General features: G+C 53.8%; 378 protein-coding genes and 1 non-coding gene across 379 annotated transcripts; 175 read left to right on the forward strand and 204 right to left on the reverse strand.

Annotated features, from left to right (window-relative positions):
- Nucleotides 1-9468: 9468 nt before the first annotated feature.
- Nucleotides 9469-11005, reverse strand: C7974DRAFT_387128 (NmrA family protein). The gene is made up of 4 exons (XM_046141134.1): nucleotides 10833-11005; nucleotides 10642-10737; nucleotides 10102-10590; nucleotides 9469-10032 (listed from the first exon to the last, which is right to left on the reverse strand). The coding sequence occupies exons 2-4, from the start codon at nucleotides 10697-10699 to the stop codon at nucleotides 9536-9538; spliced, it is 1044 nt and encodes a 347-aa protein (XP_045999740.1). The 5' UTR covers nucleotides 10700-10737; nucleotides 10833-11005; the 3' UTR covers nucleotides 9469-9535.
- Nucleotides 11006-16232: 5227 nt separating this feature from the next.
- Nucleotides 16233-17443, reverse strand: C7974DRAFT_387129 (uncharacterized protein). The gene has a single exon (XM_046141135.1). The coding sequence runs from the start codon at nucleotides 17038-17040 to the stop codon at nucleotides 16513-16515; it is 528 nt and encodes a 175-aa protein (XP_045999741.1). The 5' UTR covers nucleotides 17041-17443; the 3' UTR covers nucleotides 16233-16512.
- On the reverse strand, nucleotides 17444-17989 carry C7974DRAFT_387131 (uncharacterized protein). Its single transcript, XM_046141136.1, has 3 exons — nucleotides 17905-17989; nucleotides 17802-17853; nucleotides 17444-17747 (listed from the first exon to the last, which is right to left on the reverse strand). Exons 1-3 carry the CDS (start codon nucleotides 17916-17918, stop codon nucleotides 17541-17543), a joined length of 273 nt encoding a protein of 90 aa, XP_045999742.1. The 5' UTR covers nucleotides 17919-17989; the 3' UTR covers nucleotides 17444-17540.
- C7974DRAFT_387132 (uncharacterized protein) lies at nucleotides 17990-19846 on the forward strand. The gene is made up of 3 exons (XM_046141137.1): nucleotides 17990-18708; nucleotides 18771-18976; nucleotides 19027-19846. The coding sequence occupies exons 1-3, from the start codon at nucleotides 18454-18456 to the stop codon at nucleotides 19826-19828; spliced, it is 1263 nt and encodes a 420-aa protein (XP_045999743.1). The 5' UTR covers nucleotides 17990-18453; the 3' UTR covers nucleotides 19829-19846.
- Nucleotides 19847-20039: 193 nt separating this feature from the next.
- On the forward strand, nucleotides 20040-21427 carry C7974DRAFT_387136 (beta-lactamase). The gene has a single exon (XM_046141138.1). It carries the CDS (start codon nucleotides 20107-20109, stop codon nucleotides 21271-21273), a length of 1167 nt encoding a protein of 388 aa, XP_045999744.1. The 5' UTR covers nucleotides 20040-20106; the 3' UTR covers nucleotides 21274-21427.
- A 1028-nt stretch (nucleotides 21428-22455) lies between these two features.
- On the reverse strand, nucleotides 22456-24169 carry C7974DRAFT_448367 (pectate lyase a; the record flags this gene model as incomplete). The annotated part of the gene is made up of 4 exons (XM_046145665.1): nucleotides 22456-22733; nucleotides 22790-23395; nucleotides 23711-23728; nucleotides 24046-24169. 4 exons carry the CDS (start codon nucleotides 24167-24169, stop codon nucleotides 22456-22458), a joined length of 1026 nt encoding a protein of 341 aa, XP_045999745.1.
- A 596-nt stretch (nucleotides 24170-24765) lies between these two features.
- Nucleotides 24766-25979, reverse strand: C7974DRAFT_448369 (NAD(P)-binding protein; the record flags this gene model as incomplete). Its single annotated transcript, XM_046145666.1, has 5 exons — nucleotides 25711-25979; nucleotides 25499-25661; nucleotides 25102-25440; nucleotides 24920-25048; nucleotides 24766-24869 (listed from the first exon to the last, which is right to left on the reverse strand). Exons 1-5 carry the CDS (start codon nucleotides 25960-25962, stop codon nucleotides 24766-24768), a joined length of 987 nt encoding a protein of 328 aa, XP_045999746.1. The 5' UTR covers nucleotides 25963-25979.
- Nucleotides 25980-27907: 1928 nt separating this feature from the next.
- On the reverse strand, nucleotides 27908-28375 carry C7974DRAFT_373063 (putative oxalocrotonate tautomerase; the record flags this gene model as incomplete). Its single annotated transcript, XM_046140085.1, has 1 exon — nucleotides 27908-28375. One exon carries the CDS (start codon nucleotides 28373-28375, stop codon nucleotides 27908-27910), a length of 468 nt encoding a protein of 155 aa, XP_045999747.1.
- Nucleotides 28376-28901: 526 nt separating this feature from the next.
- Nucleotides 28902-30320, reverse strand: C7974DRAFT_120398 (deuterolysin metalloprotease). Its single transcript, XM_046135140.1, has 3 exons — nucleotides 30018-30320; nucleotides 29673-29958; nucleotides 28902-29617 (listed from the first exon to the last, which is right to left on the reverse strand). Exons 1-3 carry the CDS (start codon nucleotides 30217-30219, stop codon nucleotides 29038-29040), a joined length of 1068 nt encoding a protein of 355 aa, XP_045999748.1. The 5' UTR covers nucleotides 30220-30320; the 3' UTR covers nucleotides 28902-29037.
- Nucleotides 30321-33154: 2834 nt separating this feature from the next.
- C7974DRAFT_120422 (uncharacterized protein) lies at nucleotides 33155-34745 on the forward strand. The gene is made up of 3 exons (XM_046135141.1): nucleotides 33155-33430; nucleotides 33487-33541; nucleotides 33588-34745. Exons 1-3 carry the CDS (start codon nucleotides 33352-33354, stop codon nucleotides 34510-34512), a joined length of 1059 nt encoding a protein of 352 aa, XP_045999749.1. The 5' UTR covers nucleotides 33155-33351; the 3' UTR covers nucleotides 34513-34745.
- C7974DRAFT_120441 (uncharacterized protein) lies at nucleotides 34415-35542 on the forward strand. Its single transcript, XM_046135142.1, has 3 exons — nucleotides 34415-34732; nucleotides 34793-35067; nucleotides 35122-35542. Exons 1-3 carry the CDS (start codon nucleotides 34524-34526, stop codon nucleotides 35430-35432), a joined length of 795 nt encoding a protein of 264 aa, XP_045999750.1. The 5' UTR covers nucleotides 34415-34523; the 3' UTR covers nucleotides 35433-35542.
- A 1120-nt stretch (nucleotides 35543-36662) lies between these two features.
- Nucleotides 36663-38453, forward strand: C7974DRAFT_329331 (uncharacterized protein). The gene is made up of 2 exons (XM_046139056.1): nucleotides 36663-37063; nucleotides 37118-38453. The coding sequence occupies exons 1-2, from the start codon at nucleotides 36912-36914 to the stop codon at nucleotides 38091-38093; spliced, it is 1128 nt and encodes a 375-aa protein (XP_045999751.1). The 5' UTR covers nucleotides 36663-36911; the 3' UTR covers nucleotides 38094-38453.
- A 1055-nt stretch (nucleotides 38454-39508) lies between these two features.
- C7974DRAFT_387149 (ABC-type Fe3+ transport system) lies at nucleotides 39509-40857 on the forward strand. The gene is made up of 2 exons (XM_046141139.1): nucleotides 39509-40212; nucleotides 40262-40857. The coding sequence occupies exons 1-2, from the start codon at nucleotides 39620-39622 to the stop codon at nucleotides 40752-40754; spliced, it is 1086 nt and encodes a 361-aa protein (XP_045999752.1). The 5' UTR covers nucleotides 39509-39619; the 3' UTR covers nucleotides 40755-40857.
- Nucleotides 40858-40949: 92 nt separating this feature from the next.
- On the forward strand, nucleotides 40950-43129 carry C7974DRAFT_120470 (kinase-like domain-containing protein). Its single transcript, XM_046135143.1, has 3 exons — nucleotides 40950-41703; nucleotides 41759-42139; nucleotides 42193-43129. The coding sequence occupies exons 1-3, from the start codon at nucleotides 41382-41384 to the stop codon at nucleotides 43074-43076; spliced, it is 1587 nt and encodes a 528-aa protein (XP_045999753.1). The 5' UTR covers nucleotides 40950-41381; the 3' UTR covers nucleotides 43077-43129.
- Nucleotides 43130-43535: 406 nt separating this feature from the next.
- On the reverse strand, nucleotides 43536-45840 carry C7974DRAFT_387152 (major facilitator superfamily domain-containing protein). The gene is made up of 3 exons (XM_046141140.1): nucleotides 45006-45840; nucleotides 44858-44950; nucleotides 43536-44807 (listed from the first exon to the last, which is right to left on the reverse strand). Exons 1-3 carry the CDS (start codon nucleotides 45346-45348, stop codon nucleotides 43900-43902), a joined length of 1344 nt encoding a protein of 447 aa, XP_045999754.1. The 5' UTR covers nucleotides 45349-45840; the 3' UTR covers nucleotides 43536-43899.
- A 1967-nt stretch (nucleotides 45841-47807) lies between these two features.
- C7974DRAFT_387161 (uncharacterized protein) lies at nucleotides 47808-49236 on the reverse strand. The gene has a single exon (XM_046141141.1). It carries the CDS (start codon nucleotides 49002-49004, stop codon nucleotides 48120-48122), a length of 885 nt encoding a protein of 294 aa, XP_045999755.1. The 5' UTR covers nucleotides 49005-49236; the 3' UTR covers nucleotides 47808-48119.
- Nucleotides 49237-50132: 896 nt separating this feature from the next.
- Nucleotides 50133-51244, reverse strand: C7974DRAFT_448390 (PQ loop repeat protein). The gene is made up of 2 exons (XM_046145667.1): nucleotides 50964-51244; nucleotides 50133-50906 (listed from the first exon to the last, which is right to left on the reverse strand). Exons 1-2 carry the CDS (start codon nucleotides 51125-51127, stop codon nucleotides 50216-50218), a joined length of 855 nt encoding a protein of 284 aa, XP_045999756.1. The 5' UTR covers nucleotides 51128-51244; the 3' UTR covers nucleotides 50133-50215.
- Nucleotides 51245-51505: 261 nt separating this feature from the next.
- C7974DRAFT_306053 (uncharacterized protein) lies at nucleotides 51506-52072 on the forward strand (the record flags this gene model as incomplete). Its single annotated transcript, XM_046138060.1, has 1 exon — nucleotides 51506-52072. The coding sequence occupies one exon, from the start codon at nucleotides 51506-51508 to the stop codon at nucleotides 52070-52072; it is 567 nt and encodes a 188-aa protein (XP_045999757.1).
- Nucleotides 52073-52422: 350 nt separating this feature from the next.
- Nucleotides 52423-56897, reverse strand: C7974DRAFT_409748 (uncharacterized protein; the record flags this gene model as incomplete). Its single annotated transcript, XM_046143411.1, has 7 exons — nucleotides 52423-54379; nucleotides 54425-54607; nucleotides 54654-54779; nucleotides 54825-55157; nucleotides 55204-56474; nucleotides 56534-56606; nucleotides 56686-56897. The coding sequence occupies 7 exons, from the start codon at nucleotides 56895-56897 to the stop codon at nucleotides 52423-52425; spliced, it is 4155 nt and encodes a 1384-aa protein (XP_045999758.1).
- Nucleotides 56898-57936: 1039 nt separating this feature from the next.
- On the reverse strand, nucleotides 57937-59640 carry C7974DRAFT_120512 (translation initiation factor eIF 4e-like domain-containing protein). Its single transcript, XM_046135144.1, has 3 exons — nucleotides 59217-59640; nucleotides 58313-59152; nucleotides 57937-58256 (listed from the first exon to the last, which is right to left on the reverse strand). Exons 1-3 carry the CDS (start codon nucleotides 59252-59254, stop codon nucleotides 58067-58069), a joined length of 1068 nt encoding a protein of 355 aa, XP_045999759.1. The 5' UTR covers nucleotides 59255-59640; the 3' UTR covers nucleotides 57937-58066.
- A 1281-nt stretch (nucleotides 59641-60921) lies between these two features.
- C7974DRAFT_409750 (uncharacterized protein) lies at nucleotides 60922-61803 on the forward strand (the record flags this gene model as incomplete). The annotated part of the gene is made up of 3 exons (XM_046143412.1): nucleotides 60922-60986; nucleotides 61043-61687; nucleotides 61734-61803. The coding sequence occupies 3 exons, from the start codon at nucleotides 60922-60924 to the stop codon at nucleotides 61801-61803; spliced, it is 780 nt and encodes a 259-aa protein (XP_045999760.1).
- Nucleotides 61804-62469: 666 nt separating this feature from the next.
- Nucleotides 62470-64399, forward strand: C7974DRAFT_305086 (aminopeptidase I zinc metalloprotease-domain-containing protein; the record flags this gene model as incomplete). Its single annotated transcript, XM_046138006.1, has 3 exons — nucleotides 62470-62784; nucleotides 62851-63607; nucleotides 63654-64399. The coding sequence occupies 3 exons, from the start codon at nucleotides 62470-62472 to the stop codon at nucleotides 64397-64399; spliced, it is 1818 nt and encodes a 605-aa protein (XP_045999761.1).
- Nucleotides 64400-64549: 150 nt separating this feature from the next.
- On the reverse strand, nucleotides 64550-65989 carry C7974DRAFT_304002 (tRNA-splicing endonuclease-like protein subunit Sen2; the record flags this gene model as incomplete). Its single annotated transcript, XM_046137963.1, has 1 exon — nucleotides 64550-65989. One exon carries the CDS (start codon nucleotides 65987-65989, stop codon nucleotides 64550-64552), a length of 1440 nt encoding a protein of 479 aa, XP_045999762.1.
- A 420-nt stretch (nucleotides 65990-66409) lies between these two features.
- On the forward strand, nucleotides 66410-68466 carry C7974DRAFT_387179 (Scramblase-domain-containing protein). The gene has a single exon (XM_046141142.1). The coding sequence runs from the start codon at nucleotides 66680-66682 to the stop codon at nucleotides 68372-68374; it is 1695 nt and encodes a 564-aa protein (XP_045999763.1). The 5' UTR covers nucleotides 66410-66679; the 3' UTR covers nucleotides 68375-68466.
- Nucleotides 68467-68468: 2 nt separating this feature from the next.
- C7974DRAFT_120594 (lysophospholipase-like protein A) lies at nucleotides 68469-70178 on the forward strand. Its single transcript, XM_046135145.1, has one exon. The coding sequence runs from the start codon at nucleotides 68715-68717 to the stop codon at nucleotides 69735-69737; it is 1023 nt and encodes a 340-aa protein (XP_045999764.1). The 5' UTR covers nucleotides 68469-68714; the 3' UTR covers nucleotides 69738-70178.
- A 6-nt stretch (nucleotides 70179-70184) lies between these two features.
- On the reverse strand, nucleotides 70185-75209 carry C7974DRAFT_352648 (ABC transporter). Its single transcript, XM_046139516.1, has 3 exons — nucleotides 74298-75209; nucleotides 70946-74239; nucleotides 70185-70893 (listed from the first exon to the last, which is right to left on the reverse strand). Exons 1-3 carry the CDS (start codon nucleotides 74789-74791, stop codon nucleotides 70365-70367), a joined length of 4317 nt encoding a protein of 1438 aa, XP_045999765.1. The 5' UTR covers nucleotides 74792-75209; the 3' UTR covers nucleotides 70185-70364.
- On the forward strand, nucleotides 74887-75858 carry C7974DRAFT_448412 (uncharacterized protein; the record flags this gene model as incomplete). The annotated part of the gene is made up of 2 exons (XM_046145668.1): nucleotides 74887-75245; nucleotides 75310-75858. Exons 1-2 carry the CDS (start codon nucleotides 74982-74984, stop codon nucleotides 75856-75858), a joined length of 813 nt encoding a protein of 270 aa, XP_045999766.1. The 5' UTR covers nucleotides 74887-74981.
- Nucleotides 75859-75863: 5 nt separating this feature from the next.
- Nucleotides 75864-77515, reverse strand: C7974DRAFT_120604 (uncharacterized protein). Its single transcript, XM_046135146.1, has one exon. The coding sequence runs from the start codon at nucleotides 77407-77409 to the stop codon at nucleotides 76336-76338; it is 1074 nt and encodes a 357-aa protein (XP_045999767.1). The 5' UTR covers nucleotides 77410-77515; the 3' UTR covers nucleotides 75864-76335.
- Nucleotides 77516-79013: 1498 nt separating this feature from the next.
- C7974DRAFT_461164 (alpha-L-fucosidase) lies at nucleotides 79014-80828 on the forward strand (the record flags this gene model as incomplete). The annotated part of the gene is made up of 1 exon (XM_046146155.1): nucleotides 79014-80828. The coding sequence occupies one exon, from the start codon at nucleotides 79014-79016 to the stop codon at nucleotides 80826-80828; it is 1815 nt and encodes a 604-aa protein (XP_045999768.1).
- Nucleotides 80829-81587: 759 nt separating this feature from the next.
- On the forward strand, nucleotides 81588-82639 carry C7974DRAFT_387184 (acyl-CoA N-acyltransferase). Its single transcript, XM_046141143.1, has one exon. The coding sequence runs from the start codon at nucleotides 81777-81779 to the stop codon at nucleotides 82494-82496; it is 720 nt and encodes a 239-aa protein (XP_045999769.1). The 5' UTR covers nucleotides 81588-81776; the 3' UTR covers nucleotides 82497-82639.
- Nucleotides 82640-82735: 96 nt separating this feature from the next.
- Nucleotides 82736-84304, reverse strand: C7974DRAFT_421421 (uncharacterized protein). The gene is made up of 3 exons (XM_046144291.1): nucleotides 83941-84304; nucleotides 83785-83889; nucleotides 82736-83736 (listed from the first exon to the last, which is right to left on the reverse strand). The coding sequence occupies exons 1-3, from the start codon at nucleotides 84106-84108 to the stop codon at nucleotides 82786-82788; spliced, it is 1224 nt and encodes a 407-aa protein (XP_045999770.1). The 5' UTR covers nucleotides 84109-84304; the 3' UTR covers nucleotides 82736-82785.
- Nucleotides 84305-84957: 653 nt separating this feature from the next.
- C7974DRAFT_409760 (amino acid/polyamine transporter I) lies at nucleotides 84958-86741 on the forward strand (the record flags this gene model as incomplete). The annotated part of the gene is made up of 5 exons (XM_046143413.1): nucleotides 84958-85172; nucleotides 85221-85334; nucleotides 85396-85405; nucleotides 85461-85922; nucleotides 85968-86741. The coding sequence occupies 5 exons, from the start codon at nucleotides 84958-84960 to the stop codon at nucleotides 86739-86741; spliced, it is 1575 nt and encodes a 524-aa protein (XP_045999771.1).
- An 855-nt stretch (nucleotides 86742-87596) lies between these two features.
- Nucleotides 87597-89904, forward strand: C7974DRAFT_387194 (bacterial low temperature requirement A protein-domain-containing protein). The gene is made up of 3 exons (XM_046141144.1): nucleotides 87597-87877; nucleotides 87931-89098; nucleotides 89149-89904. The coding sequence occupies exons 1-3, from the start codon at nucleotides 87635-87637 to the stop codon at nucleotides 89733-89735; spliced, it is 1998 nt and encodes a 665-aa protein (XP_045999772.1). The 5' UTR covers nucleotides 87597-87634; the 3' UTR covers nucleotides 89736-89904.
- Nucleotides 89905-94213: 4309 nt separating this feature from the next.
- C7974DRAFT_120715 (uncharacterized protein) lies at nucleotides 94214-95217 on the forward strand. Its single transcript, XM_046135148.1, has one exon. It carries the CDS (start codon nucleotides 94267-94269, stop codon nucleotides 94852-94854), a length of 588 nt encoding a protein of 195 aa, XP_045999773.1. The 5' UTR covers nucleotides 94214-94266; the 3' UTR covers nucleotides 94855-95217.
- C7974DRAFT_120712 (Vps54-like protein-domain-containing protein) lies at nucleotides 94961-98742 on the reverse strand. Its single transcript, XM_046135147.1, has 3 exons — nucleotides 98258-98742; nucleotides 95315-98201; nucleotides 94961-95265 (listed from the first exon to the last, which is right to left on the reverse strand). Exons 1-3 carry the CDS (start codon nucleotides 98496-98498, stop codon nucleotides 95067-95069), a joined length of 3327 nt encoding a protein of 1108 aa, XP_045999774.1. The 5' UTR covers nucleotides 98499-98742; the 3' UTR covers nucleotides 94961-95066.
- A 204-nt stretch (nucleotides 98743-98946) lies between these two features.
- On the reverse strand, nucleotides 98947-100132 carry C7974DRAFT_305929 (uncharacterized protein; the record flags this gene model as incomplete). Its single annotated transcript, XM_046138048.1, has 3 exons — nucleotides 98947-99633; nucleotides 99801-99914; nucleotides 99962-100132. 3 exons carry the CDS (start codon nucleotides 100130-100132, stop codon nucleotides 98947-98949), a joined length of 972 nt encoding a protein of 323 aa, XP_045999775.1.
- A 409-nt stretch (nucleotides 100133-100541) lies between these two features.
- Nucleotides 100542-102600, forward strand: C7974DRAFT_120922 (cytochrome P450). The gene is made up of 2 exons (XM_046135149.1): nucleotides 100542-101018; nucleotides 101074-102600. The coding sequence occupies exons 1-2, from the start codon at nucleotides 100950-100952 to the stop codon at nucleotides 102427-102429; spliced, it is 1425 nt and encodes a 474-aa protein (XP_045999776.1). The 5' UTR covers nucleotides 100542-100949; the 3' UTR covers nucleotides 102430-102600.
- Nucleotides 102601-102860: 260 nt separating this feature from the next.
- C7974DRAFT_409766 (uncharacterized protein) lies at nucleotides 102861-103300 on the forward strand (the record flags this gene model as incomplete). The annotated part of the gene is made up of 3 exons (XM_046143414.1): nucleotides 102861-102900; nucleotides 102952-103027; nucleotides 103087-103300. 3 exons carry the CDS (start codon nucleotides 102861-102863, stop codon nucleotides 103298-103300), a joined length of 330 nt encoding a protein of 109 aa, XP_045999777.1.
- A 1319-nt stretch (nucleotides 103301-104619) lies between these two features.
- On the reverse strand, nucleotides 104620-104920 carry C7974DRAFT_409767 (uncharacterized protein; the record flags this gene model as incomplete). The annotated part of the gene is made up of 2 exons (XM_046143415.1): nucleotides 104620-104743; nucleotides 104796-104920. 2 exons carry the CDS (start codon nucleotides 104918-104920, stop codon nucleotides 104620-104622), a joined length of 249 nt encoding a protein of 82 aa, XP_045999778.1.
- A 3441-nt stretch (nucleotides 104921-108361) lies between these two features.
- C7974DRAFT_431501 (uncharacterized protein) lies at nucleotides 108362-109207 on the reverse strand (the record flags this gene model as incomplete). The annotated part of the gene is made up of 1 exon (XM_046144783.1): nucleotides 108362-109207. The coding sequence occupies one exon, from the start codon at nucleotides 109205-109207 to the stop codon at nucleotides 108362-108364; it is 846 nt and encodes a 281-aa protein (XP_045999779.1).
- Nucleotides 109208-109892: 685 nt separating this feature from the next.
- Nucleotides 109893-111359, reverse strand: C7974DRAFT_304571 (uncharacterized protein; the record flags this gene model as incomplete). The annotated part of the gene is made up of 1 exon (XM_046137986.1): nucleotides 109893-111359. The coding sequence occupies one exon, from the start codon at nucleotides 111357-111359 to the stop codon at nucleotides 109893-109895; it is 1467 nt and encodes a 488-aa protein (XP_045999780.1).
- Nucleotides 111360-111575: 216 nt separating this feature from the next.
- C7974DRAFT_431503 (Spo11/DNA topoisomerase VI subunit A) lies at nucleotides 111576-113438 on the reverse strand (the record flags this gene model as incomplete). Its single annotated transcript, XM_046144784.1, has 9 exons — nucleotides 111576-111653; nucleotides 111718-112173; nucleotides 112221-112289; nucleotides 112335-112415; nucleotides 112485-112547; nucleotides 112593-112701; nucleotides 112755-112821; nucleotides 112870-113081; nucleotides 113275-113438. 9 exons carry the CDS (start codon nucleotides 113436-113438, stop codon nucleotides 111576-111578), a joined length of 1299 nt encoding a protein of 432 aa, XP_045999781.1.
- A 263-nt stretch (nucleotides 113439-113701) lies between these two features.
- On the forward strand, nucleotides 113702-116063 carry C7974DRAFT_329401 (chromatin assembly factor 1 subunit A-domain-containing protein). The gene is made up of 3 exons (XM_046139057.1): nucleotides 113702-114320; nucleotides 114368-115295; nucleotides 115344-116063. Exons 1-3 carry the CDS (start codon nucleotides 113838-113840, stop codon nucleotides 115763-115765), a joined length of 1833 nt encoding a protein of 610 aa, XP_045999782.1. The 5' UTR covers nucleotides 113702-113837; the 3' UTR covers nucleotides 115766-116063.
- A 1973-nt stretch (nucleotides 116064-118036) lies between these two features.
- On the forward strand, nucleotides 118037-120344 carry C7974DRAFT_461174 (uncharacterized protein). Its single transcript, XM_046146156.1, has 4 exons — nucleotides 118037-118589; nucleotides 118636-119125; nucleotides 119174-119763; nucleotides 119813-120344. The coding sequence occupies exons 1-4, from the start codon at nucleotides 118272-118274 to the stop codon at nucleotides 119894-119896; spliced, it is 1482 nt and encodes a 493-aa protein (XP_045999783.1). The 5' UTR covers nucleotides 118037-118271; the 3' UTR covers nucleotides 119897-120344.
- A 102-nt stretch (nucleotides 120345-120446) lies between these two features.
- C7974DRAFT_121060 (Gtr1/RagA G protein conserved region-domain-containing protein) lies at nucleotides 120447-121957 on the forward strand. The gene is made up of 3 exons (XM_046135150.1): nucleotides 120447-120567; nucleotides 120633-120960; nucleotides 121012-121957. The coding sequence occupies exons 2-3, from the start codon at nucleotides 120758-120760 to the stop codon at nucleotides 121847-121849; spliced, it is 1041 nt and encodes a 346-aa protein (XP_045999784.1). The 5' UTR covers nucleotides 120447-120567; nucleotides 120633-120757; the 3' UTR covers nucleotides 121850-121957.
- Nucleotides 121958-125207: 3250 nt separating this feature from the next.
- C7974DRAFT_305128 (uncharacterized protein) lies at nucleotides 125208-128059 on the reverse strand (the record flags this gene model as incomplete). Its single annotated transcript, XM_046138010.1, has 2 exons — nucleotides 125208-127080; nucleotides 127182-128059. The coding sequence occupies 2 exons, from the start codon at nucleotides 128057-128059 to the stop codon at nucleotides 125208-125210; spliced, it is 2751 nt and encodes a 916-aa protein (XP_045999785.1).
- Nucleotides 128060-130007: 1948 nt separating this feature from the next.
- C7974DRAFT_121114 (uncharacterized protein) lies at nucleotides 130008-131312 on the forward strand. The gene is made up of 3 exons (XM_046135151.1): nucleotides 130008-130595; nucleotides 130655-131152; nucleotides 131204-131312. The coding sequence occupies exons 1-2, from the start codon at nucleotides 130231-130233 to the stop codon at nucleotides 131139-131141; spliced, it is 852 nt and encodes a 283-aa protein (XP_045999786.1). The 5' UTR covers nucleotides 130008-130230; the 3' UTR covers nucleotides 131142-131152; nucleotides 131204-131312.
- A 227-nt stretch (nucleotides 131313-131539) lies between these two features.
- Nucleotides 131540-132191, reverse strand: C7974DRAFT_431509 (ankyrin repeat-containing domain protein; the record flags this gene model as incomplete). Its single annotated transcript, XM_046144785.1, has 2 exons — nucleotides 131540-131943; nucleotides 131996-132191. The coding sequence occupies 2 exons, from the start codon at nucleotides 132189-132191 to the stop codon at nucleotides 131540-131542; spliced, it is 600 nt and encodes a 199-aa protein (XP_045999787.1).
- Nucleotides 132192-139438: 7247 nt separating this feature from the next.
- C7974DRAFT_121179 (uncharacterized protein) lies at nucleotides 139439-140496 on the reverse strand. Its single transcript, XM_046135152.1, has 4 exons — nucleotides 140228-140496; nucleotides 140148-140171; nucleotides 140028-140087; nucleotides 139439-139978 (listed from the first exon to the last, which is right to left on the reverse strand). The coding sequence occupies exons 1-4, from the start codon at nucleotides 140261-140263 to the stop codon at nucleotides 139529-139531; spliced, it is 570 nt and encodes a 189-aa protein (XP_045999788.1). The 5' UTR covers nucleotides 140264-140496; the 3' UTR covers nucleotides 139439-139528.
- Nucleotides 140497-141769: 1273 nt separating this feature from the next.
- On the reverse strand, nucleotides 141770-142881 carry C7974DRAFT_121207 (ribosomal protein S5 domain 2-type protein). Its single transcript, XM_046135153.1, has one exon. The coding sequence runs from the start codon at nucleotides 142825-142827 to the stop codon at nucleotides 141970-141972; it is 858 nt and encodes a 285-aa protein (XP_045999789.1). The 5' UTR covers nucleotides 142828-142881; the 3' UTR covers nucleotides 141770-141969.
- Nucleotides 142882-142903: 22 nt separating this feature from the next.
- On the forward strand, nucleotides 142904-145109 carry C7974DRAFT_387263 (uncharacterized protein). Its single transcript, XM_046141145.1, has 2 exons — nucleotides 142904-143171; nucleotides 143228-145109. The coding sequence occupies exons 1-2, from the start codon at nucleotides 142986-142988 to the stop codon at nucleotides 144929-144931; spliced, it is 1890 nt and encodes a 629-aa protein (XP_045999790.1). The 5' UTR covers nucleotides 142904-142985; the 3' UTR covers nucleotides 144932-145109.
- A 324-nt stretch (nucleotides 145110-145433) lies between these two features.
- On the forward strand, nucleotides 145434-150433 carry C7974DRAFT_448460 (uncharacterized protein; the record flags this gene model as incomplete). The annotated part of the gene is made up of 7 exons (XM_046145669.1): nucleotides 145434-145521; nucleotides 145585-145815; nucleotides 145894-146366; nucleotides 146420-146971; nucleotides 147344-148018; nucleotides 148088-149107; nucleotides 149155-150433. 7 exons carry the CDS (start codon nucleotides 145434-145436, stop codon nucleotides 150070-150072), a joined length of 3957 nt encoding a protein of 1318 aa, XP_045999791.1. The 3' UTR covers nucleotides 150073-150433.
- Nucleotides 150434-152900, reverse strand: C7974DRAFT_121254 (uncharacterized protein). Its single transcript, XM_046135154.1, has 2 exons — nucleotides 152070-152900; nucleotides 150434-152017 (listed from the first exon to the last, which is right to left on the reverse strand). The coding sequence occupies exons 1-2, from the start codon at nucleotides 152812-152814 to the stop codon at nucleotides 150516-150518; spliced, it is 2247 nt and encodes a 748-aa protein (XP_045999792.1). The 5' UTR covers nucleotides 152815-152900; the 3' UTR covers nucleotides 150434-150515.
- Nucleotides 152901-153395: 495 nt separating this feature from the next.
- On the reverse strand, nucleotides 153396-155514 carry C7974DRAFT_329428 (uncharacterized protein). The gene is made up of 3 exons (XM_046139058.1): nucleotides 155462-155514; nucleotides 153977-155405; nucleotides 153396-153925 (listed from the first exon to the last, which is right to left on the reverse strand). Exons 2-3 carry the CDS (start codon nucleotides 155037-155039, stop codon nucleotides 153525-153527), a joined length of 1464 nt encoding a protein of 487 aa, XP_045999793.1. The 5' UTR covers nucleotides 155040-155405; nucleotides 155462-155514; the 3' UTR covers nucleotides 153396-153524.
- C7974DRAFT_387274 (uncharacterized protein) lies at nucleotides 155515-157892 on the forward strand. Its single transcript, XM_046141146.1, has 2 exons — nucleotides 155515-155632; nucleotides 155789-157892. Exons 1-2 carry the CDS (start codon nucleotides 155578-155580, stop codon nucleotides 157426-157428), a joined length of 1695 nt encoding a protein of 564 aa, XP_045999794.1. The 5' UTR covers nucleotides 155515-155577; the 3' UTR covers nucleotides 157429-157892.
- A 1355-nt stretch (nucleotides 157893-159247) lies between these two features.
- C7974DRAFT_121287 (uncharacterized protein) lies at nucleotides 159248-160657 on the forward strand. The gene is made up of 2 exons (XM_046135155.1): nucleotides 159248-159712; nucleotides 159761-160657. The coding sequence occupies exons 1-2, from the start codon at nucleotides 159427-159429 to the stop codon at nucleotides 160288-160290; spliced, it is 816 nt and encodes a 271-aa protein (XP_045999795.1). The 5' UTR covers nucleotides 159248-159426; the 3' UTR covers nucleotides 160291-160657.
- C7974DRAFT_373103 (ATP-dependent RNA helicase fal1) lies at nucleotides 160599-161893 on the reverse strand (the record flags this gene model as incomplete). The annotated part of the gene is made up of 3 exons (XM_046140086.1): nucleotides 160599-160657; nucleotides 160706-161560; nucleotides 161608-161893. The coding sequence occupies 3 exons, from the start codon at nucleotides 161891-161893 to the stop codon at nucleotides 160599-160601; spliced, it is 1200 nt and encodes a 399-aa protein (XP_045999796.1).
- Nucleotides 161894-162166: 273 nt separating this feature from the next.
- C7974DRAFT_304573 (splicesome-associated protein) lies at nucleotides 162167-163710 on the forward strand (the record flags this gene model as incomplete). Its single annotated transcript, XM_046137987.1, has 2 exons — nucleotides 162167-162256; nucleotides 162307-163710. The coding sequence occupies 2 exons, from the start codon at nucleotides 162167-162169 to the stop codon at nucleotides 163708-163710; spliced, it is 1494 nt and encodes a 497-aa protein (XP_045999797.1).
- A 1494-nt stretch (nucleotides 163711-165204) lies between these two features.
- C7974DRAFT_461186 (general substrate transporter) lies at nucleotides 165205-166639 on the forward strand (the record flags this gene model as incomplete). The annotated part of the gene is made up of 3 exons (XM_046146157.1): nucleotides 165205-165813; nucleotides 165861-166403; nucleotides 166451-166639. Exons 1-3 carry the CDS (start codon nucleotides 165385-165387, stop codon nucleotides 166637-166639), a joined length of 1161 nt encoding a protein of 386 aa, XP_045999798.1. The 5' UTR covers nucleotides 165205-165384.
- Nucleotides 166640-166938: 299 nt separating this feature from the next.
- C7974DRAFT_306245 (major facilitator superfamily domain-containing protein) lies at nucleotides 166939-168773 on the reverse strand (the record flags this gene model as incomplete). Its single annotated transcript, XM_046138070.1, has 3 exons — nucleotides 166939-168236; nucleotides 168293-168655; nucleotides 168719-168773. 3 exons carry the CDS (start codon nucleotides 168771-168773, stop codon nucleotides 166939-166941), a joined length of 1716 nt encoding a protein of 571 aa, XP_045999799.1.
- Nucleotides 168774-170412: 1639 nt separating this feature from the next.
- Nucleotides 170413-172186, reverse strand: C7974DRAFT_121367 (uncharacterized protein). The gene is made up of 2 exons (XM_046135157.1): nucleotides 171786-172186; nucleotides 170413-171730 (listed from the first exon to the last, which is right to left on the reverse strand). Exons 1-2 carry the CDS (start codon nucleotides 172087-172089, stop codon nucleotides 170697-170699), a joined length of 1338 nt encoding a protein of 445 aa, XP_045999800.1. The 5' UTR covers nucleotides 172090-172186; the 3' UTR covers nucleotides 170413-170696.
- Nucleotides 172187-172650: 464 nt separating this feature from the next.
- Nucleotides 172651-174758, reverse strand: C7974DRAFT_461188 (uncharacterized protein). Its single transcript, XM_046146158.1, has 2 exons — nucleotides 174178-174758; nucleotides 172651-174129 (listed from the first exon to the last, which is right to left on the reverse strand). The coding sequence occupies exons 1-2, from the start codon at nucleotides 174398-174400 to the stop codon at nucleotides 172769-172771; spliced, it is 1584 nt and encodes a 527-aa protein (XP_045999801.1). The 5' UTR covers nucleotides 174401-174758; the 3' UTR covers nucleotides 172651-172768.
- Nucleotides 174759-174865: 107 nt separating this feature from the next.
- C7974DRAFT_387288 (uncharacterized protein) lies at nucleotides 174866-175435 on the reverse strand. The gene has a single exon (XM_046141147.1). The coding sequence runs from the start codon at nucleotides 175253-175255 to the stop codon at nucleotides 175028-175030; it is 228 nt and encodes a 75-aa protein (XP_045999802.1). The 5' UTR covers nucleotides 175256-175435; the 3' UTR covers nucleotides 174866-175027.
- Nucleotides 175436-175448: 13 nt separating this feature from the next.
- On the forward strand, nucleotides 175449-176759 carry C7974DRAFT_448476 (uncharacterized protein; the record flags this gene model as incomplete). The annotated part of the gene is made up of 1 exon (XM_046145670.1): nucleotides 175449-176759. One exon carries the CDS (start codon nucleotides 175449-175451, stop codon nucleotides 176757-176759), a length of 1311 nt encoding a protein of 436 aa, XP_045999803.1.
- A 101-nt stretch (nucleotides 176760-176860) lies between these two features.
- Nucleotides 176861-178944, reverse strand: C7974DRAFT_469462 (heterokaryon incompatibility protein-domain-containing protein; the record flags this gene model as incomplete). Its single annotated transcript, XM_046146429.1, has 1 exon — nucleotides 176861-178944. The coding sequence occupies exon 1, from the start codon at nucleotides 178661-178663 to the stop codon at nucleotides 176861-176863; it is 1803 nt and encodes a 600-aa protein (XP_045999804.1). The 5' UTR covers nucleotides 178664-178944.
- On the forward strand, nucleotides 178945-181163 carry C7974DRAFT_387292 (PhoD-like phosphatase-domain-containing protein). The gene is made up of 3 exons (XM_046141148.1): nucleotides 178945-179161; nucleotides 179225-179236; nucleotides 179298-181163. The coding sequence occupies exons 1-3, from the start codon at nucleotides 179084-179086 to the stop codon at nucleotides 181044-181046; spliced, it is 1839 nt and encodes a 612-aa protein (XP_045999805.1). The 5' UTR covers nucleotides 178945-179083; the 3' UTR covers nucleotides 181047-181163.
- Nucleotides 181164-182726, reverse strand: C7974DRAFT_387294 (S-adenosyl-L-methionine-dependent methyltransferase). Its single transcript, XM_046141149.1, has one exon. The coding sequence runs from the start codon at nucleotides 182686-182688 to the stop codon at nucleotides 181210-181212; it is 1479 nt and encodes a 492-aa protein (XP_045999806.1). The 5' UTR covers nucleotides 182689-182726; the 3' UTR covers nucleotides 181164-181209.
- A 119-nt stretch (nucleotides 182727-182845) lies between these two features.
- On the forward strand, nucleotides 182846-185595 carry C7974DRAFT_329461 (tRNA synthetases class I (C) catalytic domain-containing protein). The gene is made up of 2 exons (XM_046139059.1): nucleotides 182846-184251; nucleotides 184303-185595. Exons 1-2 carry the CDS (start codon nucleotides 182942-182944, stop codon nucleotides 185519-185521), a joined length of 2529 nt encoding a protein of 842 aa, XP_045999807.1. The 5' UTR covers nucleotides 182846-182941; the 3' UTR covers nucleotides 185522-185595.
- An 86-nt stretch (nucleotides 185596-185681) lies between these two features.
- Nucleotides 185682-188014, forward strand: C7974DRAFT_387297 (heterokaryon incompatibility protein-domain-containing protein). The gene is made up of 2 exons (XM_046141150.1): nucleotides 185682-186261; nucleotides 186363-188014. The coding sequence occupies exons 1-2, from the start codon at nucleotides 185894-185896 to the stop codon at nucleotides 187756-187758; spliced, it is 1764 nt and encodes a 587-aa protein (XP_045999808.1). The 5' UTR covers nucleotides 185682-185893; the 3' UTR covers nucleotides 187759-188014.
- Nucleotides 188015-188036: 22 nt separating this feature from the next.
- On the reverse strand, nucleotides 188037-190063 carry C7974DRAFT_448489 (major facilitator superfamily domain-containing protein). The gene is made up of 3 exons (XM_046145671.1): nucleotides 189681-190063; nucleotides 188698-189631; nucleotides 188037-188644 (listed from the first exon to the last, which is right to left on the reverse strand). The coding sequence occupies exons 1-3, from the start codon at nucleotides 189841-189843 to the stop codon at nucleotides 188347-188349; spliced, it is 1395 nt and encodes a 464-aa protein (XP_045999809.1). The 5' UTR covers nucleotides 189844-190063; the 3' UTR covers nucleotides 188037-188346.
- A 425-nt stretch (nucleotides 190064-190488) lies between these two features.
- C7974DRAFT_352746 (luciferase-like domain-containing protein) lies at nucleotides 190489-192137 on the reverse strand. The gene is made up of 4 exons (XM_046139517.1): nucleotides 191988-192137; nucleotides 191729-191935; nucleotides 191619-191678; nucleotides 190489-191576 (listed from the first exon to the last, which is right to left on the reverse strand). Exons 2-4 carry the CDS (start codon nucleotides 191852-191854, stop codon nucleotides 190614-190616), a joined length of 1149 nt encoding a protein of 382 aa, XP_045999810.1. The 5' UTR covers nucleotides 191855-191935; nucleotides 191988-192137; the 3' UTR covers nucleotides 190489-190613.
- A 656-nt stretch (nucleotides 192138-192793) lies between these two features.
- Nucleotides 192794-194446, forward strand: C7974DRAFT_121484 (chaperonin 10-like protein). Its single transcript, XM_046135158.1, has 2 exons — nucleotides 192794-193178; nucleotides 193233-194446. The coding sequence occupies exons 1-2, from the start codon at nucleotides 192895-192897 to the stop codon at nucleotides 194311-194313; spliced, it is 1365 nt and encodes a 454-aa protein (XP_045999811.1). The 5' UTR covers nucleotides 192794-192894; the 3' UTR covers nucleotides 194314-194446.
- Nucleotides 194447-194476: 30 nt separating this feature from the next.
- On the reverse strand, nucleotides 194477-196526 carry C7974DRAFT_329473 (major facilitator superfamily domain-containing protein). Its single transcript, XM_046139060.1, has 6 exons — nucleotides 196151-196526; nucleotides 195873-196101; nucleotides 195796-195824; nucleotides 195629-195746; nucleotides 195217-195581; nucleotides 194477-195166 (listed from the first exon to the last, which is right to left on the reverse strand). Exons 1-6 carry the CDS (start codon nucleotides 196215-196217, stop codon nucleotides 194568-194570), a joined length of 1407 nt encoding a protein of 468 aa, XP_045999812.1. The 5' UTR covers nucleotides 196218-196526; the 3' UTR covers nucleotides 194477-194567.
- Nucleotides 196527-196794: 268 nt separating this feature from the next.
- On the reverse strand, nucleotides 196795-198889 carry C7974DRAFT_121501 (uncharacterized protein). Its single transcript, XM_046135159.1, has 3 exons — nucleotides 198608-198889; nucleotides 198464-198553; nucleotides 196795-198412 (listed from the first exon to the last, which is right to left on the reverse strand). Exons 1-3 carry the CDS (start codon nucleotides 198827-198829, stop codon nucleotides 196853-196855), a joined length of 1872 nt encoding a protein of 623 aa, XP_045999813.1. The 5' UTR covers nucleotides 198830-198889; the 3' UTR covers nucleotides 196795-196852.
- Nucleotides 198890-199294: 405 nt separating this feature from the next.
- C7974DRAFT_304293 (major facilitator superfamily domain-containing protein) lies at nucleotides 199295-200978 on the forward strand (the record flags this gene model as incomplete). Its single annotated transcript, XM_046137973.1, has 3 exons — nucleotides 199295-199454; nucleotides 199500-199784; nucleotides 199834-200978. 3 exons carry the CDS (start codon nucleotides 199295-199297, stop codon nucleotides 200976-200978), a joined length of 1590 nt encoding a protein of 529 aa, XP_045999814.1.
- Nucleotides 200979-201234: 256 nt separating this feature from the next.
- Nucleotides 201235-202975, forward strand: C7974DRAFT_352761 (luciferase-like domain-containing protein; the record flags this gene model as incomplete). The annotated part of the gene is made up of 2 exons (XM_046139518.1): nucleotides 201235-202034; nucleotides 202081-202975. The coding sequence occupies exons 1-2, from the start codon at nucleotides 201490-201492 to the stop codon at nucleotides 202973-202975; spliced, it is 1440 nt and encodes a 479-aa protein (XP_045999815.1). The 5' UTR covers nucleotides 201235-201489.
- Nucleotides 202976-203024: 49 nt separating this feature from the next.
- C7974DRAFT_409799 (alpha-acetolactate decarboxylase) lies at nucleotides 203025-203651 on the reverse strand (the record flags this gene model as incomplete). The annotated part of the gene is made up of 1 exon (XM_046143416.1): nucleotides 203025-203651. The coding sequence occupies one exon, from the start codon at nucleotides 203649-203651 to the stop codon at nucleotides 203025-203027; it is 627 nt and encodes a 208-aa protein (XP_045999816.1).
- Nucleotides 203652-204246: 595 nt separating this feature from the next.
- On the forward strand, nucleotides 204247-205129 carry C7974DRAFT_409800 (uncharacterized protein; the record flags this gene model as incomplete). The annotated part of the gene is made up of 3 exons (XM_046143417.1): nucleotides 204247-204297; nucleotides 204348-204713; nucleotides 204764-205129. 3 exons carry the CDS (start codon nucleotides 204247-204249, stop codon nucleotides 205127-205129), a joined length of 783 nt encoding a protein of 260 aa, XP_045999817.1.
- A 1181-nt stretch (nucleotides 205130-206310) lies between these two features.
- C7974DRAFT_431534 (Metalloenzyme, LuxS/M16 peptidase-like protein) lies at nucleotides 206311-209599 on the forward strand (the record flags this gene model as incomplete). The annotated part of the gene is made up of 2 exons (XM_046144786.1): nucleotides 206311-209017; nucleotides 209067-209599. 2 exons carry the CDS (start codon nucleotides 206311-206313, stop codon nucleotides 209597-209599), a joined length of 3240 nt encoding a protein of 1079 aa, XP_045999818.1.
- A 97-nt stretch (nucleotides 209600-209696) lies between these two features.
- On the reverse strand, nucleotides 209697-210740 carry C7974DRAFT_448502 (uncharacterized protein; the record flags this gene model as incomplete). Its single annotated transcript, XM_046145672.1, has 1 exon — nucleotides 209697-210740. The coding sequence occupies one exon, from the start codon at nucleotides 210738-210740 to the stop codon at nucleotides 209697-209699; it is 1044 nt and encodes a 347-aa protein (XP_045999819.1).
- Nucleotides 210741-211063: 323 nt separating this feature from the next.
- C7974DRAFT_431535 (uncharacterized protein) lies at nucleotides 211064-213296 on the forward strand (the record flags this gene model as incomplete). The annotated part of the gene is made up of 3 exons (XM_046144787.1): nucleotides 211064-211723; nucleotides 211968-212231; nucleotides 212583-213296. 3 exons carry the CDS (start codon nucleotides 211064-211066, stop codon nucleotides 213294-213296), a joined length of 1638 nt encoding a protein of 545 aa, XP_045999820.1.
- Nucleotides 213297-213931: 635 nt separating this feature from the next.
- On the forward strand, nucleotides 213932-215068 carry C7974DRAFT_352776 (uncharacterized protein). Its single transcript, XM_046139519.1, has 2 exons — nucleotides 213932-214273; nucleotides 214380-215068. Exons 1-2 carry the CDS (start codon nucleotides 214065-214067, stop codon nucleotides 214807-214809), a joined length of 639 nt encoding a protein of 212 aa, XP_045999821.1. The 5' UTR covers nucleotides 213932-214064; the 3' UTR covers nucleotides 214810-215068.
- A 1-nt stretch (nucleotide 215069) lies between these two features.
- Nucleotides 215070-216948, reverse strand: C7974DRAFT_387320 (uncharacterized protein). The gene is made up of 4 exons (XM_046141151.1): nucleotides 216451-216948; nucleotides 216308-216366; nucleotides 215897-216258; nucleotides 215070-215845 (listed from the first exon to the last, which is right to left on the reverse strand). The coding sequence occupies exons 1-4, from the start codon at nucleotides 216890-216892 to the stop codon at nucleotides 215125-215127; spliced, it is 1584 nt and encodes a 527-aa protein (XP_045999822.1). The 5' UTR covers nucleotides 216893-216948; the 3' UTR covers nucleotides 215070-215124.
- Nucleotides 216949-217065: 117 nt separating this feature from the next.
- On the forward strand, nucleotides 217066-219633 carry C7974DRAFT_329503 (heterokaryon incompatibility protein-domain-containing protein). Its single transcript, XM_046139061.1, has 3 exons — nucleotides 217066-217218; nucleotides 217265-217596; nucleotides 217658-219633. Exons 1-3 carry the CDS (start codon nucleotides 217148-217150, stop codon nucleotides 219271-219273), a joined length of 2019 nt encoding a protein of 672 aa, XP_045999823.1. The 5' UTR covers nucleotides 217066-217147; the 3' UTR covers nucleotides 219274-219633.
- A 300-nt stretch (nucleotides 219634-219933) lies between these two features.
- On the forward strand, nucleotides 219934-222346 carry C7974DRAFT_448533 (heterokaryon incompatibility protein-domain-containing protein; the record flags this gene model as incomplete). The annotated part of the gene is made up of 4 exons (XM_046145673.1): nucleotides 219934-220109; nucleotides 220157-220545; nucleotides 220649-220809; nucleotides 220906-222346. The coding sequence occupies 4 exons, from the start codon at nucleotides 219934-219936 to the stop codon at nucleotides 222178-222180; spliced, it is 2001 nt and encodes a 666-aa protein (XP_045999824.1). The 3' UTR covers nucleotides 222181-222346.
- A 1168-nt stretch (nucleotides 222347-223514) lies between these two features.
- C7974DRAFT_387325 (NADH-ubiquinone oxidoreductase) lies at nucleotides 223515-224482 on the reverse strand. Its single transcript, XM_046141152.1, has 3 exons — nucleotides 224119-224482; nucleotides 223825-223992; nucleotides 223515-223744 (listed from the first exon to the last, which is right to left on the reverse strand). Exons 1-3 carry the CDS (start codon nucleotides 224443-224445, stop codon nucleotides 223610-223612), a joined length of 630 nt encoding a protein of 209 aa, XP_045999825.1. The 5' UTR covers nucleotides 224446-224482; the 3' UTR covers nucleotides 223515-223609.
- Nucleotides 224483-224553: 71 nt separating this feature from the next.
- C7974DRAFT_387328 (fungal-specific transcription factor domain-containing protein) lies at nucleotides 224554-226444 on the reverse strand. Its single transcript, XM_046141153.1, has one exon. The coding sequence runs from the start codon at nucleotides 226268-226270 to the stop codon at nucleotides 224765-224767; it is 1506 nt and encodes a 501-aa protein (XP_045999826.1). The 5' UTR covers nucleotides 226271-226444; the 3' UTR covers nucleotides 224554-224764.
- A 74-nt stretch (nucleotides 226445-226518) lies between these two features.
- Nucleotides 226519-232215, reverse strand: C7974DRAFT_461208 (ATP synthase alpha/beta family, nucleotide-binding domain-containing protein). The gene is made up of 14 exons (XM_046146159.1): nucleotides 231924-232215; nucleotides 231797-231863; nucleotides 231717-231738; nucleotides 231622-231670; nucleotides 231489-231573; nucleotides 230660-231438; nucleotides 229746-230534; nucleotides 229641-229693; nucleotides 229109-229408; nucleotides 228985-229054; nucleotides 228791-228885; nucleotides 227980-228721; nucleotides 227023-227929; nucleotides 226519-226971 (listed from the first exon to the last, which is right to left on the reverse strand). The coding sequence occupies exons 1-14, from the start codon at nucleotides 232188-232190 to the stop codon at nucleotides 226718-226720; spliced, it is 4479 nt and encodes a 1492-aa protein (XP_045999827.1). The 5' UTR covers nucleotides 232191-232215; the 3' UTR covers nucleotides 226519-226717.
- Nucleotides 232216-232334: 119 nt separating this feature from the next.
- Nucleotides 232335-233005, forward strand: C7974DRAFT_387338 (uncharacterized protein). The gene is made up of 2 exons (XM_046141154.1): nucleotides 232335-232860; nucleotides 232921-233005. Exon 1 carries the CDS (start codon nucleotides 232459-232461, stop codon nucleotides 232669-232671), a length of 213 nt encoding a protein of 70 aa, XP_045999828.1. The 5' UTR covers nucleotides 232335-232458; the 3' UTR covers nucleotides 232672-232860; nucleotides 232921-233005.
- A 794-nt stretch (nucleotides 233006-233799) lies between these two features.
- C7974DRAFT_304363 (uncharacterized protein) lies at nucleotides 233800-235152 on the reverse strand (the record flags this gene model as incomplete). Its single annotated transcript, XM_046137977.1, has 5 exons — nucleotides 233800-234206; nucleotides 234256-234700; nucleotides 234751-234821; nucleotides 234876-234912; nucleotides 234961-235152. The coding sequence occupies 5 exons, from the start codon at nucleotides 235150-235152 to the stop codon at nucleotides 233800-233802; spliced, it is 1152 nt and encodes a 383-aa protein (XP_045999829.1).
- Nucleotides 235153-238764: 3612 nt separating this feature from the next.
- On the forward strand, nucleotides 238765-239706 carry C7974DRAFT_352792 (ribosomal L27 protein-domain-containing protein). Its single transcript, XM_046139520.1, has 2 exons — nucleotides 238765-239019; nucleotides 239076-239706. The coding sequence occupies exons 1-2, from the start codon at nucleotides 238794-238796 to the stop codon at nucleotides 239651-239653; spliced, it is 804 nt and encodes a 267-aa protein (XP_045999830.1). The 5' UTR covers nucleotides 238765-238793; the 3' UTR covers nucleotides 239654-239706.
- On the reverse strand, nucleotides 239707-241302 carry C7974DRAFT_352795 (CoA-transferase family III domain-containing protein). Its single transcript, XM_046139521.1, has 3 exons — nucleotides 241015-241302; nucleotides 240304-240964; nucleotides 239707-240254 (listed from the first exon to the last, which is right to left on the reverse strand). The coding sequence occupies exons 1-3, from the start codon at nucleotides 241085-241087 to the stop codon at nucleotides 239783-239785; spliced, it is 1206 nt and encodes a 401-aa protein (XP_045999831.1). The 5' UTR covers nucleotides 241088-241302; the 3' UTR covers nucleotides 239707-239782.
- Nucleotides 241303-241319: 17 nt separating this feature from the next.
- On the reverse strand, nucleotides 241320-242357 carry C7974DRAFT_387346 (uncharacterized protein). The gene has a single exon (XM_046141155.1). It carries the CDS (start codon nucleotides 242308-242310, stop codon nucleotides 241516-241518), a length of 795 nt encoding a protein of 264 aa, XP_045999832.1. The 5' UTR covers nucleotides 242311-242357; the 3' UTR covers nucleotides 241320-241515.
- A 1005-nt stretch (nucleotides 242358-243362) lies between these two features.
- On the forward strand, nucleotides 243363-245685 carry C7974DRAFT_387349 (uncharacterized protein). The gene is made up of 4 exons (XM_046141156.1): nucleotides 243363-244079; nucleotides 244127-244395; nucleotides 244443-244567; nucleotides 244623-245685. The coding sequence occupies exons 1-4, from the start codon at nucleotides 243794-243796 to the stop codon at nucleotides 245380-245382; spliced, it is 1440 nt and encodes a 479-aa protein (XP_045999833.1). The 5' UTR covers nucleotides 243363-243793; the 3' UTR covers nucleotides 245383-245685.
- A 26-nt stretch (nucleotides 245686-245711) lies between these two features.
- C7974DRAFT_329525 (uncharacterized protein) lies at nucleotides 245712-246910 on the forward strand. Its single transcript, XM_046139062.1, has 2 exons — nucleotides 245712-246335; nucleotides 246387-246910. Exons 1-2 carry the CDS (start codon nucleotides 245892-245894, stop codon nucleotides 246852-246854), a joined length of 912 nt encoding a protein of 303 aa, XP_045999834.1. The 5' UTR covers nucleotides 245712-245891; the 3' UTR covers nucleotides 246855-246910.
- Nucleotides 246911-249141, reverse strand: C7974DRAFT_387355 (general substrate transporter). Its single transcript, XM_046141157.1, has 9 exons — nucleotides 248970-249141; nucleotides 248888-248919; nucleotides 248602-248839; nucleotides 248511-248551; nucleotides 248342-248459; nucleotides 247606-248293; nucleotides 247486-247556; nucleotides 247331-247437; nucleotides 246911-247283 (listed from the first exon to the last, which is right to left on the reverse strand). Exons 1-9 carry the CDS (start codon nucleotides 249056-249058, stop codon nucleotides 247030-247032), a joined length of 1638 nt encoding a protein of 545 aa, XP_045999835.1. The 5' UTR covers nucleotides 249059-249141; the 3' UTR covers nucleotides 246911-247029.
- An 825-nt stretch (nucleotides 249142-249966) lies between these two features.
- Nucleotides 249967-252065, forward strand: C7974DRAFT_121841 (Mu homology domain-containing protein). Its single transcript, XM_046135162.1, has 5 exons — nucleotides 249967-250191; nucleotides 250252-250471; nucleotides 250526-251374; nucleotides 251421-251792; nucleotides 251842-252065. Exons 2-5 carry the CDS (start codon nucleotides 250433-250435, stop codon nucleotides 251920-251922), a joined length of 1341 nt encoding a protein of 446 aa, XP_045999836.1. The 5' UTR covers nucleotides 249967-250191; nucleotides 250252-250432; the 3' UTR covers nucleotides 251923-252065.
- Nucleotides 252066-252233: 168 nt separating this feature from the next.
- Nucleotides 252234-252980, reverse strand: C7974DRAFT_409819 (uncharacterized protein; the record flags this gene model as incomplete). The annotated part of the gene is made up of 2 exons (XM_046143418.1): nucleotides 252234-252634; nucleotides 252680-252980. 2 exons carry the CDS (start codon nucleotides 252978-252980, stop codon nucleotides 252234-252236), a joined length of 702 nt encoding a protein of 233 aa, XP_045999837.1.
- A 932-nt stretch (nucleotides 252981-253912) lies between these two features.
- Nucleotides 253913-255760, reverse strand: C7974DRAFT_409820 (uracil permease; the record flags this gene model as incomplete). The annotated part of the gene is made up of 5 exons (XM_046143419.1): nucleotides 253913-254776; nucleotides 254832-255400; nucleotides 255447-255487; nucleotides 255535-255624; nucleotides 255681-255760. 5 exons carry the CDS (start codon nucleotides 255758-255760, stop codon nucleotides 253913-253915), a joined length of 1644 nt encoding a protein of 547 aa, XP_045999838.1.
- A 557-nt stretch (nucleotides 255761-256317) lies between these two features.
- On the reverse strand, nucleotides 256318-257008 carry C7974DRAFT_387368 (uncharacterized protein). Its single transcript, XM_046141158.1, has one exon. The coding sequence runs from the start codon at nucleotides 256959-256961 to the stop codon at nucleotides 256626-256628; it is 336 nt and encodes a 111-aa protein (XP_045999839.1). The 5' UTR covers nucleotides 256962-257008; the 3' UTR covers nucleotides 256318-256625.
- Nucleotides 257009-257990: 982 nt separating this feature from the next.
- Nucleotides 257991-259520, reverse strand: C7974DRAFT_304759 (glycoside hydrolase superfamily; the record flags this gene model as incomplete). The annotated part of the gene is made up of 3 exons (XM_046137994.1): nucleotides 257991-258353; nucleotides 258420-258732; nucleotides 258793-259520. Coding segments are annotated over 3 exons (1404 nt in total), but the record flags the coding sequence as incomplete, so codon positions are not given.
- A 2105-nt stretch (nucleotides 259521-261625) lies between these two features.
- C7974DRAFT_448560 (uncharacterized protein) lies at nucleotides 261626-262730 on the forward strand (the record flags this gene model as incomplete). Its single annotated transcript, XM_046145674.1, has 6 exons — nucleotides 261626-261927; nucleotides 261983-262091; nucleotides 262141-262293; nucleotides 262343-262549; nucleotides 262600-262638; nucleotides 262703-262730. The coding sequence occupies exons 1-6, from the start codon at nucleotides 261693-261695 to the stop codon at nucleotides 262728-262730; spliced, it is 771 nt and encodes a 256-aa protein (XP_045999841.1). The 5' UTR covers nucleotides 261626-261692.
- Nucleotides 262731-264016: 1286 nt separating this feature from the next.
- On the forward strand, nucleotides 264017-265234 carry C7974DRAFT_305106 (LysM domain-containing protein; the record flags this gene model as incomplete). Its single annotated transcript, XM_046138007.1, is given in 3 exon segments — nucleotides 264017-264232; nucleotides 264334-264412; nucleotides 264429-265234. 3 exon segments carry the CDS (start codon nucleotides 264017-264019, stop codon nucleotides 265232-265234), a joined length of 1101 nt encoding a protein of 366 aa, XP_045999842.1.
- Nucleotides 265235-265272: 38 nt separating this feature from the next.
- Nucleotides 265273-266822, reverse strand: C7974DRAFT_121942 (uncharacterized protein). The gene has a single exon (XM_046135163.1). It carries the CDS (start codon nucleotides 266770-266772, stop codon nucleotides 265312-265314), a length of 1461 nt encoding a protein of 486 aa, XP_045999843.1. The 5' UTR covers nucleotides 266773-266822; the 3' UTR covers nucleotides 265273-265311.
- Nucleotides 266823-268015: 1193 nt separating this feature from the next.
- C7974DRAFT_288777 (uncharacterized protein) lies at nucleotides 268016-269293 on the reverse strand (the record flags this gene model as incomplete). Its single annotated transcript, XM_046137635.1, has 5 exons — nucleotides 268016-268323; nucleotides 268382-268516; nucleotides 268570-268870; nucleotides 268916-269136; nucleotides 269182-269293. Coding segments are annotated over 5 exons (1077 nt in total), but the record flags the coding sequence as incomplete, so codon positions are not given.
- A 1621-nt stretch (nucleotides 269294-270914) lies between these two features.
- On the forward strand, nucleotides 270915-271610 carry C7974DRAFT_409825 (uncharacterized protein; the record flags this gene model as incomplete). The annotated part of the gene is made up of 3 exons (XM_046143420.1): nucleotides 270915-270923; nucleotides 270972-270985; nucleotides 271193-271610. The coding sequence occupies 3 exons, from the start codon at nucleotides 270915-270917 to the stop codon at nucleotides 271608-271610; spliced, it is 441 nt and encodes a 146-aa protein (XP_045999845.1).
- A 95-nt stretch (nucleotides 271611-271705) lies between these two features.
- On the reverse strand, nucleotides 271706-272753 carry C7974DRAFT_387379 (nuclear pore complex component-domain-containing protein). The gene is made up of 2 exons (XM_046141159.1): nucleotides 272404-272753; nucleotides 271706-272358 (listed from the first exon to the last, which is right to left on the reverse strand). Exons 1-2 carry the CDS (start codon nucleotides 272634-272636, stop codon nucleotides 271800-271802), a joined length of 792 nt encoding a protein of 263 aa, XP_045999846.1. The 5' UTR covers nucleotides 272637-272753; the 3' UTR covers nucleotides 271706-271799.
- A 65-nt stretch (nucleotides 272754-272818) lies between these two features.
- Nucleotides 272819-274879, forward strand: C7974DRAFT_387380 (uncharacterized protein). Its single transcript, XM_046141160.1, has 3 exons — nucleotides 272819-273122; nucleotides 273172-273857; nucleotides 273902-274879. Exons 1-3 carry the CDS (start codon nucleotides 272891-272893, stop codon nucleotides 274670-274672), a joined length of 1689 nt encoding a protein of 562 aa, XP_045999847.1. The 5' UTR covers nucleotides 272819-272890; the 3' UTR covers nucleotides 274673-274879.
- C7974DRAFT_122069 (uncharacterized protein) lies at nucleotides 274735-277055 on the reverse strand. The gene has a single exon (XM_046135164.1). It carries the CDS (start codon nucleotides 276932-276934, stop codon nucleotides 274814-274816), a length of 2121 nt encoding a protein of 706 aa, XP_045999848.1. The 5' UTR covers nucleotides 276935-277055; the 3' UTR covers nucleotides 274735-274813.
- A 518-nt stretch (nucleotides 277056-277573) lies between these two features.
- On the reverse strand, nucleotides 277574-277889 carry C7974DRAFT_305443 (uncharacterized protein; the record flags this gene model as incomplete). The annotated part of the gene is made up of 2 exons (XM_046138029.1): nucleotides 277574-277619; nucleotides 277705-277889. The coding sequence occupies 2 exons, from the start codon at nucleotides 277887-277889 to the stop codon at nucleotides 277574-277576; spliced, it is 231 nt and encodes a 76-aa protein (XP_045999849.1).
- Nucleotides 277890-278645: 756 nt separating this feature from the next.
- C7974DRAFT_387387 (uncharacterized protein) lies at nucleotides 278646-280533 on the reverse strand. The gene has a single exon (XM_046141161.1). The coding sequence runs from the start codon at nucleotides 280328-280330 to the stop codon at nucleotides 279038-279040; it is 1293 nt and encodes a 430-aa protein (XP_045999850.1). The 5' UTR covers nucleotides 280331-280533; the 3' UTR covers nucleotides 278646-279037.
- Nucleotides 280534-280637: 104 nt separating this feature from the next.
- On the reverse strand, nucleotides 280638-281692 carry C7974DRAFT_421492 (uncharacterized protein; the record flags this gene model as incomplete). The annotated part of the gene is made up of 3 exons (XM_046144292.1): nucleotides 281472-281692; nucleotides 280955-281418; nucleotides 280638-280898 (listed from the first exon to the last, which is right to left on the reverse strand). Exons 1-3 carry the CDS (start codon nucleotides 281617-281619, stop codon nucleotides 280638-280640), a joined length of 873 nt encoding a protein of 290 aa, XP_045999851.1. The 5' UTR covers nucleotides 281620-281692.
- A 348-nt stretch (nucleotides 281693-282040) lies between these two features.
- Nucleotides 282041-282599, reverse strand: C7974DRAFT_409832 (uncharacterized protein; the record flags this gene model as incomplete). The annotated part of the gene is made up of 2 exons (XM_046143421.1): nucleotides 282041-282313; nucleotides 282366-282599. 2 exons carry the CDS (start codon nucleotides 282597-282599, stop codon nucleotides 282041-282043), a joined length of 507 nt encoding a protein of 168 aa, XP_045999852.1.
- A 102-nt stretch (nucleotides 282600-282701) lies between these two features.
- Nucleotides 282702-283015, reverse strand: C7974DRAFT_409833 (uncharacterized protein; the record flags this gene model as incomplete). The annotated part of the gene is made up of 2 exons (XM_046143422.1): nucleotides 282702-282820; nucleotides 282874-283015. The coding sequence occupies 2 exons, from the start codon at nucleotides 283013-283015 to the stop codon at nucleotides 282702-282704; spliced, it is 261 nt and encodes an 86-aa protein (XP_045999853.1).
- A 1318-nt stretch (nucleotides 283016-284333) lies between these two features.
- On the reverse strand, nucleotides 284334-286075 carry C7974DRAFT_122175 (uncharacterized protein). The gene has a single exon (XM_046135166.1). The coding sequence runs from the start codon at nucleotides 286000-286002 to the stop codon at nucleotides 284554-284556; it is 1449 nt and encodes a 482-aa protein (XP_045999854.1). The 5' UTR covers nucleotides 286003-286075; the 3' UTR covers nucleotides 284334-284553.
- A 433-nt stretch (nucleotides 286076-286508) lies between these two features.
- On the forward strand, nucleotides 286509-287447 carry C7974DRAFT_352838 (uncharacterized protein). The gene is made up of 2 exons (XM_046139522.1): nucleotides 286509-286942; nucleotides 286996-287447. The coding sequence occupies exons 1-2, from the start codon at nucleotides 286724-286726 to the stop codon at nucleotides 287422-287424; spliced, it is 648 nt and encodes a 215-aa protein (XP_045999855.1). The 5' UTR covers nucleotides 286509-286723; the 3' UTR covers nucleotides 287425-287447.
- Nucleotides 287448-289819: 2372 nt separating this feature from the next.
- On the forward strand, nucleotides 289820-291763 carry C7974DRAFT_387393 (cobalamin synthesis protein). Its single transcript, XM_046141162.1, has 3 exons — nucleotides 289820-289971; nucleotides 290020-290420; nucleotides 290470-291763. The coding sequence occupies exons 1-3, from the start codon at nucleotides 289867-289869 to the stop codon at nucleotides 291635-291637; spliced, it is 1674 nt and encodes a 557-aa protein (XP_045999856.1). The 5' UTR covers nucleotides 289820-289866; the 3' UTR covers nucleotides 291638-291763.
- Nucleotides 291695-292769, reverse strand: C7974DRAFT_461225 (acetylxylan esterase-like protein 1 precursor; the record flags this gene model as incomplete). Its single annotated transcript, XM_046146160.1, has 2 exons — nucleotides 291777-292769; nucleotides 291695-291738 (listed from the first exon to the last, which is right to left on the reverse strand). Exons 1-2 carry the CDS (start codon nucleotides 292618-292620, stop codon nucleotides 291695-291697), a joined length of 888 nt encoding a protein of 295 aa, XP_045999857.1. The 5' UTR covers nucleotides 292621-292769.
- Nucleotides 292770-293462: 693 nt separating this feature from the next.
- Nucleotides 293463-294371, reverse strand: C7974DRAFT_122249 (putative heavy-metal-binding-domain-containing protein). The gene has a single exon (XM_046135170.1). It carries the CDS (start codon nucleotides 294101-294103, stop codon nucleotides 293585-293587), a length of 519 nt encoding a protein of 172 aa, XP_045999858.1. The 5' UTR covers nucleotides 294104-294371; the 3' UTR covers nucleotides 293463-293584.
- C7974DRAFT_122248 (uncharacterized protein) lies at nucleotides 294372-296700 on the reverse strand. Its single transcript, XM_046135169.1, has 2 exons — nucleotides 296095-296700; nucleotides 294372-296019 (listed from the first exon to the last, which is right to left on the reverse strand). Exons 1-2 carry the CDS (start codon nucleotides 296590-296592, stop codon nucleotides 294640-294642), a joined length of 1878 nt encoding a protein of 625 aa, XP_045999859.1. The 5' UTR covers nucleotides 296593-296700; the 3' UTR covers nucleotides 294372-294639.
- Nucleotide 296701: 1 nt separating this feature from the next.
- Nucleotides 296702-298465, reverse strand: C7974DRAFT_122247 (uncharacterized protein). Its single transcript, XM_046135168.1, has 2 exons — nucleotides 297705-298465; nucleotides 296702-297651 (listed from the first exon to the last, which is right to left on the reverse strand). The coding sequence occupies exons 1-2, from the start codon at nucleotides 298272-298274 to the stop codon at nucleotides 297052-297054; spliced, it is 1170 nt and encodes a 389-aa protein (XP_045999860.1). The 5' UTR covers nucleotides 298275-298465; the 3' UTR covers nucleotides 296702-297051.
- On the forward strand, nucleotides 298407-300459 carry C7974DRAFT_122255 (amidohydrolase family protein). Its single transcript, XM_046135171.1, has one exon. It carries the CDS (start codon nucleotides 298658-298660, stop codon nucleotides 300305-300307), a length of 1650 nt encoding a protein of 549 aa, XP_045999861.1. The 5' UTR covers nucleotides 298407-298657; the 3' UTR covers nucleotides 300308-300459.
- A 1-nt stretch (nucleotide 300460) lies between these two features.
- C7974DRAFT_122222 (uncharacterized protein) lies at nucleotides 300461-303286 on the forward strand. Its single transcript, XM_046135167.1, has 4 exons — nucleotides 300461-301589; nucleotides 301639-301854; nucleotides 301901-302166; nucleotides 302337-303286. Exons 1-4 carry the CDS (start codon nucleotides 300955-300957, stop codon nucleotides 303221-303223), a joined length of 2004 nt encoding a protein of 667 aa, XP_045999862.1. The 5' UTR covers nucleotides 300461-300954; the 3' UTR covers nucleotides 303224-303286.
- Nucleotides 303287-303917: 631 nt separating this feature from the next.
- C7974DRAFT_352854 (uncharacterized protein) lies at nucleotides 303918-304974 on the forward strand (the record flags this gene model as incomplete). Its single annotated transcript, XM_046139523.1, has 3 exons — nucleotides 303918-304271; nucleotides 304333-304420; nucleotides 304595-304974. Exons 1-3 carry the CDS (start codon nucleotides 304257-304259, stop codon nucleotides 304972-304974), a joined length of 483 nt encoding a protein of 160 aa, XP_045999863.1. The 5' UTR covers nucleotides 303918-304256.
- A 1404-nt stretch (nucleotides 304975-306378) lies between these two features.
- C7974DRAFT_352858 (cytokinesis protein Cyk3) lies at nucleotides 306379-311457 on the forward strand. The gene is made up of 5 exons (XM_046139524.1): nucleotides 306379-306754; nucleotides 306801-307313; nucleotides 307563-307826; nucleotides 308010-310523; nucleotides 310573-311457. Exons 1-5 carry the CDS (start codon nucleotides 306686-306688, stop codon nucleotides 311140-311142), a joined length of 3930 nt encoding a protein of 1309 aa, XP_045999864.1. The 5' UTR covers nucleotides 306379-306685; the 3' UTR covers nucleotides 311143-311457.
- A 112-nt stretch (nucleotides 311458-311569) lies between these two features.
- C7974DRAFT_421502 (tRNA synthetases class I, catalytic domain-containing protein) lies at nucleotides 311570-313651 on the forward strand. Its single transcript, XM_046144293.1, has 2 exons — nucleotides 311570-311991; nucleotides 312041-313651. Exons 1-2 carry the CDS (start codon nucleotides 311582-311584, stop codon nucleotides 313545-313547), a joined length of 1917 nt encoding a protein of 638 aa, XP_045999865.1. The 5' UTR covers nucleotides 311570-311581; the 3' UTR covers nucleotides 313548-313651.
- Nucleotides 313652-314402: 751 nt separating this feature from the next.
- C7974DRAFT_122322 (uncharacterized protein) lies at nucleotides 314403-314965 on the reverse strand. Its single transcript, XM_046135174.1, has one exon. The coding sequence runs from the start codon at nucleotides 314832-314834 to the stop codon at nucleotides 314520-314522; it is 315 nt and encodes a 104-aa protein (XP_045999866.1). The 5' UTR covers nucleotides 314835-314965; the 3' UTR covers nucleotides 314403-314519.
- Nucleotides 314966-315385: 420 nt separating this feature from the next.
- C7974DRAFT_122320 (uncharacterized protein) lies at nucleotides 315386-316663 on the forward strand. Its single transcript, XM_046135173.1, has one exon. The coding sequence runs from the start codon at nucleotides 315835-315837 to the stop codon at nucleotides 316618-316620; it is 786 nt and encodes a 261-aa protein (XP_045999867.1). The 5' UTR covers nucleotides 315386-315834; the 3' UTR covers nucleotides 316621-316663.
- A 44-nt stretch (nucleotides 316664-316707) lies between these two features.
- Nucleotides 316708-318161, reverse strand: C7974DRAFT_448580 (uncharacterized protein; the record flags this gene model as incomplete). The annotated part of the gene is made up of 6 exons (XM_046145675.1): nucleotides 317994-318161; nucleotides 317918-317942; nucleotides 317450-317866; nucleotides 317352-317402; nucleotides 317172-317303; nucleotides 316708-317114 (listed from the first exon to the last, which is right to left on the reverse strand). The coding sequence occupies exons 1-6, from the start codon at nucleotides 318018-318020 to the stop codon at nucleotides 316708-316710; spliced, it is 1059 nt and encodes a 352-aa protein (XP_045999868.1). The 5' UTR covers nucleotides 318021-318161.
- A 932-nt stretch (nucleotides 318162-319093) lies between these two features.
- C7974DRAFT_461233 (Alpha/Beta hydrolase protein) lies at nucleotides 319094-321187 on the forward strand (the record flags this gene model as incomplete). Its single annotated transcript, XM_046146161.1, has 4 exons — nucleotides 319094-319299; nucleotides 319351-319748; nucleotides 319817-320757; nucleotides 320809-321187. The coding sequence occupies 4 exons, from the start codon at nucleotides 319094-319096 to the stop codon at nucleotides 320881-320883; spliced, it is 1620 nt and encodes a 539-aa protein (XP_045999869.1). The 3' UTR covers nucleotides 320884-321187.
- A 2469-nt stretch (nucleotides 321188-323656) lies between these two features.
- On the reverse strand, nucleotides 323657-325481 carry C7974DRAFT_122363 (uncharacterized protein). The gene is made up of 3 exons (XM_046135175.1): nucleotides 324628-325481; nucleotides 324064-324573; nucleotides 323657-324008 (listed from the first exon to the last, which is right to left on the reverse strand). Exons 1-3 carry the CDS (start codon nucleotides 325073-325075, stop codon nucleotides 323710-323712), a joined length of 1257 nt encoding a protein of 418 aa, XP_045999870.1. The 5' UTR covers nucleotides 325076-325481; the 3' UTR covers nucleotides 323657-323709.
- Nucleotides 325482-327436: 1955 nt separating this feature from the next.
- On the forward strand, nucleotides 327437-328905 carry C7974DRAFT_304331 (uncharacterized protein; the record flags this gene model as incomplete). Its single annotated transcript, XM_046137974.1, has 3 exons — nucleotides 327437-327622; nucleotides 327793-328277; nucleotides 328362-328905. 3 exons carry the CDS (start codon nucleotides 327437-327439, stop codon nucleotides 328903-328905), a joined length of 1215 nt encoding a protein of 404 aa, XP_045999871.1.
- Nucleotides 328906-328929: 24 nt separating this feature from the next.
- C7974DRAFT_387419 (anaphase promoting complex subunit 8) lies at nucleotides 328930-331189 on the reverse strand. The gene is made up of 3 exons (XM_046141163.1): nucleotides 330971-331189; nucleotides 330229-330922; nucleotides 328930-330175 (listed from the first exon to the last, which is right to left on the reverse strand). Exons 1-3 carry the CDS (start codon nucleotides 331069-331071, stop codon nucleotides 329045-329047), a joined length of 1926 nt encoding a protein of 641 aa, XP_045999872.1. The 5' UTR covers nucleotides 331072-331189; the 3' UTR covers nucleotides 328930-329044.
- Nucleotides 331190-331278: 89 nt separating this feature from the next.
- On the forward strand, nucleotides 331279-332371 carry C7974DRAFT_373161 (isoprenoid synthase domain-containing protein; the record flags this gene model as incomplete). Its single annotated transcript, XM_046140087.1, has 2 exons — nucleotides 331279-331392; nucleotides 331442-332371. 2 exons carry the CDS (start codon nucleotides 331279-331281, stop codon nucleotides 332369-332371), a joined length of 1044 nt encoding a protein of 347 aa, XP_045999873.1.
- Nucleotides 332372-332669: 298 nt separating this feature from the next.
- On the reverse strand, nucleotides 332670-334722 carry C7974DRAFT_304053 (invertase precursor; the record flags this gene model as incomplete). Its single annotated transcript, XM_046137965.1, has 7 exons — nucleotides 332670-333703; nucleotides 333751-333832; nucleotides 333890-334068; nucleotides 334120-334144; nucleotides 334197-334363; nucleotides 334419-334479; nucleotides 334531-334722. 7 exons carry the CDS (start codon nucleotides 334720-334722, stop codon nucleotides 332670-332672), a joined length of 1740 nt encoding a protein of 579 aa, XP_045999874.1.
- Nucleotides 334723-338581: 3859 nt separating this feature from the next.
- Nucleotides 338582-340579, forward strand: C7974DRAFT_122505 (uncharacterized protein). The gene has a single exon (XM_046135177.1). The coding sequence runs from the start codon at nucleotides 338929-338931 to the stop codon at nucleotides 340429-340431; it is 1503 nt and encodes a 500-aa protein (XP_045999875.1). The 5' UTR covers nucleotides 338582-338928; the 3' UTR covers nucleotides 340432-340579.
- Nucleotides 340580-341098: 519 nt separating this feature from the next.
- C7974DRAFT_421510 (uncharacterized protein) lies at nucleotides 341099-341903 on the forward strand. The gene is made up of 3 exons (XM_046144294.1): nucleotides 341099-341342; nucleotides 341402-341593; nucleotides 341648-341903. Exons 1-3 carry the CDS (start codon nucleotides 341112-341114, stop codon nucleotides 341681-341683), a joined length of 459 nt encoding a protein of 152 aa, XP_045999876.1. The 5' UTR covers nucleotides 341099-341111; the 3' UTR covers nucleotides 341684-341903.
- Nucleotides 341904-341931: 28 nt separating this feature from the next.
- On the forward strand, nucleotides 341932-343469 carry C7974DRAFT_387430 (cora family metal ion transporter). Its single transcript, XM_046141164.1, has 2 exons — nucleotides 341932-342714; nucleotides 342765-343469. The coding sequence occupies exons 1-2, from the start codon at nucleotides 342095-342097 to the stop codon at nucleotides 343339-343341; spliced, it is 1197 nt and encodes a 398-aa protein (XP_045999877.1). The 5' UTR covers nucleotides 341932-342094; the 3' UTR covers nucleotides 343342-343469.
- Nucleotides 343470-344794: 1325 nt separating this feature from the next.
- On the reverse strand, nucleotides 344795-347124 carry C7974DRAFT_122528 (choline dehydrogenase). Its single transcript, XM_046135178.1, has 3 exons — nucleotides 347046-347124; nucleotides 346860-346996; nucleotides 344795-346812 (listed from the first exon to the last, which is right to left on the reverse strand). The coding sequence occupies exons 2-3, from the start codon at nucleotides 346957-346959 to the stop codon at nucleotides 344987-344989; spliced, it is 1926 nt and encodes a 641-aa protein (XP_045999878.1). The 5' UTR covers nucleotides 346960-346996; nucleotides 347046-347124; the 3' UTR covers nucleotides 344795-344986.
- A 1740-nt stretch (nucleotides 347125-348864) lies between these two features.
- C7974DRAFT_387433 (uncharacterized protein) lies at nucleotides 348865-354340 on the reverse strand. Its single transcript, XM_046141165.1, has 3 exons — nucleotides 353055-354340; nucleotides 352900-353009; nucleotides 348865-352845 (listed from the first exon to the last, which is right to left on the reverse strand). Exons 1-3 carry the CDS (start codon nucleotides 354288-354290, stop codon nucleotides 349326-349328), a joined length of 4866 nt encoding a protein of 1621 aa, XP_045999879.1. The 5' UTR covers nucleotides 354291-354340; the 3' UTR covers nucleotides 348865-349325.
- A 1477-nt stretch (nucleotides 354341-355817) lies between these two features.
- On the reverse strand, nucleotides 355818-357626 carry C7974DRAFT_387436 (uncharacterized protein). The gene is made up of 2 exons (XM_046141166.1): nucleotides 357357-357626; nucleotides 355818-357309 (listed from the first exon to the last, which is right to left on the reverse strand). Exons 1-2 carry the CDS (start codon nucleotides 357469-357471, stop codon nucleotides 356180-356182), a joined length of 1245 nt encoding a protein of 414 aa, XP_045999880.1. The 5' UTR covers nucleotides 357472-357626; the 3' UTR covers nucleotides 355818-356179.
- C7974DRAFT_329623 (Alpha/Beta hydrolase protein) lies at nucleotides 357602-358589 on the reverse strand (the record flags this gene model as incomplete). Its single annotated transcript, XM_046139063.1, has 2 exons — nucleotides 357602-358471; nucleotides 358526-358589. The coding sequence occupies 2 exons, from the start codon at nucleotides 358587-358589 to the stop codon at nucleotides 357816-357818; spliced, it is 720 nt and encodes a 239-aa protein (XP_045999881.1). The 3' UTR covers nucleotides 357602-357815.
- A 590-nt stretch (nucleotides 358590-359179) lies between these two features.
- On the forward strand, nucleotides 359180-359914 carry C7974DRAFT_387442 (uncharacterized protein). The gene is made up of 3 exons (XM_046141167.1): nucleotides 359180-359340; nucleotides 359387-359527; nucleotides 359574-359914. The coding sequence occupies exons 1-3, from the start codon at nucleotides 359328-359330 to the stop codon at nucleotides 359810-359812; spliced, it is 393 nt and encodes a 130-aa protein (XP_045999882.1). The 5' UTR covers nucleotides 359180-359327; the 3' UTR covers nucleotides 359813-359914.
- A 612-nt stretch (nucleotides 359915-360526) lies between these two features.
- C7974DRAFT_387447 (uncharacterized protein) lies at nucleotides 360527-362658 on the reverse strand. The gene is made up of 4 exons (XM_046141168.1): nucleotides 362544-362658; nucleotides 362356-362499; nucleotides 360700-362310; nucleotides 360527-360649 (listed from the first exon to the last, which is right to left on the reverse strand). The coding sequence occupies exons 2-3, from the start codon at nucleotides 362470-362472 to the stop codon at nucleotides 360934-360936; spliced, it is 1494 nt and encodes a 497-aa protein (XP_045999883.1). The 5' UTR covers nucleotides 362473-362499; nucleotides 362544-362658; the 3' UTR covers nucleotides 360527-360649; nucleotides 360700-360933.
- Nucleotides 362659-364650: 1992 nt separating this feature from the next.
- C7974DRAFT_409862 (uncharacterized protein) lies at nucleotides 364651-366165 on the reverse strand (the record flags this gene model as incomplete). Its single annotated transcript, XM_046143423.1, has 1 exon — nucleotides 364651-366165. One exon carries the CDS (start codon nucleotides 366163-366165, stop codon nucleotides 364651-364653), a length of 1515 nt encoding a protein of 504 aa, XP_045999884.1.
- Nucleotides 366166-366570: 405 nt separating this feature from the next.
- Nucleotides 366571-367368, reverse strand: C7974DRAFT_409863 (uncharacterized protein; the record flags this gene model as incomplete). Its single annotated transcript, XM_046143424.1, has 2 exons — nucleotides 366571-366670; nucleotides 366800-367368. 2 exons carry the CDS (start codon nucleotides 367366-367368, stop codon nucleotides 366571-366573), a joined length of 669 nt encoding a protein of 222 aa, XP_045999885.1.
- Nucleotides 367369-368798: 1430 nt separating this feature from the next.
- Nucleotides 368799-371505, reverse strand: C7974DRAFT_461246 (uncharacterized protein; the record flags this gene model as incomplete). The annotated part of the gene is made up of 3 exons (XM_046146162.1): nucleotides 368799-369675; nucleotides 369706-370762; nucleotides 370803-371505. The coding sequence occupies 3 exons, from the start codon at nucleotides 371503-371505 to the stop codon at nucleotides 368799-368801; spliced, it is 2637 nt and encodes an 878-aa protein (XP_045999886.1).
- A 4306-nt stretch (nucleotides 371506-375811) lies between these two features.
- On the forward strand, nucleotides 375812-376897 carry C7974DRAFT_431581 (uncharacterized protein; the record flags this gene model as incomplete). The annotated part of the gene is made up of 1 exon (XM_046144788.1): nucleotides 375812-376897. The coding sequence occupies one exon, from the start codon at nucleotides 375812-375814 to the stop codon at nucleotides 376895-376897; it is 1086 nt and encodes a 361-aa protein (XP_045999887.1).
- Nucleotides 376898-378484: 1587 nt separating this feature from the next.
- Nucleotides 378485-380976, forward strand: C7974DRAFT_352910 (terpenoid cyclases/protein prenyltransferase alpha-alpha toroid). The gene is made up of 3 exons (XM_046139525.1): nucleotides 378485-378782; nucleotides 378827-380736; nucleotides 380787-380976. The coding sequence occupies exons 1-3, from the start codon at nucleotides 378570-378572 to the stop codon at nucleotides 380872-380874; spliced, it is 2211 nt and encodes a 736-aa protein (XP_045999888.1). The 5' UTR covers nucleotides 378485-378569; the 3' UTR covers nucleotides 380875-380976.
- Nucleotides 380977-381893: 917 nt separating this feature from the next.
- On the reverse strand, nucleotides 381894-383876 carry C7974DRAFT_122660 (Nin one binding Zn-ribbon like-domain-containing protein). The gene is made up of 2 exons (XM_046135179.1): nucleotides 383796-383876; nucleotides 381894-383692 (listed from the first exon to the last, which is right to left on the reverse strand). Exon 2 carries the CDS (start codon nucleotides 383437-383439, stop codon nucleotides 381991-381993), a length of 1449 nt encoding a protein of 482 aa, XP_045999889.1. The 5' UTR covers nucleotides 383440-383692; nucleotides 383796-383876; the 3' UTR covers nucleotides 381894-381990.
- Nucleotides 383877-386633: 2757 nt separating this feature from the next.
- C7974DRAFT_305167 (uncharacterized protein) lies at nucleotides 386634-387400 on the forward strand (the record flags this gene model as incomplete). Its single annotated transcript, XM_046138015.1, has 2 exons — nucleotides 386634-387225; nucleotides 387285-387400. The coding sequence occupies 2 exons, from the start codon at nucleotides 386634-386636 to the stop codon at nucleotides 387398-387400; spliced, it is 708 nt and encodes a 235-aa protein (XP_045999890.1).
- Nucleotides 387401-388309: 909 nt separating this feature from the next.
- Nucleotides 388310-389175, reverse strand: C7974DRAFT_305187 (mitochondrial inner membrane translocase subunit Tim17/Tim22/Tim23/peroxisomal protein PMP24; the record flags this gene model as incomplete). The annotated part of the gene is made up of 3 exons (XM_046138017.1): nucleotides 388310-388348; nucleotides 388405-389025; nucleotides 389086-389175. The coding sequence occupies 3 exons, from the start codon at nucleotides 389173-389175 to the stop codon at nucleotides 388310-388312; spliced, it is 750 nt and encodes a 249-aa protein (XP_045999891.1).
- A 253-nt stretch (nucleotides 389176-389428) lies between these two features.
- On the reverse strand, nucleotides 389429-391669 carry C7974DRAFT_387461 (uncharacterized protein). The gene has a single exon (XM_046141169.1). It carries the CDS (start codon nucleotides 391513-391515, stop codon nucleotides 389662-389664), a length of 1854 nt encoding a protein of 617 aa, XP_045999892.1. The 5' UTR covers nucleotides 391516-391669; the 3' UTR covers nucleotides 389429-389661.
- Nucleotides 391670-392604: 935 nt separating this feature from the next.
- C7974DRAFT_329649 (kinase-like domain-containing protein) lies at nucleotides 392605-395468 on the forward strand. Its single transcript, XM_046139064.1, has 4 exons — nucleotides 392605-392808; nucleotides 392858-392925; nucleotides 392974-393749; nucleotides 393798-395468. The coding sequence occupies exons 1-4, from the start codon at nucleotides 392772-392774 to the stop codon at nucleotides 395047-395049; spliced, it is 2133 nt and encodes a 710-aa protein (XP_045999893.1). The 5' UTR covers nucleotides 392605-392771; the 3' UTR covers nucleotides 395050-395468.
- Nucleotides 395469-395877: 409 nt separating this feature from the next.
- On the forward strand, nucleotides 395878-400785 carry C7974DRAFT_387465 (uncharacterized protein). The gene has a single exon (XM_046141170.1). The coding sequence runs from the start codon at nucleotides 396119-396121 to the stop codon at nucleotides 400505-400507; it is 4389 nt and encodes a 1462-aa protein (XP_045999894.1). The 5' UTR covers nucleotides 395878-396118; the 3' UTR covers nucleotides 400508-400785.
- Nucleotides 400786-400995: 210 nt separating this feature from the next.
- On the forward strand, nucleotides 400996-403417 carry C7974DRAFT_122739 (uncharacterized protein). The gene has a single exon (XM_046135180.1). The coding sequence runs from the start codon at nucleotides 401214-401216 to the stop codon at nucleotides 403302-403304; it is 2091 nt and encodes a 696-aa protein (XP_045999895.1). The 5' UTR covers nucleotides 400996-401213; the 3' UTR covers nucleotides 403305-403417.
- A 2450-nt stretch (nucleotides 403418-405867) lies between these two features.
- C7974DRAFT_122748 (uncharacterized protein) lies at nucleotides 405868-406499 on the forward strand. The gene is made up of 2 exons (XM_046135181.1): nucleotides 405868-406185; nucleotides 406234-406499. Exons 1-2 carry the CDS (start codon nucleotides 406095-406097, stop codon nucleotides 406425-406427), a joined length of 285 nt encoding a protein of 94 aa, XP_045999896.1. The 5' UTR covers nucleotides 405868-406094; the 3' UTR covers nucleotides 406428-406499.
- Nucleotides 406500-407792: 1293 nt separating this feature from the next.
- C7974DRAFT_373180 (sodium P-type ATPase-like protein) lies at nucleotides 407793-411107 on the forward strand (the record flags this gene model as incomplete). The annotated part of the gene is made up of 2 exons (XM_046140088.1): nucleotides 407793-407998; nucleotides 408053-411107. The coding sequence occupies 2 exons, from the start codon at nucleotides 407793-407795 to the stop codon at nucleotides 411105-411107; spliced, it is 3261 nt and encodes a 1086-aa protein (XP_045999897.1).
- Nucleotides 411108-411659: 552 nt separating this feature from the next.
- On the forward strand, nucleotides 411660-416411 carry C7974DRAFT_305619 (uncharacterized protein; the record flags this gene model as incomplete). The annotated part of the gene is made up of 5 exons (XM_046138033.1): nucleotides 411660-412742; nucleotides 412866-413489; nucleotides 413541-414308; nucleotides 414468-415659; nucleotides 415747-416411. 5 exons carry the CDS (start codon nucleotides 411660-411662, stop codon nucleotides 416409-416411), a joined length of 4332 nt encoding a protein of 1443 aa, XP_045999898.1.
- A 57-nt stretch (nucleotides 416412-416468) lies between these two features.
- Nucleotides 416469-417528, reverse strand: C7974DRAFT_387472 (nucleoside diphosphate kinase-like protein). Its single transcript, XM_046141171.1, has 4 exons — nucleotides 417385-417528; nucleotides 417261-417291; nucleotides 417028-417175; nucleotides 416469-416978 (listed from the first exon to the last, which is right to left on the reverse strand). Exons 1-4 carry the CDS (start codon nucleotides 417399-417401, stop codon nucleotides 416713-416715), a joined length of 462 nt encoding a protein of 153 aa, XP_045999899.1. The 5' UTR covers nucleotides 417402-417528; the 3' UTR covers nucleotides 416469-416712.
- Nucleotides 417529-417695: 167 nt separating this feature from the next.
- C7974DRAFT_431590 (glycosyl hydrolases family 31-domain-containing protein) lies at nucleotides 417696-420826 on the forward strand (the record flags this gene model as incomplete). Its single annotated transcript, XM_046144789.1, has 3 exons — nucleotides 417696-417783; nucleotides 417862-418642; nucleotides 418696-420826. The coding sequence occupies 3 exons, from the start codon at nucleotides 417696-417698 to the stop codon at nucleotides 420824-420826; spliced, it is 3000 nt and encodes a 999-aa protein (XP_045999900.1).
- Nucleotides 420827-420970: 144 nt separating this feature from the next.
- C7974DRAFT_448656 (deoxyuridine 5'-triphosphate nucleotidohydrolase) lies at nucleotides 420971-421976 on the reverse strand (the record flags this gene model as incomplete). The annotated part of the gene is made up of 1 exon (XM_046145676.1): nucleotides 420971-421976. The coding sequence occupies one exon, from the start codon at nucleotides 421974-421976 to the stop codon at nucleotides 421410-421412; it is 567 nt and encodes a 188-aa protein (XP_045999901.1). The 3' UTR covers nucleotides 420971-421409.
- A 681-nt stretch (nucleotides 421977-422657) lies between these two features.
- On the reverse strand, nucleotides 422658-424350 carry C7974DRAFT_352938 (major facilitator superfamily domain-containing protein; the record flags this gene model as incomplete). Its single annotated transcript, XM_046139526.1, has 8 exons — nucleotides 424068-424350; nucleotides 423963-424011; nucleotides 423799-423902; nucleotides 423627-423736; nucleotides 423400-423568; nucleotides 423215-423347; nucleotides 422892-423160; nucleotides 422658-422838 (listed from the first exon to the last, which is right to left on the reverse strand). Exons 1-8 carry the CDS (start codon nucleotides 424232-424234, stop codon nucleotides 422658-422660), a joined length of 1182 nt encoding a protein of 393 aa, XP_045999902.1. The 5' UTR covers nucleotides 424235-424350.
- Nucleotides 424351-425486: 1136 nt separating this feature from the next.
- Nucleotides 425487-426796, reverse strand: C7974DRAFT_122826 (uncharacterized protein). The gene is made up of 2 exons (XM_046135184.1): nucleotides 425568-426796; nucleotides 425487-425518 (listed from the first exon to the last, which is right to left on the reverse strand). Exon 1 carries the CDS (start codon nucleotides 426664-426666, stop codon nucleotides 425668-425670), a length of 999 nt encoding a protein of 332 aa, XP_045999903.1. The 5' UTR covers nucleotides 426667-426796; the 3' UTR covers nucleotides 425487-425518; nucleotides 425568-425667.
- Nucleotide 426797: 1 nt separating this feature from the next.
- C7974DRAFT_122821 (uncharacterized protein) lies at nucleotides 426798-428673 on the forward strand. Its single transcript, XM_046135183.1, has 2 exons — nucleotides 426798-427086; nucleotides 427133-428673. The coding sequence occupies exons 1-2, from the start codon at nucleotides 426989-426991 to the stop codon at nucleotides 428568-428570; spliced, it is 1536 nt and encodes a 511-aa protein (XP_045999904.1). The 5' UTR covers nucleotides 426798-426988; the 3' UTR covers nucleotides 428571-428673.
- Nucleotides 428674-428776: 103 nt separating this feature from the next.
- C7974DRAFT_461258 (Rrp15p-domain-containing protein) lies at nucleotides 428777-432670 on the reverse strand (the record flags this gene model as incomplete). Its single annotated transcript, XM_046146163.1, has 5 exons — nucleotides 431681-432670; nucleotides 430925-431298; nucleotides 430070-430319; nucleotides 429747-430031; nucleotides 428777-429712 (listed from the first exon to the last, which is right to left on the reverse strand). Exons 1-5 carry the CDS (start codon nucleotides 432638-432640, stop codon nucleotides 428777-428779), a joined length of 2805 nt encoding a protein of 934 aa, XP_045999905.1. The 5' UTR covers nucleotides 432641-432670.
- A 174-nt stretch (nucleotides 432671-432844) lies between these two features.
- C7974DRAFT_431596 (SRP54-type protein) lies at nucleotides 432845-434560 on the forward strand (the record flags this gene model as incomplete). The annotated part of the gene is made up of 3 exons (XM_046144790.1): nucleotides 432845-434150; nucleotides 434198-434380; nucleotides 434433-434560. The coding sequence occupies 3 exons, from the start codon at nucleotides 432845-432847 to the stop codon at nucleotides 434558-434560; spliced, it is 1617 nt and encodes a 538-aa protein (XP_045999906.1).
- A 617-nt stretch (nucleotides 434561-435177) lies between these two features.
- C7974DRAFT_122902 (uncharacterized protein) lies at nucleotides 435178-436621 on the reverse strand. The gene is made up of 4 exons (XM_046135188.1): nucleotides 435880-436621; nucleotides 435767-435822; nucleotides 435603-435711; nucleotides 435178-435552 (listed from the first exon to the last, which is right to left on the reverse strand). Exons 1-4 carry the CDS (start codon nucleotides 436492-436494, stop codon nucleotides 435520-435522), a joined length of 813 nt encoding a protein of 270 aa, XP_045999907.1. The 5' UTR covers nucleotides 436495-436621; the 3' UTR covers nucleotides 435178-435519.
- On the reverse strand, nucleotides 436622-437232 carry C7974DRAFT_122892 (uncharacterized protein). Its single transcript, XM_046135187.1, has 2 exons — nucleotides 436788-437232; nucleotides 436622-436726 (listed from the first exon to the last, which is right to left on the reverse strand). Exon 1 carries the CDS (start codon nucleotides 437128-437130, stop codon nucleotides 436810-436812), a length of 321 nt encoding a protein of 106 aa, XP_045999908.1. The 5' UTR covers nucleotides 437131-437232; the 3' UTR covers nucleotides 436622-436726; nucleotides 436788-436809.
- Nucleotides 437233-437749: 517 nt separating this feature from the next.
- On the reverse strand, nucleotides 437750-438120 carry C7974DRAFT_304240 (uncharacterized protein; the record flags this gene model as incomplete). The annotated part of the gene is made up of 2 exons (XM_046137971.1): nucleotides 437750-437962; nucleotides 438010-438120. 2 exons carry the CDS (start codon nucleotides 438118-438120, stop codon nucleotides 437750-437752), a joined length of 324 nt encoding a protein of 107 aa, XP_045999909.1.
- Nucleotides 438121-438339: 219 nt separating this feature from the next.
- On the forward strand, nucleotides 438340-439619 carry C7974DRAFT_431599 (uncharacterized protein; the record flags this gene model as incomplete). Its single annotated transcript, XM_046144791.1, has 2 exons — nucleotides 438340-438451; nucleotides 438502-439619. 2 exons carry the CDS (start codon nucleotides 438340-438342, stop codon nucleotides 439617-439619), a joined length of 1230 nt encoding a protein of 409 aa, XP_045999910.1.
- Nucleotides 439620-439649: 30 nt separating this feature from the next.
- C7974DRAFT_122859 (NADP-dependent oxidoreductase domain-containing protein) lies at nucleotides 439650-441304 on the reverse strand. The gene has a single exon (XM_046135186.1). It carries the CDS (start codon nucleotides 440883-440885, stop codon nucleotides 439929-439931), a length of 957 nt encoding a protein of 318 aa, XP_045999911.1. The 5' UTR covers nucleotides 440886-441304; the 3' UTR covers nucleotides 439650-439928.
- A 1-nt stretch (nucleotide 441305) lies between these two features.
- On the reverse strand, nucleotides 441306-443503 carry C7974DRAFT_122853 (uncharacterized protein). The gene has a single exon (XM_046135185.1). It carries the CDS (start codon nucleotides 443368-443370, stop codon nucleotides 441478-441480), a length of 1893 nt encoding a protein of 630 aa, XP_045999912.1. The 5' UTR covers nucleotides 443371-443503; the 3' UTR covers nucleotides 441306-441477.
- A 556-nt stretch (nucleotides 443504-444059) lies between these two features.
- Nucleotides 444060-445922, forward strand: C7974DRAFT_373194 (aromatic amino acid aminotransferase 1; the record flags this gene model as incomplete). Its single annotated transcript, XM_046140089.1, has 2 exons — nucleotides 444060-444195; nucleotides 444250-445922. 2 exons carry the CDS (start codon nucleotides 444060-444062, stop codon nucleotides 445920-445922), a joined length of 1809 nt encoding a protein of 602 aa, XP_045999913.1.
- A 70-nt stretch (nucleotides 445923-445992) lies between these two features.
- C7974DRAFT_123006 (uncharacterized protein) lies at nucleotides 445993-448291 on the reverse strand. Its single transcript, XM_046135189.1, has 3 exons — nucleotides 447846-448291; nucleotides 447512-447798; nucleotides 445993-447462 (listed from the first exon to the last, which is right to left on the reverse strand). The coding sequence occupies exons 1-3, from the start codon at nucleotides 448098-448100 to the stop codon at nucleotides 446157-446159; spliced, it is 1848 nt and encodes a 615-aa protein (XP_045999914.1). The 5' UTR covers nucleotides 448101-448291; the 3' UTR covers nucleotides 445993-446156.
- Nucleotides 448292-448775: 484 nt separating this feature from the next.
- On the reverse strand, nucleotides 448776-449706 carry C7974DRAFT_448675 (t-SNARE; the record flags this gene model as incomplete). Its single annotated transcript, XM_046145677.1, has 3 exons — nucleotides 448776-448966; nucleotides 449018-449610; nucleotides 449660-449706. 3 exons carry the CDS (start codon nucleotides 449704-449706, stop codon nucleotides 448890-448892), a joined length of 717 nt encoding a protein of 238 aa, XP_045999915.1. The 3' UTR covers nucleotides 448776-448889.
- A 195-nt stretch (nucleotides 449707-449901) lies between these two features.
- C7974DRAFT_387490 (methyltransferase domain-containing protein) lies at nucleotides 449902-452255 on the forward strand. Its single transcript, XM_046141172.1, has one exon. The coding sequence runs from the start codon at nucleotides 449988-449990 to the stop codon at nucleotides 452142-452144; it is 2157 nt and encodes a 718-aa protein (XP_045999916.1). The 5' UTR covers nucleotides 449902-449987; the 3' UTR covers nucleotides 452145-452255.
- Nucleotides 452256-452517: 262 nt separating this feature from the next.
- Nucleotides 452518-454390, reverse strand: C7974DRAFT_409894 (uncharacterized protein; the record flags this gene model as incomplete). The annotated part of the gene is made up of 4 exons (XM_046143425.1): nucleotides 452518-452916; nucleotides 453005-454094; nucleotides 454143-454289; nucleotides 454338-454390. 4 exons carry the CDS (start codon nucleotides 454388-454390, stop codon nucleotides 452518-452520), a joined length of 1689 nt encoding a protein of 562 aa, XP_045999917.1.
- A 617-nt stretch (nucleotides 454391-455007) lies between these two features.
- On the reverse strand, nucleotides 455008-455892 carry C7974DRAFT_305840 (uncharacterized protein; the record flags this gene model as incomplete). Its single annotated transcript, XM_046138044.1, has 1 exon — nucleotides 455008-455892. One exon carries the CDS (start codon nucleotides 455890-455892, stop codon nucleotides 455008-455010), a length of 885 nt encoding a protein of 294 aa, XP_045999918.1.
- A 293-nt stretch (nucleotides 455893-456185) lies between these two features.
- On the reverse strand, nucleotides 456186-457877 carry C7974DRAFT_448691 (uncharacterized protein; the record flags this gene model as incomplete). The annotated part of the gene is made up of 2 exons (XM_046145678.1): nucleotides 456186-457267; nucleotides 457793-457877. The coding sequence occupies 2 exons, from the start codon at nucleotides 457875-457877 to the stop codon at nucleotides 456378-456380; spliced, it is 975 nt and encodes a 324-aa protein (XP_045999919.1). The 3' UTR covers nucleotides 456186-456377.
- Nucleotides 457878-458849: 972 nt separating this feature from the next.
- C7974DRAFT_431608 (L-xylulose reductase-like protein) lies at nucleotides 458850-459696 on the forward strand (the record flags this gene model as incomplete). The annotated part of the gene is made up of 2 exons (XM_046144792.1): nucleotides 458850-459605; nucleotides 459655-459696. 2 exons carry the CDS (start codon nucleotides 458850-458852, stop codon nucleotides 459694-459696), a joined length of 798 nt encoding a protein of 265 aa, XP_045999920.1.
- A 389-nt stretch (nucleotides 459697-460085) lies between these two features.
- Nucleotides 460086-461526, forward strand: C7974DRAFT_304595 (acyl-CoA dehydrogenase/oxidase; the record flags this gene model as incomplete). Its single annotated transcript, XM_046137988.1, has 3 exons — nucleotides 460086-460625; nucleotides 460674-461384; nucleotides 461437-461526. The coding sequence occupies 3 exons, from the start codon at nucleotides 460086-460088 to the stop codon at nucleotides 461524-461526; spliced, it is 1341 nt and encodes a 446-aa protein (XP_045999921.1).
- A 385-nt stretch (nucleotides 461527-461911) lies between these two features.
- C7974DRAFT_305306 (glycoside hydrolase superfamily) lies at nucleotides 461912-464581 on the forward strand (the record flags this gene model as incomplete). The annotated part of the gene is made up of 1 exon (XM_046138024.1): nucleotides 461912-464581. The coding sequence occupies one exon, from the start codon at nucleotides 461912-461914 to the stop codon at nucleotides 464579-464581; it is 2670 nt and encodes an 889-aa protein (XP_045999922.1).
- Nucleotides 464582-464841: 260 nt separating this feature from the next.
- Nucleotides 464842-467156, reverse strand: C7974DRAFT_123101 (uncharacterized protein). The gene is made up of 3 exons (XM_046135190.1): nucleotides 466654-467156; nucleotides 466392-466476; nucleotides 464842-466339 (listed from the first exon to the last, which is right to left on the reverse strand). The coding sequence occupies exons 1-3, from the start codon at nucleotides 466817-466819 to the stop codon at nucleotides 465103-465105; spliced, it is 1488 nt and encodes a 495-aa protein (XP_045999923.1). The 5' UTR covers nucleotides 466820-467156; the 3' UTR covers nucleotides 464842-465102.
- A 1876-nt stretch (nucleotides 467157-469032) lies between these two features.
- On the reverse strand, nucleotides 469033-470411 carry C7974DRAFT_373204 (uncharacterized protein; the record flags this gene model as incomplete). Its single annotated transcript, XM_046140090.1, has 2 exons — nucleotides 469033-469544; nucleotides 469592-470411. 2 exons carry the CDS (start codon nucleotides 470409-470411, stop codon nucleotides 469033-469035), a joined length of 1332 nt encoding a protein of 443 aa, XP_045999924.1.
- Nucleotides 470412-470589: 178 nt separating this feature from the next.
- C7974DRAFT_469547 (uncharacterized protein) lies at nucleotides 470590-473210 on the forward strand. The gene is made up of 2 exons (XM_046146430.1): nucleotides 470590-470888; nucleotides 471346-473210. Exons 1-2 carry the CDS (start codon nucleotides 470816-470818, stop codon nucleotides 473088-473090), a joined length of 1818 nt encoding a protein of 605 aa, XP_045999925.1. The 5' UTR covers nucleotides 470590-470815; the 3' UTR covers nucleotides 473091-473210.
- A 2-nt stretch (nucleotides 473211-473212) lies between these two features.
- Nucleotides 473213-475052, reverse strand: C7974DRAFT_387501 (uncharacterized protein). The gene has a single exon (XM_046141173.1). The coding sequence runs from the start codon at nucleotides 474797-474799 to the stop codon at nucleotides 473657-473659; it is 1143 nt and encodes a 380-aa protein (XP_045999926.1). The 5' UTR covers nucleotides 474800-475052; the 3' UTR covers nucleotides 473213-473656.
- On the forward strand, nucleotides 475053-476433 carry C7974DRAFT_387502 (uncharacterized protein). Its single transcript, XM_046141174.1, has 2 exons — nucleotides 475053-475547; nucleotides 475598-476433. Exons 1-2 carry the CDS (start codon nucleotides 475362-475364, stop codon nucleotides 476279-476281), a joined length of 870 nt encoding a protein of 289 aa, XP_045999927.1. The 5' UTR covers nucleotides 475053-475361; the 3' UTR covers nucleotides 476282-476433.
- Nucleotides 476434-477045: 612 nt separating this feature from the next.
- C7974DRAFT_123171 (Glucanosyltransferase-domain-containing protein) lies at nucleotides 477046-478934 on the forward strand. Its single transcript, XM_046135191.1, has 2 exons — nucleotides 477046-477494; nucleotides 477547-478934. Exons 1-2 carry the CDS (start codon nucleotides 477323-477325, stop codon nucleotides 478737-478739), a joined length of 1365 nt encoding a protein of 454 aa, XP_045999928.1. The 5' UTR covers nucleotides 477046-477322; the 3' UTR covers nucleotides 478740-478934.
- Nucleotides 478935-480738: 1804 nt separating this feature from the next.
- C7974DRAFT_123188 (uncharacterized protein) lies at nucleotides 480739-482721 on the forward strand. The gene is made up of 2 exons (XM_046135192.1): nucleotides 480739-480920; nucleotides 481145-482721. The coding sequence occupies exons 1-2, from the start codon at nucleotides 480776-480778 to the stop codon at nucleotides 482635-482637; spliced, it is 1638 nt and encodes a 545-aa protein (XP_045999929.1). The 5' UTR covers nucleotides 480739-480775; the 3' UTR covers nucleotides 482638-482721.
- A 3146-nt stretch (nucleotides 482722-485867) lies between these two features.
- C7974DRAFT_409907 (uncharacterized protein) lies at nucleotides 485868-486611 on the forward strand (the record flags this gene model as incomplete). Its single annotated transcript, XM_046143426.1, has 1 exon — nucleotides 485868-486611. One exon carries the CDS (start codon nucleotides 485868-485870, stop codon nucleotides 486609-486611), a length of 744 nt encoding a protein of 247 aa, XP_045999930.1.
- A 552-nt stretch (nucleotides 486612-487163) lies between these two features.
- Nucleotides 487164-489319, reverse strand: C7974DRAFT_123216 (phosphate-repressible phosphate permease-like protein). The gene is made up of 3 exons (XM_046135193.1): nucleotides 489148-489319; nucleotides 487770-489045; nucleotides 487164-487717 (listed from the first exon to the last, which is right to left on the reverse strand). The coding sequence occupies exons 1-3, from the start codon at nucleotides 489221-489223 to the stop codon at nucleotides 487318-487320; spliced, it is 1752 nt and encodes a 583-aa protein (XP_045999931.1). The 5' UTR covers nucleotides 489224-489319; the 3' UTR covers nucleotides 487164-487317.
- A 675-nt stretch (nucleotides 489320-489994) lies between these two features.
- C7974DRAFT_123225 (uncharacterized protein) lies at nucleotides 489995-491246 on the reverse strand. The gene is made up of 2 exons (XM_046135195.1): nucleotides 490669-491246; nucleotides 489995-490465 (listed from the first exon to the last, which is right to left on the reverse strand). The coding sequence occupies exons 1-2, from the start codon at nucleotides 490995-490997 to the stop codon at nucleotides 490174-490176; spliced, it is 621 nt and encodes a 206-aa protein (XP_045999932.1). The 5' UTR covers nucleotides 490998-491246; the 3' UTR covers nucleotides 489995-490173.
- Nucleotides 491247-491753: 507 nt separating this feature from the next.
- C7974DRAFT_123235 (DNA replication licensing factor mcm5) lies at nucleotides 491754-494149 on the forward strand. Its single transcript, XM_046135196.1, has 2 exons — nucleotides 491754-492093; nucleotides 492141-494149. Exons 1-2 carry the CDS (start codon nucleotides 491818-491820, stop codon nucleotides 494031-494033), a joined length of 2169 nt encoding a protein of 722 aa, XP_045999933.1. The 5' UTR covers nucleotides 491754-491817; the 3' UTR covers nucleotides 494034-494149.
- A 115-nt stretch (nucleotides 494150-494264) lies between these two features.
- On the reverse strand, nucleotides 494265-496850 carry C7974DRAFT_421557 (uncharacterized protein; the record flags this gene model as incomplete). The annotated part of the gene is made up of 4 exons (XM_046144295.1): nucleotides 496143-496850; nucleotides 495454-496094; nucleotides 495112-495349; nucleotides 494265-495063 (listed from the first exon to the last, which is right to left on the reverse strand). The coding sequence occupies exons 1-4, from the start codon at nucleotides 496751-496753 to the stop codon at nucleotides 494265-494267; spliced, it is 2289 nt and encodes a 762-aa protein (XP_045999934.1). The 5' UTR covers nucleotides 496754-496850.
- A 1138-nt stretch (nucleotides 496851-497988) lies between these two features.
- Nucleotides 497989-499778, forward strand: C7974DRAFT_123267 (uncharacterized protein). Its single transcript, XM_046135197.1, has 3 exons — nucleotides 497989-498404; nucleotides 498450-499098; nucleotides 499148-499778. The coding sequence occupies exons 1-3, from the start codon at nucleotides 498094-498096 to the stop codon at nucleotides 499661-499663; spliced, it is 1476 nt and encodes a 491-aa protein (XP_045999935.1). The 5' UTR covers nucleotides 497989-498093; the 3' UTR covers nucleotides 499664-499778.
- A 281-nt stretch (nucleotides 499779-500059) lies between these two features.
- On the reverse strand, nucleotides 500060-501924 carry C7974DRAFT_387529 (uncharacterized protein). Its single transcript, XM_046141175.1, has 2 exons — nucleotides 500751-501924; nucleotides 500060-500699 (listed from the first exon to the last, which is right to left on the reverse strand). Exons 1-2 carry the CDS (start codon nucleotides 501436-501438, stop codon nucleotides 500173-500175), a joined length of 1215 nt encoding a protein of 404 aa, XP_045999936.1. The 5' UTR covers nucleotides 501439-501924; the 3' UTR covers nucleotides 500060-500172.
- A 102-nt stretch (nucleotides 501925-502026) lies between these two features.
- C7974DRAFT_329734 (ribosomal protein L1-like protein) lies at nucleotides 502027-503069 on the forward strand. The gene is made up of 2 exons (XM_046139065.1): nucleotides 502027-502855; nucleotides 502909-503069. Exons 1-2 carry the CDS (start codon nucleotides 502073-502075, stop codon nucleotides 503002-503004), a joined length of 879 nt encoding a protein of 292 aa, XP_045999937.1. The 5' UTR covers nucleotides 502027-502072; the 3' UTR covers nucleotides 503005-503069.
- Nucleotides 503070-504042, reverse strand: C7974DRAFT_353010 (oligomeric golgi complex component, COG2-domain-containing protein). The gene is made up of 2 exons (XM_046139527.1): nucleotides 503946-504042; nucleotides 503070-503899 (listed from the first exon to the last, which is right to left on the reverse strand). Exons 1-2 carry the CDS (start codon nucleotides 503958-503960, stop codon nucleotides 503078-503080), a joined length of 837 nt encoding a protein of 278 aa, XP_045999938.1. The 5' UTR covers nucleotides 503961-504042; the 3' UTR covers nucleotides 503070-503077.
- Nucleotides 504043-504250: 208 nt separating this feature from the next.
- Nucleotides 504251-505586, forward strand: C7974DRAFT_431623 (NUDIX hydrolase domain-like protein; the record flags this gene model as incomplete). The annotated part of the gene is made up of 3 exons (XM_046144793.1): nucleotides 504251-504353; nucleotides 504405-504842; nucleotides 504895-505586. 3 exons carry the CDS (start codon nucleotides 504251-504253, stop codon nucleotides 505584-505586), a joined length of 1233 nt encoding a protein of 410 aa, XP_045999939.1.
- Nucleotides 505587-505640: 54 nt separating this feature from the next.
- On the reverse strand, nucleotides 505641-506843 carry C7974DRAFT_421563 (tryptophan synthase beta subunit-like PLP-dependent enzyme). Its single transcript, XM_046144296.1, has 2 exons — nucleotides 506694-506843; nucleotides 505641-506646 (listed from the first exon to the last, which is right to left on the reverse strand). Exons 1-2 carry the CDS (start codon nucleotides 506827-506829, stop codon nucleotides 505649-505651), a joined length of 1134 nt encoding a protein of 377 aa, XP_045999940.1. The 5' UTR covers nucleotides 506830-506843; the 3' UTR covers nucleotides 505641-505648.
- Nucleotides 506844-507184: 341 nt separating this feature from the next.
- C7974DRAFT_387534 (nuclear condensing complex subunit) lies at nucleotides 507185-510686 on the forward strand. The gene is made up of 2 exons (XM_046141176.1): nucleotides 507185-509258; nucleotides 509305-510686. The coding sequence occupies exons 1-2, from the start codon at nucleotides 507198-507200 to the stop codon at nucleotides 510538-510540; spliced, it is 3297 nt and encodes a 1098-aa protein (XP_045999941.1). The 5' UTR covers nucleotides 507185-507197; the 3' UTR covers nucleotides 510541-510686.
- Nucleotides 510687-510693: 7 nt separating this feature from the next.
- Nucleotides 510694-512195, reverse strand: C7974DRAFT_329746 (uncharacterized protein). Its single transcript, XM_046139066.1, has 3 exons — nucleotides 511972-512195; nucleotides 511840-511922; nucleotides 510694-511790 (listed from the first exon to the last, which is right to left on the reverse strand). The coding sequence occupies exons 1-3, from the start codon at nucleotides 512012-512014 to the stop codon at nucleotides 510843-510845; spliced, it is 1074 nt and encodes a 357-aa protein (XP_045999942.1). The 5' UTR covers nucleotides 512015-512195; the 3' UTR covers nucleotides 510694-510842.
- Nucleotides 512196-512922: 727 nt separating this feature from the next.
- Nucleotides 512923-515267, reverse strand: C7974DRAFT_123340 (heterokaryon incompatibility protein-domain-containing protein). The gene is made up of 2 exons (XM_046135199.1): nucleotides 514541-515267; nucleotides 512923-514468 (listed from the first exon to the last, which is right to left on the reverse strand). The coding sequence occupies exons 1-2, from the start codon at nucleotides 515077-515079 to the stop codon at nucleotides 512983-512985; spliced, it is 2025 nt and encodes a 674-aa protein (XP_045999943.1). The 5' UTR covers nucleotides 515080-515267; the 3' UTR covers nucleotides 512923-512982.
- C7974DRAFT_387539 (uncharacterized protein) lies at nucleotides 515096-517286 on the reverse strand. Its single transcript, XM_046141177.1, has 2 exons — nucleotides 515302-517286; nucleotides 515096-515247 (listed from the first exon to the last, which is right to left on the reverse strand). Exon 1 carries the CDS (start codon nucleotides 517269-517271, stop codon nucleotides 515457-515459), a length of 1815 nt encoding a protein of 604 aa, XP_045999944.1. The 5' UTR covers nucleotides 517272-517286; the 3' UTR covers nucleotides 515096-515247; nucleotides 515302-515456.
- Nucleotides 517287-518045: 759 nt separating this feature from the next.
- C7974DRAFT_409921 (cytochrome c oxidase subunit VA-domain-containing protein) lies at nucleotides 518046-519042 on the reverse strand (the record flags this gene model as incomplete). Its single annotated transcript, XM_046143427.1, has 5 exons — nucleotides 518046-518164; nucleotides 518311-518428; nucleotides 518535-518580; nucleotides 518711-518874; nucleotides 518944-519042. The coding sequence occupies 5 exons, from the start codon at nucleotides 519040-519042 to the stop codon at nucleotides 518046-518048; spliced, it is 546 nt and encodes a 181-aa protein (XP_045999945.1).
- A 50-nt stretch (nucleotides 519043-519092) lies between these two features.
- On the reverse strand, nucleotides 519093-521582 carry C7974DRAFT_387546 (transcription factor tfiiic complex a box associated subunit sfc1). The gene is made up of 5 exons (XM_046141178.1): nucleotides 521175-521582; nucleotides 520785-521124; nucleotides 520658-520735; nucleotides 520500-520608; nucleotides 519093-520452 (listed from the first exon to the last, which is right to left on the reverse strand). Exons 1-5 carry the CDS (start codon nucleotides 521337-521339, stop codon nucleotides 519228-519230), a joined length of 1917 nt encoding a protein of 638 aa, XP_045999946.1. The 5' UTR covers nucleotides 521340-521582; the 3' UTR covers nucleotides 519093-519227.
- A 324-nt stretch (nucleotides 521583-521906) lies between these two features.
- On the forward strand, nucleotides 521907-524408 carry C7974DRAFT_123442 (phosphatase 2A regulatory B subunit-domain-containing protein). The gene is made up of 6 exons (XM_046135200.1): nucleotides 521907-522102; nucleotides 522194-522547; nucleotides 522601-523209; nucleotides 523259-523783; nucleotides 523834-523961; nucleotides 524015-524408. The coding sequence occupies exons 1-6, from the start codon at nucleotides 522079-522081 to the stop codon at nucleotides 524325-524327; spliced, it is 1953 nt and encodes a 650-aa protein (XP_045999947.1). The 5' UTR covers nucleotides 521907-522078; the 3' UTR covers nucleotides 524328-524408.
- Nucleotides 524409-525207: 799 nt separating this feature from the next.
- Nucleotides 525208-527250, forward strand: C7974DRAFT_387551 (elongation of fatty acids protein 3). The gene is made up of 4 exons (XM_046141179.1): nucleotides 525208-525994; nucleotides 526043-526112; nucleotides 526160-526372; nucleotides 526426-527250. Exons 1-4 carry the CDS (start codon nucleotides 525587-525589, stop codon nucleotides 526785-526787), a joined length of 1053 nt encoding a protein of 350 aa, XP_045999948.1. The 5' UTR covers nucleotides 525208-525586; the 3' UTR covers nucleotides 526788-527250.
- A 549-nt stretch (nucleotides 527251-527799) lies between these two features.
- On the forward strand, nucleotides 527800-539660 carry C7974DRAFT_123494 (uncharacterized protein). The gene is made up of 4 exons (XM_046135201.1): nucleotides 527800-527964; nucleotides 528049-528206; nucleotides 528255-538790; nucleotides 538842-539660. Exons 1-4 carry the CDS (start codon nucleotides 527910-527912, stop codon nucleotides 539529-539531), a joined length of 11439 nt encoding a protein of 3812 aa, XP_045999949.1. The 5' UTR covers nucleotides 527800-527909; the 3' UTR covers nucleotides 539532-539660.
- A 1777-nt stretch (nucleotides 539661-541437) lies between these two features.
- C7974DRAFT_123546 (uncharacterized protein) lies at nucleotides 541438-542520 on the reverse strand. The gene is made up of 2 exons (XM_046135202.1): nucleotides 542010-542520; nucleotides 541438-541939 (listed from the first exon to the last, which is right to left on the reverse strand). Exons 1-2 carry the CDS (start codon nucleotides 542412-542414, stop codon nucleotides 541718-541720), a joined length of 627 nt encoding a protein of 208 aa, XP_045999950.1. The 5' UTR covers nucleotides 542415-542520; the 3' UTR covers nucleotides 541438-541717.
- Nucleotides 542521-542884: 364 nt separating this feature from the next.
- Nucleotides 542885-547706, forward strand: C7974DRAFT_123614 (ABC-2 type transporter-domain-containing protein). Its single transcript, XM_046135204.1, has 2 exons — nucleotides 542885-543468; nucleotides 543526-547706. Exons 1-2 carry the CDS (start codon nucleotides 542992-542994, stop codon nucleotides 547513-547515), a joined length of 4467 nt encoding a protein of 1488 aa, XP_045999951.1. The 5' UTR covers nucleotides 542885-542991; the 3' UTR covers nucleotides 547516-547706.
- A 1-nt stretch (nucleotide 547707) lies between these two features.
- C7974DRAFT_123608 (uncharacterized protein) lies at nucleotides 547708-549300 on the forward strand. The gene has a single exon (XM_046135203.1). It carries the CDS (start codon nucleotides 547955-547957, stop codon nucleotides 548981-548983), a length of 1029 nt encoding a protein of 342 aa, XP_045999952.1. The 5' UTR covers nucleotides 547708-547954; the 3' UTR covers nucleotides 548984-549300.
- C7974DRAFT_387562 (small COPII coat GTPase sar1) lies at nucleotides 549027-550196 on the reverse strand. The gene is made up of 5 exons (XM_046141180.1): nucleotides 550041-550196; nucleotides 549783-549914; nucleotides 549722-549733; nucleotides 549309-549674; nucleotides 549027-549259 (listed from the first exon to the last, which is right to left on the reverse strand). Exons 1-5 carry the CDS (start codon nucleotides 550057-550059, stop codon nucleotides 549219-549221), a joined length of 570 nt encoding a protein of 189 aa, XP_045999953.1. The 5' UTR covers nucleotides 550060-550196; the 3' UTR covers nucleotides 549027-549218.
- A 32-nt stretch (nucleotides 550197-550228) lies between these two features.
- C7974DRAFT_387563 (uncharacterized protein) lies at nucleotides 550229-552128 on the reverse strand. The gene is made up of 2 exons (XM_046141181.1): nucleotides 551440-552128; nucleotides 550229-551376 (listed from the first exon to the last, which is right to left on the reverse strand). The coding sequence occupies exons 1-2, from the start codon at nucleotides 551810-551812 to the stop codon at nucleotides 550343-550345; spliced, it is 1407 nt and encodes a 468-aa protein (XP_045999954.1). The 5' UTR covers nucleotides 551813-552128; the 3' UTR covers nucleotides 550229-550342.
- Nucleotides 552129-554335: 2207 nt separating this feature from the next.
- C7974DRAFT_329772 (uncharacterized protein) lies at nucleotides 554336-560206 on the forward strand. Its single transcript, XM_046139067.1, has 2 exons — nucleotides 554336-555367; nucleotides 555467-560206. Exons 1-2 carry the CDS (start codon nucleotides 554645-554647, stop codon nucleotides 560117-560119), a joined length of 5376 nt encoding a protein of 1791 aa, XP_045999955.1. The 5' UTR covers nucleotides 554336-554644; the 3' UTR covers nucleotides 560120-560206.
- Nucleotides 560207-560756: 550 nt separating this feature from the next.
- C7974DRAFT_123698 (rhamnogalacturonase) lies at nucleotides 560757-562538 on the forward strand. The gene is made up of 3 exons (XM_046135205.1): nucleotides 560757-561430; nucleotides 561483-561715; nucleotides 561765-562538. Exons 1-3 carry the CDS (start codon nucleotides 561037-561039, stop codon nucleotides 562461-562463), a joined length of 1326 nt encoding a protein of 441 aa, XP_045999956.1. The 5' UTR covers nucleotides 560757-561036; the 3' UTR covers nucleotides 562464-562538.
- Nucleotides 562539-564051: 1513 nt separating this feature from the next.
- On the reverse strand, nucleotides 564052-566047 carry C7974DRAFT_448731 (clock-controlled protein 8; the record flags this gene model as incomplete). The annotated part of the gene is made up of 2 exons (XM_046145679.1): nucleotides 564052-565598; nucleotides 565648-566047. The coding sequence occupies 2 exons, from the start codon at nucleotides 566045-566047 to the stop codon at nucleotides 564397-564399; spliced, it is 1602 nt and encodes a 533-aa protein (XP_045999957.1). The 3' UTR covers nucleotides 564052-564396.
- A 961-nt stretch (nucleotides 566048-567008) lies between these two features.
- On the reverse strand, nucleotides 567009-569851 carry C7974DRAFT_387572 (uncharacterized protein). Its single transcript, XM_046141182.1, has one exon. The coding sequence runs from the start codon at nucleotides 569696-569698 to the stop codon at nucleotides 567272-567274; it is 2427 nt and encodes an 808-aa protein (XP_045999958.1). The 5' UTR covers nucleotides 569699-569851; the 3' UTR covers nucleotides 567009-567271.
- Nucleotides 569852-570740: 889 nt separating this feature from the next.
- Nucleotides 570741-571749, forward strand: C7974DRAFT_123736 (phosphatidylethanolamine-binding protein). The gene is made up of 2 exons (XM_046135207.1): nucleotides 570741-571050; nucleotides 571097-571749. The coding sequence occupies exons 1-2, from the start codon at nucleotides 570891-570893 to the stop codon at nucleotides 571669-571671; spliced, it is 735 nt and encodes a 244-aa protein (XP_045999959.1). The 5' UTR covers nucleotides 570741-570890; the 3' UTR covers nucleotides 571672-571749.
- Nucleotides 571750-572844: 1095 nt separating this feature from the next.
- C7974DRAFT_387575 (uncharacterized protein) lies at nucleotides 572845-574186 on the forward strand. The gene is made up of 3 exons (XM_046141183.1): nucleotides 572845-573327; nucleotides 573379-573465; nucleotides 573521-574186. Exons 1-3 carry the CDS (start codon nucleotides 573040-573042, stop codon nucleotides 573998-574000), a joined length of 855 nt encoding a protein of 284 aa, XP_045999960.1. The 5' UTR covers nucleotides 572845-573039; the 3' UTR covers nucleotides 574001-574186.
- A 477-nt stretch (nucleotides 574187-574663) lies between these two features.
- On the forward strand, nucleotides 574664-576548 carry C7974DRAFT_123761 (major facilitator superfamily domain-containing protein). Its single transcript, XM_046135208.1, has 3 exons — nucleotides 574664-574999; nucleotides 575046-576296; nucleotides 576345-576548. The coding sequence occupies exons 1-3, from the start codon at nucleotides 574812-574814 to the stop codon at nucleotides 576514-576516; spliced, it is 1611 nt and encodes a 536-aa protein (XP_045999961.1). The 5' UTR covers nucleotides 574664-574811; the 3' UTR covers nucleotides 576517-576548.
- Nucleotides 576548-579234, reverse strand: C7974DRAFT_123765 (alpha-1,2-mannosidase-like protein). Its single transcript, XM_046135209.1, has 4 exons — nucleotides 579016-579234; nucleotides 578934-578966; nucleotides 577789-578883; nucleotides 576548-577730 (listed from the first exon to the last, which is right to left on the reverse strand). Exons 1-4 carry the CDS (start codon nucleotides 579146-579148, stop codon nucleotides 576580-576582), a joined length of 2412 nt encoding a protein of 803 aa, XP_045999962.1. The 5' UTR covers nucleotides 579149-579234; the 3' UTR covers nucleotides 576548-576579.
- A 621-nt stretch (nucleotides 579235-579855) lies between these two features.
- On the reverse strand, nucleotides 579856-580857 carry C7974DRAFT_387578 (uncharacterized protein). Its single transcript, XM_046141184.1, has one exon. It carries the CDS (start codon nucleotides 580802-580804, stop codon nucleotides 579962-579964), a length of 843 nt encoding a protein of 280 aa, XP_045999963.1. The 5' UTR covers nucleotides 580805-580857; the 3' UTR covers nucleotides 579856-579961.
- Nucleotides 580858-581293: 436 nt separating this feature from the next.
- On the reverse strand, nucleotides 581294-582786 carry C7974DRAFT_123779 (WD40-repeat-containing domain protein). The gene is made up of 5 exons (XM_046135210.1): nucleotides 582349-582786; nucleotides 582190-582295; nucleotides 581730-582140; nucleotides 581546-581681; nucleotides 581294-581496 (listed from the first exon to the last, which is right to left on the reverse strand). Exons 1-5 carry the CDS (start codon nucleotides 582671-582673, stop codon nucleotides 581314-581316), a joined length of 1161 nt encoding a protein of 386 aa, XP_045999964.1. The 5' UTR covers nucleotides 582674-582786; the 3' UTR covers nucleotides 581294-581313.
- A 712-nt stretch (nucleotides 582787-583498) lies between these two features.
- On the forward strand, nucleotides 583499-584231 carry C7974DRAFT_305938 (mitochondrial succinate dehydrogenase cytochrome b560 subunit C; the record flags this gene model as incomplete). Its single annotated transcript, XM_046138050.1, has 2 exons — nucleotides 583499-583590; nucleotides 583790-584231. The coding sequence occupies 2 exons, from the start codon at nucleotides 583499-583501 to the stop codon at nucleotides 584229-584231; spliced, it is 534 nt and encodes a 177-aa protein (XP_045999965.1).
- A 323-nt stretch (nucleotides 584232-584554) lies between these two features.
- Nucleotides 584555-585358, reverse strand: C7974DRAFT_305188 (regulator of volume decrease after cellular swelling-domain-containing protein; the record flags this gene model as incomplete). Its single annotated transcript, XM_046138018.1, has 2 exons — nucleotides 584555-585062; nucleotides 585114-585358. 2 exons carry the CDS (start codon nucleotides 585356-585358, stop codon nucleotides 584555-584557), a joined length of 753 nt encoding a protein of 250 aa, XP_045999966.1.
- A 134-nt stretch (nucleotides 585359-585492) lies between these two features.
- On the forward strand, nucleotides 585493-586737 carry C7974DRAFT_123824 (WD40-repeat-containing domain protein). The gene has a single exon (XM_046135211.1). It carries the CDS (start codon nucleotides 585641-585643, stop codon nucleotides 586640-586642), a length of 1002 nt encoding a protein of 333 aa, XP_045999967.1. The 5' UTR covers nucleotides 585493-585640; the 3' UTR covers nucleotides 586643-586737.
- Nucleotides 586738-589186: 2449 nt separating this feature from the next.
- On the reverse strand, nucleotides 589187-591587 carry C7974DRAFT_304061 (peptidase S41 family protein; the record flags this gene model as incomplete). The annotated part of the gene is made up of 2 exons (XM_046137966.1): nucleotides 589187-591298; nucleotides 591354-591587. The coding sequence occupies 2 exons, from the start codon at nucleotides 591585-591587 to the stop codon at nucleotides 589187-589189; spliced, it is 2346 nt and encodes a 781-aa protein (XP_045999968.1).
- A 1441-nt stretch (nucleotides 591588-593028) lies between these two features.
- Nucleotides 593029-593364, reverse strand: C7974DRAFT_409945 (uncharacterized protein; the record flags this gene model as incomplete). The annotated part of the gene is made up of 1 exon (XM_046143428.1): nucleotides 593029-593364. The coding sequence occupies one exon, from the start codon at nucleotides 593362-593364 to the stop codon at nucleotides 593029-593031; it is 336 nt and encodes a 111-aa protein (XP_045999969.1).
- Nucleotides 593365-593597: 233 nt separating this feature from the next.
- C7974DRAFT_409946 (uncharacterized protein) lies at nucleotides 593598-594522 on the reverse strand (the record flags this gene model as incomplete). The annotated part of the gene is made up of 4 exons (XM_046143429.1): nucleotides 593598-593669; nucleotides 593720-593834; nucleotides 593889-594426; nucleotides 594480-594522. 4 exons carry the CDS (start codon nucleotides 594520-594522, stop codon nucleotides 593598-593600), a joined length of 768 nt encoding a protein of 255 aa, XP_045999970.1.
- Nucleotides 594523-596369: 1847 nt separating this feature from the next.
- C7974DRAFT_123929 (ceramide glucosyltransferase-like protein) lies at nucleotides 596370-598458 on the reverse strand. The gene is made up of 2 exons (XM_046135212.1): nucleotides 598175-598458; nucleotides 596370-598131 (listed from the first exon to the last, which is right to left on the reverse strand). Exons 1-2 carry the CDS (start codon nucleotides 598312-598314, stop codon nucleotides 596424-596426), a joined length of 1848 nt encoding a protein of 615 aa, XP_045999971.1. The 5' UTR covers nucleotides 598315-598458; the 3' UTR covers nucleotides 596370-596423.
- Nucleotides 598459-598468: 10 nt separating this feature from the next.
- C7974DRAFT_421594 (ribonuclease-III-like-domain-containing protein) lies at nucleotides 598469-599632 on the reverse strand. The gene is made up of 2 exons (XM_046144297.1): nucleotides 599194-599632; nucleotides 598469-599146 (listed from the first exon to the last, which is right to left on the reverse strand). The coding sequence occupies exons 1-2, from the start codon at nucleotides 599588-599590 to the stop codon at nucleotides 598734-598736; spliced, it is 810 nt and encodes a 269-aa protein (XP_045999972.1). The 5' UTR covers nucleotides 599591-599632; the 3' UTR covers nucleotides 598469-598733.
- A 119-nt stretch (nucleotides 599633-599751) lies between these two features.
- C7974DRAFT_461307 (histone acetylation protein-domain-containing protein) lies at nucleotides 599752-601709 on the forward strand. The gene has a single exon (XM_046146165.1). The coding sequence runs from the start codon at nucleotides 599771-599773 to the stop codon at nucleotides 601421-601423; it is 1653 nt and encodes a 550-aa protein (XP_045999973.1). The 5' UTR covers nucleotides 599752-599770; the 3' UTR covers nucleotides 601424-601709.
- C7974DRAFT_353091 (uncharacterized protein) lies at nucleotides 601710-606060 on the reverse strand. The gene is made up of 5 exons (XM_046139528.1): nucleotides 604618-606060; nucleotides 602938-604575; nucleotides 602629-602817; nucleotides 602427-602565; nucleotides 601710-602279 (listed from the first exon to the last, which is right to left on the reverse strand). The coding sequence occupies exons 1-5, from the start codon at nucleotides 605651-605653 to the stop codon at nucleotides 601964-601966; spliced, it is 3318 nt and encodes a 1105-aa protein (XP_045999974.1). The 5' UTR covers nucleotides 605654-606060; the 3' UTR covers nucleotides 601710-601963.
- A 702-nt stretch (nucleotides 606061-606762) lies between these two features.
- C7974DRAFT_353093 (aspartic peptidase domain-containing protein) lies at nucleotides 606763-608530 on the reverse strand. The gene is made up of 2 exons (XM_046139529.1): nucleotides 608015-608530; nucleotides 606763-607965 (listed from the first exon to the last, which is right to left on the reverse strand). Exons 1-2 carry the CDS (start codon nucleotides 608314-608316, stop codon nucleotides 606801-606803), a joined length of 1467 nt encoding a protein of 488 aa, XP_045999975.1. The 5' UTR covers nucleotides 608317-608530; the 3' UTR covers nucleotides 606763-606800.
- Nucleotides 608531-609754: 1224 nt separating this feature from the next.
- C7974DRAFT_373248 (uncharacterized protein) lies at nucleotides 609755-611147 on the reverse strand (the record flags this gene model as incomplete). Its single annotated transcript, XM_046140091.1, has 5 exons — nucleotides 609755-609808; nucleotides 609861-610399; nucleotides 610449-610727; nucleotides 610800-611069; nucleotides 611123-611147. 5 exons carry the CDS (start codon nucleotides 611145-611147, stop codon nucleotides 609755-609757), a joined length of 1167 nt encoding a protein of 388 aa, XP_045999976.1.
- Nucleotides 611148-611460: 313 nt separating this feature from the next.
- On the reverse strand, nucleotides 611461-613116 carry C7974DRAFT_387605 (PQ loop repeat-domain-containing protein). The gene is made up of 2 exons (XM_046141185.1): nucleotides 612705-613116; nucleotides 611461-612610 (listed from the first exon to the last, which is right to left on the reverse strand). Exons 1-2 carry the CDS (start codon nucleotides 612787-612789, stop codon nucleotides 611580-611582), a joined length of 1116 nt encoding a protein of 371 aa, XP_045999977.1. The 5' UTR covers nucleotides 612790-613116; the 3' UTR covers nucleotides 611461-611579.
- On the reverse strand, nucleotides 612974-616349 carry C7974DRAFT_387606 (uncharacterized protein). The gene is made up of 2 exons (XM_046141186.1): nucleotides 613523-616349; nucleotides 612974-613471 (listed from the first exon to the last, which is right to left on the reverse strand). The coding sequence occupies exons 1-2, from the start codon at nucleotides 616268-616270 to the stop codon at nucleotides 613370-613372; spliced, it is 2850 nt and encodes a 949-aa protein (XP_045999978.1). The 5' UTR covers nucleotides 616271-616349; the 3' UTR covers nucleotides 612974-613369.
- Nucleotides 616350-617041: 692 nt separating this feature from the next.
- Nucleotides 617042-618274, reverse strand: C7974DRAFT_387609 (uncharacterized protein). Its single transcript, XM_046141187.1, has 2 exons — nucleotides 617935-618274; nucleotides 617042-617880 (listed from the first exon to the last, which is right to left on the reverse strand). The coding sequence occupies exons 1-2, from the start codon at nucleotides 618167-618169 to the stop codon at nucleotides 617300-617302; spliced, it is 816 nt and encodes a 271-aa protein (XP_045999979.1). The 5' UTR covers nucleotides 618170-618274; the 3' UTR covers nucleotides 617042-617299.
- Nucleotides 618275-618423: 149 nt separating this feature from the next.
- Nucleotides 618424-619554, forward strand: C7974DRAFT_387611 (uncharacterized protein). The gene is made up of 2 exons (XM_046141188.1): nucleotides 618424-618933; nucleotides 619000-619554. Exons 1-2 carry the CDS (start codon nucleotides 618595-618597, stop codon nucleotides 619270-619272), a joined length of 612 nt encoding a protein of 203 aa, XP_045999980.1. The 5' UTR covers nucleotides 618424-618594; the 3' UTR covers nucleotides 619273-619554.
- Nucleotides 619555-620061: 507 nt separating this feature from the next.
- Nucleotides 620062-621624, reverse strand: C7974DRAFT_306139 (alpha-1,2-mannosyltransferase; the record flags this gene model as incomplete). The annotated part of the gene is made up of 2 exons (XM_046138065.1): nucleotides 620062-621461; nucleotides 621510-621624. The coding sequence occupies 2 exons, from the start codon at nucleotides 621622-621624 to the stop codon at nucleotides 620062-620064; spliced, it is 1515 nt and encodes a 504-aa protein (XP_045999981.1).
- A 1318-nt stretch (nucleotides 621625-622942) lies between these two features.
- Nucleotides 622943-625368, reverse strand: C7974DRAFT_123990 (uncharacterized protein). Its single transcript, XM_046135213.1, has 3 exons — nucleotides 625070-625368; nucleotides 624956-625013; nucleotides 622943-624899 (listed from the first exon to the last, which is right to left on the reverse strand). Exons 1-3 carry the CDS (start codon nucleotides 625232-625234, stop codon nucleotides 623287-623289), a joined length of 1836 nt encoding a protein of 611 aa, XP_045999982.1. The 5' UTR covers nucleotides 625235-625368; the 3' UTR covers nucleotides 622943-623286.
- A 1591-nt stretch (nucleotides 625369-626959) lies between these two features.
- On the forward strand, nucleotides 626960-628781 carry C7974DRAFT_431659 (F-box domain-containing protein; the record flags this gene model as incomplete). Its single annotated transcript, XM_046144794.1, has 2 exons — nucleotides 626960-627264; nucleotides 627317-628781. 2 exons carry the CDS (start codon nucleotides 626960-626962, stop codon nucleotides 628779-628781), a joined length of 1770 nt encoding a protein of 589 aa, XP_045999983.1.
- Nucleotides 628782-629131: 350 nt separating this feature from the next.
- Nucleotides 629132-630286, reverse strand: C7974DRAFT_305869 (uncharacterized protein; the record flags this gene model as incomplete). Its single annotated transcript, XM_046138046.1, has 1 exon — nucleotides 629132-630286. One exon carries the CDS (start codon nucleotides 630284-630286, stop codon nucleotides 629132-629134), a length of 1155 nt encoding a protein of 384 aa, XP_045999984.1.
- A 1190-nt stretch (nucleotides 630287-631476) lies between these two features.
- On the forward strand, nucleotides 631477-634343 carry C7974DRAFT_304722 (uncharacterized protein; the record flags this gene model as incomplete). The annotated part of the gene is made up of 2 exons (XM_046137992.1): nucleotides 631477-632526; nucleotides 632580-634343. The coding sequence occupies 2 exons, from the start codon at nucleotides 631477-631479 to the stop codon at nucleotides 634341-634343; spliced, it is 2814 nt and encodes a 937-aa protein (XP_045999985.1).
- Nucleotides 634344-635187: 844 nt separating this feature from the next.
- Nucleotides 635188-637973, forward strand: C7974DRAFT_387619 (glycogen synthase). Its single transcript, XM_046141189.1, has 4 exons — nucleotides 635188-635565; nucleotides 635622-635719; nucleotides 635771-637602; nucleotides 637653-637973. The coding sequence occupies exons 1-4, from the start codon at nucleotides 635496-635498 to the stop codon at nucleotides 637765-637767; spliced, it is 2115 nt and encodes a 704-aa protein (XP_045999986.1). The 5' UTR covers nucleotides 635188-635495; the 3' UTR covers nucleotides 637768-637973.
- A 197-nt stretch (nucleotides 637974-638170) lies between these two features.
- On the forward strand, nucleotides 638171-641487 carry C7974DRAFT_353120 (cation transport protein-domain-containing protein). The gene is made up of 4 exons (XM_046139530.1): nucleotides 638171-638689; nucleotides 638737-638857; nucleotides 638905-640405; nucleotides 640456-641487. The coding sequence occupies exons 1-4, from the start codon at nucleotides 638587-638589 to the stop codon at nucleotides 641275-641277; spliced, it is 2547 nt and encodes an 848-aa protein (XP_045999987.1). The 5' UTR covers nucleotides 638171-638586; the 3' UTR covers nucleotides 641278-641487.
- A 51-nt stretch (nucleotides 641488-641538) lies between these two features.
- Nucleotides 641539-642139, reverse strand: C7974DRAFT_387623 (uncharacterized protein). Its single transcript, XM_046141190.1, has one exon. The coding sequence runs from the start codon at nucleotides 642029-642031 to the stop codon at nucleotides 641741-641743; it is 291 nt and encodes a 96-aa protein (XP_045999988.1). The 5' UTR covers nucleotides 642032-642139; the 3' UTR covers nucleotides 641539-641740.
- On the forward strand, nucleotides 642136-643206 carry C7974DRAFT_353126 (thymidylate kinase-domain-containing protein). Its single transcript, XM_046139531.1, has 3 exons — nucleotides 642136-642389; nucleotides 642460-642568; nucleotides 642699-643206. Exons 1-3 carry the CDS (start codon nucleotides 642266-642268, stop codon nucleotides 643108-643110), a joined length of 645 nt encoding a protein of 214 aa, XP_045999989.1. The 5' UTR covers nucleotides 642136-642265; the 3' UTR covers nucleotides 643111-643206.
- Nucleotides 643185-644273, reverse strand: C7974DRAFT_305381 (structure-specific endonuclease subunit SLX1; the record flags this gene model as incomplete). Its single annotated transcript, XM_046138027.1, has 1 exon — nucleotides 643185-644273. The coding sequence occupies one exon, from the start codon at nucleotides 644271-644273 to the stop codon at nucleotides 643185-643187; it is 1089 nt and encodes a 362-aa protein (XP_045999990.1).
- A 764-nt stretch (nucleotides 644274-645037) lies between these two features.
- On the forward strand, nucleotides 645038-650925 carry C7974DRAFT_329860 (PLU-1-like protein-domain-containing protein). Its single transcript, XM_046139068.1, has 4 exons — nucleotides 645038-646670; nucleotides 646792-646892; nucleotides 646941-649624; nucleotides 649678-650925. Exons 1-4 carry the CDS (start codon nucleotides 645359-645361, stop codon nucleotides 650564-650566), a joined length of 4986 nt encoding a protein of 1661 aa, XP_045999991.1. The 5' UTR covers nucleotides 645038-645358; the 3' UTR covers nucleotides 650567-650925.
- Nucleotides 650926-650965: 40 nt separating this feature from the next.
- C7974DRAFT_329863 (mitochondrial export translocase Oxa1) lies at nucleotides 650966-653078 on the forward strand. Its single transcript, XM_046139069.1, has 3 exons — nucleotides 650966-651152; nucleotides 651306-652271; nucleotides 652325-653078. The coding sequence occupies exons 1-3, from the start codon at nucleotides 651063-651065 to the stop codon at nucleotides 653003-653005; spliced, it is 1737 nt and encodes a 578-aa protein (XP_045999992.1). The 5' UTR covers nucleotides 650966-651062; the 3' UTR covers nucleotides 653006-653078.
- Nucleotides 653079-653290: 212 nt separating this feature from the next.
- C7974DRAFT_431668 (outer membrane protein TOM13-domain-containing protein) lies at nucleotides 653291-653704 on the reverse strand (the record flags this gene model as incomplete). Its single annotated transcript, XM_046144795.1, has 2 exons — nucleotides 653291-653413; nucleotides 653465-653704. The coding sequence occupies 2 exons, from the start codon at nucleotides 653702-653704 to the stop codon at nucleotides 653291-653293; spliced, it is 363 nt and encodes a 120-aa protein (XP_045999993.1).
- A 243-nt stretch (nucleotides 653705-653947) lies between these two features.
- Nucleotides 653948-655855, forward strand: C7974DRAFT_124097 (uncharacterized protein). The gene is made up of 3 exons (XM_046135215.1): nucleotides 653948-654312; nucleotides 654366-654847; nucleotides 654900-655855. Exons 1-3 carry the CDS (start codon nucleotides 654238-654240, stop codon nucleotides 655642-655644), a joined length of 1302 nt encoding a protein of 433 aa, XP_045999994.1. The 5' UTR covers nucleotides 653948-654237; the 3' UTR covers nucleotides 655645-655855.
- Nucleotides 655856-657166: 1311 nt separating this feature from the next.
- C7974DRAFT_124252 (uncharacterized protein) lies at nucleotides 657167-660125 on the forward strand. The gene has a single exon (XM_046135217.1). It carries the CDS (start codon nucleotides 657459-657461, stop codon nucleotides 659865-659867), a length of 2409 nt encoding a protein of 802 aa, XP_045999995.1. The 5' UTR covers nucleotides 657167-657458; the 3' UTR covers nucleotides 659868-660125.
- Nucleotides 660112-663112, reverse strand: C7974DRAFT_124267 (uncharacterized protein). The gene has a single exon (XM_046135219.1). The coding sequence runs from the start codon at nucleotides 662693-662695 to the stop codon at nucleotides 660356-660358; it is 2340 nt and encodes a 779-aa protein (XP_045999996.1). The 5' UTR covers nucleotides 662696-663112; the 3' UTR covers nucleotides 660112-660355.
- C7974DRAFT_124266 (P-loop containing nucleoside triphosphate hydrolase protein) lies at nucleotides 663113-664697 on the reverse strand. The gene has a single exon (XM_046135218.1). It carries the CDS (start codon nucleotides 664490-664492, stop codon nucleotides 663530-663532), a length of 963 nt encoding a protein of 320 aa, XP_045999997.1. The 5' UTR covers nucleotides 664493-664697; the 3' UTR covers nucleotides 663113-663529.
- Nucleotides 664638-667598, reverse strand: C7974DRAFT_124249 (uncharacterized protein). Its single transcript, XM_046135216.1, has 3 exons — nucleotides 667301-667598; nucleotides 667009-667216; nucleotides 664638-666381 (listed from the first exon to the last, which is right to left on the reverse strand). Exons 1-3 carry the CDS (start codon nucleotides 667313-667315, stop codon nucleotides 664904-664906), a joined length of 1701 nt encoding a protein of 566 aa, XP_045999998.1. The 5' UTR covers nucleotides 667316-667598; the 3' UTR covers nucleotides 664638-664903.
- A 618-nt stretch (nucleotides 667599-668216) lies between these two features.
- On the reverse strand, nucleotides 668217-670004 carry C7974DRAFT_448771 (uncharacterized protein; the record flags this gene model as incomplete). Its single annotated transcript, XM_046145680.1, has 2 exons — nucleotides 668217-669418; nucleotides 669494-670004. The coding sequence occupies 2 exons, from the start codon at nucleotides 670002-670004 to the stop codon at nucleotides 668697-668699; spliced, it is 1233 nt and encodes a 410-aa protein (XP_045999999.1). The 3' UTR covers nucleotides 668217-668696.
- Nucleotides 670005-670475: 471 nt separating this feature from the next.
- C7974DRAFT_387640 (uncharacterized protein) lies at nucleotides 670476-672269 on the reverse strand. Its single transcript, XM_046141191.1, has one exon. The coding sequence runs from the start codon at nucleotides 672190-672192 to the stop codon at nucleotides 670798-670800; it is 1395 nt and encodes a 464-aa protein (XP_046000000.1). The 5' UTR covers nucleotides 672193-672269; the 3' UTR covers nucleotides 670476-670797.
- Nucleotides 672270-675148: 2879 nt separating this feature from the next.
- On the forward strand, nucleotides 675149-681929 carry C7974DRAFT_373272 (phosphate transporter family-domain-containing protein; the record flags this gene model as incomplete). Its single annotated transcript, XM_046140092.1, has 5 exons — nucleotides 675149-675260; nucleotides 675311-676688; nucleotides 676738-676982; nucleotides 677405-681600; nucleotides 681771-681929. 5 exons carry the CDS (start codon nucleotides 675149-675151, stop codon nucleotides 681927-681929), a joined length of 6090 nt encoding a protein of 2029 aa, XP_046000001.1.
- On the reverse strand, nucleotides 681856-684180 carry C7974DRAFT_124355 (cytochrome P450). The gene is made up of 2 exons (XM_046135220.1): nucleotides 682655-684180; nucleotides 681856-682599 (listed from the first exon to the last, which is right to left on the reverse strand). Exons 1-2 carry the CDS (start codon nucleotides 683756-683758, stop codon nucleotides 682102-682104), a joined length of 1602 nt encoding a protein of 533 aa, XP_046000002.1. The 5' UTR covers nucleotides 683759-684180; the 3' UTR covers nucleotides 681856-682101.
- A 2840-nt stretch (nucleotides 684181-687020) lies between these two features.
- Nucleotides 687021-688230, reverse strand: C7974DRAFT_431676 (phosphatase 2C-like domain-containing protein; the record flags this gene model as incomplete). The annotated part of the gene is made up of 4 exons (XM_046144796.1): nucleotides 687021-687406; nucleotides 687462-687916; nucleotides 687969-688072; nucleotides 688132-688230. The coding sequence occupies 4 exons, from the start codon at nucleotides 688228-688230 to the stop codon at nucleotides 687021-687023; spliced, it is 1044 nt and encodes a 347-aa protein (XP_046000003.1).
- A 1290-nt stretch (nucleotides 688231-689520) lies between these two features.
- Nucleotides 689521-690912, forward strand: C7974DRAFT_124398 (uncharacterized protein). The gene is made up of 5 exons (XM_046135221.1): nucleotides 689521-689892; nucleotides 689941-690055; nucleotides 690103-690294; nucleotides 690343-690456; nucleotides 690510-690912. The coding sequence occupies exons 1-5, from the start codon at nucleotides 689691-689693 to the stop codon at nucleotides 690898-690900; spliced, it is 1014 nt and encodes a 337-aa protein (XP_046000004.1). The 5' UTR covers nucleotides 689521-689690; the 3' UTR covers nucleotides 690901-690912.
- A 690-nt stretch (nucleotides 690913-691602) lies between these two features.
- C7974DRAFT_278073 (uncharacterized protein) lies at nucleotides 691603-691971 on the forward strand (the record flags this gene model as incomplete). The annotated part of the gene is made up of 1 exon (XM_046137576.1): nucleotides 691603-691971. A coding segment is annotated over one exon (369 nt), but the record flags the coding sequence as incomplete, so codon positions are not given.
- A 203-nt stretch (nucleotides 691972-692174) lies between these two features.
- C7974DRAFT_409981 (uncharacterized protein) lies at nucleotides 692175-692909 on the reverse strand (the record flags this gene model as incomplete). Its single annotated transcript, XM_046143430.1, has 3 exons — nucleotides 692175-692605; nucleotides 692659-692835; nucleotides 692888-692909. The coding sequence occupies 3 exons, from the start codon at nucleotides 692907-692909 to the stop codon at nucleotides 692175-692177; spliced, it is 630 nt and encodes a 209-aa protein (XP_046000006.1).
- A 574-nt stretch (nucleotides 692910-693483) lies between these two features.
- C7974DRAFT_t35 lies at nucleotides 693484-693556 on the forward strand. Its single transcript has one exon. It is a non-coding gene; the product is annotated as a tRNA-Lys (tRNA).
- A 218-nt stretch (nucleotides 693557-693774) lies between these two features.
- C7974DRAFT_387654 (uncharacterized protein) lies at nucleotides 693775-695511 on the reverse strand. The gene has a single exon (XM_046141192.1). It carries the CDS (start codon nucleotides 695319-695321, stop codon nucleotides 694191-694193), a length of 1131 nt encoding a protein of 376 aa, XP_046000007.1. The 5' UTR covers nucleotides 695322-695511; the 3' UTR covers nucleotides 693775-694190.
- Nucleotides 695512-696565: 1054 nt separating this feature from the next.
- C7974DRAFT_124437 (uncharacterized protein) lies at nucleotides 696566-699227 on the forward strand. Its single transcript, XM_046135222.1, has one exon. The coding sequence runs from the start codon at nucleotides 696664-696666 to the stop codon at nucleotides 699127-699129; it is 2466 nt and encodes an 821-aa protein (XP_046000008.1). The 5' UTR covers nucleotides 696566-696663; the 3' UTR covers nucleotides 699130-699227.
- Nucleotides 699228-700874: 1647 nt separating this feature from the next.
- C7974DRAFT_353168 (uncharacterized protein) lies at nucleotides 700875-703782 on the reverse strand. Its single transcript, XM_046139532.1, has 4 exons — nucleotides 703174-703782; nucleotides 702996-703123; nucleotides 701014-702945; nucleotides 700875-700964 (listed from the first exon to the last, which is right to left on the reverse strand). The coding sequence occupies exons 1-4, from the start codon at nucleotides 703387-703389 to the stop codon at nucleotides 700886-700888; spliced, it is 2355 nt and encodes a 784-aa protein (XP_046000009.1). The 5' UTR covers nucleotides 703390-703782; the 3' UTR covers nucleotides 700875-700885.
- A 697-nt stretch (nucleotides 703783-704479) lies between these two features.
- On the forward strand, nucleotides 704480-705763 carry C7974DRAFT_124483 (glycoside hydrolase family 61 protein). The gene is made up of 4 exons (XM_046135224.1): nucleotides 704480-704830; nucleotides 704888-704943; nucleotides 704996-705316; nucleotides 705362-705763. Exons 1-4 carry the CDS (start codon nucleotides 704714-704716, stop codon nucleotides 705591-705593), a joined length of 726 nt encoding a protein of 241 aa, XP_046000010.1. The 5' UTR covers nucleotides 704480-704713; the 3' UTR covers nucleotides 705594-705763.
- Nucleotides 705764-705768: 5 nt separating this feature from the next.
- Nucleotides 705769-706349, reverse strand: C7974DRAFT_431681 (uncharacterized protein; the record flags this gene model as incomplete). Its single annotated transcript, XM_046144797.1, has 2 exons — nucleotides 705769-706286; nucleotides 706337-706349. The coding sequence occupies 2 exons, from the start codon at nucleotides 706347-706349 to the stop codon at nucleotides 705769-705771; spliced, it is 531 nt and encodes a 176-aa protein (XP_046000011.1).
- A 335-nt stretch (nucleotides 706350-706684) lies between these two features.
- On the reverse strand, nucleotides 706685-708468 carry C7974DRAFT_124454 (Septin-domain-containing protein). Its single transcript, XM_046135223.1, has 6 exons — nucleotides 708253-708468; nucleotides 708183-708196; nucleotides 708090-708132; nucleotides 707880-708042; nucleotides 707520-707830; nucleotides 706685-707470 (listed from the first exon to the last, which is right to left on the reverse strand). The coding sequence occupies exons 1-6, from the start codon at nucleotides 708286-708288 to the stop codon at nucleotides 706892-706894; spliced, it is 1146 nt and encodes a 381-aa protein (XP_046000012.1). The 5' UTR covers nucleotides 708289-708468; the 3' UTR covers nucleotides 706685-706891.
- A 133-nt stretch (nucleotides 708469-708601) lies between these two features.
- On the forward strand, nucleotides 708602-711477 carry C7974DRAFT_461333 (WD40-repeat-containing domain protein). The gene is made up of 3 exons (XM_046146166.1): nucleotides 708602-708703; nucleotides 708758-708870; nucleotides 708918-711477. Exons 1-3 carry the CDS (start codon nucleotides 708686-708688, stop codon nucleotides 711451-711453), a joined length of 2667 nt encoding a protein of 888 aa, XP_046000013.1. The 5' UTR covers nucleotides 708602-708685; the 3' UTR covers nucleotides 711454-711477.
- On the forward strand, nucleotides 711477-712734 carry C7974DRAFT_387665 (uncharacterized protein). Its single transcript, XM_046141193.1, has 2 exons — nucleotides 711477-711882; nucleotides 712001-712734. Exons 1-2 carry the CDS (start codon nucleotides 711700-711702, stop codon nucleotides 712469-712471), a joined length of 654 nt encoding a protein of 217 aa, XP_046000014.1. The 5' UTR covers nucleotides 711477-711699; the 3' UTR covers nucleotides 712472-712734.
- Nucleotides 712735-712751: 17 nt separating this feature from the next.
- C7974DRAFT_421633 (uncharacterized protein) lies at nucleotides 712752-715722 on the forward strand (the record flags this gene model as incomplete). Its single annotated transcript, XM_046144298.1, has 4 exons — nucleotides 712752-712887; nucleotides 712940-713117; nucleotides 713166-713483; nucleotides 713534-715722. 4 exons carry the CDS (start codon nucleotides 712752-712754, stop codon nucleotides 715638-715640), a joined length of 2739 nt encoding a protein of 912 aa, XP_046000015.1. The 3' UTR covers nucleotides 715641-715722.
- On the reverse strand, nucleotides 715711-716533 carry C7974DRAFT_469617 (long chronological lifespan protein 2). Its single transcript, XM_046146431.1, has 2 exons — nucleotides 716302-716533; nucleotides 715711-716234 (listed from the first exon to the last, which is right to left on the reverse strand). The coding sequence occupies exons 1-2, from the start codon at nucleotides 716459-716461 to the stop codon at nucleotides 716041-716043; spliced, it is 354 nt and encodes a 117-aa protein (XP_046000016.1). The 5' UTR covers nucleotides 716462-716533; the 3' UTR covers nucleotides 715711-716040.
- Nucleotides 716534-716717: 184 nt separating this feature from the next.
- On the forward strand, nucleotides 716718-717048 carry C7974DRAFT_409994 (H/ACA ribonucleoprotein-like protein complex subunit 3; the record flags this gene model as incomplete). Its single annotated transcript, XM_046143431.1, has 2 exons — nucleotides 716718-716898; nucleotides 717023-717048. 2 exons carry the CDS (start codon nucleotides 716718-716720, stop codon nucleotides 717046-717048), a joined length of 207 nt encoding a protein of 68 aa, XP_046000017.1.
- A 74-nt stretch (nucleotides 717049-717122) lies between these two features.
- C7974DRAFT_124546 (uncharacterized protein) lies at nucleotides 717123-718255 on the reverse strand. Its single transcript, XM_046135225.1, has one exon. The coding sequence runs from the start codon at nucleotides 718039-718041 to the stop codon at nucleotides 717343-717345; it is 699 nt and encodes a 232-aa protein (XP_046000018.1). The 5' UTR covers nucleotides 718042-718255; the 3' UTR covers nucleotides 717123-717342.
- Nucleotides 718256-718802: 547 nt separating this feature from the next.
- C7974DRAFT_304993 (kinase-like domain-containing protein) lies at nucleotides 718803-720411 on the forward strand (the record flags this gene model as incomplete). Its single annotated transcript, XM_046138001.1, has 5 exons — nucleotides 718803-718898; nucleotides 718956-719167; nucleotides 719222-719400; nucleotides 719457-720051; nucleotides 720114-720411. The coding sequence occupies 5 exons, from the start codon at nucleotides 718803-718805 to the stop codon at nucleotides 720409-720411; spliced, it is 1380 nt and encodes a 459-aa protein (XP_046000019.1).
- Nucleotides 720412-720653: 242 nt separating this feature from the next.
- On the forward strand, nucleotides 720654-722535 carry C7974DRAFT_387675 (major facilitator superfamily domain-containing protein). The gene has a single exon (XM_046141194.1). The coding sequence runs from the start codon at nucleotides 721030-721032 to the stop codon at nucleotides 722485-722487; it is 1458 nt and encodes a 485-aa protein (XP_046000020.1). The 5' UTR covers nucleotides 720654-721029; the 3' UTR covers nucleotides 722488-722535.
- On the reverse strand, nucleotides 722536-723997 carry C7974DRAFT_387676 (ACT domain-containing protein). The gene is made up of 2 exons (XM_046141195.1): nucleotides 723472-723997; nucleotides 722536-723423 (listed from the first exon to the last, which is right to left on the reverse strand). The coding sequence occupies exons 1-2, from the start codon at nucleotides 723864-723866 to the stop codon at nucleotides 722685-722687; spliced, it is 1134 nt and encodes a 377-aa protein (XP_046000021.1). The 5' UTR covers nucleotides 723867-723997; the 3' UTR covers nucleotides 722536-722684.
- A 2652-nt stretch (nucleotides 723998-726649) lies between these two features.
- C7974DRAFT_448827 (uncharacterized protein) lies at nucleotides 726650-729195 on the reverse strand (the record flags this gene model as incomplete). Its single annotated transcript, XM_046145682.1, has 2 exons — nucleotides 726650-728651; nucleotides 728775-729195. 2 exons carry the CDS (start codon nucleotides 729193-729195, stop codon nucleotides 726832-726834), a joined length of 2241 nt encoding a protein of 746 aa, XP_046000022.1. The 3' UTR covers nucleotides 726650-726831.
- Nucleotides 729196-729382: 187 nt separating this feature from the next.
- C7974DRAFT_373291 (uncharacterized protein) lies at nucleotides 729383-730446 on the forward strand (the record flags this gene model as incomplete). Its single annotated transcript, XM_046140093.1, has 2 exons — nucleotides 729383-729708; nucleotides 729759-730446. 2 exons carry the CDS (start codon nucleotides 729383-729385, stop codon nucleotides 730444-730446), a joined length of 1014 nt encoding a protein of 337 aa, XP_046000023.1.
- A 102-nt stretch (nucleotides 730447-730548) lies between these two features.
- Nucleotides 730549-731430, forward strand: C7974DRAFT_124652 (uncharacterized protein). Its single transcript, XM_046135228.1, has one exon. It carries the CDS (start codon nucleotides 730652-730654, stop codon nucleotides 731126-731128), a length of 477 nt encoding a protein of 158 aa, XP_046000024.1. The 5' UTR covers nucleotides 730549-730651; the 3' UTR covers nucleotides 731129-731430.
- On the reverse strand, nucleotides 731431-733009 carry C7974DRAFT_124651 (GTP cyclohydrolase I). The gene is made up of 2 exons (XM_046135227.1): nucleotides 732085-733009; nucleotides 731431-732035 (listed from the first exon to the last, which is right to left on the reverse strand). The coding sequence occupies exons 1-2, from the start codon at nucleotides 732766-732768 to the stop codon at nucleotides 731733-731735; spliced, it is 987 nt and encodes a 328-aa protein (XP_046000025.1). The 5' UTR covers nucleotides 732769-733009; the 3' UTR covers nucleotides 731431-731732.
- Nucleotides 733010-734362: 1353 nt separating this feature from the next.
- C7974DRAFT_124668 (uncharacterized protein) lies at nucleotides 734363-737961 on the forward strand. The gene is made up of 3 exons (XM_046135229.1): nucleotides 734363-735718; nucleotides 735770-737069; nucleotides 737118-737961. The coding sequence occupies exons 1-3, from the start codon at nucleotides 734499-734501 to the stop codon at nucleotides 737862-737864; spliced, it is 3267 nt and encodes a 1088-aa protein (XP_046000026.1). The 5' UTR covers nucleotides 734363-734498; the 3' UTR covers nucleotides 737865-737961.
- Nucleotides 737962-740522: 2561 nt separating this feature from the next.
- Nucleotides 740523-741259, reverse strand: C7974DRAFT_124705 (uncharacterized protein). The gene is made up of 2 exons (XM_046135230.1): nucleotides 740912-741259; nucleotides 740523-740853 (listed from the first exon to the last, which is right to left on the reverse strand). Exons 1-2 carry the CDS (start codon nucleotides 741150-741152, stop codon nucleotides 740681-740683), a joined length of 414 nt encoding a protein of 137 aa, XP_046000027.1. The 5' UTR covers nucleotides 741153-741259; the 3' UTR covers nucleotides 740523-740680.
- A 1476-nt stretch (nucleotides 741260-742735) lies between these two features.
- C7974DRAFT_387689 (uncharacterized protein) lies at nucleotides 742736-744997 on the forward strand. Its single transcript, XM_046141196.1, has one exon. It carries the CDS (start codon nucleotides 743084-743086, stop codon nucleotides 744503-744505), a length of 1422 nt encoding a protein of 473 aa, XP_046000028.1. The 5' UTR covers nucleotides 742736-743083; the 3' UTR covers nucleotides 744506-744997.
- A 1002-nt stretch (nucleotides 744998-745999) lies between these two features.
- C7974DRAFT_431693 (acetyl-coenzyme A synthetase) lies at nucleotides 746000-748999 on the reverse strand (the record flags this gene model as incomplete). Its single annotated transcript, XM_046144798.1, has 7 exons — nucleotides 746000-746051; nucleotides 746499-746629; nucleotides 746678-747589; nucleotides 747635-748088; nucleotides 748242-748432; nucleotides 748595-748699; nucleotides 748949-748999. 7 exons carry the CDS (start codon nucleotides 748997-748999, stop codon nucleotides 746000-746002), a joined length of 1896 nt encoding a protein of 631 aa, XP_046000029.1.
- Nucleotides 749000-749407: 408 nt separating this feature from the next.
- On the reverse strand, nucleotides 749408-751357 carry C7974DRAFT_387699 (transmembrane amino acid transporter protein-domain-containing protein). Its single transcript, XM_046141197.1, has 3 exons — nucleotides 750793-751357; nucleotides 750312-750741; nucleotides 749408-750258 (listed from the first exon to the last, which is right to left on the reverse strand). The coding sequence occupies exons 1-3, from the start codon at nucleotides 750959-750961 to the stop codon at nucleotides 749463-749465; spliced, it is 1395 nt and encodes a 464-aa protein (XP_046000030.1). The 5' UTR covers nucleotides 750962-751357; the 3' UTR covers nucleotides 749408-749462.
- A 12-nt stretch (nucleotides 751358-751369) lies between these two features.
- On the reverse strand, nucleotides 751370-752931 carry C7974DRAFT_387701 (polysaccharide deacetylase family protein). Its single transcript, XM_046141198.1, has 5 exons — nucleotides 752512-752931; nucleotides 752236-752459; nucleotides 751842-752187; nucleotides 751730-751788; nucleotides 751370-751679 (listed from the first exon to the last, which is right to left on the reverse strand). The coding sequence occupies exons 1-5, from the start codon at nucleotides 752668-752670 to the stop codon at nucleotides 751532-751534; spliced, it is 936 nt and encodes a 311-aa protein (XP_046000031.1). The 5' UTR covers nucleotides 752671-752931; the 3' UTR covers nucleotides 751370-751531.
- A 1-nt stretch (nucleotide 752932) lies between these two features.
- On the forward strand, nucleotides 752933-754241 carry C7974DRAFT_387702 (chaperonin 10-like protein). The gene is made up of 3 exons (XM_046141199.1): nucleotides 752933-753081; nucleotides 753134-753583; nucleotides 753632-754241. The coding sequence occupies exons 1-3, from the start codon at nucleotides 753046-753048 to the stop codon at nucleotides 754220-754222; spliced, it is 1077 nt and encodes a 358-aa protein (XP_046000032.1). The 5' UTR covers nucleotides 752933-753045; the 3' UTR covers nucleotides 754223-754241.
- Nucleotides 754242-754322: 81 nt separating this feature from the next.
- Nucleotides 754323-756096, reverse strand: C7974DRAFT_353216 (amidase; the record flags this gene model as incomplete). The annotated part of the gene is made up of 4 exons (XM_046139533.1): nucleotides 756028-756096; nucleotides 755349-755977; nucleotides 755243-755293; nucleotides 754323-755074 (listed from the first exon to the last, which is right to left on the reverse strand). The coding sequence occupies exons 1-4, from the start codon at nucleotides 756054-756056 to the stop codon at nucleotides 754323-754325; spliced, it is 1461 nt and encodes a 486-aa protein (XP_046000033.1). The 5' UTR covers nucleotides 756057-756096.
- Nucleotides 756097-756464: 368 nt separating this feature from the next.
- Nucleotides 756465-757501, reverse strand: C7974DRAFT_329947 (short-chain dehydrogenase/reductase-like protein SDR; the record flags this gene model as incomplete). The annotated part of the gene is made up of 3 exons (XM_046139070.1): nucleotides 757306-757501; nucleotides 756810-757256; nucleotides 756465-756760 (listed from the first exon to the last, which is right to left on the reverse strand). Exons 1-3 carry the CDS (start codon nucleotides 757364-757366, stop codon nucleotides 756465-756467), a joined length of 804 nt encoding a protein of 267 aa, XP_046000034.1. The 5' UTR covers nucleotides 757367-757501.
- Nucleotides 757502-757622: 121 nt separating this feature from the next.
- Nucleotides 757623-760647, forward strand: C7974DRAFT_387708 (C2H2 transcription factor-like protein). Its single transcript, XM_046141200.1, has 5 exons — nucleotides 757623-757745; nucleotides 757961-758269; nucleotides 758321-758644; nucleotides 758831-760255; nucleotides 760381-760647. The coding sequence occupies exons 1-5, from the start codon at nucleotides 757664-757666 to the stop codon at nucleotides 760626-760628; spliced, it is 2388 nt and encodes a 795-aa protein (XP_046000035.1). The 5' UTR covers nucleotides 757623-757663; the 3' UTR covers nucleotides 760629-760647.
- Nucleotides 760648-761932: 1285 nt separating this feature from the next.
- Nucleotides 761933-762666, reverse strand: C7974DRAFT_329952 (uncharacterized protein). The gene has a single exon (XM_046139071.1). The coding sequence runs from the start codon at nucleotides 762410-762412 to the stop codon at nucleotides 762248-762250; it is 165 nt and encodes a 54-aa protein (XP_046000036.1). The 5' UTR covers nucleotides 762413-762666; the 3' UTR covers nucleotides 761933-762247.
- Nucleotides 762667-763195: 529 nt separating this feature from the next.
- On the reverse strand, nucleotides 763196-764510 carry C7974DRAFT_373303 (alpha-1,2 mannosyltransferase KTR1; the record flags this gene model as incomplete). The annotated part of the gene is made up of 3 exons (XM_046140094.1): nucleotides 763196-763971; nucleotides 764027-764290; nucleotides 764345-764510. The coding sequence occupies 3 exons, from the start codon at nucleotides 764508-764510 to the stop codon at nucleotides 763196-763198; spliced, it is 1206 nt and encodes a 401-aa protein (XP_046000037.1).
- Nucleotides 764511-764680: 170 nt separating this feature from the next.
- C7974DRAFT_353229 (Spc98 family-domain-containing protein) lies at nucleotides 764681-767441 on the forward strand. Its single transcript, XM_046139534.1, has 2 exons — nucleotides 764681-766613; nucleotides 766660-767441. The coding sequence occupies exons 1-2, from the start codon at nucleotides 764733-764735 to the stop codon at nucleotides 767392-767394; spliced, it is 2616 nt and encodes an 871-aa protein (XP_046000038.1). The 5' UTR covers nucleotides 764681-764732; the 3' UTR covers nucleotides 767395-767441.
- A 1168-nt stretch (nucleotides 767442-768609) lies between these two features.
- On the reverse strand, nucleotides 768610-769557 carry C7974DRAFT_410012 (uncharacterized protein; the record flags this gene model as incomplete). Its single annotated transcript, XM_046143432.1, has 1 exon — nucleotides 768610-769557. The coding sequence occupies one exon, from the start codon at nucleotides 769555-769557 to the stop codon at nucleotides 768610-768612; it is 948 nt and encodes a 315-aa protein (XP_046000039.1).
- A 1095-nt stretch (nucleotides 769558-770652) lies between these two features.
- C7974DRAFT_469638 (endosomal cargo receptor) lies at nucleotides 770653-771894 on the reverse strand. Its single transcript, XM_046146432.1, has 2 exons — nucleotides 771487-771894; nucleotides 770653-771422 (listed from the first exon to the last, which is right to left on the reverse strand). Exons 1-2 carry the CDS (start codon nucleotides 771841-771843, stop codon nucleotides 771129-771131), a joined length of 651 nt encoding a protein of 216 aa, XP_046000040.1. The 5' UTR covers nucleotides 771844-771894; the 3' UTR covers nucleotides 770653-771128.
- Nucleotides 771895-772480: 586 nt separating this feature from the next.
- C7974DRAFT_410014 (uncharacterized protein) lies at nucleotides 772481-776027 on the reverse strand (the record flags this gene model as incomplete). The annotated part of the gene is made up of 3 exons (XM_046143433.1): nucleotides 772481-772587; nucleotides 772639-775921; nucleotides 776019-776027. The coding sequence occupies 3 exons, from the start codon at nucleotides 776025-776027 to the stop codon at nucleotides 772481-772483; spliced, it is 3399 nt and encodes a 1132-aa protein (XP_046000041.1).
- A 660-nt stretch (nucleotides 776028-776687) lies between these two features.
- Nucleotides 776688-778249, forward strand: C7974DRAFT_305186 (kinase isozyme 4 mitochondrial precursor; the record flags this gene model as incomplete). Its single annotated transcript, XM_046138016.1, has 4 exons — nucleotides 776688-776842; nucleotides 777057-777339; nucleotides 777386-778073; nucleotides 778122-778249. 4 exons carry the CDS (start codon nucleotides 776688-776690, stop codon nucleotides 778247-778249), a joined length of 1254 nt encoding a protein of 417 aa, XP_046000042.1.
- Nucleotides 778250-778435: 186 nt separating this feature from the next.
- Nucleotides 778436-780452, forward strand: C7974DRAFT_125001 (uncharacterized protein). Its single transcript, XM_046135232.1, has 3 exons — nucleotides 778436-778881; nucleotides 778978-779513; nucleotides 779566-780452. The coding sequence occupies exons 1-3, from the start codon at nucleotides 778671-778673 to the stop codon at nucleotides 780334-780336; spliced, it is 1518 nt and encodes a 505-aa protein (XP_046000043.1). The 5' UTR covers nucleotides 778436-778670; the 3' UTR covers nucleotides 780337-780452.
- Nucleotides 780453-780581: 129 nt separating this feature from the next.
- On the reverse strand, nucleotides 780582-781827 carry C7974DRAFT_125044 (arabinosidase). Its single transcript, XM_046135234.1, has one exon. It carries the CDS (start codon nucleotides 781597-781599, stop codon nucleotides 780595-780597), a length of 1005 nt encoding a protein of 334 aa, XP_046000044.1. The 5' UTR covers nucleotides 781600-781827; the 3' UTR covers nucleotides 780582-780594.
- On the reverse strand, nucleotides 781828-783030 carry C7974DRAFT_125043 (mRNA splicing protein-like protein Yju2). Its single transcript, XM_046135233.1, has one exon. It carries the CDS (start codon nucleotides 782914-782916, stop codon nucleotides 782056-782058), a length of 861 nt encoding a protein of 286 aa, XP_046000045.1. The 5' UTR covers nucleotides 782917-783030; the 3' UTR covers nucleotides 781828-782055.
- Nucleotides 783031-783196: 166 nt separating this feature from the next.
- C7974DRAFT_448845 (anaphase-promoting complex, cyclosome, subunit 3-domain-containing protein) lies at nucleotides 783197-785449 on the forward strand (the record flags this gene model as incomplete). Its single annotated transcript, XM_046145683.1, has 2 exons — nucleotides 783197-783305; nucleotides 783362-785449. 2 exons carry the CDS (start codon nucleotides 783197-783199, stop codon nucleotides 785185-785187), a joined length of 1935 nt encoding a protein of 644 aa, XP_046000046.1. The 3' UTR covers nucleotides 785188-785449.
- Nucleotides 785450-786862: 1413 nt separating this feature from the next.
- Nucleotides 786863-788360, forward strand: C7974DRAFT_410019 (uncharacterized protein; the record flags this gene model as incomplete). The annotated part of the gene is made up of 4 exons (XM_046143434.1): nucleotides 786863-787486; nucleotides 787545-787707; nucleotides 787766-787993; nucleotides 788041-788360. The coding sequence occupies 4 exons, from the start codon at nucleotides 786863-786865 to the stop codon at nucleotides 788358-788360; spliced, it is 1335 nt and encodes a 444-aa protein (XP_046000047.1).
- Nucleotides 788361-788548: 188 nt separating this feature from the next.
- C7974DRAFT_448848 (uncharacterized protein) lies at nucleotides 788549-789933 on the forward strand (the record flags this gene model as incomplete). The annotated part of the gene is made up of 4 exons (XM_046145684.1): nucleotides 788549-788873; nucleotides 789175-789534; nucleotides 789592-789626; nucleotides 789676-789933. 4 exons carry the CDS (start codon nucleotides 788549-788551, stop codon nucleotides 789931-789933), a joined length of 978 nt encoding a protein of 325 aa, XP_046000048.1.
- A 2240-nt stretch (nucleotides 789934-792173) lies between these two features.
- On the forward strand, nucleotides 792174-793937 carry C7974DRAFT_387722 (uncharacterized protein). Its single transcript, XM_046141201.1, has 5 exons — nucleotides 792174-793008; nucleotides 793058-793215; nucleotides 793266-793516; nucleotides 793572-793855; nucleotides 793912-793937. Exons 1-4 carry the CDS (start codon nucleotides 792517-792519, stop codon nucleotides 793820-793822), a joined length of 1152 nt encoding a protein of 383 aa, XP_046000049.1. The 5' UTR covers nucleotides 792174-792516; the 3' UTR covers nucleotides 793823-793855; nucleotides 793912-793937.
- A 1064-nt stretch (nucleotides 793938-795001) lies between these two features.
- Nucleotides 795002-797468, reverse strand: C7974DRAFT_431708 (uncharacterized protein; the record flags this gene model as incomplete). The annotated part of the gene is made up of 7 exons (XM_046144799.1): nucleotides 795002-795611; nucleotides 795694-795868; nucleotides 795919-796001; nucleotides 796056-796248; nucleotides 796312-796456; nucleotides 796508-796802; nucleotides 796849-797468. The coding sequence occupies 7 exons, from the start codon at nucleotides 797466-797468 to the stop codon at nucleotides 795002-795004; spliced, it is 2121 nt and encodes a 706-aa protein (XP_046000050.1).
- An 880-nt stretch (nucleotides 797469-798348) lies between these two features.
- C7974DRAFT_387731 (NAD-P-binding protein) lies at nucleotides 798349-799655 on the reverse strand. The gene is made up of 2 exons (XM_046141202.1): nucleotides 798859-799655; nucleotides 798349-798748 (listed from the first exon to the last, which is right to left on the reverse strand). Exons 1-2 carry the CDS (start codon nucleotides 799552-799554, stop codon nucleotides 798581-798583), a joined length of 864 nt encoding a protein of 287 aa, XP_046000051.1. The 5' UTR covers nucleotides 799555-799655; the 3' UTR covers nucleotides 798349-798580.
- A 1575-nt stretch (nucleotides 799656-801230) lies between these two features.
- Nucleotides 801231-804096, reverse strand: C7974DRAFT_125191 (P-loop containing nucleoside triphosphate hydrolase protein). Its single transcript, XM_046135237.1, has one exon. It carries the CDS (start codon nucleotides 803984-803986, stop codon nucleotides 801587-801589), a length of 2400 nt encoding a protein of 799 aa, XP_046000052.1. The 5' UTR covers nucleotides 803987-804096; the 3' UTR covers nucleotides 801231-801586.
- Nucleotides 804097-804322: 226 nt separating this feature from the next.
- Nucleotides 804323-807471, forward strand: C7974DRAFT_125185 (high-temperature-induced dauer-formation protein-domain-containing protein). The gene is made up of 7 exons (XM_046135236.1): nucleotides 804323-805204; nucleotides 805257-805354; nucleotides 805401-805643; nucleotides 805693-806046; nucleotides 806091-806334; nucleotides 806385-806911; nucleotides 806961-807471. The coding sequence occupies exons 1-7, from the start codon at nucleotides 804493-804495 to the stop codon at nucleotides 807444-807446; spliced, it is 2664 nt and encodes an 887-aa protein (XP_046000053.1). The 5' UTR covers nucleotides 804323-804492; the 3' UTR covers nucleotides 807447-807471.
- Nucleotides 807472-808010: 539 nt separating this feature from the next.
- C7974DRAFT_305628 (Alpha/Beta hydrolase protein) lies at nucleotides 808011-809745 on the forward strand (the record flags this gene model as incomplete). Its single annotated transcript, XM_046138035.1, has 4 exons — nucleotides 808011-808195; nucleotides 808314-808383; nucleotides 808456-809323; nucleotides 809420-809745. The coding sequence occupies 4 exons, from the start codon at nucleotides 808011-808013 to the stop codon at nucleotides 809743-809745; spliced, it is 1449 nt and encodes a 482-aa protein (XP_046000054.1).
- Nucleotides 809746-810726: 981 nt separating this feature from the next.
- C7974DRAFT_125279 (S-adenosylmethionine decarboxylase) lies at nucleotides 810727-812934 on the forward strand. Its single transcript, XM_046135238.1, has one exon. It carries the CDS (start codon nucleotides 810961-810963, stop codon nucleotides 812560-812562), a length of 1602 nt encoding a protein of 533 aa, XP_046000055.1. The 5' UTR covers nucleotides 810727-810960; the 3' UTR covers nucleotides 812563-812934.
- A 1132-nt stretch (nucleotides 812935-814066) lies between these two features.
- Nucleotides 814067-814682, forward strand: C7974DRAFT_410026 (uncharacterized protein; the record flags this gene model as incomplete). Its single annotated transcript, XM_046143435.1, has 2 exons — nucleotides 814067-814480; nucleotides 814533-814682. 2 exons carry the CDS (start codon nucleotides 814067-814069, stop codon nucleotides 814680-814682), a joined length of 564 nt encoding a protein of 187 aa, XP_046000056.1.
- Nucleotides 814683-816042: 1360 nt separating this feature from the next.
- On the reverse strand, nucleotides 816043-818282 carry C7974DRAFT_387745 (uncharacterized protein). The gene has a single exon (XM_046141203.1). It carries the CDS (start codon nucleotides 818099-818101, stop codon nucleotides 816473-816475), a length of 1629 nt encoding a protein of 542 aa, XP_046000057.1. The 5' UTR covers nucleotides 818102-818282; the 3' UTR covers nucleotides 816043-816472.
- Nucleotides 818283-818424: 142 nt separating this feature from the next.
- Nucleotides 818425-820106, forward strand: C7974DRAFT_461362 (tRNA-guanine(15) transglycosylase-like protein). Its single transcript, XM_046146167.1, has 2 exons — nucleotides 818425-818703; nucleotides 818749-820106. The coding sequence occupies exons 1-2, from the start codon at nucleotides 818439-818441 to the stop codon at nucleotides 820011-820013; spliced, it is 1530 nt and encodes a 509-aa protein (XP_046000058.1). The 5' UTR covers nucleotides 818425-818438; the 3' UTR covers nucleotides 820014-820106.
- Nucleotides 820107-821444: 1338 nt separating this feature from the next.
- Nucleotides 821445-822923, reverse strand: C7974DRAFT_387749 (uncharacterized protein). Its single transcript, XM_046141204.1, has 3 exons — nucleotides 822771-822923; nucleotides 821826-822720; nucleotides 821445-821779 (listed from the first exon to the last, which is right to left on the reverse strand). Exons 1-3 carry the CDS (start codon nucleotides 822901-822903, stop codon nucleotides 821749-821751), a joined length of 1059 nt encoding a protein of 352 aa, XP_046000059.1. The 5' UTR covers nucleotides 822904-822923; the 3' UTR covers nucleotides 821445-821748.
- Nucleotides 822924-822990: 67 nt separating this feature from the next.
- On the forward strand, nucleotides 822991-824337 carry C7974DRAFT_387751 (nucleotide hydrolase-domain-containing protein). Its single transcript, XM_046141205.1, has 4 exons — nucleotides 822991-823125; nucleotides 823169-823420; nucleotides 823469-823716; nucleotides 823822-824337. Exons 1-4 carry the CDS (start codon nucleotides 823043-823045, stop codon nucleotides 824094-824096), a joined length of 858 nt encoding a protein of 285 aa, XP_046000060.1. The 5' UTR covers nucleotides 822991-823042; the 3' UTR covers nucleotides 824097-824337.
- C7974DRAFT_387752 (uncharacterized protein) lies at nucleotides 824338-825454 on the reverse strand. Its single transcript, XM_046141206.1, has one exon. It carries the CDS (start codon nucleotides 825068-825070, stop codon nucleotides 824399-824401), a length of 672 nt encoding a protein of 223 aa, XP_046000061.1. The 5' UTR covers nucleotides 825071-825454; the 3' UTR covers nucleotides 824338-824398.
- Nucleotides 825455-825972: 518 nt separating this feature from the next.
- C7974DRAFT_387754 (heterokaryon incompatibility protein-domain-containing protein) lies at nucleotides 825973-828337 on the reverse strand. Its single transcript, XM_046141207.1, has one exon. The coding sequence runs from the start codon at nucleotides 827900-827902 to the stop codon at nucleotides 826148-826150; it is 1755 nt and encodes a 584-aa protein (XP_046000062.1). The 5' UTR covers nucleotides 827903-828337; the 3' UTR covers nucleotides 825973-826147.
- A 1229-nt stretch (nucleotides 828338-829566) lies between these two features.
- On the forward strand, nucleotides 829567-830475 carry C7974DRAFT_410033 (uncharacterized protein; the record flags this gene model as incomplete). The annotated part of the gene is made up of 1 exon (XM_046143436.1): nucleotides 829567-830475. The coding sequence occupies one exon, from the start codon at nucleotides 829567-829569 to the stop codon at nucleotides 830473-830475; it is 909 nt and encodes a 302-aa protein (XP_046000063.1).
- Nucleotides 830476-831966: 1491 nt separating this feature from the next.
- On the forward strand, nucleotides 831967-833648 carry C7974DRAFT_304204 (amino acid permease; the record flags this gene model as incomplete). Its single annotated transcript, XM_046137970.1, has 4 exons — nucleotides 831967-832190; nucleotides 832239-832315; nucleotides 832365-832640; nucleotides 832687-833648. The coding sequence occupies 4 exons, from the start codon at nucleotides 831967-831969 to the stop codon at nucleotides 833646-833648; spliced, it is 1539 nt and encodes a 512-aa protein (XP_046000064.1).
- Nucleotides 833649-833844: 196 nt separating this feature from the next.
- Nucleotides 833845-835904, reverse strand: C7974DRAFT_387757 (dimethylaniline monooxygenase). Its single transcript, XM_046141208.1, has 7 exons — nucleotides 835882-835904; nucleotides 835734-835830; nucleotides 835493-835674; nucleotides 835319-835447; nucleotides 834999-835269; nucleotides 834803-834949; nucleotides 833845-834750 (listed from the first exon to the last, which is right to left on the reverse strand). The coding sequence occupies exons 3-7, from the start codon at nucleotides 835621-835623 to the stop codon at nucleotides 833905-833907; spliced, it is 1524 nt and encodes a 507-aa protein (XP_046000065.1). The 5' UTR covers nucleotides 835624-835674; nucleotides 835734-835830; nucleotides 835882-835904; the 3' UTR covers nucleotides 833845-833904.
- A 311-nt stretch (nucleotides 835905-836215) lies between these two features.
- C7974DRAFT_305024 (uncharacterized protein) lies at nucleotides 836216-837518 on the forward strand (the record flags this gene model as incomplete). The annotated part of the gene is made up of 4 exons (XM_046138003.1): nucleotides 836216-836675; nucleotides 836724-836874; nucleotides 836926-836987; nucleotides 837034-837518. 4 exons carry the CDS (start codon nucleotides 836216-836218, stop codon nucleotides 837516-837518), a joined length of 1158 nt encoding a protein of 385 aa, XP_046000066.1.
- A 508-nt stretch (nucleotides 837519-838026) lies between these two features.
- Nucleotides 838027-842213, forward strand: C7974DRAFT_125364 (uncharacterized protein). Its single transcript, XM_046135239.1, has 3 exons — nucleotides 838027-838229; nucleotides 838278-838644; nucleotides 838706-842213. Exons 1-3 carry the CDS (start codon nucleotides 838127-838129, stop codon nucleotides 842085-842087), a joined length of 3852 nt encoding a protein of 1283 aa, XP_046000067.1. The 5' UTR covers nucleotides 838027-838126; the 3' UTR covers nucleotides 842088-842213.
- A 356-nt stretch (nucleotides 842214-842569) lies between these two features.
- On the forward strand, nucleotides 842570-843841 carry C7974DRAFT_125406 (uncharacterized protein). Its single transcript, XM_046135240.1, has 2 exons — nucleotides 842570-842898; nucleotides 843012-843841. The coding sequence occupies exons 1-2, from the start codon at nucleotides 842691-842693 to the stop codon at nucleotides 843446-843448; spliced, it is 645 nt and encodes a 214-aa protein (XP_046000068.1). The 5' UTR covers nucleotides 842570-842690; the 3' UTR covers nucleotides 843449-843841.
- A 294-nt stretch (nucleotides 843842-844135) lies between these two features.
- Nucleotides 844136-845744, forward strand: C7974DRAFT_125423 (uncharacterized protein). The gene has a single exon (XM_046135241.1). The coding sequence runs from the start codon at nucleotides 844392-844394 to the stop codon at nucleotides 845676-845678; it is 1287 nt and encodes a 428-aa protein (XP_046000069.1). The 5' UTR covers nucleotides 844136-844391; the 3' UTR covers nucleotides 845679-845744.
- An 832-nt stretch (nucleotides 845745-846576) lies between these two features.
- Nucleotides 846577-849222, forward strand: C7974DRAFT_387758 (Metallo-dependent phosphatase-like protein). The gene is made up of 5 exons (XM_046141209.1): nucleotides 846577-847059; nucleotides 847160-847491; nucleotides 847538-847795; nucleotides 847843-848281; nucleotides 848328-849222. Exons 1-5 carry the CDS (start codon nucleotides 846906-846908, stop codon nucleotides 848801-848803), a joined length of 1659 nt encoding a protein of 552 aa, XP_046000070.1. The 5' UTR covers nucleotides 846577-846905; the 3' UTR covers nucleotides 848804-849222.
- Nucleotides 849176-851334, forward strand: C7974DRAFT_125515 (uncharacterized protein). Its single transcript, XM_046135242.1, has 3 exons — nucleotides 849176-849537; nucleotides 849586-849721; nucleotides 849774-851334. The coding sequence occupies exons 1-3, from the start codon at nucleotides 849231-849233 to the stop codon at nucleotides 851224-851226; spliced, it is 1896 nt and encodes a 631-aa protein (XP_046000071.1). The 5' UTR covers nucleotides 849176-849230; the 3' UTR covers nucleotides 851227-851334.
- Nucleotides 851335-851606: 272 nt separating this feature from the next.
- On the forward strand, nucleotides 851607-853914 carry C7974DRAFT_305848 (heterokaryon incompatibility protein-domain-containing protein; the record flags this gene model as incomplete). Its single annotated transcript, XM_046138045.1, has 2 exons — nucleotides 851607-851926; nucleotides 852306-853914. 2 exons carry the CDS (start codon nucleotides 851607-851609, stop codon nucleotides 853912-853914), a joined length of 1929 nt encoding a protein of 642 aa, XP_046000072.1.
- Nucleotides 853915-854303: 389 nt separating this feature from the next.
- On the forward strand, nucleotides 854304-855610 carry C7974DRAFT_125562 (beta-1,4-xylanase precursor; the record flags this gene model as incomplete). Its single annotated transcript, XM_046135243.1, has 3 exons — nucleotides 854304-854374; nucleotides 854453-855098; nucleotides 855202-855610. Exons 2-3 carry the CDS (start codon nucleotides 854803-854805, stop codon nucleotides 855605-855607), a joined length of 702 nt encoding a protein of 233 aa, XP_046000073.1. The 5' UTR covers nucleotides 854304-854374; nucleotides 854453-854802.
- A 103-nt stretch (nucleotides 855611-855713) lies between these two features.
- Nucleotides 855714-856993, reverse strand: C7974DRAFT_387765 (uncharacterized protein). Its single transcript, XM_046141210.1, has 2 exons — nucleotides 856725-856993; nucleotides 855714-856627 (listed from the first exon to the last, which is right to left on the reverse strand). Exons 1-2 carry the CDS (start codon nucleotides 856753-856755, stop codon nucleotides 855900-855902), a joined length of 759 nt encoding a protein of 252 aa, XP_046000074.1. The 5' UTR covers nucleotides 856756-856993; the 3' UTR covers nucleotides 855714-855899.
- A 580-nt stretch (nucleotides 856994-857573) lies between these two features.
- C7974DRAFT_387767 (uncharacterized protein) lies at nucleotides 857574-859508 on the forward strand. Its single transcript, XM_046141211.1, has 2 exons — nucleotides 857574-858767; nucleotides 858814-859508. The coding sequence occupies exons 1-2, from the start codon at nucleotides 857601-857603 to the stop codon at nucleotides 859135-859137; spliced, it is 1491 nt and encodes a 496-aa protein (XP_046000075.1). The 5' UTR covers nucleotides 857574-857600; the 3' UTR covers nucleotides 859138-859508.
- Nucleotides 859509-859677: 169 nt separating this feature from the next.
- Nucleotides 859678-861489, reverse strand: C7974DRAFT_448895 (male sterility protein-domain-containing protein; the record flags this gene model as incomplete). The annotated part of the gene is made up of 1 exon (XM_046145685.1): nucleotides 859678-861489. A coding segment is annotated over one exon (1812 nt), but the record flags the coding sequence as incomplete, so codon positions are not given.
- Nucleotides 861490-864225: 2736 nt separating this feature from the next.
- C7974DRAFT_373337 (uncharacterized protein) lies at nucleotides 864226-864681 on the reverse strand (the record flags this gene model as incomplete). The annotated part of the gene is made up of 1 exon (XM_046140095.1): nucleotides 864226-864681. The coding sequence occupies one exon, from the start codon at nucleotides 864679-864681 to the stop codon at nucleotides 864226-864228; it is 456 nt and encodes a 151-aa protein (XP_046000077.1).
- Nucleotides 864682-864916: 235 nt separating this feature from the next.
- On the reverse strand, nucleotides 864917-866547 carry C7974DRAFT_125601 (uncharacterized protein). The gene has a single exon (XM_046135244.1). It carries the CDS (start codon nucleotides 866069-866071, stop codon nucleotides 865100-865102), a length of 972 nt encoding a protein of 323 aa, XP_046000078.1. The 5' UTR covers nucleotides 866072-866547; the 3' UTR covers nucleotides 864917-865099.
- Nucleotides 866273-867552, reverse strand: C7974DRAFT_125604 (uncharacterized protein). The gene is made up of 2 exons (XM_046135245.1): nucleotides 866590-867552; nucleotides 866273-866539 (listed from the first exon to the last, which is right to left on the reverse strand). The coding sequence occupies exons 1-2, from the start codon at nucleotides 867134-867136 to the stop codon at nucleotides 866475-866477; spliced, it is 612 nt and encodes a 203-aa protein (XP_046000079.1). The 5' UTR covers nucleotides 867137-867552; the 3' UTR covers nucleotides 866273-866474.
- Nucleotides 867553-867790: 238 nt separating this feature from the next.
- C7974DRAFT_410047 (calcium-activated chloride channel-domain-containing protein) lies at nucleotides 867791-870113 on the forward strand (the record flags this gene model as incomplete). The annotated part of the gene is made up of 4 exons (XM_046143437.1): nucleotides 867791-867893; nucleotides 867944-868097; nucleotides 868150-868873; nucleotides 868932-870113. The coding sequence occupies 4 exons, from the start codon at nucleotides 867791-867793 to the stop codon at nucleotides 870111-870113; spliced, it is 2163 nt and encodes a 720-aa protein (XP_046000080.1).
- A 78-nt stretch (nucleotides 870114-870191) lies between these two features.
- On the reverse strand, nucleotides 870192-871629 carry C7974DRAFT_125619 (endo-beta-1,4 xylanase). Its single transcript, XM_046135248.1, has 4 exons — nucleotides 871206-871629; nucleotides 870833-871127; nucleotides 870700-870784; nucleotides 870192-870652 (listed from the first exon to the last, which is right to left on the reverse strand). The coding sequence occupies exons 1-4, from the start codon at nucleotides 871433-871435 to the stop codon at nucleotides 870270-870272; spliced, it is 993 nt and encodes a 330-aa protein (XP_046000081.1). The 5' UTR covers nucleotides 871436-871629; the 3' UTR covers nucleotides 870192-870269.
- Nucleotides 871630-872801: 1172 nt separating this feature from the next.
- On the forward strand, nucleotides 872802-873756 carry C7974DRAFT_125617 (glutathione S-transferase). The gene has a single exon (XM_046135247.1). The coding sequence runs from the start codon at nucleotides 872972-872974 to the stop codon at nucleotides 873695-873697; it is 726 nt and encodes a 241-aa protein (XP_046000082.1). The 5' UTR covers nucleotides 872802-872971; the 3' UTR covers nucleotides 873698-873756.
- Nucleotides 873757-876304, reverse strand: C7974DRAFT_125616 (uncharacterized protein). The gene is made up of 3 exons (XM_046135246.1): nucleotides 875607-876304; nucleotides 874604-875556; nucleotides 873757-874552 (listed from the first exon to the last, which is right to left on the reverse strand). Exons 1-3 carry the CDS (start codon nucleotides 876123-876125, stop codon nucleotides 873817-873819), a joined length of 2208 nt encoding a protein of 735 aa, XP_046000083.1. The 5' UTR covers nucleotides 876126-876304; the 3' UTR covers nucleotides 873757-873816.
- Nucleotides 876305-876691: 387 nt separating this feature from the next.
- Nucleotides 876692-878500, reverse strand: C7974DRAFT_125646 (exoglucanase-like protein 1 precursor). Its single transcript, XM_046135249.1, has 6 exons — nucleotides 878171-878500; nucleotides 877745-878124; nucleotides 877574-877694; nucleotides 877396-877526; nucleotides 877029-877342; nucleotides 876692-876981 (listed from the first exon to the last, which is right to left on the reverse strand). The coding sequence occupies exons 1-6, from the start codon at nucleotides 878353-878355 to the stop codon at nucleotides 876733-876735; spliced, it is 1380 nt and encodes a 459-aa protein (XP_046000084.1). The 5' UTR covers nucleotides 878356-878500; the 3' UTR covers nucleotides 876692-876732.
- Nucleotides 878501-880372: 1872 nt separating this feature from the next.
- C7974DRAFT_421686 (acetylcholinesterase precursor) lies at nucleotides 880373-882912 on the forward strand. The gene is made up of 2 exons (XM_046144299.1): nucleotides 880373-881310; nucleotides 881360-882912. The coding sequence occupies exons 1-2, from the start codon at nucleotides 880759-880761 to the stop codon at nucleotides 882557-882559; spliced, it is 1752 nt and encodes a 583-aa protein (XP_046000085.1). The 5' UTR covers nucleotides 880373-880758; the 3' UTR covers nucleotides 882560-882912.
- Nucleotides 882913-883085: 173 nt separating this feature from the next.
- Nucleotides 883086-884292, forward strand: C7974DRAFT_330050 (uncharacterized protein). Its single transcript, XM_046139072.1, has 2 exons — nucleotides 883086-883329; nucleotides 883398-884292. Exons 1-2 carry the CDS (start codon nucleotides 883290-883292, stop codon nucleotides 884183-884185), a joined length of 828 nt encoding a protein of 275 aa, XP_046000086.1. The 5' UTR covers nucleotides 883086-883289; the 3' UTR covers nucleotides 884186-884292.
- A 111-nt stretch (nucleotides 884293-884403) lies between these two features.
- Nucleotides 884404-885354, reverse strand: C7974DRAFT_306372 (GPR1/FUN34/yaaH family-domain-containing protein; the record flags this gene model as incomplete). Its single annotated transcript, XM_046138077.1, has 3 exons — nucleotides 884404-884738; nucleotides 884772-885059; nucleotides 885108-885354. The coding sequence occupies 3 exons, from the start codon at nucleotides 885352-885354 to the stop codon at nucleotides 884404-884406; spliced, it is 870 nt and encodes a 289-aa protein (XP_046000087.1).
- A 1530-nt stretch (nucleotides 885355-886884) lies between these two features.
- On the reverse strand, nucleotides 886885-889263 carry C7974DRAFT_304256 (uncharacterized protein; the record flags this gene model as incomplete). The annotated part of the gene is given in 2 exon segments (XM_046137972.1): nucleotides 886885-889143; nucleotides 889159-889263. The coding sequence occupies 2 exon segments, from the start codon at nucleotides 889261-889263 to the stop codon at nucleotides 886885-886887; spliced, it is 2364 nt and encodes a 787-aa protein (XP_046000088.1).
- Nucleotides 889264-890663: 1400 nt separating this feature from the next.
- C7974DRAFT_125723 (WD40-repeat-containing domain protein) lies at nucleotides 890664-893293 on the forward strand. The gene is made up of 4 exons (XM_046135252.1): nucleotides 890664-891486; nucleotides 891534-891631; nucleotides 891677-892576; nucleotides 892640-893293. Exons 1-4 carry the CDS (start codon nucleotides 890834-890836, stop codon nucleotides 892846-892848), a joined length of 1860 nt encoding a protein of 619 aa, XP_046000089.1. The 5' UTR covers nucleotides 890664-890833; the 3' UTR covers nucleotides 892849-893293.
- Nucleotides 893294-895746, forward strand: C7974DRAFT_125718 (glycoside hydrolase superfamily). Its single transcript, XM_046135251.1, has 5 exons — nucleotides 893294-894273; nucleotides 894329-894459; nucleotides 894506-894634; nucleotides 894687-895502; nucleotides 895568-895746. The coding sequence occupies exons 1-5, from the start codon at nucleotides 893739-893741 to the stop codon at nucleotides 895733-895735; spliced, it is 1779 nt and encodes a 592-aa protein (XP_046000090.1). The 5' UTR covers nucleotides 893294-893738; the 3' UTR covers nucleotides 895736-895746.
- A 523-nt stretch (nucleotides 895747-896269) lies between these two features.
- C7974DRAFT_431739 (signal peptidase subunit-domain-containing protein) lies at nucleotides 896270-897088 on the forward strand (the record flags this gene model as incomplete). Its single annotated transcript, XM_046144801.1, has 2 exons — nucleotides 896270-896486; nucleotides 896541-897088. The coding sequence occupies 2 exons, from the start codon at nucleotides 896270-896272 to the stop codon at nucleotides 897086-897088; spliced, it is 765 nt and encodes a 254-aa protein (XP_046000091.1).
- C7974DRAFT_125880 (translation protein SH3-like domain-containing protein) lies at nucleotides 896895-898515 on the reverse strand. Its single transcript, XM_046135254.1, has 2 exons — nucleotides 897928-898515; nucleotides 896895-897823 (listed from the first exon to the last, which is right to left on the reverse strand). Exons 1-2 carry the CDS (start codon nucleotides 898238-898240, stop codon nucleotides 897282-897284), a joined length of 855 nt encoding a protein of 284 aa, XP_046000092.1. The 5' UTR covers nucleotides 898241-898515; the 3' UTR covers nucleotides 896895-897281.
- Nucleotides 898516-898954: 439 nt separating this feature from the next.
- On the reverse strand, nucleotides 898955-900137 carry C7974DRAFT_306147 (NmrA-like family-domain-containing protein; the record flags this gene model as incomplete). The annotated part of the gene is made up of 2 exons (XM_046138066.1): nucleotides 898955-899327; nucleotides 899509-900137. The coding sequence occupies 2 exons, from the start codon at nucleotides 900135-900137 to the stop codon at nucleotides 898955-898957; spliced, it is 1002 nt and encodes a 333-aa protein (XP_046000093.1).
- Nucleotides 900138-901707: 1570 nt separating this feature from the next.
- Nucleotides 901708-904227, reverse strand: C7974DRAFT_125851 (asparaginase-domain-containing protein). The gene is made up of 3 exons (XM_046135253.1): nucleotides 903887-904227; nucleotides 902519-903780; nucleotides 901708-902159 (listed from the first exon to the last, which is right to left on the reverse strand). The coding sequence occupies exons 1-3, from the start codon at nucleotides 903948-903950 to the stop codon at nucleotides 901911-901913; spliced, it is 1575 nt and encodes a 524-aa protein (XP_046000094.1). The 5' UTR covers nucleotides 903951-904227; the 3' UTR covers nucleotides 901708-901910.
- A 530-nt stretch (nucleotides 904228-904757) lies between these two features.
- Nucleotides 904758-906264, reverse strand: C7974DRAFT_387807 (NAP family protein). Its single transcript, XM_046141212.1, has 5 exons — nucleotides 906246-906264; nucleotides 906069-906170; nucleotides 905877-906014; nucleotides 905085-905825; nucleotides 904758-905037 (listed from the first exon to the last, which is right to left on the reverse strand). Exons 3-5 carry the CDS (start codon nucleotides 905983-905985, stop codon nucleotides 904871-904873), a joined length of 1017 nt encoding a protein of 338 aa, XP_046000095.1. The 5' UTR covers nucleotides 905986-906014; nucleotides 906069-906170; nucleotides 906246-906264; the 3' UTR covers nucleotides 904758-904870.
- Nucleotides 906265-906835: 571 nt separating this feature from the next.
- C7974DRAFT_306127 (uncharacterized protein) lies at nucleotides 906836-907969 on the forward strand (the record flags this gene model as incomplete). Its single annotated transcript, XM_046138064.1, has 1 exon — nucleotides 906836-907969. One exon carries the CDS (start codon nucleotides 906836-906838, stop codon nucleotides 907967-907969), a length of 1134 nt encoding a protein of 377 aa, XP_046000096.1.
- Nucleotides 907970-908852: 883 nt separating this feature from the next.
- C7974DRAFT_125991 (heterokaryon incompatibility protein-domain-containing protein) lies at nucleotides 908853-910807 on the reverse strand. Its single transcript, XM_046135255.1, has one exon. It carries the CDS (start codon nucleotides 910734-910736, stop codon nucleotides 908895-908897), a length of 1842 nt encoding a protein of 613 aa, XP_046000097.1. The 5' UTR covers nucleotides 910737-910807; the 3' UTR covers nucleotides 908853-908894.
- Nucleotides 910808-912629: 1822 nt separating this feature from the next.
- C7974DRAFT_448945 (cytochrome P450 monooxygenase-like protein) lies at nucleotides 912630-914449 on the reverse strand (the record flags this gene model as incomplete). Its single annotated transcript, XM_046145686.1, has 6 exons — nucleotides 912630-912650; nucleotides 912743-913391; nucleotides 913484-913937; nucleotides 913987-914070; nucleotides 914118-914340; nucleotides 914384-914449. The coding sequence occupies 6 exons, from the start codon at nucleotides 914447-914449 to the stop codon at nucleotides 912630-912632; spliced, it is 1497 nt and encodes a 498-aa protein (XP_046000098.1).
- A 720-nt stretch (nucleotides 914450-915169) lies between these two features.
- On the reverse strand, nucleotides 915170-916792 carry C7974DRAFT_125998 (uncharacterized protein). Its single transcript, XM_046135256.1, has 2 exons — nucleotides 916557-916792; nucleotides 915170-916509 (listed from the first exon to the last, which is right to left on the reverse strand). Exons 1-2 carry the CDS (start codon nucleotides 916645-916647, stop codon nucleotides 915356-915358), a joined length of 1245 nt encoding a protein of 414 aa, XP_046000099.1. The 5' UTR covers nucleotides 916648-916792; the 3' UTR covers nucleotides 915170-915355.
- A 1600-nt stretch (nucleotides 916793-918392) lies between these two features.
- Nucleotides 918393-919667, reverse strand: C7974DRAFT_448956 (uncharacterized protein; the record flags this gene model as incomplete). The annotated part of the gene is made up of 1 exon (XM_046145687.1): nucleotides 918393-919667. The coding sequence occupies one exon, from the start codon at nucleotides 919665-919667 to the stop codon at nucleotides 918495-918497; it is 1173 nt and encodes a 390-aa protein (XP_046000100.1). The 3' UTR covers nucleotides 918393-918494.
- Nucleotides 919668-919774: 107 nt separating this feature from the next.
- Nucleotides 919775-920677, reverse strand: C7974DRAFT_330083 (dephospho-CoA kinase). The gene has a single exon (XM_046139073.1). The coding sequence runs from the start codon at nucleotides 920621-920623 to the stop codon at nucleotides 919832-919834; it is 792 nt and encodes a 263-aa protein (XP_046000101.1). The 5' UTR covers nucleotides 920624-920677; the 3' UTR covers nucleotides 919775-919831.
- On the reverse strand, nucleotides 920678-922615 carry C7974DRAFT_330087 (WD40-repeat-containing domain protein). The gene is made up of 3 exons (XM_046139074.1): nucleotides 922323-922615; nucleotides 921334-922272; nucleotides 920678-921287 (listed from the first exon to the last, which is right to left on the reverse strand). The coding sequence occupies exons 1-3, from the start codon at nucleotides 922511-922513 to the stop codon at nucleotides 921113-921115; spliced, it is 1305 nt and encodes a 434-aa protein (XP_046000102.1). The 5' UTR covers nucleotides 922514-922615; the 3' UTR covers nucleotides 920678-921112.
- Nucleotides 922616-922836: 221 nt separating this feature from the next.
- On the forward strand, nucleotides 922837-927583 carry C7974DRAFT_126031 (XRN 5'-3' exonuclease N-terminus-domain-containing protein). Its single transcript, XM_046135257.1, has 2 exons — nucleotides 922837-923158; nucleotides 923203-927583. The coding sequence occupies exons 1-2, from the start codon at nucleotides 923060-923062 to the stop codon at nucleotides 927412-927414; spliced, it is 4311 nt and encodes a 1436-aa protein (XP_046000103.1). The 5' UTR covers nucleotides 922837-923059; the 3' UTR covers nucleotides 927415-927583.
- Nucleotides 927584-928861, reverse strand: C7974DRAFT_126032 (Alpha/Beta hydrolase protein). The gene has a single exon (XM_046135258.1). The coding sequence runs from the start codon at nucleotides 928770-928772 to the stop codon at nucleotides 927753-927755; it is 1020 nt and encodes a 339-aa protein (XP_046000104.1). The 5' UTR covers nucleotides 928773-928861; the 3' UTR covers nucleotides 927584-927752.
- A 595-nt stretch (nucleotides 928862-929456) lies between these two features.
- C7974DRAFT_126034 (FAD-binding domain-containing protein) lies at nucleotides 929457-931867 on the forward strand. Its single transcript, XM_046135259.1, has one exon. It carries the CDS (start codon nucleotides 929666-929668, stop codon nucleotides 931709-931711), a length of 2046 nt encoding a protein of 681 aa, XP_046000105.1. The 5' UTR covers nucleotides 929457-929665; the 3' UTR covers nucleotides 931712-931867.
- Nucleotides 931833-933124, forward strand: C7974DRAFT_126041 (uncharacterized protein). Its single transcript, XM_046135260.1, has one exon. The coding sequence runs from the start codon at nucleotides 932024-932026 to the stop codon at nucleotides 932882-932884; it is 861 nt and encodes a 286-aa protein (XP_046000106.1). The 5' UTR covers nucleotides 931833-932023; the 3' UTR covers nucleotides 932885-933124.
- Nucleotides 933125-933147: 23 nt separating this feature from the next.
- On the forward strand, nucleotides 933148-935187 carry C7974DRAFT_126131 (sulfite oxidase-like protein). Its single transcript, XM_046135264.1, has 3 exons — nucleotides 933148-933532; nucleotides 933619-933680; nucleotides 933731-935187. The coding sequence occupies exons 1-3, from the start codon at nucleotides 933524-933526 to the stop codon at nucleotides 934776-934778; spliced, it is 1119 nt and encodes a 372-aa protein (XP_046000107.1). The 5' UTR covers nucleotides 933148-933523; the 3' UTR covers nucleotides 934779-935187.
- C7974DRAFT_126101 (ubiquitin-conjugating enzyme/RWD-like protein) lies at nucleotides 934858-935715 on the reverse strand. The gene is made up of 2 exons (XM_046135262.1): nucleotides 935296-935715; nucleotides 934858-935191 (listed from the first exon to the last, which is right to left on the reverse strand). The coding sequence occupies exons 1-2, from the start codon at nucleotides 935537-935539 to the stop codon at nucleotides 934938-934940; spliced, it is 498 nt and encodes a 165-aa protein (XP_046000108.1). The 5' UTR covers nucleotides 935540-935715; the 3' UTR covers nucleotides 934858-934937.
- On the reverse strand, nucleotides 935715-937894 carry C7974DRAFT_387829 (uncharacterized protein). The gene is made up of 2 exons (XM_046141213.1): nucleotides 937316-937894; nucleotides 935715-937264 (listed from the first exon to the last, which is right to left on the reverse strand). Exons 1-2 carry the CDS (start codon nucleotides 937811-937813, stop codon nucleotides 935876-935878), a joined length of 1887 nt encoding a protein of 628 aa, XP_046000109.1. The 5' UTR covers nucleotides 937814-937894; the 3' UTR covers nucleotides 935715-935875.
- A 783-nt stretch (nucleotides 937895-938677) lies between these two features.
- On the forward strand, nucleotides 938678-941824 carry C7974DRAFT_304466 (uncharacterized protein; the record flags this gene model as incomplete). The annotated part of the gene is made up of 3 exons (XM_046137985.1): nucleotides 938678-940619; nucleotides 940685-940852; nucleotides 940902-941824. The coding sequence occupies 3 exons, from the start codon at nucleotides 938678-938680 to the stop codon at nucleotides 941822-941824; spliced, it is 3033 nt and encodes a 1010-aa protein (XP_046000110.1).
- Nucleotides 941825-942008: 184 nt separating this feature from the next.
- C7974DRAFT_305202 (Ribokinase-like protein) lies at nucleotides 942009-943089 on the reverse strand (the record flags this gene model as incomplete). The annotated part of the gene is made up of 3 exons (XM_046138019.1): nucleotides 942009-942284; nucleotides 942334-942564; nucleotides 942619-943089. The coding sequence occupies 3 exons, from the start codon at nucleotides 943087-943089 to the stop codon at nucleotides 942009-942011; spliced, it is 978 nt and encodes a 325-aa protein (XP_046000111.1).
- A 1616-nt stretch (nucleotides 943090-944705) lies between these two features.
- Nucleotides 944706-945998, reverse strand: C7974DRAFT_387834 (phytanoyl-CoA dioxygenase-like protein). The gene has a single exon (XM_046141214.1). It carries the CDS (start codon nucleotides 945985-945987, stop codon nucleotides 944761-944763), a length of 1227 nt encoding a protein of 408 aa, XP_046000112.1. The 5' UTR covers nucleotides 945988-945998; the 3' UTR covers nucleotides 944706-944760.
- A 513-nt stretch (nucleotides 945999-946511) lies between these two features.
- Nucleotides 946512-949205, forward strand: C7974DRAFT_469692 (uncharacterized protein; the record flags this gene model as incomplete). The annotated part of the gene is made up of 3 exons (XM_046146433.1): nucleotides 946512-947678; nucleotides 947739-948515; nucleotides 948567-949205. The coding sequence occupies exons 1-3, from the start codon at nucleotides 946779-946781 to the stop codon at nucleotides 949203-949205; spliced, it is 2316 nt and encodes a 771-aa protein (XP_046000113.1). The 5' UTR covers nucleotides 946512-946778.
- C7974DRAFT_469693 (uncharacterized protein) lies at nucleotides 949115-950335 on the reverse strand. The gene is made up of 2 exons (XM_046146434.1): nucleotides 950236-950335; nucleotides 949115-950190 (listed from the first exon to the last, which is right to left on the reverse strand). Exons 1-2 carry the CDS (start codon nucleotides 950309-950311, stop codon nucleotides 949469-949471), a joined length of 798 nt encoding a protein of 265 aa, XP_046000114.1. The 5' UTR covers nucleotides 950312-950335; the 3' UTR covers nucleotides 949115-949468.
- A 1266-nt stretch (nucleotides 950336-951601) lies between these two features.
- On the reverse strand, nucleotides 951602-953373 carry C7974DRAFT_126189 (major facilitator superfamily domain-containing protein). Its single transcript, XM_046135265.1, has 6 exons — nucleotides 953119-953373; nucleotides 952970-953067; nucleotides 952777-952908; nucleotides 952599-952723; nucleotides 952152-952547; nucleotides 951602-952091 (listed from the first exon to the last, which is right to left on the reverse strand). The coding sequence occupies exons 1-6, from the start codon at nucleotides 953306-953308 to the stop codon at nucleotides 951671-951673; spliced, it is 1362 nt and encodes a 453-aa protein (XP_046000115.1). The 5' UTR covers nucleotides 953309-953373; the 3' UTR covers nucleotides 951602-951670.
- Nucleotides 953374-957346: 3973 nt separating this feature from the next.
- On the forward strand, nucleotides 957347-959033 carry C7974DRAFT_387844 (pyridine nucleotide-disulfide oxidoreductase-domain-containing protein). The gene has a single exon (XM_046141215.1). It carries the CDS (start codon nucleotides 957495-957497, stop codon nucleotides 958905-958907), a length of 1413 nt encoding a protein of 470 aa, XP_046000116.1. The 5' UTR covers nucleotides 957347-957494; the 3' UTR covers nucleotides 958908-959033.
- On the reverse strand, nucleotides 959034-962263 carry C7974DRAFT_387845 (fungal-specific transcription factor domain-containing protein). The gene is made up of 10 exons (XM_046141216.1): nucleotides 961956-962263; nucleotides 961829-961904; nucleotides 961656-961719; nucleotides 961140-961609; nucleotides 960892-961090; nucleotides 960808-960821; nucleotides 960108-960752; nucleotides 959832-960061; nucleotides 959752-959765; nucleotides 959034-959695 (listed from the first exon to the last, which is right to left on the reverse strand). Exons 1-10 carry the CDS (start codon nucleotides 962016-962018, stop codon nucleotides 959134-959136), a joined length of 2337 nt encoding a protein of 778 aa, XP_046000117.1. The 5' UTR covers nucleotides 962019-962263; the 3' UTR covers nucleotides 959034-959133.
- Between the last annotated feature and the right edge of the window lie 993 nt (nucleotides 962264-963256).

Genomic DNA, 963256 nt, shown 5'->3' on the forward strand with positions numbered 1-963256 from the left:
CTATTTCTTATCTATCTATAGCTAACTAAGACTTATAGGTATAAAAGGCAAGCCTATAGTAGTTCTAGAATAGATAGTTTTTAAGTATTCTTTATATAAGACCTATAGAAATAAGATTCTCTCTAGTTATTAACTTTCCTAGTGCTCTTATATACCTTATAGTAGAATTAGAACTATAATAGATAATAAACTAGTAGTAGCTTATATTTAGTTATAGAAGTTACTATAGAAATATAATAATAGCAAAATACTAGCTATAGTAACCTTAGACTGATAAGTCTATAAGAACTATAAAAATATATTAATATCTATCTATAAACTCTTAAAGAAACTAGAAGAATAATATAATAAATAGTATATAAATTACTAGAAAAATAACTATATAACTATTAAAATACTATAATAAGCTAGTAGAAATATCTTAGTATAAAATAAATTTAAATTTAAGTAAACGCCTATACAATATAAAGTAATACTTTAGTACTTAATAAATATAAAAAACTTTCTCTACTATACTATCTTATAGGTAGCCTATAGCACTAACTTATATATAGTATACTATAATAATAAAATAAATAGTAGATAGTTTCTTAGTACTAGATACTACTATTATATTAAATAGTATAAATGTAAGAATAATATATAGAAAGTTTATTTATAGAATAAATAATAATAATACTACTTTCTAGAAGAGAAAAATACCTAGTATATATATATTAAATAGTTACTAATTAATAATTACTACGTAAACTAATATTAGTAATAATACCTATATAATAACTATAAAAGCTATAAATAGGCTAAGAAGTAGCAAGAATTTCTTAGATATAATAAAGTATTAGATAGTAAAAAAGAGTTTTTTTAAGACTAGTATAAATAATATATACTAGAGATTAATCTATTAATAATATTAAGACTAATTACTTTATTATACTCTTTATTAAATTAAAAGAAGTATAGATATAGGCACTATTAAACTATAGATTATAGTCTAACTATATCTCTTTATAAGTAATATAGCTAGCTAGACTATACTTTACTTAGAAAATAGAACCTTACCTACTATAAGTAGCTAATAGAGAACCTATACCTAAGAAATTAGAAATAATATATAAAGTATTATCTATTCTAATAACTATATAAGAATACTATAAAGAGATTACTCTAGATACTTTTATAATAGCTACTTATAATATTATATTAGAAATTCTCTAGTTATAAAAGTATAACCTATAGATAGATTAAGTACTTAAAAAGCTTTTACTAAAGTACTATAAATATAGTATAATATAGTTAGAACCTATATAGACTATAATATAACTAGTAGATAAAAAGATAATTAGTAATATTACTTTAACTAAAACATACTAAGATAGAGTAGTTAACTATATAGAAAGTAACTAGCTTTAGCTTTATAAAGTAGTAGTTAAAAAGAAATATATAACTCTTAATATCCTAGATATATATTAATGATATATATAGATATTTAAAAAAAAGCTTATAGTAAAAGCTCTATCTAAGTATAAATACTAGTACTATAAGATTAAGCTCTAGAAAGAAAAGTAGCTAACTTTTAGGCTACTATACTAGTTATTAGAAAAAAAACCTAAAGTACTTTATAAGTATATTTAAAAGAACCTAAAAAAAAAATTTATTAGAAGATTAGAATTATCTATAGGGTACTTTATTATATTTATTCTAAAGAAGAATAGTAAACTATAACCTTATATTAACTTTAAAAAGCTTAATAAAATTATAATTAAAAACTACTATCTATTACCTAATATTATAGAGTTATAGAATTAGTTATAAGAAGCTTAGTACTTTACTATATTAGATTTAAGAGAAGTATATAACCTTATCTATATAAAAAAAAGTAAAGAATAGAAAATTATATTTAGAATAATATATAAACTTTATAAGTACCTAGTTATACTATTTAGTCTAATAAATATACTAGCTATATACTAGAAATTAATTAATAATATTCTTAGAGCGCACTTTAATAAGATATAAGTAGTATATCTAGATAATATTCTAGTAAACTTTAAGATACTAGAAAAGTATATATAATATAGTATAGAAGTGCTAGAATGCTTAAAGTAAGTAGAACTCTAACTAAAACCTAAGAAGTATAAATAGTATAAAGAGAAAGTAGAGTTTCTAGAGTTTATTATAGTATAATATAGAGTTAAGATAAGTAATACTAAGATTAATATAGTAAAGAATTAGCTAATCTTAATAATAGTTAAAGAAATTTAAGAATTTCTTAGGTTTATTAACTTTAATAGATAATTTATTAAAAATTACTTAAAAAAGGCCTTGCTACTTATAAAGCTTATATAGAAAAATATACTCTTTTTATAAAGAAAAAAATAAGATAATATATTTAATATATTATAATAAGTATATATTAACTCTTTAATATTTATTATATTTAAGAGTAATAGACTACTTTAAATAGAGATAGATACTTAAGATTTAGTATTAAGAATATATATTATATAAGAAAAGAATAAATAATAGTACTTAATTACTTACTACTTATATAAGTTCTTAGAACTAGAAGAATACTATAATATATATAATAAGAAACTTTTAGTAATTATATTATTTCTAGAATATTAGTAAGTATATATAGAAAGCTATTTAGATTTTATAATCTATATAGATTATAAGAATTTAGTATACTTTACTACTACTAAGGTTTTAAACTAAAAATAAGTTAGATAGTTAAAAATACTAGGCTAGTATAAGTTTAAGATTCTATATACTCTAGATAAAGATAATAGTAAAGTAGATACTTTTAGCTAATAATATAACCTAGTAGGTAAAAAAATTATTAATAAAGCTACTATACTTAGAATTAACTAAAATAAATCTCTTAAACTATTATAGTAGCTTAATAATATTATATATATATTATAAGAATACTATATACTAAGTTAAGTACTAGATAACTTTTATAAAAAAATTATAATATACTTACTAGGTTTATAGGCTACCTAGTCTAGTAGGCTACTTTTACTAATACTCTTCCCTATTATACTTTACTTTAGCCTATATTAGCCTAATCTAGCTCTATATAAGATAAAATAAGCTATAATATTACTTAGAGACTACTTCTATATTATTCTTATATATTTATATATTATACCTTATTTCTCTATATATTCTATAGTATAATTAAGATAGTTTACCTTCTTTACTCTATACCTACTTCTTACTCTTCTTTCTATTACTATATAACCTAAACTCTTTTAGAGTAGTTAATTACTATACCTTTTTAACTATAATACTTCTCTCTATCTATATTTACTTTCTTTTATATAATTTATACTCTATAGTAGCTACTAGAGCCTCTTAAAGCTAGGTATGCTCTTTTCTTAGTAAAGCTAGTTTATATACTACCTATATCTCCCCCTTTATATAGCTCTTAAGCGCGCTATAGATAGAGATTAGTAAGCTGCCCTAGTAATTCTTAAACTTCTCTTAAATTAGAGTTAATTATAACTTAAATTCTATAAGGTTCTTTAGAGTTTAAGACTGCTAGAGCTTATTATTAGTAGGTAACTAGAGTAAAGAGGTCTATAGCTTTATATTAAGAGTTAATATAACCCTTTCTAGGTTAAAGGGGACTAGTCTAGCCTCTTAGAACCCTCTCTAGATATTACTAGGAGTAATAGTTATATTATAGGCTGCTTTAAAGCATACTAGAAATATCTACTTACCTATATAGTTAATCTAGTTATATAAGAGCTTATTAACCTAATACCTATACTCTAGCTTTAAAGGGGTAAAATAACCTATATTAAGTAGCTAGAGAAGGTATAATAAGTAAGTAGGTATAGTAAGAGTAATAATCTTACTACTTTTACTATACTAGAGGAATACTACTAACTAGTAGCTCTTATAGCTATCTATAAGTAGTAGATAGTAGGTTCTAATAGTACGCGCCTTAGTATACCTATTAAAGTGCTTTAACTAGTTAATACTAAGCTTATTATTAGTCTAGCTATTTCTAGAGACCCTAATTACCTAGTCTAGGGGTAGATCTTTATCCTTATACTAGTTAGAGAGATATTTCTTGCCTTTAAAGATAATAAAGAGTAGAATAGCCTATTCTATAGTATTTATACCTAAGATTAATATAGCCTACTCTTTACTACCTAGCTAGACTTGCTTTGCTTATTCTAGGTTCTTTATATTTATAATAACTACTCTAGAGGTAATCTAGCCTATAGTAAAGCTAGTCTTATTAAAATTATATATATCTTTATCTATAATACTATACTTAGCTTTAATATTAGCTACTAGGCTAAACTAGCCTTATATTATCTTAGAATTCTTATAGAGGGCTCTTTTATAGTTATACTTATAGCTAAACTTTACTTTAAGCTTTAGTTAATACTTAATAAATATACTAGGCTAGTCTTAGCTAATAGGGGCTATTCTATACTCTACTTATAGTAAATTAGCTATATTAGCTATATCTAATAAGTAAAGGGGTTCTCCTTACTATATAAAGTAAAAAATATAATTAATAATTATTTTCTCTATATACTTATCTAAATACTATTAGCTAGGTATAGAATTAGCTCTTAAGGGCTATTCTATATATTATCTACTTAGAGTAGTTTAGGGTATATTATAGATAGCTATAGCGCATTGCTTTAAGAGATTTGTATCTTATTTAAGAGCCTAGAGTATAAGCTATACCTAAGCTTCTTTTAATATATCTAACTAGTATTATAAGGGAGGTATTAAGATAGTAGTAGTATTTTAGTATAGTCTTAGTAAAAGTAGCCTACTAGACTAGGTAGCTTATAAACCTAGTAAGCATATTATATAATTATTATAATAATCTACTATATAGTTATTCTAGAATTATAAGAACTATAAAACTTATTAAATAATATTATAAGTTTCTAAATATAAAGAATAAAGTTACTAAATATATTAAAAGATATATTAACTATTAATAGAATAAATATAGTATATATACTAAGTATAAAGAAATATAAGTAATAGAAATACTAACTATACTATAGATAAATATTATAATAGATTTTATTATATAATTACTAATCTTTAAAAACTTTATTATAAACTATAATTATAACTTAAAATTTATAGTAGTAGATAGATTTATAAAAGCTACTAAGTTTATGCCTTTTTAATATAGCTATACTATAGAGTAGCTTGCTTAAGTATTTCTAGATAGAATTATTTAATACTATAGCATTTCTAAATTAATTATTAGTAATAGAGATAAGCTCTTTACTTTAAATTTTTAGATAATATTTCTAGTAGCAGTAGAAATATAGAAGAAGCTTTTAATAGCCTATTATCTATAGATAGATAGATAAATAGAATAAGTAAACTAGATAATAGAAATATACCTCTATATCTACTATAACTAGTAGTAGAATAATTAGGTTTTACTCTTACTTATAGTATAAATTATATATAATAATAAACTATTAGAAGTAATAGGTATAATATTATTTCTTATAAATTATAGAAGATATCTAAATCTCTTTATATAAAGTCTTAGTAGTAATATCTAAACAAAATTAGTAATATTCTTAGTATAGAGACTAAAGAAAGTATATTAGAAATTATTTAAGAATATTACTAGAGCTTAGATATAAGTAATTTCTTATATTAATAAGAAAAGAAAAATAGTACCTCTACTAAAGAAAAGAGATAATATATACCTTCTTATAAAGAATCTATATATAAGAAAACTAATAAAAAAACTAGATAAAGTTAAAGTTAGACTATTTTTTATTTTAGAAAAAATTAGCCTAGTTAACTATTAACTTAAGCTACTAAAAAATATAAAAATATATTCTATATTCTATATCTTCTTATTAGAACTAGCTAATATTAGTATACTAATCTAGAAAGACTTTTATTACTAAAATAATAGTAATAATAAATAGAAAGTTAAGAAAATAATAAAATATTAAAAAACTAGACTAGATAAAGAATATCTAGTTAAGTAGTTAAGATACCTAGACTTAGAAAATATATAGAAACTAGTAATAAACCTTATAAACTACTAGATGTTACTTTAGAAGTACTTAGTTTTTTAAAACTCTAGATAATTAACTAATTAATAGTTTTAGCTTATATAAGCGCTTTAGAGTTAATAGAAGTAATTACTTAGTTTAGTATTTTTTACTACTCTAGATACTCTAGCTTCTTAGTATCTACTATACCTATATTAAATACTTACTATTTCTTTTATTTTAGTAATACTTATTACTTATATAACTACTAACTTTTTATATATAGCATGCATATTTTATTTAGTACTACTTTTATAATTACTTCTTATACTTCTAGTACTAAATTAGTTTTTTTTTAATACTTATAATCTTTCTATTTTAGTATTAATATATATAAAGTTAGAAGTAGAGACTTCTACTATAATATATAATATAGAGCCTATACTAATATAGTTACTATACTTTTTACTTAATAATAAAAGCTTATATAAAAGCTTAAACTTAATATAATACTTATAAGTAACTATAGTAAACTAGCTTCTATTATTTATATACTTACTATATTTCTAATTATAAAAAGTACTATAAGAGAATATATTAGCTTATAAGAATATAAGCTAGAAAGAAAAAGAATAGTATTATAAATATAAATTCTAAGAAAGAAAATACTAGGTTTTATAAATAAATATTATAAAGTAGTATAATAACTACTAAAAAGGCTATTACCTTGCAGGTAATAATAGCACGCTATATATAAGATACTAGTACTAAAAAAGTAAAGTATTTTATAAGATAAAAGCTAAGCAAGCTATAGAATTTATAAGATAAATAACTAGTATTTTTAAGAATTCTATAAGACTTTAAGATAGAGTCTTATAAGACTATAAAATTCTCTAAAATAGCTTAAGTATATAGTAAGTAGAAATATAACTTTTATAGTTTATATTTAACCTAAGTATTAATCTATTATATTAGATCTTAACTTAACTTTTAAGCTAGATAGTTTACTTTATACTACTTATTATTACCTCTTACTTTTAAGATAGATAGATTATATCTATACTCTTTAGTATAAAACTTCTTTAGTTTTCCTAATAGTATTTATCTCTAAAAACTAATTAAATAGTACTTATAAGCTTTGCTTAAAGTATAACTTTAATATAGAGTATATAAGCGCACTATAAGCTTTAATATTATAGCTTCTAAAGTAAAGAGAACTAAGCTAGTACCTTTAAATGCTCTTTATATATTACTTCTAGTAATAGAAGTATTAAAAGCTTCTTTAAAGTATAGTAAGAATTTAAGTTTTATAATATAAGTAATCTTGCTATATATTAGTAGCTTAGCTTAGCAACTATATACTCTTTTTATTAGGGTAGAATAACCTATATTAAGTAGCTATAGTAGGTATAATAAGTATAGAAGTATATATAGAGTAATAATCTTATATTTTTTATAATATTAGTAGAAATTAACTAAGTTATAGCTCTTATAGCTATCTAGAATAAGCAGCTAATAGCTACTAATAGTATACTCTTTTATATACTTATTAAAGTGCTTTAGCTACTTAATACTAAGCTTATTATTAGTCTAGCTATTCTTAGAGATAGTAATAACCTAGTTATAAGGTATAGATAGCTTCTTATACTAAGTAGAAAGGTAGTACTTGCCTTTAAAGATAATAAAAGATAAAATACTCTATTTTAATGCGTTAATACTCTAGATAATACTAGTCTACTCTTAGTTACTCTACTATACTATCTTTAGTTATCTATAACGCTTAGAGCTTATAATAATAGCTCTTATTAATATAATACCTATTATAAACCTAGACTTATTAAAATTATAAGTATCTTTATCTAGAATACTATACTTAGCTTTAGTATTCTTTACTAGGTAGAACTAGCTTTAGATTACTTTAGAATTCTTATAGAGAGCTCTTTTATAGTTATACTTTTAATTAAACTTAACTATAAGCTCTAGGTAATACTTAATAAATATACTAGCCTAGTTCTTACTAATAGAAGGCTATTTATATTTAGTAAGTAGAGAGTTAGCTATATCTTCTATATTAGTAAGCTAGAGTAGGTATTCTTACTTATCTAGCTTTAAAATATACTGCATAATTACCTTCTTTTTAGTACTTATTAGCTTTATTAAGTTAACCTTATAATTATAGTATAAGAGCATTCTAGTATATTATTATCTTAGTATTCTTTTTAATACCTTATAGATTATTATAGCATATAGAATAGTAAGAGTTATATCTTATTTAAGAGCCTAAATAGCAAGCTATATATCTAATTTCTTTAAGACGCTTTAAGCCTTTTTATATTAAGATATTATAGGTTATATAAAGTTTAGTATAGTCTTAGTAACATCTAGTTACTTACCTAGGCTAGCTACTTACCTATAAGGTATATTATATATTATATTAAAGTTATACTTTAAGTAGAGCTTATAAGTACTAATTAATTAGTTTTTAAAAATAAATACTATTAAAGAAGCTATAAGAAAGTTTTATAGTAAAAAGTATAGATATAATCTATCTATTTTAAAAGTAAAAGTAATAATAAGTAGTATAAAGTAGACTATCTAGCTAAAAAGTTAAGTTAAAAAGTAATATTAAAGATTAATACTTAAGTTAAATACAAACTATAAGAGTTATACTCCTACTTACTATATACTAAAGAGTATCCTATATATTCTATATAGTTTTAAAGTTTCTTATAAGAGGCTTTATAAGAACTATAAAATGTTTATAGAAAGTATAGGAGATGTCCTGCACTTGTCTTATAGTCTTGGCATAAGACCCTTTGTAAGAACTGTAGGACATTACGTGATTGCTTGATCCCTGTAGCGTTATTCTGTCTCGTTATTTATAAGCTGCTAACCCGCGTGCTCCTTTCAGGATCGTAACATAGTGTTTGTAATTTTTGTGTAATAGGCGACAATCCCGTCAAGTCTGCTTACGCGTCACTGTGTAGCGTTAAATGTCGGTTTAGTGTTATCTGCAAGGCATAATTAGATGTGATGGTTCTCTAGGTTCTCTAGGTTCTGTTAAATCCATGTTGATAGACATAGACACAGACTTGAACAGATAGTCCGCTTAAGGCGCTGGACATGTATGATGAAATGCACACTGCAGACTACGCCGCCACAAGTCTTTTTATTGTGATCTCTCACAGATGCTAATAAACTAGGTGATCCGATCGTCCACTTGCAGCGCTGAAGTCGATATCCCCGTAATGAAGCTAAGTCAACCATGACAGCACATCCTATTCATCTACGGAAAGCGCTTCAGTCAGCATTCACGCTGTTGCAAATTCGTAGCTCGCTCCAGATTATGCAATGCAGTGGACCCAGTTTCGCGCTTCGACGCTTAAATTGTAGTGATACAGATCTTGCCACAATCAAGGATGCCCGGGCTCGATTTAGACGGTACGTAAGTGAGCACGGTACGTAAGTGAGCGAACTTGGTATAAAGATATACACAGGGAGTGGTACAACCTCCAATTTTATTGTGTGTAGTGTTGCGCTAGCTCAGCTTGCTCAGTCAAATCTGAAATCCCTTTCAGAACGCTCCTCCGCTGCCCATCATACTGAACGCTTCGCATCCATTCCTCCAGGGATTTAATACGATTCGGGTGGATACGGTTGAGCAGCTGAATGTCCCTTTTGACTGCCTTTCCTTGGCCCCAGAATTTCCACCAAGCTGAAAAATTCTGACGCCATGTCATACTGGCCTCATCTACAGGAGCATCAGGCCCAGCAGCCCAGTTACCTAGCGCCCCTGGGAATGGCTCAGCAAGAGGGAAGTATTCCTCCTCAGTTATATACTTGTGCAGTCCCTTCTTTCCAGTTACCCTTGTGAAGGTTGCTGCGATGTCTGTGAGTGCCACCTCGTCTGTACAGACTCTAAGCTCTATTCCTGCAGACTCTGATAAGTTCTGAAACAGCCACATGCTGTAATGTCCCATGTCTTCTAGAGCAATAAGAGGGATCTTGCCGGACTCTGTGCCAGATATCGATTAGCGATTGCTCAAATTTTGACTCAGTGACCAAATCGACGCAGGGGACATACTTGCTGGATTAGCCCAAACGAATGAGCCATCTTCCTGCTCTTCAGGCAGAAACATAGCTTCAAAGAGCATGTTCATGTACGGGCCCGTGGTGATGACTGAGCTTTTGATACCTTCCTGCCCTTGGGCTAGAATGTAGCTTGCCACCCTGCCTTTAGCATCGTTGTGACCCCAATGATACTCTGCATTCCACCCGGCATCTTTCAAGGCAAAATCTGCACTCGAATACACGTAGTGCTGCACTCTTTCATGTCGTGCAATCTCATAGGCTCTGCAACCGTAGAAGAGCTCGGCTTTCTCCCCAAGCGTGAAACCATCAGTATTGACCCACGCACCATAGGCACCGCGGAATGCTCTATGCAGGTCGTCCTGGCTATCCTGTCTGCCTTCGATCAGGGTGACATTGGGCAGTTCCGCAAGCTTAAGCGCACGTGGTGACTTGGCATTTCGAGTCAAGACCCGAGCAGAGAATTCCTTACTGGCCGAGATTGCTGGCTCAGATTAGTCCAATGGCTGTTAAGAAGCTTGTCTGCGTTACGCACCTTCAACAACAGGTGTGCCCTGGGCTCCTGTGCCGCCGATAACAACGATTTCCTTCATGTCCTTGTTACTTTGAGCAGATCGCGCTTGCTAATAGGCTGTCGTTTCTTTAGTTCAGTCTGGTCAACTCTCGAGTATGGCGATATTCAGTTTGAAGAGTCGGTCTTGCACTTATATATGTGGGGACAATTACCCAGATCTTCGATCGCGCGAGTCCTGCCACGCGGAAACAGAAGATTAGTCATTTCCGTAGACGTACTCCTGCTAATGCTGGGGTGAGAATTACTAATAGTGAAACTATCGGATCCAATGATTTACCATTGCCGTGAACCAGAAATAGTAATCACTGTCTTCGGCGCATTGGTTACTCCGTCAAGCGATCATGCCACCTGGTGACTCTGGGCGTTCAGTGTCCGTGCACGGTACCGTGTCCGTGCACGGTACCGTGTCCGTGCGCGTACCGTGTCCGTGCACCCAATGCACGGATTCAACCAATGCACGTTTTGTCTAATTAGTACCCTAACTTTAATGCGTAATAATACTATAACTATGCTAGGAATTTAGAATGCGCTTATAGAGATTTATAATTTAAAGCTAGGTAATAAACTTATATATACTAATATTATAAAAAACTATAATATAAACTATAAGTAAGCTAATTATATAAGTAAGCTAATTACTAAATATAGTACTCTATATTTATATATAAATAACTTAATACTATAATAAGCTATTATAACTTATAGTAGCTTAAATTAATTATCTACTTTTATTATATCTTTTTAGTATATATACTTATTATACCTAGTTTTACTATATATCTTATAGTATTAGATACTACCTCTACTACTACCTATGCGCAGCCTCTTATTATATACCTCTCTCTTAAATTAACTATTAATATCTCTTTACTTAACTATTATCTTAGCCTCTACCTATAATAGGGTCCCTTCTTTCTAAATTTACTTCTTTTTATACTTTCTATGCTTAGAAGCAGCTCTATTTACTACCTTAAGGTTAGCTACTCTAGCTACTAAAAGCACCTAAGAGTATACTATAATATCTACCTCTTTTTTAAACTACCTTATTATCTTAATAATTAATACTAGTAATAAGCTATAGTACCTCTAAATCTAGTTAAATATAAGCACTAATTAAGCCTCTATTTTAATAGCATTGCTTAGTATTTTAGGCTGCTAGGTAGTATACCCTAGTAGTAGTAGTAATAGCATATAAGGCTTAACTTTAAGCTTTAATAATACTGCCTCTAGGTTATATAGTACTAAGCTAGTTACTTAAAAGCTTAATATAATATTTTCCTTTAAGAATGCGCTACTAAATACCTAAGTAAAGGTAGTTAAGAAGGCTTTCTTATTAATATAGTTAATATAGCTATTTACTAAGATATTAATCTTCTTCTTATATGCCTACTTTAAGAGAGTAAAACACTCTATATTAAGAGGCTATAAGATATAGAACGTATATAGAGGTATATAGAGGGTAATAATCTTATTCTCCTTATATAGATCTTAGAAGGTAAGTAACTTATAGCTCTTATAGCTATTAAGAATAAGTAGCTAGTAACTACCTACTATTTAAGCTTCTATATACTAGATAAAGTGCTATAGCTAGGCAATACTAAGCTTATTTATTATTTAACTATTATTACTAATACTTATTCTCTAATCCTTAGAGTTATAGTACTAGGCTTAGTTATAGTGCTTTACTTTAAAGATTAGAAAGAGTAGAGTAACCTAGCCTCTAGTACTAATTATAGTAATTAATATTACCTACTTATAATTACTAGGCTAAATTCCTGATAGCTTAAGGCGCCTTTTAGATACTATAACTACTTTTACTAACTCTCTAATACCTATCTAGAAGCTAGTTTTATTAAAGTTATAGGTATCTTTATCTAAGATACTATATATAGCTTTAATACTATATATAAGATTAAACTAGAGGCTAATAATAGCTAGATTACTATATAGAACTCTCTAGAGATTATGCTACCTAGTTACTTAAGATTTAATACTAGGCTTATAGTATATAAAGTTAGTAGCCTAGTTCTAGCTAACCTAGGTACTACTATATATAGTAAGTAGCTAATTAGCTATTTCTTATATATAGCTAAGTATAGGTATAAAACCTTATATATTAAGCTTCTTTATATACTAGACTACTATCTCTTTCTTATATTTTACTAGCTTTAATAAATTAGAATAGATATTATATTAGGTAGATATTTTAGCATATTAGGTACTAAGTATACATTAAGGAATATTATAGGTAGTAGCAGCGCGTTACTAGCTTAGTAATATATTAGATTTTATAGCTTAGATAGTAAGGATTAGCCTATCTATATAGAAAAGTAATTTAAGATTAGGTAGTTATAGTATTATAAAGGATAGTAGAAGATAGTATTATTTTAGTAAAGTAATTAGCTTACTTATATAATTAGCTTACTTATATAATTAGCTTACTTATAGTTTATATTAGTATTATAAAGTTAATATTATTATATATATATTAACTTAATTAGGTACTCTAATATATTACTAACTATAATTAATATAAACTTAGTAACTAGTAAGAAGATAACCTAGTTATATATATAGAAGAGCTTACTATATATTACTTACTACCTATAAGATATATAGTATAAAATTTTATATCTATAGTTACTTTAGAGTACTGCTCTAATAGCTAGATTATATACTTTCTTAAGTATTACTATACTAAGCTTACCTTATAATAGGTAATAGGTATAGACTCTAATTACTGTAATACTAAGTCTAGATATAAATATAAGTTATATTTTAAGCTTCTATAGTAGAAGATTACTTAGTATAACTTTATACTTAAGTATATATATAATATAAATAAGAAAGGCTTTATAATTAGTATGCTAGGCAAGTCTAAATATTTATTTAGTAGGCATTAATATAAGAAGAAAAAAGTTTAATAGGCTTATTAAAATAGCTTATATAAGTATATAAGCCTATTAGCTACTATTTATATAGATAGTACTACTCTTTTTCTAGATATTATCTTTAGCTTAAAAAACTCTATAATCTAGAGCTATTAGGTAGCTAATATTAAGGCTAGAAAGTACTAAATTTATATAGCTTCTTTACCTACTAGCTAGATAAATAATAATATTAGATTAGTATAGCTTAAATAGGTGTTTAACTACTAAACTAAGCTAAAGGTATAGTTAAAGTACTACTTTTTAATTATAGATAGCTATAGAAGCTACCTAATGCTTAATTTTATTAACTACTATTATTAAAATTAGACTATACTTGCTATATTACCCCCTTATAGTATATAGACTTTATAGCTATTAGATATTATCTACTTTAAGCCTCTCTCTTCTTACTATAGTATTAAACTTAATAACTACCTCTAGTAGTCTTAAGGCCTATCTCTACTATTAAAAGGTAACTTTTTTAGCCTATTTTAGCCTACTTAGGTATCTATATTTATATTATAAATATAAATTCTAAGAAAGAAAATACTAGATTTTATAGATAGATATTATAAGGCAGTATAATAACTACTAAGAAGGCTATTACCTTGCAGGTAATAATAGCATACTATATATAAGATACTAGTACTAAAAAGGTAATATATTTTATTAAGTAAAAGCTAAGTAAGCTATAGGATTTATAAGATAAATAACTAGTATTCTCTAAGAATTTTATAAAACTTTAAGATAAAGTTTTATAAGACTATAAGATTCTTTAAGATAGCTTAAGTATATAGTATATAGAAATATAACTCTTAAGATTTATATTTAACCTAAGTATTAATTTATAATATTAGATCCTAAATTAACTTTTAAGCTAGATAGTCTACTTTATACTACTTATTATTACCTCTACTTTTAAAATAGATAGATAGTATCTATACTTCTTATTATAAACTTCTTCTTTAGTTTTCTTAATAGTATTTATCTCTAAGAACTAATTAAATAGTGCTTATAAGCTTTACTTAAAGTATAACCTTAATAGCGCCTAGTAATTACTTTTCTATACTAAAGCTACTTAATAAGAAAACTAGTAGGTATAAAGCTTTCTTATTAAAGATATTTAGGTTAGATATACTCTTATAATTACTATACTTAGTTAATATAGATTATATACTTAGGCTAAGAAGTTTTAAGATAGTTATATAGTATAAGTAGTAAAGTATACTTAAGTAGAATAAGATATTCTACCTATAGAAGTACTAATATAATTAGTATATAATTATAGAGTTTATAGAAATATAACTCTATAGGGTAGATTTCTAAAATACTAGAAAAATTTATAATAGCACTATAGCTTATATTTCTATTATATAATAGGTCTATTTAGAATATAATAAGAAGCTAGAAGAGAGTTTTATAAACACTATCTAGAGATAATTAGAGTAAGACCCTATAGTCTGCCTGCTAGCTAATAATAGAGAGATAATTCTAGATATAGTTTATTATAGCTAGCTAAGCTATAGTTAGCTATAGCTCTAAGATATTACTTATAGGCTTCTTTATATTATATAATAGTACTAAGACTTAGAAGATATAGTATAGAAATTGCTTATAAATACTATAGTATCTTTGCTAGCTTTATTTATATTAAGGTAGCTTAAAAAGATAAGAAAGGAAAGAAGGCATCTAGCTCTATAGCTAGCAGCGTAAAACTTATAGTATTTATTTTAGTATTGCTTTATATTGCTAGAAAATAATTTTACTAGCTTTAATTATCTTCTAGATAGTTTTCTCTATCTATACTAGACTTATATATTTAAATCTATTCTAAAGGCCTAGTATAAGATTATCTAATATTCTTGCTAAGGGTAATACTATAGCTATAATAATAATATAGATAGGCTTATAAGTAAACTATACTAGCTACTTGCAGCCTTAAATGCTACTTAGTATTTTTATTATATTCTAGCTCTGCATCTAGTACTATAATATTAGGCTTATTATCTAAGCATTCTTCTTCTTCTTTTTCTTTATCCTATATATATATTAAGCATTTGCTATTACTTATATAAAGCAATTTTTTATAGCTCTAATGCTAGTAAGAGCTATTATCTTAGCTTACTACCTAGTACTTAAGTAAGTACTTTATCTAGCTCTATAAAAAATACTTATATTAAGATTAGTTTTAGAAGTAATTAGGAGCACCAATATTATAGTTTGTCTTTATATGCTATTATATTTAATCCTAGTTAATAGTCTTTCCTTCTGTGCAGTATAGATAGCAAAATCTAGAGATAGGTAGAAGGAGATAAGAGAGCAGCATAGATCTATTCTAATAAGGCACTAGATTATTAAAGGATTTTATAGCAGGCACGCTATTAAATTATGCTATTATTATTTAATACAGCTTAGAAGGTATATAGTAGCAAGTTTGCAAGTAAGTGTCTAAACTAGTAATAGGTACTATAGTGCAATAGGGGGCGCAGATAATTACTCTCTTGCTAGCAACAAACATAACATAGTCTAGAGCAACTAGCTTATGTTTCTATAGAGTTTAGATAGGAAACTTAGCAGATTAGCAACTAATATTATATATAGGTTAGTTAGCAATAGACGCTAGGGTTAACAAGATCTAATTTGCCGCTATCTCTACGCTTTAAACACAACAATTAACAGAACGCAGAAACAGTTGCTTTTAAGGAGTGTGGCATCAGCGTGCGTCCTGCTGTTAGTAGGATAATAGTTTTAATAAGGCACGCTAAACCTAAATTATGCAAATTAAGGGGTTGCACTGTACTAGTCTACAATAGGGGAGAATTAGCACCTGGTTCGCGTTGCATGCACGCGATTTTGGGGCGGGGTGCGCGACTGCCTAACCAGGAAATATCGGGGGTTAACACTACGAAGCATCATATACTAGGTTACTCACTTGAATGGGTCGGCTATCTATCTTATGCAACATCGCTTCGACCATGCCGTCAAAACCCGCCCACTCCCTCCCATGTCTGAGCGTCACAATGTCTTCTTTCCACAATATATAATCTTGCTCCTCGTCGACGAGGGGCGCAATGTTGTGGAACCAGTCCCTCACGCTCTTGTAATCACGTTTGGTCGGCCTTTGGAAAGAGATGAGCTCTCTCGCTTTGATCAGTAGCTCGTCGTATCGGTTCACTTTGATTCTCAATTCCTCTAGAATATCTTCTCGTGTCCGGACCTCATCTTCGTCTCCATCTTCCTTTGCTTCCTCTCTCTCTTGTCTGCAGGCTGCGACGTCAAGATCCCAGGATCGCAAGCGCTTCTTGTAGGCCTCGGGAAGGGTATTATGGAAGCGGTCAATGTTGTCTAGCTCGGCTTCGAGCTTCTGGATACTGGCTTGAAGACTTAGAAGGAGGCGTGCGTGAACGTTGCTAAAGCCGCGGTAGAGCATGAAGTTTTATTCACTTGCATTGAAGGCTGCGAGTCGTGCGTGGCCATTTGGACATTTTTCGAGTGTTCGCACTTTGGTTGGATACGGCCCCGACCCACCGGGTGGGAAGATAGGCCCATCACCTTCTTCTTCATCATCTTCGCCTTCGCCAACGGTAGAGTCAGCCTGCTGTTCTACATCGGCTGGCCTCTTTCTCGGTAGCAACACTCCGAAGCTGTTTGCTACGTGTCGCAGCGACTTGGGAGTTGTGCTGGAACGAAGAGTGGATGATGATGACGCATTGGAGTACCTTGTACAGGGGCTGGAGAACTCTTTCTCATTCGGCGATGCTGGGGGAGAACTCATGATGCGAGAGGCTGGAACACGAAGATATCACCAGACGATGAAGACATAAGAAAAGTCTTTAACAGACGAACACAGTTGACATTCTCAGCCGGAGACTAAATATCGATGAGCTTCTTCACCGGTCAAGCCTCGTTGTACTGATTGGCTCAGGTGTCTCAGACCACATAGACTTGATCCTGAGGAAACCATCTCCCGTTCATGTAGAGTTTTGTGGTATCGCCAGCCGTCTCAGTCAGTTGGTACTCTATCTTCTTGTTTTTGGTCTTTCGGCTGAACGCGACATAAAGCTTCTTCTTCTTTTGCTTCATGGCGATGACTTCCGTGATTTGAATCTTGTTTCCGGGAACGTATTTTGCGACGGTCTGCGACCAATCAGCGTTTAGGGTTTACTTGACAGGGGCGTACATAGCGCTTACTTCAGCCCCCAACCCTTTCTCTACCCCCACGCTCTCTGGCGACCTTTTCCATCTACCCCTAGTCAGTGCGCAACACACAACATACTGGTAGATAGGGCCATACCTGCTGTTGGGCATCGATCTGCGCCTCTGGCGTCGTTTCTCGTCCTTCGTCGGTCATGACTGCAAGTAAGAAGAGTCGGCGATGGGCCTGGTTGTCAGCCTTTCATGTCAGGCTGAGTCAAGGCTTTTATCGCCCTCCCCATATTCAGCTGGAGGCCCCTCACTGTCGCGGGTGGGTGAGGTGCAGCGTGCCGGTGAGCTACTATTGCTTTTCTCACAGGCAGCAGTTTGCCTATCGTTACTGATCGTTCGCCTACCCTGACCGACCAATAATCGCAAGGGACTAGGCGTTCTACGAGGCGGAGTCCGAGAAGTATTAGCCCTTTGGAGCTTGGAGGACCTCCCGTGTGATCGTGTGGCTAGTATTACCTGCACGCTGGCTAATCAATATCTTGAGTGGCTGACAGGCATGATGGGGCCGTGACCAAGCACAGCCTCAGGTTCGCGGCCCCCAAAAGTGCGTGATAAGGCTACATGTGCGAACTTGTAGCACGTTCGTCAACAAGAGTCAACCCTGATCACCACTCGCGCTTCCAATTGTTCTCGCATCATGACACCGCTTAATCGCTGCAACCCGCTGTCACCTACATCATCGGTGAACAACACTAGCTCCCTTCCATCGCCGTTGAGTCTCAACCCTGGAGAAATTCGCTATCCTCAAGATGATCAGCATGAAGCGAAACTGCAACAATGCTGGGACAAGTCAATCGCGAAGCATCTGGATCTGCCAGATGGATACCGCAATGTACAGGTTTTGGTAATTAAATGGCAAGACGCGATAGACCAGCTGGACGTGCGGCAAGAGGTATGAAAACATCCTTCCGTGTGATCATCCTGGCATCATAGCAGTAACTCAACATCCACTAGGTCGATGACCTGACGAACGTCTTCCAAAAGGTCTTCAATTACGAAGTGACCGAGCTACAACTAGAAGAGAAGAACCCACAGCTCCAGCTTGAGCTTGAGATATATCGCTGGGTGTATGAGCACGATGATCCCAACAACCTACTCGTAGTATACTACGCCGGTCATGGTGTCTACGATAAGGCTCTCAAGGTCCTTGAGTTCTCACCGTACATATCCCAGCGCAAAATTCAAGAACCTTAGCTAACAGCAAAACCAGGACTGATGATGTGGAAAATGACCTTCGAGCAATCTGGAACGATGCCGAGAGGACCCTGATCGAGAAAGTAAAGGCCAACGTTCTCACCATCATGGACTGCTGCTACGCCAGCGACCTTCTCCGCAATGTACCCGAGCACGGTCGAACATTCGAGATGATAGCCGCTTCGGGTATCGGTGCGCCCACCCCTGAGCCCGGCGAGAACTCTTTTACTCGCTGCCTCATCAAACACCTGAAGGAGTTAGCCGTGGAGAGCTCTGGTTGCTATGGCAGTTACTTTGACACCCACGATCTTGTCCAGCGCATGGCAAAGGAACGCTTTGACTCACCCCCGAGACTATGGCGGCGCATCCCAGGGAGTAGTCGACACATTGAGTTGAGAAAGCTCAAGCCAAAGAGTCAGCGTCCGGCGCAGAAATCTAGCATATCGTCCCACGCACGCTTTCTGCATCTGGGGTTTGCGCTGAAGAATGAGACCATTGACGAGGTGCAGATCCAATCCTTAACGAAGGACCTTCCAGCCTTATTCTCGAAACAAGGGCTACCGTTAGTCAACATCAAATGGCTGGGGTGTAGGAAAGAGGGCAAACCGACGCTGAAGGATATCGCGCACTTCGTATCGAAGAATCGGAGAGAGCTTTCCGCAATTACGCCACCTTCCTCAGAGAAGAAGAGGAGTGCTGATGAGATGGATTTGAATGAGTCTACGTCTAATCGACGGTGGTTTAAGCAACCAATGTTAAACACATATACCTCTTATATATTATATTACATAAATAATATTACTCCAGTACTAGTATAGTACTATTATACTATATTATATATACTTTCTCTGTTAGGAAAGTAGGCGTCTCTGGTTGTTTAAAGTAGGCGTTTCTAGTAAGGACGCACAGATGCGGCACGTGGGCTGTGTGTTTTGGACCGAGGCGTCTTACCAAAGCAATGCCTGCCCCGCATCAGCCCCCACCAACTTTCCCCAGCCGGGGTCAGCATCAAAGACCTATAAAGTGCCGGTACCGTGTAAAGTTGCAACGCGACATTCAGCACACCAACCAATTCGACTACCGCACAAACATCACGATGACAATTGTCCAGGGCCACTGCGATCAGCAGTTCTCGGCACTCGAAGAGTTGTTCGCCTCCAAACTCGCAAATGGCGACGAATTAGGCGCCAGCATTGTCATCAACGTCAACGGCACCAACGTTGTCGACATATGGGGTGGTCACGCCGACGCCGCTCACTCGCAGCCGTGGACCCGTGACACCATCACCAACGTATGGTCGTCAACCAAAACTATTGCCGCGCTTGCCGTGCTCATAGCTCACGACCGCGGCCTCCTTGATGTCGATCAGCCCGTCTCAAAGTATTGGCCTGAATTCGCAGCAAACGGAAAAGAGAGTGTCCTCGTCCGCCACGTTCTCTCGCACTCTTCAGGGGTCTCAGGGTGGGAGACTCCCCTCTTGGGGGAGCAGGTCGCAGATCTCACTCTCACGACTTCTCTGCTCGCACAACAGGCGCCCTGGTGGGAGCCCGGAACCGCCAGCGGGTATCATATGGTAAACTTTGGGCATATGTTGGGCGAGCTGATTAAACGTGTGACTGGACTCTCCATGAAAGACTTTGTCGCGAAGGAGATAGCCGGTCCCCTGAACGCAGACTTCCAGATCGGCGCCCTGGAAAAGGACTGGGCGCGCGTGGCAACCCTAATCGAGCCGCCCCCAGCAAACATTGACTTCTCCAAAATGGATCCAAAAGGACCAGCACTCAAAACCTTTTCCAATCCCCTACTGAGCGTTCCCACCGTAGCAGAAAGCTGGTGGCGCAAAGCAGATCTGCCCGGCGTTAATGGACACACGAACGCGCGTGGTCTTAACACGATTCTCTCCGCCATCTCCAACGGCGGTGTCGTGAACGGGAAGCAAGTCCTGTCTCAAAAGACCATCGACCTCATCTGGCGCGAGCAAACCAGCGGTCCCGATCTCGTCATCGGACTCCCGCTTCGCTATGGCATCGGGTATGGTTTGGGGGGCGGCGCGACGGCGCAGTCGCTGCCGTGGTTGGCAAGCGAGGACTTTTGTTTCTGGGGTGGGTATGGGGGGAGTTGGGAGGTAATGGATCGCAAGCGACATGTGACATTTACCTATGTTATGAATAAGATGGGGAGCGGGATTTTGGGAAACGAACGAACGGTTGAATATGTAGAGCTTGTATGGAAAATCTTGGGTGAGGCTATCAGTACCAAGTAGCTTAATGTCGAGTTCGCTAGCTGATGTCGAAGATGGAAGCTTCTGCTCCTATATTTCCTCGCGACTGCATGTCTTGACTTATTTACAGTTTCTTACCTAGACCTTACATCACTGTCTTGATAATGCGAAGTAGATATTGCAATGGTCCCAAGCGATGGTGGAAAGCACTCGAACTTGTCACCTGAACAAACAAATCAAATGGGTACCTCCTCCTATGTACGTAATGCTAGAGTAGTTCGTGCGAAGGGTCAGCCCTTCTGTTATGTATCTTATCCATGTTCAGGAGGTGAGTTACCGTTGATAATGGAACTTCTTCTCTTGACCACAACAGGAGCTTAGAGGCTAAATCAATAGCACAACTAAGAAGCAAAACATGTTTTGGAAGCTTGTTAACGGCGACCTATATGTAGAAGAAAAGATGTTCCGTCTACGCGTTGATAGAATATAAACCGTGGTTGCAGCAGGCCAAGAGATCTCTTCTTTCTTCCTACAACAAGCTTCATGTTACATCTTGCCTGAATCTGGGTTCCACCAAAAGATAAACGCCGAGCTGAAGCAAGTCATCCCTGACGCTAGTTTAATTCCGTCGCTATCTCAGCTAGAGACGCTTCCATGTCTGCATGCTGTTGTTTAAGAAGTGCACTGCTTCTCACACGACGAGATAGACCGCTTTGAACGAGTTCCTCTAAAGAGGCCAATCTAATATAAAGACTGATTGATTCCGCCTCGCATACTAGTTGTCATCACAACCTCATATCGGCACGGCGACCAGATTATAATTATATCTTCCAATCCCACGTGCACGAAGTTTGATACTGGGAGATAGATAAGGCAGGCTGAGAGTCAATGATTAGAGAGATACCTTGTCCAATTCAGCAGGTCGACCCTTATTCACAGCTGAAATCTACTCAATACCGGCAACATAGTTCAATAAATCTAACATCAAGCTGTCGAATGCTTTAAGTATGGATATATATCAATGTTGTTCACGACTTTTTTCACTCGTTGCGGGCGCAAGGACTCTATAGGTGTAAGGGTGAATCTCAATTCCTCTAACACTGTCACTTATCATGACTGTTGAGTATACGAGTCTACTCTAGCAGCCGATGGTGTCAGAATAGCACGCTTGATCCTCACACCACCCCACCCACTTATCCCTTGCTCTTCCCGCGAGGGACTAGCTCAAAACTTGAGCTTGTTTCCGGCATTGGCTTGCACAGAAGCCTTGACATTCGCGCTCCCGAGCTTAGTGTACGAGTACGGCACCACGGTCAAAGTGCCCTTGGGCGCAGTGTTCGTCCCAGAGCCAAGACTAACATCGTTGACAACGGCATAGCCGGTCACTTTACCGTTGAAGTAACCAATGTCCTCGGCAGTATTCTCGAACACGGTGCTCTCGACAAGAATCTGTGCGCCTTGGCGCGTGTCGATGCCGCTGGTGAAGATGCCGTTGTAGTAGCCTATAAAGAGAATTAACAAAGAGGGGATGATGGTGAAAGAGTGGGGAATAACTTGCTGTTAAAGATGTGACCGGTTCCGAAGCGAATGGAGGGCGTGCGCGAGCTGACGTTGTTCCAGTAGTTGTTGGCGTAGGTTACGTGAAGGTGGCCGGTGTCTTCGGCGCCATTATTGTCCGAGTGACCGACAAGGGACGCTTTATAATGGTCGTGAATGTAGCTATTAGAGATGGTGACCCAATCTGAAGCATGCGAAACGTCAATAAGTCCGTCGTAGTAGTCTTTGTCGTGGTCGATGTCGGACGAGACGTCAACGTGGTCAACCCAAACATTAGTCGATGCCTGGATACCAATCGCGTCGCCATTCTCAGCCAGGACTTTGGAGATTTTCAAGTTCTGGATGATGACGTTTGTCGACTTGTCAACATACAAACCGATACCAGTGAGGGAGGCGCTGGAATCGGTGCCGAGAATGGACTTGTTCGAGCCGATGTTGACCTTGGCGGAGCCAGTGATCGCGCCCTTGATGTAGATGACCTTAGGAGTCGTGTCCGTCTTTTTGCCGACAGCAGCGGTGAACTCAGCCAAGGACGCTACCGTGGTGGTGGTACCACCTTTACCACCCGTGGTGCCGCCATTCTGAGAAGCGTAGCCAACGGGAGATCCTAGCTGAGCAGCAGCGAATGGGAAGAGAAGTGTAAGACTGGTAAAGATTGCGTTCTTCATTTTGCCGATGGAATGAGAGGGTTTGTAGTAGATACAACTACAACAAGCGTAGATACTCGGCTCTTTTAATGTTTCACACAAGCTCATGGAGTCTCTTGGCCACTCCAGATAAAGCGTGATCTAAGCAACAATGGCGAAGCTTGTTAATGCATCGGATCCCAACTTATCGGCGGAGCAACTTACTCCACCAACAGGGCCTGCCTTCCCCGCACACAAGAAATGCATAGCTAATTCTGGCAATTAAAGAACAACACTTTGTATACAACGCTGCGCTAGAGCAGATTATAGTGACGCAAAGCTAACGAGATACGAGCATTCAAGGTGGAGCGCAATGACAGCACGCATACCCAGTTCAATGGTTCGGCTTGCCAGGTGACCATCAGCGGGTAGGCTAATTAGCCGAATCCGAAACATCTAGTGTATTTGTATCGTGTTTTAGGTAGGTTGTAGATTGAACATCAATCAATCTGGTAAGATGAGCAACATCAAGTTTTTCCGATTGGCGCTGAAATTGTGGCCGGTCGGTTGTTCGATGTGTCTCAGCTACGTAGGAGCGGACATGAACTTACCTATGTAGATGCCCGCACACCAGCCTCAAATCCGCATTCTGCTTGCACAACCACCACTATCAATTCTCCCAACCTGTTGGGTGCAGCAAGATACCCAGAGTAGACGGGAGCCGGACTAGACGAGCGCTTCGAGACCAGCGGCATCCCATCGGCTCGATCGCGATCATCACAAGGCAGAGTGACAGTAGCCTATCCGAGCGCGACTTCGAAACTAAGCCCTCAAATTCCTTTGAGAGTCATTCAGCCAAAGGCGCTCCGCCAGTTCGAATACCGCTCGATCGGAAGTGATGTACTGCACGTGACATACATTTTCTCGCATGGTGGGGAAACGTCAGCATGATCGAATTTTCCGGTGTCCAACGACATAAGAACCTAGCGATTTAATTGTTTTGGTAAGGAGATCGATTGGGTGACGGGGTTTCAAGGAGATTGCTTTGCGCTGTTCACGTTCATCATAAAACGTCGAACCCTGCAGGATGCCTATCGATCTTGCCATTGAGTCTATTTAGAGATATCGCTATTTGCATAAAACCACCAGTTTATTCCCGCATTCCGCCATTCGTGAATAGACCGAACAGTCTGTTGGCTAATACCTTGCAATTGGCTACGGCATTGTAACTGCACTGCGCGTAAGCACTTCTTACTTTGATCTGTAGGTACCGTAATGTTTCTGCGGTCAAATACGTACCGGAAATACTACCCAACCTAATTGTCAGGCCCGGCGAATATGCTTACGAAGTCTAGTTAAAAGGCGACAAGTCCGCCTGTTCAGCCCACGACTCAACTGTTAGAGGCTTGCGAGCGAGGTATTTGTGTGACCAGTACAAGTCTTCGTCACCCCAGTCTATTTTTTTGTCAGGCATAGATACTGTACGGTTCACATCATCTACTCACAGCCGACGGCGAAGGTGTACTCCCACGACTCAATCAAATCATCAGTCAGGAAAGAAGGTGTTCCAGGTGGAAAGTTGGCTAAGAATACTTCCGGGGTAAGCGACTGGAAGTGAACATCCTTGTCCGTCTCTGAATTTTGCGTTAGAAGGCGTTGCATAGTCTTGAAAGCCAGAAGAACCTACTCTTTGACAAAAGCTCGCATAAGGCCTGCAGTTTCATGTCCGAGCCGCAAGCAATTATTGGACGGGCGTCCCTCCTCAATTCCTCGTTCTCGATGGTACCGCGCACCCACAGGCCGTAGTCTGCATTTATATCAATGATGGGAATCGTCTTTCGATTTACGAGCTCGTCAGTGACTGGAAAAGCCACGACGTATGAACCGTCCTCCGTCTTTTGAAAAAAGCTCAAGGCATTACCAGGGATGAAACCAGACGTGAAAAATGCAGGTTGGATAGTCTTGTACTCGAAGGAAGATGATGCCTTAGAGCGCCCGTAGTCATCAACGGTGGCCTTCGATTCGACTGTGGGAAAAATTAGTCAATACTAGACCGCTCATGAGGAAAGAGATGTATGACATACAGTGGAATATCTTCGTGTACTTGCCGTCGCTGATCTTCGACGGGCTAGGGAGTCCAGAGTAGATGAAGAGTTGGACCTTTGCTTCGAGGGCTGCATCGACCATAGCTTTGCCTTCTACCGTCTCCCGTTGGGCATCGAGGTGCTCCCAGAAGTTCGTTACAGACTGTGTTCCGTCAGCGCGAACATACTGCGGATGCACCGGAAAGTTTCACAAAGACGACACTGGCACCAGTGAAAGCCTTGACAATGGTCTCGTAATTGTCCGGCTTGATGTCGACTTCGAATATGTCAACACCCTTAGCCGCGATCTCTACAGCCTTTGGCTTGGAGGCATCCCTAGTAAGAGCACGAATGCGGTAGCTCTTGTCTGACTCTGCTAGATGCTTGAGAACGCTCCCACCCTGGTTGCCCGTGGTGCCGACGATGACGACGAGAGGAGCCGAGGATGAAGTGCTAATAGTCATTTTGATGATTCGAAAAGAGGTAGCAGGAAAATTTGTTGATGACAATGCAAATTAAGCTTGTGGGCAGTTGATACTTATAGTCATATTCTTCGGCAAGACCACGGGCCAGGTGCACTCGGCTCAGCACTTCAGCCCCGCTGCCGCAACCAATCCGGACGAAATTCAGGTTGTGACCTGAACATGCAAGAGCAAATGCTCTTGGTCTTGACCAAACCCAGGAGACACTCAACGGACAAGGTGATCGACTAGTCCTGTTCGGGCATGCCCATTCGCCAAGACTAACTTGTGGGTAACTTAAACTTTAGCGGCCCTGTCCAGTATTCCCGCCGTAGCTATGTAGGTAAGTGAATTTAGGCTCTTGGCGAATCGACCCCCCTCTGAATAGTTAGTCCTTAATAACGTGCTCTTATAGAACTTGAGGTTGGTACGCAATGATTTGCTTTCTGCGCTTGAAACAGTTAAGCCTTATCTTTCTATAGTCGGTACATTTTGCTCTCGTAAGCTTAGAATAACTAATCATCACCTAAGTAATACGTGCGATACAAATCTAACAGCTACGGAATCTTTCCACGACTCAGAAGAACAACGCTTCTTCTTCTTTGCAATTAGGACTTTTGATACACAACCAGGACTTTCGCTACATCTCTGCGGCAACTTAGCTGAGGAGACAGAGCATACAGAGCCCACAGATTGCATGTATTTGAGGTGTTTGACTCGTTCCTCCTTATGTGACTACACTAGAATGTCAATACCAGACAAGGACGTAGATGCCCCCCAAGGGAACATTCAGACTGTACAAGTATCAACAGTGAAGAGCTACATTTTGGGATTATACCAGTAACAGTCAGGTCCCTTGTTATGGGATGTAGAAGCACAGGCATCTTTATCGCGGAAGTGAGCTTCTTTCGAGTTTCTCGAAGTCAGCAGTGCAAGCTGGGGTCGCGGCCGACGCTGCATCGCACAAACCGTACAATACCCGTTCGGGCAAAAAGGTCTTGAATAATTGAGTTTGTTGGGCAGGACAGCTTTTCCTAGAGGTATCTCTACATAGATCGATACCACGGCGCGGTATCAAGACCCAGGACTCTGGGGGCAACCAGATCAATTTGACGGATTACGCTTTGCTAGGCTGGCTGAACAGTATACAAAGAAGGGTCGCCATCATTTTGTAGCCTCAAAAGCAGACTATGTCTTCTGGGGCCAGGACAAGCATGCTTATCCAGGTAAGTGGCCAGCAAAGGCTGACCAGTGTTGATCAATTGCTTCTATGCCGTTTTTTCGCTGCAAACGAGATCAAAACACTCCTCGCAATGATTGTATTGCGCTACAATACCTCTCTTGAGCACAGCTTAGGACGTCCAGCCGAGATCCACGTGGGATCATTTGTGAGCTATTTTTCCCTATTGTGGATCCATCCCTTAGTAACACCCATAGATCAATCCGAAGTTTACAGCTAGAATTGATCTAACAGAGGTGTAGATACTTAGGAAGGTTTTACATCAAGAACAAAAGACTCCGGTGCAATCTAATCTAGGGGAAAGTTGTTTTGCTGCCTGTGTTGGCAATTGTTGGCTACCGTGTCTGTGCACCCCTGTGCACGACTGCAACCCCTATAGGTATTCACTACCTTTACTAGTATCGGGAATAGGTCCGTAGTCACAAGTATCAATTAAGATTATTATGTATTCATGTTCAACCGTCTATAAAGCTTACGACTTTAGCACTGTAGCTAAGGATTTCGCGTGGTGTTGCAGCCGCTGAGAGCAGCGATCGATGGAGTTACATGGAAGATGACGGGTTAGAATACTAAATTTCAGCAGATTGTATGTGGTGTGCGAGAGTATTTTCATATGTAGATGTGGATTTGACACTCCCAACGACATGATCGCAGATATTTGTGGTCCACGCTCAAGTGCACCAACAACCCTGTAGTCAAACATCAAGTTTAAACTATGACTTGGTCTGGAAGCTCATCAGTCTCTCTTGGAAGGACCTTGTTTGCCTCCTTCCACTTCATGAACTCCGGGCTGTATAAGGTAGGAGCGTATACTCCATTGATCTTCCAGAGTAGAAGCTCAGTTTCGTCAACATGGTATTCCCAGTCATATCCTTTCTCTGCAATGTGCGGAGCCAGCGCGGCGTCGATTTGGCTTGTCCAATATGCGTAGTTCTGGCGGTCCAATGGCATCTTGCCCGCGATTTGATCAACGGTGATTCGTACAAATGGCTTGTTTGTCTCTTCCCCTCCGACATAGAGTCCATCGGCCGGCGTCGGGACAAATGTGACTACAACGTAGAACTTCGGGATCTTGATGACATCCTCGTGAAGTTTGGTGATAGAGGCAGCTAGAGCCTTTTTGGATGCTGCATCCTTGAAGATGGAGTCCGTGTGATATACGACCCAGAAAGGCATGGTGATAATTGCTGCTTTCAATGCGAAGTCGGAGTAGAGAGTCTGCTTGTAAGGTGTGTGAAAAACAATGCTGTGCGGTTGTGTAATTAGAATCAGTGAGAAGGACTATAATCATCTTTTATACTGAACAGCACATGGCTCAAAACTTGCGTATTCGTATATGTGATGAGGCCAGTGCTGGGTTAGCCAGTCCTACATCGGTACCGGAGACTACGGCTTCCGATCTTGATTGATTACTTATCAATCTACCAGCGCTCTTGTGAGACCAGAGACTACGGATTCCGATCTTCATCGATTACTCATTAATCTATCAGCGCTCTTGTGTGACCAGAACCTATTGTCATCGCTGCCTGCGCGAGACTGAACATGGTTCTGCGGAGGGGGTGACACCCTTAGAGGGAGTGGAACTACGAAATGGCTGAATGTCAACACGAGAGTCTCTTAAGCATGATGTAATTCAATTGCAGGGGTAGGGTTGTCAAGTCAGCTTGCTTTGAAACGCAATCCGACGATTGAAAATCATGTTCACAGTTGGACTCCGATCAGAGTACATGAAGCCTCGTCATAAAAGAAGATTGCTGTCTCGTATCATGAGCTCATACCACTCAGTACCAAATGTTAAGAACTACTTCTAATTCACACTGTCAAATTCTCCTTTGTGTCTAACCAACGGTGCAGCCACCCAACCTCACGCTCTCAGCGTACATCTCGTACGTATCGGCATTCGCAGCAGCTTGAGTCGCGCTCAGCTTTTGCGCCGCAACATATCCATATCCATAATCTCCAGTACCGTACAAGTGAGTCATCTCATGCAAGATACTACCCGCCTTGTCATAGTCGTCATTGGCGCACCCAGATGCAAGCTCTGGGAAATCCCAAAAACCGTTGTTTGGGCACGGAACGATAACGTTCGCGCTGGGGACGGTATAGAGGAGGGCGTCACCGCCAGAACAGTCCCCGTAAGTATCAGAGCAAGAGATCTTAGGCGAGGTGGTCTGTACGTTCTTGACGTCGGTGTAGATGGTCTGAACTTTGGACTTGACCGAGGTTGACTTGAACCAGGTGGTGAAGTAGTCGGCGCCAGAACCAGCAGCGGTGTAAGCAGCGCCGGCCATGGAAATGGCGTCCGAGACGCTGGTTTTCAGGGTAGATGTTTGGGACGTCGAGCATGAAGAGTAGGTGATGGCGCGCTTTTGAATGCGAGAGTTAGAGGGCTCTGAGCGCTTGTGCGAAATGTGTTGCCTAGGAGTCTCTCGTAAGTACTTTGTTTTGCCACATTATTGGCGCGATTACATACTCAGCTGCAACACTCTGGTCTGGAGTAACATCGACTGAGCTGGTTGTAATATCCGCACAGACGGAGAGACCTTCGAGGGAAACAGGAACCTCTTCTCCCGTAGCGTAACGGAAACCCTGCACGGCGGACACTTTGGCGTGTTTAACATCCTTGAGTTTATAGCTTTTAGCTGCATTGACGGCTACTATGACCGTCTCTCCAGCCGAGATTTTCTGGAAATTGTCGGCACCAAGACCAGTCTTCTTGTAGTTGACAAAGACTCCTTCAAAGGGAAGGGCGTTGCCAGCTGGGGGTTTTGTGAGTAAGCGTGCCAGATCAAGTATGAGTGATCGTAAATTTGCTTACCTGCATCAGCTACCAATAGATCCTTGGTCGCGTGAGCACTGAAGACAGTGTTACCCTTGAAGACTTGGAGCGCTTCACTCCCAGTGTTGGTGATCTGGACGTTGACAACGTGACTAGTGGACCCCGCAATTGAGACCGACAGAGGGCAAGCAGCTGAAGCCGCACCGGCAAGAAGAACGACGGGAAGAGTGTTTTTAAGCATGTTGATCGGTGCTGGTAAAGAATCCTGCAATCAGGATGAATGCTGAAGCGACTGGCGTTGTTGGTAACGAGAGAGCGACTCGGCCATTGTTAAATACTGCCAATGCTCGATGTACGCAATCTTCGACACCATTTCAATCTGATAGGTACTGAGTGGATCAAATCTAGGGTATTACGGAGGATATCCTGCGATAAGCAGGTGTTCAAGCTATTCCAAGGCTTCTTGGTGAAGCTTGGTGGATCTTGGGTGAATGCTTCGGCTTGCCAAGCTGTCTTACGAACATCCTACAGATAATGGGCAATATAAATCCTGTGCAAGCGCGTTCTGGCCGGTTTTGACGATCCTCTAGTGCCGGATTTGTTGTCATGACCGCAACGCTATCTGAGGGTCCTTCCGGAACTAGGCGGGTGCCTCATGATCCTATGTTTTGCGCTACATCTCTCAAGGAAGGTTCTCGGCAATCAGCCCAGATTAGGACTGACGAAACTCTGGGGTTGCAACATCAAATCTCTCCATCAATTTCAAGTGATGAGATCGACACCAAACCACGAAGATGAATGCAACCTGCTCAGCATTGACTACCATTCGCGCAGCCTCGCTCGTGACTCTCTCGTGCCCGGGATAATACCTAGCGCATCGGCAGTCGCCAGCGCATCTCTATCATCCATCAAGCGACACGGTATTTAACCTCAATGCGGCATCGCAAACCAACAGACCTGCCCATATCTGCTACATGGTTGCATGTGAGCATAGCATAATCAACACGCGTGTCTCTGAATGAGCCGATTGGCTGTGGGGTGTTAAGTTTCCGCACTCGACGCTTGTGTGGATCACCGATCTTTGAATGACAGCTGGCGCACATCAGTTCCCAAAGATGGTGGGTAGCATAAGACGTTGCAACGTCTCCAAGCTTTGTTTGCGATTTTCTAGCTCTCGTACGATCTCGTCTTCCATATTGCAAATGACACTAGGTAAGCACCACCATTAGCGGATGCACAGAGAGGGAACCCTAACAGCTGTAGAGACGACTCTTTTTTGCCGCTTGCATTGATCTCTCTAACAGTACTGCAACCCTCTTAGCGATCTTGAGCAAAAAAATAATCCTTCACTTTCGCTTACGCCGAGTCCGAAGAGGGGAACGACTGGCATGGAAATTAGATAGACTGACTGGATGATAGTTTGGGTTGCTGAAGAGCATCCTACGTGATTCTGAACAGCACAGGCATCGACTTAGTCCTCACAATGTGGCGGGTCTCGTTTGATGATTTGCAGGACAAATTAAAAGACAGTCCGCAGCGGGCTTGCTGTCGCCACCAAGCTTCTTCGACTGACAGGGCATCTAAACCGCCTGAGCAACACAACATTCAGACACAGGTTAGCTGTTCAGATGGACCATAGGTTTGAGGACAATATTCTGGCACGACAAGACTAGTCGTCCATTTCAGTGACTAGATGTGCGAGCACATGCGAGATGCACAGCCTGGTGCAGCTGAAGACGCATATGTGGTTGATAAAAGATAGCTTATATATGCCCTACTAGCGTTTATGTTGAAGCTACGTCTAGACTTTACTAGGTGTAGGGATCGTTGCCGCTGAGTTGTCCCCTCTTTGATCCTTCTGGTCTTGCCCTTCGCTCTGGAAGCTCACAACGGCTGATATCAAGAGAGCACACTAATAACACTCGTCAAATTCCTAACATAGTACATGTGCTCGTGAAGGTACGAAGTTGCACTCGTGCAAGAAGGCTCAGGAGGCAGTACGAGTCATCTTGATATGTTCAAGACAAAGGCGAACTCGCACAGAACTCTCGTCACTATACTGCTTAGGCTACACTCGCGGTGGATTGGCGATGGTGCTGTGCCAAATCAAATCAAGTTGTTTCTTGAATCAGTTGGTATCATATCGGTCGCGGATCAGCCGACGATCTTAGGCTGCTTGCAAAAATGGAAACTAATCTTCACTATTGCGGGCGTTTTGGTGTCTTGAGTCTAATCTACGTTCACTGAATATGAGCGATTAACTCCAAATATCTGGCCGGTCAACAAAATGCAGCACAAACCCCAGTATCTGTAAGATGCTGCATTAGCATAATTGTGCATTATTGCTTGTTTCACTCAGAGCTTGCGGCTGGGCCCCTTTGTAGACGCAAAGACTCCGTAAATCTGCTTTATAAGCAGCTACAAAGTAGCGATGCCATCTGGTCGAGCGTAAATCCAACTGTGTGACCCGGACGACAAGTGAACGCACGGATGAAATTGGCCCTAGTCATACAACATAAATATAGCGGCTCATAGGCTCAATACCTGCTATAGTACTCACCACCCAGTGAATATGGTCGATCTCATTTGAATGAACGCCAACAAAATCGTCGTAGCGAGACCGAGAACCCGAAAACTGGCGACTCGCTCTTGGAGAAATGGATTCATGCAGTGAACGGCATTAATGTAAGTCGATCGACCTGTATCAGACAGGGTTCTCCATTCTTTTCGGATTATTAGATCCAAGCATGAATTTGCGGCGACTAGTGTCGAACTGACCACAGCTACAAACGTGATGTAGTACAGCGGAGTGGATATCGAATGAAAAAGAAGGAGAGAATGGCACTCGACAAGGATTTTAGATGGAGGACGGTGGTACTGGAAAATCTGGCGTAAATGCAGTCTAATTTATACGTCTAGTAGCCTGCGTTTTGCAACTTTGGTCCGAGAGCTTCACATCACCTTTTGTACGACGCGATGCCGGGCCAACATCTTTGTCGGAGCACAGAGCCACTATAAGCTCTGGCTGGGAACAATTAGAGTATGGTACAAGGGCGACTATCTGGCACTTGTTGCTGAAGCCAAGCCGAGCGGACCGACTAAGATCTCAAAATAGCAAGACAATTTACAGTTCCACCGACTAGAATTTCTCAACCGGATTAAACCCACATCGTCGGCAAACGCCCACATGTGAGACCTGACCTACCAATTCTCACTCTGTCAACACACTTCCCGACGGAAAAGATATATACCACAGCAGGAGTTCATCATTGCTCGATTGTCACTAGAACTGGGGCTGCTTCGTTCTTATCTGCGTCTGATACTTATATCTGTCATCACTATTTTACAGCAGTTATATTGTGCTGAGTGACTAATGCGAAGAGAACATGTTTGTTCGAAGTGTACAGTTTCGTACGTCAATAGAAGCCATCTACGGCGACATGAGGCAACACGTCAGTACATCTCACTCCATGCGGTGAAAGCAATCGCTTATAGATCCCCGGTACAGATCAAGATACCCCTGAGTACGATTGTCCAGTTTGTACTAAAAGTTTTAGAAGACGGCAAGTCAACCCCCTCAAGCCTCTAATATTGGTTCTGATCTTTTAGCGACGTGGCTAGACGTCATACAACGCAGTGCGCTTTAAAGACCGGACAATCAGCGCCTGCACCATTGCAGGCCGGCAGAAAGAAGCGATCTTGCGATAATTGTGCTAGAACAAAGCTCGCCTGCGACCGAGACATGCCATGTCTTGTTTGTGAAGCGAATCGCGTCCCGTGCACTTACAATCGTCTGCGTCCCAAGCGGGAGCTTCCTCTGGCCGTGGAGGCGCAGCCAACTTTGGCGGGAGATATGAGAGCATCCAGCCCTGGATCAGTTTCCCTTAACTTTCATCTGAAGTTTTCTAATGTGGAAAATGCACGGAGATTCGACATACAACGAATTCTGGATGATGTCATGGGCTATTCTGATGATATCGTAGAGTACCGAGAACTGCACAGGTGCAGTGATTTTGATCTGTCTTCTGGACTAAAGACATGCTTGTCCGTCGAAAACTCGCTGCTCTTATCAGACCATCCTTCCGCCTGCTCAGCAGAGTCGCAATTACGAACCTCAGAACCTCACACCGCCCACCTACGGACCGAAGGCTGCCATCAGGGTCTCTCTAAAAAGATTGACGAGGCCGTCGCTCGATTCGTCTTCTCTCGAGAGTCCTATATTGGAACAGCAATGTGTACACGTGAAACACATCGGATACGAACTCTTTTCAACATCGACAATTTCACGGCATTTGTGGACACCTACTTTAAGTATTGGCATCCTCATCTACCGATTATATTAGTTCCAAGTTTCCATATTACGGAAGCTCAGGACACGCTACTCTTGGCGATCTTCATGGCGTGTTCGATTTGTGCAGCTCCAAACGACTCTCACTTCGAGGCAGATGAATACTTTGATATCATCGAAGAATATATCTTTGACTCCGACGTATTTCAAGATTCAGCTGCTGGATCTGTAGCTGGTATAGGATAAGGGAGATCGAGATGCTGCAGGCAGCGGTCATTCTAACGATGCTTCAACTAGACGCTCCGAGCCATCAAGCCCGGCACCGAGCGCGATCTGAGCGATTGCCAAACATGATACGTGCTCTACGCGCCTTGGGCTTGACTAATAGCGATGGTGATGGTCGTAATCCGAGCTTTGTTGCGGGCAACACAGGCTATGCGCTCGATATTACTGAGAATGTGGCAAGGTAAGCAACTCTGAGTAATGGCTCTCAATTCGCTTAATGGAGCTGATATCGTTATTGAAGACTAGTCTACTGTACGTACATCGTCGACTGTAAGCTGGCAGTCTTCTATAGAGCGTCTCCGCATCTGAACGTTGGGGAGATGACAGTCAAAATGCCTCTCAATCGCCACACATCAATAGTAGCGGAACCAGCTTCATTCGGTACGAATGCTTCCAAGACAGATACCATGTCTCTTGCTACTTGCATTAGGATTATTCTGCACGCTAGTGAAGATGAGTGGAACTTACAGGACTTTGTTGGCTTGTCGATGTTCGATTTATTTGTAATCATCTGCGGTGTGTATTCAGACCAGGTTTCATGAAAATGTTGGCGCTAATGCTAGAAAAAAGCTATACATTCGATAATATCCACAACAAGAGCCAGCCTAACGTTGATTAACAGTACACACGGTATTGAAACAGGATTGAGGAGATGGCGGAGCATATGGGACGCAAACTTAAACGTATTTACGGAAGAGAACAGTACACGAAGTTTCATGGCATGCGCTCCAGAAATTTGGTATTTGACAAAGATTGCATTGTATCATGGCACCTACGAAAAGCTGTGGAGCATATCCGGTGGTACTACAGATACTGAGGATATGACCATATTCCATAAGGTTTTGGTAGCACTAGGGTATACTCAGGGTGCTAAACAGTAGAATGCTAGGCCTTGCGAGCACGTGGTATCTTCTCCACTAAACAAGATAGTAAAACGAGCTGATTTATATTAGTTTCTATCTGTACTAACCTGCTTAGTTTTTCAGCTTTACCTTTCTTTCCTGCTGTACACCCTCAAGCATGCATATGCAAGATATACTTTGCGGCCATTGCAGTTCGAAGTTTATTCGTACAATCACATCCCTACCCCTTGTACAAGGAGGTAGCATCAACGGACGAGAATACGAAGTGCCCCACAGAGGTTTCCGGGGATTTCTGATAGGGCAGTAGCCACTTTTGACAGGTTTGATTGGTTGATATTGGATCAACATCTAGTCCGTATGCTCGTCCGTTCAGGCACCCCCTTGTAGGTTCGGCCCGGCCCGACCCTCTTTTTATGATTTGTTCGGTTCAGCGGCAAAAGCCGAACGTCCATAGTATGTAGTCTGGCTCCCGAACTATTGCTGCAAGGTAGCGATTAGCCTTAACTGGAGACGGAATACATCCTGATACCTTCTTCAGATACCGCCCTGCCCAGTGCCCCCGACCATGAGGTCTGGGACTACTATGGTATATAGAGTTTAGGACCTCTCTATACTTTACTTACGTACACAACATCTATCCAGCTGATGAGAGAACTCAATTGCCTAAATCTATAGATATAACAGTGTACAATATTAACGTGGGGGAAGGATTGCGTATACTAACAAGCACTGATAGACTGAACCCGTTGAGTTCGAGCAACATTCTCTGCCATTTTGACACGGAGTGTAAACTTACGGCCCCTATACTTACCGCAGCACACAAACAAGCCCGACGAGCAAGCCCTGCGGTAATTTGTATTGCCAATATCCCAAAATCAATAAACAGTCTCACAGGTCTCACTGAGACAAACACGACCCAAAATGAACCTATTCCAGTTGAGGCCAGCAAGGACCACGAAAGGGATCTAGTACAGAACAGAAGAACCTAGCGACTATAAACCTAACGGTTATCTTTGATCACTACACATCAATGGCGCCTAATACCATGTTTTGCTATACATGGCGGCCTTTCTTAATGTTTAAACCTGTATAGTCACTCATGACGACGCTTTGCAATTCCTCTAATTATTGATCCACTTAAATAAATAGCTGTCTAGCAGTAGTTTAATGCATTCTCTGCCCAATTGAGCTCCAAAACGTGCTACAATAGTCCTGGGATAAGTCACAGCGTCACTTCAATAATATTAGCATCCATGCCAAGCACAACGCAGCTAAGACTAATTATAATCAACTTATGAACTCTCGTATTGGCATCCGAGCCATCCCGCAATAATCGGACCATCAGCCTTCTCTTCGTCAATTGCTAGAACAGTTACTATATATATAATGAAGGGGATGCCACAGTGTTAAACTTCATCACAATCGTTTTGCCTCGACTCAACCAACTCCAAACTCGCCGTTGTACCCAATCCAAGAGACCTTGACGATTCAAGCACCATGGTCCATATTCCAAGTATGATTGTGAAGAGCTGGATACTCATAGCCGGTGTCACCCAGGCTGCACCAGCAGGGCTATCAGGTTTGAGTTTGCGGCAAGATGCGGAGCCCGCGTCCTGCACCGACGAGGTTCGCCTGATACGACGAGAGTGGTTTGTTCCCCCTCTGGATCTTGTGCTTGCAACGTTTCACTGATAATGTCTTAGGGGGGACATCTCTTCTGAAGAACGCCTGGCTTTCATTAGCAGCGTTCAGTGTCTTATGGAGCTCCCATCGCGTATTCCTGAAGGCCTTGCACCGGGGTCTCGAAGTAACTACGACGACTTCATTGCAACGCACATTAATCGCACTCTCAACGTGCACACAAATGGGGTTTTTCCCACTTTTCACCGCGAGTTTATTTACATCTTCGAAAATGCTCTACGTACTGAGTGCGGCTATCAGTATGCTCTTCCGTATGTTGACTGGACAAAGTGGGCCAGTGATCTTGCTAGTTCACCGATCTTTGACGGCAGTGAGACATCGCTCGGCGGCAATGGGATCTTCGACGCGAATCGTACTGCTGCAATTATTCCAGGAACCACAACAACGCTAGAAAACGGCGATGGAGGAGGCTGTGTGGTAACCGGTCCTTTTGCTAATCTCACTCTATCTTTCCAAGTCTTTCCTCAGATTACGGACTTTGGCAACCTTCCAGTTCTCGAGGATCCTTTGGGTCACTACCCACACTGCTTGACCAGAGACCTGAACAATGCCATCGCAAGGGCTTCGTACTCAACTTCTAAGATCGACAACATCATCTCAGCTCCAGACTTCATCAACATGGTAACTGAACTCGATGCCTCTGGTGTCGACGGCAACAACGACATAGGTGTCCACGGCGGTGGTCACTACTCGGCTGGTCCGGATATGTGGGATTTCTGGGCTAGTCCATCTGACCCTACGTTTTGGTTGCACCATGGTTTTGTAGACAAGATCTATGCTGACTGGCAGTCTGGTGATCCTGACACACGTGTTAATGCAGAATCAGCCATTGCCGGGACAGATGCTCTCTTCAACGATGGATCAGGCACCGCCGCCACGCTCGACTATGTCATTGATATGGGCTTCCTAGCGAGGGGCAAGCCAATCAGAGACATTGTCGACATCTCAGGAGGGGACTACTGCTATAGGTATGAGTGAAGCTCGATGTGGATATCATACTAGTCTTGGAGATGACTCTACTTGGCTATCTTGGATTTGGGCTGCTGTAATGTGTATAGATACAATCTGATTTAAGTACCTCACGAGCTACCAATGGGACTCGGCCAATACTCACAAACACTGTCTTGCAACACTACAGTGCACTACAATAGCACAGACTCGCACGTATAAAACCTAGGTGGACTAAGTAGGATCTTGCTAAGAGCTTAGTCTCGAGGGCGTTGTGGGATAGCGGGAGTGTACTGAATCGGATTATAAGATAAGAACGAGAATATATAATAGCACGTAAGGGGAAAGAAATAGGAGAAGTTTAACTATATAATTGTCTAGAGAGTAGGTCTATAACTATCAATTACTCTTACTATTCTCCTATATCTTTCTCTCTCTCTCTCTCTCTCTCTCTCTCTCTCTCTCTCTCTCTCTCTCCCTCTCTCTTCTGCTATCTTAGAGGAACTTAACTATGTCTTCTTACCGATAGATTCACTCTTCTGGCATGCTCCCTTTGAGTAACTTACTCGCAGGTACGTAATCTACTACGTAATAAGTCAAAGAAGGGTGTGATGAGCACGGGCTAGATAAGTTGTGAAAATTAGAGACTTAGTTAGGGGGATGTACTAAACAAGGGGATGTACTATCCACTTGCAATGCAAGGGGATGTACTATCCAAGGGAAAGTACTATCTAAGGGAATTTACTATCTAAGGGGTTGCACTACGTGTGTGATTACGGTATGGAACTATTCCAAAGTATCTTACGCGTCGTTCTTCTAGCTTTGTGCGATGTGCCGTGCCTCTCTGTCGTGCTGCAACGTGTCGTCGCAAGCTACTCGCTATTCAGCTGGCCATAGCAGTTCCTCCCGGTGAACCAATTCTTTTGGTACAGCGGCTCTGATGTTGTTCTTCCGCACGTTCAGCAGGCGGCGTGATTCCGCTGGTGGTTGGTAATTGCCAAGAAGTCACATGATCGCTGATCTGGAGTATTGCTCCACCAGCATTCGTAAGACACGGACGAGACACTTGTTGGCGGCCCCGGTGATCATTTTAGTCAATTCGAAACACGCTTTGGATTTCTAAGGAAGTGCGGCAGTAATAGTAGGTCGGCACTCTTTGTCAGTCCGTCCTCAACAATCGTAGAAGGAGGAGGGCTAATTTAGTTACCATTTTTAATCGCTTCCACCTGCACAAGATCAAAGCAGTATACCTTTGAATCAAGTAGCACAACGACATCAATCATTGCTCAGTAGCTCTTCTACTGAGTTCCTTTACAAAGTGATCGCAAGAACAGCCCAGTATAGCGTAGTTCGGCAGCTTGGCCACGGACCGAGCCGGGTAAACCACTAATGAGATGATGAATCGTTGATGTACAACAATAAATCATTGATGTACAAGGATCAATCATTGATGTACAGCCTCTCTATATAAGAAGTCTTCAAATCAACAATCGTAAATATCATCAACCACTTCATTATCATCATTGCACAAACACTCAATACAGCAGATCGAAATCATGCGCTCCACCCTTCTTACCCTGGCACTTCTTACGGGACCAACCCTGACTCGCGCCCAAGGACAGACATCTAATGGGACATACGAACAAGAGACTCGCAGTCTTGATGAGATCTATCAGGCTGCGCTGGCTGAGGGTGGTGTCGTCACCCTCTGGCATGGTGGTGACGAGAAGAATCAGCAGGACTTCTTGAAGCAGGCATTTGAAGCGCGCTTTCCTAACATTACCCTAAACGTTACTGTTGATCTGTCAAAATACCACGACACCAACCTTGACGTACAGCTTGCTGCTAAGAATGTCTATGTTGACAGTGTTATCTTGCAGACAGTCCACGACTTTCCACGCTGGAAAGCAGAAGGTGCCTTACTTAACTACGCACCTAAAGACTTTGATAAGGTCTACCCTGTCTTTAAGGACCAAGATGCTGCGTATACAGGTCTCTTTGTCCTTGGTTGGTCTATTCAAAGTAATACCAACAAGACTGAGACAGTACCAACGTCTTACAACGACTTGACCAGGCCTGAGTTCAAGGATAAGCTGGTCCTTACCTATCCTAACGACGATGACGCGGTCCTCTGGCAGTTTGATCTTCTGTAAGCTGGATCTCGCATTTAATGTACTACACTCCTAACATTTGCACAGCCTGAAAGATCCTGCTTTTGGTCTTGAATGGTTCGACGCGCTGCTTGCGAACAATCCTCGCTGGGTCCGTGGTACCGCCACACCACAGACTCTCCTCAACGCAGCAAACAGCAGCAGCGTAGCCACCTTTACTGCGGGCCACTTCTTCCAGCCCCTGTCAGGCTACAGCAAAGTGCTGCCCACCGAAGGCACCTTTGTGACCTGGGCGCAGACAGGCGCTATCTTAAAAGACGCACCACATCCCGAGGGTGCTAAGCTGCTGCACAACTTCCTGCTCAGCGACGAGCAACAGGCGGGTCGTGGGTGGAGCATTAGGAGCGATCTGTCGGTGGTGGAGGAGGGTATCGAGCCAATCCTTGAGCAGCCTAACACGCGTGCAGCAGAGTGGGCAACGTGGATGGCTGATCGCGAGAATGTAGAGAGGCTGAAGTTCTTTTTTGAGCAAAGGATTGGTACCGCGCAAGGTCTGAGTCCCCTTGAGGATGATTTGTAAGCAGGGGTGACGTACAGCTACAGTTTAGTCGCAGGAGGCTGTGTGTATTATGACTGATACTGTAGCTAGCCGAAAAGTGCGCCTGAACCGCCGATGAGTTGCCGAATTACCTCGGTGACTAGCCGGCGGTTCTCAGGCGTAGTACATATCTCTTCCTTCGCCGCGATCTTCTTACAGCGTGCACTCCCAGCTGATTGACAACTCAAAAGTGCCACGCCATTGATCCACACTGTTTACATCAGTACCTACCTTGTGCTGATCTCACTAAGACCTCGCGTTCGGTCACCTTCACGTGCGCCAATGATGTGTCGCAGGTCATGACAATATCGATACTACAACCCGCGTCACCGACTCTGACAACTTGAGCGTGTTAAATACGCACCAAAGGAAATCAGATGTCCTCTGTACTGGAAGTTGTTCTGCTGACACATCCTTTCTTCTCTGGCTTGGCGTGCCATCCAATCGGAGTGACACGCGTGTACAAGAAAGTCCGTACGCAGACCATGCCAACCTTGTTTTCTATTCCATCTCTCAGTATGAAATTCTGGAGCGGCAAGCATGCGATATCGTACAGCTCATCTAGAACGCTTTCGATACTCTGCCGGGGTAAGATCGTCACCTGTTTGAATGAGTAATCAAGCTGTTATAGGCGAGAGGCTAAGTCGCGAAGAGCTTTTCAAATACACAAATGGTCGCTTCTTGGTCAGAGAGAAGGAATCATGCGACCAAAGATATCTGGAATTTGATTTGGACCAACTCTGCGCTGTAGCCGCCTCTGTCAGCAGTAACAAATCGCCTGTCCGCACAATCGAGAAGCTCGAAGGTGGCTTCAGCAAGGCATTAATAATGAGCAAAGAAGATGGTACGGAGGTCGTTGCTAAACTTCCCTTCTCTATTGCTGGCCCGTCCAGGTACCTAACAGCATCTGAAGCAGCCGTTCTGCAATACTGTAGGGCCTTCGCGTTTCACATCAAAAAGTTTGTGGCTGATTGATGCGTCAACAGTGCATAATCACACCCCAGTTCCGGTCCCTAAAGTCCTAGCATGGAACGCCGACTCCTCAAACCCAGTTGGCGCCGAATATATCATAATGGAAAAGGCTGCTGGCTGCCAACTAGTCAAAAAGTGGGGAGAGATGGAAGATCTAAGTCATTTCGAATTCATCAAAAACCTTTGCAAGATTGAAGCTGATCTAGCGGCAATTGCTTTCCCAGCAAACGGAAGTCTTTACCTCCGTGAGTCAATGAGGGCCGGCGACAAGTACAAACCTCTAGCGCCTGAGATAGACCCCTCTGGCTCTTTCTGCATCAGGACGTCTTGCGAGCGGTCATGGTTCGGCAAAGACGAAGCGGAATCTATACAGGCTCGCTTTGACCGAGGGCCATGTGAGTGAGACCTCACCAATTCCCTTGCCTAACTAATGTGTATACGTTATCAGGGCCCACTCTTCCTGCTTTTGGTATTGCGCTTGTCAACCGTGAGATTGCACGCATCGAACAAAACCCCAAAGTTGTACTCTATGGGCCACCACAAGGCTCTGTTGAGGAACAGATCTCCACCTTGAACACGGCCAAAGAGGTCTTTCTCAAGATGGACACAGACACTCTTCCTGGACGCTTGCCGTGGCCGACCTTGTGGTATACCGACCTACACATGGGAAACATTTACGTTTCTGAGAAGGAGCCTACCCAAATCGTCTCAATTATCGATTGGCAATCGATCGTGATCTCGCCTTTGTTCTATCAAGTTCGCTTCCCTGAACTCATAACCATTGGTGAGGACTACGAGCTTGGACCTGAGATACCAACGCTTCCGGAGAACATCGACGAAATGGACGACGATGATCAAGCAGTTCTAAGGTTCAAACACAAACAAGCAATGAAAGGCAAAGCTTATGAGGCTGCCAGCGGTTTCAAGAACAAAAATGTCTTCAAATCTATCCGCCTTCCTCCCCTTTCTCGACAACTCTTCCTTCGTTGCGGAGAAGCGTGGGAAGAGGGCATTGTACCTCTTCGAGTTTGCCTGATTGCCATAGCAGACGTATGGAAAGAAGCTGGGTTTACCGGCGACTGCCCGTACGAGTTCAGCAAGGGTGAGATTGAGCGGTATCAGCATGAATTCCAAAAATACCGGGATCACCACAAGATCTGTGAGCTCGCTCGGGAGTATCTTGGTACTGATACCGACGGCTGGATTGCCCCTGATGATGACTTCAACGAGAAGCAGCAACGAAACAAGGAACTCCTTGACATTTGCATGGCTCATTGTGCAGAGTATGGTAAATCGACCGAAGAAATGCGGAAAATATGGCCATACTTATAAGGGTCTGGGTGTCGACCATTCAACTTGCAATAACGTACCACCGCGTGCGCCAAAGATCCCACGCCGACAGGAGTGACTATAAGATCTGCGTTGAGGTTCTAATCATTCAGCTGCTCTTCAATCTCCGACAGCAGGGTCGCGTAGCCCTCAACCATCCAGCAGGGCATGTCTTCATATCCTTCGAATGCGGTATCTTGAACGAAGACTCCTCCTGCGTGGCTAGATACTCGGTCCAAGCCTCTCCGACTGCACCAGCGTAGCTGTGCTCCAAGACTGTTTCTTTCGCGCCTTTGGAAGAGATAAGGACAATATAGGGGACGTGACTGCGGGCCTCAATCCCAATGACTCTACCCATAGCAGCGAGAGCACGTCGCTAGTTGCCTGTACTTGCTGTGACTAATTCAATGCCTGCGTTTTATGCAGCTTCCGCGGACAACCTCAGAGGTAAATTAATTATTGTATTGTACGATGCTAGTCTTGGCCACGATGACGCGGCAGAATCCCTAAAATGCTCCGAGGATCCTAAATGCGGGGAGGCTAGGCCATTTGCTCTCATCTTTGACGAACACGGATCTAACGCCAAGTTCTGACGCGATGCCCTCTAAAGAGACGAAGGGTGTTCGTGCGTAGTTTGCTAGCTGCTTGTGAAATCCTCAGCAAGGGTGCTGTCGACTCGGGTCGGGGTTTCTCTGCTATTGGAGAAAATTGGCAGCGGGGAGTGGGTTATCACGAAAGTATTGCTGCTTTGCGCTTTATCTAGCCTAAGCTGACAATACCCGGGCATGACTATTCCCTCTTCAGACGTTTGCGCCAACGAATGCCTCTAGCATATTGTTCTCCAGTTGCTGCCCCAACCCACAATCCTTGTGACCAGGAAGACTGCAAAAGCTGCAAGATACAAGCCGCCAGCGAACACAATCAAGCCTGTGTAATTTCCTCCGCCGGCTTCGAGTACAGCACCGGCCGCGGGAATGCCGATAAGAGCCGCGAAACTCGCGATCGAAAAGGTCGTTCCGTTCCTCTTGCCGTAGTCCTCAATCTTGCAGACTGCGCCCACACAGACAGGGGTCAAAGATATACCGGTGCCAGACCAAAAACCGAAGACGATGGCGAAAGCAGTGATAGCTGCCTCGTTCCGTGCGGCTGTGAGCCACAAGGCAAAGATGAGCGTGGCGCATGTCAGTGATGTGGCGAGCATGGTGTTGAATGTGCCGAAGCGGTCTGCGACATAACCAGGCAGTGCACGTCCTGGAATGGCGCCGACATTGAGAAGGGCGCTGATGAGATAGGCCTTTTGTTGGTCCACGCCAGAGTGAATGGCGTACAGGGAGATGAAAGAATACGGGACGAAAACGGAAAACTCAATAAGGAACACCGCAAGTGTGGTCAGAGCGTACTTGGGGTCCTTGAGCGCTGCGAGGTCGATGGAAGCACCCGCGTGCTCGTTATGTGGCAGTCTTTTCTTAAGCAGGAGGCAAGCGATGATGCACATGAAGAGACAGACAAATCCGACGATGCGCATTGTCCACGGGAAGCCGATGATGGGTGCGAGATAGAGGATCAGCAGCGGGAAAACGACGCCTCCCACGCCCCCGGCTGTACAGGCAATACCAATCGCAAGAGCTCGACGCTTGTAGAACCAGTGGCCGACGGCAGACACTGCAGGTGTAAACAGCAGGCAGGCGGAAGACCCGCCGAGAACGCCAAAAGACAACAGCAATTGATAGTACTCTAAGAAGCGGATTAGCTTGATCGTTCGTCCTGCGTCCTGAGATACCTACCAGTCGACACGCTCATACACATTATGGCTGCAACAATGCCGATACTACCCGGTACAATCAGGTATCGAATGTCGTGGGCATCAAAGATTGGTCCTACAGGTACATGTCAGCGCTGATACTTGAAGTTGATATTAGTCGATCTACTCACCAACCTGCGCACCGCCAATGTACAAGAAGAAACAATATGCACTGAAAATCCAGCCAATGGTCGACTCAGAGTACCCATGAAGCTGGTTCTCGGATACCCAGGCTTGCAGAACACCAACGGTATTGAGCAGGCCCATGGAGGGCACCATGGCACAGAATGCACCGAGCACCACTGACCACGCCGTGGCTCCCCCTTCGGGATACTCAGAGTCGTCGTCGCTGCTGTACCGCAGAGACTCTGCCTGGCTGAGATTCGCCGCGCCATGGGGCTTGAGTTCGACAGTCGCTGGAGCAGCCATGCCGGACGCAATTGTGTCTGCCGGAGGCGGCGTCGTAGACAGCATGGTGCAAGACCTGGGCGGTGAAGTATATACGGGCGCTGAGAGGTGTAGTCGACCAAACTCTATCAAAACATAGATTCAAATTGAGGTAAGAGACAAAGTCATTCAATCATTTTCTACGAGACTCAATCGCAGCAGTCTCCAAGCAGTATGATCTTTTCCGAGGTTTTCATAGGGGTCCCTGCGTCGAGTCATGTCGCTGTGGACCGCGGACCTCCCCGACGGAAGATGGCTTTGTCCAATGAAGGCGGGGTTAGGCCACAGGCGCTTTTGCGTGGAGCTCTAAATTTCCTTCCATTACGTTTTTACAGAAAATTTCGTAATGTTGTTTGGATCCTTGGCGGCCGTTGCGCGAGCTTGTCTCTGATTAGGCAGGAGCGAAGATTTCGACTTGAGCAGCTGGTGTAAGCAGGAGCCGTGCCTGCTCGCGGGGAATCTTGGCGTACACATGTTATTATGGGGTCATTTTGGTAGATGACAGCGAATTTGTGTATGTATCGTGGTTGCACAGAATGAAATTGGAGTCCCGGCGTGGCGAGAAGCCGCGGGTTTGCACCTTTCTCTCATTGGCCGACGAGCTTAGTCAGCCCTGTTACTCTCTTTCCCTTCGCCGTGAAAGCTGTAGACCAGAGATCAAGCTATACTCGAAGTCCCATGGTTTGGACACAGAGCATGCAAAACAGACGTACCGGGTCAAGGAACTGTTTGACCCTCTTCGCCGACATCCTCGTCCAAATGCAACACCTTCATCGACACTGCCTCTGACATGCTACAGTCACGCCCTCCCGTGATATGCGCCATTGGCTATGGCATCTCATCAGATCTAGCAGGCATTGAGATGATATCTTGCCGACTGAAATCTCGTCTATCCTTGGCACAAAGACACTTCCAACACCTCATCTCCAAACTTCATCAGTACATCGTCACCTATGCTGATGAGCCATCAGTACGGCAACACAGAAGCACCTGAGGTCAGCCCTTTCATCCATCTGGTTCAATCCGCCAACAATCCGGCCCTACACAATGCACACTCCAGTCGTGTTGATCTAGCTGCAGGTCGAGGGCACACTGAAGCAGTCTGGAACCATACCGCAAAGAAACATCAACCTTGGGTCAAGCGAGCGGCGGTCCCCTCGTATAACAAGGGCTTAATATTTACTACTCTATGTCTGCAAAGAATCCAGAAGCTGCGCGACAGATCAGCTTCGGCCTAGACCGTACCTGCACGCCTGCCAATATGGTCTACCTAAACTGCCATTTCTGCCTCGTGAGTCGTGAGAATCGGTCCGGTTCCTGATGATACACCCCAAACGTACTCTCGCTGCTCGCCTCGGAATGCGGTCCAATTCCTGGCCGCCAGTGTGCATTCCACAACAAAACATGCTACAAACCAACCCCTACTCAAGTCTTGGAGCTCCACCTCCTCTTCCAGACCCTCTCTTGCGCGTGCACAATCTCATCGCGACGTCACGAAATGAGGCTGTCGCTGCGTCGATCTAATCGTTGTCCTCTGCTGCTGAGGTTACTCAGCACAGCCGCTGTGTGTCTGCTCGGGCTGACCCCACCTGCGTCCAGCCGTCCGACAAGCCTTCTCGAGCGCGATGATGACTGGAATCCCATCAGACGGGTATCGGGTAGCGAGCCTGTACGCAGGGCATCCTTGGGAATAATCACAGTACGTTCAGGTGTGTCTAGGTAGCAGGCTGCGTCCGCGAACCGACGGCCAACGAGACGCCGCTCTTGTTCTGCGTACGTATTCTTGCTGTCTGTGATTGCTGCGTGCTGCATCCCGGGACAGGCTGACGTGCTTTGTAGCCGCCGAATAACTCGTCGGTGCCGGGGTATACATACGCAGGCTGCTATCCAGATCCGCTGCCCGCGGTGCCAGGCAGTGTGCCTCCGTACTTGTTGACCGATGGATTTTACACGTCGATGGCGGGGATGACGTGGGCCGCGTGTACTGCGTACTGCTCCAACTACCGCTACGCGGGTATCACGCTCGGCTACGCGTGCAGATGCGGCAACGCTTTGAATTTTGTTACAGCTACCGTGCCTGACAGCGGCTGTCAGACGGCATGCTCTGGGAACGCGCTGCAGGCGTGTGGCGCGAGTAGCCGGTCGGTGGTGTTTCTGAACTCCAACTATGGGAGCCCGCCGCCCGTTGCTGCTCTGGCTGTAGTACCGCCGTCAGTTGCTTCGACCTCGTCAGCGAAGGTGCAGATTGCTGCGCTGTCTGTACCGCAGCCAGTTGCCTCGACCTCGTCGGCGAACTTGCAGATCTTATCAGTCATCGAGATGATTGCTGCATCGCGCACATCGTCGTTGTCTTCTATTATCTCGACGGCGTCTTCGACTGCTGCGGCTGTGTTGGCTGCGCAGATACTATCTACCCAGATACTACCTACTGTTCCTGCCGTCTCCAGCGCCTCGATATCATCTCGTCCACCGTCGACTTCTCTGGTGGGTTCAACACGGTCGACTACTTCGTCAACGAATGCACTAGCGGAGTCATCGGACTCGTTCGGGACGTTCAACGCCCTAGGTTTTGGTCTACCAGCACTGCCGGTAGTTCCAGTAGTGTCAGTGCCAGTGGTGCCAGTGCCGGTAGTATCGGTGGTGTCAGCGGTGCCAGCAGCCCCAGCTTCTGTATCATCAGCGGCTAAGACAACATTGGCAAATGCTCTCCCCGCGCCGGCAACGACTGTACCAGCTCCTTCAGCAGTCGCCTTGGGGTCATCAGACCCGCTTGGTTCCTTCAACGCCCTCATGTTGGGTCAACCAGTACTACCGGTACTTCCCGTGGTGTCAGTGGTGCCAGCACCAGTAACAAGCACTCTCCCCGTGCCGGTAATCAGTCTACCAGCACTGCCGGCACTGCCAGTGGTATCATCACCCGCTCTTGCATCATCAGCAACCAGGGTATCAGTACCACTGACAAGTACTATCTCCGCACCATCGATCAATACACCGGCTCCTTCAGCGGTGGAAGTATCAGCATTAGACTCAATTGGTTCCTTCAATGCGCAAGGATTTGGTCTCCCAGCACTACAAGCATTGCCAACGGTGTCAGTGGTGCCAGTGGTGTCACCGCTGCCAGTAGTGTCAGCACCACCAGCTCTTCCACCATCAGTGGCCAAGGTATCGATACCATTGGCAAGCACTCTTGCCACGCTTGTCGTGAACACACTAGCCCCTTCAGCTGTGGATGTATCAGCATCAAACTCAATTGGTTTCTTCAACGCCCTAGCTTTTGGTCTTCCAGCACTGCCAGTCGGGTCCGCACCATCAGCTCTTGTACCGATACCGTTGACAAGCACTCTCCTCGCGCCAACAATCAACAATCCAGCCCCTTCAACAGCAAGGGTATCAGCATCAGACTTGTTCAATTCCTTGAGCGCCCTACCGGTTGGCCTCCCGGCAATATCAGCAGTACCAGCACTACCAGTACTACCAGTAGTGCCAGTACCATCAGCTCTTACATCACCAGCGTTCGCGATACCACCAGCAAGTGCCCTCCCAACCGCTGTCGCACTGCCGCTCATTAACGCGCCATCTCTGAGCCTTTCACCAGTCCCGGCCGGCCCCAGCCAAAGTAGCAGCCAGCAGCTGACGCCAGTCCTCACCGGCGCGGCTGTGAATCTCCCACCGCCCCAGAGCATCTTAAGCCCGAGCACCACCGCGCCGCCAGCCCTGCTCTCCAGCACGCCGAGTCCTGGATCCCAACCCACTGAGAGCCTGCTTCCACTTGCGGCAACCGCGCTGTCGTTTCCCGGCGGGCTCGCTGCAGCGCCCGTAGTGTCTGTGGTGTCTGTGGTGCCTGTGGTGCCTGTGGTGCCCGTGGTGCCTATAGTGCCTGTGGTGCCTGTGGTGCCTGTGGTGCCTGTAGTGCCTGTAGTCTCTCTACCCGCGCCCGCAGTGCCTGGAGTGCTCACAGCACCCGCAGTACCCACAGCACCCATCCCCGCACCCGCCCCAACCCCCTCATCCTCCGCGCTGCCCTGGCTCACGCCCCCGAACCTCTACACACCACCCCCGGTCTCGGTGCTCGCACTCGCGTCACCACTGGTATCCGCAGCACCCGTAGCCGGCGCAGCGCCAGTGTCGTCCGCGCTGCCCTGGCTGACGCCGCCGCGCCTGTACACGGCCGAGCCTGCGCCCGCGGTCTCGGTGCTCGCGCTCCCGGTTGCGTCGTCATCAGTACTAGCACCAGCACCAGTCACGGGCGCGGGCGCGGGCGGGCTCCCGTGGCTCGCGCAGGGTGTTACGGCGGCGCAGGTCACGGCGTTGAATCTCGGACCCGCGGCTTCGTCGGCCTCGCTGCTCGCGCCCTCGCTGCCCGCGCCCAGCGCGCCGCTGATCCCGCTCGTACCAGACTCCCCAGCGCTGCTCACTTCCAGCCTCCCACTTCCCCCACTGGCGCCAGACAGCACCCCAGCGCCAGCGCTCATCGCCTCAGGCACCACGCCCGGCCGCGTATACACATACACCCTCCTCTCCACAGGCGACGCGGTCATAGACAACGTACTCCTGTCCCCAGCCGCGGGGGTGCTGCAGGGAGTGTTGCTAGATGGAACGCGTGTTGGGATGGATGCGGCGGGGCTGTGGATCGGGGAGGGGGGGCTGCGGGTTGGGTATCCGGCGGAGTTTGTGGCGGTGGTGGGGGAATTGGGGTTGGGGGGTGTGCTGCCGCGGGCTGGGGGGTGATGGGTTGAGAGGGTATCTAGGGGGTGGGGAGTTAGGGTATATTGATTGTTGCAATCGACTGGCGCGTTGCGTGACGGCGATGGAACCTCCTCGTTGTGCGAATCCTGCATTGATTTCTCCGCCCCCGCATCCCCACGGCACACGACTCCCGCCCTCCACGCCCGCCCTACCTCCTCTCATACGCCGGTACCGCGCCCAACTCCACCACCCCGCCCACGCCCGCACCCCCAACGTCGCCCCCGAAATCCGCCCTATCCGGCGGCGGACTCCTAACCTCCTTCTCCCCATCCCACGCCACCCCCTCGGGCCCATCGCCCCACACCAAATACTGCACCGCGAGCCCGGCATCACACGCAGCCTGAAACACGCCACAGGCCTTGAACGCCCAGGGCACGGCCCCGGCCTCGCTGGCGAAGAAAAACCACATCTTGAAGCTGTCGCCCAGCACCCAGTTCGCAATCACCGAGGGCCGGAAGCCCTTGCAGCCGCGCCGCTGCCAGTTGGCGAGGAGCTGGGGTAGTGGCAGCGTGGCCTCGGTGGCGAGCGCGATCGCGCCGAGCAAGTCGGTGTACGGCAGGAACCAGCGCGTCGGGGACAGCACGAGGTGCAGTGCCAGCAGCGCCGCGGCGAGGTAGGTCACGAAGGCCCAGTAGGGGCGCGGGGCGCGCCACTGCCAGAAGTCGTAGGGGCGGCGGCGGGGCGCGGGCGCGCGGGCGAGCGCGAAGGGCGTGTGTGCGAGGGCCGGGTTGGGGCGGTGCGTCAGCGCGACGTGCAGCAGCAGGACTTGCACGGCGATGGTGAGCAGGGCCTGCACCAGCAGCGAGGTGCTGAAGTGCGCGCCGAACCAGTAGAAGATCCTGGTGAGTGTTAGAGAAGGGGGGGGGGGGGGGGGTGCGAGGGACAAAGCGGCGCACTTCAGGATGCTGGCGACCAGCATGATCAACGGAATGTCCAGCGAGAAGCCGGCCGAGCTGCGCGTCTTGTGGATCGAGTAGATCTGGTCCGCATAGCTGGTCACGGGGCTGGTCGCGATGAACAGCGGCGCGATGTGCGTGACGACGGCGTTGAGCCCGAACATGATAACCGTGCGAGGGCTGGCAGCGGAGGCGAGGCGAGGCGGCGGCGTAAGTGTCCGAGGGCTGGCAACGACACCTCAGTAGCGAACACGGGCTGCAGAAGACGGCGGACGCGACGCCGCCAGACGCGAGAAAAGGAGAATCTGCGTTCCGCGCCCGTCCGCCGCGTCCAGTCGCTCCCTAGCCCAGCCCAGCCCGACCCAGCAGCGATCGGCCGGCCTGCATTAGCTCCCGCAACCCTAACCTTATCGGCCTTATCTGCATCGCACCTCGTACCGCCATGCCATGCCGACAGTGCCCCACCACTCGCTGCCACCGCGCACCGCGCCGCACACCCCGTACACCCAACGCGCCCCTCCACCGCACTGCTCCCTCACGCAATGGCCCACACCGCCTTCTTCTACGGCACCCTCATCGCCCCGCCCGTCCTGCACCGCGTAATCTGGGGCTCCCCCACCCCGCCAACACCGACCCACGCGGCGCTCCTAACCACCCGCCCCGCGGTACTCCACGGCTACCAGCGGCGCCGCGTGCGGGGCGCGGATTACCCTGCTATTGTGCCTGCGGAGGGGGGCGAGGTGAGGGGGGTGTTGGTGGAAGGGTTGAGCGAGGGGGATGTGTGGCGGTTGGATGTGTTCGAGGGGGGGGAGTATGTGAGGCGGGTTGTGCGCGTCAGGGTTGAGGGGGGCGGGGTGGAGGGGGACGGTGTTGCAGCGAACGGGGGTGATCAGGATCAGGGGGGAGACAAGGGCGGCGCGGCGCAAGGACTCGCAGAAGACTCAGAAATCGGGGCAGAAGTAGAAGTCGACGCCGAGGTGTACGTCTGGATCGCCGGGCCGGAGCGGTTAGAGCCCCAGGAGTGGGATTTCAAGCACTTTGTGAGAGAGAAGATGGGCGCGTGGGTTGGGGGCGGGGAGGGCGCGGATGAGGGGTTCAAGGGTGCGTGATACTTGGTAATGTGGGGTAGGTTGTGCACGCTGACACGGTGTAGATGTTGATGAGGCTGTGGAGGCGCTGCGGCGGGCGTAGAGTGGAGTGCGGTTGTGCGAGCGGCGTCGATGGGTTTGTTGATGACAGCGTTACTGGATTCGTCACGGCTCGTTTAGAACGAACGGCGTTCATGTGTCTGTTAATTTTAGCGTTTCTAGGGCCGACAGAGCCCGCTTGAACGAGCAGCATCACATATCCATCAACAACCATCTCACTCGGCATATCACAATGTGCATCACAATGTATACGCCCCAAACCGCCCAGTACCTAGTCCCCCTACCCCTCCCCCCTCCCCCACCTCCGACAACTACCTCGCCCCATCCAGCGTCCGTCTCCCCGTGTACGCCGCCGTCGCCTGCCAATCCATCTCCTCCACGCCATCCGCAGGACTGCTGCGCCGCAGCTCCGGCGACTCGGGGATCACGGTCCCGTCGTCGTCGACGTCCATGGCCTGCGTGTCCGGGATCTCGTACACGGCGGGCGGGGAGTGCGGAGCGCCGGCGTGGGCGTTGTGCGCATTGGGCTGCGCGTCGGGAACATCGTTTCTCAGACCATGTACTCTGTTCGGCGACGACAGGAGCGACGCTTTCACGGCTTGCCGCATGTTTCGGCCTTCCTGCCACTCGTGCCCGACACCGTCCTGTATCGAGTCGTCGCGGTCGAGGCTGTGGTTGGGGGGCTTCGCGTGTCGAGCGGTGGTGTCTTCTTGCGAGCGTTCGAGATCGACCACCTCGCGTGGCACAACTGGTTTACGAGCGCTGTGCTGGCGCAGCACGTCGAGATCCTGCGAGTCGTCAAGCGTGATGGGGTCGTCGTGGCTGCCCGATCGCGTGCGACCCTGCACGGTGCTCGACGACGCCAGGAGCTCGGGTGGTTGCTGTGGGGACTCTGCTTGAGACTCCATGGCAGGTGTGCGGAGATACCCATCGCTTATTTCGTAGAATCCACGCTTCTGTACCGGGCTCGACAAATCTGTCACTTGTTGGAGTTGGCGCGGTGATCGATCGACACGCGTACCTGGGGGCTTGGTGCGCGGTGACTTGGAAGGGACACGAACCTCAGGACTCCTCGCTCGTCTCGTAGGTGACTGCTTCACTTTGATGGTGGCATTCGGAGATGATCCTACAGTCAACGGTTGAGAACTCTTGCTCTCCGCGCTGTCGGCAAGGCGTGGCTTGGCCTTTCCGGTCTGCACATTCGGAACGAATGGGGCTCCTAAAGAGGGTTTTATCGATTCGGGCCCAGGAGATTTAGGCGGGCTAGTCACTGGCTGTGCTTCTGCATGAGCAGCCTGTGGTGCGGGTGCCGGGGCTTCAGTGTGGACCTTACCAGGCTGCTGCACAGCGGTACTCTTTTGATCGACAGCTACGGGCGAATGCGACACATCATTCGCCGCCGCATGTCCTAACGTAGTTCCGGCCTTTGCAGCTTTCTTGGCCTTATGTACTTCCTTCTGTGCTTCCCTCTGTTCATCGTGGAGGCGGAATATGAGATTGCGTATGTCCGCACGCATCTTCGAAGCGTCCATGTCGGGCCAGTCCGTCTCGGAAGACATCTCGCCCTTCAGAAGCCTGCTCTTGAATACATCGGGATCCTCAAAGAACTTCTTAGCGTAGCCAAGCACGTAGAGACCGCAGTCGAAGATGTTGCCTTGTGTGGGAATCTGTGCACTCTTGGGGTAGTAGCCCTTGTTGTCGATCTCGACGTCCATGCCGCGCTTTTCCAGGCCCTCGACATGGAGCCACTCCCGCAAGGCGCGTGTTGCGTTGCTGTGGGTCGCACCCATGGAATCGAGAACCATGATGACAGGCTTCTCTGGGTCTCTCACAAACTTCGGTTTGGTGGTCTTCTTCTTTTGCACCTGTTTTGGCGGACGTGGGGCTAGACTTGATGTGATGTCCTCAACATGGACTTCGGGCGGCGCCGGTGCAGTCACATCCTCGCCCGTTTGTTCATTTACCTGCTCCTTCGTTTGCTGTTCACTCTCGTCGGTATTGTCTCTATCAATGAGGCTCAACCGTCTTTCTTCTTCGAAAAGATTCTCCTCGTCGTTAGAGACATCTTTGTCGGTAGGGGATTCGTGCGCGCCGAGGTCGTCTTGCTGTTCGCTACTCAGGTTGCTGTGCACATCCGGCGTGGCTCCAAGTGCAGGAGAACCGACATCTGCCTGTTTGGAGCCTTGCAACTCTGCTGTAGGCTGTTGTACGGCGAGTTTCCGCGCGATGTTAGAGACATTGCAGATGATTGCGAGATACCAGTGAAATCTAAACCAGTCAGCGTCTAGTCGTAGACTCAAACACTCAGCGTACTTCTCGTTGATGGGAATGACGATGTGGTCGTAGCTAAACACATCATCACGCCTTGTCCAGGATCTCACAGCATCGTAGTTGATCGCATCCCGCCCCTTGGTGTTCTTGGTGAGGGTATCGAAGAAGTATGTATTGAAGAAATACACCCGGTCAATTGACACCTTAAGTTGGTCATACAGATATCTGCGAGGAGTTAGAGGTGCAGCGTAGTAACGTTGATACCACATACAAAAGGTAGAAGTTGACCAGGCTATCGTTGAGATACTCCTCTTCGTCCAACTTGGGAAGGTCGTCGAAATTAACAGTACATCGTCGTCGCTTCAAAAAGCTTTCCTGGATATTGAAATCGAGATGACTAGACCAATTAGGACCTGTCAAGCCTTGAAGACGTATGACTTACCCCGGCCAACGTTTTCCTAAGCCTGTCGTTTCCGAGAACTTTTCGACTTCCCTGTGATCGTTGAAGGTATCCTCGAAGTTTGGAGCTGTTGCTCTTGTAGTTCTAATCGGACGCGCCTGGTTCTGTACGGTCGGCTTTCTGAGATCGTTGCCGTCTGACAGCACCGAACGAAGGGTATTGCATGATGAGTCCATCAGCGCACTCAAAAGGGGTGTTTTCGACTGCGGTTGCTGCCCTGGTGTTCGATCGCGTCGTACCTCCCGGCTCACCGTTAAAGTACCAATCCTGCCGTCGTTTCTCATCGGTCTCGCAAACATCCTTTTCATATATTCCCTATGACAGTTAGTTCCGATGGAAACACACTCGAGTGCTGACTTACTCGGTCCTTGTGATCCAGGCCGAGTCAGCCAATTCCGGGAGGATAATTTCGTCGCGAAACCGTTCGAGCTCATGAGCATGTTCGAATCCCAAGTCATAATAATAAGCATGACTCGGGTTGGCTGGACCTGTGAGGCGCACCCGCTGTACGTTATCTGTGATTGCCTTGTTGACGCTGTTGACGTCGAGCTCATCCAGGATCGTTTGGTCGCCGTCAACATCAGCGCGGCGGATCTCGAAGATTTTCGGCCTGTCAGAAAATTGGAGCGAGAGTTCTATTCCTTCAGTCACTGAGTCGTATGTCCGGATGTAGTTCAGCCTGTAGTGTTTGCCGGTAGCGCCCTTCCGCTGAGATATAGCCTTGGCGTGTTGTGGGTTCTTAGAAGACGACTGTCTACGCCCTGACTTTGTCGTATTAGGCTCTGCGAGCTCATCCTCACTGCCCTCAATAGGGTCGCCCTTCATCTCTAGCACGTGTCTCTCCGCAGGTCGGTGTTCACGCAGGTTCTTGTGCGAGCGTATTCCGGCAGATAGTAGTCCGACAGCTTCCCGATCGCGCGTTTCTGCGGTCGACTCGTTGATGCGCATCTTGTTCGCAGGGAAATGCCGTGATGTAGTCCCCTCAGTTGGGCGTTGCGACTGAACGTGGTTTGCTGATTGGTAGCTCTCGCGTCGCTCACGTGGTCTAGTGGTGGTCTGTCCCTCTTCATCGTTGATCGACACAACAGACTGGCCTCGAGACAGTTTCCCAACGCTGGTCGTCGGAACATTCGCTCCGTTACCATTTTGGCTCTCATCACTCACGTGGCTCTTTATGCGTCTACGGAATGGGGTAAAGAGTTTTTGGGTGCTCGTGAACTCACTCACGGACTCGGATGGAGGCCTCAGACCTGGCCTAGCTTGCCTGCTGTCTGTACTGTGAGGACTGCGCGATCTCGATATAGCCGAGCCGGGCCTCGGTGTGGATGCTGCCTGAGCCGGCTGTTGTCGCTCGTCGTCGCTGTCTTCAATCTCAACTGTGACCACGGGAGCTGCAGGCGCGTGCTCGGTCTTCCTACGTTTGGCTGGTGAGGTGTGCGATGCGCCGTGGACGAGATGACTGGGATTGCGTTCTAGGTACGCCTGCTGTCCACCGTGTCGCTGCTCGCCAATGCTCCGGCCGAGCTTGCCATACGTTTTCGGGTGCTTGCTGGTGTGCACGGGGTTGTTGCGGGGCGCAAAAGTACTGTCGTTGAGCGTGTTGATGGGGTGGAAGGCCCTCTCCGAAGTTGGCTGGGTCACGAGTCAGCGCAGTCTCTCACGTGGCCAGGTGCAGGCAGTTGGAGTAGCACCTTCTTTGTCATGGCGGGCGGGCCCTGGTAGCCGTTGGAGGGATCCGGTGCTCTTGTAGCGTCTGAGAGCTTCCTAGTCACATATCAGCCCTAGCTCTTGCCCAGCCCGCGTGTGATATGCAACTAGACCGAGGGGCAGGTTCGTGACTAACCGTTGCTGACTGCGGTATGGCTGGCGTTGGAGGCGTGGAGGCGTCGGTGCGGGGAGCTGGTCATGCTCGAAGATGGCGCTTGGGCGTGGACGTGGGTTCGCAGACGCGAGGTCGGTCGAGCTGTTCATGTCTGCGGGCTGGGGCGCTTCGGCGACGAAAGGGTAGGGCGGCAGCGCGCACGGCGACGGTTCATGGGCGGGCTGGTGGGACATGTTGTCAGTGAAGTTGGCGCCAGGCCGCAAGACGCTGCGGCGGGTGTTGGTCGCAAGGTCGCGTGCTGCGGGGCTGCGCGTACTTGATCTGCGTGCACTTCTGCAGTGCCGTCTCCAACTACGGCGCTCCAGAGTGTCTTGAGAAATTCTGTCATTGATACGCGACCGCGGCTGGCGTCTACGGGGTCATGGCTTGCAGTGAGTGCAGCAGTCTATCATGCGACAAGCAGAGCAGCGGGGCATGAAGCGCGAGCCTGCGCGGAGTGCACGTCGTGAGCTGCCGGCGACGTGAGGTGCGTTTGGCGCGCGCAAGCGAACGTCAGAGGTCGGGTCCATCTCAGTGTTGAGCGGAGATAGTGGGCTTAAGCAAGACGCTACCTAACTACACTACGGCAATTGGATGGACAACTTCACGTCTACAAGTCCGAATTTCACACAGCAGCATAATTGCAGTGATGCTCATGGCAATTCTTCGTCGTTTCGACTACAGTCCTCCGTGAGAACGCCAAGCTGCACGAGGCATCCACGCCTGCCGCCTGCGCACCCGGCTGTTGATGCTCAACAACAGCCATGTAGATAGAATACAGTATGCAGAAGTGAGAAAATAAACATGATGCCAACCGCTACATAGAGCACAATGCCCTTCCGGTCTCGGTACGCCGTGCTATTCGCCAGAATGAGTACAAAGTCGCCTCGAATGGTCATCCAGAAAAGTGAGACTTTGTCCAGAAAGTAGGCGACGCCGCGTCCCCTCGCTGCAACATTGGCCGTCGCTTGCCGCGCTGCCAGGAAATTCGTGACGTCGTAAATACAAAGCACCAGCACCTCGCCGCAGCCCTGTGAGGTGAGCGTCAAACGGCGCAAACGTTCAAAGTATGCCTCGAGCGTAGCATCAGGGTGCTCGGGCATACGGAGTCTTCAGAAGAGGGTAAAGATTCCAGATTGTTCGTGCACGACCAGACCTAGCAGTGGTCCAGGCAGCTGCTGTAGACAGCGCGGCAGATTTTCACCGTATGCTCCTGCACCGTCTCCGGCCACGAGCCGGTTTTGTGTGTAGGATCATGACTGAATCACTGCTGTGGTCGCCTCGTCATAAGACGCACCAGAACGTCCCACCACCAGCTAGCACACGCTCAGCATGGGCAAGGCGACAGCACTCGAAGCATGGATTAGGATCCAGCTGTGGATTTCTCCCGCTGGGTCTCATCCGACGATGTCACTCGACGCTTCTCGTGGTTCAGTTGGTTCTTCTCCTGGCGCGCCTGGTCGATAGCCGTGCGTTGCGCGATGCTGTCGTCGTGGCTGCGCCAGATGATTTGTGTGCCCTCAGGCAGGCCTAGAACGCGTTTGACGGTTTCCCTGTGCGACCGTTAGAGACCATCGCCCTGCGTTGTGCATGTCTGGCTTAAGCTTACCTGATTTTGATGTTGCGGCCGCCGTCGTTCTTCGTCCATATGCTGAAGACGTCCTCGCCGCTCCTCACACTCAGGACGAAGCCGCAAACCTCCTCGCCGGCCTCGTTGAACTGGTCGCCGATGCAAGCCATGAGCAGCTCTTCCCAGTAGCGATCTGCGACTCCCTTTTTCAGGCGCATGATCCACTTGCCGCCGCGCTTGTTCTCCTCGTCCTCCCACACCGGCCGAATGCCCTCTTTGAAGACGTGGTAGTCGGAGACTGTGGGCAGCGACGACGGCCGCTTGAGGTGCACGAAGACCTTCCAGAAGTCCTGGGCGGTGCTCATCCGACACAGCGGCTTCATCGACTTTTCATAGTCATTGTTCTTGGGCGTCGGCGGGCGGAACCAGACGACCCACGAGTATTTCAGCGGCCACGGCGTGCTGGGGTCGAGCGGCTCGGACGGCGATGTGGCTTCGTAGGGCACGGGTGTGGCGGCAGCGTCTTTGCGTGCGCTGTGCGCGGCTTTGCCCGGCGGCTTCTTGTCGGCGGGTGTGGTGGGTGCGGCTGCAGGCGCGGCGGCGGTCCTGAAGTCGAAGGCGGTGCCCGGCGTCTTCGGTGTCTTGTTGGCCGACCCGAAGGACGCAAAGGCGCCCGAGCCGAGGCCAAAGGCAGAGGAGCCGCCCGTGGTGGGCGATGCGAGCGCGCCGGGGGTCAATGGCGGGATGGCGCTGAAGGGATTGCGGCCGCCGTGTGACGATGCGGAGCCGTAGCCCTTGGCCGTGGCGGAGAATGTGCGCGAGGGGGCGTGGTCGGCCGGGTGGTCGGCCTGCGAGGTCGACAGAGAGAGCTTGCTGGTGCTGCGCGGCCGTTAGTCGGGGGACAGTCGGGGACGCAGGGCGGGCGGGGACAGGGCGGGCATACTTGGAACGGCGAGTCCAGAGGTTCTCTCTGTTATCCATTGGTAGCGGCGGCGCGGGGGGGCTCGACGGCGGATCGGCGCGCTGTCTGGAGCTGGGCGGGACGGATGGGCGGGCAAGCGGCGGCACAGGCTAGTCGAGCTGCAGCGGCCAGGTGCGTCGGTGGTGCGTCGGTGGTGTGCGGGGAGTGTGGGCGGCAGCGGGCAAAGCAGGCGGTGGGCAGAGACGGCGGCGGGGCGGTGGGCACGAGGATGGGCGGGCGGTACGGGGAGCGGGCGGTGGTGGGCGGTCTGGCAGCGGCAATGCGATGATGGTGGTGTATCGAGAAAACGTGTGAGCGGGTTGGCCTCAGACCAGCCAGTGGTTCCGCGAAGGCGGGCCCGTGCGCGACTGCCGACTACAAATTTCTCGCGTGCACTGCCAGCGGCCTCTCTTCAACACGGCCTTCTCCTCAAAAATCAGCGACAGCTCGAACATCCCACTCAGCTGCCGCCTCCGAAGCTGGCCCAGATTGAGCCATTCCTCTTTTAAAACCATCATCACGAGGGCCCTGCGGCTCCCATGATGCGGTGATGACCTACAAGTAGGAACACTTTTTTGTCACGCGTCGACGCGTAGCGGCTGCGAGCCAGCACTCCAGTTGATGTATGTTCTGCTCTGCTTTCTGCAGCACCGTGCGTCTTGAGATGAAGGTCTGAGGACCACTTCTGGTAGTCTGAGTCTCAGCCAGAGCCCCACATTGCGCAACGCAAGCTCTCGGTCGAGCGTGAAGCTTAATGGCAATGTCTGAAGAGAAAACCCGACGTCCGCCTCATGTGCATCGCTGGAGACGTGTGCTAATGCGAGAAGAAGATTGCCGATGCTGCGAGCCACAAGTGCCTTTTGCGTGAGTGGAGTCGTCTGCTTTCACCGCCCTGCTCGCTGTCGTCTAGTGCTTCGTACAGGCTACAGCCTTGCTCGCCGCCATGCGCTGTCATATGCTAGAGCTTTGTTCGCTGTCATGTGAATCTGTACGGTAGTTTTGGCCTTGGAAAAGGCCCGCCTGCTCGCTGATAACGTGATGCGTCTCTTCCACGCCTACGGCGCGTCGCCAGGCTTACAACAGGCTTCGCGGTGCCCAACCACCGGCCTTGATTGGAGGCCTGCTGCACGTGTGCCGCACTCTATTACAACGACACACGCCGTCTCAGACAGTCAGAGCCCGAAGCGTGCACTTGCATCTGCCTCCGCCAGAGCCATTCCCCCATTGGCTGGGTGACGTGCCGTCACTCTGCGCCCTGGTCGTCGCCTACGAGGCAGCTACATATGATCAGACAGACGGCGGCGCAGTCACGGGTGGCTGCGTGCGGGGAGTGCTGGAGTGGCATTTAAAGGTACCGCGGTGTCAATGTCGTGCATTATGCCGTAGCTTAGAGCGGCTAATACGTCATCCTATCGCGGCTTCTTCTCCCAGACAACGCTACGACCCCACCAGACCAGCGGGCCTGTCAATTGCGCCTGACAACGTCGACGGCGTCGTCGCTCTTAAACCACCCAAACGCCGCCCGCACCCTCCCCTTGCACTGCACCGCACTGCACCGCACTGCACTGTACTGCACTGTACTGCACGCCCCGCGCTGACCGAATATTCCGCGCATCCCGCATCGCCGCATCACCCCACATTGCTGGCACACGTGCACGCAAACACTAGCCACCGCACCACCGCAGCTATGACAGCTCACTCGCCGCTGCACTCGCCGTCGTCGCACCCCGAGCGACCAAAGGGCGAGTCCAAGTGCCGCCCCGCATTGCCTGCTGCTGACCGCCGACAGGCATTCTGAAGAACCCCAGCTCGTACCGGTCCAACTCGCTCAGCTCCCCAACTGCCGAGGCGGAGCCCGTAGCCAGCCCGACTGCCCAGCGTCCTCCGCTTGGGCGCGAGAAGTCGGAGAAGGAGATCGTCCTGGAGAACACGCTGCACAATGCCGGCGAAGGCCACCGCCGCTCGTCGTCCAACGCCCGCGGCTCGACGTCCAGACGCCAGTCGGCCACCAGCCCGCATCTCGATGAGAACAGCCCCCAGCTCAAGTGGGACGAGGCCAATCTCTACCTGAACGAGCAGAACCGCGACAGCACAATGAAGATTGACGAGCCCAAGACACCCTACGCCAAGCAATACGACCCTGCCGAGGACGAGGACGAGATTGAGATGCTCGATGCCAGTGAGCTGAACGTCGACGAGCTGGACGCGAAGCCAAGGCGCAAGAAGGCCGACGACATTCCCGAATTCGATCTAGGCGAGCCCGAGCTGCGAGCGCGCCGCGAGTCCCAAACACCGGAGAGCGAGAAGCGCGTACTGGTCGACCCCGATGAGGACAAGGGCTACCACGGCGAGCTGCCTCCCAACGCCACGCAGGAAGAGAAGGACAAGCACCGCAAGTTTGAGGAGCTGCGAAAGAAGCACTACGAGATGAAGAACGTCAAGGATCTGCTGGGGTAGGTCCACAAGTGTTGCGCCCTGGAGCTCGCTGACATTTGCTAGCCACGTCGACGAGGACGAGGACGATGACCAGGCGCCGCCACCAATGCCGAACGGCCAACGTCCGTCGTAGCCCTGGGGGTTAAGTCTCGGTGTGCTTTACGATTATGCTTCTTGTCAAGATCGAAATGACGGACTGGCGGCATTATGGGGGAGTTGGCGGGATCTTCGTGCACATGGCGTTTGTAAATTCCTGCGGAGGTCAGTGTTTTCCTGAACTTGCAGCGAAGGACTCTACAGTGTTTTCCTGAACTTGCAGCGAAGGACTCTACAGTGTTTTCTCGAACTTGCAGCGAAGGACTCTACACAGTGTTTTCTCTGAACTTGCAGCGAGGGACTCTATACACAGCGTTTTCTTAGGCATCCAGTATGGTGGCATTGATGCAAGCGAGATGCACTCGTGTCTCAATGAATCCTACGCATTAACGAGCTGATTGCCACGATTGCCATGTCGATGTGACTGCCAGCGCGAAGCCCGTGGAGGATGGACTGTCGTGTAATTCATAAACCATGGTTTATGTGAACTCGTCGTGCAACCCATAAATCAGATGTGAACTCGTCGGCACGTGTGATCGGCCTCGGCGGTGTCCACGGTGGGTCTTCCCCAGATCGAGACAGCTCCGCGTGGACCTGCAGGCTGCAGCTGCGCGCCACTCAGCCTCACTGCACTGCAGCGCACCCGCACGCCTCGGAGCCCCGTCTCTCTCGCACCCACATCCACCACCAACCCGTCGCCAACATGACGAAAAACCACCCCTCCCTCCGCAAAGCCGCGTCCAACGCGGACCTCTACGCCGCCCCGTCGCCGCCGCAGCAGCTGCGCCACGCCTCCTCGACGCTCGCGCGCTCGCACACCACGGCCGGGTCGCTGCCGCGCCGCTCGCTGGCCGACTGGGAGCAGAAGCGGCTCCCGAGCGACGGCGGCCGCGCGCGCCATAGCTATGCGTCGCCGTACCCGAACCTCGTCGAGCATGACGACGAGTTCCGGCCCAACAGGCAGAGGCAGAGCCCGCCCCCGGTGCCGCCCAAGATCCCCGAGGACCCGCCTGCGCCTGTGCCTGTCCTGGAGTCTAGAGATACGCCGGTGCCTGCACCCATCCTCGAGTTCCGCGACGGCCAGTACCGCCTGCCCGCCCCCAAGCCGGCCTCGTCGCACCCCTGGCTGCCCGCCCAGCTGCCGCCCGCCCCCGTCCGCGAGAAGGCGCGCGCCGAGCAGTACACCAAGCCCTTCACCGACTTCATGACGGCCAACCCGACCGTCTTCCACGCCGTCGACGCCGTGGCCCAGGACCTCGAGAAGGACGGGTACAAGAAGCTGTCCGAGCGCGACGCCTGGGACCTGAAGGCCGGCGGCAAGTACTACGTCGACCGCAACGGCACCTCGCTCATTGCCTTTGCCATCGGCGACAAGTACGAGGCCGGCAACGGCGCCGCCATCGTCGCCGGCCACATCGACGCCCTGACGGCCAAGCTCAAGCCCATCCCCAAGCTGCGCAACAAGGCGGGCTACCTGCAGCTGGGCGTCGCCCCCTACGCCGGAGCCCTCAGCGACACCTGGTGGGACCGCGACCTGGGCATTGGCGGACGCGTGCTCGTCAAGGAGCACGGCAAGATCGTCACCAAGCTCGTCAAGCTCGACTGGCCCATCGCCCGGATTCCCACCCTGGCCCCTCACTTCGGCGCTGCTGCGAACGGCCCCTTCAACAAGGAGACGCAAATGGTGCCCATCATCGGCCTGGACAACAGCGACCTCGGAGCTGCTTCCACAGACGAGCCCGAGTGGAAGGCCAGTACTCTTGGCGGCGAGGGTGCCTTTGCCGCCACGCAGCCCGAGAAGCTCGTCAAGGCCATTTCCTCAGAGCTGGGCATCACAGATTGTAAGAAACTCTTCTTTCCATTATCAAAACTGAGCTAACCTTCCAGACTCGACCATTGTCAACTGGGAGCTGGAGCTCTTCGACGTCCAGCCCGCCACGACCGGCGGCCTCGAGCGCGAATTCATCTTCGCCGGCCGCATCGACGACAAGCTATGCTCGTGGGCCGCCATCCAGGCGCTCCTCAACGCCTCCGCCTCCCTCTCCACTTCCTCACAACTCCGCATCGTCGCCCTCTTCGACGACGAAGAAGTCGGCTCGCTCCTGCGCCAGGGCGCCCGCGGCAACTTCCTCCCCATCGTCATGGAGCGCATCGTCGAAGACTTCGCCGCCTCCCGCGTGAAAAACACTCTCGCCCGCACCTACGCTAACTCCTTCCTCGTCTCCAGCGACGTCATCCACGCCGTCAACCCTAATTTCCTCGGCGCGTACCTCGAGAACCACGCGCCCCGCCTCAATGTCGGGCCCGCGGTGTCGGCGGACTCGAACGCGCACATGACCACCGACGCCGTCAGCACCGCGATCCTGCAGCGCTGCGTCGACGCCGATGTCGGCTCGCGCGCGCAAGATCCTAAGTTGCAGGTCTTCCAGATCCGGAATGATAGCCGTAGTGGCGGGACGGTCGGGCCCATGTTGTCCGCTGCGACGGGCATTCGTGCCATCGACTGTGGGATTCCGCAGCTCAGTATGCATTCTATTCGCGCGACGACGGGGAGTCGGGATCCGGGGCTCGGGGTGTTTGTGTTTCAGAGCTTTTTGGAGAGGTTTGAGGAGGTGGATCGGGAGTTTAGGTAGGGCGGGGTGTTGAGATGGGTTTACGGGTGGTGGATGTACGGGTGTTGGAACTAGCAGCGGATGGAGGGGAGTCGTAGCTGCAATTGAACGCGATTGAACATGGTCCTATCTTCCTTGTGCGTAAACCGCCCTCAGCTGCTTCCCACCTGGCTAGTCGCGGTTGCGGCTCGGACTCCACCGCTTGAACACCACCTCTCTCACCGTGTACCTCTTCAACACCGCCCCGATATCCACCCCCAGCGCATCCTGCTTCGCCTCACTATCCCACGGCGGCGGCACCTCAACATACACCAGCACCAGCGTCTTCATAACCGCCGTCTGCACGCGATTCACGCGGTGGAACCACCACCAATCCCTCCCCTCCTTGCTCTTGCGGTACTCCACGCGCTCCGGCGTCTCGGACCAATAGGGATGGGAGTACGACGGGACGATGTGCACGCCGAACTCGGCGTGGTGGAACGCCGGGCCCCGCAGGTACAGCAGGTAGTCGACGGCGAACTTGATGCCCGGGCGCACGACCCAGCCTAGGCTGCGGAAGTGGTGGTAGACGGCGTATTTGAGGAGGAAGGGGTTGTCCGGGGCGATTTGGAGGGCGGGGGGCAGCGCGGCGGTTTTCGAGGCCAGGCGCGAGCGGTATTGATACATCTTCTTGAGGCTGATGAGGGCGGTGTCGGAGATGGGGGAGAGTGCGTATGCGCTGTAGAGGCGCAGGAGGTACCAGGCGGGCAGCGCGGAGGTGCCGGTGACGAAGTTGCCGTCGAGGATGTCGAGCGCGCCGAGAACGTAAGTGAGATAGAACGCTTCCTCGGGCGTGAGCTGCAGGTGCTCGATGTCTGTGATTTCGTCGGCGGCGGCGGCGGCGGCGTCGTGGCCCCAGGTCGGCGCTTGGTCTGCGATGCTCTTGTCGATTGCCGAGACAATCGAGTCGCCAGCGGGTCCCACGACGTCGCCTGCTTCAGACGTGTATAGCGTGCCTTTGGGAGACTCGGAGACGGTGCCGTCGTCGACCAGGTCGCTCACAGTACCATCAGCATCCAACTTGCCTTCCTGGCGGAGCTGCTGCTCGATGGCTTCGCGCTGTGCTTTGGCACGCTCGAGCTTGAACTGCTTGCGCTCCTCTCGCCGCGCCTGTGTGATCTGTGTACTTGCGGTTGCAGCTTCAATGCCGCGCCTCCGCCGCTCAGCCAGCAACCACTGCGGCTCGCTGCGGCTGAGCGATCCCTTACCCCAGAACCCCTGCTCCCAGAGGGCGCGAATGGAGTCTGCGTCTGTGACATGTATGGACTGGGTGTCTTCAGAGAAGTAGGCATTGTGGACGACCTTGTGCGAGGTGGGCGTGCGGAATGAATGTGACAGAAGGGTGATGGCAATCCTCACGATAGATAAAGGGTTATGTGGGATGAACGCTGGCAACGGGTGGACATCGAGCGGAAGTGGCTTGACGTGAATTTCATTGTAGTTTGGCCGCTTCTGGCGAGGCTTCCTAGGACCACTATTTGCACTCTTTTCGCCGTTCGGCACAGCAGCATCAACCTTTGGCGGCTCAGCTTGAACAGAAGCCGGCCCTGGTGCCGCGGTCTCTGTCGCCATTCGGATTGACTTGAGCGTAGCTATGATCTGTTGCATGTCAGTTATTGGCCAGCGAATAATCCGAATAACGATGTGCAAATTGTGGTTGATCAGATACCGTTGTAGTCTATTTTGTAACGGAAGACAGCATAGAGCACGTGCGCTAGCAACTGAATGTTCACGCTGTGCCGCTGATATGATTTGAAGTTGTCATCATAGAAGGGGGAGATGTAAATAAAAATTGACTTACGGTTCGAGGAGCCTCGCGCCGGCGTTGTGCTGGCGTTGTAGAGGCGGGTTCAGGCTGTGAAGATTTCGCGAGGAAATGTTCGAGAGTCATAGCTTCCGGAGGTGTTCGGCCCGCGGCGTTGCTTGCTGGTGATTGGCTGGCCTCCACAGGTGACGCCCATATGATATTCAAGGCTCTTCTTGAGCAAGGACGCGCAGTGAATGCGAACGCCTCGAAATCCTTTGAATGATGCGCGGTAGACTGGGAGCGATCCGCGGGGTCGATTGAAAGGCGTTCTGACGTAGTCCCGGACAGCTCTTTTTGCCAGAACGACATGGAACCAAGCTCGGTGCCACAACTCTACAGGCAACACTGCAATCGACATTAACTGGCAAATCCTGCGCCCACGGACTTGGAAACATAGAAAAAGGACCATACGTGCTACGAGCACACGCACTCGAACAAATACTCGACCGCCCAGCATGCTCCCAGCCGCACGACGGCTGCTATGGCTTCCACGCCAGTCCTCACGAGCATTTGCAACGCGCGCGCCTCCACCGGGACCCCGCGGCCGCGTACCAAAACACACGCCGCCCCAGCGAAGAGACAGCGCGCGCACACCCGCACAGCGACATGGACGGCCCATCCCTCAAGGCCAGGAGCCGCCGCAAGATGCATCCAGCACCGGCGCAAACGAGCCATCCCGAGTCGACGCCGTATCCAACGCCCTGGCAGCCACGCCCGACTCGCAAAATCCCCTCGTCACACCCGTGCACATGCCCGAAGACCCGCACGCGGTGCTCAAGCAGACGCACCCGGCGATGCGTATCCTCGACAACTCGGCCATTGTCATCCAGCGCCAGCTCGAGATGATGAATGTGCTGATGGGCTTTGAGCAGGCGAACCGCTATGTCATTATGGATCCACACGGAAACCACATTGGCTATCTTGCCGAGCGCGACCACGGCCTGGGCAGCGCGGTCGCACGGCAGATGTTTAAGACTCACCGCAGCTTCACAACTCACGTCTTCGATCGCGAAGAGAAGGAAGTCCTGCGCTTTCACAGGCCCTTCAGCTGGATCAACTCGCGCATCCGCGTCTATGATGCTGTAGGCGCAGGCGGCGGCGCATACACAAGCTCTGCAGAGCTACAAGGCACCAGCACAGCCAGCATCGTGAATCAGACGAGTGCACAAATCAGCAATTCGCCTCTAGGCGACATGCGCATCATCGGCGCTACAGAGCAGGAGTGGGCGCCTCTACGCAGAAAATACAACATGTACCTCGCCCGCAATCTCACAGACGCCGCTCCTGGCACTCCTCAAATCGCGCCGGGCAACCTCCCGCTTTCTGACAGCAAGGCCATGACTGTAGCAGAAGGCGACAATAGGGAGGTGGGCATGCTGCAGTTTGCTCGTGTCGACGAGCGCTTCCTGTCCTGGGACTTCAGTCTCATGTCCGAAGACGGCCGGCTACTTGGCTCCGTGAACCGTAACTTCGGTGGCTTCGCGCGAGAAGTCTTCACAGACACGGGTGTCTACGCACTGCGCATGGACGCCGCAGCCCTTGCACAGGAGCCAACCCATATGGTGAGCCAGACAGGGCAGGCAGATGTCGGGTCAGGCATGTCACTAGATCAGCGCGCTGTCATGCTCGCCACCGCTGTCAGCGTCGACTTCGACTACTTCAGTCGCCACAGCGGCTCTGGTGGCATGATGTGGCCGATGTGGATGCCATGGTTTGGTGGCGCTGGGGAAGCCGGTGGTGCTGCCGCGGGCGGTGCCGCAGCCGGTGAGGCAGGAGCAGCAGGCGCAGGCACTGCTGTTGGGGCAGCAGGCGAGTCAGGGGTTTTGGGTGAAGCTGCTGCCGGTGCTCGAGGTCTTGGTGCGGCTGAGGGTGCGGCGACCGGCGCAGCGACAATGGCTGGCTACGAGGCTATGCAAAGGGGGAGGGGGTCACAGGCTGATGATCAGTCACCACAAGCCAACGATCCGTATCAGTCGCCAGCCGATCAGCAGCAGGGTACGCAGGGCGATGGGGATATCTGGGGTCAGAGTGGAGACCCTTGGGCAGATCAGCGAGGGCAAAACCAGGAGCAGGATTTCTGGGGCGGAGGCAATGGAGGCGGCGACAGCGGGGGCGACTCAGGCGACTCAGGATGGGACGACTGGTTCTGAGGCCTGCGCCTGTATTGTACCTGTACCGATATTTGCATTGCATAGCACACATATCTATTCGTAATCAAGCTTTGTTTAGCGAAGCCTCCAGGGCCACGACTCGAATTTCCCCGGATTACGCCAAATCGATCGAAGCTTCCGGGGTACCCCGCGCGCGACGGACTACCTAACCCAATCTTTAGATGAAATAACCCGAAGCCAGGTCCTCGGGCGCAATTCTTCCGCTGCACGAGATCACGACATGGATCGACAGCAGCCATGGCCCTTAGAGGCAGAAATAATATAGACAGCCCGGCCTCCACCATGGCCGCTGTACCGGTCTCTCCCAGCACCGCCAACCATGAAGCTCGACACCCTCGCCCTCGCAGCCCTCGCGGCCTACGCCTCCGCATCCGCGCTCCCGGCCTCCAATTCTAAGAAATCATCTTTCAGCTGGGCGAAAACAAAATCCGTCATCGCTTTCGGCGACTCCTACACCTTCGTCCAGGGCCTCCGCGGCCACCCAAACTACACCTACATCAACGACAACCACGACCTCTCCTTCACTCCAGCCGAGCTGTTCAGCAACCGCATCGTGCAGAACCAGACCGCCACCGCGTCCGGCGGCCCCGTGTGGACTGAGTTCATAACGAATTGCGGCGTGAAACCCGGCCTGACCGACCCGCGCACCTGTCCCCGGCAACTCTGGGACTTCGCGTACGCCGGGAGCAACACAGACGAGGTGCTGACCCCGCTACACTGGAATCACACCGTCAGCCTCGAGAAACAGATTCTCCAGTTCGAGCAATACGGCGATCCAGCCCTCCAAAAGGTCCTGAGCCGCAAACACGCCCTCGTCGCCATCTGGATCGGCATCAACGACATCAACGACCTGGCGAAGCTGCGCGGCCGCAACGCGACCTTCGCCCCGCTCTACGAGACCGTCATCGCCGCGCAATCCGCGCTCTGGGCCCGCGTGCTCGCCCTCGGATACAACAACCTGCTGCTCCTCAATTTGCCGCCGCTGGACCGCGGGCCCAGCCCCTCCGTCAACGCCTCCCTGGTGTCGTCCTACAACAGCATCCTCACGTCCCACGCCACCGCGTTCGCAGCCGCGCACCCCCACGCAAATATCCTGCAGTTCGACGCCAACCGTGTTTTGAACGGCGTCTTCGATGACGCGGCAAGCTATGGGTTCACGAACACCACCAGCTTTTGCCCCGGGTACAATCAGCCCGATGTGCAGACCAATCCGGGGAAATACGGGTGTGGAGAGGGGCTGGCGACGTATTTGTGGTATAATTCGGGGCACTTGACGAGTCGCGTGCACGAGGTGATGAGCGGGGTGTTGGGGACGTGGCTGGGGAGGCAGGGGCGGGCATAGGGGGGTTAAGATGTAGATGTACGCATTCGCACCACGTGTTAGCTCTCCCACCAGGATCTCTGGTGGTGTTGGCGAAGGGAATATTGAGACGTTCTCTGCTTCATCTGCTTTTCCGGCCGTTCTGATGTCTTTTGTGCCTATGACGCCTGTTCATTGCGTGATGAACATTCTCATCACTGTACAGGTGCTGAGGACAACCGCAACAAGGAAATCTCTGATGACGCAAAAGGTGTATGCACCTTCACCCAGATCGACATTGTTGGCGGGACAATGTTTTGGATCGCGTTCTAGGGGCAGGTGCTCCTTAGACGTACCGCAAAGCCTGGATTCAGAGCTGTTGGCTTGGTGTGGGCGAGCAGGGAGGGTTTTGACCAAAGGAAGAGTGATGCGTCGCGGGCTTCAAGACAGGTGGCAGCACTTAGCACGTTTGATCGCAGTAAAAGGTTTGTAGAAGTGTCTAATGCATAATTCTAAGTCTAATATATGGATGGCAACGCGGAAATCTAAGGTATAAAGCGCTATGCATTAATGCGGATTAAGGAGAGACGCGAATTGAAGACGTGGCACCAAGTGCCATGTACAACGGTCGGTCTGACCATCGTGAAATCAGTGAAACATGTCGAAAGCCTACTGGGCCTTCTTGCTGGCCTTTGTCCTGAGCTTCATGAGCAGATAGACCAGCGCGTAGCTGCTGCAGACGAAGATTACGCAGATCGCCGCGTCCCTCCAGCCGTACATGTACTCGTTGAGGTTGACGGTGCTCAAGTAGTCGCTGCCGCGACGGTACTGGCACACCTTGCAGCTCTCCATCGCATCGCCGTTGACGAGATTGTTGCGGGCGCCGGGCCCCGCGAGCCAGGCCTCGAGGTACTGCGAGCACGTCTGGCCCGCGGGCGGGTCGAAGACGGCGAATTCCGACTCGCGGCAGTTGATCTCCCAGTCCCAGTCGGCGAAGACGAGAAGCGCGCCCATCAGGTAGTTGAACGGGTTCATGTAGTACACCCAGAAGCGCCAGAAGGGCTGGATCTGGGCGTAGGGGACGAGCACACCGCAGAAGGAGATGAGGACTCCGAGCAAGAGGGGGTTGACGAGCGACGCGAATACAGCGTTGGGTGCGTAGGCGGCGATGAACTGGCCAAATCCAGTGTAGAAGAATCTGGGGTGAGGTTAGCATTGGTCTGGGCCATGATGAAGACGGGACAACTTACTGGTAGACCAACATGACGAAGAAGATCGCACCTGCCTTGTCTGAGGAAACAGGAAGGCCGGCAGTGTAGTAGAAGCAGAGGAAGTACAGGATGGCACAGATGACCAGATAGGGCATCTCAGACACGATCAAACCGGTGGTGAAGGGAGCCCAGTGATACATCTTGGACTTCTTCTCTCTCGTCTCGTAGATGTCACGACGGTCGATGAAGAGAGGTTGTAGTTGCGCAATGACACCAGGAGCAACGAAGATGTAGTTGAACAGGGAGAAGAGGACCAGTTGCTGGTCAGAGGCTGAGTCACCAATGTTCCAGAAGGAGAAGCCGACGAAGAGGGCAACACCGATGTGAAGTGCGATCTTGTTGTTGACGTAGTCGATGTTGCGGTACAAGCTGACATTCATGCGCTGAGTGACCAACTTAGTTTGAGTCCACATGCTGGTAGCAAACTCGTGGCCATCATCAGTAGTGCCTGGCGCCTTTCCAGCAGCATCGGTGATGATGTGCTCGAGATCTTGTTGCATTTGTGCTTGCTCTGGAGATTCCAGCCAGACTTGGTGCCAATCCTTGTCGGTCGCGTGCGTGCCAGTGACGACATCAATCATGAATTCGGCAGGGTTAGCATTTGGAGGGCATGAGACACCACTTCTGTCGAAGTAGTCTTTGATGGTCTGGCCGTTGTCACCAATATCGCCGAAGTAGACTGTCTTGCCGCCCTTGGCCAGGAGGAGGAGCGTGTCGAACTGGGCGAACAGCTGAGCAGAAGGCTGGTGGATAGTGACCAAGACTGCCTGGCCGATATCTGCAAGCTTCCTCAGGAAACGAACTGTATTGAATGCAGCCTGGCCATCAAGACCGGAAGTAGGTTCGTCCAAGAAGATCAAGATAGATGGCTTAGACACAAGTTCAACACCAATCGTGACGCGCTTACGTTGTTCGACAGATAGACCAGCACCCACTCGTCCAATAAGCGTATGCTCAAGGTCGTGTAGTTCCAGAAGATCAACGATTGTGTCGACATAAGCGAGCTTCTCTTGGTCAGGTACTTCGCGGCTTTGTCGAAGAAGGGCTGAGAACTCGAGAGCCTCGCGGACCGTACAGAAAGGCTCGTGGACATCAAGCTGTTCGCAATAACCTGCAGAGCGTTGGAAAGAAACAGGCAAGGGGCGGCCGTCGACAAAGACTTCTCCGTGGATCTCTCCGTCAGTCTTCCGCTGCGCCAGAACGTCGAGTAGAGTAGTCTTTCCCGCACCCGATGAGCCCATCAGAGCACCCAACATGCCTGGTTTGACGTAACCATTTACCTTGTCTAGAAGCGTGCGCGGCCCTGATGGAGTCTGTACAACATATGACAAGTTACGCCAGGTGAAGACCGAAGTGTTGCGCATCAAGCCGCCTCCAGCGTCTCCGCCAGAATTGTCGTTGCCATCGTTGGCCTGTGTGCGAGGAACCTTCTCACCAGCCTGTGCCTCCACATCGGTGGGCGCAATAGACTTGGGGACCTTCTTTACATTCTCGCGAGGGATAAGAAGCGCGCCCGTGGAGCCAGCAGCGTCGTCCCAGCGGAGAGTAAAGAAGATGGTCAAAGCAACGAAGAACACCCACCATACGATGAGGATACCGACATTGCGCCAGATGCGCGATGGTGAATAAGACAAACTTGCAAGGTATTGCTCGCCGGTCAGAGACACAGCACCAGAAGCGGCACCTGCAACACCAGCACAAGACTGGTGAGCAGGGTCCAAGTACTGTGGTAGGTAGTTGGGAATGAGGTTGGAGAAAGCACACGGAATGACGGTATCCTTGAACTCGTTCGCCAACAGTGCCTCGAAGCCGTAGGCGAGGGGGTTGATCCAGTATATCCATACAAACCAAGGGTGCATCTGAGGCTTGGGAATCTGGTATCCAATATACAAGACGACAGCAGTGACGGAAAAGCCAGATACCTTGGAGGCGGCGTCAAAGTTTGGGAACGCAGCACCAATCATGCGGAAGAAAGCGGTCATGGCAAAGGTGGCCACGTAGACGATGAACCAACAGGTGAAGAAAGCTGCAGCTGTGGCTTTCAAGGCAGTCATCCAATACAGAATGACGATGAACGAGGTGACCTGGAACAAGAGAATTGGAACGTCGGCGGCAATCTGAGCAATGCAGAAAGCAGCCGGGTTGAAGAATGCGAAGTTCTTGTGCTTAGCAAGAATAGGACGGCCAGCAAAGGCATCTGTAACCTCAGACATGGCGATCAGGGCGTTGAACAAGAGGGCTAAGAAGAGCGAACCACCCTTCACAAACAAGCCTGCAGAGTTGTCGGGAGCGTTGTAGAATAGAGATCCGGCTATGAGCGCTTGTACAATAGTAGAACCTTGCTTGATGATGAAAGTTGCCTTGTCTCCCCAGAGAATCTGGTATTGCCGAATGACACATGCCTTGACCTGAGCCTGGAAAGAGACAGTCATGGGTGAGTTCTTGCGCAGGTGCTTCGACTTGTCAAGGGAGATTGCGTTAAAGAAGGCCTCGGTGTTGACTTTGGCCTCTTGTGTGTTGGGGTAATCAAGCTCACGGTCCATGACGGCCTTCGTAGTTGATTCGCGGTAGGCCTTCTCCAGTTCGATGTTGTTGCGCGGGAATCGCGACTCGAACTCCGGCTTGATTTGTCGCTCACTGGGAACAGTGACACCAGTGAGGAAGTCTGCAACGTTGGCGCCGTCGCCGCAGATGAAGCCGTGGGACTCCATGAACGGGCGGGCTTGTGCAAGTGGCCCGTAGTAGACCTGCTTACCCTCATCAAGTACAAGTACTTTGTCGAACAGATCGTAGATACCATTTCCAGCCTGGTATAGCGTAACAATGGTTGCAATTCCCATGGCGTCTGTCATGGAACGCAAGGCACGGGTGTACTCAAGCGCTGTAGACGCATCAAGTCCGCGAGTGGAGTTATCCCACGCCATGACGCTGCCCCTTGTGCACAAAGTCTCGATGATGGAGACTCGCTTGCGCTCACCGCCGGACACACCTCGAACGAATGCGTCGCCGACCTTGGTATCCTCAGTGTGTGAGATGCCCATGCTATCCAACAGGAAGTTCTTGAACTTGAGGCGCCACTCTTCTTGGTTCCCGGCGTCACTAGGCAAGGTGTTGGGGATGTTTAGTCGGGTGGCGAAGTCCATGGTTTTCCCTACCGTCAGGGAAGGGTAGAACAGCTCTTCTTCGGTGTTGATCACGATAGACCCGCGATAGGGTTCAGCCTCCTTGGCAGTCATGGTGCCAAAATGGACATCGCCTTCAACTTCAGCGTAACTATGAACAGAATCAGTACATGACAGGATCGATGAAAACAGGGAGAGTTTTGACTTACCCCTTTCTCTTGTTGGCAAGCAGCTTTAGGAGGGTCGTGCAGCCAGATCCAGGCCTTCCGAGAACCAAGAGCATCTCTCCTGGCTTGACGCAACCAGAAGATCCGTCCAGAATAGTCTTCAACGGGGCCTTGTTGCGTGCTTCCCTCGATTGTTGAAGCACATTGAATTGACTCAGTGCGTTTTCCTGAAGTGCAGCATCAGAGGGGATCACTTTGACCGTCAAGTCCTTCCATGTGACACCAAGCTTTCGACCTCCCGCTGGATCATTGGCTTGGATGTCTTTTACATGTTGGTCCAGACGCCAGTCGTTGACTCTAGTCTTATCGGATGATGCATCGTCGATTCCGCCCTTCTCGTTCCTCGAGGTCCACCGCTCGATTGCATGCTCTTCTGGCTCTTCTTCTTGCTTGTGTGATTTTCCAGAAAAGGTCCTCGAAAGTCGACGGAGGATGTCATCACCAGCTCCGGTCATGCTTCTTCTTCTGCCGTCCATGGCTGATTGTTGATATTAGGATAGCCGAGTTGGCATCTGTGAAAGGTGAGGTCTCGATGAAGTAAAAAGGGAAAGAATTAAGACAGGTAAAATGGCGAAGTATGATACCTAATAGCACGCACAATCGAATCTCTTAACTATTGCTGGGTATGAGTAGCGCAAGGACAAATGTAAGCACTCTTCGCCCGTGATGTGTAAGACGATCCAGATAAAACATCAAACGAACAGACTAGTGCCAGGACATCGTGGTACGAACCCCATTATTCCTACCTCGAAGGCAAAATCCAGCGTTGCTATTGGACAGAAATGCAGCTATGACATGAGCCTAGTCGCCAGAAGATTTGGTTTGGACTGGCCGGTAGCTGCCATGGAGTCCTTGGATTCCGGCGCCCGAGCGCATGGGCATAGTCCCGCCCTGTTCTTGTGGACTCTTCTCCTTATCAAACACATGGAAGTGGGTTCAGGGCGATGACAGCCCTTAGTCCCGGTCAAAAATAGTCTTCACTCAGACTTCGCAGGCCGTTAGCACCGAACGCCGAGTCTGTTGGCTGCCGCCCTCAAAGGCTGCGGGTGTACACGTGTTTACTCAACACGACGCAGCTCTTGGAGATCAAAGCAATCATCGGATTAGCAAACAAATATGCCAGATATTTCACATCGACTTGTTCTTTGACAGGCAAGCCTCAAAATCTGACATCTACTCAGAATCAACTGCCTACAAGATTGCAATACCTACGTTGGGCGTAAATGACGCGATCTTGAGCAGCGCCAGTGTGCGTCATGATTGCTGCCGCAATGGATTAATGGTGCGAATGCTACGCGGAACGTTTCGGCCACACCAGGGAAACGCGGGCGGCACATCAAAGGTAAAGCATCTTAAAGACGTGCGGCGCCGAAAGGAGAAATGTGCAAGTCCGAATTGTTGTACGCGGACCAACGACCCCGGCCGGCGGTGGCCCAATAATCGTGGACCATTGCAATTTTGCGACGTCGGTATCAAAATTGCGCCGACCGCCGACCGTCTTGGCATGTTTAGATCTAGGGACCACCTTGACGGTGGGACTTGAAGCTTCCAGACTCGCACCTCGAGATGATTGCGCTGGCCCGGATACCTACACAAAGTCACCAGTGATTACATATTATAAAGCATGAAGCAATGACAATCAGCGACTGGAATCCCTGGCATGCAGATCCGCGCCTTCCGACCTCCGCACCTACCTGGGGAGGTGTGCCACCACAATCTCGAGAGTCATGAGTCTGGATTCTACCTGTCTGCGTGTAGTATCAGTTACTCTATCCCTTAATCGTCACCCTGGAGTAGCGTATCGATAAGTGGAGTGCCCCCTTGCCACGAACGCCCCTACTGTTTGGTCCACCACTGCGAGGCTTGTACTAGATGTACCCGGGTAAATGGGTAGGTGGAGAGAACACACTCAGTAACATACACAACGTTTTGTTCACTGTCTACCTACACACCCGGGACATTGCGATCTCCAAAGAAGCCGTTTCCTAGGGGAGTCCTCACTTCCAACATTTGGCAAAGCTCAGGAAAGCTTCAAGCGAGCAACTCGGCCACCCGATCCGGAAGCCCAACATGTGTTCTTATTGACGCATTCTACAGCATCGAACGTGCCATTGCCGATTGCTTGCCAGTTCTTGCCTCCATCGTAGGTGATGTCTGAGCCTGACGTACCCACAGCTACCGCGGTGCGGGCTCGTCCAGGTACCCACGAGACGCCAGACCGGTACCCTCCGGGAAAACTATCGGCTTTGTGCCATGTCTTCCCACCGTCCTTCGACCAGACAGCGTTGTCAATATTTCCCGCGGGCTTCTCATAGTCTCCACCGACAGCTACACCATTCTTTTCGTCCCTAAATCTTACTGAGAACACGCCAGCTGCAGCACCGCCCGCAATTGAGCCGTTGCTGACCTTCCACCGATGTCCGTCATCGCTTCGAAAAATACGGCCTGGGTCAACTCCGCCAGAAGCAATATACCAACGTCCAGCAGCAGCTTCAATACAGGTCCCGCTCGCTGCGAATCCAAACTCGCCAGTTAATGCGGCAGGCATATCGTCTGAGGGAACGATCTTCCAAGTCGCACCGCCGTCCCAGGTCTCGATCAACCTGAACTTGCCATCAACAGGATCACTCATCGCAAGCCCGTGTTTCTTGTTCTCAAAGGCCATGCAGTCGTAGAAGGCAGTTGGTTCAGTGTTGATAAAGGTCGGTTTCCAGGTTCGGCCGCCATCCCGTGTCTGGTAGATGCGGCTTGCATTGCCTTCGCCAATCGACAAGACAACTGCCGACTTCTCAGAGAAGGCATGAACATCGCGGAATTGGAATGTGGTCGAGTTCTCCGGATACAGAGACGGCGAAACATTGGACCAGGTTCTACCACTGTCGGTAGTAAGGAGAACAGTACTTTGTGTGCCCGCAACCCACACGACGTCTTTTGATACAGGATAGAGGCCGCGAAATTGTTTAGTAGAATTCGTTGGCTTCAGATCCCATGACAATGGAGAAGGCTTGGAGACCAGATAGGTGCTGGGGAGCGCGGTTGTAAGTGCCGTATGGAACAGCGCACTCAGAGCCACTAGCGTGTGAAGATGCTTCATCTTTCGAGCTGGTCGTTATGTCGAAGGTGTGTTCAAAAGCGTGCGAGCGAAGAGATTGTGTTACCTATGGCCATGCAGTGACGTACCCCACTTTGCGTGACGATCTCTAGCCTCTTAAGGCAGGCAGACTTGACGTTGCCATATCGGGAAGGTGCTGGTGTGTTGCAACGGCTAGGTATCTGCGTCTCGCACCTCACGAAGACATGTAAAACTATGTCCATGCTTCAAACACAGACACGGAAGCGGTTGATCATGTGCGACAATTTGCCCTCAGAGGTTAAATGGCTTGAGAGGGAGCATGGAATCAACGACATTAGTTCACAGGTTAATTGGGCACGAGTTGTCGTTCGTATACACAAACTCTACGCATGGTGATACTTAGCCAGGAAAGGCAATGCTTCCGACACACTTTGACATATGATCATGTACTCTTGGTATTACCAAGTTTCGAGTCTGTCATGATGCTGGTAACAGGCGCAAGTCTTTGATCTTCTGTCGCGACAACAGTAGGAGAACGACATTGTAGCCAGATTCGAAAAGGCTTGAAGCGATGCTGGACAATACGGTTTTACCATTACAATTACTTTGGGGTGCTTGTTTAATCGGAGGAGACATGTACAGCTGCAGCTCTACTTTGAGTATACCAAGGTACCTCATACCCAGGTAGACTACCGGGGGGGTCGACGTTAGGCTAATATATTACCAGTGCAGCATGCCTGTAGCAAGGTAAAAACTGTAGAAGAGCAGTGTAGCTATTCTAGGTTGGAGAAGCTTGTAAGAATTACCCGTAAGCTCAAGGTATTCCGTCGATTTATCCTGTTGCATGACTCAATTCCTCCAGTCAACAAGCCTAATTCACTTGGTAAGAGAGCAATCCTAATAGAAAAGAGCTAGATGGTCTTTCGCGAGTCCAAACCATCTGGTAGTTAGGGTCAGGGTTAAATGTGTTCGCTTGCGAGTGGGCTTCTAGACAGGAAGCACGTAAGTATACCTTGCACTCAAATGGAGTTGTTCAGTGATAGTTCTGCAGCTCATTGGCTACAATAACTTTTGGAGTGTCAAGTGACTAGTCGGACGTGCTTGAGTGCAGTAGTTACGGTACATCGCCTTCCGAGATCGCCCTCATCACAGCTGTACCAAGAAGTTGACCTTATGGCGATCATCTTGGATAACCATCTCAACGTGTCAGGTAGTATCGTATAGAATGCATTTTAGAGGTAGTCAGTTGGGATAAGAACGACACTGATAGGTTGTAGGACTATCAAAGTGGAAATCTCAGCCTTGTAAACGTTAGCTGCGCTCGGAAGCCTTCCCTCCAAAGCACTAGCTGTTTCTGCGGCGTGCGAGTTTATATGGGGTACAAAATACTACCGGTGCGGGGAACCTGGGGTTCCACACGCTAAAATCTGGAAAATTCGGGTAATTACTCGATATCACCGCTGCCAATGTTGCAACCCAAGCGACATCCAGCACCAAATCGATCTTGCGCAGGCTGTGATGAAAGACCTGCTCAGAATACTTCCAAAAAAGCATAAAATGCGGTTACTACCTGAGACTGTCGCACTGACGATTCAAAGCAAGCCTCCGCCTTGAATCACGCAACAATGCGATCCTCACTTTCCTCTACAGCACTACTTGCTGCAAGCCTATTCTCTAGATTTATCTTTGCACAAGCAACAGGACCCTATGATCCAACATGGGCATCAACCGACGCTCACAACGCCTCCCCTGAATGGTTCCGCGATGCCAAATTTGGTGTATACTGGCACTGGGGCGCATTCACTACCCCCCAGTTCGCAAGCGAGTGGTATGGTCGCTACGTCTACGAGTCTGATAGTGCTTCGCGAAGAGAACATACCCGACGGTATGGAGCCCCCGAGGTGTGGGGATATGACAATTTCGTCACTGGCGCGAACGATCTGAACGGCAGCTTTGTACAATTTCACCCTGTGCTCTCTTCCAAAGGCGGCGTGTGGGACCCCGAGGATTGGATCGCTGCTATCAATGCCTCAGGTGCCAGATTCGCTGGTCCCGTAGCCGAACACCATGACGGTTACTCGATGTGGGACAGCAAGGTGAACGAATGGAATTCTGTCTCTTATGGTCCTGGAATAGATCTGGTAAAGCTATGGGAGAGATTTATCAAACCGACTGGGATGAAGTTCATGATTGCCATGCACCAAGCCTTTAACACCAACGGCTTCTACGAGTATGCGCCACAACAAACGAACAGCAGTCTTCAGAAGTTCTATGGTCAGCTTGGCAAGGAGAAGTCCGATGAGCTCTGGCTTGCGAAGCAGCTCGAGATCCTTGACCATGTTCAGCCAGACATGATCTGGAATGATTATGCTCTGGATGCTCCTGGGTGGTGTGGGGGCTTCCCTTGCAATATTGGCGAGCAGCAGCGCCTTGCATTCCTTGCACACTACTTCAACCGCGGCGTCGAGTGGGGCAAAGAAGTCCTCACGACCTACAAGCACTTCGATTCGGGTCTCCGCGACACATCTGCGGTTTCAGACTTTGAGCGTGGTGGTCCGGCCGACATTGTCCGCCCTTACTGGCTTACGGACGATGCCATCAGCGCATCCAGCTGGAGCTACACTGTTGGGATCAGATACTACAATTCTAAGCAAATGATTCACTCCTTGCTCGACCGTATCAGCAAGAACGGCAACATGTTGCTCAATATCTCGCCAACCGCAGCTGGCATTCTGCCAGACGAGCAGAGGAAAGTCCTCTCAGATATTGGTCTCTATCTAACACGTTTTGGCGAGTCCGTATACGAGACTCGTGCTTGGGACATTTACGGCGAGGGTCCCAACACGAGCGGTGGCGGCTCTTTCACTGCCCCCCTAACGGGGAACAGCTCGGATATCCGCTTTACACGCAACAAAGCCAAGGACGTTCTGTATGCTTCTATACTCGGTTGGCCTAACAACACTTCTGTATCAATTAAATCTCTCGCCTCGGGCGCTGGGGTTGATTTGAGCAACTTGGCATCCATCGAACTCCTTGGAGACGCCAGTGGACAATATGTCGAAGTGGCTGATTGGAACCAGGATGATTCTGCGCTTACCATCCGACTTCCATCCAAACCATCCAAATCGCACGCGTACGTTCTCAAGCTCAGTTTCACCAACACCATTCCTGTACCTCTAATCGCCGGCGGCGCTTCGTTTTTCACGAGCGGTAACGCCTCAGGGCCCGGCATTTCTTTGCCACAAGGTCAATTCTTGCCTGCGTTCTTCGAGGATGCTGGCACCGATACAAAGGATGTCCAACTTCTCCGTGTTAGTAGTGGCGCTGCTGTGACGGTGTATGTGAATGGAGACCTTAGCGGAAGCTCTGTAGTGTATACTGCCGGGGAGCATAAACTTGAGGTAGGGGCTCTTGGATCGGTCAAAGTCGCTGCAGCATAGACATACCTATACATATGAGAAGGTGCCGAAGTCGTGAATGCAAGCGTAAAGCTCCTTTCTTATCACGATTACCCACTTAGCATCATGAATAAAAGCAGACCGGACAGAGGAACTGGTCTGCAACATCAACTGGTGGTATGTGGAATTTGGTTTCGAGGTCACTATTCCAACCGGCTATTTGGCACTTTAGTAGGATCTATTCTATCTTTACTGTAGCCAATGATTCGAAGAACTACTTCTGCATAACTCCTTTAAAACGAATCTCGATTGTAAAGTTTTGTGCAGCAAACGTTCGAAGTGTTACCATGCGAGAGCGTGTATGACAAAGTCTTCTCGAATTAGCGTATCTTTGGCTTTAGGACAGCTATCAAGGCAGCGTGGCCTCTAGGGCAGAATCAAAGACGCTTGTTCACAGCGACTTGCACATTTCGGGATACAAGCTGTAAGTTCAAGATGTGTTGAAACAGCTGGACAGGTAACAAGTCACGACGAAACCGAGCGTTATGCTGACAATACGAGCTTCAAGTCAGAGGACACGAGAGTTGAGAGACGGTAAGATTGTACCATAATTTCACCCAATTTTCAAGAAAATGTTGAGCGGCAGCGTGTCCCCAAGGGGCAAGCGTCCATGGATGCATACTTAGGTACTACTTCGTACACTGTTAGACTCCTGACCATCCAGCTTCCTGAACGGGCATCCAACTCCTAGTGCTTCCCTTACATTAACAAATCCAGTGGTGCTAATGTTGGAAGATGCGGGCTCGGCATCGCAGGACGCACCGAGGCAACAACCCTGAGCAGACTGAAGTGTGCGTTCCTTACGAATATAAGCTAACTCCTCATTAGGGAAAGTGTGGAAACTGATCGCGGGCCATAATTTGCAGCTCATCGTACCACATTTTGGAAACATTTTTGGCTCTGTACACCAATTGCAGTCTACTGGCAAATATGGATTCCCAGATGAATATTCGGTTCGCACAGCCTTCGGACGAGCCCTCAATAGCGGAGATATGCACCCGCGCCTTCTTCGACGAAGACCTTTTTGGGCGAGTGATGCATCCTCGACGGAACGAGTTTCCTGAGGATGTCCAGATTTTCTGGCACAAATCGCTTCAAAATGACTGGTCAAACCCACGGAACGTAGTAATTGTCGCTGTTACTATCGATCCAGCCAATCAAGAGAAGATCGTCGGTGCAGCCGTCTGGCAGCGCCAAGGTGGGGATACGGGTGCGCAAAATGTCATCGCCAAGTGGAACGATCCGGGACCATGGCCGCTTCCGCAGGCAACGGAGAATCGCGCTCTGGACCCTTCGAAGGTGAACATTCTCAAAGAGTCCGCGCCATACACAAAACATTACTGGGCCGGCGCCAACGCAACAAATTGGTATCTGGCGCTATGCTGTGTGGATCCAGCCGACAAGGGTCATGGCGTGGGGCGGCTACTAGTGCGGTGGGGTTTGGATCGTGCTGAAGAGGAGGGAATCGGGGCCAGTGTTATGGCAAGTGAAGGATCAGATGGGTTTTACCTGAAGTGTGGATTCGACGAGGTCATTGGTAATGCGAATGAAGGAATCGGCAACCCGTTGCAGGAGGTGGATGTAAAGGGTGGCAACATTTTGTTCAAGTGGCCCGCAGAGCGTAAAGGGGCCCAAAGCGAGACTCAATAGACGATAGACTGATGCTCTCGAGACCCGTTTGGATTGGGTACCGATGACACCAGCCTGAGAGCTGTCTTAACCTTTCAAATTTTACAAGCGTTTTTGGCAAACTCATAATAGTACCTTATCAGATAGGCATTCACATGGTTCCCTCTAACAATCATGGTATATTGAACCGCGTTCAGCGCTAAAATTACTCTATTACCCTTAGTGTGGAGTTCGAGCGGGCGAGCAGTCATCTAGAAGGTGTTGACGAAGGCATACTGTCTGTCTATTGTGTTGATCGTAAAGAGCTAATCTACTTGGGCAGACGTAGCAGACCTGGCTGGTGTATACTACTCCCTTTCTTTGCAGGCTCACGCTTGACATCAAATTGCACATCCTTTCTGATGACCAACTCTTGGGTGCTGTGATGACTCTTCCGGTCTGATTCCTGGGTGCTCCTTCGTTCCATGTCCCCGCCACCGTCATCTGTAGCAGAGCTTTCATCAGGAGTTGGTGACTTTCTGTTGACTCTGATCGCGCTCTTGGTATCTTCACGGTGTCCGAAGTCTGAAGCGCTGTTCTGACTGTGATCGAGGCGAGACATCTGATAGCTTTCGCCGTTTCCCTCAAGGCCTGTACTGTGGTGTACACTCGACATATGTCCATATGCGCCTGAGTTCGAAGAGTAGCCAAAGCCCGCTTTCTGACCGCTGCCTGTGTCGAAGCTTTGTATAAACGATTTCAGACATGGTATCGTGGCGGCAATCAGTGAACAACAAAGCTCGGTCTGGAGGTATACAAGCGCCAGTGTACGACTTACTCCAGGATCGTCACTCTGCAATGAACTTGTCCAGGTTCTGTAGAATAGCCCAGCGAGCGCCAGTAAAGGCAGTCGCAAAGCAAATATCCCGAGCACCTGCAACTTGAAGTACATATTCATTTGCAGATGCCGGCACAGGTATGTGGGCACGAACGCCAGCACGAAGTCCGTAATACCGTCGGTGACCACGACGAACAAATAGCGAGTTTCAATCCCAGTACATATATCCTGGGGCGTCTTAGGCGAAAGGCTTTCGTTGGTGCAACCTGCTGACACGAGCGGTGCAGCTACCAGTGTCCAGATCGTGACAACACCAGTGATGATATTGCATATGATCCAAGCATTCTTCATGTCGCGTATGAAGAGGCGTCGTACTAACAATATCGAGGCCATTTTTGAGAAGCCGAGGGAAACATATGTTGCAACCTGAGCGCCTGCGAATGTCTGAGACTGAGTTAATACAAGCCTCAAAAGCGGGACAGGGCGACTTACCACGGCCATTCGTGAGTACTGCTGCTCAGTGAGGGTTTCAAACGATCTTGCCAGTCCAGCAGAGAGGGATGCAAGCACAATCGCGAACTGAATGATACAGGCGATCTAGTTTGTTAGTGCTGGTGCCGAAGGATAACCGCGCGTATGGGGATTTACCTGCGCAAGTAGCATTGCCAGATCGTCCAAACCCAGCATATGCCATTTTATCCATACTCTTGCTAGAAATGTAAGACTAGAATAGGTGAAGCCGAGGAAAGTAACGATATACAAAGTACCGCTACGATCGTTAGGGGCGATGTGTGCCCAGCGAGTATCGTTTTCCATGGTAGATACTCGAGAAGTGTCATGAGGCGAACATGCACGGCTTCTAGTCCTGGAGAACCGTGTTCACATTTCGTAAATGGTCTCAGCCTCAGGCTGCCGTCACATGGAGATTGCATTCTCCCAGCCCTAGATGGCGAACAGGATTGGCCGCAGACCTTAGGCGCACTGCATGAGCCAACATTGTCGCAAGCTGATCATGACCAAGACATGTTGCAAGCGAGCCGCGTTGGGTGGCGTGCATCGCCGGACAAAAGAAACGAAGTTGCATCGGCGCTCCCTCCGCTGGGTCAGGTCCGGTACAAGCCTCCCGCAGCTTTTACCGGGCCGTTCCTCACCTATCGTTCGCTCTCGATGGTTCCCGTGCCCTAGATGGGCTGCGGCTCGAGCATGCAACGTTTCGTACTGTCCACGCTCTGGCCTGAAATTCCGCTGCGGCGGCTCGGACGTGCTACCCGAAAGCAGTACCACCGCAGCCACTGAACCATATAATGGGAACCGTAGACTAGGTTCGAGCGTATCGGAGCGCAACCCGGATCTGAGAGCCTGGCGTCCGATGCATTTGTGCCGTGTGGGATTCATGTTGTGATTGCTTGTTCTGTGATGAGCCATTGCCCCACGGAACCGTCGGTCTCTAATTGGGCGCGCTTGCGAACTTGCTGCACATGGTGCAATGCGAGTGATCCTATGCGCACAGGTGCAGCTCACTTCTCGTCTTCTTTGACAAGAAGCAATACTTTTCAAGCCCCAAACTTTCTTGGGGACCTGCTTGGCCGTTCAATCGTTTTGACGCGTTTTCTGATATTCAGAGTCTGTCCTTCAATTTCAAGATTTCCGCTTCTCGATCATACCATGGCTGACTTGAAGTCTGAGGCTGAGGCAGTGGCACAGCCTCGCGACAACGAGTCACAGCAAGACGATGTCGTCTTGGAGAAGAAGGGCACTGCTGGTGACCAGAAAGACATGTATCGAATGGGAAAACAGCAGGAGCTACGACGTAACTTCCGCTTCGTTTCGATCTTCGGGTACTCAATGGTCCTCATGGCGACGTGGGAAACGATATTGACGTGAGTGTCTGCACGGTGCCTTGAAGCATGGCCGTTGACCTGCAACAGAACTCTGATTATCCCCCTGACGAACGGAGGCACCGGAGGCGCAATTGTCATGTTCCTCGTCACTGCGGTCTGCATGGGCTTCGTGATAGTTTCCATGGCGGAGATGGCTTCAATGTACGTGCAAACAAGTGGGGAAATCCCAAATTAACTGTATTCAAGCTGACCAGCACTTCAGGGCGCCCACTGTACGTATAGTGCTCATAGCTTTCTCAAGATCTGCGTACTAATGTCTTTTTGCAGTCCGGCGGCCAATATCACTGGGTTTCCGAATTCGCGCCCAAAAAGCACCAGAAATTTCTATCTTACATCGTGGGATGGCTGTGTGTTCTTGGATGGCAGACGGGTATTGCCTCTATCGCTTTCCTTGCGGGTGGCCAGATCCAGGGGCTTGTGATCCTCAACAACGGCAGCTACGTGCCTGAGCGATGGCACGGTACGTTATTGGTCATTGCTGTAGCGACCTTCGCCATCCTCTTCAACACTCTGCTCGCTAGGAAGCTGCCTCTTGTTGAAGGCATCGTCTTGGTTCTACACATCTTCGGGTTCTTTGCCGTTTTTATCACCATGTGGGTGCTGGGGCCGCGCAGTCCTTCCAAGGAGGTGTTTGGCGGCTTTGCCGACAATGCTGGGTGGGGCAGCGTAGGTCTGTCTGTGCTGGTAGGACAATTGGCGCCAATCTTCTCTCTTCTGGGGGCTGACGCAGTAAGTCCAGAGTCACGGCTTGACAGACAGATACTGACTTTGTAGGCTACACACATGTCTGAAGAGCTGAAAGACGCCTCTTACACTCTCCCACGAGCGATGATCTGGACTGCAGTGATCAACAGCTGTTTGGGATTCCTCATGTTGGTAACGTTCTGCTTTTGCCTCGGCGATGTAGAAAGTGCCATCATGTCACCCACAGGACAACCGCATATCCAGATCATGTACAACGCTACTCAGTCGATCCCAGGTGCGACTGCGCTCGCATCTATTACCACCATCATGGCTGTTTTTGGATGTGTCAACAACGTTGCCACCTGCTCTCGCCAGCTCTTCGCCTTTGCCAGAGATCAGGGCGTACCCTACAGCGCGTTCCTGTCGCATGTTCGTCCAGGTTGGGATATCCCTCTCAACAGCGTCATCGTGTCCTTCATCATCGCTATCGGGCTTTCGCTCATCAATATCGGAAGCACTGTCGCGTTTAACTCTGTTGCCTCGCTAGGTACGTGTGCACTGCTCTCGTCCTACATCATCAGCATCTCGTGCATGTTCGTCAAGAGGTGGAATGGTGAGCCTCTTCTTCCATGCAAGTTCTCTCTTGGACGTGCAGGCATCTGGGTTAACGGCATATCTGTTGTCTACTTGTGTGTAGCATTGACGTTTGCCTTCTTCCCTACCTTCCCGAACCCTACACCTGACTTGATGAACTGGAACATCTTGATCTACGGCGTTGTTGTTATCTTTTCCCTGGTCTACTTTGGTCTGAAAGGGCGAAAGGTGTATGTTGGACCTGTGGAATACCTCAACAAAGACCTTTGAGGGGAATTGACAGATTAGGTACTTATGTAGGCTGAGATCATCAACAGCAAGCCCTTGTCTGAATTCGAGAATAACAGAGTATGCAAATATTGCGATGTCGCCTGGGCAGTCTCTGAACTTGACGCGACGCGGTTTCGCGCACGTGTGGCGTCGTGCGTTTTATTTACGTACCTAGGTAGGTGGGAGCTTGCCAGTTGTAGTAGAAGATAACTGCCCAGCGCCTGCTCAGCCATCCAAGGCTCACTACCCACACCAACATCTACTGCGATACAGATCCAAAGTTTCACACGCTGCTCAAAAGCTTTTGCTAAGATTTTAGCGCGTCGATTATTATTGTCCAGATTCAGCTAGCGACTCTTGGTTTCACAGCCGTCTTCGAAACTACCCACGAGCACGATTGCACGACATACTGCACCTTGTCACGTCCGACCAGGCACTTGGTGAAATACAGTGTTAGGCAAGAAGCGCGTGCTAGTTTTGAGGTACTCGCCTAAACAGAGGTATTCAGTCGTAGTTCTGCATCTTGTTGGCCGTATCTAATAACGATGGTTTAAGTCCTACGAAAGTGCCAAGTGGGTGGGTGGTTGGACATGCTTGGGTCCAGCACTACAAAGACCTCAGGAGTCCAATGCGACAGACTAATCAACCTGTATGTAAGCACGGTGGCACGGAGCGGAAGCTGACCCCGCAACTAGTGTGCTTATTCACCAGCTATTCGACGGTACAGCCAATCACACAAGCATACAGCTCGATAACAGCAAGCCACAATTCCGTTCTCGGTAATGTGACGGCGTTATGCACTTGGCAGAGCATGCGCAGTCAGCTCTGAAGTAAAGCACGATTGCTCTTGGGAACCAGACCGCGACACACAGCGGAGTTCCTTCGTCACAATCATGACATCGACACCAGCGACTCTCATTGCTGGCGCCGAGACACCAGCCAGCGTAACACCTGGACAGCACCATCCCCATCATCACCTGCACGGGACAGGAAGAAGGATACGCCACTTCCTCCGCCCAGATGGCAGGAAAGTTCACATAGCAGGAAATCCAGATGAGGCGAGTCGCATGGGTGAAGCACTCCGCATGCAGGAAAAGGGTGACTTTGATCTCGTGGTTCACGGAAGTCCTGAGCATGTGAGTCCCAGCAGAGTATTACAGATGCAAAATCCTAATCACCAACCCTGCAGATCGAAGCCCTTCGTCATACACATTCCCATCACGAGGAGCGACATCGCCAGCTCACGAATGAACATCCAGATCTTGCAGCCGAGTTTGAACATGTACTCCGCGAACTCGATGCTCTGTCAGGGGAGCTTCACATGATTAGTGAACATGCCGTGCAGCTCGATGCGAATTTCTCAAAGTACGGCTATTCTGCGCACTTGCGCACCAGGGACTCTGGCGACGAAGAAAGCTCCTCTTCTGGTAGTTCGACCTTTGACAAAGAAACCTGGAACGCAGGCCGCAAGCTTGGCGAGACAATGCGCTTCTACCAAAAACCCATTGTTCGCCAGTACTTCCACAAAGGACTACTTTGGCGCGCAAGAGAGGCCCAAGAGGTCGCCAGTTATGAGCTTTTCATAGACCTTTTCTACGTTGGTATCATCGCTATCACTGGGGACACCGCTGCCGAGCATCCGGATGGGAAATCGCTACTCCGTTTTGTTATCACGTTCATCATGGGCTGGAAATTCTGGAGCGACATCAGCCTCCTCATATCCTGGTTTGACAGTGATGATGTGCTGAGGCGTTGCAGCGTGCTATTCGTCCTGACTTGTCTGCTTGGTTTCACGACTAATGTGGTGGAGGCCTTCGAGCACACGTACACGCCGCTAGTTGCCTTCTATGTCACTTCAAGGCTCTATCTCATCCTCAGTTTCTTCTGGTATGCATATCAGATCCCCATGGTACGTGCCTCCATGATCGGCAATGGCATAATCGCATTGATCCCGGTTGCGTTCTGGCTTGGCAGCATCCACGTCGAGGAGCCGAGCCAACAGGGTCTTATATGGGTTGCCATTCTGTTTGACTTATTTGGTGGTTTCCTGATGATCACCGTTCAAAGGCCAGGGATGATTCAGAGGAGGTTGCCAGCGAGCTGGAAGGAGCGTCTGGAGTTCTTCCCAGGCACCAATATCGAGCACAGAATCGAGCGGACAAACGCTTTTGTCACACTGGTTTTCGGATCCTGCGTACTGGGTATTCTTTACCAGAATAGTGCGGTTATGGGTGTGAATGCGTTCTTCGGCAAGGCGGTGCTTGGCCTGATCCAAGCCTTCACATTCAATTGGATCTACTTTGAGATTGACTCGTTCAATCTACACACGCATGCTATTCGAAGGCATGTGGCTTCCGGTCAGTTCACCATGGAAGATACGGGTATAATGAGCTGACACTATTGAAAGCGATGATCTGGTTCTCTATTCACCTGCCCTTTATCATGTCCTTCGTCTTGAGCGCCGGCGCACTTGCAGTACTCGTCCGCGCACACGACTGTCCGGACGCTGATGTCGAAACCCTGTATGAGACCTTCATTCCCCGATCGGAGGGTCACATTTCTGCCGGCTTACAGTGGTACTATTGCGGTGGTCTAGGCATCTCGCTCATGTGTCTTGCCATCATAGCATGGACCCACACGCATCGGAAAATTCCAAACCAGCGTATCAAGAAGCACTTCCGCCTTCTTTTCAGGGCCCTGGTCGCTATCGTCATTCTTTGTTTGCCTTTGGCACATCTCAACAGCCTGCAGTTGGTGGCCACGACTACAGGGCTAGTCGTAATTGTACTTGTGCTTGAATTGGTTGGAAGTACCTGTTGGGGCGAAAGTTTCTGGTGGAAGACAGAATGTGGTAGGAACAAGTGCAGCTACAGCGCGAGTTGTGGTGTGAGGAAAGAAGAGTTGGAGCAGTCACTCAAAGACGGGACGATTCTGAACGTGGAAGAAATTGCCAAAAGGGACCCGGGCGAGAAGGGAAGTGTCGGTGCGGTGTAGAGGGGAAGCGATTGAGACGAAGAAGACTTCGTACTGCCCCCAGGAACATTTGAATAGCCACTTGGCACTTTTGTAGGATCCAAATCATCATTGCAGCTAACATATCACCGAGCTATAACGTAATAACTTTGATTGAGTGTATACACTCAGAGTGCCATTGAAGGCAGAGAGCAAATTGCATCCATTTGCTCCGAATACCAACTTCCAGCCCCATATTACCTAGGTACTACAGCGCTTGGCACTTTCCTTCTAACAAAGAACAACATGTGTTAAGTTTGGCACAATGCCTCTGGGACGAGACAACAGACTTATTGTACAGCATTGTTCTTGGGTTGCGAAGAAAAACAAAGCTGAACCGTAGAGCCTTTGTCGCCGATCTCATTCAACAAATGTGACGCTGACTTGCGTGCCTCTTTGTTCACCTTCCTATGGATGCGCATACATTCTGTAATATAAGAAGCCAGGAAAAGACAAGACTCGACATTTGATACACCTGGTTATACTACGCTTGAGATTTTAACCACGAAATTTTGAGGCTTTCATCCTGCAACATGCCCCCCCAACGCCAGTTTCATCGTCGCGCGAACAAACACGCTAAGACTCTGCATTGTGAGTGCGAAAAGAGTTTCACTCGAGCCGATCATTTTGAGCGACATAAACGAATTTGCCAACACAGCAGTGAGTACGTGGCTGTGTGTGAGCAATTGCCCGACCCAGCCTCTGATGACTGCCCGTTCTACTGCTCATGCGGTGTTGGCTTTACAGCAGCACATGCCTTCAATCTTCATTGTATGAGAACACGTCATTCCGGCGACTGGCTCAGATGCAAGTATCAGCCAAGAGGACACCATGAGATCCACACCGCTGCTGGGGACAGTCTAACTGCAGTCAACAGTGCAGATCATCAGCAAAGTGCTCAAAGCGTTGCTGCGCAAATCACTACCCTTTGTTCATCGGATCATGAGATATGCGATAGTCTATCAACGTCTACCATATCTAACGGCAGTGACGAAATGCGACACAGTACCACTGAATACCAAAAAGAACAGCGCATGGATCTTATGTTAGATAGCACCGATATCAAGAACAACTATGACGATGCAGGCAAAAGTTCAGCTGGAACGGACTTGCGCACCTACTACAGTCCTACGAGTTCATCGTCCTATCAGGCAGATTCGACTCCGAAGTCCGACTCAAGCCGCGAAGCCAGCGTGTCTTCTCACAGTAGCAAGTACTCGACAGCTCCAAAACCCAAAAAGCAAGTCTCTTTCAGTCCTCGTCTAGGTCGCCATGGTTCTCAGTCGCGCGGAGAGAGCAAGAGCACGCAGAAGCGCACCAATGCTGGGATCAGCAAGATCCGCAAATTCAAACGTTCCTTCGCCAAGAATATCAGCAAGCACAAGGACAAGATCTGCGCTGTACTAGCCGTTGCAGCAGGCGCATACTGGGTGCAGAACTACCCCTTGCCCCCGCTGGCGGCAAGTATCAGCAGCCACGATTGGCTTGTGGATTCTAACGCGCCCCGACACATCGCTAAAGACAGCGCTGTGTTCAGCAACGTAGATGCCCTCTACAAAATCTGTCCGGGAACTCACTTAAGGCCGTCGTGCGAGTGGACTGGAACCGTTCCGCTGAAGCTCAACAGCGGCAAGACACTGCTGCTGGAAGACGTCCTCTACAACCTTTGGGCAGACACGAACGTGGTTTCGCTGGCCAAGCTCGGTGAAGCAGGACTGAAAGGTACTTGGACCTCGAGTGAGCTGACGATCAACAACGCGACCGATAACGATCTCGTTGCCCGTGCAGTGAACACTAACAACGTATACCGCCTGGACGATCTGGCCCCGCCTAGTTCATCCACCAAGTATCCATCGAGGGAGAAGACGGAAGGCTCGCGGCTGCCGCCATCTAAGCCAGAGGGTAACCGCAAACAGAGTGATCCGCTCCAAGGTACTAGAACTATATCGACGGCTATGTTGAAAACCTCGTCATATACGCCCACAAAGACGTACCCGCCACTGATTATTCGAAAAACGCCAACACCCATTTTGACCTGCCCAGAAGCGACAGTGACATCTCAGAACGGTTCTGAACCCGTTACGCGCCCCACATTCGAGAGTCCTGGAACCCTGCAGCTCGAACAGCAGCTGGACAGTCACAATAGATACTTGGACACTGCTTCGGACCGCACAGGAGACTGGGGCATTCCCGGTTGGCCCTTCGATTGGCCCAGAGATCGTGTGCCCGCCCCATCGTCCTCCACATCGTCCGCGCAGAACGAGACAGCGAGCAACCACACATCACCCGCAGTGCATACTCCTACGACTGATTCCTCTCGTTTGGGGTTCGGAAGGTTCGATTTCGTGTCTTCGGGGCTTGATCTCGCGTCTTCGGGGCTGGATTTCGCATCTTCAGGATTGAATCTCACGCTCCCCAGCAATCCTCCTATCTCGGTCCCCAGCAATCTTTCTATCTCGGTCCCCAGCAATCTTTCTATCTCGGTCCCCAGCAATCTTTCTATCTCGGTCCCCAGCAATCTTTCTATCTCCTCCCCCAGCAAGTTTCCCACCTCGTTTCCCACCTTCGGACCGCACGTCGATGCGCGCCAGTACGCGCTCGACAAGCAAGCCGAGGGGAAGGCACCCGCATCTAAGCATCAGCAGATGCTGGATCAAAAGGTGGGCAGCTTCAGGCGCAGCGTGTGTCCGCCGTGTGAACCCTGTACCGCGAAGTGCTGGCTCGTGTAGGGTCGATGGGGGTTGAGTAGAGACCGCAGAGTACGATACTGAGGCTTGTTATCCCCATTGTGTTATTGCTCTTCTTTCAGTTTGTAGTTAATACTGTATACATCATAGAATTCATTGTAGTCTTCTAGAATCTACGCGTCGTGCTACGCAGTGCCGCCACCGTGAGAAAGTGCACCAACCCGGACTAGCGTGCCTGTCTAGCTGCATCTACACCCCCAACCTCCACGTAGCACCTCCACGACAGGCTTCTCGCCATGGCACCAGCGCCTGAAGAATCCCGTAACCGTGCAAAGATGTAACAGGGCGTCTCCGCTGTGCTGAGCCACACCTGCCTTCTCGCAGCACAATGTCCCGCATCGCCCATCCCTCGCACCGCCAACCAACCTCCGGAACCCAGCCAACCAGAGTCCCCCCGAGAGCACCGCACCACAACCCGCCCTACACGGCCAGAAACCCCCCAATGACGTTTTAGCTCCCGCCTTCACACTGCAAGCCCGCTGCCTGCTTGCCGCCGCCGCCCCACCCACGCCGCAACCTCGGCGAAAAAACTCTTCACCACTGCCTCACCGTGAACTTTAATCGCCCATCAAACTGTTCTGCAGTAAAATGCACTGCAATATAGCACACCCAAGCCCTGATGTCTTCATCAACAGAGTAACATCTGGCCTAATGGCCCAATGGCAAGGCGCTTGACTACGATTCGTTCGGTAATCAAGAGATTCCAGGTTGTAAGTATTCACTGCTCTCATCAGTCCGCAAGTTCGATTCCTAACTCTCTCTAGCGACCCCTGGTTAGGTCATAACACCAACTTCTTTTTTGCTGTTTTTTGATGTTGGGGCTGTGGGCGTGGGCACCTTTTAGCAGTTATGAGTGATGGGATGGGAGGTGTGGGCTGGCTGCCCGTTGTTGTTTTTGCTGCTGCTGCGTGACTGTTGTGATGTTGTTAAGGTAAGGATGTTGTTTTTCGCAGGTGAGGATGGAGTACAGTGACGAAGTTGACGTTTTGCGAAGTGGCTGGGATCACGGGAGCTGTGTTGAGCGAGCAGGTCTTGCGTGAGCAACAGGTCCTACGTGAGCAACAGGCCCTATTCTTTGCAACGGCAGAGCGGGATACGTTATCCGATGGCCACTACACTATGCAAACACCAGAGCAACACTGCAGAGACACACTCCCAGCATAGACATGAGTACACCACACTTAACCAATCCCAATCCTTTCAGATCCCACACCTTCCCAGCTCCCCCCAAACCCAAATCCAACACCTTCCTCAACCCAAACCTAGCACCACCCCACCCTCAAGCATCCCATACCCACCCACCCTCCCCAACACCCCTCATAGCACTCTCCACCGTAACCCCCCTCCTCACCGCCTTACACCGCCTCACCACATCCTCCCTTGCCTCATCCTCTTTCTCCTCGCGCCACGCCGGGAACGCGTCCGCGTACGCGCTGTCCTGCGGCGGGAACCCCGGTGGCGTGTGGGCCTGCGCACGCGCTGCCTCGCCGTAGCGCTGCGCGGCGTCGACGTCTAGGCGTGCTGGCACCGGACGCTTACACGGGTCCTCGCTCACGCTCCCAAAGCGGTCGGGGGCCGCGAGCAGCGGCGCGCCGAAGGGCGGGTGCATGCGCAGCGGGCTATCGCCAGCGGGCCGGGCGCCGCGCGGACTGCGCTTGAGTTTGCTGAGGGGCGGGGTGTGCGTGTGGTGCGCTGGGCTGCGGAGCGGGAGCGGGGGAGCTGTGACGGGGCGGGTTGGGCGCGCTGTGGGGAGGGCTGGGGGCGTGATGAGATTGACGGATGGCGCTGGGGTGCGGACTGGTTCTTTCACTGTCGCTGTCCGTGTCACGTGGTCCTCCACAGACGGACGGGGTGGTGTGCGCCCCCCGGCCGATACACCGGCACTCAGCGGCGGTAGCGACAGGAGCGAGCGCATCCGGGCGCGGGGCGGCGCTGGGGCGCGGCCGGTGTCGCTGTGGGCGGTGCTCTGGGGCGAGCGGGCGGGCGCCATGCCGGTCCTGCGCGGTATGACATGGTGGGAGAGGCGGGGGAGGTTGTCTACGCCCCAGGTGCCGGGGGGTGTTGACAGGACGGATATCACGGTCTTTGCGCGGCGCAGTGTTGTGCTGCGGGTCTTTGGCGTTGCGGGCGGTGGGTCGGGGGTGGTGGACGTCGCTTTGGCTGTCATGATGACTGGTCGGAGAAGCTGTGGGTGGGTTGTGGGAATAAGTCGGGTTGTTGGGTTGGGAGGAGTAGGACTAAGTGTAGGTGAGCTGGTGGAAAGTTGGACAAACGGGTGCCAATTTCGCCTTTCACCTTCACTTCCACTCACAATCTCACGGGCCGTACTAGCCGGGATGAGGGATCAGACCTGAACAGTGTCACAGCCTTGCCAGTAACTGAGCTGCAACAACGTTTTTTGAGACCCGTGGGCCGCTGGGAAATACTAACGTCTCATTGTCGCGATCTAGTCCCTGATGCATGTCGCCCAACGCCGTGCTGATGCATACAAGATATAGCGTACACATATGCTTATTTTGCGCCACTATCAACCCAGTGGTCCCGATAAGAGCGCCTTACAGCTCACTTACGATGCAGCAGCAGCATCTTCCTTGCTCTTATCCTCGTTCTGCTCGGCCTTCTCTTCGTCCTTTTTCGGCGCAAGGTCCGTGGCGGGCTGCGCGACAGGCTTGCCCTCTGCGAGCTGCATGAGGAACTTGCCCACGTTGCCGGCGCCATCGATGGGGCCGAGCTTTGCCTCGAAGAGCTTTGCTTCGCGGACGATTCTGTTGGCGATTTAGTGGGTTGTGATAGTGATTTCTTGATGAGACATACCTTGCCTTCCCGCCGGGCGTCTTCACCGCCGCCTCCTTGATGACCTTACCGACCTGTTCGCGGTACGATTCAAACACTGGGCCCATGATCATCCGGACCTGCAGTTCGTTGAGGTACTTGTTGATGACTTTGTGCATGGTGACAGTGTCCTTTGTCAGGCTTTCCATGGCAGCAGAGACGTCGCGCTTGACTTCTGGCTCAGTGTCCCACTCGACCTTTTTCAAAGCGCGCATGTGCACTGTTGCACGACCAGAAAGTATGTCGGTCAGCTTGTCGTGGATACTGGCCTGCTGGTCTTGCAACAAACGTTTCGTATTATCAAAGTCAGTGCCCACGCTCTTTCCACCACTGGTAGGCGCACTAACACGGCGGCGTGCACATTCTCGGATATAAGGCAGGATGGCAATGATGAATGATAGTGTTTGCGAAGCAATGGCAAGATGCTTGGTATTGATGTTTTTCAGGCCTGCAGTGGCCATTGCGCCCGCACCGAGGATCAGCTGGCACAGCCGGCTGTTGAAGAGCTTCACATACTCGCACAGGCTTGATGAGATCTCGGACGTCATGCTGGGTATATGGGAAAGCAGGATGAGGTGGCGTTCTATGCCGCGTAGGACGAATGTGGAAGAGTGTGATACGGTATACCTTTCTTCGTCGATGATAGCAGGGATGGTGTTCTTGTTTTTCTCTTTTGGTGCAGTGTCCGTCGAGCCGTTCGTACCATTTGCCCCTTTGGTTGGTTCAGATATAGATGTAAGGATATCACCGGTTTCTGCCCAATTCGGTGGGTCACTGTCCATACTTTTGAGTATCCTGGCGAGCACTTCAGTATCAGCGGCATCGAAGTCTTTGGGCTCCCAGCGGTCTGAGTCCATAGCTTTTGCAAGTTCTTGTTTTTCAAAGTCGGAGAACTTTTGGACAAAAGCATTGATGTGGTCGTTCACTGCACCTTTGAGCGCAGAACCCGAGCGGCCAGAAATAGCCTCGCACTCATCGGCAAACAGCCTGCAAAGTTTGAAGTACCGCAGGAACCTGTCGAGCGGTAGTTCTGCAGTTGATGCCGAACGCACCCTCAGGAGCTTCGTGATCTGTGTCTGGGCAGCGTCGACAGCTTGGCCAAGCAGACTAGATAGGTCCAGAGCTTGCATAAGCTCCATTTGTAAATCGCTAGAGCCAGGTCCATTCTGACCATTGGCCCCAGCCCCCATGTAACTGTCAATGTTATCCATGTAAGGGCTTCGGGGCGGAGATCGAAAGCCCCCTGCAGATACAGGTGGCGTAGAGACGCCACTTGTAACGTCAAGGAGGACCTTGACTTGAGTACTAAGTCGACGCAACGCCTCGCCAATGTCTGTGAAGATGTTCGTGAAGAACTCTTCAGCATCCGCCGGGTCCATGGCTCGCAGATTACGAGCCAGGATCGAATTCTTGTCCTGTTGAGTATGCCCTCGCCCTCCTCTTGTAGACACGGAGGTCATCGACTCAGCGTCATCGTCTGTCGAGCTTGGCAGATACTTGCGAATGATGATTTTCATTTCCTTGACGATGGCTTCTCTGAACATGGCTGCAGCTTGGTTTGTGAATTGAGCGTCGTTTAGTCCGTGGAGATTGGCCCGTAACCTGGACCGAAACTCTGTGCTGGTACTTAGGTATGCGGGCATCGACTTCGGCTTGGCTGACCCTGGAAGCCCTCGCGCCTTTTGTAATGCCGCAACCCATCGTTCTAATGTATCATGACTCGGCACGCTCTTGATGTGATCGCGAAGGTCAGCGAGCAGTGTATCAAGGAAGCGCGCTTCAAATCCTTTTCCTATGCGGAACCTCATCTCATCCATCCCCTCGAAGACGCCGTCCAGCGCTCGCAGGCCACGTAGATCTATAATCATTGGAGGTAATCTTGTGTTCATCCACGAGGTAACGTTCGAGTCCGAGGTGTCGAGTACTCCTGTGATGAGTCGCTCGATGATTGCCAGACGAGCTGCGGCTGTTTCAAGCTCTCCCTTCTCCACAGACTCATCACAGTGCGACACGCCGTAGATGACTGCCTGCAGCTGGTCCACGGCGTCAGTCAATCTTCTCAGGTTCTCCCGCCGCCGCTTCATGTTCACGACCTCCAATCCTCCGATGGCCATCTGTTCGTCTAGTCTCTTCAGATCTTCCCTCAGCTCCTTGATCTTCGCGACTGACTCTTCAGCCTCTGTCTGCAGCTCCCGTAGTGAGCCGAGGGCAGCGAAAAACGACGTCGAAGCCGAAGAGATTGCTGATATGAGGTGCACCTCGACTGTGTCCATGTACCACGACAGCTTCTCCTGCAGAATCGCGTTCGTTGCCAGGGCCTTTCTCCCGGACGGCTGCGGCGTGTCTGGTATCCCGTTGACACTGTTCACATTGTCATTGCTTGTCGTCCGCACAGGCCTGACAACCTCAGATCGCTCGCTGACGATGTCGAAGGTTCGGGGGTTCTCGAGGTGGAAGTTCTCCTCAAAATACACGGCGGGTATCGTCGAGAGCGGCGTGACAGCGGGTATGCCGCGCTTGGTGCCACTTGTGCGCCGCTTGGGCTTCGGGGTCCCGCTGGGGGTGTTTGCGGGCGAGCTTGTTGTCGACGCGCGCTCGACGCTCTCGGAGCGCTCGTCCTTCTTGGGCGCGTCGGGTCGCGGCTGCTGGGCTTCGGCTTCGGCTTTGGCGCGCTGGAAGGCATCGTAGAGGTTGCCGATCTGCGACAGGTACGCGTTGAAGGCGGAGGGCTCAACGTGGGGGACGTTCGTCAGCGTCACGGGCGGAATGTCGCGCGTCGAGGGCGGGCGGTGGCCGGACGGCGCCTGCGCGGCAGTGTAGGGCAGCATGCCGGTCCGCATGATGGGCGGCGTGAGCAGCGTCGAGATGGCTGGAGCCGGGTTAGCATGTGCTCGCAATGCGTCGGCCGCGCAAAAGCTGCCCCACCATTGTTGCTCTGCTCGCGCACGGCGCCCATGCTCGACTTGAAGCCCGAGTCCAGCGTGCCGCCGACCGAGTGGATGGAGCTGGCCGTGGAACCGCGACGTGGCTGATAGCGCCCGCCGGTCGAGTTTGGGCGGTTTGTCCAGTCATGCTGCGGAAACGGGTACTGGCTCTGCTGGAGCACCGGCGACAGCAGCTCGAAGCTCTCGGTCGACTTCCGCGGGGATCGGGGGGAGGATGCCATTGATGCGCACGTCTCGGGGGTGTCCAGTCGCCGACATGGGTGGGTGCGATGCGCGGGATTATGTCATGGCTTCAGCGGCGATTGCTGGTGAACGACGTGGAGCTTGGAGCTTGGAGCCTGGCGAACGCGAGACACCGTCCGATCGATGTTGCGTCCCGTTGTCTCTGATGTTCGCAAATCCACTGCTCGGTGGTGATGCTGGTCGCCCGGCGCCGAACCCTTGACAGGGGTGCAGCTGGACCCCACATCCCTGCACCTTCCACTGGACGTCTTCACGCAGTCGCAATCGCAATCACAATCACGCTCGACCTAGGCATGTGATGTCTTCCAGATACTACTCACCACTCCAGTATAATGATCACACATCTTCCAGAAACCACACACCACTCCAGATAACGATTACACATCTTCCAGATAACTCCTAACTCACCCCTCTTCACTACAATCACTACACACCCTCCCAGAACTCCGCAGCAGCCTTCAAATCGTCCACGTTCAGCAGATCGATCCCCTCCTCCCACAGCGTCCTCCAAATCGCGTTCCGCGTTCTGACCGGCCAATTCGGCTGGTTCCAGTACCTCGCCTTGATGCCCTTCTGATGCGCCACATCAATCTGCTCTCTCAGCTTAGCCAGCTGAGTCTCATTGAGCTCCGGCTTTCTCAACTCCCCAAACTGCGCAGCAAAGTTCGTGCTTGCAATGATGGCTTCGTTGGATGTGAGATCCTTGTACTTTGCGTCGCCGAGGTGGGCGAGCGGCGCGTCGAGGAAGACGTCGCGGGGGAGGTAGTTGCGCACGTCTGACAACTCCGTGTTGCCTGTGCCAATCACCGTCACTGGCCGTTCGATGAACGACTTTCCGTCGTAGGTGGAGAGCCAGGAGCCGTTGCGGAGAGGCTCCAGAGCCTGGAGGACGGCGGGCCAGAGCTCGTCCGCTGCTGTTTTGAAGTCGACGAAGAGGTACAGCGTCTGGAAGGATGCCGTATCAAAAACACCGTTGGATGAGCCGTCCGGTAGGAAGGGCGATTCTGGGTTCATGCGGTGGAGGGTGTCGAGTATAGGCTTGACGTAGAGAGACTCAAAAGTGCGTGCTTTGGTCAAGGCGCTAGGCTCATGACCGACCTGGAGGGTATTAGTCTGAGACCACTTGTCGTAAGAATGTTCGAGCCTGGTTGAATGCACGACGTGTACGCAGCATCTCCTGAGACTGGGCTCAACGCAGCGCCTCTGGTAGACCATGTGACATGATGTGAACCATGTTGCACGTGTGGCGAATGAGCGGTAGAGACATCACTAAAACATACATAAAGTATCCCCTCGATCAACCAGACATCTGCCTCGGTAGAGATGGCGCCAGCTGCAAGGCCACTGTAGAAGGGCACATCACGCCAATAGTCGTTGTGGCTGTGGAAGGGTTTCTGGTGTGGCGTCAGTAGCCGCACGAAAAGCTGGATCCTGAACTTACAGGTTCTATGCCGCGTGTAAAGTCAGTTGGATATCTGTATTTATCGGTCTTATCCGTATTTTTTAGGATGTTCTGCAGTGCACCATTCTTCAACGCGCCCGAGCCTTCCGCAGGAGCGTAAGCAACGTAGGCAGTCACCAAAGCTGGTAATGCCAGCGCGAAGGAACGCATTCTGGAAGAATTTCAAACAAGCAAAAGGTTAGATCGAGGAGCGTAAAGGATGAAAGTGAGATGTCGGTAACTTTGGTTGACAGCTTCAATGAGCACGTCAACCGTAAAAGATGTCAGTGTGGAGCCTGGTGATGGTCAGGAACCGCGGCCTTCCGGCCAATCCGGTGGCGCCTGCCGTCGCGTGCGCCGTTGGTGTGGGGAGACGCGCCTGCCATTCCCAGCCTCGCCTCATCGCTTAACGGAAGGATTGATCGCTGTCCAAATGCAGATTCTCGTGTAACCAAACTCACGTGCATCTATCGACGACAATGCGTCCTGTTAGTACCACACATTTCGCGCCAGCAACCTGGATGTCACCGTGATGACGACCGTTGTGTAGACGCACCTCCAAATCAGCCTGTCGGGGAGATGATGGCTTTGAAAGCACCTCACACTTGCGTAGCGCTGACAGTCTTGTTTCTGTTCCTTGCAAATGGCTGTGTACTGATTGATTATTTCAGCCGCGAGCCACCGGTGCCGGCGGCTGGAACCTGACAGGCCCACGAGTCGTTAGCTATGGTGACTGGCGGGGGCGCTTTTGGTTTGCAGATCCCGCCCGCAAGACGGTACCTCAAATCTGGCAGCATGCCCCGTGTTCTCCTTTCTGTCTCAACTGGAGTGTGTGTTCTGCACAAATCCAGAAAGCACTATCCAACGCGATGGATTCCATTTCCCCGACGATTGTGGGAGCGTACGGGCTTGCTGCTGCACTCCTTGTGCTGGTACTCAACGCTCTTCGAATCAAGGTCGACCCACGCGAGCCTCCTGTCATACACTCATGGATACCTCTGATCGGTCACATCATTGGGACGATGAGAGATGGCTCTACCTATACCAAAAAGCTTCAGTGAGTTTACAGATCGACTCGCTTTCCACTGACACTCACTGATTTCTACAGTCAGAAGAATAAACTTCCCATCTTCACACTGCCCATGCTGACCGGTCGCACGTATATCGTGACCGACCCAGCTCTTTGTGCAGCTGTGCAGAAAGCATCGACTGCCATGAGTTTCGATCCGATTGTTGCGGAGATTACTCCACGTTTGGTCGGGTCCAATGACCAAACCACAAAGCTTATCAGGGGTCCTCCAGGCCAGGCAATGGACAAGAACAACATCGTCAAGAAATCTCACCATGTTATCAATCCCCCGTTGTTACCCCAGAACATCCATGGTGCATCTAAAATTCAATTGGACTACTTCGGCGGCGTCCTTGCCAAGATTAAAGATGGTGCAGAAATGGACTTGTTCCGCTTCGCTCGACAATCTGTGACCGCAGCGTCCATGACGACTTTCTTTGGACCTAATAATCCCTTCGAGAAGCATCCCGAACTCATCGAGTCCTTCTGGGATTGGGAGGCCGGCAATGTGGCCTACATGACGGGCATCTTTCCCAGCATATTTGCGCGTGACGCTGCCCGTGGTTTGGAGGCTTGCATCAAGGGCTTCGAGGAATATGTTGACAACGAGGGTTACGAAAATGCTTACAAAGTCATCAGGGAGCGTAGTCAACTCCATGTTAGGGAGGGTATTGCTGACACTCGAGAACTGGCCAAACTTGAAGTAGCCATTTCGCTTGGCTTCAATGTCAACGCGGCTACCACCACCTTCTGGATTGTAGACCAGGTCTTCAGTCGACCCGGTTTGTTATCTAAGATCCGAGAGGAGATACACGCAAATGCTCTTTTGGGCCCCGGTATCCTGTCTGCAGACAGCTTGCGTCAGGCATGTCCTAGATTGAACTCGGCTTATCGCGAGACCATGCGTCTCTATGTTCCATCCGCCAGCGCCCGACTTGTGGTTGAAGATACAATGGTAGCAGACACTTGGCTCCTGCGGAAGGGTGCGATCGTCCAACTAGCCGGGACAGTCATACACCACAATCCGGATATCTGGGGCTTAGATGTCGAGCAATTCAACCCCGACCGTTTCCTGTACAGCGCGAGCGGCTCAAAGACCAACCCTGACGGCACCGTACCCGACGACAAGGCTCACTTCATCCACCCAGCAGCCTTCCGCAGTTTTGGTGGAGGCGCAAGTCTCTGTCCCGGGCGTCATTTCGCGCAAATGGAGGTACTGGCTCTTGCTGCAACCTTGATCATGGGATTCGAGATGGCGCCCATCAACGGTACGACCTGGAACCCGCCAGCAGACATAAAGAGGCTTCCAATTGCAGCGATGAAGCCCCTTGCGCCTCTGGACGTGAAAGTGAGAGTGCGTAAGGAATTTGAGGGTGTTCAATGGCAGATAAGGCCATGAGTAACTGTATTTGCACAAGCTTTGTTCTATAATAAGCTATGAGCTTCAATGCCTACACACCTGCTTTTGCGATCCGCCTTAACCAAATCCCTGGAGTGATCCCGACATTACTTGCCTCAATACGTGGCGCATGGCCACTGATTGGGCAGGCGGTGCCGGCAGCCGTGGCGCATGGCCTCTCTCGGCCAATCAAACCTGATGAACCGGGGAGTGACGTCTCACTGTACGCAAGCAATCACCGGCGTGACTGTCAAAGAAGCTGCTATAAGCCCAGGGTCAGCAATCGCAAACTTTCGCAGCGTTATTTTTCAATCTCTGACTCCCCGCGATATCCATACTGCATTCCTCGCTCCTCGCGACCAAGTCCGCCTCACAACATCAACATCTACGTGGATCAGGAACAACCCGCAGCTAAACCGCAACACATCAAAATGATCAAGACAATCCTCCTCATCCTCCTCACCATCTTCAGTACTTAAAAACCACCCCCAACCCCATTCCCCACCGCCTAACAACCCCCAGTCCCACCGATCGGCGTCTTCCTCGTCGCCGGCTGCGGCGCCGATCTGCTCATCAACATCCTGCTCACGATCCTGGGGTACGTTTCCGCATCCCGCAGCCCCCACGTCCCAGATCCCATGACTTACAACCCCGCAGCTACTTCCCCGGCCACATCCACGCCTTCTACGTGGAATACGTGTACTACAAGCGGCGCGACGAGATCCGCGACGGCCGGTACGACGGCTCGCTTGCGCCCGGCGTGTACAGCTCCAAGGTGCAGCAGGGCGGGCACAAGAACGTCGCGGTGCAGCCGGTGCCGGCGGCGGGCGTGCCGCCTGCGCAGCAGGGCTATGGTACTGCTACGGTCTAGGAGGGAGTGAGGACGGGAGAGAGAGGGCGTAATGGTGTCGAGCTGTTGGGAGGTGCTGTGCTGGCTGGGCCGCGGAATGAAGCGCAGTTCAGGTTGAGAGTTAGTGGAGGTATATACCCGCGATAGAGCAATTGTTTAACGGATTCGGTGTTAGCATTGTCTGGTGGCTTTACTTGTAGCTGATTAAGCAAGTCTAATGTATCGGTAGCAGACGAGATCATCGCAGGATATGTGAGGTTCGAGTCATGAGCCTATGAGCGAATCACGGATGCTCGGCGCCTAGTATACATACATAGTACTCACTCATTTCCTTGCTTGACCATTCTACATCATGCGGCCTGACGGCGCCACTGGGAAGTTGCACTCTCAGTCGGAGAATTGGGCCGCATTTGACTGCTGTAGGCAAACGGTGACACCGCATCGTCCCCACGGGACTACACGCCTGACACCAGAAAGCATACCCAGCACAGGTAAAATGACTCTTCAACACACACATGTTCAAAACAAGCCTCATCCTTGCCCTACGCAACGACACTGCACGCGCTCACGGGAACGCCGTCCGCACGCCTCACTCCCCGCCCCACAAAGGCCCGAATCCAGGGCCTCAGATCTTGAATTCGAGGCTGCAAACCAAGGCCCGAGATCCTTCGACCCCGGCCCAACGCCTGGTCTGACTCGGCACCCAAGCCCTGGCAGGGAGTTGCTCGATTGCGTGCGGGGCGGCCGAGGCATCCGGTATTTGAAGCGGGAACTGCGGTGCCGCAGCGTTTCTTGAGGCCTGGGGCGGCATTGGTTGGATGAGTCGGTGTCGAGGCCGTGTAGATATGCACTAGGCTAGTGCGAGATGTAGACCCTGCGTCGGGAGTTGGGCGCGCAGACAAGGCTGCATGTCGGCGTGGAGGATTGGCCGTATCTGGACGAAAAGAGTATTGTAAGTGGAGAACAACGTTGATCTTGATGGGCGCGTGACTAAAGGGCCGAAGCTCACTGTCCAAATAGGTACAGTGAAAACTTGGAGGGTAAAGGAAAGAGCAAGGTGTCAACACTTCACGATTCACGTGTAAAGCAAGGAAGTATGAGTGAGATAGCGCATGAAAGCGCGTGGTGCTAAATTCAAGATTATCCGCTCGTGATAAAACTCAGTTCCTGACACCATGTGAATGTTATCGTAACCAGAACGCCTCCAGATGCCTAACCATGAACCCGAGTGAAGATGTGAAAGAGGTCGATGGAGATGAAGTTGATGAATGTCGAGGTTGACCGCGTGTCAACCTCTCGCTAAGGTCGTGTAAAGAAGCATGTTTGATACAAGATTATGACTACGAGTCGGTGGAAGACACCGAGTCGGCGCGGTCATTGTCTGACGACTGGGTCATGCCTGTTCGTCGTCGGGCAGAGTTGGTTGCAGTGCTGAGCTGGCGCTTAGTGTGCTCGTGCATGATCCTTGTAGATGTTAGTTGATCGTCTTGGACATGGGTGGTAAATCAGGACATACCTCTGGTACGCCGACATGGCTTCCTGGGGGTTCTCGAGGTCGAAGTTGTTGACGAAGTTGTGCTGAGCACTCATCGGCTCCGAGTAGTTCTCGGTAACGTAGACAGAGGCAGATGTTCCAGACATTTTGGAGGTTGTATGTGGTTGGAACAAGGATGTAGATAGACCGAAGTTATGTGTATAAGGGAAGCAGGGTTTATGATTTAGGGCTCGATCGTGGTGCTGAGATGGCTTGATTGTGATCTCGATCGAGGGCAAGAGACTGCAGTTATATAGTCACCCCTCTCACTGAGGCCACTATTCTCTGTAGCAGCGGCACAACAGCCAAGCCTGCCTCCACCGCTGCCGGTCATCACCGCACATGGTAAGAGATCAGCATCAGTATCGGCACACACTGACCCACCCTAGTTCGAGGCCTGCCGTAGCAGATCTACAGGGTCCTACTTCTTCCGTGAGCGCCATCTGGCGTAAACGCATTCGGGGGCAGCAGAGTATCCAATCAAGTCCCCCCGATGCGTGGTACCTCTTTTGAGGCGATCAAGCACGTTGGGATCGAGCTGGCTGGTGTGAATCTTGACGCCATTCTCCGCGTCACCAGCGGCCGCCCCTGACCGTGCATACTCTCAGGGTCTCGTTTGCAGAACGCACTAGACCGTAGGCTACCAGATCCCAGCCATTGACGGTGGCCCTGCACAGACCGTATGCGCTCATTCGCGTCACAGACTGATGGATGGTTTCCCGGCGAACGACACACCCTTGGGCAACTCGCACCTTGTAGTAAACTCGAGTATGGCCGAAATTGGTACAGTTACCATGGTAATTACTAGCCGGTGTATCGAGTAATTATCTCACTGTGTGCTGGGATTGCTGTTCGCAGAGTACCGTCTTCGTGAGAGATACCTATGACGCACATGCTGCCACCTACAAACTCTGACCAGCCGTGCCACGGATTCCACGACACCGCGCCAATCGCGACGTCAGACCTGCCCTCAGCAATTCAACATGGAGGACCACACAGATGGGAAAGACCCAGAAATGCGGAATCTCACAAAAGACGGGAATTTCCTAAACGCCCCTTGTCGTGTGCCTTAAGGATAGCGCCACTGAACGTCATACCTACTATATGCAGAAGCGATCTACCTGCACTTTGCCCTAATATAGCTAGACCCGCCGCTCGCCTCATGCAGGGCAGCAGCCGTTGCGCTCATGAGGGTCCACCCTCTTCCGTCCTTAGAGACATGTTTTGCCCGCATAACGTCAATAGTGACGATGTGTGGCAGCATGCTCTTGCCTTCAGCCTCACCGAGGTATCAACAAACGCAGGTACCACGAACTGGTCGTGACACGAGGAACGATGTCATTCAATATCTTGTGCGACGCGAGACAGCCTAGCCACCAGTGCGCGAGAGCAGAGCACTTGCTACTCAGTTCATGGGCAACCGTGGCATTCTGCACTCGCCCTACTATCCAGGCTCTTCAGGTCCAGCTGAATACCAAGATCTGCGACTAGGTATGCTTAACATTGGTTCTGGTGTAGCCGGACACAAACCCAAGACGGGTAGAAGCAACCAACAAGCATGATTTCTCCTAGCTGCCGTTGTTCCTATTTTCCACCTCGCCAGTTGTGACGGCATGCCCGTGTTTTGCGGCCCTCCACCCGCCTCGTTACTCACACTGCGCTGACGCACTTCAAAAATGCTCATCGAGGCGTTCCGAACTTCCAAATCAACAGACCTAGATTTCATCCTTCACACTGAAATCCACCTCTCGTAAACTTCGTCCCGCGCCTCAGGACATGTCAATCTGTAGATCCCCACGTCGCCAGCAGCCACTCGCACCCACCCCAGCACCTTTCTTACCCACCGAGCGTCACCGCCCCGCTTTTTCATGGAGAACCGACGTCAAAGCACTGAACATCCGGCGTCTGGACCGAGTGCATCGTGATGCATAGCAACGCATCTGATAACACAGAGGCTGGTGTTGTGCGCATCGCAAAACACCAGAGTTCATCGAGGGGCATGACGAGTTGTGTCCCGCGCCAGCAGACGTCGAGGCAAAATTAATCTCGGTGACGATGGTCGTCCATATACAGAATTCGTGACACCGTGGCTCCCACGCTTTCAGAACATGCCACTTATTGATCCCAACCAGACGAAATCGCTCAAGCTGTACAGCTCACAGCCTCTCGCGACGGGTTTCCCTAACGGCTATTCGTATCGCGAGACCCCCTTGCTTCTACACCGCTTCAGTACTCCCGCTGCTGACGTGCATGCAAGTGGAGCACTCCGTCACCTTGCGCGCCTGCCGTCTACCCAACCTCGGATGCAAACATCCACCTTCACTGTTTATTGTATTCCTCACGCCCAGCCAATCACCCACAGCTCAACCTGATTAGAACGCGTCGCGTGCTCCCACAGGCGGCCCCAATCCCAACGGCTCTCGGGGCATGTCACAGGTGCCCACATTTGGCTCCGGCTCTGACATCAAAGCTCCTGCTCGCGGTGATCCGACGTCAGACGTGGTGGTCTATGGGCTGCGCGAACGCTTCCGGCGGCGCTGGCTCCACTGTTCCTGCGTCGCAACGACCTGGGGCGCGGCAGAGGCTTGGCTGTCAGTGACGTTTGTGGTGCGGCGATGCGGGAGTAGGCGAGTGCGAGCCGCGACGGAGGATATTCTGGGACGGCATGGATACGAATCGAGTGATCGTGGTGAGATCGGGGGGAGGGGGGACAGAACATCGAGATTTGGAAGTGAGCTAGTGATGGCACAATATTCAAAAGGGCACTTGTGAATGGGGAGGCGCGTTGTTTGTATCACTTCAGCATCTTGGTTACTTGTCTTTCTAGCGTGTCGTTGTGATGAAAAGCAACTGTATTTCATCAGGATTATGACGTACGTGTTATTTCTGGAGTACAGGACCCCGTTCGCACCCTAAACTTATTCTACCCATCTTTGTTGTTTTGCGAGGCAGAATACAGAATTAGTCTTGTCCTGTCCTTGCGTACACGCAGCGCGTATCATTCGATCCCATCTCTCCACTTATACGGTCCCAGTGATTTACACGAAAATTCACATAGCGACTGGAGTCCTTACCAACCCATGTGGAATCGTCATGGGCAATTCATGAACTCATCTCGATCACGTCTTATACATGTAATTTTTCATTCTGCACATCTCATAGGCTCTGGCTTCTCAACAATTATGGTTTGAATGATGGTTGAGCGAACGTCAGCCAACCCAGCCCTACACAGGTGGTAATTGTTGGCAAGTGCAAAAGAGCTTACCGTATGTTCAGCCTTGGGAAATAGCCAAGAATGCATAGTTTAGTCATGCATATTCAAAAAAAGCTTGGTAGGGTGTCCGACTATTAACCTGCATTTACTTTCACAATGATACGTTGATAGATTAGCAGCTGCCCTTGGGGCCGACTGAACTCTACAATGACCATTCTGCTAATGAACCTCGCCAATGAAAGCCTCAGACAGACCGGTGTCGAAGCATGTATTGTGTTAAATCTTCACTTGTGGTTCGGTGTCCGCATGCACCTTCGCCAGCAACCTCCAGGCATCACGTGCAAACCTCGCTGCATACCACGACTGCTTCTTTCTCCGCTCTGTAGTGGGCCCACTCTGACTGCTGTATACAGACATCGATATCCTCCCGTTTCCGCTCCCAAACCCAACTCAAAGCCGATTTACCGTCGCAACCTGCCGGACGCCGTGCCACACGTTCGTCGCCAAGCCAACATTCTCTCAGTCGATCAATACTTGTGAATGCCGATCGCACAACATTGTTCTCAGCTTCGACTCTATGCGACTCGTTCTGCAGCCACAAGCTTCTTCGCTGTGCCTCGGTGGCACAGGCTGTTATGCTGCGCTTCCAGACGGCGCGGAATCCCATGTCGAGATTGCCCACCTTGTTGAGTCTGAGGGTCCTCAGATCCTTCAGGCTGCAGCCTAGAAGCTGCATAATGACGGGGATGGAGGCTCGGTAGCAGAAAGCGTCGCTGCGCATATGCAAATGTTGCAGGCGAGGGAACAGCGGTACAAGTGTCGAGATTTCCTCGGCAGACCAATTCGCCGACGTATCGAAAGACGTGAGTTGCAGAAATGTGTACTGGCCTCCGACCAGTTGTGGATGGAGTGGCATCAGCCGGGTAGCTGCGTCAACATAGGTTTCGACCATGCATGAAGGTGCGTCTTCGACGATGAGATGCTTCAGGTCTGGACAATGGGACGCCAGAAACGCGCTGGCGGAAGTAACGACCAGTGTCTCGATACCAGGCAATAGGAAGGTTTGGACGTCATCGAAGTCTTCAAACGCACTCATAAAAACGTCCAGATTCCTCTTCATCATGCTCACTTCCAATCTCTTCAAATTCGGCATCTTGGCCATGCACGCAAAAAGATCCATGGCGTCGGCGCTCGAGACATATCTCCCAGAGCACCACCACCATAGAGAGCCGAACATGTCAATTTTGAGACTCTGCGCGTATTGATAAACGAGCGATACCGTGCCAAGCTGGCGCAATGGTCGGTTGATGTACAGCGATTTGAGAAGAACCGGGCTGAATATGTCTTGAAGTCGACGATCAACACTTGAAAGGTTCTTGATAGGAGTTTCTCCTTCTGAGCACGAAAAGCGGAGAAAGTCGCTTATCAGAAGCAGCACATCCTCGCACAGATTGGTGAAGGTAGGCCTGAGCCGGTCATCCATTTTGGACGCGTTCAAAAGCAACAGTTAGTAAGATGAGATGAGAGTCTACGAAGCTCCCTGAGATATCCAAAGAGCGCACACGTAAGGTTGGGGGATGATAACGTCAATCAAGCTTCCGAGGTCGGAATAGGAAGCTACCCCACACTGCTCGTTGCCTCATTCGGCTAGAATATGAGCAGTCGAAAAGAACCAAAACGTACTACCTTGATATGTTGTCGTAAATCATGTATCATTATTCGTTACTTCATGCTAGAATACAGCTCATTAATCGTGTTGGAAACGCGCTCTACGCGTGGTTCGAGCGGAGGCGTATTCGTGCCTGTTTACCCTTGTGTATCGTCGCGCGACATGTAAGTTCAGCGACACGCGGAGAAGCTAAGTCCTATCCGGCTGCTGCGGTCGGCCTGCCTTTACCAATACTCTGCGAAGACATGAGCATCTCACGTAAGCGACTTTCCGCTTTTGTCAGGTCTGGCTGCGCGTCGTGGTGCATGCCAGCTGTACGGGGCCATGGCAGCCATGATGTCAGTGAGGATATTGTATTCGATCGTGCCTTTGGTTGAGAATGGGCGGCCGGATATGTTGTAGTCGACCAGTTGCGGTGATGTGCTCCTCTTTGTGGGTAAACACCAGCCCGTGGTCGAAGGTTCCAAGTACTGTCTGTCTCAGGCAAGTCCTGAAGCACCGAGGCGTCAAATGCAAGCTGCTTAGAGGCCTGTGGCGTGGTGTCAAGGGTGATGGCTGGATGATCCTGAGTCTGTGATGAGGCTCTGATAGTCCATGCTGGCCCTTGTGGCCGCTGCGGTTCCTCTTGTCCCGATCTGCTAGACTCGGGCTGTTCGGTGTTTTTGTCGATGGACTTTCTCTTTCCGCTACTGCCGCCACTAATGACGCTTTTCAGACTGCCGTACGCCGACTGACTTCTCCTTTTCTTACCCTCTGCTGTTGTACCTCTACCCTCTTGAGCCAGTCTTTCGCTCGAGCTACTAGCTTCAGGCACAGCCATCAGCGGGTTATCCGCAGCCGTCCATCCGCGACTAATGCGGGATAAGCGACCTCGTCCTGCCAAAGCTCCCGTGCTGGCAGCCCAGCCCGGCCCTGCGTCGGTGATCTCACCTTGAGGAGGCAGGTGAGCATCGTACTCGTCAGCCAGACTCAATCGGCTCCGAGCACAGATCTCGGCAATCGCATCGATGGCGTCTCTAATCTCTGGGTCAACTGCACGAAGGATGGCCGAGAACGAGAAGTCTTCGATGGCAGGTAGCTGTTCGTTTTGGCGTGCAAGGCCAGCTGTCAAAGCAGACGTGTTGGGCTGACCACTCATGGCGAGCAAGTGTGGGGTATTGAAGCCGGATCCAGGTCTGGACGTGTGCCGCGATCCCGAATACGTTCGCACCACAACTGGTTGGCTCGTGACGGTCGTCTTGCTGGAAGTGGACTTTGCAGGCTTGCCTTGAGCGTGGAACGCGGGGGCATTGAGCGCACGGATGGCAGCGGACTGTAACGGGGGCAGCGTGTTCGTCAATGTTGTAGTCGTACTGGGTACCGACCCTGTACTCGCGGCTAGGTCGCAAGGTCGCTCATGGGCGTCGGCATACGTTGCGTTGGACGGTATCGAGATATTCACGGCCTCGTGGGTAGGTGCAGAACTGTAACCCCAAAACGTCGAGAGGACGCCCAAGGCGACTGATTGCCTCGTCGTAGTGGCCGGTGTCAATGCCGGTGGGAGTGCGTTCGAGTCCGCTACGCCAGCGGCATGGTGGTTCGGAAGAGGGGCAGCAGGGTGTGGGTGCAACTGCGCCTCAGAGGGGCTGCCAGCTAGTCTTATGTTCGCCGAAGGTTCGGACATTGTGGTTCTTTTCTACTGGATCTGCTGCAGGTCAATGCATGGCCGCTATGCAGCGCTGTCTGAGTGTGAACGTGGACTGTCGTGATCGCGAGGATGCGCTGGCGATGCGGGCGTCTAGGCCTTGGCGAGATGCTTCTGTACGCCCCGCTTGCGGTCATTGGACGAGAGCGACACAGTCGGACTTCTGAGGTGCATGTTTCTTGGGCTTGTTGTACATCAATTGGCAGTTGTTCTGCTTCGAATTCTACGCTCGACGGTACTAGAAGAGTAGTCCATCATTTGAGCATACTGGTTCTGCTACTACATCAACCCCGATCAACTGCGCTTGGCCGAGTTCGGAACTCAGAAGTGAGACTACACCTCCTGGCAGCTCGTCAAGGATCTGCATCTCCGCTTTGACGTTCAACACTAGCATCGTCTGCAATTCGCGCCTCCACTCTTGCTCAGGTCCTGTCTCACAACAAAGGTCCCATTCCAGCATCCGGACTGCCTTGTTTCGGTCGCGTGCCGTCAATCTCATCAAACCTTGGAGCTCAGGCATAGCAACAGTTTCTGCACAACTCTCGCCTGTCGGCATTTGGCTGATGTGGTGCTGTTTTACACCAAGCCAGCGCACGTTGGGCAGGTTCAAAACTGGTGTACCGGTAGGTGTAACATTCTCGTGAGCGAGGCGATACGAGCCATATTTGTACGTTGACATGATCGCAATACCGTCAGGGTCCAGATCTACGAAGGCGAAGATTGGTAGATGCGGTGCATGATCGGTCAGCTGACGCAGAAAGCCTCGCGTGGCCAAGTCAGGATAGCCTTTTGCCTGAAAGAGTGTCAGTACGATCTTGGTGAGGACACAGGGCACGTTACAGTGAGAACTACACCCTCTAGACTCAGTTTGTTCCACTGGGGTGTGCTGACGAGGGAACGAAACGTTGCCTATTCACGCTTAGTATTGGCCTGCAGCGTCATACGCGTACAGACTTCTTTCTCAATGACGAGAATCCAGCGAGCTTGCATGAGATCCAACGTGTCCGTTTCTCCCAACTTAGGGATAAGTATGCCCTACTGGTTGTGAGTTGAGGCAATTCAATCGTCGCAGAACCAAACCTCTTTTTCGTTCGTACCGTTCACCAGCACACCGTCGTTGCGTTGAATCGTGAAGCACCCAGCAACGATACCCTTGGCAGCCGCAGTCTTAAGATGTCAGAATTGAGGGGGCTTATGAGAGGCGTCGCGTACAACGTTAAGCTGAGACCTCGAAATGCCTAGCGTACATGCAAGATCATCAACGTATCGATCGACGAATGCTTGCTTCAGGAACAAGTCTGGATGTCTGTAATATATATCCCTATCACACGCAGGTTAGTTGGTAGGTAGCGAAAGAAGACCCAATGATGTTACCGCTTGGTCATGATAACATTGTCGACAAGCCCACCGTGTACGAGCTCGATAATACGGAGAAGAACCGCTAGGATCGGTCAGCTGTGTGAGTACGTTGGGGTTTTGGTCGCTTGACTGAAGTTCCATGCTTCCTGAGGAGTATTGCCAGGAAATGATATTTGACGAATCTTTGGAGCAGGTGTTGTCCCAGGCACACCTTTTGTGGTTGATCGTCTTCGTGGTATGCTGGCGCGACTCTTAAGGGTAAATGTCAATCTCTCACTTTCTTCAAGGAGCCCTTCCATGATCTTTCTCAGCATAGATTCAAGGCAAGCGATGACCCAATGCCTGTTTCGGAGTCAGTGCACGCTCCATCATACAGGCCTCATCCCACCACCTATCGCGAGGCGGCGGTCTCTCGTTCACGTTTACAGCTGATACTGCGTCATTGATTGACCAAGTGCCAACGTCGGGCATCAGAGGATCATCAGGAGGTGTGTGGGATGCTCCTGCAGATGTGGGTAGAGGGCTGGAGAGTAACTGCCATGAGTCCGATGTCGAATCAAGTTGAGAGTCGAATAGGTCATCGTCAGATTCGTACTCGTTGTCAGCAATGTCAAGCATCCGATCGTCATCAAAGCTGTTGTGCCACAGGTCATCGATTGAGTCCTGGCAGTCTGGAGTGATGAACAGTAGGTCTTCCATCTTGGCAGAGCGAAAAAGGCCCTCAGGGCAGCAAGCCGTCAATGGATGAATGTCAGTGCGAATCAAAAGCAGCAATCAAGTCGGATCGATGACAAGATCAATGTTTGACGATAAGGTTGACATAGTTTGGAGTGTAAGTTTGATGTTCCTCCATGAGGAAGGCGCCAATCCCAAACAGGCAACCAGCCTACATTTCGCGCAATGTTGCGGCAATCGCATCAGACCGCTGGCAGGCAACCACCCGCCAAGAATCGCGTCTCTCACGCGCAACGCGTTGCGGCTTCTGTCTCGTCGCGTCCATCCACCTCCACCTATTGACGCGCTCACTCCACCACAACGACCCTTTGTCTACTGTCTCGGCCAAAGTCCAATTTCAAGTTCCTAAATATACACACGGCCATGGAGAATTCAGCACCGGCCGCTCCAAATCCACAGAAACGTTCACACGATGACCATGTTGATGTCCAACCCTCTACACCGGTCAAAGCGATCTCGTCACAAGCATCGACCCCGTTGTCGGTCCTCTCGAATGTTGAAACACCTTCACCGATGCAATCAACTGCCCCGGTTAGCAGTTCTGCTACAAACCAACCTCTCTCACAGCCTGCACTCGGATCAAGCAGCACTCAACAGCCAGCCAAGAAAAAGCGAAGGGTCTTGACACAGCAAGAGAAGGACGACGCAGCACGCGAGAAAGAGGTCAAATCGAAGGCTAAGGCAGACAAAGCAGCTCAGAAGGAGGCCGAAGCGAAGCTCAAGGCCGACGAGAAGGCCCAAAAGGCTGCGCAGAAAGAGGCGGAGAACAAAACGAAGGCAGGAGAGAAAGCTAAGAAGGAGGCAGAGAAGCGTGAGAAAGAAGAAGAGAAAGCGAAAAAGGAGCGAGTAAGTGAAACGTAAGTCTGCGCAAATGTCTACTAACTTGCGTCCAGTCACAGATGAGGCTCAATGCCTTCTTCATGAAGCCGAAAGCAACTGGTAGCAGTGCTGGTCCATCCGTGGTAGATTCCATCCCAGACTCTACTGCCCCATCCATAACCTTGCCATTACACAACTCCTCTGGAGCTGTTGCTAACGTGATTCCGCCCTCTCCGCAGAAGTCAATTCAAAAGAATGCACATTCAGACTACGAGCGCTGTTTCCTTCCTTTCGCGCTGTCATCACATGCTATCCTGGCACCTACGAATGCGTTCATGGAGAACCCTGAGAAGCTTCGGAATGCCAGAGAACGGTTAGACCAACTTTCTAGAGACAGCAAGGCTCGGCTGGAACCATTCACCATAAAAACCTTCAAAACGTCGCTTTCAAACCATGGTGGACGAGGCCTCAAAGTTGCTTCCATAGCGGAGGTCGTCAAACAGGTCCACGGCGCACCAGACCGACCTATTGACCTGAGCAAAGATGCTGAGGCCGATCAGCAACAGCCACTCAGGATGCTGAAGACAATACCCATGAAGTATATACATTTCGGCGAGGACGTTCGTCCGCCTTATTACGGTACGTACACGAAGCCGGTTTCAGATGTCACCGCACGGCGACTCGCTCGCAACGCAGTCTCTCGGGCCCGGCACGATACGAATTACGACTACGACTCTGAAGCCGAGTGGGAAGAGCCTGAAGAAGGTGAAGACCTTGATTCTGAAGGCGAGGATGATCTTGAAGAGGATGGAGATGACGATATGGATGGCTTCCTGGATGATGAGGAGGATCCACAGCTTAAACGACGAATGCTCTCAGGTGACCTCGTGCCTGTCAGTACTGGTCTATGCTGGGAGAATGCCAAAGGCGTCTCTGTACTGAATGATGGATCCGGTGCTATATGTACAGACTTCAAGGACTTCAAGATGGGATTCCTGCTTGGTAAGTCATCGCGTGCAGATCACCGACTTCATATTAACAATCTCTTAGATCCATACCCTCGTTCGATCGACCCGTTCTCAACATCTTATTGGACACCCCCTGAGCACATTGTTGCCGTAGCAAACGCTACAACGCACAAGAAAGCTTCTACCAACAGTCTTGTGAACCCACCACGCGTGCCTCTGACACAGCGAACAATGAATGGACTGTTGAATACACTGAACTCTAGCTCAAGTCCTTTGACTGCATCGAAACCTGCTGTACCCAAGAAGATGGTCCCTGACGATCAATTGCCCGCGTTCAAGGCAGAAATTCATGGCAAAGATCTTACCAAGATCGGCATGATCGAAGCACTCAAGAAAGCCTTTCCGAAATTGCCTAAGGCAGCGATCACCAACACGCTCAGCACCGTTGCCGCCAGGGTTGGCCCAACGGAGAAGGAAAAGCGATGGGTGCTGATCAACAACTAATCGCGCTGTACTCACCAACGTCTTTTTACAATGTACCATGTGGTTTCACTACTTCATACAGATACTATTATCGGATCTCCAGCCTCACTTATATTAGGGGTTTCAGGCATCAAATTAGCGATTGGCATAGCGATGGAGCGTATCGGCGTTATGTGTGTTCAGTCAGTCAGCCTGAAACATATCAGCACAAGCATTTCAACATTAGACTTCATCAAGGCAACATTTCGAATAGTGCGGCGATACAGTTGTAACACATATCAAAGTATATTTACTGGAATGTATCAGAAAATGAGCGAGTTTATCGGAGTCTACTTTTCATGTTCGCAACGTTGCTGACGGTGTAAATCGACGATGCCTCTCAGCCACACGGCCTCAGCCACGCAGCCTTATGTACTACCTTGTACAACCCCAGCCACATGAACCTCGGCCTGGCGAACAAACGTCAGTCGCATGTGCACTGTGGAGCCATTGAGTGGGCCAACGCCGTCATTTCGCATTAATTTGTAGAGTTTGCTAGATATTGTACATCGTACTCAGAGTCAGAGAGAAAGGTGCAAGCCACGGCCGTTCAGCAGGCGCGGAGTTCCTCAAAACGTCGTCTGCCGATGGGACAAGATCGGAGCAGCGCTTCAGCGCTTCGGAACAACTGCCTGCGCAACATGCACGCCTGGCCTGGCGCAGCAGATACATTGGTGCGGCTTTGGCGACCGAGGATGAGGCCGCAGGCCGGCCTGCGAGGGGCAGAGTCGCAGCCCAATGCTCACACGGGGTCGGACGTGGATTGCTCTGCGAGCCCTGGCTGACTTGTGCAGCGGGCGTGGCAGCAGACAGCGGCGGTGGCCCTGCAAAATTGACGACACACGGGAGCGGCAGGCAGGGCAGCGAATTGCCATGTGGACAGCCTGACCCAGTCGCGGCATGGGCGTGGCCGTGCTAGCGCTAGAAAATCTAGGCCAGGGGCTCTGGGCTGCCGACGACGAGAGAGCGCGGGCGGCTGGACAGAGCGCGAGTTAAGATATGGTCAGTGAGCCGCGAGCTGCATCGCTGGTCAGTCCACAAACCGCGGAGATGGCACGGTCTGGCGCAAGCGGACTGTCCCGACTCTGAGAGTGGCCGGCAAGCATGCAACAGGCATGTTGGCCAGGAGGTGCTGGTCCCCCTGGGCGTGCTGGCCAGTGATGGGGGCACGGCTACGATGAGGCATGACTCGGGCCGGCGAAACATGAGTCGCAATGGACCGCGCGGGCTGGTGGTGAGGAGTGGCAGCGAGTTTGCGAGCCGTGGACGTGGGAGCGCAGGCGATGCTAAAGCAGGATCTGTGGGTGGCAGGGCCCCGCCGAGACGACGATAAGGAACTGAAGTTGTGCCTGCTGCAGGCGGGCGCGTTTGTTCAAACGACCAGCCTGGCGCTCTGGTCTTCGGAAGGGCAATCCCGCGACCCGTCAAACCCGCAGCCATGGAGCCGTCTGCGAGGGCCGGACCCCTGTTGGCGCGCGGACACATACATAGGTAGTTGCTGCTTGGGCATCAAAGAGGGTGAGCGGCGTGCAGCGGGGGTAGTTGGCTTGAGCAGCGTCTGGGAGTGCGGGCGAGCGCAGCGATTGCAGCTCTGCAGCGCCGAGTAAGTGCAGCGTGCGTCGAGTAATCGAGTGCATGTAGCGCTGAAGGCCTTGGGGTAGCGTTTGCGCGGCACAGTGCTATGCTGCAAGCGGGCGGGGCTGGGACCTAGCAAGTGCGGTCCTGAGGCATTTCGGGGCTTACCGCAAGGAGGGCTTGGTGCGTTCCGCGAGGTTCGCGAGCGTCGGCAGAGGGGGGCATGGTTCTGTTGCGTCCCACTGTTGCGTCCCACAGTATTATGTCAGTCAGGCACGGCAGGCTAGGCACAGGCATGGCATGTCAGCACTGAAGCAGCACAGATGCAACAAACGCTGCACGGCGGCCGGCACTGAACTGCACTGCGAGACTGCGAGGGCTGTGCTGCACTACTGCACGTGATGGCAGGGAGATTCCCGAGGTCGCATTCGCGAAAGAAGGAGAGTGGCAGCGCTGGTTGCACTGCGTGTGCACGTGACTCGCAGGTTGACTCGCAGGACGGCTCAGGCTCGCAGGCGGCTCAGCGTGCACACGACGAGAACGTGTCTGGCAGCGCGGGCGGGCGCCTGTGGCAGCACATGTCCTGCAGCAGCTCGGCGTGTCCTGCAGCGGCGGTGGTCGGTCGGCGGCATTGTTGCTGCACTGTACTGCTCGCTCTCACTGCTCACTGCTCCACGGCGTCTGCAGCCTTTGTCCGCGATCCCAGCAGGCTCCGCTGCCGCCCGGCTCCCAGACAGCTTAGCGGCCCGCCGCCCTCTGCGCCAGCTGCTTCGGGGCTCGTTCGTCGGAGGATCGCTTGTGCGCCCGCGACGGCCGTGCCTGGCTCTGGCTCCAAATCTCCCGTTGCTGCAGCGCTGCCAGCTGCTTCTTCTTCTGCACCTGCCCGCCTGCCCCTCGACTGCACCTGCCCGCCATGCGTCTGTTCAACCGCAAGAGCTCCAAGCCCACCATCTCGCCGGGCGGCAGCCAGCCCAGCTCGTCCAACGGCTCGCTGCGCTCCCCCGGCCCCTCGACTGCCAACGGTTCGCGGCCCACCAGCTTCCCCGACGTGCCTCTGCCTCGCGCCCCCGACCCAGCCCTCGACCCGGCCGGCTACCTGAGGAGCATCTATGCCGTGCGCGACCGCTCGCGCCTGGTGCTGGAGAAGGCCAAGAAGAACCAGCTCAAGCACTTCACCGTCGACATGACCAAGTTCAGCGACGTCGCCAGCTTCGTCGTGTCCATTGTCAAGGTGCGCTGCACCCCCGCCGCGCCTGTCGCCGTACTGACCTAAGCAGAGAGACTACGCCCCCGACTACGCCGCCATCCCGCCCCACGGCCGCTGGCAGCACTTCGAGGTCGGTGGCCGCCCGCGCATCGACCAGCTGATGGCCTCGTGGCCGTCGACCGTCGACAACTCGGAGCGCACGCGCCGCCTGCTCGACCTCTTCCTCGTGTCCGTCCTGCTCGACGCCGGCGCCGGCACCAAGTGGCAGTACAAGAGCAAGGAGTCGGGCAAGATCTACCGCCGCAGCGAGGGCCTTGCCGTGGCCAGCCTCGAGATGTTCAAGGCCGGTGCCTTCAGCAGCAACCCCAAGGAGCCGTGCCAGGTCGACAGCGCCGGCTTGCGCAAGCTCGACCTCTCCGTCATGGCGCGCGGCCTGCAGGTCACCGAGTCGAACCCCCTGGACGGCCTCGAGGGCCGCACGAATCTGCTGGTGCGTCTCTCCGAGGCGCTGCAGAACCAGGAGGTCTTCGGCCTCGACGCCCGCCCTGGAAACATGCTTGGTACATGATCACCGCCGCACTCCTTTCGGCCCACGCTAACCGCTCCAGACTACCTGCTCTCGCACCCGACCACCCAGGCCTCCTCGGTCCCCATTGTCCCGCTCCCCACCCTCTGGAACACGCTGATGGAGAGCCTGACGCCCATCTGGCCAGCAACGCGGACCCAGATCGACGGCATTCCCATGGGCGACGCTTGGCCCTGCTCAGTCATGCCGTCCCACCCTACGCACCCGTGGGAGAACATTGTGCCGTTCCACAAGCTCACGCAATGGCTCACATACTCCCTGATGGTCCCAATGACCAAGCTCATGGGCGTGCATTTTGCCGGTGCCGAGCTCCTCACCGGACTGCCAGAGTACCGCAACGGTGGCCTTTTCATCGACACCGGACTTCTGACACTCAAAACCGAAGACGCCAAGCGTGGTATTGCGCAGTACCAGCGAAATGCTCAGCTCAAGGGACAGCCCAGCATGGAAGTCGTGCCCATGTTCACTGCAGACGACGACGTCATTGTCGAATGGCGCGCAGTCACAGTCGGCTTACTGGACGAGCTGCTCATTGAAGTCAACGGCTCGCTCGGACTGAGCGGGCGAGACAAGCTGACTCTGGCGCAGATGCTGGAAGCCGGCAGTTGGAAGGCAAGTTTCACTCTAGATTGATCTACGATTTTCGGCTAACTCGTTGCAGGGGGGTCGAGAAATTGCAGAAGTGTCGCGACCGAACACAAAAGAGCCGCCTATTATGATTCTGTCCGATGGAACTGTTTTCTGAGATACCCTGAGATTCCTCTCCTGCTTTTGTTTTCGCTTCTCTGTGTTCGACGGCGTGCACCAAACACTTCCTAATCTGGACTTTTTTCACATCACTGGCGTAGCACGGCTATAGCCAGTTGGATATTCACGATGCACGATCTCGAAGGTCGGCACCTGGCGGTTTTTTGCTTTTCATGGCTCCAGCGATGCATCAGTCTTCATCAGCTAGTTGCTAGCCTTTACTGCGATCTCATATGGTTTTCACTTCTCACGGGACATGTCTTGAATGCCAGACATTTAGGGTACGGAAAATGGATCTGTAAAATAGTAGGACATCGGCCCAGCCTAGGAATTTCAAGCGCTTCTAGAAAGCAGCATTCTGCGACACCGCCGAGTAATCATCACAATACGAATACACTTGACGCTATCGTGCGCACGTTCGGTTGTCCCACGTTTTCATACCCAAGTCCGCAACTGTCAGGGGTTGCGGCCTTGCAGCCGTTGCCCCGCAATCGTCGAGCTTGACGTTGCCAAGCTCGGATTTACACGCGTGCCCAAGCTTCGGAGCTCCTTCCCACGCCTCGTTTCTGCGCACTTGCCTCACTCGTAAAGCTTTGTTGTGCTACGCGCTTGTTTTACCGGCGCCCCGCAGATTCACTCGAGTAATTTCACCTCCTGCCAGTCGTACGCGTACGTTGCTCAATCCACGCGACTGCCATTGCGATACGTCATCTAATCACAGCTTCATCTCACAGCTACCGCGCCGCCCACGCCGCCCACGCCTATCGTCCTTCGTTCCGCTTTGTCTCCAGCCCTTCGCTAGGGCGTCTCACCGCAACGCGCAATAACCGGTCCCGCGCTGCCAATCAAACAACCCTCCATGATGAACTCCCAGAAGCGCCAAAAGCAGCGCAAGGTGCTGCTGATGGGCAAGAGCGGGGCGGGCAAGTCGTCGATGCGCAGCATTGTCTTCAGCAATTATGTGGCTAAAGATGTCCGCCGATTGGGCGCCACCATCGATGTCGAGCACAGCAACATCAAGTTCATGGGGAATCTGATGCTGAATCTGTGGGATTGCGGAGGGTACGTGCACTCGGCCTCGTGATTGAACAACTGGGTATTGACTGTGTACAGTCAGGATGGCTTCGTTGAGAACTACCTCACCCAGTCGCGCAGCCATGTCTTTGGTTCTGTGGCTGTCCTCATCTTCGTCTTTGATATCGAGTCTCGCGAATTTCAGGCAGATGTCGTTTCTTACTCAAACATCATCCGCGCTCTCCACGAGTGCAGTCCGACTGCAAAGGTCTTCTGTCTCATTCACAAGATGGATTTAGTGCAGGCGCGCCTCCGAGAAGCGATGTATCACGAGCGCTCGAACTACATCCGAGATGCCAGCGAAGGCTTCAGCGACACGGTTGAGTTCTTCCCTACCAGTATTTGGGACCAGAGCTTGTACAAGGCCTGGACCAAGATCATTTACTTCCTTATTCCAAACGCGGGCACTATCGAAGCACTGTTGTCACAGCTAGCGGACATTATTGACGCCCGAGAGCTGGTGTTGTACGAGCGCACGACTTGCCTCACAGTCGCGCACATCACACGAGGAGATGGCGAAGACAACCCTTTCCACGATCGCTTCGAACGCATATCCAGCATTCTCAAGACGCACAAGCAGAGCATGGCCAAGCACACGAACATCCCAGCTGGAAGCGCCAACTTCGCCGAGATGCAAATCAAGACTGGCAGATTCATGTTCTTTATCACTCGACTCACTGAGAACACCAACCTCGCTGTCACCATTCCACCCTCTGAGCAGGTCTTCAACGCTGCGCGTGTAAACATTTTCCAGGTCCGCCCCCGGTTTGCGGAGCTTGATATTGCATCAAAACCACGCCCTCCCATACAGCAGGCTTTCGCCGGCTCAGCGGACACAGTTGAGAGCAGTAAAGGCAAAGAGAAGGTCACAGGCTAGCGTTCTGAGCCCACGGCCGCATATGAAGATGCCGCGCGTTCTGCCCACCCAGCGTCCTCTCCACAAGGATCAGAATTGGTGGTAGATTCCGTCCCAGCACTTGAGGACGATTGCGGAGGCCATAACAATGATGAGGTACCGGGGCAGTATTTGGATCCACTCGCATGGTGGAGTCGCTCAGAAAGAAAGGCCGAATACGGTGTGGTCAAGCATGCCATGAGTAATGGAATGAGAAGCTTCCTGGATGGGCTATTTGAAGTCGCTACTAACGCGAAACCGCTTCCCCCTCTTTTGGAGCACTGTTGCGGAGACGTTACGGTCGATGCCCTAAGCCAACACGTAGACTTGACCTCAAAAGAGGACCTTGGGTGCAGAACTGCCATAGAACGTTGGCTAGGAACTGTTACGACCAACGGCGCTAATCTGGTGATCGAGGCAGGGTCGTCCGTGTTTCCCAGTGCATCACAGCTCTCCGCCCTGCCGAGTACCGTCAGCCATACTACGTTTGTGGATATGCAGCTTACCGCTGCTGCAAACATGGCTTTGGATCTCGTACTTGCAGCTTCGTCCGGGTCTCCTTTAATTCTAGAGGTGGACGAGGGATACCATTCGATGTTACTTTCCGAAAACGTCGGCTTCATAGCGCAAGCTTCAGGCCTAAATCACGGCGGCAATAACGGGCCGTCTGCGCAAAGTCTCTCGTCGGGCAGCAGCAGGCAAGGCGTAAGTCTTCCCAATCTCTGATTACAACTCACGATTAACACGAGGTTGTAGACGGAGCAAAGCGAAGATGCGTTCCAGATTCCGAGCCAACAATCCAGTCTCTTGTGCTTGTCAGCAGCGCCTGCGACACTCGGCATGCGATCGATTGCCAAGTCACCGCGCAGTATAATCACCAACGGGCCTCCGGAATGGCCAGACGCGTTCGACACTAATGAAGAATACAATCGTTGGTCGGCTTTGTGGTTCAAGACACGCAGAGAAGCGAGGGAGCTGGGACTTGACAGCGACGCAGAAAACGACCTCTTACTGGACCGCTGTTATAGTTACAACCGAGAGTGGGGATGGTACATGAAGTTCCGCGGTTCCGCTGATGATAGACTATGGGACATGGGTTCCCTGACTTGACGTCAAACGGCTGCTACGCGCCATGGCGTGAGCAAGGGGTCGGGCTATAAACGTTATTGGTATCCACATTACTGCCTACTGTTCATCACTATCCACTATCGCTATGAAAGTTCGCGTGATGTTTCCTCGTCCTCCAGTCGCTCTCGCGTTCGTACAACAACATGGTTGAGACGGCTATTCTTCCCTGTATTCAATGCAGCGCTGAACTCTAACCACATTAATAACTGCATTTGCTTTTGAGTAGTAACCTGATAGACACAACACCGTATTTTGACTCCCTAGAAGTTTGATTTCTTGTCAAAGGGCGATCAATCTGCAGTATCATATCCCGCTGATTTCTCAAAACGGTCGCACGATATCCTCAACGTGTCCTGCAGGCGGCAAGCACCTGCCTGACCTGGTTGGACCCGGCGAACCTTCAGACTCACGTGCACAGGGTCGTCCTTTTCAAGCTACTGCAGCATCCCCTGAACCATCTTCAGCAACACTCCACAGAACCTTTGCTCTACACTGTCAACTTGTCATGCACATCCTGGCAGCAACCTAAACGTGATCTTGCATGTGCATAGTGAAAGCCCGAGCGCACGCCCAGCCTCAAGACCCGTTGCCGTTGCCCCCAAAGCGCTTGATCACGGCCAAGCCAGACCAAGATCGAGGGGAGTCCGCGGTCCAGCGACTTGTGCCTGGAAACCCTGATCCAGGCCCACCCTGAACCCCGGAGTGCGCAGTCAACGCAACAGCACAGCCCTGGAACCGTACTTGCACACGAAACATCTTGTCCGAGGCCTGCCCTCGAGCCGCGCAACGTCAAGTCGATCTGTCACCGCTGCCGTGCCGCACCCCGAGCCACGGTATAGGCCGCAATTTGCATATGTGAACAGCCCAGCTGCCGCTGTGAAATGCCGCGTTCTGAACTCCTGCGTGCTCCTCCATCCTGACGTCAACATGTGCGTGTGCTGACACTACGTTCTCGAATCCCCTCTTTCGCGGTCTTGCCCTGCAATACTGATGGGAGTGAGCGTGCCGCGGGGCAGTGAGCGCGTACGTACACTATACAGCAGTCCCCGCGAATCGCCCGTGAAACGATGAATGCCGGTGCTGTATCCACTGCCTCCACTGCGCTGCGACGCTTCCAAGGCGGGGGGCTACAGCCCACGAAAGCATATCTCACGCAGTCCCGCGCAGACGCCCTGGCACTCCGTTTCTAGCTACGGATACTCTGCCGCGAGACAAGACAACCCGCGAGTTTGTAGCGACAGTGAGCATGTCCGTACTCGATAGACCATCCATGATGCAACCATACCCATGCCGTGACACACACACACACAATAGCCCCTTTCCATCCCCATCTCGGAACACAACTCTATACACACACCCGGCTTTTTCGAATTCCAGACCCAGTCTCCCCGATCCTCGATATCAGATCCAGACTTCATACTCCAGACTCCAGACTCCAGACCACAGAAAACCTTCCAGACCACGTCCTGCACTGTACTTACAACATCTTCCAGCCCCTCCCCGCTGACACACCACACAACACTCCCTCCCATCTACTCCACTCCACTCCACTCCTCAGCCCCACGGCCCCTCACGCCACACGCCACACGCCGCCATCGAAAAAACTCCGAACCGTAGTGCGGGCAAAACCCCTATAGCTCCACCGCAAGCCCGAAAGCATCCACAACCACTACCACAACCTCAACCACTAGGTACCACAAACCCTACCGCCGAATTATCGATACCCCCGCTCCCCCCGGCCGGGACACTAAAAATCTCCGTGTATAGCGTGCCGTTAACGCAGTGCCGCTAGACATTGGCACACAATGCCGTTAGATACTGGGACAGTACACCGAGCCGCTAGGCAGCTGGCACACATTGTTGAGGGCGGCGGCAGTTGGATCAGAGTTGGGTAGTGCGTAGTGCGACCCGCCGGAGCCATCTCCTTACAGTAGTCACATCACGGCGCGGATTTGTCCCAGCTGTGGGAGCCAGACGATGGACGTTGAGGAACTGCGGTGGTAACTATTCGCTGGTAGTGCGTTCATTGTACATAATGTCATTAAAGTCTCCTGGGGAGACATTGTGTGATCGTGCCTTTCCTTCGGCGATGTCCCGCGCCCATAATCCAATCAAACGCTCCGCTCCGTGTCTATTATAGTACATGTGCAAATGCAACGAGAATCCACTCTGCTGTTGCTGCCTCTCATCCTCAAGGGAGCAAAGAGGCGCATCAGTGGTGTATGACCTGACCTACGACCTTGAAGAGCTCTTCGTCGCTTGCTCGGTATATGGCATCGTCCTTGCCAAATGCCACGTCGAGACTGTCGGCGATTCTCCAGAATCGCCCTGTGTGTCCTTGGACTTGGTTGCTTCCTTGTCGGTGCTCCATGGCGATGTCGGTGAGCTGTCTTAGTCGGTTGGAAACAGCCTTTTGCTGTGCTCGTGCCGACGCCCAGAACATGGCAAGATCTTCGATGCAAGACATCGTAGTGCTGATCGTGTCGATCAGATGAGGTAGTGTAGTGAATGTTCCGGCAGATGATAGAACGTCAATTGACAGCATCAACGCGTAGCCAGGAAATGGTGTTGAAAAGAAGTATTCTGGGGCATGGTCGCGGCGTTGCCCAGTGATGTGGGCCAGATCTTGCATCATCGACAGGAACGTCGAGGCGTTTTGGAGTGCGTATTCGATGTTGCGACTTAATTTTCCGACAGGCAGTGCATTCACGCGGATCCGGCGATTGAGCCGGATGGCAGTTGCATGATAAAGGGCATGCAGTGACATGAAGGTGCCAACGTTGCCTTCGGCAATGCTGATCTCCAGGTTTTGTCTGGAGTATCGTAGGTTGGCAGGCAGCATAGCATGCCAGCCCTCTAAGCGCTCGTACGCCTTGGTATAGAATGGCTCGTAATGTTGTTCGTAGCCAGTATCCGGACGGCGAGCTGCACGTCCGGTGAATGTCAGCACATCACCCCAAAGGGCTGATATGAGGCAAAGGTACGCCATAAGACCAAGAGTAGGGGTCTTCGGTGCGAAGCGGTTCAGAAGCTCGTAATCGAAACTTGGAGTGTCGCACGGTGCACCAGCCTCAAAGGTAGCCTCGATACATGGGAGTCGGACGAAAGCATCTTCAATGCTGACAACAAAGAGTGTTCCACCAAAGAATCCGTTGTAGCGCTGTTGTTGTATTAGGTCATCGATGGTAGTTAGCCGCGTGACATGCAGACTTACATCCATCAGGAACCCTGACCAAAAGGTCCGTCGACAGCACTCCTCGAAGGTCTGACGATCGAACCCGTATTCATATCCAGGGGATCCATCTGCCAGCTCCTTCACACCCTCTTCGGTGTTCAGGTTCAAGGCACTGATCGCACGGAGTCCGCCACCACAGAAATCCCACGCCTCTGGCGCCTTGCCTTGACCGAATTGGTAGAGCGCAAGCAAAAGGCGAGTCTGGCAAAGTTGCAGGCTGAATTTCCCAAATCGCTTCTCCGCAGCGTATGTGGCGACGGCAGCGAATCGCTTTCCGAGTGCGCGTTTGTCAGCATCGGGTGAGAAAAGCGAGCCCATGGCGAGTAGCGAGTACAAGAGCATGCGATCATCTTGAGACTTGCTTAGTCGACTGGATTGCACCCACGACATGAAGGCTTTACGTGGGAACATGCCATATGTTGCCCGCCCTGCATGATGGAAGTACAGGTCCAGTATGTGTGATGTTGTTTTGGGATCCATTTCGCTGGGATCTTGTTCCCACTGCAGTGCAAAATGATCCTGGTATAAACCACCACTTCGTTCATGGTGATCTCGGTAATTCATCGAGCCACTCCTGTCGGATTCGAATGAATGAACTGACATGTCCCGAGTGCCAATGTTTGGAGGTAGTGGCAAATGGTCCCGAGCTTTCAACGGACATCCGTTGTGCCGAGCATCAGCTGTTCGCAAGCTCTCTCTCAAATCCGCAATGCGATTAACGGTCTCTGGGCCCATTGAAGGACTCATAGACTCTGCAGTATAGCTTTGGAGAGGTGCGATACCCATGTCTGGTGGTGATGCAGCGGCTGATCCACTGCCTGGGCTCGATTGATTCGGCTGGCTCATGCCCCTACCAACGGTTAGCATCATGTGTATGCTCGAGTCTGCACAGCGCCACGGCAGTTGCTGAGTGAACACCCTTGCACAGATCATAGGCTTTGAGCAACTTACCCTTTGCAGACCCTCTGAGACTTGGCGCACTGGTGGCACTTGGGGAAACCTGGCTCACATTTGATCTTCTTCTCTCGACAGGTCAAACATGCTTGAGCTAGCCGTTTACGCGGTTTGCCTGCTTTGGTTATACCCCATGAAGGATTGACTGGTTCGCCATCTATGACGGCTCTGCAAAACGTCCCGTCTTCGTAGATGTAGCAAAGGCCTTCACCTGGCATTTCACGCTGAGCAATACACCTCGACGCACGAACAGGGGCGCGTGAGAGTGCATCGACGCGTCTTCTGACCGGTCTGGAATTCTCTTCCATGTCGTCATACATTGGGCGGCTAGATAGTGCAACCATCGATTCGGACACTATTGATGGCTGACGGAAGGCGCTCACAGGAATGTTTTCGTGCATCGCCTTGAAGCTTCCATGGCGTTGGTACTCCATCGACGCATTACTGAGCGCAGACCCTGGCGTCGAAGGAGTCGCAGAGTGCTGCTCAGCTTGAGCCTGAGACGGTGGCGGTCGGTGTACGTAAGACATCTGCAGTGACGGTGCGTTGCGCTCGAACTGCTCCTGTCCGTGGCTATCAAAGTCGTGTCGTCGCTTCAAAGTAGTGGGGCTCCGCGATGCATATTGTGGAGAAACATTGGGTCTGTGTTGAGGTACGATTTGGCGCAGCGGATAGTCTGAAGGTTTGTCGAGAAGCTCAGGCTCCAAGAGAGTGCGAAGGCTAGGAAGTCGTCGTGTATTGCTCTGGCTTTCAATTGGTTCTTTTACATGTCTATGCTCGTTCTCTGCATGTGAGAAGGGCCCTGGCGGGGACGGGTAGGTATGGTAGGATGCTGGAGGCCCTCCATGGGAAGGGATGCTGGGTGGGCGGCTCATGCTGAGAAGCATAACAGACGAAAACGTTCAATTGTGGTGTGGAGATGTTCAGGACGAGACAGATTCCTCGATGATTTGTCCGGGAGTCCACATGAGACTGTTGAGTTTGAGGAAAAGCAAAGAGATCGGCTGTTAGGCTGCAGATACTGGGGATGTCTCAAGATGTAGCGACTACATCAACGGGCGTCCACACAGTTGAACACGTATATGTACCTGAAGACGATTAGGCAGAGGACGGGAAAATTGTGTGTGGAGCGCTGCAGGAATCTGCGGCTGTTGCAGACGACTAGGATCTGGAGAAGTTGTCAAAGAAGCCGTGAGTCCGTGCAGGGCTGACGTTTCGATTGACCACCGTCCGGCTCCTGCTGAAATGCAACCGAGGCGGCAGGGGAGAGTGGACCGCCGGTAGGGATGTACAGGAGCAATACGGGACCGACTTACAGTACAGGATTAGAATTGCGGCGCAGACGGGACTTCTAGGCGTCAAGGCGGGCTGGGCATGCACGAGCGCGGTCTCGAAGGAGCTCCAAGTGCGGCGAGGTACGGCAGTAATAAATAAAATCAGTGCAAGTATCAACAGAGGAGAATGAGGAGGATGAAGGAGCAATGGCAATGCGGCAGCAGCAGGGCGAGCAGCTGGTAGGGGCAGACGAGGTCCAACCTAAAGAATTGGGTCAGAAAGGTAGCGGCCGTGGCGGCGATGCGAGCAGGCCTGCTATGCTCTCAGAATCGCCGTAGCGCAGGCGGAGATGGGCAGGTCATGGAGCTTCTGCTGTTTGAGAGCCGAGAATGCAGCATATCCCGGGAGGCTTGTGGGGAGTCCGCCCGTGGCTTGCGATGTCAATACTGCAGTAGCACAGCGGAGAGGAATCCTCCTGCGCGCTCGCCGCGTAGCGTGTTTGGTGTGATGCAAGACACGGCAGCAGCTGTGCAGATTAGTGCAGTCGGGGAAATGACTAGGTATGGTGTGGACGATTGTGAGTGCTTTTCTCAGCCCCCAGATCTGGCGGCTGGCCGTCCCCGCCTAGCGCTCCGAACCATGATTGATGATTGTCGATCCATGCACCACCGATGTGATGCAGGCGAACATGTCCTTGCCGGCCGGCAGCCAATGGGCGTTTCTGGCATTGAGTTTCATCGAGGAGCCGGGGTGCGCTACTGGAGCGCGCCGTGGCCTGTCGAGGCTGGACAAGCGTCGACGATGCTGGCGTCGGTCCGCTGCGAGCGCATATTTAGCAGCTCAGACAGGCATGCTTTGGCGACAAGACACACTCAGCGGTCACCACCGTTTGTCTTTCGGTCTGGCGGGCCTACCGCGCCAGTCTGGCCCAGCACGCCGTCTGCTCGTGCAGCAGCAGCGCACTGGGACCTCAGGTTGACGTTGCCTGACGTTGGGAGGCGGCGACACATGTGCTTCCCCACTTGACCTAAGCGGCACGCTGGCCGATTTGGAGCGCGTTAGGGAAGGCGGGAGTCGATTTCAGCCAAAAGCGATCGAGACGAAACACCCTCTATTCAACGGCTCTAGCCTTGGCCTTGCGTGCATGTCATCGGCTGCTTGGCTTGCACCACCCTGATCCCAGCCTCCAGACCCTGTTCGGCTCATCACAAGAGGCGCCTGTTGAGCGAACCGGGTGAGGAGGCTGAGTATCCGCACTCGTCCAACAAGCGTCGACTACCGCTAATCGGCTCCGATGTTGGACGTGCCTCCGTGATTCGATCATGCCGGAGAAGCGTCTTACTTTCACAGGGACGGTACACTCAACGCTCACGAGATCCACAGATCCACAGAGGCAGCATGGTCAGGTGATGTTATGAGCCGCCACCGACAGCTGGAGAGCCGGCAACCACACGGCTTTGACTCCACGGCATCGACACGAGAACTCATAGGATCGTCGTCAAGCGATGTGGTCACTCCACAGCCAACGTTAGCGATGTTGTCGGCAGTAGCTCCCAATCAGGCAGGACGGTGAAGACCGTGGAGCATCACGTGCCGCGGCGAGATCGCCGCCAAGGCCCTAGAAGCCAGCTTCTTCCGAGCTTCAACTTCCCCGTTGTCTTATGCCCACATCCCGTCCAGCAGCCGCGGCATCGTGCATACAACAGCCTCTTTCTTGCTAGCGCATTAGTCCTAACCTCCACATTCTACAGATACAACCTAGGTTACCATCATGACCGCCGACGAGGTCAAGCCGTCGCCAGCCGAGCCGGCGCATCCCAGCGAGAGCACCAGTCACGATGACGGACACGAACACGGGCGAAGCGCATCGCCCGCGGCCCCACCAGCAACAGATGAACGCGCCTCTCGCGAGCGGAGCGAAGGTGCCATCTCAGAAGATAATCCACCGCTACCAGACGAGGAGGCGCCTCCCTTGCCTGATGAGCCTGTGCCGGACGAGAACGACGATGGCTGGAAGCCTTGTTGGGACAGCAATGCGAACGCCTGGTACTTTTACAACAGCAAGACCGGCGCCTCGCAATGGGAGAACCCACGTGTGCCTGAGGCCACCACAACCAGCTATGCTCCGTACGACAGGTTTGCTAACAAATGCCGTCTTATATCTCCTTCTCCATCCTAATATGTGATTGTGACAGAACCTACAGCGCTGCTGCCCTGCCTTCAAACATTGGCGCGCCCGGCACCAGCTCACCACCCAGGCGCAAATGGGGAGGCTACAACCCTGCAATTCATGGAAGCTATGACCCCAATGCCGACTACGCAAAGGAGGCGACGGAGGAAGAAGAGGAGGCCGAGGAAGCTGCCAAAGCTGCAGCAGCACTAGCCGCAGGCTTGCCAAACCCAAGTGCTGCAAACGACTATACAGCGCAAGCCCACTTCAATCGCTTCAACGGCAAATTTCAGACAGCAGGGCAAGGTCCTGAAATGCACAACGACGAGAACAAGAGCAAGCGCCAAATGACAGCCTTTTTCGACGTGGATGCTGCAGCAAATAGTCACGATGGGCGTAGTCTCAAGGCCGAGCGCCGCGGCAAGTCTCTGAACAAGAAGGAAGTAAAGGCCTTCAAGGAAAAGCGCCGTGAGAAGAAAGAAGAGAAACGCCGTGCTTGGCTGCTTGATTGAGTCGCTGGGTGGTAAGGAAGAATAGAGCAAGTAAAGTCGCTACGTCCACTAATGCAGCATAGCATCTCAATGATTTGCGCGTTGGCACTCAAGGTAGGATAGTATGTATTTGGAGGTGATTGCAGACATCCTAATGTTGTTTCATTAGCATATTCGACATCTACGAAGACTCTTGGCTGATCATCTATATCCGCGTTGGATGGCATATTCTTTTGGTCCAATCTATCAGACCTTACCATTTACGTGCGGAACGCACACCGTATGAACAATATCAATATACCACGTTTCTCATGATGATTGCGTTTGACCTTGTACCTCCGAATGCATCTGAAGCAACTGCGTCAAATGGCGTGGAGGGAGGTTTGTTGCAAGTAGCTGTCTCCTCAGGGCGGCGATGCTCATTTCTCCTGGGTATCCTTTGTCTGCATCTCTCCCATCTTCTCTGTGACATCCTCCATTGGCCCACTTGTATCTCCAGCCTTGAAAACCATATCCTCATCGGCCCCTGCGCTGCCCTCCCCGTTGCTGGGACCACCGCCAACGCTCTTTTCCAGCGCCTCAACATGCCCCAGCAACCAATCAACCACCTCTTTCTTGTCGTTGACCTCTGCCTCAAATACAGCGTCATGCCCTGCCTTGTTGAAGATTGTGATGTCACCTCCAGCTTCAATCAGCAGCTTCACCGCCTCGAGGTGCCCATTCAAACTCGCCCAGTGAAGTGCTGTATTGCCAGAAGCATTCGTCAAGTTGAGGAAGGGTGCTGGTTTTGTGGAACTTGTCGAAAGCAGAAGCTTGATGATATCTGGTGGACGAGTCAGCTTTGCGGTTGTGCCCTAAGCTGTGCGCGTATATACCATTGTGTCCGTTTGCTGCAGCATAGTGCAGCGCTGTATTTTGCGAGTAGGAATCCGCAGCCTCTGCAATTATCTGATCTTTCGGTTTCGATATCTGTGTCGAGAGTGTTGCAAGAAATTGCTCGAGTTCGGAGGCTTCGTTGGCGCGTGCGAGATAAAGGATCTCGTCCACAGAGTCCTCGTCGAGATTGGACATTGCAGATGTGTAATCTGGGCTTGGCTTATGGGTGGATGTGGTACTACGAGGCGTGGAAGGCGCGTGCTAGGATTGTGATGTGACGTGAGGCTCTGCACAACTTTTTTTCCTTGCCGACACCGAGCGTGGCGGGGCAAGTTTTGACGCGGGGTAGCGGCGCTAGAACGCCTTGGGTCCTGACGGATCGCTACTTCCTTGGAACTGTACTTCCGGACGCTCTAGAAGCCCCGTGCAAGAACAAGGCTCCAAGCCACATCAACGGCATAAGATGCTCGAGGACCCACATATTCATTACCGCTCGCGAAACGAGAGTTGTCATCTCCACCCTTTGAGATCATATTGCTGGGTCCTGTATCTTGCAGAGTGGTAGAAGCAGGCCTCGTGCAAAGCGTACAGTGTTAGCCTCTTCAGGCTTGATCCCAGAAGCTGCGCGTGGCCATCTAAACACTATCGAGAAACAGTCCTGGAACCGAGCAAGGACGTCATGAGATGAATGTTCATGCGTCGCCGGGCATTCGGTCGCCATCAAATTTCGCGGCGATCGTGCCGGCATCAATCTCGAAAAGGCCACATCACTTTTGGCATCAAAAAGGGTAATTGCGGCAGCGGTCCCAAGCAACAGGTCATTCCAACCCGCCCAATACTTGAGTGCATATTCTTCAATCCTTTGGCAAACTTTCGAAGACCCCGGATCCTGGTAGCGACAAACGTCGGGCAGAGAATGTCGCTGGCAGCCTTGCGTCCCGTATTCGCCCACCCCTGTCTCGGACGGCTTGAAATCATGGCCCGATAGTGACATAGATCACCAAAACACCCATATAACTTCGGCACATGAGCTCGTCTCGGTTGAGAGCCGCTCACTACCGTTTCAGGGGTCGCTGATGCAGGCCAAGGCGGCTATTTCAACAATCAACGGTAGATATCCTGCAGGTACGCGTGAAACTGCCCTCTGTGAAGCTCGCTTCAGGCCGCGACAGGTGCTAATATTCCAGGTCGCCAAATCCCGCAGGATTCTGAAATTACCGCTACCGCTGCCGTTATCAGCACCCTTACAATGCTATACCATTTCGCCAAAAGTATACTTACTTTCACGAGGCATGTCGTTCTTTTCCGCCTGTTTCAGGCCACGTGAAAAGCCACCATGGATCTGTTGTGAAACCACCTCTCACTGCGCCATCCTCCCGGAACTTGCGTTCCGCTTCACATGCACGGCAGGCGTTTGCAGTAAGACCAGTCGGAGTCGGACCGAGCGCCCAGGGCTAGAGCCTCTGTACAGCCGACTTCACATGCTCGTACTCAACGGCACGATCATCTGGATGCACACCGTAATCTACATGTAAATGATACATACATAGGTACCCAACATAGACTACCCAGCCCCGCGTCATACACAAGGAACAATGCTGTACCAAACATGTCACTCCCAGCCACGCTATCGCAACGATGGCCTCCTTCGCTCGCACTCCGTATCGTAGCCGCCACCAACACCGAGCGGCCCACCGCCGTCGGCCTGACGCCTCGACTGCCGAAACACCTCTTGCCGCTCTTTGCCAACGAAGGAATGCTTCGCCCGTTGGTACATGCTACTAGAAGCTCCCTGGGACGAGAGTCCGAGCATGAGCCGCAGTGCCGTAATGATGCATGATCATTTGTCATAAATCGTATAGGTCGATTCAGCCGGAGTCGGATAACAGCGCTGTCTCGTTCTAAAAAAAAATGCACAAATCTAGGATCATCGTAGACTTCGCAGTGATGCCGAGGATGTCCACCCATTTGCTTTGTCTCCTGGGCAAGAATCTCTGGGCTCTCTGGGCAAGTGTCATCGTACTCCACTTGTACATTCTGCAAGACAGTCTAAGACTGATGAACGAGTGGAAACGAGAACTGGATGTGCTAGCCGAAAGTGTATGTGCTCTCACAAACAACAGCCGTGTAGCTGGTCGAGCACACCTTCAATCTCTCCTTTCCTGCATGAGCACATCATGAATGTAACCGCCCTTCGGTCCGTTGGACCACAGAAGTACACCTTCTGCCCTGCACGCTTGGGCACCATCAACAGCTCAACAACGGATCGCCAATCAAAAGTACACAGAAGCGTTATGGTCATTTGACCCGCAGTCATTTGTATCATCACTATGATCGGCAGCCTGAGCCTAGCTTAACGTACCCAACTCCAGAACCCGACTTCAAAGCCCTCCTGTCGTGAAATGGCTCAGCAGTGTCGTAACTGGTCTCAAGAGTGGTACTCTCCACCTCGCGCCCCGTCTAGCCTCTGTCTCGCTGGTTGGCTCCACCCGACGATGCACTACGACGTCACTGACATACTCATCATCAGTACCATGGCCTCGAGTTCTGTGCAGGGACTAGCCTTTTCCTGATCATCTGGTACTGTTGGCGTTGGTTTTAGTATTCTAGAGTCTCTGGTTCACAGCTTGCGTCGTTGACTGGCGTGTGGTAGGGTGGTGCATTGGTCGCCTTCACATCTAGCAGAGCGTTCTCTGTTTTGCATGAATCTATGAGAGGAGTAGACTACGCCTATGACTGCTTGAGCTTTGCATTCTCCATTAGAGCGGATGACCAGGAAGTGGCTGTGACTGGAAATCGTTATAGGTATTCGAATCGAGCAAAGGTGAGACTTGGCGAGCGAAATTTGGAGCGGAAGGAGCAACAAACCATGGCACTTCAGAATAGAAATAGCGCAGAACACTCACCGGTGTTCGAAACAGAAAAGCTCTCACTGCAATAGCTTAGAGGAGCTCATGTGATGTACGTTACTTGATAGTATCCACATGACTGTCTTGTTAACCAAGTCAGCTCAGTGTGGCACGTAGCAACACTTCACCTCCACAACTTGTTTATTCAATTGAGCCCCACGTCCCTTCCGGTAGCCACGCTGTTGACACACCGTCGTCTTCGGAGACTCGTTGCAGAACTCCTGCTCGCGACCGAACGCATCGAGAATCAACGAGGACCACTTACAACGGAGCGGCATCGTGTTCATTGTATGCTTTGAGAAGCCGGTCAGACGTGATGTCACTTCTGTCAAACCCACTAGACATCCTTGTAGGAATCTTCGCCTTTCCACAAGATGAATATGTCGAGAGCCATCGCTGCGAACAACTGCTTGCTGCAGAAGCGTCTGCAGTGTTGACGCAGATAAGAGTCATCGGGTCCCAACATCTTATGTCAGTCTTCAGAATCTCGTTCGCTCACTCCTCCTCCTTACGACAACTCCTTCATTGATGTTTTGTACAGTGCAACGTTGGCTTTCGCGAAACCGTTGGTAAATCCATGGCCACGATCTATCGCTCACGCCATCGTCCTTCGATCAGGGTCCTTATAAAACACACCGAAAGTCGCAGTTGTGATTTGGAGGCAAGTCTAGAGACATCCCAGGTAACATAAACATTCACGGCGGCTGTGACTGATATTAAGCACCCAATTGATGTTAAAGTACATCAGACAGTACATTGGGCAAGTTTCATTTGTAACAAAGTTCAAATTCTCTTTTCGTTTTCCACGCAAAAGGTGGCGTGACGCCCCAGTGGACATATGCAGTGATCATCGTGAACGGTCTCCAGGTGCCACATCCCGTTACCCTACAACAACAAACAAAATCCGTGGAGGCTCCGAATTAGCAATAGTACCAGGAGATAGTCGCCCGCATCGCTCGCGCTTAATGTACGCATGGGTCAAAAGTGTTATCGGTTGTTAACTACACCAGACGTGTCTTATGAGAGACACTTCCAGAGAACACGACGACATTGGCACGAATTACATGCTTGCGACAGACCTAAGACCCTCTCATGTTTGTATCTGCCGCTTTTCGGCAATGTGGGTCCACAAAAGCCTATCCAAGCTTGACACGCCATAATCAAGGACAAATGCAGCTGTCTGAACGCTTCCGCCTTCTAGCTCAGAACGGTCTCACGCCACAACAAAATTATGGACCTTGTCTCAAAAACCGCGGTGTCATACATCAAGATGTACCGATCAGGCAGGTAAGAACGTCTTCAATTAAAGGCAGACCTCAAATTTCGTATAGCGAGAGAGACTTGCTGTCACAAGCAGAGGTGGAGACATAAAGTTTGTCAGGTGTATTGGGGTACCCACCTTTCACGACCTAGTGCTAGGAAAAGGGTATTTGTTGAGACTTTGGCCAGTCCATGACAGAAAGAATATAGCCTCAAAAGTTCCGACTTGCCGTATGCATGCCGCACCGGCACTATGTATCGACCCGACGTGCAACCCTCCTGTAGGACTAAGTATGCCAGATTCGGGGTTAAGTTCGTCGTTGTCTGCTACTGTAAGGTCAAGCTAGATGCAGATCGCAGATTAGGACGTGTGGTGTGCTGCACGCAGAGTGCAACATAGGTATTGATGATTGTTTGTGCAGCCATGGTACGGCAGCATACACAATGCCAATCTAGCATTGCATGGTGTTGAGCCTTTTGTTTTTTCCACGCCATCGGTGTGACAGACTACATACGGCACTGGCGTCAAGCTAATGCATGCTGCATGCACTGCAGACTCGATGTCTACCCAAACAATTTTGTGTTTGCAGACTCACAGGCATCTTTCGGCTCGCCCGGAAACCAAGTCTTTGTTATAGAGTGCAAAGCGAGATATTTAGCACTGCCTGATGAGCTGTTCGATGCATTCGTGTACTCTGCACATGATCTCTCTAGGGTGGACCACACACTCTACCACCCTTCAACGTCATAGCGGATGATCGATGCAGGGTGTTTCCACAATGCCCCACCTTCTCCCGCTCCATCAGCCTTGCTTACCTATCTTCGACCGCCACCTGGGCAGTGACGACTTTCGTGTGTGCTGGCAGGTGACTACAGCTTCCTGTGTTGAAAGCAAAAGCTAGGCCGGAAGCTCCGATTGTGACATCAAAGAGCTGCTCGGGATGCCGAGACGGAAAGCAAGGTGGTGTGATACGCTGGCAAGATACTCGCATTCGAACCATGCGCGCTAACCGCTCGTGGATTAGCACGACCAAGCGAGAGGCAACGTCTTGGAACGCGGGGACAAGCTGGGCTTGAACCTGCGAAGCCTTCAGTCGGTGCTATCTTGCAAATCTTGACCCGAGTCTGGCGCTGCTTGTTCGGCCTGGTGAAGTGGAACGGTATAGTGTAAGTGTCTAGTACACATGTTGACCGGCTTCGTAGGAGGTATCTGTGAAGGTACACGGAGACTCTGCCCAACCCAGGAATGCTCACGCAACACGATTATCAAAACCGATACCATTGAACAAAGGAATGCGATCTGAATTTTCATGGCGAAGATGTTGCACCATCAGCTTGACCCTGGACCATCGGTGACTCCACGTCAGCCCCAAGGAATCTCTGATCTGGGAAGGCACAAGGCGGACTTGGCACAGTTCAAGTGCTCATCTTCCGCTCGCGTGAATCTGGTATTGTTTAGCGTGTCACAGAGACCTCAGCTCGTTACATTTCTTCTGGTCAAAGTTTAGAGAGTCTCTTGACCACCTGGGCAGAGTAGGTAGTGCCTTACAATCTGTCTTGTGTAGGGCTGCGCCGAGCAACTTTTGCCTTCATCACTGGCCAAGAGAACCAAAAAACAAGGACTATTTGTGCTCCCAAATCTCCGCTGAGGCAGCTTTTATGCGCAGCAGAGAGGTTGCGCCACCAACAACATCGACCTGGATGAAAAATGAGGTGCTGATCCTGGTACGGTCGCTCTATCTGACTAGTGGTTCTCATTTAGCGTGTGATCGAAGCCACACGAAGAGAGTCAGGTCACAGCCCAAGACGAGAAAAGTCTTGACAAAGGCAGACTTTTAGGGTGTGCGACGAGCGTTTGTCTGTGTCCACGCAGCTGCCTGACCCAAGCCCACGCTCCCTGTAAAGCTCGTGAACATTGCTTTCACTCAATCTGTGATTCAAGTCGCTCTGGAAATGCCGGAACGTGTATTTCAACCCAAGGGTTGACCATGTCAGATCCCGAGGACACTAAGATCAGGTAAACTCTTGCGATATCTCGACTTGTCTTGTTTTCGCTACTGATTGGGCTTCAGCAAGTCCGATGCTGGACATCATGAGCGTCGTAGCTCTTTGTTCGGGGCGTAAAGAAAGCATCAGCAAGTTGACCACCGACACTAAGGGGGAGTACGTCACCAAATTATCTGCTTAACATTAGACAACTGATACATACATGAGTTGTAATCTTCTTGTTAGTATACTAAAGCCAAGCTTGATTTAGATTTGCTCAAGAGCACTATTTGAAGAATATCGAGCCGCTTTTTGTGGAGGTGCTGCCCAAGACCGACTGGAGCACGAGTCGGATCTTCTTTGAACCGAAGGGGATTACCTCAAACCATACAGGAGGTCTTGGAGCGTAAAGGACAAAGTAGATTCCAAATCCTGACGCCACCGTGAAGTGACTGTCTCCAACCAGCACCCACTTCATCATCACCAGCACCAACCTCTTATGGGCGAGCAACATCAGTCGCTCTGTTCTTGGCATCACCCTATAAAAGAAGAACCGCAACACGTAGCAGCACACAAGTAACAACTCATTCACTTCAATTGAATGGAAAGACACTTTAGCGAAGTAGTCATGGTGAAGCAGGCCTACATGCAGAGCCGCAGGGCTGCCTGCAAACATGACAGCGCACCAATGCAGGGGACCTAGTCCGCGGATGACGTGACTGGGCCCGAAATTCCTTATAACTAAACAAGTTACGTTCATTTTTGATATGCACTACGTGTTGTGGGTTGTGATTTGATAGCTTTACGCATCTGCAGCTGGTCGTGAGGGCTAGGAGCAAAGAATATTGAGGCCGACATATTCAGGTTACTTTTCGGAGAAGCTGGTGAACTGTCAGCCTTGATCTCCCAGATTGGAACAATAAGAACACTACCTGATAGTATAGGGGACCTCAAGAGCTCGATCAATCTGTCTCAGATCTCCCAGACGGAACTGAGCTGAATACTAGACAAGCTCTGGCCTCTTGCGTGCTGTCCTGAGGGTGACAAGCAGAATCACTGACCACTATACTATCGAAGACATCCAACTGACGGTTGGGAAGAGACTTGATTGGTCGATGAAGGACTCCCCGGATGTAAAACTGGTGAGTCAATGAGCAAACGACGACCCAGATACAAGTGTGAATACAGCAAGACGTAAAATGTGGTGCGTTGTACTAAGGTGTGGGGCTGTCATGATGATAGTCTGAAGTATTCAATTCTGCCTCCTAAACCAACCCACAGACATCGCTCTCTAAATCAAACTCCGTAACAACCATGCATATCGTGACTCCACCCGCCACTCTCATCAACTCTATCAGCCTTCAGTAGTGTGCGCATCTACTCGCTCGCCTTCCCTTTACCAATCTTCGCAACCTCTACCTCAATCGCAGCCTCTACATCCTTCTTCAACCCCTGGTAGAATCCCAACTTGAACAGTATCTCATACCACACAAACAGCGGCGCCAGGAACAGCGCTTGCACTAAATTATCCAACAGCGCCGGCTTCCTGCCCTCGAACTTGCCATGCCCAACGAACTGCATGATCCAGCTAACGACATGCACCGCGATGGCAATAGTGTTGACCTTTGAACGGTCATACTTGGTCGTGAGCTTGTTCGCGAGCGCGGCGGCACCGACGATAAAGGGCGTGATAGATGCGCCGGCGATGTTGGGCGAGAGGACCAGGTAAAGGGTTGAGTACGTGAGTGAGGCGAGGGTGCCAAGATTAAGAGGGAGGTTCAGGCGGGTCAGCAGTGCTGGGGTGCGAAGAGATGGCGTGTTCGTGCCCTGCGTAGTCGTGAGCTGCGATCAAACTTGACAAACGCGTGCGACGTACGAAAAGAAATCCAGTGGCTAGCAGGATGGGAACACATCCTATATGAATCGCGACATTGGTCTACCAGACCTGGTGTTAGCAATAGAGGTATACGTGCTGGGATCAGCTTCATGATCGTACAGGTTCGCGATGGTATGCGCCGTACTTGAAGCAGTCAGCCGATGTCAAGCGGTTTCTCGTTCCTGCAGATAAGAGCTTACGAAGACGAGATTCTTCTTCAGATCAAAGATCGCCATGATGTTGCTGTGTGGGTCGTCTGCCGCAAAGGAGAGTTGAGAACGATGGTGCGATGCGGGGAAGGCCAAGCACAACAGCCACGCAAACAAAGCTGTTCAGATTCCGAATCGCAGAGCCCGGGTCATGGTCTCTCTATATTGTCTGACACAAGGCTCCACCAGCTCTGACCTGTGTATCACCACATCGCCCCGAACATCCGCAGCTGCTACCCCATGGGGCTGCCATGGCCCGTTGGCGTCGCAGGGGTCCACAGGAACCGAGGCCAATCTGAGGCGTCTCATTGGCAAGCTTCGCTCGCGCAAGTGTCGCGCGACGCGTGCATGTGAAGTATTCCGAAGTAGCTGCTTGAGTGGAGTAGCGTAGGAAGAGGCTCGTACGAGGTCATTCGTGTACTCGGACAGTCACTGCGTAAGCGCCAACGGTTGCATGCAAGCTGAAGGCCACTGTGGTTTTGCAATGCGGTCCTTACAACGAATGCGATTTGATATATAAGCCTCTTGGATAGATGTGCTGTCGGTGGGCGTAATATCGAGATTGAAGCCTGAATAAAATGGCAAATTGGTGGGTGGATTCAACGTGCTCTCGCTCCTCGAGGTTCCGCAGGTTCCGCTCGATTTTATCTATCTACCGGCGCTCACATCAGCAACCTGCAAGCACATTTGTGCAGCGACTGCATCTCCTCTACACTTCGTTTGCCATTAGTGCGCTCAGGTGGCATCTCTCACATGATGTGTGGTATTCAAGACAGACTCCATCAACTGATACGCAAAGCTTCAGTCAACCGTGTGTCTGAGCAAAATTTCGTAATGCAGCATGATCATTCCATCATGTATTATGTACGTCTTGGAGAAGAACAGTCGCCTATACGATAGGCTCCAGGATTCAGGCCGCAGCGCAATATATTGCACGCAGATCGAAATGATTTCCTACTTGCTTGTGTGCAAACACCTCGCTCGGAGGAGCGACAGGCTCTTCGTGTACCCCTGGCTTCGCCGCACCTTTTCTGCGCAGGACTCCAGTGTTCCAAGTGTACTTCGTCTGCGCTGTAACACTCGGGGCCTAAGACACACCTCCGAGCTTGTACAGTTGGGGTTCTGCAAGTCCCTTGCGGCGGAGAACGTAAGTCTTTACCTACCAAGGGACGTTCTTAGTAGCCTGGTACCTCATATGAGTACGCATGAGCACGGCCAATATGTGATCGAGTTTCTCAAGGGTATGTCTGAATGGTTCTCTTTGACGACAAGAGTCACTCTTAAAGAAGCTTGGCTTTTGGTCACCAATAAGAGGATTGCAAATCCTGTATGAATCAATTGCCTGATGTGAAATAAATGATTTGGTGGCTTTAATTCTTAGCTTTGGCGGTCAACTTGATGACTGTCGGAGAGATACGACTCTATTTGCCGTCTTGAGCCTTCTTGACATGTTGTGTGGGTGTTGTGTGGACAGGCGGTCATGCCGACATGTTTCGTTGCGTTGCACGCTAGTACTGCAAGCACCATCTGTTTTGCTGTGTTGATCAGGTATATGTGACTGTTCCCTCTGACGATATGTTGTGGCGTATCGTCTACTGTGGTGCGATAGCGTTCAGATCGGAGGCTATATCGGTCTGCCAGTATGTCTAAAGAGCTCAAAAAGTACACAAGAAGTTTCAGATCACATCCTCCCACAATCCTAAAAGCCAGTCGTGGCTATATTGGGGTCCAAATCATTTCTTCCCCTTCTTCTTACTTCCTTCGTCTTTGTTATCCTTCACGAAGCCTCCCAACACTAAAGCTTCTCGCGCAGCAGTATTGATCAGCCTGAAGCGATCGGGACCAAGATGAACGCCACCATACCATCGTGTGACTACAACCATAACGTCCCATACATCCATCAGCTGCATCAAATGCAGCATACGGCTACCGGCGGCGGTCTCGCCATCATCGTCGCAGTCCTGAAAGACGGTGTCGTTCGGGCCTTTGATTCTCCAAGATGTCATGTTGTGTGTTGCCTTGGCTGCCTTCTTATCTGTGGCTAGCAAGTGCGCAACGTATTGTTTTGCTTGCGCTGGCGACGATACTGGAGCCACGCGGGCAAGGAAGACCGATTTCTTCTCACTGATTGGCTCTCCGACGATCCATGGAGGCTCCGGTCCAAAGTCAGCAGTCGAACTCTGAGGCGCATGGGATGATGTTTCCTCCTGTAATGAATCTTCTGACTGTTCGTTCAGGTGGAATTCTCCCTTCTCTTCTGCTTTCCCTAATGCTTCTCGTGTGTCTTCTAAGAGGTCGTATATGCAGGCCTCGCCAGGCCGATAAACTTGAGCAAGTACATCTCTCACTATATCCACTGCTCGACTTCCCATACCTTTTGGCACATCGTCCCCAACGCTTTGGGTCCCAAGAACCGAGGGCGGGGCATCAGGATAATCTGCGGGAAATTCGATGCGAAGGACTATAGATGTGAAAGACGGGAGTCGAAGACTGAAAAGGCCGGCACTTGCATCGATTGGTGACAATGTCTCTTCGTCGAATATGGCGTTGATTGAAGTCAGCTCGTCCTCGATGGCATCGGTCGACGACATGGCATAGACGCTTTGAAGGGCTTGGCAGAGCGATGTTGGAGAGGAAGGCACGCTAGCGCGAGAAACCGAAAACAACATACGCGCAGCGCGTCTCATTTCTTCACTACACCAGCACGCCATCAATTAGCGATTTATCAGGCACGCTGCCATTGGAAACGATGGCGCAAAGTAATGACGCAAAGCGCGCAACAACCGTCATTACCATCGCACAGCTCAAGTTCAAGCAAGGCGTGAAGAAGGCAGAAACCGAGGCCCGTCTTCCTCCTGTCTCTGTGGAGAGCTGTTCCCAGCTGTTCGGCGCTATTGATGCTGTTCTTGCACAGAACACACCCGTGAATATCCAGGTATCTGATTGCAATATATTGATCGTCGTGGTGAGCAGACTAATCGAAGACCGTAGACATGCACAGAGTGGATTGTCAAGCACATGGCTCCCTCTAGGATCCGCATTGCAGTGCTCGGAGATTACTTGGTATCATTATCCAAGTCGCTGGTCTTTGACACATCGGTGACAGGCAAGAAGGCTGTGCGCAATCGACTGGACCTTCTCTTGGTCCTCAACGATGCGCTTCATACTGACAAGCACCATGACAGTAGTTCCACAAGACGTGGCTTGCTTGGTACCGAGCTGACGTCTCATCTTGCCGAGCTCGTTGAGTTGGCAGCAATGTGCGCTACAGGGAAGGACTCCCAGGTGGAGAAGAAGCTGAGGGCTATTGTTAATTATTGGGCTACTAACAGGCTTATCAGTGAACAAGCATACAAGATTATCAGGGAGCGGGCAGACGAGGGCTTTCTGCAGGCGCGAGGTGGCACTCCTGTGCGTAAGCGCCACTATCTTCTACCAGAGTATCACGGCGACCGGACGGCACCCTGGTACGAGCTGCCAGCATCGTACATGCTTGGCCAAATGGTCAAATCTCGACACCTGCCCCTCGATCCGCACCGTATCAAGGTGGCTCGGTTTGACAAGAAGCCTGCCTCGGCCCACGTTCGCAAGCTACTTGACGACTACTTCGAAAACATCGATCTCAAGCACGCACCGACCGGCGACAACCCGACCGGCGAAACGAAAAAGTACAATACGTGGTTGGATTCTATGGGGCAACTTGTCAAGCGAGACAAGGAGACAGGTGATGTGACAACCGCAACCAACGGCTACGGATGGTCTATGAAGTTCTGTCAGGACATGCAGAAAGAAGGTATACCTGAGAGCATTAAGACCCTACGGGAGGATGCTGAGCGTATGGAGACTGTATCACAGAAGGAGCGCGAACCGAGGCGCTACTCCCGCTCACCCCGACGGCACCGGCGGTCGTCTTCATCCTCGCGTGAGCGCGACATGGATCGCCGCAGTCGAAGTGGTAGCTACGCTTCAAGGTCATCTTACGAAAGTCACTCGCGATCACGCAGTCGGCACCACCGTCGCCGCAGTCGATCACCACGGACCGATGAGAGAGGCCGCATCGACCGTGACAGGAACTTTGATGATCGCCAGAATGAGAGTAGACGGCCACCACCGAGGCCATTGGAGAGAGGTCAATCACAGTCGAGTGGGCACTGGAATGTGCAGCAAGCACCAACTCACACTAGTCAGGGCACCCCTAGCAACAGCCAATACCCACACCAGAGTTTCACACCCAACTTCTCACAAGCCTCACAGCCGCCATTCAATGCGCCACCGTTCCCACAACCACCGATGCCAACCCAGTTCCCGGGGCCGTTTCCTATGCAGCCATTTCCCCCGCCACCCCCACCGATGTCATTCCAGGCACCGGGAGGGTTCCCGAACGGTATCCCACCCCCTCCGCCAAACTTCAGCGGCCCATTCCCACCCCCACCTCCAAACGTTGCTGCGATGCCAAACGTCCCGTACCCCTTCAATAGCCAATGGAACAACTTTCAGCAGGGAACCCCTCCCGGTTTTAACCAACAAGGTCAAGGTGCTTATCAGAATCAAGGATTCAATCAGAACCAGAGCCAAGGGCAAGGCGGCTTCCAAGGCGGTCGTGGTGGATTTGGAGGAAATCAGCAGAGCGGTGGTAACTTCAATAAGAGAGGCAACTATGGTGGTCGAGGACAACGAGGGGGACGATGGAACTGAGATAGTCAGCAGTCGCGGATCACGTCGTCATTTGAGCCCCTCGAATAGTCTGCGTAGCGATCTGAACATTTCATAGAGCAACCAGAGCAGTCCCTTTCTTCGATTGACTAATGTGTTTGTTTCCATGACTTACTCTCACCTTCACTAAGTATTGATCAATTCCAGTTTTAGTTGCATGTGACAACTTCACTTGCGTTTCAATAACGACTTGATCTGACGACCTTGACCTCTGCATCTACCTAACCCGAGCATCATATTCTCTAGATATCGCTTTTCTTTTGTTTGCCATTTGATCGATTACTTACAAGTGGGCATCGACGCGACGCGCACTACACGCGCCTGATTGGTTGATATGGTACGTCAGTAGTTCGGCCGGCGGAGGTCCCGCAGCAGCTCCCTCGAGCTCCCTCGAACCACACCAAACATTGCACACAACGCACCTTTTATTGACCATGGCCTCGGCCAACAGTTCCGTAAATACCCCCCGCGCGATCGCCGCGTAATGGCGACTCCGAAACGAAAGCGTACACCCACTAAGGACACTTCCAGCAAGCGACCCAGATATACACAGCCAGTTACCAGCAGTCTTGGTAGCAGCAGCAGCAGCGGCAGTGGCAGCAGCGGCAGCAGCCACGACGAGGAGGCTGAAACAGACAGTCAAGAAGAGTGGGAAGCACTGCGCATACTTGCGCAAAGTGGTCAAGGATTTGGTTTGCGATACCTCGTCGACTGGTCGGGCATTGATCCTGCGACTGGGAAGCAGTGGGAACCAACCTGGGTTAAGGCTACAGCCGCCAGTGAGAGTCTGCGTGCAGCTTGGAGAGAGGAACAGAGTACGCTGGCCCAAGAAGAGAGCCGGGCTCGAAGTACTTCGCAGCCACGCCGTTCACGGGGGAGGCCACGGAAGCATACTGTCGCAAGCACAGAAACGTCTGCATCGGCTCTTGGGGTCGAGTACCCAGCAGAGTCGCAGCCACGACGCTCACGAGGAAGGCCACGAAAGCACATCGTTGCGAGCCCAGAATCATCTTCATCGGCATTTCAAGTGGAATCATCAGCCAAGACTGGACAGAGTGAGGCTGCAGCAATATCTTCAAGTTCGACGGCTTCTTACATTAGTGTTCTCAGACCGGACGGGACATCTCCACAAATTGCCGTCGACTCGCGCGGGGACAGCTTCAATCGCGGCGAGTACGAGCTGCACTTAGAAATACCAGAGTCGCAACCTTCATCAGAATCGAGAACCGCCGATACTGATCTAGAGAGCTCGCAGCTGTTCGCATCACAACCTCCCTTTCGTGCTTCAGGTATCGTTCCAGACACGCAAAACTCTGCTGAGGACGCTAGCTACATCCCAGTCACTCAAGAAGAGCTTGAATCGAGCGTCTATTCCAGCTCTGCTGAGGAGTCTGATGAACACCTCATTGGTTATTCGGTCAGTCCTTGGTGTACGCAATTATTGGTTCACAGTCACTAATTTGTGTGAAGGGTCTACTGAACAGAGACGGACCTGCAACGCTAGACGCACGCGCTCAGTCCCCTGCAACATCCATTGCCGAAACTGTAGCAGAAATTCCCCAAGATTCATACAGCGAACGCCAACTCGAGAGCCAGCAAGAGGAACCAGAAATCTCAGAAACTTTAGTGACACCGTTGCCAACTATAGGAACCGATTTCACGTCTGCACAAAAGACATTTTCCGGCGAGAAGCAGTCTGATACTATTCCTACAGATTTGCACAGTCGAGAGAATCAACAAGAAAGCGAGTCTCACGCCGCCTTGGTTGAGAGCGCCCCGCAATCTCCTACTCAAGGGCTGCAGCAGCCGATCGGGGATATAGCAGAGATTACTGTGCAGTTTGAAGAAGAGGTCGAACCTGCAGACAACGCCACAAGACCAGCCCTGAGCTCGACGAAGCTAGAGCTGCAGTCAGAGCTTCTTGTCGTTGCAGACACGCCCCAGATCTCTCAGGTTGCAACCTCGGTTCAAGAAAGCAGTACCCAAAGGGAGCCTCAACATTCTGCGCTCTATTCTGAACCTGTACATTCAAGCGTGTATAACGAGACTGAAAGTTTCTTGATTGAGCGCACTATTCTGGAAGAGAACGCGCTATTACCTTTCCAATCGCAGTACCCGATTTTCTCATCTTGTACAAATTCGGCACAGCGAGCCACATCAGAACCACCGAAGCCTGGTAACACACGCGAACTTGAAGGTGCACGCGGTACGACCCTTGACGATAGCGAGGAAAGCACTACCATAGACGAGATCAGCCAACCGTTTGAACACGGAGAGCCATTGTCACACCCATTACCCATACAGGTAGACGAGACACACCTCAACAGTGTAGCTGAAGTCACAATTGGTCAAGAGAGCCCTGGTGGAGTTTCGCAATCACCTCTTTTGACTGAGCTTTCGACTGGATCTCGCGAACACAACGCGCAGTTCATTTTCTCCAGCGCGTTTGCGGATACTGAAAGAATCACTACTGAAAGTGTTTCTGCCACTTTAGTGTCGGATCTGATAGCAGCGCGCAGATCGAAACACAGCGGCTCCATTTCACGACACGACTCATCACAAGAGTTTCCAGAGCGTCTGTCGCAGTCAGCTGTGAACAGCTCTTCGCCGGTACCACACCCACCGAGCTACTCGCTAAGAACGCTAGACTCCAACGTTCCAGCTAGACCAGCTACTCCGATACTCAACTCATCGTCATCCAGGATGGCAGGAGACACGACAGAGAGTGCGGGAGACTTGGCCGAGCGACGTCTCAGAGAAAGCCAGGCGTTGAGAAATGCCAACAATCCATACGTTCCCCGAAAGCTTACCAGACTTTCGCAAGCACCGCTGGGACCTGGCAGGCCACCTGTTCCGCCAGCCATCAATGTCTCAGCGGAAGGCACAAGGTCGCCATCAACAGTGCCGGATCGGTCGCCTGCACCTCCTGTCCAGACATCCTTGCGGACTGTAGCGTTCGCAAACGCTAAAGACAATGCCACGGAGTCCTTGCTCAATAATCCGCTTGCTGCGACATGCTCGAACACGAATGCAGGACCAACGCAAGAAAAGGCTGACCTTGTAGCTGCAGTCGCAGTGGCGGCGGCATCTGTTGTACCAGACGCATCTCCCATATCATCGTCCGATGATATCATCAAGCGACCGGATGATAACGATCATGACGTCGTGTCTGATGATGATGATGAAAACGAATACCATGAAGAATTGCATCTTGAAAGAGAAGAGTATATTGTACCTCTTTATATCGATGGGCGGCAGAAAAACTCATACATCGAATATATAGAGCGAAAGACTGACCTACTCAATGCGGTCTTAGAGTCAGAGGGGGATCTTGCTTCGGACATGATTGATGGGGCGGAACAGGTCTTGACCCATCTGAGGAATCTGGAGACCCATCCGGATTTGACTTACGCTGAGGCAGAGTCTGCGACGACTAACCCTGACTCGCGCTCTCGAGCAGATGTCCAACACGGAGCCCGGTTTGGTATCGACAACTCAGTCAAGTTCAGGTTTCTGGGCGAGCTGTTCGACCAATTACGCGAACACAGCATGCATGTCGTGCTCCTTCTGGACCAAGCTGACACTGCGCTGATCAACATCTTGCGGACCTTCCTGGAAGCTGCAGCCCATAACTACCACATGCCTCTTGAAGGATATACGTCGAATGTGTCAGATGACACACTTAGAATCACTGTTATTCCAAGGACCCCCTCACTTCTTTTGCAACGCGCTGATCTTGCAATCTGCTTGAACGGTGTTCAGAGTGCTTCGAATATTCGGCAGAATGACTGGGCTAGGGAATCAGGAAATATCATGCCTGTGCTCCACTTAGTTATTCCACGGACGATCGGGCATATTGAGCGCTATTTTCCGCCGAATGTCTCAGAAAGCCATCGTATCGTGGAAATATTGACAGCGCTCGGTCAGCTCGAGGAGAGCGGTGAAATTGGCAACCAGATCGATATAGATACGCCAGATGCTGTAGAGGCGGCAACGTTGGTTGCCTCTTGGCTAACGTCTGGCGATGGTCAAGCCAGCACTGAGTGGCCTCTGCCTTCCATTGGTAGTAGCAGCGAATTTCTCGATTTTGGTGCAACACAACAATCTACGAGATCGACAGCCTCGTCTCCAGTCCCTGAGCGGACGAAGCGTCCTTTAGTCAGTACCTTAGCTCTAACAATTAGACATGACTGATTTCAACACAGGAGACAGACGACTCTGATACGGCAAAGCGCATACGCTACACCCCACTAGCACATGTAGACTCGCAATCTGGCGGAGGCCGGGAAACTGAAATAACACATGTAAGCGACTCAATGCCTGGTTCTCGTGCTATGGAGAAATCGCACTTGGCGACGTCCCTAGAGCGAATAAAGTCCGAGCTCCTTCAGGAACGAAGGGAACGCCGTGAAGAGCAGGTCATGTGGAACAGGCAGCAGACCGAGCACGAGAACCGACAGCAGCAGTACCGGAAGCTTTTCAATGAGAAAACCGAAGTCGAGCGATCTCGCGAAAGCGTGACCAAAGATTGCGATAGAGTGCGCTCTCAACTTGTTGCCCAAGCCAACGAGATGCGGACCCTCCGCGAAGAACTCGACGCGCAACGAAACCTCAGCCTTGCCTCAGATAACGACAAGGATGTTGAGGTCACACGTCTGCGCAAAGAACTTGAAGCCATCACTGCTGAGCGGAACAAACTGGCCAACAAGGTCAAGTCCAACGACGACACTCTCGAATACACCAAAGAGGGGTACCGTGAAGCTTCGAATAAAGCAGGCCAACTACAAACCAAAAACACGGCTCTCGAGAAAGAGAACGAAAAACTCAAGCGGCAAGTCTCCGGCGACTCCGTTAAGCTCAAGCGAATGCATCTCGACAAGAGCGCGGAGAACATCAGACTGCAGTACGCCAATCTCCAAGAAGAGCACAACGTCGTGAAGGCGCTGCTCCGACAGAAAGAGGAGGAGCTCATCAGAGCCAAGAACAACAGCGGTAGGTCTGCCTACGGAACACGAGGCCAGAGCACAACGCCACAACCGAAAACCAGATCACGCGCTGCAAGTCCGACGCGCCCGCCTCGCGGAGGTGGCCGTATCTCGAATCTCGTGGCGGAAGAGAGGTAGCATCTCCCCGCTGGTCTCGGCGCGCACGATGAGCAGATGCAGCGCAATGTTCAGCGGCTCGAGAAACGGTGGAGAGAGAAGCGACAAGGGAACAGACTGGAGTTTGGTATGTCTGAGGACGATGATGAAGATGGGGAGTATCGGGGGCGAAGGCCGGGGAGGACAGCCAGACGAGGATGATACGAATATGACGGCCATTGACTTTGACGGTTTGGCATTAGCTTGGTGTTATGTTGGATGTACCAGCTCTACTAGATACACAACCGGCGTTGGAATCTAAGAACACTGCGTACTTGCAGTTCACCTGTACATAGTGGTATCGACCTGTCCATTTCCCCCTACATCCTCACATACCACCACAACCACCTTCTCCCCCTCCTTCTCCGCAGCCAAAGCCACTCCAACCTTGCATCCCTCCTGCCCTCCCAAGCCCTTCCCCGCACTCACGCCCCAAGCGCGATCCTCATCCTCCTCGCATGCGCCAGCCTCCGCCTCTCTTCCGCAGTCCTCCGCACCTGCTGGTCCTCACCCGTCGTAACATGTGGCACAGGGACCACAGGTACAGGGGTCGTGGCAATGCTTTTCTGCGGGCGCGGCGGTAGCATGGGTGGAGTATCATCATCTTCCTGCGAGCGCGGTGGTGTGCTAGAGGGCGACTGCTGAGTTCCCTCTGCCACTGCGTGTGCCACACGAGCCAGAGCCAGAGTTTGAGACCGTGGCGATGCTTCCGGCAGCGAGGTGTGCTGGGCGGGTTGGGTTGGAGAACAATGTGGAGGAGGTACAGATGTGATTGTTTGGGGCTGCTCGATATTGTGCGGGGGGATCTGGGTGCACGGTGGGAGCTGGGGCTGTTGGGGGTGACTTGGTGGTTTGTCTAAGAGGGGGTTGTTTGGTTGTTTAGGTGTCGCGGGTTGGCGTATCACGGTGTGACTGGCACGCGGGTGCGAGTGGTATTGATTGAGCGGGGCTGTGGATGGAGTTGTGGAGGGCGACTCGTGCGACGTGCTGGCTGTCGTTGCTGGAGAGAAAGGCTTCTGCGAAGTTTCAGAGCTGGGACGTGGCGATGTTGTGGAATGGTTCTGATGAGAGGTTCTGATGCTGAGAGATGGACTGCTCGGTTCTGATGGCGGCACTGGAAAGTCCGCTGGTGATATAAGAGATGCTGTGTCACTCGACGCGGCTCTGGATGAATCAGAGATACTTGAGCCTGGTACGGATATCTCTTGAGATGCCTTGCTGTCGAAGAGCGAAGCATAGCCGTTCTCTTTCGACGTTGGAGGTGAAGGTGTTACAGCACCATCAGAAGTAGCTGAAAAGGATTCTTCAGTGGTTCGTGCAGTATCTGGATCGCTTGCCAGCATCTTCATCATCTCCTTCCGCGACGCTATTGAGCCGGTTGCCGAAGACACTGTGGGTGAACGCAGTAGATTGGCCCCTGTAAATTGATCACTTGCGGCAGTGTGTACAATCCATTCCCTCAGATCGTCTACAAGTGACGACTGACTCTGATGCGGAGGTAGCTCTGAAGGTAGCGAGTGTTGCCTTGAGTGTATTCTGGGTACATGGACTGGGCGTGGACGATAACGTCTAGCTAAATATGGCATTTTGATAGACGTTGTTGTCGAGGCAATTGACTGAGTGCGTTCCATTATCCTATCAACAACGGTGTTCAAGGTTGAAGAAGCGTTGAACGAGTCTTCAAGTCTCCTTTCTGCGTGATACGCGACGGTATCTTTCCTATTAGAAGCCTCATTTGAAAAATTGGTGGCCAAGTCTTGCAATTTGTTGACTACAGCAAGATCATTGGTCAAGCCGTTAGTAGACTCTGGGAGCGAGGACATAGACGCCAGGTATTGAGATCTGGTGGCAGGCCTTACGTTTGGAATGGCAAGATCATCTGGCGTACTGCCTGGCAACTCAGCCAACGGAGCCCGGGGATACCTTGCTGGCACAAGTTAGCGATATCGATGCACTTTGCAGAACCGGTGGTTACTTGCCGTCGAGACTAGAGGCTCCAAGGCTCAAATGTGACGTATTGATTGAACCTGGATATTGCGAATGTGAACTGAAGACAATGTCGCTTTGCGATCGAAGCCACGGCCTAACAGGTCCTCCGATTCCAATACATTGCTCCACGGTCTGCATGACTTGGATCGCCCCCAACAATATCTGATAGCAGTTTCCTAAGGTCTGTTGTTTAGGAGCGAGTCGCTTGTGATGGCTGAGTATGTACTCGAACTTGCGCTTCATGCGCAACGTCTCATCGCTGTCCCGGATGCTGCGTACAGACTCGATATCGTATCCAATATCGACCAAGGATGCGCGAACATCCGAAAGAGCTTTATCGATCCACGATTTTCTGTTAGGCCATGTATCGAGGAAATTCGTGACGATCGATGACAAGTACAGCCGGGATGCCTCAGCAAGGTCTTGTCTGGTGCGCCAGATTAGGCTTGCGAATTTTTCTGCTTCAGCTGAACGTTTGTTCAACGAGAAGACAAAATCAGCATACTCAAAGGCCGTCGTAGTCGGATTGCAAACACGGCTCGTGATATTCGAGGCGTCGCTTTTCTGGTCAACAGATCGTTCACTGAGCGATGTGCTGGTAGTGTCTTGGCTTGCCCTCTGTCCCGCGCGATGAGTGTATTCTGGCATCCTCTCTCCGGTCCTAGACTTATCCAAGGTAGCTACATCTTTGCGATGCAAGGTCTCGGGTAAGTACAAGCCTACGCCGGGCATCATATCGTTTGAAGTGTTGTTGAGATGTTGTTGGACTCCGCTTGCAAGAACGAAGATGCTCGCTCTCTGCTGTCAGGAGATGGAGTAAGCCAATGTGTGATTTCTTAGGACACAGCCATCGCAACTCGCATGAGGTCTGCATGGGCTTAACGCCGCGTTATTCGGTGTGGTCTCAATCAGCCCCCACGTCCAATGATGTCGCTTGCCAACTCACCACAAACTACGAACGCCGTGCAGGTGCGACCACCGGTACCGTTCATTACAGTTTGTGCAAGTACAAGGGGCCAAACATGATGCAGTACATCCGATAACGAGCGGCTAGAGGGTGTCTCTAGTAGTACCGTAATAGAGCAGGATGTGCACAAAGCGGAAAGGCGCAGCTTTCGTGATGTAAGCGCCGCCTGTAGCAGCCTCTCTTACGTTCGAAACGCATGGGATTTGACTGCAAAAACACTTGTTCACATGCAAGGCCTCCTTCGCTTATGCTGGTCAGCAATCAATGAAACCACTATCGAACGCCACTGTGGGGACCGGCACGCTTTACTCGCAAGGCTGAAGAAAGAGAGAACTCCAATGATGGCTGTGATCCGATGAATGCGTTCTTAGTTTCTACAATATCATGATAACCTATGTCAAAGAGCAAAAACTAATGGTAGAGATGTCTCAATGCATAACAAGCGCAGCCGTCATGTGACTTGATAGCACAGTTGACTTCAGCCTTCCAGCCTTCTGGTCATAGCCTCGCTGAAGGATCGAGGTGGTACGATAGGGTCTCCAATCTCATTTGTCAACTGAACAAGAGCGGGAAATATGCAAAATTCGCCGGATTCAACACTTTGCTCTTCTCTCCAATCGAAAGTCCAGGTGCTTGGTTGGGAGAACAACGTGAAAGCGAACATTGCAGAACGTTTGAGGAGCTCCACAAGGTTGCGTTTTCGTTCATCGTCATTTATACGAGAGTCGGCAAACGGCTTGAGAACATTCTCCAGAATGAATGACAACTTTCGAATGGTTGCGCCTCGAGGATCTGAAGATGCGAAAGCATCGCTAACATATGTAGTATGAAGAAGCTCTGCGGTGGTGACCCTCCAACGTGCTGAGCGAAGAACATGGGCTAAACTTGTCAGCTATATACAATTTCTCAATGGAGAACAGAGGTGCGCACCTTTTGACTTATCGTTGGCGTTCATAATCTCCCGCATAGGGGTACAGACTTCGGGAGGGAGTAGGCTGTCTGCAGACGTTCCGTGACTTTGTATTCTCGAGATAATTGCCCAGGCGATACAGAATCTCAGGGCCACCTCCCTAGTCGCTGGATCGTCAAGTAGAGCACTGAGTTTCCTGGCGGGAAAAGGGAGGACCTTTCCTAGTGCAGTTATGTCGTCCAAGTCGATGAGCCCGAGATTTACCACTTTATTGTGATAGTAGCTCTGTACATGGTTTTTTATGAGGCTGCTAATCTTGGTAATCTCCCCAGAGATGGCCTGATCTTCCAGAGGCTGAGGCAACGCACCATCAACATCTACGATAGCCAGACTTCCTGTGATGGATTTTGTGTGCGTGAGCGGACCTTTTTCCGGTGATATCAGTGCAATAGCACTGGTCTCATTGTGATCAATACGTTTTGACGTGCGTCTACTGCGACAGACCCATAAGACGAGGCCAGCGATCAGCGCACCCGCGATTAAACAGCCGATCGCTACGCCAGCAACAGAACCACCAGAGAGCCCTACACTCTTTTCATCGTTCATTGGCGTCGATGTTGTCGTAGTAGATGCGGTAGGAGTGGTGGAAAGGCCGCTGCTCGATGCTGGTGTTGCTGCGAGGCTGCTGCTCGGTGATGATATGGGAGAAGTTTGAGACGCGGTCGGTATCACTGCGACACCAGTAGGTAGCGGGATCATGCCTCCAGGCGTCACATGAGCGGTCGAAAGACTAGTACAACACTCAGTTCCTCCTGTTGTTGAATCCCATTTGATGATCTTTTGTTCTCTGTCCCACCAAAACTTGACATCCTGCCCTGTCCAGTTCACGTTGATAATGGTATACAGACTGTCGTTTGGTATACCACTGCTCATCTCAGGTTCTAAGACTCCAAATCGAAGCGATTCTGTACTGTCGCCTTCTCTGAAGAAAGTAAACATCTTTCTGCCATGTGGTTCCTTAATGAATGTTCCATTTTCGGTGTAAGTGACGAGGAGAGTAGCAACTGCTGTTGTGTTTGACATCCTTATACTGTTCGAAAGTAACAATAACGCAGATTGGCGGTCAGAGAAAGTAGAGAGAGAGGAATGAAGGCACTCACTACGCTCGCTCGACCGAAAGGCTGAGCCCGGCCTTGGAAATTTTGCAATATAGCGTTTCTGCACCTTATGTCACGAAAGCAGCAGATGACACCGGATGGCATGTCCCGCTTCGACGCAGCTTGTTGTACTAATAGTCGGAGATGCTCTAACCTGGAACAGACACACATGTGTTACTTCACTGACCAATGAAGGCAGAAGATTCCCAGAGTCACCGCCATGACTAGGCTGTGTCAAAGCGTATCGCTGCTCAACAACCATGTTGCATATGCGGTAAGATCACGCTCGATCCTGTGTGGGTATTAGTGGCGTTATTTGGCGTTGCCTGTGCAGCAAGGCTGTGGTACCTAGTCCACACAGGACATGCATATCATCCTATATATATCTCCAGGTGTTCAGCCTGATGGCATGCCACGCGTACTAGAGTTCGAAGCAAAGGCACACTGTTTACAAGTCGAGGAAGATGAGCGCTGCTCCAAAGCCGCATATGGTTGTTGGCATTGACTTGGGAATGACATGTAAGTGATGGGAAAACGAGGGATTCAAAGATACTTCGTACACGGAATGCACGGTCGACGCTAGCGTCCTCTTTCGGACTAGGTCAGGATGAAACCCATTGCTGCTCTGTCCATCTCACCTCGCGTTACGCTCACTGACAGTCAATGTTACTACAGGCACTGGAGTTTCGTACGCAAATCTTTCTATCGGCAGTGAGACGATTCGCTGGGTCCAGAAGTGGCCAGGCCGCTTCCAAGCCAACGAGAACAAGGTACCCACAGTCGTGGTATACCCAATTGGGAGCAAGAAGCCATCATCATGGGGCTTCTTATCGGAGACTGCTACAGAAACTACCTCCGAGGATAAAGAGTACAAGGAGTGGTTCAAGACGTGCCTCGATGCAGACAAGCTACGGCAGAAGCAGCTTGAAGACCCTGAAGGCGCACCAGCGAACCTGGAGGAAGTTGAACGCTGGTACTGCGATTACCTCCAAAAGATGTACGACTATTTAAAGTACAAGCTAGGTGGCGAGTTGTCTGGCGTTACCTGGAAGACAGCGCGAGTCGAATTCATCTTCAGCGTACCAACCACGTGGGCTCCTGTACCAACAGTAGAGAACTTCAAACGCATAGTGCGCGATGCAGGCTTCCAATCTCAACCCAACCATAGCGTCACTATTGGTCTTACCGAAGCAGAAGCCGCTGCTGTTTATGTTTCGATCGAGGCACCCGGTATTTTCCACGAAAACGATATACTGTTAATCTGCGATGCTGGCGGCGGAACAACAGATCTGAGTGTCCTGCGCGTCACTGGCACCGTGAATCAGTGTATCAACTTGCAGCAACTGGACGTGGTTCTTGGTGAGACTATAGGCAGTGCTGCTATCGACTATGAGTTTGAGAAACTGGCTGCGCAGCGCCTGATTGCGGCTCACAGGACTATCCCTCTACCGGTTGATCCCGCCGATGCGGCCTGGGAGATGACGAAAAGTAAGGATTTTCAAGCTGTCAAATGCGAGTATGGTGCACCGGACGATACACCTATCTTCAGCATTGGCATTCCGCGTGTACCTTATACATACTGTAACGATGATCCCGAAGCACGGGTCCGCAATGGCGAACTGGCCTTTGGTCGGCATGACCTGCAGCGTTTGTTTGACAAGCAGATAACCAAACTCTTCAACCTCATCGATAATCAACTTGAGATATTGCACCAGAAGCTTCCGAACGAGCAGATCACACATCTCGTTTTATCGGGTGGGCTGGGAAATAGCGCGTATGTACAGGCTCGGCTCAAGCAGCGCTACGAGGATGCAGATATTTCAAATGCACGGAAGATGTCTGTTCGCATAGCGCCAGATCCTCAGCTTGCTGTGTGCAAGGGGCTTGTCGCCGACCGTATTCGCAAGTTACTCACCTCACGCTCTGTACTCGGCTGGCGTTGCTGTAGAGCTTCATATGGCACCGCATGCAAGATAGCGTTTGACAAGCACAATCCGGAACACCAAGGAAAGCACCTAGTTAAGGATCCACTCAACGGAAGAATGTATATGCCGCAAGCGATAGCATGGTTCGTCAAAAAGGGTGAGCCAGTCAGCGTCGATAACCCCATCATTCACCGGTTCGTGAAGAATGTCAGCCCTGGAGACCCACGACGGGCATTCCCAACAAGCGTCATCGAAAGCAATCTCGAAGCTTCACAGCTACCAAAACAAATGAACCAGCGCAAGTATACGGTATCACTTTCATCTGTTCACTCACTAAGAGCGCTTTACAGACACCCGTCTTCTCTGCAACATATCCTCCGACCTTTCTGATTCCGATGAGAAGAAGTTCGTAGCCAAAAACGCACACTTCTGGTCCGTCAAGAAGCAGTATTTGCGCATAGAATACGAAATCCGCGTCATCATCGGCCCAGCAGATATCTGCTTTGAGCTCTGGTTCGACGATCAAAAAGTCAGTCGCGACGAGTCTATCTCCGTCGAATGGTCGCCCTCTAAGCCCCCCGCATCTGAGGTTTTCGACCCTGCGACATATGGTAGGGCAGAGCTGCCAGATACGCCGCTTGTAAGCATGAGCGGTGGGCTGGAGAAGGGAAGCATTGAAGATAGATTGAATGGAAAGATTGAGAGGACCGGAACGAACGTTGTGAGAAAAGAGAGGGACGAACAGGGCAAAGTGAAGAAGAAGAGAGTAATGACTGGATTGCTAGACAGGGCTAGCGCGGGAAAGTGGTCGCTTGCATCTTAATCAAATCTTGCATTGCTGAACAAGAACCAGCGCTTGAGTTTCATTTATAGAATCAGCACATAGAGTGCGAGCATTTGTTCCTTAGCAAGTGACACTCTCAGATATTGTGGGCAAGCTAAGACAACATTGGAGTCGAAGCCTCACCAACCGTACTGCGAGGTACTCAGTCCCTCTGTACCTTTGTGGGGCCTAACGTCAATGAGTGAGATTCTGCTGAGTCAAACGGCCGTGTCCTTACTTAGCTTTGCATGTACGGAATGTGGATTTGAGTTCGATCGGGTGTTAGATATGCACAGGATGTGCAGCTGTTTACCCACGGAATAACTTATCATCTCCCGAGGTCTCCAGATCGTGGCTGCCCAGTAGACACCTCGGAGATGAATCTTAGGACCAGCAGCAGCGGTGATCGAAACACAATCAGGCCTTACGCCTTTTACACGCAAACAATGCAGAAGCACGATCGTTTGTAGCATAGCTTTAGTTTTCGCAGGTTTACTCCATTAGAGATGGCACACGCGGCGTTATGATCAGACCGCAGAACTAAGTTTAAACCGTAAAGATGGACACAGTTAGTCTACTTACATCTACTTGGAAGTCATTCAGATTTGGCTGGGTACGCTACGCGACGCTGAACCGGAGTATAGGGCCTGCATACATCTACCTGCATCACTAATACGCCGCAAGGTATGCCTGCAGAAACAAAGTGCGCCACACAACGCCTCGGGACTTTCTACCTATCTGCGCGCCGCAGGAAGTCGAACACCTCGTATCCTACGCGAGCGCAATCCACCCAGCAAATCACTGCCGCAGTGGACGCGCACCTCTACGCCCATAGCAGCACACTACGGCGCTGACCCTCGAAGAGCGACATGTAAAACTCACACTAGCGAAGCAAAAGAAACATCGGACTCCAGCAAACATGGCTCGTAGCATTCGTGGCCTTGTCCGTTCAGCTGCGCAACGCCGGTGCGCGTCTCGAGTCATCGGTTTGGGGGCCGAATGACCTCACTACCTACATATGTATCGACAAGCGAGAGGGCATCGCGACCCTCTTCGCGGTCGCCGGAACAGAATACGATGTGTTCGGAGACCGGATTCATGCTTCTACATGAGTCGGATTGAGGACGCATGGACTTTTGGCCAGGCGGTGACTCTGGAGCTCCACCTTGGACGAAGACACCTAAGCGCAACGAGAATGTGCACCTGAGATCATCACTGCGATGTCTGCGATGAAACCTTGGAAGCGCGAATACACTTTTATTCCAGGCACCTGTCGATGCGCATTCGAACGCAGCCCGTCGCTAGACGCCACTTGTCGATTCACCCAGCACGAGCAGCTGAAGGTAGGGCGATCGAGCTGAGTAAGCCGCGGACTTCACTCAATGCGCGGCCATTGCAGACAGCCATTTTATCCCCACGATCCAGTAAACGACCTCCCTGAACGAGAAGTGCGCAATCCCTTATCAGCGCAGGACCCGCGGTCGCATTTTCATCGACCGCACTCCGCAGTCTTGTGATGTCGTCTCCAACACCAGTCCTTTGGTCGCCTTACAAGTACCCCAACAATGCCATTCACATGCAATGCACCGAGCCCTCTAGCTTACAGACCTCTGACTGCCGTTTCGGGGCCCATGATGCGAACATTCCATTCTTGGCGCCTTGACCTGGTCTTCTTCTTCCTCTCTGCCACGACCTCTGCGTCAGATATCACGTCTTTCACCGACACCAAGTGTACACGCTCGTGGCGCGCACTGGATGCAGTCAATGGCTACCCGGAGGGGATGTGTAAGCCGTTGAACGTTACGACAGGGCAGAGCTTTCAGATTCAAGAACTGGATCGAGGCTGCGCAGGTACGACTTTAACACACTCTCTGAAACCACCTGGCTGACCATTGGAAGTCACACTGTATGGGGAGAATTCCGGCCCACTCTCCTGTTCCAGTCCGACTAAGATAGTTGGCCGTCTCGCGACTTGCTACGACTCATCGTGGGTATATTACTCGATTGACGGGTGTCTCCCACCCCCTTTGTCAAGCACCAACCCAGCGTTCATGAAGCCAACAGCGATCGGTCCGTCCGCATCGGGAACTGCGAGTCCAGCGGCTGTGCCCGAGTCAAAGGTTCATCCTGGTGTAATTGCTGGATCTGCCGTCGCTGGAGTTTCGTGCGTCGCTCTGGGGTTGACGGGAGCGTTGATGATGGTCCGTCGCCGCCGCAGACGACGTACTCCTCAACCGACGCATGAACTTTCCGAGGACCGTGCGCTCGCGGAATCAGATGCAGCAGCCGAGAGGAAATATCCTGAGGAGCTATGGGCCGACCATGCAGCAGTGGAGATGGGGCGGAATAGTCGCTTTGAAGAGAGGATGAGAGACGCGCGGCCTGTCAGAAGTGTGAATCCATCAATCCGGATATGTTTCGTGCCTTGACTAGACATTTGAAATAGCATAGTTGCATCCTAGTATCAATTAACAGTCAAGAGGTGGCTAGCTGAACAACGTATCGTCTCCATAAATCGTAATGTCAATTTGGTACTGCTCAAGGCACTAGGGTTAACTGGGTTCAGGATCTGGTCCATGTGCGTTGACTTACTCGATGGCTATAGAGCCCCTTCCTCCACCCTCGAGTTGCGAAGCGGCACTGTCTTCTTCGGCAAAACTTTTCGAACACCTTCAACGCCGTGTCAAGTCGATTATAATCAGATCGTAGTGAACTCTAGAATCACTTCGACCCTAGCTTAAGCTAGAAGATCCGCAACATTCATGGGCATCTCATCGATCTGAGTGGAGTAGTACACTGTAAAAAATTAGCACGAGCATGTGTTAAGTGACTTTCTGAACTCACACTCAATGTCGCGGAGAATGCGGACGTCATCCTGGGTGACAAAGTTGATAGCGACGCCCTTGCGTCCAAAACGTCCGGAGCGACCAATCCTGTGGATGTAGTTCTCACGGTTGCTGGGTAGATCGTAGTTGATGACAAGCGAAACCTGCTGGACATCAATACCACGAGCCCAGACATCAGTCGATATCAAAACGCGCGAGTTGGCCTGGCGGAAGTCCTGCATAATGCTGTCGCGCTCCCTTTGTGGCATGTCGCCGTGCATAGAAGAGACTGTGAAGTTTGCCTCGCGCATCTTGTCTGTCAGCCAGTCGACCTTGCGACGTGTGTTGCAGAAGATGACGGCTTGCGTAATGGTGAGTGTGTCGTACAGATCGCACAGGGTATCAAACTTCCACTCCTCCTTTTCAATCGCAATGAAGTACTGCTTCAGGCCTTCCAGTGTCAACTCATCACGCTTGACGAGAATGCGAACAGGATCGGTCATGAACTTGGTGGTCATCTCCAGGACGTCGTATGGGAGAGTCGCAGAGACAACGACAACCTGAGTCGCGGGAGGAAGGTAGCGGTATACGTCGTAGATCTGTTCGCGGAAACCGCGGTTGAGGAGCTCGTCAGCCTCGTCGAGGACGAGCATCTTGATGTTACGAGTGCGCAAATTGCGACGGCGAATCATGTCAGCAACACGTCCAGGGGTTCCCGAAACAACGTGCTGGCCATAGTCGAGCTTGCGGATATCCTCGCCCACGTTTGTGCCTCCAATACAGGCGTGGCACTGAACGTTCATGTAGTCACCGAGACCCATGATGACCGACTGGATCTGAGTCGCAAGTTCGCGGGTGGGGGAGAGAACAAGCGCTATCACGTGTGAGCTGCAGTCTATTATCGTATGAATCATCACTTACCCTGTGTCTCGCGCACTGCTGTGTCGATAACCTGGAGGATGGAAATGGAGAAAGTCGCCGTCTTTCCCGTTCCAGACTGCGCCTGCGCAATGGTGTCACGACCTTTGCAGACCTGTACAATCGCACGTGACTGGACAGCAGAAGGCGACTCGTAGCCGTAGGCGTAGATTCCGCGCAACAGGTTCTCCTTCAGATGCATGGCCTCGAAGGTTGGCGCCACCGTCACCTCCTTAGAAGTGGAAAACTCCATCTTGTCATCCGCATTTCGGTCGATTCCTTCCGCCATGATATCGGTCGTATACGTGTGATCGTGTGGTGGTGATCTGATGTGAGGTTTCAAAGCGGTGGTGACGATGCGCAAGAAAGTTTGGTGGAGCTGCGCGCGGAGACGGAGCTTCGGCGAACCGGCGAAACCATGCTAGCGCCGTTTTTCATTTATCTAGGTAGAGCGCGCTCCACCTCCAATGCGCCAGCACCGGCGCCGCTGAAGGTACTGAATCTACAACTGCCTGACTGCTGCCATACACAAGACTCATTGTCGCTACAGGCGACTGCAAGCATGCTCCTGGACGAACAGCGCCAGATCCACGAGGACCTCGAGCGCCTCGAGGATGCCATTGCAGAGCTCCTTCTTGACGACCCTCCACACGTAAGGAATTCAGCGTCGCTCTCCCGTACTTATCTAACATACCCCAACAGATTCGCGATCGTCTCGCACGTGATCACGACATCGCGCGATACCTCGCACAGCTAGAAACACAGTCCGGCCGGTTACTGGCTATCTACAAAGATGCCGAGGGCAAGAGGGAGGAGGAGGTACGCAACCTCACTCATGGCGACCCTATGGAGTCGTTCATGAAGGATATTGCGAATATCAAAGATTTCCATCGCCGGTACCCCAACGAGCCTGTCGAGAACCTAGAGAAGGCGTACAAGAAGCGGTCGCCCGAAGACCACATACAGTCGATTGCCGCCATCGATGCCATGTTCACTGGAGAGGAGGGGTTCGGTCGATTCTTCGATTTGACTACACTTCATGAACAATACCTGAACCTGTCTATTCATCAGCACGCGCGCCGCCTGACCTATCTACAGTATCTCGACCTCTTCGACGTCTTCACCGGGCCACAAAGCAGCGTTCGCCGTGACCAGAAGAAGTCAGAGCCTTATTTCCAGTATTTGAAAGCATTGCAGGAGTATCTCGAGAGCTTCATGCGCCGAACAAAGCCCCTGGAGAACCTCGATAAGCTGTTCGCCAGCTTCACCAAGGAGTTCGAGGAGTTGTGGGAAAAGGACCAGATTCCCGGATGGGAGAAGACTGCGCCATCATCGGCGCCCACAAATGGCGACGCGCCAGGCGAGGGCATCTGGTGCGCTGCATGCCAAAAGGGTTTCACCAAAGAGACGGTCTTCGAGGCGCATTTGACAGGCAAGAAACACAAGAAGGCTGTTCAGGCGAGCGAGAACGCCAGCGCCCCAGCACAGACAAATGGTGCATCATCAGACATTCAACGTTTCAAGGAGCGGGCCGTCGCTGAGCGCGAGTTCAAGATCAAGAAGCTGGCCGCCGCCATGCAGACGGAGCGTGGTGACACCAAAGTCAACGTCGAGCGCAAGCAGGGTATGACGGAGCGCGAAAGACAGCAAGAGCTTGACCAGCTATACTCCGAGCAGCCCGCAGAAGGCGCGAATGATGACGACGATGAATCAGACGGCGAGGACAAAATCTACAATCCGCTCAAGCTGCCTCTTGCATGGGACGGCAAGCCGATTCCCTACTGGTTATACAAACTCCACGGTCTTGGTGTCGAGTTTCCATGCGAGATCTGCGGTAACTTCGTCTACATGGGACGCCGCGCTTTTGACAAGCACTTCAACGAGCCGCGCCACATTCACGGCCTGAAGTGCCTTGGCATCACCAATACGACGCTCTTCCGCGAGATCACCAGCATTCAAGAAGCAGAAACCTTGTGGAAGAAAATCCAGAAGGACAAGAAGAAGGAGAAGACAGCGGCGGACAACGTTGTCGAGATGGAGGACACAGAAGGCAACGTCATGCCTGAAAAGGTCTACCGCGATCTGGCTGCCGCCGGCATGCTCTGAGCAGACACCGTGACTCGAGTTTACCCTTATACCGGGCCAGGCAGTGGCCTTGGGATCCTTGGATAGCTATTGTTAAGTCGACGCAGAACAACCTTTATCATCGACATCCGGAGCTCTCAGACCGCGACAACATCGCTCTGTTTGCCGAAGACAGTCATGTTGCGAGATTACAGCCCCCGTCACCCATAGTGGTGTACGACGTGAGCGTTTGGAACTGAAATGTTGGTATTGCGCTGGAACATTGTGATCATCTATCTAAAATATATCCAGAACTATCAAGTAATCATCTAATCATCCTCGGCCACCGAGCTCGTTCTTTGCATGCAGCTACTCGGGCTATGTTGCTGAGCCTGTCTCGCAATCGTATACGCGCTCTCGTTCTGTTGGGAGGACGGAGTAGGGATGCTCCACATCGTTCGTGGATTCTGTAGCGCCCACTTGCATTTGGAATGTGTTGGAAAACTTGAATGAATCACGACTGATACAAAATACTATAACCTTCTGTGTACCACTGCTAACACGACTTGGCCCACAGTCAGAGATAAACGCACATATGCGAAGCCAGAATGTAAAATGCCCTAGTCAAGGTCAATAAACGCCATGCAAATCCCACACAGAACGATACCCGCGGCAATCGGTACTTAACCTTGGTTACAGTCTGCACAGCAGCCAATCAGCGCCTCGCAGCCACAGCTACATAGCCGTCGTGAAATAGCTCCCGTGTCTCTACGCCCATCATGTCTCAGCGCCTCGTTACCACTCCCTCTTCGACGATCATCTCGCCGTCTCCCATGCGAACGCATCGGAGTCGCTTCCGTGGCATATGAACCTCCTGTTGTCGCCGCGCAATGTCTCTGCGCTTTCACGAAGCGAGGACTCGCGCGAACCGCTTCTGGTAATGGTTCTTTCCCCGCATTGCGCTAGGCAGGATGCGTGCAAGCGTACTCCGGCTACCATCGTGTGAGCTTGAAGGTCGGTGTGGTCGAACAGCTGTGGATTACGATGGGAGAGGGGTTGTGGGAGAGACATACCCAAGGTTGAGATGAGAACGGGATGGCGGATCTGCTGGTCGGTTATACAGCGTGTGTTTAAGACTGACAGTTGTGCATGGTTGATCGGCGTGCAGTGCAGTGCAATAAAGAACCATTTTTCAAGACTGCATTGAACCTTCTTCTAAAGTCAGTTCTGAATTTGCTTACAATTGCAAATATGGGCCACGAAGGTGTGGAGATGAAGGGCATGCCCTTGAAGAACTTCTTCGTTTGTTTCTGCCTTTCCCTCGGCCAGATATGCTTTGGGTAAGCCACCAGTCCTTCCTGCAGACATCCTGGACAAGAGGTTGGGTTTCTGTACTTGCAGCTACGGGGAACCACGACTATAGTCGACGAGTACTGACTTCCAACAAGATACCCGGCCTCAGTCATCTCCGTAACCCTCGGTCAACCCTCTTTTCTCGCCTACATGGGTCTCCTTGACCCCGTCACCGGTACAGTAACAGGCAATCTCCTCAATATTGCAGGAGCTACAAGTGGCGTCTTCCAAGCCGGTGCAGCAATCGGAGTTATCGTAACTGCCGTCGTCCTCGATCGCCTTGGTCGCAAGAACAGTTTTTATGTCAACGCCATCATTGGACTCTTTGGCGGCACCTTGATCGTCAGCGCGCAGAACATTTCCATGTTCCTTGCTGGCCGCTTCTTTGCGGGCTGGAGCAGCTTCAGCTTCCTGGTGCTGACTCCGGTGTACACCACTGAGCTTTCCCCGCCTCAGTATCGGGGCTTCTTTGTGGGCCTCAACGGGGTGTTCATTGCCACTGGGTACTCACTCGCTGCTTGGATCGGCGTCGGTTTCTCGTTCCATTCGAATCCAGTCACCCAGTGGCGAGGTCCGCTGGGCTTGTATCTCATCTGGCCAACGCTCCTGATTGTCATAGCCTACCTGTCACCAGAGTCGCCCCGCTGGCTCATGCTACAGGACCGAGTCGAGGAGGCAAAGCAGGTCATCTTCAGACTGCATTCGACAAAGGGAGACGACACGTTCGCGGCGCAGGAGTTTGAGGAGATCAAGAGACAGACGGCGATTGACCAAAAGTTGGAGACATCCTGGGTAAGTTCTCGACCTGAATTCCTGAACAGCCATCTGATGTGATGTAGGTCTCCATGTTCACCAAGGCATCTTATCGTCGGCGTGTCGCTATTACTTGCCTCTACTGCTTCCTTGGCCAATCGACGGCTATTCTGGTCATTAACAACTACGGCCCTACGTTCTATGCAGCCCTCGGCTTCGACGTCAGGCAGACGCTCTTCTTGACAGCAGGATGGGTATCGGTCTCAATCCCGTTCTGTCTCATCGGCGCCTTCTTATCAGACATCGTCGGTCGTAGACCGATTATGTTAATCGGTATCGGTGGTTGTTGCATCTGCCTGATAGTCGAGGCTGCCGCAGTTCGATACTTTGAGATGGATCCAACCAGGAAGGATATCGGTGCGCTCGGCGTGGCGGCTCTGTTCTGCTTCAACGCCGTCTACCAGCTCGGTGTTGATGTGGGTGGCAATGTCTTCTACAGTGAGGTGTTTCCCAACCACATCCGATCGAAGGGTGTGGCGTTGGCGAACCTGGTCCTTGCCTTGGCCGATCTTGTCTATCTGCAGGTCACTCCGTACGCTTTCGCCAATGTTGGGTGGCGTTTTTTCCTGGTAAGTATGTTGATCTTGGCTCTTGGGCAACATCTGACACTGTGCAGGTCTTCATTGTCATTTCTGGTTTAGGATGGATTGTCTTGTATTTCATACTTCCCGAGACCCGAGGTATGCCGCTAGAAAGTATAGCAAAACTTTTTGGAGACGATCCGGCTACAATCGCAGCGCTCACCGAGAGCAACGCCGATGAAGTGCGAGTCCACAACATGAAGTCGGAGACGGGCGAGGTCTAACTGTGGGCTGAATGACTCAATTAGCAAGCAAGGTAAACGATCTGTACTTCGTAGGGAAATGCATGTCGATAGGTTTACAATCTATTGCAACATTATCGAATACGAAACAAATTTTCGATTCGCTATGCAAGAAATGCTCACATGCCCGATGGCGATCAAACTCTCATAAAAGCTGTAAACTGTGCCCCCAACGCCGAACAATGCTGCAGATTTTGGAGAATCGGGTGATGAATTCCCCGTCGTGGACAATGCGTTAGTCAACACTGGAAAGCCTCCATGAATTCCATTGCAAACAACCGTTACCGCACCGATCCGATGACCGAGATGTCGTCGATCGCATCCTCGTGTTCGTCATCGCGACGAACGACCTTTTTGAGCCCATTGTCAATTTCAACTGGACCAACATCCTCCTTCGGTACCCAGATGAGTTGGACGACTCCGAAGACAGCCATGAGCGTAAGGCCAAACCATGCAGTAGCGCTGCCACCGATGGAGTAGATGGCACCGACGAGAGGGCAAGCGATTGTCCTCGCGAGGCAGCAGGCAGACATGGCCAATCCGTTGACACGACCCAAGACCAGTGGTGAAGGAACCGCGTTCTTCATCAGAATCAGAGAGCATGGGAACACAATGATACCGAAAAATGCCTGTAGAAGAAGCGTGAGGTAGACTCCGGGCGAAATGAACTCGTCGGGAAGAGCGCTGATGAAGGGAATGATAACGTAGCAGATGGGGTAGAACAGGACCATGTAGAAGAACGACTTCCACACACCAACGTGCTCGACGAAAATGGGAAAGATGAATCCCTGTACAAACAGTGCAATGAAACCGTTGATGGCCAAGAACGCGCCGACATCGTGGAGAGACATGCCGAGACCACCACGGAAGTCAATACCGCGGGTCGTCGGCTCATCCAAAATGTAAACAGGAAGAATACTGATGAAAGCCATCTGGTGGAATGCGAAGATGGACATTGCAGCAATCATCATGACGACTGTCTTGTTGAAAGTTGCACGTGGCTTGGGAGGCGGTCCACGACTGGGCAGAACATGGTGGGGGGTGACCCTGATGGAGTGCATGGTACCAAAGGACGAGCGACGGATGTCGAAACGCTGGTCGAATGGTGCTGGCATGCCCTCTTCCAGGAAAGACGCGCGCTTGCGAATGTGACGTATGCTGCCTGCTACTGACATGGAGTGCAAGCGTTCCCTTGTCAAGCTCACAATGGAACCACGAGGTTCGCGCACTGAGCCGACCATGGATCCTCGGACACGTCCTGGAACCTCGTGTGGTTGTTGAGGTGGTAGGAGACGGCTCCTCTCATTAATGTTGTCGCCGTACGTGATGCCCCCATTCTGGTCGGGCTCCTCTTCACGAACCAGGGTCTCCTCCAGAAAGAACATGCCCTGAACGATGGCCAGAACGATACCGATAGCGGCGACGAGGTTGGGAAGGAGGTATGGATATTTTCCGAATAGACCATCCTTAGCGAATGCGCTGGGGTAGAAGACGGCTGGCTGGGCAAGGAAACCACCCATGGCTGAGCCGATGATGCCTCCCAAAGTCCAGACGAAGGGCTGTGTAGCATATGCGCGTGCTGTAGCTATAGTCAGTACTTGATGGCAGTTTCATGTTGTATAGGCGCTCTCTTACGTTCGTGAGCTGGGTTCTTGACCATCTCAGCAACCATGGTCTGCATAATGGCAACATTTCCGTTCAAAGCACCGCCGACGAACCGCGCGAGCAGCGCGACCCAAAAGGTACCAGCCATACCAAAGACGATACTGGACATGGCAACGCCGGCCAGACCAATCAACGCGACCGGTTTCCTGCCATAGACGTCGGAGATAGACCCCCACAGCGGCGCGGTGATGGCCTCAGCAATGGCATAGGCGGAGACGAGTAGTCCAGAGTAGAAGGATGCATCACGTTCATGAATGCCCAAATCCTGTACCATCACGTACGAGTACGCGAGGATGGAATTGAACGCGAGGGGCTCAGAGAATCGGCATATTCCTAGCCGCGGTCAGAAAAGTTCCCATTTGTGATGACATCACCGCGTCGAGCAGCAGCACCCACCGATGATGATGAGCTGTTTCGTGGGAAACGGCTCGTCCTTGGGGTCGAGAGGCATGGTGACGGGCCTACTGGTTGTTGATGAAGAAAGAAGAAGGGCCGCCGCACATGGGAAACGGAAAGGCAATGGCAATCAAGGTTTGGCGGTAATTGAGAATCAAAAGGCGGAGCTTGCGGCTTATCAACGCTAGGGTCTCGTGCCGAAGAACCTCCATGAACTGAAGTCACCACGTGAGAGCCTCTATTCTGGCCATATGCAAGTTGAATCAGTTTAGCGCAGAGCGCCCCCGTTGTGCAACGAAAAGGAGATAAACGTGCCGTGCACCCTGTCAGTCGAGGTTGCAGGTTCGCTTGTTTTGCGCGTAGTTTCAATGGCTGACAACCGCCGCCTTCTCCTACTGGTTGCTATCAATCACGAGTCAACTCAATCGCAGCGACAGTCCGGTGGTACGCTTGAAGACCCTTCATTCGGGGTTTGACAGAAAATGCCGCCTTGCAACGCCCCGGGCGAACTTTTGAGCTCTCTCCCGTGGCCAAACACGGCGTCCCGTCCCCCTTGTCGCCATCGCCAGACGTCATCCCATTGAAAACCGGGTTTGCCAAGTACAGCATCTGTTGAGCAAAGCCCTGCATCTTGAATCCTGGGTGGCTCTCACCGTAACTTCGCTCGAAGCGCTCATGCTTACACGGTATATGCATCACCTGCCGCGCTGCCATTTGCGATTGATTGCTATTTGTTGACTTCTTTACCTCTCGGTCGCTGTTGCCGTTTCGAGCCCAGCTTGATGGTCGCAATGAACACCGTTGGATTGCAAGCGTTCTTTGCTAGCAGCAAGCTCGAATCGCTCCCTACCCAGCGTATCGGCGGAAAGCGCGAGTTGAGGAAGGTAGGATCAGGATCAGGTCCATTCCGTGGATGCTACTTGTGGCGCGGTCTGCGTCACATACGTTCATCTCAAGAAAATCGACACGCGCCCCGGTCACGATGATCGTGTGTGTCTGAACTCAACATTCTTGTTCAACCGTCCAATGTGCGGTGAACATGGCCCATCGCCCACGGCAAGGTATGCAGCCGCAATACGTGCTTGCAGTGCGTCTGCGGGGTGTGGCTACGGGGTCCAATCAGCTAGCGCCATCGCCGCGCAAGCTGCAGCATCTTGAAGTAGACTTCGCTGAACGGTCCATCGGCTTAATGATGGTGAGCTGCAGGCTGCGCTAACCTGTGCAGCAACCAAGGCTTAAGCCACACACGTGATTGCGTGAGCAGTCCTGGAGGCTGGAGCTCTTGAGGTGGGGTGTCAATTATCATGAGCGCGCAGCTCCGGTCGTACATTCCTATCCTGTCGTCATCAACATCAACATGCACATCACCGAAGGGCACTACGCGAACGCGGCCGTGCTGAAACACGTCCATGGTGCGAGGCTGGGCTTCTAAAAAAGCATCGAACAGGCACTTTCCTCCGCGGAAATTGGATTTTCGACTTCTAATTTCGCCAGCCTGGCGATCATCTCATCAGTCCCGATACATCTCGACTTCAAGGAATCTCAAAATCTAGTGTTTCTAGTCCACATTCTGCAGAGGTATTAGTATAGCAGACGCACTTCATCAATTGACAATGATCAAATCCGTGGACCTGGACGCTGGGATCGGTAGATCAGTCTAACCGTGATTGTGAGCTAATTACAGAACACAGCATGTATGCACTGGCACATCTGCTGTTGACACGGATTCCGTTACCCATTTATTCTCTGGAGCTTCGGCCTTCAGCACTAGATGGGCCTGGTTTGGGTCGGTGAGCATACACCTACTGACTGCGGTATTGCCCAAAGCAGATGTCGGTGACCTGTGCTCATGAGTGAAGGCGGGATGGCCCTGGATGTTCCGGTCGTGCATTGTTGACCAAGGGATATCACTAGTCTCCTGCTGATGTCAACCCAAACTCCCGACCCATTTGGCGATTTTGATCTGACTGGGGCGTTTTCAATTCCCCTTCCCATGTTCAATGGACAATCTGATCTTCTCCCTCTTTATCGCCCTGTTTTGTTCATCTGACCAATCCGCTTTCCAGAGCCAGAGCCAACTGCCAGGCTCGATGCCATAAACGATACCGAACGGTGTGTTGAGCGCGTTTCTCAAACCGATCTGCAGCGACTTAGGAGAAGCGTCTCCAGGACGTGACATGCAGATCGACAGTCTGCCGGTTCGCCTTTCCACCAGCATGGTCAAAGTGTACATGTCGTCGCGGGTGTGAAAATAGTTGGATCGCAGAATGAAGTCACCATCCGCGAAAGTATCAATAACACGGAATCTCACGGTATTGTCGATAACTACTGGAACGTCGGTGCCGTACATATGATCGACAAAGCTTGCTGAAGGTAGATCCCTGAGGTTGTGGCATCCGATACCGTGGTATACACTCCGCCAGTCTCCCCTAGTGGTGAGGTAGCCAGTCCATGCAGTGTTAACAAAAAATTCAGGGCTTACGGCTGCCATCAAGCAACTCGGCGGAGAGTCCTTCAAGTTGTCGGGCGATGATGGGAGACCTCGTGCTATCTGCGATGCCAGTGGGATACTCGAGGCTGTTGGTGGATTAGAGGTGCCCTCGAAATCCTCACCGATGGTTCTTTCACCATGGAGGGCTGCCCGGAGCTCCAGACAGAACGAACCGACTGCAGCATTGGCCAATGCATGCTGCATTACCAGCGACTCTGAGCAATCTCGCTGGGTGATAGTAGAGTTGAACCACTGAACGTCCTCTAGACGTGCAAAAGGCTCCTCTGACTGATAATCATATCCTGCATCAGACAGCGCGCCAATGGCAAAGCACAAGCTGGCGGTTTGTGCAGAAAGCCACGCTTTTGTATCGAAGCGACTTGTTGGATCCGTCGTGAATTCGAACCACCTGCTATCATCGGTCTGTGATCGCAGTAAAGAAGATGGATACTCCTGTCTGCTGACCAAGGCTTTGCACTGATCATACATGGTTCGAAGGTCTAGAGGTGCTGCCATTGTGTCTTTGCGCTGGGTGTCAGCATCTAGGTAAACTTTTCGACGGTTTATGACGCTTACATCCAAACACTGCGACCTGTGGTGGATAGTCTTCGACGACAGTCACATTTCGAAGTCCATTTCCAGGTCGAACGACACGCATGCCTGACATCCCACCTTTATTGACTATACGGCTCTTCCTTATGCCACCTGGCTGTGGTGTTTTCCGGATTCGGGTGCTTTCTTTAACAATGGTGCGCCATAGGATCCACTCATCAAAAACCCAGTACGTATGTCGGCAACTATGAGCGAAGCAAAGAGCGGCTTCGGGCGAAAGGTTTGTGCTGATATGTCGAAGGACCTCTAAGGGTAGTTCGCTCAGCATCAAGGCAGGACGAAGAAGAATTGGGGTCGAGTATGTCTAAGAACGCCAGGTTGGAAATTGAAAAGAACGCAATCTAAGAATGAACTGGCAGAAAGGAAGGAAACGATCGGTGTATCTCAGCGCCGTTCAGGGCTACTCTCAATTCTTATTGTCTATTACCAAGTCCCGGTTGCAGCGGACAGCTCGACCCTAGGTCACGTTTTCCACCGCCCAGCAGGATGTATTGCGAGGAGAGTCCACTTATGCGGGCCTTTTAGCGAAGCCGCATTCTCGCCGCATCGTATAATGCGTCAAATCTTACACAGCGCATAACAAAGGTGCAGCAATGCGCTCCGCCTGACTCAGCCACTCGTGACCATTCGCCAAACTAACCACAAAAAGACGGTTTTCGCGAGAATAGTCAGGTTTACGCGATGCGGCGGCCGCTTTCGAGCTCTTGGTGTTCTAGAAGACCGCTTGTGGCGTTCTCGTTAAGGTGCACTTTCGCGCACAGCGTTGGTGGACAAAGGCTTCCATGGTAATCGGGCTAGAAGTTTGTGGCTCACGTTAATGCATACTAAACGAAGTTCTGCAGATTCACAGCCTCACACGATTACTGAACGATGTTTCTCATCGAATCGATTGTTGCTGATATTTTGCAATGTGCACAGCCCAACGACATGTTGTCTGCCTATCTAAGTCAAAGCTTCCTGAACACTGGGTACAAATCTCCGACCTCCATAGGGACAATGCCAAAGCTCACATACGAATCGATGTTCTCTGGTTCGAGCGCAACGAACGCCAGGCCGGCGTTCTTCTGTGCGCTCTTGACAAAGAAGCTACCAGACGGCAGCGTCACCTCCTGGGTCAATGTGTCGGTTGTCACAGTGTTCAGGATCGCGCCCTCATAGTAAGAACGTCCAAGGCTTGAAGAGGTGATGTTGTAAACCTCAACTTCGCCTTTGAAGCCCTCCAGCAAAGTCTCAACCTCAAGACCAGACACTCGGAGGCGCTCAGCAAGGTCAGACCACGCGCGAGGAATAACATAGCCCTCAGGTCTCGCAACAGTCTTATTCGGCGATGCGGGTGTGGTGGAGGCAAACTCGACGGGGATCTGCACAACATCGCCGTTTCGGACGTCCACCATAGTCCATGTGCGGTTCGAGTAGGAGGTATAATCTGTGACCACGACGGGCTCCTGGCTCGCGATCACCTCGCTGATAGCTCCCTCGATTGTGTTGTATACCTCCTCGGCCTGATCACGGGCCGTCTCGAGCACACCAAGGATCATCTGCAGCCCACCAAGAGTTCGGCGTTTGAAAGACTGGTTCGCAATACCGATACCCCGTGTCTCGAATAGGAAAGTAATCGACTGTGTCAGACCCATGGCATTACGACCGATCTTCGCATCAGTGCCAGCCTCTTGAAAGCGGACTGGGTTGGCTGACCGAGATGCAGTCACGTAGGGTTCGCCGCGCAAGCCTTTCGACTCCAACGATGCACCAATAGCAGGCGCAAATACGCTCTCAGCGAGTTCACGAATTGATGGATGAATGTTCAAATTCTTCGCGGCACTGTACATGCCGTCTGCAGCGTTGCTGTAGTTACCAGCATACCTGGTGCGTGCACCATACTCGTGCATATCGATAGCAATGTGCGGGGCGAAGGTACTAAACCACTGCTTGATGTCTCGAGTTTGTTGACGAGCAAGCTTGGTGTGATCGCGGTTGGGATCGAAGTTTGTCGCGAGTGTGCGCTGGAAGTAGGCGTTTCCATCCGGATTGTAGCGCGGCAGTACAATGATCTCAAGCTTGTCGAGGAACCCGGCAGCCCACGCCGGGTCTGCGTCCATCGCACCAAGCAGCGCAAGAGTAGCTTCATCGCCAGCTGGCTCGTTGCCGTGTACGGAACCCTGGATCCAGACTCGTACTTTGCTCGATGAATTCGAAGCCCTCGCGAGGCGCACATATGGGAAAAACTCGCCCTCCTCACTCAAGAAGTCGGCATTGCCGTATGTCGCCCATGCTGCGTTCTTCTGTGTAAAACTCAGGAGGAAAGCGTCTTGAGTTTGTTAGGAATTAACTTCTTTTGCATATCTTTGGAACTTACCCAAATCTGCTGGACTAGTTGCACCCTCCGTACCCTCGGTCCACCCAGGAGCGAAGGAAGCGTTTGGCGCAAACCCAGGGCTGTATAACGTGACATTGGGCGCCGGAAAAGCCCTCTGTTCCACGATCTGCGAGTCGAACTGAGTCACGACATGGTTCTCGCCATATTTCGTGCCCTGCGCCAATGCAGTGGCGGCGAAAAGCAGTGCTGAGAAGGTTGCCATCTTGGGGACACGAGCTTGGCACGTACTCTCTTCATCTGGCGCATCCACGCCCCTTTATCGACTGTTGCCATTCTTTTCCGCGATACTGTCGTCGATCAGCTTCCGATCTCGGTACGTCACTCCAAGACCGATCCACGACCGTTGAATGGCGTGCCAAGTGCCAAGTGAGGAGTCTTAACCTCTACCTTCCTCTTCAGGTGTCGCGACGCGTCTGTCGGTAATGGTTTGTCGGCAACCTTGAGGATAAGAACGGCATTGTCCTGATTGTGTTCCTTGCTGTAGTGCGAGAAGTGGGGGATGAAGATACAATGTCGGTGTTTTGGTTGCAAGAAAGATAGCGGCTGAGGTTGGAATGCGGCTGAGTGTGCTCGGTGGTCGCTGGCGCTATTCTCCGCGGCCTCATCATACAACAACTCCCTGACACGATGCACATTTTTTAACAATCGTTTTGTGTCTAACTACTCACATAATTCTACGTCGATTGGTAGGCTACACAAAATTCACAGCTCTTATGGAGTGCCCTTGCAGATGTGCGCCATGCGGTCGCAAAAGGAGACATTCTGCTGGAAAGTCAAGGCAACACCACCGTCATCCTTGCCGATTCAAGCCTTCAAGTAAGCTTTCAGCTCACCATGGATCCGACTCCAGGTTCCTGGAGACAGTCATGAACGTGTCAAGACCTTGAGTGGTCGGAACAGATCGACTTCTCCATGCCCAGGTGGTACCCCGGATTCCACCCCGCACCATTATTGCCCCGAGAACCCGGCGCAGGTCCACAACAAGCCACACTTGCCACAAAATAGTCGTATAGCCCGAGACCATTGAGAGACGTGCATGGGACCACTCGGAAAGCATTCGTAAAGTACTGATCTACACATCACGAGGCTCAATTACTGCTATAGTAAGGCTGGATTTCCCCGCAGATCAAATTCTCCCGAAATGCCGTATTGTTAGTTAGCATGTCATCCGGGTGAATTGCCAGCGACCTGGTCGAGTATATAAATGAAAGTTGAGTTTGATAAGGGAGCGACTTGCAACACCGTTCAACATGAGGTTCTTTCCGTCATTGCTCGCGTCCTTGACGCTGGTTTCTTCTCTTGTTTCAGCCATCTCGGTCACATCAACCAACTCTTACAACATCAGTAACGATGTAGAGGGCTCGGTCCGCCTGAACGGCCTCGCTTTTCAACAGAATGCGCTGACAACCTTTGGCAACTACCAATATGTTGCTTACTATGCAACAGCCACAGGCTATGGCAAGCACTACGTCAACCTTGGGCGTCGCCAGATCTCCCCTTCGATTGGAGCGTGGCAGTCCTTTGCTTTTACGGACTATGTCCAGCAGACACTTGACGAGCACAACACTATCTCAATGGGAATCAGCGGTGATGGAAAGATTCATCTATCTTTCGACCACCACGATGTCCCCATCAACTACCGCGTGAGCAACACCGGTATCGCCAAAGACATCCCCTCGACATGGTCCGCCTCGGCTTTCAGCGCCGTCCAGCATTCTCTACCAGGTAGCACTGGGCCCTGGACGCCGCTGACTTACCCGCGCTTCAAGCGCATCGACAATGGCGACCTGCTGATGGAATTCCGCATCGGGCAATCTGGCAGCGGTGACTCATGGATCCACCGCTATTCTTCAACCTCTGGTCTCTGGTCAAACGTCGGCAAGTACCTGCAAGGTGAAGACAACAATGCCTACATCAACGGCTTCACCAACGCCGTCGGCAAACTCTTCGTCTCCTGGACCGTCCGCGAGACGCCTACGCCTAGCACAAACCACGACTTCTACTTCGCCTACAGCGAAGACGCAGGCCGTAGCTGGAAGCAGACCAATGGCCAGTCCGTCGCGCTGCCCATCACCCCCAGCACCCCCGGCATCAAGGTCTACAACATCCCCCAGAACAGCGAGATCATCAACCAGGAAGCCCAGTGCGCTGACGACAAGGGCCGGTTCCACGCCCTGATGCGCGATAACTCCACCGGCACCAGCAGGTTCTACCACTACCTGCGCACCACCGACGGCACGTTCAGCAAGACTGCCATCAATGCGCCGGGCCTGTCCACGCCCCCATACTTGGCGTACCGCGGCAAGATCGTCGCGGCGAAGGACAGTGTTGTTGCTGTGCTGCCTGATGCGCCCAAGGCGACTGTGCAGCTGTGGGGCGCGACGGCGGGTGGCAACTGGGTGGATTGGAAGAAGTTGGGCGAGATCACGAACATGGCTGGCGAGCCATTGGTGGATGAGGAGAGACTCAAGAAGTTTGGTATTTTGAGTTTGTTCGTGAGGCAGGGTGGACCGTTTGGGACGAGGAAGGTGCAGGTATGGGATTTTGGGCTGAGTCTTTAGAGTATCACGGATTGTGGCTGTCTCTGGAGGTGGAAATACAGAGTGCTTATATACTGCAAGAGATCTGTACATTCAAAATGTTGGCTCCTTTGATACTTGGCTTATACGAGAATGATCGGTTCAAGCTTTGTTCCGTCGTAGGCTTCTCCATGCATGATGCCATGGATGTATGCATCGCCAACGAATTCGTACCGACGTACAGTGTCAAGAGGACTACTCTTCTGATGGACCTGACGTAATATATAGGGTACGTTTCCTCCAGGTATGAGCACCACTACATCACCTTTCCGTGCCTTTGCAGGTATCCAGCCGATGTAGCCTTTACAGGTAACAGCACAGCGCCGACCTATCGTAGTCATTCTTATCGCAAAATCGAAATCCAAAACCTCGACATCCTGCTGCTGTAAGACATGAGGATCGGACAGTGGGAACCAAGCACTCCACTTCTTAAAAGTCGCATCATCTTCGTGCAGCAACGGCCTGCACCAGCTCTCTGAATCAAAATTGCCACGAGTACCACCGCAAAGCGTGCGCCAGAGAACCTCTGACTTTGACTTGTATGGTCCACTTGAACTATCGTACCCATCGAGCAGGTTCTTGAGTGCGTCCACTGCCTGTCTTTGCACATTGGGTTCACTCCCTGATGTTTTCGTAGCAGTAAAATCTATGATACTGATTGAGTCCAACACGATAGCACTCGTCACTGCGTCCACTGATTCGTATTTTGCGAAGTGAGGTTGGGTGTCTTGGCTTGCACGGAAGAGGAATCGCACTGATGCAACACGGACGGAGAAAAGGCTGTCTTCTCCCTCATCATCAGAAGCAGGAAAGTTGGGGACCCAAGTAGGAGTTTCCATGTTCCTATGGAGTGGTTCATACGGAAAGCTTAGGAAGTCCAAATTCGTTTTTGACGCCACCAAGGTCGTGTTCATATAAACTTCATTGAGTGAGCAGTTGTAATCAACGAGTATGGAAGTCCGGAAGCTATCACTTGCCATGCCAAGCATCCCATAAATTTTATCGAGTGGATCGAGGCAATTACGCAATTTTAACATGTTGATAATGCTCAACAAGTCGTGCTCCTTGCCCTCGCGTTTAGCTATCTGCCAGGTTCCTAGCGCATTATCAAGGACTTTGGAGATCTTCATTGAGCCCGTGTATTCGGAAAGCAGTTTAAAGAGTTCCGGACAGCAGAGAACGTGGTGGTAATCGCAGTATATGGCGAAGCCCACCAGCACGTCAGACTTAACCTCATGGTGGCCACACATGAATACAACACGCTGGGCGAGCACGAATTCTTGAACGGTCCAAACTCGCGACCACCAAGGCGAGGCCAAAAGCCGTATAATCGAGTCGAATAATGGGAGGGAGTGGACATCGAACTCATGGGAGTTGATGCTTTGCTCTGACGCTGAGTCCCAGTGGGTATCCGGGTGACTCGCGATGAAGTCGACGAGATTGATAGCGGAATCACAACCCTTCCAAGTCTCTCCTAGAAACGCGATGACGCACCATGCTTGCGAATAGATCCGGTGCATTTCAAGCACTTGATGTGAGCGCTCGTTGAGATTGGCTTGATCGATGCAGAGAGCATCGACCCAGAGCACGCGCTCGCGGTCTTTGCGAACATGTCTGAGGATTGACTCGAGGCTACTGTTGACAAGGAATTCATGGCCTTCGAGCACGATCGATGCCGTGTTGTCGGCATTTCCCAACACATACGAGAGTGCTTCATATGAAGGATTGTCATCAAGAGACGCAACGCTGAATGTGCAGATGATAGGATCTCTCTCTGATCCACTCAGATTTTGGCCAGGATTTATTTTGTCTGATGGTTGTAGATGGAGAAGGCGAATATGCCGCTTCGTGTCGTTGAGGGGTGTGTATTCGTACGTCGAGTCCATCAGGCCGAGTAGAGACACCTTCCGTTCCTCGACAGCAAAAACGAAAACCCAATGTGTTCTTTGATTTGATTAGTCGAAAACTACGATAACGACGCGGTCATAGTTGAGGTGTTAAAGCAGAGGCACTGAAGCCTGAGCTGACTGCGCCTCGTGGCAGCTTGCGTTGCCGCCAAGACAGGGCCACCACAAGTACATTCCAGAGGTCGTCAGGGAATTCAGCACTCGACACTATATTGGGAAATTCAGATGGCCAAGAAGGGTCGCTGTGAAGGTAGACGGGTCTCGATGGCGGCTTCTTAGCGTGATGATGAACGACGTCACTTTTGGGAGAGCTCGGAGCAGGAGCCATCGCGATCAGGAGCTCTTTCCGCACCAAACACCAACGCCGACACGGCCAAGCTACGATTCTGGCTAGCAGCCATGGCGTCCGCCAGCGATGTCTTCACCGTCGTTAGTTCGCTTGCTTTACGAGTGAGCATTTGGATCTTCTTGCGATGGGTGAGCTCTTCCGCGCAACACAACCGCCAACCGTTGCTACCGATCGCTAACCATGTGCTGTAGATCCCCACCACAGTCAGTGCAACCTCTGCGTAGGCGTATCTCGCCCGCTGTATGACTGACGAAAGCTTCATAGGTCGTTCCGCCGCTTGCCGCAGCCCTCACTGCCGTCTACATACCCTCCTTCTTCGTCAGCTTTCAGGATACAGCCGAGTACAGGGTTATTTCAGATGAGCTGGACATCATCGTGAAGGACACGATCGAACGCGACTCGAGCGCTGAGGCTGAGCTCATTGAAGGCGCCGAGGATGGTCCCCTGGAGGAGCTCGACGTACAGGAGACAATACAATATGAAGAGAGGCAACCCAAGATCATCAGGACACTCCTCACGGGTCTCCCAAGCCCCTCGTCGGCGCTATGGAGCTGGATCACGTTCGGTATCAACATGGCCCTGATCGCTATGGCTCTGGACGTCGTCTACCGTGCACCTCTCCTTCACGACTGCCACAACGCGTCGTTTGGGCGCATTGGATATGTGTCAGACCACAGCGCAAGGGTGCTGGTCAGGGAACCGTATGCGCACGACGTCAAGGTCTTGTACCGATCGATCGACGAGTTGAATCGCTCTTGGATGCACAAGACGCTATACGCTTCTCAACCCGGGCAGTGGCTGACGAACGACACCGACTTCACCTCCGTTATCGACATCGACCACCTGCGTTCCGATACTCCATATGAGTACGTGATTAACACATCGAGTGGAAATAAGACCGGCATCTTTACCACTGCGCCGCGCCCTGGACGTATCTCAACCTTCAAGGACAACAAGTACACGTTTGTCCACTCGAGCTGTATCAAGCCTCGTGTACCATACACACCGGTCCAACATCCTCTCGAATTCCCAGGCATGAAACACCTCGCGGACTGGCTGCGCGAGCTGAGGCCGTACTTCATGCTTTTCCTCGGCGACTTCATCTATATTGACGTTCCGCACAGACAGGGCAAGGAGGCAGAGACTTACAGGCGCGAGTACCGCCAGGTTTACTCGTCCCCGTCGTGGCCTGCAGTGAGCGACAATCTGCCTTGGATTCACGTCATCGACGACCATGAGATCCAGAACGACTGGAACAGCAACATGACGGGAGTAGCAGTCCCTGCATACGACGCCTTTACGCACTACAACGCTGCCGCCAACCCGCCTGCTCACCGCGAGGGAACCACCTACTTCTCGTTTACCCAGGGCCCAGCAGAATTCTTCCTTCTCGACACACGTCGATACCGCAGCCCCGCCAACAAGGATCCCAACGACCCCAACAAGACAATGCTCGGCGCCACCCAGCTTTCCGACCTACTCGCCTGGATCGAGAAGGAGCCGCCACGCGGCGTGCACTGGAAATTCATCGTCACCGGTATCCCCTTCACCAAGAACTGGCAATTCGGCTCCGAGGATACCTGGGGTGGACACCTTTTCGAGCGCCAGCGCGTCCTCGAAGCCGCCTGGCAGCACTCGACCACCCATGGCGTTGGAATCGTCGTCCTCTCCGGCGATCGCCACGAGTTCGCCGCCACTGCTTTCCCCCCACCCGTTGGGTCTCGCTGGCCGGTAAGTGCCACCGTGCACGAGTTCAGCACCAGTCCGCTGAGCATGTTTTACCTCCCTGTCAGGACGTACAAGGAGATTGATGACGAGGATGTCACGATCAAGTATTTGCCCGACGGGAATAGCAAGTTCGGCGCTGTCGAAATCACGACGCCGGTGCATGGCGAGCAGAGCCATTTGAACTATAGGCTGTTTGTGGACGGGGAAGAGGCGTGGACACATCTCATCTCGACGCCGCCGAGTAAAGACGGAAGCCACCGGGCGCGGGACGCTGTGTGGGGTTGAATCGGGAGACTGTAATCATGGGCCATATCGCCTGGTGGCGCACTTGAGGGTTATGTACGGGTTGGTTTGTCTTAGCGATTTCCTTAGATCGTAGCAGAAGCAGCTTAGATGCGCGCATCTGTCACTCATCCATAAATATATGGGTATCTCTCAGCTTCATCAATTATCCATACCGCTTCCGCGCCTTCTCCTCGTCCGCAGCGGTCCACTGCCGCGGCAATATCGCAAACACGAGATAACTCGTGTGCGTCTTGAGCTCCGGCTCAGTCCGATGCACCAACCTTCCCTCCTTGAACAGCGGCCTCGTCTCCGCATCCCGCTTCGCCTTATCCAGCCTGTCATGCTTACTAGGCGGCAGGTTCTCCTTCCCCTTCGCCCCCTTCCCCCCCTGCGCGCCCTGCCCCTCCTCACCCCTCTTCCTAGCCTCCGCGCGCCGCAACACCTCCTCCTGCTTCTCGCGCTGCAGCCCGTGGAACACGGCCGCGCGCCCCTCGACATCGCGCAGGCGCTGCACCGCCTCGGTGACGCTCCCTGCGCTCGCGTTGCCGCCGCGCAGACCCTCCTCCGCGAGCCCCACGCGCTCCCGCCGCACTTCGAGGCGCTTGGCTTGGATCTCGACCATGTCGATTTCGAGCCAGCCCAGGGTGCGCAGGGCGGCGACGGTCTTGGTGACTTGCTCGATGCAGGGGGAGAAGCTGCATATGCGGACTGCTTTGCGGGGGTTGAGGGGCGAGACGAAGGGGGTTTCGGTTTCGGTGGTAGACGCGGAGTCTGGTTGCGCGGTGCGCGTGAGGTGCTTGAGTGCTTGCCAGGGGGCGGGAAGGTCGAGGAATATAGCGTCTGCGTCGGGGCTGGTGGCGTCGTCGAGGTTGAAGCCGTTGGCGTAGACGTCGCGGTGGGTGACTGTGACGACGGGGTCTAAGCCGTGCTCTACGATTTCGTGGTGTAGTTGTTTTGCGCGCGGCTCGTGGTATTCGAAGGAGTACACGCCGCCTTGTCGGGGCGTGCGCTTGCGTTTGGTGGGCGCGGTGCCGACGGCGTCGAGCTCTTCTTGCATGTCGGCTGCAATGTAGGAGGTGGTCTCCATACCGGGCGCGCCGTTGTAAACGCAGCGCACGGCTGCGTGTGTGAAGGAGCCGCTGCCTGCGCCGGCTTCGATGAGGTGGTCACCGGGTCGGACGCGCAGGCGCTGCAGGATGTAGCTGTAGTCGGGGGTGTAGACGACTTGGGTTCGGTGGGGGAGAGAGAGCGTCCATGTCTCTGGTGTAGGCGGTACTAAATGCGCAAATCCACTACTGGCAGTCGCAGCTTTGACGATGTCTTTCTTCGTTTCTGCAGCGTCTGTCGTGGATGTTTCTGCGCCCTCATCTTTGCCGTCTCTCTTGCGCTTCTTCGCCCTGCCGCGCGACCCGGTGTCGACAACTGATGCAAGTACCTGCGTCCCCCATGGCTGGTCGACGAGTGTGCTGTGAGGGAAAGAGCCAAAGCGCGTGTTTTCAACCTTTCCTACTGCATAATCCGAGTCGCCGTTTGGCGCAAGAACAGCTGGGATGAGATGATCGCGTCGCAATTGCACTATTCCAAGGCTATTTGCCGTGGAGTGTGTCCCAGGGTCCAGGAATGGAGAGATTACAGGCGCCATTATTCACTGTGAATGCTTGTACCAAAAGCACGCTCATGTGAAGCTCGAAGAATAATTTTAGCGGGGAGCTTTCGGCGCTGCAATTGGCGGGGATTGCCAAGGCTGACACGCCCGAAACCTCACCAAACGGACACGATAGCTGCAGCGACCTGAGTCACCCAATTCGCCATTCCTGCAGCTCCGACTCCACTTTGCTATTCCCTCTTCGTTTGCTTTGTCGTTCCTTTCTTTGCTGTACGTGACCGTCTTCTTGATGGTATTTGCATTTTGCTCTTTGTCCCGCAGAATCCTCACGCCCACTAGCTCCCCGCTCCTGCATTTGAGGGCCAACTTCAAACACAGACCCTTGCAGCTGGTATTCCGGGCCACCATGGCGACACCAGCACGCACCCAGCCGGAATGGAAGGAGCCCAAGTCGGAGCATCCAGCGAAATTGAAGGTCTGGAACTCTTTGACAAGATCGAAGAACGACTTTGTTCCTATCGACCCCGAGGGCAAGGTTGTCAAGTGGTACAGCTGCGGCCCCACCGTGTACGATGATGCCCATCTTGGACATGCACGGAACTACGTTACCATTGATGTTTTGCGGAGAGTGTTGGCTGGCTACTTCGGCTACAACCTTCAATTCGTCCAGAACATCACCGATGTTGACGACAAGATCATTCTCCGAGGACGCCAGCAGCATATCCTGGGACAGTTCAAGACCGAAAACCCAGTTATATCAGCCGACGTACTGGTGACGACTGTTGCAGCATTCAATGCCTATGTAAAGAAGAACCTGCCATTGCTGAGCCCAGAACTGTCGCCTGAAGACTTCAACAAGGAGTCGGCTGAGAAGTATGCCAACGTCATTGCTGGCAAGTCTGAGAATGGTACCACCGCTCCAGGTGACAAGGAAGCGAAGATCAAGATGCACTTGAGGACCGTGGGCACTGCAGCGACAGCATTGTTATCCCCCTCGAAGTCCACCCCAGAGGATGTTGAGCTGTTCTACGCAGGCGCTGAAGACGTTCTGCTGCCATACCTGGACTCAGTGCACGGCTCAAAGATCGATGCCAGCGACCACACGGTCTTCACAAAACTTACCCAGAAGTACGAGGCACGCTTCATGGAGGACATGAGGAACTTGAACGTCCTCGACCCAGATGTCGTGACCCGAGTCACCGAGTACGGTGAACAGATCGTCACTTTCGTAGACAAGATTGTCGACAACGGCTTCGCCTACAAGACCTCAGATGGTTCAGTATATTTTGACATTGACAACTTCGAGAAGATTCCGGGTAATCACTACGCGCGCCTCGAACCCTGGAACCGTGGAGACAAGGGTTTACAGGCGGACGGTGAGGGTGCTTTGTCACAGACAAAGACATCCGAGAAACGCAGCGAGGCCGACTTTGCCTTGTGGAAATCGAGCAAGCCCGGAGAGCCCGCTTGGAAATCACCATGGGGTCCTGGGCGACCGGGCTGGCACATCGAGTGCTCAGTCATGGCCAGCGACGTGCTTGGCAAGCAGATGGATATCCACTCGGGTGGTATCGATCTGTGCTTCCCTCATCACGACAAGTAAGTTCTCACGATTCGATAAATACATTAAAGCTCGCTAACACCCACTAGCGAACTTGCACAGTCAGAAGCTCACTGGTCGGGTGACAAGGGCGGTCACCAGTGGGTGAACTACTTCTTGCACATGGGTCACTTGTCGATATCTGGTAGCAAGATGTCGAAGAGTTTGAAGAACTTCACAACCATCAGGGAGGCACTAGCGCGAGGGGACTGGACTGCCCGCAGTTTGCGCATCATCTTTCTGATGGGAGGATGGCACGATGGGATTGAAATCACCGACACTATGCGCAAGGCTGGAACAGGTTGGGAGAGCAGTATCAGCAACTTCTTCTACAAGGTTCGCGACCGCGAAGCGAACCCTATGATCGGCGCAACTGGCAAGGAGGACGAACAAATCCTGAAGGCGTTCGAGACCGCGAAGGAGAAGGTTCACAGCGCACTTGCGGATTCGTTCGACACACCGGCTGCGACACGTGCGATCTCAACATTGGTCACAGCCTGCAACTCTGCTGAACCAACAGATTTGTCTGACAGTGTCGCTTTCGACGTCGCTCGCTACATCACTCGCATGGTCCGCATCTTCGGTCTTGATGGCTCAGCAGATCCCTATGATGGCGGCATCGGCTGGTCAGGCATCGATATCCCAACAGAAGCCAAGGAGTTTGTGTATGCCGCTGCTCGTGAGCGCGACGAGGTCAGGAAGCACGCCGTTACTGGCGACCTTTCGAGCGAGGTTCTCGAATCCATCATCGCACAGCACAAGTCCGCACAACAGCAAGACATCAGCGCAATCCCGTATGCCGAGGCCCTCTCCACATTCCAAGAGAGTCTTCGAGATCTGGCCGGCAGGCAAGCACCAGCCAAGGACTTCCTTGCGCTCTGCGACGCGCTGCGCGATACCCACCTGTGGGACCTCGGCATCTATCTCGAAGACCGCAAAGACCTCCCTTCGATGGTGCGACCTGTCGACGCCGAGCTGCGCTTCGCACGTGAGGAGAAGGAGACCATCGCACGCCAGAAGGCTGAGGCCAAGGCCCAGCGCCAGCGCGAGGAGGCCGAGAAGCAGGCCAAACTAGCTGCTCAAGCAAAGATCGACCCCAAAGAAATGTTCAGGACAGCCGAGTACAACGCCTGGGATGCCGATGGATTGCCGCTGATGGATAAGGAGGGGAAGGAGCTCTCTAAGGGTGCGAGCAAGAAGGTCAAGAAGGAGTGGGAGAAGCAGAAGAAGCTCAACGATGAATATCTGAAGAGCGCTGGTGCGGCTTAGGCGCGCTGTCTCTTCGCCAACTTTTCACGTAGAGTGGGACAAATTCTAAAAGCAAAGTTCAAGGTTGTGAGAGCGTATTCAGTCGATCCTTCTTCGTGCGAGGCTGAGGTAGGTGCCGTGACATGCATAAGCCCCGCGCCTTCCTTGGCAGTGCCTACATCTCATCGCTTCTCTTCACCATCTTTCTCCTTTCCTACCCACGCCTAACTCTTGAACCGCACTCGGGAGTTCACCTCTTTCGATTACAGGAGCCTGCATCTTTCTCTATCTGATCTGAACCAGAAAAGCGTCCCGTTAAAAGCTGCTCTTTCCACACTTCCGCCTAGCTTCAGCCTAATCGCCTCGATTCCCACCACATCACCCAAGCTCATTATGCGGCTTATCAACACTAAAACACGCGAGTTCGAGGAATTCATAGGGGATGATGTCCCCGGATACGCCATCCTTTCGCATACCTGGGGAAAAGATGAGGTCACATACCAACACTATGTGTCTGGTAATTGCCAAAGCATGAAGGGCTATGCCAAAATCGACATGACATGCCGCATAGCCGCTCGGAGCCAGATAGGTTACGCATGGGTAGACACTTGCTGCATCGACAAGAGTAGCAGTGCGGAGCTGTCAGAGGCGATCAACTCGATGTTCCGATGGTATCAGCATGCCGTGGTATGCTATGTGTACTTCTCGGACTTACCACCTGATGCGCAGTGGGATCGATCAACCCTCGCCAACTGCCGTTGGTAAGTCAAAGTAACCGGCTCAGTTCAATCCACTCTCCACTGAGATGCCTACGTACTGCAGGTACCTCTTTGTCAGACTACTAATACGATAACCGATTCAGGTTTACCAGAGGCTGGACTTTACAAGAGCTCATAGCGCCAAAAGAGATAATTTTCTTTGACTGCATGTGGTCAGGCGGGATCAAATCTTCTGACGGTATCCGCAAAGTCCGGTGGCTCATAAGGAGGATAAGCTCAATAACAAAAGTCGACGAAAAGCTCTTGCTTGGAAACCAGTCTCTCGACTTATACTGCGTGGCGCAGAAACTGTCTTGGGCATCTAAGCGTGAGACAACCCGTGTCGAGGACATGACTTATTGTCTTATTGGTTTGTTTGGAGTCAATATCCCCCTGCTGTACGGGGAAAGGGAGAAAGCATTTCGAAGACTGCAAGAAGAAATATTACGTTCAAGTGCCGACCTCAGCATCTTCGCATGGAAACTGCCACCACAGAATCCGACCCACCAAGGACTACACGACTACGGAGAACAGACAGACGACCAAGAGACGTTACTTGATCTAGATAACTCTACATCATCAACAGTAAGCGGTGTGTTCGCTCGATCGCCGGCTGAATTTTTCGATAGTGGTCAGTATACGAGAGTGGCCAACGGTCTGCGGGAGATTTCGATGACCAATATTGGGATCAAGATTCGTTCCAAACTTTTACTAGTTGAATCTCCCCGCTCTAAAACGGATACACGTGTCTATTTCTTGCCGTTAGCTGTTCACCCGTGTGACGGACCAGCACTGGGCATATGGCTGCGGCACATCGGAAACCAACATTTTCTCAGAAAAAACGCTTTCGAACTGGGATCTTGGAATCCTTTGAGTGATAGGCCCTTACCATTACAAGACAGCTTTTTGAGACCAGACCTGCCGTCTGAGTATTGTCAATCAAGCGATCGCTACGTCTCAGCAAGGGGCATCCTGAAGTTTATTCGCCAAAACACACTTCGTATGGCGATACAACCGCATATGAGAATTCTGGACGCTTGGCCTCCAGAGTATTTTGATATGGAGGATCTTTGCTTCTTCATCAGTGCACGTGAAGCTCCGTCTCTCTGTATCGTTCGAGTCGAATGTTCCGGTAAAGATTCTGACTGCACAATCATCGTATGCGATTGGCCATTTATGCCCAAATTCACTGTGCTGGAAGACCCCATGCCCGAAGAGGCGCTCCAGACAATCCGATCAATCCAAAGCGAAACCCGCGAGTACGGCGGCATTCGAGGCCGCGTGAAATCGCTGCTGCAGGATGCGGGAATACCTCACTCGCATCTTTGGGTGGAACGAAAGTCCAATTTTTTAGGGAAAAGTGTCCATAGAATTCTTCCGGATGATAAACCTGGAAACAGACATCGAATACTCTCGATTCAGAGCAGCATCTTGCGTGCGCATGGAGCCCCCAGACAGAAGCGCAGTGATTGGTCCACCTGTTTGCCAGGAGAAGAATAAATTTACACTCATCATCATTCAACAGCTTGAGGTACAAGCCCCAGCACAGATTGGACTCCTTGGCATCAAAACAGACTGTACATCAACATCTCCACAAGGATATATCTCACAAACACCCAGTGGTGCGTCCAGCCGCAGGGCTGTTTGAGGTCTCATGACAGAAACGTTTGAGTGTAACCCTTACCGTGATTGCGTGGCAGTGGTACGTAGAAGTCTGGGCGGACAGGAAGGAAACGAATTTTACCTTCTTGCCCTAGCGATGACTGTCTCGTCTCGTGACTGTGAGAGTAAACAAGGCTGTGTCGCACTGCATACCACTAGCATGAGGCTTGAGTGCGTGCAGCCTGTGTTGGAAATGTCTTTGTAGCCTGATAGTGAGCAGTACATGATTCGGCAGTGATAGCCTCCACCGGTCTTCTGCCAGTCCGTTCGCCATCACACATATGTTTGTAGCCAACTCTGCTCAGAATTAAAAATACAGCACTCGTGCCTAGCTCATTTTTCACAAGAAATTTCAGTCTGCTCTACCGTAGTGACTATTGTCTCTAAGATATGGTGCAATGCGAAGCTTCTTTCCCACTTGTAAATCTATTTCTCGATCTCAAGGCTCTCATCATCTGCTAAAGCCTTGCGCTCATTCACCGGACGCTCAGGCACCAAGAAGGTTGCTGCAAATGTCGATGGAATAGTAACAGAGAACATAACGAACGCAACGATGAGGTTGATCATCGGCTTGATCTTCGCCGCGCCAATCCCGAACGCGAGACACGAGCCCACTGATTCAAAGGACCGAAGCAAACCCACAGCCAGAGTCAGTGTCTCGATGTCGTCAAAGAAGGCGCCGAGTATCCAGTATACGAACATATAGTGCGACTCGTTCATGAATCTGCACATCGGTCAGTCAGCAGATACTAGGCAGGACGCACACTCCGAACATACCTGAACAATACGTTGACCGCGAACCCCCGTCCGAACCCAGGCAGATCCCAGTCCAGCGTAACTTTGGGCACAGCCTCAGAATACAATTTCTCGTTGGCCACCTGCCACCCGAATAGCGCCAGCATCATCACCGAGAAAAACACCCACGTCCCCTTCGCCAGCGCCGGCCGGCTGAACCACCTCGTGTCGTAGAACCAGCCCCACAGTATATTCGCAATCGATGCCGCAACCCCGGACGTCAGAGCACCGAGCGTACGGGCACGCACGGAGAAGTAGCGTGTTAGGTAGATGCCCTGGTACGTGTTGTTCCAGTTGAAACCGACCATCACGGGGATCAGGAGGTAGAAGCGCGGGTCTTTGAGTAGTGCCCACCAGCGGCCGACTTCTTTCATGAGGGCTTTGTTTTTGGTTGGGTCGGGTACTTTGCGGCCGTCGCGGTGGATGATCTTTTGTGGCGGCGAGACGAGGAGTGCGAGGGGAAGGCCGAGACATTGGAGTGCGATCAGGACGATGTATGTCGTGTAGCCGACTTTGCCGCGCTGGCCGCTCTTGTAGTTGAGGGAAAGTTGGACGGAGGAGCCGATCAGCTGTCCGAGTTCGCGCAGTCCTAGCCAGATACCTGTGAACTTTCCACGGTCTTCGATGCTCGCATAGCCTAGTGCGATAGCGCCTTCGGATGCCCACAGCGCGGAAGCTGCAAGACCGCAGGTAGCGCCGCCGACGAGGACGAACCATTCAGTGCCGTACCTGTTGTTTACGTACAGAGCGGCTGAGTAGGGTGCGTAACCAAGAGTTCCAAGAATCAGGACGTTCTTCAGGCCGAACTTGTTTGCGAGGATGGCGAAAATGGAGCAGCCAAACACCATGATTCCAAAGGTTAGAGAGTTGGCACCATTGACGAGATATGGTTCTTGCTGACCCCCAGCTCCCACATCTGCTTGTTGTTAGTTTCTGCTACAGTCATGTGCGGCTTGAGAACGTACTGTTGAGAGCATTCCAGATTCCGGGTTGTGTAAAGCTAATGAAGCCCACCACAATGACATTGAAGAGAGGACTTCGATACCATCGCGTAAACCGTGAGACGGGTTTTGTCACCTCCCCGTCTTGCGCTTGCTCAGCCAGCGGCTCGACGACTTTGTCAGCCATAGCGCAAAATCCGCAAGTATGAAGCTCGACTCTGGAGTCTTTTATCTTGCAGGGTTCTTATTATACATACTCTCTGCGTCTCGTGGCTTGCGGATGCTGATTCAGGTGCCATGTGTATGTTCGAGGCTTGATAAGGTGTGATCGACATGGAAGGTGGAATTGCCAGAATAGGCTAGCTCCATGATGCTATCCGTGCATGTATTGCACAATCGGGCTCCAAGAGGCATCTCAAGCGACTAGCGAGCCCGTCAAACCACTATCACAATGCGCCAAGTACACATGATTCTTGTGAAAGCCTCGTTTGTTCGAGGTTGCTGAAAATTCTTATCCGATGAGAAGTCGTGGCGTGCTTGGCCCAGTGGAATGAGACCATGGACCACTCTCACTAAAATCTGTTGACATTGCTCGACTCAAGACGTGCCAAGGGAGGACTGCCATGGTCTACCACATAGTGTTGACCCGAGGAAAACTGTTGTAGTGCTTGCCGGCTCGCATTGGCTTGTGTGGCGCATCGCTGGCAGTCTCTCTTAATTTATTGTCCGCATAATTAGAGCAAGTGAGGCATGATTGTACTTCTGGAAAATCGCTGGTGTCGCCTTTTGTCAAGGAATGTTGGTGACAGGAAGTGGTGAACATGTTGTGCTTAGTCAGAGATTATTCATTGCGCTAGCCTTTTGTGCTGACACCGTCATCGACGCGCATTGACGGGCATCGACGTTACTCTTGATTTACGTGTTTTTCCGTGTTATATTGTGATTTTATCGTATCACCTACTCAGGGATAACGTGGTCTTTCGCATCGACTCCAGCTTTCCAGCGATACTTTGACGCAACATGCTCGTCCAGCGGTCCCTTCTGCCCCGGAATGCCATAAAAGTTCTCTCTGTACGTTCCTCCAGGAACGGCGTAGTCCTCCCAGAATAGACCGCGCGCCTTCAGCTCTGGAAGCAACAGCTCGATGATGTCCTCAAATGATTGCGGGAATAGCGCGTATGCGAAGTTGAATCCGTCAACATCAGCCTCATCAACCCAAGTCTGAAGCCCGTCTGCAACCTGAGCAGGAGTGCCAACGATGATGGGGCCATTACCACCAATGCTCACATGCTCGGCGACGGTGTGCTTCGTCCATTTCGAAGTACCGGGGGAAAACTTTGCGTATGCCTCCACAGTGGACCGGACGGCGTTGCTTTCGACCTGACGAAGCTCCTCGTCATCACCGTACTTGCCCAGATCAATGCCTGTCCATCCGCAGAACAGAGCCAATGCACCTTCAAGAGAAGCATACTTCCGATAATCGGCCAGTTTGGCCTGGGCCTCCTCTTCAGTACGTCCAATGATCGGGGTCACAAGAGCAAGAACCTTGATGTTATTCGGATCTCGTCCATGTTGCGTTGCTGCAAGCTCCCGAATCTCTGCAATACTCTTCGCAGGCACTGTAGGGCTGAATGCGCTGACAAATATGGCTTCCGCGCTCTGTGCTGCGAACTGTTTGCCAGCTTTCGAAGTTCCGGCTTGGAGCAGAAGTGGAGTGCGCTGTGGGCTTGGCTGGCAGATGTGAGGCCCGGGTACTGTGAAGTACTTGCCGTTATGGTTAATTTCGCGGACCCTTTCCGGAACGGTGTACACCCCCTTCTCGCGATCAAGAACAACAGCATCGTCTCTCCACGACGATTCGAAGAGTTTGTACATCACCTTCACATACTCATCGGCTTGCGCATATCTCTCATCATGCTGCTGGAATCAGCACTGTGCAGCCATAGATTTGCCGGTACTTACCGCTACCTGCTCTTTGAAGCCCATATTTCGGGCGGCGGAATCCAGGTAACTAGTGACGATCTGCGGGCGCTTTAGTCTTACGTTCAACCGATGGAGCTATAGCGACCAACATTCCAGCCTAGTCGGCCCTTCGAGAGGTGATCGACTGTCGATAGCCTACGAGCCAGATGGTAGGGCTGCTCATACGTTGTCGATACTGTTACACCAAAGCCAATACTTTTTGTAGCTGCAGCCATTGCGCTCACGACACTAAGTGGCTCATTGACAGGCCACTGTGCACCAGAGATCTTTGCAGCATCAAGGTTGCCATTGTAGACCTTTGAGCTCGTCAGAGGTTACTTATTTGCCTCACCTCGCTTGCGTACTAACATCATAGCCACCGAGAACATCGGCAATAAAGATACCGTGGAACTTGGCCTTCTCAAGGAGTTTTGCAAGTTCGACCCAATGGTCAACGTCGCCGAACTTGTGAGAGTTGTCGTCTGGATGTCTCCAGAGACCAGGCGACTGATGGCCACTACCTGTTGGATCGTTCCCAGATTAGTTTTTCATAAACTAAAATAGGGTGAAAGGAAGCTCTTGCTGAGCGGGGAAGTGATGCGGTTGATGCAGATGACGTTGAAACGGGTTGGCGCGTGATCACGTGAACTTACACATCTCCACGAAGGCATTCACGATCCATTTCTTTGGGGGCGCCATTGTCTCGTAAAATTCCAGGCGTATGTCGTGCTTTCGACTTGGATATTCCGTGCCTACTGAGGATTGTAAAGATAGATATGGATCCGATGTCGCTGTTTGATGTTGCTCCAGTTCGATGGGGCAGATGATGTGCTTTCAACTGTATTCACGCAATCGCTTATCTCGCCACCCAGCGCAAATCACACAACACGGCTTCGTACCGCGGGATGTTCCTGACGCAGGGTTGTTTTGGTTCCTCAATCTATCCACGTTGTAGTCGGGCTCTAGCGGCTGATTACGGTTCTTCTCCACCCCTGGTGGCTACCACGCCATCGTACTCCACAATGCCGACAGTGTGGTCCCCGCGAAGAGGCCGTAGACGCCGAGGCGAATGATTGGGGTAAGCATGTTTCTGCACATTAGCTTCTTTGCTTACCATTTAGTAACATGACGAGGTCGGCTTTTCGGGTATACTCCTTCAACACGCGGCTACCTATACATCCTTCCCCAACCTGAGATCCATAACCCAAGTTTCTTCGTTAATATAGACTTTGGTACTGAACACGCCATCTCATTCACTTTTCTAAAACTGCACATCATGGTTCCCTGGCGATGGCGACCAAAAAGCATCTCGAAAGCACCCGCGCCTATCAAAACAGAGGATACAGCGAAAGACAGCGCGATCGTTCAAGTACAAGACCAGTTCCAGCGCCATGAGATAACGAAGACACATCCCGAACGACAATCAGCATTGTTACTCCACGCAATACGTCAACCATACGAGGTGGCTATCGACCACGCTGTTCCCGAGGTACAAGACGACACAGAACTGCTGGTTAAGGTCACTGCTGCTGGGCTGAATCCCATAGACTGGAAGTCACCGTAAGTGCATGGCAAAGAATCAGGAATTCGTCGCTTTTACTCACAAGAAACCAGCGACTTCAACTTCGGTGTCCCTGTCTTTCCCTTTATATCCGGTCGCGAATTGTCTGGTGTAGTCGTTAAGGCGCCAAAATCACCAAATTCTCGTATACGCGAAGGCGACATCGTGACGATACCTTCGACCGACTACAGAGATCTGCGTAAAGCTGCATTTCAAGAATACAGCATTGCCTCGTCATTTAATACCATACGACTCCCGCACAACGTTTCGGCAGAGTCCGGAAGTATCCTGGGCGTGGCCTTCGTATCTGCAGTGCTAGCATTGGGTATATGCATGGGAGTCAGCTTCGAGGGTATTGAGAATGGGCCAGATCTTCTGGAAATTGTGCGCAATATCGACCCCGAAAGACTGCCCATAGACATCAGGAAGGAATGTCTCGAAAACATCAGCAACGCTGATCGGGCGAAGGCCGGAGACTACATCATCATTTGGGGCGGCAGCTCTACGAGTGCGCACCTTACAAAACAAATTGCAAGATTGGCAGGCCTGAAGATCGTGTCAATAGTCGACAACGCGAAACATGGAATACGGCTGTCCTCGAATGCAGCCACACGCCCTGATCTGCTCGTAGATTCGCACGACCCCGAAAGAGCGATCGATATCATCAAGCGAGCAACCGGGGATAACGCCCGTTTCGGTTTTGATACCGTGGGAAAAGAATCTGCTGCTCACCTTCTACGTTCACTGGTTTCTTCAACTTCTCCAATTGCCTCATTACCGAAAGACGCACAGAATTACGAACGCAAAGACTCAAAGCTGCCAACGCCACCATCCACACCCCTGGAGCCTGCCGAAGATGCTCCACGGTCACATTTGGTTGGACTAACTGGGTTGCCAAAAACCGACATTCCAGAAGATGTGACTTTGCATAACGTGCCCATCAAGCTGTTCCACGAAGTCCCTGAAGTTGGCGAGGCGCTTAGTGCTTGGTGCGAGAGACTGCTTTTGAAGGGATTGTTGGTCCCGCCGGATGTTGTAGGGACAGTACATGGGCTAGATGCTATCAACGAAGGTCTTGACAGAATGAGGAGGAGGGAGATTAGCGGGGGTCGACTTGTAGCTGTACTTCCGTAGATAGTTCCTACAAAAGTCATACAAAATGATGGGCGATGGAGTAAAGGGTATTTGTATAGCACTCTGAGAGCAATTTCTCTAATTTTCTTGTTCACGTAAATCGACATGAGATCTCAAAAAGGAATCGCAGAATGTAGTAGTGTTCGTGATACACAAAACAATGTAGTAAATCTCATCTAAATTCTACCATGCCGTCTTCAACACTCGCCACCTAGATCTTCTTCCTTCTCTTATAATTCAGAGAGAATCTATGCTTACTTCGAATCTATGACCCCTTTCTGCGATTCCACCACTGTCGATTGTACCGGTTTAGCGTCGATTTCATCCTCAAAAGTCTTCTTATCACCAAATTCCCGCAGCACCAGCCATGCGGGCCAGATTGCAACTGCCCATAGTGCGAAGTTCCAGTAAATAGCTCCAACCTCAGCAAAGACCGTGACAGAGGTGATTCCGTAGCTAACCGCCTGCCATGCAGACTCGGTACCTCTGAGAAGGGCAGCATATCGGATAACTTCAGGCTCGTTCTCTGCAAGCTGCCCAATGAAGAAATACAAGAAGAGGTAGTTGAGCTGGAAGCCGACCGTCAGGAAAATGAAGACTGCAAAGCCGCGACCGAAACCAGGCGACGACCAGTCGTACGTTGGTTGCGTCGAGCGGAATTCGGTAGCCAGGATGGTAGCCCACAACCACCAGGCGCCTTGCAGAACTACAATGGTCCAGAAGGTACTACGAGCACGGAAACGTAGCGGTATCGAGGTCCGGTCAAGATAGTATCCAAGCAAATTACCACAGGTAACAGCTACAATACCAGATAGGAACGACCCCAATGCTCGAGAGCGGACAGAAAACCATACTGAGTGTACATTAGACAAGCTTTCTCTGAGTATAGAGATAGAAACTTACAAGCAAGATATGTGAAATAGACAGCTTCTGAGAAAACTGCTTGTCCAATCCAAAGGACAGTGAGAAGATATCTCTTCGTAAAGAACAACTTGGTCGTAGCCTTGATCTCGAACCAAGGGTTATCCAAGATAGCCAAGTCGACTTTCTTGCCGTCCTTCCTCTGGACTTGATTGGGTTTGTTGAGGAAAATACCAACGAAGGGGCCAATGCACTGCAGCGCAATGAAGATGAGGTAAACAGTGTACGAAACACTGCCAGCTTGGTCGCGGTCCGCGTTGAGTCCAAGATTGATAGCACCACCCAGGATCTGCCCACCCAAGCGAAAGGTGAGCCAGTAACCAAGCGCTTTGCCCTTGTTCCAGGGCCTATCTCGTCAGCCAATTGTTCTCACTACGCTCACAGACGGACCTACTCAGGATATGCTATGGCAATGGCGGCTTCAGCCATCCAGAAGACGCCGGCAGAAATACCGCAAAGTGCGCTTCCGAGGTAGATAAACCACTCTGTGCCGAAACGGTTGTTCGTGTACACTGCACAGTCTCAGTATGTGTTTTGTACCCATCCTAGAAATATACTCACGAGCTGCTGCGTAAGGGGCATAGCCAATTCTACTGACTGTTAACATTGATCGAAGATTTGGCGTGTCTCTAACTCACGTTCCAAAGATCAACGCCCCCTTGATGCCAATGTAGTGCACGATGGCACTGCTGAAGTAGCAACTAACCACCATCAAGCAGAAAGTAAGCGCATTACCAGCGTTCACAAGATGAGGCGATTGAGCTCCACCAGCTCCCAGCGAGTTCATCGCACCCCAAATGCCAGGGGCCGAGAAGTTGCAAAGACCAAGGATGGTCATGTTGAAGAGTGTGCTTCGATACCATTTTGCTGATGGAATGAGTTTGGTTCACAGGAACACATGTAGAAAGTTACTCACTTGGATAATCGCGCCTCTCAATCTCGACATCACTGCCAGATTCCAAAGATGAGTCTTGCGTGGCCATGTTTGACGTTGTCTAGCTTCTGGTTGTCGATCAATTTGCGGAAGGATTGACTTTCATATATTCCTGCAAGTCTCCACTTCTTCGTGTAGTGCCGGAGGCGTTCTGACAGGGTCAGCATGTACCGAAGCTATCATTTCGCGGAAGCTTGAAAGCACGCATTTGCGTGCCGACTCTATTGCACACGCCACACCGAGCCATCACAATGACTCCGGTACTCGGTGCGGCTGTTGCTAGATCTCATTTCAAACCGACCTCCATGCAATCTAACTGGCTTTCGACCTTGATACGGGTCACTTGCGGTAGATTGTGGAGGTTGGGAATTTTGGTGGGGTAGCACGCCATTCATCCTTGCGGTTTGCCAATCCGCACATCTAAGTACCTAGTTCCGAACCGCAACTGATTCGTGCGAAGGTTTCTTCGCTGACGACTCCGGCAGACTGGATGTCGTGCTCTTGGGTATCAAGAGATGGCACTAGTGGTCACGCCATGCCGTGACGGAATTACCAGACTGGGAATGTATGCGCCTCGAACATTCACTTCGATACCGCCTGCGAAGAGTGTCACTGAACTTGAAGCACGTAGATGAATAGATACAGTGTTCAAAATAATTCAATTCATTGTTTGGAATAAGGCCCTTACGTCGACTTCTTCGTCGAACCTGGCAAATCCCACCAGCTCTCGTGAACATCCTTCAAGTCAAGCTCTTTACCTGGCGCTCTCAGATATGAAGTCAAGTCGGCAGTCTCGTCGGTCTCTCTTCTAGTGTATCCGTTGCCAAAGTATGCAAACCGATTCTGCTTGTTGGAGCGCTCGTACACCCAGTCTTCCCAGCGAGGATCTCGCCTGACAAGTGTGAGTCCAGCAGCAGATCCAGGCCACAAGCCATGAATTCTCTGTCCAGGAAGGCCTCCATTGTTCCAAGACGAACAGTTATCGGTCAAGACTGTGCTTGGGAAGAAAGCATCGCAGTAATCGACGAAGTCATCTGCAGCCTCCTTAGATGGAGCGATCGACTTGATGCCTTGTGAGGACACCTTTCGTAATACCTTCGCAAAAAAGGTGAGCGCTGTCTCTACGGCTTGCGGCACCGTCCCTGAGGGGCCTGTGGCATGTGGCCCTGCTAGGAAGAACAGATTCGGGAAGCCGGGCGTGGCAGTGCCCAAGTACGTGTAAGGGAATCCAAACTCGCCATCGGGCTTCCAGGCCTTGCTCAAATCGAGACCACGCGCTTTGATCGGGAATGGTGGGACGAGATCGGTGTTTGCTCCCGTAGCACAGAAGATAGCATCAAACTCATACTTCTTGCCATCAACCGTCTCAATACCAGTGGCTGTGAATCGCTTGATGGGTGCTTTGACAAGTTCGGCATTCTCTTCAGTGAGGGATTCAAGGTAACCAGGGCCAGGGGTCAGCCTTCGGCAGTGTGGTGCGAAGTCTGGAATCAGACCATCGAGGAGCTCGGGCTTCTTCGCCGCTCGTGCTTTCATTACCTCGATAAACGTCTCTCGGATACCTTCATTCTCTTCAGACCCTCGCACCATAGCTCGGAAACGTCGCCAGTACCTCTCCTCAATATCTTTGCGGAACTTGAGATACGACTCAGGATCTTGGAACGATTCCAGTTGATCCGCTGGATACGGTTGAGGCTCAAAAGTCCTTTCATCACCAGCCCAACTTGTTGCTATCCATGTTGGATTTCTTACGAAATGTGTGACGTGTTCAACGACACGCTGTAGATGCGGTACAATTTGCAGTCCGCTAGCTCCATTGCCGATGACTGCGACCTTCTTCCCTGTTGGGTCAAAGGAAGGATCCCAATTCGAAGTGTGACGTAGATGCCCTTTGTAATCATCAAGACCTGGGTAATCCGGCAGCTTCCAGGCATTGAACCGTCCAATTGCAGTGATAATGAAATCGAAGTCTTCTTGGCTTGAAGAGTCGTCGATCAAATTATAGACCTTCAGACTCCACTTCGACCTCGCGTCATCCCATGATGCATCGTCGACACGATGTCTTAACTTGACATATTTGTAGACATCATGTTTTTTGGCTGTTTGTTGCCAGTAGTCGCGGATCTCCGCACCTTTGGCGAAAATCTCGGACCATTGAGTGTTGGGAGCAAATGTGCTCTGATAAACATGGGCTGGTATGTCGCATCGAACTCCGGGATACTGATTCTCCAGCCACGTTCCGCTCTAATATACGTCAGATCCTGCTATTGGGTCATTTCTAGTCATTTTACTTACCACGTCGTTGTTTTTCTCAAATATCGTCAACTGAATCCCAGGCACCTTTGCTGGTAATAGAATTCCAGCATTGATGCCGGCCAAGCCAGCCTATCCACTGTTAGAAGACAGATTAAACTTTCGTTATTGACTTGGAATACATACTCCAATGACCGCGACCTTCAGAGGCCGGATGTCGTCAATGTGGTGGTTCGCGTCCAGTTGCAGTCTCGAGATGGGGTAGTCGATTGGCAACGTCGGTCTTGAGTTGACCTGCTCTGTCTCGCTCACAGGTGCAAGATGCTCCGTCAACTGCGCAACGCGTCGCGTCGAAGTTGTTGCTGGTGACGTCTTGCCGATCGTATCGGTGGTGGGAATAACCGCCATCTTGATTGGGACTAGTCAAAAAGGTTGCAATGTGAGACGGGGTCAAGAGCTCTCTCTCCGCAACAACGAACGAAGACAGGATGTTATGAATTCATCAAAGTCATCTTAAAGGATGACTGACCGCTCCATCGGTACATTCGCGAATCACGTTTCATCCGTTATCGCCCCGTATTCGGTATCTGCTTGACTCTTCGCCATTGTAGCTCGGCATGATGATGGTGATCACGCCTTCACCCCACAGGTTGACGGTATGCGCCATGTGGCAGCCAGCGTCGCTGTCGTGCTCGCCCCTGTCGTGGTACAGCGTTGAGAGCACTGATCCCGCGTTTCGAGAGCTGCATGCATTTTGCGCCAAACTGACATCAGATATTCCCTGCACCACGCTCGTCTAGTATGGACATACATAAGACTGTGAGGCGCATGTCGTGCCTTCCAGCAGCGAAGATCTCAGGATAATAAGCTTCAATGTCCGCACCAATCAAGAGCCGCAAATGGTATCAGATCCGATGGTTCCAGGACTACGATACGCCAGAGGAACGTAAGCTAATCGCAAAGCTTGATTTTCTCATTGTGCCTTATGTTTTTCTGGCATATTGGGTGAAGTACATTGATCAAGCAAACATCAGTACGTTACTCGAAGTGATTTCACTATATGTACTAACTGAAACAGACAATGCCTACGTCGCCGGCCTCAAGGAAGATCTTGGATTTGAAGGGAATCAGCTGGTGCGACTGCAGACGATGTACGTGGTTGGCTCAGTAGTAGGCCAGCTGCCGTTCATGTATCTGTTTACACGTGTTCCTATGTTCTACCTTATACCATTCCTCGACGTAGCCTGGGGTATCTTTACGCTACTTCAGTACCGGGTTCACTCATTTGCAGAGCTGGCAGCATACAGATTCTTGGTGGGTCTGTTCGAAGCGGCATTTTTCCCAGCGATTCATTACATATTCGGTATGGGGTTTGACGCTCATAGATCTTTGCAAGGCTAATCGAGCTTCAGGATCGTGGTACCGAGGTGATGAGATTGGTCGCCGCGGTGGCTTCTTTTACGTTGGTCTTACTCTGGGCACCCTGACCGCTGCATTAATCCAGTCTGGTGCAACCTCGCGTCTAGATGGCGTCCACGGTCTTGCTGGATGGCGATGGATGTACATCATATGTGCCATCATCACCATTCCGATTGGCTTGCTCGGACTCTGCGTTCTTCCTGGGACTCCGGACAAGCCGAACAAACTTGTCCTAACTGATCACGATGTTGAGGTTGCCAAAAGCCGTCTTTTGAAGGCTGGCCACAGCGTGAAAGGCGATGTAACCGTTAATACGTTTGTCAAGATTGCCAAGTCCCCGCTGGTATGGGCCTTTCTGCTCCTTGACATCTTTTTCTGGAACGGGTGCATCAACACATCCTCTGGTGGCTACTTGCTATGGTTGAAGAGCTTGAATCGATACTCCAAATCTCGCATCAACGAATTGGGTGCCATTTCTCCAGCATTAGGAATCTTCTACACACTTTTTGTGTGTTTCGCCTCCGACCTCGTACTAGGACCTGCGTGGGCTATCACAGTCTCTCACAGTTGGAACATCATCGGTCTTATAATTCTCACTATCTGGAACGTTCCGGAACCCGCAATCTGGTTTGCATTCATGACCACGTATTCTGCTGTGGCAATGTCGAGCGTGCTGTATGGGTGGATCAACAGCCAACTCAAGTACTCCCCAGCAGAACGAGCGGTCGCACTCGTACTTGCCAATACTCTGGCGCAGTCGACTACTGCATGGACGCCGCTGTTGGTCTTCAAGACAGTTGAAGGTCCCAGGTTCCCCAAAGGATGGGCCTTCGTACTCGCCAACGCAGTGTGCTTGATCATTCTTGCACACATTATCAAAGCTTACATCAAAAGGAAAGCAAGGTACGTCAGGGCTCTAACAGGAACCTGTTGTATACTAATTCTGATACTAGAACTCACGAGTCGGTCTCGGAAAATGACAGTACAAGCTCAATCCATGAAACCCTCGACCCCTATAAACCGAAAAGTCTCCCAGTCACTCAAGGACCAGCTTAGTAAACCCGACTGGCAGCGTGTATTATGCCATAGACATTATGTAATGCGGTATTCGTCAGTGTCAAATAGTAGTACAGCCTGACTTGGTAGTCAAGTACCGAAGTGGTAGTCAAGTACCGAAGTTATAGCCATCCAATTTGAGAAGCATGGATATGATGAGACACCGAACACAGGGACGATGAAGAGTGAATTGACCATTCAACCATGCACACGATCTTCTCCGCTCTGGTGCATACAATGTGGCGTTCCCAACAATCCCTCGTTTGCTGCGAGTCATCCATGCATGCATGCGAATCCACTGCACCAAGAACGTGCATGGCACTGCAGTTGTAGCCACCCCACAACGTGTCGCGACATCGGATAACGGTGTTCAAGATGGCGCAATCGCCGCCATGCATTACGATACGCCACCGGATGATGATAGCCAGTGTGGACATGTCCACGGTGGGGTAGGATATGTATACATACGAGAACGGATATAGCCTTACTCCAACGTGACCACCAGATTTATATCCAACACATAGCATTCGACATCCAACATTCGACACCACTACAAACCAACTCCAACCCCAACCTTGAGACCAAACCACAACATGACAGACCCAACGCCCCCAGACAGCGCGTCAACCCCCAAAAAGAAGATCCTCATCAATGCCTTCGACATGAGCACCGTCGGCCACCTCTCCCCCGGCCAATGGAAAAACCCCAACGACCAATCCGCTACCAAGCGAAGACTCCCCTACTGGACCAACCTCGCCCAGCTCCTCGAGCGCGGCGGCATCAACGCGCTCTTCCTGGCCGACACGTACGGCGGCTACGACACCTACGAATCGAGCCTGGACAACTGCATCCGGCGGGGCGCGCAGTGGCCGATGACCGACCCGACGATCCCGATCTCGGCCATGGCAGCTGTGACGAAGAACTTGTCGTTTGCAATCACCGCCAGCACGAGTTTCGAGCCGCCGTTTCTGCTCGCGAAGAGGTTTAGCACGCTGGATCACCTCACCGGCGGCCGGTTTGGCTGGAACATCGTGACCAGCTGGAAGAAAGCGGCGTTTCGCGCGATTGGACTCGACGAGCCTGTGGAGCACGATGCGCGGTATGCGCAGGCGGACGAGTATCTGCGGGTGCTGTACAAGTAAGTCCCCCATGGCATGGAAAAGCGGCGGGCTGATGCGAGACAGGTTGTGGGAGGGGAGTTGGGCGGACGACGCGATTACGGAGGACCGGGAGCGCGACGAGTACATTGATCCGGCGCGCGTCAGGACGATCAAGCACGACGGCAAGTTCTTCCACCTCGAGTCGAAGCACATTGTCGACCCGTCGCCGCAGCGCACGCCGTTTCTGTTCCAGGCGGGAACGTCGGCGGCGGGGAGCGAGTTTGCGGCGACGCATGCAGAGGCGATCTTTGTCTCGTCGCACTCGCCGGTGGTGCTGAAGCCGAAGATTGCACGGATTCGCGAGCTGGCGAGGGAGAAGGGGCGGGATCCGCAGAGTATCAAGGTCTTTGCGACGTTTACGCCGATTCTGGGAAAGACGGATGAGGAGGCCAGGCTCAAGCACGAGGAGTTGAAGAAGTACGCGAGCGAGATTGGCGGGCTGGTGCTTGTATCGGGCTGGACGGGTATTGATTTGAGCCAGTACCCGCCTGATAAGATCCTCACTGCAGACGACGCAACGACGGACCATCGGGTGAGGAGTTTGTTGGATCAGTTTACTGTGACATCGCCTGACGTACCGGCGTGGACGCCAAAGGTCATTGCTGAAAAAGCCTCAATTGGAGGTCTTGGGCCGGTGAGCGTTGGATCGCCAACCACAGTTGCGGACGAACTTGAGCGGTGGGTAAAGGAGGCAGATGTTGACGGGTTCAACATTGGGTATGTAACTACGCCGGGCAGCTTTGAAGATGTTGTTGATCTGCTGGTACCTGAGTTGAGAAGGAGAGGCATTTACTCGCAGCCTGAGGAGGAAGGGCTGACAGCGAGAGAGAAGGTGTACGGGAAGGGACAGGCAGGCTTGCGCGCTGACCACACAGGCAGCCAGTACAAGTACGATGTGTATGATGAGTCGAAACCGTAGTTGCCATATCTTGCGCAGCGAAGTCGTACTCAGGATGAAGCATACAGGCTTACAGCCGGACATCTTCCCACTCCTGGCTCTGTGAGAATCCTAGATGAAACCTGCCCGTCTTCGCAAAACTCAAGGTTGCCACATCCGTCTCAAAGTCCATCACCTTCCCTCCGACCTCTCCCGAATCGGCCAGAAAGTGCGCATGTATTCTTGGCCCACAGATCCCCTTCATCCACTTAGGCACCACGTAGCCGAACACGATACCTTTCAAGTCATGCTGCTCGCCACCATCCGTAAACTCGACGGACTTGAACATGCCCACAACCTTGAAGGGCGCAAGGGTATTGATAGCCCTCGCATGCGCTATCTTCGGACTCGAGATCAGGTCATCAAGGCTCTCCATGTCCAGGCTCGGAACCTCCATGCGAAACGTGGGGCGAAAGATGGTGACCATTGCAAACGGGAGGCGGGCATCCAGGGGAGCTGGTGAAGCCGTGTTGTCGCTCGAAAGCGCGTATGCTTCGCCGTTGTTCAGGATCATCAGGCGCCCGTCTTCGTAGCTACCAATGCCATCGGTGCCGTGGGACGTCAGGTCTGCGGTGCGCGGTTGGCCTTCGGCAAATCCGGCGGCTGTCGCGGCTGTGGTTCCGAATTGGAAGATGTCGTTGGGTATCGAACCGACCATTTTGTTGTATTCTTTACTTTGTTCTACGGAAATCCGCTTTTGAGATGTTTGGGGTTGATATATGGATGTTCGGACGACGAGGAGACCCGTCATTAATGTCCGGTGATTCTCCGGTTTGGTATGTACTCCCCACCCTCCAACGATGATATTGTGTTGCATTGGAAATTCAATCACAAAAAGACAGCGTCACTGTGCTACTCTCGGAGTGAATTGTGAGGTCATGGAAAAGTGGTGTCTTTACAATGGCTGTAGCTGGAATGGGCGATGTGCAAGGAGCATCAAGACGAGAAAACAAGCAACACAATCACAGTCAAAGCCCTCGCCACATTACTTTGTACAGCAGACAGTCATTCGCAGACGCGATTGTTATTGAGCCTTGTACTGGGAAGGTGCAGCCTTGCGGATGGCCGCAAGGCAAGATGAGCCGATTGCTCGGTAGCGTCATATGTAGCGTCAAAAAGTCCAAAGCCCTTGCCAACTTTGTTATGAACAGTCGCAAGACGACAGCACAACTATTGCGCCCGCACTACTCTTGTCGCCGCCGAAATCTTCACGTACAACAACAATCTGAGGCAGAAGTGCAACTTTCAGCACAATGTCGGGCAATACACCAAAATCAATGTCGAATCGGCTCATGACGATGAAGGTAAGTTTGCTAGGCGCGTGCACGAGGATATGTTGCTAACAAGAGCCCAGTTCATGCAGCGTTCTGCAGCGAAGAATGTAGCATCCTCGCCGACGACACCAAATGGACCCGCTTCCAAGAAAGTGCGACTCTCGAACGGCGGCTCTGTTGCTGCAGACCACCAGATCCTCCAATCCGCGCTCGCTGAAGAGGCGAAGAAGCAGCAAGAAGCGCTCGACAAAGCGGCACTATATACCGGTGAAACGAAGTGGGTGCTCAGCTACAATGATCCTCTGGAAGGCAAGCGCGGGGATGCTCTCACGGTCAGACAGGCAGGGTTTGCGGAGCTTGATGCTGACGACAGCGAGGACGAGGGCGAGGAGGAGCAGGCACAACCAATACGGAGACAGTATGGCGGCGGTGTGAAGAAGGCAGACGTATGTTCCAAGCAAGCGCCGTAAGCTGAACTGCGCGCTAACGATGGCAGAAACCTGTATTCGAGACAGCAAAAGGCTCAGAGGATGAGGACGAATCTGCTTCGGAAGATGACTACGACTCGGACGATCCGACCGCCGAGCTCATACGCGAGACCAAGCGAGAAATGTCCTCCAAGAAGCGAGAGTCGCGAAAGAGCCTGGGAGACGCGTCGCCGAGAACCGCTCCCAGACCGATTAACCAAGATGCCAATCTCAACCGCCTGACATCGCTGAGCGGAGGTCGCAAATCTGGAGGACGTGACATGAGCAGTATGGAGTGCTTCAAATGTGGACAAAAGGGACATGCCAAGGCAGACTGTCCAAACCCAGCGCGCGGCTCTGCGGGCGGAGGCCGAGGCCGCGGCGGACGAAGGTAAGAATTCGCTGTGCGTATTGACGATGTCCAAGAAACCTTGCGGCCGGCTAGTATCTTGATGGCTACGGTACTTTGGAGCTTGCCGGACTAATGCGCTGGAGTTTGCCGACTGCGGCCCTTCTGTGCTAGCAGCGTTCTCATACTGTGCAGCTGGCTGCGAATCTCCTTGAGTTGAGAGGTCAAAGCCTTGTCTGTAGCGAGGCTCTGCAGACGTGCGTGGCCACGAGGGGCCGAGCATTGTCCACTTCCCCACACTCGGTGCATGACAGCCAGACAAGGGCCTTTTCAGCCGCAAGCATGTAGCTGCTGTCATACTGTACTCCAACGGCGCGCTGTCACACAAAAGTCTCGAGACTGCAAACAGCGAATGGCACAGACACCTTCGCGGCACGTACATGGTTACGATGCTTATGCAGCCGAGGCCATGAAGTGTGTACAACAGCTCGCTGACTGCTCATAGCGTAGATAGTGCTGTGCTGTAGGTAGCAAAGAAGGCCAATCATGACGTAGACTAAGTACTCCTCATTAGGTATGTGTGCACTGTTGTTGTTTCCTGCATTCAGCCTTCTTGATGAGGCGGGCAGACAAGTCCAATCGTGATGTAAACCACATGTCCTCGCTGTCCATTGTCGTTGTTTGAGCAGTAACGTGCGTTCAGCCTTGTTGGTGAGGCGGGCACCGTGATGGCCCCGGTCACATGGCTGGGTGTGAAACGGCGAGGTGCAGCTACGGTCTACCGAGGGCGCGGTCCTATCGATAGTGCGGCGCTGAGAGCATCGCCGCCGCACCTTGAATCTTCGACGTTCGCTCGCATTCCACGCTGAGCGCCCGCATTCACCGCCCTTTGTGCCTCGCGCGAGCAAGTGAGGCGCGGCACGGTGATTGGCGTGCCGAGTGACGGTGCGAGGTCTGACACGGTACAAAGTGGCAGGCGCGTTGAACACGCGGCCCCGCTGCGCTGTATAGATGAAAGCCGCGCAGTACGGATATCTGGGGAACCTTGGTGCCCGTCTGTTCCTGCCCGCGCGCGCCGCCGTTTGCGAGCCTGCGCGATTCACATTCACACCCGCCGTCTGTCCTGCTAGCCCCCGTCTGTCGCGAACATCGCCCGCCCTCCGCCTGCACTCCAGCCCCGCCCGCCACTACACCACGCCCACGCACACGCCCACGCACACGCACACAATGGGGGAACCGCTGGCACGGGAAGCGGCGCGCGAGCGCATCGAGAACCTCGAGCGGCCGCAGCTCGACGACCGCGCGTACCGCATCATCACGCTGCCCAACAAGCTCGAGGTGCTGCTGATCCACGAGGCCGGCAGCGACAAGGCGGCGGCTGCGCTGGACGTCAATGTCGGCAGCTTCAGCGACGCCAAGGACATGCCCGGCATCGCCCACGCCGTCGAGCACCTGCTGTTCATGGGCACCGAGAAGTACCCCAAGGAGAACGCCTACAACACCTACCTGACCTCGCACGGCGGCTACTCGAACGCCTTCACCGCCGCCACCTCGACCAACTACTACTTCGAGCTGTCGTACCAGCCCGCCACCCCCGACACCGACCTGACCGACAAGGACACCTCGCCGCTGTGGGGCGGGCTCGACCGCTTCGGCCAGTTCTTCATCGCCCCGCTGTTCCTCGAGGACACGGTCGACCGCGAGATCAAGGCCGTCGACTCGGAGAACAAGAAGAACCTGCAGAACGACACCTGGCGCCTGCACCAGCTGAACAAGGCCCTGGCCAACCCCTCCCATCCGTACTGCCACTTCTCCACCGGCAGCTGGAAGACGCTGCACGATGAGCCCATTGCGCGCGGCGTCAAGATCCGCGACGAGTTCATCAAGTTCCACTCGAACCACTACTCGGCCAACAAGATGAAGCTGGTCGTGCTGGGCCGCGAGAGTCTCGACACTCTGGAGCAGTGGGTCGAGGACATCTTCGCCCTCGTGCCGAACAAGGACTTGACCAACGCCCGCTGGGAGATGCCCGTCTACACCGAGAAGGAGCTGCTGACCCAGGTCTTCGCCAAGCCTGTACTCGAGTCGCGGTCGCTGGAGCTGCAGTTCCTGTACCGCGACGAGGAGCAGTTCTACGAGTCGCATCCGTCGCGATACCTCAGCCACCTGCTCGGTCACGAGGGGCCTGGAAGTATCCTTGCCTACATCAAGGAAAAGGGGTGGGCGAACGGGCTGGGCGCGGGAGGCTCCACGCTGTGCCCGGGCTCCGGGCTGTTCAGCGTGAACGTGAAACTGACAGAGGAGGGGCTGAAGAACTACAAAGAGATCGCCAAGATCATCTTCCAGTACATTGCCATGATTCGCGATCAGCCGCCGCAGGAGTGGGTCGTAGACGAGCAGAAGCGCATCAGCGAGGTCGAGTTCCGCTTCAAGCAGAAGAGCCCGCCCAGTCGGACAGCGAGCGGGCTCGCGGGTGTCATGCAGAAGCCGTACGACCGCACAAAGCTGCTGAGTGGCCCAGCAGTCATCAGCAAGTTTGACTCGAACCTCATCAGCGAGGCCATGTCATACTTGCGGCCCGACAACTTTAGGATGACTATTGTCAGCCAGGACTTTCCGGGCGGCTGGGACCGCAAGGAGAAGTGGTACGGCACCGAGCACAAGGTCGAGAAGATCCCCGAGGATTTCCTCAAGGAGATCAGGGAAGCCTTCGAGGGCAAGAGCTGGCCGAAGGAGCTGCACTTCCCCCACCGCAACGAGTTCATCCCGAGCCGGCTGGATGTTGAAAAGAAGGAGGTAGAAACGCCTACCAAGGAGCCGAAGCTGATCAGGCACGATGACAACGTGCGCATCTGGTGGAAGAAGGACGATCAGTTCTGGGTCCCCAAGGCAAACGTTCACATTTACTTCAAGACCCCAATCACATACGTTAGCGCACGGGTGGTACTCATCTGCACGCTCTTCCGCGAGCTCGTCAACGACGCGCTTGTTGAGTACTCGTATGATGCGGACATCTCAGGCTTGGTGTACGACTTCAGCAACCACATCAGCGGTCTGTCGATTACAGTTAGTGGCTACAACGACAAACTGCACGTGCTGCTTGAGAAGGTGCTCTTGCAAGTCCGCGACCTTGAGGTTCGTGAGGATAGATTCGCTGTCATTCACGACAGGATGTCGCGCTCGCTGCGCAACTGGGATATCGGGCAGCCGTACGGCCAGGTCGGCACCTACTCACGCACATTCAAGAGCGACAGGAGCTTCATGAACGAGGAGCTGACAGCAGAGCTGGACAACGTGACAGCCAAGGATGTGCAAGAGTTCTACCCTCAGATTCTGGCCCAGTGCGAGATCGAGGTTTTGGCTCACGGCAACCTGTACAAGGAGGAAGCGCTGAAGATCACAGATCAGGTTATTGAGATCATGAAGCCGAAACACCTGCCAGCAAGCCAGATCCCTATTCGACGGAACATCATCCTGCCTCCTGGCAGCAACTTTATCTACGAGAAGCAACTCCGAGACCCCGCAAACGTCAACCACTGCATCGAATACAGTTTGTACGCCGGCAACCGCTATGATAACGACATACGCGCTAAGCTCCTCCTCGTCGGCCAGATGACGGACGAGCCGTGCTTCAACCAGCTGCGAACCATTGAGCAGCTTGGCTACGTCGTCTTCTCGAGCGCAGCCTTCCACGACACATGGGCCGGCTACCGCATCCTGATCCAGAGTGAGAAGGATTGCAGGTACCTCGAAGGGCGCATTGAGAACTTCTTGAACTCGTTCGAGAAGACACTGCATGAGATGAGCGACGCAGATTTTGAAGGTCACAAGCGCGCAATCATCAACAAGCGTCTGGCGAAGCTGAAGAATCTGAGTCAGGAAGACAACAGGTTCTGGAATCATATCTACAGCGACTCGTATGATTTCTTGCAAGGTGCGTCCTCCAATCGCCGATTTAACGACATGTTTGCTAACTCGCACAGCCGATACTGACGCCGAGCACATCACCAAGCTCACCAAGGACGACCTGACAGCCTTTTACGCGCACTACATCTCCACCGCCTCCCCCGCGCGCGCAAAACTCTCCGTCCACCTGCAGGCGCAGTCCAAGCCCAAAGAGCCGTCTCTGCAAGACAGGAAAGACGCCGCCATCGCCGCCCTCAGCGCCCTCTTCGCCGAGCAAAACATCGCCGCCGACGCCGACACCCTCAAGTCCCGCGTCAACGACGTCGCAGACGCGGATGCCATTACTGCCGCCGTGCAGCAGTACCTTGAGACTCTGTCGCTGGACAAAGACGCCGCGGCCACGATTCTTGATTCTGCCAAGGCAGCACTCGGTGTCGCGGACGCAGGCCTCCCCGCTGAGCCGCAGGTCAAGAGCGATGGGGCGTCGGGCGCGGGCCAGCCCGTGCTGATCCAGGACGTGTACGCGTGGAAGGCGTCGATGCAGGTCAGCGCGGGCGTGAAGCCGGTGCGGCCACTGGAAGAGTTTGTGGAGATTGCGGAGCGACTGTAGGGTGAGGAGTGTAGGGTCGTAGACGTAGATAGATAAGTTCTGTTCCACTACTTCTCGCGTTTGATGTTGTACATGCCAGGTTACATTTCACGCCCCATCACTCGCTCTTCTCTATCCGCCGACTCTTCTCCACCCCCTCACTTTTCTCCCCCCACCCCTCACTTTTCTCTCCTCCCTCACTCCCCTCCTCCCCCATCCCCCCTTCCCCCAACCGCCCACCCCCCAGCACCCACGCCCTGGGCCCCACCATCCCAAACCCCCCCAACAACCCCTCCAACCCCTCCTCCCTCGCCGGCACAACCCCAACAAACACCCTCTCCCCCCCACCCCGCGGCTCAGAATGCACCGCCCCCCCCCTCCCCGTCGCAAACACCGCCATCCCGCCTCGCCGCGCACTCACGGCGCCGACGTGCGCGAACGCGCCCGCGAGCGCGCTGCGCACGTACGATGCCGTGTGGGCGCAGTGCGTGCATGTCAACGCGGGGCAGGCGGGGGGGTGTACCGGGAGGGAGGGGGGAGGGTGGCGGAGGAGGGTGTGCAGGGTGGTGAGGGCGTGGGGTTGGGAGAGGGGCGGGAGGAAGAGGGTTGAGGGGCCGTGGAGGGCGGTTGTGAGTTTCCAGGCGCGCGGGGCGGCGGGGGGGCGGGGGGACCAGGGGTATCGGCGGGGTGGGGGGTGGGTGGTGGTTTTGGATGTGGATTTGCTCGCGGATTCGGTCTTGGTCTTGGTCTTGGTCTCGGACGTCGACGTAGACGCAGACGCACCCGCGCCCCGACTCGCCCTTACACGATCCCAGACCCCGCCCTCCCCCGCTTCGAAAAAGTCCTCGTCCACATGCCACCGCGGCTCGTCCCACTCGCGTGTCGGCAGCGACGCCCGCAGCGTCAGCCAGCAGTGGTCGAACCCCGCGGCGCGCAGGTACGCATCCAGGAACGCCAGCAGCGGGAGCAGGGCCTCGAGGAGCGCGGGCGCCGGAGCCAGTGTCGCGGCGGCCCAGGGGTGCAGCGAGGACGGCAGCGTCGAGGGGGTGAGGAGCGGGCCGGCGTAGGTCCAGGTTGATGTGCGGAGGACTTTTAGGGCGGGGAGGGGCGTGGGGAGGGGCGGGAGGAAGGTGAATGTGCTGTTGGGGGGGAGGGGGTCCATGGTTGCAGGTTTGGAGGTGGATGGACGGGGGAAGTGGTGGGTTTATGCGGGTTTGGGGGTTGGGTGGTGGGTGGATTGCATGCGCGAGATGGGGTCATGGGAGTGCATATTGAGACGGTCATGGTTGCAGGAAATCCCAGGAGCCTACAATATCGTTGATTGCTGATTGTTGATCGTTGATATTCAAGGCGTGAACACGGACAAGGATGCGAACGAGCACGCGTCGACGCGTCGCAGCCGAGGCGCACCAGCCAACGTCATCCCATCCATCCCATCCATCCCAACGTCCTCCCACACCCATCACACCCCAATCCGCACCCGCGATGCTCCAACGCACTCTCCTCCGCGCACCGCACCGGCGCCCCCAGCACCACCTCCTGCGGCGCTTCGCAACGCACCCCACGCCGCCCACGCCCGCCTCGCGCCTCGACCGCCTCAACCGCCGCCTCCCGAAATTCCTCCACAAGCACACCGCCGCGCTCGCCACCGCGCCCCTCTCGCACATAACCGCCTTCCTGCTTCTCCACGAACTGACCGCCATCATTCCCCTCATCGGCCTCGCCACCACCTTCCACTACACGCACTGGCTCCCCTCGTGGTTCGCAGAAGGCGCCTGGGTGCTGGCGGGCGTGGAGCGTTTCGGCGCGTACTTCCAGCGCAAGGGGTGGGTGCGGAGCGCAGATGTGGCGGCTGCGGAGGAGGGGGTCGAGCTGCGGCGGCGCGACCGCGCGTGGCATTTGGGCGAGGGCGGGGCGCGGGTGCTGGTCGAGGTCGCGACGGCGTATGCGGTGACGAAGGTGCTGTTGCCCGTGCGGATTGTGGTTAGTGTGTGGGGGACGCCGGGGTTTGCGAGGTGGGCGGTTGTGCCGGTTGTGAGGCGGTTCAAGACGCTGTTTGGGAGGGGGGCGAAGCCGGAAGTTGCGAGGGGAGGGGGGACGGGGGCGGTGGGTGGTGGGGCGGTGCCGCGCAAGGCAGCGGAGGAGGTACTGAGGAAGTGAATGTGTAGTGGCAGTGGTGGAGGGTGATGGAAGCGCTCCAGATCGCTCGAACAGTGTTGTTGCCACTTGAAGAGGGGAAGATGTACACGACAGGCGCAGCAATATGACTTTCTTAGGTGAATGGTAGTGACCGACTTCCACGTGCTCGAGGGATAAAGGTAGACTGTTCGTGCGCCGTTTGCTCTTTCTCTCCCTTCTAGCTCGATCAGCGACTCTTCCCATTCGACAGAAACCCACCAATATCGAGATGTGTTTCGGGGACCAAACGAGATACACCACGAGGACCCGCATCCAGAATGGAGTGCGACTTCAAGAGGAATTGGTGGTGCCGCGCCATCGAGGCTCCTTGCGCCGCAGGTATGGAGCATCCTACTATCCCTCCAGGTACTATGCTCGCCCTCCCGGAGGCCACTACAGTGGTGGCGCCATGCGGTATCCTGCGCGCTACCCTGCAAACGTTGGCTATCCACGAGCCATGGGCGCTACAGCTATGGTACCTCGAGGTTATATGCACGGCGCGGGCAGTCACATGTCTGGAGGTCGCGCTTTAATGCCGAGTGCCTACGATATGGTGAGTGCATAATTTCTTGTTTGCGTTTGATTTTTCTCGCGCTTGCCTCCATCCCACCGCCTCTCCACGTGCACCCGATCTGGACCTCGAGCTCTGTTGGACGGTTTCATTGTGCTCGCGAAATCGCTGCCTCCAGGCTGGCGTTGCTCTGCACCTGCCTTCACCTCAACGCCCCAGCAAGACTTCTCTCTGCACAACGCCTCGCCGCCTTCTCCACCACAACGACCTGAACACGTCTACTCATCGAGTGCGCTCGCCAACATGGTGATGGAGGGCTACCCCAAGCCCCGCCACAATTACATCTACAACCCCCGATACGGCCAACGCGGCGTCCTCACCTACGCCGGCCAGCAAGCCAACGGCGCCTACCCCTCCGGCGTCGCAGGCGCCATGATGCCCAGCTACGGCTATGGCTACAACTACGGCGCAGGAGGCATTGGCTACGCCGCCGCACAACCGGTATACCACCCATACGCCAGCGCCTACAACTCGTACCAAAACTACTCGTACCCAAACTACTCATACCCGAGCCACGCCGCCTACGCCGCGCTGGGAGGCTACCACACCGCCAGCCTGCACGGCTCGATGTACTCCCTCGCTAACTTCTACTCCCCGTACCAGCGCTCCTACTACGCCACCGTGCCCTCGTGCGGCTACACCGCACACGTCTACCCGCCCGGCCCCACCACCTTTCACGTCGCCAACAGCCACGCCGCCGCCGCCGCGCCGCCGGGTCCCGTCCGCACGTGTGCCCATACGACGCGCGAGGACGTGCAGATGGAGAACCGCCGCATCGCGACAGAGCGCGGTGCGTATAGTGCGAGGCGCATCAAGCCCGCGGATGCGCGCGATGACGATCCGTTCTGGTGCCGTGAGCGCAACGGCGAGTGGCATCTGAGGACATACTATCAGATTGAGAATGAATGCTATCCCGGGCAGTGGCTGATGGATGCGGAAATGGGGTTTCTTGTGTTCCACCGCGGCTGAGGGTGGTCTTCATGGCGAGGGTGATGGGTGGAGGCGGATGAGGGTGGTGGATGCCTCGGCGGGAAGGGGGCGATCTGCTGCTATTTCAACAGTCTTTTTGGGCCGCTAAACTGCTTCTTGGCCTTGTTTGATGGGGAATTTCATTCCGGTGCTTTTCTTCGATAATACCCAACATTTTCAGGGCGGCGGAGTCGATTTGGGGCTTTCAATGGTCATGGCTGGCGTTTGGGAAATGAGTACACAGCGGACGGCGTAGTATACTCAATATGACTGCTACACTTTTACACGTCCATTCTTGACGCCAACGCAGCCAGTCTCCCATCCTACACAGCTCGGCTGTCTCAGGACTGGTCAGCTTCGAGGTCGGCTGAGTGTGGAAGAAGAGGTTGATTCAAAATGATTGGGACTAACGTTAATGAAGAGCCCGGTCGCAAATCGCCGCGCGAAGAAGGGAATGAAAAGGATCAAATGATGGCTTCACGCCGAAACTTCACATTGCAGGCAGGCTGCATATGTACCATATAATCTGCTTTGGAAGAGTGGAGATGCAGGCAGCTATATCGTTTTGGATAAGACTGCGGTTTGCATGCAGCCAGTTTCTAGGCAAGTCCTTTGAGATTAAAAAAGACCGAACGAGCACATTTTCTGTATCATTCCTGGTAGCATTCACTGAACATTCATAGGTTAGTCTGGATGGACCACTAGCGTCTGCCCCACCACCATGACATCAGCCTCTTTCCGCGCCACTTCACAGGCCGCCAATTTCCAATGCCGCAACAACACTCCTCAATCTCACCGTTTTCCACCTTCCTGATCGCGACTTTCTTCCTGTGCTCCCTCTTCCCAGGAACCTTCGTCTCCATCCTCTGGGCACCCTACAATTCCCTCGCCGCCTACTACTTCCCCGCCGCCGCACCGCGCAGCACCGTACTCTGCACCAGCCCCAACATCTGCACCGCTGCGCCCACAATGTCGTGGTACGTCTCCCCACCCAAGCCCTCCGATCTCCCAATCGCAAGCTGCACCTGCCGGCCTCCCCAACCCCGCACTCCCCAGCGTCCAACCCCACCCTAACACCCCCAGGACACAAAAGCAATTCACCCTGCCCTCGCGCAGCCGCGGGTCATACCTCATAACCGACACCGTGCTCGACGCGCTCCCCGAGATCAAATCCTACAAGACGGGGCTGCTGCACCTCTTCATCCAGCACACGTCGTGCGCACTCAGCCTGAACGAGAACTGGGACGAGGACGTGCGCGCCGACATGAGCACGGCGCTGGACCGCATTGTGCCCGAGGACAAGAAGCGGCAGGGGCTGTACCGCCACGATGCCGAGGGCAGCGACGATATGCCGGCGCATGTCAAGAGTGCGCTGGTGGGTGCGAGTGTTATGGTGCCGATTACGAATGGGCGTCTGAATACGGGGACGTGGCAGGGCGTGTGGTATTTGGAGTTTCGGGATGGGAGGCATTCGCGGAAGGTGGTGGCGACGATTCAGGGCGAGAAGAATTGAGTGGGGGTCGAATGGAGAGGTGTTGCGATTTACACTCCAGGCCGCGGTGCATCTAGGGAAGGGCGGAGGTAGATGGTAGGGAGATGATTTATGACGGTAAACCAGTTTTTTTACTTGTTGTAGAGCCCGTCATAACACCCCGTCCTGCTTGGAGGAGAGCGTCGGTTGGAGAGCAGCAAGCTGTAGAACCACGTAAAATGGAAAACTTCGCCGATGGAAGGCAGAGCATGTGCAGCAACAAGATCATGGGCCAGGACCGACTGCCAGTGACAGAATCTATTAACGTCAACAGTAAAACGAGCGACAGCTACGCACTCAATTTGCTCTCCTCCGCCTGAACCGCACAACCCTAACTTCGAACTCGCGAGCCGTGCGAATCCACGGCTCCTCTGGGAATGCATCCCAATCATCCGCGTATCCGACGGGGTTAAAGACCGGAGATGAAGCACTGTAGTCACTTTGGTCGTCTCCGTCAAGACTCCAAGACGGCTCCAAAGATTCATCGGCGCCCCAGTCCTGGCTTGTGACATCTGCGCTCTCTTGGTGGTCATGAGAGGCTTCTTGGCTGCTCAGCAAAGCCTCTTCTTGGGTGATTCGACCCTCGATGCGTTCATCCTCGACATCGATCGCCTTGTTCCCAGGCTCGCTGTCACGCGCACAAGTTTCCTCTCCGTCAACACGTTCCGCCCACCTCATCGCCTCCACACGCCCATCGTGTGCCAACTCGCACCGCGTGCCATGCAGCGGAAACTTCCAGGTCTGCGCACACTCCACCACGACGTCGAGCTGGTGCTTCTTGACCGCGAAGGTCTCGAGTACGAGTTCGAGCGTCTTGAGGCCGGGGAGCGTGCCGATCACGCTGCCCCATGTCGAAGTGTACGCGGGATGTTGCCCTGAGCGTCGAGAAGCTGCCAGCGCAAGCATGTCGGCCACTGACGGCCTGTCTGCGCCGCCGCAGGCTGGGTCGAGCGCGAGCTGTTTATCCTGATCAGTGGTGCTGGGATCTTCGGTCCAGGTCCACCAGTCGGTGCGCGACCTAGAACGTCAGTCGATGGCATTCCGGAATGGGGTCTTTGGGGAAACGTACAAGCGAATAGTGAGGTGTGTAATTGAGCGTGCTATCATAGCACGTGCGGTGAATGTACGGGGATAATCATCTGGATATGTACCACTTGGTTCGTTCCAGCCTTGAGATAGCGTGACTCTGTCTCCATCTTGCATGCATGGATTGGTGTCTTTAGAACACTCTACAAGCCCAAAAACGTGTGCCTGTGTGACATTTTCTGGGCGGTAATCTCGGCGGCGGTCATTGTAGAATCGTGGAGCGACGTAAGCTCCCGCGTGTCTTATTGCGGGCTTCCAGTCTGCTAGAGCGTACTCCAGATCGACCCCTTCAAGTGAGACTTGCTGCAGACTTGAATCGAGCCGTTGAATCAACGCATATTGCCACTACGCACGTAATCAGCGATGTTGGGGGCCAGAATCAAAGGAGCATTACCGGTGCGATGCGTCCGAGGTTTGGACGTGGGCGGCCGTAGATGCGGTATGATTGATACCCTTTGAAACAGAAGTCAACGAACCATACACCGACGAGCAATGCACTGAGCTCTTCAAGGGTTTTCGCCTGAAGTAATTGCTTACCGTTGAGCTGCATCGGCAGACGATAGGCCTCTAGATATACAGCTTTACATGTCTGAAGAAGCGCACACGCAACATCCGACCTGGCAACATCGGCGTCAGTGCCACTCTCCCTCCGAAACATATTATCATCAAGTTTGAGTGCATCGTCATCTGTGAGCGCGAACTGGAAGATTAGAAGTCGGATTTCTTCAGGAAGCACGCTATAGAGCGGGCACGAGGTTTGTTGTTTTATCTGCCAGTACGGCGGGAGACAAAAGGCCAAGGGCTCGATGGGTCGTCCATAGAAGCAGCAGCTCTCAGGCCCTAGATTTCCTCGATCCGCAATACAATCGCAGTGATTGAGGCCATCACTGTCGTGGCAGTTGTAACGGACCAGTTTAGTTGTGCGCTTGGGGTAGCGTTTTGGAACGTCCAGCTGCAAACTGAACTCATAGTGAGCCATGTCGATTATTGAGAGCAGAAATTTATCCGTCTGAAATGTCGTGGAAGATGGTAAGTAGATCTGGAGATTGCCTACATACAAGAGTAGGTACATCCTAATTAGGCAAGCGGCATGTCAGCGCTTGGCAATCCTGCAGCCTGGTGACCTGGTCTGCACAACATGCTCCCTTTCTTCTGCACTATTCTTTTTCGGCCTAAATCTCGGACTCGGACGTACTTCCTATATTTCCGCTCGGTTTGAGCCGCGTCTGCATCTATGTCGGCCTTACAGCAACGTAAGCCTACGGCGAGATGGTTGCAGAAGACGGAAGAATACTTTGCACTCATGTACGTATCATGGCGGTGACGTTTTGGCCATGCTGATGATTAGAAGGCGCATGTCACCGCACGTTTTGCTTAACAGTAGTTCGAAAAGAGATGCCTTCACAAGATTGTGGAAATTTAGCAGCCAGACTGCAAGCTACCGTGCCTTGTGCATAATCACCTGTCAATACTGCTCACCGCTCATGGAAAGGGCATACTTCGAAATAGAAGACTTGAAGAAAGGTTGTAGTTTCTGCGAGATAGTCCGCCAGACTTCCCGTCACTTTTCAGTGAAAGAAATTAGAAGTGGAATATCTGTCAACTATGGATATCCTGGCATTGCTGTTATATTAGAGTGGCTTGAATGTAATTTCTTTATCAGAGTACAGGTTCACTCCAAAGGTAAGTTTGCAGTCCTATCTTTGGTTCCTATGCAAGGAATTGCTGCTTGACGCATATTTAGAGCCTCATAACCCACACAACCCGTTTCCGCCCCCAAAGAACAACATCAGCTTAGATCCAGGCTCTGTATCAGCTGTGGATGTAGTGCAAGGTTGGTTTGCCGACTGTGAGAAGCGGCATGACCTTTGCGCCGCTTACACTAGAGAGAAGCGATCTCTGCCAAGTCGCATCCTCCAAATTGTTGGGGAAGACGAGATTCGTCTGATCTCTCCGTCTGAACTGATAAAGTATACTGCTCTTACTTACTGTTGGGGGGGCTCTAGACAACCTATAACAACAACTGAGAATTACGCCAGCCGTTGTCACAACTTCTCGTTTCACGATTTTCCACAAACACTGAAGGACGCAATATCCTTCACTCGCGCACTTGGTATTAATTACATATGGATCGATTGCCTGTGCATTGTGCAAGATGACAATGAGGACTGGGCTGCTGAAGCTGCCCGCCTGGCTGATATCTATTCGGGCGCATTCGTTGTTCTTGCTGCGACCCGATCGAGCGACGCTGCTGAAGGTTTCCTACAGCAACGCGAAAAGCCCCTTGAAATCTCCATATCAAATGGACAAAGGCGCAAGCTTGAGGTTCAAGTGAGACGCACGAGCAACCATAAATGGTGGGATGGGGGTTTAGACCTGAGAAACCTCCCGCTGTTTCAAAGAGGCTGGTGCTTGCAAGAACGGCTGTTGGCATGCCGTATTGTGCACTTTCTGCCTGACGAGATCTTATACGAGTGCAAAGAAGCGGTACGATGCGAATGTGATCTTAGGCACGAGATGTCGAAGTCCAAAGATTGGTGGGTCGACACTGAAGGAATGCTGTGGCCTCCGATCTCAATACAGAACAGCGACGACTACAATGATGTTTACACTTTCTGGTTACGGTGGAAACAACTCGCATATGAGTTCAGTCGTCTCAACTTGACGTACGCAGATGACGCCCTGCCTGCACTTTCCGGATTCGCAAGTCGTTCCCTTTCTTTGCACCCCGGGAGATATATCGCAGGTGTATGGGAAAAGGGGATAGCGTTTCATCTCAGCTGGTATCGTCAGACTGCGATACCTAGCACAGACGATGCAGGGCAGAGTCGCACAGCATCCGTACCCACGTTCTCATGGCTATATCATCTCAACCAAGTTATGTACCCAGTCATCCTTTCCAACTCCCGTCCCATATGCACATATCTCGATGGAGGCAGTACACTGACTACATCCGACCCTTTCGGTAGAGTCTCAGATGCATTCATTCAACTTAAAGGACACTCCATCAACGGCCTAGATCTGATCAAGTACCTCAATAACGATGAGGACCATGGCCTCGCTGAAGAAGCCGTGTTGCTACGGACACCCATCTCTATCAAGATAGATGCATCACCACACGAATACTGGTCGGACGATGTATTCTATCCACGGACAGCACTGATAAAGGAGCTCGATTGGTGCACTGTGAGGGGCTTTGGCTTACTTCACTACACGTTTAGTGGCGACGAGGTTGTCATTCTGTTGCTGCTTTCTCCTGCATCAGATGGCTCGTCGTTTGTGCGGGTCGGACTTGTAGGCCAGTGTCCCAAACTCATCTTCGATAAGTACGCCGCCGAATGCACTGTCACTATAGTGTAAGGCTACACAGTGGGGGTGATCGGCTGTCTGCAGGCCGGATCACATATGGACGACACGAACGACTTAGCACAAGGATTCTTTACTTTCGACTTTGCTCTTCTGATCAATTTTCAGCTCAGAGTCGTGCCAGATATGGAGCGTGACAAAGGCAGCGCGGGAAATTCAAAATCAGTTAGAATATCACGAATTTGCCTTGAGTCGACACAAGAAGTGCACTCGTTTGTCGCAGAATAAGGCTGCCATACAAAAGTATCTGTTTGTTTCAAGTCTGAAGTCAGCTTCAGTAGCATACTTGGTACATCGGGTCAGCAGACATAGCGATCGTGAGATCGTGTCCAGGTAGAAAGAGGTACTTGCTGGAACATGGTCAGGAAGGAGAATGGCAGGAAAGAGGCGCTTACATAAGGTAAGATGCTGCTCAGATCAGATGACACGTGCAAGACTGCCGTCAGCACTTGGCAGCTCCAGTCTCTCAACCCCTCATTTCTGTTGCTCTTCTCAGCTATCCACTCTACAAGAGTGGCCCCGATCAATCTGTCCACAAGCGCAAACCTGCTATGTTCAGCACATCTCTTCACATCGAACCGGAACTTTACTGTATGAATTCGCATAGGTACCTAGTTTAGAGTGACAAAGGCGCAACTATTTCATACTCTCAACATGTCGCGACGCCGCGCCTTGTCGGTCTCAGGCGATTGGCCTGTCAAACGCTCGTCTCACGACGGATATATCATCATCCAAACATCTCCGGGAGGTAGTGATGAAGATGTCGAAAGACAAATTGGCCGGCCTTCACTTCGTCGAAGACATACAGCGCCGTTTAGTCAAAAGGAACTGTAGGTGGTCGCCACAATGTACAAGCTCCATATCTGACTTTGAGCAGGTCCCAGCCAGTGCCAACTCACCTTGACGCAACAAGTACTTGGTTCAAGAATGACTTACGCCTTGTTTGCAAGATCAAACAGACGCCGAACTCACTGCTCTCGCTATTCGTTGCTACTTGTGCCCGTTGCGTTCCAAACTTTTTCTCTGTGAACAGGAACCTATGTTTTGGCGACCCAGTAGTTCAGATCGTGAAACTGAACTCAACATGTCTCTTGTGCGATATCATTCATCAGGTATACCGCTACCTATTTGAAGAAAGGGTGTCGAACTTCGACGAAGTTGCAATCCTGTACGATCACAGGGACGATTTCCTGCGGCTCATGTTTTGGTATAGTGATCAAGATGCACAAATTAAGAACATTGCTCAAGTACACCTGTACTCAAGAGGTACGTAGATCAGTCATCTTTTCATGAAAAAATAAGCTAACGTAGGTAGAGCCAACAAACACCCTAAACCCTTTTCCCGTAGCACGCTATGACATATGTTCAGACATTCTGTCACCAGCCATGCTAAGTAAAATCCAAGGTTGGATCGATGTTTGCGTCAGAAACCATGAAAAATGCGGAAATTCTATCATCGATCAAGCATTCGTTCCGAAACGTCTCATACATTTAGCTGATAGCTGTCGTCTCATCTCTCCCGAGTCACCAGTACGTTATATCGCACTCAGCTATTGTTGGGGACTTCTTGAGCAACCATCTCGCACTACCAAGAACAACGTCTTCATACGCTACAACGATATCCAGTGCGAACAACTTCCACAGATTCTCCAGGACGCGATAATCATGACAAAGCTCCTAGGATTTCACTATCTCTGGATTGACTCAATCTGCATAGTACAGGATGATAAAGAAGACTGGGCAGCAGAAGCAGCAAATATGGCAGACATCTATTCAAATGCACACGTTGTTATAGCAGCTACAGGATATAGTAGCGCCACAGAGGGTTTCATTCAACCTCGAAAGAAGGTCCAGGCTATTATTTCGCATGTTGACCCGGAGCACTCGGTTACGGTCAATGCTAGAGTTGTAAATCACCACGGCCGTAAGGCGTTTGAAGTGGACCTGGTCAATCAACCGTTGTCTACAAGAGGATGGGCACTACAGGAGAGAATCTTGGCTGTGCGGACTGTACACATTTTACCGAACGAGATTCTGTTCGAATGTAAATCGGGGTTGATGTGCGAGTGTGGCCGCGCCAACATTACAACACTCTACAATCCAACTTGGGTTTGGCCTCCCAGATTTGACAAACCAAAGTCAAAGCCAGATTCAGACATTGTCGTATGGACAAGGCTTGTGGAGACATTTAAGAAGCGGCATTTGACCTACGTAAGCGATACATTGCCAGCTCTCTCAGGTCTGGCGCAACGCATGCTTACGTTGAATCCCGGGCAATATTTCGCCGGAATATGGGGACGAAGGTTCGAACATCAACTGAGTTGGAGACCACAATACTCACAGGATGTTGCGACCGAGATGCAAGAGGCGGACCTGTATCTGCGTCAAAAGCCTACGTTCTCATGGGCTACATTTCCAGGTCCTATTAAGTTCGGTGTTGGGAACACGCAGCCGATTTGTACTTTGCTTGGGGGTCACGTCATTCCAGTAGCAGCAGATCTCTATGGACAAGTCAAAGAAGCCTCATTACGCATATGTGGTCGTAGTGTTCCAGGTGTGGAGATGGTAGACAAGATCATGGGTGCCAAAATTTCGGATCTCAACATGAATTATGACACCTTACACCATATTACTGTGTACCTCGACAGGTTCCGGAATTTTCCCATGTACGAATTTCCTGAGACTCCCCAAAACACTTGGTATGAGGGCTTGGAGGTTGCTTGGAGCTGGAACAAAGTAGTGTGTCTAGGTCTCGGTGTGGGTTTTAGGAACTGTACCACAATGCTGTTATTGCATCCATCACACAATGAAGACAGCTTCATGCGTGTCGGGCTTGTGACGGAGTTTCCTCGTAGATGGTTCGATGAGCTTGCAACTGAACGGATCGTCACCATAGTGTGAGGTAACTGTGTTTGCTCGATACTTCATAATTTGACGATCAATGGCAGTTTCATTATCTCTGTAAAATTCGACATCCCCATACATTGGGGGTCATCAACTGACCGCGTTTTGTCGGCTATTCGTGTCTCCATTGTGGTGCAATCATGAACCTAGTGGCAAATGCTAGAGCTTGTTATCCTGATACCAGCATAACAATAGGGCTTGCATGAATTGATTAACAAAAACGAGAACCTGAAGATGACCAATAAACGTTGCCATGTGCCTGATTTACTACCTACAACCTTCTCATCCAAAAGATATCGTGAGGGCAGTGAACGGGAGCACAACAATCCAAATGTTTGACAGCCTTGTCCCGAGATATACTGGCTTCGAGCACAAATCTCCCGAATCAAACGCAGAGAGTGTTGAGTCGTATCAGATTACTGTTTTCCTCTGTCCATGCCATGTCATCAACGCGTAAAACATGTCCGAATCACTGCTGGCGTAATTTATTCTCAAGTATGACAGATTGGCGATGATCCATGTTCAAAAGTGGCGAAATGACTTAGTCCGGTTTCCAGAATTTGATTTTGACCTCCAATTGCTGTCTTGTAGGTCCTATCGTCAGTTCACTCGAAGCGAATTCTCCATTCTTGTAACTTTGGCTCTTGAGAACATTGAAGAAACGAGTCGGGGGTGTTCAAAGTGCAAATCTTCTCACAATCAAATCGTTGTCTGAATCACCGCTAGAATGCCGATCTGATATAGGACAATAGGACCTGACGCCAGTCCATTGCGCAAGCCCGTTTCTGTGGAGCCCGTTGTGAGCACTTCGGATTCATGTGGGCGTCTTGATCACATGCATGTTCGCATGAGTGTAAAGCCAGCTTCTGCACCTATTATTGCACGAACTCTTCTTTCTCGGTCATCCAGATACAATGGCTCTCCTACATTTTGTCTCGATGATGCACCAGCATGTCCACAGCGCGCTTTGGTACATCCAAATGCGGCCTGGGCTTAGCAGCGCTATTACTAGAGCATAAACCAGAATAAGGTACCAACGTGGGTATTGGTGTCGCTTTTGAGATCGCTCGGCTTTGGTTTCATACGTACTTGGGTGAATGCCGTGTCACCATCAGGTAGTCCGCCAGTAAGCAAATCACATGATGATGGGAAGTCAGAATGATCAGTCCGTAATTTAGAAACATGACCTCGCTGGGTAGATGTGTCGGCTCACGACCATGAACCTTACGATATTAGCTAGATATCTCATGGTAGTGGGTAGAATCAGAGTTAGTCTGTAGAACTTAGTTGTCCAATGCAGGGGTTCGCAACTATTAGCCAGAAAAGTAAGGGTCCAGCGGCAATGGTCAAGAATGAGCCACAAACAATCTTCGTTCTTTCACTACGTATGTACAAGCACGTCTCCATAAGCATTGTTGCATTCAATCTACCGTTGTGCGAGAGGCTCATCTGTAACCTTCTGTGCTTCGTTGACCTCAGCGGCATTGCCCTTGGGTCCGAGTGGGTATGAGAGCTGGTCTGCGGGCAGAGACTCGAGATGTGCGCGGTGGTGCTCGTGAGCCTGTGCTGTATTAACCTAAATTCGCCTACGGGGCTGCCAATTTCCATCGTGACTGGAGTCTGGCACAAGTTTTGACGTACGAAAGGAAGACCGCAGTATGTGCACCAGCAGATCTGGGGCTTGTCGGTGTTGATGAAGATCCTGGGGTGACCGAGGGGGCCACCTCCACCGTCGCAAGAAACAATGCGGTCGTGCGTCCAGCGGACAGGCTGCTGGTGGATGAGATCGATGGCAGCGTATGGGCGGGGCTGCACATAGGTTGTTAGCATTGATCCTGTTGCTCCCTTGAACCGTTCAAGCCCTCCTCAGCTTCGTCTACCCCGCGTAACCCCTCAATCGCATTTCTATGAAAGCAGTCGGCAGTATTCCCGTACCTGATCCTCAATAATGCTCTGCTCGAACCTCGGTCCGCTCATAGCAACCTCTCTGGGCTGCTGGCTCCTGCTCCAAATACCCTCGCGGTTGGGGGCTTGCTGCTTCCTCAGCTTCTCGGCCTTCTCAACACTCTCCTGCAGAACCTTGTCGAAGGCGCCCTCCGAGGAGGTAGCGGTGGCATTGGTCTCGGAAACGGTCTGCACGTCTTTGCGCGCGACTGGGTCGTTGGCGGGTACTTCGGATTTAGCCTGCGACGAGTAGGCAGCCCGGAAGGTTGGGGTGGCAAAGCGCAGGGCGCTGCGTGCGCGAAGAGTTCGGGAGAGCATTGTGCGTTGTGGACGGGCGGAGGACCGGCTACAGGTGCTGTACAAGGCGTCGTGAGCTATGATGAGGTTGCTGGGCTGTCGCGAGTGCCAAGATCGCGTTATGTCAGCACCGCGTTCATTGGCTCCATGCTTTACTGTACATCATGGCGACGATAACCATCCCTTGAGACGAACATCGTGATATTCACTCTTATGCATATGACTGAACGTTCTCAGAAAGTTTAGGTGACATACTAACACAGTTTAATCCAAGAAAATTCTTGGTGTTCGGAAATCATGCAACAACAGTCTACTATGCCAAGTGGCCAGAGGTATGCATCTAGGCAAGGTCGACCTCTCTGCCTCCCCTCTTCAAGATAACCTGAATACAATCCACTTTCTCCATTCCATACTGCCCCTCCATCCTCTCCTCCTCGTCTTTTGCTGTCCAAACATCCTCCATATCGCGCATCACTCGGTTCCAGCTTGGAAACAGCTTCGACACGTACATACTGCGGAACCTGTCTCGTACAAACTGCCGCTGCTCCCTTCCGATAGACTCGCAGCCTGCCGACCACAGTGGCCATACGTGCGCCGAGGTGAGAGGCGAGGTCACATCAACGCGAGATATGTACACGAGGCAGCTCTGGATGTGCTCAACACTGATAGGGTTTGGAGCGCCGACTCCGAGCCATGTCCGATAGAGGTAAATGAACGCGGCGTGTCGGTAGGCTTCGGCTGTGAATCTGATGTCTGGATTGCTGTCTAAGTCGCTGTGCTGGGCGTCGAACCGCATGGCTAGCAGTTTTTGCTGCAGAGTCCGCCCAGTGCTATCTTCGTCTTCGGTGAGTGCGTAGTCTCCGCCTTTTTCCCTTCTTATCTTTATCGCGTACTGAAGTTGGCTTGTGCGTGCGACAATCAAGAGTACTGCAGCTATGCTTTGCATGTCGTCTGCTCCTTCAACAGCCTGGAACTCTGCATCGTGATTGAACAACGGTTTCTGGCCTCGTGAAATTGACGACAGGATATCATGGTACGCGAAGAGACTTAAAAGAAACCGTGCACTTGATGAATTCAGCCAGGAATCCGTTCCTCGTCGAGAGATCATTGCTTTCGCTCCCATCAGATGGTTGACTACATTGGCTTCGTCGTCTTCCCCAAACAGCCGTGCCGAGACTTGCATCATAAGCACAGTAGCAAGCGCAGGCTCGGAGTGTGCCTGTTGAGGATCCTGGATGAGAGCTTGGAGTAGATGGATAGCATCTCTTTGATGACGGTAAGCCTGAAAGCGTAGTGCTGGCTCGGAAGTCTGTAGTGCCAGATGATTTGCTGCCATCGACAGCACAGTTGATCTAAGGGCAGCCGAGTCGTATGCCATTGACGTAAGGTGGAGCTGAAATGGTGTTGGTTTGCCACCTCTTGGTGCAATTGAGATTAAAGAAGACAGTCGTTCGGCCCAGTAGTGAAGCAGTCTTCTATCGCCTGCAGAGGTGTCCGGGCTGAGACCTGTGCCATGAGCTGGCGTGCGTGGTACACTAATTACGGACATAGTCGTTTCCATCGTATCCGGTGAAGCAGTGTATGTAGAGGACGCTGATGTATCGCTGGCTATACTTGCTGGAGTCGAGATACTGTCATCCGACTTCTTCTTCTTCCTTTTAGCCCGCGGTTTCTTGACCACCATTTCGGGAGGTTGCTCTTGCCATTTGAGCCTAATACCATAGCCCTTACAATTGATCTTGAGTCTTGTGCATCGTTGACAGAAAGGTTTCTGCTCATCACATTTATAGCCAGCTTCCCTGCACGTCCAACATCCAGTCCGAGTCCGTTTATGTGTTGTCGCCATGACGAAGTTTTAGTGCTTGATCAGTATCCATTCTTATCAAGCTTTTGATCTGCGAGAAAGACGCATCGCCTGGAGAAGCTTGTTGAAATGCTATCAAACGCTTTGCGGTCTAGGTCGGACACAAGTGGAGGAGGAACGCAGTGTAGGGAAGACCGCAAAGTTTCCTGGTTGAATGGGCCGAGGCAACCGAGCCCCACTTTCAGCACCAAGAAGGCGTCATCTGGGGGAAAGTATGTAAGCAAGCTATTCCACACAGAACATAGATTCTTAGTGACTATCAAATTACAGACACCATGTTATACGGTCACTTGCTTCATTCAAACCTCGCTTGCTGTGGATATAAACTGCGCTCAATTGACTTCACAACCAAAATCTAGCACCCGAACACCCTGCAGAGAATGCCAGCCCAGAGAATGTTGTAGAAATCTAGTCACCCGATCTTTCCATCTACTGCACTTGATTAACAATCTCCTGCGCTTTCGTCAGACTTTCAACCATCTGCTGGCAGTCCTTCCGCCTCCTGACAGTGTACTCGGACTCCTTGAGCAGCTCTTCGAGCTCGTCGGTCTTGTACATGTTCGTGAGCAGTTCGCTCTGCATGTTCTCCCTAGACCACGCAACAAGGTTTAGCATAATAGCCTTGGGAACCATGTCGATCATTGTGCGGCGGACGATGTTGAAGTAGGATGTGATGAGCAGTTCTGTTCAATCGTCAGCATGATAAAGATATATTTGCTTAGGGGAGTACTGACTGATGACTTCGACTTCCTGTGCTTCTTTCTCGGAGAGGGTACCAGAAGCTTTCAGTGTTGCTGGAGGAGGCTCCATAGCAGCCATCTTCTTCTTGTTCTTGCTAGCAAAGAAGGATCCAAAGAAACCACCACCCTCCTCTGGAGCGCCTCCAAGAGACGGCGACATCGATCGTGGGGGCACTTGAGGTGCTATGGGCTTGCCTGTCTTAGGGTCGACCTGTTGCGGCTTGTTTCCGTTGTGACGCTCGTGCACAATGGCCATGGCGCGAGATCCGTTAATGAAATCGGGGTGGCCAGTGTTGATGTAAATGGCTTCCATACCAACAAGATCACGAACCAGCTTGTTCGTGGGGTCCATCGCCTTCTTAAGGAATTGAACGACAACAGCGTACAGCTTCTCCTTGAGAGCTGGGTAGCGTCTGAAGGTCGGCTTGTTCAGAAGCTGCCCAAGAATGCGGATTAGTTCGTCGTAAACTAAGCTTACGCACTTCAAGCTAGGGTCTTCGAGTCGTTTGATCTGTTGCTTGACAATGAGTTCAAATGCAGTTGTGCCAACGAAAAGTGCCGGCGAAGAACCGGACGAGTTGTAAAGTACGGTCCTGATGTCGACGTCTTTGACCTGGTCGAACGGATCCACAGACTTGACACCGTTCGCGTATAACTCGTGGTAGACGAACGAAATACGTGCTCCACCCGAAAGCTCAGTCGCAGAGAGCTCTTGGTTGTTACCATCGAGAACACCTCTGTACTCGTTTGTAAATTCGGTGATCATGTTAAGAACGATGTTCGAGCTGTTGCCGAGCAAGGAGTTTCCGAGTTGGCCAAGCTCGAGCTGGTACTTCTGCAGCGAGGACGAGATACGCGCTTTGATGTCTGGCAGAGTTTGCTTGATGTGCATCATGAGAATCTAGCAGCGTTAGCAGATGCACAATGGCCTTTGCCTGCTTATAAGCTTACCAAGTTGAGCTTGCGAGCGAGGTACGGAGTACCGCAGTACGTGGCCTTGTTACGGTATGCCTTGTGGTTTTCAAAGAAGGATCGTTCATGCTCGAGAGCGTGAGAAATTGCCTTCTTGTTCTCAATGTCCCTCTGCCCTCGGTTGACGACAGGAACATAGCCCAGTCGTAGAGGAATGATGCGCCCAGCAAGAATGTCAACGACATCAGTGCCCTCGTCCATCAAGTCCACCTTTGTCAACACACCAATCGTCCTCTGGCCCTCGGGATCGACCTCTCGCGCCAGCTTCAGACCGTCCGAGTTGGCCAGATCAGTGTTGGCGGCGGTGACAGCCAAGATGATAGCGTTCGGCTTGCTAATCTGCTTCAGGACCATTTCCTGGATCTGGCGCTCAATGTCCCTTGGCTGATCTCCTACAGGCACTCTTGTCAAACCGGGCAAATCGACGAGAGTAAGTGTCAAGACATTCGGCGAGTATATCCGCAGGTTGATAGGTGCTGGCGAAATGCCTGCATTGCGTCCAGTCTTTGCCTCTGTTTCGCGAATGATCTCTTCTCTGATCTTGTTGAAGTCGAAGAACTTCTGACCGGGAATGTGCAGGAACTCTCCCCACTCGTCGGCGTTGGATTCGGCGTCGCTGGTTTTCACCTCTTCGGCCTTGACACCATTCGCTTGCGAAGCGCGGTTGATGAGCTGCAAGACGAGTGGTCTTCGGGTAACAATGCCAGAGCCTCGAGGCAAGCTATCAGAAGAGGCAGTCAGTTTGGAAGCCCGACAGCTGCGACCAAGCGCCTAACCACAGAGCACTTACAAATCGCGACCGACAATGTTCTCCAGTACTGAACTCTTTCCACTGGACTGCGAACCAACGACGACGATCTGGGGCAGATCTATGGGGTTTTGCACCTGCGATAGGCATCAGTATTGTACACTTCGACACGGGTGCGGCGCAGGCAAGATAAGGCAGCGCTGGCGCATTTGCGATTGTACAGAGGCGTTACATACTCCGACTGTGGTGAAGACATCCTGCAATCTGTTCACAAGCGTGATCAGGCCAGGATCGTTGACGTTGATGCTGTCACTCTGTTAGCTTTGAACCCCAGACCGCATCCCCAGATGCCCCTCGAACACAGAACGCACGCATTTGGGTTTGTCGCCATAATGGGCGAATGTATGGGGTGGCGTAGGGTGCGCAGTCAGTATGCGCACGAAGCAGAATATGTAGGAAGAGTGGAGGTGTTCGCTCGGGCGCCGATGGCGGTGTTTGGGAATCTGGGCGTTGGTTGAATGCGGGTTGCGTAAAGGGTAACCGCAACACATGCGTCCCCGAGCTAGGTGCGCCACTGTGGCTGAGGCCCCTCCGTCACCGTGCTTCGGACCCTGGTAATTCACTGCAGGGTACACTTTGACGAATACAAGTTGATCAGTTCTGCCAGCACAATCATTGCAAGCGCAGCTAGCTGCCTGTTTTGGTGATCAATTGTATTTTGTTTTGCTCAGCCGAGCATATGACGAGTTCGGTGGTCACAGGACACGAGCACGCGTCGTCAGCGATTTCAGGCGACAACATTTGGCTCTTGATACAATTCACAGTCTATGTTCAGCAATTTACTCAGAACTACTTCGCTATGCAAACACCGCCTTCGCACATCGGCGTCTACTCGTCGATGACAGAGGCGAATTTCTCTGTCAGCTTCTGCAACAGCTGCTCGTACTGCAAAATATGTCAGTGTGTATCGTGACTGTGTAATGCACATACGACTTACCTTCTTTGTAATCGCCTCCTCGCCTTCGGAAGGTACTTCGAATTTCATGCTGCGCAACTCGCTCTGGATCTCAGACGTCGCATCACGGACCTTGGGCCAGCTGTGCCCCTGAGAGACGGCCTTCTGTGCCTCGTCGTGGAACGCCATCATGTTCTTCATCATCCATTCCGTCTTCCACAGAGGACAGAATTGGTCGTAGTCAGAGTAACCGTTCTGCTGCAAGAAATCCTCCTTGAGCAATGTGGCTACATCAAGGGTGATCTTGTCAGAGTCACCCAGGGCAGATTTGCCGACAAGCTGCACGACCTGGTCGAGGTCGTCGGAGGTTGTGAGCAGCTCCTTAATGCGATCACGCAGACGTGGGAAGTCGGGGTTGTTCTCGGCGTAGTACTTGTCGAGCGGTGTTGTGTACTTTGAGTAACTGATCGACGTGTTGACCGAGGGGAAATGCTTTCGCTGAGCAAGCTTCTTGTCGAGACCCCAGAAGACTTGCACAATGTTGAGTGTACTGGTTGTAACGGGATCGGAGAAATCACCGCCTGGAGGACTGACGGCACCGACAATAGAAACGGATCCGTGGCGTTCGGGGCTACCGAGGGCAGTGACACGGCCAGCGCGCTCGTAGAAAGACGCAAGCTTGGCGCTGAGGTAGGCCGGGAAACCTTGATCAGCAGGCATTTCTCCGAGACGTCCAGAAATTTCACGCAGAGCCTCGGCCCAACGCGAGGAAGAGTCGGCCATCATGGCAACGTCTTTACCCTGATCCCTCCAATATTCAGCTACGGTTATCTGTGTGCGTTAGTTTTGAACTTATGAACTTGTAGTCGGCAAAGTAAAGGTTTGTGTAGCGGAAAGGAGGCACAAAGTACATGTAGGAGACGAGAATTGTCGAAAAAGTGGAAAAAAGTACTTACACCAGTGTAGATAGAGGCTTCACGGGCAGCCACGGGCATGTTCGAGGTGTTGGCGATGAGGGTGGTGCGCTTCATGATAGGCTCCTTTTTGCCGTTGACTTCGATAGTAAGCTCGGGGAAGTCCATCAAGACCTCAGCCATCTCGTTTCCTCGCTCGCCGCAGCCGACATAAACAATAATGTCTGAGTTGGAGAACTTGGAGAGAGACTGAGAAATGACAGTCTTTCCACAACCGAAAGCACCGGGAATGCAGACGGTTCCACCCTGGACAGAAGGGAACAGCGAGTCCAAGACACGCTGGCCAACAATGAGGGGCTGATCGGAAGACAGCTTCTCGTTTGAAGGACGAGGCACTCGCACAGGCCAGCGGTGCATCATGCTGTGCTCGGTCTTGACGCCGTTGAACTCGATCTCCAGAATCTTCTCATCAACAGTGTAGCTGCCCTTCTCTGCGATGCGGGTGATCGTTCCGCGGGCGCGGGGAGGGAGGAGAATCTTGTGCTCACTGACTAGAGAGTTCTCGAAAACAGTTCCGAAAACGTCACCTCCAGTGATGTGATCGCCGACCTTGAGGCTGCCAGGTGTGAAATCCCACTTCTTCTTGCGGTCGAGAGCGGGCAAATCGATACCACGGGGAATGTAGATAGAGCTCGAGTCGTCGGCAATACCCTTGAGAGGACGCTGAATACCGTCGTAGATGGTCTCCATGAGACCAGGGCCGAGTTCGACAGAGAGAGGCTGTCCGGACCTCCGGACGGGATCACCGACAGTAACACCAGCTGTATCTTGTTAGCCTATAGTTTGGCAGCTCTCCATATGGTTGGCGTACCAGTCTCCTCGTAGACCTGGATGGTGGCCTTGTCGTGTTCAATTCGAATCACTTCTCCTACAAGGTTGTCGTGACCAACACGGACCTAGAGCCATTAGCCAGTACTCCTCTTGTGCGCATTCAGACCACATACAAGCTCGTACATAGCAACACCAATCATGTTCTCAGCCACGATGACGGGACTAGGATTATCAGTAGGCGGCGCAGACGTGCGAGGTGGTGACGTACCCGGAGACCGAGAAGACCTGGCCTGCAAAGGATTAGCAGTTGTTCGCGCATGCTGTCCAATGCAAAAATGTTAAACTTACCATCGGGCGCCTTCTTCCCCTCAGCCTGCTGCGACTGCTGGGGCTTCTCCTGCTGCTTCTTTGGTTTCTGCCACCCCGCCAATTAGCTGCCTGCGCTTGTCTAGAGCTGCACCTTCGGAGAGCTTACAGGACCCATCTTTGCTACTGGAGTCTGAACGCGTTCCTGGTTGCTGTCGCTGTCGCTGTTCAATGCGATGGGCGGCGGCGGTGGTTCGCTGACGTCTTCGCGGTGCGGTGTTATCAGCGGGCTCTTGGGGAGCGGGATGTTGCGCGGCTCGACGTCGTCTTCGAACAGACTGCGGCTGCTCGAGAAGGTCGAGATGTAGGAGATGTTCTTCTTCTGGATAAGATCGAGAAGAGAGGGGCGCTTGGTGAGGCGAGGGCGATTGAGCATCAACGTCGGCGGTGTTGCAGGCTGGAGTTGCTCCACACCCTGTCAGTTAGCGCGGCGTCCAAGCTCGTAGCTCCAACAAGGCAGGTTAAAACCGCGTCATATGCCGTTGACACTGCACCCAGGCACGTCCGACCAGCCACTGGGCAGAGCGCAGCACCAGGCATTACAAAAAATCGAACGTATACGCTTGAACGGTGTTATTTAGTTCCATTCATGTAGCTTCTTAGTGATAATTTGGATCTTATAAAAGTGCTAAGTAGTTGGTTGGATGTGCCTGGGTGCAGTATGCTGCTACCTCTGGTGTAATATCACGGGTCTCTACTTACAGCCGATCGAGGTTCTCGATACATCGTTTGAGCAGTTTGTGGACAGCCTCATGGCCCGCCTGTTGCGCTGTCAGAGTGCCACTGGTGCCATTTCCGGAATGACGTATGCTTCGTCCTTTAGAAGTAGGCCTGACACCGATATTGCGATCATCTGAACACATTCAAAACGACCAGAGCGCTTCACATATAGACATCTACTGCCCATAGCTACTTAGCAGAGCGCATCATCAGGCAATAAGGATCTCATTAAGGCGCTTTCATGTCAGAAGATATGCGCTTAGCAGGAGTCATTCAGTGGGAGTTACCTTGTCTCTCAAGTTTCAGAAAAAACGGCGGATAAGACCCTATGTACTTCGTAAGCTTACCAACTCTACAGAATACTGAACTTGTAGCAACCATAATACCTAAATCTAGAATTTAGTTAAAAGTTTCCTATATTGTAGGTAAAAAGGTATTCTGTAAAGTTTTTAAGTATTTCCCCTACTTAACTGTTGTGTGGTGTACTTGGCTTATATTCTCAGTTCGCCATTTATTCTGCAACATGAAAGCTTGTATGTGCCTTATCAGCTACGATTAACACGGTTAGCATCCTACGAAAATACCATGTAGCTGACCGAGAATATTCAGTGGCTGACCGGATGTGCTCAGGTGCAGTACGTATTCCCTGTCATACCTATAACCAACTAGTAGATTTGCAGGTCATCAGTGTCTCGCTCCGATAGGAGTCTTGCCGGAAGATCCAGCTGAACACGTAATGCTATGCTTTATGGATTTAACAGTACGATCCTTTGACCTCGCATTTCTCTATCTCTGCCTTTCCGTATTTCTAGACGCTCACGAAAATCTCTTGGTGCTTTATTGATTTTGATTATTACAGTATAGCAGGTGTAAGTAATCAATGTAGATCCTTCAATATCCTTCTTCTAGCAGCACCTCTCTGCAAGTAATAGTGAAGCACACTAGACTAAACAATAAAGTGCTAACATTAAAGCTGAAATATTCTGTATACATCTACAGGTCATGTTTTGTTGACAACTAGCTGCTGCGAAGTCTTGTGACACATTGACTACTTACCCCTGTCATACTGTAGTATATGTGCCTTACAGTGGAAATCTAGAAAGCTTAAGTGCCTGCTACCTAGTGTGAGAAGGTGTGATCAAATTTAAGCCATCGAATTACTCTACCTCATGTGTGCTTTGACCCCTTCTGTGTTTCTGGGCTAGGCCTCGGGTGAACCACCGTGTTCCAATTGGTCACTCCGATCCATCCCGATTCCTTCATGCTCACCAGGTGGGCTTGATCCATCTAAACAGTGAGCCATATCGATACTTCAACACCCACGAAGTACTGCTCGGGCTTGTACTTGTACTGGAAGTTGAGGCTCTGGAAACCGTAATGCTGACAGGTACTTCAACACCTTCTGAATCATGGCTTAGACCTTCCACAGCCGTATCGCGCCTAGCCTGTGCCCGCTCGGCCGCTTTCTCCTCGTCTATCAAACCTCCGCTGAGTAACGCCAGGCCTGTCAAGCGTCGCAAAATCCTCGTATCTTCACTAGCTGAGACAGGCTGTTCGGACACCATGGCTGGAATCCATTTGGCAAACAGAGGCTTCATGACGAGCAGTGAGGCGCAGACGATAGCCACGTTTAGTTCGATAGCAGACAACACCACAGCGTAAGTGCCAGATTCTACGGTCTTAGTATAGCCAGGCAACCAAACTCAGGAACGGCAACTTACCGGTCATCTTGCCTTGATGAGTGGCCTTGTGCACAAGTGTCAGCCTCAGGATACTGACCACGCACACAAGCCCGCCCAGACCGAACACAACCCAGAGGGCCCATTTCTGCCGTCTCGGTAGCTTCAGCTTCCCTACGATCGGCATAGGCAGCACCCATATCGCCCAGTCAATCACTATGCCGATGATGCTTGTACTCCAGAAGTGTTTCTCAGCGTTCATGCATTTCCCATCGGCTTGGACGTCCCAGTATGTCTTGATCGGATTGCAGAGGAATATAACGCCAAATACGCCCCATGCCGTCGCGCCGAGGATCAGAGTAAGGAGGGCGTAGCAGTGGAACTTTGGGTAGCGGAGGTGCGAGAAGATTCGAAGATACTGGAACGTGAAGGCAGTTTTGACTAAATTGATGGCGAGCTGGTAGAGGAGAGATTGTGCGAAGATGAGCTTATCAACTGTCAGAACGGCCCGAACGATCTTGAGTCAGGAATTCATACCTTAAGCATGCTCGAGAGGCGTCTAGGAATGGACTGTGCCTCAGATGCGGGCGACATGTCGATGCTGTACTCTATACAACCCTCTCAGCTCTGTCTTCTGCATGACAGTGTGTGTTTCAGCTTACCTGCGCCAACTACAGCAGTCATACCTATAGACACAAGCTAACTCGAGATTAGGAAACCAAACTCAAGCTTGTGTTATATGCATACCAAAGCAGCCGTGATAAGGAAGTCCTCCCTGCGCCATGTGCCCGGTGCAAGACGTATTCTGCTATACCATCGGAGCAGTACGATAGACAGAGCCAGGACTGTAAAAACAACAGAGGGAATGAGTGCCGACTGCTGAAGATTTGCCGTAGCTTTTTGTGACAGTACAAACCAGCTTGGGGAGTTGGTAGGCATTTTTGATCGATCGTAAGGTCACCAGTCGCACTATTTTGAGATAAAAACATGTTGTTGTGAGATATTTGATGTTAACGGTTGCGGTCTACTCCGAGACATTGCGATTTCGTGGGATTGTGTCTCAACGGATCGGTAGGGCGCATCATCAACAGTTCTAGCAATGGTTGGTATGATGTAAGGTTGCCAGACTCATCGCAACCGTTGTCTGTCATCTCAAATGCCAAAACGTATGCAGAGGAGAGGTAATGAGTGGCTGCAGTAGATTACTCCAGTCTTACTGTGCGCTTTCATATACGGTGGTGAGCCCGTCGAAGCTCTGAATAACGCGTAATACGAAAATGTTCTATTATCTTCAACGCAGAGCTTGATGATGGAGATGACCGTTGAGTGGTCAAGGGTCGAGAGTGGAACCGATCGGCGCCAACGACGTTGGGGGACTTGCACTTTATGGTTGCGGGGTCTTCGAGCGTTGTCAAAGGAATGGGTGGGAGTTTGAAACTGATTTTCGGTTCAGGTTACGTATACATAGTATCATCCTTGCAAGGCTCTTGTTCCTGTTGTCTAATTTGTACTCCTGAGACACCCGATGGGCTGATGATCATGTGTGCGTAGAGCAAAGTTTCCTCCGTTCTCGAGTAAGCGTTCGGATACTGGGCTACAGGCCGAAGTGTTTTACACCAAAGGCAAACTCATGATTCCATCTTGAGACAGTCTGCAAGCGAGATCTCAACTGACGCCAAAGCTTTAACATGATAGCGCCACGAATATGACGATACTACGAAGAGAACTAATCTTGATCGTGATCGAGACCGCTGTCAAACTTCAAAGGGCGATTAAAATTGCAGCCTCGCGACTTCACCGACCCTAATCCGGCGGTCGCCACCAAATATGTGAACGGCTGGATTAGCTGGATATTTAGAATATTGCTTGTAATGGAAAGATGTTGTTACCGAATGAATGGATGTATTCGAATTCCATTTGTGCGACCTACTAATGGTTCGCGTGCGTCTGATCATGTAGTCTGCCTGGGGTTCGCTCAATACGAGAACGTGTGACATTTATGGTACTGCTCGTACGTAAGTAAATTAATGGACTTCATGATTCCAAACCGACTTGTCCACTTTTCTTTATTCGGTAATATTCGCGGTGCACATGACTACTAAAAAGAAATCTAAACTGCGCGAGAATGGAAATTGTGGTTCAGCACGGTCAAAGTCTTGGTTATGACCTTTGGTAACACGATACAGTCAAAACCGCCGGAATGGTGGAAACAAGCGAATGGCACAAGTGCGGCTATCATTGTGCCTCTAGTCTCTACTGAAATCTTAATAGTATCAAGGGCACATAAGTCAAGCTGTGTAGGTCGCAGCTTGATTCAATGGTGTCGCTACGCCCGTAGTAATGTCTGAGTTAAACAGATGTGTTCCCGAGCATATCGTTTCAACAAATGTCGGTATTATGGAGGTGGTGTTTTAGCTTGCAATATCACGCTTCTTGGGTGTTTGCGTAAGCGAACATGTAAGTGGTGAAGGTGGGGACGAAGAATGCAATGTCACTTTCGCATTGGTTCGAGATGGAAATAAGCTTTTCTGGGGCCTGGAGGTGCAGACAAGATTTGAGTAAATGCGCGACTGTAATGGGGCGACGATTGGGAAACGTTGCAAGCAGGTGCACTAGCGTCAATCCGAAAAGGGAATATTTGAAATACCTACCACGGCGCGGCTGGGGTAGGCGGCTTGTAGAGCTCGCGTACGGCAACAATTTGTCAAGACCACCTGGTTCTTGCATCGACGGCAAATCCATCTCTAGATGAAATTTAGGTCCATCGGCTTTACTTTACGTTTATTGGACTGGATTTCCTATCTCGCATCCAACTAAATCCAACCCGGCCTTCCGCGCTTCCTTTGGGTCCTTCTAGTGAGACATGGCAGCGCTCGTCGGTAAATGCCCCGACAAGGTGGTTGATTGCAGCGTGGCCAAGTGGAAGGCTCGTCCCGCGCCCCCAGATTTGGCATCGTGCAAGAAATGTTACATGTTGAAGTGGACCATTGGCCTGTAGCGAGAATTGCAAATCAGTCATCTTGAGTATATCTCTCGCATCTGACCCCAACTGTTCTCCCACCATCATGGCTTCAAGATCATCACGAACCTCATCCATCTGTTCCTCAGACACTATGGCATCTGTGTCATCACACCAGTCTCAACACCCCTACTTGAGTCCTGGACGAGCCTCCACTATCAAATCATGGACAACCTCTATTGAACGCAGTCACCAACCACGATCTGCTTCAGAAGCAGATCTGATATCTGGAGAGGCTGCTATCGAAGCCTATCAACGACTCAGAGCCGCACTTTTTTCCAAGCCCACTTCGTCAACCCGTGGCAAAAACGGATGAATACCCACACTTCGCGGTGACGACCATCGCCAGCAGAATCTTCTCATAGACTCAACTTTCAAACAACCCTCGGAACGAGTCGACGGCTTTGTCTAAGCATATAGCCGCTGCAGGCTTAGAAGCGTCTCAAGAACTCACTCATTCATTTCCGGCACTTTTCACGATACCCAAAACTTATACCCCAGCTTTAGTCTGGCGTTGGTGGCGCGTAGACGCCAAGTTCTCACATTCTTAAGGCTTACGAGAGATGAATTTGGAATACTTGCGATAGTGGCTTTCGATATGACATATACACGTCATACTTGAGTGCTTGTTTTGAGATTAAACATGCGAGCTTTTAGAAAGCACCTAGAGAGTCCTCGCAATCAAAACACCAATATTACAGCTTCTTGATCGCTTCGCATTACAACTTCAGTTGATGATAATGACCGTTGATGCTAAGACCAAGTGGTGAGTCCAGTTGTGCGTTAGCGGCATTTTTAGGATAGCATCGGGTGAAACACATTGCTGCGTCGGAGTACTTAACCGGAAAGGCTATTGCTAGTAGGGCATGCAGCTCGTTTCAACACGCACTACAACTGCCCGGGAGACTGCAGCCAGAAACAACGGCTTCTGTACGGACATCCTCAAAGCTCGTTTAGTCATCTTTTCTGAATTCGGAACAGGTGTTCAGCACGTCGACCTCACCACAAAACCCCCTGCCATCAGTCGTTGTGATGCATGAAGGAGAATACCGGGCAGGGACGAAGGAGAATTCGCGGTCAACTCCCAATGATTTATGCGAAGGCAGGCATAAGTACTCATTAGAGACTAGTAGTGCTGCACACTGCTGTCGCGCCATAAGGTTCGGCATGTATTTTATCGTATGCTGTTTGCTGTTCTCGATACCGTTCGCAAACTTGCGGTCGAGGTTTTGAGACGGGAGCAGGTGACCAGGCATTTTGGCATGAAGCGTTGCATCCCATTGAAGGTGCCAATCTGATTTTGGGAAGCGAGAGTACACTTGGACGACACGGATCTTCAATTCTGAAATCCTGAGGCCCATGAGACTGAAGTAGCTCGCCATTAGAAAGCCGAGTTCCTCATGCGAAGGCGCTGCTGTTGTAAAGTGATGGATGGTTGTTGAAGCTGCCAGCTGCAGGTGCGGCTATGGAAGAAACACGCTAGTCCCATCTCAGAACGCGCGATCTCGAAAACTCTCGGACAGGAAGCACGACCAGCAGCGACGTCAACACCAGCGCAGCCATGCTGCTCCCACGGATTCTCGCGCCCGTGCGCGCATCGCTACAGACACCTTCGACGTTCATACTCCCCGCTTCGCGTGTCATCGACGCTCTCCGCACTGCCAATGGCGCCTCCGCACACGTACCCACACTGTCTTTCGTCAGACATTCAGCACATCAGGCTCAGGGACGAGCCAACGGCGCCAAAGATGGGCCGGGAAAGCGATTGGGAGCAAAGAAGAGCGGAGGTACAGACAATCAGCTTCGAGCTGCACTAGAAGAGAGCGCTGACGGCAACATGTAGGAGAGTACGTGATTCCGGGCAACATCATCTTCCGCCAGCGTGGCACGCACTGGTTCCCTGGAGAGAACTGCAAGTTCGGTCGCGATCACTGCGTCTTTGCCACCGAATCTGGATATGTTCGATACTATAAGGACCCTCTCAAGCACCCCAAGCGCCAGTACATTGGTGTGGCTCTCGAGAAGGACCATCAGCTACCGTACCCACGGAATGCTCCGCGCGCGAGACGACTGGGTTTCGTTGCGGTGCCAGTCACGCAAACAGAAGCAGAGGCACAGGTCGTGATCAACGACTTGCAGGTCGGAGAGGGTTCTGGCAGCGACAGCATCAAGAAGGACACAACACGACCAGGGAGAGTCGTGAAGAAAGCCAACAAGGGTTACGCTTTCCGTGAAGCTAACTGGGAAATTGGTCGCGTAGCAGAGAAGGCGAATGTACAGGTTAAGAAGTTCGTACCTGGTGATCGATGGGCAGCGTGGCGCAAGTCGAAGGCCAGAATAAAGGCCGATGAGGAGAGGAAGAAGCTGAGAAATGCTGGAAAGAAGCAAGCGAAGCCGAAGAAGAGGCAGCCAAGGGTCTGAGCACATTGTTTGGGTGTATAACTATACGTGTAGGAACAACAGAAGCATTGTACATTCAGCCTGTTGGCATACTCAAGTCTGGCCATCTCTCGATAACTGACCTAGAAATTCATACCAGCGCAGATCTCCTTACAGCTTCGCAGAATCTTTCCATCCTAGTAGTCCATCCTCGTTTACGAATTGCCGGCCTTTGGACCAGCCAGTCCATCTCGCAACCGTCTCTTCCCCACCATCACCAGCCCTCAATCCCCGCTGGCTCCAGCCGCTGCCTTCCACACCGATACCTTGCCCAACTGCGGCAGGTCTTGAATTATCACCTTCGTGGATAGCCAACCCTGGCGATGTTTTCAAAGTCACTGCAGGCCGCTGATCGAAACCTTGGGCTTCAAGCTCCTGTTGCGTAAGTACCGGCGTGCAACATGCATCTGTGCCGTCGAAGATAGCGGCCCACTCGTCCCGCGTCTTCCTCTTGAAGACCGCAGTGAAGAAGTCTTTCAGCTTCGGCCAGTCAGCTTTGTTGTCGCGGTTCCCCGGCAGATCAGAGGGCTTCAGCTCAAGACCTTTCAGAAGCGCAGCCCAGAATTGAGGTTCGATTGCACCACTAACGGTCTGTTAGCTCGGAATTTCAACGATACCCAAAGGACACTTACACAGCCGTATATTTCCCGTCCTTCGTCTCATACGTATCGTAAAACGGCGCGCCGCCATCCAACATGTTGGTGCCCCTCTCCGCGCTCCAAACTGGAGTCTTTATACCAAACCTCGGCATCGTCGCCAGGATTGCGCTTCCATCCACCATATTCGCCTCGACAACCTGTCCAATCCCGCTGGTTTGCCTGGCCAGCAGCGCAAGTAAGATGCCGATAAAGCAGATCGCACCACCACCAGCAAAGTCACCCATAAGATTGCCTGGTGGATACGGCTTCTCGCCTTTTCGTCCGAAGAGCGATAAGACACCAGAGACGGCGATGTAGTTGATATCATGTCCAGCCATGGCGCTGTACTTTCCGTCTCTTCTGAATCCCGTCATTCTTGCGACAATTAATCGCGGATTGAGCTTCAGCAGCACATCCTCAGGCCCAAGGCCAGCTTTCTCAAGTACGCCGGGGCGGAAGGGATCGATGACAACGTCGACGTTGGGAATCAATTTCTTAATGAGTGCGAGACCGGAAGCTGTCTTCATATTCACGCATATGCTGGTCTTGCGGCGCGTGAGCTGGTCGCTGGGCGCGCCAGAGTTGTGAGCAGGTGCACGGTCGAGGCGGAGGACGGTTGCGCCATAGTCGGCAAGCAGCATGCCTGCGAAAGGTCCTATGCAATTTTAGCGTTCTATATTCGCATTGTGTATGTGCAAAATGTACCTGGCGCAAGGCCCGCGAATTCGAGGACGCGCAGGCCTGTGAGCGGTGGTGGCTGGTAGGTTTGGTTTGACATTGTGTGTACTGTTGCGGAGCGATCAGGTGTTCGTCAGGTTATAACACAATTTGAAGCAGCTGAAGGGCGCCCGACTATTCGTATAGCTCATGTTCGACGTCGACATTGTTGGTTGCAAGGTCGGCTACCTGCACAATGCCGCGGGGAAGGAGCAGGGGGTTGCCGAGGTGTGGAGAGCTCCATGGCTGGCTAGTGCGACATCGACTAACAACCGGAGCATTCCACCAACGAACAACATCAGCGAGCCAGACAGGACAAGAGGGAAAACATGGTTTGTTAAAAAGAAAAAGTATATTCAATCAAAGGGATGTATTACCGTATGGGGCACACTACTATCACTATCGTTATCGATCACGAACCAGCGTAATCAAACAACACCAGCAGCATATGACACCTCCTCACGTTTTGACGTCCGAAGCTGCGCAATTCTAAGCACCAAGAGCACAATCTGTGCGCTGTGGGCGGTAGGGCGCCCAAACTCGGTACACTGACCACATCATGTTTTTCAGCACCTCAGAGTCCAGCCCGAACTGTTCACCAATGGCTTGCATCAAAATGAAGCCAGACAGCTCGTGGTGTGGCACCTCCCGCTTTGTGGCATTGAGCTTCAGTTCAAGACGAACGGTGGCATCATTAGCGACGATTTGCAAGCCTTCCGGGGCATTACAGCAAATTTGTTCACGCCAGCCTTCTTTTTGGGGCGTCAGGAGCCAGTCTTTCATGGGGATCTGCATGGTGATCATGGGGTTTGCAAAGTCTACCTGGATGCGGACTGTGGTTGCAAGCCACTTGTCGTGGACGGGCGCAGCGGTGATGAGGTCAGGCTGTTGGTCGAGCAGAGAACGAACGGAGACGTACTTACGCGGGGGCATGAGGATATGCTCCTGGTCCTTGACTGGCTGCTTCTCAAGGGCAGCTGGAACAGCGATCTGGTCAGTTGCCTTGTCGATGTCCATTTCTGAGAAGTACAAAGGACCATATGTGGTCTCCTTGTTGTCCATCGTTAGCTTGTGCTCACCGTCTGCCAGAAAGTACTTGAAACGCTCCTGGCCTTCGGACCCGAAGAGTGGGATGTAGGGAGCCATGTTGAAATATTCACCCAGAGGGACCTTGAATGCCGTGGGATGCAGAGCATGGTCGATGACAATGGCGAAATCATCGAAGCACATCGCAACGACGGCATGATACTTTGTGTCTGCATCCGCTTTTTGAGCAGAAGTCATCAGCTGTACCGCCTTAGAATACTGCCGGAGCTCCGTGTTAACGTGGTTATCAAGTGTAGTCTCGAGATCAGTGATGATGCGTGTTGATGCCCCTAAACAGGACCCAAATTGGCCAGTCAACGCCCAGAAGTGTCGGTCCATACCGCGCAAGCCTGCTTCATCATGTTTCTTACCTTCGTTGACGACGTCCCACGTATGCCATGTGGACCAGTTATAGTCTTGGGCGTACTTGAGAGCAATCTCGTTGGCCACCTCAAGAAGCTGTTCCTGGGTCTCGGACGTAGGAGTCTTGGTAATGTTCGTTACTGATGACATGTGGTGTGCTTGATTCATGCTGTATACGCGGTTGACACTTGCTGTTTGTTAGATTGATTGAATGATTCTGCAGGCATTTGATTGCAGATTCTAGGAACTTTATACTACAGAGCTACTGTGTGTGATTTTTGATAGTTGTGAACCGACAGTGCTTATATTTACACACCGATCTGGTAGAGCAGACAGTGTTCACCTACGACACCTTTCAGGGTGACGATGACGTTGAAGCTTCCTTGCTTGCATCCCAAGTGCACAGTGAATGTTGCAATGTGCATTGAGGAAGATGGCACGGATCGCTACTGTGCGAAATGTGCAATGTGGAACAAGCACGCTCCGCGTCGACATACACAATGCTCATGTTTTTGTCCACAACAGCGATGATACCGTGTTGGATTCTCTTGAAACATCACGTGTGAATAGATATGTACAGCCCCTATGACACCGCCTGCGCAACAGTGAAAAATGCGCAGCCAGCTCTAATGGTGCTCAATGGCTTCCCTCTCCGCAGCGCTGAATCGCAACCGCCCAATGTGTGGACTCTATAGCGCTCGAACAAAACGTAAGAGGCTGATGAGATGGGCGGATGAACTGTCTGATGGTGCGTTGGAGAAGCGAAGAGTTTCGCGCGACGAGAATTTTATTGACATGGAAGCGTTAGTCAGCGGAGCTAGCGTTATCGATAGCGTTCGGACCAAAACGTCCTGGCTACGTCCGTCGCGACAAAGATAGCTAACGGTGCATATAGTAGACCTTTTGCGCTTTCGAGCGTTTAGGGGTATTCATGCTGCGTCTTACAACCACCGACAATTACAAAGCCAACTATTGGTACCCGGCCTTGGCTGCATCCCGGGGCCGAGCAGGCCTTTGTCATCTACTTGCTGAGCGTCATCGTTTCGATTCAGTTCCTATGTAGACTTCGCCTCATGCTACGTAACAATGTATGTGCGTGAGACGCCAATCGCTTTTGTGAATGGTGCGATCCCCTGCCCAGTGGTGAGCTTTGAGATGCCCCGCCGCCCGTGCTGAGATCGATCCCCACGACGATAGCTGGGTTGTAAAGCTGCTGGACTAAGCAAAACCTTGGAAACATTCCAACAAAACTAGATATAATCCAGGATTCATGACACTCGTGAAGGTCAGTTGAGCTAGACAAATCAATACCTCCGCCATGGACCAGTCCATCAAACCTAGCTTTAACTTCGTGAATATCAAGCACCCAGACGACCTGAAAGATGAAGAAACCCAGCTCCGCATCCGGCGACTGGCAATGACAGAAGTTGGCAAGGCGCGACGCAAACCGAGAATCAAGCGAGGACGAGACAAGATTATTCTAGAGCTTCGCGACACGACACAAAGACCTCCTCACATCGAGCGCCTTAGCAGCGGATCCGTTGATCCCTTCAGTCGTTACCCTATCGAGCTCGATGACGAATCTCGTTATCTACTCTCCAATAGTAAGTATGGTCGTGACTTCGAAGACATACAGCTGATCGCACACAAGTCTTCAGTGAAGGGACTCATTCCAGCCAGTTGAGGGGATCCTGGTTTCCAGTCGGGCTCGACAGTCCAGCAGCCTTCCACCATGCGCTAGCCAACTCGCAGAACTTCATTTTCCAGCAAATGAACGGATTTTATCCTTCGCAGGACAACGCGCAGGCTTTGGCCCATCACCAGAAGGCACTCAGTCTTGCGCGAAAGTTGATGAGCGACCCCGCAAAACATACGAGTAACGAAGCACTTGGCACAATCGTGTCGTTCACCTGCCATCATGTAAGAATCTGGTCTGAAACAGTGAATACCGGTACTTAGAACCTCAGGCATTACTTGGCAGCTTTGCTGGTGGCGAATACAAGAAGCATCAAGACGCCCTTCTGAAGATGATCGAGTTGAAGGGGGGATTCGATAGTATCGACTGGGAACCCCTTCGAATAACAGTCTCATGGTACGTGTTCGTACTGTCCTACTTCTCGAGGTCTAGATGTACTGATCCGCAACAGGAGCGATTTGATAGGTTCCTTTGCACAAGACCTACCGCCGACAGTGCCACTGCCTTGCAAATGGGAGGTCGATTCGAGATCGCCGCCTGGGTCCCCCCGACCGCATAATTCCATGTCGCTGATGTGGAAGCAACAATCGCCCATGCGACTCGACTGGGTGACCATCTTCGACGACATCGTACAATTGATATCTTTGGATCGTGCGTTCAATGAACAGCAATTCGAACTGGCGGTCACAAGCGGAAGCTGGATTGAGCCGACCGTATACCGTCTCCTCGCCATTCGGCCTTTGCAGTTTGGCTACGACCGCGAACACATCCTTGAAGAAGTGTGTCGACTTGGAACATTGCTATTCCTGGCTCCATTCTGGAGGGTACTGGGGCTGTCCATTGTGAGGACCGCAGCCATATCCCGGAATCTCCTGCTGGTTTTGTTACAATACAAGACGGAATGGAACGAAATCAAGCCTCTCCTCGTATGGACGCTCTATTCCGCCGCGATCGAGACGATCGATTTAGCGGAACGCAGTCAATATGTGTTCATGCTTGCGATGGTCATGAGTGGTATGCAACTTGAAAATTGGAGCGAGTTGTTAGACGTCGTCAAGGGCGTGTTGTGGGTTGATGGAGTTTTTGCCGGCAGTGATGACCTGATTCGGGATGAGGTGATGAGCATTGTAAGCCAGAAGTCTAGTGCCCAAGTTCTGCGAGAGGAGCCTGATATTTTTGAAGGCGGTCTGGGACTATTGGAAGACGCCTAAGCCTGATCTGGAAAGTCTTCCTGACCGTCATGCATAAGCGCTTACAATGCAATCTTGCCGCCCTATTATCACTAGGTATCCTCTAACATAATGGATGAACGCTTGAGAGGCTGCTGAGGTCAGACAAGAAATTGGTGCATACCTAGGTATCATCTGGCCCTGTTGAGTACGCAGGCATCCTATCACCGCTGTCAAGATGTGTAGCCCAGCTTCCTCATACCCCACCCCGCTGCATGGTACAAAGCCGGTTCGCGCCTAGTGTTGAGTCTAGGTCTGTGTACATCAACGTCGACACGCATGGACTACTATCAGATAGGCTTTTTTTCCTACATAGGCAATTCAATTGCTTTAGTAAGCACCGTGGGGCATATTCCGGTTGGAACCATATTCCGGTTGGAGTGTACTGACAAGCTCTTGGCGTGTAAGGTATCTACAATATAAGTCTGTTGGTATTCCAACATCGCCCTCACTTTATCCTTGATAGACTCACTCACCAGTATTTGCCTACAATGGAGAACCTTCCAGTCGACCACTTCGTTAAGATTATGCAGTTCACTGCAAAGACTCATCGAGATGTTTACCCAGCAATCGACCCCAGCCAAGCGGCGCTCTCACAGAAGGGCAAAGTAGTTATTGTCACAGGTGCCAGCCAGGGCATAGGCGCCCGAGGGTTCGTACCGTCATTTGCGGCCGCTGGCCCAAAAGCGATCGTCCTCGTGGCTCGAAATGCCGAAAAACTGCGAGAAGTGGCCGACACTATTGCCAAATCACACCCCAATGTCGAGACTCTTGTTGTTCCGACCGATATCAGCGATCCGGCCTCAGTCACTGCCCTTTTTGAGAAGGTGAAGCAGAGGTACGGACACGCTGATGTGCTCGTCAACAACGCAGCAATCTTCAAAGCCGACCAGTCTGTCAAGGAGGTTGAGGAGCAGGCCTGGTGGGACGAAATGGTATGATAATGCCTTCACTTTTTCAGCCATCCGGTATTGACTGTCACGTAGACCCTTAACGTTCGCGGCCCGTTCCTCGTTACCCAACAATTCCTCAAGTTACTCCCTTCGCCCGACACTCCCGCCAAGATTATAACCTTGACAACTGGCGCAGCATACCAGGTCTTCCCCACACTCAGCGCGTACGGCATCTCGAAACTCGCAGTTCTTGAGCTCATGGCGTACGTTGCCGTGGAGAACCCCAATGTCGTTGCGACCGCCCTGCATCCTGGTATCGTAATGACTGACATGACTCTGGAGTATTTCAAGAGGTTCGCTCACGACACACCGGAGCTGGTTGGTGGCATCGGCGTCTGGCTTGCTGGCTGGGAGGGTCCGGACCGAAGCTTCCTGAGTGGTAGATTTGTGTCTGCCAACTGGGATGTTGAAGATTTGGTGAACAGGAAGGACGAGATTCTGGAGAAGGAGCTTTTAAAGGTTAACTTGGACGCGAAGTTGGGTGCTGAGCAATTTGAGTAACTTCTGATCAGAAGGCCGCCACAGATTAGCAAATATTACCATTGAATAAACGTGGTTGTTCTCAAGATACTAGTATTGGCATCTTACAGTCAGTGTGCTATAATATCCTTTCCTTCTTTCGACAACCCAACAACAATCTTACAAGACGCCTTGCTTCAATGACCTCCAGGCGTTATCACACTTCATCTTGGTATTCCGCGCCCTCATTTCTCGACTTCCTCTCATGCGCAATGTTTGCCGCCCGCACATCGCCAGCAACCACACTGCTGTGTCTCCTGACCTCCTCTTTCTCAGTCTCAATGTACTTCTGCGGTCGTTTGGAAGAGATGACTTCTTTGTCTTTGAACACGAGCAGTGGTGCATCGCCAGCGAAGTATCGATCCAAGTCTTCGAGTGTCCTGCCTGCAGTCTCGGGATAGAAAAAGAAGACTGCACTATTGTGAGGAGTGGAGACACATGCAGAGGATGTGGCTTACCTATTGGGATGAATGCAAAGTTGAACACACACCAGATGATGTAGAACTTCCAACCGAGAGTTCTAATACCCGGTGGCGTAATTTCGACAACCATGAAATTGAAGATCCTGTAATCTAGGTAAGTATGTCTCTCGCAGGTATAATGAGAGGCTTACCAGTTAGTTGCTGTTCCTAGGGCTGCGCCCTTTGTTCGCATGGCCATCGAGTTGATCTCTGTCGGATACAGCTAATCAGAGTGAGCAGAATGGATTGACTCGCCGGTTTAAAGTGCTTACCCATGGCACACCTTGCCATCCGATGCCAAAGAAGACATAGTACAAGAAGAAGAACGCGATTGAACCTTTCGCCCATTGCTGATTCCTAGTTGGAGAAAGTGACGTGTCTTCGTTATAACGAATACAAATGGTAATGATTGAGTAACAGAAGAACTGCCCCGCAGCGGCGTACATCATCATCTTACGGCGGCCCCAGCGCTCGACATTGGGTATACCGATGAGAGAGAAGAGTAGGTAGGATACTGAGTTGCATGCAGCTAGAAGACGGGCGAGGGTGTTGGTCAGACCCACCGATTCGATCAAAACAGTAGGTAAGTAGTATGAGGTTACGTTGATTCCAGAAAGCTGTTGCATAGCTTGGGTTCCCATTCCAAGAACTACTCGTCTGATGGTGTGCGTACCAGCTTGGTCTCCAGTGCGGCCGCGGAGTAAGTCACGCCAGCGTACGGCGTGGTCTTTCTCATACTGCACAGCCCATTGGATATCCTTCGACTGGGCGATGATGCGCGGATCGTCGACGTCGGTACCTTCGAGATCAGCAAGGATCCTTTCAGCTTCGTCAATCTGACCCCGGGCCATCAGCCATCTGGGAGATTCTGGTAGCCAGGGGACAGTTGCAAATAGAATGAATATAAAAAGGAACTGGAATGCCAGGGGGACGCGCCACGAAGCACTTCCGGCAACGAAGCTGAGAGGAATCAGTGAACTGCGAGCGTGTGTGGGGTCGTGAGCTTACGAGAAGCCAAAGGTTACCCAATTCGACAGGGAGAAACCGAAAATATTCATGATCATCTCGATTACGATCAGTTTGCCACGCCAGCTGGCTTTCGAGGTCTCGCCTTGCCAAACGGGTGCTGCCATTGTTAGTTCAATTACAACAACACCTCACACGATATCACAAGTACCTGTTGATGTGTTGATACCGTTTCCAATACCGGCAATGATCCTGTAGGATATTTAGCAATCGATACAGTAGGACAATTTAGAGAGCCTCACCTTCCCACGATCATCTCAGGCACACCAAATGAAGCGATTTGTATGATAGCACCAATGCTCATGATCGTAGTACCTAACAGAACACATTTCTTTCTTCCTAGTGGATCGCCGATTGCGCAGACTGAGATTGCACCGAAGAAACATCCGATATCATAGATCGCTGTGACTGTGCTGATGAGGGATGGGTTGTTGGTCAAGTTGAGCTGGTCTAGGAAATCCGGCGTTACAACAACACCACCTGGAAACTGTCAGCTTTGGAATCAGCCGCAAAGTAATTGGGTCGTACCAAATACACCTTGGTCATAGCCAAAGAGTGTCGGTATGTGTGTCAGTCAATTGGTTCAGTAACAGTTGCATAGAGGCTCACCATGTCGGTCGCGCAGGCCACTGTGACCCAGACAGTAAGCCATGTTCCCGTCAAGCCAAAGTACGGCTTTCCAGAGCCGATTCCAAACATCGCCTCGAATATTTATTGATCTTACGTCTTGTATGAATAGTCGACAGATCGTGATTTAAAAGATTTAGGGATTCGAATGATTCCTCGAGCTATTTCAACAAAGCACGCGAGCCTTAACAGCACCTTGATGCTCTCCCGTTATGACGAAAGGCTGCATGGTGTATTCGGCCCAATTGGTCGTATTCGCTGATCGTGAAAGCGACGGGACGTCAACCATGCCGGTTTCCCCGCGCTTTGAGCCCGGATCGACAACGAAGATCCCCAGATCTGAGGGAATCTAACAGCTCAGCACCATTTCAATCCCATGTTGTCTCCACTTTCGGAGAGAATCTCGCAGGTTAAAGCACGCTATTCCAAAGTGCCTCACATGGCCGTTACGCGTTCCTCAAAAGCGTGGACGACCGTGCAAGGGGGCCATGCTGCAGTGACGATGATGTAAGGGTCATGTGAGCTGAGTCAAGCGTGAACCCTCACGGCTGAGCCCAGTCAGCATGAAACAGAAGCTCTGAAGTACCAACAGAACACAGCCGTAGACACTCCTTGATCTGAATCATATTGAGATGACAGGTCGTTCACCAAACTCCAAACCAGAGTCTTTGCATGGACAGAGATGTAGGCACGCCCGTGTTGGAGTTGCGACAAGCTCCGCTAGAGCTGACAAGCCGAACGGCGGATGAGCAAGCTTTGTGGAGGACTGCAGATCGACCAATGGCACGCTTTACTTCTAGGTGCATAAAAATGTGAGGCTGCATTGAACTGATGCAGGCAGGATCTCAGATCTCAGCTTGCAAACTCACACGCTCACCGGGGTGCTCTTAGATCCATGATACAGTCGGAATTCACATATGACGTCATTTATCACAGACAATTTATAAGTGCTGTGACTTTACCTGATAAGATCACTTGAGCTTTCATGCTAGAGGAGAGTCTCAACTTGGTAGGTTGAAGGCAGGTATTGACCTGACCCTCTCACGTTGCAGAATAATCAATGGACTAAGGTGTGAGCTAAGTATTCCACCACGCGACTCTTAAATAGGGATAATGCACAAAATCTCCGTAGAATACTCTCTTGCCTACAGTACAGGTAATGCATGGCTAAATGTCAGCTTGAGATATTATAATACCTGCAAGCTGTGTGTTAAAGTTCCTTATCCGCCGTGTTTTCTGCAACGTGAGAGCTGACCGAAGACAAGAACGAAACGAACCGTGCGGGCTTGGCAGTGCGGGCTCCCGAAGGCCAGCAGTTCAATGAATTCAGGGTGCCTAGCAACAACACAACACCAACGACGCCAGCCCTTTCCTCTCGCACGCGCATAATGACCCTGTAGACGGTTCGAACCAGCGACTGTTAATATCACGAATTAAACTTCGATCATGGCGTCGGCGGTGTTCTTTCTTGACCTGAAGGGCAAGGTACGCTTGTGGGGTGCTTGGACGGAGGAGCTGCCTGCTAACAGGCACGTGTAGACCCTGCTGGCGCGCAACTACCGTGGCGATATCCCCATGTCAGCGGTCGAGAAGTTCCCTGTCCTGCTTAGCGAAGCCGAAGAAGAGAGCTCCGCCGTCCCGCCATGCTTCTCCAGCGAAGGCATCAACTATCTCTACATCCGTCACAACAACCTGTACCTCCTCGCCCTTACCAAGCGCAACACCAATGCCGCCGAGATACTTCTCTTCCTCCACAAAATTGTCGAAGTCTTTACAGAATACTTCAAAGAGCTGGAGGAGGAGAGTATACGAGACAACTTCGTTGTCATCTACGAGCTGTTGGATGAGATGATGGATTTTGGGTACCCGCAGACCACCGAGACAAAGATCTTGCAAGAGTACATCACACAGGAGTCACACAAGCTTGAGGTGCAAGCGCGGCCACCTATCGCAGTCACCAATGCTGTCAGTTGGCGAAGCGAGGGCATTCGATACCGCAAGAACGAGGTCTTCCTCGATGTTGTCGAGTCGCTCAACCTTCTTGTATCAGCGAATGGAAATGTACTGCGGTCTGAGATTCTCGGCGCCGTTAAAATGAAGTGCTACCTGTCCGGTATGCCAGAGCTGCGATTGGGCTTGAACGACAAGGTTATGTTCGAAACAACAGGAAGGGCCACGCGAGGAAAAGCAGTCGAGATGGAAGATGTCAAATTTCACCAGTGTGTGCGCTTATCAAGGTTCGAGAACGACAGGACAATCAGTTTCATTCCGCCAGATGGCGAGTTCGAGCTGATGAGTTATCGTCTGAACACGCAAGTCAAACCGTTGATCTGGGTGGAGTGCATAGTCGAGAGCCATTCTGGCAGCAGAATAGAGTATATGCTCAAGGTAAGCATGCTGTTTTCGGTTTCGACACCCAACTAATGCAAGTTAGGCCAAGGCGCAGTTCAAGAGGAGAAGCACAGCAAACAACGTCCAGATCTCGATACCTGTACCCGAAGACGCAGACACACCTCGATTCCGCACGAACATCGGCACTGTACACTATGCGCCCGAGACATCGTCGATAGTGTGGAAGATCAAGCAGTTCGGCGGCGGCAAAGAATTCCTGATGCGCGCCGAACTCGGTCTGCCATCGGTCCGCGGCGACGACGAGAAGGGCGGTGGCATGATGGGTGGGTTCGGAGGAAGCATGGGCGGCGTCGGTGTTGGCAAGGCCAAGCGACCGATCAACGTCAAGTTCGAGATTCCCTACTTCACAACGAGTGGTATCCAGGTCCGGTACCTCAAGATCATCGAACCAAAGGTTTGCACACCCTTACCAGCTATTTTGACCAAAGCTTACAGAAGCACAGCTGCAATACCCGTCGCTGCCCTGGGTACGATACATCACTCAGTCTGGGGATATCGCTGTGCGATTACCGGACGTGGCTTAGACGAAAGGGAGCAACTGACGATAGACATACTAAATCAAACCATGACACCACACACACATTTCTAGTCCCTTTGTCAAGCTGATGTCAGGCAGGTGCACAGTTCCTCGGACCGATAGAGATTTGCGTGCCTGTCAGGCCATCTGCCGTTTGGAAAAGAGCTCAAGAGGTATGCAATCTGTGATTTGATACTAAAACAGTGGTATATCATCAACGAGCGTTCTGGCTTCCCGAAATATTACCTCCTTCCCACTCCTTACACAGCACAACAACAAGCGTGACCGCAACTACACTCTATCAACCCGTCACTCAGCTCAAAGACCAACAGCCAAGCCAAGCACAGCAGCACCAATCGCCATTCCAAGACTCGCCGTCCTCGCATCAGCGCCGCCGGTACTCCCCGTAGTCAACGCATCTGTCGTATCCGCACTGGCCGCGGCAACCTGCAGCCCGTACGCCGTCGTGGGCGTGAACGTGCCATTCACAGTCGCGGTCCCAACGCTCGTTGACGTCGTGCTAGCCGTGCAGCCCGACCACGTCGTCCATGGCGCCGCAGTACTCCACGGTCCTGCAGTCCATCCGGGCCAGTCCGACGGCGGACACGCGCTACCGCCCCACCACGCTGTCCACGGCCCGCTGCGCCACTCGCTCTTTGTTGACCACTCGCTCCACGGGCCCCAGCTGCTTGAGCCCCACGGCCCTGGGCCGTCGGGTCCTGCGCTTGTTAGTCGATGTGGATACGGGGGTATACACTACATACCTCCCCAGCGACCGGGGCCACCGCCGCGACCGCCTGGGCCGTACTTGTCATCGTCGTCATCGTCGTGACCTGGACCCCATGGTCCGGAGCCGGGACCGTAGCTGCCTGTGGGCCAGGGTGCGTTGGTGAGTGTCGATGGGATCTTGCCCTCGGAGACGAGCGAGTTGTACACGGACGACCAGCGAGGCAGATCCGAGGACGCCCACGGAGGCGTCACAGCTGGCGTCAGCGGGCCTGCAGTCGTAGACTGCGCAAATGCGGGGGCAGCAAAGGCTGCAAGAGCTGCGAAGCTGATCTTCATGGCGGCGGATACGAATCGATTCAACTGGAACTCGCTTTGGCCTTCTTGGTACTGGTATCTAGTACTGATAACAGAGGACTGGATGGTATGCGAATCCTACAGCGCCCACCCTCTCTTCATATACGCCCATCACCACATACGCGGCCCATACAACCATTGGACGCCGCAGCTTACCCGCTCACCGTCCCTCACTCCGGAGGGGTCCCGCAAGGCTCCTTCTTGATCTTGAACTCACCACGCGTGACGTGCTAGCTGACGCGTTGCGCCAGCGCGCAGGTCGCCGCAGGGCACTCAGCCCTACAGGTAGCGTGCGAAGTGCCGAGCAACGGCGCGAGTTAGTCAGAGCAGCGACTGTGAGTGAGACAGCTGCGCGCGCGAGAGGGAGTTTGGTTGGCTGCAAGTGTTGGCTTGGGCGCCGTGTTTGGGTGTAAGATGCGCGTTGTGGGGTTCGGGGAATGGGGTGGGGGAGAAGGCCGGAACGGCGTTGTTGGGCGCTACAGACTGATTTGTGTCATCTTGGCTGTGCGTCATGCTGCTGTGCGGGTCTGTGGAGAAGCTTTTTTGCTGCATGTGTAGTCAGAGATGGGAAGCTTCGCAGTGTGGGGAAGCTGGGGTTGGTGAGGTTGTGGTTCAGGAGGGTCACGACACGTAACGTCCGGCTGGTGATGGTCGGCGCAACATTGCTCTCGTCGCCCCCAGCTTATTCTCACAGACTGGCTATTACGCTGGAGACGTCTGCGTGCTCATACTCGCGTCATCAGCTTAGACATTTGCGCGGCGCCGAACCGATGTTGACGTGCAGGTCACACCTGACCTGAGCGCAGAAACGCAGCGTACGACAGTTGTCTCGCATATTAAACCTATCTTGCTCACGAACCAATAGATTTCTCGACAGCCAAAATGTCGCATATTGTACTCTCCGAGCTACCGCTCTACAGGATCTTGGTCAGCCTTGCCTTCCACCCAGCCTTCTCGCCCGCAACGCCTTCCTCGCCACTGCCGCTCCCGCCCACCGAGAGACCCTCGTCCACATAGCCCTGCTGGTCGTAGATCTCGTCTGGCAGGACAGCCTTGTCGATGAATGTTTGCCGCGGCGGCGCGACGAACATGCTGAGCACCACGTACACAATGCTCGTGGACACGAAGCCAAGGAACCATCCGAAATGATACGGCCGCGCGCCCACTCCAACCTCGATGCTGGGGTTGATGCTGTTGATCAGCCCCGGCAGGTTGGGTGCAACGCCGACAAGGAACGCAACGATAGCGCGCCAGTTGCAGCCATATGTGTAGCCGTAGATACCGTGCGGCTGGTACAGAGCAAGGGTGTCGTACTTGCGCGCGTGAACGAGCCAGTAATCAAAGACCATGATCGACGCAATAGGTCCAAGGAAGATGGCGTACGCGACCATGAAGTTCAGGAAGCTTCCCGCGCTCGCGAGGATCTTCCAAGGCACCAGCGCCCAGGCGACGACCGCGCAGATCAGCTGGCCGCGGCGGATGTTGACGTAGCGCGGGAACAGCGCGGTCAGGTCGTTTGCCGCGGACAGCGAGTTCGCGGAGATGTTGACGCCGAGCGCGGCCAGTGCGAAGCTGAAGGCGCCGAAGAAGCGGCACGCGCGGTTATCCCAGTGCGAGATGAGCGCGATCGGGTCCCAATTCAGCTCGCCGTATTTGACTGCGCCGGCAGATGACGCCGCGATGCCGATGAAGGCGATGAAGGTAAAGACGATGGGCAAGAAGGGGACGTAGATGATCTGCCACTTGACGCTGACGCGCGAGTAGCGGGAAAAATCAGCCTGGTAGTGTCAGTCCGGTGTATCCAGTCACTGCAGATCTCAAAGACATATGTACCTGGTTGACCGAGAGTGTGGCATAGTTCCCAATGACACTTGTCAGACTCGACAAAAAGCCCCAGGAGTACGCCGACCCCGACAGCGTTGCCTTCTGGTTCCACATCTCGCCGCCATCCGTCGACACAAACGCCCAAATCAAAATCGCAATCCATGCAATCGGCACGATAATCGACTTGGCCATAAACAACCACCGCAAGTTATTCGGATGCATGCACAAGAACGGCAGCGACACGAGCCAGAACAAGAAAAAGCTGACCATGGTGTTCGTCTCGATGCCCTGGGACTCCGGGATGCCGTTGCGCAGCGTCAGAAACGAGGGCCAGATGGCCGCAATCATGCACTTGACCGCATTCGCGCCGTTCATGTTCTGGATCGCGAACCAGAAAACCGCCAGGATCGCGCGCGACACAATCGCAATGTACGAGCCCCAGAAGCCCCACGAGGCGCGCGCCAGCACGGGGAAGGGCGCGTGGTGGATCACGCCGATGGCGCCGTTAAGTGCGATGACGAAGGAGATGATGAAGAAGGCGAGCGCGACGATGCCGATGGACTCGCGCCAGGTGAGGCCTGGAGGTGTTAGTCTTGATGCGAGTGTGGTACGTAGGAATCATACCGATTGCGATGATGCTCGAGGCGAACTGCCATGTCGCCGCGCTGCACAGTGTCAGTAGCTGTCTGCACCACGATTCTCGAGTCCCTACTTGAACGCATCCGAGATCCAGTACGCCAGGAAACTCGTAACCCCCCATTTGCGGTTATGCTTTGGCACTGGATCCAAGTCCTTATTCGTCCTGTCCTGCGTCAGCACACACTCCAACCCATTGTTCTCTACAATGAAGCTACGCACCACCGCGCATTCCCCTCAGCGAACGTCGACAGCGGCTGCTCGACCCTCAGCGAGAAGTGCGGACGCTCAATGCCCAACATCACGAAAGCTACCGAACCGCGGATACTCTCGCCAGCCCGTCCCAGGGGCCCCGGTATTTAAGTGCCCACCCAGCGTACCCCGGCGCCCGATTGAGGGTTCCATGCAGCTATCAGTTGCCGCGGGCGCGATAAGCTAGCCGTGTGCCGCATGCATCTGGGTAACCAGCGCCAAACGCCACCGAGATTGGCAGCAGCGTGCAGCCACTCACAGCGCGAGCGCGTGGCCTGGCATCCGGGCGCGCTGCGTAATGCCATGCACGATCCGTCGCGACGGCCGCGTGCTGGCTGGGGCAGCGCGCCCGCGATAAGGACCTGGGTGCTGCTCGGGTGCACTTCCCCGCTTTGGGCAGTTCCCCACGTGCGGCGATAGCGTGGCTCTCAAGTTCCAGAAAGAACGGCGGATAAGCGGACACCAACAACCAACTTCATAAAGAATTTGTCGCTATTATAATACCAAAAGCCAGGATTTGTTTAAAAGCTACCTATATTGTAGGCACAAAAGCAGTATGTATAGTTTTTGTGCATTGTCCCTACGTTACTGTCGCGTAGTAGAGTATCCGCCTCACATGCCTAGTCCGCCGTTTATCCTGCAACGTAAGAGCGTGGCATTGTAGTGTCTTTACCAGCTCAACACGAAGCGCGGTATGAATACATAGACATGGGAAGCCTCCACATACGACCATAGGACGTTGAAAACAGGCTCTCTTGTGTCGTCCGCCATTTCTTAAGGTCTCGTTTCGGAATTCAGTCTCGCGTATTCTCGCTTACCATATCTGCGTACAAGAGAAGGGAATGCTCTATCTTTCCATCCCTATAGGCATTCTCCGGCCTTGTAGCTGACTTCTGAACGACTCATCCCCCCCCCCTACAGTACATTCGGATCAATCCTCCACTCGGCACAATTCCCCACCACCCTCCCCCCCTGCTTAAACTCCGTACTCTTCCCATCGCACTGATCCACCGCCCTCCTCAATATCTTTCCACATCCCCCGTCATCGAACCTACTGCTGCCCACCGTAAACCGACAGCTATTCAGCACCGTCACACTAATCAAGATGACGTCGAAGCACCACCCGTCTGCGATGCAGTGCGCGCCGAAGCCGTCGCCATTGTCCAGCGTGCGCACCGTATTGGGCAGCGACGCGTCGAGCACGCGACCCTGCGCCCAGTCGCAGAACGCGGTTATCGCATCGATCATCATGCCGCGCGTTACGGTCGCGCCCGAGTCGTAGCACTTTACTTCTTCAGTGTCGGGGTTGGGCGCGGGCGGCGAGGGCTGGGGGGTTGGCGAGGGGACCGGTGGTGTGGAGGAGGGGGGCACGATGGAAGTGCTGGGGTCGGGCTGCGAGGTGCTGAAGGTGGGTTCTGGGAGGTCGAATTCGATTGCGCATTCGCGGTCGTTGTCCTCCTCCTCTTCGTCGTTGGGCTCGTCGCCGTCGGGATTGGGGTTGCGGCTGGGCTCTGGCGTTATGGGCACGGTAGGCTTGGGAAGCGAGGGGGGGTCAGGGTTTGGTTTGGGGCGCGGTGGGGGCTTGGGGTTCTTGGGGTCTGGGAAGTCGTTCGGGGGGTCGATGCAATTTAGTAGGCAGGGCTTGTTGCAGAAGAGTAGGCAGGGCTTGCCGCAGATGCTGGGCGCTTTGCAGAGGGGACCGGGCTTTCCGGGCTTCCAGATGGGGATTGGGAACCAAGCGGCGATCTCGTCGTCGTCGTCGTCGTCATCGTCATCGTCGTTGGTAGGCTGGGGTGGGGGTGGAGTGTAGGTGTATGGCCACGGTGGCGGCGTTATCGTGCGTGTCACTGCAGGATGAGATGTCGACTGATCGAGCGGATCAGGGTCGTTGACGATTGTGAACGGAGGCGGTCTGATGCTTGGAGTAATGCGGAACGATGAGTAGATACCAGACACGGTCCGCGTATCTGTTACAGTGTATGCCCACACTTCAATCGCCGTTGTGGTCACAGGTGGGATCGTAAGAACGGTCGTTTGCACGATGCTAGTCCACCCAGTAGAAGCGCTCCATGCTACGTCTAGCGATGTCGTGTAGGGTGGAAATGTGATCGTAGTAGGGGTCGAAAGGATCCTTGGAGGTAACACCAAAGTGCATGGAGGCTCGCAGTTGACCTCGGGATTGGGTGTCTTCGGGTCGTAGATGCTCGGGTCGATGTAGACCTGACCAGACCCGTCGCCCGGGTTGCCTGTACTAGGGTTGCTTGGATCCGTCGTCCCCCCGCCGTCTGGGGTATTGCCAGAGCCAGAACCACTGTAAAAGTCCACGCTCCAGATCATCGTGCCCCCGAAACAGTGCTGACTGGCCCATGTCTTCTTCATCGCGATGGTGTCCAGGTTATCGTATCCTATCCATTGATTACCCCATTTGAGTTCCATCATCATGTCCTTCTCTAGAAGGGTTGGCTTGACGCCGACCTGCGGAATGATAGTATCCTCAATTTCCTGGAGTGACATCACGCCACCAAAATTTGTGCATGGTGCAGGACGACTGGTTCCACTCCAGTTGCAACCAACACCATTGCAGTTTGGATCCGACACAGTGTATCCTCGGGCGTAGTACGCAAGTCCCAAGTTGACCTTGGCCTAACATAGCAAGGCAGGTCAGCATAATATATCATGGGCTAGCATGTGAGATATATGATGACTTACCGGATCAACTTCATCATACCAGAGAGGCTGTGTCCAGTTGGAGATTTCAGGAACATTCGTGTGACCTAGAACGACCTTGCCAATCTGAACGACCTTTTCGTCCCAAGGACCGTGCAAGTCATAGGTCATGACTCCAAACCAGTCAACGTACTGTTGCATCTCCTTGGGTTTGAACCAGCGCAAGTACCAGTAACTCGCCGGTGTAGCTATGCTAATTCCAAACTGGGTGCCGAACGATGCTCGCATTTCCTTGAGGAGTAAAACGTAGTTGTCGGTATCTTCGGGGACGCCGCCTCTATCCGGCGCGCCAGGGCTGTTCGCAGATCAGTATACATTCTATCCGAACTACTACAAGTATACAGGATAAGCTTACTATTCCCAGTCAAGGTCAACACCTTGAAAGCCGTGGGCAGTCAGAAACGATTTCAGTGAGGTGATGAATCGTGACCGCCGTGCAGCTGTCTTGGAAAGATCACTGAACGTAGTGCGCGTTGGGCCTGGGTCGTTGAAATTCCAGCCTCCAATTGCGATCCACGTCTTCAACGTTGAAGACTTCAATGCAGTGAACTCCTTGTACAGGTTGATGTCGTCGGGGTCGGCGGCAGCAACCTCGAACGTGGAGGGATTGATCGTCGCAAAAGCAGCATATAGATGCGTTAAGCCTTTGATGTTAATGTCTTTCGGGCGGATGCGGTTGCATTGGCGCTCCCTCACATTGGCCAGTTGGTAGTAGCCAATGCTGCGGCCAGCTGCTGAATTGCCTCCGCAAGAAGGCGGTGCAATGGTCTGACACGACCCAAACCCCGTCTGACATGGTGAAGTAGGTCCACCTCCGTTGCAGTAGTCTTGTTCGACTCCACAGTAGCCATAGTAGGAGCAACAAACATTTAGCGGGCACTTCACCGTACCGCCCTTGCTATCCCGACCGCACAGCGCAGTAGCGCCGCAATTGGATATACACACACTGGAGTCGCAGTTCTCTTTCCCATATCCGCATCGTCCGTCCCTTCGGCAGCAGCTCCCATCAGGACATGGCGTCGAAGAATCGCACTGTCTCTTCTGTTGTCGCTTTTCAAGTGGCGAATGTCTGATCGGCGACATTCCCATGGAATCTACGACTTCGGCTTTGACGTATCCTCGCTTCAAGAGACTGGTACCGTTGGTTGAGGTTTCATCCGGGGTGTTGGTAGCATCGCTGCTTTCCAGTACGCTGTCAATGTACGTGACATTGTCGATGTTTTGTTGCTCTGCCATGAACTCGCGTGCAATGTCGATTATTGGTAGGGGTGGGGCTTGCGGGAGTACCTCGAACTGCTGGTGCGTGGAAGGTTCAGATTCGACCGTAGGTATATCCTCTTGTCGTCGCCTCAAGGTCTCTTCCGCTAATTCTCGACGGTACAGTTTCAGCTGTGGAAGGTGTCAGTCGAAGCATTGTTATACATCAAGGCGTGATTGAAAAGGCTGGATACCCTCGCAGGAACCAGGGATTAACGACAACATCCGCGGGTCCCTTGCAACATATACAGTACATGAGCAGTACTGTTTTGCTTGCGTATGGTATTGCGTAGTGAACAGGAGAACCACATACCTCTTGATGCGTCAACGGACTGTATTTCACAGACTCAGTCCCATTGAGATGCATACTATGCGTAATGCGATACGGCTCTCCCAAAACCGGCGGATGATACTCCATGATCTCGACCGTCACATTGTCGTAATTCACCTCGTCCCTCTTCTGAACCGGAGTGTAATTTACAGCTCCATTTGCGATCCAAGACACCTCGGTCGCCGGATCATTTTGACCAGGGTAAAGCCCCGTCAAGAACCGAAAGCGAAAGATGCTATCGGGCGAACTTCTTCGGAGAATACCATGCGCTCGGCCCTGGAAGTCTTGCTCGGAATCAACTCTGAGACCGGCTACGCGTGCGCACTTGGCGTTCTGTGGTGCGCAGTACGTTTGTGCGTTGACTCCGCCTTCGGAGAATCTAGGGCACTTGTGAACAGAAGATCTTGTAGTTGTTGTCAGACGAGAGCACTCACGACGCGGCAGGCCATTCATCGCAGGTCCCTGTCCAAGCAATTAGCACGCGTATTTGAAGCTTTTGTGTAGAGATCATGCGACAGCGTCAAACATGTTCTTGCGACACATGGGTAGAGATTCCTTACTATCAGGATGTTAGCAGAGTGTTGATAGTGCTCGTAGTCGGTACTTACCACATCATGCCAGAAAATTGGCCCGCTGCATCTGCGATTCTGTTCCATCCTGGCATTCCCTGCGTCATGCCCTGCGTCCTGCCATATGGTCGCGCCGGAAAAGAGCCTTGTCCCCTGGAGGCACCTTTACCCACAGTGTCGGGTTGGTTGGGCTCAGGACAAGCGTTCGTAAACTTCCATCGTGACGGACAGGCTGCATTTCTGCGAGCTTTTTTTCTGTTGTTGTTCTTGTCGAAGTGAAGATCGATAGGAACGCCAAGCTGGTGTACCTGAGCAACGTTGTTGCAGATAGCCGGCAGCTTGTTGCAATTGTATACCAGTGTGGGTTGCGAGGCGGGAGCAGTGGCAACTAGCGTTCCTGAGACGTAGGGTTGGCCATTCACGTTGGTGAACTGTTGTATAGACGTGGATGTAAGGATGAGGAGTAGAAAGCAGAGCCGTACTGTCGTCGCCATAATGATTGCCCTAGAGCTTGTTGTCAAGCCGGACGTTTGGGACGATAGTCGCACAGCTTGAGAGGAACTCACAGTAGATCCCTCCAGGCATACGCTTCGGCTACCGCTGGCTGTGGATGGACGCTACCTACAAAGGCGGAGGAGATGGTCACTGACGATGTCACGTCCGACCACTACAGTACAGTGAAGAAAGATCTTCATGTTAGGCATACCGCCAATACACCCTCAACTCTTGTTCATGGTCGGACAATATGCCTGCTTGCAGCCCTACTGATACCCGTGTATATGCCAATGCTGACCACAGAATTGGTTTTGCGCCTTAGCATACCCCATACGGGGACGGCTGGTACCAACATCAGCCTTGAGATGCGTGTCGGGCTCACCGGCGATCTCAATCAATATCGGTAGATTGCGGTGTAGTTGGGGGCCGTCAGGGGAAGTGTTTCTGCATATTAAGCTGCAGCTCGCTTAGCCCTCCGCTGACCACCCGTTGCGGTAGAACCGTGGATAGTATGCAAGTCATACTCATCGCAGGTAGTCGGATACTCCCACGAGTTCTAGGGAATTCAATTGAGCTCAATACTTTTCACCAAGTGCCTCCAAGATGAGAGCATTCAGTAAGTTCGCCATCTGCGCGCTTCCCCTGTTATCGCTCGTCGCCGCACAGCAACCCATTCTACCCCCATGTCGTCAGAAATTCACAACAAACATCTGGACCAGTTGCGCCGACGTAGTATCTCAATTCCAGCTCAGTGTCGCCAATTTCTTGTACGCAAATCCTCAACTCGGAGCGGGATGTAGCGGCTTCAAGCCTGGGGAGACATACTGTGTTAGTCGCCGTAAGTACGATTGCGGAATACAAAACAACATGGAGTACTGATGTTTTTCCATTAGCATCAAACCAGCGACCAATTTCGATGGACGGAAATTGTGGCATCCAAAACAGAACCGCTGCAACCTGCGTGGGCAGCTCCTTTGGTAGCTGCTGTAATGCCTCAGGACGGTATGAGCACTCTACGTATATATGAAGCACGAGCTGATCTTTGTATTAGATGCGGCAACGGAGAGTCATTTTGCGGCAAAGGCAACTGTCAAGACGGCCTCTGCGATGGCGGTCGATATTCCCTGGATGGCAAATGCGGGCGAGATTTCGACTACCTCCCATGTCCGCCAAAGTTTGGCCTTTGTTGCGGAGGAAACGGACAGTAAGCTTCTCCAGTATGTATGTCCAGTGCCCAGCTTATGTGATTGAAGATGCGGTAACGCCACTGCTTTCTGCACAACACCGGGCTGTCAAAGTGGTCCTTGTCTCGGCGCGTCGTCGACAGTATCCTCTTCTGCAACGCCAACTCCGACTATGAAACCAGGAGGTGTCAGTCCGGATGGTACATGCGGATACAATAAGGCTTTCACATGTAAAAGCTCAACGTTCGGTGGCTGTTGTTCTGCCGCAGGATACTGGTGAGCCAACAGAAATCCATCGCTAAATACCGAACGCTGACCACCGACAGTGGAAATACGGAATATGAGTGCTCTTCGTATCTTGGTTGGTAAGTATCCTGTTGCATCCCTTTTTGATTTCGATGACTTCTAGCTAACTCTTGAGATTTACAGCCAGTCAAAATTTGGTCAGTGCACCTGAAGAGAACCTGGCTTCTCCGGCGACGTGGAGTCTGTTGGGATAACCACTGGAAGGATGCAAAGTTTCGCATCATTTTCACACGCAACTATTAGTTAGGAGCGCTTCGTACGAGTAGTAAATAAGAGTGAAATGCAGCAGCGTAATACCACTTAGGTTGTTTGATTCGATCAAGACCTACTCGGTTTCAGTCGTGTTTTCTCCGCAGCTATGGGTGCTTTTCAAATGCGCAACAACGGCAAACGATTATCCGACAATATCCAATAGTCATCAACGGATCACATAGCTGCTGGACAAAAAGACTACAAGGTAGCTGCTGCTTCTGGCGTACGGGCGGTCATCAACCTTGTCGGATCCGCCCAACCGAAAATCACATTATGTCCAAGGTATCCCAAAAACCATTATATGCCCGGTTGGTAGGCTCTGCAGACAGTAGTCTACCGGAACCATCTATCCCCAGAGGCCTACCATTTCTGTCGGTACACCCGCCTGTGAAGTGGAAAGGTATTTGGGGCGCTGTCAATGCACTGCCCGTAGATGTCGCGGAGCGCTAGTCTACGGCAGCGCAATGCACAGAGCGGTGGAAGTCTGCAGGGTATTCAGTGTCTTACGAGTGTAGAGTCCCCTTTGATGCCAGTGTTTGACCAGATTGAGCATGCGTACGTCATTTGCGGGAGAGCGGTTCCCTCGTATATTACCACGTAGGTCTCACCACGGTACATCAGTCAAGCACCAAGTACCTGGCAGAAACCGGTGAGAAAGACCAATACACGGCGTGATTTTCCCACGTGGCCGAAGGCAAAACGATGTTAGGGCGCTCCACGTGCCGTCCAGGCACACAAGTAAGGAGTGGGGCGTCATGCCAGGCATATCGAAAAAGTCGATGAGGGTATACCGTTGCCGCCCAGGCACTAGTGAGGTGAACCGTTATAGAAGATCATCGCCAGCCCTAGATGCAGTTACTCACTAGTGGAGAAATTGCCTTGCGCTCATTCGCTGGCAAAATAGGTCTTAAGTGAGTCTGGCCCTAAATTCAGGGGTCTTGTAGTGGTGGGCTTGAAGGATTCCGCGGGTCGCCACGTGGAAAGCCATGCCAAGTGCTTTCAATAGGCAGGTGGTATGTATCCCAGCCGTGGCCCACTTTCGGTGTAGACTTTCGCATGCGGAGTGTCAAGATGATGACCCGAGAGTCGAGATAGACGTATATGAGGCGTATGATCGTGATGATGCAGTTAACATACTATTCGCTGTAGCATTGAGCTCCCACTTCTCCGCACTGCTCAATCACAATGGTTTCTTCGGCCAAGCTCGTGGGTCTGGCCACTTTAGTGTCGACCGCGATAGCAAAGCCGGCTCTGAGGGTTCGAGGTGACACCCCTCAGTACTTCGTTGATCCGGCTACGACGCAGTATTGCACATGGTACCATGACAATGCCGACGGAGCGATAACCTGTAACGATGTTCCTGGGGCGTATGGAGCCTCGTGGGAGGACTTCCTTCGATGGGTACGTACCGTCCTCACGTTGTAATGAAGGACCAGACATAGGACCGTGGAGTTCTTCACAAAGAGTGTAGCTCTGCCGTCCGCAGCTAACACTCATTCCAGAACCCTTCTGTTGGCAGCAATTGTGCCGGCTACAGTCCCTTCCAGTCCTACTGCGTAGAAGCGTTTGGCGAACCCACAGGTACCCCCACCGCCAGTGATTACGAGCACAACTCAGTCTTCGACTCGATCTTCAGTCGCCCCGTCCTCGACCGGAAACGGCATCACCACCCCTCTACCCACGCAGCCGGGCGGCATGGTTACAAACTGCAACAAGTTTTACCTTGTAAAGACAGACCAAGGGTGCAACGAAGTCGCTTCTCTGAACAACTTGTCCTTTCAGCAGCTTCTCTCTTGGAACCCCGGCGTCGGATCCAACTGCGAAGGTCTTTGGGCGAACGTAAACGTGTGTGTAGGCGTAGTCGGGTTCACGGCTACACCCACACCTACACCGTCCAAGACATCGTCCCGTCCTACAACACCGACGCCTACCAATGGCGTCCAGACTCCATTGCCGACTCAGCCGGGAATGGTGAGCAACTGCGACCGCTTCTACTTCGTCCAGTCAGGAGACGGGTGCCAGAATATCGCAAATGCCAACTCGATCACACTTGCGAACTTCGTCGCATGGAATCCCAACGTCAAGAACGACTGTAGCGGCCTGTGGGCTAATGCATACGTCTGCGTGCGGGTCATTGGTTTCGTACCACCCACGCCGACCACCAGTCGCACCACTCCATCGACTACGACGCGCGGCAATGGCGTCACTACCCCGACGCCTACTCAGGTCGGAATGGTCAGTAACTGTAACAAATTCTACTTCGTCAAAGCAGGCGATAACTGCGAGATCATTGCGAGTGCGCAGAAGATCACAGTCGCAAATTTCGTGAGATGGAACCCGGCAGCGAAGAGCGACTGTACTGGACTGTGGTCTAACACGTATGCCTGTGTGGGGACTTTGTAGCTCGAGATCTCGGGGACGACTTGATGACGCCAAGCATATGTAGTGTTTTCCGCAATGTAGCCCCCATGCTTATGTGCTCAGGCACGCTTGATGCCATGACCGTCTCTTGTGCGCTTCCATCCTGCTGGAGTAATTTCCTTGATAGGCCCATTGTAGTCGTTCCGTGTCCTCTTCTCTGCAGACACGAGCCGCTCGCCCACCATCTCTTCATTGCGCCATTGGGTGCTGAGAGCCACCATGGGATGTTCTGCCACAGCTTGTGCAGCCCACTCTTTCCCACTCTGTGCAGGCAGTCTCGACTCCACACATCCAGTAGCGAACGAACTTAATCCATCTCTCTCTGCAGCCAGTATCTGCGCTGGCAGTCTAGCGCCGCCTATATCGTCTTTCCATACAAAGCCTTCGGAAAGAGCTTCGATTTGATCTGTGTTAGAAAGCACATATTCCGAGCCGTCGTATAGTCGCATGATGTACTTGCCAGAGGAGAGTGTAGGACCGAATCGGAAGACTGGAAATGCCCAGATTATTCTTCCAACCACATCTTCACGAAGCTGGGTCTGGCATTGCTGGTACGCACCGTCGCCCTCCAATCCCACCACGAGGTAGATTCGCGAATCTTTGAGAGCTTCGCCCTGTTGAGAAACGAGTCGCTCTAGGCCAGTAGTCATGGACGACAACGCAAGTCCTTCGGGCTGTCCTGGGTGCTTTGCATGGCTCGTGTAGTCGGCTTGTCCACACATTTGGATCTGTGGGCCGCCAAACCCGCAGTTGACAACCAACGATTTGAGGTGTGGCGTGGTGACAGTGGTGAAATCGTCTTCCGTAGTGCCATCTTCTCGGGGCATGTGCAGCTTCTGATCAGCGCTGAACATTGCGCTGCACATTGCGCCAACCCGAATGCGCACGTGGTGCATGCGAGGAAGCAGGGTGCGTACTGCATCGCAAACGTGGGCCTTCTCGTCTTCCTCACGATGATCCTGGGCATGGGTGTCCATCTCCAAGTTTGTGCAAGTGGCTGGCAAAGCTTCGAGAAGCGCAATAAGCGTCGCTCGTCGGACCAAACGATATGCTGATGGCGCCACATACAGACTGAACGACCTAAGATCCACAAGACTGGGAATCATCGGCACCAGCCGCTCGAGCATTTCATCGACTGCCGTTGGGGTTGATGCAGGATAGGGAGAGCCCAACGAAACGCCAAAACCGGAGAAGTCAGAACTCATGACCGGAGGACCGTGTGGTCCAGTGAACATGGCAAGTGTTGAGGGGTGAACACCGCTGTCGGCCTCAAAGCGCGCGGTCAGCGAGCGAACATGTTTGCCGTATGTCGCTGCGTTGAAGGAATCGACGAATGGAGTTAATGTCGTGTTGGTGAGCGCGATGTTGCCGTAGAAAACCGGCAAGCCCAGATGCTGCCATCGTTTGCTGACGAGGGTAAAGTTGAGTAGGTCGACGGTGGTACCTCCCACGCGTTTGAGTTCAGTCGCGATTGCGACGACGAGGTCGTCCGGCAGGTTAAACCGAGTGGAGTGTGTCATCGCACCAGAATGTCGCTGTTGTTCGTTGTGGTCGAGGCCTGATATTGAGGCTTGATGTTGACAGGTGGTCAGGCGGAAAGCCTAGCTTATGCTGATAACCCCGCTATTCAAACTTGGTAAGCGCTGAAGCACACGGTGAAAGGAACACGAAAAGGCCAACGACACCTTGTGTGCTTTTGCACCAACTCTAAAGTCTACACAGTGCTTGTGCTAGTCTTAGACAATTCCTCGTTCCACCATAGCGATCAAATTAGTGCGCTATACGATCGTGCAAACGTGAAGCTGTAGTTCTTGCCGCCTGACCTCAACCCAATCAGAGACTTTTCAGCATCTTGAAGGGCTTTATCAAGAAGAATCAGCAGGAGTATAAGAGTAACGCTAAGCAAGACTTCGCGTCATCTCTGGAATGCTGCATCAGTGCTGCGGGCAGCAGGGAAGACATTGCCAAAGCCCACTTTCAGCATGCTAGAATCACGATGGAAAAATATTGATACAGGGGCAGAAAAAGCGAGAGATACAAAGGTAGATTCTGCGTCTAAACTACGAAGATGTAACGTCCAAGAATACTGCGTCTGGTGCTGGTTGGGATGGATGATGCCTGAGTCTCAGAGTAGCATCGAAGATAAGTGTGTGATGGATTGTAAGTAACCCTTGGTAATGAGCCTGCCGTTTCTTCCTACAGGAGTCCCGCCTCTCCCGTTGAGGATGTGAGCTCAGTACACCACACCACAGTAACGTGGGGAAAACACTAACAAACTTCAGAGGATACTTTGTTGCCTACAATGTAAGTAGTTCTCAACTGAACTCCAACTTTAGATATTGTAGCAGCTACAACTTCTATAGTAAAGCCAGTCAGCCTGAAGGTCGCTCATCCACCACTTCCCCCAAACCTGAGAGCCCGCCACCGCACATCTCACTCAAGACCACAAAATCGAACACAACGCTTGCATAAGGGTATATACACATCTCCATATAAACACGCTCAGCCCAGCCCCACTGAAGAAAGAAAAACACCCCAGGACCACGAGCCTACCAGAGCGTTCGTGCGACCATTTTGGCCATCGCTAACCGCCTTTTTGGATAATTGTTGTGGCCGTTACGTGCCTCAGAGCAGGAAGCGGGAGAGGAACCTGGCGTCGGAGCGCTTCTTGTTGCCGCCGCGGCCGTTGCCTCCGCGTCCGTTTCTGTTGCCGGCGCCGGCGTTTCCACCAGCGGCAGCATTGTTGCCTCCCGCAGCAGCATTGTTGCCTCCCGCAGCAGCATTGTTGCCTCCAGCAGCGGCGTTGTTACCACCTGCAGCGGCGTTGCCACCAGCGGCAGCATTACCACCAGCGGCGTTTCCACCAGCGGCGTTACCACCAGCAGCGTTGCCTCGGTTTCCACCGCGGTTGCCGCCATTGGCATTGCCTGCATTCTGGCCCTGACCCTGCTGTCCTTGGTTCTGCTGACCCTGATTCTGCTGACCATTCTGCTGACCGTTCTGCGCATTACCATTACCCGCAGCGGCGGTCTGAGTAGCAACCGCAGGCGCAGCCGTGGCCGAGATGAGCGCTGTGAAAGTCAGCCTTGAACGAGCACATAACGCGCGAGACGGAGGAAGGGGACGCACCTGAGATGGCGCTGGCACCCTCGTTGCCACCGGCGGCACCAGCAGCCTGGTTCGCCGCGATGGCGACGGGCAGATCCTGCTGGTTCTGCAGGATCTGGTTGGAGATGCCTTGGAGGGTTTGTGCTGTGTCGACACCTACCGCAGGTGAGTCTATGTGCGGCGGCTGGGGAATGAAAAGCGGAACGTACCTGCTGCGGTCGAGTCTTTGCGGCCCTGGCCGTCGGTCTGCTGCACGGCGAAGCAGCCGCCGAAGGGGCCGGCTACGGCTGCGTTGCGGCAGCGCACGGTGCAGATGTTGCCGGTCGAGGCGCCGATGCAGTTGAAGTTGTCGGGCATAGCGACGCTGATGGTGAAGTCCTGCTCCTTGGCCTGGGAGAGTCCATTCGCACCAGGGACGTTGTTTGCAACCTTCAAAGGCACAAACTTGGTAGCAGCATTGCTAGTCTCGTCGAGGTCGCACTCGTACGGCCCGGCACCGTCAGCGTTGACCTGGGAATGTTAGTCTTGAGAGCATCTAAGTAGTGAATCACTGACCTGGTGGATAGTGACGGTCATGACGGTGCCTGACGAGACGGCAGTGACACGGTTGGCAGCCAGCTCGTTCTCTGTCTGCTCGCCGACATCGATGTTGCCATTGATCTCCGTGCGTCCGCACGAGTTCACAATGTTCTGCGTGATCTCAGAGTTGCGAATAATGGTGGAGTCTTGCTGGCAAGGCGAGATGGTTGTGCAATTACGGGCCAAGTTCTGGTCGACTGTGCTGTGTCAGCGTATTCCTCATATCGAAGCAAGATGCCTACCCAAGAAGCCCTGACTCTGGCCCTTGTCGCCCACAGCTGCGAGGATGACTCCATGAGCGTGGACGTTGGCAGCAAGAGCGATGATGGCGATGGCGGGAGCTGAGTAATACATTGTAATTGAAGTTAGAATAGATAGCGTCCGGCGCTTGAATAGAATAGAAGCAAGAAAAGAGTGAAGAGAACGATGGACTGTGGAGAGCAGCTGATCAGTGATGAGTGTGCTTTGCGGAACTACAAGTGGACCTATATACTCTCCACCAGAGGCAGGATGAACGCTGGGAGCGAGCAAATCTGCTCAACACCAGGGGTGCCCACACCCACGAGACAAGCTCCTACCACGGCGAGGTGAAGGATGCGTATGGGACAGCCTGACGGTGCCTCAGAGCCCCTTGAAGAGGGTCTTCGGAAAGCAGATGCTGCATCTGACGCGCTGCACGACGACTAGGCGGGCTCCACCACGCGCTCCTTCACGGGATGTCCTCGCCAGCGTGGCGGCGCGTAGCTGCCATGATGAGGCGCACCCACCAGCCTCAAACCTCGCGAGCCGGTCTGGAGCTAGACGCGCTGCAAGCGGTAAGCCGCGGCGGGTGCCAAGGAAGTCTTGCCTGTGCTTGCTGAGTGCTGAAGCAATCCGGGTTTGGAGATTTTGTGTCAAGTTTCGAAGCAGGCGGCAACACGTTATGTCGAAACACGACAGCCGGTCCCGATGTATCTCCTGTCCGGACGTGTGCCGACACTCGGCTACAGGGAGCGATCAAACATTGTGCGAGTTATGTAGCTGCGAGGTTGGATTAGCCTTAGGACGCTGGTGTTTGAGGTGAGGCGCCGTTGGAGTGGGTCCTTTCCGAGACGAGCCCTTGTGTCAGCGCATCGTATGCGGAAGTTGCGAGGCGGCGCCCACAATGCGAATGACGGTGTCAGGCGATGTCTGGTTGCTGCGAGGAGGACTGTTTCGAGGCGCATTTGATCGGCAATTGCAGCCAGCCTGCGCATATCAATGCTTGTACTGCAAAGCTTAAGCGATTTGAGTAGAAGTGCTTGATGTTGATTCAGAGCGAGAAGGGAACTCGACATAATTATGTTCCAGGGTGACTTGCACGCCCTTGTCGAAGATGTTGAACTTGCAAAGACAAGGTAAGTCTTGAGTCTTGAGTTTTGATGTCGTGTGGCGATGCGCAATCCAATGAGCTCAACGGGCTTTCATCATCTACAGACAGTGCGATCTGGGCGAATTGACGTTTCCAGCTTCAGAAGCATTGAAGATGACCATACTAGACTGTACCTCCAACAAAGCAATCAAATCCTGAGTCTTGACATCGAAAAGCGCAGCGCTGCCGCGCCGCGCAATACCGAGCCTCTGACGCTTCAGGAAACACGGCGAAGGCGCAACCTCAACTACCTTTAACACAGAAGTTGTAGCCATAACAATACTTGAAGCTAAAATCTACTTCAGCACTACTTACATTGGAGGTAAGAAAGTACACTGTAGAATATTTCTACGTTCTCCCTACCTTGCTATTGTGTAGTAAATCTTGGCTCACATTTAAATCCGCCGTTGGTCCTGCAACATGAGAGCTCACCTAGTGGAGCTCCCGCGACCGAGCCAATCGCCGCGCTCCCCTCAGCATTCAGCCCTACAGAATCAGACCACTCCCAGCATCACCAAAAACCACCTCGCGCGGCGCAAACCTCGCAATCCCACTCTCCGAATTTGCATCCCACATCTGCCCGCCATGAACACCGTACGCGCCTTGTTTCCGCAACAGAGAAATCCCCGCTGACACCCGCAGGTCAAATCCGTCTAGTACGTCACCACGCGCACCTCCGAAGCCGTCCGCCCAAGCATGCAATCCACTCCCCACCCAGCCCCCGTTCCTGTCTACGAGTCAATCAGAACGATGCAATCAGAACGATTCAAGCAGAGCGATCCAACCAGAACGATGCACCAAGAACACCACAACACATACCTGAAACATTGAATCACCGCGTACACACAGCTAACCCCCCACAGCTACGGCTGGGCGACCCTGATCGCCGCCGGCGGCGGCGCATACTACTTCGCGAAGAAATCGATCAACGCGGAGCGCGCAGCCAAGGCGGAGGCGGACCGCCAGAAGCGCGTGCGGCAGTACCAGCTCGAGGCGGCGCACGGAATGCACGGCCAGTCCCCCTCGAATGGCGCATCCTCGAATCCTACAGTAGGACCCAACGCAGTCGTCAGCGCCTCCACCTCCACCGCGCAGTACAAAGGCGACAAGCAGGGTGTTGCACAAAGCATACGCAGCGAGGACGAGAGCGGCAGTGCGAGTGTGCAGGCGAGCCGGGATCCGGCGGCGACGCGGCACGCGCCGGCGAGCGAGGGGGCGGAGAAGAGCAAGTACGAGGCGAGCGACGTGTATCGGACGCGCAAGGGGGATCGGTTTTCGTAGGCGGGTGGCGGGGTGCGCTGAAATAAATGGCAATGGGTGGATTGGGGGGGTTGTATTATATCACTGTACGGATTGAACGCTGCTTGACATGCGGATATGTGGAACGGAAACAATTCATTGCTGCGCCCAAACGCCTCGCGAGGGTATACGCTCGTCTCCGCGGTGCTGCACTATCTGTCTATGTACTACCTAGGCGAACATGCCGCTGCGCGGGCTGTCGCGCCGCTTCTCGTACAGCCACTTGTTGTTGAGGCCCACGCTCGCCTTGCCCGTGGCGGGCGTCGGGGTGCCCGGGCCCGAGCTCGCGGCGCTGTCACCAAACAAACTGCTATTAAACGGGCTCGCGCCGCCGTAGCTGGACCGCCTGTTCGCCGACCCGCTCAGGCCGGGCGAGTACGACGCGCCCGACGCGGACCGGCCCAGGCCCGAACCGGGGCTGCCGGAGCCCAACAGCGGGCGGTCGCCGTGGGCGCTGAAGCTGCTGCGGGGCGTGGAGCGCGAGTAGCGCGGCGGGGTGACGTAGGCGGGCGAGGCGTAGGCGGAGCCGGGGGTGGCCGAGGCGCTGGGCTTGAGGCCCATGGAGGAGCGCTGCGAGGGCGTGAGGGGGATGTCGACGATGTCGTCGGGGTAGTAGCGGCGCACGAGGGGCAGCAGGGCGGACACGACGTTGACGGCGAAGAAGAGGCGGAGGGCCAGGACGGCCCAGTCGCTGTACGGGACGTGCGTGAGGAGTGCGTTGACGGGGGCCCTGTGCGGTCAGCGCGAGCGGAGCGGTGGGGGTCGCGGTGCGTACGCGGCGTAGTCCAGCAGCTTCACCTTGGCGGTCACGGCGTTGGCCAGGAACGACGCGGCGAGCAGGCCGGCGTTGGCGACGACGACCTTCACGTTGTGCTCGTCGAAGGTGGTGGCGTACTGGCGGCGCGTGATCTCGTCGAACTGCGGGTGCTTCCAGGTGCCGTTGGGCGTGTGCAGCTGCTGCGGCGAGCGCGGCGTCGGCGTTGCGGGCGCGGCCATGGAGAGGGCCATTGGCGATGAAACCGGCCGGGCGCTGCACTGTCCTGTGGTTAGTAGTGGGGTGGTGGCGGCGGGCAATTATCGCGGCATGGTCTCGGTGGTGGTGACGGTTGTCAAAACAATCGACGCTGGTCGGCGGCTCGGGGCTTTCTGCCGCGGCTCCACCGCACTAGCGCAATGGACAGCGGGAACGCCCCGCCGCTACTAACAGCTGTCCCAGCTGCGGCTTCACTGCTCCTAACTTCCTACACAAATCTACCTCCACCATGCCGGGACTTCTGGAACAGCTGGACGGGGCCATCTCCGACCTGTTCCAGGGCTGGAACGCCTACTCGACCGTGCTGCTCGTCGGCCTCGTCGGCTTCGTCGGCTGGATCGTCGCCAACAACGCCGATGCTGACACGCACCCGCTGCTGCTTGCCCGCCAGGCGCAGGCCTCGTACGTGAGGCAGCCGGGCGAGTCTGCTGTCTTCCGCTCGCCGGAGACGCCCCATGGCTGTAAGTTCTCATGGACAATTTTTTGCCAAATGCTCCGCTGACCGACCAGACCCGCTGCGCACCGGCCTCGCCGTGAAACCCCCCGGCGCCCCCATGTACTCGGCCGGCAAAGATGGAGACCTGCGAGACATCTGGCGCCGCGTGACGGGCGAGATCCCGCTGGACAAAAAGGCCAGCTCCAGCGGCACCGCCACCATCAAGACCGTCTTTGGCAAGGAGGACGTCTCCGAGCACAACATCCCGGGCGTCACCAAGGAGATCGCCATTGTCGGCAAGCACCTGCAGGAGCACAGCGCCAAGCGTGTAGCCGTATACCTCCCCAACAGTCTCGAATTCCTGGCCGTTCTGTTTGCCGGCGCCTTCTACGGCTTCACCCCGATCCTCATCCCCTACAACCAGCCACATGCCACCCTCGTCGAGCTGCTGCAGGCGACTGGCGCCGACTCCCTCATCGCACAGGCTGGATCGGTCCCGCTGGCTGACGTCACCCGGAGCGTGCCGGCGCTGCGCCAGATCGTGTGGACGGTCGAGAAGACGAGCCGGCACATGGACTGGAGCGAGGTTCCCGAGGGCATCGGCGGCAAGGTCGACGTCTCTGTCTGGCACGAGCTGGTGCAGGACTCGAAGTACACTGAAGACGCACTGCCGGCGGACGGCGGCAAAGCCCCAGGCGTCGTCTTCCTTTGGCAAGAAGCCGCCGGCAAGCCCGCCGAGATCGTCGAGTTCACCCAACAGGTATGTTCTTGTATCTCCGCAAAGACCAACACTAACCACCACAGAACATCTCCTCTGCTGTCGGCGCGCTCATCACCTCCCTGCCCACCGCACAGCGCTTCTCGGCCTCGGACACACTCCTCCCCGCCGACGCCTTCACAGACTCGTACTGCCTCTGCCTGACCCTCGCAGCCCTCTTCTCCCACTCCACCGTCATCATCAACTCCGTCGCCGGCCCCGGCGTCGACCTCGCCCTGGCCACCCGCTCGCTCTCCCCCACCATCCTCGTCGCCTCCGCCTCCTCCGCCGCAGCCCTGCACAGCGCCACCGCCGCCACCGCCACCGGCGCCCTGACCCGCCTCGCACACTACATCGAGACGCGCGCCCTGGCCGCCGGCCGCCTGCCCACAGACTCGCTGCTCGCCCGCCTCGCCGCCCCGGCCCGCGCCCTGGCCCCGGGCCCCCTGCGCCTCCTCTTCGCCGCCGAGCGCGCCGGCCTCAACACCCCCGCCCTCTCCGCCCAGGACCTCGCCGACCTGCGCGTCTTCACCCGCGCCCGCGTCGTCTACGCCCTCACCGCCGCCCCCGTCGCCGGCGCCGTCGCCCAGACAAACATGTACGACTACCGCGTCGCCGGCCCCGCGGCGCGGCACAGCCACTTCGGCGTGCCGCTGAGCTGCGTCGAGGTCAAGGTCAAGGACACAGCCGCGCTGAAGACCACGGAGGAGCAGAGCGTGGGCGAGCTGGTGGTTGTGGGGTCGTCGGTGCGGGGCGGGCAGGCGGCGCTCGGGTTCAACGCGCGGTTCGGGGATGATCATACGGTCGCGTATGTGTAGATAGATAGTGTACGCGGGCTGCTAGCCGAGAATGAATCGAGTGATGCAGAAGGAATTGTGTTTCGTATGCGTGATGTGTGATGCGTGGGTATATACATGACCGTGCCCTTCCCTCCGCCAGACCCGCTTCCACCGCCTAGCCTAGTCCACACCCCCTCCCTCCTCTTCATCCTCCTCCCCCTCCAACGGGGGGGTCCCCAACACCGCCCCACCCAACGACACCCCCGGCACCCCCGCCTCCCTTAGCGCCTCGAACAGCGCCCCAAACGCGCCGGCCTGCCACTCCGCATGCGGCAGCGCAGGCAGCGCAGCCACGGCAGCCAAAAACCCTGGCACCGCGGCCTCGCCTGCCTCGTCGCGCAGCATCGTCGTGAGCGCATCGAGCAGCTGCGGTGGGTCGTGGACATCGATGGGTTCCATGTCCAGGTCCATGTCTGAGTCTGAGTCTGCGTCTGCGTCGTCCTCGTCCTCGTCGTCATCTTCATCAGTGACCCACTCGCCATCGTGCATACCCACATCCGTGTCGTCATCCTCATCCTCGTCCTCGTCGAGGAACTCCGAGTCCGACGCGGTCGCGCTGTCCCAGTCCGGGTCGCGGTGGGCGCGGCCGCGGGTGAAGCGCGCTTTGCGCGTGGTGAGGAGGCGGTGGGTTGTGTTTCTGAGCAGGCGGATTGTGGAGAGGGGGAGGAGGGGGGTGTCTGTCAGGGGGGTGTCTGCGGGGAGGGGGGCAGCTGGGGAGGGGCTTGGAGGGTCAGCCTGGACTCCGGGCTGGACTACGGGCTGGTCGTCGGGAGAGTCTTCGTCGTGCGCGGCGTACGTGTCTGCGTCTGCGTCTTGCTCCGCGCGGTGCCGGAAGCCGACGCGCGACGCGTCGTACAGGACTTGCACTTCGGGCGCCGGCTCGCCGTGCAGATAGGGCGGGATGAGCGAGGAGCCGCGGCCCAGCTCGATGGCGACGCGCAGATTGATCCCGTGCTGCGCCAGTGCGTACGCGTAAGCGTGGCGGCTGCGCAGGCGCTCCGGCGCGCAGATGTAGTCGGCGGTGGCGTGTTTGTTCAGCGACGCGGCGGACTGGCGCAGCTCAAGGACTGTGAGTGAGGGGATCGCGGTGTAGATGCCGGTCGGGGGGTGGTGGTCGAAGAAGTTCTCGACGACCCAGAAGTGGCGGCGCAGGATCAGGGTCGAGAGGTTGGGTGGGCACAGCTGCGGGGTCATAATGATGGCGGAGTGCAGGAAGGAGTCGGTGTCGCACTCCAGCGTGGTGAGGGAGCGGAAGGATCGCATGCCGTTGCCGGAGATCTGGCGGCGGCTGATGAGGTGCTTGTCTGGGTTGAGGCGCCATAGTGAGTCGAGATGGGTCAGGGTCTCTAGAGAATGGGCAACGGGTGCGATGGCCTCGAGGGCGGCGAGTGGGTCTGGTGTGAGCTTCGGTGATAGTGGCACCGTACGGTTGACGTTGAAGACGTTCTCGCCGATGGTCAGGTGCTTAAGCTGCCGGGGTGTGCTCAGGAGGTGCTTCAAGCTCTTGGGCTCGATATTGCACTCGTCGAAGATGAGCGTCGTTAGCGGCGTCGTGCCCTTGTGCGGCTCCAGCAGGTCCAGCGTCTCTGGAAACGTCACACAGGACACGTGCAGATATCGCAGGCTCGGATGGCGGAAGAGGCAGTGGAAGCCGTCCAGGTCCCAGAAGTCGGCGTGCGCGCCGTGCGAGTGGATAGTGAGCGACTCCAGCTGCGCCAGCCCGACCGTCCGCGGCATGCTATTCCACAGACTGCGGTCTGCAGCGAAGCGCGCCAGTTCCTGCGCGCCGTCCACGCACGCCTTCTCCAGCGCCAGCCGGAAGTGCTCCATGTCGCCGTTGACCCACTCGTGGCCGCCCTTCTCCCACTTGAAGTTGTCGTACGGGCTCTCGATGTGCCAATTGCGCAGATTGACCATCTGCGCGACGCACTCGTTGAAGGCGCGGCGACGCTCCAGGCTGACCTCGAGGCGCGGATTCCATCGGTACAGGATCTTGAGCGTCTGCACGGCGCGGACGCGTTCGTGGCGCGCGGCAAAGGCAGCGATGACGCGGTGCAGGTCGCCTACTGACCGCAGCTTAATCGTCTTGTAGATGTGCTCCTCCGCGAGCTGCTGGAAGTCCCGACATGTCTGCGCGAGTTGGCAGAGCGTGTATTTGTCGTACTGGAGCTGCTGCACCACAGCGAGCGTCAGCTCGTTGGGCAGGCGGCTGTCGAAGCTGCCGAGCAGGTCTGAAGCCATGGCAGCTCGGGGTCTATTGAATTGCGTGTTGGCGCGTTGGAGCGCGTTCAGTGCGGGAAGGTTGCAGCGGGGCACTTTTATGTGGGGATACAAATGACGTTGGCCCCGCGTTGCACTTTCACTGACACGCTCCACCGCGCGGCACTAGGCAGCAGCACAACTTTGACACAGAACTTGTAGCCATTATGATAACTAAAGCTAAAACGTAGTTAAGCATTACCTAGATTGTCGGTAAAAAGGTACTCTACAGAATCTCCTACCGTTTTTCCAATTTTACTGTCCTACAGTGGAATACCTAGCTCACATCCTAACACGGTAGGCTACCGTTTATCCTGCAACGTGAGAGCATGGTTCACATTATTGACACTAGCCGTGTTTCAAAATGACTTGATAAGATAGGTAACGTTTGCTACCTAGGTACTACCACGCAGTCACGTGTGTTTCCAAGAAGCTGGATAGTCCAAAACGCCCACCATGCGGTTCGCCAACCGTGTCCAAACGCCAAAGCCAAGATCAAGAGCAAGTATGCTGGGTATGATGAGAAAGAACCGCGAAACAAGGACGCTCGTTGAGTTTGAAGCCTAGATGAACAGTCAGAACAACGTCGTGTTATGATGGGTCCAAGCAATTTACCTGCACTCAATGAGCACACTGATGAAACTGGCTCGAGCAATACACGTTCTCCCTATACATTGTCAGCACGTCCCTTACATTTTGATATTGAGTGGCCGGATAAGAACTCTCCCGGCACCACAATTACATTCACGTACCTCGTCAGATAACTTCCATCGGCCTTGGCCCGCCTGGTCTCCAGCAGCGGCGGCACAAACGGGAGTGCGAGTGCAGACACGACGTAGCCGGTCGCCAGCGTAGCCTTGAGGCGGTAATGCGGGTCGCGCGGGATGGACGTTGAGTAGCGGCGGATGGAAGCGACGGCGTGTGTTGAGAGAGCCATTGTGTTTGACTGGAGCTAGCCGGGTTCCAACTGTATAAACTCGGACTGTACAGAACTCGGACTATGTCGACTTGAAAGCTGGACTCTTATAGAGGTTGGCGGGCTAGGCAGCTGTATATAAAGTGGGCCTGAGGCTGTGGGGCTTGCTGGTCAGCTGTGTTGGGCGTGGAAGTTTAAAACGAATTGCCAGGGACGCTCTGCTTTATGGCAAGGGGACTCACGATCTAGCGTGCGATGATGCAAAGCGGTTCCGAGTCAGGTGGGCGTAGGGCTGCAGCAGGAACCAGGAAGCGGAGGAGCTCCTCTTTGTAGTAACCTATGAATGCAGCGACTGGTGCAAGGTTGCTAAATCCGATCCGACGTGCTCAATTGCCGACGCTGAGTGATTGCTTTTAAATCTCGTACCTGACAAACTCAACCCGGGAGAATCTTTCGCAGTAGTCGGGAAAGCCTGAAGGTAGTTGTATTGTAAGCCGGCATATGTGGGGTAGCCCATCAGTGTGGGCACCCGACGTGACTCTATCCGCGAGGAATACCCGCTGCGGTCGGCGCATCAGCCCACTCTCGTGCCATGGTGACTCCAGCGCGGCGGCGGCAGAGGGAAAATCCGGCGACACCTGCTGTTCGTGGCACTTGTTTGTCAGATGCCAGCGCGATTAAGGCGGTGGGCGCATTTGTGAGCAGCCGATCACGACATTGCGAGCGATTGCGTGCCTGTCAGATGTCATGTTTCAGCGCCCGAAGCTGTGTCAGCTGTATTGCTGGATCCCTGATTGGACAAGGCAGGCTACGCTGGGCACATTGTGAGATGTGAGTTTCAAGCACACGTTGCTGATTTGTGAAGCTCATCTCGCAATGTTTGTTTGCTCGATACCGCATCTTGAGGACTGTGACCACACGCGGCAGTCCCACCCGCAATCAACTAGCGTCTGTCAGTGTCCCCACATACCCGCCTTTCTGCGACCGATCTTGAAAGTGACGAAAGTACGATTGATCTTCAAGTGACGGCAGTGCGATTCATGCTCTTGATCTTAATCTTTTCATGGTATTACGGTGTGAACACGCACGCGCGTAACGCACATTTTGTGAAAAGAGCTGAGGACATACACACAGTCCCAGCAACGCCTCAAGGCCGCTCATCTCTAGCCTTAAGCCATCGGCTTCCTCGCCACGCAACCGGTCAGTTGCCTCAAGGCCATCAGCGCCTTCTGCTGCTCCCATTCCGTTGGCCATCCGACCTCTACCGCGCCCTTCCCATTCTCTCGACTCAGCCTCCGCGGCACGGGAATGTTGAAACCATCTCCGTCGACGAATCCATACAGGACGAAGTCCAGGTAGTACTTCTGCACATCCAACCCCCGCTTGATGCTCTCCATGATCACAATGTCGACCGCACTCTCCATCCTCTTCCCTTCCACGTCCCATCCCTCTCTGCTCAGCAATCCCCACTGCTCCTCAGGCACACCGTTCTCCACCTCATCGTCCAACCAGGTATGCGTATCAGTATCCAGATCCTCGCTCAAATAAGTCCGAACCAGGATCTCCGTAGCCAGATCATAATCGATCCTCATCTTCCCCATCAACACCTTCCACAGCATCTCCAGCCCCTCCTGCGACAGCAGCATATGACTCAACTCAGCAATCCCATTCCCCAGCACCGGATCCGACAGCCGCATATCGAGCTTGACCAGCAGCAGCAGAAACACCAGCACCTCGTCGTCGCTCCAGATGCCGCGGTCCGCGAGAAACGCCTCCCGCAGCGCGCCCTTGCGGCACTCCATCACGCACCAGAACTTGCACAGCACCGCGAACGCCTGCCGTGGGACCCGGTGGCCCTCGCCCGCCAGCGACGTGAGGATCCCCCGCACCATCCGCTGCCGCGCCAGCACCATCCCCACCCACCGGAACCCGGGCACGTCGCGCGCTAGCCACGACCGCCCGTCCATCGGCCGCAGCATGGGGTCGCTGATGCACAGGTGCGGGAACAGGATCCAGGCGAAGATGGGCGCGGCGACCGGCGCGTGGTACAGCGCGTACTCGTGGATCAGGCCGACGGAGTATTTGTTCAGGCGGTAGTGGAATTCCTTGTCGATGCTGTAGAGGGACACGATGGTGCGGTAGGGCAGCCGGATGCAGAACTGAAAGAAGAGGTTTGGGTGCCGCAGCAGCGATTTGTAAATGTTGAAAGGCTGCACGCGGAGGCTGGAAGAGCGAGGGAGTGGCGGTGGGTTCTTGGGAGGGAGTACAGATGGGAGTGGGACAAGCATGCCGGGCGGCGGCGGTGGTTGCTCGACGCCCCAGACAGTTGCTGCAATATTACGACGGCGGTGGCGGTGGCGGCGCATCATTTGTGGTGCATCTGAGCCGCTCGATGATGGAGCAAAGACGGAGGCGGTAGGTGAGAAGCCGTCTGCTGTGCGCTTCTTGCCATGGGGATCCATTGCGACTGGCTGGCGGGTGTGGTGAGAGTCGAAGTATTCAGAGTCAGAAGGTAAGTCGGATGTGCTGTTTGTAGGTCAGAGGGACGCCGCACGGGCTCCAGGCAGCCGCCAGGTAGGTGAAGGGAAGCTTTGACATGACCACAAAGTTTTATACGTGTACCAAAATTGTCAATTTGGTCGTGGATCATAATCCGTCCTTGAACTACCTAACTTGTTTCGCTGATTCGTGTGGAACAGCGTTTCGCAAAGGTGTAACATGCTACACATGTCCTTCCTCCAATAAAGCACTTCGCAGAGAGACATGAACCTAGGGTTCATTGGTACAGCTGTCAAAGCCGTTGATGATCACCTTCGCTTCACGCTTGAACGAGTTCTTCCACTCCGGAAATAGCCCAACGAGGTCACCCTGATACTTGTCCATGACCTGATCAACCAACTTGCGCGTCTTGCAAGGCTTCAGCTCACCCACTGTAAATCCAAACTGGTGGTCATAATCCGTGCCCCAGGTCTCGATGTGCAGATAGTTCTGAATCACCCAATCGCCAACACGGCCAACCGGGAGGTTGATCTGGTGCGGACTGTCAGTACTTAAATACATTTTGAACAGAACAGGGCGGCACTCACACGCACGAGCTGCGGTACATTGCAGTACACACCCGTATACCTTCCAGGTACACCGTAGCAGTTGTAACCGTTCGATTCGAGCGTGTACGCCCGCAGCGTATCAGCAGCTAGCTGCAGCATGACGGTGCGAATCCCCTCATTTGCAAACTGTCCGTTCTCGACACGCACCCACGCAGTCCGCGGTTCCACCTGCCACCATGGATCGCCCTTGATGAGTGCGTTGGTCGCGAAATACCGCCAACCGTGTGGGTGGTAGGGCGAGCCAGGGCAGATGCCGGCACCGCTGTTGCGCAGAGAGGGAGGGCAGACTTTGTTCAACTGGTTGAAGATGGCGTCCGAGAGGTTGGCACCGCGCGTGTCGCCGTAGTTTACGGGCCTACGTTGGGAGCCGCCGGTCCAGATCTCAACGGTCGCCCAACCGTGGTAATCGTAGGATGGGTCATATCCGAGTGTCGAGACGTCATCTGAGACGTGTGTTAATAGGGAATACGTCGCGAGAGGCACCACAGGAGCATACTTGAAGAGCTGGTGATGTTGCTGGTGTGGTCGGTAAGGGCGCCGACGATGGGCTCGACGTTGTCGGTGGGAGGTGCCGGTGCCGCAGACGCGAAGGTCGCAAAGCAAAGGGCCAGTCCACAGAGGACAAAACTGGTGAAGAGCTTCATATCAAAGCTACAGGCTGTATGTATTCAACTGGGGTGAGGCTCTAGTCGAGCAGTTCTGTGTTGAAGAGAGGAGTAAGACGTGCTGTCGGGGAGTACAGTGGGGCTAGTAACAAACAAATTTGCAGGTGCGACGCAGAGCATCAAGTGAAGGTAGGTCGCGGCGTGTACATAATGGAAGCTACATCCACCCATGCAGCAGCTATCGGAAGCTGCAGTGAGCGCATTTTCGCACAAGGTCGCACTGGCATTTCACTGGTCTACACAATGAGAAATATTCAGTTCATTCATGGTATCTCGAGGCTGCAGTTCTGTCTCCGTTCATCTTTTCTCGAAAGATCGGACGATCAGAGCTGCCAATCTAAGTGAGTTCAGCCCCACCGCCATTGATCCGTCGCATGCCACCGAGAGAAAGATATGCAGTTCAGGGCTCATCAGAACAGACCTTGTATCCGTTGATGATCACACGGGCATCGCGACTGAAATCCTTTCCGTATCGAGGGAACTCTTTCACGATGTCGTCTTTGTACTTGTCCATCACGGCGTCAACCTCTGTGCGGGTCTTGCATGGGCGCAAATAGCCAAACGGTGAGGGCTCTTTACCATGCCCTGCGCTTCCTGTAAGAACATGCCAGAAACTAGGCGTGGGAAAGCAAGGCTTATCACCATCCTCTACACAGCGATTTGGTAGGTTGACCTAAACCCGTCTGTTAGGACGTTCTCAATCTTCATGGAAAGATTTGACTTACTCGAACCTCTAGGGGAACGTTGCAGTACACTTCATCTGCGAATTCGTAGCAATTGTAATCCTTGTCATGCTTTGTATAGGCAGCGAGCTTATCGGCGATGATCCTGGCCATGACGGTGCGAATGCCTTTGGTGGCATAGATAACCGATTCAGTGAAAATAGTCGCTTCAAGTTTCTTTGTGTCAAATGGGTAAGTACCGTCTACAAGGCTCTTGGTCGTAAAGGGCGTGAACATCTTGCTCCTACACACGACGCGGTCCTCTTTGTCGTCCCAAGGACAGGTGTTGTCGAGGATTTTGAAGATCGTGTCAGACAGCTCGGAACCACGAAGATTGCCCTAATTCATGGGCTGTCGCTTTGCACCACCGGTCCAGACCTCGACCATGGCGTGCTTTTGCCATTCAGTGGAGGGATCGTAGCCGCGTGCCTCGATGGTGTCGACACCATCAGTGGTTTCTAGTCCATGGGTCAGAAAGCTCGTAAAACAAGATGCAACTATGGCGACTCACCAGGGATGGCGACGTTGAAGGCGTGATAGTCTGAGAGTGGGTTCGCGTTGGCGACTGCTGCCTCCGCAGTGTCGGGGGCGGGAGCTGGCACTCCAGCCACGAGAGATGCAAGGCACAGGACCAAGCTAATGAAGAGCTTCATACTGAAGCAGTGGAAAGTGTAGTATGTTGAGATTGCTTTGATATGGAGACGAAGTTGCAGAAGAGTGTGGTGTTGGAAAGAAGGTCAAGTGGGTGGGCTTCGATGACTATATACCTAAGCGGGGTGGCCCATTAGATCACGTGCTGACAGTGAGTGCAGGTGAGAGAAGAGACAGCGGGATAAGGGCGTAGGAGCCCGATTGTAGGTGAGAGAAGAGCCTCCAGGGCAGGAGCATCTTAGCCCGAGTGCGAGAGATCAGAGAGACATCGCTTTATCAAGGAGATTCAGAGTGCTATCTAACGTGTTTGTGTCGTGATTGCGGCTACGGTGGCGGAGGGTTTGCCGTTCAGCAGTCCTTCCAGTCAGGACAGCTTAAGTCGTTGCCTGAACCGCCTGAGGAGATACCCGTACGCATTGTGCGTTTGGGTTAGGTACATTCCTACTCGAGACCGGAATTATGCAGCATTCAGTTCGCGGCAAGTGGTAGTGTCGAAGTCTTTTAAACAACAGCGGAACCACCTCGGTAGGGGACACCTTGTTCTAGAGCTTATCTACATCGAATGGGTACACCCAGCTTGTGGTGATACGTACTCAGCTGATACAGTGGCCATCCAATTGCACGTAGGTACAGTATTGGCTCGCGAGATTCCTGCAATTTACGATCTGTGAGCTTCGCAAACTTCTCTTGAATCATTCGAGAAGTGCACTAATACTGAAAATCTGAGAATCATTCTACGCAGTACCCAGCGAAGCGTTGCTTCTAACAGCAGCGGAGACATTGAACTAGTGAAAAAGGGATAAATAGTTTTACAGCTTGGTGTAAACACCAGACGCATACAAACTGCATTGACTATATTTGCTTCGACAGTCAAGGGCACGTTACACTATCCGCAAGCCGATTTGTTTTCTTGCTCTCTGGACTTTCCTTAGCTTCACACGACAACAAAGATGTCGTGCGAGAAAGAAAGGGGTAAGGATGGAATAAGAATCGAACAATCTCCCTGAGGGTAAAGTAAGCCCCGCTGATGGAAAGGTGACAATACCCAATTCTGCCCAAAACAATCGTACCTATGCATACACAGCTGGTTGCTGTTCGCATCTCCACGCCCCATGTTCTGATGGTCCGGAGTTACTCGTATTCATGAGTGAGGATACTGCGTAAGCAACGCAGCCTTTCACCGCAGTGGTGTCGAGAGGTAAGCCCAAAGAACTCTTATTTATGCGAAGGAAATACTGAACATCCATGAAAAGAGTGTCCTGGATCAGTCCTTGCTTGCCCCCTCGTGCGTGGAACAAAACCTCGGGGTTCGCTGCACAATCTGGGTCGTTCTTAGAGGGACAAATTGCTTGGGAGCGACTCAGCTCGTTACGAAAGACAACCAAACGCATAACGAAGGTGGGAGAAAGGTTTCATTGAGAGGGGTATGTCGCTAATGAACGCCGAAACTAACAAGAGCTAATGCAACAACAGCAAACATCTCTGCGCGCAGCTCAACTCTCTTTCCAGAGAGTCTGTACTTACGTATGTATGGTCAAGTTCAGCTTGACCAGAACCACCCTCCTTTCTTCTGGTCTCCCTGGCTTGTGAGACTTGGAGACTGCTGCATCGCTTTCACTGAATCCTCACTCTGGTGGATGTTTTCGCCGCGTTGTGTATGAACTGTCTCGGAGCTCTGCCCGCTGCCATCTACAAATCGCTTCTTCAGGACAACTTTTGTGGTGATGGTTCCATCAGGTGCAGTCGTGCGCTCCGTCGTTGTCAGGGTCGAGAGTATCTTTGACTGACTTTCGGGAGGCGAGGACAAAGGTTTTGGTGGCGTGAGAAGTCGCTCGTAGGCATCAAGCTCAGTCTCCACACTCGATGACGACTCTGAGAATGGTAACTGGCTTTTGGGAAATTCAGTCTGATGAGGTTTTGGAGTTGGCGGATCATCATGCTGATCTTCGTGGTCATGTGCATACTCGTAGCTCGGCTCGTCACCAGTATCGTTTCGTGCGAGCTCTTGGCGTTCAGCGAGTAGCTTCCGTTTATGATCTTGTTCCAGCTGCATCAATTGTTTCTCATAATCCCGCAAGGAATAGAGCCCCATCTGGTCGAAATGCGAGTTCTGCGTGTCCGACAGCAACGGATGCTCCTGCGTTGTGCGCATGAGATCCTCGAAAGCGTTGCGCCACAAACTGCCCATATGTCTCGTTCGCTTGTCTGCTTCGAGTGCTGCTGGGGAGTATGGATCATTTGATGTCTTTGTGCTGCTCTGGTTCGATGCGTCAGCAGGTGGCGGCCACTGCCACAACCAAGACTGTGAGCATTCTCGAGGTTGTTCGTCTTCGGCCTTACCCACACCGTCATACCGGGCGGCCCAGTGTCTGCGCAGCTCCTCTATTTCCTCGCCGAAGACCTTACTGGCATCTTCTTCCAATCTCATAAGCATGCGCTCAATCTCACCGCCAGCCCTCCGTGCACGACTCTCCAGCCATCTTCCAAAGTCTGTATCATCTTGATCCTCATCACGGGTGGCTTCGGGCCAATCCCAACTAGCCGACCACTCTTGACCCTTCCTGTTGCCTACTGTCTCCACAAGCTTTCGTTGCTGTTGGGCACTACACCTCGAATCCTCTGTTTCACTCAGAATAGCTCTCCTGAGCTCACCGGCCTGCTGTTCCATCATCATGAGCTGTTCGCTTTTCTCCAACACCGCCTGCACATCGCCAGTCCGATACGACTCCGTACCCTCGCGACGCAGCTTCTCCGTATGCGCATCCAGAGTCTGCAGCTCCTTGCATTTCTGAGGATCTGCTTTGCCAAAGAGACATTGCTCCCGTGCGTGATGGGCGTTGTTGTAGTTCGCGATCTGGGCGGGAAGCGTGAAGACGGTGTTCAGCAGCGATGAGACTTGTGAATCGGCATAACGACGAAATGCGATGAAGGGATTGTCTTCCGGGCGATTTGTGTCTCGTTGTGGGTTATCCTTGTTGTTGTCTGCCATGATGGGTCTGTGGGTGTAGATGGTTTGCGGGGTCGGTGATGCTTGATGAATGATGATGCCTAAAGGCGCCTCGGTTCCGATAAGATAAGGCCACACGCGCTCCCATTCACACGACGACGCGTCGTGGCCAGCCACAACTCTTCACTCCTCTGAATGCTCAATTGTGATATACGCACGTCATATCGACACGGCTACTGTTACAGATCTAGAACCAAAGGTAGCGCGACATTGTGTGAAGAGACACTCCCATCGAAATGCACAACGTCTTTTCATTGAATAATGAAGAGCTCAGAACAATGGCCGGACAAGTGTCCTTGTCGCTAAACATTGCATGTTCGCGCTCAAGGACATAAAATTCCCCCGTGTTGAAGTCATCCGTATCACATTGAGACCCTAACCTCCCAACTCGGAAATATGTTCACTCAGGGGTCGCGATTCCGCCGTATGTGGCGTGAGATAAATCGAATTGGCCGAACCGCAGCGAAAGACCGGATCACCATATATATGGAGAACCTCTATTCCGTTGATCTTGATGGAGACATTTACTTCTACGCGCAAGACGCGGATGGGTTCCCCACTGGTATCATTGACACAGACATCGCAGGTACCCGCTTTCAACCTACAATGGTCATCCGCAACACCTTCAATGCAGCAGCATGGGAGAACGTTGAAAGGCCAGAGCACTATAGAGGGCATTTTTCACAGCCACTGACACGATCCCATGTTACTGGCTGCTCATCCTCGAGCGAGGAGTGCGGGGAGTGCGACGATAACAACATGTATGACGAAAACAATCGTGAAGATGTTTACTTCAGGTGGACCATTCAGAAGCATAATATCTGGTTTCAGAACATCGATATACGGCTTGCTGAACATACAGGGTACGGACTCTATGCTAGAAATCCTCTTCCTCAAGACATCTTCATTGGGGAGTACGCAGGCGAGCTTGTTCCTATTGACGATAGCATTCCAAACGAGCTGACTGAATATCAGTTCGGCATTGGCATTGGCCAACGGACAGTCGATGACGCTCTCCAGCCGATGGCTTGGGTGGACGCAACTAGGAAAGGCTCCATTTTCCGTTTCATGGCGCACTCATGCGAGCCAAATGCTCAGGTACGTGCCACACGAGTCGGCATGCACAATCGCATTCTCGCGGTCTACACGACCCGGCCCATTGCGGCTAACGAGCCGATAACCATAGACTACGGAACGGACTGGTTCACGGGTGAGAACTGGTGCTTCTGTGGCACGGCATCGTGTAAGAATAGACCTCCGCTAGAGGACAGCGAGAACGAAGACAGCGAGCTGAGTGATTATCTTGAAATCGATACCACTGATGACGACAGCGAGTTGAGCGATTATCCGGAAAGCGACATGAGCATGTCTGAAGACGACAATGAGAGTGAGGACGAGGAGTAAAAGGTTCAAGGTAAATATAGATTCGGCTTCTATGTATTGATTGAAATTACCATCAGTGTTCCATTCATTCTACTCCCGCGCATGGCTAATAAACTCAAATGAACAATTGTCTTGAGGCGACCTGAAATTGTCTTAGCTTCAGGTCAATTCCATATCTCGATGAAGCTCACCTTAAAGATTCCACGTAGGTCCTTATGCGCTGCTGCATGTGCAACCCTTCCTCAGAGCTGGGTCTGTGTTCGGCCATCCAACGCATAACCGTCCGTTCTTGCACTGCTGCCCGCTGGCGCCGCAGTTATCGACGGAGCATGGCCCTGAGTATCCTTGAGGGGTTGGGTCTGGCAGCGCTGCGGCGAGCCCTACGATAGCAGCTGTGATAAAGACGATGAAGCGCATCTTGACTGGCTTATGAAGAAGCTGCTAGAGGTGGATTTCTAGTGATACTTGAAATGGATACAAGCGTTGTGTTCTGATGATGAGGTGTGTAAGAGTTTTGGATTTAGGAAGTGATGGTTGTGTTCCGTAGAAGTGACCGTGTTGACCAATATATATATTGGTATTGAGCTGCGTGTGACGTCTCGTGTCCCATGGTCCGCAAGCCCGCAATCGCTATGTTGTGGCACAAAGCGACCAATGATTAGCCATCGCCCAAGAATCATAATCACCAATCCAGAAAACCCCTAAAAATATCGACCGGGTACATCCTAAGATTCAGTCGGTGCTTCGCCTCGGGATGACGCATTGGGTCTGGCCGAGGCTGGGCACGCATGGGATGAAAACAAACCTGAGGCTGAACGGAAACCACATGAGGCTCGAAGTTTCATCTGGAATCCTTGCTCGAGCCCGGGGGCTCTACTATCAGAAACATGTCAGAAACATCAGATACGGCACATCTTGCATGCTTCCCAGGTGGAACTTTGTCTTTGATGCTACGATCTCTTCAGACTTGGCTGCTTGGCTTGCCCAGAGCTGCACGCGGCCTTGCGTAGATCTCTGGCGATCACATGGATTAAGGAGGTTCATCCCAGATTGCTGGCGGTGAAGAACATGGGTCTAAACTGGGACGTAAGTAGTGGCTGAGTGAGTTGTACTTGAGATGCAGAATGATCCGGCCAAGGTTATGCCTTGGGTAAGATTCGGTAGCGCGGGGTTTGCGAGTCAAACCTTCATGTGGGGGCAACAGAATCGACGTCCGGTAACGATAGGACAGCTTTGCACTGACTTGAAACCGAATGATCTGCGGTGAAAACACGTAGGGTTCGATGAAGTTAATGCTACGTGAATAAAGGAGGTAGCCATGCATTTGGAAGGGGAGCGATGTTATTGGAAGGTGCCAGCAAGTAGGATCAAAGGCATTCGCTGTCGGAGGATGAGTAGACTCATCGAAGAAATCATGGTTTTCTTCTCGATTAGGTGCTGTTGCAGACATTGAGCAAACCCGTGGAAGTATCTTGTACCTCGTAAGTGACGTCACCGGCGCTAACCGATGTGTGCATTTTGGACATCGCGACTGCCCAACTCATAAACAATAAAGATGCGTAACATTTCTCAGATAACATGGTCTCGCTGGTTATCACGACTTTCTTGAGTGCAGTGTGTGGGTCTTGAGTCTGCAGTGTCCCAATAGATGTCTATTTCTGGGAAGCGTCCGCCCCCATTTAGAAGCGAGGTAGATGAACAATTTGTACCTATTGTAAAGGATTACATCTTATGGCTACCAGAAAGCGAAGTATCTATGATGACCTGTGCCCTCTAGACTCGAACAATACCCCGAAAGCCGATGACGCAGCCGCTTCAATATCCAGGCTCTCGTTAGGAACAGAAGCTTGATGGGTAGTCCTTTGTTCGACTAGATTTTGGAAGTATACTCAGAGATGCTTGGTCGCAAGCAGGACACCCCTATTACGTTGCAGGATAACGGCGGACTGAGGACATGAGCCAAATACACTACACGACGGTCAAAAAGGGAACATACTAAAAAAGTCTGTGGAATACCTCTTTATCTACAATGTATGCAAGACTTAACTGAATTTTAGCTTAGAGTATTATTCATAGCTACAAGTTCTATGTTAATGTCAGTTAGCTTGAAGGTCACTTATCCGCCATTTTTTCTGAGACGTGAGAGCACCCATCGTCTGTCCCTGTGTGCCTTAGTGAGCTGCAGCCACCCTACATCGAGCGCATTTGCAGCACATGTCTTACCTTATCTTACTACATTAGGAGTATTTAAGATCATTTAACTCATCAATTTGATTGTCAACCGAGTGTCTAGCCAATAGTATGTCCTCGTTTCGTGATGATGCCACCTAGCCATCGAGGTGCTCAATTGGACGAGCGCACAGCATCGAGGTCGCAAATATAAATGACAACAAGGTACTTTTTTACGATTTTCTAGAAGTACTCCAGATACTACACGAAGTTTCGATAACCGCGAGACTTACAATGGCACCCTCGAAGCGAAGGAAGACTGGCGGATCAAGGATGAAGCCTCAAGACAAAAAAGCTAAGTCAGGACCACTTCCTGTCACAGTACTCTCTGGGTTCTTGGTACTTGACCAATTCATTCTGGTGCTTTCAATAGCTTACACGCAATAGGGAAGCGGCAAGACAACTCTTCTCCGTCACATCCTCCAATCACCGGATCATGGTCTCCGAATCGCTGTGATTGTCAACGACATGGCATCCGTCAACATCGATGCCAACCTTGTTACAAGATCGAACGAGTCCCGCGGCAAGAAAGACAAAGGAGAAATACGCATCAAGGAAAAAGTCATTCAGATGCAGAACGGCTGCATCTGTTGCACACTAAGATCCGATTTGCTTACTGAACTGGCACGGCTAGCATGGAGTGACACTGGCTTTGATCACGTCATCATAGAAAGCTCTGGGATTAGTGAGCCTCAGCAAGTAGCGGAGACTTTCACTGCTGAGCTGACTGAGGCAATGATCGACGCTGAAGGTCTGGAGGGCGAGGAGAAAGAGATCTTCACTAAAGTGTAAGTGCTTAATGAGATGGTTCAGGACACGTTCTAACACCTCAAAAAGAGCAGAACTTGGTGGTCTGAAATCAATCGCCAATGTTGACACCATGGTGACCGTCGTTGATGCTTTTCGGTTCTTTTCCGAGTTCGACACTGCCGAGTTCCTCCAAGACCGCTTCGGCCGCGAAGAAGTACCGGAAGAGGACCAGCGAACCATTTCCGACCTCTTCGCTGACCAAATTGAATTCGCCAATGTCATCATCGTCAACAAAATTGATGCAGTGGACAAGCAGACACTAGGCAGGGTCAAAGCCTATGTCAAAACACTGAACCCTACAGCGAAGATCATCGAATCGAAGTTCTCCAGAGTTGACGTCAGGGAGATGCTCAACACTGGTATTTTTAACTTTGCCGAGGCCGTCGCTAGTCCAGGCTGGCTCCGAAGCCTCCACGAGATGACCGTGATGGACGTCCAAGGCAGAAAGCGAGTAGCACCCAAGCCCGAAACTCTAGAATACGGCATCGGCAGTTTTGTCTACCGCGCTCGCCGGCCCTTTGACCCACTCAAGCTATACCGCCTCATCGAAGGGATGTTCATTCTCCTTCAAGAAGAGCCTGAGGACGAAGACGACGACGACGACAATGAGGAAGATGGCGAGAGTGACGCTGACTCCGCCTCTGACGACAACACCGTTTCAGCAGGATCCGACTCTGATAAGGTGACGGATGATGAGGACGACAACCCGCCCATGTCCGACAAAGAGATCCTTGCAAACAAAAAGGCATCTCCTTATTTCGGTGGGCTCCACCGCAGTAAAGGCATCTTCTGGCTAGCTACCCGACCCTTCCAAATGGGCTCTTGGAGCACCGCCGGCGCAATGCTCACTCTCGGCTCCGAAATGCCCTGGTTCTGCTGTGTACCCGAAGAAGATTGGGGTGCAGATGCCGATACTATGACCGCCATCCAAAAGGACTTCGAAGGCGAGTGGGGCGATCGACGACAGGAACTGGTGTTTATCGGTGAAGGTTTGGATGTTGATGGCCTCACCAAAGTGCTAGATTCTTGCTTGTTGAGCAGGGCTGAGATGAGGAAGTGGGAGAAGGTCATGTACGATGGGAAGATGGACATGGAGGCCAAGGAAGAGAGGCTTGTAGAGATATGGGATGATGGCTACTGGGCCGAGTGGGCGAGAGCTGAGGAGGAAGACCATGAGGGGCACAATCATCACTGACCATAGGTCTCCAAGATTGCTTCAATGTTCAGTCTATACATATGTATTCATGTCTAGTCAACTTAACCACTGCGCCTCGAGTAGCACTTCTTGCCCTTGCACTTCAGATCAAAGTAGTCGAGCACCAAATCATCCTGACTCGGAATGTTATGGTCCACTCCTTCAGCACTGTATGCCTCAAACTTGCCACTCTTGCCATACCTGTACCTCGTCCAGTCCTTCAGAGGGGTATCTGGCGAGACCTCGGTTGGCTTCGCACTAATTCCAAACACACTGGTCCACTGCTTGATCTCTTCCTGCAAGTTCTGCGGATACAAGATGTCATCCTTAGTCCCGTGAAAGACCTGCAACTTTGGTCTGAACCCTTTGTATCCAGGATACGCGCTCTTGACAATCTTCGCCCACTCAGGTCCAGTCTTGATGATCTTGCCAGTCGCACACGCGTCGCTCCAAACTCCATACCCATCGCCCCCGTAACATCCAAATGCAACGCCAGCCCACGCACTGCCTCCAGCGAAGACGTCGGGGTAGCTACCAAGCAGCACATTGGTCATCATAGCACCCGAACTGGTACCGACGACAAACACTCGTGACGCATCTGCATCGTACTTTTTGATCGTCCATCGAACCATTGACGCAATTCCAAGGGCATCTCCGCCGCCATTGTGCGTAAGAGACTGCTTGCTGGAGACATCCCAGCACTGGTCTGCAGCATTGGGGCTGTTCGGGTAGATGGAAATGAATCCGTACTGGTCACCAGCCGAGGCCCAGGAGCGGTAGTCGAAGACATTCTGGGCGGTGCCATGGCACCAGTGAGGTGCTACAAGAATAGGAGCATTCTTTGGAAGATTGGCGGGAACGTAGATGTAGCCGGTAACATTACGTGGGTTGGGCCCGAAGTCGAAGATCTGAGTAAGATTGGAGGTGAGGGAATGGGCGGTCTGCGCTGCTGCAAGCAGCAAACCGAGAGACTTTAGAAGCATGATGGACGAACACTCTGTGATAGCTAGAGAATGCCGTAGAGAGGCTCGGCACTCTTCTTCTTATAGTCTTCTTTAGTCGGGCGAGCGGCAACAGTCAACGGAACCTTCATGATGGAGCCGTGATGTCCGACAGCTCTTGACGAAAATTGTTATGCAATTAGCTGTACCTGAAATGTAGATTGCCTTTCCGTAGCTTAAAGGGGATAGGCGCAAAGCGGGGTGAGTCGCTAGGGCTGCGCATCCGTCGTACCGATGGGCGTGGCCCATGTACGTCTTTTCCTATTCAGGAACGGACGCGGCCTCTCCAGATGAAGTCGCTCTAGCAATTCTTCCGGTTCCTCCACAGTTGCCGCCATGACTTACAGTATGGCGGGGGTAAGTAGTCAATGTGTCACAAGACTTTGCAGCAGCCAGCTGTTAACAAAACATAACCTATAGAGGTATACAAAAAATTTCAGCTTTAATGTTAGCACTTCATTGTTTAGTCTAGTGTGCTTCACAGGTCTTACTTGCAGAGAGGTGCTGCTAGAAGAAAAATATTTAAGGATCTACACTGATTACCTACCCCTGCTATACTGTACATACGGACTGTCTTGCCAGAAGTCCGCCTTTTGCCTCTTGAAAAGTTTGTGGCCTGGTCTAGCCCACCCCAGCTGCATCTGATCGCCTTACACCAACGTGGTAGAATACGCACGGGCATCCCATTGATTACAACATCCATTGTGCGACAGAATGCGTTGAAGGATTTTGTATATGCCGTGAAGATTTGACGACTGTCCAGCAGCCGTGGCTAATGTAGATGCGAGCATTATACGGTCAAAACGCCGTCCTTGAATCAAAGCTCTTCTCCTCATATTACCATACCTAGAGAATTGGCCGACGGGCAGTTCTCCAAACCTACTCAAGAGACTTCCCGAGCGCCCATAAAATGAAACGGAAGCGAATGCTGCGTCGATTTCCTTGCTCATTCGAAAGGGCTCTCCTGAGCACTGTCCCTCTTCACTTGCACCTTCTCTTTCTCGACCAGACACGCTGTCGCGCTTACGCTGACGACCACACATCCCATCATCTCAGTTTCTCTGATCTGCAAGCCGATGACGGCGTTCGCGCCCTTGTCGATGGCGTCCTTGGTCATTCTCTCAATAGCCTGATCTCTTGCCTGGTACAGAACCTGCGTCAAGGGCTTTGCCTCGCCCCAAGATCCTGCAATACTGCTAGACAGCGATTTGATGAAGGACTTGGGGACTTTGTGTGTGAGAGAGGCAGTACCATGAATGGCACCGATGAGGCGGGTGACGATATAGCCTGGCAAGCTTGGTGTTGTTGATGTCATGATTGCGGGTGTGAGGCTGCGCGGTACGTTGTCGATAGTATATGTCGGGAGAGCTTGACTCTGCAGAGGATCGGCAGTCCTGGATCCGGCGTGCCAGCTGGGCATCCGGTTATGCTTGACCGGCATTGTTGAGCGGCGGTTGGTCAACATGGTTGATTTGGTTTTTTTGAAAAGGCTGCTTGCTTGTTGCTGAAGCGCTACAGAGAGTGGTGATAGTGGACAATTGAATTAAATGTGTATGATGTTGTATACGTTGTGGACAGGCAGTACGAGAATACTCAACCATCAGCGCGATCTCGAAGCTATAAGGTATTGCACTCATGACGTTGGTCGTATCCTGAAACACGATCAAGAAGATGCCGCGCCCTAGGCTGCCATCTAAGACTTGCTTAAATGTCTAAGCCCCGGACAAGTGCAAACGCGCCGCTCGGTTCCGTGCTTCACCTCTAGGCTCTCGAGCGGCCGTTCGCTTTTCGGTAGTCCGAGATGGGTGGCGAGCGTGAAAGTGCGGGCTCAGTCTCCGCCCTGGTGGATTTGGAAGGTTGAGACGGGTTTGTCGTGGTGAAGCGAGATTCTGACACAGATACCGTCGCAAGTGCCGCGACTACATCAACACAGGTGACAGATCGACACATGTATCAACAAGATGTCAGTGACTTGTCATCGTTTGAGCATGTCATCACTCCTCATATACTATTAGTCCCGTACTGAACGGGGTTATCCTTTAAAGTCAAGGCATAGATTGCCTGTATTTGTTTGAAGCCGGTTGTGAAGCAAAACACTTTCCTACTGTTGTTCGCAAGAATGTCCATGCAACGCATAAGAGAGTCTAGCATAGGTTTTCGATGTGTCAGGCTGACATTTCTGCTCATCGTCGAAGACGAGGATACTGCATCCTCGCCCAGTAGCATCATGCAAGTGGTGATAGCAGCAGACAAAAAGTCCATCATATACGGCTCGGCCAGTAAATGCGTGTGTGGCGAGATAGATGAAAGTCGGTGATAATGGCTCAAGAGCGCGAGATTGATCTCGATTGTCGCATTGTACGATTCTGGGTAGACAGAAAGAGCGTTGGATTGCAGCGCATATTGGCAGTGCACGACCAAGAGAGCGCGTCGGAAATAGATGTCCAGCGTCAGCTCAACGATGTCTCCTTCGTAGAAGGCAGTGGCTTCGTGCATCAACTGCGTGATCTCACGATCGTATTTGAGGACCTTATTGTAAGAGAAGATCTCGCCATCGTGCACGTTCATGTGTGATAGTATGTCGCACACGAGTGGTAGTGACCGTGGTATAATGGTATCCCAACAATCCCCTTTATCAACGCTGAAGGTATTGGAGTTGATGATGCCGTGTGGTAGCACACTTTGCTGGCCAGTGCGAGTCGACATTTGGGTATCCAGGTAGACGACCATGGTCCAGAGGCGACGGCGAACAGCTCTTTCGCGAGCAGCTATGGGATCCTTGTAACCTGGCATCCATTCCTTGTGAAGTACCATCATCATTGAGAGTCTGACAATGAGGCCCATGACGTTCCAGCAAGTGTCCAACGCCCAGCAAGTGGCTGTGGTTGCTTGTTTGGCTATCACCATCAGGCACAGTGTACTGATGGCTGTGGTTGTAGGATGTGCCATGTATGTTGTCCGAGCCATACAAGCTTCACTTGCGTATAAGAATTCTGAAGCTGCCGGTTTGCCGTTGTCCATTGCATACTCGAATGTAAAGGCACCAAGACCAAGCACAGCAAGGAACTGGGCGAGCCAAATCAGGTCTGCACTTTCCGGTTCCCTCCAAAAGTCAGTAAGTTTGGCGTCAAAACCCGATTGATCGAAAACAGGCAACGCCGGGTGGAACGACTTGAAGTATCCGGCCACAAGGGCGGCCACGTCATCGCGAGCTTTGTGTATTAGTTCGTGCACCTGCTGTGGCGATGCGTAACGACCTGACCCCGGACTGCCGAAAGGATAATTGCTCGGTAACGCGAAATCACTGGAACAATGTGACTCGATATGCTGCTTCACAGCAATTCCGAAGGGGGTCGAGTCAACGCTTGCTAAGGATTCCATCTAGAAGCGTTAGTTTAGATGACACGCTCGATTCGGTACGAGCCGCCTGCAAGAAAGAGACAAGGAAGCTATTACCAGGTTTACGATGCCTCTAAAACGAGTTGATTCACGCCTTCGTAGAAACCATGTGGCGACCAAAAATTCTGGGTCTTCATCGATCCCCGCTTGAGGGATCTCTTGGAAATGTGACTGACCAATCGCTGGCTCGTGAGGTTGCACACGTGGCTTTGACTTGTGCGTATACACGCAGTCGGCCTCTACGCCAGATCGAGAGCATCGCAAGCAAGGCTGCTTTTGGTCACATTTGACCTTGAGTCGATGGCAGCGAGTACACGAGAGGCATACTCGATTGCGTTTGCGGATAGCTATTGTGCGTGTCCCTGCCGGCGTCTGATAAGGGATATTAGAGTCATTGGAGACCATGGGTCCGATTTTATCCATTTCCGAGTCTGCTTCGTAGGCGCATGGGATGCCTCCACGCTTGCAACGGGCACAGCTTGGCTTGATCTTGTCGCATCGCCGCTTCAATAGCCGGCACCGAGAGCACGACGTGCTCTCCTTAGCCTGCTTCATGTCGGAACTTTGACTCTTGTGCAAGTATCCGGGGGACAGAGATCCGGATTGGTGGTGCTGGTGCTCATATCATAAGAGGGCCATCACAAGGTTATGAAGGTGCGGGCATTCTTAACACCGATCGGTCGGAGATGCGGAGATCCTCCACGCCAGCTGGATTAGGTCTAAGTAGTGCGCTACCTGACTCTCACGTTCCAGGATAAATGACGGACTAAGAATAAGCCAGTCATCCTACAGTAACGTAGGGAGAATACAAAAACTCCATAGAATACTTTTTTGCCTACAATATAGTTAGTCCTAACATGAACCTTAGCTTTCAGTATTATAATAGCTACAAGTGTTATATGGAAGCCGCCTTCTCTAAAACTTGAGAGCCTGACTGGTGCCCCTGGATTCGCTCATAATTCGAACATATTTGTATTGCTATTCCGAGAGCTCAAAATCGGCATCGTGAGAGGCCTAGTAAGATTTCCTAGGCTCATTTTTCCCAACAGCGTCCTCATTCCCAAAAAATCCCACTCCATCTTTTGTTGTAGCGTTCAGCCTCTCCAATATGTACTCACCCGCACGGATCGGCTTCCATTTGCTTTCTTCGCCCTCTGCGAGACAGGTCGGCAAGGTCTCGACTAACGTGTCGTAATTCACACTAAAGAAAAAAGGCACACTGTACCTGGCGTCCATTCCCCGATTCACCACTCTATGTACTGTGCTTTTGTACAGCCCGTTTGTCCACCGCATCAAGAAGTCTGCGACGTTCACGATGAAAGCGTCCGGTGGTGGAGCTGCGATAAGCCAGTGTCCTGATGGTTTGAGAATCTCAAGGCCAGGTACCGAGGAAGAGAGAAGAAGCGTGAAGCATTCATAGTCCGAGTGGGCGCCAAGACCAATCTGCTCTTCAGTGGAAGATGTGGTAGTCGATGGAAGAGGGTTTTTCGGAGGGGGATAGTATAGCAAGCGGGCGATACCACCAGGATGTGTGGTCATGGAATCGAAGTAGGTTTCCTCTAGTCCTAGTGATAGTGCAAACAGGCGGAAGAGATGGCGTGCGAGGTCAAGAACCTGTCATTGTGTTAGCCTTACAATTCAAGCAATGGCTTGTTTTCCGAACTCACTGAACCGTAATACGTTTTCACCGCATCGTAGAAACCGGGGAGGTCTTCCTCTCGCGGCCACAAATTTCCATTGCCGGTCGTTCCATCCAGATTTACGTACTTGCCGTCTCCACCTGTCCGATCCATGGCCGCTTCGTACGAGAAGTTGAACACTTCCTTCGTCTCGATGTCACCTGCAATCGATGTATACTCGCTGGGCTCCCAGCCGAGGCCTAGCTTACTCCTCTTTGTGTGTAGCTTTGCCTTTTGCTCAGCACTCAACTCATGCATGAAGCGCTCCGCTTGCCGCAAGATCCCTTCACGAGCCGGCAAAGGAACTCCATGGTTAGTGATGTAGAAGAACCCAGAAGTCGAGCAAGCCTTTTGGATCTGGGCGGCAACACGCTGTCGTTCAGTGTGTTTGTCAGAGAAAGATGACGATAAGTCAATGATCGGCACCTCAAAGTCCTCATCCGTGATGTTGGATTTGGCCGCCAATCGCGCTTGGAGATATGCTGCTGCTCCCTCACGAGCTTCTGTGTACGTCGTTGAATCCTGAACGCGGAGTTCGTCTACCGCTGGTGTCGCCATTTCCAAGCAGCTGAAGCCGATAACGTGAGTGAGTCTGGGTTCAGCAACGACGTAGTAGGACCATGCGGGATATGTGATGATAAGCACTAAAAGTGATGATTGGCTACGCTACTTCGTGCACTGGACCCTGAGGCTGAGGTGGGGCAAAACTTTGTTACGCTTTACCGTAGCACACAAACCTTCTCATGCACGACATGTTGATTTCGATGTTCCAGAATGGACTTACACGGCCAAGATCCATAAACGGAGGGCGCAGGGCGCAGGGCGCAGGGCGTGCCGCGGGGTACTGTCGGTCGGCTGTACCTCGGGTCTCCGATATCGGTTTGGTTGATCTGATAACAGGTTCTCTCGTTTGAAGACCCGATGACATAGTCACCACAATCATGAGCGTCCAAAGCAGTACCCAGATCTTTACCAACGGCCGCCTCTTTCAAGATGGCAACACCAGTGCAAATGCACAATGGCGTTCGAGTATGGTTGTGCGGGACGGGAAGATCGCATTCATCGGGGATGATAATGCGCCCGAGCTTCAGTCGTTCCAACAAGAGCCTGGTGTCGAGACTAAAGATCTCCGCGGTCAACACGTCCTACCAAGTTTCATCGATGCGCACATGCATTTCCTGATGCTTGGTCAGTCCTTGCACAAGGTGGCACTGGATGGATCAAAGGATCTGCAAGAAATCCGGTCCAGAATCTCAAAGTATGCCAAAGAGAACCCGCACAAGGAGAGAATTCTGTGTATGGGATGGATGCATAGTATGACCGACGGTGAAGCCAAGGCAAGTCTACTCGACGATCTGGACCCACGGCCCATCTATATTGATTCCAAGGACTTGCACTCAGTTTGGTGCAACAGTGCTGCTTTGAAAGAGATGGGCGTTCAAGATATGGAGACTCCAGCCGGCGGAATGATAGAAAGAGACGAAAATGGCAAAGCGTCGGGCCTGTTGTCTGAGGCGTGTGTGCTGCTGATCGTATGGCCGTACCTTGCGGAAGTTTTGCCGATGGAAGACAAGACTGCTGCATTGCAAGCGGCGATCAATGCATACCATGCCGTTGGATGTACTGGTTGCATCGACATGGCAATGGATGAAAATGCTTGGGAAGCTGTCCTGGCGCTCAGGAAGGCCAAAGGGGGTTCCTTGCCACTACGCATCGCCGCACATTGGTGCATTACACCTGGTGATGGAGAGGAACACCGTTTGAAGCAGGTCGAACGCGCCATAGAATTGAACCGACAGTTCAACAACGACACAGATCCTGATCTTCGGGTTGTGGGTATCAAGATCATATGCGATGGCGTTATTGATGCTTGTACAGCAGCTCTCGCGAAGCCATACACCAGCAATGGCCATTTCGAAGGACCCATCTGGACACCAGAGATGCTCGATCCTGTTGTGAAGAAAGCTGCAGGCGCTGGTCTGCAATGTGCGTTGCATGCCATTGGCGACCAAGCTGTGACTAACGCTGTCAATGTGCTCGAGAAGCACGGCAAACCTGGGCAGCGTCATCGCATCGAACATCTCGAGCTCACGGCTCCTGAGGACGCGAAGAGGCTCGGACAGCTAGGTATTACAGCAAGTATCCAGCCGGTGCACTCCGACCCAGCAATCCTGCGTGCATGGCCGAAGTTGCTGGGGCCGGAGCGCGTGAAGCGTGCTTTTGCATACTCGGAGTTTGCAGACCATGGTGCTGCACTCGCTATTGGATCCGATTCGCCTACCGCTCCCTATGCACCTCTGCCAAACCTGTATGTTGCCACAACACGAAAGTCGGCTAGACAGCCCGATGCGGGTGACGTACCCGTGAACGGCAATTTCAAACTGGAGCTGGCGCAGGCTGTCAGCGCTGCAACCAGTGGAGCAGCCTGGTCGTGCTTTGCTGAGAAGAGGCTCGGAAGCTTGGAGGTCGGTAAGATGGCAGACTTCACTGTTGTTGACACAGAGTGGAGCGGCGAGGAGCTTTTGAATGCAAAGATTAGAGAAACATGGTTCGAGGGGAAGAAGGTGTATGAAAGTCGCACTGCAGAGTAGATCTTCTGTAGCGACGACACCTTATATACCGACTGTGTCCATTGGCGATGCCCCTGCCCTCTTGAACGAACTAGTAATATCAGCCTCGAACGCCACCAAACCAGCCTTAACTTGGCGCGTCAAGCCAAGGTGGCTCTGAACGCTCTGTATATGACACTGCTGACCACTCTTCTATATTTCATGTCTTCTTCTTCCGTTATGACGCGTCAGCACTGACGCCTGACCACCTTACCTTCCAGGCGGGGCTCCCACACTCATGCCGCACGGTGTGGGGGCTACGAGCTCAACGCCGCAGAGCTGCTGCACGTTGCCAGCCTGATTGTCAGCCTGATTGCCAGCCTGGTTGTATATCCCTTTGCCGTAGTCTCCCATCCGACATACCTTGGCTCCCCTGTTCTCAGAGACGTGTCTTTCTCTACCTGGAAGAACCATCGACCCGACACGCTGGGTAGCTGCTCGTAGCGCCAATCAGGCAAGCTGGTTGTCACGCTTGGCGGATACCGCGCCTCTTCTGCGGCCCATAATCCTTCCCCACTGCGAACACTTCTACCCGCAGTGGATGGAGGTCACGAGAAGTGGCTTCTGATGATTGAATCCGTTGCTGACACTGCGAGGAGTCTGCGTGCTGCACTTGTGCCGGAGCCATTATGTCACTAGCCCCACCGGACCCTAGCGGAGCTACAGGCGCGCTGCTCTCGAAGACGTGCCAGAACTGTTTCTCTCTGAAAATTCGATGCGATCGTACCCAGCGCCAGGATATCTGCGACCGATGTGCCCGCCTGGGCAAGAACTGCGTGTTCCGGCCAGCCCGGCGGCGTGACAACTCGGCTAAGCGCGACTCCCGTATCCAGGCTCTCGAACAGCAGGTCAAAGACCTACTTCGGTTACAGCAAAAAGGCCCCATTGTGCAGCAGTCCCTCCCTGAAGGCAGTGCGACAGCCGCTGATCCAAGCTCGCCGCCCGTCGCTGGTGAAGGTGACATTATCGATGATGACGTCGTGTCTCTCGAGCGAGCTGAGACGCTCATGGGCATGTACAAGGAAGAGCTAATGCCACACTTCCCCTTCGTCATAATACCACCCCATACAACCGCGAGCGATCTACGACATGCGAAGCCTTTCTTGTTCCTTGCCATAATATCAGTATCCTGCTATCATGATCTCCAGACGCAGGACAAGCTGTACCACCGCTTCAAGTACATGGTCAGCGAGAAAGTTCTGTATGGCGGCGACGAATGTCTAGACCTGCAATATCTTCAGGGGCTTTTGGTCGCACTGGCTTGGTAATTTCCACCGTGTACATTGCCGGAGAATAGCCCTGATCGCCAACAGGAACCAATTCCACGGTCGATCGAAGAACTACTCGCAGTATCTACAGCTCGCCATCTCGATAGCCGTCGACCTCCGCCTCGATCGCAAGCCAATACACCAGAAGCCTGACGAGGGCAGCAAGCGAGACCCGATTGCAAGAGATCAATACAAAGGCGAAGGGAACACAGACTCCTCCGCACAGCGAGCAGCGGCAGGTCTGTTCTACATAGCATCCACGTGCGTTTTATTCATTGGAGGTTTCGCAAAGGCTGATCATTCGCAGCATTGCAAAACTGCTTGACAAGATGAACACGTTCGCTTGCACGCCTTTCATTGAAGAGGGATGCCGAGCTTTACAGCAGAAAGCTGAGTATAGGACTGACAAGGACCTGTATTATGTGATACGTCTGCAAAGGATTCTCGAAAACATCGACCAAATTGCGAAAGCAGCCCACAATTCAGACACCGAAGCACACTCATCGTACCTTCGCGTAAGGGCAGAACTCGAAGAATTCAGAGTGTATCTATGCTCTGATGTCAGCGATAGCCGTAGGTGTCTCTGTAACAGCAGAGTTGACTACAACGACGTATTTGATGTCGGGCAGACCAAGTTCAGCTCCGTGACCACCTCCACGGGCCTCGATGATCTGTTCGTTGTTAGATATTCGTTTGTAGTCAATTCTGCTAAACGCATGCTCAACATGTACTGACTCAGCTAGATCTGCTGTTCATGCAGTTTCACACGGCAAAGCTCTTCCTCTACCAAGTCGCTTTCTTTGAGCGAAACTTGCAACAATCCCCATACCTGCATCTAAACATATTGTGCGAGGGTTTAGAAGGCGCCAAGTCGTTCCTCGACCTCTATCTGTGGCTGCCTCCAAAGTCAGAGATGGCCCTCACCAATATCGAGTGGATCCAGCTAAGTTTCGGCGTCACACTTGCTGCGAAGTTTGCCATTGTGAGCAGGAATCCTCACGTCGAAGCCCAGACTCGCGAGCTTCGCAATCGTCTAAACATTGACCACGTCTTCCGGCACCTGGTTCTTCGAATCGGCGCGCTGGTCGGCCGGGCCGGAGATGGCGACAAGCAGAAGGACATATTCTTCTACTACGAACAGCGTACTCGTAAGATCCAGAAGTGGTACGAGAAGATGATCCGGGCTACTGGTGCCCTCAGCCCTCCACAAGCTGCCTATCAACATGCCCCGTCATCACACCCCCAGCCACAAACGTCTCCGCCTGGCTCAACACCGCCATCCGGCATTCCTGTATCGTCAACCTTCTCGCACCAGCAGCCGCAGAGCTACACAGCGCCTATCAGCTATCCCGACTACTCCGTGCCCCAGAACGTGGGCCAGCATTCTCAGCCGCCAATGCAGCCGCCAATGGCTGCCGTGGGCTTGACACCGCTGAGCTCGTATCAACAATACAGCCCAACTCCCGCTATTGCGTTCCCAGACCTCATGATGGCGCAGGGCTGGGACAGTATGTTTGCGATTCCCATGGAGCATGACCCGCTCTTCGACACAAGCCAGGGGTACGGCCTGGGCATGGCCAGTCCGCCGAGCGACGGTTCGTCGTGGGCGGAGAGCCCGGCTAGTCAGTAGATGATGCATGGGTGTAGCTAGGCAGTGCTGTATGTGGTGTACATAGATCTAACGATACGGCTTGACCATACTACACGCAGACACGTTCGTTGACACGCTGCAAAAGTGCTACTAAACAAAGCTGCTCAAGCGCATACACCCCATTCAGAACCATCCTTCACCATCCTTCTAGCAGGACGCTGCACCTTGCCAAGTGACCAGCCGTGCATGCAACGACACCACAACCCAGCACCCCTTCCACACAGCAACTCCACACACAGCAAAAGCCCACACAGCAAAACTCCAGCAACTCCAGCACTCTCGGTCCACTCGGCCCCCACGGCCCCCGAAGCCCCATCACCACCCCAAACACCCCGTCTCACTCCCACCCCGCCAAACCGCCCGCCCGCCAATCCCGCCCCGCCAGATGACGCACACCCCGCACCCGCACCCTGCACCCACCCCGGCCCATCGGCGCACCCCATCGGCGCACAACCACTGCGATCGCGCGGTGCCGCGAGAACGGCTGCGGGCTGACCGATGGCGATGCGATCGCATCTCACCGTACAATATCGCACCGTATCTGCGGCCGTAGCATGACGGGATTGGTGAATGGGTCTAATGCTGTATTTGACGCTGAGTTTAGCGGCTGTGAATGGTTGCCGTTGCTGTGTGGTGGACATGCTGGTTGCTGTGTGGTAGATAAGCGTGCCGACCCGCGGCCCCGGGTCGCGGACACCAAAGCAGCGCTTCGAGGGCTCAGTATGACGTCGCGGGTCAATACACCGCCAGCAACGCGTACGTGGGTGACGCGCTGGGGAGTGGTTTAAGAACGGAGGGGTGTCCGGCTGGGAGGTGGGCTTTGGGTATCCAATTGATTGCTTTGCGTGTTTGATTGCTTGGTTGATTTGGCCGCTGTACTGAGTTTGTTGCTGCGCTCGATTCACTGCTGCTCACTGCTGTACTCGGTTCACTGCTACACTAAGTCCAGCTATACTCAGTTCCTGCTACACCCATTTCCCGCCCCACTCAATCCACTGCTGAAGTGTTTATCATGTCGACGGCCGCTGTATGTCACCCCACCTGCTCCTCGCCGCACTTCAATGGGGGTTCTCGACTAACGCGCATAGATATTCACGGCCTACGCATACGGCACGGCGTTCTGGTACGCGCTGCGCGGCGGCTGCCGCGTCTGGGATCCGTTGATGGTCGCTGGGTGTACGTTATGAACCCCCGATTGCGCTTACCCTTGTCCTTGCATTCATCATTCATTCCCTTGCATTCCCCTGCATTCCCTGGCGAGCCTAGCGAGCCTGGCAGTAATTCTGTCTGGCAGCAAGCCTAGCAGAAACTATGAGGAGTACATACAAGAGCCCCTCTAACACACCCCAGGGTTCCGCCCCCCCGCCCAAGCAACCCAGTCCCCCACCGACCTGGAACTGTACAACATCCACACCGACGGCTGGTGCCTGATTACGCTTGCGCTGATCCTGGTCTCTGCTGTACCTTCCCTGAGCCCATCATCCTCAACCCTGAGCTCAGCGTCCTCAGCGCCGTACGCGTACGCAAGGTGGTTGGTTGCGGCGACGGTGTTTCATCACGTGGCCACGGGGTACGGCGCGTGGCAGCACTACAAGCTAGACACCCATTATAATACGAGTATGGGGATTGGGGTGTGGGGGAATGTGTGGTTGGCCGCTACGGGGGCGGTGACGCTGGGGTGTTTGTGTTTGGTTGGGGGGGGAGGGGTGGGGGAGAGGAAGATGAAGTAGGGGGGCAGCCGGGAGATGAGGGGTGGTGCGCGGGGAGTGAGAGAGAGGGGTGTCGGGGCCGGTTGACTCTGCAGGTGTAGGAGATGTAGAGAGTGATCAAGTGATACCGCAGCGCACTAGTTGGTACATACACCTATTTGATACCTAGTGGACTCTACATATCACGCACACCGCACAGCACAGCAACGAGAAACGCTTTGCTTTCACCAACAGATCGACATTTCTGAGCCTGAAACCCAGCTCTGTGGTAACGAGTGCAGACTCACTCTCAACAATACACTGGGAGTCTCTGAGCCAAGACACCGCATTCTAGTCGTCTACTTCGACAACTAGCGTCTGGAGCGTTGCTACAACGACTGCGACCGCTTGGCAGCCCCATCTCCCGGAGCCGCAAACGGCACCTACCTGTGGACCCTCGTTTGCTCGAGGTGCAGCACTCACCGGATTCCTTCGCTGCTGGCGCTGTCCACACGCGCTCTTAGTCACGCCTCGACACTACCAGCCTGCAGGCCGCTCACACGGGCAGAAGTGCATGGCCTACCGTGCTGCTGGGTGGAAGCGTTGGACGACGGGCTGCCTCTCGCATCTCCGTTGAAGGAGCGCGGCGCATGTGTGGTGAAGTCGTGCATGCTGCTGGGTCGGGCATGGAGATACGCGCGGGTAGGCACGGTGGTGGAGTAGCCGTGCGGCCCACTGAACTGCTGTGAAGTGACATGTTGGGGCGTGTTGCAGGCCACCAGGAGTCACTAGGTCAGGCGTGAGGTCTTCTTTTTCTGCTGTTCCCCCGGTGGCTCAGCACGAGGGAGGTGGGACGAGGGCGGGTTTTCGCTGGCCCACCACCGCGCTGCAAGGAGTCCACAGCCCGTGAAGTCGAGTCCCCTTGCTGAAACCTCTAGACGTGAACCAGGCCAGTGTCATCCACAGCCGCTGCAGCTAGCTCGGGGCGCCCGTCGTTAGTCGCGCTCTTGCGAGGATGAGTCAGTGTTGGGCTGCGAACAGGTGGGTACTTTACACGTAGCAGTGGATGACGTGTGGATTGAGAGTGGAACTTCTCCTGCGGCGCTGATCCAGGCAGGCTTGCGAAGGCGGCCAGGCAGGCTAGCGAAGGCGACGCGGGTCAATTTGAGACTATGTGTGAGTTGTGCAAGGAAACGGGCTGTGTGACGTGTGGGCCAGGCGAAAACGCAGCTGTTCGCAGCACCCTCACGCAGTTTGGAGGGCGCTGCGAGCCAAACAAAAACGCCAAGGTCGGTATGGCTTCCATTGCAGAGGTAGCGACGGTGTGGGCGGCGTGTGCAGCGATTCAGCAATTAGTCGGGTCGAGGTGCTGGGATGCGTTGTCGCGAGTGTGGTCGACTAGCGGTCAGCCAGCTTGGTTGCCCCGCGAACTGGTGTCAACACGGCCCAATGTCACAGCTGAAGGTGGCCGCGACGACTAGCCTCGACTAATATCGGCCGTGGCTGCTATCGATACCTGGGCTATACATGGTCACCGCCGGCCTGCCTCTCATTTTTCGTTCATCTTCCTGCAGGCCGCCACGCGTTCCGCGACTCCTCGACGCGCTCGCTAGTAAACAGACGCATGTCGCCGTCGCTCGCCGGGTAAAGCGCGGTCCGAACCGCATCCGGGGCACGCTGGGGCAGATCCAGGGCTACAGGGCAGACAGGGCAGACAGGCACACCGGGCAGACCGGCAGACAGGGCAGCAAACATGGCCGGCCAGGCGCTGCCGACGCGGTTCCCGTGCTGGTGCAAGGCGGTGTACTCGTGGGGCGGAGAGGTGAGTTGGGCGGCGCCCGTGGTGCGCATCGCTGACGGCGCTGCAGACCAAGCGCGATCTCGGCTTCATCGAAGGCGACCTGATCGAGGTGCTCAACGCCGGCGACGGCTCGTGGTGGATGGGGCGGCTGAAGCGCGACCGGCGCATGGTCGGGCTGTTCCCGAGCAACTTCGTCGAGCTGCTCAGCGAGGACTACCAGCCGTGGAACGCGGGCCGCAACGGCAGCGCGGAGACGGTATCGCGCCAGAACAGCGCGCAGGCGCCCGCGAAGCCCGTGCCGCAGAAGCAGAAGAGCATGTTCCGGAAGCCCTTCACGGCCTATGCAGCCGCAGGCGCCCCGAACCCAGCCGCCGCCGCGCGTGAGCGGCTGCGCCAGGGCGCGACGCCCCAGGCCGCGAAGACGACCAAGCCCTTCTCGTCCATGAAGCGCGACTCGATGGAGAGCCGCGACAGCGCGTCGCCCGCCCCCGCGCCCGCCTCGCGCGCCCCGTCGCATCTGCGCGCCGTCTCGCCGCGGCCCGCCACGAAGCGCCCAGCAACCTCGCCCGCGAACGCCAACGTCAACAGACACGGCTCGCACGCCCGCACCAACTCGCACCAGCCGCAGCCGTACCAGACCCACGCGTCGAGGGCCGTGTCGCCCGCCCCGCCGCCGTCTAGACGCGGCTCGGGCACGCGCACATATCAACAGCAGCAGCAGCAGCAGCCACGCGCCATCTCGCCCGCACCACCCAGAGCCATCTCTCCCGCCCCGCCGCGACAGCAGTACCACCCCCGCGCCGTCTCGCCCGCGCCGCCTCCCCAGCAGTACCGCGCCTACGACCGGGGGCCGTCGCCGTCGCCGCACGCGCACTCGCGCTCCATCTCGCCCGCGCCCCCGTCCCGGCACGGCTCGTACGCGCGAGGGCCCTCTCCTGCGCCGCCTGCGCAGTATCAGTATCAGCAGAGGGCTGTGTCGCCGGCTCCGCCCCCACAGCAGCAGTATCACAGGGCCGTGTCTCCTGCACCGCCGCCGCAGGGGTATCATCGTGCAGTCTCGCCCGCACCACCCCCACAGGGATATCACCGAGCAGTCTCACCCGCACCACCCCCACAGGGATATCACCGAGCAGTCTCACCCGCACCACCCCCACAGCAGTACAACCGAGCAGTCTCGCCCGCACCACCGAGGCAGTACCAACCCAGGGGCGTCTCCCCTGCACCTCCGTCGCAGTACCGCTCATACGACCGGGGCCCTTCGCCGAATCCTTACCAGCGAGAGGCGTCCCCTGCGCCGTCCTTCCAGCAACAGCCTCACTCGCGAGCGGTGTCGCCTGCTCCCTCATTCGGGCAACACGATCGGGCTGTATCTCCAGCACCTTCGTTCCAGTACCGTGCCTACGACCGCGGTCCCTCGCCATCTCCATACCAACAACAGCTGGAGAGTCGCAGTCCCTCGCCCGCGCCGCCGCAGTTCCAGAATCAGTACGATGATGATGAAGACGAAGGCCCCCCTCCACCACCGCCGCCGCATCGCGTCGCATACGATCCGAACCGAGCCGTCTCGCCTGCGCCGCCCCCACAAGACCGCTTCACAACCCCCGAACCATCCGCACAGGCCCCCCAGAAATTCACTCCTTCGCCGCTCACGAACGCCATGAACGATGTCATGTCCTCGCTGCAAGACATGGCCTCGCCGGAAGTAGAGACACCCTCGAATCCCTGGGCCCCTGACGCTCTCGACCAGGTGCATCAAGCTTCAGCAAGAATGGCTGGTCTGCAGACCGGGCACAGGAGTAATAGTCGCATGGATGACGACGACGACGAGCCCGTGCAGGGTCCGCCAGACGTGGACGAGTACGTCAAGCGCATGGAAAGCCGCCTACGCCGGATGCACCAGATGGAAGCCAGCAAGAAGAAGAGGAAGGACGGCTACTCTACAGGCGGGAAAAGCACGCCCCCTCCAGTGCCAGCTAAGAACTCGCCATACGAGAGGCCAGGGCCATCGCTCATCAAGGATGCTGGGGATGTCGAGCGCAGGGAGTCGAAGTTGCTGCGCCACCGCAAGTCGGTGCACGAGATTGGGAAGAGTCTGGGCCGGACGTTTACAAGCAAGACCAATTCGACCGTTGCGACAGAGAGCACGAACCGCAGCTTGATGTCTGGGTACTCCGCCACGGCCATGAGCTCCACTAGCGCTGGCAGCTACTACCGCAAGAAGGCCGCCAACGACAGATCCCGCAGCGCGGTGGGCAATCGCTCGCCTGGCAAGGGTTTTGGCTTCGATGACGGACGACCAGAGACTCCCTTCACTGGCGTGACGTATCACTCGAGCCATGCTTCTCACTCTCAATCTCGGCCCGGTTCGAGCGATCAGCAACAGCAGTCCACGCAACCCAGCACGCCTGGACCAGAGAACCCCGACCCGCTCGGTGGTCTTACGCAGCCCAAGGCCAGGCGCAGTGGCTTCTTCCGCAAGATGATCGACTCCGCCAAGACGCAGGCTGCCAACGCTCGCAGTACCATGGAGACCATCAGCAGGCCAGCATCGCGCGCTGCTAGTCGTGCTGCAAGCCGTGCTGCCAGCAGGACAGGAGCACGCATAGATCGTATGGATACTGGCACTCCAGCTGGCTTTGCTGGTGGCTCTGCTGCGCATCAGTCGACGCCGAGCAGAGACGGCGGTCTTGGAACGACCGACTGGGTTCAAGTGCGCCGAGACGTCAACCGCTCCAACTCGTTGAGCAAGAACGAGCGCATGGAAAGAGTTGAGCGCTGCCAGATGATGGACTACCCTGCCCTGAACCCTGTCGACATCCTCAATGAGTCGGTTGAAGGCGACGAGGGTCTCGATGGCCTGCCAATCGCCGAGCCTATCGACTTTGCGTCATGCAACTTGGCCCACGTCGACAAGGGGACCAGGTTTATTAATAGCATCCCTATGGGGACGACCTCCGCCGCCCTGGCGCAGGGCTACGTCTGCAGACCATTCAGGAGCGACGTCCAGCGTCTGCGGGCCATCTTCACCTGGGTCAGCGAACGCATCGCCTGGGAGGAGGACTTTGAAGGCGAGATGGACACTCGCCACGTCCTCCAGAGCAAACGCGGATGCTCGCAGGAGATTGCGATGGTGGTTGCCGAGATGTGTGCGTCTGTCGGTCTCCACGCGGAGGTTGTCCGCGGTTACTTGAAGACTCCTGGAGAGCCTCTGGATCTGGAGAGCGTGGCTCGACCGAACCACTCCTGGAACGCAGTCATCGTCGACGGCGAATGGCGGGTGATCGATTGCTCTCTCGCAGGACCCACAAACCCGAAGCGTGTGCACTTCTCGACCGCTGGCCCCCAGGTCGCCGAAAGCTGGTACTTCCTCGCCCGCCCTCTCGAGATCTGCTACTCGCACGTTCCGCTTCTCCCCGAACAGCAGCACATCGTCCCGCCCCAGCCTCATGACATCCTCATGGCTCTACCGTGTGCCACGCCTACCTACTTCAAGCATGGTCTGAGCGTTGTCGACTTCGACACCAGCATGCTCAATCTCGACAACCTTGAGATGGCGCACGTATACGTGAATGTTCCTGAGAGCGTCGAGTGCTTTGCTGAGGTAGAAGCTCGAGCATACTCGCAGGACGCGGATGGTGACTACTTCGAGAGCGGCGACTTTGTGCGGAAGCCAGCGCTTGCGCAGGCTGAATGGGTTGGAGGCCAGAAGCGGTACACGGTCAAGGCGTTGCTGCCCGGAGACGAGGGTCAAGGTGTGCTCAAGATCTACGCCGGGCCCCGCGGACTTATGGTAAGCTTGGTTTCACTTCATTCAGACGATAATACTAATTTGATCCCAGCACTCCAACAAGCAAAACCCGCACTCTCTCGCCATCGGCCTCCCCATCACGCACACCGGCAGCAATCCCCCCTACTCATTCTTGACACTCCACCCCACACCCCACGCGCAGCGCAACGACCTCTACATCGCGCAGCCGCAGTGCTCCAACCTCGTCCTCAACAACACCTTCGTCTTCTGCGTGCGCCAGCACCCCGCCTCGACGACCCGCACTGAGCCCGAGACCTCGCTCGCGGGCCGCGCTTCGCCCAACCCCTTTGCCCGCCCCGCCTCCGCCATGAGCATGCAGTCCATCTCGGCCTCGGGCAGCAACTACACCAACCCATCGCAAGCGTCGTCCGGCTCCAACGGCAGCAGCGCCATGAAGCCCGCCAAACTCGCCATCCAGACGCCCTCGGGCAAGATCATCCGCCTGACGCGCAAGACAGAGCATGTCAGCGTGCTGACGGATGCGGACGGCACCGCGTGGGAGACGGTGATTAAGATCGGCGAGAAGGGCACGTGGAGGTGTCTTGTCCTCGCGGATCGCAGCGCGAGGTGGTGCGTGTTTGCCGAGTGGGAGTGTGCCTAGGAGGTGTGCACGAAGGATCGCTGGGGGTTTGAGTGAGGGGGTTTATGTTGGGTGTACGACGGAAGGATGATGAATACACGACGAGTGTATGAGTAGACGTTTTCTCTTCTTTTCTTTCTTGGACTGCGTCCCGATAATTTTGTGTTGTAATGGGTTGGCGTCACATGAAGCATTGTAGGACCTGGTTTAGCATTGCATAGCGGGTGTTGGTCTGGTTTGGGCAGTGTAGGATACGAATGAAGTCAGTGCTGCAGTACTAGTCTTGGATCGTGACGCTGGCGATGTTGAATTTATTGTCATCCTGTTTATTTCGATGTATGTACAGCTTGACTTTTGTGGGCGTCTATGAAGTACAAGTATGTCTTATCGATAAGTAGCCCCGCCAACCACTCATCATCCCACCAACAACTTTTCCCCAGCTTCACCACAACACAACACCATGGACGCCCAAATCGCCGAGTGGCAGACCCGCGCCGAGGCGCTCAAGCCCCTCAACCTCAAGGCCATTGAGCCCAGCCTGCAGGAGCTCGACGCGCACCTCACGCTGCGCTCGCACATTGTCGGCTACACCATCACCGATGCCGACACGACCGTCTGGAAGACGCTGCGCGAGAACCGCGTCGCCCACGCCTTCGTCAAGCAAAACCTGATGCCCAGCCTGTGCAGGTGGTTCCGCTACGTCGAGGAGGCGTACCCCCAGTCTGTCGTCCTGGCCGAGCGCCCGAAGGAGGCGGCCAAGGGCGGCCGCGGCAAGAAGGAGGGCGGCAACGACGACGCCAACTACGACATTGGCCTGCAGGATGTCGGGGACGGGTCGGGCATCGTCACGCGTTTCCCGCCTGAGCCTTCGTGAGTGCCCATGCGATCGACTGCCTTGAATATGACTAACGCTGCGCAGAGGCTACCTCCACATTGGCCACGCAAAGGCGGCTCTCCTCAACGACTACTTCGCCCACACCAAGTACAAGGGCAAGCTCATCCTCCGCTTCGACGACACCAACCCCAGCAAGGAGAAGGCCGAGTTCCAGGACTCGATTGTCGAGGACTGCGCGCTGCTCGGCGTCAAGCCCGACCAGGTTTCGTACACCAGCGACTACTTCGACGAGCTGTACGAGCGTGCTGTCCAGATGATCAAGGACGGCCTGGCCTACGCGGACGACACCGCCCAGGAGAAGATGCGCGCCGAGCGCATGGACGGCATTGCCAGCGAGCGCCGCGAGATGAGCCCTGAGGAGACGCTGTCCAAGTTCGAGGTGATGAAGACGGGCTCCGAGGAGGGCCGCAGGTGGTGCATCCGCGCGAAGATGTCCGTCGACAACCCGAACAAGGCCATGCGCGACCCCGTCATCTACCGATGCAACCCCGAGGACCACCACCGCACCGGCTCCAAGTGGAAGATGTACCCCACCTACGACTTCTGCTGCCCCATCGTCGACTCGGTCGAGGGCGTCACCCACGCGCTGCGCACCACCGAGTACAACGACCGCGACGCCCAGTACCAGTGGTTCATCACCGAGCTCAAGCTGCGCAAGGTGCACAACTGGGGCTTCGCCCGCCTGAACTTTGTGCGCACCGTCCTGTCCAAGCGCAAGCTGACCAAGATCGTCGACGCCGGCTACGTCTGGGGCTGGGACGACCCGCGCATGCCCACCGTGCGCGGCGTGCGCCGCCGCGGCGCCGTCATCCCCGCCCTGCAGGAGTTCATCCTGAAGCAGGGCCCGTCCAAGAACATCGTCAACCTCGACTGGTACTCGTTCTGGGCCACCAACAAGAAGCACGTCGAGCCCACCGCCGCGCGCTACATCGCCATCGACGACGCCGCCCAGGTCCCCGTCACCATCATCGGCGCGCGCGCCGGCGTCACCACCGAAGACAAGCCCAAGCACGCCAAATACGACCTCGGCACCAAGAAAGTCGTCTTCAGCAAGGACATCATCATGGAGCAGGCCGACGCGCAGTCGTTCGCGCAGGACGAGGAAATCACCCTGATGAACTGGGGCAACGCCATCGTCCGCTCCATCACGCACTCCATCAACCCGCTGTCCTCCTCCGGCCTGAAAACCGTCACCGCCCTCGAGCTCGAACTGCATCTGCAAGGCGACGTCAAGAAGACCAGCAAGAAGGTCACCTGGCTCTCCAAGGACCAGGACCTTGTCCCCGTCGAGCTCGTCGACTTCGACTACCTCATCTCCAAGGACAAGCTGGAGCCCGAGGACACGCTGGAGGATTTCCTGAATAAGGAGACTGAGACCCGCGTCAAGGCGGTTGCGGATTGTAATGCCAAGGAGCTGAAGGTCGATGATATTATTCAGTTTGATCGCAAGGGGTTCTTCCGCATTGATCGCGCGTTCCAGCACGGGCAGGCGATTCAGGCGTTCCAGATTCCTACTGGTAAGGCGAAATAGAGTGGCTGTGGAGAACTGTAGAGCGCGGTCTAAGCACGATCCAAGACACGATTTGAACACAACTCGCAACGTAGTCTGCTCTGTCTATTCATTCATCCCCCCACCCATCCACCCATCCCTCTTCTTCCCCTTCTTCTTCTCCTTCCCCTTCGCCCCTCGTGATGTCCCTCCCACCGTCTAGACCCCCGAATTGTGTCCGCTCAAGCCAATCCGTGATTCAAACTCGTACTCCTACCCTCGGACCCCTCGCTCCTCGCTAACCTGTCTCCCGCTGAGATAGCTCCTGAGAGCAGGTGCACGAGTACGTCGAATAGCGCGGTGTCGGTATCTGTGTCGGCAGCTGCATCGGTGTTTGCGTAGATGCAGTTGTAGTCGTGGGTGTAGGAGTACCTTACGAGTACTCCTGCTCGTCCCGCACCCACCGCCAACCCACCGTACCATCTGTCTTGCCCACGCCAACTCTGTCTTTGCCCACGCCAACTCTGTCTTGCCCACGCCAACTTCCCCGCTCGCATCTCCACCCCCGCCTGCTTCGCCATTTGCGCTGAAAACACCACAGCTTTTACGCTGAGTACTGCGGTCAAAAAGTATCGTCCTTGCGAATACACAGCTTCCATGGGGAAATGTACGCCGATGTGCCCGCACCGCACCGCATCGCGCGAGAGACCATGATTGTAACACTTCGGATTCCAGCGCGTAGTGCGTGGAAATCGTTTTTGAGGCTTTCGAATATGGCATTGGTGGATCACATGAGTAGTGTCATATTATTATAGTGAAACGTCTCGGGACGTCTAGCCTCACCTCGATCCCCAGCACATATCCATGGGTAGTGCGTACGTATACACCATATCACCGTCGTCTTTAATTTGCGCACATCGACATGGCACTGCTGTCTTGGGTTTCCGGCATGGAATGTGTGGTGTGTCGCGTAGCGTGCAGTGCTATCTGCTAGCCGCCGCGCAGTAGATCTGCTTAGTTGCCTGAACTACATACATTGACCGAAGACTCGCGCATTCGGCGGACCCCGTTCGTACGTGCCTCGGGAGGCAGCTGCGGATCGGTGTATCCCCGGTTCAGGCACGTGGTGCTGGTGTGTTTTGGATACATACAGCGTGCAAGAGCGCTGGCAGTGGAATGTAAACTGTATCTCTGTCCTCCTACGATGAGAACTGGAGGGTCTAGCTGGACCGGGTTGGCAAGGGATTTGTAGCCGCCGTGGAGCGGAATGAGGACTGCGTGGATGGTGAGAATACTCGAGCTGAGGTATCTGAGGCGCAGAGTAGCCATCGTGAAGGAGAATGACGACTGCGTGGATGTTGAGAATACTCGGTTTGAGATCTCTGAGGCGCGCGAAGTGGCTAGATGGGATACTGGATGTTGAAGGCACGCGCTGGAAGTGTACGGACGGAGAGCTTGTTCGTCAGCGTGTGGGAGCTAGTTGTGAACCTGTGGTTTGGCATGGTCGGTTCGAAAACTAATAGAAGATCCGCGTCCTGATGTTGATCGCATGGCACTGCGTTTTGGATCTCTACGGCAAGATGATGTCGAGGTTATGTTGCACGCAGCTTTTTGACTTGCCCTTCGCGTAGGTAAGTAGTATATCGATTAGTACTCGCGGTGTGTAAGCTAAGACCGAAACGGGGACTTTTGCATTCTTCATGCTCGATTTGATTTACTGCTGGATGGTGCTCTTGTGAGGCACGTTGGTCGTTCGACGCTTCCATTCCAACCGGCTTCACAATTTGTGATTTCCGTACACAATCAACAACATTCCATTTCGCGTCTTCACCTACTGTATGTTCAGTGCGCCCAGGGTTGCGAATTACAGATGTATTTTAGGAGTGCATGGCGCAGCGCATGAAAAGTGTTCCGAGCACCCGAGTCTTTAGCCCCAAGCGAACCTCTGACACAGTTTGTACTACCGTATTGATTGTCGAGCATCGTTGATCGACAGTACCGTGTATAGCACCCATTGGATAGGCTCGCTGGGCCCGCCGCTCCTTACCAAATGACTGGCTGTTAACGATGTTCGACAAACGATACGGTACAAAACAGCTTACGCGGCAGTGCAAAGCTCCTTATCAGTTGTCAGCCTGCAGTATTTGGGACCTGCGTTGGGTGCAAGACAAGAGCGGGGTAATTTCGTACACAGCCTCGTCAGGCAACCAGGCAATCTCACGACGGGATCCTACATCAAGACCTCATGGCGCTAGGCGCCTGGCGCGAACAATCGCTTTTCCTCTGCTTCCATCCCGAGGCCTGGAAATTGGATGCAATTTGACACACAATGATCTGCGTCTTTATCATCTGTCTGTGGGTCTACAGTATCCAAGTACTTGGTTATCCCATCCCTATTCGCCCCACTCCATCGGTAGATTCACCAGGGGATACACAATGCGCGTCTATCGATACGTACACAGTGGAATGGTTCTTGAGAGAGGCGTCTCGGCGGAAGGATATCGATCTGCCACTCGACAATGCTCTGTTCTACACTCGAGGCATGAGTGACATGGCGCAGGAGTACGCTTGCGATCACGACCTCATTACTATCTGGAGTATCTGGGATCGTGCACTTTACAACCACCGCAATGTCTCCACAAACGCGATGCGGTGTATCCATAATGACCAGACGAAACGGCAGCGGTTCTTTGCAAGCATGTCCGAGGCCTACGCGACACTTGCGACCGGGACTGTCGTTGTCATGCACGACGCCAACGATTGGATGCGTCCCCCAACGGATGGTATCTGGCACCAGGTGGAATATCAGACCATGGTGCACAACGCAAAGACTGTCACGACAATCCTCAAGCTGAAGGAGAAGGACAATGCGTCTGCCTTGGTCCTCTGGGATCGAGCACTGCCTCCTCTGTCTGAGCTCGGAAAGCCCATCTCAGAAGTCCTAGCGACAGGGCGACATGTTCCTCATTTTCTCGGAAATGCGATGGACTGGATCGCAGGGGCGGTTGAGTCCGCGAGGCAGGCTGTCCTGGATCAGGAACAGCAACCCCATACTGGCCATACGAAGACAGCATGTAGCGGAGTGTCTAATTATCCACTTGAGATTCATTGGTGATCTGTTGTCCAGCGGTAGCAACGTTGAGTTTGATCTGGATGTCTGAACGATAGATTTCCGATGCTTCATGTACGTAGTTCTAAATCACTAGACGGCGGATTTGGTACTCTCACCGCCCCCCACGTAATCCGTCGCGATTGTGGTCTCGACATGAATGCCGCTCTTGTCATTTGACAAGCTTGGGTCACCAGACTGGACCGATATACCGCCTGTAACCAGCGAGTCTTCTGAATCGTTTGCGCTGTGTCTTGTCCTCCGTGGCGACATTACACTGGCAGTATGTCCATTCAGTCGATGGGCATTCGTCTTGCGTTTGTCTGTCGTGAGTTCGTAATGCTTGCCGTAGCTGCTCGTCGCATTCTGGGTGTTGCCACCGATGAGCATGGATCGCAAAGCCGGGAGGCATGATGCGATGATGGCTATCGATGTCTCGACCATAGAGACAGTGCATGTCAACATTGTTTCGTTGAGGCGGGAGTAGTAGGCTCGGATGACTGTGGAAGAAGTGTCAGATTGAACCTGGCTTGAGTTTGCCACCCCGAACCACTTACTGCTGGAAATTATTACGAAAATACCAAGCGCGAAGATGGCTGCAACACCAAGCTTCTGCTTCAGCTTCATTTGTAACCTCATGACCATAACGATTGGAAGAGTGATGATAATCGCATCACTGATGATGTTGACTGTTCATTCTCAGCAGAGGTAGGATCGCGCGGTCGAAGCTCACTTACACAAGATGGTAATCCAGTAGTTGATGTCAGCAGCTTTCGGATCACACTGATCTGCTCAAGGTTATTACAAGTGCCTTGGTCTACGAGGCAACACTTACAATCGGGATCAGCCGACCATCTTTTGTCGTACGGATAGCACTGGAATAGGATATCGAAGAAGATGACGAGGAAAGTGACGAGTAGTCCACCGAGGGCGATGTTGTATACTGTGATGAGCTTCGAGCCTGGTGCAGCAAGGCGCTTGTAGAAGAGTACAAGTGCGAGCTTAACAGCCCATAGGGATGCAACGTAGAGGGTGGATCCGGGCACGATCATCTGCATGATGCCCTTGATTTTGTCTGGCGTCAAGGTCCCTTTGGCTATATCACCGAGACCCAGATTCCACATGTGTTGTTGGATTGCCAGGTCACCGATGAGGCATAACAGTGCCAAAATGATAAACCCGTCCTCGATTGCCAGGCCGCCAAATTTGGCCCATCGCGTGTAGGTGCGCAGGCAGACAAAAGGGACGGCAGCTGTTTGGTCAGTATAGAACCCCTTTTGACATTGAGATGATCAGAGCATACCAACAGTACAGATGTACCACGATACCTAGAACACTAATCAGTCCTGGTCTACAAACAACGACGCCGAACTACTCACCACCTGGCCAATGCCGGAAGTCGTCATTGTCGTGATTGCAGCTTCACAAGTGGGCCGGGCCTCTGCTGTTCAGATATGTTAAACCGTAGGTGGGAGAGATCAGAGCGTGGAGAGCATCCCAGTCATATGTGAGCCCGACAATACGGACAGTGGACTCCTGATCAGCTCCAGATGCCAAACCTCATGAACTCCGCAGAGGCAGTAACTGAAAGAGCAACGTCTCGCCCGTGGTGGGTCATTGAACGACATGAGCTCTTCTTAGCAATGACTAGTGGTCGCGCATGGAAGGTCATCACTGTTGAAACCTGCCATGCCGAACCATTGCGATCGAAACGCTCATTGGTTCGTTAACGCTATTTGGTCGCCTCCAATGACAGAATGCAATCATTCTTGTAACGATGTCGTGGCGAGGTCGTTCGGCAGGCGTCCGCTCCAGCGTTGCCGTGCCCGCGGGTGTGCGCTAACGTGCCGTGTGTCCCACTTTTCCTGCGATGTTGACTCGGAGAATTACCACTCTTCCTGGTGAGGTTATCTTCTCACCACACGTGTCTGTGCACTGTCTTTACATCGCCCTACACGGTGTTACTTTGAGCCCAGAATGTGCTTCCAGAAGGAGAATTGGAATCGTGAGGCGTGTGGAGACAACGTGTGGATCAGCCATCGTCTCATTCTGGTTGCGCCGATGTCGAGCCGAAAACCGAGGCTTTATCCCTGCTAATACGCATCAAGTCGCCTCAAACTCTGCCCTTATGTCATGTTGCTTGCAGCCCTCGAGGGGACATCAAGGGCAGCACTGACAACGATATCATTAGCGATTGCCGTGCCGGCCCGGAGGGCCTGATAGGCACCGGTCTCCGCTGAGTCCACTCGCGCTTCTGGGTGCACTGCCTGCAGCAAAGAAATTTTTCAGGGTCCTGCTTATCGAAAGGACCACATGGTGTGCTTCTGGTCGAGCAGACCTCAGAAGGATCAGCCTGATCGGGACTGAAAGTGCTTAACACGTGGTCTGCACGTGGTATATATGTGCGATCGTCGACCTCATCGGTGTGACATCGCTTAAGCATCTTCAACCTTCGTCGACACCCCACACTGTCGATACAATGGGTCGATTCCACGAGGTGATCAGCGTGTTGCTTGTGATCTGCGCTGGAGCAGAGGGCAAGAACCCAACAGCTGCAAAGGAGATTACAGGTGGAGCACCGAGAGTCGAACTCAGTCAAGCGACGGTGGAAGGTTTCCTCGATCCCCACAATAATCCGGTCTTTTTGGGGATCCCGTATGCTGACACAACGGGTGGACAAAATCGGTAGGTTCTGAATCCTACAAAGGATTAAAGTTTATACTCACAGCGGCCCAGATGGAGAGCTCCCCAGGACGTACCAAAGGCGAAGAACAACGCTGTCTTCAGTGCAACACAATATGGCGCAACTTGTCCTCAGGCCATTTCTGGGACACTGTTCTCGAGGCAGGACGAGGATTGCCTGAACCTTAACATTTGGGCGCCGTCTGGAGCTTCGAATCTGCCGGTATTTGTATACATGTATGGAGGTGCCATGGTCACCGGATCGAGTAGCAACCCTATGCTGCAGGGAAACAATTTCGCCCGCAAAGGTGTTGTTTTTGTTAGCTTCAACACCCGTGAAAGCATCTTTGCGTACCCCAACTCCGCCGAACTTAAGAGCGCTACTGAGTCCCAGAACTTTGGTATTCTCGATGTTGATAAGGCTCTAGAATGGGTGTACGCTAACATTGCCGGTATGTCGCCCCTGGAAGCGTCTGGGACGTCCAGCATGATATAAGTACTGACAGTTTCGGCCATTTAGCCTTCGGCGGTAATCCTGATCATGTGGTATTTGGAGGTCATAGCTCTGGATCTGTTCAGGTCGACCATTACCTCTGGAATCACCCCGACGCTAAGCTAAAAGGCGCGATTCAAATGAGTGCCAACGCGAAATCAGGTCCAGCTGTAGCTCCTGTGAACCAAGCTCTTGATATTGTAGCAGCTGAGGTTGGCTGCCCAGTTGGCAAGGGTCAGCTGGAGTGTATGCGCTCGGTTGATTTTTTCGACATTGAGACGGAGAAGTTCAACGCCACCTACAACACTTGGTTCACTCCAGCTATTGACGAGATCACGCGTTACCAAGACTACGAGAGCCGTCTTGCAGCTGGCAAGTACGCCTCGCACGTACCACTCCTGACTGGTAACTCAGATGGTGAGGGTGCAATCTTTTCCCTTGTATATGGCGCAGAGAACTCCGACTTCGATGCATGGCTGGGCACATTCGACGCCGATGTTGCTCATATCCCCAAAGACGTTCTCTTGGCTGCGTATAATGCTGCAGACTATGCGACCGTGTCTCAGATGAGTGGTGCACAGTACGGCGACGCCCGCTTTTTCTGCCCTGTCGACTACCTCCAGGACCTGCGCAGCACCAAGCAGGACACATGGGCGTACCGCTTCTTTGGCGATTATGCCAACGTAGTCGGGGCGCCGGTCTCTGCCCCTACTCATGGCACAGAGATTCCTTTCTTCCTGGGTGGCAATGAGTGCTTTGATGCGATCAGTGGTGTAACGCAAGCGCAGCAGGCACTGGCTGACTACCAGAACGATTGGTTTGTCGCATGGATCAAGAACCCATCGGCGGGGCCTGGATGGTCAAAGGTTTCGCCAAAGAAAGGAACAATTGCAAAGCTTGGAGTACCGGGCAACGAGCTTGCGATTGGACTTGCATCTACCTCCGACTACAACGGAAGATGTCAATCAGTGAGTCCTCCCCTAAATGTTTAGCTTGTTACCAACTAATGAAACTATCAGGCATATAATCCATACCTTGCAAAATACCCCGTTGTCCAGAGCGTAGCTGGATCAGCAGGCTTGATCGGCAATTGATGAGGATGGACATTGGAAGCATTCGTGTGGCTCAATATATAAAAACATACATAAATACCCTAGTAGAATGCATGTCCAGCATATCGTTGTCTATATTATGGATAAATACACAGCGTCCGCAATGTTAAAATATTTCGGACATTGAATCTCGGCGCAAAGCCGACCGAAGCGAACCACACACACACATTCAATGAGGAGCTCACCTCCGAGTCCTCCGGCTAGGCTCTAGACATGGCAGATACAGGCGCTTGGTACTTCTGCTTTGTGTCGTCCGGCCGATAGCGTTCTAGCCGTTGATTTTGGCCTACAATTAATCCAGACAACAGCGCTCCAACGCTGCACAATATACTACTAAAACAAATGATACTCGCAGTTACACAACGTGATATCGAGAGTTCCCTTAGTGCGCTACAGTGTGCTGTCTCCACGTCTAACTTCACTCTAGGCGAATAGTGTTAGTTGCAGTGTCACCGCAATTCCCACTACAAACAACAACAACAAGGGGAAGTACTTGCTCGGCATTGTGGTCCGATCTAATGCTACCTTTGTATTACCGCCGTTGTTGGTGTACACCTGCGTTGTGCAGGATGTTTTGCGGCCGGGAGAATCCTCTGGTTTAGTGTTTCTGTTTTCGGGTGGACTGTATGCTTTCCCAGACGAATTTTACACATTCCGCGCGGATATATCAAATACCACAAGGAAAGGCTGCACAGAGAGTTATACTGCGTGAGGGACTGATACTGGCAGGCTATACGGTTGATCACGAGCAATTCTATTCATTGAAGGTCTTGGATATCGCTTGACAAGGCCCAGAACAGGGTGATGATAGACCCGTTGGCCACCAAATTGCAAGCAACAATGTTATTGGGATGACTGCGTGGTCACCTCAGGGGAGTGGCATTCGGGTAGCGGCAGCGGTAGGGGTCAGGCGAACACACACGACTCCTGGGGTCACTACATCAGATTACAAGATTGGCAGTGCAGGTACCAGATGGAAGATTTCGACTGTAATTGAGTTGCTCGTACCATACCCTGCACTCACTTTCAAGACTCTATATACCCACAGTGAAGTGCTTCTATCAAAACCAGCAAAACAGAAATATGTCATTTATTTCCCGACGCTGAAGTTCCAACAAGGGTAGGTCTTTCATCATGGAAGCGCAGTCCACTTACGCGAGAAAAGAAGTACTTTACAGCAAACGACGCGATCCAATGCACACGTGTGAAACATGTCGTCTCACAGCCACCTGCTCCATTTGAATATCTATTGATCCTGATCGAGTACATATCGAGCTATCCACACATCACGTTGATCTCCTGTAGGTGAGCTCTTCCTTTTTCCCACATATAGTGGATATAATCTTAGCACCATCAAATAAAATCGCCGGACTCGTCGATTATCAAATGCTCTAGCAGATCTACCTACTTCATTTCGCTGTACTAGCGATACCTGCAGCAGAGCCTAGATGTCGTGCTGTGGATGGATCACGCAGCGTGCAGACTCCAGATCGGCCTGTGCAGATCTGTTCTCTCCTCGGAAGCAGATCCAAAGCCAGATTTCTTTCGGTTTCCTTCCACCTGCAAATGAAAGCGCAACGACTGGACTCTGTGCGCACACGTGGAAACCCTAAATTACAGAACGTTGGAGTTGGACGCGAATTCGTACCATCGTACAACGTCGGTAGATACATGTATGAATAGGTGGTGTAGGAGTATGTCACTTCCTTGCAGGAAGCCCAATCGGACATACATAGCTAAGCATTCTGGCATGATCCGTGGATTTGGTGGGTGGGCCGCGAAGCGACCGGGGCCCGACGATGACTTCCAAACGTTGCTCTAGACAAAACTATCGACGATATGTGCAGCCCCGTGTCTATATTACATACAAAACAGGCTACATACCGCAGGAATGCATCATAATAGTATCCGCCATGACGATCACCGGGACGTTGAACGATATACACATGGTTTTCAACGTTCTTCCTTGAATCTCCGTTATATTGACAGGGGGAAGGGATGGGCGGACAAATTGCCGATTGATCACGCCACTCGCACATGCATCTCGCCGACAAGGATGCCTTCGCCAGGTACCCGCGTGGCAGAGACACCCGAGGATAAACTGTGGAGTTTTCAATTAGGTAGTTTGATATTTACACGTATGCACTCTCGAGAACCTCTCTACGTCGTCATCTCCCCGAGATGTCACCCTTGAATATCACGTGAGCCATTCATCGGTTATCCGAACCATACCTCGGCTCTATCTTCTATCGCCAAGATCGAAGAGCTGCAAGGTACCGCTTACTGGTATCCATTTATCTCCACCCCCGTTCTAGTCCCTGCTAATCTAGACGCCGTGCCTCGATTTTCCGAGAGAGTCTAAAGCAATGGTATTATACCAGGGCCATTGCATAGCTCATAGACGCATCCCTAAAATATCAGAATACAATTAAGTTTTTGACAGAATGTCAATGCCACACAGACCGCTCGATACTATCGAACCATGACGGTAATCGTGCCGACGCGCGTCACTCTTGATCTACTTCTCTCGTGCCATCATCGGCGGGGCCAATTCGGCCGACGATTAGTTGAAGATTGCTTGTGGAACAATGCAGCTCAAGGTCATGATAGTACGATAACAGTCAGTGGTGAGATGTGGATGGTGCAGGCACTTTCGCATGGCAGGCGCGTACTGGGTATCGATATCAATCCACTTTGTGCAGTGCAAGCAACGCAACTGGGATTAATCTGTCAATCAACATGTTTATTGATCCCAGTCTGATTAAATATTATGTCTATCTCATGTAATACATCATAGCACAGCACTGTCTACAAGTAAATGTAGCAGAGCGGTCCCTCGGTCGTGCTCATAAGGTCATTCATCGTGAGGACAGAGCCTCCAGCATAGCCCAGATCAATAGGAGTGTCCAGTGTCGTGTCCGGAGAGGGAGGGGCGTTCAAGAAGGTGCCAGTTCCAGAGATGCCCTGCTCGCTCTGGCGTGTCTTGCGGTCAAGCTGCTGCCAGATCCACCATGTGCGGTCGATCGCGCTGTGGTGCAGAAAGAACATTGGGTCACCAGGCGAGACAAAGAGATCACGGCCAGGGTCACCGCCGAGAGAGAAGTGTCCTAAGAATAGTTATTAGTACGTATGTGCATGAGGTTGGGAAATGCAAACACTTACCACCACCGTGGACGCCGATGCTGCCGCTGCCGGGCACACCTTGCATTTCCATCTGGAAGCTCTCAATGTCTTTGTTGTTCAATATCAGACTGACAACACTAGTAGCATTGGCCCACTTCTTGTTTGTGTAGTCGGTCAGATCACGCTTCAGACACCTTGGGTTGTACGACAAGCCATTGCCGTTGGCAGCGTAAGTTCCATCCGTGAGGGCCAGATTGACAGGTCCAAGGTTGACAGACATGTCCTTGAACGGTCCAGATGTGACGCAGCCACCACCGGTTCCAGCAGGAACCGGGATCTCGGGCAAGCCATCACCGCCGAGGATCACGTTGCCGCGCCCTGGGATGAACTCGCCGTTGCCAGACATTGAGGAGTCTGAGCCATCGAAAATGGGCGACTTCTCCAGACCAGTTTTGGCAGTCAGTGCCCAGTTCCAGTATGGCTGGTAGCCTTTGTATCCGCACTCATTGCGCAAGGCCTGTTCGTATTGCCATGTGAAGTAGCGGTGCCCTAAGCCGGAGGTTAGCAAGTGATCACTGTAGCATGTGCTTATGTAATACTTACATGCAAGGAAGGTTCCGGTGTAGTGAATGGTTAGAGTCTGGTTGATATGTGTACCAACCCAGTCGTCATACCTCGAGCGCGCACCAGGTAGAACGGACGCCGGGGTGTTGGTCTGCTTCTTCTGCAGACACAGAACTGCATCTGTGTACGATTTGCGCTCCTTCTTGGAAAGGGCGCCCCATTCGCGGCGGACAGCAACATTGAAGATGTTGCATGTTCCACGCTTGTTGCTGTTCTCGGCAAGAGTTGCATTGACTTGCTGCTGGGCAAAGCTTGACAATTCATTCAACTGATCAGCCGCTGCAGCTGTGTCAGAGCTGGCCTCTGTGAACGTGGGCGAAGCAGATGCTGCCGAGACAGTCGAAGTCGGTGTGTCCTGGGGAGCTGGCAAGGCATTGGACAGTGTGCCTGCAAGCAACGAAAGAGCCAATGGAGAGCTGAAGCGCATGTTGACTGGTGTAGATTATGATCAACGATGAAACAAGAAGGAGAAGAAAGAAGGTTCTGCTGCAGGATACTAAGTTCCAAGAATGCCTATTTGGTTATAAAGGTCTCTGCCGCATCGCATCTACCGTGGTGAAGCCCCAATTGATTGCCGTGGAGCATCCGAGCGAGGACTCCGCCCGGCCCCGTTTCCACGGCCAAATTTCGAGGCCACTCGTATCATGCTAACAATGCAGGCATGACACGAGGGAATGCGGTCGGCTCCTCGAAAGCTCATTCGTGTGCGCCCTTGAGTGCAAGGCGAAATTGCCGCTGTCAGAGTAGCATGAATGGATATGTCCTTTTCAGGGTACACTAATGCAAGCTAAAACATCGCAAAATGAACCCCAGAGACGGGAGATTCTGAGTAGCGTTGTGACGACAACTGCCGACACCCTAGTTCTTGCGACTTACCTACGCATCCCGTCCAGGCACGGCTGCGTTAGCTCACTTGTATTGCGGGGCTTCGTACGGCATCCTTTCGTGAACCTGCTGGCCTAACAGCGCGGACAAAGACCTTATCTTGTCGATTGCTATAGTCGATGCGGGCAAGACGTCCGGTAATGGAAACTGGTGAATATGCATTATCATGACTTCGAGTCAGCGCCTGCGCATTTCTATTCATTATTTCAAAGGATGCCGAATGACCGAAAGCTGATTCAGCGTTGTGAAGATGTTGGCTTCGGTGTTGCGACCTCTGGAGGTAGTAATTTTGGAGATGTATAGGGAGAATCCTTTTGGATTGATGCTTACTTCATGCCAAAGATGCTGAAGATGCTAAAGACGCGAGTGTGCATCTCGAAGATCACGATCTGTTCGCGCCAATCCAGCAGGCCGGTGCTTCTCGATTGCGCTTCGCGTTGATCGAGCCGATGCTGCTGATCTCTGCTGTCTTGCGTATAGTTGATGCAAAGTAGGATTGAACCCCTGTGACGTTAAGCGTGATTCCAGGGATCCGTGAACTACGCCACATGAAGGTGCCCACTAAGGATGTCACTGATCTTCTACACGCTGTTGAAGGCGCGATTTTTTCGCCGTCTGCTGTCGTCTTCTTGGCAATAGACTCTTGGGCCCAATCCTGAGCAGAGCTGGAAGCGCGAGGATGTATCAAGCGCCTTCCCTATTAGCGCCCCGCCACCCCAGCTCACCGGCTCCCGCGTTCCGCCGTCCCTCCGCGTCTCGGATCTCGCTTCGATTGAGCACGAGCGATCGCGCATGTGATGGTCGAGCGGAGTACACAGTAGTCAACCTCTCGATTCTTGTAAAAAGAAATCAAACTCAGCTTCTAGGCCAACATCCTACACGTACCTACTGCAGCATCCATGCCACAAGGCTTCAGACAGCTTCGTTCATGGCCAACCAAGCGCTTACCGCTCGGCTTGCAACCGAGCTGCAGCGGCCGGCCATTAAAGTTTGGGCTGCGATCTGAGCTTCACACTACGTGCCGTCCCGGTTCCCCTAGCATCACAGAATCACGACAAGTCTTTGCTCGAACATGAGAGCCCAACACCGATCGACTCGTATTTGCTGCTCAACAGGACCTGAAGTCCGCGCTTGCCTGATAGGGTACGTGATACCTTGAGGTCGACGGGACGTCTGCCATCCCTGAAGCATAATGTGATTGCGCAAGTACTTCCGCCTAAGGTTTGACAACGACCAGGGACAAATCATGCTTCAGGACCCCTACACATGTCATCGACCTCTCAGTGATGCTGGGAAGTACCTTGCTGTCTATTTGCGACCCTTGATCAATGCTTCCTTCGTCGCCTTCTAGGGCCAACTCGGCACACCTCCCGGAACTCTATACAAGCACGATTGAGCACAGGTTAGCCAATTCTTGTACTCGGGCTTTTATCCGGCCGCAGCTGGGTACAGGAGCTGCCGTGTTCCTCCTATCCTGCGCGACATCATTCGTTAATCTACATGCGTCGCCCACGCGCGGCGCGTGGTGATGATCCGTTAGCGAAAGGGCCCGTCTCGTTCGGACAGCTACACGGTATGTCCTGCATAGACGGCCTTACGCTCGGGGGAAGTTCCTCGAACAGTGCCGTGGTTCGGTCTTTATCGACGAGGTAAGCACTCGTAATATGGAGGTGCAGACCCGAACATGGGACTATTAGTACCGATGGCTGAAAGCGGATCGTTACTCCCCTGGATTCAGAGTTGATACTTCAGTCTCACATATTCAGGTTGAGCCTGACTCGATGTCTGGAATCACCACCGAATGTTAGATCTCCCCACCCAGTGCTCTCATGCAAAGTGCTTTCATCTTTTCTCTCCTGTTGAGGGCCTCTCCCAAGTACGCACAGTCTCAGCAATATCGGCAATGTCAACTACGAATGGAGGCGGCCAGGATGTCCCAATTGAGAACCAGGGCCCGAACATCCTGGGGGCCACATTGACAGTCACCATTGCGGCCTTCATTACGATGGCAACGAGGTTGTATGTCAGAGTCTACATGATACGTAACGTCGGATGGGACGACTACGTGATGATCGCGGCCATGGCTTTGGTAAGTAAGGATGATCTACACACAACCTACCCGCAGTGTGAATGATTCGTAGATCAACACTCTTCTGGACCTCGAGCAATGCTCGCAGACAGAGGAGCAAGTCAGATCGATGAGCTCCTACTCTTTGTAATCTCCAAACAACACCATGACCACAGCTAATACAACAACAGTGCGTCGCAGGCCAAGTCATCATCGTGCCTGAAGTCTACTATGGGGCCGGCCGGCACGTTGGAGACATCGATCCCGAGGACTTCGCTATCGGCTACAAGCTTAACTTCATTACGCAGCCTATCTACCTGTTTGCCATCTGCTTAGTTAAGATCTCCGTCGGCTTCTTCCTGCTGCGCATCGCGGTGCACACCTTCTACCGGCGCATCATCATCGGCATCATGGTCTTCATGGGATTCTACACCACCGGCTGTTTCTTCACCATCGTCTTGCAATGCACCAATCTCGCTGTGCAGTGGGACCACACCGTCAAAGCCACCTGCTGGACAGCGCACACCATCAAAGCTCTCAGCTACACAAACGTCTCGCTCAACATCATCACAGACTTAATGTTCTCCGTCATAATTCCTTGCCCCCTGCTATGGAGTCTGCAGATGAACAAGCGGCAAAAGATATCTCTGATGTGCATTCTCGGCCTCGGCGTTTTGTAAGCCCCCCCCCCCCCCCCCACACACACACACACCAAATACACGCAAACACACACCAATCCACCGCAACTAACCCCCTGCAGCGCTACAGCCGCCGCTTTTGTCCGCCTAACCTACCTTACATCCTACGGCCGCACAGGCGACTGGCTCTGGGACTCGCAACACCTGACGACCTGGACCGTGATCGAATCCAACGTGGGCATTGTAGCCGGCAACCTGCCGTGCCTGAAGCCCCTCTTCCGCGTTGTGCTGGGCAGCACGTACGGCCGCGGCAGTCGCAAGCCGACCACACCGTACGAGGCACGGCCGTACGGCGCGGGGACGCGGCAGAGCGCGCACGCGAAGGGGTGGGGCGCGCTGGGGAGTGAGCGCACTGTGGACGGCGAGGCGGCGGGGTGTTCCAAGGGCGCGTTTATGCTGACGACGATCAATGCGGAGAGGTGTCGGAAGGGGGAGGTGGTGAGTGCGCAGGTGGATGAGGAGAGGAGCGGGAAGAGTAGTACGGAGAGTTTGGCTAGGGGGTTAGGGGGGATTAAAGTCGATACTGAGGTAAATGTTGTGGAAAGTAATAGTCCGCTGGATTTTGACTTTGGAGAGGATAAGCGGGAGAAGAAAGACATGGTCTAGGGGTGGATAATGTGTGTGTTAATGATACCCTTGCAATGCAACTGACTGCAATTTCTTCATCGTGGTAAATTTCTATAAGCTGGGTATCGTAATTCATGTGCTACTATGCGTTACTTGCATAGCATCTGTGGGAAATCGGCTAGTGTGCCTCCTGTCTCGCTCTCACGTCCCTGATGAGCGCTTTTGCATCCTCAACCTCAAAGTTGTCCTGGCATAATTCGTTCGCCAGCTCGCTCGCCCGCTGATACATGCCACGCCCGAACTCGTATCTGGCCAGCCACAGTCGGGCCTTGCTCGTAGTTGATGTCACGCCGACACCGCCTGCGCCTTCTCCACCAGCGTCGTCACTGTCAGAACCCTCCTCTTGATCAAGCACAAGTTCCATGTACGCGGAACACTCCGCGTAGTTGTGAATGCGCTCGTAAAGCAGGGCGATCGGGTAGAGGACCTCAGGATCAAGATGGCCGCCACCGCCAAATGCTACTTCACCACCGCCAAACGAGGAACCTGCGCCAGTAGTGTAGTAAGAACCCGCCACTAGAGCACGTTTGTAAGCTCGAATACCGTTCATGATCTTCCCAACCTTGCCAAAGCACTGGCCAACTGCCATCCATAACTTGGGGTCGTATGGTCGTAGGGCAGCGGCGCGCTGATGGTAGAACAACGCATACGAGTGCATTTCGAGGACTTCGTATGCCTGCCCCAAGCCGTACCATGCGCGATAGTCTTTCCTGTTGGCATCCACGGCGCGGCGGTAAGATTCGATGGCGGCGTGAGTGTTCTTGAGCTCAACGAACTCGTGGCCCATGAGCGTCCAGGCCTCGAGGTAGTTGCGGTCTAGTGTGAGCGCGCGACGGAAGTACATGACAGCCTTCTCGTGCTCGGACTTCAACGAGTAATAGTTGCCAACTACGCAGCATGTCTCTGGCCGGAATTTATCGGTTGCAGTGGCCACTTGGGCCAAGAAAGAAAGTTTAGGCTTCAGGTCCATAACGAACAAAGTGTTGGAATAGGTGTTGAGATGGTCGAGACGGTATGGGTCGGTGACGAGCAGATCTGAGAATATATGCTCGGCATCCAGGTAGTCTTTACTGTGATAGTGTAGCAGGGCACGCTGGGTCTTCAGGAAGGCTGATGCAGGGAATATAGACAGAATCTGCGTGAGCGAGTCATGGACCGAATTGCTGACCTGGTACAACTCTTGTGAAGTGGTGATGTGGAAGATGAACGACATGAGGTTTCGCGGCAGCTGTGGTGCAAGTTCCTGGAGCTGGAGGTCGTTAGCTGACTTCATACTTTCACACACATGACTCCGATGCTCACCTCTTCGTTCGTGCCGAGAAGCGTCGTGAGCTCCTGCCATGCGCCCCAGTTGTATGGGTAGTGCTGCACGCTCAGCAGAAAGTAGTCTCTTGCGAGCTTCTCGTTCTTCCCCTTGGCAAGCACGACGCCGTAGAGGTACTCCAGCCAGCCCTGTGGCTGTCGCCCACTGTCAGGGAGAGCAGCGAACCACTGCTCCAGTACCGCGGACACACCCGCCAGCTCTTTGTTGTGCACAACGCCGCCGTCATGGGGGCCCAGGATCATCTCGCTGTCTTCGTTCATGCGCCTTTCACCGACGATGTACTTGGCATATAGTGCGAGAAAGAGCGCCTTCTGGCTCAGTCCTGCGACAATCTCGGCGGTCGAGTCAGGGACGGTCGATGCGGCGGCCGTCGCCTTGCCCTTGGGTGTGCTCTTCGCCTTTGCCGGTGACGAGTGGGTCGTCAGCACGGCGCCCCTGGGGAGGGGCACCGGAATGAAGACAGCAGCGCACCGATCGTACTCGCGGCAGTCAAACAGTGTCTTGGCGAGGAGGAACTTGTGTGCTTCCCGCGCCTCCAGCCGCTGCTCGGTGGCATCCTTGGGAACATGTGCAGGCGTCTGCGGCGGGGTGTGGCCAGACATGGGCGAATCGATGTCCGTATCCGAGCCATCGTCGTCCGAGGCGGGGAGCGCGTTGAGCAGTTCTGCAGCCCTTGGTCAACATCAGCACGGGTAGCGTGGCAGCAACAAGGCGGCGTACCACTTCGCCGAGTTATAGAGACAACGCGCCGTGCACGACTCTACGGCATTTTGTAGCTGCGCCTTCAACTGCGCCTCTTCAGCCGGGGAGAGCGCGCTCATGGTGGCAGAGTGTCGTGGATGGCGCCTATGACCGCATCGAGGATGGTTGTCGGTGGGTTTGTACGCGCCGACGCGCTGCTGGGGCTTGATGTGGGGCACCAACAAACAAAATGTCCCGCCGCCTTCACCGCCTTCGACCCTTACTACCCCTCCACCCCTGAGACAGATTGTCAAGTCCAGCTTGCAAGAAAACAATCAAACATCAGCATGCCTACCACCTTGAAAGAATTCGAGAGCGTCTGGCCACGCATTGTGGCCGACCTCCAGGCCCACTGCAAGGGCTACAACCTTCCCCAGCAGTCTCTTGATTGGTTCACCAAGGTACTCTCCGACAATGCTACCAGCAAGTCACATGCTCACCAAACCTCAGTCGCTCGACTACAACACCGTTGGCGGGAAATGTAACCGTGGCATGTCCGTCATCGACACCGTGTCCATCCTCCGCAATGAGACTCTGGACCCCAAGTCTGAGGAGTACTTCCGCCCTGCGCTGCTTGGTTGGATGATCGAGCTCCTGCAGGCCTTCTTCCTGGTCTCGGACGATATCATGGACTCTTCCAAGACCCGCCGTGGCAACCCCTGCTGGTACCTTGCCCCCAAGGTTGGCATGATCGCCATCAACGATGCCTTCATGCTCGAGGCCTCCATCTATCTGCTCCTGAAGAAGCACTTCCGCCAGGAGAAGAGCTACATCGACATGGTCGAGCTCTTCCACGAGGTCACCTTCCAGACCGAGTGCGGCCAGCTGTGCGATCTGCTCACTGCTCCCGAGGACGATGTCAACCTCGACAACTTCAGCCTTGACAAGTTCACCTTCATTGTCATCTACAAGACCGCGTACTACTCCTTCTACCTCTCTGTCGCACTGGCCCTCTACTACAACGGCAGCGCAACACCCAAGAACCTGCAGACCGCACACGACATTCTCATTCCCATGGGCGAGTACTTCCAGGCCCAGGACGACTACCTCGATGCCTTCGCCGACCCGGAGACTCTCGGCAAGATCGGCACCGACATCCAGGACAACAAGTGCTCGTGGCTTGTCAACCAGGCCTTGAAGAAGGTCACACCGGAGCAGCGCAAGGTTCTCGAGGAGAACTACGGCCAGAAGGACTCAGAGAAGGAGGCCAAGGTCAAGGCCCTGTACCACGAGCTCGAGCTGCAGAAGTTCTACGAGCAGTGGGAAGAGGAGCGTGTGGCTGAGATCAAGTCGAGGATTGAACAGGTCGACGAGAGCGAGGGCTTGAAGAAGGAGGTCTTTGAGGCTTTCCTCAAGAAGATCTACAAGCGCAGCAAGTAAGCGTTGCAATATGGAAATGTTGGCACCGACGTAGCGCAATGATATCACGTAAGATACCCAGATTGTATAAAAATCTAGCCAGCAACATCTCTGCCAGCATGGTGCTGTACGTGTTGTATAGCTTCCATAATATAATCGGCATCTATTCACACTGCTTGACGAGTGGCATCGCTCGATTGAAAATGTTCTCCCCCGAGTCAAGCGAGTCACGTTACCAGTCGTACACATGTCCATACAGTCACCAATCTGAACAGACGGCAAAATATTCATTTTTAAGCGTAATGCACCGATCGTCATCCTAGTACAGCTTCATAGATCTCTTCGGCATGGTCGAGTTCACACCCGTAGTAACATTTCCGAGCACCGTGTCATTCGAGTCCGCCTGGTCAAGCCATGTGGCCTTCAACGACCAGACAGCAACACTAGCAGTGACAGTCTCGTTCAAGCCAGCAGTCTTCAAGATCAGGGTGTCCAGCGGCCGAGTCGGGAAAAAGACGCTGGTTGCCGCAGCTTCGCCTCCGTTGAAGAATATCTCGATAATGGACCTGTCGATGATACCGGACAGACGGAACGCACCATCACCATTCGGGTTGTAGAGCGCGCCGTACGAGAACTTGTCGGTGAACAAGGGATTGTCAAAGCCGTTGGTCTTGCCTCGGTCGAGCCACACCACGGAGTCGCCGGGCAGGATCATACCGCCTGACACCGACTCGCCGGACACTGATGACAGCGCCGTGAAGTTGAGGGTTCCATCGAGAGAGTCGCCGCCGGACAGGCCGGTGATGTTGGCCTCGAAGTACAGTGCGCCAGACTCGACCTGCGAGAAGTCCACGAGAACAGTGCCGTTTCCGAGTGAGCTGTTTGACGCAAGCTCCGAGTCGATGACTGCTTCGATGTTGGATGGGTACTGCACCAGTGTCAGACCCTGCCTGGGGAGATCCTTCAGATAGTGTCCGCGAGCGACGGACATCGCGCTTCGGAAGCCATCGCCCAGCTCTTCGCCCGCAGTGGGGACAACGTTGGTGTACTGCCAGTTGCTGGCCCAGGCCATGCTGATCTGGTCTTGGTCAGCGGGGATGCCGTAGAAGAACTGGCCGGCGTAGTTGTCCTTGGCAAAGTCGGTGAGCCTGGTCAGCGCATCGTCCGGAACGAAGTGGGTGCCGTTGAAGTCTCCCAGGAAATACTGGGTAACGGACCCGCCAAGAGGTGCTCCCGGGTTGATCGAGATGAGCATCGCCCATCGTGAATCGGGCTGGCCGTCTGTAGCGTTTTGGACGCCGATCTCAACCATGTTCGGGCACTCGTACTGCAGACCAGACAGACCATAGCGAGCTAGTAGGTTCGTCAGACTTGGACTACGATAGGGATTCACAACCTACAGAAGTTCGATGCCGGTGTCCAGTCGATCAGGTTAGGGCTTGTGAAAATGCCAACTTCGAAATCGATAGGGTAAGCAACGACCTGCAAAGTCAGCTTTGCTTGACCCGGTGACTTTCAGCAAAAGAGCCTAATACATACCATCACCCAACTCTCAGTCGGCTCGTACCAAATGACCTTTGGATCACGGAATTGGGTAGGGTTTGTGCCTCCTGGCGATAGCACAGGGTTGTTCTCATACTTTTCGAAAGTGTAACCTCCATCGAAGCTGAAAGCAATATCCTGGGTTTGTTGCTGTGGTGTGTTGATGGTATAGATGGCTACACTCGTTAACCATTGGGTTTATGGCAGTTTAGATCGGATAGACTTACCCACGACACCATTAGTCTGATTTGGCTGCAGATTTGTAAGTCTTTGAATTCGCAACATGCATGGTTGAAGTACGTACGAACATGCCGCTAGTGTTGTTCGCGTCAATCACGGCAGATCCGGAAAAGACGCCCTCAACCTCGGAGCCGGGGAAGATGGCGATCTGTTGATTTGTCCAGGTGAAGAGATCTGTGCTAGTAGCGTGTCCCCAGTGTTGGTTTCCTGCGACATTTCGAGTGGGGTTGTCTATGGAAGATAAGTTTACGATCCCGCTTGAGGGCGGAGAGAATGAGTAGCATACACTGGTAGTAAAGATGATATACTCCGTCAGCATCAACGAACATGCCATTAGGATCGTTCATCTCGAGTTTTTTTTAGCAATTGATTGACATGTCTGTTGTATGAGGACTTACGAAGCCCCGAGGAGGGCTGAAATGGACCTGAGGACGATAGGCACCACCATAGTTGCCGGGGAGTGGTGTACCAGTGGGCACATTTGACTGAGAATAGGTCGAGGACGGCGATCCACTAGCAGAAACTGATGCGGAAGATGATATAGCAGACGCTGCAGCAGACGATGCAGAAGACGCCAAGCTTGAGGCCATGGAGGCACTGGAAGCATCTTGAGCAACACCCGAGGCGGTCAAGGTTGCAAGAACCGCTAGCAAGGAGATATAGGAAGGCATGTTGATGCAAATCAATCAAGCCGGAAGAGTTCTGTAGTTGGATGCATCCAGACGTGACTGCACTTATAGTGTTTTGCTGCCGGATGCTGCGGTATGGGTCACCCACCCGACTGGTACTTTACAGTGACGACATACCCCGCAAAGCTGGAGACACATGGCTTGGCTTGCTTTCCTGAATCGCTTGTAACTTGTGATGGTCGATCTGACCAACCTCGTCGGGCCAATACGCGGGAGGATGAGCGCATGCCGTTGTTTAGTGCACAGGCGGTAATAATCCCCGCAGGGTGACTTACAAAGCTACCAAGCGGGTGAGGTAGACTTTGTACTTCACGTCAGCAGATCGTTTAGTATTATGCATACCATCCTTGATGTGTGTAAAGTTTGCGATTTTCCAATGTGTGGCTGCAGGTGATGATGCTTTTCATGTCGCCGCGAAGCGAATCACCTCCTGTCGGGGTTCTCCCGAAGTTCTTCAGCACGGACGCGTACTTACGGCACCTAGCCGGTACGCTTGTGTGTGGCTGAAGAGGAGAACCGTTTGCATCCACAGATCAGAGCAGCATCTCGACCACCGGTCTCATTCAACGAGTTTGGAATGACGGAGGGGGCTCTTGAGGAGATCGAACAAGTCTCCATAGCCTCAATCTCACGTTCCAAGGCAGTGCAAAACTCACGAATCGATGTTGCGGCTCAATCTCGGAGGCCTGAAGAAGTCGACCACGGCAAGTGTGGAGACCTTGAGGCTCTGCTGTCTTGGCTGTCACCCCACGAGTCATCTCTTTGCATGATGTGATGTGTGTGACCTGGTGTTCCAACTTTAGCTTCGTGCCTCGAAGTTCAATCTTACCTCACGCGCACAAACTTTGACAACCGCTAGGTACTCATGCGACCCATGTAGATGTGCAATTAGGTAGCTAGATGGTGCCAAGGTACCATAGCGCCCGATTAGGTTTTTAGAAAATGATAGTAGTATGCAGTCAGGTGCTTGTATTAGGGTATTTTGAAAAGTAGATGTAATAAAATAACGCTATTGAAGCTATTCGAAAGACTGAAATGTTTTCGAAGAATTGAGAAGGAGCAGCCAGCTACGACGCAGAAGCAGCAGCAAAAGCAGAGGTAGAGGCAGAGGCAGAGGCAGCACAGGTCCGAAGTGTGTAAGTTGCGAGAGGCAGGTACCAGATAGGGGTAAAGTTTGCCTCTGCACGCGCTGGTGATAGGTGTAGGCATCTGGTGCTGATACTTAGCTCTATAGCGAGAAGCCGAAGCACCACCGAAATACTACCAAGAAAGGCTATAGGATAAGGAAAACAACTAACGTGTATCCTAGTTAAAGGCTGTTAGGTAGATATTGTAATTTGTGGGTGTTTACTTTAAAAATACAACAGAATTAAACATATGACAATTATTAAAATAGCTCTATTGTCTACCCTACTAAACACCGTTCTATAGCCACCCTATTGGCGCGCTATGGTACTTTGTAGAAAGCCAAACAGGCGTTAGTTGAATATCTGAAGGTAAGTTCTGAACAACGAAAAGAGTGCAGCACCTCATCGACAATTTGAAAAAACCTGTCACGTGTACAGACATGTACTACACTTACAAGCCCCCTCTCTGTTTGCGCGGGGAAAGTCTGGGTAACTAAGCCTGTGAGGCCCACGCGGCGCCCACGCCCCATACTGTACCTCGCCATCGCCGACAGATGACCGAGCAAGATACACGAATGACTAAGGGCGTTACTAGTTAGTGTTGGTGTCCCTTGCAAACAGGTGAAGCGAGCGAGTAGTTTCTCTGCCTTACTGAATCCTTCCAATTTATTCGGCCGCCTGTCGGCGAGAATCGAGTACAGTATGCTACTCAGAGAGCAAACAACAGAATCAGTAGATGGTGGGGAAAGAGTGATCTAAATAGGGTTAGCCATGCTATGTATGTAGCTAATGACACTCACCAGAGTGATGAAAAGAGAAGTGTCGTAGATAATAATACTGTGCAGGCAAAACGTACAGAGTAGCCGAAAATCCAGATTCAATGCGTTTCTCCAAGTGCTTTTGTAGAAGTCCAAAAGAGCCAAGATCCATTATGGATACACTGACTCATACCAGAGCAAGGAACTCACCCCATGTTGACATGGTCATACTAGCAGCAACGCTTCTTGTTGATGTGAACGATGGAGGAACCGCGAGGCTCGCAGTGGCTTCCACCCTTAAGAATGCTGCAAGGAATGCTTCTGATCAGTGATCCAGACTCGTCTATCATTCCAAAGTCACCTGCCCGTGACCACAAACACGACCGCGACACAAGCCGCTCGCTGCATATGCGACTTTACGATCGAGGAACTCTATGCGACATCTAAACGTGTCCGAGAGTCGCCGCACGGCGCTGAAGTGCAGTCGTTATGATGAGGTGTGCAGTGGTCCGTCAATTTGTCGTATTTGCAGCATCAAATTCAGATCTGATGCCAGTATACGTCGAAGCGTTGATGGCCGAAATCGCAGATTTAAAGGGACTCGTTCGAGATGATTGCCGTCGCTATGCGTTTGAAGGTGTGTAGTGGTGTATAACTATCCTGGTCGGATTCTTTCAGCAACGACGTATATCCTTACACCAGTTGCCTTTATACTTGTCGGTTTGAATAATCCTCGCCTTAGATGCTCGTGCTGAATGGATGCGAGGGGCGAGGATGCCGATTTAGCTGATTGCGAAAGCCAAACTCAGTCGATCGCCGAGTAAGATTATCCATCGAACTGGCCCCAAAAACCAGCTGGGTGGCTGTCCAGGTGTCAAAGTTGAACAACATCATCGATGTTGATGGCTGAGATGATGTTCGCAAGACGCGGGTGGTTGAGGGCCCTGGTCAGCCGGACAGCGAGCCGTTACACAGCCCACGTGGGTTTCTTTTCCGGTGCCCCGGCACCGGGCTACTACCTACTTAGATTGCAACATCAATTCTGCTCGTCCGCAGCAACAAAGCACGTAATCACGGTCGCTTTTGACACGGCTTCTTTTCACACGGCTTCTTTTGACACGGCCTCGGGGAAATGCAGCGAAGTCCCAGATGAAGGTCTTACTGCTGAGTTAGTTGTGCGATCACCTTCACGGAGCGACAGCGGTTGACAATACCTACTGAGTGCGCAAGGCGGAAGCCCCTGACTCTCTTCTGACAGCGGCAACAAAACCGACCCCACAGTGGCCAGTGGAGATGTTTTACGTTACAATCCCCACAGTGGCATCATTCTCTTCGGTGTTCACGAACTGTGAACGTTTAGCCATCTGATAAAGCTCTGGGCAGCTTTTGCGCCATTCAGCCCAATCATGCTTTCGGACGATGTTTCTACATGAGGAAGACTCTGAACGGATCCGGATGCCTGCCTATCGGAACCCGTCGCTTGGCTGCAGGTTGAGATTTCACAACCCAAGTTCGACCTGTTCACCATGCCCAGATCTACCTGCACCGTGAGGAGTTCGACTGCATTCGTATCGTATCGCAGATATTCTCTTACTGGCGGAAGATGAAAGAATTCTACCGTTGTTCATCTACTTCGTATGCACGTGCATACTGGAATCCATACAGAAAATATACTCGCAAGGTAGGTACTGTTTGCTGACCAATGGGTGACCCATCACGATGAACACCTACCTACAACAAATGATCGTCGCCCAAGACAGCCGTTGGAGACAGCCTAGACATGGCGGTAATTTCTAGTGGCCCATACAACACCGGCCGTTACGCCGCATGAGGAATGTCACCAAGCAAATTATTAGCGCGCCGTTTCAACATCTGATAAAGGATCATAGCGGACGCATTGCCAAATCTGAGTGAGCATATTGCGATGAAAAGAGATGTTTCTATGTCGCGCACAACGTTATCGAAGAAGGTGGATGTGGGGCCAAGGCTTGGCTGGGTCGCACCAGGCAGGAGCAACAATCTAGTATGATTGTACACCGAGATGCACCGAGTTAAGCTACATTAGAGTTGTTCCTTCATTTGAGAAAGGCCGCAACGGTCATTGCGCCGAGGGTCTTGGTTCAGGAAGAGATGGTTTAAAGTGTCGAGTGTAAGACCCCTAATACCTTCCCCACTGACTATCAAACACTCTCCTTCATCCTTCCCTTCACATAGATTTCAGTATGGCACCTTCCGAAATGTACAAGCACGGTCTACTTGGGCTTTTGTGCCTTGCACCCGCGCTGGTACAGGGCCAGAGCAGCAAAGTCGACGCCGTCCAGACTTGCCTCGAAGGTGGAGGTGTACATGCTACAGTATCAACAGATGATACCTGGACAAACGACACGGCCGCCTTCCAGTTCCGACTCCCGCGCGAGCCTGTCTCCATTGCCTTCCCTCAAGACAAGGAGGAGGTTGCCTTGGCCCTGGGATGCGCACGCAACTCATCCGTCAAAGTATCAGTGGTTGGTCGTGGACATTCTTTCCAGGGCTACAGCTTCGGTAACCCCGGCAATCTTGTCATCAGCATGGAAGCCTTCACCCAGCTGAGCTTTGACAACTCCACAAACCAATTGACGTTTGGCGGAGGAGCAAACGTCGGACCTGCTTCCAAGTATGTCAACGACAACTTCAACCGTCACTTCCCGCACGTGAGAGGTTCCCACGTCGGTCTCATGGGCAGTTCTTTTGGAGGAGGTTTCGGCACAACGAGCAGGCTTCTCGGCATCCCATCAGACAACCTTGTCTCAGTTGAGTACATGCTGTACAATGGAACAGTTGTCACAGCCGGCCCTGGCTCGGACCTCCTCTGGGCAGCTCAGGGCGCCGGACCTAACTTTGGCGTCGCTTTGTCTGCTACCACAAAGACATTCGCGTTTCCCTACAACGGTGCCGTGAGCTACAGCCTTGCTCTTGGCGATGTCAGCACTGAGGCTGCTTCGGCTGCCCTTGTGGCCATCCAGAAGTGGGTTCAGAGCGGAAAGGCGCCAGACAAGATGTCCCTGCGCTTCAGCATTGCCAACTTTGCATCCGCTGGCTTCTTCTACGGATCAGAGGCTGAGTTCGACACCACCTTTGCGCCTCTTGTCGAGTCTATCCGATCTATCGCCCCTACGGTCAACCTGACCAAGACTGTACTCCCCACTTTCTGGGATTCTGAAGTCGCTGGTACCGGCGCTGGAATGAACTCGCCTACCGGAGGTGCACTTGGCGGTCGTGCTTCGCTGGTCCAGTCATGGGTTACAACGAATGACCACCCATTGTCCACTAAGCAAGCGAAGACGCTGTTCGACAACTACCGTGGTCTTAACCGCACTGATCTCTCCGGCTCCGGCTTCCTTGATCTCTGGGGTGGCGTCAGTCGCGATATTGCTGACAGCGACCACGCGTTTGCGCACGGCAACAACCTCTGGCTGATTCGTGTCGATGGTGTTTCCCGCACAACTGTCTGGCCCAGCGATGGCGTCGCATACATGCAAAACCTGCTCAAGCCTTTCGGAGACTCTCTGAAGAAGTCGGCCCCTCTCCGTAGCTTCGTCAACTACGTCGACTCGGAGCTGAGTGTCAAGGAGTGGAGCCAGAGACTGTACGGCGCCAACTATGCAAGGCTTCGCAAGATCAAGGGCGCTGTTGACCCCACAAGCCTGTTCTCCGGATATGGCCTTGCCGTCACACCTTCCCGCTAGTCTACCCAGACCTTCAATCCTTCATTCCCATTGACCTTCTATGGGACCTTCCTGTAAATAAATTTCCAGACAATATAGAAATTGGCCAAAATCAGTCCTCGAACCTTACAAAATCTATACCAGTGCTTCGTATGTGTCTGTAAAATTGCATGTGTCTTTATTTTCGAATGCTGTTTGATCTTGTAGACATGCCAGCTATACCATTAGGTGTAAGTAATTAGAGTTTGGCACCTTACTTAAATAGTAAGCTCGACAGTGACTGATAGAAAGATAACAACGAGGCTGAAGAACTTCCAACAGTAGAACAAGTTACGGGTGAATAACGCCGATGTCTAACCCCTATTGGTAGACTAAGAAGCCAGATGCAGGGGCCGTACATATGCGGCTGCCAACGACGATACAAGGCCGTGACTGTGGTCGACTAGGCATCGAACTTGCCCATAACGTATGAGCCCCGGCATTTCGTCTTTGACAACCGACTCGGCTACGCAATTGTCACGCAAGCAGACGTCAAACCTAACTGCCGACAATCTATTCGTAGTACCGAAATACAACCGCGCCACGGATGGCGATAGTGATGACGAAGGGTGGCCCTTGATGTCTCCACTGTGCTCAGGTATAAGAACACGGTCTTGGGGTACATTGTGACATGTACCCTTCATTGCAAGTGATAACACAAGATGCTCTACTCACTGTGGCTCACTGCACTTATTGCACCCATTGCTACTATCGCAGCTCCAACGAACGCCGTGGAAAGCAGACAGACTGGCCTTGTAAAGCCCGCTCCATGTGTCCGCAACAGTAAGACTACAGTGTCGCAGACCAAGTCGCGGTCTAAAGCCTTTGCTCGTGCCTTCATCTACGATCAGGACATCTCAAAGGCTTTTGAATACATTGTCTCGGACTACATTGTATGTATCCAATCAGCTGCGCCACCGGAACACAAACCGCTGACAAGGTTGCCACGTAGAACCACAACCCACTTGCCCAAAACGGCTCCGATTCGGCTTGGGGTATCCTCTCGCCCATATGGGCTGCACAAGACATGACGCCACTGCGTACAACATTCAAGAACCCCCAGAGCTGGTTGGAATACAACAATACGGCGTTTGGTGTGGTTGTGGATCGCTTTCGCTGGGAGGGTGGATGCATTGTTGAGCATGTGAGTCTTGCAGATGAAGTCACACCTGAATACGAATCACTAACAGAATTCCAGTGGGATCAAGGAGAGGTATTTCCGAGCAAACCGTAGATTACTATCTCACAGCCAATTCTGGCTAGAGGCAGGGATCGTCAAACCTAGCTTACTCTAGAGGTACCATGTAGATCGTGAACATCTTATGGCGGAGGATGAGATGCGCACAAGCTAGCATGAAATCAAATCAAACTTCCAGGTTTCGAGTCTGCGGCGTTATTGCGGCTAGCATAGCCTCTCTGCTGAAACCTCCCTTTTGCTTAGCTTAGCTTGCTCCGCCACAATGGCAGTTGACACTAAACATCACACTTCAAGCGAACCTGGCAAAAACAATCCCCACTCGTGAACCCGATCCTCGTGAATTCGCTCCTTACTGCCAACTATTTCGATGGGCCACCGACACGTCATTCATAGTGAAGGCCACACAAGGCTTCGTCGCTGGGCATACGTTGCCGAGACTCCCTAAGCATGCCCTCTGTCGACCGACCAGCAGATTTGCGGGGCCTCGACCAGGAGAGCTCGTTTGCTGCCAATAATGAGCTTCTCCAGAAGGGGTCTTTGCAAGAGAAAAGTGAGAAATTTCCGATGGCCTCGAGCACTGTCCCTGTCAAGGAGAGGCCGGGACGTCTCAGCCTGCTTTCGTGGACCGCGGGCGCAACGACGGAAGTCTCTGAAATCGAAGATCTAGTCTCTCCGAAGAGGCAATCATACAGAATTTTCGATGCGTGCAAGACCAAGGATACATGGTGGTTGGATGTGCTCAACCCGACGGAAGCGGACATGAACGCGCTTGCAAAGGAGTTCTCCATCCACCCGCTTACATCCGAAGACATCAGAACCGGAGAGACACGTGAAAAATTAGAAGTGTTCAAGAACTACTACTTCGTCTCGTTCCGCTCCTTCGACCGCCTGAAGTTCAGCGCCAAACACCACGTCAAGCCCGTCAACGCATACCTCGTCGTCTTCCCCACAGGCCTCATCAGCTTCACGTTCCACCCCAGCCCGCACACGGCCAACGTCCAGAGCCGAATCCGCAAACTCGAGACCCATGTGGTCTTGAGCAGTGACTGGATCTGCTACGCGCTCATGTACAAGCCCCACATCCCCCACCCCCACACCCCTTTCTGACGCCCCACAGCGACGACATCGTCGACGCCTTCGGCCCCATGATCGACCAGCTGGAGCGCGAAACCATCGCCATCGAAGACGGCGCCTTCTTCACGCGGCCCCACGAGCTGGGCTCCGAGCTCTCGAAAACGCATTTGTGCCGCAAGAAGATCATGGACGCCACGCATCTGCTGCGCGGCAAGCCGTCTGTCGTGCGCAGCCTGGCCCGGTGCTGCGGCGCCGCGCACGCGGCTGTTCCGCACGGCGTTGCCATCTTCTTCAGCGACGTCCAGGATCACGTTGCCACGATGGCGTCGAAGTTGGAGCACTGCGAGGGCATTCTATCGCGCTCGCGTGCGGACTATCTCGCGCGCCTCTCGGTCGATAGGATAGCGACTGGCAACCGGACGTTGAAGTTCATCATCCGGATTACGGTCATAGCGGCGATTGTGGTGCCGCTGAATGTAATTTGCGGCCTGTTTGGAATGAATGTCAGGGTCCCGGGGGGCGACGATGATCGGTTGTTCTGGTGGGGCGGGATTCTGGGTACCATCATACTTTTCATTCTGGCGAGCGTGACTTTGGCGAGGAGGTTGAAGGTGATCTGAAGATCTGTGTGCTGAGCATGCCGAGCATCGTGCCTGTGTGACTTGACATGAAGACCCACAGATGTTGTGAAGAGGTACGCGATTGTCTCTGTGCCTGTCTGTGTTGCTTCCCAGAGGTGAAACGTCGGCGTTAAGCAGAGAAGTCTCGGTGATTTCCACACTCTAAGCATTACAAGTGCTATGTTCAGCTCCTTTCGGATACCCGTGCAGATGTAAGCGTCTCAAATCCCCCAGCCCGTGAGAATATTCCGTGAAGGATCAGTGTCTATTTGTACAATCTGATTACTGAATCCCTTTTGTCTCATCAGTCTCGCCCGAGTTATGGTATGGATTACGCATGCCTTCTTAGAACCATTGACCAGGAACTCCCCGTCTTACCGCCTATTCCTTTCCATGGGACGAACAATCAGTGCCAACGGTCTCGAATACTCCGATTCACAGGCACTCCAGTGACCTTAACTCAAAGCCTCTCTTGAAAACGACAAAGGCAGACGCAGCAGCTACTCGTACCACACGTACACACTCCAGATCCTTGCTTGCCAGTAACTCTACCAGCAAAGAAAAGAGCCCATTTCCTTATCTGTGCACCATAGCTATCTCATTAACACTATAAGCTAGCCCACGTACGCCTCCACTGTACCGTGCAACGGCACAACTGTCCCACCGCAAACTCGCCCCAGCTTACAAGACGCCGTTTGCATCTCACCTCTCAAAACCTCCAGGCACAGCAAACTCGGCAGCAGTATTCAGGCCGCTGAATTATATTCCCTCCGCCCAGCATCTCCCCTTACACCCCCACTTCGCAGCACAAGAAACCCACAGCCCGCGATTTGCACAAACACACAGATCCACCCTGCGCACAGCACAAGTAAACAGCTTAATCACACAGCCGAGTCCCCGACTCCACAGCACTACTCCAACGGCCTGTGGGCTGGTATAGTGCTTGCTGAAACGTGCAGACCACACCCACTTTGGTACATGATACAGCAAGCCCCGGTGTAAGAGCGCGTTCTGCATACCCAGGTATACGTACCTGTGATATCTCGCGTGAAGGTATCTTCTAGGCATCTATAGACGGTCAAACTTCTTATCGCTACCTAGCCCAAGGTAATTAATAACATCGTGACTGTTCCGTGACCTCTAAGTAGCTGCCTAGGCAGGTACCTAGTAGAGTAGAAGCACCGTGGGTACAGAAGTCTAGTCTTTGTACCCGTTATAGGTGTAATGGGTAGGTACCCCGCGGTACTATTGTATGTGGAGTCTGCCCCGCCCCCCCCCCCCCTGTGTCCTGCATACACGCATTCTATAGCTGTCTAGCTACTTAGGGTGCGTGGGTACCTGACTCGTGACTGTGACAGTACATTATACCAAGGTAGGGGGTGGTCAGCACATATCGACACGCACCGATGAACTAGAAACGGGTGCAAAGTATGTAGGTTGCAGGACAGTGACGAGACAGCGGGAATTAAACATGTACTTTGCAAGCTGCCTGTCCGTGGATTTCCTACGAGCAGTGGATATATACAAAAAGGACGCTGGGGATGCGAGACATAATCATGAGTATCGGACATCATCCTCCATACCTTCCTTCCCTCCATCTACGACTCCGTTCATGACTCCATCCTGGCCTCCATCTGCGCCCCGCCTACGCCGCCGCAGCAGCCAAAATAACATCCGCCGCCTTCTCCGCCACCATATACGTCGACACCGCCGTAAACGTGCCCGGAATCCTCGGGAAAACCGACGCATCCACAACCCTCAACCCCTTGGTCCCCCTCACATTGAACTTGCTATCCAGCACCGCCATCTTATCCCCATCAGCCCCAATCGGACACGTCGACGACGCGTGGTGGCCCCACGTGTTATCCTTGACGTAGTCGGCGACCTTGGCAGCCGTGTCGACGCTAGCGCCGGGCAGGATCTCGGTCACGGGGACGAGCTGGGACGCGAAGGCCTCGCGGGTGAGAGCGATGGCTTCGCTCATGGCGGTGATGTCTGCGTCGTAGTCGCCGACGCCGGTGTCGAAGTAGTTGTATGTGATGGCGGGGACGTCGAGGGGGTCCGCGGACTGCAGGGTGACGGTGCCGGCGGTGTTGCGCGGGTGCGCCTTGAGAATGGCCCAGGAGAAGAGGTTGTGCACGGCGGTGGCGTTGACGCTGTAGTTGGGGAAGTAGCCGCGGAAGTTGACGGGGCCGCCGAAGGCGAAGATGTCCCAGTTGTTTTTCTCGGCGGTGCTGGATTTGTACAGCATGGTTGCGCCGAGGCCGGGGGAGGCGTAGATGCCGCGGTTGCCGAGGATGGGGGTGTTGTAGCGCGCGATGCACGGGTCGGCGGCGTCGCCCTTGAAGGTGCAGCCGTCGAGCGCGGAGAAGTCTTTCTCGATGGTGCCCTGCACGCTGATCTCGTAGTGGTCCTGGAGGTTGGTGCCGACGCCGGGAAGGTCGACGACGACGGGGATGTCGAACTTGGTCAGCTCGTCCGCAGGGCCAACTCCGGAGAGCTTCAGGAGCTGGGGCGAGTTGTAGGTTCCGCCGGCGACGATGACCTCGCGGGACGCCTTGGCGGTGCCGGCAACACCCTTCGCGCCGGAGTTCTTGGGGCTGGCCTTGTAGAGGTACTGGCCGTCGAGGAACTCAACACCGGTAGCACGGGGGGTCTCCTCGGTCTCGTCAAAGGTGATCTTGGTGACGTGCGCGTTGAGTCTGACATCAAGAGGGTACCTCTTGGTGCCGTTGGTGTACTTCGCATCGCGGACGGCGACAACGAACTCACGGGAGCCGGTGCGCTGGCCCTCGACCGTGGACAGAGGGATCTGGAACAGACCAGGAGTCTGGTCACGTTCAATGGTGTCCGCGTTGGCGTCACCAGCAACGAGAGTGGCCAAGTTGACGACAACGTTGGTCTGGTTGGTGAGAGCAACGGCAGCACCACTAACGACGCTCAGAAGCTGGGGGTCGCTGACAACAACGTCGATGGGGGAGTACTGGGTGCCCAACCAGCCCTCATATCCGTGGCCCTTGCCGGTGGTAAGGTAGGCGTTCTTCTCCAGCTTGACGAAGTACTTGCGCATGTTGTCAGGCGCCCACGAATCATCACCAGTAAGGGCGGCAATGCTCTCAAAGTCAGACTGGTGGGGGTAGACAGCGATGAGAGCGTTGTGGGCTGTGCAACCACCAAGGGTACCGGTCCTGGGGTAGAGGGTGCCCTTCTGGACGGAGCCAGCAGGGGGCGACAGACCGGTGTAGAGGCCACCATCGGGTGTGGTGTAGGAGGTCTTGAAGTCACGAGCTTGCCTCTCCTCGTCGGCGTAGTGCTTGACGAAGAAGTTCCAGGCCAGGTTGGGGTCCTCAGAGACCTTCGCGTTGAACGAAGGTACAGTGTAGTTCTGGTTGGCACCCTGGTCGTCACCAGCCTCGAGCAGAAGCGTCTTGTGGCCGGCAAGGGCGAGACGAGCCGCAAGAGGGCCGCCACCTAACGGCCGTTAGCACCCCAACCCTGGGAGAGAGAGATCGACTTACCAGCACCACTTCCAACAACGACGTACTCGTACCCGGTAAGGTCAACGGCCTTAGCGAGAGAGACGGTGGCCGCAGCCAGAGCGAATTGACGGAACAACATGGCGATTAATAATAGCGAATGTGGGTGCAGAGAGTGCCTGGCGATGTTAGCAAGCTGCCAATGAGCAACCGTAGTGGAAGACGTACTAATGAGTGAACACCTGCTGCTCCAAGGCCGGACGGCCTGGGCATCTTTATACCACCTCTGCAAAGCATGTCACTGCCCCTATCGATAGCCCTTTGCTCTAAACCCGCACCCTGCTCATATTCCCTACTCAATCAATACTCGCTAGATGCGCGCAGGTCGCTGCTCCATCCACAAAGCGTGCGGTCCTAGTTCCTGTTCCGTCGAGGCGAACATGTATTGCCCGGGCCAATGATCGACGCGCCACGGCGGAATCCACCACTGGCCAGGATCACCCTGAGGGCAATATCCGAGGTCAGATGCGTGGTTGCAGAGCTCGCGTTTGGCGGACGACAGGCGTCGCGGGCTGCAATTGGCACGACTTGCACGCTTCTGAGACCGACTACGGGTCCTTCATCAGTGCGCGCGTGCTGGTGACGCTCGCCGTTAGATGAGCTGCAGTCGCTGGTTCGCGCCCGCAATGCGTTCCAAACCGCCGTTCCCCAATTCCGAAGCGTTCCCGCGGATAGCGCACAGGCTAGAGACGGGGGGCGGCCGCACGCACCCCGGCAGCGCGGCGAAGCAGCGTCTTCTGTCGACGCGGCCGCGGTCTTCATTTCGAGCGCGTCAAAGCCTTCGTTCCGACCCATAACGTCTGGGGAAAGCGGCACGCCGTGGAGCTCCAGCACGGTGGCGCAGTGGAGCGCCAAAGCCGAGGCCTAGCGCCAGCGCGACAGGGGTGGGCGTGCATAGGGATGCTGCCGTTACCTGTTCCTGACTGTGGCCGTCCGTGGTGGGCGTGCGATCGGCATTGTCAGATGATCCTGCTGCTCCTGCTGCGTTGCTGACAATATCACGGCCTGGCCCGGCGTCTGAAAACGTTCTTCTCGACCAACGTTTGCGACGCGATCATTTCGGCACGCTCCCGATGTGCGTTCTTCAAGTCGAACTGGTGCAGTGGACCGAGTGGGTTGCGCAGCACGATTGCAGGTTTCCGAGCGGCCCGGTCGCATCGCCTGGATACGAGCGCCGTTCGGTGTTACTCGCGACGATCTGATCGTGGAGGTAGAAGGGGGTGTCGTTCGCAATGATCTGGAGTCATGGGACGGTGTCGGCGTGAAGGTACAGCTGCAGGTCGACAAGACCGTTGGCCGATGTCCAGCGGTGCTAGCAAGTGGACTGGGAGGCCTCGTCACTCCCACGTGTCAGGCGGCGGTAGACATCCAAGGTTTCACGCACGAGGCACTGCATCCACTCACGGCAAATGCCCTGGCTTCCAAGGATGCGCGTGGTCCGTGGTACGCAATGCGACTGTACAGGCTTTGTCTATCCGCCTTGCTCACAGCTATCGTGACCCCAGCATGATTGTTACCGTAATAGCCATCCCTTTCTCCAACACCAAACCCAAACCAGTCCACACACCCACAGCACCGTCATTATGCCATTCCACTGCTATTCAAAGCGCCGCCCCTGTACTCTGCAAGAATCAATAACCGTGAACCAGAAACCAAACATGCCCAGCCGTGTCACTGTGCAGTAGCTACGGTGCTACGTTCAGTTCTGTGCTACGTTCACTTCTACACAGTCCCACTATTACCGGCTATCTGGGCCTGATATTAGGATATCTAGACCTTGGCATGCAGTGCAATTTAACAGCTGTTTTGCGCCTAAGCCACTAGGCTGTATGTAGACTCCGCTCTGCTTGAGTGAGGGGTACGTCGAGGGGGGCTTAGAAGAAGCCGCAGAAGCAGAGGAAGAAGACCAGGACAACAGGAGCACGCACAATTCCGGAGAGAGAGGTACAGCAGAGACTCGTAGCACCAAATCAGTGAAAGCTCTCAATGTGATCATAAATATTCTATTTCCTGCTACCTACTACCTAAATCTAACCCCCCTCCTTGCTATCTCCCCTTGTACGGCCATGACGCAAACATGATATGATATGGTATCTCAGAAGGCTAGGAGATTCGTATGCCGCGTCGCCCACCTGTATCGCTCGTCTGCCTGTAAAGCATCGTGTACGCACCACTTGCACCAACAGATGATGCGACAGACCCATGCAACCACACACACATTACGCAATGCCACCACTACTCTCCAGCACCATGTAAAAACCCACAAACACCATGGACCGAAAAAAACCGAAATAGGAACAACGAGAGGAAAAACGCCACGCTATGCATGCCATGCCAAACAGCACAAGACCGCGCGCACGCACAGCTCAAAAGAAGAAAAACCAGGAATGACGGGTATAAAACGGGGCAAATCGGACTGACAACACAACACTCTCTTGGGGGGCACACTCACACCCGTCCAGGGATACTCTCCAGCTCGCTGCGCTGCCTTAGATACTTGGCCGCCAGCCCGTCGCCGCCGCGCATACTCTGCTCCATCCAGTGCTGCGCGACGCACATGGTCATCGGATCGCTCCTAGCGGGATCCTGGCTAGCGCGCTTTTCGCGGTTGAGCAGCTCGGTCTTGAACACGTCGCTGGGGCGCGTGAGGGGGAGGACGGCGCGGTGCAGCAGCTCGGGCGACGTGAGGTAGAAGATGGCCAACTCGCGCTCGGCGACGGCGTCGCCCTCTTTGGCAGTGATGAGGAGGAGGCGCGCGGCGTCGGACATGGTGTAGCGGGGCGTGGGGGCGGGCGTTGGGGTGTTGGAGCGGGAGGAGGAGGGTTTCTCCGGGGACGGCGGCGCGACGGCGGCGCTGCGGGTGCTGTTTGAGGCGTTTATTACTTCGTCGACCAGCTCGACCATGATGCGGCAGACGTCTTGCTTGAGGCCGAGGGCGGCCAGGCCGACGTCCCAGAAGGCTTTGCCGCGCTCGGTTTTGTCGAGCATCTGGGCAGGCACAAAGGACGCGATGTATTGCAGGTCGCGGAAGAGGGATTTGGGGCGGATGTCGGCGTCGCGGAGGAGGCCTTGAATCACTTCGACAATCATGTCGGTGCTAGGTGGGCCGACGGGTGAGCGTGCACCGCTGCGGTGTGGGACGTCGGCCATGATGTGGGCGCGGCGCTCGGAGCAGTTGGCGATGGCCTCTTCGAGGTTCTGTGCGCGCGAGTGCTGCGTGGCAGGCTCACGGGAGCTGAACTCGGGAACGGTGCCGAGAGTGGGAGACTGGGGGACGGTCGGGAGTGTGTCGCGGCGGTTGTTGTATGAGCGGCTAGAGCGGGAAGAAAGCGAGGCGATGATGAGAAGTTCGAGCTCGTACAGAGCATGTAGCTTAGCGTACGGGTTGGGGTGGGTTGCAAACTTGCTGAGTAGGCGTCGGAACGCAACGTTGTATGGGAACTCGAGCAGACCAGCCTTCTTCGCAGTGATGCCAGATGAGCGGGATGTAGCATCGCTCGACGTTGACGAGTGCTCGCCTGCGGAGTGCTGCGCGTCATGCTGGAGAGTAGTGACGGGCGAGGCAGCCTGGCCTCGGTCGGTCCTGTCATTGGCATGCGTTTGCTTTCGCAGGGTCTTCATGCTCTTCTTCTTGGCGAGCTGCTTCTTGCGCGTGCGCTCCTCTTCGTCCCTGCGCTGAATGCAGTCTTCGAGGATGTCGCCGCTGAACCAGGAGTCAGTCTCGCTACCATTGGCAAACACCATGGTGCCGAGATCGCTCAGCAGCAGCCCGGTCAGCGTCTGCTTCAGCTCAAGCAAGAAGCGGCGCTTCTCCTCGTTGACGCTGGCCGACTGCTTCAGCATGACGGTGCCCTTGGACGACGAGGCGGTGCGCGGGCGGATGCTGGCTGCGTTGGTTGGCGACTGCGCCTGGGTTTGGAACGGCGACCAGAACGTCGTGGTGGAGTCGATAGCCATGATGGGCGAAGAGGCGCCAAAGTAATCAGGCGAGTCAACAGGGCTGGTGGCCCACGGGCTCTGATCGAAGCTGCCCGAGACGTTGCGGTTGGCGACCGAGCGCAGACTGCTTTGACTCGGGCGCTGGGCAAAGTCGAGATTCTTAGATCCCGGCCGGCCGTGCGTCTCGTACTCCTCATCGCCAGCGACAGATAGTGTGCCGACGCCAGTGAGGAAGAGATCGCCCTTCTGGCGGCCACTGTCGAGGATCTGCTGGTCGCGCTTGTACAAGTCGCTGGCCCAGAGCGTTGGCCCTTCCATCAGATTATCGGCAACAATCTTGTTGACACACTTGTCAATCTCAAGGCAGAAGCGGTGGATGCGCTCCTCGCCCTTGCAAAAGTTCTCGATCCCATACTGCTGGATCCACTTGGCCGTGATCTCAGACTGCTCGTCAGACAGCTTGTTGGGTCCGCCGAAGTCCTGAGACGCAGCCATGACATCCACAAGCTGGGCCTCGTTGCGCAGCGCGAAGTTGTTCGACGACGACTTGGAGTAGTTGCGAGCGCGCGGCGTCTGGAGCGGCTTGCCGTCGAGCGTCTTGGTGGGCTGGCCCATGATCTTGAGAGCAAGAGCGACATTTTTGGCATCGTCGTACTCCTTCGACCCACGCACGTCGCTGATGTACCACATCTTGTCGCGCAGGTTGTTGAAACCGACCATCATCTCTTCGATCATGCCGTCGGATCTCTCCTGGGACTGCTTCAGCCAGACGAACCACGCCTCAAACTCCTCAATCGCGTTGGCGGCCTTGCTCAGAGAGTCGCGCGGGCCGCGTGAGAAGTAGTTGAGAAGCGCAGCGTACCCGTTCTTAACGAGGGTGGGTGCGCTGAGCCTGCGGAGGCTGGCCAGTGTCTTGTGGTACATGAGTGCGTTGACAAAGTCGGAACGGGCCTGGCACTGGAGCATAGCCGACTCGAGCATTGTGACGAGGACTGAGTTGTTGTCCTGCCTCTCGTTGGGGTTCTGCGGGTTGCTGTTGCTCCTGGGGTGCTGCGGTGAGCGGTGTCGCGCAGGCACATTGCGCTGGCTTGCGATCAAATTGGTGAGCTGGCTCTGTGTCTGCGGCTGCGGCTGGTTATACGGGTTGCGAGATCCAAAGGTCTCGCTGGCAACGCGGCCCAGGCCACGGCCTCGCCCTCCCTTTCGAGTCGTCATGCGGTTGCTGAAGCTCTTGGATTCGCTGTCTGGTGCCAGCTCTTTTGGGATCTCGTACTCTTCCACCAGCTTTGCGATTGCCTCCTTCAGCTGGTGGTAGTCGTTCTCCAGATCGATCGCACCCGTGCCCTCGTCGTCGCTGCTGTCAGTGTCATGCGAATCCTCGTCGTGCTCATCTTCGTCATCAGAGTCTTTGCGCATGCGGGATTTGAGTTGCTTGCCGTCGGCAGAAATGTAAAGCACCGCCCAGCGTTCTTTGCACGGGTGGCAAGTCCCAGATGTGGCATCGAATCCGAGGATACGTGTCATTTCAGAACAAGCCATTCTGAGGTGTCGGCCATAGCTTTCACTAGGCGCGATCTTGGACTCGGCATACGCTTCTCCTAGAGGTCGGGTCATGTCGATGTTGCCAGTGTCGAGGAGGGGCTCTCTGGAGGTGGTGTCGCTGGTCATGGAGGATGCACTGGCGCTCAGCACCGAGCTCGCGTCAGTCGCAGTGGCAGAGGCGCTGCGAAACGGCATTGAGACAGCAGAGATGGACGACGCAGACGATGCAATCCCGCCGCGGCGCTCCGCATCTTTGTTTAAATGGCTCGACGACGGGCGTCGCTCAGGGAAGAGCGTGTTCACCAAAGTAATGATGTCCGACGGACACAGCACGATAAAAGGCTGGACTTCGACAGTCTCGCGCGGAGATGTGATGGCCTTTGCCGGGAGAAGAATCGGCTTGGAATACGTCTTGGTGTGCTTGAATCTGGCTATGATGCTCTCGATGTGGGTGCGGATTTCGGGCAAAACGGGCACCTGCTGCTTCCTATTACCAAAGTTAGCGTCCTGGAAGAGGCGGAAACCAAACGAGAGCTCGTACCAATTGTAGGTCAGATCCAAAACGTGCTTTTGCGCGCGGACTGCGATTTCCTTGAGGATCTTCTGGCGGGCGTGTTCGCTGATGTGGTGCTGGATCATGATGCCGTGCGTCTGCTTCTGTTAGCCTGTAATACGTCATTAGTTGACAAAACGTGCCTCGGGGTGAATGATGGCGTTCATCAGGTATGTGGTGAAGAGCCAACGCGAGACGAAGAAGCTCTGGGCTCCGCGGCGGATGCCCCTCTCGTCGTCCAGCTTGCGGAGAATGGCATTTCCAATTTCCAGGACTCCTTCGGGGATGCCTCCGGCGCTGGGCTCGTCGTCGATGACCTCGAACAGGCGCTTTACGGCCTTGTCGAAGAACTCGTCGGCGGCAATGGTGTCTTTGGTGCTCCGCGGGGCCGGCTGGCCCTGGCGTGTGGGCTGGTCCTCGGCCTTTTCCAGGAGAAACTGGCCGTCTTGCAGGGCCTGCATCAGGTAGAGCTCCAAGTTTGCCTTTCCGGGCCATTCACGCATACCGGCCCATACATCGAGGATCGTCTTTACAAACCTGTCGGTTCCGGCCTTGTTCTCCTTGATCATCTTGGCGCAGGTAGTGGCCCAAACATCGGTGCGGCGCAGGTCCTCGGCGGAGTCCGGTCCCGAGGAGTTGGCAAAGATGGTGTAGATCAGCGTGGCCAGCGGGTCATGGCGCTGGAAGCTCAGCAGACGCTCGACCGGGCTGGGGCCGTTCTGGGCGGGCTTGCTCGCGGCAGGGTTTTTACCTCTCGCGCCGGTGATGGCAATTACAGACTCTACAGGATCAAGTGCTTGACGAAAGGACGAAAGAGAAGCGAGTTCTTGCTGCGACAGACTCGCAATGCGGGCAGCTAGGAAATCGGGGTTGGTGCGAACTTCAGAAATGAAATCAAGAAGGTCGTCCAAAATCTTGGACGGCACGTGATTGAGAAAGGTAGAGAAATTGAGGGCGGCCTTGTCCGTCTTGGAGGTGGTGCGGGCTTTGGCAAAGTCCAGGTCGGGCTCGAGCAGGGCGTACTGGCGGGTGGCGTCGCACGAGTTGCGGACGTCGTTGAGGGCGTTGTACAGCAGGGCGAAGTGCTTCTTGTCGTCGGAGCGGAAGTTGTCGACCAGGGTGCGGTAGGCCAGCTCGCCGCAGTGCACCAGGCGGGCGGAGAGGGCGCTCGACACGAGCCAGCGGTGCAGGCGCACGCGCGAGTGGGCCTTGCGCTGCTCCTGGTAGCCCTGCAGGCGGATCAGGTGGGCGAGCTCGGCGAGCGAGGTGGCAGAGGTCGGGATGGCGGCGGTCGGCAGCAGGGCGTCGCTGTAGGCGGACAGGTCGGCGGGCAGCAGGCGCGGCAGCTTGCCGGCGGGGGCAGACATGGAGGCGGGCATGTGCGGGCGCGGGGCATTGTGGGCGAGGCTGGTGTGCGGGCTGGCGTGCGGGCTGGCGTGGTCGAGGGCCGGCGGGCGGGCGCCAGTGCTCATGGTCGCGGGCGAGGAGCGCAGCAACGGCGACGGCGCGGGCTCAGGCGGCGCTGGGGAGGCGGCGGGCTCGTCGGCGGGCTCGTCGGCGGGCTCGTCGGTCACAGTTGTAGGCGCGGAGGGGTGCGGCGAGAGGGCGCGCGACGACACATGGGCGGCGGGCGGCTGGGCTGCGGAAGAGCGTCAGTGGGCGTCGGTAGAGGTCGTCGCGGCGCTGCCAGCTCATCGTACAGAGCGCACTGATGCGCGCCGGGTTGCCGCAGATTGCATTGGGCACCCGGGCGGCACGACAGGCGCCGACAGGCACCGACAGGCCCGGACAGGCACCGGCACAGCGCTCAGGTATCAGAAGAGGGCAGCTTGGACGCGCAGAGGGCAGCTTGGACTGATAGAGGGCACCTACGGGGCGGGGTGTGCCGCAGCATGCTGGCGACGAGGGCGTGGGCGTCGGGCAGCGCGGGCCTGCTCGTCGTCGACATGGACGTCGACATCAACAACAGAGAGCAGACTCGACGGCGTCTGCCGCATGCGGCGGGCCTCGGGCGACTGGGGCGCCTGCGACGCGGCTGTTGTCGAGCGGATGCGCTGGCAGTGTGATCTGCCGCAGCCCTGGCGGTCGAGGCGGACGGCGATAGGCGGAAGGCGGGCCTCGAGTCAGTCAGCGGACGGGCAGCAGCAGCGCAGCAGCACCAGACACGCTTTCTCCCAGCAGCGGGCGCTGTGCATTATGTTCGCGACGCTGTTCGCGCATGTGGCGACCCCTCCAGCACGCCCGCCATGACTTGCAGCTCCAGCTCACACTGCCTGCCGCCCCGCCAATCAGCCGCCCGCGCTGCCTGCGCGCGCTGGAGCTGCGCCGCTGCAGCCCGCCCAAAGGCCTCGCCGTGAAACACAAGGAACCCCTCGAGCGCGCCACCAGCACATCGCGATCGGCGCCTCGCTTGGTGTTTCGACAGTCCCGCCGCGCTCCCGCCCCCGCTAGCTGGTAGTATACATAGCACCGCACCCTCAAACCGCCCCGGCCAAGCACGCAACACGCACGCCCTCAGACCGCCATGTCCAAGCACGCAACGAGCACGCTCCCTCAGCACGCCCGCCGCCTGCTCTGGTCTGCGTCTGCGTCTGCGTTGTGTCGCCCAGCGCGTCTCGCCCCGTGACGTGCGCGCACTTGCCTGGGTCGCTTGCGCGCGACCGGGGTCCCCATGCTGATGTGCTGGCACCCCTTAGCAGAGCAGCGCATATGCAGCGACGTGCTGGCACGAAACCGGCGTGCTGTCATTGGCGCACCGCCGCGGCAACAACGCCGTGGCCTGCTGCAATGCCTGCGCTGCTGCGATGCTGCGGTGCTGCCATGCTGCGATGCGGACGATGCAATGCGAGCGTGATGGGCGAACGCTGGGTCGTCTGCACGTGTGGACGCAAGATGGGAGCGATACGGGGCGCGATCAGCGTGGTGACTGTTCAGCAGCTATGTATGGAGCTGTCTGCACTGCCTGCGCTGCCTGCGGCCCTGCGCTGCACTCGATCACGCTCAAGGAGAATTGCCATCATGCGTTGTGCGCGCGCTACGCCGCGATATCTCATGCTGTAAGACAGACCGACAAGGATGGCTTTCCACCACTCGCGTCTCCGTGCGACGACACCGCCAGTCCAGCAACCCGGACACGAGTTCTGGCTTGATCCCGGCGCCTGCTGGATACAGCACACGGTGTCACGAGACCGCCACTCTGCCTGACGACCCGACCACACGCCCAACGCTGCCGCGCACCCTACAGGTGACTTCTGCCCGTCTGGCTGAGTCAGTCGTGCGCCTGCCTCAGCAACGGAGCGACACGTTTCCGACTGTGTTGCACTTGCCGCTGCCACCACACTCTTCTCCACCGCCCGTTGCCCGAGCTGCGTGCCACGTCCGCGTCGCCGTCCCAGTCCTCGAGCCCGAGCTCCTCGCGCGACGCCGCCGCAAAGGCCTCTGCCCAGGCCGCGGCTTTTTCGCTCAAGGCCCACAGGAGGAGCTCGCGCTGGAATGCCCCGGTCGGCGACGTCGACGTCGTCATGATGCTGTACAAGTCGAGCCCACGCTCCTCCGCAAACGACCGTAGCTGCCCGAGGAAGGCGTCGGACGCGGCCGAGCCAGCCTCCTCGCCGGCTTTGTCTAGCAGAAACGGGATGGGCTTGACAACAGAGCTGATACCGAGCTTCTGCCCGTCGCTCTGCTCCCACTCCTTGTAGTCCTTCTGCAGAATATCCCGCAGCCTGAGTGACCCAATATCCTGCTTCGCCGCATCTATAGCCTCGTAAAACGCCGTGCGATCGTACCCCGCCGCCACCTGCGGACACGCTCTAATCTTGCCCTCGAGATACTCCACCGCCCTGCGATCGTGATCAGTCGTCTTGCTCCCGTCCTGCAGATTCGCCGTATCAATCAGCACACTCGCCAGCCCCAGCTGCGCAACCTCCGCATCCCACCGCGCCGCCTCCTCACCACCCCCCAGCCCCTCCCAAGCAGCCCGCACATACCCCACCACCAAACTCGAACAACTCCCGCTCTTCTCCACCACCCGCGGCTCCTCGCCCGTGTCCCGCGGCACCCCCCCTTCCTCCTCATGGTGGTCAATCACCCCCCTCACCCGCCCGCCATACACCCGCCCCAGCTCCCCCACCAGCACATTGTGATCCACCAGCACCCACGCCGTATTGCGCGGCTCCAACACATCTCCCACGCCTTCCAGCGCGGGCAAATCGTCCAGCGTAATGAGCTGCCCACCCTCAACCCCCGCACTTTTAAACACAGCCAGAAACTCCGGCCGCGCCGCGAGCCCCGCGGCCCGCATATTCGTCACGGGGATGTACAGCGGCGTGAACGCGGTGCGTGGCGGCGCCGCGGAGCGCACGTACGCGTACAGAATCGCGCTGCTCATGGAATCGAGGTCTAAGGGCGTCAGCCGGGGGGTGCGAAGCCGGAGGGGGGTGGCGCACCCGCGGATGTGTTGCCGATGACGAGGGTTACGGGCGTGTTGGTGCGGAGGGCGGTGCGCAGGGTTTGTTTGGCGTGGGTGAGGAAGGTGGAGAGGGAGGTGCGTGGGAGCGCCATGGTGGGTTGGGGTTGGGGGGTTCTGCTGTCTGTGTATGGGGGTGTTGTGAGGTTGGGGAGGGTTGATGGAATGGTGGGTGACGTAAGCGGAGGGTTTGTCACGTGCTTGGTGGGCGTGGATATTCTTGGATCTATGGGTATAATTGATATTTTTCGAGCTCTGTGTGAGCTTCCTATGACCGTGAGAGGCTGTTGCTGCTTATCCAGGAGGTATGTTCCTGCTCTTCGTATCGTGACAAACCCAGCCTGGTGACGACTTAAAGGCTGTTGTGCCTGTTCCTCCTCAGACATGGCAAGTCGTGCTCCCCAATACCCTCCTAACAATCGTGACCTCGACACCCCCCTCACCGAATCTCCACACTCCCCTCAGGCACCCCCCTCGCACTCCTCAACCTGCGCGCAAAAAACTGCATAATCGGCAGCATCTCCTCCCTGCTACTCGGCATCCCATCCCCATTCCTCCTCCACTCTTTAACCTCCACAAACTCAAACGCATCCCTCAGCTTCCTCACCGCGCCATCCGTAACCTCCGAGCCCCTGGCTGCCCGACAAACAAGCACCGGCGTCCTCCCCTTCCCACTCTTAAGTTCCACCCCCGCCGCCAACCTCCCCCCAACACTCACCACCCCGCCCATCTCCTCCGCCCCCTCAAGCCCCGCAGCAAAACCTAACCCCACCATCCCGCCCTGCCCGAACCCAAACACCACAACATCGCGCGCCGTGTACCCGCACCCCTCCAACCCCGCCATCACACCCGCCAGCACGCGCCCCGCGCCCGCAAACCCGCTGTCTGCCTCCATCTCCCCCGTCCCCGTGAACGACAGGTCGTCGGCCCAGTGGTACCCCCCCAGGTCGAAGGGTAAAGGTGTCGGGCCGCGGATCGCGATGCACGCGGTGTCGGGGAGCGCGAGCTGGGTGCCGAGCGTGTGGAAGGGGAGGTGGGTGTCGCCCAGGCCGTGGAGGAGGAGGAGGATGTTGGTTGGGGGGTGGGAGGGGGGTGCTGCGGGTGTGTTAGTTGGGTGGTGGATGGAGGGGGGAGGGGGGAGGGGCGTACGCGGGGTTATGGTGAGGGTTATGTTGGGGGGGAAGTCGGCGGGGGTGGGTAGGCGGGCGGGCATGGTTGCGGGTTGTGTGGTGGTGGTGGTGGGTGGTAGTGGTAGTGGTAAGGTACAGACGGCGATGGTGTGGCTGAGCGCAAGTGACGCAGGCGAGAGGATTCACGCGGGCGATCGCGAAAAACGCCGGATCCTTCGAATCCTCCAACGCCGTCTTCCAGGCCCGAGAAATCCCTCAGCAACTGCCCCGCGATTAACGGATCCAGACTGCACAGCCACAGCGCTCAGCTGGCGCGGTGCCGGGCGTCGGGCGCCGATGCATAAGCTTTTCCAAGGAAGCTTGGCTAGCTTAACTCTCAGACAGCGGGGCTCGCTCCGGCCGTGGGCTCATTACGCATGCGTCTAGGCCGCTTCCAGGCGCTGATTGATGCTGCGTCCGTTCGATCCGGGCAGCTGGCGGGGCCGCGGTCCAATGGCGACAGCACGCTTTCTGTAGTGAGGCACAAGTGCCACTTGTCTGCAGGAAGGGCCGCAGCTGAGCCACTGTTGGACCCTGGATGGCTGGTGCGAGAGAGGGGCTTGGGTCTCGCGGTCGCCGTGCTGCGGGAGCCGGTCCTGCGATGACGAATGGCTGCTTGTTTGAGCGTGGAGGGGGGGAGCTGTGGCTACTTAAGCTGGCGGTGTGCCTCGTTATGTATCTATTCACTCACAGAACTACCACCTCTTCCATACCAACACTACCTCTCACCAAAACTCATCTCCCCTTTCCACTTCCAATCCAACTCAACACACACATCCAACATGGGTTTCTGGGGTACGTCACCCCCTCCGTTCCCGTGCTACCTCCTAACCCTCCACAGACCACGGCGAGAACTCCTACGACCAGGTCTACAACAATGACAACTTCGAGGAGAACAAGGCCAGCTTCGGCCATGAGATGATCGCCGGCGGCGCCGCATTCGCCGGCTTCAAGGCGTTTGAAGACCACCAGCGCAAAGAGGGTTGGTCGGCCCCCTGCCTCTCCCAACACCCGCTAACAACCACCAGGCAAGCCCGTGTCCCACGCCTTCGCCAAGGAGCTCGTTGCAGGCTTCGCAGCAGCCGAGGTGGATAAGTTGGCCGAGACTAAGGGCGAGGATTGGTTCGACAGGGAGAAGGCGAAGCGTCAGGCCAAGGAGCATGCTGAGCGTATGTATGATGAGCAATACGTTGATAACCACGGCGCGGACCAGTACGACCCTAACCAGTACGGCCGCCCTGAGCGATTCGAGCGCCGCGGCTGGTAGATGTAGTTGTACCTAGGCATGTCGGACCAGTCTGGTACTTGTAGGATCCAATTCATACCTATCACAGCCAAGATGCTGCACGAATATTACTGAATACCTCCATTCAAACACCTACGAGAGAAAGTCGTGATGAGACTATGAGATTCTTGCATTTTGTAAAGTGGTTGGTTAATCAATCGTGCCTGAGTGCGGTGTGAATAGGACGTGGACAGACGATGCAACGAAACGAGACGAGAGTTAACAACAAGGAAATGTTAGACTCAGCCAACCTCAGCAACAGCCTCCACAGGCTTCTTGTTAATTTGGCTGCCATCAGGTATCTGTTTGTAGCCAACGCTGGATAGACGATGCACGACACTATGACAAGAAGTGAACAATGTGCCTCGACTAATCAATTGACTACCTAGTTATCTTTCCTATCATTCAAGAGACGATCCTGGCGTTGAACACGTCTCGCTATGTTTCGATACGAAATTTGGCGCGATGACTGGCGCGATGACGTTGAATGCGCTGTGCCGAGTTGATCTGCCAGCCAAGTCCACTTAGTGCGACCAAGTTGTTGTTGCGCGTGCGAGATGAACGCTCGGTGAATTGTGGCACAAATCCTCTGCACAGACCTGTGCAAGACCACGGCCCATTAAGGCGCCCTCGAGGCCTCATGTTGCTGCAGCGCTCCTAGCGAATCCTGCCGTAACGTGCGTTGACGCGCCTGCCGCGCCGACATGAAGTTCGCAAAGTAATCGGTGCTACCAAACAATCCAGCCAGCGGCTAACAGAGCTAGGGAGCTCGAGCGCGATCTCGTCCCTGAATGGCGACTGAAGTATCTCGACTACAAGGTGCGCGTCAACATGGACTCTGCCCGTGCGCTCGTTGACCGTCGGACCAGCTCGGGAAGAAGAAGCTCAAGGCCATCGACCGCGCGCTGCGCAACGTGAACCAGACGCCGCGCCTGCGCCGCCGCGGCACCAACCTGCTGCCCAACTCGTCCGACGTCGCTCCAAAGTACTCGTTCCTGAACCGCGACGGCCTGAGCCGCGAGGCGAACGACCCGGCCGACGTGCCCGACCCCAGCCGCAGCCTGTCCATCAGACCCAACGGCAGCCGCCCGCGCGGATACTCGTCAAACCTCCCGCGCACGCCCGAGGAGACCCCGCTCGCAGCAGGCGGAAACACGCACAACGGGCTGGGCACGAGCTATGGCAGCTTCGTCGGGAGCCCGCACAGCGGCAAGGATGCAAGCCCGGAGCGGGGGCGGCCGCCGCCGTCGCTGCGGCTGCCAGGCGCTGCCATGGACGCGTCGCCCGGCGGCCCTGCTGCAGCATCGCTGCGCAAGCACAAGTCCGTCAAGCTGCCGTCGCCCGGCGACGGCAATGCTTTTGAAGTTGGGAAGACGAGGACGCCAAGCAAGAAGCACGCGTCGCTGCCGGCACGCTACCGCAGCATCTTCAGCCCGAAGCGCATGAACTCGATGCCGGGGCCTGGCTCTGGCGTTGACCCGCACCCGCGGCCGTTCATCAAGCGCGTCCTGTCCATGGGCGCCCCGGACCCCGAACCGAGCCCCGCCGACGTCCCGCTCGAGGCCTACAAGGAGCTCGACTTCCGCCAGGCCGAGTTCTTCCAGTTTCTGGATGCGGAGCTGGAGAAGGTCGAGCACTTCTACAAGGAGAAGGAGGACGAGTCGACCAGTCGCTTGGCTGTGCTGCGCGACCAGCTGCATATCATGAGGGACCGACGGCTGGACGAGCTGATCCAGCGTCAGACGGCCAAGATGAAGCAGAAGGCAAACAAGAAGCATCCAGCGGATGGTCAGGCGAAAAAATTCGACGAGCACGCCCACGAGCAAAAGCTGACAGGTCAGCAAGTGAGCGCTTCCTGGCTGAATCCAATCGATGCCGCGCTCGAGGCAGTGAGCGCCGGCAAATACGGAACGAGCACCAAAGCCATGACGGCGCTCGCGACCCCATCGGTCCTCCAGCCCACGATCCACAACGACGACCGCCGTGACTTTGCTCGACGTCCAGACCTGCCAGAAGTACCCTACCAGTCGGCGAAGCGGAAGCTCAAGGTCGCCCTGCAGGAGTACTACCGCGGGCTCGAGCTGCTGAAGTCGTACGCCCTGCTCAACCGCACAGCGTTCCGCAAGATCAACAAAAAGTACGATAAGACCGTACACGCACGCCCGTCCATGCGCTACATGAACGACAAAGTCAGCGGGGCCTGGTTCGTCAACAGCGACGTCATCGAAGGCCACATTCGATCCGTCGAAGACCTCTACGCGCGGTACTTCGAGCGAGGCAACCACAAGGTGGCGGTCGGCAAGCTGCGCATTAAGATTGCGCGAGCCGGCGACTACACCGACAACACGTTCCGCAACGGCGTGCTGATCGCGGCCGGCGCCAGTCTGAGCATCCAGGGCCTCATCAAGGCCGCCAGTATAGCAGACACGTACCACCCCGACGACCCCACGTTGGGCGTCAACACCAGCTATCTGCTGCAGGTAAGCTTGCGGTCCGCTGTGGTGGTGCATAGTTAACAATGATAGATATACGCTGGCTACTTCCTCATCAACCTCCTCGTCATCCTGTTCACGCTTGCCTGCCGCGTGTGGCACGAGCACAAGATCAACTTTGTCTTCATCTTCGAATACGATACCCGCCATTTTCTGGACTGGAGGCAGCTAGCTGAGGTAAGTGCGTGCGGTGTTGTTATGAATGACTCTGATAATTGTAGCTGCCGTGCTGGTACTTTGCCTTTATGGGGCTGACTATGCAACTCAACTTCCACCGCGTTGGTGGCGAGGCGCTGTATTTGTATTGGCCCGTCATTTTGATCGGTGTCTCGGTGCTTTTGCTGGTGAATCCTTTCAAGATCTTCTACTACCGCAGTAGAATGTGGCTGTTGTACTCTTTGGTGAGTTGTCTGCGAGGGTGTGTGGATCTTGCTAATCTCGTCAGTGGCGCCTTGTTCTCGCTGGTATCTATCCTGTCGAATGGCGAGACTTCTACCTCGGCGACATGTTCTGCTCGCTGACGTACAGTATGAGTGTGAGTTAAGTATATACCCCTGCCTACGTTGCTAATGATACCAGAACATAGCGCTATTCTCCTGCTTGTACGCTCGCGTCTGGGACGACCCTGCGCAGTGCAATTCATCGCATCTGCGCACCATGGGCTTCCTCGCGTGCTTGCCCGGCATCTGGCGCGCCTTGCAGTGTATCCGGCGATACTGGGACACTGGCAACAAGTTCCCCCATCTTCTCAACTGCGGCAAATACTTTGCGACCATCATCTACTACATGACGCTGAGCATCTACCGGATCAACAAGACCGGGCCAAACAAGGCTGCCTTCATCACCTTCGCCGTCATCAACGCCATCTACACGAGCTTCTGGGACATCTACTACGACTGGAGTCTCGGCGACCCGCGCGCAAAGCACCCCTTCCTCCGCAAACAGCTCGGCTACAAGAAAGTATGGTGGTACTACACCGCCATGGTCATCGACCCCATCCTGCGCTTCGCCTGGGTCCTCTACATCGTCGACCCGCTGCAACTCCAGCACTCGGCCAAAACCTCCTTCGGCGCCGCGCTGGCCGAGATCTTCCGCCGCGGCATGTGGTCCCTCTTCCGCGTCGAAAACGAGCACTGCACAAACGTCTCCCGCTTCCGCGCCTCCCGCGACGTCCCGCTGCCGTACTCGCTCCCGGAGACACCCTCCCCGCCCTCCCCCGCCCGCGGCCCCCGCGTCGACGAAGAACAGCCCCGCCCCCGCACCCCCACCTCCTCCGGCGCAGACCTGGCCCGCTCCCGCGCCGCGCTCAAGCAGCGCCGCGGCTTCCCCGCCCTCGACGACGCCGACGCAGATTTCCGCCCCTCGCCCCTGCAGCGCGCGTTCACCCACGTCGGCGACATTTTCCGCGACGCGCACGCGCAGGACTTCGAGCGCCGGAAGCGGCCAGAGCTCGGCCGCGATCCGCGCGCCGCGAAGATGGAGGATGGCGAGTCCAGTGATGAGTCGGATGGGGAGGCGCAGGAGGACGGCGGTGACGAGGGGGGGATTGGAGGGAGAGACGAGGATGAGGATGAGGAGGAGGAGGGGGGAGACGGAAACGAGGAGGGTGTGAGTGATGACGAGGTTGATGCAGAGGAGGAGAGCGTTGTCGCGCGGATTAGAGAGGATTTGGCGGTTGGGATGGGTGTGGCGGGCGAGGGCTCGTCGGGGCGCTGATGCTGGGGTTGTCTGGCTGGAGGGAGGTGTACAGGGAAGAGGTGTTAGTGAAGAGGGGGTTGCACATACACATACACATCCACGCTATTTGTCCCCCCCCCCCCCCCGCCTATCCTTCGCTCGAGCGCATCCGCACAGCGCGTTCGCGGTACTCTGCACCCTCTCCCTCACGCCGCTTCTTCTCTTTTCCGTCTGTGCTCCTGCTTTCCATCGTCCCCCCTCTCTGCGCATTCCCGCTTTCCTCCACCTCTTCCGCGGCTTCATCTCTACCATTCAATACCCTCGCTCCCCGCTCGACCTAGCACCGGTCCAGCTCCACACCCAGCTCCACACCCAGCTCCACACCCCCATACAGCCGCTGCTACGAAGCATACTTCAATCCGCACGTTGCAACATCTTCTACCGTGGTTTAGTACATGGTATCGCGCACCAGCAGTAGCTCAGACACTATTCACTATTCACTATTGCAGTAACCATGGTATGGATCTACACACAAATCTACACACCCCCCCCCCCCCCCCCCTCCGCCTCCGTCGGTCTTCTATCCAATCCATCATCCCCCGTTGTTGAGTGCCAGGTGCCAGGTGCCAGGTGTCAGGAGGTGCGGAGTGGCTAGTCGACTTCCTCGACCTCCCACTCGTACACTGTCCCGCCCCCCTCATTCTTATCATTCTTCTCCTTCTTCGCCTTCTCCTTCTTCGCCTTCTCCTTCTTCGCCCCCTTCTTCTTCACCGCCGCCGTTTTCGACGCGCCGCTTTTCGTGCCCGCTACTGGCGCTTCGCGCGCCCACGGTATCCGCTCCTCCTTTCCTCCCTCATCTTCGTTTTCCTCGGCAACGTCCTCAAGAAGCCGCGGTCTGCGCTTCGGCGGCGCGGCGGCCTCGAGGAGATGCTGTTTGCGCCGTGGAGCTGCGGTCGGAGAGTCGTGGTCTGAGCCGGAGTCTGAGGCGGTGGAGGAGTCGTACGCGGATACTTCGCTGCCGGACTCGGTCTCGGACTCGGACTCGGGCTCTGAGGCGGCGTCGTGCTGACGCTTCGTTTTCTTCGAGGCAGTGGTGTTTTTGCGTGGGGTTTTGCTTGCGCTTCGGTGCTTGGGGGTTGGCGCGGCTTCGATGGCCTTGTGCTTGGAACTGGCCTTGGACCCGGATTTCGTCTTCTCTTTCTCTGCACCCTTGGACGACTTGGACGATTTCGACGCAGCCGCAGACTTCAACCCAGCCCCACCCCCCGCCCGACTTCTACTCTCCCGCCTCCCCTCAATCCGCCGCACCTCCCTCCCCCCATCACTCTCCGCGTCAGAATCGCGCGCTGCGTGCCGGCCGTGCGTGCTCCTCGCCTTAGTCTTCGACACGGCTTTAGACGCAGACCTATCTTTCACCGCGCGGCCCTCGTCCTCAGACGACTCTTCGCTCTCGACCCGCGCACGTCTGCTCGTCGGCTTGGGGTTCGGCTCCGGGCGGGGTTTCGGCTTCGGCTTGTCTCTGAGGAGCAGCGGGTTAGTCTTGTGGGACGGGGTCTTCGGGGGGCGGCGGCTCGCGGTCCTGTGTCTGGCTTCGTCTTCGGAGGAGGAGGAGGCGTACGAGGTCTTGTGTGCGCCGTCGGGACTCCCGCTGCGGCGGCTCGCGCGCGGTCTCCTGCTCGGCGAGCGCGCACCCGGTTTCCTGCTCGCTGAACGCGTGGGCTTCCTGCTCGCGGAGCGATTGTGCGCCCGGCTGTCCAGCAGCAGCGGCTTTCTCTCCGGCGTCAACGGCACAAGTTCATCCGTATCCTCATCGACCTCCCAGCCCTTCTCGCGCAACACCTCGCGCGCCAACCGCGCCCCCGTCGCCCACGCAGGCAGCGTGTCACGGCGCCCCGCGGCCACGAGCTCCTTGTGCAGGCCGTGCAGCACGCGCGGCTCGGCCCAGCGCAGGTTCTCCTTGTCCCAGGACACCGGGTCGCGCGGGAACTGGCTGCGGTAGGTGGATTCCTTCCATTCGGTGTAGAAGGTGTTGTGGATCTGGGGGCGGGCAACGGGGACTTCGATGACTTCGGTGATGACTTCGACGACGGGGACGAGGGGGATCAGGGGGCGGAGGGGCGGGAGGTAGGGGTAGCCTCTGTAGAATGGGTCTCTGTAGGGGAACATTTTGGGTTTGGTATGGGTGGGTGGAGGGGGGGGGTGGGGGCTGTATTTATGCGGGCGTGGCGGGCGGGTTTGTGTGGTGCTGCTGCAGAGGCGTGACGGGAGTGGGCGTAACGCTCGGTGTGATGAGGTGCAGTGACCCCCCATTTCAGCGTCTTCAAGTCGTCAGTGACGATTTCAGAGAATTGTCATGTCACTGTCTCCCCATATACATCGCCGATCTTACATCACCAAGAAAAGCCAGTCGTGATCAAGCACTAATCCGATTATTATCCCGAGCCAAGTCAACGTAGACTTCAACAAGTCCAAGTCGACACTGCCCCAAAAAAAAAGTGTATCCGTCCTTGTTCTCCTCCGACCCTCTGTCCCCCTTCTACCAAAGTCTCTGTGGCATGGCATGACCAGGCCCTACGCAATACAGAACCAACTGCGACTATCCGGCACCGCCACCGTCTTCCCCTTCTCCGTCTTGCCCGACCACGTCATGCGACCGACGCAGTTCTCCCACCTGTGTGTGTTAGCGCATATGAAACCATACTACCATACTACCATACTACCATACAACCATCGACACAACCATAGACACAACACCCGCCTCGAACCACCCACACAGACAATAATTAAGGCCAAGACTTACTCAAAAAGCATACAGATCCCGCACGCATCATTCCGCACCTCCATAATCCGCTCGAACTGCTCGGCGCTCGCGCACTGCGGGTTCGCGTTCAGGTCGAAGGAGAAGCCGCCGTGGATGATGTAGACGCCGCAGTTTGGGACTGCGGAGGTGGTGGCGTTGGAGACGTTAGTCGAGTCCTTGTTGGAGAGGTCGGTGGTGTTCAGAGTGGGTGGGGACGGGGGACCAGCGACGGCGACGGCGACGGTGGTGGTGTGGCCGGTCTTGGTGTCGTTGTCGTTGGCGGCTATGGTGTCTGCGACTGTGTCTGCGATGTTCTTGATAGACGCGGCGGTATCCACGCCCTTGTCACCATCCGCTTCAACGCCAACGGCCACGGCGATATCTGCGTCGACACCAGTGAACGAGACGGCCGGAGCTGCGCCACCAGCCCAGACAGCGTGGCCCACGCCACCACCAGCGCCGCTGCTCTGCACCGCGGGCGCAGCGTCAAGGACCGGAGCCGCGCCGCCCGGGTGTCCTGCGAGGAAGACCACGGCAGCGAGCGCGAGCGAGGGGAAGGCGAAGTGCATGTCTAGCCAGAAGTTGGGGATGGAGTGTTGGAAAGTGAGTAATCGAGTGGAGTAAGTAGAACACACGAACAGCCAGCCTGCGGAGTATTATATACACAAAGGGGGCCAGTGGGTAGCGGTGAAAGCGCGGCGAGGAGTTGGGGCTGCGGAGTGAAGGGCTCGCGGGGGTGAGTGAAGGACAGGCTTTGTGCGGACCGCGACTCCACGCGCGAAACCGCTGAGCTGTTGGAGATGAGCGACGGGCAGAGACTTCGAGGTGTGGATACCTCGCAGAGCCTGACGCGCCTTGGTCTCGGTCAGTGTGTTCTCTGTCCCACTGAGCGGAATCTACTTTTGTCTGTAATCGCCGGTAAAGTCTTCTCTCCATCCGCGCATGCATACACGGACCGCACGCCATGGGACTGAGGATCTCGGAGACGAAGCACAGTGGATGTCGAAACGACAGTCTGAGCACCAGCGAACTCAGAGTCTGCGGCACACGACACGACGGCGTTAAGAACGATACCCCCCTGGTATCACCATCACTGAGAAGCCCTTGTAGACGCATCAAGCAAGACGGCACACCACCGCACCTCCCAAACCTCCAGAAAATCCTCTGTCCAGATACCAGATACGCATCTTCCTCGCTTGCCACCCTCTGTACAGACAACGCCTCCCGCCCGCGTCGTCCGCCGACCACCCCACCCCTCGTCTGCATACTCTCCAGCCGTACCTCTTGACCCACGACACTCCCGGTAGCAATCTCCCGTCAAGCCCCAGTAAACGCTATGCCTCACCATCCGGCGAAACAGCCAAGCAGCGGAGCGCATGGAAAGGGGACGAGGAGCGTACTAACACCGACACCGAGACTAGAGCTTCAGTGAACTTGTTCTTTGTTATCACGCACATTTCATCAGATTTTCTTGTCGCTACAGCTGTCGCTGGCGATTGCCTTACTTGTGGATACCTTTGGTCACAATAGAATATCTGAATCATCCACCCCCCTCAACCAAACCATTCCCCAGCCCTCAGCCCACTCCATCACACCGACCCCTTAATAACACCCTCTTGACCCCTGGAGCCTTGAATCTTTATAGCTGAGTTATCTTCATTTATTTCCCTAGCCCACAAGTAACCGCCCCTTCCCCTTCCCAACTGCTGAGTGCCCGCGCTTCAGCGCACGTTTCAGTATAGTCCAACACACAGTACGGCCTCCATGTATAGACAGTATTCTGTCACGAGTATTGCGTAGGCGGAGAGGCGATATTCGTTACTTCTGTACGGGAGATGGCAAGCGGGTTGTAGGATCATGGGGACGGGCTGGATCAGGGTGTTGGAGTCATGGCAGTGCAAACAGAGCTAAGCAAATGTGTATCCTGCTGGTTTAGTACATCGTCACATTTGTACGAGTATATGAACATTGATATTGTAAGAGACATATATATTGCGTTCTAGCAGTCACCCTCGCCCTTGGACCGAGTACTTTCTACACGCGCCCCGCTGGCCTGTCCGCCGTAGACGCGCACCTCCACCCCCTCCCGCATATAGAGATGAACGGTCATCTCCTGCGAATCATACTCAAACGCACCCAGACTTCTCACTCCATTGGCACCAGCGTCGCTCAGCGGAATGCGCCGGCGCCTTCGGAGTGCGGGCGGACTGATGACATCAGTGGTATGCGCGGCATTGCGCTTGCGGCTCGTAAGAGCTGGGGCGGTCGACGGAGGTGGGGAGAGCAGTGTACGTGGGTGGCGATGGGAGGGGAGGGGTGCTGTGGAGGGAGGGGTTCGCGGGCTTGGTGGTGCGGATGGTGTTGGAGGGGGTGGCTTCAGCGGCGTGGCAAGCGCAAGACGCTCGGCGGTGTCCATACGGATCATCAAACGGGTGTGTCGGGAGGCTCGAACGCCGGCTCCTTGTGTACTGCCGGAGTTGTAAGTGCTAGGAGAAGTGGTCGAGTGTGTCATATGTCGCTGCTGTGTCTCTTGGACAACAACGTCAGAGGGCGTCGGGTTTGACGGAGTTTCCGAGTTGCGAGGAGTTGTTTGTTCTGTATTCTCTGTTGTTCCGTATGACGAAGTGGTACCTTGCGATTCCCCCATGTATTTGGACATCAGCAATGCGACGTCTTTTGCGTGCCCTTTAAGCTTCTCTGTGTTTGGCACAGCCCACTTCTGCTCAGCCATCTCCTCAAGTTCCTCGAACGTCACGCAGTCTTCCCAAGTCCGATCGTTGTGCAACTTTCTGACTCGGGGATGTCGCAGCATCTCGAAAGTCTCATTCTGAAGCTTTTCAAAGCCACCGCCCAGAATTTCGGCTACAAACGGTGTCCTGAACGCAGTAGTCATACGACGGTCGTACCCTTTAGAGTGCTGAATACCGAAGTTGTCCGTCTGGCCATCCTCGTACAGGTTTGCCTGCCGTACATAGCCATGGATATTGAGGTATTTGAAATCTTGCTTCGGTATACACTGATCCAGACCCACCGTTGCAACAACTTGGAAAACAGGCTTTGCGCCAGACCTTTGTACCGCAGTCCTGTTTGTACAACATCCAAGGTGGAAATGCGTCCAGTGCAAGGGCTTCAAGTCTGACTTCGGAGCAACCTGAGCATCGAAGCTTGCGCCAATTACTGCAAAGTCACCGAGATCGCGTTCGCCGCCCATATCGCCCAGGTAATCCTTCTTGAGCTTGATGAAGTATCCTGGACGTCGACAACCCTGTCCATATAACAGCGGGAAGTAAGGCGCGTGTAGTGGTTTCAATACAAGTCCTTCTTGGCGGCTGGCAAGATTTCGGGCGAATATCTCTTTGAGGTCCGTAATGCCGTCCCCTGTCTTAAAATCAAGCAGGGTCCACTCCGAGCGCATCGATCGACCGGGTTCGACTTGAACCAGCTCTCTCAGTAGATTACGCCGCTCTTGTAGACAATGACGTAACACTGGCTCATCATCCAGTAGTAACACATCGAAGAAGACGATCATCAGATGCTCCCACTCATGAGGACGAGAATCCTGTAGAGTGCCTATGAACGAGCCAGAGCGCGAAATGTGCTTTCGGATCTTCGAAAACGGCATGATTCGCTTTTCCTTGTCGCTGTAGAGTACCATCTCGCCCAGTACAATGCACTTACGTTTGAAAGCACATTCCGGGCGACCAATACGAAGAGCTTCTCGAATGGTAGGTTGCAGAGCTTTGCGGTCGGCAGTGGCGTCTTTGCCGTTTTTCGAGAAGATTTTGATCTCCTGCGATTCGTTCGCCAAGTCGATGTGAATCTCGCAGTATTCGCCATCGTACTTGTTTTCGACCGCCCAGGCGTGTTTTCCTGCCATTCGAAAACAGTGATCAAATGACCACGCCTTTCTGAAAGTGGGTCGTCCGACTTTGACTCCGACCACTGGTCGCAGCTTATGTGCCGCTTCGGATCGCATTGTTATCTCCTCCAGCGGTCCGGGTACAGCGGGGGTAACAGCTGAGTTCCCTTCGTAGCATGTCAAAAACGGTATCAAAGTCGTTCTGGAACATGAGAAGCTCTGGAAGAAGGAAGTGGTATTGCTTGAACACATGGCCTTCGTCGATCATGATGGTGCAGTAGTCTCGAAGTATGAGACGGACCAGCCATTTGGCCTCCCATGACGCAAGTCGCACGAGGATCTCCTTGAGCTCCTCATCTGTCTTGATGCACCAGTCTCGTTGCGAGCGGATGGCTGGATCAGAGAACCTGTATTTGGCCGCAAGTTGTGTCAACAGCCTGTCGACTCTTCCAATAGAGACAAAGTGCTTGGCGGAAAAGGTGCCATCCCAAGGCACCATTGCTCGTTCGACGTATACACCTAGATCTCCGTGCTTTCCAGTGTTCCACCCAGCAAACAATGCCCTCTGGCCATGGTTGAACTTGAGAAGCTTCGTGAGCTTCCGAGCTAGTAAGGGTGTCTGGAGTCCGTACACTCGATCCTTCCTTCGATGAGGGAATAGCGTAGACAGAACTGTGCCTCCGTTGGTGTCCAAATCGTCTAAGGCGCATCTGTGGTTGGTGAACCAGTTTGTTATAATCTGTCTAACGCTCTCCTTCTCTTCTTTCGACGGCAAGCGCGGTCGATAGGTAGTTATGTTCTCTATGCTTTGCAGAAGGCTGCATATCGCATTGAAAGTAATGGTCATTGATGATATATATTGATAAATGTATCCTGGTCAGGTTCTCGCAGATTGGGTATGGTCGAGATACTGTTGGCGTTGCCAAAGCGGTCGATCAAACCAGATGTTTTCCAGACAGGATCGTGATTTCCTCAAATGGGCCGCCGGAATTCCTCCTACTTCGCAGCATCTCATGCGGAGTGAGTTGATCGCGCGAGCCACACTTCTGATACCTCAGTATCCCAAACATAGCAGTGCTGAGCTAGACTGTACGACAGCGCGCTCTCGTGTCGGAACCGAGACCAAAACAACACTGAACAGTAACGCAGACTCCTACTCGGCAGAAGAGCCAACAGAGATCCTTGAAGTCGGAGCTCAAGGCGCGTAGTGCAGCCTTTGTGTGGTTTGGAAGGGAGTGGTGGGGCATCAAGAGAAACTCGCGCTAAGAAAAATGTCACGGGACCACGCGCTCACCCTATACTTGATCAGGCAAACTATGTTTGCGAACATGAAATTTCGCGGATGTGAACAGTATATACATACTCCACTGTACACCGTATTGAGCATCTGTCTTCTGTGTACGTCGGATACTTTCGTGTAAAGATCGACAGACATGAAAAACCAATTCAAAGGATGTCACAGAGTGATGCCATCTACATCCCCACAATGATTCGAGCTCTCATATCTGATAGGCCTAATTGGTCTACCATTTTTACCCAAAAGTACAAGATGCAACCGAACTCCAGCAGCATACGGTGGCTGACCTCACGACAAGTAGTACGATGCTTCGTCTGTTACTAACCCACGTTGAAGGGTTAATCACCTCATGTTAATGGCGGACGAGTTGATCCACCCTTTGCTGTTGATCGTGAATCGGTGGCAAAAGGCAAAGTGTAGTGATTCGTTCTCTAATTTCATAGCAATAACAGGGACTACCTATGTACAACAACAACTTGGACATGTCTCAAAGATGAAGTCTTAGAAGGTACCTACTTTTGATCAGGAAGTATCTTCTACATGTGTTTGAATAAGAGAAGAGGCAAGGCGTACATTGGACGGCTTTGGCAGGACGCCCGACACATCAACCGGTGGGAACTCGCTCTGGAGATCAGTCTACTCCTTCACCGCAGGTGGCTGGGCGTTGGGTGCGTTCACCGGCGCGCTCTTTACGTACGAGTCTGCTAGGCGAGCGATTCCTCTCCCCAACGATCATCGCGAGACGAGGTATGGCGAGGTATGACAGAAGTTCAAGAAACAGACGCCATACCTCTTATCTTATTTTATACACTCATTTCATATGCTTGGATTAGCCGAGTTACTGTCCTTACTGATGGCAAGGCTCGGCGGTAGATTGCCTAGCTGCTTGTAGGGGGTGAATGGCTAAGCCTGAACCATGTATAATCGAGGCTCAACTACGGCTATACAAACCTCACTCGTGATGTTGTGAAATGGCATACAGGTTCCTTTTTGGGGGCACGTCAATAATGATGGCTTTCATCGAAGGCGTCGTAGAGGACGCAGTATTGTTTTCGCACAGGCAAAGCAAGCGGGCGACTTTAGGCCCTGATGCCCACTGTCCACAGACGACAACTCGTCAGCATGAGAAGACTTTTCGTAATCATCGCTCTCGCCATTTTTTCTTGACGCTCCGCTTACTCACCGCTGTTCAGCATGCCCACTCATGTATGCATAAGCTCTGTGCAGCTATACAACCACAGATTCTTGGAAAGCCTACCATTTCTCTGTCAAACGTGTAGCGAAAGGCCAGATCAAAAGATCGGCGACGCTGAGCCATCTGGCAGCGGGACAACCCATTCGCTACTGGTGCGCGCTAGCACTTATGGACCGGAGCGACAACGGGTTGTGGGGAGGTAAGCTGTCAGAAATGGTAGTCCACGACAAGAGACGCCTATAGCCTGTCGTTGTCGTACGATGCAGGTGCAATTCCTCTTCAGCTGGTGTTTGCGCCGGGTCTTACGTGGCACGGCGTCGATAGTGGTGGAATATTTTGAGGCGAGCAAGCGTCAACATCAGAGCTAAGGTCGTGCCTCCCCTCTTCTCGTCTCCAGATGCTCGGCGCGGAGACTTGACCGCTCGACGTCGTGCCCGGTCGGCATCAGCCGAACATAATCCACTAACATGCACTGGAACTGCAATGACGCCACAACGAGTGCTACACGGCTGTACAGTAGTGCGAAGCACTAACGATCGTGGTGAGGGCTTCATCGGTGGGTGCAAGCTCAACGGTACGGTAGTCCTCGATCGATTGTAAGTAGACGGCATCTTCAACACACGTATTCTACAAATATCGATTCGTGTTGCAGAAAACCAATTGCCGTATTCGTGGGGCTGTAGCAGCCCTCCTGGACACGACAGGAAGAGATCAGCATCTGCTTACCGCGTTCAGCTTCTCAGGGTCCCGGAGGCGAACGATGTTGCTCTGGGATGGCACGCCACATGTCCGGATATCTATAAATTCTAGCAACTCCACAATTCTGGCAACTCCACAATTATGATGGTAGGCAATACCTAAGTCAGTGCAGGGGGTGGCTGAGTTCCGAATCTGACGTCGGCGACGAAATAGAATGGTGCTGTGCGCTCCGGCTGTTGACCAGTCTAACTTTGACGAGGATCGAAGCGAGCACCGTGATGAGAGGCAGTGGACTTGCTCGGGTGTTCGTCAACCGGCGGGGCAGGCAGAAGTCAAGTGGGATGCCCTGCGCGACTGCATGAGCTGCATGCAGACCACCCCACATTCAAGGTCGTAGCGGCTCATCATCAAGAACAGCGGCACATCACGCTCAACACTGCCAGTCGTGGGAGCTCGGCGCAGGGGTGCAGCCGCTCTCTCGCATGCTTGCCAACCTTTTGTTGACTTCTTGTCAAGCTCGCAGCTTGGCCGGCGCCGCACTGAGGGGTACCTTGCCGTGAGATTGCCTCGGAATCAAGGCACGAAGCACTGTACCTGGAGCAGCGCAATTCACCCTAGACTCTAGTGAGAGACTCGAGTGAGGCATTTCGGAACAGGGCCCCAGCTCGTCGCACACCCGGCGCTTGCAGTGCAGACTTGATCCTGAGACACATGGCAGCACAGCGATCTGTCGAACGTTGCACCTGCGATGTCCACGATGCAACAAGGTCGATCATCCAGGGCCGCGCTCTCACGGGCGCCATGGCCGGTGGTGATTCGCCGGCGAAGCGGATTCCGCGCGAGCACCACAGCAGACAAGGAACACGGCATGGTCACCTCTGCCGAGCTAGAGGTGTAAGCCGCATCCGGACGCGACTCCGCCGTGCGGCTGTTTGGGGTTCACGTCTTGTTGATTCCAAGTTTTGAAGCGTTAGTTGAGGCTGCTATGAACATGGCAGGGGCCGGCTCACGATGGAAGCGCTAATCTGCGAATCGTCGAGCACGCCGTCGGAGCAGCCCAGGGCAGATTTCGTCATGGTGAGTGGGCCATTCTGCTGTAGCGCCCTGGACAGATACGGCAGCCCGAGTATACAAGAACATGTGCAGCCGTCGCCCGCATTGGCAGCTCCATCGCTGCACCTGGATTGGCAGCTCCATCGTTGCATTGGCATTGGCAGTGCAATTGTCGCATACCAAGCCCACTGGTGCTGATACACTCGGCTACGGTTTTCTTTGTCTCATCTCGCGTGCTTTAGTCTTAGGGCGCGAGCGAGGTTGTGCGCGCACTGCAACGCCGGATTGGCTGCAAGACGGCCAGAGTAAGTCAGCTCTCGCGCCATGCCTCTTGCCCTGCACGCTGTCCTGGCGTCACTGGCACTACGCTCGAACAGCGCCCGTGTCAGCCGGGACCGCAATGGACAGTAGTTTGTGTTTGCAGACTGACAATTCTTTCTTTAGCTTTCAATAGAAGCTTTCTCTAGCGCTGTGGCACACTCTGCGTCGTCCTGATACATTAGGCCAACCCCCGCCGGTTGAGCACCCACAACTTTGGAGTTCGCACAGTCGCCCGCCGTGCCCGCCGCCCGCACCTCGAGCGTCCGTCAACACGGATCTGACACCACACAGCGCCGCCCAATCTCGACGGGGCGCGCCAGGCCATCGCCGGAAGCGGTTGGAAGCCAGTGCATCCGGAGAGCTGCAGGGCTGCAGCAGCGAACGCACGCACGCAAGCGGGGCGCCAAGCGGCCACGGCCTATCACCGTCGCCACTACATAAACATACAGAGCCGCTCCGAGGAGTCGCTCGCCTGCCGGTCGCTTGCCTGCCGGGCCATTCACTGCGACTGCCATTCCTGTCCTACCGCGCTTTGACGTCAGGGCGCCGATCCGTGTTTCAACGCCGAAGATCGTCAAGCGAGCAAACATGCAGACCATGGCCCAACCCACCGCAGTCCCATCGTATGGTGGTGCCATGCCTCTGCCCGTCCGCCGCAAGCCCATTGCAACCCCCGGCATCGCCGTGCGCCCGCCGCCCGCACAGTACAGCGACACCGCCATGGGCCACTCGCGAACCCGCACCACTTCGTCCGGCGTGTTCCCGCCCGTGGCCCCCCCACCCGCAGCCGCCGCTGCGACCATGAACGCCCAGTACCCGCAGTATCCCTCGCAGTACCAGAGCTCGCTGCGCCGCACCCCGACCTCGTCGACCAGCTCGACCACGGGCACGCCCAACCGCTCCAACAGCGGCGCCCTGCGCCGCTCGTCGTCGACGCGCTCCGGCACCTCGCCCACGTCGTACGTCGCCCTGATGCGCAAGCAAAAGGCCACCGTCTGGTGCGACCGCGCCCAGTACGAGGACCCGCGCATCCAGGCCCAGCAGCGCCAGGCGCGCATGCGAGCCAACATGGAGGTCGCGGGGGGCAAGGGCGCGCCCGCCCGCGGGCCCTCGGGCAGCTCGAGCATGGCCGCCGGCATGCGCTCCAAGGTGCGCCACCACGGCGCTCCCAAGGCCACGCTATACGCGCCCACCACATACACCGGCACCGGCGTCCCCATGCGTCTCAGCGCCTCCGAGGTCGACGAGGGCGACGACGACGACAACGGCTCCAACGGCGGCCAGTACCACCACCGCACCGGCTCGGGTCGCAGCTCGCTGGGCTCCGGCCGCCGCGTCTCGTACGCCAGCCCCGCCGGCCGCCTGTCCTCGGCCTCAACGCCCCCGCAGAACTCGTCGCCCGACGACCTGGGCGACCTCGCCGAGGAACCCACGCCCAACCCCTCCCACGACGCCCCCGAGTACTTCATGCACAAGACTAACACGCACCTCTCCACCAACAGTGGCAGCAGCGAGGAGCGCAACTTCGGTGCCCCGGCGCCCATGAAGCAGCTCCCCAAGCTCGAAGTCACGAAGAACTCGGATCTGATGCGCAAGGGCAGCGTGGATGAGCGCACCACCACAATGAGCAATACGCGGCTGTTCATTGCGAATCCTGATGCCGATAGCGATTAGCCCCTTCCCTTCTTCGATACCCACATACACGACACGACGATGAAGATGAAGACGAAGACGAAGTTGAAGACGAAGACGAAGACGAAGACGAAGTTGAAGACGAAGACGAAGACGAAGACGGAGATCCGGGCGTCCAGCAAGAGAGGTTGGCGTTGACGGCGTTGATGTGATGGTGTTGATGGCGTTGATGGCGTTTTACGGCGTTCCATTTTGTTTTGGTGATGCATAGATGGCGTTGCTTTGCGCGTGGGGCGTGTACATGTATATAGCGAGCGAGGGCAACGAAGGTAACAGCGAGAGTGAGCGCGAAAGCAAAGGCAACAGCGAGCGTAACAACAAGAGCGACGGCACAGCAACACAGTACGTGGAGAGAATAGCACACATGCCGCGTTCCACAAGTCCATTGATCTTCGGTGCTGCATCTACCTTGAAGTCCAACTCCATCCATCGCTTGCCGTTGCTGCATATGCAGCACACACCCATTGCACAGCGTTCCATTTGCCCTGTATCGTGGGCTTGTGTTGTGTTGTAGAGACAATAACGCCACATGCCCAATCGAGCACATGCCATTCCCCTATCACCGCGATCGCGATTGCGATCCAAATCGGGTTTCCCATGCCATCTCACAGACCACTCATGTCAGACCACTGGCACCTTACCGACACCGGCCCGGGGCCGGAGCCGCTATCGGAAGTCACAGCGACCGGCTGAGAGACGGTGCTTGTGACTTGAACTGAACAGCCCTCAAACGAGGGTGTGCTCCAAGGACATGGATAGGTGGGATGGACATTGTACGCAAAGAGTCAACACCCCCCCAAAACGGAGTAGACTAGAGTGCTTGAAGAGCAGTGGGTACGGAGGGGGTGGATGCAGCTCGGAGGGCAGCGCTCGGAGTGGAGTACATTCCTGGACACTAAAACAGAGCAGACACTAAAGGAAGGTGAGGGCTCAATGTGGGTGGGTACGCACCTCAAAGTAGCCACGGCGCGGCCGAAGCCCTACATATGAGCACCGAATATTGCGCAGAGAAAAGCGGGTATGGTGCAAAACCGGGTGCGGCTTGCCGACACTATGTACGTACGCGATACGCTGCTCCATACATCGACATGGACAAGGTAGTGACTATTTGGCGATCACCCGGCGCTGCAGTGTGCGCCGAGGTTGAGAAAATTCGACTCGTTTGCATATAGCTGGGGAGTGGGTGTTGTGTTGCGCATGATATTGGAGTGTAAAATTGAGGTGTGAAATCTTTTGCGAGGGTGGGGGAGATTCAAGATGTTTACAGCCTCAGATTTCAGATTTTACAGCCTCGATTCCAGGTACCAAATTCAGCATGAGCTGTTGTGCTTCTTCCTGCGCACATTTCTGGGCTGTCGGGGGATTTCGTTGGAATGTGCTTAAGTATTCAAAGACACAGGGCTGAATGTCGCAGCTCGGATTACTAGTGTTGTGCCTTCCAAGGTTCCCGAACATGGCTCGGACGTGGGTTCATGGTGGTCGTGTCCGAACCGCTGTGTGATTCGCTGCCGGCCCGCCGCTGTGCAACGCGCTCACGCGTCCCTGCCAAGGATTCCGTCCACCAGCACATAAATGTTCAACAATCCTACGCTGTCCGAATGGCTTGAGATTTCCACGATACCTACGACGTACACGACGTATACGACTTGGCGTGATGCCGCACGCAACCAATGGCACGGCGAACGGCGCCACGAACGGTGTCACGAAACGGGGGGTGAATGGTAATGCAAGCAGTAAGACGGACTACACACGATGGCGGCTCAAGGACGACCGGGGTTGCCAGACATGGCACTACCTGCAAAGTGACGAGGAGCTGAAAGAGTGGCCGCAGAGTGCGGCGGACCGGTACTTTCTGGGCATGGAGACGGTACGCACAACGCTTCCAACACCACGACGACACTGACCGCTCAGGGCCTCCCCGATCTCCCACCCGCAAAGACGCCGCTCGACGCCGCCGAGAACGGGCTCTCCTTCTTCTCCAATCTGCAGCTGCCGCCAGGCAACTGGGCCTGCGAGTATGGCGGGCCCATGTTTCTCCTGCCGGGCCTGATCATCACCTGGTACGTCACCGAGACAGCGATCCCGCCCGAGCGCGCCATCGAGATTAAGAACTACCTCTTCGCGCGCGCGCACCCCGACGACGGCGGCTGGGGGCTGCATATCGAGGGCGAGAGCAGCGTCTTCGGCACAGCCATGAACTACACCGTGCTGCGCATCCTTGGCGTCGACGCAGAGGACCCGCGTATGCGCAAGGCACGCAGTACGCTGTGGAAGCTCGGCGGCGCCCTGAGAGGCCCGCACTGGGGCAAGTTCTGGCTGAGCGTGCTGGGCGTCCTCGAGTGGGACATTGTGAACCCTGTGCCGCCGGAGCTGTGGCTGCTGCCCGACTGGGTGCCCATCGCCCCGTGGCGCTGGTGGATACACATGCGCCAGGTTTTCGTACCCATGTCGTTTGTGTACTCGCGGAGGTGGTCATATCCATTGAACGACCTGACGCGGCAGCTGCGGTCGGAGCTGCTCACCCAGCCGTTCGACACCATCACATTTAGCGCCCATCGTAACGATATTTCGCCCATGGACGACTACCATCCCAAAACCTGGATCTTAAAGCTGATCTTCTGGTTCGTGGTTGTTCTCTGGAATCCGTACCTGCGGCCTGCGTGGATGAAGGAGCGTGCTGAGAGCCATGTGTGGTGGCTGATTCAGGCAGAGGATAAGAACACGGACTTTGCGAATCTTGGACCCGTCAACGGACCCATGAACACGCTGGCGTCGTATATCAAAGAAGGCCCTGACGGGCACGCCTTCCAGGAGCATCTGAAGACACTGCCTGAATTTCTCTGGGTCAAAGACGAAGGCATGCTTATGAACGGCACAAACGGAGTGCAGACGTGGGACACGGCGTTTACAGTTCTGGCCGGCGACTCGTGCGACTTCCTCTCGCAAGACAAGTACCGACCCATGTTCACCAAGGCGCTGGAGTTTCTCGAGGACCAACAAATACTGGCTGAAGTCGACGATCAGCAGGCATGCTACCGCCAGCAGCGCAAGGGCGCCTGGGGATTCAGCACGCGCAAGCAAGGGTATACCGTTAGCGACTGCACATCGGAAGGGCTCAAGGCCGTGCTGATTCTGCAAAACAAACACAAATACCCAACGCTGCTCGAAGAGCGACGTCTGAAAGACGCCATCGACGTTCTCCTGACCATGCAAAATGCCTCCGGTGGTTGCGCTTCCTATGAACCCACCCGCGGCTCAGAACTCCTTGAGCACCTCAACGCTGCAGAAGTCTTTGGTCGCATCATGATTGAATACGACTACGTCGAATGCACAACCGCAACCGTCACTGCCCTGCAGATGTTCCAGCAATACTACCCCTCCTATCGCGCCGCCGAAATCGCCACCTTCCGCACCCGCGCTGTCGACTATATCCGCTCCGCACAGCGCCCCGACGGCTCCTGGTACGGCGCCTGGGGCATCTGCTTTACGTACGCGGCCATGTTCGCGCTCGAGTCACTCAAGAGCGTCGGCGAAACGCACGACAACTCCGAGCGCGTCCGCCGCGCGTGCGCGTTCCTGCTCGACCACCAGATGCCCGACGGCGGCTGGGGCGAGACGTACAAATCGTGCGAGACGGGTGTGTACTGTGCGCACGAGCGCAGCCAGGTCGTGCAGACGGCGTGGGTGGTGATTGCGCTGCTCGAGGCGGGGTTCCCACACCAGGAGCCGCTGCGCAGAGCACTGCAGATGATTGTGAGTCGCCAGATGCCCAATGGCGAGTGGAAGCAGGAGGCGATTGAGGGTGTCTTTAACAAGAGCTGGTACGTATCTTGTCACGTGATGCACTGAGAACTGGAGCTGACGCACACAGTATGATATCCTACCCGAACTACAAGTTCATCTTCCCCATCAAGGCGTTGGGTATGTATGCAAAACGCTTCGGGAACGCGCCGTTATAGAGAAGGAGTAATGCAGGGACGATGCCACTATGAATGAAGATTAGCAGTAATACGGCGCACGCGTACACACGCTGTGTCAACCAACACCTTGCTTTTCCCGCCATCAGCTCATCCATCTGGCCAGTGACGTCGTACAGCCCCCCCATTACCACATAACCACTCCTCCGCCTCCCGCCTCCCTCCTGCTTGCCAAACTCTGCTCCGCACTCCACCCCCCAGTCCTCCTTCCAAGCAACGACTCCCCTCCCTCTTGATCTCCGCGCCCCTCACACTGTGCCCTAACCAGCACCAGCACCAGCAACCCCCCACGCCCACCTCTCTATCCTCCTTTGCTCATTCCACCGTTCAAACCATCCGTCTACAGTCCCCGATCACTCCTGTCACTCATGGTGGTGTAATAGCACAGCACCCTCCACAGGTTTTCGGTTTTCGTGTTTGTACACGCTGGTTTTATACTGGTAGCATGTCTGATTCGGTTTGATTTGTCCAATACTAATTATAATTGTGTGTACGTCGACCGGCCAGCCTCTGATCAATTGTTTCTATGCGATTTGAGAACTCGATGCAGGACCCGGAAACAATACGTCGATAGTGTGGGTTAGCATGTGGGAGGTAGAAATTGTCTTCTTAGTGGAAGATTGTGCTTGGGATTGGTCACGTGCTGGGTTTACTGTGTCCTTGGATTATTCGCGGCTTTGAAGCGCACTGCTGGAGAGGGATCGGTGTGGGTTGGGCAGGGAGGTGGTTTTCTGGCGCCTGGTGTTGTTGGGCGCGTTGGGTTTAACCTGAGAGGTTGGGCTGGAACTTGGTGAGAAAGACGTGTATAGTACTGTGCGTCCTGGAGTTTGAAGAGGCTGGTCGGGCTTCGGAGTGTTGACGCCGGTGAACAGAGTTGATGGATGGCTTCTGCGGAAGGAAGGCATACAGGGGGGCTTGAGATGGGTCTATGGCATGTGTGAGGCTGCGTACAGGGGACTACTATCTTCAATCTACTACAGGTGAGTCTGTTGAAGTTAGCGTGCAGTCTATGCCAAAAGGATGCAGAGAGTCAGATGGGGATAGATGAGCACAATTGGTATTGATGGCCAGTCACAACACGTTGGTGTATGGCATCATCTAACGCCCCTTCTTAGCGTTGACGTTCTTCCCAGCGCCGACCTTGACCCTGCCACCGGCCCGTCCACGGTCACCCGTAAGAATACCAGGCAGATAATCCTGATCCATCAGATCACTCGCCCTCTCCCTCTTATCCTTGGTCAACTGCCTAGTGAACTCCTTCTGGTCCTCCGCGAGCACCAGATCTCTGCCCCAGCCTCCCTTACCGCCGCCGATACCGCTCCACTTGGTATTGGCCGTACCCGCGATGGGCTTCGGGATGCTGAACTTGTCGCCGCGCTTGTTGTAGGTGTAGTTCTTGGCAAGGTGGATGTGGAACTCGCCCTTTGCGTTGGTGCTGCATGACACGCGGGCCAGCGTGGCGCCGCCGCAGCGCGGGCAAAACTGCTTGCTCATGTCTTTGACGATCTGGAAGCAGGCGTGGCAGCGCAGGACCTTGGAGGAGAGCTTCTTGATGCGCTGCATGTTGGTCGTGATGAGCTTGAGGTTCATCTGCAGCAGCACATTCTGCATCGCGAAATCGATGGTCATGGTGGCGACATCCATTTGCGTGGGGCCCTGGGCGCGGACGGAGGCCTGGATGGTGGAGTCCTTGATTTGATGCTCGGGGAGGTTGGTCTCGGTGATCCAGTCACCGTCGTTGTCATCCTCGTCGTCGGATGCGGGAGGCGTAGGTTCCTGCGCCTCGTTCGAGATTTCGAGGGACGTCATGTCCTTCTCGAGCGACTCGGCAGCAGACTCTGAGGTACTTTCAACCTCAACAGGCTTCTCCTCTGTGAGCAGGGATGCTGGCTGTTCCTGCACAGCTTCCTGCACTACAGGCTCCTCAGGCTTTTGCTGGGGCTCGGCCTCAGTCGCTGGTTGCTCGAGAATCATCTCCTCGGTCTGTGCCTGCTCCGGCTTGTTCTTCTTATTCTGGCCCTTGGACTTCTTCAACTTCTTAGACTTTGTGACAGTCGACCACTCATCCTCCTCATCAATCTGGCCACTCTCCAGATCTGCTTGCTCCTGAGCGGCCTTGGCAGCGGCCTTCGCCTCCTGTTGCTTGCGCGCTTCCTCTTCCTCCTCAGGCCGCAGCTTGATCGGCCCCTTGGGCACTGATCTCAAACCCCAGTCTCCACTATTCCTCTCGCAGTGAATCTCGTACGCCAGAGCCAAGATTCCCAAATCCTGCCTGCTCAGCACGGCATGGTCACCGGTCTTTTTACTGAAGGCGATGACTGCGTCGTAGCTTGCCGGGCTGGGATTGCGGACTTTCAAGAAGGGCATGAGTGTTGTCTGCACTCGCATCCTAGTTGCTTCATCGCGAATTTCAGAGATGATGGCTGGAGTGGTGTAGAGTTCCTCAGCGGAGTTGATAATGGTCGATATCGAGACAACATTCTTGATCAGTGGGCCGGTATCCAGGATAAGCGAGTGGATCGGCTTTTGGGTTGGTTCGACAGCCATTTCAACGACAGGAAATGGCGACAGTTGAATTTCAAGCACCTTGAGACTTTGCAGTCAGATCACAGAATTCTGATTGTGAATCGTCGTTGGTCTGGTCGATTTTTGCGTGCGAAATTTCACTACAGTGGCGCGGGGTGCACTTGATACAGCAACAGGCTAGCCGTTTTGGAGCAAACCCGCAAAGAGCAGCGACACACAGACGGTCCTTCCGTGATTCTAGCTCCCGCGAAGTCACTTTCAACATCCAGGAACCCTGCATGCCCGTCATTCAACGCTCGTACGGCGAGATCCTGCGTCGTCTGCCATGCTTGGACACATGACTCGCCGTTTATCCGAACGAGCCAGATTATACATACCAGAAGGCCGTCGCTGACGCTGTGCAGATTCGCTAGCTACTCTAGTTGACTGCGGACCATGACCTTCCGTTTTGTACGACGCCCATTGTACTGGGTAGCACGCGGCGACTGAGCGTTTACCGCACTCGGCACATATGGGCAAGCGGGTAAAGCCTGGACCGCTGGCCGATAGACGAGATCACCACCAGTGCGTCCCGAGTCTACTAGAGGTCCTGCACCCGGTTCTCAGATGCCAAGTTAGCACTGCTCCCCGGAGCTGGATGTAGCATCAGGCCGGGTCGCGTACTGTTTTCGTCGTTCGCCCCAGTGCCGGTTTTGATTCGGTATTTGAAAGCCTATCCACCGGATCCAGACTGTCGGGTCCAAAGGCAAGCCTCTTCGTCACGAGCCAGCCTAGTCTGCGCTGCCCTTACTCGATGCACTGCTCATACCAAGAGGAGCTGACGATGAAATCATTCAACATAACCTATCGATCAAGCATCCTGCAATGCTGTCCTATTTCTTGGCTGTTTTCATTTGTTCGAGCCTTCGGTTCGAGCGTGTGGGAGCGAAGGAGCCAATTGGAATTTGGAGTCACCCCATTGCTCACGCTTGGAGTGATTCTAGAAGAACGATGGTTAGGGCTGCTCCATGAGCCTTGAAGTGTTGATCAATCGTTGGGACATACCACGACTTCCCACTCAATCCAAGTCTGCATCTCATCACACCACTGGATGTGGCATTTTCGTCCGAGCCGGTCTATCTTTGGTCTTGCCTTTAAACTGGCCCTTGATGATGATTGGCTCCACCTTACGAAGGCTTCACCCAGCTCGGTACTTCCACGGACCGTAGCAGTCCGTCATACAGCCTGGTGTGTGTGTTCCCGCGCTTCAACAAGTATGGTGAGCAACTGAGCGCTCTTTGCTGTGGTATTCATCATTCCAGCATTCATAGTGCGGTATGTGTATTGTGCGCTCAGCCAAGGCGGACCTCAGTGCTGGAATAAGGGTGAACGCGGCCCATCCCTTGTGGTGTGTGAAGTTCAACAGAACGGACAGTGGTGCCCAGAGCCCGGGGCTGTCACTCGGCGGTCGGAGACTACGGGCCAGTATGTTGGCGTTCGTTCGCGCCGAGTGTGGCTCAAGTGCGTACGCGTGACCCAGTATGACGATCTGGCATCTTGGGCACCGTCGACCGGTGAGTGCCCATCGAGACTTGCTGCGGACGGCGGGACATCTTATATGTGTTAGGTAGGGCACAAAGACCTGCTTCCGGTGAGCAACTGATAGAGCCATGCAGGCGTCTACAAATCAGTCAGACTACCGCTGAGTTAGGGCAATGGGCCAACAGCCGCTGCAGCCGAGCTTTTACCCTTAACGGTACTGATGTTAGTTCTGCGAGGCATACTCGCCAATGCGAGCTCAGAACAGCTTTCCAGAAGTGAAGGGGTAAGTAAAGAAGGCAAAAGACAGGTAATCATCATGCATGAAAGAGTCCTTCACAGCGGCATCCCCTTACCGTTGCGCAATTAGCGTGGACAAACCCTGGGCATGCTGGCTTCTACTTAACCTCCCAATCCCACAACTATGGGAGGCTTCGACCTGACTTCGATACAAACTACCAAAAGAAAATGTCCTCAATCCACTCAAACGCTCGCTTGATCTGTTTCAACGTTCATTGATCCAAGGATGATCGTCGATGTTAGCGCGCGCGCAGATGACGGCGTCCGCTGGATTGACGCAACAGACCGCTTATAACCCCTCTCGCCACAAAGCAGAGCCGCAAGTCGCACTGTGGTTGCCCACTTCCACCAGCACTCTAGGGGGTGTTGCTGCCGGGACAGGGTTTCATAGACACCAGAGCTGACACCTAGATTCGGGAACAGTTCACCGACTGTCCCCTTCATCCTCCCAACGAGACGGCGGTCGTTGGGCATCTCCGCATGACGACGCAGCACACTCGGCGGGTATCTCGCAAATCAACATGGCGCCACAACATGTGAGAGACGCAGTCGAGCATTTACTGGAAACGAACTACGGCCGTCTGGCACATCCTTCGCGGAGCACTACGGCGCCTATCCAGGAGCTTCTACCCGTAACAGGCATGGATACTGGCGCTCCACTGACGCCGGTATCCACCCTACCCTGTTCTGGCTGGCTCTGCAGCCTCTGTGGTTGGCTTAGTCCTTGCATCGCAGCAGCATGGATTGATGCGTTGCGTCCAACAGGATCCTTGAGTGCTCAGCGCATTGTTGACTTGGCTGACATGCGTGACAGCAGCGACCGTCTTACAGTCTTGTGCACTCTTCGAGTGTCGGCCGAACAACTATAGATCTGCAGCGAATGCGTTCCAGTACAGACTCTACATCTGCTCCGAATCGCCCCTTGACCGACCGACCCTCGACCCTGCGTAACACCAGCCGGCACGGATCGCGGCACGCGCCCTCCCATATGCTGTAGCTGGCGGGGTAAAGGAAGCCAGTCGCTGGCCGGTCGGCTAGGCTCTGCAGCCGATGCATCACCATCTGCCGCCATGACACTTCGGGGCCTTGCTCTGGCTTATCAGAAGCTGGCCCGTCTTGCGTGCCCGCAAAGTGACATGGTGACGAAAGCAGTCGCCTGACACTAAGGCCTGCATTCCTTCCTGTTGTGGTCGTATCCAGCAGAGCCTCATCGCGGTACGAAGGATAAAGGATGAGCAATGTTGATGGTAAAGTGGCACATATTGGAGTGATTTGCCTGGACAGCGGGATAATCAGCCGGAGTCTTCAACCACAAGCACACATCAAACGAAATGGATCCCGAGCAAGTACCAGTAAGCAGTAGTCGATTCACAATGCTGAGCACGTCTAACAGTTCGATGCCTCAGCCCTCCTTCGTCTTTCGACTCAGCGAGATATGCGACCTCCATCCTACTGTAGACCTTAACAACCACTGGGCGCCTTCCTATGGACTGGGCAGCAACGCTATACTCCCTGGTGGAGCTTCTAGCACCTGGTGGCTATGCAATGGCCGTCAAATACGACCCCGGACCGACGCCAATCTACCTGGCGGACTTAAGCACTACAGCACTTTCTCGATATACTTCAGCGATGGAAGAGGTTTCTTGGTCATGAGGGGCGACGCGACTTCCGCGACCGACGAAACTTGGTTTCCACTTTGCTTCGAGCATGACCAGCTCGACGGCTGGTCCTCGTACCTGACCAACGCGAGAGAGCAACCTGCACTTCTCTGTCGACGCGAAGATCAGGCTTGGGTCAAAATGCTCTTGCCTGACATTTACCACGGCGGTCCCCCCACGACTGGGGATCAGGCATACGGGGCGCTGAAAGGAGAGCTGGCAATCTTTCTCGCGCTCATCGCCTTCGCCATCCCCAGGGACCAGGTCCAAATCTATCTCCCAGCGATGCTGCAGAATGGAACGTGGCAACAGTACAACATGGTCAACGGCCGTAAGCCTCCCCCAAACCTAGTACCCTCATCGCGCACACTGGATTCTGACTGCTCACAGGAGTACACGGGCGCGGCGTCATGGTCGAAGTCTTCACGTACTCGCGCGCCGGCGGCTCGCCCTCGCGAGATCTGCGCCAGTACGAGAATGGCCGCACCGGGAAATACTACACCTGAGGCTGCGCCGGGAGCCGTCGTGCGCCGTCAGCCCTACTGCGTCGCACGCAGTGTGCCTGCCAAGGCTTTTGCTGCCGTCTTGCGCTTTATTTCCGTTGCGGATCGCTGCGCGCCTGAATACGTTTGTCTTATCTGATTGTTTGGTTCGCCGCGTTTACCTTTTTCCGTGTTGGACGCTCGCTGGCGGCTCCTGGGTGGGTTTGCTTGCACGGTGCTCAATACACGCGCTTGTGGTTTCTTGCTACGCTCCTTGTGCTTTTGCTCCTTGCGCGCTCGCACTTCCCTCCTCGCACATCTGCTTCGCACATCCCCTTTCGTGTTTACTTCCTGCACTCCCTCGCACCATCACTGCGGCGTGGAGCAGAGTACACGCTCCAGCTGTACTCAAGCCGCGGCCAGGCACCTGTCTGACCGTACCGTTCCGTCGCCTCCTCCTGCCCCGTTCCATATGGTGTCTTTAGGTCGCCGAGAGTCGTATATCCACTTCCACGTTTGTGTCTATGTTTGTAGCTTAATACACATCCCTGACATGGTTAACACATTCTATTTCTCACTCGCGCCCTATGGATGGGACGTCTGACACTGTGAACGTGAACGTGAACGTGGACGTGAACGTGAAGTCAGAGTCTTGATTCGAGACCTGTGCTTGAGTCTCGTGTGTCATGTACACATCCATACGTATCATTTACACCCCCGAATCTAGTCCCGTTCTGGCGAGGTCCGTAACGCCGTCTTATGCTGTGCGCTGTGCTGCGCGTGGTATACAATATTATTACACTTCGTGCCACATGCCTGGTGCTGCTGTCGTTGCTGGCTGCGGCTGTCGGTGGCTGCTGTTGTTGCCGACTTCCCTTGTTGCCGGCTTTTGTCACTGCCGACTTCTGTCCATCGTCGCTCGCCCACCCACGTCTAGGCAATCGGCTTGCTGCGCTCGTCCTCGGGCATTCTCTGTCGTGCATTAGCTCCACTCCCCCTTTCTCCCCTCACCACCACGCAAAACTCACCATGTACGCATCAATCGCCGCACTGAAGACCGCAAACCCCGCACACCCCACCGCCACCGCCTGCGGCCCCGCGGCCCGCGCCAAAACGCCCCCTGTGATACACCCGCCCGCAACGCCGTTGTACAGGTCGTTCTTGGCCCGCAGCCCCTCGATCGCACACTCGGTGCCGCTGAAGATGGCGCCCACCTTGGCGAAGTTCTTGCCCGACGAGAGCGACGAGCGGTACATGTCGCGCAGGCCGTGCTTGAGCTGTTGTTTGAGGGGCAGGTCGGCGATGGGGGCGGCGGCGGGGGAGAGGAGGGACGCAGCGGGAGCGGGCGCGGGCGCTGTTGCGGTTGCGGAGACGGCGTGTGCGGCGGCAGTGGAAGGTAGGTTCTGCGGCGATGCGCTGGCGGCGGCGGCGCGGGCAGCGTTGGCGATCGGTGTCGTTGCAGGCTTTGGCGTCTGTGTAGCGGCTGCACCCGCGGCCACGGGCGATGGGTTCGCGGTCGCGAGCGGTTGGCCCATGGGGGTATCGTAGCGCATCGAGGCCATGAACAGGCCGAACATGGCGCCTAGGCCGCCACCCATAACGCCCGCCATGACGGTTTTGCCGGCGCAGGATTCCATGGTTGCTTGTATCTGGCAGAATTAGCGTGGATTCGTGCCTCATGGGGCTTGGGGGAGAAGGGTGAAGGGTACCATTTTTGTCATTTGGACCTCTTGCTCGGACAGGCCGGCGGTCGGGTTCATGCCAGCCATCATGCCGGCGGGGTTCTGCGGAAGCGCCATTTTGGAAGTGTGCGCGAGTAACGGACGGGCCGAGTGACGGACGGGCCGAGTGATGGACGGGCGGGCGCGCGGAGAGGGATGGGACGAGGTGAGCGGGAAGGTCGAGATGGATGGCGATGCGCGGCAGCAACTTTTGCGGAGAACACGGAGGTCCTGGGTGGCACGTGCTGCTGTCAGCCTTGCGCTCGGCCTGTCAGCATCTGATGACTTCATCCACTGTGTGTTGTCGCATTCACGGTCTCGGGCAGATGGCTAAAAGTATGCAATATATTTCGAAGTCCTATGCTATGCTTCGCTGGATATGTAATGCTAGGTATGCCAGCGGCAACCACGAACGCCTGTTTCGCCATGCCGTCAAGTGCCACTCCAAGCCACCTGCTCAAGTCTCCCCCGTTGAAATTGAATATGAATAGATATTCGTTTAGACATTGTGGTCTAGATGCGTAGCGTCGTCAATTGTAAGTCGTCTGTACAGATCGTTCGTCATTAGATAAGGCTGCCGGGCGAGCCCGAGCGGCCGATGTAGTCGCCCTGGGTGTGGCTGGAAAGCCTGGACTCGGGCGGCGGTGTGAGCTGCTTCTCCCACTCCTTCATCAAGTGCGAAGCTGTGCGCTTCAGATTCGACGGCGACAAGTTGACCAGGTCGGGCCATGGTATCGAGTTGCGCTTCGGGTCGCGCGACGCACTGGTGTCGGGCATGCTCGCAGAGCTGATGGTAGCTAGCGACGAGTTCTTCGAGTCGTGGCGGCGAGGGTGGTGCCTGATGGTGGCTTGGTCGCTGGTGTTGGCAGGCGACAGGGCGTCTGACTCGTCCGAGTCGGTGTGGATGTCGGTTGTCTTCGCAACGAAGGCGGTGCCAGGGCTATCCCAGTTATCCCAGTCTTCTTCGAAGTTGCTGCTCCTGGCCGTTTGCCTTTCGGGGGTGCGTGAGGCCTTGGAAGCATGAGTCTTCTTGTTCACGGAGGTGGTCTTGGGCTCACTCAGACCATGTTCTGACCAGAAGTCCTCGCCAATCGACTGCTTCTTCTGCACCGACTTCCGGGAGCTTGCCGACCGGGCCAGGGTTGGCCTGCTGGCGGACGTGTTTCGGATGACCTTGGCAGAGCCATCCCTGTTCTGCGCGGGCGCGGGCGACTCGGCGCCATTGACGGCCTCGTCGCCCACGGTGGCCTGGCGGATGTCCTCGATGAAGGTGAACAGGCCGTTGCTGAAGTCGCTGGCCAGCTGCTTGCCGGTGCGCAGCAGGTTGTCGCGCTGCACGTTGGGCGAGTCGTTGCTGGTCACGTCGATGAGCTGGCGCGACACGTCGGACGAGGTCGAGGTGCGCATGGGTGTGGGTGTGGGCGAGGGCTTGGCGAAGTCGTCGTCGACGAGGCCGGCAGATAGCGGGAAGGTCGGGGCGTAGGCACGGTCGGGCGACAGCAGCGACAGGGTGCGCAGGTGGCGCGAGCCGCTGAAGACCTTGCGCTGCGACGACTTGGTGCTGCTCAGCAGGGCCTTGCGGCGCTCCATCTCGCGCTGCATCCACAGGTTGCCGCCGTCTTCGTCATCGTGGGCGGCGTCGATGTTGGCGAGGGCCGTGTTCAGCGGCTGCAGCTGGGCGACCTTGCGCACGTCGTTGCGGCGCTTGCTGGCCTCGTGCAGGGCGTAGTGCTTCTTCAGGGTCTTGAGGTCTTCTTCAGCTTTGCCGAGCTCTTCGCGCAGCTCCAGCACATACCGCTCCTGCGCGGCCAGGACGGCGAGGATGTTGGTCTCGGGCGACGCGGGCGCGGCCTCGGGCGACGGCAGCGGCAGCGGCGACGGCGCAGCCATCCACGACTGCGGCCGCGAGCGTGGGGAAAAGACGGGCGAACTACTGCCAGCAGTAGGTTGGATTGGGAATTGGAGCGACAAGCGCTTGCCCTGCCGCACGATGTCGGCGTGCGACGAGGTCTTGGAACGAACGTGGGAAGGCATCGCGCGGACGGGCGAGAGATGGGGGACGGTGGGCGCGGATGGAGAGGAAGCAGAGTCGCCGTCTGGTCGAGGCGGAGCGGCGTGGCCGGCCCCTGATGTGTTTTCTGGCCGCGTAGTGCGCTCTGGGCGGTCCAGGGCCCTTGCAGTCGCCGTTGCCATGTCGCGATGCTTCTCCCGCGTGAGCGTACACACCAGCGCAGACAGCCGCAGGCGACGCGACAGGCGCAGCAGGAGCAGTGCCGCGGTCGTGGGGTGGCTGCCGTGCAGCTCGAGGTACAGCGTGAGGAAGGCTACGGAGAGGCTGGCGACGCGCAAGCAGCCTTTGGCCGAGTAGAGCACCCACGAGAACCACGTCTTCAGCAGCGGCGGGCTAGAGGAACCCATGCCAGGACCTTTGAAGCGTGCATGTCTCGACGGCGGTTGTGAAGAGAGGGCAATGCAGATTTCGCACACAGTCGCACAGCAGCGGTCCGCCGCTTTTCATTGTCGTACTGGTAGTGTTCACGCCTAACCCTAAATTACGGTAAACAATCCACCCCGAACCCGACTCCCTGTGGCCATGGACTGGCTTGCGGGGCTAGCGCAAATGAGATCCGCGTGCTGCGCTGAGTGTCACCTGCGCGAGAGTTGAGGTTTTGGCTGCACGAGGCTTGACGCGCCCTCCTCCGCGCCCTTCACCGCCGCAGCGTCGACGGCGATCCGCGACCATCCAAACCTGAAACCCATCTTCGACGTGCAGCGGGGCGCCGAGGGGCTGCCTCCAGCCTGCGCCCATCGTGCATCCATTTGCCAGCACGGTCCCATGCGGCCTAGGCTAGAAGTGTCTGGCAACCAGATGATGAAATCTGCTGCCAGCCGCCAGGATCAACGCAGCGCGCCGCCGTTTCTAGCTCACCACGAATTTCATGAAACATGCAGTTCGGGTCGGACACGATGAGTCCGCTCCCGGTAACCAGAGGAGACGCCTCGTCGGAACCTCTCCCTCTGTTGCTAGGCGGCGTCATTGGCCTCGGTCTGAGCGCCCAAACGGTGCCTCAAGGCTCAGCCCATCACTTGACTCGGCCACCAAAGCGTGGCAGCCCGAACTCCCCCGCAAAAGCACTAATTGGCACAGTGACAGCAGCCCGTCCGAGCAGCTGACAGGTCCGTATGAACAAGACTTTATGCAGGGCAGCTCCAAGTCTCGGGCAGGAATGGACCTGACGCAGGTACGGAGCTTGAGGCTGTTTTGTAGACTGAGCCTCACCACCACGGGCGGCACGCCAGCTTCAGCGCGCGAAGTCTCTGCGACATGGGCATCCATACTGCTGCTGTCCTACAGATCGTCCTGTGCACTTGCGCATGCGCGTGCGTTGGCGATCGTGCGCAGTGGGGCGCCATCATCGCGAGCTGTTTGTGTACGCCTGCAGTTGCCCGGCAACCACGCGTGGTTACGCAGGGTCCAGCAACACCACCGCGCGACGATATACTAACGTCTCCACTCCGGCCTATTCAGCTGCACCACCACCACCCTATTTCTATTCAAACACACTCTACCAAGGACTCCCGCCGTCCACCGCCCTCAACCTGGATCCCACCACTGCTTGATTAATTCGAGCGCCTGCATTGTTGTCACCAGCAATAGCTCACACCTCTCCACCATGGCGGAGAACTACCAGGTTATGGAGGAGCTGGGCAGTACGTGTTTCAGAAAGCCGCCATGTTATTCTTGGACTGACAGCCACAGGCGGGTCCTTTGGAAAGGTGTACAAGGCCATCGACCGTAGCACGGGCGAAACCGTCGCGATCAAGCATGTAAGTGCTCATGCAATCCCCAGCCAGCTCACGTGCTCATGCGCATAGATCGACCTCGAGGACAGCAACGAGGAGCTTGTCGACATCCAGGCCGAAATCGCCCTGCTCAGTACCTGCCATAGCCCCCACATCACCGAGTACAAGACTAGCTTCGTTAAAGGCGTCAAGCTATGGATTGTCATGGAGTTCCTCGGCGGTGGCTCAGCTGCCGATTTGCTTGCCCCAGGACCGATGGGCGAGGCGCACATTGCGATCATGTGTCGCGAGCTTCTGCTGGGCCTCGACTACCTCCACTCAACCGGCAAGATCCACCGAGACATCAAGGCTGCAAACGTGCTCTTAACCGACAAGGGCAAGGTAAAACTTGCCGACTTCGGTGTCGCTGCGCAGTTGACGAACATGAAGTCGCAGCGCATGACGTTTGTAGGAACGCCGTTTTGGATGGCCCCGGAGGTCATTCAGGAGGCTGGGTACGACTTTAGGGCCGACATCTGGTCGTTGGGCATCACTGCCATGGAACTGGCCGACGGCGCACCGCCACACGCAGGATCGCACCCCATGAAGGTACTCTTTACGATTCCCAAGAACCCTGCTCCACGACTCCAAGGTGAACAGTTTAGCAAAGAGTTCAAGGACTTCATCGCGCAATGCTTGATCAAGGACCCAGACCGACGCGCGACGGCAAAGGAGCTGTTGGAACACAAGTTCATCCGCCGCGCCGGCAAGGTCGAAGCTCTACGCGAGCTGATTGAGCGCAAGCAGATGTTTGACGCGAAGAAGGACAAGGATGACGTGTCGCACCCGAAATATTATGAGGAGACTATGTAGGTGGACTGCTTCTAACCTTTCAAGAAACATCTAACGCGCTCTAGGAAGGATCTTTCTCCTAAGCCCGAGTCAGATGACTGGACATTCGACACAGTCAAGGCTGGCACAGTTGCTCCCGCGGCACGTCAAACGTTCAGACGGCGCAAGCTTGCTCGCATTCCTTCTGGAGACGAAGAGACACACGCATCTCTGATGCAGCACATGAATCTCGATGATGCTCCGTTGGGCATTGTCACCGACTCGCCAGTACCAGAACGTACTCGAACTTCATCTCGCACATCTTCTTCCGGAACCGCATTCCGCGTAGCTTCAGGCAACACACCTACTGCTCGTCGCGTTAGTGGCGCGCCCAAACAGCCTCTTGGTGTTGATCTCACCTTCGGCAACTCGCCCTCGACTGTACAGCGGTTCAAGCGTATTCCAAGCGGAGAGCGCCGCGCAGCACTTCGATCCAACCCGCCTGCCACCCAGAGCAACTCGTTTCACCCCAATCCGTCTGCCGCAACATTCCGCCCATCGCCGCCAAGTGCCGATCTCATGTTTGACGTGACTGATGTGAACAATGAGAATGAGCCGCCAGAGCCAGAGTACCCGCCTATGCCCGTTACGAAGGACGCGCTCTATGGACGTCGGGCTTATAGCAAAGTCCTTGATGGTGTCTTCCAGGAGGCACACGCTGACACGGGCTCACCTCACCAGCGTGAGGCCATGGGTCGAGTCGCTTCAGCCTGGGCGCAGCTAGACGAGATCGACCCACAGGGAGAGTTCATGCTGCTGAAGGCCATGGTCGACCGTCTGAAGTCCGACTCGAAGCTGGCTGCTGCGCTAGGTATCGAGATGCCCACAACCCAGTCGTCGCTCAAGCGCAATAACACTCAAGGAAGCGACACAAGCTATGGCGGCACCACAGTGCACGGCAGCAGCACAACTCGCATCCGCTCTAATACTAAGCTGTCTACATCATCGGTCAGCAAATCGTCTGCATCGGAGGACTACGACTCTCCCTCCACTCCCATCGACACGCCCAACGGCACACCCACTGGCACATCCGGCACGCCCACCAAGGCCAAGCTCGTGCTTGCGCAGAACAACCCTCATTTAAAGTCTCACCGCCGTCGACAGAGCGCATATGTCGTTGGCGAGAAGCCATATGGCAACGACTCGCTGCCCATGGTCGACGAGAAGAAGCTGCCGGGCCATGTAGAGAAGGGCATGGAGCAGCAGGGCCTTCTGGCCGACATTCTTTATGGACAGTGGATGTCCGGGCTGCGCAGCCGCTGGCCTGCCGCAAGCTAGGCCCGTCATTCTCCAGAGCATCCTGCGCATCACACAGCATGCGTGGAGTGCGTCCGTACTCGCATTCTTGCACATAATTTCACGTCTCTCTTTCTTAGCACCCTTCACGATCATGACTCACGACCTTGACGACACGCTGGCTGCGTTGCGTTGCGTTGTGTTGGAGCCATGTTAGCCGTGATCTTGGGCGTGCGCTTATACTTGCATACTACGGCGTTGGGATAGCCGGTTTTTCCACTTTGGAGGCGCTTCTACTGGGACATATTGTTACGAGTCTACGGGCTTGAGTGTAGATAGATGGTAGATAGACGGAGATGGACAGTGTATAATAGAACCAAAACTGCATCTTCTTTGACAAGTAATTTCAAATGTTATTGAATAGGTTTCTGTGCTTTGAGATAGGAGTGCTGTGTCTGCGCACATGTGCAATCCAGTACGAAGCGTGTACGTGCCCCAGGGCCCCCACACTGTACAATACGGCTGGACGCTCCCAGGCCTGATGTCACCGAGTCAGAACGAAGGCGTCCCGAACCGCCCACGTGAGCACGCGACGCGAGGGCGCCATCGACTGTCAGACAGAAAGCCAACCACTACCGACGGAAGCGCCGCCCGAAACTATGTTCACGCAATGGCCGACTCGCAGACATTCACGCTGCTAAGCGATGTGTTGTTCGATGTGAGTTCTCGCCTTGTGCACTCGAGAATCCGTTGCCGTTGCCGCGACGCGGACCCTTGCAGCTGATCGGCGTGTGAATCGGCCCTCTTTGCGTTGACACTCACGCTGCAGGACCCATCGCAACTTTCGCAGGTGCTCCGGCAGCGCGCAGGCAGCGAGCAGGGCCTCTGCTTCACCACTTCGACCGACAGCCACGGCTCGCCCATCTCCGTGCCGCCGCCGACCTTCACTGTTCCGCCACGCCCCCGCCTCGGCGCCGTGCCGCAACTGCTTCCCGTCGCGCCCGAACACGCTCCGCCGTCGAGACGCGTCGTCGCAAACACCGCAACGCAGCCGTATCATGTCATTTCCGGCGCCACAAAGCACCACAGCGCACCAGTAAGCACGGCGCCAATGGACGCGGTCCTTGCACCCAAAATGCATCACAGCTTCGCGGGCATGGACGCTCCAGGCGACACGCAGCCGGACAGCCAGATGCACAAGGACTGGACGAGCGGCATATTCGGCACAGCGGACACCACCACGCGCATGCCCAGTCCTCGCTCGGGGCTGCGGTCGCTCTTTGCCGAGCACGACGACGAAGACGACGTCGAGCCTCTCAGCGACGATGTCGAGATCATTGCATCCTCGCAGATTGCCCAAGACGCTGCCATTACCAGCCCGACTGCCTTGGAGGACGATCGCGGCCCATCTTTGCGCACCGACGATGCCTTCACGAGCCCATTGAAGTTCGAGACGCCCGCTGTCGCGGCCCGGGAGCGCATCCACTCGGGGCAGATGCTCAGCTCCACTGCGGGCGTAGAGACCACTCCAGACACTGTGGCGTCGGCCTCTGCTTTTGGCGGCGCCTTTGGCAGGTCGGGCGTGGGGCAGCCATTGTCTCTGACCCAGGCGTTTGATCTGACTCAGGCGCGTACGTCGCCTGTGATAGCTGGTACCGAAGATCCCGTCTTCCAACGCCCGTCTCCCAACTTCAACAACGCCCGCCACTCGAGCCCTATCCCAGCGCTGTCTAGTCCCATCAAGGTCATGCGGCAGGAATGGTCTGAACCGGCCATGAGATCCTCGAGCGAACCGCGATCTGAATACGTGACAATGAAGGAGTCGCAGGAGAGGCGAAGATCATTGAGAGGGGCACAACGCACGCCTCTCGTTCAAGAAGATAGCTGGGAGGAGCTTTCGGCAGCGCAGAAACGCCTGCAACGTCAAAGACAGAGGGAGCAGAACCATCGCGCAGCTGGCCTGTCTTTGTCTAGCATCTCGGCACCAGCGATTGCGCCAGCACATGGTGTCCGCAAGCGTAGAGGTGATGCCCAGCGTTCACCGAACCCTCAAAATGAGACACCACAACCCACGTGGCACGACGGAGTGCTGGAGGACGACGATGTGGCCATGGAGGACCCTTCACAACATCCAGCACTGGAGGATGACAAGATGGACCGATCTCTCGACGAACTGTCACAGGACATTGCTTCTGTTGCACAGGCTCGAATGAGATACAGCGGCCTTGAGAACGGGATACAAGTGCCGAAGACTTCGTCACACCCTCCACGCACGCAACCAGAACTCATACCAGCCAATGGTTCTCGACGAGGCAGTCCAGGCTCACAGCTTCAGCGCGAGTCCCAAATCCAAGCTCCAGCATCTCAGTCCATCCTCCGAACGACTCCGCATAGTAGTCGAGGTTCTGTCGCTGTTATGGACTCTCAGCCAGATCTTATCGCAGGTCCCGAAAGCTGGCCTCGGCCAGACAACCGCTTCCCTTCATCACCCTCGGTAAACCAGTATAGTATCAACCAGACCACGGTGGCGTCCCGAACAGGATATACAAGTCAGATGATATCATCGTCGATGGTGCGAATGCCACCTGGGACGAGTCAGGATGCAGAAAACGGTGTCAAAGAGGGTGCGGTGTCTGGAGAAGAAGAACGAGTGCCTAGTAGCCCCCCAATGCTCACAGACGAACTTACGTACGACGAGCATGGTTACGAGGAGCATTCGGAAGAAGACCTAGAGCGCGAACCTGATGACGTAGCAACTGACGGTGAGGATGCTCGGATTGATGAAGAGGATGACTTGCCTATTGTAGAGCCAGCGCAAGCTGCCGTTGAGGAAAATCCGTTGGTTGCGTCCACACCGAGTGCTTTAGAAGCGAAATACGTACCAGAGGCCATTCGCCCGATAAAGGTGGATGATGCTACTGACCACGAAATCCCCGAGACTCTTGAGGAAGACAGGGACTTCACTCCTAGAAGTGGAAATACTGGACCTTCAGGAAAACTCGAGACCGCAACGCTGGAAGACCCAGCCATGCCTGCACCCCGTCTGAAACGTAACAACACGATACCAGAAACGGACACTCTGGAAGAAACACAGCCCTCTCACTTTGCGGAAGAGGCACTGTTGTTCCAGGAGAATCCGCCGCCGGAGGTCGCCCAGAAGGAACCCGAGGTACATGATTACACAAACAGCACCGAACCATTTCATACTGCACAAGAGCAGCAGGCAGTCTCACGATCACACATGCCTGCTCCGCATAGCTCAAGAGATGAGGGCAGTGATTCATTACTCGACGTAAGCCGCATTCGGTCTCTGAACGACATTGCAAACCTACCAAATACTCAGCGATCGACAGCGGAGGACGAAATAGACATACCCAGCCTCATCGGTTTCGATGATACTAACGGCGATACACACATGAGCAGCCCCGTACCCGCAGCGAAGAGGCGGAGGGCCGCGGTCGCTTCCAAGAGTAGTGTCTTCCACAGTCCCGCCAAGCAAGCAGCAGCTGTGGAGCAGTCGCAGAAAGCTCCACCGTCGCCTTTCAAGCACATACAGCAGACGCGTGAGGAGACGCCTCCAACGGCGTCCGCTCAAGCACGCGAAGAAAAGGGTGCGCTTGCTGCAGCACAGGCTAGAGACAACATCACAGCAGCGTATGGTAGACCTGCAACGCTGAAAACAAAACGAACGTCGCGACCAGTAAGGCCTCAGAACAGCAAGAAGGGGTCTCTTAAGTCTGCAAGAGCTGTCATTGCCACAATGTCTTCGCCAAATAACTCACCGTCCAAGCCCAAAGCCTCAGCAACTGCAACTACGCAAAAGCCGGTGCCTGCAACACCAACACGTAAAACTGCAAAGTCCTTTGACAAGTCGGCTGACGTTGAGATGCGTGATGCTGGAGAGAGTACGGATGAACTTGCTAGTTCTCCGCCTCCTTCAACGCCGCGTCTTGCCATTCGCTTGACACCAAGGCAAGCTGAGACTCACGGAGGCGAAGTAGTTGTCCCAAATCGAGTGTTTGCCTCATGGCCCGGCAGCCACTACTATCCGGCCACGTGTATAGGCCGCCCAGACTCGAAACAGCTTCAGATTCGTTTTGATGACGGCAACAGCACCACTCTAGATGCGTTCCAGGTTCGATCATTGGACCTCAGGCCAGGCGATCAGGTCAAGGTTGATCAACCCGGCATGAAAAAGTACACATATGTGGTAGTCGGTCTGACAGAGAAGTGCGATGATTTGCATAATTATGAGTTCCCTATGACCGATCGCTACGGACATGTGTCTGTCGTCCTTGAGGAAAAGCAGCGAGATAGCCTGCCACCAGGAAGGACCGCCCCTCTATCGAAGCAGGTCACTGTGCACATTGCAAGTGTCTACCTCACCACTCAGCTATGGGGTCGACTGCGTAATCGCACCTTCCAACTTTCACCGCCAATATCACCGCACAAATCCGCGTCTCAACTTGGCACACCAGTGCCTACCGAGGCACTGACCACACCCTCTTTCACTCGCAGGGGCCTTGCAGCGCCATCACTGCTGAAGGATGCCACACATCGTGCTGGGTCTGTCGCGTCGTCGAGTCGATCTGGCAGCGGCGTCTTCTCGAACATGGCTTTCGTTTTGACTTCCACCGGCGATGGTATGGACAAGGATGCTGTTGCACGAGCTATCAAAGCAAATGGTGGCCGTGTTCTGGAGCAGGGCTTTCATGAGCTCTTTGAGACCGAGCCGATCGAGCTATCAGCCTCGCAAAGTCGCCGGACCTCAGTGACCACCGTCGAGGGAGCAGGCACCCTGATGTTGAAAGACGAGTTCAAGAAGCTCGGCTTTGTGGCACTGATAACAGACTCACATTCTCGCAGTACCAAATATCTACAGGCTCTCGCTATCAACGTGCCCTGTCTGCATCTGCGCTGGATCAACGACTCGCTCTCCGCTTCCCGTTCCTTGACCTTTGCGCGATACCTTCTGCCCGCTGGTCTATCAAAGTACCTTGACCCCCATGGCATTGTGCGCTCACGAGCTATGCGCATCTACGACCCATCGAGCGATGACGTCTCATTCGACAAGACGTTCCAAGAGCGCGACCTATTGCTCCGGGGCCAGTCTGTCCTCCTCGTCACCGGCAAGAGCAAAAAGGAGATTGAGAAGCGCCAGCCTTTCGTCTTCTTGACGCACGCGCTTGGCGCCTCGAACGTTGGCCGCTGCGCAGACATCACCGCTGCTACACAGCTGCTGGTGCAGGGCAAGTGGGACTGGGTATATGTCGACAGCGACCAGAGCAGTGTTGCTGATGCTGCCGCCGCACTGTTTGGCACTGGCGCGTCTGCCAAACTCGCAAAGGGGAGCTTCAAAAAGACCAAGAAGAGGAAGAGAGACGACGGCGAGCCGGAAGAACTCCTCTCCAGGGGCGACGTGGCTGGGCGCAAAGTGAGGGTCGCGAGCGCCGAGTTTGTCATCCAGAGTCTTATTCTCGGTGCACTGGTGAACGAGTAGGTGGTCAAGGAATTCAGTGTCTTTTGCGCAACGCAACGTGAGTTGTAGGTCCGCAGAGCGATGACCTAATACATCGGCACGCTCTCGTGTTTTTTATGATGCAGCATGGGTAAAGCAAGGCGTTCAGAGTCAGTAATCAGTATTTGCGTCACATGAAACAGGGTTCTGGTCGCCTGGATCTAGATATATGTACTATAGACAATACCAAGCGCGAGGCGAGGCCATGCGTATGAATCAAGCAGGGAATTCTCCTCCAACAGGTCACTGCGTTATCGTACAAAGTAATGGGACGGATCGGGGTCATGCGCACGAGATTTTATTGAGTTTTCAAACTCGCGAAACAAGATTCCTTGGTGCAAGGCTTGGAGCAATCCCACGTGCCCGGGTTGTCAGATATGATCCACCACATCGTCGATATCAGCGGATACAGCCGCGATCCGAGCTGATTGGTCCGCGGAAGGTTTGACCTAACATCATCCACCAGTTGCGTCAGAGTTTTAACGTCATCCACAAACAACAAAACTTCTGAACATGTCCACTTTCTCCCAGACCAACATTTGAGTATGGCATTACTTGAATTCACAGCGCCCGGATCGACATTCTTCAAACCATTCCGTTGACAGCACGAATCCGCAGCTCCACAGGACGCTTGGACCCCGATAACGGACTACCCTGGAGTTTTAACAACCACAGCCCACTACAGGAGATGATAAAAGCGTGTGCGACAGCCTTGCTGCTGTCTCTCTCGCCCCACACACATGTCGTAGGCTTCGGCACCATCAACGAGCCCGCCATCATCGGCCAGCACTGCGAACATGAACGCATCACTAGAGCCGCGTTTGCCTGCCCGCCCAACACCCAGGTCTCCGACGGCCGCTGCTTCGAGGAGCTGAGCCTGCACCAGCTGTCCGGACGCTCGGACATCTACGTCGGCCAGGGCTCCAATGGCGCCGTTGGCGCTCCGGATATGCTCGACCCCGTCCCGGAGGGCCCGGAGGCGCACTGCGACAACGCGGATTTCCTCGACGCCCAGCTGTTCGACTTGGGCGTGGAGTATCCCGTGACGCGCCAGGAGGCCACCAAGCAGCTCCAGGTCTGCGTCAACCACATGCGCACCCGCATCGAGGAGGGTCTGGATGCCGCGGATCGCATTGTGGATGCCGGCGCCCGCATCATTGCGCCCGAGGTCGACATTAGCACGCTGGACTGCAGGTTCTCGTTTCCGGCGCTGCAGATGCACGTCTTTGCGCGAGCGAAGTGCTCGGCGATAGAGGGATTTGGGCGCGCGCTACATGGCGTCCAGGACTTCTATGCGCATAGTAACTGGGCGGATGACGCGGAGCCGCCGTTTGGACCGAATAATCCGCCGGGACTGAAGCGCAGCGATGCGCCTGTGTTCTTGGATCTTCGGGGCGAGAACGATATCTCGGAGCAGGTTCCACACAACCTCTCGACGGGCTGCTTTGGGGGACTCTTCACAGACGGACCGGTGGGGAAGGCTGGCCACCCGCTGGAGCCGGGTTCTATTGATTGCACTGGGCGCATCACTCATCATACCTTGAACAAAGACAATGGGTTGATTGACCAGGTCACTGGAAACGTCAGCACCCCAGGCCCGAACACCCCTCGTAGCGACTATCCTGGTAACTTCCAGCGCGCTGTGTCTGCTGCTATTGAGGATTCTCGAAGGCAATGGCGCCACTTTAGGGAAGCTATCAGACGAACGTACGGCCCCGAGCGCGGCAACATTATGATCTGCGCTCTTGTTCGCGACAAGCCAGCTACAGATTGTTACGGACGCCGCGTCGCCATCCTCCGAGATGCCATAAAGACGGCAAGCAGAGTGGCTGAAATGCAAATCCCGATCCACAAGTGGCTACTAGACGAGCTTGCCAACAAGCCGCACGACGAAGGCCCCGGCGAGGGCGTCACCCCCCAAAACTCCACGAAAAGCAGAGGCTCCAGCGACGACCTCCACGACCTCAACCCGGACTTCGACATCGACTGCGACTCCCCGACAAGCCCCGACATCGGCGCCGCAATCACCGAACTCCTTGAACACTCCCACCCCCTCCCGCACAACAAAACCGCCCTCATCGCCTTAACCTGCGCCCCCGCCGCCACCCTCGCCCAGCAAATCGCCCACGTGTGGCGCGCCTCCGACGCCGGGATACGCACACACGTGGGACTCCTCGCACCACACGTGCACCCTCTGCCGCGCACCGCGCTGACCGCGCGCCCCAGCGACGCGGACCTCGCGGCCGCCGTGCTGGCCTCGGGCGGCACGTACAGCGTGCTGCACGACCGCGCCGCGATCCCCAATTTCCTGTCCCACGTCGTGTCGCGCGGCCTGACGCCCTACGACAACGCGCCCGACACCGCGACGCTGCTCCCCGCCGGCCTGTCCATCCGCGACGCCGTCGGCCCCGATACGCAGCCCCGCCGCTACGCGTTCGATGCGCGCAGCACGTCCAACGCGGTGGTCGCGGTGGCGCCGCTGACGCCGCGGCTTGCGCTGCGGGTGGTGGTTAGGCATGTCAGGAGGGGCGTGGTGCTGAGTGATGTGCTGGTTGGGAGGGGCGGGAATGCGAGTTTCAGGGCGGAGTTGGATTTGGACGATGTGCCGCGGACGGACGCGTGGTTTGAGTTGGAGGTTGGGCCTGTGGAGGGTGGGGTTGGTGCGGGGTTGTTTGAGGTTAGTGTTGAGATGGAGACGGTTGGGGGGTTTGGGGGTGATGACGGGGGCCAGGGCGATGGGCGGGACGGAGCGCTAAGCGGGGGGCATGATGAATTGTAGGCTGGGGGATTGGGTGGAATATGTCTTGCGTGGTGACTGCTGGTGCGTGTAGAGGACACTTCGTCTCTTCATCTTGCAATCTCCTTACCGCTGTTGTTTTCCGTGGCTAAGGTGAGACGTCACGTCCATCTCTTCCCGCCACGAGACACATCTAGATTGCCTCTCAGTTCTGTGAATACCGTAGCTACCTTGGTTGCATTTCTGCGTCCAGCTAGCATGGCCATTTCATGAGCAACGGAAAAATAGAAGTATATTGTGTAGGCGCTGGTCTTCCCAGGATGAAGGATACTGCTGTCTAATCGTACAATACCTTAGCTTACAGATTGGACTTTTAATACCTTGTGGTCCTAACCGCGGCTGAGTGCGCGCGATGCTCACGTCTACGAGAAACAACAGACATATGGGGCGAGGATCTTGTTTGCGTTGGGGCTGGGGACGATCAGATGTGAAATGAGGAAGAGGCAAAACTGTAGGCATCAAGCTACCGCATCAGACGGGTTCAGCACGCTCGTGGTTTGCGGGTGAGTCACCCATGGTTCTGGGACCGCGTACGTGAGCTCTGGACTGCGGCTTCTCGCTGTCGTCCAGATAAGCTTCCGCTCGCAGTCGCAGCTACATGCTGCGCACGTGACGCACGTCGCGTCTCCTGTACCATGGCGTGCCTCATGTGTCCTGTAGGTACCATGGCGCGCTCGCATAGTGCCAACCAGCATTCAAATGCGTTATCAGAGACTGCATGCGAAGCGGCGTGATGCAGGTGCATGATTCGACGTCCGTCGTTGGCGTTGGGCGGACCGATTCAGCGCACGCGGTTGCAGCACGTTTGAGGTGGCGGTGAGGGATTACTTCGTGTCGCGATAGGAACCAGAGCATGAGGTTGCGAGCGCAGTCGATGCTTGCAGTAGTCGACGCGTTCAGCCCCTGAGAGCCTCAGATCGCGCAATCGCCGTTGGTTTAAAGTTGTACCAACCGACAGGCCCCACTGCGGGAATACTCATTGGTGCTGGCGGTGCTAAATGCCGCAGCTGTTGATGCACTCGTTTCGATTTGCATGCAGTCGGGGGTGATAACGAGAGGCTGACCGGAAAGCAGTATGCGAGTGAAATCTTCACCGGCTTGGAACTTCCAAGTGACAGCGAGGTGTCGGGGTGTGTGGGCTGGCACTGCGCAAGAGCCAGCATGCAGCAAAAAACTCAGCTCGGGTGCGCATCCCACACGCTCCACACGCCGCCAACGTGCACCATGGTAATCATGAGGCCGAAGCAAGCCATCGACCACGATGTTGCCAGCCGCAACAAACAGGCAGGTGGGGCAACAGCGGTGCCTGGATTCAAGGATCGGCGAGACGGCTGTGAGGGACAAAGCCGATGCTTCCGAATTTAGCGGTCGGCGGCCCCGCATTGGCTTCTTTGATCGCCCGTCCTCATGACATGGCACGTCTCGCAAACCGGCGTCTGAGCCGTTGTGTTTTTGACATCGTGACGTTCTACTCTCGCCAGCAGGTTTCTATGCCGTAATCGCAGCCCGTCGTGCTCATGGTGATGTACGCCTCAAATGCCATGACTGAACAGCATGCAGATGCGAGGAATCTCGTGGCACGGCATGCAAGGCGGACGTCAGCATCGTGGTCAGAGTGGGCCTGGCAGGTGGGTCTGTGGAAACGGTGTGTGTGGCAGACGATAAACGTGAGAGTGTTGCTGTGAGGGAACGGGCTTGGCCCGCTTTCCAGCGGCTGAATCGTCACAAGTTAGCCGCAGATCCAAGGAATCTAGAAAACGTCGAATTTCTTCTTGCCGGCCCCACAGATGGTCTCATGTGGGCTGTAGGAATGCTCAAGATTTTTCAAGTGATGCAGACCTCTCAGTCTCCCAACGTGGCGCCAGCTGGTGATAAGCACATGTTGAATGATACGACTGTGCAAGTTTGGGCGTCTTATCACACAACACGACGCAGGACTCCATAATTGGAAGTCAACCAAGACTTGGGTGGTGGCTCAGCTGCAAGCCTGCAACGAGGATGGCGTACGCAGACGTACCCACTGCACCGGACAGGGGTCTGGCCTAACCCTCGTCATACACAGCACGAATAGCGATATTGGCTTGTGTCATCGCGTATCATCCAACTGTCTTCTTGCTGAAGCCGTTCGTAACGTGGCAAATGCTGGTCAGCTCGAGCACGCTGGGCGATTCCTTGCTACGCTGCTTTAATGCCCAGTGGTTTCGAAGCCAACCTGGTGCACGACTTGCTTCCTGTAAGGTGTCGCGCACAGGCATCTGACTGTGCACGACCATGGCTTGGAATCGACAACGTGCTTATTGGCGAGTACCTGGCGTAACAGCTATTGCATGCAAGGGGTTAGAAGAGCAGTGACCCCTGAGCTATTGTGGCTTTCCCCGGACTTTGTTTGGCTGGGTCGGTTCTGGCGGTGAAGTGGAGCAGGTCCATGGGTCAAAAATGGCTCAGCGCTAGCCCTTGATCACGCACATACGCACCTGAATGCTACGCAGTTATTGGGGTGATCGAGATGCAAGCACCAGCGGTCGTGTCTGAGGTTACCGTCAGGGCTTTATTCGTGCTGTTTCTGATCAAACGGCGTGCCGAGGATCGTGAGGCCTTTAAGGGTTCCAGCCATTCGTCTGCTATAAAGCGATCGCTGGCCCCCTCGAAGTAGTAAAAATCATCAAGCTTCAATTACTCAAGCCATTCAAGTACCATCAGTACACACTCCAAGACGAGATCGACACCAAAGAACTATCTTCATACAAACCGAGAACCACTCTTGACATCATCATGCCTTCTCTTCCATTCAGCGCTTCGTCGTCGCCATCTTCTTCTCCCATCTCATCGTCGGCGCCCTCGATAGTTCTTCATCCCTCATCGGGTATATTTGATCAACCAAACTAAAGCTTGCCATCTAACCTAGCATCAGGCACTTCATCAAAGAAGTCACTTCATACCTCGAAAGAGGACGCTGCGGACGCATACCGCAACCGCTACGCGCAATATCTTGCGTCGACATTTAATATGTCGATACAGGCTGCGCTGGCCGAAGCCGACAACATCTTGGCTCCTCAGCGTCGCTCTTCGAGTATTTCTGAAGCGGAGTCGTTACGCGAGATTTGAGGTGGAGACGGCAGATCGACTTTTTCAACCTTACGACTTTACGAATCTGCATGGATGGGTAATAATCAGCATGGGCTGGTGCAACATGGCGCACACTGACTGTTGGATACAATTTAAAAGCCTTTGTTCTCTCTTGTGCATACCTAGTTGACGAAGCATCCTGCTTCGACTAACGTGACATGTACGCAGGTCGCGTGCTCCATGAGCCATGATGCGCACGAATGCCGGGAGACAGCAGTACCTGACGGTACTGACCTCGATCCGAGCGATCTCACGTGGTGCCATTCAATAATTACCGGATGCGGGTTGACTTCGGTTAGTGATGGTGTCTCGAGGCGATGGCGATGAGTAGCCTGGCCCCTCCAAACACCTACCCCGCCATCTGGTGCGCGCCGCGTATGGAGTCTCGGATATGCGGCTCTTTGGGGCTCTTTACTATCGATAACATGTGAGGCAGTCTCGACGACATCCCATCAATCTGCACATCATCCCCCACATCGACTGCTGATGAGCTGGTTGTGTCTTCAAACCATCTGCGCCTACCCCGCGCCGAGCAGTAGTGAAACCTCAACATCTGACAACCTGCCTCATTCTTTGAACCTTGGCTCAGTCGACTCGGTAGGTGCATTACTCCGCATTCTTATCGGTGGCTTGATCATGCCTCATTGGTGGCAATCAGATCTGTATCCGCACCAGTCGAAGCCGCGTGGCGAGCATCAGCGTATCACGTCTGGCGCCACTGCTGACAAAGGAGCCAAGAGCAACAAGGCGCCACAAGAAGCGCTCCGTGAGTGGTTCAGTCATGACAGGTCGTGGCTGGCGATGACAGATCTGGCAAACCGACGTGATGGCTTGCTGTTTCGAGCGCTTGAAGACACATGTCAATCCAATCGCACGCTGCATAGAGCTGCATTGCCAACAGCCGACTCTGCTCGGCACTGAGGCTGTGTGCATCTCAGTTGATAATGTTTCCGGGGCGCGGCAAACAAATCCTTGGAACCGTAAGCCAAGATTCTTGTCGTCTTGCGAATGACCAGTGAGGCAAACATCAAAGAAACGAAACCTCGTGCACTGGAACTCGTCGTGATGAGCGCAAGGCGCGACAGCACACAGTCAGAATCTCGCTGCGCACACGATGCAAGGGGTTACATCTGACAATGCGCTGGTCTCGCGGTGACTGCAGGTGAGTGAGAAGCGAGTGATGCGGGCTACCAAGACGTCCCCACGCTTGGAAGGACCCACGTCGCTCTCCCTAGCTTGCGTGACCCCGCGCATTCTTGGTATGGACGGGTATAATTGCCTCCCCGTGAGCGCCCATCCTCTAATCTTTACCAAAGCCACACCACTGTGCCATCGAGTTATTGAATGGGTGAAACCGTACTGCCTATCGTCGAGGAGACCGCTCCCCAAGAAACAGAACCCCCTATAGGTGGTTTAAATGGGCTAAATTCATCATCTCAACACCACGGGCAACACCAGCCGAAGAGCGCAGGCGACACTCCATCGCCGCTGCACGCTCCGCACACCCTCTCCTTCGAAGAAGTTGCAGAGGCTCTGCGCGTAGACATCCAGTAAGACCAGCAAGGCTTCTTGCTACGTCTTAAGTCCTCACTAATATTCCTCAGCCATGGACTCAGCACTGCTGAAGCGGAATCCCGCCTCGGGCTCTATGGACCTAACAAGGTTAAGGGAGCTGAGGGGCTTTCCATGTGGAAGATTCTCATGAGGCAGATCTCGAACAGTCTTACTTTCGTCCTCATCATCGTCATGGCCATTAGCTTTGGCATTGACGACTACATTGAGGGCGGTGTAATCACTGCAGTCATCCTCCTCAACATCATCGTTGGTTTCTGGCAAGACTATCGTGCTGAAAAGACCATCGAGTCTCTTAAGAAACTCACTGCCCCAGAGGCTACCGTTATTCGAAATGGCATGCCTGATCAAAAGGTCAAGGCGACAGACCTTGTACCTGGTGACATTGTGCAACTCAACGTAGGAAGCATTGTCCCTGCCGATCTCCGCCTCATCGATGGTATCAACGCCTTTACCAATGAAGCCTTCCTCACGGGTGAATCTCTCCCCGTCGAGAAGACTCCTGAAAAGAAGTTCGACGACGCTGATATCGCCACCGCCGACCGCACCAATCTTGCCTTCTCCGGAAGTGAAGTCACTTCGGGTCGCTGCCGCGGTATCGTCGTCGCAACTGCTATGGACACTGAAGTAGGCCAGATTGCTACCATGCTTCGTCAGAAGAAAGACGACAAGTCGCAATCTCAAGGCTTCTTCGCCAAACTCACTTGGAGGTTTGTGAACGGTGTGAGAACGATTCTTGGTCTGGTAGGAACACCACTCCAGATCACTCTCAGCAAGTTCGCTCTTCTCCTATTCGGTCTCGCCATCCTCCTTGCCATCATTGTGTTCTCTGCGAGCAAATGGGTCATCGGCGGCGAAGTCCTGATCTACGGTATCTGTGTAGCTGTTGCGGTCATCCCGGAATCGCTCATTGCCGTCCTAACCATCACCATTGCGGTTGGTGGAAAGGCTATGGCCAAGGCCAATGTCATTACTCGGGTCCAGTCTGCCATCGAAGCTGTTGGAGGTGTCACCAACATTTGCTCTGACAAAACTGGTACTTTGACTCAAGGACGCATGGTCTCAAAGAAGGCCCTCATCCCAGGTGTCGGTACATTCTCCGTGGACGGCATCACAGATCCCTTCAACCCAGGAAGCGGCAATGTTTCGCTTGATGGCCAGGTCCTCGCCTTGGAGGCATACAGACCTGATGCTGTGCTTACTCGCTTCCTTCGCACCGTCGCTCTCTGCAACAATTCCAAAGTCCTACCTGCGCAGGACGCTGAAACAGAGACCAGAAGCGAGAAGAAGACTGGCCTCGACCGCTACAACAGTGACAACAAGAGCGAGACAGACACTTCTTCCATCGACTCAATCTCCCGGCCACCTACTGCTATCCTTGCCAACCCCTTGACTGGACCATGGAAGGCGCACGGTGAACCGACTGAGATTGCCTTGCATGTTCTCGCATCACGTTTCAACATGGGCAAGGAGAATTTGTTAAACTCACTAAACATATCTCTCGCCACAGAGTTTTCTTTCGACTCGACAGTCAAGAAAATGACTGTCGTCTACAGAGACAACAACAACCACAACCTCGATGTCTACACTAAGGGAGCCACTGAATTCATGCTTCCTGTTCTCGATGTTACCGACCAAGAGCGTGAGGGTATCTTGCAGGCCGCCGAATCAATGGCGAATGAAGGCCTCCGAGTGCTCTGCATCGCCCACAAGACACTCCTCCCTGGCACCGACATCCACGAACGTGCCTCGGTCGAGTGCAAGCTCAACTACATCGGTCTTGTCGCCATCTACGATCCGCCTCGTCTCGAGACCAAGGGTGCTGTTCGCGAGTGTAAGGTGGCTGGCATCACCGTCCACATGCTTACGGGTGATCATCCGGGTACAGCTCGAGCCATCGCTCGTGATGTTGACATTATCAACGACTCCACCCCCGCTTCCGCTGTTATGATAGCTCGCGAGTTCGACGACATGACTGAGGACCAAATCGACGCAATGGAGACACTTCCCCTCGTCATCGCTAGATGCAGTCCCAAGACCAAAGTCAAGATGGTACAGGCCCTTCACCGTAGGCAACGCTTCTGCGTCATGACTGGCGACGGTGTCAACGACTCGCCTGCCCTTAAGCAAGCCAACGTTGGTATGGCCATGGGTACTGGTAGCGACGTCGCCAAAGACGCGGCGGAGATGGTACTGACTGATGACAACTTCGCGTCCATCGTCAAGGCGGTTGAAGAAGGTCGACGTCTCTTCGACAACATTCAGAAGTTCTTGATGCATCTTCTCATCTCCAACATCGCTCAAGTCATTCTCCTACTGATCGGCTTGGCCTTCAAGGATACCGACAACCATTCTGTCTTTCCCCTGTCGCCTATTGAGATTCTCTGGGTGAATCTGATCACGTCTTCCTTCCTTGCCATCGGCCTCGGTCTTGAGGAGAAGCAGGAAGACAGCATGTTCCGCCCCCCTCACGATGTCAAAGCCGGTGTCTTCTCCAAGGAACTCATCACGGACAAATTCATCTACGGCTTCTTCATGGGCGCGCTGTGCCTCTTCTCTTTTGCTATCGTAGCCTATGTCGGCCCCGGCGGCGGCAATCTAGGCTCCGGCTGCAACGAAAGCTTCAATGAGACGTGCGATGTCGTGTTCCGCGCGCGCGCCACAACATACACGACCATCACCCTCCTGCTTCTCGTCACTGCCTGGGAAGTCAAGCACTTTGCGCGCTCGCTGTTCAACATGTACCCCAACACGGACCAGGGTGCGCCGCGCGGGCTCTCGGTGTTTCCTACGCTGTGGCGCAACCGCTTCCTCTTCTTCGCCGTTGTGGCGGGCCTTGTCATGATGTTCCCCATCGTGTATATCCCCGTCATCAATGAGAAGGTGTTCAAGCACGGGGCCATTACCTGGGAGTGGGGCGTCAGCTTCGGCTGCGTCGTGCTGTACATCTCGGCGATTGAAACTTGGAAGATGATCAAACGCCGCTGCGGTATCTGGTCGGGCGCGCACAAGGTTATCTCCAGGGAGGATGCGGAGGCTCGGGCGGGGCTTGATGTCATGGCTGTGGCGCCCATGAGCGAGAAGTAGGCATACGCCAAACTGACTTGTGTTGTGGCCTATGAGGATTCCTTCCTGTTCGTGACTGCTTACGTATTGTATTGACATGGGGAGGGTCTTTACGGTGCTGTGTGTTTTGCTTCCGTAGTGGCTTTGCCATTGCACCACACTCTTTTGGTAGTTTGAGTTGTTAAATCTAACCTCGTCACTCTTTCACCTTACTTCATGCCCGTGCCGATGACTAAACCTCTCTGACCGTTCGACGTGTGTCGCATCGGTACTTTAGCGTGAAGTTGGAAAGGGGTGTCGCACATTCACCGTGGCGGGCCATATGTGCTTGAAAGGGCGACCCTTTGCCAGGGCTAGAGAGCATAAAGAGCGGGGTGGCCAGACGCGGTTGTGGCTTTCTTAGCGTGAGGGTGTCAATGGGCGACAATGACGGCGGCCGGACGTGGACAAACGGCTATCGATTGTGCAGCTGCACGCCCTCACACCCGATCGCTGCTCGGCCTGTCACGTCGTAGCCGCCATGGTCCACACATAAGAGCAACAGTCTGGTGCATGCGACGCACCCACACAGACATGGAGCACATCCACATCGCCGCGCTCCGGCCGGACCTGGACGCGCTGGAATCGAAGCAGATCAGAGCCGTGGTCACGCTCATATGGCCGTACTCGTCGTCGCAACGCCAGTTTGCGCTGCTGCTCGCCGAGCCGGACTTCCGCCTGCGACGCAGGAAGGGCCAGGTGCGCGCCCGCTTCGCGTCGACAAGCGCGCGGGCTCTTGCGCAGACGGGCGTGGGCATCGGGGACGAAGTAGTGCTCAGCTTGCACGGCGCGCAGTTTGTGCACGAGGGCGCCGTCAGCACGCCCGGGAAGAGCATCGACTGGGAGCTTGCGTTTGCGCAGACCGTCGCCATCTCTGTGCGACGCGACGGAGTGGAGCGGGCCAACCTGGAGCTCGTCGATGCCGCGCCCACGCCTGCGCCGCGGTCGCCCGTGAAGAAACCCGCATCACTGCCCAGCCCCGTGCCGCAGTGGTCGTCCCCGGCGTTCCTGAAGCGCGCGCGCCTCTCCGACGGCTCCTTCGCACCGCCCGGCTTCGATCCCTGGGCCGACGACGGCGGTGACGGCCACGACAAGAAGCGCCGCCGCAAGTCCTACAGGGACTGGGCCGCCTGGACATACACCGCGCGCACGCCGTCGCCCGAGAAGGAAGATGCAGGGCTGGACGACGAGCTGGCCGCGGCGCTGTCTTCGCCAAGCCGGCGCCCGCAGCTGCCCAAGACGCCCGTCTCTCCGTCGAGAACGGAGCCCACCTCTGTCGCTGCTGTGCCGGCAGACGACTCCGACTACGTCGAGGAAACCACCATAGCCGACAGTGCCGAGGGCGACACAACCGTCGACGACGGGGAGCTACAGAAGATACACGTTCCGAGGAGCACAAGTCCTCCGCGTCTCGAGGCTGCCGTCGAGCGTGGCGGCGACTATTACCATCTGCACACGGGGGCCGACGAAGATGCACCAGATTCACAATACGATTTTGGGGGAGATACCGAGCTTAATACCGAGGACGAGGACGAGGACGAGGATGAGGATGAGGATGAAGATGAAGACGAAGACGAAGACGAAGACGAAAACGAAGACCAACACGAAGACTCTATTGTGCCAGCTCCTGAACACGTCGACGCAGGTGGAGCCGAGGTGGCTACGGAGCTGGAGGATAAGCCAGAACAGCTGGATGCGCCACGCACAGTTCCTTTGCAGTCCGTCACAGAGATTGTAGAGATAGCAGACATTGCTCCGGCTAGTGCAGCAGAAGTAGACAGTGACGCTGAGGATATTGCGGCAGACCACTCTGGACATCTTTCGACTGAGGTCGAGGGTACCACCATCGATGAATCACTTCCGGAAGTTGATGAGTCTGCCATCCTCGTCAACGAGTCTGTCGCTGTGCCAATGCCTCCACCCAGCCTGCCAACCTTGCACACCGACTTCGCCGTCTCCGCAACAAGCTTCTTGACTCCAATCGGCAAAGAGCCGTCCAGTCCAAACCTCAAAGCTGTAGACTCAGCCACCCTGCCACTGCCTTCGCCGTTCCCTGGCGAGCAGGTCGCCTCGTATTTCGAGCATGTCTCAGTCCAGCAACAGGCTCCTCTCGACGGCATGCCCGTACAGGAAGAGACAGAGGCAGACATTGATGCGGACTATATCATGGAGACATCCTTCTTCAGTTCAATCAACTCATCAAAGGCGGGTGGACTCCACCAGGATCACGAAACCGCCTTTACTCCCTTGCGCTTCGCGTTTGGAGGAGACGGGGCTGGCTGGTCGCGTCCACTGGAGCTGTCTTCTCCGCCCCCAGAAGAAACCAAAGCCAACGCTGATAACACCCCCCCATTGGCACCGCCTGTATTCAAAGCTGTTCAAATTAATGTCGACGATGAGTCGGCCATACTGGAGCAATCTGAAGGCGGCGAAGAAGTTGCTAGCTTGCCCGTGGTCGAAGACTTAGATGTTGACGAGGCGAATGCATCAAGTGATGCAACCAACCTCCGCCTGCCCTTTGAACAGCCATCATCCCACGAAGCTACTGCTCCGCTAGTCGAGGCTAGTGCGGCAGCGAAGTCCTCGAATGTGATCCACCTGTCCTCAGATGTGGAGTCTGACGGGAGCGAATACGAAGAGGACGTCACGGCTGAAACCGAGGAAGAGCAAGCCGTGGATGAGACTGGGTCGGAGAGTGAGAACGAGGAGCATGGTTCTGAGTCTGAACAAAATGAAGCTGAAGGAAGTGAAGCCAATGCTGACGAGTTGCTTGACAGTAGCCAGATGCGGACGGAGACAGACACCTCCATTGAGATAGAATCGGGACCTGTGGATGACGGGTCTCATCCCCGAGATATAGTCTCTGGTAACACCCAGGCTTCTGCGACTGTCTCAGAGATAGTTGATCTGGGGTCACCATCAGCGAGCGACGACAGTGATAACGAGGAAGCCGAGGTTGTGACGGAGCAAGATGTTGTGCTGGCTGACGACAGCAGCGATGTTGTAGAATCGCATGGCCAAACAGGCGATACCGGTATCGACTTGGTGGACGACTCTGACTTGGTTGTTGAATCGACAAATAAGCCTTCAACTGAGACTGTTCCCAATGTTTCGGATGACTCTGTCGGTATAGAGGGTGTACCAGAGCGCTCTGGAGCTCCGTCTTCTAGTCCAGAGCAGCTTGTATACGAACCAGCAGCACACGCAGCACTAATCATCGGGGAGGAGCCACATCTTCTTGGCTATGATGATTGGGAGCCGCAGCTGGGTATGAACGAGTCGTCACCGCCCATCGAGAATCACAAATCGCCCGACGCCAGGATCGAAACCATCCACGTCCAGGTCGATACCGGCCATCCTGATATCAAGCTGGAATCGATCGAGCATGTACCTTTCGACCCAGTCGGTGAGCCAGTGTCACAGGATGTTCCACACGGGGGCACTGACCCAACATCCGAACACGCGATGCATGTATCTGAGGTTGGATTCAAAACTGAAACCCCACGACAAAAGTCAGTCCCAGTGTCGACTCCTGCTAGGAACACAAGGTCGAGAGCAAAGTCTGCAGCCTCGCCGCTGGAAGTCGATGGGTATGTTTCTAGGCTGAGCACGAGTACGCGGCGTACAAGGTCAAAAGCTTCATTTGATTCTACAGATCGTGATAATACTTCGCCAACGCATATGCGAGTACCGCCAATGTCAACGCCTAGTCCTACACGAGAGGCAACGCAGACGTCGCCTTACAGTCTCCGCTCAAAGTCGAAGCACCGGTCGCCTGACGATGTGAAGTCCTCACAGATCGTTCCGGTTCGCAGGAGCCCTCGTAACGTCGTACGCAGAGACGACGACTTCGACATCGTTCCTTCTCAAGCGTTAGCCCGCGATGTACTTGGCGGCATGTTCGAGCCTTCACAAGAGCCAGGCTTTGGGTACTCACAGCTGTCACAAGGAAGGTTCTCCGACATAGGCCTAGTGAAGGACTCCGAAGAAGACACAGTGCACTCCGAAAGCTCGCTGTCTACTGTCGAGTACTCTGATCCAGCGGAAGTCATTGACAATATCCAGCCTGCTACGCCTCGACGCAAGCCACCACCAGTGAACATTTCGAAAACGCCAAGTCAAACACGTTCACTGTCACACTCGGTCGGGCGAGAAATCACAGTTGTAACACCAGAGCAGCCACTCAGACGGTCGCCCAGACTTACACGTTCCACGTTTTCGGCAACCCCAAGCCCTCGCGTTACGCGCGCGACAAGAGACCTTGTACGAGTATCAGCACCTGATGCAGTCGAGGAGGACGAAAGCGACAGAGAGACATCAGTTCATCCTACATTGCCAATTGGAGTTCAAGACGATGTTCGAAGCTCTTCACCAGCCGCACCAGCCTCAGCACAACGTGAAAGCAACGTCCTGACACCAGATGATACCCAACGAACAGCCCTGGAGCCGCCAGTCTCCTTTCAAGCCCGCCAACCCGAGCAGAGTCTCATCACGCCGGAACTCACGCAACTAACGTCTGCAAGTGCATCCTTGCGTTCGTTCGACATCCCACTGCCAGGCGTGCAGACGCAACCAGCGCCACTTCAGCCAGCCGTCCGAAGATCTTCACGCCGCAAACCAGCCGCTGCTGACGTACGGTCCTCGTCACCCATCCAGCAATCCTCCGACGTCATCTCCTCACCCGCATCACCCCCAAACAAAACCGACCCTCCCTCCATCGGCCTCAGCACGCCCCTGGCATACTACACACCCCTGCGCGACCTAATCTTCTTCCTCAACCGCAGCACCCACTTCCACAGCGCAACCAACCCGGACATCCTCGCGCTCTGCACCGCCCCCAGCACGCCCCCAAGCAAAGCTAAATCCGGGCCCCGCCACTGGTCCACAACACTCACCCTCACAGACCCGTCCATCCACCCCGCCGCCCGCACCGCAACGCTCTTCCGCCCCTACCGCGCCGCACTGCCCGTCTGCGACGCTGGTGATATTGTGCTGCTGCGCGCCTGTGCGGTCGAGAGTCGCGGCGGTGTCGCGGGCCTGCGGTCGGCGGACGAGAGCGCGTGGTGCGTGTGGCGCTTTGGCAGGCCAGTTTGGGGCGCCAAGAAGGGCGGGTTTGGGGAGCTGAGGGCGAGAGAGGAGGTCAAGGGGCCTGGAGTGGAGAGGGGCCCGGGGGAGTGGGCGGAGGTGGAGAGGTTGAGGGGTTGGTTTTTGGAGACGGTGAGGCGGGAGGGGGAGGCTGAGGGTGGCGAGGGGGAGGGCAGTGGGGAGGAGCCTGGAGAGGTGTAGATGTTGTTGTTCTTGTTGTTGGATATCAAATGCACCATGGACAGAAGCAAAAGGTGGTCGAGATCATGCATGTGTCCCATTTTTGGTTCTATTTTGTCCGTCTAGATCGCGTCGTTACAGCTGTCATGCGCACGCCCAGTGCCATTCCAGGCAGCAGGCAGAGATACTTCCAAAGGAGCTGCTTTCGCACGGCAGCCGCCGCCACGGCACTATGCCGCGCAGCAGCCACGTCGCTACTACCAGCTCCACCTACGGCCCTACTCAGCGCACCAGCGCCACACTCAGCGCTCGATCAGCAAATCTAAGCCTTCTCGTAGATCCAGTCGAAACCAGCCTGCTTCCACGACTGCACCTCGCCGTCCTGGAACCACAGGGCAATCTCCTTCTGGGCGTTCTCGACCGAGTCGGAGCCGTGGCACACGTTGCGGCCGACGTCGATGGCGAAGTCGCCACGGATGGTGCCGGGCGCGGAGGCAGCGGGGTTGGTGGCGCCGAGGAGAACGCGGCCGGTCTTGACGGCGTCACGGCCCTCCCAGACCATGGCGCAGATGGGGCCGGAGGCCATGTCTGCGGGGTGTTAGGCGGGGGGTCAGGTTGTGCGGGGGAAGAAACGTACAGGCGATCAGACCGGGGAAGAAGGGCTTGCCGGCGAGATCGGCGTAGTGCTTCTCGAGGTGCTCCTTGCCGGGGGTGGTGAGCTTGATGGCGGTGAGCTTGAAGCCGCGGTTCTCGAAGCGGGAGATGATGGGGCCGATGAGGCCGCGCTGGGGACGGTCAGTGTGCTGCTGCGTGTGGTGCCATTGGAAGGCAGGCTGGAGCTGCAATGGCACACGGCGGTGCGGGGCGTACCTGGACGCCGTCCGGCTTGATGGCAATGAAGCTGTTCCCAACAGTTAGCTACACCGCCTTTCGTGGGTGCCCCTCCTCAGAGGCTGGAGGACCTTCAGAGGGGCAATTGGGACGGCCGACGTACGTCTGCTCGGTAGTCATGGTTGCGGTGTGGAGGATTTGATGTTCAGTCGAAGATGGTCGAGAGGATGGGAGGATCGGGGGGAACGAAGAAGAAATGGACTCGATCCTGCGCACTAAAATTCTTTTGGTGTTGGTGCTGCGCTGTTGGCGGCGGGGTTGGTGGACCCTGAGCTGCGAGCTGCGCTGGCATGTTTGCGCAGTTTGCGTGGTTTGGTGTGCTTAGTCAGACCCGCTACGTATCACCAGACATCTGGGGTCAAGTAGCCAGCGCACCCTTTGCTCCAGCAGCACTTGCGTTGAGAGCTGCCAGAAATGACTGCATTCCAACAGCGGCCCGCTCCCCGGTGGACGGCCGTGCTATTGCTATGGACGGCGCTGTGCAGCTTGCTGATGCCAGTTGGTACGTATCGGCGGGGGACATGCCCGACGTGCCTGTCACTCCGCAATTCGCATGTGCAGGGCTAATTCACGCCTGCAGTGTCTGTCAAACATGAAAACTTTAAGACCTGCGACCAGTCGGGCTTCTGCAAGCGCAATCGCGCATTTGCCGACGACGTCACCGCCTCGAGCTCCTTCGTCTCCCCCTACGCCCTCGACCCTGCATCGCTCACGTTCAAGGACGGCCAATTAGACGCCGTCGTTCTCAAGGCAGTCAATGGCGGGCAGGAGAAGGTCCAGCTGCCCCTGACACTCACCTTCCTCGAATCCGGTGTTGCGCGCGTCACCCTGGACGAAGCACGGAGGCAGAAGGGCGACTTTGACCTCCGACACGACAGCAAGGCTAGGAAAGAACGCTACAACGAAGCTGGCAAGTGGTCGCTCGTTGGAGGTCTGAAGCCTGCCGCCGGTGCCGCATTGGCTGCCGCAGCTGACGCTGGCTACACCAAGGTCGTGTACGGCAAGGGGGGCAAGCACCAGGCCATCATCCGCCACGCACCCTTCTCGATTGAGTTTCAGCGAGACGGTGAGACGCATGTCAAGTTCAACGAGCGGAACCTGTTGAACCTCGAGCACTGGAGGCCAAAGGTCGAGAAGCCCAAGGAGGAGCCCAAGGAAGGCGAGGAGAACAAGGAAGAGCCAAAGGTTGTAGAAGAGAAGGGCGAGGATGAGAGCACCTGGTGGGATGAGACTTTTGGTGGCAATACCGACACAAAGCCTCGTGGTCCCGAGGCCGTTGCTCTTGACATCTCGTTCCCTGGCTACGCCCATGTCTTTGGTATCCCCGAGCATGCTACTCGGCTCTCTTTGAAAACCACCAGGCATGTTGCGCATTTTCGCTCTCGAACAAACATTACAGCTAACGTGCAATTAGGGGCGGCGATGATGCTTACACCGAGCCATACCGCCTGTACAATGCCGACGTCTTCGAGTACGAGATGGACAGCCCCATGACCCTCTACGGAGCCATCCCCTTCATGCAAGCACACCGCAAAGGGTCCACTGTCGGTGTATTTTGGCTCAACGCCGCCGAGACATGGATTGATGTAACGAAGAAGAAGAACACTGCGAACCCACTTGCGCTGGGCGTCGAAGGCCACACTGACACTCATACTCATTGGATGTCGGAGACTGGTCTACTTGACGTCTTTGTCTTCCTCGGGCCTACTCCCCAAGACCTCACACGTCAGTACGGCGAGCTGACTGGCTTTACCGCCATGCCTCAGTCTTTCGCCATCGCCTACCACCAATGTCGCTGGAACTACGTGACTGATGAGGATGTCAAGGACGTCGACCGTCGTTTTGACAAGTTCAACATTCCCTACGATGTCATCTGGCTCGACATTGAGTACACTCACGAGAAAGAGTACTTTACCTGGGATCCCCTGACCTTTGTCGATCCCATCTCCATGCAGCAGCAACTTGACAAGCATGACAGGAAGCTCGTAGCCATCATCGACCCTCACATCAAGAACACCAACGACTATCCAATCATCGATGAATTAAAGAAGAAAGATCTCGCTGTCAAGAACAAGGATGGCAACCAGTATGAAGGCTGGTGCTGGCCTGGGTCGTCCATGTGGGTCGACTGCTTCAACCCAGCCGCCATCGACTGGTGGAAGGGTCTTTTCAAGTACGACAAGTTCAAAGGTTCCGCGCACAACACATTCATCTGGAACGACATGAACGAGCCATCGGTGTTCAACGGCCCAGAGACGACTATGCCCAAGGACAACCTGCACCATGGTAACTGGGAGCACCGCGATGTACACAACATCAACGGCATGACTTTCCACAATGCTACTTACCAGGCCTTGCTTGAGCGTAAGAAGGGCGAGCTTCGCCGCCCCTTCGTGCTGACCCGTGCATTCTACTCCGGCAGTCAACGTAGTGCAGCCATGTGGACTGGCGACAACCAGGCTGCCTGGCCCCACCTTGAGGCGTCTCTTCCTATGATCCTCAATCAAGGTATATCTGGTTTCCCATTTGCAGGTGCCGATGTTGGTGGATTCTTTGGCAACCCCAGCAGCGAGCTCCTCACCCGCTGGTACCAGGCCGGTATCTACTATCCCTTCTTCCGTGGTCACGCCCATATCGATGCTCGTCGCCGCGAGCCCTACATCCCAGGTTCGCCCTACACTGAGATCATAACCCAGGCTCTTCGCCTTCGTTACCAATTGCTTCCTGCGTGGTACACTGCCTTCCACGAGGCTCACACATCAGGTGCTCCCATTGTACGTCCGAACTTTTACGTCCACCCCGATGACGAGGCAGGCTTCGCTGTCGACGATCAACTCTATATTGGATCCACGGGTCTCCTCGCGAAGCCTGTTACCAAGGAAGGCGCAGAAAGTGTTTCGGTATACCTCGCAGATGACCAGCCGTACTACGACTACTTCGACTTCACCGCCTACAGTGGCAAGGGTCAGCACACTGTCCCTGCTCCTCTTGAGAAGATTCCACTTCTCATGCGTGGAGGCCATATCATCCCTCGCCGCGACCGCCCCCGCCGCTCCTCAGGCCTGATGAAATACGATCCCTTCACCCTTGTTGTAGTCCTTGACAAGGACGGCAACGCAGCTGGAACCCTTTACATCGACGACGGCGAGACCTTTGATTACCAGGGTGGCGCCTTCATTCACCGACGCTTTGCCTTCGACTCCAAGCGCAACATCCTCACCTCGTCCAACCTGGACAAGAGCACCCTCCGCACCGTCAAATTCGAGAAGTACGCCAAGACCATGGACAAAGTCCGCGTCGAGAAGATAATCCTCGTCAACGCGCCCGCCGCCTGGGCACACAAGGACGAGGTCATTGTCATGGAGGAAGGCGCAAAGGAGAGCAAGAGGAGGAAGCCCGTGCCCCTGGACTTCCACGCTGCAGACGGCAAGAAGGCGGCGTTTGCAGTTGTTCGCGATCCTGGTGTTGGTATTGGACGCGGGTGGAAGATTGATTTTGGGGGTGCGAGCGCTGCGCCGCATGACCACCACGGCCACGAGCACTGAAGTCTCAAACAGGGACACGCTGTTATATAAATACATTCATAAAAGTCTAGTATCGTAGCGATCCGACGACACGCGCTTGGGTTACAGCGTATCCTAAATAGCATCTGTGCAAAATGTCGACCATATTCCTCGGCTCTAGGGACAGCTACTCTCTACTCACTATCAACGTCGCGAATCCCAAATCGTCTTGAAGCCCGCGTTGTACATTTGCCTGCCGGCATCCCCGACAGCAGGCTGAAGCCAGTGTCAAACCTGATCGTTGAGTGCGTGACTTGGAAGTGACCGCAAATGCGGAGTGCAGTACTGGTAAGCAAATCCGGAGTCCAGGCAGGTAGATGTGGAGTGCAGATAGACAATAATGGAGTTCCGGGAAATGCTAGAGGGCGTGTCGTCTCGGCCTGCACGTTGAAACAAGCCACCAGCAGACTATATTTATCAGTCCAAGTTGACGCACTTCACAACTATTTTCCCATGAAAAACAAGATCAACCACAAAACTCTCATGCCCAGAACCACAGAAAGGTCTCCATCTGTACAAGATCCGCTGGACAGGAGCATCAACCTCTACACACCGCCAACGCTCTTCAAATATGCGTCCGACCCTGGTAGATCCCACTATAGCCCTCCACCGGCTCACTCATCTCGTGAAACACAATCTGCGCTAGCTTTGCATCCTTGTACAATCGCAAACCGTACGGATTAACCACTTGCAACACCCCCCCGACAGCGCCCTTGTACCCACTGTCCATCACGCCGGCGTGCACGAGTGCGCCAGAGCGGAACAACGAACTGCGCACCATGATCTGGCCCATGAGGTCGAGCGGCATGTCGACGAGCTCGTTGAACTCGACGAGGTAGGATCCACACGCCACGTCAACGTAGTCGGTCTCAACGGCTTCAGTCTCTTGCTCGTCCAGTTTCGACGTCCTACTCGTGGGAATGTGAGGCTCTCCTGAGAGTCGTCGGAAGGGCATGTCTACAGTCCCCGCGGTCTTGCGGTGGGTATTGTCGAAGTCGATTGCGCCCGCGGACGACCAGGTCTTGATGCGTTTCAGCGTGAGATCGACGCCGCAGGGCTGCGCTTGCTTCTCCACGGAAAGCAGCTTTTTAACCACGTTTCGTGCATGTGCGACGCGCCCGGGAATGATCATTTCGAGTTGCCGTTGACAATGGCTTTGGTTGGGGTACCTGAACGGTAGTTGTTGGTTGGTGTTTCCTGATCAAAGATCAGTAGATGTAGATCATCTTCGAACGTGTGGATAGTACCTGCTTTGCTTCCCCTGTGCTACCACGTGTGAATGATATACAGGGTGTGGGAATTGTTTCTTTTATATATCTAGACGAACGTTCTACCCAGTACTTTATGTAGGAAGAATATATTCGCGAATTAGTTCGTTGATTGGCTGGCGTTTGATTTTAGCTGTTATAAATGTCGAAGCCACGTAGCTAGAGTCTAAGGGCGTTAACCCCTTAAAGCTAGCAATTCTAAGATGGATGGAAATTCTGTAACCTAAATATACTAACTAAGCTCTTGTAACCTTCCTATTAATCCTAGTATAATTGAGACAAAGATTACTGAAACAGCTCCCAAGGTAGTATGAGATACTTTCCTAAACTACTGAGAGATAACAGGTAATATGATTATATGCAAAAAATAGCTCGTGTCATTCTCAATGATTGCGTACTTCCCCTAAAGTCTTGCAGCAGCGATAAGCACACCGGGAATGGATTGAGGTGCTGTGTAAGGACAGGGTTTTTCAGGACCAGGGAGACGTATAAAGATACTTTACATAGTAAGTGCAATTGGGCACTAGATTGATTCATACTTCTACTCACACAGAGTCAGACTCAGATTCCTTGAGATGATAACGTTTCTGTATATTAGGTAGAGCAACACACACCCAGATTATGAACGCTGCAATCCAAACAAGCCCAAAGACATAGCCGTGCGTTTCCTTGAACTTTGGCCCTTGGTTAGCTGGATATATCTTGAGCTGCACGTTACCCATCGCGCTGAGGTCGTGTTATCCAGAGTACAGTAAAGTGAGGAAGCCGAGACAACTTACTAGCCTAACGAGAACATGAGAGCGCTGGCTAAAGCTCGAAGCTCTTTATTCCCTCCGCAAGAATAGTTCAACCAACTGCTTAACAACGGGGCGATACCTCCAGTCGCACTGCCGAGGAAAAACATGGCCATCACAACGTGCTCGTCTGATGGCCATGCTGCCAGCACCGCGTATGTGGTCAGCTGTAGTAAGGCCAGAGCACAGATTGTAGGCGTCCGTTTGCCGGAAGTATCTACTATATAACCCGCAAGGAGCATCCAAACAATCTCCTGGACGAAAGGTAAGCTGGAGCCAATCCGAGGACATTAGAGCTGAGTACTGACCAGAGCATTGATGACCGTTGGCAATGTATTGATCTGCTCAACGCTGTATCGAGGCTTTCCGTTACTGGTCAAGGATTTCAGCCATAATCTCATCCATGTTGAGATTTGCTGGCCGCAACTAAGCTGCAAGAGTCTTCGATGCATGTCAGCTAGGTGTGCCAACAAATGCAGATGTGCTTACGTACCCCCAGGCCAAGGGAAAACAATACAACTGCCAGCATGAAACCAAGCGTTTGATCATCGAGAACGACCATTCGACTGATTCAGCATCGCGGCCCTGCTCTGCCAATCGCCTGACTGATATCTGTTGTTCTTTCTCTGTCATCCACCATATTCTGTGCGATCTTGGTTCCGCTGAGAGGATCTTGTCAGTTTGCTGACTGGTGGGTTGGTCTTGGTGACATGTTCGTACCTGGACATGTGAGAAACCCCAAAAGAGCAACAGGCATTCCTAGGATGAAATCAAAGATGAACAGCCATCTCCATGAGGCTAGGCCGTTCCGATTGTTCATATTGCGATATCTGAAATCAACCAGTCAGTCCTGAGTGTCCATGTAATCACGAGATGATCTTCCTGCACTTACAGCCCGGCCTGGATGTAACTAGAGAACATTGGTCCAGCGCCGGCTGATATGCCGAAAAGCGCTATGCGTCGAGAGATCTCGGATCTGCGGTACCAACTGCCAATCTTTTAGGCAGATAAAGTCAGCACATTGCCTTGTGCCTGAGACTGGGATTTACTTGCCACGTAATAGACTCCAGGGGTCGAGACGGACTCGAACAAGCCAGCACAAAACCTCGGTTGTTTAGCATCGGCGTTGGGTACTTGTAGAAAGCAAGCTTCGTCACTCACCGAAGCGCGTATACCGTTTCGACATTCTGTGCAGCATACGTGCCCAGCACGCAGAACGACCAAAGCATCGTGCACAGGGGTAGCCAATATCGAGGCTGGATCCTCGTTAGAACCAATGTGCTGAACGGAGAGCCAATCATGATTCCAACAGCAGAGTATGTGTTCATGAGGTTCAATTCATTCCCGTCTGCGGAAACGCGGTTGGGTCAGCACAAGCACTCGAGTTCAATGGCATTTGCTTAACTAAAAGTTGTAACTGCTTACACATCTTCAGGTCTTCTTTCATCCCAGAGAAATAAGCATTGCTGATATTAGAAGAGTCGAGGGATTTTACAAATCATGTCTACGAGTCCTTGAAGTCAGAGCTTGTGCCTGTTAAATTATAGGAAACATACCAAACATGTGTAAGTCAGGATTGCAAGATCCAGCTTTAAGATCAGGCGTTTCTCTTCCTTGCTAGTTCCCGGCTCATGCCATCGGATATATGAATGGAAGTTACTTCGTTGCTTTTTTGCGGTCCCATAGTCATGGGCAACTGTAACTGAGCCTGCGACGGGCGGTGATGACGAGGTTTCCATTCTCAGATACTCCTGCGAATGATCTATTCGTGTCAGGGACAAAAGCCAAGATCGGTTTATAGAAGGTGCTGAGACTACCAGTAAGCGAATTCGAAGTGCAATTGCAATACTTAAATGCACGAGAAGACAGACCAGGAAAAAAATTCGGTTCACTGGGCACCGTGATGGCTTGCTGAAATGTGCTCAAGTGGATCCGTCAAATCTGTCTCACCAACTTGCCGGTCTTCCACTCGAATATGTGACTAAGCGGGTCCTACACATCACCTACTCGGTCGCCGATGGTAGCAATATTTCTGAATGTGTCGCCTCACTACATTCACCAGTCATAGCTATACGTTTGTTCGACAGAGCGTGAGCCAGCGAGGACCATTATCCCCCAATTGCAACACGACCACGTTGTATTGGAGGTAGAATCAAGCAATCTTGCGGTATACGCCGTGATTGCAGAATGTCAGCACGGGCAGCAAATGCCGAGGCCGGTGGGCGTCGAGTGGATGGGATTTTCGCACTTCAGTTGTTGGGTACCGGTCTTGTGTTCCATCGTATAGCACATACGACTGCTCCACAACGGCTTCCTGCGTCCGATGCTGTCTTCCTGGAACTTGAGCGCGCTGTCCGGTATTTCAGTTCCACAAATGACGGCTATAAATTACAAGAAAGATGCCTCAAGAGAATTTTGATTTACCATGATACTAGGCATGTAAGTTAGATATGGAAGAGTGAAGGAGAAACCCTCTAGGAATTGCCTTTACAAAAAGCGGCAAAAGATGACCTGCTAGTAGCCGCGACGGTCCCTAAGAGCCACGAATTGCTGTGTCAGTTCGGCACCTGCGTATCTGCCGTTGCAGCCCTAACTGGCACTGACAACTACATCTGCGAGCAAGTTACCTTAACACAACACTCCCGCCAGAAGCAGACGTACCCATAAACGTCAAGTATAAAACTGAATCTAGAAGTCATTAGACTCTAGGCCTTATGGAGTTCATAGAATGAAATCTAATAGACCTATATAGAACAAGAGTTCATTGTCGTGCAAGTGCAATCATCCTCGGTGGATCAACGTTCTCGTCCAGTACGCCTGCCTTCTGTAGAATATTGACAGTTTTGTCGACAACCGTTTGATCAACGCCTCGAACGTCTCTCGAGAACCGTACCGTCTTCAGCCATTCTCGGGCGTCTTCTTCAGAGTAATCTAGCTTCGTGCTGATGTACCGCACGGCTTCTTCCTGGTTCTCCTCAAAGTGCTTGACCCCCTTGTTGATCTTTTCCAGAGCATCATCTAGCTCTTGCTTGAGTGGGGATGCAGTTGCGTTCGCACCGTGACTCCAGTTCTCCGGATTCAGCAATGCGTTGGCGGCGACGATCTTCCAGCTGGACCAGGGTGTGTAGATCTCGCCGACGCGCTTGATGGCACCGTTGTCGTAGTATCGCTTTGACGTGAAATGCTCCCACATGAAGAAGTCGGCTGTCTTGTCATTCACGCCGTCCCTGAGATTCGAAAATGTATTCAGCACCTCAACTGGAAACGGGGTCTCGCCCTTTGTCAGCCAGCCCTGCTGATCCGCCAGCACAAAACTCATGACATAACTCCCACTGCCTATCCTGCTCACCCCCACTTTCTTGCTCTTCAGATCCTCGATGCTCTTGATGTCTTCTCGCCGTGTGCCGCTGGATATCGCCCAGCACAGAGGCGTCTCAACATAGGTGCCCACAATACGGAACCCGGGGTCTCTTTTCGAAGCTTGTGCTTTGCCAATGGCAGCGATCCATCCTTCTGTAAGACCAACACCTACGTCGATCTCATTGTTCTGGAGGGCGGTCACCATATGCCCGGTTCCAGAGGGGAACGGTAGCAGCTGCGAATCGAGCCCATAGTGCTTCTTGGCGAACTCGAGAGGAGTTGAAAAGTGCTCGGGTACAAAGCCTATCCGCAAAGGCGCCATGGCTGAAGCTTCTGTAGAGAAGGCGCGCGTAGCGGAGGCTGATGACAAATAGCGCGCGGAGCGCAGCGTGCGGAGCATGTAGACTGTGAGATCGTGGTCTTCTTTATGATGCCCAGCTCTCAACCTTGGCTTCCGTTGTATACCGTGATGGAACCAAGCTCCAGCTCGAAGGATGTGTCGGTGATGTCACGGCTGCACTTGCCGAGAAAGGAAAGAACCATTGACTAGCTCCGCAGCTCCGCCATCGCTCACCTCATGCCACCTTTCTTGGCGTTGATGTTGCCATATTAGATTTGCGTAAACTGTGTGTCGCATACTTTTTGCATATTTAGCTGATTTTGGTCTGTGACACTCTATCCTAGTTTTCAGAGGATCTATCACACGTCTGTTCATATCTAGCATGGGAGACATTGGCCTACAGTCTCCGGATGTTACTTCCATGAGGGCGAAAACCATAGCTGTCATTGGTGCGGGGCCTTCTGGATTAGTAGCCGCGAGGTACGTCTCTCGTCCCATGTTAGAAACTAACAGCTGACCGCTGAAGATATCTGCGTGCAGAAAAGGCGTTCTCCAAGATTGCGTTATTCGAGCAACGCCCAAGAGATGGCGGAATATGGAATTACACCGCGAGGGAAAGAACCGAGGATCTTTTCTCGGTTCCTCAAATCAACCCAGTTGGAAGGAATCAAGATCCTATCTGGGCGAATCCAACGGCCAATGGATGCACGGCCGCTGCTACGAACGGTACCTGTGGCGCTTCTAAGCATCCTGTATTCGTATCACCAATGTACGAAAGACTTGAAACCAACATTCCGAGGGGTCTCATGGGGTTCAAAGGGTTTGATTGGCCTCAAGATAGCCAGCTCTTTCCGAAACACCAAACCGTGCTCCAATATATCCAAGACTATGGCGCAGACGTCCAGGACACAGTCCACTATTCCACTCAGGTCACAAACGCCGTTCCAGCAAGCAGCGATCCCTCCAGTCCATGGAACGTGACGTACCGGGACCTGCAGACATCTGCGACGACAACAGAAACCTACGATGCTGTCATAGTCGCGAATGGGCATTTCATCAATCCCTACATTCCAGATATCGCCAACATCGCGGAGTGGAACAAAACCCACCCAGGCCTGATCTCGCACTCAAAGTACTACCGGCGCCCCGAAGAATTCGCCGCAAAGAAGGTGATAGTCGTAGGCAATTCCGCCTCGGGCGCCGACATCTCCTCTCAAATCGCGGAGCACAGCGTGCTCCCGCTGCTCTGGTCCAGCAAGTCGACAAACCTGTTTGTCAGCGCCACGCCGAGCGACCCGCGGCGGCGCGAGCTGCCGCCCATCAAGCGCTTCATCCCGGAGACGCGCGGAGTGGAGTTCGAAGACGGCACGGTGGAAGCCGACATCGATGCTGTCGTCTTCGCTACGGGGTACTTCTACAGTCTGCCCTTCCTCGAGCACGTCACGCCCCGGCTGATCACCGATGGGAGCCACGTCAACCACACGTACAAACACCTGTTCTTCGCACCGCGACCGACACTCTCGTTTCTCGCGCTGCCACAGCGGGTCGTTCCTTTCGCAACAGCCGAAGCACAAGCCGCAGTCCTCGCACGCGTGTACTCCGGCCGTCTACCGCTACCTCCACTCGCGGACATGCAGCGATGGGAAGAAGCGCAGAAAGCCGAGGCGGGCGACGGGCGCGGTTTCCACCTCTTGCCGTTCCCGAAAGACGGCCAGAATATCAATGAGCTGTCCAAGTGGGCGCTCAGTGCGCCTCGCCGAGCCGGACTCGACAATGAAGGGCAGGGCATGTTGCCGCCTGTGTGGGGCGAGTGGGAGTTCTGGTGTCGCGAGAACTTTCCGGCGATAAGGCAGGCTTTCGGCAAGCTTGGGGAGAAGAGGTTTGAGACCAGGACGCTGGAGGAAGTTGGATTCAGCTTTGAGGAGTACAAAAAGAAGGTCCAAGAGAGTGGGAAGCTGATATAGCGCAGTGAGTCGATGACAGGTCAAAGGATTAGGCACGGCAGCATGTGATGAGAGAGCGAGGAAGTGACTCAACGAGTCGTGCATTGTTAGACTGTGTATACATGAGGTAGATGGATTGAGAACGCCGGACCGTGTATATCGCTAATAGAGCGTGGATATCAAGAACAAGCATCGTACAGAGAGGGAAGAGAAACATTGCCTAGAACCTAGAACTCGCCGCCACCACCACCCATGGCAGCAGCACCCCAAATACCAATCAGGCCCCACACGCCTACTCTCCACCCTCGCCACAAACCATGCACACCCTGCCCCTTCCGGGTCCGGATGGGGCGCTGGAAACCCAATTTCTGAGCGCTTGCGGCCTTGGAGGCGGTCGGGCCGACTGTGGTGATGCCCTCCTCGCGCATGACATACCAAATGGTGCCCAGTACGCCTCTATACGGCCCAGGGTCGACAATGGTGTGGAATCTCCTCAGACTGGAGTCCTCGACAGGCTTCTTTAGGACGGGCTCAGAGTACTGGCTCTCGTAGCCACTGAAGTACGAGTTGGAGGCAGAGGCGCGCTGGGGTTCCTGGCGGTATTCGGCAGCGAGGCGACGGTTCTCGTTGTCCTGGAGCACGGCGACTTGGCCGCGACGCAGAACGGTCTCGAGAGGCAGGCGGACGAAGAGCTCGGCGGTGGAGGAGAGAAAGGTACTGAAGGAGTAGGTGGTCGGAGTGATGATGGGGTCGATGGAGAAGGTGGAGCGGAGGACGAGCGGGGTCGAGGAGGAGATGAGGGTGGGGATGCAGGCGTTGAGCAGGGTGGCGGGCAGCAGGTTCGAGGAGATGGATATCGAGGGCAGGAGCGACAGACACGGGTAGATGGAGCGGGGCGCCGAGGAGATTGGGGTGACGATCAGACGGGTGCGGATCAGGTCGAGGGGCGCGAGGACGGTGGCGGCGATGGCGGTGGCAGCGACGGCAACGGCGAGAGACATGAGCGGCGAGGGGCTGTCGATGATGTCGAGCCCGCCGGTGCCGCTGGCGGCCGCGCCCACGGCACCCGGGTCGGGGATGTTGAGCACGGCGGACAGGGCGCTGCGGAACCAGCTCTCGGTGGTGCGCAGCAGGAAGTTGTAGATGAAGGTGCAGTTGGTGCCCTTCCACACGCCCCAGGCGGCCTCCTTCTGCCACAGCTGGGCGATGACGTCGAGCAGAGCATCGGGGCGTTTCAGGTCGAGCTTGCGGGCAGGCGGCGGCGGCGGGCGCGTGGGCGTGACGGAGCGCGAGCGCGAGCGCGACGGCGAGCGGCTGTGCAGGGTGCGCTGGGTCTTGCGCGGCGACGGCGAGCGCGAGGCGTGCGGGCGTGAGTGCGGGTGCAGGCGGTGGGAGGCCGGGGCGGTCGAGGTGAAGTAGCCGGCGTCGTCGTCCGACTCGTCGCCGTCGGACGCGCCGTCGCCGTGGCGGGAGCTCGCCAGGCTGTGTGGGCGGGCGCGGGGCAGGCCGTCGGCGGCGACGTTCAGGCCTGGGGCGAGGTGGCCGCGGGCCTCGTGCACCTGCAGCAGCGTCTTGGCCACCTCGAAGGGCTGGGCCAGCAGCACACTCGTGTAGTTCCACAGCGCCTGGTCCAGCAGCTGCTTTGCGTGCTCGGCCACCGTCGGTGATGCGCCCGGAAAGTAGCGGTCGTAATCGAGGTCCGACAGCATGTCGCGCGCCTGGCTGCCGAACGAGGGCGCCGCCGCGCGGGCAGCACCGCCAGCACCAGCACTGGAGGGCGCGCCCGGCGGCGGCAGCTCGGGCGGCAGGCCGATCGACGGCGGGATGTAGTACGGCCGCAGCGGGTTCGGGGCATCGCGCGAGAGCGGCAGCGCGTCGGCCATGGCGGGCGGGAGGTGTGAGGCAGGACGTACGGCGGTGCGGTGGTGGTGGCAGCGGGCGTGGGCTGGGCGGGCGGCCGGCGATCGCTGCTCGTGCACAAGATTTCTGGCTGTCTGTGCGTCATCGGACGTATCCAGCACCGTGCATTTGTCGCCCGTTGCCCGCCGCCAGTGCGACTGCCAGACTGCCAGTGCGACTCGCCCAGCGCCGCTCCTCCACGCATCGCGACCGCGAGCCCGCTTCCCTCGCGCCTCCCTCCCGGTGCTGCATAATGGCGTCCATGGCGCTCCCCCGCGTCTTTGCCGGTGCAATGCGTGCCTCTGCGCTGCCTGGGCCGCCCGCCTGTATGCGCAGTGCGCAGTGTCTCGCCCGACCTGCCAGCAATTGGGCGTCGCCGCGCATCCCTCGCGCGCGCAGGCCGCTGGCATTGCTGTCGCCGTCGTGGCGTGCCTTCTCGTCCACGCCGCCCGCCCGCCACGGCCACCTTGACACACCCAAGCCCGGCGAAGAGTGAGCACGCCCGCCCGCCTGCCCACGCCCCCATCCATCCATGCACTGACGGCAAGCTAGGCTGCACGTCACCTTCGTCGACAAAGACGGCCAGTCGTACACCTTCGAAGTCTCCGAGGGCGACAACCTGCTCGACATTGCCCAGGCCAACGACCTCGACATGGAGGGCGCATGTGGTGGCTCCTGTGCCTGCTCGACCTGCCACGTTATCGTCGAGGACGAGGCCAAGTACGACGCCATGGCGGAGCCCGACGACGACGAGAACGACATGCTGGACCTGGCCTTTGGCCTGACCGAGACCTCGCGCCTGGGCTGCCAGGTCAAGATGAGCAAGGACCTGGACGGCCTGGTTGTCAAGCTGCCGAGCATGACGAGGAACCTGCAGGCGAGCGACTTCAAGTGAGCATCCGTTGCGAAGACGGCGCAGCCATGTATGACTGCACAGTGTTACGATATGGGCGGCATGTCTGATTATGGATCATGGACTGTATAATACGGCACTCGGCTCACGGCGTCCGGAGATATGTTCGTACATACCCTTTGACTTGGACTGTGTCTGCACACAACGTCCGACCTGGCTTGTGTCTGCACAAAATGCTCGACTTGGATTGTGTAATCATATAATGTTCGACTTGGATTGTGTAAGCATATAATGTTCGATTTGGATTGGTATCAAATGCCACATGTACCCCAATGCCTTTGGCCCAGCTGCGCAGCACTCCGCAGCGCTATGCCTCGACAGACCCTTCCTTGGCCGTTTGCCCGCCCGTGATCATGTCCAAGAATCCTTGCTTGCTCATTTCCTTGACCTGCTCCTCACGCTTTGCAATGCCCACCGTGTTCTGCTCCTTGGCCTGCTGCTCGGCCATCTCACCCTTGACCTGGGCTGCACGCACTGCATTGAACAGCTTGATCACACCCTTCTGTGCTGTCCGCCTAAGCTCCTTCTCCTTTGCTGTGACTTCGGCCGTGCTGACGACTGTGTCATTCAGCCCCAGCACATCCTTGACACGCCCTTTTTCGCGCAACGCCCGCTTCTCGGCCACGATCTGCCGCCTCGCCTTTTCGTTCAGCTTGCTGTCTGCAAGCTCCCTGTTCGCCGTCTGTGCGTCCTTGGACCGGGCGAGGATGGGCTCGGAGCGTTTTGTGGACGTCAGCTTGGTGTTTAGGATTCGCGAGATGGACGTCGCAAAGGCGTCGGGGTCGTTGCGCTTCTTGACTTTGCGGGCTGCCGCGGTTGATGTCTCTGAGGCGTCCGAGTCCGAGTCTTCAATATCGAACTCGTCTGCTTCCACCTCGAGCTCCGAGCCGTCCTCGTCTTCCTCTTCCTCCTCCTCTTCGTCGTCGTCGTCTCCGGCAAGATCGTCCTCGCTCGGTGACGCATCGTGTGCTGGGTCGGCTGGCGCAGCCTTGGCAGGAATGCTCATTTTGTGTTTGGGCTGCGGCTTCAGCACCGACTTCAGCGGCTTGGGCTTGGGTTCGACAGCATTTGCGCCCGACGGCTCGAACGGCTCTTCCGCCTCTTCCTGTCTCGGCGCCTTGTAGTTCTTTGGCGCATCGGTGGCGACGTTCTCATCGCCAGACTCGTCGTCCGAACTGTGGTAGTACTTCTGGCGCTTGACCTTCTTTTTCTCCTTCTTCGGTTGCCCCTTCCTCATCTCCGCCTCAGTCCGCCTGCGCTTGAGCGATGTATTCACCATTGTGGCTGTGTGGTGCGTTGCGACGGTGCAGACAGAAGGCTAGTAGTATTATTTCAGAACTTTTATTTCAGCGCGCAGGGTTCGTTCCGCCGACGCCAAGCCCGCCCCACCCCGCACTCCACCGATTCCCCACTGGCCAACATCGCCGCATCTTAACCCACACGTCGACTCACCCCTCCCGCCGCCCACACAACCGCCGCCGCCATGGTGCTCCAGGATCTTGGACGGCGCATCAATGCCGCTGTCTCCGACCTCACGAGGTCGCCGAATCTCGACGAGAAGGCCTTTGAGGCCATGCTCAAGGAGATCTCCAACGCCCTCGTTGAAGCCGATGTCAACGTCAAGCTCGTCATGGCCCTGCGCCAATCCGTCAAGCGCACAATCGACTTCAAGAATCTCGCCCCCGCCGTCAACAAGAAGCGCCTCATCCAGAAGACTGTCTACGACGAGCTCGTCAAGCTCGTTGACCCTCACGCCGAGCCGTTCAAGCCGAAGAAGGGCAAGCAGAACATCATCATGTTCGTCGGTCTGCAGGGATCTGGCAAAACAACATCGTGTACGAAGCTGGCCAGATGGTACCAGGCGAGAGGTTTCAAGGCGTGCCTGGTTTGCGCCGATACCTTCCGTGCTGGTGCCTTTGACCAGCTGAAGCAGAACGCGACCAAAGCAAAGATCCCTTACTTTGGTAGCCACACAGAGACGGATCCTGTAGTCGTTGCTGCCGAGGGTGTGGAGAAGTTCAAGAAGGAGCGTTTCGAGATCATCATTGTGGATACATCGGGTCGACACAGCCAGGAGCAGGACCTCTTCGACGAAATGGTGCAGATCCAGAATGCCGTCAAGCCCGACCAGACCATCATGGTTCTCGACGCCACAATCGGTCAACAAGCTGAAGCACAAGCCCGCGCCTTCAAGGAAGCAGCAGATTTCGGAGCCATCATCATCACCAAGACTGACGGTGCTGCGGCAGGTGGTGGTGCTATCTCTGCCGTCGCTGCGACACACACACCCATTGTCTTCCTCGGAAACGGAGAACACATGCTCGACCTCGAGCGCTTCAGCCCACAGCCCTTTGTCTCGAAACTGCTCGGCATGGGCGACGTCGCTGGCCTGGTCGAGCACGTACAATCGCTCAAACTCGATCAGAAGGACACCATGAAGCATATCGTTGAAGGCAAATTCACCATCAGGGACCTCCGCGATCAACTCTCCAACATCATGAAGATGGGCCCGCTTAGCAAAATGGCTGGAATGATTCCCGGTCTGAGCAACATGATGGGTGGCATGGACGACGAGGAAGGCAGCTTGAAACTCAAACGTATGATCTACATCTGTGACAGCATGACAGAAAAGGAGCTCGAGAGTGATGGCAAGATGTTCATCGAGCAGCCAACCCGCATGACCCGTATTGCCCGCGGTTCTGGCACGAGCGTACGAGAGGTCGAGGAGCTGCTCACCCAGCACAGAATGATGGCTGGGATGGCCAAGAAGATGGGAGGAATGCAGAAAGGTGCGTCCATTTCATCCAGTGATAGCGCATTACTAACTATCCCGCAGGAATGCAGAAGGCCCAGGGCGCCATGGGTGGTCTCAACCAAAAGCAGCAGATGGCTGCGATGCAGCGGAGAATGCAGTCCATGGGAGGCGCTGGCGGCGGCCGTGGCGCTCCCGGGGGAATGCCCGACATGTCCGCGATGATGAAAATGTTAGGAGGCGCTGGCGGCGCTGGTGGGATGCCAGGTGAGTCGAAACCACACGCTTGACACGATCCCGTTAGCTAATCCACGTACAGACATGTCAGCACTCCAAGGCATGCTCGGCGGGGCAGGAGGGGGGATGCCAGACATGGGAGCAATGATGAACATGATGAAGAACATGGGCGGCGGTGGAGGCGCGCAAGGCGGGCGAGGACGACGATAAGTCCCCCGCCCACGTTCGTAACCCGCGATCATGGATGTTTGCTTTCTTCTGCATAGCCGCGGCGTTCGGGGTGGGCGTGTGACCTTGCACGGGGAGCGATGCCGAGCTATACATACGAGCATATCTATGGAGAGGCTGCTGAAGGCGCGAGTACGTAGCCTGTGGAGGTGGAGTGCTGGTCCGTCAGCGAAAAGGATAAAGAGAAAGAGATATACCCACTTACCAACAAACCACTCTCCGAACCACCTGGCGATGAAGATCTGGGACGTGGTCATTGGTGCAAGACTTCCAGTATACTACAACCCTTCTTGTCAAAGCTCTGACTAACCACGTCACTTCTGCCGCCAACATCGGGAAGGCATGCCACACGTCAGGAGCCGCAAAGGCGTTGGACGTGGCTCAGCAATTTCGTGGTATCTAGAATGCTGGTAACGGCGCTGCGATGACACTCGTTGTCAACCTACCTGTGGCTCTAGTCGATGCTCTACGTGCTTTCACACTACGTGAGTGCCTCGCAATAGCCCTACCAGCAGCTGCGGTCCGAGGCACATCGGAAGCAAAGTCAGATCGGCCCACGTCCGAGGCCAGCAAGTTGCTCGCGTGTTTTATTCTTGTTCAAAGCTACAGGTGAATTCTTCTAATCTAGGTCCTTAGCAGGACACCGATAGTGCGGAGATATGTAATTGGTTTATCAAGGCTTTGCTTGGTGTGGTTTCGCTACTTCTCATGTCCTGAATCTGCTGTGGGATGACAGTATACACGACGGCTTGTCGCGATTAGTACGGCAGATTCCTGTGCTGACACTGACGTGCTGGGTAGCAGCAAGAGCCCAACCATAGTTTCCAATTAACCCTGCTACAATCCGGTTCAATTATGTTGATTAGATTGTGAACTCAGGTGGTGAAGCCAAGAGCTCTCCGTGCTACTACTGTATCCGACGAGAATTGAGAAGAGCACCGTCATAGTTTACGGTGTATATCGAGAGAGGAGGCCTTGAAATATCGGTTAGTATCCGACGACGTGCACGCCCAGTTCGACTCACCTGGTACGTCGGAAACAACATTGAATCCGCCACCACCACGTTTTCCCTTCTGCTGCATGCAAACACAACCACTTCCGCAACGTCATCGGGTGTCAGTGGATCACATCCTCTTATGGCCGTTAGTATGTCTCCCCCGGAATCCTCAAAGACGTTGATGGACTTACTCGTAGATCTTGTCCGCCGACGCCTCATCGCCTCGGTTCCGTATGAGTGTGAATTCCTGCCAACGCCGTCAGTAACTCGACGCTACAAGCGGACGTTCAGCCGGTGTACTGACTGTCAGCACCTGCCCCGGATCCACGGTAATAACCCGAATCCTCGTCGCAACCAACTCCTTCCGCAGCGCATCCGTAAAGCTCCTGATCGCCGCTTTACTCGCGCAGTAGATCGAGCCGCCCGCATACGGCTCGCGTCCCGCAATGCTCCCGAGCATCACCACGTCGCCTCTCCCGCCCCCGTCTCTCCGCTTCGCAAGCCTGAGGAACTCCTGCGTCATGCCGATCCAGCCCGTGACGTTCGTGGCCCACACGTCGTCCACGACCGCCGGGGGAATATCCGGCGCCCGTTCGTACCCAGACATGAAGCCCGCGTTGTTGACCAGGACGTCCACGTGCTTGAAGGCGTCGGGCAGGTCGGCCCACAGTCTGCGGACGTCGGCGGGCTTGCTGACGTCCAGCTTGCGCGTACATATTTCCACGCCGCTGCCGACTTCGTCCGTGATGCTGGCGGCGATTTCATGCAGTCTGTCGACGCGGCGCGCTGTGAGTATCAACTTGAGGCTCTGCGGGCTTGTGCGTGCGAATTCAAACGCGCAGGAGCGGCCAATGCCGGATGAGGCGCCGGTTATGAGGACGACTTTGCCGTGGAGGTTCTTCGCCGCGTTTGTTGGCATTTTGTCGCCTGGGCGGGAAGAATGGTAGCAATACTTATATCGACATGGGATAGCAGATGGTTGGAGGTGTAGGGCATGGGGCTAGGGGCTTTTGGGAAAGGTGTGATGCGGGGTCGGGGGATAGCCGAAAGAGAATGGATGGTGTTCAGCTATGTCGACCTGGCTAGCATTACATACGTGTCTCGCTATGGTATCTGAAGTAGGTGCAAAAAAGCTCAGAGCATAACAGTCGCTATGGAAAGTCAGCTCACGGGGTTCGCTTGTCCAAAATGGTTCTCAGAAGAGTGAGCTACTTAAAGTCTTGTGTATCATAGTTCAGGGTTTGAGGACTCCCAAGTCTAATCTCAGAGTGGATTGCATCGCCTGCTCCAGCCTCTCCAGTTTTGCTAACAGAACCCACATGTCCACGTCTCCTATCGTGCCAACGCTGAAGACCAGCGTGTTCAGACGAAGTGGTGTATACATTGTCTCGGCGGATATTGAGCGGCATGTCGTCAATAGCCCTGCTCCGATGCTAGATATGTCGAATCGCTTGGTCCGGGGATTGAATAGCAGAGTGTTTGTATCGTCCATAAGCGCATAATTCCATATCTTGTTTCGAAGCTCAGCTGGAAGCTTGAGGAGGGAGGAAGACATGTCTGAACAACGACGATACTAGACAGGTGGAACCACTGATTTGAAATGTGGTGACGGTGTTGTAAATGTCGAATTGGATTGTTCGCAGTGGCGGACGAGGAAGCGGGAAACTCGTGGCTCTTATGTGACACGCAGTCTTGCAGGCGGCCTCGAGGAGGCTAGCAAGGATACATATGACCTTTCGAGGTTAGGTTGGTTGGATCGATGCTGGTTCGAAGTTCAGGTTAAGTTGCCAATCTGGAGACGTGGGAGGTGGTATTGACGCCGACGCGCAGTCGTGCCTAGGTAATGCTGGAGGTACAAACGACGTTTCGCCAGCAATGGAAATGCAGAGGGACACCGCACACATGAAAGCAGTTGAGCTTGCAACAAGACTCGGCGTCTTCACGCTCATCGCTCACCCATTATTTCTTCTGTCCTTCAATGCGCACCGAATCCAGATCCGAACCCCGGTACTCGGCTTTTTCCAGGTACATGGGTAGCTGTTTCAAGCTCTGCTGTCTCCAGTCACACTCTTCGTACGCATGGGTAAGCTATCATTGAGTCGAGAAGCGACGAACCACTTAGATGCGTGTAAGTTGAGGTGTCAAGTGAGAGACGCCCCTGGGGGGCAACAGTCTCACAAGATGACCCCACTCTTTTGGCCTGGCAGCGTGCTCTCTTCAAACTCGATTTTCTTGACGTGCTGTCCAGGCACAACTACCAGGCCCACATAGCGGCTGTTCCATGCCACGGCTGCAGACGAGTCTCCCGACTCCTCCACAGCTTTGCGAATCACCTCAGCAGATGGCGCACGGTACTCATACGCAAGTGCAAGAATGATGTTCCGATCCTGCAGTTGTCAGCTGGGTATCACATCTATGACAACAACGTACACACCTTGTCTGTGCACTTCATCTGGCCACCAAACACGCGCCCGTCGGAAGCATGAATGCGCAGGTTTTTGCCAATAAATTGCGACAACCAAAATGTAGCTTGCTCGTTGTCCATCCTGGTACTGGTTCTACGTGTGCTGCCGGTGGGTGACTTCAAGTAAGGCAGATACCAGCTGTATCTGTTCGCAGTCATGTTGGCGATGATATCTTAGTTGAGCTTTAAGTGGGGTGGCTACATCGTGGCTGTCGCGCGGCAGTGGCTGAGGCGGATGTTAGTCAGCAAACTTTTGTATCAATGTCCGATCGCGCCTCGCGGAGGCAACGAAAAGCCACCATGTTTTCAATACGTCGGAGTTGCCAGTCGGCACTGCGCAGATCAAACGGCGTTGTCGTCTGTTCCAATGGCTCGCGCCGTGTCTTTTCCAGATCAGTGGCGCGATCGAAGGGTGCGCATGCCTGATTTCTTCTGCTGCAGACAGTACTGACGAATACGCAGGCGGCCTTCCCGTCTTTCTCGAACCGTCTTCCCCAGAGCTCTCGACCCTTCTCGCGACGATCAATTCCAAAGTCCTGCTCCCCGAGCACTTGACAAAAGAACAGGAGAAGCTTGTCTTCAACGAAAAAGCGAGTGCTAAGCTCGAGACTGAGCCCGTCGAAGTAACCATCGGCGACGTAACCCTCCCCCTCGAATACATCTCCCGCGTTACTCAACCGAGCAGATCGCGTAGTCTGAAAGAGGTTGTGGCGCAGAGTGAGACATTGGAAGATTGGGAGAATGTGGTGCGTCTTCTTGAAGGGTATCACAGCGCCGGCATAGCCGTCAAGCCGAGGATCCAAGAAATGGTTGTGCGTAAATTGATTGAGAACGAACACTACAACATCGTCTTGAAGGCGCTGCAGAGGGTCAAGGCGACGGGGCTGCGATTGAGTACCTACAATGTCACAGCGAGCGTCTTGAAGAGTGCGCACGACCGGGCTGCCACGTCTGACTGGGATGCGGAGGAGACGGCCAAGGCCCTGCGCTTTGCTCGGCAGATTGTGGATTTGATGGAGGAAGAGGAGCACCACGCAGTCCTGTCCAAGGGCGTGAAATCGACACGATCCGACTGGAGGAGCCAGCCGTACGTTATCGCCGTGCCCACGGAGCTGGCAGCTATTATTGCCCAAAAACACGAGGGAGACGTCGAGATAGTCAAGACACTCGCCAACCGCCTCGTCAACGCACTGAAGCAGGACGCCGCCGCTGCAACGCCCAAATCGTCTCCCCAACAGGCAGGCGTACGAGTTCAGGACTCGATCGACCGCGTCGCCGCTCTCAGCACAAAGACAGAAGCAGACTTCAAGAACGGCACAGCCCAAGGACATGCTGTGTTTGCATACTGCCAAGGCCTGGCCGAACAGCTTGTTGTTTGGAATGCCCTCAGGACATCGCAGGCAGTGCTGGGCGCCGAGATGCCTCTTGCGCCAGAGGCTGCCGAGTATGAGGCGAGGACCAAGAAGCTTCTCGACGAGAGTCTCGAGGCTATGCCAAGGCTGCGGAAGAGAGGTGCGGATCAAATAAGGACCACGTACCCTGTGTACCTTGCGGAGCAGTTGCAGAAGTGTCAGGCTTAGATGTAGCAGTCCAGGCGGCACGGAATATGTAAAGTAGATCTGTACAAATGGAACATGAGCGGTGGAAGAGCGATACGTTGGTTGGCTAAAAGGCCCTTGAGCATCATATGTGTGCAATTCAGGTGGTCATACGGATATGAAACATTGTATACAACGATCATATAGGAACCTCTTCTTTTCTTACGTCGGGTGTTCAACCCTTTGATGTCAATCGTCATCACTCGAATTCTTGGGCTGCCTTCAGGCTATACATTGTGTCATTCGCTAGTGACTGTGTACTGTATAACGCCTGCCCCTTGCACCTGTCATCTAAATTTTGGCCCCCCTCGACGCGATATAGTTGTCCACAGGTGCCTCTGCCTTGACACTCTCCCACAGCTGCTCGATACTCTTCACAGCCTCTTCACTCAGCTTACCCTTCTTGATACCTCCAGCTGTCTGCTCGATCTGACTCAACTTGCTTGCGCCGAAGATCACACCATCACCCTCTTCTGTCAGCGCAGAGTGATGCGCAACCCACCTGTAGGCCAACTCTGCCTTGCTAACTCCCTCTTTCTCGGCAATCTTATTCCACTCCTTCAGCCCCTCTCGTAGAGTAGGCTTGTCGTACATGTTGCTGTACATACCGCCCAGTGCGTCCTTGTTGAAGCGACCGGCACCAGCGTCGAGGTCAGCAGCGGTTTTGGTGAGGAAACCACCAGCCAGGGGCGAGTAGGCGTAGAACACGATACCCAGCTTGCGAAGGACGGGGAAAAGATCCTTCTCCAAGTGGCGTGCAACGGGATTGTAGTTGCCCTGGTAGACTTCAGGAAGCGGGTAGCCCTTCTCCTTTGCCAAGTCGTATACACGCTGGACATCTTGTGGAGCATAGTTGCTCAGGCCGAAGCGACGGAAGATGCCCTGCTTGTGCGCCTCGTTGATGCCAGCTAGTGTGTCATCGAGCGGGATATCGGGATCGGGAGAGTGGATGTAGAGGATGTCGAATTGCTTGATTTTGACTTTCTCGAGAGCTTCCTTGGCGTGCTCGACGATGGTATCCTTGTGTGCGGTATCTGGCGCGAACCCGCCAGGTACCTTGGTGTCGATAGTGAACTGCGTACGCTTCTCCTGGCCGCCGATGGCGACTTCAGAGCCTGGATAGATACGTGCTGTGTCGATGGTGGTCACGCCTGCAGCAAGGAGGACGTCAATAGCCTCAGCCACCGCATCTTTGTTGCTGAAGCCACCAAAGGCGAAGGCACCGCCTCCGAAAACTACTTTGACCATGACGATAGTGGTGCTATGGGTCTTTGAAATTGTTCAGGAACGAGGCTTGACTCGAGAGTTTGCTGACGGTCCGTAGTAGTGGTCGGTGGTGAAAGTGGTGTGTTGACATGAGTGCGGCTTCCCCCATACTTATGTACTGCGCTCAGCCGCACCTGCTTGTCGCAGTATCAATTGCGCCATTTTTGAACCAGTGACTCGATTACTCATAGGAATTGCACTCCAGCGAATACCATAGAAAGACACTGTCGCAATGCTTTGATGATAGCCCCACTTCTTGGCGTCAGCGGGGTCTGGAGCTGGTCCGCGGTTTAGGCCCGTTAGACTAGACCTAACCTATGGCTTCGTTGGCCTCAGTCACATCTGCTGCTTTGAGCAGTTGAAGGTCAGAGTTCAGAGGTCAGAAATCGGAAGTCAGAAAGTCCGGTCAGAAGTTCGTCAGCAAGTTGATGTTGTAATCAGGTCTTAGCACAGGCCCCACCTTGCGAGACAAGGGGTGGCTGATTGCGGACGAATACAACACTACGTCATTCTGGCTACCAATGCAGTACTTTTCTAGACGATGTGCTACACTTTCTACAGTGCGCGCGCTGCTCTAGGATGGTCCCGATGCCATGTCTGTCCAGCCTCCCTGCGCACTCCACGTGCCTGCCTTGGTGTAATCACCTCGCGCTCCACCGTCGAGATATGCGAAACGGAAATACTCGGGAATGTCCATCATATGCCTAACCCATGTCCAGCTCTCGAGTCCGTTGTCAGCGTAGCCGCGATATCTTTCAACGTCATTGACCAGAATGCTAAGACCATCATAGTGCTTAGGGAAGGGCAATGCCCACTCGAAGGTGATATTGGGCTTGAGATGCAGGTTGTGGTTCATGTGGACGATGGGGGCGGTGATGACTGGAAGCAGACTACTAATGGGCCCATCGCCGCGCAGTTCGTTGGGTGTCTGGAGTATGGAATCGAAGCCCCAGCGCGCGATGCCGTTGATGAATAGGCCGACCAGAATACCTTGGAACAGCAGGGAAGGTCGGGTCTGCATGGACGTCCCTGGAACGAGCAGCAGTCCAAGGATATAGTGGTGGATGCGGACATTCATCTTAGGAACCGCGACAAGCAGTAGCAGAGAGCCGACGAATATGCCGTAGATGCCCAGGTACTTGGGCAATCGGCCCTCGATGCGCAGACACCAGGCTTGCAACAAGGCAATGAAGAAAAGGCACAGAACAACAGTGATTAAGGCGGGAATGGCGCCAGGCTGGTTTTGCAAGTCATGAGGTGTTAAGCGCTCAAGGGGGATTTTGTCGAAGGTGTAGTTGTTAAGGGCGCCAACCCAACAGCCGCCCAACCAGAGAATTGTCTTCTCAAACTGCGCGTCGAGATGACGCAAGGTGCGAGCGACGACGAAGCGGTACACAACGTACATGCAAAAGCTCGCTGGTAGTAAGCGACCAAGGCAGATGGATACGAGAGCGTAATAGTCGGTCAAGCTTGGGGGATCCGAGGCGAGTGCGACGTGGAAGAATATACCCAGGAAGATGGAGGGGAAAAACACAGAGGGTGCGGTGGTGAACAGGGACAGCAGGATTGTGAAAGTCAAACTGACGCCTAGGAGCGGCCAGCGCAGGTCCCGGCATTGGGCAGAGGTGCCGTGCAGGAAGGAGAAGGACTTGGGAAAGTACGAATCGAAGCCGATTGACTTGATGTGATTGCGATTCACCGCAGCGTACTTGTTCCTTTCGCCGACCAGCTGGACAACGCCACACCCACCCGACCTGTCACTGATGAAGCCGGCGTGAATAGCAGCGCCGCAAATGAATGAGTCGGCGCGGTAGTACGTATTCTCCAATGTTCCTTCTTTGTCTGTGGGTCCCCCGATGACCAGCTGGCGATAGTTTGCAACGTAATCGCCCACAGCATGCGGATTCAGCAGCTGCACGCGCTGGCAGTTGGCAGGACAGCGGAAAGCCATGGTGGCGTTCTCAAATGGGCGACAGGAGTCGCCATTGAGGCCGCATCCATTGCCGTCGTTCCAGAAGCGTTGGGTACAGCCGATCCTCACGGGGGGGCCGTAGCCTGGAACGTCTGCCGAGAAAGCACTCTTATGCAAGACTAGGGTAAAACTCATAATCCAAACGGCATAGAAGGCAATCAACAGGGCCACCTTGTGCTTCCTTTTGGGGAAGAAGGTGTCTACGAGGCGGATGGGCGCAGTCTGGATCTTGGGCAGGAACGGATGGATACTCCAGGGCCGCGAAGGCTGCGGCCCCTTCACCCAGGTCTTTACAGAGCCCCAAGCATGCTCCAGGCGTGGTGGGATGTGTCTGCTGGCACGATGCGCATCTTGCGGAGGGCGCTCTTCTTCGGCGGAGGACTCGGCAGGGTCCACGACTACAGCGTCCTCTGGATCAATACTAATGAGGTCATGGTCGCGGTAGACCTGAGGCGGCGCGCCCTCATCGTCGTCGACATGGCGCTCCGGGCTCATGTCTGGCAGCGAGCGCAGCTCGTGGCGGGAGGTTGGCGACGACAGCTTGGAGCTCGGGCTTATCGATAGGAAGTCCGCGGGAGTGCTGGGAGCGTGGGAGGCAACGACGATGCACGACAGTGACAGTGGCTAGCGATACTCGCGCAAGGATATTAAGCTCAGAGGAGTTCTAGGTATGTAGATAGTAGCGACGGCACTGCACTGTGCTGCGGGAGGGGAGCATCGTGGAAGCTGCGGAAGCGTGAGGCTCAGGAACAGGCGTGCGACTACGCGCTAGCCGTGCATGCCGAGGGCAAGGCAGCGGCATCCACACTCCACAGTATTGTACATAGACTGGGCGTGCCGGGACGCGGAGCAGTGCGAATCGCTGGTCACGACGCAGGCCACAACGCACGGCGTGGGGATGGGCCGTGGGCACTGCCGCAGCTGGTGCAGTAGCCGATTGCGTACTAGCAGCATGGCGCTCTGCTGGCCGGGCATGTCGTCACGATTCGCCATGGATGTTTTGTAAGCAACGGCTTATCGTGCCCACAGCTAGCGGTGACGGACGGGGCAACGGACGAGGAGCTGCTCAGACAACTGTGCTGCTGACGGTCGCCTGTTCAGACAATTGCGCTGTTGACGACTGCCTGCCAGTCCTATCAGTCCCACGCCATCTGCTGCCCTTGAACCCGCGTGCCCTGCCTGCCATGGCCTCCTCCGACCTCCCCGCGCCCGTCGACCTCTCGCACTATCTGTCGCGCAGCACAAAGGCCCGCGAGGCCTCCAAGGTCAAGCGCTTCTACCAGTACTTCGCCATCCCGGGCATCGGCCAGCTGGCCGGCGGTGGGTAGCCCGGCAGCCCGAGTGCGCGCCGACGGGCCTGGCTGACGCCTGCAGGGCTCCCCAACGACAAGTACTTCCCCTACGACACCCTCGAGGCCCGCGTCGCCCACCCCAACCGATGGACACCGACCCCCAACGCCCCCGTCGACCCGCCTGCCGACGACCCGCCCACCGCGCCCCTTGCCCGCCTGCGCCTGTCGAGCCCGCCGTCCGCGGCGCGCGCCCACGATGAGCCGCCCGCCGCGCGCCTGCTCGTGCCGCACGACGCGCACACGCCCGACCCGATGCACAAGATCGACCTGATGTCGGCGCTGCAGTACGGCCAGGCCCAGGGCTACCCGCCGCTGTACTCGTTCATCCGCCAGTTCACCCGCGAGAACCTGCACCCCACAGTGCCGTACCGCGACGGGCCCGAGGTCATCCTCACCTGCGGCTCGACCGACGGCTTCTCCAAGACGCTGCAGGCCCTCAGCAACGAGTGGGCCGCCGACCACGACCCCGTCGACGAGCGGCCCGGCCTGCTGTGCGAGGAGTACGCCTACATGGGCGCCATCCAGACCGCCCGCCCGCGCGGCCTTAACATCGTGCCCGTCAAGATCGACGACGAGGGCATGCTGGCCAGCGGCCCCGGCGGCCTCGAGGACGTGCTGGAGAACTGGGACTTTGCCCGCGGCCGCCGGCCCCACCTGCTGTACACCGTCACCATCGGCCAGAACCCCACCTCGGGCACCCTGTCTGTCGCCCGCCGCATCGAGCTGTACGCCGTCTGCGTCAAGTACGACATCGTCATCATCGAAGACGACCCGTACTGGTACCTGCAGTTCCCCTCGTCCTCGCCCGGCCTCGCCGCCGCCCCCGCCCCCAAGAAGTCGTCCGGCTTCGACTTCCTCGACAGCCTGATCCCGTCGTATCTGAGCGTCGACTACCAGGGCCGCGTCGTGCGCCTCGACACCTTCTCCAAGACCGTTGCCCCCGGCTGCCGGCTCGGATGGATCACCACCCAGCCCGCCCTCGCCGAGCGCATTCTCCGCATCACCGAGACCTCGACGCAGCAGCCCTCGGGCTTCGTGCAGTCCATGATCGCCGAGCTGCTCATGGGCCCCAACAACTCAAAGGACCCGGGCCGCGGCGGCGCCGCCGACGGCAGCGGCTGGAAGGTCGACGGCTGGGTGCGCTGGCTGGAGGGCCTGCGCGGCAACTACGAGCGCCGCATGCAGGACATGTGCAACGCGCTGGACCGCGGCCGCTCGATCGTCAAGACGGGCCGCCGCCGCTCGCTCAGCTTCGTCGCCGACTCGGACGACGAGTGGGCCGTCGTCGAGAAGACGCACATCTACTCGTTTGTGCGCCCGCTCGGCGGCATGTTCGTCTGGGTGCGCTTCGACTTTAACACGCACCCGCTGGCCGACGACGTGCCGCACGCCCGCCTCAGCCAGGCGCTGTGGGTGCTCTGGACACAGAAGCCGTATCTGTGCCTCGTGGCCCCGGGGTCCATGTTCGCCCCCTCGGAGGAGATTAGGGACAAGGATGCCTACAACTGCGTGAGGCTGTGCTTTGCAGCCTGTCCGGCTGAAGACGTCAAGCCCATTAGCAAGCGCTTTGCCGATGGCGCACAGGCCTTCTGGCGCATTAGGAGCAAGAGTGCCATCGACAAGCTGCTAGAAGACGAAGATGCTGCGGGCGTTGACCATGTTGCTGGCATGGCTATGCTGTCTGGTACGTGTTAGGTATCTTGTAGCTGCGAAAATACACTGCAACGCGCACACATCATCTTGAAGTCCTTGTTTGTCAGAAATGCACGAGTTCATTATCATCCAGCTAATCACACACTGGATGTCTTACTAAAGTAACCTCGAGACTCTTGTGACCACAAAAATACGCTACAACCTAGACATGCAACCATCAGGCCCTTGTTTGACACAGTGGCACGAGTTCATTATTGTCTAGCTAGTTCCGCACCGTCATCTCACCAAGGCAATATCTCGACTCACAGGCCACATGACCAGCACCTCCTTCACATCCTCAAACCTCATCTCGTCCTTCAGGCTCCCCGCGTCGTAGCTCTCCCGCAGCGTCTCCGTGTCAGTACTCATACTCTGCCTCTCCAGCGTGGGAGGCTTCGCATGTAAATCATTCAGCCGGTCTTCGATCTCGCGCTCAAAAGCCTTCTTCCACATCAAATCCTTGTCCTCTGCGTCGCTACTTGCAACCGCGCCAAAGCGGCCCAACAACTCCGCTGACGCTGACCGCATGAATTTGTTGACATTGACAGGCTTGCTAGGCAGCGGCCTAAGCATTGTCGATGACTTGGAGAGTATGGGCTTCCAGCCTATCGCCATGCGCTGTCCGGATCGCGCCTGCTGCGCCGCGGCCACGGCGTCTGGTGCGCTGACAGTGCGCCAGTGCTTCTTTGGGCTCTTACGCTCGGTGCCCGGAATGCGCGTATTGCTTGCGATTGCGCGCACGATATCTGCAGTGCTGGCTCTTTGGTCTGTGCTTGACGCGCCAGTCTTGGACTTATTACTCTCGCCTGCCTCGGAGATGCCACTAAACGAGTTCATAGTATCGCTGCGCGAGCTGCACTCAAGGTGTGGTACTGGCGTCATGGAGCTTAGTCGCTGCGGGCGCGATAGTGACACAGAGCGAGAGTAGTGGTGTCGGTTGGAAAAGCTGCTCATGCTGCGCAGATGCGGTTGCGAGCGTGATGTGCCGATTGATCGGTAAGGAGCTGTTGCATCTGGAAAGATGGCGCGTTGGGCAGACGCTGAGAACTCAATCGGTATCGAATGCGGGACGTATGCCGCTGGAGCAAGGAGTGCATCCGTGCGGGTGGTGAGCGACAATCGGCCACGGTGTGCGAATGGACCCAAAGTAGGTGTTTGGGCCCGAAGCGACGGACTTGTCTCCACTGGTTTCATGAAGGCAGATGGAAGCGGTGGTGGTGCGAATGGGGAAGTGAAGACCCCCATTCGGTCACGAGGAGGCGTCGGAGACTGTACAATCGAAGCTGGCCGGCTGCTGGCATTCAAGTCCAAAGTCTCAACATCCGCATTCGTAGTGTTGGACATTCTTCTCGCGTGGTTGTAAGTAGTCATGCCGTTTCCATAGACCAATTTCTCGGTCCCAAAACGATCGTCAGACGACCATCGAGAAGCCGGCGGCGTTGGTTCAGCATTATTTGTTTGGCGTTGACCATACGCAAAAAGGTGGGCCTCGAAAGGCCGTCTAACAGCAGCCATCATTCCGAATAAGATCAAAGATGCGACACTGCGAGTATGTTAATGAGTGGCCCAAGACGGCGATCGAGAAGACTCACAGTGCAATCGACGCAAATGCCATACCCACGCGGCTGATTAGGCAAGTAATGCCAGCTTCCCAGCTTTGGCCATCAGCCTGGTTAGGAAGGCAGCTAGGCCTTCGGGCAACCATGATCATGTTCCACCCTGCAGTCAATAGCCACAAAACGCATAACGAGACTACCAAGCGGTTCGCGACGTAGGTGGTCTTTTTAATTGTAGCAAGGTCTAGCTGCTGGTAGGTGAGGGCTCTCTGTTTGACGGAGTATGTTGTATGTACAATTGTATACGCGATTGTCACTATGGCCTGGAAACGATTAGTCAAGGACTCGAGACATGCGCAACATTGCTCACCGACACCAGTGTCAATATCCCCGGTAGTATGTTCGAATGATCCCTAGAATCGGAAGCGATCTGAAACAGTGCGATAACACTGCAGATGGCAGAGCTCCAGAATAGGGTATTTAGAATGGCGGTTATCGTAAGTAAGCTGAGTTGCCGATGAGGTGCCGGGTTCTTAATCTTCGAGGCAGCCAGCTCTGGCTCATTAGTGGCAGCTTCATGAAATGATCTGTCGCTGATGCGGCTTAGGCGATTAGTCCTTGCCATGGGGACTGAGAGCGTAGGCGAGCCAAAGAATCTGAGAAGTCTGATCCAGTGACAGTGTCGCAACTAGATTTGCGCAAGAACTAGAGAACTTGGGAATAGCGAGCGCATGCCTGGAGAGATTATCGTGAAGTGACTGTCGAGTTGGTTCGAATGATGTGGTAACGTAGCTGAACGGAACGTGGAGAGTTCAGTTGAAGCTGTTGTGGCGTAGCAAAGGCTGATCGGTGCGGCTGTCAAGATGTCAGATCGACAATATTTCGGTAGTCGTGACAATAGCCATGCAGTGGTACGACCACTAGAATAGCGCTGTTTCCATTCCAAAGGGGTGTTGAAGCAATGTTCTAGCAATTTGCGAGGCGGGAAGTTTGTGCGACCATCAAGGAATGTTGTCGAGCGAGGTAGTCGCCTCCCTCCTCAACAGCGCGCTACGGTCCAAAATCGAACCGCATGCAAACTTTACTCAGTTGCGTTGGACCTCGTACATGCACATGTGGCGGGATCTGGGGTTCCATGTCGAAGTCATGACCCGAGCGACAGGCAGTCGCACCTGTGCTGCGACGAAATTTACTTCCTCCTGACCGTTGCTCCAACTTCGCCCCGGCAGGTCGACGTTGCTACAATGCATCTGCCACACCAGCGGTGGTCAATATATGCTCGGCAGTGTTCCAGAGATTCTTCGTCGATGCAGACAACGTATGTACGTTGTAAATCGTAGAGACTCAACTGGGTGTGTATGTGAGTGGAGCATATATCAGTATCCGCAACCTCCTGGATGGGTAATGTCCTGGCTCATAGTATGAGAAGCAATACCAGGAGAAGGATCAAAACGAATATCAGGACCGCGATGCAGCAGCTCGACCATTTATCTTGAAGAATAGTGTCAGCGGATTTCAGGGCGGTGGTTTATATAAACATACCCTCGTTCTTTCTTATGATGGTGTTAACCTTCTTCATACCCGTCTGCAGCTTGCCACCAACCCTGTCGGCCACTGTATCGACGTCTCGAAGCATTTCGCCCTGCTCTTCCAGTTCGCGACCCATGTCGTCAGCCTGCATGCGCAGGTTACCTACGGTGCGAAACACACCATCAAGGGCTTCATCTTGATCATTCATGATTTGCATCTGCTGTTCTTGCTCGAATTGCGCGTAATTGTCTTCGTTCTCCTCAAACGAATCAGGGTCGGGAAGCGCATTGCCCTTCTGCTGCGCATCATGCACTGTCTGCTGAAGCGCCACGTGCATGTTCTCGATCTCATCACCCACCTCCTTCACCAGTCTCCTACGGCGCTCCACCTCGTCAATCTCAAGTCCAAATTTGTAGGGATCATGCTCGACGGCTTTGACGCTTTCGACAAGGTCTTCGAGGTCTTGGCTGAGATCCTGCAGAGTCTGTTCGAGCTCCTGGCGGGCTTCTCGAAGCTCCGGGCTGCTCGCTGATGACGCCGAGGATCGTATGCGAAGGTAGGATTTGAATAACGGTCGTGATGTGTTGAGCGCTGAGAGAACATCTCTGTGACATGTGTCAATCCAGCTGCCTGCTTCGGGTTGGATATGCTTACGCCTGGACCTGGAGGAACGGGTCCTCCTCGTTCGATGAAGCCATCATTTTGGTTGCAAGTAACTGTCAGTTGCAAGCACGCTGCAGAAAAGGGGATTCGTGTGATGACGTCTGGAAAGCTGTTGCGGCGGAGCTCGGGAGTGCTCCAAACGCGTCAGCGATACCAGGTACCGATACCCCAGAAGCCGCACGGGCCACACACTATGTACCAAAAAAGCGCCTCGAGTCAGCGAAAAGAAACACCACAATCACTGCCATGCGGTTGGAAATACACAAACATCCGAAACAATCCAGACTCAAGGTGCCAGGAAGGGGCTTCGGTTGAAATCATGGGTCCGGAACAGCCACTTCCACTACCTGCCGAATTTGACAACGTCGACACCTATGTCGCGTCGCTTCTGCAGTTCAGCACTTCTTCATGGCTCCTACAAACGCTATGTGGAGGTGTCCACGTGCTCGATTTCTACACACGCACGCCGGATCTCTATTCCACGATATTGCCGCAACCATGGAGGGACTGGTTCAAACACCGAGACATCATGGATGTCCTAGATTTGCTCATGCGCGAAGATCTGACTCAATTTGACGACCAAACTTCAACCTGGCGAAACGGTCCAAGTCCACCAAAAGACTTAGTGCAGTATATCAAGGATGTACGAAAGCATTTGCTTGCTCGCGATTTCCCTTCGTCGGGCTCCGCACCGCAGCCTGAGAAGACAGCCTTGTCAAGACATATCACCATGGGCATGAAGGTCAAAAAAGTACACGAGGTTGACAACTTTGCACGCTACCTCAACCAACTGACATCTGATATTGAAACATCTGGTAAGGCGCCCATCACTCATCTAGTAGATTTCGGTTCTGGCCAAAACTATCTTGGCCGTGCACTTGCTGCTCAGCCCTACTCTAAGCACATCGTGGCCGTCGAGAGCAGACCACACAATATCGAGGGTGCGAAGAACATGGATGTTCTTGCCAAGCTGGTGGAAAAACCTCTCGTTATGAGGAACAAGAAGGAATATCGAGCGTTGACCGGCAAGGGCAAGAAGAAGAAACCAGAAGCTGCCCGCCTCAGCACCTCTCCAGCAGCCATCAAGACTGAGCCGGTCGGTACCGCACATACCCCGACTCTGCCTGACGTTAGAACCACCACGATCCCCGATACTTCTGAGAAAGCTCCTAACGTCCACACAAATACCTCTGTTGCTGTGAATTGCGACAGTGGGGAATGCAATGTCGAGCACTCACAGCCGTCGGACAAACAGAATAGCCCAGAGAGAGAAGGGACTGTCCAGCGCGACTCGAAGGGGAGCTTTGTCAAGGAGTCCAAACCCAGTACTACCAATCTCCAGATCTACTCAGAAGGTCATGGTAGCGTACAATATGTGGAACACATCATTAAGGATGGTGATCTGCGTCCTGTAATCGATCAAGTCCTTGATTCTTCGCTTGTTTCAGAAGAAAATACCACATCAACCTCCACAACCACTGAGATGCCATCAGACCTGACGAAGGTGCCCAAACCGACGAAAGTCAACGCCATGGTCATGTCCCTGCATTCTTGTGGCAATCTCGTTCACTACGGACTCCGCTCCCTCTTGTTAAGTCCAGAGATATCCTCAGTAGCAATGGTAGGCTGTTGCTACAATCTTGTCACAGAACGTCTCGGCCCTCCGACATACAAGCTTCCAACGCTACGACCCAATCATCCTCGTTTAGAGGCAACCGCAAACGCCTTCGACCCCCAAGGCTTCCCCATGTCTGAGAAGCTTGCCGAATATCCTATCCCGCAGCCACCCACGTTGAGTGCTCCGTCCCCTGATGTAGCTACCGAGTCCACTGGCGCCAAAGGTCTGCGCCTAAACATAACTGCGCGCATGATGGCTGTGCAGGCACCATTCAACTGGGGCCGAGCCGATAGCGAGACATTCTTCAGTCGTCACTTTTTCCGAGCCCTGCTACAGCGTATCTTCCTCGACCGCGGCATCGTGTCGGCGCCGGTTGACGCAAGCAACTTCCCTGATCCCGTTTCAGCAAACGGGCATACGAGTCACGTCAACTGGACGCCGCCTAACGGTCGCGGGCCCGGCCTGAGCTCGGACGGTACAAGCACACCATTGACGATTGGCACGCTGCGCAAGTTTGCCTATGGCGATTTTGTGTCTTACGTCCGCGCCGCCGAGGCCAAATTGACAGCGCCCAATTCCTTCTGCGAAGTTGATCCGAACTTCATCAAGAGCAAGATGGACGGCTTGACCGACGATGACATTCGCGATTACGAGGCCAGGTTCTATGAGCGCAAGAAAGAGCTGAGTGTCATGTGGAGCTTAATGGCATTCAGTGCGGGGGTTGTCGAGGCTGTGATTGTAACAGACCGGTGGTTGTGGTTGAAGGAGCAGTCAGTAGTTGAGCATGCATGGGTCGAGCCAGTGTTTGAGTATAAGCATAGTCCTCGGAACCTGGTCATTGTAGGGATCAAAAAGTGAAAGATCGGCTGGTTAGGCACTAAGATATTTGAATTGCATGATTTGTGTTGTGGGATAGGGTGTCACAAGTGTTGACACGCCCCCATTGCGCGACTGAATCTACGAGCTGCCCTTGCAAACACGAATTTTTATGGACCTCAACGCAGCTTCAATCTGGAACACCAACTTCGTGCTCAGGCACCAGATGTCAGTGTCACACCATACCCTCACCCGAGCGAGAGTTTTCCTACCAACTCATCATGCTGCATCAGCAGCTGCGTAACGGCACCTCAATTCAGTCTCCCAAGCAATGCCGATCCCTCTTGCGAATCAATTTCGTTAGGCACATATGCCGATTTACCCGGCTGTCCTGCATAAGTACACACCGTAGTATTTACACAGCCATGACAGAAGCCCCACCGTCAAGTGTAACCCTCTTCCTGACACGCACCTTCATTAAGCGTCCGACCGCCTTCACCAAGCTTCCGTCGTCATTTTGGGCCAACACTACACTTGGAGAATAAACCAGTGCTTCACCTGTGTCGAGGCTCTCGATTTGCTGCATGACACCGTTTCCACCGTCGACAACATTAATGTGCTTCCTCAACGCATCATACCAAGTAGGGCTTGTGAAGCGGTGCATGATAGTTATTGAGCACAGTGCAATGAGATCTGTCGCGATAGTAGGTTCCTGGGTGGAGATGACCACACGAGCACCTTGATGGCGCTGCAAACGAATGACCTTCGTCAGGTAGTCCGTGAGGATCTTGGATCCTGAAGTATCCAGCATATACTTGATGTTGTGAGCAGAGTTTTATGGGAAGAGAAGGCCATCTGACTTACTTTGTGTGCTTCGTCTAACACTATATCTTGCCAGGTACTGAAGATTGCAGGAAACGCTCCAATGCAAGCTTGAAGAGGATGCAAGCTGTGCTGGTCGTAAGGAATGGATCGGAGAGATCGATGATGGTGATTTCCCCGGGGCTGAAGTCTGGTTCTGATGCGGTACCATCGAGGTCAAGGAAGGATTCCAGTAAGTTCATCCGCATCTTTAGCATGGTGGTTTGCACAGGGTCAAACCTCTCAGCCGCAAGTCTGCGCTTGAATTCAAGATAGTTCAGAGTTCCACTTACGCTCTTAGAGGCAATTTTGCGCAGTATGGCTTCTACTGTGGCCATGTACAAGGGCATGGTTGATTTCTCGTTGACAGCCATCAAAGTATGCAGAGTGCCGATGTCAAGGGTCTCGGCTTTCAGCCGAAAGGGAATCATCTCAACATTTGGAAAACGCTCGTACAGTTTTTTGATGGCAGCATTTGATGGTGAATACAACACAGTTATCTTCTTAGCGTGGTGATCTGGAAAGTCCGCATGTGAAGCTCCAAGGAAGGTTGCTTCACTGATATCAAAGCCGGCACCACCATTGCTCCATTCGCCGTAGCTGAACACTAACGAAGAGACAGGACTTTCGAGATGGCCAATATTCGGCGATCTAAGAATTGCGTTTTCCAGGATGCACGATGTCGTATGGCTTTTTCCACTTCCCTGGACACCGCAAATGAATGCCGAGAACGGGACGTTCGTGTTCAAGGACAATTGAGAATTGAGGGTATCAGAACGGCCGTCCTCGAGGCTTCCAAGTAAGCCAAATTGCGGCACTAGGTCTTGGTAGTGTGTGGTAATGATATCCTCTGTGAGCAGAGGAGCCTGGCGAATGCTTCGCTCGATTGAACTTGTGTTCATACATCCTGCCGCATCTTTTCTTTGGTCGACGAGCAATCTCGCGAATGAACGAAAGTCAGGTGCTCTCTTTTGGATAGTAGCTTGGCTGACATGCTGATTTCCAGTAAGACTCGGGCTCGCCACCGTCGAATGAGGCTGAGTGAGAGCAGTGATGGGCTGTGTTCTGAGGTGTTCTCGGCTTCTTTCGTTGGTAGATACATCTTTGGTTGCCTGAGCAACAGTAGCGATACTGGTTACATGTTACTGCGAGACTCTCGACCGCGAATTGATGTCTCACCTAGCAAAGATTTTGATGATGCTCCCCCTTTCATTGCCGGGCATCATAGATTGCAGGTGCGCGAACACTGCTTTGCCGTCCAGGAATCGGCCCTGTTCGTCCCGAGGGAACTTTTGACACAGAGCAACGCAGGCTTCCTTGTGGAATCTGTACATTGTCAGTCGTACCATCGATAACAGCAGTCAGATCGCTAACCTCTTGAGTGCAAACTTCAAGTCTGGATTGGAGTTCGGGTGTGTCTTGTGCATCATCTGTCGAAACCTATCAAAATTGACAGGATGCCGTTGAACGCCGTCGATATTGCAATGGAGTTTCCGAAAGGTGTCTCTTACTAAGTCATCCATCTCACTTCGTGCTGAGTGGTTTTATGCACTCAGGCTTTCGGCTCTATCACAAGTCGTTGCGAGGGTGTGATACTTATAACTGCCGTTTTTGCGTTTGCTCAAACCCAAGAATATCCCAGAGCAATCAATGCGCATCGCAACATCTTTGTCTGAAATGGCAATGAATGCATTTTCACCAAGGTGAGCAACACCAAAGTGTTTGCGCTGGTACCGACTGGAACTGCAAAGTTTGATCGGCCTGGAGAGGGAAGCCTGCCTTGTTTGCCATGGAGCCTTCAAAGATGGCTTGCTCAAAGTCGCCCATTGGTCATCAGAGAATGGAAACGAACTAGTAACTTGATAAAACATCCTGTGATAGAGGCGCCGATTAAGTTTCTGTGTTGCTAACAGTCATATTTTTGAAATTATCGTGCCAATATAGTGCATGGCGGAATGCAGTGGGGTCAGTCTTAGACGTCGCAATATCTGATTCTATTCGATGTCGTCGTTGAACCCTTTGATCGCACATCAGTTGCGTAAATTCACATCAGCACCTTGGTCAGCGCCTCCTTCAAGCCCCTCTCATCCAGCCATTCCTCAACGGCCTTCATGTCGCCTCGATTTTGTCTCTGACCTCTTCTCTCGCCCACTGTGTCCGTAATTTCGGACATGTTGCTGAAGACTCTCTCGGCGGTCTCGCGATAGCGCTCGCTGACCTTTTTGTGGTGCGCTGGGATGTCACCCCAACTCTCAGTCTTGATGAAGCGCATATACTCGTCGATGCTTTGGGAGCCGCCTTCCACGCACAACAAGCCTGGTTTGCCAGCGAATAAGAAACCGGTGAGGTTGTATGCAGGAGCAAACTTGATGAAGTCGTCACGCTTGGAGCGCGTGCTGATAGAGGGAAAGTAAAACCAGACTCGTACGAGGGGTCCACTATCGAAGTCAGATGCAGTTGCGGTCGTTTGTGTTTGGAGGGTGTCCTCGTGTGCTTTTACGGCTGCGTCTCTGATGTGTTCGATGGTGCTGAGCAAGTCACTCTCTTCAGGCACCGCATCCTGGAGCTGATTTGTGGCAGCTCTGCTCAGCCAAGATGGCTGCTGGATCCGGACCTTGATTTCCGGTGGTTCGTCAGGACTCTGGGGGGTTTCAAAGGTAAACGGTACAGTCAGGTCAAGCTGTATCGATACCCCTGTCGCACCGACACCCTCCTTGATAGACAGCTGCAGTGTCATTGATACCACAGGCGCGACACTATAGTCAACAGACCCGCCATCATCAACGGCGATGCGTAGAGTATCGAGTGCTTGTGCTCCATGATTGTCAAGCGTGATATCCTCTGGATACATGGCCATCAGTAGATCGATTTGCCCAATCTGAAGCTCCAACAGATCAGATGGTAATAAATGCCACGTCGAATTAGCCATCGTTTCGTGAGCGCGATTGTGACGACTATCGGAGTTGCGATCGTAGCGCACTTTGTGAAGGAGTTTTAGCGCCCCGCTACTGTATCGCACCTCCCTGTCCATTAGCGCGGCACTCTTCAAAACGCGTCTATCTACGATCGGAAAAGTGTTTGAACAGCTGCAGATGCTGGTTTGGAGTCTCTTTAAAGCGCGCTAGAACTTGGTAGCTAATAAGCCAGTCAGGACATGCTGTAGTAAAGCTTCGTATGCGTAGTATTCTATAAGAGCAATGACGATTGAGATCAGTTGACAAGGATGGAGAAGTCTGCTATGCGCCAACACGTATAGTAGGAAACATGCGCCGTGATAGTATAATGGGGTTATAATGGGGTCGTTACAAAACGCTGTCAATATAATATGCCATGTGTAAGCGCGAATTCGCGATATGCAGTTCCCTTCGTATGCTTCGTGTCATCGTAACCGCGTTGCAAGGGACAGTTCAAACTTCAATGCTGAGATCGTAGCATGATCGGGTTGGGAGAAGGTGAGCGACCTCGGAGAGCCGGTGAGCTGGGTCGCAGCATGGGGCTGGCGGCTGCACTCAGCGCGTCAAGACTCAGCTTGCTGATTGCTTCTAGATTGCCTTGAACATCATCCTCTGTCAAATCAAGCATCAGTCGTAGCTCGTTGGCCTTGAGTTGGTCGCCAAGTCCGATCATCAGCTGCTCCTTTGCGTCGCCATCAGTGACATCGTAGTAGAACCACCGATACTTCAAATCAGATAGGCTGTGCGGCTCCATTGGTGTTGTGATCTTGGCCGTGACACGTCTGACATCCATACCAAATACACCAGATATTTGAGGATCGCTTCCAATTCCTCCAAGACTCGAGTCCGAAGATGCTGGCACTTGTAGTGACTTCGGGACCTTTGCGCCTTGCTCGATCGGCTGCTCCTTCAATCGGTTCGAGGCGCCGGAGTCTTGGAGCCTCGCCCGCTTGAAGACAGCGTTCTTCAGTTCTGTGATGCCCAGAACGATGTATAGCGGCTTACCCGCCTTCACTGTGTTGTAGATCCAAGTACGCGCTTCAGGATCATTGCACACAGCTTGGACGGCTGCTATAGGGTCCTGGCTTGTACGTTGGACCATCTGCTCAGCTTTCACTGTGAGCAAGTTCGTCTGCCTGTATACTCGTCCAAGCTCGAACTTGGCGCCATAGTTGGTGAGGAAACGACCCTCCTGGTCCAAGCTGTATAGATCCTTGTAGCGAAGCTGGATGTGGTAGTCGTTGAGGTCGTCGACTGCTTCGTGCGCTGTGTTCGAGTAGAAGCATTCGCGTTCGGGGTGGAGTGGATGCGTTAGGAGTTGGCCGACTGAGCTCGTTAGCTTCGTCGGAGCTGTGGGGTGACTTAGGTACCCATCAACATGTCCGAAGGGAGAGGCTTTGGAAGGAGACCGTGCAGCACCATTATTGCAGATTTACAGGTATGTCAAGATCTGAATCGTGAAAGGATCGAGAGAGAAGAAGTGAGAACGGGCTTGGACAATGTAGATCTCTCGGGACAGAGTGAGAGTGAGCAAAGCCCGGAGCTGGTGAGGCACAGCACCAGCTTGGCCGCGGGCTTGGCCTGATTGGCCAATATCTCAGACATCGCGCCCACGTTAGACGCTGCGACGCTGATATTGGACGAACTCGGACTCCGATGAAAGCACGAAGGGCTTGGACGGCGTCAAAGCCTGGCAAGGCGCTCAGGACAATTCAACCCTGTCACGTGCTGGCGCTGAGGAATGCTATCTAGGTAACCCTAGTATCTTGGATCTTGCGTCCTTTTCCGAGGACACAAGCGGAGATCGGCCAACATGAGCCTTACTCTACAGCCCACGCCAAGGCGGAGCAGCGAACGGTGATGCAGTGAGTGTACCCCATACTGGAGTCAGGCTACGCGTGCGGCTGGCTTCACTAAGTGGCACAATACAGTGATCATCACGATCATCCGCAGCCTCCATGATGCATACTGTAACCTCCAACTCAGCCCCCGACACGTTCGAGATTGGTTCTTTGCTGCACGTTGGACTTGCGCAGCCTGTGTTTACTGGTCGCGGAGTTTCTCGGGGCTATATTCCGCAGTTCTCACATTCAACTTCCCCTCCTTTGGCTTGCGCGGGCGTTTATGTACGCAGGGTCTAGGAAAAAGCACGTCTGGAAAAAGACGAGCAATCAAGTAGCCTCTATCAGAGTCTGACAGATCCGTGGGGAATCAGATTAGTAAGGCTGACTGTTGTTCCCATGTTATCCTGTCTCCCGTTTGGGAAAGACGATATAACATTTCCAAGTCTTAGTCAACGTGCAGAGCGAAGGACGAACGGTCAACTTCGGAAAGAGCATTCGAGCTTGCAAATGGACTTGACCCGCGTCGCCTGCGCCGCGTCTATCCCGAAGTGCCAATAGCTGACCTGCAAATGAGAGAAGAAGAACGGGTCTCGACGGCTTGCTAGCACGCATTGATACAGTAGTGTGGCAGCGAGCACCAATCTCTCTGTCCTCAGGTTTCGAAAGTAGACTACCCATCAGGCCATGCGTGGGAGAAATTCTGAGAAAGTCGGCGAAGCTCCAACAAATAGCTTTATCGATTAGGAGGGAGGGGTAGACAACACGATCAACGTCACAACTCAACCCACTCAGGCCCACTTCAGCCTCCGTCTAAGGTTAGCTAACAGCTACTATCGCCGCAGTAAGCCCACATTTAGATATCGTTGGCGAATCACCGCCGCTTTGTGACGTTGAGCATGAAGCCACACGTCACTCTTGGCCAGGCCACTCGCCAATAGTAGGAACTTGGGTCTCAACTTTTCGGCGTCGAGAGAGTACTTGAACCCCTCGTGCCCCTCGCAAGAAAGATCATCTTCAGCAACTTCACCTGAACTCAATTGCACTTTCTTCAACTTCATACCCCTTCTTTATACCAAACAAACGTCATCATGGTCCCAATTCCCCAGGCCGACGAGCTCAAGGACCTTTTCAGCCTTAAGGGCAAGGTTGTCATCGTCACCGGTGCCTCTGGCCCTACCGGCATCGGTATCGAGGCTGCCCGTGGTTGCGCTGAGTATGGCGCTGACCTCGCTATCACATACAACTCTCGCGCCGAGGGTGCCGAGAAGAACGCTAAGGAGCTGAGCGAAAAGTACGGCGTCAAGGTCAAGGCCTACAAGTGCCAGGTTGGCGTCTACTCTCAGTGCGAGGAGCTCGTCCAGAACGTTGTCAAGGACTTTGGCAAGGTGGACGTCTTCATCGCCAACGCCGGCAAGACCGCCGACAACGGTATCCTCGACGCTACCGTTGAGCAGTGGAACGAGGTCATTGAGACTGATTTGACCGGTACCTTCAACTGCGCACGTGCGGTCGGTCTTCACTTCCGCGAGCGCAAGACTGGTTCTCTCGTCATCACTGCCTCCATGTCTGGCCACATCGCCAACTTCCCTCAGGAGCAGACTTCCTACAACGTCGCCAAGGCTGGCTGCATTCACTTGGCCCGCTCGCTTGCCAACGAGTGGAGGGACTTTGCCCGTGTCAACTCCATCTCGCCCGGATACATTGACACCGGTCTGTCCGACTTCGTCCCCCAGGACATTCAGAAGCTGTGGCACTCGATGATCCCCATGGGTCGCGATGCTAAGGCCAAGGAGCTCAAGGGCGCCTACGTCTACTTTGCCTCTGATGCTTCCTCCTACTGCACTGTAAGTTTTCCCAGTGATCATGATCTTTACCAGGCATTGACAATAACAGGGCTCCGACCTCCTGATCGATGGTGGTTACTGCGCCAGGTAAACGCGTCGCCCCACCAATAGAGAATGGGTCCGACAGCGAAACGAGTTTTCTTGGAATAATGATACCTTCCTCTGCCCTAGTCGCACAAAATAAATAATAGCCACAGACAGCTTGTGAACACACTGCGTCCTCGACCACTTCGTCTTCTCTTTTTTTTCGCATGATTGCATCGTGATTGTCTACGGAAGAGCGCGGGTAACTATGGCAATCGAGAAACCAGGATGGAGCTTCTGCAAGAGCCCCACCAGCTGCCGATCGACGATACATACCCCGCACTGACTCGCCTGTCAAGCTTCCAACGGCCCGCGGCAACGCGACAACTGCGCTGCACCCGAAAGCTGCTCATTACTTACAGCCATCATGGCCAGGAGCACCAATGCGCACACAACATGTCGTTCCCGCCTACGAAGCCTGCACCCGCCCCCTCCGTGAAACCATCGCTGAAGAAGGAGACGTTCGGCAATCTCGGCCCCTGGGCTGAGCCATCTTGGTACTCTTCGCTCGCGTCACCCTACTACAACGAGTCACACAAACAGCTGCGCAATGCCCTGCGGACGTACATTGACGACAATGTGAAGCCGTACATGTTGGAATGGGAGGAGAAGGGCGAGGCACCGGTAGCAGAGCGCAGGAAGTGGGCTCACTCTGGCTTCGCGTTTGGAGACGTGCCTGAGCCATACAGGCCGCGAGATGTACCAGGGCCGGCCGGCATACCTGTAGGGGAACTGGATGTCTTCCACCTGATGGTGTCGACAGACGAGGGCAGCCGCATCGAAGGTGGTGTGGGCACTGCTCTTGGCGGTGGAAGTGTGATCGGCGTTCCGCCCATCGTGCACCATGGCACCGAGGAGCAGAAGCGCAAGTGGTTGCCGGGGCTATTCACATGGGAGACAAGCTTCTGTCTGGGTATTACGGAACCGAGTGGTGGCGTAGGCAGCCCAACTCCTTGCTTCTAGGACACACTGACACCGCGACAGTCCGATGTCGCCAATCTACAAACGACCGCAAAGAAAACCTCCGACGGCCAGCACTATATCGTGAACGGCTACAAGAAGTGGATCACGGGCATGCCCACCGCGACACATATGACGACCGCTGTACGAACAGGTGGCCCAGGCATGAGCGGCATCTCGGTCATTGTTATCCCCGTCAACGCGAAGGGCTTCACGTGGCGACGCATACCAAATAGCGGACAGAACGGCGGCGGTGCTAGCTTCGTCGAAATGGACGACGTCCATGTTCCTGTTGAGAACCTCCTCGGCAAGGAGAACGAAGGCTTCCGCATCATTATGACAAACTTCAACAAAGAGCGATTCATAATGTCAATAGGCTGCAACCGCAAGGCGCGGACCTGTCTGTCTGAATCGTTCAGCTACGCGAATAAACGTCACACCTTTGGCAAGCCGTTGATTGCGAATCAAATCATCAGCCATAAGCTTGCGACCATCGGACGGTACGTGGAGAGCCATTGGGCCTGGCTCGAGCAGCTTGCGTACCATATCCAACAGTCACCGCTAGGATGGCAAGACCCCGAGATCGCTGGGCAGATAGCGCTATCGAAGGTGCATGGCGGTCGCATCTTGGAGATGGCGAACCGTGAGGCACAGCAGATCTTTGGCGGAGCTGGGTATCAGAAGGGCGGGCCTGGGGCTATTGTTGAGCAGATGAGTCGCGATCTTAGGATGATGGTATGTTGATAGTCCTTTCTAGTGATGGATGTATTACTAACGTCAACTGCAGGTGGTTGGTGGTGGCAGCGAAGAAATCATCGCCGATCTAGCTGTTCGTCAAGAGACTGCGTTGGCGAAAAGGAGAGGCTGGAAACTCTAAACATGCGGTCCCATTAATGAACCCCGCCTGATGCTTGCAGGATCTGCAGCCGTGCAGCCATGACAAACATGTACATCCTTGTGTACCTGCCTCTTTACTGATGTTTCAGCGCGCGGAGTAACTTTAATTGGCTAACCTTGCATGTCTTAAATCCTCAACCCTTGTCGACGCATCGATGCTCTCCTCCTTTCTTCAGTCTCGTGTGACTTCCAGCGTTGTGGTCGCGTTGACGACACGAACCTTGACGTTACACGGCATCCCGCCCTGTTAGGCACGCAAGCCATATATGAGTCTTCAGCCTCCTTGTCTTCATATGTCAGCTTACAACCTTCAAGCACAGACCACAATGGGGAAGCTGATCTTGCAATCGTCTTTATCGCTATTCATGGCAACGACAAGCCTTGTCATTTTGCCTGTGACTACAGCTTTCGATGTGTCAACAACAACCATCGCCTCCTGGAAGGTAGCCTCTACCAAAGATGTCGGGATCAACACTTCAAAACTGTCAGCACCAGATCTGAATACTTCGTTGTGGTACACTATCGGTTCCAGGAATACACTGATGGCAACATTGATTGACAATGGCGTCTACAGTGAGGAATCGCTCTTCTTCACAGATAATCTGCAAGACATCGACATTGCGCAATTTCGACTTCCGTGGTTCTATCGTACAGAGTTTGATCATAAAGAGGGTAGTGGCGCCTTTACACAGCTCATTACGAATGGCATCTCGTCACGGGCAGACATATGGCTCAACCGACAATACCTTGGAGGGACCGTTGGCGCGTACGCTGGATCCGCTTTGGACATGACTTCTGAGATCAAAGACGGGGTCAACGTTCTTCTTGTAAAGGTGTATCCTACAGACTACAATCGCGACTTTGCTCTCGGCTTCGTGGACTGGAATCCATACCCTCCGGACAATGGTACGGGGGTCTGGCGTGATGTCCAGATCAAGAAGTGCGGGCAGATCAGTTTGGGGAAGCCGCGGGTAAGGACTACCTTGGCCGGTGATGTTGACTTCTCAGTCAGCCTGAAGAACCTGGGCAAGGAATCGCTTCAGGGCAGAGTGCAGTGTGCTGTGACAGATCCTGATGGTCGAGAGCTTGGGAGACCCCATACACCCTTTGCTACGGATGGTCAAGACTCGGGTCTAGTTGCATTGCACCTTAAGGTCGACAACCCGAAGATTTGGTTCCCCTCTCAGTGGGGTGATCAGCCGCTTTACAGCGTTCAATGCACCGCTACCAATATGAGCGACACAAATGTGTCGGCAGTATACGATCAGACGGCAAAAACTCGATTCGGCATTCGTACGGTGACTGCTCAGCTCAATTCACACAATGACACTGTATTCTCGGTCAATGGTGAGCCTTTCCAAGTCATTGGAGCGGGGTATACATCCGACATGTTCCTACGATTTGACATGGAGAGGCTGCGCACGCAGTTCCAGTATGCTCTAGACATGGGTTTGAACACCGTCCGTCTTGAAGGCAAGCAGGAACATCCCGAACTGTACGACTTGGCAGATGAGATGGGTATTATGCTACTGCCAGGGTGGGAGTGCTGCGATAAGTGGGAAGCATGGACTTACAATGAGGAAAGAAGTGGTGAAAGTTGGGACGATGAGGACTATGAGACTGCGGCTAAATCTATGGCGCATGAAGCAAACATGATGCAGAATCATCCCAGCGTGATGGGATTCATGGTCGGGAGCGACTACTGGCCTGACAACAGAGCGACTGATCTGTACGTCAACACGCTTAGAGGTTTCAACTGGACTACTCCTATCATCGCATCGGCGTCTCAACGAGGTTATCCTGCTCGACTTGGAAACGGTGGCATGAGAATGGCTGGTCCGTACGACTGGGTACCACCAAACTACTGGTACGATACTGATAACGGCAACGACACACATCTAGGTGCGGCATTTGGCTTTGGATCTGAGCTCGGTGCTGGAGTTGGCACACCGGCGCGTGGCAGCCTGAACAAGTTTCTTTCTTCCACTGACCTCGATGATCTTTGGAAGAACCCAGACAAAGGACTTTATCACATGAGCACCAACGTATCCTCTTTCTATACACGTTCCATCTACAACGAGGCACTATACAAGCGCTATGGTACACCTAAGAGTCTAGACGACTATCTCCTCAAAGCACAGATGTCAGACTACGAAGCTACGAGAGCGCAGTTCGAAGCGTACGTTTCACGTTGGAGTGCGGAGCGCCCTGCAACAGGCTTGATCTACTGGATGCTCAACAACGCTTGGCCAAGTCTACACTGGAACCTGTTTGACTACTATCTTCACCCCGGCGGCAGCTTCTTCGGTACAAAAGCCGCACTTGGTAATCTTGAATCAGTCACGTTCGATTACCACTCCCAAGATATCTACTACGCGAACCGTGCTCTACAGTCTACCACCGGTGACGATGCAAGGCATGTCAAAGTCGACCTGATCGATCTCTCTGGCAAGACCATACTTTCAGGAACCCTCCAATCAGACAACCAGGAACCTTTGAGGGCGGTGCCAAACTCAAGCAAGCGTTTGTGCCACCTTCCTCAGCTCGAGAATACGACCTCCGTCGCCCTCTTACGCCTCACTCTAAGCTCTGTCAAAAATGAAGAACCACTGAGTCGCAATGTTTACTGGGTTGCACCTCGTAGTGATGTTCTGGACTGGGATAACTCGACCTGGTACCACACGCCTGTGACATCGTTCTCAGACTTGACTGCCCTGGAGACGATGGACAACGCCACAATTGTGGTACGTGGGAAGGGCAAGAGTTTACAGATTGAGAACACAAGTGATGTACCTGCAGTTTTTGTAAGGTTGAACCTTGTTGATAAGGATGGCAACGACGTGGTCCCCGTGGATTGGGAAACAAACTACATCACACTCTGGCCAAAGGAGAGTTACGATGTTGCTGTGAGTGCGGATAGTGGGCTGAGCATCGAAGATCTGCGCGTGCAGATTGATGGGCGTAACGTGAAAAGGAGGACGGTAAGACTAAATGGGGGAACGCAGGTTTTAGAGGGCGATGGATTCAAGGGTTGAACGCGGTGCTGGCGCGATCGTGACAGGTCGAAGCTAGATGTCGACACAGAGAGTAATGCAGTCTCTAGTTTTGTTGTAATGACCAATATCTTCGACCCACACCAGACATTCATCTGGGTTCACAGCAATACCAAAACCAGATCATTCATCGTGGATTGGATATCATAACAAAATACAGCTGAGTAGCAACCGCAAGAGTTCATCGCTACCCCTTTCTTTCTATCAATGTTAAAGCAAGCACGCAGCTCCGGCACAGCCTTCGCGCAGCGCTCTGAAAGCACGCACACGCAAGAACCAAATCGTCCAAATGCAAAAGTCACCAAGCCCGCCACCAGCGCTATATACCAGAAAACGAAACCCAATGTTCCCAAACGCTCATACACACCAGGGGCCCATTGGCGCTGTCAAGCAGCAGAATCTCAACGCTCAAGAGTGCAATGCGGACGCCGCCCATGCTGCTTCGTGATAAGAATGATCAGAGGAGCAAGATGTTGCTGCGGGCTAGACACAATAGAGTGCGTCTAGTGCATCTCGCGGCGGCGATGCGCGTGTGCGTGCCTGCGCGCCTTACGGTACGCGGCGTCGACGGTGGTGGTGATGACGATCTCCTCAATGGCAACTTCATACACGATGCCGCCCTCGGTGTAAATCTTGGTGGAGATGATGCTTCCCTCCGGATCCGCAGCGTCATCAAGAGACGGGCTGGGAGTGACAGCAGGTGCGGCGGGTGCGGCCGACGAGGAGGCAGCGGCCTGGCTGGGCATGCTGATCTCAAGAAGGTCGGTGTTGTACGGACCCTTGGCGATGGTGGGCTTCACATTGTACACGCTGACGCCGTAGGAGTTCTTGGAGCGCGCGGGCTCGTAGCTCTGTGTGGGCACGGGCGCGACGGACGACGTAAGAGACGCGCCGCCTGACGGCTTCTCGGTGGCACCGGGGTTGAGCGCATGGGCGTATTCTGGGCCGTACTGAACAGGGACGTTACCGCAAAGACCGTCAGAGGGGCCGCCGCAGTCGTCGTCGAGCAGAGCAGTGGGGATGTCCTCGATCTTGCATTCGCCCTGCTCGGCCTCGGTCTGTAGGGATGAGGTGAAGTGCTGGCAGTCCTCGACGCGACCCGAGAGGTTTGTGCAGTCGTTGACGGCGGCACGCAGGACGTCGGAATTCCATCCGTTGATGAAGTCAGCGTGGTACCCGTAGCCGGTTGGGTCACCGTTAGACCACACAAACTGTCCAGATTTGCCCTTGAAGGCGTATGTGTTCCAGATGGTCTCGTAGAAGAGGGAGGGGAGACGGGTTTCAAATCCCTCGGGGCACTTGCCACCGTCGATCATGTTGGGGTATGCCATGTGAGACTGGTGGTCATCAGATGTGACGTCTTTGCCGTTCCAGCAGGAGGGGAAGAAGATCTCGGCGCGGATACCGTTGGCGCAGTTGGTGTCAAGGAAGTCCTTGTCTGGCATGAAATGGCGGTAGCGAGAACCTTCGGGCGCGCGACCGTAGTTGAGGCAGTTGAAGCCGAGCGACTTCTGCATGAGAGATGTTTGGGTCATGTCATCAGCATTCCAGGCCGATGTTGGCGGATCGGGGACCGGACCGGTGAAGTTGCGCATGCGACTGTCACCTGCGAGAAGCTCGAAGCCCTCGGGGAAGGGTTTGATGTTGTCGCCAAGAAGGAGGTAGTATGCGAGCATACCACCAATCTGGGGCACAACTTCAGTCTTGCCATTGGTGTGGACAAAGTGCAGAGAAGGCGTCCTAGATGATGTTAATGCTACTTCTTGTATATTGTCGAGGGGCTCAAATGTACCAGTAGGCTGACTTGTCATCGCTGAACTGACAAGAAGAGCAGTTGGAAGCACGAAGGTCCGCGAAGGTGGTCGATTCACCGAAATCTGTAATCGGAGTTAGCACATGATGTTGGCATGGAATAACAGTGGCTTGAGCCTATCTTAGAGCACAGGACAGACATATGGCCAGAGATTTCTGGACGTTTGCGCATAAAAGGCAACCCCAGCATCATGCCCTCGCTCATGCGATGGGTCAAAACAAAGGACGGTTCATATACTTACTGCTACCACCGTGGATTACGTGGCCGTGGGAAGAAGCGACACCCGGGTCGACAATAGGGTCGAGACGAAGGAACGCTGTTCTGGAGTGGCAGGGCATGCGCCAGAAAGCCTCAGCAGAGCCGGACAGAAGCGCCGCCGCGACGGAAAGGGTGGTTGACGACTTCATGGTTAAAGTGTACGCTCTGCGATATGAGCGATGCAGTTGAAGATGCGGTCCTTGATAGCAGCCGAAGTATTGTTCGCTGCGTTCACTTTTAGGTATGACAAACGTATGTCAATTGGCGGTCCAGTGAAGGATACTCTTGGCAGACGCGGTGACGGTGATGGTGACGTTGAGAATTCAAAGTGAATGAATCTTTTCCTCGGCCGCCAGGACTTCTAATCTGTTGCCTTTTTGCTTTAATCGGTATGCACAGAAAAGAGAGTCGATGGTATCGATAACGAGTGTGGTTGCAAAGGAGCGACAGACAGCCAAAGGCGAAAGAGTGACGAGCCGCAAGGGCGAACAAAAGAAGGACGGAGAGAGGGTAAACGAACGGATCACACCAGGGCTATGGGGTGTTTTCTAAGAGAAATGAAGGAATGCTCAGATCAGGGACGTGAAACCCTAGAAAGCCCCGCTGATGGGAGAGGTCCTGTTGGCTAGGGGTGCCATGCTCGGCGGGCGCTAGCGCAGAACGAGTAGGCTGAAACATGTCAGTAAGGGATGCCTGTTCGCTGCAGTGAATCAGGCACGGTTGCACACGTGCAGCCTTGCAAGCCAGTCGCTGTTCAGTATGGCGGGTGCGCCGCAATCTGCGAAGGCGTTGAGACCATCCAGTCCTCAGGCACCGCTGCGCTTCACCAGTCACGCTCTTACCGTCGGGCGCATCCCCTCGCCCTCATTTCCAACTGCGCCCGCCCACGCACTCGACCGGCTGCTGCACAGATCAGGACAAAGCCGACATCCGACTTGGGGAACACCGCATCGTAATCTCCAGAAGCTCAAAAGGTTCGTCTTAGGATGGGGAGCGTCATCGGCTCCGCTTTTCCGGAGGATCGCAATTGCAACTCGGGTATGGCGTCGCGCGATATCGCGATCATATCCCCATGCCTGAGTACATACCATGCCAACTCTGCATTGCCAATGTTGCTGTTGATGCAGATGTCGATGTTGTGCTGCTGATCATTACCACTGTGTTTGACGAGTCGGTGAGTAGTGTATCTCCGCCCGGTTTGAGACATTATCCCCCGTCATATCAAACTCCATGCAACCAACCGTCAGCCGTTAGGGGAGATTGCGCCGACCGTCACCAAGAGGGCCTGACGACGCGGCAGCGCGGCGCTGCCCGTGCGACACGAGAGAGTGCAGCGTCTGCAAAGCGTCGGGTTAGCTTTGCTTAGGTCGTGCGGCCTCGTGCATCGCTGACCGCAGCCATGGTCACGAAGTGTGGCAAGCAACATCAGCCGCCGGTGAAACAGCAAACTTATCGATAGGCTTGTTACCGCCAGGAAGCACACGAGAGGGCGTCCAGCGCTTGCAGCCGCCCCTTCTTTGTGGAGGTGTAGCGAGTACGACGAATGATTGGCCGCGTCATTCGCAGCTCGGCCCGGTGCAGCTTACTGTTCATCGTTAGCATCGTCTTCGTTCCCTTATCGGATTCCCCAGCAGCATCGTTTAATTTGCTTCTGACCGCCAGCAGGGTCCACTGTTTATGCACAACGGACCTGCATTCAGATCCTGGCGCTGCTCAGGTACAAGCTAAGTCTGATTGGCTGTTCGGGTCCGTGTGGAAAGCTTCGCCTGCAAATCCAATTTGCAGTGCGAGCTGTTGCTCCTGTCACGACAGATACACAGGTGGTATCTTAGGTAATACGAGCAGCAACGCTACCTCGACGGTATTTGATGTACTGCTGATTGTATGGCGCTCACTGCGCAGTACTAGCGGTGTACTGCGTAGACATCGTCGGCACAATCATATTGGCCAGTTAGCTAAGACCCAACGTAGTGGCCTGCACATGCGCGGCACGCTGTCATGTGGTACGGTGAGGATACAACGGGTATGCATGTCGGCAGTACCTCTGACTGTATCACAGAGCGGACTTTGGGTTAGCTAGGTATCTATGCCGGTTTGAAGCTGAAGTGAGAAAGTTGACATGGTGTCGTACAGCCGCCTCTCAATGCAGCAACCTACATCAATAGATCATGAATACATGCTGTTACATCGCATGTCAATAGTTTGAGCCTCCAGGTACATCTGTTTGGTGAAACTTGAACCTTGCATACTGTGATACTACTAGCACGTTGAAAGCTCCCCTCAATGATTCTCCCGCGCTTCCAGCGCACGCGTTCGATTTCTAGCGCCCTTGCCCCCGCTACCGTCCTCCCCTTGAGCCAGTTCAAAGCTTTGCGCCGTCCCTCAATGGGACGTCTTCCCATGCCTGATCAAACCCACAGCCTCTAGTCCAAAGCGGCTCTCCCGCCTCCACGGAGTCGATAGCCATGTGCCCTATCTTTCTCCACGCATCACCCCTGATTACGAAGCCTGGCCTGTCCTCGTATGGCCGACACGCGTTCTGACCGTTAGCTAGTGCTCTGATTACTTTGCTTGCGTGGCCATCATCCGATAATTTGTTCACTCGCAGGATGATGTTGTCCCAATCTGAATCTTCTTTTGGTTTGTAATCCGCAATCTCAGAGAGGAGAAGGTCTGGTGAGTGTCGCGATGCGTACATGACGATGTCGTTCCAGACCTTCCATTCTAAAAGACGTCGTTTTGCTTCGGGCGTGAGCAAGTTGTTGGCGGAGGATAGGATATTTGAGAAGAAGATAGACGATGTAACGCAATGCATATAGAAGAAATCAAACTTGACTTGGTGCGGCGGACGCTGGGCTGCAGCTGTGAAGTAAACTACAGTCATGTTAGTATTGCATTTCATGGCAAGGAGGCGTCTTTACCTGCGGCGTTGATCATTTCAGCTGTCTTTTCCTCGAGATCATCATCCTCCCGGATCGTGTACTGGCTCGCAACTGCGACCATCTTATCAAGTGCTCTCTTCATGATCCCGTCGCGGATTTTGTTCCCGTCTTCCCAGTGCGCAGCATTACTTAGCTCTTTGTCCTCCCTTACCTCTTCAAGTAGTTGTACGATCGTCTTCCTGTCACCTGCGTCTCTTTTCTTTTCGGCTGCCTCTTCAACGGCGAGAAACAGCGATCTCATCCACTTGTCGTGCACACATGCTTGCGCCAGCCCTTCCGCGATAATCGCCGGTTGTTGAAACTCAACCCCAAACCCCCAATGAATGATTGGATGAAGAAAGCCGGCATACGAACGAGCCAGTAGATCCTCTGCTCGTTCATCGCTTGCGAAAAGAAACTCATCAAGTACACGTTGCCAAGTTTTTGTTTCGATCTCTTTCTGGAAGAACACAAGGAAATCATGGTAATATTGCTCCTTCCCAAGATAGGTCTTGAAGCGCTCTGGCTTACGCATGTCATTGACGATGGCTTCTTTCAAAGGTTCAGGTGGCCTTTGATATGAGACATTTGTGTCGTAGCCTTGCTGTATCTCCTGTGGTGTAGCGCCGAGAGCGAAAATGGTGAGCAGGTGATGCGCAATGTGATTGTGGAAACCAGACCTGTTGAAGAAGATGTGGTGCTTTTCATGGTTGACTTGCAGCAGTTCCGATGTTGTCCTCGCGCTTTCAGCTTCCAGACTCTTGACATGGTATTGGGGGGTCTGAGATGCCTCAAGATGGACCCTGGATGCGGAAGCCATGGCTCTGGTAATGATTTGCTTATGGAGTAAAGCGATTTGTGTCTTATAGTGTATGCGTGCGAAGGTGGGTAGCAAATGGGTGAACATCTGCGAAGATCCGCTTCTTGAATCCAGTTACTCACCTGGGTGGCCTGGGACGCCGTAATTTATGTGGCTCTAGGCAGCACCATAACGTTGGCTCTGGCTTACCTTTCGTTCGGGCATTCGGGTCGTAATGTTAGTCATCAACAGGCTGATTTGCTAGTGGTAACCACAAAGTCCGATAGTGACGTTGTTTGCCGAATCCGAGGCGTGCAGACTCCACGTGACCCTTAGACTTGTAGTCCTAATCACGGGACCCTTAGTAGGTTAACCGACTAACACCAGAAAGTCTAGGTTTGTACTTGACTTAAGAACTTTGCACCATGAATGTCCATATCGACGACGGTCCTCAGCATGATCACAAGCGCGCATCGTTTGTGTCGACCAATGAGCGTTGTGCGCTAGTTTGAAGGCCGTGCCGAAAGACGACTTGTTCACTCTGCACTTCTCGGAACACGTTCACGTGCTTTAACGCACCGAAGAACCAACAAGGCCGCCCTATCTTTAGACTCCGTTCGATCTCTCCATCTCACTCTGACGCTACCTTTCTGTCCTTACAGCTTCACAGTGGTGGCTCACTTATTCCTCCATATCTTGTTTCAGTAGAATCCGGCATTCTCGAGAAACTGTGGCCACACTGGTGAACATATACAGGCGCAGACTTGCGCAGGTAGCGTGGGTAGTTAGTAGGCCGTTGCGAGTGGTCGCACAAGAAAATTTTGGAGTAGTAAGACAAATGCACGACACAAAGGGTACGACTCGCGCTATGCTTTCAGCCATTGATCCTGAGCTCGAAATCTAGGCACAAACAATGGAAGCAGCGTAGGAACAGCGTGGAACGAATATGAAACAGGGCGGCAACGTACACAGCAAGAGACAAGTCTGCTCGGCCTCATCAACCCACTATTGGCAACCAGCCTGGTAGATACGCAGGACCAGAAAGCTCTGCCAGTCGAACAGAATGTTCCAGATGAAGAGAAAGAGGAGGAGTTCAACGATGACGATGTCGATCTCGCAACAGATTCCGAGGAAGGAGAATTAGACATACCCAAGCCGCCGCCCAAAGCCTTGACAGCAGCCCAGAAGAAGAAGCAAGAGCGCAAGGAGCGCGTTCTGTCTAAAGATCGAGGGCCTATTCTCCACACTTTCTCGCCCTCTGACATTCAACCAAACGAATCAACAGGCTCGAAAACAGAAGTGAGTTGGGACGAGGACCCGGAGATCTTGTGCTGCTACAATTGGTCCAGCACCGTTGATGGCAGTAACACCATCTTCGTTCCGGGTGCGCCCTCTAGATGGACACCACAAGCAATCCCTTACATCGTTCCAGGCGACAAGGGCTTTCATTCAACAGACTACAATTACGTACGCCAACCGCGTGACCCATTCTCTGCCGTCTTTCACGCCATGACCGTCATGAACCCAGAGTACGCTTTCAATGACGTCGATGTCCTCGCTGATCGTAACAACCTACGCGTACTTCTCGAATTTGTCCAAGGCAAGACAGTGGGCCCGTTCCGACTAGATTTGTACCTAGTTCTCAACACGCTCGTGATCGTTCGTCGTGAAGACAAGTTCTGGCGGCGATCCAATGGCACGGGATACGGCTTTAATTTCGAGAAACACTTCACAACACCCGCTCCGGATATGCCCGATGCTACGTCTCACTACCGCGCAATTAGATATCGCATGGGTTCTCTCAGCGTCGTCTGTCGGTTTGAAGCAGACGCGTGCATCGACCCCATACCAGACACGCCCCTGGACCCCAATGTTGCGGGCGTCACTCCACCTGTACCCACAGGTCCGGATCTTATGCAGCGTCCGAGGTTCACGTACAATGCGCCTTTCAGGGTGCTGCAAGAAGGGAATCTAGTCCCTAGCAACCAGATCCTCGAGCTCAAGACCCAGGTCGAGAAACCCAACGAGTCACTTTCCTTCGGCTCCTGGCAAGACCAGCTCTGGTTTGGCCGCACCAAGCATTTGGTCGTGGGTCGATACGAAGCCGGAACGGGCAAGATTTTGTATATCAAGCAAGACGACGCCACGGAGCGGGCAAAACGATGGGAGGAGCGGAACCAAACGGATCTACAGAAACTGGTCGCGCTACTAGCGTCACTGAGAGGCATGCTGATGAAGCAAAGGGGCCCGACGAGAGCCGCGATCCTGGTTCGTGAGGATCCCAGGGGTCCGGCGACGTTGCACGAGATGCTAGACAAGAGAAATCTGATGAGAGGCCAGTTCTTTGAGAGATTTTGGATGCGGCATGCAAGAACAAGGACGAACCTGCGGTCGGAGTCGAGAGGTGGTGCTGGGCAACCGAGCGCCAGGGGAAGGGGTGGGCGGCCTGGTGGGAGGGGAAGAGGACAGGATGACGGGCAACGGGGATGGAATGCGCAGAGAGGGCAAACGAATGGTGAGGCACACCAACCGCACGGTCTGTTGCGACATCATCATTCTACCGGGTACTTTAACGCTGGTACACATCCGGATCCGCGACTTGAAGCTCCTAGGACATGGTCCAGAGGTGGTGGGGGATATCGCGGTAGAGGAAATGCATCAAGACGCGGGCGAGGCGGCGCAGAACAAAGTGGAAGCTAGTCGCTTGCTCTTGTCTTGTTGCTTCCGTTACAGTAATCTGACTTATCATTGAGGGTCAGCTAACGAACTTGCTCAGCAAGTCTGTCGTCGAATCTACACATCACAATCAATGTCAGGTTGCATAGGTGTGATTGCTGTGATTTATGCTATGTGATGTTGATCATGATCCCAACTCGGCCTTCGGCGCCCATTAATTCGGTAATCCGGGAACGTAGACAGGAGAGCATTAGAACGAGAGGTATTGGCGACTGCAATTGAGCCTCATGCTTTCCAGTCGGCCTCTTGACAGTCGTGGTCAGTCATTGTGGCAAAGCGGGACAGTGTTGTGCAGTATCACGTTGGACTTGACGAGATCGTCGACAGATCTGTTGATATGCAGGAAATAGACGATGGCCCTCAGCTTGGATGTAGTATGTCGATTCAGATGCATGAATGTGTTCTGGAAGTGATGCGTAACTCGCTTCGATCGTGAAGACAGTAGTCGAGAGTGTGGGACTACCCGTCGTGGGTTCGATAGTATATCTTCCGGAAGCATGGTCCCAGGTCGGACTACGCTCCAGTTGTATCTAGTGCTTCTTCGCCTCCATGCCCTCAGGGGGTTCTGGCACAACCGTTCTACTACCAACGTTGCTCCAGTCAGTACTCAGGACCGTGCCACCACTCTCTTGATAAGACTTCATCATGGCGCGCTGCTGTTCCGCTGTGGCACCACCGTAGAGCTTCTTGAAGAAGTGCGATGTTTCGTCGCCTTCAATCTCGTCCTTATCGTCGAGGTCCTCTGCAGCGACCTTATCCCAATTCTTCACACCTGTTTTGGATGATGTGGGGTAAGCAGGAGCAGAGTCCTGGGCTGGCTTGCTGGAGAGGATGTGGTGCGGAATGGTGCTCGTCGATTCTTCAGAAGCCTCCACTTGGCGATCGCCTTCTAATGTTTTCCATTTAGTGCCGGGTGTTGCTTTCTTCAACGTTATCTCGATTTTGTTTGGTGTGACGCGAAAGTTGGACTCTGCGGGTTTGATCGGCGCGTAGAGAGGGTCGAGACTGAAGTTGTATTCGGCACCCGAGCCCATGACAGGGAAGGACACAGACATAGAGTCCTTATCGAAGTCAACAGCAACCTTGTCCTTTGGCGCACCTTTTGCTAGGATGTTGATTGTTACTGTATCGTTGCTCTGATACCAGTCATCCTTGATCTTGTTCGCAGGTGTAGGCACGGCAGGCTTAGGAGCTGCCGCAGGCGCTTCTGTCTTCTTGATTGCCGACTCTTGCGGTGCGCTGGGAGCATCCACATCTGGGACGTCTTGCACCGTGATCTTCCGCCTCTCGTCGTCCTCGGGGATGTCCTGTAGCTTCTTCGCGACTTTCGAGCTCCATATGGGTAGCGTCTTCTCCTTGTCGTCAAGCTTCTTCACGATCTCCAGGACATGTTGCGCATCGGCATAGCGTTCGAGGAAAAAGAGCTGCTGAGCACGGCGGAACTGAGCGTCTTTGATGAGCTCTCGAGTACCGCGCTTGTGCGCAAGGACGACGGCAATTTCGGCGTCAGCCAGCGCCTCGGTGTATTTTTTGATGCGCTGGTAAGCTGTAGAGCGATTGATATAGTACTTGACGGCGACTGGATTCGATACTATGGCGTTGCTAAAGTGTTGGACAGCTTCGTCGTAGTTGCTGGCGCTGAGCGCAGCTTCGCCTTTGCGAGCGGCGTCCATGGCGGGGTAGCGGGGATTTGCGCAACGTGGGTTGTAAGATGGATCGCGGCAGAGCTGGCTGTGAGAGTGCGGCGCTTAAAAGCTTGAACGGCAGCCTAGCCGCGTAACAGCGAGTTTTATCTAACTTGGTGGAAGGTGACATAGGTATGGAAAGCTCTCGATGCTCGAAACCCGAAGTTAGTCCATAACGAGCCTAGCGTGATTTCTCACCAGAGCCCTCGCAGCTTGCGAGAGTCTTCATCAATCCTCGTGGGCTGACAACCTTCCACCTGTGTGACTGTGAGACCAGTTTACCTTGGAGGCCCAGACGCTCGCATCAGGCCCACGAGATGGCAATCACGGCCCGCGCTGTGCCTCCGAGTTAAAACTGCCAGTTACTAATACCGACAACTACGCCGCAACCAAGTGCCCGAGAGCAAGGCTGTCGGCGAACCAGGTCCCTGCTTCAAGCGCCACCAAGATTTAACCCCAGCAAGTGTATTCGGGGATCACTTTGACGCCCGAGAGTACCCACGAGGCACAGCAAGTTGAAACGTAAATAAAGGGATGAGTCCAACAAAGAATGCAGTCGCAAGCCATAAAGTCACAAGCCATCAAGCCATTTGTAGCTTCTGACAGAATGTTATCGACCTCTGCAAACATGATTACCTTCTTTCTCTTCGCCGTATCCTCGCTCCTGGTGCACGCTCAGCAGAATGAACAGATACCGCTCCAGGAATACCAACCTGATCTTATCGTCACTCTAAATGTAAAGCAAGCATTCCAGGATGTACATGATTGTGCGCTGACACCTTTTAGCCGAGTGATGGCAGAACCTACACATTTGAATCGGCGCTCGACGGAACCAGACAACTCTCCCTGAAGGCGATTGCAGAAATCGAGAGCTACCGAGAGATCAACTCTCGTCCACAAAGCGCCTTGATCAACATCCCACTCGATCCCAGGCAATCAGGCGCCATTGTGCTGGGCTCCGCAGCAACAAACAATGTCCGTGTCCAGCAGTATACCGAGTGGACTGACACCCTCGTTCCGGGCGAGGATGTGCCAGCAACGTACATTGGCGTTCGCAGGGGCGGTATGGTGTCGATGGACGCATACGTCACACGTCTTGCATTAGACACACCCTACATCTCCATACCAGGCGAAATGTACGACGTTCTCATCCAAGCAACCAACCCGACACCTCAGCAGTACGTTACGGACTACGACAGTGTTGTGGACTGCAGTCAAGTGGCAAGGTATCCCGATCTAGTGCTCGGTTTACAGTCGATCGATGAAGCCGATGAAGATGGTGAGATGGTGATCACACCAGAGCAATACATCTTAAGGACCGAAGAGGGACAGTGCGTTCTTTTAGTCCAGCGAGGTCGTGCAGAGATAGTTCTAGGGTGGGCGGCGGTGAGAGGCAAGGACGTTGTGCTGGACTGGGTTAACGAGCGAACTGGCTTTGGGAGACAGAACCTGAATCATTCAGCGCTATGAGTAGGTGTATTCGCAACATGCGATGTATAATAGTTCTCTTGTACATATGTATCTTAATGGCTGTAGATTGCAACTTTTGAGGCGGCTTCCCCGTGCTGCACGTGCTAGCTAATCTGTACGTTCCAGTCAAGTAAGGGCAGGCCAGCAGGCCGTGTTTCAGGCCTGAACATTCTTAGACCTCCTTGCACGTCACACAAGCTTCTCGCACCCTTCCAAGATTTGTGTAATTATTGACGACAAGAGCTGCAGCGGACACACGGAGCGCGTGCGGGTCTCCGCAGCCCGCCACCGCTGACCACACGAGTTGACCAAGACGCGAGCTCCCAACAGACTGCGGACGCCAAACAGCACCTATGGTCCTGTGCAACACAAACATTACGAGCTGCTCGTGTGCATCACTCCGCTGCAGTCGGCGCCCGAGGGAATCTACACCGCAGCTGTCAGCGATGGCCGGCACAATTGCTGGATAGCTCGGCGTTGCTGTCATTTCCCGGCTGTTCTTGTCATCGGGTACCAAGCGCTGTTGTTGTTTCAGTCAATTTCAACACACACACCCGCAACCAGTCTGATTTGAATTGGCGCACATGAGCGAGGCTGTGCATCAGGAAGGCGAACGCGCAATCGCTGCGAACAAGACTCTCATCAACAACGCATCGCTGTCAACCATTGGAAAGCTGCCCCTGACCAAGGCTGGGCGCATGCACATCGCGCCCTCTCACAAGTCACATCCCGGCTCTTGGCTGCTTGGCCCTCACATCCCGCTGCGCTTGCCTGCCACCCGCCAACACCGCGGGACTTGGCTTTGAGCCCGCCAGGCAAGACGATGAGGGTTGGCAGTTCCACATGTAGGATTTCGGGGGTTACCAAGACACTGGTGCTTCTGCCTCAAATAACTTCACTCCCAGATCCCGTTCCCTTACTCTCAATGCCTTTTGTTTGACCGTCTTCAACCAAGCTCGTTCCTCTTTAACAGTCACTCGTTAGACTCCATTGTGCCTTCTACTGCATTTTAATTTCTCTTCCTTTTCTACGGTCAACAGCATGAAGCTCATTGTTCTCTCTGCGCTCGGCGCAGCCATCAGCCCAGTATTTGCCAGCGTCGTCGCTCGCCAGGCCACCTCCAAGGGAAAGCTTCCTGCGGTCGAAGTCCGGGGCAACGCGTTTTTCGCCGGCGATTCGCGTTTCTACGTTCGCGGTGTCGCCTACCAGCCAGGTTTGTTACTCTGACGTACCTGTCATCGATAATAGTCATTGACAGTACACAGGTGGTGCGGCTGATGCACAAGACCCTCTGCTCGATCTTGAGTCTCTCGAGCGCGATGTCGCCAACTTCAAGGAGCTCGGCATCAACACGATCCGTGTTTACACGATCGATAACTCCAAGAACCACGACGCGGGCATGAAGATGCTTGACGATGCCGGAATCTACCTGGCTCTCGATGCCAACACACCGGACTACTCCCTCAACCGTGAGAGCAACGCTACTCTGTACCGATCGTACAACGACGTGTACCTTCAAAACGTCTTTGCCACGATCGAGGCATTCCATAGCTACAACAACCTGCTCCTCTTTTTCTCCGGTAACGAAGTTATCAACGAGCGTAACAACACCGGCGCTGCTACCTACATCAAGGCCGTTACCCGCGACATGAAGCGCTTCATCGGCAACAAGTCACCCCGTACCATCCCCGTCGGTTACTCCGCCGCCGATGTGTCCGAGAACATTGAGCAACAGGCTCTTTACTTCAACTGCGGCTCTGATGATGAGCGCTCCGACTTCTTCGCCTTCAACGACTACTCTTGGTGTGATCCTTCTTCCTTCACCCAGTCTGGCTGGGATAAGAAGGTCGAGCTCTACAAGGACTACAGCAAGCCGATTTTCCTCTCTGAGTACGGCTGCATCACCAACCGCCGCGATTGGGGCGAGGTCGCCGCTCTCTACTCAACTAACATGACCGGTGTCTACTCTGGTGGTTTGGCCTACGAGTATACTGTCGAGCCCAACGGCTACGGTCTCGTCGAAGTCGGTTCCGATGGCAAGATTGAGCCCAATGCCGATTTCGACCGCCTCATGAAGGCATTTGCTGCTACCGACAACCCGACTGGCAACGGCGGCTTCAGGTCCACCGGCTCTGCCTCCGAGTGCCCACCCCAGTCTGAGGACTGGGAGGTCAGCTCCAACGCGCTGCCGGCCATGCCCGCAAATGCTGAGCAGTACATGGACGACGGTGCCGGTCCCGCTGTCGGCCTTGAGGGCGAGGGCTCTCACTTCGCCGGTGAGCCTTCCGAGTCCACTGCTACTGCTGGATCCGGTGCGCCTACCCGATCTGCCAGCTCGAGCGGTAGCAGCGGCAGCAGCGGTGCCTCGCAGGGCGCTGCCGCCGGCATGGAGGTACCTTTCAAGATGATGGGAGTAGTCGGTGCCGGTGTTCTGTTCGGCGCGGCACTCCTGTTCTAAGCTGAACCATGCATGAATGGAGGGTAGTGACTTGGATGTGAGCAGAAATACCCGTAAGAAATGATAGAGGTGCGCTTTACTTTGTTGGAGTTTTCTTCTTCTGATGCAAGAACATATTGTACTTGTACAGATCAGCTATACATTCTTCTCATAGTCAATCATTGCGTGGCGCTTTGCTGTCTACCTATGAACTTTTCGTACATTTCCGATGCTCGTGTTTGTTTCGCTTGCAACTGCACGTCAATAGACGTGGATTGTGATAGGGGACTGTTTCTTCCAATGTGAAACCGCTAACGTGGGCAATAAGTATAGGTTAAATTCGAGGTACCGTATTGAAGAGCCTTGCCCACCGAGATTCGTATTCGAGCAGGTAGTGCGTCAACTATACGTGATTGTCCTGTCAGGAACGTATTTCGGGTTACCACTGATCGACAATCCTCGTCAAAGCAGCCTGCAATGACTGTTGTGAATCGTCTCATGAGACACGTCAAAACCTTCATACAGTAATGCCATATCGCACGTCACTTCCAGTACCGCTAGCAACAACCACAAGTACTGAGGGAGCCAGAGCGCCGACAAAGCGACCTTGTTGCTCTGGCTTATCAGTGTCGTCTCAAGAGGAGTGGAGAGTATGGATTTAAGAGTCATCTATAATCAGAGAGAGCCAGAGACATCATTCGACGGTCTACGGCCATGTCACATCACGGACCGTTTCTCAATTCAGGCAGGTATGCCGCCTGAAGTAGTGGGAGCTGTCCTCCGATAAAGTACAATGGCAATCCAAATGCCCCCTACTAATGACATGATGGGTACAAACATATTGGTGGACCCCGGTCGACCGGATAGTGCGCGTAGCATATCCACTCCCCTCAGCTGTCGTCCCTCGCTAGTGTAGCAACATTATCCCCATGATGGCCGATTTGTGTCGGATCAATGAATCTTCAGGACCTAAGTGCGCACTTATCGCCCCGCTGGCGGTTGATACTTGGCTTGGTCCGCGAAGTGTAAAATCATGTTGAGCGTTGCATCGAGAGCGAACGGATCAACGCCAGTAGCTTTCGTTTGAGATGCGCAGTTGTCGATCTCGGACTCATCTCACCAGCAGTCCTAGTCTTCTACAGCCAAATCAAACAGTTCTCCGGACAGGGACCTACGGAAATTACTGCGGTTCTTCGAATTGGAATCTCCAGCTGCACATGATGGCGCTCGTCAATCTCGTCGTCGAATAACGTCACGCGTGGGGATCAACCTCGGAAGCCGTGACGAGGAAGTGAGGAGCAAGGCGCAGTATCAAGTCTTGCTACAGCTTAGCGATGCGGGAAGTGGGAACAAATTCGAATGATGAGCGTTGGAGTGGCACTGACTGTCTGCACGCCATGTATTGCTATGAAAAAGCCTCAATCGTTCATTCCAGGCGATTCGCGACATGTGGGAACATAATTTGCCGCTCAAAACGGTACCGTGGCTTGCGAGGTGTAGAGTGACTGTATACTGTTCAAGTCAGCTGAACAATCAACAACTAGCCACTGAACGAATCGAGGCAGGGATTGAGAGTTGCAAAGATTAGATCGGGCGTCTCAGCAGGGCCTTACTGTTCCGCAGCATCTTCGAGAGCTCATTTCTGTAGACTTATAGCAACTTGTACATCCTCGGCAACATCAAAAGGTTTGATAGTCAGTCAAATCAATCAACGTGAACAACTTTCTGACTGCTTCGCCTGCTATTCAGCTGTGACGTTGAAAGGCGTTCGACTCCACACAAAGGGCTCCGCGATGTAGCAAGCTTTGCTCGAGCGAGGCCAACGTCTTACGTTACTTGGCCAGCCTAGGCGACAGGACCTAGTATCATCTGCGTTACTCTGACCACACGCAGTTTTGGCATGTGGCTCGATGCTCGATGGTGCGCTAGCGGTGACTTCCGCACAGGTCCGACTTCGGCAAAGCTCGGGTGGGTGGACTGATTTCGATCTGATAACCAGGATCGAATCTGATAACGCACACACTGCCCGTTACCAGCGCAAACGCCGCCAACTCGAGATGTCTATTGACGACCAAGGCATTGCCGCCCTCACGCCTCCAGCTGAGCACCATAGCGGCGCTGGCTCCCCTGCCGACTACAGTTCGCCACAGTACTTCCACAGCCCCGCTGCAGACTCTGCTCGCCGCTCCTCCAACGGCCGCAGTAAGTACACATGTTCTCGTTCTCCTAGTACCTCGATGCCGCCACGGCCCGGAGCTGTGGCAGTCTGCGCAGTGGCACCAACACCGACCTTACCAATTGGGCAACCTCCATGCAGCGGAGTGACGAGGTCACGGTGATGCTGTGCGGGGCTTTGCATTCCGCTAACCCGTTCTGTTCCGTACATAGCCCAGAGGCTGCACAGACAGACGGCTAACACTTCAAAGCTCTCGTCCCTACGCCTGCCTTATGCGCAGCAAATTCCCCCGGCACCGTTGCCACGACGTCTTCCACATCTAGCAGCGGCGGCCCCTGCACTCCTGCAGCGGGCGGCCCCACGGGAAGAAGCTATGTCATACCGCCCCGACCTAAGCCAGGCCGCAAACCCGCCACCGATGAGCCAGCCTCGAAGCGCAAGGCGCAGAACCGGGAGTCGCAGCGAGCGTTCCGTGCGCGCAAAGCGGCCAAGGTGACAGAGCTGTCGGAGCAAGTCGAGGAGATGCAACAAAAGCACAACGAGGAAAAGAACGATTATCTGAACGAAATCAACAATCTGCACAAGCAGCTGCATGACGCAAAGAGGGCTTTGGACGAGCAGTTCAATTACACAAAGCAGGTTGAGGAGGAGCGTGACTACTGGAAGGAACAGCACGACAGCGTACAACGCAGCCAGCAGAACGACTCGAACCAGATCAACAGCCAGATCAACGGCCGCAACGATGCCACCGCGACCCTCTACCAGCCACCTGCATCCCTCCACTCTCCTGCTGTTCACTCTGTCAGCAGTTATCCTGGTTTCGGCACTCCTATATCGGATGATGTCCCTGGTGGGTGCTCCAACTGCAAGCCGGGCAACTGCGCATGTATCAACAAGATGGAAGAGGACATGAAGGATCTGGAGAGCATCATGGATCAGCCCTTCATGCCAGCTGTACCCCTCCGTCGTCGCAACAACCGCACAACGAACGAGGTTAGCCTCTCGCTATCGTCTGAGCCGGAAGAGATCGACTTTACTGGCTTCGGGCGTCCATCTACTGCTCTTCTTGACGACGACCAAAAAATTCACGATTCATGCGGCTTTTGTGAGAATGGGGGACACTGCGTTTGCCGAGACGCCCGTGAGAAGCTGCAAGCTGAGGCTGAGCTTGTAGCGCCACCGAGTCGTAGTTCCTCGCAGCAGAAAAAGCTCGTTCTACCTGGTGGTTGTGACGAATGTCAGACAAATCCGGCTCGACGAGCCTGGTGTCTGCGTGTTGCACAGCTTCGTTCAGAGGAAGGTCCCCGCTCGAGACGTAATTCAGGTCCCAGAAGCCCAAAGATTGACACTCTGGAGCCTCCCGTTGTCTCCCAGATCGACATGAACATTAGTCGAGCGTCCCCCATCCCGGGCAAGCGCTCCGTTGGTTGCAGTGAAACATTCACTCTGCTCGATGGTCGCATTCCTATGGACGACCCTACTGCATTCCGCACCTTGCGACCCATGCTTTCCGATGGACGTCAAGACACATTCACCATGGAGCCGCGAGTATACAGCGCAATGGAGATCGATGCCGCCGACATCATCACAACAATGCAAAATAGCAGGGGTCCCTTAAAGCCCCGAGATTCAGACGGCGAATATGCGCCTTTGGTCGCTGCTGCAGAGAAGCGTCGTCGCGCCACTCACTCGCCTGCTGTTCGCCCAACCACAGATGATCAGCCAACTCCCATGGAGCTGTAAGACGTGTTCGTCTCGAGCGCTATCTCCAGCGCGCATCATGTTTTCTTTTCTCTCCCATCATTGTTGATACCCTTTGAGTCTCTATCTGTGATCGGACATTTCGACACGAGAGCGCGTATGTGCACATGGACGCACATACGCTTGTTTATACACGACTATGATGATCCATGGTTCTCTTATTTCTCTCTAGACATGGCTTCGTAATAGTCTTTCCCAAAGCCAGTCAAAAGCTTGAGACACAACTAGCTAGATACATGAATGATTACAATACTCCAATACCATTTTTCATATGTTCTATCTCACAATTATGCGGCTCGCAACATGTTCCCGATGTCGTCTCGTCATTGATTTCCAGCCGGCCCTCTTGAGTTTCAGCCTCAACATCTACCGTCTACCACCCGTTCATTCAATTCCCTAATCCCATCCTCGCAAGTAGTGTATCAATACCACACCAGCAGATCAAGCGACCTTCTGAAGCACCGATTGCAACACACGATCTCGCAAACGGCACGGCAAGCATTGGGTGGAGATCATTCGGGTGCAGTCGGCGATGACGCGAGCGGGGCTCCATGCGACGCAATTTCATTCGCTGCCAGATGAAAATTTTATCAGATCATCAGATAAGCTGATGTCTACCAAGCGACCGATGTCGCCGGCATGGTGATTGGGTGGGTTGAATGAGGGGACGGAGAGGAGGGCGCAAAGTGCGGCGAGAATTACGGGTTTGCCCTGTAAGATATTGCTCCTCTGGGAGCTGTTTGCGAGGGTGGGTGGCTAAGATGTTTGGACTGTGTGGTCTGAGAGCTTGGATCAGGGGGTCATATGTTCTTCTATTGTCGCATTGGATAGTGATGTTAGACTGTGTACTGATATGTGATTTCAATGTCGGATACTCTTTCTGCAATTGTCCCTTCACTATGGCTCGTAGCCTTGACAACTGTAATTACCTAAAAGGAAGGGTCAATGTACCTCAGCGGAACAAGACCAATGCTGGCACTGTTCGCTAATGCATGCACCCGTCTCTCCACCTCACCCCGCTTCGTGGAGTCAACAAGTAGCGGGACCACGGACGCCATGCCTTGTCCCAAACCATGTCGCCCCGTCCTGAGTATTAAATCGTGGATCTTTTTGCTCACCCGTACACTTGCTATAGAGAACAACGTTTCGTGGCTCTCGCCATCAACCAATCAGATCAGATTATGGCACTTTGGCGGGTAAGTGCACTTCTGAACCTCCATTAGAAGAACCATCAGCTAACAAAGCAAAGAGTGGTTAACGCGATGCCCTGCTATTCATAGTCAGGCATTTCCTTCGGGAGCGTGTGTTCGAATCACACAGGTGTCGATTTTTTGCCCGTGTGATGTTCTCCTGTCATGAAACGTTGAGAGACTGACGAAGATGAACAAGAGAGGGGTGAGAGTCAGATCGTCCTCCTCTGGGGTGTCATCTTGCAGGCTACGGAAAGGGACAAGGCAGGAGAGAGGTGGTAAGAGGAACGAAGGATATTTTTGGTCCAGGATGCTGAGATTTGCCTTAGCGCGATTGTGGTGAGGTAAGTGTGCCGGCGAGCATCTCACGTACGCACTTCCTTCAGGTGCTCGGAAATTTGAGCAATACAGTCAGTCGGAAGGTCCAAATTTCTCATCCGTTTTAAGCTGCACTCTGTTCCGGTTGATTTCAAGGACGATGGATGGATGGCTGACCCGGCCTTCCTGGATCAGGTGAGACAAATAGGACTTCGACAAGCAAAGCCGCAAGGCAACATGCGCGATGGTCGCATGGGCCAGTATTAAGCCAATCTTCGAATAGTTGCTCGATTTGACAGCTGGGTATATCCACAGTACCGAATACTGGGCACTCCTTCTTCAAGCTCGGCTTCAAGAGCGCGGCGCTCGACGAAAAAGATGATTTACGGGGCCTGTTGGTTGACTTGCACCAGTACAGGTTGCAAGGCTTGCAAAAGATACCGACAGACCCACATTCACGACCAGCGTGAGCCTGAGCTGATGGCATTGCTTGCCAACGGGAGTGACTAACTGCCTCTCCATGCTGCGACTAACTGCCACGGCGAGCGACTGACTGCCGACTCGCAAAGTGTGCGACGAACTGCCACACAGAGTGAGACTAACTGCCTCAGCGAACAAAGTGTAGAGAAAAGGATGATAAAGGTGAGGTTGAGGAAGAGAGAAGAAAGTCGGGACCTAGACGGTACTTAACATTGTGCAGACGAGTGATCCATGCACAAGGCAGCAGGCGCCGAGATCGAGATCATGTGTTCTAATGAAGGTGAACATGGCTTATCTCGATTATCACAAGAAGTGGGCTGCGACACTTACGCCGAGAGAAGCCTGTGGCGCTGTCCGGGTTGCTGGTGCGAGGTACACCTTCATCGACATACGGACGCTCGTTGTGGAGGATAGAAATCTCTTCTTCTTCAAGTCGAGCCATTTCGGCACGAGCTCAACGAAAAAGAAAGTTTGCAAAGGCTTCTGGCTGACTTGCACCATCAAAGCCTGGACTCGCAAACGCGACGCTTGTTACTCAAAAAAGGTGTATGTGACAGCTTTGCCACCGTCCACAACAGCTTTGTTGCTTGGGTAGGGGAGCAACAACAATGTGTTACTTTGAAAGGGTACGTGACAGCTTTGCCACCGTCCACAACAGCTTTGTTGCTTGGGTAGGGGAGTAACAACAATGTGTTACTTTAAAAAGGGTATGTGACAGCTTTGTCACCGTCCACAACAGCTTTGTTGCTTGGGAGGGAAGAGATAACAGCGCCGCCAATGACGCACAAGAACGTGCTTGCTGACACGAAGTCACTGATGTTGGTGGAACACTCAGGCATGAAGTATGAACTCTTCAAGGCAGACGAAGACGCTGCAGTGGTGAGAGTGTGGTGAAGAAGACAGAAAACTGGGTGGGCGAGAGGCAGCTCTTATGCGCCGAGTGTCCTTGGTCTGTGCTGAGTACGGAGCAGGGTCGGACCGGTTTTTCGAGTGAAGGTGAAAGTGAAAGTGAGTCGCTACGTGCGCCTTTCGCATAACTCACAACCGGAACTCACCTAATACTATCCGCCTTATTGCCTCAACCCAAGTGCCAGCCGGAGCTGAGTACGCACGGACCCTAGAGCGTGTCTCTTTCTATCGTACAATCCTCCATTTCTTTTGTTCTACCCGCGACATTACGCTCGAATTTCTTGCCTCCACGCATTTCCTCGGGTTTAACGCGCTATGTCGGACCGCACAATGCAGCTCATTGAAGCGGTTCTGGCTGCTGACGCGCACAAAGACGAGCAGATCGCAGAACTACGGCAAGAAAATGCGCGCCTCATCATGAACACCTTCCAGCCACATCGTACTTGTGTAGACAATAGTTGGGATGATGGTAATGGCGGCTATTTTAAGACCGCAGAAGAGGACGACATTCACGAGTCCAGCCTTGCCACTTTACGTGCTAGTCATGAAGAGCTCGCGCGCCGCGCTCAACGGAGTGCCGAAGCTGATCTGAAAGTGGAAGAAATGAAGGTCAAGGTCGAGCAGGATAAGCTGGCCAAAGGCAAGAACTTGGTAGACAAAGTCAAAGGCAAGCTCCGAGGCTTAAGCCATGAGATTGAGGTCGAGGAAGACAAGTTAGTGAAGATCAAAGGCCAAGTGGACGACGCCAGAGTTCAACTAGACAACTACCAGCTTCAGTTGAACGACGCGAGGATCGAACTGGGCGGCATCACCACTCAGATCGAAACCATGAGGCTCGATTTACACCAAGTCAACAATCGCGCAGATAACATGCAGAACGCACCAAGTGGCATCATTGACAACTCACGAGTCGATCACTCTCAGAGTACCACCATCCACCACCATTATCAAGCCGGATCAGCAGCTGTGCTTACAACCCCACCTGTACCTTCATCCACCCACATGACTGAGGCTCATACACAGATAACGCAGCTCAATGACACACGCCAAGATCAGTAAGTAATGTCTCGAGCAAGTTCTCCTTAGCTAACGATGGGGAGGGACAAGTCTCATAGGCTTGTTTTACTACAGCGTACCCAGCGTCATCGGGCTCTTCAATTCCGCACGAAATGTCGCTTCGGCAACGCCTGTACGAACCTCACCTGCCGCTTTCTACACGACGACCAGCGTAGGCAACACAAACATCTCTACAGAACGCTTCCGCATTACAACAAGGACTGAGGGGCGTCATGTGGTCTCCAGATGTCAGGAATATGTCGCAGCATATGGCGTGTGCCAATTTAGGTTGGGTGCAGTGGTATTGCCATCAGTTTGTTGCGTATGGTAGAGTAAGAAGAGACTTGGAAAATGGGTTTGGAATTTCAGTGCACACCATCGGATGCCAAATATGACCTCATGCAGTAGTGGCGGCTTCGACAAGCAGTAAATTCTGAATGATATATACCAATCTGGATGCAATCATTGAGTCTTCACACACTAAGAACAATCGTCTCTAGGCTTCCAGCAAAGACAAGAGTTCGATCCAAACATTACTGATAGGGAAAACATCGATATGAAACGAGCGATGATGATTTGAATTCTAGGTGGTATCCAGTCGACTTTTGACAAGCATAAAGATTCTCTCCTCTCACGCCAAGCGAGCGTTGAACATACTAAGCCAGCTCTCATGCATACATTACAGCATTCCAATTTCTTCAGTGACAATCTAGACACCGCCACCCCACCTAGGTGCATTGAGGATGATGCCCATCAGGCAACCCGACATCAGACCCGCACAGGGCAGTGTAATGAACCAACCCATGTAGATCCAGGCTACCATGCGCCAGTTGATGGTCCTCCAGGTACCGTTACACAGGCCGACACCGACAGTTGCACCAGTAATGCACTGTGTAGTGGAGACAGGGAGGGCAAGCTTGGTAGCCATGATGATGGTGACGGCAGCGCCTAGCTCCATAGAGAAACCACGTGCGGGAGAGTGCAGGGTGATCTTGTTACCGAGCGCGCGCATGATGTTGTAACCGTATGTCCAGAGACCGATGACGATGCCAGCACCACCAAAGGCCAGAATCCACAAGGGTACGGGAACCTTGGAAGAAATCTTTGCACTGCAAAACATTAGCATGGGACATGGTTATCGTCGTAGTGTTCATCACTTACGTAGACCAGATGAAGTAGATGGTGGTGTAGGGGCCAATGGCATTAGATACATCGTTGGCACCATGGGCGAACGAGGTCGTTGATGCAGTCATGATCTGGAGGAAGGAGTAGGTGTACTCAGCGCGGTTATCGTAGTGCTCGCCAGTAGCGTGGATCTTCTCGATGTCACCAGAAAGGAAATCTTTGTGCTTTTGCTGGTCGACAACATCCTGCTCAACACCACGGAGGGCGAAGTACTTGACCCAGAAGAACAATACCGAAGGCGTGTACCACGCACCAGGGGGTGGCTGTTTCTTTGGCTTCGACAGCTGGCGCAGAGCAGGCCCAGCGACGGCGGCAGTGACTGGCTCGGGAATGGGGGTGATATCGGAGTCGCTACGGTCCATCTTAGGATGTGTAACGTGAGCACCACCCTTCTCGAGATCCTCGACGTTAGCGGGAGCAGCAACGCTCTGGTTGGCGCGCTTCGCCGCAAGTTCGTCTGCAGTCAAATGACCCTCGTAGAAGTTGGGGATGATGCCAGTGGTGACGCCCTCAGGACGCTGACGAGGCTCAGGACGCTTAAGTAGAAGAGGTCCCTTGATGACTTCCCAACCCTTGAGCTCCCAGTCGTCCTTGATAATTTTGCGGTGTAAGAAGGGGATGAAGAAAGTGGCGACGATGATTGCCACAGCACCACCGACACCGAAGGCGACACCGACGGACTCGTAGTCCGTGAGCTTGATCTTAGCGGACCCTCCCTTCCAGACAATAAGGAGAGCCAAAAGGAAGGAGGTGAGGAAGAAGTACAGAGGAACCATGATGAAGGCCTTCTTAACGGGGTTCTTACGCCTCATGACTCCGTACTTGGTTATCAGGAAGATGATGGCACCAAAACATCCAGAGATACCTGGAGCGATACCCCAGGCAGCGAACACCGAGGAAACACCCTTGAAGGACCAATTCACACCGTTGGGACCAGCAGCAGCGATACCAACTCCAATGACACCGCCCATAATAGAGTGTGTTGTCGAGACCGGCATGGTAAATTTGGTAGCGATAGTGAGGTAGGTAGCGGAACCAGCGATGGCGCACACCATCCCAAGCATCAGGACTGATGGATCAGACTCGAACAAGGAGATGGAGATGACCTTGGTACGAATGGTATCGGTGACACGAGAACCTACAAGCATGGCGCCAGCGAACTCCATGACGGAGGCGATGCACATGGCTTGCTTGAGCGTGAGCGAGCGTGAGGCGACCGAGGTCGCGAAGGAGTTGGCAACATCGTTAGCACCTAGTAAACTGTGTTAGTCCAATGTGTACACAAGAAGTGGAAGTTCATGTCATCTTGAGTAGAAGATCATCAGTGAGCGGAGCTGAGAGCTAAAGTACCTACCAATGTTCCACGCATCAAGGAATGCGAATAGGGTACCGATGGCGAAGAGGTAGTCGAACTGCGGAAGAGCAGGCATCTTGACGGATCTGAACTTGTCGAAGGTCTCGATAGACTGGCTGCTCGACGGCTGGATGACCTCGATGTACCAGGAACAAGGTGCACTCTATATAGCATCCAACTTTTCACACGTGTAATGCTCACCATACTCACACCAGAAATCACTCAAACGCCACGTTCGAACCACAATCCAATCAAGTGATTGAGTCGTCTCATGTGCTCTGTGGTCTTCCAACCCAGATAAGCGGAAGAAGACCAGAAACGGGTAACACCCGTGCAGGGGAAGGCGACTGTCCTTGGCCGCTTGGAAGCGCGGGTGACCTCGCATTCCAGACGACTGATCGGGTTGCAAGACATTGACGATAGTCCAATTCAAAGTTCCGCTGACATGTAGGATGATAGTTATCCACTTGGCGCCATACGGCCAAGCTTGGAAATGCTTGGGGTTCCGCCCCTGGTATTATCAACGCTAGCCCGATGCATGGATCGCCAGGAACCAATGGGAAGTGGATACACCACCACGAGGTGGTCGCAACGCTCGTGTGTGGTATTGTTTCTCGACAGAACTCGAGCGTAAATTGTAGTTCTCTTCCAGACGAGCATTCCGCCATGCGATCTGGTGCCGACTACCGGCTTTGCCATGTGGCATACATCCTTTGCCAACGGTGGCCTTGCACTGTTCTGGTTGTGAACGTTCATGACCGTGGTGATCAGTCGAAGACATCTAGAGGGTGTGGATTCCGGTTTTCGAAGCGCAAATTACTTCTTGTTAGTATTGCATGGTAAATGTACATGCTCCTGTATCCTACTCATCAGCTTGCGGGTGTAGAGAGCACACGAGCAGATAAATGGTCTGCTCGTATAGTGACGGGCTTCGCCGACAGCATGCAAGACGGTACTAGGCGCCTGAATATGATCGACAATCCTAGTAAGGCCTGTATGCAACCGCCGCAGTGGCATGCTGGCCAGTCAGGCAAAGGGTTGCCTTACTGGCATTAGGTTTGCCACGGCACTGCGAGTGGTTACAACATCAACCAAGGGCTTAGGACTGATAGTGTGTGTTAGTCGACTACGCATGATTGGCTGTGGGCGTAATGGTGGTCGAGGTGTTGCTTGTGACGGTCGGGGATCGCGAGACTTGTGGAAGATGAAATCTTTGTTAAAGCAGCCATAGTCAATGACAACCGAGGAAGACCCCACGTGTAGTGAATGTAGACCCACAAGTTCGGGAGGCGCATTTGTGGTCCTAGATTGCCAATACCTAAGCAGTCTTGTCAGTATAGGCGCGCTTGTTGGATGTAGCGGGTAGAGGATTCGCCAAGAGTCCCATTAAGTTACCGACACTGAACGGGCTCAGGTGTCCTACTAAGCGGGGGGTTTGAGTTTTCTCTAGAACCACTGCACAATTGGATTTGGTCAAATATTGTCAAGGTCTAAATTGGTCAGAACGGCGATTTCGCGCACCTCGTTCCCTGACCATACAGGTCAGCATCCCCCAACAGCTGTAGGCGACGATTGACGAAGAGAGATACTGTCCGATCGCGGCTCGTCAAAAGCACCGGCTCGGGAAACAGACAGCGCCCGCCTTCTTCCATCGATGTTAACTCAGAACGGCTATTCCAATACCCGCTAACGAGTTCTCGATAGGCGTAAGGTGTGACCCTGCAGGACCCGTTGAGATCTTGCGTGGTTGCGATCATTGCCTGATCGCGTTGGATCTCCAAGCTCATATGCAGGGAAGTGTCGTGGAAGGTTTTGGACGCGTCAACGCCAGTCCTTGCGTGGGTAGCCATGTCCGTATACAGAGAACGCCACGGCTTCCAGACCGCTCAATTTGCTTTGCAATTGGGGCAAGTCCGCAATCATTGGGTCTGCATTTGCGTCCAGACTGATCAATCTCCAGCGTTGACTCACATCCGTGATACCACGAGTCCAAAGAGAACCGGCCCTGTGCAACCCTTCAACGTAGTTAACAAACCCGCGGCATTTATCTACCTGGGCCGCTGTCCACGAGGTGATGATACGTGGCTCCAGATGATCTCTGAATCCTTGGCCTGGTAAGGGAGATGTTCCTATTAGCTAGTCGACATCCAGTGGATATAAAATACAAGGAAACTAGTTGATGCGAATTGACAGCTCTGATCGCATGTGCCGAAGTAAGAATTCCTAATGTCGCGATCAATCCTTTTCGGAACAGCTCTATACGGAATAGAGGAGACAATCGGAAGGGGTGTAGATCCCCTCTCAGAGTAGCTGTAAAGTACCGGTAGAACTTCCCAAGAACTGGGCTCTCAGGGGAAGGAGCAGCATTTCTTCAGACTGCTATCTAATATATTGCATCTGGCTGTCGCATTGTACCATCAGATTGGAAGGGCAATGCAGAGCACATACATACCTGTCGAAAACACGGCACTTTGATATGCCGATTGTTCTTGAAGATGCTCTGCCTGTGGATGTGCCTTCGCTGTGGAAGCTTGACGTGGGGTACGCTAACCGTTTTGGGGCTTAATTGGCTTTTGCGCGCCAAAACGCGAAAGCGCGTCGCCGGGGGAACACGCGCATCGACCGCCCACTTTTCCATTGCTCAACCCCTCATACACAACAGCATACACCATGGCGGATAGACAGACGGCATACTCGATCAGTATCTTTGGCAGCCAAGCGGGCGATGAGCGCCAGGATGGAACCTCCCCATCGCGTGTCCAACAACAGCTGGTCGACTTTATTATGGACTTCCACCTCGACAATGTCTTCCTCTACCGAGACCAGATCCGCGAAAACGTGCTTGTAAAGCAATACTACTGTGACATCGATATTGCGCACTTGATCTCGTACGATGAGGAACTTGCACACAAGCTTCAACAAGACCCCGCAGAAGTCATACCTCTTGTGAGCTCAGAATGACCTCCTAATAAGCAGCCACTAACGTCGAGCAGTTTGAAGCAGCACTCAAAACATGCACACAACGAATTGTCTACCCGTCACAGAGAAACATAAAGGTTCCTGAGCACCAGTTACTGCTCCACTCGTCTGCCTCGGAGCTCTCCATCCGTGACCTCACAGCGAACAACGTCTCCCACCTCGTACGCATACCCGGTATCATTATCGGCGCCTCCACCCTATCTTCGAAATCCACAGTATTGGCTATTCGGTGCCGAAACTGCCAACACGAAGAGATGCTACCTGTTTCAGGCGGCTTTGCAGGCGTCTCACTCCCGCGGACATGTGCACGAAAGGCGGGCGAGGGAGAGGACAAGTGCCCTCTGGATCCATACTACGTCATGCACGAGCGATGTCAGTTCATTGACCAGCAAGTGCTCAAACTACAGGAAGCGCCTGATCAGGTGCCTGTGGGAGAGCTACCTCGACACATCATGATCTCTGCAGATCGTTATCTTGCCAACAGAGTTGTTCCTGGCACACGATGCACAGTGATGGGTATTTTCTCGATCTATCAGCAGAAGAGCTCGAAAAAGTCGTCCAGCGCTGCAGTAGCTATTCGCAATCCTTACATTCGTGCGGTTGGCATCCACTCAGACGTCGATCACACCAACAAGGGAAATGCTGTGTTTACGGAAGAAGAAGAGCAGGAGTTTTTGGAGATGAGTCGAAGACCCGACATTTACTCGGTCTTCGCCAAGTGCATCGCGCCTTCTATCTACGGGAATGAGGATATCAAGAAAGCTATCGCATGTTTGCTGATGGGCGGGTCTAAAAAGATCTTACCTGATGGTATGAAGCTTCGTGGTGATATCAACGTTCTACTCCTTGGAGATCCAGGAACAGCCAAGTCCCAATTGCTCAAATTCGTCGAGAAGGTTTCGCCAATTGCTATTTACACATCTGGAAAGGGCTCATCTGCAGCTGGTCTGACAGCATCCGTTCAACGCGATCACACTACGCGCGAGTTCTACCTCGAGGGCGGTGCTATGGTGCTAGCTGACGGAGGCGTTGTCTGTATCGATGAGTTCGACAAGATGAGGGACGAAGACCGGGTAGCGATCCACGAGGCTATGGAGCAACAAACTATCTCCATCGCCAAAGCCGGTATCACGACAATCTTGAACTCAAGAACATCAGTGCTGGCAGCTGCAAACCCTATCTTTGGACGCTATGACGATATGAAGACACCTGGTGAGAACATCGATTTTCAGACCACCATTCTATCGCGTTTTGACATGATCTTCATCGTGCGAGACGAGCATGATCGTGCTCGAGACGAGAGGATTGCCAAGCACGTCATGGGTATTGCAATGGGTGGACGAGGTGTAGAGGAGACAGTCCAAGCTGAGATCCCGATTGAGAAGATGAAGCGCTACATCACTTACTGCAGGCAAAAGTGTGCGCCGCGTCTCTCGCCCGAGGCTGCCGAGAAGCTCAGCTCACACTTTGTCAGCATCAGGCGGCAGGTCCACGCCTCCGAGATGAATGCAAATCAACGAAGCAGCATTCCCATCACAGTTCGTCAGCTGGAAGCCATTATTCGAATCACAGAGTCGCTGGCTAAGCTTTCGTTGGCACCCATTGCCGACGAGTCGCATGTCGATGAAGCCATACGCCTCTTCCTTGCATCGACAATGGACGCAGTGACACAAGGTGAAGGCCAAAGTTCGAAGGAGCTGATGGACGAGACAAACAGGGTGGAGGAAGAACTGAGGAGGCGTATGCCCATTGGGTGGCAAGTCAACCTCTCCTCGCTCAAGCGGGAGTTTGTCGACGGTAAAGGCTATTCAGAGCAAGCTCTTGCGCGAGCACTGCACGTTATGGCTGCGAGAGAGACTATCAGGATGCGGCACGGTGGAAGTGTTGTCTTTAGGGCAGGTGCTTAGGCACGTTGAGTTTGTTGGGTATGATATCATGAGGCCAGGTCACTATATGAGTACGTCGCTGGCGTTTTGGAGTCAGTGCAGCGTCTTTTGCATCTAGATACTCCTAGAATACAATGGTATTCTCCACACCCCTGTTTCTGGAGATCTGCACATCTGGCCAATGCCACATGACGGAGACTGTTGTAGCTTACGAAGTTCCAGAAGAATCGAAATTGAGAACAACAGATACCATCAAGAATACATTCGTCCCTTGACCAGCACCCCAACCTCCTTGCTCGAAAATGCACAGTGCCCGATCCCATCCGTACTAGTGCTAACAACGCCCCACTGCAGCTTCTGCTCCGAAAGTAGCCCATATCCTGTCTCAGAGTGCTGCTCCGGGTGGCAAGCTGCACTGATAGCCAAACTGCAGCTCCCTGCGACAGGCATGCCAGGCTTGTATGGTATGTACCCAAAGCCGATGATAGCGACAACCATCAGCACTCCCAGGATGATGACAGCCAGCATAGCGACCGGGGAGTAGCCAATGGTCTTGGTTGCGAAATCCCAGTTGGGGTTCATGCTCGCGAACAATGGCTCCCCGAATTCGTCGTACAAGTCGAAAGACACCACAAAGATACTTTGCGAGACTAGCCAGTGCAGCAAGCCGCCGAGGATAACAAGAGGTAGCCCGAACCGGTACGGTAGCTGAAGGAAGTACGTGGATCTTTGGTTTCCGGTTGGTACGCGCGAAGTGCGGAGCCCTTTTCGCTTGTGTGCGTAGGACGTCCATTCGTAGCCCATGAGCATCGCCGTGAACAGGCCGTTGTACGCAAAGTACAGGAATGATAGAATGACTTGGGGCAAATTGGCGATGAGGGCGAGAGCCACCATGTTCTTGGGTAGCTGACCGCTGGAGATCATAGCCCGAGGATCGACAGTGCCGAAGCCGAGGCGCAGGGCGTTATATGTAGTCATCGACATGAGTTGATTCATCTCTCTGATTCCCCAGATGAGTAACGCTATGACAATGATTAAGGCGATCGCGAATCTAGTCTTGTGTCAGCTGGTTACTGGGCAGCACATCGAGTGGCCATACAGCACGATAATCGTCGTACGTCGCCTTCTGCTTGTGACATCCTTCCACCGTCGGCGGGGGTTATCCCAGGTGACTGCACCTGCACTGTAACCTCGCTTTTCATCGCGGATGCTAAGTAGACTCAATGTGTTCGTTGTACTATCGCTCTCGTCAAGGAAAGACGCTACCGCATCACCCGTGGTCATGAGTGGATTTTCTTTCAAAGAGTATACGATGTAAAACATCAGCAATGCTTTGCCTACCATGGTGTCAGTCTCCGTGTACCTATGGCAACCGTCTGTAACAGCCAAGTCCTGCCATATGACTACCGAGATCTCGTTGCGTCACAGCGTTGAGACTTACAAAAATTGAGTGCTGTGACGATAATTGCGATCAACGGGCTGAAGTGCAGGCGACATCGTGGTTCAGCTGGTTCGCTAAGGCAATGATCGACAGGCCACCGATTGTGATCGCAATAACCCGGAGGTCCTCCAGAGCAGCTGACAGCCACTGTCCAAGGTTCGGAAAATCTTTTCACCTCCTCAAGTCGGTTGATACATGGTTGGGATGGTCGTTCTGTGGGTAATCCGCTGCATATCCAGCCGAATGGAGATTGAACGTTGTTCTGATAGTGCGTTAGGCCAGCCTCTGCACGGGAAAGCCAGGCTGAGAGGAAGTTCGTGTTATTGATCCAGTTGTTTCCTGGGTTTTCTGGACTGGAGTACACAGAACTGAAGTTCCCGTCGGCTAGCACAACGAAGAGGTTACGCCTGGCTGATTGTATCTTGGTGCCGTATGCGTTCACGCACTCGGAAGGCTCTAGTCTATCAAGTGAGCCATTCTGTGACTTATCCCAGAGTGTTTTCAACGTTTGTTTAGCGAAGGGCTCTTTAGGAAAGGCGGTGGTGCAATTTAAACATGTGGGACTGTCTAGAAACGACTGGTCAACCATGAATCCGAAGTAGCTGTTGGTTGATATAGACGCGTAAACAGCGGAGTTGTATCTGAGATAATTTGTTATTATAACCCTTCTCTATTGGTGAAGAGCTTACAGTAGATGAAGTGGAAGAGAGCTGATAGCCAGCAACCACCACAAGACCAGCCTCGGTCGACTGATACGTCTTAGATTTCGAAGACTGGGTACCCCGATATCGAGCCATTTTCTCTCACCATGTGCTTTATCAATCTCACCCCTAGTGGGAGCAGACAAGCACTGCATACAATAGTTGCTGCCGCTCAGCAACATAGTGCTTAGAACGTTGATGAGGATATGAAGTCCGGAATTCATTTTCTTGATGCGCCCACATTCTCCTTCGGTCAGGAGATTCTCGTCCTCCTTGTGAGCTGCCGATCCCCAGATGGTGACGATGAGGTTGATGAGGAAGACTATAGATGCACATATCGCGAAGTTGAGAGTACCAAACCTCCAACCAGAAAAACGTTGTTTGCTTCGCTGCAAAGATCGCGGCTTGCCAGATTCGGATGAGGGTATTGTTTTAGCATCGAAGTCCTTCGCTGCGTGCAGTTTGCTGGTACTGAGGTTCTCGCTGCTACCAGGTGTAAGCTCAGTCATTTCCGCACTATTCGCCCGGCGATAGCTGCTACTGGTGTTCACGAAGGCCTTGATCCGAGAGGTGGTGTCATTTAGAATGCGCGTCAACATGGCGACTGCGTCGTCAACAAAATTGCGGTTGCAGAACCAATTAAACGTATATGAGAAGTGGCATTGCGACAGTCAACAACAAGTTCGTGAAGCGATGTTATTTTAGGACTGTGGCGCAATGCTGCAAGGCGTCCAAGATTCTCTGCTGATCGCACGCTCTGAGCCTCATTGAACGTCTAAGGAGAACACCAATCGTTATTGGGTCGACCAGAGTCCAGCTGACTTCACTCTGTGGTTGCCACCTCGTCAACAGTTGGGATCAGCAGCACATCAGTCGCGTTATTATTATCATGTACAAGATTGAAATCGAAGGTCAGGATCCTGTGGGTTGATAGGTGATAGGCTGGGTGCGGCCGGATGCCTGACGCCCCGAAGCTCCGACCCTTGCAATTGACCTCCGAACTCTCGATCATGCACAGAACTAGAGTTCTGTGCAGTGATGCAGCGAATGTCGCTTACTTACACCAATTTTTACCACTTCAAACTCCTTATTAGTGGTGCTCTCTTTGTGTATAGATATGTAAGATTGGGGCGTGCAGGGGGAGGGGGTTTTCCGAAGGGGCATGGTGAAGGAAGACACGAAAGGAGACATAGCGTTGTACAACATCGTACAATCTATCTTGGGGGCTAGAGGCACGTACCTTAGTACGTCGTACAGGGGTGTAGTTCGTCCGGTTATTAGCTTACAGGTCTCCGTTAAGGGTTTGATTAATCTAGAACAGCTACACTACTCCCCTGGAGCTTCTAACTTGCTGAATGCATGCCTAAGACCTAATCCTCCTGTACGACTTGGAGACTTAGTTCCTTTGCATAATTGCATGGGGCTTATGCAACACTTTTAGGGCCCATTTCTCCACTCTGCGGGTGCTGTTTTCGCATCAACAGGCTTCTGGTCGGGTTGGGGATTTCCCACTCGCTCGGCAGGGATAACAGCACTCGGTGGTACCCGTAGGGCAGGGCCTCTCGGAGGAAAGAAAGTTCCGACAACTGCGTCGGCGTTCGCGTCACTAAGACACGCAGACACGTCAAGCTCGGCTCGGACAGAGAAAGGCAGCCCTTCACTTGACGACGAAACTTTCGTACAACTTATCGTGCCCAACGTGCGGATTAGACCGTATAGCAGTTTCATGGTCAGCGAATGTTGCGAAGCTCGTCTCAACGTCTATACCCGGACGAGATTTGAGAAGGACATCGAGCCCCTGTGGGCGAAGCTCAAATGAGGTATCGTCTATGCAGCCGATCATGGCGTCCTATATCAACTCAGTGTCATACATCAATCCGCTTTTATCACCCATACCTTTTTCATATCGTTAAGACCATTGATCCTGGTGGTTCTCAAAATGTCTACGCAGAAACACACGCAAGTTCTGATAGCAGGTGGCAGCGTTGCTGGACTCACTCTTGCCAACACGCTCGAGCAACTCGGAATTGACTTCCTGGTTTTGGAGAAGTATGAGAAGGTCGCCCCTGATCTGGGCGCAAGTATCGGCATATTTCCAAACGGTCTCCGTATCCTAGATCAGATTGGCTGCTACGATGCTATCAAGGCCGTCAGTGCAGACGCAGATCCTTTCCGGGAATTGTCTATGATGAATGACAGTGGCCACATCATCTTGAAAGCAAAAGACGCTTCTGGGAAGATGGGAAGTCGGTATGCATTCCAACCGATACATAACTCCATTACTGACATGGATAGTCTCGGGTACAAACCCATTTTCTTAGACCGCCAGATGCTTATTCAGATTCTATATGACAACCTGCGCGACAAGTCAAAGGTCCTCACAAATAAAGGCGTCGCAAAGGTCGAGCAACTCCCCGGCAAAGTTCAAGTCACCACTTCACATGGAGAGACTATCACTGGAGAGGTGCTCGTTGGCGCCGATGGTATTCACAGCGTCGTACGCCGCGAGATGTGGAGGCTTGCGGACCAAGAAACCCCCGGGTATTTTTCTGTGAGCGAGCGATCCAAGGCTCCAACTGAGTACTGCTGTATCTTTGGCATATCACCGCCAACAAACAAGGTCAAGGCGTTTTCCTCGTTCAATGTAGTGGGGCAGAATAGCTCCTACCTCATTTCTACTGGCCCTAATCATCGCATCTACTGGTTCCTGTTCAAGAAACTGCCGACCACAGCCCATGGATTGTACGATGATATTCCGCGCTTTACAGACGAAGAGAGAGATACATTAGCTGCCGAGCATGCTGCAGATCCTTTGGCCGCCGACCTTACCTTTGGCGAACTTTACGCAACACGCACAACAGCAACTTTGCAAGCTCTTCCGGAGGTCGTGTTCAAGAAATGGCATTACAACCGCATCATGACCATCGGAGACGCTGCTCACAAGGTACCTCAAGCACACTTCACTGCAAGACATCAGCTAACACGACCATTAGTTCAACCCCATCGGGGGCCAAGGCGGCAACAGCGCTATCGAAGACGCCGTAGTCCTCGCAGACCAGCTGCACACGCTGCTGCAAAGCAAAGACAAGTCTACCCCCTTGACCGACGCAAACATCGTGCACGCTTTCCAGGAAACTCAGCGCATCCGCCACGAGCGCGCCTCCAAGATGCTCAAGGCTTCGCACGACTTGCAGAGCCTTCAGGCCATGGACACCCTTGTGTCCAAGTTCATCGCAAAATACATCATGCCCATGTCCGGCTCGGACAAGATGGTCGATATGATCTGCGAAAGCTCGCTCGGAGCGGCCCGTTGCAAGTCGCTGCCCATGCCCGACCGGCCACACAGCGCGCTCTGGGATGACGAGAAGGAACCAAAATTGGTGAACTGGACACGGGTCGGGATGGTGGCGTCAGTGGTATTTGGGGCTTTGGCGGTGATGACGGCGAGCAACTCGCAGAGTACCATGGCTTCGATGTCGAAAGTCTTGCTGAGTGTCCAGAGGGGGTAGCTTTGTAAGGACAGGTTCCGGAGTGGGAGTTTGGTTAGTTAGCAAGTCGATTTTTATACCTTTATAGACAAGATTCGTTCTTATTGAGAACTTTGTGTACAACTTTTACCAGCTTGATATAAGCCGAGATGTTAGACAACCTTACATACGACGTTGTAACGGGGTCTTTGAGTAGCGACGCCACTGGATGTCGATGACATCATCAGCAAGTACCATAAGCGAACCTGCCTCTTGGGGAAGGTATACGAAAGGTATCGAACACGGTCGCTCTCACTTTCTGACCTGGACTCGAAACTCGGAACTCGGAACAGAGCGGCTAATAACGTTCCGCAGTCTTTCACCATGCACATTCGCAACGGACTGCGCCCCAAGTTGTCGAATTTTTGCACTGCGTTAGGGTATTAACGACTAATGGCATATGTGAGTCGAGCCATACTATCATTGTTAGCTACGAAACGCTATGTGGTTCTAAATTACACATCATTGTTGCTCTGTCCGTATATGGATCCTCAGTTGTTGAGCTCACGCTCCCGCTTCCGCAACAACTTAGACAGCCTTTTCAATTCTCTACACTCCTTCCTTGCTTTCATTTTCCTCGCCATAAGGGCTCTTTTGTCCAGCGCTAATTCCCGTTTCTTCCTTTTACGGGTTCTTACTTGCTCTTCTAGTGCATCTAGTCGCTGGGCTTGGTCTGTGAGCGCTCTGTCCATCTTTGTGAGCTTCACATCAAGATTCCGGATAGCATCCAGGATATCAGATCTTTCGCCTTTGAGTGGTTGGGACAGTTCCATAAATTGTCCGTGAGGGCGAGCAAGAGCTTGCTCAAATTTCTCCGTATAGGCGGCAACAAGGTTGCGATTTCTTGTGATCAAGGGCTCACCTACATCATCGTCTACAGCGCCCGCAACTTTGCCCGGCGGGACAATGTTTTCGAAGGTAGCAAGATCGGGACTTGGGCCGAAGGTAACACAGAGTTTCTTGGGTTTCTTATGTCCGCCGCCTTGACCCGTGTCCGAGGCCTTGTTTGTCAAAGGCACTTTGGGAATAAGCAACTAGACAGCTACTGACAGAAACGCGAAATACTTACAGCGGCGCGACGTTTCCGAGTCCAGATCGTATCTTGGCGGCCAAGCCTCATCCTCAGTGGTAACGTCTGCCTCTGGATCTGCGAGCTCAACGTCTTTACCTGTCAAGACCGCGAGTTTGTAACCTTTCTTTTCGTAGTATTGCACGTCGAAATCGACGAATCGTTTAGGATTTTGAACAAAGTGCGCGAGGATTGGCTGATGGTCGCGGCTCAGATGCTTTTTGTCGAACAGTACGCCCAACTTTGTGACTCGAGCAAGCTTTTGAAGATCGTCAATGTGGATGAAGCTACTGTTTCCATGCGTAGAGTCCGGTGAAAGAGGCAGGTACAGGGCAGAACACGCTTTCTTAAGGTTCAACGACAGTGTGGCCAATTCCGGTTCGGGGTTGCGCAAATACGATTTCAATACTTCCGGGGCAAGACCAGTGGTATCGCCAAGCCGAAGTTTTCCAGAGGTCATGTAGGTGGCATGACACAGCAAAACGTAGGCAAGTGCAGATCCATCCTCGTTTATGACCAGAGGAAACTCTATGCAAAGCGTGGCTCGAGGGGGCTGTATCGCGTCCAAAACTACCGCTTTTGAGGAGTTCGTCTTGAACACTAGGTTACAAGGCAACGATGACCCAAGGTTAGAATTACCATCATAGACCCGCGCGGGGACTGTCTTCTTTGGAACAAAACATGCCATCTTTCTGCACTGCGAGACTATACACTTACAGAAAAGTAGTCCCTTGTGACTGAGTGGTACACAAGAACCCACCCACCCAAGCTTTGGTGCGCGAAGCACAGAGCAGCTCTGACTCTGTAGCAGAAGTGTATCTTGCCGGAGACCACACTGCGCGACTATGTGCCCGCACCAGCCTGATAACCACCCCCCAAGCGGACGAATACCGACGCCTGAGTAGCCTCAGTCGCCGCGTAACGCTCGTATGGGGCCTTCACAAGGATGGTGGAATGAGTCTGATCGCGGGACGCACGCAGCTATGGTTCCCAACAAGACAACGCTGCCAAAGAAAGTAGTAGATTTCGACGGAGACCACTGACGCTGCTGTGCGATGCAAGCGACGGGCAGATGACAGTGGTCAGCGAGGGCGGTCGAACTGTCGAGGTAGTTAAATAGAGGTTGACAGAGGGTGCAAAAGAGTGACGTGCAATGGCCGAAAGATGAGTGAGGCTCATACTTTGATGGGGAGGCTGGGAGCCGAGATGACCTTCCAACGGCAGACGCGCTAGCAACCGCTAGCCTTGCAGACGTTGATTGGCTTGTACGTCCGAACTTCGACTTTACTTTTGGACGCGGCAACTTCAACACCTGCAACACAATGGCCGCCCCACGCGCGCTCGCAGCGTCCTTCAGCGTGACACGACTCGCTGCATCGTCGCCGTCGATCATCCGCCCCGCAGTATGTCGATTCGCAACGCCCACATACCAGACCGTCCGCTGCAAAGGAACAAAGACGCCGAAGAAGAAGGCGGCCACCGCATTCACGCAATACGACCTGTCGGGAACAGAGCACTTCGCCCTCGTTGACGCAATGCGATACATCCGCGCCTTCGAAGTCGGGCGGGAACCGAGCTCCTCCAAGTACGAGGTGGCCGTCCGGCTGCGCACGATCAAGAACAGTCCGTCGGTGCGCAGCAGAATACGGCTGCCGCACACGGTTAAGACCGATATTCGCATCTGGGTTGTCGCGCCCCCGGACTCGAAGGCTGGGCAGGAGGCGCGCGCAGCGGGTGCGGCATTGATTGGTGAGGACGAGATCTTCGAGCAGGTCAAGGCGGGGGTTTTCAACTTCAACATGGTCATCTGCCACGCCGACTCGCTACAGAAGTTGACCAAGGCGGGAATGCCGAGGATTTTGGGTCCTAGGGGCATGATGCCAACCGCGAAGACCGGCACGGTCGTGGACAACATCGCATCATCTGTTGGGAACATCGTCGGTGGCAGCGAGTTCAGAGAAAGGATGGGCGTAATTCGCATGGCGGTCGGTCAGCTGGGCTTCACTCCTGCGGAATTGCAGGATAACATTAAGAAGTTCATGGATGCTTTGAAGCACGAGATGTCACTGCTGCAAGGCCGCGTCAACAAGGAGATCCACGAAGTGGTATGTCGCAATCTTTGGAAGGAACACCATAACATTCACTAACAGCTTGCCAGGTCCTCAGCTCTACAAACTCGCCAGGATTCACACTAAGCGGCGAGTTCAAGGGCGCCAACTCGATATCCCCGGCCCTGCTCAACGGCCCGTTGTAAATTCATATAGCTTTTCCGTTGTACAAACAATGTACCATATTAACGCCACCGCTATGTTGGTATTATGATGAACTCAATGCCTCGTCTTCAGCGCCTTGAGCACCTTAACCGCCTCCCCGGGCTCCTCCATGTCCGCGTACACTTTCATAATCTGCATCACCCTGTCTGAACCAGCAGTCCCAGCTCGCTTCGCCTGCTGCAGCGCAGTGCTCAGGTCGAGTAACAACGTGCTCCGCACCTTGCCCAGCCTCGCTGTCTGTGCCACCACAAACGGATGCTCCTCCAGCCCCTTGACCGCCTCCTTGACGAGTCTGTACTGTACGACGTTTTTCCTCAACCGCGCAACACTCGTGCCGTACCCCTCCCCATCCTCATCCTCGCTCTCACTGCTGTCACTCAGCTCCCCGTCCCGCGCCTCAACAGCAACCCCTTCCTCGCACTCCCTCAACCGCTCCTCAATCCCGATCAGCCGCCGCCCAACCTCAATCCGCTGCCGCACCAACCGCCGCTCCTGCACCAACACACGCACCTCCTCCTCGCGCTCGCGCACCAGCGCCTCCAGCACCGCGACCTCCTTCGCGAACCCCAGCAGCCCGACGCGCACGCCCTCGACGCGCTCCTCGCCGCCGCGCAGACTATTGCCCAGCGTCAGGAAGTCGGCGTAGTTGGCATTGACCAGGTCGAGCAGTTCGCGTGACAGGAGTTGCGAGCGCGCGCGCAGTTCAGAGCGTAGGTCCTCGAGTGTCTGGTGGCGGTTGGAGAGTGTGGAGAGGTAGGCTGAGGGCGTGAAGGTGGGCGTGAGGAAGTCGCTGCGTTGCAGGGGTTTGGCGAAGGGGAGCGTGTCGAGGTCCTCGTCGTCGGAGGTGGTGGGCGAGGGCGTGCGGGTGTCGGAGATCTAGCGGAGTTAGTGCAGGTACTGTATGAGGGACAGCGATGCGTACGTAGAATTGGCTCATTGTGTCTACTTTGACGACGGTCAAAGGTGTCGAGGATCTGTGGCACGTGTCCGTCGCGCTCCCCGCGTCCCAGCGATCGCGGTGGTCCAGATAAACTTTCGATAAGCTTAAAGCTCCGAACCGCGGCAACGCTTCGTGACGACACATTACCAAGCACTCGCCCCGCCGTCTGCCGTGGGGCAGCGCCGGCTATGTCGCGATGTGGCGGGCGACACTTCTCCCTTCTGCACCTCTGCACACCTCGTCCACGCCCATTGCCTCGGTCGCCGCACACACTCTACTACAAGACCATGGCCCCGCTTCCCCAGCCCGATCTCCCCGAGCCCGCGCACCCGACTGTCGATTCGATGCTGAGCCGCAAGTTTGGCAAGGAAGTTGCGAACTACTTCTCCGGTACGCCCGGCGCTCTCTGTGCGATCGTATTCTGTGTCTAACTGCACCCAGGCTCGCCGCTGAACCGCGTGTCGTTCCTCCGCGGTGACCACACGTTCCTCTCGTCGGCGCTGCGCCACCCCTCGGCCACGTTCCTGCTGTTCCGCAACATTGAGCCGCTCGTTGAATCGCCTTCGGCGCTGGCGCGCGTCACGTACGCGGATGTAGAGCCTATCATCGGCAAGGACATCTTCAACGTTAGCGAGAGCGATGTTATTGCACAGTACAATTCGAGCCTGTACATCCCGCAGATAGTCTTCTTGGGTCTAGACGAGCGGAAGGAGGGCTTCGTGTACAAGGAGCACTACAAAGGCCAGCCGTGGTTTGCCGTCGACGTCACGCCCAAGGAGACCGTCAAAGATGCCGCCGAGGCGCTCATTACGAAGGTGCAAGGCCAGGGGCTCGACTTCAGCAAGGGGAGGATGCACATGAGTCTGCCTGCAGAAGAAGGTAACAAACCGTCCAAGTAAACGTAAACACACTCCCCACTAACACCCGCCAGCCGCCATCTACGCCGAAGCCCGCCACCTGCTCGACTGGAACGCGCGCAACCCCTTCTGCGCCAGCTGCGGCCACAAAACCCTCTCCGTCAACGCCGGCTTCAAGCGCACCTGCCCGCCCAAAGACATCGCGCCCGCCGTCGCCGCCAACCCCGAAAGGCCCCCTTGCGCTACCCGCACCGGCATCTCCAACCTGTGCTTCCCGCGCACCGACCCCACCGTCATCATGGCCGTCGTTAGCGCAGACGGCGCCCGCATCCTGCTCGGCCGCCAGAAGCGCTGGCCTGCGTACTGGTACAGCACGCTTGCCGGCTTCCTCGAGCCCGCGGAGAGCGTCGAGGAGGCGGTTAGGCGCGAGGTGTGGGAGGAGAGCGGCGTGCATCTCGGGCGCGTCGTTATCCATTCTACCCAGCCATGGCCGTACCCTGCGAATCTCATGATTGGGGCTGTGGGGCAGGCGGTGCCGGGCGGCGAGACGGTGCATCTTGGGCACGACGCGGAGTTGGAGGATGCGAAGTGGTTCTCGGCCGACGAGGTCAGGGAGGCGCTGCGGGTGGGGACCAGTGGGCTGGGTGAGGAGCCTGGGCCAGAGTGGAAGGAGGGAGGATTGAGATTGCCGCCGCAGACGGCGATTGCGCACCAGCTGATTAGCGCGCTGGTGAACGGATTTGCGAGCGGGGCGCCAATGATGTGATTTTGGAGTTGGGTAGAGCAGCGTAGATGCATAGATGACGAGAAGATTATATGTATAGATGTCTACGGCAGCACGATGTACTTCCTCAAACGCTCCGGTATCGCGCCGTACAGCTTCTTCTCCTCCAGCCACTTCCTGCTGAACAGACGGTCCGCATACCTGTACGCGCCATCGCACAGCAGCGTCACGACGGTACTCCCCTTGCCCAGCTTCTCCGCGACCTCCTTGGCCGCCACAACATTCAAGCACGAGCTGGCACCCAGATACAGCCCCTCCTCATCCAGACAGCGGTATACCATCTCAATCGTCTTCTCGTCGCTGATATGCACACTGCCGTCCAGCAGATCGATATCCGGGCGCAAGTTATCCGTCACACGGCCCTGCCCAATGCCCTCGGTGATCGAGCCGCCCTGGCGCTCCGCCAGCTTGCCGCCTGACTGGATGTAGCTGTGCAGCACGCTGCCGGGCGGGTCCGCGAGGAACGCCTTGACGCGGCCGCCGCTCTTCTCCTTGAGGTAGCGCGTAGTGCCTGCAAGCGAACCGCCGGTGCCGGTGGCGCACGTGAACGCATCGATCTTGCCCTCTGTCTGGTACCAGATCTCGGGGCCCGTGGTCTCGATGTGAGCCTGTCTGTTCGCGGTGTTATCGAACTGGTTGGTCCAGACGGCGTTGTCGAGGCGGTCGGCGTGGCGCTTGGCCTGGTGGTTGTAGTTCTCTGGGTTGTCGAAGGCGACGGCGGGGACGGGGTAGACTTCGGCGCCGAGCAGGCGCAGCAGGTCGATCTTGCCCTGCGATTGCGTGTTGGGCATGTAGATGACGAGCTTGTAGCCCTTGGAGCGGCACACGTGGGCGAGCCCGATGCCCGTGTTGCCGGCGGTGCCCTCGATGACAGTGCCGCCGGGTTTGAGCAGGCCGGCTTTTTCGGCGTGCTCGACGACGAAGAGCGCGGCGCGGTCTTTGACGGAGCCGCCTGGGTTCTGGAACTCGGCTTTGCCCAGTACGTTGCAGCCGGTTTCCTCGGAGAGCTTCTTGAGACGGATCAAAGGCGTGTTGCCAATCGCTGCGTACGGATTAGCATGTTGTTTCGCATGGATGTGGAGGGCGTACCATCAAGGAAGCCCCGCTGTCCGACTCCCTGCGCCTTGGAAATGCCAATTGCCGTCTGGTGGTGGGCCTCGAAGGAGACAGCGTCCGCACTCCGGCGCGCCGAGGCGGCAAATTGCCGCGCTGCTGTCCTGAACATTGTGTGTGTTGCGTGCTGGAGGCGTCCGAAGCTCGCAGTATTTCAAGCTGTCGATGATCGAATCAGACCATCGCCTTCGGAGCTAGCGCGACGACCCGAATGTCGCCATCGGCTCGCGCATGCATTGGGTGACTGGGTCCATCAGACGCTGATCCGAATCGGGGACGTTGATGTATCCAGACGACAAGTCTTTCATGGTGTTGAGAGCTGCAGTCTAGAAAAGCAGTCTTGCATCCGGTGCATCTGGTGCATCTGGTACATGCAGTCGGTGTCGCCGCGGGAGTCCCGATTGGGCCTAGTCCAGCAGTGTAAACAAACATAGACGCAGCCGTAGAGCGACCGGACCAACACCACCCCCGCCGCCCACCATGCCAGCGAGGACGACGACGCGCGCGACGCGCACAGCACGTACAGGCGCCGGCACGCGGACAGCGCGGGCAGCGGCGGTCGAGATTCCTGACGAGGGCCCCGTCACCTCCCTGCGCATCCGTATTGCGCAGGTGTTCAGCGACGCCCAGAAGACTACAGCAACACAGCGCAAGCTCGCCGTCACCCTCCGCAAGATACAGGAAAAATGTGTCGACGAACCGGCGACTGCCAAGAAAGGCAGGAAGGCCCAGGAAGAAGAGAGCGAGCACTTTGACGCAGACGATTTCAATGAGGAACTGCTGCGCGTCATCTTGCGTGTCATGAATGTCAAGAGGAGCGAATCTGCAGGCGACCGCGTCATCCGATTTCTCACAATGTTCCTCAAACATGCGACAGAGAAGGACCACAAGCTCTCCGCTGCGTTGGAAGAACAGGGGGAGCCAGTGCCGGAGACGCTCAGCGAACGGCTTATCCCGCGGATTTTCAAGCTCCTCCTTCCCCTAATCTATTCGAAAGACAAAACAGTCCGATTACGCGCCACCCAGACAATCGCACAGATCACCAACACTCTCGAACACCTTGACCCCGACCTCTTCGCCCTTATCAAAGTGCATCTCTCAAAGCGCTTGCGGGACAAAGAGGCTTCTGTGCGCGTGCAGGCGATATTGGGCCTGGGTCGCCTTATCGATGACGACGACGATGAGGAAGAAGAAGACAGTGACGACGAGGCCGGCTCAATCCGCGACAAGCTTGCAGACATCATGGCCAATGACCCTGATCCCCAAGTACGACGCGTCATCCTGAGAAATCTACCTTATCACAAGTCGACGTTGCGTTCTCAGCTTGAACGCGCTCGAGACTTGGACCCTGCATCACGAAGGATCGTCTACACGCATATCCTGCCTAACATTGGAGACTTCCGTCACCTCTCGCTCATCGAGCGCGAGAAGTTGATACGCTGGGGTCTGAGAGATCGAGACGACTCGGTACGGAAAGCTGCCGCACAGCTGTTTTGTGAAAACTGGATCGAGTACAGTGCTTCCTCATACGACACGCGGCCAGAGGAGGAGAAAGTGGAGGGTGCCAACATCCCGCCAAGCCGTGCAGGTCTGTGCGAGCTGATAGAGCGCATTGATCTTCCCCGCTCAGGCAGGGAAGGCGGAATGGCTCATGAAGCAATGAAGGAGTTCTGGAAAGGAAGACCCGACTATCTCGAAGCCATGGAATTCGATGCTGAGTTTTGGCTAAAACTGGATCCTCCAGGTGCGTTCCTGGTACGAACTTTGAACGACTATGGCCAGGCTACGGACGACGATCGCGTGCGGGAACTCATCGAAGACAAACTGCCCACTGTGTCAGGATTCGCCGTCAGTCTTCAGAAACATCTCAATCTTCTGGCCGAAGATATTGAACGTTTCTCGGCACTGGACGAGGACGACCCGACGCTGGACAACGTAGACGAAGATGTGAACGATCGCACTTTCGTTGTCAACCAGCTTTTACAAATATCTCTCACCCTCGATTTCTCAGATGAACTTGGCAGAAGACAGATGTACAACCTTACACGAGATGCGGTAGGCCGAGCTTCTCTCCCAGACGAAAGCACAAGGGTAGCTATTGAAGTGCTCCGTATAGTATGCGGCAAGAGCGGCGAAGCGGACTTCTGCGCTCTTATTTCTGAAGCTATTGCAGAAGTACGTGACACACTGGCAGACGAGGACGACGACACAACCGAGGTTGGAGACGGCGCGGAAAGTTTCCATTCTGCTCAATCTGAGCGCAGCAGCCCTGCTCCAGCAGCCACTAAAGCGCCAAAGTCGTCAAAGAATACTACCCCTGAAGAGAGAGCGATGAGGGAACTTCAAGAGACTGCCGTGTACAGGAAGTGCCTGTGTATCGTGCATTACACGCTTCAGAACGTGACCTGCGACATAGAGACCAACACCAACTTGAGAAGCATGTTGAACACGCTTATCATCCCTGCTGTGCAGGACCAAGGCAACCCGGTCATTCGTGAGCTTGGTGTCCTCTGCCTTGGAAGCGCAGCTCTCCTTAATAAGGTAAGTAGCAGCAACGAGCCAACCCTTCAGACATTAACAGCTATAGGATCTCGCGGTCACGAACCTTCCGCTCTTCTTCTACTGCTATAACAAGGGACATGAGGATCTGAAGGTGATCGTGCTCCAAGCTCTCTGTGATATGGTCATGATACATCCTCAAATCCTAGCTCCACCCGAACCCGACCCCGACACGACAGAGCAGTCCGAGGTGCCCGAGCAAAGCCCAGCAATGAGACCACTGATCAAAGCTCTGCTTAGGGGCCTTGATTCAGATGATGCACAGGTCGGACAAACTGCATGTGATGCGGCGCAAAAGCTAGTTTTCTTTGACCTCCTACCTCCGGACGCAACCGAAGACATTGTCAGAGCATTTACGATGAAGTACTTTGATCCCGACGGGATTCAGAGTCCCGCGATGAAACAGGGGGTGACCTACTTCATCCCTGCCTTCTGTCATTCCAAGATCAAGAACGCCACTCTCATGGCTGGCATCACTGTTTCGATTGTCTCCAGACTCCTAGTCAACCGAGATGAGCTTGTAGAGGAAGAAGAAGGTGAAATGGTCGGCTGGCCTATCATCACCGCGCAATTGGCAGACTGGACAGATGGTCGCAAGGTCGTCGGTCAGTCAGAACTTGGCCTTGATGGAAAGACGAACTGGAGCGTAGAATCTGAGCTTCCTCACCTAACCCTTGCTGTGGATATCCTCGAGCGAGCTCTGACCAACACGTGCTCGAAGGAGGAGCGCAAGCCTCTTCTCTCATTGCTTACAAAGCTACATATATCTGCGACAGCGCCAAAGACGAAAGATGGCGAGACCGCAGATACCGAATATCTCGAGGCCGTCCAGGAACTCGTTGCCGAGGCAGTGGAAAACAGCATCGGTGTAGACGCAACACAGCGCAACGCCCTCATCAAGCTCGACGCAACGCTCACCAAGCGCCTCGGCGACGCCGCAGTCGTCCAGGAAGAACGTGAAGACACAGTAACCCCCGAGACCGCAAAGCCCAGCGAAACCCCCGCAGCGGAGCTGCGAGCAAGCGTCGCTCGTTCCAGCGTCGCCCCATCCGCAGACGCCAGCGACATGGAAGTCGATGACGACGACACAATGCTGGCAGGCATGCAAGGCGAGAGCACACGCGTGCCCCTGAACCCCGATGATAGCGAAAGCGACGATGCAGAGAGCACGCCGCGCCCTACGAGGAAGGCAGCGGAGAAGACGGAGGCGGACATTATGGATGAACTGCTTGCGAGTGACGATGATGTGGAGATGACTATGTAAATGGCGTGTTGTTATGTTGGCATGTAATTATGTACTGATGACGGCGATGGCTCGGCGTTTGGCTTTGGCTTAGGCCTTGGGCGGTAGCTCTTCTTGATACCCGTCGATATTTAGGGTGGGTCGCAATGCATGATATGTTATTCCACGTCTCGTCGAGTACTTACTCACCAGTCCATGCAGTGCTATGCTCGCCTTGATACGACCGTGATGTGTGATGTTCAGGATGTCTAGTTCAGATTCGCATGTCTACTTCTTACAGTTCTACGACTAGGAAACAACGTCTCGAAAACTCAACGAATCGCCTACAGCTTACTCTTCCCGATCCCCCAGACCTCTGCGCCAGGGTTATTCTCGTTCTTCCCCACCGTCGCACCCGGCGCAACCGGCTCCTGTCCCTCCTCGATAAACAGCGTCTGATTCTGCCTCATCGTCTCCACCGCCTCCCTCTCAATGCGCTTGAGCAGAACCTCATTCGTCGGGATATCATGAATCAGCCCAATCACCTGCCCCGCCGTCCAGACGCCAAAGTCCTTGTCGCCGTTCAAAAACACCTGCCTGCCGCGCTTCCCCGACACGTGCCCCGCGACTTCCTCGAACTTGCCCGTCGTGCTCTTCGTCTCGATATCCACCGCCTCCAGCGCCACCTTGTTCGCGAACAGCCGGCTTGTGTTCTTCCACCGCCGCAGCACGAGCGTGGTGTCGGTCTCCTGCGCGTCGACAATCGCCTGCTTGATGTTCACGTGGATGGGCGCCTCGACCGTGCACATGAACCGCGTGCCCATGTTGATTCCGCACGCGCCCAGCGCCAGCGCGGCTGCCAAGCCCTGGCCGTCCGCGAACCCGCCCGAGGCGATGAACGGCACGCCCAGGGTCTGGCGCGCGCGGCTTAGCAGGATGAAGTTGGTGATGTCTGTTTCGCCGACGTGGCCGGCGCACTCGAAGCCGTCGATGGACAGGAAGTCGACGCCGAGCTTCACCGCGGACTGCGCGTGCCGGATGGTGGTGCACTTGTGCAGGATGGTGGTGCCGGCGGCTTTGAGCTGCTTGATGACGGGGCCCGGCGAGTTGCCGGCGGTCTCGACGATGCGGATCTTCTCCTCGATGATGACGCGGGCGTAGGCGGCGTAGTCCGGGGGGACCATGGCGGGGAGGAGCGTCAGGTTGACGCCGAAGGGGTATTTGGTCATGGTGCGGCAGCGGCGGATTTCCTTGCGGAGGTCCTCAGGGGTGGGTTGGGTGAGGGCTGTGAGCTGGGCTTAGGTCAGTCGGTGAGGACATCAGGAGAGTGAGGTGTCGTACTATTCCCAGGCCGCCAGCGTTGGAGACGGCAGAGGCCAGCTCGGCGTAGCCGACCCATTGCATTCCACCTTGGACAACAGGGACTGGAGGAGTCAGTATGTGTGGAGTATGGGGTTGTTGGAAGAGACGTACTTCTGATGCCGAGGGCACGCGTGAGCTCTGTGTTGAACGGCATGGTGTGCGGACGTCTAGATGAGATGGAAAAGGAGACTGGAAGACGGGGCCGCGTCTGGAGGGATGGTGACGGGTTTATTGAAAGACAAGAGGCTCAACGGTCGGCAAGATGGTGCTGCGGCTACAACCTGGGGTTTTGTGTGGGGAAGCTTTTGAGCCGAGGCATTTCACGCGCCGCGCGAGTCGTGACACAAAGCGAGGATCGAGGCACGTCAGCTGCTGATGAGTGATCGCAAATCGTTCCTTGCAGTGCACGAGTCGAGGCCATCTACTCATCAGGGCATGGTTATTACAGATGAAGCGACTGATGAGAACATGACGGTATGCCTATCAGCCAGTCGCGCTTAACAGAGACGCGACACGAACGCACGATTGAACCCTTCTCGACGGTGTCTCTTCACATGTCAGCGCGCTGCTCCCTCTGAGAAAGGCATCTCGACCACTTGTTTGCAGAGAGATGTCACGCACTGTCAACCAGAGCCTCACGCACACCTCAAATGCACCAAACGTACGTACTGAGCTACGTAGTTTTAGAAAAACTTAGGCTGCCACAGGTCTGTCAATCCGGTGGTATTCTATCTAAGCCTACTAGCCCCCAATTCCGGGGGATCGATAGGTCAGACTGTCATGGATTATGTTCAAGTCAAGAATCGAAATCAGGGGTGCTAAGTGCGTGATCGCAAGAAGATGCTTGGGTATTAGACTGCAACTTCTTGTCTTCTGCTTGCAAGGTGACGTTGAGCGGATGGGGGAATTCAGGGTTCCCACAACTAGACAAGTTGACTATCTCACTGCTCACGAAGTATTCGTTGCTGACGTTCATTCCGATGGGCATGAAAGTTTGCCATGATGCCATCAGCTTTGCCAAAACATACCCAGGTGAGTCATGTTTGGTTCATTTAATTCAAGTACTTTCCCATCCAACCCGTGAGAGTGAAAATGCGCCCTAATGTTGAAAACAGTATCATCTTAACCGATGATGAAGGTCGTTGAATCAGGTGGCGTGTCACCATAGAGATCTTTGAGGAGTCCAGTAACGCCATCTGTGGTCCTGGGCTTCCATCCATGGACGTAGCAATCTCCAACGATTTTCGAAATATGACTCTCCTTACCATGCTCATTGACGTCCTTGCGCAACAGAATAGGTGCAGGAGCACCATCCAATGCAGCAACAACATCGCCCGGTTGGAGTTGACTACCGCTTAATCCCATTACACCGTTCTTAGTCCAAAAAATGCACCGGTCTATCAGTCTCCGCTTCTCATCTGGTCGAAGTACCTTAGCAAAGGATGGATTATTCGCTGGCAAGAACCGTCCCAAGCCCTCAATTTCTTTTTGATTTATGCTTATCACACTCAAGAAGACATTATAGAGCGTTTCGTTCAAGTAAGGTTGGTGCGAGAAAGTGGGCATCTGGAACTTGTTGCGCCCCTCGGCCTGTAGACGCTTTGGTTTTCTAACATGTGCTGGGCTGACTGCAAAACAGTTCTGGACATCCATGCGCCAGCAACTGTCAGCCTCGGGTACAGAGACCATGTGACTCATCAGTATGATGTACATGGCCATGAAACATCTAGAGACTGCTATACTGTTAGGTGCACCGGCTACCAGACAAGAACTTGGTCTGTTGTGCAGGCTTATTCGTTGTCGCCGTCGGCCTTCGCTACACCAGGAGCTATCTTCGAGGAACAGGGGCGAATAGCGATCCAACTCATCGTCGGTGGTGTTAAAATCCAGCTTCCCACATATCGTGTCTACATAAATGCCCTTTATATGCAAGTAGCTGTCTGGATCGACGTCCAATGTTTTTGGAAGATGCAATCCGTTGATGTATGCGATAGACCTCGATATGCCGATTGGGACGTAGGACAGTTTGCCAAACGGAGGTACATAAGATGGAAGTCCGGTTGATTCGGCATCTATGCAGCATGCATATAGTATCGAAAAGTCTCCAGACTTGAGAGACTTCGAAACAAAATCTGCGTACACCACCTTCGCAGACAGTGTGTAGTTCGGAATGATATTGAGGTCGTGAGCAATTCCGAGCATAGCATATATGCGATCACGATCGTCCATACACGAGCGTTGCCGTGAGAGATCCAAGAAACATTGTGTCAACGTCGCTTGCGCTTTGCATTCGAACACTTGCGGGCTCTGTAGCAGGTCCCTGTACTCAAATAGACGTTGGATGAAGCCAAGACTCTCGATCACTTCAGGCTCGATCACTTCAGACTTGATCTCTTCAGACTCGATCACTTCAGAATCGGTCACTTCCGCGGGATTGACCGAGCCGGGACGATGAATCATATCAGGGCGCTCAAGCAAGCCGTCTGGTACGAACCCCGGAGCCATGACAGTCTCCTTGATCCTAGACTCTGAAAACTCATGAGAGCCCATTTGAAAGTAGACCGAACGTGCTAGGAGGAACTCTTGAAGTATCCATACACGAGAGAACCTATTTGTTGATGAGTACATACCATGAGAAAAATAAGATGCGCGATAAATGAAGATCCGACTCTGAACTTACCAGGAAATACCCAATAATCGCGGAACGCGATGCACATCAGACTCTAATTTTTGGTGGTGAAGTCTTCCATATTCGTAGACAGTCTGCCATATAGGTAGGAATATCTTAACCAAGTCCCAAGACTCATCCTCTCCCAACCAAACAACGACCGCAGATGCCTCACGGTAGATTCGACCCATGTGAGCCACTTGATGCATTTTCTCATCCAGATCATCCTGATTGATGCACAGTGCATCTATCCATAGCGTTCGAGGTTTTGTCAATCGTAAACGGCGCAGACCGTCGCCAAGGTTCCGTCTGATGGGAATACAACACTCTCTGTTGTTGGCTGAATTGCAAACAAGGATGATATCATCATTTCCGGGCTCGCCCCACGCGTAAGATAACGCTTCATATCGAGTGGTTTGGCGATCGTGGCATTCGGTGATGTGGCACCTTAGAGGCGAATGGTATGGTCCAGGCAGAAGCGTAAGCAGTCTGATCGAAGTATGCTGGTGCAACGGCGAATGTTGATAAAGGCACTCATCTATCGATGCCATGACTTCGCGAATGTTGACCGAAACAGTGAGCGAGCGAAACAGCCTTTAAATTCTCGACATCTGAGCGTAGCCTGCTGGCACAGCCACCTCGGAACATGCAGGCGCGACCGCCACTTTCCTCTTTCGATAATGTGGGGCTGCAATGCATGTAATTGATAGGTGCCAACAGTGCGGTACAAGACATTCCAATTAGTGAGAAGTTGTGAACTGACGAGACAGTAGCCCCAGTTGAAGACGCAAGTCCAGCAGTAGAAAACGCTTCTGGCAATGCTTCTGGCAGTGCTTCTGTTGAAGAAGCTGCTCAAGCGAGTAACAAATGAATGTAGTATCAAACCTTTCCATGGTTGCATATTTCCGAGCAAGACAGTTGGCCTGTCTTACTGTCCATTCTCCTTAAGTATCGCATCCGCGATCTTACCAGCAAGCGCATACACAGTCGCGCTCAAATGCCCACTAATCTGCGTCGGGAAAATACTCGCATCCACAACTCTCACATTCCGCGTCCCATAAACCTTTCCCTCGTTATCAACCACGCCTCCCAAGTCCCTGGCCAACATCCCGCACGTAGTCACCGGATGCGAATTGCCGTTGAAACTGCCCCTGATCCACTTCGCCCACGCCCCGTTGACATCTGCATACGAAGCATTCTTGGGCACCACAGCAAAGCCCGGTGATACCTCGTCAATCACGTGTTCCGAGAGCGGCGACGTAGCAAACAGTTCTCGGGCGCGCACTGCAATGGCAGCCTGGACGATCGTGTCGATGGGAAGCTGGAGAAAGTTTGGATTGATCGAGGGCTGCGAGAGTGGGTTTGTCGAATTGATGTGTATCTCGCCCCTTGAGAATGGTAGGAGGTTCCAGAACTGCGCTACAATGGCGTTACCAGTAGGGAACCAGAGGATCTCAGCAAGTGGTACGGTTGAGTTGGGGCTGAAGACGAGATCGAGCTGGTGTTGGACAAGCTGTTCTTGAGCTTTGAGGGTTGTGGAGTTTGGGGCGTAGTCCGAGAGGATAAGTTCAGCGTAGGAAGTCAGATTCAATTGGATTTCATGGCTGATGGACGGTAAAGCGGCGCCAAACAAGTCGGATGCTGTGAGAAAAGTTGCGAAGGTTGCATATCCGGTCCAGTTTGTTGAGGAAGAGTAGAAGATGCTGTTTGCTGGCTGGTCTTGTAAATTTGACCCCACAGATGGGAGAGGTATGACAGTTTCGATCCCGAGTGGCGATAAAATAGATGGATTGCCAATTCCTGACAGCTCTAGTATAGCAGGAGACCTGATGGAGCCAGCAGATACGATAACTTCTTTGATAGCTTCCAACCTTCGTATCGTTCCGTCTGATCTGACGATTTCGACACCTGAAGCAGACTTTTCCGAATCGTCAGATGGTTGTTTCCAGAGTATGCGCGACGCTGTAGTACTGCAGAAGACGTGTAGATTTGGTCGTTCCTCAGCAATAGGGTAGTAAAACGCTCTCGCTGCGTCCTCTCTTATTTTCGTGGAGGCATTTAGCGTCATTGGCCACACATCAAACCCAGGCATACTACCCGTATTCACATCTCTGTTCCATGTATAACCTTTGGCCTGGTGAGTGTCGCTCAAGATACGAAACGCCCCTTGTCCAGTCAAGTACGGCGTGAACCCTACGTCAAGCTCTCCTTCGAACCCATGAGCACTCTCCTTAAAAGTTGCGCCGCTCGCTTCCTGCTGCTCGGTTGGCTTCAAAAAGTTCTCTTGCTCCACATAATACTCCGCCAGAGTGTCCCATTGCCATCCCTCGTTACCCAAACCTTGCCAGGCGTCGATTTGCCGTTTCTCGGCTCGTACGTACGTCATTCCATTGATCAAAGACGAGCCTCCCATACCTTTCCCCGCCCAATACGGCAAGGTAACGTTGCCGCTCGCAGCATACTTCTGGGGCTCGGTGGTATAACCCCACTCGACAGAGGTGCCCAAGCCGAGACCGAATTCTGTAATAGATTTGGGCACGTAAGTCACGTTTGGGTTGTTGAAGGCCGAGTTCCCAGCCTCAATGACGGCGACGGTGATCGTTGGGTCTGCAGAGAGGCGGTTGGCGAGGGCAAGGCCTGCGGTTCCACCACCTACTATGACGTAGTCAAAGTTCGGCACAGGATTGCACGTCGCAAGGAGGGCTTGAGCCGTTGCAAGTAGTGAGATTTGGTTCAACATCATCGTATCCGACTTGCGAAGGGATTAATGCCTCACAGTTGGATGGTTTGGCGGTCGTCTTATATGCAGCTACTTCGTGGTGCGCTAGTGCGATGTGGTGATTGGTCAAATGGCAGCGTCAGTGAACATTGCTTGGCGGAAAGGTCCGTTGTACCTGCAACAAGGTATTTCATGAAACGATAAGGTAACGTGCGGCAAGTTGGTAGCATTTCTTATCAATAGGCAAAGCTGTCCCCAGTTTGTATCTGTTTGCGACCTTTCCAAGCTTGCGCGAATTGGTCGAGTAACGGAGGACTGAAGCTGGCCTTCGCAAGAGTCTGGGGGATCAACCCATCAAGTGTCTTTTGGGATACTTACGCTCCAAGACCAACTGCCAGCAGAAATTGCCGAGTGGTCGTTTGGAGCAACGCGACATTGCTTGCATATAATGTTTTTAGCCTACAAGGCTTGGCTGCCATGGACTGTTGACGGGTCAAGAGTAGTACGGAGATTGAGCATCACTCGCAGCGGTGACAAGAGCTTTGAAAAGAGAAAATCTGTACAGCTACCACAGCGAGATACCGCTCAGCTCGCCCTCTACCCTGAGCTCTAAACGAGCTTTAGTCCAGTTCGCGATATGGAAAATGTCACATAGTGATACAGCAGCCTGCCCTCCAGCTCCGCCTGTCTAGATCGAATGACGATTTTATCGGCATTTACATGTTTACGCTTGTAGGCTCGTTGGGATTATTGATCGGCGGGAAACATGAGGTATGGCGGATATGAGATTGTGACTTTCTACTTCTCATCAGGGTACATGGTCTCCTTCAGAGGGATACCGAGCTCTTCGCGGATCGGCTCAAGCTCCTGGAGGTACTCCTCATACTGGGTCTTGTTCTCAACCTTGAACTTAATTCCTATCGGGTGCGTTAGTAATCAGATTCGTCTGAATGGCTCCGAGTGACTGAATGTGCAATGAAACAACGAATTGGAGCAGGTAGATTGCTGAAATGGCGTCTGCTGTCGAAGCGCTAATGCAGAACGTGTTGGACAGTGTACGTACCCTCGAAGACTCGGACGGCCGAGGGGAAGTCATTGACACGCCTGGCAGCCTGGAGAGCGGCGGTGATGACGGAGGGGGAGGGGACAAGATCGTAAGCGAAGCAGTTGTTCAGGTTTCGCTGTGCCACGGTCAGTCAATTGCTCCTGCCGAAAGCTCCCTGCGAGCCAACCCGAGCTGTTCGGGTAATGCCGGTGGGGTACATGTGTCGTGCTCAAAGAACGTACCTGAAGCTCGAAAACATCGTTGACCTTCTCAAACTCCTTCTCGTACCTGTTCCAAAGACGCAAAAGTCAGCGATACAGCTTCTCCGCAGCTCCCCAGAGCTCAATGGCTGGCACATGTCTCCGAAACAACTCCTCCCCCTGTCCGAACCTGCAGCCCCTCCAGAGATGCGTCATACCTGGCAGTGAACTCCTCAAATGTCTCCTCGGCGTGCGCATCGCTGCACCTGACGGCGGACTGGGAGAAGGCGCGCCGGGCGTTCAAAGCGACGGGAGTCGAGCGGTAGACCGGGGCACGAGCGGCCGCACGGCTGATCTTCGAGGTGGCGCGAACAAAGGACATCTTGCGTCTCAATTAGCCTGGACGTAGCTTCAGGAGCGGTTGCGCGAGGGTTTGGGGGCGTGGCCGTACGGTGATGTTGTCGGTGGTGATTCGGAGGTCGTACTGTGATGTTGGTGCGTCGCTCTCCAGATTCTTGCTCATGACCTGATCCTTGGCATTGCGGCCCATGCGTTGCATCTATCGGCATACCCTACGCAAGCGTAAACATCACGAAGGATTCTCCAGTCACGAACATCGGTATCGTTTGCCATAACATCGTCATTGTGGATTAAGACTGGCTCATAGAATCAGGTAGAAGTGAAAGTGTCGCTGCCGTGAAATTCTCTGAACAGCCTACAATCTGTTCAAACCCGCTATACTTTGTACAATCCACCGAATGGCATCGGTCCCTCTGAGACTGCTCGTGCAGACATAATGACCGCTTGATCATAATCATCTTCTTCTTCCTCATCTTCCCCGGAAACTTCCTGATCTAAACCATGTTCTCCATGCTCTCCTTCATCCTCATCTTCGTCCTCATCGTCATCCTCATCGTCTTCGCTATCACTGTTCTCAACAGTCTCTGCAACCTCAGTTGAAGTTGCTTCTGCTGTATCTGGGTCGTCCGGATATTCGGTCAGATCTTCGGGAATCTCTGCGTCCTCTGCAAGGGCTGTGGCGGGGCTTTCGTCTGTACTGCTTATTGTGTCCTTCTCCATCTTCTCAAACGCGTATCGTGGGTTCCTTGCAGCAATACGGACGCTATGCATGACTTGGTGTTCGCGTCGTCTTGCTCCATGCATCTCGCGGTCGTTGACCTCATCTCTGTAGCTATCATAGATCTCCTTGTCGTCCCAGAGTTCTGGCCACTGACAGATGCGCTGATACAAAGAATCGTCAGGTAACTCACCGCCTATGATTTCATTCATCTTGTCCTTCAATATGACGGTTGCTTTGGCCCAGGTGCCTACGTGGTACCATCCTTGAAAGGTTGGAGCGCAATTTGTCCGGATGTCATTTGTTGCCAGTATTCCGGCAAGGAGCGGATCGGTAATATCACAAAACTGGAATGTGTTACCTGTTTCTGAGGCATGGACGCCGTCGAACGTATGCTGATGCTCGAGCTGTTCTGCTGTCATCCGACCCAGCTCCTGGATGTGCTTGTCGAACGCATCATGATGCCTAGCAATACCTCGTTTCTTGTAAGACATAAATGAGACAGTTTGGTACTTTCGGTATAGGGGGTTTTTGCGAGGATCGACTCCCCAAGCGACAAGTGCCTCTCGCCAGGGCCCACTCTCGAAGAAATAGCCGCAATACACAGCGGCTTGTCGCAATCGAGTGCGCTTATCCCAACCAAGTTTGTTGTAGAGCATGTGGCGCGTGATGATAGGTCGTTCTTTCAGCAGATCCTTGATTTGGGCAACAAGCGTCTGTAGATAAGGCGTAAGGGATGACTCTGGTTGCAGAGTGGATTTGGGTTTTGTTGGCACATTATCGTCGGTAGGCTTGAGAATAATGTAGCTACTGTACTGGAAGCGTCTTTGCAAGTTGATCGCGCCCTGATCAGTATACTTGACGTAAGCGTTTTGTTGGAACCTGAACAAGAGTGAGTAAAACGCGCTCGACATGCGGAGGCACCTTACTTGTAGTTGAATGCAACGGGCATCTGTAGAAACTCTGCTGAGGGACCAACGCTCTTGGTGAAGTCCGCGCCAGCCGCGGTGTCCAAGTTATACTGCTTCAGACTGGCATCTCCAAAATTGTCAGCTGTAACATAGCAAGTATTCAGGACTTTGCTTACAGCGTGCAGGCAAGACATAGTCTCGGAGACCGATCATCACATCATTCTGAGATGCTGTGTACTGCAAGTCCGGCATGGCTGTGAAGTTAGCAGCTGTGCCGGTCATCTACAGTAATGACGCATTTACCTCGAAAACGATGGGTCTCGTCGACGATACCAGCCAGCGCCACTTGGTATGTTGAGGCATTGTCCTGCAAAGTTCGATAGACGTCTGAAGCTTCCATATAGGTGCTACTCGCTCCCTCAGGTCCGTCTTCCGGTAAGAACGGACCTGTAGTACCACGCTTCCGTTTTCTGCCAGTTCGCCTGGGCACTGTTACCTTCAGTAGTAGATTGTTGGTTGTTACCGGCGTTGACAGCAAACGCTTGGCGAAAGGGTCGTTTGGCCGCAGTGACACAGAGATGAGCTTTTTGAGGTCATCGTCACCATCAGGATTGGTGTTTGTCTCCAGTCTGGATCTCAGACCCTGGAATGCGCGTCAGCGATCAGATGTGGACTTGCTCTGCGTCCTCTGACCTTGCTCAGCTTGACTGGCCCGCCCAAAGAGGTGATGCCCTTGTCAACATTTTTGATGATGCATGGATGCTCGATGGCCGAGACAGCGCGAGACGGGATGGGTAGCCACGGCGCGAGCGCGGTGTTGACGCCCGGGGAGCTCACGTCACGTCGGCTGTTGTTCATGGTGGACGTGAGAAGATGGAAATATGTGTGAATGCCTGCAAGCTGCCTTTCTTGTGAAAAAGGGTCTAAAGCTGATGCGAGCCACTGGTCGTAGTTTGCAGCAATCCTGTCGCATTGCGCGAGTTCGTGTCCTGGCTGCGTCTTCCAGACTTCTGCGATCTACGATGCAGCACACACCCAGTCTGCACTAGGTAGCAATGGCATTGCGTTGCAGCAGTGGTGATGCACTCTGTGGCCGCTGAGATTGGGCGGGGTGGGCACGGTTCGCTAACCTGTGCGAACGGCATCTGGGCTCCACCAGCTCACATCACGCTGTAGCCCTGAGTTGGCACGTTGAACTCCCTACACGCATTCATCCTCTCCACCGCCCCCGAGCACGCCCACCTGTCTTCTGACGTCGCCGCCCTGCCTTCCGGTCAGTGCGTGGTCGCCTGTGCACGAGCTGCCTGCCCCCTCTTCTGCGAGCTCCTCGACGCCGACGCCCGTGGATCATCCTGAACACCAACACTCGCGACGATCTCGCCGGGCACGCGTCCGTCCTCGATGCCGACTTGAGCCCTGCACACACCACTCTCTGCGACATCAAGTGTACATCACGTGTCTCCCCTCCTGCATTGGCGCTGTTGGGTCGCGACTTCACAACGGACGCCTCGAGGGTCTTCCCATTCCGGACGCACCTCCGTCTCCGCATTACTTCCGCACCGCTTAACGTGCTGCACTCGCGCAGGCCGCAGCAGTCATGAAGGGCTTCAGGCAAAGGGTTGTAAGTCCCCACCATGCACTTGGTTGTTGCGTCTCCTTTCTCCCCTCCAGCCCCGCCTCTCTCGCGCAGGCGCAGAAGCTAACATGGTTAGCATGAACAGCTCTCAAGAGCGAAAGACGGCAACAAGTCATCTAAGAAGAAAGACTCGTCTTCCGGCACCGCATCGCCTTCGCAGGGCGCCAGCTCCCCCGCCAACGTCACGCCTTCCTCGTCGCAGACACAGCTCGCAGACGCCCGCAAGAACGCGCCCTCGGCAGATGGCCAGCCCAGCAGCGGCTCTCTGCAGTCCGGTCAACACGGCGCGCCAGGCGCAGCAGGCGGCGCAATGTTTGGCGGTCCTGGAGGCATGACGGGCGGAGCAGCCGCAGGCGCCACTGGCGCCGTCGCACCCCACAGAATGGGACAGCCCCTTGTGCCCAACGTCACCATCAGCCCAAGCGCTCCTGTAAGTCGGCATCTCCCAAACCAAAAGCGCACAAACTGACATTATCGCGATAGCACATTCCCCCTCCCGGCGCGGCTGAAACAATGCCTGGCGACCTTCAACCTCCCAAGGCTGGCCAGAAGTCGACCGTATTCGATCGCCTCCAGGCCACTCCGAAAGACAACATCGAGGGCATTCGGACGCCAAAGCGACAGCACTCGTCTAGATTCGACATCTCCGATCAGCGTCAGCGCGAATTGGAGAAGCTGCCGGGTTTCCATGAGGTGCCACCAAACAAGAGAGAGGAGCTTTTTGTGTCGAAGATCGACCAGTGCAACATTATCTTCGACTTCAACGATGCTAGCGGTGACATGAAGTCGAAGGAGATCAAGCGCCTGGCCCTCCACGAGTTGCTTGACTACGTTGCCAATAATCGCCAGGTTATCACAGAGAAGATGTACCCACTCGTCGTTCAAATGTTCGCCAAGAACCTGTTTCGCCCTATTCCTCCTCCGATGAACCCGCAAGGAGAGGCTTTCGACCCAGAGGAGGACGAGCCGGTGCTGGAGGTAGCGTGGCCACATATTCAGGTCGTCTACGAGTTCTTCCTCCGATTCATCGAAAGCCAAGACTTCAACACAAACATTGCCAAAGCGTACATAGACCATAGCTTTGTGCTCAATGTAAGTTGCATGTAGCACATATGGGGAGGTCATCACTAACCGGCTGTAGCTTCTGGAATTGTTCGACTCCGAGGATCCGCGCGAACGTGACTTTTTGAAGACCACGCTCCACCGTATATACGGAAAGTTCCTGAACCTCCGCTCTTACATTCGTCGCTCTATCAACAACGTCTTCTTCCAGTTCATCTACGAAACCGAGAGATTCAACGGAATCGCTGAGCTGCTCGAAATTCTGGGGTCAATCATCAATGGTTTCGCTCTGCCACTCAAAGAGGAACACAAACTCTTCCTCACGCGAGTGCTGATTCCACTGCACAAAGTAAAGAGTTTGAGCATGTATCACCCACAGCTGGCGTATTGTATTGTTCAATTCTTAGAAAAGGATGCCGCGTTGACAGAAGAGGTCGTCCTGGGTCTCCTCCGCTACTGGCCAAAGGTGAACAGCACCAAAGAAGTTATGTTCCTAAATGAAGTGGAGGATATCTTTGAGGTCATGGATCCGGCCGAGTTTGCGAAGGTGCAGGAGCCGCTGTTCAATCAACTGGCAAAGTCGGTGGCCAGTCCTCATTTCCAGGTTTGTCTCCCTCAATATATGGCTCCTTTCTTTACTGACTTCTGGTACAGGTCGCTGAACGTGCACTCTACTTTTGGAACAACGAGTACTTCTGCAATTTGGTCAGCGACAACGTTGAGGTCATTCTGCCAATCATGTTTGCTCCATTGTACGAGAACTCCAAGGGTCATTGGAATAGGTATGACGCCCCGCAGACCGGCGCCGCTTGTACACTCGCTAAATCTGTGACAGGACTATCCACGGCATGGTGTACAACGCCATGAAATTGTTCATGGAAGTAAACCCCCAGCTATTTGACGACTGCTCGCATGACTATGCCGAATCCCAGAATAATGCAGGTCAAAGAAAACAGAGTCGGCAAGACCGCTGGGATAAGCTCGCTCAGCTCGCTGAAGCACGTCAAAATGGAACCGCGCCACCGCACGATTCAGATCCGCTCAGCCAAGGACGATTGGAAAACCTACGGCTGCAGGATGACGGAGCTGCGCGAGACAGGCGGCCAAAGGAGTACGAGCGGCAGAGCAGCCAAACTTCGGTACGTTGATTCTTAAGTCCTTAGAACTCAGGATGAGCTTTTTCTACGGCCGAATCGATGTACTCTTAATTCTATCCCTAGACTTCTAGGTCGTTTTCTTGTTCAAGACTTGCATTTTCGGTTCAGGTGGATCTGACTCGTTCGTGCTTGCTCATTGCAGCGCCGGAATCATGTCGCTCATGGCGGCCATCACGCTCATACGACGGGACGGAGGGCATCTGTTGGTCGACCTCGAAGCAACAGCCAGTCTAGCGGTGGCACGACGTCGTCGCGCAACGGTGCACCCCTCGTTCGCACAAAATCGGGTGAAAAACCTGGCAAGGCAATCACGAGAGTCGTCTCGAATTAGCGTCATGGCGAGCAATATATTACTTTCATTTGCAGTGGTTTCTCCTCGTTTCCTTGTGTTGGGTTCTCACAGTTGCGGTCTTAGTCGGCTACGTGGACGGATAGAGTTTGGCAAAAGCAGGTAGGGCATACTGTATTCGAGCATTCGTTTGACCGTCTGCTGCTGCTTTTCGAAGAACGGAGGACAGCAATGTAATTCTTTCCAATATTATAGATACATACACACTTAATCCCTTTTGCAAGCCATCTATCTACGCCGCCGCTGCCTTCGGCTTAGCTCGGGTTTTCGGAACACTTGGCATGCCGATGCTACCGCGCGGATACCCCAAGAGATCCAAATTCGCACATGCCATTGCGTTCACATGCAGCAGCTGCCATTGTTGACTTCTACGTCATCGACTAGGTATCACGGTCGGCAATGCACCGAATACTGCAGCTAGAGATGTATGAAATGCAGTGGCCGCTGCCCTATCAGGGCTGAGTCAGCATTGCCTGTAAGCACACGATGACAACGGTGAACCTGTGAAGACTGGAGTGATGCGACGCATTCCAGCCAATCAGATTCGGGCAATTGCCTCGGCCAGCGAGCTGTAATTTGTGCGGTACGATCTGAGTAACGGCAACGCATTCGGAAAGCGCGGAGGTGGAGGACGTTCATCTCCGACCTCCTTTTGGCTGGTTGCGAAAAACATTGGCGCTTGACCAACAAAAGCCGCGCTGGACCACTTCTTTCTCGCATCGTCGAGGTGCTCGTGTCTTCTTCTTCACACCTTTCTTCGTCGTTCCTTTGGCTTCAGCTGCCACGTCTCAATACGCGCTGTTTGGTCCACACCAACAGTCCTTCAACGCAGCCTTCTCCTCCAAGAGCCGACTGTCCATAGGTCTCGTTCGCCTGCGTCGATTCTCGCACACTACACACAATGGGTCTTGAATGGCTTGAGGTCGGCGCCCCGACGCTGGACCGCCCCTTCGGTGTCGCGCTGTGGCCTATCTTTGAGAAGGCTTTCGAGCCAATCGTTGGCTACAAGCCTCAGGACTTCCGCTTCGTGCCCGGCGAGACACCCCTCTCGACGTTCAAGACATGTGCTGCCTTCCTTGTCACATACTACATTGTCATCTTCGGCGGTCGCGAGCTGATGCGCGGACGTGAGCCTTTCAAGCTCAACTTCTTGTTTAAGGTCCACAACTTTTACCTTACCGCCATTAGCGGTATCCTCCTCGCGCTCTTCGCTGAGCAGCTGATCCCCACGGTTGTCCGTCATGGTCTTTTCTACGCGATTTGCGATCACAACGGTGGCTGGACAGACAAGCTGGTTATTCTGTACTACGTATGTGCAGTGGTCGGAATCTACAAGACTAATGCTAATTCTGTGCAGCTCAACTACCTCACCAAATTTGTCGAGTTAATTGACACATGCTTCCTTTTCCTCAAGAAGAAGCCACTGAGTACGAAGTCGCCGACATCTGCACTGCATCAAAGCTAACGATTACAGCCTTCCTCCACACCTACCACCATGGCGCGACTGCTATGCTCTGCTACTCCCAGCTTATCGGCCACACCCCCGTTTCCTGGCCTGTCATCACGCTGAACCTGGCTGTTCACGTCGTCATGTACTGGTACTACTTCCAGAGCGCGCGCGGCATCCGTATCTGGTGGAAGAAGTACATCACCGTTGGCCAGATCACCCAATTCGTCCTTGATCTTGGTATGCATACATGGCCCTAAAACCCTGGATTCAGTAACTGACTTGGCTCACAGGCTTCATCTACTTTGCCTCGTGGACTTATTTCACCAGCACCTACTTCCCCGAGCTGCCCAACTTGGGCAAGTGCGCTGGCGAGGAGTTCGCCGCCATTTCCGGCATGGTCATCATCACTTCGTACCTTTTCCTCTTCATCGGCTTTTACCTGGCTACATATAAGAAGCCAGTGCCCAAGGGCCGCCGCAGGGCTACAAGCGCTTTGGTTGAGATGAAGGACGAGAAGGTACCGACAGTTGGTGAAGCCCGCAGGCGTCTTTCCACTTCTCGTCCTGCCTCCATCCTGTCTAACGGTGCCGCCACAGGTGCTTCGCCCAGTGGAACACCCAGTGGTCGCACTACCCGGAGTCGCAAGGCCTAGTTTGGCCGTGTGCTAAATGATCCATAGCTGAGCACCAGGCTGTGAAAGCGACTTCAGAGCGACTGGATAGTTTTCCAAACGAGCGCGCCGGGTAACGATTGCACGGCGGCTCTTCGCGTCCATTTGAAGCTACGACTCGAGGTCTCGCAGCCGCGCGCACTGAGTGCGATACTGCACGCTCCACGAATCGTGCTCCATCTTCATTCTTCGGCACAGCGCAGTCTGAGAGGCTGCAATTTTGTATTTTATTGTAATTGTCACGGTGTGGGGTTGCTCACTTAACGGCACCTCCTGTCACGAAAAGTCGCAACGTACGTTACATGCATGTAAGACCAAAGGGTCGGGCTCACGACTGTCTTACTGGTGGTGTTGGTTTGGGTTTTTCTGCTCTGTAATTATCATGTAGAATAGAGGAGTGAAGTGTAATGCATGACCAGCGACATATCTATTGCATTCACTGCCATTGTGGCTTCTAGGTGACCTGCATAAGCCGTGTCTTACTTCTAATGCCCCATCTGTGAGTGTGTACGGAGCAGTACATCTACGAGAATACTCCTTACATGTCTCACACCAACCAAGAGTCGTAGTGCGTCTGGCACAAGCATTGAAGCCTGAGAAGCGTGACGAAGCAATCAGAAGCCTAGGAGAACACATAACCTGGGTCTAGTCCATATGTAGACAAGCGCGATGCGCGACTCTCAGCACTGCCAATCAGATCGCTCAAATCAGCGTCCAAGCGTCGTCGGGGTCTGCGCGACTCCCGCAGCGAAAGCGTTCTCAGCGTTCAAGCTCCAGTTCGCGATTCACACGACACAACACGCGATACGCGTCCACCACCCAACCACGGCCTCTCCTTTCCCGTTCACGAACATAATGACCCACTAGATATCAACCTCTTCTAATTCGACATCAACCTAAATTAACACAGACACTTGCCCGCCGTCAAGTGGAGCGGATCAGGCGCAAACGGAACGACTACCAATCAATGCAGCCTTCGGAGACGCTTTTCCTGTGACGACGCAGTGGGAGGATATAGACAACCCAGCCTGACTGGAGGATCTAGCCTGATTCGAGGATCTTGCAGAGTGCAACCAGCAGCTGCGCGCTGCGCACACCTTCGTCATGGCGACGCACAACTTTGAGGCTATGGCCTCGAAGCTAGATGACCCGAGCTCTGGTAGGGCAATCTTCAATACGGCGCGACATAGAGGATGAAAAGGCGTCGATACTGCAGGAAGGCTGGAATGCTGACATGGCGCAGATCTTAGGACAAAAGAGAAGCTTGTGGTTGAGATACGAGACAGCATCGAGAGCTACTGCCAGGGTGTGCAGTATGCGCAATTCATGAATGCTTTAGTACCAGCATTCCTGAAGATCCTCGATGGCAACCCAGTCTTCATATCCACATCTCCAGAACAGGTGAGTGTGCACCTTGCGATGACAGCGACGTACTGATGACTTGAGTAGCGAATACGGAACTGCGTACTCGAGATCCTTCACCGACTACCTATGACCCCCGGCGATGCTATCGAGCCCCATGCGGCAAAGATCGTAGACAAGCTTATGAGCCTTGTGAAGCTGGAGAACGAGGATAATGCGGTGCTTTGCATGAAGACCATTATGGACTTTCAGCGACACCAGACGAAAGCACTGCAAGATCGGGTGCAGCCTTTCCTGGACCTCATTCAGGAAATGTTCGAGACCATGGAGCAGGCTGTACACGATACATTCGACAACGCCGCACCAGCGCCAGCGTCGCAAGGCGTGCCTTCCACGCCGAGCAACCACCAATACTCACAATCTCCACGGCCGAACTCGCCCGCTACCGCCCTCACATCAGGTTCAGCCGGCGACTTGGGGCAGGAAACTCAACAAACGCGCATGCTGTTGAAGGGGATGCAGTCCTTCAAGGTGTTGGCAGAATGTCCGATCATCGTAGTGTCGCTCTTCCAAGCGTACCGCAATTGCGTGAACAAGAACGTTAAACTTTTTGTTCCCCTAATCAAAAATGTGCTGTTGCTGCAAGCCAAGCCGCAAGAGAAAGCTCACGAAGACGCAAAGGCACAGGGCAAGATTTTTACCGGGGTCAGCAAAGACATTCGAAACCGCGCAGCGTTCGGCGATTTTATCACGGCACAAGTCAAAACCATGAGCTTTCTGGCGTACTTGCTTAGGGTGTATGCGAACCAACTCAACGACTTCCTGCCTACGTTGCCTGACATCGTCGTGCGACTACTCAAGGACTGCCCTCGTGAAAAGTCTGGGGCGCGTAAGGAGTTATTAGTGGCGATTAGGCACATCATTAACTTCAACTTTCGAAAGATCTTCCTCAAGAAGATCGACGAGCTGCTGGATGAGCGAACTCTGATTGGGGATGGTCTCACCGTGTATGAGACGATGAGGCCACTTGCATACAGCATGCTTGCAGATCTTATACACCACCTTCGAGACTCGCTATCGAAGGAACAGATCCGACGCACCGTTGAAGTTTACACCAAGAACCTACATGACAGCTTTCCAGGTACAAGCTTCCAGACCATGAGCGCAAAACTATTGTTGAACATGGCGGAATGCATTGCCAAACTGGAGCCGAAAGAGGACGCTCGATACTTCTTGATCATGATCCTGAATGCCATTGGGGACAAGTTTGCGGCTATGAACCGCCAGTATCATAACGCGGTAAAACTTTCGGCACAATACAGTCAGCCTTCGATTGATGCCACAGACGAGAACCACATGGCCGTACAAGAACAGCCTCCTGATTGGGACGAGATCGATATCTTCAACGCGACACCAATTAAGACATCGAACCCGCGAGACAGGAGCTCGGATCCGATTGCAGACAACAAGTTTTTGTTCAAGAACCTGCTACATGGGCTGAAGAACCTGTTCTACCAGCTTCGTGCTTGTAACCCTCAGAAGATCAAGGAAGAAATTGACGTTGCAAATGCTTCAGCCAATTGGCACGAAGTCTCGTTTGGCTACAATGCCGAAGAAGTCGAAGTGCTCATCAAGCTCTTTCGCGAGGGTGCTAAGGTCTTCCGTTACTACGGCACCGAGAAGTCCTCTGAGACGCAGGGACTCTCACCAGGCGATCTTATGGGCAATCAACACATGATGTCGAGCGGTAAAGAGGAGAAGGAACTGCTCGAGACGTTTGCAACCGTGTTTCACCATATCGATCCAGCGACTTTCCACGAAGTGTTTTCCTCCGAGATACCCCATTTGTACGATATGATGTTCGATCATCCGGCGTTGCTCCATGTTCCACAGTTTCTGCTCGCTTCAGAAGCAACCTCTCCCAGCTTTTCTGGAATGTTGTTACAGTTTCTCATGGACCGGATCGAAGAAGTCGGTACAGCAGATGTTAAGAAGTCGTCGATTCTGCTGCGACTCTACAAACTCTCATTCATGGCAGTCACGCTGTTCTCCCAGCAGAACGAGCAAGTCTTGCTACCGCACGTCAGCAAAATCATCACAAAGTCAATACAGCTGTCAACCACTGCTGAAGAGCCGATGAACTACTTCTTGCTTCTCAGGTCCTTGTTCCGAAGCATTGGTGGTGGCCGGTTCGAGCACTTGTATAAGGAGATTCTTCCCTTGCTAGAGATGCTGCTAGATGTGCTCAACAACCTACTGATTACAGCCCGCAAGCCAGCAGAGCGTGACTTGTTTGTGGAGTTGTCGCTTACGGTACCGGCACGATTGAGCAACCTTCTCCCGCATCTGAGCTATCTGATGAGGCCACTTGTCGTAGCTCTACGAGCAGGGTCGGACCTGGTCGGCCAGGGCCTGCGAACACTTGAGCTGTGCGTTGACAACCTTACCGCGGATTACTTGGATCCCATTATGGCACCAGTAATCGACGAGCTCATGGCAGCATTATGGGAGCATCTTAAGCCGAACCCCTACAGCCATTTTCATGCGCATACTACAATGCGAATCCTTGGTAAGCTTGGGGGTCGGAATCGAAAGTTCATCACCGGTCCTCCCGAGCTAAATTTCCAGCCTTACTCTGACGACCAAGCATCTATCGACATTCGACTCATCGGCTCTACTAAGGACCGCGCTTTCCCTGCTGTCATTGGTATCGAGGCCGCTATCGCAAAACTCCACGAAGTGCCTAAGACGCCGGCGTCTAAGAAATCGGACACCTTCCACAAGCAGCAAGCATTCAGACTTATCACTGCTCACACGAAGCTCATGATCGGCTTCGACACTTTGCCAGACGACTTTGCGCAGCTTGTCAGGCTTCAAGCGAACGATCTCTGTAACCAGAAGTTTGACGTTGGCGCCGACGTACTGGCCGCGCCGGATCGTGAAAAATCGATTTCAAAGAAGACTGTCGAGCGGGAAACGCTGAAGAAGCTCCTGAAGGCTTGTATCTTCGCTGCCTCGGTTCCAGAACTCAAAGATGACGCCGAGCCACTCGTCACGAATCTTGCAAAGCATTTCACTTTGTTGGAGCTTGGAAGCCACTTTGCGATATCAAAGCACAAGAGCAGACCTTTCGAAGTTCATTTGGGAGAGGGACCAGTCATTATAGAGAGCGAGGTCATAGCCGATGCTATAGGCGACTCGCTTGCCTCTGAACACCCAGATGTTCGTGCCGCAGCAGAGCAGGCGATCCTGACGATGCGAGATGCTGCCAAGGCCATCTTCGGTAGCGGTGATAAACTCGACAAATTCCCGTTCTTCTACGATCTGGCGAGCACGTTCTGTCACAACTGTCATGCCGATGACTGGTTCATGAAGTCTGGTGGCACTCGCGGTATCGAGATAATCATCAAGAAATCGGGTCTCGATACCACATGGATGGTGGCGCGACATTTCGAGCTCATTCGCGCATTGAACTTCGTCATGAAGGATATGCCAATCGATCTTGACTCAAAGACACGGATCCAGGCAGAAGGACTCATTGAGGACCTCATTCGGCAGTGCCACAAGCCAACGACAAAAGAAGATTTTGAGAAAGGCAACAACATCACCATGAGGCTCTGCGGGCAGCTTGTCGGAGACTTGTCGCACATGAACAAAAACGTGCGCGACGCAACACAGAAAGCTTTCCAAGTCCTCTCCGAGGTCACAGGCCTGGGTGTACACGAGCTCGTCGCGCCAGTCAAGACACGACTGATAGTACCAATCTGGACCAAGCCTCTGCGCGCATTGCCTTTCAGCATTCAAATTGCGTATATCGACGCGATTACCTTCTGCCTGAAGCTCAAGAATGGCATACTAGAGTTTAATGATGAGCTGACGAGATTGCTCATGGAGTCGTTGGCTTTGGCTGATGCGGAAGACGAAGGACTCGCCAGTAAGCCGTTCGAGCAGCGTAACGCAGAGCACATCATAAACCTCCGTGTTGCATGTGTAAATCTGCTGTCCACTGCGCAGACCTTTCCTGAGTTCAACACGAACCCGCCAAACCAAACATTCATACGGATCATCGCTGTCTTCTTCAAATGCCTTTACTCGAAGTCGTCAGAAGTCATCGAAGCTGCGAACGTCGGCTTATCGGGTGTTATAACGCCAACGACTAAGCTACCAAAAGATGTGCTGCAATCTGGGCTGAGGCCAATTCTGGTGAACCTGCAAGACCCTAGGAAGTTGACTGTAGAGAACCTGGATGGTCTTGCTCGTCTCTTGAAGCTACTTACGAACTACTTCAAGGTGGAAATAGGTTCTCGTCTACTGGACCACCTTAAGAGCATTGCAGATCAGAACAGTCTGCAGAAGATCTCATTCACAATGATCGAGCAAAACCCGAAGATGAAAATCGTTACTGGCGTCTTTAATGTCTTCCACTTACTTCCTCCGGCTGCTGTTACATTTCTGAAGCAGATCATCGAGAGGGTCATTGAGCTCGAGAACGGTTTGAGAAGGACGCACTACAGCCCTTTCAGAGAGCCTCTGATCAAGTATCTCTGTATATATCCGAGCGAGACTTGGGCACACTTTGTTCCAAACCTCAAGGACCAGACGCAAGGCCGCTTCTTTGCACAGCTACTTGAGGACCCTAGGAGCAGTGCGTTACGAACGCAGGTCTTGGAGGACGTTCCTAGCTTCCTATCGGCTTTCCAGTTTGAGGGTGCTGATAAGGACATCTGTCAGGCTCAACTCAACGCCATTCACATTGCATACGCCCTGAGTCAATTTGAGGAGACGAGCAAGTGGCTGGTGGACCACAATGACTTGCGAAAGGGCTTATTCGAAGCTGGCAGGTCCCTGGAAAAGAAGCTTCGTCAGAACCAGATAGATCCCGAGCTTCGCCTGGCCACAGAACAAGCTGGTGATCAGATCATGTTCATTTTCACAACGTATCTCAAACACAAGCCTGATGACCTGGAGTTCTTCTTTGAGCTCATTGATACCGTTACGTCCGAGGAGCTGAAGGCGTCGCCACGCTTGTTCGATTTCATCTACGAGCAGGTCGTCTCCAGTGAATCCGTCGACTATTGGAAAACCCTGATCAACAAGTGCATCGATTTGTACACGTCTCGCAGCTCGTCGCAGAAGACCAAAACTTTCATTTTCCATTACATCGTTAATCCAATCTTCGCCATGGATGTCAAGCGTAACTGGGACAGCCTGTTCGACCAGAAGAACGAAGGAACCAAACTGATGGACAAGAGCATGACCGAGGCCATCCACAAGCGATTGTGGTTACCACAGTCTCTGACAGATACTTCCGAAGAAACTGCACAGCTTGGTGTTGATCACTCTAGGATGGAATTGCTCCAGCTGACAACTCTTCTGCTCAAGTATTACTCCGGTATGATTGAGGAGTTCAGAAAAGACGTCATCAAATTCGGCTGGAACTACATCAAGCTGGAGGACATCATAAACAAGTATGCTGCGTATGTCCTTGTAGCCTTCTTCATCGCCGTGTACGAGACACCAAAGAAGATTGCGGCGCATACCTACCAGTCATTGCTGAAGGCGCATCAGAATGAAGGCCGTAGTTTGGTCATGCAAGCTCTTGAACTCATGGCACCCGTGCTCCGCAAGCGAATGGGTGGCGGTGAGAGGATGCCGCTTTGGATTCAGCATCCTCGCAAGATCCTCTCCGAGGAGAGCTCCAACCTGCAGCAGCTCATGAGTATTTTTAATTTCGTTGTGCGCCATCCAGATCTCTTCTACGAAGGTCGCGAGCACCTGTCGCCCATCATCATCACAGCGTTATCGAAGATAGCTCAGCCACCCAATCCATCGACTGATGCGAAGAAGCTAGCTCTTAATCTGATCAGTCTGATCAGAATGTGGGAGGAACGCACGGCGACCGAGGCAGCCGCTGGCGGGGAGCGAATGTCGATGTCACCTACAGCAGCAAAGAGAAGGATAGACGGGACTGTTGTTACCCACGGCAACGTGCCCAAAGAATTTGTTGCTCACGCACCTACCCGCATGATGCTGATTAAGTATCTCATCCAATTCGTCGCCTATCTGCCGGAGCGCTTCCCAGTCAATTCACCGAAGCCAAAGGACCTTACTGTGGCTGTGCCTAACACACCTCAGCCCGCGGAGATCTGTCGTAAGGCTGTTCAGTTGCTGTATGATCTTCTCTCACCGCGCCTCTGGAACGATTTGGACTTGGCTGCCATGCTTTCAAAGAAAATTGAAGAAATTCTCCTCGCTGAGATGAAGCAAGATGACAAACCCGAGGTCTTCAACACCAGGATGATCAACACTCTTCAGATTGTCAAAGTCATCGTCAACGTGAAGCCCGATGAGTGGGTCCTGGAACGGATCCCAATATTCCAGAAGATCCTGGACAAGGCGCTCCGTTCGGAGAACTCAGAAGTCCAGGCAAGCCTACATGCAGTGGATGAAAACGAAGATGGGTCCATGAAGCTACAGCCGACATTGAAGCGTATTCTGGGCGTCATGCCGGAGCCGGTGACCGACGAAGAAGGCAACACCGAAGAGTCGACATCGACCGAATTCGTAAATTTCCTTGGCACGATTGCAACAGAAGCGCTATCAAATGGATCCTACATCTGTGCCATCAATATCTTGTGGACCCTCTGCCAGAGGCGGCCCGAAGAGATCGATCAACACATCCCACAGGTCATGAAAGCGTTTCAGGGCAAGATGGCTAAGGATCATCTCGCCGGCCACAGTGGTAGCCCAGGGCAGGCGGTGCCCCCAGGTGTGCGATCGGAAGGTGCCAATCCGCCAACAGATCCACGTGAGGTCGAAATCCAGACGGACCTTGTCCTGAAAACGATTGATATTCTTGCAGCAAGGATGAACGAGCTAGGTGAGAATAGGAGACCGTACCTCAGCGTACTCGCGTCCTTGGTGGAACGGTCGCAAGTCAACTCAGTGTGCATGAAAGTCCTCGATCTGGTTGAGAACTGGGTCTTCCACTCCAATGAGCCGGTCCCGACGCTGAAGGAAAAGACTGCTGTACTGAGCAAGATGCTGCTCTTCGAACACCGACCGGATACGTCACTCCTCACCCGCTTCCTCGACCTAGTCATTCGAATCTACGAGGATCCAAAGATTACTAGAAGTGAGCTTACTGTTAGGATGGAGCACGCTTTCCTCATCGGAACCAGAGCACAAGACGTTGAAATGCGCAATCGCTACATGGCCATCTTCGATAAGAGTTTGAGTCGCACAGCGGCTAGTCGCTTGAGCTATGTACTGGCTTCACAGAACTGGGACACGTTGTCGGACTCGTACTGGTTGAGCCAAGTCATCCATCTCATGTTCGGCTCCATCGAGATGAACAGTCCTGCTGAGCTACACGAGGAAGACTTCAAGCTTATGCAGCCCTCTACCTTGTTCGGGACCTACAGCAAAGAACCCAGGATTGGAGACGTGATGGTGGACGATGATCTGGAGAGCCTCATCAGCAGCCACCGTCGGTTTGTCAGTCAACTTGGAGACGTGAAAATCAAGGACATCTTCGAGCCGCTCGGCCACTTGCAACACACGGATAACAATCTTGCGCATGACATCTGGGTTGCTCTCTTCCCACTGGCTTGGACTGCTTTGACCAAGGACGATCAAAGTGATCTCGAAAAGGGCATGGTTGCGCTACTTACCAAGGATTTCCACAACAGGCAGCTCGATAAGCGCCCCAATTGTGTCGCTACTATGCTCGACGCTATCGTACAGGCGAAGCCCAGAGTTAAGTTTCCTCCTCATATCATGAAGTACTTGGCACAGACGTACAACGCTTGGTACACGGCCGCTGTCTACATGGAAGAATCAGCCATCTCACCTGTCGTTGATGCTGAAAAGCTGAGAGAAAGCAACCTCGATGCTCTTTTGGAGATCTATAGTGGCCTGCAAGAAGACGACCTATTCTACGGTACCTGGCGTCGACGATGTCAATTCTTGGAGAGCAATGCCGCGCTTTCGTACGAACAGTGCGGTATCTGGGACAAAGCTCAGCAGATGTACGAAGCAGCACAGATCAAGGCGCGGACCTCAGTACTGCCATTCTCTACAGGAGAATACATGCTATGGGAGGACCACTGGGTCATTTGTGCACAGAAGCTCCAACAGTGGGAGATCCTGAGCGATTTTGCCAAACACGAGAATTTCAACGATCTCTACTTGGAATCCACATGGAGAAGCTTCGAGGCCTGGCAAAATGCCGAGACCCGCGAGCAGCTCGACACGACTATCAAGGCCGTCAGCGACGCACCGACACCTCGACGAGTCTTCTTCCAGACTTTCATGTCGTTACTCAAGCTTCACGCAAAGCAAGAGTCCCCACCTGAGTTCCATAGGTTGTGCGACGAGTCGATTCAGCTCTCCATCCGAAAATGGCACCAGCTCCCCCGTCGCATAACACAAGCTCACATTCCGTTATTACAACATTTCCAACAGCTTGTTGAGCTCCACGACGCTAGCGTTATCTGCCAGAGTCTTGCACAAACGACACAAGCCAACCTCGACATGAAATCTCAGGAGCTTAAGCTGCTCCTCAGCACTTGGCGCGACCGCCTGCCGAACTTTTGGGATGACATCAACGCGTGGCAAGACCTCGTGACTTGGCGCCAGCACATCTTCCAGTTGATCAACGGAGTATACCTCAATCTACTGCCGCCGAACCAGAACAACGCAAGTGGAAACAGCTTTGCTTACAGAGGTTACCACGAGACTGCGTGGATCATCAACCGCTTTGCCCATGTTGCACGGAAACACAACCTGCCTGAAGTCTGCATCAATCAATTGGGCCGCATCTACACGCTTCCTAACATAGAAATTCAGGAAGCGTTCCTCAAGCTGCGTGAGCAAGCGAAGTGTCATTACCAGATCCGGGCGGATCTGAACAGCGGCTTGGACGTGATCAATAACACTAATCTCAACTACTTTGGTCCACAGCAGAAAGCGGAGTTCTACACACTGAAGGGGATGTTCCTAGCCAAGCTTGGTCAGAAGAGCGAAGCTGGCGAAGCGTTTGGTACCGCACTGTACTTCGATATCAAATTGCCGAAGGCTTGGGCGGAGTGGGGAAGATACAACGACATGCTTTTCAAGGAGGAGCCACAGAATCTGGAACGTGCCGAAGCGGCGCTTAGTTGTTACCTCGAGGCTGCCAGCCAGTTCAAGAATGCGAAGAGCCGGAAGCTGCTTGGACGAGTCTTGTGGCTACTCAGCTTAGACAACCCGGAGCGTAGGCTGGCAGAGAAGTTCGAAGAGTTCAAGGGTGATACCCCGGCGTGGTATTGGATTACCTACATCCCGCAACTGCTCAACAGCCTCTCTAGGCAGGAGGCGCCTATTGCCAGATCTATCCTTGGCAAGTTGGCGAAGACGTATCCACAAGCGCTCTACTGTCACCTCAGGACAACGCGCGAGGATATGGTAGTACTCAAGAAGCAACACGAGCAGAAAGAGGCCAAGGAGAAGATCGCACGTGCCGCGAAGGCAGCACAACAAGGCAACCAGTCTTCACCAGCACCCAAACAAGGCTCGCCCGATGCAAGACCTGGCTCGAGTGGCAATCAGAATGCTGCTACTAACGGCGATGCTAAACCTGCTGTTCAGACAAGCACGCCAGGTGGCACAGTCAAGACCGAAGCCAACACTCAAGGCAGCCCTGCTGCTGGCGGCGCACCGACTGTTGAGGTCACACCTCCAGCGCCCAAGAAACCTTGGGATCATGTTGAGGAAATTAGTGCTATCCTCAAGACAGCTTTCCCGCTACTCGCTCTCTCAATGGAGACAATGCTCGACCAGATCCACAAGAACTTCAAGTGTCCTCCCGATGAGGATGCTTACCGTCTGATTGTAGCGCTACTGAACGATGGTCTTAGTTACGTTGGGCGTCAGCCAACATACTACGCTCGTGACACGAAGCTTCCATCATCCACAGAGGGCAATATCACCCGTTTCGCTGAGTCGGTGCTTCCCGCGCACATCAGGAAGTCATTTGAATCAGACTTCATCAAGGATAAGCCCACTATGTTTGAGTATATCCAAAAGCTTCGCACCTGGAGGAACCGATTCGAGGAGCGTCTCGATCGCAGGAGGCTCGTTGTTCCACTCGAACAGTACACGCATCAACTCAGCGAATTCCGATTCCTCAAGTTCGACGACGTCGAGGTACCCGGACAATACTTGCTGCACCGAGACAAGAACTCTGACTTTGTCCGCATCGAGCGATTCCTATCTGATGTCGAGCTTGTCCGCGGTGTTGGCGTTTGTCATCGAAGGATCAAAATCCGCGGCCATGACGGAAGCACACATCCCTTTGCTATACAATTCCCTACAGCCAGAAACTCAAGGCGTGAGGAGCGCATCATCCAGCTGTTCCGTATCTTCAACGGCATCCTTTCCAAACGTAAGGAGAGTCGCAGGAGGAATCTGCAGTTTCACCTGCCCCTGATGGTGCCCATCACACCCAGTGTGCGTCTGATATCGGATGACCCTTCGATCATAAGCTTGCAAGGCGTCTATGAAGACCATTGCAGGAAGAACGGCGTGAACAAGGATGAGCCGATTCTGTTCAGCATTGATAAGCTCAGGGCGCTTAATCCTGTAAGTCAATGCTCTTTCCATGATGCGATGCGATTGCTAACAAACAAGCAGAAGAATTTGGATCAAGCGAATAGCATTCGTCTCGAGACCTTTTCCGCCGTCCAAGAGAAATACGTGCCCAACACAGTCGTTCAAGATTACTTCCGCGCGACTTTCCCCGCCTTCGACGACCTGTGGCTTTTCCGCCGCACGTTCTCCTACCACCTCGCTGCCCTGACCTTCATGACCTATGTCATGCAGATGAACTCTCGGTTCCCGCACAAGCTTCTCATATCGCAACAATCCGGCCGTGTCTGGGGTTCTGAGCTGATCCCTAGTATGGCAGCTGGCAAGCCCATCATGCACAACTCAGAACCGGTGCCGTTCCGCCTCACACCCAACTTGCAAGTCATGCTTGGCCCGCTCAACCTCGAAGGCATCTTCGCGCCTGCCGTGATGACAGTCGCCAGATGTCTTATCGAGCCCGAAGGCGAACTTGAGATGCAGCTCAGCATCTTCATGCGCGATGAGATGAATCATTGGTTCACGAGCCAGCATAAGATCAGCGCTCTGACACCCGATGTTCTCCGAGAAAGTGTCCAGTCGAACTCGGACGTCGTCGTGAAGAGAGCTAGCAGCATTGGAAGCCAGCCGAGCGGCGCAAACCTGCCGGCGAACCAGACTATGGTTGACTTGGTCAGCTCTGCAGTGCATCCACAGAAGCTGGCTATGACAGATCCATTGTGGATGGCTTATCTATAAGGAGGTATTTTGTAAGCATTTTTACGGGAGCTGGAGTCCGGAGCATGTCGGGAAAAAAAGGGTGGTTCTATCTGATCACTGGCGCTATTCATTTGTTAGCTTTGTCTTGGTTGGTCTGTACCTCCCTCAACACTAGCAGCGGCGTTCAGTGGTGCATGCAAGCATGTTATTGCTCAGGATGAGCAGCCAGTGCTGGCGAGTTCTGTAACAGTTTCAATTATAGTCGAGAGTTCAAACAGAACTCACTCAATACACATTTCAAGAATCCTTCTCCCATCTTCGGTCAACTAGAATATAGGCTCTATACTTGGTCCCCACCCCTAGACTACAACGCGGTCTTGATGCAAAACGTTGAGGCTGTGACGTCACACCACAAACCCAACACCACACCGACTTCATCGAATCACAGTTTCTTACACATGTCTTAGTGCAAAGTGTCTAAGTATTTCGTATCTTACCCACGCGTGATGCACGAATATAGCCATATATAGTCCCAATGCGAGCGATACGCGCACCACACCCAAGACAAGCGCACCTAAATATAGCCCAGCAACGCAGGAATCCCTCAGTACAATTCGCGTGTTGAACACAACAAACAAAGCCCATCGAAATCTCCTTCCCCTGATCTCTTCCATCTGACAATTCGCCTTCGCTCGGATAGATGCCCTTCCGGCTCTTCCGGGCGCCTCGGACCCGACAGACTCCACCCACTCCGCGCCCCCATGTACTGTTGTACGACGGCCGCTCCTACCGCGCGTGGAGACGGGCGCTGCTGAGGGTACTCCCGCAATCTAGGAGTCGAGAATGGGGCAGATCGGTGGCGAGGGCGGGTGCGGGTGCGGGTTGCGGGTATTGGCGTGGATCGCTGGTGGGCCTAAATTCGACGACATCTGACGCTTTTGAAACACCTGATCGGATGGTTAGTATAGATTTTAGCAGCGTACAGACTGAAGGTCGCAGAGTATAGCAGTAGATTGAGAGCTGTGACGGCTGATTGTGAATTTGAAATACAATTTGGTTTTAAGAAAGTAAACGAAGTAGTGGAGCGGTCGGCCTCGGCTCTGTCTCGAGCCATCGGGAATTGAGTCTAGCTATGGAAAAGACGAGATGTGCGTTGATTGTAATGCAAGCATACGCCACGCAGTGTCTAGTATCGTTTGTGATGGAGTAACTAGCATGACGATTGATTCTGCTCTGTTGTAATCTGGCTGTAGATATCTCTAGCTCTTGCATGGTATATGAGGAATCATTGTCCGCTCGAAGAACTCGTACCGTTCGAGTTCGACGTATTTGGCGCGTTGTTCGACGTGTTCGATGTGCTTGTAGTTGACTCTGAGGTCTGTGGCTGAGATGAAGAGGTTTGTGTTTGGCCAGGAGCCGGCGCTCCTGAGACTTGGAACGGCGCGAAACGAATAGGCGTAAATGACATACTGATCGTAGGATGGTTGATATACGGAAAGAGACTAGAAATGAAAAGGCCTGGTTCTGATACCAATGTTAGAGCGTTTGCTGGTTAAACGTCTACAGTCTGGGAGCTTAACACCACTCTCATATAGACCTTTTTCAGAAGCCTACCATTCGCATACCCTCGTTTGGAAAGCGAAAATCTACGAGGGCAGAGACATTGAGAAGCCACATAGACGCAGGAAATACGTTCAGAGGCTCAAACGTGTCTGCCTCATGCGCGATCTCCAGGTACACCTAAGTCTAGCTGTGACTGCGCGCTCGCACATGATTTCGCGTCGGGTTCCTCGTACTGTGCTATCTTTGGGCGAACCGTGGTTCACGGGTCGGCGAGCTACGTCAGTGAGATCGTGACTTCTCAGGTCGGAGTAAGCAATTCGCCGTCAGTCAGGAGAGCACGAACAACAGGTAATACCTTAGGGGGCTTTTGAACGGAGAAATTAGTCTGAGCAAGTATCTTCTAGTAGATCTGAGTCCTTAGATAGCTTCTCTCTGTGACGTTGCCTCTCATTTTTTGAGACCAGGTCACAGCAGGCTGACAATCTGCACTAGATGGTAATTACCGAGACACAGAGCTGTTATGGTAACGGTGTTAGGGCCGTGCATGAGTCTGATTTGTATATGATAGGGTACGCTTCACTTGCGGTGAGTACCGGTACCCGATGTTCTGCTGATATTCGGTAGATTAGTGAATGTTGTACGTCGGCAAACTAAAGGCGTGTTTAGTGAACGGGCCCCTGCCGGTATAACGGCGGCACTACCATGCGAACGGTGCATACGGTGTCCGCGGGCCGCGGAGCAACACGAGCTGATGCAGCCGCTGTTACGCAGACCAGTAAGACTCGCTCGCTGCAAGGGAGTGTAACTATATTATTTCCCGGAAGCAACACGGTACGGGGTAACTCTCGTGAAGATGCGTGATAGGTACATAGTGCGCCCTTTTCCTGGGAATGTTTGTCATCACGATGTGCATCTTGAGTGCAAATGAGTCGAATCGACGGCGGCTCAACTTACGGCCCGCAGACTCTCGATATCGAATCCTGGTAAAGGTACGTACCGAACGCCAAGCACACTTTCGATAAGTTGCAAGCCGCTTGGGACCTCACCGCGAGATGCTCGGATGTTGAAGCGAGCGGTGTCTTGATAGAGGTGGATAAGGTGAAGTCTCGACTTGCCCAATTTGCTTTTTATCCACCATTGCACCTTCCAAACATGCAGGAACGACCGCTGCACTTGAATCAGGCCCTCGAGTCGAGCTGTTGGGGGTAGCAACTGCCTGACTCGAGGACTCGGTTTTCTAACAAGCCGATGTGGGGCGGAGTGGATACTCATCTTCAAGATCAGCCTTACAGGCGTGGAAGGGGCAACAGCCCTTCCAGAAGAGGCTGTGGTGTGTTCAGTGGCTCTTTCAGGCTGCATCGTGAGACCGAGTCGACGTTTCACGCCGGAAGTGTGCGACAAGGACTTCGTCTTTTTACGAAGATGTAGGCCTTGTTTGGTCTTTACGTCACTGCCCAGCTGCGCTTTCTCGCATATGGACGCTAGGGTAAGGTTCCCGTCCATCGCTGCGTTTCTTAGGCGTGTTATCTTGACCACTCTTGGGCGATCACCGCCCTTTCTTTTGTATGGGCGTCCGTCCGAAGCTGTCCGCTGAGGAATTGCCATGCCCCACTTTGCACCGCGGGTCTGGTAGTGCAACTTTCCATAGAAGATGCCATCCAGCCGCTAATGACATCCTAAAAACTCGTGTTAACCTTCTTGAGGCGCCGCAGGCCCCATAAAAATCCTCTGATCTTACGCGGAGATAACTGCCATCCCCCCGTCTTTTTCTGTTTATAACAACTAACGCCCTCGACGAACGGGCTTGTTGTTCTTTTGCTTCCTCTATACATTCCTTAATACTTATTTTCCAATCGACGCGTCGCAGCGTGAAAGCGTGTGCCCCTGCAGAGTTTCTTCTTGGTTATAGAGGCAAGGTGCGCCCTGCGTTAGCACCATGGAGGACTCTACTACCCGTCAGGAGACCGAGGGTAAGACATATGAGGCAATCCACCCAGATGGCCATCACATCAAGAACGACGATCAAAGCTCAGCCACCTACGATGATACTGCACGCAATTCCGAGTACATGAACGAGAAGGGCACAGGCGAGGAGGTCAAGGGCGGAGTCGCGGTCCAGCGTGCCGAGGCCGAATTTGCTCAATTGTCCAGAGAGCTGTCGCGCACAAGTCAGATCTCACGCCGAATGAGCCGCATTCAGAGTAATCACAGCCACAAGAACAAAACCCAAACCGACATTGAGAAAGGCATCGATAGCTCTAGTATTTCATCTGAAGAAGGTTTTGATCTTGAAAAGACCCTGCGTGGCAACCGCGATGATGAGGAGGCTGCGGGGATCAAGTCCAAGCGCATCGGCGTTGTATGGGATGATCTGACTGTCAGTGGAATTGGTGGTGTGAAGAACTATGTCAAGGTAAGCAGTCAGCACTTTAATCCAGGTGCCGACCCGCAATAACTGACAATCGCTTAGACCTTCCCTGATGCCTTCGTATCGTTTTTCAACGTGTTCGAGACTGCCAAGAGCCTTTTGGGTATGGGTAAGAAAGGAGAGGAATTCAACATCTTGAAAGGTTTCCGAGGTGTACTCAAGCCTGGAGAGATGTGTCTGGTCCTTGGTCGTCCAGGCAGCGGTTGCACTACCTTTTTGAAAGTCATCAGCAACCAGCGTTTTGGTTATACCAACATCGAGGGCAAGGTCCTCTACGGTCCTTTCGAGTCTGACTTCTTCGAGAAGCGGTACCGTGGCGAAGCAGTCTACTGCGAAGAAGACGAGAACCATCATCCCACACTCACAGTTGGGCAGACTCTCGATTTTGCTCTTGAGACAAAGGTCCCTGGCAAGCGCCCAGCTGGCCTTTCTCGACAAGCTTTCAAGGATAAGGTCATCGACATGATGCTGAAGATGTTCAACATCGAGCACACCAGAAACACCATCGTCGGTAACCCGTTCGTTCGTGGTGTATCTGGTGGCGAACGCAAACGCGTTTCAATTGCCGAGACCATGATCACAGGCGCATCCCTCATGTCGTGGGACAATTCCACCCGTGGTCTTGATGCTTCCACGGCGGTCGACTACGCGCGCTCGCTCCGTACACTCACCAACATCTACAAGACCACCACCTTCGTTTCGCTCTACCAAGCCTCTGAGAACATCTACAAGTGCTTCGACAAGGTTCTTGTCATTGATGAAGGGCGTCAGGTATATTTCGGCCCTGCTGGAGAGGCTCGAGCATACTTTGAAGGCCTTGGATATCTCGAGAAGCCTCGTCAGACCACTCCTGATTACTTGACCGGAATTACAGACCCCTTTGAACGCGAGTACAAGGCTGGCCGAGACGAGACCAATACTCCTTCCACCCCAGATGAGCTCGCCGAAGCCTTCAACAAATCGCAGAGTGCCGTTGGACTTGCGACTGAGATGAGCCAATATCACGCTGCTATGGAACAGGAGAAGCACGTCTACGATGACTTCCAGACAGCCGTCAAGGAGGGAAAGCGTCATGCTTCGAAGAAATCGGTCTATTCTATTCCCTTCCACCTTCAGGTCTGGGCTTTAGCCAAACGCCAATTCTTGCTCAAGTGGCAGGACAAATTCTCCCTCGTCGTATCCTGGTTCACATCCATCGTCATTGCCATAATCATCGGTACCGTCTGGCTCGATCTTCCTGATACCTCCGCTGGTGCCTTCACTCGTGGCGGTGTGTTGTTCATTGCCCTACTTTTCAACGCTTTCCAGGCCTTTTCCGAACTCGCCAGTACCATGCTGGGCCGTCCAATCATCAACAAACATCGCGCATTCACGTTCCATCGACCTTCTGCATTGTGGATCGCTCAAATTGGAGTTGATCTAGTTTTTGCCGCCGCTCAGATTCTAATCTTCTCCATCATCGTCTACTTCATGACTGGTCTTGCCAGGGATGCTGGTGCTTTCTTCACCTTTTTCCTGATGATCGTCACTGGATACCTCGCAATGACGCTGTTCTTCCGAACAGTCGGCTGTCTTTGCCCTGACTTCGATGTTGCTATCCGTCTTGCCGCTACAATCATTACTCTGTTTGTGCTGACATCCGGATATTTGATCCAGTGGCAGTCTGAACAGGTCTGGCTGCGATGGATCTTTTATATCAACGCCCTCGGTCTAGGCTTTGCAGCGTTGATGTTGAACGAATTCAAGCGAGTTGACTTGACCTGTGCCGACGCCTCACTCGTTCCCTCAGGTCCAAGCTACACAGATACCAACTCTCAAGTCTGCACTCTCCCTGGCTCTGTCGCTGGTTCCAACATCGTTCGTGGTAGCGATTATGTTTCACAGTCTTTCAGTTGGGAGGTCGGCAATCTTTGGATGTACTGGGGTATCTGCGTCGCTTTGATCATCGGCTTCCTCCTCGCCAACGCCTTCCTGGGAGAATTTGTTAAGTGGGGTGCTGGAGGTCGTACTGTCACATTCTTCGTCAAGGAAGACAAGGAGCTGGCGGAGCTCAACACTAAGCTTCGCGAGAAGAAGGAGAGACGCAACCGCAAGGAAGCAGGCGCCGACGAAAGCTCTGAACTGAACATCACATCCAAGGCAATCTTGACTTGGGAAGACCTTACCTACGATGTTCCGGTTCCCTCGGGCGAGCTGCGACTTCTCAACAACATATTTGGATACGTTCGCCCAGGCCAGCTCACTGCGCTTATGGGTGCATCAGGTGCCGGAAAAACGACACTTCTCGACGTACTCGCCAACCGCAAGAACATTGGTGTCATTGGTGGTGACAAGCTCATTGATGGAAAGGTCCCTGGCGTCTCCTTCCAGCGTGGAACTGCCTACGCCGAACAACTCGACGTCCACGAGCCTGCTGCCACCGTGCGAGAGGCCCTTCGATTTTCTGCCGACCTGCGCCAGCCGTATGAAACACCCCAGGCCGAGAAATATGCCTATGTGGAAGAAGTCATCGCATTATTGGAGATGGAAGACATTGCCGACGCCATTATCGGTGACCCTGAGACCGGTCTTGCTGTTGAGCAACGTAAGCGTGTGACAATTGGTGTTGAACTCGCAGCCAAGCCTGAATTGCTCCTCTTCCTCGACGAACCAACTTCTGGTCTTGACTCGCAGAGTGCCTTCAATATCGTCCGTTTCCTTCGCAAATTGGCCGCCGCCGGTCAAGCAATTCTCTGCACTATTCACCAGCCGAACTCAGCTCTTTTCGAGAACTTCGACCGTCTCCTGCTCCTCCAGCGAGGTGGCCAATGTGTCTACTTCGGTGACATTGGCAAGGATGCTCACGTTCTTCTCAAGTATTTCAAGGATCATGGTGCTGATTGCCCTTCCAACGCAAACCCGGCTGAGTGGATGCTTGACGCTGTCGGCGCTGGTTCTGCTGCCCGTATCGGTGACAAGGACTGGGCTGACGTCTGGAGAGATTCAGAAGAATTTGCTCAGGTCAAGCGTGATATCATTACCATGAAGGAACAGCGTACTGCGGAGGTTGGATCTGCCGAGCCCGTTGAGCAGAAGGAGTACGCTACACCAATGGCGTACCAGATCAGCCTCGTCAACAAGCGCATGAACCTTTCCTTCTGGCGCACACCCAACTACGGCTTCACCCGTCTGTTCAACCACGTCATTATTGCCCTGTTGACAGGTCTCATGTACCTCCAACTGGATGACTCGCGCGCATCGCTCCAGTACCGTGTCTTCATCATCTTCCAGGTTACCGTTTTGCCCGCCCTCATTCTTGCCCAGGTCGAACCCAAATACGCCATGGCGCGGATGATCTCCTTCCGCGAGCAGATGTCCAAGGCCTACAAGACATTCCCCTTCGCCATCTCCATGGTCATCGCTGAGATGCCTTACAGCGTCCTCTGCGCGGTGTTCTTCTTCATTCCTCTCTACTACATCCCCGGCCTCAACTCCGACTCCTCTCGTGCGGGTTACCAGTTTTTCATCATCTTGATCACTGAGGTCTTCTCCGTCACTCTCGCCCAGGCAATTGCTGCGCTGACTCCTTCGCCCTTCATTGCGGCCTACGTCAACCCCTTCATCATCATCATCTTCGCTCTCTTCTGCGGTGTCACCATTCCCAAGCCCCAGATTCCCAAGTTCTGGCGCGTTTGGCTTTACGAACTCAACCCCTTCACCCGTCTCATTGGTGGCATGGTTGTCACCGAGCTCCACAACTTGCCCGTTACCTGCACGGCTGCCGAGTTCAACCAGTTCCGCGCCCCAGATGGTCAGAACTGCGGCGAGTACATGTCCGACTTCTTTGCCAGCGGCGCCCCTGGATACCTCCTCGACGAGGCGGCTAGCCTGTGCAACTACTGCGCGTACAAGGTCGGCGACGAGTTCTACACGCCGCTTGGCTACGAGTTCGGCAACAGGTGGAGGGATCTTGGCATCTTCCTTGCTTTCATCTTCAGCAACTTGGCGATCTTGTTTGTTGCTGCCCGCTACTTGAACTTCAACCGCCGCTAAGCTTTGGCTTATGTGATTGATCGTTGAGTTGTATAAAAGCATTGTTTTGCATCATGTGAACCTCATAGATCCTCATTTGGCGGCGTTTATATCATGTCCTTCGTTAGCGTTAGCGAAGACCATAACGATACTAGTATGTAATATGTGCAATGCATTCCGATATTCTATTCACTTTTTGAGCACGGAGTCAAGTGTCGTGAGAATTGACTCTTGGAGGTTTTCATTCACAGTGCGATTGTCTCACACCAAAGCCCTTTCAATGTTCACCATGTCTTGAATGCACCTGTCCTACACTGAAACCCATGTCTTGCACGAACGATGACTTGCAGTGTCTCTGAGACGTTCTTCCTTGGCCGTTTTTTGAAAAGCGCAACACGAAGCGCAAATAACAGCTGAAGAACCGCACCATTCTTGGTGAAAGTGCCAGCATCGTGGAAATATGCCACCGGCAATACAACTCCAACACCACAACTACCACCGTAGAGCCCGGGACTATATTCCGCAGGGCGTTGCCGCCACACCCTCCACTAAGCTTTTGCTGCGAGCTAATGTCTCGCTTTCACTCGCACTCTCACCGTCCCCACCACGCGAACCAACGCACACCACACCCTCAGTCTCACAGAACCCAACATCGAAAAGCACGATATTAAACCGCCCCCGCGCCGCACCACCCATCTCACATACCCACACCTTCACAACGGACATACACGCACACACCATGCAACGCAGCACCGCCCCCACACCACTCATACACAACAGCCCGGCAGAAGACACAGAAGCATTGAGTCTGTACATGTGGCTCGGGCTGCTCGTCTTCATCGTCGTTACGGTGGCAGGGTGCTGGAGCATCGCGGTGTGCGCTGTGCACTACCGCGGCGCGACGACGGGGATGGAGAAGCAGACTGCGCGGCGGGACGGAGAGCGAGAGCAAGAAAGAGGGCGCAAGGGAGGGTGGTGGGCGTGGGTGCGTGGTGCGAGGGCTGGGGGGAAGGGGTATGAGGCGCTGCGGACTGGGGAGCTTGAGGAGTCAGCAGCGGGGTTGCAACTGGGTCCTTGTGGCGAGGCGACGGGGCGCGAAGAGGTGAATCCGTTTCTTGTGCCGGTGGGAAGGCCGCTGAGGAGTGTGAGGGTAAGGAGCTCGGAGGAGTGGGCTGATGAGCATCGTGCTTTTTTCACTGGGGCGAGGCGGTTGGGTAAGCTGGGTGACGATGGGCCTTGCTCAACAGCTGCTGAGCGAAAGAATGTTGCGTTGGAGATGCTAGAAGCACAGGGAGAAAGGCTGCCACATGACTATGAAACGGCGCAGGACGGTGTTGACCGGCAGGAAAGCAGGAGTTGGGTGGATCTAGGTCTTGCAGTTGTCGATGATGCGGTTGATAGGGTTGCTGCCAAGCTTGTGAGGTGGACGGAAGATGGAGGCAGAGACGAAGAGCTAGTGCTGCCGCTGGCCAAGGGCAAACTGGACTAAATACGAGAAACGTAGAGACCGAAAGGACTGACACGTTGAGCAGTGTAGGTGTATAATCAGATCATTTGCTAGCTCTAACCATCTTGTTCGTGACTATGTTCGTGCACATCCGCATATTCTTGTCCTTATCTTCAAACCTGCAGGCTACAGTCTTCCTTGGTATTGTCGCTGACTGTGTGGCGTCCGCCTGTCACGGAACATGCTCGTATAGCTTATCGCCGTATTCGCAGGAGTCCTAGACGTACTGGCTGAGCCACCTGATACCCTCTCCGTAACCTGAAATCTGTCAGTATCTCATCTCACCAATCTCATCTATCACACTCACCCTGCCTCATAACCACACTGCACATGAACACCTCAATCGGCCTGATGCCCTCAAGCGGCACCTTGCCCTTGCCTGTTGTCTGGTACAGCCCAAGCTCAGCCCTCAGCTGGTCCTCAGAAATGGCCTCGGGGTGGTCAATCTTGTTTCCAAGGACCAGGAAGGGAGTGTTGGCCAACGGCTCCATAGCCAGCAGCGCATCCAGCTCAGCCTTGGACTCGGCAAGACGCTCGTGGTCCTTGGCATCGACAAGGAACACGATGCCGCTGACCTCCGGGAAGTAGTCGCGCCATAAGCGGCGAGCTTGTGCGTGACCTCCGAGATCGAAGGTTGTGAACTTGACGTTGCCGATGGACAGCTCCTCGGAGGCTGCGTCGCGTTAGATTACGAAGTATCGAGGTCGGAGGTGGGCTTACTGGGGTGAAGAGCTGCGTAGCTGTTAGCTGAGTTCACGAGAGAGAGGAGCGGTCAACGTACTGGGTTGCAGAACTGCTACGCGGTCGTTCTTGAGCATGTGCAGAAGCGTTGTCTTTCCGGCATTGTCAAGGCCGAGAAAAAGGAGCTTTGCGTGCTTGTTGGCGAGGCCGAGCGAGGCCAGAAGGTCGAAGACTGCGTGGTCTCATCAGCGTCGTGTGCCACGGAGGTGCTGCGGCGCTCATGGGATACGTGGAGCTAGGATATACATACACCTGCAGACAATTAGTTCGGAGCCATTGTATAATGCAAAGGAAGCCTACCAGTTGACGATCCACATGTTGATATGTTCTCGAAGGGTGCTGTATTCAAGGGTGTGTGTTGCGGCGAACTACGACGTAAAGTTGTCGGTGTTCTGGAGCCCCGATAAAGACTTAGCGCATCCAGGGCTCTTGGCGATTCACATCACATGTGAGAGGCAAACATCGATGTGTAAGGAAAAGAACAGATGTCCAAAAAACTTCAGCAGGCATTCATTTTCGCTATTCGTTACAGATGTGGTATCGTCCAAACCCCCCGACCAACGCCTATAATGCATTGCAGCCAACGCCGGCCTCTGGAGCTCAGATGTTGATATCTGCCTCCAAAATGATCTGCGCAGCCGCCGTAAGTTTGTTGGCAATAATCTGGTCCGCAATTATGTCGCCAACCTTGTCATTCAGTCGTTCTCTCAGTCCTTCGATATCAGCAACGCCATTGGTCAGTGTTGCTGATGTCGTGTTCCCCATTCCTTTGATTGTTTGTACGAGCATACCAAGCACTTGTTCTGCATCCTTTTTCTTCCCCTCGTCAGCAAGTGCAGCTTTCAGCACATCGTCGTTGTAGATCTTCAAGTTCGGTAACACGAGCATTTTCATGCCTTCGTTGCCAGTGATAAGGAGCAGTGCCAGTAGGGCACCGTAGTGTGTTCCCAATGGCTTTCCGATGTCCATGAACTGTCTCAGGCACGTCCTCGCGATCCGTGACTTGAGCCCTTGATTTGACGACCCATACTTGACACAGATACGGTTGAGGATTGATGCAGCCAACTGTCGAATTTTGAAGTGATCTGGGTCACTTGAGTGACCATTGGTACCAACACCGTTGAGCGTTTCTGATGAGGCGCTTGAGGATGCTGCTTGTGCTGTTGGCCCCAGATGTTTGCCTGTGCAACATGTCAGGACAGGCGGCACCATGTAGGCGACATAAGGATCCAGATAAATGGCTTGGTTGTCCAACAGGGCACTCGTAGCCTGCATCATCTGCTTCAGTACGAAAAGATTCTTCACGTTGTGTGTGACTTTCTCCGCGATGAAGGTGAGGAGGTAGGTTGTTAGCTGGTGGATACCAGGCTCCGTTCGAATAGCCGCGAGAGCTGCGTTCTGCCACTCGAAGTTCGTCTCATCGATGAGCGCGCCAGAAAGCTTGGCGAATAGCTCCTGCGATTCCTTTGAGAGCACGTGCTTTACAAGCGGTTTTACATTGACATTGTCTAGCCCGTTGGCTGCTGCAAGATGTGGGTTCGCGTTCGTTCCCTTGGGCAACAGGTCTCCCTGGTTGATCGCAGTGGGATTTTGGGGAATCGACGGCTGTACGCCTTCCACAGCGAGCCAGTGAGCTGCAGCATATTAGGAACAATCTACTCCGATGCGAAATAAGATAAGCAGGTGTGATGACATACCCGTGAATGTGATCTCTCGTGGCACCTTGGGCAGGGGCGCATTGATCAACTTCTCAAAGTCGACCTCCTCGTCCTCAACATAGTACAACGGCTGTCCAGGACCCAAGGAAGCCTCGCCAAAACGCAGCGGTCGAGTGGACTCATAACCGTAGAGAGGCTCCACGTTTAGTACTTTGAGTGCGTTGGACACGTCCTGTGTACTCAATGTCGTCCGCTTGCCGTGTCGCATGAATTTCAGCGCCTCCTCCAATACCTGCGCGAGCCTGAAATCAACATCGCGGGCTAGCTCTTCAACGACGTTGTCGGCGAGTGAGGCGATGCCCACTGATTCGGCGACATCTCGTACGTTGTCGGGATTCCAGACGGAGGACATGTTGGGCAGCGCGATGCCGGTGATGAGCTGTCAAGATGGGCGGTTCGGTCGCGGCCGTGTTGCGGTAATTGAGGCGGAGCTGTAGCAGCTGGGCCGATGGAAGGAACAATAGCGTGCCACCGGCGAGGGTGACGCAGTTTTGGAGGATGTGACAGCCAGCCCTACAAGCAAGTGAAGCACATCCCGGACGCGTACAGGCGACACAATACGGCGAACGTCGAGGGCCGCGTTTCAATCCCGGCTAGCAATGTGATATCGGGAAAACGCGCAGGGAGGCGAAGACACGTGAGGCGGCGATGTCGAGCTGCGTCTGCGTCGTTCATTGACGCGCATACTGAGACGGAAACCGCGAAGGCTCACAGCCAGGCCTTGGCGCGTCTCTCCGCTCCGCCCGCCAGCTCGCGCATCTCCTCCCTCACCAGCAACGCGCCGTAGTCACCGGTCTCTTCACCGATCACCACGGGCTGTGCACGGAAGATGCAACCATGCAGATTACTATCCAGATTGATGGGCTCTTTGTTTTTTCCGCTTCTACATGTGTGACACGGGATGCCTTTTGTGGCATAGTGGTTGCTTCACTCCAACTGCAGACAAACATTACCTTGCTGCAAGACAACGGCCTGGATTTGGGCATTGCGCGCCAGAAGCCCCGCAGCCAATGATGACCTCATCCCTCGCTTGCTCAATCATGGCCCCTCGCAGCCAAACGCGTGGCCCAGGAAGCTATGCTGTTGAGCAGCGCTTTCAACTGGTCCCAGCATAGCAGACCGCCTTTTCAAACTTCGCCCACGAAAGATACCAGTCGACTTAGCATCACGGCTGATTTGTACGGCTGCGGCATCACATCCCCAGCAAATAAGATACCCACCTTCATTCTCATCCCTGCTTGTTGTTGTTACACGCATACTTTGAGGTGCTCTCGTACAGTCCCTACCCGCAGCCACGTTTCGTACGGTTACCAAATGCCAATCTTACTGCCATGTCAGGTATCCCTAAAGACGGGGAAGGGCTACATGTCCCGGTTGTACCCCCTTCCTGCCAAACAAGTATCTCATTCCAGGTCAAATCTCCTCCTCGGGCTTTGTCTTACGCCACCCGCCTTCCCGTACGGCCCGTTGCAAATGTAATTGTCGTCTCTGCGTCCGCCAGCTACGCAAACTCCCTGTCGACTGGCTTGTCAGCTTCTGGTTACGGACTACTTAAACACCCAGCGACAACATAGTCTTGGACACACACGCTCTTCTATTTCCTCAAGCACAGCAACATACTCAAGTCATTAACGCCCAACGTAGTCTTATCTCACAATCGACCTCCTACACACTACTTGTAGATATATCAAATCCCGTACTCGTTATGGCCAGACCAAGCAAAGAGTCAAGGCGGTCTTATCAGCCTCGCAACGTCGTGCACCTTACCATCGACACATCTGCATCAGTGTACGATGAATCAAGAGACGAACCACCATCTCCTCCACCTCAACCACCCCCAAGCCCGGCCGGCTGGAAGCGCCTTCTTTCGGTACGGTGTGTCACCAATGGTGCCTATCAATGCTGACCCCACATCAAGGTCGACTCCCTTGCGCCGTTGAACATCTGAAGTCTGGGGTACATGAACGTAATGCAAGTAAGAGAGTTTAACATTGGATTTTCGCATCCACTAACTTTGATAAGCTTAAGTCGAGCTGCATCAGGCTGCAATTGTTATGCTTTCGCGTGTCGCAGGGGCTTCCGGCACCCTCTGCCATGTGTCGCCACTTGGCACCCGCAGTGGACGATCAGTCATGGTCTGGTGCAACCGCTTAAGATACCCAGCACGTGTTGATATTGTACGGCGTTCCTCATGTTTGGTACTGGGTGCTTGCAGCATCAGGAACGCCCCAACTGTCCGACGCATTTTTCGTAACTCTATCTTCGCCTCATCTCGCGCAATGGCGCCTTACATACTGTAGTATATCCCTCGGAGACGTTGCAACGCAACGGGTCAATTAGCTTCTACTATCGAATTCTTCGGAGACTCTTTCCGTTGCCCCTTTCATCTTTATTCGTGTGTGCAAGGTGACCCTTAGAAGCTCAATGCCTAGATACAATTCACAGTTGCGAGCTGAGCCACCGGACTGCTGACAGTACATGCACCCCACAAACAGCAAACCTTGAACTTTGATGGGAACCGTCGAACCCAAATAGGCAACAGTACTCGGCCTGCAGTCCCAAGCTTTTACGATTGTAGCACACATATCTCTGCACATTCTGTCTCATCCCAATGTCTGAGACACGATCTACAATGGCATATCTTCCATCTATTAGACAGGACCCATGATGAGCATCGAAACAGCAAAAAGTCACTCAGCCTCCAAGCGGACTCCACTAGCACACAGAGACCATACTTGGTCGGGATACCGCAGCACATGTGGCAACCGAAGCCGGGCGGTGAAGTGCCGCCCGCACTTGGTGCGCTGGAAACGGTTAGCGAAGTTTGGTCACTTCCTAAAATATTCTCGGTCGCCCTCCCCAACAAACACGACCAATACCATCTGCTCCATCTTACCACGGGACCCCCTCCAAGAATTGTTCTCTTGCTACATCTACATTGACCAGCCTGCAACAGCTGTGTTCCCCCACAGACAACCTTGACTAGAGCACGGAAGGCTGAGATCACGACGCAAAGCTTATCGGGCTTGCTGCACAGACTCAAAGCCAATCCGACGAGCGGCTGGTCGCTAAGCACTGGTTGCTACTTCCATTCCAACTAAGAGGAACCTTACTTTATGGTTGTGATCGCTGCTCCAGCTAGCTTTAATCCTCACACCACAATCGCCTTCGACCGCCACACAGTATGGCCGGCGAAAGCTCTACCGTCTCGGACCAAGTACTGCAATGGTATTCCAAACTCTTCAGTCGCCGTGTTGATCTCGTTGGCGACTTCGCAGGCAGCGAACGGTTTTTGATCCACGGTGAGGCGCTTCTACGCCATTGCTTCAGCGATGCACAGATCGACTTCGAACCTGGGCTACAGCTTCTGCACGCCTCGTATGCAGTAGAGAAGTTCCTGCATGGGCTTGTCTCCCGCCGCTGCAACTTCCACATTGCTTTCTTCGATGAATACCAAGATCTTTGTGTGCCTCAAGATGCGTCGTCTTCCGTTAGCGAGAAGTATTTACTCGCACGTGCGGCCATCATCCGCCACCTGCAGGTCAACCTGGGTCCAGTGCACCCAGATATCGAGATCAAGGTGTTCCCCTCAACAACATCTGAAGCGTTTGAGGAGTATCTCAGCACGACAGATGTGTACTTCGTCCTGTGTCACGATGGAGCCTCCACAAAGGATGTTCGCAGAAAGGGACTTCTACAGAAAAACACTGACTCGCCCAAGGGCGGAGACAAGAGCCTGCAGGAACGTCACGAGCAACACAAGTTGTCGCTTCGCACCTTCATCTACGGCATGATGCAAAGAGGGTACAGTGCTGCCCTCGTTAATGGATTGGAATTCCAGGATACCAAGGCCATTGCATCGGTGCTTGAACACTCGCGCGCAATGACTTTGGAGCTTCCAAAGACTGTAAGCAATGATTGCACACCTACGACATGTGGTCTGCACTCTGTGAGAGTAGCAGGTTTCGCAGCACGATAAAACCATAGGGCTAACACGCTTTTGCAGACATCATCGACAACCAATGCAAGTGAAGATACTGCAGCCTTGAAAGAGTCGCTTTCGACGATTAAATCGTCCAATGAACATGCTTTCACAGAGCGGGAGTACTTGGCGGTGCTTGTTGCCGCCAAGTTTGCGTCGAAGTCGAAGGACCACCAGGACTTCGCCGTCGCATTGCTAAGCCATACAGCATTTCTCTCTGAGCTAAGCCTACCCGACCGATTGATGCAATACGAAGAGCCGTCGCAGGAATCCCTTACCTTGACTCTTGAGTTTTGCCAAGAAGCTCGCACAATCCTTGCTCAGACAGCGTGGGTCGAGGAAGCTGGCAAGCTGGCCGCAGCTTGCGATGTCGCAGACCTCATTGACGGACGCTTGTTCGCATCCTGCCTCCAGAGTTCGTCAACTTCGACCTCAGATCTCTTCCAATATCTAGCAAGAGCTGCATCAATGCTGTGCGGGCAAGAGGAGCTCAAGAAGACAGGTGGTGCTTCGACTTCGACAACGAAGTCAAACGGAGACCTCGAGAAGGCTGACGATGGGACCTCATACCGTCTGCTGCCCTTTGCTAACGAGATCTTCGACAAACATCTGGCTCCGGTCCATCTCAAGGTAGCCAAGTCGGACGGTAAAGTCGACTCAACATCGGCAGTGATCTTCCGTGAGGTCACGAATTGGCGCAACACTAAGCCGATTCAATCCAAGAGCGGCCCAGTTGTCAAAGACGAGAAGGCAGCAAAGAAGGCGCTCCGCCGTAACCAATTTTTCATGGCAGAAATGACGACCTACGCTGCTAGTCTCACCAACGCAGTCGGAAGGGCACTCGAACCGGAGACAATCCATATTGGCGGCGCATCGAAACCAAGCACGCCTGTACCTTCCAGACCAGCAACACCCAGCCAGGACCCAGCGGACAAGAAGGGAAAGAAGGCGGGCGGCAAGCCTGGCGGCAAGAACAAGAATCAGGCCAAGCAAGACATGCTAGCGAACATTGCAGCAAGTTCAAAGCGCAAGGATGAGGACACTGCAGAGAAGCAAACAAAAGCGTGGGTTGTCTTTTGCGATGGCCTGGAGAAACAAGCAGATCTGCCTTCGCGTTACGAAAAGGCAAAGAAGTACCTTGTCAACCTCAATACTGACATCAAGCGGAAGGCTTTGGAGGCGGAAGTTCGTCTCTACATGCTAAATGTGCTATTGAAGATGTGGATTGAGCACTGCCGGAAGGATGACAAGGAGGAAGGTCTTTACACTGCCGCTCTTATCTTTGACGCTGTCAGAGCTAGCTGCGGGTTGTCCAGTGTGACGAAGACCATCGCTGCCTGCCTCAAGACCACCATTGATCGGTTGAAGCTCCCGTCTCTCCAGGTACCATCAATTGAGGGCGACCGGAAATTGGCTTTTCCGTTCGTGCTGGATGAGACATCAAGCGCCGATCTTGCCTTGAGTCTCTCGCCAGAGGAGTTTCAGCTTCTCTACTGCGGACCTTACTTCGACCGAACCATGGACTCCGCTCCGGACCCTCGTGTACCCTTCGAGCCAGATGCGTGGCAGCGGAAGGTTTTGGACGAGATCGACGCTCGCCGCAGTTTGCTTGTCGTAGCCCCAACTTCAGCCGGTAAAACGTTCATTTCGTTCTACGCCATGAAGCAGGTCCTAGAGTCCAACAACGAAGACGTCCTGGTATATGTGGCTCCAACCAAAGCGCTTGTCAACCAGATCGCAGCCGAAGTCCAAGCTCGTTTCTCCAAGAACTACAAGTACGCCAACTCGGTCTGGGGGATCCACACTCGTGACACCCGCGTCAACAACCCTACTGGCTGCCAGATCCTGGTCACTGTCCCCCATATTCTTCAGATCATGCTGCTCGCGCCTACTAACGCCAGGGGCTGGTCCGAGCGAGTAAAGTGGATCATCTTCGACGAAGTCCACTGCATTGGACAAGCTGAAGATGGTCTGATTTGGGAGCAGCTGCTTCTCATGGCACCCTGCCCTATTATCGCCCTTTCTGCCACCGTGGGCAACGCGGAGGCCTTCAGTGACTGGCTCTCCTCAACACAGAAAGCGGCTGGCAACGATCTGACCATGGTCCAGCACAAGCACCGTTACTCAGATCTCCGAAAGTTCCTGTACGTTCCACCAAAAGACGCAGCAAAGCGTGTTGCAGCGGCCCTCCCCTTGTCGACCAACCGTACATTTGCCCGTCTGGGTCTGGACGATGTTCCCAACTTCACCTTCATGCATCCTGTTGCCAGTTTGACAAACAGGAGACGTGGCATGCCGAGCGATTTCTCCCTGGAAGCAAGAGACTGCTACTTCCTCTGGCAAAGCATGTCAAAGCACCAGACCCCAGAGTATCCCGTCGACAAATCTCTCACGCCTGCAGCCGTGCTTCCAAAGGTTATGCGCAAGGCGGATATCATCAGTTGGGAGTCCGGTCTTAAGGATTTGCTTGCTCAGTGGATGGCAGACGAGAAGTCTCCATTTGAAGCTGTGCGCAAGGACTTCAGTACCTCGGTCACCAAGTCTGCTCTTCAGATCAACGACAGCACCGTTGAGCCGGTCAAGGAGAACCTCGAGGTTGACGACCCAGCGAGTAACCATGATGTGGACAACATCTTGCCCCTTCTCACAGAGCTCCATCAGCAGGATGCTCTCCCTGGTATCATCTTCAACTACGATCGCGCGGTGTGCGAGAGGATGTGTCGCACCGTCCTGACACAACTCGAGGAAGCCGAGACTGAGTGGAAGAAGACGAGCCCCAAGTGGGCGGAGAAGCTACGCGAGTGGGAAGAATACAAGAAGGAGGTTGCGCGCCGCGCCAAACAGGGTGTGCGCGCAGCGAAGGGTACGACCAAGGAGGAGCAGATGATGGAGGCTGCCAACCGCGAGGTCAGCCCCTTTGCCACCTTCAACCCAGATAGGCCGCTTGAGGGCTTCCACTTTGCGGACAGCAAGAAGCTGTCCAGCGAAGAGATTCTCAGCCATGAAAAGGAGCTTCGCTACCGCGGTGTCGACGAGGTGTTCATCCAGGGTCTCCAGCGCGGTATCGGTGTCCATCACGCAGGTATGAACCGCAAGTACCGTTATGCCGTCGAAGTGTTGTTCCGCAGGGGTTACTTGAAGGTTGTTATTGCAACGGGTACTCTTGCGCTTGGTATCAACATGCCGTGTAAGACTGTCGTCTTCTCTGGCGACTCCATCTTCTTGACAGCGCTCAACTACCGCCAAGCAGCTGGTCGTGCAGGTCGTCGTGGCTTTGACTCGCTTGGTAACGTGGTCTTCCATGGAGTCTCTCTCAGCAAGATCAACAAGCTCATCAGCTCCCGTCTGCCTGACCTGAACGGACATTTCCCTATCACGACAACCCTAGTCCTGCGTCTGTTCGCCCTCCTGCACGACTCGGAGAATTCGCCGTTTGCTCTGCGCTGCATCAACGCGCTGTTGTCCCAGCCGCGTGTGTACCTCGGTGGCGAAGAGTCAAAGATGACAGTCCTTCACCACTTGCGTTTCTCTATCGAGTATCTTCGTAGGCAGTCGTTGCTAGACTCCGCTGGAGCACCGCTCAACTTTGCCGGTGCTGTCAGCCATCTGTATTTCACAGAGAACTCGTCCTTCGCGTTCCACGCACTGCTGAAGAATGGCTACTTCCACGAGCTGTGCGACAAGGTGAACACATCTCAGGAGCTAGTCTTGCGTGAGCTTATGCTTACGATGTCGCACCTGTTCGGCCGTCTCCAGTGCAGACAGGCTGACGAAGAATTTGTGCAAGAAGTCGTTAAGGGCAGTCCATCAGTTGTGTTCCTGCCAAACATGCCTGAGAACGCAGTCAACGTCTTGCGTAAGCACAACGATCAAACTCTCGACATCTTTACCTCCTACGTTCGCACATTCGTCGAACAACACATTCAGGAGCCCGACAACACGCTGCCCCTGACCTCGACCGTCGTCGGCGGCAGCTCAAACAAGAGTCCAGCGCCTCACAAGGTCCGCTCCTCCTTCGTCGCACTCTCTGGCCACAACGACTCTTTCGCCTCCATTCACGAGCTCTGCACAACCAGCCGTTCAGGCGTCTTCCTCGAAGAGGCCGTCGTGCCCTACGTCGGCATCTATCCCGAGGATTCCGATCTGCCTCTCAACGCGTACCTGTACGACTTTTTCATGCACGGCAACGCCGATGCTGTCGTCACCACGAACCGCATTCGCCGCGGTGACATCTGGTTTGTGCTCAACGACTTCAGTATGGTGCTCGCCACCATCGTGACTAGCTTGACGAACTTCATGAACCTCGGCACCGAGTCCGACCTCGACTTCATCGACGTCCGCGGCGGCGGTGACGACGATGAGGAGGACCTCGAAGACAAGCTTCAGGGTGTCGCGGATGATCAACAGGGACCTGCGACTGGCACCCAGGGTGCGAGGGGACCGGCGGCGCAGCAGAATCTGCCCGTTCAGCTGGCCAAGAAGAAGAAGAAGGTTGTCGATTCTTGGGACGAAGATGCCGAGAGCAGCAGCGAGGGAGAGAACTGGGATGATGGCGAGGAGAGCGAAGAGGAGGCTGAGGTTGCCTGGGATGAGAAGACGGGCTTGCTCAACGTGCTCAAGGCGTTCAAGCTGTTGAAGGCCGACTTCGACACCAAGTTCAGGGCCATGTGGGCTTAGTTGTTCGTTTAGATATGCGGGTCTACGAAGTGACGATCGTGTGTAGAATGACAAAATAGTACAGGAAATGCAATATCTGGAATACTCAAGATGGAGTGCTGGTGTGTCTCTGATCTCGACAAGATGCAATCTCCGAGATCGCCGAGATCCATGTACCCTCGCATCACCTCTACTTACGAACCTCTGCAGCGCCACCCCGCACAATTCCCTCTGCAGTCGATCTACCCCCCGATCGCAAATCTTAACAGCGCAATATTCTCCGCACCGATCAAAACCTTCCACCGGTCCCTCCAACGCATCTCCATCGCCAATCTGAAACACGAAACACGAAACAAGCACCGGCCCAGCGGCACCTAGCGCCACCCACCCGCGGAAACACTTCATCTCCCTACGGCTTGTCCGATCGTGCACTGCGCGTCCAGACCAGCCGGTGTCGCCCTGGGATTGCTGTGTGTTGTGTATATGAAACGCGAAGACGGCTGGGCGTGCAGTGCAACTAAGCTTTGCGCAGCCACATGTGCGGCTTGATAGTGATACTTGACATGCGGGCGAGGCTTGGTGAACGTGAAGCTTCTGGGCGCTGGATGCTTGAGTGATGAGCGGATGAGCCACAGTTGTGCCACTGTCGAGCCACTGTCGTGGGCAGAGTGGGTGCGAGGGCGCGGCGGTGCAGGGTCAGGGGCTCGGGAGAACGCGCGGGTTCATCTGCGCGATGGTGGTCCGGCGGGCAAGAGATTGGGGGTGGGACGAGTGGATCGGCGCCGGGGCTGGGATGGGAGGTGTATAAACACGTCGACGGGCCTTGCGATGTCGGTTCTTCAGCTGTCACTCGTTTCTGGCTCCAGTCACTCTTTTTCACAAAGTCGTTCGTTTCTAGTCTCGCGTTGAATTCCTGCTGTGCAGGGTTTATATAGAAGATGCATATCACTACTCTCCTCGCCGCTGCGGCGCTCCCTTTCACCGTCCTCGGCCAGCTCTCAGGCAAAGTTGGCCCGCTGACGACGCACGCTGCGAAGACTAAGGTCAAGACCTGCAGTGTCTTGGACTACGGGGGCAAGGCGGATAAGAGCACGGATGTTGGACCCGCGCTGCTAAAGGCGTTTGCGGCCTGTAAGCAGGGCGGCACTGTCGTCGTGCCCGCTGGCGACTACGCGATGAAGACATGGGCTACGTTCGAGGGCGGCAAGGCGTGGGCGCTGCAGCTCGACGGTGTGATTTACCGCACCGGAACTGACGCGGGTAACATGCTGTTCGTGCGCAACGCGAACGACTTCGAGATGTTCAGCAGCACCGGCAAGGGCGCTGTCCAGGGTGAGTGACGTGAAGGTGTAGATGTGTGTGAGATTGTGTTGACGGTGAATAGGTCTTGGCTTTGAGGACCACAAGAACGGCAAGCGGAACGGCGCGCGTCTGTTGCGTGTCGAGAAGACAAACAACTTCTCCGTTCACGATATCATCCTCGTCGACGCGCCCATGTTCCACTTTGTCATGAACACCGTCACCAACGGTGAGGCGTACAACATGGCCATCCGCGGCGGCGACTGGGGCGGCCTCGACGGCCTCGATGTCGTCGGCTCCAACATCTGGATCCACGATGTACGTCCCTTCCCTTAATCATCCCCTGACATACCTGCTAACCCCCCAGATCACCGTCACCAACAAAGACGAATGCGTCACCGTCAAATCGCCCTCCACCAACCTCCTGATCGAGAACATCCACTGCAACTGGTCCGGTGGCTGCGGCATGGGCTCCCTCGGCGTCGACACCGCCATCTCCAAGATCCACTACCGCAACGTCTACACCTGGAAGTCCAACCAGATGATGATGATCAAGGCCCACGGCGGCAGCGGCTACGTCGAAGACGTCACCTTCGAGAACTTTGCCGGCCACACCAACGCCTACGCCTTCAACATCGACCAGTACTGGACCTCGATGAGCGCGCTCGCCGGCCCCGGCGTGTCACTCCGCAACATCACCGCCAAAAAGTGGCGCGGCACCCAGGCCAACGGCTCCCAGCGCGGGCCCGTCAAGGTCGTGTGCGCCGACGACGCGCCGTGCTCGGGCATCAACCTCAGCGACATACAGATGTGGACCGAGACGGGCGCGAAGAACGTCAACTTGTGCCGCTCGGCGCAGGGTTCGGGCGGGTGTTTGAAGGCCTCTGAGGGCAAGTATGCGCAGATCACACAGACGGTTACTGTGGCGCCTGCCTCGTATCAGACACCCAGCATGACGGAGAACCTTAAGACGGCGTGGGGGACTGCGAGCAGTATCCCAATCCCGACGCTGCCTGCGTCGTACTATCCGGGTGTGCTGCCGATCAGCAAGTCGCCGGGAAAATAGGGCGTTGGTGAAGCGTAGGTGGTGAGATGTAGGCAGTGAGCGTGGGCTGTGTTTGGTGGGCAGCGTTTCTTGGTGGAGGAACTGGTTTCTTGTACATATATCATCTTTACTATCCAAGCACAGTCATTGACTACCACTTCTTGTTCACCGCCCTATTTCTTCTCCACGCGTACCTATCGACCTTCGTGGACGACCCAGCGTCTAGTCCCTCTCTGGTGCTGCTTAGCGGTGCTGCTACGGGAAGATGGTTGGATAAAGACTGGAAGGAGACAGGAGGGAATGAAGAAGGTAGAAGCGAAGACAGAAGCGAAGAAAGAGAGACATGCAAGTTTGATACAAGATAAAGCAGGTAGTTGGCTGAATTTGTCATCTCGCGTTGATTCCAATGATGGTTTTTGCGTCTGTTTCTTTTTTCAATCATAGACGTGGAAAAGAATTGAGACTGAAATAGACAGGACATTGATGGAACATGTTGACTAGATCTGGATTGAACTGGGAAAAATTGAATTAGACTGACTAGGACTAGATAGATCAGAGTTTGACTGACCAGTACTGCGTTGAGCTGATCAGTGCGAGGCTGACCTGACCAACGCTGACCTGAACCGACCAACACCACGCTGAAACACAAAGAGTTGAAACGCTAAGTTGAGCTGACCACTGAGTTGAGCTGACCATCGCTGAGCTGGACCGATCAATTGGTCAGTGCTGAATTGAACCGATCAAGTTGAACCGACCAGTGTCAAATCGCTGCTCAAGTGAGTTTGGGGAAAACGCAGTAGACATAATATTCCGGCTAAGGACTCGCTGTTGACGTGAGTTGTGGCATCCCTTTGGCTTGCCTGTCTTTGTATCTGAAGTGGAGGCCCGACAGCCAGCACGAAGCTGGACCGACCAACTCTGACTTGAATTGGCCAACACCAAGCTGAAACACCGAGTTGAAGAGCGGTGTTGATCCGACCAACTGGTCAGTGCTGCTGAGCTGATCCGACCAACTGGTCAGTGCCAGGTCGACCTGACCAACATCGAGTTGAGCCGACCAACTGGTCAGTGCAGAGCTGCGCTGAACTGACCAACACAAAGTTGAGCCGACCAACACAGAGTTGAAACATGGAGTTGAACTGGTCAGATTGAGTGGAAAGAACCAATGCTGAGTTGAAACCAGCAAAAGCTGAACCGACCAGTGCTGGATTGAACTGACCAACGCTGGATTGAACTGACCAACGCTGGATTGAACTGACTAACGCTGAGCTGACCCGACCAACGCTCGAGGTGAACCGACCATCGCTGAGCTGATCCGCCCAACTCCAACCTGACCCGACCAACTCCAACCTGACCCGACCAACTCCAACCTGACCCGACCATCACAAACCTGATCCGACCATCACAAACCTGACCCGACCAACTCCAACCTCCCAAACACGCCAGCAGACTCCTCGGCCACCCCGCCCCAAATCCGAACAAGTCACCCAACCCACGCATGCCAAGGAAACACAAACGCACTGCACGCTCGCGAGTGTAGATAGTATCGTGGAGGAAGAAATTGACATTGAATTGAATTGAAATTGAATCGTGCTCGATATCTGAAGACCGTGTATTTCGGACAGTACATTCAAGACCGTACGTTTAAGACGCACACACACCTCTCTCTTTTGCAACGAAACCTATCGGCCAGAAGGGAAGTGTTTTGTAGAAAAGGGATGGCGCTACAGAGGGCAGATGGCACGGATAGCACCGCGCAACACGCGCCGGGAGGGCACAAGATGGGACAAGACGCCTCGCTCAACGGGCGGCGGACAAAGGAAAGGCGCTCGAGAGGAGGGAGGGGGAGGGGGTTGACACACACACACACACACACACACACACCCACACACGCACACGCACACACACACTCTCTCTCAGACACACACGCTCTCTCTCTCACACACACCCCCTCTCACCGCTTCTCCCCCTCCACCCTCCCCTCCCCCTGCCCCCCAAACGCCCTCTTCTCATCCCCCGCACCCTCCTCCTCCGCCGGCGCCCGCCCAATCCTCGCCAACCACACCTCCGCGGACCTAACCGTGCCATCCACAACCGCCGTAATCTGACCCATCATATCCAGCCCCTCCATAGCAAACGCCAGCATCCTTGTCGCACCTCTTACAGGCCCTTCTTCCTCGCCCTCAGCACCGCGGCCCTCTGCACCCCGGTCCTCAGCGCCACGCTCCTCGTCGCGCGCCCGCGCGCCCGCGTGCTGCCACCGCCGCGGCACAGACAGCAGCTGCGTGCGCACGACCTGCTGGGCGTTGAGCGGCAGCGCGCCGCCGGTGTGGCGCGAGACGGCGGCCACGACGCGCTGCAGCGTGAGCCAGATGTCTGCGCTGAGGGCCTTGAGGCGGTCGGCGATGGCGCGGACGTCGGGCGGCGGGTGTTGGTCGTCGGGGCTGCGGCGGCGGAGTGCGGTCTCGTAGTCCGAGAGTACGAGTTTCAGGGCTTGCATCACCGAGTCGATGTGTGTGGTCGCGCTGCGCAGGAGCGCGAGGCATTGTTTGAGGGAGCGCAGGGAGGCGGCGGAGAGGGCCGCGCCGAGGCCGGAGGTCGTCATTATGAGTTGCGTGGACCAGGGGAGCGGGCGCTGGTGGGCGGGGGATTGCGAGGGGTGGCCGGGGTCCTTGGAGGCCGGGGCGGTGGCGGGCGATTCCTCGTAGTTGGGGGAGCGCTGGTCGTCGTAGGCGGGCAGCGACTCTGCGCAGGACGAGTGCGAGCCGCCACGGGTGCGGGTGCGGGGGTCGAGATCCATGGCGTCGGGGGAGGCGGCGCGGGGCCGCTTGCGCGGGGCGTCGGCGTCGCGCTCGAGGTCGCTGGGGCGGCGGTGCTGCTCGCCCAGGTAGCGGCGCAGGTTCTTCTCCATGCCGGTGCGGCGGCCGACGGACGACACGGTGTTGACCATGGGCGAGCCGACGTTGCGCTCGACCAGCTCGGCGCCGTACTTGACGAAGCGCGGCGAGTAGTCCTTGGTCAGGTTGTAGGCGGCGAGCGAGCCGCTGATGGTGCCGCCCAGCCACGGGTGGTTCGACGTGAGGAGCGACAGCATGGGCTGCTGCGGCTCGGCGGGCTCGCGGGTGCGGGTGCGGGCGGGCGGGGAGCGCACAAAGTCTGGGGCGGGAGTCAGTATGCCGTCATATAATGTAGTTATGCCACGCACCTGGGTTGCCCAGCCCGCTCAGCGCCTCGGCGGCCAGGCGCACGTCGGGGTCGTCCATGCTGACGCTCGTCTCGCGGCGCGCGGCCTCGTCCTGCGCGCTCAGCACGCTCGCCGTGTCCATGGGGCTGCCGATATCCACCAAGCCCTCGGGCACGCGCGGGAACGTCGCGCTGTGCAGCGCCGGCAGAGTCCAGTGGGCGTCGGCCAGCGCGCGCGGGCTCATCTCGACCGAGTTGCGCGGCGTGTGGCGCGCAGGCGCATCGGGCAGGTCGAGCGCGCGGATGCCGGGCAGACGGCCATTATGGCGCTCCGGCGCGTGTGTGGGCACGCTGGGCAGCTGCAGCGACTCGGGCTCGTGCTGCATGTACGCCGGCGGCGGCGGGCGCTGCTCCTCCTGCATGGTCGCGGTGCGGGTGCGGGCGACGGGTCTGACGTCGTGCAGCGCGGGTAGCGGCGACCCCTCCGGCCCAGCGCCGATCAGACAGCAGCGGGCGCGCCTTCACGTCCAGTCTCTCTGCGCCGGCGATGGCGTCGTGATGCGATGCGGCGCTGGCTATGTCCGGTGTTGCCGTCGGGTCCAGCAATGGGGTCGGGGCTCGCTCGATGCGGCAGGGCGCTCCGCCTGTGCGCCGAACGACGGAGAATTGATGCGACGACGTCAGGAGAGCGGCGGCAGAAAACACAGCAGAGCTCGACGCGTCCACGGGCAGCGCGCAGAGTCTTACAGTCGTCGTCGGGCGGGCGTTACGGATCGGCTGGGGATCGGCAAAGCAGAGTGAGGGCAGAGGGGGGACGAAGCCGTGGCGCGCAGCAAATTGGCCTCCAGAGCCGTGATTCTCACATGTCAGAAATGCGCATCACATGTTGCGACGATCCGCGACGCCACTCGACCCAGGTGTGCGCAAGCGAGCAGCGAGCAGCGCGCAGCACAGCGGCAAACGAGCCCCAGCCCGTGAGACCAACGGGGCCACCGCACGCTGCAGCCCGCCCCGTAGGGCCCAACGTCCCCGTCCAAGTACCGTCGCACACGTCTCGCTGCGATATTGCACCTGCACACAGCCTGCCGCGACACCACCGCGAACTTCTGCCTCTGCCGGCCGATCCACGGCACCAGCTGACCGCACTAGGCCGCCCTTGCTCTCGCTAGGGGGGAAGCCATGCGCTCCCCGCGAACCCAGTCGGCCTCTTGGCCGCAAGGCGCGAATGCGACCTGGGAGAGCTTGCACCGTTCTCTTACACAGTACCTAAAGCAGAGCCGAGCTCCTGGAGGGTGCGAGCGCGTTGGTGTTGTGGGGCCGTCGTTGTTTCGACGTTGCACCGCATACATGTGACGGGGCGTTGGACATCGGCCGGCGATGCGCCGAGGAGCTGCGCGGCGCTGTAATGGGTCGAGTTGCACAGCGCCTGGGGGCTGTTTGGGTGCGAGAAGCGAGCGCGTTAATTCCCCAGCCTGGGCTGTCGAATAGGATGGCAGACGCAGTGTACGCGATACGAGACGCAGCATCTCACGATAAGCCCCACATGTGTCCCTGCAGTCGCCATTGACCAACCACAGCCATGCTGCCGGCGAGAAGTGCGAACAACGATTGCAATTCAACAGATGGTATCAAGCATTCAAACCTACTCAAGCATCCTTCAGCGTCCCATTAACGGGCTTCCCTGTCGATGAAAATCTCTCAACCTTGGTGAACAAGTCCATCTTCTCGTCCTTGCACGCGAGGAACAACTTCTCCATACCTGGTCTACTGCGCAGCTCGCTGCGCGATCGCGGCGGGTTCCTGGCAATTGCCTCCAGCGCCTTGACCGACACGAGATCGGACGCTTGCGTCTTCCGCCTGGTGGCAACCAACTTGCTGAATGCGACGAGTTTGTTGTGGAAGAGCCGTGTTTGCAGTGGGAGGGGTGCTTCTGCTGTAGGAGAGGGTGCTGCTGGCCCTGCCTTCGCCCTCGGTGATGTTTTTGATGATGGCGATCGTGTTGAGGACCGTCTTGGGCGTGGCACTGCAGAAGACTCTGGCTTTTCTCTCAGTAACAACAGTGACTGTTCTTGCTCTGTCAGACGCTCAGCTGGTGTTTTAGGCGGCGGTGGTGATTCTCTTGGTGACGATAGTAACTGTTCGATCTCTGCAGACACCAGAGTCTCAGCTAATGCTTTTCGCGACGATCGTGGCCGTCTTGAGCGCGGCGTCACAGAAGACTCGGATGTTTCTCTTTGTGCAAGTGGCAACGGTCCGAACTCTGATGCTGCCGGAAACTCAGCTAATGCGATTGACACTGCTGACAGCCCTGGTAACGGCGGTTCTGACGGATGCGACACTGACGGATGCGACACTGACGGATGCGACACTGATGGACGCGACACTTCGTACCGGGTCTTCAGCTGTGGCATCTGCGGGCTGTCCGGCGCTGCCTGCTTCGCCGGACTCTGGCTCCGTTTTCGCTTCTCTCCCGACGCGCTCTTCGATGTGGGGGACAGGCCAAAGTCGATGGAGGGCAGGCTGTCGTCCGAGTCCTCAGACTCCGCAAGACGCGTGTCTGCCAGTATGAAGGACAGCCCGGTGGGCAGCTGGGGTGCACGCGCAGGCGGCGTCCCAAAAGCCGGCGAGGAACTGCCGTCAGAAGTGGCAGAATCCTCTTGCCCCTCAATGAGGCCTTTGGTTACTGGGTGGCTTGTCGTGGACGGCGTGTCTACCGTGTTCGCAGGCGCGGCGTCACCACTTCTGGCGATGAACGACGCGATGACGTTCCTGACCTGCTTGCCGTAATATTTCTCTTTCATTTCCCCAAAGCCTTGAATGGCCATGAACGACGAGCTATCAAGAGGACGCGCGTGCGCAAGATCCCGAAGGTTCGCGTCTGTCATGATACGCTTTGCCCAATTGTTTGTTCTAGCAGCACGAGCTGCGCGCCATTTAACCAGTTCGTTATAAAGTGCGTGTGATTGTGACGTCTCATCAGGCAGCCCAGAAGGGTGTTTGCAAAGTATGAGCTCTGTGCCCGGGCGTTCATCGCTGGGGGTTCTGGTGTCCGTTGCAGACTTGGGTGTCGTTTTAAATGCAGCCTCCGATCTCTTTGGCCCTAGATATGGATCTGCTGGCGCAGTCGGGACTCCAAAAAAGTAGGCCGAAGTCACAATCTTACCGCCCTCTACCGCAGGCTCCAGATAAAGCGAGCGGATCTTCCCGAATTTATAGCCGTGACCAAGATATTTGTCGGCATGGATGGGCATAGGCGGCACTGGATCCATCTGGAGCCGCTGGTAGTTCAAGTAGTGGTACAGCATAACACCAGCATACGCATCTCCTGCGGCATACTTGATCTGCTCCTGTGACAACGGCTTGCTCCAGTTCGATTTCCGCACATCTCCCTTGAAGAGAGGGTGTCCTAGGTGCTGTTCGACCTGGCGTGCGAGACTCGTCATCTTAGTTGAGACTTGGTTCGGCGCCCGCTTGCCAAACGTCACGAGACGGTGGAGATGGCTCAATTCGATCGCGCCTTTCGGGTCCAGCTTGAAGAACTTATGCAACCGGGCGAAGTCTGCGCTGAGTATGCCAACGCCAAGCTTGCCAATCTTCGGGTCCTCGATCAGCTTGCGCAATGATGGGGCCAGGATTTCGTCGGTCGTGTCCCCTGTGTGTAGGCCGATGTGAAAGAGGGCAATCGTATCTTCTGTAGCAACCTGGATAAGGCCAACCTTGTTCTGAAGTATGTCGGGCCGCCGGAATTCGTCCCATGGCCATTCCATATCGAAGCCGACGACCTTCTCTTCCAAGAATTGCTTTGCCAAGACCTCTGAATGCGCCTTCGTCTTGCTGTAGAGGATCTTAACGCGCTCATCATTCGGTCCACGATACAACGAATGGCTCCACCATCGAGTTGCCGGGGTTTTTCCTGTTTTAGAAACGCCAACCGCCTCCAAGCCTTGCTTTGGTGTTATCTTGAAGCTGAGTGGCCAACGCGCCTCCTCTTTCTTTGGTGGGTTCGCGACATTATTGAGAGCTGGAATGCCAGAAACGGATCTCTTCATCCGAAACAAACGCCAAACAAACATGCAGGAGTCCTTGATGAGCCAATGCTCGCTCGAGTGGCGGTCGCTATTGTTGATGATTTCGATCCTGTTGATTCGTGATTGCCACCACGCTAGTGCGCGAGCTCACGTGTGCGCTTATCCTATTTGACTGACGTCCATCGCACCTCTACTCGAAGCCCTCTTAGGCACTCGTCAGCACAGCAAGCAGGTCTCTCGGTTCTGCGCTCATTCAACCTTACGTGCAGACTGTTGTTCCGCTGCTGTCGGCCGTGCTCAATGGCGACCCATGTTGACCCCATGGCGTCTTCGCCATCGAGTTGAGCCTTTTCGATATCTCGTGCAGGATAGCTTCCACACATCAAAATCAGATCAATATCTATCTGCGTACTACCAATTCGATGAATGCCGTAGTGCGACACGAGGTCTCTATGACAGCGCATTCGTGCAGAGAAGAGTGGGCTGCGTCAACGTTGACAGATGCTTAGCTGTCCGCGTAGGGGCTTGCTTGAGGTTCTGAGCATTATGGCAGTATGACTTCGTCACCTCACTGACCATGCGTACGCCCAGCAGCACTGACAGGTTTCGTGTTTGAGGCTGATGTACGAAGTCATTTGTTGCGCTAGAGGACTCAAACATTTGCTTGTTTCGGCCTCCACCACCAAGCTGGACGAACGCATTTCCGAGTCGCACCGCATGCAACAACACAATACATCACCGCGAGTATGATCGGAGGACTACGAATAAGACCCGGGTTCTCGCATGTAAACCTTGTTACAACAAAAACGCGACGAAACAAGTTTCCCTTGCCAGATCTTCGATGATCAAAAACGCATTAGTTTACTGCATTCACTCTATTGCACACCAACAATTATAAATCCACGATGTGAACGTCAGTAATGGCATCGATATAATATCTTTATAGATCGCCTTGAGTTCGTAGAAGCATTATCGTCGCCAAGAGCGACTGTGCGGACTTCACGCGATACCCGTTTCAAGATGATCCAGCAGGGGTCTCATGATATATGCACCCCAGGCCCGACAGGTCGTGTAAGACGGCGAGTGACACCGCTAAGCTTCGGACTTTGAGGCCGCGTACTCAAGGTCTCATGATAAAGTCAGACTCTTGAAGCTTCAATCTTGCCGGCGATTTGCTCACCAAATTCAAAATCGCATACTTACGACTTCTGTACATCTTCGTCTCACTCTAACCAATATGTACCTCGCTACATCGCTGTTTGTCGCCGGTTTGGCAGGTTTGGCGCAGGCGCAAAGTGTCACACCCGCAGGCTTTACACCAGCTGCAATGAACAAGCTGGATGTCTACTTCAACACCACAATAGTCAGAATTCCAGGACAGGTTCTTCCCAAAGCAGGCAAGCAAACTTGCGCCCCACGAGGAGCTCTTCTGACAAACCATAGATGTGGCAGCTCAGCCAAAGTTGGCAGTGTCGACCGCAATGGCGAACATGACTGAAACCTACATGTTTGTCATGCTCGATCTTGATGTCCCGCCTGCAGACGGCACCACCAAGCGCCGCGTCCTCCTTCACGCCATGAACACGGGGTTCAAAGCCACACAACAGAGAATCGGTGGAGGTTCGACCTTGCTTGCAACATCAGACAAAGGTCCAGCAGCATACATTTCCCCGGGTCCGCCTCCAACAGACACGATCCCGCATCGCTACGTCGAGCTTCTGTTCCAGCAGCCCGCAGACTTGGCCGTCCAGGAATCCGACTTCGCGAACACAGCAGCTCGCATCAACTTCGACATTGAGGCGTTCATGACCAAGAACAGAGTCAGTGCTCCGGTGGCAGGCAACTTCTTCATGGTCGATGGCAAGGCGAGTGCAACTGCGAAGGGAACTGCTTCGGCCAGTGGAAGTGGTGGCATGCCCGGGAGGACTCCAGAGCCGTTCACAGGCTCTGCTGAGAAGTACGGACTGTCTCCGGGGATGGCTGGGTTGATCGGAGGACTTGCTTTGCTCGCCATTTAGGCACAATTCGACACGAAGTGCCTACTAGCTTTGATATTAATAACTTTCACTTAGCATTTGATACCACAATGCAAATGGACATCTTCCATCCTGTCGAAACAAACGTTCGACCACGTTCCACGGTGTTCTCACATCGTACTTTAATCGACTGATGCTCTAGCTTCCCCAGCCTGGTTTTTTGATGCACGGTCCGTCTCGTATTGACGCTAGCGTTTTCGCTGGCGGTGTGGGATCCATTTGACAACGAGCGACCAGCCAAGTGAGGTTGGGTTTTGAGAGTTTCACTGTTGTCAGTTGCTGTGCCATTGACCGCGTTCTTCGCGAGCTGTGTACTGAGGACAAGCAGCAGAGCTCACCGAGCATCTCGCCGAGCGGACCCGACACAGTGTCGTGACCATGATGTGTTGGTCTGCTCCACCACAGACTCCCCACTCGCGGTATCTGAGCACCACCTACCCTCTCTGCTGTCCCTTCGTCCCGGAACAGAAAAGCACTGGCCCAAGCTCCCATCCCAGCCACGCATCATAACACCCGCCGCAAATACACCGAGCACCACGCGATTCCCATGTCGAAACTGACTACATGCTGTTATAATGTTCTCTTGGGCCTACGCGTCCGCTGACAGGAGCACATCAACAGGCGGCAAGGCAGACAACGCCCGCTCATCTCCTCGTCTGCCCAGCATTCCAGGCAGCCATTTTGCGCACAACTCCACGTCTGCCCAGCAGACCGCGCACACGGATACGAAAGCCATGAACGCGGTAGGTAAGCGGTTGTCTTCGGAGTGTCGGTGGAGCATCGGCGCGCCGCTATCGAAAGCGATCCTGCGCCCAATGCAGTCCTCGCCGTCGCGCATGACGACTTAGTCGCGCCCCGGATTTCGTGGAAAAGACTCGCCACACGGCAAGTGCGGAAGCGACAAGCCTCGTGTTCGTGTGTGCGTGTGTGCTAGGTATGTACTAGGTAGGTAGACATGTAGCGAGAGCCGCAGATGCCGAGGCGCATAAGGCTCCGAGGGCGAGGTGAGTGGCCAGGTGTAAATTTAGATGGTAGCGTGGTGTAGGCGACGGGTGCTAGCGTTAGTGCAAGTGCCAGCCTCGCGCTTTGGGCTCGTAGGATGGGAACACGAGCTTCGACGTCATGTGTTGTGAGGTTTTTGTCATGAATGGGGTGGTGGTGTTCGTACTTGCGGAGTCTTGGGCTAGTTGACGTGGTGGACGGTGGCAGCATATAAGGACTGAAATGTTGCCTCTCTATGGACTGCATCATCAAGCATCAATCATCAACAGTCGCTCAGCACTTCAACGCCTTACTCTAATACTCGGTTCATCACCTAATCGGTAGATTACTACGACAATCGCCTTCAAGATGTACCCCAAGACTCTCGCTCTCGCCCTCGCCCTGACCTCCGTGGTCTCTGCCAGCCCTATCCACAAACGCGACGACCCAAAGCCTACATCTATTCCTGGAGGATGCAACCCCGCCCATCCCGGATCATGCCCCGACTCTTACTTCTCGACAACTAACCTGTACACCGCGACTGTCAGCGCGACTCCCACCTCTGCCCCATTGTATACCGCGACTGTCATTGCGAGTTACACTGCTGAGGAGTCTTGCGAGGAGGAGGCCCCTACGCCAACTCCCACATCCATTCCCGTAAGTAGAACATCCAAGTCTTTCTGAGAACGTTGCTCACACTGTTAACAGGGAGGCTGCAACCCAGCACATCCCGGATCTTGCCCTGATTCTTACTTCTCGACAAGCGTGGCCGCTCCTGTACCCACATCCATTCCTGTAAGTTTTACGAAAAGCCTTGAAGTAGCATAACTTTTTCTGACACGTTTTGAAGGGAGGTTGCAACCCCGCCCATCCCGGATCTTGCCCCGACTCTTACTTTTCGACCACTGCAGCATATCCTGCGGTCACAGCAGCCCCCGCGCCTGGATCCAACCCCGTCAAGACTGACAAGACCTGGGCCGTCAAGGATCTGAGCCGCTACTGCGGCGAGGGCAACACCGGCTGCGACTACAACTTCATCATTGAGGCCGACGGCAAGTCCCAGCGCTGCACCGTCATCCGCCAGCCCGGCAAGGACGCCGCCACAGAGTCGTGGTCCAACCAGCCCTGCTCCGGCTCCCCCTACACCATCTCCTGGGGCTACTCTGCGCAGCCTGCGCCTGCCTTCGCCGTCATGACCGTTGTCAACGGCAAGGAGCTCGCCTGGTTCGGTGTCTCTGACATCAACGGCCAGAAGGTCACTACCACTCCTTCCAACCCCTTCGGCTCTGGACAGTACCCCGACGTCAGCGCGCCGGTCTTCACTTACTAAGTGTGTAATGAGTGTGATGGAAAGGAATTACGATAACGACAAGAGAACGATCATTACTTTGGGAATCAGCCTATAAATATGGAGATATAACGACACGCGTAGCATAGACCTTAATAATTATAACGACATCGATCTGAATTACAAGCTCCATCTGTGAAAACGAGAATGTGTTATCGTGTGTGTTGCGGTATCGACGAGGTCGACGTCAATGAAATGACTACAGCACGCTAGTTGATGAACAGACCCCCGTCTGTTCTCCACAACTCCTTATCTTGAGAACCAAAGATCACGTTGGTCACTGAATATGCATCACTGCTGGTGCCAGTCTTTCATAAATCACTGCTACTAGGTCTTGCTGCTTTGCATTTGTAAATGAACTTATATGTACATACTAGGAGTTCCCACGGTGGTGGTTGTCTTCCGCCACACGAGCGGGGGCGGCCGATGTGCGGAGACGGGTCCGGGGTAAGTATCGCCGCCCACGGCAGCGGCGCGCTTACGGCGTGTCCTATCATCGGCAAACGCCCAGGTGACAAGTCACGAAGCCACTTCTGTAGCTATAGGCAATCTGAGCTCAAGCAAGATGCCGCCAGCAATCCGGATCGATCGCCGCAAGGCTGTCCGGCACCGCGTGGCGGGATAAACCTGCCGCTTCTGTGTAACGCGCCGAGATCATCACTTGCCAGGAACTGCCAGGACGCTGGGCAGACCCCGCGGAGCATCTTAATGTAAAAGCTTAAGTGGGCGTCCTGCGCATCAAGTCCGCATCTTCGCGAATCGGTCCTTCGTCAAGGCACTGAGCTTCTAAGCAATGTCTTCTCTTGCCGTACAGGGTGCGATTCCGGGCACAATCCAGCTTGTTGATGTCGACCATACAGTGGAGGCACGCCACGCGGGTAACGGAGACATTGTCCTGCAGCCGACGCCTTCTGCACACGCTGATGATCCGCTCAACTGGACTCCGCGTCGCAAGTTGCTTGCGTTGATATGTCCTAATTTGTATGTTGCATTTGCTGGTTTCCTGGACGAGCTGACACAAGAACAGATACGTATGGATGTGCGGCATTGCACAATCAAGCATCTACTCCGTAATCGTCCCGCTTTCTGAAGCCAATGGTATATCAGTGTCAACCCTGAACGAAGGTACTGGGTTCATGTTCCTGCTTATTGGCTGGAGCCAACTCTTCTGGCAACCCTTTGCTCTCACCTACGGGAAGCGGCTGGCCTACCTCATTTCCATTCTCGGAGTCACGGGCATTACCCTCTGGAGCCCATATGTAAAGACTAACGGCGAATGGATCGCACGCAGTATCCTGCTTGGCTTCTTTGGCGGCCCGTACGATGCGCTGCCTGAAGTTTCCATTGCTGATATCTACTTTACGCATCAGAGAGGCTCTGCACTCAGTATCTACGCCTTTTGTGCTCTGGCTAGTAACTACTTCGCTCCAATCATCTCTGGATTTATATCCGAAAGACAGGGCTGGGAATGGGTGTTCTACTGGCCCGCTGTATTCACCGGAGCCACCTTCATCTTCCTGTTCTTTTTCCTAGAAGAGACAAACTACGATCGCGTCATCACCGGCACCGTCATCGTACCAGATGCACAGCATCTCCAGCTGCCCAAGGACGACGACGACGACAACAATCCGAAGACCTCACTATCTGCGGTCCAAACCACCGCAAGCTACGAGCTCCAAATCCCAACCCAGACCAAGACCTTCGCCCAGAAACTCTCCCTGTGGAACCCCTCCCAGAACGGCACCATGCTCAGCCATCTCCGCAGCATCACTCTCTACCTCACCTGGCCCGTAGTCCTCTACACCGGCTTCTCAGCCGGCTCCTACCTGATCTGGTTCAACATCCTCAACGCCACCGCCTCGCTCGTGCTAAGCGACACGCCCTACTTCTGGAACGCCGAGGCCGTGGGCCTGAGCTACATTGCGCCCATGATCGGGTGCGGCATCGGGATGCTGGTCGCGGGGCGCTTCAGCGACTATCTGACGGTCAAGCTGGCGCGGCGCAACGGCGGCGTGTCCGAGGCTGAGTTCCGCTTGTATCCGTTCATCATCTGCACGGTGATGGTGCCCGCGGCGGCGATTCTGTGGGGCGTGGGGGCTGCGCAGCAGATCCATTGGTTTGGGCTGCTGGTTGCGATGGGCAGTCTGGCGTTCACGACGTGTTTGGGGTTCACGTTGAGTATCAACTATTTGATTGATAGTTACCCGGCAGTTTGTGGAGATGCGATGGCGGCGACGATTATCATCAGGGATACTATGATGTTTGCTGTCAGTTATGCGTAGGTTGTCGATATTCTACTACCAAGGACATGGCTAATCTCGCATAGAATCACGCCTTGGATCACGAACCTGGGGTATCAGAACTGCTTCATATCGGCAGCATTCATTGGTTTGGCGTGTGTATCAACGTTCTTGATTATGTGCAAGTACGGCAAGACATTGCGCAAGAGAAGCAGCGATAAGTATTGGCGCATCGTTGGCACCGGTGGCGGGCATTAACATCACAAGTTTCAAGCCCACGTATGACCAATTCAACGTCCGTATCCATCCACACCTCGGCCTTTACCACGTTGTCTCTGCATCACCTCTCTTCATTGCACTCCCAAACGGCCCCAGGCTAGGCGGCACATCCTCCGGCCTGGTGCCCCACTCACTCTCCTGCGGTCCCAGAGTTAACTCCAACACGCCCCCCTCAAGGAAGAAGCTGTGCGTGATCCAATTCCTCGTATACGGGACCCCATTTAGCGTCGCACTCTGAATGTGAATATTCGCATACGCAGTATCGAAGTTGACGTTGCGAATCGTGGCCGTGTTGCCCGTCTGCTGGTTTCTCACACTGACCTCCTCGAAGAACGGCGGGATGATGAAATACACATCCTGCCCCGCGTTTGGATACAGACCCATTATGACCAGGGCCTGGAACGAGCCCATGGCGCCTGAGTCGTCGTTTCCCGGGATGCCGGAGATGGTGTCGTTGAATTGGCTGGGGATGTACTGGTGTGCGCGCTCTGCGCTCTTGCCTGGCTTGCCGGCGTAGTGGTAGAGGAATAGGTTGAGGAATGAGGGCTCGTTGCCGAGGTATAGCACCCCGCTCTCATGCAGCCAGTCTAGGCGCCTGATGAAAGTGTCGGTGCCGCCAAGTGTGGCGATTAGGGTCGCCATGTCGCCAGGCACGAAGAAAGTGTATAGCCAAACGGGTCCTTCGTATGTCTCTCCACCGGAGGGATTGAGGTAGCAGCCCGTGGGTTTGAGGAGCGGGGAGCAGTAAATAGGGTCCTGGAATCCAAACGTGCCATTCATGTAGCGCGGCTGGAGAAAGCCCTGGAACCCCGTATCAACGCCTTTCCAAGCACTGCGCTGATCTGGGTTGAACATGTTTGCCCAGTTCCCGCTGCGGGAGAGGTACTTAGCAGCATCTTCTTCATGGCCAAGCGCGCGTGCAAGCGTGCTGATGGCGAAGTCGTTGTACGCGTACTCGACTGTGCGCGAGATCGAGCGGGTTTCAAGACCATTTCCGTCGGTGTCGAGGTTTTCAGTGGGAATGTAGCCTAGACTCTTCCACGAGGCGAGGCCGCCACGACCTTCAACATTCCAGTCTGCAGGCTCGACCTCGGCATCCTTGACTATGGCTTCATAGGCAACTGCCCAGTCGATCCCGGCTGTGATGTTCTTCAGATATGCGTCTACGATGACGATGTCGGCGTTGGAGCCGCCTTGTGTTGAGCCTGGGTGGGTTAGCATACCAATAAGAATCTGAATAGTGAGAGCTACCCTTGCAAAGGCTCATCCTGCAGTCAGGAAGGTAGCCCGTGTTTTTGTAGATACTCAGCAAACTCCTGACCATCAACGTCTGACTGTGCGGATCGAGGATAGTGATGAGGGGGTGTATGCTCCTGAAAGAGTCCCAAATGCAGTAGTAGGAATCATAGTATGGCTCGCCATCATTCCAGTATGGATTCTCGTCCGTGTAATCCTGCGGCGAAATTAAGGTGCGATAGACTCCACTCCAGAAGGCTTTGAGTAGGACTTTAGATACACCACCATCTTTCAGAGCAATCACAGAGAGCTTATCTTTCCAGGCGGTCTCAGCAGCAGCCAGATAGCCATCAAAGCTGTTTGTTGCAACCTCCCTCTCAGCGTTGGCACAGGCTTGGGCTTCGCTGATGAAGCTCATGCCAACTCTGGCTAGCATCTGGTTGTTTACCCCTGGTCTCTCGAATTGAACCCAGCCGCCTCCAGGTGTGCTACTCGGTGTCTGACGCTCATCTCCGGGCTTAATAGTGAGGATTCGGTCTTCTGTGGAAGCACGTGAGTTTGACCATACGCCTGCACTTTTGACTGTTGCGCCATCAAAATCAAGACAGAAGTATGATTTATAGGTCCCACTCCCAAAAGAGGGTGAGAACCTTCCGCCGCCGGTGATACGTCCAGTGCTGGGATCGACAGTTATATTGGCCTCACTTCTAGTCTTTGGAAGATCACTGAGCTCGACTAGTATGTGTGGATTCAGTGTAGTATTTGCTGTTGCAGGTGTCTCCGGGAATGTGAATCTGTACAAAGCTGTGTGATTCGTGACTGTCATCTCAGTTCTTATGCCAGAGTCCAAGGTGATGTCGAAATACCCTGGACGTGCGTTCACGCTTTCTTGCTGCCGAACTGTCGCGCGCTCCCATGTAGCATACTTGCAAGCATTGATATCATCGTTGGGGCATCCAGACTGCGGAAAGATGGGGAAGTTGCCGAGTGATGCAGAACCACCGGTTCCGCTGTCGTGCATGTGTGAGAAACCATATATAGGGGAGTCATTTGACGCATATCCTCCTTGATTCTCACCGCCAAGCACATCAGCCCCGGCTTTGGCCATTCCTGCACTTTCATCAGTAGGTTGAATGTCACAGGGGCGTTGCAGAGCTTACCAAACGGAAGTGTGGCACCGGGAAAGACATGACCTTGGAGTTATCAGTAATGAGCCTCAAGTTGCTAGGCTCTTCTACTGACCTCCGTTTATAGTTCCGATGAGCGGATTGACATAATCGTATGGCACTTTGCCGTAACCATCCGGTTGACCTTGCGCGTTAGCAATGGTGGCCAGAGAGCCCACAACAACCGTCACTCGGATTGAAGATCGCATTTTTCAACAAATCAGACCCTGAGACAATGAACCGTGTATGCACTGTGTGCAGGCGACTCTTGTGTATATATTGCTCAACATTCCTCCTTCCTTGGCATGACACGATGTAACTTTCTCCCTGTCATGCTTCTTTTTGCACACCTGCATCTTCAATACTATCAAAACTGTATTGGCAACCCGTTCAAGGGTGTTATGCTGCTTGTGAGGAAGTGATGCAACCATGTTGCGGAGTGGCGCGGGGTACATAGCTAGCTGCAGATCTGTGAGATGCGGGGGCGTTGTGCTGTGCAAGGAGCATCGATCGAAAGCACCACAACGTTGACTAGATTGGTGTTGGACGACACCATGTCAGTCATTCAATACTGCAAGTAGCCCAGTCTATACAGACGTTAGTAGATCTTAGACGGGCTGGAAATTATTGTGGAAAGGAATCCGGTCTTGTCTAAGACAGTGTGTGGTGAACAGGGAATAGGTGATCAACAACCTACACTAAACAAGACTGATATGTAGAGTAGGTGTGGTGCACGTGTGTTCGAAGTTCGCTGCTGGCTGGTGTCACCAGGTAGCACTTGCCGCGACCTAATCCGTCCAGTTGCAGAACGAACAAACGGTCCATCGGGTTGCACGACTGCATTTGGAGGCAAACAAACAAAGAGGTAGGTGAAGAGGTAACAAGAACATTCCTTCGGGAACGTTTTGTATTCTCTGTTCTGTATAGCCAAGCGTGGGTATGGTTCACCTGATCATTTCACTTTTGAGCGTATTTGCAGGAACATGCAGATTCTACCAAGAACATCGAGCACTATTTCCTCGTTACTTGCTCAAAAGTACCTGGCCACCGTCCACAGGTACCTCGATCCCCGTTACAAATCGGTCCTTCATGATCCAACCATACGACTCAGCAATATCTTCCGGTCGACCAAAAGTACCCAGTAGATTAAGGTTTTTCTTCATGTGTTCTTTTGCCTCTGTGGGTATTGTGTCGAGCAACCCTTGCAGCATTTCTGTATTGACTGCGCCGGGCTTGACGATGTTCACACGGAGCGGTGCGAGGTCTACCGCAAGCCCACGCGACAATCCTTCTGCAGACGCTCCCCATACTGTAGGCATGAGCCATCCAGGCAGCGGTTTGGTGGTCCCGATTCCTCCCGTGAGCGTAAATGAAGAGTCGGACGAAAGAGGCATATACCTCCCGGTACTGACGAGTTTGGCGATGAACAAGGGTGCAATAAGCCGGACTTTGGAACCAAGCATGGCCTCCTCTAGGGTGATATCAGAGAGCTTGGGCAACGAATGGTGGTCTCCTGCTGTAAACGCTATATGGTCTAGCTTGTTGCTGCCTTTCCGTGTCACCGTTTCGAGCATTGACTGCAATCCCGCTTCGAGGTTCTCGGAATCCATGAGATCGATCGCATGGCCCGAGACCTTTTCCGGGGATGTCGGGGAATACAGAGATCGTAGGAGTTGTACTTTGCTGTCAACTTTGGCCTGTTGTGAGCCAGAGATAACAACTGTGGCTCCATATGACAGCGCCATACTGGCTACCGCAAATCCAATCCCAGACGAGCCGCCGAATACGAGAACATGAGCACCAAGGAGGCGGTTGACGTGAGGTACCACTGTCGGTGGGACAGAGTTCATGTTCGGAGTGGCCATGTTAGTGGTGTAATTGCTCAAAAGAGGTTGCCTGTGAAGATCTAGAGTAAACAACAGGCCTGACTTTTAGCTAACTCCCTCTATTCTATATATGCTAGCATAACGGATTTTTCTCATTGCGTGGTCCGCGATCTGTCCGTTATTGCCCGTTGCCAAGCCGAGCAATATGGTAGCCTGGTAGGTACCGGAGGTATGTACATGAGAAAAGCCGACTTCGCAACTGGCCCGGCATCACCTGTCTGCCATGAAGCTAGGCTCTACCCACTCTAAAAGGACCTTTTTGGGTATTGCAAGACGGGACAAGTTACCACTTTTTGCACGCTATATATATACTTACACCTCCAGGGTTCCAGGCACAAAACCCGCACATGGATTGATGCAGTACATGTCACCTTGCGAATGGATCAAAGTCGCGTATATCTCCAATCCAATTTACTCTTTCACGGAAAGCCAACCATACTTCAAATAGGCTATGCAGTTCGTCGCCCCTGACTTATACAACCAGGCATCTAATACGGTTCATACCTCTTCTTGTCCTTCTTTTCCTTCCTCTCCTTCCGCTTCTCCTTCCTCTCTTTCTTCTCCTTTTTCCTGTCCGCCTCTTCGTCAACATCCATGGTGTCGTGCGCAGATACCTCAGTCTTCCAGGCGCGCACGTGGCCGTCTTCGCCGACTGTGTACGTCGTCTGTGTCTACGGAATGTCAGTTTCAGCGAGCGAATAGCATGCTGTGAATTCTTACGTGTGTGTCGGTGAACAAATCCCTCACGATCTCCTCGCCATGAGCGCCCTGTAGAGTCACGCTCTTGGCGAGATCGTAGTCGTACTGCAATACATCCGCGCCTTTGCGCACAGGCACAAGGTTGAGCCGAGTTTCGCTGTGTCCGGTCAGCACATGTAGTCTATCTTATTTCAACTGCACGCACCTGTGCTTTCCGCCAGCAACAAACGGTTGGCTGCCCACCCAGTGCATCTTCGCCAGATACTCGCAGCTCAATGGCTCCCGAACGTCGCCGAACGACTTCGGAGCGGGCTCTTCCTCCTCTTCTTTCTGGCTCTGCAGCGCGTAGAAACTCATTGTTTCGTCGGTACCTAGGGCGTAGATGTCGGTGCTAGGGTACATAAAGCCGGCGTGAGCGATTGCGGAGCCGTGGTTGATGACTTGGAACAGGGCATCGTCTTCGTCGGCTTGGGAGGTGTCGAAGATGTTGATAAGGCCGTCTGTGCTAGATGAGAGGAGAAGGGTGGGCAGTGTCGGATGCAGTTGTAGAGATGTGACTGTGTCTGTATGCGAATCTATGAAGGAGCGTAGAGGCGCTGATGTGTTGCGCTGGTCCCTGGTTGGGTTAGGATGTATGCTTTCTCTGTGGTATTATACTACCATACCAGACGTATACAGGTGTCTCGTGAGATCCGTCCTCTGGATTTTCGATACCAGCAGCCACAAAGTTGGTTTGTGCGTTGCAGACAAGTGACGAAATGAGTTTATTCGCTGCACACGTGGTTAACCTTTGTTGAGAAAGCATCGTTTGACTATCAACGTACGACTCTGGATCTCCAAGACTTTCTGTCTGCTTCTTTGGTCCCAGTATCTGATCAAGCCATCTCGTCCTGCTGTTGCGACGATGTTGCTTGGAGCGTCATTGGCTCTCTCAAGACAGGTGATGCTATTGTTGGCATTCTTGACAACACCATTCACGTTGAGGGAAGCGGGATCCAAAAAGCGCAGAGAGTCATCCGAGGAGATTATAGCGAGTTGGTCAGTCTTGGAGTAGGTGAGCGGGTCTTGCCGCGCTGCGGTGGAGATGATTCTGTAGATGTACGAGTTCGGCGGTAGCCCAACGTCAGAGTTTGAAGTCTGCGTCGCCATTGTAGCGGTTGATTTGAAAATTCAACGAGGAGGTTATCTCAGAGTCTCTGGGAACGCGGAAATGCTAGCGCTCTTAAGGCACCTCGAAAGCCGCGAGTCGATGAAGGTGAGAAAAAAATTGTGCGGGCGAGAAACGCGTCCCTGATTCCAACTCATCTTTGCCGCGTCCCATAGCAGGCTTATTTCTTCGCGCAAGGCCTATGTAGTAGCTGTGATCGCAACATGTAATGTGCTGGCCAGTTGCAATACAGCTGACGTCGCATGTGATATCGCGTCCTGCCGTTCGAGGGCACAACTGGTACAGCAGAACGAACAGATGCAAGTTCACAAGACCAGCCATCGGCTACTGCTCCATAGGAACAATATGCACGCGCGCTCGATTGAAGGCCTTTCTACAGAGTAGAGTCCTTGATGATTATATAGTATGTTGCCTTGATATGAAGCTCGTTAAGTTATTATTCAAACAGTACGAGTGATTAACGACGGGCGTCTCTCTCCGATCCCTCCAATCCCAGTCCACTACCATAACGGCAGCAGACAAATGGGAAGTCACTCCAACGCCTTCAGCGCTTGCGCTCGGCGTTGGCGATAACGAGGTTCGTGAAGAAGAGAAGGCCAGCACGACGCGTGCGAAGATTTTACGGGTCGTCTGCCAACCGTGCACGGCCGGTTTTGTGGGTTGAGTAAGCGGAGGTCGCTGATTGGTGGCGGCTACGACCTCGGGAGTCGGAGGAAGGAACGAACGACGACATCGATACGTGAAGGACCAAGACATCTACCCTCCGACTAATCGACGACGACGAGGTCAATTGCGCATAGACGACCATGGCTTCTCAGCGAGTGTTCCAGCTTGGCCTGCGCCGCGCAGCTGCCCCCAGCTTCAGGATCCAGCCGGCCGGCCGCACCATCCAGAAGAGGTACGTCTCTAGCAGTCCGCCACCATACCTGCCCGTACACATCCAACATAGCTGTATTGCGAGGCGGAAATGCTGCAGGAAGCCCTCAGCGATTACTATAACGACGTTCCACCACGCCCATCTAGCGATCGCCCCGCCAGTAGCACAGCGACGTCCTCGACAACACACCCACCCGACCCCACGCTGACACCCCGTATAGACTTGCCGCCACAGAATCCGGCTCGCAGGAACTCGCCGCCGAGATCCTGCGCAAGCAGCGCCTCAACCGCCCCGTCGCCCCGCATCTGTCCATCTACCGCCCGCAAATCACCTGGATCGCGTCGTCGTTCAACCGCATTACCGGCATCACGCTATCCGGCTCGCTGTACTTGTTCGGACTCGCGTACCTCGCCGCGCCCTACACGGGATGGCACCTCGAGACGGCGTCGATGGTTGCGGCGGTCGCGGCGTGGCCCGTGGCCGCTAAGATCGCGCTGAAGAGCTTCTTCGCGTTCCCCATGTTCTTCCACTCGTTCAACGGTGTGAGGCATTTGCTCTGGGATATCGGTGTTGGGTTCACCAACCAGCAGGTTATCAGGACTGGCTGGTCGGTTGTTGGTCTCACGGCTATTACGTCGCTGTACTACATCTTCTTCCAGTAGATGTGTGCGAGTGGCTGGTGAGCAGTGAGGTGTCCGGAGGAGAAAGACAGAAAGAGAAGCACATTCGAGGCGCGACAGTGGGGTCGCGGAAGTGTTCAAGCAGTTGATGGGAGCAGGTGTGAGGGACCAGATGAGTTTGTTTGGGGTGGAAGCACAACTTGTACATTCTACGTGTTTTCCAATACGAATTGTTCGATTCAATGGATGTGCATGGCATCTAAATGCTTTTTGGTGCTCACTGCAGCATGTTTTGTAGAGCAATGCTGTTCTTACGTCCCAGGTCCATCCAGCCTGGAATCCAACCGACCTTACCCTGCAGATGACTACCCAGTCCTGCTCCACTTGACCTCATCTCCATTGACCCCATTCGGCGCTTCAGTATCATCCCTCTGTCTCACCGTCCCTGCACCGGGTCCAAGCTCCTCTCCGAGTACCATCCCGTTGAAGTTCCCATCCTCGTCAACATACTGATCCATGTTCTCCGCCGTGATCCACCCACTAGCTCCAGGCGCGCTCAGATCGTCCTCAATGTTGTCACCCTCGTCGTCATCGTTGGGATCTGGGTGGAGATCCGCGCATGTGTTCATCGCGCTGAAGATGTCCTTGATGCACGCGCCATCTGGAGCGGTGGCGTAGTTTGGTGGCAGTACGGTGAGCTCAAGACTCTGGATATCTTCTTCGTCATTGACAGTATCGGCGTCGTTCAGAGAGAGGCTCATGTAGAGGGCTTCGATTGTGGACCTCCACTTCATGGTAGCGTGCAGGGCAACGGTGGGGTAGGTGATCGCGGCGCCGGTAGGTGTAGGAGCAGTCTGGAAGAAAATGAGAGATCTGTCGTGTATTAGCGCGTGTGTTGTTGTCTTGCGATTGTGTATAGCCTACTCTGAAGTCACCCAAATGTCTACATCCTTGATCAGGGTCTCGTCTCCGTCTGTTGTAGTGCTGAACTTGGCGAATACAGGATCTTGTTGCAGTTGTGATGATGGCGCTGAGAGTGTGACACCAGAGTAGCTGGCGTATGTGACTGGCTTTGCGCCAAAGAAAGTAGCTGGTGTCTGCTCCTGGTGCTCTTGAAGCGGGGTGAAGTCAGAGGCCTGGGGCGCGGTCTCGAGGTGTCGAATAGACATTTTGAAGGATGATGTAGAATTGTCTGAGCTCTGCGACAACGAATTTGTACTCAGTAGTATGTCTTTGGTGCTTGGTGGTGTAACTACCGGGGATGTCACGTCGAGGTAGCTGCCTTCGAAAAAGTGGCCGAGCGTCATAGCTCCACACTCGATCATCGAGTGGGGCGCCTTCCTCCTTCACTTCACGCGCGCTCACTCGGATTCACTCGGACATGCGCTGAGGGCAGCTTCGGGAAGCGCACGATGCCTTGAAAACCTTCAAATTGTGCGAAAGCCGCCAAAATGTCCGCATTCCCAACCAAGCCCATTGCCAAACTCACCGGCCACAATGGCATCGTTCACGCAGTCGCATACTCTTCTGGCTCACAGTCGTACATTCTGACTGGCTCTTCTGACCGTACGATTCGACTCTTCAACCCTCAGAAAGCTCCTATAACCTCCGTCGCCCCTACCGCATCGAACGCGTACCCGTCTGGTCTCGTGAACAAGTACAGCGCACACGGCTACGAGGTCCTCTCCATCGATGTCAACACAGACAATGACAAGTTCGTCTCGACTGGCGGTGACAAGACAGTCTTTGTGTGGGACGTACAGACTGCGCAGACGATAAGGCGCTTCACAGGCCATGCCGGACGCGTCAACCGCGGTGTTTTCGGCGGAGAGAAGGACAGCATCATTGCGACAGGAAGCTTCGACGGCACGGTCAGAATCTGGGACTTGAAATCTAACGCATACAAGCCCATCATGACACTCGGTGACGCCAAAGACAGCATCACTGATGTGGCCGTTCACGATGCAGAAATCCTGGCTGCGAGTGTTGATGGCAGGGTCAGAAGCTACGATCTCAGAACTGGCATGTGTCAGGCTGATGTGATTGGTTTTCCATGCACGAGTCTGGACGTCTCGAAGAAAGGCACGGAGATGCTGGTCAGCTCGCTGGACTCGACCATTAGATTGATGGATCGAGGGAACGGAGAAATGCTTAAGGCGTACAAAGACGAAGCATTTGTGAACAAAGATCTGAGGGTCAGAAGCACGCTAGGGCTGAATGACAGCGTTGTGCTGAGTGGCAGCGACGACGGCATGGTCTTTGCATGGGACATTATGGGAGAAGAATGCATGCACCGTTTCAAACACTCTGAGATGCGCGAGGTGCATGGCAAAAGAGCGATGGTACAGCCAGCTAGCAAAAAGGAGGTTGTTTCGGCTGTAGCTTTTTGCAAGACGAGGAGAGAATGGGTCAGTGGTGGAGGAGACGGCAATGTCATTGTTTGGGGAGTGTGATGATTTCGTCAGATATCTGATAGACCCCCGCGACAACCACGATTTTCGAATACTGGCACTGATCCTCGGGAACGCGTCGACACATCCCATCAGCTCCACCCGAGTTGCTGAGGTATCTTCCAGCTCCATCGGTTATGTCCGCCTTTCGTGCGTGGTCAGCTCCCTTTGATACACCGGCAATGGTTCATGTATGATTCCCATCTCCAATTGGCTGTCTTTCTCTTGCGAAGAAAGTCTTGATGGAGATTGTGCCGAGTCGGAATTCGATCGATGTCCTTTCTTCACACCCATCTTCCGTCTTCGATCCCAGAGGAACAGGGCCATGGCGATGATGGCAAGTAGCGCAATCCCAACGCCAACAATGATGGCTGTAAGGTTGTTGGTGTTTGTTGGCCCGTGCCAAGGGCGACTCGATGACTGACCTTGCGTGGCTGGCATTGCAGGTGATTGTCCGAAGGCTCAAAGAGATGGATTCCGGAGACTGGGCCAGTTGAGTCGGTCAGATAATGAAAATCTCGACGTTGAGATTCCAAGGTCGAGGTTCTGAGCAATGTATGACGTTAGGAGGGGGTACAAAAGGGACCATCCGCAACGCAAGGAGTGTGGCCTAGGTCGGGTCTATGCAGAAATATACATCAACACCAAGCGGTGCCCGCGGTAACAAGGCTAGGTTTTGTACACGCTGTATCATGTGCAGTACCGATCACACTCAGCCAGAGAGCGGTGACGGGCGTATTGTTCGAAGCGACAGCCTCTAAATGCCACGATGCATTGTCCACATTTGATGCATCTGCAAGCCGTCTCGTGTTGAGCTATGACGGGCGCAACTTTGCATCGTTGTAAGGCTGTAATTTGCGTCTTGGCATCTGACCGTACATTGAACGGTGGGTCAGCATCGCCTTGTCCGCACCGATAAGCTACTGCACGTGTACTTCAGCCTTGCTGACTGTCTGTGAAGACCGTCATCTCGGTACAATTCAAGAGGGTCTAGAGCGCTCTTACCTCATTCGCAGCCTGCGACGTCAAGTAATAATATGACTTACACCACTTCATCACAGCACCAAATGCAACTTCCGTATGTTGGTATGCTCCATGTAGCCTTGCGCAGCCGCTGATGAACAAGGTTATATGCGCCCGCCCGATGCTTAAGAAGTATCTTTACTCTTTCTCACTATTCGATACCACTATTTGGTCAAAAGGTCCGACCAAGCACTACATCGGGTGGCCATGTCTCAAGATTGGTTACAGCCGTACGGGCATTTGTGTCTGTTTGTGAAGATTGGGGAATACAACACTGTAAATGGTTGGTTCTCCCACAGGTCGTAATACTCGAAGCTGCCCACCAAACGTCCAAACGCCTGACATCTGCGGCTCACAACTGAAAGTTGATAGTCCATTGTGACCGTTTAATTGCTATGAAACAGTGTATCGTTGCCGATGGTACCCGGCGATTGTAGTCTTCACGGAAGCTACAATATTATATTCTTCATAAACTTTACACACCTGCTAGCACCTACAATCACGGTGGCCCTAAGGAGCAAACACATGCCACGCATGCCTACTCAGACAAATGTTTTTAGAAAAGAGCAGAAGAGAGCATGTACAGCATTCCAAGTAAGTTATACATTCACCCTCTCCAACACAGCTGACCCACAGACATCACTCTCATAACCTGGTCCACACTCACACTGGCCACCGAGCCGCGCTACAACCCAACCCACCCGGACCACCTCTACAAAGCCATCGTCATGTACGAGCAATCCGACCGCACCTTCAGACACCAATCCAAAATGCTTCCCCTCCTCTCCCCACCCCCCTACACCCCCGACGAAACAACCCCCTCCCACCGCCCCACACCCCACGACGACTACCGCTGCACAATCACCTCCCAGCCCCCCGACACAACAGTAGTCCATATCTCAATACACATCCACCAGCACCTCGACACCGACCGCATCCCCTGCTGGCGCGTGCGCCGCAAGCTCATCGCGCTGGACCAGCCCATCTGCGCGCACCGCTGCACCTCGGACCCGGCATTCTTCCGCGCGGTGCGGCGGCGCATGAACACGCTGTGCATTTCGTTTGGGAGCCGGGAGTACTTGCCGTTTTTCGGGCGGTGGGCGGAGCGCAGCCGCGTGTGGGAGTGCAGGGAGGAGGGGTGCAGGATGTCGGCATGGATTGGGGAGGATCGGGATACGGGGTGTTTGAGGCTGCATGCGAGGACTTGGTGGGTGGGGGAGTTGGGGGAGGGCGACGGGGAGGTATTGGAGGCGGTGAAGGTTAGGGCGGTGGAGGGGGGTGGGTTGAGGTATGAGTAGAGAAGCAGGTATGCTGTGGGTAGGGTGAATGTGAAATGCTGGGCACTAGCCTATCTAAGGTGACAAGAAGCGTTGATGTCTTTACGATTTGATGTAATCAAGAGGGCCTCAGACTCAGAAGTCGAGCTAGGCTGTTAGGAGATACCAGTTCATTTCATGCATTCTATCATGTGCTATGACGCCCTTTCATGTGCTATGACGCCGTAAATGCAAAAGTCATCAGTCATCACCATACAATGCCCATGCCCACTCCCATCGAACTCAACACGACAGCGCCACAGACCGCAATTGCCATCCACCCATCACCGCTCGGTCTCAACCCAGCAGCAGCGTCCTCACTCTCGCTTGAACCACCACTACTTTCGGTCCCGCTGGGATTTCCATCCCCACCACCCGTCTGCTGATCCCTGGTCGTCACACTCCCGCTCACGCACGCGCCCTCGTCCAGCGCGCCATTGTTCCCCCACGCGACCTCCGCCGTCTTGGCCCACAGCGCTGAGACATTGAGATACATTTCCGGCTGATAGAAAATCCTACAGCTCGCCGTATCATTGAGGAACTGGGTGGGCACGCCCGCGCCCTCCTTGCCCGCACGAATGTTATCTTGGAAGTTGATACTGGCATCTGTGACGGCGATGCCGAACGTGTTGGGTACGAAGCGGGCCCAGTCGCGCTGCTCCTGGCGCGAGTCGGTGAACTCTGAGATCGCATAACCTGCCAGGGTTTGCAGGAACTCGGATGGCAGGACGAGAGTGCCTTTTGTGCCACCGACGGGGACCATGGGGCCGGATTGTGGACGGCCGCCGACGGCGATGGTACGCACGCCCGATTGCTGAACCATGAGCTCGAGGAAGATGGCGCAGGTGGAGGCGCAGTTGCCGTCGGAGAGGATCACAATGTCTTCCGCTCGGAAGGGCGGGGTGGTGAAGGAAGAACGGTCACCATAGCCCGTCACTGTAATGCCGATCGCTAGGATTTCGTTCGAGGTCGTGAATGGGTCGGAGAGGTTGTATTTCAGCAGGGAGGTGAACTGGTCATTGTTGTGCCGCACGGGCGGGTACATGTCCGACCAGGACCCAAAGTCGTTGCCGTCGGCATCGACGTATGCAGCTTTGCTGAAGGGGCTGACGTAAAGAGCCGCATTTGAGATGGTCATCGACCGGAAAGCGGATATCGATTCGCCGAATACTTCACTCGCCTGGTGGCCGCGCCAGCGGGACTGGGTTTGGGGCTGCTGGTCTGGGAAGAATTGCTTGTACATATCATAGCCGGAGATGACCTTTCCGCCGCCGTTCTGGCGGACGTCGATGATCATTCGCGAGACGCCACGAGATCTCGCCTCAGCGATAAAGTCTTCCGTCACCTGCTGAAACTCTTGTGCTTCAGCTGTGTCGTTAGTGTTGAATGTACCTACGACAAGCACGCCAACCTCGCCGACACCAGCGTTGATGAAGAAACCTGCGAGGGGTACAATTTCGCCCGAATGCGCGATGACGGGTTCAGGATAGTACAACGGAGCAGCGCCGTGTTGGATCGTGTTGTATCCCTGTATTTCGTGGTCGCGAGGGTTATCGAGATGAAGTGGAAGTGAGTTCGGGTCCCTCTTCTTGACTGTCAGCCCCGAACTGGTCTGTGTGGGCGTGATGTAGGTGTCGTAGAAATCCTGCGGGCTGCTGATGATTGACCATAGTTCGCTCTGCAGGATGACTGCTGCATTGAGATACTCATTGGTAGTGCCGTTCTCGTAAGTGACACTTGTAGTAGGTCCTGGGTAGAATCTTGGGCTGGTGAACAATCCATAACTCTCAGCACTGGCCATGAAGAACAACGATTGGTATCTCGTGTCCGGATCATGGTACGCAGTTTTGTCTGCTTCTGCTTGGAGGAACTCTTGCACGTCTTGACCGTTGATTTGAGTAATGGGAGACGGCTCGTAGCCTGTTTGAGAAGCGTTGAAGTCACCGAGGGACCACACTTGAGGTACAGCACTGCCATCCCTCGATGCAGATATCAACGCGATGTTGAGATTCCTCCGCCATCTAAACGCCCCACCGTAAGCCATGCCGTTGAAGTTCAAATGGCCATCATGAGCTTTGATGAAAAGTGCCGCAATGTCGTTCTCGAAGTCGTACTCATTGGTATATGTGCCGTCATTAACTCTGGAAGCGATATCGTCTAGCCCAGCCATCAGATCAACAGGTTCATTTGGCCAACCTGTGGGAGGATCTTTGAGGTATGCTAATGTGGACTGGAATTCAGTCATCTGCTTGATCGAGTTGACTGTAATGTTCGCTGCTTCTGTATCTATCGGGACTGACTTGAGGCATGCATACGCCAACTAAAATCGTTAGTAAAATGTTACGATACCCAGTCTCGGGAAGTTTGCCACCAACCTCAGCTTCGACACTAGGGAATTGCAATCTGGAGTTAGAGATTGCGTCTGCGATCTGAGCGCATGCTCGCCCTGTCTGGATTGGCCCTGACACTGTCGCCGTAGCTGTTGGTTGAACATCAACATCTCCAATGGACGAGAATCGACGGGTTGTCGAAACGATAAACGATGCTGACTGTGTTTGGGCTGTTGCAGCAGCTGCTAGAAACGCCCAAAGAACTTGGGAGGACCTCATGATGTCAAGACCTCGATATGAGCTGATCGTACAAAAACCCGAGTGAATGCGAACTCCCGCCTCTTAATGCAATGAATTCAGGCCTCCGTTTCCACAAATCGTAACAAGGATGACCTTCTCTTTACCCACAAAACCAGACGCAGCACCCGAGCACCAGCAGGAAAGTCAGTGACAGCCTTCAGTAGTCCTGCAGGGACGAGGCGCACTTAACATGTCGGCGCACCGGTGCCTGAAAGCCTCCAACTACCGGCGGCGCAGCCATCTCGTCTACGTCGGCCGCGCGCTCCAATCTTGGAACACTCAGGCTTCGGTTGACAAGCAGGGCCGTCTTTGTCCACTTGGGTTTAGCGACTGCGATCTACAAATCATGCTGCTCTTTTGAGCGCCACTGTGCACGGGATTGAGCCTTTGTGGAGAGGCCAAGACACCAGCTGAGCGGCTACGGAAGGTCGGGTGTGCTGGACACCACCTGCCCGGAACGTGACGGTAAGGCTGCTCAAGTGTGACATAATGTGCGGCGATGCTTAGCAAGCTGTCATATTCCTCGGGCTGCAACAGGAAATCATTTGGTTCCTTGTGTGATGCGTGGTGCTCGAGCGAAAGTTGAGGGGCGAGCTTCCCCACGAGAACGTGGCGGTCTCCCGATTGGTCAGGAAATGACTGCTCTTTGGTCTCAAGTCCAACCTCGTCCTTTCCACAGCTTCAGCCGCATTACTTGATGAGTTCGAAAGGCGCACAGCCATCTCAAGCACAGCCTTGTTCAGCGCCACATTGCGGCTACTCTTTCAGTGCACGCTTGAGGTTCACCTCGCCAGCCTGTTTGTCGACGGGGTTAGTTAGTACACAAAGAGTATTTAGGGCGAGGCAGGTGGGTTTGTATTGTAGTCGGCGAGGTGTCTTCGTATCTTTTCAGGGTCGGTGTACGCACCTGATGTGTTTCCCAACTCTGCTAATGCCATTGCATATGGACTAGCTCTCGCATCTTATGCAGGTCAAGTCCACCCCGTTAGGATTCTGGGACGAAGTCATAGCTACGTCTTCAAGCATATATTTCCAGAAAATCTCGAGGTATGTTGCGCAAATCAATCTGAAGGTACGAAAAGGGCGGCCATGGTTTGGGGGCCGCATAATGATAGTAAGCACTACACAGAGCTTCACAAGGTTCACCGGTTGATACAACGCCATACCCGATGCTTACTCTCGCCAACCTAACCTCACACTCCCTCATGCATTGCCAAGAGGCTCCTTTAAGACATGACAATCAAGCGTAGATCCCACACAGCCTCATCCAATCGTCCGGGAGGCCTGATGACGTCGTCTAGCATTGTCGATCGCATCAAACTTTGACATCGCTGTCTATTGAGTTCATCATCTTCTTATCCATAGCTTTGAGCTACTCATCACGCCATGTGCACGCCTCGCCCAATGCTCTATGCGGTTCTCATTTCCGGGTCAGCAGGTAGCCCTGGATGGCAGCGGGTGTGAAACGGCCTTCTGGCAGTTTGTCGGCGAATTCTCGTGCCAGTCGTCTAAGAGTGGGTTCATCGAGGGTGTGAGCGACAGACTGTTCGAACAGCAGGTCCTCGGCGTCATCTCCGTCTACTTTGTCGTCTGAAGCTCGTGTGTTCAGATTCTTCGGCTTTGATAGGTTTGCTAATACCAAGTTCCTGGCCTCCAGCGTGTGGACACCGTACATTGGCAACAAGATGTCTTCGATCTGCGTGCGGATCGCCAGCGAGAACGGAATGCGTACGACAATGCAGCGTCGATGCAGCATCGAGGGAGAGTGATGAAGAATTATTCCAAGTCGGCCTCCGTGAGACCATCTTTGCTGAGCGAGATGCAGAAAATGTGGCGCTCGAAGATACCGGCCAGGGCAAAGGACAATGAGGTACTGCTTGTACCCATTAACGTCGCGAGTGTAAAAGCATTCAAAATTGTGATTTACTATTGCTATACTCATCGAATAGCACGTTTATAAAAGAGCCACCGCCGCTATCGTCTCAGACTTCACCATGGAATCTCCTCGCCATCGGGACCGAGAAATTTGCCGTGCGTCTTCTCCAACGTGGCGCTATCAATCTGTTATGACCATGTTAGTACCTGCACTGTCATTTTGGGCATGTACTCACAATCTGCAAGATACTTTTGCAGGCCTGCTCCACCGAGACAAAAAACAGGTCCGGGTCAATCCCCTTCGCCTTGAGGGCTGGGAAACTTTCAATGGCGCCGGCCGTCGCAACCGCACTGCAAAAGATTGTTAGTGCATTGAGTGCGCAATAGCAAAGAATCGTTACCTACCCTGGATGTTGCGCCCATAGGACGATGTCTTGCTGCTCAAGGGACAGCCACTTGAAGAGGAAATTACCGAAGGCTTTACTTGCGCCATAAGCTGACAATTCAAGCATATTGTTCATTGATGTCAAGCTTCCAACCACACTAGACATGTACATGAATTTAGGTTTTGTTGTTTTGTTTGATTTACGCAGCAACGGCGCAACAGCATTGTACAGCTCTAACTGGCCATACACGTTGGCGTCAACAAAAGGCTGGATGTCTGAAGGTATCTTGAACTCAGCGACCTTAGGGCTCATGTTGACACTGCCAGCATTGGCAAGAACAATATCAAGGCTATCAATATTGTGCTCAGACTTCAAGGAGGCAATGCCCTGTTTGATAGTCTCAAAGGATGCGACATTAATCTCGATAACAACAAGACGGCTGCCGGAAGCTTTTGCCAGCGCTTGAAGTGGTTCTGCAGATGCAGCACTTCGGACTGCTGCCACGACTGTGGTATTCGGCAGGTTGAGATACGTCTCAACGAAGCCTTGACCGATGCCTGCCACGAGAGGAGTCAGTATTATCGCTGTGATCGAGGAAAGCTCTGCATACCGCGGCTTGCACCTGTAATGAGAACGGTTGTGTTTGAAGACATTGTTTGAGTGATTCTGTTCAAAAGAGTTGGCAGTAATGGTGAGTATGGATCAGGTAAGTGCTCCTACGAGCGCAATACTTATATCCTACAAGCTGCCTTCCAAAGGCCATCGCATTCGTCCGAGGTTTATGAGCCACGTCAAACATTCGATACTCTCAGCCAGCAATGTAGGGACGGGCATCAGGACCGTGGAGAGAATGTGGAGTTTCGCGACCAAAAAAAGGACTAGCTCTTGCGGCTAGCGGAGTTTGGGTGAAGCTAGCGGAGTTTAGGGGACGCTAGCGGAGGTTCTCTCTACCGGCATTCTTACCTGGACATCTTGGCCATCGGGACATAGTGCGGACGAAAGTTGGAACGTCACGGAGGAAGCTCAGACTTTCAGAAGCACAAGGGGAGCCGCTAGATCGAAGACAGGCTGCTCTCGTATCGTAAGTCTACAGTACCAACGAACATGTTGATACTGGTCCGTGAAACGACATCTAAGCTCTGTGCAGTCTCGTTACGCACCAACGCTTCAAGCAATTGATACCACACGAATAGAGTGGAGAATAGGGTGAAGAGTTCACACCAACCACCTCGGCTCAATCTCCTTGACCCGACGAAATTGATAGTGAGATGTGAATGTCAACATCAAGGTTTGCGGGAGTCCTTCTTCGGTTTGAACTGATCAGTGCAACCTGAGTAAGAGCAGTCAGTTCAAAGAGCGAGAACCTATGAGACCATTTTCGGCATAGGGGTGCTGGCACTGCCCTCGCCTTGACAGAAACGCGAGGGCTTGAAGGATCCCCGAAAGGATCTGCCTGGACGGATTCATTCGAATTCCTCAATATCGGACTGACGTAGAGAAGCGTCTGCGGGCCCTGAGTCCCCAGGAAGGTTGTGAAGCCTTATTGGGTCGACAGCTTCATCGTGGCAATGAGCCATGTCCACAGTAGTTCATACACATACATGCTGCTTACCTTTGCACTTCAGCACAACACACTTGAAACAATTCTCGTCATGACCTTCTTTTCTCAACCAGCGCTGCAAATTGAGTCTTTCTCAATCAAATCTTATGCCTTCAATTTTGCTCTAGTGCTCATCATAGCGGTCGGGATAGTGGTTCAATCGCTGCAATCGCCACTTGTCCAAGTCCCCAGACCTTTCCTAGCACGTTTCGCGCGGCTATGGGAGATGTACGCTCCTTATTGACATGATGACGCCTCATATAGTATCGAGCTACATGAAAAGTACGGTATGTTTATTACGTTGATCTTTTGTCACTGTATGCTAGTGAAGAGTTTCGATCAAATGCAGACTACCCACCAGGACCAATTACTCGGCTGGCTCCAAATCGCTATAGCACTAATGACCCAGAAGCCGTCAAAGCCATCCTTGGACACAAAGATAGCATGGATTAAGCTGCGTTCTACTCAGATTCTGAGACTCCTGGCACGCCAAAGAAATCGAGCAGGCCACGCGCAACGGTTCGCGCTCGACGCTCGTGGGGTTTCGGAATATCAGCTAGCATGTAGAAGAGAAACAAGGACACCTCTACGCGCCCAGCAATACTCCGGGTGCGACAAGAGAGCCACCTTACAAGGCTGCTTGACAGCGCACATGTACACTCAGCACCCGGGACAGCGAGAAATGCATGAGCATCGATCGTGCTCTCGTGGACCAGTACGTAATAGGATGCGCCAGCTGGACTCCAGGGGTTTTGGGATGGGGTTGGACTGCTGGCTGTACCGGTTACGAGATACTGCGTGTACCAGTTGCGAGCTACTGCGCGGATCAAGAGTTTGGTTGGTCTAGTCGGTGTAGTGCGGGGAAGGCAGTTGGCGTTTTGCTCGCTTGATGTGCGCCTCTTTATATGTGTGTGACATGTGGACTACTCGTACATCCTTCGATATCCATCTGCGCTACTCCCTCGTTTTCCCCTTTCCCTTCCCCTCAGCCTTCGCCTTCCCGTTCCCCTCGGATTTCCCCCCTGGCTTCCCCTTCGCCCCCTCAGCCTTGCCATCCACAACCCCCTTCCCGCCAGACTCCCCCCCAATCTCCCTCACCTTAGTATCAAACCCGACATAAAACCTCCTCCCACGCCACTCCACCGTCGCGCCGCCCCAAAACGCAACGATCCAGATAGGCAGCGCGAAGAGCTCGCGGCCGCACCAGGCGGCCAGGAACTCGGGGAAGGATCTGCGGGCGCCGGCGCGGAGGGGCGGTTGCTGGTGTTGCTGGTGGGCGAGGAGCGGGGAGGTGTCGGCGGGGGGTTTGTTGGGGGGAGAGATGGCGGGGGAAGAGGAAGCGGGAGAAGTAGGCATAGGGAGTGGTAAGACGAAATCGGGTGTCTCGGAATCAACCTCGACCGTCTTCGCGCTGTGCAGCAGCAGATACGTAACCCAGTCCACCGCGCACCAGAGCGTACAGTGCGCGAGCCAGATGAGGGCGAACGCGGTCCACGAGGGTGCAATATACGGCCGGAACACGGGCAGCGTGGTGAGTCCGAACGCGCCGTACGCGCCGCACGCAAAGGCCTCGGTGCCGGGCTCGACGAGCGTGGCGAGCGTGACGGTGTACTTGCGCACGCGCAGCCAGCGGATGCGGCGCGCGAGGTAGGCGGCCAGGGGCGTGTGGCTGATGGGCTGGAAGCAGAAGTCGCCGAAGAGCATTTCGTGGTTGCCCCAGGGCCCGGCCGTGTCCACGTTTTCACCGGGCGGGGGGGCGTAGCCCGGCTTCTCAAACGGCTGCGGGCGCTTCCACAGGGCGTCGCCGATCAGGTGGTCTTCGCAGATGTTGTCGGAGAAGGCGTCGATGCCCGGGGCGTACACGGGGTGTCCCGCGGTGACGGCGTCGAGGTGGGCGCGGCGGAACATGGTGCTCTTGCCCATGATGCAGGGGGCGACTTTGACGGTGTTGATGGCCTGGTAGAACTTGGCGTGGGCCGAGGACATGAAGGCCTCGTCGAGGCGGGCGCCGGCGCGCTGGAGCACGCGCTGCCAGGCGGAGCTGGCGGCGGCGGATTCGCTGGACGCGGCGGCGGCGGTGGCAGCGCTGCGGTCCGCGGGCGCGCCGCCGAGCAGCTCCTTGCGCTGCTCCAGCGACAGGCTCTGCGAGTCGAGGTCCACGGTCAGCGGCGTCTGGTGCACGAACTTGAATTTCGTCTTGGGCTTGCGCGCGTCGGTGCTGTAGCCGCACAGCAGGTCGACGAAGCGCGCGCCGACGCCCGGGCCCACCCACACGTTGCAGTCCAGGATCCACACCAGGGCGCCCTTGGCCTCGCGGTAGGCGCGGCTCATGTTGCGGATCTTGGGGTTGGGGCCGAGCGCGCTGCGGTCGTTTGCGAGCAGCGGGTCCTCGTCCTCGACGGTGATGTGGACATTGGCGTGCGGGAAGTCGCGCACGAGGCGCTCGAGGATGGGGTACGCGGGGTCGTCGCGGCTCGCGACGCAGAAGACGTTGTTGATGCGGGCGGCGGGGTACGTCTGGCGCAGACTCGAGGCCAGACACTCATACAGGCGCGGGTCGAGGCCAGACACGGGTCGGATAACGGTGACGCGCGGCACGTCGGCCTCCTTCATGGCAGTAACACATGCCGCGGGCAGTGGGCGCGTCCAGTAGTAGCGGAATCTGCACAGTCAGTCGTCGTCTCGAACATGACGTAGGCGCGTACAGTTGGGTGACGCCGATGGCGCAGATGCCCCAGACGATCAGCCACCAGGTGAGGCTGACGAGGGCAGCATAGAAGCGCAGCGGGGAGACATGGCTGGTCTCGGCGCCCTGGGAGAGGTCGGGACGCATGCGCGGGGTCATGCAGGGTGTTGGCGCGGAATGGGTGCAGTGATTGACGGTGGTTGCGACTTGGCGGGTGGGTCACGTGTTGGTTGGTTATAACATTTAGCTCGCGAAGCAGATGTACAGTGTTAGAATCTTGGAGACAGAATCGTGGAGACTCGGGTGTATTGTTATAGGATATCGAGAGGTGGGCACACTACGTCTCCGGGCGTCCCGCAGATCAAGGATCAGGTCACTTGTGCAACACAAGTGACCAGGGATGCCACACTTTATTGGTGTTGTTGAGCAGGCAATGATATTGCAGTCGATTCACGCAATACTTCATGATAGTCACCGGCGCGTATGATAGTCACCGCGTATGATGGCGTAATGGTCATCGGCAAGGCTTATGCTCTTGTCCGGTTGATATGCAGACAGATATTGTACAACACCCCCTCCTACGCCTCGCTGCTAAATGCAAAGCCCAGCGGCGTCAGGATCTTGTTCTGGACGAGCCTGTTGGCCTCCTCGCCGCCACGCTCCATGGCTACCGCGCCGACAATGGCGTACAGCGACGTCATGAGCACCGACTCCTGGCCCGAGGCGTGCGGGTTGTCGGCGCGCTTCGGGGTCCACCGCGTGACCTTGTCCAGGCCGTAACGCTCGGCCAGCTGGGCCAGCCGCGCCTTGTCCAGCACGGCGGCCTCGGCCTCGTTGCTCAGGCCCGCGAGCCCGTTGAGCGCGGGGTGCAGGAACGGGCGGCGGCCGAAGTGGTCGCGCTTGGGCTCACCCGCGGCGTCGCGCGGCCACGGCTTGGCCTGGGGCGAGCTGATCAGCGCCTGCGACGTCTGCAGCTCGACGATGCGCCGTCCTGCGTGCGTTAGCCCGTGTCGGTTGTCCTCGTCTGCTGCTACCCACCCAGGAAGGCCAGGCGGTCGTTGAACCCCCGGCGGCCGTGGTCAAAGCTCTTGTGTGTCACGGCCAGCCACTTGACCTCGTCGTCCAGCAGCTTGTCGCCGCCCGGCCCCAGCAGCCGCACGTAGGCGTCGTCCAGGCGCTTGGGGTCCTCGTTGACCTTGAACACGCCGCCCTTGGCCGCGGGCCGTATCCGGAACGGCGCCTGCATGCGCGGCGGTGTCTGCTGCCACCGCGGGCGCGCGGCGGCCTCGCTGTCGTACTCGGGCGCGCGGGACGGGGGGGTGGTCGAGAAGGCGCATGCGGCGGGCCGGGCGAGGGCGGGCGGTGAGGCGCGGGAGCAGCGCAGCGACGGCGCGGCCGAGGCGAGCAGGCGGCGGGTCGCCCGTGTGGATGCCATTGTGGCGTGTGTGTGTGAGGCGGATGCGCAGCAGGCGGGCGCTGCGGTGTTGGCGTTGACGACGGTGAAGTTCGAAAAGTTGCCCGACTCCCGCTTGCCCGATCCCGCCTAGCCCCGTCGCGCCCTTCCCCAGCTTTCGCGACGCGCCTCGACTGCGCTATTCTCGCATTGCTGTTGGATATGGCCGATATTCCTAGTCGCAGGCCGCTGCGGGACCTGCTGGCCGACCAGCTGCCCAAGGACGTGCCATTCGCCTTCTATCACTACTCGACGCCGCCGACCAAGTCGCCCGCCCTCTTCTCCGCGCCGCCGCACCTCAAAGCCGAACGGACCTCCTGCGAGTCGCACTTCCTCGCCGCCACAATCACGCCCGCGCCGGACGATGCCGCCGCGCCGCTCCCCGAGGAGCTGCTCATCCTCGCCATCGAAGTCCTGGTCTACACCACCCGCCGCCTCACCACCATCTTCGTGTCCAAGGCCGACTCGACCGGCTACCTCGCCGAGCTGCAGCTGCCGCGCGCCGGCGGCTCGCCCCTAAAGGCCATCTGCGGCACCTTTGTCGCCTGGCTGGCCCGCGAACGCCAGCGCGAGGGCAAGAAGCTGGTCATCTCGCTCTTCGCCCGCGCCCAGGACCAGTACCTGTTCCCCGCCAGTATCGACAACAAGAACAAGCACGTGCTCGACGACCGCGGCCTGGTCAAGTGGTGGTGCAACGTCCTGGACCCGATAGTCTCCTCCTACCCGGCCGAATCCCGTAAATCGTTCCACGACCGCTTGCGCGACAGTGAGACCGCCGCCACCACCACCGCCCCGACTGCCCACGGCTACCTCCTCATCCCCGGCTACGACTCCCATGCCACCCTGCGCTGCGTCCCGCGCACCCCCGACTCGCCCCCCCGCTGGTCCGCAGCCCACCCGCTCCTCGCCCTCGCCCCGCACCCCGCCGCCCCGCCGCGCTGCCTGGTCCCGCACTTCCCCGACGACCCCAAAGCGCGCTTCCTGGACGAGCTGGACGAGGAGCTGCCGGGCGGCGACGCGGGCGGCACGCCGTCGCGCAGCACGGGCGCCTGGCGGAGCGTCAAGACGCTGGAGCAGTTCTGGGAGCTCATGGCGTTCCGGCAGGAGTGTTCGTCGGGGCGCATCGTGGGCTTTGTGTGGGTTGTCATCACGCCGGGGGCGGACATCAGCGGCCTGGAGGAGCAGGAGCAACTGGAAACAGAGGGCGGGATGCAGCTCGACGCCTCCCAGTCCACCCAGCCGAGCCAGATCTCGCCCTCCCAGGGCTCCCTCGACTCCCGCCCCTCCCCACGCAAACCCAAGAAGCGCACCCACCGCACAAAATCCCGCCCCCGCACAGGCCCCATCCCGCTCCTCCTCCCGCGCATCAAGACCGCCAACCCCCCGCCGTCTACACACCACGCAGCCGCAAAGCCGCCGCCCAACAGAGACACCCTGCTCTTCACCCCGTCCCACTACCGCCGCGCCACAGACGTGCTGCTGCACTCCTCGTTCGCCACGCGCGGCGCCGCCGCCCGGAGCACCGCCGCCTTCAAGCGGGAGGTTGGTGTGTTGGGTGGGGGTGGGCGGTGGGGGTGGGTTGTCGTTGGGCGGCGGGATACGCGTGGGGAAGGAGGGGCGGGGGAGAGGGAGGTCACTGTGCTTAGTGGACGTGTGGAGAAGAGGGATGGTGAGACGGTGTTGGGGGATGCGCTGGTTAGGAAGAAAGTTAAGACTGAGCACGCTGCGGGGGAGGGTAAAGGTAAGGGTACAGGGGAGGGTAAGGGCGTGCAGGTGTTGGGTGCCGGGCTGGTGCGGCGGAAGCCCAAGCCCTGAGACGCTGGCCTTGAGGAGGGCGGGGTGTTTGCTTTGCCTTGAGCTTTTTGGGCTTATTTCACACCTGGATAATGACGGGTTGGGTTAATGAGGGATGTAATGAGGGCACGAGGATATGATGGAGATACAACGCGCATACGATGAAGACACGCGCACACGATGACACAACGCGCATACGATAGATATCACGCGCATACGATCAAGATACCATGACCAAGCGGCGGCATTACACACTATCGACTAAGAATTATACTTTAATTACCTTCACCCCTCCTCCTCTCCTCTCTCTCCACTGCAGTACACCGTACCACACCGCACCACACCGCACCAGAAAACAACAACTCCAGCATACAAATACACCCAGAACCCACGGAAATGCACTAAACGCCCTCGATGCAGATAGACCTTACACACACACTCTCTCTCTCTCCCTAGTCCTCTCTCTCCCTAGTCCTCTCTCTCCCTAGTCCTCTCTCTCCCTAGTCCTCTCTCTCCCTAGTCCTCTCTCACCACCACTCCTCTTTCATACACGCACACGCACTACCGCAGAAACCCCTCCTCATCATACCAACTCCCCGGCGTCCTGACCCCCGGGCTCGCCCCTGCGTTCACCCCGGCATTAACATTCGGCGCCCCGCGCCCGAGTACACTGCGTTTCCTGTCGCTCCTCGCTGCACTACCGAACGCTGCACTACCGCTGTCCCGCTGCTTTTTGCCGCCCAGCGATGGACTCTCCTGCTCGTGGGGTGTGCAGGGGGAGTAAGGGGAGGAAGGCGGGTCGAGTGGGACGTGGAACGCGCGCTTGCGGCGCTTGGGTGTTGCGGTGGTGGAGTTGGGTTTTGAGGCTTCGTTGCAGCTGGTGTTGGAGGCTGATTTCAAGGCTGGTTTGCAGCTGGAGATGGGGTTCGAGGCGCGGTTTGGCGTGGTGCCGGAGGTATCGTAGGACGTGTTGGGGGTGTGTGAGGAGGAAGTATTAGACGGGTGTGAGGAGGATTTCTTGGACGCGCTGTGCTGGTCAGAGCGGACGTCCGGCGGCGGCGTCGAACTGGCCCAGAACGCGTCGCTCTCGTCCCAGATGGAGCTCAGACTCGCTTCTGCGCCGCCGCTGGCGTCGCTGGGGGATGTGCTTTGTAGTCCGTTGGCTGAGAGTCCGTTCGCTGGTGGTCCAGCAACACCCCGGCCACCTACAGCAACGCCCCGGCCACCTACAGTGACCCCCCGGCCACCGCCCAGCGCCGCAGCGGCGCGTGGCGTGTACTGCTCGTCGAGATCGAGGATCGCGGCATCCGACGCGTCCGAGTCCCACTCCAGCACGCTCCCGACCAGGCGCCGCACTTCGTCGTCGTCGAGGTGGGTATCTTCGTAGGCGAGGAGTTCGTCGACTTCGGTTGCATCTACGCCGTTTCCATCCACTCCAGTCAATCCATTCACCTCATTCACCCCATTCACCCCTCCACCCCCGTCCTCACCGCCCAACAACCCCCCACCCTCCCCCCCAACTCCCTCGACCCAACTCCCCTCCACCGAAAACCGGTCCACCGAGCCCCGCTCCCCCTCTCCAAGCAACAAATACCGCCGCTCGCCCCGCCCCGCCCGCTGCCGCCGCGCATCCTCCGCATCCGAGTTCATGCGCCGCAGCGCGAGAATCGACGTGCGCACCGGCGCGGGCGCGAGATGCGGGATGGCCGAGAAGTTCAGCGACAGCGGGGGCAAGGGCTGGGGGAGGGAAGCGTGAGCGGGGCGGGGGGACGCGGGGGACGGATACAGTGGGCTTGACAGTGGGCTTGACAGTGGACTGGGCAGCGGGCGGCACGTCGGCGCGTCCGCGGTGCCCGGGGTGTAGCTGAGGCGGCGCGGGGGCGAGGCCGGGGCGAGCGCGAACGCGTCCCGGGTTAGCACCGCGGGGTTGATGGTGCGCGGGGATTCTTCCTCTGGGATCGTGGTCGCGTGGATCGGCAGCGTGTACTGCGCGTTCAGCGTGAAGCGGGGCGGCGACACGGTCTTCGGCGACACGGGGGGTGAGTCGCAGACCGGTGTGCTGCGCTCCAGGGTCGCTTTGGAGCCCACGGACGACTCTTCGGGGATCGTGGTGCATGCGGACGGGTACGCGCGCGGGGCGACGTTGGTCGGTGTCTGGAAGCCCAGGCCGGGCTGGCCGGGGTCGTATTCGTCGAGGTCGATCAGGCTGCTGGGAGACGGGGACTGGCGGGCAGACGTGCCGGTCCTGAAGGGGTACTGCTGCAGATACGGCGTCTCTGGGACAGGCAGCCCGAAGGTGTGGTCGGGAATGTGGATTACAGTGTCGTCCTCGGGCTCAATGACAGACAGTGGCAGCGGGAAGCGCGACAGGCTGAAGACAGACCCGGTGCTCAGACGGCTCTGCTCGCGCTCGGAAAGCTCTGGCAGCACCTGATCGGTGGGCGCAACCACAAACGTCTGGTCGAAGTTGACCAGCGGCAGGGAGGCTGACGTTGGCGTCAACGACGCTTTCAACGTGGTCGTGGCAAAGGGGAGCTCCGGAGCAAAGGTCGCCGACGAAGGTGGCGCGGGCGACGAGCGAGTATTACCACGCGTCGGACTGTGTTGTTGCGCCCGATTATTAGCCCGCGTTGGACTGTGTTGTTGTGCCCGAGTATGAAACCACTGCTCGTCTTCACTCATGAAAACCGGGCTGTTGTTGCGACCTCGAATCGGGTGAACGGTCGGCACAAGGGATATGCGCACGCTGTGCCCCCTGCGGTGGCCTTGACGAGCGCTAGGGCTGCCCTTCAGTGCGGAGGGTGGTCTACCGGTCGCTGTGAGCGGCGCGGGATCCCACTGAAACGGGTTGCCACAACTGCTCCGGGACGACGCGCGAGAAGTCTGGCGCTTGGGAGACTTCGTTGTCAGCCTGGGGGCTGGGCCGATCGGGCAGTCCTTCTTCGGGGAGCCTGTCGAGGTAACCAGCGTCTTGGATCTGCGCTTCGGCGTGCGCGAAGGAGTGGCGCTCGCAGAGACCACCCTGCTCACGGTCACCGACTCAGCCTTCTTGACAGACCCGACTGAGCCCAATGTGTGCTCCGAGCCGAGGGTGTGGTTGCTCGATTCAGTGGGCAGGGCTGTAGAGTTCTCGTAAAACTCTCGCCGTGCTTCTGGCGACGCTGTCGCGATTTCTGCCGCGCTGCTCTTCATCGAGCCGTGCAGGCTGTACATACTCTCCCGGGCTTCAAGCAAGGGGTTCATCCTATCCGGAGCATTGTTCCTGCGCTCCCGCTTGGTGATCTTAGGGGTTCGCGCATGAGATGACTGAGACGACTGAGGGACCGGGCTTGGCCGCGGATTCAAAATAGAGCTGTCGATCGAGCCCACGCTGGAGATGGACGTTCTGGATGGGACGTGGCGAAGCTCGCACTTCTTCTGGGCCTCGTCCTTGATGCGGGCGATGTCGAAGGGCAAGGGTGGCAAAATGACATCTGGCGCCTTCCCAGACGCCTGGCTGTGGAGACTTGTGGACCGTTGTCGGATGTGCACACGCTCAGTCTCGAGGGGCACTTCAGTAACCGACTTAGCTCGCTGTGGTCGTTTGGAAATCTCCAGTGTTGCGTACTCGGCCACGTCATCATGCTGGTTACGGAACGCCGGGTGGTATCGCAACAACGACTGGCAGGAAGATGGCTCGCTTCCATACTCCATCAGCAGCGCTAGCGGTGGTCGTGACTGTCCCTTGCCGAGGATTGGTACCAGAGATGATGGCTTAGGGTCTTCCAACACAGCAGACAGCCTGTTGGCTTTCAGCTTCTTCATCTTCAGACTGTGGCCAGATGATTTGCGCTGATGGAACGGCCACGACAGACTGCTCGTTCTCTTGTTCGGCACTATCGGCATGTGCGGCACATAGTGGTCGGGTGCGTTTGATCCAGTAGAGGGCGCAGCTGAACCGATCGTCTCCACTGATGGCAACGCCCCCCATCCCGACTTTGAGTTGAACGGAAGGATGGTATTCCGCCTAAGTACAGCGCGCGGTCTTGTCACTTCATGAGTCTTGGCCTCCTTTTGCGCTTGAGTGATGGTCATGCCCCGCTCGTCGATTTCAGCAAGTATCTGCTTGTGCCTGCGCACTGCACGGATGAGAAGCAGCACAAGCGCGGCGAGCAGACCGAGAATGACTACCCCAACAGCACTCACAATGGCGATAATCGCAGTGCTGCTCAAAGAGCCGCTTGGCTCGGCGCGTGATCTTACGTTTGCCATTGCTCCAGTGGTCGCTCTTCCTTGATTCCAATGTAGGACCTGATTTCGGTGCTTCTTGATTGGTCGCTCGTATTCCTTTGAAGCACCGTATGCTGTGTATTCTGCTGTTGATTAGTATCCTCCTCTTTCAATCCCTAATCCGCCGGTGAAGAAAGCCAACGACCAGCGCAACGAAACCGCGGAAGCAATCCCAAAAGAGTCCAAACACTGGGTCATCCACGGGTAAACATACATTCTGATGTATTTTGGCGTTCTTCGTCCGTCGTCTGGGTAAAGATGGTGGAATGTGAGGCAAAAATGGGGAGCACAACAATAGGCGATAGCGCCGAGAGAGGGAGGAGTATGGAATGCATGATTTGGCCTGGCCGCACATCACGCGACAAGACGCTTACTGCTATAGCTTATGCATAGATATACTGATACCTTCCGCTGGGACACCTGCATGTTCCCGCAGCTGTCAGGCGCCGCGTGGTGGTCAAGCAGCACGTTTGACCGCCCTTTCTCCGAACGGCTGCCGTTTGCTTACTTATTCTCTCCTCGAACACTGGTGAGCATTCGATACTTCTCCTCGCAAAAGGCGGTAGAGGACAGAGCGAGCTGCGTCAGTGCAACGGGTTGCTGCGAAATCGTCGCGGTGCGAAGGACGTCGTCAAGGGAGGATGAGACTCGACTTTCATAGCCGACCCGTCCCATCAATGTTTCGAACACCGGGTACCTCCAGCACCAGAACAGACATCCTGCATGCGTGTACCAGGTACCTGGCAATCGACGACTGGCGGGTCATCGTGGTGTTGAGACATAACTAGACGTGCAGTTCCCCTCACCCGGCTTGCCGGTACTGGGTGCATTAAGAGTGGCTGAGACATCGTCAGAGTCAGTCTCCAGCTCGCTTTGGACACGTCTGAGGTATAGTCGTGAGGTTGCGGGATGGCAACGGTGGCGTTGAGACGGTGGTCAACGCTGGACGCGGTCGTGTCTAGTTCGCGCTTGCTTAGTCAGCGTATTCATAGCGTGAAGGCAGTGATCTGGGGATGAATGATTGACGAGGGAGTCAGGTATTAAAAGGAGGATTACAAAATGTAGGTGCAAGTCCGCGTCGAGATGTCAGATATAAAGGACAAGTTCATTCTCACAAACATGAATCTATCTACCCTTTCTTCCAAAACAACACCTTCTGCTTAGCGCCACTCTTCGGCGGCCCATCGAAGCTCGGGGCGGACTCGATATCCATCTGTTCAAGCTTCGACGCCTGATTGCGTGCCAAGTCCCTCTTCAACCTCCTCTCATCCGACTTCCTCAACCAGCTGATATACAAGCAGTACAACGCAGCAAGACATCCCAAGCCGCCAATAACGCCGCCAAGCACAGCTCCAATCAGACCTTGGCTCTGCCATGCGCTCTGCTTCGGCCGTTCGTACGCCGCAGGGGTGGTCTTGGGGCAGAAGGTCACGGGCATGACCATGTTGTTTTTCTGAACGGCCGGCGCAAGGAAGAAGTTGCTGGAGTCATAGTCGGCCATGAGGTAGACTTGGCCGAGGAATGCGGAGCCGAGGAGGAACGGAGCGTTGCTGGTCTCTTCGCGGTCCTGAATGGGTGTGATATCCGAGTAGTTTCTGAGGACTTCCGGGGGAAAGGTGACGGTGAAACCGTCCTCGAGGATGATCGACAAGGTTGCGTTCAAGGATGAGGCGGCCTTCAGCGAGTTGTCGCCCCAGTGGTTATCTTTTTGGCCCGTAACGGCTTTGATGAAGTTTTGTGTGATCTGGTATGGCAGGGACAGCGGGAACTGCTCGGTAGTGATCTCCGCCTCAAAAGTCTGTGGTGTCGACTTCATATCGGGGAAGTCTTTAGGGTCGAAGAGGGACTGGTTTGCTCCGCCCGCAGTCTGTGTGAGTACAATGTCTTTGATGCGTACACTCATAGCGTTGACGTTGTTGAGGTTCATAGGGTACTGATGAGGTTCTCCAGTGAAGCGACCAGAGTCGTAGCCTCCGAAGACATTGCTCCCATTGACCTTGCCACCAGCGCGGTCGAAGCCTTGGCCAATGTAGAGCGAGTAGGTCTTGCCTGCAATCGTCTCTTGACCAGCCAGATCCTGTAGAAGTGTTGATGATGGTCCCATTCCTACTCTTCCAGGTATAATGTCTCCTCCTGTCGCAGCTTCGATTGTCGAGTTCGGTACAAGCGTTTGCGAGGCCCCATCTGTCTCGTAAAAGTGTGTGTACAGTCGTAGCACGTCCTGACCAAAGTAACCTTTGAGTGTGTTGTTGACATCTGCATCTAGTGACTTGAAGTCCTGATATTCGACAAACCTAGCAATGTTAGTACAGCAGACCATACATGGACAGGTAATCAACTCACGTTGTAGACCTATTACTATCATAGAAGCCTCCTGTAGAAGCTGTGCAATTTGCGAGTTTGCTGTTCTCGCAGTACTTGAGTGCTCCAAAGGACATGTGGTTCTGCGACAGCGACGGCCACAAGCTGTGATTTTGCGCTGGCGCGGTGCCGACGCCAATAAAAGACCCATATTGAAAAGCTGTAGATTCATGAACAACACGCTTGTGGATGTCGACATAGATCGGTTTAATCGAGCAGTTGAACGCAACCGTAGACTGAGCAAACAGCACAGTTGCAGAAAGGATGGAAGCTATAGACGGCATGATGAAGGTAAGAACGAGCACGCTTGAGTCCAGCAAGCTATGCTTCAATGCAGATGGAAGCTCAGGGTACTGCACCGGGGACTGGCTAAGAGACAACGAGAATGAGCGCTCAAACGTCACGCATGCAGTCGAGGCGCCGCGGTGTCTTTGTAGGCCTGCTCCCCACGTATCGAGACACAGTAAGATGAGCTTGCATTGGGCGAACCACTCACAGACCGCCCGGAAGCCCGGCTTATCCTCAGACTTCTGTTCATAGAACACGTCCACATCTCTGGGCGCGATGGGGCCGGAGCCAGGGAGCAGAGCGCCTGCTGACGCCTCTGCGGAGCGTACCGCATGTCCCATTGCCAGGAAACGGCTCCCCGTAAGCGCTTCAAGGGAGGTCTGCAGCGGATCATCTTTGATCCTCGCCGTGTGTAAGGTTGCTTGCAGATCCAGTCTGAAGTCATTGGGTGGGCGTTGATGGACGTTTCACGCCCGGTGGTTGGGCGTCTACCAGAGATGCTCGATTGGTCGAGATCGAGCGAAGCGCCCGCTGTGGGGCAGATGGCTATTCTTATCTCCAACCTCCGCAACACCACCTTGCGCACGCAATCTCTTGTCCTACTTTACTCGCCTTACATTTATGATCAATGTCGGCCGTTCGAGCTGCACGTGCTTACAGTTGAGCAGGTCTGGGTCCGCTCCAGACGAGAGCTTACGAGGAAGGTGTCGCTCTGACCGAGTCTTCCCCTCACGGTGGCGTAAGCGGCATCACTATCGGCACAAATGCACTCGTAAACGCACCACATATGAAGTGAGCAAGTCAGCAGTCGCCACATCTACACTCGGTGGTTTTTGATTCGTACTGCAAAAGCATGTTGGCGACTACCTAAGACGTGCACGAGGACACTTTCATGGCCGTAGCGTTGATCAACAGACGTTAGTCTTATGAATGCACACGTACACCCCACATTGTGCACTACCCACTTCGACAGACTGCACTCGCCCAGGCTAGTATCTGTCGAGTTTCCTGCCACCGTGAGACTCACTTTCCCAAAACGAACAATGAAGCAAGGATGCACTTTCAAACACAAACTCTTTGCCGACTCCTCAATCCCTCCTTGAGATGCAAGTAACCCGACCAATAGCAAAGTATTTGGGTATTATTCCCTTCAGTTTAGTATTTCCAAAGTACAGCCCTCAAGAACTGAGACTGTGTCCATCATATCGCCGCCTATCAGCACCCCCACACAAAACCCACAGTCCTATTCCGGAAGGCAAGAGACTCGACCCACGCCTCGACCTTTCAAGGCCTCCAGACAACCGGCAATCGCCAGTCTGAAGGAAACCATATACTTCAACAGCATCTCCCTTTCCAGCACTCCAGTGCCCTTGCATAATTTGTTCGTATCCAAGCATAACACGATTTCGACGACAATGTCTTCTAACCAGCCGATCAGTCGAAGGCAGCTTTCAGAACGTATCCTCTCTGCAGCTCATCAATTAGGTTCTAAGTGAAGTTAGCGAGAGTTTGTACGTGCGTGAGTCGAATGATTGCTTACCTTGAAAGGGTCGGCGGGTGCAGGTTTCTGACTGTCTTCTTCGTGCGTCGATGATGCAGAGGAGATGGTCTCGGAGGCAGTCGTAGATGAAGAAGTGGAGCCGCCACGGACAGGCTCGTCGCTGCTGTCACTGCTATCTTGGCCCGCGGTGCTGCTATTCTTGGTGCCGTCGGTGGTGGTGTGTATGCGTGCAACGCCGTCCTTCTTGCTGACTGGCTTCTTGACCTCGACAATGCCGACATTGTTCTGTTGCTTTGCACGCCCATCTCTTTCTTGACCAACTGTCTTGTTCAGAGTCCTTCGCTTCGGCACCGCGCGCTCGACCTTGAACAGCCCATCCTTGAGCGCGTACTTGGCCGTGTTGAAGTTGACAAACAGCTTATACTTGCGCAGCTCCACCGAGGGCCAGCCCGTATACCTGAACGTCGTATCATAGCCACAGTACCCCACGAAGTCCCTCGCCGCATTCAAATCCTCGAACGTCGAGGGCCATTTCTTGATCAGCGGCTTGAGACGCGCGATGTCAATCTCGATAGCTTCTGCGACCGTGTCAGCATCTCTTTCCACCCATCCACTATAGTGACTTACCTGTCAACGACTCCGCCTTCTTGACCATCTTCTTTCGCACCCACTCCTTCGGCACAAGGCCCACCTCAATCCGGCTCTGCTCCCACGCCCGCCGCGCAGTGTTCCACGTCACATACCGCCGGAACTTGTCCTCCGGCACGCCTTCAAAACGCGTAAACTCGAACTTCTTCACCGCACACATACCGGACACCCACTTAGCGGCCAGATCCGCGTTAGCGAGCCCGGTCGGCCAGGCGCGAACCAGTAGCAATAGGCGCGCAATATCAGTCTCGATGGCATCTGTACGAGGTTAGTACGTCACATCAACTGCCGACACAGCCAAGCACAAAGGCATAGAGTAAGAGCACGCACCCCGCAGACTCTTCCGGTCCGGCAGCGGCTCTTCGAGGTAGAACTCGCCCTGATCATGCGCGCGCACGGCGACCAGGAAACACGCCCTGTCTTTGACCGCGCGCGACATGAACGGCGGGTCCGAGGGGCGCAGGCGCGGCGCGCTGAACTCGAACTTGGCATCGAGACACAGCTTCTTGATGTGTTCTTTGGCGGCGTCGACGGTGTCGAAGTGCTGGGGATAGGTGGGTTCGATGGTACGTTCGATGTCGCGGACGGCGGCCCAAACGGCTACTGGGAGGTGTTAGTGGGGGTTCAATGGGCTGGGAGGAGAGGAGGCTTACGTTTCAATGTCTCAGAAACAGGCATTGTCGCTTTCTGTTTTGAGATTTGACAGGAAAGATGTGTTTGAGCTTTCGATGGGCAGTGTGTGAGGGATGAAGAGAAGCGGAATTGAGGGGCCTTATATAGAGTATCTCATGGGCTTCTGGTCAGCACTCCGATACACGCTCGGCACTGGCAAACGGACGACGCCCATCGTTGCAGTGGGTGTTTGTCCAATGAGATGGCACGAGTACATGCAGCAGCTCACGTTGCCCGAGCATGCAAACGAGTGATGTTTCGAGGCAGAAACATGACCGTACCCCTGTTCGTCTTTTTGAGACTCGAAATACCCAAAGCATGAGTTTGCGTAATTTCAGTTTTGGGTCAAGGACAAATACAGTATTTACATGCATATCAACACTAACTTTTTGGATATCATACACCTCTCACATGCAGCTCAGCCTCCAGCAATCTCCCTTACTCTGACCCCGACTCGCTTTCATATTCATCCACTCTATACATGAAATACTGGACAAACACACAGGCGTCCAAGATCAGTGTACCGAAGCTGCCCAACAGCCACGAGAAGTTGATAGCGATGTACCGTTTATAGACAGCCATCGCCTCGCCGTCTCTGCAGTGATGGTGCTTACATCTCGGCTTGTACACCACGATACTCAGAACGTACGTCAGGTTACCAAGACAAGCAAACAGGAAGAACAACATCGAGATGCCGTCAGTAGACTTGCGGCGGTAGTTGAGGAGCAGTTGCGGAATGCGCGATCCGAGGTAGAGGGCGGCGCAGATGTATCCAAAAATCTGGCCCCAGAGATTGAAGTCGGGCTTCGAGTCAGGAGTATCGGTGGGCGTGTCGTCAGAAGCCGCGGCTTGTGTGGCGCTGAGCCACCAGCCGAAGACACCCGCGGCCATGACAAGCACGATAGTTCCAAGGTTGAAAAGGACGGTCTGTATGGTAGACTGGGGCTGCGCACGGGGCTCGGCGCGAACCTCGCCATTGGCATCGCCGTGGAGCGGTGTTGCAGGGGAGAGGTGCGTGCCGTCGATCGAAAGGAACCGCTCACGGAAGGAGGACTGTGAGTGGTTCGAATGGCGCCTGTCTGCGTCCGAGATCCGAGGGGGCATACCGTTGCCGTTGGAGGCACCATTGGCTACGACGCTGGCATATGATGTGCCATTTGTTACGCGTCTGTCAGAGAGCAGCGGCTCGTCTTCGCTCACAGGCGATCCGCTCTCATTCGATTCGTCTCCAGGTTTGTTGACGACATCACGGAGTGTGAAACCTTTGTACCAAAAGCATTGAAGAAGGAGGACAATGTCGGCTAGGGTGTAGTACACGGCCAGGATAGTCATCGTCGGCAGCACGCCCTGCAGGACGGCGCCGAAGATGTTGAAGAAGTCACCAAGAAGCCATATTATGATGAAGACGACCGAAAGGCCTTCTGCTGAGCTTCTTCTCCAGTTTTCGATGATCTGAGGCGAGAAGACAACTGCAGCCAATGTCAGCTTTAGCTAATTTCGCGACGTGTCCGTATCGCTGCAAAGGGTGCTTGCGAAGGGGATGGACATGGGGCAGTGTCTTACCTATCCAACATGCAATACTGATTGATCCAAAAATCTGACTGATCGCGTCGATATCGAGCCGCAGGCCCTGTGACGGAGGAAACATCGCCTATGACGTATGCGCACACTCAACCCTCAATTGATCGTTCTTTTGCGCTTGAATTCCGTTCTGTTGCGCCACCGTCGGGTTTCTGGGAAGCTGGAGACCGGATCTCTGTAGTGTAGTTGCAATCTACGACGTTGACCAGGCGATGAGAAGCTGGATGCGTCCTGGTAAGGAAACGGCACGCGCTGGGAGAAATAATCGTCCCAATGATCCTTCTCTTCCAGTGCTGGCAAGAGCTTGTATATATACAGGATAGGTAGTGTGAGAAGTTCAACAATATCGTCTTTGATGAAAGTAGCGAATATGGACAGTCAATGGATAGGCCCGAGATGACTGTACTGATGAAAAGTTGGAGGGTTGGTAATGCCAAGCGTTCGTCAAATCCGGGGTAAGCTGCAAGGCACCATCCATGCAACCGGACATGAGCCGCATCACGTGCCAACACTCCAATGAAAGGCAAGAACAGATAGATTGTAGTAGGTATCATAAGTCTTATATGTTCAGCGGTCGAGGGATCAGATTGCATGGATCTCATATACCATGCAGTATCGAACTCGAATATGCTTCAAAGCATCCAGTTCTATAGGTTGTTATCAGCCTTGAACTTGTCCCAAGCTTCGTTCAAGGTTGCGAAGACTGATGCGCTAATCATCCTCTGTTCTGTGGTAGCCGATTGGGGAATCTGTCGAAGGAGTCAGTATTAGACAACGAGTTCAGTATCATTCAAACATACCTTGTCAGGGTGCACCTTGGCGATCGCCTTCATGTAGTTGATCTTGACCTTGTTCGCCATCACGAGATCGCCCATGCCGACCTTTTTCCACCCAGCCTCAGGCCACAGCACGTTGTCCAACGACCCAAGCAAAGCTCGTAAGTTGTCTGTTTTCCCGCCTTTCCACGCGATGAGCTTTGCATCGACCTGGTCGGCAAGAGCAAACTTCTCGTCGTCAGCCTTTTCGGCTGCAGCATTCGCGAGCTTCAATCTCTTGACGGCCTCCGAATCAGGAGCACCTCCACCAAGATCTGACATTGCAGATGGCTTGGGTGCTGGCTTTCGGACGGGTGCGCGCTTGACAGGTGCTGGCGTGGAATCGTTATTGCCGCCTGCAGCAGCCTTCTCACACCTATTGCGTCCTGATATGCTGACCGCACCACCCACCCCATCCTGTACAGCCATCTTCCAAACCTTGTGCGCATCTGCCCACTTTTCCATATTCTCGAGCGCTTCCGCTTTGCGCATAAGTGCTTTGCCATAGAATTCTTTCATATCCTTCTCGCCCTCAGCACCACCCGACGCAATCTTCTCGCCCTCACCCTTCGATACACCAATGATAGCGAGTGCGGCATCGGCATCAACGATCGCAGCTTTCGGGTCGCCAACCTTGATGTTAGTTACAGCCCGATTACAAAGGACAATGATTGTGACTGGGTGGGTATCAGGAAGAGGACTCAGCGCAGACGTGTATGCGATATGAGCGGCGGAGTAGTCGCCGCGCTTGAAGGATTCTGATCCCTTTTGGCGGTCCCGAGCAGATGTGCTGAGCGCTGATGAAGAGATAGGAGGGATTCGTCGAGGCGGTGCCTTTGGCCTGGGTGGGGACGGAGTGCGAGCGGGAGTACGCGTCTTGGGCGTCGAGGTAGCCTGAAGGAACGGATTGTTCGACTGGGTCTGTGCTTGCTGTCGTGACTTGGGTGCTGCCGGCGTGGGTTCTGGCGAAAACAGATCAACTTCAGGCTGGGGCTGTGGTGTTGCCTTCTTCCGGCGTGCTGGGCTGATATATGCTTGAGAAGTCTGTTCTTCTACGTCTTGCCTGGTCAAACGCGCTGCAGGTTTCTTATCGTAGCTGGGTGTAGGCTGACGTTGAGCTGGAGACTGCGATGACATCCTATCCGGAATGCCATGGCGAGACATCTCTTGTTCCCTTCTCGGTCGCACAGGCAGATCATCTTGTCGCTGCCGCTGTTCAGTCTGCCGAGGCGGTTTCGTAGGGCGTCCTCCAGCTTCCAGCATCATGGCTTCGTCGGTTCCTCCGACATCACCTCGCTGTGGCCTGCTAGATCTCGGCGCCGCTTCCGCCGCCTGCGCGTCGCGCATCCATTTCGGAACGCTAGGATCACCGCCATCTTGCTGGAAGTCGGCCACGGCTTTCTGTACTTGTTTGCGGCCTTGCTTCCAGAGCGAGTTCGCAGATTTGAACAGAGTGCTGCCAATTTCCGAGGCTACCTGTGTGACATCCTTCTCTTGCCTTTGGCCGTCTTGTCGGCGCTGCCCTGAACGACTCCGGGCATCTTCGTCCCGCATCCAAGCTGGCACGGGCTCGCTGCCCCGTCCCTCCCTCGCGCTGGGCCTGCTATTGCCTCGTCTCGGGTGCTCATCCAACTCCTCAGGTCTTCGCCGCGATCTCTCCTGGCTGGGTTCCTGTGATCTTTGCTTGGTCTTGGCGTGCGCCTGGTTCAATATCCACCCAACAGCTGCTTGTACGTCCAGCCCAGAGTCCGTAGTCGCAAGTGCGATGGCAGATTGGTCTGCTGAGAAGCCCATATCCACAAGCTCAGCAACAGCCCTATCGTGCGCGTTCATTGGGCTTGAGGACCTCTCGCGGACTGTCTCCTCCCGCGAGCTGTTTATCGTAGGCTTCGGCTCCTCCTTCTTGAACTCCTCGACAGGTTTCCCCAGCAGCCCGAGTATATCATCATCATCGTTATTGGTAGGCGGCGGTGGGGCAGGCGACGTCGACTTTTGTGCCATCTGCTGTAGACCGAACATGTCGTCGTCGTCTACAAAAAGGTTGACATTGGAGGATTGCGGCAGAGGCGTGTGGCCTCTCGAGGCGGCCGCACTGACAGCCGGAGTGCTTCGGCCGCTGCCATTTGAAGGTGGGGGGAAGTGGCTCGACCTGTCTACTGGGACAGCTGAGTTGAACGCCGCAAGAAGGTCATCGACCGGAGGGGACTGTACGGGACGCTTGGCGGTCGTGTCGAGGCCGGCAAATGGCTTGTTGATAGTCTGCGACAGCGTTTGCTTGCTAAAGGGGTTGTTTGAGCCGGGTGGTGGAAGTGCGCCTAGACTGGAGGGCTCAGGCGTGCTCTTGCCGCTCCCTGCATTGTTCCAGAACTGCGAGTCCGCACCACCGAAGCTTGCGTCGTATTGCTTCCTCCGCTCTGCTTCCTGCCGCTGCTTCTCCTCCTGAAGCTGCTTCTGGCGCTCCTGTAGCGAGAGGCCACTTCCTGCGGCCTTCGACGTCTTGCTGGACACTAAGCTGGCGAAGCTGTCATTGGCGGGGGTCGCGGGCTTCGAGGGCGCTTTGAAAGGTTTCGGCTGCTGAGGCCCCCCCGACTGTTGTATGGAGAGCCCTGAGAGAGGCGTGGAGCGGCCAGAGAGCTGCGGCGTGGGGCTCTGGCGAAAGGGAGGAAACACCGCGGGGCTCGTCGCCGGCTTTTTGGCGGGCTGCGACCAGTCGAGGCCATTGAGGTCGTCCATGGTGGTTTCTAGATGCTATACTACGCAAAGCAATCGCTAAAGATCATGACATCGTTACAGGGTGTGGTCGTTGTCAAACTGTCAATGTGCATGCAATCGGCCCCGCTGGCTGTCGCACCAGCCACTCAGCCACACCACACCACGCGACCCCGGACCCCACCGTACCTCGTTACCGTCTCTACCCATGTCACCACAAAATGTGCTCACTTCACCGGCCTGCTGCAATGCTTATGTAGGTACCACTGGTCATTGCCTATGCCATGCCGTCCGATCTTCCCGATGAGACTAACACTGCGCGAACACGTCTCGTGCTTTGGTAAGATGGGTTAGATCTTGTACTGCACGAGAGTTTTATACATGCCCTCTACTTTGGAGAAGAGCCACAGAGTGAGCAAAAGACAACAAGACGCAGACAGGAAAACACGAGAGAAGCCTGAGCCATCGCCTCAACCCACCGCACACCACATGGCTCGGCCTTCTCTTGTGCTACCTAGTAGTCATCCGGACTGTTCCTTCTGCTCAGCACCACTTTGTTCGTCCCGAGGTTGACCAGCGAATAGTGCCGTGCTCCAGCACTCTGGACTGCGAGGACGAGCCAGGTACCGCAGACCATGTGGGCAGACGGAGCTCTGCGGGTCTGCTTGGTTTAAGCAGTAGTAAACGCAACTAAGACACGAGACACGCCGCCACAAGGGTCGGCGGATGTGGGTCAGGAACAATAGATGCGGCGCGCGATTAGTGTTTTGGTCATGAAGTTAACGTTAAGAGTATGTTGTTTATTAAGTGTTTAGATCTCAGTGATTAGACTATCATCAACTACCCCTTGTACGTTAGTAATCGACCAGAAGACAAGAGGTACATTCGAATACCCCCCGTACGCCGTGATACCATTCTAGAGTTGGAACGGAAGGGAAATTCGTGCGAAAGGCTGCGCTTAGCATCTGAAGACAGGCATCTGGGATGGTATGTATAGACGTAACATGCTTGAAGATTGGCCTCGACAACAGTAGCGTTTGCTGTGAGGCCTCTCTATCCTCCACAGTCGCGGCTTGGTGTCTTGAGGAACGGCGTACCTAGGCGCACCGCAAACGAGCAAAAGTAGACGGACACCATGTGTAGCGGCAGAATGGTCCACAGACTAGGCAGTCCGCTGCTCTCCGTCCACAGCTCAACTAGACCCGGGAGCTGCACCAGTGTCGCTAGCAGAAGTGTTGCGGCGATGACCGTGATGGCGACGAAGCCCTCGCCTTGGGCAAGCTTGTGGCAGACGATCCTGCAGTACACGATGTGAGCGCTGATATAGACCAAGAAGAGGGCGATGAGGAGCGGTGTTGTGGTCGTAGCATCGGTCCGGACGAGCGCAAAGACTCCTTCTGCCGCTCCCGCGCCGGCCATCAAACCTGTGTCATTTTGGGTGTTGTGAAGATGCCGGATTGCCGCGGCTGAGAAGGTCATCATGATGGATGGGACGATCCAGTCGACTGAAGAGGCAAGCAGTTTGAGGAGCCTGGCCTTTATTCCAGCTTCCTTTGGAGTCCTTGATACCGAGGTAGACATCGAGGCGGTGGGACTCGGGCTTGATGACGTCGGAGTCGGTATCGATCGTACTACTATGCCGTTCTTGTTAGAAACGGTCATCTATTCCTGCCGCTTTGGACACATACCTTGTGTGCCCGTATGGTCTTGCTGATCTCGTTTCATCTTCATCTCCCTCTGCTCGCCATCAATACGCTGCAAGTGTCGATCTGAGACTATGACAGTGCTGCTTTGAGATTCCCAACCTTGAGGCGAGTCATCAGAATTCATGTCGAGTCCAAGCGTATTGAGCCTGGGAACAGGAAGAGCATTAGTAGCGGAACTGGCTACCAGGATTAGTGTGAGGAGATATGGGAAAAGCATTGTGACAGAACAGGTGACTCAGACAGCAAAGTGTCTCTTCATAAAACTCTCGGGGAATCTTAGAAAGTAAGAAAGTCAGTAGCAGGCCCGGACTTTCTGCTGGACGACGACAGAGGGGCGGTGCAACAACGCTGGCCTTGTCACCAGGCCAAGGGCTGAGCCGCCATCCTGCCAACACATAAATCGTTCTTTCACCAATCAAGTAGGCTTAAATTATGCATAGCCTACTGCTGATCGCCAAAACTCAGCCTTCTGAGGTCCTCCTGTTCTTTTCAGCCTTGTGGGCTCCCTCTCGTAACAGCCGTCCTCAGCAGTCCCCTCTTGCAACAGTAAACAGCATACTTCCATTTTGTTTCCATTTTGGATTCCCGATATTTCGACGACACTCGACCTGCTGAATACATTGGAACTTACCAGGAACTGTGATGTCTGTTCGTTCCTACCAAACACTTCTAGCGTTATGGCTCGAAGGGGTACCAGATTCGAAAAACGGAGAGGAACGGCGTTTGCTATCTTCTCCGGCCTTGGAGCCGTGCCAGATGAAGGAGCAACTCCTCGGAAACACTGACGATTCGCCGCGGTGCAAGACCGAGCGAAGGCTCGACGACCATACGGAGAACGATGAGGACAATGCAATGCATGCCAAATCCAGCTGGCTGATTGCGTGTGCCATCGGGGTAGTCTGGTGCTGCACGATGCTCCCAGTAACGAGTTATCGCTCCGACCGAGACCCGCAGGCCAGTGAATCCAGCATCATTAACCAGGTACGTGTCGCTTCTGCGAAGAGTTAGGTAAGCAACGTTGTGGAAAATTAACTGACACTACGATAGATACAGCACCCGACCGCACCGATATTTGCCTTGAGTTGCACGATATACGGATACGCGCTGATCGGCCTATACCAGCACACTCGCAGAAGTGTGTTTCGAGCACCATTGCTGATTATCAGCATACTCGCAGCGCTGGGTCTCTGCGCTGTGCAGCGATGGCATGTTACTATACGGCCAAATATAGCTGTGCCTGTAGCCGTTGTGGTAGCAATGGTGCTGTCACGGATTGCTGAGGGCATTCGACAGACGTGGATGGCGTCAAGCCGACACTGAAGAAGTGTGCACTACTTTGACAATGGAACGCGCATTCGGAGGTCCTGAGAAACAGTCCGGCTACCGTAGAAGCGCTCTATCGAGATGCTGTCGGATTTTCAGAGCGATTTGGATGAAGCGGATTATGGTTGTGGTGCTGGGTGTGAGAGCTCCATTGCTCTTTCCTTCTATACGAAAAACCATAGCTTTCATTTGCAGGCCTTATCATTAAAGGCTGGTAGATGCTAGTTTTTTCTTTTGTACACAAACACTGGCTTTCACTTGCGGTACCTCATCGGGGGCTGGCAGATGCGAGTTCGTTTCTTTGCTGATAGCTTGTCTTTCTAATGCAATATGTGGCAGCCTCATCATGGTTGTCTTCGATTCCACTCCCTAATTCATCTGCTGGTTCATCCTTCCCCTGAGCCAGAATTGGCAACAAACAGATACTAGATGGCAAGTGTACTGAGATGGGCTTCGTGACAGCCTCCGCGAGCCTGTTTCTGGTCTTTTCGCCACCAGATAATAGTCTGTAGCCAACTCTACCCCGAGCGTATCCCCTACCCCGCCCATCTTTAGACCAGCCCTGATCTCCTCTCATCAATCTAGTAGAGCCTCGCAGTACCTGCCATGTAAGAACTGACACACATACTTTTACAAAAGGCTTCTCTTACAATCGCCACCCGATTCAGTGGAAGACTAGGTGCAACCTTTAGCCCTTATGCATCCCCACTTCTGTGCCCGAGTCTCGGCGTTTCGTCGAGTGTGCTGATACTGAATAACATGAACATCCACAGCTCGTACCGCCCCCTATCTCTTCGGGTCGATACCGTCGAGCGCACCAAACACCGTGACAAAGTATTTCCGTAACTCGACGCAGGACTCGCTGTGCATATCGAGTCTGCAGCCCTCCTCGATCATGACCTCCCACGCGCGCCGCTCGACATCGTATCCGAACGTTTCGATTGTGCCCTTTGCGTTGCCCCAGATACGTGTGTAGTTCCCGTCCTTCGTCTTCGCCGTCGTGAGATGCATGGAGAGGATGCGAGAGGGGTCGAATTTGAACATGTTCTGGTGGATGAACATGGGCTTGGGCTTGTCGTGCTTTGCGCCATTTTCGATGTCGCTGGCGCCCCAGATGCTTTCGGGGTGCATGTGGCTTTTGGTCGGGGGCTTGTAGAGGAAGTCGCTTCGCGGGTCTGATTGTGCCATGCCGCTTAGCCGGAATTCTCCTGCGTCGTGGTATCCTACGGCTGTTACGCCGGTTCGGACTTGGTACCATGGTGCTCCGACGGCCATGGCGGCCTGCACGAACGTCTCTTTGTCCCCGGCGCCGTGTGAGCCTTGGCAGAGGAGAGGGTAGTAGTAGTCTGGGCCAAAGTAGTTGTAGTACATCATCATCAGGAAAGACTCGCGATGTTTGTCTTTGTCGAGCAGGACGACACCGCTTTCTGTTGAGGGGCGAGCGGAGGGCGACTCGTATGGAATTGCGGCGATGTGGTAGTAGTGCTCATGGATTGTCAAGCCGAAGAGGTCGGGCCAGACAACGAGACCGTGAGTTGTGTATGGAGCGGTAGTGAAGAGAGGGGTTGGGTCGTGTGCAGGAAAGGCATCCGTGTCGAGGAAGAGCACATGCTGGAAGGAGGAGAACAAAATCGCGAAGAGTTTGTACTGATAGGTGGTGGGCTGTGGTATCCCCGGAGCAGTGTCGTAGATCTCAGAAAGAACCACGCAAGCTGCGTTCAAAGAAGGGAGAACGGTTTCGCAGATGATTGGGTCGTACTTGGTCCAGTCGTCTATGAAGACTTCCACGGGGAGATTACAACCGGTCCTTCGTAGCATGCGGAGCGACACCAGGAAGATAGGCATGTACTTTGCATTTGCAGTCGTGACGATTCCTTGCTTGCCTCGAGAGAAAGTAAGGCGCGGCGCAAGACGCTGCGATGAAGCACGCATGCGGTAGTGAGATTTGAATAACGCGATCTCGTGTTGATCGGTAAAGTCCACTAATCTTTGTGGAGGAGTTTTGGAGATATTCAGCGGCTGCCAGGAAGTCTCTAGGCTAGTTGGATTGCCTTCGTCGACCTTGATGGCGGAGCATCGAGGACGCGCATCTTCCAGGGCAGGAGCAAGTTCTTTCCAGAAGTCTTTCACCTCCGAGCTGAAAGTTGACTTCGCCGCAGTGATGTTAATTGCGCCTGTGGCGGTATCTGTGCTGATCGGCGTAGTGTTGTTCTTACTGTCCCACAGGGAGAGACTGTAATGAGTTGCGTCACTGTGATCTCGGAGCTGCGCAAGGGTACAGTAGATGATAAACAAAACTGGCAATACCAGCAGCCGCAACGCCTTGGAGGTCTTCCAGTTCAGCAACATCACGTCTTCCGGTCAGATCAGCTCAACATACAACACCAGAGAAGGTTTGTTTCCCTTTGTAATGGGTTTGAGGGTGTGTACGGCTGAGAGATCGCGGGACTATCCGATTCGTGGTTGCAAACGGAGGCTTGGCGGCTAGAGTGAAAGACAAGACTGATAGCAGAGCTTGGAAGCCATATCGCCTGCGCACCACGCTGATGATATCGAGTACTCGATATCTTTCTGTACCTCCGTCTTGGCATACCACACCCGTGCGCTGAATCATCTTCATTTCAGACCCTTCTGGTAAACCTGAAGTGTAAGGTGCCTGCATCAGCGTAAACGCAAGGGTCGTCATCCTTCAAGGCTGACTTACACGATTCTGATTGGAGTACGAGGACGATAAGGACGCCACGAGATCACAGCATCGCTAGCACGATGTTGTCTACCGAAACATTGAGGCCCCCCGGATCCGGACAAATCTTGGCATCATCCTCGATACAGCATGTAACTCGCATCCGGCGGGGCCATCGACTGATTGCGAAAGCCATCCAATTTCACGGTTCTTGGAGCGGCCTCGACTGTGAAAGATGGGTGGTCTGGCTGATCGTTGCAAGATGCTGACCGCTTGGCGTTGGCGATTCCTTCGGAGCCTTACCAACAAAGTAAGACATCGCCGTGCCGATGTGGATCAAAAGCGCCCATTCCTCTTTTGTCTGAGAGATTGCAATCCTCTACTGTGCGTCGCAAATGTGTATCTTGTGACCGGATGTCGACAGTCTGAAGGTTGCTACAAAGGTGGTCGTCCAGGGAGGCACCCGTCCGGTTTGAAGCAACACCAGCCTTGGCGAGGGTCCAGGGCTACTCTTTCCACACGTTTCCACCTTTTTGCGCAATCAGGTAAACAACAACGACAAGCAAATCGGCACATGAGAAGTGCATGTAGTTCTAATGTGGAGGGGTACATTCTTCTGAGAAACATGTGTACTTTGTAGCAATTTGGAGAGCAGAAAATGCATGAAGCAAGGACTGAGAGAGTGGTAAGCACGCGGATAGATCCAGCGGTGAAGTCAACCGATCATCGTCGAACAACACTGGACGCGCGACTTCTTGAGGAAAGATGACAACCTAAGCAATCACCATAATACATCGCAGGACAAGCTGAAACCGAGTATGTTGAATGACTGACCAGGAAACCGATATCCTCCCAGCGCCTCGCTACCGCCCACCGCGCTATGCCAGCAAATCGAAGGAATGAAATCGAATAACATGCAGAGAATTTGGAAATTCAACTTGCAAGTAGCCGAAAAGGAAACGCATGAACACAAAAAGCTAGAGGAAGGGACGGACTAACAGATCCAAAGCTCCAACCTGCCTCTGTAGCCGCTGCAAAGCCGAGCCTGTACTTTTATCCTGTCCGGCTTTTGTTGCAAATCCACCCCGAAACACCACCATCCGCTAAAGGTATCAAACTCCATCGCTTGAGGTCCCCAGTCTATACGCACACCGACCCGTTTCCATGCCAGGTAGCCTGCAAATGCCACGAGATCTTAACCATTTCTGAACGATGAACTCCCCGAATTCAATCTTGCCAGCGCCAGCCTGTCCGAAAAAAACCATCCCATACCAAATCGCTTGTGCAAGATCCGAGGATGCAGATGTGATACCTTATATACGAGTAGCTTACGCCGGTGACTTGTTGGCCGAGTTCGAAGCGTTGCGACGGTCATCGTTCATCGACAGCGAGTTGAAGCCGGTAGAAAGGAAGGAGAAGGGGTCGCCGCCACCATTGGGGGCGCCCTGATTGGGGTATGGGTCAGCCGCGCTGAAGGCAGCCTCGGCGGAACGGCTGTCGAAAGGTGTCGAGTGCATACCGCCGTTCTGAGAGTACTGCGCGCCCATGGGAGGATAGGGGCTAGCTGCACCCATACCTGAAGGCAAAGCGTACTGGCTTGGCGGTCCACCGTACTGCTGAGGTGGGAAGCCGCCCTGAGCGTAGCCAGCAGGACCGTACGGACCAGCATTGGGAGTGCCGCCCATGGAGGGAGGGCCCATGCCGAAGCTTGAGGGAGTATCCATAGGCGAAGGGAAGGCGCTGTCAGCGACAACGGCAGCTCCCGCGCGGCTCGCTCCGCAGCGCAAACAAGCCGTGTTCTTGGCAAAGTTGTGGTAGCCGCACCCGTTCTCGCCACACTTCCAGTCACCAGCACGGAAAGGAACCACGCCAGTTCCTCCACGCATGTGGCCACCGCCCATGCCGTGGCCGTGGCCGTGACCGCCCATGTGGTGCTGAGGAGGGCCCATCATGCCAGGGTGGCCGTAGCCGTAGCCACCGTATCCCATAGGATCACCGCCCTGGGGACCTTGCTGCATGGCGGGGAATGAGCAGCGGAAGCATGCAGTGCGGCGCTGGAAGTTGGAAAAGCCGCACGATGGGCAGTTCCAGTCACCCGGACGAGGCCTATTCTTACTGGGCGGGAATGGGGTGATGATCTCAGCGGCGCGGTCAAGGACACGACTGGACGATGGCGAGACTTCGATAGCCTTCTCGTTCAGGGCGCGGCCATTCATGCAGAGACTCTCGGCAGCTTCCTCGTGGGATGAGAAGATGGCGAAACCAGTGCCAGTGGGCTTGTGTTGATCAGGGGTGCGCAACGTCCAGAACGCAATCGGGCGTCCGCCAAACTGGGTGAACCAGCTCTCAAGCTCGGACTGGGTGGTGTCGTGAGGAAGGCCGCTCATGTGGAGGACCTTGCTGCGCTCGGAAAGGAAGGCACGAACGTCGGCGCGAGCATCCATTGGCTTCGTGAGCACGTCGGGATGCTCCTGGGGCGGTTGGCTCTTGCGGATAAGACCACGAAGCACTCTGGCGAGTGTGACAGCCTCTTCCATGGCCCGCCTTGGCGAAGCGGGGGCGAGCGCCTGTAAGTGAAAGGGGAGGTTGTGTTTGATGGGAGCTGACGACTGCACAGGCTCCACCTCGAGGGCGGCACAGATGTTGGTCAGGGCGCTCGAACCGAACGGCAGTGACTCTGGGTGGTGTGCTTGCCAGCGCTGGTACTCGGTGCGCAAATCGAATGTGCGAGAGTGCTGGAGGTATGGAGGCAGGACGACAGCCTTATCGCGGGCCTCACGGGGCAATTGGACACGGAGGTCCCATGAGTCGAGCGTGACGAAGGCGAATTCGTAGTTGTTAGGGAGGATGTGCTCCTGTGCGAAGGTGTCGAAGCGGTTGATGGCGTCTCTGAACGAACCGGCGTTGCGGACCTGATCCCAGGTCAGGGTCGTCAAGCTTGCTGCAGGTGCACGTTAGCCAATTGCATCGCAGAATTGCTAGGCGAGGGCGACTTACTGCACAACGCAGTGATGGGAGTGTTGACGGGCTTGACGAGGACGCTCTCGCGGTGAAGCTGGCGACGTGCGTTAGCAGCTACGGGCGCAATGGCGGACGCGGTGGAAGGCGTACCTCTTCGCAGGACTTTGCGTCCAGCAGGATCCAGCCGAGCTCAATGACCTCAGCAGAGTCCTTGGTCACGTACACGCCGTGTTCGTCGCACGTCGTGGCAACGTGTATCACGACATAGCGATCGAGGTTTGGCGCCTGCGGCGTGGGGGTTGCTTGAGAGGCCATGATGATAGGACGCTGGGGGGGCCAGCAGCTCGAAAGACTTCTCGAATTGATGTGTGGGCGGTGCTGCACTCAGCTGCAGGCTGACGTCGGGTAAAGGTGGTGGGAAGGAGCGTTTGTTTGGGTCTGGATGTGAACGGCAGGCGCGCGGACGTCAGCGGGCAAGTGAACGGGGAGCACCTGACGAAGGAGCTTCAAGCTTCGCGGAGGTGAGGTGGGCGGTGGAGTCTCTGGCAGTAGAGACGAGACAAGGTAAAGACTCTCCAGACGAGATGAGACAGGTGGTCGGAGATGTGGTAGGGGAGGTAGCAGCTCCGTGCGAGTGTTCATCAGAAGATTTCTTGACGTGGATGGAGGAGCTAACGCGCTCTCAGCGCCAGACATGGGACTTGGCGACGTCGACGAGATCTGTGCGGACCTGCAATGCCGGAGCAGGTGGACGTCGTGGCCGGAAAGGTGTCTTTCTCTATGTCTGCCCCACGTATAACCGTTCGCTGGTTGCCTGTCCAAATCTGCACAGGGTTCGTACATTTGCACCCTCTCACATGGCATCTGCAACAACATGCTCGCCGGGCTCCCAGCGCCCATCTCGAGGCGGCCTGCAGGCGGGTAGCGGTTTAGCGGCCGGCGACAGGACGCTCGGCGAAGCTGCCCGTTCTTGATTGGCATCTGAAACCACCCGCCGCCTCTCATTGAGCAGCGCACGCGTCTGTTGAACACTCTCGCGTGTGCTGCGCCTGCGCTGTGCGACGCTGTGCCTCCACTCGAGTATTGAATGACACCAGCCTGCAACTCCAGTCGTCGCTGGCCGAGCGCTGCCGTCCTCCGCGCCGCACACTGCGTGCAGGGCTCAACAAGGACACGCCGGCCGGGCCTCACGCAGCAGCGCCCAGCAGCTCCCTGCTTCTCTTTGGCGAGTGTGTCAGCATAGTCCTCATGCCTTCGTCGCGCACTCGGTCTGTGAATCGCCGTCGCCGTCGGTGGGCGACGAGCGTCCCTGCGACGGTGCAGCTGGATGTCTCTCATGCAGAGATATATCTGAACCACGTCCGCGCCCACGTTGAGTGACGTCCACGCGTAGATCTATAAATACGCTGACCTCCTGAGACGCTGTCTCGCCCTGCCAAAGCCTCCCGTTCAACGGCTCCCTCGCCGTCCGGTGTTGGCACCCCTGGCACGCGTTTCCCCGCAGCCACACGCGGCGAGAGACGTTCATCCATTCTTTGTTGCAGTACCCGGCACAGTAGATCCGCATTTTACTCGCTCTCTGCCGTGCCCGTGATAGGATGCTCAACGGCCTTGCTGACACGTCCTACGAGCTAGTTGTGACCAGGCTCGATTCGTCCGCGTTTGCTCGGTGGTTGGCTTTGTCCCGTTGAAGAAGGCCACAGGATGCCCCTTAACACGAGGACCGCGCCGCACTGAGCGCGTACTGTGACTGAACTGCGCTCTTCAGAGGGACTACTGACGGTACTTCCTCCCTCCAATTTGCGTCATTTGTACTTGGTAGAGCTCGCTCGGTCTTAGCGGCGTTATTCAGCGCGTTGATCTGGTCATGTCGCGGCGTTTCAAACAGGGCCCACAAGCCGCGGAGCGAGGGTCTTCGTGAGTAGCTGCTGCACTATTTCTACCCCGCGTACTTTGTCGCCGCGCCCTGAACTGCCTGACGCGTTGCCTGGGCGTCCATAAATTAGTACAGCGGCTGATTGAGCGTCTAGATCTGGCATCATGGGTTGGTTCAAGCGCTTCTCGAGGAAGAAGTCGATTCCGAAGAAAAGCGTGGACCTCCGCGTGCCACGCAACGACTACTACTCGCCTGCCAACTACGAGTACCACGGACCGGACCAGACGTTGCGCCTGCCGGAGAAGGTGTTGCGTCGCATTTTCGAGGAGGTCTGTCCCCACTCGAGCGACGACACGCTCGATGGCAGCGAGGATAGCGGGCACGATGGCTGCATGAGCTGTGACACACGCGACCTGGCTCACTGCGCCCTGACCAGGCGGTCATGGTACGGCATCGCTGCCGGGCTGCTGTAAGTTGGCGTTGTGACTACCTCCTGGCTCACCCAAGCTAATCTCGCGCAGCTACAACAGTATTCGCATTGACGCCGTGCACTACTGCGAGCTCGAGGAAATCTACGCCGATCAGCGAAGGCGTAAGTCGCGCAACGGCGACTCGGAGGATGTCCCCACGGTGCGCCTGCAGATGCTCAGCAACAGCGTGCGTGGCAACCAGCACCTTGGCCAACGCGTCCGCTTCGTCAAGCTGCCGTACATGACCCGCGAGTCCTGCAAAGCCGATCTCGCACGCCTTGTATCAGGCTGCCCCAACCTTGATTACATCGACCTCCCAGATGGCTTCTACAACGGCGATCAGTCGTGCCAGCTGCTGCGGCAGGAGCTACAGGCGCGCTGCCCGCACATCCAGAAGATGAAGTACAACGAGGGCGGAGAGCAAACACTCGAGTCGCTCCTGCATGGCTACTGGCAGGAGCTGCGAGTCGTAGAGCTGAACAAGCTGCGCATCGAACCGAGCATACTGAGGCAGGTCTTTGGTATGCTTCCTCGATTGACTGACCTCACGGTGACGGGCGGCGCCTGGATGAACGACTCCTTCTTCCACGACGCGCCTGGCCTGCCGCCCTTTCCGCCCCTGGAGACACTTAGATTGGAAAAGGTACACGGTCTGACTGCACAGGGTCTGATACAATACCTTTCACACCACATGTGCGCTGCCAGGCTGAAGACGCTTGTCATCAAGAACTGCAACGGAATCACGGTCGCAGACCTGCACGCTATTCTGAGGGCTGCATCAAACCTGAGGACACTTGAGTACAACGCGACGGTTTCTGCATCATTGCCTCTGGATCCTCTGCCACCGATGGAGTCTTACAGTCTGCGCAAACTTCACTTCGAGATCATCGCACACTCGACAAACCAAATTTACTCACCTGGCTCATCGTACTACCAATACTTGGCGAAATCATTGCTCTCAAATAGTCTTCCAGGACTGCGTCAGCTGTACGTCCAGGATCCCGAGTTCCCCGAGATCCTTACGTTGGCACCCCCTATCCGCCCGTTCAGTGAAGCACCGCAACCTACATTTAATCAGCCGCTCGAAGTTTTCTCGAAGGGACTCGATGAGCTGGAGTGGATCTTCACCTCTATTATTCCTCCGGAGGCCGGGCAGAGGCGAGCATCAATGGCTGGTGGGCGTCCTCTCAGCAGCTACTCAGCGCACAGAGGCTTAGGACCGCAGTGGGGTGGTGATGCTCGAAAGAGTATCGTTGTGCCTAATGGCTTTGGTGGTTTCTTGGCTATTCCTGCAGATAACGATGCAAGGCCGAGGAGCGCGGGAAACCCTACGGCAGGCGGTGGCGCTGGCAGCTTTGGTGCTGGTGGCGGCGGCTTCGGCGGCTTCGGCCATCGTCCCTCAAACTCCCTCAGCGCTGGCGGACCTGGAAGTCCTGGTGGTCCTGGCGTGCGAGCAAGCTTCATGACCCATGCTGGACGCGATAAGCGTGCCTCGAGGGCTGATCTTTGGCGATGATTTATACTGCTCCTTGCTACCGCAAGGCTGTCGCTCTTGGATAGAGCAACCCGCGTATTGGATAAAACCAAGCGGAAACGATCTTACACATCAGTTCTGTGTTTTGCATTTCCCTGCCTTTCACTTCTCAAATACCCCTTCTCTTTGATTTCGCAACTGTATCATAGCAGCAGCATTCAGGACTACAACGATCCATGCGATCGCAGACGTCGATATCTCGTAGCATTCAGGATCGTCTGAATGGCATCTAATAGTACATAGGAGTCGGAGTTTTCAAATCATCCCTTTGTACCTGCCCGTGTTAGCTTGGTAATAGCATAGGAAATGACCCTCAAGTCACTCATCAGTTCTTATGATTGCGCTCCGCATTCGCCCCACTCGCACCCTTTCCAGCTCCTTTCCGCTCTGACCAAATCAATCGGGCACTCTGCCTCTCCTCGTCCTAGCATCCCCCTTACCATACTCTTTGCCTCCTCCCTGGCACTACCGTCCTTCTCGTCGATCCACAACTGCCTGTGCCGAGCTCCACACCGCACATTCCACGACCCCTTCCCCAACCTCGCCATCTCGTAGCCTCCAAACTCACTCACCCCTTCGTCTACACCAGTGTTCACTGACGCAATCACACTGGCCCCGTCAATATGGTGAAATAGCTCCGGGGCCACGCTGAAGCACTGTAGTCCGTTGCGACATGCCATCAACAGCTGCACGTCGAACGCATCCGCACCATGCTTCGCCGTCGTGTACTCACTCACGAACCGCTCAGCAGCCCGCCGAGTCACCGCATACGCGAACGTGCAGAACGGCGCAAACGAACGGTGAACCAGGCGTGTGGATTCCGGAATGCGCATGGAGGCAAGAAAGTTAGACGTGTCTGGGTGCAAGAGCGAGTGGAACGGGACTGTAGTGTCGGTATACATTAGGTGAGCATGTGAGAGGAGTGGATTCGCTTCGGTTGGGAGCGCGTCATCGCAATGGCCTGGGTACAGCAGATCCCAGTCTTTGTCGTCACCCCAGTAGGGTGCTGTGTGGACGGCCGACGCATTGCGGAGTAGAGCGCGGATGCTGGAGGCAAGCAGAGGGATCTGGTGACTGCGGATGCTGATGTCGAAGTCTACGTCGTCTTCAATGATGAGTGCAGTTACTTTGTCAGTCTCAAGGAACGATCGCAGGGCGTTGAGGTGCCCGAGCCACGCCCTTGCACTTCCCTTTGAGATCGCGGATTCTGACTCGTGAAGGAGCGCATCGAGATCAGCGTCTGACCATACTGGCTGGGAAGGTATGACGATCTCAACGTCAGTCAGGTTTGCTGCCCAGAGGAGTCCTGGGCGGCGTCGGGAGTGCGGGCGGGAAACGGCTAGGATGGTGCCGAAGCCAAGAGTTGCATTTGCTGGGGCCAAAGCCTGGTGTTGAGGTGACGGGACGAAGTTGCGCGCGGTGAGAAGCAACCAGATGGTGAGTATCGTAAGGATTGCTAGAAGGAGTACACGCGTTCCACGAGCCATGACGCCGAACGAGACCGAGCGGGGCCAGGAACTCGAGGTCGGTAGAATACATTGCACGAGTTGAAGCAAACAAACCATGCTTGGCTGCAAATTTGTGTCGAGGTGAATGAGAAGTCGAGGCGAGCTAAACTACTTTTGCCACTCCACGCGGCGTTTGCACAGCTGGGAAATGTGAGCTGGAGATTACACGAAGGAGACACCGTCTGTTATTGTATGGTAATATCCGGTGCTTCTCTGTGAGCGTGCTGGCTCATTCTGAATGTACTGTGACTATTTGTGGTGCCATGGTAAGACCTCCAGAGCGCCCAAGTGCACCTCAATCACCATACTCGGAGGTAATCTTTCCACGAACGCGTACATCTCACAATCTACAAAGCCTGCTCACACCAGAGGTGCGAATACGGTTGTGCAAACGATAACGAGGTAAGCAGCGATGCGTTGGCAATGCGCTCATCGAACGCGAGATGCGTGGTTGGACTGAGGCGTCGTACACCAACAGCGCTCATTTCCTCATATCGATCACGAGTCCAGTCAAAAACACGGCAAAAATTCACCGTACAGTGCAACTCTTTGATAGGATGCAAAATACGGCTAGCCAAGCATAACCTGTTTGGTATGCCTCAGCCGTGGCTGAATACGGAGCTGCCTTTCTCGACAGGAAACTAGCAGATCATGGGGAGAACCCTGCTGTGGTGATATGCAACAAGCCCCGTGTCGTGGCCACAACGATCCCTGGTAATCTGTGCGGGGAGGAAAACCAAGGTCTTCATGGTGTTCATGGTGTTCAAGGCGACATTAGGTGGCCTGTGTTTCACGATATGTCTTTCAGGAGAGGTCCTACCAGCACTAGCGAATAGAGGGGTCCACCGTCCACTGACCAGTGTTAGGCCCGGCAAGGTCGAGCCGCCTTAACGCTTCCTCCTGAAATAAGTGGCATGCGAAGCAATGCGCCGTCCGCCTGGTCTCTGGTATAATTTATTGAATACAAGCCGTCTACCCGCTTGCGCCTGCCCTTTGCTGACCTTGCACGCTCGACTGTTTTCAAAGTTCTCAGGTCTCTCTATGGACGCTTGTACCGCAACTAATGCACCACCGAGTCCCTTGCATACACACTCAGGAACGCAGATGCACTGTTGTCGCACAGCATGGCAAGCGACATAACAGCGCCGCCAGCTGCGGCGCCCCAGAGAATGTCTCGTTATCGCAGTGTGAGACGCACGCAGGAGCAGCAAGCGCAACTTTCGCAGGAGCATTCCGCACCTCCAATGCCACCGATGCCCGCCATGCCCGCGGCGCATGCTCCAGAAGACGCTTCGCGCGAGACGCCCAATAGCAACATAGGCAGGAGCATGAGCCGTTACCACCGCCGACCTCCCACCGCGCACGCGACCGGCCCCAACGCACCGCCCCAGCGCTCCAGCACCGCCCCGCAAGTCCCTCCACTACCCCGGACTTCGCTGCCACCTCCCTCGTCTGCCCGCCACCGCGCCGTGAGCACACCGCCGCAGTCACCACCAGCAGGGTACAACATTCAGCCCCGCCCGCGCACCGCCAAATACAGCGCAGACTCTGCCAGAGACGCTCGACAGTATGCGCAGGCGCAGGACGAAGACCCGCGAGTCGTCTTGCAGAGAGAAAGGGAGCGCCAGCGGCTCTTGAAGGAGAAAATGGAGGCAGAGGCACGCGCCCAGAAGGAAGCCAAGATCGCCGAGATTGCGCGACTAGACCAGCTGCGACGGGAGCAAGAGGAGGCTGCGCGCCTGGAGGCTGAGCGCGTTGCTGAGGCAGCCGAAGCCCTGCGACTGCAAAGAGACGAGGAGAAGGCCGAGAAAGAACGCGGCAAGAAGCTGCGCAAAGCCGAGGCCCAGAAGATGGTCGAGCAAAAGAAGGAGGAAGAGCGCAGGGCGAAGCTGGAGAAGGAGAATAAGGCACGCTTGGAGGAAAAGTCGCGCGTTTTCCAATCTCAATCCTCGGGATCACCTCCTACATCGCCTCCACGACACGAGGGGCTGGGCTTGTTCAAGCGGCGTAAGGATGAGGGCCTGTCACTTCCGACTGAGGAGCGACCGACTTCTGCGAGGCCTCAAACGACAAGGCAGAACAGCTCGAACGGCCAGGAACCTCGACCTCGAACGGCCAGACAAACGAGCAGCAGTCAGCCAGACGCTATCCTGGTTGGTGGCGGCGGTGCGGTGCTCGGCATTGATGCTCCAACGTCGGCAGTCAATGGTGGCGAAAGGGTATGTTCTCTACTACTCACCTAGTAAATACAGCAAACTGATGAATATGACAGCGAGTCACAGTTGTTTTCAATAAGAAACGGATTCAGCTGCCAGTAACACCCACGACGACTGCGCTTGATCTGTTCAAGTCAGCCGACGTCATTCTGACAGACACGGTTCCGGTGCGAACAGCTGTAGCGCTGGAATGGTTCAAGAAGGTCGACGTCAAGCGGCCACTACGAAACTACGAATATGTGCGCGATGTCATGAATTCTTGGGATTACGACGACCAGAACGAGCTCATTATCACCGACTCAACGATCGACGGCATTGACCAAGACGAACTGCTGTCCTATGGTGTGCCGGAGCAGCGGCCCGAAGGCATGTCATGCATGCTCAACTACTCATCAAAGCCAGGAAAATGGACGAAACGCTACTTCCTTTTACGACCAGACGGCCAGCTCGTGACCGCCAAGAGCGAGAAGGCGAGAGACCAGGACAATGTGTGTCATCTCACTGACTACGACATCTACCACGTCACACAAGCGAAGTGTGCAAGGGTGAAGCCGCCAAAGAAAATTGTCTTCGCGGTGAAGAGTCTGCAGAAGTCCAACATCTTTGCGGATGAGTCGCAGTATGTCCACTTCTTCTGCACTAACGATAGAGGCATTGCAGATAAGTTCTGGAAATCTCTGCAAGGCTGGCGAAGCTGGCACCTCAAGTACGAGAAGGGTGAAGGACTGAAGCAATCACCGGCCACGAAGAAAGTCCTGGACAGCGTTGGACCTGGCATACTGCCGGGGGCTCCTTCTCACACCCGTGGCGAGTCTGTTGGGTCACATTATCAGCTGGGTGCTTTCACCTCCCTCCTCGACATGAGCGACTTCAACAAGAAGCTGGACGAAATCGAAGTTCACAAACCAGGCGAATACCCAGACGATGCACCACTTTCGAAGCTTGGAGGTGCACAAGCCATTCATGCCAGGAAATCTCTTCGCGTCAAGCAGCCGCCACCTCTCAGTCGTGGTCTTGCTGCGCTCGCAACAAACAGTGCCCCTGAGGACAACGGTCGTAAGAGTTCGATGACGCACAGTCAAAAATCGCAGGAGGAAGAAACATTCGCTTCTGGTGGGCTTCTCGGCAGGACCTACACAACTCGTCAGAAGGCAGCGCAAGATCGCGAGCAGAGGCAGAATGGTGCTTTCACGGAGGGTCCTTCGCTAATCAGCAATATGGATCACCTAGCTGTGCAGAGCGGATCTGGCCTCAATCGCAGCTCTTCTACGCGGAGCAGCCATCATCGCAGAACGTCTAGCGATATTCGGCGCACCGCCTCCAAACGCATGCCCGGAATGCCACAGCCTCTGATTGACCTGACACCGCAGTATAAGCCTCCACCACAATTCTCCAAACAAGGCAAAGGATACCACCCAGGAGCGAATGCAGGTCCACTCGTAGAAAGCGCCACGTCCATGGAGGAGCCCATCAGCATTCCTTCATCTACAGATTGGCGCGCGAAACCCCGCCCTGTTTATGCTCCGCAGCCGAACGAGCGCACCAAGTCATTGAAAGGTCGTGGCCAGCCATTGGCAGCCTACACTGTCAACAACCACAGCGGTGCACCTCAGGACGACCGGGAAGCGTTCACTGGCGGTTTGTTGTCGCAGGCTGGGTATGCTCAGGGTCATGCAGCGGTCGGTCGAGGAGTCATGGATGGGTCGAAGGCACGTGGGCCTATGCTGGATTTTGGAGACGAGCGACAGTTCCAGTCGGGCAGTCTGTTAGCGAGCATTCCAAACGCAGCCGCGCCTGCCATTGACCGTTCCGGCAGGTAGCGCCTGATCAGCGTGCAGACGGTAGGAAGAGAACGAGGACGATGATGAGTGATCGGTGTCATTCTTAGCATTTTAGGTGTTCAATATCCCGAGTGGTGGTGTTTGGGGCCTCCCATGTCTGGGGGTTGTTGTCTGTTGGGATCGTATTCGCGTCTGTTGTCACACAGGGTGCCGGGCATTGGTGAAGTTTTGCAGCGGTTGAGGCTGCAGCTATCCCCCGCGGGTGGATTCTCGGCCTACGTTATGTACCACAGTGCCACTTCATATCCACGGTTTTCATAGAATTAATGCAAACGCTAACCACTGAAAGTCGCTAGCTACCCGACGCGCTACGATAGCTGGCGCTGAATTCTTCACATGGCCCACCTCCATTCCCCACTTCTCCACCAGCTCTTAGCGGAGGGCGTGTGCCAACGCCAGACGTCAACCCCGACCCCGCATCACCGGTGGTAGGACGGGCCTATGCAGCTGTCCGCTGCGCAAGCATTGGCTGGGCGCTCGTGAGCATTGCTCATGTGGTGCTTCCAACATGGGCGAACCGCTGAAGATGCGATGCATGCCGGCTTGTTCGGTCGAGTCTCCGCTTTCATTTCCACGGGCAGTTTGTTGAGCTGTTGACGACAAACCCTGCCCGAGGCTGCCCCCCGTCGCAGACTCACGGGCCGCGGCGAGAGGGAATATTGCTTGCTTGGGAAGTTGGCTGTCTCGCTGTGGAGTGTGTGGAGTTTGGAGTGTGTGGAGTTGGCGCAGAAGCAGGGCAAGGGCCTGCGATTGGGCAATGGCGTCGACTGATCTCGTGAATGATGTCAGATGGCACAGCTTGGGCCCGTTGGAACGCCAATAGACCCAACCTCCCAGCGAGCGGCAGACGGCACTGAAGCTCAATGCACCTTGTCCTCGCCCATCCGCTCTTCTAAACCTGGAGCACTCTATTTTTTTTCCTCGTCAATCCGATTGCGGCTCCTCAACGTGCGCAACGCGGCCAGATCGATCCCAACACTAAGGATCACCTCCACGCTTGTCTAGTGCCGTCTGCAGTAGCTCCAGCCTCGAGCTCGAAGCTCTGCTAGTCGCCGGGACCCTCAGTCAGCTGTTCCCTCAAAACCGCTGCGCAGCCCTCCACACCTCGCTGGAAACATCCTCGCAGACGCAATGGCAACAGAAGCAAGAGACGTCAGCAATCACGTCCTCTTTGAGGTCGCGACCGAGGTCGCCAACAGAGGTGAGAGCTGCCGAACAGCTTCCCCGCTCACGCTTCACGTACTGACCTGCGCGCAGTGGGCGGCATTTACTCTGTCCTCAAGTCAAAAGCTCAGGTGACCACGGCCGAGTATGGCGCAGCTTACACCCTGATCGGACCATGGAACAGGGCCTCGGTACGCGCAATTGCAGCCACGCTGTCGCTGTCCTCTGCTGACCACCCCTAGGCGCAAGTCGAAGTCGAGCCCATCGAGCCCAAGGACCCCGCTCTGATAGCCACCATCAAGTCGATGGACGAGCGGGGCATCAAGATGCTGTACGGGCGCTGGCTCATTGACGGCGCTCCTCGTGTATTGCTCTTCGACACCGGCACAGGCTACAGGTGGCTCGACGAGTGGAAGGGCGACCTGTGGTCCTCGGCCGGTATTCCCTCGCCTCCTGGCGACTCCGAGACCAATGAGGCCATTGTGTTTGGTTACCTCGTCGCATGGTTCTTGGGCGAGTACACCTTCCACGAGAAGAAGCGCGCTATCATCGTGCAATTCCACGAGTGGCTCGCCGGTGTCGCAGTGCCTCTCTGCAAGAAGCGCCGCATTGACGTGACCACCATCTTCACCACTCACGCCACCCTCCTGGGCCGCTACCTGTGCGCCGGCTCGGTCGATTTCTACAACAACCTGCAATACTTCGACGTCGATGCTGAGGCTGGAAAGCGTGGTATCTACCACCGCTACTGCATAGAACGCGCAGCAACACATTCGGCTGATGTGTTCACCACCGTTTCTCACATCACCGCCTACGAGAGCGAGCATCTTCTGAAGCGCAAGCCCGACGGCGTCCTGCCCAACGGTCTGAACGTCAAGAAATTCTCGGCTACTCACGAGTTCCAGAACTTGCACCAACAGTCCAAGGTCAAGATCAATGACTTCATTCGAGGTCATTTCTATGGTCACAACGATTTCGACCCCGACAAGACCCTCTACTTCTTCACGGCCGGACGATACGAATACCGTAACAAAGGTGTGGACATGTTCATCGAGTCTTTGGCTCGATTGAACCACAAGATGAAGAACGAGAACTCAGACATGACTGTTGTGGCTTTCATCATTCTGCCTGCGCAGACCACTTCGCTGTCCGTAGACTCGCTGAAGGGCCAAGCTGTCATCAAGTCCCTGCACGACACTGTCGACAACATTGCTGAAAACGTTGCCAAGAAGCTATTCGAGCGCTCGTTGACCTGGACTGAAGGCCAGGAGCTGCCCGAGGACAAGGATCTACTTTCGCCTCAGGACAAGATCTTGCTTCGTCGCCGACTGTACGCCATGAAGAGGCACAACCTGCCACCTATTGTCACACACAACATGGCCAACGACTCAGAGGACCCGGTGCTGAACCAGCTCCGAAGATGTCAGCTTTTCAACCACCCCTCAGACCGTGTCAAGGTTGTGTTCCACCCCGAGTTCCTGAACTCTGCCAACCCAGTCCTCCCCCTCGACTACGACGACTTCGTCCGCGGAACACATCTCGGTGTCTTCTCGTCATACTACGAGCCATGGGGCTACACACCCGCCGAGTGCACGGTCATGGGCGTTCCTAGCATCACAACCAACCTGTCAGGCTTCGGTTGCTATATGGAAGAGCTCATTGAGAACGCTCAGGACTATGGTATCTACATCGTGGACCGCAGAACAAAGGGCGTCGACGACTCGGTCAACCAGCTTGTCGACTTCATGTTCGACTTCACAAGGAAGAGCAAGCGCCAGCGTATCAACCAGCGCAACCGAACCGAGCGTCTGAGTGACCTGCTTGACTGGAAGCGCATGGGCCTGGAATACGTCAAGGCCCGACAGCTTGCGCTGCGGAGAGCGTACCCGAACGCATACGAGGACGACGATGAGCCCGACTTCTTCAGCGCTAACGAGGCTAAGATCTCGAGGCCATTGTCAGAGCCTGGGTCTCCTCGAGACCGCTCGGGTATGATGACTCCCGGCGACTTCGCCTCGCTGCAGGAGGGTCGCGAAGGACTCAGCACCGAAGACTACATTGCGTGGAAGCTCCCGTAAGTACACACGTCTTTCTTGAATATGACAGTCGCTAACATTAATCTAGCGAGGAGGAAGAGACGGACGAAGTTTTCCAGTTCCCGCTCACCCTCAAGCCGAAGAAGGGCAACGGCTCCGGAGCCGCGACACCGACACTGGAGAAGGCCAATGGGGCAGAGTAAGGATGTATATGGAGGTGCTTGGGTGCGAGACGTTGCATTGTCTATCATATGTTGTTTCCTTTCCGTTTTGCTACACACCATCATTACTGCATGAAGAGTCTCGTGCGATGCGTTACGATGTACTACCAGATCTGTCAATACTATGTCGAACCCAACAGTGGTCTTTGATCCCTGCGTGCGGGCACCACGTGGGTGGCGCCCGGGTGCTGGCGTGCTTCTCGAAGAACGTGAAACTAAAACGACCCGGGTGCACGCTGTCAGCCGAAACGGATGGGTTGTGCATCTGCAGGCGAACAGGTGCAGCAGCATGGCAGCGAGGCGCAGCAGCTTGGTCGCACGAGATAAGGAACTCTCCTTTCGCATGCAGGCCGTGCCCTTGCTGTTTCAGATGGAGCTTGTTGGAGCTTAATTGGCTGTGAGCCCTATGGGTGGTGCATTCGCGTGCCAGGGATATGCAAACAAAGCTCCGAGGCTCGCTGATTCCCGTCAATTCGGATGACGCCAAGTGGGAGATTATTCGACGATTTGAGTCCACCCCGTACCGCGCTCATTCACTCGACCGCAGCCTACCCGGACCCGCCCTGGTTTTCCACCCTCCAGCTCTCTTCCCCGTTCACCATGCATTTACACCCACTTTTAACTTCACGCAGCACGCTACTCGGGTCGGTCCGTTGGATTCTTGGCTGAACGCGCTGCGCGCCGGGCAATCTCCTGGACCCAGATTCTGAGAGATCCGCCGCTCCGCGCCTCTCACCAGCGCTTGCCTGCGCGCACACCACCGACACTACCTGCAGGCCGGAGGGCGGAACGGTCGCGAACATGTTCGCCGGTCACATCATGACCGCAGGGCGCTGGGTGAGGGATCATACGCCGGGCTTCTTCGCTGCATTCAGGCCGAAGATGAACTTTATAACTCTGCATTGTATGTAGTCTCAACGGCTACTCAATGCCATAGCTGACTGGCAGCAGATACGTACATCATCGTCATGACCATCATTGGCTCCATCATCATGTACGGCTCCAGAAACATGGACTACATTGATGCGCTCTTCTTCGCGAGTGGAGCCGCAACACAGAGTGGGCTGAACACGTAGGTTCACGTTGTAGGGCCGGCCGGCAGCCACTGACTTCGTTCAGAATCGACGTCAACCAGCTGCATCTGTACCAGCAAGTCGCGGTTATGCTCATCACCTGCACCTGCACGCCCATCTTCATCAACACGTTCGTCGTCTTCATCCGCTTGTACTGGTTCGAGAAGCGATTCCAGAGCGTAGTGCTCGAAGCCCGCAGCATGCGCGCCACCCGCACCCGCACTCTCTCTAAGAGGAAGAGCCAGATGAAGGAGGAGCACAACAGGCACGTGGGCGACGAGGAGCGCGCCGTGGGCAATCGCCAAATCAATGTCAAGCGGACCGCCAGCGGATTTGCCGAAGGCGGGGTGATTGAGGACGAACACGCTTTCCAGGAATCCAACGGCACTGCCGGCATTGCCCCCCGCAAGGCCCCGAGCTCCACCGATGACGACGATGATGTCGACCCCCTTGACACGCGGAACGTGCCGGCTCAGACCCAGAACATTGTATGGGCTGACACCGTCAAGACGCCGTTACAACGTCGCGAGTCCGATGTCGTCGATGAGCCCTTGCCCAAGCCAGACAAAGAGAAGAGTATTGCCTTTGTGCAAACCCAGCGCCACAGACATCCGACAGAGGGCACCCTACGCATTCCTGGACCTCGGGATTTTGATCGAGGACTGTTGCCGGAACGAGTCACGGAGGACTTGACACGGGAAGTGACCCGGGCATCTCACGAAGACGACCCGCGATTTGCGCCGCGACGATCTCGTTCCATGAGCGTTAGCGAAGCGAACGGAGACGCACCTCACTTCAGAAACCACATCACCTTCGATGGCCCTGCGCGCCCAGCGACTGGTGCATCCGTGTACAGGAAGCCAGACCCAGATGCACTCCATCCCAACATGCAGTTTCGCAACCGATCGAAGTCTCGAACATTCGCTAGCTTCTTCACCAAAGACAAAGACGAGGAAGAAGAGGATCCCATGCCCTACCTCAGTTGGGCACCTACGATAGGACGTAACTCGAACTTCGTTGATTTGACAGAAGAGCAGCGAGAGGAGCTTGGAGGCATTGAGTACCGTGCTCTGAAGCTCTTAGCCGTTATCCTCGTCATCTACTTCGTCGGCTTCCATCTTCTGGGAATGGTCTGCCTGACACCATGGATCACACGAGACGCGCATTACACGAAAGTGGTTGAGGATGTCAACGTCAGTCCTGTCTGGTGGGGATTCTTCACGCCAGCATCAATGTTCAACGATCTTGGCTTCACTTTGACTCCAGACTCGATGATCTCTTTCCAGTTCGCTATACTACCCCTACTGTTGGGCACATTCCTCATCATCATTGGAAACACCGGCTTTCCATGCATGCTCCGCTTCGTCATTTGGCTGACATCCAAGTTCACACCCAAGGGCAGTGGTGTCTGGGAAGAACTGCGATTTCTGCTTGACCATCCCCGTCGATGCTTCACTCTGCTGTTTCCCAGCAAAGCCAATTGGTGGCTTTTTGCCGTGTTGATCGGGTTGAACGGCATCGATTTGATCTTCTTCATCATCCTCGATGTAAGTTGTGCTTTTACTTCCTGCCGTTGGTCAGGACTAATTCAATGCAGCTGAACGACCCAACCGTAACGGTCTTACCACCTGCGTTCCGATTCCTCGATGGCCTTTTCCAGGCCGCCGCAACCCGCACAGCTGGGTTCGCGGTGGTCAACATCGCCGAACTGCACCCAGCCATCCAAGTCAGCTACCTGGTTATGATGTATATTTCAATCTTCCCAATCGCCATGTCCATGCGGCAAACCAATGTTTACGAAGAGAAGTCTCTCGGCGTATGGGCTGATGATGACGACGACGGCACGCCGTCCAGCTACCTAGGTCACCACTTGCGTCGTCAGCTGTCTTTCGATTTATGGTTCGTCTTTTTGGGTTTCTTCCTGATCGCTATCGTCGAGGGAAGTCGCTTGGAGAACACAAATGACTTCGCTTTCACCCTCTTCTCTGTGCTCTTCGAGATCGTCTCTGCCTACGGAACTGTCGGGCTCAGCCTCGGCTACCCAGGCGTCAACACCTCTTTTTCGGGGGAGTTCAAAACGCTCTCCAAGCTCATCGTGATCGCCATGCAGATCCGTGGTCGCCATCGTGGTCTCCCCTACGCTCTGGATCGCGCTATTCTACTCCCATCTGAGACTCTGCATCAGAAGGAGAACGAGGATGCAACGAGACGTATGAACATGCGCCGCAACAGCGCCGCTGTGGGTGCTTTCGACGGACCTGAAGGCTTGACACGTCAAGGAACGGGGATGAGTAGAAGAAGCAGCATTTCCAGCCACCGTCCTTCTGCCGCGGACCGCTTGAGGCCGAAGCAGCTCAAGCGCATCTTGTCTGGAGCTTTCAGCGCTGGGCCTAGCGCGCCGAGGCGCAAGGAGCACTAGAGTCTTTTTTTCGGGAGGCGTTCAGTATATACGAAAACGTGGGCGGCGCATAGATTTGTAGCGGGTTTGCAATGTCTTTCGGTGTGATTTTAGTCGTGTGTACATGAAGGATACGCCTGCCATGATACAATACAAGCTCGTGCTTTCAACATCCGAATAATTGCGTGTTACACATAATGACCACCCAAAGCAGTCTCACTTTCGAGCAGCAATATTCACAATTGATTCAGCACTCACTTCGTCCCAACACCATGATAAATCCCCCCCATCCCCTCCCACGCATCCCCATCCTCATCCTCCAACCCCGCCTCCGCAATCCGCGCAATAATCCTCTGCACCCCTCCACTCACCTTCTCGCCCTCAATCCGCACGCCATCATGCCACACCAACGAGTCTTGCACGCGATCATTAAACCTGCACCCATCAGCCGCCCCACCCCCAATCCCACGTAAAACAGAAAAACTCACCACATCAGCGTCGGCACAAACGTAACATCCAACTCCTCCGCAATCTTCGGCAGCGAGTACACATCCAGACTGTACACGCCCTGCACGCCCAGCGCCTGCAGGTCCGGCAGCCGCTTCGCCAGCGCCGTGATCAGGATCCGCGACGTCTTGTCCTCGGGCCAGAAACAGGCGAGCACGATCCGGCCCGTTGCGTTTTTGACGTAGGTTTCGTAGGCTAGCTCGTCGGGGAGCGGGATTACGGCGGTTTGGTAGGGGGTCAGCTGCGCGGTTATGGGGTCGCGCGGCATTTTAGTTGTTGTTGGAGGAGTAATGAAGAGAGGGTAGGTCGGGTGGAGACTAGGGGGCTGGTTGTTGGTGTTGGCTGCTGGATTTGATTGTCAGATGTTGAAGTGTTGGATGGTGGCCATGGTGTGGTAGGGTGCAGCGGATAAGCTTTGGGCTAGTGCGCGGCGCTAGCAGCCCTATCCGCCGCCTCGCAGGACGTTCCGCGACGCCGCAATATCGGAATTTCGGTTGTTAAGATGGCGCGCGGGAAATTGATTGTGTTTGAGGGTCTGGATCGCGCGGGGAAGACGACGCAGTGCCAGAGGCTTGTTGAGGCGCTGCGGGGCGAGGGCCGCGATGTGAAGTTTATGCGGTTTCCAGGTAGCTCCATATTCACCCACACGCTTGATGTGTGCAGCTTGGTGGGGGAGAGATGCTAAGGAGTGGACAGATCGAACAACGCCTATCGGGCAGATGATAAACAGCTACCTCGCAGGTGATAGCGAGCAGGAAGATCACGCCATCCATCTCCTCTTCTCCGCTAATCGGTGGGAGGCCGTGTAAGTACCCAGCGCATCAAGTCCACCACATGCATCCACCACTTTGCCGTCTAACAAAAACTCCTCGCCCCTTCCTCTTCCCCATTTACCTCCATCGCCCTTACTTCAGCTTCCCCACTGACCCTCACAGCCCCACAATCCTCACAGCAATCGCCCAAGGCACAACCGTGGTCATCGACCGCTACTACTACTCAGGTATTGTCTACTCCGCCGCAAAGCAGAACCCCAGCATGTCCTTGTCCTGGTGCCGGCGCCCTGATGTCGGGCTGCCGCGTCCCGACCTCGTCCTGTTCCTGCACATCGCGCCCGAGGAGGCAGCGGCCAGGGGCGGGTTTGGGGTGGAGCGGTACGAGAAGAGTGAAATGCAGGAGCGGGTGAGGGGGCTATTTGAGGAGGTTGGAGCGAGGGAGAAGGGGTGGGTCGTGGTGGATGCGGGGAAGGGGATGGATGAAGTTCAGGAGAGTATTCAAGAGAAGGTGAAGGAGCGTATGCGGGAGGTTGATGAGGAAAGGGCGCCGTTGGGGGTGGTGGAGGAGTGGTGAGGGTGATGGACGGAAGAAAGTGTCTGGGTTGGAATTGTTCTGTAGATGTGTGGCTGCATTGGCCACAATAAAAGCTATCTGGAGGGACTCTCAGGTATCTCTGCATCGGATCCGTCCACGTCCTTCATCCATGTCTCGTCTAAGTCCTCGTCTTCTTCGGCCGGTTCCTCGTCAATCTCTTGGGTATCGGTTTTCTTCCTCCGCTTTGGCTTGAACATGGCGGCGATTTCTTCGTCGCCATACGTGCGCAAACTAAGCTCCTTCATCAAAGTCGACCACTGAAGATTGGTACGGCAGCCTGGACACGAGCCTTCCATAGGAATTAGGGCACCCGTTGAACTGTCGTCTTCAATTAGAAACCTCTTCGACAAACACGCCAAGTGAGAGACTGTCTCGCAGGTCTCGGTGGGACACACAATGACCATACCGGATGTTGAATCCGCGCTCTTCTTACAAACACCACAAGAATGCCTTGTTTTGTCTTGCAGAGATCTGATCGATTTCTCAACGTATGGCTTGCAGTCTTCGTAAGCGACTGGGATACTCCTTATAATATCTGGGATATAATGCGAGCTAACCTCTGCCCATATCTCGGGCGCAAGCTTCGGCATCTCAGCAGGGGTGACTTGTACGGTAATACTCTCCCTCAGCTTCTGCGGCATTTTGGCAGTATGTCTCTCCCACTGCTTGAATATGTCGGGTGCAAAGAATCGCAGATGCAGTGGCCAGCTTCGAAAGCTGTCCACCCCAAGAAGATGATGTAGGTTTTTCAATCTCGCCTCGAGTGACATAGGCGGTTTCTTCCTCCGTCCAGTCGCGGCAGACGCAGCTTTCTTGCCTTTTTGCAACTCCACGGCGCGGGCGTCCCTAACGTCCCGGTCGATGTGTCTGGTCATGTGCGTGTTCTGCCACGCCCACTCGAATTGCAATGCGGCGAAGTGAGACGGGAATCCAGTCACGATGCACGTCATCTCCCATGGACGCTTTCCCTGCATTGCGGTCCGCTTTGCGCCGCCCTTGCTCGTGCCATTGTGCTGACCGAGGCGGCGTGCAGGATTGGGCGTGCTGCCGATGTAGTACGACTTACGGTTCTTCGAGCGCAGGAGATAGCAGCAGTAAAAGGCTGGGATGGGTTTGCTCTCGATCTTGAGGAGTTCAGCCATCAGTTGATCTGTAGTCGGTGTTGTTGTTGATCGATCGCTAAATGCGGACATGCAATTCCAGGATTGGAAGGAGATTGCTGCTGATTGGCTGTGGCCCAGGCTGCAGGCGTCCAGAACGTCGGAAGGTGCACACCCTTGCAGTTGCTGACTTCAGGTCGATGTTGGCACAGCGCATTCGAAATTGAGGTGCAGACGTGACTGGAGATCAGGCGTACAAGGTCGAATCGAGTATGTTCGCACTTTGATGATGCTTCCGAAAAGTTATGAACCGCCACTGTGAGATGCAGTTGGGTGGCAAATAGAGTCTGTTTGGAGCGTTTGAGGAGGCGAAGCTGCAATGGATAGGTTGCTGTGCATCAGAACAGATTGAGATAAGACGAGTGGTATTATCTGTTATGCTTTTACGATATCACTGTGGAGACAAAGACGGTGCAAATTGTCGCAGCAGTGGTAGCTTGCGATGAGGTGAGTGTAGCGCAGCCCTGCGCCAATCGGCAACTCCAGCTTTGAGAATTGGCAACGACCACTCTCAGGTCATGGCCTTTGGGCTTGCTGTGCGCAACAAAGCAACTTGAACGACTACAATGGAACTATCTGTGGCCGGATTGTGGAGAGTAAATTCTCCCGCATGCGTTCGAGTTTGACTGGAGGCATCCTTACAGGGACCATGCTCCGCATGTTCTTTGGTTCGAATACGCTAGTGCATCGCACCTGCTCTCGCCCGGCTTTCCCCAAGTCGCTGCTCGCCGTTTCCTCCTCTCCTACACACCACCAACAGCCTTTCGACCGGCACCGCTGCCACGTCGCTCGACGACCGTTCGCGGCGCATACGAGTATCGAGGAGCGTCTACGCGCTCTTTTCCGCTGAAACACAATTGCAACAATACATATCCGGACGAAGGCAGTCGCCTGCCCTACGCACCGGTCCCATGCCTGCAGCAGATATCTCCCCACGATAGCGCCCACTACCACAAAACAACACCTCCCGAACGATCGCCGCGACTCGTAAAACGCCTCGGTGATCACCACAGATTAAACTATTGCCACTACCGGCAAGAGCATTGAGTGTATCGTCAGACAGGGCTATGGTCGACTTTGTGCCGTCTGGTGGACCGCCGACCGGCGCAACAATAACGACATTCAGAGTTGCCACAGAAGGCGGAATGTCTGAGGGAGGGCATGCGCGATCGCGCATGGGAGGCGCTGCCGTTTCTGCGAATGGCGCACCGCCGACCGTGAACACAATTCCCTTGAGCGCGCGCAAGTCGGCGCCGCTGGACCTGACGACCGTCGAACGCAGGGGGCACAATGCGCCAAACAACTTACCGCCCAAGTCTCAGCGCATGTTCGGCCTGCAGGAAGCGCCCACATACAGGCCTACTGCCGAGCAGTTCAAGGACCCCTTGGCTTATATGCAGAGCATACACGAAGAGGCGCAACAGTACGGCATCGTGAAGATTGTCCCTCCAGACACATGGACTCCTTCGTTCGCTGTTGACACCGAGCGCTTCCACTTCCGGACGCGACGGCAAGAGCTTAATTCTGTCGAAGGTGGTACACGTGCCAACTTGAACTACCTCGACCAGCTGGCTAAATTCCACAAGCAACATGGCCACAGTCTTACGCGCTTTCCAAGTGTCGATAAGCGCCCACTTGATCTGTACAAATTGAAAAAAGCCGTTGAGACTAGAGGTGGCTTCGAGCGTGTCTGTAAGCAGAAGAAGTGGGCTGAAATCGGGCGCGATCTCGGTTACAGTGGCAAGATCATGTCATCGCTTTCCACGTCGCTGAAGAACTCCTACCAAAAATGGCTGCATCCATATGAAGAATACCTGCGGGTCGTAAAGCCTGGTGTGCAGCAAATGCTCGAGGTAGAACATGGCGGCCCCTTTACGCCATCGCCAGCGCACTCGCCGTTGAAGAAGTCGGCACACGAGACACCCACGGTTGAGTCACCTACAATGCGCGCATCTGCAGCTTTAAATGCGTCGCTGCATAATGATGCCATACCCACGCCTCCTGAGCTACCACGGCCAGCAGCCTCATCAGGCTTCACATCTGTTAATTCGGGAGGGTTCACACCAGTCAACGGAAGTTCAGCTCCCGCCCCTGCTGCGACACCTGCAAGCAATTCGTTCTCCGCAGTGAACACGCCGAACGGCCTGCACAGAGATTTTGTCGATTCCCGCACATCAACACCTATGCGCAATAGCGATAGCCCTATGCTTTCAGCCCACAACACCCCAGATTTGAGGCCAACAGCACATGGTCTGACGCCGCTGTCCAACGGACATGCTTTCAACCAATTGAAGCGCACATTGTCTCAGGATGGCGAGAGCAGCATGAACGAGGAAACCGATGATGCAAGTGGCCGTCGCAGTAAGCGGCTAAGAAAAGGTAAGCACACACCTGCATGAAGGCGTATGCCGAGTCACTTCGCTTAAAAAACATCCTTGCTATGGCTCGGCTCGTGTGCGAGCTCATTGGTGGTAACTTTGGCTAACGACTTGACTTGCAGACGCGCCTACCGTAGCCGGTTCGCACATGACACAGCCTCGCCAGTCAACACCAGGCAGCATCAATCCACGCGTGCGTTCAGCTGACGACCGTCCAGGTGATGTAGGTAGCCATTCGCTGTAGTGCTATGCTCAATGCTGACCCTTATAGCGCTGCGAAAGCTGTGGATTAGACAGCGACCCGACCAATATCCTGCTGTGCGACAGCTGCGACAATGGATACCATGGCTATTGTCTCGATCCGCCAATTCGTGCGATTCCTACGCACGATTGGCACTGCGCACGATGTCTCGTGGGTACGGGCGAGTTCGGCTTCGAGGAAGGCGGAGTATACTCGCTGAAGCAGTTCCAAGAGAAGGCGCAAAACTTCAAGCAAGCTCACTTCGCCGGCAAGACGGTTTTTGATCCCGTCACCAATGCTCACAAGCAGCCAACAGAGGACGAGATCGAGAAGGAGTTCTGGCGCCTCGTCGAAAATCTTACCGAGACAGTAGAGGTGGAGTATGGAGCTGATGTTCATACGACTACACACGGCAGTGGTTTTCCAACCATTGAACGCAATCCACGCGACGCATACTCGACGGATCCATGGAACCTGAACATATTGCCTTATGCGCCAGACTCGCTCTTCAGACACATCAAGTCGGACATCTCAGGGATGACGGTCCCTTGGCTTTATGTTGGCATGGTGTTCTCGACCTTCTGCTGGCACGCTGAGGATCACTACACGTACTCTGCAAACTACCAACACTTCGGCGCTACAAAAACTTGGTATGGTATTCCCGCAGAGGACGTAGGCAAGTTTGAGCAGGCTATGCGTGAGGCTGTTCCAGAGCTGTTTGAGACGCAGCCAGATCTCTTGTTCCAGCTGGTAACCCTTCTGACGCCTGAGCAACTCAAAAAGGCTGGTGTTAGAGTTTATGCAATTGACCAACGAGCCGGCGAATTCGTCATCACCTTCCCGCAAGCTTACCACGCTGGTTTCAACCACGGCTTCAATTTCAATGAGGCTGTCAACTTTGCGCCAAGCGATTGGGAGCCGTTCGGCGAACACGGCGTTCTCCGTCTACAGGAGTACAGGCGGCAGCCATGTTTCTCCCACGATGAATTACTCCTGGCAGCAGCAGGACGCAAAGACACCACGATCAAGACAGCCAAGTGGTTAAGCCCAGCCCTCGACCGAATGCGCATACGCGAAGAACGGCTGCGCACGAGATTCCTTGAAGCGCACAAGGCATCTCGCCCACATTCATGCAAGCTAGATGGCAGCGAAGGCCCCGGCGACCACAAGTCGGTTCAGTGTCAGCTTGAGGTTAGCATAGATGAAACTGATTTGCATGAGGAGGAGTTGATATGTGCCTTCTGCAAAGCATATTGCTATTTGTCCAGGTTCTACTGCCGCAGCACCAAGAGGGTCCTGTGTCTACAGCACGCTGGCTCGTTCGATTGCTGTGCCGGCAGTTCCGCAGACACGCGCTACCAAGGTGAAGGAGGCGAACATGTGCTTGTTCATCGCATGACCGACGACGCTATTACATCTCTTGTTCAAAAGGTTGCGGATAAGGCAGGTCTACCAGATGCATGGGAGGCCAAGCTGGAGGCTCTCATGGCGGAAGGACCTCAACCGCAACTGAGAGTATTGCGTACTCTCCTGCACGAGGGCGAAAAGATCGATTGGGAACTTCCTGGACTTCCCGACCTCAAAGAGTTTGTTGAGAAGTGTACCGAGGTCGCAGAAGAAGCTATCGCATACATCACCCGCAAACAGCAAGCTCGACAGAAAAACGTACGAACCGGTAGAGGTAGAGGCGCCAACAAAGGAGCAGCAGCAGAGGCCGAGGACAAGGACCGTGAGTATCGCAGCATGGAGAACATCCAAAAGCTTCTCACCAAAGCCAAGGGTCTTGGCTTCGATTGTCCAGAGATCACTGCTTTGCGCGAACGTGCACAGAGCATTGCTGAATTCCAGGACAAAGCCCGCATCGCCTTGCGAGATCACCCTAATCAGCAAAGCATTACACGTCTCGACGAGCTACTCGAGGAAGGCAAATCGTTCAACGTGGACGTGCCAGAGTTGGAGTCGCTGGAGAAGGTTGTCCAGCAATTGAAGTGGTTGCGTGAATGCGACGAGTTCAAATACAAGCCTGCCACGACACTGCAGGAAGTTGGTGAGCTCATCACTCGTGGTGTTGAGCTAGGCGTTCCCGAGGGTCATCCCGAGATCCAGTTCCTGCAAGGCAAAAAGGAGCAGGGCGAATTCTGGGAAACTAAGGCCAAAGAACTGATGGCAGTGGAGAACGTTCATTACCAGCAGCTGGACGCATTGTCCAAGCAAGCTACCAGCCTGCCAGTGACGCCAGAGACTCGAGCCGCCGTGGATGCCATCCTCAAAAAGCAGCGCGACGCCCAAGACCTCATTATGTCGTTGTTTGAGCGGAGCAAGAACCCTGACTTCCGTCAACGACCGACTTACAAGGAAGTACGCGAGGCTATGGAGGCACTAAGCGCCCTCAACAGCAAACCTCAGGGCACCATTGATCTTGAGAAAGAGCAAAAGCGGCACGAAGACTGGATGCGTCGGGGAAAGAAACTGTTCGGCAAAGCTAACGCGCCTCTCCACATCCTTCAACAACACATGAAGTCGGTAGACGACCGCAACCGGTTCTGCTTTGATTTGTCTGACCAGCCGCGCATGCCAGTGGAGCCTGCTTCACGCGAGGCTAGTCCTGTGGATGGGGAGGAGGTCGATGGTTCGGGTTCTAGTCGTGATGTGTTCTGCATCTGCCGAAGGCCTGAAGCTGGCATGATGATAGAGTGTGAGCTCTGTCACGAGTGGTGAGTTCTCTTTTACTGTGTCGTTCACAAGATTTGTGGCTAATCGTTCTTAGGTACCACGGCAAGTGTCTAAAGATTGCACGCGGCAAGGTCAAGGAAGACGACAAATACACCTGCCCCATTTGCGATCACCGCGTCAAGATCCCACGCGATGCTACCCGTCCCAAGCTCGAAGACCTGCACACGTGGCAGGACGAGCTACCGAATCTGCCGTTTCAACCAGAGGAAGAGGAGATACTGGAATCTATCATCGACCACGGCATCAAGTTCCGCGAATACGTTTCGCAATACATCAATCCGCTAATGTCTAGCCCTGACGAGCTCACTACTCAGCGTTTCTATCTACGCAAGCTGGAGGGTGCCGATATTCTTCTGACAGAAGAGATCAACTTCTTCCGCCAGGAATTGCACAAGTGGGCGCCTGTCGCGCCTAACCCTCCTCCCATTTTACAGGTTTCCTTGTCAACTCGCAAGCCTCGTCCTACAAAACAACAGAAGCTCATGAACCAGCTCGGCATCTCCAACCCAGACGATCTACCTCCACACCTGCGCCCAAAGAATCAACAAATCAAGCGCAAGGACGGAGATATGACCAGGCCGCAAGGTCTCGGATCAAATTCTGAATCATCACACACGCCACCGGGCGACCCTCGCCGTGAGTCTGGGGAGAATGAGTTTTTCACATCAAACACGACATCGGCCTACAACAACTCGCCTACCTTTGGCGCCAACGCCCCACTCAACTTTGTTAGCAGCTCCTCGGTGGCGCCGCTGGACCCAGGCCTCTTCGAAAGCTCCGCACAGGTGCCGACAAGTCCCATGCATGAGCTCTTCAAGAGCTCGGGTAACGGACAAGAGATGTTTGGCGAGGCGATGGAGATGGGCGGTGGCCAGGCGGAGGAAGCCTTGGCTGTCACCGAGGGCAACAGCTACCTGGACTAGGTGTCCGCATTCTTCAGCATGCCTGGGTCTTCCCCATCACCAGGGATCACGAAATCGGCTTGAAAGACTCTACTCGGTTTTAGACGGCGGGTGTATATCATAGCTTTTCCTTTCCAGAGATATCACTTAATTTCTTGCACATGTATTCGTTCGGGATAGTTTAGGGACAGTTTTACGGAGTACGGGTCGGATGTTGTATCGCCAGACGTGTTGAAGCACATGGACGCGAACGGGCTGTTTGTCGCATTCGACAGGTGTTAGGGAATGGGCGGCCAGTGCCGAGATACCCATTGAAAAGGCGCATTATGTAGTCTCTTGTAATTCAGTACCGAGAAATAGATGAGCATCTCTAAAGCCGGACCGTTGACCTGATCGTTTTGATGGCTCTGGAACTGCGCAGTTGGCTCGAGTGGGTCGGGGCTTGGCAAGGTTCGAAAAAGATGGAGGATGGAGAGACGACTCCGAGGCGAAGTACGACTTCGGACGACATCTCACAATGCTGCCAAGCAGAGGGCTGCGGCCCGCTCAGATCGCTCCGCTGAGCTCGCGCCAATCGACATATATCTGCAGCAATGCTTCAAGAAAGGTGCGCATCCTGTGACGGCTGAAGCACTCCGCAGCACTCCCGCCTCCGCATGTTGCCGCGTCGCTTTGGCAGCCATGCCATTGCACGCGCTCCGTTTACGGCGCAGCCATTGCTGCTAAGCTCCCTACGCGCTTGCTGACGTGCAGACTGCAGTTCTCGTCGCTCCCCCGCACCGCCGGTCTTCCGCGCTCCTCTCGCACACGCCCGCTGTCGGCTCAATGGAGGGCGGGCGCAGGCGCGAACCCATACGTCGCCCTGAACGCATCGGCTGTCCGCTACGGGTCATGGTACGCGCCATGGAGCTGGGGTCGCTCCAGCACGCCAGGCGGTCCTACCGAGACGGTGCCCGTCGCTGAGTTCTCGAACACGCCCGCACCGCCCGCCGCGCCCACCTCGCCCGTCTTCGAGCCAGAGGTCACGACCGCCACGCCCGAGATCGCCCCCGCGGGCATCGACAAGGCCGCCGTCACGGAGAACAACATCACGCCAGCCGAAAACACATCGACCCTCGACGCGCAGACGCTAGAGGAGCTCCTCGGCAACGACCCCGTCAAGGACGTCGTTCCCAAGATGGAGATTGACCCTACACAGCTCATCGACCACCCCGGACAGCTCGCAGAGCTAGGACTGGACTACGGCTACGGCATCACGACCACATTTCAGAGGCTCCTCGAGACCATCTATCTGGACATGGGCTGGGGCTGGGCAGGGACCATCATCGCAGCCACCGTCGTCGTGCGTAGCGGCATGTTTGTGTTCCAGGTTCTCAGCTCGGACAAGATGGCCGGCATGGCTGCCTTAAAGCCGCTGACTGGTCCTCTGTCGGAAAAGATGAACGCCGCCATTGCTGCTGGCGACAAGCAGAAGGCGGATCTGTACAAGATGCAGCAGGCAGCCATTCTGAAGCCTCACATGGGCGGCATGGTCTGGATGGGAGGCTTCACCCTCGTTCAGGCTGCTGTCGGTTTCTGCGCTTTTCGATGCCTCCGAGCTATGGGAGAACTGCCTGTACCTGGAATGACGACCGACGGCTTTCTGTGGTTCTCCGACTTGAGCGCACGCGATCCTTACTTCCTTCTGCCAGCTGGCACTACCTTCATCATGTACAAGATCTTCAAGGTACGCTATACTTTTACATGCATGTACTTGAGCATATCTGACCGTGTACACAGAGTGGTGGCGAAACAGGCGTCGCAGATGTGACCGCCGAGGGTGCCACACGACGCAAGCTCATGACTTTCATGGCTTTCTTCATTGGTGCCATCACCGCATTCCAAGCTTCGGCTCTACAGCTTTACTTCCTTATGTCTGGTATTATCGGCGCTGGTACTGGTTACCTCCTCAAGCAGAACAGCTTCAGGCGTCTGATCCGCATTCGACCTCTTCCTACGCCCGAAAGCAACGAGGTCTTCTCCAAGGTCATCAAGGGCGAGCTCAAGCTCAAGGACATCAAGGGTCCCGATGGCAAGATCCGCTACTCGCCCCCTTCTCTGCCCAAGTCAACCACACGTCGCAACGCTACCCTCGCTGGCGGGGCCATCAGGATCAAGGAGGGTACTACACTGCCTCTGCACCTGCGTCCTGAGCAGCCCAAGATCGACACGGAATTCCCCGATCGTGACGCCGATTTCGAGGCAGGCCCCAAGGGCAGCCTGACCGAGAAGCTTGACTACTACCGCCGCAACTACAAGATGGCCTACGTCAAGCGCAGGGTGGGCGACAGCATGAGGGGTATGATGCAGAGGGCTGGTTACGATGTTGGAACCAACCTTAGCAGGGAAGAGGAGAAGAGGAAGAGGAAAGCAGACCAGTACGAGGTTGAGAGGAGAAGGAGATTCGAGAACCGAAAGTGAAGCACCGAGTGAGACTGTACAATACTGCATGTTTGGATTATATCATGGGCACAGGCATATGAAAGGTGGACGTTGTATGTGAAGATTCGTGTACAAATACCTGGACGCAAACGCTGTCTCATCTGTTGCATATTCATATCTTGTCTAGGTTCGCATTTTACCTGCTCCATGACGCTGGTCTTAATGCAGGCAGAGCCGTCTGATACAGATCTCTACATGACCTGTGCACGCCTCAAGCGTGCTCGAATGCCTGCTTCGCGTCGTCTCCAACACTGCTCCCCCCCATCACTCCAGAGCAGTGTACATATCCAACTCCTGCCCATTCCTCCTCCGTCTCTCAATCGGGTCCGCCCGCATCTCAACACCGGGGCCCACGCGCCTCGAGTCACTCCGTCCAGAGGGGAAGATCTAGTGCACATCAGTCGGCATCCTCCGCCAGCACACACACAAACGACGTACCTTTGTCCCGCTCCACCCCAGTCTAAACGCCGCCTCGTTCGCAACCAGCTCCCCAAAGCCCAGCATCAGCCCGTTCACAAACGGCAGCAGCAGGTTGATGGCGGCGCCGCGCAGCAGGCCCCACAGCGTCGGCGGCGAGTACAGGATCAGCGGGGAGGAGCTGGACGGCGGCGAGGGCGAAGCCTCGTTTGATTCGTAGGTCTCGCTGTCGGACGGGAAGGTCGTGGTCGATGCGTCCATGCCGGCGGCGGACGGGTCTGAGGCGAGGATGTCGAGGGGGTCGGACATTGTGGCGGACGCGGTGGTGCGCGGGCTCGTGGTCGGGCAGGGATGGGGTCGGTGGCGCGGCTGTGTCGCTGTGGCAGGGCCCTGCTGGAGAGTCGAGGGCGGGTGCGCTGCCGAGGTTGCGGTGGGTGCGTGGTGTTACTGAGGCTCTGAGCGATCTCCGGTCTTGGCGGCGGCGGGAGCTTGGGCGGTGGCTTCGTGCTGCAGCATGGGTGCCTGGGGTGCTAGTGGACCATGTCGGAGGGTTTGGGACAAGTGTTTTGGTCGAGCTGGATGCTGGAGAGGACGGCTATCGCCTTGTATACGAGTGCACCCAGACTGTCCTTTCTGTGGAGGGCTGTTTGGGTTGCGCCTTCCGCATGGTACAAGTGACATAACGTCAGCGCTGCCACCCCACCGCGCCTATTGGAGCTCTACCAAACAACATCAACCACTTTTTCTATCAACCCTCTCTCTCTCACTATAATCACCTCACGCGTATTCTTGACATGTCTTCAAGTGCCCCCAACCGCGACGACCAGATCGCACAGCTTGCAGGCCTGACCGGCGTTGCTCCTGCAGAGGTGAGTGCATCGAAGGGCCTAGAAGCGCGGAGCTACTTGCTAATCACCTCCAGGCTGAACGATACCTCGACGCCGCAAACGGTGACCTCCAAGTCGCCGCCGAACTCTTCTACGAGCAATCCGCAGAACAAGAACAAGCATCAGACGACGACATGGCCGACAACAACCAGACAACGAATCCCACCCCCAACCCTCCCCAGCAGCCGGTTCCGGGCGGCGGCCGTACTCTCGGAGGCGCATACGTCCCACCCACCGAGGCGTCGTCGTCCTCGTCCTCGAGACCACAGTCCACGCAGTCGTCGGCGCCGCAGCAGCGAGGCGTAGCCGGGCTGAGGACGCTTAAGGACCTGCAGTCTTCGGGTGGCGCACCTGGCCACGGACACGCTCACGATGACGACGACTCGGACGAGGACTTCAAGGACGACGAGAACCAGGACTTCTTCGCGGGAGGAGAGAAGTCGGGTCTTGCCGTGCAGAACCCCAACCAGTCAAACCCTCGCGACCACATCAACAACATCCTGAAGAGGGCGCGGCAGTAAGTAGTCTGCGACGTCGACCGATGCGATCTTAATCCTAACTTGCCATAGAAATGCTCCCCGACCGGGAGGCGACGACGAACGACCTACTTCGCGCTTCACAGGCAGTGGCATGACACTCGGTGGCGACGACGCTCCTTCGCGACACATCCCTGACCCGGCCGCGGGCCAGTCCGCGCCTCAGCCACGTGCTCACCGCGAGCTTCACCTTTGGCGGGACGGTTTTTCAGTCGACGACGGGGCGCTCTTCCGTTACGATGACCCGGCAAACGCTCGCACGTTGGAGATGATCAATACCGGCCATGCTCCGCTTCATATCTTGAACGTCGAGCACGGCCAGGAGGTCGATGTCGAGGTACACGCACACAAGGACGAGGATTACAAGCAGCCAAAGAAGAAGTACGTTGCCTTTGGTGGCTCTGGCCAGCGGCTTGGTAGCCCCACGCCGGGCGCAAGCTCCTCTGCGGCACCTCCCGCAGCACCTGCAGCTCCGGCAGGCAACACAGGTGCGTCGGCCTCGACTGGTTCTGCGCCAGCAATCGTTGATGTCGATACTTCTGCACCTACGGTTACACTGCAGATTCGCCTTGGCGATGGTACACGCATGCAGTCGCGCTTCAACACGACCCACACTATTGGCGATGTCTACGACTTTGTGGACCGTGCCAACACCAACGGCCGTGCGTATTCTCTGATGACGACATTCCCCTCGAAGGAGCTGTCAGATAAGGCACAGGTCTTGGGCGACTTGGCCGAGTTCAAGCGTGGAGGTGTAGTTGTACAGAAATGGACATAGAGATATGCACAACAATGATCTCTAGCGTGCAACTCAAGGTCTTCGGCATTGGTTGTGAGGGCTTCGACATGTCGGCGTCGGCCTCCGAGCAATGGTTGTGGGGATTGTGGAGGGCCCACCGCAAGCAAGTTAAAAAGAGGGTCGATTGGAACGACCGCGTCAGCGTCACTTTCGACTTCTATGTATTAAATTACCGACTGACGTTCATCTTGGAAATTTCCATATTCAACGTCAAAAACGGCACGACAGAATCACGCTAGGGGAAAGTTTCCGTGGCAAGACGGTAAGACCCATGATTCAGCAGCAGATAGCAATCAAAGACGGATTCTGCTCTGCGGACCGGCCTCGCAATGCATGATGCCAGATATCAAGTCACACCTCAACGGGTTTGAACGTCCCCCCTTGTTGCACCGCAGGGCGGATGTTCCATACATGCACCGTGAACAGTAACGCCCATTGGTCCTTTGTTTCGAGATTGAGAGCTTCCAATTTATTTGTGCCAGTGCGTGTATGGTCTGGATTCGGGACGTGTCTCTCGCAAGCTCTGCAGCTGAATGAAGCGCACTACAGCTTTATGCCTGCGGTAATAGCGACGAAGATAACATATTGCAGTGATTCATTTTGCAGGCTCGGAGACGGCCCAAGGCGGCACGTTGCGTGACGGGCTCCGGTCCATTGCGAGGCTGCCATGATGCAGGCTGACTAGGCATGTGCGTCGTTCGGTGCTCTGCATCATGCACTGAGCGTAGAACCTTGCCTTGCAGCAACTTTGCGCGCACAGGCACACAAGGCGACGTCGAATGCCGCCATCATATGACAATGGGGTGCAGATGTAACTCGCTGAGTCGGACCGTTGCTGAACCATTGAACTGAACACACTCACCTTCCCTTGACGGCAGGGCGACCACGAACCCAGCGGTAGACGCACAGCCGCCCTGCCTATCAGCGGAGCCTCATCTGCACACGGTGTAAAATCGCAGTCTTGGACGGTGATCGCTCATCTCGCGAAGTTGGCTCGACATGGATGCGGCTCTGGGCAGCCGCTGATCGCCTCAGCTTGATGAGCGTTTCGAAAAAGGCCCGAGCCACGGCGTCGCACCATTGTCCACCATTTCGAAACTGGCACAGAGGCAAATCATCGCTGCCGTCTGGATCGGCAGGGAGGAGCCCTTGTGCACGCCACCAGTGGCCACGGCTGCCAGACGCGACGGGGAAGCAGTGGGGTGTGTAACGCGTCATCACCTTGCTGGGCCAACCCTGCAGCGCCGTGTATGGCCCCATGTATGGGAGGTTGTGGAAAAGAGATGGGTGGCCGGAGATGAAGAAATCTGGACGCGATCTGTGGTTTGAGATATTGGAGAGCGCTGCGCCGTACGCTTGAGCCTTGTTTCTTGTCTCTCACTCTCTCCTCGCGCTGAGCAGTGTCTTGTATACCGGCCAGCCCCGTCTGCGACTGTCTTGCCGTACCTTGCAGCCCTCACACTCTTTCGTTTCGTCTGATTGCGCGCTGGGCCTGCCGCCGTGACCCACGATCGCCGAGTATCATCCCCCGTTGCAGCGCGACGCTCCTTCCTGTTGCGGCTTCACAAGTGCTGTGTCGCCCGCACCGAAGCCGACACCACGGTCCTTACAGCTTAATTGCCGGATAAGCCTCCCCTACGCTCGCTCCCACTGCATCCTGCATCGTTGCACGAGCAATGCAGCATCGGTAATCCTACGCGTCGACATTCTACACAGCACGCCAACTACCGCAATACGTTAGTTCGGACGATAAACGACTACACGAATACGAGTTCGCCTACACATCCACTAACATGTTTGTCCGGTCACCTCGCAGATTTGCGATTCTTTCCTTTGTAGCGCTTGTATTTATATTAGCTGTATTACAGCAAAGCCCATGGGCAAAAGAGAGAGTGTACGAGAAGGTTTCGTTATTCAATGAAGCGTACAGAAATCAGCAAGAGCCCATACGAAACGACAGCCAGGAGCAGACACAGGCGCATCTTGAAGATGCGTGGCAGCACGCGGTGCCGGTGGCGACACCAAGCCCGAGTCCGACGCTGAAGAGCCCTTCAGACGGTCCCGTGACGAGCACGAAGCCCCAGCCGCCGTGGGTGACTGCGCCAAGCCGGATAGGCAGTTTCATTGCGCCGTTCACGCGGCCCGCGGACATGAAGGCGTACATGAAGAAGATGCTCAAGTGGGGGAGACCGAGCTGGGACGGCCACTGGCCGCCGTTCGCAGACTACATTGGGAAGGAATACGATCCGAACCGATGGGAGCAGTTCGATATGGATTTCAGTATTTACAACGCCGGGCACGACGACCTCAACACTACGCTGGTCAACAGCCCGATCGTGTACAAGCCGTTCCCGCAGTACAACAGCCCCGATTGGCAGGAGAAGTGGCACGGCGAGTATGCGCCTTGCATCGGACCTCGCGGCATCGCGCTGAACGAGAGTGTGGACGATGAGATCCAAGCATACCGCGGCCTGCCCCAGGGCTTCCCCAAGGCATACGCAGGAGGCTACGATGTCATTGGTCTGGACGAGGATGTGTGCTTCGACCGATACTCGCGCTACGGCCCCTACGGATACGGCGACGACGAGTTTCCCGAAGAAGTCAAGGACTGGCGGGCGCCGGAGACGGTGCCCGAGTGGGAAGAAGTGAAATGGGGTGAGCTGCAGGATCTCTGTCTGGAGATCAACAAGAACCGCTACCGACCCGAGGCGCGCTCGCCCATTGTCAGGATCCCGAGCACTGCGCTGCCCGCGCCCGCGGCTGCGTCGTCGGCTTTTGCGATTCCCACCGATACCAGCCACAGCAACTTGGAGAACCGAGGCAAGTTCGAGAAGAAGTACCACCATCGCACGGCTATCCTGATCCGCGCGTGGACCGGTTACACGTATGAGGAGAACGATATCATTGCGATCCGGGCTATGGTCTCGGAGCTCTCGCTCCAGTCTGGGGGTGAATACGCGGTCTTCCTTTATGTGCACGTCAAGGATCGCGAGCTCAAGATCTTCGAAGATCAGGAGCTGTATGACCGAGTGCTCAAAGAGAATGTCCCCGAGGAGCTCCGCGATATTGCCGTGCTGTGGTCGGAAGCTATCTTCCCCGACTGGTATCCCAAGGTTATGGATTGGCAGGTCTATTGGCAGCAGTTTATGTGCCTGCAGTGGTTCAGTCTGACACACCCCGAGTTCGACTACATTTGGAATTGGGAGACAGACGCACGCTACACTGGACACCACTACCACTTCTTCGAGAAGATCAGCGAGTTCGCCGACAAGCAGCCTAGGAAGCTGCTCTGGGAGCGCAACAAGCGTTACTACCTGCCCGACGTTCACGGAGACTACCAATCCTTCGTCGAGCAGACCCACAAGGACGTCCTCAACGCCTCAGCCAACTCCCTCATCCCGCCTCCAGTCTGGGGACCCCGGCCATGGGCCCGCGCCGATCCTCCCCAGAAACCGCTCGGCCCAACACCCCCTACAACCTTTGAAGAAGACGACTTCACCTGGGGCGTCAACGAGCCCGCCGACTTCATCACCCTCCTTCCCATGTGGGACCCGCGCAACACAACCTGGTCTTACAAAGACAAAATCTGGAACTACCTCCCTAACATCCGGCCCATCTTCACCCCGCAAGACGGCCAAGCCGACTGGTTCACACACCCCGACTTCGAACAGATTGACCGCCGCGTCTTCATCAACACCGTCGTCCGCTTCTCCAAGCGCATGCTGCACGCCATGCACGAGGAGAACCTCGTCGGCCGCAGCATGCAGGCCGAGATGTGGCCGTCGACCGTCGCACTCCAGCACGGCCTCAAAGCCGTCTACGCCCCGCACCCCATCTTCAACGACCGCCACTGGCCCGCCGCCTACACGGAAGCCATCTTCGACACCGCGCACTCCGTCAACGACGACGGTGGCCCCGAGGAGAAGCGCCAGGGCGCGTGGTGCGAGGAGGCCGACTCGCCGTACAACCACGACCGCGAGTTCAACTTCCAGGGCTGGAGCTGGTACTACGCGTCGCGCTTCCCGCGCAACCTGTACCGCCGCTGGCTCAACTGGCCGATCAGCAAGCAGCGCTGGGGCGAGGCCGAGGTCGTCGACGGCGGGCCCGGCAGCGACGGCAGGTTCGAGGAGGAGCGCATGTGTTTGCCGGGGATTTTGCTGCATCCCGTCAAGAAGATGAAGAAGGACCTTGTCAAGCCGTGAGGAGGCGGTGCGAGAGGAAGAGAAAGAGGAAGAGGGTTGGGGAAAAGTATTTTTATATCTGGTATATCTTCGCTTCGTGCGGACGCTTGCGTCTGCGGGGGTTTTTGGACGATAACGCGGGGGCTTGCAGATTTGGATGACATTCGGTTTAGATGAAAGGGGAATTATCATTTCTACGGCGCTTGGGGCGTAGCGACTTGCATTCGCGGAGGCATTGTTCTCGAAGAGACGTTTCTCTCGTCTTTCTCTTTCTCACATTTAGCGCGCCATGAGGGCTTAGATAGCTTGCATTCATATTTTGAATCTACGGATGTGCACTCTTTCTACTTTGATGAGCTGGCGGAAATGTGGTTGAGCCTGAATACCTTGCTCGTGTGGGTCTCGGGTAACGATGTCGTCTTTCCAAGACTGGCCCAGTGATCTTCGACGACCGTATGTACCCTGATCATCGTGTGCCCAAAGACCGTGTGTACCTCGCGCAAGTCGAGCTACTGCTTTCGGGGAATAACCGTAAGGCCAGCGCCACCGCCCTGCTTCGTCGTCCTAGGCTTCGCCTTACTACCCTCGCCCTTAGCCTTCTTCCGCGACGGAACTGTAGTGGCCGCGCCCGCCTTCGCCCCCTTCTTCACCGACACCTTCCCCTCCATCTCACCCGCCTTCCTCTTCCCTGCCGGCTTCCCCTTCGCCTCCGCCTCCTTCACCCCGCCCTTCGCCGCCCTCGGCACACCCTTATCGCTCCTCTCCTTCCTCTTCTTCAGCTCCGGCTGCAGCAGCCCATGCTGCTTCACAAAGTGAATGACATCGAGCGCGACATCGCAAAACTCCTGACACCCGCGGATCAGCTTCAGCGTCTCCTTGCCCGACAGCATGCCCGCGCGCCAGCGATCCACGACCGCGAAGAAAATCTCGTCCACGTCGGCGTCCTGCGCGGCGCGCGTGCGTACGGGCTCAGTGTCCGGCGCAGCGGGGCTGGGCCGCGGCACGGCGGCGATGTTGCCGCTGTGGAAGCCGTAGCCGCGGCCCATCTCGTCGCCGATCTCGTACTGCACAAACGCCTCCAGCACCATGACCGCGATGGTGTGGAAGTTTATGACTGCGTGGGCGGGCTCCGGGTCCGGCGTCGCCAGGGCTTTTTGGGCGGGCAGGAAGACGTCGAGGAAGAGTTGCATTTCCTGCCGCTGGTGGTCTTCGGTCAGCATGATTTCTTCGCGGACGAGGTTTTTGGTCTGGCCGAGGGTGGAGATTTTGGCTATGGATACGTCCTTGTCGGTCGCGGCGGGATGGTAGGTGGCTTCGAAGTCGGGCAGTTTCCAGGATATGGGCTCGGCGGCTTCGTCGTCGTCTGATATCTCGACGATGGATTCGCTGTGGACACCTTGGATACCAAGTCCTGACGAAGACGTTTGTACCGGTGCATTTGCGCTTGTGTTCGAGGGCGGATGAGGAGCGACGGGGTCGCCTGTCGTTGGACGTTGGCGCGATGCGTGTGATGCTAACGGCTCGTCGTCCTCAGAAGCCTCGTGATCTTCCTCCTCCTTTACTTCAGCTATAAACTGCGAGGTGGCCATCGTAGAAGGGGTATGAGTCTGAGCGGGTGGATAGCGGCTGACAGGAGGAGGCACAAGTGGCGTCACTGTGTTGGGGTATCCTGCTATCATCTGTTGAGGGTAAAACAGACCATTTTGATTGACACCAGGAATGCCTGGATACCGGACGTTGCGGTTGCAAGGGAAGTTTGAGCTGTTCTGGTTGTACTGCTGTTGTGCGGGCATTAGACCAAGGAGCAAACTCGGGGTCGGCTGGGGTGCTTCTGCAGTCAACATATCTTGACCGAACAGGAGTTGTCGCTGCTGCCAATCCTGCGCTCGAAAGTGCGAGTTTGCTCCGAGGTCTATTCCACTAACTGTCTCCTCCGACAAATTTCGTTTCCGAGCGATGACAGAGTCTGCTGATGGGGATCGTTGGCTGTTCGGCTTCTGTGAAACTTGATTCTCGAAAAGATGCTGGATACCAAGACCATCAGTAAGTGCGCCTGGAAAGTCTACTTGTGATCTATTACTGACTTTATGGATCAAACCATCAGAGTCTTGAGCTGACGGGTGCACGGTCTCGGAGTGAACACCAGTCTCAAGAGCGACTTCTGCGAGTGGGATGGTCGAAGAAGCATCTGGCTGATTCTGAAGAGCTGCAGCTGCGCTGTGGCCTACGGTGGCCATGTTGTCTACAGTTCCAGCTTCTTTGAGCGCGTCAGCAGGTAGCTGAGCCTCAGCTTCGGCCGTAACCTCGGGCTTTGTCTTGATGGGAGGGGCAGCGCCATCGATAGCGTTGAGAGCCTGTTGAGTCTCTGTCTTTGCCCCAGCATCATCTTCGTGATAGTCTTCGTTGGTGAACTCGGCGAATAAATCCTGGTCGTTGTATTGCTCAGTCACCAGCTCTTGCTTTACTTGTGGAGGTGTAACAGGAATTGCAGCGGTTCCAGTACGCTGTGTGAAGTCATTGTACTGTATCTGCCTGCTGCTTTGCAAGCCTACACGGTGGTTCTGGTCCAGGCCATTTTGAAATGTTGCGAGCTGAGGCCGCTGTTCGTATCGCTGTGTTTGGGCGGCATGCTCGTCCATGGCGGCCTGACGATGGCTCGTAGGTGATAGGAGTCTCTCTGTTTCTTCAGTGCCGCTGTGCTGCTGTTGGGGGACTGCTCCTTCCATTTGCTCTTCGCAAGTATGGTCTTCGTTCGCACCATCGAAGCGAGCAATTGGATCTGACGCCGAGGTATTACTAGGTCGACCGCTACCCCAGAGTTGGCGTAAAGCCTTTGAGATATGCGCCATTGTCGTTTGCAAGACGACCTGTAGCAATTCGATATGGATAGTGGAGTTGAAGAAGCTATTGAGTAGGAAGGTGATTTGAGGAAGTGTGAGAAGACAGGTTGTTACCAGGCAGGAACAGGTATATAACAATTAGCTTGATAAGTGACCGCTTGACTAGGCGAGACTTCACGTTATTAGCTCTACCGTACGTTTGCCTTTACCTGTAGGCAGCAAACCCGCTCTTTCACCGATAAGCCGTGCGACACATAGCAATGCGACTTTGGGTCACGAAGTCGAGGTGACCTTGACTTTAAAGTAGAGACGGTCCACTGTACATGCAATTGCCGGCCGGCAGGAGACGATCAAGGATACATTGTGGGGAATGACTTCGGTCGATGGTCGTCCAGTCTCGGCGTATGCTGAACAACGCTAGGTACGGTATGTCAACGTTGAAAAGCTGTGTACGGGTGCAAAGCGCCAAAGAAACTCTGAGCGACTTTCACTATTCGCAGCCTGAGGGGTCGGGTCGGACCGGAATGTAAAAAGGTTTACTTCAAACACTCAAACTGAGTGCTTGAGCGAAGGTGAATTAGGTATTCACTGCGGGGCACAGGGCTCCGCGTCTTGATGTTTGAGTCGCGGAGGAAGATACAGGTTAGAGCTCAGGAGTGCCTGCCACGCTAGAGGTCTCACTCACACCTCCCCTCCGCTCGCACAGCACCAACACCTGCAGAGCCCGTTCAGTTGTTGCGTGTATCGGTCGTGAGGAAAGCAGAACGGATGCTCGTTGTGGTAATGTTTTATCGTCTAGACGTTATTTGGTATCATTGCCCGGACTTCGTAGTCATCTTCTTCTCATGCGGTGCTTCGGATATCGACCAGCAGCTTCTTCACAAATCCATCAAACAGCGGTGCCAGAGAACAGTCCCTGTACTTGTCGACGAATAAGCCCTCCTTGGAGCCACCCGTCACGCCAGAACTGCTAACATCTGTCCCCTCGATGATCGTTCCCTTTGGATACACTGGTCTTGCGCCCTCTTCTACCAACATAACAAACGCCGGGTCAATTGGCACGCTCCCCAAAAATGGTACCTCAAAGTCCCTCGCCATGATCTCTCCTCCGCCCTTGCTGAAGACATTCGTGCACTCGCTGCAGTTCGGGCACACGAAGCCGGCCATGTTCTCCACAACGCCCAAAACCCTTATCCCTGTCTTCCTGCAGAAGTTCAGCTCCTTCTTAACGTCTGATATCGAAATGGCTTGTGGCGTAGTGACGACGACGGCACCGGCGAGCTGGTTGGGCGGAGCAGTGGGCGAGGCGACTTGCTTGAGAAGGGTTTCGAGGAGGGAGATGTGCTCGTCGGAGGTGCCCGGGGGAGTGTCGATGAGAAGGAAATCGAGCTCAGGCCAGAGCACGTCGGTCAGAAACTGCCTGACCATAGCCGTCTTCTTGGGACCGCGCCAGATGACCGCGTCGCTCCTGTTTGCCAAGATGAAACCTAACGACATGCATGATAGCGCACCGACGTGCTGCCCCTGTGTTGCTGCGTTGCCATCTGTGCCATCTGCTTTCGGCGAGAGTGTTTGCGATTCGTGCACCGGCACCGGTATCCAGCCACCAGGCGCTTGTCGCACCTTTTTCTCTTCAATGCCGAAGAAGCGCGGTATAGAGGGACCTGTGAGATCGATGTCGAGGACGCCAACCGAATGGCCTTGTAGCGACAGTGTGAGGGCGAGTTGGGTTGTAACGCTCGATTTGCCTACCCCGCCTTTGCCCGAAAGCACAAGGACAATGTTGCGGACGTGTTCGAGAGGCATTTTGGCGTGCTCAGTCAGGCGCGCGGTTCACTGGGGACGCAGGGTGTAGGAGTGTGGGTTGGGAAGAAATGCGCATCGTGTGAGGTGTGACATGACGATGGTCCGGCTTTGAAATCATGAGCAGAGAAGTGGCGGCGGGATCGGAGCACTAGCGCTCCAAGGTTATCATGACCTGTGTCGGACGTCGTTCGACATCTCTTACACCAGCATCGGTAGTGGAACTTCACACCGCTTTAATCACTTCGAGGTTTAGATATTGGAGAAGATGTAATTGCTTGTACATAGATTAGATTCTCTATATAGCCCTAACTCCACCGTGTAGAATATTGAAATTATGACATATGAGATACAACAGATCAAAGACCGGATCTTTCGGTTGATGCATTACTACTCCTTCCGCAGAACACATGCTTACTTGCAATGAGGACGCTCCATTACTTCACTGCAAGTCGAGTCGCTGCAGAGAGTGCCGCAAGTCGTGGTAACGGCAAGGTAGACGTAAGGCTGACCGGGGACCTTGAACTGCTTGGAGAAGTCCTTGGCGTTGTAGCCGTCAGCCCTGTATCCAGCACGGCAAGCACAGTAGAACTTGCTTCCACCAGTTGTCGTGCATCCGGTAGTGATATCGCAGAAGTTCTCGGCGGGGTTGAAGGGGTTGCAGGTGTTGGGGCAGATGGTGTCGAGCGTCTCACCAGTGTAGTCGCCAGCTGGGCTACCAGGGTCGGATGAAGATGAATCATACGAGTCGGCCGAGGGCTGGGACTGGTACTGGGTCACGAAAGTGGTGGGCTCATAGGGAGCAGTCGCCTCATCGGTCGGCTCACCAGCCGGGGTGACTGGCTCAGTAGGGATAGATTCGGTCTCAGTAGGGACAGATTCGGTATCAGTAGGAGTAGACTCAGTAGGGACAGACTCAGTAGGGGCAGGCGTGGGCTCTTCAGAGGAAGAATCGTCGGTAACAGGAACGGAAGTGAAGTCGTCAGAGCTTGTGGGCCAGTGGTATGTGCTGCTGTTGCTCTGAGGGTACCAAGCGCCGGAGGCTCCGCCATAAGGCCCGTCATAGGGAGCACCCGTAGGGTCGTAGGGGGCCTCGGTGGTTTGGTAGGGGTCCTCAGTCTTGGTGTAGTAAGGATCCTCGGTCGTCGTGTAACCCTTGCGAGTCTTGACGTATGTAGGCCTCTCGGGCTTGTACTCCTTCGTCTTGGACTCGTAGCAGCTCTTGGGGCACTTAGGCTTCGACTTGGTAGGCTTCTTGGGAGCACCGTCGATGTCGTAGAGCCAGTCTGGAATGGAGCCATCCTCGCCATCGTATTGGCCAGACTCGTCATCGTCACCCCAGACCTGGCGGCGCACAGTACGGAGGATTGAGCGAACCTTCTTCAACTGAGGGTAAGTCTTGTCCTCAGGCTCAGGGTAGTACTCCTCTCCGTCTTCGTATTCGGGCTCTTTCTTGTATTCGTAATCATCTTTGGGGAGGCACCAGGCCGGGCACTCCTCGTCGTCGTAATAGCTAGGCTCATCCTCGTCTTCGTAGTAAGGGCCCTTGGAGGGGCGCGTGTAATCATCCTCACCCTCATAGGAGCCATGGTCATCGCCTCCCCAGCCAACAGGCTTGGAATAGGGATCATAGTAAGGACTGGTAGGGTCATAGATGCTGTTGGGATCGTAGGGGCCAGAATATAAGTTGGAGCCGACAGGAGACCCAACACCTTGGGGAAGTGGGGCGGCTTGGGGAAGCGAGGCGCCTTGACCGGCGACAGGAGCAGCCACCCCATCCTGCGCAACAGCGAGGGAGCCAACGCCACTGCCCTGAGTACTTGACTTAGCAAGACTACTGGCAACAGCCGCGATAGCCGAACGCAAATCGGCAGGGAGAGTAGGTGCGGTTCCTAAATTTACGTTAGTAACTGTAAGGCTCCTTGTGCTCAGGCCGAAGCTTGTACCTGATGCTGGCCTGGTGGCAGCAGCACCAAAAAGGATTGCAGCAATACCAGAAGGTATCGCCGCAGCAGCACCAGCAGCAGCACCAGGTATTGCAGCAGCATTAGGTATCGCAGCAACACTAGATATCGCAGCAGCCCCAGATGGGAGAGCATCACCAGGTATTGCGGCAGCACCAAATGGGGCAGCAACACTAGGTACTGCAGCAGCACCAACTGGGGCAGCAACACTAGATATTGCGGCAGCACCAAATGGAGCAGCAACATCGGGTACTGCTGCAGCCTCAAATGAGGAAGCAGCACCAGGTATTGCGGCAGCACCAAATGGGGCAGCAACACTAGGTACTGCGGCAGCACCAACTGGGGCAACAACACCGGGTACCGCAGCCGCACCAAACGGTTTTGCACCAGCACCCAACAAAGGTATGACAGCAGCACCGTTTGGTACTGCAGTTGTAGGCTCAGGAAGCACAACATCTGCAGTACCCCTCGGGAGAGAGAAGCTCGGCTCCGGGATCAATGGCAAAACATTGGCAGCGGGTCCTAACAGCTGCGACTCAGAGGGGGCATTAATACCTGGAGTAATAAGTGGTGCTACCGCGTTGAGAGGGTTCGCTGGTAGGACGGCAGGTACAGCATTTCCAGCTGGTATCTGCGCGTTCATGGTGCGCAGGAGCATAGCTCCTACTACGATTGACTTCATCTTGGCGAGCCCGTTTCGTTTCAAAGGAGAGACAGTGTAAATGAGTGTGTGTGTCAAAAGAGTGACTGAAGGAAGGCTTGGCTAGACATTGTGTCAGCTTCGTCGTCGTCGAAGATATAGATGGTGAGTTCTAAATTCTTGGTTACAGAATCAAAACAAACATACTCGTCGTAGTGCCATCTCTGGGACGCCACAGGTGCTTCCAAGCTCTTTCGGTAGTGGGGATCATTCAGTTGAGGTGGTGACGACTAGGAATGTAGTACAAAAGTTGGTGGTTGCGTTCTGGAACCCCGTTTCAGCATCGGAATGTATAATCGAGAATACCATTGGCAAAACGCGTTGACCTCCTCAGGAGGGAGGAGACCAAGCGATTGGTGCCTTGATGTGGCAACGACGTAGCCCCTGGCTCATTCCGCCTGTCAGATGCTTCATACGGCTCTCGAACTGCGTTGTTCATAGCCGTCCGATTGTCCACATTGAGTATCTGTCCTGTGAATGTGCTTGGAATAAACTCCTGTTCGTGCTCCAATTGATGAAGGACATCATCCGCTGGGGTCAAGATATTCATCGAGTAAAAATTTCGGTGTATCATATAACAGTCCACGACCCTTGATGAGCATACTTCATTCATAAGCTCGACTGTAGAAGTGTATCTTAATGTCTTACTCCTGCAAAACTGCCTCGTAGTTTTTTTCAGACACGATTTTCAGTCTCTTATGTGTGCAATCACCTGGTTTCTCTACATGCATTAGAACGAGAGCGGGTAGCCACGCGCCCTTGTACCAACTTTCGATATTATGCAATGCGAGTCCAGGGATGAGAGGCTGCGTGGGAATTTAGTTCGTTCATCTTGCCTCTTGCAAGCCTACGATCTAAAGTCTTGAACATGAGCGATGAGCGAGTAATGTGAAAAATGGCCGGAGCTGTTACACGCCTCGTGCCGATATTGACATAGAGGGGTGATGGTGGCGGTCCCTGCGGGACGGGGTATACGTCATGGTTTTAGCGCGGGCACTAGTACTGGCGCGTCGCGTGCATGTCGCGTGCATGTCGCGTAATATACCAAGACGTGTTTGTAGTCACCCAATATATCTCACGCGATTCATTTACTATACTCGCTTATGGCAGGTTCATCTGTTGATCTAGAAAGCGCGGCAGATGCGGGGCAGCAATACTTTATCGACTTGGTGATGTTGCTCCAGCTACTACTTCGCTGGTAAAAGTTTTGCAGCATTTCAAGATGAATTGGCAAGGTACGTGATCTCGATGAGCCTTGAATTAACATTAAGACAGTGATAGATAGATATTCCTCGAAATCTTGAAGTTCCATGGAGACAGAGCTGAAGATATCGCAAGGTATATCTACATGACCATTATCTCGCTTGTCTGTCATCTATGAATGTCTACAAGACACAGTCCTCAGGACAGGGTACTGTCGAGCAATGACCCATAATAGCTCTGAAATATCAGGTAATCGGAATGTCACCGTTATCATTCACAGTGTACCAAAATTCAAAATCCCCTTTCTGACGCATGCTTGCTGACGGACCTGGCCACACACCTACGCGCTCCTCAAAGATAGACCTTCATATGCCGCTCTATCCGAATCCAACGGAATGTGACGCTCAGGCAAACTGCCTGCGTTTGCCAACGTCCACTTATTCCCTAGCCCATCACACAAGACGGCTACAAGCATGACAATCATCTTCATAGCGAACCCTCTAGTATCTCTCTTGTCGGCAGTGCAATGGGAAGCGAAAGGCATAAACCCGCGCCTCATCTCACTGAGCTTCAGGGCGTGCGTATCGATCTGTGTGCCCATTTCACCAAACATCATGTCCCTATCATCATGACGCATGCTCTCCCAACGCTCAGGGCGGAACACCAGAGGGTCGTCACCACCGAGAAGTCTGGATCGATGGCATGCTTCGATGTCAGCGCGGAATAGCTCGCCATCGAAGTCGCGGTGAACATGTCGGCTCGGTGGGTAGAGTCGCAGCGCTTCCTTTGCGATGTCGATTGGTCGAACGCTAGTTTCTGAGCTTTCTTGGAATGCATGGGGCATGCAGGCTGGATCTCTGAGATGTTCGAGGTAGTTTGCCAGAACAAGACGCCACTCTGCGCCATTGGCTGCATCTCGCAATCGAACTTCGATGAAACAGCGCAGGACAACGCGCCACATGGTCTCGTATGCCGGGAGGAGGAAGTTGAGCGGATTTCTTCCAGGTACGGTAGGCTCGTTTGAGTTATCGTTGAGATATGGTGGAAGACTTCCTGGCATGTCTGGAAGAGTCGCGTTAGTAACGCGGCGCAGAGAATGGTGAAGGTCAAGTTGATCTGACCACCGTGGTCGCTCACCGTCTGGCTTCTTCGAGTCGATCCAGAGTTTGTTGATCTGATGACCAATGAATGTGATATCGTCAAAAGTATCTGCGGTTTTGAATGCAATCTCTGCGTCCGCGAAAAGGTATGATAAAGACAATTTCAACGTGACAAACTGTGCCAATTCTGCGATATTGATAGTTCCATGCTGACCCACATGTTTAATGTACTCGTCGAAGCACTCGATTGACCGCTTTCGAAGGTTGGTCCAACTACCCTTGTCGTCGCTGGCTCTCATTTTGCACGCCGCCCTTATCTTGCTGGTGGTCTCTCGGCTGAAGCCCCCAGGATGCTCGTCAGTGAAAACGTTCTTGATACCAAAAACCTCTACAAGCCGGTGGTTGGGTTTGACCCTTGCTCCTTGCCTATTATGATAGATTTGACCTGACTGCTTGAATTCAATGATATCGAGACATTCCTGAGCTTGAGCAAGTTCACGCTCTCGCCATTGCTCGGCAAGGCTTTTTTTGGTCGACTCGTCCGCCATCATGGTTATTGCAAAGCAAGACAGAAAGCTCTGATCGTTGATTTGTTCCATAATGTGATTGACAGGGCCGAGACTACGTTAATATAATTGCTGACCTCAGTCACCATTTGCCGCTATGGTTGGTTGTTGTCTGCGCGTGCCGGCCAACATCAGTCCACATGTCCAGGGAGTGTGCGCTTCGCTTTGAGTTCTCGACCAAGTTTGTGACTGGGGCAAGTGATGTCTCTCATTTTTCGCTTTTTCTCTGCTTCTTGGATGACGTTTGACAAGTTGTTGCCAAACTTTTGGCCTGGCTGTTCAAGTTTGTCAGTGTGGTCATATGGAAAATGTACACGTACGCATAGTGAAAGCCGACATTCATTTTGGGAGGGGGTGATATCGAATCTCTGGCGAAGCTGTCTTTCAGGTGATGTTGATCAAAAGAGTGGTGTGAATGTCAGAGTGGAGTCATCATTGCAGAATTTGTTAGAATGAAATCAAATGCTTTAAATTTTCCGTCCCTCTCCCTCGTGCCGCCTAATCTGCAACTAAGGCTAAAAGCAACTCGCATGGTATATACACGAGCTCTGCGTGAACCTCGAATAGTGAGGACATGATCAGATTCCTGAAGCGTATTCTGAACAGCTTCCGATACGTCAAGGACCCGCGGTCTGCGATAAACAACGCCTAATGAACGCCATGCAAGCACGCTGCCTGCAATACATCTTCGTTGCCCACAATCGTTCCAGCCTGCCATGTCTTGGAGGCGTTGTATGGAGTATCAACCCGCGCCGTGGATGGGGCCTTAACACCCTTATATCCCACCGAACAGTAAGCCGGTGGATGCCGGTGCCACAGATTCGGGTGCATGGACACGCTCATGAACGTGCCCGTCAACGTGTGCATGGAAGACATCGACCTCGTTTGAGCCATCCATCTGCGGGATCGTAGTCACCTCAGTAATCTCCTTGTGCAGGTCGACTGAGACACTGCTCGACGAGGCCCGACGCTCAAGCGCAGGCTGAGCGTCTTCTATCATCTGTACATCTTCTTGAATGGCATCTTGAACGTCGAGCTCAGCTTCGACAGCTGCGATTTCAGCAAGCACTGCAGTCTCAGACGGCAGCTCGGTCTCATCAAGGTCGTCGTCCTCAGAAGCCACATCGGCAGCATCGTTTGCACCATCCTCGAGGCCAAGTCGCATATTGGCATCTGCGTCTTCCTCATCTGCTAGCTCAGCTGCATCTTCCTCCACTTGAAGGCCCTCGGACGCGTCAGCGCTGGCGTCTTCAGGACCCAGTTCGATCTCGACTTCGATCTCCTCGCCCTCGTCATCAGCCTCACCTGCTGCTGCCGCAGCATTAGCTGCATCTTCAGCCTGGAGGTCTGTGATAAACTGTTTCACCTGGGCCACGAACTTGTCGGCAACCTCGAATGATGTGTAGCCGCGGCGCTTGCGAGGGGCAGCAGTCTTGGGTCGTGCGGTCACCTTCTTAGGCGGGGGAGCTGGCACAGGTGCGCTGGCCTTGCGACCACGACCCACAGCCTTTCTGGGCGCTGAGGCTGGAGCCTTGATATCAATCTTCTTGGGTCTTCCCCGAGCCTTCTTGATAGGCTGATCAATATCCTTCTTCGCTTTATTGACGGGGGCTGTGCGAAGGCGAGAATTGATGCGAGGGGCAGCGGCGACTTTGGGAGCAACTTTAGCAGCCGGTTTCGAACGTGGTGAGGTACGCTTTGCGACGCGTGAGGAACCAGAAACGCGGCTCAGATCCAACGCGGGGCGACCGCGACGCTTTGGTGTCGCTGGAGCTACATCCGTAACGTCTTCCTTGCGCGGGCGTCCACTGCGTTTCTTGGGCACAGCAGCTCCGGCAACAACAGCCGTGGCAGCCTTAGGTGGTCTTCCAGCGCGCTTCTGCGTCGTGACGGGAGTCTCTGTGATGACTTCTTCAGCAGCTGCGACCGAGTGACGGCCGCGTTTAATGGCGCTATCGATCTGCGCAATCGGCTCGTCAACTTGTGTTTTCGCGGGGCGACCACGCTTCTTGGGTGGCTCGACGGTAGCTGCTTCTGCGGTAGTTGTCTTCGCAGCGCGACCGCGCTTCTTGGGAGGTGCCATTGCGGCGACAGGTGCGGCAGAGCCAGGCGCAGCAGCTTTGGCAGGGCGGCCGCGACGCGCCGTCCTAGTTTGCGCTTTAGGGGGCATTGGAACGTGCTGCCGGTGAAATTAGACGCGTTTAGTAGTCAACGGAATAACAGAAATTTTGAAGAGTCAAGAATGATAAGGTTGAGGTGGTGTCGGAATTAGACCACGTGATCGTAGAGGGTACGGACGCGTCGAAGGACTAGCCTTTTGTGGTAACTCTCGGCGCGGCTCGACCTTTTCTACAAGTCCACGCCTTGTCACATACCATCCGCCTTTACCTCGACATCTCGAAATTCGCACAGCTTGACTTCTGATCGGCAATTATCGCTGAGATCGCGCGCTTCTTTACGCTGTTGCGTGTGCTACAACGACGCGTTCATATGACGTCAACATGCTAATGCGAGAGTTCCAGGTGCTATGGACGTGTCATGCAGAGTCCACACTTTGTTGCTGATGGAGCTCGGCATACTTGTGCTTGGTCGTTGTCTCGCGCGCGTCTAGAGTTAACCTGCCATTCCTGGCACCGCACAGTGCCGCCAAAGATCGCGTTCAGAGTTCGTCACGTATTGTATCATTCCTTTGCAGCGCTCTGCTCAATCCAAGGGTTTTCGGCTCCTTATTGCTATCGACATTGCTCATTCATGTGTCAATCACAGTATCATCCACGAGTCGATACTGTGGATGAAATTCTTGTCTAATAACCTGTGTTGTTGACAGCTGCTGTTGGAGCAATGTCAAGCACGGCCCTGACCGTAACAGGACTATCCCAAGGAGGCCATGGGATTTCTTGAAGCCTTTGCTTGTGGTCTCCAAAGCGTCACCTAATGAAGCTCGCCCTCCGTCGACAAGACTTCAGAGGGCCCTAGCGCGTTCACAAGAGAGTGGCTCGACATGAACATTCATTCAGTTCAAACTGTAAGTTTGATTAAAGCTGCAACAACACATGAAGTAAAAGTATGTTTGAGCGATATAAGCGCGCCGAGACAGCTTCCGTCGTTGCTTCGACCTATGCGGCAACTTCTGACAAGGAAGAACCCAGCTCGGCGTGGTTCTTGGGTGAAGTGTTATATTGCATAGGTACTTGCGAAGAGCAGCCAAGGCGTACCCATCCATCGGCGCAAGACGGCGGTTTTCTGACACAAACATCACGGTGATAGTGGCGTGTACGCTACTTGGCAGTATCGACAGAAGTACCTCTCCTCTTCGAAAGTGCCTCATGAACTATAGCGAGTAATATATGTCGTCTGACGCTAGTGATTGTAATAGAAAATTCACATGACGGTGCAAGTGTGTGATGCCGGGGAGTTTTGCTCAGTACCTGCACCTATTTAGGTCTAGCGTATATAGCAGCGCTGACATGTTGTCCCCAGGACGGCCTCGTCAATCCCCCACAACCCCAGAAATGTCAGTATAACCCGTGCCGATTGCATTAAGCCCATAACAGCATATTCAAAAATCTGGTCGTGCAATCTGAAACGCCAACACCCATCACGCATGTCACAGTCGATCACCATCTTGATTGACACGCGCTCCGCGAGCGGAGCGGAACAAGCACTACGCCAAGACATTCCGTTGGGCGCTGTTTGCTTGATGGGGCAGGTGGGCACGCGACATTTTGCCCCATACAGTGATCGCTGCACATCTTGCAACAGACGGTACTGAATCGGGCCGATATTCGCACAAGATACTTGCGTTGACACGCGGTCTGTAACGCGTCGTTTGAGGCGTCCTTGTTGATCTTTGGTGGTCAAAGGGCGATCTATTGGAGAGTCAAGACAACGCGCGGTTACCTTGAGGTTAAGACCTGCGACAGCTGGCCGATCAGGACTCTTGATGCTTGTACTACTGTAGTGTGCGCGAGCTGCATTAGCAGGTTCGTGGTTGACGGGCGGACATGCTGTCTCAGGTCGGAGTACACAGTAGATCGTGCTCAGGTTGTCATAGTCGACATGTAGTATTGATTCGTATAGTTCCAGAGCTCGCGAAAGTCATTCCTCTGTCAGACAAAGTGATGACGTTTTCGACTCGTCACGCGTTATGCTCCATTGCCAGCGTACTACGAAGCAGAGGCCCTCACAAGAACATGGGCCTGTGATGGCCGTGTCGATTGGTTGGTAAGGTGGAAGCTAAAGAGCTGCTAAAACTGTGACCAAGAACACCACAAGAGTTGTGAGCGCGCGGCAGATGAAAGTTCTCTTGCAGTGGGTGGGTATTTGTCGTGAACGAGCCACCGGCGGCATCTCATCGTAGATTTGAGGTCCTGTCTGCTCATGCAGGGGCTCGCGTCATCCGAGAGTACATCTTGCACAGTAGGAGACCACAGTCGACGGGAAGTTTGCCACGAGGTGTCCGGGCTACGCCTGATTGGCGAATTGAGCTCCATAGGGGACTCTTGCAGCACCGAAATGTGGATTCACATCCATCAGTGTGTGGGCCTCTGCCACGTGATTCGAACGTGAACAGCCTCAACACCATCTGGAGAATCGTCGGAGCCCGGCTATAACGGCACTGTCGACGGGATGAATACAGATCTAACCTCTGTATTAGATTGAGAGTGCCATGCCGTAAGCGATGCAACCGTCTCCTTCAAGGTCATGGCGGCACTTCACACGAGACTGTAGTTGCCTCAAAACCCTTCAATCCGCAACGTGCGAGAAAGACAAGAGATGATTGGCAGACACCAAAATCGCAGGCTTTTTGCTTGTGGGGTCTCCAAGAGGGCGGAACGGAGCGCTTGGCGACTTGGCGAGTTGGCGGGATCAACTGTGTTGCATCGGCCAACCACCACCACGAATGTCGCAAGTGTCGTTGGCATGAGTGCTGGGCAGCGAGAATCCTTCTCGCTTGGCTGCTCTTGCATGGTAAGGCGCATGTTCATCCGTCCAAGTTTCGTGACATTGTGGCAAGTGCTCGCGTGCCCATATTTATATGGAAGAGCATCCTCTTGCGGTCCATAGTTTCCTCAGCAGATACTCGATACCCTCTCTTCTGAATCTCTCGGTCGTTCAGATTCAAGATGCCACCCGCAATCACTGCTAAGTACGATTGGATCCTTGCGATTACGACGGTTGCCTTCGTCTTTTCCGCGTTCGGTAACGGTGCCAATGATGTCGCCAACTCTTATGCCAGTATGTTCTTTGGACGCATCCAGGAGAGTGCAAGTGCTGACGAGTCCTAGCATCTGTGGCTGCTCAGACCCTGACTATGGTGCAAGTCGGTTTCTTGTCCATTGTCACTGAGTTCGTCGGAGCTGTCGCTCTCGGAGCTCGTGTCACCGCCACTATCAAGAACGGAATCATCAACATCGAGCGCTTCCAAGCTCCCGCCGAGCCTGGCACACTCATGCTCGCCATGGGCTGTGCTGAGGTTGGCAGTGCGACCTGGCTGATGTTCGCTACACGCATGGGTATGCCAGTCTCTACTACCCAGACCATCGTCGGCGCTCTCGTTGGTGTTGGCTTCGCGACCAACGCTGGAGTCACATGGGGCTGGGAGTCCGGCTCTGTCTCTCAAGTCGCTGCCAGCTGGGCCATTGCTCCCCTCATTGCCTGCGCATTCAGCGCGATCATCTTCGGCACAGTCAAGTATGCTGTTCTGGAGCGTGAAGACTCTTTCAAGTGGGGTATGAGGCTCATCCCATGGTACTTTGCTGCCACTGGAGCCATTCTGGCATTGTTCATCGTTGTCGAAACTCCCACAGCGCCTTCTCTTGAAGAGTTTGGCGCTGGCAACGCTGCTGGTATCATCCTTGGCGTCTTCGCTGGAGTACTGGTATTCAGCTACGTCTTCTTTATGCCTTACCTCAAGCGCAAGTTGATTCAGAAAGACGCCCGTCTGCGCATCTGGCATATTCCTCTCGGACCTCTACTCACCCGAGAAAACCCTCCCCTTTACTTTGCAGGCAAGGCTGATGGCGAGTACGTCAAGAACTACTATGCTGATGCCTATGGCGAGGTTCGTGCTCAAGGCCAGGAACTGCGACAGCGTAATGCCAACGGCCTCCACGATGGGGAGAAGCAGCCACAGAATGTTGATGACATCCAGAAGGCTTCGCCAGGAAGTAGCAAGGACGGCCTTCCTACCAACCCAGAAGACGCCAAAATTCTGGAGGAGAAGATCAAGAGTGATCCAGACGCGGTTCCTCAACTGTCGAAGCAGCGCAAGCACTTGGAGCCATACGAACGATTCATCGGACCTGTCAAGGAGTTGTCATGGTCAAATCCGATGAAGTTCTGGGGATACTTCAAGTTCGGTCTGCTCCAGGGTGTCACCCGCGATGTCATCACCCACGACAGCGACAAACTTCGTGATATTCACGCTCGCGCCAACCGTTACGATGTCCGTGTTGAGCACATGTGGACCTACTGCCAAGTTATCTCTGCAATGATGATGAGTATAGCTCACGGTTCCAACGATGTGGCCAACGCTGTTGGTCCTTGGTCTGCCGTGTACCAAACCTACATGGAGGGCGCCATTGCCACCCAATCCGGCACCCCCATCTGGATGTTGGTTGTTGCTGGTCTCTTGCTCGGTCTCGGATTCTGGTTCTACGGATAGTAAGTCCCTCAAGAGTACCACTTGTCGTATCTTGCTAACATTGACTAGCCACATTATGCGCGCTCTTGGAAACAAGATCACACAGATGAGTCCTACTCGCGGCTTTGCTACTGAGCTTGGAGCTGCCGTCACCGTGCTGCTAGCATCGCGCTTGGGTCTCCCAGTGTCGACAACGCAGTGCCTGACCGGTGCTCTTATTGGAACAGCGCTCATGAACTACGACCTGAAAGCTGTAAACTGGGCACAGTTGGGCTTCATCTTCATGGGCTGGGTGGTCACGCTGCCCGCTTCCGGTTTGATTGCTGGACTACTCTGCGTCATGGCGCTGAACACGCCCCATTTCTAAGCTCTTGTTAGCGTTTTGTTTGAGCATGGATCCGGCGTTGAATGCTGTTTAGATCTTCCATACTGCGGCACAGGTGCCGCCACGACTTTAGATACACTACACAATAACGACAGCTGAAGTGTTAGACAACACTGCGAAAGGGAACAATCAACACTTTAAATCAATCAGAAGAAATGCCTGTGATGTGTAATCGTTCGCCCGCCACTTGCAAGCCTTCGGTGCGAAAAGAAGATTGGGACTTCGAGCTCGAGCCGATGGAGTGGTGATGGGACGCGCGCAGGGAAGGAACGCCGATAACGCCACTAGTGACGCGCCGCGCTAGTGACGCATTCAACTGCCCCGCAAACCAGTGACTTAATTTTTTGAAAGACCCCGCGGCGGTCTTTTCAGGTCTTTTAGGCTTCGCAGAGACATCTTCGGAATCCCCCGACAATCTTTCTGTCATACGAATTGGCACTGCCGTGTCCAGCATGGCGTCCAGCGAAAGCCCCTACCTGATTCTGCCGGGCGCTTCCGCCCACTCCGACTTCCGTCTGAAGCGGCTGGCGCAGGAGATTGGCGCGACTGAAGTGCGCTCTGTATGGGCGCATTTTGTCAATCCTTTGCGCGAGTTGAGCAGTACTGAGCTCAGCACTCTGCAGCAGCTTCTCAGCTATGGAGAGTACCCAGACACACATGACCATTTGTCACAGGTGCTTCTTGACGCCATTCACCGCGGCGGAGAGCCCAGCGACAACACAACAGCGCTCTTCTACATTTCGCCGCGCGCAGGCACAATCTCGCCATGGAGCTCATTGGCGTCCATGATTGCACGCACTTGCACGCTCGAGAATGCTGTCAAGCGTGTCGAGCGTGGTATGGTTATCGCCGCCTCCTTCGACCGCCAGCTCGGTGCTGATGAGATCCCAAATCGCGACCGCCTATACGATCGCATGACCCAGACCATCGAACGTAAAGCACCAAATCTGGAGGCTATCTTTGGTGAGAGTGAGCCTGCGCAGGCCACCACCATTAGCTTTGATGAGTACAACAGCGCTCAAGCAGCTCTCGAGCATGCCAACAATGAACTTGGCTTGGCTATGGACAAGTCAGAGATCGAGTATCTCGTCGAAGCATACACGAAAGAGTTGAAGAGAGGTCCTGTGGATGTTGAGCTGTTCATGTTCGCCCAGGTCAACTCTGAGCACTGCAGACACAAGCAGTTCAACGCCGATTTCACGATTGATGGCATTCACAAGCCCTACTCGCTCTTTGGCATGATTCGCAACACCCACCAGAAGCACCCACAGCACGTCGTCAGCGCCTACAGTGATAACGCTGCAGTCCTGAACGGTGAAGAAGCAAGCTTCTGGGCGCCCAACAACTTGACTGGTGAATGGAACGGAGTTAAGGAGACAGTACACATTCTCTGCAAGGTCGAGACGCACAACCATCCCACTGCTGTATCGCCATTCCCGGGTGCCGCAACTGGCTCTGGAGGCGAGATCCGAGACGAAGGCGCTGTCGGTCGTGGATCGAAGCCAAAGGCTGGTCTTGCGGGTTTCACAGTCTCAGACTTGCTAATTGAAGGCTTCGAACGACCTTGGGAGCTGCGAGATGTCGGGAAGCCGGCACACATTGCTAGCAGTCTGGACATCATGCTTGAAGCGCCAATTGGTAGCGCACAGTTCAACAACGAGTTTGGTCGTCCTTGCACAATTGGTTACTTCAGGACCATGTTGATGGAGGTCTTCACGAATGAGAAAGAGTCGGAAATTCGAGGTTTTCACAAGCCTATCATGCTAGCAGGCGGAGTGGGTACAGTCAGACCCCAGCACGCTCTAAAGGACCCAGATATCGTGCCTGCTGGTTCTCACTTGCTCGTTATTGGTGGACCTGCCATGCTTATCGGTCTTGGTGGCGGCGCTGCATCCAGCGTGCAGTCTGGTGAGGGCAAGGTTGAACTCGACTTTGCCAGTGTGCAGCGTGGCAACCCGGAAGTCCAGAGGCGAGCACAGGAAGTCATCGATGCCTGTCGATCAATGGGTGACAAGAACCCCATCCTTTTCATCCACGATGTCGGTGCTGGAGGTCTTTCAAATGCCTTGCCCGAGCTCGTCCATGACTCTGGACTCGGAGCCATCTTTGAGTTGCGCGAGATAGACAACACGGACGGAGGCATGAGTCCGCTCCAAATTTGGTGCTGCGAAGCACAGGAGCGCTACGTGTTGGCTGTTGGTCCCGACGAGCTTGATCTCTTCAAGCGTATCTGTCATCGTGAACGCTGCGGTTACTCGGTCGTTGGTGTTGCCACTGACGAGCAGCGACTTGTCTTGAAGGATAGGGATTCAAAAGAGAACCCAACACCTATCGACTTGCCGATGTCCACGCTGTTTGGAAAGCCACCCAAGATGTCTCGCGTCGTAGAGTCGAGGAAACTAAGGCTGCCGCCTTTCGACAGCAGCCTGTCAATGTACATCCCAGACGTACCGAAAGATGGACTGGTTGCCGAGGCTGTTGATCGCGTGCTGACACTTCCGTCCGTTGGCTCAAAGAACTTCTTGATCACCATTGGTGACCGCACTGTTGGTGGAATGACTGTCCGCGATCAGATGGTTGGCAAATGGCAGGTTCCAGTGTCGGATGTATCAGTCACCGCGACCTCGCTCATGTCTGGTGTCAAGACTGGTGAAGCGATGGCGATGGGAGAGAAGCCCACTCTGGCGCTTATCTCAGCGGCAGCATCGGCTAGGATGGCTGTCGCCGAGTCTCTCATGAACATTGCCGCAGCGAGTCTGTTCGACAGGCTATCCAGAGTCAGATTGTCCGCAAACTGGATGTCAGCTGGCAGCCATCCTGGTGAGGGTGCCGCCTTGTACGAGGCTGTTGAGGCCATTGGCATGGACCTTTGCCCGCGTCTTGGCATATCGATCCCAGTCGGCAAGGACTCGATGAGCATGAAGATGAAGTGGTCAGAGAACGGTGACGCAAAGGAGGTCACAGCGCCAATGTCTCTCATCATCACCGCCTTTGCACCTGTCAATCGCATTGACCGAACCTGGACCCCTGCCCTAGAGCGTCTTGAGGATGTTGGTGAGACAGTCCTGATGTACGTCGACCTTGCGGCCGGCAGGAAGGCACTTGGTGGCTCGGCCCTGGCTCAGACTTTCGGACAAGTCGGCGACGAGGCGCCTGACGTCCACGATGCCAATATTATCAAGGACTACTTTGATGCCGTCGAGCAACTGCACGAGTCTGGCATTGTACTCGCCTACCACGATCGATCGGATGGCGGTCTGTTCACTACTCTGGTCGAGATGATGTTCGCTGGTCGATGCGGCCTGGAAATCATGCTTGATGGTGTAGCCAAATCAAGCGAGCCCAAGGATGTCCTTGAGGCCCTTTTCAACGAAGAACTTGGTGCTGTCTTCCAGATCAAGAAGAAGGATGAAGTTGCTTTCAATCGCTGCTTCGCCACATGTGGTCCTCCTCCAGGCATGATCAAGAAGATCGGTCGCGTCCCGGAGGCCTCCAAGCAGGGCTTGTCCATCGCAGTCGGCTCCCTGACTGTATACAGAAACACCCGCTCGAAGCTTCAGCAGAGGTGGGCTGAGACATCCTACCGCATGCAGCGTCTTCGCGACAACCCCGAGTGTGCGGATAAGGAGTTTGCTCTCATCACTGACGATAAGGACCCTGGTCTATCGTACAACCTCAACTTCAAACCGCAAGAGAATATCCTGCCACTCAAGGCCAGCATCTCATCTGCATTCATCTCGAAGCCTCGCGTGGCCATCCTCAGAGAAGAGGGTGTCAACGGTCAGAGCGAGATGGCCTTCGCCTTCCACATGGCTGGTTTCTCGGCGATTGACGTCCACATGACCGATATCATCTCCGAGCGAGTGTCACTCGCAGGCTTTGTTGGTGTCGCAGCCTGTGGTGGTTTCTCGTACGGTGACGTCCTTGGCGCCGGTCAAGGATGGGCAAAGTCTGTCTTGCTGCACCCCAACACCCGCAAGGAGTTCAAGACTTTCTTCGAGCGCCCAGACACGTTCGCCCTTGGTGTTTGCAATGGTTGTCAATTCTTGTCCAAATTGAAGGAGTTGATTCCTGGTGCAGAGGCTTGGCCCACTTTCGAACGCAACGCCTCTGAGCAGTACGAGGCACGCGTTTGTATGGTCGAAGTCATTGACCCCAAGGGCCCTAACAGCAATCCTTCGGTGTTCCTTCACGGCATGCACGGCTCCAAGCTGCCTATTGTCACAGCTCACGGGGAGGGTCGTGTCCACTTCCCTGCATCTTCGACCTCGTCATCAAGTCCTCAGACTCTTTACGACGAGAACCTGGTTTCCCTGCGCTATGTTGATAACTACGGCAAGCAGACCGAGACATACCCCTACAATCCCAACGGCTCGCCGATGGGTATTACCGGAGTGCGCTCGACCAGCGGTCGCGTCCTGGCGCTCATGCCTCACCCAGAGCGCACAATCGTCAAGGAGGTTGCCAGCTACATCCCCAAAAACCAGGCTGAGGAATGGGGCGAGCTTGGCCCCTGGAGCCGCATGTTCAAGAGTGCGAGAAAGTGGGTTGGTTAAGCCGCTTGAACTGGCGAGAACGATTCTTTGCATTTGATTACTCGGCGTTAGTGTGATATCCACCTGAAAAGGAACGAAAATGTAGACAGAGGCTCGAGCAAAACAATGTTGATATGGTCTTTTACCTAGATCCGACTACATTTCTTGCTATCGATGTGTAGAAGGCCGTCGTCTCGCGGACAGGCTGGGAGACAATGCGCCTATCTTCAAGTGCGTGTCTACGAAGAGCAGCCGCTCTGTATGAACAACGTCCCAACAAGCAGACTGAGCGACAGTATTCACTGCAGAGCCCAAATCCTCTACATCGTCTTACAGGGTAGATTGGTACAATTTCAGCCCGTTCTTGATTAACGGTTCAGGAAAGTTAACCATCCGAATGCGAGGAAAGGCATTCAAGCAACGTGTACAGCGCTGTTCACGCTGAACACAAGTGCTCGGCATGAACTTTTCTCGCACACAATATTGCCGCAGCCTGACTACAAAAAAAACATCTTAGTCCAGCCACACCTTCGTCCTTTCACAGCCATCGATTATAGCTTGTCGATGCATCTCACTTCTCGGGATGAATTCGACTTCGAATGGCTCGCTTCCCATCAGCATGCCCGTGTGAAACCCAGTCTCGGCACTCAGATCCAGCTGGCCCTTTGGCTTTACGTCGAAAGCCCAGACGAGCTTCGCAGCCATAGTTATGAAACCATTCTGTGCGAAGACGTTCCCAGGACACGAGCGGCGACCGCTGCCAAATGCGTATGAGACCTTGCGGCCTTCGGCTTTACACTTTTCGGCAGGTAGTGTAGTGCCGTAAGGGTTAGCGAGGTAGCGCTCCGGATTGAAGGTGTCTGGGGAAGGGTAGAGCGCCGGGTCGTGCGAATCGCTCCAGATGTTCTGTAGGAGGACTGTACCTTTGGGGAGGAAGTAGCCGCGGAAGGTATCGTCAGCGTCGAGGGTATGGGGCAGGTTGATAGTGACGACCGGACGCCAGCGGAGGATCTGCATTTGTCAGTCAGTCTTCGTCAATGAAGGATGCTGGCTGGGAGGAGCTCACTTCGAAGAAACACGCCTTCAAGTATGGTAACTTTTCCAGGTCTTCAACCCGGGGCGGCTGGCCTCCTACAGACACGCTGTCTACTTCCTCCTGCGCGCGTTTGAGAACATCGGGGAGACCGCCCAGGATTTTGATAAAGGTCAGAGCGGTAAGGTATGTAGTGTCGACCGCAGCATCGAGCACGCCACCGCCGAAATACGCAAGCTGATGGTTGTCGAGTTTGGTTTTACCGTCTTGCTCTCGCAGTAGTCTTGCCAACAGCGACAAGAAACCACCAGGCTTTTCGTTGTTCCCAGCACGATCATTCTCCAACTCAGCTTGAGCGCAATCCAACAACATATAATAGAAGAACTGCAGGTTCTTGCGCACTTTTGCGGCTTTCCCTCTCCATGCTGAACAAGATTCTGGGAGATAGTTGAGCAAAGGGAACATGTCGACTGGCGGTGCAAATGCAGGGTCGAGCAGCTCCAGCCAGTCCTTCTGGTTATCGTAAAAGAGTTTGATCAATTCTTTGTCCTTTTGCGCGCCCCGGTGGCCACAGATTGCGCTCAGTGGTGTTCCCATGCCCCAGTTGTGTAGGTGGTCCTGGAACGTTTCTGGCGCCGTGACAAGATTGTACGCAAAGTAAGCTGCTCCGGCGTCTTGCAGAGGGAGGGCTTGTTCACACCCGGCGGGGCCAAGGAGAACCTTGATTGCAGAGCGAAACAGCTTCAAGTTCGAGTCGTTCTGCAGAGACAAGATATGCGTTGTGTCCTGGATGATGTGATCACGGAAGATGTAGTCAGTGGGTCGGCCAGAGTAGATGGCCCCTCGCTTCTCGAATAGTTCTCGCGCGACTTCAGCACCGTTGAGGATGACAAGATTGGTAGGTCCGGCCTTAAGCCCGATGATGTCACCGTAGGTCTTGCGCCATTCTGTGAACTTGATGTGGAGTTTGTTCGAGGCAATGTGTCGCACGTTACCAACGAAAGGCAACGACGGCGGACCTGGAGGGTAGTTCTTCGGCGGTAGTGATTGTAGTGAGAATCGAATGACAGTGACAAGAGTATACGCCAATCCCAGGCCCACAAGGACCTGCACAAGGGATTCACTGCTGTTGCCCATCTTGGCTACTGACAGTACGATCAATTGAGAGGAAGATCCAAGATTGTGTAGCTATGTGTATCATGCTCCCATCGCGGGCTATTAATGCTTCAGACGACCCCTGCAGTTGATATGTACCTTGATCAGCGGTATTATCCGTCCCACACATCTGCATGGCTGTATTGTCCTTCGTAGCACAGCACATCGCCAAGGGTTGGTTAACGTTCAAGGATGTCACATTGGACGTCGCGCTCGTATGATGACCGGTGAGTCCTTCGCAGACACTATGGCAGCGGAATAACCAGACCTTCGGAGGCGGGGATGCTGCAGCCTTTAGTTGATGTCCCACCACACACGCTGAAAGGATAGCAGCCTTCAAGTGGCCCTCTGCCAGCAACACTCCGCACCGTCATATCCTCAAGGCGTTCGTCTCCTAGGCTGTTCGCACTGTGTACATCCAACTCTTTAAAGATCTATACGCCAGGTCGAAGCGTATGAGGAAACAGTAGAATGTTTTTTGATTCTCTATTCTCAAGACCCGGCTTTCCGAAAGACAAGACAAACAGTACAGGTGATCATCGAGAACAGAACTCGTTGAGGTAGATCTTCTGCAGTACAGCGTGGCGTGATGTCTATGCGGACTTGAGATCAGTATATTAAGAGCTGTGCAGCGAGAGCCATGTAATTGGACGTGTGCCCCGAGAGAAGGGTGCCGCAGGGAGCAGAATGACTCTGCATATCATCTTTTACGTGCGTTGGGTGCTACCGAGCTCAGATCAATGTTGATGCTTACGCTGTGGTGTCGTGAAGGAGCAAGAACCAAAATAGGAAGTTCCAAGGCTGGTAGTGGGGCTGGTGCGGTTATGGAGAAGGATGACGTTGAGTCGCGCTAGTAAATAGTGTGAGGGTCGCACTATGTACGCTTCGTCATTGCATCGCGATCCAACATTTCCCACGGTGCCACCACAGCCTTGTTCGATTCACCTATCCAGCATAGTGACTTTCACGTGTCTCTAGCCAAATCCATCTATCCATCTGCGGTCATTGCGCTGGTCTTGACTCGTAATCGTATCGAAACAACCGTTGAATGGTCAAGCGAGTGCACACTTGAAGCAGACGTTGATGCGCTTGGGTATTGCAGACTTTTGCCCTTGCCAATAGGAAAGACACTGGAAGTCAATACCCCGCGCAGGGACGTTGTCGATCGGCGCACCATTGCTCGCCCCCAATTTAACGGCCCGGATTGGTGCCACAATATGTCGAGCTTGCACAGTTGTGACAGCAGTGACACCATTGCGGTATTTCAGGCATCGGGCTTTCTCGATTCGTCTGTATTGCTAGGAACTTGGGGCACGGCATCAGTCAGCCTAATCCCGGCCTGCAGGTCCGCTGTAGACCTAAGCACAAGGCTGGACCACTAAGAATTGGTAAAGAGCATGTTACCCCCGATCCTTTGCACATATTACCGCTATTCACAAGGTCTGAACCTTGCCTTCACACTTTATACTCCCCGAATATTCAAACGAACAGCATATCTTGTCGCAGAAACCACCTGATTGACGCGGCTCGTGTCATCCAGCCTTACTGCATACCGCTGGAATCTGATATTCACTACTGTTTAGTGTAAGCCTTGATCGCTATTCTTTAGAATCCTTTCCGCAAAAGTCAGATAGAGGGCGACATCGTCTCCAACGAGCGTATTCGCGACAACCATTCGCGTATCGTGAACTGCCCATCATCCACATTTGAAGATCTTCTTTCCATCCCTCGTGTGGAATCCGCCGCTGGAATCCGCCACTAGAATCCGCCGTATTCTCTGCCTGAGATAGTCGCATTCAACGGGTCAGGAGACGATCGACATGAGATTCTGCGGTTAACTCATTTCAGAAGACCCACATTTTGTGTGAGCGTGGCAATCACATTCACATCTTCATGAGGGTAATCCGTGCCTATCACGCTTTTCGCATGGTTGCTAAAATAATGACCTGGCTCGCGACTAAGATGGCAGCAGCATTCGCCATACTGTTTTGCCTGGAGACTTTGTCATTCTCAAATGAGACGACTCACCCTTCAATCACGGTCTGTCTACGCCAGCGGCTCAACAGATCCGCCATGGGACTTGTGACTGTCCGGTCATAAGAGCTATTCCTGAGGCGTTCATCCGAGCGGCATATGAGATGTTTATGACCTTAACGCTGAGTATAACTACACCTTGAGAACATTCTAGCAGTGTATCAGGAAGTGATCGTGGATGTTTCGCCTGCGACAAACTGTGCTCATGAGAACAACAACTAGGAAAGCCACCACCTCTCATAAAATGTTACCTTTAACAATGAGGAGCAAGCTCATGATGCTGAGAGTAGTACCGATCGGCGCAGATAGCGAGTGCAGATTGAGAAGTAACAATGGCCAGCTATCGCTATCTTTGCTCTAATACCACCCCCAAACGCTTTCAACCTGAAGCTAACTGTTATTGAGACTTTGAAGAGCAAGACCAATCCAGCGCGTGACCCTATTCTGTTTCATCCGATTTCGACCATCTTTACTTGTCTTATTGACCTCTTCTTTGGACGAAGACGCGCGGAGCTCTGAAGACTTCCTGGGATCAAGGTCCCCACGTTCCTCAAACCCTGCTGTTTTTGCGGCTGCAGCATATTCTGGCTGTTCTTCTTCTCTCTTCTCTGTTTGCTGTGAGCGCTGTCCCATTCTGCACGTGTCCGAGCAACATACTCTGCTTGTAGTCCCAACCTGTAATGACACTGGTAGTTGCCTGCTGCAGCTTATTCATTTCGACGATGTTGTCGCGCTAATTTCTTCTGTGCGCTGAGATTACACTGCCCTCGTGATCTTTATATATGCAAGTGGTGAAGGGCGGCGCAGTCATGCGACGCGAGGCATCCAGCGAGGCTGAGTGCGTACAGCTTGCCGCTTGTAGATGCATTACGACCAATCACGGATAAATACTCTCGAATGTTATATGTGTACCGTGTAAGAACGCATGCGCTACGCGTTTTGGGTCTAGCAGTGAGATACTTCATTGGCTCAGAAGGGACTTTGGACTCAGGGACAGAAGGGCAGTAACAGCAGGTTTGTTCACTATTTCTTTCGCTAACATAAATGATACTGTATCTTATTAGACAAAGCTTACTAGGAGCTTTATTTTCATACTACGTATTTGTTCATGTCCCGCAAGGCTACCCATAACGATGCGGAAGAATAGGTGGAATGAGACACTTTTTTTGAGCCAGGGAAATGCGGACCGAAAACTGACAGTTCGTCCGAACTATTCACCGTCTGGTGCCTCCAGGCTTACAACGATGACGGTACAGTTGTCGGAATCTTTCGTCTTTCCAGCTCGCTTCGTCAGCTCATTTGCGATCCGCTGCGCTGACCACCCTTCACGCTTCCATTCGGTCGCAGTCCGAGCCGCTAGTTCTGCATCCTTCTCCTCACCGATACCATCTGTAGAAAGGAAAACCAGGCTCTCACCCTTAAGATGCTGCACGCTAAAATGCGCCTTGTTCGTGACAAGATCTGCAGACGCTTTCTCACCCGGTCTGAGGCCCGTTTCGACACCATCCAGATCTGTCAAGTTATGACCAGCTAGGTTGTTGACCCTTGGCAACTTCAACTCGGTGTCGCCTACTGCACGAGTCATTGCCAGAGCACCTGGGTAATGGTCAGCGCTCCCAGGCAATGGAGTGTTTCAAACTTCGAGGCTTACCAACCCGGGCAGCGCCCGTATCGAACTTCACCTCACCTCCAGCGTCTTCAATTCTCCTCCTCTCGCTTGGGCTTTTGGGATCGTGAGGTACGGAAAGTCGCTTGATACTCCATGCGTCCTTGCCCTTAGCGAGATGATGGGCCCTCAATGCATGATCCAGCTTGTTGAGCTTGTTTTCTTCCTTCTTGTTGCGTCTGGTGTGTTCGGCAAATACCATGTGGGAATCGCCTAGGTCCGCTTCAACAAGTATCCTCTGCGATGTGTCGATCAGTACTAGGGCAAGGGTGGAGCCGTCTCTCCAGTTCTCCTGATCGACGATCGCATCTTCTCGGTCGAGTGCATCTTGAATTGCTGACTTGTAGGTCTCTTGTGAGTGATTCGAAGTCTTAGAAAGTGCCTCGTCGATGAAGCCTGCCAGATTCTCCCTCAGGTGATCAGACACAATTGCACCCGCACTACGTAAATAATCAGATAAAGCGACGAGCAATGCCGTGCAAAGAGACATACTGCCCGTCAAACACTGCGAAGAGCGCGATGCTCTTATTCGATTTGAGGCTCCCAGGGGACAGCGCGATGAACCTGTCCTCCTGGTGAGGCCGTTCCCCTTGAATCTGCAGGGACCAATTAGCGAGATTCCACGACTCGCCACTTCACGAAATCCCACACTTACCACTGACGTGCCGACCTCTCTTATCTGCACACTGTTTGCATCTCTCGACGATTGAACCGCTCCCATGCCCTTGTCAATCGATCTTCTGATTTTGTGCATCATGGCTTCTGGTGGTGTTGATGGCTGCGACAGTCTGGCCGGGGCTGGTGTATGGACATCAGTATGACGACGCCATGGCGCAGAATACTGGAAAATCGAACTTCCACATGCGCCCAGTGACGCTTACCTGCGAAGCGTAATGGGAATTGACAACACAGCACAACACTGTAGTAGTCATCCGTGCCTGCCTCAGCACACGTTGCGATGACTGGATCCGGTGGCACGTGACGACGCGTACGCTTCGCGGACGACAGTGTGCACACACGGGGCTCTCAGCCATCATTCTGGTCCTTTGGCGATACCGTCTCTTACGCATTTACCCTAGTCGCTCTGTTGCACTTTCTGCTCTATGCTGGGCTTGCAAGCCGTACGGTCCATCGGTTTTCTCAGCGTCGTGCTTGTGCCGGATCTCTTTCTCCAGGAACATTCATCTTGATCGTCGTACTCTTACACCCCATGCACTGGCCATGCTGGCGTTGGTGGTTCTGGTCCAACTATAGCGACTCCTTACATTAGCAGACAGGGCGTTGTCCGAGCAAGTCAAACACAGCAATGGCTGTACTTCTACCTCTGCGATCACAGCACTCCGCAACTATGCTTACAACCTAGAAACGGCCAATTCGATAATCTCCTTAATATCGGCGTCCGCAAGGGTGCGGCTCAGTCATTAACGCATTACCGGCAGATCCGAGCACCTAAATCGGACTGCAATGCGCATTAGCGTTGATGGCACCAGTCGGCTGGATCGCGCAGGAATACCCCAATCTGTGGATCGCGAAAAGAATGGGCGACGTCAACACTGGCTTACTCACAGGCTTACGGAAACTCGTGTCGGATCTGCGGGCGTCACAAATGGACGTTGACAGGCACCAGCAACGACAATGTGCGGCATCTGACCTAGCATATGTCTTATATGTACTCGAGAACTTGGACGGCAGCGGGTTCGCGAACGGCGAGACTGCGCCCTTAATCCCAGCACTTGGCCGATGCCGGTGTCTTGGGTCGACCAGTCGTTTCCCCGCATTTTGCACCGGGAAACACGCGACATCGTCCGCCACCCATGCATGCCGAGCTCTTAAGGTGGACGCCTGTTTGCTTCATTGGACCGCCAGTGGCTAGCAGGCGAGAAGCCGTGCAATTCTTCGGAAACGCTTTGCGGGACGCGCAACTTTGGTGAGCGCAGGCCGTGGCCAAGACATCTGCTCGGCCTTAGACCAGCGGTGGCGGCCGCCGTCTGTTCGACGAACACGATAACCCAATCACGACCTGGACAGAACCGAACTCAGACCACCGGAGATCTGCCTGACGCCGAATGGCTTGCATAAATCCCAGACAGGGCCGATGTCATATAGCGGTAGACCCTGGGTGTGCCCGCTGGCTGCGTCCTTGACATCTGCACTCATGTAGACGCCAGCGTTTGACAGTCCCAGTTGTTCGGCAACACTGCGTCGTTCGTCGCGATGGCGATAGACCCACTATCATCGATACCCATGTGGGTATGTCTCCTATTATCCGTCGCACTGATCGCCGTTCGGGTCGGTTTCCGGCTGTGGAAGAAGCAACGTCTCATCCGAGGCGACTACTGGTGCTTGTTGGCTGCCTTGTTTACCGTCGCACGTCTGGTCGCCAACTACTACCTGTTGATCTATGGCTCCACACGAAGTAGGTCAGTAGCTCTGTTAGAGGAGCTGCGCGCTGACTTCAGCATAGTATTATCGCCAGCACGCCGCCTGCAACTCCTCGAACCCGAATATGAGTCTGCAGCGTCCCAAGTCGTGATAGGAAGCAAACTGGTCTTGGCGACTCGAGCGATGCTAACATGCTTGTATGTGTGTCAGATTTAGGAGAAGCACTGCGCTTACAACATGACAGACTGTGGTGCCTGAAGATGGCCGTTTTCGATCTTCTGGCAAGACTCATCTCCAAGATGCCCTACGAACGTACCCTTGTGTACAGCTTCTGGGCCGTGCTACTTACTACCTTCATCGCATCCATAACAACTATCTACGCTGGATGTCGTCCTTTCGAGACACACTGGCAGATCTATCCTGATCCTGGAGATTGGTACGAGACAAAAGACAGCATTCACAAGCCCAATACTAACCGTGCTAGTGTTATTGGAAATTTATGGCTTATCACATACGAAGCGAGCAATATCGTGACCGATTTGATGCTTATGGCTCTGTCCTTCACGCTAGTTTGCTCGGTGAGAGTCCCCATGATACAGTGAGTCATTCTCTTTGAACCATAGAAAAGCCTTGGAACTCATCTTGTCTCAGACGTTTGCGCGTTATGGCGCTATTCAGCATCGGCATCTTCCTTGTTGCAATCAGTATCATCCGCATCATCCAAGGCAAGGACTCCCGTGCTCAGCGTGGTCACACCCTGTGGGCATCGCTCGAGATATTGCTGGCTGTAGTCGTCGCAGTGACTCCAACGATATATGCGCTTGCACACGGCCGACATGAAGACAGCTCTTTTGACAGAACCCATATGTCTGAGTATCCGAGAGGCCGCACATTCTCCGATGGCACTATCTCAGGGGACAAGGACCCCGGCGCCAGGTGGACCGAGATGCATGACGACACACTAAACAAACTAGACAGCGCAAGCTCGCAAAGAGCGTTGGTCGATATGCGACATCAATCGCTCGACGCAAGAATTGTATGACGTTCACTCGTTAAAGATAATCATTAAGGAGGCCCGACTGTACTGTCTGTGTTCTTCGCCAGATTCTCGAGCCTGAGCCTGGCGTCAATCAAGGTTTCCTCGACACGATTGTACTCATGGAATACTTGTTTCATCCATCGCCCTGCCCATGCGGCTCCATTCTCACTCTTTCCTCCCATTGATTGATAGACAAGTCCAGCATCCGCAGCGAGGACCCAGCCATAATCCGCATTGAGGTCGCGGCGTTCTGTCAGCAATCCATCGACGACACTCAAACACTGTTGCTGAGACTGTTGTTGCATCGATTGGGAAATATTATTCACAAGAAATGAGTCTACCTGCTCAACGGCCCCTTTCCCCGTGGTATTGGCCTCAAGCACGCGATCGATGAAGGCTCTAAAGTCTGTGGGTAGAATCGCATGCTCTAGTGGTCGTTCACTGGTATAGCGGGACATTGAGGTTATCCCAAAAGTCTGGACTGTATATGAAGGAAGAAAAAGTTGAGGGAAGCTACTGGCACTGCCCATGCAGTTCTCGATACAGTCAATGACCGTCCTGTGATCGGAAATTCAAGTTCCTGATCGCAAGAACATTGAATGCGCCTTACGCCTACGGACATAAATACCAACGAGCACCAACGACACGCAAGTCGAGTGCTGTCCTGCAAACCGAGTCACGAACTGCCCGATGTTTACGCCCGTACATCAAACACCACGTCTTACGTTACTAAATCAAACCTTTTGGGAAGTTCTACCCGCGAACTACGACAAAATTAAGCAGCGTTGGAAGAAAATCGCGAAGCTTCACGATGAAGCAAAGTCGGACTGGCTACCATCAGATCGCGCGGGTGCGTTGGATTCACTCAAGGCGGAGCTCGAGATGCTCGCAGCGGACGTTGACGAGTATCGGAGTATCCTAAGGGGGATCAACATTACAGATGTGGTGGAGATATACATGGTTGCTGGCAAAGCCAGGCAACGAGCGCTCCAGGTTGCGAAAGAGGATTTTGAGAATGTTGAAGAGAGCTTGAAAACGTTGGAAGACAGAGCGAGCGAGATTAAAGCTGAGCTCGTGTATGGCTTTGAGCAGCAGGCACGATCTGTGAAACAATCAACTTTGTGACAAAAGCGATTGTTGGATTTCGCTAGTTGTCAATTAATATAGCAGCCGACAGTTACATGATTATAGTGTTACAACGATCGAAATCTCAAACCCGCATCGCCATGCACAACCTCTGCTTTTTCTTATAAGGCGAGAATCAAGTGACTGCATCCCTAAAGCTCCTGGCGCTCCTTAAACCCACAGCTCCATTCATTCTGTTTCGGCAACGGCGCAGTGTTTGGAATGTTACTGCTCTCCCGAAATTCAACGATCTCTCTCTTTCCACGATTGTCCCTAATGACTGCAAACGCAGCATTTGTGAAGTACAAATTACGCTTCGCTAGTCGGTGCATACCGCCTGCCCAGCCGATCATGTAGACAAACCCTCCCTTGTCACCGTTGGCATTTGGTATGCCAAGTGTATTGATGAAGCCGTGCTGGAACGGCGCGAAACTTCTACCAAGAGTTTTGTTGAAGCTATGGTACAGCTCTAGTGAGCCTTCGTAGTTGTATTGTGTGTCGTTGAAGGCAAACTTAATGTCCTTGGAAAAAGCTGTGTCCCGCACTGTCGGCCAGTCACCGTTTTCAGGATATGGATAAAAGCCTATCAATCTTGCGTGAGTACAGATGAGATAGCTGCATACCAACCGGACTTACCATTTATTTGACATTCCAGCCAACTGGAGAGCTGGACACTAGCGTTTGCCGCCTTCATTTCAGCCAGCGTGCAGGGGTTTGGTGCACTGCCGTCGATTGAATATTTCAGCTTGGTTTGCGCGTTATCTATGTCAATTGCGAACGCATTAATAGTGGCCGTAAGACCGCAAACAGCAACTAGTTCGCATGGTTAGTGTCGGGACAGGAGGTGGTGAGCGCGTTAACCTACCAGCAGAAGAAATGAAGCGCATCGCTGGGAATTCAAAGCGATTGATTGAGATATGTAAATTGATGAACTGTAATTGGCGACCACGAGATCGACTCTTGGGACGTGAATAATATACATGTGAGTAAAAGCAATGGCTTATGTACCACTGAACACCTTGTTGCCTTGCATCCTGCATCCGCAGCTGCGGCTGAGCAGCAGGACCCGATCGCGCATGTCAGAACGAGAACGTCGACTAACAAGGCCATTTGCTGCATGCGGATGGCGGACTCGACCCGTTCTGAGAACGAGGGTGCTAAATCGATGTTCCCTGACGATGCTGACAATGCTGACAAGGCTGAGCAACAGTGCGATTGGATCGCCGGACTACAAATGAGCGTGTCATGCAATCATAAATCACGGAGGTCGATAACCTCGGCTGTGATACTCGGGTACCGAAAACAGACGGCCCAAACCACCAAATACTCAGTTGTGTGGAAATCCTGACGGCGCGACGATCCCGCGATAGCGTCGAAAGGAGAGCGATCGAGTCTGCTGTAAAACGATTCTTTTGGTATATATTATGAAAATGCCGCTGTACTTTCATCAAGCAACAGCAAGCCCGGCTGGCACAATCGGTAGCGCGTGAGACTCTTAATCTCAAGGTTGAGGGTTCGAGCCCCTCGTCGGGCTTAACAGCATTCTTTTTGTCTTTTCAGCTTGCCTGTAGCTGTCGTGGTTGTTGAGATATCGTTGGCTGAAGTTTTTGCCGCCGTGTGAAGTTGTTGGTCCGTGCCCTCGCTTAGAGCTAGCGCTGACAAGTGCCGATGGCGCACGTGCTCACGTGTCTGCGCACGATACTGGTTAGCCGCGCTATTTTTGGCCGCTCCATGAGATCGTTCGAGTTGTAGCTGTGATCTTGCGCACTTTGCCGGTACAAACACGTTAATGGCTTCAGTACGCTACGCATCTGATTTGAGGTTGGAGGAATTCCTTGAGCGTCTCTCATCCTTCCTGGTACGGTATCTCAGACGCAGCTTTAATGCACGCTGGCACGTTCGATCAGCATGCTTGACACTTTTGCAGAATCCAAACCATTCTCGTCTTAGCCAGTGAGCTGCACAACTATAACTGAATGACTGCATCCAGATATAAACAAGGAAACGCCGTAAGGAGAATACCAACTGTCCTTGCCTGATGCTGGATTTTGCCAAGTGGCTGGTATGAGGTGCCCGAGTATGGAAAGTTGTGATCGTGCGTAGGTTTCTAACATGTTTGTTGGCATATACCTTCGCTGCGCTTTCGTGTCTGAAGGCGCAGGAAAGAGCTAGCGCATCAACCTGGCCTCCCAGTCCCTCAGTCCCTCGCCCAAGGCTCGTGCTAAGCTCTTGTTCACAGCAAACTCTTCGAAGCTCACTCGACCTGTCCACCAACTCAGAAGCTCCTCAGCTCTAGCGCCACTGTTGGCATCCAACAAACCGGCTGCCACGTCAACTAAGCCGTTTCTGCCCTTCTCCACGCCGCCATTCCAGAAGACGTTTGCACCGCACTTCTCACAGAAGGTCCTTGTCACTCCGTCACTGCTGCAATAGGCCTTTATCGTACCCCAGTACGTAGTCTGACTTCCAGGGCCAGGCTCCGGGAAGACTTGTGTAGACTGCCCCTCGTGCAAGATGTTGGCTGTGGGTACGAAAGCCCAGAACGTGATGTCGAAGCCTGAAGCGCGGCGACAGGAGTGACAAGCGCAAGTGCCGGCAAGGAACCGTGTATCGTTATCGCAGAGCCACCATGGAGTATTGTGAGGGTTTGCCGATTTTTCTAGAAAATAAGGACTCATCAGATCTGAAAAGTCCGACTGCGCCGATTTTGAGGCGGCATTTGGAGGTTGGATCCAGAACTCGACGCCTTTACAGTGGCAATGGACATGTACGGGCTCTACGGAAGGCTCGAGCTTGTTTGACCAAGTGCTGTACTGGTCGACCGAGACATGCTCGCTCTTGCCAGCTTCCTGCTTCCATCTCTGCAGCAGCTTCCCGTTGACACTTGTAAGCCAATCGCTGGCGCCGCCATCTCTAGTGTCGTCGATCCACATACAGCTTTCGTACTCAACAATGCCTTCTGTGCTGTCCACCTGCAATGTTCCAGTCGCAGCTTCGAAATGCCCGTCATCGTGGTACTCGAGATACATGTGTGTCCCACAGGTTGAGCAAAAGTGCCTGGTCAGCCTCTCAGAGCTGTGGTATGGTATGAGGGCCAATAGACTTGGCTTTGGCGTCGATTTCCCGTGGGTAATGTTGACATATGAAGTCATTAGGGAGCCCGAGATCCGGCGTGAAGTGTCGCAGCTGCAGAGATGGGAAGGTAATGGCAGGGATGAGTGGGGCACTTTGAAGGCGTGCCTCGCTGCGCCGCAATAACATGACACTGTGAGCTCTCGTAATGTGTTCATGCTCGCCATGACAGTTGCTATATTAACGATTTCTGAGTAGCGAAGCTGGATATTGAGAGTTGCAAAGGCCAAATGTCGTCATATGGTGTAGGGACAGAGTTCATGCGGTTTGCGACGAAAACTGGAAGTACGACCTACGTGAGAATGGGCCAAGTGTGCGAAAAGATGTAAGGGTAGGTGTTCAAGAACAAGGTTTGATTTGATCAGGAATACACAGTGTCTAGGATTCTGCGTATGTACTAAATACCCCGCATTCTCGTCTAATTGACAGGCGCGTTCACGAGCGTCACTGCCTGTTCCGACAGGTGGTCTGAATCCTGCATGATTGATTCGAGCATTACTAATACTGCGCTCAATCAACCGCTTGACATGTAGGGTGTAGTCCATGTTTATCGCAGCTGATGTGCCGCAGAGCTATATTTTAATGACTTCGTTTCTAACAAAGACCAAGAGCAAAACACCAGTTCCACCACAAAGAGATCGCCAGGAGTTGATGTGTTAGGTTCACATAAAGGCAAAGAAGAGCACTTACTTGGCCTGCTCCTCGGCAGAGCGATCCTGATCGTGGTCCTCATCAGCCATCGGCTTCTGAGGTGGAGCAGAATGGTCGAACTTGGCCGCTACTTTACAAGTAGGTGCCAGTGTCAGTGTCTCCTCAAACTTGGGCGCCGCTTTGAAAGTACCACCTAGCAAGGCCTTGTAGAACTCTTCGTCCTCTTTCACTTTCTTCACCAACTCTTTGTGCCGAGACGCACATCCTCTCATGTCAATGACCGCTTGCGCCGTTACCTTTGGCTTGGCTGGGGGTTTGGTGTTTATCTCTGGCATGTTTGGACCTATTTTGCGGCTTGATGAGTCCGCAAGTTGATGAAACGTTCGGTTGCTGTATTCGAATGTCTACAAGCTGAGCGCTATTGGTATTTTATAAACAGAGGAAGGCGAAGTGAAGCGAAAGGTACACTGCCTTTCACTCGAACGCTTTTCACTTGACAACTACACATCGTGTGAGGGAAACATAGGCATGGCCATCGCACAGTGCTACTGGGCTTCGGTGGCTCTACTCGAAAAATGGCGACCAGACACTTCAAGGACCATAAGATGTCATGGTAAGTGTTTCGTAACGCAAGACCTCCGCCTGAAAGAGGTGAGGTGTGAGACGGAGTGTGGTTCACTCGCCCGGGTAGGATCGTCCCACATAGTCTTGGCAGAAATGAACTCCGGCGGAAGTCGCGGCGGCGCGCCTGTGCAACAACGTAAACACCAACCAGCGCGAACACACCCGCACCTCACCGCGAGGAATGCTCTTCTAATAGAAGGTGCTCATAATGAAGCCTGACACGGTAGCCCGAACATGGATCATTGGGGCGACCCTTGGGCCGACAATGCCAACGACAAATCGCCGACAAAGAACGCGGTAACGTCACCACCGCCGCAATCATACACCTTCGCACCGGTACCTCTGAACGGCTTCGTGGACGACGCGGGATGGGGAAATAATGAAGACGATGGATTTGGCGATTGGACAACACCAGACACGGGCCATGTGGCCTCGACGGCTGTGGCCTCGACGGCAGCCGGCCATGCAGACCCGGGTAGTGCCGACTGGGCCACCGTGACATACGAAGAAGGAGAGGAACTCAGCGTGAAGTGGCCTGAACCCGAGTCGAGCGCGCCGCAGGATCTTGAAAAGGTTGAATCGGAGCCCTCGGACTCATCAACTGTGTCACAGCTTGGTGAGGCTGACAGTCAGAAGCAAGACGATGAGTCTACGCAGCCACAAACAGATGTCGAGTCATCTGTGCGGTCTTCAACATCACCATCTGAAACGAGTCGTAACGAATTGGCTGTCGAGTCGCCACGAACCTCGATCGAAGATGAATGGAGCACAACCGAGGGTGTACCTCATTCAGAGCCACCAGATGTCGCTGCTAATGTAGATCCCATCGTTGTGGACCCTATCCCTGATATCACAACACAAGTCGAAGACGACACAGACGCGGATGAATCGAAAGCTGCTGAGAGTGTAGAGGAGGAGGCTGCAGGCACAGGCGATGCGCACGACTTGACTTCAGAATCATTAGACTGTCAGAGTGTATCGCATACCAGTGTAGGCTCAGGATCACCGCCTGATGATCCGGCTACAGCAACCACAACACAGCCGCATGCCCGACTTACTTCGTTCGTTTGCGATAAAGCACTCCTGGCTGAGCTGTTTCCCTCAGGCAAGGACTCAGGTAAGCAGGTGGACGAGCACGATGACCCAATCTTCTCTACCTCGGCTCGTAAAGCCTGGTATAGATTGACCCGGAAGCAAACGATGCGAGAGTACAACCACGGCGAAAACGACGACAACTACATCCGTGTCACCTGGTCAAATTCAGACGTGCGAAGTGAAGTGCATAAGGTTGTAGGTCGATGGGCACGAGAAGACCGTATCTCAGGCACTGGCCCAGGCGCAAGGGCTTCGTTCTACTGGGACACACCCACACCTGCAGAACCCAAGGCACCCTTCGGCCATTTGCGCACACAGTCTTCTGCTCCTACACCGAAGACTGCCAATCCTGCCAGACAAAGTTTGCCGCCGCTGGCTTCGAACCAATCAGCTGCCTTCAATTGGAGCTCCTCCGCAACTGCAACACCATGGGAGTTGGAGCCCCCGGTGCAGCGGTCGAATCCTACGCCGTTGGCACCGATGAACCCAGTCGTTGCTAAGCTTAAGCGACAAGAAGGTCGCGCAGCATCGGTCGATCTCACACCACGCGGAGTTGTGCAGACGACGCACAAGCGGACGGCCACGGTGTCGCACACTGCTTCTGAGACAACAACTGTAGCAAGATCCCCCTCGCCGGTCATAACAAAGCCCTCTGCTGAAGTACTGGATCCTTGGACTAGCTCTGACAGCTTTTCTAATCCTTCAACCTCTACAACCGAAGTTGTTATTACTGCTTTCGACGACGACGACGACGACTGGGGTGAAATGGTACAGACCCCTACACTGCCAACTCCACAGCAACTAGACCCGTTCTCGCAGCCTTCGGAAGCCAAAGTGACGCTTCCACCACCTCCTTTACCCGCGTCAAGCCCACCTAATATCAGCCCGGTCGAACCTGCGTCCGTCGAACCAATGCTTGGCGCTCCTATTGTACGGCTGCAGAGCACCATCTCGCCAACATCAGCATTGTTTAAAGCGAAAAGCTTCATTCCACTAAATGCTGAACAAGGTCCTATTGGGCCTGGGATTCTCAAATCAGCGAACCGTTCCAATCAGCCAAACCCGGAAAAGAAGCTCAAGGACATGGATAAACCTGAGCAAGCGAGCGTTGAGACATCAAATGCGGCTACTAAGGTCCCCATAGAAGACGATTCTAAAAAAGATGCAGAGACCTCTCCCTGGACGAGACCACCATCTTCTCCACTATCTCTCGAGGCCGGCGGAGTCGGAGCAACGACAGTAAATGTTGTCTCTCTCACTCCCACTGCACGACCAGCCACGCCTGTTGAAACATCTGCAGATTCATGGGCAGATGCTGACTTTTCGTTCTTTGAATCTTCGTTACCAGTCGCGGAGCCGCAACCGTCATTGCAAGTGCATGATCCGTCTGACCCGTTCGCTTTCTTTGAGGGCCCAGCCCCAACGGCGACACCACCTGCGTCAAAGCCATACTCACGCTCCCCACCACCTAATCCCACACCACCAATGCTGCAACCTTTGTCTGGCGCAACTAGTTCATTACAGCAACGGAAAGTTGAAGAAGAGCAGATAATCGACAACATCCTAAACGGACTACCCGATCTCAGCTATATGTTGCGACCTTAATAAATGCCAATACAGGCGACGGTAATCCCATCACACCCGCACTGTGCTCAGCACTGAGGGGTATGTATATTAAACACCATTGTGAGAAAAGTACTTGTGTGTACATGTCAATACAAAAGATTCTTATTGCTTCCAAGATTCTACCTCCCGTCGAAAGACCATGAAGCCCTGAACGCACCGAAATATTTACTCCAAATGAACCTCTTTTGTAGACGTCACCTGCCCATTTACATCACTGCTTATAATCAACACGAACATACTTGCCGTCTCGAACCTACCACTAGATCTAGTTGTGCTACCGCCGTGCTCGGCTCTCGAATACGTCGCGATAAAGCTCAAGCAAATAGCAGACGAGAGCAAATGATTGTACAGTAGTAATAAGCCTTGACTTTGCAGGAAGACCGCAGAGAAACGATTCAGGTTTCAGTGCAGGTTGGGGGTGCGGGGAAACAGCCGTCTTCGCTATTCAGTGGCCTCATCATAGCGAAGACAGGGACCTGAAGACGGCCAGAAGACAAGTCGCTGGAGTGGGTATGAGAAACGATTCCTCCAACTGAAGTGGGATAGGCAAGATCATCTATGGAGATATCATCCACACATCTACGCAAAGTGCTAACGCAGCTACTTTCGCCCAGCATGGGGACTGCTCGATGTTGATCCGGGTGCCTCCAATATGCGTGAGTGGTAACTGTCAATCCTTACGACTTGCATTGCAGCTCTACATTTGCAGCTCGACGATGGCTTGCACCAATGTCGTAACAAGCAGAGACCCTTTGCGAAATTTCACCCGCCAATCATGTGCCACACGACGCATCCGATCCTTGAAGCGACTCCAGGCACCAACAGATTCTTGTTCAGCCTCCCCAATTGCCTCATTCTCCGCGTTCTCGTACGCAGCATTCACCATCCCAATACACAAGACCTGCGCAAGGTGGGGGCGAAAATGCCGCTCCCAGGTTTCTGACGCCACCCGAGCATCGATCTCCTCCAGGGTGCAGGCTCTGTGTTGCGTGGGGTCGAGGAGCTCTTCGAACATGTCCTGAGTAACGGTGTTTGTGAATGCAAATGCGAAGGTTAGGAGCAAGCATCGAACGTTTTCCGGACGATCCTTCTTGATATTGATTGAAGGCATCGCGTTTTGTATGTGGTGCAGCGCGAGGTCGCAGAAGCATGTGCTGTTTTTATCGCGCCACTTCGACTCGACGATGGCGTTGGTGAGGGTGGGTCGAAAGACGGGGAGGAGCGTGCTGCGGGGAGGCATCTCCTAGATCACCGGATGTGTGTCGAGGTTGACATACTGGTTTTGTTGTCTGTCTAGTCTGCGAAGGCGGCTGGCGAGGGATCGTCTGGTCCTTCCTGAAAGATTGTAAAGATAGGCCTTTGGATGAGCGAACGAGGTCGAATCCGTTCCTGCCACGGCTTCAGCAGTTGTGGTAGGCATGATTATGGCAGAGAAAATGTGTTTGAAAAGCTATTGTTGATAAACGAGGGATTGTGTGGTAATGGTGAGGGCCCCGAGTGGGGGAAGGCAGAGCAAACTGTGTGTCGTCGCCAGCGCGTGGTCACTGCCATGTTACAATCAAGAGAAGGAACCAACGAATTTTCATCAGCGCAATCGAAGCTGCAACAGAGTATACGGACAATAGTCACCAATTCCATGAGTGTGTTGATGCAGTGTCGGACATTGTATGCTACAGAACTGCTTAAAATATTTACGAAGAAGACGGCATAAAAAGCCTTTCACATGAGCAACATCCTACTTCAGCGCAAGTATCTTCGCAGCAGCTTGCTCGGCTACCGAGATAATGTAAGAAGTGGGGTTTGTGGTAATGTGACTGCACACCGTTAGTTTGAATCCCGTGAACTAGGACTAGCACAACTTACGCAGGGAAGATGGAGGCATCAACGACGAAGATGTTGTCTGTGCCATACACCTTGGTGTTCAGGTCGACGACTGAAGTGCCACCACTCAGACCGCTGTCGGATCCAATCTTGGCTGTGCCAATCCAGTGGTTAGCACGGCGAGCTGAAGGTGTCTTGGGTAGACTAGCAACGTAGGCCTCAATCGTGGTGCCGGCAGGCGGGACCTGTAACTCGATCTGAGGGTTCCTCTGGATGGCCTTGACCATGCTCTTCAGACTAGCAATGACAGCATCGGTGTCGGCTTGGTTTCGGAGGTACGGCGATGTGGTTACCTCCATAGTCAGGCCTCCATTGATCGACGCAACACCACGGGAAGTGGATCCACGACCGAGATAGTTGCTGATAGTCATTGACGTGGTGTCGTTAGCGCCGGGTCCTTCGACTCGAGCAGTCCACTGGAACTGACGGTCAATGCCATCAGTACCCCTGATAACCTCCCAGGCGACAGGACCAATGTTGGGAGCAGACTGAGTGAGAATACCAGCACGCTTGTTAAGATAAGCATCCTTGTCGGCCTGAATAGGGGCGGTCCAAGCGTCGTAGAAGTTATAAAAGGAGACGTTCTTGTGCTTGATGACAAGGTCGGTGTTGACGTGATCGTTCAGGTTCTGGCCGACGGGCAAGTTAATCCACTGAGCTTCTGGGAGGAAAGTCTTGCCGTCTTGGACACTGCCCTTAACGATATTGAGCTGATCCTTTGGTCCAATGGCGCTGCGGAACAGAAGCTTAGAGGTCCCGAAAGTACCAGCTGAAAGGATAACGCGTCCACCAGCGTTGAGCGTGACGTTACCACAGTAGCCACCAGCTCCCCCCTCAAGTTCGACACCGGTGGCCTTACCGCCGGTTCGGATGACACGCTTGACGGCAGTGTTTGTCCATAGCTTGAAGTTCGACCTTGCCAGCGCTGTGACAAGGTATGTGCCGAGCGGGCCCTGTCGCTGTCCATTTGCGTACATGTAGGGTGTCTTGCTGTATGTGCGGTGCTTCTCATTCGGCTTGTCGTTGGCCTTGAGGTTGGTCCAACCATCTGCGCCAAGTGCTCCGGACAGGACGTCAAAACCCTCCTGCTTGTAGAGCTTTCCGTCTGATGAGGGTGTGTCAGTGCCGGCGATACGCTTAAACGTGCGGTCTACAGCAGCGCTCATGTCGCTCGCCTTCCAGCCGTTAGGGAAACTGTCGTCCCAGTCGACAGAATTCGGCTTCCACCAAAGAGCAGCGTTCACGGCAGCGCCTCCGCCAAGTACGCATCCAGCCATCTGATCGGTATCAGTGCAAGCAACACCCGCAGAATCAACCCAGATTTGGTTGCAAAGACCTGGCACGTCGAAGCGAGTGAGACCCGTACCCTTGAGCCAAGCGGGACCCATAGTGCCACCAAAACGGCCCAGGGATGGCGGGCCCTTCTCGATAAGCAGAACCTTCTTGCCGGCCTCAGAAAGCTTGTCCGCGATGGGGATACCACCGGCACCACCACCAACAACGATGTAGTCGTACGAGCCAGTGGGGGCAGGGCTACCCACGCAAGCTGTGGGGCCAGTGGGGGTGGGTGTAGTTGGCGGAACCGATGAAGTGGGAGAACCCACATCGACGGGAGGTAGCTTGATCCAATCGGAGTACTTTGCGTTCCTAGCTGGAGCAACCGCAATTCCAAAGGTGGATTGTCCACTGTCATGCTGGACGATGTCGGTTGGGTTGTAGGACTTGCTGTGTTGGGCCCACGAGATGACTTGGACCTCTGACGCAGTCGGCAGCTGCGAACCTGATACACCATTCTGGTTCCAAACCCAGCACTTCTCGCAGCGGTACACGAGCTCGAAGTAGGTGTCAGTAATTGTGACACTCAATTTGGTCAAGGTCGCTTCCCCGGTGTATTTCACAGGCTGAGTAAAACCGCTTGAGAAAGTTAATGTGAGGATCATCAAGCTGGAAATCGATTCACTTACGTTGCCCAGAGGAAGTCGGTCTTGATTGATGTACCCTCTACCCATGCAACAAGCAGCAGCTTGAGGTTCATGGCACCTCCATGACTGAGTCCAGAGTAGCCCTGCTTGCCTGTCCTCAAGGCACCTTTCTGGATGACGTTAACAGACTGATAAAGATAGCAGTTAATGTTCGACTCACAAGGTAGCCGATGTATTCATCGTTGGCTCCAGTCGGTGCTCCAGGTAAGGCGTAACCCCACTCGAATCCACCAGGGGATTGGGCTGAAGTTACTGTTTGTTTAAAGAATGTGATGCCAGTACCCGGGTGAGTGTAAGCGGCTTGTTGAGCATCAACAGTGGATGCGAAGAGAGATGACAGCAGCGACGCTGCCTTAAAGAAAGTGGTGACCTTCATATCGAAGAGACGCCAAGGCGAATGGTGAAGAGTCGATCGAATGAAGTCGCCAGCAAAGTTATGAGCGAGCTTAAGGTTTCAAAACGGGCGGTACATTGAGGTCTTATACATCTCAATCTGCACAAACTTTGTCGCTTTTTTCCACGGCGCAGACGCATTCAGCCAAGACATGATACTCACGAAGCGCCCATGCGCAAGTGAGGTCCATGCCAGGTACATCCTGTGCAGTGACTCGCATCCTTTGGGGAATGATGAGTGCCGACGCAACGGCCTGATGATCATTTGCGAGCGTGTCATTGGGTGATGCAGCATCGGAAGGCCCGGCCAGAGATTCAAGGTTGTTGTTTAATCTAGGGGCCCAATGTCCACGAGTTCACTTGATTGATATAAATTGATGAGAGGCGGGATGCAAGGCCCATCTGCCGGCGTCCCTGGTAGCCCCTACAACACTAGTCTGAAAATAGCTGCCCCAGACTCGCTTGCGTTCCCCAAGCGGAACTGGCAGTGGCGTTTCGTACTCCCGCGCCGTTCGCCAACGACGTTCTCAAACACTCTTCTGCGCGTCGATATCCTGCGAGAATTTCCCACGTCTGCACTGCCCTGTACCCAGTGCATGGCGCTGGCCATCTCCCGCCTATCTGCTCCATACCGCTGATCCGAAGAGAGGACGCGGGCTCGCCAATCACTTGTCCCTTGGCATGAAACGGCTCTCCCATCATCAGGCGGTAATATAATAGATGACACTCGTCGATTGCAACATTCGTCGCCGGTCTCAACCAAGTCCCGGTCCTGCAATTATCCAGAGGCGTGACCTCAACCGCCGGCAATTGGCGCCACAGATGAGATGCGCAGACTGCATACAGCGAGGCGATTTCCCCTTTCAGTGCTGTGGCCATTGCTCAATCTAAACCTTCTCGGTCTGGACTCGTCGCGTTGTTGCACATGACGCCGAGCAACGCTTCGCTACGATAGAGAGCTGTTTGACACGGTAATGACTCTATAGGAGCGTTGGGTCAAGAACGCTTTCTCGGTCCGAAAACAATTAATGGCTGCTTGCTAGCGAATATGTTCTGTTTCCAATGATCAATTTCAGTTCGTAACTTGTAGGCGTGTTTGACATGACAAGCTCCCGGATAGATTGTATAATATGGAGATTATTGACAACGTTGTCAGGCGACTACCTACTAGATTTGCTTACGGCTCAAGGTATCGACTACCGACAGGTCCGTTTCCAATGCGGCGGGCTTAATGGGGCACGAGTATAGCCATATAGGAACCGGTGCCAAAACGGAGTGAGGTCCTGACTCTTCTCTGCTACGCCAGTATGAAGTACTCGACCATCGTAAGCACTCTGCTCACTGGTGCCTCTGCGCACACGATTTTCACCCAGCTCCATGTCAACGGGGTGGGCCAGGGACACACCAAGGCCGTCCGAGTTCCGGTGCGGTAATTCGCAGCGTTAAGCTGCTCAAGCGTACTCGTATTGACCATTCCTTAGACCTATGATGGCCCGATTACTGATGTGACCTCAAACGACATGATCTGCAATGGAGGGTACTGTAGACGAACCCTGAGATCATCGAGTTCCTCAGCTTACACATTACAGTCCCAACCCACTTAACCAGCCCCTCCCCAAGGACATCATCAACGTCGTAGCCGGTGACAAGCTCAAAGCCGAATGGCACCACACTCTCGACTCTACCCCCGAGACTGACCCGTCGGACCCGATCGACCCGGGCCATCTCGGGCCAATCACGGTCTACCTCGCCAAGGTAGACAGTGCCTTGACGACTACTGTCACAGGTCTCAAGTGGTTCAAGATCTACGAGGACGGCTTGGACTCGAAGGGCGAGTGGGCCGTGACCCGCCTCTACAACAACAAGGGGAAGGTGGAATTCACGCTGCCAAAGTGCATTCAGAACGGCCAGTGCGTTCGTATGCCCCTCATCACGAATGTCGCTGATATTAATAGGTATCTGCTCCGTGCGGAGATCATTGCGCTTCACGCTGCTTCCAGCTATCCGGGTGCTCAGCTGTACATGGAGTGCGCGCAGATCAATGTCTCGGGCGGCGGCAGTGCCTCGCCGCCGACGGTCAGCTTCCCAGGCGCGTACAAGGCAACGGATCCAGGTATCAAGTTCCAGCTCTTCTGGCCGATACCAACGAATTACACGATCCCCGGACCAAGGCCATTCACCTGCTGAAGAGGGTACGTACAGGTAGGGGAATGACGGCACACACGTGAGGGTGACGGCTGGCACGAAGGAACGAAGGAAGAGCTCGGAGAGAGCTTTGTAGTAACGAAGAATGAATACATGCACTTCCTTTCTTGATGCCCTGTGACGCCAGACTCCACGCTGCAAAACCCCAAATGAATGTTCATTTGTTCATGCTCATCCCGCCAAAAACCCTATCCAGCTCCTCCGCCTCTCTTGACTGTGCAGCCCCTCCACCTTGCCCTCGGCCCTGAGCCTGCCCATCCCCATCCATAAGCCCCTGCTCCTGCGCCTTCAACCCCTCATCCACGTTTTCCGGCTTCAAGATATGCACCCCGCTATCCAGCCATCCCGGCGCAACCCTCCGTTTCTCCGCAAGATCCTCAGCGTCTCTGCGCTTCTTGTACTCGTCGAGCGTCTTCCTCGCGTCGGCCTCGAGTTTGGCAAGGTGCTCTTGCAGCGCCGTACAGCTGCGCAGGATCTGGTCTGGGTGTGCTGTTTGCCCGCTTGCGGATTGGATGTACTGCGGCGGTTCGGAGGGGTTGGACTGGTTGGCTTGCAGGATCGAGGGCGGGAGGGTCGACGGGAGGGTAACGTAGGAGTATGGCAGTGGTACGCTGTGCGGGAGCGAGAGGAAGGGCGAGACAGTCAGAGGCACCTGCGCCAGTAGCGGATGTGGGTCTGGGATACGCTTAGTGGAAGTCAACAAGTGCGGCCGTTGTGCGACTTACGTTCGTCGTGCATATTGCTGTACTTGTACACTCTGTGTAGGTAGAATACTCGACGCTTGTGTCGTGAGATTTCGCTGTTTGTGAGGTTGCGGTGGCTGAGGACTAGTGCGGGATGATGCGTGGTGGGGAAGATGGAGCTGTGGAGCTCCGATGCAGGTACCAACATTGGCATGCTCTTGCACGTGAAAGTGTGAGAGTTGGCTCTACTACTAAATCGAGCTTGCTCTTTGGAAGCTTGACAAGTGATCTAGCAACACTACCCTAACAAGATCTCGCCATAGCTGTAGTAGCGGCTATTAAATATTAGAGCGTGGAACGGCAGTGCGACCAGCCGCACCGTGCTAGATTAATCTACCAAGAGATAGCTGTGAGGTATAACATGTCACTCGAGTCCCCAAACCCAGCACACGTTTCGAAATCCGCAACCCCGTCGCGAAAGTGGCATTACAAACATATGAAATTCGAAATAAAGTGGGGAATCTCGAAGGAAGAATATTGAACATCGACGCCTAGTGCACAGCAACCATGCCGCTACACAACCACAATGCGCAACGCTTAGCGACGGCCGTGCGAGCGGTTGACGCTGCCCTGCATAGAGTCGACATCGGTCTCGAGACGCTTGATCTCGGCGTGGCTGGCCTCGAGGTCCTTGTTGAGGCGGTCGCGCTCTGCAATGAGCTTCTGCTCCCACTGCCTGAACCGCTGCTCCTCGACCTTGACCTGCTCGGTGAAGCGCTTGCGGAGAGCCTCCTCCTCCTCCTTGAATTTGGGGTTGTCGAGCTTTCTTGGGCGAGCCTCGCCAAACTTCCGTGTCTCCATCTGCTGTGCGCGATACACCTCGTAGTGGTTCTCCTCGGTGGTGTGGATGAGGTCGAGCATGTGAGTTCGGATGAGGATAGCGCGGAGCTTCTTGAAGTCGCAGTGCTCCTCGTTCTCGACTTCAGCGACACCCCAGGCGTACTGGCGGCCCTTGACAGTGCGGCCGTCGTTGGTCTGAACGTCCTTCTCGGAGCCGATCACGGAGAAGGGCATGGCATCGATCAGGCCGTGAGCGTGTGCCATGGCAGCAGCGTCATCGTCCTCAAGCGGGGGCTGGTAGAATTTGATGCCCTGTGCTTCAAGGACCTGGCGAACCTATACAACGTCAGCAATTTATTTCTGATGTATAAGCGCTTTCACGTACCCTGTTCTTGAACTTGACGAGATCCGTGGGGCTCAGGGTGTCGGCCTTAGCAACAACGGGGATCAGATTGACGCGTGTGCACAGCTTCTTCATGACCTCAATGTCGAGGGGCTTCAAGGTGTGGCCAGTGGGGCGAATGAAGTACAGGCAGGCGTGGACACGCAAGTCAATCTTCTCCTTGCGCTGCGGCTGCTGCTCCTGCAGCATGTAGGACTCGTGCTGGTCGTCGAGAAACTCGATAATGGGCTGCCACGAATCGCGGTTGTTGACGTAGTCGCCGAAGCCGGGGGTATCGATGACAGTCAGGCGGACTACAGCTGTTAGCCAGGTGTTCGTGTTCGGTGGTATCACTGGATGTACCCTTGAAGAATTTCTCCTCGAGCTCAGCCTTGGTGATCTCAATCTCGACGGTCTTGTCCATCTGCTTGTGGTGTCGTCGCTTGTGGTCGGCATAGTTCTTGATGGTTGTGGAGAAAAGGGTGTTGATGAAGGTTGTCTTTCCGAGACCGGACTCTCCAGCGACCTGCATGCGTGAGTATGGAGACGCATATGATTCTGTAGCATGCTCACCATGATCGTGAATGCAGCGCCGCGCTTAGCAACAATCTTGTGCCTGTACTATATTAGTTTCGAACGCTGTGCGTATCGTGAGAGGGGTCGCACCTCTGGTTGGGCAGCTGGAGCGAATGGTCAGCTCGAAGTTCGCGCAAATCGTAGAATGGGATATACGCACATTGGCAATGCCAATTGGGGAGGCTGACTCGGCCATCGTGAGCTGCTGTGTTCAGGATGTCGTGTGTACAAAGGTCTGGGGCGGGCGTCAGTTGAGCTACGTGGTATTGACTGTGCTTGTTGCGTGCGGAACTGACGTGATCGGTTTCCGGACGGATGGATGGAGCTGGCACCGTCAAGAAGAAGTGCGCGCTGCAGTGGTGGGTGGAGAGTGCTGGGAGAGGTGGTGTTAGGACAATTTGGCGTCCCCTTTCTGCACCACGCCCATTCGGTAGGCACGGTCCCTGAACGGGGAAGTCGCGCTACTGCGCGCCGTCGCTCTGCTAGTCTGAGCTTTGACCGCGACTTCCAAAAAGTTTCGAGATGATGCTCTCGCACGCCCCGCCGTGATAAGTAGGCAGCCTTGAGGCCACAATATTGCTGGTACCTCCACAATGAAGACTGATTTCCAGGTATGTTATGCGACACTGCATGTACTCTTTGCGATGCTGCTCACACCGTGTTAGTTCTCAAATTTGCTCGGAACCGTCTACAGCAGAGGCAATCTGCTGTTCACACCAGATGGAACATGTCTGCTGTCGCCGGTCGGTAATAGGGTGACCGTTTTTGATCTCGTCAAGTATGCTTCTTTCGGAAACCGTCAACATTGAGGCTAATAGCCTCCAGCTCCAAATCGTACACCCTTCCCTTTGCGCACCGAACGAACATTGCCCGCCTGGCGCTCAACCCTCGCGGCAACCTGCTCCTCTCTGTCGACGAGAACGGACGCGCGATTCTTACAAACATACCACGCCGAGTCGTCCTCTACCACTTTTCTCTCCGCGGCGAAGTCACCGCCCTCGCTTTTGCGCCGTCCGGGCGGCACTTCGCGGTTGGCATTGGCAGGCAAATTGAAGTATGGCATACACCATCGACACCAGATGTTGCGGAGGGCGACCTGGAATTTGCGCCTTTCGTGCGACACCGCATGTACACAGGACACTATGACGCTGTCCAGAGCATTGAGTGGTCAAGCGATTCAAGATTTTTCCTCAGTGCATCCAAGGACCTGACAGCACGGATATGGAGTGTCGATGAAGAGGAGGGCTCTGCACAAACTACACTTGGAGGCCACAGGCAAGCTATTGTAGGCGCATGGTTCTCGAAGGACCAAGAGACGATCTATACGGTCAGCAAGGATGGTGCGTTGTTCATGTGGAAATACATGCTTCGATACGATGCACCAGACGATGCCGACGAGGAAGATGACGACAACCTTCAGTGGGGTATTGCTGAGCGACACTTCTTCAACCAGAACAACGCACACGTTACATGCGCTGGTTTCCATGCGCAATCGAAATTACTGGTCACTGGCTTCTCGAATGGCACCTTTTTCATCCACGAACTCCCCGAGTTTGCGCAGATTCAGAGTCTGAGCATATCGCAAAACGACATCGACTATGTTGCGATCAATAATACTGGAGAGTGGCTTGCATTCGGTGCTTCAAAGCTGGGGCAGCTGCTAGTTTGGGAATGGCAGTCCGAGTCGTACGTTCTGAAGCAGCAGGGCCACTTTGACTCGATGAACACAATCGCGTACTCGCCTGAAGGCCAACGGATCATAACAGCAGCTGATGACGGCAAGATCAAGGTGTGGGACGTGAACTCCGGATTTTGTGTTGTAACATTCACGGAACACATGGGTGGTGTAACAGCCTGCGAGTTTGCAAAGAGGGGCAATGTCCTGTTCACAGCAAGTCTGGACGGATCAGTAAGAGCATGGGACTTGATCAGGTACCGTAATTTCCGCACATTTACAGCACCATCGAGGTTATCATTCTCATCGCTAGCGGTCGACCCCAGCGGCGAGGTTATCTGCGCCGGCTCGCTCGACACATCCGATATCCACATTTGGTCTGTCCAGACTGGGCAACTTCTCGATACTCTTTCTGGCCACGAAGGGCCGGTGTCGACGTTGGCGTTTTCTCCAGATGCATCGACACTTGTTAGTGGAAGTTGGGACAAAACTGTTCGTGTCTGGAACATCTTCGCACGCACACAGACCAGCGAGCCGCTGCAGCTGATGGCGGATGTCCTTTCCGTTGCCTTCCGCCCCGACTCGAAGCAAATAGCTGTCACTACCCTTGATGGCCAACTGACTTTCTGGAACGTGTCTGATGCCGCGCAAGAGAATGGTGTTGATGGCCGTCGCGATGTCTCTGGTGGGCGAAAGATGTCAGATCGTCGCACAGCAGCCAACGTTGCTGGTACCAAGTCTTTCACCACAGTCAGGTACAGCGCAGACGGCTCATGCGTTCTTGCTGGTGGCAACAGCAAATACATTTGTCTTTACGATGTGCAGTCTGGTGTCTTGCTGAAGAGGTTCACTGTATCCGTCAACCTCTCGCTGGATGGCACACAGGAGTTCCTCAACAGCAAGTTGTTGACAGACGCAGGGCCACAAGGCCTCATCGATGAGACTGGTGAAGCTTCAGATATCGAAGACCGCCGCGACACCACACTACCTGGCGCACAGAAGGGTGTCGGCGCAAGAAAAACGCGCCCCGAAGTCAGAGTGCCCGCAGTAGCATTTTCGCCAACAGGACGAGCATTCTGCGCGGCTTCGACAGAAGGACTCCTCATCTACTCACTCGACAACGTCTTCCAGTTCGACCCCTTCGATCTTGACATCAACGTTACACCTTCCACAACTTTCGAGACTCTTGCGCAACAAGAGTACCTGAAGGCACTTGTCATGGCTTTCCGTCTCAATGAGCGCAACCTCATTCGCCGTGTCTATGAAGCCACGCCAGTTGAAGACATTCCTCTTGTTGTCAAAGAGCTACCAGCAGTCTACCTTGGTCGGTTACTGCGCTTCGTTGCAGTTCAGGCTGACGAGTCACCACATCTTGAATTCAATCTTGTTTGGATAGAATCCCTTCTCAGCAAACATGGACGATGGATGAAGGACAACAAGAGCGGTCTCGAAGCTGAATTACGCAGTGTAGAGAAGGCCGTCAAGCGGATACAAACAGAACTTGCAAGACTGGCAGATGAAAACATCTACCGGATAGAATACCTACTCGCACAGCCAGTTGAGACAGTCGAGAAGTCTCGAGAGCTTGACTTTGAGGTCAAGTCGATAGGCAACAGCGTTGTTGATGAAGAGATGATAGATGGCGAAGATGACGAGGATGAGGGAGGGTGGGAGGGCTTTGAATAATCACGTCAAATAGATTTAAAAGCCTGCGAAGACAGGCATTCATTGGTTCATTGAAGATCTATCCTCCTTGCCTTCTTGCCGTGGCATTAACAAGTGCTCCAAGCATTCACGACGCGATTCCCAAATCACTCTAGCGTGACCCCACCCCAGCCATCCTACGTCAACCATCGCTCAACTTCCTGAGACATCTGCATCACCCAAACCATTTCCCACAACACGATAGAGCTCTAAAACTACAATTCAGCAATGTCGTCTCGTTGTTCTAGTAATGCGCAATCACTCGCGTCTTCCGTCAATGTGACCGCGCTTCTATACGAGCAGTATCAGAACGCACCGAAAGATGATTGGGATCGGCTCTTGAAATGCTGGGGCATCTCTGACTGTGGAGACTGTCATCGTAGTAAAGGGTCCTGTGGATGGTGTCCAATTGTAAGTTGTATTCTGTCTTCCTAACATGGTCTCACACTGTATGTACATGCAAGTAGCCGTAGTACGCAAACAGAACGAGACCACAAACACCGCCTGTCAGTCGCTCACGTATTTCTAGTCTTCAACGTGTCTTCCTCTGCCCACTGACCGCCTTTCTAGAGCATTCCCGCTCTTGACGCCAGTCAGGTACAAAGGCATCTGCGCCGTCGGCTCCGAGCGATTTGAGCTTAGGACCAGTGGCTTGGGCTGTCAGGTCTCTACGATCACATTCTTGACCGCTATTGTCACTATCTTTGCGACCATCTTCGGGCTCTTGGTCATCTACGGTTTGACGATTGTCGGCAAATGGCTCTACCTCGTGAGCCAGGGAAGCAACAACGGCTGGGTTCAGTATGCAGATGGCACAGGAGAGGTCTGGATCAGGAAGGAGAGCTGGGGCAAATGGTGGAGGAGAACTATCGGGCGACAGAAAGAGTCTGAAATTGAAGAGGTAGATGAGGGTACGAACGAGATAGGCTGGAATTGGTGGAGGATGGCGAAGAGGAGTATCAACGGATCTGCTGATGAAGGACGGGTGCGCCTTGAGTGATCTGCTCCGACTCAAGCATGCTGGCTGCTTCACGATGGACCAATCCATTCTTACCTTCACTTACGTCATCAGTCGCAACATTGAGTTTCGTTTGCAGTGAACCAGTCCTTCTCTTACCTTACTTTCCAGCGCACGTGCGTCCCCGCGTGGCCCCACTGCATAAGGTCTGCTCCTCTACCCTGCGCACATTCTTCTTTCTTAACTCCCACTCACAACCCGACCAGCTTTCGTACAGTTAGACAATAAACCTTCCAGCTCTGTCAGACCAACAACTGTCGTCATGTCCTGGCCTCCAGGCAGCGTCTTTCCTTCTGGGGCAGAAGCAAAAGGCTCTCATGTGTCTTCGCCCAACCCCGTTCCCAAGCTATCTTCAAGTAAAGTCGGCGTAGCCGGTCTTGCTGAACGCCGTCGTGAAGGTTTGTACATCCGTGATTCAGGTGTGTGTCTACGACTGATGTGATCAACTAGCTGCTGCGCGTCGCAACGAGAGGATGCAGGCTCGCGCCGCTGCGCGCAGTGATAGCGGTCGCAAGAAGAACAGGTGGAGTACAGTTTCACTTTCTAGTGAGCCTAGACAGGTGGCAGATGCGCTGGCTCAGGCCAATGTTAATGACGCCCGTACTTTGCAAAACCGCGAGAAAGAGAGGTCAGTATTGTCCGTGACTCATTTGCATATGCACTTACCAATCCACAGCCCTCTCGAAACTCGGGATCTGACCGGAGGCATGTCCGCTGGCTCAAAGCCTAGAGTTGAGAGCATCAAGAAGTGGGCGCACCTTGGGAAGCAGCCGCACAACGGTTCGATCCAAGCCTTCCGTTCGCGATATGTTGATGTCCCGCTATCCCACAGCGAAGCTGCTGTGCCCACGAACCCAGATGATACGCCCCCAACCAAGGTCGAGAATATCCGCTTGCCTCCGCATCCCCAGCAAAAAGTCAATGATTGGTCAAAGCCAATATTTGGCTTCTTCGATATAGATCGGCCTACAGGCGAGCCTCATGGCGCTTCAAGGTCGTTTCTTACAATCTCCTGATTTCTACCAAATCACTGACTTCGTCCAGGGTTCAAGAAGCCAAGACTCAAGCTGTGGACGAATTTCAGAATGAGAGCGCATCGACAGCTCATTTTCGTATACTCCGAGCTGGAGACCCATCGCAGGCCTTCACTCAGCCACTTCATGACGACGCCGAAGACACGGCAACGTCTGTGCAGTGCAGGTCCCGAAGCTACTCAAGACTTGAGCGACTACGCAGTGTTCCACCCTACTCAGCCAGGTCCGCCCGCGAGAAGAGAGTTGAGCTCGTAAAGACGTTCTGGGAGAAGCTTCGCATCCAAGAAGAGGCTGAGATGAGAGCGGAGGCAGTTGCCGACACTGCGGCCACAGCTGAGACTTTCGAAGGGCGCCCTTTGCACGACGGTCACGATGAAAACACACTAGGTGACAAACGCTTCAACGATGGTGACACCAATTTGGACGTCTTGACACGCAGGCTTGATACTTTGGGCATGGGTAATCTACTATCCCATTCGGACGACCCTTGGGACCTGTCCGTTCATCACTATGCCTCAGATGCGGCCACTATCGATGTATCGGATGTTGAGTCAGACGAAGACTTCGGTTGTGAGTATCTCGCTCTCTCACGAGATCCAACACCACATCCGTCTACTCCCACGTCTGTGTCCGACACACAAAACCTTCGACACTACACGCCTTCCGAGGACTGCGACTATCCTGATCTCTTGTGCCCAGTTCCGGTGACAGACTGTTCTCGCTTTCCCCATGGTAGCAACGCAACACGCGACGACGCTGGCACGCTTGCAGCTTCGAACAAAGGTGGTGCAGAAGTCCTCGCCTCAGCACCAGCCTCAGTCTCAGTCTCAGTCTCAGACGATGAGGATTCTTCGCCATCGCCTCAAATATCTGGTGAGATGTCCCTCAAAGAGGCTTTGGGGATCTTAGGCCTTGTTCGCTACAGGTCCGTCGATCGTGCCACACTGAAAAAGCATTTTCGTAAGAGTCTTGGTTCGGTCGACTTCGTTACAGCGACTCGTGCCCTGAGTATGATCGCCGACCACCAAGCCGAGCGTAGATGGATCATTCGTCTGCGATGGGATGATGCTCTTGATGAGAAGCTGCTCCAATGTGGCTCCGGTTTCAAGACCGAGAATTGGTACAATTCTTACCTTGCTCAGTACTTGGGAACTACCGTGCTCGATTGTCGCGAGCGTTTGGAGCATCTCAACTGCAAGGCGGAACAGTCGCAACAACCCGAGTTGGATACGAACGATACCGTTTCCCAGAAGGCCACCGAAGGCTGTACTGCAGAGCGTCACGAGCCCTCTCCCGATATGACGACCGATGAACCTCTATCGTTGCCATCGCCCAAGCCGAAGAGTTCATCTATGAAATATATGAAAGTTGAGGCTTCTGCTAGCGAAGATGCTGCTGACGATGTCTCTTTTCACACTCCAACCGAGGTAGCAACCTGGGGCTCCGGTGTAGACAACGCGTTTACCAACTCCGATCCTTGCAACTGTGGAGGCTTTGGCCAATGCTTGGGGCACTGCACTGAGGCGCCTGTCCCCGATCATAACGAGGCAGCCTGTTGGGATACTGGCGGTGCTTGTAGTGGATGCGGAAGCACCTGGTGTAACTGTCCCTCAGATCCAGTCTCCCACGATGAAGCCTCGAAGCCAACTTCTGTGACCCAAGATGATGCTTGGGGTAACGCGGGAGACATCCCAGATTTTTGTACTGGATGCGGTGGTCCAATGGGTGACCAGGTATTTCCGTGGGGCAGTTGCTCGCCAGCATGTGCCGGTGGCTGGGATACTCCGAGCACTGATGCTGCCTCTAAACCTCGACCTGCTTCCTTCTGGCCCTGCATAGTCACCTACTGGGCCACCATCGAGTCTGGCGACGAGACGATCAACATCCCCATCGACGACAAGCACGTTCACGGTCCTGAGAAGACCATTGCCAGCAGTGGCATGCACAAGGTCTGGAAATGGATCCACGACAAGGGCGTTGGTGACAAGATTAGTCTGCAAGATGCTTATGACTTGGCTGAGTCCATGCATAAGGGAGAGGACGAGAGCACGGTCGAGACGCTCGCTAGCAAGGCCAAGTTGGAGAAATCGAACTGGTGCCCTTGGGGTGACGCCTGATTTACCTTGGCTCTATCTGCAGGCGGTGTTGGAAGGGTTCAATTTCTTGACGGCATTTGGGCATTGGGCTCCTGGTTCTGGCCAGCAGTCGGGAAGATGGCATTCATCGAGATATGCGTATGGATACAACGAGGCACTTACACGATGCCTTATGGATGTTTGATAGCATGAGCTCGGCAAGGCTCGTAAGATTTGGTTAATACGCGATACCAACAAACATCATGAAAATCATCTGTGTCAATCTCCATCGAGGCTAGATCCTTATGTCGTTTTTTTTGTATTTGTGTCTTCTTGTTCATATCTCGCAGCCACCTTGTCCGCCTGAGTGACTCCCCCATAATATTCCGCTGTCCCCGCATCCCATCATCTATTGACTCTGACTCCCGGTCCTTCCATCATCTCAGAGCAGCCCCTTCCTAGCCAAGTCGACCTTCTGGGCAAACTCGCCGTCCTTCCACCCGCCCTTGCTACCACAGATCGCAATTCCTTCGCCCAGTTCGACCTTGTCTTCGGTGGCCTCCCATGCGCAGGGGCAGTGGTGGGGGAAGTGTACGCAGGAGAGGGTGCCGGGGCAGAGGTAGTGTGAGCATTGTGCTGTGACACATTAGTTTGACTTCCTTCCCTTGTGGCTACTTAGTCACGTCAGATGATCAAAACATACCGTTCTCGTACTGTGCCTGGTACCACGAACTGTCGCTTCGCACGTTGGCTTGCTGCTGCTGCTGTTGCTGTCCGTTGCCGCCGAACATTTGATCAAAAAAGCCGAATTGCGCGGTCGCCGTAAGCGTCCAGAGACCGAGAAGAAGGAGAAGTTTGAGCATGGTCGCTGTATCTGATCTTGTACGTAGTGACTGTGCAAGTTGGGAGTTACTCAAGAAGTGACGATGTTGCTGATGTGGAGCTTAACGTCGCCCTTCGCTGATTGGCCAACCTTAAGTGGGAACTACAGGGATGTGCAGCCAAGACCCGAGCCCTCTCGGTGGTCCGCAAAAATTCCATCTCGAAATTCGCGAAGCTTGCAGCTCCTCAACCGCCAACGTCCAACACCGCCGTTCACCACCCACAAATACCGCCGCCATGCATCTCATGTACATTGCCGACCCCGCGGACCCGACCAAGCGCATCTACACCCTCCAGAAGGTTATCGATGGCAAGGTCTCCAAGAGCGCACACCCAGCTCGCTTCTCGCCCGACGACAAGTACAGCAGGCATCGCGTGACCATCAAGAAGCGCTACGGACTCCTGTTGACACAGCAGAGTAAGTCGATGATCTCAGTATGCAGAGGATAGGCGTGTGAAGAGATGGACATGGAGGGCAGCACACGGACTAGGCCTGAAGATGGAAACTTGCGAAGCTACGAACAGGACTGACAATCCCACAGAGAACAAGGTTGCCGAGCGCGCTTAGAACGAATAACTACACACTGCATCCGCAACTGGGCGTGTTCAAGCTGTAGCAACGCACCAACTTGCGCAGCCGAACGCGCCGCACTCAGGGCGCATTCAGCTGTTGGGATGACTACGATGTAGAAAAAAGGCACGGCATGGCGTTATACGGCGTACGGGCGGAACTGCAGTCCAGTATTCTACGACTAGCACGAGCCCAGGGTTTTTTGACGAAGCACCAATACCAATTTCTCACTTCAAAGTTCAAACTGCACACCAGACGCGCCTCACGTGTCGCTCGACCCACCACTGACACCTAAACCTGCTCTTCCTGCTGCTTCTCCCCGCTCACTTTCTCACTCATTTCGACACCCATCTCCCCCTCCTTCCGCTCGACCCACTCCACGTCCTTCCTCAGTATTCCCGTCAACATAATAACATCCACAATGACAAGCTGCAATGTATTTGCCACCCCGTCCGTCGCCCCCACCGCATCTCTCCACGCCAGCACCACACTCCACGCCGCCACGCACCACAGCAGCGCGTCCACCCCCGCGCCCCGCACCACCCGCCGACCCAGCTTGAGATCCACACTGCGCTCCACGAGCTTGGAAGTGCAGTCGGCGATGTACACGAGCTGTGCGAGCAGCGCAAGGGTCGTCATCTTGGGAATGCGTTTTCGCGGCGGGCCCCAGCGATCGATCAGGTGGATGACGAAGTGACTGGTTTGCAGGGCCAGGATGAGCGCGAGGGCTGCGCGGCGGGTAAGTTTTCGAAGAGCGGATGTTCTCATCTTGCTGTGACTGTTTGCTTGATGTTGTGTTTGATGTGGATGATGAATGTTGTGAGGGTTGGAGAGGCTAGGCTGTAAGGCCGGAATCAGGGTTGATATTGGTGAGATGCGGTGGTTGCTTACTTCCCACCCCGGCCAATCAAACACCCGCTGCATACACACGTCACATTGCCTTTCAAGTGCATACTCATTCCAGGTTTTCAGTATCCACGAGCCGCCCATGGCTCCATCGCACCAAGCCGAGCTTACCGACGCTGGTAGGTGCTGTTACCTAAACATCTTCTCTAATCTTTACAGATCTTGTCGATACATTACTTCTGATTCAAAATCACCGCATCCAGGCTCTTCGACCAGCTAATTGGCAGGCCATAACATTATTAGGCAGGAATGAGCTTGAATGGAGAGTTTCAGTTCGGGCTCTGCGGTCAACATGCCGCGATAAGATTGTGTTGGATTCTACAGACGCGCCAAGTGGCTTTTCACACGTGCAGTATCCTTTCTCGGAGTACCGCAGGAACAACCTCGGTCTCATAGAAGTGTTTGATGCCTTCCGCACAGCTTCGTCGTACATATCGAACCAAGCGTGCACGGCCCTCTCCATCTCACTCGACTGTGCATGAACCGACTTCCAACCCCAAACATGATTCATCATGTTTTCACTCTTGACTAGTCTCCGGCGTCTTAGGGTTAATTCTATCTACAACACCCTGCCGTGCTTGAATCGCGTTCGCCCGCCACCCATCAGATCATTTCGACTTCCTTTCCAACCAACATCTGCGTGCCTTAATCGTGACGACGAAGACTACTTCCGCTACACCAGCGGCCGCTGGCTCTGGGACGAAGAAACCCAGCTTCGCGAGCGGTACAAACGCTTCAATGTATCTGCGCTCCAGAAGATCGCGGTCAAGACCGTTGGCGCGCGGTCTTGCGTGGCCATGAGCAAGCTTGCGGAAGGCGGATCCAACAAGGTCTTTCGGCTCGTCATGGACGATGGCGCCGTTGTGATTGCACGCATCCCGAATCCCAATGCTGGGCCGCCGTTCAAAACAACCGCGTCTGAAGTGGCGACTATGGATTTTGTATGTTGGCTTGTTCGTGCGAATCAAGTTCGCGGGCTGATGAGTGTGAACCTGTAGGCTCGGACGGTGCTCGAGATTCCTGTGCCGAAGGTATTGGCATGGAGCGCGGAGGCCGAGAATCCTGTAGAGTCTGAGTACATTCTGATGGAGGAGGCTGCTGGTACTCAGCTCGGCGAGGTTTGGGACAAGATGGAGATTGGTGATAAGCTCAAGATTGTGGACGATATTGTCGCCATTGAGAGAAAATTCACGTCTATATCATTCACTCGGTATGTTTGCCAGCCTGGCGCGTTTTTACGGGCATAACTGACAGTCGATCACAGTTATGGGAGTCTTTACTTCGCGAGCGACGCCTTCCCGGGCTGCGAAAAGCTCGAAATTGTTGGTGATCTACCGCAATCATTGAGAAACGTGATGAAGAACCGCTTTGTGATAGGTCCAGTCGTTGATCGAGACTTTTGGCATCGAGAACGGGCATCAATGGATATTGATCGCGGTCCATGTGAGCTGCATTGTATACAGACCATACATCACCGTCTCGTCAATAATTTTGTGTAGGGAACCGTGCTTCAGACTACCTCTTAGCAATAGGCCAACGAGAGATTGCCTGGATAAGGAAATATGCCGCACACAAGCCGGTAAGCGGCCTGCTTGCAATATCTGAAGCGCAGCGCACTCCAGAGTCCCACATCGTCCTTTACAAGAAGTTCCTAGACGTTGTTGAGTATCTTTTACCAGAAGGAGAGGAGATCAGACCTACCCTATGGCATTGGGACATCCACGCACCTAACATTTTCGTCGACAAAGATCATATTACGGGTCTCATTGACTGGCAGGATATATGGGTCGGTCCCTTGTTCCTTCAGGCTCGGCATCCGCGGCTCGTAGCTTACAACGGAGAGCTCATCACAAAGCTACCTAAAAGCTACGATACTCTTGAAGACGGAGACGAAAAGGAACACATTCGGACCCAGGTTGAGAAGTCGATCATCTTGTGGACATACAAAACTGAGACCAAAAACGCAAATCCAATCCTCCACGATCTATTGAGCATAAACCAAGGGCGCAACAGGCGAGACACTGTAGATTTCTCAGCCAATACGTGGGATAGAGACATCATCCCCTTCAGGCAATGTCTCATCCGCATAGCACGGTACGTTGACGCAACACCAGCCATTGTTTTCAGCATCAGCCGCTAACATGTGAGACTCACAGTCACTGGAACGAGATCAATAGTGAAATTCCCTGTCCAATAGGGTTCACCGATGAGGAGCTGGAAGCTCATCTCCGGGATGGGGAGGGCTGGAATTCGACCGCGGACTTCTGGGACTCGGTCCAGGGGTTTGTCCAGCGCGATGGATGGACGTCAAACGAGGATTACGAACAGGCACTTGAGATATTCGCGCAGATTAGAGATCAGGGACTGGAGAGCTTGAGTGGCAAGGAATTGGTGGCTTTCGAGGAAGGCACTCGCTGGGCTGTGAGAAGGCCTGAAAAGATCAAAAACGTGTAATTCATACGAGCCAAACTTAGATCTCCTAGAACATAGGTGACAATACAGTGCAACTAGACAATTAGTAACAATGCCATGGCGATGCTGGCAGAGAGAGAAGGCTGACTACTCGAGGTTGCGAGGCGCGGAGAACGGCACCTGTCCGCTGTTCCCGGCGAAGATCAACCCAATGGCAGTAATCCGCATTGCTAAGCAGCAAACGCCATCCGCGGCCGGTGTGTATTTTACGTGATGCCATCCTCCGCGCATTGTGGTGCACGACATAGCGTGTGACGCCTATGAGTAACTGCAGTTAAAGGTCGTGAAGTTCACCGGAGAGCTGGGATGAGAACTCCGGCGAGAAGTCCGAGATTGTGGGGAACCCCATTGTTACGAATCCTACTCCGCAAAACCAGCAACTCGCCCGAAGAATCCGTTGCAAATGCACCAAGCTGGACTCTCAAGCTGCTTGCCAAATCACATCAAGCTAGTCTCCGCAACCGGCGCGCTTGTTGAGGGACTCATCGTTTCTCGGGCACATTGCCGATCTTCCGTTGCCACGACTTTTGTACTCATACACCGAATTCCACGCAAACCCAATCAATGAGAAGGAGCTAGGATTGCTGAAAGAAGAGCACGATGGCCGCCCACGACGTCGAGAAGGGAGCACTTGATGACGCCACGCCATCTCAGGAAGTCACCAACACCATAAACAACGTATACGCACCCAGCCACACGTCCTCGGAACACGAAATCGAAGAACAAATCGAAGAACAAATCTCGAGAATATCTACCCACGCGTCCCGCCACTCCCGCACCGTAAAGTCCAAGAATGCACTTACCAACCTCGCCAAAACTATCACAGCCCGCAGCAACGCCTCCGTCATCGACCCGGGCCCGCCTCCCGACGGCGGCCTGAAGGCCTGGACCCAGTCCTTCATGGGCCACTTCGTCGTCTTCAACACGTGGGGCCTGATCGCAACTTTCGGCGTGTTCCAGGCGCACTACACGCAGGACCTGGGTTTGGAGCCCAGCGCGGTGTCGTGGATCGGGTCGATGCAGATGCTGGGGCACTTCTCGCTGGGCATGTTCAGCGGGCGGCTGTTCGACGCGGGATATTTCCACTGGGTGGTGATCCCGGGGATGCTGCTCGCGGCGCTGGGCACCATGCTGACGAGCCTGTGCACGCAGTACTGGCACTTCTTCCTGGCGCAGGGCCTGATGACGGGGCTGGGGAGCGGGCTGCAGTTTGCGCCGACGATTAGCCTGGTCACGACGTATTTCAGCAAGAATCGGAGTGTGGCCCTGGCAATCATGGCGAGTGGGAGTGCCACGGGCGGGCTGGTGTATCCGACGATTGCGCGCCAGTTGATGCCCCGCATTGGGTTTCCGTGGACGGTGAGGGTAATGGGGTTTATGATGTTGGCGGTGGGCTCGTTGTATTGCTCGTTGCTCAAGCCGCGTCTGCCGCCGCGGAAGTCGGGGCCTTTGTTTGAGTTCGGTGCGTTCAAGGAGCCGCCGTATAGTCTGTTCCTGATTGGAATTTTCTTGATCGGACTGGGACAGTACTTTGCGTTCTACTACATCTCGAGTTTTGCGCTGGACATCTTGGATGTTCCTTACGCAACAAGTGTCAATGTTCTGCTTGTGCTCAACGGTGTTGGCGTGCTGGGGCGCCTGATTCCGTCTTACTTCGCAGACAAGTGGACGGGCCCGTACAATGTTCTGATACCGTTCTGTTTCATTTCTGCGATCGTCCTGTTCTTCTGGCCGTTGGTTCACAGCGAGGCTGGGCTCTATGGATGGGCTGTCTGCTACGGGTTCTTTGTAGCAGGCTTCCAGGGCATCTTTCCTGCAGTCTTGACGACCTTGACGAAAGACATGAGCCGGGTGGGAACAAGGAACGGTATGGGCTTTGCAATTATGGGAGTAGGCACGCTTGTTGGCCCGCCGATTGCAGGTGCACTGATTCAAAATAGTGGGGGTAGCTACCTTCCCGCACAGATGTTCGGAGGTGTGACAGTGTTGCTTGGAAGTTGTGTGCTGGTCATTGGGAGAACGGCGATCACTGGGTGGAATCTGAAAGTGAGAGCTTAGAGACTGAATCGTTCTGGACGAGACAAATTATTCCTTAATACAATGCTAGAACGCTTTCATGATCGCAAGGAACGATACTTAGTCTCCAGCCGCTAACACAGAACGCACATAACTTCAGAAGGAAAGATGCTAACGCTTCGCAATGCAGAACACCAACCACTCAACCCTTATATCCAGACACTTACTTGAGACGATCATCAGTCTGGTGTCGATAGGATACCATTCTCCACACCACGTAGAGCTTGTAGTGCGCGATCCAGCTCAGCCTCCTTGACCATCACTGTGCCAGCTCGCGCTGTACTAAGATAGCTCATCTCAACAGGCTCCTGGAATCCTTCAGAGGTTTCCCCAAGTAGGCGCCCTGCAACACCACACACGATACCCGTACTTTCCGCTGGCAGGTCGCGTAGGTCTAGAGAGATTGGGATGAGATATTCCTGCTTCGAGCCAAGCAAGACGTCTTGCGAAAAGTTCGGAAGCAGGGTGTGATCGATGAGGAGTGACGCAGGTTCGCTGTCAGCTAGCGTGAGGGATAAAAATTTCGGACACGGGGACGAGATGAGGCATTTGACCAACCCAAGGTGTAGCGCGTCCTCTGCAGATGTTGTCGAGCCATTGCTCTGGCTGTCTCGACGACTGCCACATTGAACGAGGCGAACCTTTGAATCGACTGTGGGTACGATGTTGCGGCGCTTCAGTGTGGCAAATGTGCGTGCCTGCAGTTCGGAGACGGTTGCTGGAGGCGGCGTCCCGGGTGGCTGAACTTCAAAAGTCGGCACTGACGATTTGCGGCTGTAGTGATCTGGATGAATGTACGACGAAGTCTGGTCCTCAAAACGTAGGCCGTTGTCTTCTAGAGCCTGGATGACTTTGTTGCGATAACGTGATGGTACTAGGATATAGTCTGAGTAGTAGCTCGTGATGAAAAAGATTGATCTATTGCTTGTCAGATCTGCTTCAAGGTCTTACTGGCGTCACACTCACATCCCAGCCAGAGCGAGAGGCCCGGTCAACTCCAGAACCCGGCGATCTGCGTCAAGACCCTCACCATCAATTTGCATCACCACAAAGTCTTCTGATGTGATTGCGATCTCGCTTCGCGCATCGGGGCCCAACAGACTCAGGACGGGAACGAAGAATTCATTGACAAGCTTCCGAGAGCAGACAATTGAGCACTCGACGGGCGTAACTGAGATGTTGATGAATGGTTGCTCATCGTCCCAACCATCAGGTGGTTGCACGGCGCCATTGCTGCCGTTGGAACTAGTGCCAACCGATGAGGACGGCAACACTAGCTGTAGCACGGACTGAAGAAAGTTACTGTAGAGATGTAACGGAATGTGAAGGAGTGCAAGTCGAGTGTCCTGAAATGCCAACATGTTAGCGAGTGGTCGGGAGAAGGACAAAGAATTTCATGGATATAAGACATGCGCCGTGCATCCGTGCATACGACCCGCGCAGCCATTCCAGGCAGGTATGATGCAGGGTGCGTTCTAACGCAAGGTACACAGCATTGACAGAAGATAAGGCACGTACCAAGAACTTGATGTTCGCACTCATCAACGACTGAGATGCATCCATGACGTGCAAGTACACGATAAGACTAGCCACTGGAAACAACCGGTAGCGTGGTTACGGGAAGTATGTGGGTACTTCTCGGATCGGCAAGAGCACGCTCGACAGGGCTGAGGCCAAGGCCGGGGAACGTAGAAGAAGAAGTCTGAACGGATGTCGATTGTCTGAAGCAAAAGCAATGCGGGCTTAAGCTGTATGATGTGTTGTGCAGTCCCAAGAACGGATCCTATCGGTTGATGTGTTCTTGTCCAACAGGCCAGTGGGAAGTATCGTTCTTAAACCCGAAATTCATTCCAATAGACAAATTGAACGTGTCACTCCAGAAGAGCGTACAATGGCCGAAAGTGACGGTGGGACGCTCGAGCTTTACGCGAAAGATTGGCTTCTTTCGAAAGCCAGCAGCGCGGGTGAGCGTACTGGGGTGAAGCAACAAGAAACGGGACCGCTGGAGCCGCTGTACTCTTCTTGGTGTTGGTGCGAACCAGGGCAATGCTCGTGGTCGGACTTTGACGTACAGTTGCGGCGTAGAAGCCCCCCTCTTTTGTGATTGGTCGGCAAGGTCCGAAGAAGTACAGCTCAATCTACCTTGCAGTTCGTGTCGAAGCGCTATGCGTAGAAGCGGGGCGTGGGGGCGACCTGCGTGTGGACGGGTTAGAGGCGGCTGAAGGCTGGACCCGTGCCTGCGCGTACTGCGGTTGCTTGCGTCGAAGAAGCGCAACAGGTCAGCACAAGATGAATGCCGGGCACAATGACGCGGAAGGCTAGAGCAAGAAGTCGGAAAGGTCCGAAATCTGGGTACGCCGGAGTTTTAATGAATCCGCACGTTAGTGTGGAGCAGATCTTTCATGATAGTCCTCGGGAGTTGGTGACTCGAACTTCGAGCCCCGAAATTTTTCCTTTCGAAGCATCGAGCTGGAAAAACCAGAGATAAGAGCAACGGCCACAAAGCGTCAACGCACAGTGAAGCAAATGACAACGGATTTGGCGACGATGGAAAGCCACAGTGCATCACCTTTGTTGTCGGTGCGGTCATGCAGCACTTCTCGATCTGGCAAGGATGGCCGTGCACCCATCGTGGTGCATGACAGTTGCCCTCGTTCTGACCTCATCTGTCAGCCCAAAGCCGCGTACCTGAGTACCTGGCGTGGAAAACGCCATTCGCTCATCAACATTGCACAGCATCTGACGCTTCATCCTACTTCGTATCGAGCGACTCCGCGCATTGGTGGCCATCCAAGGTCATCATGACGGAGGCCTCGCTTTTCTTGCCATCGAACCTCCCGAAACCCAATCGTTGTCACGCAGTCACAGCTGAGCACTGGCATGCAGCAGGGTGATGGGTTTGGAGGTGTGCATGAATCGTACGCACGTCCTTCGTCCTCCGCATGCGCAAGCAAGCCGAGCGCGACAGCGATACTAGCCGCCGCCATCGTGGACCCTGTTTCGCTGATCACTCTTCTCTCGACGTCGCGCCAGCGGAATTGCCTCAAAATACTCAAATTTCGTGTTGTCTGGTTGGAATCACACCATTTACCAGTAACAAGCCAAGGCACCCGATCCAGAGGTGTTTCCTTGACGGCTGTGCGACGTTGGCAGGCGCTACCCCGCAACTTCATCACCACCAACCGCTGTCTGTGCACTGGAGCTCAGCCATCTCACTGGTCAAGACAATATGACGTGCAGCAGACGGGAGGCCTACTTGGAGGCTCGCAGCACGATGCGATCAGAGCGGGCTTTGTCGAGTGGGAGTTGCAGCTGAACGACCCCCACGAATCCTAGCACACGTATATTGCAATATGAAGCGTCACGCAGCACCCATCACGCACCCAGACGTCTATAATTACAAGTCCGACGCTCGCTAATGGATCAGACGCGGCACGTTGGCTGCACCACTCGGCGCTGACCCCCTGCTCCAATTGAGAAGCACCCTATAGTCCGTGACCTCAGGCCAACTCGCACGGCAGATGACGCACGGTAGAGCAGACCAACCGAGAAGGACGTCGGTAAACTGCACCGAGCGACAGCCATGCAGTCCGCTAATATCGCGGGCATCAATACAGCGCTGTGCTCTTCACGTGACAAGATATCATTTCCCATTGAACATAGCGAACAGTTGTCACCAACAGAGCAACACCAGCAACTCCCCAACCAGACCCCTCAGCCATCCCATCGTACGCAGCAAAAACCCGTCCACAACACCATCACCACAGCAAAACCCACGAACCTACCCAATAAGGCAATTCCCCACATCCATCGAACGCAGCAAACCCGCAGGGCACCGGCCAAGAACCTACCGAATCGGGCAATCCCCTTCTCTGCACCCCTCGCCCACATGCATCGTCCTCCACCCACCCGGCCCGCCCGGCAAACGTAAAAAAGCCAAGTTGCCGCTTTGGGAAGGTTTGCGCATCTGTCGATGGCGGGCCGGCAAAGTGAACGGGGTGTGCACCAATCAGCGTGGGGTGCAGGCGAGCCTGTTAGGGCGTCGTCGCTTGGGCAACGGGTGCTTGGCGCGGTGGAGGGTTCATGGCTGCGGTGTGAGGTGAAGGAGAAGTGCGCTCTTCGTAGGGTGGGTTTGCAGGATGGCGTTTGTTTCTTTCGCTTTGAGCACGGGGCAATAGAACTGTATTCATAGTCTCAGGTTTGTCTGATAGTAAGGAAGGACATCGACTAATAGTCTACATACAGAGCACGCTGATACAAGCGAGCATGTCCATATCAATTCATAATTCATCATCATCAAAGTACCAACATATCCCAAGCCACCGCCTACCGTTCCCTCTTCACATACTGGTACTCGAAAACTTGCTTTCCCCCTTCCTTCCCCCCAACCCCACACTCCTCCCTCCCCCACTGCCGCATCAGCACCTTCCCCAGCAACTCCTTCTCGCCCGCCGCTCCGCGCTGCACCTCCTCCCACTGGCCGTCGCGGCGGCCCACGACGTGCCTTGCGCGCTCCTTCATCAGCTTGGAGAGTAGGTGCGACAGCTGCTCGTCCAGCGCGGCGTTGACGGCCGCGTGGTCGGCGGCCTGGGCGTCGAGGCGCGACTGGAGCGCGTGCAGTGCGGCGTCGTGGGAGCGGACGAGGGCAGCGGTGTCGGAGGCATGGGAGGCTTTGAGGGCTTTGAGGGCGGCGGCGTGAGACTCGGCGAGGGCGCGGAGAGCGGCGTCGTTTGGGTCGGCGGGCGGTGTGGGGTCCGCGTCGGCTGGGGGCGTGCGCGTGGGTTCTGCGCGCAGGGCGTCGAGCTCGGAGTGCAGTCGCGCGACGTCTTTCCGGAGGCGGGATTTCTCCTTGCGTTCCTGCGCGAGGAGGGCGCCTGTTTTGCGCACGGCGTCTTCGGCTTTGTCGCGGACGTCTTCGAGCATTGCCGCGTGGCATTCGATGAGGTCGTCGTGCTGCGATTTTAGTTCTCTGAATTTGGTTTCGGCTTCGGCTTTCAGGTCTTTTGTTCTGGTGAGCTTTTTCTCGATCTCGGCTACGCGGCGCTCTGTTTCTGCGTGCGCATCGATGAGGCGCTCGTTCGCGTCTCGAACATCCTGGGACAGTCGCTCTGCATCTGTGCGGGCGCTTCCACTCTCGCGGTGTGCATCTGCAAGTTGCGTGCGCAGTGTGGTGAGGCTTGTCTCGAGGCTGATGGTACGGCCCTGCGCTGTGCTGAGCTGACGTTCCAGGTCGTCTCTTTCCGCGGCATGCTGGGCAATGATCTGGTTTTTCGCAGTGAGCTCTGCTTGCAGCTGTTCGTCAACTGCCGACGTGCTGTCGACCTTTGACCCTCGGTCTGTAAGGGCGATGCGCTGAGTCTCGAGCTCGCCGCGCAGAGTCCGAAGACTGGCATTGAGGTCAATGTTCGTCTGGAACAGCTGTGCTTTTGCAGCGACATCGGCCTGTGAGCATTCGAGCGAAAACTGGGCGTCTTGAAGCTGTGCTTCGAGAGTCGCTATGCGAGAATGGTGGTCGTCTGCACGAGCGGCCTGGGCGTCTCGAAGCTGTGTCTCAAGGGACGCGATGCGGTGGCTATCTGCACGAGCGGCCACAGCCTCTGCGGTCGCACGTGCCAGATCTGCCTGGAGAGTGTCTGCGCGGATTTGTAGCAGTGCGAGCTTGTTCTGTAGCTCGGTCCTTTCTACGCCGGAGGTTTGCGTGAGGTGCTCTTGCTGCGCTTGAAGTGCTCGCGCATGGTCCCCGCGCAGCTTCTCTTCGAGCTGCTGCAGGCTTACGGCGTGCGCGTCTTCGACAGCCCTCAGGCGACTGTTGGCCGTGGCAGCAGAAGCATCCTGGCTAGCACGGTGCTCCTCAGACGCGCGCTCCAGGCGCGCAACGGCGTCCTTGTGCGTGTAGTTCTCGCTGCGGGCGGCCTCGAGCTCGTTCCGGGTGTAGGCGAGAATGGTCTCGAGCTCGGTGACGCGCGTGTCGTCGCGGGCGGCGGGCGAGGGGCGGACGACGGGGCGCTGGATGGGCTTGCGCGGGGCGTCGCAGTCCTCGACGGTGGCCTGCAGCGAGCGGGCCTTGGGCGGCGAGGGGCGCGGGACCTGCAGCGTGCTCGGGCGCGGGGCACGCAGAGGGCTGCTCGCAGGGGCAGGGGCGCGGGCTGGGGCGCGGGCGGGGGCGGGGACAGAGCTGGCCAGGGCGCTGCGGGCGGGAGTCATCGAGGCGGGGTGAGGTCGGGCGCTGCGGGCGGGCGTAACAGGGGCGGGGCTGGCCAGGGCAGCACGGGTGGGAGGAGCAGAGGCGGGCGCGGCGTCGGGCAGGGCGCTGAGGAAGCTGCGCACCTTCTCCTCGTTCGGCATGGAGCGCTCCGAGGCCGACGTGTCGGTGGCTCTGGCGGGCGGGCTGCCTCTGCGGCGCTTGTTGCGCGACACGGCGGCCGGGGGCGGCAGGTCGGCCGTCATCCAGTAGGTCATGTTCATGGTGAAGTCGTCCGGGCCCTCGACGTCGCTGGTGGCCACGCGGTCCACGCGCGGCTCGAAGCTGCCCTCCAGCGCGGCCGACTCGAACGTCGAGTCCAGCCCCAGCGCGTCCAGGTCCATCTCGTACTGCGAGCCGTCCTCGGAGCTGCTGCGCGACGCCGGGCTGCGGTGCGGGGAGCGCGTGCGCGTCGGGCTGGCCGTGTACGACGAGTGTGTGCGCGCCATCGCTCGCTACATGCGGACGCTGCTCGCGGGCGTCGCTGGCGTCGCTGGTGCAAAGTAAGAATGGCCGTGTTGTTGTGTGGAGGGTGAAGTAAACAGTCGGCAGCGAGTGGAGCCCGGCGCGTCACGAAGCGCGCTAGATCACACCCCTGGCTTTCCTGCGCACGACACATACTGCATCGTCCTCGACATGGCCTCCACAGCATGCCTGTCTGCCCAGCGGCGTTTGGCCATGCATGCTCTGGCCAGACAGCCCCGCTTTGTCTTTGCTGGTCATGCATGCTCGTCCTTCTTCACACAAGGCTCGGGACAGCTTTCACACCCTGCACCGCACCGGACTCATGCTTCGCTCCCATTCATCAGACAGAGATTCAGGGGAAGACTACTTGTTTTCGATATCTCCGCACCTCGTTGTCCACCTGATAAATTGTCACGTGCTGTTTTCTGCTCGGGTTTCCCATCCGCCGCCATTGAGGAAGACTTACGCAACCTCTTCGAGGAGTCTGGTTTCTGCGTGTCTGTTGCATTATTTCCTTCTGGTTTCTGTCATCACTGACATACATCAGGCAAGACGTTTTCATGCTATACAGGCCTGACACTGCTCTCAGTACACGCCACGCTACGCTCATACTTGCAGATGATGATGCGGCCCAGGCTGCAATTCGCGAGCTTGATGGCGCACCTTTGTTTGACGAAAGAATAGAACTTGAACCATTATCGGGCCCTTTCCTTGTACCACCTTACAGATATTTTGAATCGACATTGGACCAGGGTTGGACAGCCGGCAAGTCCTCCGATCCACTGCATTGGGAACGACGACCGCCTCCGCTACAACGTCCGAGAAACATTTGGAAGCCTTATCGCGAAGGACGAGTAGTAGCTTTAACTGCAGGTTGTGAGTTCGATCTTTTTGACATGTATGAATTGTTTCACAACTACGACGTGGACTGTTTGTCGGGTTGTTTTCGTACTGGTCAGAGCGAAGAATATCGCAACATGATACATTTTGCCACTAGGAAGGAAGCAGATGAGGTTATACAATTATTTGATAGGTCTACTTTGTGGGGTAGCCGGTGTAGGGTGTCACGCTGGCAAATCCCCTTGAGATTCCTTGGGAATTCGTGGGACAACGGACCAAAAGGAGGACATTGGTCTGGACGAGACCAAGGCAGCGCTGCTGGAACCAATTTTCAAAGCGTACGTTTCTTACGATACGGGCCGTATCGCAAGCTGGTAGAGCTACTTCCATGCTAACTCTGTGGTGCAGATGCAGGATGAATTAATGGCGAAAGCCATTCTTGGAAAGAACGATCGCAAGCTTTGGGTTCCAACACACACCTACTGATGACCCGGCGCCTCAAGGCATCTTCGCACGACATCAACATCATCAATATCATCAACGCTGTTCACTGTATCGCCCCACTGGTTACACCGGAGACTGGAAAGCAGCATCGCACACATGACAACATACCCTGATCACTCGCCGTCAGCACCCACAACGCGTACCAGGTTTACTACGGCCACTCGCCCCTCCACCTCACCACCGCCTCCTTCCCCCCACCAAACACCTACGCTCCATCCCAGGGAACCCACCCACCTAAGCCATCCCCCGCCCCAACAGCGCCCCAGACGACGCCCCCCCGATCTCACCCGATACGTCCTCGTCTCTCCGGCACCAGCACCGCCACCGGGCCACCGCCCCCGCCGGCGTCGGCACGCGCCTCCCACGAGTGTGCGCGACCGTGTCGACCACGGACACAGCTCCACCGCGGATTGTGCTTGGTTGCGGTGCTGGCTGCACGTCGCACGTTCGCGGTCTCGCGGCTGTAGAGTTTGCGGGGTTGATAGGGGGTTCTGGAGGGGGTTTCGGCGGTGGAGAAGGGAGAAGGGAGAAGGGAGAAGGGAGAAGGGGGAAAGGGGAGCGTGGGGGCTGTGAGGTATTTTCGTTCTTGCAATCTGTTGTGTGCTGTATGGGATGTACGCTGTCTTGGCGGGTGGAGCTTGTGAAGCGCTCTGGGATTGCACTGTGGAGTCTTTGCATTGCACACGTCTTTCAAGAAGACTTGAGACGCTTGGCGCGTGCGTTCTTGACGCGCCTGTACGATACACAGTGCAGCTTGGATGCGCGGATGCGGAGTAGAGAGCTCTGCAGTGTATCTGAGGACGTTGTTTGCTCACACGCTACCGTGTTATGCGTCGTGTCGAGGGAAGGATGGGGCACAGCGTTGTCAAGTGTGAATTCAACGTTGCTGTTGAGCAATACTATTGGTATGTAGTGTCGGTGAGGACAATGTCTTGACCACGCGAAATATAAACAGTAATGGGTGTAGCGCCTGTTGAAGGCCCGGCGCTGTTGAAAGGCCACATGCAACCAACTCCAGCAACGCAACGCAACGCAACGCAATACGCGACCGCCCCTTTTCCCCAAACAACTTCCTGCAGAGTGATGAACTCCGCGCCTGAACGCCGTCCCATGCCAATCGTGGTACATCTCATACACATATCAAGCGCCGCAGTAGCGACCGTGGAGGGAAGGACCCCTACTTCCTATTGATGAGGCTGAGGAACTCCTCGCGGGTCTTGGCCGCCGAGCGCATGGCGCCCAGCATGCAGCTGGTGGTTGTAGTGGCGCCGGTCTTCTGCACGCCGCGCATGACCATGCAGAAGTGGCTAGATTCGACGACGACGGCGACGCCTTGGGGCTGCAGCATCTCGGAGAGCGCGAGCGCGACTTGCTTGGTCAGGCGCTCTTGGACTTGCAGGCGGCGCGCGAACATCTCGGCGATGCGGGCGAGCTTCGAAAGACCGATTACGCGGCGGTTGGGGATGTACCCGATGTGCATCTGAGGGGAGTTAGATGTAGTCAGGAAGCAGCGTGATTCAGGGACTCACCTTTCCGGTGAAGGGGACGAGGTGGTGTTCGCACAGCGAGAAGATCTCAATGTCCTTCACAATGACCAGCTCGTCGTGGTCCTCGTGGAAGACGGCATTGTTGACAATGTCGCGCAGGTTCTCCTCGTAGCCCTTGGTGAAGTACAGCATGGCCTTCGCATAGCGCTCTGGTGTGTCGAGCAGACCCTCGCGGTCGGGATCCTCGCCGAGACACTCCAGCATCGTCCTCACGGCACCAGACAGCTTCTTGAGGTTTTCTGCCTTCTCCTCCTCGGTGGCCTCCTTCCTGCTCCGTGTGCCTTTGCTGGGCCAACTAAGCCCATCGAAGTCGATTGTGGGGTGCTGTGTGTAGGGGCTGGCGGCGCGGCTGGTCGCCAATGGTGTCGGCGCCTCGTAGCGGCGTTCTGTGTCTGCTTCACCGTTCTCTGTGATGTGTTTGCCGTGCGCACTGGCGCGGTCGGCGTCGGCAATGGCGCTTTTGACGCCATCCGGGAAGTAGCCGCTAGGGCCGTCGAAGTTCACTATCTGGCGGCCGCGCTCTGACAGTTGGATGGCGTGGTGGAGGCTCTCGCGCTCTTTCTGATCGCGCGACTTGACCGACTGCCGCAGAGGCGAGCTGTTGTGCGGTTGCGAGCTCCCATTGACGTGCGCGGGAATGGCGGTAGGCTTGGTTTGGTCGTCCATTGTTGCTGCGGGGAAATTTTGCGCGAAAGATTCTGGAGGGGAAAGGGCTATGGGGGTCGACTAGGTCTTTCACGGTATGATGGCGTGCTTATGAAGAGAGAGCAGCACGGGTGCCTGGTTAGCAGAGTCAGCTCTGGCGCATGCTGGGTCGGAGACATGGCGACGAGCGCGGGACCCGTGAGCCATATTCGAATAACTTTCTCCGACCGAAAGCGCGTTAGTCGGCCGATGACGCTGGTTCGCCCGGCGCAGACGCAGGAGCCGCCGAACGAAGGCACGGTCACGGGGGTCTCACGCGGCGGTAGGATCGAGCAGGAACGCCGACTCCAGCACCACGACACCACCAGCACCACCACCCGCCGCAGCCCATCGCCGTTATCGCCGCGCCCGACGCAGGTATGTGACTGACTCTGCAGAGCGCCTCTTCTCGCCTCGATATTTACAGTGCCGTCGCTAGAATGGCAAAGTCGCTCAGGCCGCCCTGAGGGCTCGTAGCGCGAGTGCCTCTCGGCTCACCGCTACCACCACTGCAGTCGCTTTGACTTCCTTCAGCCTGCACAATGCAATACTGCCGTCATACTGCGCGCCTCGACAATCCGACTCGGTCGTATGGGGGGGAGAGCTCGGCCTGACGGGAGGGGTGACTTGGCAGCCACCGCCGTGTTATGATTTTGCGTGGTCGGCGTCTCGAGGCAGCAACATCCATTCTGACTACCAGTCGTGATTTTCCGTTCGTTGATTAGAGCTGCGCCCTGCAGCTGCGACACTTTCTGCAGGTTGTGGCCACGGACCGAAGAGAGCAGCACACGGCTGTCACCTTTTCGCTTTCCCGCAGTCTGCACCGGTAAGCTCTGCGTCGTGGAATGCTGCCCATCACTTGAGCACACTGGAAGCGATCTGGCGCGCGATCTGGCGCTTGCAGACCTGCAATGCGCAGTTGTCCATCTGCCAAAGTTGAGCTGTAGCTGCTGTCTTGGGTGCCACACAATATCCTTTGCACAACCAGTTCATGACGCCGTTCTCTGCTATGCTGTTCGCTCAGAACGCATGCATGGCGTGGGCTGCTCACATGCTGGCAGAAGTGCTCGCAATCAATCGAGACGGCATCAACCGCAACTCGTCGCCAGACCAGCGTGACCTACACGGTCTTGCGCTTGTACGTTGACAGTCTGCTGCCACCGGAGGCCTTGTTCATCTGCCGCCACTTTCGACTCGACTTCCTGCACTGGCCGCTCTCTCACCACCACGGCAGGCTATGGTCACGGGTGCGCATGTGTCTCTGTAGTTTTCCGCATGCGTGTATTATATAGCTATTCTGATTGGATGAGGGCCTGCTGGACTGCGAGGGTCGGAAGGAACACACACGGGCGCAGGGAGGGGCTCGACAATCCGTGTGGCTTGAGGCCTGCAAGGCTGTCCGACAGCGTTCCGCGGGTCACGGGTCACTCACGAGGCTAGCGCTTGGCGGCGCGAAAAGGCGGCGATTGCAGGGTCGTTGCAGCAGCACGATCATCACTGAGAAGACGCACATCAGCTGCGCATCTTTGGCTGCGTCGTGCGAGCAGCTCCATCTCGGACTTTTCACTCTTTGGTTTCGTTGCGTTCTGGGTCATCAGGCCGAAGGTCGCCTGCTGGTGGAGTTCTGACGCTCGGTCCGGTTGTGACACTCAGACTCCCGCGAACCTTCTGAAAGCTGCACCTACCCCAGTTCTGATGATATTCCCGCCTACATGGCTGGGTTGCGAAGGACCCAGGAAATAGACCAGTGGAGACCAGAGGAACCGTCACTCCGGGACAGGGACAGAAGTAGGGAGCGCCCGCGCGAGCGCATCCACGAACCACGAACGTCGTCGCCCGTGTCGCGCGCTGCGAGGGACACCTCCAGGCGGACACACGAGTCCGGCACGCAGCCTTCAGCTCCACACGCTCGAGAGCGGTCGCGCGCGAGGAGCCCGAGTCGGGACCGCACGCGTCGCCGCAGTCGCGGTGCCTCGAGGGACGATCGTTATCGAGCCTCGCGAAGAGAGCCCAGTGCGGACAGGGTTTCGCACCCACACCGGCACCACCACCGCACCCACCACGACACGACGCCATCCTCGAAGCGCCATCGCAGCCGCTCTGCATCTCCGCGAGACAGTCACAAGCGGACCAGACGGCACGGCAGCCGCAGCTCTGTGCGCTCGAGATCGAGGACGCGCCGCGCTGACTCGACGCATCGCTCGTCTGCCAGAGCCTACTCTCCACGTGCACCACGCCCAGATCGCGACCGCGCCTCCCGACGACCAACGCCCGACACATACGTCCCGCCGTCGTCGGCTCGTCGCCGCTCGCCGTCTACCGACTCCTACAGGCCGCTATCACATCGACCACGCAAACGGACTCCTTCACCTGTGAGGGGCTCCCGGCGTGCTCTCAGCCCTCGCCGATCTCCACCCAGGAAACCCGCCGATCGGGGCGACACTACCGCCTCAGAAAGGCAGCGCACGCGGCCCGCTAGCCGCGACCGGAGTCGTAGTCGTGGTCCTAGGCGCGCTAGGTCACCCTCTCCACATCGCCGACGGTCGCCTCCGTTGTCGAGGAGGTCCTCTCCACCAAGAGCACGGAACAGCAGGCCCTCGCCACGTAGAGATCGTTCTCCTCGAGGCTCAAGCCGCCGATCTAGGTCACCTGTTCCGTCGTCTCGGAACGACACTGTTAAGCCACCTCGTGCAGACCAGCCTGCCTCCAGACGGGACTCGCCCGCACCTGCATCTGGCGACAACTCTGACGCCTCTAACAGCAAGACTGACGACCCCAACATGAGGGGGGCTTACCATCAACAGGGACGTGGAGGTCCGGGCTACCAACACACCCCTCCTTATCCTGCACACAACCAATACTCTCCTCACAATCAGTCGCCTTACCATGGCAGTAGAGGTGGCTGGAACGGCCATCAATACTCCAACCAAGGGTAAGTCAATCAGCCCCTGATGACTCAAGTGTCGTCATTGACACGTAACAGATCTCCCGTACATGGCTACTCGCCGAACCAGTCGCCTTACCACCAGACGCAGAACTACTCACCGCAGTACCCTGGAAGCCAGTCATACCCACAGGGCGGTTATTCCAACGCATCGTATCGTGGTGGTCGTGGCACTCACTACAATGGCTCTGATCGCCGACCGTCAGGACCTGGTCCGCACGCTGCTTTTGGCCAAGGCGGCCGTGGTCGTGGCGCAGCGCCTACACAGTTCTCGAACCTGTCTTGGACTCCGGCATCTGGCACCAGAGGTGGCAGGCCTGCTACAGAGGCACCCCGCCCAAACCCTCCAGCGGCCCAACCAGCAGCAGAAGCGCCTTCTGTCGATGCGGATGATAATCCCTTCCGTCCATCGAAAGACTTGCGGGTTGAGGACGAGGGGCCGAAGGAAGACAAGAAGATGCCACCACCCGTGAAACGCACTGCTGTCACACCGACGCAACCGAAGTCTGGCTTCAGCTTTTCTCTGAAGACGAAGAATCCGGTACCTGTGGCCAGCAAGGCCAAAGCAGAGGAGCCCGAGAAGGTCGAGTCAGCATCGAAAGAGTCGCCACTCGAGCCTAAGAAAGACGTTGCGTCTCGCGATCGATATGCCTCCGATGTTCGAAACGACCGCGATCGCGATTATAAATACGACCGTGAGCGGGAGCGAGAGCGAGAGCGCGACTACCGAGAACGAGACCGGAGGTATGACTATCACGACCGGGCGCCGGCATACAGGGACCCTCGAGACAGAGATCCTCGCGACCTGCGAGATGTGCGAGACCCTCGAGACTCTCGAGACCCGTACTTTCGTGAGAGAGATAGGGACTACAGAGACCCCCGTGACAGGGACCTTCGCGACCCTAGAGATATTCGTGATGTGAGGGATCGTGATCGCGATCCGCGAGACTTGCGCGACCCTCGCGACCTCAGAGATTCACGAGATTCACGAGACGTCAGAGAACTTCGTGACGCGCGCGATCGTCGCGAACATTATCTGCCGCGACGACCAGACGACCGTCGACCGGAGCCACGTGTCGAGAATCGCATCGACAACCGTCAGGATCGCAGGGCACCCCCTGAGGTACCGAAGACTGTCATGGTCAAGCGGAAGCGGATCAAAGCTCGACCGACTCTGTCTGTGGATTTCGCAGCCTCTGATTCTGTCTACTACCGAAAGCCAGGTAATGAGTCGGTGGTTGGCTCAGGCACATACGGTAAGGTCTTTAAGGGCATCCATGTCTACACAAAGGACCAGGTTGCTCTCAAGAAGATCCGTATGGAAGGCGAACGTGATGGTGTAAGTACTGCACATCAAATCCGACTCTTACATACTGACTATGTCTAGTTCCCTGTCACCGCGATTCGAGAAGTCAAGCTACTCCAGTCTCTGAACCACGAGAACATTGTCAAGCTGCGCGAAGTCATGGTCGAGAAGAACGACTGCTACATGGTCTTCGAATATCTCTCGCACGATCTCACTGGTCTGCTCAACCACCCCACCTTCAAGCTGGAGCAGTCGCACAAGAAAGATCTGGCAAAGCAACTTTTTGAAGGCCTGGATTACCTCCACCGACGAGGCGTGTTACATCGCGATATCAAAGCTGCCAACATCTTGGTTTCCAACACCGGACAGCTGAAGCTGGCAGACTTTGGTCTCGCGAGGTTCTACGCCAAGCGAAGCAAGCTGGACTACACCAACCGCGTCATCACAATATGGTACCGTTCTCCAGAGCTGCTTCTCGGCGAAACGCAGTACGGCCCTGCCGTAGACATCTGGTCAGCAGCCTGTGTCCTGGTCGAAATATTCACTCGCCACGCCATCTTCCCTGGCGACGGCGGCGAAATCAACCAGTTGGACAAGATCTACAACATTCTTGGCACACCCACCAAAGAGGATTGGCCCGGCATAGTCGACATGCAATGGTTCAACCTCCTGCGCCCAACCGAACGCAAACCCGCCACCTTCGAAGACAAATACCGCGACCCGCCTCAGCCCTATGGCCTTCGAGCTCCTGCAAGCCATGTTTCTGTACGACCCCGCCGCGCGCCCAACCGCCGCAGACGTCCTCGAGCACCCCTTCTTCACCAGTGAGCAGCCGCCGTCGAAGCGCGCAGAGGCCCTGAAGGAACTCGAAGGCGACTGGCACGAGTTTGAGAGCAAGGCGCTGAGGAAGGAGAAGGAGAAGGCGGACAAAGAAGCGAGGCGTGTAGCACGGGAGGAGGGTAAAAAGGACGATTCGAAGCGGAGGGCAGATGCGACGGATAGTGAGAGGGAGGCGAAGAGGGTCAAGAGCGGGTAGGGTGTGCAGTGAGGAGCGGCGGGGACGGGTTATTGTACATGGGGATATATGTCGTAATGTCAGTAATGTCAGGATTCGAGCCATCTCCACGCGCCCATCTGTGACTCTGCAACACGCCTTCAAGCGCAAGGTGACACAGGCGTGAGAGCGACATCTCCATCCCCTCCACGAAGTCCACACCATCCGAAAACCCGCGCCCCGAAGCAGCCAGCACCTCCCACCCCACGCACCCACGGCACACCTTCCAACCAGCGTCACCCCCTCCCAGCACCCCCCTACCCAAACCCCAGCACCGCGCCATACCTACCCCCCGCTGTCTCGCGCCGGCCTCGCATGCTTCGCACGTCCCAGCTCTCGACCACGGCGACACGCCCCAGCACGCACATCACGCGGCGCGCTGCAAGACCGCACTTACACTCCTGCCCGCTGCCTCAGTCTCGCCGCCGCGCTCGCAACACCGCTAGCACGGTATCTGCGCGCGTCGACGGGGAGGGGTCTGGGACGGGGTCGTGCGGGCGGCACGAGGCGGGGTGGTGTGTGCTGCTGGATGTGCGTCCAGATGCGATGGGGGGGGGGGGGGGGGGGGGGTGCTGATGGAGGGGGTATGGGTGTTTGTGGGGCGAGGGTGCTTGGGTGCTAGTACGTGCATGGTGTATGTCACCTGCGACTGGAGGGTTTGGGTCTTTGGTGGGAAGGTGGGGGTGGTTTGTCAGGATCTGGGGGTTCAAGATGTGGAGGAGATGGGGGATGCTTGGAGAAATGGGACAGCGGAGTGAGGAATTGCATCTTGTCGATGATGGTGAGGATGAAGACGTGAGTACTACTGCTTGTTCCTGTCTGGCAAGCGCCTCTGACGAGGTTCTGAAGAGCTCGGGGTCAGTACGTAGTGCTGTGAAAGGCTAATGCTACGCCTAACTACGAACTCGGTAAGAAGCACATCAAGAACTAGACTGCTTCTTCAGTGTCCAGTGCGGTGTTGCACGAGCAAAGACGGCAACCTACGAGGAGCAGCTAGCAATAAGCATACATCACGAGTACCGCCGACAAACCCTCTCAGCAACCGGCTTAGAGCTATGCCGGCAAGTCCCTCTCACGACTTAGTCACACGGCGATTTACATGCCGCGCGGTTGTCGCCGCACTGCACTGCTGATCACTGCTAAATTAATCAGCACCACTTGCAGGCGATCTGCAGCATCATGAATGCGCTTCACGAGTCGTCTCGTACCCCAGACGACCTCAATTTTACCGTGCTCGTACATCACGGTGGCAATTGTGCGCGCCGAATGAAGATCGGCATGCATGACTCGCCGAGCGACCGATAGATCTCCAGGGTCTAGGGTCGAGCGCTGAATGACGAGTGCGGACGCGCTCGTGTCGGCGTGCATGAGTCGTATGTATATCGAGCAGGGAAGCGCTGGGAAGAGCGGTAAAGACGGCCTTTGTGTCGGCCTAAGACGCGAATGCTATGAAGTTATGTCTAGCAATTGGAATAGACGTTAGCGTTGAAACCGTGGCAGCGGTTACAGAGTCCTGTTTAGACATGCATGGCATGTGTGGCGTGTCTTGAATGTGAGATACTCTGGGGTCCAAGACATTGTCAGCCGTTGGACGCTAAGACCCTGACTGCATCTCGCCGCGTCATTGTAGACGCGCGTGAACTCTGAAGGCGCACTCTGATGCTTCGGAGTCATCGTGGGGGAATGCGAAGTCCGCAATGTCTGAGTTGATGCAAGGTTGGTCTGTAGGACGAGTTCTGTCAGCGACAGACCCTTGGATCTTGTGCCAGGCAGACACAATCGCTGGCGCGACTGACGGCCAACGCGGCTATACTAATGCTCATGAGTATTTACTGAGTCAACTGTCGTGTCTCGTTCTTTGAAGTGACATGCGTTTTGTAGTACAAACGGCTCCATGCCCGTGTAACATGACATCGCATCATCCGTCTTATCAGTCTCCAGTGCGACGTACGCACGAGGCTGGCAGCGCCTGTCATCGATTCAGCATGGTTGTCACACAGCTGTCGATCTAGTTCATCGAGCAGGTAAGCATTTAATGTCACACAGTGACTCCCATCCTCAGCGCTTGGAGGCGGCTTGGACAGAGCCGTCAGCGCTTGTGTATCGTAACATTGGCGCTTCGGTATGCAAACTTGCCTGATAAGCTGGAGGGTCCCGAAGGTGTGCGACTTGAAGCGGAGGCTGTCGGAGGCTACGGCTGCACGATCGTTCATTCTTACAGCTGAATTTTCCACGCGGAGTAAGTTTGGGCGTGGTTCTGGCCATGCCGGACATCTGACGTTCACAGAGGCTTCTGCAGACTTTTTGACCAGCTGCCGTATTCGGAAACCTTCGCTGCTCACGCTCATACGGCGGTGAAGCGTTTCGCGATCTTTAGTATTGCGTCCACGGTATCGGTAACTGTCCACTAACATTTCGCTACGTCTTTCAGGTTTTGGGACCAGCGGTATGTGGCTTGCGTAGCTGGAAAATCGAGCCTGCGCTTCTCAACAGCGTCAGGCACCGAAATGTGATTGGCTGCATTTTTTGTATTTTCGCAGAGGTCAAAGTTAATCGCAGTGCGTTGGACGTGGGCCGTCTTCTGGACCGTTCACGATTTTGACACTTGAGGGAGCGTGCCTGGATTACGTGTTGATGCCGCAGCTGTTGAAGCCCAACTCCACCGCACAACAGTCAGAGGCTTGCATCGCGCCCGGTGAGTGTGGATTCGTGGAGAGCTGGTTGCGCACTGCTCAGCGGCTTGCTGTTGTTTGGGACGTTGGGCTGCCCAGAAGTTGATCTCTCCACGGCTTGTTCTGCGTTGGGAGGCACAGCAGCGTACCTGAAGATCTCGAAGCGGTGGCATGCAGCCAGTTGCACCACGGATATCTGTGCAGGTGCCTTAGACCCGGCAACAGACCCGGAGCATCGAATTGTACCACCGTTGAGCTGATCAAAGCGAATGATGATGCAGCCACCTCGAAAATACCTTGTTTGTAAATCTTGCTGATAGGTCGATGAAGGGGAACCAGTGGGAGGGGAAATAATGGAAGGAGCCAAACTCCACTGCTGATTGGTACCATGGAAGGAACGCGTCAATCACCATGGCATTTTGAAACTCTGGAGGTGCCGATAGCGTACGCCAGACAGTGCGCCGTTCAGCTGAGGAAGGGAACTGACCGTTGTCAAACCTGAACGGTGGGTGTGACGCGATTGAGGCGATCGCACTCTCCCACTATCGATAGCATCCCGTGCCAAGAGCGCTATGAACCTATCATCGTCATTGTAGAGAGAAGGTTTAATAAGTTGCAAGATATATCGGCGAGGGTGGCCACCTGTCAAGCCAATAGCGGCTGCAAGGTGGCTCAGGAATTGACGGTGAAGGTGAAGAGGTTTCGGGACGCGCTGCGATTTTGCATACCTCGACACTACCACCTGGTGGTGTGTAGGGCATCAACACCTGAGTGGTCGGTAGTGCACGCTTGAGCAGTCGGGTGATGGCGGAGAGAAAAACAGGGCGTAGAGAACAAATGACACCGCAGCACTGCATCAAGGTATCCGTGCATCGTTGTATCTGTGGGGACCGGCGGAGGTGCCTACTCCAGGAATAGAGCAATGTCGCACAGTCTGCGAGATGGTAGTTGCAATGGTTGCCGCCTGGGTCGCCTCATAATTCGGGCTTCGGACTTGATGCGCTGCAAACAATACAACGTTCGTGGAGATATCGCCCAGCAGCGTCAGGTACAAGTCCGCAATCCTCGGCTGTGCACAAGCAGAACCAAGGGTTTTGCGCGTAAGCTGGCACGTGGCTATGGTAGCTGTCATATCGTTCGGGAGAGTTGCCACATTCCAGGGGAACTGCACCTTGACGAAGGGTCTACGAGGATCGCCAGCGACCTGACAGAACGGCAAAAGCGGAAAATCAAAAAGACGGTGACGGCAAGAGAAGATGGCCAGCGCTCAGAACGGGTCTCTCGCTCGGTTGTGGCGTGAGACCATTCTGCTTTGGCCGGCGTCTCCACAGATGCTAACTGCTATCGCGCTGCGTGAGGCAACTCGGCCTCTGGTTGGCCTACCCCTGAGCGCGCGGGCGGTCGACACTGAAGGCGGCTTGGTATGCTCGGGGACAAGATGAAAGGAGGGAGATCGCAAGCGCGTGCCGTCCGCTGGTGACATTGCCACTGCAACGCCGCCATCCCCTGGTGCGCAAACGGGCGGCGAACGGAGCTGCAGTTCGTCGCAGGGTCTTTGCACCACGAGGCGTGGTGTCAGAGCGAGTGTATGGAGGGCGCGCCGACGATGCTGCAGCTTTGCCGGCGACCAACCAGACAGGCCTTACACCACACCTCGCAGTGCAGCAGCTTGCACTAGCCGCAGCGAGGTGGATTGTTGCGCGATCGCTTAGGCGCAAATCTGCTGCCAGGGCGGACACGGCGCTTTTCGCACGCAACGCGAACTGGCTGACAGGGTGCAGCTTGCGGCCTCTGTCCTGGTGTGCACAGTTGCGGACTCTTGACATGACATGGAGGAGATTGCAATTAGCCTAGCGCACGTCTTCTCGGCTCACTGACGCTGAGCGCTGACTCCTGGGCTGCGCTTGCCCGCCTTAGGTGTTCCGTGCTAAGGGTTCGCGCGTTGTACTTGAAACTTCGATGGCAGGAGCGACCACCGACAGGGAAGGAGCCAGCGCACGGCCGGGAGTGCGTCTGCACTATATCTCCTCAGCGACCCCAGGAAGCGCAGTACTCTTGCCCGCTTACGAGTCGCCTACGTTCCTTACCAAACCCTGCTGCTGCTGAGTCCACGAGTGTGAGAGTTGTGTGTGACGAATCTTACTTTCTGCCTTGTGCTACAACAGCCACGCACCGCTGTTACCTCTGGTGCGAGAGCCTGCACGCCTAAGGTTTCATACCGCAGCACCCCGCCAGCCAACCGCTGCGCCAATACAATAATAATCTTCAGCCCTCCGTCTCTACCTGAGTTCCCCAGACATTTTGATTCTCCACCAGGAATCATGGCCAACACCATCGTGTCGACACAGCTGCCCCAGTGGAACTACGAGAAGCCTACCATCACAGCACGAACTGAGCGTTCTGGATCCGACAGCTCTGCTTCCAGCCCCAAATTGTGCAACGACGACCACGAGACATTGCGACTAGATACTGCCGCCACACAACCCGCCAAGAAGGGAAGCATTGCCCTCCAGGACCGCTACATGTCGAGCGAAGAGGATCTATCACCCGCTTGCGAGGACTCGGGCTCCGAGTCCGAGTATGATTACGACGATGCTGTCATCGAGGACCTGACCCAGCAATGCCATTCAGCGAAGAGGATGTCCGTGTCGAGATGGAACCAGGGAAAGAGCTGCGACACTGCCGTCAAGGTGTCGTATGCCTTCGTTGGCCGCCCTAAGGTCGTCGAACTCAATCTTGGTTCACCGGTGCTAGATCGTCCAATGTTCACACAACGGTCGGTGTCGCTAGCCAATCTACCAGCGGCTGTAAGCAAGCTGCAGAAGGTCGACCAAGTCCAGCGTCACTCGCTCAATGTCCTGCCTGCGTCCAGAGGCGCCCCGTCCCCACTCACACGACCAATCTCACCCCTCGCTATTGTCGAGCCTCGACGTCCGTCCACAAGCTACAGCCCTTCAAGCAAGACGAGCACACTGAACCTTGGCGATCTCACCTCCAAAGCTTCTTCCATCGAGACCGCGCCGTCCAGCCGCAGCGCATCGCCTATGGTTGCCGTCCCCGCACGTCCTGCAAGCGCAACACCAGAGGGTGCATCTTCCAGACGCTCATCAGTCTACATCCCCACAGGAGTCCGACCAGAATTGCAGCGCATCCAAACAACACAGACACAGTTCCGTCACTCTCACCAGATGCCACCATCGAAGCCCATGTCACCAGCAACCCACGCTTTCCTTAACACCGATCCCTTTGCGAAGCCACCTGCCTCGACCACTACAATCCCCGCGAATAAGCCTTCCACACACAGGCGTCTGCGCTCGATCTCGATGAAACTCTCCCTGGCAAGAATCGCCATCACTCCATCCAAGAAGAACAACAACAACGTCCCCGCTTCGCCCTACACACCCTCCACTCCCCAGACTGCGCCTATCGAGGCCTCCTCCGGGTTCGCGAGTCCAATGCCTAACAAGCTGCGCCGTGCCTCGACCATCCTGCGACCGAAGTCCCGTGGCGGAGAGGAGTCTAGAGGACCTTCGCCAGACATGGCACCGCCCCCAGTCCCCGTCCTGAACCGATCAAGCACCATGGGCCTCCTTCAGCGCCATCCGAGAATGGTCGCCCGCGGGGCCAATGAGCGCGAACCCACCCTCGTTATCCCTCCATTTACAGATATGGACATCAACCCTGTGGCGGGTGTCAAGAGCGGAAAACTGCGCAAGCGCAAGTCCCTGATGGATCTGCTCTAGAACGTTTCAACCCCACGACTCGCTTGTCTGTTTCGTTTCGAACCTGCACTACGCATGGACGCATAGATGACATTCATGCGCTACCCTGTCACCCTCACGTCACCTTCACGTCACCTCCGCACTGTACATGCCACTCTTCTCATCTCTCTGCTACAATACGACAGCGCTTCAACGTACGCGACCTGCATAATATCCGGCGTTTTATTGGGCGTTGATACCACCGCTTTGAGATCACGATGCCCGATTTGGGCACGTTCTGTTTGTTTTATATTACAGCTTGGCTTGCGAAGTGCTCGCAGCTTACACATCTGTCGCTATCGCATCTAGTATGCATTTCGTTGATCCTAGATCCGAAAAATCCCTTACTTATCACAATGGCGGCTGTCTTAATGAAGATTACTACGATATCCTATAGTATTGGTATTACTTAGTCCTAGCGCTGCACAACGCAGTCGCGGAATTGCAATCTACTATCTCACCACCTCACATCTGGGCTGAACGCATCTCGCCTGTGCAACGTTAATCTCTGCATCACCGTGATTCGCCACCCAAGCACGCTCATGCCAGAACGATTCACGGACCATAGTGCCATGGCAGTTGTAGATTAAACTCTACATCACGCATCCACTGCGAACTGACATGCGCTGACAGGCCGGAAACCCATGCCGTCTGTTATCCACCTACCTAGCCACAACTCCACTACCAACCTCCCAACCCACATCACGGCTCACAAACCCACACAATCTTCTTTTTGACTCCACAAATCCACAAGGGCATTTGTGAGGCCACTTTCTCACTTCCGACAATCGCATCTACTTTGGGAGCAGGGTCCCACGCTGCAGGGAAGTCAAGATAGGAAAGCAAGGGTCTCTGGATTCTAAGCAATGTGGGGTTTACCGCTCCCCTGCTCTTTTCGGTAAGACCCTGTACGTGTTGAAACACGTCGATATCACGCTGCATCAAGGTTTTCGTCGCGGCCTGCAGACAAGCTGAAGCGCGCGCGCAGCCAGCGCCGCACGACAACAGCTTGTGCGACCGCCGTGCTTTTCGCATGCCGACCACGTGTACTCCGCAGGCGCAGAAGCAATATCGCCTCTGTATTCACCCAGGCCAATCTGGGATATGCCGGTCGCAACCCGCCGTTAATTGAACCGCATATTGAGATACCCGCCAGACGGCACGATATCGCGATCTCGGTGGCTTGTCAACATCAGTTGGGTTTTTGCTCGAATCATGCATGCGGCTTTGCTTTCTGCCGTGGTCAGTGCTCCCGATGCTGTTGCTTGATGCGCGTCACAATCTGGAGTCTGCGAGAATAATTTCGACCAGGTCTATGTGAAACAAGCCACGATAAGAGCGCGGTAGCGAGGGGAACGTGCGGGACCAAGCACGGTGTGGAATGCGCGACTCGGGGAATTGTGTGCGCAGGGCATCAATTGGGACCGAGGGTTTGAGGCGCGAAGATGGAATGAGGTCTTTTCGTGGTGTTGAAGATCACCGGAGATTGAAACGATGTCGGATGCTCAAGTCACGTGAATGTGGTCCACTTATAGCACACACGGTCAGGGTAATTAGAGATACGAAAAGCGTGCTGTCATGTGTACCAGTTCGCTGGAATATACGTGTGTCGGTGTCCTTTAGCTGAATCTTCTCGCACAAGGTTTGAACCTCGGCCTGGAGTATGCCATGGAGTAAGCCATGGGGTGTGCCGACAAAACTCGGCCTTATCCACACCTTGGACCCTGAGACATCGGGTGTTCGCACAAAGATTGCGCGATAGTTCTATCGTATGACTGATGATCTCCAGCCGGCGATTTGTCTGAAGCATAGAAGAGCCGGGAAGAGCCGGGAAGAGCCGAAAGGCAGGATGAAGCAGGTCTTCTATGATTTGAGCGTAGGAGCAGTGCATTCCTGTGTATCCACTTTATGCTGTGCTGTGCTCTATAGCTTGCTCTTCAACTGCGATGTGCCTTCCCTCCCCACTCCCTCCAACACCTCATCCTTCGCAAATTGCTCGTAGTACTTCAAGCTTTCCGGGTTTGCCAATGTCCCACTCGGCTTAATGATCTTGCCAGACACAATTTGCTTAATTGGCAACTCTACCTTTTTCAGATTCACGGTCGTCTATGACGTATTAGCAGTCATCCCATAAGAAGCTCTGGCATCACCCACCGGAATATCCCATGTCTGAAACACGTATCTGGGCACATGTCTGCGACTTCGTTCGCTCGCGATCTTGTCCTTGATACGCTGCACCAGTTTTGGTTCGTATTCACAACCCTCATGCATCTTCAAAAATAGTATGACACTCTCGTCACTGTCCTGCGGTCGGCGCTGTCCCACGCAGATGCTGTCCGAAACCTCCGGGAAGTACGTCTCAATCACCGAGTATATCTCCGCAGAACCGAAACGCACGCCACTGGGGTTCAGCACTCCATCCGCACGGCCCAGGAACAGCACCTGCCCAGTCGCGGGGTGGATCTGAATGAAGTCACCGTGGGTCCAAACATGCGGAAAACGCGTATAGTAAGCGCTCTGGTAGCGCTCGCCGCTCTCATCGCCCCAGAAAAACACCGGCTGGTTAGGGAATGACGCAGTTGCAACAAGATCGCCTGGCTCGCCGTGCGGTACAGCCTTTCCAGGGCCGTCTTCAATGGTGCTGTCGAAGACCTCTAGTTTCGTGCCCAGACAAGGACCTTGACAGCCTCCGGTATAGACAGGCTCCAGCGGATTCTCAATGCCGAAGCAGCCAGCAAGATCAGTACCGCCGGAGATGTTGCGCAGATGGACCGTTACCGGGAAGCCGACGTCGTAGAACCACTCAAACTGGGAGTCTGACAAGACCATACCAGTAGTGCACAGAGAGCGCAGAGCTGACAGGTCGAAAAGGGTCTTGGGGACTATATTGTGTTTTTGAAGCTCCTGGAGGAAACGAGGTGATGTGCCGAAGTCAGTGACGCGTTGTTCCTCGAGAATCGACAGGAACTTTTCCGCTGAAGGAATGAAGGGAGATCCATCGTACAGTACAGATCGGCTGCCGAAGAGACAGCATTGTACGGAAACAAGATACATGATCCAGCCAGTCTGTTGAAACTTAGTAACTGTGTTTAGTTTGGTGTGGATACTTACTGTGGTGTACTGTAGCATCACGTTGTCGGGTCCCATCTCGCGGTGCAACCTACCTTCTTTTGTGACGCTGATCAAGACACCACCCGTGGAGTGCACGATGCACTTTGGCACACCGGTAGTGCCACTGGAGTATACAATCAAGAAAGGGTCTCTGAAAGCCACCCTCTCGAAAATCAATTTATCGTTGCCCTTCCCAGCCTTCACGAAGTCTTCGAGGGTAACGGTGCGCGGTACATCTTTCAGACCTGCTGGCTTCCCTGGAAAACGGGGTTGCGTCACGACCTCTTTGAACTCCGCCACATCTGCCATTCCCTCCACGATCTCCTTAATCTTCGGGCGCAGGTCCATACTCTTTCCGTTGTAGATGGCCCAGTCGTCGATGAAGACGTATGCAGGCTTCACCTGCAACAGTCGCTCCAAGATGCCTTTGGTGCCCATGTCTGTGCTACTGGAACTGAAGAGCCCACCCACGCTCACGATTGCCATGAACGTAATGAAGGTGTCGAAGCTGGTACTAGCAACAACGGCAACCCTATCGCCTTTCTTGACACCTTTTGCACGGAGAGCATTCGCGAGTATGGCAACTCTTCGCCTTAGTTCGCCCCACGACAAGTGACGAACCTCGGTGTTGCCCTCGCGCACCTCTGTCAAAGCGATCTTGGCGTCTTCTTTGTGTTCCGTTGTTCGGCGCGAGGGATCTGATGGAGACGCAGAAAACAGGATGTTTTCAGCGAAATTCAGTCTCGTGCCTTCGAACCACTGGGGGATGCTCTCCATAGGCTGCGATACGTCGACGACCTGCCATTTCGTCAGCCCGCAAGCTCACTCATCCCTGGAGTGAGGCAAAGACCTGATCAACAGGGTTCGGCCAGGATTAGACTTTGCGGGGGAAACATTGCAAGTCATCGAACCTTGACCTGTCCTCAGTCGATGCGTGTTCTCAAACGAAGTCATACGAACCTTTCTGTAACTTCCTTCGTAAATTAAACCGCTGGAGTTCCACGCGTCTTCCCAAAAGTCAGTGCGGTTGTCGCCCACACTCCAATCGTACAATTCGCGGAACGTCTAGAAGATATGAGTGAGTAAGTTTGACACTTATATTGAACTGTTTTATCTGGAGAAGCGTTTCAGTCATTCAATGGGGGTCCCTTCCTTCAGGAAGCTAGTACTGAGTCGCATCCTACGGGACGTGTTCAGCGCGCTTCGTAGACCACCCATGGCTGAACCAATCTGACGCTGAGTCTGCTGAGCGACTGTAATGCTTTTTCAGGTATGCTAACCCTCTCACAGTGTTGAGACACAAGATCGACTTACCTGCATGTTGAGTCCCCTCTTCTGGTTGGCTGACTGCATGAACTTCCACATCGCAGTGGACTTGGGATCTGGATGTTGCCATAGCTTTCGTGGAGTCGCTAAATCAGGTGCCATGTTGAAGGGCGAACTGAGTCTACGGTAGAATTCAATGATCGACTTCTATGTGGATTCGGTGTTGACGGTCCGGCAATTGCTCTGCGGGGACTCCGTTCGGATATGTGGTTCGGCTAGAGAACGACGTGGGAGAATCCTATGATACAAATGTATCAACTGAGGTGCAACGGAGCTTGAACGGATTTCCAGTGTGCAAGCTAAGTAGGTATATCAATTTCCAATGCGCACCGAGGTTATGACGTGCAATATGTTGCTGCCCGTGGGGTAGTAATACACGGAATTATTCCGAGAGCCGAACAGGAATGGAAGGTACAACCGACAAGCCATCACACACTGCAATCATTCTGCAATTGTTCTGCCATTATTACGAACTAACGAATCTACATCTAATCTCCATTGCTCAGGAAGAGTTACTGTTATCAGCACAAGAGAAAGCCGAGTCAATGGACCCGTCCTTATACGCATCCATGATCTGCACGATAACTCCGTACGTTCCTCCAACAGTCAAGAACGCCGAAATCAAGATCAAAACGATATGCAGTCCATACAGCGTCTTCTTCCACAGGTTGCCTCGCCAGTAGTCAGCGTGGTCATAAATCCACAGCCAGCCAGGTAGTCCAAGTGCGAGAGGCGCAAATGCGATACTGCCAGCCAACGAGAGCAGATAGTTGAAGATCGGTACTCCAGAAGCGATCAGGAAGCTGATGATGGTCATGGTCGCTACACATCCAAACCATGTTCCCCAGTGGACAGCAGTGTTGGCCTGTAGGTGCTTCGACTTTCGCAAAATGCGGACGAAGACATACTTCGCACTGACGTGGACGTAAAGTGCACCACTGACGCAGAGACCGATAAGACCCACACCATAGGCAATCTTCTTGACCATAGGTCCAGCACTGCCAAGGGACGGCGAGGCGACCCATTGGCCACAGTACTTGTAGACGACGAGGCTGAACGACAAGTATGCGGCTGTGACGATACCCATGCACACGTTGACTGCCTTGGCATATTCTCTCGGGTTTCGCATCTCGGACATGACTGGGAGGAAGGCTGATGTTCCGGCGCCGGAGCAGAAGATGGTAGATGCTGCGGTGATACCCGCAGCGAATGTTGGACTGGCGATGACGTTGTATCCGAATTCGTAATCTCCAGTTTGAGGTGCTGCAGCTGGACGATCAAGAGTTGTAACTCCGACGCTGTAAGTGTATCAGCCAAAGGTACTAGAGGTTCCGAGATTGGTTCAACTTACACCACGATAAAAACGGCGATGAAGACCGAAGCGAAGCCAGCCCATGTAATCCATGTAAGCTTCTCGAACCTTCGCACACTTGCACACAAACCGATCATCAGGGCCGCAATGATGGAGAAATAGTTTGTGCAGAGGGAGTGGTTCGACAGAGCGTTCAAAGCAGTTGAGACACCCACCATACCGGACGCTCCGACGATGATGAAAGCAACGAGAAACAGGATTCCAGATATCTCCTTGACGACTCTTCCGCCAACGAGCTGGCCCATGTCTGCGATACTGTGGCAACCAGGATGATTGGCCTTGAACTGTCCTTGTACGAGGGCGCACCAAGTGTTGAGGAATTGCCAGCCTAGCACATTGATTGCGCCTGGAAGGGCTCCTAGGGTGAACATGGCAGATGGGATAGTAAGAACACCAGTTGCGAAGATGACTGCGCGTCTCTGGTCAGCGTTGTCGAGGTCTCGGAACCAGCTTCACTTACGCTTCAGGAAGATCACAGACGAATGGATCCACGATACGGTACGGAAATCGACCAGACCCTCGCCTGTCCTGAAGACTTCGCCATCTTCAAGGTCGGCCTTGCCTACCTCGATGCTGTCGGTGCTGCTGTGTGTTGGCTGAATGACATCTTCGTGCTTCTCGTTCGACATGTTGAGCAGAGCGTTTCTTGATGCGACAATGATGGATGATGATCGATATCGAGGTGCTGTGGATGCTCATATATACCCGCTGCATCGGGACAGCGCAGATACGGCCCATGCCCTGATAGCACGCGGTCACAGAATCTGGGGTTGGTTGTGGGCCGAATGGGTTGGCCCCATATTATCGGGGTAGATAGCGGCAAGATAGTGAGCTTGGGCGCTTCTCCAACGTGCCAGGAGTCAGTTTTGGAGTTGTGCCGGCGAATACCCTTGCCCAGAAAACGGGAAACGTGGTGGTGGCTTGCCGATCGGACAGGGGCTTCCGGTCAGCGATATCAGACCCAATCTTGGTATCTTGGACGCAATACCACGCTCCATCATAGTAATGTCCAGATAACTCGTCCGGCAGGCACAAGACTGTGAAGGTGATGTTGCACGGCCTACCCAGCCCCGATGTCCCACGCTGCCCGGCAAGTTTGCCGAAATGACCACATCGGGCAGTTTGAGAGCCTCCGTCTTCTCCTGTGACAAAGTCTGGGCGTTTCGAGACCACTTTGACATATTTGTATTCTTCTGCAACTACAAGGGTTTCTCCTTCAACTTCAGTCCCGCTTCTGCCGGCAACAAGGCTCCCTCAGTCGGTGCATTCTTCTTCTTGAACTCGTCTGAAATCTCCTCCATCGTAACAAATTCCACACCTTCGTGCTTCATGAAGTGTTCAATCAGTCTGCAATAGTGTTAGGGTCTTCGAATCTCTAGTGTATCTTATATGCATACCTCTCGTGCATCAACAATAAATGCGGTCTCCCAGAAACGTCTGGGTGAATGGTGATCGGCTATCAATGTGCGTCAGCAAGCAGAAAAATCGATGTAGCAATTGCAGCCTTACGAAGATGAACTCATCATGCTCCCTGTAGAAGTAATCAAAGTGATCACGCCACAGATCTTCGGTGTCCCGTGCGTTGACAAAACCGTGGCTGTTGGGCGAACCCTTGATGAACATGTGAGGTGGTAGATCATCCAGATACCAGTTCGCAGGTATCTCGACCAAGCCCGTGTCCTGTCCCTTGACTAGTGGCTTCATCCATTCTTTGGCTTGTTTGCTGTAGTCAATCTTAGTCCAGGAGTCATCGGTCCTCAAGTAGTAAGCCTGGCAATCGTGATGGCTCATGCTGTGGTCGTATTCGATCCCGTATGACAGCAATAGCTCAGCACCCTCACGGCTCGTCTCCCACCTGTAAAATCGTGAGCTGAGTATCAACGTTCTAACAATGGTTCCTTACCAAGGCGCAACGCTTCCACGAGGAGGTTTCCCGGCGAAATCAGTGAGCATACGATATGTTTTGTCAAGAATATCTCGTTGCTGCTCTATAGTCATGTCTACAGGGTTTTCGTGGCTGTATCCATGCAATCCAATCTCGTGACCAGCGTCGCGCACTGCTGCCATGTCTTCGGGGAACGTCTCTAGGCTGTGACCAGGGATGAACCACGTTGTTTTGATGTTATACTGCCTTCGGTCAGATATATTCTCACAAATCGTCGCATATCATGCTACATACCTTCTTGAACATCTTCAAAAGCCGCTGTGTGCCTACTGTGCCGGCAAACATTCCGCGACTGATGTCGCTTGTGCTGTCTTCTCCGCCATATGAGCCCAACCATCCCGAAACAGCATCGACGTCAACACCGTACGAAATGAGAACGCGCTTCTTGCCCATTGTGATGTGGTGGTTTCTCACAAAGCAGGTGGGTTTTGGGTACAAAGGCTACTTTGGAAGTCGCGTGAATATGCTTGAATTTTACTCGAACGGTTGAGACGGCAAGCCTGGCTCTTATGACCATATCATCCAGCCATTGCGGGGAAGTTCGTTTTGCAATCATCTGAAGCCGACGGCGGCTTGACAGGCGTCATCGCGGACCAGGGTACTGCAAGCGCACTAGCGCTATCGTGACTCCAATTTGCTACTCCAATTCCCAAGACGGCCGAATTCAGCTCCACCATTGACACCACATCACGAGTGATTGGCAAAAGTAGGTATGTTATCTGTGGTATCGTTGCAGCATATCCCACATCACCTGTATCATCCACCACCATGGTTGCGCAAATGAAGGCTGCTCAGATTTCAGAGGTAGCGTGACGTCATTGACGCAACAGGAAGGCATCTCTGACCTTTCATGCAGTTCGATAAGCCATACCAGCTCTGCGAGAGACCCTTACCTACATGCGGCGAGAATGACCTCCTCGTGCAGGTATACGCAGCTGGTTTCTGTCACTCAGATCTCCAGGTCTTGCAGGGGCAATTTCCAGCTAGCTTGCCAATGATCCCGTCTCATGAGCCAGCTGGCAAGATCGTGGTAGTCGGCTCCCAAGTGCAGGGCAACTGGAAGATCGGTGATCGTGTTGGAGTCCTGAATTTCAAAAACGCGTGTCGGCAATGTGTCGGGTGCCAACAGCATATGAGAAGGTCTTCAGGCACACGTTCCGATCCTCGGTTCTGTGAGAAGAGACAGATGGCAGGCTTCAAGCATGATGGTGCTTTTGCAGAGTACATGTTAGCCGATCCAGAGACCACTGTCCATCTGCCAGAAGGCGTTTCATTCGAGCAAGGGGCTCCTCTAATGTGTGCAGGAGTACGTGAATCTCTCACGAAATGTACGCTTCAACACTGACCACATCAGGCTACCGCCTGGGGCGCTCTACGAAAGCTGAAACCAGAGGTTAAAGATGGTGAAGCGGTCGCTGTTGTAGGTATTGGAGGCGTTGGCCACCTGGCAGTACAATTTGCCAAAGCAATGGGCTTCCGCACCGTAGCAATCGACAACCGCGAAGAAGGCCGACAACTGGCTCAAGAAGTCGCCGACCATCTCAAGCCGGATCTTGTGGTTGATTCAACAGCGATCGATGCAGATGATAGAATTCTGGAATTTACTTCTGGCGAAGGTCTCGCTGGCGTGGTGGTCTGCACTGACTCCATCGCGGCAAATGCGTGGAGTCTTCAACAGCTAGGTAACAGAGGCGTAATGGTACCATTGGGACTTCCAAAGGACAAGTGGCAATTTGATTCTGAGGCCATGGTGTTCAGAGAGCTCATCATCAAGGGTAGTTATGTCTCAAGTGCAGAGGAAGCGGAGCTGATGTTCAAGGTTGTTGCGGAGCATCAGATCTCGTCACATCTTACTGTCTTGGAATTTGACCAGATACCCACTCTTGTTGACAGATATTTGCAGAAGTCGATGAAAGGTAGACTGGTCATTCAAATAGCCCAATAAACTCAACCATTCTTCGAAGTCACAATACGGATCGAATCTTGAAAGCTTATATTATGTATGTCTCGCATCGCCGTTCAGAGGCTAAGTTTGATCCATGCGTTCATAGCTTCGGCGGTACTAACACACTACTGGCATCGTTCCTCCCGACACTCTTCCAGTCAATTGCTGACTCCCATGCAAGACCTGCGTCCAAGATCTTCTGCTCCTGCCATAATCCACCGACGAGCTGCATTCCAACGGGAAGTAGCACACTGGTGTCCTCCTTTGCAGGTGCGAAGCCGACAGGAAGAGATAATGCTGGGTGCCCCGTAACATCGAAAATAGCTGTGTTTGTCGTAATACCCATGCTTGGCTTGAGAGCCTCCATTGGTGAGTCCCCTCGCTTCCAGTCGACGTTCGCAGGAGCAACGAATGGCGTCGTCGGCATTACGATTAGATCGTAGTCTTCGAATAGTTTCTCGTACGCATCTCTCATTTGCTGCGCGATATTCATAGTTTTGACGTAGAGCCCAGGATAGTTCTGCATCAGAGAAAGCCCGTTAATCATGGTGTTCTTCGTCGAAGGGAAAAGCCTTTGGAAGGTGTCGTTCGTCCATGGCTGACGTGCTGCTTCGTATTTCGTTGAAAAGAGTCCTCGTCTCCCATGTGCGTAACCCATCATCCCAAGTGTACCCGCAATGCGTTGCTGAATCGTCCAGACTGCTGGTCCTTCCAGATGCAAAGGCAATGATACTTCTTGAACAGTTGCACCTAGCTGTTCAAAACCTTTAACAGCATCAAGTACTATGGCCTTGACATTGGTGTCAACTAGGCGATGTTTGAAACCTTCTGTCAAGACTCCAATTTTCATCCCTGCGACAGAAGCTTTAAGACTCTTCGCATACTGTGTAGATCCATGCAGCGGAGCGCCAAGTGTCTTGTCGTCAAAATCGTCTCTTCCACTGATGGCATCCATACATAACGCAACATCCTTCACGTTCCGGGCAATGGGTCCAGCATGATCGTTGACAGAATCACCACTGGAAATGCCGGTATATGGAACCAGGCCATGTGTAGGTTTCAGACCAACACCTGTAACATAAGGTCAGTTCAATCCTTGCAATAAAAATTATTGTCGGGTACTTACATCCACAGAAAGACGAAGGTACCCTAATGCTGCCTCCTTGATCGGCTCCAATAGCAATGTCGACCAAGCCGCCTCCAACAACAGCTGACCCGCCAGAAGTACTACCGCCAGCCGAGTAACCTTGAGCGTAAGGGTTGTGGACCGTCCCTTGAGCGCTCGTAAAAGAAGACGTAGAGTTGCAGAAGTTTTCGCAGATTGTAGTTCCGACGACGTCTGCACCAGCTTCGTACGCCCTCCTGACTACCGTGGCGTCAGCTTCGGGTGTCCATGCTGGAATTGCATCTGTGCCGAAGAACTGAGGTACTCCAGCAACTGCAATATTATCTTTCAGGCAAACAGTCTTTCCACTCAAGACACCACCATTGGGATTTCCTCTGATCAAAAACTTATGCGCCCAGGCATTACCATAATCTTGCTCATCTTCGGAAGGACGATACAGCTGCTCACGAGGGTATGTCTTGGTATCTGGTCTGATGACATAGTCTGGAAGCTCGAGAATGTGTTCAGCAACATCGTGCACGGCTGCTAAAAGTTGCCGGTATTCACTTGACTCCTCCGATGCGATGCCGTGGTCAATTCCGATATTGCTCAATAGTAACTCTGCTTCCCCTTCGGCAACAAGATCCTCACTTTAGTTGCGGTTAGCAAATATATAGCGCAAACGATGATTACAACGGACCTTATCGGGGAGTCAAAGAACACAGACATGATGGAGAGCCTCCGGATTGTATAATTGATTGCAACGTGCCTCACAGGACTACACGTCTAATGAGAAGTACTCTACCATAGTACGAAGATATAGCCTACTAAGCGAAGACCGTATTACGTACCTGCATTCTATGTCCGAGTCTAGGATCATTGTGGGTCGACCGGGCCGATCTCTCCAAGACAGCTCCAACTGACCCCAACGCTAGCAAATGCGGAGACACGGGCTTATGGCACTCTCCAAGACGGCCCGTCTGATTCATGCCCTCTTATATGTGGCGTATTCAATTACCAGATTGGCAGATCTGATCTAAGCAAACATGCTAGGGGTCATGCACTGATCTGTCGTCTTCACACGTCGAATTAAGCCCGAATGTCTTTTCAAGATACCGAGTCTGGTTGCATGAACTTTCAATTAATTGTGTAGCCACCATCGACGACCAGTGCATGCCCTTGAATGAAAGACGCGTCGGTCGAGCACAGGAATAATACGGCATTTGCTACCTCATCTGGCGTACCCATCCGCTTCATGGGGGCTATGTTGATAGCCGGCTTCAGTGCTTCAACCATCTCAGGAGAAGTCGTTGTCATTGGAGTTTCAATGACACCTGGACAGACACAATTTACCCTAATATCGTCGTCTGAGTAGTCAATGGCGTTCGCGCGTGTCATGTTGATGATAGCAGCCTTTGAAGCACAGTAGGCAGCTGTTCTGTCATCAGCTTGGACGTTGCTGTGTGCAGATTTGAGACTCACCCGCGCCAGGTCTTGAAACGATACCTAGTTGACTCGCAATGTTCACGATAGAACCTCGTTGTCCAGGCTGCTCTGACAAAGGTCCTTGGTTTAACATATTCCTGAGTTGAGCACGCGAACTCAACCAAGAGCCTCTATAGTTGATGTTGTTCAGTCGATCGAAAGCATCCATTGTCATATCCACGGCTTTCACTGGCTTGCCTCCAAGAACCCCAGCGCAGTTTACCGCGTAGTCGAGTCTCGAGAACTTCGAAGCCACTTCATCTGTGAATGAGTTTACAAACCCTTCATCTGCAATATCTCCTGCTTTGTCAAACACTTGAATCGATGAATCTATCGATAGAATGGCATCTTTGGTCTGCCTTAGTGTGTCCGGGTTGATATCTGTGATTGCAATCTTCGTGCTCCCGGATCGCGCAAAGCCTTTCGCAACTGCAGCGCCAATGCCTTCAATCATTAGCAAGAGAGTTCCCAGTAAACAATTTGAAGCAGGTACCTGTTCCGCCTGCGCCAGTGATGATAGCTACACCTGGCAATTTTCTCAAGATCGATGTCATAGCTGTAAGGTCAACTGAACGACTCGAGTGTTTCCAAGATAATTTTGGTTATTCCAAAAGACATTGCGAGAAGCTTTGGTAAGGGAGATATCAGCATGACGCTCGCGGCAACGTGATCTCCGCCCCGCACGTTGTTGGAGTAGGCGCGCCGTTATCTCGGCTGCAGAATTGGAGTAAGTCTATCTTGACCCCGAAGTCGCTCGGAGATCCAACCGATGAAACGGCGGACCCGCACTGCAACTCCACAAACCTCCAACACCTCCACAACAACAACATGCTCCAAGAACCCAAGCACAAATGCACAGACATCCTCACATTTGCAGTCACTGCTCGCGGAGTTTCAAACGCACGGAGCATCTGACTCGGCACCTCCGCACACGTACGTTGCCCAGATCCGTTCGACCCGCTTCTAAGAAGGGTATCACATCACGAATGCGAGGTGTGGTTCGCTTGTAAGGCGAGATTTCTCACCTGGACAAATGAACAACGCTGGATTTTTCGTGGAAACTGCAACCTTTAGCATCATGTTACAGATTCCGAGGACTGCACTGTCCCAGGAATGCAATAGTTGCTGATGACTGACTGATCACTTAGATACAAGAGATAAGCCCTACAAGTGCTCTTGTGGATCAGCTTTCACACGACGTGATCTACTCACGCGGCACTGGCGTATTGCACAGCACGAAGGAGATGCTTCCACGATAGCATCAACATCCTCTTCGGAGACCAGACGCGATGCGCAGCAACACGATGTAGCCAATACACAACAGGCTACCGTCAATGGATTGATGACCAACAACAACTCTGAGCTTGATAGCTCTCATTTGCTGCATCAGCCAAGGATGGAATACCCTACCCCCGGACCGAACCTGCATCATGATCAGATTCCACTCATAAATCAAGGTATTTGAGAACTCGCATTGTATGTCCCACAGCAGCTAATCAATGCAACAGGGGCTCAACCCCAGTCTTACCATGATGAGGGATTCCAAGACTTCCGCGACTTTGTCAATTTTATCGATGGCGTTGGGCTGTCAGCGCAATGGTCGCCTGAGTTCGGGTTCGATTGGCTACAAAGCGATCAGCAGCCACAACAGCAGCAGCAGCAACAGCAGCAGCAACAGCAACAACCCCAACATCATGAGTCAGCAAGACAATCGCACGAGCCCGAGACGGCTTATACACCTGAGCCTGAGGATATTGGGACGCCCTTCAGCACATGGTTACCTTCAGCGCCAGCTGATGATCAAGTTCATCTTCGATCTCATTCAGGCGATGGTACGTAGGACTTTTCGCAGCATTTTTCATCGCAAAAAGAGCCTCATACAGTATCATGAGCAATGCTGAAGGTTAATGTCTGGAAGAGGGAAAAATTATCGCGGCATTGCATACCAGAGACACCCAATGCTGGTCCGCAGACCGTACTTACAGGATACAAAGAACATGCTGACACAGAAGTACCAGATGTCCGGGAAAAGCGAAGTCGCAGCGGGACATACAACGTAACAGACGAGCATCGAAACTTCCTGGTATCGCTGCTGAGTAGCTTTTCTGCCCCAATCTCCGGGTTCGAGATACCCTCACGCCACACGCTGACACGATATATCACGGCGTTCTTTGGAGGATTCCATAGCCATTTCCCCTATATTCACAGATCGACATTTCAGCCCTCATGCTCTCCTCTCGAGCTTACACTCTCGATGGCTGCAGCAGGAGCTCAGTACTGTTTCGAGAAGAGGAGCTCTGAACGACTTTTTCGAGTAGCAAAAGCCATGGTGTTTGAAAGATTGAGACAAGAAGAGAAATACTTTGGGCCTCAAACACTTGCGTCGATTGCCTCGAACAATGTGTACACGCCTGAAGCCGAGGTCCCAATGCGACGCATCGGACCCTGGAGCCCTCTCGACCTGGCTAAGACGCTTCTTACTCTTGTCGGCTTTGCAACCTGGGAAAGAAAAGACTTGCTTCAACAAGCATTCTGCCTGCGTGGTCTACTCGTGCAGACTCTACGGGACATTGGTCTCCGTGAGGAGAGTGTCAATAGCAACGGGTCCACCTCCAGGTCTGCGATGTGGGATCAATGGGTTCAGTTGGAATCTGCTCGGCGCACGAAGCTTGTGGCTTTCTGCTACATCAATGTTCACAGCATCGCGTACAACGTGCATCCTCTATTATGGAGCAGCGAGTTGCACCTGAGACTGCCTTGCTGCACAGCATATTGGCAGGCCACAAGTGCTGCACAGTGGTCAGCCTTGCGAAGAGACAACAAAGAAGATCAGATGCCATTTCAGCAAGCACTTTCGGTACTACTCCAAAGTCCCACGGGAACCGAGACTGTTCATCCCATTCCGAGTCCTATCGGCAATTACATCCTGCTACACGCATTGTTACAGCGCATACATGTTGTACGCGAGCTGTCTTTTCCGCTGACCCCGTCCACAACGATATCGGCATCCGAACTTCAAACTATTAGTCGCGCCCTTCGCTCATGGACTTCACTGTGGCAGCAGACCCCGGAATCGATACTCGATCCCAACAATGAGAGCGGACCGATACCGTTCACATCGAGCGCGTTACTAGTCGTAGCTTACGTGCGATTGTCTCTCGACATCGGACAGCATCGCCATCTGGAGACCCGCGATCCCCATGCGATTGCTGCTGGACTTGCGCAACTGCCGGATATCGAGCGCAATGACAATCTCCTCTCGGCACTGCTGTACTCAACGCACGCGTTGAGTATTCCAGTGAGACTGGGCATCGATAGAGTGGCAAGGAGTCAAGCCTTCTTCTGGAGTGTTCAGCATGCTATCTCGAGTTTTGAATGTGCTATATTTCTGGGAAAGTGGCTATGCTCACTTCCGAGCCCACTGCAGGAAGATTCTTTATCCCGTAAGTGTGATTTTCGTTATTCCGGAGATGATCTCGGGCTACTGCAACCATAGTTACCATTGAGGGTCATTTGTTGGCTCAGACCTGTGGCCAATACCTTCGCGATCACATGCTGACCGTTTCAGGTTCGGAGCATCGCATCCTCCATTGGGTCATATGCATAATCAAAGAGGCATACGCAGTGGTAGACTTTGAGGAAACGGAAGGGATTGAAAGCGAAATAGCAGTCCCAGAGGCCCCTTTTGCCCTCGGTCTAGCAGTGTTGAACATATGGTGCCGCTTCTTCAGAGGCAATACTCAGTGGCAATTCGTAGTGAACCTGGGGATAAGCCTGGAGATATATATGAAGTCGCTGGCTACAGTCACTTCCTGAACTAGCTCTCACGATTGATGCACACACTCTGAGCACATTGATGCAATTGCTTCCGCATGTGACTGCTTCTAGGCTGTAGCAGAGGCATATCGTGTTCGTAACAACGCGCTTATGCCTGTACGGTAGACGCGTACTTTCCCGCCCTTTAGACGCGTGCACCATCTAGTGGGGCGCGCTGAACCCTGAACATTAGTTCCTTCCTCAACTTTGGTCAATAATCTCATGGTTCCATTTCCGGAGTTGTCGTTTCAATTCCAGGAGACGCGTAAGCACCAATACTGTGCTCCGAGTCCATATCATATAGATGATTGCAGGTGTCAATTGTGCAACTAAGTATAGCGTTCTAGATGTCAATTGCACCGCTGCTACATCTTGCGGAGTATTCTGTAGCCGCCAATGGTTATTATGCATGCTCGGAAGAGTTCTCCAACGATCCTGAGGATGACATCGGAACAATTGACGAGACGGAGATGAATTCTCGCATACCATACGCTTCAGGTTCCCACAGTCCAAAAACAGCTTTCCGATACCTCATCCATGGTTGTCATATTCCCAACGCTGGAGGTTCCAGAGAAATATATTCAAATATAGATCTTGCCATGCATCTACGAGCTTCTATGGGGCTGCGGCAGTAGGAAGAGGGTCTGCAATTAATCGCCTAAACTGTTCCAAAAGATGAACATACGCATAAATACTTCCTGGGGCTCATCTTATCAGTATCATCAACACACTTTCACATCCACATCACACTCACATCCAAACACACAATCACACCTCCAACATGGCTCGTAAGTGTCCTGACTCTTCCTATAATGCGTGCCTCTTCATCGTATTGTGTTGTTTTTCCTAACACAGTTCTAAACGCTGACTTGTTGTAGCCAACGACTACACAAGCATTGGATCGCAAGCCCAAGCCGGCTGCTTTGCCAATCCGGCACCAAAGCTGACCCGCGCAGAGGTATGTGATCAATTCCACACTATCACAGTCCAATTAACACTCTATAGCGCATCCTCCGTTGGCTCGCGGGGTGGAGGTCTTCACCTCTGGAGGAGGTGCAAGATTGGTGGATCAGGACGTTTGACGAGGACGCAAAGCTCGCGTTGACCTGCGGGCTGCTTTCGTCGTTGGAGCACTCCAACCTCCTCGTCAAGCTGATAGTCCCGCCATTGGAGCTGCGTCCGACTGAGGCGGATCCGGGGTTCATCCTCGGTCCCGCGTTCCCTGCCCTCCCTTTCTTCTCTCCTCCCGCCTCTCCCGCCATTCCCCACTACTCTCCCTCCCAGGACCCTCTCCTCCTTCCTGGCTCCCTCCCGGCTCCGCTCCTGGATCCGCTCCCGCTTCCCCTCCCGGATTGCCTCCCTCCTTGCCTCCCTCTCCTTCCCTCCTCTCCTCCCGCTTCTGCCCCTGGTACCTCCGCGCCACAGCCCAGGAGGCGTGGTCGCCCTGCAGGGTCCAAGGACCAGGAGAAGCGTGCCGCTCGCGGCACGCACAGTCACCTGACAGCTGCCGAGAAGAGCAAGCTGACCAGGGAGAGGGGAAAGAAGCGGAAGCAGGAGCAGCAGCAGCACGAGCAACAGCAGCACGAGCAACAGCCACAGTAAGCCATCAAGGCTGATGGCTAGTTGTCGTCGTGTTCGCTTTCTTCTTCTCTTTTTTTAGGTACGTCTGCAGGATGCGGGTTTCCTTCGTGGTGGCCATCGTCTCTAACTCTCGCCCAGACTACCATGAATACCAGGAAGCCGAGGAGGACGGCGATTATTGTTGGGGCAGCGGGATGGCGCATGGTTTTGTCTTTTGTGTCTTTTATTTCTGTTTTTTGTTATGTATTGATATCCTGTTTAAGGGTTTGGTATTTTTCGGCGTTCAGTGTTCGGTTTCTTTCCAGCGATTTCCTTGTGCTATTTGCGAGTTCTGCGCTTTAGATACCCCTTTAATTGATTCTGCGTTCTGCTCAAAGGCCTTCTTATGTTCGCCACTGTGATTCCTCTAATAACGCGCAGCAGAATTGCACGTTCTCAATTTTTGCGACGTTTTGTACCGGAGTTATGGTGTTGCGGTCCCTGTTCATGAACCGAAGCCGGAACGGCTCGGCTCATCTTGCCATGTATCTCGCGTGTTGTTTCCGTCTTGCAGCGAACAGCACCGTCACCAGAATCTCACAAATTGGCACTCAGGCACATCTAATCAACCACTTGACACTTTTGTAGGACACATTGTGTATTTATCACAGTCAATAAGCCGCTGAATTGCGAGCGAATACCTCCGCTCAAGCGTGTAGACCCAACATGAAAGTGCGGGAGATAAGGCCTTTCTGATGCACTGATTCGGCCACTGTACTGTGGAAGAACGATCTATTGGTATATGTGAACGAGAAATTTGCTAGGACTCAGAGCAAAGAAATGCCGAAGCATTTACTTGCCTTTCAAACGCCGCCCAGTGTATGCTGTATATAACATCATGGCTGTAGTGTACGTGTACGTGTGAAGAGCCCATGGCTGAGCCAGCTCAGCTGTAACGCCTCACTATGTCTGTGAACCCATTAAAAGGTAAACCGTTCCCATATTGTTTAGTCCATGCCGACGTACTTGAACCACAGCGGCCTGCAGTCCTCTCGGTTTAGGAATTTCTCGCCATCGGTAAACCGACCTGTGACACAGCCCTTGCACTTCGCGCTGTTGGGGCAGTTGAAGAAGGGGATGTGCTGGTAGCCGATGTCGCGGAACCAATGAATCTTGCTCTTGTCCTCGAAAAGTCCGAGTGCAACGCTGTGCACAGGGGCATCGCCCCAGCGCTCGTAGAAGAAGCCGCCGGCGCGGTCGAGGTGGTTGAAGTAGTCTCGGTACTTCTTGCTGCGCCAGAAGCTTAGATCACCGATTTCGAAGTTTGACCAGAAATGGCATGTCGAGTAGCCGTTCGCCTTCCTATTGTTGTCCGGCCTCCTATTTCCATCTTCCAGCCATTCGCGCGCGTTGTTTGGGTGTACGTAGTCGGGATGGTCGTCGAGGAACTTCTTCGTCTCTGGCCATAGTGTTGCGACACTATCAGGGCTATCGTAGATGTTGATGTTGAACCCGTAAGTCTTGTTGTGGTCCTGCATCCATGCAAAGACATCGTAGTCCACATCGCAGAAGAAATGGACGTTTGGCTCGACTCGCCAGTAGTACTGCACGTCTTTCAGTGCTGGGTGCTCGCTGAACATGCCGCTATTCCATCTGCACATCTGGTGATATGACCTCTTCTCCATGTATTGTACTTGCTGTGCCTTGAGCAGGGAGACGGATTCTTGGTAGAGATCTTCGTTGATCCACGATGGGACATCCCAATGCTCAGCTGGGACTAATTCTGTAGGGAGGCAACGTCAGCAGTGTCTATGAACCTAGCTCATTGCCATGCGTACCGTATCGCACCTCCGCCTTCGTCGCTGCACGTGTCTTCTTCTTGAACTCCTCGGTGAACGGCTTGTCGTTGAAGAAGGTCCATGGGTAATTGAATTTGTGGTTCCATGTTCTCTCAAGATCATGCATGCTCTGAAGCATATCCTCGAGCTCTTCATTGCGTACCAGACTCAGGATGGTGGCATTGATGCGTGCGCTGTTCGTGTTGTCTGGCGCATAATTCGTTCCGTCAACTCGTCGCAGGGGCTCCGGAGGCTCTCCGGATGCTGTGCGCTGTTAGGTGTAATCTGACTACAGTGAGCAACCTCGTGTAAACATACGATCTAATTGTGGGTCGTGGTCCCATTGCCCATCTTTGGCCAGCGGAACTTTGGTTGGTACCTGCAGCTCACCGGCAGACGGCGCGTTCAAGATCTTTACGAACAGGAAGATGAAGACGCAGATTGTAGCGCCCGCCAGGATGCGCATGCTCTTCGGCAGCGCCATAGTGAATCAGGAGTGCGGCGAAGCGAGGACGCAAACATTGTCCCATCTTGCGGAGATGACATGCGACTCGTTGATAAGTTTCACATGGGTTGCGTAACGTGCCAAGCCACATCCGGATTAGCGCACTGGCGGGTGTACGTCAGTCCAACGGTGCAACACAGCAGCCGCGCCGCCACAGTAAACAAATGTGCGCCCCTTGAAGCGCATCAAGGGCGCGTCGACATGGCCCAAAACGCGAGGATAGCAGGCCTCACAGATGAGCTGATACAGTCGATCTTGCTGTTTGATCCTGCCACCAACAAGCAAGCCTACAAACGGGCGAAAGATCTCGCAGTAAGAGGTCTGCGCGGACACCAATATGCTCGAACGAACCAATTTGATGTGGAAAACAGCTTTGCTGGTCTGGATGAGAAATGTCGCGTCAAAAATCGCGACGACCTGGCTGATGCGCTACACTTGAGATTACAGAGGTTAGAAAGCGTCACCAACAAGTTCAAACCAGAATTTCTCTCGCTTCTGCTCCAGCTCTCCGACAGGCCGCTGGAAAACACTCGAATTGAAGCACTGGATCTGCTGAAACTACCAAGCCCACCACCCGAGCTTACATGGGGTGAGATACTGGACGAGGATCCATATAGTGACGAGGACATCTGGAAGGACATTGATTACGCTGTTGAGTCTTCTGGCGACGAACAAATCGAAAAAGAGCGAAAGAAGCAGAAGAAGCCACTCACACCCGCAACAAGCGCTGATGAGGATGACACATACGACCCTGAGCTATGCGTTGACTCTACCGACGACAAACACGTATCAGACATCGAAGCAGCGCATTTTTGGTCTGAGCCAGTCGAGGAAGGCACAAAGACTGAAATCACCGAGCTTGAAGCTGTTCGAGAAACGCTGTTCATGCTTGCCGGGCTACAGACGAGTTTGTACAGCGTGGACATTGCACGATGCAGGGTGCGGGTCAGTGCACGCTTCAAGCTAAGCCATGCGATGGCAGGTACCGTCGACCATCTCCTGTTACAGTTCGCGAGCGTCGGTAGGGACGTTCTCCGACTGAGACAATGGACAAGACGGCCTTCTACACTACCACTTGTTCAGACGTTCGAAGCCGCTGTGCGACAGCGTCTTCTCGACTATGACAAACACTTGTCAAGCGTGCAAAGACGTTACCTTGTTCCTGATTCACCCGTGGCAGTGAGCCTGCTGGTTTTGTTCAATGAAGTTCGAATCGACTCAGAGCAGATACTTCGCCTCTCACAGATTGTGTCGGATGTTGAGCCACGGTTGCTGGTAAACCCATTTAGCCATTTAGAGGAGCTCTTCAACCAGACAACTCTCGCACAGATGACACTACAGAAGCCAAGCTTTGACTTCCTTTCGACCATGCTGTTCGACTGCCTCCGAACTTATCTAAAGCCGATCCGGCGATGGATGGAGAATGGCGAACTGGGGGCCAACGATGAAACATTCTTTGTTTTCGAGAACGATTCAGGCAGTGACGTTGCCTCCATGTGGCACGACCGCTACGTGTTACGCCGTGATGCGCAAGATCAGCTGCGCTCGCCGTCTTTCTTGCAGCCTGCTGCCGCAAAAATCTTCAATACTGGGAAGAGCGTCATCTTCCTGAAGGAGCTTGGATACGGTCATACACTTTTAGATGAGCTCGATCCTGAGCCACCTCTTGATCACCAGACGGTCTGTGGCCACTCAGATGTTGTTCCCCTGTCGCCCTTCCCCGAGCTTTTCAATGCCGGATTCGAGAGTTGGATCCGGAGCAAATATTCTTTGGCATCTGCATCTCTACGCACGCACCTGTTTGAAACTCAGGGACTTATGCGCGTCCTGAAAATCTTCCAGATGCTGTACGTGGGTACTAATGGCGCAGTGTTTGAAAACTTTGCGAACGCAATTTTCGAACGGATGGACTCTGGTCATCGAGGTTGGAATGATCGATACATGTTGACAGAGCTTGCTCGGGTCATATTTAGCGATGTGTTACCCTCGCAAGACGCCGAGAAGATCGTGGTACGCTCTGCGAAGAGCAAAGACCACGGCCGGTCCGTGAAGGGACTGGCCACTGTGTCTGTCGACTATTCTGTAGGTGACAACTCCACCTGGCTGACGTGACTAACGATGATTCAAGCTCCACTGGTCTATACTTAACATCATACAACGATCCGCGATGCCTATCTACCAGCAGTTCCACACTGCCCTTCTCCAAGTGTACCGCGTCAAATACCTTCTTCAACGAGCACGGCCCACGCGCTCCCACAAGGTTAGACGATCCGCGCACCTCATCTATAAACTTCAACACCGACTCACCTGGTTCGTGGATATGCTCCGCTCCTACTACACCGAGACGGTCGTTGCCTTCACAAGTCGAGACATGGAGATTGCAATGGAGAAGGCCGAGGACATCGATCAAATGGCGGACATCCATGTCCGGTACGTGGCAAAGCTACAGGAACGCGCAATGCTGTCCAGCGACCTCACACCAATTCACAAGGCTGTCGTTGAGATCCTAGACCTGGGTGTTCTTTTCGCCAAGGCCGTCGCAGACCTCGAGGGCAGTGGCACAAGCCGCGCTCGGCCATCCGCGCCACGCAGGAAAAGCAGCGCGCCTCTACTGGACCAGGTGCAGCTATCAGACACAGAAGACGAAGGAGAAGATAACGAGCTCGATTCTGCTCGCAGGTCCACACGAGGATCAGCAGGTCGTAGCCCCACGGAAGCGCTCCAGGCGATCGATAAAGAGCTTGCGAGGTTGCTCCCTTTCGTCACAGCTGGTCTGCGCAGCGTGGGCCGGGTCGGTGCGGAACCGATGTGGGAGCAGCTAGCCGAGCGGCTGGAGTGGGAGGGCAAAAAAGACAGGTACTAGATGAAGCAAAGCAACGTTTGACTGTAATGATATGATGTACCTATTCACACTTGTGTAGACTTATGTGCCGTCACGCTATCCTCAGCGGGATCACTCCCCGCCTATACCGTGTCGTTGCCAGACCGTACGTGCCCATGACCATATAAGCCACGAGAATCAACACTGCCATGTGGAACGCGCAGGCAAGCAGGTATACTCCAAGAGCCCGCCATATTTCGAGATCCCCTTTCAGATTCATAGCTATCCGTGCAGTGGAAGGGGCGATCACAAATATATACCGGGTGTGGTGTTTGTAACCCTTTCATCTTGTCCCAGCGTTGACGCGTCGAGCATCGAACAGCAACACGTATCATCGCAAACACCATGATTTACTCACAAACGCAGGTCGCAAACGATATCGCTATTGCTGATCACGCCGCACTCCAGCGACTGTGCGTGTGCGTCGCCCTCGCATTTCTGCAAAGATACTGCACTTCTCAGCCTTGCTGCATTTTTTTCTCACTTGACTTTCTGTCTGCACCGCCTCTCCACACAACGACATTCTTGACGAGTTCGTAAAGGTCTCTTGCAGTCATACAGACCTGCCCTTACTCTTTGCTGGCCTTGACATCTGACTACCTTAAGGCAATTCAATCAATGCATTGAGGTACTGATGTGGTCGACTCCTTCCGCGTAATACTCACGTGGGGTAAGGAAGAGCGGTAAGGTGGGCATCCGATGGGTTCAGATGCCACCCGGGAGGCAGTCAGAAATTCGCGTTCTCGCGTTGAGTACCAAATTAGCAGCTGCTGACGCGTGACGAGATTGCGAGATCATCAGTGCGAGCACACTAAGTTCGCCTCTAAACTACTTCAGGAGCTCACAGGCACCACAGCAGCTGCCTTTAGCTCAGAGAACAGTGCCTCCGGTTCTCGCGGAAGGACAGGGGGGTTTAACCCAAGCCCAATGTCTGGATACATTAGGACCGCAACACACAGGCTGAATTTCACAATCGATGCGTTCATGTCGTAGGAGATAATTGGTTCAATGCTCAATTAACAATAATATCAAGCATACAAAACAACTCGCACGCTTCCCGCTCGCTTGTGAGAGAGCTGGGGAGGAATCCATCCAGTCCCGGGGTATCTAAAATCAACGCAGAACTCCTCCGCAAGAGCAAGCATTGGTGTGCATTAAAAATACAGCACACCGTGCACGAACACCATCCACACACGATCAGTCGAAGTCAAGAAAGGCGTCCATACTGATCGGCGGGAGGTCTCCGAAGAGCGCAAGTACCTCCCCGTCATCAATCATGTCCCGATACATGTTGGCATCAGGATCAGGTACAGTGGCCGACATTTCGTCGACCACATCCTCCACCGTGTCGGCCTCGGTCAGATCGACGCCGCTCACCTCGGCGTTCTCATCTACTGCCGGGGCGACCTCCCCCATCGAGGCTAGAAAGGCGTCGAAATCCCCCTCTATCGGGAGGGCTGCATCGCCTTCAGAAAAGTCGAAATTGCCCATGGTAGGGGCAGCAGGCGGGAGGAAGTCGCCATGCTGAGGCATGACGGGGAGAAGCGGGTAGGCCAGCATGTCAGGCTGTGCCTGCAAACGCTGGTGTACCCGCATATCATGCGGGAGCCCCGGGATGCAGTAACACTGCTGGGGCATGGCGGGCTGGGGCAGGGTAGCAGGCGCGAACATCTCCTGCTGCTGGGGCGGGGGGGCAGGCGCGAACACCTGCTGTTGCTGGGGGGGTTGAAGGCCCCCAATTGGCTGCCACGGAGTGGCTTCAGGCACCATGCCCAGAGGCGGTAGTGCCTGCTTGGGGTTGCCCATGATGACCGGGGGCATCTTCTGCTCCCCATACCAGATGGGGAATGCCTCCGTGACGTGGACCCTACGGCCCCGGAAGTTGATCAGCTGTTGGGCCGGCTTCGACGACCCGCGCATCACCCAGTTCCATAGTCTGGGCACGTCGACGTCCTCGTTGCCAGTTGCTGCTGGCCAGGGGTCGTTCTGCTTCCGCCGAGGGCCCCTTGCCTTCTTGGCGGCCGGCTCTGCAGCCGCAGACTCTTCTCTCGCCGCCCTCTTGCGGCCACTGGCAGACTGCGGCGCCTCAGGCGAGGTCACTACAGCCTCAGCAGCCAGGCTGGCGGGAACAAAAGAAGTAGACATGTTGTCTACAAATATGTGGGGTGAGAAGAGGGAGGTGTGATGAGGGGTGTAAGAGGTCGTAGGGGTGACAATCTACGATCTCAGTGTCGGGATGGTGAGGCCTGGAGGCAGTCAGCATGGTGTCAATCAATAGTATAAAATTGCAACAACATGCAACGCAATTATCAAAAACGCGGAATTGGAAAACGTGAACGAGAGATCTAAACCAAGAAACACGATGCGAGAAAGTATCAAAACAAGAACGCGGAGTCGGTGTTGTGACATGATGCTCCTATGCCAACAAGCGAACTGACACGTCAAAGATGCAAGACGCGAAAAAAAAACACGGATCAGTGGTTCAGGGTCCCAGCCTCCCCTGACCAAACAATATAAAAAGATCCACGCGTCCACGACGCGTAAAAGGAATTCTGGTGGGGGGGAAGGGCGGAAAGAAAGGGCTGAGAAACCCGAAGAAATTAAGAGACTTGTTCCCAACCGCCACCAGCCATTGCTCGGCACCTAAGGGCTGGAGGCTCTCGAACCTCGGGTTCGATGGTGGTGGCGGTCCATTGGTGCTGAGAAAAGGAGAGAAAACAATTGAACAATTGAAGCAGTGCATGGAGAGGGGTGAGGAGGGTACTTACGATGTGGTGTCGCGGTGTTGGGTGTGAGTATCGTAGAAACTATGTCTACGATCTCGAGAGTGGTGTCGAGGACCCCGCTGTGGGAGTTCTACTCGAGGAGGAGAGGAGGAAGGACCGAGGACTCCGCTATGGAAGTTCTACTCGACAGGTGGTGATGTGGAAGAGGGGAGAGGAGATGTGGGTGAGACTTTGTATCTGCCCTGGACTGGTGTGAAGTGAAGCTGTAAGTGCCGAGACGTTGCAAAGGCGCGAAAGTCGCGTGCTAGTGGCTGGAAGACAGGCTTCAGGAGTGTAGTACTGTTGGACGAGATAATATCGTTGTTTAGATATAAGATGGAGGCGGGCAGATCTTTATACCCTCTGCCAGCAGCGATTTTTACGGAATCTGGGAAAGGATATTGGGACCCTGGCAATCATTTAATAAATATACGCTCAAGGTACGCTGTGAGAGGGTGATCGAATAGACAATTTACTGGGTGAATTTTAGGATCCATTGGGTTCACGACGCGCGGAGAGCTGAATCTATGGTAGACGAATTGATAGGACGTTGACGTTGAGGCTGTACGTGCAGCGCACATATGTAACAGCGGTTGAGCTTCCCAACGGCATCTGCTTTGGGGCTGGCAGGGGCAATGGGGAAGTGTGGATGGTAAAATTCGAATCCTGAGCAGGTCAATGGCGCTGAGAGCATTTCCATTGATCATCACCGCCTACAATATCTTCCCGCAATGCAACCGAGCGATACACCTCTTTTGGCAGAGACCCAAATTCCACAACGCCTTATCAACACCACAATATCGGCTGCGGCTGTGCCAGCAACGCGTACAATTGATAGTAACCTCCTCTTTGTGACATCGATCCATTGATCGCAAATCTGCTTGCTCATACATAGCCTGCCAGAACCGAATCAGCGGCCGCCCATTCTACTCTACTGCACTAAGGTAGGATTTATAAGATACCCTTCCTTGCGCCCTGGAAGAAGAATCGCACCACTGCGACCTGCAGACCCGCCATCACAAGCATCAATCCACCCTCCATAAGACTGAAGTTGAAGATGCGCTTCTCGGTGCTCTTGACGGTGCTGAAGTTGCGGTTCTCGCGTGTGCGGAAGTACTTCTGGTTGCGCGAGATTGTGGACAGCTGAGCCGAAAGCTTGAGAATCGATTCCTCGAGAAGACTTGTTTGTTCGGGGGAGGACCCTTGCTTAGAGGGGATAGCGGCTCGCGGAGCCTCATTCTCAACCTTGGTTGTGTTAGTCCCCTGTCTTGCGCAAAGGTAATCTAGACTTCAGTAGCCGAACACATACAGCGATTTCAAAGTCGACCAGCTTTTCGGCGAATGTGCTCATTTCGTTGTTGAAGCAAAAGCGGTACTCGCCGACCTCATTGGCCGTGAATACAAAGTCGCCCTGTCGTTCCTTGGATCCGTCGAGGATGACCTTCTCTGGCCCGCCATTGGGCCCAGGACCGACTACCGAGTAGTCGATATCGAATGAGCCACCAGACTGCACGGCGAAGTAGAACGCGACTTTGGTGGCCTTGTGCTCTACGTTCGCGAAGAAGCAGGCCTTCTCGTGCGCGTCGAGGCGGTAGGTGAGGGCAGTTGCATATACGGCGGTGCAATACGCCAGCAGGAGGCTGACAATCGTGGCGAGGGACCGCATTGTGGCCGTGTGCGTCGATCGGCGTCGTTGGGATTGTTGTCGCTGTTGTTGTATTTGGTTAGTAACAGCTGTCGACAACGAACGTCGGACTTTCGGGGGTGGTCAGACCGCGCCGCAGCAGACGCGGGGAGGCGCCTGGCCAATGAGATGCATCAACGGCCGCGCGACCACCACGACTCTTTTATACAGCAAACATGATGGTAAAGAGACGAGTGTATACCATACGTGTGCAGATGTGTACTCGGTATTAGAAACGGAGATGCTGGGAGCGCCTATGAGAGATGTCCACCATTCAATCTCGACAATTCGTGATTCAGGGGTTCTACAACTTGTGCAAGTGACACGAAAATAGTGTCTTGAGCATGACAATACCGTAATTTCATATGTTGTTCCCTAGTCTACAGTCCTTTGATCATAAGACATCTTGAATGTCTCTACTTCGCGTTTGATGGTCATTTCACACGCGACTGCTGACACGCAGAGTTCAAGGCCTCCAGTGCGCCGTCCATATTGCAAATACAAGTGCGCAGAGTGTCGCCGCCGATTGCTGAAAGGGAAAGAAGAACGCCCCATAATACTGATGCCTTTTCAACTATGCAACTGGCTGATGTGTATCCTACGCCCAAGCCTTGATCGCTTATCGAATGAAGATGGAATCCGACTTGCCCCAGAAGCTTCGGCTCTTGTTTGGATGATCCAGCCCAAGAGATTGATCGTCGGCCAATGTGTCCCACAAAATTTCATCTGTTGATACGTTAGTACGTGGATGTCGCGAAAGTGAAATAAAGTCCTTACCATCGTCCTCGATGTATGTGGGTTTCGAGTATTGTGCCCGCGCTACCTTCGCGAACTTGATCTTGTCGAGCTGCTTGCCCTTAATCTTCGTCAAGTCCGAGAGTCGTTGCTTGGTCTCGCTAAATGGCTCGGACTCCTTGAGCGCGAATTGGAATGGGATGCCGTGGGCTTTGGTGTGGTCCTTGTCAAAATGGAATACTGATACCCTTCGAGGAGCGTCAATCTCCGGAACAGGCATTGCGTAGATTTGCGAGTACTCAGCAAGAGCTGTAACTTGCAGGTCCGACGTCAGCTGTTTGGAGAACTTGTGCATCGAGACTTCCCATGCCTGGACCTTGTTCATAACCTCGTCACTGATGCTGGCTTTGCGCTGCAGTTCTTCCAGGAGGTCGGCGACCTGAGCACTCTTCGGAATCATGATCGTCACCTCCTCCTCCTTCTGAAGGCCCTCTGAAAGCCAAGTCACCTTGATTGGCCGTCTTTGCTCGAGCTCTTTGAGACTCATGTCCAGCTTCTCATAGAATAGAGCATCTGGCCGTTGTCCCGAAGCCTGCGCATAACTGTACGGGCCAGGGTACATGATATTATTCAATGTCTGGTTAGCGTTGTACTTAACAGTCTGCTTCGGCTTGCCGGCAGTGCTGACCGTCGTGAAACGTATATGGGTTGGGTCGCATTGGAGGTATTCGCCAACTTTCGCCGCCATCTGATCATACGACATCTTCTTGCTGAGTGTGAGAGAGAAGGCTGGCAACTCGACGCCCTCGGGTTGGACTCTTGCGACAAACTCGATGTTGATCCTGTTCAGGAGGAATTCGTAGAATTCCTTAGCGTCAACGTAGCCTCCTGTTGATCGGATCTGCTCAATCTCCTTGTCGGTCAATGCTTGTTGAACGGTGACAATGTCACCATCCTGCAGTTCTGATTGTGCCAGGGTCGTCTTAGGCTTCATCACCTCAATCATGCTCATCTTGATTTCTTCCGAGAGCTTCATCGGCGTAGCGCTCGGCCAGCCTAAGGTGTTTGCAATGATTGGCATGAGATCAGAAACCCGATCCTGATATCCAGCGTAGATAGTAGCGATACCAAACAGGCTCTGTGTCTTGGCATCGAAGTGCTTCAGGAAGAGCATGATTGGCTTGTCGCCAGTCCCTTTGATTTCCAGTAGCTTGTCGCCGAAAACAGGGGCATCATCTGCGTCGCGCTGAACAGCCTTCTCCATCCACAATCTGAAGACAGACTGTTTCGTGCCATGCTTAGCAGCAGCTTCTTCAACAGTCATATCAGGGAATTCTAGTGGCGTATCCGGACGGACTGTCCCGTTCTGGCGATTAACCATAGACCAAGGTCGCAGCATGTCGCCCTTGACGCCAAGATCCTGGCCGACTATTGTGTTGAATTGGGCCATGGTTGTCTGTCGAAGTACGCGGTGCGTCTTTGGATTGGCAGCTGATTCAGAATCGCCTTTCCAGGGAACAATGTCGAACCCTTGGTAGGCCTTGAAATTCTCGTCTGACGCGACGACGACATCCATATACAGATGTGCCTCTTCTCGCTCCTTCTTCTTCTTCTCAAATGCAGCATGCTCTTCGGCAATGCGTTCAGCCAAGTGCTTTGGTGGGGCAACGCTCTCCGCATCAGGAAGAATGCTGTCAAGTCGGCTCTCGCGGATGTATACCAACATGTAAGCGCTCATAGATCGCTTCGACGACCAGGTCCTGGTGTATGGGTTCCGTTGGCCAGCATTTCCGTTCTGAGCCTGTGCGTAATCACCTCCAAAGTTCTCCTCTAGTGCTTCGCGCTTCGTCGCGCGCGTGACGCGGTCGTCATCAAACTTATAGTAGTGTCCATCCTTGGCGGGTTTGATAAAAGCGTAGTAGTGCCCAGCGTTGAGGTCTCCGCTGTGCACCAGGACGCTGTGCAGACGGTAGACATAAGGTTCTGAGCGATCGGCGTTGTCGGACAGGTATGGCGAAGCATCCCATACCTCTGGGAACTCGTAACGATCGTTTACCTTCATCATGGCGTCGCGTTGAAAGTCGTACTCAAAGCGCTTGAGTTGCAGATGCAGGACTGGCGGGAAGCTTTCAAAGATGACGCCCTTTTTGGCGTCTTGCAGTCCGAATCCTTCCGCAAAGTACTTGTTTTCGCCGTCCATGGTCTCGACCTGCACATAGTCTTTGAAACTGTCGTCCAAGTTCTTGTTGCCACTAACGTTGAGTTGGATGTCCCAGTAGTCTTCTATCCGGGATGACTCGTAGTCCACATTAATGCAGGAGATATAAGTCTTCATCTTGCCGACGAACATCCTCTCGAGGGCGCCCTCAGCTGCCGACCCCTTCATTTTAGCATCAAGGTTGTCCATAAGCACGCGGTTTAGCTCTTGCACATCCTGCTGCTCGAAGATCTGCTTCGAGTCCCATCCGAAAGAATGTGTCAATCCCGTGGTGCTGACCGCATTGTTTGTGTTCTGGAGCAAATAGAAAAGTCGTTGCAATGCGTAAGAGCTTCCCTTGTCGTCTTCGTCGGTAGGGATCTGGTAGACGGCCTGGCGGAAGGCATTTGTGAAGTACAGCGATTGAAGGAGCGAGTTCAGATAACAAGTCGCACCCTGGTTCTTCAAACCAACCATGCCGGTCTCCTTCTTGGAGTCGTAGTTTAGGAAGTTGTGCCATAGCACACCGGTGGGGTCTTTGAGAACGCGAATATATGCTGTTACGTTGGCGGCATTGCCCTCCACCATTGGGCGTCCTCGGTCATCCCAGCTGTTAGCAAAAAGTCTTCTAAGCTCCGCGAACCGTGTGAATCCCCAATCTCCCTCTTCGGCGGTGAAGCGGTGGTGTGCGGTGTGTGTGATGTACATGCTGGGGTCGTTCGGGTTCCAGAGGACGAGCATGAATTGCACGCAGGCATACCAGTTGTCGGGCATCTTGTTCTCCTCATACGCCTGCTCGAGGTAGAACGACGCAAAGTCAACATTGTTGCCGTATGGGAAGAATAGTATGCGCCATGGCTGGCCGCCACACTCAAAGACCGGGCCATGTTCCTTCCTAGTGAGCGTTCGCCAGTCTCTGATCTCCCATGTGTTATATATCTCCGCCTCTGTTTCCTGATCGGGCAACTCAGCCATGTGCCTCTTTAGAAAGGCATCGTACTCGTCAGCGCGCGGCTCGGGCTCGGCATCAACCTCGTCCATTTGGTCGTCCGAGTCGGCGGGCGTGATGATGGCGACGTCGCCCTGCTTCTCGTCGTACTCATGATCGATGAGCATGTCGCCGCCGGCCTGTCGCAGTGTTAGAGACTGTATGTGTACCATGCTGCATGCGTGCACCAGCGAGGACTGCAGCACGACGTGACATGTGCGTGGGCGCAAAGCTTACCTGATCCATGGTGAGTTCGGCAGCAGCGGGTGCTAGCGGGGCAGGCAGAAGGGAAGCAGCGAGCGGGGGTTTGAATCAGCAAAGAGGCAGCGACGCTGTGCGCTCAACGCAAGAAGTCTGGGGTAGGAAAGCTGCGCGCCTGTCGCCTTAACGAAAGAGTACAGGGTACGAGGGCGGTCGCAGCAGGCAGCTCGATGGTAAGGATGCGTGCCTCGCTAAGAGGTGGCGCTGATAATGATGAGCGAATTATACGCTCTGCCGTTTGTGCACTCACGCGCGACAAAGGGAGGACGCTTAGATTATACGGAGCACAGCGGCTGCAGTGTGGAAGAAAGTTCGAGGTCCACGGGTGCCTACATAGGCTGGCTGCAGTGAATAGCTTGAGTCTTGGCGCTGTTCTATGGGGCAGCCGCGGCACGCAGACGTCATGCGTGGGAGCGCCCCGGTACACACGACACGTTCTAGTCGAGAGCCACAGTAGCAAAAATGACCGTGAAACAATCGGAACGCTTGCTGTCTCTTGTGAAATATTCAGAAGCCCGCCTCACAGTGTGGTGCTTGGACCCTTGAATTGAAGCGTGATGGTTTGATGTTGCGTCATGGTGCACTGATCCGCGAAGCTTTCACAGCTCAGCGTTCCCCACTTCAAACGTCGAAGCTCCGATAGCAATGCAAATATTTCGAGGAAGGCCAAGTGGCCATACAGGGCGTTGTGATGCCTTGTTGAGAGCTTCATACCCCCCTCCTAGTTTCTCAGTGCAGAGGAGACTAGCACATGCCGCAGCCGCAGCTCCGAAATGGAAGCCCTCTTCAGCTCTCGATGAGTACGCCGATCTGCTTCAAGACGTCGAAAATAGACTCACGTAGTACAGATGGGTGCAACGCGAGGCGCGGCCTATAAGCTTGCGCCAGTTGACCTTCTTTGGCAGGAGTCTTACCGAGTCTCGACTGATGGACTCGGCCAACTATTGTCGACTGGAGCTACCCACAAGGTGATAGCTTTCAAACCTCACCAAAGACTTTTGCTAAGCATGCCAGACTTGCACACCGCTTGCGCGATATTCAGACCCTGCCATATGTTGTCGTCGCGAACCCTCACCTCGCTCAAGTCTATGAGTCGTACCTCCAAGCATTCGAGCGCTTCCGTCGCGTGCCCGAAATTCGAACCGTCGAAGATAATGACCGGTACTGCAAAGTGCTGGAGGAGACTTTGAAGGAGCATGCCACCGTTATACCGCGACTGGCAATTGGAGTGCTGGAGGTGCGCAACCTTATGAAGCCCGATGAGACGGACAAGTTCATGACCACGTTGCTGCGAGCGGTAAGAAAATGCGCCCATGCTGCTTGAATATTACTAACATCCACAGCGCATCTCCCGGCGGGTCATTGCTGAGCAGCATCTCGCACTGACTGACACCTTCAACTCGCCGTGGCACTTTCCGAATGCCCAGGCGCCGCACGATCAAGAGGCCGTCGGAGAGATTTTCCTGCGATGCAATGCGAAAGAAATCGTCGAGTCGTGTGGCAAGACCACTCAGGAGTTGATAAGGTGCGCCTACGGCGCGCACGTTGAGATCCCTGAGATCAAAATCTACGGCCACCTCGATGCGACCTTCCCGTACATCTTGAGCCACCTCGAATACATCATCGGCGAACTGCTGCGTAACTCGCTGCAAGCTGTTATTGAGCAGCGGAAGTCAAAGGACGCCAAGCCGCCGCCGATCGAGGTCTTGATTTGCGAGACTTCTCAGCACGTGATCATTAGGATCTCAGACCAGGGCGGAGGCATTCCAAACGATCTGCTGCCCTACCTGTGGAGCTTCAGCAAAGGACCGCGTCGCGAGAAGCGGCTGAAAAACTTGGCTAGGGTACCAAAGCTGTTAGGCACGCTGCAAGAACTGCAGGTAGGCGACAAGTCGGCGTCTGACCTGCAGCAGCAGAACAGCGCAAAATCCGGCCACAGCGAGGTTCACCGGGGCTCGCTGGCATCTCTGACCTCACGAGCGCCTGACCTTCGCTTGGGTATTGGCCTTCCAATGTCTCGACTTTATGCAGGTGAGCTGAGAAGGCACCCCAACGTAGAATGATACTGATCCTGTGCAGAGTACTGGGCGGGAAGTCTGGAAATTCACAGTCTCGAAGGGTATGGCGTGGATGCTTTCCTGCAGATCTCGAAGCTTGGCAACAAAAATGAACGCCTCACCACACGTGCTTCGATGGACGCTATCTAGAAGGCGCGACTTCCTCACTGCGCGGGTTGGTCAGAGCGGCTGCCCTCTGCATTGCTTGAGATGACTCGATCCAACAGTGTTCGCATTGCGTGTCATCATCAGCAACGTATTCCTTGCCAGCATCGATATCGTCTTGCCAACAGTGTTAGCTATGGAAGCAGTCGTAAGTCCACACACTGCGTCGTTGACTTCTCGCTCACTTTTGTAGCCCACTTTCAACTCTGGCGTCAATGCTGGAAGCCACGCACACCCTTTGCCTGTTCGGCCTTCGCCACAGGCCTTGAAGGAGCAGCGCATTCGAGCGTTTGTTGCGCGCCAGCGTGTGCTTGTGAAGCTCAACGGGCTCCCTTGCGAGCGTTCTCCAACAATCACCGACGTCCTGACGCCAAAGATACGGCGTTCGCCTTTTGACCAACCCGGTATGCGCAATCGTTTGATGTGGCTCAATCTGGCTGACCTTCTCTGTGTAGTGAATCCCAGGCATCTGGACTTGACTGAATGCTGGAAGGGACTGTCGCATTTTCAAGTGAAGGAGCTGACGATGTGGTACCACTTCTTCCATCAGTGCTTGCACGACGAAGTGCGGACGAGTCTTTTCGACAGTCTGATCGAGAATCTTCTACAGAGCGAAGGTTAGTACGCCCATGAGCAATACCTGTACAGATCGGGTCGTTGGATATTTGCATAATGGTTGCATGTGTTTTCAGGGTCTGGCTGACTTCAAGCAGAGAGTGTCGATGAAGCCTACCTCCTACCTCGCATGCTCGAGTCCCTCCGCAGCAAGCCTCATCGCGTACTCGACATCAGCGTTATCGACCTCATCGACAACATGATGGGCATGTTCCACGAACGATTCCCGATTGATGCTGCCTCATATTCGAGCTGGTCACACTTCTCTGGTGGATTATCGGTCTTCTTACATAATTTTCTCCGAATGCAAGACTGCTTCTGCGACAGGCCCACTGGGCTGTGTGTCATGGTACAATTCGACTTTCAGTATACTGAATCCCTCCTGATAGCCACCGGCGAAGTTGCCTGGCAGATCCCGGGAGTTCAGTTTCTCCGTCTCCCTGACAGTCTGTCCTCAGGCGAGGAGTACCGCATCACACCACTTGCATTGGGCGACGTGCTCGCCTTTGTCCGCTCAACAGGTCCCACTCCCTATGCCGACAATGTCACCTACACAATCACCCAATCACCCTTAGATTTTGCCTGGAATGAGAGAAAACGATGCTTCAAAGCCATCGCGACAGACTACGGAGACGTGAGTAGGAGGAAACTCCATGCCTGTCGGACTCCACTAACATGACATACAGAACGAGACACATATGGCTGAGACCACACTGAATGCCACCATCATCACTCGTTTCCCAGGTAGTGTCAAGTTCGAACGGCAGTCACGCTGGGTTATCAAAGTCGGCATCTCACCTGCTGAGAGCAAAGCTGAACCCTGGGCCGCGACGATGAACTTGGACGGAGGATGTTCACGTGACACATCTGAGTACACACTTCGCGGCCCACAATACACGGGCATCCGGGACTCTAGCAACAGTCTTCGCAGCGTACTACAGGCCAAGACCGACCCCACGACACCATCACCATCGAAGCGGAAGGTGTCGACGCCAGAAATTGCTGAGACTTGTGATGCCAAACGCCGACGCCGTGGGCTGGATAGTGAGTCAGTCGGTCCTCAGTTTGGCGGCGACATGATCTGGGACAGTCCATCTCCACTGCCGCACAACAAGACAGGCACCGACAATGTCCCCAACGTCGACGCTGATTTCATACCCTCCGGCCGGGACTACTCGCCAAGACAAGGCGACAGCGGCTTCTCGTCACCAGACATGCCACAGGCCGACTCCGACAGCTCCGTGCCTGATACGGCTGACACAGGCGAGGACTACGTCCAGCAGCAGATCATGCGCAACTACAAAGAGTTTTCGGATCGCAGGCAGCGTAAAGACGCTGGCGTTGTGGTTAGTCCTGTGAGCGATGGTGAGCGCAGGGAGTTTGAGAGTATTTTCTTGGGGAGCGAGGTGGGGTCGCCGGTTGATGAGAGTTTCGATGCTGTGATGGGCGAGGGCTAGGTGGAGATTGGTAGGTGGTGTTGCTGTTGCTTCTGGGGGGATGCCTGGGTCTGTTGAGTTTGAGCATAGGTTGGTGTTGGCACGACTAATTGATTAATTGACACGCTTGCTGCTGATTTGCTGTTTTGTGCCAGTGTCGCGACCGTGATGTGTGTGCAGTATGGTCAGAAAATGCAGTCGTGATGTTGGGGTGGTTATTGTCACGAAGTGTACATGTTGATGACTTGCAATAGACTTTGATTTCTATACCTCCACACCCTACGCCCACTTCGCCGTCAACGCTTCGACCTGCTGTGCGGTGACCGGCAACACACTCCCATGCCTCAACCCCGCCGGCCACTCCCCCCGCTCACTAACCCCCCAAACACCCCCCTCCACATCCGTGCTCTCATACGGCCGGTACCCATCCGCACCATACCAATCCAGCAGCAAATGCGCCTTGCCCTCGACCTCGTTATCCCAGAACACCGCGGGCCCCTCGACGCCGCTCTCGATGATGGCATCGGGCCCCGCAGGCCTAGTCCAGGGCCCAAAGAGCCCCGTGGTCGAGACCTCGGTGAAGACGGTCTTGGCGTCCTCGTCCTTGAGGAAGCGGGCGAAGTGGTCGCCGCCGAGGGGCAGGAACTCGAGGTCGATGATGGAGGTCGGCGACATGTCGGCGTAGTCCTGGGGCGCGGTGAAGGAGACGAAGTCGGTGGTGTGCGCGTAGCGCATGCGGATTGGCGTGGGCGCGCCGGCGTGCTGCGGGTCCGTGTCCGCGTAGAACTTGGAGGCCCAGTGCACGAGGAACGCGGACGCGGATGGGTCCCAGATCGCGCTGGGGGCCCATACCATGCCCGCGGAGGCGTCTTCGACGGACACCAGGCGCTCGGCGGACCAGGTGGTTAGGTCCGAGGATTCCCAGACGAAGATGGAGCGCGAGCCGTTGCGCTGCGCGATGTCCCACGTCGTGGACCCGATGTTCAGGTCCGTGCCGATGATGAAGTATTTGTCGCCCGCCGGGGTGGGGATGATGGACGGGTCGCGGACGCCCTTGGAGCCGAGGGTGGGGACGATGACGGGGTTGCCGGCGTTGAGCGGGGTCATGGACAGCGCGTTGTTGCCTGTCGAGGTGTAGAAGTAGACGTTGGGTGCGTCGCCGAGGAAGAAGACGCCCAGGTAGCCGGTGAGCGAGGAGTTTGTGGCGCGGGTGGAGAGGTGGGAGAAGTCGAGGGCGGCGGCGAGGGCGCCGGGGAGGAGCGCGAGGGTGGCGAGGGAGCGCATGGTGGGTGGTTGAGGCGGGCGAGGCGGGCGAGGCGGATGAGGCGGGCGTGAGAGCTGGACGTGAGAGTTGGCTGGCTAATCCATGCTTTTATAATGATGTTCAACACCACAACCCAATTAACCCGACGCCGAGGTTCGCATGTTGATCACGTCAGGTCGGGCCGGCTGCCCTGATGACGGGTGCGCGATTCGGCGCTTCGCCGACGTGTTTGTGGAGATCGTGGGCGCGGGGTTGTGATTTGGACGTGGTTGAGGCGGTTTCTCCGGATCTGCACAGGGGGGCGACCTCAAAGCGACGAGCGCCGCCGACGCGTACCTGCAGACGGTTACGGCGCGCGTGCGATGACGTTTTGCATCGTGAATTCTTGTTTCTCAGTTTTCTCATGTGTTTGCGCCGAGATGGAGACTGTGACGCATTGCCGAGGCAAGGCCGGTGCTGGAGATACATTAAATACATCAGTCATCATCGCTGTCGTATCCTGCTACGAGCATGGTGGAGAGCTTGGACGGCGCTGGGGCCACTTTGGACGCTGAAACGGCCGGCGCGGGTGCCTTCTTCTTGATGCCGAGGGCGGCGCCGAAATCTTTCTTCGCCTTGGGCTTTGCGCTGAAGACAGCTGCCGGGGCGTCGACAGGCTCCTCGAACATATCCTCGTCGATGTCCTCCTCGCCCAGGTCGGGCATCTCACGGGCGAAGGCTCTGCGCGCGGCGTCGGCGTCCTCCTCTTCCTGCTGCAGCCGCCGCGCATCAGCGTCATCGGGCGGGGGCGCGACGCTCGTGGTGGTACCGTCCTGCTCGGCCTTTGCGATGCGGGCGTTGCGCGAGCGGATCTCGTCGAGGGCGTCGGCGATGGCCATCTCGGTCTTTGCGTCGATGACCTTGGTCTCCAGCTCCTTCATGGCGTCGCGCTCAGCTTCCTCCTTCTCGAGGCGATCAAGGCGCTCCTCCTCGGTCTCCTCGGCCAGCTTGGCCTCGCGCCAGGGCTCGAAGTTGCGCTTTGCGCCGCGCTCGCACTCGTAGTCCATGTTCTTGGGGTCCGTCTTGAAGGTGATCTCGCCGGAGCAGCGCGTACATCGGATGTAGAAGCGGAAGATGGCGATGGCGTAGTACTTCTCGTCGGTGGTCTCCTTGCGGGCATTGAACTTGCGGCCCTTGTAGATGAACTCGCCGCAGTGGGTGCACTTCATGGAGAAGGGCGCCATGAGGCGGACGGTCTGGAGCTTGGGGCCGGCATTCTTGGGGCCGCGCTGGCGGGTGATCTTCGACGGGTCGAAGTCGGGGGGGTAGTACTTGGTGAGGACCTTGCGCTCGGACATGGCGGGCGGGAGTCAAGTACGGGTGGGCGGAGTCGCGTGTGGTGTTGGGCAGGGTGAAGGCGCGTGGTGCGCGGAGTCGCGTGTGGTGGTGTTGAGTACAGCACGTGATAGCGTAGGTGAGAGCGCGACGATGCCTGGCCGTGCTGCAAAAAGGTGACGGCGAGTTGCGGGCTTGGCGCCCACCCCCGAGCTCCCCGCAACAACACCAGGGTAGCTCGTCAACAGTCAACAACGCGCAAAGCCGCCTCGACGCCCACCACACCCGCTCCCCGCCTCCCGCATGGGCGCCGACATGCACCAGCTGCTGCGCGAGTCGCGGCAGGCGGCCCTCGACCGCCACCAGTACGCCACGGCCATCTTCTGGGCGGACAAACTGCTGGCCATCACGGGTGCGTGCCGACGAAGACACTGCGGGTCGCATACGAAGACACTGCTAACAGCACAGGCGACGAGCGCGACGCCTTCTGGCTGGCGCAGGTGCACTTCACGGCCGGCAACTACCACCGCGCGCAGGCGGTGCTCGCGCGCGGCGGCCTCGCGCAGCGCAGCCCGCAGAGCCGCTACCTCAACGCACACTGCGCCGTCAAGCTGGGCCGCCTCGACGACGCGCTGCAGCTGCTGGGCGAGACCAACCCGACGCACCTCGCCGCCCCGCCCGGCCCCGCGAGCGCGCGCCAGAAGCTGCGCCATGTCGACACCCACGCCCGCCCACGCCACGGCGACCCGCACGCCCGTCCGCGTCACCGCGCCGCGCGCGAACGCCTGCCGACCAGCGAGGAGCGCGACGGCGAGGATGCCGACAACCTGCGCGCCGAGGCGGCCATGTGCTACCTGCGCGGCGTGTGCTTTGCCGCCCAGAACTCGTTCGACCGCGCGCGCGAGTGCTACAAGGCCGCCGTGCAGATCGACGTGCAGTGCTTCGAGGCCTTCGACGCCCTGATGGCCAACGCCCTGATGTCGCCCGACGAGGAGTGGGCCTTCCTCGAGACGCTCGACTTCGACGCCGCCCCCGCCGCCGCCGCCGATCCCGACGCCGCCCAGGAGGCCGCCGCCTTCGTGCGCAACCTGTACATCACGCGCCTGTCCAAGTACGCCCGCCCCGACGAGTTCGTCGCCGCCACCGAGACCCTCAGCACCCACTACAACCTGGCCGCCAACCCCGACATCGTGCGCGCCAAGGCCGACCTCAAGTACACCCAGGGCCGCTTCCGCGACGCCCTCGCCCTAACCTCGTCCGTGCTCGCCGACGACGCCCACAACTTCGCCGTGCTGCCGCTGCACCTCGCCGCCCTCTACGAGCTCGAGCAGACCAACGCCCTGTACCTCCTCTCGCACGAGCTGCACGACGCCCACCCGCAGGAGCCCGCCGCCGTGCTCGCCGTCGCCGTCTACTACTTCTCCGCCAACAGGACCGCCGACGCCCGCCGCTTCTTCTCCAAGGCCTCGCAGATGGACCAGCAGTCGGGCGCCGCCTGGATCGGCTTCGCCCACACCTTCGCCGCCGAGGGCGAGCACGACCAGGCCAACGCCGCCTACAGCACCGCCGCCCGCCTCTTCCAGGGCTCGCACCTGCCGCAGCTGTTCATGGGCATGCAGAACCTGCAGCTGAACAACCTGAGCCTGGCCCGCGGCTACTTCGACGCCGCCTACGCCCTCTGCAGCACCGACCCGCTGCTGCTCAACGAGATCGGCGTCGTCGTCTACCACACCGCCGACCACGCCAGCGCCATCGACTTCTTCCGCTCCGCCCTCGACTACGCCGCCCAGAACGACGCCGAACCGAACTCCGCCATCGCCTTCCGCATCAACCTCGGCCACGCCCTGCGCCGCGCCGACCAGCTCGACGACTCCCTGCGCGTCTTCAACGCCGTCCTGCGCCACGGCGTCAAAACCCCCGCCGTCCTCTCCGCCAAGGCCCTTGTCCTCCTCGAACTGTGCCGCACCTGGGACGCCGTCACCGTGCTGCACGAGGCCCTCGCCGTCGCGCCCCAGGACCCCACCGCCACAGATCTGCTCGCCAAGGCCCTCGAGGAGAACGAGCTCGACAACGCCGCCATGCTCGACCCCGCGCTCAGCCATGACGGACTCCGCCTCATCGAGGACGAGGTCGACGACCCGGAGTTCGAGGACGCGCTGCGCCGCAGGAAGAACGCCCTGCGCGATATGGAGCCCAACCGTGCTGCCGGCCGCCGCGGGAGGCGCCGCCGCCACGCCGCGGGGTTCGTGGATGAGAGCGCGTTGGAGAGCATGGTTGTCGACTCTGATGGATGAGGTAGACGGGTAGAAGGGGTGGTCACAGGGCAGCGACGGGCTGGCGACACAGGCCAGTGACAGGTGAAATAACGGGGAGATTTCCGTTTTTGGAATACCACTTGCTTTTGGATACCACGGCATAGCGAGGCGCATGGGCTTGTCGCGTCTTTGGCGTTTAGGCCTACATTTCATGGGAAAAAGTGTGTGCTTGCGTTTTTCAATGTTTTCCTTTTGCTTTTTCTCTTTTTGGATATGCTCTGCATGGAATACGGGGGACTGCATACCGGGTCCTGCATACTGGGTCCTACATACTGGGTCTTGGACGCTAAGTGCTGAAGTCGTTCTCCGACCGCGCGAGCAGAGTAGGTCGTAGCACGTATCTCGTATCTCGAATTCTACTTCACACTTCACACTCTAATATGCAGAGGGAGGGCAAAGGTGAGCTATCGCGAGTTGTGCCTCAGCACATTTGATTTCTCAGCAGAGACTGGACGCTGAGCGAAAGGAGGTTTACAGGAATTCACGGACCTCGTCATAGCGGTCTAGTGTTCTGCCCTGGATATCAGATTTGGATATTTACATCTTATAAGTAGGTCGTTGGCTGAACACGCATGTACACTTTTCACTCCAGCAAGTGGTGTGGACCTAGACACTATTCTTCTGGGTACGTCTCCTACGTCTCGCCAGTGATTGTCATTGTGTCTGGAGAAATGTGGGTGGCGTTGCATGCTTGGCTGGGACATCGCGGGGTTGCGTGTTGAGTGAGCCGGAGACGGGACAGGGAGGTGCTGCCTCGGAGTAGAGGAGGCCTTTGTGAGAAAGGCGATGTGAGTGCGTGCTCAGGGTTGGCTTGTACGTTCCATTAGAGCTATGCTTTGCGATGTCGTTAGTAGTGAATAGCTAATTTTCGTTTATCCCAGGGCTGACCGTAACTAATAGGTACCTAGCTCTCCTATATTTTGTTTTCACGTTACTACCAGGCAGTAATTAACTGACGGAGATATCCTGAGGGGTTACAGCGTCGGAAAGTCTGGTCGGTTGCACTTCGTTGACAGTCCATCCAATATCTGGTACCCTACTGCACAGTGTGCGTCCTGTCATTGCAACAAGAGACCCTGGATGTCAGTTTGTGTTCGGATTGACGGCGGGGAATCAACGTGGGAAACAATTGTCTGTGCATAGGGCTGTCTGCCTTGCAGTTGTGGTACGCTAGTGTCACTGCACCAGTAGTCGACGTAACGACATCCTCCGAGATCAGAGCGTTCAAGAGCCACATGTCGCGAATAGGGTTTTGCTTTGTCTTCCTGTACAGACTGAGTCTAGGCCAGCTTGTGTTTACAGTGCCACTGTTGGCGATGTTGTCCATTGTTCGCGCCTGCCCATCGTCAACGTCAATGAAGCTGCTCAACCCCACAGCAAAGAGTCTGCGCTTGATTTCAGTTACTGAATTGATCATGCTAATTTCTTTTTCGTTTCATGCTATGGCGTTTCGATATCAAGTCTTGATGTTGGGTGGCGCGAGCATACCTGATCTTGAGCAGCCTTTCACTCTAACAACACTGACGACAGAAGAGGCTAGCTTGCGCCCCATTACTTCACTTGCTCACCCCCCGCCTCTCCATAAACGCGATATTGTCTCTGACTCCGTAGCAAGCTTCTTCCACATCAACTTGGAGTTACCACATCAGTGACGATGAAACGTCCATTGGTTCTCACTGTCCTGGCTTTCGCTGCAACAGCAGCTAGCCGTGCTGTCCATGCGCCTCTTCAATCAGCCAACATCGCCGGACCGTTGCCAGCGGTACAGCTACGCGATCTCCAGTTCGCCAACCCGAACACCTCCACGCTCGCCGCTGCCAAAGGTGGTTCTGAGCCAGATAAGTGGCCTTCTGACGACGATGGCCCAGAGCCAACTGCAGAAGAGCAAGAAGCGATCTGGTGCAAAGCCAGAGGCCGCGGCATCAAGCTCACCAAAGCCATGATGATGAACGAACAGGACGCCGCCGCCCTCCTCGAGTGGCCGTACACTCAGAGCCCGTGGGACGGTGACTTGCGAGAGGAGCTCAAGAAGTGGGGCTACAAGGACGACTTCGAGAAGGACCCGGAGATCAACAAGCAGTGTGACTTCGACAAGACCCACGAGATGGCCGATGCCTTCAGGGATCTTGGCGTGGACTCGCGTTCGGCATTAGAGGGTGGTCCGAACCACTGCTTCTACGTCGAGCACATGGATGGTCCAACCGTTCTGCGTGACGAAGACGGCGAGCTACCGTTCCATGAAGATCAGTACTACCCTGTCGACAACAAGAAGCTTCAGGTAGGTCCTCTTACCATTGGTATAATACAGGTTCAGCCAGATAACATGTTTACTCCAGGTGACCCAAGCCTATCTCAAGGTCGGCGTCAACCCCGTCAATGGTATCGTGTATTTCCTCCACCGACAAAGCCCCGAGGATGCTGCGCAGGAGCACTGGCAACGCAAACCACAGCATGATGAGCTGCCGTTACTGAGGTCCAGCTCGGACATTACCTGGGGCAGTAAGTATCCAATCACTCACAAGCTGCGGTATCGTTGGACATACTCTGACAATCGCAGTGTGGAACCGCGTTGCTTCTGGATCGCAGAAGCTCGAGCATTTCATGGCCGTCTCTGTCGTCAACGAAGATTCCAACTACATCATCGATCGCATCCTCGAGATGGACAATACTGACAAGCTGCCCGGTTGGCCTGGCAAGGACTACGAGTTCGCTGTCAAGCTCTCCGAGGATGGCACACACAAGGAGTTGGACCTGCTGAAAAGCGAGGCTGCATTCGCTCTTCTAGGTACGTGTCAGTACACAGGCAATTCCCACCCGCTAACAGCTGGGCAGGTTCTCCCAACGGCATCGCTGCTGGATACTTCCTGATTCAACACCGCCGTCAACTCGGCTGGAAGCACATCTGGAAGGTGCGCATTTGGACAGCTGGCACTGGCGTGTATGCCACCCCAAACATACTCTTCTACGTCACCGACCGCAATCCCTTCGAGGGTGTAGAACCACAAGGACGCCTTGACGAGCAACTGGGGGCACTACAGGCTGTGCAGCTACGTAAGCGTGACTTGCTGTGCGGTTGGAAGCGTGGCGTCGTGCACAGGAGTGAAGATGGAAAGAGCATGGTGCGGAACCACGTCATTTTGGCCAAGCTGTAGGAGGTCTGGGAAGGAGCGGCAATTATTGGCCTTTGCGAAAGCCGCCATATATCCGGGCGAGACATTTCTGTCTGTGTTTAGGTAGGTAAAGCTAGCGGTGGTCCATTCTCACCTCCACTCGAACGAGTACGGGAATCTTGCTACTCTCCGCCACTCACTCACTCCTAATACGGTATCTTGCCATCACCATGAAGCCAATACATCTGACGCTCTTCGCGCTGCTGTCGCTCCTCGTGACCTGCAGGGTCCTGCCGCTGCCGCGTCCCGACGTCACCAGCAATGTAACCTCACTCGCGCTGTTCGACGGAGGATTTCGCAACTTCCAGCCATCCCCGGTGCTAGTAGCAGCGAACGACCCAACTCCACAGCCAGATCCCAGTGAGGAGCCAGTCGGCGAGCGCCCGGCTTTCTGGCACCGGTATGTGTGTCGTGGTCGGAAGCTTCACAACGCGTGTCTCTACAACAAAGATAAGGCTGTTCAGTATGCGACACCCATTGATTCTCCATTCGATGGTACGCTAGAGGCAGAGCTGAGACTCTGGGGATGGAAAGAGTCGCCGGCAAATGAATGCCTTCTGTATTGTCGGCTAAACCATCATGTCTACGAAGAGTTGAAGGATCTTGGGATCAATCAAATCTGCAACGATCAAGGAGGGCCCAATGAAGGCTTCGTATTTTCGCACTATAAAGACACGAGGTTTGACAACGACCAAACCTATGTTGTTGACGGCAGAACATATCGAGCAAGTAAAGCCTCCGCATCACTTTGAGTCAGTGGCTGACAACATTACGTCGCAGATGACCAATGCCATAGCAGCCATCGGCGTCAATGCAGAAGACGGGATAGTCCATTTCTTCGACGTCAGGTCTGCCTACGAAGGCGCGAAGCGGCTCTGGGCTGTAGAGAATGCGCCAATGGATGAGCTTCCTGCCTTGAGACAGATTTCTGATATGGCCTGGGGCGCGTGGCGTCGGAAACATCTCGATGGTCAGAATCTCGGCAAAATCAGGAAGTTCATGGTCCATACCATCATCAACGACATCACAATGGACCTTATTGACGAGGCTTTGAAGACGTACGTACTCGCACCCGGGGAGATTCGCCTGGGATACGTACCTTTCTATCCGGGTGTGACCTTCGATATGAACAGTGAGGAGGGAGCGGCCATGCTAGGTAAGCAGATTCTTAAGATCGCTCTTCGTTGGATCACCTGTACTGACACAATTTTAGGGTCGCCGAATGGCATCGCAGTCGGCTACTTTCTCGTAAGCTTTGCATTACAATGACCCCAAGATTGGGGCTGACTATCTTTAGGCGCAACACAAGACGCAGCTCGGTGGTAACAGATATGTCTACAAAGTTCAGATCTTCGATCAAGAACACACTGACGCTACTTATATGGTCTTCTGGATTGCAGACGAGCCGCTTTCTTGGGAGGGGCAGGCCCAGCAAGAAAATCGCGTTGAAGGTGCTGGGAAAATTCTGAAGCGCAGTCTAGACGGCAGGAACGTGTTGCGGGAGCATATTGTCACGACAGAGCTCAGCCTGCAAGATATTGCAGTACAGGCCTAAACGTTGTTGGGAGGACCAGGTACTCTCGACCTCATTCCATGACGTTTCTCGCATACTAGAAAATAGGTCCTAAATTTCTCGAATGCACGAATTAGATCTTCTGCAAGTGCCTGACCGCCGTCCGTCTCTTTCACTCTGACAGTGTCTCGCCTGCACTAGCGTCCCTAGTCGCGTTTGCACATAAGAGACCCCGCGTTCAATTGCACTCTTGTCGCTTCTATCATCCTCAACTTCCAAAATGAAGTGCTCTACTGCGGTTGCGGCTGCGCTCCTGCTGGCGCATGCAGCTTGCAGGGTCGCACCTTCTGTTCCACGACAGTACCTCGCCGACAATGCCTCGACACTGATCAAGGTGTTTGTTACTCCCATAGCTGTTCAAGATAGCCCGTTATTCGGCGGCGATTTGCCTCCTCCGAAGCGACCGAGACCGAGTCCACCAGAGTTGCCTTCGCCTGTTGAGTCGAGTGAACCGCCAGACTCACCTCCACCTCCAAAGCGACCGAGGCCGAACCCACCAGAGTCGCCGACACCTGTGGAGCCAGATCAACCAGTTGCTACTCCACAGACCGAGTGGGACAAGTATGTCTGCCGCGGCGAGAAACTCACACGTGCTTCCAAGCTAGACAAGGCCAAGGCAGAGTCGTTTGCGCTCCCCATCGGGACACAGTTCAAAGGTACACTTAAAGCAGAGCGCAAGCTCTGGGGCTACACTGAGTCTCCGTTCCCAGACTGTGACATCGAGGGCGAATACTACGATATCAGAAGGGCCTACGAGGCACTCAACATCCAGGATGAGGACACCCAATGCTTCCGCGTGTTTCATTATGACCCCGAGAAGGTTGATGACAACGGGAACGAGGTCGAGCTAGAAGATCAGACATACACAGTTGAAGGCAAAGCGTTTCGAGTAAGCTCTTATCACAGCTCTTATTCCAGGTGAACTCACTGACAGCCTCAGGCCACTGGTGCGCACGCTACATTCGGCATCAATGTCGACGAAGGTGTTGTGTTCTTTATCGATCGCGCATCCGCTCCTCTCAAGGCAGCCGAGACATGGGGAGTTGCAAACCCGCCCAAAGAACAACTCCCCGCACTGAGTCAGATGTCAGACCTCGCCTGGGGCTTTTGGTTCCAAGCTCATGGTGGATCTAATCTCGGACACATCACCAAGTTCATCATACCTCAAGTCATCAATGATATCACAGGCCGCCTGGTTGACAATGCACTCCAGACTTACGTTGTTCCCGATGGCGGACAGCGCATAACATCAGTACCTGTGTGGCCAGGCATCAGTTTCGACGTAGAGACAGAACCGGGGAAGGCTTTGTTGGGTGAGTCCTCTACTCATAGTATGCTTTCAAAGGAACTACCACCAGCTGACCCGCTGCAGGCTCTCCAAACGGCATTGCTGCTGCATATTTCCTTTCCCAACACAAGGAAGAGATTGGTGGCAACAAGTACGTCAAGAAAGCCACCGTGTTTCGACCCGATGACGACGCTGAGAGCGACGAATTTACACTCGTCTACTACGTCGAAGATGCCCCATCGCCTTTGCCAGAAGATAAGAACACAGAGAACTCGGACCCACACGAAGGGCTTAGTCGGCGTGATCTGGTGCAGACTGCCAACAACGACAATCTCTGGCACGACTGCGTGTGTCGCGGAGAGAAGCTCACCCAGGCTAGTAAGAATAACAAAGATAGGGCGATTGAGTTTGCACAGCCTATTGACAGCCCGTGGGATGGCACAATGGAGGCAGAACTCGAGCTTTGGGGCTACGACAAACTGGATCTTGACTCCGACGATTGTGATATTACCGATATTTCGACAGCTCTCAAGAGTTTGGGTATCAGTGACCTGTTTGATGACGAAGGCGGGGATAATTATTGCGATGAAGTCCGCCATTCAAACCACGATGAGATTGTTTCGGGCTTACGGATGTACGAAGTCAATGGCAAAAAGTACAAAGTAAGTGTTTCTTGCAGTACGATGCCCACTGTGGTTTACTGACCGCTGATCACGTCTAGATAACTGACGCTTGGTCCATAATTGCTACCAACGCCGTCAGTGGAACGATATTCTTTATGGATGTCAGATCTGCTTATCATGCTGCTGAAAAGCTTTGGCATCCAGAAGTTCCGACAGCAGAGACCTTGCCAGCGCTCAGGTCCCTATCTGATATTTCATGGGCCTTCTGGAACCGGGCCCAGCTAAAGCAGCCACCAGAGGAGCGCAACTTGGGCAACATCAATCACTTCGTCGTACACCACATCGTCAATGAAGACACCAATGAACTAATCGATAACGCCCTGAAAGTCTATCAAGTGCCAGAAGGACAGCAGCGTGTTACCAAGTTGCCACCATGGCCAGGCGTGATATTTGACATTGAGTCGGATGCAGGCAAGGCATTGCTGGGTAAGAGCGATACGTGATCCTCGGAAACGCAGACTAACCTTAGTTTAAGGATCGCCTAATGGCATCGCAGCGGGCTACTTCCTCGCTCAACACAAGACTCAAATCGGTGGGAACAAGTATGTTTACCAAGTGCAAGTCTTCACCTCAGAATGGGGTTTCCGTCGCTCGATGATTCTGTTCGTTAAAGACGCACCGCCAACTACCGCTACCAACGCGAAGCTACAAGGGAGGCGAGATGAAACCGAATCTCTTGCTAGACGGGAGCTTGTTCTGAGTGCCCAGTCCTCCCCTTTCTTACCGGACAACGTCACGAAACTAGCCGGAGAGACACATGAGGAGTTCTGGCAGAAACACGTGTGTCGGGGTGAGAAACTGGCTCAAGCGTGCGCCCGTGACAAGGATACCGCGATCAACTTTGTTATACCTATCGACAGTGAGTTCGATGGTACCATGGAGACTGAAATGGAGACCTGGGGCTATAAAGACTACAATGGCAAGTCGCTATATTGCGAGCTCAACAATATCGCTTCGACGTTGAACTCGATCGGGGTCGACGCTGTCTTCAGGAAGAAGAACACCCCGAACGGCCAGAACGAATGTTACCACATCGAACACAATCGTGCTGATGGGAAGTACGAGGTGGACGGCAAAGCTTATCGAGTAAGCAGCTGCGGTTGCACCTTTGGAAAGACATCGCTGACTTATCCAGACTACTGGCGCGTATGCCCACATAGGTGTCAACGCTCGTGACGGGGTTGTTTCATTCATGAATGTTCGATCCGCTGACACAGCAGCTATTTCGAATTGGCAGGTTGCGCAGCCGGCAGATGCGGAGATGCCACGGCTGAGGAAAATTTCCGATATCACGTAAGTCTCGTGGGCTATAGGATCAAGCACATACTCACTTCTCAATATAGCTGGGCCTTCTGGAGACGCGCACACGCAGATGGCGCTGGCCTCAGCAACATCAACAAATTCCTCGTGCACGATATTATCAACTCTCAGACCATCAGGCTGATGCAAATGGCGCTGCAGCGGTACGAGGTTCCAGAGGGACAGGAACGTCTCAAGCGCATCCCTAAGTGGCCAGGGTTGGAACTTGGTATCGAGACGCCAGGAGCACTGGCAATGCTAGGCTCACCGAACGGTCTCGCCGTTGGATATTTCCGTAAGTTGTCAATGATGTACCTACTGTGGACGATTCGGCTGACCTTCCACTACAGTTGCACAACACAAGACTCAGCTTGGCGGCAACAAGCACGTGCATAAGGTCACTATCTGGAAAGATGATGAAGGCGACGAGCAGATGCTGTTCTGGGTGAAAGACGCGCCTCCTCCGCCGGTAGATGATCCGTGGACGACGTCAGATAGCAAGGGGCTCATGGATACTTTCAATAAGGCCGACAATGTTGTAAAGCGCAGCGTCGACGGTAGAAATATCATCCGAGAGCATCGGATACTAGCGAAGTTGTAAGGGTCGGACGGAAGTACCGTATTGCGTCTTCGTCTATATTGACTATAAGCGAACTAGACTCTGAGTAGGGAACTTTGACAATGAATTACCGCATCCAGATTGCGTCAGTCCTACTACCGAGGATCTCATGGATTCGGTCCTGTCCAAACTGTGCGGTGATGCGCAAACCCAATTCCGCCCGAGTCCAATGACTCGGATACCGCAGATAATCCGGTGCTCGCCGCACGTGGAGCCGTTGAGGACTGATGCAATACCCGTCCCCCCACTGTTGCAATATTGCCCCTTTGAAAGACCAAGGTACCGACAACAAAGCATCAAAGTCTTTCGAGCACATCATTGCCCCACACGGAGCCGCAAACTTCTTCCCTGCGAACAAGGCCAATCCTCCTGCACCGTCTCGCCTCCCGCGTCCGGCGCACACTAGCGATTTGCGCGCCGACCGGCGCCCAGTGCCGGCTGCCTAGCCACAAGCGGCCACGGTCGAGCTGAAAGACGGGGAGCACCATGTCCCCGCAGGCTTGTTTTGCATCCGCCACGTTCCGCAGCTCATAGTTCCGCGGCGTTGATCCGACGCAGCTTTGTTCCGACGCACGCACCCGCGGTGGGGGTCAATGTTCTGCTGCGTAAGCCAGTGTAGCGGCGGCGCCTCTTCCTGCTGCGGCGCCGCTACACAGGGGCATGTCGTAGCGACGGTGATCGGCGATGGGCCGCCGTGCGGTGTTGTGCTTTGCACGAGGGGCCGCAGGGAGCTGCATCCATTGCCAGCAGCGCGTATGTCAGCGGTGTGGCTGATTTGATAGGTGTGGAAGTGGTTCCGGCGCCAGTGAGTCGCCAGGGTGCCCGCATTGTCATTGGTCGCGGAAGTGTACGTCCGCTGCGCATGTTTTCTTCGGTGGAGCCAAGTGGGCGGAGACCGGCCAAGGGTGAAAGGACCGACTAAATGCCTGCTGTACACAGTAAGGAATTTGTGCGAGGCTCGATGCGAGGCGTCATGAGTGGATCATCTCACTGCACAACTGGGCGTTCAGAACGGGTTTGTTCCGCGAAAGTGGTTGTATTCGCTTTAGGCAGGGTGATATGCGATGTGACAGGAACAACTGAGACAGAAGGAAAAGGGGTATCGATGGGGTGCGAGCAAGCTCTCGCTGACGACCAAAAACAAACGAACAAAAAACAGGATCAAACATCCGACCGCCTCGCTGTGTCCAAATCGTGCGCCTCCTCGTCTTCAAGGGTCAAGCCTTCCCATCTCGAGATGACAGCGTCCATTCTCGATGTTTCTGTGTTGTACCTGACAGAGCGTATGTCCGCAATGTACTGGCTACTGACCAATTCAGCAGCATTTTTAGTCCACTCCTCGCTTGTGCAAAAGTCCAGGGCTCCTTGTACCTCAGCAGGCAGCCGTACTCCCAACGTGGTACACTTTTGTGTCAACAGTCGGAAAATTGGCTGAGCGTAGTAGCTATAGCTGAGGAGAACGGTGAGTGCACGGAGGCAAGTGACGAGGCCCTGGTATCGATCGTCGGATGCGGTTTGGGGCAAGACCGGCTTGTACATTATCTCATCGAGGGTACCGAAACTCGCGACTGTGATGCCTTGTATGACAAATGTGATGGCGTTTGACCATCCATGATGTGTATCGTGTAGAATTACTAGGCGCCGGATTTCCCTCAGAGCGGCTGAGGTGACAGATCGGGCGCGGTCAATGTACGATGCGGCCTGTTCGGGGGCTTTCTCGCAATCCAGGACTGGCTGAAAGAGCTTAACGATATTGACGTTGTATTGCATCCTGTGTGTCGTTAGCTCGCAAGAACTCAATAAAGTCAATTCTCTCAGCTTACCCGCAAAGCAAGTTGACCTGCGACGGGTACATGTCGGGGTCCAAGCTCAACGGTCGCGAGAGCCACCAGGATCTGAGACGCGAGAGGCAGGCTTCTATCCTGTCTGCGCTTTCCCCTTCGTGTGAATTGGTGTACTCGCCGTCTTGTATGATGCTGACGCAGTCAAACAGGATCGAGTACAATGCGCATTCGGAGCGAAATATAGCTGTCACATTCTGTCAGCTCAGTAGCAGAGATAAAACGCTCCCGACTTACGTTCAACCTCCTGTCGGTAAGGAATCGGCATCGAAGGGAGCACATTGATGATAACTGGGAACGAGTAGGTGATGGCCATTGATCTGGGTAATTGTTAGCGCTCCAAGTTGGTGTACAGTCATGTTGTACAAACGTACAGCTGGAAGTTGTGTAGCGCCCAAGCAGTCACGGCTCGAGCTCTTTTCCATCTGTCGACGGAGATGTGGGTGGGTGTTGTGTTGTTTTCTGGCGACTCATGATCAAACAAGCCGAGGTTTTTGGCAGAACTACATGCCCCTTGAAGGTATGTCTGTCCCTCCCTGTCCCGACCGTATTTTGCAAGTACAAGATCTGAAGGGGTTGAGTTAGTGAATGCAGCAAGCTACTTGTTTTGACGTTCAACCAGGTACTTACACATGATCATGCCGGCTTGCACCTTTGTCAGGCTGTCTTTCCCAATCTCGAGATCCCACAATCTTCTTGCCTCATAGTAAAAAGAAGTCTGGATCGAGGTCTCGGAAAACGGCTTGTTGCGATCTTTCACCGCGGACGAATGAAACTATCAGAGTCAGAAAAGAATCTCCACAAAAAGGCTCATTCGAGCACTTACACACGCAGATGTAAGCACAACATTGACTAGAAGTTCCGAACAGAAGTCGCCACGGCTACTCGACATGTCCGCCAGGAAGGCCTCCCGGTCCACAAAATGATAGTAAACATGTTCTCTTTCAGTCCAAATAGTGAAAAGGTGGGCCAAGAAGCCAGTGTCATCTGTGACTCTTGTCCATTTGTTCACATAGCCCAAGCGTGGATCCGCAGCCAGATCGTCCACAGCGGCAGTCGAAGGAGTATGCAAAATGGCCTCGATGGACGTGGGCCGTGGCAAACCGCTTTGACTGCCTGTGCTGGGGTTGGTCAAAAGTGCTCCCGGGTGCCGCGCACGTTGCTTACCGAGCAGACAGATCGTGAGTGTGTCTCCGTCGTTGCGTGGCTGGCCCATCGAAGCCCATGGGTGGGTAAGGCAGATTGTAAGAGTCCATGGGGCCTGGGGAATCTAAGGCCTGGCGAAGCGGAGGAAGTGTGACAGGATGGAGGGAATCTCGCTCATGGGTGCTCATAGGTGGCGTGAGCCGTGGCTGTTGTGTGAGCAGGTCCCCGTGACGGACAAAGTCTGCAAGTTCTTGGATGCGTTGAGATGGAACCACATCAGGCGAGTTCGATCTGATGCGCCTGAGGATGTCCATAGCTTCGTGTTCAGGCCGCAATCGAAGGAAGTCATAGAGCTGCCGCAAATTGGACAGCTCACCCTGCATCTCCTCGTTTTTCCTCTTCATCGCCTGAGATGGCTTCTCATTCGGGCCAAGCTCGTAAATGCATTCCGTGTCCTTCTGAGAGCAGCAAGTGCACACAGGACGGTTGCCATCGCACTTCGACTTTCGTTTCCGGCAGGCAACACAGGCACCGAGTGTTACTGTACGCTTTGGCTTCGATGTCAAAATCGGTCGTGTTTGTGGTTGTGGTGCTGGCTCCTGATCCATGGGTGCTGGTTGGAGAGCTCGAAAATTAGACATGGCAGCGATAGTCATCGATAGATGGTGTACGGGAGATCATGAACCACGCCAGGGAGAAGATGCTCAAAGTTTGTTGGCATCAGCTCTGCACCTCACGAGTCAGTGATGAAAGTCGATGTGGAGAAAAACAGATTGATGACACCGCATGTGGAAATACGCTCGCAGTATTATGGGCAGGATTTTCTGTGGGGAAGGCATGCCGGCGGGTAGGGACGAGCTTCAAAGCCACCGCGGCAAGGTATTTGCACATGATTCCCGAGCCTGTCAAATTTTAGATCTGACGACATTGCAGCGGCGGGATCTTGTTGACCGTCCGAGGGCGTTTCTCGGTCGTATAGAGAGAGGCCCATACGAACAGCTTGCGCTCCGTGGATCAGCATGATACCTCTACGATTTTGGTAAACTTCGGCAACTTATTCGCTGCGGGGCTGGGTCCGTTCGCACAGACTGGGAGCGCTGCCGTGCGTCAGGTCGCCCGACAGGCGCCGCCCGTTAGCTCTCCGATCCAGTCGGTAACCGTCGCTTGCATGCATCCGCGGTCATCTTCAAGCTCCAATTCGATAGATAACCTGGCCAGATCGCATGGACTAGATTCTGGCCAGTTCTGGTCTCAATCGCCATCTTCCGCTGGGTCATATACCTGGGCGTGAGTCGCGTCTCAGTCAATAACATGAGTCAGCTCGGATCATGCCGCTGGCTGTTGTTGCAAGTTGAAAGTAGAGAATGCACCGACTCTAGCGAATTAGAGCGTAGCGAATCAGGGCGTCATTCACTGACGGAACCGTACTCCGTGTTCCTGCGCGGCCCTTCCACAAACGTGCCGAACACGATGATTTGATTGCTTGCCGCAAATTGTCCACCGCTTTTTCGAGAGCATTGTTGCCAACATGGTCTAGGGCGAACAACAGCAGGGGTCTAACCGTCGTATTAAGACGCTTTGGATGTGAAAGCCAGGCTGCTGGGACGGATAGTCGTACTACGCTAATAGAGCTAATCGAAACCGGCTTGCGCAAACATAACTTCTGAGACCTGCAGTAGATTATACCTTCTTGGAGAGTAAGACAGCCTGTGACGTCAATGGCTATGAAGAGATCGGACAAGCTCGAGTGGAGCTACTCGTAAGGCTTAGGCGCCACATCCTGTGTCCACACGACCTTGCCTTGCTTGCCACCATCAACGGCGATAACCTGCCCGTGAACATGACTGCTGAAATTGTGGCTGGCGACAGACAAGATAGTCATGGCGACAGCTTTAACAGGGACTGGCTCGCCTAATGCGGTCTACATACACGGGTCAGCCGTGATGATAGAGTGTGCATGGTGCTGACGATTGGGCTGGCAAACAATAGTAATCTTGTTAGGATGGTGTGAACGAAAATGGTTCATCGTACCGTTGCTTGGGCCTCAAGATAGTATTGGTCTGGGTTTTGTTCACACTCTTGTTCCCATCGCTCCGTTCGAACCGGCCCTGGAGCGATTACATTGACACGGGCTCCAGGCCATTCCTTTGGGACGTCCATTCGAAGGGAGTGGAGTAAGCCCCCTTGAACAGCACTCTTGCCAAGACTGTATTCTGCGTTATATCGTTCACCGAAGAGGCCGCTTTCGCTGCCAACGATGATTAGGTTGGGATGCCGCATCGGCGTGCCGCTGTGCCTTGCTTGACGTAAGCCACGCGTCCACTCGCGTGCAGTCAACCATGTGCCAGCGACGTTGGTATTAAGCACGGCTCGTAGCTGATCGAATGATGCATCAGCGAATGGCCTAGGACGTAGGACCGAGAGGTCGAGAGATGCCAACGCTATCACGACATCAACTGGGCCATGAGTAGCGACAGCTGTTGCGAAAGCTTGGTGCACCTCTGTTTCGTTCGACACATCGCAGTGGACGGGAATGAGTGCCGGGTGACCCGTGTCTGACGGAGCACTGCCTTGTTGAGATATCGAGGGATATACGATGTCAAGCGACGACACCTTCGCACCTGCTGCGATGAAATGATCAACAACAACACGCCCAATAAGGCCAGCCCCGCCAGTAACTAGAACATGAGAGCCTTCTAGGCCCAGTCCGAGGGATATATTATCCATTGTGCTGGCCCAATGGTGATGATAGTGGTTTGGCGTAGAATCCACGAGTACAACGAGGCGGGGAAAGCTTGTTGCTTAAGGTTGCGGGGACCTCTCACGGGAGAGCGAACCTACCCTCCGGAATGCTGTGGATGGTCATCCCTCCCTCCTTAGAATCATAAGCGAGGATCAGCATTGCACGCCCAAACATTGCGTCAGGTACACGTTTGAGTATCACAAGCACAACAGATCGAGGCGCAGCATGCGGAGTAATTGCCGGTCGCTCAGTAGTTGCTGATGTTCACCAATTGCCTGCAGCAACCAAGCACCGGCGGGAAACAGGAGATCGCTTGGAGTGACACCCGACGCTCGAGGTTCGACGCTCTACACTAAACGTTTGACTACTCTGGTGCAAGATCGCAACGATTAGGTAGCTTGTCAGAAATGTTTGCCAACCGAGGATGTGCTTATGCAGGGTCGCAAAGTTCATCAACCGCCTCGACACAGCCAATCACACTCGGTGTCACGACGAGACTCTGATACTCTTGATTGGCTGCTGCACACCACAATTATGATTCATCGTAAGGAATTCCATGTCGCCCATGTCCGATCATCATGGACAACGGCACGCTGGAAAGTGGATACAAGCCGTCGAGCTTAATCTATTTCATGGACGACTTGAGATAATATCCGATAGGGCATCCTCCGTGCCAAGATCGGCCATGAGGCACGATAAGGAAGTGAAGATGCACATCAACACGACAAAGGCAATCAGATGGGGAAACGCTGTCATTAGTTACCCCAAGTCCAGACCAGGACTGTGACAGGCTCACTATTGATACCTGCCGGATCTGCGCTGCACCTATGCGGAGTCCTCGTGCACTGCTCATGCAACGGCTCCACAAAGCACTTGCACAAACGAGCATTTCACGGCATCCACGTCTTGCGACTTCACACCGGAATTGGCAATACGCACCCCTGTATCGCTCGCGAGAGCTGTGTAATGTAGGGAAATGTACCGTTCCGGTTCCGGAATTGTTCTAATGATCGCCAAATAGCACCCCAGGCCAAGAGGTAACATTTATGATTTGCCACACGGACGTAAATGACGCACCAGAGAAGGGAACCTCTGTATCGTACAACACATCTCGAAACACACAAGAACATCAACCGACTAGAAACTAACTTCGAGTCGAGTGCCGTGAAACACCAAACACCAGAGGCGCAAAGCAATAAACCTTCGCGCTCCCATCGCCGCCCGTCCACGACCCTCAACCGCCTCACATACGGAGCAAACCCCCGAGCCTCTAACACGCAGCACACGCGCCGCTGCCCTGCCATGGAGGAAAACAGCAATTTGCATGGATCCCGCAGCGGTCTGGTACCTCTAGACGCGCCTACCCAGCTCCCCCACGAAGGTAAGCCCGTCTGACAACACGTCCGCCTGTCGTACGGACATAATTCTACACCCCGTACCGGCAAAACGCCCAAACAGTGCCGCGCCCAGATCACACACCCGGTAATCTACGGCGCAAAGCACCGTAGCTACTAGCAAACCCTGCGTCGGAGATATCGAGATCGCCACTGGTCGGGGATCGCGCGTTCGTACTAAGGCGTCCTCGGCCGGGCCGCTGACTCGCTGCGGGGGCCACTGCTTCGACTCGCGGGTCACGGAGATGGCCGCTGGTGCCCGGTGGCTATACCTCGGAAAGGATTTGGGCGGCGCTGTGGGATTGGTGATGAGGGTGGGGGTTTCCCGGTGGCGTTGTAGACGTGGTCTGGTAGGTTTGCGGTTTTGGGGTTGCGCCCGTCCGCTTTGGGAGGCGAGGATCTTGGTTGATGGTTCTGGTGATGATCGAACTTGTGGTTTCGATTGAAATATGGTTCTCAAGTATTGGTACGTTTGACTAGTATGTGTTGCAAGCGATACGCCAACCAGGTTCGACGAAGAGTACCTGCGATGCAATGATCATTATACTCACTACACCCAAGAAGAACATGAGCTGCTTGACACTGTATCAATGCGATTGGCTTCTACTGCCATGCCTTAACTCTACTTTTTAGCACTACTCCTAGCCAGACTCTTGAGGAACGAGTTTTTCACGCCCTTCACACCCTTCAGCTCTTTGTTCCTGCTCTTGTTCGTCTCGAGATACGCCATATCCTGACCGCCCGAGTACTCGCTGAGCGCACCTGCAGTTCTTCTGACCCCGCCCTTCTTCTTCTTACCAATAGTGCTCGCGTAACTCGAGCCAAATGAGTCGCCCTGAATCATTTCTGCTTTGGCATCCTCGTCCTTGGTCAGCAGGACGTCCATGAGGAGCTCGCGCCGGTCTTGGGGTGTGTTAAAGGCGAGGTTGGCGTGATTCTCTAATCCCTCGAGGCGCGTGATGACTTTGAAGGCGTACCCTTGATCGACGAGGAAAGCCTGTCGTTTGGAAGAGTAGAACATTTCATCTGTGTCTTTGGAAACAAGTGAGTAGAAGAAGGCATTGAAACCCTCATCGTTACGACGCTTCGCACGTAGAATGCGACCAAGTCGTTGGGCTTCCTGACGACGAGAGCCGTAGTGCGAAGAGATCTGAATGAGACATGTGGCCTCGGGCAGATCCAGACTGGTATCGCCAATCTTGGAGAGGAAGATAGTATTAACAAGCGGGTTGTGCTGGAAGTTCTCGAGAATGCGGAGGCGCTCGTTCTGTGGTGTAGCACCGTAGATGTATGCTTTGCCTAGCTTTCTCGAGTATTTTTCCAAAGCATATACGTTATCGGAGAAAACGATAATCTTGTCTCCTCGCGACTCGTGGTAGTCAATAAGGAACTGACATGCCTGGAACTTTCGCGGGTTCATGATAGACAAGAGCGCTCGCTTCTGCAGTGACGCCGGTTTGAGCCATTCCTGGTAAAACTCAGGTGTCATTTGGCACCACACTTCGGCGCACTGCACTCGAGCGATGTGACCCTGCTCTGAGAGTTCCTGCCAGTTGGCCTCGTAGAGTTTCGGTCCGACCAAGAAGTTCAAATCATCGATCTTGTCGTCTTCCCGCAGTAGAGTAGCGGTCAGCCCTAGCTTTGCATGCGACGCAATCTGATACGTAACTTTCTTGAAGATATTGGCGGGCACAACGTGCACTTCATCGGCGATCAGCAACCCCCATTCTCGTTCTTTGATGAAGGTCATGACCTTCTCGGCATCGTACGATCGTTTCTGAACGGTACTGATCATGGAATATGTACTGATGATGATACCGGCATTGCGGGGAAAGACGTTTTTGTTGTCCGCGGTAAAGACAGCAATATCCTCTGGATTGATGTTTGACCATTTGATGAACTCGGCTCTCCACTGGACAACACTCATAGCACTGGTACAAAGAACGATGACTGACTTCTTCACACCGCACGCTGCTGTAATGCCGACAAGCGTCTTACCTGCGCCACAGGGCAAGACAATAATACCTGACCGCGCTCGCGAGTTCGAGAACATTTTACTCAGGGCTTTTTCCTGGTAGTATCGAATTTGAGCATGTGGCTTGAGATCGATTTCAAGATTGGGATTCTTCATGTCGTTGTTAAAGTCGTACTCTTCAGTGAGAGGGAGACCTATAGCTCGACAGCGCTTGACGACTCGTTCTCTTTCATCACTCTTGATTTGGAATGAATGGACTTGGGCCACCTCATCATCGTCATCATCTTCCCGCAGCGTTGCAATCATTTCAGCTGGCGCTGGATCCGCACCAGCCGCTGGTGCATTCTGGTTCGCTCCGGCCGCCAGCTTGGTACCTGGGATCGCCATCTGACCAATTTTTGGGGCGGCCTCTTTGATCAGACCGTCGGTCTGATCTGCTCGGCACTCGGCCACGATAGGATCACGAAGCAGCTTATTCAATATGGTAGGATCTTCACTTTCGATGAAGGAGAGTGTCTTTTTCAGCACGATCTTCGCTTTGCCGAAAGCTGACGTGGACTTTTCGATGAACTGAATAAGAGAATCTGACAAGGCTGTCTTCGAGTACCTGTCCAGCTTGTCGATAATCTCTTGACTTGAGTGACCGACACTGACGGCGGCAAACAGGCTGTGCGTGGTAAGCTGGTATTCGTGCATCTTTGACACGCGCGATTGCGGTTCAGCAATGTTGATCAAAAAGTCCTGTGCCTCGTCGAAGAGGGCGTGGAAGGACTCGATAATGATGCCACCAGCATCGTTGACCCAGAGCGGGCGGTTCTGCTGGTCTGGCTTCAGGAGGGCGTGTGACTGATCAGACTTCCTAAACAGATGAGCAGCTGCATCCCTTGGCTGTGCCGCTCGCGCCCGCTTGGTCATGGCTTTGACATCAAACTGGTCCTTGAGGGTATCAAACGTCTCCTGGTCACTCATAGGACCGATATCGTCTTCTCCGTACGCATCCTCGGCCTCGGCCTCGGCCGCTGTCTGCAGCTTGCGTTTGGGCGGCATACTCCCGGGCGGCGGCGCGCTGCAGCACGCGCGGACTGCTCGCGTGTGCTAATTACGGCGGACTATACGAGTGGAGATGACGGTGTACGGGTATGCGGGCGAAATGAGGACGCCGAAAGTGCAGTGGGCGAGAGGTGGGTACGATGGAGTGTGATGGCGGCGGTGCCTGGACATTTATCAAAGGAACTTGGCATGGAGGCTTGGGGCGGCCGTGGTTACGTCAGCAGCAGGTGACCCATACTCTGCGGCGCAGCAAATCTAGGCTCCAGGGGAAGTAGAAGTGTGTCATAGATGGTGACGGCCTTTTCGAAACGCTTACTCGACTTGAAGCGACGTTGTTGTCAGCATCAATGCGACTCCTGCGTGAGCATGTGAGCATGTGAGAGCCGGCAAGTGAGGCGGCGTTTGCCTTGTTTGCACTGCCGACGTCAACGGTCCGGGGTGCTTTCCTCAGCACCACGACACGTACGACACAATGCGCACATGAAGCCGTGACATGCATTCCAATGGGCGCGTCCGACTCCAAACTCACCTTCAAGCAGGGCATATTCCGCCTGTCGGAGCCCAAGCAGATCCCCGCCGACGATGCGTACTGGACCGGCTTCTGGGAGCTGCCGGAGAGCACTGAGGATGTCTTCTCGCTGTTCTCACCAGCCGACATACGGCGCACGCGCGACAACAACCTCGCCAACCTCGAGACGCTGATCCTCGCCGTCACCTCACGTCTTGTCGTCCTGCGCAACCACCCCTCCTTCCCCGACCCTGAGCTTGCGCCGGAGCGCGATGCCCTCAATTGCATACGAGTGTTAACGCGCATACTGCCCTTCATATACGAAGCCGATCACCTGGAATCATGGGAAGATACCTTCTTCTGGGCGGAGCGGAGAAAGCGCAGCCGGCGAGGGCAGTTGCGCAAGAGCGAGGTCATCTTCGACGAGTCTGACCCTGACCCAACGCCAACCGAGGCCGAGCCAGAATTTACAAAAGCCAAGCCGCTGGCCGAGGAAATCATAGACACCTTGATCGACCTGTTGTTCTTCTCCGAGTTCACGCTGCCCAAGGTCCCCGCTGGCAAGAACAAGGTGTCATACGCGATATGGCAGAGCGGCGTTGGCTGCAACACGCCCGTGGCCTCGACGAAGGAGTTTGAGAGCAACCGCACGGAGATCTTGCGACTGTTGCTTGCATTTGCGAGCAAGTCCATGTACATGTCAGCTGGTATGATCTGGACCGAAAATCTGGCCATGCCCAGCATTACTGACGCAAGCAGCCATCCTGCCAGTAAAGGGAGTCAAGGCCATCACATACATTGCCACGTGCCCAGAGAAGCAAGTGGTTCTGTCAGTACTCTGCTCAATGCTGAATACGGTAGGTTCAACACAACGTTCTGAACCATCTGTACTGATGCATGTAGACACTGAAATACAACCCTGCAACGTGGCGCGTTCCGTACGACCATGTCGTTTTCAAAGATCAGAGGCAGATTCTGGTCACATATTGCCTACAGTTGCTTCTGGTGCTGATCTTGTATCCCATACCCGAGGCTGGCAATGGTCCTGCGCCGAAGAACTTCTTCAGACATTTCCTGGGTCGCCTGCATCGCCCACAGGACTTCCAATTCCTTGTCGATGGTATGACGAGGATTTTGAACCAACCTGTTTGTTGCCCCATCCGTTTCACGCATATCCGAAGCTGACTGTCACCAGCTGCAAGCGAACTCCACGTACCTCCCCGGCAGCCACAAGTCGTTGACATGGGCGCCTGAGATGATTATGCTGTTCTGGGAAGCATTGCAATGCAACAAGCGTTTCCGCTCCTTCATCATTGATACCGACAGAGCCCATGACTTTGTGGTGCTGGTACTATACTATGCAATTGACCAGCGCAACGATCCTTCAAAGCAAGGATTGGTGCGCATGTGTGTCTTTGTGCTGCAGACGTTGAGCGTGGAACCTCAGTTTGGCAGAAGCCTCAACAAAACTTTCGAGGGACAAGAATCGCTGCCACCGAGCATACGGATACCAAACTTTCATGGCACCTACGCGGATTATGTTATTACAGTAAGTTCATACGCCCATGTCCAGATCATAGCTGACCCTCACAGTCCATCTACACACTGCTCACTACAGGCAAAGGGAAACTGGAACCGATATACCCGGCCCTGCTCGCCATTCTGAACAACATTGCTGCTTATGTGCAGGACTTGGGGCGTGCATCTAGCTCGAAATTGTTGCAGCTCTTTGCGTCCATGTCCTCGCCCAGCTTTCTCTTGGCCAACGACAACAATCACACCCTCCTGAACTCTTTGTTGGAAGCGATCAATGCTATAGTCGAACACCAGTACCAGTGTAAGACATGCCTTATTGTCGACGTAGTACTTTTACTGACGAGACTATAGATAACCCCAATCTTGTATACGCGATCGTAAGATCTAAGAAGAAGTTTCAAGGACTCCGCGATTTCACACTCGAAAGCGGGCAAGAGGAACTCGAGCGCCAGAATCAGCTGCGCAAAGATGGCAACGGAGCGGAACTATCGAGGCAGACATCCATCGATAGTCTACGAAGTCCTACGGGTGCCCGAACACCGTCGTTGGGCAATGTCCCAGAAGAAAACAGCGCATTTGCTATTGGCAGCGACGACGATTCTGATGCGGAACAGGCGAGTCCACCACCACAGTCGACATCACCGGCGCAACCGCCATACTCGGGCGGATCGCGTGGTGCATCGCGAAGCGCATCGATAGCCTCGTCGATTGATGAGACTATGCCTATGCAATTACGAGGAATGTCCGAGAAAGCGCGTGGCAAGATGCCTGTCGGCCAGCCCACCTTTTCGCGGCAGAACAGCATGACAAGCCTTGCCAGCATGAACGTCGCACCTGGTCTAGGCGCGAACGAGTTCTTCACACCTTCCGTCCCATGGGTAAGCCCTGTTCCTATCATCCCACGCACATGATGCTTACATATCATAGCTCGAATCATGGCTCTCCGAGCTCCCTCTTCACACAACTCTCATGCTAATCCAAACTCTCACGCCACTCCTCTCGTCCAGCACCGACACCACCACAGCCCTGAACGTGATCAAGACCACCACCATTCCCTCCATTGAGCCGTCGCCCGTCCGCGTGCATCTCTTTGAGTGGTCAACCCTCAGCCTTGGCTGGTATGAATCGCTGCTGTGGGGCTTTGTGTTCACAAGCGAGATGGTAGTCGCTAGGGGCACTGCAGGCGTCTGGAACAACACCAGCATCAGACTCTTCAGGGTCCAGCAGGGCGAGAGCCAGACGCCGAGTTTGCTGGCACCCAGAGGCGCAGTCGATGCTGTGGGCAGCAATCTGGTGCAGCGAATTGGGAGCTTGAACCTCAGAGGAGCAATACCCGGCGCCAATCAGACGCAGGCACCGGCGGGCAGGCCCAGTGGGGGTGGCGGCGCGCAAACAGGTGTCAGAGACGTCTAAACCACCAACGGCGTTCCCAACCACAGCACTACACCGCGCTTCGGCCTCGCCTACCACAGGTTCTCGGTTCCTGCAGGGCTGCGCGTCTGATTGGCGTGCCTGGCGGGCGCCTCGTTTCCCACCCCGGATGCGGTAGTTGTAGGGCGATCTCTGGACCCTGAGTGGCGCTGCACAGCCACCGCGTGGCAACATCGCTGCAACTCGGCTGCACCTCGAGCAGATCCCGACGAATATAGCAAGCTCCCACGAATAACAGGCCCCGAATACAATAATTCCATTCTAGACCCCTTCATCCCCGCTGCGAGAACGCGTGGTCGTGAGCTTCCCTGACGTACCCCGCTGCTCTTTTCCCCATCCAGCCTTACCTGACCGCGTCGGCGGCACTTTGTAGTTACCACCAAGTACCTTTTCCCGCGCTGCTCCGCTCGTCGTTTTGTGCGCACGCTATGTGACATCTCTGCAGCTTGTCTGTTTTTATGTGTCTGTCTATCTGTCTATCTGTTTTGTCTGTCCATCCGTTAATCCGTTGATCCGTCAATCCGTGACCTAGCCATGGCGCCCGCAATGCAAACCATCCAAGAAGACCCCGGCGCCATCTTGCCGTACAACATGCACGTCTCGTCGCGCTACCTCGATCTCACGCGGCAGAAACTCGAGCTGACGCGGTTGCCCAAGGAGAATGGGCGCGAGGGGGACGCGTGGGCGCTGGGCACGCCGAAGAGTGTGCTCGAGCCGCTGTTGGATTACTGGTGAGTCTGCGTTTTTGCGTGGAGAGATGGGAGGGGGGAAGGGTGGTGGACCGCGAAGGGTGTTGGATCACGGAGGGTGTTGGACCACCGAGGGAGGAGTCTTTGCTGACGAGCGCAGGCTGGAAACATACGACTGGCGCGCATCAGAAGAGCGCTTCAACGCCGCCCTGCCGCAATTCAGAACCCTCGTTGCCCTGACGCCGGAACCCGACACCGCATCCCACGCAGCCACACCAGGCAGCGCAAAATCCGGCGTTCAGCCTGCTCTAGATAATACTAATTATAAAGAGCCTGTCCGCACGCACTTCGTCCACGCCCGCTCCCCCGACCCGACAGCCTTCCCCCTCCTCTACATCCACGACTGGCCCGGCAGCTTCATAGAAGCCACGCGCCTGCTGCCCCTCCTTACATCGCCACCCACCCCCGCCCACCCCACCGACTCCACAGCCTCCACAGCCCCCAAGCACCCCCCCGCGTTCCACGTCGTAGTCCCCAGCATCCCCGGCTTCGGCTTCAGCGACGCATCCCCGGACCCCTCTTTCGGCGCCGCGGGCGCCGCCGCCGTGTTCGCGGGCCTGATGCGGCGGCTCGGGTACGCCGAGTACGTGGTGTGCGGGAGCGGGTGGGGGTTCGAAGTCGCGCGGGCGCTGGCGCGGCGCGGCGAGGGCGTCGTAGGCGTGTTCACGTGGAACCCTGTTTTCGGGGCGCCGACGGCGCGGGGCGAGTTCGGGGCGTGGGTGAGGTGGCTGGTTGCGCGGGTTACGGGGGCGAGGTGGCCGGGGGCGAGTTTTGGGTATGTGCCTGCGGAGGTGCGGGGTGTGGATGAGGGGGGTGGGGAGGGAGGGGGAAGGGGTGCAGGCGCGAGGCCGCTGGGCCCCGTGCTGCACCAGTTGCTGGCCAGCCGGCCGCAGACGCTGGCGTTCTCGCTGTGCGATTCGCCCGTCGGGCTGCTGGGCGTGCTGCTCGATCTCGTGGCGGCGCGGGGCGAGATCAGGGCGCCTGCGGTGCGGCCGCGGTCGCCGTTTCTGGACCCGGGGGAGCTGGAGATGCAGGACAGGGAGTATGAGGCCGCGGGGCACGAGCGCGTGCGCTCTGACGACACGATCAAGGCCGCAGATCATAATGGGAGTGCGGGCGCGCTCGCCGAGAAACAGGCCTGGAGCCCCACGGATGTTTTGAACTGGACGATGATGTACGCCCCCCTCCCCCTCTCCCCGCTCCCAGATCTTACTGACTTGACTTGCAGGATGTGGCTCCCCGGCGCCGAAGCAGGACTCCGCTGGCTGCGGCGCGCGCACATCGAGACCTCGGCGCCAACATGGAGGGCCTACTGCAGCGTGCCGCTGGGAATTAGCAGCTTCCGAACGCGGGCTGCGGCGACGCCGCTGATGTGGGGCGCGGCATCGTGGCCGATCGCGTGGGTGCAGAGACACCAGGAGGCGGCGGAGATGCCAGCGTGGGAGGCGCCGGAGCTGTTGGCGGGCGATGTGAGGGAGTGCTTTGGGCGGCTGCTGGACGGTCGGGGAAGGAGTGCGGAGGTTATGGTGTGAGGGGCGATGCGAGGGTGTGTGTGAGTGGATATATACAAAGGGAGGGAGCGTCACGCTGGTACATAAGGACGTGCTTGGTTACTGTAATGGGATTCGATGATATGTCAGTTCTACTCCGATGCTGCGCTGCATCACATGCCACATGTGCGGTGATTGCCTGCGGTTGCAATTTGAGCAAGTAACGTATCTATGCGAGGCCAGATCAATTGAGACTAGCTAACATTAGTAAAACAGGCTGCGGTATATAAATCGATGCCATCGGCGACGGCTCGATGCTGGTGGTGGTGTCGAGGTGGGGGACTGCGGGCCGGATCGTCGATGAACGCGCTCAGCTCCAGCCACACATTGGTGGGCGGTGACGTTGGGCCAACACGCATCTGCAGATTTTCTCCCACGCGACCATTGCTGTCTAAACAACACCACGACCGCAAGCACTGCGATCTGCTCCCCTCCATACCAGCTCCGGCTCAGCGTACGTCTCCTGCTCCATTTTTGCCGTCGGCCACTGCGTCGAGGCCGCCCGCAATTCTTGAAAATTCGCCAGCTCACATTTGCGCCCAACAGCAATTGCTCACCCGTCACGATCCACGCCACGAGCGCATTCACCACCGTCACGCTGGCAGAACCATTCACCACGCTTTTCACTACTGCCTAGGCTGTCAGAGCCCGCAGACAACTTCCCCGCCCCGTCGCTGTTCCATGCGTCAAGAGGATCTGGTACGCTTTCTGTCCAAGCCTGCGAAGTGAGTTCGTCTCCGCCGCGACCCCAGCTCCAGCTCAACCTCCCACGGCCTCACCAGCTGCTGACGACCCCAGGCCTAGATAACACCCGCTACTCCCACCCACCAACCCCACCCCTGAGCAGATCCCTCGTCTGCTGGACCCGATACTTTCACAGGGTATCGGAATCTAGTCGGTCGAGGCGCAACGACTGACACCATTCCGCGGCGCAAAGCCTCGTTTATTCCCCCCAACTCCCGCCCTCCCTAACGTCCTCTACGGTCGTTTCCCGCATCACACGCCTGCTGCTGGCACCAGCCAGCCTCTTCGAACCGCGTCCCTCGTGGGCCTTCTCTCCTCAGCCAAGCACCGCATTGCTTGTCTGAGCTGCAGACTGTGCTTCACTGCTCGTCAGTAGCCACAAACCTCTGCCTCGCAAACACCCGCACGCTCAGACGTCAAGTTCCCCGCGCTCCGACGCCCTGTCGCCAAGAGATGGTCGCTACTGAAATCCCCAAGCACTACACTGCGTCGCCGTCTTCGCACATTGGCACGCCATCGCTGGTCATCAACAAGGAGGCCACCATCGACCTCGATTCCACCAACTCATTCGAGGGCCCTGAGAAGCTCCTGGAAGTATGGTTTAGCTCGTCTGCCACCGACCTGCCTGGTCAGGCCGGCCCGCTTGGCCTCAAGAAGGTGTCTGCCGACGTCTGGAAGGAGATGCTCGACCTGGTCAACTGCAAGGTCCTCTCCGTCATCGAGTCTGAGCACGTCGACGCCTACCTGCTCTCCGAGTCGAGCATGTTCGTCTTTCCCCACAAGGTCGTATTGAAGACCTGTGGCACCACCACCCTGCTCTGGGGTCTGACTCGTCTCCTGGAGATTGCTGCTGTCAATGCCGGCTTTCCTTACGTCCAGCCGGCGCCTGGTACTGGTCTCGCGGCCTCTGCGACTCCGTACCGTGTCTTTTACAGCAGGAAGAACTTCCTCCACCCTGAGGCGCAGCAGGGACCCCACCGCAGCTGGCGCGACGAAGTCCGCTTCTTGGACCAGCGCTTCAAGGGCGGCAGCGCCTACATGATTGGCAAGATGAACGGAGAGCACTGGTACTTGTACATCACCGGTCCTGACACCACCCTGACCCCCCCTCCCAGCCCCGGCTCCGAGGAGGTCGACGGCCCTGAGACCGAGACCAAGTATGTCAAGCTCCCCGAGCGCATGCTGCCTGAGAAGAACACGGACGAAGAGGAGGACGAGACTCTGGAGATTCTCATGACTGACCTCGACGAGAAGAACGCCCGCCAGTTCTACCTCGAGGACGCGAGTGCGGTCGCGGAAGGTCGCTATGTCCAGAGGGCTCGCGAGGCCCGCAAGAACGCCATCGCCGCCCTGGGCTCCATCCCCGAGGGCGAGTGCGAGAGCCTCGGCGGCTCCACCATCCTCAACTCAACCGCCACGACCCACATCTCGGACGAATCCTTCGACGTGTTCGAGCAAACCTCGTCCGACCACTCCGGCTTCAACTCGGACGACGAGCTCACGTTCCCCGAGGAGCTCACCACCGAGGGCCACTCGCTCGGCACCGTCGTCTCGGAGACGTGCGGCCTGAGCGACGTGTACCCGACCGCCAAGTACCCCGACGCCCGCATCGACGCGTACCTCTTCACGCCCTGCGGCTTCAGCGCCAACGGCGTCGTGCCCGCCCCCGGCGGCGCCCCCAACGGCTCCAAAAAGGGCTCCGACGCCACCCACTACTTCACCGTGCACGTCACCCCCGAGCCGCACTGCTCGTACGCCAGCTTCGAGACCAACGTGCCCGCGCGCCAGTCCGGCCGCGAGACCGCAGACGTCATCGAGCATGTCCTGGGTATCTTCAAGCCCGGCAGGTTCAGCATCACGCTCTTCGAGGCCAAGCCTGCGCCCGATGAGCTGCCCGGCAGGAACGTCGAGAAGAGCAAGCGCGTCGAGGTTATCCCTGGGTACAGGCGCGTCGATCGCATTGTGCATGATCTCGAGGGCTATGATTTGGTGTTCCGGTACTACGAGAGGGATGACTGGAAGGGCGGGGTGCCTCGCCTGGGCGAGGTATTCTAGGTAACTTATTTTCTGAGGTGGGGAGTTGCGATGGTGGGAGTTGGGACGCGTGCTTTGGGTGGTGGGTTCGCGTCGTCTCTATCTCTGTACCGTGCATACGCCTTTCTTGGTATTTTTTCGTGTCTCACACATACTTGGGCTGTGGGGAACGTGTATATGGCCTTGCGGCAACTGTCTCTATCTCTACGTCCATCCATTTCAAATACTATCTCTCTCCGCTGCTCCGTTTCCTCTCGCTACCTGAGGCTGGCGATGCCTCGCTGTGTGTCTGTCGTGCTACTCTTTCTATATTCACCGTTCAGGTGAATGGGTGCGGCGCTCCTAACCTCTCACTGCGCGGCCGTGAGTGAGTGCGGTGGTGCTGCTTGTGTAGGTGTGCTGAGGGGCGTTTGGAGCTTCTGCGAGCTGACCAGGCGCACCGCACATACCTGTGAGTACTGCGATGACTAGGCTTATAGCGGTGATGAGAGGCTTTAGCGTTTGGTAAGACTGTCTGTGTAAGTGTATGTGCGGATTGGGGGAGTGGAGCTGGTGAGGGTTCCAACGCACGTGTCTGCCTCAGCGGACTGGAGATTCGAGGGAATTGGGTTGGTGGTATTGGCGCGGGCTGAGAGGGCTGTTCGAATGCAGGGTATCTGGTTGAGTGAGTGGGTTTGGTGTGTTTATTTGTTGATGCTGGCAAGGTTGGCTGCTGGGGGATTTGAACGCTCTCACCTCGGGGCCTTCCGCTTTTTTAGCTGATAATTACTTTGTCCGCCAAAACCCATACGCTGCTGGGTGTTTTGGGCGGTCTCTATGGTCCCGCATCTTATTCAAACGTACCTGCATCCGCTCATGATCACCTTCAAGGCATTGGTCGAGCTAATTCCAGCAATCATGGGCACCGCAATGCAATTTATGGTGTATGCACGTGGGTTTCCATGTTCAAACGCATGTGTTTCCGCCGGTTGAGTGATATTGGTGCGCCCGCCGGCCGACACCTACACCGCTAGGTGTGTTGAGGCCCTCAACTCTGTCACAACGGCCACTGTTGCTTCTTTAACACGCATCCACCGCACCCTCCCTATACGCAGATTTGGTATTGAACCTTAATCAAATCCCTACACACCACCACTGCTTGAATAGTTTTGCCAGCTTGGAGTTGCTGGCTGCCACTTGACAACCCTAACTTAACTTCACTGCAATCATAGTTACTATTACCTGCTATGTTTCTACCTTATATTATAGCTTTAGCACCCCTACTAGCTACGCAACCTAGATAAACAGTTCTCTCTTACTTGCTATCCTACACTCTAAGGCAGTTTAAGACTAATTTAGCGTATAGACCTTAGCGCTAGATAGAGGAAGTAAGTGGCATAGAGGCAATACAGGTAAAATAACAACTTCTTGTTACTACTCTCCTTAAGTAGTATACAACCAATCTCTTCTACGCCTTCTTCTACTATTTACACTCTTTACAGCACCCTATCTTCTCTACTACTTACTTACACTCTACTACAACATTATGTCTTGGAAATATAATAGCCGTCTTGATGAGGCTGCTAGTCTACTACACATCAACGACGAAGAAGTGCGCGCCATAGATCTAACAGTCGATGATTACACTGCAGACCCTGATTACAGCGCCAACAACTCTGAGTCAGGCAATGTCAGCGACTCTGACACCACTGCCAATGACTACGACTTCGCCGACAACATTTCCGAGTACAGTCCTCATTTAGGAGGTCGCCGGCGCCGCTCTCCAGCTCCAAGCCCAGCACCAGCTCCAAGACCAGCACCAGCCCCAAGACCAGCGCCAGCTCCAGCGCCCGCACCAGCGCCCGCACCAGCACCAGCTCCAGGCGACAACTACTATGACAACGTCATAGCTAGTTATCTCTACCTCCAAGAACACTCCCAGCAACTTGTTGTCCTTAGGGTAAGTAAACATCAACCTCCCGTGATGTTGCATTAACTAACATACCTTCTAGCCGCACTACACTGTTACAGCCACATACCCTGGTCACAACGGACATCAACAGTACGACATGTCGTTCCATACAGACAATTTATTGGATTATTACATAAGTGGTGTTGGCGATGCTGCCCTTCAAGGTCTTGAGCTCAAATGGAAGATTTAGTGTTTAGAAGATACCGTGCGTTAAAGATTCGACGGCGACTTTGCTGCCTTTGCTGTCTTGTTATAGAAGTAGAATATGCTACTATCTATGTAGGTTAAAAGATAGTATATATACTACTATATAATATATCTATCTACCTTCCTTTACTATTATTAAGATACTACCTTCTTCTTCCTTGCTAAAGCATAGTACCTAGCATACCCTCTTTAGGATATACTCTATAATAGTGTAGCAAACTAATAAAGGCTCTTTTCTTATCTTAGCTATATAGATATTAGGGTATATATAGCCTCTTACTTTAGCCCTAGTATAGTCTTAAAATCTCTCTATGCAAAGTAGGAACGTGCTATACTAGAGCAGAGTATAGCAGGCTATGCTATTCTATTAATGCTCTAAGGTATTAAGGGATATTATGAATAATACTGTTAGCGTCTATATAGAATCTATCTTTAAGAAGAAGGTAACAGAAATAAGAGGAATACTCCGCAGGGCGGGCGTGCTTAAAGAGACGGGCGTACGCGATCTGGATCCTTGCTATACCGCATGTTACACACTGGATCTTGCAGACATGGCACACCACAGCTGTTGGCTAACGGTTCGTTTGTGTAGACATTTACTTTGTGCTTGAATTAACAAGCAAAAGTATCTGCAAAAGTGCGTCCAAGGCTTAGTATACATGATGGTTTATTTCACTGCAATCATGTTGTTTACTTCTCTCTCTCTTCTCTTTTACTTCTTGCAACCGAAACTCTGCAGTGTCATGTCAAAGTCCCGAAAGGACAATGGCAGAACCGATAAGGCCGTGGGCACCCTGCACATTGAACTGCGACAAACAGCGCGTAAGGTGAGCAAACGGGGTAAGTGTATTTCTGCGGTAAAGGTGAAAGGACTAACTAGGCGGAGCTATTTCGCGCTAGTGCTGTGCAAGTAGAACCCGATCTTCCAGATCCCTCGCTTTCTCTTTACCTCTAACCTTGACCTGCTCGACTCTTCAGCGAGAATCTCCACCAGCATGGCTGACAGTAGCATGAAGTCCGACACTTCGAGTGACGAAGCCAGACGTATCATGATCAGTGATGCCACCGAGTCTATTCACTTTCGCACGCTTGTGCGCGAATTGGGCACCATTAATGCAGCTGCAGACCGTGTAAGCGCATTCCCACAGGTCATGTGTCACATCCAGTGTTCTAACACTCATTCAGCGACGTAAATTGCGAGATAGAGCCCCATCTGTCGACGACGAGAGCGCACGAGGACTTGAGAAAGAATGGCTATTGACTGAAGCCAATGAGGTAGGTACACCCTAGCAGCATCATAATGCTCTTGCTAATATCTACCTCCAGACCACGCAAGAATATGTCTTTGCTACAAACATTACTGCGAATAAGTCATGGGCACTCCAGACGAAGACGATTGAGAGCTACACATCCTCCTCCAACAGCGATGTGAAGAAAGTGGTGACGAGCGTTGTGACAACACCACTCTCAGCAGAAGACGTCCCCAAGAAGATCAAGCGCGAGCTAGAATGGCAGTCACTTACTGAGCCAGAGCGCCTGACGTACAATAACAGCTTCGTTGAGTATCTCATTAGCAAGACGCAGGATTAGTGCTCAGGCAAGAGGCATCTACATGCACACTGGTGGAAAGCCTATCTTGAAGAGGGCATGACCAGTCTTCCATACTCTTCAATCAAATCGATTTGCTTCATCATCTCAAATCCTCCCTGATACCCGGTCCCTTCTCATCACTCGTGATTCCTCAAATAGTCAAACAGCCACTTCCGGGCCCTCTCATTCGTTCCCCCCCCGCCCCAGCTTCGCTACCTCTTCCTCGATCGTCTCAGCCTGCTCCTTCAGCATCCATTTCGAGTGCGCCAACATAGAATTGTCCATCTCAATCGCATCTCGCACCTTCGTACCCAACGGCGGTAGTCGGTCTCGGTACAGTGCGTCCACGCGCACGAGTTCTGCAGTGCGGTCGGCCATCATGCGCTCGATATTCGCGATCTCGTCGCCTGCGCGCTCGAAGACGTCTTTGAAGGGGAGCAGTTCGCAGCCGGTGGCGGCGCAGTGCGCTGTGGCTTCTTGTTGGGATTGCGTAAATGCGAGGTCCAGCCACTGCCGCTCTGCTTCTCTGTTTGTGATGCACTTTTCTAGCCATTCGGGATCGGTTGGCGGTTCGTGTAGCTGTTTGCGATAGCATGGGTAGCTGAGTTTTGTGTACTTTGCTTCTTCGTAGGTGCTCTGGAGAGCTAGGAACTCCCACAAGATCATGTCCTCCTCTTCCACGCAAACGCCTTCGGGACAGAATCTCGCGACTTCTGCTTTGGCAGAATCAAGTTCTGCGCGAAGATTTTCGGCAGTCTGGATCGCTTTCTGGAGCCGATACTGATGGAGAGCACGTTCCTCATCATCCTTCTCCGTCTCGTATGCCTGTCGCTCCCGAACAATTCGCCGCTCCGCCCAGTATATTTCGCCCTCGTAAGTATCGAATCGAGTGTAACCGTCTTCCACGATGGTATGGTTGTAGCCAGCGAGATCCCCCACACGCTTCTGCGCCACTTCAGCATGGCCATGACCAGAAGGTGCGTGCTTTGCACGAATGATGTCGGCGTTGTATTGCGTGGAGTTGATTGAGCCTGGCCAGCCATTGCGTTGAAGCAGAGCTTTGATGGTCTCAGGAGGGACGCCGAAGCCGTTCTCGCGGTTCGATGTTTGCCATGGCGTCCACTTTAGACTCTTGTAATTGTTTGCAATAGCGCGAAGAACATGTGGTGCACCGTCGGCCATGTCCCACTCGAATTGCCCATCGTCTTGGAACCAGAAGTCGGCCATCTCTCCACCAAATTTATCTTTGGCCACCTGTCGCTGCACCCATAACTCAGCATCAAAGATCCGGATTGAGTCTCTTTCGGTGTTGTAAAGCAAAACCCAAGTGCGGTCATTGTTCCATCCTCCCGTACCCCAGTTTGTCAGTGCAACGTCAGATGGTGCCATGTAGTCTGTCCAGCCAATTGATTGTCCGCGCAGAGGATCGCAGAGTTCTTCAAGGTGCTCTGGATTTCGATAGTCCATGAAAGTCCCACCGTATATCCAATCAGGCTCCTGGACAAGTGAGATGTCCACATACGGCAGAAGTTCGATCAACCGCAGCACCGAGGCGCTCGGCTTGCACGCAATCGCTGTTGTGTTGATGGTGTGTGGACCACGGGTAATGGCATTGTGCGGGATGAAGGTTGAATTGGCAAGAGTGCCGTATATGTCATCCATCAAGTCTGCGATTTTCTGCATTTTAGTGACATCATATGATGGGTTGATGCTATAAGGGAGTAGTTTGTAGATTTGCGGCAGACATAGGAAAGCCACGAGAGGGATGCAGAAGACTGTCACCGGATGCTGAAGCCATCGCGGAGCCGACATGGTGAGACAACGAGAAGGGACTTGAGGAGTGACCAAAGGCTGGTAGGTAGATGATATTAGGGGTCAGGGGCGTTAGGCAGATTGCAGCATCTCGACTGCTTTGGTGATGCTGACTGAGCTTCGAAAAGTTTCACGTATACCGCCATTGGTATAGATGGGTTCGCACTAGACCTGGACTACTCATTGTAGCGAGAAGAGGCCGACGGTGTAGGATGTAGATCTGGGGGTGACGCGCCTCGGTGGACCCTGATTTTAGCGTGTCACTTTGTTGGACCCCGCGACACCAAAAAGTCTCTCAAGACAGTCAGGCTACAGCGCTCTCGGTGTGATCTTTGCTATGGAATTGCTCTCTTCTCTGTTGCCCACATCGACTCCGGCGCCAAAGCTCGATCAGCTGCCGCCTGAGATGCTCGAATTCACGCTCCTCAAAACAACAGGCGCGCTTGCGCCTCGCCTCGGCCGCCTGTCCCTCCCCAAGCGCAAGAGCATCTCGACGCCCGGCTTCATTGGAAACACTTCGCGCGGCGTCATTCCACATATATCACAGGACAACTTCTCGAAAAGCTTGGGCCTCAATGGTGTCTACGTCGCGCTGGAGGACTGTAAGTACATATCTCGATGACGTAGCTCCACGCTGACAGTTGCAGTCATTGAGAAGTTCCCACAAAAGACACCGCCGGTCCTTCAGTACGATGTCCCTGAGCCGCTGCGCAAATTCATCGCCCTTCCACAAGACACCCTTCTGGTCCTCGGCCCACGCCGCAACCCACCTATACCGTCCCCGATACATAGTACGAACAAAGAGCTGGGGGTGTTGACGTCTGTGGGCTTCAAGGCCTTGAGCTCACAGTACTATGCTGCTGCTGCGCGAAAGTTGCAGCCCGATATTGTGGTTGGGCTGGCCGACATCCCGTTTGGAAAGGAAACGGTGGGGATAAAGAGGAAGGACAAGATGAGCGATAGGACAGAGGTGTGGACACGCGACCTCATTGCAAAGAAAGCTACGCTAGACAAGGAAGAACCAAGCTGGGGTATCTTTGCGCCGATTCTGCCCATAGACCGTGATCTACAGAGCTGGTACCTGGAGCACCTGGTTGAGGATATGGCCGACAAGATCGCCGGTGTGGCCATCTACGACGCCTATCTGCTAGACGATCTGTCTGAGGAGCTGCACCACTTGCCGCGACTATCTTTCCACGCTCCGGCCAGCCCACACGAGATCCTCCGCCAGGTTGGTCTGGGCATGGACATCTTCACCATTCCTTTCCTGGCAGACGCAACCGATGCCGGCATCGCCCTCGATTTCACCTTTCCTGCCCCACCCAAGGACACAACTACCAGCTCGCGACAAGATCTAGGATTAGACATGTGGTCTGATACTCATGCAACATCTGTTACACCCTTGAGCGAAGGGTGTAAGTGTTATGCATGCACAACGCACCACCGCGCCTACCTCCAGCACCTGCTCGCCGCGAAGGAGATGCTCGGCTGGGTACTGATACAGATTCACAACCATGCGATTCTGTCTGCCTTCTTCTCTGGCATTCGGGCATCCATCGAAGCGGACACGTTCGAAGCAGACGTCGCTGCTTTCGAGAGGTACTACGAATCGATGCTGCCAGAAAAGACAGGGCAAGGACCAAGAGTCAGAGGCTACCAGTTCAAAGCTGAGGAGCACGCGAAGCCTGAAAAGAAAAACCAACGGGTGTTCACAAAGTACGATGACGAAAAGATCGCGGAATTGAGACTGGCCGCAGCGCATGGGCAGCAGCCTGGGAAGAAGCCGGAGATGAGAGATGTCATTGACGATGAAGCTTTGGTTGGTCTTATGGGATTAGGCGATGTAGACGTTGATGGCGCGCGGCAGGTGGAGTCACTGAAGCTGCAAGACGATGTTGAGAAGAAGAGTTGATTATAGACTAGATACCCTTAGAGAAATGAGGACGCACGATACGATCTAATCGCTTCAGCAATACATACGTAGTTCAAATCTGCGCCAGGCGACTTGTTACTACTCTCGAGACCCAGTTACTGAAGCCTCCAACTTATTTACGCACCCGCCTTGAAATCACAGCATTCCTGCCAAAAGTGTCCACATCTACATCGATGCGGAGCCTCTACTCCCTTGTTTCGCATGCCGCAACAACACGTCCACACCGCATCATACTCTAGTTGTACTGGGTGCTTGATGGTATGCTCATCGATGTTGCGGTCAGGTGTTTTAGCACATGTCAGTTTGGCGGAGCGCGGCATAGTGAGGGCTGTGAGTATAGAGTCTGGTCTGGATGGGGATATGACTTATGGGAACGAAGTCACTACAGTTGATGGAGATGATAAAAATTCGGAAGGCCGTAGGATTTGATAAAACGGCTTTGTAGTTGTGTCAAGGGATGCAGTTGGTGCACAGTGCTGGCATGATGCGCTGGGGCTGCGGTGTGAAACGAAAGGATGTCACAATGCTGCGCTGGGTCTTGCACATAGGCAGGCTGGCAAGCTGATACTGCGACATGATTATTCGTGTTCATTCAAGCTGTGTGCGACCTGATACGTGTCGCTGAGATCTCGACCCAACGTTGACGAAGGCCTGACTAGATCACGTGCGCAGACTTTCACTGGCACAGCATTCAGCCATGCACATCAATACACGCAAAACAACGCGCCCTTTAGATCCCGCGGACGCAAATTTTAATGCCGCACGCGCTGCTGCTGCTGCCTGCGCCCTTTCCCCGCAGCAATGACGTACTTTCCCTTCCCTTCACTTCACTTTCCACGCAGTTCCAGGCTCACCGTCACCGCGCCTTGCGGGCTGAATAAGCCACTCGAACACACTAGCGTCTCGAAGGCTCGGCGCGACCGCAGGCACATATAAACTTCGATCCCCCCGCCTCTCCCAGCTTTTGACCACCACAGCCTTCCTCCACTCCAAAGCTTGATCACTTCGCTTTCAACCATTGAGCTCTTAGCTACTTCGCTCTTTACTGCTTCGACATCCTCTCCTTCAGTCTCGACCTCGTCGCATTCGATGACCTCGTCCTCGACGATGTTGTTGACCGTTCACAACTTTTCCTTTCTCAGTCTCCTTTATCATTCTTCTTCTTCACTTCACTCGTTCTGTACTTCATACACTGCACCCAGGGCAACGGGAGGTACTCATTGCTGCACCGAGCCGGTCAAAAACATATTTGGCACGGAGGAGACCACCATGACGCGCGAGGAGGGGCGCTCATACCTGCGCAGGTGTTAGTTAGGTAGCTTGGGAGGTCTCACTGCTGTACTGAGCCGGTCAAAAACATATTTGGCACGGAGGAGACCACCGTGATGCGCGAGGAGGGGCGCTCATAAACACTAGATAGTCTCAATCCATTTGTTCGTTCACACTTTGACTTTTCTGGTGCCTTGGTGTGATGATTTGCTCTTGACGCGACGCGACGCGACTTCGCACATGCGACTGAGAAAAATTTGTTGCGACATTGAGTGACAACTTCGACATTGAGAGACATGAACAATTGCACAGCAGGCACCTTACCAATCAATTCATGAACTGCTCGCGTCATCCGACTTGTCCGCACAAGTCTTCGCAAAAGTCACACACATCTCTCCGCACCGAAGGTTCGCCGAGCCATTCTCAACTACATCGCCCATATCACCTACCGTTGAAAAGCCCCAAGTTCCTTCGTCCTACATCACGTCAGCAACATCCTCTCATCACAACACAAATACTCACCACCACTCGCGAAAGCCCACACTCCTTACATCAACATCCAGCTCCCGCAACCCAGCCATGTCCAGCTGACAATCAAACGGCCTCCGCGTCGCCTCCTCTGCGTCCCCATCCTGCGGCCTAACCGGCACCATCCCTTCCAACCCCAGCCCCGTAATCTCTGCAAACACCTTTACCACGCCCCACTTAGTCAAGCACTCGTCGCCCGAGAACTGCAGTATCGCGGGCATCTCGCGCCCGCGATTCTCACTGCTCAGGTACCGCGCCGCGATGTCGCAGCACACGCGGCCCACGTCCTCAGTGCACGTCGGGAACCGGCGCGCCCAGTCATCCACCTCGATGCGCGGCTCGTCTGGCCCCAGGCCCTGCGCGCGCCACAGCTGCGACATGAGCGCGTTGATGGCGCTGTGGTGCGGCTCGTCGCAGGGGCCGTAGAGGATGGGGACGCGCAGTGTGACGGCGCGGGGCGGCGGCGCGGCATCCAGCACGGCGCGCTCGCCCTCGAGTTTCGTCGTGCCATAGATGTTCTGCGGGTTTGGCGGGTGAGAGGCGGAATACGGCGCGTCGCCGGGCAGCCCCGGGAAGACGTAGTCGGTGGAGATGTAGATGAGGAAGATGCCGCGCTGGGCGGTGGCGGCGGCGAGGGCGCGCGTGGCGGCGACGTTGAGGGCGCGGGCGGCGGGAGGGTTGGCGGTGCAGGAGTCTGGGAAGCGGTTTGCAGCGCAGTGGACGACGACTTCGGGCTTGGTCTCGTCGAGGACGGTGTCGATGGCGCGCGGGCTGAGGAGGTTGAGCGGAATGATGTCGGGTGGGTTGAGGCGCGTGAGGCCTGTGCCGATGGCTTTCCAGCCTGCGCAGGCGAATTGGCGCTGTACTTGCCGGCCTAGGAGACCACTGGCTTGGGGGGTGGGTCAGTGGGTGGGAGTGTGGTATGCGCTGCGTGTGTACCTCCAGTGACCAGCACTGTTTTTGTGGGCGCATCTATCTTGGCCGTGGTGTCAGCCGAGTCGCTGGGATCACGGTACTCGCCCGATACGACATCGAAGACGAGTATGGGCGGGAGACTCGTGCTTTCTGCCATGGTGTTGACTGTGATTGTTGACAGTCGCAACCGATGACATCAGCCCCGCGAACCCTGTGAAAGTCGGCCCCACATGCGAAGCGAGCCGGGCATCCCTGTCACCGCCCCAGGAACCGACGCGTTGCTGGCGCAGCTATCGATGATTGTCGCGAAGCTGCCCCGACCACTCGAACACACCAACATGTCGACAATAACGCAGAACGCCTCCCAGAGCTCCTACCCGTATGGCGCCCACCAAATCAAGCTTCTGCGCTAACACTGACAGCCCCACGCTGCCCAAGGACTTCAACGCGAACCAGCCCAAGACAATCCGCCTGTACCCCCTCAGCAACTACACCTTCGGCACCAAAGATGGCCAGCCCGAAGAGGACCCGTCGGTGCTCGCGCGCCTGAAGCGCCTGGAGGAGCACTACACCGAGCACGGGATGCGGCGCACGAGCGAAGCGATCCTGGTGTGCCACGAGCACAACCACCCGCACATCCTGATGCTGCAGATCGCCAACGCCTTCTTCAAGCTGTGCGCGCCCCCCAGTGCCCTGTCGAATCCGCGCTGACAGCATCGTAGCCCCGGCGACTACCTGCGCCCCGAGGACGACGAGATCGAGGGCTTCAAGGCCCGCCTCAACGAGCGCCTGGCCCCCGTCGGCACCCAGTTCACCGGCGAAGGCGTCAACGACGAGTGGCAGGTCGGCGACACGCTGGCTCAGTGGTGGCGCCCTAACTTCGAGACGTTTATGTATCCGTTCATCCCGGCGCACGTCACGCGGCCCAAGGAGTGCAAGAAGCTGTATTTCATACAGCTGCCCCGTAGCAGTACGTCCGCTCTACACACATCACCTGCCCCCAGTCATCTCTCCTTCCATCCATTCATACATACATCACACATGCGCATATTACAGTCTCGCTAACCCCATCCAGAAGTCCTCAGCGTCCCCAAAAACATGAAGCTCCTCGCGGTCCCGCTCTTCGAACTCTACGACAACACGGCACGCTACGGACCCCAGCTGTCCGCCATCCCGCACCTGCTGTCGCGCTACAACTTCGAGTTTGTCGATGAGGAGGGCAATGTCGCGGCGACGACGCCCGGCGTGGGGCCGCCAGAGGGCAGTCTCAGGGCGAAGGTGCTGGCGGGCGGTGAGGATGTGAATATGCAGCAGAATGGGGATGAGGCGAGTGATGTCACAGTTTCGTAGTCTGGTGGGGAGGTGCGAGGCGTTTGGCGTTTGGGAGGTTTGGCAAAAGCGTGGATCTGTTGGGGTATAGCATATCCCAGGTGGTCGGCGATGATGTGGTGGACATGGGACGAGGCATTGAATCGATGACCTGTCATGGCGGTGCAAGTGCTGATCACTGACAGCGCAGTCAGAAGAGACGTGAGTTCAATTAAACTTTCCATTCAAAGCGGAGTATGAGTATGCAATACAAAAACCACCCCCAACGCCAACGCCCCCCATACGTCGTGTCAACGTGCAGTCGATGAGGCCCCTCCCCTCACTCACGCCCAGTACTCCGCCCCCAACTCCCCTCCAAGCCCCACATCATCTCCCTCCATAACGATCCGCCTAACCACCACCCCGACAACATCCATCTTACTATGCGTCGGCCTAACCTCGAGCCCGGAGTCCCTGCGCCCCGTCTTCGCCTCACCCCCAACCTCCCTCACCACCTTCCAGTTCCCCAGCCCCGTATCCACAAGCCGCGCACGCTTGTAGCTCGCATTCCCGACCGCGCGCACCGCGACCACGAACCCGGCGTCGGGCTGTGCCTTGATCCACTCCCTAGCGGCGTCGTCCTCGGCCCAGATCCGCTTCAACACGGTCTCCGGGTCCTTGAGCAGCCGCACGGTCTGCTCGTCGGCCTCGATGGTGCCCGCGGCCTGGCCGGCCTGCAGCGGCTTCTCGACCAGGTGCGTGCCGCCGAAGGACTCGAGGAAGTGGCCGCTGCTGGCGTCGAGGAAGATGACGTCTTTGTACCAGCGGGTGCCGATGTCGTCGTAGTCGCGGTCGTGGAGCGAGGTGGGCGCGTGTTTGGAGGACGCGGAGACGAGTTGGCCGCAGGGGAGGGAGGCTGGGGCGAGGGGTTGGGGGAGGAGGGTGAGTTCGGGGATTATGCTGGGGGAGAGGGGTTCGCTGAGGTGCGAGGGGCGGCGGGAGTATTTGGCAGCCATGGTCTGGTTGGTTGTCTTATTGGAGACAGTAGGTGGTGTGTTTGGTGTTTTGATAGTGTGGTGAGCTGCAATTGAGCTCTGTATGTGTGGAATTGGGTGATCAGAGATGATGAGAGCTGATTGAGGCTGTTTTATAGCTGTGCTAAGCTGAGGGGAAGCTCTGGTGAGGGGTCGCCTTGGGCTCTTTATGTGACTTCATTTGTACCTGCGAGCTGCAGCGACCCCGCCCGGCGCCGCCGTGTCGGGGCAAATCCCTCAGGTCACGCTCATGTTGCGACTAGATAATTCTGGCCACACTGGAATGTGAGGCCATGTGCAACGACTGTTGTTCCGTCGACAGGCTGGTGGTGTGACGGAAGCCATGCATGTCGCGTGAGGTTGGCGATGCGGTCGGTACCTGGGTACATTCGCTTGATTCCGGGTGGGGCTGTGGGTCGAGCGCTCCTTCCCGGCGTCGCCCGATCGTTCCTGCTGCGAGACACTTGCAGCTGTGTTGGCGCCACGCTCTGCTGACTGTGCACTGTGCGGTGGCATCATCGACAAAGGCGTCATGTCTCGTGCTCGCTTTTGCGACAACTGCAGCTCTGGCCTCATTGTAGTCAAACGCCATTCCCGCGAGGCTGGAAGATCGCTCGATCGCAGTCACGAGACCGACGACAGCTGTGAAGCCTATAAATACCAACAGACTTGCTTTATTGGACACTCAATGGCCCTCTACCGTCAAGCACTGCATACGACTCGCATGCCAGCATCCGCTGGTAAGGCATGTGCCTCGTGTTAACACGCCCTACAATTGTGCTGGCTGCAGAATGCTGCCCAAAATGATGGCCGTTGCGGACGGTCTTAGCACCCGGAGTTTGGAGCAACGAGGTCTGAGGGTGCGTACAGAGATTCTGCTGGGTGAAAACCCGGGTATATTCTGGTATTGTATTGTGTATATACTCATGGAGGTGCAAAAATGGCATGATATCTACAAAGTCCATAATGCCATGTAACCGTTCGTACGTACTCTTTGTGTCCCGAACAGTGACTCAGCCGAAGCTTTGCTTATAGCAAAGCTCGTTCATCCTGATTTCCTTAACGGATGTTAAATGTCCTATAGCCCTCGCTAGCTGCATGCACTGTTGGCAAGCCGGGCATGAACATCGTGCCTACGAAGAGGTAGTGCCCATCTCGAGGGCGAAGTACGCATGGGAGACTGAACTGCGGGAAATGTGCTATGATATCACCCTGTAAGGTAGCCAGAGGCGCCATCCCTATAAGACCCTCAGCAGACTTCACAAGCCGCCTTTGTTTCCAATAGTGCTGTGGGGGATCAAAGCGCAAAAATTGATCATAATTTTCGTTCGACGTAACGCTTGTCTCTAATGAACGCAGCATTTTGAGAGCATTCTTAGAGAGAGCGAATGACCACGGTGAGGCTGAGTGTCGAGTAATGACTGAGTATAAATATTCCCAATGAACTGACAGTTCCATTTTCCAGCTCCGACATGCCAAAACTTGTGCAAATAGTGTTTCCTTGTATATGTACGCAGAATGACCAACACGGCTTCGGTCTGGATAGACGTGGTACTTCCAGAAAGCGGCAATGTCTTCCAGCCGCGATCCTCCCGCTTCTGTATTCATGGAGGGTCCTATTTTGCAGATTGTCCCGGTTCTTGCCCATCCTGTCAGATATAGCGTCTTGTGAGCGACATCGACTCTTTCCTGTGCGAGGTCCTCTGGCATGTTGGTATCGCGAGGAACGATATCCAACGGGAGGAAATCACCCGGAGCTGGCGTGCTCAGGTTGGGAAGCCAAGATAGCCCATGTGAGTTAGGGCTGATTGTAGGGCCGTGACATACCTGGCTTAGCAAAAGGTAGATACAAGAACTTTCGACGAAAGCTCGCGCGTATTCAAACATATTGCGGCCCTCAGGAAGATCATATCGAGGCGTAATCTGCCGGATACGAGCAACTAAGTTTGGTGTATCCCGGTACGGTAGAGCTAGGGTTGCGTAAACTCGATCCCTCTCCTCGGAGCATTGTAGTCCGCGAATGCTGCTCAGGAGCTCGAAAACTGTGAAGCTTCTCTCCTTCGGCGCCACCCATGGTGAGTAGCTGTTATCTGTCATTACGACAGCCTTGAACGACCGTCGAAGATCTCTAAAATCGATGTCGGTCTCGCCCCACATGCAAAGCGCTGATCGAGCCAGATGGTATTCTTGGACAACCCATAATCGCGAGAACCACTCGCAACGCAATAACTCTTTCAAGCCATCTCCTAACTCCTCTAAGCCCTGCATTGACGCAGTTTGGTGATGATTCAGAACCATGGCAAAGATGGCCCTAGCTCTATGGTGACGATCAGGCCCAAGCCAGACGAGTACACGGCGTGCGGTTGAATAGACCTGCCCCATCAATTTGACCTGGCGGCCGCGCTCTTTAAGGTCTTTCTGATTGATGCACACCGCATCAGCCCAAACATGTTGGCTCCGAGTTTCTGACCTTATGCGCCGCAGAGCTGCTGCAAGATTTGTCGAAATTTTGATGACTCCTTTAGGAGTGGACAGTGTGTGACTGTGGTCTGCTACTCCCCATGTATAAGAAAGCGCCTCAAAATCAGCACCCTTATCGTGGCGTAGGTTGCTTTCGTACAGTCTCCCTCGGATTGCATCTGACTTTTTACCAGGCTCAAGTCTTAAAATCCGTATAGTGTCTGTCCCGTGCAAACTATTGTAAGTGTAAGGTTTGCGATGTGTAGGCGACTGGGTGACGCCTTTAGATCGACGAGCTGCTTGTTCACCCCTGCTGTTTCTGCCGTGTTGCGGTCGTGAGGTAGGCGAAGTCATTCGTACTGAGCGAAGGTCTCAAATGTTTCGGGAACGTTTTCTGTGAAAGGTTCACGGACTGATCAAGACGAGCAGCATTTTGTCCGGGTGATTAGGCTGGCGGCGAGGCTGACGTTGTATCAACATGAAGATGGGTGCATGCAGTCAGCTTGTGGCTGTGTTCAAGGGCCTTATTTGATCGGGTAGGTATGCGTCGCACATTGAAGCGGGTGATAACTAGATTTGTAATACTTCGACGCGTAAATTATAGTCATCCACCGAGGGCTGTCCAAGAGAACTGGAGAATCAGCAAGTGCTCAAGACCCAAGAACTGACCTGAACGTGGGCAGTCAGCAGCGTTCAGAGATAACACATGAGAGTAGCCAAAGTATGGAAATGCTTGTTGCATGGCGCCACTGTACCGGTTCTCTATTTGCATGTGTTAGTTCGTTTCCTGGCTTATTAGCAACGTGGCAGTGCTTAGCGTCTTATCTTCTAGATAGTTCTAAGAAATACATAGATTAATAATAAAAAACCCGTAATTGCTACAAAGTTATAGAGAGAGAGCAAGGTTCTACTGGCCAATATTAATAGTGACCGTCTGTGCAGAAGAACTGTGCAGCAAGTAGCTCATGATTTTGTTGTTCGTTTTGGTGTCGGTGTTCCTTACTACCTGTCTTTGAACCGTTACAACAACACACTTGAGTGGGGCTGTGGGGTGGCAGTGCCTGCACGGCCCCATTCGCTATATATGCAACCTGGTCGCCCTCGACCTTCAACACAAGGACTTACTGTCTACACATCATGGAGCCCTTCAGTGCGTTAGCCGTCGCAACGGCAGCTTGTCAGTTCCTGGACTTTGCTTCAATCAGGGGACTTGGAACATCTGCAAAGCCGAGCTCGGCCAGGACAGTGACCGAAACTCCCACGTCAGGACTATTCTTGAAGATGTCCAAGTAATGAACGACAGACCCCGTATGTCCATGCAACATTCTACAGACCGAGAGCTTTCTCCGGGATATGATACGATCCTGAAACTTGAGGGAAAATGTGACGAATTAGCAGCCCGCCTAGCTGCTGCTCTGGATGCTTTGCAGAAGCAGACAAAACCCGGCGGCACAACGCGGATCAAAGTACTAATAGACAATGAGCATAAGCGAAAGATACGGGCACATGAACACTTGGAACAATCACGGAAAAGCAAAAAAACAGTCACGGTCTTGCGATCTTGAGCTTTCGTGAATAGATTGTTGTTCGTATCGGGATGTGATTCTTATACTCCGGTCATAAGACTCCTGCGAAAGACTACAGAAAGCCAAAGTCTGGGGAATTGCGCTACGCTGTTGCCAATTGACTGACGTCTGAAAAAATCTCCGTGCGCTATCAGATCGAGTGGTGTTTACAAATGCATACATACGATGTGTGTGCATTCACTAGCTCTTCCTGCGTGCCGATCCGCGCCCACGGAGAGCAATTACGCAGCGGCGACGTCATGTGAACCTAAAAGAGGGCATGTGCCTGGATTACTGGTAGTTTTTGCCAATAGACTACTTTCGCGGTGGCTCGAGTTTCTTGCTTCGAAGTGGCACTTTTCCCTGCTCATTACGCTCGTCTTGCCATCGCTTCCATCCAATTCCAATCCAAGAACCCTATCCGGTATGGCTTCCTCTTCCTTGAACGACAGAATGAAAAGTCGCGAGGAGTTCCATGAAGCATTTAAGGAATCAGTAGACGCCGACCTCAAGCAAGTAGGCTATGATGACCTCAATAGAACGTGGCACAGTATCCGCATGTTCACGAAGGTCATCGCGACTCAGTTTGCACGAGGTGCGAATTCGGATCTTCCCAAAAAGTATCGGTATGAATACGACCTCCGAGAGCTGTGGTATTGGATCCTGCAGTCTGCTCGATACATCGCTGCAGACCACCCTGCGCAAGACAGATTGGTCATGCAAGTTCTGCATACAAGGGAGATGGGTGTTCTTTCGAGAAAGATTGGGCCTCCAAAGAAAGGAGAGGAGAACGCTGAGACGGAGATAGCGACTACCTCTGATGGCAACATTTGGAGTGACCTTCCTTTCCTTGCGCCTGAAGTTAAAGCAGCCTGGACAGCGTCTACAACAAGCTTTCCCTCCGTCGATCGCCACAACTTGAGTGCCTTCGTCGCCCGGCTCGCTTCTGTTGGAGTCCGAGATCCTGAGTTGGGCCTGGTCGCGATTTGGATCCTCCGCGATACTCTTGAGACTCCACGGCCGCTTACAAGAACAGAGACTGATACCAACGACTCTGAAAATCAGCCGGCTGCGATTGTGGACCTTCTACCAGCCGCAACGGCGTGGTTCCTATACTGCGGCCACAAGATCGAAAGTCTATGCATTCAAAATCAGAACTTCGGATCTAGTTCGAAAACGGGCGAACTGGCTAGAAGAGCAGAGATTGAGCCCGACTGTGGATTCAGTGTGGCCAGGTGGACCTTTTGGAGGGACAGGCTTGATGAGATACGGCAGTGTGGGGACAGAGAGGTTGCACAATTGGCAGAAAAAGCACACAGGACTATGAAGGCTTGGGGTGAAAGGATTGAGACTACGGATTGATACCAAGCACGGCTCGTGGCTGTGTTTTGAAGGCCTTAGTTTATTGGATATGTGTCGCGCGTTAAAGCGAGTAATATCTAGGTTAATAGGTAACAAACGCGTAAAAGTAAAGTCTTCCATTGAGAGCCAAGTGTCCAAGAGGACTGGAGAATCAGAAGTACCTAGGTACCCAGGACCCACGAACTGGCCCGAAAGCGGACAGTCAGCAGCGTTCAGAGTTAACATACTTAATAATAGGAGGCAAAGTATAGAAATGCTTGCTGCATAGCGCGCTGCACTGTTCCTACGTGTTACACATGTAGTTTGTTGCCTGGCTTCTTGGCAACGTGGCAGTCCCCGTTGTCTTGTGCGGTTCTCAGGATTGCACAGTACAAACATGGCCTGGTTAACGATCGCGGAAGTGAGTTGTCCTCACATCAGGATAGCAATCCATGGATCAAGGAAGCAACCGCCGGAAAACGGTCTCTCCATCTGATAACTCATGGATACACGACAGCATGCGGATATTCATAACTTCATATGTATACCCATGCTACCGGCGTACTGTTGTAAGTCTTACCGGACCTTATCTGTTGACTTGTGTAGACCACGGCGGTGTTCCGCGCCCGTTTCCTACAAACCGCCTGAACCCGACTGGACCATCACCAACTTTGCAGCACGACACGACCCCAATCACAGTCCTGTAGTAATTGCGAACATCTCATCACGCCATGTGTTCTACCCCATGCAAGACCGTTGATGTGATAGGTACCGGGACGCTCCAACCGGAGGGTTTCTGGTTTCCGGAATGTGCCCACGTTCCGCGCTGTCTTCCGGATCCTCATTCAGCCTCCACTTCCTTATCTGCCGCGTGCCGTACGCTACCATCACCTCCCTCGTGTTTCCGACTGGTCTGGGACTCTCTCCGCTCTTATCAGTGACCGCTATGGCAGTCCCAGGGTTCCTTCCATTGGCGGGTGATGTGTCGCGGCTGCGTCTGCGTCTGCATTCGCATCTGAGCCTTCTCAATGCTCCGAGTCCATCTGTTTAAGTCCACTCACGTACATACGTTCAAGGTTCTGGTTCCACGGCAAATACAATTCGTTACAGTAACTTTCATGTTCCGAAACGCCTGAACTGGAATGCCTGGATGGCTGTTGGTCACGATCCCCGAAGGCCGGACGAGACTAACCAACAATACAACAAGTGACCTGTGTAATTGCGAAGCTGCCTTTGGGTCGCGGTGATGTGCACTAACCCCGCGTTTCAATCTCAGTCCAACGACCAAATGGGCAGCTCCAGCCTGAACGAACAGTTACCGCACCCTCGGAACATTTCCGCACTACCCTGTTCTGGGATATCTCTATCTATCACCATGCGCGCATCAAGGTCCGCCCGAGATAGGTGACCTGAACACTGACCTTATCTTTCGTCAACCTTTGTATAAGTTCTTGGCCGTTCACCCCAGAAATGACGGAGATCCAGCCAAAACCGACCCACCAGCACATCGAGATGGGAGAGTCGATCAAAGAACGCGATGTCAAGTACATTGCTCCAACCGCAGACGATGATGACCGCCTGGCCCAACTTGGACACGTCCAGGAGCTCGAGCGAAACTACTCGATATGGTCGCTGGGCAGTCTGTGTCTCTGTTTGATGGCAACTTGGGAGGCGCTGTCAACAGTTATTGCAACTGCGTTGACGACGGGCGGTGCCCCTTGTTTGTTCTTCAATCTGTAAGTCATTCAGGGTTGGAGTAACGCAACCATCTCTAACATCAACAGTCTCATCTCGGTCATCTGCACAATTGCTATTGCGTGCTCTTTGGGCGAAATCGCGTCCATATACCCGACCGCGGGAGGTACGAGGCTATTCATGTTCCCATGTGACACTGGCTGATTTCCATGCAGGACAATACCACTGGGTCGCTGCGCTCTCCCCACCTTCGTCTCGAGCAGCAGCGTCATGGTTGACGGGATGGATCAACGTTGGAGGACAGATCGTGCTGACTGCCTCTGCTGCATTCGCGGCAGGCCTCCAGCTCCAGGCTTTGATCATCTTGAACAACGAGACCTACATCCCCGCAAGATGGCAGGGACTGTTGTTCTACTGGGCCATCTTGATCTACGCCGCTGCCATCAATATTTGGGGCTCGAAGATGCTCCCCACTGCCAACTTGATCTCTGGTCAGTACTCGTGATCCACACAGAGATGATGTGCTAATTGAGACAGGCGTACTGCACATTGCAGGCTTCCTTGCCATCCTTGTCACACTCGGTGTCATGGCACCCAAGAACTCCGCCTCCTTCGTCTTCACAGAGGTCACCAACTCAAGCGGCTGGTCCAATGACGGCGTCTCCTGGCTCGTCGGCCTCCTCTCCTCCGTCTACCCCCTCCTGGGCTACGACGCCGCCTGCCATCTCGCCGAAGAAATGCCACATGCCTCGCGCAACGTCCCCATCGCCATGATCGGCTCCGTGACCGTCAATGGCCTCCTCGGCCTCGGCTACTGCACCATGCTGCTCTTCTCCACCGGCCCCCTCGATACCCTCCTCGCCACCCCCACAGGCTTCCCCTTCATCCAGATCTTCCTGGATGCAACCCGCTCCGCTGCTGGCGCCACCATCATGAGCCTCGTCATCACCCTCATCGCCGTCGCGGCCACTGTCGGCGGCATCACATCCACCTCTCGCACCCTGTGGGCGTTCGCTCGCGACAAAGCCACCCCGTACGACCGCTACCTCGCCCACGTGAACCCCACGTCGCACATTCCCGTCCGCGCCGTCGCCCTCGTCACGATCCTGCAGATGCTGCTCGGCTTCATCTACTTGGGCAACTCGACCGCCTTCAACGCGATCCTGAGCATGGCCGTGCTGGGCATGTACACCTCGTACCTGATCCCCATTGTGTACTTCATGGTGTACGGACGTCCGCGACTCGCGGCTGCGGAATTCGGGTTCTTCAAGATGCCCAAGGGGCTGGGACTCGCGCTGAACTGTGTTGCGTGCGCGTGGCTGGTGCTGGCGATTGTGTTCTCGACGTTCCCTTCGTTTATGCCGGTTGAGGCGCAGACGATGAATTACTCGACGGTGGTGATGGGTGGCTGGATGGTGTTGGGCGCGGGATATTACGCTGTGCGGGGAAGGAGGAAGTTTGAGGTGCCTGTTGTAGAGCGGGAGGCGCGTGGGTTTTGAGAATCTCGTCATCAGGGGTAAACTGCAAGAACTACTTCGTTAAAGCGCTGCATATTGCTCGTGAGGTACGAGCTGTCTGTGAGTGAGTGCCCGTCGAGGACCGTCCAGTGTCTGTTCAGATCGAGGAGATGTGTGGCTCTTGAACCTTCTCACATGGCTTGATTCGACGATATGATGAACACTGCGCAAAAGTTCGAGCAAATTGATTGACTATTTTTGTATGGTTATCGAACCTTTCCACAACATGACCCCCGCTCTACGCGGCCACTGGCACCAACGCGCCCTCACCCGCAACCTCTCGTCCCAGCTGACCCAGCACCCCACCCTGACAGGAAACCACAATCGGCCTTTCCGGCCCTCTCGGCGCCGCAAACAACGCCTGAATTCTCTTCACCATTTCTTGCCTTGCCTTCTTCCACCCCTCAGTATGCCCGCGTAGCGCTTCCCCATTCCCGCCATTCACCCACTCCACCAGTCCATCCACATACTTCTCCTCCTCATCCCTCAGACTATGAAACTTCTTCCCCGTCCCCCGCGCCTTAAGCTTCTCCACATACTCGCGCCTCATCGCATCCCGCTCCGGCACCCCCACGGCGCCGCTGAAAACGCGCGCCACGACCATGGCCTGGAATTCGAACAGCGTGAACGTCGCAGTGAAGAAGGGCACACCGACGAAGGCCAGCGACGGGTCCGGGATGTAGAAGATATCGCGGTGCAGATTGTGGAACATAGTGCCGTCGGTGACGAGCACCTCCTCGTCAGCCTCGTCCACGGGCGTGCTGTCAGCATGGTACTGCGACAGGAAGGGCAGTGTGAGGTGATACCCTGTGCAGAGGATGACGTGGTGGATGTCGCACAGGGTGGCGCCGGATTTGAGCGTGAGGGTGAGCGGGATGGGGTCAGATGGGGCGAGGGAAGCGGGGGAGGAGATGGGGAGCGAGAAGGATACCACCTCGTCGACGCGGATTGCGTTTTCCGGGAGCAGCGCGGCGGATAGGTCGAAGGCGCCGTTACGGTGCGACTGGTAGATGGTGTGCGCGGAGGGACCGAGTTCCCGCGCGATGTCGGTGGCGGAGACGGAGCCGCCGATCAGGAGGAAGTTCTGGAGTTGTTAGACAATGGTATGCCTGCAGTGCAAAGGTTGGAATGTGTACTTTGCCGTGATAGTCTTCGGGTTTGCGGTAGCTTTTCGAGTGCTGTACACGGCCTGGGTAGGCCCGCTTCCAGTCTGAAAGCCCAGGGATATCCGGTACCCGGGGGGTGTGGTAGTGGCCGGATGCTACGACTACAGCATCAAAATCCTAGGTCTTTGGTTAGATATTGGAACGTCAATAACACAGTAGTACTGACAGTTGTGGTGCTGTTCCGAGTCTGACTTCCATCGTCACGTGTTTGCAACGTCGTGGTCTGAACGGCCCACTTGTCACCAACCTTCGACACATTTTGCACCTCAGTGTTGTAGTGGGTCACATCAGCAACTTCTGTTTTGACAGCAGTGTTTTGGATGTAGTCTTTCAGTACGCTGTGGGAGACGAAATCTTCTGTCCCAGGCGGAAACTTGTTCAAGGTGGTCTCAAGTAGAGGCGTGGCTACATTGTTCTTGAGTCCAACGTAACAGGGTCTAAAATAAGTCAGTGGTCAATAGTCTTCGTGGCGTAAGACAGTAGTACCCAGGTGGAGCGTGCAGTAATCTTTCTACCTCCAAGTCATCGACCTCTTCTTTAGTGTACGCACTCCCAGCTTTTGACAATGGGATTGATGAGTATGCAGGTTCGAGTGGTTTTCGCTCGTCGTAGAGCCTTGTTGTTGTCAGTGACAGAATTTCGAACGTATTTGATACTTACCAGATACCGCCTGCAGCACTTGAGCGCTCGAAGATAGTGACATCCAGACCTTCGTTCTTGAGATGTGCTGCGGTAACGACACCCGAGATGCCCGCGCCAATGACGGCTACACGCTTGTTCTTGGATGACATGTCGATCACCAATATTGAATGTAGAGCTTTAGGTTGAGTAGAGGTTGCGTGCTGGATTGTTTACGGTCAGTGGTGCCTGTTAAGGACGAAGTTTGAGAGGGGGCGAGCACGTAGCAGTCGGCCGAACATCATGTCGTACGCAAGCCACAAGTATATGTTTTTGCACACACGACATCTACGAGCGGGAACAGTAGCCATTTACGTGAGCTGATCCAATATAAGCAGGGCGCAATGGTGGGTAAAGATGGCATCATGTACTCTCACGTACGATCCAAGCCAGAGGATCCCAACCCGAACGTCTTTGAAATCGGCATTCAACACGGCGTCTAGAAGCGCGAGGTATGCCCGGTGATAAGTTTCGTGACGTTCAATGGTGAATGGATATGCGCAATAGGCTAGTGAATTGACGTGATCGATGAACCCCGCAACACCAACATCGCGCAGCATCAACATGCGTTCCCGAGCTGCAACACCTGCTGTTGCATTAGTAAGGATCGTCTGATCAGACGAGGGGTTCAGGGTCGGCCCGCAGTATAAGAGCAGCCACTGAGCACTCTCAGAATAAGCACAACATTACGCCAAATACTTCAAGATGGCACCTATTGCAATCGCAGTCAACCCAGACATCCAAGAGAAGGATACTGTTCAGCCGAGGAAGGACACACTGGGTCTTCCAGAGCCGGCAAGAGAGAGGCTCGAGAAAGCAGGCATTGACTTGTCCAACGGATACCCGTACAGGCCGGCCAAGCCCTTGTACCTCGATGATGTGTACAAGATTAGAGATTACGATCGCGAACATGTGGATCCGGGTTCCAGGGCTGACCCTGAAAAGACCGCTCTGCTCAGTGCGGCGAAGGAAGTTATTCATCTCACAGCCCACATCGGTACAGAGATTGTTGGACTGCAGCTGAAAGATCTTACCGACCAGCAGAAAGACGAACTTGGTCTACTGATTGCGGAGAGAAGCGTCGTATTTTTCAGAGATCAGGATCTCTCGCCCCAGGAACAACTGAAGCTGGGTGAGTGGTATGGAGAAATCGAAGTTCATGTAGGTCTTTTTCCAGCTGATTGCCAGTCTCGTGACGTCGATTAACTGCAAGAACAGCCGCAAGTACCTTCTGTGCCGGGTGTGATAGGCACGACCGTAATATGGCCTGCGCTTCAGGCTACAGAGATCCTGGCTAGCTTCAGACAGACTGGAGGAGCGTCCAGATGGCATACTGACCTTGTTCATGAGAGGCAACCAGCGGGGTATGAGAGACTGATTTGCAATGGACCCTGATTTCAGTTGACAGATATTAGTGTGACCCATCTGCACAACGACACAATTCCAAAGATTGGTGGCGATACTCTGTGGGCCTCGGGTGTGTAGTCTCGTCAGCGGTGAGGCCAATGGCTAACCAAACGTAGGCTATGCGGCGTATGAGAAGCTGTCACCCGACTTCAGGAAGATCATCGACGGCAAGCAGGCCGTGTACCGCAGCGCTCACCCATATCTTGACCGCAACGACCCCACAGCCGGGCCGAAGCACATCGAGCGTGTGCATCCGCTTGTTCGAGTGCACCCGGCCACAGGTTGGAAGTCACTCTGGGTAAACCGCGCCATGACAGTGCGAATTGTAGGTCTGGACAAAGCTGAGAGCGATCTGATCCTCGGATACTTGTATGATGTGTATGAGAAGAATGTCGACATCCAGGTGCGCTTCAGATGGACCCCGGGCTCCTCTGCGCTGTGGGACAACAGGATTACAATCCACAACGCCAGTTGGGATTATGAGGGAACTGAGCCGAGACACGGTACGAGAGTGACCGCGCTGGGAGAGAAGCCATACTTTGATTCGAAGGCACCTACAAGGCGACAGGCTCTTGGTCTTGCTGGACCTGATGATGTTTGACAAATGTGTCGATAGACAAGACGCGAAGGAAGGGAAAAGGCGCGATTGTGGGGCCTCTTAGCGTGTCACGGGCGCGGCTGCGGCTGTTCCCCTCCCCTCTTCAAGACTCAGCACCAAAACTTCGCGTCAATCTCATCACCATAGTTCACCCGCTGTGTCAAGCAGAGCCTGTTCTCTTCAAGTCAAATATAACGCTAACTTTGGATACCGACTACAACTCTTCCACGACTTTGTAACAACATGCTCTGCTCGTGCACTCTGCCTGCAGGCGGCTCTTCTGAGCACATCCTTCTGAGCACACTCCGAAAATACACGATGATCTAGGCACCTTTCTAGAAATTGGCGCGGCTCGGGTTCCAAAGCAGTGGTTTTCTTGCGACCTAGTGTTTTGTGATTCTTAGACTGCAGATTTGATTGGAGCATGCGGCGCAGCAGCGGTTAACCCGCAGCCACAGCGGTTACACCCACACCCGCTGTCATTAAGTATCCGCCGATATGCAATGCAATGCGATTAAGCCTCACACTTTTGTCCCTGCTACGTTGTCGTTGTCGTTTCCGTTGTCGTTATCGTTTTCTTTTGCCTTGTGTTTGCAAGTCTTGTTTCTGCCATGGACCGCGTCTCTCTCGTTTCTCGCTCGAGTCTCGAGGCCACGGTCAAGTTGCCGAATGTTAAGGCTGAGCCTGTGTCCTTGCAGAGTGATGGGGGAATCGGTTTGTCACTTCCAACCATGTTGGATCACAGTCGTTGACCTGCAACAGCTTTTCGCAAGACTTGGAAGCCGCCAGCGCTGCGGTCGCCAATCTTGATCATCACTATACTTCTGTGTTGGTCCTTGATTGCTATTCTTCAAGTGTTTTTAGTGCAAAGCCAGCGCGATGGCGGCGTTCTCTTTGCTGCAAGAATAAGCGCGCTGCCCTTTTCCCAGCAGTTCCTCTACCTGTACTTTCCTACAGTGCTCGCTGTTATTTTCAGCATATATTGGGCTTGGATTGACCTAGAGACCAAACGAATGGAGCCCTACTATCAATTGAGTAAGAAAGACGGAGCACTGGGCAAGGATTCGTTGCTTCTTGCATATCCCTTCGACTTCATTCCACTCGTCCCTATCAAGGCTGCTAAAAACCGGTCAGTATGATTCTGAAAACATCGTTCTGATAATGTAGCATTACCGACTGACCAATAACAGCCACTGGCCGGTCTTCTGGGGATCTTTGGCGGTGTTGTTAGTGACATGGGGGCTGGTACCAACACAAGCTGGTATTTTCTCTGTGGAAACAATCACCCGTTCAACAAGCACATCGTTTGATCGTTCAACATCTTATCTTCCCGCACAAGACCAGCAGGCCAACCTCAATATTCGCTATGCTCAATCCACCTACGGCATTGCTACACTCAACGAGACGCTTCCACCTTACATGGCTCGTAACTATACCTTGGCCCCGTTCAGACCAACAGCTCACGATGTCAATGTCGCTGGGAGTCAAGGTACTTGGTTTGGAGAAACGATTATGTACAGTCTCGATTTGTATTGCGCACCCGGCTCAGCCATACTAGACTCTTTTGGTAAATCACAGAGGATGAGATACGTTAGCAGCGGCGGATGTAATGTGACCTTGGGACTTACCGGTAATGTTACAGAGGGAGCCAATCCAAGAAAGGACGACTCTACAATCTTCCGCATCAAACAGTACATGGCTATGTATATCGGTTACTGGAACTTCAGCGGCTTTGCAGACTATTACTTGCAAGGCGATTGTCCAAAGGAGCGTAACGCCACATTCTATGCAGCTTTCACTCGAACGAAGAGCAGGGACGAAGACCCACCCAACAACGTGACCACGATTTTCTGTGAGCCAAGATATTACCAGCAGAGAGTCAACGCGACTATCGATCGGATCACCCAGAGACCACTCAAAGTTACAGCTCTAGAGGACAAGCAGCCTCTCAGCAAGGACATCTTTAACGCAACACATTGGGAGGCGCAGATTACCACTGGATCATCTGGCCGCGAAGTCAGAGGCAATTTCTTACCCATGAGCGCGGTTCCGGACTATGTGGAGTACATAGCAATGACGAACGTCAGCATTGGAACAGGATCGTCAGGTGTTGGAATAGTGCAGCGCATGGTCGGACTGTCACTTGCTGTCAGCGCACTCCCACTTGAAGACTACCTTGACTGGAAAATCTTGAGCAAATCCTACGCGGACGCATACCGATTATTATTCTCTCGTACCATGGTCGATATTCTGGGGGATGACTTCGCAACTTCGGAAGAAACGATGGGTCGCCAGCAATACACGACCGAGGCGGTTGTACTAGAGCCTGTGTTCGTCTACATTGTAGAGGGACTTCTCGGCGGTATATCCCTCGCAACCATCATGCTACTCTACCTCTCGATTACTCGGACGAGGAATTTGCGGTCGGACCCAAGCACTGTCGCAAGTGTCATGAGCCTTGTGGCGGACAATCAGCCTTTACTCGTTGGTTTCGAAAACCTCGACTGTTGCACCGCTTCGGAGCTCGAAGAAGTCCTAGGGCCACAGCGATTTCGTTTGGTGCATGATAGTCAACGCACTGGTATTGAGATCGTTGGCACTGCGGATACCATCACCTCCGCCCCACAGTCCACAACACTTCCGCAGTGTCAGAATACCGTACGAGGAATCGCAAAACCTGTCAGACCGAATGAATTCCGGCTGTGGACCGCCATTCCTTTCGTGAGTCTGTTCTTCGCCTTGAGCATCACGCTTGCCGTAATCTTCGTCAAAGCCAGGGCGAATGGATTGCCTTTGCCATCCAGCATTAGGCTTGTGCAGAACATCCTCGAAAACTACATACCGACTGCTCTGGCCACGCTGATAGAACCTATGTGGGTCATGATCAATCGGTTACTTTGCATGCTTCAACCTATCGAAGAATTGCGTAGTTGTAAGGCCGAGGCGAAGAACTCAATTGACCAGAACTACAATTCTTTGCCGCCGCAGTTGACACTCTTCAAAGCATTACGATCAAAACACTTTGTTCTCGCTTCGGTATGTGCTATGGCCCTTTTATCCAACCTCCTGGCGGTCGCTTTTGCTGGTATCTTCAACCAGGATCTTGTCGCCATACAGCGAGCCGCGACATTTACACCTCCTTTTGAGATGAAGTTTGTCTCCATCAACGGCAGCATCGGTCCATTAACGTCGCAAACCTTTGGCTCCCTCGAGCCGTCTGGTGCATACCGCGGCGGTAATTCTCAAGACCAATTCCTTATCGCCGAGTCAAACTTCTCCAGGGGCACCCCTCTTCCTTCCTGGACTGATACAAAGATGTTCTATCTACCATTTACGACGGCCCCCTCGACCAACGAGACTGTTGATCATGAACAAGAGGCTGAAACTGTAGCCTTTGGTGCCGAGTTGGATTGCGAGCCATTGCAGGATGGCGTCGATTACACAGCGGCAGTTCGACGAGAAGGCAATTCAGTCTTCTGGATCGATTTCAACACTACAACGCACTCGAACTCCAAAGCGGATGTGTGTCCAGCCACTGCCTCGATGGCTCTGAGATTTGGTCCTATAATGCCAGAATTTACTCCGTTCGAAATGAAGTGTCGTCGCGGCCCTATTGCGGCTGAAGTTGTTCTTGCCCTCGACGCTGCTGTCAACGCCACGCAAAGCGTAAAAGATACATGCATGACCACAGTGGTACTAGGCTGGATAAGAGCCTCTGGTGGGTCGTGTGAAGTGCCCCCGCTCACAAACCTGACAGCACAAAACTCGTTATTCGTGCGATGTCGACCAAGACTCGTCACGGGTAGAGCGACCGTCCGTACTGATGCAAGTGGTCGACTTCAACAGCCAGCCCATGGCTTCAAGCCATCGATGGATGAGGATCTAACACAAATGTTCACCAACGACCCTGTGAACCTCATTGGGCAAAGTAATCGCTACTTTTTCAAGTTCTTGCCCGGCGGCTGGCACAACGACACCAACGCCGACGATCCAATGAACTATTTTGCAAGCCGGGAGATGGACAGTCGGCTCATTGACCCCAACACAGGAGTACCAACATTAGAGGATGTCACAACGTCGTTTGGAAAGGCGTACTCGAGATTGTTTGCGATTTGGCTCGGAGCCAATAAAGAGAAGCTATTGGTTCCGCGTAGTGATCAGACTCAGGGCTCAATTCCAGGCTGGACGGTGTCAACCGAGCGACGACTCCTTCTCTCCACCCCGATGTTCGCCATTTCCGAAGGCATCCTCTCTATCTATGCTATTGTAGCCATCATCGTCTACTTGCGTCGTCCTGGGCGTTATCTTGCACAGATGCCGACATCAATAGCCACAGTCATCAGCCTATTCGCCGCAAGTGCTGCTGTGCAGGATATGAGGCAGACTTCACAACTGGACAGAAAGGGCCGCGCAGACCATCTCAGGCTTCTTGACTCACGCTATGGGTACGGCAGCTATGTTGGGGGAGGGGACGGACGGGTGCATATCGGCATCGAGAAGACACCGTTCGTCAGGGTCAAGTCGAAGACCGCCTGGTTTGATCAGAAAGGCCGCAATGGCACTACAGTGTGATTGTCTACAGAAAAATATCACACGACACACCATGCTAGAGTCCCCTTTTTGCTCGCCTGCACATGGCCGATGTAATAAGCACAATTCAGCCTCTTCCACAATCACACTGAGCGAGCCGTACGTCGCGATCCGACTCCGCGCTTCTTTACTTCATGACTGGATAGCCGGAGATGAACAGTCAGGGTTTGCTTGGGTGACCTGCGGATGTATCCCGCCCTGCCGCAGCGGGAGAAAGCGATCTCTCACAGTCAACTAGTCGTTAGACCATACCAGAGGCGAGTCATATCCGCTGCCGAAGGCTGGTCTCAACAAGGCCGCCGAACAGGAAAGTGTGACTTTTTCAAAGCCGTGAAGAGGTAGGGCTAGGCAAATAATCAAGTGCAGATGTGCTTGGGTTCGCGAAGGCCAAGGCTTGGGAGTTCGCTGTTGAGGCAGGCATGAGGGGCGCTGCCGCGGTCGTGCTCCTGCATGCCTCTCCCAATCCAACTTTGCTATGACTGACGGCGTCATTATGCATTTACCGACCTACTGTAGGTACTCCACAGTGTTCTGCATCCTTCCGTAACCCACGAGTTCGCTGGTAACGATCTTCGATGTATCGCGATGGAGACCGAACGTTTCGTTTCGCGCAGACGGTCAGCCCCCGCTGGCTACGGTTGCATGTCACTGTTGAACCCACTGCAATCAGAGACAAGCTTTGATGGTGGGGCGAGCGCGCCGTCGCCCAAGCTGATCTTCACTCTGGTCAATCATCGTCACGACCTTTACGCTGCGTCGATTTTAATGAAACAAGGTGACGATGCTAAAGGCGGTAAGCGCAAGCCAATCAGGCCGTATCAGCGGGCTCTCCAGCTTTTCCCGAGCGTCCAGGCGATCCGCCGACCACGCTGCGGCGCAGTCACCCGCACCAACTGACTGGGTTAGGTACTGCTGCTGATCATTCATGCTGTCTATTTGAAGTTCCTTTAGACATGGGAAAGAGGGCGAGACTGCGGACTACATGGGGCAATCGATATTCAATGCTCGTACGAAGCCGAGTGGCAAAAGAGATGGCAACCAAAAATAAGGACCACACGCGCAGGCCGAGGGGCGGTGCACATGAAGCATCAGCGCTCCAGCCATGCCTCCCCTGCGGTACACGCATGCTGCGATCTGTGACACGACATCGCTCCACCGAACCTCAGCGGTCAGGTTTGCGCTTGCGTCACAGTCGCGGCGGTAAACACGATTTGTACGACGGCCCAGGCACTGCATGTGTCGCAAGAGCTGACTTGGTTCGTTGTCGACTGGTGGTGAGCGCAGGAGCCGTGTGCGCTGAGATGAGCAGCCCAACGAATGAGATCGCGAAATGTGGTGTTTGAGATTTAGCTTCGAAGCGATCGCGCTCGACACCAGACCTGACTCGGCTTGACTCCCTTTATCGATAGGCCCGGATACGACGACATGCAGGGCCCGGACGTTAAGGGCAAGGATCCCGCCAGCAGACGTCAGGAGACGTTGTCCACTCAGACGCCTTCCTGAGTCGTCATCCGCTCTTTGTTTCAGAAACAATTCCCATCTGAGGGCTTTACAGCCAATGAGAATACTGATGTACCTGCCCAGCGTTGCAGAACCTGAGCCGTCTTCACAGTCCGCTTGCTGTTACACTGCCGCTAGACCGCGACGGGCGCCAGAGCCGGAAGGCCCCTTCAATCAATCGTTGCATGAGAGGCGACCCCTCTTCGATTAGCCTGCGCACTTTGACCATGATCCGTTGTGGCACCAGCTGCTGGTTCCCTTGCCGGCCTGCACACGAATGCTGTATGTACAGACCGCCACACGCCAGCCCGCCTAAAAAGGTGGGTATCAGGATATATAGCATGTAGGGGGCGCGCCTCTTGTTCCACATCGCAGGTTCATCACAGCAGTTCTTTCAGCTTCGTCTTCTATTACATATCTTGCCTGTGGCAGATATCACATTCTTTCAACTGAAAGTTGTTTGTCAAAGAGCTAGTCTCACTCAAGCATCGTGCCCCATAGCACTCAAGACTTTTCGGTATGTACTCACTCTCCTGTTTCGGATGGGTTTTGGACAGTCGAGTTGTTATCTTAACCCTTTCCGCACACTGGCCTCCTGTTCATGCCCAGCATTCGATCGATCTATTGTCATGGCTTCATCCTACAAGAAATGTTACTGATACTTTGCAGAATAGCTCGATAGCAACTTCAGACCACACAGTCACTACAAACCACACAATCGTCTAGCCGGTCTAGCGATTACAAGAAATATCCAACTCTTCAATTTCCCCACACACAAACAACAATATGTTCTCCAAGGCTACTGTGCTTCTGGCACTTGCTGCCAGTGCTTCCGCGCACATGACCCTCAACTACCCCGTCCCGTACGGCAAGGCTACACTCAACAGCTCTCCCCTTGTCCCTGGTGACTGGCCCTGCAAGCAGCGCACTGGTGTCTACGAGGTCAGCGAGATGAACCAGTGGAATGCTGGTGAGACCAAGGAAATTTCTTTCACAGGCTCTGCAGTTCACGGTGGTGGCTCATGCCAATTCTCCCTGACAACCGACTCTGAGCCTACAGAAGCCTCTCAGTGGAAGGTCATTCACAGCGTCGTCGGAGGCTGCCCCTCCAATGTGTCAGGAAACCTTCCGGACAACGAGAAGGGCAGCGGTGCTGCTATCTTCCCTGTGACCATGCCCGAGTCCGTCCCCGACGGCCTGTACACATTTGCGTGGACCTGGTTGAACAAGGTGGGCAACCGTGAGTTCTACATGAACTGCGCTCCTGTACAGGTTGGTGCCGAAGGTGCTACTGCCTCCTCCGCCAACGCTGGTGCTGCTCTTGCTGCCCTGCCAGACATGTTCGTCGCCAACCTTCCCGACACTTCTTGCACGACAAAGGAGAACGAAGACTTCAACTACCCCGAACCTGGCCAGTCTCTTGTCGATGGTGCCAGTGCCGATCTCGGCGACACTCTCTCCGGTGCGGGTTGCGCAGCTATGACCAAAATGGGTGCTGGCAGCGGATCAGGTACACCAACTCAGGCTCCTGGAGCCGGGTCGTCTGCGCCCGCTGCTACCCAGCCCGCTGCCTCTGCGCCTGTTGCCTCTGCGCCTGTTGCCTCTGCGCCTGTTGCCTCTGCCCCAGTCGCCTCTGCCCCAGCCGCCTCTGCTCCAGCCGCCTCTCCTCCGGCTGTCTCTGCTCCTGGTTACTCTGCCGCTCCCGTCGCTTCGGCATCGCCTGTGGTCTCTGTTCCTGGTATCTTCGCCCCCGGTGCCTCCTCCGCGCCGGCTGCTTCTGCACCCGCCGCCACTCCAGCCCCTGTGGCTTCTGCAGCTCCTGCCCCACCTGCCGCCTCTGCCGCACCCGTTTCTCCTCCTACTGGCGGCGACTGCACTCCATGCACCAACGACGGTGCTGTTGTCTGCATCGGCACCAGCTCTTTCGGCCTTTGCAACCGTGGCTGTGCCGTTGCTCAGCAGCTCGCTGCTGGTATGGCTTGCACGGACGGTAGCATCGTTGCTGCTGCCAAGCGCTCTTTCCCTCGCGCACACCTTCACAAGCGTCACGGCGCAGGCCTCCGTCTTCGTTAAATGCGAAGCACCTCATCGCCTGACGATTGTCTTTTTCATACAAGGGTTTACGGTGTGATGGTCACGACACGCATCGCATGGAGTTGGTTTGGATTGGATACCCGCCCTGGCTAGGGTCTGGAGATGGGCCGGTTATTTTGCTTGTTTACACCTTCGGGTTGGCACCCTCGCTGTCATGGCTTGGGCTTTCTTGGACAGACGTTCATTCTTGTTGTATATTCTTCTTCTTTCACGCTGCGCCTTGATGGCCGGTGTGCCCTTTTCATGCTTTTGAGAGCTCTGTGATAACCTCGACACCCACATACGTACCATCTGTGTACAAATAGATCAGAATCATAAGATACATTCTCTTCCAACACGCCTCTACTGCATATTACGTGATTTCATTACGATTCTCAAATTGGCGCTTACTTGAATATGTCACTCGCAGTCGTTGCACCTCACATCTACCAGTAAACGGAGAACTTCAGCCTCAAATGACTGCAATCATAGCACAACCCACACAACATTAACCTACATCAGAATTTTTAGATTAGACGACGCACTGTCTCTTCTGTGTGTATTGAATAGCTGTTGTGCTCCGTGTCGAATACGTTGCCAATCAGTGATACCTCATCTCCGACAGGGGTCACAATCACCTTTACACAGTATTTAATCATACATAACGACGCATTAAGCTTGTTTTATTCCAGAAGCCGACATACAGATATTGCAGCTATCCCTTGGGCGTTGAGTACAGTGTTTTGCTGTTCAGCTGCTGTGACCAGGCAGGCAGTCTATGACACAACAACGACTACCAAGTCATGCAGTGTGAGACAGTGAGGAACAAGCTTATGGAACAGCCAGAGGCATGCAAGCAGCACGGCCTCGAACATGCTGTCATCTGTGTGTACTGCAGCGGCCCCATTGGACAGCCTCACGACCGAAGACTTGGCATTAAACCCCTCAGCTCGATGCCTATTGTGCAGTACCTAGGTAGGGTTAGCTACATACGCCCATCAAGCCGCTGCAAGCACGCGACGAAGCAGACACCGCTTTCGCACACCTCCTACGTATATTCTTTTGTCGCCAGTCAGCGTCCGCAAGCCTCGGCCCTCCCCTTTGCGACCCGTTGCCACTCTCAGGGTCGTGCGCCTCTCCGCCCCACTATCACCGCCTCGCGACCTCTCCTCCACAATCTTCCACGCCCACAGCTCCCGGTAAACATTCCACCACCGTTTGCCCATTATGGAGAACAGCAACCAGGATGCCGACCAGCAGTCGTACATGGACAATGCCATTCGCGCAGTCCAGCAGAAGAAGCCGGTGCCTGAGATCGACTTTACCCTGCACACCATGGAAGACGGCACACAAGTCAGCACTCAGGAGCGAGTCTGCAAAGGTATGCTCGTCAACAAAGCTCTGCAAAGCTCTCTAGCTTGCACAGCTCCTTTGCATAAGGGCCGCCTTGCAACATGACGCTGACACGTTGTGACATTCAGACGTGCAAGCCCCAGCCTTCCTCCCTCCTACCGACGAGCAATTCTTCTCGCCCCAAGATCGCACAAAGCCCAACATTCAATTCTTGAAGCAACACTTCTACCGTGAAGGTCGCTTGACCGAACAGCAAGCGCTGTGGATCATTAAGAAGGGTGCAGAGATCCTGAGATCAGAGCCCAACCTCCTGGAGATGGACGCCCCTATTACGGTCTGTGGTGATGTTCACGGGCAATACTACGATTTGATGAAGCTTTTTGAAGTCGGTGGAGACCCGGCAGAGACACGCTACCTGTTCTTGGGTGACTACGTTGATCGAGGGTACTTCAGCATTGAGGTAAGGCAAGCAACATCAGATGGTAAGCACATGCTAACACGAGCAGTGCGTTTTGTACCTTTGGTCACTGAAGATCTGGTACCCCAACACGCTCTGGCTTCTGCGCGGTAACCACGAATGTCGCCATTTGACCGATTACTTCACATTCAAGCTCGAATGCAAGCACAAGTACTCCGAGGCTGTCTACGAAGCCTGCATGGACGCCTTCTGCGCACTTCCTCTCGCCGCTGTCATGAACAAGCAGTTCCTGTGCATACACGGTGGACTGAGCCCTGAGCTCCACACTTTGGATGATTTGAAGAGCGTATGTGGCAAGATTGGTCTGCATGTCGGCGTTGCTAATTTTTCCAGATTGACCGGTTCCGCGAACCTCCCACACACGGCCTCATGTGCGACATCCTGTGGGCCGATCCACTCGAGGAGTTTGGACAGGAAAAGACCAACGACTTCTTCATCCACAACCACGTCCGTGGTTGCTCGTACTTCTTCTCGTACCCCGCCGCGTGCGCCTTCCTCGAAAAGAACAACCTACTCTCGATTATCCGTGCGCACGAAGCACAAGATGCTGGATACCGAATGTATAGGAAGACAAGGACCACTGGTTTCCCCAGTGTCATGACCATCTTCAGCGCGCCAAATTACCTCGACGTGTACAACAACAAGGCTGCTGTTCTCAAGTATGAGAACAACGTCATGAACATCAGGCAGTTCAACTGCACTCCTCACCCATACTGGCTGCCTAACTTCATGGATGTCTTCACATGGTCTCTGCCTTTCGTTGGAGAAAAGAGTGAGTGTCTACCAGCTATGGAAAGTCGTTTGCTAACCGTTTGAAGTCACCGATATGCTCATTGCAATCTTGAACACATGTTCTAAGGAAGAGCTCGAGGAAGAGACACCCAGCTCGCTGGCTTCCGGGCCGTCTTCCCCGCAGCCTCTCGCCAACCTGGACCCGGACTCGACGGAGTTCAAGCGCCGTGCTATCAAGAACAAGATCTTGGCCATTGGCCGTCTTTCTCGCGTATTCCAGGTGCTGCGTGAAGAGTCCGAACGTGTCACTGAGCTGAAGACAGCATCCGGAGGTCGTCTGCCGGCAGGCACACTCATGCTTGGTGCGGAAGGTATTAAGCAAGCTATTCATACCTTTGAAGACGCTCGCAAGGTCGACTTGCAGAATGAGCGTCTCCCACCTAGCCACGAGGAAGTCCGCAAATCCCAAGAGGTACACCGAGAGCAGGCTCTCGAGAAGGCTACCAAGGATGCAGAGAACGACAAGGAGCTCGGCAGGGTTGCACGAAGAATCAGCATGTAAGTGGTCTCTCTAGTGCACCACAATTTCCATACTGACAAATGCAGGTCTTCTGGGTCAAGGCGAGGCTAGGTGCCAACTAAGCTTTTGAGGCTGAGCGAGTAAACTAGGTTCGCCGATCTTGGTGTTTGGTCTGGCGTGGACTTCAATGTTATCTGCATACCATGCTGGCGTTGTGCAAACTGGCGGCGAGACCTAGAGGAAACGACTTTACGATGTCCGGTAGTAATTTACTAGCCAAGTGCCGTGCTTTGGACGAGCCGGTCTTTCATTGAAAATATATCATCACTTGCACACCGAATCTGTGGGTTCAACCTGTGTGAGTTCAGCAAACATATATTGGCCCGAGCTTCAGCGGCCCGGAGATGAACCGATCCATCATGTTCAGCATCGCAACTCTTCCCCACAGCAATGCACATCTTCAAGCCCGATGCCTCCATGGGTGGCCTCTGCGCCGCGATTGTCGTCGCTGACCAAAGGACGAGCAATTGAACGATTATCGCCAATTCTCCGCTGTCGTCATGCAACACCACGGTCGAACCTCCGCGTGCGCTCCGCATCAACACATGTTTCGCCCACAGCCATAAATCTGCGGCCTAACATCCCGCCACGGAACAAGGAGCTGTACGACGCGCTTTCGGCGCTTAGCGGAGCTGCAGAGACTTATGTCAACATAAGTCGCCTGCAATTGGCGCTTGGTGGGCTTGCGGCGCAAGATGCTGTCACGAGGGTTGCTGGTAGGTTTCGCGATGCTCGCAGGAAGGCATAGCTGACAAGGAATACAGTACTTGGCCTGAATAGCCAGGTCAGCGCCCAGCGACTTGCGCGCCTGCTTCTTGCAGATCCACTCGGGAACGAGGAAGGGTGGGAGACAGAGCTTGAGAAAGCTGGTGGTGGCAACGAGGGGGCGGTGCTACTGAAGTGAGCGCAACCGCTCAGGCATGATCCAAAGGGCCACGCTGATATCATTTAGGTTCGGGGACGAGAATGACGTACACCGTCCGACACCGCTGTACAAGGTCCTCTCTGCGCCCTCGAGGGTTCTACGAGCGCATAACCTGGAGATTCTGGTCTCGACGCTGAATGTCAATACCGCGAAGATGCTGACGACTGCCTCTACGGAGAGCTCGGAGGAGTCGGTGCTGGTACCCAAATTGCAGGCTACTTCCGCACGAGGGACACCAGTGCCCTACCCGGTGCACAAGACATTGGTAGTTGGCGAAGGACTTGACAGCGCGCTGGCGTTTGGCAGGTTTTCTTCGGATAGCTCTGAGGACATGCGCAGCATAATCAAGGTGGCCGTGGATCTTCCCGCACCACAGGAGGAGGCAGATGCAGGCGCGCAAACGGAGAGCACAGTGATCAATGTTGATATTGCAACACAAGCACTGGCAAGTTTCCGCGAGTCGGTGGCGAACTCGCAGACATTTGAACGCGGTTGGTTCAGAAGCGGTTTACCTACCCTCTCGAAATGGCTCACAACCGACCTGCAGCCTGCCGAGCCGATCAGGCCTGCCATGAAAACCCTCATATCCTCCGTTGTCGACGATGTTGAAGCAAAACTTCTCAAGGAAGACACAGCACGTTTGGCACTTCTCGCATCGATACCCACCGACCGCGAAGCCACAGCAGCGATTGCCAATGCCTTAGACGTCTGGGCTGAGAAGAGTCACACCGAACTCCGCGATGAATTAGACGAAGCATTTTCTGCACGGAACTGGCACAAGTTGTCATGGTGGAAGCTCTTTTGGCGCGTCGACGACGTGACCATGCTCTCACAAGAAATCATCGAAAGCCGATGGCTTATCAGCGCTGAGAAGAGTAGCATCTTCCTTGCGGGGCGGATGGCGCAGGCTGGATTCCCTGAAGACCTGCCGAGAGTGGCTGTACAACACGACATTCCGGTCACAACAACAGAAACAGCACCCACGCTCATCAACCAGCCAACCAACCTTTCGACCGAAGTCAAAAAGCCGCAACCCTGGTCCGACAACATCGCGACAGCGCGTGAGGAGCTCGTCGCTGCAAATGTGCCGCCATTACAAGCGCTTGCTCAGCGTCTCATTCTGCAAACCATGTCCACGACCTCGCTCTCCAGCGCCTTATCTGCACTACTCTACGTTTCATCGTCCTTCTCCGTGTTCGAAGCAAGTGCTGTGGCAGCGCTAGGTCTGACCATCTCGCTGCGTCGCATGCAGAAGCTCTGGGAAGGCGCGCGAGACAGCTGGCAAGGGACTGTCAGAGAGGAAGGCAGGCGGACACTTAAGGCTACCGAGGATCTTGTGAGGTTGATCATACGGTCCAAGGATCAGGGCAAGACGCAGGTCGACCAGAGTGCGGTCGAGAGGAGGCAGGCGCGAGAAGCGGTCAAGGCTGTTAGAGAAGCGTTGGCAAACATGCATAGCCAGCGGGAAAGCGATAAATAGATTTGAGCAGTGTAATAGTATTGCAAACTAAAAGGATTGAACGAACGCATCACATGTCTTCTTGTCGTTAGCTGCGAGCGCATCGCAGGAAGGCGCGCACGTCGGCCCTTCTTCAAAAACTTTCGAGAACTATGTCAGTTTGGAGTTTGATCTTCACCTATACATCCGGACACCAGTCTCAGTGAACCATGCAGCAGATGCATGAGTTCTAGCGCGTATAGGAGGCGATTGTATTAGGGATTGTCGTCATGCAGACTCACTGTTGCGGCTGACGCCCCACTTTTCCGTCCGGCTCACGAGCCTTAGGCAGCAGAAACGCATCACTGCTCCATAATGATGCCGGTCGGAGAGTGGTCGGCAGTCTTCAGTCTCTAGTTCCAATGGAGCGATGCGCCGTGTGCAACGATCAAGAGAAGACGGATGAGGACGATGCGCGCCTAACATTCGACGTTACACCTGCGGTACTCAGCCACTCAGCCTTCGTCGACCGCTGCGAGTCATGTCTGGTAATCCTCGAGGGCTTCCGTCAGGGCGGACAGACGCTGTATCAAAAAGACTTCCAGCGGCTGGCCCGAACTATCACCGCGCGATGTTGTGCACAGCAAAACGGGCGTGCTGACACGCTCGTCCTGGAGACGTACTTCTATGACGATCGTCCGAAATTGGAGCTCGAGCTCTACAGTCTCCAACCGCACTGTACGTCGATCCATATCTTGGTAAAATGAGTATTTAGATGCCCGTTCAAGCTAATGACGATGATCAGCCTGGAAAGCGATACTGCCTCGATCTACAACTAGCGGACACCCCTTATCAGCTGCGTCTTTGAGATGGATGCGAGCACGGCTAAGTGAGTGTGGCAGACTACATGGCGCATGCAGAGGACCCACAAGAACATACCTACCCAAACGCGTGATCTCCATTCGAAGAGATGTCGAAGGTGAAATCAGTGTTCGTCTTGTTGAGCCCAGGGCCGGCGATCAAAGTGCATACATCGCGCTCTCGCACTGTTGGGGGAACAGTCAGCCGTGTGTGACTGCACATGCCACTTTGGAGAACACTGAGTCCACGCTCGAGCATAGGAAGAGGGGCATTCGCTGGGATGATCTACCGAAAACCTTCCAAGATGCCATAAGGATGACCTCTCTGCTTGATATCGACTTCATATGGATCGACTCACTTTGCATTATCCAGAATGACAAGGATGATTGGGCCACCGAGTCCGCAAAGATGGCTGACATATACGAGTACGCTTCACTCACCTTGTCAGCAACGGCCTCGGCAGGAGACTCATATGGGTGCTTTTCCGCATCGTTCAGCACTTCACGCAGCCTTCCGATCAGTCTACCTGAAGACGTCGGCACCTGCGAGCTGGCTGTTCGGAAACCCATTACGCATTGGAACACGATCGGGCAAAGCGAAATGCATGCGCGCTTTCCTCTGATGAGCAGGGGTTGGGCTTTCCAGGAGCGGCTACTTTCTAGACGTGTTCTACATTTTTCCGAAGAGGAATTGGTGTGGGAGTGTCGAGAGCTCACTACTTGCGAATGCGGCGGCATCGGTGAGCAGACAAGCCCTGCAGGGGCCTTTCACGAAGCTACCAGAATCAGCGAGGATGAACGACAAGATGTTGCGGGGAGCAGAAGACAGGTCGAGGAAGATCTCAGCATTCGCCAATTTCAAGAAGAGCAGGTCGACAAGTTATGGATATCTAAGAAGTATGGTCTACGAAGACGGTCTGCCAGATCTAATGACTGGCTTCTGGAGCCGAGCGAGTCAAATCCTGTTCTTCCACCTTACCAAGAATCAGATCCTTGGAACGATACATCACAGATGCGAGAATGCGCCAATTATGTCTTCGACTTCCATCGCATTGTAGAGAGATACTCGACACTGAATCTCACGAAACGGTCGGATCGTCTGCCTGCCCTCTCTGGTCTCTGCAAGCGCATACAACATATTCGCGGAGAGTACGCTGCAGGTCTTTGGATAGAATCCATAGCCTTCGATCTGCTATGGCGAGTCGAGCGACTCAACGTCACATCGAAAACCGCAGTGCAGCCTGACGAAGACTATTGCGGACCATCATGGTCATGGGTTTCAGCAGATGACCCAGTTGCCTATTGGCGCAACATCATTAACTTCCATGACCCCTCGCGGCTCTTCAGACCTGCATCGACCGGGGAGGCAGACACACTACAAACAAAGCCTTTCTCGCGACCCAAATGTCTCGGCCGAAGCCTCCAAACCGACAGCGTGCTCGTCAAAGTCGCCGAAAAAGGTATGAACCCCTTTGGCCGCGTCGCCTACGCTGTACTCAAAGGCTCCGCCTCAACCACGACCGCCAACTTGCGCTACACATACACTTCGTCCTGGCACGACGGCACCTACGCGCTCGACACGAGCCGATACAAACTCACGCTCGGCGGCGAAGGTATCATCGAGCTACAATTCTGGGCCGACTATGTTCTTGCTGCTGAGGGCGCGCGACATATTCCCAATGGAACTGAGCTCACGCTGTTGCTTGTGCATCCGCGCGTTTGCCTAGTGTTGGTGGATACTGGACAAGGGTTCTCGAGCGTGCCGCAGTATCGCAGGGTGGGGATTACGCGGATATCCGATGATATGGTGGATCGGTATAGGATTGACTGGATGGAGTTTTCGGAGGTGGCGGCGTTTAGTATTGTCTGAAGATGTGTGGCCCTGTGGTGTCTTGGTGACGGGGAAACCGGTTTTCTGGAAGTCGAGCTTGTAAGTTCCATGGCTTTTCACTTTGATGGAGATGTGCTACTTGTGTATGAACGAGCGGATTACAGGAGAAATGGGTTTGTTGCTCCTACCAAATTAATGCTAATGTTCTTTGCAACTGCCATTTTTGGTGCCCCCCACCCGAAAAACAGCGGTCGCAAAGAACCAAGAATAACCTGGTTTTGTGCAATACATGCGATGAGATGGTTCAAGGTAGTCTCAGCAGTTTGGCCATACAACTTAGTGTCAGTCAGGTGCATCCGAAACGGTCCTTTATCTGCAGTCGGTGGACCTGTCAATCTGCTGTCATAGTTTCCCCTCACGTTCTTTAGTCTACACCCTCGGCATCTTGCCCGAGGTTCTACACAACGACTTCAGTCAACCTCCTGGCATGAACACTAAAGTAAGACTTCATCCTCGAATGCTTTGTGTTCACTTCGACCGTCTTAGCATCCAAATTACCCAGATTGACTTCTTCCAGGTATCTCCTGTCCTGTTCTGCGCTGCAGTGTAGCTCGACGTCTAGTTCGGCAGATACTGTGGGGAAGCAGGGGTCCCCGAAGCCCACCGGCTGCAGTGTCGCTGGGCATCCGTAAAACAGCCGAAAGGATTGACGACTTGCCCATGGTGATAGCCATGGTGCCACAAATTAATATACCAAAAGACAGCACAGCTGACACGGCCACACCAATCTCCATCTAATGACCAATTGCATGCGGTTGAACTCTGCCATTAGGCTCAAATCCGCCTCTATGGCCTATATATCATGTCCTGACAACAGACACATTTGAATGAGACACTGCAATTCCAACAACCGCCTCAGGATTCAACATGGTTTCATTCACTACCCTACTCCTCGCCTGCACGGCCGCACTCGGCGTGTTCAGCGCCCCCCTCGACGTCCTCACCGATATCGTGGAGCGCGAAGATGCTAACATCACGGCCCTCGACAAGCGCCAGACAACTAGTAATGGAGAAGGCACCCATAACGGATACTTCTACTCGTGGTGGTCTGACGGTGCCGGCTACGCACAGTACACCATGGGCGAGGGCAGCCGGTACTCTGTGACATGGCGCAACACAGGCAATTTCGTAGGAGGCAAAGGATGGAACCCCGGCACGGGACGGTAAGTCCACTTCTAATTCAATCCCACCTTACCTCCAACCCACTTGTACCTCACATCCACAGCCTAGTCGCAACATTCCCGCACCTCACCTAACAGCTCCTAGCACCATCAACTACGGCGGCTCCTTCAGCCCCCAAGGAAACGGCTACCTCGCCATCTACGGCTGGACCCGCAACCCCCTCGTCGAATACTACGTCGTCGAGAACTACGGCACGTACAACCCCGCCAGCAGCGCGACACGCAAAGGTAGCGTCACCACTGACGGCGGCACCTACGACGTCGCGCTGTCGACGCGCGTTAACCAGCCGTCAATTGATGGCACGCGTACGTTCAATCAGTACTGGTCGGTCAGGCAGGCGAAGCGCAGCAGCGGCAGTGTCAATATGCAGACTCATTTCAATGCATGGGCGGGATATGGGATGCAGCTGGGCAGCCACTACTATCAAATTGTGGCGACGGAGGGTTATCAGAGCAGTGGTAGTTCGGATATCTATGTGCAGACGAAGTGAGGCGGTTGGGTGGGGATAGGAGTCGGGAGGACCTGGGGAGGATGGGTAGTAGCGGCTTAGTAGGTCAGAGATCGGAAGTCTGTCAATTAAATTGTGGATTTGAGTGAATGTTCTAATGTTTTTTTCTTGGATTTATGGTATCTGTAAGTAACTGAGATCTGTCGCACTTTACAAGAACAGACTACCCGTAAGCTTACTGTAAACTGAAAGTTTAGTGTCTTATCAGGGACAAAAATATTACCACCACCAATTGACTGCTCGAAACAATTTAGTCCCCTGCATAGCATTCCGTTTAGACCCCTGTCAAGTTGTACGGGTCGTAAGCCGGCAGCGTAAAGCGATCCTTGAACGTATATGAACGCTCAACCTGCTGCCTCTTCTTAGTCTGCACAATCGTGAAGAGATACGTGACTTCTGCGTGAGGAACTTGAAGCTCGTAGCTAATCTTCTTCCTCCGAGGGTTGGCTGGCACGTCGAGCGTCATCGTGATTTTCTTGCAGTTCACCGTGATCTCGGCAGGGCGAAATTCATCCAACAAATATGGAGGATTCGCTGACTTGAGGTCATGATATGGTAGTCGGATCCCGCGATTCCCCTGCTCTTTGCTCTTGACGAGTATGAGGCGGAGTTCGTCAAGGTAAAGCGGGTACACGTTGTGCATTGTGTCCAACCAACCATTCACTACAGGCACATGTACCGTCACGTTACGGATCCAGCCAAAGAGCGGGCTGGGGAGTCCATATGACAGCTTGTGAGGGCAGTCTGCAAGTTCAGGCTGGACGGCCTGAGGCTCAAGCGAAATCCGCATGGTCTCCGCCTGCAGAAATCTCTGCATCTCACGTGCTGGTCGCAACTCGTTGATCATGTCGTTGTGCAGTAGTCGACAGGAGAAAAAGGCTCCGTTCCACTCGACGGTGTCCGGCGAGAGCGACATGTAGCTGCAGATCTGAAAGCGGAGCTCGGTAGGCAAGCGAAGGAGCGGGCTCTTTTGCTCGCTTATAACAGGGCGGGTATAGACGCCTGCGACTCGGTCAGTTACAGTCGCTTCAGGAGAGTCGTTTCTATCAGGTCGAAGGTCACCCAGTTCCACCAGATAACAGACTACACAACCACTTACCAGAGCCGGTGGATTTGATTATGAGAGACATAGTGATTGACTTGTTGATATAATGAAGTAGTGTGTTGGTGTTCTCTGCAAAGAGGTGTAGCTGTCGGTTACACGGTGGAAGAGCAAGTACGAAGTGAAAAGTCCGTCTCAAGTTTGGTGCTAAGTCTTGAAGGTCGAGCGCTTTATATATGAATTCATTATTTTCTTCCAACTTCTTTCCAAATTATGTGTCCAAGGCAACCATGATAGAGTTGATGAATTTTTCGTGTTAGCAGTCGTCCAGGAGAACAGCTGCAATAGCGAAGGTTCGATCGAATTTTACCCAAAACCTTTACCCAAAAGCGAGCTTCGTACAGCACCTAACGTTGGTTCACAATGTAGCGAACGAATTACAAGCGGGTCGTTTTTTTGTAAATAATGACGTCACATGTCGGCGTGAAGTTTGGTTGACTAAGTGCCCGTGAGAACTTTCTCCAGCCTCCCTTCAACCTGTGTAAAACTGTTAGCAGTTCGCGTTGGTCCCTGAACCACAAAATATGACCCTCTCTGAGCGCATCCAATCGTGACCGCGGTACTTCTTATCGCTGATCAGAATGCCTGACTTTCTTTCCGGGACACTGCCCTTTCTGGACGTACGCGCACAAAGCCATGCCTATGATGTGTGGAGACAGCGTGAGATGTGTGAGATTTAACATCAGACGGCCAATGTGGTTGCGTGCCAAATGAGCTGCCGTCAGCACTAGGCCCACAGTGACCCTGTTCCAGGTAGTGCAAACTTTGGCAAAGTGGGCAATTGTCAGCAATACAGGTACGTGGTATAAGTGAGCTTTAAGATCGAGTTTTCATGGTAACCACAGAAACCTCCACGAAATTGCAAAAGCTATCATGGCGTCTCGTCGATTTCTCATCTCAGCGATTGTACCGCTTTTCGCTATGCTGGTGTTGCAGATCTACCGTCCCAGCCTTTTGCAGCTATCAAACCTCAGATCTGTTTTCTTCGATGAGCTACCTGCACGCTCAGATACACTAATCGTCATATCCGCCTTTGCACATTGGTCGCACTACGAGAAAATGGCAAAACTAGCAGTCATTCTTGCTGAAATTGGCTACCCAATCATCTTCATTACTGGTCGCATATTTGAAGAGAACGTCAAAGCCCTTCATGCTCGGATCGAATTTCGCCCGCTGATTGGCGGCGATGACAAGATGAGCCCGGAAGACCTCAGCATCTATTTGTCTAAGGAGCCAGGGCAAGAACAAGAGATGTTCATCACTAAAGTTGCGCTGATTGGAAGTATGAAACCTACACACGAAACTCTACAACAAGTCTTTCAAGAGTTCCGTAACAATTACGGTGACAGCAAGCCGTTGATTTCTCTGTTCGATACGCCAGTTATTGGTCATCACCCAATATTGCTTGGTGCTCCCGGTATCAAACCAGACGCGAGCATCGTCGTCAGCTGTCACCCTTTGATTCTGAACTCGAACGATAGCTATCCATTCTACGTCGGAAAAGCACCACATGTTGGCCCAGATGCAAGAGCTGTCCACCAGAAAGCCATTCTAGACCAGCAAAAAGACTACAAGACCGCCACATTTCGTACCTGGTATCAAGAAGCCTTGAATGAACATGGTGCCTGGACAGAGCGGTACATAATGGACTCAATGCACTCTGTAACGGATCAGATACTAGCTCTCGGCGTGCCCGAATTCGAATTTCCTCGCAGCGACATTCAACCCACCGTTCACTACTTTGGAGCGATGAAGACCATCAAAAAGCTCGGCGCTAAAGGTCCGGCTCTGCCCAGCTGGTGGGGTGACGTGATTGAAGCGAAGCAGCAGGGGAAGAGAATCGTTGCGGTAAGCCAAGGCACGGTGGAAACGGACCTAAGCAATCTTGTGCTGCCGACATTGGAAGCACTGAAACACAGAGACGATGTGTTGGTCATTGCAACTACTGTAGAAATTGAGCCAGCTGATGTTAAAGACCTTAACGTGCCACACAACGCACGAGTGGCAAAGTTTGTGCCTTACGATCTGTTGCTTCCTCTTGTAAGCTTAGCGACCCCATCACATTCTCTTGACTGACAAGCGCTAGGTTGATGTTCTTGTCAACAACGGTGGCTACGGTGCTGTCATCCAAGCTCTGGAGCACGGCGTTCCTTTGGTCGTTGGCGGAGAAGGTCAAGACAAAGCTATTACCAACGCAATCGTGCAATGGTCTGGCGTTGGGATTCACGTTGGAGGCCGGTCTCCTGGCTTGGAGAACATCCGTGCTGGCATTGAAGAGATTCTGGTAAACGAATCGTATGCGCAGAAAGTCAGAGAGATGCGCAAGAACTTCAAGAGATACGATGTTGGAACTGTCGCTGACGGCGTTGTTCAAAGCGTGGTCCGCGATTGGGCTGCAAAACGTCGATAACGGCTGGCCGGCTCAGATACCGAAGAAATACTACAGGTTCTCTCTAGAGCTCAACTACCAAGTCTCTCGTAACTAGCTGGCCCCGTTCTGGTCGTAAGATTGATTCCCATATGTATACCACTCGGAGCAACATAGATTGTCTTCTACTGGGGATCTCAAAATACTCATTCTGTGGAAACATTTATCAAAGTAAAACCTTTACAGGTTTAAGCAACCATGAGGCTGGATGGTCACTTTTCAATACGAGGCAGGGTTTTGTGCTGGAATATTGACGATGCAAGACTCTGAAGCGAACAGATAGTATGGACAGTTAGGTCAGCTTGCGTATGCTGCTCACGACGGCCATTAATAATGTCACAAGCTTTTCATCAGGTGATTATAGTTGTGAGTGAAGATATCCAATATTCGATGATTTAATCCCCGCTATCGGAAGTGTAGCAACTTCCCTTCGTATGACTTTGAAACCCTCTAAACCCTGACTCATGCGCTGAATGCTTCGTAAAGCATACATGTATAGGGTGCCGTGATAATTCCTGACACCTAGATGTCTACCATCTTTAAGAGAGCCTCGACTTCTTCAATGACCTCCGCGATACATTTGCCAGCATCTATGGGCAGAACATCCACCTCGTCCTCTGATGGCGCGCTGTAGATGGCAAGTTGGCTGGTGACCATCCTGGACTTCATGAAGTGTGAGCCACGATTCTGAACCCGACGCACGAGCTCGTCCTTCTCAGCTTGAAGGTCCAAGAAGATGACTCTCACATGATGCTGCTCCAGAACCCGGAAGTTGTTGCGGTACTGCTTTTTCAGCGCGGAGCAAGACACGATGGCCATTTCATAGCCCAAGTCGTTGATCGTCTCAAGCGCGCGCTTGTTCAGTCTGTTTAGCCAAGGTGCACGGTCGTCATCGTCAAGCGGAGTACCCGAAGCCATCTTCTCGACAGCACTGCGTGAGTGCAGTTCATCCCCCTCAATGAAGGGTGCTTTGAGAGTGATGCTGAGATGCTTTGCGACGGTCGACTTACCACTTCCACAAGGGCCAGCAACGACAATGACCTGTTTCTTCTTCTCAGCAATGGCAGTGGAAGGCTGCTTCCAAACACTGGACATGAACTGGTCGACGAAGGTTTTGACGAACGATGCATCGAGTAGTGACGTATGATGTAGAGTGGGCGACCATTGACATGCAACTGCAGTCTCGTAGGTCATAGGTGAGCCAAAATTCGTCTGGTCGTACTCAGAAGCGAGAAAGTTTACCAGCTTGAAGGCTGCACCCACGTCGTCGCTGGACTTGCGCAGGCGCGCAACCCATTCCTGCGGCTCAACTTCATCAAACTTAAGCCTAGCTTGACGCAAAGCAGGAAGAATTTCGTCCGTCCAAGAGAATTTCTTCGCTTTAGCAATGTTTGCAACAATTGCTCCAGCATCGCTGAGCGAAATTTCAGTAATGGCTCGTGCAACAATGTCTACTGGAGTCCAACTCGGGAACTCTTGCAGCCTAGGTAAAACTCCAACTGTGAGTGCTGATTGTATCATGAGAGGTATGGCTTCATATTTGTTCCAAACACCATGAACAGTGTCGGCGACAATCTGATCAACCCGGAGCACTCGGGCTTTGATACCCTTCTTTTGGGCAGCCGCTTCACAGAGTTGCTCTGCGACACACTTACTCTGTGCATAACCCGTATCCTGAGCCCAATCCAAATGAGCGACTTCTTCGGGTGCTACTTTGCTTGAGCACCGTGCGACGGTACTGACGCAGGAGCAGAAGTCGAAAGTTGCGTGTCCTGGGGTAAGGCTGGCGAGACAGAGATTGATGAGATGGTTTAAACCTGCAATGTAGACCTTTTCAAAGTACTGGAGGTCCAACTTGAGGTTGACAGCCCACTCGCAGTGGATGATGTTGGTCACCTTCTGAGTAATCGTAGTGTACGTCGCGGTGGGTAGTCCTAGATAAGCATCCGAGAAGTCGGAATGTAGTGCACTGATCTTTGCGCGCGCCTTCAGAGATAAGCTGTGGTAAACCTTACGCTGGATAAGCGACTGCGTGACCTTGCGCGCTGCATCTTGGTTGTCATCTGCGCGGACAAGGCAGTAAACAGTCTCAACATCGGTACGTGCTACCAATTGCGCAAGCACATGAGCGCCGAGTAATTCAGTAGTACCTGTCAGAACCACAGTCCGCTTGCTGACACTTTTGAAGTTACTGTACTTGAGGAGAAGCTCCTGCATAGTGTCTTCAACTGACATGTCTTCTTTTGTAACTGTAGTGCGGAGACTGTGCATGTGAACGCTACGAAGTGCGATGTCTGAGTATTTGAGAATAGTTCTTTGACCAAGCGTATTGTTGATGTCTCAGGAGCGTTCTCGAGGATCAAGATAGAGTGCAAAAGACTTAAGCAGAGCGGGAGAAAGAGGCAATTCGAACGACACCGTCTATTCCCGAGAGTGATCTGGCAGCAATAGACTGGTCGAAAATGCCTGGGGATCAAAGGCTATTTATTTACCTTACGCTGTCAACAAATTATTTGCGTTTTCGAGCTCAGAAGCAACCCGTTTGTAGAAGGATTGTCCGACGATGATCCTCTTGTCAGTCAGGGAAAACTGGCAATCATGTGTTAGGCGACAATAGCATGCGTTTCAACGATTGGGTTTGCTCGTGCAATTAAGGGCGAGATGTGGTTGTGATACCGTTGCTTGACAAGCCAATCATCGCTGGAGTATAAGCTAGCAATGGTCAGTGCCTAGCAAACCACTGTCTCAGTAGCAGTTTTGGGCGAACGAGTTGTTAAGACTGGCTTGGACTCGTGCCGTTTATCAAGACAACAGTGTGCTCAAGGATTGCAACGTATCTCCAATGTTCTCGATTGTTGAGTGTGTTTCGGATGGATCCTTTCCTGCGTGTATAATGCCGCACTGGCGGCAGAGTGTATTTGAGCCTTAGGATAGAGCGTTGGTGATTCGCGAATATGGTTCAGAACATCATCACCTTCGGATCGAAATGATGCCACAAGCCGACCGACCTCGATGTTACGCTGCGTCAGTCGAAGATGATTTCACATTAGAAACGTGACTCACGCCCTGTGATGACCGACAAGTATGACACCGTTATTGACGAGCAGGGTACCCGATTTGTCTGGACAGAGACTGATGTCATACATCGAACCTTCGAGCTGTCGTAAAACTGCAATATCTTCTGCTGTCACAAGGAGCTTTAGGCTCGATAGACGCCAAAGAAGATCTCAATGTAGTGTTTTCCACAAGACTGAAAGTAGGTCTTGCCGTAGACTCACGTCCTCTGTGTGGACGTATGTTCACGAGTAGACAGCGTAGAAATCCCCTTATAGATACTGTTGATGTGTTACTGAGGTAAAGTGATGAAAGCTTCTATGTCCTGGTGAGTACCATATCGTAAGCCTCAGTACAACTCTTCTAGGACTGATGTATAGGCTTGAGATATCAGAGTCGATTGGTTCCACATGACCTGGCCACTCTCATCATTGAAGACTTGACGCTGTCCGCGATGTATGGAGACACAACGTAGGTGATGTCAGAGAAGCGACCCTCTACTTCAAGGCCTGTTGACTCTAGCGAGGCTAATCCGGATTATGGTGTTGCATTTGCTTAGCAATTCTTGGACCCAAACGCGCCGGCGGGAATACATGGTAAGTACTGTAGATCTCGGGCGGGAAGAAGTTGTCTCTCCCACCATAGCAAGGTTTGAAGGCGCACGAAGCATTTGCACAGAACTCATTGACTGAGTAAGAATCAAATACAGAGAGTCGATGTTTGTTACCTGCGTTCTGCATCACGCGACGCGGCGCTTTCCCACATGCATGGGCCACATCGTAATGAATGTCACCGGCGGTCACAAGTCATGCAGGGCTGCTCACCTGATCAGTTTGTCTTCTTTGTCTTGCAGATGTCGCGGGCTTGGCCACTCTCTGTGTTTACCGACAAGGGACGGTTCCAAGAGGAGATACTATTCCCATCTTCCAGTTGAACTGTTTTCGGAATGATCGGTGATTGCGACTCCAGCCCGCTCGTGCTGGTCCTACTTCGTAGCAGAAGATGTTGATTGACAGCTGGTGAAACCAGCGAGTCATCGGCGGGTCCGCCAAAGTTCAGCCCTCGTCTAACTCCCAGCCGATCTCGGCCTAGGCGGGAAAGTCGCGCAAGAGTTCAACCGTTGATTGCCCAGAACGGCAAGTTTGGAATAAGTGTCGAACCTCCTGCGGCAAAGCTTACTATGTTCCCCGTGTCCGGCAAGGAATCAAGATGTGGGCCGCTATCAGGGCGTATCGTGCTTGGATAGCTTGGAAGTTGGATGGTTGCCGCGCCCCGCACGTCAGGGGTTTAGCGTGCACCCAACCTTCCCCGCAGTTTCCGTTGTTCAAACAACAATTGAACAATCACTACGGGGTCCCAGCGTTACCTCGGATCGAATCTACATCGGAATGAAGTCTATTCAAAATGCTGTCAGGTCTTTTTTTCACGATCTCCGACTCCCTAAATTTTGCTTCTCCTACCACAAGACTGAATCTTTACCTTTTCACCGTGGGATCTCTATCATCATCTCAATACCTGACCCAATATATACCTCACAGTTCCGCTTCTCATGGTTTAATCTAAGCCGTCGAGTGCATCGTTATGGATGAGCACTTTGGCATTAATAGTGGATAACTGCTTGCCCGCTGGCGTAGTACATATACATCTTGCTAATCAACAGCGTGACAGCGTGCATGCTACAAAACACTTACGGGCTCAGGTATGTACCAGAGACGTGTATAACAAGTTCAACGGACGATAAATATGCAGCAGGTTCCATCAGCAACCCAAGGTACAATATGTCTGAAGAGCTGGGCAAAGCCAAAATCAAAGAAATTGTTGAAGACGCAGTAAATCCGAGCAAGGAGAGGAACTTAACTCAGGCGAACACGCTGTGTCCTCTTGCGATACCCTATTGGATTCGCATAACCTTGTGAGACCCTATTATCGCCAGCTTCCGGGACCTCGGCAATATTCTCGCATCTTCCCATGGTCTTTTGACTTAACGTCCCATGATCGTCTGATTGAACGAGCGCTCTACTTCTTCTTTTCTTTCCTATCTCCGCCAACGCCCAATAGAAATCCAGCCCTAATGAGGGCCACCCACACAGTGAATAGTAAATTGAACCATTCACCACCATGCCACGTACTGACATCTGTTCTGCCTTGCAATCTGAGCAACTCGTACAGCGTAACAAGGAGCGCGATGTCTACGCCCAATGTCGCTGCCTGAACGACCCTCCACACTTTGGGATCCGGCGAAACGCGTAACAGCACCCCATAAATGATGCCGCTGAAGCCGTATAGTGCAGCGGTTTGGTGCAAAAGCGGCCCGTGGGACAACGGATTGTAAGGATCGATAGATCGAGGGACTACGGTCTCGAGAAGAGTAGCGGGGGAGAAGATGCATGTCAGCACCGTAAAGAAGAGAACTGTCGGATCAACGATGGTGAACCATATCCGGTAAAAGGAGTGGACATGTGGTTGAGGCATTGCGGCGTCGCAAGTATTTGATTGTAAAGAATTGGGGTCGTTACTCCAGTATTGAAAGACGAACACCGCTTTATACTTCTGCCCTAGCCGTCTCACATAAGCAGTACCAGGAACAGGTTTCTGCTTACCCTTGGCATGCAATGGCATCATCCTATCATCCTTGGACTTGATTACCTTGACCGAAGACTAACTTAGGTCTGAAGAGACGCTGACCGCACATTGTCGCAGCGACGCTAGCTGATCAAGCCACAACATTCTGTAATCCTAGTGATGAGCTACTTGCAAGTCTTGATCACTTCAATCAAGCAAACGCGGTCTATACCACATGGATCCAAAATGCCAAGGTGTCTGGGAGGTGGCGGACATGCAGCAGTGGGGCATCCTAAAGGTGTTCCTAATATGATTTGTACATACAGGTCTACTGTCCATACTTTGCCCAGAACTCGGTTTGCGCCAGTTCGATGGCTTCCTTCGTAAATACATCCAGATCTTCTTGCGGCAACCCCAGTCTCTCATTGTCTAAGCGGTGTGACTTCTCAAACAGACCTGCATCTTCGTAGAAGTATCTAGCGTACAATTTGCGGGCAAAGGCGGTGCGGTCACCTTTCTTCAGGTTCTCACATGCAGTTTCGTAACGCTCCTTTGCCGGCTCCGACGTTATCTTCCAGTCGTCATTGGTGGTGTCAGTCACCCGCTTCACTGACTCGAACATGTCCTGCTGGCTCACCCCGAAGGATGAAACATACACCATGCTGTTTCGGTACGAACTCAACGTTGTGCGAGCATCCGTTTCGTTGTCCACGCCAATTGGTAGCGACATCAGTGCCGCAACTGCGCGACCAACTTGCAGCCATGTGGATGTGTTCAGCTTTTGTGTTCCGTCATCGAAGAAGGTGACTTTGCGCTTGTTGGTATCGATCCCGTAGAGCTCCCCATTCGAGAGCGAGTGCTCATACCAGAAACCGCAGCTGATGCCGATCCAGGACGACACGCCCAATGACTCGATCAATTCTCGATCTTCTCTCTTGCCCGAACCAATCGTATCCTGTGCTGCTTCATCGGTATTGTACATACCGAACTCGTTTGGAAGGATCCAAGATACGCCGGCATCTGCAGCTGCCTTGATGAGCTTTGCGGATGTGTCTTTTGGTGCCCAAACAGAGGTCGTGATGATCAAAGCGGCATGCCCTTTGAGGGCTTCGGTAATAGATTTGTGGTCGCTGTAATCGACGCGCGCGATCTGGACGTTGGCCGGGATCTCCGCTTTGGAATCATGACGCGAGATGGCGGTAATGGCAAAGCGGTTTTTGGCTGTCAAGGCTTGGGTGATGTATGTTCCTATGGTTCCAGTAACTCCGACTATGGCGATCTTGTGGATCGACGAGGCCATGCTGAGGTATTGTAGCTCTGACTGGATCGTAGAACGAAATTGTATGCGTGAGCGTAGTTGTCGTACCAACGCGAATCTTAATGTCTTTATAGTAGCAGCTCAGCCCGTGCATCGAGTACGCCGTCCCATGGTACTAATGTGAAAGTAGCATTGTAAGGCCTTCGCAGAATCTCCGTTCTATGGTGGTCTGTACGTTGTAACAAGCACCGATATCCCCGAACGGAGTTTAGCCCAGAATGACACGCTTAAGTCCATAACAGTATCTTGCGGAGGTATCGAACACCGTCACGCAGAGATGCTCAGATCCGCTAAGTCCGGATGAGAATTCAATACGCAAGGTGCATCGATGTAGATTCAAGCTGGTCGTGTACCTTGCTCGTGTCAAGCTTACGCATTCGGGACCCTATGGCTCGTATTCACTTTCCCCGCTCGACGTAACTTGATCGAGCGTGAGATGGGAGGAAAGGTCTGCCAAAACTGCTGAGTAGAGATTCATGAATTGTTACATTATTTCGTACCTTCTACATAACCCCAGTCTCGCATGACGCTTTCGATCTTCCTGTTGACGATCTTCCTTGCTGTAGTCCTTTCCATCCCTTGCGCCAACAAGGTATCGTACTTCGTGTGTCTATGGCGCACATGGGCGATGATAGCCAACAGGACCTTACGTGGCAGTGGCACTGTGCCAGCTCTGCCAACGCGACGGGAATGTTTCTTGAAGGCATGCTTCAACAAAGCAGCCTTCTCTTCCTCTGGAATCTTTGGAAATCTATCTCCAACCTCAGAGGCCACAGCTTGGATAAAGGACGTGTCGCGCTTCTTCACTGCAGCACGCCGGGATGAGAGGGTCTCGTTGGCCTGCTGGTGCACCTGACGGAGGATGAATTTTGGCACTCGTAAACCAAGCTGTCGTTTTTTCGCGTCAACAACGACGTACAATATTTTATCTGCGTCGCGAGTGAGCTTGCGGCAGTGCAGCGTTTTGTATGGTATGCCTTTAGCTAGAAACCCATAACCTTTGGGCATAGTCGCGCTGGAGCAGACAGTTACTTCGTTTGTTGGCATGATAAGTGCAGGTCAGGAATTGACCGTCCATCACAGTTGGGAAAGGCACAAGATATCTCTACTGCGTTCTGAAAGGTGCACACTTTTCATGGCGTGCCTCTTTGTTCAAGCAGCGGGTGCGACAACTGCATTGTGCTCCGTGAAACGTTGTTTGTATACCTTCTTCGCCAGGTGATAAGGCACAGATTTTGGACAAAGGAACACGGCTTTGATGGTCGTGTTGTAGTTGACACGTTGAGGAAGGGATGAGGGACGACCCTGTCGCTGCCACCTCCGCGAGGGCACGTGCACGCGCGAAGCTCAGGACCGTTGCTGTCTTCGGATCCCATGCTCTTGATCTGCAAGTTGTCTGCTTGGCTTTACATCGAGTGAATTGAGCTTTTAACGATGGACATGATGAACCGCGACGATTTTGCTTCTGCCCCTATGTTGTTTGCTGAACCCTTGGCGGGTCTTTCGGCACCCAAGCGCTGACGGCGCGTCAGACCCACCCTGAGCCACCAATCCTCACACCGTCTTTACCGTAAATAGCCACAAGGATGACGCATCCCTGAAACCTTTAAGACACCAGCCACAGGGCTGATTTGCGATTCTTCAGAGCCTCATCAACTCAATCGTGGCTACACTTCAAAACCGGATTGCCACACCTCAGACATGAAGCTGAGAAGGGCCGACACAACTATCGGTGATGACCAAGAGCTTGCCAACGTTACCTATAATGACAAGTACGTTGTGGTCTACGATTTTGGCAACGTAGGTACGTTGATCGTTTTGGGACGTCCCTCCTCTTTTGCTAATAGGCTGCAGAGCACGAGACTGCTGTCACGGACTTCACAACATTAATCAAAGACTTACACTCAGCGGGACTGAACACAGAAGTACGACATGGATATGATCAATCCCTCCTGGTGTTTGTGCAGGCACCCCGAGAGTTGCTCGGTAATACAGTGTACAAGTCACGGTACGTTGATTGTTGATTAGGCTTGCAGAAGAGTTGACTAACATGCCGACAGAGTAAAGGATTGGCTCTACGGTATTACCAAGCAACACCCTGGTGGTACGGCTTCCAGCGTGGTTGCAGCTGATTTCGAGGCCGAAGACCTACTATCGGTGTTCCACCTAGTAACGTTTGGGAAAGAGCTCGGAGGAGCAGGTATTACCCCAGGTTTCGGCCAGTGGGAGAACGTATCTTCCGTCTTCGCACTTCACAACCAGCCCGTCAACAACCGACTGCTCACGCACTTGAGCAGACGCTTTTTTCTCGATCTCAAAGACCTCGACCAAATCCGCGATTTGTGGGGATCAAAGGTCGCATTCTATTTCGCGTTCCTGCAGACCTATTTCCACTTCCTCGCGTTTCCATGCGTAGCTGGTGTTGTTGCATGGGCAGTCTTGCCTCAATATTCGCTACTATTTGCTCTGATGATAGGTGTGTGGTGCACTGTCTTTCTCGAACACTGGAAGATCAAACAACAAGACTTGGCTATTCGCTGGGACGTCCGAGGTGTTGGCAATCTGAAGGCCAATCGTCCGCAGTTTCAACATGAAAGTACTTTACTTGATGCTGCGGGAAGGGTTATACATTATTTTCCAAGATGGAAACGCATTGCTCGTCAGCTACTTGTCGTTCCGTTTGTACTTGTCAGCACCTTGTTCTTAGGCGCACTGATCACCATCGTCTTTGCTATTGAGACTTTCATTAGCGAGGCTTACGATGGTCCTTACAAATTCTACCTTGTAGGTCGACTGGATGAGCACAGCAAATGTGAGATTAGAGAATGCTGACTCACGACAGGAATATCTTCCCACCGTGCTACTCGGTGTTTTTCTACCGTATGCCACGAGCTTCCTAGAGGATATTGCTGACAAGTTGACCGAATACGAAAACCACCGAACGGCCGATCATCACGAGATGTCTTTGACACAGAAGATCTTCGTCCTCAATTCTATTACGAACTATCTGCCGATCTTCATTACCGCGTTCCTGTACGTCCCATTTGGCAGCCGAGTCATACCTATGCTGCAGTACTGCATCGACACGGTGTTAGGCAGCAAAGAGCGAGGAGCCATCAACTTCAAGGCCGATCCAGATAGGTTGCGAAACGAAGTCATTGCACTCACCCTGACGGGACAAGTGTCTGGTGCCATCGAGGAATTGGCCCTGCCCTGGTTCAAGACACAGTTTAAGCAGTGGTGGCGCGACCGCCAGGAAACAAAGGTGCACCAGCGGGGAAGCTCGGTCCAACACTTCGCGCCAGATGACCCTGGCGAAGCAAAGTTCCTTCGGAGAGCAAGAAAACAAGCACTCAGGTCTGGGTACAATGTACAGGATGATGTCGCGGAGATGGTCATACAGTTTGGCTACTTGGCCCTGTTCAGTCCCGTTTGGCCCCTTGTACCCATTGGCTTCTTCATAAACAACTGGTTTGAGCTCCGCTCTGACTTCCTCAAGATCTCTGTAGAGTATCAGCGACCTGCGCCTGTGCGCAGTGATGGCCTTGGGCCGTGGATTTCTAGCCTGGAAGCCTTGACTTGGCTTGGCAGCTTATCAAGCGCTGCCATTGTACACCTTTTCGGGTCCCAGAAGTTCATCGAAGAACGCTTGGGCTGGGGCCTGTGGGCTAGTCTTCCAATCACAATCTTGATATCTGAGCATATCTTTATGGGCTTCAGGGCTGGCGTACGCTTCGCGCTCGCTAAGCTTGGTTCAGAGCAAATCAGGAAAGAGAGAGCAGAAGAATATGTGAAACGCAAGCGCATCTTGGACGAACTTGAAGCAAATGCGGAGAAACCATCTACTCTAGGCGTGGCGGAGATTCAAAGGCGTAAAAGTGTCCGTATCAACGCAGCTGATATTTTCTGGACGCGGCAAGTTGATGCAGGTGCCAGCAGAGATGCAGGAATGTCGATCATCAAAACTGCAAAAGCCGCCCAAGAAGATAGACTGATTACTGGAAGGGGAAGGAAGACTGATTGAGCTTTGCAGAATTAGGACAACGGTTCTATACTAGACAGTCACTGGCTGGGGGTCTTGGACGATAGCAAACAGCTTTCCATGTATCTATATACTGTTGTAGATAGACTCATAGTGACAAGGTGCCGGCAGGATTTGATGATCCCGTGCTAGTACTATCTACTGTAGTGCCGCCAAGACCGTGTTGTATGCCTGCTTCGCCTGGAAGTTCGAGTCGAACAAGAGCGGGTTGCCCGAAGGTCTCCAAGAGTCACTATCACGAACACCCCACACCGTGATTCCGACGCAGTTCGCCTGGTTCAAGCAGGCCTTGACCACATTGGTCCAGTCTGACTGTTGAGCATTCTGGATGTCAACCTCGGTCAGAGCACACTCGGGTGCTGCACCGCACAGTGCAGCCATGGCAGCGGGGGCATTTGCGCCCATGCCGGACGACAAATGACCTTGCGAACCGATGCCGTCGATGGGCACGCCGGCGGCACGCCAGGCTTTGACTTTGTTGACTAGGCCGGTAGTCTTCGCATAGGTGGCAGAGTCGAGGTCTGTACTTGTTAGCCGAGGGTGCGATGAAGACGGAGTGGAGACGGACTGTAGTCGTTAATGTACAGCTTCGCAGCGGGATCAGCCTTGCGGGCTGCCTCAAAGGCAATGCGGACGAAATCCTCGCCAAGAACCTGAACCTGTCAGTAGCTATCCGGTACGTTGAGGCAGGAGTTACGGACATTGTAGAAGACACTGGAGCGGAGACTACCGTTCTCTTCGAAAATTTCGTTGACCACATCCCAGGCGTACACCTTGCCTTTCCAACGCGTCATCAGTTGCGTGATGTGATTCTGCATCACAGCCGTAAGTGTCGCCTTGTCATTGATAGATGACACCCATGACGGCAACTGTGAGTGCCACACAGTCGTGTGGCCACGGATCAGCTTGCCGTTGGTAGTTGCAAAGTTGACGGTCTGGTCGGCAGTGCCGAAGTTGAAGTTGCCACGACTTGGCTCAGTGGAGTCCCATTTCATGCTACAGTTATCAGCAGTGTCTCGCAACGTTTCGACAAGTTTCGCAATTGAACAATGCGAGGGAGAGAATGAGATTTACCTGTTCTCAGGCGTGATTTGTCCGAAGTTTGCCTTGATGATCGCGCCGTTACTGCCACTGTTGAACCGGTTTGGGTCGGAGGCGGTACCAAAATACTTCCTACCCTTCTTGACCATAGCAGCATGGATACTCTGGGCTGCTTGGCGAGAAAAGAGAGGTTCGGGCTCTGCGGCTGGGGCAGCGATGGAGAGCCCGCTCAACAATAGAATGGTAGTCAGAGTAATCTTCATGGCTGATGCGGATGAGAAAGAAGTTTGGAGGTTGAATGATAGTGAATCTGATGATCAAGTCGATGTCAGCGTTAGAGATCATCTTATATACCTGTTCTTAAAGTGCCTGAAGCCCGGCTCATAGGTTGATTTGCATACGACATGTCTATTTGCATAGTTGCGCCCGAGACACAAATAATCTCGTCTGCTAGTCTGACTCGCTGGAGACAACAAGCTTGTATTATGTGGTCGCACATTGGCTAAGCTCTGTGACATTAAAATTAATTGTGTGGGGAAGTGCAGTACGTAGTGGCAGTTGGCACTCTACGCGAAGCTTCCGGTGGCTGTTTGAAACCGTTGCTTAATTGCCCTGGGCAAATCTGGGGTCGAATCCGGCTAAATACTGGAGACGACACCAATGGATTTGGTAATGATGGTCTGACGTGTGCTTCTAAAACCGCAGGCAGCTCTTTCAAGCTATATACAGTTGGTGAGAGTATCGCAGAGAAACTTGCAAGTCTCTGAAGGGAGATCAGGGGCTATTTTTCTGGAAACCTGAGCCTGTAATCTAAGTAGCCACGTAAATGATCACCTCTGACATGTCTCTGTGGTGTACGTCTCTCGAGAAGCCGTCCAGAAGTTGATAGGCTGCCATCAGTTTCCCTACAGGCGGCGGGGAGGTTTTAAGAGGCTCTGTGATTGACAAAGAGCTTTTAGTGTTGGTTTCACCTTCATTTCTCGATTGTAGTATTGCTACGCAGTCTTCTTGAGCAAATACGTGGTTGCTAAGCACCCCGTTGGCAAGTTCTTGCGACGCCTATGACTGTAGAAAAGGATCGATTGCAACTTGCAATCGGAAGAAACAACGACTTGCTTACTAGCAAGCACATAATCGTGCAACAACAATCGGACTGACCTCTAGCGAATCTTCGCGTTGAATTAGGTCTTGTTGCGATGAGTGCGTCCACCAGTCGCTCGAAAATCTGTGGGTACTGTCATCGGCGTCGCCGGCCGGATCCGTAGATCCCGGCGATTGAACTTTCGTGCGCTCTTCAGGAAAGTTGCAGCCTACATCGTCGGAACACTGTCTCCGGAGGTCCGTTGCTACGACAGTCGGCGACTTGTGGTGATGCTCCGACAGGATAAGCGGAGTTGTGAAGGTCGAGAACGGAGCCGTCCCCACCAATGGCCACACCTCGACTGAGAACACGTGACATGATGTGTCAGCATCGCGAAAGGATCACCTAGTTCGGCCGAAATTCCTTTGCATCCATTGTTGCCTGGTAGTATTGATGTGCTGGTTATCCATGCACAGATGACCTCGGGTCAGATGAGATTGAGGCAAGATGAGAAACCAACGTCATGGGCCCGGGCTGCCGTGCAAATCATCGCACGCGTTTCCAGAGTGGATCACCTCCACAAGTAGTCTGGATTAAAGCCGACAACCACCGAGGACGACCAAAATACATAAGACTTGCTTCGCAGCGAAGCATCGAATCATTCCATTAAACTCAGTTCCCCCAACCCTGCAATACCTACCCCTCCAAGCTTACCAACATGACGACGCCTAACCTCACCGTTCACCACCTCCAGATCGGCCAAGGCGAACGTGTTCCTTGGCTTCTCGAGGAGCTCAACATTCCATACAAGCTGGTCAACTACAAGCGCTCACCCTTACTATCACCTGACGAGCTCAAGGCGAAGCACCCTCTCGGCGCTTCTCCCGTTCTGGAAGACCACACCGACCCATCCAACCCCATCACTTTGGCCGAGTCAGGCGCCATCGTCGAGTACATCATCCAAAAATACGCAAATGGCAAACTTGCACTTGGTCCCTCGCACAAGAACTTTGCAGACTATCTCTACTGGTTCAACTTCTCAAACTGCACCCTTCAGCCTGCCATCTTCAGGTGCGCGATGCTACGCGGCGGCATCCCGAACTCTGCCACAGATCTCCGCTTCCTTGGCGCAGAAGACCGCGTAAAGAAGGCTCTGAACCACATCAATTCCCGCTTGTTGTCCAACCAGTGGCTTGCTGGTGAGGAATTCACAGCAGCAGACGTCATGACCGGCTGGTGCGTGACAACGATGCGTCATTTTGAGCCGATCGATTTGACCGAGTATGAGGGAATCCTGGGCTGGGTGAAGAGATTCAACGAGCGGGAAGCGTACAGAACGGCAATGGGAAAGAGCGACCCAGACATAAACCTTGAGGAGAATTCAAGCGCGAAGGGGCCAGCGCCGATCGAGATGTTTATCAGGGCTATGGCAGGCAAATTTTGAACGTTGGATTATCCGACTTTTTTGTCTAGGCTAATACAAACAACCAAATCTATCTTAATAAGATAGCAGATGCCAATTATATCTGAAACCCCGTCTTGTATTGGAAAGACGCCAGATTTTCAATAGCCCAAGGCTTTGGCCCTCTCCTCACCCAGCACATCGACCAAACTGGTCAACTTAAAGCTCGCCTCAGCACTTGTGCCACCTTCCGAGAGCTCATTTGCATCGTCATGCGTGACAATTAAGCCGTAAGGGAAGTCTGCATTAAGCTTGTTAGGCACGGCGGCCAAACCATCCGTATTGGTAACATGGTCAATGCCCCTCTCTTCGTTATCCACGATGGTGAAGGTCGTGACATACTTATGCGGAGGCGCACGATCGTAAACTAGGTACGCGCTGATCCCCTGACTGCTCACCATAATATATCCGCCAGTGCCGTTCTTCGCGGTCACGAGCGTCAGGCCTTCGACATCAGCATGTAAGCCGTCGTCACCGACTTTGGCGAATTGAAATCCTTCGTTCGAGCCATCAGGTTCAGCCTCGTAACGCCAAATTCCAGACGGCTCTTCGCCAAGGAATATAAAGCCAGCGCCTTCATCGGCAACACAGCCCTCAACTTGGCCGCCTGAACCGCCAGTAAAATTTCGGACGAGAGAGACCTGGAGAGTGCCGTTTGCGGTTGCAGAAAGCTCGTATTGGAGATACTCAGCGTCCTTGTTATTGACAAACAAGTATTGCTTCTTGGATCTGGGAGAAAGATAGGTGCAGGACCCGTAGGGTTCGTAATCTTCCGGGAGAGCTTGTGTGCCGCCAGTGATGTTCTTGAGCATGCCGTCGCTGGTCACTTCAACCATGCTGTAGGAATGTGTAAGTTTTGTTATCTCACAAGAGCAGCCGATAGCTTACCAGAGGGTATTATCACCACGACACGCAGCGTACGCCAGGTCGACACTGCGGTTCCCAACGGGGAGACCATAAATGATGTCCACGTTGTTCGGCTCCGAAGCAGAGGAATGTTGCAACAGCTTTCCTTCCAGATTGAATACGCCAAATCCTTCTCCACCCTGTGACTTTGTGGTTGTGATGATTTTACTCTGATCTGGCTGGGTCGGATGAATCCAGACTGCGGGATCGTCACCATCTCCGCCATTTGCCTCGGTCTCATACTTGGCCTTGACAGCCACGAACGAGCAATCAGGCCCCGCCCAGCCAGCTTCGCATTTACACACGTTGGGGCCATCGCAGCTGCCATGGCCTGAACAGTCGTTCTGGCACGTGATCTCTGAGCAATCTGTGCCAGAAAAGCCAGGAAAGCAGCTGCATGTGCTGTTACTCTGGGAGAAACCGTTATTCGAACAGACGTCAGAAATTGGGCTCGTGCAGTATCCGCAGGGCTTGGTCCGTGGATCGTATTGAGTGTTTGCCTGGATGTCGACCGCCTTCAAGACACCTTCGAGAGATCCGATTGCGATGCCAGTGTCGTCCTCACCCTCAAAAGCGAACGCGATAGAGCCCGAAGGGTAATTGGTAGATGAAGACTGTAGCACTGATACATCGCCTCCAATGGCCAGATCCGGAATGCCCTCAAGGGTGACTGAGCCCTTTTGACTGAAGTTTGCATCGTAGATATCAATTACCTCATCGTGAGCGACCAGCAGGTAATCACTCGAATTGGCGTGATATGCACCGAGACCTTCAATCTTCAGATCTTCGCTCACAGTACGGACTTCGGGTGTCGTGGTACTTTCGGATGCTTGGAAGGAATACAGGGTGTCGCCCTCACCACCAGAAAAGAAAATTTGTCCGTTGGGGAAGACGGCAGCTGTCTCGCCTTCGATTGGGATTGGGAGTGTTTGAACCTGACATAGCGTTAGTTTCCACGTTGTCGTTCTTAAAGTCTCAAACATACCTCGAGTACCTGCACGTCTTCGCCATTGCCTCGAACAAGAAATTGAACGACCATCTTTTTGCCGAAGAGGAACACATAATTGTTTCCGCTCGCCTGGCTGCGCCAGCTACGCGCTACACTCCAGTCACCGAGCTCGTACTTTCGCGATCCCGGAATCTCGCTACCACTTTTGAGATTGTAAGCTCTGATGATCGAGTTTGGCGAGGGGATATTGAAGATAAGATCTCGACCACCAACGTCGTATACTGGAATAGCGATTTTCGTGCGCCCGGACTTTTTGTGTGAGCGCTCAGTAAATGAAGTCGAATTCGTAGCGTTTGAAGCAGAGAAAGTGCGGAAACCTCCGTCCGCTGCACTGCCGTCGTTGGCGAGGAGGACAGGCGAAGATGCGTAGATCAAGGCAGCATTATCTGAGTCGAACCCAGTAGCTGCTGGCGTAAGATTGATAGTCGCATTCTGCGCGAGTGCAAGCGGAAGCAGAGCTGTCGCCCAGGGGAGGGTCTTCGCAAAGGCCTTCATATTGTCTGTTGAGCTTCTGCGGCGCGGGAGAAGGGGCTTGAAGACATCGTTCACGACAGGCTCGCTCTTATAGAGCAGTGCATTGTGCGCGGCATGAGACCTGGACCCATCAGCGGTCCCTGATCCGCCCACGCAGCATTACCCGTGAGTAAGGCAAGCGTTTTGTTTCGATATTGAGCAGACTCATGTTGTTGGATCCCAGTCGGTACCGACCAAAGTTAGTACCTGCTTGAAGGAGCCACACTCCGAAGTCATCCCGACCAATCATAGCGTAGCTTTGAAGAACGTGAGACGAGTTAGGCAACTCTATTGGCCATGATCGGCGGGATGTTTCATCTAAGGACCTGCATAACAGCAATGACATGGTGCTTGTTTTGCACGATTGCAATGGGATCGACATCTTATCGATGTTGAGAGAATGTTGTGTCTTTTGATCACCCAAATGTGTATTTGTGGAGCTAATGAACGAACGTTGACTCAGATCAACTTTAGGCTACACACACCAGATCGTAAAGTGCTTCACTAGCTAGCGAGCGAGTGTTGATCTTTGGCTTCCTTGAAATCAAAAATCCGCTTCCAAGAAGGACTTTGCACCCTCACGACTCACTTAGGTGCCCGAAGGCTGAGCAAAGGTCGAGCCGATGGGGCCAAATCTGATGTTCGAGAAGGCAACCGAAGCATTCGGGAACTGGGCCTCAACCTCCTTAGGGTTGCCACCTGAGCTGGGGCATTCACCACGGGCAACTCCAGGTTGGTTTGGGTCCTTGTCCGGTGGGTACGAGGAGTCAAGCCACAGCATGTTGGCATAGTGGTCGTCCCAAAGCGACATGACAAGAGTCATGCCTCCTGCCATAGCCTGTCGAATTGTTAGCCACCTGTGATACAGACATAAGAAGTACTTACCTTGCCCATAGATGCCATGCCACCGAACTTGTTGAACGGGTAGACATCTTCTTTGAACACCTGCTGCTGGGTGTCGCACCACTTCTGAGTGATACTGTTGCCTGTCATGCCTGGGATGGTAGGCTGTGGCTGCGGAATGACCTTTCCGCCTTGGATGTAGAAGCGCTTCAGCTCGCTAAGGTTGCTTCCAGAGCCAAGGAACTGGGTGACTACAGTCATCTTCTTCGAGGTATCAACAGTCTTACCCTTGCCGTAAAAATTCTTGACACCAACACGGTATGGGTTGAAGTCACAGCCATTGGCATCACAGGATCCTAGAGAGGAAGCAAATCAGCATCGAACACCTCGTTAATAGCGTACAGCTTACCCGCATAGCGATCGAGAGAGTAGGTGCCTCCACAGTTGGTGCCCTCGCAGACACTGTAGCCCTCAGGACTGCAGGAATGAGGGGTCAGGGCTGTGGAGACAGAGTTGGCTTCCCAGACATCCATCTCGGCGCTGATCGTGTTAGCATCATACTCCCGCTGATATGTATTGGAACTCACCAGCATGCACCAAACTTTCCAACACCTGCATTTGCGTCATTGGTAGACGGAGTCCATCCTTCAGCATTGGCCTTGCCATCAATAAACTTCAGATCACGAGCACACTGCGCATCGCAGTATCCTGAAGGAATAGGCTTAGCACAGTCACCCTTGAGTGGTGGGATGACCTACCAGTTCCATACTTAGCGCCAGGCGCTCCTTGGCCCTTCTGAGGCATAGAGACGAAGTACAGGGCTCCGTTGAGGCCACAAGGCAATTGAGAAAGATCAACATCGAAGCTGAACTCGTTGCCGATGAGATTGAACATTTGGTAGTTGTTCGCATCCTGCATAAGGTAGGTACGAGACCCAATGTTCGTCGAGTAAGGCCCCTTTGTGACAAACTTGAGATTGAGTTGATTGCCAGAAGTCGTGATACCGTATGTTCCAGCATAGTCACTGCCCTCAATTGCACAATTCGCCGTGCATGCACTGTTGGAAGAGCATAGGGCCTGGTTCCATTTGTTCCCGTCATAGCAATTGGTGTAGCTGTTAGCAGTCTTGTCGTGGAGCCTGATCGATCAGCAGATGCTAAACCTGTTCATGAACATAGACTCACCAGCGCCAGTTGGCATCAATCACGATCTCGCCGTTCACGTTGCTACAGCTGCTGCCACCTTTGCCGGTGCATCGCTGCCACGTCAGCTTGGGGTGGTTCTCTGCTTGCTGGGTTCCAATGACCCAAGCTGAAGCGCCAGAAGCAAAAAAAGCCAAAACAGTCTTCATCGCGAGTTGAGAAGGCATGCTTGGGAAGAAGATGGATGGTAAGTGCGTGCCGACTGGTAGACAAGAAACATTGCAACTCTTTATAGATTCTACACAAAACACGATCGCCGTGCGCCGCGTATGAAATCATCTCCATATTACAGTGAGTGTATGTTTATGAGCATCTTCGAGTGCATTTTCATCAACTGTAATCGATTTTCGGATTTTCCAGGCGACGGTCCGGTGGCCTCCATATCCGGATTTGGAGTCTAGCACCCCGATCAGCTCTTAAGGAACCATACAGAAGATCATGGGCATCTGTAAACTTCTCATATACTATCTTGGCATTCCGAATGCGGTCCATCATCCACAAGTGGTGGAAGCACATAACGCCCCGTCATAACGCCCAGGTAATAAGTATGGAAGCAGTGCGGGGTTCGCGAATAGAGTATGGTGCATTGGTCATTAAGCTTTGTTGGCGTATGGCTTGGGTTGTTTATTTTTCTCGACCCCTTCCTTTGGACAGCGGGGTGTCGTGAAGTGATACGAGCCAAGCCCAGAGGCATCACCCCACTTAATATAGCACTGCGGGGCTGCAGAACTGGATTTCAACCTCGTGCCCGCCAAACACTTGGAATGATCAGAGTTATGGGATAATATGGTTTTCTGTGCGACTGTTCTCCGTGCTAGGGTAGAGGGGCCAGTTGTACAGTGTAATGGGCAGACTTAACCGTGTAGTGAGTTGAATTCAGACAGTGTAAAAGTACGATGCTCGGGTTCCAGTGACATCGTATTCGCCCCAAGCATACTTGCGTGTGACTTAGATTCTGTGAGGGGTAGTCAATGAAGAAGCCTTGGTCGGCTCCACCGGCTCCGGGCATCATGGGACCTCAGCGAGATGAGATACTGCTTACACGTCTTGGTCCCCGAAAGGTTGATAACCTGTAGAATCGCCGCTTGTAAATTGAACGAGACAGCAGCAGCCGGGCAGGGAGAATTCTTCAGCCTAAAGATCTGATGTGCGTGAAAAGGCAGTTGTCAATTTTTCCAGATATTTGAATAATGTTGCACTGGCTCTAGGTAATGAGTCCACTTGTACGGAAACACACAGATGTAATGAATGGGTGGATATTGCAAGTCCATGTGAATCCGGTCTTTCTAACTTGGCCGTGTTGCGGTTGTCTGCTTGTGGAGTAGAAGGAGTCTTGTGGGGTGAAAGAAGTGGCTTCAGAGTCAGATCCGCGTGCCAGAACCGGGAAGAAGAATTGGTGTCCTGGGCACTCTACTTCACAGAAGCTATCAATTTACAGCACTCTTGTTGATGGCTAAGTCTGCGTCGACAGCCACCGTATCGCAGGATCATTCAACTCCCACGAACGAATTATCTGCTAGCGGCCCCTCGTACGTCAAAATCCCTGCATGCGTATGCTAGAACGGCGGCGTTTGGTAGAGCTCGTTGTCATGGCTCGCTTTTATGTTTGGCCGAGATTTTGATTGCGGTTCTAGGACTTTTTGTCTCTCCATGTGCGGTTTTGGCTGATTATTGAATTGGGAGATCGCTTGCCCTTGATTTTGCGTCTTCGATAGCTGATTATGAGTGGCTTTCAATCGCAAAGGGAAACGTCAAGAGTTGATGATACCTACGTACATAGTCAGCATGGAGGTATGGTGCACGACGTAACTCATTCCACACCTTTCAGCTACAGTTGGACCCCGTCCAATGTCATGGAGAGACATAATCAAAACGTCTTTATAAATACTACGTGTCAGTGCCGGGCACGAAGGCGAGTGTGTCATTGCTTTGAGTCATTCCAAGGCCGGTGAATTTGAGGAGACAGTATCGTACGGATGGCTGACCCCAAGGTTTTCGACCGCTCTTTAGGTCGGTCTAGTCTGGAGACAAACAAAGTTGAAGGTGTCTAAGGCCGGAGCAGGTGTAAGAGTGTGGGGATGGCAAAGACAGATACGGGCCTCTGTAAGGCCGAGAGAGCCGCCGCGCCGAGCCGCGCCCCACACGGCCTCGCACTCCCAGCGAACGCCATCTTTACCAACCTCTCTGAGTTTGTTCACATCAACTCCGATACGGGAGTACATCGGAAGTCGAAATTCTTGACAAGGATAGGTCACAAGCGATCTCGCTGACAACCAGTGATCAGCAACAGCTGCTTGTGTTCCTGCGTCTGCGCACACATAGATCGACATTAATGGCTATCTTTTTCCGTGGAACCTTGCTAGCATCACGACTCAAGATGCATCTTTATCTCCGCATCGGCCTCACGTAGCTTCCGAATCTGCTTCCGACGGATTCTGACCCCGGTGTAGCGATGTTTTGCTCCGCAATGACGAGAGTGGGGAGCGATAACCGGTGTACCTGAGAGTGGCGAGCCTCCGATCGTGACCGTACCAAGACCTCATAGTCCTTGTATATAACTCACGTCAGGCATGCTTGTTCTTCACAATCTCCAAAGTCTGTTACGGACTTCGACCCTGTATTCCGACATCATGGGCCTTACTGGTGTTGCTCAGCGCTACCTTGCGACCTTTGCGGTCCTCACTGGTGCTGGGAGTGCATCTACCGTCACGCTACCCGGGTACGGCAGTTTTGCTGGTACTACCGTTAGCGAATACCTGACGAAACGCGCTTTGCCAGCGGCGGTTGACGCCTGGTTCAATATCGACTTCGCAACTCAACCAGTCGACGACCTGCGATTTGCACCTGTTGGGCCGCCTGCGCCATTCTCTGGAACGAAGAACGCTACAGCGTACGGCCTGGCCTGTATCCAGGATGCCTCGATGGTTCCCTACCCTCAGGATGAGGCTTGTCTGAATCTGAATGTCTTTCGTCCTCAGAACGTCTCTTCAGATGCTAAGCTGCCGGTATTCATCTGGATACACGGAGGTGGATTCGTGTCTGGGTCTGCGAGGAGCTTTGATGGACCAGCCTTTGTGGCCAACTCAGAAGAGCCATTGATCGTTGTAAACTTCAATTATAGGGTATGTTCTCGATACACTCCACGCTCGTTCACGCACTAAGAAGACATAGGTCAACTCTCTTGGATTCTTGCCATCTCCTGTTTTTGATCGCCTGGGCCTTCTCAATCTTGGACTTCTCGACCAACAATTGGCGTTTGAATTCGTGCAAAACCACATCTCAGCCTTCGGCGGTGACCCTGAGCGTGTTACGATTGGCGGCCGCTCAGCAGGTGCGCACTCTGTCGGGATTCATTTGTTCCACAACTACAACAAGACAGAGGGGGCCTCTCCTCTCTTTTCCCAGGCTATCCTGCAATCTGGAAGTGTCACTGCCCGTGCATTCCCCAACGCATCCTACCCCTTGTACCAGAGACAATTCTCGCGGTATCTCGACCTCACAGGATGCGGCGGAGTTGCAAATGGCACAGACGACGAAGTGATCGGATGTCTGCGCGCAGCAAACATCACATTGATCCAAGAGGCCAGCAATCTGTTATTCTCGGAGTCCGAGTACCCCATCACGTGGCCTTTCCAGCCCACAAAGGGCGGTCCTCTTCTCGAGGAAGCCGGCTCAGCAGCTGGTATCAACGAGCAATTCTTCCACATCCCTACTATCACGACCAACGTACGCGATGAAGCCAAATACTACAGCCCTGGCAACATCTCCACCAACACAGACTTCCTCGACTTCTTCAAAAATTTGATTCCGTCCCTCTTACCTCAGGACGTTTCCGATCTCGACGCACTGTACCCTGACCCCACCAACGATACCAATGGCGACCGCTCTCCTTATGCCCACAGCCCCAACTCCACTCAGTACGATCGCATTTCCGCTGCCCTCACAGACTACATGTACGCCTGTGCCGGGCAAGAAACCGCAGTCCGAATGTCAGACGCCGGTGTCCCCGTCTACAAGATGCTATGGGCCGTCAACAACACCTTCCCCGACTGGCGCGGCATCCCGCACACCGCTGACACAAAGTACACCTGGGCCGAGGGCAAGGGCACTGGCGGCGTCCAGTACCCTGAGGTTGGCAAGCAGCTGAACACGTACTTCTCCGACTTCGTCGTTCACGGCGATCCAAGCGCCGGCAACAGGACAGGTCTGCCCAAGTGGCCCAAGTATGTTGATGAGAATGCCGAGGGAAAGCCTGGGCTGCAGCTGCGGTTTGAGCCTTTTGGCAATACCAGGGTTGAAGGTGATGCCATCAGGAGGAAACAGTGCGAGTGGTGGAGAGCTCCGGAGAGGCAATCCAGGCTTGAAAAGTAGTATGTAATTCGATAGACTGACACTATAGCTGCAATGGCTTTATTGAAAGATTTGCTCTCAAGCATCCTCGAACGATCTGTTGTTGGCGCGACTCTTTACCTTGCGTGCAGATGCATACTCAATTTCAGTATGCCATCACACCACATCTGGATCGTGCATCTAATTGTATGTATTTCCACAAACAAAGGGTCAGACAACGGAGGTTGCTGTTGATGACGACATTACGCACCTAATAGTGCAATTCTGTAGCCCGAAGGATCATGGCGCATCTGCGTGTGCAACAACAACCTTCCATCACTCAACGGTGTTCAGCAAAGTACTCGACAGAGACTTGGTTGTTGCTTAACGCAAAGTAAAACGTTGCATCTAAATGCAAGTAGAAAGTGTACTATGATATTATACTTGACATCCTGCTATCCAGCGGTGAGTAGAAAGCCACGCTGGCAAAAGTGCACTTTTGCAGCTAAACGCGGGGTTTACGTATATCAACCATGGCTCCGGATCTCAGCTGCAGCATCTCTAGAAAGTAACATAGTAGACCATGAACGGCAGAAAGTCATGCCGACAAAAGTGCACTTTACCAGCTGAATGCGGAGTTTAGGTTTGCCGGCTATGGCTCGACGTCTGAGGCGACGTGAGACCAGAAACCGTATAAGTACACCCGGACCATACAGAGTGTCTACCAGCATAGAAACATTTCGCAACACAAACCCCTAACTCTATCACCACCATGGCATCTCTCGCCAAAGAAATCGTTCTCATAACCGGCGGTCCGTCTCCCACCCCAATACTTTACCCACCCAAAACCCCACAGAACCCCAACCCTAACCCACCCCAGCAAACAGCGGCATCGGCTATGAACTCGCGCGCCAACTCCTCTCGCTGGGCACCTACCACATCCTCCTGACCGCCCGCTCCCCCACCCGCGGCACCACCGCCCTGCAAACCCTGCAATCCCTCTCGCTCCCCGGCACCATCGAATTCCTGCCCCTCGACACGACCTCGGACACCGACATCGCCGCCGCCACCGCGCACATCACCAAAACCCACGCGCGCCTCGACGTACTCGTCAACAACGCCGCCATCGCGCCCTTCACCTCCAACCCCACGCGCACCCAGTTCCGCGACGCCTTCGACACGAACGCAACGGGTCCGTATCTGCTCAGCCAGTCGCTCATCGGGCTGCTGCAGCAGAGCGCGAATCCGCGCATCGTGAATGTGAGTTCGGGCGCGGGCAGCATCGGGCGGCGGCTCGCGGCCGAGAGCCCGATGTACAAGATCCAGGCGGAGGCGTATCGGGCGAGTAAGGTGGCGATGAATATGCTGACGACGTGTTTGTGGGTGGAGTTTGGGTTGGGGTTTGGGCCGGATGCGCGGGGCGAGGGCGAGGTTGGTGGTGCGTGGGGCGAGGGAGGGATGGGGGAGGACGGCGAGGGGAAGAAGAGGGTCAAGGTTTTTGCGTATGATCCGGGGTTCACGGTTAGTAATCTAAGTGAGATGAATACGGAGGCGAATGGGGCGAGGAGTGCGGAGGATTCGGTGAAGAGTTTGATGGATGTTATTTTGGGAAAGAGGGATGGGGAGGTGGGGAGGTTTATTCACAATACCGGGGGATATCCGTGGTGAGTGTTAGTTGATTTGGATGTGCGGATGGCTTGTGGGTTATTGTTGTTTGAATTGTTTGAATTTACTTTCAGTAACTTTCATGCTTTACACACAACGCTACGAGCCTGAAGCCCAAGATGCAGATGCACATCCCCTCATCCATGTTACTAACAGCATGTCTCGCTCCCGACCGTAGCTGAGCCTTCATACCCCTCAAATCCCCCTTGTTCATTCTCATCCTAATCCTCCTTAGCAACAGCCCTCGACTTCGCCTTGATAACGGTACTCATATCACCAACCGGAATATCGGGAATCGGCAGCTCCATAATCGCCACGACCAGCGCGAGTAAGAAGTAAAACCCTAGCACACCCGTAGCGAAGAAACACGCCCCCAATCCCGTCGCGAGTTTCGTCCCCGTGGCAATGTTGCCTCGCGCGAGATGAAAGAAAGCCCCAGCGCCGAGTCCGAACCCGATGGTCGCGAAGATGAAGATGATGACGAAGACGAGATTTGTGCGCAGACTGCCAACCAGGAAGATGAAGGAGAGGATGCACATGACCATTGGATAGAAGGCTGTCAAAAGTCAGTATCAAGGGGATAAAGTACGTCGGTGCGACATACCATAGCTTGCTGCGAACATGGCAGTCTGATTACCAGGGCCAGGGCTGCCAATACCAGAGCCGTCGGGGTTGAAGTAGCCGACAGCGTTGTACCAGGGGATGAAGGTGGTGGCATAGGTGAGGAAGTGGGCGCCGTAAGCGAAGAAGACCATCATGGGAAATGTGTTGCCTAAGAGGAATTCACCGAAGCCAGCGATAAATAGTAGGACGCCGCCGAACCAGATGTTGACGGTTGTGGTTGCGACTGAGGATCCACCGGAGCCTTGCCATCCCACTGATGGAGGTTAGTATATATAATGGACAGTGGCTCGCTAGGGCTTACTGAATGAGATGGCTAGGGGAATGACACCAACAGAGAAGCCCAGGACACCGATGGGTGTAGGGTTTCCAAATCGTGTCCGGAAGTCGCCGGACACATTTGTCTTTGGAGAGATGAAAAGCCTCTCGTAAAGCTCCGGCGTGAGTGTTACAGTTCTGGCGAGTTCATAGCGTAACTTTTCTTCTGACTCGAAGTGTGTGTTGACGGAAGACAATGTGTGCTGATCTTGATGGTGATCGCGAGAGGCCATGATGAAAGCTCCTATCGAGGCAAGGGCTGTCTAAGATCAAAAGGGAAGAATGTAATGATGAAAAGATGAAGTCTGAGCTTGATGATTTGATGACTTGACGATGAAGGATGGGAAAGGGGGCAGCGTGGGTTACATATACAAACCATGAACCCGGATCGTACATCTAGCCATGTCTACTCCTCAAACCATTGACGCCAACATAGCGCCAGCTTCCAGTCGTCCAGCTGCCGTCCGGAAGCCCATGGGATTTGAGACAGGATCTCATCCGTCGATCTGGGCAGTGCGTGGCATCTGTAGCGCCAATCCCGCAGCTATTGGACAGTTTGCTCACCAGCTTGCATGAATCTGGACTCGAGGCTTGACTTGCACTTACCAACCTCAGCCTCAACCCAATAGCCGAAGTCTCAGAAGTAGGCTACATGCGGTCGGCCACTTATGTTCCCGCAAACCTCCCGACAGCACAGATGGGGAACTGTCATGGTAATCGTCCCGACCAATCACACGATGTCGGATCCAGATCCTGGTCCAGACCTGTACCAGACGAAAACATCAACGCGTATCCATAAATCTGGGGAATCAACGCGGGGTGCAGATTGAGTGCGGCACTAACCCCAGCCTCGAAGCTTAAGGTGAGATGGTCTTTTAGATTTGACGTCGGCTGCTTCCCTCTCTTTCCTCTGTTTACAGTATCTTCTCGGTCCACGTTTGCTTGCCATAAGCCACCTTTTCACTTTCGAACAAGGCTGCGCTCGTTTTCGATGTCTGAGACAGCCGTGTTGTTGCTGGTCGACACGCAAGTTCTTAGTTTAGGTTGTCATCCCTGTCTCCCCTCCGGAAGCTGCCACGCGAGACTAGTTTCGTACAAAGCGTCACCACGGATTCCGCAGTGCGGAAGAGGCGCCTGTAGCCCCTGATGTCATTGAGGGAATTGCAAGATTGATGCAGTTTGCGATGTAATAAAGTATCGCTGCCCCTCATTGTACATGCCTGAACGGAAAAGGATTGTCACCTTGTGGGCCATTTGCTGATAGAAACAAGAAACAATATCAGCACTTCATCGACCGGTCAAGTTTGGCAAGTTTCCGATACTTTTTTGGTAAGTTCAATGCTGCGGGAATATCGAGTCAGTGTTGCCAGGAAAGACATACCACGCTACCACAGCAGTGAGGTCGTGATGATCTTTATCCACAATGACGTCACCTCCTTGCTGTTTGAGGCAGGTGCTGTGAGGTGACGAGAGATCCAGCGATGGCCGTGGGCGCGTCAATCTTGGAGCATTGCGAAAACGACTCAAAAGTAAGAAAGGCTGAAAGACGCTATTGTTTCCACTTCGCAATCGGTGGGGCGTCTTTCTGTCTGCGTTCCGCGGAAGTTAGCTCTGACCAAAGACATGTTTGAACGGAAGACCTCGTATCGTACGAACTGTGGAATGGTTGCGGCGTGAGGAACAAATGTACAATGTCTACTTCCGGGTCTTGATTTCGTCTACAGTTGATGTGCGACTCGCTAGCTGTACAGGTCGGACTCTCCTCACAACTCGGTTTCCACTTCGAAGTCGATATGCATATCGAGTCCTTGAGGAAGAATGTGGTCTACAATCAGACCACCAGCTCCCGATTCAACCATAGCTTTGACGACCTCCTTGGCATCGTTCAGTACTTTACTGGTGATCTCGATGCCAGGTTGCTTTGCGATCAGTAGCTCGCCAAGCTGCTGGCTGTTGCTGGCCGTCAACAAGACGTAGCCCACCACAAAAGGCAGTTGACTCTCCTTCTGCATGTAGTCAGGCCCGAAAATGCGAATAAAGTCGTCTCGGCAAGCATCCTTCACAGCACGCAGCAGACGCCAGCACTGTCGGTGCAGCCTGAGATAGTCGTACGCAATCTCAACCATCTCGGCGTTGAGCAGGTCGCGAATAAGGCCAACACATTTGGCGACAGAAAGCTGTTTCGCAGGCGCCTTCCGGGAAGCTTCGCCTATATCCTTGTACACTGTTTGCGCGCGATCGTTGTCATCGAGCTCATAATCCCAATTACTGCTCTCAAGAATCTTTTGCACGTCCTCAGCTCGGATATCTTTTGGCCCATTTACATCACAGATGCGGCTGCGGAATGTTTGCAAAGTTGCACCCAGCTGTTTGAATCCCTTCGGGCCACGCTTAGACAAGGTCAGGCCTCTCTTGGTGCGTGTTGATTTGGCTAGGCTAGCAGCGGAAGCACCCATAGCGAGAGCGAAACGCCTTAAGCAATCATCAGACGATTTTGGTGCGTCACCCGTGAAGATGGTCTTCGGCTCCTGCATGCCGACCACGATGTCTAGGTCTTTCCACATCATTTCTCGGACACTGCCTCCTTGGACAGCATTGTAGAGATGTGCACAGGACATGACAGATCCCCAGGCATTGACGAAAACAATGCTGAGCTCGTGGAATTGCATCTGCGCCCAATATTTCCAAAGGCCGCACGACCATGGGTGCTGTCGAAATAGGTGGAAAGGCGGCGGAGTATTGATGCGGTTCAGTTTTGGAGCTATTTCGCGTTCTTGGTCTTTGTGCACCCAGAACTCGATGGTGTCGACAAACTGCTGCATGAAATCGTCATTCTGCTTTGGCCACGTATCCATGCTGATATCCTTGTGAAATTTAAGCTCCTCCTCAATGTCGCCAGTGACGAAGTGGGTCGCGGCTGTGAGTCTCTTGAAGCCATTGTCTACTTCTCCGCGTAGTATGTGATGAATGTCGAGAAACAAAGTAGCTGCGAACACAAGTGGGAGAGTGACTTGCTTTGTTTTGAACATTGTTCGCAATTCGCGAGTGAACTCATCTTCAACTGGAGGTGGTGCGCGCTTCGTTACAAAATCGCAGTGGAAATAGAATTCAGGTAACATCTCGAGTAGCAGGATTTGATCTTCGTTAAATTTGTCTCTGTCGTTTTTCCTGTCGCGGTTGGAGAGAGGGTTGTAAGTGCCATAATACCCTGCCTTCATCTCTGGGTGCGCGTTGACTTTGTGCATCCTGGTAAATGCGTCTAGAAGTAAAAATGCCGGCCACATAAGGGAATCAGCGACTTTGTACATGGCAAAATTCATGGGATCTCCGGGTCTCTGCTTGTGTGCCTCTGTCGTACCGGCAGCAATACACTGAGAAGCGTAATAGATCTGCAGCATTCTCAATACGCCACCATGTTTGCTGAAAGTGGTTTTAGATTCATCAACCATCGAGCGAGCCAGGTCGACGGCAGTATTGGTCGTGATAGAGGCGGCTATGAGATCATGAGCGCCCTGCTTGTACCCTGCCCATGCGTGAGAAACTTCAGTCCGTAATTTGGCGAGATCGAGAAGCAATAGATGCAGCGCGAAGAAGTCTTCCTCCGATTCGTTCGGCCGTTCAGCTTTGTAGATTGGCTCATTCACGGGCACAACGTCAGGGGCGTTTCTAAAGGTTTCAGAAGGCTCTTCTAGTTCCAAATGCTCGAACATGTTGAGAATCTCGATGATGTTCTTCGGCTCCTTGGTGCGACCAGGTACTGCAGCAGGCATTTGCGAGCTCAAGATACGGCGCACAGTTTTCAGTGTCGCAAGAAAAAAGGCATGCCTGTCGTTGGAGTCCTTGTCTGCATTTTCTGCCAGGATATCGGTGATGTCCTCGGAATATGATTGCCGGAGCTGAATAGTTACGTCAAGCAGCATCGCAAGTTTATGAGGAACCCTGACAGGGGGATCAACCAAGGCGGCGATGAATTCAGCCATCGGCGTCCACTCTTTCGTTGGGATCGTGTACGTCGGGCGGCCCTATGGTATCTTTACGGTCTTACCAGAGCCTTTAGCTTTAGAAGAGAGGTAACCTCTACTTTTAGCAGTAGTCGCAAGCCATTGTGCAATGGCGTCTCTGTTATTTATTAGGACTTGCATCGTACTGTCGCTCAACCTCTTGCACTCTGAGCGTACTGCAGATGACTGCTCCTTGCACTCACGTGTGATTCTTGTACTTTTGGTAAGTACTCAACAGGTTCTTTGGTAACCCAGGCATGTTGGCGCAGTTGTTCCGTACACAATACCAACATCGGCGGCTTTGAGCCTTCAATACAGTTCAGATTTACAGTTCAGATAAGTGCCAGTTTGCCAGCCTGGGAAGCCAATCCACCGAGCACGTGCAGGCGTTGAGGTTTGCTTGGCCGGGGTCGCTTATTTGGCGCTAGCCAAGCTGGCTACTCAAAGGGCATGCTCTCCCACCCGACGACAATAGTTGTAGGCCTTCACAGATGTGGCATCGCTATTCAAAAGCATAGCCCAGACTGTGCTGATTGGTTGTTCGAGTGCTGCCTGGCCGCTTGACTAGACTGCTAGTCGTGAGCACTGCCTGCGGTAATGGTTGTTGTTTCCGCATGACAGCGCGCTTGATGTTTCACATGACGTGTGTATCTCACCGCGGTCCGTCCGCTGGCTGCAGCGAAAGTGTAAGCAGAGAGAACTGAGAAGGACGAGATGTACATAGGCGCAGGCAGGTGACCAGCTTGTGGCGAGACTACGAGGCATGGCGGGGGCGTTGATGGACGGCTGTCCCGTGATAAGCAGCGATTAGGAACTGGCGGCTCCACCCGCGCGAGCGAATGCGGGAGCCTGTACTCTTGTGCAATGCTCTAAGACGTTGATGCTGCATGATCTCTTGAACACTCTCAACCGCTGCTCGCCCCTCTCTCTGCCGTCTTTCCTTCTGCTCGCATGCTGGCAGGCCGCTCGCAGCTCGTGCCTGCCAAGTTGGACAGCTTAATGCTAGCATCATCGCTGTAACCAGCCAGCTCCACCCGAGAACCGCGAGCTACGCTGCCACGGCCCACGTCGAACGCAGGGCACGGTGACAGCTTCAGACAAGCTTGTGTTTGCCCAGATATTGCTTTGGGGCAGCCAAACACCCGGGACACGACCAAACGCCGACCGACGGTACCGCTACCTCCTACCCTAGCTCGTGACGTCCCCACGCTTCTCCGCGACCGAGCTCCTGCTGCAGCCCCGCGAACCCTCTACGCCCCGCGGCCGCAGTACGCCGCCTTTGCACCCCTGGAGAACACGCATGCCAGCTGTCTGAGCAGCACGTTGCACGTATTGCCGGCCACAAACCGCTGCCAGCAGCCCTCGCGTCATCAGCGGGTAACCTGCCTCCGCGTTCGTCCTGGCAGACGCAACCACCCCGTATCCTAATCCCCTAATCGCCTCCGACCGCCCAGCCACGCCGAACCCCCCAGCTTCTTCTTCCCCCGTTACCTCTGCCCATATTCCTACCCCCGAACCCGCCGCGAGCGCCCCCGAGCAGCCAGCCACCGCCACGACCGCACGCCAGCGCTCTCCCGAACAACCTGCGCGAGCGAAGCGCAGACACAGCGCATCTGAGAGCGACGGCGAGCTTGAGGCTGCCGAACAGCAGGACGATTCAGCAGGGCCATCCCGTCATAGATCAAAGCGCAGGCGCGAACAAGACGGGACAATGCGCCTCGATAACGATACGTCGAGACAACCGCGGTCACCTTCCCTAGGTTTCACGAACGGCTCCTCGCGCTCGTCAGGGCCACGGTCGCCCCTAGGCAAAACCGCAAATGGGGACTCGCATACGCGTGGGGAGAGCAATGGCTCGTACGCGAATGGGAGCTCGACGGCGATCAGCAAACCAGTGCCTACAACCTACTTTGGCCACGACAGAGACGAGGTCACACGGATAATGATACAGAGTCTGACGGATCTGGGTTACCACGAAGCTGCAGACGCGCTATGCAAAGAGAGTGGGCGTCAGCTTGAGGGACCCACCGTGGCTTCGTTTCGTCGCTCCGTACTTAATGGCGACTGGGAAGTGGCAGAAGAGCTTCTGTTTGGTACTGTGACGCACGACAATGGAGGGGGTGTCGGTCTGGACGACTCGTATGGGAAATCTTGGGGCAAGACACGATCAAGAGCAAATTCACACCGTTCTGGGGGGCTGACACTGGCCGAGGGCGCCAACAGAGACGAAATGCTTTTCTGGATGAAGCAACAGAAGTATTTAGAGCTCCTTGAACGGCGGGACCTTGGCAGTGCACTCGCAGTATTGAGGCAAGAGCTCACGCCGTTACACCAGGACGTTGGTCGACTGCATTTCCTTTCCAGGTAAGCATTCACTATGCGAAGACAGACGCGATATTGACAACATACAGTCTTATGATGTGCCCTTCTGCGGAGGACTTGCGGCATCAGTCGCAATGGGAAGGTGCCCAGGGCGAGTCGCGGACGCATCTGCTTTCTGATTTGTCCAGTATGACATCATGACTGTGCTGAAGAAACCTACTTACCTGTACAGAATCAATATCTCCGAGCGTCATGATCCCAGAGCATCGGTTGGCCGCTCTGTTAGATGAGGTGAAGGATAGCTGGATAAACAGCTGCCTCTACCACAATACCACGGAGTCGCCCTCGCTGTACCTCGACCACAATTGCGAACGAGATGACTTCCCAACAAAGGCAGTCTTGGACCTCAAAGACCACACAGATGAAGTTTGGTACTTAAAGTACTCGAACGATGGTACAAAGTTGGCGTCGACAAGTAAAGACACGTCGATCTTCATCTACGAGACCTCAACATACAGGATCCTACACCATCTCGAAGACCACCAGGACTCGGGAGTAACGCACGTGGCATGGAGTCCCGACGATTCCATGATTGTCACATGTTGTTCGCAGCCAGAGAACTCCGCAAGGGTGTGGGACGCTAACAGCGGCGCTTGCATACTGTGCATTAGCGATTTCACATACCCGTGTACAACAGCGGCATGGTCACCCGACGGCAGATACGTCGTGATTGGATCGCAGGACGACAAGCTAGGCTGCGGAATCTGGGATATGACAGGGCTTCAAATACACAACTTCTGTGGGGACGGCACGAAACTACGTGCGAACGATCTTGCGATATCGCCAAATGGCGAACGCCTTGTTGTCGTCTCGGAGCACTCAATCATCGTCTACGACTTCATCACTTACAAGAAATTATGCGAGTGGAATCCTGAATCCAAACTCACTAGCATCACAATCAGCCAAGATTCAAGGCATATGCTCGTCAGCATGAATCCCGACACGATCGAGCTCATGGAGATTGACAGTGCCGATCTGATACACAAGTTCGAAGGGCACCAGCAGAAGCAGTTCATCATCCGTTCTGCATTTGGAGGGGCAGACGAAAACTTCATAGTCAGCGGAAGCGAAGGTATTTCTACACAACACTTATAGCGATGCTCGTAAATGGCCCCTTACTGACTCGCTACTTCAGATTCACGAATATACATCTGGCGGTCCAACGGGCTCCTCGTCGAGGCCCTTGATGCGCACTCTGGCTGCGTCAATAGCATTGCATGGCACCCCAAGGACCACAGCACATTTGCATCAGCAGGCGACGACCACAAAGTCAAGATCTGGAAACCGAGCCGAGCTGCTCTGATGGAGGCCAATCGTAACACTCCCAACGGCTACGGGCGGTAGCGGAACTGTTCGCAATTTGAGTATGTCTGTTTGGTTTAAGATTGCATTGTTGGCGCATGGTGAAAGGCTTTCTGGTGTTGAGGTCATAGGTCGTCGGATCATGGCGGATAGGATGGGTCTGAAACTCTTATACTTGTTGCATCTTGGAATGGACTATGTCTGCATGCATGTTATATCAATACACTTAGCGTGAGACGCGGCAAAGAATTGGGCATCACTAACTCTCCACAAGGTTTCTTTACAATCAACACGTTCCCGACGCGGAGATTAGACTTACTACGCTGGTTGTCCTCGCGGTCGGATGTCGGTCCTGCTCATCACGGCCAAACCTAGTGGTCGCTCAGCCTCAATCGCATAGACGGCATCACCCTACTGGTCCCACGCGTCGTTGTGGACTTGCGTCCGCATAAGCATTTTCCGAGACTTCCCCGCATCATTGCTCCTTCCAGAAGGCACTCGTCCACCAATCACGCCGCTGCGTTCCGTACGCCAAACTCTTTTTGACACGGGCAGGACTGGGTTCTTTCTCCGCCTAGCTCTCCGCCCATGACGTCCTCGCGATTTTTCAACATTCTTACACGAACTGTGTATTCACCCGCCTGCGGTGAGGCTTGGGCCCGCCTTAGCTTTACAGCAACGGCCAGAAGTGAGCAACTTGCCCCACAACTGCGATTCCTTCGGGCCGGATCTGGAATTGCAGATGCGGGGATCCATGCTGCCGAGAGGTGCTCACCAAGGGTGGTGTTGTGCTAGCAGATGATGAGCGACATGCCTGTACACCAGCTTCCCGTGTCCCATTGAACGCTTTAAGAGAGCTTCTGCAGCCCATAAGTACTAGCAGGTCCCTTCCTTTTCCGTTTTGACGCAGGCATCCCTCAATTGAAGTCAACATGGCTCAATCGTTATCTTTGCTCGGTCTGCTGGCTACTGTTGCACACGCACAGCTCAGCAATAGCTCGACTCCGACCTTTGCTCTCCCATCCGGTTACACTACGTCGAGCTATAACAACTCGGAACAGCCAACCGCGTACACCCGCACAGACTTTGGTCCCAATGCACTTGCATCGCTGTGGGATCTCGTAGGCCCCGTAGCTACCGGTCCGGTCACTAGCACTGTGGAGCCCACTCCGGAGCCCACGATATTTCCTCGACCCGATGAAGAGATATTCCACCCGCTTGTAGGCAGTAGTTACCCTGAAGCGAAGGATTTGAAGCTGCCCGCAGGGTTCAAGTGGGGATTCAGCTCGTCGTCATACCAAATTGAGGGTGCAGCGAAGGATGAGGGCAAAGGACCAAGTATCTGGGATCTGCTGTCTCACAGAGTTCCAAACTTTGTCAGCGATAACACCACTGGAGATGTCGTTGCTAGCCAGTACTGGCTCTACAAGCAGGACTTTGCGAGATTGAAGGCGCTCGGCGTACCTTGTGAGTACTTAATGAGGCCGAAAGTATTGAAAGGCATCATGGCTCACTTCAATAGCGTTCAGTCCCAGCTTCTCGTGGCCACGCTTCTTTCCCTTCGGCCACGGCCCAGTGAATGAGGAAGCAGTCCAGCATTACGACGATGTGATCTCAGAAATGCACGCCAACGGCATTACACCCGCCGTCACCGTATAGCTCCTCTCCGCCTTTTCATAGCACGCGTTAACAGTAGCAGCTCTTCCACTGGGACACGCCTCTCGCCATCTTCGCTGAGTATGGCGCCTGGACCGATCGACGCGTCGTAGACCATTTCTTCGAATATGCCAAATTCGTTATCACGCGGTACGACGAATACGTCGACGAAGTAGGTGGTGTTTGAATGGCAACTTATATCGAGAAGCTAACAGCGACTCCAGTGGTTCACCATCAACGAGCCGCAATACTGCAACTGGCAATACGCTGGCTACCCGGCAGGAAAGTACTATCCCGCCCCGAACAACATCACCGGCGGCCTAGAAGCACGCTTCCTGTGCGGCCACCACACGCTGCTCGCCCACGCCAAGGTCGCAAAATGGTACCACGAGGAGTTCCAGGGCCGCCACCGCATCACATTTAAGAACTCCGGCAACTACTTCGAAGCCAACAGCACCTCCCCCGGCGACATTGAGGCGCGCCAGCGCAACTTCGACTTCAGCATCGGCTGGTTTGGCGGCCCATGGACCGACGGCGACTACCCAGCGTCACTGAAGAGCACCCTCGGCGACCTGCTCCCCAACTTCACCCAGGAGGAAAAAGACATGATTAAGGGCTCCTGCGACTTCTACGCCATCGACCCGTACTCGTCGTTCATGGCGTACGAAGTCGACGGCGGCCTCGACGCCTGCGTGTCCAACCGCTCGCACCCCGGGTTCCCAGACTGCGCAGGCTCGACATCGGTCGCGCCGAACGGATTCCCCATCGGCCCTGCTGCGGACCCGATGATGGGCTGGTTCTACAGCGCGCCGGCGGGCGTGCGCAGGTTCCTCAAGCACATCACCACGGAGCTGTTCCCCGCCGTGCCGGACATCGTGGTCAGCGAGTTCGGGTTCGCAGAGCCGTTTGAGGCGCAGTGGGGGACGCTGAACTCGGCGCTGTGGGATCTGAAGCGCGCGGACTACTTCCAGCAGTATCTGGATAACATCCTGCTGGCTATTCACGTCGACGGGGTGAATGTCACGGGCGCTTGGGGATGGGTAAGTCTTGGCTTTAAACGCACTCCGATACGTACTGTGTGACAACAGTATCTGACACTTCGCAGGCGATCTTTGATAATTTCGAGTGGTCTTTGGGCACTGAAGTCCGCTTCGGGCTGCAGTACGTGAACTACACGAGCTTGGAACGGACGCCCAAGGCGAGTATGTTCCAGTTCCTGAACTGGTTTGAAGACCATAAGCACACGGGGAACGCGACGATGCGGCTGGCATAGACAGATCAGAGATGGTAGACTTTCAAGGGGCTGTAGATAGAACAGGTTGCTCGCGCGTCGGCAGGTAGAGAGCGCGTTGTGTACGCTGATAAATGCACGTACAACAACTCTCCTTGTTGTACATACATACTGACGCCTTCTCGTTGTCGACGTGAAGATCTACCACAAGCATCATCCAATCTGTATTCCTGCATACTCTCGGCCAAGTATCGATCAACAGTATTGTTTGATAATCGCACGCTGCCATTACTCCGTCATTCAATACGTGGCAAAGAAGCATTGTAGCCGCTTATATAAAAGAAACTTAAACATGTAACGAATCGTAGATGTGACACTCTGATTGATGTGAACATGTGTAAGACCCCATCCACCCACGTTACGGCACGCTAGCCTAGCGCCACCGGGGTCCATAAGGCTGGAATTCCGCTCCGCCCTCCGCAAGCTCCATACGTTACGTGTTAGGAGCATCAACACAGCGGCGCCGCGCGCAACCACCAAACAAGCTCCCTCCTCTCCACCCACCCAACCGCCGCGATGCACTCCGCACTGGTGCGCCTGCAGAACGTCTTCGGGTTCTTCACCACCGTGGCCTTCACCATCGCCGCCGTCATCGCACTCAGCAGCTTCGTCTCGCCGCAGGCCCCAAGCGCAACCGTCGCGCTGCGCAACGTGCAGGTCGTCAAGGGCCGGCCGCACTACTACAGCTACAAGAAGGAGGAGTACGCACACATCAAATTCGACCTGGACACCGGTACGCCCTTCCGCCAAAGCTAACCCTTCGTGCACTCCCGACTGACACCTGCAGACCTGACGTCCCTCTTCAACTGGAACACCAAGCAAGTCTTCCTCTACCTCAAAGCCGTATACCCGGGCACCCCCTCCGAACCCGCCTCCGAAGCCATAATCTGGGACGCCATCGTGGCATCCAGCTCCGCCCCCTGGCACCAGAACCACTACATCCACCCCTCGAAATCCTCCAAGCTGCCCAAGCAATCCAAAAAAGCGCTTGCAGCCGCCAAGAAAACGCCCGTCTCGCCGTACCCGATTGGTGAGCTGCACCTCAAGCAGCAGCGCCCCAAGTACCAGATCACGGATATCTCGGGCAAGCTGCAGAATAAGGCGAATGTCACGCTCGAGCTGGGCTGGAATGTGCAGCCGTGGGTTGGCGCGCTGACGTGGACGACGTGGCAGACGGCGGGGGTGTGGAAGGGGCTGGAGGGCGGCAGGAGCGAGAGCTTTGGGTTCCCGGAGATAGGGAAGAAGGTCGATGCTAAGGAGCTTAAGACGGAGAAGGGCGCTGAGGGGTATCGGTTGGAGGTTGGCGGGGAGGTGCCGCGGCGGAAGGCGCAGTAGGCGGGGGATGGAGGGGGGAGCGGGGAGTGATGGGAGGGGAGGACTAGGGGAGTGTGCATGGGAATGGCGTTTGGTGCGAGATATTCAAACAAACTTTGCGAAATGTAGGCGTCCATCTTGCCACAGTATTCCAACATGCATTCGTACATATGGTACAACCACACCCAGTGTATCGCTGCCGTCACTGCCGTCTCTACCGCCTGTTGACCTTCTTCGCGCCCTTCTTCTTCCCGCCCTGCATCGCCTTCTGCTTCTCAACACCCTTCTTCTTCTCGCCCGCGCCCAGACTCGCCTTCTGGCGGAGATACACCCTGACCACATTCTCCACACTCCCCCTATCATGCTTGACCAGCCGCATATACGTCAACCGCGCGCGCCGCGCCCGCTTCGCCGCCCGCTGCACCACCTCGATCCCCTCCACCAGCGGCGAGTACACCTTGTACCACATCTCGACGCCGACCCGCGTCAGCTGCCCGCGCAGCAGGATCGCTGTGTCCACGCCCCGTCGCCGGATGTTGATGCACACGCCTGCGAACGGGTCGCCGCTGCGCTGCCGCACCAGCAGGATGTCGCCCAGCTTCGCGGCCTCGGGGTTCGTGCGGTCGAAGAGCCGCGTGCGGGCGCCGGTGGGGTCGAGCGCGGCGAGCGAGGCTTGGGTTACGGCTGCGATGGGGAGGGGGCATATTTTCTTGATTGCTGGGGCGGGGGCGACGATGTTGAGGCCGTGGGTTTTGTCTGGGGGTCGGGTTAGCGGGGGCTGTGAAGCGGCGGGGGAGGCGGGAATGCGAATGGGAATAGGAAGAGGAATAGAAATAGGGACTGCGGCGGTGCGGACGTACTCCTGGGCTTCTTGTCGGCGGTCGCCTTGCGCTCCTTGGGCTGCTGCACGCCCTCGATCGGCCGGCCATTGACGTACAACTCCGGGTACAGCGCCTTGTGCATGCGCTCGGCGAGCGTCGGGGCGCGCGTGTTCTTGTGGCCCTGGCCCGGCGGCGTTGCGGTCGAGGGTTTGGCGACGGGCGCCGCGACGATTGCTTCACGCTTCTCCGGGGCGGCGGCGACGGCCTGCGTGCTGGCGTAGCGCGGGCATCGGAGGGTGCGGATGGCGAGGCGCGGGGCCGCAGCCCTCGTGCAGGATATCGCGGCTGACATTGGTCGTGAGGGCTGGTCGTGGGCGTGCGGTGATGGATGGGGAAACTTTCGAGGTCCGCGGTTTGCTTAGTCATGCGGGAGGTGTGCGCCGCGACATCAACATCGACGTCGCCATTCACGCACGTCACATCTCAACGTGGCCCATGTCCCTTGCATTCATCGTGTATTTGAATTTTGTTTCTGCCTTTTGCTGTTCTTGTGACGCGTATCTCCGACATGCACGCTGCACCTCACGCCGCGAAGCTGCATCGTGGACGCACCCAAGCACCACGTGCAGCTGCCAGCCGTAATTGAGCGCTCCTCGCTATGTAATAAACAAAACTTTTCCATGCAATGTAGATCCCACCGGATCCCGCGCGTATCCCGCCCATGCTGTAACAAACCAAAACTCCATGCTAGACGCGAGATAGGTCGATAGGCGCAGAAGAATTCTCTGCCCGTGGTCAGGTCATGCATACACCGCTTTTCTCATCCCGATGCTCGCTCTGCGGAAAGATACCGATAAGAAGATGCCCAGACACCGCCGCAATGCTGCCGCTTGACGCCAACGAAAATGGAAGGTACAAAGGTGCCAGAGTGGAGAAGGTTACAGTCGCGCCTGGTTGAGCTGGTCGGCGAGCCCGCTGATGCCGTTGATGCCGTTGCCGTTGCCGCTGCCGCTGCCGTTGGGGTGCTGGTAGTGCGCTTGCAGTCCTCCCTGGAAAAGCCCAGAAGTCAGCAGTTGATTGCGTTGTGCAGGTCAAGTTCGACCTCTCGGCGTGGCGTGTCTACCTCTTCCATCCATGTCAGGCCATTTGCGGCCTCCTCGACGGGGAACACTTCTCGCGCGTACTCCTCCATGGAGCGGTTGCCCTCCCACAGCTGCAGCGCCGCATCGGGGCAATCGGGTTCGATGTCTGGGCCGAAGTAGGGCGCGCCCTTCTCACCAAGCGTGTACTCGAGTGCGGAGAGATGCTCGCGGTAACCGATGGGTGTTGGCACGTTGATCATCACATGGCCCCGCTTATACCGGACGGGTCTCCCGAGACCTCGACTGAATGCCTGGCACACTTCCCTGGGGGTCATTGATGCAAAAGCTAGCGGTACCCTAGGCCTGTCAGTACGTAATCTCATCAGCCAGTGCTTAAAATTTGTCCTTGCTGCAGATGGTCAAACAAGGTGGACCCGATGTGAACAATAGAAACTCAGGTGCTGGCCACAGGATCGAACGACTGTGGGGAATGGTGACTTTTGGTGGAGAAGAACATGCAGAACCAAAGGACGCTTACCGCTTGCCGTTCCACACCCGTGGGCCTTCCTTAAATAGTTGGAAAATGGCTGGCCCTACATCATGCTCCGAATCCAGCCACGGGAGTGGCATGTCTGGGTGAAAGGGCGCCTGCCAAATGAAACTTCCATCATCCTGGCTCTCCATGCGGAACAGCGGGAAGTCCAGGCCTGTGAAATTGTTGTGGTAAATGCCGCAGTACACAAATGTCGCAGGCAGTCCGATCTGGCGAATGTACTGCTCGACGGTGAACTTGGGCGCCCACAATGGCAGTGATCTCCACGGCTGGCCAAAGACGGAATGATCTGGCATGCTCGAATAGATGTAGTGTTGAATTCCGGCCTTTTTCGCCGCATCGGCCAATGACCGTCCGATCGCAACTTCATCGCCCCAGTGCGTTGTGTTGATGAATGCGCACTGCGCGCTCTTGAACAGATCGTCCAGAAATTTTCGGTCTTCCAGGCGGCCAATGTAAACCGTCACATTGTCCAGTTCAGATATCTCTTGCGCCACAACGCCGTTGAGGTCCCTCATCTGTGCGCGCACTTGCCACCCCAGTGCCGACGCGACGCGAATGAAGCTCGCCGATTGGCGGCCATTGCTGTTGATGGTAACGACGGTCCTTTGCATTCGGAATACAGTGGGCGCAAAACAGAGAATTCCGGTATTCCGAATTTGTAGTAGGTAGTCGGTGAGGAGGTCGAACACTTCTTTGGTGAATGTATTTATGGCATGCGGCGGGAGAGTGCAAAGGCAAGGTCGATGGTGAAGTACTGTGCGAACAAGGCTGGGACGCGAAAGGCAGTATTTTTAGCTAAGCGCGAGGCAGCAAAGTCCGAGGTACAGTCAAACGATAACGACCAGGGTGGTGTGAGAGTAAAGGTGAGGGAGACGTGGAGGTGAAGGCGGCAGATCGGTGGAGGGATACCGCTGTTTGGCGCGCAGGCAGTAACGTGCTCACGGCGCACAAAGAGATTTGATATCGAGCTTTAATAGACTGACTAGGAACTGCACGTGAGTCGCGCATACGTCGTGTGGTGTGGGTATGCAGGGAAGGGCTCTAGTGTGTTTGCTCTAAGGATGGGTCGCGCTGCCGACGAAGGTGTGCTAAGGTAGGCTTAAAGCAGAGAACCCTTAAACACCACGTTCCCAGTTGATATGTCGCGCCGTCGGAGATGCAGGAGAAAGGCGAGTTCAAGCCGTCCACTGTGTGACTTTTCGGGCCAGATTTGGATGTCATTTGTTACGCTGAGGAGAAATTACCTAATAGCTGGCCACTGGGGACGAATAGTATGCATTTAGCATGCCAACATTTGCTGCTCTGAGCACCTGATCGGAGCGGTGAGGCTAAGAGTACTCAGGCTGGGCGGAGCGCGCCTTGAACGGTGCAATCTATCAGATTCTGGGTCGTGACCGTTCCCCACCGCGTCTGGCACGTTCGTGAAGGATTTGGCCGGGATAGCACCATCTTCGTGAGACACGCCTACGACACGCGAATGCAAGCGTCACATCCCAGGCGCAGGCCGACACCTGCAGCACAACTTGGCACCATGGCATTTGGAGAAGGTTGGTAGGCTAGCTGATGGACAGGGGCTCCACCAAAAACTCTGCTCGCGATGCAAACCAGAGGGGTTTAGGGCTTGGTTGAAGGGCGATGGATCAATGATGCGGGGGAGCACGCTAGAGCCAGGGACAGCATGATGCGCCGCCGGGAAGACTTGAGGGAAGCGCGGACCGGAGTGGCAGGCCGGTATCAATCAAGCGCCGCGGCGTCATGCATGCGCTGCCGACGGCATCAAAGGCGTCGAGCGTCGAGCGTCGAGCGTCGAGCACCTTGGTGGCACAGGTCTCGGCGCCGATTGCCACAGACGGATGGTACAAGCTTGCAGGGCGTGACAGTACTCGTGCTCTTTGACTAGCCGAAGCGTGAGGGTCCGGCGCCCGCGCGCCCGAGAAGCTCTCAATGCCTGTTCTACCGGTACATCCGTGCAAGCACATCGGGACCTATTCCGAGGCTGTCTATGTACAATACGTAGGAACATGGTGCGAGCCGTTGCTCGCCGTGTCACTTGCCCCACGACGTCCAGCCATCCCCGCAATCTCAACACTCGACGACCGTGCGGGCCGTCGATAACAGCGCGACTGAGCCGCCGAGTTACCGTCACGTAACGCCCATGATTCAATCTTGAGGCGTTGGATACGACGTCGGGCAGATCCCAGTAGCCCAGTAGTGCGTCACCAGACCCTGGAGACTGCGGCGCCCGACATGGCGACATCTTGGAACGCCATGCGTCAGTCACCGCAGCGGCCAAAACGAGTGCCTTGCGTGCCCAAAAGAGACACAATTCCCCGTGGTTTCCCAGTGATTTCCCATCATCTGCAGCATGCAGGCTGCGGCGCGCTTCAGCCAATGACAAGCCGCCAGGCCTCAGCGTTGCCGTCGCCCTCTCCTGCATGCAGCTTTGCTGCACTCAGCTCCTCAGAGTGAAGATGTGCGCCGGCATCGATCAGAGTCTGTACGTGCTCCTTCAACCCTGCTGCGGCAGCTAAGAAAAGCGGGGTGTTGCCCGCCCGGTTGCGAAGATGAACCGAGGCTCCCTGGGCGAGGAAGTCGCGGAGGATTTCGACGTTGTTGCACGTCGCTGCGAGGTGCTGTCACGCCGGGTCAGCAGGGGCACGTCATTCTGGAATAATGTTGCTCCAGATCCGGACTGGTGATGGGCAAAGATAAGCGACTGCTCCGTCTTACCGCCCAGCTGGTAACGTGCTGCGAGCTGTTTGGCTCAGCGTCTGCATGCCGACGGGATACTTCTCTATCTGAGATAAAGACCGTGGTATTGGGAAGCCTGAGATTACCAGCTGCGCTGCAATTCGACCCTTTCCGATACCGGCAGCAGTCTGCGAGATACTGTCTCAGGTACAGCGGTACGCTCAACAACTACGCCAGCTGGGCAGGTCGGACGAGGTCTGGAGATAGGTACGGGGAAGCTGACTGGAGAGACTCCACTTACAACTGGGGTATAGCCCTGGTAGTCTGCGTCATTCAGAAGCCAACGAGGCTCGCTCCTAATGATATCCTTTGTTTCCTGCAGGTTTCCTTTCTGGATTGCGTACCCGAGAGCCGTCAGACTTGTCAACTCTGGGGTCATCAGGCCGCTCTTCTGGGGGTGCTCGAAGTGCGTGCGTGTGGCTTCGGTCAGCTCCCCGCGAATCGAGATCATCATTTGTCGTGCGACATCTGCAGGCGTTGCGTTGGGAATTGACAGCAGATAAGCCAGCTTTGTCAGGGCCGCTTCTGTCGTCAGATCCTGACCAAAGACAACCCCAGCCCGACCTAGAATCGTAGCCGGCGCGTAAGTCGGGCTGACATTCCCGCTCAGGCACTGCGTTACATTCACAATCACAACCCCTCTCTTCACCGCATCTCCAAGAACACGCACCATGGCGCCATCGGGTCCCGCAGGTGCATTGCCGGCCCCGAAGGTTTCAAAGATAAGACCCTTGAGACCTTCCAGATGAAGCACCGCATCCACCATAGCTGGTGTCATGCCGGGAAAGACACGGAGCACCACGACGTGTGCTGTGTCCAGATTCTCCTGGATGCTGAAGGGATTGAGGTCCGTTGACCGATGAACCCTATGCCAGAGGACATTCGTTCGGGTGGACGACACGGTAGCCAATGGCACCATGTTCGGGCTGCCGAACGCATCGAAACTCTCGGCTGAAATCTTCTTTGAACGGTTGCCTCGGAACAGCTTAAAGTTGAAGAACAGGCAGACTTCCGGTATCATAAAGTGCCCCGCGATGATCAGCGAGTTGAGCAGGTTATCCTGGGCGTCCGTCTGCAGCTCCATCATCGGTGCCTGACTACCAGTCAAGATGACGGGCTTTCCTAGGTTGTGGAACATGAAGCTTAACGCGCTTGCTGTATAGGCCAGCGAATCTGTGCCGTGGAGGATGACGAAGCCATCGAAGAGCTGATAATTCCCCTGCACAGTCCTCGCGATTTGATCCCAGTCCTGCGCGTTGATCGAGCTGCTGTCCAACAGCTTCTCAAATTCAAGCACACAGTAACGGACACGGCGCTCGTATGTGCTCACGGGTGTGCGTAAGCTCTGGACTGCCTTGCGCGTGCCCTTTGCATCTGTCACAATCTCCAGGGGTTCCGGATATGAGCCGTCGTTGAACACGGGCCGCGGTGCAAGACCTGACTTCAAGAAGCCTTTGGCGGGAACAAGCCCATCTTTGGACTTGCGCATGCATATCGTGCCACCTGTGTGCTGTCAGCGATTGATTGTGTATGCTGCTTCAACGACGATGGCAGAATTTCCCTAATATCCCGTCTTTGCCACATCGAAAAAGCAATGAGAATTACCCACCCGTGATAATTATCAGAACCCGTGACTCTGGGATCTGGATATCCGAAAAATCGTCCTCTTCCATTTTGCCTCTGCTAACACAAAAAACTCTTATTGTGACCCAAAACTATCTCTTCAATCCAATGCCAGACGCAAATTATCTCTACTTCGTAATCCAAAACAGCGTAACAACAAGGTAAAAACGCTCCAACAAACCACCGCACGAGAACAAGAAACACCTCGTCACGCTTGCCCCAAAACCCGCCATCGGTACCGCAGCACGCCGAAGCACCAGCGCACAGCGCCCCTCGGACCCTCACCTCAGCAGGCTTTGCACGCAGCACGCAGCACCAGCCCTGTCCGCCCGCCAGACTAAGTCGCGCACGCAGCTCGGCCCGCCGCACCCCAGCAGCCCGCCCAATCACCGCTTATCGCACACTCCATTACCCCTTCAAAACGACACCCGATTACCCCTCCGAAACCCCGTCAACCTGCGCCCTGAGCCGGACTAAGGCGTTGCCATTACCCCTTCGAAATTCACCCTGCCATTGCTATTACGCCCGCGAAACTGAAAAATTTTCGCCCCGAGATGCGAGACATGGGGGTGCTGAGCAGGGGAGGGCGGTGATGCGGGTTTGCGTCATTGGGGCGCTGAATTGGCGATTGGTGTTGCGGCACGTGGTGCTGGGGAGGGTGGAGCGGAGCGCAGGGTTTGTGATGGGTTTTGCGATTTGGGATCGAGGGACGGGTATTCGGGGTTGGAGTCGGGAGGCTGCTTGGGGTGGTGCGCGGTGCTGTGCTGTGCTGTGCTGTGCTGTGACTTGTGAGTGTGTTCAGGTACCGTGATGGCGCGTACCGTGTGGCGCGTTTCAACTGTAAAGTGACAATCTTGTGGGAGCGATGATGAAGTGTGCATTGGTATCTAACTGCAGCGTCCGCGTAAAGCACTATTCTCAACCTTCCCAATCTCCCTGGCGAAGATCGCTGTTATCCTAGAGCGTCCATCTAAGCCTTGCGCTGCTTCTTAGACGGCGGCTCGTCCTGCTTCTTGCCCTTGCCAACCAGCGCGCGGATGTCGACCTCCTCAGCGGACTCGTCGTCCTCATCCATGTCGACGTCGAGCTCCGAGAGATCCTCGTCGTCGAACTCGCCATCCTCTTCAAAGTGTGCCTCTGTGACGGGTCAGTAGGAGTAAGTGAAGTATTTTGAATATACGTACTGTAGTATCGGAGAGCGTTAGGCCACATGTCCTCGGCGATGATGGTCGCGACCTCGTCACCGCCAGGGAAGACCTCAGTCTCCTGGTAGTCCTGGGGGTCTTCATCATCCTCATCCTCCTCCTCGTCGACCTTCTCGCCGGCCTTGATCTTGGCAAGCGTCTCGCGGTCCTTCTTCACTGCCTCCGCAGACTCCTCAGCGCCGACCCAGCGGTAGCCCGAGACAAACGCGAAAAGCCCGAAGAAGCTGACGGAGGCGTCGGCCGCAGTCTCAATCTTGTTGGAAAGGTCCTTGTATTCGGGCAGAGCCATCTCCTTCTTCCTGTCGGTGGTCTTCTTCCTCGCCTCGTGCAGCTTGACAGCCGCGTCTGTAAGACCGCCAGTCAGATCCTTACCCTTCTTCCAGTTGATCTTCACAGGCTCCGAGACCAGACCGTCCCAGTCCTGGGTGTGACGGTACCAGAACTTCTTCTCTAATGTCTTGTTCTCGAACCACTCGTTCTCTGAGAAGCCGAACTTGAGCGAGAAGCTGCGCGGCGAGCCATTGGGGTCGTCAACCTCGAAACGAGAAACCTCGAAGGTCTCGAAGCAGTCCGCGAAAACTTCGGAGTCGGTGGGCTGGATGAAGTTCTCGACCTCTGGAGGGCACTGCTCAAAGACTAGCGACCAGAAGTGAGGGACCTTGGCGACGAATGATGTGCGCTCCTTGTAGAGAGGGCCCTTGATGGCTTCGGACTTGCGGACTGGCAAGAGTCAATTACTGATATTGGTGCATCGAGTATACCGCTACTTACTGACTTCAGACTCGGCATCCTCGAACTTCGACTCAAGCAAGCTCAGCTGCTCGAATTGAACCTCGAGCTGCTCCGGAGTCTGCTCGTGCGCAGAGTGGTCGTGAGGCATCTTGACGGTGTGGTATGCAATTGAGGTTTCTAGAAACGGCATTGTTTAGCTCGATTCGTGGTCGCCAGGTGCATGCGACTTACATTATGTATGTGTAGGTATGCTGATAAGCAAGTGGTGTGTGAGTGGAGTGTTTGCTGTTGAGAAGTTCAAAAGCTTCCCTCACTTGAAATTTTGACAGGGATCTGTCCTACGTCAGCGTCCACCAATGAACTGTGGGTACCTGGTATCGATAAGAGATACATCACGCTTCAGCTTACACTCAGCATCTTGCATCCTCCTCAACAACATCCGATCCTGGAACTTGCATCTGCTCGGTCTTGGAATAGTACAACCATATGCATGATAATGTGCCTGAGAGATTGGCACGTCAGGAGCTGCATACCCAGCTAATAGCCAAATAGCATCAGGTCTGTCCAGCTCGTGTTTCGCCGTTTCCGTCTCCCGAGGTCCAACCCTCTATGCTCCTTGGACGACCTCAACCAGCGGCTATCTTAGGTTGCTCGCCTGGTGGCCAGTGGGTCGTTCATTCTCCATGGATAGCTGCCATTCTGCCTTGCTTGCCAAAGCATGTTTTCTTTATTCCATTTAGGTGTTGTTGGTAATTCCACGACTAGTTTCTGGATTCGAGGCTGATAAAAGGGCGGAGCTGATAGCCATTCCCTCGCATGTGTTATATGGCTACGACTACCTTCTGACTCTGTGATGCAGGCAGGCGCACTAACAAAAACGTCAAGCCATCTATCCCCCTTACATCAGCAATCTACGCTTTGGAATTGCCGCATCGTTTACTAGACAACATAATACGCATCTTCACCCTCATTGTCGAAAATAATTAGCAGCCGCAACCATGGGTGGAAAGGTCTTCGAGCATCTCAGCCTTCCCGTGCCCCGAATGCCCCCAGAACTCTACCAGCGCGTGATAGCAGAGTGTCAGCCGAAGCTCGAGGCGTTGTTCGAAAGAGTTGTGATTCCCCGCGATGCACCAAGCAAATCAGATCATGGCGACATCGACTTTCTGGTTGGAGGCATTCTCGTTAAGCCTCGAGGCGAGGACCTGTGGAAGCTGGTAGAGGGCTTTCTCGCAGCCGATCATCGCGAAGCGCGAGGCCAATCCCAGTCGTACGCCCTCTCACATCCCGATATACCAGGGGCCTATGTCCAGGTCGATATCGAGCTAGCCCCTGGCGATGGAACTCTTGGGGCTGCCGACCTTTTCGAATGGACAAAATTCATGAAAGGCGACGCCGACCTTCTGCAAATCATCGGGATTGCGCATCGGCCATTAGGTCTGGTTTGCAACGACCGCGGCCTCCACGTCCGGCTGGAGCAGATAGAGCCCTACGACAAGCAGAAAGCGCTCCTTTTCCTAACACGCGACCCGGACGAAGCCATGCGCTTCTACGGCCTCGACACCGACCAGTACGCACAAGGCTTCGCAAGCGAGATGGAGTTGTTCGATTGGGTAGCCTCCGGCCGCTTCTTCTCGCCCGCCGTCTTCGAGCAACGCGTCGAGAAGTCAGCCGATAAGTCTAGACAGCTTAAGCGGCCCATGTACCGCCACTTCGTCGAAACCTACATGCCGACACAACCCACGGCTCCCAGAAACTGGACACGGGAGGAAGTGCTCCGCGACGCCATCGCTTACTTCGACACCGCGCCCGAATACGCGCACAAACTCGCCGCCCACCGCGCCGGCGAAGCCGAATCCCAACTCTGGGACGAAGTCAAGGCGCTGCTGCCCGCCAACGACAAGGCGCTCAAGTCTGCTGTCAGGGCGCTGCGGCGCTGGGTCGTGTTCACCGAGCGCCGACCGGCGATTGACCGGTGCCCCGTGCAGCATACGGAGTATCTGCGGTGGTCGGATTATGTAGGCGAGGCGAATAAGGAGGAGGTTTTTGCGTGGGTGGTGCTGAATTGGCGCGAGGTTAAGAGCCGGGATAAGGCGTATGATAAGCAACCCGGGGGTTTGCAGGATGGGTGATGGTGTATGTTGTAGACTAAACTAGACTCGCTTGTAGCGCAAGTTGATGCCGGTGGTACGTTATCAGGATCTTGTGTTTCGGGCTCATAGGACTGAGGCGGTGATGCTATGCCCTGTCGTCTCGATACTCCGATACCTTTGTCGTCATGTCCTGTGTCCGAGTCTGGACTGCACTTGGCCTGCTCAAAACATTTCGCACTCGCCAGCTACTTCTCAGCACACCGTCTTGAAATTCATTTGAAGCCGTCCGTCACTTCGCCGTTACCCTGCTGCCGCATTGTATACACCGTAGATTTACAAGTCAACCGTGAAGACGAACACGAGCATCCACAGCACTGGCGGCTGATGTACAGGTATATCTCCGATCAACGCGCTGCAGTATTACTTGATCGCTTTTTGCTTTTCCACACGGGCGAACTTGGGTCCCTGGCATCTTCCTCCTCTCCGGGCGGACTTGCTCTAGACTGCTTGTGTGCTTCTCCCGAGCAGTTATAGGGCTTGATGTAGTGTAGCAGATCAACTGTCCTGGATGCTTCGAAACTGCTTCATTGATGGCCAGTGCAATGTGCATGCAGTTGCTGATACCTGTGTGTTGAATTGCGCGCTGTATGTGATTTGTGTAAGCAGGAGTCGCACAGTCTCGATGCGAGAGACTCCCGATTGTTGTACTTGTGGCTGTATGTTGATCGAGGTTGTGGCAGGGGTGAAATATTGTTAAGGAGTGCCGAATCTAAGGTGCTGAAAAAAAGCACCGTTTTTTAGTCCTCTCTCTTGAGAAGTATTGTAGAAAAAGGTCTGCCGTTTTGTGGTACCCAGTCCTAGCACATTTTAAACTTGATCCGTTTAGGCCTGGGCAGAGATCATACACGTGAGTATTATTTTAGCGCATTTTTGCCACTGCAAGGGCAAAGGAATATATTGTGCACTAGATCAGGTAGAAATCGTCGTTGTACTTTTCACCCTCATCCTCCGCGCCTGCACCATCATCTGCATCTTTAGGTTCCATATCGTATAGAGTCCACGCGATCCCGACAACCCTGTAGTACTGATATCGCTCTGTAGCTCTAAGCAGATAATGGTGATCATGACTCAGACTTTTGGATCCGGACAGCCTCACGCAGAGATCACCCTGACACGCTACAGCCGGGGCGAGCCCTATGTGCCCAGATCCAGTGACCATAAGTCTCTTGGCATTTGAGCAAGTCTTGATAGCCGAGTTCACCACATTGAACCTCTGCAGTCGTTCGTCTGTGTCGCCCCAGTCATTATTCCCGAGGGTGCCATTTGTCAGTTCCTCGGTGTAGGTGTCTAGGCAGCGTTCATGCTCTTCCTTTTGACTGCTCAGATCGAATCCAAAGAGCAGAGTGACAACAAAGTCTATTACCGAGATATCGTTCGGGTCACGTAATCCGGGAGCAGGTCTCTGCATGTCCTGCCAAAGTTTCGATATTAATTCTGCTGTCGTCGTGGAAATGCGCAGAACGTCTGACACGTAACGCACCTCACCCAACAAGATTCCCCGCAATTTGAGTGTTTCTTCATCCAGGACTTCTGGCTTAGTGAACCCCGTAGCTTCTTGCAAAGTAAGAAAACTGTCTTCCCAAATTCTGTCATCGTCCTTTGGCTCGATTGCTTCCCATCTCGGCACCCAGCTTGGTAGTTCCGATTGCCCTGGCCGTGTGCTATGGTTAACGAAACTCAATATTGTAGTATCTCCAGTGATTCGTAGATATTGTATGGTAAAGGCTTTGAAAGCCTCCGAGGGTGATTGGGTATAGTCCGGTGCCAGCCGTAATAAATCTGCGGACTCGAGAGCAAGATCAGTGAAAGCGTAGACGCTGTCACGGCGATCCTTGAACTTGAGATATCTTCCACGTGCAAGATAATCCACCATTCTGCTTGGTGACCATGAAAGATTTAGGAGAAAGATTCGTAGTGTGTGATGGTTTCGGTCCAAGTAAACGTCTACATGAATTGCCAATTCGGAAGACATTCTTCCTGTTAACATGGTAGGGGGGATTAGGGATATGGCCACGTTTTTCCCAGCAATCCAAATCGTTGTACGCATCAAATTTGTCCATGTGAATTCACCGTCGCCCCATATTATCATACCCTCTTTTGCCAGCCCTACTTCCCGAACAACCCAGCCACGTACGAACCACTGTTGTTTTGAGAGGGCTTTGTATGACAGCCAGCGTTTGTCGTGTAAGAGGGGATTTCCTATATCTTGATATAGGTCTGGGAAAGAGTTCCATTCAAGGGAAACTAGCTTATCGATTTCGCGCTGAATCATCTCTCCTGTTTCACTCAACAATGAAGCAACCTGTGGACCGTGCCCTTCGGGATCAGGTCCCATGTAGATAAGCACGCGGCGTGCCCTGCTGTAGATCTGGCTCATGATGGAAACCTGGTGGCCTTTCTCTATATCATTCTCCTGGTCGATGCAAACTGAATCTGCCCACAGATGCCGAATCTCAGTCCGATCCCGTATTCTCCGGAGCGCTAGAAAGAGGTTTTCTGTAATCCGTATCGTCCGCCCGTTGCAGAATATCCGGTGCTCCCTGACTTCGCTTCCCCAGACATACGAAATGGCTTCGTAGTCTTCATCTGCGATGGCAGAAATGCGGATACTGCATCGTAGCGGGTCTTCACCAGAACCTGGCTCCAGCGCAAGGCAGCGGAAGGAAGGGCCAGGCGGAAGCGGGGTGTAAACATAGAAATCTTCGTCGACTGCGCACTCATTTTCTGGCGATGGAGAGGTCTCCATTGCGACAAGAGAATGGAAGGGTAGAGTCAGGGATGAGGTAGAGTGTTGGGGATGAGGCAAGGTGTTGGTGGGAGGGTTGGATGAGGCCTTATGCGGGGCAGCTCCTTCCAGTCTGCGTCAGCCTCGTCATATCTTCTTGACCCGCGTGACTTTTACAGCCTCGTGGGTGTCAGATAAAGTGTCAAAACTCAAATCATTAATGCCAGCAGACGGATGCCGCACTAAGCTGGGCCGTCGCTCAGATGTAAGGAATCATTGTCAGCGGATTACTCCTACACGGCAGCGGATCGGTGCTTGTCGACAAAGGTATATGCACTACTAGTGTACCGGGCTATTTGTAGTAAATAATGTTGTAGGTGATTCTAGCCTCTAGACTTACATCTTAACAAACTAGTGTCTAACAGCCACCAATAGATAACCATGCAAGCGTTCTACAGACAGCTTGCAGAAGGGCCCTAAACATAAACCCTTCCGCACATTCCAACCATCATTATACCGGCTAGTAGGTAAATAGGCATAGAAGCATTCCAATAATCAAGGTACTTGTAGGAAATCAGAACATCTACGTGCTTTAGAGCGTTAGCGCAAGCTGCAGTAGTTAAGTCGCGCTACTCTAGAAACCACGGATAAGTCTCGAAGTCATCAAAGGAGAGTCTTGGTCTAGTAAACATATGATAATGTTCGCCCGCTAAAATGATACCAAATGACGCTTTATGTTGAACATTCTTACTGTTGTTGATTGGGGATCACAAACAACTGAATTGATTGGTTGAAATGGAACAAAGTAATTGAGTGAATTGATCAAGTTCCCTCCCTTCTCTAAGGCGTTGCAACTACTCAAATATATAACAGGATTAGGCCAAGATATCGAGCTGATCGAAGAACACTCCTCTGCGGGTGTGATCGTGCGAGCAGGATCATGTGACCTGCACCTTCTCTGTGATCAAGGTACGTGGCCAAACAGCGACTTGCTGCAACACTTACTAACTAGATTTATTAGTGTGATTTATTATATTTAAAGTTTATACACAACATTATACTGCAAGAAGCTAGCGTGGAGTTGCCGAGAGGCTGCCTCCGGGAAAACGTATCGAAGCGCAATGCAGCAAACACCTAAGCAACGAAGAAGAAATATCCAAAGCCGCCACACAAGCTCCATTTCCACCCTTACCCACCACTCTCACCATTTCTGACTTATTTGTCTCCAATCAACCACTCTCCCATAGCGCCCCCCAGCGCCCTAACAAGACCTCAAACACAAACCCCTTCATTCCGTCGTACAAATAGCCGGTCTCAATGGCCTCCCCTCGCTCCACTGCACATACTCCAAACGCCACTACGAGCCTTGAAATCACAGAACGAGGCTGGAACTGGGATACGGAGAGAAACATGACGTCCAAAGTCCACTGTCCACAGTCCACAGGCCACAGGCCACAGTCCATCGTTCACCGCGTGCCGCACGACACTGCCGTCGGTCCCTTGTTATCTACGACTATCCGTCACTTACCGGCTACCGCCGATATTGGCACTGAAGCAGCTGTGACCGCAGCTGCAGCCGCAGTTGCGAACACCCAGCAACAAACATCACCACCAGCACCAGCGAACGCAGAACCCGATTTGTCAAGAATGGAATTCAGGCACCGGAACAGTGTGGACGTGCTTTGTGCAGGAAACTCCGTGAAGAAGGGAGTTTGTAAATGTTGGCTATCAGGAAGGTTGGTAGGTTTTACATAGGGGGTTGATAATAGATTAGAGCTAGCGTAGATGGAGTGGAGTCGAGGAGGAATTCAGGAAGTGAGAGAGAGGCCTTAGCTCGATTTGACACCGCTTTGCTCCCGGCTCTTCTGAGCGCTAGGCGAGGTAAAATTCAATCGCTTCCATACCTCCTCGCCTTCAAACTCCCCTCATACTCGACTATTCGTGCTCAGCTACTCCCCTCTGGCCCCCTACCATCCCCCCCCCCCCCCCCCCCCCCCCCCCGCACCCTCTCTAACCCTCAACCTTACCATCAGCGGCCTTTTCTCCCACGCCAAAAACACCTTCTGCCCACCAACCCACCCTTCCCCAACCACCCCACCCGCACACCCCTCCATCTCAAACGCCCACACCACCCGCGCCAACAGCCCCCGCATCTCCGCCCACGCAAACCGCTGGCCAATGCAATTCCTCCCCCCCATGCCAAACGGCTGCAGCACCGCGCGCCGATCCGCCGCGTACCGCGCGTCGCCCAGCCAGCGCTGCGGCCGGAACAGCCCGGCGTCCGTGAAGTTGCGGGAGTAGCGGTACGCGGGGTACATGGGCACGCCGACACGGGTTCCCTCTGGGACGCAGCGGCCCGCGACGGTGGCGTGCGCGGGCGCGACGCGCGGCATGTCGGCGGGCACGGGGGGGTACAGGCGCAGGGCCTCTGTGAGGACGGCGGTGAGGACGGGGAGGGGCGCGAGGGCGGCGAAGGAGAGTTGGCTGGGGTGCGAGAAGGTGCGGAGTTCGGCGGCGAGGCGGGAGAGCCACAGGGGATGGGCGAGGAGGAGCGCGATGCAGCCGCTGAGGCAGGTCGCGGTGGTTTCGCTGCCGGCGAGGATCAGGAGCGAGGCGGTGAGGCGCAGTTCGCCGGGGGTGAAGCCGGTGCCGGGGGAGGTGTGGGCGGTCATGTGGCTGGGGTTGTCAGTGGGGGTGCATGGGTGTGTGGGTGTGGGAGCGTCAGTGTGGGAGCGTCAGTGTGGGAGGGCTAGGTGAAGGCGACGTACCCGAGGAAGTCCTTGCGGTCCGCCGTAGACTGCAGCCGCCTTGCGAGCTTCCCATCAATATAATCAAACTGCCGCTTCCGGGCGCGCTCAAGCGCCGGCCAGCGCTTCAGCAGCGCGAACACGGGCACGCCGACGACGGGGTACGCGCGCAGCGGCTCCAGCAGCCGCAGCCACTTCACGCCCGCCAGCGTCGCGTCGATCCAGGCATGCCGCGTGTCACTCTCCAGCGCGCCGAACGGCTCCGCGAACGCCAGGTCGCCCGTGATATCGAAGGTGGCGGCGTTCATCCAGCGGGTGATATCGACGGGCTCGCCGGCCTGGGCGCGGCCGCGCAGTTTGGCGACCAGCAGGTCGAAGTAGCCGGTGATGAAGTCCTCCTGGCTGCGCAGGGCGTGCGGGGAGAAGGCGTGCGCCATGGAGCGGCGCATGCGCGCGTGGTCTGCGTCGGGGGCCACTGAAGCCATCATCAGCAAGTGCTATACCGCAGACGGGGCGCTGCTCACCCAGCATGTGGTTCTCCGCGTCCGCCGGGTCGCGCTGGTAGAACCGCCAGTCTTTCTGGAACTCCTTGCCCGCGCCGTAGATGTCTGGCCCGCTGTCAGCACCCGCGCGCGCACGCTCGTGGACTACACACCTCGCCAGGCGTCCGGAGACACGGTGGACAGCGTGTCCGGCGCGATGCGCACAAACTCGCCGTACTCCTCGTGCAGCGCGTGCCACCGCTGGATGTAGTCGCCGGTGAGTCGTTCGTAGTAGAACGGGAAGTAGAAGCCTGCGCGGAGCTTGGGGCCGGGGAAGCTCGACAGCGGGTGGAGGAAGATGTTGTACAGGGCTCGAGAGATGCCGTATACCAGGTACTGGGAGTGTGAGTTTGAGCTCTGAGAGGGGGGGATGCCGTACAGCGAGGATACTGGAGAAGAGGAGCTGTGTTGGCGAGACACTGCTCAGCAGACTCTGTGTAGCCATGTCGGGATCGTCGATAGTATGTTCCAACAGAAACTGCCACGGTACCAGGGAAGCTTCTTGAATCGTGAAGTAGCGGGTGAGCCATAAAGACAAGGAAAACTAGATATATGTGAGTCTGCCGGTCAGTCAATGTAGCTGCCTGGCGAGATAGCAGACCCGCTGTCATCCCCAACAACACCAGGCATCCGCGTCGTACACGGCGCCCAACTCTCCGTCGACGGATACAGCACTGTGCAGTGAGGGGAAACCTGAACGAGTAAACCGGCTCCCAGACATGCGGTTCCAGGCAACAGCAGCGTGCAGCAGCGTGGAAGTGCAGTGGCCGTATACCCGTACTGCCGTAAGAATGTATGGTCTGTAGAACACGGACAAGACTGCATGTACAGCCAAGTCTGCAGGAAGGGGATAGAAGACTGGGTTCCGATGGGGTGTCGTGGTAGGGGGGCGACTCGAGACTCCTGGGTTTGCTCTGACCGTGCTCTCCCACACTGCCATACCACAGGGTACTTGGCAGGTAAGACACTGTATACAACATGTCAGAACTCAATTCAGCGGTCTGATCTGCCTGCAACGAGGTCTTCGTCCGATGACATGACGGTGAGGTTCACAGCAGGAGACGAGTGAAACAACAGGAACAATTCCATATGTGAAATAATATATTCGCCCCCCCCTCTCACACAACGCCAAAGCGCTCGCCCCACCGCAGCGAAAACGCTACAAACCACAAACAACGAACAGAACAAAACAACAAGACGCAACGAAGCGGTAAACAAGAGGTATCCTAACAAACAGCGCAAAACGCCGACCCAGCAGCATCCCGCAGCCCCCAAACGCCGACATCGTAAGCGCGTAGCGTCGTGATGAGTATTAATAAAGATTTGTATCGCGGCAAAGTGCGCAGACGCGTTATGGCTGCGCGGGTGGCGGCGGGGACTGCGGTCTGGCGTGGTCTTGCCTGCTCGCCCTTGTTGGTCGCTGCAGGGCTTTGCTGCGCGGCTGCAGCGGCGCGACGGGCTTCTTCACGGGCTGCGTGTTCTCGGTGTCGACTTCATTCTCGTCCGCGTCCTCGTCCGCGCACACCTCGATCTCGACTTCCTTGGATAACCGCGACGGGCGCTCAATCCCGGCGTCCACTGTGACGTACGACGCCGCCGTGCACCCCGCGGCGTAGAAGTCTGCGGGCGGCAGGTCGCCCAGGGGACGGCGGTCTTCGTCCATGGCCTCGGCGGCGCGGCGTGCGCGCCGCTTGCTCTTGACAATGGGCTTTGCGTCCTCGATCTCCGTCTCCTCGCCGTCGTCCAGCGTCTGCACGAGCGCGCTGCGGGCCTGCGCGAGCAGAAAGTCCGGCGGCGGGATGTTCTCCTTGCCGCGGGCGGCGTCGTCGCGGGCGGCTTTCTGCGCGGCGTCGGCGTCGCTGCTGATGTCGAGGACGGACGCGGAGTGCTCCATGAGGTTTGCGGATTCCTGCTCGGGCGTGTCCTCGTGGATGGCAAAGAACCAGGCTTGCGGCATTGAGTCGTCGAGCGCGGCGGCGGGGGTGGGTGCCGGGGCCGGGGCGGGGGTTACGGTGAGGGTGGGGGTGCTGGGCTGGGGGGAGGGAGCCAGGGTGCCGCTCAGGGCGGCGTCGATGGAGAAGGGCAGGCCCGCGGGAGAAAAGGAGGGCGGGTCGACGCGGCGGAAGGGCGAGGTGGAGGAGCGGCGCTTGGAGATGGCGCTGAGGCGCTTGTTCTTGGGTGACCCGCGGGAGTGGCTGATGGGCGTGGAGCGCGTGGTGCTGGGAGAGGAGACGGACGTCCGGGACGAGGAAATGGAGGAGGCTGGAGAGGCGGTGAGCGGGGCCGCGCGGGAACCGGTGGGCGACGCGACCAGGGCGAAGCGCGCGGGCTTTGCGACCGAGTCGCTGCTGGTGCGCGACTTCTTGGGCGGGGAACTGGCGGCCGGCGCGACATTCTCGCTGTCCTCGTCCTCGAACATGTCCGGCTCGCGCTGGCGCTTGCCGCTGGGCGTCGCCGCGCTGGGCTTCAGCGGGCACGCAAAACTGGGAGAGCTGGGCGAGAGGGCTGCGCGCGTTTAGTGGGAGTCGTGGCTCGCCTGGCGCTCGTCTTACCGTTCTGCCTGTTCTTGGAGCTGCCGAGGGCCTGGCGGCGCGACGACGTAATGTCGCCGAACGGCTGGCGCGTGAAAGTAGAAGTCGCCATTATGGCCTAACAAGTCGAGTGGTAGATGGTAATAAAAGCGCGCAGCAAGACTCTTCTGAGCGTCAGAGTCGCAGACGTACGCGCGGTGAGGCTAAAGGAGCTGACGGACAAGCGGGGTGGGCGCAGGCAGCGGCAAGCAAAACGGAGCGTCGTCCGAGCAACAATCGTAGATCGGCAAATGGCCCAGCAACGGATCGCAACAGAGTCGAGCAGCAGCAACAACGAGCAGAGCGCAGTGAAGAAGCGACCAAAAGCGAGTCGAAGACAGAGTGCCGGCGCGGGCCCTCGCAGCTAATCAATGCCAGCGACGCGTCCCGTGCGACTAGCGCGCATTGCCGTGTCGCGTCGCAGCGATGCACGAGTGGGCGGGTGGGCGGCGCACGAGTGGCCTGCGAGCGACGCACGGAGGCAGCGACGCCCGCCTGCAGCACAGCAGCGCTACCGCAGGGCCCCATGCGAAACCCTTGCGCCGCCACACTGACTGGCTGACAGCGCGCCGTCGCTCTCACTGCTCGGCGCGGGGTGCTGCACGTCGCGGGCGCGCCACCTTCGCGTCGCCGATCGCGACACGGAGAGGCTGGCGGTGGGCCCCTCGCTGCGTGCGGGGGGCGCCTGGTGCGCCCTCGCCGCTCGTGCCTGGTTCTGCGCGCGACGCACCCTCCCTCGGTTCATGTCGCGTCGACGTGCGTGGGCGCGTTTGCGCTGGAAGCAGGTCGTTCGCCCGATTTGGATCACAACACATGGTAAGCGCGTGCTGCTGGGTGATGTCATGCAGCCGAAGGTTTTGACGTCGGGGCGATCGGTCGGTCCGGGCCTGGGGCGCGTCGACGTCGTTTGTTCCCCGGATTGGGGCGTTCGTCCTTGAGCCCCGCTGGCGCGTCGGGTTTTGCGTGAACTGAGGGCCTTGCGTGGATCCACTTGGTGATGTCGCGTTGTCTTGTTCAATTGGGGCTGGGGCGGGGCGTGGTTGAAGTTCGCGATGCTGGGTGCGCTGATGAGGTTGGATATCTGTGTGGTGCATATACACGTTTGATGTCTTTGTGATGTGAGCATCTCCTTCTATTCTCCCGTCCGTGTAGTTGGATGCGTCGCGTTATCGCGATCAATTGATGTGGTGGATGTGGCGGGGTGAGGAAGTTCGCGATGCTAGACGCGCCGACGGGTTCGACCATGTGGTGTTTATACACGTTTTGCGTTCGAATGTGTGTCTATGTGGTGTATACACGCGTCGTCTTCCTTCCTGACGTGAGTCTCTCCTTCTGTGTTCCCATCCTGCCATCTCGCTCTCTCTACACGTCGCGCCACGTACCCCCCGCCCCACCACGGTCCTCACGCGCCGTCCACCGACTCCCATCGCTTCCGTGACTGCGCTGACTGCGTTGACTTCGACCACTGCGTTGACTGCGCCAACTCACACCACTCCTCACACTCCCTCCGCAAACACTAACCTCACTCGCCGCCTTCGGGCGCTCAAACCCATCCCACTCCACCCCTTCACCACCCTCACCATCCCCCCATCCTTCCTTCCCGCCGTCAGACCACCCACCACCATCACCATCCTCGGTCTCGTCGCCGCCGCCACCCCAGCCGTCTACGCGACTGGAGCTGTGCTTGCTCGTCTGGCTCCCCGCATATCTCGACCCCTCAACCCGGCTCCCAGCGCGAGACCACGCGACACTAGGCGCGCTCGCGGACTTGGCGGGTGACCAGGGGGGTTGGCTGGAGACTCGAGAGCTGGGCGGGGACGCGTATGTGACCTCCACGATGTCTGGGGGCGGGTAGGCGGGGTGGAGGGAGGAGGCGGAGGGGGAGGGTGTGGTGTATGTGACCTCCACGATATCGGGGGGTCAGTGTGCGTTTGCGGGGCGAAGCGGTGGAGTGGTCGTGCGTGTTGTGGATGTGGAGAGGCTCCTGGCCTTGTGTTTTCTGCGTGGCGTGGGACTCCATGGTTCTGTCTCCTTGCCTGTCGCTGTCGCCGCGGCACCCCACCCGCCCATCGGCGTCTCGGCCCATGTAATCGCATGCGGCACCGTCCGCTTGTGCTTTGGGGGTTTCTGCTCTTTCGTTCCATGCTCTGGCGTCTTGGACTCTGGTTCCGGCGTCGCCGTGCTCTCAGGCCAACCGCCCAGGCCGCCGGTCATGAAGAACTGCGTTTGGGAGGCAAGCGGGGACGCGACGGTGGACGTGGTGAAGGAGTCGTAGGTGTAGGTGGAGGCAGATACAGACGCAGACGATGAGGCGCGCTCGCCGCGTGCGTGTCTTCCGGTGCCCCTCTCGCTGTTTGTTGGTCTGGTGGGTGAGGGTGCAAGAGACGCGGTCGGGGTGCTGGGCGCTCTGATCCACAGCCTTGCCTCTCGCTTGCGCTTCTCCTTCTCCAGCTCCTCTTCCTTGTCCGTCTCTTTCCCTCTATCGTGCTGCTGTCTTCCGTGCTCTCCCGCACCGGCAGCAACAGGTCCAGAGTCCCACTCCCCGTCCCTCCCCACAACAACCACCCTCCCATCTCCGCTCTTGATCACAAAAGTCCCCCAGTGCAATGGCGCGGGGACAGTCACTACACCCCTCTTTCGCCTCTCTCTATCCTTTCTCCTCTCCTCCCTCTGCCTCTCTCTCTCCTTCATCCTCTCATCACCCCTCCCCCTCTTCTCATCGCTCCTCTCTTTCGTGTTATCATCTGCACTGTCATCTCCATCCTCGCCCCTCCCCCAAATCTCCCCCAGCGCCTGCGCTCCGGCCAGACACCTCGCAACGTCCCCGCCCACTGCGCGCGCCACATCGGCGTTCCACCCTTCGTCGCCCTCGTGCGGTGTAGGGTGCCGTCGACGCGACTTGTAGAAGCGTGTGTTGATGGGACCGAAGCCGGGCTGCGTGGCGGTGAGGAGGTCGGCGCCATCGTCGAGGAAGCTGCCGGTGTAGGCTGTAGAGGCCGTGGAGGGGGGTGGGGGGTGTGGGTGTGGTGGACGGGGTAAGCGGTGGGGGAGGGAGAGTAAGTCGTCGTGGGCTGAGGGGGCTGTGCTGCTCATGTTTGGTGGTGGTGAATGGGTGGTGGACGCGGAAGAGCAAAGTGAGGTGGATGTAAGTGTGGCGAAGTGAAGGCAAGCAAACGCGTTCAAACAGACAAAACAGTATTGTTGCCGGGCAGCCGCGCTGCCAAACGTAGGATATCATACTCGCAGACCAAAACACCTCACAACTTCGCCTTCTCCTTTTTCTTCGCCGCCTCCCAGTCCAGCTGCACGCGCCGCATATTCCACCAACTCCACAGCCCACTCACCACCCCCAGCGGCGGCACCACCCACGTCAGCACCCCCCACCACCACGGACTGCGCCTCCGCACATCCGCCATCACCCGCCTGACCTCGCTCTCCAAATGCGCCTGATCGCCATCATTCCACACCACGACCCCCTTCCCCTCGCCCCTCCTCAGACACCTCTCCGCCTTCTCCCTGATATCCCCCTGGCTGAGGACCCGATTCCTCGCGTCCTCCTCGCTCAGATGCGCATCCCGCGCCCGCAGCCGCTGGATCTGGATCCCCGGGTCCGACACCCCGACTACCACAATGCTGCCGCAGTACCGCTCCCACCCGCTCTCGAACAGCAGCGGCACATCCAGCACCACCGCCCAGTGGCCCTTGAGATACGCCCACACCATCTGCCGGTACATCTCGCGCCGGATCGCAGGGTGCACGATGCGGTTGAGTGCGTTGCGGTCGGTCTGGCGCTCCGCGCTGGTGCCGAACACGCGGCGGCCCAGCGCAGGGCGGTTTAAAGGCCGGTTGGGGGCGTCGAGGAGGAGATCGGGCGTGCTGGGCAGGAAGTGCGAGACGATGGCGCGGTAGGCGGGGGTGCCGGGTTCGACGACTTGGCGGGCGATCAGGTCGGCGTCGATGATGGGGAGGGAGTAGGGGGCTTGGCGGAGGAGGGCGGAGACGGTGGATTTGCCGGTGGCGATGGAGCCGGTGAGGCCGAGGAGCAGCATTGTGGGGGTTTGGAAGGGGGCGCTGGGGAAGTGGAGTGATGGGGGTTTGTGGCGTTGGAGGTGGTGGTGGATGCGGGGAGCTTGAGCTTGAGCTCGGGCCTAGCGTTGGACCTCGGAGCTGCAACGGCTCGATTCAGGACAAGGTTCACGGCGATGCAGGGCATTGCAAGGATGAATAATTGCGACTACGAGCTGACCTGCTCTGGATATCCGTTTTGTGCTCCGAACGCCTGCCGTCTTTCATGCGAAACCACCTAATCTTCAGATTGCGGGTATTTACAAACGCGGGCGGCCTCTCTTCCTGCCGGCGACCGGCGACGCATGCACCTGTGGAGTGAGTGCTGACCGAACACTCGGACGGAGCCGTTGTGCCAGGACAGGCGCAGGCGCTCCTATCGGCGGCGCCCGCTCTGGGCTCAAACTCGAACTCTCGCTGCTGCGCGCATCCTACGGTCGCACGTCAGTCATAGAAACCAACACAGCATGAGTCTAGTCCGAAACCTCTCCATGGTGGACTGTCTGCTCAATGGGCTCTACGAGCTTGCGCGCGGGGCGGACAATCTGCAGCTGGTTGTCCTCGGCCGCGCCCATCATGACCCACGGGTCATTCTTGTTCCAGTCAAAGTCGCAGATTCTGTTTGTGAAACCGCCGTGCATGAAGAGTCTGGTGGTGTTAGTCTGCAGTATCATATCAGGGTGAATACACATACAACTCAGGCGGACCGTCCTCGGCCTCCTCCTCCGTCTGCTCGTCGCCAATCTTGCTTGTGTCCCACAACAGGATGCGGCGGTCGTAGCTGGAACTGGCGAGGATGGCGGCGTCCTGAGGATGCCATTGCAGGCCGATGACGTCGCTACGATGGTACACCAGGCTGTGCAGCGGCTTCTCGAAGTTGCGCAGATCCCAGATACCAATCGTCTTGTCGGCAGAACCAGTAGCCAGAATCATGTCCCACTCGGGGTGGAAGGCGATGCTGTTGACGGCGTCCGTGTGGGCGACCTTCCTCCAGAGCGCCTTCTTGTGCGACTCGAGGCGCGTGTCGATGACCTGCCAGGTCAGGTCGTCGGATGCAGAGCCAATGAGGTGGGCGTGGATGGGGTGGTACTGCACGTCGTTCACGGTTGCGCTGTGGACCGTGTACGAGGCGCTGGGGCTGATGGTCTTGTTGGACTTGGAGAAGCCGCTCTTGATGTCCCATGTCTTGACCGTCGTGTCTTCGCCACCGGTCGCCAGATGGCCCTCGTGAAAGGGACTCCAGCTCAGCGCGAACCCCTCCTTCTCGTGGCCCACGCACTCGGCCTCGAACTGGATGGCGTCGCCCTTGGGCTGCAGGGGGTGTTTTGTGCGGTCGAAGATGAGCGCACGTCCGTCTGTGCACAGCGTCGCGATAATGTCGGGGTTCTGGGGCTGGTAGCGCGCCTTGTTGACCTCGCCGGGGTGGTTGATCTTCTGCACGATCTTGAAGTCGAACGGCCGTTTTGCATGACCGTGTCCGCCGACTTCATCGCGATCCTCGCTGACCTCAGACAGCTCGGGCGTGCGGAAGTCGGGGATCTCGCAGTGGGCGATCTGGAGGTAGTTCTGCGCCTGGTTGGATGTGTGGGTGCCCAGGATCACGCGGTGCTGGCTCATCTCGGTGCCCTCGACGCTGCGTCTGTCAGCTTTCGTCTGTTGATAATCGTGTTATATCAGGCGTACGGCTTCTTGTCGGGCAGCCATTGCGTGGTGAGGGTGGGCCACTCGAGCGCGCGCCCGTACAACATGTCGTAGAGGAAGACCGAGTTCTTCTTCCATATCTTGTACTCCTCGTTGATAATCTTGTGATCAGCCTCCTCCTGCTGGTCCTCGTTGCTCCGCGAGCTGTGCTCTTCGCTCATCGTCTCATCCATGGTGGCGGTGGTTGTGGTGACAGAATCGAAGTTGGAGCTTGAAGCTGTGGGCCTCGACGCGTGCAGTCCGTGTCGCGCAGCGCTACGCTGTATTTGGGCGGGTAGCTAATGTGGCGCTACTTCCTTGGATCGGTTATCTTCGGTACCATCATCAATTCTATGTAATTTTTGGCCTTTAGCGAGCATGATTGGATCAAATCTGCTTACATCACCTCGCGTCCACGCGCCTAATTGGCTGCTGCGCCACAGATGAACCCACATTGGAGACGTACTCCCAATATCATGTACTGCCACTCACCGCCCGCGCAATCGATTGCCGCCACTGTCATGTCTTGGCGCTAACATCATATGAAGCCGTCCACGATGCGACCTCCTGCTCTTTGAAGACCCCAGCGTCGAGAACCATCCCTCTTGTTTGCCTTTGCGCCCACAAGCGCTGCCTGCGCTTCTTCTTTTACCTTCACAAATCCCACTCGCTTCGGCGACACTCAGCACCAGCACCTCGCCTCCACGTATTGCTCATATCGTTAGAAAGTAGCAGTAATCATGGGTGTTCCCAAATTCTTCAGATGGATGTCCGAGCGGTACCCGGGCATCTCTCAGCTCATTGCTGAGAACCGCATCCCCGAGTTCGACTGTCTCTACGTAAGTACCGGAGCAGTCGCCGGTGACAAGGCTAACACACACAGCTCGACATGAACGGCATCATCCACAACTGCACGCACAACGACTCCGACGGCCCGACAGTACGCATGACCGAGGACAAGATGTTCATCGCCATCTTCAACTACATCGAGCATCTGTTCGGCAAGATCAAGCCCAAGCAGCTCTTCTTCATGGCCATCGATGGTGTCGCCCCGCGCGCCAAGATGAACCAGCAGCGTGCTCGTCGCTTTCGAACTGCTCTCGACGCTGAAAAGGCTCGAGACAAGGCTATCAAGGAGGGTGTCGAGATGCCCAAGGAGGCGCCTTTCGACAGCAACTGCATCACCCCCGGTACCGAGTTCATGGCGAAGCTCACCCAACAGCTGAAGTACTTCGTCAACAAGAAGGTCTCCGAGGATCTGGACTGGCAGGGCGTGGAAGTCGTGCTGTCTGGCCATGAGGTTCCCGGAGAGGGCGAGCACAAGATCATGGAGTACATCCGCCAGGCGAAAGCCCAGCCGGATTACGACCCCAACCGTCGTCACTGCTTGTACGGTCTCGACGCCGATCTCATCATGCTGGGTCTGCTGAGCCATGACCCTCATTTCTGTCTCTTGCGCGAAGAGGTGACTTTTGGCCGCCAGAGCAAGGCCAAATCCAAGGAGTTGGAGCATCAAAACTTCTTCCTGATGCATCTCTGCATTGTTCGAGAATACTTGGGACTCGAGTTTCAAGAACTAGATGAGCCTGGTGCTCTCGGCTTCCCATTCGACATGGAGCGTGTCATTGACGATTTCATTCTTATGGCTTTCTTTGTTGGTAACGATTTCCTTCCTAATCTTCCCCACTTGCATATCAACGAGGGCGCTTTGGCCCTCATGTTCAACGTCTACAAGACCGTCCTTCCCAAGGCCAAGGGCTACATCAACGAGGGGGGTGTAATCAACATGGAGCGATTGGCGCTCCTGCTCGACGAGCTCTCCAACATCGAGAACCGTCACTTCGAGTCCGAGAACGCAGATGCAGCCTGGTTCAAGGGTAAGCGCCTGGGGCGTGAGGACATCATGCAGAAGACCGCGCGACGAGGCACGGTCGTCATGTCCACCCAACAGAAGGAGCTGTTCAGCAAGGTGAAGAGCTGGGTTGGAAACCACCTACAGAAGGTCGAGCAACCGCCTCTCGATCTTCCGGTAGAACTGAAGGCCGAAGACCGGAAGTTCGTCCAGGAGCTTGCGGACAAGCTCCATCTGCCGTGGAAGTCGGTAACAGACGATGATGGTAACCGCCACCTGCAGATCTCGGCCCCACCAAAGTTGGTCGAGAGCGACGAAGAAGACGAGGACGACGTCGCGAACGAAGAGTCCACTAAGGCTATAGTACGAGTTGTGCAGAAGTACGACCAAGCTAAGATCGTCGACATCTCACCCGAGGAGGCGGAGTCAGCCATGCAGGCCAAGTACGACGAGAAGTTTGAGGCCTGGAAGAACGATTACTACAAGAGCAAGTTCGAGTGGGACCGCAGCAACGAAGAGGAGCTTCGCAAATTGACCGAAAACTACGTACAGGGACTGCAATGGGTCCTTTACTACTACTACCGTGGAGTCGCTTCTTGGCCATGGTACTATGGCTACCACTACTCGCCCATGATCTCCGACGTCAAGCGAGGTCTGAAGGCCGACATCAACTTCAAGCTCGGCCAGCCATTCAAGCCATACCAGCAATTGATGGGTGTGTTGCCGGACCGCAGTAAATCCATCGTACCGGAGGCGTATCATCCCCTCATGACCAGCGCGGATTCTCCCATCATTGACTTCTACCCCCGCGATTTCAATCTTGACATGAACGGAAAGAAGCAGGACTGGGAGGCTGTCGTCAAGATTCCTTTCATCGAGGAAGACAGACTGCTCAAGGCCATGGCGACCAAGGAGCACCTGCTTACGCCTGACGAAGCGTCTCGCAACTCTTACGGCGTTTCGCTGAAGTTTACCTACGCCAAGAACGTTGACTTCGTTTACCCATCCTCACTCCCGGGTATCTTCCCGGACCTGCCAAACTGCAAGTGTATCGAGAACATCTACGATCTTCCTACAATGGATGGGCTTGAGTACTACGTGGGCTTGATGGACGGTGTCAAGCTGGGCGCATCAGCTTTGGCCGGCTTCCCCAGTCTGAGGACCCTGCCGTTCCACGGTGCTCTTGAATTTGCAGGCGTCAACGTCTTCTCGCAAGACAGCCGCAACGAGAGCATGGTTGTCACCCTTGTTGACACCGAGCCAAGGACTTCTATTGCTTACGCTCAGAAGATGCTCGGTAAGGCGGTCCACGTTGGCTACCCGTTCCTGCACGAGGCGAAGGTAGTCAAGGTATCCGACGAGCTTTTCGACTACTTTCCATCCCAGGATGGCGTTTCTGCTCCCATGGCGCTTGAGCATGGGCCGACGGAGATCTCCAACTGGAAGAAGATGGCGAACCGAATCCAGGATGCCTACGGCAAACGTCTTGGTATCATCATCGGTGAAGTCGAAGCTCTTGTGCACGTAGAAATGCTCAAGGGCCTCAAGAAGACCGACGAGGGAGCCACCATCAAGGAGTACGGCCCTGTGTCCGGTCTTCAGGCTGACTACGCTGTCCAGGCCATCGTCGAGGAGGTCATCAGCCCTGATCAGCGTTTCATCGAGAAGGCTGCTCTACCTATCGAGGAAGAGTTCCCCGAGAACTCTCGCGCCTTCTATCTTGGCGATTATGCCTACGGTCGTCCTCTACAGGTCATTGGCCACGCAGACCACAAGGCCACTATCATGGTCGCCAGGCTGAAGAAGGCAGAGCCCGACTTCGGTCACCAGATTGTTGCGCAAGCCGAAAGGTCGACGCCATATCTGCCATCGTACGTTGTGGCTAGGCAGCTGAACATGCCGCCTCTTGCTTTGTCGAAGTTGACGTCTTCATTCAACGTCAATTCCAGTGGTCTTAAGCTGAACCTGGGACTGAACCTGAAATTCGAGGCGAAGAAGTTGAAGGTGTTGGGATATTCGCGTAAGTCAGCCAACGGGTGGGAATACAGCCAAAGGGCCGTCGCACTGCTTGCCCAGTACATGATCAAGTTCCCTGAGTTCTTTGCTGGCATCATCAACAACCCGACAGGAGACGGATGGGAGGATACCGATTTCTACCCTCCCGAGATCGCCAAGCAGAAGGTCAAGGAGATTGGAGCTTGGCTCAAGGAAGTGCAGACCAAGAGCTTTGAGAAGGTGCCACTTGATGCGGAGCAGCTCGATTCGGAGACCGTCAAGATGATCGAGCAAGCCGCCGATGCCAACCTTGCGTTGCTGCAGGACGCGGAGATGAAGAAGATTGGCAAAGTACCACGTAGCGCCATCTTGAAGCCCTCCGACGCGGAGCAACGTCTTGGCCACCAGCAATTCACCATTGGCGATCGTGTCATCTACGTACAGGATTCCGGACGAGTCCCAATCGGATCATCGGGAACCATTGTTGGCAAGACCAGGACCGCACGCAGCCTGTTGTTGGATGTAGTCTTCGACGCGACCTTCATGAGCGGAACCTCTCTCAACGACCGCTGCTCCCCCTTCCGAGGATCCACCGTCCCCTCCACCTCCGTCCTCAACCTTTCTGACAAGCAAGTCGTCTCTTACTCGACCGCCGGCGCCGCTGCTGCCGCCGCCAAGCGCACAAACCAAAACTCAGGCTACACCACACCGCGCCTCGGCGCTCCCGGCGGTCCCCAACTCGTCCCCGCATCCACCCCCGCGCCCCTCCAGGGCTCCTACCGCGGAGCCTTTGGCGGCGCCCGCGGCGGCCGTGGCGGCGGAATGGCACCCCGCGTCGGCGCGCCCTCCAATGGCGCCCCCCAGCACCCCCAAACCATGCCCATCCACGGCGGCCCACCGCGCGGCGGACGCGGCGGCTTCGCTCCACGCGGCGGCCAAGCCAACGGCCACGCCAACGGCCACGCCGACCAGCCCAACGGCAACAGCAACGGCAACGGCGCCCCGCGCGGCCGTGGGCGCGGCGGCTTCGCCAAACCGGGCCGCGGCGGCTTCACCAGCGTCGACAACACCGATCCGGCCGAGGGCATCGTGCAGACGAACCCCAATTTCCGCCCGCAGAACTATTCCAATGTGCCGCCGCCGGCGGGGTTGGATGGCGGGCGCGGCAGGGGCCGTGGACGCGGCCGCGGCGGGTTTAGGGGCAGGGGTGCGCCGAGGGGAGGCGCGCCGGCTCCGGCTGCGCAGTAGAGTGGGGTTGTAGGTTTGCAGGTGATATGTGGAGCTTAGAACAGTGAAATGGAAGGGATGAACCAGATGCTTGGGTTTGCGGTGATGTGGTTGTTTGATGTTGAGTGGGGATGGAGTGCGCATGCAGACATGCTCACGATATGAGACTGTATGGTGCATCGGAGCGTAATGTTGGGAGATAGAGCCTGCATGTCTGCAACACGACTGCACTGTGTGCATTCCAATCGTCAATTTCAATATCACAACCTATCCGGACGTCCTGAAAATGCCATGCTCCGACAAAATGACATTATCACAAAAACCTCTACATCTAGAAACAAGGGTATCATACACACCACCTAGTCCCGCCTGAGCACATCCACAACCCACTCAAAGCCCTCCCTGCCCTCGCGCAGCCGATACGGCGCCGTCAGCACAAAACAATGCATCTGCTTCGCCCAATGCAGCCACTCACCGCGCACCCCATGCCGCGCCAGCTTCTCGCGAAACACCAGCCCGTCCGGGCTCAGCACGTCGTACCCCGCCGTCACGCCGTGCACGCGAATCCCGCTCTGCGCGAGGAGCGTGAAATCCGCGTTAATCGGCGACACAATGCGGTCCGCGGGATCAACGTCGGAGCCCAGCCAGGCGCGCGCGGTGGCGCGGATGGCCTCGGGGGACAGCAGGGGGTCGACTGCGCGCAGCGTCTCGATATCGGGGTTCGAGCGCGTCAGGTCGGTCGACGGGCTAATGGTCATTATGGATACGGGCTGGGGGGCTGGGGGGCTGCGGGGGGTCTCGGCGTCCTGGCGCAGTGCTTCCATGACCATGCACAGCACCATGTTGGCGCCGGACGAGTCGCCCATCAGCGTCACGCGCTCGCCGGCGTCGGAGGCGAGGCGTAGTAGTTCGCGGTATAGTCGCATGCACCACGGGAAGGAGCTGGAGGCGGTGTTGTTCGGGGCCAGCGGGGGCGAGATGATGGAGATAATGGTGTCGGGCAGGGCGAGGGCGAGCTGTGCGCACACCCACCAGTGCTGGCCCGAGGGGGCTTGTTGCCAGCTGCTGCCGGCGATGTAGTAGATGCGGCGCGTGGGGGCCTTTGTGGGAGTCCTGGGCGGGACGATGTCGTAGATGTGGATGTCGCAGACGGTGCGGTGGGAGGTTGTGCATGGCCTGACGCGCGCCTTGGGGGACTTGAGTTTGATGGAGCCGTCTTCGTGTTTGGGCGCGCTGGGGTTGAGTTGCTTGCGGAAGAGGCGGACGACCCGCAGCAGAACGGCCATGACTACTGTGCGGTCCTCGCGGGTCGTGATTTTGATTGACGACCCTGGCCCATCGTGGGCGGCATGTTGTGAATCAGGCATGAAGTCTACCATGTGAGTGGTGACATGAACTGGGGAAGGTTATGCAGGGAAAAATGCCCTGGGATCAGCGACATCTGAGTTCTTTACGCTTTGGGTGCCGTAGACGCTTTCAAGGAGCGCAGTGACGTCAAAGACGCCCACCCATATCGGATTTTTGTCAGCATACGATCTAAGCCGTGGGATTGTCTGTCAATCTTGCATCGTGTCATGGGATATGCGAGAACCCCGAGAAGGTTGTGAATCGCTTCGCAGCCAGTCTAATGTGTCGTTGATGGAAGAAGTCGTCGGTTTCAGTAGTCGCTGATGGCTGTGACTTGAGCCTGACGTCACCACCGCCAAGTCTCGGCAGCGCCCTGGCGGCTTCTCGGCTGCTTCCACAACGTCAACAACATGGCGTGTGAAGAGCGCTCGAGTGTGCTCAACGACTGGCCTGCAATTGGCAATCGACTGACGGTGGCACAAAAGACGCTGCAGCAAGCGGAGCATACGACTGGACGATCTGTGCGCCCGATGAAGCAATCCTGCAGCTTTGAGCCAACGCAAGTCTGAACGCTATGAAGGATGAGGTCAGGACGTGAATCAGACGCGTGCGGAGTTCTTGACCGTTACTTTCCTGTGGCTCCGCATCGAGCGGAATCCGCTAGGCAAGATAGTTCCGCTCCGCCAGCCTCACCCGCCGGCATCTCATCCGGCTTGAGGCTCTTGTCGTCTTGGAAGTCTGCGTCGAGACTCTTTTCTAGGCACAACCTAACCAGTTCAGTCAGTGGTGCCAACCGTCGTTCTCTCGGCGCACGTATGCTCAACCTTGTTGTCACGCCAGGTAATCTACCATGTAGGGGATATAAGTAATACCTCAGCCACGTGTGGCACTCGATCTCTGACCCACAGCACCCGCCTTGCATTCGATGGCTCATCAACAGTCTCTCACCGATGCGGAGATTGAGAAATTCATTGAGGACCTAGACCACGACAACAACGGGAAGATTGACTACTGGGAGCTCGAGCGCAAACTCGACCAGGTCCACAAGGAGATCGCACCAAAAGCACAACCACACCACCTCCATCACGAATCGCGAACAGAAGCCCGCCATGAGTTTCTTCGGAGTGTGATTGGCATCCAAGAGGACCGAATCGACGACGCCAAGTTCGCGGAGATCGTGAAATCATGGGACATTCCTTCATTGGAACAAGATCGGAAGGAGGCTAAGCAGGAAGATGACTACTTGAAGCAAATGTCCGCTTGGAGGCGGGCACGCGCCTACTGGGCCGTCAAGGGGCCTGAGATCGCGTTCTCGGCGTTTGTCGCAGCCTTTATGGTAGCCTTTGGTGTTTGGCAGCTCGTCAAGTACCTCACATACGATGAGTACACCCCAGCATTTGGCTGGGGCGTGGTGGTGTCCAAGACCGCTGCAGGAGTGTTATACCCGACGTTTTTCTTCCTCATCCTCTCCATGTCACGCTGGCTGGCAACCTTCCTTCGACGCTTCTACTTTGTCTCCAGGTTCATCAACTGGGATCTTTCGCAGTCCTTCCATATCAAAATGTCGATTGTTGCGTTGTTCTTTGCAACACTGCATGCCATCGGCCATCTTTCCGGATCCTTTGTCTTCGGCAGCATGGCGCATCGCCAGGATAGCGTTGCTGTAGTGCTCGGTGCCGACGCTGTGCCGCGTGCTTACATCGACTATGTAAGGACGGTTCCTGGATGGACGGGCCTTACTGCTATCAGCTGCTTCTATCTCTTGACAGCTATGAGTATGCCCCAGGTCCGGAAGTGGAGCTACGAGGTCTTCCAGCTGGGCCATCTGCTCATGTTCCCCATCATCGGTCTTATGATCGCGCACGGAACTGCTGGTCTCTTACAGTGGCCCATGTTCGGTTACTGGCTTGCAGTTCCTACACTGTTCGTCGTCTTCGAGCGCACGTGGCGAGTTATCCTAGGATTCCGTCCCATCGATGGCGAACTTGAGCTTTTAGACGACGAGACGACTGTGATAACTGTCAATGTCCCCCACAAGAGGCCGTGGGCCTATAAGGCTGGACAGTATGTTTTTATCCAGGTGCCGCAGATGTCCCGCTGGCAGTGGCATCCTTTCACTGTTTCGACCTGCGTCAACAACAGGATGCAAGTGCACATAAAGGCGGATGGTGACTGGACAAATGAGTTGCGGGACATGGCGAAGAAGGCTGGCAAGAAGCAGACTATCAAGGTTGGCCTTGATGGACCGTATGGTGCCCCTGCGCAACGCTTCTACGACTTCGAGTATAGCATGGTCTTCGGGTCAGTCGCAGTATTATCCTCCCGAAGAACAACGCTGACATTTCACAGTGCTGGTATTGGTGTCACCCCTTTCTCCGGCGTTCTGACTGATCTTCAACATCACGAACTCGAGCGGAGCATGTCTGGCGAGAACTCTGCAGAGTCTGGCTACGAGAGCGGCAAAAACTCCCCCTACGAAGACCACCGACGCGTAGACTTCCACTGGATGGTCCGCGACAAGAACAACCTATTGTGGTTCTCAGATCTCCTCAACCAGGTGTCTCGTGCCATCGACCTCGATCGCTCGCATCTCGACATCCGCGTACAGACATTCGTGACCCAGAAGCGCAAACAGATCTCCGAACACGTCTTTCGATGGCTGCTCGAGAAGCACAGGACCGATGAGCACCCACAATCACCTATCACCGGTCTTTGCAACCCGACGCATTTCGGTCGTCCGGATATCCCATTGATTATGGAGGAGCACTACTCAGATATGTGCAAGGTGCTGGGTGAGAGACTGCAGGAGAAGAACTCGAAGGCGAAGGATGAAATCAATGTTGGTGTGTTCTTCTGTGGACCGCCAGTCATCGGTCAGCAGATTGCAGACCAGTGCTCACAGATGAATGCGAAAGCACGAAATGAGGGGAGGAAGGTTGAATATCGGTTTATGATCGAAGTGTTTGGTTGACTTTTCAATTCTTGCGATACCCGTTTAACAATTAGACAGCATTAATTTAATATCACGACCTCGTTCTGTCTCACATAGACCGAATTCCTTATGCTACGGCGTCCGATAAGGCACCGCCACATTTAGGCGTGCCGTTACAGTACTACCTTGCAGTTCGACCCCTGCTCGCCGCAGCTACTCAGCCTGATCGCCTGTTGTCAGCCTCAACCAAGGTACAAAACATGAGTATCGCCAGCCTCTTACCTATGCTCCCTAACTGATCAATTTAACAATTTCTGTGAATTCGAAAAAGCTATTTCCTTCGTCACCAAAATGATGTGCAGATGGGACGGTGGAGGTCCTGATAGGCTATCCTCAGTCATCTGCACCGCTCTCATGCTATACCTTACAGCCTTCTTAGAGGTCGCTGTACACATGAACTGTTGCGGCACAAGAGAAGACGGAGAACGTCATGACACGTCTCCAGACGACACGTCACAAGAAGCACTGCTGTCTACAATCGTAGCAGAGCAACCCCGCCCGCAGTCAACACCTCAGGCCAACTTATCTCAAGGCAACACATCCGACCCCAGCACAAACGAAGAGGCTGCAAAGCCAGATCCATCAAAGGCTCCCTACGCCCTCACCTGCTGCGTCTTCTGCCTTCCCAACCCCTCGCCCAGCGTGCGAGCAAACCGCCTCATAATCGCCATCCTGCTGTACGCCGCCATCCTCACAGCCTTCATCATCCGTGTGCGCAACCCCGAGCCCAACTGTTATGCTTTAGGCTTCTTCAACATTCTACCGCTGTGCATTGCGTCGCTCAGTCTGCTGCGGGCGGTGATCGACTGCTACCTGGTGCGCCAGGGTCGCAGCTTGACCTATGTGGGACAGGAGGGCGCCGAGGGGTGGACGACGTGGCCGCCGTGTATGGCATTCTTCCTGCCGTTTTGGTGTATCAGGGCGGGTTTGGGGTGGCCGATTGAGTGGTTGATGGGTATGCCGCTGGGTGCTCGCAATAGGAGAGCGTTTGTGGAGGAGGATATTGAGATGGGTGGGGAGGAGACGAGAGGGCTTGTAGATGGGCTTGATGAGGATGACAGCGAAGGTGAGGGGGAGAGGGGGGATCCGCCCGCGTATGAGACTGAACACAACCAGAACGGCGTTCGGATAGGCGCAGGCAAAGGCCTGTAGAGGGTGCCATACGTGTTGCACTGATCTGGAGTTTAGGAAGGTGCTTGGAAGAGAAATGCGCAGATGATCAACGGATTCTACTCCTCACAGATTTGCGTAGTGAGAATCGGTGCATTTGAGTGAATCGAAGGCTCACGAATGTCGCAATCGCCTACCTTATAAACGTCATCAGGTTTTGCCGCAGCAAACTGCTTCACCGGGTCATCCGCGTCGAGTACGAGGACGCTCGTTCATCGTAGCCAATGGACACCAGACACCTTTTTCACTCCTACTTGCTATTGCTAAATGGTGTTACCTACTAAATGTGTAAAAAACTCTAGCGCAGGCAATCTCTATCTCTCAACATGGATGATGTAATGACTCTGCATGTTATGCTATAATTCTCGCCAGCGCAGCAGTGTGAGTTTGGTTAGTGTTACTGCCTGTTATCACTTCGTAACAATATCATCGTGCAGCACAAGCCGCAGCTACCCGCCCGATATCCGTACCTGCCTCCTGCGTGACCCAGGTCAGTTGACAGCCTTGCGCAGTGCAGCCGTTGCTACCCCGCGCCTCGTTTATACTTGACCCCGCTATAAGACTCGTTTAGCCCTTCCGTAGAACAATCACGCCATCGCCGCCAGTCCATAATCGCACATCATGGTCCAGGTACGCACCCCTTTGGGCCAGGTCGTCTGTAAAAATTACTGTAACAGGCAGTCTGTTTACTGTGGAACACGCTACTGACGTCACAGCTCGAATACACAGTCGAGAAGCCGCTCAATCGAGAGCCAGAGCTCGCCAAGCTCGTCTCCAGGTACTTGGGCTATTAGCATTCAACACAGGCGTGGCTGACATTCATCTCAGCTTCATCACTGAAGAAGGTGGATATGATCGCAATCATGGACCTATCCCACACCTCGACACAGCCACACACCAGGTCTGCGTGTACGGCCTCGTGAAGAAAGAACTATCTCTCCACGTGAAGGACCTGCAAGCACTCCCTCAACACAGTGTGATATGTGCGCTACAATGTGCTGGCAACAGGCGCCACACCATGCGCACGAAGTTAAAGGAGGTCTCCGGCATCGACTGGTTTGACGGCGCCGTCATGAACTGCAAGTGGACCGGCCCCCTCCTGAAAGACGTGCTCGACAAAGCAGGCGTCAAGGTCGAAGAGGCTAAGTGGAAAGATGCACACGTCGCATTCTCTTGCTTCCAGACACCGACCCAGGACGACGAGTACTACGGCGCTAGTATACCCTTGTCACGTGCCATGGATCCGAACAGCTCGATCATTATAGCGCTCCAGATGAACGATAAGCCCCTGCCGCCTAATCACGGCGCACCGGTCAGAGTTGTCACGCCTGGTATTGCTGGTGCTAGGAGTGTCAAGTGGCTAGACCGCATCACGGTGCAGATGTGCGAAAGCAGCAGCTACTACCAGCAACACGACTACAAGATTCTTCCGCCTGAGGCTGACTGCAAGGAGAAAGCCGAGCAGTGGTGGGGTAAGGTGGACGCGATACAAGAGATGCCGATCAACAGTGTCATTGGCGTGCCTAAGACGGGTTCGAAGGTCCAGCGCGACGAGAACGGTACCATAGAAGTCAAGGGCTATGCGCTGCCAAGTGGAGCCGATGGGCCGATCACAAAGGTCGAGGTTACTGCTGATGGCGGGGAAACGTGGGTGGACGCCGAACTTGATCAGAGCCATGAGCACAGAGACGCAGACTTGAAGTGGGCGTGGACACTGTGGAAGGCAAGAGTCAAGGTTGAGAAGGGCAAGGATGTGACGGTTTACAGCAAGGCCACTGATCGTAGCGGGACAACGCAAGAGAAGGAGGTCGAGTGGAACTTTCGAGGTGTTGGATACAATGCATGGGGCGAAGCTTCAGGTCTTGAGGTAGTCTGATCCAGGAGGCATTTACCGTTTCTGGTCATAAGCATCACATCAGCAATCATCGTAGTCAATTCCCTCATATGCTCTATCCGAAACACTCACTCCAAAACACCACCCATGCAATGCCGCAAAATAACTCCGACCGCACCAAAATCCCAGTCTCTCACCCATTTACAACCCCAGGCTCTTCCTCACATTCTGCCGCACAATTGTCTCATATTTCTCCTTCTCATTCCTCCACATCTTGGCTGCGTCGATGTTCGCCGGGCTCTCGTCGTTCGGCTCGGCAAGCATGCTCATCACGCTGATAAGGATCTTCTCGACGCTCTGGATCGGCGACCAGCGCTCGGAGGCTTGCTCGTAGTGCAGCGGATCGTCGCCCGGGGGATGCAGGATCGAGATGCAGACCTCGCCGCTGTTGTATACTGTGTTTGTTAGCCTTTGTCCCTTTCTCTCACACCGTCCTCTCCCCTCTCCCCTCTTCTACACTCCACTGCCTCCGCGCACATCGCACAAGGGTACTCCATACCGTTCGGATGCCACATGTCCGTCAAAAACCGCATCTTGGGCGGCGCAAGCGGGTAGTCGCGCGGAAACTTGAGTTCGGCGGGGAACACGCCGCCTTCGAATGGCGTCCCCTCGGGTCCCTGGATCAGCGCTTCCCACAGGAACATGTCGTCTTCGGTCACCGGGCCGGCGTTTATGCCCTCGGGCGGGTCGGAGGAGAGCGCTTTGTATTCCTTGAAGAGGCGTTTGGCGGCGGGGTTGGACATCTTGGGTGGGGTGTAGTGGTGGGCGCGGCGGGGCAGTTGGTGGGTGAAATCGAATACTGAGCGGTTCGGCGGTGATTAGGTGGGTTGGGTCGGCTCTTGTATGTGAGGCGAGTTGTGTGACGGGGCGGTTTGGGCCTCTGTGAATGTGTTTGAAGGTATTCGGAGATTAAGAGGTTAACGGACTTCCTGCCGTGAACCACGGCGATCCACGCTAGTGAACGCGCACGGACCCATGGTGACATAATCGATGTCCCATGAACGCGTCCTCGACGCGTTGAATACATACATGCTGCTTGTCATCCGTGGGGCTACCGCATCATTTGGGCCTGAGACCATTCAACCAGCCAAGTCGTTGTCGAGCTCTCGTCCTACTTCGTCACTATTCGAAAGCTCGATACCGGATACGGCCGAGAGATCCAATATCGAGTCCTCTGGGAAGAACTCCCTCATCTCCCGCACTGCTATCGTGCTAGTGGCCAAAACCTTAATAGTGGTTCTCAACCTTGGATCGTACATCAGCTGCGAGATGTATGTCATCGCCTCCAGGGTCTCGTCGACAGCCGCATCACGTTCGTAGTAGGCGATTTCATCGATGATACAGATGAGTGTGGTCTCTTGAGGTAAGCGATTGATCAACCAGCCTAAAACCTGGCAGAGTCCGGCCACTTGTCCTTGTTCTGCGCTTGCTAAGTCCACACTGTATTGGATGTCTCTCGTGTCGAATGGTTGTTGACACAGGAGCTGGGCGATGAAGCTTCGCAAAAGTGCAACGCCACCGTAGTATTGACCTTCCACTTCCTCGTGGAGGCCGCAGAAATGCGTCAAGGCAAGGAAACCAGGTTTCTGCCTCAATGCCCCAGTCAAGGTGGAGCATAGTATCGACAATGCGGTTGCTCCGCCTACACTCACACAATGACCGTGCAGCAGCAAAGCCGCTGGCTCAGGTGAGATCATCCAGGTCTTGAACTGATCCATGTTGACAACATGCCCAGCTCGTCCTCGGTCGGCCCACGGGAGGCTCTCACGCTTATCGATTATTGTTTCCATGTCGACCTTCTCCACTTGCTCCCCCACCTCAAGGAGTCTCCATAACGATTCTGGGGTCACAGTGTTGTCGTGCACAAGACTGTTAATGTTTGGCTGCCACGCAGCAGCTAGGGGTGTCGGTGTAGGTGTTATCGATCGAACACTATGCGTCAGCACCTCGTTTCTCTTCTCCAGTTCTTGCATCTGCTTCCTCAATCTCAACTTCTCTTCTTCGTGGTCGACCATGAGATGGAGCACCGCGTTGTGCATGTTGGTCAGCATGTTTTCCATTCTTCCAGTCCTCTCGTCTGTTGACCTGACAACCTCGTTCGTATCTCTACTGATCCTGCCGATCTTCCTCGATTCTTGGCTTGCATACAGCATGTAGGACTCGTGAACCTGGCTGCTAAGCTCTTTGGTCTTAGTTTGGACGTCCGAGAGACCTTGAAGAACGTTCTCTTGGTATTCGTCACCCCGGAAAAGCACTGCTGTCATCTTTCTGTACACCTTCTGTTCGTAGAATCTGACAACCCTCTCCACGGCATTGAGTAACGTTGCGACTAGTTCTACAGCTACTTTCTTCACAAGTATGTCGTGTGGGAACATGTCCAAGCTGTACTCAAGTTTTATTATAGTTGTCTCCATTCCATCGAATCCTCTTAATATCTCTTCATGCACCTTGGTTGCATTATGTATGTTCTTTGATTGTTAACACGGTCTCATAATCTCTCTAACCAGGCCACAGCTTACCTCGAGCAGATTCTGTACAACATTGACCACCGAGCTTGTCATATCGGTCCCAGGGACCATCTTCGAGGCTTGGAAAGCAATTTGGCTGCTGTTGCCGGCTACAGTACGATAAGACCGTCTGATCCAACCCACATCGCGTACATAGGATTCTCTTGCAGCGTGCAGTTGGTCTTCAACTTCTTTCCACGAAGACCTATTGCGAATGCGATGCTTCGAACGTTTTAATTCCTTTGGCTCCTCGAATTGTGCCCCCAATCGAGTTATTGCATCAGGAAAAACATCGTCCCAAAATGCATGAGCGCTGGTAGGCTTGGTATTATTCTGCATTGTGTTGCCGGGCAGAACGTAGGCTTTCAACACAGGGTCGTAGGGTGGAGGATTCTGAAAAGCCGGATGGTACGCAGGAAGTCGGTTTGCGACAAAGTCTACTGCTAATGGCTGGCTGGTAACCGGAAAGCCACTGGATATGGTGGTTTGAGGCCGAACATAGGCTGCCATGAAGCCGGCAGTGCTGTCGGAAACAAGACTGTGTGATGGTGGTGTGTGGCTGTGTTGGGGTTGATAAGCCGCCGGGGTCCATCGAATGGAGACAACACCAAGTTCTCGCCCCCAAATTTTGCAATACCCATGGCGCATACAGCTCGCACGAATACGGTCACGGATTCAGAGACAATCTTACATGCAGGTCTTGGCTACCTAGAGAGCGGTGCAGCGCTGCCGTGATTGGTTCATCGCGCACAATCCTGGTCCAAAATCGCTTCCCACTGCACATGCCAGCCTCTTACGAATACAACGCGGGATCTCGACTACTGTCAGATTCCTGCCTTATTGTCCTCGCGCCCGCCTCGCCAGCTTGCCTTGCAGTTCCCGTCGACCATGGCCACTGCAGAGCCTGAGCCACGGCAACCTTCACGGCCAGATACGGCGCACAGTAACAATGACGATGCATCCAAAGATATTATCGCACAAAATGGCCGTGATCAGAAACCGGCTGGTGTTGATCTCGCTTCGTTGCAACGCGAGATCGACCTTCTGCGCTCGAAGGTCATAAAACTAGAGAACGCTCAGGCGTCAGAAACAGACGAAGACACTGATGACGAATTACTTGATTTCAACATCAACGTAGATGAGGACGCTGATAATCCTCCTGAAGAAGCCTGGCAGCAGGTCTGGACACGGTGGCTGGACCGGCGGCGCGTTGCAAAGGAGATCATCCAAAAAGTCGACCGGCTTCGAAAACTCAAACGTCAGGGGAAACTCCACAAGGTTCTTGACGGATCTCACCCGAAACCTGACGACGCAGAGGCTGCGTCGATATTTCCACCACCACCTCCACCACCACCTCCACCTCCACCTGACCCGATGCATGATGGGTTGGGCCTCATACCCACGCTGAATCAGGTGTCATGGGCCGATTTCCAGGTCAAAGACAGCCCAGACCCCGCTGGAAAGCACGTCATCGATATATTGAATGGGAAACCAACAGTCATTTGGTACATATCGAGTAGAGCGAATAGCATCAAGAGACAGCAAGCGGCCAGTAAAATTGCCACTGTTAATCCTGTCGAGGCTGTGGGCCAAGTCACTGGAGATGGTCTACTGCCTGATCGTATCCGTGTCAACTCCCGGTTACTTCTCCTCATCTTCTCCAGATTCCATGGCCTGTCAGATATCTTTGGAGGCGCGAATTCCGTTGTGTTTATGAGACCGTTCAAAATGTTCATCCACTTTCAACAGGAACTGAGAGATTGGTTGGAAACCCTCGTCAAAAAGCATGGCCAACAGGCGCAGGCCACACAGGACACTATACATGATTCCGAAAGCCAGGGGAGGAGAACCCCACTTGCGGATTTGCTCAAAGCCCCGGTAGCTTCACATTCCCCAACGGAAGGAGCTTCGGAACCCCTCGAGCCCCATAATCTCCCGAAGGGCTCAGAAGAGAGCGACACAGATTGGATGAAGGAAGAAATTTATCACTTCCAAAATGCTATCGAGTCCGAATTAGCTCTACAACACATGCGCCCTCTAATGGATTTTATGGATAGATTTATCCTGCCCCGTCAATCGTACTTAGAGAGCACACGATGCTCGAAGGTAACTTTCCACGACATGTGGCTGCTTTTCAAGCCTGGCGACGAGGTGATCGAGACCGATGGGTATCAAGCGTACCGCATCGTACATATTGAAACCAGTCTTCACAGAGCGGTAGCCCCTTGGGAAGTCTGGAACGAACAGCCGATTCTAAGACCGCGAAGCCCCGGATCTGACATGGATGGGCCTCCACCTCCACCCCCACCGCCCTGGGGACACGCGGGTGACAACAGACCATTCAAGCTATGGTGTGTGTACATTGACACAGATGGATTCAATCTCGGTCCCGTCACAGTCGCTTTCGAGATTCGAGCATTCGAGGGTGAGAAAAATGTAATGGACCTTCCAATCTATCCAGTTAGACTCAACACAATCTGGCCTGTGAATCTCACGGGAGGTGCTGCAGTGCTCGACGCGGTGACTACCGCTATTCGCGATAAACTCATACGGCGGGGCAGAGATTTTGTCGAACGCAATTCCATCCAGCATGCTTATTATGCTGGTCCATGTTATCGAAGTCGGGGTCGACTAGAAGGTCAAGTGGTCATCGATAATGCACAGATTTTCGCGATGGACGACAACAGAAAACGACCACCACTAGGAGGAGGCATGCCCGTCTCTCCTGAGCCAGGTCCACACGACGCAGCTTCAGCCGCGTGCAACGCGGAGTGCTGTTACAGAGATCTCGTATGGGGCGATCAGCACTATGACCGGCGTCGGAACGTCAACTATGCTGAGCTTCACCCTCTAGTTGATTCACAGGGGACGGTGTCAATTTCGATGACCCAACGACCAATTTCAGACGTCCAAAAAGACCACCAGCAGTCTAAAATCAGAGACGCTGATTACCTCATCATGTCAGACAGGGTCTTTGGCTATGTGCTACGTACCCGGAAATGGGCTGAATTGGACTTGTTATGGATTTCCGAGGCCAAGTACAACCGCGAGAAGCCTGATATGCAAGCGAGTATTTCTGATAAACAGATGACAAACACGGCGTTCGATGACCTGGTACTGCCACCAGGACATAAGGATGTCATACTCTCCCTTGTGGCGCAGCACTTTCGAGACGACTCACAGGAGGTGGACATCTTCCAAGGCAAGGGTAAAGGCTTGATCATGCTTCTCCATGGTGCCCCTGGTGTCGGAAAGACCAGTACCGCGGAAGGCGTCGCCGAAGCCTTCAGAAAACCTCTTCTCCAGATAACGTGTGGTAAGTAACAGCTCCGGCATCGCTTGGCACTTTTTCATGACCGTAACTGACTTCCTCTATCCAAGGCGACCTAGGTTTCACCGCGGAGAAAGTCGAAGAGTCATTAGCGCGAAATTTTGAACTTGCCAGCCGCTGGGGCTGTGTATTACTTCTGGATGAAGCCGATGTTTTCCTAGCATCTCGAAAGAGTGCTGAGAGTAGTGCTGATCTCAGCAGGAATGCTCTAGTAGCAGGTGAGATTATTACTGTTCTCCACCGAATATGACGCTAACGGCTTTGGAGTGTTTTTGCGTGTGCTTGAATACTACACTGGGATACTGTTCCTTACTACTAACAGAATAGGCGATTTCGACGAAGCCTTTGCTTCTAGAATTCACCTCAGTCTTGAATACCCGCAACTGAGTAAAGAGTCTACGGAAAGCATCCTTGCTTTGAACATGAGACTGATCAAGAAGAGGTTCCGAAACACCCGCAGGACGATCGACATTGAAGAAACCGAGATTTGCTCCAAATTTTCAAAGTACTGGGAAGAAAATGAAGAAGGGCGACTGAATGGTCGACAGATCCGCAACGCCTGTCAGACAGCACTTGCGCTTGCAGAGTTTGAGGCACAGGGCAACAGCCACAAGGACGTACTCAAACCGGATGCAACTGTCCGATTACAACCGATGCATTTCAACACGATTCTGAAGGCGTACCTGGATTTCGCTGACTACCTCAACAAGACTTATGGAGTTACTCCTGAACAGCGTGCCAAGGAACAAAAGCTAAGAGCGAAAGATCGGCAGATGAAGAAGCCGAAACCAATGCATACCCAGACTGGAAGTGCAGGCTCTCATGCTGGGGGATTCGGCGGTGCACATCTCTACAATCAGACCGGGCAACATTTCGCACCCAACCAGCCAGCTTACCAAATGTCTTCGCCACCACAGGCCTACCAACAGCCCCATCAGATGTATCAAGGACCAATGCCAGGCCAGCAGGGCTTCCATATGCCTGGACAGTATGCAGTTCCCAGTGCAGGCTATGCGAATCCGGGAATACGCGCTGACAACCAGCATCTGTCTGTTGCAAGCCTCGAGCCGGCGTTGGGTCACAATGAGGACACCAGAGCTGGCCACAATGCTCAATACCAAGCGCAGTCAACCGTTCCAGGGTCGGTATTGCAGTATCCACAGCCTCAACAGCCCAACGCACGCTATTGATTGAAAAACAACTGAGTCGTAGAACCATCAGTACATTCCAGTTTTCATTGTGTCAGGCACGTGATCGCGTGCTTGTATCTGGGGTTTTCAGAGTTTCACTGTAGGGTTCAACATTAATTTGGACAATGCGGGACATTACATGTAGCGCATACGAATGGAGGTTTACTTCATTCAATCCTATGATCTAAGCTTCGGGTACCTCATCGGCCCAAGGTATACTCGATTGTGCACCGGCCTTCTGCACTGTCATAGAAGCAGCACGATTGGCATGTGAAATTGCTGCATCCAAATCGAATTCGGAACCCTGGGAGATCGACTTCCAGTGTGCCACAGCGACGGTGTAAGCACCAGCGAAAGTGTCGCCAGCCGCCGTAGTATCGACGACTTTGACCTTTCGTGCTGGTACAATGCGGCCACTCTTGGACTCAGCTTGTTGCTTAGCGGTCTGGTAGAATACGCCCTTTGTTTTCCATCAGCAAATGTGTCACACCGACAAGAGAACGACTTACCTCGCCGCCAAGAGTGATGATCACGTTCTGCACGCCACGCGAGATGAAAACAGCTGCAACTCTGTCCCACGAAGTTGGGTTCTCAATACCTGAGAGGATTGCAGCTTCGGTCTCGTTGACAATCAAGTGACCAAGGCCCTGGTACGCCTCTGCTGGAAGTGGAATGGCCGGTGCTGGGTTGATGATGGTCTCGACGCCCTTCTGACGCGCAGCCTTCATGTTGTGTAGTACCTTGTGATTGTCAGTCTAAAATCCATCAACCCTGCTTGTTCATGTGGTACATACAACTTCCATAGGCAACTCGAGCTGGAACAACGCAACGCTTGCATCGCCGTCGACCAAGTCTTTGGCTTCAACATCATAGTTGGCGCCAGGACAGAACATGATTCTGTTCTCTCCAGTGCTGGTCTCCACTGTAATCACTGCGACGCCAGTCTTCTTTCCCTTCAAGATCTTGACAGCATCTGTCTTCAGCCCATCCTTTTGCAGACTCTTGAGGAAGCCCTCGTGGAATTCATCATCTCCGACGGCACCAACCATGCGGACCTCAATGTCAGAGGCCTTGCTCTCGGCTGCCTGCTTCTGTGTTCGAGACAGGCGTGCGCACGCGACAGCCTGATTAGCGCCCTTTCCTCCATACCCAATGTCGAAGGACTCGCTGGTCAAAGTCTCGCCCGCTACTGGTACACGTGAAGTACGAGTGACGAGGTCGACATTGAGGGATCCAATTACCGAGATGACTGCTTTCGAACCCATTTTGATATTGTGGGGAGAGACGGCGCAGGTGGGATGATCAGAGCTCTTCAAGTTTGGGGTTGAGCTAGGCCTGAAAGGTGTAGCGCAATGGACGCGGTTAGCCGCGCTTCGGAGTTGCATGCGGTGATTGCAAAAATGCCAAGAATTATTACGTCAACTTCAATTTTCCCCACGACTATCATTTTTCCGCTATTCTAACATGTAATACATATCCTCCGAGCAGCTAGTACAGTCAAATTGGTACATGTCTTAGAGATTTACGTTCCAGTTGTCCAATAAGTGCACGATGTATGACATCACTGCGGCCAGATCGGTCTACATTTGCGTTCTCACACGACGAGCAAAATGTTACCCAAGATCAAGATTGCACCTGTACCCCCAACAGCTAGGGACTGCGTAGCAAGACACAGACTCAATCCTTCACCTGAACAACTTGGGTGCCGTTAGGGCCACCTTTCACGCCGACCGCAATTTGGACTTCGAAACCCCATCGCCTCGCACGCTCTTCAGCCAGATTCGCAGCTTCTTGCTCCAGCTGAGTTGCTGCATCTGCGAGCTTGCCACCGACTGCAGTGAGTTCGCCGCTAAGCTTTGCGAGTTCTCCTGCAAGAGCAATAAGGTTGTCAGGTGTTGTCATAGCGCCTGGCAGTGAAGTGACGAGTCAGAGTTCTCGCCTGTATCTTCAGTCAGAATGTTCCAAAGAGGTCTCGGTAGAATATTGCCCTTTGAGTATGTTGATGCAGTTACCAAAATGTGCGAATGTGTGCGCTGTAGCGAAAGAAGAGACCTAGAGCCGTGCTTACTACAAGCAGAACCTTGGGAAATGCTAAGTATGGTGGATGCATGGAAGTCCTGCGTGATTGCAGGTTGATTGATACACGTGTGCTTCACACTGGCATGTCAATGTCCGACAGCTGCCAATGGGCATGTGTTTGCGCAACCACCTTCAACATTCACACCTCGATTGGTCACCTGGGTAGATCTTGCCGTTACAAGATACACTGAGGGTCAGCCTAGATGATTGATCTTTTGCGCCCCTCATTTCATCCAGTAGGCGGCTTGAACTCCAGAATTGGACATGCTGTGTCCCAACTTGAAGGCGCTGCTTACACTCACATATCGCTTCCGTGACCTAGTAATGGTAACAATGACCTAGCGGACAACGAAGATGGAGAGCTGAAGAAGAGTATCATAAAAAGATCAGAGGATGTCAAAAAGAGTCAAGGCGGATGTGAAAGAATCTTAAATTTAGTCCCTCAAAACTAATGCCTTATCCATCTTGTTCTCGCTTTCTTCGTCATCAATAACTATAAGCGCAATACTTCTGTGAACTTCCGCCACGCCCAGTTTGATACCCTCAAGTATCTTGTTATAATTATGCTGCTCATCAGGCCTGGTGGTTGGTTGCTTACGTGAGGGCGTGTGGCTTGAGGCCATTCCACGTAAGACTGCGGGATGTATGTAACATAGGGTTGGCGAACCAGGCCGCGGCGTTGTCATCGCGTTGATCTGTGTCCCAACTACTGCGCCGGAATGATGGGTATGTCAAAGAGTCCAAATGAGGCGCGGCTTTAGTAGGAAATTCCTTCACATTTTGATACCCGATTATTATCTTTCCCTGTGACACAGACATTTCTACGCATTGAATTGTTCAAAATGAGTTTGCCCTACTCATGCTCTAGAATCGTCCCTCATCTTTGTTAACTCAGCCAACACCCTGTCTTTACTCCATCCTTCCCTTAGCCCCTTCATCAATAAGTCTTGCTCACTCTCTGGAGCCATGCCGGCTGTCTCTGGAACCCTCCGATCCAAATTAGTAGGGAAAGGATACCCCTCCGCAACATTTCCTACGAAAGCTTTGACTTCTTCGCTTGTTCCATTTTTCTTGTGCTGCTCCGCCAAAGTATCCCATGTCTCTTTCACCAACGGTACGCTATCGATCATTTCCATCGGTTTCCCGAACGCACTTGAGATTTGCAACAAATTGGCAGAGCGATGCACGTCAGTCGAGGTGTTTGAACCGGCGGCGTGGAAGAGTGCAGGATTGAAGAAAAGTCCGTCGCCTTTCTCTAGTGACACACTGACGTACTTCTCTAAGAAGTAATCTTGGAACTCTTTGATACGATAAGCCATGTAACCCTCCTCAAATTTTTGACTGAATGGCAATAGTCTCGTGGGCCCTGACTCGAGTGGCATGTCACTGTGTGCCACTGCGCCCTGGAGAGTCAGGAATTGACTGGCAACCTGTAACGCCTTTGGGAACTTCTCGCAAGAATCTGCGCTCTGGAAACCAATGTGGTAGTCTCGATGACTAATTTGTGCTGTGCCACCGGGACGCACGATATTGACTTGTGCTGTGAGGCGATGGTGTGGTCCCAACCAGGTGGAGGAGATGAGTGGGAGCCATGGATTGGAATAATACTCGATAAAGCTTCTAGGATCCGCGAGACAGTGTTTGGAGAACGAGTTCCAGATGCGCGAATTGGATCCAGAAGTTGCAAAATGGTCGCCTTTCTTACTAGACTGTTGCGTCTCCTTTTTGATGATCGATGAGTACACCTCATTGACTCTGTCGATCAAAGATAGGTCGGTGTAGATGTGCTTCGTAGCAAAAACACCCGGTCCATGCAGGAGGATGTGGTACCATTCATCTTGCAGAGCGGACAGCTGATCTGCGGTGTAGGACGAATAGGCCTCGAGATCATATACTGGAACGTTTTTGGTGATGCAACTTGCCAGGGGATAGTGGAATGTAGGGGATACCGTAGTCAAAGTTTTGAAGTCATTCAGTGAAGTCGGCTTTTCTGTGGAAAAGACCCGAGAACCGATTGGGGCTGTTTCGGGCTGACCTTGGGCAGCGCCGTTTGTCGCAGTTGTTCCGTTTGTTGCAGGTGCCATAATGATGTGAGATGGTCACGATAATGGAAAGTATGGAAATGGAGCTCGAAATCTGCTTTTTATCTTGAGCATTCAATTGCACAGAAGGCAATTCTTTCCGCTGTTGTCATCGGGCGTTCTTGCCGGATCGAACGTTAAATAGCTGCACTTTTTGCTCCCCCGCAAAACCCATCAGCTGTAGGACGGATGCAAAGGCACTACCAGTAAGCGCAAGCTTGTATCAATCTCACCACCAGTCGCGAGGCCCGTTACAGCTGAAGCGGGGTCACTCGGCTTCTACGGGGTCTTGGCTCATATAGCCGCTTTATGTGTTTGTCGATTCCTTGGGCTCCGTCTATAAGCGGAAATCGTGATGACTGGCATTGCTACTTCTAACTTTGTTGCAACGAGTGCCTTCTGTCTCATCTGGCGTGGGTGAAGGTGTTCCAGGCTCTGACCTGGGCAGGCGTGCACGTGAGCCAAAAGTGGGGCGCGCTAGCTGCCAGGCCAGAGCTGGACGGACACTGAATTGCAACATGGATTTTGTTTTTTTTAATTTGATTCAACGCTCCGTTAAGTTTTTCACCACAACAGGTCTCGGCCCAGGTTCATTCGTTGAACGACTTCGATGCGATGTGTTTGCATAGCCAGAGAGAACTGACTATGCCCTTACCCCCGCGCCCGCCGCTTCGCTTACCCTTGGTGATTGACGTGGTGTATGGCGCGCCCAAGTCACGTTACGCCCTCAGCATCCCATATATATTGCACGTTACGCTCATGGCAGGACGCAATGCTCTGAACTCATTGTCATCATGTCGAATCTATCCGAGCCACTGCTCGGTGCCCTTTCCCATGCCAACATCGCTGGCGACTTCACACGGCTAGTGAAAACATACTTTGAGCCGTCATCTCGCGGGCAATTCTGCAACATTTGCATCTTCTTGGACATAGTGACCGGACTTTTTGAACATGGGATACATTCGCAGTTCAGAAAAGAAGTACAATCAATATGTGGTCCAGCGATAGAGGCTATCCGCGACCTCGATCTCGGCCGTCGCTCCGACTTGCTAGCGAGGAGCTCAAATTGTCTTACATGCACTTCAATACTTTTGTGTACTGACGAGCAACTCGCGGCTGGATTTGAGGAGATTGCATCTAGCCCTGCGATTGATTGTAGCTTCAGCGCTCATTTCATGGACGACAACCCTGTTCTTGCGATCGCGTTTGGTCCCGCAACCGCAAATGCTGGAGAGAGGCGATCTTGCTTGGATCAGCTTGCAGTTATACGCTTTCTTTCGGTGGGCGAAAAGGTCTCCATGAGTTCAGCCCCATGGCCCGATGGCTCACCCTGCATTTACAATCCAGAACAAGTCGATCCGGCTCGAATAAGAGAATGGCTTGATTGCTGTACAAAGCTCCATGGTCCCAAGTGCCAACAGCCCAACGCTCTTCATGTAAGATCAGACGTGCGTCCCATTTTTATTGACGTGGACCAAGAATGCGTTGTTACACCGGATCAAAATGTCCCGTATGTGGCATTGAGTTACGTATGGGGTCCGGTCGAGACTTTGCAAGCAACGACGGGAAACACTGATAGCCTCGCTCGGCCGGGGAGCCTGTCGACTTCCAGTGCAAACTCGGTCCCTGCAACTATCCGTGACGCGATCAAACTATGCGCTATGGTCGGGCAGCGATATCTCTGGGTTGATCGCGTGTGTATCGTGCAGGACGACTTCGAAACCAAGATTTTACACCTCAATGTAATGGCTTAGACCTACGCAAAAGCCGAGTTTACCATCGTCGCTGCGGATGGTAGCCATGCAGATGAGGGTTTGGCTGGACTAGGTCGTGGGATTGAAGAACGACGGAGACATATTGTCAGGTTCCCCACAAAGACCATGATTAGAGAAAGCACGCAAGTTTCGCGACGTGGAAGATTATCAGAAACCGTATGGTCTTCTCGCGCCTGGACATTCCAAGAGCATGTCTTCTCCAGAAGACTCTTGTACATGGACAAGTTCGTGAGCTGGATATGCTACTCGGCAACGTGGAACGAGCTCTGGTCGCTGCTGCCTGTGACTGCAGTAAACGCAACAGAACCCATGGATCAACATGGTAAGGGAGAGAAACTCTACGCCGTGGACTGGCCATCGTTTTCCGACTATGCAAACTTGGTCGAACGGTACAACTTGCGCAATTTGACCTACGATTCCGATGTGTTGAATGCTTTCCTCGGAGTGATGACCCAGATGTGTGTGGGCTTCCCAGCTGGTTTCTACGGAGGTCTACCCGAGTTTTACTTTACGATAGGCCTGCTCTGGCAGCCCTACGCAGGTCTTCAGCCGCGATTTCCTCAAGCTGACTGCGCTCCCAGCTGGTCGTGGCTTGGATGGTCGGGAAAATTAGACCTTACAATGTGGAAATGCAACACGGATGTTCAGCTTCCGCGTTCAAAATTCGAAACCACCATTACCCCGATAGTCAGATTTTTTAAGAACCAGGATCGAGCGGACGTAGTAACCAGTCGGGTGGATGATTCCTTTTGCACAGTACGCGATCATTTCATACTTAGGAATGGGGCCACCCCAGATCATACTTAGGAATGGGGAGATCGCTGGAAGAAACACACAGGCGACGCCGATTCAAACTCTGAATTGTTCTATACTTATCTAGGGTACAACAGACCATCACATATAGATACCGATCGGAGGTTCCGTTACCCGATACCACCGTTTCAGCGACACAGAGACATCAATCCTATTACGACACGGGAGCAAAAGCTACATTTCAGCACCCAGCGAATGTTTGTTACCCTTGGAACGCCAGAGAATGGATGTCCGTGGCGCCTGGGCAAGCACAAGGACGCAAAATTTTATGTTGTTGATGTACCTATCTTTGATTATACAAAGATGTGGGTAGGCTCAGTTCGCCTGAACGCACGTGAAGGCGAAAGAGTTTCTGTTGGTGAAAGGATCGAATTGATTCGTATCGCCGAGGGCTCAGCACCCATCGATAGCAGCAGATTTGGTCTTGACGACAGGACGGAGTCTAGCACCCGGCATCCGTTCGAGGAATGTGTGAACCGGGCCGAGTTGAGATTGGAATCACATTATGAGTTTTACTTTGTGCTGTGGATAGAGTGGGACGGAAAGATTGCACGGCGCAGAGCACTTGGTACCGTGTGGAAACGCTCATGGGATCATGGCGAGACAAACGAGGTTGACATTGTTCTCAACTAATCTGCAGTCATCGCAAGTTGATTCTTGCTCTCATCTAGCTTGTTATCATTCGTTTGTCCGAACACCGCACCCCTAACTAATCCCACCTCAATAACCTTACTCAGCGCAGGTGTGTTCAATGATTGCAAGAATGCCACAACCATCATCCAACCCCAAACCAGTCGAACTTGAGTAGCCAGCAAGCCATTACAGACTGTTTACGTATGCTGTGCAAGCGGAGACGGTACCTTAGTATTGCTAACTAAATTTGCCACACGCGACGCCTAAGGCCCTACGGGCAAGACGGTGGGACGGAACCCTAGGATGTTGGTCGGTATTGCCGCTACAAGGTTGGTAGGCACAACAGTTGGAAGTCTCGCAATCACTGTAGACGACACCAATGCTGGTACCTCCCTCAAAACTGTGGTAGGAATCGCCACAGGGGCTGCCGCTATCACCGATGACACAGCCTGTGTTGGCAAAACTGCCAGGATTGGCGAAAGACTTGGTGTTGCCACAACTGCGGGTACTACGATCGCAGGGGTTGGTATCAAGCCAGCCAAGAGCCCTCCGATTGGGTTCGGGGCCGTGACAGCGCCTGGCAAGACTGCAGCGATGTCTGGAAGGCCTGTGGGCAAGAGTGCCGCAAGCGGATTGGCCGACAGGGCGGCCGGTATACCTGCTGTAAGGTCCTCCAGAGCGCTAGGGAGAAGCGCTTCAAGTGGGTTCCCCGGAATAATTGCTGCTGGCAGACCTGTCAAAATGTTTGACATTGTAGCTGCTACGAGTCCCGCGAACGGGTTGACGGTAGCGATGATGGCCAGCAATTTTGCTGGTGCATCCGCAAGATCTTGAGCGGATCCTCCTAGGATACCACTCAGGAGGTTGTTTGGAAGACCATTTGGCAGAACAGGCTGTAGAGACGCTAGAATGTTTGGGTTCGTTGAAGGCCAACCGACCGGTAAAGAGAGTCTTTCCGTCGTGGGATTGGTTTGGTCCCGGTTGGCTGTGTAGAATTAGCCATGTGTTTCAATAGAGCCTGCTTACGTACTCTCAGAGGACATTGGCAAAGCAACGGAGACTGTTGCAAGAGTAAGCGCCGAGAGCGCGATTGTGTTTGTCCTCATGATTAGTGATTTAGGAGACCTGCGTAGCGATGATGATCTTCGTTTGCCTGCCCGCAGGATTATATTATGTATGGCTCATTAAAGTTGTTGAACTCGTGCTGCACTGATACAGACTACTGGAATGTGTGAATCTTGTGCGACCTGACCAAGGAATGCCGAAAGCTAAATGGAATGAATTGTATGCACGTGTTAAAGAATGTAGATATTTTCAACCGCCACGCATTAAATAGAGGAAGGGAACGTGCTTACAGAACCGCATTGTGAAATAGTTCATGTGTCGCGACTATCTCAGTATCACGTCAAACTTTGCCTGCCCTGTGATCCGCGCGGGAGCGGCACGGCACAAAGGCTGAATTGGAAACCTAGGGCAAACAAATGGACACAATGTTGGCAAGAATGTCACTCTTTCATTGGTAGCAAGGAGGAAGTTGCCATCCTATCGTGCAGCTACCAGCCCTATCTGCTTTGGGGTGATTTCCAAGAGTACAGGAATGTCCAGCACCGGGAGTCAGGTGTACTACTGCTATGAGAAATAGTGTATCTACCTTGGGTAGGATGCAGCCATTCCCTTCGTATTGGCTTTCGGTCTTGTCATTGCCAGCCACAAATAAGTCTGTAAAGGCACGGAAAATCTGCAGACAATGTAACTCATAACGGCAACGCGTAACATTGACAGAAATTTGATATTGTAACGAAGTTGGGCAAGAATCACAAATTTCCGTACAAGTTCCCAATGAACAAAGACCGATCCTGTGCTGCGTGCGAAGTTTCGTATATCTTATTCTTCTTTTCTTACCAATCCATAACGTTGTGTACCTTACCATCTGCATTAGTAATTTGGGTGTCGTCACTTGAGCGCAAGGTATACATTATCAGATAGTGGTCAAAGTGTGGGAGGGGAAGCACACGATGAACAGCCGAGCGGAGTTTGTCATCTATCCAACATTTACGCCTCTCTGAACACCGCCAAGAAAGGCTGCTATGTATTCGACGAGACGACGGCAGAGAGGGTGTACGTCAAGAACTTCGATAATTATTCTGCCCGAGGCAGGTAGGGCGGTCATGAAGATGCCGATATGTAGCAGATACACCGAAACCCATGCAGCCAGACCACGGGTTCCTAGCGTAGGCTTCTTTGTGGTGGCCTCTGAATTTCCGTGTTATTCACAAACAGCAGTTCCGAACAAAATAGCGTTGTTAGTGGGAGGTACGACGCTGTAAGAAGTGCTCATGTTAGCGAGTCTAAATGTGATCAGACGAGATTTCGTCAGCTAAGTACTCCGGATGACTGTCGACAGGAGACTCGAGGATTTATCTACTGATGTACGTATCATCGAGGTAACTAAGTGGGGCTGAGAGCTAAGAGGTAGTCTTCTTCTTGATAAGGCCGAGAACGCCAATGGTCGCCGCAGTCATTGTGGTGCCTAATAGAATGATGAACGTGCGCCATTTTCCTGCACCGTATCCAGAAGTCACTCCCTTGTCCCCAGTGCTCTGGAGAACTGCGGCAGCGATATAACCGGATACAACTCCCACAATTCCTCTTGTGAATAAGAGAACTCCAGAAACAAGAAGCTCCTCTGCTGGTCGGTCGCTATCGTTCACCACAATAGCGGCCATGTGACTTCGCAGAACCATAAAACTGAAAGCGAAAGCCCCAAAAAGAACCGAAACAATAACCATAGTCCAATATGTTTTACCTAAGCCCCATACAAGAAGAACCGCGAAGCTGCTGATTAGAGTGCTGAGTAGCATTGGAACTAGAGGGCCAATTGCGTCTCTGTTGATCATATTGTTAGTCAATCACGAACGCAGCAATGAAAGCCCGAGTCACACTTACGTCAGGGCTCCAAGCGAAACCTGGCCGACGATACCAGACAGTGACAGATATGTGACCAAAAGCGCTGCATTTGTCGAGTCCACTCCAAGATCGGTGGCATAGCTGGGAAGATAGTTCGCGGGGAGGTTGTTGGCTAAGCTCTGTACAGCCATTGAGAATACAAATAACCAAAAGTACATGCTCTTGAAAGGTCGGAATGTAGACCTTCGTTTCTCTTCTCCAGTCTCGGTGCGTGTGCTCTGTGTGGGGCGAGTGCGTATGCACAGGATACCTATGGAAATCGTGATGGCGATGAATAGTGTCCAACCAATGAGGGTCGTACGTGGCCCGAAGCGCTGCAAAAGACGTGCAAATATAGGCGAGAGGGCAGCTGAAGCAATATTGGCCGAGCCAAAGCTCTGCCTGTTAGCAAGGTGTCTTCGGGCCTTGGTATTCTTGACGGCTTACAATATGCCATTCGCAAGTCCGCGGCGCTGGAGAAACCACTCGTCGACAAAGCTGATGCAAGGGGCAAAGAGAAGGCCACTCGAAAGCCCGTACATCAAGCCTTGAGTCATAATGACCTGCAAGGCCTGAGCGCAGCGTTAGCTGAGAAACCAATACGGCACACTGGGGCTATGCTCACTGTGGTAGAGAAAGCAGCGCCCAGCGAAGAGGCAACAACTAAGACCATTCCAACCCACATCATGTATTGCCTGGACTCTGGGTAGCTGCCAATCAAGTGAAGGAGAAAAGGCGACAGTGATTGTAGGATGCCCTTGATGTCCTCAGTATCAGGCAGCTGTCTCAATGGGGGTGAGTTCGCGCGGGCATCTTACGACAACGAGCAGACCAATTGATGCCACGAGTTGATTACCTTGGAAAGGGGGATTTTTGAAGTAGTATTCACGGAAGACGCCTTGAGTGGCACCGAAGCCTGCAACAAGAAATCAGCAGCTCGATCTAGTAGAAGACGTACGGGACACACCCCAAGTTGACATGGATATGGCTGATATGGCTGCCAGACATGTCCATGCAGCTCTGCCACGATCACGAGGCGGTAGTGCATCTGCAATTTCCCGTTCTATCGAGTCAGGCAGAGCACTGGCTCCCGACAGTATTGCGATATCACTAGCTGGCATCTTCTTGCCGGGCGTTTGGTGTTTAGTAGGCATCATACAGAATGAGATCTGGGGCAAGCAAGATTAAGACTCCACTTTGGCAGTCTGAGAGTTAAGAAGACTGTGTCGAGCCACAGACAGACACAGAAGATCGAGGGCGGGTCATCTCGTTAGCGAGCCGTGAATAACCGCAGTGAGATTTCCCGATTCGACGCTCCCACAACGTTTTACACAAACGGCAAGCGAGACGCACAAGAATTCATTACCTCATCTTGTCGGGCTACAGCAGTCACTATTTAAACTGATTGACCGCAGTGGCCGTGCTTGGAGTAATGCGCACAGCGCCTGCGTTGGGGCGTGCAGTCTTTTCAAGCTTAAATACTACATAAGGGTTCAGTACCTAGCTAGGTACGATGTTGCATCTGACACTGCACTGCGCCTATTGTATCCAGGACGCAGTTGAGCCGACCAACGCTAGTAGCTCGGCTATTTCTTGACCTACCCACCCAGCTATTGAAATTCTAACTTGACTACTATTTTTCTATTATGTTAGGAACATAATAGCTTTTTTTTCTATTATGTTCTTAATAAATTCTAAAAGAATTCTTAATAAGTTAAAATCTTAAAAGATACCTTAGGGTTAGCTTAGGGTTAGAGTTAGCTTAAGGTTATGTAACGACGCAGGTAATAAGACCCTCTAATATAGTTCCAACTCTACTATAAGGTGTATAGTGTAAGAATCGACCATCAACATCTCGAATCTTACAAACAAGATACTACCTAACTTGAACGACCTCCGACTCAGCTCCGGCTCGATCCCGAATCAAGTCTTAGACATATCTGTAGCCATCCAGAACCGACACCCCTCCGACTCGGTCCCGACTCACCCCTGTTGACATTTCTTATCTATCCGTAGCTAACTGAGACTTGTAGGTATAAAAGGCAGGCTTGCAGCAGTCTTAGGATAGATAGTTTTTAAGTATTCTTCGTACAAGACCTATAGGAATAAGATTCTCCCTAGTTATCGACTTTCCCAGTGCTCCCATACACCTCGTAGTGGAATCGGAACCGTATCGGAGGATCTTATTACCTGCGTCGTTACATATAGGAGCACTAGGAAAGTTGATAACTAAGGAGAATCTTATTCCTATAGGTCTTATACAAAGAATACTTAAAAACTATCTATTCTAGAACTACTATAGGCTTGCCTTTTATACCTATAAGTCTTAGTTAGCTATAGATAGATAAGGGGTAACAACAGGGGTAAGTTAGAACTAAGTTAGGAGGGTGTTAGTTCTAGGTGGCTATAGGTATGTTTAAGGAGCGACTCAGGGTCAAGTTAGATTAAAGTTAGAGGTTGTCTAAGTTAGGTAGTATCTGTTTGTAAGATTTAAGATTTTAGTAGTTAATTCTTACAGGTTAGGGTCTTCTAGAATCTATTTAATCTTATTTCTATAGCATCTTTTAGTTCTATTATATTAGTAATATATTAGGTAGATAGGTAATCTGACTAACTAATAGCTAACCTAACTAACAAACAGTTAGTCAGGTGTGTAGGAATCGACTATTAAAATCTCGAATCTTACAAACAAGATACTACCCAACTTGGACGACCTCTGATTCATGCCCGACTCAACCCTGAGTCAAGACCGCAGCATATTGTGGTAGAGTGTTTGTCACCTAGCGCGGAGCCCCGACGTTCCATTGGGACGAGATGCAAGGGCGGGCACGTGATGCAAAACTACAGCTTAAAGACAAGTCCCAATGGGCCGTTAGGGAGAAATACAATACACTACACTTCGAATGTGAATATTCCTACCACCACAATATCTGTAACCACCCAGAACCGACCCCCCTCCGACTTAGTTCCGACACGACCCTGCTACCATCCCGCATCTTTCTGTAGCCAACCAAGACTCATAGGTATAAAGGGCAGGCTTGTAGCAGTCTTAGGATAGATAGTTTTTAAGTATTCTTCGTACAAGACCTATAGGAATAAGATTCTCCCTAGTTATCGACTTTCCCAGTGCTCCCATACACCTCGTAGTGGAATCGGAACCGTATCGGAGGGTCTTATTACCTGCGTCGATACAAGGTGTGCCAAGGAAAATTCGGAACGGAACGCGAACCTCCGAGCTCTAGCGTTGGTCGGCTCAAGTGTACGCTCTATTGTATCCGTGCAAACACCCTCGGAACGGATCGCTAGCGTCTCTTGGCGAGACGGGACACCGCTAACTAGGCTCTCCGGCACCCACCTAACCGACCATCCGTTGTCAGTTCCTGACCTGGTCTTGTCGCGCGAAGGAGCGCCGGTGAGCTGCAACTCGCGTCGACTGCAGATGTTCTCTCGGCCGACTGGCCGCCAGCCCCTCGGCACACCTTTTGTGCTTCCAGACCAGTCAGCAACTCTTTTTCGTGCGCAACCTCGACTGTGCTTCGTGTGACGTGAATGCAAAAAGGATTAAATTTAAGGTCTGGAGTCACTTCTCCGCAGACAGGGAACTCCAAACCCCTATGCTAAGTACTCTGAACCTGTTTGATAGTCTGCGAAAGCATACTGTGGCCTGTCCCATAAGTTTTGTCGGTGGGGCAGCCACAACAGGGGTGTCGATCGGATGACGCAGAATGGCCCTACTGACAAGATTACACCGAATCCCACCTAATTTTGTATATAACACTGTGCTTACCTGTACACTGCTGCATCTACGTGTTATTAGCAAAATGGAACCTCAACCTAACTAGCCATCCACGCCTACCCACAGCCAACAGCTTACACGCGATCAACGCCTGCAGGTGCAGACTCTTATCCTTGCTAGCCATACCCACAAATTTATTGCAAACCTCCTCCATATAACTAAGAGACAGGTTCGCTATACAATTACTAGCGAGCAGGTCACGCCACAACGCCGAGGTGATCGACCATGCATTCTCACAGAGGCCCAAGTTGACGAGCTTGAGGCTTACGTTCGATCATCACGAGCTACGCGTCAACTAAGTTACCAGCAGCTTGCCTCTAGCCCCTTTGAGCAATCGGGTGTGTCACATAAGGTTATCCAACGAGCCTTACAACGTCGTGGGTACGCACGCCGGGTAGCCCTACGCAAGCCCCCCCTCTCACAAGATGTGAAGGATCTTCGCCTTAAATGGGCTGAGCTCCACGTTAACTAGGAGCCTTAGCAGTGGTGGCAGATACTGTGGAGTGATGAGACCTGGGTAACTGGAGGGAGACACAGAAAGAGGTGGGTGACTCGGAAGGCTGGGGAGGAATTAGATCCTACTTGTACAGTAGATCGGGTATCTAAGAAGCCTGGGTGGATGCTTTGGGCCTGCTTTTCTGGTGTAACAAAAGGTCCTTGCCTCTTCTGGGAGAAGGAGTGGAAGAGTATCAACAAAGAGAGGTACTGTGAGAGGATAGTCCCACTTATTCACGGGTGGCTTACCCTTAACCCACACCTTCAATTCATGCAGGATTCTGCTCCAGGTCACGCAGCAGGACTAACCCTAGATGAGCTCCAGGAGCGTGGGATAGAGCCTATATACTGGCCCCCATACTCACCAGATCTTAATCCTATTGAGGCTATCTGGAATAAGATGAAAGACTATATTGAGGAGCACTATCCTGACCTGCCTAATGGGAGGCAGTATACCTATGATCAACTCAGGGGTATTGTACGTGAGGCGTGGGACTGGATTACTCCTGAGATGCTTAGTGAGGTAGTGGCAACAATGAAGGATCGCTGCTAGGCAGTAATTGATGCTAAGGGGGGTCACACAAAGTACTGAGATTTGTATAGAAAGTATGACAAAGCAAAGCTCTATTTACCCGAAAAATACAGCCGAATACCCCTGTTACCCTTCTCCACCGACAAAACTTATGGGACAGGCCACAGTATAACTATCTAGTACGGTAATATTGGTAGCATACGCACGAACGCCCACGAACAAGCTCACGCCACGTCACTTTCGTAGTAGAAGCTTTGAAAAGATATGTTGTGTAGTACGTGGCCTCGACCGAGGTACCCTCCACTGGCTACAGCTTGTGAGCTTACTGTGTACATTTACTAATTTGCATCGGACCTTTTCAGTACCGAACTTTCCGATCGCCCAGGACGTACACGTACTGTTACTGAGGCTTATAATATTTTCGTCCGGCAATAAACATAAATACGACCCACACCCTCCCCTTTGTGCTTTGACTATCATTACGCATCCCAAATATCGAGACAACTGTCTAACCAGCAACATGACTACAACAATAACCCCCGACTATCTCGTCATCGGCGCTGGAGCCATGGGAATGGCCTTTGTTGATACTCTGATCACAGACACAAACGCTACAATAGCGATAGTCGATCGCTATGCTCGACCGGGAGGCCATTGGACCATTGCTTATTCTCATGTCACTCTTCATCAACCATCTGCTTTCTACGGCGTCAACTCTCAAAAATTCCCGGGCGAGAGAAACATCGACAAGATTGGCGGGAACAAGGGCTTGTCCGAGTTGGCAACGGGAGACGAAGTCCGTTCCTATTTCAGTAGGGTCATGCAGCAGACGTTTCTTCCAACTGGACGAGTCGAATACTATCCTTCGCATGAATACGTTGGCGAGGGGGAATTCCGATCTATTATCACACAACAAGAAGCCATCCGAGTTGGGCCAGACACACGTATTGTGGATGCCACATTCATGAAAGTCGAGGTACCCGCCATGAGACCACCCCCTTATGAAGTAGCAGAAGGTGTCCATCTGACTACACCTAACGGACTGGTTGCTCTCTCTCGACCTTACGGCGGTTACACCGTAGTTGGAGCTGGAAAAACTGGAATTGACGCTTGTCTTTGGCTACTATCAAGCGGAATCGACCCCAAAGACATCTCCTGGATTATGCCCCGTGACTCATGGTGCATAGATCGCAGTACTATCCAACCTTCATGGTCTCCAGCGAGTAATTCCCAGATGTTTAACGCAGAAGGCGAAGCAATCGTGAATGCCTCATCTCTAGAGGATTTATTCTACCGGCTCGAGGCCAGTGGAAAGGCGATGCGCATTGACAAGAACATTTGGCCCACCATGTACAAGTGTGCCACCGTCTCAGGTCCCGAGCTTCGTGAACTCCAAAGAGTTGGGAACATTATACGTCAGGGGCGGGTCTTAAGCATTACCACAAGTGAAGTTGCACTAGAAGGTTGCAAGTACACACCAACGCCTGACACGCTTTACATCGATTGTAGTGCCGATGGGTTAGCAAGGCTCAAACCCGTACCAGTCTTCGATGGAAAGCGCATCACATTGCAGTCAGTGCGCTTCTGTCAACAAGTGTTCAGTGCCGCTTTCATTGGCCACATCGAAGCTACTTATGACAACGATGAGGTGAAGAATGCACTTTGTACGGTTGTACCACACCCAGACGAAACCCAAGATTACCTCGGTATGACTCTTCAAACTTATCTTAATGCACAGAAATGGCACGCGGAGCCAAAAACGCACGCTTGGTTATCGCAAGCTCGTCTAGACATAACGACTGCACAAAGGTCTTCAGACCCCGTTGAAGCCGCAAAAGCTGCGGCTGCTCTGCCGGCGTACATACAAGCCGTGTGCCACAAGTTGAGACGTCTTCTGGATGCTGAACAAGCAAAACTAGCCACCAAGGTCTAGGAATAGGATAACTTTGTTGATAGTAGCTAAGACGAGTTAATAATTACTCCAAATATTTAGTTTTGCGCGAAAGCCATGTCAGTCAGCAAGAACAATCAAGTTCGAATTAGAAAAATAGAAGTAGAAAAAGATAGAGAAGTATACCAGTAACGATGTTATCTATGTAAAGTGAATGTTTTCCAAGAACATATAAAAAAGCTAGGTACATGCTTTACATACGGGCTATTTATTGCAGATAAGTGTTGCTGATATCCGGCATCTGGAGATCGCTGTCTACGTCCATAAGATTGATGAGATATCGCGAGCCTGAGAACCAGTCTTGAATAGAGCTTTGGTATGCACTCATGCTTGTGTAGCCCAAGTCTGGAAACTGCGAACCTGATGAGCCTATAGGAACCTGACCCGCTGCATAGTCGCCAGGAGCTTGAGAATTTAGACCAGGGGGATAGTCAGCTAATGAGGAAGCCGAATTGGATGCTAAGCCAAGAGCGCTTAGGTGCGGATCGAATTGTGCGGTTGTGATGTGGTAGACAGCATCCATCGGTGGCCCATTGGTACGATATGGTTCTTCGTGTGTCAGTATGTGCATCTGAGTGTCTCTGACCTCTTTTTCTTTCGCTTCGATATAGATTTCTGCAATCTTCAAGAAAAGAAGGCACATCTTGTACAAGCTCTCTGCGCCTTCAGACACCTTTCGACAGGATTCCAGGCTAGAGACAAAGCCCGTAAGCGAGTTCAAGTCAGTGCGGTCAGTGTTGTAGATTGCATTGCAGAACAAGGCCATGAATCTGATCCAAAGTGGTTGATTAGTGGGGTGATGGCAAATTTGGGGAAAACCTCTTACGGAGTAATTGGAGCCTATTGGAAAATTAACTGCTGAGCCTATTTGGGTGCACTACTCGAGTGGCTTCACAGCCTACGCACCTGAAGGATTGACCAATGGATGTAACCAGACCACAACTGCGTGGTGGCTTTGGTGTTGAACTGAGAATTACATCTCATGTGCGCAACAAGCGCCGCTCGAGAATACTCTAGGCATTCCTCATTGAATGTATTGCTGTCTGGACTTAGTGCCCGCAGCACAAGTGCGCATGTCGAGTAGTGCACTACAACGTCCGTGTGGAAAAAGACATCCTCTACCTGATCGAACGAGCCTAATGATATAAATCTGATATTTTGATTGTATGGCGGGAAGCTTACTTTGCATATAGTCATCGGGTAGCAAAGCCGTCCGGCTCGCCTCGTGCGAAACGCGCTTGCGCTTGGAAGGCAATTCAGTCTCATTCGGACTCAGTAGATTTGTGAAGTCCATCACGCTTGCAGAGCCTCTTTCTTTCCAGGCTTGATTCATGGAGTCGACCAGATTGCGGGCTGTCTGACATCGAGCAGAGGGAGACTTGGTGAAAGTGGCTGGACTAAAGAGTTTTTCGTATACTTGCCCTTGTATCTTTGCAACCTTGACCCAGTACACGATCATGTTGCTCTCTTCAAAGCTGTTTACGGGCGTCTTTTTCGTAGCAAGAAGAGGCAACGAGACGTCCCAGTCCTGGATAGTGCTTGCTCGTCCTAGGCGCAAGGATAACTGCTTGTCAAACATGAATATCATCCAGAAGAGGTGAATCTTAGACCGTTGATCTTCTTCAGGGTCGTTTCTCATGGTTTCGAATCGATGGTAGCCAAGACTCTTACACCGCTCAGCGGCGTTGGCAATTAAGACCCAGGCAAGTGATGGTTTGCACATCTCAACCGCGCAAGCTGTGCCTACACTTAAAGCCATGATGCTTTCATAGCTAGCTGGTAGGAACATATCGAGTTGACTTATCGCCACTTCTAAGTGTGTTCTAGCTGCATCGTCCCAGGTCAGTACACGCGTGGTTGAAAACTCCAATGGATGTCCTACACATGGATGCATATCTGCATATGTTAGTCCTGTCTCTCGTCATGCCTCTCGCCATGCTCTCGGTCTCAAGGAATTTGTGCTTACTCCACCAAACTTGTCTTATCGATACCGGGCCATGGCACTACCGAGTATTCCGTAAAGATGTTGAACAGCACGCCATATGCGAGGAGACGACGTGGAGCCCCGCATATGACCGGATGATGGTAGGAGTCCTCGATAATCTCACGCAGGTTTTCCATCTTCAACATGGAGAAAAGAGCGGCGAAGATCATAGTCGGATGCTCTATCGATGTCAGCGAGTTCAAAGGATCACCTTGGAGAGGGTCAATGACTTGTGGCTTTGTCTATGGCGATCCTCACCACGCTCCAAGGAGGCCGCGCTAGGTTGGCGATATCAGTGGCTGCAAGCGAGCGGTCGATCAACGGTCGGATGGTCGATCTTATAGAGACAGTATCGCAGTTTTTTTGCTGAGTGACGAGCTTTTCCAGCGCAGCTAAAGAACTGTTGACTTCTGCGTTCCGACCGACTGACGGAGTGCCACCAACCGCCTGAACTAGCAGCTCTCGTACATAACCTGACTGCGTACTGATTCCAGTCTCACCCTCATAGGGTACAGGTGCCAACGCATCTGTTTCAGTGGTGGAGTCATTCAAAGGCTTCTGAACGGCCGAGGGAATTCGTTGGCTGATCTGTTCTCTGGAAACTACGTGGGCCTCTTTTTCGTCTAATCTCGAGGCAATGAGGAAGAGCGCCTCATTGATGCTGTTAAGCTGGCCTTCGAGGCGGTCTATTTTCCTCTCGCTACACGTATCAGAAGGTGCATTTGAGTAACGATCGAGATGCGTACTATTCTTCGGATATGTGGACCCTCTGCTTCTGGGTCTTTTGTACGGGCTCGACTGTTTGGCATACTGATCAATCAGTCGCTGCCGCAAGAGATTCGGAGAGCGTTGCCGACAAAAGGTGCTCATCTATCGGCAGGTTGAGGAGAGGGAAGTTGTTGCCGTTTGCCGAACTTACTTGTCTTACTCGCTCTACAGTGCGAGCATGGCTCTGCTTTGTTGCACCGAATCTTTTTTACTCTGCAATTTTCACACTGCGGAGTAAATTAGCACCTCGGCAACAGGGCACGAGTCATTAATCATACCGCGCGTTTACCGGCCAACTTTTCGAGCGACGTATCCGCCGCTTCTCCCATATTCAACGACATAGGTATTCAAAGTGGAGAGAAGCGAGCTGTTGAAATTTGTGTGTCAGGGGTTGACATGTGATACAAGAGGATAGCTTGAAAGACCAGTGATGACCTCATGATCACTAGCCCCATTCGCAATCGTCACACAGAGCGTACCTATGCAGAGATAGCCAACTGCATGGTACGGCTTACAGATGTGGCTCCCGCAGCTCTGTCTTATATAATCAGTTTAGCTTCTGACATGGAATCGTGATAAAATAGCTTGGTCGAGTGGCAAGCGTTTGAAGTCTCATGACCGTCTTGCGCGTACAGCTGATTAGCTTTAACAATTTGTCGCAATGAAACCAATCAGTAATGTGCCGGTTGATTATTGATCACTAGGTATCTGGCCAAGAGGGCAAACTAGTCCAAATCGAGCAAGCCCCACCGGCCTTTCGAACGGTGATTACTCAACCCAAGATCTAATACTGCCCAGAATGACAAGAACAACATTCCCTTGCCGCAAGCCAGTTACTGCATATATGCAAAGACCACACTTATGGTAATCAGAAGTCAAAGAATTATGGTATTTGCTACACAACACTTATTATTTCGTAGAGAAGAGCAGCAGCCTTTACGTTATTCTTAGACTTATGATCTCTTTTACGGGACCTATGAGTACATCATTATAACCTAGGGTTTCAGGCGAGCGCAATCGTCCTCTTGGAGGCGATTGCAGAACGCACTGACGGTTGTTGTCCTGATACAACGCACAGTCCTTTTAGTCCCCCACAAACGTGTCCAGTCCTTCCCCGCTACGCCCTGGTGGGCTCTGGTGTGAGCACTCGCCATATTGATGCCGAACAACTGTATAGCTGATGTAGTAGCTCTCACCCAACCAGATTAATCAATACGTGCAACACGTTGCGTTACATCTTTCTTACGCGTGCAATTGCTACGCTTAGAGCTAATTCCTGTGTTTATTTTGAGTATATTACTTCCGCGCAAGCACTTACAGTTATGACTTTCTAGGCCGTTTACTACTCCTACTTAATTTTCAAAGATCCATCTACTAGAAATCTTTTACAAAAGCCATTACAGACCTCTACATAACGCGAATAGGCCTCTTGGTCGTCAATGTAGCAATAAACTTCAACCTACTTCGAACAGGAAGACTCCAAGTCAGTAGACGGGGTAAAGAGAAGCTTTTCGTACAAAGTATTATGAAATAGATTGCTTACAGCATAGAAGCTCATTTGGAAGCTATGTAAACTAGA

Source organism: Boeremia exigua, assembly GCF_020726555.1.
Source record: "Boeremia exigua strain MPI-SDFR-AT-0100 chromosome Unknown C7974scaffold_3, whole genome shotgun sequence".
Classification (NCBI taxonomy): Eukaryota; Fungi; Ascomycota; class Dothideomycetes; order Pleosporales; family Didymellaceae; genus Boeremia; species Boeremia exigua.

Excerpts from the sequence above, each read along its gene's own strand:
- C7974DRAFT_448489 (XM_046145671.1), bottom strand. The coding sequence starts at position 189,843 with ATGGCTGACAAAGTCGTCGAGCCGCTGGCTGAGCAAGCGCAAGACGGG. Across the intron at positions 189,632-189,680 it reads AATCTGGAATGCTCTCAACA|ATGTGGGAGCTGGGGGTCAG; the intron begins GTACGTTCTCAA and ends AACAACAAGCAG. Across the intron at positions 188,645-188,697 it reads GCGGTCAACGTATTGTTCAG|ATTCATGAACGAGTCGCACT; the intron begins GTATGTTCGGAG and ends ACCGATGTGCAG.
- C7974DRAFT_124454 (XM_046135223.1), bottom strand. The coding sequence starts at position 708,288 with ATGGCCGAGTCAGCCTCCCCAATTGGCATTGCCAAT. Across the intron at positions 707,831-707,879 it reads CGAGGAGAAATTCTTCAAGG|TCCGCCTGACTGTCATCGAT; the intron begins GTACATCCAGTG and ends TAACAGCTGTAG. Across the intron at positions 707,471-707,519 it reads TCGTCAAGTTCAAGAACAGG|GTTCGCCAGGTCCTTGAAGC; the intron begins GTACGTGAAAGC and ends GACGTTGTATAG.
- C7974DRAFT_126034 (XM_046135259.1), top strand. The coding sequence starts at position 929,666 with ATGGCTCATCAACAGTCTCTCACCGATGCGGAGATTGAGAAATTCATT.
- C7974DRAFT_126032 (XM_046135258.1), bottom strand. The coding sequence starts at position 928,772 with ATGGTAGACTTCATGCCTGATTCACAACATGCCGCCCACGATGGGCCA.
- C7974DRAFT_461188 (XM_046146158.1), bottom strand. The coding sequence starts at position 174,400 with ATGGCAACCTTCTCAGCACTGCTTTTCGCCGCCACTGCATTGGCGCAG. Across the intron at positions 174,130-174,177 it reads AACTAGTCCAGCAGATTTGG|ACGCTTTCCTCCTGAGTTTT; the intron begins GTAAGTTCCAAA and ends AACAAACTCAAG.
- C7974DRAFT_387529 (XM_046141175.1), bottom strand. The coding sequence starts at position 501,438 with ATGGCATGTTTTGTTCCAAAGAAGACAGTCCCCGCGCGGGTCTATGAT. Across the intron at positions 500,700-500,750 it reads CTCGGAAACGTCGCGCCGCT|TGCCTTTGACAAACAAGGCC; the intron begins GTAAGTATTTCG and ends TTATTCCCAAAG.
- C7974DRAFT_352910 (XM_046139525.1), top strand. The coding sequence starts at position 378,570 with ATGCCGCACGCAACCAATGGCACGGCGAACGGCGCCACGAACGGTGTC. Across the intron at positions 378,783-378,826 it reads ACTTTCTGGGCATGGAGACG|GGCCTCCCCGATCTCCCACC; the intron begins GTACGCACAACG and ends CTGACCGCTCAG. Across the intron at positions 380,737-380,786 it reads GGTGTCTTTAACAAGAGCTG|TATGATATCCTACCCGAACT; the intron begins GTACGTATCTTG and ends TGACGCACACAG.
- C7974DRAFT_387184 (XM_046141143.1), top strand. The coding sequence starts at position 81,777 with ATGGATTCCCAGATGAATATTCGGTTCGCACAGCCTTCGGACGAGCCC.
- C7974DRAFT_330050 (XM_046139072.1), top strand. The coding sequence starts at position 883,290 with ATGGCATCTCTCGCCAAAGAAATCGTTCTCATAACCGGCG. Across the intron at positions 883,330-883,397 it reads AATCGTTCTCATAACCGGCG|CAAACAGCGGCATCGGCTAT; the intron begins GTCCGTCTCCCA and ends AACCCACCCCAG.
- C7974DRAFT_353093 (XM_046139529.1), bottom strand. The coding sequence starts at position 608,316 with ATGCCGTCTATAGCTTCCATCCTTTCTGCAACTGTGCTGTTTGCTCAG. Across the intron at positions 607,966-608,014 it reads GATAGTAATAGGTCTACAAC|GTTTGTCGAATATCAGGACT; the intron begins GTGAGTTGATTA and ends TAACATTGCTAG.
- C7974DRAFT_353120 (XM_046139530.1), top strand. The coding sequence starts at position 638,587 with ATGTTCGCCGGTCACATCATGACCGCAGGGCGCTGGGTGAGGGATCAT. Across the intron at positions 638,690-638,736 it reads GAACTTTATAACTCTGCATT|ATACGTACATCATCGTCATG; the intron begins GTATGTAGTCTC and ends GACTGGCAGCAG. Across the intron at positions 638,858-638,904 it reads ACACAGAGTGGGCTGAACAC|AATCGACGTCAACCAGCTGC; the intron begins GTAGGTTCACGT and ends GACTTCGTTCAG.
- C7974DRAFT_124252 (XM_046135217.1), top strand. The coding sequence starts at position 657,459 with ATGTTTGTCCGGTCACCTCGCAGATTTGCGATTCTTTCCTTTGTAGCG.
- C7974DRAFT_329863 (XM_046139069.1), top strand. The coding sequence starts at position 651,063 with ATGCTGCCAAGCAGAGGGCTGCGGCCCGCTCAGATCGCTCCGCTGAGC. Across the intron at positions 651,153-651,305 it reads GCAGCAATGCTTCAAGAAAG|TTCTCGTCGCTCCCCCGCAC; the intron begins GTGCGCATCCTG and ends TGCAGACTGCAG. Across the intron at positions 652,272-652,324 it reads TCATGTACAAGATCTTCAAG|AGTGGTGGCGAAACAGGCGT; the intron begins GTACGCTATACT and ends CCGTGTACACAG.
- C7974DRAFT_421686 (XM_046144299.1), top strand. The coding sequence starts at position 880,759 with ATGCTTGTTCTTCACAATCTCCAAAGTCTGTTACGGACTTCGACCCTG. Across the intron at positions 881,311-881,359 it reads TTGTAAACTTCAATTATAGG|GTCAACTCTCTTGGATTCTT; the intron begins GTATGTTCTCGA and ends AAGAAGACATAG.
- C7974DRAFT_123340 (XM_046135199.1), bottom strand. The coding sequence starts at position 515,079 with ATGGCATCGATAGATGAGTGCCTTTATCAACATTCGCCGTTGCACCAG. Across the intron at positions 514,469-514,540 it reads CGATTATTGGGTATTTCCTG|GTTCTCTCGTGTATGGATAC; the intron begins GTAAGTTCAGAG and ends ATCAACAAATAG.
- C7974DRAFT_352792 (XM_046139520.1), top strand. The coding sequence starts at position 238,794 with ATGCTGCTCCCACGGATTCTCGCGCCCGTGCGCGCATCGCTACAGACA. Across the intron at positions 239,020-239,075 it reads GGGAGCAAAGAAGAGCGGAG|GAGAGTACGTGATTCCGGGC; the intron begins GTACAGACAATC and ends GGCAACATGTAG.
- C7974DRAFT_329401 (XM_046139057.1), top strand. The coding sequence starts at position 113,838 with ATGGAGAATTCAGCACCGGCCGCTCCAAATCCACAGAAACGTTCACAC. Across the intron at positions 114,321-114,367 it reads AGAAAGCGAAAAAGGAGCGA|TCACAGATGAGGCTCAATGC; the intron begins GTAAGTGAAACG and ends ACTTGCGTCCAG. Across the intron at positions 115,296-115,343 it reads CAAGATGGGATTCCTGCTTG|ATCCATACCCTCGTTCGATC; the intron begins GTAAGTCATCGC and ends ACAATCTCTTAG.
- C7974DRAFT_387419 (XM_046141163.1), bottom strand. The coding sequence starts at position 331,071 with ATGAGCGCGCTCTCCCCGGCTGAAGAGGCGCAGTTGAAGGCGCAGCTA. Across the intron at positions 330,923-330,970 it reads CTCTATAACTCGGCGAAGTG|GGCTGCAGAACTGCTCAACG; the intron begins GTACGCCGCCTT and ends ATGTTGACCAAG. Across the intron at positions 330,176-330,228 it reads TTCTCGGCACGAACGAAGAG|CTCCAGGAACTTGCACCACA; the intron begins GTGAGCATCGGA and ends AACGACCTCCAG.
- C7974DRAFT_124437 (XM_046135222.1), top strand. The coding sequence starts at position 696,664 with ATGGATCATTGGGGCGACCCTTGGGCCGACAATGCCAACGACAAATCG.
- C7974DRAFT_329734 (XM_046139065.1), top strand. The coding sequence starts at position 502,073 with ATGGCCGCCCCACGCGCGCTCGCAGCGTCCTTCAGCGTGACACGACTC. Across the intron at positions 502,856-502,908 it reads ACAAGGAGATCCACGAAGTG|GTCCTCAGCTCTACAAACTC; the intron begins GTATGTCGCAAT and ends ACAGCTTGCCAG.
- C7974DRAFT_123608 (XM_046135203.1), top strand. The coding sequence starts at position 547,955 with ATGCCACCGGCAATACAACTCCAACACCACAACTACCACCGTAGAGCC.
- C7974DRAFT_126031 (XM_046135257.1), top strand. The coding sequence starts at position 923,060 with ATGGGTGTTCCCAAATTCTTCAGATGGATGTCCGAGCGGTACCCGGGC. Across the intron at positions 923,159-923,202 it reads CCGAGTTCGACTGTCTCTAC|CTCGACATGAACGGCATCAT; the intron begins GTAAGTACCGGA and ends TAACACACACAG.
- C7974DRAFT_329860 (XM_046139068.1), top strand. The coding sequence starts at position 645,359 with ATGGTCGACTTTGTGCCGTCTGGTGGACCGCCGACCGGCGCAACAATA. Across the intron at positions 646,893-646,940 it reads CTGACGACCGTCCAGGTGAT|CGCTGCGAAAGCTGTGGATT; the intron begins GTAGGTAGCCAT and ends TGACCCTTATAG. Across the intron at positions 649,625-649,677 it reads TGTGAGCTCTGTCACGAGTG|GTACCACGGCAAGTGTCTAA; the intron begins GTGAGTTCTCTT and ends AATCGTTCTTAG.
- C7974DRAFT_120604 (XM_046135146.1), bottom strand. The coding sequence starts at position 77,409 with ATGAAGCATCTTCACACGCTAGTGGCTCTGAGTGCGCTGTTCCATACG.
- C7974DRAFT_461307 (XM_046146165.1), top strand. The coding sequence starts at position 599,771 with ATGGCCGATATTCCTAGTCGCAGGCCGCTGCGGGACCTGCTGGCCGAC.
- C7974DRAFT_329331 (XM_046139056.1), top strand. The coding sequence starts at position 36,912 with ATGGTCCATATTCCAAGTATGATTGTGAAGAGCTGGATACTCATAGCC. Across the intron at positions 37,064-37,117 it reads CGCCTGATACGACGAGAGTG|GGGGGACATCTCTTCTGAAG; the intron begins GTTTGTTCCCCC and ends ATAATGTCTTAG.
- C7974DRAFT_387442 (XM_046141167.1), top strand. Across the intron at positions 359,528-359,573 it reads AGACCACCAGCGCAAAGAGG|GCAAGCCCGTGTCCCACGCC; the intron begins GTTGGTCGGCCC and ends AACAACCACCAG.
- C7974DRAFT_124546 (XM_046135225.1), bottom strand. The coding sequence starts at position 718,041 with ATGGGCGGCTCGTGGATACTGAAAACCTGGAATGAGTATGCACTTGAA.
- C7974DRAFT_421510 (XM_046144294.1), top strand. The coding sequence starts at position 341,112 with ATGCTCTACTCACTGTGGCTCACTGCACTTATTGCACCCATTGCTACT. Across the intron at positions 341,343-341,401 it reads ACATTGTCTCGGACTACATT|AACCACAACCCACTTGCCCA; the intron begins GTATGTATCCAA and ends GTTGCCACGTAG. Across the intron at positions 341,594-341,647 it reads GTGGATGCATTGTTGAGCAT|TGGGATCAAGGAGAGGTATT; the intron begins GTGAGTCTTGCA and ends ACAGAATTCCAG.
- C7974DRAFT_387654 (XM_046141192.1), bottom strand. The coding sequence starts at position 695,321 with ATGGCGAGCATGAACACATTACGAGAGCTCACAGTGTCATGTTATTGC.
- C7974DRAFT_387338 (XM_046141154.1), top strand. The coding sequence starts at position 232,459 with ATGTGCCTGGGTGCAGTATGCTGCTACCTCTGGTGTAATATCACGGGT.
- C7974DRAFT_329473 (XM_046139060.1), bottom strand. The coding sequence starts at position 196,217 with ATGGCCACGCAAGACTCATCTTTGGAATCTGGCAGTGATGTCGAGATT. Across the intron at positions 195,747-195,795 it reads TGCCCCTTACGCAGCAGCTC|TGTACACGAACAACCGTTTC; the intron begins GTGAGTATATTT and ends GAGACTGTGCAG. Across the intron at positions 195,167-195,216 it reads CTATTTCACATATCTTGCTT|TATGGTTTTCTGTCCGCTCT; the intron begins GTAAGTTTCTAT and ends ATGTACACTCAG.
- C7974DRAFT_120512 (XM_046135144.1), bottom strand. The coding sequence starts at position 59,254 with ATGGATAACAGAGAGAACCTCTGGACTCGCCGTTCCAA. Across the intron at positions 59,153-59,216 it reads CTCTGGACTCGCCGTTCCAA|CACCAGCAAGCTCTCTCTGT; the intron begins GTATGCCCGCCC and ends ACGGCCGCGCAG. Across the intron at positions 58,257-58,312 it reads GGCCGCAACATCAAAATCAG|GGAAACCGTCAAACGCGTTC; the intron begins GTAAGCTTAAGC and ends ACGGTCGCACAG.
- C7974DRAFT_353126 (XM_046139531.1), top strand. The coding sequence starts at position 642,266 with ATGGCGCGCGGGAAATTGATTGTGTTTGAGGGTCTGGATCGCGCGGGG. Across the intron at positions 642,390-642,459 it reads GAAGTTTATGCGGTTTCCAG|ATCGAACAACGCCTATCGGG; the intron begins GTAGCTCCATAT and ends AGGAGTGGACAG. Across the intron at positions 642,569-642,698 it reads GCTAATCGGTGGGAGGCCGT|CCCCACAATCCTCACAGCAA; the intron begins GTAAGTACCCAG and ends TGACCCTCACAG.
- C7974DRAFT_123267 (XM_046135197.1), top strand. The coding sequence starts at position 498,094 with ATGTCTACGCAGAAACACACGCAAGTTCTGATAGCAGGTGGCAGCGTT. Across the intron at positions 498,405-498,449 it reads TCTGGGAAGATGGGAAGTCG|TCTCGGGTACAAACCCATTT; the intron begins GTATGCATTCCA and ends TGACATGGATAG. Across the intron at positions 499,099-499,147 it reads TCGGAGACGCTGCTCACAAG|TTCAACCCCATCGGGGGCCA; the intron begins GTACCTCAAGCA and ends CACGACCATTAG.
- C7974DRAFT_387129 (XM_046141135.1), bottom strand. The coding sequence starts at position 17,040 with ATGCTCTACCGCGGCTTTAGCAACGTTCACGCACGCCTCCTTCTAAGT.
- C7974DRAFT_387387 (XM_046141161.1), bottom strand. The coding sequence starts at position 280,330 with ATGGATCCCCATGGCAAGAAGCGCACAGCAGACGGCTTCTCACCTACC.
- C7974DRAFT_120594 (XM_046135145.1), top strand. The coding sequence starts at position 68,715 with ATGAAGCTCGACACCCTCGCCCTCGCAGCCCTCGCGGCCTACGCCTCC.
- C7974DRAFT_448390 (XM_046145667.1), bottom strand. The coding sequence starts at position 51,127 with ATGTTCGGGCTCAACGCCGTCGTCACGCACATCGCGCCGCTGTTCATC. Across the intron at positions 50,907-50,963 it reads CTGGTCGCCAGCATCCTGAA|GATCTTCTACTGGTTCGGCG; the intron begins GTGCGCCGCTTT and ends AACACTCACCAG.
- C7974DRAFT_387575 (XM_046141183.1), top strand. The coding sequence starts at position 573,040 with ATGTACCCCAAGACTCTCGCTCTCGCCCTCGCCCTGACCTCCGTGGTC. Across the intron at positions 573,328-573,378 it reads CAACTCCCACATCCATTCCC|GGAGGCTGCAACCCAGCACA; the intron begins GTAAGTAGAACA and ends CACTGTTAACAG. Across the intron at positions 573,466-573,520 it reads CTGTACCCACATCCATTCCT|GGAGGTTGCAACCCCGCCCA; the intron begins GTAAGTTTTACG and ends CACGTTTTGAAG.
- C7974DRAFT_125880 (XM_046135254.1), bottom strand. The coding sequence starts at position 898,240 with ATGTCAGCCGCGATATCCTGCACGAGGGCTGCGGCCCCGCGCCTCGCC. Across the intron at positions 897,824-897,927 it reads CGCCGACAAGAAGCCCAGGA|ACAAAACCCACGGCCTCAAC; the intron begins GTACGTCCGCAC and ends CCCGACCCCCAG.
- C7974DRAFT_122247 (XM_046135168.1), bottom strand. The coding sequence starts at position 298,274 with ATGGCGACACCAGCGGTAGACGAACTCCGCGTTCAGGATTCAACGACG. Across the intron at positions 297,652-297,704 it reads TGAAAACGTATTACGGTTCA|GTTCTTGACCTCGCACGCCA; the intron begins GTGAGTTCGGAA and ends ACACAATGACAG.
- C7974DRAFT_125619 (XM_046135248.1), bottom strand. The coding sequence starts at position 871,435 with ATGAAGATTACTCTGACTACCATTCTATTGTTGAGCGGGCTCTCCATC. Across the intron at positions 871,128-871,205 it reads CAAATCACGCCTGAGAACAG|CATGAAATGGGACTCCACTG; the intron begins GTAAATCTCATT and ends TGATAACTGTAG. Across the intron at positions 870,653-870,699 it reads GCTGTACATTAACGACTACA|ACCTCGACTCTGCCACCTAT; the intron begins GTCCGTCTCCAC and ends TAACAAGTACAG.
- C7974DRAFT_121484 (XM_046135158.1), top strand. The coding sequence starts at position 192,895 with ATGGTTCCCTGGCGATGGCGACCAAAAAGCATCTCGAAAGCACCCGCG. Across the intron at positions 193,179-193,232 it reads CCCATAGACTGGAAGTCACC|CGACTTCAACTTCGGTGTCC; the intron begins GTAAGTGCATGG and ends ACAAGAAACCAG.
- C7974DRAFT_387609 (XM_046141187.1), bottom strand. The coding sequence starts at position 618,169 with ATGCTTTTCCCATATCTCCTCACACTAATCCTGGTAGCCAGTTCCGCT. Across the intron at positions 617,881-617,934 it reads AGACCATACGGGCACACAAG|TAGTACGATCGATACCGACT; the intron begins GTATGTGTCCAA and ends AGAACGGCATAG.
- C7974DRAFT_121254 (XM_046135154.1), bottom strand. The coding sequence starts at position 152,814 with ATGATGCCCGGCGTAGGCTTGTACTTACCCGAGACCTTGCATCGCAAA. Across the intron at positions 152,018-152,069 it reads TGGAGCCTCTAGTCTCGACG|CAAGGTATCCCCGGGCTCCG; the intron begins GCAAGTAACCAC and ends AACTTGTGCCAG.
- C7974DRAFT_120922 (XM_046135149.1), top strand. The coding sequence starts at position 100,950 with ATGGATACCTCTGATCGGTCACATCATTGGGACGATGAGAGATGGCTC. Across the intron at positions 101,019-101,073 it reads ACCTATACCAAAAAGCTTCA|AAGAATAAACTTCCCATCTT; the intron begins GTGAGTTTACAG and ends TTCTACAGTCAG.
- C7974DRAFT_123101 (XM_046135190.1), bottom strand. The coding sequence starts at position 466,819 with ATGAAGTCGTCAACCACCCTTTCCGTCGCGGCGGCGCTTCTGTCCGGC. Across the intron at positions 466,477-466,653 it reads CGTAATCCACGGTGGTAGCA|ATTTCGGTGAATCGACCACC; the intron begins GTAAGTATATGA and ends CTCCGATTACAG. Across the intron at positions 466,340-466,391 it reads GATGACAAGTCAGCCTACTG|GACGCCTTCTCTGCACTTTG; the intron begins GTACATTTGAGC and ends AACATCATCTAG.
- C7974DRAFT_387349 (XM_046141156.1), top strand. The coding sequence starts at position 243,794 with ATGGACCAGTCCATCAAACCTAGCTTTAACTTCGTGAATATCAAGCAC. Across the intron at positions 244,080-244,126 it reads TCGTTATCTACTCTCCAATA|TCTTCAGTGAAGGGACTCAT; the intron begins GTAAGTATGGTC and ends ATCGCACACAAG. Across the intron at positions 244,568-244,622 it reads CTTCGAATAACAGTCTCATG|GAGCGATTTGATAGGTTCCT; the intron begins GTACGTGTTCGT and ends GATCCGCAACAG.
- C7974DRAFT_387274 (XM_046141146.1), top strand. The coding sequence starts at position 155,578 with ATGAGCGCTGCTCCAAAGCCGCATATGGTTGTTGGCATTGACTTGGGA. Across the intron at positions 155,633-155,788 it reads CATTGACTTGGGAATGACAT|GCACTGGAGTTTCGTACGCA; the intron begins GTAAGTGATGGG and ends ATGTTACTACAG.
- C7974DRAFT_126101 (XM_046135262.1), bottom strand. The coding sequence starts at position 935,539 with ATGTCCAACCCCGCCGCCAAACGCCTCTTCAAGGAATACAAAGCGCTC. Across the intron at positions 935,192-935,295 it reads GGACATGTGGCATCCGAACG|TATACAACAGCGGCGAGGTC; the intron begins GTATGGAGTACC and ends TAACAAACACAG.
- C7974DRAFT_125851 (XM_046135253.1), bottom strand. The coding sequence starts at position 903,950 with ATGGAAGAGGACGATTTTTCGGATATCCAGATCCCAGAGTCACGGGTT. Across the intron at positions 903,781-903,886 it reads GGTTCTGATAATTATCACGG|GTGGCACGATATGCATGCGC; the intron begins GTGGGTAATTCT and ends GACAGCACACAG. Across the intron at positions 902,160-902,518 it reads ACCAGGGCTATACCCCAGTT|CACCTCGCAGCGACGTGCAA; the intron begins GTAAGTGGAGTC and ends CCGGCGTGACAG.
- C7974DRAFT_120422 (XM_046135141.1), top strand. The coding sequence starts at position 33,352 with ATGCGAAGAGAACATGTTTGTTCGAAGTGTACAGTTTCGTACGTCAAT. Across the intron at positions 33,431-33,486 it reads ACGGCGACATGAGGCAACAC|ATCAAGATACCCCTGAGTAC; the intron begins GTCAGTACATCT and ends TCCCCGGTACAG. Across the intron at positions 33,542-33,587 it reads ACTAAAAGTTTTAGAAGACG|CGACGTGGCTAGACGTCATA; the intron begins GCAAGTCAACCC and ends CTGATCTTTTAG.
- C7974DRAFT_387433 (XM_046141165.1), bottom strand. The coding sequence starts at position 354,290 with ATGCCCGCCTCCATGTCTGCCCCCGCCGGCAAGCTGCCGCGCCTGCTG. Across the intron at positions 353,010-353,054 it reads ACGCCATCATTCACCCCGAG|ACGCACGGCATCATGATCCA; the intron begins GCACGTTTTGTC and ends TAACAGAAGCAG. Across the intron at positions 352,846-352,899 it reads TTGGATCTGACCTACAATTG|GAAGCAGCAGGTGCCCGTTT; the intron begins GTACGAGCTCTC and ends CTTTGGTAATAG.
- C7974DRAFT_122821 (XM_046135183.1), top strand. The coding sequence starts at position 426,989 with ATGGGAGACATTGGCCTACAGTCTCCGGATGTTACTTCCATGAGGGCG. Across the intron at positions 427,087-427,132 it reads TCTGGATTAGTAGCCGCGAG|ATATCTGCGTGCAGAAAAGG; the intron begins GTACGTCTCTCG and ends TGACCGCTGAAG.
- C7974DRAFT_387722 (XM_046141201.1), top strand. The coding sequence starts at position 792,517 with ATGATTCTGTTCGTTAAAGACGCACCGCCAACTACCGCTACCAACGCG. Across the intron at positions 793,009-793,057 it reads TGGACGGCAAAGCTTATCGA|ACTACTGGCGCGTATGCCCA; the intron begins GTAAGCAGCTGC and ends TGACTTATCCAG. Across the intron at positions 793,216-793,265 it reads AGGAAAATTTCCGATATCAC|CTGGGCCTTCTGGAGACGCG; the intron begins GTAAGTCTCGTG and ends TTCTCAATATAG.
- C7974DRAFT_125515 (XM_046135242.1), top strand. The coding sequence starts at position 849,231 with ATGCCTCCATGGGTGGCCTCTGCGCCGCGATTGTCGTCGCTGACCAAA. Across the intron at positions 849,538-849,585 it reads TGCTGTCACGAGGGTTGCTG|TACTTGGCCTGAATAGCCAG; the intron begins GTAGGTTTCGCG and ends CAAGGAATACAG. Across the intron at positions 849,722-849,773 it reads GAGGGGGCGGTGCTACTGAA|GTTCGGGGACGAGAATGACG; the intron begins GTGAGCGCAACC and ends GATATCATTTAG.
- C7974DRAFT_387380 (XM_046141160.1), top strand. The coding sequence starts at position 272,891 with ATGCCGGGACTTCTGGAACAGCTGGACGGGGCCATCTCCGACCTGTTC. Across the intron at positions 273,123-273,171 it reads GCCGGAGACGCCCCATGGCT|ACCCGCTGCGCACCGGCCTC; the intron begins GTAAGTTCTCAT and ends CTGACCGACCAG. Across the intron at positions 273,858-273,901 it reads TCGTCGAGTTCACCCAACAG|AACATCTCCTCTGCTGTCGG; the intron begins GTATGTTCTTGT and ends TAACCACCACAG.
- C7974DRAFT_353168 (XM_046139532.1), bottom strand. The coding sequence starts at position 703,389 with ATGAAGGTCACCACTTTCTTTAAGGCAGCGTCGCTGCTGTCATCTCTC. Across the intron at positions 703,124-703,173 it reads ATGAATACATCGGCTACCTT|AAAGGTGCCTTGAGGACAGG; the intron begins GTGAGTCGAACA and ends AACGTCATCCAG. Across the intron at positions 702,946-702,995 it reads ACCGACTTCCTCTGGGCAAC|CGGTTTTACTCAGCCTGTGA; the intron begins GTAAGTGAATCG and ends AACTTTCTCAAG.
- C7974DRAFT_122859 (XM_046135186.1), bottom strand. The coding sequence starts at position 440,885 with ATGGTCAAAGTAGTTTTCGGAGGCGGTGCCTTCGCCTTTGGTGGCTTC.
- C7974DRAFT_329525 (XM_046139062.1), top strand. The coding sequence starts at position 245,892 with ATGGAGAACCTTCCAGTCGACCACTTCGTTAAGATTATGCAGTTCACT. Across the intron at positions 246,336-246,386 it reads AGGCCTGGTGGGACGAAATG|ACCCTTAACGTTCGCGGCCC; the intron begins GTATGATAATGC and ends ACTGTCACGTAG.
- C7974DRAFT_120712 (XM_046135147.1), bottom strand. The coding sequence starts at position 98,498 with ATGGCATCCTCCCCCCGATCCCCGCGGAAGTCGACCGAGAGCTTCGAG. Across the intron at positions 98,202-98,257 it reads GCGCGAGCAGAGCAACAATG|CCATCTCGACGCTGCTCACG; the intron begins GTGGGGCAGCTT and ends ACCCGGCTCCAG. Across the intron at positions 95,266-95,314 it reads ACGCCCGGCGGGAAGGCAAG|AATCGTCCGCGAAGCAAAGC; the intron begins GTATGTCTCATC and ends AATCGCCAACAG.
- C7974DRAFT_122363 (XM_046135175.1), bottom strand. The coding sequence starts at position 325,075 with ATGCGCTTCAGCTCTCCATTGGCTCTTTCGTTGCTTGCAGGCACACTG. Across the intron at positions 324,574-324,627 it reads CACCGGAACCTTCCTTGCAT|GGCACCGCTACTTCACATGG; the intron begins GTAAGTATTACA and ends CCTCCGGCTTAG. Across the intron at positions 324,009-324,063 it reads CATCGGCGTCCACGGTGGTG|GACACTTCTCTCTCGGCGGT; the intron begins GTAAGTGTTTGC and ends AACTATTCTTAG.
- C7974DRAFT_125043 (XM_046135233.1), bottom strand. The coding sequence starts at position 782,916 with ATGTCCGAGCGCAAGGTCCTCACCAAGTACTACCCCCCCGACTTCGAC.
- C7974DRAFT_122902 (XM_046135188.1), bottom strand. The coding sequence starts at position 436,494 with ATGCCAACAAACGCGGCGAAGAACCTCCACGGCAAAGTCGTCCTCATA. Across the intron at positions 435,712-435,766 it reads TCGGCGGACAAGATCTACGA|AGGATGTGATCCACTGACAC; the intron begins GTAAGTCCATCA and ends AACGGCCATAAG. Across the intron at positions 435,553-435,602 it reads TGTTGTTTCCGACGTACCAG|GCCTCCTCTCTCGATATACA; the intron begins GTGAGTCGAACT and ends CGATATTTCAAG.
- C7974DRAFT_124266 (XM_046135218.1), bottom strand. The coding sequence starts at position 664,492 with ATGCCTCTCGAACACGTCCGCAACATTGTCCTTGTGCTTTCGGGCAAA.
- C7974DRAFT_387461 (XM_046141169.1), bottom strand. The coding sequence starts at position 391,515 with ATGGGTTCCTCTAGCCCGCCGCTGCTGAAGACGTGGTTCTCGTGGGTG.
- C7974DRAFT_121114 (XM_046135151.1), top strand. The coding sequence starts at position 130,231 with ATGACCGCCGACGAGGTCAAGCCGTCGCCAGCCGAGCCGGCGCATCCC. Across the intron at positions 130,596-130,654 it reads AGCTATGCTCCGTACGACAG|AACCTACAGCGCTGCTGCCC; the intron begins GTTTGCTAACAA and ends TGATTGTGACAG.
- C7974DRAFT_387131 (XM_046141136.1), bottom strand. Across the intron at positions 17,748-17,801 it reads AGAAAGGGTTGGGGGCTGAA|ACCGTCGCAAAATACGTTCC; the intron begins GTAAGCGCTATG and ends GATTGGTCGCAG.
- C7974DRAFT_387675 (XM_046141194.1), top strand. The coding sequence starts at position 721,030 with ATGGCCGCCCACGACGTCGAGAAGGGAGCACTTGATGACGCCACGCCA.
- C7974DRAFT_387699 (XM_046141197.1), bottom strand. The coding sequence starts at position 750,961 with ATGTCGAACGAGAAGCACGAAGATGTCATTCAGCCAACACACAGCAGC. Across the intron at positions 750,742-750,792 it reads GTCTGTGATCTTCCTGAAGC|TCATCTTCGCAACTGGTGTT; the intron begins GTAAGTGAAGCT and ends AGAGACGCGCAG. Across the intron at positions 750,259-750,311 it reads ATCGCCGTTTTTATCGTGGT|CGTCGGAGTTACAACTCTTG; the intron begins GTAAGTTGAACC and ends ATACACTTACAG.
- C7974DRAFT_121367 (XM_046135157.1), bottom strand. The coding sequence starts at position 172,089 with ATGCTGAGCGAACTACCCTTAGAGGTCCTTCGACATATCAGCACAAAC. Across the intron at positions 171,731-171,785 it reads ACAGGTCGCAGTGTTTGGAT|ACACAATGGCAGCACCTCTA; the intron begins GTAAGCGTCATA and ends CCCAGCGCAAAG.
- C7974DRAFT_387436 (XM_046141166.1), bottom strand. The coding sequence starts at position 357,471 with ATGGCGCTCCCACGCACCTCCCTCTCCACCTTCCTCACCCACGCCAAA. Across the intron at positions 357,310-357,356 it reads CATCGGCAACACATCCGCGG|ACCTCGATTCCATGAGCAGC; the intron begins GTGCGCCACCCC and ends TGACGCCCTTAG.
- C7974DRAFT_329952 (XM_046139071.1), bottom strand. The coding sequence starts at position 762,412 with ATGCGCCATCCCGCTGCCCCAACAATAATCGCCGTCCTCCTCGGCTTC.
- C7974DRAFT_387292 (XM_046141148.1), top strand. The coding sequence starts at position 179,084 with ATGGCGTCCGCCAGCGATGTCTTCACCGTCGTTAGTTCGCTTGCTTTA.
- C7974DRAFT_421502 (XM_046144293.1), top strand. The coding sequence starts at position 311,582 with ATGGACGCCCAAATCGCCGAGTGGCAGACCCGCGCCGAGGCGCTCAAG. Across the intron at positions 311,992-312,040 it reads CGTTTCCCGCCTGAGCCTTC|AGGCTACCTCCACATTGGCC; the intron begins GTGAGTGCCCAT and ends AACGCTGCGCAG.
- C7974DRAFT_387346 (XM_046141155.1), bottom strand. The coding sequence starts at position 242,310 with ATGACTTCTGCTCAAAAAGCGGATGCAGACACAAAGTATCATGCCGTC.
- C7974DRAFT_387562 (XM_046141180.1), bottom strand. Across the intron at positions 549,260-549,308 it reads CAGTGTGGTTATGAGGCAGG|GTTACGGAGAGGGTATCAGG; the intron begins GTGAGTGTGATA and ends GACAGATTTCAG.
- C7974DRAFT_387606 (XM_046141186.1), bottom strand. The coding sequence starts at position 616,270 with ATGGACGACCTCAATGGCCTCGACTGGTCGCAGCCCGCCAAAAAGCCG. Across the intron at positions 613,472-613,522 it reads CCAAGGTGCACCCTGACAAG|ATTCCCCAATCGGCTACCAC; the intron begins GTATGTTTGAAT and ends CTCCTTCGACAG.
- C7974DRAFT_421563 (XM_046144296.1), bottom strand. The coding sequence starts at position 506,829 with ATGTTCAGGACAGCAGCGCGGCAATTTGCCGCCTCGGCGCGCCGGAGT. Across the intron at positions 506,647-506,693 it reads ACAGCGGGGCTTCCTTGATG|CGATTGGCAACACGCCTTTG; the intron begins GTACGCCCTCCA and ends ATCCGTACGCAG.
- C7974DRAFT_353091 (XM_046139528.1), bottom strand. The coding sequence starts at position 605,653 with ATGGCAAACGTAAGATCACGCGCCGAGCCAAGCGGCTCTTTGAGCAGC. Across the intron at positions 604,576-604,617 it reads CTTGCTTGAAGCCCGGGAGA|AAATCGCGACAGCGTCGCCA; the intron begins GTATGTACAGCC and ends GCAGCGCGGCAG. Across the intron at positions 602,280-602,426 it reads CGCTCTGACCAGCACAGCGC|CTGCAACGAAGCCTCAAAAC; the intron begins GTCCAAGAAATC and ends CTCCAACACCAG.
- C7974DRAFT_387297 (XM_046141150.1), top strand. The coding sequence starts at position 185,894 with ATGCGGCTTATCAACACTAAAACACGCGAGTTCGAGGAATTCATAGGG. Across the intron at positions 186,262-186,362 it reads ACCCTCGCCAACTGCCGTTG|GTTTACCAGAGGCTGGACTT; the intron begins GTAAGTCAAAGT and ends TAACCGATTCAG.
- C7974DRAFT_124705 (XM_046135230.1), bottom strand. The coding sequence starts at position 741,152 with ATGGTACCAATCAGCAGTGGAGTTTGGCTCCTTCCATTATTTCCCCTC. Across the intron at positions 740,854-740,911 it reads CACCGCTTCGAGATCTTCAG|CCCAACGTCCCAAACAACAG; the intron begins GTACGCTGCTGT and ends ACTTCTGGGCAG.
- C7974DRAFT_387539 (XM_046141177.1), bottom strand. The coding sequence starts at position 517,271 with ATGATGTTGAACCAAATCTCACTACTTGCAACGGCTCAAGCCCTCCTT.
- C7974DRAFT_387447 (XM_046141168.1), bottom strand. The coding sequence starts at position 362,472 with ATGGCGGGTATCGTATTCGAAGATGAAGACAAAGTTGATCTTGTGCTC. Across the intron at positions 362,311-362,355 it reads AGGAAGTAGCCAGCGTATAT|CTGCAGCAGATAGCTGGTGT; the intron begins CTATCATTGTTA and ends CCGCAAGCTTAC.
- C7974DRAFT_125044 (XM_046135234.1), bottom strand. The coding sequence starts at position 781,599 with ATGCGCTCCCTCGCCACCCTCGCGCTCCTCCCCGGCGCCCTCGCCGCC.
- C7974DRAFT_122660 (XM_046135179.1), bottom strand. The coding sequence starts at position 383,439 with ATGGCTGTCGAACCAACCCAAAAGCCGATCCACTCGCTTATCCTGGAT.
- C7974DRAFT_125723 (XM_046135252.1), top strand. The coding sequence starts at position 890,834 with ATGCGCCTCGATAACGATACGTCGAGACAACCGCGGTCACCTTCCCTA. Across the intron at positions 891,487-891,533 it reads CGACTGCATTTCCTTTCCAG|TCTTATGATGTGCCCTTCTG; the intron begins GTAAGCATTCAC and ends GACAACATACAG. Across the intron at positions 892,577-892,639 it reads CATAGTCAGCGGAAGCGAAG|ATTCACGAATATACATCTGG; the intron begins GTATTTCTACAC and ends TCGCTACTTCAG.
- C7974DRAFT_123929 (XM_046135212.1), bottom strand. The coding sequence starts at position 598,314 with ATGACCCCGCGCATGCGTCCCGACCTCTCCCAGGGCGCCGAGACCAGC. Across the intron at positions 598,132-598,174 it reads GCCATCGGCGTCACCCAACT|ATTCCGCTACTACTGGACGC; the intron begins GTACGCGCCTAC and ends CTGACTGTGCAG.
- C7974DRAFT_387502 (XM_046141174.1), top strand. The coding sequence starts at position 475,362 with ATGCAGTCGCAAGCCATAAAGTCACAAGCCATCAAGCCATTTGTAGCT. Across the intron at positions 475,548-475,597 it reads ATCTTATCGTCACTCTAAAT|CCGAGTGATGGCAGAACCTA; the intron begins GTAAAGCAAGCA and ends GACACCTTTTAG.
- C7974DRAFT_126189 (XM_046135265.1), bottom strand. The coding sequence starts at position 953,308 with ATGATGCCTACTAAACACCAAACGCCCGGCAAGAAGATGCCAGCTAGT. Across the intron at positions 952,724-952,776 it reads GCGCTGCTTTCTCTACCACA|GCCTTGCAGGTCATTATGAC; the intron begins GTGAGCATAGCC and ends CGCTGCGCTCAG. Across the intron at positions 952,548-952,598 it reads GGACTTGCGAATGGCATATT|CTTTGGCTCGGCCAATATTG; the intron begins GTAAGCCGTCAA and ends TAACAGGCAGAG.
- C7974DRAFT_387546 (XM_046141178.1), bottom strand. The coding sequence starts at position 521,339 with ATGAACAACAGCCGACGTGACGTGAGCTCCCCGGGCGTCAACACCGCG. Across the intron at positions 520,736-520,784 it reads CGAGACCCATCGTTTTCGAG|CCATGCCGGACTTGCAGTAC; the intron begins GTAAATGCGTCA and ends CTAACTTCACAG. Across the intron at positions 520,453-520,499 it reads CCCGTTGCATTCAACTACAA|GTTCCAACAAAACGCTTACG; the intron begins GTAAGGTGCCTC and ends ACTCTTGTTCAG.
- C7974DRAFT_124652 (XM_046135228.1), top strand. The coding sequence starts at position 730,652 with ATGACAACATACCCTGATCACTCGCCGTCAGCACCCACAACGCGTACC.
- C7974DRAFT_352776 (XM_046139519.1), top strand. The coding sequence starts at position 214,065 with ATGCCGCAACAACACTCCTCAATCTCACCGTTTTCCACCTTCCTGATC. Across the intron at positions 214,274-214,379 it reads GCTGCGCCCACAATGTCGTG|GACACAAAAGCAATTCACCC; the intron begins GTACGTCTCCCC and ends TAACACCCCCAG.
- C7974DRAFT_120470 (XM_046135143.1), top strand. The coding sequence starts at position 41,382 with ATGAGTAATCAAGCTGTTATAGGCGAGAGGCTAAGTCGCGAAGAGCTT. Across the intron at positions 41,704-41,758 it reads AGCAGCCGTTCTGCAATACT|TGCATAATCACACCCCAGTT; the intron begins GTAGGGCCTTCG and ends ATGCGTCAACAG. Across the intron at positions 42,140-42,192 it reads TCGCTTTGACCGAGGGCCAT|GGCCCACTCTTCCTGCTTTT; the intron begins GTGAGTGAGACC and ends ATACGTTATCAG.
- C7974DRAFT_387752 (XM_046141206.1), bottom strand. The coding sequence starts at position 825,070 with ATGGCTGCCAAATACTCCCGCCGCCCCTCGCACCTCAGCGAACCCCTC.
- C7974DRAFT_461208 (XM_046146159.1), bottom strand. The coding sequence starts at position 232,190 with ATGCTCAATCGCCCTCGCCTCACCAAGCGCCCCTCTCTTCTCGATCTT. Across the intron at positions 231,739-231,796 it reads GGGGAAGAAGGCGCCCGATG|GCCAGGTCTTCTCGGTCTCC; the intron begins GTAAGTTTAACA and ends AATCCTTTGCAG. Across the intron at positions 226,972-227,022 it reads ACAGGAAGTCGAAGTCATCA|AACTGCTCATCACATCCTAC; the intron begins GTCAGTACTCCC and ends ACGATTGAACAG.
- C7974DRAFT_122748 (XM_046135181.1), top strand. The coding sequence starts at position 406,095 with ATGCCTTCTCTTCCATTCAGCGCTTCGTCGTCGCCATCTTCTTCTCCC. Across the intron at positions 406,186-406,233 it reads AGTTCTTCATCCCTCATCGG|GCACTTCATCAAAGAAGTCA; the intron begins GTATATTTGATC and ends ACCTAGCATCAG.
- C7974DRAFT_387194 (XM_046141144.1), top strand. The coding sequence starts at position 87,635 with ATGACATCGACACCAGCGACTCTCATTGCTGGCGCCGAGACACCAGCC. Across the intron at positions 87,878-87,930 it reads TTCACGGAAGTCCTGAGCAT|ATCGAAGCCCTTCGTCATAC; the intron begins GTGAGTCCCAGC and ends CCAACCCTGCAG. Across the intron at positions 89,099-89,148 it reads TCGAAGGCATGTGGCTTCCG|CGATGATCTGGTTCTCTATT; the intron begins GTCAGTTCACCA and ends CACTATTGAAAG.
- C7974DRAFT_387757 (XM_046141208.1), bottom strand. The coding sequence starts at position 835,623 with ATGTCATCCAAGAACAAGCGTGTAGCCGTCATTGGCGCGGGCATCTCG. Across the intron at positions 835,270-835,318 it reads TTACTGCACGCTCCACCTGG|ACCCTGTTACGTTGGACTCA; the intron begins GTACTACTGTCT and ends GACTTATTTTAG. Across the intron at positions 834,751-834,802 it reads CCGAAGACTATCACGGCAAA|AACTTCCTCCTGATCGGCGG; the intron begins GTACACATTCCA and ends TAACAACTCCAG.
- C7974DRAFT_125364 (XM_046135239.1), top strand. The coding sequence starts at position 838,127 with ATGGACCGCGTCTCTCTCGTTTCTCGCTCGAGTCTCGAGGCCACGGTC. Across the intron at positions 838,230-838,277 it reads GCAGAGTGATGGGGGAATCG|CTTTTCGCAAGACTTGGAAG; the intron begins GTTTGTCACTTC and ends GACCTGCAACAG. Across the intron at positions 838,645-838,705 it reads ATCAAGGCTGCTAAAAACCG|CCACTGGCCGGTCTTCTGGG; the intron begins GTCAGTATGATT and ends GACCAATAACAG.
- C7974DRAFT_125998 (XM_046135256.1), bottom strand. The coding sequence starts at position 916,647 with ATGGCGACTTCTACTTTCACGCGCCAGCCGTTCGGCGACATTACGTCG. Across the intron at positions 916,510-916,556 it reads CTCCAAGAACAGGCAGAACG|CCCTCTCGCCCAGCTCTCCC; the intron begins GTAAGACGAGCG and ends AAACGCGCGCAG.
- C7974DRAFT_421594 (XM_046144297.1), bottom strand. The coding sequence starts at position 599,590 with ATGGCATCCACACGGGCGACCCGCCGCCTGCTCGCCTCGGCCGCGCCG. Across the intron at positions 599,147-599,193 it reads CGACCGCCTGGCCTTCCTGG|GACGGCGCATCGTCGAGCTG; the intron begins GTGGGTAGCAGC and ends TAACGCACGCAG.
- C7974DRAFT_123614 (XM_046135204.1), top strand. The coding sequence starts at position 542,992 with ATGGAGGACTCTACTACCCGTCAGGAGACCGAGGGTAAGACATATGAG. Across the intron at positions 543,469-543,525 it reads GTGTGAAGAACTATGTCAAG|ACCTTCCCTGATGCCTTCGT; the intron begins GTAAGCAGTCAG and ends ACAATCGCTTAG.
- C7974DRAFT_387379 (XM_046141159.1), bottom strand. The coding sequence starts at position 272,636 with ATGGCCCTCTCCATGGCCGCGCCCGCAACGCCGACGCCGCGCTCGCCG. Across the intron at positions 272,359-272,403 it reads AAGCTGCTGGACTACGCCGC|GGCCCCCGTCAACGCACTCC; the intron begins GTACGCACCGCG and ends CTGACCGCACAG.
- C7974DRAFT_387152 (XM_046141140.1), bottom strand. The coding sequence starts at position 45,348 with ATGCTGTCTACGACGCCGCCTCCGGCAGACACAATTGCGTCCGGCATG. Across the intron at positions 44,951-45,005 it reads CATTGGCGGTGCGCAGGTTG|GACCAATCTTTGATGCCCAC; the intron begins GTGAGTAGATCG and ends ATGTACCTGTAG. Across the intron at positions 44,808-44,857 it reads GTGTATGAGCGTGTCGACTG|AGTACTATCAATTGCTGTTG; the intron begins GTAGGTATCTCA and ends TCCGCTTCTTAG.
- C7974DRAFT_329772 (XM_046139067.1), top strand. The coding sequence starts at position 554,645 with ATGGCCGGCGAAAGCTCTACCGTCTCGGACCAAGTACTGCAATGGTAT. Across the intron at positions 555,368-555,466 it reads CTTTGGAGCTTCCAAAGACT|ACATCATCGACAACCAATGC; the intron begins GTAAGCAATGAT and ends ACGCTTTTGCAG.
- C7974DRAFT_469638 (XM_046146432.1), bottom strand. The coding sequence starts at position 771,843 with ATGCGGTCCCTCGCCACGATTGTCAGCCTCCTGCTGGCGTATTGCACC. Across the intron at positions 771,423-771,486 it reads TGGTCGACTTTGAAATCGCT|GTTGAGAATGAGGCTCCGCG; the intron begins GTATGTGTTCGG and ends AACACAACCAAG.
- C7974DRAFT_330083 (XM_046139073.1), bottom strand. The coding sequence starts at position 920,623 with ATGCTGCTCCTCGGCCTCACCGGCTCCATCGCCACCGGCAAATCCACC.
- C7974DRAFT_352648 (XM_046139516.1), bottom strand. The coding sequence starts at position 74,791 with ATGGACGGCAGAAGAAGAAGCATGACCGGAGCTGGTGATGACATCCTC. Across the intron at positions 74,240-74,297 it reads CTTGCCAACAAGAGAAAGGG|TTACGCTGAAGTTGAAGGCG; the intron begins GTAAGTCAAAAC and ends TTCTGTTCATAG. Across the intron at positions 70,894-70,945 it reads TTCGTCATGTTGGTCTACCA|ATTCTTCTACACTGGATTTG; the intron begins GTAAGTTGTCCC and ends ACCTCACCCCAG.
- C7974DRAFT_387676 (XM_046141195.1), bottom strand. The coding sequence starts at position 723,866 with ATGTTGGCATTTCAGGACACTCGACTTGCACTCCTTCACATTCCGTTA. Across the intron at positions 723,424-723,471 it reads CCTCTCGCTCTGGCTGGGAT|ATCAATCTTTTTCATCACGA; the intron begins GTGAGTGTGACG and ends GACAAGCAATAG.
- C7974DRAFT_122528 (XM_046135178.1), bottom strand. The coding sequence starts at position 346,959 with ATGTTGTTCCGTCAATTCGCTCTGGCTGCGGCCACCGTCTCTCTCGCT. Across the intron at positions 346,813-346,859 it reads CGTTGTTGGAAGTGGTGCTG|GTGGCGGCCCTCTTGCGGCT; the intron begins GTAAGTCGATCT and ends AACGGCCGTTAG.
- C7974DRAFT_121942 (XM_046135163.1), bottom strand. The coding sequence starts at position 266,772 with ATGACACACTCCACTCGGTTTAACCTGCCGGACGACCTCGTCGTCGCA.
- C7974DRAFT_330087 (XM_046139074.1), bottom strand. The coding sequence starts at position 922,513 with ATGGATGAGACGATGAGCGAAGAGCACAGCTCGCGGAGCAACGAGGAC. Across the intron at positions 922,273-922,322 it reads TGGCTGCCCGACAAGAAGCC|CGTCGAGGGCACCGAGATGA; the intron begins GTACGCCTGATA and ends TGACAGACGCAG. Across the intron at positions 921,288-921,333 it reads GAGGACGGTCCGCCTGAGTT|ACTCTTCATGCACGGCGGTT; the intron begins GTATGTGTATTC and ends TAACACCACCAG.
- C7974DRAFT_387767 (XM_046141211.1), top strand. The coding sequence starts at position 857,601 with ATGGCGTCTCGTCGATTTCTCATCTCAGCGATTGTACCGCTTTTCGCT. Across the intron at positions 858,768-858,813 it reads ACGATCTGTTGCTTCCTCTT|GTTGATGTTCTTGTCAACAA; the intron begins GTAAGCTTAGCG and ends GACAAGCGCTAG.
- C7974DRAFT_469617 (XM_046146431.1), bottom strand. The coding sequence starts at position 716,461 with ATGCTCAAACTTCTCCTTCTTCTCGGTCTCTGGACGCTTACGGCGACC. Across the intron at positions 716,235-716,301 it reads CCAGGCACAGTACGAGAACG|CACAATGCTCACACTACCTC; the intron begins GTATGTTTTGAT and ends AATGTGTCACAG.
- C7974DRAFT_126131 (XM_046135264.1), top strand. Across the intron at positions 933,681-933,730 it reads CTCGCCAAGCTCGTCTCCAG|CTTCATCACTGAAGAAGGTG; the intron begins GTACTTGGGCTA and ends CATTCATCTCAG.
- C7974DRAFT_121287 (XM_046135155.1), top strand. The coding sequence starts at position 159,427 with ATGCCATTCACATGCAATGCACCGAGCCCTCTAGCTTACAGACCTCTG. Across the intron at positions 159,713-159,760 it reads ACTGGATCGAGGCTGCGCAG|TCACACTGTATGGGGAGAAT; the intron begins GTACGACTTTAA and ends GACCATTGGAAG.
- C7974DRAFT_122249 (XM_046135170.1), bottom strand. The coding sequence starts at position 294,103 with ATGTTGACCAACCGCCGCTCAACAATGCCGGTCAAGCATAACCGGATG.
- C7974DRAFT_387701 (XM_046141198.1), bottom strand. The coding sequence starts at position 752,670 with ATGGGCAAGAAGCGCGTTCTCATTTCGTACGGTGTTGACGTCGATGCT. Across the intron at positions 752,460-752,511 it reads TTTTGAAGATGTTCAAGAAG|TATAACATCAAAACAACGTG; the intron begins GTATGTAGCATG and ends GACCGAAGGCAG. Across the intron at positions 751,789-751,841 it reads AGCATGATGAGTTCATCTTC|CCGATCACCATTCACCCAGA; the intron begins GTAAGGCTGCAA and ends GCACATTGATAG.
- C7974DRAFT_120398 (XM_046135140.1), bottom strand. The coding sequence starts at position 30,219 with ATGCTTAAAAACACTCTTCCCGTCGTTCTTCTTGCCGGTGCGGCTTCA. Across the intron at positions 29,959-30,017 it reads TCTATTGGTAGCTGATGCAG|CTGGCAACGCCCTTCCCTTT; the intron begins GTAAGCAAATTT and ends CAAAACCCCCAG. Across the intron at positions 29,618-29,672 it reads GACCAGAGTGTTGCAGCTGA|GCAACACATTTCGCACAAGC; the intron begins GTATGTAATCGC and ends AGAGACTCCTAG.
- C7974DRAFT_387430 (XM_046141164.1), top strand. The coding sequence starts at position 342,095 with ATGCCCTCTGTCGACCGACCAGCAGATTTGCGGGGCCTCGACCAGGAG. Across the intron at positions 342,715-342,764 it reads TGGATCTGCTACGCGCTCAT|CGACGACATCGTCGACGCCT; the intron begins GTACAAGCCCCA and ends GACGCCCCACAG.
- C7974DRAFT_329746 (XM_046139066.1), bottom strand. The coding sequence starts at position 512,014 with ATGCCGTTCAACACAGAGCTCACGCGTGCCCTCGGCATCAGAA. Across the intron at positions 511,923-511,971 it reads GCGTGCCCTCGGCATCAGAA|TCCCTGTTGTCCAAGGTGGA; the intron begins GTACGTCTCTTC and ends TGACTCCTCCAG. Across the intron at positions 511,791-511,839 it reads ACGCTGGCGGCCTGGGAATA|CTCACAGCCCTCACCCAACC; the intron begins GTACGACACCTC and ends ACCTAAGCCCAG.
- C7974DRAFT_387745 (XM_046141203.1), bottom strand. The coding sequence starts at position 818,101 with ATGTCGGCTCCGCGATGGCTTCAGCATCCGGTGACAGTCTTCTGCATC.
- C7974DRAFT_387534 (XM_046141176.1), top strand. The coding sequence starts at position 507,198 with ATGCCAGCGAGGACGACGACGCGCGCGACGCGCACAGCACGTACAGGC. Across the intron at positions 509,259-509,304 it reads GCGCAGCTCTCCTTAATAAG|GATCTCGCGGTCACGAACCT; the intron begins GTAAGTAGCAGC and ends TAACAGCTATAG.
- C7974DRAFT_387689 (XM_046141196.1), top strand. The coding sequence starts at position 743,084 with ATGGCCAACACCATCGTGTCGACACAGCTGCCCCAGTGGAACTACGAG.
- C7974DRAFT_125001 (XM_046135232.1), top strand. The coding sequence starts at position 778,671 with ATGCGCAATCGTTTGATGTGGCTCAATCTGGCTGACCTTCTCTGTGTA. Across the intron at positions 778,882-778,977 it reads GAATCTTCTACAGAGCGAAG|AGAGTGTCGATGAAGCCTAC; the intron begins GTTAGTACGCCC and ends GACTTCAAGCAG. Across the intron at positions 779,514-779,565 it reads TCGCGACAGACTACGGAGAC|AACGAGACACATATGGCTGA; the intron begins GTGAGTAGGAGG and ends CATGACATACAG.
- C7974DRAFT_123235 (XM_046135196.1), top strand. The coding sequence starts at position 491,818 with ATGGCGGATAGACAGACGGCATACTCGATCAGTATCTTTGGCAGCCAA. Across the intron at positions 492,094-492,140 it reads CCGCAGAAGTCATACCTCTT|TTTGAAGCAGCACTCAAAAC; the intron begins GTGAGCTCAGAA and ends AACGTCGAGCAG.
- C7974DRAFT_122175 (XM_046135166.1), bottom strand. The coding sequence starts at position 286,002 with ATGGCAGACAACAACAAGGATAACCCACAACGAGACACAAATCGCCCG.
- C7974DRAFT_387393 (XM_046141162.1), top strand. The coding sequence starts at position 289,867 with ATGGCACCCTCGAAGCGAAGGAAGACTGGCGGATCAAGGATGAAGCCT. Across the intron at positions 289,972-290,019 it reads CAGTACTCTCTGGGTTCTTG|GGAAGCGGCAAGACAACTCT; the intron begins GTACTTGACCAA and ends TACACGCAATAG. Across the intron at positions 290,421-290,469 it reads AAAGAGATCTTCACTAAAGT|AGCAGAACTTGGTGGTCTGA; the intron begins GTAAGTGCTTAA and ends CACCTCAAAAAG.
- C7974DRAFT_353229 (XM_046139534.1), top strand. The coding sequence starts at position 764,733 with ATGGCCCAAAACGCGAGGATAGCAGGCCTCACAGATGAGCTGATACAG. Across the intron at positions 766,614-766,659 it reads CTGTGTCTGTCGACTATTCT|CTCCACTGGTCTATACTTAA; the intron begins GTAGGTGACAAC and ends CGATGATTCAAG.
- C7974DRAFT_125646 (XM_046135249.1), bottom strand. The coding sequence starts at position 878,355 with ATGCCTTCTCAACTCGCGATGAAGACTGTTTTGGCTTTTTTTGCTTCT. Across the intron at positions 878,125-878,170 it reads ATTGATGCCAACTGGCGCTG|GCTCCACGACAAGACTGCTA; the intron begins GTGAGTCTATGT and ends CTGATCGATCAG. Across the intron at positions 876,982-877,028 it reads GCATGGCATCTATGGGCAAG|GCTATGGCAGGAGGCATGAC; the intron begins GTAAGTACTTCT and ends ACAATTCGACAG.
- C7974DRAFT_387611 (XM_046141188.1), top strand. The coding sequence starts at position 618,595 with ATGTCTGTTCGTTCCTACCAAACACTTCTAGCGTTATGGCTCGAAGGG. Across the intron at positions 618,934-618,999 it reads AATCCAGCATCATTAACCAG|ATACAGCACCCGACCGCACC; the intron begins GTACGTGTCGCT and ends ACACTACGATAG.
- C7974DRAFT_387829 (XM_046141213.1), bottom strand. The coding sequence starts at position 937,813 with ATGGCAGCCTATGTTCGGCCTCAAACCACCATATCCAGTGGCTTTCCG. Across the intron at positions 937,265-937,315 it reads TTGTACAGAATCTGCTCGAG|AACATACATAATGCAACCAA; the intron begins GTAAGCTGTGGC and ends TAACAATCAAAG.
- C7974DRAFT_123006 (XM_046135189.1), bottom strand. The coding sequence starts at position 448,100 with ATGGCAAGGACTAATCGCCTAAGCCGCATCAGCGACAGATCATTTCAT. Across the intron at positions 447,799-447,845 it reads GGATATTGACACTGGTGTCG|GCCATAGTGACAATCGCGTA; the intron begins GTGAGCAATGTT and ends AATCGTTTCCAG. Across the intron at positions 447,463-447,511 it reads GCATTTGCGTCGATTGCACT|TGTCGCATCTTTGATCTTAT; the intron begins GTGAGTCTTCTC and ends ACATACTCGCAG.
- C7974DRAFT_387294 (XM_046141149.1), bottom strand. The coding sequence starts at position 182,688 with ATGGCGCCTGTAATCTCTCCATTCCTGGACCCTGGGACACACTCCACG.
- C7974DRAFT_124483 (XM_046135224.1), top strand. The coding sequence starts at position 704,714 with ATGAAGTACTCGACCATCGTAAGCACTCTGCTCACTGGTGCCTCTGCG. Across the intron at positions 704,831-704,887 it reads CCAAGGCCGTCCGAGTTCCG|ACCTATGATGGCCCGATTAC; the intron begins GTGCGGTAATTC and ends ACCATTCCTTAG. Across the intron at positions 705,317-705,361 it reads AAGTGCATTCAGAACGGCCA|GTATCTGCTCCGTGCGGAGA; the intron begins GTGCGTTCGTAT and ends TGATATTAATAG.
- C7974DRAFT_123698 (XM_046135205.1), top strand. The coding sequence starts at position 561,037 with ATGCATATCACTACTCTCCTCGCCGCTGCGGCGCTCCCTTTCACCGTC. Across the intron at positions 561,431-561,482 it reads CGGCAAGGGCGCTGTCCAGG|GTCTTGGCTTTGAGGACCAC; the intron begins GTGAGTGACGTG and ends GACGGTGAATAG. Across the intron at positions 561,716-561,764 it reads CCAACATCTGGATCCACGAT|ATCACCGTCACCAACAAAGA; the intron begins GTACGTCCCTTC and ends CTAACCCCCCAG.
- C7974DRAFT_387132 (XM_046141137.1), top strand. The coding sequence starts at position 18,454 with ATGACACCGCTTAATCGCTGCAACCCGCTGTCACCTACATCATCGGTG. Across the intron at positions 18,709-18,770 it reads AGCTGGACGTGCGGCAAGAG|GTCGATGACCTGACGAACGT; the intron begins GTATGAAAACAT and ends AACATCCACTAG. Across the intron at positions 18,977-19,026 it reads AAGGTCCTTGAGTTCTCACC|GACTGATGATGTGGAAAATG; the intron begins GTACATATCCCA and ends CAGCAAAACCAG.
- C7974DRAFT_123546 (XM_046135202.1), bottom strand. The coding sequence starts at position 542,414 with ATGCAGCCTGAAAGAGCCACTGAACACACCACAGCCTCTTCTGGAAGG. Across the intron at positions 541,940-542,009 it reads ATATCGAGAGTCTGCGGGCC|GAAAAGGGCGCACTATGTAC; the intron begins GTAAGTTGAGCC and ends AAACATTCCCAG.
- C7974DRAFT_122505 (XM_046135177.1), top strand. The coding sequence starts at position 338,929 with ATGGCACCTTCCGAAATGTACAAGCACGGTCTACTTGGGCTTTTGTGC.
- C7974DRAFT_123736 (XM_046135207.1), top strand. The coding sequence starts at position 570,891 with ATGTACCTCGCTACATCGCTGTTTGTCGCCGGTTTGGCAGGTTTGGCG. Across the intron at positions 571,051-571,096 it reads ACAGGTTCTTCCCAAAGCAG|ATGTGGCAGCTCAGCCAAAG; the intron begins GCAAGCAAACTT and ends GACAAACCATAG.
- C7974DRAFT_387179 (XM_046141142.1), top strand. The coding sequence starts at position 66,680 with ATGCTCCCAGCCGCACGACGGCTGCTATGGCTTCCACGCCAGTCCTCA.
- C7974DRAFT_124267 (XM_046135219.1), bottom strand. The coding sequence starts at position 662,695 with ATGGCGCATATCTCAAAGGCTTTACGCCAACTCTGGGGTAGCGGTCGA.
- C7974DRAFT_121841 (XM_046135162.1), top strand. The coding sequence starts at position 250,433 with ATGGCGTCGGCGGTGTTCTTTCTTGACCTGAAGGGCAAG. Across the intron at positions 251,375-251,420 it reads GAATAGAGTATATGCTCAAG|GCCAAGGCGCAGTTCAAGAG; the intron begins GTAAGCATGCTG and ends AATGCAAGTTAG. Across the intron at positions 251,793-251,841 it reads TCAAGATCATCGAACCAAAG|CTGCAATACCCGTCGCTGCC; the intron begins GTTTGCACACCC and ends ACAGAAGCACAG.
- C7974DRAFT_387844 (XM_046141215.1), top strand. The coding sequence starts at position 957,495 with ATGACTACAACAATAACCCCCGACTATCTCGTCATCGGCGCTGGAGCC.
- C7974DRAFT_122853 (XM_046135185.1), bottom strand. The coding sequence starts at position 443,370 with ATGAGCCCGGAGCGCCATGTCGACGACGATGAGGGCGCGCCGCCTCAG.
- C7974DRAFT_123761 (XM_046135208.1), top strand. The coding sequence starts at position 574,812 with ATGTCTTCTCTTGCCGTACAGGGTGCGATTCCGGGCACAATCCAGCTT. Across the intron at positions 575,000-575,045 it reads GCGTTGATATGTCCTAATTT|ATACGTATGGATGTGCGGCA; the intron begins GTATGTTGCATT and ends ACACAAGAACAG. Across the intron at positions 576,297-576,344 it reads ATGTTTGCTGTCAGTTATGC|AATCACGCCTTGGATCACGA; the intron begins GTAGGTTGTCGA and ends AATCTCGCATAG.
- C7974DRAFT_124249 (XM_046135216.1), bottom strand. Across the intron at positions 666,382-667,008 it reads AGCACCACTTATTACTCCAG|GAACCGCACCTACTCTCCCT; the intron begins GTATTAATGCCC and ends ACGTAAATTTAG.
- C7974DRAFT_122320 (XM_046135173.1), top strand. The coding sequence starts at position 315,835 with ATGATCTGCGTCTTTATCATCTGTCTGTGGGTCTACAGTATCCAAGTA.
- C7974DRAFT_461174 (XM_046146156.1), top strand. The coding sequence starts at position 118,272 with ATGCGTCTGTTCAACCGCAAGAGCTCCAAGCCCACCATCTCGCCGGGC. Across the intron at positions 119,126-119,173 it reads CCGCCCTGGAAACATGCTTG|ACTACCTGCTCTCGCACCCG; the intron begins GTACATGATCAC and ends TAACCGCTCCAG. Across the intron at positions 119,764-119,812 it reads TGGAAGCCGGCAGTTGGAAG|GGGGGTCGAGAAATTGCAGA; the intron begins GCAAGTTTCACT and ends AACTCGTTGCAG.
- C7974DRAFT_387490 (XM_046141172.1), top strand. The coding sequence starts at position 449,988 with ATGGGTCCGGAACAGCCACTTCCACTACCTGCCGAATTTGACAACGTC.
- C7974DRAFT_124097 (XM_046135215.1), top strand. The coding sequence starts at position 654,238 with ATGTCTTCAAGTGCCCCCAACCGCGACGACCAGATCGCACAGCTTGCA. Across the intron at positions 654,313-654,365 it reads CCGGCGTTGCTCCTGCAGAG|GCTGAACGATACCTCGACGC; the intron begins GTGAGTGCATCG and ends AATCACCTCCAG. Across the intron at positions 654,848-654,899 it reads ATCCTGAAGAGGGCGCGGCA|AAATGCTCCCCGACCGGGAG; the intron begins GTAAGTAGTCTG and ends AACTTGCCATAG.
- C7974DRAFT_122248 (XM_046135169.1), bottom strand. The coding sequence starts at position 296,592 with ATGAAGCAGGCTAAGGAGAGCACGTCGTGCTCTCGGTGCCGGCTATTG. Across the intron at positions 296,020-296,094 it reads TTAGAGGCATCGTAAACCTG|ATGGAATCCTTAGCAAGCGT; the intron begins GTAATAGCTTCC and ends TAACGCTTCTAG.
- C7974DRAFT_121060 (XM_046135150.1), top strand. The coding sequence starts at position 120,758 with ATGATGAACTCCCAGAAGCGCCAAAAGCAGCGCAAGGTGCTGCTGATG. Across the intron at positions 120,961-121,011 it reads AATCTGTGGGATTGCGGAGG|TCAGGATGGCTTCGTTGAGA; the intron begins GTACGTGCACTC and ends GACTGTGTACAG.
- C7974DRAFT_387551 (XM_046141179.1), top strand. The coding sequence starts at position 525,587 with ATGGGTCTTGAATGGCTTGAGGTCGGCGCCCCGACGCTGGACCGCCCC. Across the intron at positions 526,113-526,159 it reads CCTCAAGAAGAAGCCACTGA|CCTTCCTCCACACCTACCAC; the intron begins GTACGAAGTCGC and ends TAACGATTACAG. Across the intron at positions 526,373-526,425 it reads CCAATTCGTCCTTGATCTTG|GCTTCATCTACTTTGCCTCG; the intron begins GTATGCATACAT and ends CTTGGCTCACAG.
- C7974DRAFT_421421 (XM_046144291.1), bottom strand. The coding sequence starts at position 84,108 with ATGGAAAACGATACTCGCTGGGCACACATCGCCCCTAACGATCGTAGC. Across the intron at positions 83,890-83,940 it reads TGGCAATGCTACTTGCGCAG|ATCGCCTGTATCATTCAGTT; the intron begins GTAAATCCCCAT and ends CTAACAAACTAG. Across the intron at positions 83,737-83,784 it reads AGTACTCACGAATGGCCGTG|ACATTCGCAGGCGCTCAGGT; the intron begins GTAAGTCGCCCT and ends ACTCAGTCTCAG.
- C7974DRAFT_387605 (XM_046141185.1), bottom strand. The coding sequence starts at position 612,789 with ATGTTTCCTCCGTCACAGGGCCTGCGGCTCGATATCGACGCGATCAGT. Across the intron at positions 612,611-612,704 it reads CAGTATTGCATGTTGGATAG|TTGTCTTCTCGCCTCAGATC; the intron begins GTAAGACACTGC and ends CATTGGCTGCAG.
- C7974DRAFT_387320 (XM_046141151.1), bottom strand. The coding sequence starts at position 216,892 with ATGGCTCACTATGAGTTCAGTTTGCAGCTGGACGTTCCAAAACGCTAC. Across the intron at positions 216,259-216,307 it reads ACCTCGGACGCATCGCACCG|TGGCAATATGCGTTGATTCA; the intron begins GTAATGCTCCTT and ends TTACGTGCGTAG. Across the intron at positions 215,846-215,896 it reads ACACACCTCACTATTCGCTT|GTCGCGCACCGACTGGTGGA; the intron begins GTACGTTTCCCC and ends CTGACGTTCTAG.
- C7974DRAFT_120441 (XM_046135142.1), top strand. The coding sequence starts at position 34,524 with ATGCTGCAGGCAGCGGTCATTCTAACGATGCTTCAACTAGACGCTCCG. Across the intron at positions 34,733-34,792 it reads ATTACTGAGAATGTGGCAAG|ACTAGTCTACTGTACGTACA; the intron begins GTAAGCAACTCT and ends TCGTTATTGAAG. Across the intron at positions 35,068-35,121 it reads TTTATTTGTAATCATCTGCG|CTATACATTCGATAATATCC; the intron begins GTGTGTATTCAG and ends GCTAGAAAAAAG.
- C7974DRAFT_125185 (XM_046135236.1), top strand. The coding sequence starts at position 804,493 with ATGGGCGCGTCCGACTCCAAACTCACCTTCAAGCAGGGCATATTCCGC. Across the intron at positions 805,355-805,400 it reads TCTGCTCAATGCTGAATACG|ACACTGAAATACAACCCTGC; the intron begins GTAGGTTCAACA and ends TGATGCATGTAG. Across the intron at positions 806,047-806,090 it reads ACGCGGATTATGTTATTACA|TCCATCTACACACTGCTCAC; the intron begins GTAAGTTCATAC and ends TGACCCTCACAG.
- C7974DRAFT_387751 (XM_046141205.1), top strand. The coding sequence starts at position 823,043 with ATGATTGTCGCGAAGCTGCCCCGACCACTCGAACACACCAACATGTCG. Across the intron at positions 823,421-823,468 it reads GCCAACGCCTTCTTCAAGCT|CCCCGGCGACTACCTGCGCC; the intron begins GTGCGCGCCCCC and ends ACAGCATCGTAG. Across the intron at positions 823,717-823,821 it reads CATACAGCTGCCCCGTAGCA|AAGTCCTCAGCGTCCCCAAA; the intron begins GTACGTCCGCTC and ends AACCCCATCCAG.
- C7974DRAFT_352838 (XM_046139522.1), top strand. The coding sequence starts at position 286,724 with ATGTTACTGGCTGCTCATCCTCGAGCGAGGAGTGCGGGGAGTGCGACG. Across the intron at positions 286,943-286,995 it reads CTTCATTGGGGAGTACGCAG|TTCGGCATTGGCATTGGCCA; the intron begins GCGAGCTTGTTC and ends ACTGAATATCAG.
- C7974DRAFT_387640 (XM_046141191.1), bottom strand. The coding sequence starts at position 672,192 with ATGCCCCCTAAAGCGCAAACTAGGACGGCGCGTCGCGGCCGCCCTGCC.
- C7974DRAFT_126041 (XM_046135260.1), top strand. The coding sequence starts at position 932,024 with ATGATGTGCAGATGGGACGGTGGAGGTCCTGATAGGCTATCCTCAGTC.
- C7974DRAFT_123765 (XM_046135209.1), bottom strand. The coding sequence starts at position 579,148 with ATGCGATCTTCAATCCGAGTGACGGTTGTTGTGGGCTCTCTGGCCACC. Across the intron at positions 578,884-578,933 it reads CGGTGCCACACTTCCGTTTG|GAATGGCCAAAGCCGGGGCT; the intron begins GTAAGCTCTGCA and ends ATGAAAGTGCAG. Across the intron at positions 577,731-577,788 it reads CAGGATGAGCCTTTGCAAGG|GCGGCTCCAACGCCGACATC; the intron begins GTAGCTCTCACT and ends GCTCAACACAAG.
- C7974DRAFT_329461 (XM_046139059.1), top strand. The coding sequence starts at position 182,942 with ATGGTATTTGCATTTTGCTCTTTGTCCCGCAGAATCCTCACGCCCACT. Across the intron at positions 184,252-184,302 it reads TGCTTCCCTCATCACGACAA|CGAACTTGCACAGTCAGAAG; the intron begins GTAAGTTCTCAC and ends AACACCCACTAG.
- C7974DRAFT_387563 (XM_046141181.1), bottom strand. The coding sequence starts at position 551,812 with ATGTCCTCCGTCTGGAATCCCGACAACGTACGAGATGTCGCCGAATCA. Across the intron at positions 551,377-551,439 it reads ACGAGAGATCACATTCACGG|CTCACTGGCTCGCTGTGGAA; the intron begins GTATGTCATCAC and ends AATATGCTGCAG.
- C7974DRAFT_387355 (XM_046141157.1), bottom strand. The coding sequence starts at position 249,058 with ATGTTTGGAATCGGCTCTGGAAAGCCGTACTTTGGCTTGACGGGAACA. Across the intron at positions 248,840-248,887 it reads CTATGACCAAGGTGTATTTG|GTGGTGTTGTTGTAACGCCG; the intron begins GTACGACCCAAT and ends GACAGTTTCCAG. Across the intron at positions 247,557-247,605 it reads GATGGCAAGGTGTGCCATGG|CTGTATCCGACAGAGATCAA; the intron begins GTAAGCACTTTA and ends CACTCTGATTAG.
- C7974DRAFT_123824 (XM_046135211.1), top strand. The coding sequence starts at position 585,641 with ATGTCCGCATTCCCAACCAAGCCCATTGCCAAACTCACCGGCCACAAT.
- C7974DRAFT_387161 (XM_046141141.1), bottom strand. The coding sequence starts at position 49,004 with ATGCTCTGGGGCGGTGGGAGATTCACAGCCGCGCCGGTGAGGACTGGC.
- C7974DRAFT_123188 (XM_046135192.1), top strand. The coding sequence starts at position 480,776 with ATGTCTATTGACGACCAAGGCATTGCCGCCCTCACGCCTCCAGCTGAG. Across the intron at positions 480,921-481,144 it reads CCGCTCCTCCAACGGCCGCA|CTCTCGTCCCTACGCCTGCC; the intron begins GTAAGTACACAT and ends AACACTTCAAAG.
- C7974DRAFT_123779 (XM_046135210.1), bottom strand. The coding sequence starts at position 582,673 with ATGGCGACGCAGACTTCAAACTCTGACGTTGGGCTACCGCCGAACTCG. Across the intron at positions 581,682-581,729 it reads GTTGCTGGCGGAAAGCACAG|CGAAACTCGGCTCAACCTTG; the intron begins GTGCGTGCAGTT and ends GACCGGACACAG. Across the intron at positions 581,497-581,545 it reads ATTTGTTCACCGACACACAC|ACACAGACGACGTACACAGT; the intron begins GTAAGAATTCAC and ends GACATTCCGTAG.
- C7974DRAFT_387623 (XM_046141190.1), bottom strand. The coding sequence starts at position 642,031 with ATGCCGCGCGACCCCATAACCGCGCAGCTGACCCCCTACCAAACCGCC.
- C7974DRAFT_125191 (XM_046135237.1), bottom strand. The coding sequence starts at position 803,986 with ATGCCGCCCAAACGCAAGCTGCAGACAGCGGCCGAGGCCGAGGCCGAG.
- C7974DRAFT_122739 (XM_046135180.1), top strand. The coding sequence starts at position 401,214 with ATGATAAAAGCGTGTGCGACAGCCTTGCTGCTGTCTCTCTCGCCCCAC.
- C7974DRAFT_120715 (XM_046135148.1), top strand. The coding sequence starts at position 94,267 with ATGAGATTGACGGATGGCGCTGGGGTGCGGACTGGTTCTTTCACTGTC.
- C7974DRAFT_121179 (XM_046135152.1), bottom strand. The coding sequence starts at position 140,263 with ATGGCGATCTTTGATCTGAAGAAGAATCTCGTCTTC. Across the intron at positions 140,172-140,227 it reads TGAAGAAGAATCTCGTCTTC|TACGGCGCATACCATCGCGA; the intron begins GTAAGCTCTTAT and ends GACTGCTTCAAG. Across the intron at positions 140,088-140,147 it reads GCGCATACCATCGCGAACCT|ACCAATGTCGCGATTCATAT; the intron begins GTACGATCATGA and ends CAGGTCTGGTAG.
- C7974DRAFT_387619 (XM_046141189.1), top strand. The coding sequence starts at position 635,496 with ATGGCAACAGAAGCAAGAGACGTCAGCAATCACGTCCTCTTTGAGGTC. Across the intron at positions 635,566-635,621 it reads GACCGAGGTCGCCAACAGAG|TGGGCGGCATTTACTCTGTC; the intron begins GTGAGAGCTGCC and ends ACCTGCGCGCAG. Across the intron at positions 635,720-635,770 it reads GACCATGGAACAGGGCCTCG|GCGCAAGTCGAAGTCGAGCC; the intron begins GTACGCGCAATT and ends GACCACCCCTAG.
- C7974DRAFT_387807 (XM_046141212.1), bottom strand. The coding sequence starts at position 905,985 with ATGCCTCACGACCACTCTGCGCACGAGCAGACTCCGGAGCAGCTCGAG. Across the intron at positions 905,826-905,876 it reads GGATGCCGAGTCTGAAGTCA|TCCGCAAGTCCGAAGCCATC; the intron begins GTAAGTAGCGGT and ends GACTCTTGCCAG. Across the intron at positions 905,038-905,084 it reads TAACGCTCTCCGATACTACA|AGGCACACTTTGAAGAGGAT; the intron begins GTACGTATATTC and ends GACCCGTCACAG.
- C7974DRAFT_469547 (XM_046146430.1), top strand. The coding sequence starts at position 470,816 with ATGAATGTCCATATCGACGACGGTCCTCAGCATGATCACAAGCGCGCA. Across the intron at positions 470,889-471,345 it reads TGTGTCGACCAATGAGCGTT|GGCGGCAACGTACACAGCAA; the intron begins GTGCGCTAGTTT and ends AATATGAAACAG.
- C7974DRAFT_387708 (XM_046141200.1), top strand. The coding sequence starts at position 757,664 with ATGCACAGACATCCTCACATTTGCAGTCACTGCTCGCGGAGTTTCAAA. Across the intron at positions 758,270-758,320 it reads GATTCCACTCATAAATCAAG|GGGCTCAACCCCAGTCTTAC; the intron begins GTATTTGAGAAC and ends TCAATGCAACAG. Across the intron at positions 760,256-760,380 it reads GCAGGAAGATTCTTTATCCC|GTTCGGAGCATCGCATCCTC; the intron begins GTAAGTGTGATT and ends TGACCGTTTCAG.
- C7974DRAFT_125991 (XM_046135255.1), bottom strand. The coding sequence starts at position 910,736 with ATGGAGACCTCTCCATCGCCAGAAAATGAGTGCGCAGTCGACGAAGAT.
- C7974DRAFT_387465 (XM_046141170.1), top strand. The coding sequence starts at position 396,119 with ATGGACGCGGTCCTTGCACCCAAAATGCATCACAGCTTCGCGGGCATG.
- C7974DRAFT_122069 (XM_046135164.1), bottom strand. The coding sequence starts at position 276,934 with ATGGCTTCAGACCTGCTCGGCAGCTTCGACAGCCGCCTGCCCAACGAG.
- C7974DRAFT_124355 (XM_046135220.1), bottom strand. The coding sequence starts at position 683,758 with ATGGGCAACAGCAGTGAATCCCTTGTGCAGGTCCTTGTGGGCCTGGGA. Across the intron at positions 682,600-682,654 it reads TGAAGGCGTGTTTCTTCGAA|ATCCTCCGCTGGCGTCCGGT; the intron begins GTGAGCTCCTCC and ends TGACAAATGCAG.
- C7974DRAFT_387572 (XM_046141182.1), bottom strand. The coding sequence starts at position 569,698 with ATGTTTGTTTGGCGTTTGTTTCGGATGAAGAGATCCGTTTCTGGCATT.
- C7974DRAFT_122826 (XM_046135184.1), bottom strand. The coding sequence starts at position 426,666 with ATGCTCCGCACGCTGCGCTCCGCGCGCTATTTGTCATCAGCCTCCGCT.
- C7974DRAFT_123171 (XM_046135191.1), top strand. The coding sequence starts at position 477,323 with ATGAAGCTCATTGTTCTCTCTGCGCTCGGCGCAGCCATCAGCCCAGTA. Across the intron at positions 477,495-477,546 it reads CGGTGTCGCCTACCAGCCAG|GTGGTGCGGCTGATGCACAA; the intron begins GTTTGTTACTCT and ends GACAGTACACAG.
- C7974DRAFT_352858 (XM_046139524.1), top strand. The coding sequence starts at position 306,686 with ATGGCCGGCCAGGCGCTGCCGACGCGGTTCCCGTGCTGGTGCAAGGCG. Across the intron at positions 307,827-308,009 it reads CACAGGGATATCACCGAGCA|CGAGAGGCGTCCCCTGCGCC; the intron begins GTCTCACCCGCA and ends AATCCTTACCAG. Across the intron at positions 310,524-310,572 it reads CCGGGCCCCGCGGACTTATG|CACTCCAACAAGCAAAACCC; the intron begins GTAAGCTTGGTT and ends ATTTGATCCCAG.
- C7974DRAFT_461362 (XM_046146167.1), top strand. The coding sequence starts at position 818,439 with ATGGAATTGCTCTCTTCTCTGTTGCCCACATCGACTCCGGCGCCAAAG. Across the intron at positions 818,704-818,748 it reads CTACGTCGCGCTGGAGGACT|TCATTGAGAAGTTCCCACAA; the intron begins GTAAGTACATAT and ends TGACAGTTGCAG.
- C7974DRAFT_121501 (XM_046135159.1), bottom strand. The coding sequence starts at position 198,829 with ATGGCGGTTATTCCCACCACCGATACGATCGGCAAGACGTCACCAGCA. Across the intron at positions 198,554-198,607 it reads TGAAGGTCGCGGTCATTGGA|GCTGGCTTGGCCGGCATCAA; the intron begins GTATGTATTCCA and ends AACAGTGGATAG. Across the intron at positions 198,413-198,463 it reads TTGAGAAAAACAACGACGTG|AGCGGAACGTGGCTGGAGAA; the intron begins GTAAGTAAAATG and ends GACGTATATTAG.
- C7974DRAFT_125423 (XM_046135241.1), top strand. The coding sequence starts at position 844,392 with ATGTTCTCCAAGGCTACTGTGCTTCTGGCACTTGCTGCCAGTGCTTCC.
- C7974DRAFT_387128 (XM_046141134.1), bottom strand. The coding sequence starts at position 10,699 with ATGAAGGAAATCGTTGTTATCGGCGGCACAGGAGCCCAGGGCACACCT. Across the intron at positions 10,591-10,641 it reads GGGCACACCTGTTGTTGAAG|CAATCTCGGCCAGTAAGGAA; the intron begins GTGCGTAACGCA and ends AATCTGAGCCAG. Across the intron at positions 10,033-10,101 it reads CGTTTGGGCTAATCCAGCAA|AGTCCGGCAAGATCCCTCTT; the intron begins GTATGTCCCCTG and ends TATCTGGCACAG.
- C7974DRAFT_387136 (XM_046141138.1), top strand. The coding sequence starts at position 20,107 with ATGACAATTGTCCAGGGCCACTGCGATCAGCAGTTCTCGGCACTCGAA.
- C7974DRAFT_387834 (XM_046141214.1), bottom strand. The coding sequence starts at position 945,987 with ATGGCACCTGCAACAAACGGAACAACTGCGACAAACGGCGCTGCCCAA.
- C7974DRAFT_125604 (XM_046135245.1), bottom strand. The coding sequence starts at position 867,136 with ATGCCAACAAACGAAGTAACTGTCTGCTCCAGCGCGACTATGCCCAAA. Across the intron at positions 866,540-866,589 it reads AGACTGGGGTTATGTAGAAG|ACCTTTCCTCCCATCTCACG; the intron begins GTACGAAATAAT and ends CAGTTTTGGCAG.
- C7974DRAFT_387754 (XM_046141207.1), bottom strand. The coding sequence starts at position 827,902 with ATGACTTCGCCTACCTCACGACCGCAACACGGCAGAAACAGCAGGGGT.
- C7974DRAFT_122322 (XM_046135174.1), bottom strand. The coding sequence starts at position 314,834 with ATGGCTACTCTGCGCCTCAGATACCTCAGCTCGAGTATTCTCACCATC.
- C7974DRAFT_387263 (XM_046141145.1), top strand. The coding sequence starts at position 142,986 with ATGGCGCAAAGTAATGACGCAAAGCGCGCAACAACCGTCATTACCATC. Across the intron at positions 143,172-143,227 it reads ACACACCCGTGAATATCCAG|ACATGCACAGAGTGGATTGT; the intron begins GTATCTGATTGC and ends CGAAGACCGTAG.
- C7974DRAFT_123494 (XM_046135201.1), top strand. The coding sequence starts at position 527,910 with ATGGCGACGCACAACTTTGAGGCTATGGCCTCGAAGCTAGATGACCCG. Across the intron at positions 528,207-528,254 it reads TATCCACATCTCCAGAACAG|CGAATACGGAACTGCGTACT; the intron begins GTGAGTGTGCAC and ends TGACTTGAGTAG. Across the intron at positions 538,791-538,841 it reads AGCTCAGGGCGCTTAATCCT|AAGAATTTGGATCAAGCGAA; the intron begins GTAAGTCAATGC and ends ACAAACAAGCAG.
- C7974DRAFT_387665 (XM_046141193.1), top strand. The coding sequence starts at position 711,700 with ATGTCGTCTCGTTGTTCTAGTAATGCGCAATCACTCGCGTCTTCCGTC. Across the intron at positions 711,883-712,000 it reads CCTGTGGATGGTGTCCAATT|TCTTCAACGTGTCTTCCTCT; the intron begins GTAAGTTGTATT and ends ACGTATTTCTAG.
- C7974DRAFT_387501 (XM_046141173.1), bottom strand. The coding sequence starts at position 474,799 with ATGGACGCCGCTCGCAAAGGCGAAGCTGCGCTCAGCGCCAGCAACTAC.
- C7974DRAFT_387288 (XM_046141147.1), bottom strand. The coding sequence starts at position 175,255 with ATGCTTTCCGAGTGGTCCCATGCACGTCTCTCAATGGTCTCGGGCTAT.
- C7974DRAFT_387731 (XM_046141202.1), bottom strand. The coding sequence starts at position 799,554 with ATGGATAATATATCCCTCGGACTGGGCCTAGAAGGCTCTCATGTTCTA. Across the intron at positions 798,749-798,858 it reads ATCTTGAGGCCCAAGCAACG|ACCGCATTAGGCGAGCCAGT; the intron begins GTACGATGAACC and ends CCGTGTATGTAG.
- C7974DRAFT_469693 (XM_046146434.1), bottom strand. The coding sequence starts at position 950,311 with ATGAGGACAAACACAATCGCGCTCTCGGCGCTTACTCTTGCAACAGTC. Across the intron at positions 950,191-950,235 it reads TTTGCCAATGTCCTCTGAGA|CCAACCGGGACCAAACCAAT; the intron begins GTACGTAAGCAG and ends AATTCTACACAG.
- C7974DRAFT_352746 (XM_046139517.1), bottom strand. The coding sequence starts at position 191,854 with ATGGCTGCAGCTACAAAAAGTATTGGCTTTGGTGTAACAGTATCGACA. Across the intron at positions 191,679-191,728 it reads AGGGCCGACTAGGCTGGAAT|ATCGTCACTAGTTACCTGGA; the intron begins GTTGGTCGCTAT and ends AAGCGCCCGCAG. Across the intron at positions 191,577-191,618 it reads GCTTCAAAGAGCAGGTAGCG|CAGCATGATGAGAGATATGC; the intron begins GTAAGTACCGGC and ends TGCTGATTCCAG.
- C7974DRAFT_387368 (XM_046141158.1), bottom strand. The coding sequence starts at position 256,961 with ATGATGATCGATGCGATAACCGCGTTCTGCGACTGGGCGCAGGGTCGC.
- C7974DRAFT_121207 (XM_046135153.1), bottom strand. The coding sequence starts at position 142,827 with ATGTCGTCGACCGATGCCATCGAGGACGAGCTGACTTCAATCAACGCC.
- C7974DRAFT_123225 (XM_046135195.1), bottom strand. The coding sequence starts at position 490,997 with ATGGCTACCCACGCAAGGACTGGCGTTGACGCGTCCAAAACCTTCCAC. Across the intron at positions 490,466-490,668 it reads CTGTATGGTCAGGGAACGAG|GTATTGGCAATCTAGGACCA; the intron begins GTGCGCGAAATC and ends AAGACTGCTTAG.
- C7974DRAFT_124668 (XM_046135229.1), top strand. The coding sequence starts at position 734,499 with ATGGCTGGGTTGCGAAGGACCCAGGAAATAGACCAGTGGAGACCAGAG. Across the intron at positions 735,719-735,769 it reads CATCAATACTCCAACCAAGG|ATCTCCCGTACATGGCTACT; the intron begins GTAAGTCAATCA and ends GACACGTAACAG. Across the intron at positions 737,070-737,117 it reads TGGAAGGCGAACGTGATGGT|TTCCCTGTCACCGCGATTCG; the intron begins GTAAGTACTGCA and ends GACTATGTCTAG.
- C7974DRAFT_387758 (XM_046141209.1), top strand. The coding sequence starts at position 846,906 with ATGGAGAACAGCAACCAGGATGCCGACCAGCAGTCGTACATGGACAAT. Across the intron at positions 847,492-847,537 it reads GAGGGTACTTCAGCATTGAG|TGCGTTTTGTACCTTTGGTC; the intron begins GTAAGGCAAGCA and ends TAACACGAGCAG. Across the intron at positions 848,282-848,327 it reads GCCTTTCGTTGGAGAAAAGA|TCACCGATATGCTCATTGCA; the intron begins GTGAGTGTCTAC and ends AACCGTTTGAAG.
- C7974DRAFT_122892 (XM_046135187.1), bottom strand. The coding sequence starts at position 437,130 with ATGTCTTCCTCCCTCCTCAAGCTTCCAGCTGAGCTTCGAAACAAGATA.
- C7974DRAFT_387845 (XM_046141216.1), bottom strand. The coding sequence starts at position 962,018 with ATGTCGTTGAATATGGGAGAAGCGGCGGATACGTCGCTCGAAAAGTTG. Across the intron at positions 961,905-961,955 it reads AGTTGGCCGGTAAACGCGCG|TGTGAAAATTGCAGAGTAAA; the intron begins GTATGATTAATG and ends TTTACTCCGCAG. Across the intron at positions 961,610-961,655 it reads GTCCACATATCCGAAGAATA|CGAGAGGAAAATAGACCGCC; the intron begins GTACGCATCTCG and ends TGATACGTGTAG.
- C7974DRAFT_124398 (XM_046135221.1), top strand. The coding sequence starts at position 689,691 with ATGGCGATAGACCCACTATCATCGATACCCATGTGGGTATGTCTCCTA. Across the intron at positions 690,056-690,102 it reads CGAGCGATGCTAACATGCTT|ACTGTGGTGCCTGAAGATGG; the intron begins GTATGTGTGTCA and ends ACAACATGACAG. Across the intron at positions 690,295-690,342 it reads TATCCTGATCCTGGAGATTG|TGTTATTGGAAATTTATGGC; the intron begins GTACGAGACAAA and ends TAACCGTGCTAG.
- C7974DRAFT_352795 (XM_046139521.1), bottom strand. The coding sequence starts at position 241,087 with ATGTCAAACCAAACCTACCAGCCACCACCGCTCACAGGCCTGCGCGTC. Across the intron at positions 240,965-241,014 it reads ATTCGCGGGCCTTGCGCCAG|GACCTTTCGCAGGCATGCTG; the intron begins GTACATTTTGCA and ends AAAATTGCATAG. Across the intron at positions 240,255-240,303 it reads GACGGGAAATATACGGCTGT|TGGTGCAATCGAACCTCAAT; the intron begins GTAAGTGTCCTT and ends ACAGACCGTTAG.
- C7974DRAFT_387328 (XM_046141153.1), bottom strand. The coding sequence starts at position 226,270 with ATGGCGACAACACATAAACGGACTCGGACTGGATGTTGGACGTGCAGG.
- C7974DRAFT_387325 (XM_046141152.1), bottom strand. The coding sequence starts at position 224,445 with ATGCTCTCCCGAACTCTTCGCGCACGCAGCGCCCTGCGCTTTGCCACC. Across the intron at positions 223,993-224,118 it reads AGAGCATTATTGAGGATCAG|CCCCGCCCATACGCTGCCAT; the intron begins GTACGGGAATAC and ends ACCTATGTGCAG. Across the intron at positions 223,745-223,824 it reads CATACTGCGGTCTTCCTTTC|GCTCACGAGCACCACCGCGC; the intron begins GTACGTCAAAAC and ends AATACAGCACAG.
- C7974DRAFT_125617 (XM_046135247.1), top strand. The coding sequence starts at position 872,972 with ATGACGACGCCTAACCTCACCGTTCACCACCTCCAGATCGGCCAAGGC.
- C7974DRAFT_329428 (XM_046139058.1), bottom strand. The coding sequence starts at position 155,039 with ATGTCAAACACAACAGCAGTTGCTACTCTCCTCGTCACTTACACCGAA. Across the intron at positions 153,926-153,976 it reads CGCCAACGATAAGTCAAAAG|CCCATGTTCTTCGCTCAGCA; the intron begins GTGCGCACCTCT and ends TGACAAGTTTAG.
- C7974DRAFT_125718 (XM_046135251.1), top strand. The coding sequence starts at position 893,739 with ATGGCTCAATCGTTATCTTTGCTCGGTCTGCTGGCTACTGTTGCACAC. Across the intron at positions 894,635-894,686 it reads ACGACGAATACGTCGACGAA|TGGTTCACCATCAACGAGCC; the intron begins GTAGGTGGTGTT and ends CAGCGACTCCAG. Across the intron at positions 895,503-895,567 it reads TCACGGGCGCTTGGGGATGG|GCGATCTTTGATAATTTCGA; the intron begins GTAAGTCTTGGC and ends GACACTTCGCAG.
- C7974DRAFT_123216 (XM_046135193.1), bottom strand. The coding sequence starts at position 489,223 with ATGCCTGCTCTTCCGCAGTTCGACTACCTCTTCGCCATCGGTACCCTA. Across the intron at positions 489,046-489,147 it reads CCTTGATGCGTGGAACATTG|GTGCTAACGATGTTGCCAAC; the intron begins GTAGGTACTTTA and ends ACAGTTTACTAG. Across the intron at positions 487,718-487,769 it reads ATCTACTTCATCTGGTCTAC|TGCAAAGATTTCTTCCAAGG; the intron begins GTAAGTGATGAA and ends AATGTTTTGCAG.
- C7974DRAFT_125279 (XM_046135238.1), top strand. The coding sequence starts at position 810,961 with ATGGTCGCTACTGAAATCCCCAAGCACTACACTGCGTCGCCGTCTTCG.
- C7974DRAFT_125406 (XM_046135240.1), top strand. The coding sequence starts at position 842,691 with ATGGAGACCGAACGTTTCGTTTCGCGCAGACGGTCAGCCCCCGCTGGC. Across the intron at positions 842,899-843,011 it reads AGGTGACGATGCTAAAGGCG|GTACTGCTGCTGATCATTCA; the intron begins GTAAGCGCAAGC and ends TGACTGGGTTAG.
- C7974DRAFT_125616 (XM_046135246.1), bottom strand. The coding sequence starts at position 876,125 with ATGAAGGCCTTTGCGAAGACCCTCCCCTGGGCGACAGCTCTGCTTCCG. Across the intron at positions 875,557-875,606 it reads AAGACGTGCAGGTACTCGAG|GTTCAAACACTCCCAATCCC; the intron begins GTATGTTTGAGA and ends ACGCTATGTCAG. Across the intron at positions 874,553-874,603 it reads CGTGGTGATAATACCCTCTG|CATGGTTGAAGTGACCAGCG; the intron begins GTAAGCTATCGG and ends ACATTCCTACAG.
- C7974DRAFT_122222 (XM_046135167.1), top strand. The coding sequence starts at position 300,955 with ATGTCACTAGCCCCACCGGACCCTAGCGGAGCTACAGGCGCGCTGCTC. Across the intron at positions 301,590-301,638 it reads CTTTTGGTCGCACTGGCTTG|GAACCAATTCCACGGTCGAT; the intron begins GTAATTTCCACC and ends GATCGCCAACAG. Across the intron at positions 302,167-302,336 it reads CTCTGATGTCAGCGATAGCC|ATCTGCTGTTCATGCAGTTT; the intron begins GTAGGTGTCTCT and ends TGACTCAGCTAG.
- C7974DRAFT_387578 (XM_046141184.1), bottom strand. The coding sequence starts at position 580,804 with ATGGCCACTCCGAACATGAACTCTGTCCCACCGACAGTGGTACCTCAC.
- C7974DRAFT_329649 (XM_046139064.1), top strand. The coding sequence starts at position 392,772 with ATGGCGGAGAACTACCAGGTTATGGAGGAGCTGGGCA. Across the intron at positions 392,926-392,973 it reads AAACCGTCGCGATCAAGCAT|ATCGACCTCGAGGACAGCAA; the intron begins GTAAGTGCTCAT and ends TCATGCGCATAG. Across the intron at positions 393,750-393,797 it reads AAATATTATGAGGAGACTAT|GAAGGATCTTTCTCCTAAGC; the intron begins GTAGGTGGACTG and ends AACGCGCTCTAG.
- C7974DRAFT_125601 (XM_046135244.1), bottom strand. The coding sequence starts at position 866,071 with ATGGCCTCGTCGATCCACAAGATCGCCATAGTCGGAGTTACTGGAACC.
- C7974DRAFT_387472 (XM_046141171.1), bottom strand. Across the intron at positions 417,176-417,260 it reads TCAAGCCGGACGGCGTCCAG|CGCGGCCTCATCGGCCCCAT; the intron begins GTACGCCCCGCA and ends GACCGTCCCCAG. Across the intron at positions 416,979-417,027 it reads CTTCCCCGGTCTGATCGCCT|ACATGGCCTCCGGCCCCATC; the intron begins GTACGTTTCTTC and ends AACACCCCGCAG.
- C7974DRAFT_461333 (XM_046146166.1), top strand. Across the intron at positions 708,871-708,917 it reads ACCGTTTTTGATCTCGTCAA|CTCCAAATCGTACACCCTTC; the intron begins GTATGCTTCTTT and ends AATAGCCTCCAG.
- C7974DRAFT_387702 (XM_046141199.1), top strand. The coding sequence starts at position 753,046 with ATGGTTGCGCAAATGAAGGCTGCTCAGATTTCAGAG. Across the intron at positions 753,082-753,133 it reads AGGCTGCTCAGATTTCAGAG|TTCGATAAGCCATACCAGCT; the intron begins GTAGCGTGACGT and ends CCTTTCATGCAG. Across the intron at positions 753,584-753,631 it reads CTCCTCTAATGTGTGCAGGA|GCTACCGCCTGGGGCGCTCT; the intron begins GTACGTGAATCT and ends TGACCACATCAG.
- C7974DRAFT_387765 (XM_046141210.1), bottom strand. The coding sequence starts at position 856,755 with ATGTCTCTCATAATCAAATCCACCGGCTCTG. Across the intron at positions 856,628-856,724 it reads AATCAAATCCACCGGCTCTG|GCGTCTATACCCGCCCTGTT; the intron begins GTAAGTGGTTGT and ends ACCGAGTCGCAG.
- C7974DRAFT_329503 (XM_046139061.1), top strand. The coding sequence starts at position 217,148 with ATGTCGGCCTTACAGCAACGTAAGCCTACGGCGAGATGGTTGCAGAAG. Across the intron at positions 217,219-217,264 it reads GAAGAATACTTTGCACTCAT|GCGCATGTCACCGCACGTTT; the intron begins GTACGTATCATG and ends GATGATTAGAAG. Across the intron at positions 217,597-217,657 it reads AGTACAGGTTCACTCCAAAG|AGCCTCATAACCCACACAAC; the intron begins GTAAGTTTGCAG and ends ACGCATATTTAG.
- C7974DRAFT_124651 (XM_046135227.1), bottom strand. The coding sequence starts at position 732,768 with ATGGACGACCAAACCAAGCCTACCGCCATTCCCGCGCACGTCAATGGG. Across the intron at positions 732,036-732,084 it reads TCGTCCCCTTCACCGGAAAG|ATGCACATCGGGTACATCCC; the intron begins GTGAGTCCCTGA and ends AACTCCCCTCAG.
- C7974DRAFT_123990 (XM_046135213.1), bottom strand. The coding sequence starts at position 625,234 with ATGGCCTCTCAAGCAACCCCCACGCCGCAGGCGCCAAACCTCGATCGC. Across the intron at positions 625,014-625,069 it reads ACGCAAAGTCCTGCGAAGAG|CTTCACCGCGAGAGCGTCCT; the intron begins GTACGCCTTCCA and ends GCACGTCGCCAG. Across the intron at positions 624,900-624,955 it reads TCCCATCACTGCGTTGTGCA|CAAGCTTGACGACCCTGACC; the intron begins GTAAGTCGCCCT and ends GTGCACCTGCAG.
- C7974DRAFT_123442 (XM_046135200.1), top strand. The coding sequence starts at position 522,079 with ATGAAGGGCTTCAGGCAAAGGGTT. Across the intron at positions 522,103-522,193 it reads AGGGCTTCAGGCAAAGGGTT|CATGAACAGCTCTCAAGAGC; the intron begins GTAAGTCCCCAC and ends TAACATGGTTAG. Across the intron at positions 523,784-523,833 it reads TGGCCAGTCCTCATTTCCAG|GTCGCTGAACGTGCACTCTA; the intron begins GTTTGTCTCCCT and ends CTTCTGGTACAG.
- C7974DRAFT_122255 (XM_046135171.1), top strand. The coding sequence starts at position 298,658 with ATGAGCGTCCAAAGCAGTACCCAGATCTTTACCAACGGCCGCCTCTTT.
- C7974DRAFT_387149 (XM_046141139.1), top strand. The coding sequence starts at position 39,620 with ATGCGCTCCACCCTTCTTACCCTGGCACTTCTTACGGGACCAACCCTG. Across the intron at positions 40,213-40,261 it reads CTCTGGCAGTTTGATCTTCT|CCTGAAAGATCCTGCTTTTG; the intron begins GTAAGCTGGATC and ends ACATTTGCACAG.
- C7974DRAFT_387749 (XM_046141204.1), bottom strand. The coding sequence starts at position 822,903 with ATGGCAGAAAGCACGAGTCTCCCGCCCATACTCGTCTTCGATGTCGTA. Across the intron at positions 822,721-822,770 it reads AACAGTGCTGGTCACTGGAG|CCAGTGGTCTCCTAGGCCGG; the intron begins GTACACACGCAG and ends CCACCCCCCAAG. Across the intron at positions 821,780-821,825 it reads GTGGGCTTTCGCGAGTGGTG|GACGAAGGAACTTGGGGCTT; the intron begins GTGAGTATTTGT and ends GACGTGATGTAG.